Source organism: Ambystoma mexicanum, chromosome 14 (genome assembly GCF_040938575.1).
Source record: "Ambystoma mexicanum isolate Mex_15411 chromosome 14, UKY_AmexF1_1, whole genome shotgun sequence".
Lineage (NCBI taxonomy): Eukaryota > Metazoa > Chordata > Amphibia > Caudata > Ambystomatidae > Ambystoma > Ambystoma mexicanum.
The window spans coordinates 108,647,121-109,798,384 of NC_090940.1; the positions used below are offsets into that span (position 1 = coordinate 108,647,121).

General features: G+C 47.5%; 2 protein-coding genes across 9 annotated transcripts; both read right to left on the reverse strand.

Annotated features, from left to right (window-relative positions):
* Positions 1 to 121,149: 121,149 nt before the first annotated feature.
* LOC138527171 (uncharacterized) lies at positions 121,150 to 122,136 on the reverse strand. Its single transcript, XM_069638278.1, has one exon. It carries the CDS (start codon positions 122,134 to 122,136, stop codon positions 121,150 to 121,152), a length of 987 nt encoding a protein of 328 aa, XP_069494379.1.
* Positions 122,137 to 149,771: 27,635 nt separating this feature from the next.
* Positions 149,772 to 973,919, reverse strand: NUMB (NUMB endocytic adaptor protein). 8 transcript variants are annotated; one of them, XM_069638646.1, is made up of 13 exons: positions 973,740 to 973,919; positions 775,094 to 775,252; positions 590,445 to 590,505; positions 566,757 to 566,899; positions 565,013 to 565,087; positions 509,990 to 510,022; positions 494,601 to 494,675; positions 420,169 to 420,309; positions 381,574 to 381,778; positions 297,069 to 297,374; positions 247,535 to 247,684; positions 233,431 to 233,586; positions 149,772 to 151,452 (listed from the first exon to the last, which is right to left on the reverse strand). In XM_069638646.1, the coding sequence occupies exons 4-13, from the start codon at positions 566,880 to 566,882 to the stop codon at positions 150,740 to 150,742; spliced, it is 1,980 nt and encodes a 659-aa protein (XP_069494747.1). In that variant the 5' UTR covers positions 566,883 to 566,899; positions 590,445 to 590,505; positions 775,094 to 775,252; positions 973,740 to 973,919; the 3' UTR covers positions 149,772 to 150,739. The 8 variants fall into 8 exon arrangements, with proteins under 8 accessions (XP_069494747.1, XP_069494749.1, XP_069494752.1 ...); XM_069638644.1 differs by lacking the exon at positions 973,740 to 973,919 and adding an exon at positions 574,423 to 574,542 and having other exon boundaries at positions 150,593 to 151,452; positions 775,094 to 775,231; XM_069638651.1 differs by lacking the exon at positions 233,431 to 233,586 and having other exon boundaries at positions 149,949 to 151,452; positions 973,740 to 973,877.
* Between the last annotated feature and the right edge of the window lie 177,345 nt (positions 973,920 to 1,151,264).

Sequence of the window (1,151,264 nt, forward strand, 5' to 3'; positions counted from 1 at the left end):
TAACGCTCTCACCTTAGGTAAGTGAACGCCGTGCTCTCCATCTGCCTCGGGGCAGGGTGCTGTAACCAGTTTCTTCACTGGATAAGGGGAGCAGGCCTCTTGACTTCAGAGGACTGCTGTCCGTCGTTTACTGCACGAACGGTAAGTTTCGAGTAATTCTAATGTCTTTAAAGTCTTTAGTAATGATGTTTCTTGTTATGCAGGGTTCCGGCGATGGCGGATGACGGGCTGAAGTGAGTTGAAGATGGATCCCGTGTGATGAATAGAAGCGCCTGGAAGCACGTAAGTAAGCGCTTGTTGCCTGCTTCACGATGCGCTCTAACTGTCTTTTTATTTTGCAGGTACAAGTTCGGAGCGGCTGCAGGGTGCCGGAATACCCACTGGGTTAGATGTGGAAAGGAGTAATGGCACGTGAGTATTAAAGTTCCCCAATGTCTTTAAACGCACCTTGTTTTGTCTTTCAGATGCGGGATGCAGCGCCGAAGGCCTCCGGAGCGTGTGAAGAGTTGGTAAGCTTTTGTCTTTCAGATGCCGGAATGCAGTGTGAAGACCTCCGGAGCGCACGAAGAGTAGGTAAGCCTTTGTCTTTCAGATGCCGGAATGCAGCGCGAGGCGTTGGTGACAGCCGATGGACCAGGTGAGTGAAGAGCTGTCACTGAAGACCGTAATGCTAACCTGTTCTTTCTTGTCTTTATAGGTGTTGCTGAAGACTGGATTCAGGATGGTAAGCCTTTTTCCTTAGGCTCAGGATCAGATGCAGAAGACACGATGAGCGTTCTGCTGCAGAGGATGCAGAATAACGCAAAGCAAGATTCATCCATCGGGTGTGGTTTAAATAGCCTCCTGTAGTGCTTAGGTGTCTCCTTCCACAGCCACGCCTAGGTAAGAAAAGAGTTCCTGCTTTTCAGAAGAGTTCAAGTGTTCTGAATCTAGGGAGTGGCTCCTGCCCCACCCAACAGGAAAAGTAGTTCCAAACAGAAGAGGGTCAGAGGCTCAACTGGCAGGCAAGTAAGCAGCATGGTCTGCTGCAGGTAAGTCCACCCAAGCATTATGAGCCCGGCGCTTCCAGCGCTGGGACTGGGCATATTTATGAGCCTGGTGCCACTGGCGCCAGGACTGGGTCCAAAAGGTCCCAATTGGGACTGGCTGGCACTCGGAACCTGGGTTATGGATCTGCTTCCAAGGGAGTTGGAAAAACCCTGACCTTTTGGAAGCAGAGATCATGACAGTGTTACACGTGCTACCTTGCAAGAGGAAGCACGTGTATCACGTGAGGTTCTGCATGCAGACCTACGTCACATCGCCACACAGAACCAGGCTCACCCGTCCAGCAGACTTGCTGCCGACGAGGGGCAAGCTGCGGCTAGGCATGGCCAGGCTACTGTGCCACGTCCTCCTTTCCAGGATGAGCCAGACTCGGACGACCATCTATCTCCCACATAGGTCGGGCTGTGCAGGCGTTGAGCCCATGGAGGTTTTTTTTTTGGCTCAGCATCATCGCATGTGGATGTTGAGCAGCACCCTGTACCTCCCCCCTCCTGGGTGCCTCCCCTCCCCCCCGGGTCGTATGTCGCCATTTTTGATTTTTCTTTTAGTTTAGTTAGTTAAGTTTCTGTTTGATAGTTAGTTTAATTAGGTAATGTAGGTTTTCCATAGTTAGTGTAATTAGTTAATAGTTAATATAGTTTAAAATTGCTTGTCTATAGTGCTTTCGTGTGACGGTGCGGTGCTTTGTGGCTTTTGAAGGCATCCACTGTCTGTTCCAGCTGGGCCCTTCAGGCTTGTCTTGTGTATGCGTTTGCTGCTTGGGGTCCTTGACTCACATATGCCACTCCTGCCTCCCTTATCCATGGGCTCGCAAGGATGGTTCGGTGTCACAAACATTTACACAAGGGCTTTGGACTGTCATATCTGTGGCATGTCTGGTGCTGTGTGACTTGTGTTTACACCCGTAGTGGGGATGATTTTGGTGTTATTGTCCACTGTTCAGCTTTTGCGAGATGGGGTGTTTCATGATTAATGTGTACATTAATTGCTATGCATTGTGTAGTATGTTTCTTATCTTTACTGTACACGTGCTTGTTGAAATTCATGCTGTAGATAGTGTTCCACACTTTGGCTGTGAAAGACAGACTGATGGTGTGATTTATGATGTTACTCTCTGACATGGTCAAGTGATGAGATGCCTGAAGAGACAAACACAGATGACTTTGAAGTATTAATCAAGTGTTTCATGCCCTTTCTGCAGAGGGATGAGCCTCCAGACCACCTTTGCCAGCAGACATGGCCCATTGGACGTCTAAATTCTGGACACGTTTGTTGGTGCCCACATGCACATGTGTGCACAAGCAGAGGTACAGGGATTGCAGACCTACATCCTAGAACTGCTGACGTGTTCCAAGGAACTCCAGGCAAGGTGAGCAGCACAGGGGGGCCACAACACAGCAAAGCTTGCACCAGGCGAGTTGCACATGCAGGCTTAGTCACAGCACTGAGGGTGAGCTTGGACGAATATTGGTGTTGAAGCACACAATGCAGCTCAGATGTGTTGGTGGACTGATGGCTGTTGATTGTAAGGTTGTCTGGGACACCTGCAGGGGCAGTGGCACATACCCTCCGGTACACCAAGGTCCATTGAGGCACTTGTATCAACCATGCAGCCTTCCCAGACATGGAAAGGGGCAGCTCACAGGGACATACAGCAAGGGACATACTCGGGTGCAGTGCATTTCATTTCCATGTACTTTATGATAAATGCACTGCCAACTTTGTTTCGGTCATGGTGGTACACAACTTGCTCTGAAGTCATGGCTTGCTATATGGGTCTGTCTGCTTACCCAGGGAACATTGCATGTTGTGTGAATTGTGACACATTGGTGTTCCATTTGCCACGCACCCACCGGCGGCTGACTTACTGCATTGACTGTGTATGACCCGTCACAGGGGTGATGTTATATATGGGTACGAAGCATCTACACCAGATTGTCTGTTTGTAGAGTAGTTAGTTGCTATGGGGCATGTTTGGTGGTGTGTTTTTGTGTAATTGGCACGTACAGGTTGTTGACTGTGGCTCTCTTTGCAGCATTGCAGTGCTCCTGTAACCGGACCTGAGAGTGCGCAGGCAGGAGGCCAGCACTCAAAACCAGAGCTAAGTGTCTTGTTGTTTTTCTTTCAAACTGCTCTGCATAGGCTTGCTGGGGGGTGCACTAATGCATGGATGTATGTGTGATTCAATTTGGTATGTTTTTTTCCCCCTAATCACCCGGAATCCTATGCAATTTTGAACCCTGTACCCTCTACCTGGTGTTCCTGCTTCCCGTACCTATCCAAGCAACGTTCCCTAACCCTCTTTCCCCGCTGGGGTTGCGGATGCCTGTGTAAGCCCCGAACTTGCAGGCGCCAAAACCCTAGAGGGGGTGGCTGGTTCGTACCACTCCTAAGCCTGGACTACAGAAGGCCATGACAATGATGTCCAAGTTTGTTTGGATTGTGTATGTGTTCATGCAGGTAGTACATTTTCGTGCATTCCCTACTTTCATGTGTCATTCCTCCTCCCCTCTCCTGCCACTCATTCCAGTTATCCAGTGTGCTAACACCTGTCCCGACTGCATATCCCTGAACCTCCTTCCCCACCAGGGTCTCAGGGGCCTGTATGAGTTTGACCTTGCAGGCACCCAGGACACGGTGGGGGTGGTTGTTTCGTGACACTCCCGCGCCTGTACACGGGACCTGTGACAGTACACAACCGTTCATGGTGCATCATCCTATGTTATGTACCACACATGGTTCACATCCTGTTGTGACATTGTTTTACTGTGCTACCTTGGTTGTTGCATCATTGTGGTAGTACTTGGCCTTTGTGAGGTACTGCTATGTCAAGTCATCTACTGGAGGGTGTTCTGGTTCGTTTTTATGCCTTGGATTTTGTGATTTTGGAAATGAGTGTGGATTCTGAGGGTGCAGGCACCTTTTTACACACAAGGTGGGAGATGGTGACGAAGGGTAAAGGTGATCCTGTGGCCAGGTGGAATTGAGGGTTGAAGGCTCCATGACCCAGGTGCAGTTGTTCAGTGGGTCATGGTCATTTGTGAGGGAGGGGGGGTTGTTGTTGATAGTTGCCTTGCCCTGCAGTGTGATGGGAACTCTGACATTGTAATGGTGGTATACTATGTACATGTGTTCTGCTGATCAATGCCTGTTCATGTGTTGTGTTTACCTTTCAGGTGCGAGGGGATAGTTGTGGTTTGACATGCTGGGGTGTACACATGGTGAATGTTCACATGTGATGTGTAGAGAACACTGATGGTCACTTGAGTGCACATGCATATATTGAGTGCATGTCCTTGCAGACCCACACACTTGCACTCTGATGCACTACATGTACTCTCACCCTTGCATATCCACGTGTACACTGTTTGCCTTCTGGTGGCCACTGTGTCCCTGCAGCACATGTTCAGTGACCAATTATGGATCCTGTACATGCCTAATTTGCTTTTTGATGTGGTCTGTCGCTTAGATGTGATGCTCAGGGTGTGCATCACACACAATGGCTGTTCACTGTGCTGTGCGCTGAGCAGTGTGTTGCAGGAGTAGGACACAGCACACAGAAGCTGCAGTGTTGATTTTGCAATGCACAATGTGCATGTAGACAGGCATTCATTGTTATGTTACGTCTACAACTCTTGTAATGCATTTGGAAATGACTTGGGTGGGAGGTTGTTGGTCTGTCATTTCATCTGATTCCAGGTCAGGCATCATTGTCTGATGCCACTGTACATTTTGGACATGGCAATGTGTACCTTATTGTTACTGTGTTGGTGTGTGGGTATTGCTTGCCATGTCATGTTGTGGTTTGGGAGGGTTTGTGTGACATAACAGTGATGGCCATGGCCTGTTTTGCAGGTGTGTGTGATGCACACCTTGCATGTCAGGGTCATCCGCTTCTCAGAGCAACTAGCTGGGGGTAGATCTCTCTCCGCGGCAGGGCCCTCCCCCTGTAACAGACTTCCTGCCTCACTTGAACTTGAGGGGAACCATCTCCGGTTCGGGAAGCACCTCAAGACCTTCCTCTTTGCTTCTGCTTTCCCTCTGCCTCTACCTTGCGGAATTCTTCACTGGAACTGCACTGGATCTGCAACTGGGCCACTCTCACCGACCTCGGTCCCTGGCCCAGCCACTCTCCACTTGCACTGCCTCCCTGGCAACCCCTGCACTGCGGTACTGTCTCTCTATCCCTACAGCCCCCCCTTCCCAGCACTTGTCTGCACTTGCCTTTGCAGTTGCCACCAGCTGACCTATGTATTTGTTTTTTGGTCTGCTTCCCCTGTACTGCACTCCCCCCCTCCCCTTCCCCTTGCACTTTTCCCTTCCCCCTACTCCTGCACTTGCACAATCTAAATGACACCTGGCCTAGTAGTACCGTTGTCTGTCTTCCCTTGTTCCCCCCTCCCTGCCTCATCGCACCTTGAAATACTTGTGTATAGGCCATATCATGTCATATGTCATATGTGTGCCTTTTGGTCACACAGGATAGCTTGTGTTTAAGTAGCTAGGGATGCAGACGATGTGGCACTTCCATGGCAACTATCTCAGGGTGGTAGGGTTGCGACAGTTGACTGTCTGTCATCATCGATTGTCACCTGGTATGTGCCAGGCCTGTGTGCACTCCGCAGGGGTGGGAGTTTAGGTGAAAAATGTGGCCACAAGCTGGGTCCGGGCTTCCTCGCCACGTGCCCTGTCCCCTCCCATGGGCAGTGCCTGTGTCTGTGGTTGGGGATGTGGGGGCACCACCATGTCCACCGGGACGCCCTGCCGTGTTGCAACATTGTGCAGGACACATGCTGCCACAATGATCCTACACACTACTGGTGGTGCATAGAGTAGTTGCCCGCCAGAGCGGTCAAGGGAGCGGAAACGTGACTTGAGCACTCCGAATGTGCGCTCCACTATGGCCCTGGTTGCAATATGGGCGGCGTTGTATCTTACCTGGGGTGGTGTGGTGGGGTTCCGGATTGGCGTCATCATGTGGTTGCTCAGAGGGTAGGCACTGTCCCCTGGGGAGGTGATAATAGTTGAGATTATTAGGGTTTGGGTATTTGTCTGTGTGTGACTTGCATGCATGTGCAAGGGCATTTGTACTCACCTAGGAGCCATGTGTCGCCATGCTGCCCAGCTTCCAGGGCCCGGCTCAGGGCGGACATTCTGTATATGAAACTGTCATGGGTGGAGCCAGGGTAGTTTGCATAGACAGAGGTGATGATTCCCTTTGCTTCGCATACCACCTCTACATTGATGGAATGCCAGTGCTTGCGGTTTCGGTAGATGTGCTCAGTGGCCCTAGGTGGACGTAGGGCCACATGGGTGCAATCTATGGCACCGAGCACTTTGGGGAAGTGTGCCACCCTAAAAAAATCCAGGACAACAGCCTGCCTTTCTGCGGGTGTTCTGGGCATGTATATGTGCCTGCGGACTGAGGGGCGCGCTGTCATGATTGCCAGTACCTGGTGTAGGCAGCGTGACTGCGTGGCCTGTGAGACCCCCCCCACTATGGCAGTAGTCCGCTGAAATGACCCAGTGGCCAAAAAATGCAGGACATTGAGCACCTTCTCCAAGGGGCTCAATGCTTGGGAGCAAAGGGTGGGGGGTGTAAGGTCATCTTCCCACTCCCTGACCAGGTCTAGGATGATGTGGTGTGGAAACCTATACCTGCCATAGACCTGGTCGTCAGGCATCCCAAAAAGGCTTGTCCGTGGTGCGAAAATGCGTGCCCTGGCTATTCTCCTCCTCCTGCGGTGTCCCACGATCAGTGCTGCGACAAATGGGGCATTCATCGTAGCTGTATATACGCGTTTGTTGTTTGCGTGCACTTTTGTACTGTGCGCGGGGACGCTTCCGCCTGCCTTCGTGTGGCGGACGCGTTGACGCCTGTGTGCGTCTTTTGCCGTGCGCGGGTTTCCCGTATTCGGATCCATGAATACGGGTTGTTCGCGTGCGTGTGGGCGTTCCGTGTAGTTCCCTGCAGTACTTCCCCAGTTACGCCTTCTTTTTCACGCGTTGTTCCCCATTCCGCGTGTTACGCCCACTGTTCCGCCCACTTTGGTTGTGTGCGCCGCGCTATGTGCGCTTTTGCTGTGCGCGTAGCGCACACCGTGTATGCCTGCGTGCACCATGGCTGGATTGGGCGCACGGACAGCGGGAAACACGCGCAGCGTCTTCCTTGAATCGCACGCGTGCACGTGCGCTGCGTTTCTCACGCTTGCGCTCCCTTGCGCCTGCTTGCGCATGGATTTTCAGCGCACGTTTGTTCCATGAATCGGCCAGTAAGAGTATCGTCTATAGCCGAGTGGAGCATGGAGAGAGCTGTGTCAGGGTGTGAGTCAGCCAAAGGGAGAGCAGGAGGGTGAGAAAGTGTCGGCAAAAGCCTCATCTGACACACGCTTCGTGGGTCAGATAACCGAGAAGGTAGTTGGCAGTGCTGGAGTTGGCTTGGACTGAGGGGTGGAGAGAGTGAGCTGGGAGAAAAGTGAAAGTGGTCACTCCAGGAGAGGGGAGTGGTGAGAGGGATAGAAAGGGGAAGGTCTGTAGTGATCAGAACATCAAGAGGGCCCTGCAGAGTGAGTCAGGCCAGAGGGGAGGACAGAGAGTGAGAGAGAGTCACAGAGGTCGCAAAAGAATTCAGAGGAAGGACAGGAAGCATCCAGGTGGATGTTAAAGTCTCCAAGAAGGAGGTGCTGAGTATTTGAGACCAGGAGAGAAGAGGAGAGTTCCACCCACTCAGAGAGGAAGGAGAAGATCTGACCAGGCGGCTGATAGATGGTAGCCACGGTAAGGGAATGGCTAGAAGAGGGAGAGAGCCTGCAGATGAGGTATTGGAAGGAGGAGTAGGCCTGTGATGCATGACAGGTCGGCAAAAGAGAAATGGCAGGCTAATCAGGCCAGACTAACTATGGCAGGCATGGATAGATGCTGGTCTCTTGTACACCTTCTACTCTGATGCTCCTGGATGTCACTTCCATGGACATAGTGATGCATCAAACCTCTAAACCTAATCTCTACAAGCCAATCCTCAACGCCTCTGATAAAAATATTGGGAAGCAAAACATATGTTTCAAGCTACATTGCAGTAGTGACACGTGACCACGGGCATGGATGTTTAATAGCTCACCGGCCAATAATTTGGATGTCTTCAGTTTGTACATCCAGGGCACTTTACCCTTAAACAATATCTCCACTGAACAAAGTTAGGTATCCAGAAAAAACTACATTTTCAAAGGGGACCGTGAGCTTGAGCTTGAGCAGCTAGATACAGAACAGGAAAGCAGGAAATTATATAGGCAACAGTATAGAGGGCAGTTGAAAACCCTTCAGGGTAATAAGAAAAAAACACACATAACTCAAAATGCATCAGTAATACTAATAAGGCAATAGACCTTTTAAGCTACTCGTCTTAAAATTAAATGCAGGAAGAAGACAAAAAGTAGGTCGATGAGCTAAAAAGCACAGTGGGAGATTTGCCCCATCAGGAGCCAATAAACAGTAAAAGTTTCTCAGCACAAGGACTACTTAAATGCTAGTCCGTAGTTCCCCCTCCCCTTCTACAGAATGAAAGGAAGCAGCAAAGGATCCGCCCCAGTGGATTTTTCAAGGGTCCCCTTCAGATATATTGGATCCAAAGCCTAATCAATGTCTGGCTACTGAATCCCCCATGTAAATTCGGCGTGAGGGAAGATTTCCCTTCAATTTGAAGCTTTGGGGGCAATCTCTTTGATCCATGAATCCTCTCTGTGGCATGATGGGGATATTTGTCCCACCAGCCAGTTCTTTCTTCCTGCCTAACCTTCATTGCAGTTGAGAAACCGCATGCTAGCAGAGGTGGGTCAAACGTTTTGGGACATGAAGGTGGCCCCTTTCCCCAAGTGTGAGGGTGGGTTCTTAAAGTTCTTTACAGAGTCAAAGAGGAGCAAGGCAGGACAGCACATAACTCTACACCTTTGCTGGTCCCTTTTTATATCCTTGGAAAAGTTCAAGATAACCACTCCAGAACAGACCCTTTCAGCCTTGTCAAGGGAGAATGTCTCTTTGTGGTGATCTGAAGAGTACCTATCTTCGTATTTCTATTTGGGGACCTTGTTGTATTTTCTCTGGCCAGGAATGAACTGCAGTACCGGGTGCTTCTTGAGGTTGAACTCTGCTCATAGGGTCCTTATGAAAATGACTGCGTCTCATCTCCATCTCAATAGCATTTAGATACAGACTTACCTGTACAACTGGTGTCCTGCCTGATGTGGTGGGGAACCACTTTGAGGGACCTAGAGTTTCACACTCTTTGATCCTCTTCCCGGCATCATCTTCATAAAAATATTCTGGAGTTACTGGCCAGTTTAAATTCTTTGAGGGCCTTTTTGCAGACTATAGTTGACCGGTCAATGCAGCTCCTGACCGACAATACAGTGGCCATGTTGTACATGAACTAACAGGGAGAAACCATGCCCAAGTTAGCAAAGTTGGCAGTGGGAAGGGCCCCTCCAGCACAGGATTCAGGCCCTCCGGCTAATGAGAGAAGCAAACGCAGAGGCGGATTTCCTAAGAATGTTGGAATCGGCTAATCATGAGTGGGAACTCCACCCGAGGATCCTTCAGGAGGTTTCATGCTGCGAGGTTCCCCTTTGATGGATAGGTGTGACTCTCGCAATAGTAACATGGGTTCCTAATTTACATTTAATCAAGGAAGTGAGCTGAACTCTCTGAGGTGGGTGGGGGCGCACACTGAAAATCCCATGGGGGGGAAGGTGTCCTTTCATCTACCACATTCTTTGCTTTCCAATACACAGAACGTTTTGGGTGTTTCAGACCTCTTTGTTGCAAGATGATACTGTTGCTTCTTCACTGCTTGCCAGGTAATGTATGTTCATCTTGTCACAGAAATGGGGCAGTGTTCTTCATCCCTCCCTTCAACTGCTGAGCTTTTCAGCTTGGTTCCTGAGCATCTCATCTTGCGTCATCTTGGTCTGTATTCTGGCAACATGGACATCACATTGGAAGCCACAAAGGGTTTCACTATAGTTGAATTCCGGAGCAAATGAAATTTTGCCACAGGTGCCTTCAGCAGAAGGTGCAGTATGGAAGAGGTGCTGCCTTTCATCTTTAGCATAGCCAGTTCAGGAATTTCATTGGAATCTTGCAAAATGTACTGCTTGCCCCGAGACATTACACAAACTCAGTCAGTTTCTCAGTCTAATCCTGTGATCACCCTGAATCCTGACTGGGACTTTAATGAGACCTGTTCCCCCTTATCTTAATAAACCCTTCAAGCCAATGGCTACAGTACAATTAATCTGGTTTCTTAAAAAAATAGCAATCCTTGCAGCAGTCGCCTCGGTCTGCCGGATGAGCTTCAGGCTCCGTCAGAGTCTGAGCCGTATACCGTTTTTCATAGGGACAATGTGGTCCTCTGTACTCCTGATACCTTTGCCCTGAAAGTTCTTTCTGATTTTCACAGAAATAAGGAAATTTTTCTCCCTGCCTTGTTTAAGCACATCCTTGGAAGCCGAAAGGACGCTCCGCAACCTTGATGTACATAGAGTCCTGACGTTTTATTTCGAATGACTGGCTCTTTATTCCTTCGAGAGATGCCTTTCTGGGTAGGTGACCATTGCCATTGGATAATTTTAGAGCGCCATTCTTCCATACCTTCAGTATAATCAGTAGTACATAAAGTCCAGCTACACCCGTGTCCTCTGATTCATTAATTTCTCCAGCTTCTTCTCACACACACACACACACACACACACAACCCCCCCCACCCCCACCCCCCCTTTGCTTTGTGGGCTCTGTAGAGTGCACAGATTAGGCAGAATGGCAATGTTGGCAATTTCCTGTGGTCTAAAGAGGCTCAAACAAAATGACAGCTGCCACCAGCCTACTTCCCTTTCAGGATGAAAGAACTTCCCCCAGGGACACTCTTGGGTGCCCTGGGAGCACTCCTGCCCATGTAACCAAAAGGGATACTTCAGGCAACGCACTATAAAGGATTTGCTGCTGGAGGAGCAGAAGTCTATCTTACAATAAAAGTCTCGGAAACCCAAAAACCCAGAAAACGTGTTCAGGGGGCCATCAATTAGCAAAAGGTACCCCAACAGTGTAATTCTGATCCAATAGCCTGCACAAGCTGTGAAAAAAATAAATACTTTATCTTCCATACATGTAATTTTGAACTCTCATGTTATGGCATTTTACAATTCAGAGATTATGACCTTACAAATTAGGATCACTGGGAAAGTGAAAGGCCAACTGGGTTCTCCAGGTACACAGTTCATCTGAAGGTACTATGACAGCACAGTATTTGTGTTTAATCGCCTATAGGAAACAATAGCCCACAAAGACCAAATTCTGATTTGCTGGGCAGGATATCGATCCTGATGTTGCAGTTCTCGAATGTTAAGCAAATGATCCAAGATGAATCACTTAAACCAGTAATTGCAGTAAGCAATCACCTAGAGTACCCAAAAGATTACCAGAACTTTGGGAATTTTAAAGGTCAAATGTCACAAGTGGCAGCTCCAGTCTCTGTATCTTGATTGACTTTCATTTGAGACAAAAAGGTGCTGCAATCTAGCAGGCTGCATGACCCCCTGCACAAGGTGATGGACCGCAATCAAGGTGAACTGCTGTAGACAGGGTATGGTACAGCTGTGATATACATGGTCAGTACGTTTCCAGTCCCGGAAGATGCAGTTGGTCTCAACAATAAGTTCATATAAGATCTAGACTTCTTTGAATCCCAACAATGTGCAACGTTAGTATTTGGGTTCTCAAACAATAAGTCTTAGGCTCTACCCATTAAGGGTTCAGGTGTTCCATTGTTCCCATCACTGTCTGGTTCAGGCAGGAATGAACAGCAATGTGGTTTGAGTCTTTTGACCCAGCTATAGCTCCTGGTCTAGGGGAAGGACCCATCATCACATTGGTTCCACCTGGTCTCCTTGAGAAGTCAAATGTTTGAGGCCCCTGGCAAATCTTTGCAACCAGCCTTGTCTTGGCAAGGTGCAGCAGCAGACCATTCTACCAACTTCTTCAGGCTGTTGTCTTTTCATGCTTGGGGAGCCATCCCAGGGTTAGCCTAAACAAGGGTAAAGACTACCACATTAAATAGGAAATCTGGTAGCGGAGTACTCTGCTTCCAATTAGGAGGTGTACTTTAACGAAGTCTCAGGTTTGAGTGAAGAAGATGGGAGTGGGGAAGGCGATGATGGCTGGGTACCATCCCCTGCTACATGATGTAGGGACCACAGAAGTTACAGGGAGGACTCCCCAGATTATCTACAACCTATGGTATACATCCAATCACTGTGACCCTTCCCCACCATTCTGGTGCCCAGACACTTTGAAGGTGATCCCATGCTACAACCTCAGTTTCTCAAATGTCCCCCCCCCCCCACCAAACTCCAGTAATATTGCAACAACCTCTCAAAGAACACTCACTTTGGATTGAACATTGTGGCACTAGAAATAGGCTACCGAAATGTGTTCGACAAATACATTTGAGCCAAGAGAAAACTGTAGGACCTCAGCAATGACCCAATGAAATTTCAACAATGGATTAAGACACAGAGGACTGCCAGAAACCTCCCTGTGTTAGCTCACAAGCTCACTGGGTAAGCCATTGTAGATGAAGAGATCTGAAGTGGCCAGCCGGCAGCTGCAGTGAAGACGAGCAGAGAATGCCAAGTCAGCAACGCTGTTATGTTCAAGATGGCAGATGATGCTTAAGAGTTTGGTGTGCCATTTTACGATTTATGTGCCGTTTGCTGATCCTTGTCTGTGACAGCAACCTTTCAAACATTTGGTGGCACATTCAAACTTTCTCAGGTTGCCTTCTGGACACTCAGATGTGAATTTTGTTCAGGAAACAGAGTCATAATTAAGGTACTGGGCACAGTCCCCCTTTGGCTCCCATTGTCCCTGCCCTTTTGAGGCAGAACGAAGCCATGGCCATACATGACTACAGCCATCTCGCTTAACACGAAGGGAGCAGTTTAGCTGGTGAACTCATATTGCATTTGAACACCTCAGTTGTTAGGAATTTGTCTTCAAGCTCCTTGTGGCAACGGAGACATCCTGATGGTTCACTAACCCAATGAAGAGGGTGGAGAATGGGTCCTCATTTGCTTTGCAAACCCAGCGTTCTAGTCTTTCCACACGTGGCAGCACTGAGCCCTGATCAGCAAGACACGCTGATGGTGAAGGTTCATAAGCAATTCCCTGCGCGTTGCTTCGTTTTTCCTTTGCAAGCATAAACGCTAGTTTTTCTCTACCCTTTGCGTGCAAACAGCTACTAGCAATTTCGCTCTACTCTCCCTTCCCTGGTTCTCTCCGGACTATGGACTATGAACTCCTAGTCCATAGTCCCAGAAGAAAGGGGACTATGGACTAGAGTACAGTAGTCACTACAGTGAGTAACTTGGTCTTACTTCTATGTCCCGTCCCCCTTTCCTCCATACTTTATGGGCGATTGCAACACAGCATAAGCTAACGAGAGGAGGAACCTTAATGACATTTTGAGAACAGATGCCTGTGTCTTCCTGCAAGCTGACTTTCAGACAGTAAGGCCAGGGGTGCGCTGAAAGGCAACTGCTGTCTCTTTTGCCCTTACTAGGTGAGCTCCAATGTCCTCTGGTGGCAGCTTTCCTTCTACTGTGTAAGCCTTTGAGATGGACAATACTATCAACCAAGCTGATGGGACAGCAGCTGCTCCGAGCACGGCAAACATGTGTAAGCCTTTGAGATGGACAATACTATCAACCAAGCTAATGCACCCTTAGATGCTTGCGAACGTGGAGCCGACCCCCCCAAAGTTGACAAATGGTGCAGACTTCCTGAATGGTTTAGACCTGCCCAAATAAAACGTTAGTGCCCTTCTGACATCAGGCAATGTAGTACCCTATCCACCTGTGATTCCGGATTAGGGAAAGGGGATGGCAACACAATTTCCTGATTTATATGAAACTCCAAGACTATTCTGGCCAGAAAGGACGGATGGGTTTGCAGCACCACTTTGTCACTGTAAAACATGTCTGACACTGTCAAGGCCTATATTTTGATCACTCTCCTCGCCGAGGTAACTGCGACTAAAAGCACAAGTTTTAGCGTGGCTAACCTAATGTCTGCTGTGGCCATATGTCCAAGTTGTCCTCCGACACCCCCAGATGTACTAAGGTTGTCCTCCAACAGCCTCAGATGTGCCAATGTCAATTTTTCAGGAACCAGGCTGTTGGATTCAACACTTGCGGGTTTGGGTGAAGCACTGAACCCTGCTGATGGGACAGCAGCGGCTCTGAGCACGGCAAGGTCAGAGGGCCCTTAAAGGCTAGCTTCACCAGGTCCGAATACCATGCCTGGGAGGGCCACCCCAGTGCCAGAAGAATCAGATTGCAATTCTTCCCCTCTCTAAAGCTACTGACCACCCTGGTCTCAAAAAGATCTATATGGAGCTGCCCCATATCTGGAATTAGACCCTGCACCATGGTCATAGCCTCGCTATTTCCCATTCGTGGGATGCTGTCCCTAGCCAGCTGAGTCCGTCTGCCTCCCAACTGTCCTGAACTGGCAGATGGACCGCTCGGATACACACATTCTGCTCTATTGCCCACTCCCACAATTGTATGGCTAGGCTGCACAACAGTGGAGACCAGGTCCCCACCACCCGCTTGTTCACGTAGAACATTAATGTTGTGCTGTCTGTGAGTATCTGCACCATGCAGCCCCTTAAACTCGGAGTAAATGACTTCACAGCCAGAAATATTGCTTTCAACTCGAGGTAGTTTATGTGCCTCTCCTTGTCAGAGCACACTCCATGAGCTGAGAGTGCCCCCAACGTTGCTCCCCACCCCTCCAATGAGGAGTCTGTGGTTATCTTCATCGAGTAAGGAGGGGGATGGAGAGGTGCTCCTGCCATCATATTGGGCTTCTCTACCCACCACTGCAGATCCTGAAGACTGGGGGGGATAGAGATCCTGGCCGACTGCGAGACATTTCTTGATCCCAACATGATGCGAGGTGCATTTGAATCCTCCTTATCATGAGCCAGGCAAGCGGGACTGACAAAATGCACGTTGCTTGTAGACCCAACAGGTGCTGGTACCACCATACCGTGGTGCACTTGTTTCTCAGGAAATGTGTGACTATTGCCAAGCTATCCCTCCTCCTCTCTGGGGTGGAGAAAACCCTGGCTTGCACTGTGTTCCATTGAAACCCCATAAAAGTGAGCCTCTGCAAAGGGGTAAACTTTGATTACTTTGCATTGATCAAGAAACCCATATCATACAGAATGCCTATAAGCCCTGACAAGATAATCGTCGAGGTAGGAGTAGACATGCGGAGCCCTGCCCCTCAACACACTTGCAATCGAATTCATGATTTTCGTGAAAAAACTGGGTGCCACATTTAATCTGAAGGGGAGAACCCTGTATTGAAAATGCTTGCCCATAATTCAGAACCAGTGAAAACTCTGATAGAGATGCCAACTATATATGGCATACATTATTTACCGTAATCATATTTCTGATGGTTGTATCCACTTAGATTCACATGCTTTGCATAGGCTGCCATCCAGTGGTACGTGCATAGTATTGCATGACTTGTTTTCGAAAGTCAAAAAGGGATGTCGACTGGGCATGTCTGTAATACTATCCCTAGTGTGACATCCGTTGTACCCATGGTCCTTCATGCGTTGAAGTCCCCCAGATTGTTTTGTTTATGAAATGAGGGAGCATGAAGTGTATGTGTGACTATATAATACCAAGTGTCTACCTCTAAGAGGGGAGGAAGGGTTGGTGCTTGTGAATCAAAGCAGATACACTAATCAGAAATACAATTACGGTAAGTAATGTATACCTTCTGAGTAATGTGGATCTGCTTAGAATCACATGCTTTGTATAGACTAGTGAGCAGTACCTGGAGTAGGTGGTGGATGTTTGAAAGTACAGCAGCAGATAGATGTCTTAACACTGATTGTCCCACCTTGGAATCTTGTTTGGAATGTGTATCGAGACAGTAATGTTGTGTAAAGATATGAATCGAACTCCAAGTAGCTGCCTTGCAAATGGCATCCAAAGGGACATTTGTAATAAAAGCCAAAGTAACTTGTGTGCCACGTGTAGTGTGTGCTCTTGGTGTGAAAGGCAGAGTTTGGTTAGAAAGGGAGTAGCAAATTTGAATGCATTTGACTATCCACTTTGAGATAGCCAACTTAGAGACAGGATCCCCTTCTCTTCCAGTAGCTATGGACACAAAGACTGGATCAGCCATTCTGATTGGCTTTGTTTTGTTAAGGTAATATAGAACGGCCCTCCTAAAATCTAATATATGGAGGCTTCTTTCTACGAATTGGAAGGGTTTCGGAAGAAAGCTGGAAGTTCTAAGGACTGGTTGACATGCAACTTCAAAATACATTTTGGAGAAAAATGTGGGTGTGTTCTTCGCACCACTTATGGATGTCAACAACAGGATATTAAACTGAGAGTGCTTGCAGTTCACTGGCCCTTCCAATGGATGTAATGGCAATGAGAAAAGCAGTCTCGTAGGTGAGGTGTTTATGACTAGTTTTATACATTGGCTAAAATGGGGGAACCCGTGAGTTCTGCAAGTACAATATTTAAATTCTATCCGGGAGCTGGGTTTGAAATATGTGGGTGTAATCTCTTAACCCCCTCCATGAATGCCTTCACCTCTGGCACCTTCCACCATGACCTTTGTTTGAGAGGTGGTGTATGCAAGAGTTGAAGACTAAACCTGAATTCAACAGGTAAAGCAAATAGAGAACAATGTGTGGATGAGAACAATCAATTGGACTGATATCTCAAGCTTTGCGCCAGATAACAAACCATTTCCATTTATTGTAGTAGCAATGCCTGTTATTAGGTTTGCGTGCCTCTGAGGATGTCCATACATCTTTGAGGTAAGTTTAAATGACCAAACTCTATGACCTCATGAGCCAAGCTGGCAAGTTCAGTGTTTGAGGGTATAGGTGATAAATTGTCCCTGATGTTGGGACAGCATGCTGTTTGGGCATGGCAGTTTCACTGGTGAGCAAAGGGACATTGTGAGCAGGTGTGAGAACCATGGTTGAGGTGCCCACATTGGAGCCATCACAACTATTTTGATATATTTTTGGTGCAGTTTGTGGATGATTCTTGTTGAGAAGAGGTTTTAAGGGGGGCGTGGGTGTGAAGCGTAAACAAATCTCCCTGAGCAGCTCATCCACAGAGCATTTCCCCTGGACCCTGTTTGGGGGTACCCGGACGCATAGTCTGGGCATTGTGTGTTTTTGCTGGGTTGCATATAGATCTATGTCTGGATGTCCCTAGTTTGAGAAGATGTCGCCTGGAATGTGTTTGTGCAACTGCCATTTGTGTTCGGACGGAAGCTGTAAGACTCTGCTTAAGACATCGGCTAGGCAGTTGTGTTCCCATGGAACGTGTTGGGACAGAAGGAACATGTGTTTCAATGCCCAATTCCCTATGTTCTGTGCTAGTTTGGACAGACCTGGAGAATGTGTTCCCCCTGCTTGTTTATGTAAAACATGGCTGTCGTGCTGTCTGTTAGGACTGGGACGGTCTTCCCCTGAAGCAGGTGTTGAAAGGCTTGAAGCACTTTCAACACTGTTAACAATTCTAGAAGGCTGATGTACTTCATTGTTAGTGATTGTAACCATTTGCCGTGAGCGTGTGATCGAGATGTGCTCCCCACCTGAACAGTGATACGTCTGTGGTACGAGTGTCTTCTATTGCAGGGGTGGTGAATGATTTTCTCTTTTGCCCACCACTGCAGAGAATTAACTAGGTTCTGCCAAATTATCACTAGATCGTCCCACTGACTGCTTGCCTGCGACCATTGTTTCGCCAACCACTCTTGCATAGGAAGCATGCGCAGCCGGGCATGAGGTAGTATGTAAATGCTGAAAGACATCATCCCTAAGCGGCGCATGGCTAATTATATGACAACCAGCTACATAATGTGGAATTTGTAAATGGAAATTTAGTACCCTCTTGTTGAAGGGAAGACTAAAGCGTCTTTCATTTGAACTTGGACTCCAAGAAACTTTTTTGTTTGATTTGGAACAAGACTTAATTTTTTTCTCATTGGATTGAGAAGCCTGGACTGAAAAGCAGGTTGATTGTCATTTGGGTGTTTTGATGTGTTAAGACGGATTTCTGAACTCTGTCCTGGAGGCGCAGAGGTTCAGAAGGCCAACCTAATTACTTGGAACAGGGTAACCTCTGGACAAGCCAGACCAATCAGGGTAGCGATCGCGGCGGTCAAGACTAGGTCTCAAGAGGGGTGAGGGTGACTGAAAGCCCGCAATGAGCACACAAAGCAAGGACACTTACAAATTACTCCAAACAGGTGTTATATTAAAAATATATACACAATTATTCCAAGGCCTTTGCAACAATGACCGTAGCGAGAAATCACAATAAAACTCTAGTATATCAACACATACCAAACCAATACAATATATATACAAATACAAACGAGTCTAAAGCGTTAGTTGCACGAAATGTGTAGTCCCCCTAGAAGGGGAGGAAAACAGGCAGTGCGAAGTAATGATTAGACCCAGTCCGCCTTCAGAGGCACCTAACTAAAAGGAAGTCCAAGCCCTACGAAGAGTGGAGCCTTGTGCTCAAAAGAACCTGCACACGCTGGTGCCAATGGGCAAAAAGGGGAGTCTCTTCGAGGGAATCAGGCAGTTTAGTTCGGTGAACAAATGAAGATGAACAGAGTTTCAGCGCCTCAAGCGCAGCCTCCACTGTGGGCAGAAGCAGAGCGCGAGTACGGAAAGGAGTGCTGTTTGACACAGCGGGGAAAAGCTATGGGCGCCTGCAGGAGGACGACCAGTTCCTAGCTATGCTACTCACCGGTCCCCGATGCAAGCAGACCCAAGCTTCTCCGCGTCAGTTTCAGTGCTGGCAGGTTCAGATAGGAGCAGGGGACGTCTCGTCGTAGTGTAGATTCTGCAGCAGCAGAGTTGAGTTAAAGATGTCCCAAACGAAGTGAAGCCGCACAGTTTGTTACCACAGCAGGGCAACGGAGCGGTCGTGTGTATCTCAGCCAAATGTACACTACTCACTTCAGACCTGGGAATGCCAAGTGTACGAATCGTGTGAGAGTGACAAGGACTCGAAATACAACACAACCTGGCGGCGGTTACAGAGCAAGACTCATGGGTAGGCTGGTCAGTCTGCTGGATGGCCCAGAGACACTTCCGAAGGCTTACGTGCAGGAGATGGTGAAGATGCCGAGAATAGCTGTCCCCGCTATTCCAAGGGTCGAAGTACCAGTACAGGCCTTCTGGTTCGATCAGAGGTAGAAAGGGTTTCACAAAGTGACACAGTGCAGAGGAGCAGTCCTTCAGCGGGTCACCAGCGATTCCTCGGTTCAGCCTTGTGGTTGCAGGATACTTGGCTCCTGTATTCCTTTGTTCGTGAGAACTCAGGAGATCGTCATGGTAGTGGCGTTTCCAGCCCCCTCTTATCCATGGTTCCCTTCGCGCCAAAACGGAGGGGACCCAATGGGAGATCCGCTCATGAAACACTCACACTCACACCATACGTGGACCTATCACGGACCACGGTGGTCCCAGGCATTCACACCACACTAGACTCTCTGGCACCCAGGATGTGTATTGGGACCAGACATCCCAGACATCCCAGCCCACATCCTGCAGGCACACACAAGGCCTGTAGAAGCCCGCGAAAGCATCTGTGTTTCGCGGGAAAGTATATGCCCAAATAAGGAAGGCCCCGGGTCGGCGCGACCTGGGGAAGGTGAAGGGGGCAAGACGGTCAGTGGACAGGACAAAGGAGCCTCGTGGTCTGGCCATTTTGGGCTTAACGCGAGAAACGTGCTTAAAACGCCAAAAGGAGCTCAAAAACACAAGAAACGATCGCTGCCACCATTCCCGTCCGTGATTCACTTGCACCGATCATTTACAATCCAAACAGAGTATCTAGAGCCTATAGAAGACTAGAGACCCAAGAGAGCAGTAACTTAGCTTACATTGCCCTCTTGTGTCATGTTGCACGAAAGCTGCAACATGATAAAGAAACTACGGAAAACAGCGTTTCCCGGTACTGACTGTCTTAAGGGCATGTCAGTTTCCCCGTAAGAATGGAGCGAAAGCCCAGAGGAGTACGGTAGAAGGCTGCACTTCTCTGGCAAAGTCTAGATCATGGTGAAAACAACAGCAAAAAGTTTAGGGGTTGCCACATGGAAGGAAAATTACCCACAATTAAGAAATCTTTCCTAACACTCGCCCCTCCCAGACTATGGACAGGGGGAACTAATCCACCCCTGGATGAGTCTCTTGTTCAGGTCAGTTAAACATTCTGGACAACCCATCAGCATTGCTATGTTGGACACCTGGCCTATGCTCAATAGTGAAGTCGAAGCCTTGTAGACTTATGGACCATCTAAGCAACTTTGGATTCTCTCCCTACATGTTCATTAGCCACTTTAAGGGCTTATGGTCAGTTTGCACCGTGAAGTGGGTCCCACAGAGGTAGGGCCTCAGCTTTGGTAGGGCCCACACAACAGAGAAACATTCTTTCTCCACTGTGGACCATCTGAGCTCTCTGTCCTTAAGATGGCGACTAATAAAACCAATAGGGTGTTCCTTACCCTTCTCATCTACTTGCGATAGTACAGCTCCTATCCCAGTGTCAGACGCGTCCGTCTGCACAATAAAAGGTCTTTGATAATCAGGGGCCCTGAGGACAGGGGCCTGGCACAAGGAGTCTTTTAAGCCATTGAAGCCTTCTCACACTCGTCGGTCCAAGTTACCTTCTTGGGTTTCTTCGGAGTGGTGAGGGCAGTCAGAGGGGCAGCTATGGTGCCATAGTCTGCCACGAAGTTGCGGTAATACCCCGTGAGTCCTAAGAAGGCTCTCACTTGGGTCTGTGTAGTGGGGGTAAGCCAGTCTTGTACTGCTTGTACTTTACTGGGAAGAGGCTGTATCCTCCCTCCACCTACTTCATGTCCAAGGTAAACCACTGAGCCTTGTCCAATCTGGCATTTACTAGCCTTTATGGTCAAGCGTGCTTTCTGAAGAGCCTGGAGCACAATCCCGAGGTGTTTCACATGGTCTTCCCAGGTGGCACTGAAAACTGCTATATCGTCCAGATATGCAAGACAGAATTCGTCCAACCCATTCAACACATGATTCACAAGCCTCTGGAAAATGGGAGGTGCATTTTTCAACCCGAACGGCATTACCCTGAATTGGTAAAGGCCGCCTGGAGTAGAAAACGCTGTCTTCTCCTTGACATGTTCTGCTAAAGCTATTTGCCAATAGCCAGCAGTGAGGTCAAACGTGCTGAGGTACTTGGAGGCACCCAAAGTATCCACCAGCTCATCTGTTCGAGGCAAGGGGTGTGCATCTGTCTTGGTGACAGCATTCAGAGCCCTGTAATCCACGCAGAACCTCAATTCAGAAGTGCCTGCCTTCGGAACCAAAACCACAGGGCTGGACCAAGGACTACTAGAGGGTTCAATCACCCCAAGGTCTAACATCTTGTTGACCTCGGTCTTAATGTAAGACCGTACTTTGTCTGACATCCTGTATCCCCTACTTTTGGTAGGTACACTGTCTCCTGTGTCTATGTTATGTTTGCACCAAGGTGTCAAACCAGGCGACTGTGAAAACAGGGGGGAAAACTGCCTAAGCAAACTTTTCACCTCAGCCTGCTGATTAGAAGTCAGGTGAGGGGCCACTCAGACACCCTCAAAGGAGCTATCTGAAGGACCGCTTTGGAACAGGTTGGGGAGAGGTTCAGACTCCTCTTCCTCAACATCTGAAGCCAGTAGCAGTGCTGCGATTTCGACTCTTGGGACGAAAGCCTTCAGCCTATTTACGTGAAGCACATTTGGAGCCTGTCCAGGCCTTCCAAGGTCCACTAAATAGTTAACCTCACCCAGGGGCTCCACCACTGTGTAAGGGCCTGACCATTTGTCCTGTAAAGCTCGAGGCCTTATGGGATTCATGATCAGGACTTGCTGACCAGGTGTAAAGTTGATGAGGGAAGCTTTCTGGTCGTACCAATGTTTCACCAGCGCTTGTCCTGCCTTCAATTTATCACTAGCCAAGGCCATCAGAAGTACCATCCGTTTTCTGAGCCCCAGCACATAATCTACTATGTTGGTAGTAACAGGGGGAGTGGGCATCTCCCATCCCTCTTTGACTATGGCTAAGGGTCCCCGTACAGGATGACCAAACAGAAGTTCGAAGGGGCTGAAGCCAACACCCTCCTGTGGTACCTCTCGGTAGGCAAACAGTAAGCATGGTAAAAGAAGATCCGATTTTCTTCTCCGAGGTTCTTCCAGAGCCCCAATCATGCTCTTTAACGTTCTGTTGAAACGTTCCACCAGACCATTGGTCTGGGGGTGGTATGCAGAAGAGAACTTGTAGGTGACCCCACATTCTTTCCACATAGCCTGCATATACTTCGACATAAAGTTGCTGCCACGATCCGACACAACTTCTTTAGGGAAGCCAACCCTAGTAAATATGCCAAGTAACGCTTTTGCAACTGACTTGGCAGTTACAGTTTTTAATGGGATGGCCTCAGGATATCTGGTTGCATGGTCGACCAGCACCAGGATAAACCTATTGCCCGAGGATGTTTGCGGGTCAAGGGGACCAACGATGTCGATCCCTACCCTTTCGAATGGTATTCCCACAACTGGGAGTGGTACCAATGGAGCTTGGATTGTCGAGCCAACCTTACCAGATAACTGGCAGGAGGCACAACTCCTGCAGTGACTTTCTACTTGCACCCCCATCTTGGGCCAGTAGAAGTGCATGGATAACCTTTGCTTGGTCCTCTAATACCAAGGTGACCAGCAAGGGGCACTTCATGCGCCAACTGCAGGAGGAAGGGTCTTACAGCAAGGGGAACCACCAACCTCCTATGGTCGCCTTCTGTAGACTCTGTGGGCTCACTATACAGGAGTCCACTTTCCCAATAAATCCGATGCGCCCGAGGAGGTTCACCCTCAAGCTGGGAGCAGGCCTGTCTCCTTAGGCCTTCCAGAGATGGACGTTGGCCTGTACTGAATTCTTCCCTGTCAGGACCACCTTCTACTAACAAGTCTTTTAGTTCAGGATGGTCGTTGGGGTCAAATACTTCAGGCATCGCCACCTCCTCGTCAGGCCCGGGCGATTGACCAACTTCCTCCACCGCAGTGGTAGGCGAGCTCGGGGGAATATTCTCTTTCCCTCGTCTTGACTTGTTTACTCCTTTCGCCTTGGCTTTCCCCTTCGGCTGGGGCGGCGTATTGGTCTTGGCCAATGCTGCCCGTGTTTGAGACCGTGTGCAGGGTCTGTCGGCAGTGTCTCCTACGAGCCCTAAAGCTCTGAGATCATTGCCTAACAAGACCTTTCCTGGGACGTTTCTCTGAATGCTCACTGGAATCCTGACTGCTGTACCATTTAAAGTAAGATTTACAGGTATTACTGGGAACATGCGAGGTGGGCCGTCAGCCAACTTAGTGGGCATCAGAGTAGCTCTGGCAACTTCCTCTGAGTCTACCAAGGTAGAATCCACTACAGTTCACCCACTATCCCTAAGAGCTGGAGTATCCACCCCATTGATCAGCACACTTTCTTTAAAGTAGTGCTTGGTATTATCTGGAATCCTAGCATAAGCCTCTGCGACTTTAGGCTCCCAGGAACCCAGGGAAACTAAAACTACCTCAGCTTCTATCCCGCTGGGGAAGGAGTCTGAGGAGAAGGATGCTCCTGTAATCTCTTCTTCCTCGTAGGAGGAGAAGGCCAGATTAGCGGAGTGGATCCCCAAAGGTTTAACCTTACACCGGGGATCCCCCTTCACGTGGTCAGTTGCTCCACAAGCAAAACAAGATCCATTGGGTCTGTTTACAAAGGGAGGCTTATTGTAACCAGAGTTCTGTTTCGGAGGCTGATCTCCACTACCCTGTGAGTTCTCTTGTGTCTTACCCTTATTTTTCTTTTTGTGGCCCTTTTGAGAAGAAGATTTATCAGATTCTCCACCCTCCTTATCTTTGGACTTTTTCCCTTCCTCCTGCTTACCAGGATGAGTTTTGTCCTTATGGCACACTCGATGTGACACCCATAAGTCTGCTGCAATGGCCAGCTTCTTAGGATCTATCTCCTTCGAATCGGCCAAATGCTGCTTAAGCTCCGGGGAAGAAGATGCAAAAATGTGTTCCAGCATGACAAGATTTATCATGCCTTCAAAGGTAGAAACCTTATAACCTTTGACCCAGCCAGTCAAGTTTTTTAAGGATTCGGTGACATAAGATACCCAAGTACCACCTTCTTTTTTCTTGTACACTCGGAATCGTTTTAAATATTGGGCAGGAGTCTTTCCAAACTTTAAAATGAGAGTTTGCTTTAACACTGCGAAATCAGCTCGCTCAGCCTTCGACATTTCCATAATGGCACTACAGCCAGAATGGGGCAGTCTGCTGAGTAACCAGGCAATCTTATCAGCATTGTCAACTTGTTGAACTTCACATGCATACTCAAACGTATTCAGCCAGTCCATAATGTCATTCCTTTCCTCATACACACTGAGCAGATCTTTCGGAAACCGTGGATGAGAGGAGGCCCCAGACCCATGTCCAGGACCCTTGGACCCATTTGCAACCTGAAGCTTGGCCAGTTCCAACTGGTGATCCCTGTCTTTCTGTTTTTCTGCCTGTTCGATTTTTAGCTTGGCCCTATTGAACTCAAGCTCTTCCGGTAGTTTGGCCATATTGAACTCGAGCTCCTTCTGCCTAAACAGCAGCTCTTGCTTCTTGAATTCAAGCATGGCCTCCCCATCAACACTGGCAGAGGAAACATTAGACATCACATCCTCCCTGTCCTCGTGGTCGCGGTGGATCAGTGCAGCGGCAGAACCGTCGGTTCTACCAGTGAGAGCAGCCCCACCTCCTTCCGCACTGTCCTCAGAAGTTATAGCGTCAAGCTGCGCTTCTTGCCACGCCACGATTCTTTGGATCATATCCAATTTGGTGCCTTGAGAGGAAACACCTCTCTCTGCACACATCTTTTTCAATGTTTCGGATTTGGAAGCATTTAAAGTTAACAAGGTATTTGTTTCCATACTGTTAGATAGGACTATGGCCTTTTTAAAGTTATACTACGACAATTTGCTACGTGTCCTGGTAGGAATAACTCGAAATGTGTTAGTTCGTGCGCAACACTGGATACCTTCAGTCGTATCCCACCGCTGTACACCAATTTGTTAAAACGGATTTCTGAACTCTGTCCTGGAGGCGCAGAGGTTCAGAAGGCCAACCTGATTACTTGGAACAGGGTAACCTCTGGACAAGCCAGACCAATCAGGGTAGCGATCGCGGCGGTCAAGACTAGGTCTCAAGAGGGGTGAGGGTGACTGAAAGCCTGCAATGAGCACACAAAGCAAGGACACTTACAAATTACTCCAAACAAGTGTTATATTAAAAATATATACACATTTATTCCGAGGCCTTTGCAACAATGACCGTAGCGAGAAATCACAATAAAACTCTAGTAAACCAACACATACCAAACCAATACAATATATATACAAATACAAACGAGTCTAAAGCGTTAGATGCACGAAATGTGTAGTCCCCCTAGAAGGGGAGGAAAACAGGCAGTGTGAAGTAATGATTAGACCCAGTCCGCCTTCAGAGGCACCTAACTAAAAGGAAGTCCAAGCCCTACGAAGAGTGGAGCCTTGTGCTCAAAAGTACCTGCACACGCTGGTGCCAACGGGCAAAAAGGGGAGTCTCTTCGTGGGAATCAGGCAGTTCAGTTCGGTGAACAAATGAAGATGAACAGAGTTCCGCGACTCAAGCGCAGCCTCCACTGTGGGCAGAAGCAGAGCGCGAGTACGGAAAGGCGTGCTGTTTGACACAGCGGGGAAAAGCTATGGGCTCCTGCAGGAGGGCGACCAGTTCCTAGCTATGCTACTCACCGGTCCCCAATGCAAGCAGACCCAGGCTTCTCCGCGTCAGTTTCAGTGCTGGCAGGTTCAGATAGGAGCAGGGGACGTCTCGTCGTCGTGTAGATTCTGCAGCAGCAGAGTTGAGTTAAAGATGTCCCAAACGAAGTGAACCCGCAAAGTTTGTTACCACAGCAGGGCAACGGAGCGGCCGTGTGTATCTCAGCCAAATGTACACTACTCACTTCAGACCTGGGAATGCCAAGTGTACGAATCGTGTGAGAGTGACAAGGACTCGAAATACAACACAACCTGGCGGCGGTTACAGAGCAAGACTCCTGGGTAGGCTGGCCAGTTTGCTGGATGGCCCAGAGACACTTCCGAAGGCTTACGTGCAGGAGATGGTGAAGATGCCGAGAATAGCTGTCCCCGCTATTCCAAGGGTCGAAGTACCAGTACAGGCCTTCTGGTTCGATCAGAGGTAGAAAGGGTTTCACAAAGCGACACAGTGCAGAGGAGCAGTCCTTCAGCGAGTCACCAGCGATTCCTCGGTTCAGCCTCGTGGTTGCAGGATACTTGGCTCCTGTATTCCTTTGTTCGTGAGAACTCAGGAGATCGACATGGTAGTGGCGTTTCCAGTCCCCTCTTATCCACGGTTCCCTTCGCGCCAAAACGGAGGGGACCTAATGGGAGATCCGCTCATCAAACACTCACACCATACGTGGACCTATCACGGACCACGGGGGTCCCAGGCATTCACACCACACTAGACTCTCTGGCACCCAGGATGTTTATTGGGACCAGACATCCCAGCCCACATCCTGGAGGCACACACAAGGCCTGTAGAAGCCCGCGAAAGCATCTGTGTTTCGCGGGAAAGTACATGCCCAAATAAGGAAGGCCCCGGGTTGGCTCGACCTGGGGAAGGTGAAGGGGGCAAGACGGTCAGCGGACAGGACAAAGGAGCCTCGTGGTCTGGCCATTTTGGGAGCCAGGCCACCATTTTGGGCTAAGCGCGAGAAATGCGCTTAAAACGCCAAAAGGAGCTAAAAAACACAAGAAACGATCGCTGCCACCATTCCCGTCCGTGATTCACTTGCACCGATCATTTACAATCCAAACAGAGTATCTAGGGCCTGTAGAAGACTAGAGACCCAAGAGAGCAGTAACTTAGTTTACAGTGCCCTCTTGTGTCATGTTGCACGAAAGCTGCAACATGATAAAGAAACTACGGAAAACAGCGTTTCCCGGTACTGACTGTCTTAAGGGCATGTCAGTTTCCCCGTAAGAATGGAGCGAAAGCCCAGAGGAGTATGGCAGAAGGCTGCACTTCTCTGGCAAAGTCTAGATCATGGTGAAAACAACAGCAAAAAGTTTAGGGGTTGCCACATGGAAGGAAAATTACCCACAATTAAGAAATCTTTCCTAACACGATGACATCTTTTAGGTGTCTCTCTTGTTATTAGCCAGTCGTCGACATAAGGTTACACTGGAATAGACCAACTGTGCAGGTGGACAGCTGCCACTGCGAGTACTTTGGTGAAAGCTCTTGGCGCAGAGGATATGCTGAAGGGAAGCACCTTGAACTGGTAATGAGTGGTTCCGACTTTTTACCCGAGATATTTTCTGTGTGCTGGCAACATTAAAATATGAAAGTATGCATTTTTCATATCCAGTGCCATGTAATCCCCCTGTTTTAAGAGTGGGATTACTTCCTGAAGGGTAGTCATTCGAAACTTTTTTACAGCTTTTCATAAGTGTTTGCTTGATGAAGGTCTAACACAGGGCGCATAGTCAAATCCTTTTTGGGAACAAAAAAAAAGTATGTTGAATAAATACTCTTGTTTACCTCGTGAAGAGGGACCAGTTCTAGCGCTACTTTTTGTAGTAGAATTTGAATCTCGTCTTGTATAATTTGTTGTTGTTGTTGTGACATTTTTTGTTGCTGCAGAGGATGGTTGTGAGGTTTGGTGAGAAACTCTATGGAGTACCCCCTTATCATGGTGGAAAGTACCCACTTGTCTGAGCTGATTCCCTCTCATGCTTGGGTATGTTGTGAGATGCGACCCTTACTGGGGAAACATGGGATGGAACCTAAACTGGATTGTCACTGTTTCTGGGCGCAGCTGAACCTTTTGCAGCTGCTGCCCTAGAGCGTCCTCTACTCAGTCTGGAGCCCCTTTGATTTCTAGATTGAAAGTGGTGTGACTGAGGTGTTGGAGTACCAAGGGGATGTACCTCGGTTGAAGTTGGGTTGTGTTACATGTGGATATGTTTGTCCACGAAAAAACCTTAGTGTGTTAAAAACACCCTGCTGAATATAGGGTTTGCTTGAAATCTGGTTTAAGGATTTCAGAGTTTCGTGCTCTTTTATGGCAGTTTCCAGAGCGTCATCCACCGCTTTTCCAGACAACACATTATCCTCAAGAGGCATATTAAGTAAGGTTACTTAAGTCTCAAGCCTAAACCCAAATTGTTGCAACCAAGCGCGGTGCTTTGGTATTGTGCCTTCCGCTACAATTCTACCAGCATTGTCAGCTGCATCAACATTTCCTTTAAAATATTGTTAGCCACTTGTTTGCCCTCGGCTACTGTTTTAGAAATTTGAGTCCAAAGAGGTTCAGGGACTGAGTCCAGCTAAGACTGAATCTTGTTCCAGAGTGCCCCATTATAGCTGGAAATAAGAGTGATATGCCGCTGAAGTTGCTACCTTTTTCCCAGGGGCGAAAATGCTTTTTACTCCCCTGTTCAGGAGAAGCTTCTGTGGAAGCTAAGGGAGTCCCGTCCTTTTGAAGATGGTGCTAACCACCAGTGAGTATGGCTTTAGGTGATCACATATGTACAACGGGTCAGAGGGTGCTTGATGAAATGTTTTCTCCATTCTGGGATTAACAGCCCTGGTGAAGGAAGGTGTTTCTAAAGAAGGATTTACCCTCTTAGATACCGACTGGAGACGAGGAATGAACTGCCCCATTGAGGTCTTCTCCTCTAGCTTCTCATCTACAAAATCTAGATCTTGTGGAATATCTTGTGTCTGAATTTTGAAGTGGTCTGCTGCTTTTTTAGGTAAATCATTATATAAGATCTGATCATGTACAGAAGAATCAGCTACAGATTGGTCCCCACCTTCCGGTGAAGGAATTACAAATTCGCCGTCCTCATCATAAGGATCATTAACACAATATAGATCATCATCATAATCAGTATTATCCTGATCTAAATCAGTGACCTCTTCTTCTGTAAGCCCTGCATCCTGGGGCTGTGCATGGGTTTATTCATGTAATTGAGAGGATTTAGAAGGAGGCTCTTCCTGCATTAATTCAGTATGCTTTTGTTTTACTGGATATTTATCCATAAAAGACACAAAAGAGGAGACTGTGTCCAAAGTTTTCTCAAACCTCTCCTTTGTCCAAGAACCTGTTTTAGGTTCATCCTTAAAAGGGAATGTAACCTCTTCAGGGTTATGTGTTGAACTAGAATGTAAAGCTTGTGACAGATGTGAAGAGGACTCAGTGTAGTGAGTGTGTTTCAGCGATGTGTGGACCTGCGCCGAAATACTGGTCTGTGCATCAGAGCGTTTCGACGGTTGTTTTAAAGCCTTCTCTTGTGTGTTCTCAATGTACGTTAATAGTGTGCACACTGGAAGAAATGGGTGTAGATTTTGGCGTACGTTCAGTCACGTGCACTTTCTAAACCTGTGGCCTGTCTTTTATGCGCAGTAGATTTCTCGCTCTATGCTTGTTTTGGAGAACTGTCATGACGCACATGGGAGGGCGTAGAGGACTCTGTTGAGACAGATGCTCTGAGGGAGCGTTTGTGTATCGCATGGCCAGATTTCGACCTCTTTGTTGTCGACTGACTTGGGGTTGTGTGCTTATCACGTGAATGCGCATACCCATGGTGTGTATGCTTGTGTGTGCTACTGTTACCGGGGATAGTCTCCACAGCAGAGATGCCAGCCTGCATTCCAGAACGGTGTTGTGGGGGGCGGAATGTCACTCAGGAATCGGCTGATCCCATATTGTCTTCGGCGTCACTTTGTGCGCTGGAAGCACCCTGTTCTGTGTCAGACTTCAGCGCTTGTTGGCGAGTTTAGGCTGACTTCTGCCTGCATGGCGCGGGCCACCCAACGCTTAGTCTGTCAATCTTTCAAGGTTTTGGGGACGGGAAAGCTGGCAGGCTGCACAGTGTCCTCACTAAGATCTCTTGGGAGGCAGAGATTGCACACCTGATAAGTGTCATCCCAAGGATATTTTTTATGGCAGGATGGACAAAATTTAAAAGAAGTTTTTTCAATGATTGAAGAACAGAGAAAAACATTGGGCATAAAGCGAATGTGGAAATGTAGGCATTCACTAATGGGAGAGGATATATATATATATATATATATATATAGTGCTTAATGTGTGGGGGTGATTGCCGGTGCCCAACACCGGCACTCTTTTTTGGGCACCGGAACTAATCATGGGGGGGCCAGCGCACGTGCTTTATTTGTTCTTCCACTTCACTTTGCTTCATTATAAATCATTGGATTTGTTTGTCATTGTGATCTCTCGTGCTTGCAGGTACAGGCCATGGCTGGCTGGGCCTGGGAGGGGCCAGCAATAGCAATGAACAACAAGTTAAAAACAACAGCCAATGAAAACTGCCATTCTGTTGTTACTATGCAGTATTTGATACATTCTGTATAGTAACACAGAATGTGCAGTTTTCATTGGCTGTTCTTCTGGGCCAGTGGAATTACATGGTGACGTGTTGTTGTTGTTACAGGAGGTAGCGCGGCGCCACCTTCATTTCACGAGGTACTGTGAAGTGAAGGTGTCTCGGCGTGGCGTGTGAGAGAGAGAGAGCCTGCCCTGCTGCACTGCATGGTGCGGCCTAGTTGCTTCCTGGGGCCCCCCCTCTGCCTGCTTTTTCATTTGTGCCAGTGTGCGTCCCCCCCACCCTGAGGCCCAGACAGGAGAGAAGACCAAGTCCCAGTCGGCGAAGCAGGTAGTCTGGACCGTAAAACAGCAGCCTGCCCTGAGCCTGTCACAGTGATCAGGCAAGGAAGGCCCAGGTCGGGCCAGGGCGGCGGCGCGGTCCCCTGGTGGTGTCTGGACTGCCCAGGAGTCAGGACCACACCAGGGGCCCATCGCCATGCGGGCTTCTGTCTGTGTGACCTGTGTGCTGCTGACTGCAGTGCCAGGCCCAGGCCAATTTCTGTGACCACCAGGCAGGGCTGCCACGGCGCACACTGAGTCGGATGACTCTACCGCGGTGCGGGCCTGTGGATTGTGCCCAAATTAATACGTTTTTTACTTTTTCTTTTAAAACCTGACCTTCCGTGGGGCTGGTGGTCGGGGCCCCGCCCCACAGAGGGTAGGTTTTAAAAGAAAGAAGTATTTTTGAGTGGCGGCTGGGGCCCATCACTTTGAAAGTGATTGGGCCCCAGCCACCCAAATATAAATTTTTCTTTTAAAATCTTACCTACCGTGGGGCCATTGCCACTGCGCACATATTTTTGTCAACTGCATGGCCGCGGTGACGGTGGCAGGCGGCCCCACGGAAGGTAGCCTAAAGTGATTGAGGCAGCTCAGGCAGCAAGTCCCAGGACCGGGTGGGGCACGGGCGGCAGCGTGGTCCTTGTCCCTGGTGGAGTCCTGCTGGGTCTGTGACCTCTTTGTATTAGAGGACGACTGGTGTCCTGGGATGGGTCACCCCAGGACACCACGTGTAAAGCCCGCAGGACACTACGTGCACAGCCCCTAGGTCACCATGAGCGCAGCCCCGGGACACTGAGCACAGCCCTCCCACCCCCTCTGAACTCCATGAGCACAGCCACAGACCCCTGAAACAATGTGAGCACAGCCCATCAGAAAACTACGTGCACAGGCAGCCAAGGGGATCACTAATACACAGCCCCCCAGGACACCGCATGCACAGCCCCCCAGGACACTACATGTACAGCCCCCCAGGTCACCACGTGCACAGCCCCCCAGGACACCACATGCACAGCTCCTGCCCCCAGACACAGCGTGCACAGCCCCTCAGGACATTCGGTGCTCTCAGCCTCCAGGACAACGCGTGCACAGCCCCTCAGGATAGCATGTGCACAGACAGCCCTCCAGGACACTGTGCACAGCACAGCCCCTCAGGACTGCACAGCATGTGCAGCTTCGATTGTGTCAGTTAGCAATCCAGCCCCATGCCTCACATCATCTGAGCGGAGCCGCAAAATCCTGGGGGGGTGAGCGGGCGGGTGTCTTGAAATCCTTGCCCCAAATGACATGCGTTTAGCCCCCCTTCACAACGCGGTACAGGGTACACCACAAGGCCATATGCAGGTTTTTACACTTGCATATTTTCTTTTCCATAATTTCGATCCTTCGGGCCCCCGTCCGCCCATTTGACACCATTTTGATTGCAGGCAGGAGCAGCCATGAGTAGCCATGGTCTTGTCACCTATGCCTCTCTCCACTGCACTGCTTCCTTCACCCCAAAACGCACACCCGGCAGAGTACCATAAAGGATTCGGGCGATGCATGGGCTGAGTGTTTCATTTTCATTGAAAAGATAGCACCGGCTCGGACTGGCCTATAGGGCAAAGATAGCATCCGGTTGGACTGGCCTATAGGGCAATGCACGAACCAAAAACACAAAATGCTACTGTGGGCAAGGTTTTTTGGTCTATGTGGGCCACTTTTTTGTCCCATGTCGGTCAGTTTGATGAGTTACTTCACCAATCGGTAAGTAGTTTGGGCCAGTGTCACTGAAAAAATACTCTTTACAATGCACAATTTGCCTCACATTTTATCAAAAAGCCTCCCCCTTGGGTACTGTTCAGTCTGTCACAAAAGGAATGAATTGGCGTTTGCAAATTTGGCCACTTTTTCGGTGCCCGACTTGAGAGCTAATAAAGCAACTGTGCCCTGTACATCCACAACCCGAATCAGTATATTATTTCTGGGGGGTTGTTGGGGGAGGTTATGGGAAAAGGGAAATGTGTGGAGGGCCGCAGGTTAAACCAAAGTGAATTTATAAACCAGGTAAATCAAATGCAGGGCCCGTGGAAGGCCGGTGTGGGGTGTTGCGGCTAAGCAGGGGGATGCGCTGAGTGCAAGGAGGAATGTAGCAGACACCATCATAGCCGCTACACACAGCCGGACACACTTGGGCCCATGTACCCCATCCCCCTCCAACAACAGGATGGCGGGGGATCAGGGGTGGGGTGACCTCCTCAGACTGGATGGCATAAGGAGATAGGAGAAGAGAGGGAGCAAGGAGGTGCAAAAGGGGCATTGGGGGAGCAGCCTAGACCATCCCCTATCTCAGGCTTAAAGGCACGGGAGGTGAGGGAAACAGCCTCATTCTCTGACAACCAAGAAGTGTTTTCCAACTTTAAAGCATTATAATTTCTCAACCCATGTGTGCCCTTCCCCATCCATCCCACTACTAGCCTGTGCCAGCAGTTGCTGCAGCACCAAACATGTGACAGGGAGCAGCAGTAGTGTGATGGGCCGATTTAGGTCTAGCACTGAACTGGGGCGGGCCGCGCACCCGCACTGCGGGCGGGGCCGCGTGCGGAATTATGAGACCAATATTCTTTGGGCACTGGCACTTATTTGTTTACAAATGAAGCACTGTATATATATATATATATATATATATATATATATATATATATATATATATATATATATATATATACATATATATATACATATATATACATATATATATACATACACACATACAGTAGTGTACATTTGGTGAAAATCCGTCCAGTAGTTTTTTTTCTTAAAAACGACCAAAAAGTAGGTCACAAAAAATGTGTGATATCTATGTCTGCTCCGCGGATACACTTCCCTGTTCGCTCCGCGGACAGTGTCCTGATTGGCTAATCAGGACATGCGACGTGTTCGCTGATTGGAGGGTGAAGAGCGTGAAGTGCGTCAGATTTTTGGAAACGGCCGCCATCTTGGATCAGAGGACAGCGCAGTAACAAATGGTGGAGAAATACAACTTTGGCAAGTGTGTTGGTGTGTAAGAGTGTTTGGGGAGGGTGGGGGGAGTAATATATGGGTCAAATGCAGTATTTATTTAAGTGGCAGGCACCCCTGTTGTGTTTGTATTATCCGTGGACAGCTGCGCTGTCCAGAATGTCCGTAATTAGCCAAAATGGGGGTGTCCTAAGGGCACTATTCCTGTCCGTACTGACCGCAGGCAAGGAGAAACTGTTCTAAGAACATATTCGGTGTCCGGGATGTCCGCAATTAACCAAAATGGAGGTGTCCTAAGGACACTATTCTTGTCCGTACTGTCCGCAGGCAAGTTGAAACTGTTCTAAGAACATGCCTGGTTTCCGGGATGTCCGTAAGCCATCAAAATGGAGGTGTTGTAAGGACACTACATCTGTCCGTGCTGTACGCAAGCAAAACAAAACTGTTCTTAGAACACTCTAGGTGTCCGCGGACGTAAAAAATGCCCATACTTCATGGTTAAAATGTTTGATTCTATGGGTGTGATCTATGGGTGTGATATACTGCGGTGGTTGTGGCCAGGGCCTAGAGTTTTGGGAGCATGGCCGAAGGCCGTAGACCGTAGGCCATGCACCCAAGATTCTAGGCCCTGGCCACAACCACCGCAGCATATCACACCCATAGATCACACCTATAGAATTGAGTATGTATGAAATATTTGCAAATCTAAAGTTTATGTACTGTTTGATTTGTATAGTTTGTATGTGAAGTTTTGGCTTCATCATGCCATTAAGATTGTAGAGTTTGGTAACAAGCACTACAGTATAACATATCCATGGAAGTAAATATTTTTCATTGTGGTGTACGGTTACATGTTTGCTTCAATGGTTGTGTTATGGAGCAGCATTTATGAGTTGTACATATAATATACTTACTGTTTGGTAACTGGAGGACATAGATTATTTGCCAATTTCTGTGATAAAAGAAAAGATCATGTTAGTGTCAGTAGTTTATAAGGACTTAAAACATTGAATAATAGACATTTTTGATTAATTTTGACCCTCATATTTAGTAGATTACAAACCAGTGCACTGTGCAATTTGCTCAGTTTCTATGTTTGTTGTTAAATCATTGGGTCTGTGGGAAAAAAAATCCATGTTGGATTAAAAAAAAACTTCTTTTGCTTTGGTACAGGACATTTATTTTTGTGTTTTTAATATTTACTTGTTGTTTCTGGCTAATAATGGCTTGTTGTCGATTGTTAGATACTTGTTGAATTGTAACTGATTATACTTTTTATTTATATTCTCAAATTGTTAATCTATCTGTTGGTTTGTTGCAGATTCTTGGGGCAGTTAGATACCTGTTGGCGTATTCTAACTGTTTATTTCTTGTTATTTTTAGTGGTATTAATTTATCTGTTTGGTTGTTGCAAAATCTTGGGGCAGTTAGTTACCTGTTGGCGTATTCTAACTGTTTATTTCTTCTTATAATTTAGTGATATTGATTTATCTGTTTAGTTGTTGCAGAATCTTGGGGTAGTTAGATACGTGTTGGCGTATTCTAACTGTTTATAGTTTTCTAATTGAAGTTTTATTAATGTTTATGCACAGATTAGTTCTTAAATTTTGGTTTCTGGTAATCTTTGCTTTAAAGTAATGGTACTATCATTACATTCGAACCATCCACAATTCTTTTTTATATATGCAGTGTAGTGACCTGCATTGGTTGTGGTTCCTGCATGGTAGATTATACCTATGGTTGTGAAGGATTTCTTACCAAGTGATACTTGACCATGTGTGAATCCAGTCAGCTTGCAGTTGTTTTTAGTACCATTTGCATTGTAACGTAGAAGCATTCGTATTACGTAATTACTATGTGTTTGTATAAGTAAGGTGGAGCGATTATCTGAATTGCAGGTAGTACATAATCTGCCATGGTTTGCATTTTGTACAAGTTGCTGAAATGGAACGGATTCACAGTTAGTATGGATACATACACAAAATGTTCATTAGGGATTTGTTCATATTGCATATTGTTGCACAGAGTGCATGTATGTTTCCACCTATATGAAATCTGGAAGATTTCATTTATAGGTAAGTTTTTGTTTTCCAGTACTTGTAGCAAGTACATTAGACATTCTTGTGGATCTTCTTGTGAGTTTATAGTGAATTTCACCATTCCAGCAAAGTAGTCCAATTCTTGTCTTATTCCATGAACACTATATGTGTTGTCAGGATTGTTGGTTGCATTTCTATGAAAGACTAACATTTGCAAACACAATTGGTCTGTACTGTGTAAGTAAATGTTGTCAACAATTGGTGGCAATTGAAATAGAATACTGATTGCTACATTTGCGTAGCAATTTACACCAGTTATATTTGAAAATGTGAATGGACCAGATAGTTCTGTGTCCAAGTCATTTTTTCGGAGTGTGTGTTGCGTCTTTGAAGAAGTACCCGAGTTACTTTGAGTAATAGATTCTTCTTTGGTTGTAGTAATTCATGAAGTATTAGCTTCTTTTACTCTCTTTGGAGGATTTGCAGTGACATCCTGTTGCATTTCTGTTTGAACTAGTTTTCTTTTACAACGTTTTGTTTTTTGTGGAACAGGATATGTTTTTAGATGGGGGTGTATAGTGAACGTAGTTTATTGTATTCTAAAATGCAAGGAATATCAGCGTTTACTTTACTTGCATCAAAGTTGATTAGAAATAGACCGTCAAGTGTATGTAAGCGTGATAGTGCTACGTAGCTCATGCCTTCTTTAAAGACTGTGTTCCCAATATCTATCAATGCTTTATCTAAGGTAAGACCTTGTGATTTGTGAATGGTGACTGCGTATGCTAGAGGTAGAGAAAATTGTTCTCTGCGTACATACATGTCTTTGAAAAGAAGGAATCGAGCTGTTGAGTGCCCTATCCTTTTTACTTTTGAAAGTTTGTCAAAGAGAATATTGACAAACTGAATGTTGTTGTCACATGGGTATGTTTGAAAGCCAACAACTGTACCCAGTGCTCCATTAACCAGTCCTTGCTCCACGTCAAGGTTACGTTTAAGCATTACTCTACAGTTTAAAGATAATTTTAATATTTTCTCCAAACCAGCTGTGTTGGAGATAGAATTTTCTAAGGTATTTAGTCTTGTTGTGGCTTGTTGACACATGGGTAGTGTCATACCATGCACGTCCAGTTTGTCCGTGGAGGAAATTTCAATTATTGGTTGCATTTCTTTTTTCAACATTGTTTCATTGAATTTGGAACAGCTTGCAAGAGTTGGCATCAAGGACATACAATTGACATTTTTGTGTGCTAATTGTTCCATGACATCAGTAGCACATGAGTTATGGCCATAAAGTACATGGATGTGCCGAGTTTTTAATATTACTTGTGCTTCTTGAGATAGTACACCAACACTAATACTTTTTAAAATGTTGACGTAGGTGAGGTCTGCAGACTGGTGCATGTTTTCTGTTAATTCTATGTATTGGAAATGTTGCCAAAGGTTGACATTTCCTATGCTGCCAACAGTTTTACGGCAGAGTTTGTGTCCTAGGGTTTTAAAAAAAGGTTCACCTTTCACTGGTGTCAATTGAAGAAGATCTCTGAAAACAATGTGTTTTCCTCCAAAGAGCTCTTCGTAGTTTGTTTTAAGTACTTCTTGTAATCTGAGGTGAATCAAAGCCAACATTAGGTTGGAGACCATGCTCACTTCATCTATTAGTAGCATTTTCATTTGTTTTAATACTCTGCGTAGTTCCATTGCAGCTTCTGTAGAAAGTTTGTAATATTCTAATTTGTTTTGGTGTTCTACTGGAAGGAGTAGTAATCGGTGTAAAGTGACACCACCAGGCAGCTAAACCTATGGGGGCAGTTACAACAACTGACAGTTTGTTGTTTGTCAATTGTTGAAGGAACTTGCTGATTATTTTGATTAAGAATGTTTTGCCTGAACCAGCTTCACCACCGACGTATAGTAGTATAGGTTTGTAATTTTGGCAGGTACATTCTTTATTTTCATGTTGTATACCATGTGCAATTTCTTTTGTTACTTCTTGAAAAATGGTATGCTGCTCTTTGTTCAATTTTGATTGTACTACAGTTAAGCCTTCTGTATCTTCTTCATGGTTTATAGTCATAATGTCGACAACAAAAATGTCGACAGTCAAAATGTCGAAAAAAAAATGTCAAAAAAAAATGTCGACTTTTTTTTTCAATGCATTTTTTTTTTAAATGGGGGGGTTCCCCCCCAACCCCCCTTTTTAAAATTTTTTCCTTTTTTTTAACTCCCGAACCCCTAAAATAAATATATAATTTAAAAAAACGAAAGTCGAAATTTTTTTTTTCGACATTTTTTGTCGACATTTTTGTCGACAAATGTCGACAAAAAATGTCGAAAAAAAAAATGTCGACTTTCGTTTTTTTTAATTATATATTTATTTTAGGGGTTCGGGAGTTATAGATATTATGACTGTCCACCCTTCTTCATAGTGACACATGGTGTTTTCTACTTCTGTCATAGCTAATTCTGCCTCATTTGCCATTAGTGGCTGTCCCAGTGGTTCTTGGCTTCCTGTTACAGAAGGTTGACTACTGTCGGGAGTGTCCTTATCTAGTTGGGCCTGGAGTTCTTCTTTGTGTTGCTGTTCATTGTGCAACATTGTTTTATACTGTGTAAAGTTTACATCGGTAATAGTGCTTTCATTTTCTATGAAAGCGTCTTCATAGGAGTCATAGTTATCTAGTATCTCTTCTTCTTTTCTCCATGGTTTAAAGAGTTGTAGCAGGGACATGTAATATATAGTTATTTATGTTGAGGAGTTTTTAATGACAATTTGATGTGATTAATTAAGCTTGGTTTGGTAAGTTTTACTAAGCTGCTTTCACAATTTGTCACTCTGTATCTACCTTTTTTTCCATCAGGTTTTATATTATTTTTGTATGTGAAGTTTTGGGCTATGTGGTATAGACACATGGTTTCCGAAGTGGTACTTCTGTTTGGGTAGTATGTGTCTAGTAAATTGTTTTTCAAAATGTCTTGGCTGTTGGAATAATTTTTGGCTATTGTTTCTGTGTCGTCGTATGATTTGAGAACTCTTTCTAGATTTAGCAGAGCCAAGACTTAGCCATACTATATTTTCAGCTTTTCCATACAAAGCAGTACAGGTTAAACAATCTGCTGCTTCATAGCAGCCACATTTTCTATGAGAGAGCATTTTTATGCCTAAGCTGTACAATTTCTGAGACAGTGTTTTGTCTGATGATAGGTCATTCCAGAGGTCTTGAAGCTCTGTTTTTTCTGCTTTGGTTAAGTAGGCTGTAACATATTGTGCAACTGCTGTGGAATTGGGTGCAGTGTACTGCACATCTATGTTTGCATTCCATAAGAGGGCAACGATTGCATTGTAATCATTGATATATTTTGCTTCTTCTGTTCTTTATATGTAATAGGTGTTCTTAGGTGATTTACCTTTAACACTATGTCTAACTGAAGACATGAAATTGTTCACTCCACCTGTTTCTGTAACCGGTCTAGGGAAACCAAAGCGGCATTTGGTGTAGAATTTCCCTTTGTTTTTGTATTTACGACAACAATATTTGCCACATTTGTGTCTTTGAAATTGTACAATGTGTGCATGAAGATCACTATTTGTTGCTTCTGATGGAATTTCACAAGTGACATATTTTTCGATAAACTGTAAAACAGTGGCATCACTGTCTTGACCAAAAATTAGGAACATCTTTAATCCATAAAAGCATGTGGATATGTGGTGCTCCTCTGGCTTGGTATTCTTTTCTCCAAAAGAAGTGTTGCACTTCTCCGAGGGGAGGAACAGTTTTATTACAAATAAAGTGCAGCATAGCAATGAAACAATGATGGAAATATCTTGAAACATTAACAGGATCTAGAGAGCAAAGTTCTCCAGGTATTAGTATATCTATGTTTGTTTTGTTTGATATGTGTAGGAAATCATGTAAATCTTCCCATGCATATTCTGCACAACTTAATGTAACAAACCAAGTGGGTGGGCCAAGGTTTCTTATCATACAACGTACATCTCTGTAACGTCGGAACCAGTACTCTTTAGTACCAGGCATGTTTGCTAACAGATTTGTAATGCTTGATTGTAAAACCTCATATTTTTCTTGCACTTTTTGTAGGAATTGCGTAGCTGACATAATTTGAAAGTGGGTTCCTGATTTTAATGTGTGTGCAACTCTGTAACATAGAGTTGCTAGTTCACTTTCAAAGAGTAGGTGGAATATGTATTCCACATTTTGTCTAAATCTTTGATCTTCAGAATACATTCGTAACAAGCGGTATTCTGATGCTCTTATCTGAATTGGTCTATCATCGTACCTTCTTCCTTTGCCAGTAGGAAAGAGTAGAGGAAAAGCATGTGCTTGTATACTTTTTTCCCATATGCCGATTGGTGATCCTTTGGTTTGTCGCATTTGATACGTTTCTAGTGCATCATCTATGGTGTCATTAGAGTGTAATGGATGAATTGTATAATGGTCTAAAATATTGGATACTGTAGCAGGATCTAGAAGTTCAAATTGACCAGTTTCTGGTGACTTTTGAATTATTTCAGTTGTTTCCCTTAAGTTTTCTTCAATATTTATTTCTTTGTAGTATTATTGTCTTTTAGATATTGCAAGGCTCCTCTAACTTTATGTAAGTCTACTAATTGTTGCCAAATTGTTTTGTCTTTTGTAGGTACACCATTTACTAAGACAATTAAAGATTGCTCTATTGGACGTTGCACTCCCAGAGTGTGCACATTTTCTTTTAGATCTAATGGTAAATAAACGACTTTGCCACAAATGCCTTTCACCAATTCAGAGGGAGGTAATTTTGCTGTTTTTGGTTGAAGGCATATTATTGCTTGAAATGGGTGTACTGTTTGAATTATGATTCTCTCATATAAATTTAGTTGTTGCAGGGGTTTAGGTAGTGGGAATCATTCCAAATTATTTGTGATTCCACGTGAAGGAGTTTGATTGTTGTCAAGTTTTGTAGTGCAGTAACTGCAAAGTATTAAGGGGTCAGTTATTTCGTATTTGTTTTCTGCTATAAGCTAGAGAGCTAATTCAAACCACTTGGAAGCTTCATTGTTTTCTATTTTATATGTTACGTCTATAGTTTTTGTGTTACTTTTATAAAAAGTTCTGCCGCAAAACACACACACGGTTTGGTACTTCAGCGGATGTACTTTTCAATTTTAGTATTTCTTTTTTGTATATGTGTAGTAGAAGATTGCCATATGTACAACTGCTGCTAGTCTGTTGTTAAGCTACTGTATTTTGTAAGTGGCTTTCACTTCCAAAATATTTTTTCTGGATATGCTCTATTTCTTCCAGTAGATCTTTGGCTGTACCATGTAGAAGATTAGTTATTTAAATTGGCTAGTGCTAAAGCAGGACTTTTAGCATAGTGCAGTTTATAGACTAGATTTCTTATAGTTGAATGATGTGGTGATATCATTTTGATTTGGTGGAAGGTGCTTTTGCAAATAGGTCCTGAAATGCAGGCTAATGAATGTCCTTGTAGTCCTGTGTATTTGCGCACTGGACAGGTATCCCTATTTTGCAGCAGTTTCATTTTGATTTTGTCTTTGCCTTTCACATACTGATTGAGGAACGGCGTAAATATTTGAAAGATTTTTTGGCAATGTTACACATTGACGTGCATGGCCATTTGTATACTGGACGTTCTGGTTCAGTCGAATGGAGAGTTGATACTGAGTTTTCTGGGGATATTTTTGTAAGCAGTATTTCTTGTTGCATTATGGTATTAAGTTTTTCATAACCTCGTCCGCTACTATGTATGGCAATTGTGTTTGTTTGATTTTGTTTGTATGCTTTTTCATTAAAATATGGTTCTGTGCTCGTGGTGTGACTCCATTCACCTCCACAGATATTTAAGAATTTATTTTTGTGGAAATTTCGTTTATTGAGAAGTCTTTTTTGTAATTTAGGAGTTAGTTTTGTTAGTGGTTTCATTCTGTTTAACACTAAAATAAGTAACTTTCTTTTGAGAAGGATTCCACTGTCTATCAACGCTTCTAAGATTAATTTTCTATGGTAGGTTTTAAGGGTTGTGCATGATTTGTCTCCTGTTTTTATAAGATTCTGAAGGACTCTGTGGTGGAACATTTTTGCTAAAATACTTTTTTTTGTATCGTTACTTGCAACTATATCAAGATTTATAGGAGCAGTTTTAGCAGTAGTGGTAGCTGCATTCTTGTTAATCATTTTCTGTTTTCTTTTACATTTTGATAGAGGAGGAAAAGTTTCTGTACTGGAAGCTTGTTTTGTTTTGCTAAGTGACTGTATTAGCTGTTTTGTTTGAACTTTTTGTACAAACTCTGCTAGAGATGGATGCTTATTTTGGACACTTATTTTCATTTGCTCTATTTCTGTGTTGCTTTCTATGGACTTGCTTTCTGGTAGGCATTCTGTGGGGTCTGTTGAAACAAAAAAAGAAGGTATGGGTTGGGCTGTTGTGCAATGTATGTGTGCTGTATGCATGAGTGTCTGAGTATGATGGAAAAGATGTATGTGGTGGTGTGTGATTGTGCATTGGGCAGCTACAATTAGTTGGGAAGGCTATTCTATTTGTGTGTTACTATACTGTGGTTCAGATGACAGTAGAAAGTGAGCTAGTGGTGAGGAGAAGCACTAATAGTAAATCTAATGGCATAAAATTAAAACAGTTCTTTGTTTTGTAATACTAACATTCTAGGGGCTGGGTTATGTTATTTGTTTTCTGAAAAATGGGGATTTGTGTGCCATTCTGCCTGCTAATCCCGGTTTAATAAATGGTGATTTGTGGGTAGAATGGTGCACAAATCTCAGTTTCTTTGGTGCACAAATTACATAAATCAACCGCAAAGTGTGTTTGAGTAACAGTAAGAATATTAAGGTAGTATTGTACTTACTCTTTTTTTGTGGAATGAACAGGTTTCTTTGGAGTTGTTGTTTGTAGTTCAGATGCTGCTGCTTTCCAGGAGAGTGGTCTTCACTGCAATTGTAAAAGAAAGAAGTTAGTAATTTTGTGTTTATAGCACTGATGTTAATTTAGACGTTGATTTTTATGTTTTTGTAGAGGTATTCTTGTTTGATATATGAACATAGTGTATGCATGCAGTTTCATTTGACTATGTGCAGCCTTTATATTTTATTTACAATATTTTAGTTCAAAATGCTTTGCAAATGAGTAGAATATTAAGTGTATGAAACTCACTTGGTTTTTTTAAAGCTGTGTTAAAGGATGTTAGGAGAAAGAAGAAATAATGATTTATTTATTTAGCAATTTTTATAAGGAAAATGGCAGAAACTGTATAGAAAAGCATGGAATGTACGCATTTGTGAAGGTGTGGGTAATGAAGCAGAAGGATGTGATTTACAGGTAGTGGTGTTATTGCAGCTGGGAGCTTTTCAATGATAGTGTCTATGTGTGTGAGTGTATGAAGATGCATGACCTTTTACTGGCTGTGTGTAATTTTATAATACACTATTAAGTGTTTTTCCACAATTATACTGTTATTTCTCCCATCTTCTGATATTATAATTATTTAGATCGGTGTGTGTGAAAAAAAAAATTAGACAGACCGGTTTGGAAGTGACAGTTGATTATAGCAGATGGGGAAAAATGACAGTAAGTTAATTTTATAGGTTATACAGGTTAAGTAGCAGTTACTCTGTTTATATACATTCAGAAGAGCTGTACATGTACTGTGCAGAAAATATGCATACCTGTAGTTTATATTAACACATGTGGATATGCATGCAGCTGCAAGTAGAAATCTTGGAGACTTGTACAGTAGTTTTTGTAGTAGGTGCTTTCCAATGATATGAGACTTGTACTCAGAGTGATCAACAGTACATTTGAAGTGCTGAACTATGATGATGGAGTTAGATGTAGAGGTCTTGGATGTGATTGGTGGATGGTTGTGTGACTGCTTAGCTGTATCCAATGAGGGAATGGCACAGAGAGTGAAGTGGAAATGGTAGAAGGGCTGTGCAAGTTACGATATGTCCGCAGACATGGCGGTAGTCCGCCGACATCGCGTATTACATACAGGGATTTTGGGGTGGAGAGGCATGCAAATGAGAATGAGCAGAGCAAGGGATTGGTCAGTAAAGTTTACTGGGTGTGTTGTGTAAGGAGAGAGTTTGTCAAAAAGTATTTTTCCTGAGAGAAGAACAGTTAGCTATGGCTGTGTGTTTCAGAAAACAGATTATCTGGATTTTGGGAGACTCATGGATACATTGGTTGGAGGTGCATGCAGAACGCTGTGGAGTAGCTAGAGATTTTGGATTCCCTCATGTGGAAGCGCACTGGCATGGAGTGTGTGGAATGAAGTGGTTGGACTTGGTACCTCTCTGTGCTAGTTTGGAGACAGAGATTCATCCAGACATAATTATAATTCATTGTGGAGGGACAGTTTAGGACATGTGTCAGGAATTTCTTTGCAATTTGCGATGAAAGAAGGACTTGGGAAGGTCATGGACATGTTTCCAAATTCCCAAGTCATTTTTTCTCGTATTGCACAGAGACAAATGTGGCTGCGTTGTTCTTCATTTGGTCCACAAATGGAGAAAGTGAGGTGCAATGTTAATAAGGCTGTTTGTGCCCTTCTAAGAGATGTTGGCATGTCCTCTTTCCACAATGAAAATATGTTTCGTAGCACATACATTTTTCGCAGAGATGGAGTTCATCTTACTTATGCTGGTAATCAGATTTTTCTAAGAAATGTACAAAATGCATTGCAACCTTTTTTGGAATTACTGCCATCCATTTTGCAGCAGGTGTTGACTATTTCAAGTTTTTCAAACACAAAAAACACCACCAAAAGGCTCTTTTCAGAGCCACCACTTCCACCCAGAAAAAAGTGCAATGGTTTTGATAGGGTAACACCCCAACATTTTAGATGTCTGCGGACTGTCCGCAGACTTTTAAAAAGTGCACAGGCCCTGCTCCATTTATTTGTCACTTCTATTTTTAGATTGTGAAAGGCGGGTCCGAAAAGAGCCTTTTTTTTAGATTTTTGTAGTTTTATATATTTTTTATTTTTTTACACAAACTACGTCGCAGTACATACACAATATTGTGAGCCTCGAAAGGTAAGGTTCAACAGCATTGTGAATGGCTGTGAGGCAGCTGGAGGGATGCGCTGTCCCACTGGAGTGTCTCTTGTGGTGACAGGAGCGGAAACGGAGGATGTGGTAGAGGAACTCAACCTACTACGTTGATTACAAGGTACAACCTTGCGAAAGGCCTCACCGTGGAACGACCTTAGGTGTTGCTTCATAGATGTCGTACCAAAGCTGTATGAACCAGGCCTCCCACGACTCAGCACCATGTGGCACTGATTGCAGGTGACTTTGTTCACATGCGTTTTTGGCACTCCACCCTGAATGGTAAACAACTGCCACACCCAAGACTCACGGCGAGTGCTGGTAGTAGGGACTTCCACTACCTGATCCTCGTCATCCTCTTCATCCTCCTCCTCTACACCCCTCTTCAGGCCCTTGGGGAGGTGGTGGTGAGACAGATGTAGCAACAGCATTGATGCCATCAAGTCTGATGGAAAGCAGTAAGAGCAGCAAATTCTCCAAGATAAGCAGCCAAAGTAGAAAATGCTCTGTCAGATAGCCAGAACCACAATGAGGATGAGCTCTGGGGTGTGGCCTTTTATAGGGGTGCGGGTGCGCACTCCGCAGACAGCCACGCTGTCTGTGGACAGATCGAACATCCAAAAAAGGCTAAAAAAGTCCCAAAAAGTATGTATAAAGTCAGGCTCATTATCTGGGACATGTGCTATGGTGAATTTGTACTATAAAATACTTTAGATTGTCTGAAAAAGTACTTTTAAAATGTTCACGGTTCAGAACAGTGTCCACAATTCAGGACACACGCTCAGGGTGGGTGCGGTCACATGACGACATCGTGAACACGTCCGCGAAGGGAAATGTACAGGAACGGCTGTGTGCAAGCGCGCGAGCGTTCTACGGACAGTGTTCGGGTCCTGAAACTAATTAAAAGTGCGACACAAGTGAGACGGACAGTTACAGAGAGGCGCGATGTTCGTAGGACTTATGGGTGTGGTGGGCATGTGCGTAGATGTTCTATAGGCAGTACGGACAGGCATAGTGTCCTTAGGACACCCCCATTTTGGTTAATTGTGGACATCCTGGACACCGAATGTGTTCTAAGAACAGTTTCAAGTTGCCTGCGGACAGTACAGACAGGGATAGTGTCCTTAGGACACCTCCAGTTTGGTTAATTACGGATAACCCGGACACCACGCGTGTTCTTAGAACAGTTTCAACTTGCCTGCGGACGTTATGGACAGGTTTAGTGTCTTTAGGACACCCCCAGTTTGGTTAATTACGGACATCCCGGACACCAAAGGTGTTCTTAGAACAGTTTCAACTTGCCTGCGGACTGTCCGGACAGGAATAGTGTCCTTAGGACAACTCCATTTTGGTTAATTACGGACATTCCGGACACCAAATGTATTTTAAGAACAGTTTCAACTTGCCTGCAGACAGTACGGACAGGAATAGTGTCCTTAGGACACCTCCATTTTGGTTAATTACGGACACCCCGGACACCAAATGTGTTCTTAGAACAGTTTCAACTTGCCTGCGGATAGTACGGACAGGAATAGTGTCCTTAGGACACCTCCATTTTGGTTAATACCGGACATTCCGGACACCGAATGTGTTCTAAGAACAGTTTCAACTTGCCTGCGGATAGTACGGACAGGAATAGTGTCCTTAGGACACCTCCATTTTGGTTAATACCAGACATTCCGGACACCGAATGTGTTCTAAGAACAGTTTCAACTTGCCTGCGGACACTACGGACAGCAATAGTGTCCTTAGGACACCCCCATTTTGGTTAATTACGGACATACCAGACAGGCGCGCTGTCCGCGAACATCTTAACTGCCCTTTTAAAAAAAATAAGACACAAAGGACTGAATTAAAACACTTTTTTTAAAATTATATATAGATATAAAATGTATGCAAGAGAGGGGGAAGCAGAAACGGACACAAACACAGGGGAATTGGGGGTTTGGAGAGGATACATGGGAGGAAATTAAGGGATGGAAGTCTCATCATAACGTTTTTCTTGGTGGGGAAGGTTTGGGGATAGTTGGCTGGGACATGAAGAGGGGGAACAGGTACATGTGGGAGAATGATATCTTATTTTTTCTTTTATGTGGTCCTCCACAAAATGTTTCAAAAGATTGAACATTTCCATCAGCATGTCCATCTTTTCTTCCATGCGCTGCAGAGTATGTTCTAATGTGTCTTTAGGTGTATTATTCTCAATGTTTGTATGGTCTGTTAAAAAGAAAAAATGTTAAGTACATATAAAGTATGATTATTAATTTGGTTATATAGAGAAGTGTCTACCATTAGTATCACTATCTTCAGTCATTTCCTCACGTGAAAAATGTTCCTCAAGCCATTCCAAAGTGCTGGCCATTTCTGTGTAAAAAAAAATATGTTACTTTTAGTGTACCTAATACAGAAAGTTTAGAAATATATAAGAAAAATGAAGTTTACTTACTAGCTTCTGGTAAGTTGTGTTCTTACTGTTCTGTAGGTCTGCTGTTGCTCCTAGTTGTGCAGTTTCTGTGAGGTAATTATGTGGAAAGCATCTCTTTTTTGTTTTGGTATATTCCATTTTAGTACATATGGTATTTAAATGGATGATTGATGTGTTACATATATAGGTTCCACTTATTTATTATTACATATAATGTGTTTATGTGCTGCTTTTTGAACTTGTGCAGTGTTTATATGACTTGATAGAACAATTTAAGATACCCCCTTAGTTTTTGGGTAGTGTTGATGTCCGCATCCGTCCGCGGACATACGCAGAGTCCCGGTCATCAAAATCACTAGCTGGGGGCTCAGTATGTTCTAAGTTACATGTATATAAAGTCAGGGAATCCTAGTAAACATCTATCAAATTCACAATATGAATATGTATATTCAATAAAATAAAATTTGATAAAGGGAGGTTATGGTCCAATTGCGGTATTAAAAACCTATGAAATTCAGCAAAAAACTTTGTTAAGGGGATGTTATGGTTCAAAATAAAACCGAAAAACCCCTGAAATTCGCTAGTTATGGTAAACTAAGCAACCATAACTTGCGCCACCACCGTGCATTGCTAAGACTAACACCCAGGACATCAAAGATGACATCACTGATGACATCACATGTGCATCTACTTTTCATGAAAAGTCTGTACAAGGAATTCTCATTATAATGTTGACAAAAAAGTGTCAAGGATCATTGGAATAGATGTTATGAGCTATGTAGTGCATTAAGCAATGCATTAATATAAATAGCATTGTGTTATGAAGTTCTTTACAGTATAATAAGCTACTCATGCATAAACATCACCATTGTGTGCAGCATACATGATGGAGGTGCAATAGTCATAATCTTCCCATGTTGAATAGTGAAATGATAAATGCTTTCTTATTAGAGTTGTGTACTGTGCAACATGTAATAAGTAGCTAATAAAACCCATTTACTATATAATTTCATTATTACATACAAAGCACAAAGACACAACAACACATACAAATATGAGTATATACAGGGAATGTGAAGTATGCAAAAAAGCAGCAGTAGAACCAGAAAGTGTTCGTAACCTAACTGATTATCTTTATGCACAGAAATTATTGTTCTGCTTCAAACTTACCACTTCCCTATGTATAACTATCAAATGATGTGACTGCACCCTAAAGAAAGTAATGCGAATACAAATATGAGCATATCCAGAGAACATACAGTAATAAAAAAACAGCAGAATAATAAGCAAGTGTTGATAATCTTACTGATTGTCTTCGTACAGAGAAAGCATTGCTATCTATCAAGTGTGTATTCTCCCTATGTATATGTTTCATATACTGTGAGTGAACCCCAAATAAATTACTGTAAGAACATATTTGAAGTATAAGTCTACAAATATAGTACTTTTTGACTTTTCTGTTCCTAAGTATTACTGGTCAAGATATATCACTAAAGGAAAAAAGAGGAAGCCAGACATGTGATGTCATCAGTGATGTCATCAATGACATTTGTGACGTCATCTTTGATGTCCTGGGTGTTAGTCTTAGCAATACACGGTGGTGGCGCGAGTTATGGTTGCTTAGCTTACCAGAACTAGCGAATTTCAGGGGTTTTTCGGTTTTATTTTGAAACATAACGTCCCTTTAACAAAGTTTTTTTACTGACATATATATATATATATATATATATATATATATATATATATACAGACCCCCCCATTTAATACCCCCGTCTCTGCCTAATGTACAGGCCAAAGTCTAGTGAAGGCCAACCAGACGACTGTTGCCGGAACGGGTGTCGAGTGCTTCTTCATGGAAAATGCCATTGAGAAGTCTTTGCTGTGATGTTCGTCAAAGAGGATGAGAAGTTAATACGTTCAGAATAGTAAGTAAATAAAGGCTCTAGCCACGAACTCTGCAACATGCGACCGACCACTATGGCGGAAAAAAACAATCTGAGGGACTGCGACGCATGAAGGACCATGGGTACACCAGACATCATACTAGGGATAGCATTACAGACACGCCCAGTCAACGGCCCTTTTCGACAAGTCATGCCACATACCACTAGATGAAAGCGTATGGAAAGCATGTGATTTTAAGCAGATCCACAAGCCTCAGAAGAACAAGTTACTTACCAACTGTAACGTTCTTTCGACTGGATGTTCCTCCCCCGTATTCCTGATCTTATGATATTCGTATCCTGCCAGCTTCGCTGCTTTGGGAAAAAAAAATCTCGGCAGAGGGTGCTGTGCACGAGGTCGTGGCATCGATGTCCCTCGACGGGCTCCGTACCGTGTCAACGTCACCATCAGTATAAATAGCTTGTGCCGCGCACGTTGTCTTCAGTTCTGTTTTTTCAAGGAACACCCAGGCGTGCCTCATGACTGATAGACTCTTTGTGAGAGGAAAGTGTAAGAAACGTAAACTGTACTGTGGGGTAGGATGGGAGGGGTGATGAGGAATACGTGGGAGGAACATCCAGTTGAAAGAACATTACAGTTGGTAAGTAACATGTTCTTCGAATGGATTGTGTCCGCCAACGTGTTCCTCATCTTATGATAGACTCCCATAGCAGTGGTAATTTTGGAGGTGGGAGTACTAGTTATTGTTCTCATGGACCGAATGAAGTACCGCCTTTGCAAATAAACCCTCATTGGAGGAAGAGGCATCTAAGCAATAATGCTTGATGAAGGTATGCATTGATGCCCATGTTGCAGCTGAACAAATATCTGCTGCAGGGACTCCCCTCTTCAGAGCCGCAGAAGTAGCCATCCCCCTAGTGGAATGGGCTCGCAGCCCATCCGGTGGGTCTTTTCCCACCAATATGTAGCACTCAATTATAGCCAGAATGATCCAGCGGGATATAGTTTGTTTTGTTACCGCTAATCCCAATTTATGACTTGTATAACCCACAAAGAGTTGGTCATCTTGACGTAATTTTGACATTCTTGAAATGTAAAAACTGAGAGCCCTTTTGTGGTCCAGTCTATGCAGTCTCTCCTCTTCTTTGCCCAAATGAGGAGGCGGATAGAATGTTGGTAATATGATTTTTTGTGACAAGTGGAAGTCAGAAACTACTTTTGGTAAGAAAGATGATTTAACCTTAAGAACCACTTGTAAAAAGTAGTATATGGAGGCTTACATGAGAGAGCCTGTAGTTCACTAACCCTGCGGGCTGATGTTAAGGCCACAAGGAGGACAGTCTTCAATATTAGAAGCCTCAAGGGACAGGAGTGCAGAGGCCGAAAAGGTATACAAGTTAGAAACCTAAGTACTAGATTTAAATCCCAAGTTGGGACATGAAAGGGGACTGGAGGGTATACATTAGTAAGCCCTTTCAGGAATTTAATTATCAATGGAATTTTGAAGTAAGAAACCTCTTCCGAGGAGCGCTTGAAAATGGACAGCGCAGCTAGATGAACAAGTTACTCTTTTACCTGGTAACGTTCTTTCAATGGGATGGTCCGACGACGTATTCCATATCTATGACAGTAATCACCATAGCTGTGCTGCTTCGGAAAATCTTTCGGCGTCTGTGTCCTGCGTCGATGACGTCGTGTCGATACGCCGTCCGAGGACCTCCTCCGACGGCACCAGATGTTACAAGTAGGACGCACGACGCCTGTAGCCTTAGTTGTAGTTTTTTTCCCAGAACGAGTGGCACCAAGCGTCTGCCAGTATGACCACAGAAAGCCTTGCGGAAACGTAAGCTGCAATCGCATAAGAAATTCTGTAGCGGGGAAGGCAGGGAGGGAGCGATATGGAATACGTTGTTGGACCATCCCATCGAAAGAACGTTACCAGGTAAGAGAGTAACTTGTTCTTCGAGGGGATTGGGTCCTCTGACGTATTCCATATCTATGACAGACTCCCAAAGCAGTACCAACGTAAGGAGGTGGGAAAAGAATTTAGAATGCCCAATCAAATTGCAGAGTAAAGGACCGCCTTGCCTAAGGCCAGATCCTGGCCACGGATAGAATCGAGGGAGTAGTCACGTACAAAAGTATGGACCGAAGCCCAGGTGGCTGCATTACAGATGTTACGAATAGGAACACCCCTCTGCAGGGCAGTAGAGGCAGCCACACCCCTGGTAGAATGGGCCCGCAAGCCGATCGGTGGGTCCTTAACCGCCAAGCGGTAACATTCAGAAATTGCCAGAATAATCCAGCGAGACAAAGTCTGCTTAGTCACAGCTTGTCCCAAATGCTTTCCAGCGTAACCAATGAAGAGTTGATTGTCCACTCTGACCCGGGACATGCGTGAAATATAAAAGCTTAAAGCTCTCCTAGGATCGAGCCTATGGAGCCTCTCCTCTTCCTTACCAGGATGCAGAGGAGGATAAAACGCCGGAAGAATAACCTTCTGGCCTAAATGAAATTCCGACACCACCTTCGGAAGAAAGGAAGGACAAACTCTAAGGACAACCCTGTCCTTATGAAACACAGTGAAGGGTGGCTTAACTGAAAGTGCCTGTAACTCACTCACTCTGTGAGCAGAAGTGACCGCAACTAAAAATACAGTTTTAAGGGTTAACAGTCTCAAAGGACAAGAATGCAAAGGCTCAAATGGAGCACCCATTAGAAACTTGAGAACAAGGTTCAGATCCCAACCGGGCACCTGGAAAGGTGACGGAGGGAACACATCAGTGAGCCCTTTCAAAAACTGAGAAATGAAAGGGATTTTAAAATAAGAACACTCCTCAGACGAGCGCTTAAATATAGACAGCGCCGCCATGTAACCTTTGATGGTACCCACTTGCAGCCCCCTGTGGGCCAAAGAAAGCAAAAAAGACAAAACCATAGGAATGTCACATGAAAAAGGATCCACATCCTTAACCCTGCACCAGTCGCAGAACTTTATCCAACGGCAACGGTACAGGGACTTCGTTGCCGGCCGTCTGGCCTCCATCACGTCTTTAGGGAGGTCCCAATCCTTATACCTCAACCTTTCAGAAGCCAAGCGTGAAGGTTGAGGGATCTGACCTCTGGATGGAGAACCTGACCCCCCTCCCGTGAGAGCAGATCGTCTCGGTAGGGAAGACGACATGGAGGGCAGATGGACAAGTCGAGAAGGTCCGGGTACCACGTCCTCTGGGCCCACGCCAGAGCAATGAGAACCATCCGGGAACCGAACCTCTGTAACCTCCGCAGCACTTGCGGGATGACGGGGACTGGAGGAAACGCGTACAGCAGCGGGAAGCACCATTCCACCACAAACGCGTCTCCTAAGGCTCCTCTTGGAAGAAATTCCCACGAGTAGAACCTTTCGCACTTCTGGTTGACACTGGAGGCGAAGAGATCCACTTGAGGGGTCCCCCAAAGGGCGAAAATCTCCAGGAGAATCTCCTGAGCCAACTCCCACTCGTGAGAGATCGCGCTCTGCCTGCTCAGAGCGTCCGCCGTCTGGTTTTCATCTCCGGCCAGATGAACTGCCGAGATCGAAACTTCCTGCTGGATTGCCCATAAGCAGAGCTGCATCGCCTCCCTGCACAGAGCAATTGACCCTGCCCCCCCTTTTTGTTGAGGTAGTGCATGGCCACTGTGTTGTCCGTCAGGATGAGGACATTCTTTCCTCGCACAGTCGGCAGAAAAAGCCTTCAGGGCAAGCCTGACGGCCCTCAGCTCCAACAGATTGATATGGAGTCTGGACTCCGACCGAGACCAACGACTGCTGACTGTCAACTTGTTGGCATGAGCTCCCCATCCCGTGAGGGATGCGTCTGTCACGATCGTCACCTCCAGCCAGGGTAGCCAAAATGGAGCCCCCTTCATCAGATTGCCTTTGTCGGCCCACCACAGAAGGTCCTTGGTGACCGAGGGCAGCACCTGAACGGGGTCCGACATCCTGCCGGAGGACTGAGACCAATGGAGCTTGAGAGCCCATTGCAGAGATCTCATCCGCAACCTGGCCTTTGAATGCAGGATGCCATGAGGCCGAGCAACCTCAATAACTCGAACGCTGGGAGACTCTGGGCATGCTGAAACTTGTGCACCATCTGCTGAATGTGCTGAGCCCTCACCTGGGGAGGAAAACACTGCCCCAGGGACGTGTCGAGCACTGCTCCGATGTACTGGAGCCGCTGAGTTGGCGTCAAGTGGGACTTCTTTAAGTTGAGGGAGAAGCCCAGCCCGTGAAGGGAGTGGCAGGTGAGGGACAGATGATCCAGGACTTGCTCGGGAGAGTGCGCCCTGATCAACCAATCATCCAGGTAGGGGTAGACATGAATCCCCCCTTTCCTGAGGTGCGCTGCCACCACTACCATGAGCTTGGTGAAGACCCTCGGGGCGGACGTCAATCCGAACGGCAGGACCCGAAACTGAAAGTGCGAGCCGCCAACCGCGAACCTCAGGTGCTTCTTGTGCTTTGGATGTATCGGCACATGAAAATAAGCGTCCTTGAGGTCGAGAGACACCAACCAGTCCTGAAGTTGAAGGGCATGGAGGACTTGAGAGAGAGTAACCATCTTGTCCTTCCTGAGGAGTTTGTTCAAACCGCGCAAGTCCATGATGGGTCTCAATCCTCCGTCTTTCTTGGAAATCAAAAAATAAGGGGAATACCATCCCTTGTTCCTCTCCGCTACAAGTACCAGTTCTATGGTGCCTTTCTCCAGCAGGGATTGAATTTCCTGCGCAAGCAGCGGATCCAGACTCTTCAAAGAGAGGTTCCCTGGTGGATTGTCTTGAGGCCTCTGCCGGAAAGGAAGACAGTAGCTGTGGGCTATGATCTCCAGAACCCACACATCTGAAGTAATGGCACGCAATTCTACAAGATGCTGCGCCAGCCTCCCCCCCCCCCCCCCAACCGGTGAAGCATGGGCCTCAGGACTGAGCAGAAGCGGCTGCGGCGTTGCCTGAGGGTAAAGAGGTATCTGCCTGAGCGGCGTTGGCACCTCGAGTACCTTGTTTTCCACCTCTTGCAATCTTACGGTTGCCCCTTTGACTTGCAGCTCCTCTCGCTTTACTAAAGGATGAGTAATAACGAAAGGAACCTCCCCTCCATTGCTGTCCACTAGGACGAAAAGGCAGAGGTTGGCGGACTGCAGCGCCCAATGACTTTGCTGCAGCTTTGGAGATCTGCAACCTCTCAAGGCTCTCGTCAGCCTTGCTGCCAAAAAGATGTTCACCATCAAAGGGCATGTTAAGGAGCCTGGCTTGCACATCAGGAGCAAACCCCGACTTCCTCAACCATGCAAACCTGCGTATCACGGTGCTTGCCGCCATGGACCGGCTGACACAGTCTGCCATGTCCAAACGCGACTGAACGGACTCACACATGGCATCCTTGCCATCCTGAATAATAGCAAGAAAACCATCCCGTTAGTCCCCTTCGGGAATATGTTCAGTCGCTAAGGCAATACAGTTCCACAGAGTGTGCGTGAGATGAGACAAGGAACATATGGAGTTGGCTGCCTGAAGCGCCATACCCCCTGAAGAAAACACTTTCTTCGTCCAGCCATCAGAACGCTTGTCGTCCCTATCAGGAGGGATGGTAGGATACGACGCCTGCTTTGCTGGGGCCGTAGCCGCCTGCACCACCAAACTCTCCGGAGTGGGGAGCGTGGTCAAGTAGCAGGGGTCACTACTGGCTGAGCGTATTTTCATGGCAAAGACTTGCCCACTGCCGGGAGACTCTCCGGAGCAGTCCAAGCTGCTGCCACCCTTCTTTGCAGAGCCATATGGAATGGCAGTACCTGGTCAGTGGGTGGACCTTGATCGAGGATATCCGTAAGGTCATCCTGCACAAAATCAACTGGGGGCGCCTAACACCCCAAGTAGTCCGTGACCCTCAACATAAGGCGCCGGTACGATGACTCGGCATGGGTGCCAGGCTCAGGCCTACAGAACTCCACCTCCGGAGAGGTGTCCAGACCACTGGCGTCATGCAGTGACTGACGCAAGTCCTCAATCTGGCTATGACCAGAAAGAATCTCATCCGGCACCCTGTCTGGAACCAACCCATCTTCAGAACCCTCCTCCACCTTGGAAATATACTCCATAGGCTGGAAAGGGGGCAAAGAATATGGGAGAAAGACATGTTTTGCCTTGGCCAGAGCCTTTCTAGGGGTTCCCCCGTGCCACGGGGTAGCTCCGACACCACAGCCTCGAAAGGCGTCGAGTGAAACGGCATTGACGTCGAGTGAATCGGCGTCGACTTTGAGCGCAGCGCCGGCAGCATAGACGGCTTCGACACAGGCCTCGAGGGTGGAGCCCCGAGCGTGGCCTTCTACATCCTGGGCGCCGATGGCGTCGACGACTTCCTCGAATGTGGAGCCTCGGGAGAGTCCGTCGACGACATCGGTGCCACCGGCATCGACGTCTTCTTCGAAGACTTCACAGGTGCACACGGACTCGAGCCCGTCGAGGACCGGGACCTGGAACGGGCATGACTAGAACTATTCCCCTTGTCCGAGTGGGACCTCTCCCGAAAATCGTGCCGACCACCCGAGCCCGAAGGCGTACGAGCGGTGTCTCTAGTACGGTCACGGCCGACCCCACTCGGAGGCGCGGACGGACCGGTGCCCTGCGATTCAAGAATCACCAACATTTTCTTCCTGAAGGAAGCCCATTCCTCCAGAGAGGAACACTTGGTGGGATAAGAAACCTGCCGACGGGCGGAGCCCTCGGATGAGGATAGGGAAGGCGACCAATGACGGCGCTTCCAGGAGTGCCTCGAAGAGGCCGAGGAGTGGCGGGACCCACTCCGGGACCGAGACCCCCCTAGACTTACGACTACGATGCAGAGAGTCGCCCCTCGAATCATCTGTCGAAAGCCCAGTGGACCTCGCCTTCCAGGGCTTGGACACCTTACCGACCGACAGCTTCTTCTTACGTTCCTGCAAGGCCTTGGACATAAGTGACTGGCAGTCGACCCAATCATCCGTGTGGTGGGCCTCCTCGAGGCACCAGAGGCAGGCGTTGTGCGAGTCCGTCACCGACATCTTGGATCCGCAGTCCCCACACTTCTTGAAGCCCAGACGCGGGGTGGAAGAAGAGGAAGACATCCCGATAATACTTTACAAAATGAACAGTTTCGAATAACCGAAAAACAGAAACTCCAAAGAGTCGAGGCGCACCGCGATCTCCGAAGCGAACACGTTCACGGAAAAATCGGAAATGAGGCTATGGGCATCGTGCGTCCTACTTGTAACATCTGGTGATGTCGGCCGTCGGAGGAGGTCCTTGAGGACGGCGTATCAACATCATCGACGCCGAAAGATTTTCCGAAGCAGCACAGCTGTGGTGATTACTGTCATAGATATGGAATACTTCGGAGGACCCAATCCCCTCGAAATCCTTTAATTGTTCCGACCTGGAGCCCCCGATTTGCTAGATGCAATAGGAAAGAGAGCACCATTGGGGTGCCACATTGAAAAGGGTCCACATCCTTATCTTTGCACTAGTTACTGAATTTGTTCCAACGACACTGGTACAAGGATTTTGTTGCTGGCCTTCTCGCCGAAAGCAAAATCTCCATTACATCATCTGGAAGATCCCAATCCTTGTATCTCAACCTCTCAGAAACCATGCGTGAAGGTCGAGTGTCTTGACCTCTGGATGGAGAACCCGACCTTCCTCTTGCCAGAGAAGATCCTCTCTTTGAGGAAGACGCATTGGAGGGCAGATGGACATGTCCATAAGGTCCAGGTACCACGTCCTCCTGGCCCATTCCGGAACAATTAGGATCATGGTTTTCCTGAACTTTCTCAACCTCCTGATTACTTGAGGAATCACGGGGACTGGAGGAAATGCGTACAGAAGTGGAAACTTCCGGTCCACCACGAACGCGTCTCCTAGAGCTCCTCTCGGAGGAAATTCCCTTGAGCAGTACTGTTCGCACTTCCGGTTTACCGTGGTCGCGAACAGATCCACTTGAGGGGTTCCCCAAAGGGCGAAGATCTCCAGAAGGACTTCCTGAGCTAGCTCCCACTCGTGGGATACTGTGCTCTGCCTGCTCAGAGCGTCTGCCGCCGTGTTCTGCTCTCCGGGTAGGTGAACTGCCGATAGAGAGATTCCTTCCCGTATTGCCCAGAACCAGAGCTGCATTGCCTCTCTGCACAGTGGTAGTGTGACCCTACGCCTCCTCTCTTGTTGAGGTAGTACATGGCCACCGTGTTGTCCGTCATTATCAGGACATTCTTTCCCTGTACAGAGGGCAGGAAGGCCTTCAGCGCTAGTCTGATTGCCCTCAGCGCCACTAGGTTGATGTGTAGTTTGGACTCCGATGGAGACCAATGACCGCTGATTGTCAGATCGTTGGTATGGGCTCCCCACCCCTTGAGTGAGGCATCCGTTACTACTGTTATCTCCGGCCATGGTTGTCAAAAATATTCTCTGTTGAGGATGTTGTTGTTGCAATCCCACCATAGTAGATCCTGAGCAACTGCACTCAGGACTTGCAGAAGATCTGACATACTCCCCGAGAACAGGAACCACTGAGTTCTGAGGGCCCATTGAAGGGATCTCATTCTCAACCTGGCCTCTGGCACCAGAAAAATGCAGGATGCCATGAGGCCGAGCAACCTCAGAAAATCGAAGGACGGCAGATGCTGGGCATTCTGGAACTTTGTTACCATCTGCAGAATGTGGAGAGTTCTCACCTCGGGATGCGAGGCTTTGCCCGAGGAAGTATCCAAAACTGCTCCGATAAACTGGAGCTTTTGGGATGGTATCATGTGAGACTTCTTAAAATTGAGTGGGAAGCCCAGTTTGTGAAGGAAGTGACGGGTGATCGACAGATGTTCCTGAGCTTGTTCGGGAAAATGCGCTCTGATCAACCAATCCTCCAGGTAGGGGTAGACGTGAATCCCCCCTCTCCTGAGACTCGCTGCCACAACCACCATCAGTTTGGTGAAAACCCTTGGGGCGGAGGTCAGCCCGAATGGCAGAACTCAAAACTGAAAGTGAGAACCCCCAACCACGAACCTCAGGTACTTTCTGTGCTTGGTATGGATTGGCACCTGAAAGTAAGCATCCTGAAGGTCCAATGATACCAAACAGTCATGGAGTTGTAGAGCCTTAAGGATCTGAGAAAGAGTTACCATCTTGAACTTGTCCTTCTTGAGGAACGTGTTCAAGTTTCTTAAGTCCAAGATGGGTCTCAATTCTCTGACCTTCTTTGGAATGAGAAAGTAGGGGGAGTACCAACCCTTGTTCCTCTCTGCTACAGGTACCTGTTCTATTGCACCTTTCTCTAGCAGGGTTAAAATTTCCTGCAACAGGAGCAGATCTGGAATTTTGACAGAGTTGGTTCCCAGTGGATGGTCCTGAGGCCTTTTTAGGAAGGGAAGGCAGTAACCTTGAGCTACTGTCTTGTCATAAATCAGAACGTACTGTAATAGTACACCAAACAAAGGATACAGGTGGAAATGCGTTTAAAGGATACAAGGTGAACAGCCGTTTATAAATTTGAAGAGAGGGCTGAGGTAGAACGGCATCCCATCAATAAGAGACCTTCCAACTGATGTCACTCTCTGGGTGTAACAACCTGACAACCAGAGTGAGTAATCAGTGGAAAGGGCGTGGGTGAACAACTCGCCAAACTGCAAAACAAATAACACTACATTAGTGAATACCTAATGCTTAACTAAGAGTATGGGAAATTCAGCAATACACTAACCTGCAAGGCAGTCCAGGTAGGTCTTCATAGGCACACCAGGTAATCCAAGAGGAAACAACGACAGGGTTAGGGTAGTTACTAGAGGAAACTAAACCCGAACAGCACGAGGGCCGCACTAGTGTCGGGGTGGTGCACCTCAGGATAGCGTACAAGAAGTCCAGTGCACTTATCCGGAAGTAGGAAAATTACCTAAAGGGTGTTCTGATGGTGGTAAGAGTAGTTGTTGTTCAAAGGCTTTGATATAAGAAGAGGAAGTTATATGTCCTTGTATTGATGACAAGATCTGCCAAAAGTCATAGGATGGTCAGGCGTAAATAAAGATTAGCAGGAAGGGAATAACAAATCCCTGCTAATCCAATGCTACTGGAAGTCCAACAGAGTTAACCACCTATGGTATATAGCGGGACCCGCTATGACAAGGAGCCGCCAAGATCTGTTGCAGTGCTGAAAGGGAATTAGCACGCCAGTGATCGAGGAATGGAATATAGCGGAACCCGCTATGGTAGGGAGCCGCCAAGCTCGGTTGCCGTGCAGAAAGGAGATGAGCAGACCAGTGATGGAGGAAAGAAAAGAACTGGACTCCGATCGGAACGAAGTTGAAGAATTAACGTACCTCTATATAGGAACACTACGGTCAGATGCCTAAACGGCAAGGAAAATGCAGATAATTAAGAAGTGTAGTTAGCTCTGGAACGCCAGGAAGAAGAGGTGATCAGAAGCAGCAAGCGTTTCCAGATGCACTGCTTTATACGCGTACAGACCACATGACTGCTCGCGTATCACATGAGATTACACATGTGACTGTATACGAGAACGCCTCCCAAACCACCCTTCTAGGGGAGAATTGTGTGGAAAAAGGTAAGTGACGACTGGCAGGCATGACATGTCTCCAGTGCCCAAGCATCTGAAGTAATGCCCCGCCATTCTTTCAGATGCTGAGAGATTCCGCCTCCCACCGGGGTTTTGTGTGAAAAGGCCTCAGAGTGATTTGGAGGCGGCTGCAGGAGTGGCTGAGATCAAAGATGCCGTTCCTGAGGCTGGTTTTGCACTTTTTCCTCGTCCACCACTAGCGACATTTCTCTTGCCTCTTTGAATGGCCTGTCCTCTTCCTCTACCAAAAGAGTAGTACCGAAAAGAACAACCACTCCAGGAAGATGAGCCCGAATAAGGTTTCGTAGGCTGTCGCATGGAGGCGCTAAGAGATTTAGCTGCCGCTTTTGAGGTCTGCAGTTGTTCTAAGCTTTCATCAGCTTTACTACCAAACAGCCTCAAGCCATCAAAAGGCATGTTGAGAAGTCTGGCCTGCACATCTGGTGCAAACTGACTTCCTCAACCATGCAAATCTGCGTAGCACTGTGCTTGCAGCCATGGATCTGCTGATACTATCAGCAGTATCCAGTCCAGACTGGAGACATTCCCCCATTGCCTCCTTTCCGTCTTTGACACTATTCAGGAAGCCTTCCCTTTCCTAGCCTTGTGGAATATGTTCATCCGCTGCAAAATGCAGTCCCACAGGGTATGAGTGAACCTGGCCAGGGTACAGGTGACATTAGTTGACTTGAGAGCCATGCTACCCGAAGTAAAGACCTTACGGGCCCAAGCATCCACCTTCTTATCCTCTCTATCCTGGGGGATAGATGGATATGCTGTGTCTTGAGGAAGTTGCAGCCTGAATAACCAGACTCTCTGGAGTGAGATTCCTGCTTAAATAATCAGGATCAGAGCTAGAAGTTCTATACTTCTTAGGAAAATTACTTTTGACTGCAGCAATAGTATCAGGAACGGCCCAGTTTTTTTCTACCATTCTTTGAAGGGCCCTATGGAAGGGGAGAACTGGATCCTTCTGGGGGCCCTGATCAAGTATGTCAGTCATATCATCCTAATCAAAAGTGGGTGAGGAGGCTCTACCCCAGCCCATGCATTGCACCACTCTATTCATTAAAGTCCGGTACCCTGAATCTGCATGTTTTGCTGGGTCAGGTTTTGTAAACTCCAGTTCAGGTGACGTATCAATGCCACTAGCTGAGTGAAGGGCATCACACAGGTCTCTCATTTTCGATTCTGGATCGATTCATTCTTCTGGGACCTCTCTAGTACCATATTGTACTCCAAAAGGAGAAACCTCCTCTTCTTCAGAGCCACTTTCTTCAAAAATAGAAGACATAGACTTAAAGAAGTCTGACTTAGGTAACAGAGTAAATCTCCTTTCTTGTTCATGAGTTTGGGTCGAAGGAATCGAAGGAACCTTCGATGGTATCGAAGGAGTCTTCGAGGACACCGATGATGTCTTTGACAAAGGCGTTGAAAACGCTTTTGGCTTCGATGTCGAAGCTGTTGGCGCCGATGAAGTCGTTGAGGGTTTAAATGACTTTTGTTTTTTATACAGTGTCGGCGAAACACTCGATTCTCGAGGAATGTTCGACGATTTGACGTCGACTCGAGTCTTACGAGTTTCACCCATACTATTGGGTTTTACCACAGTAGTACCTGACTTCCCTGTGTCGTCTGACGGGGCGATCGGGGTCTGGCTCTTTTGAGACTTCTTTGAGGGGGATGAGGCCGCATTCTCAAAGACCTCCATCATCTTCCTTCTAAATTCTCCCTATTTTCTTGGGGAATCCGACTTAGTCGGGCATCATACCAATTCGGTAGATGCATCGGAGGATGAAGAGGGAGATCTATGTCTCCTCTTAACCTTTTTTGAAGAGGAAGATGAAGAGCGTCTCGATCTACTACGAGATCAAGATCTCTTAGAGTTTTTACGATGATCCGATTCTTTTGAATCACTCGACTTCCTATGTCTTTTTGACAAGGCCTTCGAGGAGGCCTTAGAAGCTTCCCGCCCCACCGTCAGTTTACCTTTCCTCTCACGAAGGCCCTTCTCCGTCTTCGACTGACAGGAGCCACAGTCGCCAGTTCGATGGTCTGAACCTAGGCACCAAAGACAAACGCGGTGAGGATCTATAATCGACATCTTCGATCCGCAGTCGATACATTTTTTTAACCCCATTTTTGGAGTAGTAGGGGTGGAGGAAGACGACATTTTCAGAAGAAAATTTGAAAGCGTGCCGTTCTCGAGAGCAAAGCAATCGGAAAAACGGAACTGAAGACAACGGGCGCGGCATGAGCTATTTATGCTGATGGTGACGTCGACACGGTACGGAGCCCGTCGAGGGACATCGACGCAACGACCTTGTGCACAGAAGCAGCGAAGCTGGCAGGATACGAATATCATAAGATGAGGAATACGTGGGAGGACACAATCCATTCGAATTGTAGATACACGTCCTTCAGGTCCAGGGCAGATAGCCACTCTCCTGTACAAATACACTCTGCAGCGATCTGGGATGGCGTCGCCATTTTGAACTTTTGTAAAGGAAGAAAAAGGTTGAACGATAGGCCCAACACTACTCTCAGGCCGCCTGGTTCTTTTTCTGTATAGCGAAGATCCTGGAATAGGATCCCTTGCCAGCTTCTGCTACCAGCACTATTTCCACTGCCTGGGGCTGGATCAGGCTCTCCACTTCTCTGAGCAGTGCTGGTGAAACTATCTGTAAGAGATGGGTAGCGGCGGTACAGGGAGCCGAAAACCACCTGAAACCACTAAGTATCCAGCGGTCTGTAAAATGATAACACCATTTGCTCCTTCTGCAGAGTTACTCTACCCCAACAGGAGACTTGTGCACCCTGACCGTGACATCACCGCTTCTTTGGGTCTGAGGCTGATGTTGATGAGGGGGCTAATAGAAACCCTTGGGGCTAGTCCTCTGCTCTTTGCACCTGTGAGTGCTCGAGGACCAGTCTGTCTGCCTAGTCTGTCTGTCCTGCAAGCCACGAAAGCCCCCAGACGAGCGTGAGCAGCTCTCCTGCCTGCTTTGAGCGTGGAAGAATCCTTTATATGCTGATTTGGTTAGCACTGCCAAGGACTTTGCAGTCTGTGTGCTAGTTTTCTTTTTGTTTAGCTCCTCATCCGTCGAGGAATAGAAGATGTAATTTTCCCTCAAAGGTCAGGTCCAAGATCCTGTCCTGCACCTTCGAGTTGAATCTGGTGACATGCATCCAGGTTGACATACTTAGGTCCACGCCGAAGCGCATACATACCCCTGCTGATTGCGCTGATATGTGTGCCAGCACTGATTCCAGCAGGTCGTCTTGCGCCACAATCTTGGCTTTGTATAGGCTGAACTTAAATGCTGATGATTTTCTAACAGAAGATCCTGTGTAAAGTCAGCAATCTCCCACCACAAACGTTGATGTGCTGCGGCCAACGGCACATCTGCCTGCCAAAGATGTAAGGCTGTGTTAAGATAAACTTTCTTTCAGAAAGCCTCTAAACTTTGTCCTCCTTAGGTAGCACTGCTGTCGATTAAGCAGATTTACCAGATGAACCAGCAGTTGGCTTAAAGTAGAGGGAAGATGTTGGAACAACTGTGGAATGCAGCCGAGGATGGGAGGCAAGCAGATGCCCCTCACTGTCAAGTTGCATATAACGAGCGTTGAGCTTTTTGCTAACCGCCTTGAAAGAGTGCAGTTCTGCCCACAGCTTCATGGCCAGAAATCTTTCTGAAAGGGGACACCTTACCTGGATGACGTTTGCAATGCCAGGACCTCGACCTACACACTCGCCTCTGGTTGCTCCTGAGGGGGCATGGCCACCCCTAAGAACTCTGCCATCCCTGAAAACTTTCATTATAGGCCCTGGCCGACGAGGGAAAGTCAGACTCCTCCTCATCGTCGTCTGTCTTGTCCTTTGACTGACAAACCTGAGGCCAACTGGTCATGGGAATCCTGCCTGTGGGCAAGTTCCTTATTGCCACTGTCTGCATCTGGTAACTGGTGATGGTGGAGAGGGCAGCAGGGGTACCGGGTGTGGATAAGGAGCTGGATGTACCCCAAGTGGTTGCTTTAACTCCGTGGTAGGACTTCTTAATGAGCCCCTCGAGGATTCCTGACATTTGTGGCAACTTCTTTAATAGCAGAAACCGTTTGAAGAGCCAGTCTTTGCACACTGGCGAAGCCTGCACTGGAGGTCGTGCACGCACTGGCGTCCAAGTCGATGTGACTGGGGTGCACGGGGCCTGTCCGGTCAGTGGCTCCGGTTCAGCATACCTCATGATGTTCGACTGTGTGGGATAGGGGGAGCACCAAGGGGTGTCAGCCCCTGACCACTTTGTCCTTACCAATGGCTCACTCACCACAGGTTTGGCCACTGAATGATTCACTGCCTCAATAGCCCCTTTTTCCAGAGGGGATGACTTGACAGAAGATAGTGGTATCGATTCCTGCCTTGCCGCCGTTTTGTAACCTTGCTCTTGGCGCGTTGGCATCAGTGCGTGCAGGGAAGCGATGCCTGGCGTATCACTCTTCTGAGTAGGCCTTGCTGGATCATCGGTACCAGTGGCAGTTCTCCTTTGGACCTCAGAACTGGTTCCGGTAGGCGGAACGCCCTCAGCTGAGGAGCTGGTAATCCAGTGCAATAGCGCACCGTTGGGCTCCACACAAAGCCTATTGCCTACGGGACCCTCGAACAACAAACCAGTGACAGAGCTTTTGTGCCCCTCTGTACTAAGCCTGGTAAGATCTTTGGACCCCCCCCCCCCCCTCACCACACCCGAAACAGGCACCAGTAGCTGCGCGAGCCTCAGGCCTAGTACCAGTACAAGGAACTTTACTACCCCTCCCAGTCAGAGAACCCCTAGGAAAGGAGTCCCCTTTCTGGGGTGCTTTTGAATACAAAACTTTACTTACGTTTTCACGTTACTGGAGACAAGCAAATGACTTTAAATGATCCCTAGGGGACCTGGAGAAAATCTCTCCGCCTCGCAAGCCTGTGCTTGAACGATCTCCGAGTCAATGCGCCACATGTATCCCATCTATGGCCGGTCCCCAAACACTCAGATCTAATGGGAGTCTGATGCAGGGAAAGGAGCACCACACAACACAGACTGACCAAATCCAGGTGAACCAGACATGCACCAGGGGACCGGAAGGTCACCGAAGGTTGGGGAGCTAGTAAAAGATTAACTGACTTAATGCGCACGAAGCGCAGAAGAGTAAGTGCGCAGCAACCGAAAAATTAAGCTACTGCAGTGACAACGTCAATTCCCATGGTGCAGAAAAAGGGACAGAAGTTGGCACTGTGAGGCATGCACGGTCACATCCATTATCACACCTTCACGCACGTAAATCAAAATTTAAAGGGAGAAGAGCGATTTTTGTGGTGCAAAAGGCTCTGTTCCCGTACAGGGAAACCCATACATTATGGAGGAAAAGGGACAGGATGTAGAAGTAAGAACAAGTTACTCACCATAGTGAATACTGTACTCCTAGTCCATAGTCCCCTTTCCTCCGGTATGACGTTCATTCATTGCCAGGGTTTTTCGCAGTTTTTTGCTGATGATTTTTGCCTGAAAAAACTCATAGCAAAATATGGGCGAGAGGGTGGGTAAAGGGATATAAGGGGTAGGGGGTTGAGGAATAGCTAGTAAATAACTGGGAAAGGGTGGATTGGGGGGAGACAACCCAAAATTAAAAACAAAGAAGAAAATTCAGATGAGTTTTTTTGCCAAAAATCAGCAGCAAAGAACTCTGCGAAAAGCAACCTGGTGATGGAATGACATAGAACCCTTTTCTTCATATGCCCATACAGAATGGAGAAAAGGGGACAGGACGTAGGAGATAATACGTTTCTCATCATAGTGGCTATTGTACTCCTAGTCCATAGCCTCCATTCCTCTCTACTTGTGGGAAGAGCATGAGGCGGAGCGGATGGAAAACACAACATGCAGTCGGTGCGTGCGCAGCAGAGGGCATGCACAGTACGCATCCTCACTGGTGCATACTCCCAGCCCCACCCACTCATCAGTTCTTTCATCCTATTTTAGCTGCATGGGATCTTATTAGGGAATGGCAGGATGGAGGAGGGGACTAGGGGCTAGAAGAAAGTAGAGCAAGAGACCAGAAGTCACTAGAGTGAGTAACCCATTCTTACTCCTACATCACATCTCCTTTCCCACCATCCTGCTGGAAGATTTGATTTCTAAGCACCTTCTGACAACTGGGGGGGTGATGGAGGGGGGCAAAACAGGATTCACTAGAAAAACTAAAATGTGCTAACCATAAATATTGCAAAGCACTGCTTGCCCAAACTGTGCATTAGCTCTAGTGCTGCTATTTATTGCATAACACTTGCAAGATATATGTGAGGTAGCCCGTAGCCCACATAGCTGCCTTATCGATACCTTCAAAGGGAACAGGTCAGTAAAATGCCACAGAGTCCATGTTAGCCCTCATCAGGAGGGTGGGCCGACCTTCTAGAGGCGGTATCTTCCTTACCGTATAAGAATGTAGTAATGTAGTATGCACCTTTTGTATTCAGGATACAACCGAAACCTTAACCACTTAGGAGCCTGGAGAGAAAGTGCAATAAGTGACAAACAGCTGTGAAGGACATCTGATATTCCTAGTCCTTTGCAGACAGAATATCAGTGCCCCAGCTCATATCTAAATGTGCAGCAACCCCTCTGCCTCCATGCTCAAATTAGGATAGAACGCATCTCCTGATTGATGTGGAAGTTGGAGACAACTTCAGGAAGGAAATTCGGGTGAACGTGCAAGACCACCACCCCAGAGGAGCAAGAAAAAGCAACAGAAAGCCCAGAGCACACTTTCTGCATGCCAATATATGGGCTACCAGAAAGACAGTCTTTCAAGTAACACAATTCAGACCTGTAAAACCCATAGGGTCAAAAGGTTCAAATATAACTGAACCATGTTCAGATACCAAGTAGTGCAAAGTGCATTGCCTTAGTGGTAAAGTCTCTTTAGGTCATTAAAAAACTCTTAACCAGATTAGAGCGAGAAATCCACTGAATTGGAGAATTAATCTCATTCAAAACATCCTCCAACAGAATCTATTCCATTTACTGGTGTACTAAGATGTGGCAGGTAATTTTACGACTGCCTTACACACCGCCCTGTTGCCCTGAAAAGTAGCAATCTGTCCATGGCTAGGTCTTCAGAAACAAAGCTGACAAGTTCAGCAATTGAATGAAGGGGGAAGCACCATTGCCCCCTGTTGTGACAGAAGGGCTATGTAAGAACCAGAGTCCAGTAGGTCTGAATACCAAAACCTGTGCAGCCAGTTGGGTACTAGCAAGACTACTTTGGCTCTCTGGTGTTTCTTGTTCACCTGTTCTGGAATCATAGTTAGAGGAAGAAAGGCTTAGATTGTAGGATTGTTAGAAGGATGCAGAAAAGGATCTCTCAGTCGCAACCCTTTTCTTTTCCAGGAGGCATACAGGAACAATTCATGTCGGTTTAGGTGGGAAACAAGTCCAGTTAATGGGGAACCCAGAGGTCAAACAGGCTGTTCCCCACACTGACCGCATGTTCCCATCTGCAAGGTGCTTGAATAAACCTTCAAGGAATCTGTTTTTATAATGGGTCACCTGTATCATACAAGGGAGAACATTGAAGTGGTAGCACTGAATTTTGAGCATCCTTCAAATCCAGAGCGCATAGCCAATTTCCAAGTAGTAAAGAAGAAAGGATCTCTGCCAAGGTGACCATTGTAAACCTGAAGTTCAAAGTGGAATGAGAGGATGCTGTGCAAAGTGGAACTGCAAAGAATCTGGAATAAAATCTCTCCTCAGAATCCGTGGGCAAAACTTCCTCCATCGTCGCCATTATGGTTCACTCAGATATCCCAGTTTTGCCAGTATTGTCCTGGAATCAGACAATCTGTTCCACAGTCCATAGAAGGTTTCTTTAAAAATGTTATTTACATTTTTGTATTAACAGTATGCCCCCGCTATTGACCAAAACATTGGATGAGCTGCGACAAGTGTCAGGTGAGCTGTGACATTAGCGAAATAAGTGATTTACCTGTAAAGATTACAGAGCACAGAAAGGTGGAGCTATTGCATATCTAGATTGCCCTCTTGTGAGCAATTTAAGTGCTTGGTGCAATCAGGCTCACCATAGTTTGTAACATCATCATTCCAGCATCCATCCTCAAAACCCTCCCCGCAGCTCTCCTTCCCTACCTGGAGATCAAGAGCAGCTCCCTAACTCAAGGCACCTTGCCATCGACCCTCAAGACAGGACAATCCTCCCTCTATTAAAATAAACCACTATGGATCCCGACGACCTAGGTAACTATCGCCCCATAAACCCATCACCCTCTTCCCTTCCTAGTGTTAGGATGGGGACACAATCTTCCCGCACCCCAAGCGCTTTAGAATAAGGCAAAGGCTGTCACAGGTAAAGAGACCAGGGAAGAGGAGGGTGCCTTTAAGTCTTCTGCAGGACTACATTATTGCATGTTTCATAGATGCAGTATACATGCGAGAATAGCAGCCATTTTGGATATTAGCAGTCATACTGTGGCACAAGGCTTAAACGTAACGCAGCAGCCAGCACCCAGGTCCAGGCCAGGAACATGAGCAAAGGAGTAGGTTGCATCCCAGACACAGATGAGAAAGGCCAGAGCTACACAGCTCTATAAACCCTTCATTGTCCTAAAATGTTGCCAACCTTCACGCCCTGGGAAGAATGTGCCCTGTAAGGTCATGGGAGGAGGGCTGAACGTCTTTGCACAATACAATCCCATCAGTCCCCATTCTAAGTTGTAGCACCCAAATGCATTAGGACCTCTGAATTCCAAGGTACCAGCCAGCCACCCCCAGACTTCTGATCAGAAACCTGTTGGAGCGTCGGTCGATCAAAAAGATTGGAAAACAGGGCCTTCCTGCCTTCACTTCTAGGCCAGGTGATTTGCGCAGTGAGGGATGAAATTATAGCCCGGAACGAGAGTGGAAGACCTTGGAGAGGTGCCAGCCTGTCTCGGAACGAGTGAAGTGTGTGAATTAGTATGACCTCAGCTTTCGCCCCTGTCTACTCGTACCAGGTGCACTGCTACATAGAGACGTTTTTATTTTACAAAATAATTGCCCGAGTACTCGGCTGGCGACTGATGACAAATGCAGCATCCCCCACGTGCAAGAAGATGGACGGACGGGGCTGGGACCAATGGCCCGACATCCCCCTTTGGAGCAGGTGACCTATATGTAGGGTTGCACAAACCAGCTGTGTGGGTTTCTACTGTATGTAATGATATCACTGATGGCTCGATGTACCCTTATAATTTGCTGCACATGCAGATATTGCCAGAACGTTCCGCGGCAAAGTTCTTTGTTGGCGCTTTTTCCTTTTGTATGGAAATAAACCTTGTTATCTTTGCAAGAGGTGTATTGGGCCTTTTTCCATAGTGGGTTGTTTTTTTTTCTGGTGTGAGCTTTTAAGGGCTTTCCTACATTTGGTGACCTCGACGTGATCGCAGAGACTTCCAGTCCTCTTCTCTGAAGGGGCCACACCCACCTGCAGCGACCAGTCCCAAGCGCGCAACCCGCAGAGGTGTGCAAGTGTCATTTTTACGGAATTCCTGTCTGCTCTTTGGAGAGGGGCAGACCGTTATTGGGACCCCGTGAAGGAGGAGCTTGGGTGAACATGCAGACATAAGTACATCCCTTGCGAGGGATAACGAGGGGTAGCATGCGTTTGCGGGGCGGCATGCATAAATTGAAGTACAGTGTGGCAAGGCCACATAGCGAGGTTTAGTTTTTTGTGTTATTTTTGTTTGGGATAATTTAAGAGGATTTTACGGAGGAAAACAAGAGTGTAGGGAGCCTTTCCGAGTGAGGGAAGATGATGGCACCATTTGTTTTGTGACAAGGAGATAAAGGAACAATGGGAGCTTCCTATAATTAGAGGGCTCGATCAAAGTAGTGGTTGTTGTTTCAGCTTGTTATTTTAGCTTGCTGTTTTGAGGTATTACGATTTTGTGCAAAAGGTGAAGGCCAGAGGTGGACCGGTTTTGATAATTAGTTTTAAGAGTGTGCAGTGTAATAGTGTTTGTGCGTGTGAGTGGCAAGGGGGAGACGGAGGTGTTCACAGGGGGCAACTGGAAGGCGGGGACGGTGACCTGGCAGTGACTTGTGAGAAAAGTGTGCACAGAGCATATTTGTAAGGGATGCGATTTTGAGCATGCAAATTGCAAAGATGGGAGGGGGGACACCATTGGAGTACACGTATAGTGCCTTACCTTTGTACAGAGACAAAATTAAGAAGTATCACAAACAATTGGTGGGTGAGACACAAAGGGGCGAATGCCCCGCTCTTGGCCAGAGCAGAGCACCCACAATAGAGGGATATTAGACCACATGAGCATGTTATTTTTTTTAAATATACTTTTATTATGATCAGCAGTTGCACAGCAAATGCGTTACATTTTCTTTGCAAGGTAGGGCAAATACATGACCAAAAAAGTTTGACCTTCAAACTTACCCACTCACCACTCGCCCAGCCACAAGATACACAAACCTGACATATGTGCCTACCCCAGCTACTACCCCACCTCCCTACATACCAACACTGAGTGTTGTCCTGCCCCACGACAATACGGTACAGAAGGAGCTAGAAGAAGCATTGGTGGCTATGCAGGTAGAATTGGCTTGATGGGGGGGGGGGCAGGAAGGAAGTAGGGCAATGGGTTAGATGAATGGAGGGCAGGAGATACTTTTTTCAGATTAGACAGTTCAGCAATAAAGGATGTGCACATTGAGGAGCAAGGAGATGGCGACGGGTGAGCAGGGAGTACAGGTTATGGGACCGTAGGGTCTGGCAGGGATGCAGACCGAGAGTTATGGGAAGACAAATGGGATACCACAGATGAGATTGAGTAGGATGAAGGAGATGAACAAATGCTGGAGGTCACGCTGCAGGTAGAAATTTTGTGGGGACCACAGTTAAGGAACAGGTTTGGCTCAGTGGCAGTAGCAACGAAAAAGGACGTGTTGGACGTAAAGAAGGAAGTAACACAGGTACTTCGAAGCCATTGTTGCACAAAGGCCTAGGAAAGCCACATTATGTGCCCTGGGCGCAAATGGATAAGAAAAATCAGATTAAGATGTTCCCACCCGTCACTTCTTGGCCGTTTGGGATATGAAAAGCCTGCTTGTTGCAATAGTGCGGGACCAAGCTGTGGACGTGTGGTAAAGCAAGATATCCCAGAGTAAAACTAGACTTTGACGCGCACGATGGTGCGCCCTTTACCAACATTAGAGCGCAGGTGGGGAACAGGCTGCGGCAAGCATACCCTGACACGCCAGACCTGCAGTATATAGTGGGGGACGATGAGGACCCCGCGCAGTACATTATTAATGTTCAGGAGATGTGACGTGCAGAAATGGAGGACCAGTGGGACCGATCAGTTCCTCTTTTTTATTTAGTCATTAAAGGGGGTTTGCCCAAGGAAGTTCAGAAGGCACCAGACAAAATAGTGTGCATTGAAGCAAAGGGGTAGGCTGAGATACAAACTAACATGCATCACTGCAAGAGGATAAGAGAGAGAAAATGAAAGCTCAACTATTTCAGGTTGAAGAAACAAAACTAGTGCAGAAGAAGTTAGCTGAAATAGCAGTTGAGGGGGAAGTGTCATCAAACGCGCAAGCGGAGGTGGTGGAACAGACCCTGGCACCTCCAGATGTCAGAATAGCAGCATTTTGGACAGGAGGACAAGGACAGTAGGGAGGTGGACCTCAGACACCATATCCAGAGTGGCAGCAAGGAGGTCAGCAACACAAGAGAGGCGTTTTGAGAGGGAGAAGAGGGTGATTCAGGGGTATGGGACCTCAGGGAGCAGGTATCAGACCCTCGCAATTTTGGAGCTGTGGGACGTGGGGACATTTTGCAAGAGTGTGTAGGAGCAGTGAGGGGACGGGATACAATCCGTAGAGCAATCATAGCCACCACCAACCACTGGTACAACTCCCGAGGCCAACCTCCATACCCTATGAGATATACCAAGCCTACACACAACTACCTCCCCGACCCCCAGGTGCACAAATACAACATCCTCCAGTAACACAACCATTGATGCCCCAACAGAATAGCATGTACGGGAGTAGCATGCCGACCAACGCAGTGCCAAACGGCACCCTCGTACCCTACTGAGAGGTGAGCGTGGTGGGAAATACCCTTTCATGTTCCCCGGCACCAACAGATATCCTGATTAGGACAGCCCACAAGAACTCTTTAATGCCCAGTTCTGTCCATGACAGTCTACCCTGAAGAGGAACCCTTGGTAGGCGCTGAGATAGGTAACAAGCAATTCATCTTTATGGTTGACACATGTGCCACTAAATCATGCATCAGTGAGGGAAACTACCCATTATCAGGTGGAACTCAGTACATGCATGGCTGTTGCCACGGCTCCCTACACTAAAGAACTTGATATCAAAATAGGAGGAAAAAAGGTGCATGAACCTCTGTTGTATTCACAGTTCCCAGATAAATTTGTTGGGTCAAAACCTGTTGAGAAATTGAATATGACGATCTCCTTCACAGTCCAAGGAGTAGGGTGTGTCACCCCAGGCATGTGCATCAAAAGAGCAATGATCATAATACATGCGAGGGGAGAAGAGGCAGAAGTTTGCGGTAGTTGATGGCGAGATTGTCCTAGCAGTTTCTATTCCCTGTGACATTATAGTGCAGTATCGAAAAAGTGCAATGTCCTCTGATGGCTCTAGTAGCCCCACCCCCCTTCACCGAGACAGACTTCGAGCATGTCCATAAAAGGGTGTGAGTTTTGAGAAAGGAGTGGAGTCAGCAGCTACATATCTATTAGCTCTTAACATAAACACAAAGAAGTTAGATTCTTTTTCAAACATAAAAGGTTGAGATTTATTACATTTTTAAGAGTAAAAAAACCTTTTCAAGAGTAAATAAATTGACAATTTGTACGTACTGCCGCAACACTAGCAGTATATGTAATTACAGTCACTATTGATGTACTAACCCACCTATATGCACAATCATTGCATAACCTTGTGTAAAAAATGTTTTTATGTGCCAAGGATGGCATATTTCGCTTTTTTTTACTATTGAAAAGGTTTTTTTACTCTTAAAAATTTAATATATCTCAACCTTTTGTGTTTGAAAAATAATCTAACTTATTTGTGTTTATGTTAAGAACTAATAGATAAGTGCTAATTTAGCTCCACTGCCTCCCAAAAAAGAATCCTACCAAAGCGTCAATGACCAAGGTAGCTGCTGACTCCACTCCTTTCTCAAAACTTTTGCCTTACCCTCTGCAGTCAAGCCCCCTTATAAAAAAAGAGGGTTCCTTGCCTTACCTTATACACATAAAAGGGTGTGGGCACCAAATGCTCCTGATGTTGGGCTCTTACAAGGAGTGTCCCCAGTTCGAATAACACTCAAGCCAGGTGCCGTGTTGCCACGGGTGAAACAGTATCCCTTGTCAAGAGATGCCAAGGAAGGGATACGGGACACCACTGTTGCCCTATTAAATCAGGGGATAAATTGTACCTTATACCTCCCCATACAACACGGCTATATACTCAATTAACAAAGCCAAAGTGGGAGCTGGAGGATGATCAGGATTTGCGCCCCTTAATGACATTTTACAAGCAGAATTTCCAGTGGTCCTGAACTCTGCAACAATACTTTGTAACATTCTGTAGAGGATGTACCAAATACCCCTACCAGAAGCTCCGCCCCCATGTTGGGAGACGGAAATTGAGACATGTGCAGTACCAGTGAGGATTCCTATTCTGCAAAGAATCCTCGAGACAAGGTATCCACTGAGAAAACCCTATATGCTTTCACAAAGTAGTAATGGCCTTCTGGAAAAAGTCCCAGAAGAAGTATGAAAATGAATGCGAAAAAAGACTGGTGACGTCATGCAAAACAGAACTGACGCCCCCAGAAAAGATACAAAGGAAGAAAGAAAATAGACATTGTACAGGATCTGAGGATAAGGAAATAAAGCAACATTTTGGGGATCGCAATGACGTTTGCCTGTGCGAAGAAACACTGAAGAAAAGTAAAGTCATTTTACAATTGTAAAGATGCTGTAAAGCAAGTAGACGAAGTAATCCTGAGACTGTCTACATAGTGAATAGATTGATGCGATGCACCAATGTATACACATAGCAATGTATAGAATCTGGATGTTCCACAATGCGCTTTAGCAAACATGAACCCCATGAATGGAAAGGGCTCGAGAGTGGCGCAGTTGAAAATAGCGGATTGCGAAGGAGAATTCAAGAAATGCTGGCCCAGCACCAAGAGTCAGGCCACCGTAAGCCTGGTTTTCTGTCAAGAAGCTATATGAACGTGAGAAAGAAACAAACTTCTGTTTGAGGTGAAATGGAAAAACACAGAAGGTGCCAAGAGTTCATCATTTAATAGTATTTTATGCAACGAAAAGCTCGAAAATGTGGTCTCCTGTCACATGGTCAGATAGAAATAGACTTTGGGTCAAGCCACACCGAAATCAGAAGATGACCATGCCACACTCCCTTTTTATTCTCACGCACAGTGAGCCTCTGCAAGGCCATGATCAAAGCCTAATTGAATGATAGACTGCAGGAGTGATGATAGAGGTTGAGCTAATTGGGTGGGGAGGAATGACCAGGCCGACCCTCCTCGCACTTGGGTTACCAGCTTTCATGCTGCTAGCAAGTGGAATATTCCAGAAGGGTCCGAGCGTGCCAACCAATTATAGAGGTCCACATATCAAAGAGGCCTATAGTTTGTGTAACCAATAGGGTGTCGAGTATTAGTATGACACAGAAGATGGCTTGTACTTGGGATGGGCTTAGTTGTACACCTGATCTTTGAGACCCAATCACAACCCCGTCAGTATACCTAGATGTTCCCTTTAAGCCTATCACATCCCCTAGTAGGTTTTTCTTATTTGCCATGTAGGACGACGTCAGTAGTGATGATTTTTTAGTAGAAGAATGTTGTTTTTTATGAAATGCTTTGAGTGATCGAGGGAACGTCCGTTGATGTCCATTGTAACTCCCTGTTTAAGATAATTGTTAATAAAACAGTACTACGTTTTGACAACTCCCTGAGTCGGTTTGATTATTGATGTATGAGTAAGTTTTGCATCCCACCCATCTCTTAAGTATTGCTACCTTGTCTTAAAGGGCTCCAGGTCCCAGGGTTCACGTGGTAGCAGAGGTAAGATGGTTAAAGACCAATCGACCCAGTAGGCTTTTAAGGGTCTCGGAATATCGGACGTCCTCCGCCATTTAGCTGGAGGAATGTAGGGCTTCCTGTGGATAGCAGCCGAACATTTCTTGCAAGACAATAGAGATAGGTGGAACGGGTCCCTCTTTCACAAAATCCCCTTCTGGTTTCCACAAGGAGCTTAGAGGATCGAAAGCGACTGTGGCCGGTTGAGAAGGAGACGATCCCGAGGGTCAGGAGCTGAAAAGCAAATGGTGAGTAGATTGAGAAAGGTGGCAAAAAATTGATAGTATTGATTGGGGAAAGTGATAATGGGAAGAAAGTAACAGAGGGTTGGTTGGGTATTTAGTTAATGACGTAGAGCGTCACATAGTGGTATATGACGCAGAGTGTCAAAGATAAGCCCAGAGTCCTACGTTCAAGGAAGGTCTAGAAGAAATTATTTCAAAATCCAAGTGGATAAATAGGCGACAAGCAGACAAGGCTGCTAAAGGAAATAATTTACACTCCCATCGGAGTAAATTTAGGGGGAAGAATAGCAGCGAGGAGTGCTGAGAAGAGATATATGTTAAGTCCGACCAGTCTGTTTGTTTGTATATGTTATGTATTTTATGTATAGAGAAAATGTGAGATGTCAAAGAGTGGCACATGATATTTTGTGTTAAGAGGTTGAGAGTAAATTATGTATTTAGTCATTGACGGTATCGACTGAATAGGTAGATTGAAGTAAAGTGAGACATAGAGGTTTAGCGCAATGACGATTGGTGCACGCTCATATTTATTGTCTTTCTGAAAAAGTATTTTTGTGTAAAATAACGGTAAGTATTGACAGTTGACCAAGTCTTGTCACAATGGGGGATGTTACTCCACTTATGCACCAATGTAAGCAACTGCGAAAACACGCACCCAAGCTTAAGCAATATAGTGCAGAATGGGTTAAGGGCACGGCAGATAAAATGTTCATGCCATGGCCACAAGGGGGATCATTGTCAAAAGCGGTTTTACAACTTATGACCACATACTTGCACGTTGCATACAAGTGAAAGAAATTGGACAAAAGGTTAGCTGGCTTAGAGCTTTGGAAGCTGTACCAGGAAAAACGGGAAGACCCGCCTCCTGAAGACTAGATGCTTAACAAGTATAAAGAGGGGCCGGTGTTGAGCCTTCTGCTCTCCCTACCGCACGTGACGTAAATGGCGATAGTGCAAACGATGAAGGATTGTATCCATTAAGGGAATTAAAAGAAGCAACAGGATATAGTAATCTGATACATGAACCGCCTGCATATAGCAGTGACGAGAGCCCAGAAAGAACTTCAGAAAAGAACGTGATCTTTAAAGTCTTACAGGACAAACAGAAAAGTGAATGGCCAAGTGTGACCTTAGACATAGAACAGGAAATTAAGAGATGGAAAGGAGAAAAAGACAAAGCTGATGAGATAGCGCTTATACAGAACGAATGGATGGGTGGTCAGATATTGCTCAAACTTGATGGGAAGAGCATCGAAGTAAGGCAAGGGGAAGATCAAGATGAGCAGAGAAAAAAAGACAGGGAACATGAAAAAAGATTGAAAGAAGAGTATAAAAGAAAGTAGACAAACGAGAACAGATGTATCAGGAAGAACAGTTAAAGGAAGAAAGGGCAGAAGAGCAAAGAAGACATGACAATAAGCAAAGAGCATTCAAAGAACGAGAGATTAGAAAAGAAGAGAAGAGGAGGAAGACGAAGAGACAAAGAAGTGCGTAGGGCAAACGAAAGAAGGGAAGCAAAAAGACAGGAAGAAGAAAGGGTTAGAGAGGAAGCAAAGAAACTAAGGGCATTTGATGAGGAAATGGAACGAAAGAAGACAGAGGGCACGTGATATTGATCGCATTGAGAAAGAGCTAATGGAACCGAGCCCAGTAGTAGTATGGGGAGACAGAGGAGTTTCTCCTGTTGCAAGAAGCAATGCCAGGACCCTCCAGGGTAAACGTAGAGGAGAATTTTGAGATAGGAAGTATCAGAGACTGAATCGAGAAAGCTTATCAGGGGATAAGGACAAAAAGTAAATTGAGGAACAGAGGGAAAGAAGATTGATCTGAAATTGCCCAGTCGCAAGGCAAGGAGGGAAGCCTGTTTAGTCTCTAGCATAGAGCCTTGTCTTTGGACAGGCTGACTCTAAACAGAGACGAGAAAGATGATAGCCATACTAGTTGGGGAAAAGATATGTCAGACGAAGACAGGGAAACCTTCCGTGAGGAGGAGGGTGTTAGTGCATGCAGTCCTGAGGGATGCTTCTCGACAGATAAGGAAGCAAGATGGTCAGATTTAGACCAACCTAAAGAAAGGACAACAGAGCAACCTCAAAGGCGATCTCTTCGTGAGAGGGGAGAATCACCACAATATGTGAGCAGACTGAGGTCATTACCAGGAAGAAGGCGATCAGGAATCATTGTCCCTACTATGGATAGGCAGACGATGGGAGACGATTACGATTTTGGGATTTCACGATTCCTTGTTAGAGAAAAGAGGGGCCAGACAGCAGTATATCCCTTGGCCCCAGATGGATAAAGACAATCTAAGATTCAAATTACCCAGCTTAACGGCAGGGGCGGGGAAATGGATTTATGAATTGGAAAAAATGACAGTAGGAAATACTTTAGCCATAGGAGACATTGAGTATTCTAGCAGCTATCCTTGGGGAAAGGGCTGACGACATTTGAACGAGAGCAGGATACTCAAGTGTTGCAGCACAGAACACAGCGCATGATGGAGTGCCATTGAATAATTGCAGAGCAGCAGTCTGGAAAGCTCTTAGAGTACAATATCCTGATATGTCGGATTTGAGTGCAATTATGGTATTTAAGATGCAAGAAGGGGAAGATCTCCTTGCTTATATTCAACAGTTTTAGTAACAGTGGTCTTTGGAAACTCAAGAGTCTTGGGGGAAATCAATACCTGTATTCTATCATATTCTGTGTCAGGGACTGCCAGAGCAGGTACAGAGACAGCTCATGGAGCTGGTGGGAATGGAAGCAAAGCCATGGGCAGAAATACAGTTGGCCATTGTGCACCATTGCCGATTGTTGCAAGAGAAAACTAAGAAAAGGAAAGATGCGAGGAAGCTCGAGGAAGTTAAGTTAGTTCAGAAGAAATTGTCGAAGTACGCTATAGAAGGAGCGATGCTGACAAGCGGATAGGGGCTAGGAACACTGCAAGCAGTGGGTGTGCCACAGGCGAATAATCAACGGCAGTCGGATCAAGTAGGGAACGGGTTCATGCCAAGAGGCAGGGGAACAGGTTTTAGAGGTAGGGGAGGCATTCAGAATAAACAAGGAAGCTTCCAGAATAACTAAGGTGGTTTTCAAAATGTGCAGAGCGATAAGGCATGCAGGGAGGTGTTGGACATGTGGAATGACAGGGCCCATTGCGCAAACATGTGGGAGTCAAGGATATGTACAGAATGGGCAATTCTCAAGAGGGGGGGACAGCTTACCCTCCAGTAAATAGCCCACAAAGTAGGGATGGGTTCCCCCAAGATCAGACAGTGTACCAAGCACAAGTACCTCAAACGCAACAGGCTTTACAACCACAGCAAGCACCATTGAACCCGCCGCAAGGGCAGTCACAGCACGCACCCATGCAGATACAGCAGAGTGCAAACACAGAGCAGTTATGGACTCCTAGAGTAGACGTGTCACTATCACGGGAGGGAATCCTTTTACGGGCACGGAAATAAGCATGTACCCACAAAAGGACAGCTCACAGGGTGACTTGATGTGTTCAGTACTATCAGTGACACCAAATTCTCAAGAGGAACCAAGGGTTGATGTTACCATAGGAGGCAAATCTTTTTCTTTTTTAGTAGACACTGGAGCAACTCGCTCATGTATACGAGAGGGAACATTTTCGTTATCAGGAAATGCCATGAATGCTCAAGGGTTCTCTAGAGCTAGAATTAGGGTTCCTTTCACTGAGAAATTACCAGTCTATAGGAGAGTGCTATGTGCCTGTCCCATTATTGTATTCAAGACAGACACCAGTTAATATTTTGGGCAGAGATTTAATGATGAAGCTAAATATGATGATTTCTTTCACTGACGAAGGCATAGTGTGTTCCATGAGAGGGATACAGTATTTAAATGTGGGTGCATTTATCATGGCATTTACAGGGAAAATAGTTAGAGCCAGATGTTTCTCACTATGGGATACGCATTTTGTTAGGGTGGCTACCCCTGTTTACTGGGTAAGATTATGAGAATACCTGACGAATTTCTGTTCATGCAACAGATCCCTATGGACGAGGAGGGAGGGGACAGATTTATCCCTAGAATTGCAGGCAGCTATAGTGCGAGGGGAATTGGCCATGCTCGAAGGATTCGATGAGGGCAGGTAATGGAGAACAGTGATAGCCATTGGGGAAGGATACAGATTGACTGACATCACTGACGAGGATATGTTTAGAGCCGATCTGTCAGACGAAGTGGTGTTCACGATGAGCATTACTTATTGTATCTGGATAGAGAGAAGAGAGATCCCACAACAAATGATGACAGTGCGGCAGTGCCCCACATTTTTTGATGAAGACATGGAAAAGGTGCCAACCTCTTTATGGACTACGGGCCGCTATGATGTAGGCCTGTTGAAGGGTGTAGGAGAAGTTAAGATTAAGTTGAAATCAGGAGCAATTTTACCTCAAGCAAGGCAGTATCCTATGTCTCGAGAGGCAGACAAGGGCATTTTTAAGACTAGATCTGCCATGATGGAGCAAGGCATCTTGGTGACGTCAGAATCACCATGTAATACTGCAGTGTATCCGATTAAGAAATCAAAGGGAGGATTGTGGCGTTCAATTCAGGATATGAGATGAGTAACCAGATTTTAGAGGCAGAGTTTCCTCTGGTTCCAAATCCTGCGACAATTTTATGTGGTATTCCCCCAGAAGCATGATATTTTATGGTGTGATTGACTTGAAAAATAAGTTTTTCTCAATCCCATTGCACAAGGATTCCCAAGATCTTACGTCATTCACGTTCCATCAGACTAAGCTAAAAAAAGCCCACGTTTGCCCCAGGGGTACTGTGAGTCTCCATTGATCTTTAATGGGGTCCTGCAGATGGACCTAAGCAATAATGATTTGCCAAGCATTGTGATGCAGTACGTAGATGATATTTTAGTTTGAAGCACAACAGAGGAAGAGTGCAGAAGAGACTCGATTCAGCTAATGATTATTCTAGCAGAGAAAGGGTATAAAGTGGATAAGGAGAAGTTGCAATTTTGTCAGGAAGAGGTGTTATACAAAGGTCAGTTAATTTTGCATGAATTAAATAAAGTTCCACCTGAAAGAGCTGAGGCAATCATGAAAATGTCAAAACTGCACATGATAAAGCAAAAACAGCAATTTTTGGGACGGTGTAATTATGTCAGAGCATGGGTATTTGATTATAGTTCATATATGAGACCCCTTTTGCAGGCTCTGAAAAAAGCACAGGTGAATAAGGAAAAGATTGAATTGACTGAGATGGAGGAAAGGTTTGATGAATTAAAAAAAGCAATTTGCACAGCACCAGTTTTAAGAATTCCCAATTATTCGTCGGAGTTCTTTTTGTTTTCGCACACAAATGGAACAGTTATGACAGCAGTACTCACATAGAGAACCACATTGGGGTACAAACCTTTAGCACATTGTAGTGGGATCTTAGACCCAGTTATGAGGGGTCACTTCCCTTGCAAACAATTGTTGGCAGCAGCCGCGTTCGCTATTGTGAAATCCGCAAGCATAGTAATTGGGTGTTCCATGACTATTTGTTGAGCATGCTTTGTTTGCTGTTCTGGAGAAACCTAAAGGTACACTGATATCTCAGAGGGCTTCTGCTTATGAGGTGGTACTTTCGAATCCAGCGATCAAAATAGTCCGGTGTAGAATAGTGAACCCTGCCAAGGGTAAAGGAGAATGCTTTAGTAGCGGGGAGGTTCTCTTTATTGATGGGTCTTTGAAGATCAATCAAACTGATGGAGAAGGGCATTCAGGTTCAGCTGTGGTAAAACACAGAGCTAATGGGGAATTTGAGGTGGTAGTAAGTGCAAGACTACCTTCTCATTTTTTAGCACAGGTTGCAGAATTGGTGGCGTTTATTGTCGCGCTCCAGAATCACACAGGGCAGGAAGTGACTGTACAGTGACTTTGCCTATGTGACGTCAACTTTACACGCATGGTTAGCATGTTGGAAAAGGAAGGGCTACCTCCAAGCGGACGGCACACCAGTGCAACAAGCAGAATCTTTGGACAGGCTTATTAAAGCAAAGCACTACAACTCCCAGTAGCCATTGCAATAGTTACGTGCACAGCACATTCTAAGAACAGACTTTATTTCACACAGAAACCAAGCCGCAGACGAAGAGTCCACAAGGGTTGAATATCCATCTGATATTTCTAGTTTTGATACTCTTGATGTGAAAGAAAAAATGGTTGTAATAATGGTTTAATGGTTATGAATGAAGGGTTGAATCATTTAGAACCCAGCTGATGGAAATTCAAGGTGGAGCTCCACAGGAAGAAAAAGAACTGAGGACACGGAGCAGGTGTTCTCTATCCCCTTTCCGAAGCACTGTGGCGACAAGACAGCACTGGTAAACTGGTGATGCCTGTAGCCTTATTAAGGGTGGCGTTAGAACAGCTACACTACCCTGCGCATGTCACTAGGGAGAGCCTTCCAGCAACCATTGCGAAGGACTGGTTCGTACCGAACCTGTTAGAACACACTGATTTTTATGTGGTAAATTGCATCATATGTCCTGCTGTGAACATTCAGAGGAGTGAATCCTCTACCAAGTGGTCCTTTTCAGCATTTACATATTGACATGCTGCAAGTATGTAATGGATACAGTTATATGATAGTGGTATTGTGCCCCTTCTAGAGATGGATTGAGGCTGGCCCATGCACACATCCTGATACCGCTTGCGCTGCAATGTTTTTAGTACGAGAAGTATTTCCTAGATGGGGAGTATGTGAGGTGCTGAGATCTGACAATGGACCTTATTTTGTAAACGAGATATTTTAGCAGATTAGCTTATTGCTTAGTATTAAGCACAAGTTTTCTTCTGCTCATCACCTGCAAGCGAACGGGATAGGTGAGAGACTCAACAGTCTTCTCAAGGAAAGGATAGCAAAGCTGAAACTGACACTGAAGAAGGGGTGGCTGCATTGCCTCACCTTGCATTATATGCATTGAGAAATCGGCCCGGTTCAGACCACCACCTCACACTCCACAGGCTAGTTACAGGGAGGCAGATGAGAATGCCTCTGACTCCTCCATCGAGGACTAGGAATGATGCCCAGACAACTGCAGAACTGTTAGGAAATTAGTTACATGCGTACCCATTCCCTTGCACCTAGCCCAGGAGCAGGAGCTCCAGGACCAGGACCCACCCAGTTGGAGTAGCAAGCCCCTCCACGACATCCTCAGCATCCAGGATATTATTTGTTAATTAATTAATGCAACTTCAACACTCGCTGCATTACTTCCACCGAAGGAAGAGCAGGCTTCCTTTTTGCCTGAAACTATGTGAATTAGCATTTGCTTTGCTGCATCACCATTAAGGTACACGAGGTACCGAATCTGCTTAAAGATGGCCGTCCGTTGTTGATGGGTGCCTTCCGAGCCCAACCAGGCCCAGATACAGCTCGCCGATTGGCTGTTGAGCACATGTCTACCCCGATTGGCCGCTGGCAGGCATAGCCGGCTCACCTCATGCAAGGCCCACAGAAGTAAGGCTCCTTCCTGTTTTTGCCTGTTTTATGCCGGTATTTGCCTTTGCCAGACCCCCTGCAACCGCAGCGCCTTGGCCCACCTGAGGTACTCTCCCTTTACTTACAAAGTACTCTTGTGGCCACATATTGGCTTCGCTCTACTATTGTGTCACTAACATCACTCTGCAACATTGCGTGACTCGCATATGTACGGGCCACCATTATCGGTACAATTATATGCCTACCAGCCTGGTATTGCCCAGGTATTGCTACCAGTCTAAACCCCATTTTTAACCCGCCTATGGATCAGTATAGCCTTCTAATCATCCGTTGACTAGGAAGCTGGTCTCCCGCCGTACGTGGCCTCCCGTTATTCATCCAGTGCACTGTACGAAGCTAGACGCACAGCACGCATACCGACCCATTGACTGTTCTCGCGTGCCTAAAAAACGTTGTATTGACCGCTGTCTGCTCACATACTCAGCAACGTGTCACAACACTAAAGGTAACACCGGATGTCATATACCCCATTATACTCCCAATTCATAGCACACTCTGTGAATATACCCCATTATACTCCCAATTCATAGCACACTCTGTAAATGTACACAAACCATTGCCTGAATCTGGTCTTATTAGTAAATGGTACCCAGAATGCATAGCTTCTGCCACACTTGGTGAAAATGTACCTTAGCATTTTAACTTGCTTGTTCTTACCATATAGATTTGTGGTCATACTAGTAAATGGCATCTAGATTGAATAGCATCTGTCACATATAGAATTGTGGTCATACTAATAAATGGCATCTAGATTGAATAGCTTCTGCCACACTTGGTAAAAATATACCTTAGCCATTTTAACTTGCCTGCTCTTGCCATATAGAATTGTGGTCATACTAGCACATGGCATCTAGATTGAATAGCATCTGTCACACTTGATAAAATGTACCTTAGCCATTTTAACTTGCCTGCTCTTGCCATATAGAATTGTGGTCATACTAGCACATGGCATCTAGATTGAATAGCATCTGTCACACTTGATAAAATGTACCTTAGCCATTTTAACTTGCCTGTTCTTGCCATATAGAATTGTGGTAATACTAGTAAATGGCATCTAGATTGAATAGCATCTGTCACACTTGGTAAAAATGTACCAACTTGTCTGTTTTAGCCATATAGTTATCCTACATTTAGAAATTATGAACCAAGGTAGCACAGTGCTCTCAGACTGCTAAACAATCTGTCCACCAGGACCACCTTAGCTACCTAGTATATTGCATTTAGTCTTTTGCTAACCTTACCAATCCTACATTACAACCATACCTAGATCGAATCACCTCTTCCACATGGAAATTATTACTAGCAAACTGCATCTAGATTGCCTGAAATCCTAGCCTGCTCATACTACTAAGTGGTACTGTTAGTCGCCAGTGATAGCCTTGCACTATGTCAAGCTTACTCAATATCTATTCTTTAATGGTCATGGCCACGCTTTATGCCTCCAGTACCCAGAAGTGCCATACTGAAGTCCCCCCATGCAAGTCAGCTCTTGCGCCCTTTCTCCCACCTATCAGTCCTAAGGTTCTCAACTACTCTGGCCATACCAGCCCTATGCACCATGCCATACCAGGCCAACCAGCCTATACCTCTCAGCCTTTTGCAACTCACAAGAGAAACCTCAAATTACGAGCCAGACTCAATAAACTATATGAACCGCCCAGAAGATTCCTTCCCACTATAAACCGCACAATGAAAGGCCAATACACCAGGATATGTAATGGTCCCAATCTTCCTCATTCCCTACCAGCGAACTTAAACATCCAAACCTTCAAGCCCAAGACAAATACTAACACATACAAATACTATCCTAACTAAAATGGATTCTGAAGGACATTCCTTTAAGGGAGCACTCCTTAATGTAAGATCCTTAGTGGCACATGCCGTCGACCTAGCTGACTTAGTTATAGAAGCTAATCTAGACTTTATTGCTATAACCGAGACTTGGTTACACAATGCGGCAGGACCATTACTCATGTTGGCCATTCCCGACGGTTATACCATATCCAGGCAAGACCGAGAAGGTGCCTGTGGAGGTGGAATCGCCATTATATCCAAAATGAACTTATCATTAAGACTAGTCCCCGCCACAACTCTGCAATCTTGTGAAGCCCTCACTGCGAAATCCCCATAAATAATACCCAAACTCTATCCATTCACCTAATCTACAGACCTCCGGTCTACTTGGAACCTTTGAGGAGGATTTGCAAGGCCTTCTGTCCAACAATGTCAAAACAACATCACAACTGCTGGTATTAGGGGACTTTAATCTTGGCTTCAACGACCAAGTAGATGCTCATGCATCAACTATTGCCAATACCCTTAACACTTTAGGATTAACCCAAAAAGTTAACACCCCTATCCATGCGAAGGGTAGAATACTTGACTGGATCGCTGACTCCAACTGTACGGCCATGGTCTCCTGTATTACGCCTCCATCTTGGACCGACCACTCACTGGTGTCCTTTAACCTACTAACCACCAGACCATCCACTCCAGGCTTACATGCGGCTCCATCCTTCCCGACAAGAAATAAAAAAGAATATGACAGTGGATAATATTATTCCCGTGATCCTTCCAACCTTAAATTCATTGCCAGACAACCTCGACCCTAGTGCATTAGTCCATGAATACAATAGCATCATGCGTACTACTATGGACAAAGTCGTCCCACTCAAAATGCGAACAAGCAAACCTAAGGCACACTTAAACAAATGGTTCACGCCAGAACTCAAAGCCTTACGTTTAACAAAAAGAAAATGTAAATCAGACTGGAAACTCTGTCCAACTGAGGAGAACAAAGTTAATTTAACTAAGATTTCTCTGCATTATAAAAATGAAATATGCCTAGCAAAGCACAATTCCTACAATGATTGCATTGCCAACTCTAACTCAAGCATGAAGGAACTCTTCTCTATTCTGAAAGAACTTGAGTCTCCCATTGCTACACCAGATACCTGTATTCAGGATCAGACTTGGTGCACAGATATCCAAACTGCCTTAGCAAATAAAATAACTATGCTGCAAAATAAAATTCAACTAAAAAAAGAATCTTTAAATCTCCCAAATAAGCCGCCACTTAATGATGCCATCAACGACCCTACCAACAAATTCTCCTTCACTAAAACCACTACAATAGAGGTAGAGAAAATTATCCTCTCTCTCAAACCCTCTAATTGCAAAGGTGACATCTGCCAAGCACAATGAATAAAAGACGCTGCCAGAGACCTTTCCCCCATTCATTTCCAAACTGATAAATGCCTCCTTCGCCACAGGTAACATCCCGGCTAATCTCAAACAATCATGGGTGCTCCCACTCCTCAAGAAGCAGACTGGACCCCCTTATCCCCACTAACTACCGGCCCATTACTACAGTACCTTTCTTACTGAAAATACTAGACAAAGTTGCCTATACACAAATTCAAAGACACCTTGAATCACATAATCTGTTGGGAGTTAGACAATCTGGCTTCCGTCCACTCCATGGAACTGAAACTGCCCTCATTGATTTAAAGACCCAAATAGATGAATTGAGAGATCAAGGTAAGACAGCACTCCTCCTTCTACTTGATCCCTCAGCTGCTTTCGATTTTGTGGACCACAAGGTCCTTTGCAAACACTTGGACACTGCTGCCCACTTCTCCACCCATGCCATCAAATGGATTGAATCCTTTTTGAGCGAGAGAACAATGAGAGTCTACTCCCCTTCGGCAGCGGCAGACCCTACACCAATCCCTTGTGGAGTCCCTCAAGGCTCTTTCGTCTCACCAATCTTGTACAACATATTCTCTAAACCTCTCTTCGATGATCTGGACCTTCTAGGTATCACCTACACTAATTATGCAGATGATACACAGATTCTCCTCCCGCTTTCTGGGGATCACAGCAAGGACAGGGAGTTGGTGAATAGGGTGCATCCCATGGCCTCTGCGTGAATGATGATAAGACAGAGCTGATTATCCTGGGTACGCAGGCCAATATCAACAAGTTAGGCATGGACTACTCCATGTTTAACATAGACGGCTATAGCATTAAGGTTTCGAGGGAGGTAAAAACATTAGGTTTCTATCTTGATTCCACCATGTCTTTCACCAAACAAGTTAACTGCTTAGCTTCCACCACAGCATATACCTGTAAATTAATAAGAGCAAGTAAGCCCTTCTTATCTAATGATAGCTGCATGATCCTGGCGAGAGCCTTAATATTATCCCGACTTGATTATTGTAATGCCCTTTACAGTGGTGCCAACAAAACTATCACTAAAAGGTTACAAATCCTACAGAATAACACCCTAAGAGCTGCTCTTGGCATAAATAAAAGGGAACATATCTCCTCCGTCAGGCACCAATATAAATGACTCTCCACCGACAACAAAATCCACTTAAAAATGATCTCCATGACACACAAAGCTCTAAATAACGCTGCTCCCAGCTACCTGATGGACAAAATAAAAAGAAAAGCCTCTAGCAGACCAACAAGAACCCCCAAGTCCAACTGCCTGGTAGTACCTAGATTTAAACTTGCTAAAATTGGCGGCATCAGCTTCCCTGTGCTAGCTGCTAAATGGTGGAATGCCTTGCCACACAACTTGAGAACAGACCAAACTTTCTCTTACTTTAGAAAGAATCTCATCAAACGCCTCAATGACAAAAACATGTAATGCACTGCTAGATACCTTTGTTGTGCTACTTTATCTGAACTGTATATATGTATTATTAGAGATAAACCATAAATGTAAATAATTATAGGAACACTGTATATAACTTACTGCTTCGCTAGACATCAGTGCCTTAAACTCTTGATCAGATCTGCATCCTGCTAAATTCGTACATACCTATCTCTTTATCACTGTAAATCATGCAACCCTGTAATTCCATGTAACATTGTAAGCTTTGCATATTCTCTTTGCTGCGCCCGGTTACCCTTGAGTCTGGCGCGCATTACAAATAAATAAACAAACAAACTTAACATGTATGAACGCTAGTATCTCTGTAATTTCAGATCAACTCAAGCGGAAGGGGTGTCGCTCTCAGGATGCAGATGAAGATAAAACAACAACAGGACTTGAAAAGCTACGTGTTCCTAAACTTTTTGCCTGATACACTGTTCTAATTAGGAATTTCACCAGAAAGTGGCACAACCCAGATTTAGTGGCCCTTTTGTAATGGAAGAAATTACTCCAGCAGTTAAAGTCCAAGGGAAGCGAGCTTGGATTCATTTTCGAGATGTGAAAGTCTACGCTGGTGAGGCTGACATACCCCCAACCCATCCGGAAGCAAGTCCAGAAGAAGTTGTTCAGCATTTGCAGACTCGATCGATGACGAGGAAGAAGGACGCAAAGACTATCCAATAGATAAATGAAAGTGTACATTTTGACTGTGGCTCCCCTGAAACACTACTTATAGATAAGCTAGCAGGAAGTGAGAGAGCTACTGTTCTTGAGCCACAGGAGCTTGTTACCATTGGACCCTAAGAGTGCTGAAGCAAATGAAAAATGCCCAATCTAGACTTCCTTTTCGACGACTGGAAAAGGGAGCAGTTCCCAGACTCGTTTCTCACTGAGTTTCTCTTTGGAGGTACACATGGTCCCTGTCTAATGACGATGCCCACAGAATACTTGTCATGATCTTTTATTATATACTTCAAGTTCATGCTTATCTTGTTTGGCGCAACACCAACACTTATGTGTTTCTACGAGATCCTATAAATCGTCCTGCAATCAGTCGGTTACTTGTGGAGATTATAGAGCAAATCAGACAACTAACTGAGCATTTAACAAGGTTGCCTGATTACAAATAATTTTTCCTTCCTTAAAAGTAATTACAGGCAAAATGTGGTCTATTGAACATATTGCAGTTCCAGAGAATGAGCAGAGTATCTGGATGGACCAGAAGTGGCTAAAGTTAAATGGTGATAAGACGGAGTTACTGTTGGCAGGATGTCCCTCCAATCCCTTACTGTGGACCCCTGCTTTTTGGCCCCTCTCCATTGGCCCTTTACCTGGTCCAGTCAGTAAAATAAAGAACTTAGGGGTTATCCTTTCCGCCTCTTTGTCCATGTCTAACCAGGTTACGGCCGTTTGCCAGTCCACCCATCATCAGATCCGGGTCCTTAAGAGGGTCATGTCTATGATCCCCGAAGCCTTCCGCCCTCCTGTGGTGGTCGCGCTAGTCCTCTCACAGTTGGACTATTGTAATTCGCTGTATCTGTCACAACCGATCGGTTTTATACACCGTCTCCAGCATATGCAGAACCTTGCAGCTAGGTTAGCCACTGGCTCTCCCTATGGTGCCCACATTACACCAGTGCTTCGCCAACTTCATTGGCTTCCGGTGAAGCAGCAAATTCATTTTAAGTCACTGTGCATCATCCCCTGGGCAAACCATGGTCAGGGTGCCGAATTCCTGCAGTCTAAATTCGTCCGATACGTTCCGGATCGGGATCTCCGTTCCGCTACCTCTAACCTTCTCATTGTTCCTAGATTTAACCGGGAAAGGCTTGGCGGCAGAGCCTTCTCTATTGCCACGGCCAAACTTTGGAACAATCTCCCACCGCTACTTAAAGCCACCGCTGACCACTTCTGTTTTAGAAGAGCTTTGAAAACTAACCTATTCTAATTTCCGGCTCCTCCATTGGTTTCTCCTTGACTGAGCAGTTCTCCTTCCTAGCGCCATGATGCCTTTGGGTGACCGTGCGCTTTACAAATTGCAATAACATAACAGAGTACACGACCTGTGGAGAGACACCGATGGTGGGGTATAATGTATTGGTGCATAATATATGCCTGTGCAGCATCTATCATTTTTCTGTTTCTATTGATCCACACTGTTTACTTTAATGGTCCCAAAGAGGAAGGAGTTCTGTTAATCCTTCCCACTCCAGTCACCTTTACAGAATTAGACACTGTAAGAAGGCCAAGGCCATTTGTTATTGTTCCCACACCAGTGATACATGTGAAGGCACCGATTTCTCTGACAAATGTCCCTATGATTCACCCAGCAGGAAGAATGTATACTGATGTATTCCATGAGTTGCTTATATGAGCTCATTTGGCAAGAAAGAGACCCAAGAGAAGTGCAAGGGAGGATGATTATAAATTAAATTAATATTTAGACAGTACAGCACATCTGGGAAACATGTGGTATCAGCACATGAAAGAAGTGGGGAAAAATAACTTCTAAGGAGGATTGCTATGTATGTGCTGTCCTGTCTTATGCTACGGGAAAGTCTAAGATATTCATAGCTATTGAGATGGATGTCCAAACAGCTCATTGCCTGACTCACCTTGCACTTTTTCATACAAGAGGTCAATTCCAGGTCGAACGGCATCCTTGGTATGGGTGACAGAATGGTCAGCTCCAGAAGATGATAATTATGTCCAAGATTTGAAGACAAGAGAAAGAGCACATACTAGAGATCATGTGATAAGATATGAACAGCCTGGCATGAAGGGAGCTGGAATTAGATGGGAGATACACAGGACACTTAACTGCCAAGGAAAGACTGATGAAGTTTGAAGCGGCAAGGAAAGAGGCCAGATGTGAATCTGGGGAACAGTACTTTCTCCAGATAGCTGGGAAGAAGGCATAGTCATATGCAGAGATGTGGCAGTAACTGGTCATCACAAACCAGTTATCGAACGAGTGGAAAAAGGATGCAAACCTCTCTGGCCAAGACTTGCAAAGCTTCTGACGTGGGCCGAAGACAAAGGAGGCCTGTTGCAGATAGTGTATTTGGCTAGTGCAGAGCTATGTGTTAGAAACTATGGCACAAGAAAAGTTGGAAAGAATCAGCTGCGTGGTTGAATCTTCGATGTGTCAGGAATGAAAGATGAGACAGTGCCGATTATGGATCACTGCTGGGCCTGTGGATCCAGAGCTTACATGAAGCTGCCCAGAGATTGGCGAGGACTGTGTTCCATAGTGATTGTTCATGTTCCAGCGTTGGTGATCCCAAAGAGTGACCTGAACATTGGCGAGTTTCCAAAAGCAGATGCTCACATGAGGAAGAAGCGATCTGCTGAACTTCTTAATCAAATGAAGAGAGAAAACTTCTTCTCAGCCACATCGATAGAGGCGTTTGATTCTATTTCATATAAACACAGATTGTTCAGCAATACTGCTTCAATTTTCACTGTTATCTTTATGCCTGGGATCCAGACAATGGCAAATGCCAAGTGGTTGCACATCACCAGATGGGATTTTCTGCAGACGATTAACACCACCATAAAGGTATTCAATGCTATTAAGGAGGAGTTAAGAGCCATATGCCTGATTACTCTTCAGTACAGACATGTCTTGGATATGATTACAGCTATGGATGTGTTTTGGATATGATTACAGCTATGGATGGAGGTGTTTGTGCCAAAATCGGAGAATCATGTTGCACATTCATACCTTCTCACGATGACGAGAATGGCACCTTAGCAGAGGCCATAATGATGCTGACAAACTTACACATCAAGATGGAAGACGAAGTAGAAGATATTGCTGTTGACAGCTGGTTTGCATCGATCTTCTCATGGATTCCACAATGGATGGCAAACATTTTCAAGTTCCTTGGAGCCCTGCTGGTGATGATAATGTTTGGATTCTGTGTGATCAAGATAATAATCACACAATGCAAGAAGACTGCAAAGAAAGTGGTAGGAAGGAAGATTGTGATTGATGTCAAATCAGGATTCAAACCTAAAGAGCCGACAGATGAAGAAATCAGAGACTACATAAAGGCCAGTGTGCATGCACCCGAGGGAACAAAGTTCCTGTATCCGAAGAACCACAAGAAGTATGTGGGAAGTTGGATCTACTGCAGTCCCAATGGCCAATGTAGCCTTATGACCTGAAGTGTTGATGAACATGTGAATTCAGCATGATGCCAGAAAGGCGTCATAAAGATATGGACTCCAAAGAAGCATTTCTTCAGACGAGGATGTCTCGATGTGAAGATTGATGAGAGAGGGGGGGGTGTAGAGGAGGAGCCAAATACCCGTACCAGAAGCTCCGCCCCCATGTTGCCCATATGTTGGGAGCTGGAAATTGCGACATGTGCAGTACCAGTGAGGATGCCTATACCACAAAGGCTCCTCGAGACAAGGCATCCACTGAGAAAACCATATATGCATTCACAAAGAAGTAATGGCTTTCTGGGAAAAGTCCCGGAAGAAGTATGACAATGAATGCGAAAAAGGACTGATGACGTCACAAGAAATAGAACCGATGCCCCCAGAAAAGACACAAAGGAAGAAAGAATATAGACATTCTATAGGATCTGAAGATAAGGTGTCGAAGTAAAGCAACATTTCGGGATCGAAATAAAGATTGCCTGTGCGAAGAAACACTGAAGAAAATGTAAAGTAATTTTACAATTGTACGGATGCTGTAATGCAAGTAGACTAAGTAATCCTGAGGCTGGCTACGTAGTGAATAGATTGCGGCGATGCACCAATGTATATACATAGGAATGTATACAATCTGGATGTTCCATAATGCACTTTAGCAAACTTGAGCCAAGTGAATGGAAAGGGCTCGAGTGTGGCGCAGTTGAAAATAGCTGATGGCGAAGGAGAATTTAAGAAAGGCTGGCCCAGCACCAAGAGTTGAGGCCACCATGAGCCTGGATGTCTGTCAAGAAGCTACATAAACGTGAGAAAGAAACAAACTTCTGTTTGAGGTGAAATGGAAAAACACTGAAGGTGCCAAGAGTTCATCAATTAATAGTATTTTATGCAACAAAAAGTTCAAAAACATGGTCTCCTGTCACATGGTCAGACAAAAATAGACTTTGGGTCGAGCTACACTGAAACCAGAAGATTGGACCATGCCACACGAACTTTTTATTTTCAGGCACAGTGAGCCTCTGCAAGGCCAAGTTCAAAGCCTAATTGAATGACAGACTGCAGGAGTGATGATAGATGTTGGGCTAATTGGGTGGGGAGGCATGACCAGGCCAACCCTCTTAGCACCTGGGGTACCAGCTTGCGTGCTGTTAGCAAGTGGAATATTCCAGAAGGGTACGAGCGTGCCAAACAATTATAGAGGGACATGTATCAAAGAGCCATATAGTTTGTGTAACCAATAGGGTGCCTGATATTAGTATGACACAGAAGATGACTTGCACTTGGGGTGGGCTTAGTTGTCCACCTGATCTTAGAGACCCAATCACAACCCCCAATCATATACCTAGATGATCCCTTTAAGCCTATCACAGCCCCTAGTGGGTTTTTCTTATTTGTCAAGTAGGACGACATCAGTGGTGCCAATATTTTTGTATAAGAATGTTGTTTTTTCATGAAATATTTTGAGTGCGAGAAATCGAGCGAACTTCCGTTGTAACTCCCTGTTTTAGATAATTGTTAATAAAACAGTACTAAGTTTTACCAACTTCCTGAGTCGGTTTGATTATTGATGTAGGAGTAAGTTCTGCATCCCCATCCATCTCCAACTATTGCTACCTCATCTTAAAGGGCCCCAGGTCCCGGAGTTCAATTCCCAAAGAAGCGACCCACTTCACTGTGGTGGATCTTAAGAGCGCCTTCTTTTCTGTTCCCGATTCACAGTACCTCACTGCGATTATGCATGGGGGATGCGCTTGGAAGACACAAGACTGCCTCAAGTGTACTGCGCGTCCCCAGCATTTAAAAAAAAAAATTACATGCTGATTTAGGGAATACTCAGGGGCCCAGTATTACTCAATATGTTTATGATTTGCTAGTGTGCAGTGTCAGAGAGCGCCAATGCAGGTAGGCCTCCATAACACTCCTACAACTTCTGGCCCGCAAGGGGTACCCGGTTGACAAGGCAAAATTACAGTACTGCCTCCAGGAGGAACTCTAGTTAGGCCAATTAATCTCTGTGAATGGCAAAAGAATAATTCCTGATAGATGCCTCTGCGCGGGCCACTCTACAGCGCAAAACATTGAAGGAAATGCAAAGGTTTTCTGGGGCAATGCAATTATTGTGGGGCATGCATACTTGATTATGCAGCATACACGAGACTACTGTTGCAGGGCCTTAAGGAAGCTCAGAAAGGTGACAGCAAAATAGTATGGCCAGAGGAGATGTGTACCAATTTCAATGACCTCAAGGATGTCATTTCCACTGCACCAGTGTTAGCAACCCCAGACTACACGCAAAGGTTCTACCTATTTTCCCACTTTAACAGACAGCTGATGACTGCGGTACTGACACAGAAAAGCTCCATGGACCACAACCATTGGCCCATTACTGTAGCAGCCTAGATTCAGTGGATGCAGGGTTAATATGCCTGTGAGCAAGCATATGCTGCTGAAGCATTTCCTATTGAAAAGAGTTCAACTTTCTTTATGAGATGCTCCATAACACTGTACATTGAGCACAGTTTTTGCCATTTTACAATGCTCCAAATCCACACTGACCATGCAATGAGTGTCTGCATACAAGATTATTTAATCAAGGTCAAACATTCACATTGTACTATGCAAAACTGGTAACCCAGCCACCTTATTGACAGAAATGTGTTCCGACAAGGATTTAGCCAACCATAATTGTGTAACTTTTGAGGGAGAGGAAGACTACATCCCACAGGAACATGGCCAGCCCTCTTTGGCAGGGGTGGGGGTAGGTCATCTTCGTGACGGGCCAACAATATTTGAAAAGGACACAGTCCTATGGCACACTGGGATAGCAGTGGTCTGCCTAATGGATGGGGAATATGAAACGCTAGTGCAGAAGAGATTTTTGAATGTATTTCTCAGAACATGCTGCCAAGCTCACAGCACTTATGAAAGTGCTACATGCGTCTCAAGGGTGCCACTTGACCATTTACTGTGATTCAGCGTACATCACCACCACAGTTACTCCCAGCCTTGCACGGCGGAAGAGGAGGGGGTTCAGAGAGAGCCGATGGATCTCCCATGCAACATGCTGCATTAATAGATAAATTAATTCACGCATTGTGCCAGCCATCTGTAGTGGCAGTCGTAAAATGCACTGCCCACACTAACACCACAGATGAGGTCTCACTTGGTAACTCTGCCGTGGATGCAGTGGTGTAAACAGCAGCATACCTCCCAGTGCCACAGGTTTCAGAGGATCCGGTGTTAACACCCAACAATGAACAATTGCCAGCACCATACATTGTCTTACCAATTGCGCAGTTGAAGGAGTTACAGGGACGGGTACCACAAGAGGAAAAATAACTTTGGGGGGGGGGGGGAAGAGGGTGTAAACAATGCGGGACCAATCTGTTATGGAGGCAAGAGATATCTGAAAAAGTGGTTATGACCCATGAGTTATTACTGGTCTCATTCAACCAGTTACATTATCCATCGCACGTTTCTAAACAGCACATTACAGCAGACGTACAGGAGGAATGGTTTGTCCTCAACCTACAGGAAAACATGACTAACATGCCCATACTTTGCACCACGTGTCAAAGTTACAATACAGGGTTTACATTAAGAACTATCAGAGGCACCTTGCCCCACCCTACTGGGCCGTTCCGCAAACTGCACATTGATTATGCAGACATGGGTGAAAGGTGCAACAGATCTTATCTCATTGTGGTTGTGTGCCCCCTTTAAGGATGGGTGGAGGCAGACTTTATGCACATCCGGATGCTAAATGGGCCACAAAATGTTCGTTATGCAAGGTTTTTCCTTAATGGGGCATGTGCAATGTATTAAGGTCAGACAACGGCACGCATTTCTTTAACAACCTTTTGAAAGAGATTTCGCCATTACTGGGCATTAGCTGTGCACCATTTACCCCCCCCCCCCAGGCTACCGGGGTCGTAGAGAGGATCAACGCCCTGTTAAAAAGCAAGCTGTCAAAACTGTGCACCACATAAAAGAAAAAACTGGGTGCACTGTATACCACTTGCATTGTTCAGTTTGCACGCACAACCCTGCAAGGACCACCATTTATCACCCCACCAAATGGTCACAGGGTGCCGCATGCACCGCACGCTCTCTACTGTTAAACAAGCGTCAGACGCTCATAGGGCAGGGTCGATTTTGGGGGAGGAATTTAGCATCTATTTTTCCTCCCCAACGAAGGCAATAGAATTTGTCTCCCAAAAGATTGCACCTCCCTGGACAGAGGAAACAACCAGTGCTGCAACCAACATATCATCAACATCACCCCCTTCGCAGTTGTTCCCCGGCTACTGGATTTACATAAAAATGTCATCCGCCGGTGGAACAAACCTAGATAGAACAGCCCCTTCTAGGTCGTTTATGGCACTCCACTTGCATTGAAAGTGAAGGAGATATGTTACAGGGTGCACTTCTCTGATGTCCACAAAGCCTAGACTGCACCAGATGATTAAATTGCCCCATGCCCACAACACCCAGGCACCAGCTTCGATTACAGCCAGTAACACCCCTTTTACAAAGACAAAAAGCATATTACCCAATATTCCCACACAACACTGCTACGCATTACTTTTGCACAGGGGTTGCACTCTTGCAGTTCCCCATACTCTTCTCTTTTTTCTATTCTATCTCCCTCTCTGACTCTCCTTTTTTCTCTTGTCCTTTCCCCCTCAATTCTTCTTATAATAGTAATTCCTTTTCATGTGGTTTTCACGATGGACCCAGCTTGCTTTACTTTTCCTAATATAACTGGAATTGGTAATGTGTATGATACCATGTCCACGTTTTCCTATTCATATTTATGCACACTGCATTATATTGCTGGACTGTTTGCAATATTCATATTTGGTTCAGGCATATATTTAAGATGTACTTTTACATGGGGTGGGCATATAAAAAGAGAGGATGGGGTATACAAGCAAATTCTACCATAAACCGGTCTATTCAGGATGTACATTCAACCAATGGTACACACATGCGTGTGTTCCCACTTCTTTTCACACACAACACTGTGGCGAAAGATCCCCATGTTAATGATTTAATGAGAAGTGAACGCACTGTTCATAACGCCAATGAATCTATAATTTCTTCCAAGATACCTTCTGATCTCACAAAAGTATATAACAGTTTCAGCACATAGACAAAGGTAGCTTAGGAATTTAAAATATGATAAATACTGCAGACTTGGACTAAATACAATAGAAGATGGGCATCACCCCGAGTTCTCAAATAGTTGGTACGCGGACATGAGCTTGGTGGGAAAGAGAAGGGTGAATGGAAGTTGTTATGTATGTTTGTTGATACGACACGCATCAGGAGCACCCAAGGTATTAACATCACAAAAATTACTGATTTTAGAGGCTCAATGCCTGGTTCATCTGGCACTGTGTAGGCTGTGAGGCACATTCCAGGTGCAAAGTATGCGTTTAGGGACTATGGATGCGATGTACTCAAAATCCTAAAAGCATCCAGTGTTTGCGGAGGCCATACTTGAACTTACGAGGAATTAAATACGTAAAGAGCAGGTGGCAAGACACATCAATGAGTTGTGCAGCAGGAGCCCTACTGGGATTCGGGGATGAAGTGGTGGCCAAATTGAATAAAGCATGTGCGCAATTCTGGAACAACCGTATTGCAAAACTAATGAGAATAGAAGCAATAGAGAAGCCCGTAAGATTAAAACAGCAAGAGACTTATGAATTGTGTTTTTACAATGAAGGAACTGTTTTTGTAGGGGCCATTCCAAGATGCAATAATACATTGTTCATTCCAGACATCATACAAAAGCACAGCTGCAGTAATGGACTACTGCGACCATATATGAGGTCAGACTAGCCGGGCTCAGGAGACTTACTACCAACGTCTCATACAAAAGCACAGCTGCAGTAATGGACTACTGCGACCATATAGGAGGTGACTAGCCGGGCTCAGGAGACTTACTACCAACGTCTCCCACAAATCGCATCTTTTCACCCTGTGTTTTCTGCACTTAAACTATATTGGCACATCTCACCTACTAACAAACCACCTGCTAAATATTCAAGTGTACTGTTGGCACTGCAGGCCATTTGTAAAACCTGGAACATTGAACGTATATTACAGCTAGGTGTTTGTACACTATGAAATGTTATCATGTACTGCTATGTGTATATATAAATACTTAACAGCTTTATAAAGATAAAGTATCAGCCGACGAAGAATAAAAAGCGGACACTTTACATATGAGTAAGAGTCTGGTGTTTAACAACAGTGAGTGTGCTGTTGCCCACGATGGCTGCCCTAATTGCATGGGCACTCATAAGGGTCCATAACCATTTTGCATTGCATTCGTTTTTGCATTTCCTTTAACTCATAGAGGGTAGGACAACCCCCTTGTTATAGCAGTAATGGACTACTACTGGGTGTGTGGCCAGCAGGCATTCTTACACCCCCGCCATCATGGAGGGGCTACTGCTCACTTGCCACGTTGCACTCAGCGATTCTCGTGATCCCTGAAGAACACCTTGCAGTGGGATTGAAAACCTTGGCTGTCCCAACCTCAGCTCCAGCAATGGTGGGGTCTGGCAGAAACCCATTGCAGCCACCCATCTTGTGTGTCTTACCTGAGAAAGGAACAATGAATTGCGCAGAAAGAGAAGATCGAATTATCTTTCTCAAGACTCCTCCAAATTGCTCAAAGACAGTTTAGCAAAGAAGAACATTTTTTCGCATCTCTACTTCTACCTGGGGTCCAAAGAACCACAAACGCCAAGTGGCTCCAAATTGTGAGATGGGAGGTCGTACAGTTGGCGAATGACACGGAACAAGGCTTCAACGCAATCCAGATCGAGATGCGCGCCATATGGTTGGTGACCCTTCAGAACCGATATGTGCTTGCCCTGCTCACGGCGATGGAGGTAGAGGTTTATCGGCAAATTGGTGATTCTTGCTGCACATTCGTGCTTCCAGACGACGCAGACAATGGCTCCCTGATGCAAATAATAGCAGCACTGAACACCCTCGGCTTGCACCTGCGAACTGAAGCTGGTTTGACAACCTTTTTGCTTGGGCACGATCCTGGATGGGGGCGATCGCAAAAATACTGGTGCCCTAAATCGTGTTCATGTTGGTCCTCTTTTGCACCTGCCAATCTGGACTCAGATGTTGTGCCAAAGCAGTGCCTGGCATTGCCATTATGGTTTCAATTGGGGTCTGTAATGCACCTCATAGTATAAAAGATAGTGCTGTCCAAACAGATCACCCAAATAAATCACGCATGGTGGCGATAGAGTAGCGCTTACACCCTCACCTGACCCCAAGCATTATAAAGAGCATTGGGTTGATTTAGCAGGAGATGGGGGATTGCATATATATGACTTGCACCCCTGAGGAGTATGCCCAATCTGGCTAGAGTTTGCATCATGTATGTAGAGCATAGGTTTCAAAGGAGGGATCAATGCCTTATTTAGAAGCAGAGAGTTGGAGGAGGAACTATGGGGAGGCATGAATATAATTAACAAAAGGGGGGGAATGTTGGGAAGGGGCCACAATCTTACCGCACCCCCAAGCACTTTAGAATAAGGCAAAGGCCATCACAAGTAACTTAAGAGACCAGCCCTTAAGGCTTCTGCACAACTTCATTATGTTTCATAGATGCAGTATACTTGCGAGAATAGCAGCCATTTTACATATTAGCAGCCATAACTCAAGGCTTAAACGCAGCGCAGCAGCCAGCACCACAGGCCGCGAACATCAGCAAAGGAATAGGTTGTATCTCAGACACTGATGAGAAAGGCCAGAGCTAAACAGATCAATAAACCCTCCATTGTCCTAAAATAAACCTTCGCGCCCCTGGAAAATGTGCCTTGCAAGGCCATGGGAGGAGGCTGAGCGTCTTTGTGTACAATCCCACTAGAAGGAGGGCACAGGCCTCTGGACCCCCACTGGTTCCTATTATAAGCTAAGCTATAGCACCCAAATTGCCTTAGCTTTAGGACTTCTGAATTCCAAGGTACGAGCCAGCCCCAGACCACCAATCATAAACATGTTGGACCCCCCGATCAATCAAAAAGATCAGAAAGCAGAGCCTTCCTACCTTCACTTCTAGGCCATGTGATTTGTGCAGGGAGGGGTGTAAATGTAGCAAATAACGAGGGTGGAAGACCTTGGAGAGGTGCCAGCCTGTCTGGGAGCGAGTGAAGTATTTGTTAGCATGACCTGGGCTTTACCTATGGGCCCCTGTCCATTCGTACTAGGTTCACTGCTACATGGAGATGTGTTGTTTACTTTACAAAAAATTGCCTAAATACTCGGTTGGCAACTGATGACGAATGCAGCATCCCCCACATGGAAGATGGATGGAAGTGGCTTGGACCAATGGCCTGGCATCCCCTATGAAGCAGGCGACCTATGTGTAGGTAGTAAGAGGGGGTGGAGGGAACCTTGTCCAGATGCGTTGAGACACCAAATTTGAAAGTGAAACGGCCAGCCGCGTGGCTAGTAGTCTGTGGCAAACCCCAAACCAAAGAGCATGTTATGTTATGTGCTTGCTTATTTCGCGCCGGTAGCCCGCAGGCATCAGGGCGCGGGAACCAAGGAAGAAAAAAAAAAAAGACATGTCCCTCTCCTCATTGAGTAAGGTTAAGAACCTCGATGGAGGGACTCTATTACTCATTGAAACAACAAGGTTTTAAGCTGTTTCCTGAAACTCTGATAGTTTGCTTCTAACCGTAATGCCATCGGCAGCTTGTTCCAGATGTCTACTGCTTTCACCGGGAAGGATTTACCTTGCCTAGATACATACTTTGCCCCAGGAGTATTCAGAGGGCCCCTGTCGGCTGATCTTAGACATCTTCCAGATGAATAGAAGGAGAAGTGTTTTTTAAAATAGCTGGGGGCTGCTCCATATAGGCATCTATGAATTATTGTCATGGCCTTGAACTTAACTCTATCCTCCACTCTTAACCAATGTAGAGCTCTTCTCCCTGTTGACACATGTTCTCTGTTTTTTATATTCTTGACTATCCGAACTGTGTCGTTTTGAAGGACTTGGCACTTTTGAATTTCTCTTTTAGTGGCTCCTAACAAGAGAGCTTTGCCATAATCAAGCTGCGACAGGATGATTGCTCTGGCAATAGTTGCGGCATTGATTTCATTAATGAAGGGTCTTATTGCTCTCAGAAGACGTAGATAATAGGCGTTATTTTTCTGCAAGTAGCTTACCTGTGCCTTCGAGCCCACCGAAGCTTCCACCATCCTCCCGAGAGTTTTAACATGCGACATCACCGGGATGATGGCACCTTTGATGGTAAAGGACTTATATTCGTTACCTAACTTGCATCTAGCCTGTCGTGTACCAAAAATCAGCAGTTCCGTTTTGGTATTATTTAAACACATCCAATGATGTTGCATCCAGTGGTCTATCATGTGATAAAACTCTGAAATGTTTGCACTGTCAATGATGTAGTCACCCGTAAGTTCAAAAATGAGCTGCGTATCGGCGTAATTCGTGAAAAATACGCTGTGTTCCAAGAGTTCGCAGAGGCTTCTCAGATATAAATTAAACAAAAGAGGTGACAGGCTAGCTCCCTGCGGGACTCCATAAAGAATGGGAGCAGTCTTAGAGAAATTGTCACCCCAAAGTATTCTGGCACTCCAGTCTTTGAGAAAAGATGACAACCAGGCCAAGCATATATTATATACACTACTGGCACCTCGCGCTTAGCCCCAAAGTAAAAAGCTCTAATTACAAACTCTTAGAGCGTTGTTAGTCTATTAAGGGCCACAAATTATAGAGTAGGTCACAATTGCAAACAATTTTCGAAAAGATCAGTGTATACTTGTATTTATTCACTCCAATGTCAAGGCGGTCTAAAACAGCCAACACGGGTTTCGACTTACCATCTTTCTCAAGGCTAAAGTTCTCATATAGTAACTGTATTCAATTCAGTGTCATATCGCTTTTCTTTCTCTTCACTTGTAGATTGAATCACAGTATCTTGATCTTATGGCTTGAGTGCCATTGTGAAAAATGTGTGTCAGGACCAATGATGATTGGAATTTATTTAGAATGTGGTGTCCTGTTAGGAATCACCTGCGGTGGTCCGGAGTAGGGTTGCACCAACCAGCCATGCAGGTTTCTACTGTATGCAATGATGTCACTGATGACGCAATGTACCCTTATCATGTGCTGCATATGCCGATATTGCCAGAACTTTCAGCGGCAGCAGAGTTCTTTGTTGGTCGCTTTTTCTTTTTGTATGGAAATAAACCTTGTTATCTTTGCAAGAGGGGTATAGGGCCTTTTTCCCTAGTGGGTAGTATTTTTTCTGGTTTGAGCATTTAGGGGCTTTCCTACATTAGGTAAGATCAATGAGAAGGCGGTCACCGTGCAACTGCAGAAACACATCAACACCAACAACTGCGCCCAGCTACCTAAGGGTTCGGAGCGCATTATCAAATAAATAAACAAACATCCTCCAAACCTACCAATCCCGGTTAAGGCCCAGATTCAGCATGGAGACGGTAACCACAGAGGTGGTCGATGACGCCCGCAACATCCTTGACGACAGCGATCCCCGCCACCTGGTTCAACTTGACCTCTCATCAGCTTTCGAGACAGTAGACCACCAGGTGCTCAGACAACCTTACATCGGAGCATGGGAAATCAGTGATCTTGCCCTACGCTCGTCAAGTCCTACCTCGCGATAGCAAAACAGTTTGTTCAGATGGACTCCTTTGGATCGCCAATGCCACACGTCACCTGTGGAGTTCATTCTTCTCCCCAGTGATCTTCGATTTATACATGGAGCAGCAGGGAGCCCTCCTAGCCTCACACATCCATAGACGACACACAGTTATACCTCAAATTCGATTCCATCCAGGACATCCACAAGCTCAAAATCTGCCTCTCACCGATCCAGTCTTGGATGTCCAATGCGTACTTGAAGCTCAACCTCTCCAAGACCGAATTTCTACTCCTAACCAACAACACCGAACACAGACATACAGACCTGGCTATCAACCATGAACTGCGAGCAATTCACACCCGAGCTCACATCCGGCACCAAGTCCCTCTGCTTCCACATCGACAAACAACTCCTTAAAGACACACACAGCTAAAAAAGCTCAGACAGCTCAGCTCTCCCTCCTACGGAAAGTCAAGCCCTTCCTCCCTGCAGACAGCTTTAGATCCACCGTTTAAGCACTGGTTCTATCCCACCTGAATGGAGGCAATGCCCTCATTGAAGGCCTCCCGTCATCCTCTCTTGTGCCCCTGAGAAGTGTCATATGCGGCCACACACCTCAAGTGTCTACACTGATACAACCACATCACCCCACCCCTCATCTACCTTCACTGGCTGCCACTGCATGCACAAATCACTTTCAAGTCTTGCAGCATCACCTATAATGCAGTCGCCCACAAGTCACTGAGCTACCTTACAGAGAAACTCAGCATCTTTGTCAGACAGCGCACCACCAAAAGCCAGGACACGTGCAGACTTGAAAGCCTCTGCTGCAAAAAGGAAAGGATCAGAAGACAAGCCTTCTCTGCCTCCTACCCGTCATTATCAGACTTGCCCCCACGCTCCTACAATTCAGAAAAGAACTCCAGACGCACCTCTTCAAGGAGTCTTGCCTCAACACACTAGGCGCCATCTGCCCCTCTCCTCCCACCACCCTGTACAGTTGTACCCCTCCATATCCTCAAAGCCAGGACCATGCGCAATAATTACCATAATAATACCACTAAAGTGTTGATAGCGATTGCTGCCTTCTTTCATTACCACAGGCCTATGCATTGCACACATCCTCACGTTTACGTTTTTAGCTGCCAGCACTATCCACTTTCCTGTGGCCCAGTTTAAAAGGGCCCAGCTGCTGGCATAAGCAATGTTTTCCATTGAGCCCATATACCATCCTCTTCACCATTCAAATTCTGCAGCAGAATCCCTGCAGACCTGAGCCATCTGGAGGCTTTTCCTGTAGGTGGCAAACACCCCAATAATCATTGCACAGCTTGCATTATCTAACCAGGGTGTTTGATGTGGTATGCTTGATTTCTATTTTATCAATCCTTCATCTATATACCAGGAAATCAGCTGTTGGCCATCTAATGAAAGAGCTCTTTCTCTTGAGCCTCCATAGCCAAGTTGGTGCACTTCATACATGCATGTTAGTGGACATCCAGCCCAATGCATGTTCCACTAGCTGCTGTGTCAGTGTGACCACCTGCCAACTCCACATGTCCATAACCACTTTGTTGGTTTCATGCTAGGAAGGCTTCCTGTAGGTCAGGGGTAGGGCGGCAGTTTGGGCGAAGGGTCATCCACGAAATCTGATGTCAATCCATCAGTTCAGATTACAGGCTGCCAGTATGGCATCCCTATTGGCCTGCGTCAAATGGAGCATGCGATTGCTGCACACCTTTTATCAAGGTGCCCAGAACTTTATCCTTTGAAGATTGAGTGGTAACTGTCGCATATTCCATTGAAGCCCTTCTTAGATAAGGGGATTGCTGGGTGGCCAGGTGATTGAGGAAGACACCTCCACGTGCCACCCCCTCCCCCTACTGCAAACGGCTAAAGCGTGATCCACAAGCATATGCTGGGGTTTATGCAGGGCCATACTGGCATATCAGTGCAGGCGGATTTGCCCAAAAGACTCAAAAGCTTTGGGAATCTCCTTACTCCATGACAGCCATGATAAGACAAGAGAAAAATATGTATTCTCCAGAGCATGGGGTCTGGCATGGATTCACATGCTCATGAATATTCCCCGTCAGGCTGGGAATCCTCAGTAAAGGAAACATTTGTTTCAGTTTCACTTCTGAACTGTCTTTCTCCTAACAACCACTCACTGGTCTCTGGGTGATACTGCCCCCAGCCAATGACTGCCCTCTACATAAGCCCCTCCTCTGGCAGCCATCTTCAGATTTGGTAGCACGTAAATTGGCAGTAGGACCAAGAGAAGAGCCGCAGAGGGGCAGGCAGGAGGGTTTGCAGGTGAATCTATGGCAGACCCATGCTGGAGAACAACAGTTACTCCTTCTCCAGCAGGGGGTCTGGCATGGATTCACATACTCATGACTAAAGAATACTAAGCAGTACACACATGCACAACCGCGGCAGGTGGCAAGGCTCAAGATTAAGCATCTCAACATTAAGCATCTCTTACTTTCTCACCAGGCTCACCTTCAAGTGAACAGCTTGCGCAGCACGCTTGGCCGACTCTGGACTACTCCCTGGAATCCCTGTTGAGGCAGTATAACTTCGTGAAGGTGTGCGTCGACCTCCACGTAGCAGCCCTGCAAATGTCAAGCGGGGGCACACCAGACAGGAATTCCGTAGTTGCAGCGGTCGCTCTGGTCGAGTAGGCTCTCGGACGGCCAGGCAACAGTCGGTTTGCCAACCAGTGACAATGGGTGATGCAGCCGGAGAGCCACCTGGAAATGGAAGCCTCGGAGAGAACCTTCTCATGGTTCACAAGGCCAAAGTTCACAAAAAATTGCGACGTCTTCCGGAAACTCTTTGTGCGGTCCACATAGAACTTCAGCGCTCTAGCCACATCCAGCAAGTGCAAAGTCCTCTCAGCCAGTGACGAAGGAGTTGGGAAGAATACAGGTAACACCAAGGGCTTGTTTAGATGAAAGTCCGACGGCACCTTGGGCATGAAGGAGGGGTGTGTCCGTAGCACCACCCTCGTCTCGTGGAATGTCAAATAAGATGGTTTACAACAAAGGGTCTGGATCTCTCCCACTCGTCATGCGGAGGTGATGGCCACAAGAAAAGCTGTTTTGGCAAGCACCTCCATACAATCCGCTGGCAGATCGTAGCTCCCAAACTCTAGTGCTGCAGGAGCCAGGCCTTCAGGTTCAGCGATCCTGGTTTGTGGTGCAGAATTACACCTCCTTCCCTGGCGAGAAGATCTACGACCGCCGGAAGCTTGACTGGAGGGGACGCTGACATGTCAAGAAGGTCCAGTAACCAGATCTGTCTCGGACACGCCGGTGCAACGAGTATCATCCTGCACCGGGATCGTCTGAGTTGATTGACTAATCGAAGACGCAACGGCAAGAAAGGAACGCATACAGAAACAGGGCGTCCCAGGGGAAAGAATGTGTCCCCCATATCCCCGGCTGGGGAAACCTGCTGTCGAAACTCCAGCACTTGGTGTTAGTCGCCATTGCAAACAGATCGATCTGGGGATTGCCCCATCTATGGAACAGGTGATCCACTTGGTCCTGCCGAAGTTCCCACTCATGGCAAGAGCGCAGCTCCCCGCTGAGAGAGTCGGCGACAGTGTTCTTCACTCCTGCCAGATGAAATGGGATGAGGAACATCCCCTGGGCTACGGCCCAATGCCAAAGGTCCTGCGGCTCTTTGGAGAGCACCAGGGATCTGGTTCTCCCCTACCTCCTGATGTAGAACACTAAGGTGGTGTTGTCCATGAAGACCCATACCACCTTGCTCTTGAGGGACAGAAGGAAGGACCTGAGGGCCCAAAACACTGCCTGCAACTCCAAAACGTTGATGTGCAATGTCTTCACCTCCGGTAGCCACAGGCCTCTTGCATGAAGATTTCCGGTGTGCACTGCCCATCCTTCCAGGGAGGCGTCCATCATGACTGTCTCCTGATGAGGTGGGGTCTGGAAAACCGTGCCTGCGGACAGATGCGCGTGCACTCCCCACCACCGTAATGCTCGACTGAAACTCTTGTTGAGTGTGATCTTGTCCTCCAAGCTTCCAGACACTTGTATCCAACAGGCGTCGAGGAACTCTTGCAGTGGACGCATCCATAGCCTGCACAGCCAAATGAGGTATATGCATGACAACATCATGCAGAGCAGGGACTTGATGGACATTACTCTTGCAATCTTCAGGGACAACAGCCGTTGTACGTTGCCCAAGATGGCCACTATCATCTCCTCCGATGGAGACACCAGACATGACACCGTGTTGAGTCGGTACCCCAGAAACCGCGTGCCCTGAGATTGAATCAAGCAGGACTTTGCATCAGGAGTTGGACGATCCTCACTGTGTGTTTGACGGCGATGTCCTTTGAGTTTGCCCGGATGAGCCAGTCGTCCAGGTAAGGGTAAACGTGGATCCCTCGTAGGTGCAGCTGTGCTGCCACCGGCACCAGGCACTTGGTGAAGACTTTTGGCCCTGACTTCAATCCGAAGGGAAGAGCCTTGAACTGGTAATGTTGCCCTTGAACCACGAAGTGCAGGAACATTCGGTGGCCCTTGTGTATGGGGATGTGAAAATAGGCCTCTTCCAAGTCCAGCGACGATAGAAAATGCCCCTCTTCCAGTTGTCCTAGCACGTGCTGAAGAGTCACCATCCAAAACTTTTGAGACTTGATGTACTTGTTCAGACGGCGAAGGTCCAGGATGGGCTTCCAACCGCCGGTCTTCTTTTTGACTAGCAAGTAACGAGAGTACACTCCAGAGCCTCTTTGAGACCAGCTCTATCGCACCCTTTTTATAGCATGGCCCGCACCTACAGCAGAAGCTGAAGGACGTGGTTTTTCTGCCGGGACACTGGTGGTATATGGGGACACTTCCGATGGAACTCTAGGGTGTGTCCATGGGCGAGAGCGTCCAGCACCCAACGGTCGGTGGAGATGGTCTTCCATACAATGATGAAATTAGACAGCCGGCCTCTAACGGGGTGCTCGGGTGAGGGCCCGACGACACGGCCAGTTCAATCCTGTTTTGACATCCAAGCCCTGCCTTGGGGGCCTTGGCGGCGACAATGTCCTCCTCTAGATTTGGCATGCCCCCTGTAGGTCTCCTGGGGCGATGAGCAGGGGGGGTTGACGGTAGGACAAAGCACCTCCCCTGAATCCTTTGGGAGAACCTTGGGATTTTCCTGTGGAAGTCCGAAAGGACAGCCGTCGTTGCTGAAGCATGCCAAAGGCACAAGCCGCCTCAGTGTCCACCTTGATGGCTTGAAGAGACTCGTCCACAGTCTTCCCCGAACAAATTGTCCCCATCGAAAGGCATATCCAACACCTTAAACTGAACATCCTGGCGGAAATTAATGGCCCTAAGCCAGCCCCGCTGACGAAGGCAAATGCTGTTGCCCATTTGGCGGAACCACGTGTCAGCGATGTCCGTCGCCACTGTAATGGCGTGGTCCGATGCCACCTCGCCTTCCTGTAGGATCTCCAAAGCTTCCGCCCTCTTATCCTCTGGAAGGAAGTCCTGGAGGGGAGCGGTCTTGAACCACAGCTCTATGTCGTAACGCGCCACAGTGGCGAGGGAGTTTGGGGCCTTCATGGTCTTTGCTGCTGATGTGATTACTCTTCGCCCCATGGCATCCAACTTCTTCCCCTCACTGTCCGGGGGGAGGGAGGGAGGAGGAAGCTGGTGATGAGAAGGTGCCCGAAGATATCTTCTTGGCCGCCGCCGAAACCGAGTCTGGAGACAACTGAGACCATAAGCACTTGGGCGCAAAGTCCGGAACTCTGTATTTCTTCTCATAATGGTCCCTCTTCGCCGGGCCGAGGAGGGGTTCTTCATGAGGGACACCCCTCATCCCAAATGTCATCCAAGAGCGGGATCGAAAGTACCGTTTTCCTCTTTGCCTCACAGTGCTGGTAAATGAAACCCTTTCTTCTTCTCCTCAGGGACAAGCTGGAACAGGTCCGAGACCCTAGAGATCATGGCGTGAAACAAGCATATCTCGTTGGGCGGTGAAGCTCTAGGCGGCGGAGACGGGAGATCCCCTAATCCGCTGTCTTCATCCATGCCCGTCACCGCCATGTCCGGATCTGTCTCATCCCTTTTGAGGGAGGCGAAGGGTGGAACGGAGGCGGAGACTGAACTCTGCTCTTGGGTGGTGGTTCCTCCGATGGTCTCAGCACAGCGGGTGGCGCTGCCGGTGCAAGAGGCATCCTCGTCCGGATCTCCGAGCATAGGGTGTGCAGAGCAGTGAGGATATCCACTGAGATATCACAAAGTGGTTGCTGAGGTGGCGGCGAAGGAGGCAAGGTTGTTTGGGTTTAGGCTGGTCCTTCACGCCCTCAACGCTCTGTTGCTCCTAGTCGGTCTCCTCGTCGGGATCCTTCCCATAGTGCCTGCTCTCGACGCACTGTTCCTCCTGGAGGGTCCGGAGGTTGGTAATCTCCTCTTCAGAGGTGATATCCGAGCCCTGAAGGGCTACCATGCCCCCCCCCCTTCTCTGTGACCAAGGGAGACGGTTTTGGGGAAATGATAGGCATCTTCACCGGTGTCTTTTCAATGGGTTGAAAAGAGGACTCCCTCCTGGCAGGCAGGGATACTCTTGCCTTTGGGGCCATGCCCCACTGATCCGCCTCGGCAGCCTTCACGAGGGATGCCACCACTCCTTCGATGGAAGGGGCCTTTGCCAGATGAACCTGGGCTTTCATGACCTTGGTCGAGCCTGAGGCCTTGAACTTAGGGGGAAGGTCTGAGCCCTGCTCCCCCGTGGCCTTCTCCGTAGGGCCTGTCTGGGTCTTATCCAAGAGCTTGCCCGGATGGTCCGATTTCCTCTTCTTGGAAGAACTTGAGCGTTGGCTCATGGTCGAAGGCACTGGAGATGCTGGGCTTGCCCTAGCCTATGCGGGGCTCTTCGCAACGGCGCTCCCAGTGGTGGCAGACTCGCAGTGCTTAGCCTTATGTTGGGCCCCTGCAGGAGGAGCGTCCTCAAAGGTCTTAGAAGACCACTCAACTTTCTTCTTCTGGGCAGGGGAGGCATGCTGCCGGGACTCACCCAGAGCAGGGGCCTTGGCCTGCAGCCACTCGTTGAGACGCCTGCGCCGGTCATTCAGCGTGCGGGGTACCATCTCCTGACAAGACGCACAGTCCTCCTCCACATCCATTGGGTCCGGGTGCAGGCAGTAAAGGCACAGGGAATGTCAGTCGTGTGAAAAAACATTACGTAGGTTGCAACTGGGGCAAACCTTGAAGAGAGGTGCCGAGTCCTTCTTCTCATTCGCCATGTCCACGAGGCGTAGGCCTTGAAGAAGCTTCTGGAATCCAAGAAGAAACTCGACGAAATTCGCCCTTGAGGGGGCACCGAAGAACCCGAAAACAGGTCCCCATTAATCGGAAGGTGAATCGATGAGGCTGGATTGACTGAAAAAATAGAGCAAAACGCATTAAAAGCTCGAGAGCTATAGCACGAGGACTCCCAACACTTAAACGTGCTGTAAAAATCTGAAGATGACTGCCAGAGGAGGGGCATAGGTAAAGGGAAGTCATTGGCTGGGGGTAGTGTGACCCAGAGACCAGTGATTGGTTGTTAGGAGAAAGACAGTTCAGAAGTGAAACTGAAACAGATTTTTTCTTTACTGAGGATTCCCAGCCTGACGACGGGGAATATTCATGAGGATGTGAATCCATGCCAGACCCCATGCTGGAGAATACATATTTTTCTCTTGTCTTCTTATCATGGCTGTCATGGAGTAAGGAGATTCCCAAAGCTTTTGAGCCTCTTGGGCAAATCTGCCTGGAGTGATATGCCAGTATGGCCCTGCATAAACCCCAGCAAATGCTTGTGGAACACGCTTTAGCCGTTTGCAGTAGGGGGAAGGATTGGCACGTGGAGGTGTCTTCCTCAATCACCTGGCCACCCAGCAATCCCCTTCTCTAAGAAGGGCTCCAATGGAAATTGGGTGGGAAGGATAACTGGAGGCATGGATTTAGGGTCATCCACTGGTGATGAATGTGCCAACAGTGGAGGTGCTGAGGAGGTAAGTGGGCGGCGGTGGAAGAAGCACGAATACAGAATTGGCAGAGGTGCCCCTGTGGAGTGAGTGCTCAGCATGACAGGAGGTACCACAGAAGTATCTGCTGCAGGGGGTCCCATCTTTACATGTTTTTTCAAGACATTTTGCATACATGTCAAAGTCATAATCTATCAATTTTAATAGGAACTTTGTGCTGGGGGATAGTCCTCAGGAAGGACACTGTGGGATCTGGTAGTCTCAACAAAGCTGAATATGGTGCGGCAGTAAAGCCTAAGCTTGCAGTTACGGGAGCAGACCAGTTTACCATAGGCTTATTGTTCAAAGATGTTTGGAAAGGTGCCCGGACTCCGTATGGTGGCTGAGGTAACTGCCAGGGATCAAAATCAAGATGGGATAAGCAGGAGCTAAAAGCACCTCCTGGGTGTCCAGCATTAACCAGTGAGCAGGAGCTAGTACTGGGGAACAAGGAGCTAGTACATAGCGTAGATTTTGGTTGGGTTCCTACATAAATTGCGCTTCCACACATGATTATGAGCGCTCGTTACATTCACTGTTCAACATAACACGGTGTATAGTCCACACGTTTATTTTTGATACCATTGTGGATTTTTATTTGGTATTGTTGATTTCATCACCATAGGTGTTTCGACCAACTGAGGGCCTTTGTCAAGGCTTGGATTAAGGTGTCTCTTGCGTCGTGATTAAGGGGGGCAGGTGGCCCAGGATAGGTTGAATCACCAACTTTGGTGGATCTCTCTAATGCGGTGCTTGTAAGCATTTCAGTGTAGTCTGCCTTTCGATCGGTCCTAGTACATGGCGTTTCCGCAAATCTAATTTCTACACAACATGGAAAATGAAAATGTTTCCCATTATTTATGACTCACTATTCTTTAAATGCTGTATAGATTTGTTACAATGCTTATAGATTAGCCTAATCACACTGAGTTAATGTCTAATAGGAATGTCTGTTGGCATCATTTGGCCTGGGGAGCCAAAAGTAGCTCCTGGTAGCTGTTGGTGTCAAGCTAACCCGGCTCTTCTTGGCTACAAGCAGGTGTTAAGTAGCTCCCAGCTCCCCTCAATTTCAAACACTGTCTGTAGGAGTTAGCTGGGCTGGCGCTGTCATAGATGTGAGCACTGCGCAGGAGAACACGCAAGAACCATCATAAACGATTCCCGCTCCTCAGGAACTTTTCCACGACGCGTTCAAAACTGCTCATGTCAAGCCTCTTCTTAAAAAACCTTCCCTCGACCCTCTTGAGCCCAAAAACTACCGCTGCATCTGAGGTTCCTTGCCAAACTCATTGACCGAACTGCCTACTCCCAACTAAATGCCTTTGTTGAAGCTAACAATCTCCTAGACCCTGCTCAATCAGGTTTCAGAGCCCGACACGGAACCGAAAACCACCCTAACCTCAATCTGGGATGACCTTAAAAACACTGCTGATTCTGCGGGATGTGCCACACTAATCCTGCTTGACCGATTGGCCTTCTACACAATCAACCACTCAATCCTCCTTGACCGCCTCCACTCCCTGGGAATCCGTGGAAACACTCTCAAATGGATAGAATCCTTCCTCGACAATAGGAACCAAATAACCCTACTCTCCTCCTATGCTTCCCACGCCCGACCAGTCAACATTGGAGTTCCACAAGGAGCATGCCTATCAGCCCTCCTGTTTAACCTCTATATGTCCACCCTCCCACAAATAATCCCCTCGCACAATATCCTGTGCTAGAACTATGCCGATGACACAACGAATCCTAAAATTCCTGAATTAAAAACCCAACTGCCAACCCGACCTTGCTTCCTGCCTCCTCGACATAGATCACTGGATGACCACAAACCACCTCTTGCTAAACCCCTCAAAAACTGAAATCATGGTATGTGGCAACAAACTTCTTCCTCACACGCTACCCTGGCCATCTGCCATGGGCAATTCCCAGACACCCTCAAATTCAGTAAAAAACCTTGGATACACCCTAGACTCAGACCTAACCCTCTCACTCCAAGTCAACGTCGTCTCCAAGTCCTGCCACTACCACCTTAAAACTCTTAGGTGCATTTTTCCATACCTCTCCTTTCCCAACAGACTCTCTGCGGTCCAATCAATTGTTATGTCAAGACTGGACTATGCTAAACCACTCTACCTCGGAGTCCACGCGTACCAACTGACTAAACTAAAAAGAGCACAAAACATTGCAGCCAAACTGCTACTAGCACTTAGCCCAAGGGATCACATCTCCCCAGCCCTCAAAACTCTGCACTGGCTTCCGGTTGCCCGAAGGGTGACCTTCAAAACCTTATGCATCTCTCACCGAGCAATGCATATAAGCGGACCTCAATATCTTCAAGACAAACTAAACCCCTACTATCCTCCACGCACTCTATGATCAAGCTCTGCCGGCCTCCTAGTCATACCAAAAACCAACTCAGTCAGGTTAGGTGGATCATCATTCTCAGCCCCAGCCCCCGCTCTGTGGAACGCACTTCCACCCCACAGCCGACTCAACGAGGACCTCATGTCTTTCTGCAAATTACTGAAAACATGGCTCTTTCCCTAAAATTGACTCTTAACTCAAACTGGATAACAGCAATTAATGACCTTATCCCAAAGCTGCTTTAACATAAATAACATTCCAGCATCATGATCCGAGCGAGAAATCAAAAACTAATAACCGCCAATGTAAATTAAAACCTATGAACTGAATAGAACGAGTGAAGGGGATGAATGTAGTGAAGTAGATGAAATGAATAAACTGGATGAAAGCAGTGAAAGTGGATGAAATTAAGGAAATGGATGAAATCAATGAAATGGACGAGAGGAATAAAGTGGACGAGAGGATGGAAAGGACGAATACATGATACGGATGGAGTGCACAGAATAGATAGAGAGCATGGAACGGATAGATGGCATGGAATTACAGAGCGCATGGAATAAACGGAACAAATGGAATAGATGAATCAAGTGCATGACATGGATGGAGTGCATGGGACGGATGGGGTGCGTGGGACGGATGGAGTGGGTGGAATGGATGGAGTGGGGGCGGAATGGATGGAGTGGGCGGAGCGGAGGAAGAGGGCGCAGCGGAGGAAGAGGGTGCAGCGGAGGAAGTAAGTGGAACGGATGGAATGCATTGATCGGACGAAGTGCATGGATCAGAAGGAATGCATGAAACTGATTGAATAGATGGAGTGCATAGAACTGAGGGAGTACATGCGACCGACGGAATGCATGGAACAGATAGAGGGCATGGAATGGACATTGTGCAAGAATGGTTGGAGTGCATGGAATGGTTGGAGAGCATGGAATGCATGGAGCACGAAGGCACTCTATCTCAAGCACCTACTGAAAACCACCATATCACATCACGACGCTTACTCCCTTCTATACACCACCACTCAACTAGAATACAGCGATACTATGACACATTCGGTATAGCTGTTCTCATACCAACACCTGCCACATACTCCAGTCATCCTAACTAAACACACCTGGCTGCACACCCGCCAGCCTATGCGTTCTCCTCAGGCCTAACACAGCCAGAATCAGTCTGGTATCACCCTGCCAGAACGAACACATACTCCTGATCTCCCAACCACCACATCTACTGTTAAGAAGCAGCTATCATACGAGTACCACACCTGCTGCACACTTATCAGGTGCGCACACGCCGCTTATGACTCTCTCTCTCTCTCTCTCTCTCTACTGACTTGAACTATGGTTCCTGCGGGCGTTCAACCTACCAGCGCCTTGAGATTATACCAATGGTACATAAAGGGGCTATATAAATGCAAAGTAACATAACATAACTTCCTGCCTTAAGATATCGGGTCTGGTGCATTACCCAAAGGGGCCGGCAGGGTATTGGTTCTTTTGCGCTTAGCTTAAAAAGCCAGACCCCTGCAAACAGCCCCCTGGGTATGCAGAATGGAATCCATAGGAGGTGCCGCTTTAAAAAAAAAAATAATAACATGTCTGGTCTGAAGGCTTGTTTACGCACTGGTGGGACTCAAATTAAGAAGTGGCAGCTCTGCGGTCGGTGAGATGTGCCACAGGAAGTTACAACAGTAGCCTCCATTTGATACTTTCCACTTTCGCCGAGACCCTGCCCCAGGCTGTACACCAAGGGCTGCGATCAGTCCTCTGAGAAGCCTCAGGTGTTAGCAATAACAAAGGCCAAACGAACATCTCAGCCCGAGGACAGGCTGTAAATTGTCAAGACAACACCTCAGGAATTTCCAAGCAGAGCATCTGTCAGGATCCTCCGTTGAATGGACGGAGTTTTGTTTCTTGTGACAGGAGTAGGGTTTGAAGAACCAGTTCACAGTCGGTGAGTCATCAGAAATAGGTCACCTTACTGTGGTGCCTGCGGAAAACAAAAAACACTCACTTTTTTTTGATTAATGGTGGAAGTTCCAGTGGAGGCTGGCTCTTGAAATAGGATGTCTAGGAAATAAACTAAATAAACTGTGAAAGAGTGCCTTGGGGTAGAATGTGTAACAAAGTGTACTTCTGAATAGAAAGGCCCCAGATAATATAGGCACAGCAAATGCAGATCTGCTTCTGCGAGAGGTCGGCTACAACCATTGTTTAAGCATAAATGTGAGGGTTTAAAAAAAAGAAAAATAATTGTTAACACTTAAGAACCCCCCCCCACCACCCCTCCACATATTCTCAATGATGCTCCTGCCCTGATCCGAGAAAAGGACTGACTGGTGCGGCAGGCAGCATGCATAAGGACAGATCGGCGATGGCCATGTCCACTACCATGCATGCGCCCAGTCGCATGTTTTGCTATTCAAACAAATGTTGTTCTGCGTCATGCACCCGTCCGATCCACAAAGGACATGGTTCCCCATAAGTATGGGAAAAAAGAAGGAACATAGGATTATCTGACAGAATTTTAAGAATAGGTGTACTAGCTCACTCGGGGAATGTCTGCAGGAATGACCAATGACCTGCTCATCGTGGCAGATAGATCCCAGCGGGTATCATTCAGGGGTTACACCTCCGACCCTCCGAACCTTTTGTTTTGGGGTGCAGGGTCCCACAGGGATCATCATTGTCCCCACTGATTTTTAATCTGTACATGCGCCCAGCCCTAAATATAGTGAGGTGTCACGGTCTGAGTTTTCACTCATACGCCGACAACACTCAAATCTATATCCAGACCAAGAATATGGAGGATGCCTTCATTACATTAGATCAGTGTCTGGTAGACATTGATAGATGGCTAACAATCAGCTGCAGCTTAATGCAGCAAACAAATGCGATTATTCTTCTTGGTCCCAAACAGTGAGTTTTGAACGCCAAGGAATCCTTTACCTCTTCCATCCTTGACGAGAAGCTACAATGTGCCTCAAAAATCAAGAATTTGAGCTGTGTATGGCAGGAGAATCTTGGAAGTGAAGTCCAGGTGGGGGCTAAGGTTAAGGCAGTGTACTACTCTCTGTGGATGCTCAGGAATGTGTTACAATGCCTATCGGCAGAAGATCACACGGCTGTTGTGGGGGCTATGACAAACACCCACCTGAATTATTTTAACAGTTTGATGGCGGGTATACCGGCCAAGCATATACACAGGCTACAGAAGGCCCGAATGCCGCGGTGAAGCTGGTGGACCGGTTGGGTAAAAGGGAACATGTCTCCCTGTGCCGCGAAACCCGGCACTGGTTGACGGTCGAGGATCAAATTAAATTTAAAATGGCCTGCCTAATCTTTACATGTGATAATGGGCTGGCCCCGGAGTACCCCAGTGACAAAAGTCTGTTGATAGTAACATGTAAGGGGCATTACACTCCGGAGGCAAGCTGCTATTGAGTATGCCACGCACAGTGTTGGTCTCCAGAGGTGATAGGAGATTTGGAGTCTATGGACCAAAATTATAGAATGAGCTAGCAGTGGAGATTAGATCCTGCCAGTCACTGTCCTGGTTCCAGAGGCTCTTAAAACCTTCCTGTTCAAATAGAATCTACCCAGTTTAGGGAGGGCATATGTACATGAATTATTATACACCTTAATTTGAGGTTTTTGGTTTCCATCTGCACCATTAAACATTTAAGTCTGTTTGGAGCGTAGTATAAATGCTCAAATCAAATCGTGCAGTGGAATAGTTCAAAATGGGTAGTCGAGTAAGGGGCACTGGAGGCTCCTCTTATATATTGTAAGACTATCATTTTCACATGCTCCTTTTGCAGTGACCACCTTGGTCCCTAAAACGCAGACATGCTACATCTGGGTGCCCAACTGAAAGTAAATCTTCTATGAGCGTATCATGCTCATAGAAGATAGCATGATAAAAGTAGCTTCATCACAATCCACTCACTGCACCCCCACTCCACAATGGTGTTATCGGCTGGCTTCTTACACATTCCTTGCAACTTTGACTCATCGCAACCTGTGCCCTGTCAGAGATCGTTGGCAGAGTGTAGCTTCTGCTTATTTTTCCACATAGTGAGAGTGCATGCAGGTTGGATGAGGCCCCCGACCTTTTCCCTACTTGAATGTGCGGTTCAGTGGCAAATGGTCATCCAAAATAATGTCCAGCACTGGCAGAGGTTTTGCTGCTTATGAAATGTCCCCCTATGTTATGGTCATCTGTTCCCCCAGATGGCCAATACTTTAACCCCATACATTATAAAACCCTTCTGATGTTACCAGAGAATGAAGCACTTGCAATGTGATAGTCTGTAATGGGATGTACACATCTAACAAGGCTATACGACCATAGTATTCAAATTCCTCCAATGCCTGCAAAGAATGAATGAGAAGTGCGTCATGCAAAGGAAACAAGAGACAAGTTACTTACCTGTAACTATTGTTCCCCGGCATGGGTCTGCCATGGATTTACATGCTCATGAATATTCCCCGTCGTCAGGCCAGGAATCCTCGGTAAAAGAAAAACAATTTAACTTTCACTTACAAACTGTATTTCTCCTCTAAACCAATCACTGTCCTCTGGGTCATGCTGGCCCCAGCCAATGACAGTTCTCTTCCTAGGCCCCTCCTCTGGCAGCCATCTTCAGATTTGGTAAGCACGTAAAGTGACAGTATGACCAAGAAGAGCTGCAGAGGGGTAGGAAGGAGGGTTCGCAAGTGAATCCATGCCTGACCCATGCTGGAGAACAGAGGTTATAGGTAAGTAACTTGTTCCTTCTCCAGCACGGGGTCTGGCATGGAGTCACATGCTCATGAATAATTTTTTTATTTTTTTATTATTTGTGTTTAATCAAAAGATTTTTACAAAATTTGAGGTTTCTGTCTTTAGTCTGTGGTCGTGAAGAAGAAAACGGCTCTCTAAAAATGTGCCTTTGTCGGCCAATTTATGGCTTCCAAGATTTTGTAGGTGGCTATTTGGCATTGTGTTTTGTCGCCTCCAATCAGACGAGACCAACATATTTCCTCGTCCTCTATGATGAAGTCTGTGAAGGTTGATTTTAAGTATCGGCTTCTTATATGTTGGTTTGAGTCACATTTTAGGAGCAAATGGCGGATTGTTTCCTTTTCTTGTGTTGCACAAAATCGACGATTATTTTCCGACTGGCCTCTGATTGACAAGATCTCGTTTGTCTGCAGTAAATTTAAACGGGCCCTCATCAGCATGTCTCTCCCCTTCCTGGATGGGAACTTCTTTATATACTCCTGGAGTTCATTGAGTTTTTTCGTATTTGGTGGCAGGTGTAGGGTTAGTTTGTTTTTTCCTGCTGTCTCCAGGGTGTTTATCCAGTCGAGTTCTTTGATTTTGGTGAAGGTTCTCTTTTTGTACTTTGTTAGTTGTTCTTCATCTGCCTGTACCTGTTCTAGCAAACTGATGTTTTTCTTCTTTCCATTTGTTAAGGGATTTGCTTGTGTTCCTTTCTATTTCGAGGTTGATGAGATAATATATTGACAGTGGCTCGGCCATCCGGCATTTCCTGAACAGCCTTAGAGACGATTGTGAGACTGAACTTCTAAGAGATGGTAAGCTGAGCTCTCGTCGGATTGAGGCTTTGGGTTGAGTTTGGAAGTCTAAGTACTTTTCGCCAAAACTTTGCCTCAATTTTTGTCCAGATGGATGGTGGTAGGTTCATCATTGCGTCTCCCCCATATGTTAATGTCGGCATCACCTTTTTCTTGTAGTGTTCTAGCACTGGGATCAGCGAGAATCTCCCAAACTTTTTATCTATGGCCCTAGCTTGAGCTGCCAATTTATAGACTTTGGTCATCAGGGCCAATTGCATAGCTTTGTCTTGTGAAGAGGAGTCCAGAATTACTCCTAGGTATTTGAAATCGAAACACTCGCTCGATCAGTGATCCTTCCTGTTTTAGTTTCAGTTTTTCTGTTTTCCTGGTCGATTTTTCTAGTACTAGAAATTTTGTTTTCTTTGTATTTATTTCCAGTTTATTTTCTTGCATATACCCTTGGAGCTTTGTCAATTGGCGCTGCAGACCTATTGGTGTGTGGTCCATTAGGACCAAATCGTCTGCGTAGAGCAATCGCGTTATTGGGGTTTTGCAGATTTTTGGAGGAAATGCTTGAATTTCTAGATCCTCATCTTGGATGTCACTGATAAATGCCAGAAATAAGGCCGGAGCCAAAGGGCACCCCTGCTTCACTCCCCGCGCTGTTGGAATGAGTGATGACAAGAGACCGTTTTGGTCGAGTCGAATGCATATAGAAGTATCAGTGTACAGTGCCTTAATCGGGTTTAGTATAGAAGGTGGACAATCCCAGGCTTCAAGTTTGGACCATAGGCTGACCCTGTCAATCCGATCGAATGCTTGGGTCAGGTCGATGAACGCCACGAAAATTCTCGTTCCCCCTTCCAGTACTCTGTTTTTCAGCACGTTTAGCATTAGAATGTTAGCTGTCGTGTCCAGGTTTTTTTTAAATCCAGTTTGGAGTGGGTCGTTGCAAGGTGATTCCTCCGCCCAGATCTTAAAGCGGTCAAGAAGCATTGAGCCAAACTCTTTACCTATAACATCCAGGAGCACAATGGGTCTATAATTTGCCGGGTCCTTTTTGTCTCCTTTCTTGAATATTGGTACCATTGTTGCTTGCTTCCAGGAGGGTGGCTTCCTGGAGCATCTGCCGAAGATTTTACTTAGCAGACTGGCCCACTCGTTTTGATTTGTTTTTAAATCAATGTTCGTAATCCCATCGGGTCCTGGGGCATGAGAGTTTTTAAGCCTCTGATCTTTAATCGGATTTCCTGTGGGTCATCTATGTTTACCCATGGCTCCGAAGACATTTCGCCCTGTAATTTTAAGTTGGTAGTTGGTGCCAGGTACCTAGTAGTATAGTATTTTGTCCACGTAGTTTCTCCAATCTCGCTTATGATAGTATTTTCTTGCGTTTCATTAACCGCTCTCAAGATTTTCCAAAATTCTTTTATATTTTTGCTGCTTATCACTTTTAGGATATTTTCAGCGTCTTGTTGGTAGAGGGACAGTCTATGACCTTTTACCCAAGCTTTGTAGAATTTGGTTTCCACTTCCGCCGCTCTCGCAGCCCCTGGAGATCCGGACGATTTTGCTTTGCGTTGTATTTTACGCAGTGCCCGGCGTTTCACCACCAGTGTTAGGTCGTACACGTGTCTTGGGGGATTTCCACTGTTTGTTTTTGTTGTACGGCTCTTCTTGAACTTCGTCAAAAGTGGCGTATAGTCTGTTTTATTTTTGCCCAAATGGTTTGGCATTGAGCTGAAACCTTTTTTTATTTCCACAATGGAATCAATTGTAAGATATAAGCGGTTTCCCTTCGTGTTAGCTATGACTTGGTGCTCAGCGTAATCATTCCGGGGACTTGTTGACATCCAGGTTGTTGACAAGGGGTTGTGGACACTTACTGTTACTCGTGTAATTTCAAAGTCTTTCGTTATTGCCAGTATTGGTTCGGTGACGAAGATGTAGTCTATGGTACCTGTCGATTCATTTCTTTCCCATGATGGCGGGCGATTTGAGTCTGGGAATGCTTTGTGCAAATTATGAAGGTTTCTTGAATTCATCAATTTGACCCATAGATTGCCACGCTGTTTGCCTGTTGTTATGTCCTTGGTCCGCCTCCCTTTCGTCCGAGCTCGTGCACGTAGCGTTCAAGTCTCCACAAATGAGGAAGTATTTTACCAGGTGTTCAGATAGTGCCTCTTCTATCGCGTCCTCAATTTTTTCTATGTAGATGGTAGGCTCTATGCTTGCTGGGTTCCAGTAGGTGTTTGCTATGATTAAGGTGACTTTCTCATAGGCATTTTTGTCGGTATTCTGTCGGGTCCATGACGCCTTGACCATCAGAATCAATTGGTTGCTGATCAATGTTTCTTCTAATTTGATCCCGGAGTCTTTTTTAGACGGAATCAGTAAACCCGATGAAGGTCTTCCTCGACGTCCTTGTTTGGCTGGTGCAAGGATGACTTTGAACCCCCTTATTGCAGGGGGTTCGGTCAGCCAGGTCTCTTGGAGGCATAATAGGTCATATGACCCCAGGTCCATGTCACTTGGAGACAGTAGGTGGGTATGTCCTCTCGTGTTCCACGAGCACATTTTTAGTTCGCACTTTTGGAGGGTCGACCAGTGTCTATCTTGAAGGATGTGCTCGTCTCTCACGGATTGTTATATTTGCTTTTTTTCCCTCGGAGTTTTAGGCAACCAGGACCATATGCCTTTCATGGGTTCACATCTTTTTTGTAGGACTTTTTCTGTTGAAAGTTTGGCCGCTGTTTCTGGGATTATCCTGGCATTGTTAAGTTTTTTTGTATCTTTGGTTTTTGTGGAACTTTCGTAGTTTTTATTTTCTTTGGAGGCTTGTTGGTTTTCCCTCAGTTTCTCTTCAGGTTCCAGGGCTCTTGCTCTTTCCTTGTTTTTTGCAGGAGATTTCTTATGGCCGGTTGTTGCTATGGCGCTTTTTAGGTGTCTGACTACTTGTTTTCCGCTGGGCGTATTGCGCCCTTTGTTTTCAGCCTCCCTTTTGTTGTCTTCTTCGCTTGTGGCTGATTGCACTTTGACGTCATAGCCCAGTTCATCCAGCTCTTCACTACAATCGAGAATCAAGTTTTTGAACGTTGTTGATGTTACGTAGAGTACCGTTTTTGCTTTTGCGTTTACATGGCTGGGTTCTACCACAAGCAGGTCTTCTGATTTTATATGATTCAACTTTTGAATGTATTTAAAAAGTTTTAACACCGAGTTTCGGTTCAGGGTTATTTCATCTCTGCTTTCTTTCACTTGTGTCAGCTTTATGCGCCATTTAGCTTTGTCCACTTTTCTCCGTTTTAAGTTGTATTGCTGCGTTCTGGATCTGTACCGAAAGATCGTTTCTCCTTTATCTTGTGATGGGCTGAGTCGTTTTTCAGCATTGGTTTTGTTGTGGGCGTTCCTGGATTGAGAACGAGGTCTCCTTGGTGATGTATTTCTGTACGGTTTTCTTTTATGTTCTTGCTCATCCCATTTATCTTCTGATCTCCTTCTTGATTTACTAAGTTCACCATCTTTCTGTTTGAAGGAGTTATGTCTTTGTTCTTTTTTCCGATTTCTTGGGGTCTGATTATCTCTGGGTCTCGATCTCGTCCTTTCGTTTTCTTTTTTTGTTTCTTTCATCATCCTTTTTAGCTTTGTCTATCTGTTTCAATTGATCTAGCGCCCTTGTTCTTTGTGTTTTTCTCGTTTTCCCTAGAATTTTTTACTGCTTTTTCTCCAGTCGCTTCTTCATGTCTCCCTGCGATTGCTGTATTTTCTTTTTCTTTGTGTGATTGTGAAGTTAAAGCGTCACTGGGGCTATGTGCCTTTAGGCACATAGGAGTGTTTTCTGGCAGGTATTGGCTCAGGTTAATCAATTCTTCGTTTTCAATACGTTCAATTATTGATGGTGATAGACTGGAGGTTCTTTTTTCTGATACTTCTAAATTTTTTGTTTGCCTCGACTCTAGTTCTTTGGCTTTCATTAGTGATGTTTCCTTTTGATTTACTGGGCGTGTAAAAAATTGAAAAATACCTTCTGCAGTTTGGTTTCCAATAGTGGGTTGTCTAGGTGATAGTCTCTTTGTTGGTTGTCTCCCGGTTGATATTAACTTCGCCTCTTTATTTACACACTCTGTTGGTAAATTATTTGTTGTAAGGTCTATTGTAGCTATAGTTTGAGTCCCCGTTGTTTTGCCCACCAGTCTTTGTTCTTTTTCTCCATACTGCTCTTTTTGTCGGGAGGACGAGCCCTCATCGTTTGTTATGACTGTGCTTGTTTTTCTGGCTTCCAAAGCCATGACAAATGCTTCTAGAAAGATAACTTTGCTGCGGATCATCGCTTGGGTGCTTGTATGGTCTTTCAAGGAGTCAGCAATAGTTTCGTAAAGCTTCATAAATGGTGCCAATGCAATGTTCACTGATGACATAATTGACAATAAGTCAATTTTTTTTTTATTTGAGGGATCCGTCGGGCTAGTCAGTTGATGTGGTGAGATTCTTCTTATGGGTGATTCAGTTAACATTGTGGTCTGATTTGCCCAGTGGCCTCGAGATGGCCTTGTTGTTTCTGATGAGGCTCTTCCTTTTCGATTTTTGTCGAAATGGGGACTTCGGTTGTCATTTCCCCCATGTTCAGGTTTTGATTGATTTGGGGTCTCATTAGATTATCTTGATTTAGATCGTCTGTGCCTGCTGTGGATGGCCTTTCTATGGTCGTGCTCTCTCTTTGGGCTTTGGGGAGCCCTGGTTGATTGAGTTTTTCAGGCACCAGCATTTTATTTGGGGTTTTGTGGACTTTGTCTCTGTCTGTTCCTATGAAGTTGTCTACGTTCGGGGCTGTACCCTCAGGGGGTGAGGGTGTTGCAGGATTTGGCTTGCAGGAGCCTTCATCATTTTCTGTTAAGCCATTTGGACCTTCCGTGTCAGCTTTAGTAAGGCTCTCCTCTTGAATGGTATGGGGGTTTCCTTTGCACTGAGACATGACAGCCCCCATTTCTGACTCTTTGTCCGAATTTCTCTTATGTTCCCCCTTCTCTGTGTCTTTTGTCGGCTCCGGATTTAACTGGCCTCTTGGTGAATTCATAAGACTCTTTTGGGGCGGCGTCGAGCTCGGTGATTCCCCCTCAGCCCTCTCTTTGACACTTGGCTGTCCTTGTGCCTCATTACTGCCTTCTGGGGCCAATCTTTTACTATATGACAGGTTATCACTAACGTAGTGCTCAACTCTGCATAGTTTTGCTACCGGTAAGCAATCATTTAAAGCTTCCAGTATTTCAAGATCTGTAAGTTCCCTCTGGGAGTACTCTTTTGCTGCTTTTTGCCTTATGTTTGCATAGAAGTAGTCCTTTATAGAATTTTTAAATGACCCTCCTTCTCCTCTCTGTGGCACGTTTTCATTTATTTTGTCCATGAATTGCCCTGGTGTTTTTTGTTGCTGTTCGAGCTTCTGGGGCATTTTTTTCGTTCTGATACTGATCTTATTTTTCGTTATTTTGCGGCTCTTGTGTTTCTTAAGGGGCAAAGAACTTGTTCTCTGTCTTTTCTTTTTATTAGGGTTGGATTTCCAATGTTCATTGATTTTTTCTGAGACCAGACTGGTCTCTACACTTTCCTCCGCCTCTTTGTGAATGAGAGCCACCACTTTCACTTTCACTTCAGCTGGTGGGTACGGCGGTGATGCCCTTGGAGTGTGCAACTCTCTATCGGGCTCCCCCTGCCTGTTCTCCTCAGGTGGGGGGCCCGCCGCCTCCTCTGGCTCTGCCTCTCCTGAGGCCGTTGCACCGTCCTCCTCCTTTCCCCTCCCTCCCTCAGCAACATCCACGCCCAGCAGCCCTCCTCCGAGAGCTTCCGCAGTGGGGCGGGGAGCGCCCTGCGGCGCTCCGAGGGGGGAGGGAAGTATGGAGGACTGCGCCGGGCCGTCGAGCCTGGCTCCTACTCCAAGGCTCGCTCTCCCGACGGCTCCAACCTCCTCAGCTGTGCCCTCCCACTCCGTCAGCCCCTCGCCGTCCCACGCGGGCCGCAGTCCCCCTTCGAGGGCCGCCTCTGCGGGGTCCTGCTCAACCACAGCGGCTCGGAGTGGCGACAGGGCATCTTTCCGGCAGGAAGAAAGCCTCGGCTGTCCCGACTTCCAGGTTCTTTGCCCACAGCACTTCAGTCGCCCCTCCAGGTAAGGATGATCGTCGCTGGGGGCCATGTTGGGCTGGTTTTAAGTCTTCTAAGACCACTGGTGGCCGGTAGACTTTGCTTTTGATGGGTTTCGCCTTTGTGATGGTCGCTTGCTCTTGCTGCATCGTCAGCTTTGGGGAGCCCATTTGAAGCAAACCCATGTTTGCCACAAGATGTTCCTTGGAGGTTAATGTTTGTTGTTGTTTTTGGCCCTGCTGTTTCTGGTTAGGTTTGGCGCTCCTCAGGTGTCTACCCTCTTCCTCCATTTCTTCCTCTCTCGGGGGGGTCATTCTGCTCCAGGTTGATGTCAATTTCCCGCATTTCTCTGTTTGCCCTTGCAGCCCTGACAGTCATGACTGCCACTCTCCGTCCGCTCCGCGGATGGAAGGGGTTTATGTAAGGGTCCTCCCCCACACAGAAATCAGTAGAAATGGGTAACAGACTTTCCAGACTCTCCTGCAGGACTGCCACTCTCCGTCCACTCCGCAAAATGTGTATTTTAGATTTTTGGTGCAAGCTATGCACATGCGCACGAGAAGCAAGTTGTTGACTGGGCTTACTATAACTATAGCAAACCGTACCCACTGGCTAATACTCCCCAATAACTGCAGTAACTACAGTTACAAAGTACTGGTTAAGTGAAAGGGGGAAAAGCACCAGCACACCTGCGCTCCGAGCATTGAACCTTGCTCATGAATAATGAATACATAGCAGTACCACATTACACAACCATGGGAGCTGGCAAGGCTCAACAGAAGCAATTACTCTCAACTCTGGAACAGACTCACCTCAAGCAAACAGGGTGCGTAGCACTGCTTGGCCGACTCTGGACTCCTCTCTGGAATCCCTGTCGACGCAGTAGAACTTCGTGAAGGTGTGCATGGACCTCCATGTAGCAGCCCTCCAGATGTCCAGCAGGGGCACACCAGACAGGAATGCAGTTGTCGCAGCGATCGCTCTGGTGGAGTGGGCTCTCAGACGCCAACCGATGACAGTGCGTGATGCAGCCGGAGAGCCACCTGGAGATGGAAGCATTGGACAAGGCCTTCCCAAGGTTCACAGGACCAAAGTTCACTAACAGTTGAGACGTCTTCTGAAAACTCATGTGTGTCACATAGAACTTCAGGGGACGAGCAACATCCTGCCAGTGCAAGGCCCTTTTAGCCGGTGATAAAGGCTTTGGGAAAAACACAGGTAACGGCAAAGGCTCATTGAGGTGGAATTCCAACTGAACCTTTGGCATGAAAGAGGGGTGCGTCCACAGCACCACCCTCGACTTGTGGAAACTGTTTGGGCCTGGATCTCACCCACCGTCCCGGCAGAGGCGATGGCTACAAGGAAAGCCGTTTTCCACGAGAGGATCTTGAGAGGGGCCTGATGCATAGGCTTGAAGGGGGCCCCCCATGAGCCTTGTCAGCACCACGTTGAGTTCCCATGCCGGGGCAAAAACCTTCACCGGAAGGAAAGATCGAAACAATCCTTTGAGGAACTCCTTGATGAGACGGTGAGACGAAAGAGAAGATCTTCCTGGAGACCTGGTGTAGCAGGAGATAGCCGCCAGATGCACCTTGATAGAGGCGTGCACCAGTTCCGCATTGGCCAAGGACAAGTATGGAAGAATCTGAGGGGCGCTGAGCCTCAGAAAAGAGATCTTCTGCGACCAGCACCACGTAATGAAATGCTTTCATTTGTGACCATAGAACAGAGTTGACGACTCTCTGGGCTTGGCAAGGACCTCCCTGCAGTCACCGGGCAACTCTTATCATCCAAACTCTAGGGCTGCAGGAGCCAAGCTCTCTGGTTCAGGGATTCTGGGTCATGGTGCAGGATTGCGCCCCCTTCCGGGAACATCCAGGACTACTGGGAGTTTGACCGGAGGCGACGCCGACAGGTTGAGACGGTCCAGGTACCAAATGTGCTGCGGTCACGCCGGGGTGATGAGTATCAACCTGCACTGGCACTGTGAGTGTGTAGATGACTTGTAGCAGGAGAGTCACTGGCAGGAACGTATACAAATCAAATTCCTGGCAGGAGCTCAACTCCCTGCTGAGAGAGTCTGCAATGGTGTTCTTGACTCCCGCCAGGTGAAAGGGGACGAACATCTCTTGTCCAACAACAAAGTGCAACAATCCCTGCACCTCTTGAGAGCAATGGGGATCGAGTGCCCCCCTGTTTCCTGATGATGTAGAACATCGTGGTGGTGTTGTCCGTGAAGATCCTCACCACCTTGCCCTTCAGAGATGGCAGGAATGACTTTAGGGCCCAGAACACTGCCTGCAGCTCCAGGATATTGATGTGTAGATCCTTCTCCTCCATCAACCACAGGCCTCTGGCGTGCAGACGTCCAGTGTGGGCTCCCCAGCCTTCCAGGCAAGCGTCCGTGGTGACCGTCTCCTGGAATGGGGGGCTTTGAAACCCTGCCCCTCGGGTGACGGAGTGAATGCTCCACCACCTTATTGCCTGACAGAACTCCTCGTCGAGGGGGATCTTGTCCACGAAACATCCGGACACCTGTACCCAGCGAGCGTCCAGGAACTCCTGAAGAGGTTGCATCCGTAACCTGCAGAGATGGATAAGGTAGATGCAAGACATGATGCCGAGAAGCAACTTGATGGTCCGCACTGTGGTGGTCTTCAGAGACAAAAGCTGTTGCACTTTCCCCAGAATGGCCACTATTCTCCCCTCCGAGGGCGACACTAGGCAGGAGACCGTACCAAGTCTGGTTCCTAGGAACAGCACGTTCTGCAATGGTGTCGAGCAGGACTTTGGATAATTGATGGAGAATCCCAGATCCGTCAGCAGCTGGACAGTCTCCGTGTGTCTGAAGGCTAACTCCTGCGAATTGGCCTGAATGAGCTAGTCGTCGAGGTACGGGTACACGTGTATCCTTTGTAGATGCAGTTGGGCCGCTACCAGTGCCAGGCACTTGGTGAACACCCTAGGGGGCTGACTTCAGGCCAAAGGGGAGGGCCTTGAACTGGTAGTGCCGTCCCTGCACTACAAAGCATAGGAACCTTCGGTGCTTCTTGTGAATGGGGACGTGGAAGTAGGCATCCTCCAGGGCCAGCAACGTCAAGAAGTCTCCTTCATTGGCCGAGCATGTGCTGCAAAGTGACCATCCTGAATCTTTGGGACTTGAGGTATTTGTTGATACGCTGCAGGTCTAGAATGGATCGCCAGTCCCAGGTTTCTTTTTGACAAAAAAGTATCTGGAGTTGACTCCGGAGCCCCCGAGTCGTCATGGAACCAGCTCCATCACCCCTTTTTGCAGCATGGCCCATACCTCCTCCAAGAGGTGAGGGATGTGCTGCTCCTGTAGGGCCACCTGAGGGATCCACAGACACCTTTGCTGAAACCCCAGGGTATGTCCGCGGGCAAGAGCGTCCAGCACCCATCTGTCGGAGATCTTCTCACACTCGCTGACGAATCCTGTCAGCTGGCCTTGGTGCACGGGTGGGGGACCGATGTCCTGGTCTGTTCAGTCCTGCTTCGTTGCTAGTGTCCTGCCCTGAGGGCGACAGCGGCGCTGACCACCTCCATCATAGGCCTGGGATCGGCCTCTGTAGGCCTCCAGGGTCGTGAACCTGGAAGGCTGGCAGTACGACTAGGAGAAACCTTTTGTCGATCTGCTCAACTTCCCTCTGGAGGAGTGAAAAGAAGAGCAGTGTTGCTGGAGTGCACCTGTGTCTGCCTTGATGGACTGCAGGGACTAGTCGACGACCTTCCCAAAAAGGTCATTTCCTTTCGAACGGCATGTCTAGTGCCCTCGCCCGGAGCTTCTGGCAGAAATTCGTGGCCTTCAGCCACCCTGGACGACAGAAGCAGACACTGTTCCCCATCTGCCAGAACCCTGTGTTGGCGATGTCCAGTGCCACCATGATGGCATGGTACGAAGTCACCTCTCCCTCCTGGAAGAGGGCGATCGCCTCCATCATCTTGTCGTCGGGGGGGGGGGGGGGACTCCAGACCGGGCCCAGGTTGTACCACAGCTCTCTGTCGTACCTGGCCAGGATCGCCAGTGTGTTGGCCGCCTTGATGGTGGACGCGGCAGTATAAATAACCTTCCTTCCCATGGCGTCCAACTTCTTCCCCCTCACTATCCGGAGGGACTGAAGACGAGGAGGGGTTCAACAACTCTTTCCTTGCGAAGTGGAGGCTAATACAGGGGCAACAGATGACGCTTCCTCTTCTTATACAAATAACAAGGGGGGTCCTGGGAGACTCTCTGCCAGACAGGAGTCCTGGTTACAAGAGCATTACCCAGAGTCTTTAGCTCACTATCTTTCACAGAGGAGAAATATCCTAAACATATCAGTCTTTGTCCTGCCCTTGGGCAGTCCAGCACGGAAATCCTAGGCAATTCTCTTCTGAACAAGAGTACCAACAGCAACCCCATACACATGTTTCGGTCTGGCTGAACCTCATCAGTAGGGTGTAGCTGTGCCTCTCTAAGAATAGTGAGCAAGGGGTCCACGTCTGGATTCCCCTAGTAACTTAGGGTGATACCCAAAGTTACTTGAAACATGCAAATAATAAGGGGGGTCCTGGGAGACTCTCTGCCAGACATGAGTCCTGGTTACAAGAGGCTTACCGAGAGTCTTTAGCTCACTATCTTTCACAGAGCAGAAATATCCTAAACATATCATCTTTGTCCTGCCCTGGGGCAGTCCAGCACCCCGAGTGAGACGGGTATGCCCAGACGTGGGTCCCGTGCCTGCTGGGTCTAGAGACCCAAGCTACTCCTCACTGATGAGGCCCAGCAAGGCCGAAACATGTTTGGGGATGCTTGTGGTCTTGTGCAAAAGGGATGTGACCTAGCAGTTCAGGCTGGACTGCCCCTTTTGGGGTGGGACCAATCCTGATTTGCATATGGTCTTTCCCCTTCTGTAATGGCTTGGCAGGCGAAGAACAATGGTCTGGAGGGTTGCCCAGAGCAATGCCAGAGGTGAAGATTAATTCTAAACCTTCCAGCCATCACCTTTGTTTTTGCTTCCTCTTCTTAGCCAGAGGTTGATCGGGGGCGCAGGAACTGGGCCCTGCAGCATCCTTTTCTGGATTTCTGACACCAAAGTGTGTAGGGTCGATAGGATGTCCAGCAATACGTCCCTCGCTGCGCTGGTGTGATCGGATCACTAGGTCCCGCACCGCCAGAGTTGCCGTCATCGTCCCCCACGTCCTCATGGACCGTGTGTAGGGACTCCAGGTCCTCATAGTCTTTGGATGAAACTTCCATGGCCTGGGACTTCCTCGGCCCTTTTTTGCACCCCGAGGGGTCGGAGCCGGGTTCAGAGATGTCATCCTCTTCTACGGTGTGCTAGCAGGCTTTGACACAGTCACTGTGGAGGCTTCCCGCCTTGGAGGTAGGGACACTTTGGGCGCTGGGGGTGTTACCATCATGGATTCAGCCCCTTTCACCTTTGTGAGAGCAGCCACCACCAGCTCAATCATCGACAAAGACTTCTCCTGAGCCACGTGGGCTTCTTGGGGCGGTCGGCCGCCTTTTACTTTGTTCTCAGGCTTCTGGACGATTTCCATTTCGAGAAGCTCGATCGCTGGCTGGCGATGGAGGGGGTTGGTGATGTTGATCGCTCCCTGTCAATCGAGGGACCCGCTTGCGCGGAAACCCTGATGGAACTGGACTTGCAGTGCTTGGCCTTGTCTTGAGCCCCCACGGATGGGGCGCCCACAAAGGACTTAGAAGCCCGCTGCTCCGACCAACTGGTCCTGGGTGAGGCATGATCCTGCTAGGGTTATGGGGCAGAGGCCTTGACTTTCAGCCACACCGCCAGTCTACTGTGACGATCCTTCATCGTTTTCTTTTAGAAGCCAGGGCACATCTCGCACTCTCCTTCCTTGTGACATGGTCGATGACAGCAGAGGCATTGGAGCTGTTTGTTATCTACAAACACGTTTCGCAGCCTGCATCTGGTGCAGGGCTTTAAAAGGCGTCTTGCTTCCTTTTCCTTGTCATGGCCGGTGGTGCAGAGTAGGCCCGATGGCCTTCTAGAAACTTTGAGGATCCTCACCCTTGAGGGGCACTGAAATTCACTGACAAACAGATCCCCGCTGTCAGCAGATGGAGAGAAGAGCACACATGGTCTTTTTTGACAAAAATATATTTTTTTCCATTGAAAAATGAAAGAAATCAAGACGTAGGTCTCAGAGCAAAACTCAAGGACTCCCAACACTGATAGGTCCGTAAAAATCTGAAGATGGCTGCCAGAGGAGGGGCTTAGGGAGAGCAATGTCATTGGATGGGGACAGTATGACCCAGAGGACAGTGACTGGTTTAGAGGAGAAACACAGTTTGTAAGTGAAAGTGAAACTGTTTTTCTTTTACCAAGAATTCCCGGCCTGATGACGGGACATATTCATAAGCATGTGAACGCATGCCAGACCCCATGCTGGAGAAATAGTATTACAGTCCCATACTGTATAAAGAGAATGAACAAGACAATGGGCAGGGTGAGGAAGACAGTACTGTAACACCATAATGTTTCAAATCCATCCAATGGCAATACAAATATTAGTTTAGGCTATTCAGAGCTTACCCGGGGTGGTGAAGAGGACTGCTTTTGGCTGGAATAACTCTTATTTTCTTTGCATTTGGGGTCACACTTTCCCTGGTGTTTTGATGTATTCTGTTTTAAGGCAGGCTGTTGGCATGCCAGAATTAGTCTATTGATGAATGGAAGTTGTTTTTGTGGCATGGTTTACTGCTAGAGGAAGAACATGCTTGTTTCCATTTAGAGACCAGTGCTGTCTGATTAGGCAAAGACTGTTAAAAAATGAAGAAGCAGCAAAGGGGCACTTGGCAAACACTCTCTCGGTTTTAAGCATTGCACGGGACATTATCACTTCAGCTGAAGTACTATCAAGCAGATGCCTTAACTATTTTGGTTTTATGTGCTCCTTTGCCAGGGCGGGGATTCCCAATGATGGAATGGGCTCAAATTCCCCATGGAACGCATTGCATGCTGCTGTGCCAAGTTCGGGTATGGGCAGATAACTGTAGTCCTTAGCACTCAGTCATCTTGTGAAGTGTGAAAGGGAGGGAGAGAAGAGAGCAGCAGGAAAAAGGCAGATTTAGCTCAAAAGCAATTATGAAGAAGATGGTGTGGTGGGGCAGGGTGCTCATTGTGAAGTGCCGATTCTTTCTGTGTACAATATAGGATGCCTTCTGAAACGCATAAATGGACATATAGTCCAAGATCTCTCATAGGAAAAGTACCTGAGCGTCACTGCCATAGCACTGCTCCACAACATGTGATGTGGACCTCCTGACCAGTCTCGCACCTCACACTAGCAGTTTGACTTTCAAAAAAAGCATGCACAGTAAACCCCATTGTAGGGTTTGCATAGTTCCCCTTATTGGACTTACTGTACAGCAACAGTACTTTAAGTGATATTTGTAATATGGATGGAAAATATTGGGGCTTTTACCCTCCTGCACCCAAAAGAACTTCAAATAGCTAAAACACATCCAATAAAAAAGCGGGAGATTTAACATCAAAATAAAAAAACCCAGGTGTAAACTGTTCTATTTAATGAATGCATGCAAAATAACAATGGTACAGCAGACACACACTTAGGGCCCAGATGATTTATGGATCACCTAGCTGATTAAGAGCATACCAGATTCAAACACTGGTCTGCAATCTATCATGTGTACACCAGATAGGTGCTAAACCAGGGGTCTGCAAGCGGTGGCTCTCTGGATGTTTTGGACGACAAAGCTCATGATCTCTCACCATTGATTATGCTGGTTAAGACAGAGAGTTGTAGTCCCAAACATCTGGAGAGCCAAAGGTTGCAGACCCGTCTGCTAAATCCTTCAAACAAGAGATGTTAAAGATTGACAGGCGCCTGAATTCCTATGTGAGTGAAAGGATGGCCACCTCACACTCATCTTTACAGTTTGTTTATAGCCAAGAAACAAACTTGCAGGTGTTTCGACTTCCAAAGTTGGGGTAGGATGAGGCGGGCGGGAGAGCACTGCCCAGGAGGGGCAATGAGGGCAGGGAGAGGAGGGGTGATGTGGGAAGCAGGAAGGAACAGAACTGTTCAGTAGCGGTCCGACTGAGCCCCCAACCTCTCCCCTCACCACCCATCAAACCTCTTCTGGGTCTGGAGAGCAAAATCAATTTACACAGTGTGGACCTAACCAAACGTGCAGCGTACAAGAAACTTAAAGAAACTAGCTCCCACATAGAGAGAAATGTAATCAAGTAAATGAAGGGAAGAATCATGAGAGCAGAAAAGGCAGATTGGAGGTGATTTCTAGATAATTGTTCTTTTATGTCCTCTGCTTCCTGGGTGTCCAAGACCCAGATCTGCACTACAGTGAACCCAAAACTAGTGACTTTCACGAAATACCAACTATCATTAAACTACTTAAGTAAATCTACAGGACAAACAGTCCTACATAACCGTAGTGCTTAAAAATTAAATGGATTTTGTGAGCCTAACAACTAATAAGAAAAGAGTTGGGCATCCACAAAAGAAATTACTGAATTATGTAAATGTTTTAAATAATTTGGTCCTGTGGAAACTGTCTTAACTGTAGCACGCCGAAATGTTTAATAACGTTGACCCTGACTATACCAACTCTCCATTGAAAGAACATGACATTCCCCATTTGATGAACTATACAAGAAAGCACTATGTTACATTAAGAACCCGATATTCCTAAATTGATGAATTATACATGATGAATTATACATCAAAGCATTGTTACATTTTGAATTCATATTTTAATGAATCAATCTATGTTATCATTTGTGAAATTGGTTGTCTGTTTTCTTTGTACATTTATGGTTTAAATGGAATAAGTTACTTAGCTGTAACTCCGGTTCTCCAGCATTGGTATCTTTCATAGATTCCCATGCTGTGAATATTCCCAGTCGTCAGGATGGGGATACTCGGTAATCGAGCAATTTAAACTTAAGCTGAAAACTGCCACGTTTGTGCTCGATTACAGTCATTTTGGGTCATACTGCCCACAGCCAATAGGAACACCTCCATTAAGTCCTACTCTGTCGGCCATCTTCAGATTTGGCAAGCGCACGTGAGTGGCAGTAAGAGCCAAAAGATAAGCGATGCGGGTTGGGTGGGAGGGTCACATGTGAATCTATGAAAGATACCAATGCTGGAGAACCGGAGTTACAGGTAAGTAACATATTCCTTCTCCAGCATTAGATCTTTCATAGATGCACATGCTGTGAATATATTACAAAGCAGTATTATAAACAAATACGGCAGAGGCAAGCTACCAGCACAACTTACCACTGGAGACTTCCTAACCTTACACAAATACATTCTGCAGAACTGACTGGCCAACTCTAGACTCTTCTGCAGAATCTGTCAACACAGTAGAACCTGGTATTCACTGATGTCCTGGCGGCTGCAGAGCAGAGGTCAGGCAGCAGAGTCCCAGAGAGGAAGGCAGTGGTAGCAGCCTCCGCTCTGGTGGCGTGAGCCCGGGTGCCTTCATGGAAGTGGCATGCCGGCCTGTTCATGGCAGAAGAAACCGCAGGCCGCAATCCACCTTGAAATGAATGACTTAGTACGCGCCACATAGAACTTGACAGCGCGCACCACATCTAATGTGTGCCGCATCTGCTCTGCTGGATACTAAGTGCTGAAGAATAGGGCAGGGCCACCTGTTGGTTGAGATGGAAAGAGGGTGGCAAATTAGGCATAAAAGTTGGGTTAGTACGCAGCACAGCCTTGTCCTTGTGAAATGTCAAATAAGGCGGTTTGAAGGAAAAAGCCTAGATTTCACCCACTCACCTGTCCAATGTTAGGGCTACCAAGAAAGTGGTTTTCCAGGAAAGATGCTTAATGGATGCCTGGTGCATAGGCTCTAAAGGCGGCTTCATGAGCTTCGCCAATAGCACATTCAATTCCCATGCTGGAGCTGGGTGACAAACAGGTGGAAAAGACTGGAACAGCCCACGTAAGAACTCTTCACCAGCCAGTGTGACCTAAGGGATGGGGCTGCTGCAGAGCGGTTGTATCTGGAGATTGCCGCCAGGTGCACTTTAATTGAAGAATGCGTCAAGCCCGAATGAGCCAGGGACAGCAGATAAGGTAAGATGTCTTCTGGCCGGATGGTCTGGCACTGCAAGTGAAGGTTCCTGCACCACTACTGAAAACACTTTTATTTGCTCTTGTAGCAGTTGAACGTGGACAGTGCTCTTGCTCTGGCCAGGACCCCTTGGCAGTCTTGTGGTAGGGACAGAGATCCAAATTCTAAGAACACATGAGCCAGGGCGTCAGATTGAGGGAGGCCGGGTCGTGGTGCACCACTCCCTGGACATTAGCGTCTGGTGTGGGTGCAGATTGAGAGGAGCTGCTGACGAGAGGACAAGGAGATCGGAGTGCCGAAACTGTCTCAGCCAAGCAGGGGGTCACTAAGCTCAGTTTGCACCAATACAGTCTGGAGGTATGGAGGACTCGAGGCACCAGCGGAAATCCGGGGGAATGCATACAGGACCTTCCCCTCCAATGGAAGTGCACAGGCATCCCCCAATCTCTCCAGAAAGGGGGACTCGGCTAGCAAAGGTCTTGCATCGACTTTTGTCGTAGGTGGCAAAAGGGTCGATCTCCGGAGTGCCCCATGTCTGGAACAACAGGTGAAGTTGATCCTCGTGCTGCTTCCCCTTGTGGCAAGAGCGCAACTCCATGCTGAGGGAGTCTGCTTGAGTGTTCTGAATCCGCGGCAGATGGAGGGAAATAAGAAACATGTTCTGCTATACAGCCCAATGCCAATGAGCCTAAGCGTCCTTGGAAAGCTGTAGACTTAGAACATGGACGTTGTATTGCTGGTGTAAATCTGTACCACCTTCCCGGCAAGGAGGGGGAGGAAAGACTTTAGGGCCCAAAAAATTGCCCACAACTCCAGCCGATTGATGTTCAGGCTATTTTCCTCCTTGGACCATAGGCCTCTTGTGTGTTCGTCCTGACAGTTGGCGCTCCAGCCTTCTAGTGAAGCATCCATCGTAATGGTGGCATGATGGTCCGGCAACCTGAAAGGAGCACGTTGTAAACAGATGTTCCCTCACCGACTACTAGTGAAGGCTGCGCCTGAAAGCCTGTCAGATTGATGCAGTCACCCCAGGACCCTGAGGTTTGTATCCAACGTGAATCCAGGAATTCCTGCACCAGCTGCATGTGTAAGCATGCAGTGAGTGATCAATGGGACGCACAATGACAACATCCCTTGCAAAGACTTGTAATTGCGGACTGGGGTCACCCGGGCACTCCTGAGGCAGCGCAACTTTTCCAGAAGAGCCATCAACCTTTCATCCGAGGACCTGGCGGTGCAGGTTTGGATGTTGAGTCTCGCTCCAAGATAGAGTGCCTGTTGTGATGAACCAGGTGTGAAGTTTATGAAGAAAACCAGTTGCTGTAGACACTGGATGGTGGCTGTGGTGATCATATCTACCAGAGGGTAGGAGGGGGCTCTCACCAACCAGTCGTCTAGATATGGGTACACGTTTATGCCCCTTCACCACAGGTGAGCCACTAATGTTGTAGGGTGCTTGATAAATACCTGTGGAGCAGAATGCAGGCTGAAGGGAAGGGCCTCGAATTGATAATGCACTCGTGCCACCAAGAAGGGTAGGTAGCGCTGGTTTGAGCAGCAAATAGGGATATGAAAATAAGCATCTGCGAGATCGAGGGATGCCAAAAAGTCTCCCTGTTGTAGCTGGGACAGAACTTGTTGTAGTGTCACCATATGGAACGTTTGTGCCTTTAGAAATGTGTTGAGCACCCTTAGGTCTAATTCTGTACATCCAACCCCCTGACTTGTTACGCAGTGCCTTTTTCCTTACCAGGAATTAGCAGCAGTAGACTCCGGTGCCCACTTCGTCAGTCGGCACCTTCTCCACTGCCCCTTTGGGTAGAAGAGCTTGCACTTCCTGCAGTAGGATGTGTCACAACTTTTCTGTATTGTGTGCGGGAGGAATGTCTGATGGAATGTCTATACATTCCAGCAAGTGGCCCTGCTAGAGAAGTGATATCACCCATATCCATTCTTCAACAAATCTTGACAGTCGTCCTCCCACGGGGGTGCTGAAATGGGAGGACCAGGCTCTGGGCTGGTCATGCTTGCTTGGCCCCTAGATTGGGAGGAGAGCCAGCGGTTGTGAATCCCTGTAATATTGGCATTTCTTTCTATACTGGTCCCCTGAGTACAGTGTTTTGTAGGAAGGCAAAGACTTATGTGGAGAGGTTATCCTGTGAAGTTCCACAAGAAAGTCCTTTCCCGGAGCGAAAGGACTGGCGTCTCTTTTGTAGTGTGCCCAGGGAACGAGCGGTCTCTGAGGGTTTTAATGGACTGTAAAGCCTCATCCACCTTTTCCCCCCAAATAGGTCATTTCCGTATCTACGACACGTGACTGGATGTCAGGTCAAAGGTCTGTAGCCATTTCACCCTCATGGTAGATGTCCATAGCTTCCTGTTTGTCACCTGGCAGAAACTCCAGAATAGGACCCATCTTGTACCACAATTCGCGATAGTATTGATGCGAGGATGGCCATTGCATTTACCACCCCGATAGTCATGGCTGTGGTGGTAATCATTTTCTTTCCAAAGGAATCAAGGCGTTTGCCCTACTTGACTGGGAAAACAGAGCGTGAGGATGATGGGTTAGCTGACCTCTTCCTGGAGGCAGCAGAAACAATGGAGGCTGGTGTAGGTTGTGTGCGGAGACAAGCAGTAGCGCTCGCTGGGGCCCTGTACGTCTTGTCGAAGTGGTCTTTCTTCCACGGGGTCTTAGCAGGATGGGGTCAAGGTGAACAGGCCATCCTCCCAGAAATCCTCCAACAGTGGGATGAACATCACAAACGTTCTGCGCTGTTCTCTGCGTTGATACAGTACACTGTCTTTCTGCTGTTCCTCCAGTGTAAGGCCAACAATCTTAGCCACCCCGGCAACATGTGCAAGTAAGTTCCCCGATTGGAATATCATCCGGTTCCCCATCGGCTGTGATGAAATCTTCAACGTCATCAATGTGGGACGAATGTGTGGATGCCACGTCCACCAGTGTGGTTAAGGTGGATAAAATGTACAGTGTCATGTCCCTTGGGGGGGAGGGCAACGATGGAGCTGGCTGCATTGCAGGCAAGTTATCCCCTGCCGAGACGTGTGCAACAGTAATACCAGCAGTCTGATCAGGCTTGCCTCACCCCGTGGTGAACTAGGTTGCTTTCTAAGAAGTGGTCCTGCATGATGGGGAAGAAGGAGGTGACAGGACGGCTTCTTCCTCATGCTCCTCTACACCCTCATATAAAGAAAGACTTGGCTCTCCCATGACAGTACCTTCTGGTAGTATGGCCACTCAAGGTTAGGGTACGATGCATGTGGTCGAGCCACCAGTGCTGACACTGTTACGCTCACACGGTCTCTGCGGGGGCGTTGGGGCACGGTTGGAGCCCTCCCTCGACTTGGCTCCTTTGGATCGCCTACCTCTCCTGGTTGCTGCAGAGCCTGCTGTTCTGGGTGCTGGTATTGCCCCTGAGAGAAGATGAGAGTTAATGAGAATGGCGTGGGGGTGTCGTGACTTCCCTCGACCCTCTCGTGCCAATATGAAGTGTGCAAGCATTTTCCCATGCAAGCTCACCTGTTGTGTTGTAATGTTGAGCTATCCGTCCTGCTTATCGTAGCAGGGGCGCGTAGAGCGGACCGAGTTGCTTCACTGGTCCGTAGAAGTGTTGATCCAGACCGGCTGCGACCAATCCACTTAGAAGGCAAGTCTTTTGGTTGTGATTAGAGTTCGTTTATTATAACGTCTTTGTCTTGTTCAATAATAATTCTTGCAATGTCTATTCTCATCCCTATAGGTATGAAGAAGCAGATAGGAGTCATGGAGCGAATCTGGGGAGTTCCTTGAGCCTGATGGAACTGGTAAGTTGCCCTTTATAATAGAACACTAGGCACTGGTATGGCGGCCAAGCATTCGTTATTGTTATGAATTCTAACCTGTTCTCTCTTTTCTCTTGCAGGAGAAGGCCGACTGTGAAGAACGAAGTCCGGATGCTCGATGCAGCTCTGCGGTTGTAGGGTGAAGACGTTGCGAAGAAAAGGAACGAAGTGGCGCTCCGGTTAGCTGGACGCCCGGATCAGGTGAGAAGGCGGCCCTGACTCCGGTAGTGATGGGATGCAGGCAAGAGGCGCACACAGTGATGGAGCAGCTGGGAACAGGTAGGAGCGTCTTTGGCGATGGAGTAGCTGGATTCAGGTAAGGGGCGCACACAGCGATGGAGTAGCTGGAATCAGGTAAGAGGCGCGTACAGCGATGGAGCAGCTGAAAGCAGGTAAGATGTGCCGTCAGCGGTAGAGATGCTGGAATCTGGTAAGATGTCTTCAGAGATGAAGCAGCTGGAATCAAGTGGATTCGCAGGTAAGAACAGCAGTAAGCGTTACGCTGCAAAAGCAGAACAACGCGATGGGTTGGCCTTATATAGGCTGGCCCTGGCCCCTCCCTTTAGCCCCGCCTAGTGGCTCCACCTTGCCCCACCCAGGGACTCCTGCACGTGCCTTCCAATGTTGTACTATGGCCAGGCCCGGCCTTGCTGCACGTGCCTTTGGCACAGTGTGTGCTAGGCACACTTTTACATGAGCCTGGCACCAGAGGCGCCAGGACTGGGTCCATTTCGACCCTGGGGATGAGGGAGGACTGGCCCTTAGTTCTGTGGCCATGACAGCACTCCCCCGCAAGGCCCCTCACGCGGGCGTTCCTCTCCCCGGTCCAGGTTTGGTGGGGTTGTGAAGATGAAACCGCCTGATTAGTTGAGGTGCATGAATAAATTCCACTGGTTCCCAAGTGTGATCTTGAGGTCCATAACCCTTCCAATCGATTAAGTAGTACAATTTTGATCATACCATTTTAGAATCTAGAATGTCCTTATAACCTCATACTCCGGTTCTCCTACGATAATTTCAGGCTCCAGTGGTTTTTTGATTCTAGTCTCAGGCTTCACTGGCTTCAAGAGAGAAACGTGAAATACTGGATGCATTCGCATAATGTCGTGTAGATCTAGTTTTACTGCGGCCGGGTTGATGATGGCCTTGATGGGATAAGGTCCTAGATATCTGGGACGGAAGACTCGAGATCCTTTGAGTGGTAGATTTCGGGCAGCCAACCATACTTTATCCCCAATTTGGTAATGTGGAGCTTCCCTTCTATGCTTGTCAGAGAACTTTTGCTGTTCCTTGGCTTTATTTAGATTCTTGGTTGCTTCCTCGAGGGTTTGACTATTAGTCTTATGTTGTGAAGTGATTGCTGGCATTTCTAGCTCATCAAGTGGGTCAAAGGAGGACGCCCGAGGATGCCGACCATTCATGATATTGAATGGGGCCTGTACTTGTGTGGATAGAGTTATTGTAAGCAAACTCAGTTAACCAAAGAACGTTTTTCCAGGAGACTTCTGTCTGCTGCGGATTAGTCATCTCAGTTTGACCATCGGTCTGGTGTTGGTGACTGGTGGATAGGCGAAGGTCAATCTGCGCAATCTTGCAACAACTCCTCCAGAAGGCTGAGACTAATTGTGTTCCTCGATCAGAAATCAATACTGAAGGGAAACCATGTAATCTGATCACTTGTTCTAGGAACACAGTGGCCAGAGTTCTAGCAGTAGGAAGTTCTTTTAGTGGAATAAAGTGTGCCATCTGGGATAACAAATCCACCACCACTAAAATTGTGTTGAAGCCGTCGCAAGGAGGTAAATCTGTAATGAAGTCCATGGATAACGTATGCCAAGGTACGGGTGGTATACTTAGTGGACGCAATAATCCTGCAGGACTGGACTTTTGGGATTTCTGCTGTGCGCAAATTTCGCAGGTTGCAATCAAGTGGGCCACGTCCTTTCTCCAGGTTGGCCACCAGTAATTCTTCCTGATTTTGGCTCGTGTTTTAGTAATCCCGGGGTGTCCCTCCACTAATGATTCGTGGTAATTGGCTATAATCTTGTTTTGAGTTTGTCTCTAATGTATAGTCTCCCTTGGAAATAGGCTAAATTGTCCATGATGGAGTACTGGTCTCCTTTGTTCAACCATGCTTGTTGGGCTGTTTGATATATTTGAGACTGGAGGTCGACCTTTAAATCTTCCCAGAAGGCGGGGACCGCGATCTGATTCTGAATTTGTTCCTCCGGAATGATTGGTACTGGTTCTGATGGTATAAATGCGTCTTTGTCTTCTCCAATTCGTGACAGAGCGTCTGCTTTTCCGTTACGCACTCCTGGTCGGTATGTGATTACAAAATCATACTCCGCTAAGAAGAGAGCCCAGCGAAGCAGACGAGAAGACTGGGCCTTGGCTGTTTTCAGACATTGCAAATTACGGTGACCCGTGATAACGGTGACAGTATGTCTAGCCCCCAGGAGGTAGTGTCTCCAGTTTTTAAGGGCTCCTTTGATCGCCAATAATTCTTTGTCGGTGATGGCATAGTTCTTTTCAGGTGCTGTAAACTTACGGGAACAAAATGCTGTGGGATGTAACTGCCCGGTGTCTGGATCCCTTTGTGATCACACCGCCCACATGGCCACACTGGAGGCATCTGTCTCCACGACATAGAGTAGATCGGGTTGAGGGTGCCGGAGAAAAGGTGCTGAAGTGAAAGCCGATTTCAATTCCTGGAAGGCTTTTTCAGCATCGGGAGTCCAAGAAAACCTTTTATTCTTTCTTAGCAAAGAAGTGATGGGATGAGCGATTTGAGAAAATCCTTGTATGAATCCCCGGTAGAAATTGGCAAACCCGAGCATGCTCTGCACTATCTTGGTCGATGTTGGGGATGGCCATTGAAGAATCGCTTCCACTTTACGAGTGTCCATGTGTACCCCTCGTGGGGTGAGCATAAAGCCCAAGAACTTGACTTCTGTGACATGGAAAAACACTTTTCTAGTTTGGCGAATAGCCGATTCTTACAGAGTTTCTCCAGAACGGCCCTTATATGGCCCACATGCTCTTCCTTGGATGCTGAATAGATGAGGTTATCGTCAATGTAAACAAGGACACAGACGTCCAGCAGTTCGTGGCGTACATCATTCATAAAGAACTGGAATGCAGCTGGTGCGTTGCATAACCCAAAGGGCATGACCGGTACTCGAAAAGCCTGTATTTGGTTCGGAATGCTGTCTTCCATTCGTCACCCTTCTTCACTCTAACCAGATGGTAAGCTCCCCGCAGGTCTAACTTTGTATAGATTTAACCATTTTTTTACTTGGTTAAGTAGTTCGGGAATGAGTGGCAGAGGATACCTATTCTTCACAGTGATTTGGTTTAACGCCCTATAATCTATGCACATTCTGAGGTCCCCTTCCTTCTTTGGCACGAACAAGAGAGCCGAGGAGGCTGGGGACCTGGACGGGTGGATGAACCCATTAACTAGGTACTGGTCTAGATATGTTCTTAGATACTGATTTTCTTGCTCAGTCAGAGCGTAGATTCTGCTGCAGGGAATTTGTGCTCCAGGGACCAGATCGATTTGGCAATCGTAAGTTCTGTGTGGAGGCAGGGTACTAGCTTGTTCCTTTTGGAACACGTCCAGAAAAACTTGATATTTCGGAGGGTAATGAACCCGAAATTCCTAGGATGGGGTTTCCCTCGAGTTGTAGTTTCCTCACGTCCCTATGGTAGCAGCTCTTTGCTCATTCCTGGGGGAAGGTCAGTTTTCTTGTGCGCTAGTCAATCCTTGGGTTATGGGTTTGAAGCCACGGCATTCCTCGGATCATTTGGAATAGGGGGCCCCAATAAGATCAAACGAAATGCTTTCCTGATGACCATCCTGACATGTCAGCATTACCTTATTGGTGTGTTGAGTTACTGGCCCCCAAGACAGCTGAGAGCCATCCACGGCAGTAACGTTTTTCGAGTGTGGTTTTGCTGAAGTGGGAGGCCTATCCGTGCGGCCAAATCCTGATCGATGTAGTTTCGCACCACACCACTATCAATGTAGGCTTCTAGAGCATATACCCTTGATGGTTGTTGGTGTGGGGTTATTAACACCGGAATGACCAGGTGTGTGGTCGGTACAACTTTCTTGATTCCGCTCGACAAGTGGACCCCTACACTTGCCGGGCATCCGAGTTTTCCGACTTCTGTTCTTTTACTTCGTTGCCATTGTCCGTGGCCCCTACCATCCTCATGGGGGTTTAATAGGGCAATCTCGCAAGAAATGGCCAGCCTTTCTGCAATACAAAATTGTTGTTGCCTCCTTTTTTCCCTCTCAGCCTTAGAAATGGGAGCTCGTAATCCCCTATTTGCATAGGTTCAGTGGTTTCATGAGCCCTGGTTTGATTATCCCGAGGCCTTATGTAAAGTGATCTCCCTTCTGCCCTCGTGCGGTCCATTTTTCGGTCTTGTAATCAGTGATCTAATTGCACAGGTAGGTTGATATAATCCGCACAACATTCGGGTGGATTGACAACTTGAGCTAGTACATCTTTCAAATCAACCCGTAGCCCCTGGTGAAAAAGTGTGGTCCGTTTCTCTTCGAGCCAATTAGTCTGTGCTATGAGGTGGTTGAAGGTGGCAATATAAGTCAATAAGTCATGGTTTCCTTATCTAAGATATAGTAATTTGTTGTCTAACGCTTGTCCTTGGGTGTGTCTGGCGAACAATTTTTCCAATTCCCGTTGGAATTCCGCAAAGTTCCGAAGTATCGGATCGTCCTGGGTCACAAATGGTATGGACCAATCAGCAGCACAGCCTCCCAAATAGGAAAGTACAAAGGCCACCCTTGCGCTTTTGTTAGGGAAGGCTCCTTGTCGCCACAAAAAGTGGAGGCGGCACTGGTTCATGAACACAGCATATTTGTTCGGGTCGCCAAAGAAGCGTTCTGGTGGGGCCAGTGGGACTGCCCATGGAAGTACCACCTGCACTGGTGGTGACGGCTGTGGCAAAGGAGTTGGTGTAATTATGGGTAACGGAACTTGTCCTGCGTGTGCCTGGAGCATTTGCTTTGCCAGATATTTTGTTCGTTCCCGGGCTACAATAACGTCTCCCCTCAAGCAATTAGTCTCTTGTCTTGAGGCATGCACTTCAGCCCATAGCTCTCCCAGTAATTGGGCTAACTGGCCAGTTTCGGAGGTTTCCATAACGCCCAGGCAGATTCGGAGAGGCTTTGCGTTCTGTTACGCTCACCTGGTCTCTTTGCATGGTTGGAGCCCTCCATCGACTTGGCTCCTCTGGATCGCCTCCCACTCCCGGTTGCTGCAGAGCCTGCTGTTCTGTATGCTGGTATTGCCCCTGAGAGATGAGAGCTAATGAGAATGGCGTGGGGGTGTTGTGACTTCCCTCTACCCTCTCGTGCCAAAATGAAGTGTGCAAGCGTTTTCCCATGCAAGCTCACCTGTTGTGTTGTAATGTTGAGCTATCCATCCTGCTTATCGTAGCAGGGGTGCGTAGAGCGGACAGCTGCGACCAATCCACTTAGAAGGTAAGTCTTTTGGTTGTGATTATAGTTTGTTTATTATAATGTCTTTGTCTTGTTCAATAATAATTCTTGCAATGTCTATTCTCATCCCTATAGGTATGAAGAAGCAGATCGGAGTCGTGGAGCGAATCCGGTGAGTTCCTTGAGCCTGATGGAACTGGTAAGTTGGCCTTTATAATGGAACTCTAGGCACTGATATGGCGGCCAAGCGTTCGTTATTGTTATGAATTCTAACCTGTTCTCTCTTTTCTCTTGCAGGAGAAGGCCGACGGTGAAGAACAAAGTCCGGATGCTCGATGCAGCTCTGCGGTTGTAGGGTGAAGACGTTGCGAAGAAAAGAAACGAAGTGGAGCTCCGGTTAGCTCGACGCCCGGATCAGGTGAGAAGGCGGCCCTGACTCCGGTAGTGATGGGATGCAGGTAAGAGGCGCACACAGTGATGGAGCAGCTGGGAACAGGTAGGAGCGTCTTCGGTGATGGAGTAGCTAGATTCAGGTAAGGGGCGCACACAGCGATGGAGTAGCTGAAAGCAGGTAAGATGTGCTGTCAGCGGTAGAGATGCTGGAATCTGGTAAGATGTCTTCAGAGATGAAGCAGCTGGAATCAAGTGGATTCGCAGGTAAGAACAGCGGTAAGCGTTACGCTGCAAAAGCAGAACAACGCGAAGCAGAGGCGTGTGGATGGGTTGGCCTTATATAGGCTGGCCCTGGCCCCTTCCTTTAGCCCCGCCGAGTGGCTCTACCTTGCCCCACCCAGGGACTCCTGCACATGCCTTCCAATGTTGTTCTATGGCCACGCCCGGCCCTGCTGCACGTGCCTTTGGCACACTTTTGCATGAGCCTGCTGCCAGAGGCGTCAAGGCTGGGTCCATTTGGACCATGGGGATGAGGGAGGACAGGCCCTTAGTTCTGTGGCCATGACACACTGCTTGTCGGGTTATCAGAACGTTTGTCACTATGGCAGTGATCTTATGAGAAACCGCAATTTTTCCTGTTGATGGGGCAGTCGACAAGGGTATCACTGTCGACGTGGCTGCCATCAATTCTTAGTCGACGGAGCAACATAACCACGTCATCGTGGTTGTCGCCGTTGATGGCTTCATCGGCAGGACGCTGGTGGATGGCATCGATGGGCTTGGTGCAGACTACCTGTAAGGAGGCCTGGGCATCATGTACTTACTCAATGCTGATTTTGAAGATGTCGACGGGGTAGCTTTTTGCCGCTCAAGACCAAGATTAGCACCTAGACTTACACATGGATTTGGCTGATTGGGTTGCTTCCTTGGGGTGATGGAAAAGGCCTTGGCTGCTCTTCTTTGTAGACGCACCTGGGCCACTGACCTTAGGTGAAGACTGGTCCTTGTGTCAGGATCTGGGCTCATCGACCAAAATCGGTCTTGTGCTTCCTCTTGCTGGTGGTGTGGCCTCATGTGACCTAGACCTCTTACTAGAGGTGGTTCTCGTTGGGCTGGCCTGCCCGAGCGAGGCATGGTTCTGTACAGACGCTGAGTCAGAGGCCCCGCCGGCATCCTCGAGCCAAGTGACAAGACGACGTTGACGATCCCTCAGCATCTTGTTGGAGAACGACTGGCAGATTTCATAATCCTCAATGAGGTGTTGAGGGTGAAGGCAGTTGTGCTGATCTTCCACGTAGAAATGTTTCAATCCGTAGTGGGCACAGGCCTTGAACAGTTCTTCCTCATGGATTCGCCCATGAGGTAGGCCCAACTACACAGACGACAAGTCATCGAAGATTACCGGCGGCAGGAACAGTACATAGACCCAGCAGCATTGCTGAGAAGACAGAAAAAGATGACCTCTTTCGTAGAAAATGATTTTAAAGTCGAAATTTTGTGAATAATAGTTGGAGAGAATAAATGAGGATTCCTTACACTAACGTGCTGTTAAATATCTGAAGATGGCTGGCAGAGGAGGAGTTAAGGGAGGTGTTGCTATTGGCTCTGGGCAGTATGGCCCAAAATGACTGTACTAGAGCACAAATGAGCCAGTTTTCGGTTTAAGTTTAAACTGCTCTATGTTACTGAGGATTCCCAGTCTGTCTAAGAGCAATATTCACAGCATGTGAATCTATGCAAGACCCAATGCTGGAGAAAGTTATCGAACTACATGAATTTGTGATCACGTTTCGAAACCAAGCCTTTTTCTCATTTAACCCCTTTCAAAAATGGCACCTCCCATATATTGTATAATAAAAAAATATGTTTTATAAGAGTCTGTTTTCAACAAAAAGTGTTGCAATAGGAACAATCCTGGGGTACGTACTCTACCTCTGATAAATGACAAAAAGCCCCCTAGTGGTGAAATGAGATGAATTGCATCCTGGAAGCTTGTATTAGGCATGCATCAGAGATAAATTGTGCCCAAAATAATACAGAGATGTGTTGGTGAGATAAAGAACAATGTGTGAAAATATCACCCTCAAATACAGTACTATGCCCAAGTAAAGACTACAACATCCAAACAGCCTTAGCGTGGAGTTGTTTGCTGGCATGATTGTTTTTAAATCTACTAGCTACCTAAAGCCAACAAACTCCTTCCCGGTGACTATGTGGCTCCTATTATCAAGCAAACTCCCCTAATTCTCAAGTGCAAGTCGGCACACCCAAATACAAAAATCTCTTGACTGCATAGCCAGACAAAAATAAAATGTTTGTGTTTAATTGTTGGTCCTCCTGAACCCCTCCAGTCTTCAAACCTAAACCAAACTGGTGCTTTAATACAAGGTCTTGGGGATGGGGACGTACATTTGTTCTTTTCTTTGGGACTGTATGTCACAAGACACCTATTGTGGAAAGGTAATCCTGTTCATCAAAATCAAATATGTCTGACATTTCACTTACTTTGGTTCATCTGGTGGATTCTTCCTCAAAAGTCCCACTAATTAGAGTAGGTAACCAAAAAAGTTGCCCCAATAATAACTGGAGGTCTCAGTCAAAAGATCCAACCTACATCTCTGCAGTAGTGATCTATCAGAAACTACAAAGAATTAACTTATTGCCAACTGCCAGAAAAAATAAGGAATCGCTTTGGACAAAATTAAATAAAAGTTTTGTTCTTCATGTGGCTTCCAGCAGAGTTAAATCCCATGAAAAGTAAAAATGGAATGTCAGGATTGGATTGCAACAAACACCAAAGCAGTCTCCAATAAACCTCTAATCCATCTACTAATGAAATTTAATAAACTAAAAGAGCCTATGGGATACTGTGTAAAGCACCCGGACAAAGCCCTCAGGAAAATCTTTATGAAAGCTCGTCTAAACCTGCTACCCACCCACTCAAGAATTCTTGGCAATAAGGGCAGCTACTGATGAAAAGAAATGTAGACTCTGCGACGATCCTCATCACTCAGAAACGATCAGACATCCCCTGATGGCATGTCCCGAAATGAATCAAGAGAGACTGGTGTTCTTTACTCCACTATTTGCAAAATCTTTCCTGAACGATGAAGAAACATGGTGGTATCGTCCGATCACAGGAGCCCAAACCCAATGGACAATTGCTACGACTAAACTTCTGAGCATCGCCATGGAAAAAGATAAAATCTCGTTAGACGGCATCACAACTCTTGGCTGAAAACACAGTCGATTAGATTAACTGCGCAGTAGAACTGTTAACACTAGGCGCTGTCTACATTTTAGGAAGTTCTTCTGTTACGCTGACCTTGTAAAAATTGAAATGATTAAATACAAGTAATAATTAAAAAAAGCAATTAGAAGGAAGATACTTACTATGTTAAAAACTGTGCAATATTATTGTAACCCCTGGAACTTTCTCCGTGGAATGGCATGTAGAACTCTTCCACATGCAATAAAGATGTGTGTTCCTTAAAATGATATGGCTAATTGATATGATAGTTTATTTATAACGCGCTCAATACCCAGAGGTTTCTAAGCACGGACCCAGGGATCCAACCTGTGGTGTTCCGTGTCGTCTTGCTTCCAAGGCGAGCACATTGCCCCTGAGCTTCCCTCCGAAGACAACTAGGACTGGGCATGCAACTGTTACATGGCATCTCACACAGAGGTCTATATATGTGTATGTACAAAACTAAAACTTTGAAGCAGGTGCTCTTTCAATGGTTCTGTATGAACATTCTTTAGCCATATAGGTTGGGCTATCTGAATCAGTTGTGAAAACCTTAACGAAAGAGAGCTGCCCCTCCCACTAGTGGGCATTTATCCCTCAACAGTCATGCACACTTATGAAAACAATAACAATGTTTTAGAGATCTGGACTAAAAAAATGTGGATCAATTTAATTTCTGATAAGTTGTATGTCGAAACCCTCAAACGGAATTGCCCTTAGGCGATTCCAGGTTCAACTGAACAGAAGAGTAATTATCTTTCTATAGCACTTAAAATTGGGATTCAGCCTGTTTCAAAGCACTCCCAAATCTGCCAGCCAGGATTAGAACTCAGGATTCCTGCTTCCAAAGTCAGAAACAAAGTCACAAGACTCCATCTCCTCTATTCAATTTTGTTAAAAATTGCCAGAAGAGTCATTTGTGCAAGTGAAGTATTTGAAGTAGAGCAATGTCGACAAAAAGCAACTGAATCATAAGGTAGCAGAGATGAGTAACTATTTCATAACTTAACCACCTCCAATGTAATGGCGCATTTGCTTTCATGTTAAGCTTTGGGGTAAGCATTAAAAACATTTGTACACAACTTCGTGGAACCATTTTACTGTTTCAAATAATGTATAAAAGGCCTGCTGATTAACACCCATAACAAGGCGAAAGACTAGAATACATTTTCCAGCTAATTCAGACCAATTTCTTTCAGCTCTTACATTGACTTTTGGCAAGACAGTTGTGAATGCACATGTCCCTAGTACGATTACATTATTTAAATAACTGAGTAGTTAATCCAGTATAGACTTGTCAATGCAGCACATTTGACAAGCACTAGGGAAATGCACACCCAAGTCAATGCCTTCTTTTATGAGATTACAGATGCATTAGCAAAGAGCAGTGTGACATTTCTGGTAGGTGGTTTTCATGTTATTCCATTAATGAAGCCAGACAGTTCAGCACTCCTTGCCCTCACAATAGCAGAAATCTGACAACGCCTGATTGGGCATCTGTGCATACAATTTTTCAAAATAGCTAGGATTAGGCAAATGCAGCGATAAAATAGTCCAGTGAAGTTCTCACAAAATAACCCCTTTGTTTTATTGGCCTAGTGTTGCATGCTCTTACCAAGAGCAAGAACAGAACAACATCGCCATAAGAGACAAAAGGTTAATTACCTTTAAAATGGACCTTCTGTGCTTATTTTTGAAAAACCTAAGTTAAAATACTCTAGAAATCTTAAACGGCATCAAATCTTCAACCACACAACAGGAATTGGGAATGGTACCTGGTTATACAAATTTGCCAAAGGTTGCACAGGGGTCAAGGAATTGCTTTCACATGCCCACAAGTCTGTGGCACATTTATATTAGGTAAGGCAGACAGGAAAGTTTCACATACCAAAGCGAACATTTACAATGAAATAAAATTGACTAGGACTACATTTGCAAATGTACCATTATGCCTGCAAATACAACTTAAATCAGCACCATTTTCATAAACAGAAATAAAGTGAACACATTTCTTTTTTTGAAAAGTAAAAATCACAACATTAAAAAGACATGAAACAAAGTCCTAGATTGTCTTAATGTCTCTGTATTTTAGATAAGGTTACACCCAGCAGAGCACAGTAGTGGTAAAAACAAATGAATTTTAAGAGCAGAAAAATACAACATATAAAGAGAAAAATACATTTACAGATATATTTCTGAGTACTATTTAGGATTATTTCACTTAAAAAAGGACAATGCAATTTCTTTATGGTTTCCAAACCATATGAATACTGCTCTTTAATTTTTATTTTATTCAAACGACAATACAGAACTTCCTTGGTCATGATTGTTGTTGCAATGTGCGACGTACAATGAACAGAAGGCGATGCAAGAGCGACGAGGATCAACACACCTCTCCTTAATATTGCCCTCTCTCCCATTCCGGTCCAGTTTTCACAAACAATTAGAATCCATGATAAATCAATCTTATGTACATGTTCTTAAAACTGACGTGAACATCCTCTTACTTTTTACCTTTGGCAAAGATTACTTACAACTCATACAATACAACTTTTAATACTCTGTACTATTTAAAATATTCTAAATGCATAAAAATAAAGATTTTGGCTTTATTTTTTAAAATTTGTATATTTACATATAATGTTCTTTCTGACTCAATATGGAAGTTTAACATTCTTAGAAATGCAGTGCTAGTAAGCAGTTCACAACTTCCACTGGTGTCTCCAGCATTTTTTGCAAATGTCTCTGGAAGCAAAGGCAGACGGCAATCATGACTTCATAGTCCCTCCTTTAAACTCACTCATGTGATTGAGATTCCCTTGAAGAGGCACACAGGTTCAAGAAGCATCAGTATATGTCACTACAACCAGGGGAGTAATTTCTGGAGCTGCCCTTTAGTAACGGCAGTGATTCACACTCATTTGGAGCTTTGAATGTTTCTTTTACTCTTAAAGTATTCTTTTGCGAAAAGGGGGAAATAATCCCCCCTCAAATATTTTCCCTCATAAATCATAAAAAGGCATTGGGTAAATTAAAGTTCAATCTCAAATGTTTTCTGCAGGTCACTGGAGAAAGGATTTGTTGGAGATGGGTTTGTGCGTTGCTTTGATCGACCTTCGAGGGCTACCCATTGGGCTTCAAATGGATCCACCTTTTGGGCAGTTGCAGGACCCTGAAAACACTTATCCCCAAGTGCCCATTTATTGTTTTCTAGACCATTAAACGCAGCCGAACCGTTTGGGTGTTGAACAGTAGGTTTGACGAAAGGGCTACCAGTATTACTACTGTTGGATTCATATCGTGGAAAAGTCTGTTGTTTGATTAGACCTGGAGAGTGGTGGGGATGGGGTACATGTGAGTGACTTGCTGTGCCAAAAACATTGGCCACCATCTGTGAAGGAGTAATTCCAACAACTGGAACACTTGCCGCTGGATAGGTAATTCCATTTATCACTGCATATGGTTGCTGAACGAAGGCAGGTTGCATTGCTGGTACAACCGTAACTGGCATGGGTAACGATTGCTGGTTGATGTAGGTGTTCACTGGATAAGGATGCACAGGTTGAAGCGCTGCAGCAGGAGGATGGGGTAACGGCTGGGGTGCCAACATTGGCACTGGCGACTGCTGAGCCCTTACTGTTTTTGCTACCTCATCCAACCAGCGGTCTGCTTCGGATGGAGTACGCTTGTGATTTGAATGATTAACAGATGTGGCTGGACCAGAGGCAGTGCCCCATTCAGCACCTGAAAGAAAAACTTTCAGTTACTCTTAATTCATGTAGTAACATCCATGCAGTGTGTCTTTTACTGTAAAAGTAAAATGGAAACCAATGACCCCCAAAGATGTACCACAGTTTAATGCACCTGTTCTCGCTTCTCTGCTCTCACTTTCAAAGCAGTACAATGCATGCTGACACTTTCCTAACAATCTGTTAAATGCAATGGAAAAGTCCTGCCTTCCTCATCCCACACTATTACACACCACTTGTCCTGTTTCACACTTGTAGAGCAAAATCCGCACTGCCATCCATCAACATTTACTTTGATCATCAACTCGATTCTATAATTTCTGTGCACTCCACTTATTAAAAACTACCGCTGTTTGAAAATAAGGGTTAATTAGTGCACCCAGTGCAAGGGAAATATATTTTGCAATAAGCAATGCACAAATATTTAAGTGTAAGTTATGTTTTAGCATGAAAGGAGAGAAGGCAATATGGTAAAGCGGGATTAATAAAACAAGAAAGGTTACTGTGTCTCAAGTGTCCATCCATTTAAAAAAAAAAAAAAGATTCTTGCATGTAGTTCAGTTTCTCCCGTATCTGGTGATAATCGTCTCTCAAGGTCTAATCTTCAACCTCTTTATTACTTTGAGACTGCCAGTCTTTAGTGATTTTTTGTTAAAAATATCTTTCCAAATGTTTCACAATTCTCATGTTCGCTTTCTTATTTCTCAGCAACTTTTACGCTCTAGGGCCTTTTCTAAACCTTTTCCACACCCATCTCATGTCCAAGGTGCTTTTCGGGATTCTCAGTACTAATGGCTATAGAGAATTCTCAGGGTTTTTAGCACCTCATGTTCTAGATGCCTTAAGGGTTCTGAGCATCCCTTTGGTTCTCGTTTTTGTGTTCTCAGCACACTTCTAGACACTTTTAAGGATTCTCAGTGATCCTCTTTTTCTACGCTCTTCTTGGGAGTGTACTCCACAGCTCAATATGTAATTTTCCTGCTCCAGATTAATGACTGCTTTATAGCAATCTTGGTCTTCTCCATTTGAGTCGTGATCAGAATGGAGCACCGCCCCTCCCTTTTCTTTTGAATGGTATTGACTCTGGGAGATTTAGCTTTGTTTGTTTTTCAATCATACTCTACTTTCTGGCAACTGTACAATGCCCAGGGAAGGCCACGTGATAAAAACTAGGCTGGTAAACCTGGTTTGTCAATTACTTTTTATTTTTTTATTTTATTTGTAACAATTAGTTTGCATTCAAACTTCAATTACAATCAAATTTCTGATTTATCAACTCTGTACAGATGATCACAACACAAGCCAAGAGATTGCATTGATATAATAAATAAATAAGTTAGATTATCCATCAATCAACCAATAACATTGAGTGGAGCGGAGATACCATCGTTCTAAAAAAAAAAAAAAAAAAAAAAAAAAAAAAAGTCGCACATTGTTGCCAGACCGTACCCAGAACTACCATTTGTCGGTATCGCCATCTGTAGGAGCAAATTTCCCAAGATAGCGACATCTAGAGTGCGTTAATTTTTGACATTCCGTGATCAGATGTTTCCATGATTCAACTGACTTACCACAAAACCTGCAAAGATTATTGGTTATGTTTCTATCTCTTGTTTTGTATACATTCAGCCGAAATCTTAGGAATTGGTTACAATGTTTTCTTGATGGAAATTTTTGGAGATAATTAGGTAGCTGGTTTAAACTGTTTGCTGCAGGTCCCAAATCAATTGAGGATTTCAACAAATTCCTTTTTTCTAAATTTTGGATCCATTTCCACTGTCTGTTTTTTTTTTTTAGCAATTTGTGACGTTGATAGAAGTGTTTCCCAATTTATGTCTGAATAGTCAAGTATCAATTATAATCTAGTTGCCCATACCAACAAGATACCATGATATTGGTTTGGTGTAACAGATTTTAAGATTTGGTATGCGGGCTCCTGATCTTTCACCGACATCTTCCGTAACACAGCCAATGATTTCCATACAACTATGTTATACATGGATTCAATCCCTAACTCGCGTCTTATGGAGATCATTGAAACACCCGTCGGCAATTTTAGAATATGTCTCCAAAATAGCCCCTCAAGGGACAACCACAATTTGTGACTTAAGTTCCAGCCAGCCTCGGCACCAAAAGTGATTGATGGAATCACTTTTTGAGTATAGAAGGTTATAACTGGTTTCAGTGTAAATTTACCGTATTCAGCATGTAACTTTGCCCCTTGAAGCGAAAATGTTACCATTCGTTGTTTCAGGTCTGTCATCCATTCATGTTCTCTAATTGACGTATTGAACTGGATGCCTAAATATCGTACCATTGGAACAAGCTTGATTTGAGCGTTGACAAGTGTCCATCTGAAATTTTGAATTATTCTCTTGGATGTTCCCCCAATTGCCATGATTTTGGTTTTGTCTGCATTAATTTCCAAAGCGTTGTCATTTAGATATCTTTCTAACGCCAATAAGAGTCTTTGAAGACCAATTGGCGTTGAATCTATTAGAACGATATCATCGGCATAGATGGTCCAACTGATGGACTGGTTAATTTATTTTTGGAGGGAAGCAGCACACTTATAGAAATGCTTCAGAGAAGTCAGATATGAAGAGTTTGAAAAGAAGAGCAGCCAAGGGGCACCCCTGTTTGACTCCTTTATTTGTCATTATTTCCTCAGTAAGATCACTGGCTTCATTTATACGCACTCTGATGGAGGTATTCTTATGTAGTGCAATTATTGGCTGTAATAGCTCCAGAGGACATGACCTTTTCTTCAATTTCGCCCATAGTTTTTATCGGTTAAGTGAGTCAAATGCATGCTTCAGGTCTATAAATGCCATAAACACGTTTTTTCTTTGTTTAAGCGCTTCCAATTTCAACAAGTTGAGTATTATCAGGTTCAGTTCCGTGCCGACACCCTTGGTGAATCCAGTCTGACGTCTATCAAAAATGACCTGATACCGATGCCCATTTTGAAAGTTTTTGCTGTAGAAAGGTTGCAAAAATCTTGCCCACAATATCCAGTAGGTAAATCGGACGGTAGTTTGTTGGATCGTTTCGATTGCCCTTCTTGAATATGGGAGCAATGATGGTAGAGTTCCATGATTGTGGGAGCATCTTAGTGGTTGCTATCAGTCGAAACAAATGCTCAATGAATGCTGCCCAATGCTCATTATTTGTTTTTAACATCACGTTTGTGAGACCATCAGGACCAGCAGCTCGTGAGTTTTTAAGATGTTTAATTGCTGTTATGATATCGTCTCTAGATTCAATTACGTCCCAAGAGTATACCAATAGGGGAATTTCATCGGTCTGTCTGCTTTCGTCAGTGTTAAAACCTTAACAAAATGTTGTTGCCAATTCGCTTTTGATATGCCATTATGAATCTTTGCGTTCTGAAATACCGACTTGTTGTTTATTATATTCCATAGTTCTTTTGTCTGATGGCATATGATCATCTTTAGAATTCGCTCACCATGCTCTTGGTCTCTCATAGTTGCAAAGCACTTCAGCCAATTACGTTATCTCACCTTGCGATGTTTCATTAGAGCTGACTTATTAGGATCTAGTCCTTATTTCAATTTTCGGAGATCTTTCTGCTATTGTTTTTTTTTGTTGAGATACTAGCGTACTGAATTCGTATTCCTTTGCATAGGTGCAGCCGTTTGGATGGTTAAACTTTATTCGGAATTGCGACAGCAATGAAGTATAGTTTAGTTTGTCTTTTACGGAGACTGCATCTGAAGACATGTTTCCGGTCAAGGTAATGATTTGTCGAATATTTATTTTAAGTCTGTTGCCTCTTTGATTTATTTCTAAAGGCTAGCTGAATTTTACCTCAGATGTTTTTGATGGCGATGTCCAGGTTAATTCAAGCAGATTGTGGTCACTGAGGGTTGAATCTAAGATCTTCAAGCATTCGATCTCATTACACAGTGAATTTGAGGCCCAGATGTAGTCAATTATTTTCTTGCAACAATCACGGTGCCACGTATAGTTTGGGGGAATATCTCCCTTTGTTTGACCATTGAGCATCCGACAATTCCTGGCTATCATTGCAGATTGGAATCGATAGCCTGTGCATGTAACATTAGTTTGATGCTTAGACTTTATAAAACATTCTTACAATCGTCAAACCAGGAGAAATTCAGATCGCCGCACAGGATCACATTTAGATCCATGTAGATTTCCATATTGTCATCGATCACTTTTGTTATGGACTGTATGCATCTACAGGAAGAGATCATTGCTGTGTTCCAATACGTATTAAGTAATAACAGGTGTTTAGGTTTTGCCCCAGTGCCATTTTTGCTCTGTAGGACTGTTCCTTGAACAAACAGGTTTGGGGAAAAAGACTGCATGATCTCCCAGCCGTTTGCATTATTTATCATAGTCAACAGACCAGAGTAAGGTCGACCAAGTTGCTTTTTTCCAGCTGGATTCAGTATCATGGAGTATCAGTCTGTAGATGGCGCCTCCCGCAACCATGTCTCCTGAAGACATACCGCAAAGCTGTTTGTTAAGGATATTACGGAGTTCTGGAACAAATGTTGAAAGCCTCTGGTGTTCCATGATATCAGCACATTAACGTCCTCCTTACTGATTTGCAATAGTTATGCTCTTCGAGGTTTGTGCTGTGAGTCGAATTTTGAGGGGGCATTTTGGACGGAAAGTTGTAGATTTCTTCCACTAGCCACTTCTTCATTTATGTTAAATTGTTTCCTCAGAGCTTCGCGTCTTTGCTCGTGCGTGGACTCACTGTCATCCGTCACTCCCACCCAAACTATTTCTTTAGTTGGTTTGGCTTCTAAAGCCAAATTGAAGCCATACAATAGCAATTCGTCTTTAGCCGTGATTAGTGTGTTCTCGACAGTTGTGAGTTGATGTGTAGGTAAACCTTGTCTAGTGAGTCTTCGGTGATATATTCGACGATTGCTATATCGTTAGAGGTTATCATTCTTAATAAGGGAAAATTGTGTAGGAGACATCACGTTTCTATGATCTAAATTCAACTCATTCTAATCAGGAAAAATGTTCTCAAGCCGAATCTTCCAGTGCTTTTGATCTTTTTTCTGCAGCGGGATTGGTAGCTCTTTTAATTTAGTTAGATTTTGTTTGCGCCATTGTGCAGCCGTCATCTTTGGATTTAACTTTGTCAAGGTCTCTCTTGTTTTTTGATCAACAGCCCCATCAGTTTTCTGTTTTTGGCTTATTATTTTGCCAAAGGAGCCACTTGGAGCCGCACGATTTACTGCATTATTGTTTAAACCATCTTTTGCTTTAGTTGCAAGTTGGATTTTTTTAGCGGGTGGTCGAATATTCCTCACAGAATTTCGTGATGTCTCTGGTTCCTGAGAAGGCGATATCACTTCATCTGACTCAACTGAATAAGTAGATAGATTGCATAAATCAGTGACACTTAGGTCACAACTGTCGGAACCAGAGTCTGAATCTAGTCTTTTATTTGGATACATTTTTTCCGCCACAATTGGGTTGACAATGGTGTTTGGCAGTGGCTCAGCTGGTGACACTTTCCCGGGGCCACCAAGCTGAGAATTCTGTGGACAGCGGGAGAAGAGACCAAGCTTTTGAGGAGTAGAGAGATTCCTCACAAACTGTTTGGTTTTCAATCGGCTTTTGCCCACATTGGGTTTATTCTTGGTCGGATTGTTTTTGTTGTTTGATGCTTTCATCACTTTTTCACCTAATTTTGCCTGTTGTGTGGGTTCAAGAGTTTTTGCAGACCCCATAAAGCTTCCAAAGGTGTTCAATTTTCCTTTCGAGGGATGCGCGTCAAAAATATTCCGCTGTTCTTTCAAAGGGGCTGCATTAGGTAAATTGTTGTTTATTGCTGGACTACTGGTCCGAGATTGAGTTTCTGACGGTTGTGGATCCTCAGAGCGATCCTTTGCCGGTTCTGCGGCCTTTGGGTCAGATGTGGCAGTAGGCACACAAATTGCCTCAATGATTTGGCAAGCTCCTTTGGTTCTTGTCAGGGACGATATTTCTCTTGATTTTGTTTACACGAGTTAACTCAGTTTCTTTTCTCGTGTATAAGCTTCTCTTTGCGGAGTGCGGCAGTTGTCTCGCTTCTTGCTCACGATCGACAGACGCTGATCTTGCTTTCTCGGCGTGCCAAATCCATTTTAGTGTTTCAAGGATGGCTTCCATTAAATCTGTTTTGTCAGTGTGGTCTCTCATTGCAAGGTCGCCTAGCCGATTTTGCCATTGAAATGAGATCTCAGCTTCACGTTCAACTCTTGCTAATAGATGAACATTAGTTTCATCAAGTGACGAAATTTTGCTTACTAAATTGTGCAGCAGTGCACTTTGGTCCTTTGATGTTTCACTTAGAGTTTCGTACAACTTGATGAACAGTATCAGGGCTAATGATGTTGCTGCCAGTACATTGTTGTGAATCTGGATCCTGGCTGCCACTGAGGTTTGCTTTGTTGGCTGTTTCTAACTCCGACCTCCTGGGTAGAGGTTTCTGCTCGTTGACATATGCGACTTTTATTTATAGTTGGCTGTTGAAGAGCTTTTGTGTTTGGTTTGTCGCAGGAGTTAAAGTTTGACTCATTGGTAGTTTTAGAATTTGGGTTTACAGTCTAAGTATTAACCATATTTGACTGACATTGAGCACCTTTTTGATGTGGAGTACTAGTTCGAGAATTAAACGGGTCAATGCTTGATCGCTGTAGAGACTGATCTCCTTTCTCAAAGTTAGAAGGTGCTTTGGCTTTTGCAGTACTTATGCTTGGTGAGGCACTGGAGAAGCTATTGATCAGTTTGTCTTTCACAAGCTGGTAATCAACGGTAAGATGTTCAGTCAGCTGAGCTTCTCTACCAGCCAGGTCTAATCTGAGGCTTTATTTATTTGTAGATATTTGTGGGCTGGGAGGGCTGTGGTAATAGGCTTACAGAAGGATGTGGCATACCAGTGTCAGAGGGATCCGACTTCGCTCTAGTGGCCATGTTGACAGCGGCATCATTTCGAGAGGTTGGCATGGGAAATAGCCGATCGCTAGTATGTGTCGCACTATTTGGTTCATAATCAGATATTAAGGTTAGTGAAGTTTGAACTGTTACAGCTTGTGCGACACTACTGGCCGCCGGGTCAAATTTAGTTGCTTCGTCATTTGAAAATCCAACATTGTCATTACAATTGGGGTTTGGAGCGTGTGTGCCTTGCAATATGCCAGGTGCTTCAGAGATGCACCCACACCACCTCGCAGTTGGCTTTGTTGTTTTGCAACTAAGTTGCAGATTGTTACAGTCATCAGTCAGAGTGGAGTTCTTTCTACAGGTAGTTAATGGAGGGACGAATGTAAAGTTTGTATGAACTCACACTCCACTGGGTAACTTTAATGCCAAAAGTTCAATGTCCGTGACATCAAATGGTGATTGAAAGGAGGCGGTGTCAATTTCCACCGCTGTACTTGAATCCGGAATTTGAGCTGCTTTATTACCAGTGTAGGCAATGTGCGAGTCAATTGGAGGCCGCAGCAACCCGAGTTCCGCATCGACTGTAATGTCATTCAAAGGCTTTTAAAAAGAGTTTACATACAAAGCCACCCGCTCGGGCTTAGCACACACATCATTGCTCGGTACTGAGTTTACTGTGTCAGGCACACTCTCGCATGCAGACAACGCTGCGGACGCCATGGCCGTAGGAACTGCAACCATTGTTTCCATTCTTGCAGCAGCAGCAGCACCAGCCGACAGTGATATTGGCAGGCTGGCAGGCCTCGACAGTGAAGACAGGGAGAGTGGAAGGGGAAGGGGGAGGAGGGAAGTGGGGGGGACCCGAAGGATCAAATAAAGCAGGTGGGGCTGACACCGCAGGCTCAATAGTAAGTGACTGTTCACCGCGGCCGCAAGCATGCAGTGTCTTCTGCCGAGTTTGTGGCCTAGTGTCAATCACCATTATGTTTTTTTTCCCCTTCTTTCCAGATGCGCTCTTGGCGCTTCTGTAGCTGAGGCGGACTTGAGGCAGACTGGACTCTGCACCGGACTCCGCGCTGCGCTCCAAGCGCTGGGAAGGTCTCAGAAATTGATAGCAATAGACATGGGACTGAACACGTAGTGCAGCTCCTCTAACACCAGGTATCAAGCAGAGACTGGAGGCAGACTGGACTCTGCACCGGACTCCGTCAATTACTCTTTCCAGAAGCAACCTTGAGGGACTGCTTTCTGGGACTGAGCATAAAGAAGAAAAAATGGTTTCAAGCCAACTCACTTTACTTTCTGGGGTTATGGGTGTCTCACCACAAAATAAATAAAAACAGATGTGAGCAATACCAATGCAGAGAAAGACTGTTAACTTCATCTGCTGTGACGATCCTTCAGATGGCATCACTTCTCACAGGAGAGAAAGCGGGACGAAGGCTCGAGCAGCTGATGTCAATTGAAGGACGTTATGCTGGGGACGTCCCCCATCTTTAAACTGAACAGCAAAGACGGAATGTGTTCTTGGTCATCCTCTGACCCCATCCGGAAACAACCTGTGTTCTGGCAAGCTGGAAGCTGTGATACAACCAGAAGGCGAACCAGGTAACCGAGAAGGCCGCAACAAAGCCTGGAAAGCTTATGCAGGGCTTTGGGAGACTGCAGCAGAGCATGTCTCCAAGGTTGAGAAGAGGAATAGAGGGACCCCCGAGAAGTACCTTGGGAGTCGGTTGGGAACCGGCGTGATAAACTTGCAGAGACTGAGAGGCGGTGGCATGACTTATAATGGGTGGACCAGGCTGTCCAACAACAGTGCGGAGAAAAAAACATAGCCTACAGCTGAGCTGCTAGGTGACTATCAGAAATATCAGGAGAGAGTGAGAGACCGTGGAGGAGGCTTAACGTCACGGCGGGACCGAGCACCAGTTTCTTTAGATTAGGTAGGGAAATCCCCTTAGAGTTAGGCATAGACAGGTTTGGGTTTCCATTTACTAAACGTCTACATCAATCACTATGGCACCACTTGGTCAGTCTCTCCATTCCTTGTCACCACACTGCCCAGAAAAAGGTTAGTAATTTCCCTAGCTACACTTTGGGTGCCAATTTAAATCTATGTGGCTATTTAAAAAAAAAACAAAAATATTAACTTATAAAGGCTCCAGTACTTCTCATAGGAGGGTACTGAATGCACTCCCCCACTACTGTGCAAAGTAATCCTACAGGATAGATATGACAGGCTCATTGTTCTTGAATTACCATTCCACTTAAGAATTTCCTTCTTGTAGCATTTTTATTCCGATTAGGGATATAATTGTGCCAATTGTATACATAATATGAAAGGAGCATCAGCTTAAAGACTGCACCATAAGCAATAAAAAAAGAAAACTAGGTAACTTCTTATCAAAAAGCAATAAAAGGAATGTGTACACTGCACCATACAAAAAAGGGCATGGACTTCAATTGTAGGAACGCGTATTTGAATATTTTCATAAAACTGTTGTAGTGTAAAACCAAATATCAACAGAGTTAGTTGGGTGCACTATTCTACTTTAAGCTTTTGCAGTTATAAAGACTATTGTAAATTGAACAGACGGGGCATGGTGATCAGTGGTAGTAGACATCTTTGATGCATAAGTAATTACTTCTCCCTACGCTATTTCTAGAACACACAGGTATTCGCAAGCACCATGCAGTGTACCGATTCAAATCCTTTGGCCCCCCAATATGTGGCTTTAAATAGAATCTCCATTTAGAAATTCCAAATTAGGCTTCATGCCGGTCTCAAGCTTGTTTAATGTGGATTGTATACTGGCTTTATCAATGAAGGTAACTCTTTAAATTCTACTGATTTTACACTAAGATTGCGTGGATTACTAAGAGATGAATTTAAAGCAATGTCCTTGATCATCTGGTTGGATGATTGGAAAAGGGATTTGATAGTAACCCTGACCCCCAGCTCCCTGCACTACCAAACCAGATTGTCCTCATGCACAAGACATGGTCTGGGAAAGATGCAAGGACTTAAGAGTGACAAGGTTGGAGCTCTCATTTGTATGCTGGACTAGGATTGCTCGACATCGCTTACAGTCTTCATCCATGTCATTAAATACTTTTGGTTTACTACATCAGGATGGTTAGCCTAAACAATGTCCTATAGTACGGCACCTTTGATTTTAGCTAATGCATTATGATTAACAATTACATTTCTTTGGATGACTAGGAAATAAAAAATACATTACTTTCATGGTGATTCAGGTACTCATTCTGTGGCTCTTCCTCATTCACAACTTGCCTGGAATTCTACTGCAGAAAGACAGACCGGAAATCTGCTCCAACGAGGCTACATAAAGCAGCAAATCCACAGACTAAGAGAAACTGAAGACCATGAATGCAATATTTAATTATACATTTTTCCTTTGACTCTCCCTCCTTCACAATCTATGGGGACATTAGACAGCAAAACGTTCACTGGGAAGGCAGTACAGCATGTGTCAGGTGGCTTACAGTAAACGTTATGCGCCACGTTCCTGGCACAGGCAGCATCTCGCCTGGCACAAACATCCAGCAAATAGGGATTACAGAGCACGGGGAGTAGCCTAAGTGGCTGCCTACCAGATCTTAAATTGACATATGCCTTTGGAAAGCTGCTGGTGCCGCTTTAGAGAGGGTGGAATGTGCATGTATTTCATCAAGGCAAGGAAGATCGTGCAAAGTGCATATCTTTGAAATGCATGACATAATCCATCTGGCAACAGAGGCATTGGCCACTTTGAGTCCAGGTAAAATAAAACCCGGAGAAACAAAAAGGTTTTCTGACTTGCAAAAACGTTTTGCCATTCTCAAATAAAACTGCAACACTAGACTAGCCACATCCAAGTTACAAAGAGGCTCCTCTGCTGGGGAATTAAGAAAATGTTTGCCTTCGATAATGACCGTTTTGAGTGCCGGTAGAAGGAAGAGATCTGCAGAACGGAGAGGATGAGAAGGGGTGTAGAAAGTGAGAAGGGAGGAGAGAGAGGGAGGGAGGGGCAAGACAATAGAGGGCTTTGAAAACTAGACAGAGGAAGTTAAATTTAAGCGATTAGAGCGCTCGCTTTGACATCCGTGCAGAACCTGCTAACGCAGGTTCGAATCCTGGCAGGGCCAAACTCACCCTTTCATCCTTCCGAGGTCGATAAATGAGCACCACACACCGTGGGTAATAATAAGCAGCGCTCAGATACCGGAGGGTTCGTAGCGCTATATAAATGCGAAATTATTATTATTATTAAGTGGTCTAGCTGAAACACTGGTTATGAAATCTGATTCAAATGTAAATCAGGCAGCATTTTCTGAATGAAGAACATTACTGTCCTTAGTAAAACTTCTATCCGCATGTAAAACAATATAAGGCTCCTTACAAGGCAACCTGTAACTCACTCACCTTCCTGACAGAAGTGACTGCCACTAGGAAGACAGCCTTGTAATGTTGGTAGTCCAAGTCACCACAAGCCACAGGGTTATACAGTTTCCTCTTAAGTTGTCAAGAAGCAAATTCAAATCTCACGGAGGGAAAGGGTTTGTGACAGGTGGTTAAAGGGTAGGCAAACTAGCAAAGTGACACTCAAAAGGGTCATTATGGAAGGCAAACATTTTCTTGACCCTTTCAAAAAGGCTGTAATAGCCAAAAAAGTTTTTGCAAGAGTCAAATTTGAGGTCTGTACTGGTCAAAAAAGACCTGAAAGAGACGCCATGATCTATGGATGCAGTCTGTGAGCTATTAATCTCCAGAGCACAATGGCAGAAGCACATCCACTTCCGTTTGGCCCATTTACTACAAGAATCCTTCATGGCTCCACACAATCTGACATTGGGTCATTACATTTCCTCGGGGGCATATACTCTCTCCTCACGTAACAGGCTCTCAAGATGAGCAATGGGAGGGATGAGTGAAGGATGAACCTTCTCAGAGGAAAAAAAGCCCTTTGCTCAAAGGAAGATCACCAAACTGTCTACCTTGATCTACATTGAGCCATGTCTGAACTGCTGAAGAACATTGTGTGCCAACTACATCAGAGGAAAGGCACAAGGGCACCTGGCCGAGTAGTCCAGGACCAAAGCATCCCCTCAGAAATTCAACCCTTTCACCGTCCAGCATGTAGAACGCTGGCACTTCTTGTAGTTTCTTGCAACACATAAATGTGTCCAAGGGGCACCCCAACAGAGAATACCCTGAACTACATCTAGGTTGATTTCCCAACTAAACAGAGTATCTGCCTCCATTTCGATGACACCCTGAACATGAACCACTCAAGCCAAGAAGCTTGCAAATACCCAAAACAAGAGTTGGACTGCCATCCGCCACAGAGTTCTCGGGTGCAATGTTGCATGTTCACATAAAACACTGTAGTGAAGATCAGGAAGAAATGCTTTCATAGCCAAAATGATGGCCGTCAGATTTACCTGTAAAAGTGCCTCATAGGGTTCCCCCAAATGAACGTTTACTACAGTTGTCGAAGTTATAAGGAAGCGATTATGAAAGGATCTCAGAGGTGCGAATGCTCCTCCACGGTCCACCAAAGAAGAAGAAAAAGTTCTGAGGAAAACTTAAACAGCGTGTGCGGAGAATCTTGATGCTGGTCATTGTAACTGAACCTTCTGCATCCTGATAGTTGCAAAGGGCACCCAATGAATGCATGAGGCTTCAAGGTTAGCTTTTGGAAATAGAAGGCTGGCGTCATGGTTCTTGCATGGAAAACATTGGTGCTCCGCTACATGCAGACAATCCTCTCTAGTGGATTAAAAGCCACCCCAATAAAGTGTTGAAACTTGTCCGGATAAACTGATAACTCTGCAATGGAGAAAAGTCTGCCTTACTCTGGTTAACAGACATTTTGAGACAGAATATAGGGTTACGCCCCTTCGGAACGCTCTGCAGAAGTAGAGGACTAGAAGGGCCGCTGATCAGCTAATCATCCAGGGTTGGGTGCAAATCAATGCCACCTGCTCTTCCCCTCCTCAGATATCAGGGGTTTGCCACAACCACTGATAGGACATTTGGTGAACACTCTCCGATCATCATCCAAACCAAAAGGATAACATTTGCACTGAAATAGACAACCTCCCTCTGTGAATCTAAGGATGTCCGATGTTTCTACTTGATCGAAATGTGGACATAGGCATCTGCAAGAAAGAAATACACCATCTACCCTCTCTAAGAGATACCAAGATGTCCAGAATGTTCACCATATGGAAGGTTTCAAACAAGAGGATAAGATTTAGAAATGACAAGTCTAGAATGAGCTGCATTCCCACTCATTAAGTATCAGAAATAAAATGCTAGATATTTGATGTTTGGGTACTGCCTTGATGGCACCTGAAAATAAGAGGGGGTTTTATTTTTATGAGGTGATTTGGGGTAGCTCTGTTGACAGGGAGGCTATGCATGATTAACTCTCAGATGCCAATAAGGGACCAAGTCTGAAGATCTCAAAGAACCTCTGGTCTAATGTGACACCTGGTCATTGCTGTAAACACTGGGTTATCCTGCCCCCTACTAGCATGGAGAGGGTTTTCAAGAATATTGGTGGCTCAGGAAACAATCTGAAATATGCCAAGCAGAAGATTTTGTGGGTTCTGCCAAAGACAGCTTTAACTGTGGAAAAGAACCAGTTTTAGCTCTATGGAGGGGGTGTCCACACACAAAAGCCATACAGGCTTGCAAAACATTAAGTGCCCCCTTCCCCCAATGTCTCTGAAGTTAGCAGCATAGTGCACAAGGGATCTGCCCATTTGAAGGTCAGAGTTGCATTTCTGCAAACCCATCATATTATGAGATAAGAGTGTCTTGCCTAATTTGAAGCATTTTATTTCACATTCCACCTCGTCAGACATAAGGAAAGATGCTGCAAGGTCTCCGCAAGATTAAGCAAAGTTTTGGCTTGGTCGAGGAAGGCGACAAAGGCACCAGATTCACATTTCCTTTTGGTGATGTTTGTATTTCTATTTATTTAGATTTATATAGCGCTTTAAGACAAATCGCTTTACATGAGTAACAAGCAATTACAACAAGAAATACATAACATTGAATCAAACCAGAAAACAGTTCAAGGAACATATAGATTATTGGTGAAGTTAAGTGCATGTGGAGGGGGACTGAAGCGAGAGAGCAAGGTTAGGGGGATTCAGTGGAGAGACAGAGGAAGCTGAAATATGCTAGGGGGGTGAATGGAAGAGGTAGGCTTTTAGAGAAGTGCGGAATGAGGGGTAGGAGGTAGTAGAGCAGACGGGGAGGGCAAGGCGGTTCCAATGGAAAGGAGCAAGAAGTTGGAAGGAGCGGAAGCGGGAAGGGGCACAGGGGGGGGGAGGAGGAGAATGAAGGAAGAGATCTGCAGAACGGAGAGAACGAGAAGGTAGAAAGTGAGAAGGGAGGAGAGAGAGGGCGGGGCAAGACAATAGAGGGCTTTGAAAACTAGACAGAGGAAGTTAAATTTAAGCTGGGAGTGAAAAGGGAGCCATCCTCGTGATTCAAGGGAAGAGGAGATGGAGTCCTGAGGTGAGAGAAGGCAGAGGGAGCGGATAGCGGAGTGGAAGATGGATTTGAGGGGCGAGAGGTGTGAGGAGGGGAGTCCAAAGAAGAGAGTGGAGCAGTAGAAGAGTCTAGAGAAGATGAGGGAGGAGATTAGGAGTTTAGTAGCGTGGAAGGTTAGGAGAGGATGGATTTTACAGATGTAGAGGTATAAGCGGCAAGATCTAGCAGTGAGGGAAATGTGGTTGGAAAGAGATGGGGGTCGATGTGGAGACCAAGGTTGCAGGCATGAGGAGAGAAGGGGAGTTGGGAGGGAGGAAAGAGAATGAAGGGAGGAGGAGAGGGAGGAGGAAGAGTGTCGACATGGAAGAAGAGGAGCTCAGTTGAGAGAAAGGAAGTGAGAGGACATCCAAGATTTAATAGCGGGGAGGCAAGAAGAGAGCTTAATGTGGATGTCAGGTGAGGAGGAGGAGAAGGAAAGTTAGAGCTGGGAGGAAGGAGATGGTATAAGGGAGGTGGAGGAATGGATGAGTGAATGCTGAGAGGGGAAGCATCAGTGGAGTTGAGCGAGGAAGATACAGAATAATCACTAATATCAAGGACACTGCCAAACATCCTGGTTGCTGAATTAAAATGGAGTCCTCGAAGTGTGGATAAAAACGCACCCCTTAAAACCACACTTTTTTTTTTTAACATATGTGGAAGTAAGCATCATATCGGTTCTCCTATCAAAAAGGCAAACTCCATGTTATGCCACTTCCGTGATCACAACTAAAGTCACCTTCTGGTATTTTGCCAGAATCCTTCATGGTAAATAGCAAGCACAAAAGCCAGTCTTAGATATCCCCTCATCATCACCTGTAGGATGCACAGGAGTACTAAAGTATTATCGGCCAGCTTATCTACGCCGCTATGAAAAAAGAATAATGTATGTTGCAGTCCCAAAACAGTTGGGTTGCTTGCAATAAATCCATAGGAGTCAAACAGGAGCTCCTGATGTAATGTAGCTGGATATGAACGCTGGTGAAAAATTTGCAGACATCAATAAACAATTTGGGGACTTTAGAGCTTCTACCATTGTGAAAAACAGAATAAACGGTCAAAAGATATCTGGGATTTCAAGGCTGAAATTATATTTCTGTATCCATCAGATAATTACCTGGAAAATCGTAACTGGAACAGAGAAGAACATTATACGACCAACAGAGGACGTGGCTATCAAAGACAAAATGGGTTATGTTTGCCGACACATCCAGCAGTGACTCTGCCCAAGAAGACACCCTAAACCAAAGGAGCACCACAGGAAAGACCTTTTTAGGAAGAGGAAATCGGAGAGGCCGGCACAGAGACTCTCACTATGTGGAATTCCGCAACCAGGCCTCGCCAGGAATCGTTCGTACATGCAGTAGGGTGTACCAACGGTAATGACATGACAGGATTTAGTAGTATTTAATCTCTCCAATCATGACCTAACCACAACTGAACTTTCTATTCTTCAGAAGGGTCTGTTTTACGTACCTACCAATTCCACTGACTGGTTTACTACTCAAACAAAAATTAGACAATTCTTACGTAAAGACTTACAAAACTTTTTTCAGAGATGATCAACAGCATATGGACTTGAATGAGCTTGCCCCATTCATCAACACCCTAGTAAATACATCCTTCGAAACAAGTATGGTCCCGACTAACCCTAAAGATGCTTCAGTCCTCCCACTTCCAAAGAAACCTACACTAGACCCCAATGACCCTACTATCGGCCCATAACCACAGTACCCTTGCTACTCAAAATCTTGGACAGGGCAGCCTACCTACAAATTAAAAACTATCTTGAATCCAATAATCTCTTGGGTTTTCGCCAGTCAGGTTTCAGACCAGTTCACTGTACAGAATCAGCTCTCATACATCTTAAAATACAAATGGCCAAGTTAAAGGACAAAGGCAACATAGCTCTTTTCATACTAGACTTATCAGCGGCCTTTGACTTTGACAACCATAACGTCCTGTGCAAACACCTGACATCAGCAGCACACTTTTCCGCTAAAGCCAAATCCAGGATTCAATCTTTCCTCTCCAATAGAACAATGAGAGTATTCGCCCCTACAGCAACAGAAAACCCTGCACCAGTTCTATGTGGAGTACCTCAGGGATCGTGCATGTCCCCTACTTTGCATAACATTTCTACAAAGCCACTATTTGACCACCTTGACAGTTTGGGTGTCACCTACACTAACTATGCAGATGACACTCAAATCCTAATTTCCGTCACAGGTTCCTACGATACCGATACTAAACTATGAAATATATCAAACTATACAGGCATGGATGGCCATTCATGGACTCTATCTGAATAATGACATAACTAAAATACTACTGATTGGTTCCCAAAACCGATTAAACAAATTACCTGAACAATCAAATCTTTTGTTATTGATAACATTACCATTAAAGTTTCAAAAGAAGTTAAAACTCTAGGGATCTACCTTGACTCTACCCTCTCACTAACCAAACAAATTAATGCCACAGCTTCCACAGTGACCTATACCGCTAAACTTGTTACCGCCTGTAGGCCGTTTCTCTCTCCTGACAGCTGCATCACTCTGGCCAGAGCCCTCATATTATCGAGATTAGACTACTCCAATGCCCTATACATTGGGACAAGTAGCCGCAATCAAAATAAACTGCAAGTGCTACAGAATAACGCACTAAGAGCGGCACTTAACATCCCTAGAGCCAACCATATCACCTCTGCTAGACAAAAGGCTCATTGGCTTCCAGTGACGGATACAATAGCCTTCAAAATGCTATCACTAACTCACAAGTGCCTTTCGAATAAAGCCCCCAAATATTTAAATAGCAAGTTTACCAAGAACCAATCGGACCTACCAGAGCTTTGCAGGTCAATCAACTACCCATATACAAACTAGACAAAGCGGGGTGTAACAGATTTCCAGTCCTGGCTTCCAAACATTGGAAAGCCCTGCCTTCAGACCTAAGAGTTGAGCCAGCCTTCTAGGTCTTCCACAAAACACGAAAACATGGCTGCTTGCACAGGAACAATAATGATTCTGTTTTTTCCCGTTGAACACTAACTTGCTTGTGGCGTTTGCGGATTAATACAGCTTATGTTTCACAATTCTTGGCACATTGGCATATGTTGTGAACCTTCTGTAACCCGTTCATTGTAACCGTGATATGTTATGTATTATAATTGTACCTCCTTCACTGGAATTGTATTATCTTGATGTATTATAACTTGCTTCCCTTATCAAATTATGGATCTTGCTACATGTAAAGAAACTTCCTCTACCACAATTTGTAACCTGTAAACTTGTGCCCAGATACCTTTGTGTTAGGTGTGCTATATAAATAAATAGATAACCTGGGTCTTGGGCCAAAATCGACTTTTACACCTCAAGAGAACTCACTACCCAGTGAAATCATCAAGTTTGAGAAATGTGTGCTCAATGATCTCGCCTCCCTTTCTTGCAGAACTGTGGATGTACAACATAATCTGCCCAACGACAAAAGGTTGGCCCTAAAAAGGCTTAGTGTGGATAGAGATCAGGTAATAAAACAAACTGATAAAAGGAGGGGGGGGTTTGTTGTCATGGCAGAGAACAGTACGAGAAGATGTTTTTCAATCTTCTCAATGATGACCAAAACTATAAGATCTTGAATTACAATCCAACATCAGAAATTATTTTTTCTGAAGCCACTCTGTTTCCTCTGCACAGAGATGGAATTAAGCGAAATGAATAAACTTTCTCAATGGTAGTTCCTACAAAATACCTAACTTGTATGCTCTCCCCAAATTTCACAAGAACAGCGTCAAGCCCCCGGGGAGATTAATAGTATCAGGCTGCTGGTCCATTTTGGAACCTTTATGCAAAGTTAAGGATGTTTTTCTTAAAACACTTAGTCACAAAACAAGATCCTATTTCAGGAACACCTCTGCAGTTATTACTACCTTTGAAGACACTGACTTCAAATGGTGACAATGAGTTACTTGTTACCATGGACATTCAGTCGCTGCACACCATTATTACCCAGGATGAAGCAATTGATTGCATTTGTCAATGTCCCTTATGAAGTGACACCATATACAAAACCCTGCCTGAATTTATAGTCAAACTCATCACCAACGCCCTAAAGAAATATTTTGTCCAATTTGATTACACATTTTTCTTACAAATCTTTGGCACTGCCATGGGAGCTACTTTCACACCCAGCTTTGCCTTTTTGTATATGGCTCAATTAGAGGAGGATTTGGAAGAGATCCATGGATGACATTCTCTTCATCTGGCACAGAGACATTCCTACTTTGCAGCATTTTCATAACTGGCTAAATCAATGCAATGCCAATATTAAATTCTTTGAGGAGGTTAATAACAGAAAAGAACAAGTTACTTTTTTACCTGGTAACGTTCTTTCGATGGGATGTTCCTCCGACGTATTCCACATCTTTGATGTATTCCACATCTTTGACAGTAATTACTACAGCTGTGCCGCTTCGGAAAAGTTTTTCGGCGTAGGCGTCCTGCGTCGATGACATTGATACGCGGGCCCTCGAGGGCCTCCATCGACATCACCAGATGTTAAATCTTGTATGCCCGTAGCCTCAGCTGTAGTTTTTTCCCTCCAGAATGTGTGGCACCAATCTCCTGCCAGTATGACTATAGAAAGCCTTGCGGAAACGTAAGCTGCAATCGCATAAGAAATTCTGTAGAGGGGCAGGTAGGGAGGGTACGATGTGGAATACGTCGGAGGAACATCCCATCGAAAGAACGTTACCAGGTAAGAAAGTAACTTGTTCTTTGAGGGGATTGTGTCCTCCGACATATTCCACATCTTTGACAGACTCCCAAAGCAGTACCAACATCTGGAGGTGGGAAAAGAATTTATGATTTTAGAATGTCCAATCAAATTGCTGAATATAGGACTGCCGTACCAAAGACCAAATCTTGCCCATGGATAGAGTCCAAGGAATAATGTTTCACAAAAGTATGGACAGAGGCCCAAGTGGCTGCTTCGCAAATATTGCGAATCGGAACACCCCTCTGTAGGGCAGTGGAGGCAGCCATACCCCTGGTAGAATGAGCCTGTAAGCCTGCTGGAGGGTCCTTTCCCGCCAAATGATAACACTCAGATCGTCAAAATGATCCATCTAGATAAGGTCTGCTTGAAAACAGCCTGACCTAAACGCCTTCCAGCGTAACCAATAAAGAGCTGATCACCCACTCTGACCCGGGACATCCGTGAGAGATAGAAACTCAAAGCTCTCCTAGGGTCCAACCTATGGAGCCTCTCCTCTACCTTACCAGGATGGAGGATTTGGAGGAGGATAGAACGCCGGAAGAATTACCTTCTGGCTCAGATGGAATTCCGACACAACCTTCAGAAGAAAGGAAGGCTGCACCCTAAGGACAACCCTGTCCTTATGGAACACAGTGAAGGGTGGTTTGGCGGAAAGTGCCTGCAACTCACTCACTCTGCGTGGGGAAGTAACCGCAATTAAAAATACAGTTTGAAAGGAAAATAGTCGCAATGGACAAGAAAGTAAGGGCTCAAACGGAGCTCCCATTAAGAACTTTAGAACCAAATTCAAATCCCATCCCGGCACCTGGAAAGGCGACGGTGGAAACTCATTAGTTAGTTCTTTAAGAAACAGAGAAATCAAAGGAATCTTAAAATAAGAACACTCCTCAGACGAGTGCTTAAATATTGACAGCGCTGCCAGGTAACCCTTAATGGTACCCACTTGCAGGCCCTTTTGTGCTAACGAAAGCAAAAAAAAAAGACAGAACCAAAAGGAATGGAACATTGGAAAGGATCCACATTCTGTACCCTGCACCCGTCGCAGAACTTTCTCCAACGGCAACGGTACAGGGATTTTGTTGCAGGCCTTCTGGCCGAAAGCAACACCTCCATCACATCCTCGGGGAGGTCCCAATCCTTATACCTCAGCCTTTCAGATATCAAGCATGAAGGCTGAGAGACTTGCCCTCTGGATGGAGAGCTCAACCCCCCTCCTGTGAGAGCAAATCGTCTCGGTAGAGAAGACGGCGTGGCGGACAGATGGACATGTCTACAAGATCCGGGTACCACGCACTCCTGGCCCATGCCGGAGCAATGAGGATCATCTCCGGGAACCGCACCTCGTGTAACCTCCGCAACACCTGCGAAATGACGGGGACTGGAGGGAACACGTACAGCAGTGGGAAGGACCACACAACTACGAACGTGTCCCCCAAGGCTCCTCTTGGAGGAAATTCCCACAAGCAGAATCTTTCGCACTTCCGGTTGACACTGGTGGCGAAGAGATCCACTTGTGGGGTTCCCCAAAGGGCAAAGATTTCCAAAAGAACTTCCTGAGCCAGCTCCCACTGGTGAGAGACTGTGCTCTGCCTGCTCAGAGCGTCCGCCGCAGCATTTTCGTCTCCGGCCAGATGAACTGCCGAGATCGAAAATTTCCTGTTGGATGGCCCATAACCAGAGCTACATCGCCTCCCGGCACAGTGGGAGTGACCCTGCCGCCCCTTTTTGTTGAGGTAATGCATGGCCACTGTATTGTCCGTCATAATCAGGACATTCTTCCCCCGCACAGACGGCAGAAAAGCCTTCAGGGCTAGCCTGACAGCCCACAGATCTAACAGATTGATGTGGAGTCTGGACTCCGACAGAGACCAACGGCCGCTGGCCGTCAATTCGTTGGCATGAGCTCCCCACCCCGTGAGAGATGCGTCCGTCACAATCGTCACCTCCGGCCACAGTTGCCAAAACGGAGCGCCTCTCAACAGATTTCCTTTGTCGATCCACCACAGAAGTTCCTGGGCGACTGAGGGCGTAATCTGAATGGGATCTGACATCCTACCAGAGAACTGTGACCACTGCATCCTGAGCGCCCACTGCAGAGATCTCATCCGCAGCCTGGCCTCTGGCACCAGTAAAATGCAGGATGTCATGAGGCAGAGCAACCTCAAGAACTTGAACGCCGGGAGACTCTGGGCCCGTTGAAACTTGTCCACCATCTGCAGAATGTGATGAGCCCTCACCTGGGGAGGCGAACACTGCCCCAGGGATGTGTTGAGCACTGCTCCGATGTACTGGTGCCGCTGGGTAGGTGTCACATGAGACTTCTTTAAGTTGAGGGAGAAGCCCAGATTGTGAAGGGAGTGGCAGGTGACGTACAGATGATCCAGGACTTGCTCGGCAGAGCGTGCCCTGATCAACCAATCGTCCAGGTAGGGGTAGACGTGAATCCGCCCTTTCCTGAGATGCGCTGCCACCACCATCACCATCAGCTTGGTGAAGACCCTCGGGCGGAGGTCAATCCGAACGGCAGGACCCGAAACTGAAAATGCGAGTCGCCAACCGCAAACCTCAGGTACTTCCTGTGCTTGGGATGAATCGCCACATGAAAGTAAGCATCCTTGAGGTCGAGAGACACCAACCAATCCTGAAGCTGACAGGCCTGGAGGACTTGAGAAAGACTAACCATCTTGAACTTGTCCTTCCTGAGGAGGTTGTTCAAAACACGCAAGTTCATGATGGGTCTCAATCCTCCGTCTTTTTTCGGGATAAAAATATATGGGGAATACCATCCCTTGTTCCTCTCCACTACAAGCACCAGTTCTATGGCGCCTTTCTCCAGCAGGGATAGGATTTCCTGCGCAAGGAGCATATCCGGACGCTTCAAAGAGCTTCCCCCGTGGATTGTCGTAAGGCCTCTGCCGGAAAGGAAGACAGTAGCCATGGGCTAGGATCTCCAGAACCCACACATCTGAAGTAATGGCACGCCATTCTACAAGATGCTGCGCCAGCCTTCCCCCAACCGGCGTACCATGGGGCATGGCCTCATGACTGAGCGGAAGCGGCTGCGGCAGTGTCTGAGGCAAGGAGGCAACTTCCCGAGCGGCTTTGGCACCTCAAGTACCTGGTTTTCTACCTCTGGTACTCCTACGTTGGCCCCTTTGACTGGCAGCTCCTCTCGATCTACCAAAGGAAGATTAGTATCGAAGGGAACCTTCCCTCCATTGCTGTCCCTTAGGACGAAAAGGCGGAGGTTGACGTACTGCAGTGCTCAAAGACTTCGCCGCAGCTTTGGCGGTCTGCAACCTCTCAAGGCTCTAGTCAGCCTTGCTGCCAAAAAGATAGACACCATCAAAGGCCGTGTTGAGAAGCCGGGACTGTACATCAGGAGCAAACTCTGACTTCCGCAGCCACGCAAACCTGCGCATCACGGTGCTCGCCGCCATGGACCGGCTGACACAGTCTGCCACGTCCAGACCCGACTGAACGGATTCACACATGGCATCCTTGCCATCCTGGACGAGGGCAAGAAAACCATCCCATTCCTCCCCTTCGGGAATATGTTCAGCCGCCAAAGATACACAATTCCACAGAGTGTGAGTGAATCTTGCCAAGGCACAGACAGAGTTGGCTGCCTTTAAAGCCATACCCCCAGATGAAAATACCTTCTTCGCCCAACCATTAAAGCGCTTGTCGTCCCTATCAGGAGGGATGGTAGGGTACGCAGCCTGCTTCGCTGGGGCCGTAGCCGCCTGCACCACCAAACTCTCCAGAGTAGGGTGCATAGCCAAGTAGCAGGGGTCACCACTGGCTGGACGGTATTTTTTCGGAAGCAACTTATTCACTGCCGGGAGACTCTCCGGAGCAGTCCAAGCTGCCGCCACCCTTCTTTGTGAGGCCATATGAAATGGCAACACCAGGTCAGCGGGTGGACCTTGGTCCAACATATCTGTCCGGTCATCCTGCAAAAATCCACAGGGGAGCAGACCACCTCAAGTACTCAGTCACCCTCGACATGAGACGCCTGTACGAGGACTCGGCATGTGTACCAGGCTCAGGCCTGCCAAACTCAAGACCACTGGCGTCATGTAAAGATTAACGAAGGTCTTCCAGTTGGCTATGACCAGACAGCAGGTCATCAGGAACCTCAGAAGGCACAACCCTCTCCTCATCAGACCCTTCCTCCACCTCTGAAATGTACTCCAAGGGTTGGAATAATTCCACCCTGGGAGGAGGAACAGAGTATGGGCCAAACGTAAGCCGCACAGACTTGCTGAGAGCCTTTCTTGGAGCTTCCACAGCTCTCTGAGACACCTCTGGTAAATTCTCCTCAAAAAGCGTCGAGGGTGCCAATGGAAGTGGCGTAGACGTCGAGCGAGGTGCCAAAGACTTCGACTTTGAGGCCGGAGCCGCGAGCGTGTCCTTCGATGGACTCGGCGCCGATGGCGTCGACGACTTCCTTGGAGCCGGAGCCTCGAGAGAGTCCCTCGACGGACATGGAGCTGATGGCGTCAATGCCTTCTTAGAAGGCCTCACAGGCTCCAACGGTCTCTACGGCGTCGTGGACCAGACCTGGACCAGGCATGGTGGCGAACATCCTTGTCCGATCGGAACCGCAGCGGTTCCAGATGATTGCGCCGACCACCTGACCCCGAAGGCGTGCGAGTGGTGGCTCTAGCGCGTTCCTTGCCAGCTTCCTTCGAAGGCACGGACGGAACAGTGCCCTGTGATTCGAAAATCACCATCTGCCGGCAGAATTCATCCCATTCGGCCGGCGACGAGTGTTTCGTGGGACAAGCCACCTGCCGTCTGGCGGAGTCCTCCGACGAGGAAGGCGACCGGTGACGGCGCTTCCGTGAATGCCCTGAAGAGGCAGAGGAATGGTGGGACACACTCCTAGAACGAGACCCCTTGGACTTATCCCGACGCGGAGAGTCGCCCCTCGAATCGTTGGTGGAAAGACCAGTAGATTTCGACTTACAGGGTGTAGCAACCCTACCTACTGACAACGTCTTCCGCTCCCGCAAGGCCTTTGAAGTTAGGGACTGGCATTCATCGCAATAGTCGGTGGCGTGGCTTTCACCGAGGCACCACAGACAAACGCCGTGCGGGTCCGTAACGGACATTTTGGAACCGCAGTCCCGACACTTTTTGAAGCCCGACTTCGGTGTAGAAGAAGACGAAGACATTTTCTCAACTTTAGCAAACGAAGTAGAAGAACCGAGGCGCGCCGGGATTCCGAAGCAGACACGTTTGCGGTAAAAACGGAACTGAGGCTACGGGGGTTGTGCGTCCTAGATATAACATCCAGTGACGTCGACTGTTGACGGAGGCCCTCGAGGGACAGCGTATCGACATCATTGACGCAGGACGCGTACGCCGAAAAAGGTTTCCGAAGCAGCACAGCTGTGGTAATTACTGTCAAAGATGTGGAATACGTCAAAGATGTCGAATACGTCGGAGGACACAATCCCTTCGAAGTACATCTCCTAGATCTGACCATTAAGAACCTTGACAGGAAACAGGTCTGTAATTTGGTTTAGAAAAAATACAGACCAGAATATCTTATTACAATATAAAGGCTACCACCCTTGCAGTACAAGGGATACCCTCCCTCGGGGCCAAAACTTAAGAATTCGGAGGGACTGCACCTCCCAAATTGCAGAAATATTACACTGTTCATTTGCTAGGGGTTACAGAAAAAACAGAACCACTCGCACAAAAGAGCCAGATGTAGCCCTTGCGAGGCCCACATTAAACCCAGAACTAAATCACAGGATACTCAGGATAGAACATTTTACGGCCTTCTATTATTACTCTTACGCGTTTGGCATATTATTAGCCTGCGTATAGATTACATTGATGCCAGTCAAGAACATTACATTTTCTGTTTCTCAGTTACAATAATTATACATTATATGGTTTGCATTCATTATTTTGGTCCACCAGTTCATGATCCAATGTCCGATAGTTTTCAAAGAATTTAAAATATACATCCATGCGCAAATATGTTAAAAACCTTGACAGTGAGTTGTTAAATGTTCAAATGTTTCATCTTGCATTTTGGAATTACAGTATCTACATTTGGTGCAGAGAAGATATTTTTGCCAGTTGGTGGTAACTGCTCTTGTTGGCCATCGATCCAATCGAAGTCTCTGAATGTTTGCGAAATATTGTTTATCTGGATATTTTGTTATGTATTTCGGTATTTGGCCACATCTATTTAGTAGATGTTTTTTTATATCTGTTACATTTCTTCCTTGTTTCAAGCTAATCATGATTCCAGAGTTTACTCTTGGCTCTTTCTGGATTATTTACAGTCCTATCAAGGCCGAGTCTCCTGCATTAAGATGTACCTACCTTTGCACTAAAAAGATCTTGAAACCTTAGGGACACACTGGTTCACTGTCAATACAGTAACAACACTAAACCCATCACTATTTGGTACCTGGGAACTCTTGTAGGCCACTACCCATGTATCAACTGCTCCGTATGCAAACTCGCTAAAAAAAGGGACTGCTGTCTCATTGCAGAGAGTGGGTCCTAAAAACAATGACCAGTTGCAAGAGCCACATATTGTATTGCATTGAACGCCCGTGTGAAAAGAGGTAACTGGGACAGACCATGAGAGCTATCAATACACAGATCTCTGAACATAGGTCCAGAATAAGGTGCACAACTCTTAATGCAAATGCTAGTGCTACACTATACTGACATGAATCATTCACCCAAGGAAATCTTCTGCTGGGTCTTAGAAAGGGTGTCTACCAGTTCCAACCCCAAACAAGCCATTCTTTATAAGGAAAACAGATGGATACACAGATTGAAGACTCACATTTCTGGCCTGAATGAAGATTTCCAGCACCCGCTAAGATTAATTGGTTTGCTACTGGTCACTGATGTATTAACGTATCTCTACATTTGTTACACTGTCTACATGATGCATTTGACCATCTTTTAAATTGTTTTACGCCTCCTTCATACTAGTGCTGGGGGAGGGATCAAGCACGGATGTTAGGAGGGTTATGAGTTTGTTCCTTTAGTAAAGGGTTGTCCAAATCTAGGCCTCGAGGGCCGGATCCATGTCGGTTTTTCAGGACACTCATTAACATTCATGAGATAAATGTGCATGCAATGATTCTAAATGTATGCACATTTTTTCTCATGAATATTAATGAGAGGTATCCTGAAATCCTGTCAGGATCCCGAGCTGGACAACCCTGCAACATTCACGGCATGCCTTTGACGCTATGATATGACATGACATGACATAATTGCATCTCTTTTTTGGAATCCTTCATACTCTTAGCTTCCCCCACATGACTTGCAGGTGAAGTCTATTCTACCTCCACACTACTGAGACATTAAGATACTACACTACTACGCTGACTTGGTCAGTAAAACTACACCTGTGACATCATGACGCAAGGACTTCAGCTTGTCCGTTTTTTAACTGCTGTGACACACTCGTAAGCAACTCTGCAATATTAGGCTTCCTCTTGTGAGAAACCTGAAGGCGTCTCACCCGCTAGTCCCCGGGGATCTGTCATCCAGGTGGCCAGGACAGGGCCATCGCTTTTGGATCCAGTTCCTGCGGGTGGACCAGTGCGGGAGGATCACCTGGATGAGGGGTCTTCGGGGAGTGGAAGTGCGACACCGGATGGTGAGACGTGGTATCCCCTTCCCTGTAACATCTTAACCCCATCCTACCAGCTAGGATACTTAGGAATGCAACCCCTCCCCCTTATCCAACACAAACACTTTCCCACGAACAACTCCTTGTGAGTGAAAAGGGACTAACACCAAAGCCGTATATCTGACATGTCCCAATACAATGGTCAGGCACTTACTGATCATTACACACACCTGACTTCCATTACCCTCCCTCACACGGATAAAAGGCGGAGCACTAGAGCACTCCGAGCGAGGCAAAGCATACGAGGAAGCAGCAGTTCCAAGATGGCAGTTTAATACAAGGCAGAAGACTGCAAGACCGAAGAGGATTGCAAGGAGGGAACAGCCCTTAAACTTTTCTCAGAAAGACTATCTTTCGTGAGCCTTGGTCGAATAGAGAATGTAAGACCTGGAATTAAAGCTGTGTCAGAGGTACTCGGGTCTCTCCCGCATCAATGGCCAAGGTGGGGAAAAGCGTCTGCCGCCATGGTACTGTCCTTGGCTCCTGCAACAAAGCAACACCTGTCATGAACCTTCGGACACGCCCCCTTCTGGACCTCCTGGTCCTTGACCCATCGGGGCTTACACTCCGTGGTACTTCCAACATGGCCGTTAAGCACTAAGCGCTGCCTCCCAGCCTTTATGTCTGATGCAGCACGCCCTATAAAGAAGCCACGCCCCCGCGCGTCTCAACGCTACTGATTGCTGTGGCTAGACGTGTGCTCCGTAGTTCGTCTTCGCGGAACTCTGTTGTTTCCTGGTTCCCGGACCCTCTGCTTTTTCCTACTATTCTCCTTCCTTCTTATCCTGCTTTCTTCCCGGACTCCGTGTACCCGCCTCCGAGTACACTTCTTCGTATCCTGGACTTCCTGGAAGTTTCCTATTGATCCCAGAGATAGAAGCTGAACGAAAGCTGGAAGCCGAAGACGGCCAAGCGGGGTTGTACAAAACCCGAACCGTAAAGAAGAAAACTCCTCCCAAAGATTCCAGCAAGCAGTGAAAACAGGTGTGAAAAGGGGAAACCTGTGACAGATTGAGACGCCACCTAACTGAAGTCAATACAGACATGGAGGCGGCCATTCAAGATCTTATGCGTGGCATGAAAGAACTAATGACCGAAGTACAAAACCTAAAGGCAGAAAATGCTGCATTAAAGCAATTAGTGTTATCCCGCGACTCCGCCACGAAGGAAAGTGTACTATTGGGTGGCATTGTAGACAAATACGGTGGATCTGCAAAAAACCTTTGTGGATTCCTAGATTCCTGTTTGGTCCACTTTACCGTTAAGCCTTATTATATCTCTACCCCCAGGGCTAAGGTGGGCTTTATTATCTTACACCTTTCCGGGAATGCATTAACCTGGGCCACACCTTTAGTTAATGCCGGAGATGCCCTCCTGGAGGATTATGACGGGTTCATTCAAGCCCTTAAGACCATGTTTGACCGCCCAGAACAGGTCTATACCGCTCAGGAACGTCTACTTGATTTCCAACAGGGCTCCCAGGACATGCTCACATATGTAACACGATTTAAGCAATTGGCTAAAGAAGCGGATTGGTCCTCCGAAGCCTGTTTCACTCTCTTTCGAAGAGGGCTAAATGAAGACATCAAGGATGAACTAGCCAGAGTGGCTCGCCCAAGTTCATTCCAAGCCCTTATGGATCTCGCTCTACAGATTGACTTCCGCATCCAGGAAAGGAAAGCAGAGAAAAAGAAGACCAAGTTACCCTTCCAGAAGAACCCCATAGAGACCTCCTTGAAGTCTGAGTGTGTTCCTGTCACTAGTAACAAACCCGAACCCATGCAACTAAGGGCCTTCCGTGGACCCATATCCCCCCAAGAAAGGATGCAAAGGATCATACAGGCTTATGCATGTATTGCGCCTCGGACAAACATTTAGTGAGAGTGTCCTATAGCTCCTCCTCGGCGTTCGGGAAATGCCAGCTCCGATCCTAGATGGAGCACAGTTTCGGGAGAGAGATGTTTGCTCCACATCTATTCCATCCTTGAACTCTCCTGGACAAAACAATCTGGTAATTTTACAGGCCTTTCTATCGCCATCCAAGAAGGAAACCTACCCCATTCTGGCACTGGTGGACTGTGGAGCCATGGGAATATTCATAGATCAAGATTGGGTCTTTAAACACCATATTCCATACAAATCCCGGAATATCATGCAGCCTGTAGAAGCAATTGATGGAAGACCCTTTTCTTCAGGTCCCATAACCCTTCAAACCAAGGAAATTGAGCTTGCAATAAACCACCATCGAGAGAAGATAAAGTTTGACATCATTAAGTCCGCCCATTACTCAATGGTTTTGGGAATGCCCTGGCTACAAAGACACAACCCATACATCAATTGGGCAGCGGGATCCTTGTTCCTGGGTTCCGAACATTGCATGTCTCATCCCGTTCCAACATCATCGGGAGGAGTTTCAGCAGATCATCATGGCCCGTTCACAGTCTCAAATATCATCCAGGTTCCTAGAATCTATCAGGAATACTCTGTGTTCTCTTCTGCTATTGTTCAAGCCTTACCTCCTCACAGACCAGAAGACTGTGCTATTGATAACGAACCTTCAGCTGTGATTCCTTTTGGAGGGATGTTCATCTTATCCGAACCTGAAAAAAAGGCCCTCCGTGAGTACCTAGATACTAACCTTGAAAATGGCACCATACGACCATCCAAATCCCCAGCCGGAGCCTCACTGTTTTTTGTTCCAAAAAAGGACACCAATGAGCTCAGGCCTTGTCTTGATTATCGAGGTTTAAATCAGTGCACCCTTACGGATCGCTATCCTTTGCCCTTGATCTCAGATATCTTGGAAGCAGTAAGAGGAGCCGTAATCTCCACTAAATTGGATCTCAGAGGTGCCTACCATCTGATCCGTATTAGAGAAGGAGATGAATGGAAGACAGCCTTTAGAACACCTTTTGGTCATTTTGAGTACTTGGTCATGCCCTTCGGACTTGCAAATGCCCCAGCGGTCTTCCAACGCTTCATGGATCGGGTGTTTTCAGACATGCTATTCCTCTTCGTCATTGTGTATCTGGACGATATCTTGATATTCTCTAAGGACCATCTTAAGCATGAAGAACATGTTAAGGAAGTGTTACAACGGCTACGTGAACACAAGCTCCTAGCAAAACCCAAGAAGTGCCTTTTTCATGTCTCTACTGTTCACTATCTAGGATTTGTCCTTAGCCCAGACGGTATTGGAATGGATCAATCCAAGGTAAAGGCCATACTATCTTGGCCAATTCCGACCACTGTGAAACAGATTCAATCCTTCCTGGGGTTAGCCAACTTCCATCGGAAATTCATACCTTCCTTTTCCGAGATAGTCCAACCGATCATAGCCTTGTTGAAAAAAAGACGCTCCCTTTCGTTGGACAACAGCCCAAGAGGAGGCATTCCAACGGTTTAAAAACAGAGTTTACACAAGCTCCCATCCTGGCTCAACCTGATATCAACCGACCCTTCCTAGTGGAGACAGACGCCTCTAACTACGCCATTGGAGCAGTTCTAAAACAGGAATTCGACGATAGCCTGGAACATCCTATTGCTTATCTTTCACGGACATTAACTCCCAGTGAAACCCATTAACTCTGTTTTAGAAAAAGAACTGCTAGCCATCCACCAAGCCTTCGTGTTTAGTAGCAGTGCCGACGCCTGTTCCGGTTTTAAAGCATATCATCGGCGTCACACACAATTCTTTAGTTCAAGACTCAGATATTAGGCAATCTTTTTCAGTTTACGAATATTGTAGATTCTGCCAAGAGACCGACCGTAAATGGAGAAATTTGACACGTATTACTTAAAATAACATACATCACCTTGGGTTATATTATATGACCTGCGATGCACAAGAAATTGCCAAATGCCGACAAATCGACTTAACCAACCAGCATAATCATACAATGTTTGAGAGACGACTATGTTCGCGAGTGCCACGCACATGCACCAGTGTAAATAATACTATGTCTTGTAATCATACAGTGATAGCTGCCAGTCATTTGAATCATGTGAAACTTCCAACAGGATGGCTCTTTTCATGTGGTAATATCACATATACTTATATTCCAGCTAACATTTCCGGAGGTCCATGTGCTTTAACTCGATTAGGACTAATGATGTTTCCTTTACACCCAGCGATAACTCGAGGTAAAAGGTGAACTTTTGAATCTGTAGGTCTATCTCCTGATTGTGATTCACATGTACACTTGTTATCAGAAGCTGAGGTTGTAGCATTAACCCTTTCATTAGTGGGAGTTTGGGGTTTAGCTGCTGGAGGTTACAAATCTTTGATGAAATTAGCATGTTTAGTAGTCAAAAGCCTTAATCATACTTCGCAGGCATTAGAAGAACTACTCCTTGATAGTCAAGTTATTAGAAAAGCAACTTTGCAGAACAGAGCTGCTGTTGATTATCTATTGCTAAAGCATAATTTAGGGTGTAACGCATTTGAAGGTATGTGTTGTTTCAATTTAAGTGACCATTCACGATCTATTGAAAGTCATATTCGAGGTTTGAGGGATCCCATTTCTCAAGTGTCTCAAGATCGTACTGGGAATTGGTGGGATTGGTTATTTTCATGGATACCCGATATTGGGGGTACACTACTTTACGCTTTTGCTTGCATTTTTATTATCGTAGCTGTCATAATAGCTTGTTGTTGTTGTAATCAATGTATTCCCAATTTAGTTTTAACATTTCGTAGGTTTCAGAGACCGGCTCGTTTGCCACCGGGCTATGGAAGGTAAATATCCAAGTGTGGAATTGTTATGCTTGAACTAAAATGGCACCGGTAAGCAATGCATTCCGGGAGCGCTCAGAGCCATGATGGATATTTACTTCATGCCGCAGTGAAAAGCTGCACACATTTTGCTGAGTGTTAGATTCATGGTGCTGAGAAAAACATGCTTTCCAAACCTGGTATGCGGTCAAGGACATTTCTGCTGGGAAAGCTAACTTTGTTATGGTTTGTTACTGTTCTCCGTGGAGAGTGTTTTGAGAGGAGGGAGGCCCTCTGCTCCTTGAGGGTAGCTCTCGATTGACCCAGCTGGCAACCGGCGGCTGCTCATCAACTGCGCAAGTGCAATTTCCAGAAGGTTCGAGAATTGACTCCCCTTTGTGGAGTGTGTATATATGCGGAAACCCAGAGGTGGTCAGGTGAGACTTCAGCCGGAGAAGGACGCTTACGTCCGGCACTCCTGTGAGCTGTGGTGCTCTCGGCCTGGCTGTTCCCGGGGTCTTCCAGCCACTTCTGGGCGAGATGAGGAATCCTGTTACGCTCACGGTGATGTATTTCCTTTTGAATTCTTTACTTCTTCTGTGATTTATGTCTATATTACTTCTGTGAGTTATTTCTATGTTATTATTGGTTGCTTGTAAGCTTTGAATAAATAGCCGTATAAGAGCTGATTATCTTCTAAGAGTGTGTGGTTGTGAGTTAGTGCGTCTGTCTGCGTTCAAAGTATTTGCTCTGTAATTGCATTGGTGATTTATGTTTTTCCGTGCACTCTGGGGAGAGCAATACACCAACTTTCTTGAGTGTTCATTTGTTGTGCTGAGAGTTGGAAGAACGCTCCGAATTGTTTACGCTGAGAAGAAAGTGATTGGCATTCCATGACTAGATGAAATATGGTTTCTGGGATCGCTTGGTGTTAGGAAAGATTTCTTAATTGTGGGTAATTTTCCTTCCATGTGGCAACCCCTAAACATTTTGCCGTTTTCACCATGATCTAGACTTTGCCAGAGAAGTGCAGCCTTCTGCCGCACTCCTCTGGGCTTTCGCTCCATTCTTACGGGGAAACTGACATGCCCTTAAGACAGTCAGTACCGGGAAACGTTGTTTTCCCTAGTTTCTTTATCATGTTGCAGCTTTCGCGCAACATGCCACAAGAGGGCACTGTAAGCTAAGTTACTGCTCTCTTGGGTCTCTAGTCTTCTACAGGCCCTAGATACTGTCTTTGGATTGTAAATGAATGGTGCAAGTGAATCACGGACGGGATTGGTGGCAGCGATTGTTTCTTGTGTTTTTGAGCTCCTTTTGGCGTTTTATGCGCGTTTCTCGCGCTTAGCCCAAAATGGTGGCCTGGCTCCCAAAATGGCCAGACCACGAGGCTCTTTGTCCTGTCCGCTGACCGTCTTGCCCCCTTCACCTCCCCCAGGTCGAGCCGACCCGGGGCCTTCCTTATTTGGGCATGTACTTTCCCACGAAACACAGATGATTTCGCGGGCTTCTACAGGCCTTGTGTGTGCCTCCAGGATGGGGGCTGGGATTTCTGGTCCCAATACACATCCTGGGCTCCAGAGAGTCTAGGGTGGTGTGAATGCCTGGGACCCGCGTGGTCTGTGTTAGGTCCACATATGGTGTGAGTGTTTTATGAGCGGATCTCCCATTGGGTCCCCTCCGTTGTGGCGCGAAGGGAACCGTGGATAAGAGGGGGCTGAAAACGCCACTACCATATCGATCTCCTGAGTTCTCACGAACAAAGGAATACAGGAGCCAAGTATCCTGCAACCACGAGGCTGAACCGAGGAATCACTGGGGACCCGCTGAAGGACTGCTCCTCTGCACTGTGTCACTTTGTGAAACCCTTTCTACCTCTGATCGAACCAGAAGGCCTGTACTGGTACTTCGACCCTTGGAATAGCGGGGACAGCTATTCTCGGCATCTTCACCATCTCCTGCACGTAAGCCTTCGGAAGTGTCTCTGGGCCATCCAGCAGACTGACCAGCCTACCCAGGAGTCTTGCTCTGTAACCGCCGTCAGGTTGTGTTGTATTACGAGTCCTTGTCACTCTCCCACGATTTGTACACTTGGCATTCCCAGGTCTGGAGTGAGTAGTGTACATTTGGCTGAAATACACACAGCGCTCCGTTGCCCTGCTGTCGTAACAAACTGTGTGGGTTCACTGCGTTTGGGACGTCCTCAACTCAACTTCTGCTGCTGTGGAATCTACACGACGACGAGACGTCCCCTGCTCCTATCTGAACCTGCCAGCACTGAAACTGACGCGGAGAAGCCTGGGTCTGCTTGCAACGGGGACCGGTGAGTAGCATCGCTAGGAACTGGTCGCCCTCCTGCAGGAGCCCATAGCTTTTCCCCGCTGTGTCAAACAGCACGCCTTTCCGTACTCGCGCTCTGCTTCTGCCCAGAGTGGAGGCTGCGCTTGAGTCGCGGAGCTCGGTTCATCTTCATTTGTTCACCGAACTAAACTGCCCGATTCCCTCGAAGAGACTCCCCTTTTTGCCCGTTGGCACCAGCGTGTGCAGGTACTTTTGAGCACAAGGCTCCACTCCTCATAGGGCTTGGACTGCCTTTTATTTCGGTGCCTCTGAAGGCGGACTGGGTCTAATTATTATTCGCACTGCCTGTTTTCCTCCCCATCTAGGTGGTCTACACATTTCGTGCGTCTAACTCGTTAGACTCGTTTGTATTTGTATATATATTGTATTGGTTTGGTATGTGTTGGTTTACTTGAGTTTTATTGCGATTTCTCGCTACGGTCAATGTTACAAAGGCCTTGTAATAAATGTGTATATATTTTTAATATAACACCTGCTTGGAGTAATTTGTAAGTGTCCTTGCTTTGTGAGCTCATTGCAGGCTTTCAGTCACCCTCACCCCTCTTGAGACCTAGTCTTGACCGCCGCGATCGCTACCCTGATTGGTCTGGCTTGTCCAGAGGTTACCCTGTTCCAAGAAACTAGGCTGGCCTTCTGAACCTCTGCCCCTCCAGAACAGAGTTCAGAAATCCGTCTTAACACTTGGTCTTTACAGAATCGGCAGTAGTTGTTTGTGACGTCAATCTTCCTCGTTATTGATAGATATGAGTTTGTAGGCAGAATGTTCAAACGTAGTCTTAAGAAAGTTGTTCTAATACTCTGGTCTGGAAAAATTTGAAGGTATGGCGGTAGCATATGGATTTTCCTGCTATCTTTGGTACATTGAAGATTTTGTTTATGGGCGTTCTTTTTTTGGATTGTTTTTATCCAATCGTTCTGAAGAAGTTTTATTTTTGCATGTTGTGGGCGAAGAGTTAGCATTTCTTCTGTGATGTCTTCGTTTTCCATTTCCTTCCTCATTGACCGTTTCCATTTTTGTAATACAGTGTTGTTGAAGGTGTTAGCTTGGGCTTGGTGGATTTGAATAGCTGTGGTTTTTTGGTCAGTGAGAATTTTTCTGAAGATGTTTAGTCTTTTCCATAGAACAACGGATTCAATTGACTGGGTTGCCATTTCATATCGAATTCTTGGCATTGGATATGCTTGTGGTAGGTGGAGAATTTTCCACCAGAAAATTGCTTCAAATTTCATCCAGTTTGTTGTACGGGCGTTCAGCATTGCTTCTGTTCCATATGTTAATATCGGGATGTAATAGGCAATGATGGGTTTGAATGAAAACTGGCCATATTTCCTGTGAAGTATACATCCTTGTCTTGCTAGAGTTTGTGCTGTTTGTTCGATTTTGTCAATCCATTGCTCCTCCGAGTTTGATTGGTTTATTAGGACACCAAGATATTTGAAAGTTGTCACATTTTCTATTTGGTTCCCATTGATATTGAAGCTCGGTTGGTATGGTTTTTTTGTGAATGGTTTGGTTAGAGTCATTGTCTTAGTTTTTCCGATGTTGATTGTTAATTCGTTTTTTTCCATGTAGCTACTCAGAGCTGTCAACGATGCTTGTAGTCCAGTAGGTGTTTTGTCCAGTAGAACAATATCATCTGCATATGCCATGGCTGGAACTGGGGTGGAAATTATTTTCAGTGGATTAGTTTTGTTGGATTTTAGGTGTTCTTCAATGTCCAACGTGAATAGGTTGTATAGAGTTGCTGCCAAGGGGCAGCCTTGCTTTAGACCATTTGTTGTTGGGATTGCATTGGTGGTAGCTCCTTGTTTTGATAATCTCACTTTCACGGTGGTTTCTGAATATAGGAGAATGATCGACTCAAGGATGTTCGATGGACAGTTTCATGCTCTGAGTTTTGTCCATAGTTTATGCCGTGAGATCGCATCGAAGGCCATCTTTAAGTCGATAAATTCTGCGTATATTGTAGTGTGAGTTTTATTAGATGGAGTAATATCAGATTGAAATTGGTTCCGTCATTGGCAATGAAGCCTGTTTGCCTGATCGAGAATTTGTCATTTTCTAGTGCCCATGTAGTTAGTTGTTTGAGCAATACTGAAGCGAATAGTTTCCCAAGTGGATCTAGTAGGGCGATTGGACGGAAGTTTTGTGGTTCATCTCTGGGTCCTTGCTTATGGATTGGAACAATTATTGCCGACCTCCAGGAGTTTGGTATTCGGTTCAGTGGGTTAACCAGAGTTGTAATATGGCACATGAAGTTCACCCAGGCGGATGGGTCTTGTTTGATGACGGCATTAGATAGTCCATCAGGACCAGGCGCTCTAGACGTGTTCAAGTTTTTGATGAGCTTCATGAAGTCTTCAAATTCTGCATTTACGTACCATTTCGGTTCGTTTGTGGGCATTTGATTTTCAGGTTGCGTTTTTCTTGGTCCGTACATGGTCGAGAAGTGCGTGATCCAAGTTTCCTGCGCAACGTTGGCTGTTAATTTGTGCTGTTTTTGCAGGTTGTCGTTGAGTAAGTTCCAGAGCTCCCTCGTGTTATGAGTCTTGTGGAGTTTCATCATGTTTTCTGCGTCTGCTTGCTGCAGGATTTTTTGGTGAGATTTCCTCCAATTGGCGTAATTCTGCCTCAGATGTTTGATCTGTTTCATGTTTTCCCTGGATTTTGTTTTTTTTTAAATTGTCGTATTGATCGGTTTATGCATTTTTTCTTTTCTGCTATTTCTTGGCTGTATGTATGACAATGCTTTGTATGTGGGCGGTGTTTGAGCGTTTGTCGGAATGGTAGTAGAATCCATTCGTAGTGGAGTTTCTCGGAATCTGTCAGGATGGCGTCATGGAGTTTCTTCGGTAGGTTTGCCATGGCCGATTGTGGAATCCTTAGTCTTGATGTTGTGCCGTCAAGTTCTACGGAGACTATTGGTGCTTGTTCACTTTGTTGAGTTGTTAGCCAGGAGTGAACAGTAAGTTGGTTATGATCGCTTTTGTCGGTTATTATCGTTTGCGCTTTTGTGACTGATTCATGTAGGTTGTATGATAGAAATATGTAATCAATGATTGCATTTGATGATCCTCTGGTCCAGGTTGGCATATATACTGTGGAGTTGTTCTTTGCATGGTTCAGGAGGATGAGATTGCGAGTTGTAATTTCAGTCATCCATCTGCTTGCTTTCGGGGAGAGATGTGAATGAGTTTGGAGAGATCCATTCTGGTTGTATGGCTTGATGTTCAGATCCCCGCAGATTATTATTTCTGGTAGGCGATGGGTTGTCACGACCTTGTCAATTGTCAGGAACACACAGTCGATAAATGCCTCCATTGATATTGCTGCAGGGTTCCAATAGAGGTTAGGACTGCAATTGTTGTGTTGTTTTTTTGTTTTCTGTTTGAGTGGATATTGGTGCACACTAGTATTGTTAGTTGGGTCCAGGGGTTGATATTTTCAGTGCTCAGTACTGTGCGGTCCGGGTTTATCTTGATTAGGGTGAGGAGCCCTGATGCTGGTCTTCCTCGCTTTTTGACGATAGCAGGATTGAGAAAAGTGAGGAAGCCATCACAAGCCGGCGGTTCGCTGAGCCAGGTTTCCTGAAAACATATGATTTGAAATTGTTCTAGTTCTTTGGAGGGGTTTGTGAAGAGATGCAAGTTTCCTCTGGTATTCCACGAGCAGAATGACCACATGTATCCCAGGTTCGTTGATTGTTATGAGCAGGAGATCGTTGAGTCTTCTAAGGATGTAGTTCCTGAGAAATACGTTTCTGAATCATAGGCTCTTCTGATCGGTCGTTCGTCTTTGTGTGATTGTTGTCTTTGTGGTGATTGACTATGCTTTCTGTCAGCTCCAGTGTAGGCGGCTGTATAGTTGTTCGTTGGTGGTCTTGGTTGGTGTTGCCAATTGTCGTCTCTTTCTGAAGCTCTTTCTCTGTATTTCGGTTTGTTGGGCATTCTTGTGGTTGTGGCAGCCCAGCACGTAAACCCAAGTTTTTGTAGCTGGGCACGTCTTGATAAGATCAGTTCTTGGTTGTTAAAGTCTGCTAGCTCCATGCCAATCTTATCTAGATTTTGATCATCTTTGAATGTTATGACGTCAATGTCTTTTGTTGCTATTTTGTTCAGATACGGTATTGCCCCAAAGAGGCGTAGAACATTGTTTCTGTTTAGAATTAGAGGTTCCGATCTGTTAGTTTCGTTTTCAATATGGATTTCGTTGATTTTGTTTTGTCATAGTGGATTGACAAATGATGGGAAATTGAAGCTGTGTTCAGTGGGATCTTGTGATCTTGTCATGAGTGAACCCGATGAAATTTGATCGTAGTTTTCGTTTGTTGTTTCATCCGTTGTGTCACTATCTAGGGACACATCTGAGATTTCTTCAAGAGAGAAGTCTGAGATTTCATCTTGGTTGACATTTGTTCATTGTTCGTGTTCCAGAGGATATTCATCAATTATTATGAAGCTTGCGTGGCCTGTTGGTTGGATGGGTGGTATTATATTATCTGCTGTTTGATCTTCGTGGATAGATAAATTAAGTAGTTCTTCATCTATGGATGGTTCACCTTGTGGTCTTTGTAATACTTGAGGGTGTGTCTGGGTTTTAGGGCTTTGTTTTCACTGGGTTTCGGTGGCTAATAGTGTCAGTGGAGTTTGGGTTATGTTTTTGATAGTTGTAGAAGGTTGGTTGGTTGGTTTCACAGTTCTTAGAAATGCTCTCAAGCCCGTTTGTCGTTTTTTGTTGGCTTTTGGTTGTGTAGGTTTCGGGTCCTTTGGGTTTTTTTCTTTTGCAACAATCTGATATGCCTCTGTGGGGTTCTTGTTTGCTTGTTTAGGTTCGTTGGTATTCAATTGTGGGATAGTAATATTTCCAGCTGTTTCTTTCAGGACATGCTGTTCGTCAGTCAGGGTTGCGACAGTTGGTTGTTTCAGCAAATTCGCAGGAAGGATGGTTGGTGTTTGTTGGTCAGTTGGTAGATTGGATTGGGGAACTTGTTGCTGTTGGTGGTGTACTTTAAGCAACTGTAGTAGTTCTGTTAGGTTTGTTTTTTCTTGGCGATCGCCTCTCGCTATTTCGGCTAGTCTTTGTTGCCAGCGATGTGATTCTTCTGCTTCAGCAGTCAGGCGTGATTCAATTGACGAGACAAAGTTCTCCACATAGATTTGTTTTGAGTGTATCAGGGCTAAGAGAGTTGCTTGGTCCTTAATGCTGTCTTTCATATTTTCATGTAGTTTAAGGAATGGAATCATCGCTTGGGAGAGTATTGCAATAAGCATGTTTTGTAGGTCTATCATCGTGGTCGGGATTCTCGGGTTGCTGTTTTCTTCGGAATGATCATCTTTTGGTGTGGTGTTGGTGTTTTTATCTTGTAAGGTGATCGGTTTTGTATTCTTGGTTGTGGGATCTGGAGTATAGTAGGAGTCATCTGAGTCGTAATTGAAACGTGTTGGAAAAGTTTCTCAGTATAGTCTGAGGTTCGGTTTTCGCAGGTAATTTTTGAATATCATGTGTGATACACGGGGTCGAGGTTAGTTGAAATTGATGTGTTTCCGGTTGGTTACCAAATATTTCCTTTCTTTTTTCAATGCTTGTCATTATTGACTCAATTTCAGTAATGTCCATTGACAGTCTTGCTGCTCTGATTTTTGGTTTGCTGCCGGTTGTATCTAATGGTTGTATGAGTTTGATGGTGTTATGAGTGTGTAGCCATGCAAGTTTCGCTAATCTTGCTTTTTCTTTTTTCATTTGTTGGGATGACATCCATTTTGGTTTTTGGGGATTTATGTCATCTCTAGGTTCGGTTGGTTGGTATGTTGGGGTGTCTTTTCCAGGAATATGGTTAATTTTGTCTTTTGTTGTCGATTTATTGATGGTTTCTTGTGTTCCGGGGGTAGGTTTGTAAGGTGGTGTATTTCTTTCTTCACTTGCCGTTTGAACTTCTGTTTTTGCTATCTTGGTGTTGTCGCTAGAGTGGTTCGAGTTGTTTGGAGGTTCAGTGTGGTCCGATATTGTTGTTCTCAGTTCTTGGTTGCTGGTTATCGGTGTTGGTGTTACATCTTGTGTCGTATTACACTGGGGACTGGGATTTTCAGTTCGCTCCTTTTCGCTAGATTGGGCGAAAGTGTCAGTTATCTGGCAACTGACGGATGACAGGGAAGTGGGGATGGTTGGAAGTGATGGATCTTCTTGTTGGTTCGTAGTACAACGGTTGTGGACTTGTGCTTTGGTTTGAATAGATATTGTTTCTTCGGGGTTGGGTTGGTGAATCACCTCAATAGTTTGTTTCTCAAAGTCAGGTTGGGTTATTTTTTTTTTTTGGAGAGTGGTGCCAGTGTTGAGAGGGTCCTCTGTGATGAGGGAGTCTTCTCGGTTGGCTTCTGAGTTCTTTGATGGGACTTTTGGAATTCCTCTGGAGTTTGGTGCTCCTTGAAACGATTGTTCCATAGTTAATTGTGACAAGTCTTGATCAGAGGAGCCAGCAGTGACAAGTTTAGTTCTTTGTCTTGTTTTTGGCCGTTGAATGCTTTGTTTTTTAATAATACGATTTTTTGACATTCCTCTTCTGTTGATGTGTTTCTTGTTAGGATACAAGGGACAAGCCCTTTCGGTCTCCTAGCAGTACTTGAAGTTAGGTTTTGTTTGATATGGTATTCAGGATCCAAGGGATATACCCTTTCGGTCTCCTGAACGGTGGTAGAACCTAGTCTCTGGTATGACGGTAACGTGGATTGGTGAGTCTTCATTGTTGGGATCCAAGGGACAAGCCCTTTCAGTCTCCTACTGGTATTCGGTTTCGTGTTAGGGTAGATATGCGACACAGGATCCAAGGGACATGCCCTTTCGGTCTCCTGTAGATCGCTGGGACAGATCTCCTGTATAAAGCTGACGCAGATCTCTGTCAAGGTGTCGGATATGTTGTTGAGATTTCTTTGTTGGGATCCAAGGATCAAGTCCTTTCGGTCTCTCAAGTCGGCGGTATTTTCAATTTTTTTACGCCTGTTTGCAGGGTTTCGTAGCTGGAGCAGATCTCCTGTATGAGGCTGGCACAGATCGTTGTCCAAGGTGTCGGGTATACTGTTGTGACTTCTTTATTGGGGTCCTGGATCAAGTCCTTCCGGCTCCCAAGCTGGCGGTATTTCGGTCTTTTTGCCTGTTTACAGCAATATGTGTAGTGAGCTCCTAGTGAGGGGGCACAAAGGGTGTGCTTTTTGGTTCCGTTGTGAAGCAGTGTCCTTTGGGCTTGTCTGTAACTCCGTTTTGTGCGATGGAGCAATCTATGGCTTGAAGAATCGCTCTATCTATTCGCAGGTTTCTTCGCCAATTATTTGGGTTCCTGCCAATAGAGTGTCAAGAAAGGGCGAGGTTGGAAAGGGAGTTCCTTTGCTCTCGTAGTGGAAATCCAGTGAAGGTGTATCAGTGAAGAGCACTGCAGTGTCGTTCTTGTATCACGTCTTTGGTGTCGCTGTGGTGGCTATAGTCACTACTCGCTTGTATCGCAGGTCTGGCTTATGTCTGCTCAGTGCCTTTTGAGCTATTCGTGACTTTGTCAGGAAGTTAGGATCCGTTTGTGGAAATGGCTTGTGTGCTGCAGTTGGCTGATACGGTGGGGGGGGGGGGCACTTTGTAAGTCTGTGGGTCCCAGGTCTCACTGGTGTCCTGGTACTGATGGTATCGGGCGAGCTGCTTTGCAGAGTTTGTGTCTCTCTACTGGTGCTTTGGGGTCCAATGCAGAGGCGCCAACATGTGGAGCTGCGGGCCTCCCCGAGGGGAGGAGACATTGCCTTGAGTTCGCGGCTCTCTGCTGATGCTTCAGGCTCCGATGCGAAGGCGCTGACGTGTGGAGCTGCAGCCCCCCCCCCCCCGAGGGGAAGAGACGTTGCCGTGAGGTCTGAAGGGAGCCGGCGGCGTGCAGCTCACGCCGGTGTCCTGGTGGCAGTGTCGTTGCGAGCTGCGAGCTCCTCCAGAGAGCAAGCGAACGGCTGGTCACACTATTGATTGGATTTTATATGATGTTGCAGCAATGTTGTTCACGTTATCTTGGGGAGATGGGCGGGCGGGTCGGAGCTCGCAGAGCCCGAAGACCCAAAGAGACTGCGACCGACTCCGCGGCCGCTCCACGGTGTTCTGGAGATTTTAAGTTCTTAGGTAATTGCAGTAGAAAGAGGACTGTAGGCAGTCCAATGAATGTAGTCAGCAGCAGCAGCCGAAAAAGAGTGAACCTTCTCTAGTGTAGACCCAAAGACTCTGCGACCGACTCCTATTACTATTTGATTTGCTTTATTCATGCTTTCAAATCAATTGCATGAATTATGAATTTTGCCTCCCATATAATTTTACGGGAATGTGGATAATGATGTTTTAATAAAATGTGCTCATGAATTGCATTACAAATTATGCAAAGGAATGACTAAGTGAATTGTTCTCAAGCAGGAACCTTTGCGTAGCCTAGTTTATTACTGCCAGTGTTCCTGTTTGTAGTGGTACCCTGCCCTTTCGTAAGATTAGCATGATTAAAATGTGGCTTTTGCTAACTCAGCTCCTGGTGTTCCAATCATTAAGAGATTAAAGTCCTTGTTCTTGTATTTGACTGTGGATATAGGTTCAGAAATTAACTATGCAAACATAAATGGTGAAACACAAAAACCTCCGGCAATAAGAAAAATAAATGATATTACTCAAAAAACCCACTGAAATCTAGATATTTTGTTAGTTGAGCAACCATAGCTTCTCAGCGGCATTAATGTCCAGAAGTCCTATTCAGAAATTGATGCCAACAGTTTTGTCTCCGGAAAGCTCTATGAATTAATCTGAATCCGTTTGAAATCTGGATATATCGGAGACTGGTCATTTGAAGTCGACCTCCTACAGCTCTATGGTGCTGAAATCGGGGAAGGTACAAGTCGAATGCTGCTGAAATGATTAAACAGTGTCTGTGCGGTGATTGAGCTTTCCTTTATGACTGCAAGTTATAGATTTCTTTGGCAACGCGTTGCAAGTCCCCTATACGGTGGATGGCGATCCTTCGGGGGATTTGGAGGAAGGGCCAAACTTGGGGAAGCTGATCTATACTATACAGTCATCACATTTTATGTGGTTTTTGAGTGGATTGCCATTGAGGTCGGAGTCCTCTTTTACCAAGTCAGAACAGATGTAGGCTCTCCCTGGTATTCCTCAGACTATGCCCTCACTCATTTGGTCAACTGCTCCTCTGTAACCTCCATCATAGCTTCGGAAGTCCATCTTTATCCGACTGAACTGTGAACATCACTAAGCATTCTCCCCATGCAATTTCAATGTTTAGGTAAAACTATTACAAACGGCATAAGACACATTACATATCTGTAATAGTCTTTCTGATGCCTCCATCTGCTTAGATTCACATGCTTTGCATACACCTACATCTAGTGGTTGGTGCGAAGTGTTATGTGATAGGTTTTTCGATTTTGAAAAGGGACGTCGACTGGGAGTGACTAACTATTCCTTCCTGCCGTGACATGTGTTGTACCCATGATCCCTCGCGCATCGAGGACTTCAGATTGTTATTCGTTTTCTGACCTGAGGTTGCATGGAGTATCTAGTGACGTGGGAATGTGAGGAATAGTATAGTTGGTCTATGGTATGGGTGGGCGCATGTGAATCTAAGCAGACAAGCATCAGAAAGATGGTATATAATATTTGTCTTCTGAGGCTTGTGGATCTGATTAGAATCACATGCTTTGCATAGACTAGCAAGCAGTACCAGGAAAAGGTGGTAGGTATATAAAAGGAACCAAGACAAACAAATGTTGCAATACCACTTAGCCCACGTGCGGGTCATTCCTAGCTTGGTGATGACACAACGTGTTGTGAAAGTGTGTACTGAACTCCATGTGGCTGCTTTGCAGATAGCTTGTAGTGGGGCATTAGCAATGAATGCTGAAGTGAGCTCTAGGTGTAAATGGTAGTGTCTTGTTTGCTAATGCGTAACTGTGTTGGATTCACTTTACAATCCAAATCAGCGTGTGAAGTACCCTTTCCCCTTTGTTTTGAAAGAAAGCAGAAAGTTCAATTGATGGCTCACATGAAATTTAGAAATTAATTCAGGTGAAAACCGTGGATGTGTTCTTAGAACTACTTTGTTCTTGTCTATTGTGAAAAAGGGTTCTGCCACAGATAATGCTTGAAGTTCACTCACTCTTCGAATAGATGTAATCGCTATGAGGAAGGCGACTTTATGAGTGAGCTATTTTAGACTTGCTTTATGCATTGGCTCAAAGGGGTGGTGTAACGCTCACCTGATTCCCACGGAGGCGCTGATCCCGGCTGGGCTGCTATCGTTTCTTCAATTGAGAAGCGTAGAGCTCGGACGACTCTCAGGACTGGGCTTCCTCTTATCGAATGTCTGACTTGCAGGGTAAGTTTTCTGCAGGTGGAAGAAAAAGGGTTAATCACCGTTTGATGGGATTCCTTCTCCCACCAATCGCAGGTTTCTCTCACAGCCTAGCTTTCTACTTGTCTCTGTCAGCTCTCACCTTAGGCGTATAAATGCTGAGCTCTTCAACCTGCGTCTGGTGCAGGGGTGCATGGATTCCAGTTACGTCACTGGATGAGTTCAGTGTTGAGGCTCAAGTCTTTTGCGGCCTTAGTTGTGGCACTGGTGCTGGGATGCCGAAGAGCGATGCCGCCGTTACTGCACGAGCGGATGCCTGTAAGTATACTGTAGTCTTTAGGCTTTAAAAGATGGGCACCTCAATAATGTCCCTTTTCCTTTGTTTCAGGCCTCGGGATGCTGTGGGCGTAGTTTTCCGTTGCCGCTGCACGTGCCGATGCACGTAAGTATAATGTTCGTTGGCCGCTTTTAATGGCACCTCTAATAATGTCCTTTTTCTAGTTTTCAGGTGCTGGGATGCTGCGGGCTTTATATCCGTTGCCACTGCACGTGCCGATGCACGTAAGTATAATGTTCGTTGGCCGCTTTTAATGGCACCTCTAATAATGTCCTTTTTCTAGTTTTCAGGTGCCGGGATGCTGCGGTTGATGCGGCCGCTTCTGCCCGTGCAAAAACTGGTAAGTTAAGATGAATGCGACTGCCTTCACCCAAACCCCTTTTTAATTATGTCCTTTGCCTTTCAGGTGCAGAGAAGCTGCTGAAGAGAAGGCCGCGGTTAGCTCCGTTGCAATCACGGATGGATCAGGTAAGCGGGCGCGGCTGCGAGCGAGTTGCACTTTTCTAACCTTATGTTTTTTCTTTGCAGGTTTTGCCGGTGACTGGATTCCGGGATCTGGTAAGTATTGTTCTGTGTCTTTCTTCATCCACAGGCTGCTGCGCGGAAGCTGAAGATTACTCTGGACCTGGAATGCAGGAGCCGACTCGGTGAGCGTCCTGCTGCTGCTGCAGAATAACGCGAAGCACGTGTTTTCCATCGAGCGTGGTTTAAATAGCAGAGAAGTGCTTCCAGTATGTGTTCTTCCACCGGTTCCACCCAGGTAAGAAAAGAGTTCCTGAATGGAGGGAATAGTTCCTCCCAGCCCTGATGGCTGGGGACTTCAACCAGACTGGATTGTTCTGGGTAAATATGCGGCATGGTCTGCCTCAGGTAAGTCCACCCAAGCATTATTACACTGTTTATCAATATGAGCCCGGCGCCTATGGCGCCGGGACTGAAACCCTTCATGAGCCTGGCTCCAAAGGCGCCAGGACACGGTCCAAAGGGCCCCTGTAGGGGTCTGCTGGGTCCGGAGTAGTGGAAGACGGGTCTGCTTCCGAGGGCGCTGGGCCAGTCTTGGCCCCTCGGGAGTAGCGCCCATGACAGCTGGCCCATGAGCTTTGATAAGACAGTGCTTAAATCCCATCTTGATGGTGGGTTTGCCATTGGGGGATGCAGATGTTTGACTCCTTCCATGAAGGCTTTGATGACTGGCACTCTCCATCAAGAGATCTTGTTTCGAGAAGTGGTATAAACAGACAGTGCTGCAAGATGTACCTTTAATGAATTGAAAACAAGACCAGAGTCTAGCAAATGTAATAAATATTGTAATATATGTTATGGAGAACAGTCATTAAGGTTATTTGACTTTGCACACCAAACACATTTTCCACTTGTTAAAGTAGCAGAGACTACCTAGTGTTGGGTTTACAGGCTGCTTCTTTTAAAAATCTGCATGTATCGGTCAGCCAAATTAAGGTGGCCGAACTCAGACTTCAGGACCCAAGCAGCTAAGTTGATTGTCTGGGGTTGAGGATGAAGTTTTAACCCCCGATTCTGGGACAGCATGTTGTAAGGGCATGGCAGTTTCATTGGAGGACAGATGGACATTCTGAGGAAGTGTGGGAACCATGTTTGACAAGCCCAAATGAGAGCTATTAGGATCATTGTGACTCTCCAGGTGCATCTTGTAGATTACCCTGTTCAACAGTGGTGTTGGAGTTTGTGTAATCAAACATTCCTGACCAACTGATCCACAAATCGTCCACCTTGGACCCCTTCTGCGGGAACCTGGAGGCATAATTTAGGCATGTGGAGGTTTCCCCTGTGGTAAACAGATCTATGTCCGGTTGCCGAAATGTGTAAACATTTTGTGAAGAATGTCTGAATGTAACTCCCACTCGTGTTCCGATGGTTGACATGCGTTTTTGCTTAGCGTGTCTGCTATGCAGTTGTGTTCCTGTGGAACATGTTTAGATCAGAGATGTATTCCTCTTTTCAAGCACAAGTTCCAGATCTTCTGTGCTAACGTGGACGAGTGAGGGAGTGAGACCCCGCCCTGTTTGTTGATGCAAAACTTGGCTGTTGTACTTTCTGCATTGATTAACACATTCTTTCCAATTAACAGCTGCTGAAATGCTTGCAGAGTTTTGAGAATAGCAAGCATCGCCAGGGTATTGATATTCTTTATGGTTAGTCTGGGTTACCACATTCCTTGTGCTGTGTGGTGGTGACAATGAGCAACCCAACCTGAAAGTGATGCGCCTGTTGGGATTGTGAGGTCTGCTTGTGGGTTGAAAAACTGTTTTCCCTGTAACATGTTTTCTTTAAACCACCATTGAAGGGCTGACTCCAGGGTTTGCGAAACTACCACTGGATTATCCCAATTTCCCTCTTTTTTTGCGACCATGGTTTTTCTAACCTCTCTTGTATTGGACACATATGAAGTCTTGCATGAGGCACGATGAAGATGCATGACGCCATCATGCCTAGAAAGCGCATAGCCTCTGTGACTTATCTGTCGTCCGGTTGCATAACAGGGAATTTGGCGAATGAGGTTTTGGACCCTCTTGTTGGAGGGAACACCAAGGTGTCTTGTCTGAATAACAGCCCCTAAAAATGTTTTTGCTGACGTGGGATTAGATCAACTTCTTTTCGTTGATGCAAAAGATGTATAGTTTTCTGCGTGCTTTGCTGACAAATTCCTTGATTTTCTTCTGTAATTAGCCAGCAATCGAGATAAGCATACACTGGGATGCTGTCCCGGTGTAGGTTTGCTGTTACTACTGCTAGTACCGTTGGTGAATACGCATGGGGGCGGACGCGATCCCACACGGGAGAACTTTGAATTGATAATGTACTTGGACCCACCCTGAATCAAAGGTACCTTTGATGTGCAGGCAGCATGGAAATATCAAAGTAGGGATCTTTCATGTCTAATGTTGCCATGAAGTCGCGCTCCTTGAGCAGTGGGATGACTTCCTGTAGTGTTGTCATCCTGGACTTTTGTGGCTTTCCATGTGCATTTGCTGGCCTTAGATATATCACTATGCGCTAGGTTTTCTCTATCTTTGGCACAAGAAAGTACATAGAATAAATACCCTTGTTTATCTCAGCTGATGGAGCAGGTTCTATGGCTCCCATATGTAGCAGTGTATCTATTTCTTCCTGAAGAATCTACAGATGTTCTGCTGGTGTTCTTCTATGGCTTGTGGGTGATTGCATGGTAGTTGTAGAAATTCAATGCAATGAGTCTTTTACTCTAGATTGTATTGTACTGAAACGTATAGGGCGCAAACAAGACCAGAAGGCATCAAGGTGCTCACTTGTCTTTCGTGATTGTCTTCCATTCGTGGGCTAACAATATTATACGATCTCCTAATGGGGTGAAAAGGGAGGGCACCTGGAAACGCAGAGTCATTGCTTTGTGGAGGCGGCCGAACCGCCAGGTGTTTAGCTTCTCCCTCTAACTCGGCCCCTTCTAAGCTGCCTTGTAAATGTGAATTGAGAGGCTGATTAGCGGCCCTGGTTCCCGAACCAGGAAGAGGAGGAACCTGCACCAGAAGTATAAGTTGTTTGACCAATTGATCTTGAAAAGCCTTGGCACGAAAACTACACTGGCCTAACTGTATTCCCCTCTGTCGAAAGGGACGGTTGAAAATTGGATTGTGTGTTTTAAGTATTTTGTGGTTCTTTTTTGCAGTTTCTAGGGCTTGCTCCACTGCTTTCCCAAATAGAACTTCATTCTCGACTGGCATGTTCAAAAGTTTAGCTCGTGTCCTGGCTCGAAAGTCTGATTTCGGGAGCCATGCGTGCCATTTTAGTGCAGTGCCCTCTGCAATAATTCTTGCAGCAGTATCTGCTGTGACTAGTGTATTTTTAAGTACCACATGCTTTCCTCTCCCTTCCCGAATGTAATCTGCAGCCTTCCTGCACAGATACCTCTTGGCCAGCAGTCCTAGTGTTTGGCAAGTGCCTTGCGAGTGCTTTCCTGTTTTTTTGGGCTGGTTGTTTATTTTCAAAAAGGATTTGTTTGTTACCCTTTGACTCCCAACCCGTTTATTTGCGCTGTAGAGTGTCATGACTTGGCGCTGTAGTCCTTGGTTTCTGGCTTTTTTCCTTTTCCCACCAAGTCCTTTAGCAATTGGTTGAGGCAGTCAGGTGTCCCTTTGTGCACTAGCCCTGTTCCAGCTGGCACCACCAACTGCTTCTTTGTCCCCACAGCCACATGCCTCTCCACCCACCCCTGAGCCCTGACTAAGCCTTTTTGAGAACAACCTCCTGGGGCAGCACACCAGCTAAGGGCCACAACGCAAAGGACAGCTCCCGAAGAAGCAGCTCCCATCCTCTCCATCTGCTCAATTGTTTTAAATCAAGCTGCTTGTTCATTTGCTGCTGCATTTCAAATCTAGGTGTCACTGTATCCATTGTTGAGTCCCAAATGTAGGCATTTCTCCAGGTACTACAAATTTGAGCATTTTATCACTGACTGCTGTGTTCAAATCTTGTTGTTAATGCATTTACTGTTGAGCCCCAAATTTAGGTGTTTCTCCATTTATCCACGTATCCCAAATGTGAGCGTTTTATCATGGACTGCTGTGTTTCAGATGAACAAGTTACTCTTTTACCTGGTAGCATTCTTTCGATGGAATGGTCCGACGACGTATTCCATATCTATGACATGTAATCACTACAGCTGTGCTGCTTCGGAAAATCTTCGGCGTCTGCATCCTGCGTCAATGATGTTGATATGCCGCCCTCGAGGACCTCCTCCGACGGCCGACGTCACTGGATGTTATAAGTAGGACGCACGACGCCCGTAGCCTCAGTTGTAGTTTTTTCCCAGAACGTGTGGCACCAGTCTTCTGCCAGTCTGACACACAAAGCCTTGTGGAAACGTAAGCTGCAATCGCATAAGAAGTTCTGTAGCGGAGAAGGCAGGGAGGGAGCGATATGGAATACGTCGTCGGCCCATCCCATCGAAAGAACGTTACCAGGTAAGAGAGTAACTTGTTCTTCGAGGGGATTGGGTCCTCCGACGTATTCCATATCTATGACAGACTCCCAAAGCAGTACCAATGCAAGGAGGTGGGAAAAGAATTTAGAAAACAGAACATTAGAATGCCCAATCAAATTGCGGAGTAAATGACCGCCTTGCCAAAGGCCAGATCCTGCCCCTGGATGGAATCGAGGGAGTAGTGACGTACAAAAGTATGTACTGAAGCCCAGGTGGCTGCATCACAGATATTACGAATGGGAACACCCATCTGTAGGGCAGTAGAGGCAGCCATACTCCTGGTAGAATAGGCCCGCAAGCCGACCGGTGGGTCCTTACCCGCCAAGTGGTAACACTCAGATAGCCAGAATAATCCAGCGAGACAAAGTCTGCTTCGTCACAGCTTGTCCCAAACGCTTTCCAGCATAACCAATGAAGAGCTGATCGTCCACTCTGACCCGGGACATGCGTGAAATATAAAAGCTTAACGCTCTCCTAGGATCAAGCCTATGGAGCCTCTCCTCTTCCTTACCAGGATGTGGAGGAGGATAAAACGCCGGAAGAACAACCTTCTGGCCCAAATGAAATTCCAACACCACCTTCGGAAGAAAGGAAGGACAAACTCTAAGGACAACCCTGTCCTTATGAAACACAGTGAAGGGTGGTTTAACTGAAAGTGCCTGTAACTCACTCACTCTGCGAGCGGAAGTGACCGCAACCAAAAATACAGTTTTAAGAGTTAACAGTCTCAAAGGGCATGAATGCAAAGGCTCAAACGGAGCACCCATCAGAAACTTGAGAACAAGGTTCAAATCCCAACCAGGCAGCTGGAAAGGTGACAGAGGGAACACATTAGGGAGCCCTTTCAAAAACGGAGAAATTAAAGGCATTTTAAAATAGGAACACTCTTCAGACGAGCGCTTTAATATGTGGACAGTGCCGCCAGGTAACCTTTAACGGTACCCACTTGCAAGCCCCTGTGGGCCAAAGAAAGCAAAAAAGACAGAACCATGGGAATGTCGCATGCAAAAGGATTCACATTCTTAACCCTGCACCAGTCGCAGAACTTACGGCAACGGTACAGGGACTTTGTTGCGGGCCGTCTGACCGAGAGCAACACCTTCATCACGTCTTCAGGGAGGTCCCAATCCTTATACCTCAACCTTTCAGAAACCAAGCGTGAAGGTTGAGGGATCTGACCTCTGGATGGAGAACCGGACCCCCCTCCCGTGAGAGCAGATCGTCTCGGTAGGGAAGACGATGTGGAGGGCAGATGGACAAGTCGAGAAGGTCCGGGTACCACGTCCTCCGGGCCCACGCCGGACAATGAGGATCATCCGGGAACCGAACCTCCGTAACCTCCGCAGTACTTGCTGGATGACGGGGCCTGGAGGAAACGCATACAGCAGTGGGAATGACCACTCTACCACAAACGCATCTCCTAAGGCTCCTTTTGGAGGAAATTCCCACGAGCAGAACCTCTCGCACTTCCGGTTGACACTGGAAGCGAAGAGATCCACTTGAGGGGTCCCCCCAAAGGGCGAAGATCTCCAGGAGAATCTCCTGAGCCAACTCCCACTCGTGAGAGATCGCGCTCTGCCTGCTCAGATCATCCGCCGACTCGTTTTCGTCTCTAGCCAGATGAACTGCCGAGATCGAAACTTCCTGCTGGATTGCCCAGAACCAGAGCTGCATCGCCTCCCTAAGCAGAGGAAGTGACCCTGCCCCCCCCCTTTTGTTGAGGTAGTGCATGGACACGGTGTTGTCCGTCAGGATCAGGACATTCTTCCCTCGCACAGTGGGCAGAAAAGCCTTTAGGGCTAGCCTGACGGCCCTCAGCTCCAACAGATTGATATGGAGTCTGAACTCCGACGGAGACCAACGACCGCTGTCAACTCGTTTGCATGAGCTCCCCATCCCGTGAGGGATGCGTCTGTCACGATCGTCACCTCTGGCCAGGGTAGCCAAAATGGACCCCCCTTCATCAGATTGTCTTCGACGGCCCACCACAGAAGGTCCTGGGCGACCAAGGACGGCCCCTTAACAGGGTCCGACAATCTGCCGGAGGACTGAGACCACCGGAGCTTGAGTGCCCATTGCAAAGATCTCATCCGCAACCTGGCCTCTGGCACCAGAAGAATGCAGGAAGCCATGAGGCCAAGCAATCTCAAGAACTCGAATGCTGGGAGACTCTGGGCAAGCTGAAACTTGTGCACCATCTGCTGAATGCGATGAGCCCTCACCTGGGGAGGAAAACACTGCCCTTGGGACGGGTCGAGCACAGCTCCGATGTACTGGAGCCTCCGAGTTGGTGTCAAATGGGACTTCAAGGTGAGGGAGAAGCCCAGCTTGTGGAGGGAGTGGCAGGTGACTGACAGATGATCCAGGACTTGCTCGGGAGAGCGCGCCCTGATCAACCAATCATCCAGGTAGAGGTAGACGTGAATCCCCCCTTTCTTGAGGTGCGCTGCTACCACTACCATGAGCTTGGTGAAGACCCTCGGGGCGGAGGTCAATCCGAACGGCAGGACCCGAAACTGAAAGTGAGAGTCGCCAACCGCGAACCTCAGGTACTTCTTGTGCTTTGGATGTATCGGCACATGAAAATAAGCGTCCTTGAGGTCGAGAGACACCAACCAGTCCTGAAGTTGAAGGGCCTGGAGGACTTGAGAGAGAGTAACCATCTTGAACTTGTCCTTCCTGAGGAGTTTGTTCAAACAGTGCAAGTCCATGATGGGTCTCAAACCCCCGTCTTTTTTGGAAATCAAAAAATAAGGGGAATACCATCCCTTGTACCTCTCCGCTACAGGCACCAGTTCTATGGCGCCTTTCTCCAGCAGGGATTGAATTTCCTGCGCAAGGAGTGGATCCGGACTCTTCAAAGAGAGAGTCCCCGGTTGATTGTCTTGAGACCTCTGCCGGAAAGGAAGACAGTAGCCGTGGGTTATGATCTCCAGAACCCACACATCTGAAGTACTGGCGCGCCACTCTGCAAGATGCTGCGCCAGCCTTCCCCCAACCGGCGAACCATGGGACATGGCCTCATGACTGAGCTGAAGTGGCTGCGGCGTTGCCTGAGGGCAAAGAGGCAACAGCCCGAGCGGCCTTGGCACCTCGAGTACCTTGTTTTCCACCTCTGGCACTCCTACGGTGGCCCCTTTGACTGGCAGCTCCTCTCGCTTTACCAAAGGATGAGTAATAACGAAGGGAACCTCCCCCTCCATTGCTGTCCCCTAGGACGAAAAGGCGGAGGTTGGCGAACTGCAGCGCTCAACGACTTTGCTGCAGCTTTGGAGGTCTGCAACCTCTCAAGGCTCTTGTCAGCCTTGCTGCCAAAAAGATGTTCCCCGTTAAAGGGCATGTTGAGGAGCAGCGCCTGCGCATCAGGAGCAAACCCACGCAAACCTGCCTATCACGGTGCTCGCCGCCATGGACCGGCTGACGCAATCTGCCATGTCCAAATCCGACTGAAAGTCTCACACATGGCGTCCTTGCCATCCTGAACCATGGTAAGGAAACCATCCTGTTCGTCCCCTTCGGGAATATGTTCAGCCGCTAAGGAAACAGTTCCACAGAGTGTGCGTGAAACGTGACAAGGCACATACGGAGTTGGCCGCCTGAAGCGCCATACCCCCTGAAGAAAACCCTTTCTTTGCCCAGCCGTCAAAACGCTTGTCGTCCCTATCAGGAGGGATGGTAGGATACGCCTGCTTTGCCGGGGCCGTAGCCGCCTGCACCACCAAACTCTCCGGAGTGGGGTGCCTGGTCAAGTAGCAGGGGTCGCTACTGGCTGGGCAGTATTTTCGCGGCAAAGAATTGCCCACTGCCGGGAGACTCTCTGGAGCAGTCCAAGCCGCCGCCACCCTCCTCTGTAGAGCCATATGGAACGGCAGTACCGGGTCAGTTGGTGGACCTTGGTAGAGGATATCCTCGAGGTCATCCTGAAGAAAATCCCCTGGGGGAGCAGACCATCCCAAGTACTCAGTGACCCTAGACATAAGGCGCCGGTACGAGGAGTCGGCATGAGTGCCAGGCTCAGGCCTACAAAACTCCACCTCCGGAGAGGTGTCCAGCCCACTGGCATCGTGCAGGGACTGCCGCAGATCCTCAATCTGGCTATGGCCCGAGAGAATCCCGTCTGGCAGCGTATCAGGAACCATGTCATCATCAGAGCCCTCATCCACCTCTGAAATAAACTCAAGATGGCGGTAAGAAGGCACAGAATGTGGAACAAAGCCATGCTTGACCTTGGCCAGAGCCTTTCTAGGGGGTTGCACCGAGCCCCGGGGTACCCCCATCGAAACAGCCCCGAAAGGCATCGAGTGAATCGGCGTCCACCCAGGCCTCGAGGCCGGAGCCCCGAGCGTGTCCCTCCACAGCCTGGGCGCCGATGGCGTCGATGACTTCTTCGGAGGTGAGCCTCCAAAGAGTCCGTCGATGACCTCCGCGCCACCGGTGTAGACGTCTTCCTCGAAGACACCACAGGTTCACACGGTCTCGAGAGCGTCGAGGACCGGACCTGGACCGGGCATGATGAGAACGATTCCCCTTGTCTAAGCGGAACCTCTCCCGCAAATCGTGCCGATCACCCGAGCCCGAAGTCGTGCGAGCAGTGTCTCTCGACCGATCACGACCGACCCCAATCGCAGGCGCTGACGGACCAGTGCCCTGCGATTCGAGAATCGCTAACATTTTCTTCCCGAAGGAAGCCCATTCCTCCGGCGTCGCATGCTTGGTCGGGTAAGCGACCCGCCGACGGGCGGAGTCCTCGGAAGAGGACGGGGACGGAGACCGATGACGGCGCTTCCGGGAGTGCCCCGAAGAGGCAGAGGAGTGGCGGGACCGACTCTGGGACCGAGACCCACTGGACTTCCGACGACGATGTGGAGAGTCGCCCCTCGAATCGTCCGTCGAAAGCCACGCAGACCTCGACTTCCGTGGCTTGGACACCTTACCTACCGACAACTTCTTCTTGCGCTCCCGCAAGGCTTTGGACGTGAGCAACTGGCAGTCGACACAGGCATCCGTGTCATGGACCTCCCAGAGGCACCAGAGGCAGGCGTTGTGCGAGTCCATCACCGACATCTTGGACCCACAGTCCCTGCACTTCTTAAAACCCGGACGCGGGTGGAAGACGAGGTAGACATCTTCACGAAGAATATACTTCACAATACGAATGGGTTCGAAGAACCGAGAAAGAACAGAAACTCCAAAGAGTCGAGGCGCACCGAGATCTCTGAAGCGAACACGTTCGCGGAAAAAACGGAACTGAGGCTATGGGCGTTGTGCGTCCTACTTATAACATCCAGTGACGACAGCCGTCGTAGGAGGTCCTCGAGGGCGGCGTATCGAAGTCATCGACGCAGAAGATTTTCTGAAGCAGCACAGCTGTGGTGATTACATGTCTTAGATATGGAATACGTCGGAGGACCCAATCCACTCGAAATAGGTGTTACTGCATTTGCTGTTGAGTCCCTAATTGAGCAGTTTCTCCCACGAGAAGGACAGGGGAGAAAGCCTGACCGCAGTGGAGTACTGAGAGCCATTCAAATGGGTTTGAGATTTAGGTGTACACTTCCCTATAGCAGATGGGTCGGACCTAAATTGGGCCACTGACAAAGCGCATTAGAGGAAAATGCGAAGAGGGGCACGTCACGATCTCAGAACTGATGGACCACAAGGTATCCCCTCTCCCCTCCCCTCACCCAAAGGGAGCCCATGGTGGTGGTGGTGGTTGCTGCACACGAGGGTGTACTAAGGGATATGGGCAGCACTTGGTCTGCATGCTGTGGGCTGAAAGGTACTGCTACTGAATAGCCCACCGAGGTCCCACTCTTCTGCACACAACATAGGAATGGTAAGTGTAGCACACCACAATATACGATGGGGGAGGGGACACAGGCCACAGTCAATCAAAACAATGAGGGTAGGATAGGGCATCGCCACTAACCAACTCTACTAAAAAAAAATAATAAACACTTGCCATTACGCTAAACTAAACACAACCATACCTCTAGAGCACAACAAACTGCATGCACTACACCACAACAACCAAACAAACCACACATAGCCTCGAACAACACATGATGGCTAGCAACCGAAATTCACACCTACGCTCAGCGAACGTTGTAAACTGAACTGAAGCTGCCAACAGCACATCACAGCTCTCTTGCCGTTATCTCCCACTCAGTCCTAATCGCTTAGACCCCCGTTACCCTCTTGCTTTACAGATCTGCCAGAGCACTAAGGGACAGTGCGCGGTATAAGAACCTTCAACATAACCTAACATAATATTAGCAGTCTGTTCCCCTCCACCAAGGCTTTAAGCATTTTGGTTCTTAAAAGCTCCTGGACATTAGCAGCTAGCTCTTCTACGTGGCCCCACTGAGCACCAATAAAACTAGCCATCAAGGCTTTGTTGTTGGCGATGCGCATCTGATATCCAGCATAAGAGACTAATTTTTTGCCTAAGGCAAAGAGCTTTTTATGTTGTGGTGACAACCAGAAATATCCTGTGGGTTGGTAGGCTCGTGTTGTGCACCTTAGCTTCTAAATTAAAAAAATATAATCCTTTTAAACTTTGTTTGTTACTGGTTTATTACCAGTTTTTCATCTATTTTAGTTAGTGCCAACATTCTCCATTTGGAGGCACGTGCAATGAGTTGTATGCAAGTACTACAATTTCAGCTGTTATGCATTTAGTACATTCCTACACATTAGTCTCCTGCACAGTCGTATGCATGGTGTTCAATTTATTCTCTACTCCATTACAATAGTTGTCCCTATTATCATAACATTTGTTACTGTTGCTTCACAGTGATATGATAAACACAGATTATTTCACAATATTTGTGTTTTAACAGTATATAGTTACAGTGGTTATTTGCTTTATCGGTCTAGGTTAGTTTTCATTAGTTTTCCTCTGGATTTCGGCTCTTAATGCATTCTTAGTGCTTTGTGTTGTCATAGGTATTTTTATTCTGTTGTGGTCCGTCGGTTTAATCTTTTTTCATCACATTCATCGTGTTAGTGCTTCCATTGCTGCTAATGCTACGCTGTCTTAGATTCCCATCGTTTTTATGTCCAAGTGTGCAATATATATCCGTTATTTATTCAGAGGCTGTCCAGCCTTAGGTGCTTATTTTGTCACACGATTCCTTCAGGATGGCGGCCTTTCGCATGTGTGTGCGTCCTTGCACCTATTTTGAAACAGTGTGCCGCTTTTTTGACCAGGTCATTATGCAACACATTGTCATCAAAGGGCGATGATGAAATAGGCTTTTCAAATTTTGGTTTAGGAAGAGGGAGGTTATCTACGTCTGTGCCAGTGACATCCTCCACTAAGCCATCATTGTATAAAGAAGTTTTGATTTCCTCAGGTTCCTAAAAAAAACTAGTTAATTCTGTTCTATATGTTGGTTCCTCATAAGGACTGTTTGGATCTGATCTAGGGCTTTTAGTTGGTATGTCTTCCTGTATAGTTATTTTATGTTGAAGAGGGTGTTTTTAAATAAAACTCTAGAAAGGAGGCAATTTTATTAATGGTTACCTCCAACTTTTATTTTGTTCATTCCCCCAGAGGTGCCTACAGCCTCTTGTGGCGGAAAAGGAATTTCTGCAGGTGTTTTAGCATGTTCCAATAGCTGTGCCTTTTTTTGAGACTGTGTGCTTTCTTTTAGCAACATTCATCGGAATTTTTTTCGACGTATGTTGTTTTTGTATAGGCACAGAATCCTTTGGTGATTAGGTGGTCAGCATAGATGTAGGTTTATGGCCTTGCATCATGTGTCCCTTGTTTGACCGACCGCAAGGGTGCTGAGAGTTTTCTCCGCTCAGACTCTCTGCACTCTCTGACGGGGTAGTCCGAGGATGCCTCAGCCTGCATAGCTAAAGCGGTCCAGCGTTTCATTACCAATGATCTAGTGTTTTAGGCTTAAATTGCCCGATGACGGCCATTTGTCCTCCCGGTGATCTCGAGGGAGGCAATCATTGCAAACCTTATGGGTGTCTCCACAGTAACTTATTGTTGCACATGGGGCAGAATTTAAAGGTGATATTCTCCATGTCGGAACGGTGGAGGACACCAAGATAGCCAATATTATTGGGATTATTGTAGAGAGGCATTCTCACAAACTAAGATATAAATGTAATTTCCCCCCACTATCCATACTGTGAAGGCCGAGGCCTGTAGCTGTAGTCGAGTGCCAATCTTCAAAACCGCCGGACTTCAACTGTGAATCTGGAGTCCTCATGTTTCGACCTAAGCTATCAGCCGGACGGATTGTTTAACAAAAGTTAGTCACTATCTATGTATATAACGAGGGATAACACATCGAGAACTCCACAAGTGGCAACAACCCATGGCAGAAAAATAAAAATCGGAGGACTTTGACGCAATTACGGTCGCACCCAGTGGGCGTCCCTTTTATAAATTGAAAACCCCATCTTGTAATACTCTGCACCAACAACGTGATGTCAGTATATGCAAAGCATGTGCTTCTAAGCAGATCCACAAGCCTCAAACCTGGATTACAAGCTCAGTGTCCATCCTTCCAGGGAAGCCTCCAATTACATTCCTGACAGATTAAAAGGAGCTTTTCTCCATCATCAAAAATCCATTAAATCATGTGAACCTGTAATAAAAAAAAATAATGCACAAATTATGGAAAGTCCTGTTGGTCAAATGTTTTTCCTCAGTCTATTTGTTGCTGACTAGTCTTGGACTTGATCAGATGACCAGCATCTGCCATCACCGCAGTGCCAAAGAAGTTGGGAATTTCAATCACTTTCTATAGAAATTCAGAGTTTAAATATCTGCACTTCTTACCCTTTCACTAAACCAGATGGTGGAAAAAACACAATCTTAAGGTGGTACTAGCATGTGACATTGCGAGCGGTCAGTAAACATCATCTTAACATAACTCTACATGGGGGCGCTTATTACAGACTGACCCTACTAAACCTGTGCACTTCACACATTTAGAAGAAAACGATTACATTCCAGACCCCAACCAATAGGTTGCAGAATATTTAAAGCATAGGAATGTAAAACACATCAGGCTGCGGACACTACTATGACTAACTTTGCTTACCTGCAGCAGTATATTTGCAGATTTTGTATTAGATTCACATTTTTGGTGCATAAGTCGCCATCTATTAGGTGCTCAGGACTATTTTACTTTCACAAGTTTGAAAATAGGTCTCGACATGTGCATACTAATGCTAACATCCAGGTGCTTCCCACAATGCTCTGCCAAGTCGATGGATTCTTCGGATTGTATTCATTTTTTATAAACCTGCCCTTATGCAGTGCCTTAATGAGGGAGCAAAATAATGTAAACACTGAAAAGAATGTATGCATAAAATATACGTCTAATCCAAAGAACTGTAGTGTAAAAAGAACAAGTTACCATAGTGACTACTGTGTTGTGAGGCCATAGTCCCCTTTCCTCCATACTGTATGGGCGTTGCTGCATTGGGAAGGGACCGGAGGCTTTTAACCACAAAACCTGCACTTCCCCCTCAAAATTTTCGGTATGCGACAGATGGATCGCGCATGCCAATCATGCCCGCCAGCGCCTGACCTCAATTCCTCCTTAGTAGCACGTCGGAAACAACAATCCTCACTGCACCAATTTATAGGAGACAGATAGAAGGTGGGTCATATGGCAGAAAGGGTACTAGAAGTACAGAAGTCACTACAGTGAGTAACTTGCTCTTACTCACACATCTCGACTCCTTTCCTTCACACTGTAAGGGTGATTCCAATGTAACAGATCCCCTTGAGGCAGAGATTTAGGAAGCTAATTAAGCAAGCAAATTTCCGAGGACTGCCTGGCTGGAAGTATGATTAGACCATGAACTAACATTCAAACAGTAATGGCGATAAAAATCAGGTGGACACGCCAAGGAACTAGCCAAACCTTCAGCAGTCTCTACCTCGCCTCTTCCTTCTCAGACCTTCTGCAATGCATTCTGCAAGGAACTAGCCAACCCTTCGGCAGTCTCTACTTCGCCTCTTCCTTCTCAGACCCTCTGCAGTGCATTGGCCACTCACCTGCAAAAATTCAGGACATCCTGAGCACTCTTTCCTCTCTTCCTCCCCTCCTCCTAGCCCCTTGCCACCTATGGACTTCCACCCTCCGCCTTTCTCTCCTCCTCCTCCTCCTCTCCTATCACATCGGATGAGGTCACTAGAGTTGTCTGCTCTATGAAGGTCTCCTCCAAATAGGACTCCCCCTGTTCTTCCAAAACTATTAAGGAGAATATCAATTCCCCTGTGCCTGCACTTGCTGATTTCTGCAATCACTCTCTTGCTAATGTGCCGTTCCCCTCTTCCGTCAAGCACTCACTTGTGTGCCCTCTTCTGAAAAAACCTTCTGCCGACCCCCTTGTGTCCGGCTAACTACCGCCCCACCTCTATCACCTCCTTTCTTGGGAAACTCTTGGAGAAGCTGGTGTACCCACAACTGACCAGCATACTGAGCTTGTTGGTTGCCTAAATGACCATCAATCTGGATTCAGAGCACCAAGAGGCACGGAAATGGCTCTCCTGAACACCTGTGAAGAACTGCTTGCATCTCTTGACTCAACTCACCAGCTGTTCTCATTCTACTTGATCTCTCCTCTGCATTTGATACAGTGAACCAATCCATCCACATAAAACGGCTCCAAGATACCCTTGGTATTTCGGAGCGGGCACTGGACTGGCTGACCTTCCTCACTAACCATCCCTCCCAGGTTTATCCTGGGCTCTTTCTCCTCTCACACCTCTATCTCCACCTGTGGCATTCCGCAGGGCTCCAAACGTTCTGCCTGGCTCTAACATCCATCTTGCCTCACTTGCACACCAAATTTGAACTTTCTCTCCTTACCTCCAGTGTCATGCAGATGACACACAACTCTTCTTCAAACTTCCCTCTGATCCTCTACTTACTTCCACCACCATCCCTGAATGCCTATCTGCCATCCAGTACTGGGGTGTCTTTCAATAATCTTTGCCTAAACACCAGCAAGACTGAGATCCTTCCCATTGGGACTTCTGCTCCCTCTTTCTTCCCTTTACTCTGACCACCCTCTATGGGCTCTCCCCCTTCTTCATCTAAAGCCAGAAACCTTGAAGTCAACTTCGACTCGGTTTCCTTCCTCGCTCAAATTCAGGACCTTGCCAAGAAGGCCCACTTTGAACTCCACCTCCTCAAAGGAATCCTTCCTTTCTTCAATTTCCCCCAGAAGCTCAATGTCTCTAGAGCTCTGGTACTCTCTAGGCTGGACTACTGCAACAGTCTCTTCCCTAATCTACCCTCTTCCTTTCTACGTCCCCTCCAGCTTATCCAGAACAGGGCTTCAAGACTTATCCTTAGCCTCAAGCCCAGGGACTGCATCTCTCCAGCCCTAGAATTTCTCAGCTGGCTCCCGGGTTGCTGTAGCATCAAAATGAAATCCCTCTGCATCATCCATAAGGCTGTCTGGGGCCGGGAACCACGCTATCTACACATGGCTCTCACCAGATACTCTCCCTCCAGCGATCTACGCTCTTCCGGCGCCAACTCTCTGCATGTGAAGCGCTTCTCTAAACAGCAAGCTGAGGCCGATCTCTTTTCTTGGCTGGCTCCCTCCTCTGGAACAGCCTCCCCCTTCCTCTCCGTCTTATGCCAGCTTTCCCTCCCTTGCTAAACCCCTGAGTCGCTGAGATTGGTGACCAGGGCCCATGTGTCTTATCGGAGTACTGCCTCCCCCCCCTCCAATCGCCTTAGCTTCTGCCCACTCCCAGCACTTGGCTTTGGGCACCCACTGGCCTCTGCTGTCTCACAGGCCTGCACTTATTGTATTGGCAGTTGACCACTCTTACCAAGTGTTCTCAGCTGCTTGCTGCAGGATACGGGACTGAGTCTGCCCTTCTCGACCTTAAAATACAACTCGGGGACATCATGGACAAAGGCAAACCGGCACTTCTCCTCCTCCTCCTCCTGGATCTGTCCGCTGCCTCTGACCTTGTCAACCATATCATCTTAGGAATGCATTAAAAAAATTAGGCCCACTTCTCACCTGAAGCTATCGCCCGGTTGGCCTACTTCCTAAATGGAAGACTCATGAAAGTCTTCTCAGACTCTGCATGCGCCTCCCCCACCATCATCCATTGCAGCATCCCGCAGGACTCTTGCACTGCCCCCACGCTCTACAATATATTCACCCTCCCGCTCTTCAACGATCTGGACTGTCGTAACATAGCGTATACCAATTATGTTGATGACACCAAAGCACTACTCCGCTATCTGGTAATTATGAACAAGACGCTGCAGCCCTAACCAAAATCTATACAGCTATCCAGACATGGATGGTTGCCAATGGCCTCTGCTTAAACGGGGACAAAACAGAGATCCTCATAGTAGGTACCAAGGAAACCCTTAATAAGCTCCCACCTCAATACAAAACCTTTACCATCGACAACTCCACCATCACAGTCTCGACAGCCATAAAAACCTTACGAGTATACCATTGACTCTGCACTATCCATGTCCCACCAGGTCAATGCAATAGCTTCCTCTGCTGCATTCACCACCAAGATGATCAATGCGGTCAAGCCCTTCCTCTCTAGTAAAAACTGCCTATCCTTCGCCAGAGGCACAGTAGGCACCAAACTGGATTACTGCAATGATTTTTCCTGGGCACCTCTGCAAAAACCCTTAAACTCCAAGTCACTCAAAATAATGCCCACAGGGCAGCTCTGAGCATTTCCAAAAGGGAACATCTCTCAAGACAGGAAAGATGCCCCCTGGCTGCCAGTAAAAGAATGTATACTCTTCAAATCACTGGCCATTACACACAGGTGCCTCTCCAATGCCCCACCCTACCTATCAGAAAGAGTCACCTTCAACTCCTCAAACCGACCCACCAGATCACACTCATGCAACCAGATCCACGTACCCACCTTCAAAAGAACCAAAGCAGGAGGGTCCAGCTTTCAACACCTGGCTCCAAAAAAACTGTAATGCACTGCCCACTACAACTAAGGAATTAAAGAGCCTACACTACCCTTCGCAAAATGTTGAAAACTATATTGTTCTGTTAGACCTAACCATTATGCATAAATACGCTGTTCAACTGTAACCGAAGCAACAGCTCAACACATGTATGCTACCACTGTAGTCTTCTACTGCACCTGTCCACTTACTGTTCACCTGGTCTTTGAATGTTCCAAAGTGAAGTATTCTGTAACAGTGCCACGATGCCCCAGGGCCGCTGCACGCTTTATAAATGAAAATAAATAAATAAAATGTTGAAAAGCTATTGCAGTTGCTTTTGAATTACTTCCGGTGGATTGTTTCCCTGGGTCTTATAGGATTCACTAATACAGGACAACATCCATTTAGCAAAGGGTGGATGCTTGTTGGCCTGGCTACATGCCACCAAAAGTGACAAAAAGAAATATCAGAAGCTCCGAAATCATTCAGTAAAATTTCAGAGCTCTTCTAACATCCAGACAGTGTAGAATTCCGTCTATCATTGAGGATTCGGGAAGAATGTTGGCTAAACTATTTCCGGATGTATGTTAAACACAGAAGCTAATTTTGGTAGCAAGCCTGGATGTGTACATAAAACTAATGATCCCTTTGAAAGTTTGCAAATGTCACTGCTACCGCTAGATCTTGAATTTCACTGATTGTTCCAGCTGTAGTTAGTGACACAAATATTATTGCTTTCCAAGTGAACAACTTTATATCTACAGAAGCCATCAGCTCAAATGGTTTATGTGCTAAAGCTGCTAACACCACATTGAGATCCTAGACAGGACAAGGCCTGCTGATCCCAGGAAATCAAATGAATCCTTTGAAATGTCTTGACTACAGGTGCCTATATGGCGTCAATAGCTGCGAGGTAAATTCTGCAAGTATCGACCTGCACCCCTACTGCGCCGGTGGCAGCAGATCATCTAAGTAAGCAGATTAATTTGTTTCTGTACTGACCAAGGACAACATCTTGTCCACTTACTCTTATATTGAACGCGGCTAGAATCTTTCAGAGCTCTTTGTATTATACCTGTGTTGTCATCCGATAGATTAAGGTGCCCTAATCTTATTTTTTCAGGAACCATGCAGCTCATGACATTGTTTGTGGGTTCGGGTGAAGGACTGATCCCCTGGTTGAGAGATCATGCTCTTGGAGATCTCTAACCTCAATGGGCCACGAGTCGCATTGGAGTCAGATCCAAGGACCTGGCTCTGGAAAGCATTAGAAGCGCAATTCATGGACATCTAGAATGTGCCCAGAATCCTCTGCAATAACGGGGTTGGGAGAAAACAATTAACACTTCATTTCTGACCACTCCTGTTGAATTCTCTCCTTGCCCTCCCATGAAGAAAATCGGGACCATTTGGAATTGTTACCCATCGCAAAAATGTCCATCTGCGGTGGACCCCTGTTAGGAATTATTTCTGAAGTCCAACTAAGGGCTTAGTAAAACCATTCAACTCAGACAGTACAAGACTCCAATCTTAGTATAAGGCTGTACCACCTGAGTATATGGTAGCATACATAGAACAGCCAGGCTTATGTTAGGAGGGAGAGAGGGCTGTAGAATCAGTACGAAGAAATTGTAGTACACACATGGTCCAAAGAGAAACTATGGATTGTAAAAATAAAGGGTTTACTTAAATACAAGTAGGCCCAGATAAATCTTGGGTAAAGTAAGTACTATCACAGATCATATAAACACATTATAAAAACACAACACTGTGCCTTAAAGTACACAGACTAAAGCATACACCTTATTTAGAAAACTAACAGTCTTTCTAAGCAAGTCAGACCTTATCAAACACATTTAGTATTGTGCATACCTATTCATGGAGAGTAAAACAACAAGCTACTTTTAGATTACTTTCAGTAATTCAAGGGTAGTAGACCCTAGCAGTTGTACCGTGACGCTCAGCAAAGAATTAACAATCAACCAACCCTGTTACCAGGATACCTTTCTAGTGGAACATAGATTGAAGGAACAGTATATACCTATAACTACATTTATGATAACATACAGTTGTACTAGGTGAATAAGACCGTTTGGTGTAATATACAATTAGAGTTGCTTTTCAGTTCAGTGGAACACAGTCCAAGATAAGAAAAACTCTTTACACCAATTTAGGATGCACCAGGCAGACCAAGATCAGCTACACCTACAGAACACTTTTCAAGAATGGCACACAGCTATTCTAGGCAGGTAAATCCTGAAAAAGAATGTTATAATATACTATTACAGTTGGTTTTCAGATCAGTCAAAGACAGACTGAGGTAAGCAATAATTAACTTCTTTTAGGATGACACACAGCTAACTCAATGTAAGTTAAACCTGTATACTTTTAAAAGGAGCTATCAGCAACTTAAAGGTATGTATAGACCTAAGACTAATTTAGCATATGTATAAAACGGAGCAGGGAAAGTAAAACCCAATGTTACACTGTAAGAATGACTCAGTGTTTACCATCAGTCAATACGTTTAAAAAAAAACGGACTGTAAGGTTCTAAGGTTAATCCTGAAACTTGATTTTGTAACCTTATGTATCACAAGGGTGTTTCATGTAGCTTATGTATTTTATGATGTTTGAAGGTACGCTTGCTTTTATGACTTGCTTGTCGAAATAAAGCTTACGAAATGAATGACTCAATGTTATTGCAGGCAGGTAAAACCTAAGGTGACTTATTCTAAACAGGCTATACAGCAAGTTACATGAAGCAAGACCCAGTTGGGGAACTTACACACCTATTCTCTGACAGAAATAGTTTGTGAAGCCAACAGCATTACTTTTGGGAAAGAGGCATAACCAATTCACAGGTGAGTAAATTAACCTTATATATACTTTTCAGTATGGCACAACCCACATTCAATCTAAGTAAGAACTTTTGTAACTGTTCACTCTGAGTTGCAGTTACCAACTAACTCTATCACAAGTAATACTCGTTATACTTTTCAAGACAGAATCCTTTACTTAACCAGTCCTTCCCTATTATATTCCACAAGTTCACTCAGCGACATAAGAGGGGCCCTAGTGGTCTAGGAGCCAGCCGTAGGCAGAGTGAGATAGGCTTCTGTTGCAGGCAACATTCAGAGTTCCTGTGGATGACTGTTCAAACAAGTAATTAGTTCACTTTAAAGGGAGTTAGGGTCCAGGGACTTCAGAGAAGACAACCTAGAAGGATTTCAGCAGTGGGCCTGGGTGAACTGGATGATAGGAATACCAATCACAGAAACCACACCAAAAACTTTACAGAAGTCAAACAGGCTTACGGTAAGTAAATACCTCAGCCAACACAGTACCTCAGCACAGAAGAAGAGTTGCAGCAGGAAGACTACCGAATCTGCAGCCAAAAACCCAGTCAAAGGATTCTTTTGTTACGAAGACGGAAGACAGGAATTTGGAAGGGATTTTGCAGCAGGGATCAACGGAGATGGCTCCAGGCAATAGTTTCTTTGCGGCTGGATGTGGTTCTGTGGTTTTGGCACCCTTTTCAGGAGCCAGAAGAAGACTGAATATCTCTGGTTGGATTCTCGTCGTTTGCGAGGTCGAGCACTACGAGGAGGGGGACTTTTAGGACTCAAATCGTGTCTCTGGGGTTCCAGCAGAATGTCACCAAAGTTTCAGCTCCATTCAGAATTTGGAAGACCGTGCACTGCACAATGGCTTGAGTTCCTTGGGTATTGGGGTATTGCCGCCCTGCAAGGTCGCAGCACGATGTGGGATGTCTCAAAATGCAGGTCTTCTTCAGTCTAGCAGATCTCACCAGGCTCTTGGTCGGGCTTGTCCTTTTCAGGATCCCCAGGTCGATTGGAAGTGCTAGAGCTGGCTCCGGTGACACAGCAGGCCCTCCGGTTTCTGGTAATCGCTATGGCCTTTGTTTCTTCATCTTCCTCTATTCGGTTTCAGCTCCAGTGGTCTACTTGTCAGTAGCTTCCAGGTTCTGAGTTTTTATCAGGAACTACAGAACAACCTCTGCATTCTGTCCATGTATTTTATAGCAAGGGGAAGTCTGGATGTCCAATCAGGACGGCCAGCCCCTCACTGGGAGTTGTTCCCTTTCAGGCAAGGTGGAAGACCAGGCCTGCAGAGTTTTGGACTCCTCCCTCGCTTCCTGCCTTTCCAGACATTCCGGAGCCTGGGCGGGGAATCTAAAGGATTCCTGTTGAAGACAAAACAGTCACTGAGGTCGTTCCCGCCTAGAATGGCAGGGGAATACCTCAGGAACAGCAAGCACACAAGAAATAGTGAAAAAAGAAGGAGCCCACCATTTTGGAAAAATGGTGGCCTTCTGTGCATTACCGTGGCTGAATGAACAGCCTGTGATTAATAAAGACTAAAAGACAAAGGTAAAATCACTGCCACCAGCCATTCGTGTAAACCTTGCAATTGTAACTAAATGATACCAGGCAAGTAAGAAAGGGGATACACTGTATTCCCCCAGCACTCCACTTAAGGAGGGGTGCGGTGGCTCACTATATAAAATGTAAAGGGGGATGAACATTCCTCTTTACTACTTGGGAACTGTAGTTCACCCAAGTACATGAAAGAAATTAACAGGAGAGCCCATAGGGAAAACCCAGACAAAGTTCAAGAGTTGTAGGAAACTATAACTTCAACCATACACTACTGAGAGACATAAAAAGGTCACCCATAAAAAGAATAAAAGAATAGGTGAGAGGGTAAAAAGATTCCCCTTCACCTAGGGACAAGGTGAAATAGTTACCTAGTCAAAGGAAAAGGCTCTGGGGTCAGAAAGATTTATCATTGATAGGAAAATTGTACCCAACAACCCCACAGATTGAACAGTCTTGTGTACTCCTAGACGAAATCTCCTACTCGTACAAACTCGCTCCGAGTCTGTTGAACCAGTCTGCTTTCGTATTAGGATATGGAACATGATATGCTTGGAGCAACACCTCCATTTACTACTTCTAGATTTCCACCACTAACAAGCACAAAATCGGGGATATTAAGTAGGCTCCCTACTTTTTGATATAAAACATTGACGTTGTACTGTCCGTCAGAATCCGTATTGTTGTCCCCTGCTGCAAAGGGAGGAATGACTTCCATGCAAGGAACATGGCCTTTAGTTTGAGGTAATTTGCATACGTCTTTCCCCATCGAGGCCTGACCGTGGGTTTTATGTACCCCCAATGTGGCCCCACAACCTTCCAGTGACAAATCTGTCATCACTATTCTGGTGCTTGGAGCTGAAAGTAGTGGGGCTCCACTCAGATTTATTGTGTATCCACACCAGAGTAGATCCTCTTTAAGCAAAACCAGTATTGTTACCTAGTCTGACCGGGATCCTCTCTTGGTCACAGGACAGTGCCAAATGAAGCTGAATTCTTCTCATTTGAAATCTGGCACAGAGTGCCGTGAGAATGCAAGTAGCTAGGAGACCTAGTAGGTGGTTTATCACCACACTGAAGTACAGGTTATGGATATGAAAAGAATGTGTCAGTGCTCCGATTATCCCTCTCTCCACCTGTCTGGAGTTGAAAATACTCTTGCTTGAATCATGGCCCACTGAAACCCTATAAATGTGATTGTTTGTGTTGGGATTAGCTCCAATTTCTTTGCATTGACGGAAAACCCCAAATTGAATAGAATGTGCATCAGCCACTAGAGGGTCTTTATTGCATCAGCTGGGGACTCCTCTCGAACAAGCCAGTCATCGCAATAGGTATCAACATGATGTTCTTTGCTTCTCAACAAGCCGACAACTGCATTCATTTTTCTCCTGAACAATCAGTGCTGAATTGAGCACAGAAGATAGGACTCTGTACTTAAAATGTTACCCCACCACAGAAAATAAGAGAAATTCATGGTGGGGTTCCTATATTTCTTTTGTTGCATTTATTTCAGTGCACAAAACCCTCAGGCATGCAGGCGCTAGTTACAGAGGTGCATAGACCAACACGCGAAGTGCAGAACATATTAATTACAGATTGAGTTGGTGTGCCCAGCCTCCTGGTGCAGGGGGCTACTACCATGAGTATGAATGTAGATACTGGCAAAGCCGCACCTCATGTTACGGGGGGCTCCTTCAGGCATGCACGATAATATGAATGACACAAAGTATGAAGGTAAATACTGGTAAAGCCGCGCCTCATGTTACAGCGTGCTGCTGAGAAATGTCAAAGTCATAGTCGGAGTTAGGAAGAATTCTCAGAAATGTGCAAATTCCCCTCTACCTTGGAGACCCCGAGCTCTTTTTGCTGGACTTTAGGACTTTTCATTGCTAACCTGGAGAGGGAGCGACCTTTTTCCCTCATTTATTTTTCTGTGATTTGGACTGTTTCTTTTGACTTTGGAGTCTGACAAACTACATAGGCATCAGCTTTACATAGTGAGACACAGCATCTTCAGTGCAGTGACACAGGGAAGTCTCTTAGATTTCCCAAAGGTTTAAATACCTTCTCTTGGTAAAACTACCGTTTCCAAGAGCATGAACTGAAATTGACTTTTACGTTTTGTAACTTTCTAGACCCAGCACATACTATCTTACAAATAGGGTGCTGGAGGGGTTACTTAGTTTCTCATGTACTTAGTTGTCTAGTTTCTCATGTAACATTTTTAGGTTACCCTTTCTATTTTTGTCAAAATTGCCCCAGTCTTCTTTTTTCGCCATTTCTTGTTGGAAAGGTCCTTCTTGAGATTTACTCTGCGTGCCAAACCAGGTTTGGTACCTTTGTTCGTTTTGTCTTTGGCGGGATTCACTGGTGTTTGGCAGGGGCAGGAAGTGAGGGAGGTGCCTGAAACTCCCTGTGCTTAATCCCCTTGGTTACAGGAATGCACCCAAAGGTGATTGGCCGGCTAGCTGTCCTTGGAGGACAGCCACTCTGCTGTGTAATTGACAGCTAGGCTGCGAATGAATGGGAGAAACCTGCATAAAAGGCGAAGCTTTTTGCTTGGAAGGCAGAGTTGACCACTGGATGAAGGAATCTGTAGAAGAACTTGGAAGCGAGGCTTGATGCAACTCCTGGACAGTTAGTTTGCCTGGTGAAGCCCTGCTGCATTGATGAAGCTCCGAATTCGCCTCGACAGAGAAGCCGTGCAACGGACGACTTCTCCCCTTGGGTTGGTGGGACCAATCGACCCCAAAGTTAACTCGTCTGGACATCCTCTCAGAGCTGGCTGTACTTCCATTGCTGCTGCAGGAACTGATTGCTAGGGAGAGGAACACCAGAATCGAGTGTCTCGATTTTAAGTTGGACCCAAGCTCCAGGAAGATCCTCTGGACTCCCATAAAGCAGGACTGACCAAGCCTGAGCCACCTCAACAGAGTGCTGGACCCCAGATGCAAGGGAAGATTGTAAAAGGTATCAGAGAACCGCGGTGGTGCTGTTTGCGAGTGCCGCTGATCTGAAGTTTGCCCATTGCTGCCGCTGACCTTCCATTCGTAGTGCAGGAGTCCTCAGATGTCCTTCCTCTTGTCCCCACGACTCAGGCCCAGGAACAACAGGATCTGCAGACCTAGACAGGAACAGAAGCCAGCTGGAACTAATTTATTCTAACCAAAGGTACTGTAAAACTAAGGGGGCCTACCTCTTGTTGAGTAGCCTTGCTACTTATCAGATGAGACTTGTCCTGGTTGCTTTTGCAGAGTTGCTTGCAGCTTCGCCTCTCACATGCCTCCCAGCGTGTGGCCCTACAGTGATTTAATTTTCTACAAAGACTTCTAAAACATTGTGCAAGACCTTGTACTTACCTGCAAGAAGTGCTTCAGCCGCACCTAGACTTTTGCTCAACTAACATTGGCTGGCCTGGCTCCCTGAAAGACTCTTCTTACCTCCGACGTTGTGGTTTACCATTCCCCCAGGAAAGGGTTAATTTACCTTGCATTTGGAGAGTTCAAAAAGTAAGTACTGACCTGCTTAAGAATATTTGTTAACCATTGTTTTATTCCCTCATCTTTCTCTTTTGACACTAACCTCAGTATTGCTCTAAATGTGGCAGTGAAATATCAATGTCCACAGTGTCCTAGTTATTTAAGTCACCTCAGGGTGTAGGAAGTATCTGTGTGCCATCTACCGATTTAAAGAAACCGAGTGTGTATTTTGAAGTATATTTTTGTGTTACATATATTTGCTTACTTCTAAAGAAGGCTTATTCAAACTGACTGTTAAATTAATAAATAATTGTTTAATCAAGAAACCTTGAGAGTAAGTGTTTATTTGGATACTTGCCACTGTGAATCACGTTGTAAAAACCCTACAGCTTACAATGACCTCTTGAGATAAGCCTGGCTGCTCAGTTAGTGGTGGAAATCTAGAAGTAGTAAATGGAGGTGTTGCTCCAAGCATATCATGTTCCATATCCTAATACGAAAGCAGACTGGTTCAACAGACTCGGAGCGAGTTTGTACGAGTAGGAGATTTCGTCTAGGAGTACACAAGACTGTTCAATCTGTGGGGTTGTTGGGTACAATTTTCCTATCAATGATAAATCTTTCTGACCCCAGAGCCTTTTCCTTTGACTAGGTAACTATTTCACCTTGTCCCTGGGTGAAGGGGAATCTTTTTACCCTCTCACCTATTCTTTTATTCTTTTTATGGGTGACCTTTTTATGTCTCTCAGTAGTGTATGGTTGAAGTTATAGTTTCCAACTTGTGTAGTACATGCTTATACCAAAGATTGGGTTAACTATTAGCAAGACGACAAGACTGGTGCAGTCTCCCACAGGGTGCTGCATACAATCTTGCCCAACAGTCAGTGTTGAGGTCAGGATACAGGGCAAGCCGAAAAAGTGACCCAGCAACAGGGAATATTGGTAGCATAGGTAACGCAGTTGATGGCGGGGTGTACCAATGGGAAGAGGAAATAGTGCTTCCTTACTTTCCGTGATGCAGGAGAAAAGGGGTAACAGGATGTTTATCAAAGTTGAGCCTGGTGAAGCATGAGCATCACGGAGGAGTGACATAGCAATGTGCCCAGCTATGGGCACATGCAGATACACGTACTTCAGGTTCAGGGCACACAGCCAGTCCCCTAGCACAAAGAGACTCTAATCTGGGCAGGTGATGCATTTTGAATCTTTCTAGGAGTAAGGAGAGGCTCAGGTATGACAGGTCCAGCACAACTCAAGCCCGTCTGTTTTTTTTGGCGCTCTCAAAAATTCATGAAAAGAATCCCTTGACTCATCAAGTTTATTACTTCCCTGAAAAGTGCTGGCGACCCAATCTAGAGTAACAGTGTGGGTGTTGGGGGAGGGGTAGAATTGGCAGGTGAAAGCCAGTGGAAACTGTTAGGAAAGATTTTCTTTTTGCCGCCATACTCCCATAGACTTCTATGAGACACCTTTTCTTTTTGCTTTGTTTTGAATCCTGCCCTGACCTTTTGGAGGCAAGTAAAGCCTTCTAATTGACTTCCCTTGTCTTTTTGCTCATTCTGATGGGAAAACTGATTAGTTCATAAGACTATAGTACTGATAGACTCTTTCTTGTATTGTTATATTGTGACAATTGGACACATTGCGGTTAGGATACTTTGTATCTTTTTATCTATTTTTGTAATGGCTTTTTGGTTATTTTTACAAGGCACCTCCCACATATTCCTCATCTTTTGAGAAATGTCCTTCCAGCTTCCGAAAAATAATTTCGGCAGGGGGCGCTGCGCATCGAAAGTGGTCGACTCGATGTCCCTCGAGGACTATCATCCCAGGCTCATCATCATCGTCGGTATATATAGCACGCGCAGAGTATGTTGGCTTCAGTTCTGTTTTTACGCCTTCCTCTTACAGAAATACCAGCGTCAGTAAGTCCCCAGACAACATTAGACTCTGAAAGAGCGTAAAGTGTAATGCCTAGAAATTCTACAGTGGGTTAGGTTGGGAGGGGTGAAGAGGAATACGTGGGAGGAACATTCAGTCAAAAGAACGAGGTAAGTAACTTATTCTTCGAATGGATTGTGTTTCCCCCACGTATTCTTTATCTTTTGATAGACTCCCAAAACATAACACTGTTTTGGGAGGAGGGAGTAAGAATTTTCAGATTTAAGTTTTGTCATGGATTGAATATAGGACTGCTTTCCCAAATCCTCCTTCTGGGCTAGAGGATGAATCCGCACTAATGCTTTGTAAACTGTGAATGGTAGACCAAGTTACTGCCGCACAAATGTCTTTTGCATGCACCACTCTGCAGAGCAGAAGATGTCGCCATGCCCCTTGTGGAATGAGCTCTCAGGATTTCAGGGGGATCTTTTGCAGCCACTCTGTAGCATTCTGTAATAGCAAGAATTATCCACCCGGACAAAGTTCGTTTTGTAGCTGGAAGCCCCAGCTTATGTCCAGTGTAGCCAATGAAAGGCTGCTCATGCTGTTGCATCTTCGTCATCCGTGCACATTTTTGAAACCTACAGTGACATGGATTTGTGTTAATTCGTAGCCCAACGGACATTCGATAAAAGGAAGACAGGTTTGTGTATCGAAAAGCGGACAAATTCTAATGTTGATTAAAATAACCAATCGCAATTGAAACCAAATACATATTGAATTTACCCACAGGGATTTAACCCATATATTCTGGCAAACATCAATGAACATCCTAATCAAGACTCAAATAAGGTAAAATAGCCCCCTTTATACCTTGTTCTAGGTACACAGAAGAACAAGTTACTTTCTTACCTGGTAACGTTCTTTCGATGGGATGGTCCGACGACGTATTCCATATCTAGGCCAGGTAATGTCCACAGCTGTGCTGCTTCGGAAAATCTTTGGCGTCTGCGTCCTGCGTCGATGCGCCGTCTCCAAGGACCTCCTTCGACGGCCAACGTCACCCGATGTGATAAGTAGGACGCACGACGCCCATAGCCTCAGTTATAGTTTTTTCCCAGAACTTGTGCCACCAGTTTTCTGCCAGTCAGACACACAAGGCCTTGCGGAACGCAAGCTGCAATCGCAAAAGAAATTCTGCAGCGGGGAAGGCAGGGAGGGAGCGATATGGAATACGTCGTCGGACCATCCCATCGAAAGAACGTTACCAGGTAAGAAAGTAACTTGTTCTTCGAGGGGATTGGGTAATCCGACGTATTCCATATATATGACAGACTCCCAAAGCAGTACCAAGCAAGGAGGTGGGAAAGAATTTAGAATACAAATTTAGCATGCCCAATCAAATTGCGGAATAGAGAACGGCCCTGCCAAAGGCCAGATCTCGCCCTCTGATGGAATCGAGGGAATAGTGACGTACAAAAGTATGTACTGAAGCCCAAGTGGCTGCATCACAGATGTGACGAATAGGAACTCCCCTCTGCAGGGCAGTAGACGCAGCCACTGCTCTGGTAGAATGGGCCCGCAAGCCAGCCGGAGGGTCCTTACCCGCCAAGCGGTAACACTCGGAGATAGCTAAAATAATCCAACGAGACAAAGTCTGTTTCGTCACAGCTTGTCCCAAACGCTTTCCAGCGTAACCAATGAAAAGTTGATCGTCCACTCTGACCCGGGACATGCGCGAAATATAAAAGCTCAACGCTCTCGAGGATGAAGCCTATGGAGCCTCTCCTCTTCCTTACCAGGATGTGGAGGCAGATAGAACGCCATGAAGAACAACCTTGTGGCTTAAATGAAATTCCGAAACCACCTTCGGAAGAAAAGAAGGACGAACTCTAAGGACAACCCTGTCCTTGTGAAACACAGTGAAGGGTGGCTTAACTGAAAGTGCCTGTAACTCACTCACTCTGCGAGCGGAAGTAACGGCAACCAAAAACACAGTTTTCAGAGTTAACAGCCACAAAGGGCAAAAATGTAAAGGCTCAAACGGAGCACCCATAAGAAACTTAAGAACAAAGTTCAAATCCCAACCTGGCACCAGAAAAGGTGACGGAGGGAACACATTAGTGAGCCCTTTCAAAAACTGCAAAATTAAAGGAATTTTAAAATAGGAACACTCTTCAGACGAGCGCTTAAATATGGACAGCGCCGCCAGGTAACCTTTAATGGTCCCCACTTGCAAGCCCCTGTGGGCCAAAGAAAGCAAAAAAGACAGAACCATGGGAATGTCACATTCAAAAGGATCCACATTCTGAACTCTGCACCAGTTGCAGAACTTCCTCCAACGGCAACGGTACAGAGACTTAGTTGCCGGCCGCCTGGCCGAGAGCAACACCTCCATTACGTCTTCAGGGAGGTCCCAATCCTTATACCTCAACCTTTCAGATTCCAGCCGTGAAGATTGAGGGATCTGACCTCTGGATGGAGAACCTGACCCCCTTCCCGTGAGAGCAGATCGTCTCGTTAGGGAAGACGACGTGGAGGGCAGATGGACAAGTCTAGAAGGTCCGGGTACCACGTCCTCCGGGCCCACGCCGGAGCAATGAGGATCATCCGGGAACTGAACCTCCGTAACCTCCGCAGCACTTGCGGGATGACGGGGAGTGGAGGAAACGCGTACAGTAGTGGGAATGACCACTCCACCACGAACGCGTCTCCTAAGGCTCCTTTTGGAGGAAATTCCCGCGAGCAAAACCTTTCGCACTTCGGTTGAAACTGGAGGCGAAGAGATCCACTTGAGGGGTCCCCCAAAGGGCGAAGATCTCCAGGAGAATCACCTGAGCCAGCTCCCACTCGTGAGAGATCGAACTCTGCCTGCTCAGAGCATCCGCCGTCTCGTTGTCGTCTCCGGCCAGATGAACAGCCGAGATCGAAACTTCCTGCTGGATGGCCCAGAATTCGAGCTGCATTGCCTCCCTGCACAGCGGAAGTGACCCTGCCCCCCCCCCTTTTTGTTGAGGTAGTGCATGGCCACCGTGTTGTCCGTTAGAATCAGGACACTGTTTCCGCGCACATTCGGCAGAAAAGCCTTCAGGGCTAGCCCGACGGCCCTCAGCTCCAACAGATTGACATGGAGTCTGGACTCCGACAGAGACCAACGACTGCTGACTGTCAACTCGTTGGCCTGAGCTCCCCATCCCGTGAGGGATGCGTCCGTCACAATCGTCACCTCCGGCCAGGGCAGCCAAAATGGTGCCCCCTTCATCAGATTGCCCTCGATGGCCCACCACAGAAGGTCCCGGGCCACCGAGGGCGGCACCTGAACAGGGTCCGACAGCCTGCCGGAGGACTGAGACCACTGGAGCTTGAGTGCCCACTGCAAAGATCTCATCTGCAGACGAGCCTCTGGCACCAGAAGAATGCAGGATGCCATGAGGCCGAGCAGTCTCAAGAACTCGGACGCTGGGAGATTCTGGGCAAACTGAAACTTGTGCACCATCTGCTGAATGTGAAGAGCCCTCACCTGAAGAGGAAAACACTGCCCCAAGGACGTGTCGAGGACTGCTCCGATGTACTGGAGCCGCTGCGTTGGTGTCAAATGGGACTTCTTTAAATTGAGGGAGAAGCCCAGCCTGTGAAGGGAGTGGCAGGTGACGGACAGATGATCCAGGACTTGCTCGAGAGAGCTCCCCCTGATCAACCAATCGTCCAGGTAGGGGTAGACGTGAATCCCCCCTTTCCTGAGATGCGCTGCCACCACCACCATGAGCTTGGTGAAAATCCTTGGGGCGGAGGTCAAGCCGAACGGCAGGACCCGAAACTGAAAGTGCGAGTCGCTAACCGCGAAACTCAGGTACTTCTTGTGCTTGGGATGGATCGGCACATGGAAGTAAGCATCCTTGAGGTCGAGAGACACCAACCAGCCCTGAAGTTGAAGGGCCTGGAGGACTTGAGAAAGAGTCACCATCTTGAACTTGTCCTTCCTGAGGAGTTTGTTCAAACCGCGCAAGTCCATGATGGGTCTCAATCCCCCGTCTTTCTTCGATATAAAAAAATAAGGGGAATACCATCCCTTGTTCCTCTCCAGTACAGGCACCAGTTCTTCGGGTGGGTGGGGGGGCGATCAGGGCCTCCTACTCAAATATTTTTAGCATTGCTCGTCTGAATTCCTCCGACTGAGCTGAGGATGAAGAATGGTATGATCCGCTCCTGGAGCATGAAGGTTTCTTCGATCTGTTCCTTCGAGGAGAGACTCTTCTCTCGACTCATCAGCCGGTCGTTTCTTCGACGCAGTCATCAAGGGGGATTTAGTTGGGGGCCTACCCACTGCTAATTTCCCTTTACGCTCTTCCAAAGCCTTACCAGTCATGGACTGACAGGCCTCACAGACTGCTGTTCTATGCTACACGCCAAGGCACCACAGACACACTCTGAGGATCCTTGAGAGACATATTGGCGCTGCATTCGCTCTTGAAATTTTTTGAACCCGGTCTTTGGGCTTGATAGGTTTTGAGACGAAGTCATCATACTCGATCGCAGTTCTGACATGAAAAACAAAGCGCAGCGCATTTCTCGAAGCATTAGCTTTCGCGGAAAAACGAAACTGAAGCCAATGGGCACGGCATGTGCTATACATACCGACGATCACGTCCACGCTGGGATGGAAGCCTTCAAGGGACATCGATTCGACTACATCGACGCAAACCGCCCTCTGCTGTAAAAAAACATTCTGAAGCAGCTGGAAGGATTTCTATCAAAAGATGAGGAATATGTGGCAGGGCACAATCCATTTGAAAGAACAGATACTTCAAATGGAAGGTCCAAGATTCTCTCTGACTTTGAGGGAATTTTGTGGCGTACATACCTTCTCATGTCAAGATCCTAGCAATGACCAACACATATTGGACGACCAGCTTTGCTTACACCAACCCTGATTTAAATGCTGCTTGTATTTCTATGGGCAGGTCTTGTGCAAAGTCTGATCTTACTCCTAAACCGTTGATTTGCTGCAGCCAGCAATGCATCCATATATGCAAGGCGGATATGTAATAAAGTCTTAAAATAGACCTTACCAAAGGATTCTAACAATTATCTTCTCTAGGTAGTACTTGTGTAGTCGTTGATGAAGCAGTACATGTGCCAACACTAGTAGATTTGGCATACAAGGAAGCTGCTGCAACAACTGATGAGTAAAGATGTGTGGGTGTGAAGACAGTAAATGCCCTTCAGACCCAAACTTCCTAAACAGTGTGTCAGGTTTTTTAACGGTTGGTAGACATGAATGGGACTTTAACCAAATCTTTTTTTGCCACAGATGGTACATCCTTTGGCATCAGTGCTCCCGACCTGGCTGAAGACTGACATGCTGATCACTCCCCCAGCACTCCTGATTCTGGCTGATCCTATTGAGGTCTAGAAACTCAGGAATTCTGCCAATTCCTCCAGCCTCTTGTGAAAGGCTTTAGCCAAGGATAGAAAATCAGATTCTTCCTCTTCCTCATCCTCATCAGTGTCTTGAGCTCGGACCCAGAGCTCGGAACCGCAAGCAGCTATTGCCCTTTGGAGGCTTCAACTACTGTTTTTCCCCTTTTGTCTACCGACGTTGGAGTGGCTGTGCGCATGTCAATAGGTTGTGGTTTCAAGTTCTGCAGAACCGCCAGGACAGTGGGAACAGTGAGAGGTGGGGGAGGACGAAGACAAGGAGGCTGTGGAGCGGCAATATAAGGTGCATGAGTTTGCGGCTGTGGCTCTTGCAGGAGCTCCTCTGTTATCAATCCCTGTGGCTGTCCGACATCTGCAGGGTTTTCATGAGATTTAAGAAATGCTCAAAGAATCTATTGCCAGTGAACTCTGCACTATAGGCTGAGGCACTGCTACAGTAGGGACATATGTAATTAACAGGAATCCATGAAAACTAGCCTGGATTCCTGGACCCAAGGCTTATAATATTTGATAGCAGTCTATGTTGATGGACATGCGGTACAGCAAGGTACATCTCTAGACCAGTCAATCCTGGGTGCACATTCCCGACTGTGCATTGATCTCCCCAAATTAGAGTGGGCACTCTTATGGATGAATCTGTGGCTCCTTCAGATGGTGATGTGGTCCTCAGACGGCGTCCTATGAGAGGAGGTCAAGCGTGGCACAGATAATTTCAGTCTTGCCGCCATTTTGTGCTGCTCAGGACGCTGACTGGTTGCAGGAATACATGGTAAACTTTTGTTCAATGCTGAGTCATGTAGGGGTTATCTCACCGGTCCCTTGGTACGTTGCCCGCCTCGTTTGGACCTCAAAACGATCTCCGGGAGCCTTGCTGCCCTTAGTTGAAGAGATGATATTCCTAATGCATACAGGTATTCCATCAGGCCAAGGTCTGGTGAAAGGACACAATGGTACCTCAGAGCAACATCCGGTAGTAGAGTTCTCAAGCCACAAATCTATGATCATTCCTCATATTAACCCCCCCCCCCCCCCATGGCAATTTTGCCATATATATTTGTGTTGATTTTACTGCTTTTTTAACAGCAAAAAACAAAAAGGGGGGGGGGGGGGGTAAGGGTGTGGGAGGCACGGGGACCGACACCCCACAACTCTCCCCCCACCTTTGATATGTTGTAAGGGTGCAGAAGTAAGGCTCGGACACAATGGTGGCCTTTTTCTCGGTAGAAACTTTCATTATATGAGGAAAAGTTGGAAAAATGCATCTCTGTCCCTAAAGCTAAAACAGAATTCCCTACCTCAAAGGAAACTAATGAAATTGTCAGGAAATCCAAAAATAGTCTGTCACTGCCGTGCCCAAAAACCTGCTTCTGACCCCAACACTATAATCTAAAGTAACTGTCCAAGGATGGTATTTTCTTAAAGTAACATGTATTATTTGTGGTTTCAATCAACGGAGAAGTTCAGTCTTTCTGGTAATAAAAAGTGATGAAATAAAATGCAAGATTTCCAGACTGGGGCTGTGCTCCTTTCCCCTAGAGTTCTTCTCAGTTTCCCCCCTTTTGGGCTCCTGAGCCCTTTATCTTCTTAGGCAAATGTCAGCGGACAGGTCACAAGGATATGGTTAGCGTCACTATCCTTTGTCAACTTGATACAGTTTGTTATAGGATGCAGGATTCTGTTTTTCCAACTCAGGGGTCCTTGACCCTTTCAGTCTCGCACATGGGTGCTAGTCCCAGACTTGCAATTTGTTATGATATAACGGTTGGTCCACTCTCCTGCCAAACATTGGATTCCTCTGTTTTACTCCTTGTGATATTGTAGGTGCTTAGTTCACTCTCCTGTCAAACACCTGATTCTGTTATCATGGCTGTTCTCGGCTTCTCATATGGGTGCGGGTCCCAGACTCGGAATTGGCCATCATATCTGTTCGGGTTCACTCTTCTGCCAAACACATGATTGTCTTCTCTTGGGGGGTTTCAGGGTCCCAAACCCTCTTATACCATAATTTCCTTGTGGCTGCAGGGTCCCAGACCCTCTTTCTCTAATGTTTGTAATCACACTTGCTCCCCGTTACCTCCAACGCCTCCTGGTAAACATGGGTAACCGTTTCCTTCCTCTTGAGAGGTACCAGTGTTTCCCCAGCCACTGCATTGCTCCTCCAAGCTACGGCAGCTCTCTGGTGAATGGTGGGGTCTGCAGCAGTTTCACAGGCGTCTCTCTCTACCCGGTTGCGTGTCTTGCCTTACAAGCGGTTCACCGGAGCCTGTGGTGCCCTGAGGTCCCTCCAGCTTGGACCGTGTTTGGGTTCTCCGTTTCCTCTCTTCGCTGCTTCTTCCCCTTTGGCTTCTCTCTGCCCGCCCGATGCAGGAGTCCTGTAGTTCTTACTCAGAGGATTAGTCTCTCAGCTCAGTTCCTTTAGAACTCCCGTGCTGGCCAGATGTATTCGCTCGGCCAAATGAAATCTTGAGAAAAGCTAGACCGCTCACTCTGTTTCTTCAGAGTAATCCTTGGACTCTCCATGATCACCGTCTTCACAGTACTCAATTTCAACTCAAATGCAAGACACTTAGTATTCTCTTCTATTTCAGGTTTGTCAAGTATATTAAAGTGACTGACCTTTCAACGGAGTACATTTGCTCTACCTATAAGGGGGGGGGATGAGTGATTTGGCATTTGAGAAGGGATTGGATGTATTAAGGTGGTGGAATACTGTGTTCCACGAGAATAGTCATCCCCAATCCCAGAGGGCCCTTGCCCTCCCCATGTGATCCTCCCTCGGTGCACCACCCCCAGGGGACTACTGCACTGTGGCTACACTGCCCTGGCCCCAATGGAAAGGAGACCCCTTGGAGAGAAGGGACGACATCCTCAGATTCGTCACAATAGCTACCCAAACTTACTATCTATATTTTCTAGGTAAAACAAATTTGGCAAAAATGCCATTCAGCAAAAGTGGTTAACTGAGGTCCCTCGTTACCAGATCCAGCAGAGTCCAAGGACCCGCCTGGCCGTACGCCAGTCGATCTCTAGGGTCTAGAACTGGTATAACAGTCCTTAAGAACCCTCCCAGTCGGAGTGCTCCCTGAGAAGGAGCCCCAGAGCTGGGGGACTTTACTGAAAAGATGTATGCTTACTGAAAAGAGGTATAGTCCCCTTCTCTGCTCGTGTTTTCCTGTGTGCAAATTTCTTTCTTCAAGCGATTTGGAGGAGACTGAAAATATTTCTCAATACCTTGCAAGCCTTTTCAACGACCTTGGTGTTAAGGAGTCGCAGGCCATGCAAGAGCCCGACTGGCGGTTGGGCCCAAAACACTCCAAAACAGTGTGTGACGGGCCAAAGCCAGAAATGGACTCGCTGAAGATGCGCACCTGGTGAAGCCAGTGCAGCCCAATTTGTTGCATAGGCACCTTACAAATATCCAATACATCAAATTAAAAAACAAGCGACGGAGGCAGAAATATAAAAATTCAAAATTACGTGTTAACTGCATTTTGTCATATGAAGAGGAAGTGTGCAGCAAAAGAATAGAGCTGATGTGGTGCAGGCATCTGTTCCCATTGCGTGGAGAAGGAAACTGATGTGTGACACAGGAGGGAGTGCCTTTTTGGGCCCAAATTAAAAGGGGAAGTGCACATTTTGCAGTGCAAACGGCTCTAGTCCCGTCTCCATTTGCGGTCACCCATACAGTATGGAGGAAAGGAACATAGAGGTATATCAGTTTGCTTTATGCTCTATCCATCTTTTGCAGAGGAAGGGGTCATATTTACATCCAGGCTTTTTAATGTCTATTTTAACTTACGAAAAATAGCTTTCTGGGATTCTATCTGCTGGCATAGGAGAAATTAAGATTCAAGAGTTCAGGCCATCTGTGAGAGATCACATGCTGAAAGGTCCTCTGCCGGAGTACATTGGGACACTTCGTAGAAGCTTCAGTGACTGAGTTCCTTTGCAAATATTAAAAGCGGGGAAGGGTTATAAAAGAACTAACTTGAAAGGAAAAAACATCACATCCACCTTTAATCCATTCTTTCTAATTTCAGAATGACTTAACCAATATCTGTCTTGAGGATCCCTCAGAATTAGGGCTCTCCTGGTTCTTACCAGCAGTATTGGCTGCAGCTCCAGAATTAGCAAGGGTGGGAGCAGTGGGGGCGCTTGCCCAGGGGTTGGTTTCACGAACAGGCATTGCTGCAGGTGCTACAGCAGGTTGGGCTGGCTTAGGAGCTGGCAAACAGAAGGCAGAAGCCGTACCATTGACTAAAATGGGAGCAGACAACAGCAACACAGTTAACTCAAGCTAGACATGTTACAAACATTAATGAGTTTAGTTTTTAGAACACAATGCAGATGTTAAACATTTAAACAAAAGTTTCCAGAATTCAAACATGACTATCACACTTACTATTTAATCTGTTTGTGAAGAACAGGGTTAGTAAATTGCAACAGCATTTTAGTACACATATTTAAATTATTAAGCCAATCTAGTCTTTGGCCAATGTTTTCATATGGCTTTCGTGAACAAGTTAAGCAGCAGTTAAAATTACTTTGAGTGCACTTCAGTGCAGTTTTTGGGAGCCACAGTTCATGAAGTAGATGTCAATGCTTTAGGTATAATGCATGTAGACTTCGAAATTCATCAACATTAGACATGTAATATAGGCTGCTTACACAGCTCAGTGAAATGGGCATAATGCACTGTGACCAGTCTAACACAGTTGTTGCTAGACCCTGGGGGACACTCTCCCCTACCTCCATGTGGCCATGAAAGGGCAGATGTTACCCGACTCCAACCCTGGGGGTGGCTATCTGCAAGAGGACCACATGGGGTGGGGGAACCAACCTCGGTGAAGTGGAGATGGCTCACTAGAAGGCGACCTGTCATACTCTCTCCCCATCCCCTATGAGGGATAATAGTCACCAGTCATTGCCTTCCTAGCTATGTATGATAAATTGTAATATGGAACATCCTGTTAAAAACCATAGACAAACACATACTTCTTTCTATGGGCCTACTGAGTTGAGGAAGAGGGCCAGAGTAATGAAGATCATGCCTGCCGAGAACAACACAGTACAGGCTAGTTGTTCTGAACAGCTGACCAATGCCAGGAACTTTAAAACACCCGACAAGCCGGGAAGATGGAGACACACCATACCAAAGGCTGGTTGCGAAAACGGGAGGACGCCAAGCAGACCAAGTGCAGGCGAGATCGTGGCCTTGTCGGAAGAGGAGGCTCCGAGACTGGAGGTCTGCTGTGCGGAAGTAAGGAGCAAGAGATGCTCTACTGGGAGAGCCGCGGCAGTGTAAGGACAGGGATGTATACGCTACATTGGCCAGAAGACAAAGCTTACTGATGGGCAGCATGCAGACCGCAAAGAAAAATGATGCAGCCAGGAGAGAGCAGTGAGCCCACACAGAGATTGGGGAAGCAGGGCGCTTCGAGGCATATACCGCACACCAATTGAAAGTAATTGGAAAGCCTGGGAGAACCCGAGCAGGGGACCTGGGGAAACCTGGCAAGCATATGAAGTTGTGAATGAAAGGTGGACAAAGGCCCAATACTTGAATGGAAAAGAATATGAACATATGAGAGTGTTAGAACATTGGCAGGAGAGTATACCGGGCAATATGAATGCGAGCCTGGGACCCGCACCCAAAATACAAGTAGTCCAGTCTTAACTAATTCCTATCAGGAGAGTAGACCAGGCCCTTTTTGTCAGGAGACTCACCCCTGAACTAATAGAAGCAAGTCTTGTGAAGGATTGAAAAGGCCAATCAGGGAAGGAAAAACTTCTTGGTCTCTTTTTCATGGTCTCTTTTGCTTTAGTTGTGAACTCAGAGAGAGAGAGAGAGAGAGAGAGAGAGAGAGAGAACCCCTTTCTACCAACACAGGATGGTAATCTCTCCACAAGGCAAACCATTTAAAATTATTTAAAGGTAGTTGAAAGACCAAGAGGATGGAAATACATTGTTGGTGTGTTTGGGTTAAACTTGTAAACCACTGTGCTGAAAGCAAGCAAGAGGAGAAAATAAAGAAACCTTGTAAATGTGTGAAACCCTGGGGAAGATAAACAAGTTCTTTGGAAGGAAGAGAATGTAAGGAGAAGAAAGCACAATATCCTGATACGAAATCCTTACCATATATTTGACAGTGGTGGAAACGCTGAGAGGAGGCAAACACTGAGACTGTGAAAGAACTAAGAAACCGAGGGGAAGGGAACTGAAATGTACCAAAATGTCAACATTTGTGGCGACATTACTAAAACTGCACCTGAGCGCAGTACAAAACATCCGACCCCCATTACTGCGCCCAAGCAGAGCGGGGTTTGCAGGGGTGTCCCCCGCTTTCCTTGGGCGCAATAGCGGGAGCCGGCGGTTGTGGGGTGTCCCTCGCTTACCATTACGGTAAGCTGGGGAGAAGATATTAAAATTTAAAAAAGAAAAAAAAAGTACCCTGCAGCGTTAGCACCGCCCCACGTAAGTAGGAGGAACCAACACCGCAGGGGTACAAGGTTGTCAGCGGCACACATAGAAGTGCGCTGCAGTAAAGGGATGTGTAGGTTGGGGGGAGGGGGCGGTTTAGAGGATTGCAGACCAGCGCAGGCGGGCAAAGGTTATCTATCTGATCACTGCGCCGTGCCATAATTGTAGTCGAGATTTTCGTCGGCAGAATTACAGAGCCGCACAGTGATCACATAGATTGAAGGGAACCTCCTTCCAATGATGCTGGAACCTTTGTTTGTTTATTTCTTTGACACCCTTTTGGAATTTTGAGTTTAACTTGTGAACAACAGCTGCAAGTGGCAGTTGGAGAACATTAAGCCCTTTTGCACTTTATGGTTGGTTTAGCGTGTGAGGGCCAGCGTAGGGTTTTGGACGTAGGATGGAAGACTTTTACTTTGGACATCTTGACAGAAACCATTGTTAGTTTGGCTGAGTCAGGGAAACCCCTCCTAGAGTTAGGGCAAGATAGGCTCATCTCCAACCCATTTCTTTTAATAAAAGCGTATAGCAATCAACAGTATACCTCTGTGTCCGAGTCTTACTCACAATAACTCACAGCAGGTAACTCATGAAGTGATCTCTCAAAGACCAGAGCAAAAACGGAGGCAGCTCATCAAGTGGACATCTCATTTGTGAATGTATTCTGCAAGTAAAAGTGTGCTGCCCAACAATATGGGTAGGTCAGCATGGTTTGGTTGGCTTTGCATCCCCATCAGATCGAGATAGTTGAGTGAGGAACACCTGCAAAAGGCCTATATGTTGAGCGCTGAGTACATGGAGGACCCAAAGTATCTATTTGGGATACCTCAATTCATATGTTATGCCAAAGAGAGCATGGGCTTATTTGAGGTTAGTGAACATATATCAATTTGAAAGTGCATGCACCAAGCAAAGGGAGTATGCTTTAAAAAGAAAGCTGGATTACAGACAATAAGTAAAATATTGACAGCATTAACCATGAAATTAAGGCAAATAAAAAAAAAAGAAAATAGAAATGAATTAAGTTAATCATTTTAGTTAACCCTATGGTTAGCATGACATTTCACAATTAAAGTGTGCTATAAACCAACCAGGAGATTCATCGAAAAGAATGCTGAATCACAGCTTGAGGATTGCTTGGGAGATTTTTACAAGTTGGAAATAATTTGCACATAGAAAATATTCTATAAAGTAGATGCAGATTTAACATACAAGTAGGAACATACATATGTTCATCTTAGATTGTTTATAGACTGATGTGTCCACTGCCATGCACGAGGCTTCAACATGCACAATCACCATATGTGCTTGCCCCTTTATTCTTTAGTGCACATTTTACCTTGTTTTATAGAAATTAATATAAAAATAATTTTGCGACAAATATTTGAAACATCATTGTGCATCAACAAAACTTGATGTACACTAAACAGTCAACTGCCTACTCACAACCAAGAACCACCAAATGCAGACTTCTTTAATGAACTCAGAAAACAGTTTACATTTGTATCAATTTTAAATAGCATGGTTGCGTATGAATATACATATATGGGTGGAATGCAATGGGCATGTGCAACAAGTATCAAATATTTAATGTACACAAAATTAAAAGCAATAAAACAAAATAATTGAATTAACATTGATATTCACCTCCCTGTATGGTGCTAGACTGAAATATCAGCTGCAGCTTTCATTTGAATCAAAACGTTTATGGTGTACAAGCTTAAAACCAAAAGACTGATCTCCAAAAATAACTAGAGCATAATGCCCACTTGGCTACATTTCACTTACCAATAATTGGAGGCAGATAACAGGGAAGCCCTTCTATGTGCCCATTTCTATTCGTACTGCCACATAACACGATCGCTGCCAACACTCCAATGTATGTGAATTGAGGTTGCTTTCCAATTACCAATAGAATTAAACTGAAGGCTCCGAGAACTACAGGGCCTTCTTTGCAAAGAGTACCTCCCGCCTAATGTAAATATCATGTACTATTTTCCCCAAAAGGACCAAAGTCATGACTGAAATATTTTTGGCCAGTTTGTTATAGAACAGATTCGAAATTGGGTAGATCCTTTTCAGTGTGAGCCACTCAATCATGGAAGGCATTTCCCAATTCTGAGGGCTGAGGAGGATGATTTTAGACATAGACGTGTCATAGACCATCATAAAAACAAGGTTCATCTCGGATCAGTAGCTTTGGCATTGGCAGTAGGTATGGCACATCTTTCTTATTCAAACTGGCATGAATGAAAAGACTCACCTTGAAACTTGAAGTTTGGATGCTTTATTATTCTACACTCCTTTTCTCTTTTCTTCAAAACACCATGTACGCAATGGGCACAATCCCATGAACACTAAATTACCAGGTTACTCACCGTAGTACCACCTTACTCCTAGTCCATAGTCCCCTTTCCTCCATACTTGTGGGACATCTCTCCGTCCTGTGGAACGGGACCGGAGCACTTTGTAAAAAGCATCCAAATTTTTCCAAAAATTTGTCCTTCCTCTTTTCTCATCGCCCCTCAGTCCTTTTCTTTGCCAGGTCAGAGACCCATTACCAATACAGAGGAACCTTATTAGAGGGGACGGTGGCCGGGCGTATGGAGGAAAGGGTCTATGGACTAGGAGTAAGGTGGTCACTACGGTGAGTAACCTGGTAATACTCCTACGTCCCGTCCCCTTTCCTCCATACATGTGGGAGATTCCCAAGCACTCCTTACAGGAACTACGGGTGGATGGAAATACCCCTTACGGAAAAAGGTTCTTCAGCACAGCCTGACCAAACTGAGCATCAGCGCTAGAACTCATATCGAGGCAGTAATGCTTACAGAAAGCAGATGGAGAGGCCCAAGTAGCTGCCCTAGCGATGGACTCCCAGGGAACATACTTCTGAAAAGCAACCGCAGCTGCCTTGCCCCGCACCAGGTGTGCATGAATACCTTTAGAAGGTTTCAGCTTTTGGACAGTGAAAGACTCCATGATGCAGGCGGCAATCCACCTAGAAATAGTTGCCTTAGACGCCTGCTTGCCTTGAGGGTTGCCGAAAGTCACAAAAAGTTGAGAAGAACTTCTAAGCTCGGAAGTCCTATCCAGGTAGAACTTAAGAGCTCTTCGGACATCAAGACAGTGTAGAACCCTCTCCGCCTCGTAGGCGGGGTTCGGAAAAAAGACCGGTAGGGAGATCGATTGATTCAAATGGAATTCGGTAACTATCTTCGGCAGAAAAGCCGGATTAGTTCGAAGGACTACCTTGTCCTTGTGAAAGACCAAGAAAGGATGCTCCACCGACAATGCCTGGAGCTCACTCACTCTCCTTGCCGATGTGACGGCGACCAAAAAGGACACTTTCCAAGACAAGTACTTGAGGTCCACAGTAGCCATCGGCTCAAAGGGTTTATGGCACAGTGCCGTCAGGACAACATTCAGGTCCCATGGCGGGTGCGGATTACGAACTGGAGGGTAAAGGCGTGTTAAGCCAGCAAAATGCCTCTTTACCACTGGGTTAGTCAGAGAATACGAACACTGATCCGTAGAAAGATAAGCGGAGACCGCTGAAAGGTAAGTCCTGCATGACAGAACATGAACCCGTGACTCTGCTAGGGAGGACATGAAGGACAACACTGTGTCAACCGTGGCCCCCCTTGGATCCAATTTCTTCTCTAGACACCAATGACAGAACCCGAGCCATTCACTCTTGTACTGAGATCTAGTCGAGGGTTTTCTGGCTGCCTGGATAATACGCATGTTATCCGCAGACAAATTCAGATGCTCTAAAGACCTGAACTCAGGCACCATGCCACCAAGCTGAGCGATTGTGGGGAGGGGTGCCACATCTGTTGTTCCCCTTGGTGAAGAAAATCAGGAGTTACTGGTAACCTGATCGGCGGATACACCGACAGGTGTTGAAGTTCTGAGAACCAAAACCTGGCCGGCCACCACGGAGCTATCAGTAGAAGAGAACAGTTGACATAGCTCTTCAACTTCCAAATTGCTCGATGAACCAGAGGAAGAGGCGGGAAGAGGTAAACTCTCATGTTGTGCCATGGAATCTCGAGAGCAGCCCCCCTCTGGAGGCATACCGAGGAAGCTTCTGGTTTACCACCGTAGCGAAGAGGTCCACCTCCGGTGTGCCCCAACGCAAGAAAATCCATGAGAGGATCTCCGCCTTCAACTCCCACTCGTAGCTGACCACTGTCCGCCGGCTGAGGGCATCCGCTGTGACATTCAGCTGGCCCAGGATGTGCACCGCAAGCAGCCAGACGCCATGAAGCATGGCCCACTCCTATATCTGGATGGACAGATCAACCAAAGGTGCCCACCCCGCAGGCAACAAAAAAATGTGCGGAAGGGGTATCGGAGCATTCCAGTCATAAACTGACCGATAAGGATGCGCACAAGGCTGAGAAACCAGCCCTACACCTGAGGCCGATGGCGCAGCTGTAGGGGTAGCGTTCAAAATGGCCGCCGCGGTCGTGGCGGGAACGGGCGCCATTTTGTCATCACCCGAGGGGAACTGCGGCACGTGAGGAAGTGAGGCAGGGGTCCCCGTCGATGGATCAGGGGTCTTAACTTTAGCCTTAACATAAGGAACCTCGGCAGAGCCGGTACTATGAGGCCTGGAATGTTTCTGCGACATACCAACCGCCAAATTAGCCTTCTCAGGAAGGAGCTCGGCGCTGCCGGTAAAAGAAGAATTTCCCTTCTTTGCCCCCTCAACAGATCTGGTGTCGCCGCAAGAGCAGGAACGGTGAGAAACAACCTTCACCGATAAGCCTTGTCAGACCCTCAGAAATGTTGGTAGCTTCAGCCTCTGTACGAGGGACCTCGGACCCAGGTCCGGTAACAGCCTTACAGCCTTACATCCATTCGGTAGCACCAAGCCCCACCAAGCCCTCGCGGCGCACCCCGGCATAATAGCCAGTCGTCCAAATACAGATACTCATGGATACCCTGGAGACAATAGCCGCAATCACCGACATCTTCGTGAAGACACACGGCGCCGAACTGAGGCCAAAAGGAAGCAACCGAAACTGGAAGTGCTCCTCTCCCAAAGAGAAACAGAGGTATCTCCTGTGTGGTTTGCAAATCAGGATATGCATGTACGCATCCTGAAGATCTACCACGCGAGCCAGTCGCCCGCCTGCAACGAGGAGCGAATCTGGCCGGGCGTGATCATCTTGAATTTCTCTTGGGGTAGGGAAAGATTGAACTGGAAAAGGTCTAGGATGGTGCGCAGGCCAGCCTGGTTGGGTTTGGGCACCGTAACCAGCCGGGAGTAGAAGCCCTCCCCTCGCTCCCCAAGGGGAACGGGTTGCACAGCTCTGAGGAGCGGCAGTTTCTGAACCTCGGCCTTGAGGGAGGGTGAGCCCGACAGCTGAAAAGGAGGGTTGAGGGGTCGGGTAGGGGCTAAAGGTAAGCGGTAGCCCGCCCGAGCGACTGACAAGACCCATCTGTCTTCTGTGATGGTCTGCCACACCTCCCAATGAGACGCAATGCGTCCTCCCACCGGAGTCTCGTGCAAGCACGGAAAAACCTCATTTGGCAGGTTATCGGTGGCGGTGCCACCTGAACCTGATGAGGAGGCTGAGGAGCGGGAGAAATACCGCGTACGCTGTTGTCTACAGCGGTTATTCCCCGCAGGAGTATCCACTCTGCGCGATTTGCGGTCGAGGAAGCCCCTGAAACCAGAAGAAGGTCGACTCTGCGATAACGGTCTCTGAGGTTTGAAAGGAGATTTAACCAGAACAGACAATGATTTAGCCGTCTGAGTGCTATCCTTGGTTTTGGTGAGCTCTACATCAGTAGAAGAATGAAAAAGCTCCTTACCATCGAATGGAAGGTCCAATACTTTGTCTAGCACTTCCTTCGAAAACTTACATGCAACCACGCTTGCCTCGAGGTATCAACCCCGAGCATCATGCCCCGAGCCGTGATGAGCCGCAGCCTCCAGGAGATCCTGGGCCAAGACCCTGGCATCGGAAAGGCCACCTCTGAAATCTTCCAACTTCTCGACCGGAATGTGCTCCTCAAACTCCGACAGACCTTTCCACATCCGCATGTTAGCTCCCGCAAAAATCAATTCGGCATTGGCCTGCCTGAGCTGCAAGGCCGAATTGGCAAAAATTTTCCTCCCTAGGGAGTCCAAGAGTTTGTCCTCCTTTCCCAAGACCTAGGTAGCCGTCGCGGAAGAGGATGCTGCAGGTCTGGACTGCAACGTGGCCGCAGCCACCACTGTGGAAGAGGGAGGCGGACAAGACGACAAGGGCACTTCCTCCGAAGAGTGCAGCCTGTACCTTGCGTCAATCTTTTTATTGACAAAAAGTCCTGAATGTGGCTTCTCCCTGACTCTTCGGACCTCGGCCAAAACATCCTTCTGCAGGAAAAGGCCAGTACGCTCCAAAGGAGACAGGGTGAACGCCCCAGAAAGCACGCCCTCCTGCGGAGCAGGTGCCTCGGGAACCGTGACATCTAAGAAATTCATCATGTCCAGTACCCGGTCATGAAAAGCTCTAACAGAGCGGGGAAGGTCCTCGTTGTCCTGCTCGCCTAGAGGGTCATCTGACAGGTCATGATCCTGCTGAACCGTGTCAGGCACTGCCTTGTCCACTGGGGACAATGGTGGCAAAGGCGGAAGAGCAGGGGCAGGCACCACGGGCAAAGGAGGCGACGGCGGAACCACCAGAGGAACGGGTGGAGCCGGGGGTGCTAGTGGACAAATTTCCTTAAAAAGCCCTTTGAAATACTCCCTCATGGGGTCGGTGCACATAAGCGCTTGAAATTTACCGAAAAAAGCGTCCTCAGGAGATTGCTTCGGAACCCGAGGAGGCCTCTCATGAGGTGGACAAATCCAGGGACGTAACGGAGAAGGGTGCCACGCCGGGCCCTCCGCCGACGTATCCACATAAATCAAAGGGGCCGCCCCTGCAGGCAACAAAACATTGTGCGGAAGAGGCATCCGGGCGTTCCAATCATAAACGGGCCAGTAAGGATACGCACAAGTGACCTTCGGTTCACCCAAAGGACCGAACCCTACACCAGAGGCCGATGGCGTAGTTGTAGGGGTAGTACCTAAAATGGCCGCTGTGGTCGTGGCGGGAACGGCCGCCATTTTGTCTTCATCTGAGGGGAACTGCGGCACGTAAGAAGGTGAGGCAGCGGTCCCAGTCGATGGATCAGGGGTCTTAATTTTAGCCTTAACATAAGAAACCTCAGCAGAGCCGGTACTATGAGGCCTGGAATGTTTCTGCGACATACCAACCGCCAACTGAGCCTTCGAAGGAAGGACCTCGGCACTGCCGGTAAAAGAAGAACCTTGCTTCTTTGCCCCCTCAACAGATCTGGTATCACCACAACAGCGGAAACGGTGAGAAACCGCTTTCACCGACAGGGCCCTGCCCGGCCCCTCAGAACTGTTGGTTGCCTTAGCCTCTGTACGATGGACCTCGGGCCTAGGCCCGGTAATAGCCTTATCGGCACGGGCCTCGAACATCTGTTCGGTAAACACAAGTCCAGCCAAGGCCTCGGGGCGCACCCCGGTCTTGTTTTTGAGGGAAGCCGAAAGAGAGGCCTCAGAGCAAGCACCGGTACCCTGTGGCTCAGAAGAACTGGGTCTGCACACAGCCCCACAGGAGGGGCCTCGGAAGTTACTCTGGTGTACACAAGCCCCTTACGGAGACCCTCTGAGAAAACTCCGGTAGAATTATTAGGCCCGACAGGCACCTCAGAGCGAACCCCGGTGACAGAGCGATCAACGCCGCTCCCGGCTCGAGAGGAACCCAGGAAGGTATCCCCTGGCTGGGGTGCTCTGAAAAGTAAAGAACTTACCGGGCGTTTCTTCTTCTCGTCGAACGCCTGAAAATGAGATGGAGGAGTATGTCGGAACACCTCCTCCCACCGTTCCAACCAATGTTGAAGAGCCCGGACCGAAAGGGAGTCACAGTAAAAACAGGAGTCCCAACGGTGTTCCGGACACGAACACTCTAAACAAAGAGGATGGGGATCCGCCCTCGCGAAGCGACGATGACACGAAGAACAGTCTGGAAAGTCTAATTTAAAAGACATAGACAGACTAGAAGATGAACGCTAGCGAGAGCCAGAGAGGAAAACAGGGAAGAAAATCTTCCAAGGATGCAAGTGCGTCCGGCCCCGATCGAGCGGAGAAAAGGACTGAGGGGCGATGCGCGGGGCGGCGCCAAGGTGGGCGGGGTTACAGCCGCGTGCCTGGCCCCGCGCAGGAAAGAGAGGAAGGACACATTTTTGGAAAAATTTGGATGCTTTTTAAAAAGTGCTCCGGTCCCGTCCCACAGGACGGAGAGATGTCCCACAAGTATGGAGGAAAGGGGACGGGACGTAGGAGTATAGCTGTTTGCTAAAGCGTCACAGGCTCCACAAGGATTAAGACCATCTACAATAGTCTCAACTTGGCCCCGATTCTCATAAGCATGCATGTAGGCTTGTATCCTTGTAACTCCCAGATGCAGTCGTAACATCCTAGCTTCCAAATTTCCCTTCCTATACAGGACTACACTTCTCCCTCCTGAACACTATGCTAAAAGTCCAGGATAGTTACAAAAACCCTTTCCAATGTACACATTATTCAAAAACAAAAATAGAGTGCCTATCCCACTTATTTACACCCTTGCATTATCACCCCCAGATAAACCTATTTGGGTCAAACCCCAGTCCCCAAAATCAGGGGCTTCATGTGATCTGTAAGCTCTGCAGCCACAGACTAATTTGCCAGCACCACGCATTCCCTCTTCTACTCAATCCATCCTCACCCTTTTCCTTGAAATGCTCTAATTTCCTAAAATGTAGCAGGCCTTTGGAATGAGCGGGCTTCTCAGGACAAGCATGCAGCAATAAATTCAACTACTAGAACGCTGTCAACAGCAAATAGGAAATTCGTTCCCTTGTCCTTACATTTGAAGGCAGACCTGTGAAACTAAGCAAGTCACAAAAGCGCAGCACCTCACCATGCCTTCACCAGTTCGCTGAGCGACGAAGCCCCATCTCCATATAAAAAGAGCAGCAAATGCTGGTAATTCAAGGGCAAACTGCTCTCATCAAACCGTTTTTCTCCCCATTTCAAAACCCCCACCCACTCCCGAAAATCCATTCTCTAAAACCACTACCAGGCCCCTTCAATCCACTGCGACAAACATTCTTCTTGCCCAGCAGGATTCTGGGAGATTTAGTCCCCCCATTCCCACACCACACTCATATCTTCAAACCTGCCTCATGATACATTTACCCATATTTCATTTTTTTTACACTGAAAATAGTTTGGAAAATGTATAGCAAGTGTGCTGATTGGCAACGAAAAGTATTGGAACATAGAAAATAATAGAATACGTCTAAGTGGAAGGGAGGGTCAAAATTCTTTCCAAATACAAACACTACTGAAGGGAACAAGTCCTCTCCCCTCGCTCCCCCTACCTCTCAAACCACAGTGACCCAGTCACATTCTAGCCAAGTGGTTCCATTAGAGGAAACTGCTGTGCTACATAAACCCCAATTGGCCGTGTGTCACAGGGCTTATTGTGGTCAATAATGGCCACAAGGGGGGACCCCCCCAATCTTTTGCAAATCATTGTGCAACTTTATTCGCACAATAAGCATCTGTGTGATAGGGCTTGCGGGGACAAATTGACAGACCCATTTGCAGTGACAAGGGGGGGTGAGACAGGGCTGTGAGACAGGTTTCTGCTCCCCCTCACCCGTTTCTCATTTACATCGATGAAATCATAGGCCATGTCAGACAGAAATGCCTTGACCAACCAAAGCTATTGTCTGAAGCAATTCCCATGTTGCTCTTTGCGGACAATGCTGTCCTTCTGTCAACTTCAGCTATGGGTTTAGAGACCACGCTTCAAGCTTTTGTAGATAAATGATTCGAGTTAAACACTAGAAAAACGAAATCTTTAAAATTTCAGCCTATATTCAAAAAGTCTACTAAAATAACATTATATATTAAAGGCGTGGCTCGAGAGCAAGTCAGCTCCGATGTTTATCTGGGGTGAGACTGAACGATCAAAGTAATTGGTCTTCACAGTTGGTGAAGTCTAGCTCTATGTTAGAGAAGTATGGAGGTGCAATTTGGAGATTTACTTGGCTCATGGTACTTGGCTCATGGACAAGGGGCTATTATGCCAGCCCTTAAGATGTATGCAGTACAAGCGAAATCTGCTGCACTTTATGGTGCAGAGATATGGGGCTCTGCAGTAAGTGATAATTTGGGGCTGGCCGAAAGGTGTTTTCTGAAACGTCTTCCTGGCCTGCCACCAGCATGCCCCAGTACCCCTGTCAAATTTCAATGGGTGATTAGACCAATTAATGGGGACGCTGCTTTAAGACCGACCCTCTACCAGCTGAGATTGTGGACAACCCCTGAGCTCAAAGTGTATTGCGAGACATTTTCATACATAAAAGAAGACGAGGGCGGCACATCTTTTCCCTGGTTTGTGCACGTCAAGAAGAGTCTTATTAATTTGCATCCATTTGATTCTTGCCAAAACCTCTAAAATATTAGAAAAGGTGATGCCTAGATAGCGTACAGTGTTTCACAGGCGATAGCTGAAGAGGAAATGGTCAACGAATGTAGAGGGCTGGTAATGGGCGAGTTATATCTGGCTAGCAAGCCGTCACACAATTACCTGGACGTTGTGACTCCCCCATGTGCATGCAATTTGTACTCGAGGTTCAGGTTCGAACATTTCAACCTGGCCTATCGCACATGTAAATGGCACATAGCTGGTAGTGACCAGTGCCCAGTTTGTGGTAAAGCCAGGAATCTATTGCTATTTTCTGTGAAGGCTATGGTGTAACCAGGAATAAGTAAATCAAAACAATCTGCAATGCACATGGTATACGTCGAACAAGCGAACCACTATTGTTATTTAGATACTGTAAAGACAAATATAGTATTCTCTGTGGCCAAGTACATCCACCTGGACCGGCGTGAAAGAGCAAAAATAATGAAAGATGGGGGAACTAGGCTTTAATCCATTTGGTACAACCAGTATGTATATGGCAACTATACAGGACACACTGATCATATGGTCAAGCAATTGTGTATTGCATGTTCACCTACTGCTGGTGTTAAATGCTCCCCTTATTGACACGGTCATCTTATTTTCCACAGGCTCTATAGGATTCCCACTCCTTTTTCTTTTTAATCCCGATTTTGAATGGTTTACAAACTAAAGGGAGGTTTCTGGCAGCTTTATGAAGATCAAATGGTATTATTGTTTTTATATATTGTTGTGCCCATTTTTTTAAATGTTGCTGTTAGTTCAATTTGACGTTATCACTGTATTTTGAATGTATTATTGGCAAATGGCAAAAATGTTGAATAAAGGCTAGATAATGATGATAAACCCCAATCCTTAACAGGTGTAGTCTTTGGATAAATAAACAGCACGCAACAGCACAAACAACCACAAACTGCCTCCACCAGACACGAGAACTGAAGGACAAGCGATAAATAAGTCTCTGGTGTCTTGCAATAACCAAACCGATTTAGCAAATATACATAAGAACATATTACAATTTGGTAAGGTTTTAACACACAAAGCGAGCGAAACACTCGAGTCACTAACATGATGCCAAAGAAAATAGACCACTAAGAGAACAGGCAACTTTGAAATGTTCGGCTTTTAACATGGAAGAGAAAAAGTGCGATTGAAGCATCAAGAAGACTCGTGTTTTTAAGTTACCAACCTTGCAAGGCAGGGGATTGAGGTGCTGTAGTTGTAACAGGCTTTGTCATAGGAGCCGAGGAAAAGGGATCTTCTGGAGGGCCACTGAATGCATTAGTGATCTGAGAACACAGGGAGCTAATGCTGTCTCCTTCGCCTTCTACTTCGTGGACTGAAAATAACAAAACAAGCATATGAAAAGAGCAGCAGCAAAGCAAGAAAACAGTCACTTTATGGTTTATCATTTACTCAGTTAAAGGCACAGAAGATATAAAAATATTTGACCATGGCAATTCATAGACAAATGGAAATCTACTTTACTCAAATGGTAGCAGTGACAGCAGCATCCCGTGTCCATGGCAAAGAAGTTCTGGTGCTTAAATGATTCAGAGTTCATGTATTGAGATATTTCTAAGAGCTGTCTGTTTAGATCCTGAGCCCACGTCTCGGCATCAACTAGAGATGGTGTGGTGATGTTAGTACAAGTGGATGCCAGAGCCCAACACTTTCTAGACAAGTTTTTGTTACCTTTGGTGTTCAGTTCTGAAGAGTCTGATACCCTTGCTTATTAGGTTCCTATGAAAATATACGCCAAATATTAGGATTGGTATTTTTAATGTTGGTGTTAGGAAAGATTTTCTTTTTGCTGCTTTCCTTCCACAGACTTCCCTGCGACACCCCTTTCTGCTTTCTTTGACTGATGACATTGGTGCTTTACTTCCTTTGTCTTTTGCTAATTCTTATGGAGAAACTGATAGACTACCAAGGGAGCACTTACCAGCAGTGCCGTGGTTAACATTTATTATACACCTCCCAGCCATCACCTTTGGTTTTGCGCATGTCAGCCCTAGTGACATATGCCAAGACGTGAGTCCCGAGCTTGCTGGAACTAGAGACCACAAGCTACTCCTCACTGATGATGCTGAAGCATGTCTGGTGACGATTGTGGTCTCATGCAGAAGGGATGTGCGCTGGCAGTTTAGACTGGACTGCCCCTTTTCGGGTGGGACCAAGTCTGATTTGCATATGATCTTTCACATTCTGTAGTGGCTTGGCAGGCTGAAAAACGATGGTCTAGCAGGGTTGCCCCGAGCTTTGCCTGTGGTTAAGATAGATTCTAAACCTACCCGCCATCACCTTTTGGTTTTGCCCAGTGGGAAAGATGGCGTCCTCACGCTTCGCTTATGAGGAGGCTCTATACGCCAGCTTTACTATGACATGAAGCCCTCATACCAAGCTTCTTGATTGGCTGGGAGATCCCCTCACTCACCAGCCAGGGTGCTAAATCTCCTTAAAGAATTGCAGTTAGGATACTTTGTATCCTTATAAATGTTGCTTTTGTAACTTTGTGGATACATATACAATGTGTCGAGGATGGTCTGGTGGGAGCGGATCATTTTCTAAAGTGTTTTGAACCTTTTACTCTTGCACGTTTGGATTTTACTGTACAATGGCATAAAAAGTACCATATACTCTAAAAAGTCAGTGACATTAAATATGCAACTTTTCATTTGGTCATGTTGTCTCTTGGGCTTCTTTCTGTCATCTCGGGACCGGAATGCCCTTTCCTGGGGAAAGCTTCTGCTCTCCTAGACAAAGTGGTTGTCTGTATGTGTGGCGGATGTGGTGACTGGGTGAGTCTGGCCCCAGTCCACATCCAGGTTATATGGTTTCTGTTTCTAGGCAGAATGTGCAGCCAGCCAGTGACTACCCATGATTAGAAAGCCACTGCCAGTTTGAATGGTGCAGATCCTCACCAGTGGGGGTCCTGGGCGAGCGTCCAGTGCAAATCTTGGATAAAAGAAGGACTCCTGTAGCCATTCGACAGATCTTCTTTGGAGCCAAGACCACTGGGAAGAAGTGCAACTGGCTGACTACCAGAGGATGACCGTTGCAGCTGACCAGCATCGCCTCCAGCCAAGACTCGGTGAAGCCCTGCTTCTTTGTTCTTACCCGAAGAAGGCCTTCGTTAGTGCTTTGACCCCTGGACTGGCAGGAACCATAAATCCCGACCTTCTGCATGGGGATCCATGCCTGCCTAGCCTTCGGAAGTTTCCCTGGACTTCTGGGTGGTGTGAGGAACCTGAGGGCGTCCTCACTTCTTTTCCCCCTGGATACTCCTCTCAGGTGGCCAAGGAAAGGCCATCGCTTTTGAAACCCGACCTTGGAGGTGGATATGCAAGGGAGGATCACCTGGGGGGAGGGAACATGGGGAGTGGGGAGAGGACCTCCTTGGGTGAGGCATGGTATCCCTTTTCACTATCCAAAATGAACCCTACATTCCCAAGTCTTTGTAGGCTATGATCAGTCATCTCTTTCTTCTGCCCAAAATGTCCCACAGACATATTACCTTAATACTGGGACGAGGAAGAAACAACAAGGAGTTATGTACACTTCCATTCATTCAAACCTCCCCAAACAACACTTTGGTACTGAGACAAGAAAGAGGGCGTTGGAGGATTTCAGTTGGAATAGTGAGGCATATCCAGTTAATAGGTTTCACCATGATCAGGCAATTAGTGTCAATGACTCGCACCTGCTGTCATTTCACAAGTTCCAGGTGTATAAACATTTTGACCACCCATCACAGAGAGAGAGAGAGACGGACTGGAGAGAAGGAAGAGGGCTGGAGATGAACAGGCTTGAGAGAGACTGTACCAAGCAGGAGTGAGAGAGATGCCAGGGCTCGCTATGAGAGGGTCTAGGATCCTACAGTCCACCCTGTCAGGTGCCCACAGCAGGAGCTGTGGGGCACCAAAGCTTTTCTGCAGTCCTCCGAGAGAGCAATTGGTGCTCTCAGTAGCTGCCGCTGGATAACAGCAGAGCTAGCCGCTGCAGGATTCCAGGAGGACAAGAGCTGCTGCCCGTGGCTCCCGCGAGAGTGAGAAGCAGAGCAAACAGAAGCTGGAAAGCAGAGCGGAGAAACCCGAAGGAGCTGCAGTATACAACTGTTGAGTGAAAAGAAGGGAGCACTCGTACCAGGGGTGCGCCGGGGACTGAAAACAAGCATGTTTGAATGCCGAACCAACTGAAAACTGTTTTAAGTACTTTGGAAGGCCAAAACAAGTGTCTTTGAATACCGAACAAGCTGTAAGCTATTATAAGCACGCTTGAAAGTTGAAACAAGAAAGATTGAATATGGAACTTACTGAAAGACATTGGGAGCATATTTGAATACTGCACAGAACAAAAGCAAGTCATGAGCACTTATGAAGGTAGTTAAAGCAAGGTAGTGCTAATGGTAAACAACACAGAATGAATTGTGCGAGACACGAGTGGTGATAAAGCCAAAAGATTACCAGGAAGGATATCAAATGAGAAAGTATTGGCCAAAGATACAGGAGCCTGAGGAATTACAGGGTAAGAAAAAAACCTGTGTTGGCAAAAGCCAGAAGAATCCAGAAAGTGTAACAAAGTGCAAAGGGGTATCGGTTGCATGACCTGTAATGGGTGGACCGTGGGGTTCAACAACTGCGACTAGACGGAGTACCCCCTTCTTGGAAAGAACTAAGGAAAGTCAATGTAAAGAAGCATATGTTTTGCAAAAGTTGCTGAATTGAGTTTGAAATGAAGAAATAGAGCAATCTATGTGAACTAGTGAAAAGCCTGGATGACCAAAGATTTGAAATGGTATTGTTTTTGAAAGCTAGAAGATTTGAACTCTTGGGGAAGGGAACCCCGGGGCTTTTTTAACTGTTCTGAACTTGGGGAAGGGGAAGCTGATTACAAACCAAGAGCTGGAAGAAGCTCTGAACTTGATTTTGAACACACTTCATTTTTCTGCCGACACCCCTACAAATTGTATACAGTTTGTTGTGAGGGCAAGTAAAGATTTCAGACACAGGCTTGATTTGAACTTACTGAGACAGACTATCTCGTTTTTTTGAGGTAGAGAAATCCCACATTAGTATAGGGCAAGTTAGGCCTTACTGCACCCTGACAATCAAGTATAATAAATCTTTTGATTAGAAATTTGAATCTGTTGTCTGTGCTTACTTCATGATGCCCTCACAGTGGAATGAACCAGCTCTCTACTGGGCTACCTCTCTGCAGTCATCACTGTTCGGAGTGCATCCTTGGAACTTGGAGAATCTTCAACTTGTGGCGCAATAGCTTTCTGGGTCCTGGGTCCTCAATACCTCCAACTCTCTCTTCGTAAAAACCTTCCTACTCAAGCTCTTCGGTCCTCCACCTCCAACTCCCTCAGGGACAGTCGCTTCTCCAAGCAATGAGTTGGTGGTAGATCTCTTTCTTCAGCTGGGGCCTCCCTGCCTCTCTGAAACTTGAGGAGAACCATCTCCGGTTGCGGATGCACCTCAAGAACTTCCTCTTTGCTTCTGCCTTCTCTCTTCCTCTCCCCTGCTGATTTCCTGTCCGATACTGCACTGGTCACCTGGCTACCCTTGGATTTCGGGCCCAGGTCCCTTGCCCGCCCAGTTGCACACCTGCACTGCCTCCCGGCAACCCTTGCATTTGTAATCTGGGGGAGGGAGATCCTAGAGATATACTCTCTTTGCGCCTGATGGTTTAGGTGTTCCCTTTCTAACAGTTCCTGATGGAATTTTTCCATTATTTCCAGTTTACCCTCCTCCGTCGCGCACAGCTCCCCTTTTTGGTCCTTTAATTGTACTATGTGGTTGCGGGAGTTTCGTTTGCGGAGTTTAGCCGCCAGGAATCTGTTTGCTTTGCTACCCTGGACATAGTATGTCTGTTTGGTGTTAATTAGTGCTTGTGCTGTGTGTTCCGCTACGTGTGCCTCTAGTTGGGCTCTTGCCTTCCTAACCACTAAGTGTTTTTTGGGATTGTCTAGCTTTGTGTTGGATTTCTGCTGCCTTCAGTGCTGTTTCCAGGTTCTTTTTAACAAGTTCCCTTTCCCTCATATATGCTGATGTTTGTGAGATAAATTCTCCCCGGATCACTGCCTTCCCGGCATCCCAAATTACCCCTCAGTTTGTCTCCCCGTTGTTATTCTCCTGGAAATAGTTCTGGATAGTCTCTTCCATATGTGCCCTAAGGGCCAGGTCTTTCAAGACCATTTCGTTCAGTCTCCATGGCCTACGGTTCTTGTAGATGGATCAGGCCATTTCCACTTGTACTAGGACTGGGGCATGGTCCCACACATATTGGGCTTCTATTTCTACTTTGCTAATGCACAGGATCAGGATTGAGGACACCAGCACCATGTCGATTCCTGAGTATCCCCTATTGACTCATGAGTAATGGGTGAACTCTCTCTGTTGGCCGTGGAAGAATCTCCATGTTTCTATAACTTCCAGGTCCCTAAAGAGTTTGCCCAACGCCTGCCTATTTCTTGCGTCTGCTGCAGTGGGTGGAAGGGTTTTGTCCAGGGCGGGGTCCATGACACAGTTAAAGTCGGCGCATATTATTGTCTGACCCTCACACCAGCCTCCTAGGGTTTTCAATACTTCTCTCAGGAATAAGTCTTGCCGCTCGTTCGGGGCATAGATTGCTATTAGTGTATATAATTGATCTTGTAACGTCCCTTTTAGGATTATGTATCTTCCTTCCGGATCCCAGTGTATCGCCCGTTTTTTGAAGATCAAATTGGCCCCGATTAGTATTGCCACTCCTTTGGTCTTCCTCCCCCCGGAAGCCAAGTACTGGCGGGGAAACGCCTTATGTTTCAGTCTTCCCTCATCCTCAGGGAGGAGGTGTGTTTCCTGCAGGAAAGCTATTGAGGCTTACATGCCGATGAGCCTCGACAGAATGGAATGGCGTTTGACTGGCGAATTTAGGCCTTGTACATTCAGTGAAACTATATTCATTTCAGCCATCTGCGTTACGTCTGTGAGCCTTTGCCTTCCGGTTTGTTTTCCCTCCTCGATCGTCCCTTACCTTTGGTCTATACTGATCCATGCCGTTCCCTAAACTTAAATAACTTTGCAACTTTCTTTCCCTCCCCCCCCGGATCCCACCCCCCTCTCCCCTAGTACCCTTCAGAACAAAGTTCCACAAAACTTTCTCTGCGCCCTCTTCGGGGCGTTGGGTATCACCTCTCCTCCCTCTTGTACTTTGCCAGGACCTGTGTCTCTCCTGCATTGATTCCAAAATGGTTTACCTCTTTGCTCCGTCCGAGGTTGGTGTTATCCTCTGGGATGTTTATCGCAGTTGTCCTTCAGATTGTCCCGGAGGCGTGCTCCACTTTACACAGTTCGACTTGACCTAGTCCTTCCAGGAGACCGCAGTCACCCCGGAAGCTGGCCACTCCCTTTCCCCTCCACGCCTCGCTTCTTCGTGGGAGCCGAAGTCCATTCCCATTGTCTGGGGTTTCCGCTTCTGAGGTTGCGGGCCGGGATTGAGTCCAGGAGCTGTCCTTCCAGGTGTAGGAGCGCGACTCCTTCCTCGCAGGTGGTGATTCGCTGTTGCTTGCCCTCCCAAGGTAACTGCAGGCCAAAGGGATACGCCCACCTGTATATAATTCGCTTGGACCTTAGTGCCTTAGTGACCAGGGACATTAATCTTCTTTTATGCAAGGTCGAGAGGGCCAAGTCTTGGTACAGCTGGACCTGGGTGCCATTGATTGTGACCGGTTGTGAGTTTCTTGCCGCTCGGAGGATTTCCTCTTTCGCCGTGTAGGAGGTCATTGCCAATAGGACATCTCTGGGCCAGGCTCTCGACTCCCTCGTGGGGGGACCGACTCTGTGTACTCTATTGACCTGTATGTCCTCCGGTTGGACGTCTGTTAGGAGGCTGCTGAAACATAACTGCATAGTCTCTTTCAGATCTTTGTCGCCAATAGATTCGGGCAGGCCCTTAACTCGTATATTAGATCTCCGGGATCTGTTTTCTAGATCTTCTGCTTGGAGTTCTAGATTGTGCGTGGCCCTGGCGATCTGCTCCAGCAGCACGCTGGACTGTTTTGAGTCTTTGGCGATTTCTGAGAGTCCTGCTTCTGCCGTGTCAACCCTCTCTCCTAAGCCTGTAATGTCCTTTTTTACTTCCTATATTGAAGAGCGAAGCTCCTCCCTTATTGTCTTTAGTTGATCTCGGAGGGCCTCCATCATCCGGGTCTCCATTCCCTGGAGGCATTCTTTGAGATCTTCTTTGTTCAGGGCGCCATCTTAGTAGGAGTGTCCGCGGGCTGTCGAGGGTCGCGCTCCCCTGTTGTCTCACTCTGGGTCTTTTTAGTCCGGTGTTGTCCCCAGCAAAGTTCCAGCTGTGCATTTCGGGTTCTGTGCGGGATGTCTCTGGACTTGGTTCTTGGCATCTGTTTTTCCCCCTGGGCGGTGTGGGGAGGGGGGGGGGGGGGAGAACTTGCTGGTTCAATTGGGGCTGTAGGTTTTGGTGGCGTGACTGTTTCGATGCAGGCGTCGCGTCTTATGTTTGCCCCGACTCCCAGTGTGGGCCAGGCTTCCTGCACATGTGCTCTTCGGGGATCACCTTTGCTTGGGGGGGGAGGGAGGGAGCGACAGTGCCAGGCCCAGGAGTCCTCCTCCACCGCTTGCAGGTTTGGTTTGCGCACTGTCGGGCTTCGGTGATTCCTCCTGTCTACCTGCCGTTGGTGCTGGCTTATATGAACCAGTACGTGTGGTCTTCAGGCACCCCCCGTCTTATCCCTGTTGCAGGTGGCTTCCTGTGTGAGGCTGCTTGGTATACTCAGGCGGCTCGCTTCCGTCTCGCGCCCCCGCCCCCGGATGATGCTGGTCAGATGTGGGCTGTGTTGGGTTCTTGCCATGGGCAGTTCCCCCTCTGGGCGCTCCCTCATCCCCCGCACCTATTTTGTGTCCTGGGGAGCTCCAACCTCTGGGGGGGGGCGGTTGATGATCCTTTCAGGGTGCCCGGGGACGTGGACCACCCCGAGAGGTTAGTCTTCCCCTCCTGTTTGTGGTGATGTAGGCCCTCTGCCCGAGATGACCCGAGGACAAGCGCTTATGCTGCCCGCTCAAGTTCTCCTGCCATCACTAACATGGACATCATCTCTGCTGCAGTGCCTCTGCAAGTGTCTAATAGTCCCCTCAAGCGCTTATGCTGCCCACTCAAGTTCTTCTGCCTGATGTTTCTTGTTGTGCCGGTCCGGGGCGCTGTTTGTGGCACCTGGGTAAGGTTACGGTTGTTTCCAGGGGGCTGGCCAGCGTGGGGGGGGGACTTCGCCTGGGCCCAGACTATGCTGTGTGATGGGGGGGTCCTTGGGCCCCCAATGTGAGCCTCAGTGCCTTTTGTCCTCCCCCACTCCCCTCCTTACTTGTGAGTGGCACTCCTCTCCCCTCAGCTCCAGGGGACCATGCGCGCTCCTGCAGCGGCAGCTATCCGCCTCCACGGCCTCAGCCCGCGCCCTCCTCCGCTTCAGATGGTGTCCCGCGGCGAAGGCTGGTGGGTGGGGGGCAGAGGAACCGCAGGGGCCCGGACCCGCGGTGGCGGTGTTCGGCAGAGTCCGCCCCTCCAGGGGCCGGCCAGCTGTAGGATCGTTTCCACCGCTGGGCGGGGGGGAACCGAGGCCCACAGCAGCGCCAAGGCAGGCAGCCGCAGGGTGATTTTGCTGAGAGGGACCGCCGGCGGGGCCACGGGAGGCCTCACCGCCCACCCAGTCCACGGGACAGCGTGTCACTCCTCTCTCTTGGCCCGGCCACCCGCGGCGGTTGGGGAGCGATTTTGGCAGGCTCGACGGGTGCTGCAGTGTGGGACGCTCTCCGCAGCTCGGATAACGCACTCCGGCGCCCGCTGCTAGGTTCACTCGGTCCGGCTGCGAGCGTGTCGTCCCCCTACACGGTTCTGTAGTGCAGGATTTGCTGGGGGGGCTTCATGGGGGTGCTATAGTCCCCTTTGGATCTCCCGCTCAGACGGTGCTGTCTACCTTAGACGGCGGCCATCTTGGTATCCGTTTGGACAGCTTTTACCAGTTTGGGTGGTGCAGATCTTTGCCACTGGTGGGCTAGACTAGCCCCCAACCGGAATTTGGGATAAGAGTAACCCTGCAATCAATTCTCAGGCCGACCACTGGGGCCGTGATTCCAGAGAAGGAGCCTGTGCTGAAGACCCAGAAGACTTTTGCCAAGGACTCTGCGCATTGTTAAAGCCATCTTTCTGTGACGTTCAGCTACTTTTGCTGAGACTACAGAAGACACTCATTGGTAATAGTGGGACAAACTAATTCTGTACCTTGCACCAGAATTTGCTGTTGAAGGTCAGAAATAGTCCCAAGGCCATCCTGTGGGCTGCCCTTCCCAAGACAAGGCCTCTTTGCTGCGCAAGTAGCTGTTCCGAGTTTGGGACTCTGCAGGTTGTTGACTTGCGAGTTAAGATCGTCTCTCATGCTGCTCTCCAGCATGAAGAGGTACTTTTACTGCTGCCACAAATCCAGCCTGCTGACTGCTGATATGGGCTCCTTCACTGCTGCCCTACTTCTGCTGTGTCATGGAGGTATTGCCACATCATGGGACCTGCTGTGGCCACCATCCTGAGGTGTCTGACCTGCCCACCTACAGGTCTATTTAATCAATCTCAGAACTGGAGATCAGAATCACCACGTCACCTGACCCAATCCAGACAATATCTTCAGCCACAGCACCTGCAAACCATTGACAACACCAATGACAGAAGTAAGTGTTCCCAGCGACTAAGTAACCTGGGGTGGTCACTTGGAAAATCTGAGCAATGGGCACTAGCGTATTTACCCATTTTTGTGCCCTGCTCTGTTCATGGGGGTTCTATAGAAGCAAAGTCCACTCCATAAGGCTCTCATGCCTTGCTTTGATCAGTGGAGTTCTACCCACGAATCGCCCCAGGGAAACACTTGTGTGCTGGGATTGAGATTGTACTCCTAAAATTCTTAACTGTTAAACTCAAAGGAGCTTTCAAAGACATCTTTTACCATCCAGGTTGCTTTGCCAAAGCTTGCGCAGGGGAACTTTGAGAACTAATACCCCTCTCCCCAGACGTAAAAGGCAGACTATATGGTGTATGCTTTAATGCACTGTTCCTTCCACTTTACTTGCTACAGTTTCATTGCTTTGCTGAACTGCTTTTTCTGTATTTTTGCATAAAGTGCAGTTAATCACACCTTGAGATTATCAAATGTGTACATATGTGTATATAGGTGTGATATAGGCTTTTCTAACCAGATTAGTGGTTAAAGGCTTAATAAATTAGTACATTTGTATATATCTGTGTGGGCTCAAACACTTCACTATATCTGCAGTTAACTGTACTTCCACATCCCCAAACCCCAGTGCTTCTTAAGTCTGCCTTACTGCTCAGCTCACATTACCTAGATTGAGTTTGGCTAGACAGTGTCGATAACCATGTTTACTGACTAGACTGACCTCGTATCCCTCCCACAGGATTGGTTAGAAAATATTCATCTTAAAAGTGGAGTAGGCAGAGTTTCATATCCAAAAGGGAACTCTGAAGGAAAACTGTAAAATACTAATGATACTTGTTTCCAAATACTGGGGCTACAATAAGGAGATATTTAACAGATATACAAAGATAACACTCTGCAAAATACACAGTGCTGTAGCAAACACACAACTACTGACATTGGTTAAGTAGGGCATAGGTGTTTGGGGTTATGATGGATGTCCAGCAAACCAAACATCCTGGCAGCCAGATGAGCCAGAAATTATATAGGAAACTACGCTAACTCCCTTGCTGGCATGAGGTCAAACATAGGATGTCTGACAAAAGGTTATATTTTTTGTAACACACGACATGTATCTGATAACAGACGGTATGTTTGCTATAATTATTGTATTACAAGACATAATGTGTATTGCAAACCACACATTTCTCTATGAATATTCTGTATGTATTTATTTATTTTAAGTTTTTATAAAACGCGTCACATGCCTGGAGGCCTCAGAGCATGCACATAAAACAGGACAAGACAAAACAACAGTTCAGGTAAAGCAAGAGATCCAGAGGCGATGAGCAAGATGCAGCAAAGGTGGAGAGAGGTTAGTCTGCCGGTAAGTTGAAGAGATATGTTTTCAACTTTTTATTTATTTATTTATTAATTTTTTTAACTCCACGGTTGTTGAGATAGCTCTGGGGAGTGCATTCCTGCAATCAGGCTGTGAACATCAAAACTGCATCCGCCAGCCTTGGCAAGTTTAAATCTAGGCTGTGCCTTCCTGAGTTGGTTCTCAGCAAGATATTTAGGGGCCAAATTGAGAAAACATTTGTGAGTCAAAGTAAGCAATCTGTGAGTGATTCTAAGCTTCACGCGGAGCCAATGGAGGTCCCACCTGACAGTAGTTATATGAGCTCGCTTAGAGAGGCCTGAAATGAAGCGAATTGCTCCATTATGGGAGACCTGAAGGGATGATACATAAATCTGAGAACAGCCACTTAGGAGGCTGTTACAGTAATCAAGGCGAGAATTGATGAGGGCAGTGGCAAGAATAGCTGCATTTTCGTGTGTCAAGACGAACAAGTTACTTTCCAACTGGTAACGTCCTTTCAACTGGATGTTCCTCCAACGTATTCCACATCTTTGACATGTAATGTCCACAGCTGTCAACTTCGGAAACTTTTTCGGCAGAGGGCGTCCTGCGCCAATGGCGTCGGGTCAATGTCTCTCAAAGGCCTCCGTCGAGGGCGACTTCACAGGATGTTATAAATAGGACGCACGGCGCTTGTAGCCTCAGTTTAAGTTTTTTCCCCTCAGAATGTGCGTCACCAGTCTCATGCCTGCTTGACTGCACTTAGACTTGCGGAAACGGAAGATGCAATCGCATAGGAAATTCTCCTGGGGGCCAAGCTGGGAGGGCGATGTGGAATACATTGGAGGAACATCCAGTCGAAAGAACATTACCAGTTGGTAAGTAACTTGTTATTCGAATGGATTGTGCCCTCCAACGTATTGCACATCTTTGACAGACTCCCAAAGCAGTACCAGTAAATGGAGGAGGGAAAAGAATTTAGAGTACCCAATTAGATTGCGGAATGAAGAACCGCCTTTCCAAAGGCCATATCCTGACCATGGATTGTATCCAGGGAATAATGTTTATCAAAGGTGTGGATGGAAGCCCATGTAGCGGCATCACAAATATTCCTAATAGGAACACCCCGCGGGAGTGCGGTGGAAGTAGCCAATTGGTAACACTCTGTAATGATAAGGATAATCCACCTGGACAAGGTCTGTTTGGTAACAGCATGGCCCAAACGGTGTACAGCATATCCTACAAAGAGTTGATTGTACATTCTGACTCTGGACATCCTAGAAATGTAAAAGCTCAGAGGTGTCCTAGGATCCAACCGATGGAGCTGCTCCTCTTCCTTACCAGGATGAGGAGGAGGCTAGAAAGATGGAAGAACCACCTTTTGACTCAAATGATATTCAGAAACTACCTTAGGTAGAAAAGAGGGATGTACTCGCAGTACAACCCTGTCCTTGTGAAACAGGTAAAGGGTGGCTTAGATGAAAGTGCCTGCAATTCACTCACTCTGCGAGCGGAGTAACCGCAACCAAGAACACAGTCTGGAAGGACAGTAATTTCAAAGGACAAGAGTGCAAAGGTTCAAACGGAGCACCCATGAGAAATTTCAAAACCAAATTCAAATCCCAAATCGGCACCTGGAAAGGGGACAGCTGGAATACATTAGTCCGTCCTTTAAGAAACTGAGAAATCAAAGGAATATTAAAGTAAGAGCATTTTTCGGATGAGCGCTTAAAGATAGGACATCGCTGCCAGGTAACCCTTAAAGGCATAGTCCAGTAAAAAATGTTATTGTCCCTACGGGTCGGCCATGTTTTTTTAAGCCTAAGTGGCTCGATTTTAGAAAACTTTCCTATGGACCTTACCCAAGTTTTCGTCCATTAAACGCACGCGAAAACAGGCACCAGAGAGCCGCCATTTTGTGATCATCCTATGACCTGCTTCTGCGGCACTAAATCAATTCCACCGCCCCCGAGCCTGTCATCAGCAGACTTGTACCGCCCATTTCCCAAAGCCAAAGCACGTCTTGTGTCAACATTCGCTGCGCTTCAGCTAATGACGTGTCGCCATGGAAATTGCAGAACGCCTCTTTCCTCAATAAGTATAAACAGACCGTTTCACAACACACAGCAGCAGATTTTCGATTCCATTCCTCTCTGTGTGTTACTTAGAGTATTGTGTGACTCGTTTCTGTGCTCTGGTCAGCTACCTTCGCCGCTTGTAGCCCGTGTGAACACCTGTACCATCTCAGTATATTATTTTACTTTGTTTACCACACAATGGCTACAATAATGCCCTACATGTACGAGCCCGAGTATACCGAGGAGGAACTACTGGAAAGGGAAGCACGCGAAAACAATGGGGATTCGGACGGCAGTTGGCAGGACGAATCAACAGATGAATAGCCTGGGCCTAGTCGCATGGACGGCGTCTCCACCTGGTGCACATGCAATCGGTGCAAGCTAATGCCAACCGAGGAGGAGAACTGCTGCCGAGAAAACTCGGGATGCCTGGCCTACATTTTGGAAGGCGAGCCACGACCGCAATGCATCACTGAGCTGCCAGACTTCAGGGCAACCTGCCTCACACGGGCCGTGTTGAGAAGGAACAAGTTACTTACCTGTAACTGTTGTTCTCCAGCATGGGTCTGGCATGGATTCACATGCTCATGAATATTCCCCGTCGTCAGGCTGGGAATCCTCGGTAAAGAAAAAACCAGTATCAGTTTCGTTTCTGATCTGTCTTTCGTAGTAATAACCAATCACTGGTCTCTGCGTCATACTGACCACAGCCAATGACTGCCCTCTACCTAAGCACCGCCTCTGGCAGCCATCTTCAGATTTGGAAGCACGTGAAGTGGCAGTATGACCAAGTGAAGAGCCGCAGAGGGGTAGGCGGGAGGGTTCGCATGTGAATCCATGCCAGACCCATGCTGGAGAACAACAGTTACAGGTAAGTAACTTGTTCCTTCTCCAGCATGGGGTCTGGCATGGATTCACATGCTCATGAATAAAGAATACATAGCAGTACACACATGCACAACCACGGGAGGTGGCAAAGGCTCAACATTAAGCATCACATCAACTCAACATTAAGCATCTTACCTCCTCACCAGGCTCACCTCAGGCGAACAGGTTGCGCAGCACTGCTTGGCCGACCCTGGACTCCTCCCTGGAATCCCGGTCGACGCAGTAGAATTTCGTGAAGGTGTGCGTCGACCTCCACGTAGCAGCCCTGCATATGTCCAGCAGGGGCACACCAGATAGGAACGCCGTGGTAGCTGCGATCGCTCTGGTGGAATGGGCTCTCGGACGGCCAGGCAGCGGTCGGTTTGCCAACCGGTGACAGTACATGATACAGCCGGAGAGCCATCTGGAGATGGAAGCCTTCGAGAGAGCCTTCCCCTGATTGACAGGTCCAAAGTTCACAAAGAGTTGTGACGTCTTCCGAAACCCCTTCGTGCGGTCCACGTAGAACTTCAGCGCTCTAGCTACATCCAGCGAGTGCAAAGTCCTCTCAGCCGGCGACGAAGGCGACGGGAAGAACACAGGTAACACCAAGGGTTCGTTGAGATGGAAGTCCGACGGTACCTTGGGCATGAAGGAGGGGTGCGTCCTGAGCACTACCCTCGTGTCGTGGAAAGTCAAGTACGGGGCCTTGCAGGAAAGGGCCTGGATCTCTCCCACTCGTCGTGCGGAGGTGATGGCCACAAGAAAAGCTGTTTTCCACGATAGAAACTTCAACGGGGCCGAGTGCAGAGGCTCGAACGGAGGTCCCATGAGCTTGGTCAGCACCACGTTGAGCTCCCACGCCGGGGCCGGAGCCTTCACCGGCGGGAACGATCTGAACAGTCCCTTCATGAACTCTTTCACCAGACGATGAGACCACAAGGACGTCCGCCCCGTGGTTCTGGTGTATCGGGAGATCGCAGCAAGATGAATCTTGATGGACGCGTGTGCCAAACCAGCTTTGGCCAGCGTCAGCAGGTACGGCAGTACTTGGGGAGCCGTAATCCGTAGAGGGTTAATCTTCTGTGCGTGGCACCAGACAGAGAACCTCTTCCATTTGTGTCCGTAGCATTTAAGAGTCGAGGACGCCCTGGCCTTTGCAAGAACCTCTCTGCAATCGGCCGGTATGTCGTATCCTCCAAACTCTAGCGCTGCAGGAGCCAGGCCTGCAAGTTCAGCGACTTCGGGTCGTGGTGGAGGATGGCGCCTCCTTCCCTGGAGAGTAGATCCGCGTCCGCCGGCAGCTTGATCGGCGGGGACGCTGACAAGTCCAGAAGGTCCGGGAACCATATCTGCCTCGGCCACGCAGGTGCGACGAGGATCATCCTGCACCGTGACCTCTTGAGCTGGTTGACGAGCCGGATTAGCAGAGGCAAGGGAGGGAACGCGTAGAGGAACAGGCCCTCCCAGGGGAACGAGAAAGCATCGCCCATGCTCCTCGTCTGGGGAAACCTGCTGGCGAACCTCCGGCACTTGGTGTTCGTCGCCGTCGCGAACAGGTCGATCTGGGGTGTGCCCCACCGTCGGAAGAGGCGATCCACCAGATCCTGCCGTAGTTCCCACTCGTGGCACGAGCGCAGCTCCCTGCTGAGTGAGTCGGCGATGGTGTTTTTTATCCCTGCCAGATGAAACGGCACCAGAAAAATCCCTTGGGCGACGGCCCAATGCCACAGGTCCTGCGCCTCCTTGGACAGCGCTGGGGACCTGGTTCCGCCCTGTTTCCTGATGTAAAACATGGTGGTGGTGTTGTCGGTGAAGATCCTCACCACCTTGCCCTTGAGGGACGGAAGGAAGGACCTGAGGGCCCAAAACACTGCACGGAGCTCCAGGACGTTGATATGCAGGGACTTCTCCGTCGGGAGCCAGAGTCCCCTCGCGTGCAGATTTTCGGTGTGCGCTCCCCACCCTTCCAGGGAGGCATCCGTGGTCACAGTCTCCTGGTGGGCTGGGGTCTGGAAGTCCATGCCCGCCGTCAGATGCGCGCGGGTGCCCCACCACCGTATCGCTCGTCGGAAACTCTCGTCGAGCTTGATCCTTTCCTCGAAGCTGCCCGTCGTCTGGATCCAGCGCGCATCCAGGAATTCTTGCAACGGGCGCATCCGGAGCCTGCACATGGGAATGAGGTAGATGCAGGAAGACATCATCCCGAGGAGGGACTTGATGGATCTCACTTTGGCCGCGTCGGCCACCAACATCCGTTGCACCTTGCCCAAGATGGTCCTGGTCCTCTCCTCCGACGGGGAGGCCAGAAGGGACACTGTGTCGAGCCTCGCTCCCAGAAACAGTGCGACTTGCGCGGGCACCAGGTGGGATTTGGCGTAGTTCACGGAGAATCCCAGGTCCGTGAGGAGTTGGACGGTCCTTGCCGTGTGGACCACGGCGAGCTCCTTCGTCTTGGCGCGGATGAGCCAGTCGTCCAGGTAGGGGTAGACGTGAATCCCCTCGCGGCGCAGCTGCGCCGCCACCGGTGCGAGGCACTTGGTGAATACCCTGGCTGCCGACCGTAGTCCGAAGGGAAGGGCTTTGAACTGGTAATGACGCCCTTGGACCACGAACCTGAGGAATTTTCGGTGCCCCTTTAGGATGGGAATGTGGAAGTAGGCATCCTCCAAATCCAACGACGATAGGAAGTCTCCTTCCTCCAGTTGACCCAGGACATGCTGGAGGGTGACCATCCGGAACTTCTGCGCCTTGATGAACTTGTTCAGCCGTCGCAGGTCCAGGATGGGGCGCCATCCTCCCGTCTTCTTCTTCACGAGGAAGTATCGCGAGTAGACTCCGGAGCCCCGAAGCCTCTTTGGGACGAGTTCGATGGCGCCCTTTCTGAGCATCGCCTTTACCTCCAGGAGAAGTTGAGGGACGTGAAGTTCTTTCCTGGCCACGGGGGGGACGCGCGGGCACCTTCTTTGAAACTCGAGCGCGTGGCCCCGGGCCAGGGCGTCCAGCACCCAACGGTCGGTGGAGATGGACTCCCACACGCTGACGAAGCCCGCCAGCCGGCCTCCCACCGGGGTGCTTCGGTGGGGGCCCGACCCCACGGCCGGTTCAATCCTGCTTGGACGCGGCCTTGCCGCCTTGACCTCCTTGGCGACGACGGCGGGGTCCGCTAGACTTGCCTCGTCCTCTGTAGGCCTCTTGCGACGACGAGCGGGCCGCTTGACGGTAGGAAGCGAAACCGCCGCCGGAACCTTTGGAGGCGCCCTTGCCTCCGCCGCTCCGAAAGGGCGTCCGTCGTTGCTGCAGGACTCCAAGGGCCCGGGCCGTCTCAGTATCCGCCTTGATGGCCTGAAGGGAATCGTCCACTGTCTTCCCAAACAGGTTGTTCCCGTCGAAGGGCATGTCCAGGACTCTGGTCTGGACGTCCTGCCGAAAGTCCGTAGCTTTGAGCCATCCACGACGTCGAAGGCAAACGCCGTTGCCCAGCTGGCGGAACCCAGTGTCGGCGATGTCCGTCGCCACGGTGATGGCGTGGTCCGAAGCCACTTCACCTTCCTGGAGGATCTCAAGGGCCTCCGCCCTCTTGTCGTCCGGCAGAAAATCCAGCAGGGGAGCTATCTTGTACCAGAGCTCCCTGTCGTAGCGGGCCACGATAGCCAAGGCGTTGGCCGCTTTAATCGTCGTCGCTGCCGACGAGATGACTCTACGTCCCATAGCATCCAATTTCTTTCCCTCGCCGTCCGGCGGGGAAGTCGATGTGGAGGCCGCACCCCCCCCCGCTTTCTTCCTGGCTGCCGCGGAGACGACGGAGTCTGGGGTAGGCTGCGCCCGGAGGCATAGGGGGGCCGTGTCCGGGACCCGGTACTTTTTCTCGTACCGGTCTCTTCTAGCTGGCGTAGTGGAAGAGTTCTTGAGGAGGGAAAGGCCCTCATCCCAAATGTCGTCCAACAGAGGCACTGCGAGGACCGTCTTCCTCTTGGCCTCGCGCCGCTGATAAAGGAAGCCTTCCTTTTTCTTCTCCTCAGGGCAGAGTTGGAAAAGCTCGGAAGCCCTGGAGATCATGGAGTGGAAAGATCCGATCTCGTCGGGCGGAGAAGCCCTGGTGGGGGGCGACGACGGAAAATCCTCGTCGTATGCCTCGTCGTCCGTACCCGTCGCTGCCGTGTCAGTCCCCGTATCATCCCCTCGGGTGGACGGGGAGGAGGGCTGGACGGGGCGCGACGGTTGAAAAGGAGGTGGAGGATGGATTCTTCTTTTCTTGGTAGGGGGAACACCAGAAGGTCCCGGTTCTGGATCCCCCGACGGGAGAGGTTCCTCCGTCGGTAACGGTAGCCTCGTCCTTATCTCGGTGCATAAGGACTGTATGGCCAACAAAATGGCCGCCGAGTTGTCTCGCGGCGCTGGCAGAGGGGAATCCGACGGGCGAGCAGGGGCCCCGTCGGTATCCTCGACGATGTCGTCGTCGTCACCCGCGTCGGGGTCCATTCCGACGGGCTGGCCTTGTTCCACGCCTAGGCCGTGGCTTAAGACCTCGATCAGCTCCTCTTCTGAGGTTGAGGCCGAATCTACGACGACGCCCTGCCCCCCCTTCTTCCCCACGGAGGGTTTCACGGGGGTCCTATCGATGGGCACAAAAGAAGACTCCCTCCGAGGAGGCAGGGAGATTCTGGGCCCTGAGGTCGCCACCACTGGCGCAGCCTCCACAGGCTGAGCCAGGGCCGCCGCGACCGTTTCGATAGAGGGCTTGGTCGGATGGATCAAGGCCTTCACCACCTTAGGTGCGCTCACCGCCTTATCCTTGAGGGAGGGGGCACTGCCACGCTCCTCCTCTGCCTTAGAGCTCGACCGGGGCCTCTCCAGGAGCTTCGCCGGGTGCTCGGCCTTCCTCTTACCCGACCCAGAGCGTTGGCTCGTGGTTGATGGTGCCGGGGAGGGTGCGCCCTGCCTGGCGCCCGTAGAGCCCGACCGTTCGGCGCTCCCGGTGCCAGCGGACTCGCGGTGCTTGGCCTTATGTTGGGCCCCCGTCGCCGGGGCGCCCTCAAAGGTCTTAGAAGACCGCTCGGATTTCTTCTTCTTCTCGCCAGACGGGCTCTTACCCTCCAGCCAGTTGGCGAGACGTTGATGACGGTCCTTCATGGTCCGTTCCGACATGTTGCCGCAAAACGCACAGTCCTTCTCCACGTGCGTTTTGTCCTCATGAAGGCAGTAAAGGCAGAAAGAGTGTTCGTCTTCCTTAAAGACGTTCTGCAGCTGGCATCCAGGGCAGACCCTGAACAGCTTTCCGGGCGTCGAGCTTCCCTTCTCCTGGGCCATCTCCGAGACCGGGCCTGAGAAGCTTCTGGAGTCCTCCGAAGTGTAGCTCGACGAAATCTTCACCCTTGAGGGGCACAGACGAATCCGACACGGGTCCCCGTTGATCGGATGTAGGATCGGTGGAGCTTGAGGCTCTTTTGACCGAAAGAATTGAAGTTTTTTGTGAAAAAGCGCGAAAAATACCACTAACGCTCGAGAGCAATAGCACGAGGATCCCAACACATGAACGTGCGGTAAAAATCTGAAGATGGCTGCCAGAGGCGGTGCTTAGGTAGAGGGCAGTCATTGGCTGTGGTCAGTATGACGCAGAGACCAGTGATTGGTTATTACTACGAAAGACAGATCAGAAACGAAACTGATACTGGTTTTTTCTTTACCGAGGATTCCCAGCCTGACGACGGGGAATATTCATGAGCATGTGAATCCATGCCAGACCCCATGCTGGAGAATAATGATGGTGCTTATGCACGAACTTCGCGCAACTGTTCGTCCTCGTAATCCGAGTAACGAGTAAGTATACTCTGTTTGTCATGCCACTCCTATTTCATGGTCTTCTACTATATCCAAAATTATATATTCATATCATACTAACACATGAAAGTCGTTCAATAGTGTGCATTGTCTAGATAGCATTTGTCCATGCAGAATGCCATTAGTTACAAGAATTGTCATTGACAACAAACATTTATTAAACTTATCTTTGTCATTTAAAAACAGTTTGTTTCATTCCTTTTCACAGGTGGTACAGGCTGGTGGCCTATCGTTCCTATACATGGTGGCTCCACGGGAGGTTTGGACACTGCGTTCGAAGAGTGATACCCACCTGTGCCGTTCGTGCCATAAGAGAAACGTTCCCGAGTGACAGCGGTCAGTACAGGGGATTTTCTCTCGCTGTGCTGCAACCTGACCTGTATAATCTTTAAAGTATTTTATTTTTGTGTCATGAAAATAAGATACAAAATAAAACACCACATATATTTTAACAACGGTTGTTTCGATTTTTTAAATGAATCAAGTGTGTCTCCATTCAAGAATAGACGTCAGACATCTGTGCTCCTAATGGGTGAAGGTCTGGTCGGTGTGAAGCAGGGTGGTCACTATCTATCTAAGCTAAAATAACATTCTCGATAATGCATGCACTAAATAACACTTGTTCAAAGTCTTTCAGTAGGTTATGTCTCTGTTAGTATAGATATATGTGTGACTTTTATAATTACCATTGGATTATACAGGCCTTAGGGTCTTGACCACTATAATACACCGGTTGAAGTGTGGGTCTGTGCTCACAAGAATCTCCGGTATGTGGCATTTTTTATTGATAAGCAACGATATACTATCAAAGGCGGTTCGCGCCATTGGATGAGCGCTGGCATGGGGGGCTGTCACGGGCACAAAAGGCCAAGGTGCCAAACTGCATGTACACTTCAAAAGGTATCCCACGCCAAGGGGCCATCGGTCACATGGCCTCCTCAGATCCCGTGTCTCCAGCCAGGCCTCCCCTTGAAGCAGGGCACCCCCCTAATACCACGACATACATACGTCATTCATTCACAAACACACCCCTGTTTCTAATACTTTATAAACCACTTGATATGTCTCATGAGAACATCTTTGTGCTTTGCAAGTCAACTCCTGAACGTGCTACCTGGCAACCACTGAGATCTACGCTAATCTGCTCGTCGTCGTGCTATCCGTGAACTTCTGTGACCGCTTAGAGCAAACCCATCAGTGTGCTACCTGTGGCCACCCACCTATTCTCCTGCAACATACTGATCTGCTTGCTGAATCCAACTGTTTGTTGGTCAAGGTAAGGCCATGTATCCTAGTCATATTTCGCAGATTTTTAAATTTCTATCTATTTGCGAGTAGAGTACACAATAGTGCTATGTTCATTGGTCTCATTGCTATTGACTTGAGTTTCCATTGCTATGCTATCAATAGATCTATTTATTTTCATCTATGTCTATTGTCATCGAATTGCATCCTTTGGGGGTCCAGTCTATAATGTAAGCATGTTTCCTTCTCGTTCAAGACAGAACATCCAAAGGACGAGTCATATGTTCCGATTTTAGTCACATCATTTGTACATTTCTGCAATTTATGCAAATACTAAGCCGCACATAATGAACTGGTATAGTTCCTGCGACCAAAACAAACCTTGCATTGATCATTGTAGGATTCATTTACTTTTGTATTAAATCTTTATTCTTGAAGATTGTATAATAATGTCGATATTTACTTTTCAGATTGATCAACAATGCCTGCCTGTTCGATTAGCGGTTGCCCTTCGAAGACCCATGCGAAATCTGAAGGCACTACAATGCATGTATTCCCGAAAAATGTTGATTGAATAAGAGAATGGGTCAGGCATTGCGGATATCCACTGGATGAGCTGGAAAGTAGAGTCCAACAAGTCTTACAGGACAAGAGGGGTGATCAATACCGCATCTGCAGCCGGCACTTTTCCTTGGACATGTACACAACATCTTGGGTAACAAAGAAGAATAAACAGCGAGCAACACTGAAATTGCTCGAAAACGCTATTCCCACTCTATTCGTCCACATTCCGCCACCGGTGAGTCAAGTGTCCGGATTTAGCTTTAGGCCTTGCGGTAGTGTGTAGGTAGCCGAATGGATTAATTGATATTGTAGGTGTTCTATCCCTTGTAATAATTTCGATTTTGATATGAGTGTATAGTTTTTTTGAATAATGACATTTATCAATATATTCTTTTTCGATTTCATAACCCACAAACGCAATGTATATATATGGGAACGGGGAACTGTGCTGTATTGAGCATTTTTCAAGTATTCTGTCGCCTTACATGGCTATTTTTAATATTGGCATTTCATTATCAATCATTAATTTACCTTTACAACTTCTCGACTATCCCTTGCATCTGAAACAAGAACATTCTACATCCTTGACGTGGTCGCAGTTATCAACCACTTCTAGCGCGTATCAGGTAATCTTACTAGGCTAATCCGCTACAGACTTGTTTTATGCATGTGAAGTAATAGTTTTATTCTATCGTGTAATTATTTTACTGAATGTTTGGTTAGTGCTTTCCAATTGATATACACCTTAGTTATCGTCCACTGGTGTTTGTTTTCAGTTATAATTAGTGTTATCCATACTAATGCAAGTACTGTCTTTCAGGGAGATGCTGAAGCGTCCGCCACATCTACAACGTTTCTAGATGTTCTTCACCTGCAGGAGGTATGGATACTGACAGCTCCATCGAGCGTCATCATCAGAGCTGGAATTCTTGTCGTTTGATTGTTCTACACAATGTTTCATTCGTGGTTAGCAGTTGATATGTACCTGTTCTGTCGACCCCAGGTGTGTGTTATGTTTTCACTATTGTAATCCTCACTAATGCAAGTACTATGTTTCAGGCAGTTCATGGGAGCGTCAACCCCTGCACTTGATGCAGAGCCTGACATTCAAGTAATTCCAGGGGAAGTGGAAGCGGGACCATGCGTATACGAATCGGCGCAACAGCTTTCGGAAGTGGCACTACATTTGCAACATCCATAGATATTCTTCAGCAGCACGAGGTATGGATACTGACAGCTCCATCATGCGTGATCATATAATGTGATTCCATTTGCTATACTTTCTTCCCTATTAACGCAAGTGCTGTGTTTCAGGGAGACGACGGAGCTTCCACTACAATCACAACATCCCATTTTGATGATGCAGATGTAAAGGAATCGGAGAAATAAGTCGATGAAATCTGCATATTTACATTTTCCTTGATTGTTTTAGACAATGCATCATTTGTGGTTATCTCTTTATATGTACCTGTGCCGTCGACCCCAAGTGTGTGTTATTTTTCCAATATTGAAAACCATACTAATGCAAGTACTGTGTTTCAGGGAGATGCTGATGCCCCCTCTCCACTACAACCATTCATGGCAGTCCATGCAGAGCAGAGGTATGGATACTGACAGCTCCATCGAAATAGATCATCACTGGTCGAATACTTGTCGTTTGATTGTTGCACACAATGTTTAAATCATGTTTGGCTATTGAGATGTACCTGTGTGTTCGTCCTCACGTGTGTTTTATGCTAACAATATTTTGATACATAGTAATGAAAGTACTATGTTTCAGGGAGACGATGGAGCCTCATTCCGTGCGGTCTATGCGGATACAGAAAATATAGTTGCAGCGCAAGAGGAAGGGAGGACATGCGGAAACGAATCAGAGCTACAGCGTGCAGATGTTGAAGGTCGAGTCAAAAAAGTTGCAAAGAAAAAAAACCCAAAAAAGGTTAGTTACAAACAGTTCATAACTTTAATAAAATGTTTGTGTTGGGGACTATTTTATGTTTTTTTCTAGTCAATTGGACTACACTTTATCTTGTGTTTAAACTGAACATCCCTTTTCCAATCTCTCCTCTAGTTACCCGTGGGTGTCAGAACTATACATACACAGACAGTGAAGCGAATGAGAGATGTTGCTTGCCAGACCATGTACACTATGGAGGGACTATTAATTGAGGCGCGGCGTGTTGAGGCTCGAGATGCTCATGTCCAATGGCCAGAACATGAATTAACTGTGTTTGGAGAATACAGCAAAGTTACATTGGACCATTGCTACAGTGCGACCGCACCACCACAAGAAGATGATATTGTATGTATTGAAGATAGCTCTGAAGTAGTTGCAGATCAATTCACACAATCTACACCCGCCAAAAAATTGCCACCCGAAAACCTGTCGACATTGTTGTGTTCTCCGATCAATGTTTTTATTTTTTAAAACCTTTATTTTTGGGTTTTTTTTTTTAAACACAAAACATCTACACACCCACATTAGGGTGGACTTAACTCTGCGCCATGTCCCACTCGCCCTTATCCCCCCCCCTCCGTCTCCTCGTTCAATTTTGTGACTCCTTCGGTTGTGTTGCCTTGTTCCGGTTTCTTGTGACATGGAGGTGGTGCTACTATGTCTGTGTCTTCACAGCCGGCTTGTTCCTGTGTCAGGAGTGTCTGTTCGACTGTCAGGTGCCTCCTCCGCCTCATTTAGCAGGATTTGTACTAGTGGGCCCCAGATGTCTGGTGGGCGGTCATGTAAGGGTAATGATTTGACAAAGTCCGTTTCCACATCCTGGCAGTAAAGAATGTCCTTGCGCCAGGCGGAGATTGTTGGGGGGGGCCTCGGCCCCAGGTCATGGCCACTCTCCTACGGGCTAGTGTCAACAGGAGTCCTGCCAATTTCCTTGTCGGGGCGGAGAGTAGATTTGTCATGCCAAGTAAGGCTGCTGTTTGGCTCGGTTGTATCTCCTCTCCAACTATTGTCGCTGTCGTCTCTAAGACTTGGCTCCAGAATGGTATTATTTCGGGGCAGTCCCATGCGAGGTGTACGAAGTCTGCTGGTTGTGCCCCACATCTCTCGCAGTTTGCAGCCGCCTCAGGGTGATGCCTATTAGCTTTTGCTGGTGTGTAATAGGTCTGGTGGAGGAAGTTAAAATGGATTAGTTTAAGGCGAGAATTGAGAGCTATTCTTTGTGTCTGTTTCAGGATATAGGTCCAGTCCTCATCTGGTATTGTCCTGTGCAGGCACCTTCCCCCCCATCTGGTCTTTGCTTGGATAAGGTTAGGTGTCGTATCAGTGATGATTGATTTGTAGATTTGCGACACCAGCCTGCCTTCGCCTTGCGCCTGTATGGCATTATGCAGCAGTTGCCAGGTTGGGGGGTTGTCGAGGGAAGTCCGGCATGAGAGCTTGTAAACTGTACCAGGTCCTTCCGATCTATGTTTAAGTAACAGATGTCGAAATGACAGAGAATGAACCAGCCACAGCATCCATAGACGCATCAGAACTTGATATCAGCGATATTACTTTCCAATGTGTTGAAATCTCCGCAACGTCACAGGCCGAAACAACATTGACGCAGGATGACAGTCTAATGAAAGAGAGCAAATACATTGTATTCGACAGTGGTTTGATGGAAATGGATGGAAATTATAAGTATGCTGAAATGTGTCCCTCAGTTAGAGGGAAAGTATGTGGGAAGCCATTGATTAATGTGACTCATCAAATAAAAGGCAGCAACATCAAAATAAATGCCGCCTGTAGATTAAATCATAAGTTCTCATGGTCTGCACAAACGATGCTGGGGAAAATGCCAGCAGGCAATCTACTGTGTGCAGCTGCATCACTTTTTAGTGGCTCCAGTTTTAGAAAGTTAGAGGCTTTCTTTCAGTTTGTGGGACTCCATTTCATTTCTAAATCGCTGTACTACATATACCAATGTGATTATCTGTTTCCGGCCATTAGTGATGCTTGGAAAATTGAACAATTGTCTCTAGCAAGTACATTCGAAGGCAGACGATTCAGGCTAGCTGGCGATGGATAGTGCGACAGCCCTGGATTTTCTGCCAAGTACTGCACCTACCACTTTCAGGACATGGATAGTAAGAAAATTGTGAGTTCGGTGGTCGTGCAGGTAACACAATGTACATCCTCAGTGGCCATGGAGAAACTAGGATTTATAAAATCAGTGGAATATCTACAATCGAGGAGAATGCACATCGACCTCAGCCACGGACAGACACGTTTCAATTGCCAAGACAATGAGAGAGCAGTTCCAACATATTAAACATCAATTTGACGTATGGCATCTTGCTAATCAATCAGTAAGAAAATCTCAGCTGCAGGAAAAAAAAAAAGGTTTTGAAAGTATTTTGCAGTGGTCCCAGTCTATCACCAACCATCTTTGGTGGAGCTCAAAAACTTGTGACGGGTCAGTGGAAATACTACTTGAAAAATGGCGGTCACTGATGCACCACTGTACCAACGTTCACCGCTGGACAGAAAACCTACATTTCCACCAATGTGAACATAGCCCTCTGTCCCCAGAGGAGGCACGGAAGAAGAAGTGGTTGATTCCATCTTCACCGACACACAAAGCCATTGAGAAGATTGTTTTCGACAAAACTCTATCAAGAGATTTGAGAGGACTGACAGAATTCTGTCACACAGGAGATTTGGAGGTGCGCCACAATATGTGCCTAAAGTACAGGCCAAAGCGCTTGCATTTTAGCTTTTGGGGCATGAAACATCACACTCTACTAGCGGTCTTGGCCCATAACAGCAATGTCGGACGTGAACAATCTAGGACTAGGGGTAAAGTAAGGATGCCTCGCTACACTAAGGTGTTTTCAAAACGAAGTAAGCAATGGGTGATCAAACCAGTCTATGATGAAATGCAGTTCGACTTTGTGAAAGGCCTTATTGTTGCTGTGTTAGAGAAGCACAGATATGGAATTTTGGACGTTTCTGTGCAGAGCAGTGGTCCATTGCCACCGAACATTGCAACTGTGCCATGTCCACCAGCAGCACAGCTGGTTGTGAAGTACAAATCCCGGTTTAAATAATTGCAATACGATTGTCTTTTTGTAAATAAATGTTATTGTACAGTGTACCTGTAACCCTAACCCTTACCTTCACCATCATGGGTGGCGAACAAGCTGGGTGTCATCTTTGAATTCTCTCTATTCACCTCATATGTGTATGTATATATTTTTCTCATGTCTCATCTCATGTAAATGTAAATGCTGCGCACTGTTAACGGAGGGGAGGCTTGCGTATTGCAAATAATAAAACAAACAATACATCTCACTTTTAACTCAACTCCTGTGGTACTTTATACTTTCCCTGACCTTCCGCCAAAAATTAAATGTCTCCATAGTTATGATTTTTTGGGGCTGCAAAGCTTGCAGAAAACAGGGACATAATTGGGGGCCTTAGAACGTGCCAAGCGGGCCGTGGCATTTGGGAGAGAATCCAGTTCGCATTTGCACATTGAGGCGCACTACATAGAGGGATTCTAAACTTCAAGTTCTCACAGATGCCTTTACTACGTGATGTTGCAAATAAATAATGCGAAGGACAGCGGCTTTGATTTTCAGTTTGAGCCCAGAAAAGGCCCACAAGTCGCACTGGAAGTATAAGGGTCTATTGTTTTTTGACCTTGAGACAGGGACCATGCCAAAAGAACTTCATTTGAAGGGGGTGCGCAATAACGTAAGAGACGATCAGGCAGAAAATTCAGAAACTAGACAGTTTCATTTTAGTTCAGTATACGAAAAATCGTTGTCAAGAGCACGGTCCGTTTTACAGACTGCATTACTAAGAGACACAATTGAAATTTCAAATCTAATGTGAGTAAATTTAGACGCTTTTATACCGGAATGAAGAATTAATGAATGGATGCATGAATAAATGAATGAATGAAGAGCTAGGGAAAGCAAGGAAAACGTGTTCGTAGTGTGCACATGGGCATGCAGGTCCACTGGTCTCACCGATCTCGGTCCTTGGCCCAGCCACTTTTCCCTGCACTGCCTACCTGCACTACAGGACTGTCTCTGTATCCTGTAGGCCCTTTCTCCCAGCATTTACCTTGCACTTGCCACCAGCTGGCCCTATTTATCTTGTATTCTACTAACCATGTACAGCACTTTTACCCACCTCTCCCCTTCCCCATGCGCGATCTGAAAGACACCTGGCCTAGTAGGATCGTCGTCTGTCTGCCCTTGTTCCCCCCCCTGCCTTGTCGCGCCTTGAAACACTTGTGTATAGGTGCGTTACAAATGCCATATCATATATCATATCATTCCACACGCATGTAGACTAACTGTCGTTTCTCATTGTGTGTTGGCCTCGATTTATTTAGTTTTCGCATTGATTTTAGAACCAAACATACTGCCATTGAACTATCCTTGCAAGCAAATAGTTTCTGGTCGGCCGTAATAAATAAAATGAGTAATATTAATGAAGATCGGCTGGCGAGACTAATTATAATTTTTTTGTTTTCATAACAGGTATTTGCTCCCCTTCTGCTACTGTCATCGGTTTGAGACACCGGCAGACGTTTTTTTCCGTCAGACACCTGCAGCTTCGTGTGAACAAATGGAGCATACTGACAATTTTATGGGACGATCGCCAAGGACCCACATGCCCTTACGCTGTACTAGTGGCTAGAAGCAACATATGAACCTTTACGATGGACTAGTGCCTAGTTGATGGAACAGCCTTGCGGTTCACCGTGCTTCCAAAGTGCTTCTTTTAACGAAAAGCAACACCCTGTGTACCATTGCGGATACAGATAAAAGAAAATAAATGGCTTTCGGAGTTCATATGGCAATTGCTGAATATTCTCTAAACATTTAATGTCAAATAAATGTACTTTACCAAATGTACCGTGTTGCTGTTTGATTTTAAAGTACAGTTTCATATTCCGAATTGTGGCGCGCTGTGTTGTGAGATGGTCTGTGTTGGTTTCCGGGTTCTGTGTGGAGTCGCGTAGAAGACGACTGGGCGCGTTTGCCTACGCAGCACAGTAATGTCACAGAGAGAGGCGGGGAATATGAATGTTTTGATAATGTCACGCTCAGGGGCGGGGGAATTGATTTAGTGCCGCAGAAGCAGGTCAGCCAGGGTGAGGCGCCAAGTGATAGGATTATCACAAAATGGCGGCTCCCTGGTGCCTGTTTTCGCGTGCGTTTAATGGACGAAAACTCGGGTCAGGTCCATAGGAAAGTTTTCTAAAATCGAGCCACTTAGGCTTAAAAAAACATGGCCGACCTGTAGGGACAATAACATTTTTTACTGGACTATGCCTTTAATGGTAGTAAGAAAGTAAGTAAGACAAAACCACAGGAATGAAGCACTGAAGAGGATCAACATTGTGATCTCTGCACCAGTCGCAGAACTTACGGCAACGGTACAGGGATTTAGTTGCAGGCCGCCTGGCCGAAAGCAACACCTCCATCACGTCATCCGGGAGGGTCCCGATCCTTATACCTCAACCTTTCAGATACCAAGCGTGAAGGTTGAGCGTCTTGACCTCTAGATGGAGAACCTGACGCCGCCCTCATCCCCCGCCCTCGCCCGAAAGCAGATCCTCTCGGTAGGGAAGGCGGCGTGAAGGGCAGATGGACATTTCTAGAAGGTCCGGGTACCACGCTCTCCTGGCCCAATCTGGAGCAATGAGGATCATGTGGGAGCCGAACCTCTGCAACACTTGAGTAATGACGGGGACGGGAGGAAACGCGTACAACAGTGGGACTGACCAATCCACTACGAACGCGTCTCCTAAGGCTCCTCTTGGAGGAAATTCCCTTGAGCAGAATCTCTCGCACTTCTGGTTGATACTGGTGGTGAAGAGATCCACTTGCGGGGTTCCCCAAAGGGCGAAGATCTATTGAAAGACTTCCTGAGCCAACTCCCACTCGTGGGAGACCCTGCTCTGCCTGCTCAGAGCGTTCACCGCCGCATTTTCGTCTACGGCCAGATGAACTGCTGAAATCAAAATTTCCTGCTGGATGGCCCAGAACCAGAGCTGCATTGTCTCTGCACAGTGGGAGTGACCCTACCCCCCTTTTTTGTTGAGGTAATGCATGGCCACATTGTTGTCCGTCATGATCCTGACACTCTTCCCCCGTATAGAGGGCAGAAACACCTTCAGCGCTAGCCTGATGGCCCTCTAACTCTAACAGATTGATGTGGAGTCTGGAATCCGACGGAGACCAACGACCGCTGCCGGTCAAGTCGTTGGCATGAGCTCCCCATCCTGTGAGGGAAACGCCCGTCACTACAGTTACCTCTGACCACGGTTGCCAAAACAGTTCCCCCCTCATCAGGTTCCCTTTGTTGGCCCACCACAGAAGATCCTGGGAGACCGAGAGTGGAATCTGAACGGGATCCGTCATCTTGCCAGAGAACTGCGACCACTGCATCTTGGGGACCCATTGCAGGGAACTCATGTGCAACTTGGCCTCTGGCATCAGAAAAATGCCGGATGCCATGAGGCCGAGCAACCTTAAGATTTTGAAAGCCGGGAGACTCTCTGCATGTTGAAACTTGTCCACCATATGCACAATGTAATGAGCCCTCACCTTGGGAGGCAAACACTTCCCCCAAGGACGTGTCTAACACAGCCCCGATGTACTGGATCTGTTGGGAAGGAGTCAGATGCGACTTCTTGAAATTCAGGGAGAAGCCCAGCCTGTGGAGGGTGCGGCAGGTGAGACCGAGATGATTCAGCGCTTGCTCTGGAGAGCGTGCCTGGATCAACCAATCGTCCAGGTAGGGGTCGACGTGAATCCCCCCTCGCCTGAGTTACGCTGCCACCACCATCATGAGCTTGGGGAAGACCCTCGAGCGGAGGTCAATCCAAACGGCAGGACCCGAAACTTTAAGTGCGAGTCACCAGCCGCAAACCTCAGGTACTTCCTGTGCGCGGGATGGATCGGCACATGGAAGTAAGCATCCTTGAGGCCCAGAGACACCAAACAATACTGAACTTGAAGGGCCTTGAGGACTTGAGAAAGAGTGACCATCTTGAACTTGTCCTTCCAGAGAAGTTTGTTCAACACACACAAGTCCATGATAGGTCTCAACCCCCGGACTTTCTTTGGGATCAAAAAATAAGGGGAATACCATCCCTTGTTCCTCTCCGCTACAGGCACCAGTTCTATAGCGCCTTTCTCCAGCAGGGAAAAGATTTCCTGCGCAAGGAGCGGATCCGGAAGCTTCAAAGACATTTTCCTGGTGGACTGTCGTGAGGCTGCTGAAGGAAGGGACGGCAGTAGCCGTGAGCTATGATATCCAGAGCCCACGCATCTGAAGTAATGGCCCGCCACCCTTCGAGATGCTGAGACAGTCTGCCCCCAACTGGCAAACCATGGGACATGGCCGCATGACTGTCTGGAAGCGGCTGCGGCAGCGCCTGAAGGCAAAGAGGCAGCTGCCTGAGCGGGTTTGGCACCACGATTTCCCCGACCACCAAGGGTACTTTTTCGCTGGCCCCTTTCACTGGCGGCCCCTCTCATCCTACCAGAGGAGAAATAGTAATGAAAAGAACCTCCCCTCCACTGCTGTCCCCTAGGACGAAAAGGCAGAGATTTTGCCGCACCTTTTGAGGTCTGCAACCTCTCAAGGCTCTCTTCAGCCTTGCTGCCGAACAAATGTGCGCCATCAAACGGCATGTTCAGAAGACCGGCCTGCACATCCAGAGCAAACCTCAACTTCCGCAACCACGCAAATCTGCATATAACGGTGCTCGAAGCCATGGATCGACTAACACTGTCGGCAGTATCCAAACCCAAGGGATTTGCACATGGCATCCTTGCCGTCTTGCACGAGAGCAAGGATCCCATCCTTTTCTTCCCCCTCAGGAATATGCTCAGCCATGCTCCCAGCAGAAAATACCTTCCAAGCGTTTGTCGTCCGTATCCAGAGGGATGGTAGGGTACGCCGTCTGCCTTGAGGTGGCCATAGTCGTCTGAACCACCAAACTCTTGGGAGTGGGGCAAGTAGATAAATAGCCGGGATCACTAACGGAAGGGCAGTATTTCTGGTCAAAGACTTATTAACAGTTGGAGGAGATTCCGGGGACTGCCAAGCAGCTGCCACCCTTTTCTGCAAGGTAAGATGAAATGGCAAAACAGGGTCAGAGGACGGACCTTGATCTAAGATGTCCGTTACATCATCCTGCACAAAGTCTTCAGGAGGACTGGACCAGTCCAGATACTCCGAGACCCGCGCCATGAGCACCCTGTATGAAGTCTCCGCATGAGCCCCAGGCTCAGGTCTACCAAATTCCACTTGCGGGGAAGTGTCCAACCCACTGGCATCATGGAGGGTCTGCCTCAACTCCTCCAACTGACTGTCTCCAGAAAATGTGGAGCATCAGCAGGTTCACCAGGTCCTCAAACTCAGACCTTTCCTCCTCTTCATAAATGTCAGCCAAAGGGAGATGAAACCCAGGTCTGGTGACAGAAGAGGGCCTGGAGTTCAAAACTGGCCTCACCGACTTCACCATAGCCTTCCTTGGAGGAACCACGATATCCGGGTACTCCAAAGGCAAATTTTGAGAAAAAATCCCCAAAGGCTTTGACGTCGAGAGCGTTGACAACCTCGACGTCATGGTCGCCGAGGGCTTCTGCGTCGACGTTGACACAGGTGCCCACAATGCAGTGGGCTGGTATGATGATAAAGCGTTGACGTCCGAGTTGGACGGACACAGCACCGACTGATTCGATGCCGGCATCGAGCCCTCCGTAGGTAACTACCGTCTCGCTGGGGACGAGGACCGAGACCTAGAGACACGTCTCTTGCGACTTTTCGATTCCTTGTCTGTACGGGACTCGAAGGTTCCCGATGTGAGTCGCGTTGTGAACCCAAGCCCGAAGGCGTGCGAACCATGGTACGAGACCGATTGTCACAACCCTCGTCCAAAACCCCCTCTGGCAAACCCATTGGCCAGGTGGAGTCAGGAATCGGGCCTCTAGAGCCTGGCATCCTCTTCAAAAGCCCTCATGGGGCCCGTCCTGGCGCCTATGGCATCGTACGGCTCATACACCATGAAAAACAATATGCTTGGGAACTACTTTATTGTATTGTCAGCCAACATGGAGGCATCCACATAGCTTGGTTCCTAAGAACCAAGCTATGCGGTCTAGTGTTTTGGGTGTGGTAGCCTAGGGACTACTTTACCTGGACTATTTTGTTGGGGCTATTTAAACCACACCCAAGCAAGACAACACGCTTTGCGTTACTTTGCAGCTTGCAACGTGACGCTCACCGTGTCCAGCTATTCCCTCGAACCGCGGAGAAGCAGAACCTGCAAGGAGACAAAAGGAACATCATTAGCAGCAGCATCTTATCTACAGTCTTCATCTTTAAAAACTCGCAGCTACTGAGAACAACTTCCTTGAATCTGCACGCCTCCTGGACAGAACGACCTGAAAGAGGAAGATAGAGCCAACATTAAAGAAAGCAGTAGAGACATTCACAAATTAACTGCTCAAAAGGCTTACCTGGCTGGTCGCCTCTCGGCTGGCACCCTCCGGACATTCCACTTGTGCTGAAGAACACCGCGACCTACAAGGAAAGAAAACACAGGTTAGCAAAGGCAAGACTTCGCAGCGCTGCGCATAGCGCTTACTTACCTCATCATAACGCTCTTAATGCGCCATCATTTACCAGCGGGGCTCAACCAAGCCAGTTCGCAGCGCTGAAGCTCCACATACCTAAGGGAGAAAAAAGACATTTTAAACAAAGAAAGGCATGCAGGATAGCAACAAAACTAAAGAACAGCAATAAGACCTACCTGAACAATATCAAACGGGCCGGCGTCAGTGAAGTAACTGGACCGCACTCACCCATGAAAGACAACGGGCCCCTGCAAAGAAGGCAGGACGGAGAGCACGCCTAATTCTACCACAAGGTGAGGAGATGGCACCAGAGGGACTGAAATCATACGGGGGTGGAGGGAAGATACTTACCCCAGTCGGTCAGTCTTAAAAACAGTCCTCCTGTATTTTCAGGCAGAACCTTCCCCGCAGACCACATCAGGGCAAAGCTGAGAAGCATACCAGCGAGTAAAACGGCTGGGTGGCGTCCCTGTGGATACCAGGTGAGTGTAACACCGATCCTGGCCGGCTTCGTCAGAAGGCGCGACCGGACCTGTGCCCTGCGATTGAAAAATCGCCAACATTGATTGTTTAAACGCCGCCCATTCCTCCGGAGTCGAGGACCCTGTAGGGCACGTAACCTTCCTCGAGGCACTATCCTCCACGGAGGACAGGGAAGGCGACGGGTAACAGCGCTTCCTAGAGTGCCGGGATGAGGAAGACAAGTGGCGGGAACCACTCCAGGACAGAGTTCCCAGAAACGCCTTCCGACGCAGAGAGTCGCCCCTCAAGTCGTTGGTGGAAACCCCCTTGGACTTGGATGCTCAGGACTTAACAGGCTTAGAGCCCCTACTTACCCGATATATGATACGATAGATTATTTATATAGCACCTATACACAACGCGTTTCAAAGCGCAACCTGGAGCTTCCCCTTCCGCAGTGTCGTGCGACTCTCCCAGGCACCAAAAACAAATGCGGTGGGGGTCGGTGAGCGACATTTTCGACTTGCAGTCCCGGCAGGTCTTGAAGCCAGACCGCCGAGTCCCAGGGGTTGAAGAGAAAGACATCGTAATGATGAACACACGAGGCACGCTGAGTCTCATGAAGGTAACGCATTCGCAGAAAAAACTGAACTGAGGCTACGGGCGCCGTGCGTCCTATTTATAACATCCTGTGACGTTGCCCTCGACGGAGGCCTTCGAGGGACATTGACCCGACGCCTATCGACATAGGACACCCTTTGCCGAAAAAGTTCATACATTTCCCATGCAAATACACATTCAAAACCCCTACACAACCAAACCTCCACCCCCACCCACACCATAAACAAACCTTGCGTACCTTTTCTGCACGTTGAGTCCCTGCAGCGCCAGTTCCCCTTCACTTCCGTGATCTGGAACCGGCACTGCAGGGTCCTTTTGTTTTTTTTTTTTTTTTTTTAAACAGAAGGCAACAGGGGTTTCCCCCGCATACTGTATAGTATAGTGAGCGGGGTGTTGCAGGGACACCCCCGCAGCCCGTTTTTATTTTTTTTAATGTCGGGTGTGCAGCAGGGGTGTCCCCTCTAACCCCCGCTGACTATACTACTGTATAGTATGGTGAGCGTGGTGTTGCGGGGGACACCTCCGCAATTTTCTTTTTTTAAAGTTACCTTCAATGCATGTTACCACCAAAGGTTCAAACTTTTGGTGTTCAAACCTATGGTGGTAGCATTTTTCTGACTTTTTGTGCGTTCTGATATATTATTTTTTTTCGGTCCGTTCATACAATTCCATCCTCCTCCCAGGTGGCCAGGGAGTGGATATGCAAGGGAGGATCACCTGGGTGGAGGAGACTTGGGGAGTGGTGATGATGCACCCTTGGGTGAGACACGGTAGTCCCCATTTCCCTTTTCAGATGAATCCCATATTCCCCAGGCGTTTATAGGTTGTTCCCAGTCCCTTCCCTATCTTGTGCATGACTTGTTTCCCAGTCAACACCACTTTGGTACTGGGTTGAGGAAGATGCAACAAAAACAGACTGCAGAATTCACTTCACGCTGTCTAGTTGTCATGAGCCTACTCCAGCTTGTGGGATATTTAAAAGCTAGTGCAGGAGCTGTGAGAGGGACATGAAGGAGAGGGACTGGAATGCCAAAGGCCAGAGCAGTCGTGTGGAAATGCTGTAAGAAGCCCGGAGAAGCTGGAGACGGATTCAGAGCAAGTGCATCGGCAAGTCAGGTGGAAAGCAAGCCGACGTGAGAGAGTTCTGTAGAGGAAAGCTGGAGCTTCCCTTTGAACTGGAGAAGCAGCTGGAGAGACCGGGGAGGAGCTGGAGGAGCACTGCTGAGTGAACCCCCAGTGAAGCAGAGGCTGACTGTGTAATGGAAGCAGTAAGGTGCATCAGCGAGACCGGCAGGCGAGAAGGAAGCTGTCCGTGGAGCCGTGGGAGGACCTGCAGGACCGAGAACACTTCCAAGAGGCATGACATGCTGTGCAGCCCCACACCACTCATCGGAAACTCCAAACAATATTGGTAAGACAGCCTAGGAGTGCTGGGAGTACCGGGGTGTACTGACAGGTTTAATGGGGATATTTACAATATATGACAAGAGGCTGAAATCCATTATTTAAGTGCATTTGAAACAAATACTGAATATGTGCGATGAGCAAGTAATGAACTGTGATCAAATTGGAGAAAGGATTGCAACGGATAAAGCAAACGGAAGGAAGCGGAGATGGAAAAGCAATGTTAGTAAGCAAAGGGAGCAAATCAACCATACATGAATGTTTGGAATAAGCATGGCTAAGAGTCAAGAGAACATTGTCAAGAGTTAAGCAGATGTTATTGCTCATTATTGAAAGAAGCTGAACAACATATACGTTTCCTAGCAGGAGTGTGTACTGGAAAGCTTATGGTGGCATGTGCAAAGAGTGAAAACGGAGTTTCCTAGCATGAGAGTGTACTGGGACGCTTGTGTTGGTTATTGCACGTGGAAGCTAATAAAACAGTGAATGCTTCAAGAAAAATTAAGAGAAATAAGTCAAGCCATATTGTGAAGATGGAACAATGGCAAACTATGCAGCAGAAGCAAGCAAGGTGTGTCGGTTGCGGGACCTGTAATGTGTGAACAGTGTGGTCCAAGAACTGCGTCTAGACCGAATACACCCTTCTAGAGGCAAGCCACTTGGTGATTGAATAAAGAAAAGCCTGTGTGAATAGAACTGAGAAAATGAACTTATAAATTGGTGAAAGGCAACCAGATGGAAGAGCTGGGAAGTGCCCCAAGGAATTGTGTTATTTGGAACATTGAACATCTTGAGGAACTGCGCTTTTTGGGGAACTGTTTGAAGCTTGGGTAAGGGAACCCCTCTTTTTTAAGTGAACTGTTTGAACCTTGGGGAAGGCACAAACCCTATTCCATACAAGAGCTGGAAGAAGCTCTGAACTTTCATTTGAACACTTTTTTGTTTGATGCCGACATCCCTACACATTGCATACAATTCAATTTGAGGGCAAGTATAGGTTTTGGACACAGACAGACATTTGCTTTGAACTTCCTGACACAGACTCATTAGTTTAAGTTAGGTAGGGAAATCCCACCTTAGAATAGGGCAGGTTAGGCTGTTTTCCAACCCTCAACTTTTAGTTAATAAAAGAATGTCTACAAAATTGTATTCAGTTGTGTGGGTCTACTTCATGATGCCTTACAAAGGGTACTAACATGCAGTCTATTTCTAGGTGATTTGATTTTAAATATTTGTAATGCGCATACCCGACGGAACCGGGCAGGAAACCTGCATCTGTGTGCAGATTTAACTAACAGATGACAGGAAGGTAGGTATAGAGGAAATTCAATTATTGATAAAGGGCAGTTTTTAATTTTTGCAGAATAGAGTCTGGGAGCCCAGCTGACTTCGTTCCAGAGGAAGGACATTCTAAAATGTAGGGCAGACTAGACATCTTCCACCTCTCGTAATGAGCCAGGTATAACAGATGTTTATTTGAAGAGCACAGGGCTCTAGGCAGGCGGTAAAGCTGGAACTTGGTATGGGGATAAACCGGGCCCGAACCATACAAGCACTTGAAAACCAGACAGGATCATGAAGATGCGCTGGTGGACTGTAAGACAATGAAGAGAAAGAAAATCGTGTGATAGTTGAGCTGTTGAGTAATTCAAAAATGCGGCAAATGGTAGCATGCTTAACCCTCTAAAGATAATTAACCAGTTTCAGAGAGATATGCGTACAAGGATTTGGCATAGTCTGTGTGTGAGTTAATGAGGGATTTCACTCCAATTGGATGTTCTTCTTTTGAGATGAAGTGGAGGGGATTTCCAAGGAGCCAAAACCAGAAAAGAAAAACAACTGTTCATGCCACTTCATTCATCTGGAAAGTGAGGATAAATCAACCCCTCAAACAATTCCCAAATTACTAACCTAACTAAGGAGATAGGCAGTCTAAAAAGTGTCAGAGAAGGAGGAGATCGAAGATGATCATCAGTTTTTTAGGTCTCAACAGCATTACCTCGGTTTTACATGGGTTAAGTTGTAATCCATTTAAATCCTTCCCATATGTACCTCATTCAGGCACTTCTCCACCCATTGAGGTTGCAATCAGGAACAATGGCTGCGAATTGTCAGCATAAGAATGAAACTGTAGATAAAATGTATGGAAAATGCTAATCAAAGGTTGCAAGTAAGTATTGAACTGCAAAGGTGACAGGGGTGAACCCTGGGGAACTCCACAGGTCTCCGGGTTAGTTAGGGACCAAACAATTATCAAGCTTGACCCGTTGAAGCCAGCGAGAAAGAAACTACTGCAGCAAGCAAAAGTATGGTCCAGACTAGGTTTTTTAGCCAGGAAAGAAGAATACTATGATCCACGGTATCAAAGGCCACGGTTCCATGTGTTCAAATCCCCGCAAAAATATCGCCATATATTTGCCGCAATATCGAGCTATGGACCCTGCGGGGGACACCCCCGCAAACCCTGCATTATTTTAAAATTATCCCCCCCAAAAATATCGCCTATGGCGAGACAAACGACCATATGTACGGCGATATTTTTGGTGGGGATAATATGTAGGGATACCAAAGGCCACAGATGGATCCAACATAACCAGCAGGGATAAGTAATCCTGTAGGGTAATGAAGTAATTCATAAGGGGTGCATGGCGGTCGACTGATTTGGAAAGCTAAAAATACATTGTAGGGGGCATGTAGGCAAGTTGCTGAGCAGATGGTCAGTGACAAGGGCATAGATGCAGAATTACACGTAACAAGTTTTTGTATTTGAGAGATTCTGTGATTTTTAATTTTGAAAGACAAACTGGTGTTTTCAACTTGTGTGCAATGTAGAGTTTTGACAGTAAGGAACGGTTTTGTGCCACAGAGTAAGGTGGCGTGCCTTTTGATAATTATTGTCTCTATTAGGAGTTTGTTGTTTGCCTATTGATTCAAGGAAAATAAATGATATTCTTTCTGCATGCCGGCCTGATTTTCTTGGCTTGCTATTGCAAAAGGGGTGAGGGAGTTTGTGGTGTTATATGAATCCAATGCAGAGTTCGTTAAGAATCTAAGTCATTGCTCAATTGGTGTGGTGCTCTAGATTGGGGGGGAGGGGATGAACTCCCTGCATTGATTGATACCCCATATATATATCCTACAAACTCTTCGCAATTTGTGTTCATTTCTGTTCCCAGAAAGGTCTTTACTTAGAAGAGTGCGAAAAGTATTTTTTTGGAATGTTTGAGAGTCCCAATTGATGGAGCAATTCTATGATCTCCTATGCCGGTGTGTAGCATTGAAAGGCATTGTTCCCGTTTATGAGTCAGACGTTCAGGTAGGGGTAGAAGTGTTTGCCCTTGAGGTGTAAATGTACGGCTAGTACCTTTGTGACTACACATGGTGCAGATGTTCTCCCAAAAGGCAGATCCCTGAACTGAAAATGACAGTTCCTGAAACCTAGATATTTGTAGGGTTTGTGCAACATAGAAATATGATCATCTCCTAAGTACAATGTAATCTCAGTTGACTAGCAGTGTTGTGATTTGAAACTTTTGTAACCCGATGAACCTGGTGGTCAGCCTGATGTCAAGAATTGGACACATTATGTTTGTGAGAATGAAGTAGACCTAGTAGATGCCTGCTTTGCATGTGTGGAGAGACCTGCTTCATAGTCTCCTTTTTAAATTGTGTGCCACCTCCATTTACAACAACAGAAGATGCTCGGTCAAGGTTTTTGACTTTCGATGGTACAAATTGGATGCCTTGGTGGGACTATTGCATGCCCTGTAACTGCGTTCTATATCCACATCTGCATGTGCTCCACTGCCAAGGATTGCTGCGTCCAAAAGCTAGCCCTAATGCCTTTAGCAAGTCTTGCTCTTTTGCCCTTTTCAATGGTTTCTTAACCTCTGTATAAAAAAAGGTATTCACTGTTGAGGCTCTTGTTGATGAGGATAGCTTGTATCTCAGATCTGATTCCAGTAAATTGGGACCAGGGATACCACTCAAGTATGGCACATGTACAGTTTGGTGGTCTGCATTCTCTGCCCATCGAAGGGGGTTTTGATGACCACACTGGAGGAGAGTGGGCCTTTTTTGACTGATCGTGCCTTTGGCTTAATGTTTTCATGAAAGTCTTGGAGATCTTGCCTAGTGTCCCACTTGAATCAGTCATACCTGCCCATAAGTGTTGCAGCAGCAGAAGCGCAAAGGTAAGCGGCTAAAGTTGCCATCCTCTTGGACATATGATTTTATCCCCCTCCTCCCCCGCCACACCTCCAGAGACCAACACACAGCATGGGCGCCGGATCAAAACACAGCAGCAGGCACCTTGGAACAAAACACAGTGGGGGAACACAAAGGATGGAAAGCATACACTTCCTAGAATCGAAATTCTGCGGGGAATGTCTGGAAGTAAATGATGGTGAGTGGGGGCACATGTAGCAGTAGGAAAAATAGTGAGGGACCACCTTGAAGCAAAATGTAGTGTGGGGATTGGATTGTAAGGTGAACAACAGCAGTAAAACCAACGCAAAATACAGTAGGGGCAACGAAGAAACTACAGAGAAGAAACACAATGGAAATATGTGGAGGCATAAACGTAAATAATATGTGGAGGCATAAACAGATGGGGGCACCTGATATCAAAACACTGAGGCACAGCTGGAAGCTGGAACACATTAGTGCAGCATATAACAGTGTTAACAAGCTTGTTATAAAATAATTGTGCCAATCTATATGTGCATAATATTTAAGCGCCACACACATTTACCCTCTACAACAAGCTTAAAGCAGATGCACCTTCTTTGTAACCATAAAGGTGCTGCAGATGTTTGACCAGTTTCCAATTGCCTTACCTATAAGGTGACCCCCAAATATGCAGGAGAGCAGCACATTCTGCCAAGCACCAAAACCTTCCTACAAGTAAATTCCACACACCACAATAACTAAAATCAGAACCCAGTAATTTTATTCATATGATGTGTGACTCTGAAAAACGGGCAGGTGCCCCCAAGAGGTTGCCACTACAGTTTGGTGTAGAATGGGTGACCCTTTTCAAGTAAAATTTCTGATTTACACATCCAGATATTATGTATTGTTTTAGTGGACTTTTGCTACTTTGGTTGGTCTTATAACTAAGGGTTCAATACTTTTTGCATTATTCTTGTAATTTGGTATTGATGAGATTTAAAAAAAAAATGCGTTCTGCATAAAATTATCTTTCTCTCTTTGGGACTACAGATCTACAAAGTTTACACAATAAAATGAATGGGATACATTACTCACCGTAATCGTGTTTATGGTGCTTGCATCTGTTTAGATTCACATGCTCTGCATAGTCCGCCATCTAGTGGAAGTCGTAGAGAATTACAAGATTTGTTTTCGCAACTCGAAAACTGACGTCGACAGGGCATGATTAGTAATACTATCCCTAGTGTGACATGTACTGTACCCATGGTCGTTCACGCGTCGAGGTCCCTCAGATTGTTTGTTTCTGACATGAGGTTGCATGAAGTATAGCGCGAGTACAGATGTTGTAAAGCAGAAACAGTGATAACCCAGAAAACAGCCATTCGCTTCTACTCCAGTAGGCGAGGAAGGGTGGGCGCATGTGAATCTAAGCAGATAAAAGCACCAGAAATACGATTACGGTGAGTAATGTATCCCTTCTGGAGCTTAAGAATCTGCTTAGATCACATGCTTTGAATAGATTAGCAAGCAGTATCTGGAGAAGGAGGTGGGATGTTAGAAAGTACAGCAGCAAAGAGATGTTTTAGAACCGCTTGCCCCACCTGTGAATCAGCTTTCGAATGTGTCAATGCAGTAATGCTGTGTGAACGTATGGATGGAACTTCATGTAGCAGCTTTGCAGATGGCGTCTAGAGGGACGTTTGCAATGAAAGCTAAGGTAGCCCCTGTACCTCTGGTACAGTGTGCCCTTGGGGTAAAAGTAGAACCTTTTTGTATTGGGAATAGCAGAATTGTATGCATTTGATTATCCATCTGGAGATGGCACCCTTTGATATGTGATCACATTCTCTACCAGGCGCTATGGAAACAAAGAGTTGGTCTGTTTTCCTTAGGGGTTTTGTTCACATAGCACAAGACCACCCTACGTACATCAAGTCTATGGAGGCTTATTTCTGCTGAGTTTCATAGATTTTGAAAGAAGGTGGGAAGTTCTATGGATTGGTTTACATGGAACATAGATATTAACTTGGGTGAGAACCTAGGATGTGTTCGGAGGACAACCTTGTCCTTGTGTATGATGAAAAAGGAGTCTTGTATAGATTAAGCCTGTAGCTCACTGACTCGTCTTATGGAGGTGATAGCTACCAGGAATGCAGTTCTATAGGTAATATGCTTTAGGCTGGCCTTGTGCATAGGCACGAAGTGAGGCCCCATGAGCTTGGAGAGCAAAACATTGACATCCCAACCCGGGGGAGGTTTGGAAATTGGGAGGTATAGCCTCTATACTGCTTCCATGAATCCCTTAATGACAGGGACTTTCCACCAGGACACCTTGTTCTGTGAAGTGGTGTAAGCCGATAGGGCAGCCAGATGTACCTTTAAGGAATTGAATACTAGGCCGGAGTCTAGTAAGTTAAGCATGCAGTGTAGAATGTTAGCTAGAGAACATTCTAATGGATTTAATGATTGAGATGTGCACCATATCACAAACGTTTTCCACATATTAAAATAGCAGTGTCTGGTGTTAGGTTTTCGTGCCTCCTTTAGGATATCCACACACCTTTGTGGAAGGTTTAAGTGGCCAAACTCTATGACTTCAGGAGCTAACCTGCCAAGTTTATTGATTGTGGGCATGGGTGGAGGGATGCCCCCTTGAGTTGTGTCAACAAGTGGTACGGGCACGGGAGCTTGATAGGGTCGCACATCGTCAGCTCGAGCAGATGCAGAAACCAAGGCTGTCTCGCCCACATCAGAGCAACCAGGATCTGGGTTACTTGTTCCTGGTGCATCTTGTGCACTATTCTGTCCAGGAGTGGTGTCGGAAGTGGGGGGTGGGGAGGACTAGCGTAAGCACATTTCCCTGACCAGTTCATCCAGAGGGCATTCCCCTTGGACCCTGAGTGGGGAAACCTGGACACAAAGTCTGGGCTTTGAGCGTTTACCTTTGTGGCAAACAAGTCTAGTGGGGGGTGACCCCATAGAGAGAATATTTTGTTTAGGATATCTGTCGAGTTGCCACTCGTGTTCTTCTGGTGGAGGGTGTCTGCTTAACGTGTCTGCCAGAGAATTGAGTTCCCTTAGAACATCTTGGGATGTTAGAAACATGTTCCCGCTTGAGTGCCCACCTCCATATTTTCTGGGATAGTTTGGACATACTTAGTGTGTGCCTCTCTGCTTGTTTAGATAGAACATAGAACACAGCCTTAGTGCTGTCTGTGAGGACCTGCACTGTCTGACCCTGGAGATGTTGCAGAAAGGCCTGAAGAGCTTTGAGGACTGTCAAGAGCTCCAGGAAGTTAATATGTCCTTGGGTAATAGCGAATGTCCACTGTCTGTGGGCTGTGTGGTGGAGCTAGTGCGCCCCCCAACCTGCAAGTGAGGCGTCTGTAGTTAGGAATGCTTGGGCTGGTGGAGCGCAAAACATTTTTCCTTTTAACAGGTTGTCTATGGGCCACCAGCGAAGGGCCTGAACAAGGGTTAGCTAAACTAGCACTAGATTGTCCCACTGTCTGCTTGCCTGTGACCACTGTTTCGCTAACCATTCCTGAATTGGACGCAGGTGCGCGTGAGATACTAAATAAATGCAAGAGGCCATCATTTCTAGCAAGTGCATTACTTTGTGTACCGTTATCTTGCGATCAACCTTGTATTGAGGTACCTGCAGCAGCATATTTCATACTCTCATGCTTGAAGGGAATGCCAGCTCCTCTTGAGTATAGGATAGCCCCCAGAAATTGTTTTGTTTCGCTGGGGACTAGACTTGGCTTTTTCTCGTTGATGGAGAAACCCAGATTGAAAAAAAGGTCTATGGTTGTTCGCGTGTTTAACTTGCAAATTTGAGGAGATTCCCTGGTGATCAGCCAGTCGTCCAGATAAGGGTATTGTAACACTCACCTTGCATCCACAGGGGCGCCTCTCGACTGGTCTGGACGCTTCAGGGTACACTGCACCTTCCCCAGCGGTACACTGCTCCTTGCCCGGGGGTACACTGCACCTTGCCCGGGGGTCGTTCTATCAGGAATCAGTTCTAGGAAACAGGAGATGGATTTTAGCGACGTCTCCTTCCCTCGAGTGACCCACCTCCCGGTGTTCCCCTTGCGTTCTTTCCCCTTGGGACTTCTCTCACCTTGATTTTCGGAATGCTGCGCTCTCCGTCCTGCCGCGCTGGGCAGGGGTGCGTCGTTGTTGGCTTGGTCTGCCGAGTTACTTCACTGCGACAGCCCGGAGTGCAGGCCGGCTGCGACTCCACTTTTCAGGTAAATCTTTTAGAGATTTTAGAATAATGTCTGTATTGATGAATGCTCTAAACCTTCTTCTCTTGTCTTGCAGAGGCTGATGGAGAAAGCCGAGGTTGACGGCAGAGTCCGAGACGGTAAGGATGCGCTAGATGCGGCGCTAAAAGCGTCCTTGCAAGTGGTCTGACATGTGTTGTTCTTTACAGGTTGAGGAGGATTCCTGGAAGCAGCGATAGATGGCACCAAACGCTGAGGATGATGTTCGGAGTGGCGGAGGCCTTCCAGGAGAGCAGGGAAAGTAGCTTCTGATTCTTGCCTCTATTTTCCTAGGAATGTAGCAGGACGACGATGGAGAAGTCCCCGAAGGCCCCGATTGGATGGAGGAGCTGGAGCTGAACAGTTAAGGATGGCGTGTCTTGAAGTCTCTCGCCCGTGCAGGCCAGGATGCAGAGCAGGACCCGGGGAACGTCACGCTGCAAAAGCAGAATAACGCAAAGCACTTGCCTCAGGTCGGGCGTGGTTTAAATACCCGGCAGGTATCCCAGGTGCCTTTGGGGCGGACCCCGCCTTGATGCTAGGCTGCTTGTTGCAGTTCCTCGATCCTGGTGGGGGCAGCCGTGTTCACCCATTGGAACTCATGCTTGCCAAGTGAGTCGGATGCCAATGGCACCAGGATTGCGTCCAAGCCACCCGCAATAGGCTGAAGTGGGCCTTTCTTGCCTTGTTAAAGTACTGTGGCTGGGGCCATGGTGCCCGAGTCCCACAGTCTGGGGATAAGGTCGTGACAGGTATACCGGGATGGACTTTTCTACGCAGGTGTGCAGCCACTACTGCAATTACCTTGGTGAACACTCTTGGTGCCGAGGAAATGCCGAATAGGAGTACCTTGAACTGGTAGTGTACTCCCGCCATCTTGAAGTGCAGTTATTTTCTGTGCGCTAGGTGCATTGAAATATGAAAGTATGCATCTTTCATGTCCAATGTCGCCAGGTAGTCTCCCCGTTTCAGGAGTGGAATCACCCCCTGAAGCGAGGTCATGCAAAACTTCTGCGGTTTGACATATTTGTTCACTGGGCGCAGATGTAGTACTGGGCGCATGCTAAGGTCTTTCTTTGGCACAAGGAAGTATGTTGAATAGATACCCTTGTTTACCTGGTTCGCGTGAACGATACCTATTGCGTTCTTTTTGAGCAATGCCTTTATTTCCTCCAGCAGTATGGCTGTTTCTTCTGCTGTTAGTTTATTTTGTCTTAGCAGGCGGTAAGGTGGTTTCTGCAGCAACTCGATGCAGTACCCGCCTGCCACGGCGGTCAACACCCACTTGTCCGATGTTATCATCCCCTTCCATGCTTGGGTGAATTGAGTGATTCGGCCTCCTACTGGAGTGGCATGGGAGGGGACCTGAAGCAGCATGTCATTGTTTGGGAGAGGCTGAGTCCCTCCCAGGTGAGGTTCTGCCTATACCTCTGCCTCTTTTATTCCCCCTTTGAAAGCTAGACTAGGTACTTTGGCCTTGAGACCGGTTCCAAAACGAGGCCTGTCCTCCTTGAGAGTAGCCTGAGGAACATTGACCACTCTGGTCCCGAAATTGCTTCGAGTTTGGGGAACCTGGTTGGGAATAAGGTGCGTTAGTCAGTTGCCCAAGGGGCTGGTCATACTCGTCCTTGGCACTCTTTAGGGTGTCCTCTATGGCCTTAATGAATAGGACTTTTGGTTCTATTGGCATGTTCAGTAGGGTTGCTTGGGTCTCCAACTTAAAACCTGACTACCTAAGCCAGGCATGTTGCTTAATGAGCATCCCTTCGGCTACAATGCATCCTGCATTGTCCGCTGCATCAAGGTTGTTCTTCGGGATGCAGGTTGAGATTTGTTTGCCTTCTGAGTCTCAAGCAGTTGGGCTTTTAGTGGTTCTTGGACGGCCTGTAGTTGTTCCAGCTTGTCCCATTTGTGGCAGCCGTAACTAGCTAACAAGGTTGTGTTGTTAGTAATTCTTGTTTGGTACACTGCAGAGGAAGCTACCTTTCTCCCAAACGTGTAAATCCTTTTACTCTCCTTGTCTGGTGGGGCTGCTGCCGACACCAGTGGAGTGCCTGCCCTCTTTCTGGTGGTTTTAACTGCAGGAGAATCTGGTTTGAGCTGGCCCCTGATGAATGTACAGGGGGTCAGTGCGTGCACAACAGCTTTTCTATCCTTGGGTAGACCGGCCTTGTTGGCTATAGAGATCCCCCTGGGACCCTGCTTGGTCATCATAATAGGAGTCTTGTGATAGGTCTTGGTATTGAGCGAATTTTTGGGATGCCGAGTGTTAGGGAGAATTCTCAAAAATGTGCTAATTCCCTCTACCTTAGAGACCCCACAGCAACCTTGCTGGATTTTGAGGACTTTATTTTATTTACCTGGAGAGAGTGTGAGCCTTTTTCCCACTCTCACATGTGTTTTGATGCAAGTTTATACACTGTTTCTTTTTGGTTATTGAGTCTAACCAACTCCATCTTTTACAAATATGTCACAAAGCACATTCAGTGCAGTGACACAGGGAAATCTTTCAGATTTCCCAAGGTTTAAATACCTTCTCTCGGATCAACTACCGTTTCCCAGAACAGTGGAGTGAAATTGACTTTGCTTAGACCTGTAAATTTCTAGACCCACCACACCCTACCTTACCTTACAATAGAGTGCTGGAGGGGTTACTTGGTATCCCCTATGTCTAGTTACTCATGTAACAGTCAAATGTTACTACCATGATTTTTCCCGACCGCGAACTATTCGGCGCTCCGGTAACGTTAAATCGAGGAAGCCATGTTTTTCAAGATGGCGCCCAGCCATCGTTGCTAAAATGATCCCCGGTCTTCTTTTTTCACCATGTCTTTGTGGAAAGTTCCTTCTAGAGTTTTTCTCTGCGCGCCAAACCAGGTTTGGTCTCTTTGTTCATTTGCCTTTGGCGGGCTTCAGGAGTGAAACCCGCCTCTGGCTCCAGAGAGTCTGGGGTAGGCAGGGCCTGAGGGAGGTGCCCAAAACCCTCTGTGCTTAGTCTCCTAGGAGAACCAAATGCACTCTGAGTGATTGGCTGGCTGACTGTCCGGCAAGGACAGCCACCCTCCTGGGTGAGTGGCAGCTAGGCTGGAATGAATGGGAGAGAACTGAATAAAAGGCGAGTCTCTTGGCGGGACCTCAGAAGCAAGGACAGTCCACCTTGACAGCCAGGACCAGCGTTGTTACCAGTGTGGTAGCTGAAACGTGAAACAGGCACTGACATTGAAGTATGCCAGTTGCAAGCTTTTGACTGTCCCAGAGCAGTGCAGGAGTCCCCCGATGTCCTCCCTCTTGTCCCCACAACTGAGGCCCAGGAACAGTGAGATATGCAGCAACTGTTAGGAACAGAAGTCATCATCGCACCTTTTTCTTCATGGTAAGGTACTGTAAAACAAGACAGAGAACTCACCTCTCACAGTGAAAGTGCTTGAAACTTTTGCAACTCGCAGGTCTAATCAGCTTGTGACCCAACATATGATTCTTCTTTTTACAAACTACTTCTAAGAACTTGTGCAGAGACCTTTTCGTTTTCTTACCAGAACCGCTTTATCCTATCCAAGACTTTAGCCCATTGACTTTAGCCTATCCTATTGAATTGAATTGACTCTTCTGGTGAACTCAAAGTATTTGCACTGTCTAAGAATAATTGTAGTCTTTCATGTTCGGATAACCTTTGCCTTTTACTCCCCTTGAAAAGTATTCTGAATGCCAACAGTAAGATATTAATGTCCCCAGCACCCTTGTTATTAAAAGTCACCTGTGGGTGTAGGCTGCGTCTGTAGGACATCCCAAAAGGGTATTGTCTGATTCAGAAACTTAGAGTGTACAGTATTTAAGTATATGTGTGTGTTACTATATGATTGCCTCCTTCTAATTAATGTTTTATAACTGACTGATAAATAAATGAATAAGTATTTATCCAAGAAACCTTGAGTGTAAGAGTTTATTTGAACACCCGTAACTGTGAATCTTTGTGTAACTCCACTACAGCTCACATTTCCCCTCTTGAGGCAAGCATGGCTGCTCAACACGCTACCAAAACTGTGTAGTACAGACTTATACCAAAGTTTGGTTTGCTTACACCTGTAGTCATAGTTGCGTGTAGTGTTCCCAGAGGGTACTGCATACAAACTTTGCCTAAAACCGAGGCTGGAATGCCTAGAGCAGAGGTGCTGGGCTGTGGCTCAAGGCAAGGCAGGGGGTGGCTCTGCTGATGGTCCTGGCTGTGAGGCATCTCTGAGTATTGTAAAATTGATCTGGGTGTCTGTCCATGAAGTCCACGAAACAGGACATCCTCCCTAAGATCTTGATAAATTGTTCTGGAGTAAAATGACATTCTGGTGGGAAGCCAGAGACGATCGGGCCCTGAGAAGGGGTGACATCCTTAGTATGGGTGGATATGGTGGGAATGCTATCCTTATGGCACATAGCTCCAGAGAGGGTGTGCAAAGGAGTGGAAGACACTGTCTGGGTGACCTTGGAGGTTAAGGGCATCGAAATAGTGTGTTTTTTCAGCAACCTTGCCTTTAGTAGAGAGGCGCTAATGTGTTTTTTAAATTAGCGCTTGTATTTTCAGCACTTTTTTAGGAGACGCTGAAATGCCTTTCAACGCCTATTCTTAGGTGCGCGAAAGGAGGGCCTTCTTATGTGCAGTTTCCGAAACAACCTTTGCTTTTGGTTTTTGGCATCTGTCGATAGGTGACAGCGCCTGCTTCTCCGAGTCAGGGGCCTGTACTAGGGGTCCGGACGGATCCCGATTGCCCTTGGCGTCAATCATGACTCTGTAAGTGCCCTCGCTGGAGTCTTCCGTCACGTATATGGAAGCCTCGGCCTGCATAGTGTGAGCGGCCCAGGTTTCGTCCGGCGATCTTTTAGGGTTTTCGTCTGGAAAAGATGACAAGATTTACAGTGCTTTCCAGCGTGATGCCTCGGGAGACCGTGGTTTCACACTCAGTGCGTGTCTTTCCACGGAAATTTACAGTGACAGGAGGGACAACATTTAAATGGGGTTTGGTCCATTATCTTTAAACAGGGCAGTTGGGCGAAGAAAGGGGATAATGGGATAAACAATCTAAATGGAGTCAGTATAGAGAACCTTCCCCCTCCCTCCCTCCTGTAATGGCCAAAGCCCGAAGGGGCCCATAAGGCTGTACCTGTCGTGCGGTTAGGCGAACAGTAAAGGAAAGGAATACAATTCTACTAATATAACTTTAGTAAATCACAGGCATCAGCCTAGAAGAGAACTCTGCATTTGCGACAGACTTCGATGGCGGAAAAAAGCAATCTGAGGGACCTTGACGCGCGAAGGACCATGGGTATAGAACAAGTCACACTAGGGATACACTAATCAGGCCCTGTCGACATCCGTTTTTGAGTTTTAAAACAAATCTTGTAATACTCTGCAACTTCCACTTGATGTCAGACTATGCAGAGCATGTGATCTAATCAGATCCACAAGCTCCAGAAAAATATGTACTTGTTTTCTAAAAGAAATGTCTTTGTGCTATGTATAATGTTACCTGGATTTGTCATTTGGTAATCCGTTTTCCTCTGCATGGTTGAAGGCAGTTCATTCATACGTAGGGAAAGCTGGCGCTTAAAAGGTGACATTTTCTGGCTAAGTGCCGGGAATCCCCGGAAGGACCCCTGTCTTGCCAGTTGTTCCACAGGGGCATGCCTTCTGGGAATGGCATGGGGATTGTTCAGATCTTTGCTGTCTATAACAAAGGCATCATCAACTGTGGGTGAGGTTGGCAACGTAGGAGATGGAGCTGTAGTCTCAGTCACTGTAGGTTCAGCAATTGTGGGCACCACGTCTGCTTCAGCTGTGGAAGAAAAGGACGCATCCTAAATTAATGAAGGGCAATATGGACACAAATTAAGGTGAAAACACACATTTAGGGATATTACTTTGAATATTTAAAGGCAATACTGTCAAAATGTCCAGAAATACAGAGGCCAATAGCCATGTAGAATAGTGCTTTTCAAGGAAATTGCTAAGGTAATCAAGGAATGGACTGGCAAATACTTAGTCCATAACCAGTAAATACTGCCCATGCCTGCAATTGTTCAATAACGTTATACAAATTAAGCAAGTCCAATAAAAGCATACCTATGGACAACATGAGCATTACTTTAGAAATTAAGGTGGATTAACTCAAATTTTACTTTGTTCTCATCTTGTAACAGGAATGAGAGTAAAAGTGTTTAATATTGTGATATACTAGTTCTCTTCAAACATAAAAGGAGGACAGAACACAGTCACATTTAAGTAGGATTTAGTCAAACCAGAGTGTTGAGCTGCTGCTTGTTTCTTTAGAGTCTCTCTAGGATCCAAGACGCTTTATTAGATCCCCGTCTCACACCCATCACGTCTTTGTGTGTCCAATATTATTTTATGTCCGAGACTTTCATCCCAATAACAGCCCTTTTATAACCAGTCTTCTGAAGGCTAAATGTCCTCTCTGGATCTGGTTTCTGCTCGACACCAGAATCAATTTTTCAATCTCATTTGTACTTGGCTTCACTTAGGTTGTAGGATGGCATTAATATAATTTCTTTCTTGCATCATCATCAAGAGTTGACTTCACTAGGCCTCTATCTTGCATACTTTTAGAGATCCTCAAACCTAGACCAATCTTTCCCTTTTCGCAGGTTTTTGCAATACCTTTAAAACTAGGACCATAGACCATTAAGGCCTTTATGAACATTAACTCTTGGATGTTGGGAATAGTATATGGTCGATCACTTAAACGCTTCTTGGACTTGTGCAATTGTGTATGCTGTATATTTCAGTGATTCTTTGGCACCTGCATTTCTTAGACTTCAAAGTGATTCAAATTATTTGTATATGGTTGTACTCTTCATAGAATACATTGATCATTCAATGGTCCTTAAATTTAAACACTAGCAGATTTACCAAATTCCAGGTCAAATTCTTTTGATGATACTTAGACACACACACATACAGCTAGACTGACACACACCGACCCCCCACACCCCTCCCCCAGCTCCAATACCCTCATCAGTCGCCTTAGTGATCGCTGGCATATTCACACACGATTCTCTGCCTGGATGTCCAGCTTTGGAAAAAGTTGATGTTGGCTACGGTCTCACAGTGAATCACCTCATTTGGGATTATGTGTTCTGATGTTCACCAGTATTGACTGTGGTGGGCCAACAAGCATCTTCATCTCCCTAGCCTTTCACATCTGTGTCTGCTCTAGCTTCCCGTGGCTTTGACACAGGTGCCTTCGCTTTGCAAATCATGTTGCTCCCTGAATCAAGGGCCTTTACGCACCCCAACCGTGGTTTGCATCTTCTGTGTCACCCTTATGTTGTTGCTGTCCTTCCTCATAACCTTGGCTTCCACAATCTCATCTACTCAATCTCCTTATCTATGCAAAGCATGTTAATCTAAGCAGATTTATAAGCCTCAGGGGACATTTACCAAGTAATCACCTTTTTGTGGCTTGTATCGGAGCAGGACATTTAGGTGCGCACATTTGGGCGCCATACGTTCCGGCGCAGCATTTTTGCCGCTGTCCCCCTTTCGGCACGCCCTGTTGGCTGCGATCAACAGGGCGCAGGGACCTTTAGGCGCAAGTAGGTTTTGGTGCAGACTGCAACGTAGGATCTTATTTCTTATATTATGCTGCCACCAAGTGGTAACATTTTAGGATTACCTTCATATAAGGTTGGTTTGGGGTTAGATAATAACAGAGACCTCTCACTTCATTGGGGCCAGGTATTCATGTGAGAGGGCTAGTATGAATGATTACATAAAATGATACAGAGTTTGAATTCCACAGTGCAGGCAAAATAGTTCTACTTTGTGATTTTTAAAACCGATATGTGCTAGCTTTTCAGGTTGTTCAAATCAATGTGGATGCTAAATAGTGTTATCACTTCCCTCAGCCTCCTTTACAATTCACGAGATGCCATATGTTGCCAAGATCAGACAACATATGTTGGTGCTACGCAACGAGGGATTTTAACATGTAAAAGTGTAAGAATTTTAAATCGATTTAAATGGGTAATCAGCCCCAACAGAGAGGTGAGGTGTTAGTATCACAACTGGGGTCAGGGTGAAGTGGTAAGGGGGGAGCGATACAGTCAATTAAAGTAGATCAGGAGTAGTGCACATGCATACATTAGTGAATACTTAATATCACACATAGCAAATACAGCATAGAAGGTTCCTCTGATATCACACAAACACATATTCTACTCCGTTTGGGTGGCTATAATGATTATCAGTCTGAGGATATTTTGGCTGTTGCTCAGACGACTGCCCGTGTGTGGTGTTGTAGATTATCTTGCACTTTCACAGTGCTCCTGGTAGTAGCCACCAATGTCCCAATTAAAGCCTGCATTTCTAATCAGTGCTTTCCCTTCGTCTCGATTCTAGTGGTTTTTTTGTCTACTCTATTAACATGCATGCTCTTTCCCCATACTCCTAATTTGCCTGTCGCTTAAATCCAGTCCCTCCTCTGCTTGCTGTGTCAATAGGGTATTGTCTTGTTCATAGACATTTTTGTTATTTCCAACTTTTCTTTGGAGCAGTCTCCTAGGTGAGCCACCTCCGATTCACGAAGCCTTTTTCAAGACTTCGATATATACCCTGTCCTTTATCAACAAAGCAGGAGTACCTACTGAATCTGCCACTCATGGTCGCCTTTAATGCACCCCAAAATATAAAATGACCCTTAAGAGGTGCTTCAAATTTCTTTTGTTTATGTAGTCCTTTCTTGTTAGAAGTGCTTTGGCAAACCTGCAACAGTTGAGGTTGCATGCTTGAGTCTGGTCTCTGGGCCCCTAATTAAAAAAATCACTCACCATAGAAACGTGCGTATAATCAGAGTTCATGATATTCCTCACCTCTGATTTCAGTAATACAGGAGGAACTATATTCCTAAGTAATAGGTGAAAAAATGAATTATCTTCTAATTAAGCCACACCCAGGAATCATCATGCATTGATACTGCCATTACAACATTTAAAAACATATTCCCAGGCAGCTTCACTGCACCTAGAAGATCATACTGATTCTCTTGTGTTATTTGAAATTAATGCTCGTGGATAGATGGATGTCTCTGGTTGCTCTAAGGGTCATCTTTTTTGAAAGAGAAATTTTGAGGCGTTCTATTGAGAATTGTATTGTCATTAATTGGAGGAAGGTTCCCTGCACTGATGTGTGTGCAACAATGGGACATTTACATTTGGCACAAGGGCCATTTACACATAGGCTGCCATGTCAGCAGCGTCTAAATGACCCTAGCGCCAAATGACTAGTGCCGAATTGGCATTCACACCACTCTATGCATGCCGAAAGGGGCTCTGCAGCCAAAGTGGTGTGCCAAAATAGCCGGCGTCAAAAGGCTTGTGCCAAAACGTCACATGCTTTGCATAGGCCGCCATCTTGTGGTTGATTCAAAATATTACATGTTTTTTTCTAATTCGACAGAGGAATCCCTGTCACACTATCCCTATTTTACCTCAACATGGACAAATGATCTTTCACGCATAGACATCATTGCATTGTTTTTCTGATATGACTTGTATGTACTGGCTCTAGTCGGAGAGGGGCTGGGAGGCCGTTCCAGAGGGTGACTCCTGTCGAAGAGAGATCTACTCTCTGCTTGCAGAAACATCTGACCTGCAGAGATTTGGAGCTCGAAGACTGAAGGACTCTAGCAGGGAGGTATTTAGGGAGAGAGAGAGTTGGATGCAGCAAAGTCTCCAGAGAGCCTTGTGGATGATGCAGAGGGTCTTAGATTTGACCCTTGCAACTGGGAGCCAGTGGAGAGATTTTAGGGCTGGAGAGATGCAGTCCCTGGGTTTGAGCCCAAGGAAAAGTCTTGCAGTCCAATTCTGGATTTGTTGAAGTGGGCAGAGGGATGAAAGAGGAAGATTAAGCAAGAGGCTGTTGGAGTAATCCAGCCTGGAAAGAATCGGAGCTCTGGAGGCATTGATTTTCTGGGAGAATGTGAGGAAAGGAGAATGCCTCGGAGGAGGTGAAGCTGAAAGTGAACCTTCTTGGCAAGGTCAGAGAAATGAGGTTGGAAGGAGAGAAAGAGGAGTCGAAGATGACACCCATATTTTTAGACTCAAACTAGGGAGAGGGTTTAGGGAAGGAGGGCAGAGGGGTCCCAATGAGAAGGATCTCAGTCTTATTGGCATTAAGGCAGAGATCATTAAAAGCACACCATGCCTGAATAGCAGTCAAACAATCGGAAATGAGAGAGGAAGAAGAGGAAAAGGAGGGAAACTTAAAAGGAGAGCTGTGTGTCATCAGCGTAACACTGGAATGAGGAGAGAAGGTGGAGATCAAGAGGACCAAGGTAAATGTTGAAAAGCAAGGACGTTGGGATAGAGCCCTGAGGGATGCTGCAAGTTGAATGTGAGGTAGAGGCTGATTTGAAAGGGAAGTGGTCAATCAATTCAGTGCCAGGTCCCCGATAGCAAGGGTATCACAGAGCCGATTTATGAGGGTGGAGCGATTGACCGTGTCAAAGGCAGAGGAAAGATAGAGGAGGATGAGAACAGAAGGAGAGTTAGAGTCGAGGTTTGAGAGCAAGTCCTCACGGGTGTTCAGGAGAGCAGTTTCCATGCCTCTGGCTGCTCAGAAGCCAGACTGGTGGTCGTGGAGACATCCAACAGATTCAGTGTGGTGGATTAGTTGGGCGATTACCAACTTCTCCAAGAGTTTTCCCAAGAAGGGATAGGGCGGTAGGAAGGGTTCACAAATGGCTTTTTAGGAGGGGGTGCACAAAGGAGTGCTTGAAGGGCAATGAGAAGGTGCCAGTGGCAAATGAGTGCTTACAGAACTCGGCCGAGGAGGGAGAGAGAGGCAATATTGTCCTTGACAGTTCTAGAGCAACAGGGAAGTACCAGTTTGGAGCCTTTCATAGAGCAAATTGTCTTGGTGTCCTCATCCGGCACGATGGGTGAGAAGGAGTGTAGGGGGGTAAGGAGAGATGAGGTCAAGAGAGGCCTGGGTGCAGGTGGAGGAGGGAGTGGTGTGGAGGATGGAGGACATGATGTCCTGAGTTTTGGTTGTGAAATAGGAGGCCAAAGCTGTGCAGAGGGCTTGGGAAAGAAGAGAAGTGGAGACTGCAGTAGGAATGGCAAGTTCCTTACAGATTTGAAAAGTTCAGCTGTGTTGATTGTGGGCCCAGAGATGCAGGCTTGGATATGGGCCCGTTTCCTGGGGCGGATGGGGAGTCTATTGCCTTTGGAGCAGGTGACAGGCCAGTTTGTCAGAGGATCTGCTAGAAGCCAACCACTTCCGTTCAGCAACTTTATACTTACATTTCAGCGAGGCTAGGACAAAATATACCAACTATTGCACTTGGAAGCAGGCTTCATGCGGAACCTCATAGCAGGGGCAAGGGTGTCAAGGAAGTTGGAGATGGAGAGGTGAAGGTTAGCAAGGGCTGAGTCAGTGTCAGAGTCAATAGCAGGAATGTGGGGGTAATGAAGGAGGTGGCAAAAGCAGCTACTGACAATTGCTTCATCAGTCGAATGACTGAGAAGGAGACTGGCAGTGCGGGTAGAGGCTCAGCCAGGGAGCCCAGGAGCTCCAGATGATGGGAAGAGAGGAGAGCATGGTCAGATCAGGAGCGAGGAGTAGTGAGAGGGTTAGTGAAGGCGATGTCAGCTGAGATGAGCGCATCCAAGGTGTGCCCGGCTGAGTGGGTTGGGCCAGAGGGAAAAATGGTGAGGGGGAGAGTGTCACAGAGGTTGCTGAAGAGTAAAGTGGCCGCATCAAGAGTGTTGAGATGAATTTTGAAGTCTCCAAGAAGGAGAAAAAGAGGTAGAGATAAGAAGAGAAGAGGCGAGGTCGGCCCACTCCGAGAGGAAGAGGTAGTTTGTTCCATGGGGCCTGTAGATTGCAGTGAGAGGATAGAGATGCAAAGTTTGCAGACAAGACATTCAAATGAAGAGTAGGATTGAGTGGGTATGATGGAAGCAGGGACCAAATCTGGGAAGACAAGGGCGTCTCAGTCTACCGACTGGTTAGACATGGGCTTGGAGACGATCTTGTAGCCCTCAGGAAGCAAACACAGTGACAGAGCTAGCATTGAACCACGTCTCGGTAAGAGTGAGGACATCAAGGTCAAAGTCTTCAAGGTGACAAATGTCAGAGGAGTGTTTGACAGCAGAGCGATAATTAAGAGTAAAATAGTCTTAGTTACTTAACTATAACTGTATTTCTCCAGCATCCGGTATCTTTCATAGATTCACATGCTTGAATATTCCCAGTAGTCAGACTGGGAATCGTCTAATTTAAATAAATGCTACACCCTTAGCACCATTGGGCTTGTGTGATCTCTCAATTCTGCCGTCCTTGCACCTCCTTTGGTCCTTTTAGACCCTAACCAATGAGGTGGCAGGGCATAAGATCCACCAGAGTCAGCCGTCTTCAGATTTTGAATCGTGTAGGCTGACAGTGGATAACTGACTGGAGAAAAAGGAGCAGTCATTCCCTAGGGCGGAGGGCGGGTGCATGTGAATCTATGAGAGATACCATTGCTGGGGAAATGCACTTACAGGTAAGTAACTAAGACTTCTCCAGCATTGGATCTTTCATAGAATCCTTTTCTCTGGGCGTAGAGTGGGATTTTTCCCTGCGAGGGGTCTTAGAAGAGTGTTTCTTAGACTCTTTCCCCTGCAGTAGGCTCTTCAGCATGTGTTTCTTTACCAGGTGGGCTAATCCTGACTGTATAGAGTCTTTAGCCTTCTTCGACGAGACATGGGGAACTTCGGCTGTGGGGTGACCAGATGTCTCATCTGCCGACGTGCAACATTCAGACGCGGATCTAAGCAAGATGTCTGTTCCGTCTTTCGTCAGTCAGGGCCTGTCATGTGGCAATCGTGACCTCGATTGCCCAGAGGACAGGGAATCTATGGACCTCTCCCTAGATGTCATGTGTGGGCCCTTGGATGACAAGCGCATCGAGTCACAGTCCTTGCCTGTGTGTTTAGTGGAAGGTGCTTTGTGAGTGCCGATGCCGCTGGGGGTCGTCCCCGTAACAAGACCACCGGCCTGTCTGCTGGGGTCGGGGGCTTGCACTTGGGAAACCGAAGTCTCCCCGTCGCCTTCACCGTCTGAAAACACGGCGTTGCTGTATGTCCCTTCAACGTCCATGGAGGCCTCGGTCTGCATGGTGTGGTGGGTCCAGCGTTTAGTTAAACAGTCCTTTAACATCTTGGGTTTAAAGATTGTACAGGCTCGACAGGTCCCTTCGACGTGATCCTGAGGGAGACCAAGGTTGCACACAAGGTGCTCGTCGATCATGGGGAATTATTTGTTGCACTTTGGGCAGAACTTGAAAGGGGTTCTATCCATAATTAAATTAAATGGCAGCTATCCGAAGATCATGTGTGAAAAGGGCTAAATACATTCTCAATGTCCCCCCCCCTTTCCCTACTGTGTGGGCCGAAGCGGCCCTCTAAGGCCAAAGGATCCTTCGATGGGAGTCTTCGGCGGTTGTCTTCTTCACCGCTGTCGGAGATGTTATCGATAGTCGGTGAAAGAAATATATAAAGGATAGGAAGATTAACTAACTCTAATTTGATAAACCAATGGCTTTATGCCGAAATCAGAACTCTGCGAAATAGCGTCTGTCTACGATGGCGGGAAAAAACAACCTGAGGGACGTCAACTCGTGAAGGACCATGGGTACAGTGGACGTCTCACTAGGTATGGTATTACTGGCACGCCCTGTCGACGACCCTTTTTGAATTTCGAAAACAATTGTAATACGCTGCAGCTTCCACTAGATGTCGACCTATGCACAGCATGTGATCTAAGCAGATTCCACAAGCCTCAGAAATATATATATATGCAATATATAACCTGCCTATTACTGTAAAGCTACACATACCAGTAGAACAACTCACTTATAGAAAGTGAGCCTAGCACAGACAACTAACGGGTACAGCAGCAACGGGAAGGCGGGATAAGGAGAGAGCATAAAGAACATTAGGCTGCTCCTACCTTAAGAAAATAGGAAGTGAAGCACTGCCGGTCCTACTGCCATTTCCCTTCTGCTGTCCTCTTCCATGCAGTAATGCCGGGCGAACGTGTGGAGCGTACTCCATGTGGCCACACAACATAGGCCTTTCAGAGACACTCCTGCTTGGAACACTGCTGAGGCCGCTCTCTCCCTGGTGGAGTGTGCTGTTGGTGTGGACAGTAGTGGGTCATTTCTTATTTGGTGGCAGTGGTTGATGCAGCTGGAGACCCAACATACAGACCCTGTTTGGAGATGCATTGACCCTTAATGTTCTGTAAATGCGATGAAAAGCTTCTTGGAGTCCTTTATCCTTTGCATGTAGAACATCAGTGTTCTAGCCACATCCAGTGAATGCAGTGTTTGCTCAGCTGCAGTTATAAGATTGCTGAAGAATGTAGGTAATATGATTTGCTCCGACAGCATAGACTCAGACATGACTTTAGGGTGAGGTCGGAGTATGACTATCCTTTTGAAAGATGGTAAATGGTGGCGCACCGGAAAGTGCCTGAAGTTCACCAATGTGTCTGGCTGACGTGATGTCTACTAAAAAGGCGGTCTTCCAAGACAGAAACTTTATGTCACATCTATGCATAGGCTTGTCAGGCGCTCTCAACAGCTGTGTTAAGACCCCAGGAAGGGATGGCATTTCTTTCTCGGGTAAAGGTGCGCATGAAACCTTTTAGGAAGGTTTTGACTGCTTGATCCGAGACCAGAGAGTCCTGAGGAGGTTTTGTGGTATAAGCAGAGATGGCCGAGAGGTGAACTTCTGATGAATGAGAGCGTTAACGCACTTTTTGCCAACTGTGATTGATAAGGTAAGATTTGTTCAACCGTTGCCGAGAGAGGACCCGTACCCACACTTGCACACCACACCTTGAAGCGCTTCCACTTTTTGATGCATGTTTGCATTGTGGATGGGGCTCTGGCTACTCGGAATATGCCCCAGCACTCGGGGCCTATTGAGAGGGTGTGGAATCTTCGCTGCTAAAGAACCAGCTCCTGAGAGATAGACTGGCTGGGTCGTGGTGCAGCAGCTTGCCCTTGTACTGCGAAAGTAGATGTGGTTGGAGACGGATGGGGGTCTCCTTTGCTAGTTGAAGGAGTACAGTGTACCATATCCGACGCACCCATGTAGGGGCTCTCATGATCATGGTTGCTCGTTCATTCTGCGGAGTACACACAGAATTAAAGGCGGAGGAGTGAAGCCGTAGAGGAACTTCGACCTCCAGTCGACGAGAATGCATTCCTCAGGGAGTACTTCTCTGGGTACTGTGAGAAACCAGAGGGTATCTCACCCACTAGTCCTCTCCTCATACGAATAAAAGGCAAACCCAAAGACACACTCTGAGCAAGGCGGAACACTAGTACAAGCAGGGCTTCTGGGACCAAGTGAAACCTACTGGAGCAGAACGACAGACCAAGGGATGGGAGCAGCGGGTCAGAAACCACAAGAGTTTCTTACTGGAGGTTATTTCCTCCGACAGGCCGCGAAAGACACGTAGAGAAGGCCAGATCCAACAAGTGAAGATTGCATTGTGTTTCAAGGACGCCAGTGACCCTCCAGGGTGAATGGTACAGTTGGGGAGGCGAGGCCAAGCCCGTGGTACAAACCTTTGATTCGTGAATTGTGAATCCCAAAATCAAGAAGAGACGCACACAAGCGACCTGAAAGACCGGTGTGTGTTAAAGTTTTAAGTAGCAACATTATATCACAAGTGGAGGTTGCACGCATTTGAATGAAATGTGAGGAAAGGCAGACCAATGAATGAACTTTGATGTAAAAGACAGCTGCGAAAACAGCGATACTAAGTAACAGAGTGGTCCGGCAAAAGGAAGTAACCTACTCGAAATTCTCAGTGAAAAAGTAAATTGTTTGAAGTGATAAACCATATGAACAGCAAATGTGAAATGAAGTTTAACTCCTAGAGAAGGGGAAAGTGAAAGTTGAGCTGTAAACCTTGAGTCGAAGCGGTACTGCCGTGGTCTGTGAAGAAAGCCACGAACATTCAAAAGTCTTCGACATCAGAAAGTGGTTCGAGCCCAACAGAGGGAATAAGTTTGGGGAAGGGGAGCCCCCTTCCAAGTTTGTGTTGAACTTTATCGCGAGAGGTCTGAGCCCGACAGAGGGGGATCTTTGTGAACTTTATGGTTGAAACATAATTTTGGAAGTCAAGAGAAGAGACTTAAATGTGGAAGGCCAGAAGCCCCTCAATCCACTTTCTGAACTGTTTATTGCGTTGGAAGCTGAGCCAGAGTGTGTCATCCTGCCTACAGGGACAGCCTTACTCTGGGAGGTCTAAAGTGGCGAGGAGAGCTGGTTCTGCCACATTTATTCATTTGAACACTGATTTATGTCAGTACAGGAGAGGATTTGTCTTCATTGATTGAGAAGCCTAGATTTTGAAGTAGAGCTGTTGTTTTCTCCGCTGCCTCTGGTGCTGCTCTCAGGGAAACGCCATTCATGAACCAGTCGTCTAGGTATGGAAAAACTTGTACGCCCGAGCGCCTGAGATTAGCAGAAACAGGGGCTAGGCATTTTGTGAAGACTCTGGGTGCAGACTTCAGTCCGAAGGGGAGCACCTTGAATTCAAAGTGTTGGTCGCTGACAAGAGACCCGAAGGAACTGCTGGTCGGGGGGATGGATTGGAACATGAAAGTAGGTGCGTGCTCCTCGTCCCAGGAGGTCGCAGCCCTCTGCATGAAGTCTATGGTGTGGCCCCCTTTCACCACCTGTAGAACCCAGTGATGGTGTCCTGTTGCCTCAAGTTTTGTGTTTATGCGTCCACACACCGGGTGTAATGTGTGAGGCATTTTTCTTGGCTTGGCCAGATCCCCTTTTGCCTCTGATAACTTGAGCCTTACTGATATTTTCCTCCCGTTTGGTAGGAGCTTGAGCCTTGAAAAGACCTGCTGTACCATCTGTATTTGGAGCTGGAGCCTCGAAAAGAGCAAAAGGGGCGGCAGTCCTTTTCTTTGTCTCTTAGGGCACTGATGGCCCGAGTGGTGTCCGTCTCAGACTTGAAGCCTTTCAAGTGGTCGTCTATCTTCTTTCCAAATAGTTCCTGGCCGTCAAAAGGTATGTCTAAAATGTCAGTCTGCACCTCCGGTCTAAAGCTAGTGACTTTCATCCAGGCCTCACGGCGCAAAAACGTGCTGTGTGCCATTTGTCTAAAGGTGCAATGTGTCGCAGCCACGGAGACCACCTTACCATCTGTGACTAGGCCTTAGCCCTCCTCCTACAATTCGTCTGGTAGGTGTTTTACTAGGCGTGACATGCAGAGTCAAAGTTCTATGTTAAACCTGGCCGTCGTGGCCATGGCGTTACTGGCCCTTACAGCCAAGGAAGCAACTGCAGAGACCTTCCTACCCATTGCCTCTAGTGTGCGCCCCTCCTCATCAGGTGGAGCTGTGAGAGGGGAGGCCAGGTTTTGTAGCCTTTTTCTCGCTGCTACAGTTACCACAGAGTCAATCTTAGGCACAACGGTGCTGAATCAGGAGCCTTATATTTCTTCTCTGGCCTTGCCACAAGTGCTGGTGTGGAGAGGGGGATGGCTAGAATCTAATCTCCTGCTTCCCAAAGTGTGTCTAATATAGGGATTGTGGTCACTGTCCGGAGTCTCTTGTCCCCATGCATGTAGAGGACTGATGTGTTCTCTTCTGAGGCTACTTGAATCTAGAAAATGTCCACGACTTTGCAATAGTAGAGTGAAATGAGACAATATCGTATGGATAGGAGGCTACTCCTGGAGTCTCGCGCCTTTTCTGCTTTGCGATGAAGACTGATCCCCAATCATCTGGGTCGTGTGCATCTAGTGTCAATTCACCCTCCTCTGGTTCTTCACCATGTGTGTCCATGTTGAAAAACTCTCTGAAATGATTATCCAGTTCCCTTGGGTCTACGGTGGGATCGTTAGGCCATTAAGAGGCTGCGATGATGGATGGCGCTCTGGGTTCTCGGGTCCTTTGAGGTGAGTACCGTGGTTGGGAGGGAGAATGCCTCCTCCTCTGAGGTCTGGGTGACACACTGTACTGTGATCACTGCCTCCAGTGACTGCTGACAGACGATCGCTGTCTAGGCAGCGAATGGTGCGGGATGCAGGAACTGCTTCTGGTGCAGACTGCCAAAGGCCTGCTTTGCGAGGGTCTTCCTTCATCTTAACCTCGTTGGGTAGCAAGCAGCCTTGCCCTTTATCTCCTCTGAAACTCTTGCATTATTCTTTGCATAGATTGCATCAGGGTCAGGTCAAAGGCATCTGCCGTGCCCCCCTTGACTGGTTGCCAGTGTGGACTATGCTCCTCAGGCTGCACTGGATGTGGTTCCTCCCTTCTGAAAACTCCTCCTGTAGATGTCTGGCAATTCTGCCATTTCTTTTATAGGTGACAGCTGTGCTGCTCCTTCCAACTGCGGAGTCTGCATTTCCTGTGCAACCAGCGCATCCTCTGGCTGTATTACTTGCACACAAGGCTCCTCGATGATATCCACTCTCGTGACCAATGGAGTGCCAGATGACAGTGCATTTTTCTGCTGTTTTTGGTTATCCGCTAAAGGGGCTTCCATCGATAATTGTTTGTTGGCCGAGTGCTTCGTGGAGGAGTACTTCGTGGACGAATGCTTTGTCGACTCCTTAGACGATGTTGTCAATGAGGTAACCAAACATTTTATTAGGCATTTCAAGCAAGTTGACAATGACGACAGAAAAGCATAATATCAACATACAGTAAGCAACACTAGTGCAAGCAAAAGAGGTTCATCCTACGGGACTCAGGTCTGGGGTAATCTGGTGTTTGCCCCATTTTGGGGCCCAGGAAATGGCATGTTCCACCTCTCCTACTCAGTTCTTATTGCAGTGAGTGGGTTAACGGGGTCGTTGGGTGATTCCTGGATATTTTTCTGCGTAATCCATAAATGGGGTCCCAGATGTTTCGAAAAGCGGTCAGATTCCCAGAGTGAATTGCTGTGATCTTCTCTGCCACTACAATGTCCCAACATTTTGACCACCATATTGGGATTGAGGGGTGCTGTGGGTTCTTCCATAGTCCGCCCATTGCAATCTTCGCGGCCGGTAAGAGGTGAGTGCACAGACGCGCTCTTTGGCCTGTACGTGGGAATTTCCCATTGCCAGTGTCCCCCAACAGAATGATCCCTGGATCCCATGGGTTAGACAGGCCTGTTATTGCTTTAATGTGATCCACCACCCCTCGCCAGTAGTCCCTCGTTTTTGGGCACGTCCATAACAGGTGGAAGCGAGTTCCCCCGGAGGCACAGCCCCTCTAGCTAGCAGCCCAGCGGAATATTCAGATTGGACTTGTGTAACTGTTCTGGTGTGACGTAGTATCTGTAGCAGACTTTATACCTCCTCTCTGTTTTTGATGCATTGGGTGCTTTTGTGTAATCTGGTCCAGATATTACCCTATTCTTCTATTTCTTTTATGCGCCCCAAATCTCTTTCCCAGTTTAGCACATATTTTTCTTTGGCGGCTGGGTCTACTTTTTTTAGCAGACGGTATAGAGTGGAGATTTTCGCCAACGGAGTAGTTGACGTAAGGGTTAGCTCAAGTGCTGTTCGATTCCTAGCTCCTTTTTCTCTGACTACCCTCTGTGACATCCAGTGCCGGAGCAAAGCGTAATTAAACCGCTCCGCCTCTGTGATTTTGAATTTTGCTTGGCATTCTTCAAATGAGAGTTGGCTGCCCCCTTCCAAGAAGTCAGATTTTTCAAAGACCCCCCTCCATCCAGGAAGCAAAGCTCTGGGGGTGGTTTCTCGGTGAAAATTCTGGGTTGTTCCATATTGGTGTGGTGGGCCTATGGTCCCCGTTCATCCCCATTTACTGGCTGCTGCTTTCCAGTTTGCCATTGTGTTGAGTGTCGTTGGGAGAGGGCCTAGATTTGCCTCGGTTTTCAGGGAGGGCATATGTGGGAGGTCTGCTAATGGGGGTTTACACCATGCGTCCTCTATCTGACTCCAGAATGGCCGATCTGTGGTCTTGGCCCATGTAAATGTGTAAGATAGTTTGCCGCCTGTTGATATCTAGACATGTCTGGAGATCCAAGCCCCCATGCTCTTCCCACGGAGCATGATTTTCCTAGCTATCCAGAGGTTTTTCCCTCCCCAGATAAACTTCAATATGCTTCTTTGTAGGGCATTCAACTAGTTCTCGGGAATATGTATCGGCAGAGCTGCACATTGGTATATTAACCTAGGTATCAGGTTCATTTTTACGACCGTAATCCTGCTCAGCCAAGAGATCAATTGTATTTTCCCACTGATCTAGGTTTTTCAAGAAATACGAGATGTTACTTTGGTAGATTTGTGTTGGATATCTGGGTATCTGAACCCCAAGGTATCCTATTGCGATATCTGCTAAGGGGACAAGCAGTGTGGCAATAAGGTCTTCCCTCTGTTTCTTTGTGTGGTTAACTGCTAGGGCTGAGGATTTTTCGTGATTCACCTTAAATCCAGAGGCTCTCCCGAATGAATCGATCTCCTCCCAGAGGGGATCAAGTGAAGGATGTGTGATAGTTACGAGTACATCATCTGCATGCAGTGCGGCTTTATATTCCCTTCCCACCACTGCGAGTCCCCATATTATTGGGTTTTGCCAAATCTTCTCAGCGAACGGTTCCACAGATAAGGCGAACACCAGGGGTGAAAGAGGGCAACCCTGCCACGTGCTTCTGGTGGTATAAATCGCTTCCGATCTGACACTGTTCACCCAGAGTTGCGTGATAGGGTTTTGGTAGTTGGCCATCATCCATTTTACAAAATCCGGGCCGAAACCCAAGTGTGCAAGTGCTTTTCTGATGTACCGCCAATCCACCAGGTCAAATGCCTTGTGGGTCTCTAGAGAGATGACTAGCAATTTCTCGCCCGTTATATTGGCACTTTCAATGAGATGAATTGTCCGCCTAATGTTATCGTATGTCCCCCGCCCCGGTATGATTCCGGTTTGGTCTCGGGCTATTAAGTCTGGGAGGTGTAGTTTCAATCTGTACGCCAGCACCTTAGAAAATATTTTCCCATCGTTGTTCATCAAAGTTATTGGCCTATATGAGGCAGCTAGTTCATGGTCTTTCCCTGGTTTGTGGACCAGTTTTGTTAACAACTCTGCCATTGATCTGGCCACCCTCCCAGTTGATAAGAATGAGTTCAACAGAGTCATGAGTCGTGGGGCCAGTATGTGTGCAGAGAGTTTGTAAAATTTTGCTATGAGCTCGTCGGGGCCTGGAGCAGTGTTTTTCTTGGATTTGATAGCTTCACCCATCTCTTCCACCATTATTTGGGCTTCTAAGGATTCCAGTGTAGGTATCGGGTCTGTTTTTCAGACGAGGCAGGTGGCCCTGACATGATTAAACTGCAGTGGGCTACAAGGGCTTCCATCTTCTCTTTGTCAGTATAACGAAACCTTGCCGTCCTCTCCTATAAGCCGGATTATATTATCCCGTTTATGCACCCTTTGCAGTTTATATGCAAGTATGCGGTTTGCCTTATTACTTTTGCTGTAGTAGAACTGTTTCATGTTTGCTAGGGATTAAGCTGATCGATCAGCCCCGTGCATTTCAAGGGCGATTTTAGCTTTCTTCAGTTCTCTTTCGGTTTTCCTAGTTCGGTTGTTTTTTAGTGCCTTTTCCAATGTCGATACTGTTGTCTCTAGTATGGCTGCTTGAGCTTTAGGGGTCCGATTTCGTTCAGCGCTAGCGCTAATGAGTGTACCTCTCAACACCGGTTTCATGGCGTCCCAGACTGTATCAATGGCAGTGTCAGTTGTTGCGTTTTCCCTAAAATAATTCGATAGTGTTTCACCCACTTCCCGCTTAATAGTATCGTCTAACAAGATGGAGCCTGGTAGTTTCCAGTATCTTGGTGGAGGGAGAGGCGACCCACTTATGTGCAGGTCTGCTGATACAGCGGCATGGTCAGATATGATCCAAGTATGGATATCTACTTTATCGAGACACTTTACCAAAATAAGGTGAATCCCTGAGAAACCTTTGTGTGCATTAGAGTAAAAATTGTAATCGTTAGACCCAGAGTTCGCTAGCCTCTAGGTGTCTACCGTCCATTTCCCTGAGTAGTTTAGCGCACGCATAGTGCACAAGAGAAGTCTGTCTTGGATGGGGGAAGTGTTTTGTCCTTCAGAAGCCAGGGACCAGATTGAAATCATCACCAATGAGGAGGTATCCTTCTGTGAAGGGCAGAAGGATGGGGATTAGGCCTAGTAGAAATTTGTCTTGGGCATTATTAGGGCAGTATATTGCGACTATGGTGATCGGTTGTTCTAGGAAAAGCCCTTTTACTAATAAATATCTGCCCTCAGGGTCTCTTTTTACTGTGTTTTTTTTTATTACATTTTTACAACTCACAAACATAAACGTCACACCCAACATTTCCAATTACAAGCTTTTTAGTATATATTTGCATATTATTCAATCCTATTTCCCCCCCTCTCCTCCCCACACTATAACTCGAGCTTACACTACGATTCCTGGGGTACCCTTACCCCGGAGGTTAATCCCCTGTGCCGTCCTCTGACGTTTGTTCACTGGAGTTAGTCTGGGGTACTCCCGACAATGTGGCCACCGTTTGTCTCCACGCTATCAGGGGCCACACCTCCTCCTCCTCCTACTGCCCTCTACTGGCTGCCTCGTATCATGCGACTGCCTCGGCATTCGCCCACTTCAGAAGATCATTCCACCATACCTCCATGCTGGGTTTACGTGCCGCTTTCCAGCCCATGGCTATTCTCCTTTTGGCCAAAATGTAGGCCAGGTCTTTAAGTTTACAAATATGTTTTAGGTTGCATGGTCTGGTGAATCCCCCCAACATGCATGCCCATACGGATTCAACCTCCATCTTGATCTCCTTCTCAGATAATCGTAGCCTAATTTCCTCCCAGAATTTCCCCATGTGGTTTTCGTTAATGGGACCTTGTCGCTCAGTAATATAGCCACCCCCCTCTTTCTCCCCTGATGTGGCGAAGAACGATTTTTTAAATCTTTTAAATCTAATACGTCGTTCATCTACTGTAAGAAGTTGGGTCTCCTGAAGGAGAACTATGTCCCCAGCCAGCATATTCAGTCTGTTTTCTACAGATCTACGCTTCCCCAGCAAATTGAGGCCCTGGATGTTCCATAAGACCCTGCCTCTGAGATCCGGTTTGCATTGTTACGATAGTGTGATACTGCCTCGCCTATGGATGTCATTGTAACGCTGATTCTGAATTCTAGGGGCGACAGGTACTTGGTCCCCCCCTCCCCCCCTTCAGATGCCCCTCTCCAAATAACTCTTAGGGATGAGACCAGCCTCACCCAACGGGGTAACTGGCTGCGCCCCATCACCGAACCTGTGGAGGCCAACTAGGCCTAACGTGCTGCGTGCAGGATCAAAGTGGAATTTGGTTACTGGATCCGCGAGGTGCAGGATTATTGTGTAACTCCTCTGCTTATTAATGATCAGGGATTTTCAGAACTCCCCGTCCAGCTACAGTGGATCCCCACCCACCCAGCCCCTGGAAAAAGCGATAAATTTGGTGTCTAATTCAGGGAAGGGACCCCAGGGGGTGGGTTGACTGACCTTCAGCAGGGCGTAGTATCTTCTCTCCCTCAGTCTGGGTTAAAGATTCTCCGCTTTCTGCACCTGTTCCCATGAATTTCTCAGCTTCCTTTGGAGAGCGAATTTGCCTCCGGGATCCTTCCCAATTGAAATTCAGGGCAGTAGGGAAGCCCCAATGGTACGGGACATTTCTTTCTTGTAGCCACACTGTGGTTTCTCAGTGCTTTTCATTTTTGCAGCGTGGAGTTGGCCAGGTCTTGGTATAAAAAGATGGTTGTCCCTCTGATTTGGATCTGCTTGGATGACCTGGCTTCTCTCATTATTTCTTCCTTCACTTTGTAAAAGTGAATCCTGGCTAGGACATCCGGAGGGGATGAGGACTGTTGTCTTGGGACTGTTCTGTGCACTCTGTCCATTTCCAGAGGGGAGCTGTCTGGGAGGGTCAGTATAAATCTGACCAGGTACCCTGTGAACACCTCCAGTTCAGAGTCTGCAATTGAGATAGGGATACCCAGGAGGTGGATATTATTTTGCCTTGAGCGGTTTTCTGCATCCTCTTGTTTAGCCTCCATAGCTTCACACCTAGCTTCCAGGGCTGCAATCCTGTCCAGACTCCTTTCAATTTCAAAAGCCTGATCACAAAGGTTGGTCTCGATGTCTGCAGTGCGTTTCACAACCTCGTCCACCATCTTGTCCAGGGTAGTAATTTTCTTCCTGGCCTCATCAGTGCCTTTTTGGATTTCCCTCGTTAGGGCCACCAATAAGTCTCTTAGGTCTGATTTTGCAGCTGACTGGGCTAGTTCAGAACCGTCAGAGGTCGGGGCTGTGTCTGTCTGGGGCGCTCCCGTTTGTTCACCCTTCTTTGGCTACTCCTGGTTTGAGCTGCTCAAGGTTTGAGCTGCTCAATAGCATTGCAATGTCTGCTTGTTTAGTTTCTTTCCCACTCTTTGCCATGTCTATCTTCTGAGAAGAGCTGGTTTGGGCGAAGCAGCAATAGGCCTTGTTGTTAGTTAGGTACTGTCAGAGACTTTAGTGCTGCCCGCTGGGCTTGAGGAAGAGGGAACAGGGCTTCTCTGACAGCGCAGAAGCATAGAGTCACGGTAATACCCATAGGGGATGCCTGTACCCTCAGTTGTAAAAGGGGGAACGTTTTATCGCTTCTTCCCTCACAGTTTACACCGGCAGGTGTCTTCAGTGATTTGGCTAGGGGTGGGTTTTCCCCCTCTACAGTTTGAGAGTCCCGGCCAGTTCTTAATGGGGGAGGGATATGATCTCCAGGGGGTTTGTTAAGTAGATTCTCGGCACCCTAACAACACGGGCTGTCGCTCATGAGTTGAGGTGAAACCTGGAGGCTGTGACTGCCCATTCTGTTTGCAGTCCCCACTTTCTGTGGAGTTCTAGCCACTCACCAGGCCTTTCTGTGGGGTCATTCCCGCCAATCCGCGCCTCCGGGGCGGTCTAGTGCTGATCTCCTGTGGCCATTCTGTGGGTGTCCCCAGGATTATTGGCCAGGTATGGTCTCTCACCCTCTGAGGTGGGCACGACCCTATCACCTTCAGGTGGAAGATGAATAGTCTCCTGATGGGATGCTAAGTGGTTTCCGGGTACCCAGTGGATGCAGGGTGTTGAACAGACTCGAATCCCCCTTTGGGTGAGTTCTAGGGATATCTGGTTCTGCTTTTGGAGAGGCTGAAATATTGCAAGTAATTATGGAGCATGTGTCAGGCTGCTGGGTGTCTTGCGTAAGGAGTCGTTCCACCCCTGTCCCGTCGTGCGGCTTAGGATGTCCTCCTCCGTCTAGGTAAGGCATCCGAGAGGGGGAAAGGACGGATCTGGCGTTATGGAGGAGCAGCGATTACCCTGGTCGTGCGCTGAACCCTCACTTTACTGGGCCCCGGCACTCACAGGGCCCGACCGCGAGGTCAGTCTCCTAATCAGTGCTTCAGGGTGGCTGCTGTTCCGATATACCACAGCGGTTCACTCCCCAACGGCTTCTCTGGTTGCCGTAGGCAGATGTCCTCCGATTTGCTTAATGTGTGTCTCTTCCATTCTGGGCTCGGCGGATGACCACCCCCGAGCACTTTTGTCGGCTCCGTCCGAGTCTGCTGCTTCCTAATTTCGGGGGGAGGCTCGGCTGCAGATCTTAGTGCCGAGGTCTGTCTCACCCTCACTGTGTTGTTGGTCCGTGCTCAATCCGGTGTTGTACTGTGGAGGGGAGCCAGGCGCCGTGTAGAGCCTATGGAGCTGTGTCAGGGTCCGCCTGGACCTGTCGGCCGGGGAAGGTGCTACCGCCTCAGCCCGAAGGGGTCTCCCCAAACCCTCCGACTCAAGGCGTAACAGTCTAACGGTGTCTGGGATTCGTCGGTGGCAGGAGTGAGGTGCACACTTTGCTGGGCTACTCCGAGGGATTCAGCGCGGAGGAGATGGAGCTTCGGCGCTTTTCTGAAGTTGTTTAAGATCCCCTGCAGCATTGTTGATCAGTTAACATGCTGATTGTCTAGTAACCCGGTGCAACAACGCCAGGCACCTGGGTCTTGCTAGGCAATGTGGCTCCTCCTCTCCCTCTCGGGAGGGTGGCTTTTCGCACCCAAGGCAGCATCAGTTGGTCTTGGCCGTCTGTCTGTGGACACTCCGTCCTTTCCCCACTCCATAGCTCAATTCTCAGGAGCTAACAGAGGTTCAGGCATGCAGAAATCTGTTCGGGAGATGGGGAAAGCCAGATGCTTCTATGGAGCCATTCCACTCGAGTTGGCTCCAAGCCACGCCCCCCCGCTGCGTCGACAACAAATTTTATGTGGACGGGCCAGGCGTTCTAGACGGTGAGAGGCCGCTCGTAGACGGTGAAGAGTGTTTAGGCGTGGACGATGCCCCCGTGGAAGACCGCTCCGCCGAAGAGGAATATTTAAGATCTTTACCTTTTCTTTAAGGTCCTCTTTAGGCAGGGTCTTTGAAGCTTTTTTTGATCCCAGAGTGGACATTTCACACCTCTTCCTTGCCATAGGGGTGGAGACTCCATCCAGTCAACTGATGAAGGTCTCCTCTTTGAAGCTTGCTTCTCAGTCAGCCTGGAAGAGGTTGAAGGTGCAGTCTTTAAAGATTCTTAGTCAGAAGGAATTTGCCTGCTTTCTAGATGTAGCAGGAATCTTCAAAGTCTGTCCTCCAGAGTCGTTTTGGAGAAGGTCCGACAGATTTTGCAGGGCTGGATTTCATGATTTTAGAGGAAATAAATGCAATATTTGTGAGGGTCTCTAATTAAAATTACCCTTTTGCCACATTTGCTGCAGTCCCTGAAGTGGGAGGTATTCTCCTTGGTGCCATGCATTTCTGACTCTGCCATGAGGGGACAGACAAACCAACACCTGACGTTTTGGAGAGAAAGAAGAGTGACCCGAGCCCAGGAACATCCAGCAAGTGAAGGCACAATCCCGATGAAGGGAACAAACTACCTTAGGTAGCATAAAATATGATTTTTGATGAAAAAAGAGACTATGGGCCTCATTACGACTTTGGAGGTAGCCATGGCGCTATTGGCGCCATGGCTGCCTCCAAAATTGTGTCCGGGTCCCCTGAATGGGGAATTGCCGGGCCATTCCGAGTCTGGAGGGCCCAGTAATTCCTCCTTCATGGAACCCGGGCCCGGTCCTTCCCCATTCCCATTTGAGCCCCCAGAGGCCTCAATGGGAATGGGGAGGGAGCTAACAACAGGCCCACTCATAATGGGCCCGTTGTTAGCTCCCTGGTTCCCTCGAGGAACCCGCTATGGACGTCTGGATAAACCAGACGTACACAGCGGGTCCCGCGAGGGAACCTCGTAATAGTGCAGAGTGTGTTTAACGGTGCCGGCACCATTACCAGCGCCGTTACACCCATTCCGCACCTCTCATAATGAGGCCCTAAAGCTCAGAGAGCTTAAGAGGATTCCCCTGTTCAGTAAGACCGCAGTGAATAATCTGAAGATGGCCGATTGGGGTGGAGCTTAAGCCCTGCCACTTGATTGGTTAGGGTGTAAAAGGACGAAAGGAGATGGAGGGACTGCACAAGTGAGAGGCTACCCAGGCCCTATAGGGCTAGGGGTGTAGCATTTCCTTAAGGAAAAGTTTTGATATAGTTTATAATTATTTAAATTACAGAGGATTCCCAGACTGACGACTAGGAATATTCAAACATGTGGATCTATGAAAGATCCAATGCTGGAGAAATAACAGATTCATTTTTCTAAGCTCTTTTGTTCTGCCAAGGCAGAACATGACTGCCCTTCATACGTCAAGTGTGTGGGGTGCCTGATCTCTCCTATTTTGTGGATTCAGGTATTCAACTGCTAGCTTTTCTTGGAATTTAGAGATGTATTTTGGTGGAAAACACTAGTGTGTTCATAAAATTACCTTATGTTTGTTTTTTCTGACTAAGCGTTCTGAGATAGACGAGGCCTGCAGTTCGCTTAACCACCTGATTGAGAGGACTAGAGAGGAAGGCAACTTTATAGGTAAGTTCCTTTGCATTTTACGCCTACCATAAATGCTTTAAGTAGAGGTACTCTCCACCATGACACCTTGAGCAGTGAGGTGCATTCTGCCAGTGCTGCCAAGTGCACCTAGAGTGAGTTATAAACCAGCCCGGAGTCAAGTAAAGATAGAGGTCAGTGGCAAGTGGATGCTTTTCAGCTGCATAGGTCATCTTAAGGTCGTCAGCGGGCTGCTCTTCTTCATAGAAGTCTTGGCTCCAACAGTGATCGGCTGAACAGTTGCAGGAGCCCTCCTCTCATCCAAGATTCAGGATGGGAGCACGCCCAAGTCCACCAATGGGTGGGCAGGACTAGACTGATAGGCAAATGTGTATTTCTACTCTGTGAAAGGTAAAGTGAGCTAAAACGTGGTTGCATGGCCTTCAAAGTGCAAACCTACCCATAGAACAGGTTATTTGGCAGTGCTCGTTTTCGGTAGAGGACCTAACAAACCTTTTGTATATAAGCCCTCCAATGGTAAGGATCTACAGCGAAGGGTTGTCCAATCCCGGACAACCCTTGAACATCACATCTGCCCAGCGACAGACTTGAGCATCAAAAGGATGTTGGATTGGGACTAGACAGCCACTGCTTTTGCTAGGAAAGGGATTTCCATATAAGGCATTTCTGGCCTGAGAAGGCAGGAAGAAGGCCAGAGAACAATATGGCCAAAGAAGAAAACTTGTGGCATGGCCATCTTTGGGTGCTAGCTACCTTTAGTAGTAAAATACAAAATGTGTAAAAACATAACTGCTACCCAAGCTTGTCATTTGCACATTTAAAATTTAACCACAAAACCAAAAGATCAAAGGGAATGCAAAGTAGCCCCATTGTACTGAACTTTAAGGTGTTGTGCGCAATTGACAAAATCACAGGAACTCCAAAATAGAGACATTGGGCCTCATTACGAATGTTCCTGTAAAGCAACAACGGTGCCAGTAGTGCTACCGGCACCATTGTTACCTCACCGCAGCATTACGAGTATGCTCGCGGGTGCCGCTCTGGAACGCCTGGTCAGACCAGGTGTGCAGAGCAGCACCCGGGAGCAGTACTAGGTGGCAGCAACAGCCCCGTTATTAACAGAGCCGTTGTTGCCATCCTCCCCATTCCCATTGAGCCCTATGGGTGCTCAAATGGGAATGGGGACAAACCGGGTCCGGGTCCCGCGAAAGAGCATTACCGGGCCCTCCAAGGTCGGAATGGCCCGGTAAGTCCCCTTTTGCAGGACCCGGACCCAGGTTTGGAGGTAGCCATGCCCTTATTAAGGGCATGGCTACCTCAAACTCGTAATGAGGCCCATAGTCTCTCAGTACTGACAGTCTTAGTGACTAGTCAGTTTCCCCATAACAATGAGCAAAAGGCATGTGAAGCTGAAGGTTTTCCTGTCCTTCAAAAAGTCAGGACATGTTCAAAAACAAGCAAAATGAATTATGTCCCATTGATGTCAGTGGTGGGAAAGGTGCAAAAGAGAAAATCTTTCCTAACACCTGGCTCTCACCGTGCCACATGAACTCTGTTCAATAATGTTTTCCTGTGCATAGCTGCGTACGGAAATCACATGCAACAGACATTTTAAAAAAAGAAAAATAGAGCCAGATTCTATAGTCAGAGGGGTAGGATGGGAGGGTGATGAGGCATCCGAGGGAGGAACAGCCGTTAGAAAGAACGTTACCAGAGGTAAGTAATTTGTTCTACGAATGGATTTTCCTCCTACAGATTCCTCATCTTAGATACACTCCCACAGTAGTTCTGTTGGAGATGGGAAGAGCAAATCCTGAGGCGAAGGTCAGATCAAAACAGTTTGCAAGAACATCCTACCAAAACGGCACAGTGTCCAGGCAGTAATGCCTTGTGAAAGTATGCAGCAAGGACCATTTTGTGGCCTGGCGCATGTCCAATGTCGGGACACCTCTTTGTAGAACCATAGTGTCAGCCTTTCCTTTAGTCCAGTGTGCCCTAAAGCCTTCAGGATTCTCCTTCCCTGCCATGGAGTAGAATTCAGACACAAACAATGCTATCCATCTTGGTAGTGCTTGTTTTGACACCCCCTTTCCTAATCTAGGGCCGGTGTAGCCAACAAAGAATTGATCAACTATCCTGAACTGTCTAGTTTGTAAATGTAAAAACATAGAGCGATGTTAGGGTCTTGTCTGTGCAGCCTTTCTTCCTCTTTGGAAAGGTGTGAAAGACTAAACTACTGGCAAGAACATTTTTTGAGACAGGTGAAATTCAGAGACCACGACGGTAGGAAGGAAGGCGGGGCATATACTGAGCATAATCACTGTGGATTCAAGTTTCTAATGCGCTCAACCTCCTGTATTAATAGTGGTGTGAAACTAAGAATATTTCAAACAAAAAGTAAATCACCAAAATATGTATGCATGATATTCATATTTAATACTATAAACTGAATTTTATTGAGCCTCAGTTACAATGAGCCAACATGTTTCGAGAAATGCTTCTCTTCTTCAGGCCTCTGAAAAGTATAATGATGTTCAGTAGTTATGTTGAGATTGAGTTACACTGATCACTAATAGGAAAAATACTGTGTTAGTGTGGCAATCTTAAGGTATCATCAAGGTGTTTAATCGCTTCTTGAGAATTAAATGCTGCACATAAAATGGAGGTGTACAATTGATAGTAGAATACTTATCACGTTTAAACATGGTCAATGACATGCAGACTCATACAAAGAGGGTATGACCAACACAACATTGATAAAGCCATTGCAACGGCAAGAGAAAGAGAAGCACTTTATTTACGCAGAAGATTAGGAATCATATGACATAACAGGACTCAGATTCATTACTACATTTTTGGCACATAACAATGAAGTTTATAGAATACTCAAAAAATATGTTCTATTATTAGACAAAGATTTACAAAATTACATCACGGATCAATCAGACTTCGTATGCACGAGAGTGCAAACCATTGGTAACAAATTCAGCCCCAGCTCTCTGGAGACAGAAAACCCTAAAGGGAGCTGCTCATGGCTGAAACAGACCACCGTTTTTTTCAGATGTGGCACTTACAATATGACATGCATTACTCACCATAATAGCATTTCTGATGATTGTATCTGCTTAGATTCAAATGCTGTGCATATAGTCCGACATCTAGTGGAAATCGCAGAGTATTGGATCTTTCTTTCGAAGATCGAAAGGGGACGTCGACATGGCCATCACTGTAACACTATCCCTAACGTGACGTGTAGTGTACCCAAAATCTCACGCGCCGAGGTCCCACCGCTTGTTTCTTTCTGCCGTGAGGGAGCCTTATAGTCTGCGTGAGCGAGTACAGAAGAGAGAAGGTGTAAGTCGTCTATGTTCCTTCTACTCCAAGAGGGGCGGAAGGGTGGGCGCGTGTGAATCTAAGCAGATACAATCCTCAGAAATGCTATTACAGTGAGTAATCCATGTCTTCTAGGGCTTGTGGATCTGCTTAGAATTACATGCTATGCAAAGACTAGTGACCAGTACCCAGAGACGGCAATGGGAGGTGTGAAGGAACAGTAGCAAAGATGTCATAGCACTGCTTGTCCCACCGCAGAAGGGATTTGGGCTGAAAGTCTGTGGCTGAAATGTTTGAGGGAGAAAAGAAAGTTATTTTTCCGAAAATGACTTTCGGTCTTCTCTCCCCTGAACATTTCAGACACTTCCCTTGCTCTCACCCCCCCCTACTTATCTGCGGGCAGCACACCTCCTTGTGTGCCGCCGTCTCCAACATCCCTCTGCAACGCGGGTTCCCTACACTTGCGTGCATGGGAACCGGTGCCACAGGATCCGCTTTTTTAAAAATACTTTATTGGGCCGTGTGTTGCGGGGGACACCCCTGCAATCCCTGCTCACATTACAGTGAAGAAGGGTGCAGGGGACACCCCTGCAGCCCTTCTTCACTGTAATTTTTCGTATGGCATATTAGTTTGAATTTTCAGGCTATACAAGCTTTTCGTATAGCTAAAATTCAGGCAAATATGCCATACAGTCTTATTTTCAGATTTTTTGGATGATTCCCCTGAGAATCAGACCTAGTGCGTATACATGCAGTAGTTTTGTGTAAAGGTGTGTGCAGAACTCCGGTTTGCTGCTTTGCAAATGGAATCTATAGGAACATTTGCAATGAATGCTATGGTACCCCCTGTGCCCTAACTCGAGTGCGCTCTAGGCTAGAAGGGTAGATCTCTCTTGGCAAGAGTGTAACACAGTGTGATGCAGTTTACGATCCACTTGGAAATAGCTGATTTAGCGACAGGGTCCCCCTTTCTACTGGCTGCCACTAAAATAAAGAACTGGTTTGTTTTCCTTAGTGGCCTGGTCTTTTCCACATAGTAAATAACCGCTCTCCTTACATTCAGTATGTGGAGGCTTCCTTCCGCAACGTTAGTGAGATTTTGGAAAAAGGTGCTAAGTTCTATGGACTGGTTTACATGGAACTTTGAGATAAATTTGGGCGCAAAGCAAGGGTGTGCACGCGAAACCACCTTGTCTTTGTGAATCGTGACGGATGGGTCCTGAACTGCAAGGGCCTGTAGTTCAATAACACTCCTTATAGAGGTGATCGCCACTAGGAATGCGGTCTTGTAGGTGAGTGCTTTAGGGATAGGATTGTGCATTGTGTCAAAGGGAGGTCCCGTCAGTCTGGTAAGATCATCATTCAGGTCCCACCCCGGAGCTGGGTTGGAGATGGGGGATGAAGTCTCTCTGGACGCGTAGACAAATATCCCAGAACATGTTATCCAAAGACAGTTCCCCTTGGAGTAGTTCTGTGGGTACCTGGAGGCGTAATCCGGGCATTGGGTGTTCGCCAGAGTGGTAAATAAGTCTATCTGGGAAGCCCCATTCTGCAAAGATGTTGAGTAAAATGTCCTCCTGTAGTCGCCACTCGTGCTCTACGGATAGGGGGAAGTCCCTGCTGAGTATGTCAACCAGACGATTGAGTTCCCCTGCAACATGTTGTGAAAGGAGGAACATGTTGTGTTTGAGTGCCCACTTCCACATGTTTCGGGACAGTTTGGACAGCCCTAGAGAGTAAGGGCCCCCTTGTTTGTTAAAGTAGTACACGGCCGTAGTACTGTCCGTGAGGACTACAACTGTTTTCCCCTGTAGGTGTGTCCGGAAGACCTTCAGGGCTTTGAACACTGCTAGCAGTTCCAACAGGTTGATGTGATTGGATGCTACTGCTGGAGACCACAAGCCGTGCGTTGTCTGTTGAAGGAGGTGAGCTGCCCCCCCCTCACCCCGTTAGAGATGAGTCTGTGGTGAGAGTGGCTTGTACTGCAGGGGTGGTGAAGGTCTTCCTCTGTAGAAGGTTTTCCCTTGACCACCACTGCAGAGACTGAGCGAGGGCAGCCGTGACAGCCACTAGATCCTGGCTTGACATCATTGGCTCGAGAGCCACTCTTGCATGGGGGGCATGTGCAGCCTGGCATGAGGAACTAGGTAGACGCAGGAAGCCATCATCCCCACTTTGCATAAGGTCACCTGGTGACTGGCTACACAGTGAGGGATCTGGAACAGCATATTTTGAACCCTCCCGTTGGAGGGAAAGATGAGCCCGTCTTCTGTCCGAATTAAAGCCCCCAGGAACTGTTTTACCTGGCTGGGGTTTAGACTGGATTTCTTCTCATTGATAGAGAATCCTAGGTTGAAGAGATCTACCATCTTCTGGGTATTTGTCTGGCATGTTCCATACGAATCCCGTTATGACCCAGTCGTCGAGGTAAGGATAGACTGGGATGGACTGCCTGCACAGGTGAGCCGCTACTACCGCCAGTACCTTTGTGAATACCCTTGGGGCTGAGGCAATGCTGAAGAGGAGGACCTTAAACGGATAGTGGGTGTCCTCTATCATGAACCTGAAGTACTTTCGGTGCGCTGGCAACATAACATTGAAATATGAAAGTATGCATCTTTCATGTCCAATGTGGCCATGTAATACCCCTGCTGCAGCAGTGGGATTACCTCCTGAAGTAGTGTCATCCTGAACTTTTGAGGTTTTACATACTTGTTCGCCAGGCGCAGGTCTAAAACAGGGCGCATGGCGAATTCCTTTTTGGATACAAGGAAGTACACTGAATCAATAACCTGTTTACCTGGAGAAGGGGGATGACTTCGATGGCACCCTTTTCCAGCAGGACCTGAACAGGATTCACAGGTGTTCTGGCAGCAGGTGCCTGCTTCTCGGTGGGTGGTAGCTAGGTGGTTGGAGAAACTCGATACAATACCCGTTCGCAATAGTCTTTAGTACCCACTGATCTGAAGTGATTCCCTCCCAGGCGTGGATGAATGAAGACAACCGACCCCCGACCGGGGAAGCGTGGAAGGGGACCTGAACCTGTGACTTACTTTGAGGTGTAGGCTGGGGAGTCTCTAGCCTTGGAGTCCCTTCCTCTACCCTTGCCTCTACAGGAGCCTCTTTGCTGGTATTGGAAGTTACCAGAGGAGCTATTCCCTGAGCCGTATTGCCCCTGCGGGGAGCGGGAGAAGGATTGGCCACGAAAGGACCAGCGTCAGTTAGAGCCTCCACGCTGGTGAAAGGGTTTAGCCGTGATCTGGCTAAGCGGCATTATAGTCCTGTGTTCTTTCTTTGCCGTCTCTAGAGCGTCATCAACCGCCTTTCCAAAAAGGTTGGAATCCTCCACTGGCACGTTAATTATAGAGGCCTGTGTTTTGGGTTTAAACACAGAGTTTTTTAACCAGTCATGTCTTTTAAGTAGGGTACCCTGGGCGAGGGTGCGTCCAGCGGTTTCAGCTGAGTCCAGAGTGTTCTTCAGTATGTTGTGTTACTTGTCTGCCTTCAGCCACGACCGCCAGCAGGCGTGATTGGATGGGCTCTGGAACATCCTGAAGACCACCCTGCACTAGGCCCCACTGGACATCACTAATTCGCCGGGAGCGTTGTTTTATTTGTGATTCTTGTGGAGTAGGCTGCAGAAGCGGTGACCCGCTTAGCCAGGGCGTAAAGCTTTTTGCAGTCTTTGTCCGGAGGGGATTCTGCTGAGGACACTAGTAACTTGCTCTTTTTCGAGTGGTCGTAACTACCAAGGAATCTGGTGTGGCATGACCCCTTATGTAGAGGGGGGTCGGAAGGGGATTGGTAAATAATTTCTCAACCCGGGGGTTGACAGCCCGTGTGAGAGACTGGGACAGCAAGGGGCCAGGTGCCTCTTTATGTAATTTAGTAAAGGGATGGCTTGGCTAGTTGGAGCTTTTTTCCTTGTGGATATTCTCCACGAAATCTGAGTCTGGAGCTGCTTCGTGCTTTGCAATTTTAAAATGGTCGGCTGCTCTTTTTAAAATTGAGTTGAAGAGCATCTGGGCGTCAACAGGTGACAAATCCCTTTGTGGAGGAGAAGAAGGGGGATCTAGACAGATGACGTCCGGGTCATCAGTATGCGTCTGTGGCAAACAAGGGCCCTGGTCCCCCGCCTGATCCTGATCCCAGTCTGGGTCTTAATCAAAGGGGTTAAGCTCTTCATAGGAATCTTCCTGGGTAGGGCCATCTTAGACATCAGAGATGTCTTCTTGGTGTCCCTGTGCAGAGGTAGTGAATTTTGGCAATTTGGAGGGGATGGGGCAGGAGTCCACTTTCCTAGGTCTCTTAGGTATAATATATTGGTCCGAAAAGTCAATGAACTGTGACATTTGGTCCATATATTGCTCAAACCTTTCCCTGATCCATAGAGAGGAAGCTGAATGGTCAGGAGGAGGGAAGAGCTGCCCAAAAGGGGGAGATTTTCCCAATAAGGCCTTAGAGAGAGGCTGGGAGGCCTCAGAATAGTCCTCCTGGTTAGAGGAGGTGCCCTTGTACTCTGTGGCCGCCAAAATGATAGCTTTGATGGCAGTATTGATGGTTTCGACGCGCATGAAGTCGCAGTCACGGTCAGTGACTCCACTGCGTCCTTAGGTGCTTGTGCGCCCTTGGATGGATTGTTGACGACAGTGTGCCTTTGGGGGGGGGGGGGGGGAAACGCCCGTTCCAGAGGGATGCTAAGCCACATGCCGCTTAAGTGGTTGCAGGCAGAGCAACGAACTGTGAGGTTTGGGAGCTGCCGTCCTAATTTTTGGCGGTGTAGTGGGCTTTGTGCTATTCTTCGATGACTCAGAAGAGGCCTTAGGGGTTGTGTGCTTGTGTACACGTGGTGCGTGGGTGCCCTTGTCGCCAGGGGTGACTTCCCCATAACAATGTCAGTGGCTTGTCTGTCAGGGACAGGCAGAGCACGCAGGCTCCGCTGAGAGGATGACGGCTTCCAATTCTGAGCCATGGCTGCCGACGGATTCCTCGTCAACCGAAGCGACTGCGCCAATGGGGGAAAGGTTTTCAGCCTCCACAGCTTAGGCCGACCACTGTTCAGTCCGCCCGTCTTTCAACATTTTCTGTCGAAAGAGTTTGCAGCCTTTGCACAAGCGCTCATCGTGGTCACGAGGAAGACACCGATTGCATTGGCGATGGGTGTCCTTCCATGGAAATTTGCTGTTACACGACAGGCAACATTTACAAGGAGTCCTCTCCATAGCAGAGGTTAGCGGCAGCCAGACCAAAAGAATAAAGAGGGGTGAAGGAAATATATTCTCAGAGAGAGGAATTAAATCCAGGGCACCACTCTCCCTACTGTAAGGCCAGGCCAGAGGGACGAGGCCATGCGGTCAACAGTCGTCGAGCAGTTGAAAAGTCGCTGAGCAGTTGCAGATGTCGTCGGTGCCTGGAAGCCCACGAAATAGTCACCAAGAAGTTGTCGGGATGACTAGACGACCATAAGTTGTGGGACAAATTTAGCAATATAAGACTCTTACGAGCGACCAACTAGGTTGGCGGAAAAAAATAATCTGGTGGGACCTCGACGTGCAAGGGATTTTGGGTACACTACACATCACGTTAGGGATAGTGTTACAGTCATGCCCATGTCGATGTCCCCTTTCGATCTTCTAAAGAAAGATGCAATACTCTGCGATTTCCACTAGATGTCAAACTATGCACAGCATGTGATTCTACACAGATCCACAAGCATCAGAAGTGTACATTTGCCTTTAACAAAATAAGTAGTATTCAGACATACACTAATAAGACATCAGACATACACTAAGAGAGCGAACATTCAGGGGTTCATCAACTGTAAAACTTAATAAATAATGTATGCGATATTAAAAGAAAATGGGTTGGAAAAATGTCTCTGACCATATGCGAAAGAGGATTTTCCCTATGTATACAGCAAAACTAAGGAGTCTGTCTGCGTCAGGATGTCAATAACTGAAAAATCATCCTTTTGTCCAAAACCTCGTACCCTGACCCTCACACTACAAACAAAAACAATACAAATGTGTAAGGAAATATCTTCAACTTGATACTGGCAAAAAGTGTTCACAACTGAAGTAAGAACAGTTCCAACAAAAATGTTCTCCAAGGTGGAAGTCCTTGGATCCAGAGGGTGGATCCCTTCCCCTGGATCTTAAGTAGGATGGCAATAGTCTCTTACTAACACTTCCTTTGTATCTTGCCTTCACTCACAAGATTCCTGTTTAGGCAACACACTGCTCCACCCCAGCACTGAAGCAACTGAACCCACTGTACTCACCCTTCAACATTGATGGCTCAGTAATCTCAGTCTCTACTACTGTGAAAAACTTAGTACCTTGACCCAACTGTATCCCTCACCCGCCACGTCCACCCCATTTCCTCAGCGGCACCTTACTCCACTAAACTCATCAATGCTGCAAGACCCTTCCTTACTAAGGACAACTGTCTAACCATCGCCCACTCAGTGGTGGGTGCCAGGTTAGCCTATTGCAACGCCCTGTTCGCCGGCACCTCATCTAGCAACCTAAAGAAACTCCAGACTATACAAAACAATGCCCTTTGTGCGGCCCTGAACATTCTCCGTTCAGAGCATATCTCAGCTTCCCGTAAAAAGGTTCACCGGCTCCCTATCAAAGAAAGAATTATATTATATATATTCAAGAATCTCTCCATCACTCATAAATGTGTTTCTAAGTCTGCCCCCTCTTACATATCGCACATAGTCACCATGTCCCAACCCTCTAGGCCCACCAGAACCCCTTACTCTCATAGGCTTGCGAACGCGTGAAAGTCATTGCAGCCAGCTCTCAAAACTTGGTTGTTCAACTAATCTGTCATGCAATCTAAACTGTAACACGCTAGATACCGCTGATGCTGTACGACGACACAGTCTGTAACCTCATGACTTTCACTTTCGGGCAACATGTAACTGGTTCTATAGCGCCCTGATGCCTGAGGACTTGTGAGCGCTTTACAAGTGAAATAAATAAACAAATACCTTCTATCACAGTCTTTCTTTAGCACAACTTTCTCCTTGGTTTAGGAAACACTGTATTTCTTCAACACCAATCACTCCTTGGTTTAGAAAACACCATCTTTCTTTATCATTCCTCGAAGCTTTGCAAACCGCCTGGTACATTACCCTGCCATTTCTTTATGCAACAACAACTGCCTGGTGTACTTGCTTGCTGGGTCTACACTTGTGGTTCTCATTTGCCTGGTATACTCCCCTACCAGTACTTGTTATATCACTAACGTGGTGTTGTCACTTACCTACCACGTAGGAAACCTTACAGCTTTCGTAGTCGTCCGAGCTAGCAGAGCTGTGGGACCTCTAGTGAACATGGCATCCCGGCCACCTGTTGCTGCATCCAGCCGATTGTTTGAGGGCCTTTGCAAATGGTATTACAATGCAGCAGGGTTCAACAAGCTTGGTCTATTGCGAGATGACACAATTTATGAAGATGATGATGTCAAGGAAGCCGTAAAGAGGCTCCCACCAAAGGCTGTCGATGACGAAACTTTCGCATCAAGAGAGTATTGGGTCTGACTGCTAAGCATCAAGTGCTTCCAAAGGAAATGTGGACAAAATATGAGTACTTGTTATATGCTTGAAATCCTGTTTTATTGCTTTACCAGTACTTCTCATGTATTGCACAGTTTCTCGTAATCACCAATACTGTAGGCATTGCTCTTAGCTTGGTATATAGATTTGCGATAAGGTTTGTTCACGATTTGCCCCTCACTTCATGTATCCATAGCTCATTGGGGACTGTCCTTTGCCTTTTCTGTATTAAAAACAATCTTCTTGCTATATTAACAATGGTATTACGTTCAAATTGCTGTTGGCGGGGTTGCCGCAACGCCCCAAGGTCCCCACTGGCTCCGGGTAGACACATCAGCTTTCTCCAGCGTCTCGGTTCTGGTTCGTGCTTCTTCAGCTTGCTTTCACCCGCTTTCCACACTAGTGTGTGCAGACGTTCTTCTGGCATCCTTTGCGGTTCCGCGGTCAAACGCCTGCATCACTTCAGGCTCCAGACTGGAGAACACCGCCTTGTTGACCTGCTGAGTGCCCAGGACCTCTCTCGTGACTCCCAGAGTCTCCACAGCACTACGGTCTCTGACTCAGCGTCTCTCCCTCTGACGTGGCAGCCTTCCTTGTTCTGCCACAACGGTATGTGATCTCTGCATTCACAAGCCTCCAGATTGGAGCCCACGTCTTTTCCTGCACCACCTCTCATAATAGTGCGCTGGCCACGTTTAAATGTCCCGCGCACAGGTGCTTGGCAAAAACTAGACTGCACATTGTGTTTCAAGTACTTGGTACCTCATTCAAACTCCTTCATCCTCCATGTCTCAGTACCTTCGGAATTCTGGAAAGTGAAGTCCATAGGTGGTGTAGAACACAATATTTCAACAGTTCTTCTCAGTGGTTTTACATAAAGGTATTTTAGAAGAAGGAAGAGTTGTTGTGTTGGAGCTTTGTGTCCTGGTGTCATATGTAGGTGTTTAATAAGAAAAATATGAAGAAGAGATTTTGTTACTTCGATAAGGCAAAACAAGTAGTTTACAATATGCCATTATGGTCTTGGGTACGCGAGGGTCTTCCTCATGGTAAAGGTGGAGATACCGCGTCTCATCCAATTAAGTTATGACATCTCCACGGTGGTTGTCTCCTCCCATGCGATCCTCCCTCATAAAGCTACCCCCAGGGTCAAGATCAGGTAGCAGCTGCCGTCCCCAGGCCACATGGAGCAAGGTCGCCTCCGGGGAATCTGTGATGACTCCATTGGAGTCATCACAGACGTTTTTATACTGGAAGCACCAAACGTGAGCTCAGATAGCATTTTCGTAAACATCTCTATGACATACGAACCAACAATCCACACTACCCTTTGGCACAACAAAGGATTAACTGAACACAAAGGTGAGGATGGGGCGAACATTCGTTTTGCTGGAATAAGGAAATTTGAAAACTATTTAAGATGCGAACAAAGAACTTTGCATGAGAAGGAAAGAGGCAAGATATATATATGAATTTAAGGCTATTGAAAAGGGCCTCAATAAAGAAGCAGAACTGAGTTTCTTCTTAGACGAGATGCAATCATTCTATATATGCATCTGTTAAATTGCCATGGTATTCACTGGAAATTGAAAGGTGTACAAATGGGCAATCATGTGATAAAAAAAGCACGTTATAAATAACCTATCATGTCATAATATCAGGCTTGATTCCATGCGGGAGCCCTTTGTTATGACTCCCGGGTGTGTCTGGGTGGGACAACCATTAGCACGTGATGGATATTTGCAGCAATAGATCAGACAATTATGATTAAAGTCACCATCTACAATGGTTTAGCATGCTTATAACCATTCCATTTTGGGTGCATAGGATCTTACAAGTGGGCATCCAAACGCTCTTTTCAATACTAGCAACTTGGATTGGTTTAAGCAATTTCTTCTACCAAATTTCTTTTTTGACTTTATAAAAGTGATCAGGTATATCCAAATTCGATGGCACATCTGCTCCAATTATTGTGCCAATCGGTAACTTTATAAATTGAGTGGTTATTATGTTTTATTACTTTCATTAGTCCACACAAGGATAACATGCATACTAACACACCATTTTTAATAATAGCTAAGGCTATTTTGATTATGATAGTTTCCTTTTACACTTACAATTATAAATTTTGTACTTTCTTAATGAACTCACATTACTGATGCTTTATAATGTCAATCATTATCACAATCTCGGCTCTAATTTAACCACTAATAAAAGACACAGGCTGCTATATATAAACAAAGATATGTACTCAGGAGAGCCAAGATAGTTCCTGCGGATCCGAGCATGCAATCATTCATGTGCGGTATGTCTGTCATTTCTGTCAGCAGTGTGCATTACTATGGCAACCTCTGTTTACAAACTGGTTGTTACAAGCAGGTCCGCACAGCGCATACTCGTTAACGGACGGCTTAGCTGGGAAACCAGCCAATCAGTCTTCCAAATAAGTGATTTATAGCTTACATTGATACCGCAATTTCATGACCGAATAACCCGATTCTCAGATCTCATGTAGCGATCCATCCGAATCCGGAATTTGATTTAGTGCAAATTGTTTTAAGCACTAACTACACTACTGTTGCAGCAAAGATTAATTATGATTACCTATATTTATATTATTGCAGCTCAGCATTATAAAGAGTACGTGGCCGCCTATTATCAAAGGCGCGAATACTTAAATTGGAAACGTGTGTCTAGACACGCTTTATTGATTGATTGATATTGATTGATATTTTATTTCTATCGCGCTCGTACACAAGAGTTTCAGAGCACAACAAGGCAAGGGAGGGGAACAGGGGAGAACAAAACAGCGATCTTTCTAGGCCCAGTGACATTGAGAACGCGCAAGTGCATGGGAGCGGGGGGAGGGGAAAAGTGCATGGAAGGGGGAGAGTTGGAAAGTGCAAAGCAGAGGAGAAACAGATAAATAACAATAAATAAATAATAAAGGCAACAAACAGTGGTAATGAAGCCAGCAATTTGCAAGTGCTAGGTTTAAGGCAGCAGACAGGGTAGGTCTGATAAGTGCAGGAAGAAAAAGGGGGGGCTGTCTGGGTACAGATACAGACCCCAGTGCAAGGGGTGGCCCGGAGGCGGTGCGGGAGGGTGGCAGGATGAGCAGGTACCTGGGCCCAAAGGACAGAGGGTGGCCAGGTGCATGGTGCCAAGAGAGAACAGATCAGCAGGGGAGAGGGGGAGCGAAGGCTGAAGAAAAGAGGAAGGTCTTGAGGTGCATCAGGAACCGGAGATGGTTCTCCTCAAGTTTTAGAGTGGCAGGGTGGCTGTTCCAGAGGGAGGCCCCAGCCGAACACCCAGATCTACCCCCAGCTCGTTTCTTAGAAAAACGACTGACCCTGAGGGAGTTGGAGGTAGAGGAGTGAAGAGCTTGAGAGGGCAGGTATTCGCGGAGGGATAGCTGAAGGTATTTTGGACCCAGGCCCCAGAAAGCATTGTGGACAATGCAGAGGGTTTTCAATTTAATCCTTGCATCCACTGGGAGCCAGTGGAGAGATTTCAGAGCTGGAGAGATACGATCCCAGGGCTTGAGGCCAAGGACAAGTCTCGCAGTCCTGTTCTGGATTAGTTGCAGAGGGCGGACCCACTTTCTTCTAAAGTTCAAACCCATTGGAAGTTAGCCACTAACACTTCTGTAATTTGTGAAGTGATAATACCATTTATGCATGCTTCACTTTAACCAAGTTTAAACGTGATAAGTATTATCTTAATTGCACACCTCCATTTTATGTGGATAATTTCTTTTTTTTTGTGCAAATTTTATTTACAAAATTATAAAATCACATATATCTGAATACATTCCACAATACATCAACATCCCCCAAATTATTCAACCGTTTACAAAGCAACTATATACAATACAAACCTCAACCAAATTCTCAGCAATTCCCAGTCACCACCCCACAGCCCCTATATACACATATACATTACCAACTCTAATACAGCTGAAGAAATTTACCCCAAATTTTCTCAATCTCATTTTTCGATCTCTTCTGTAAAGCGACCTCTCCATAGCCGCCAAGTCTTGCATCTCAGTCAACCACGTCTCAACATTTAGAGTCAACACAGATTTCCAGTTTCGTAAAACAATCTTCTTACCAATCGTTGCTCCTCAGAACAACCACTTCTTTTGACTTGGGCTAAGCCCCTCCAGAGACTCGTCATCCCCCAATATCACCATTTTGAAGTACAAAGCTGGTAAACCCTCAATCACCTCACCACACACCCGACCAACCGCACCCCAGAACAACCTCACCCACCTGCAGTCCCACAGCATATGCTCTAACGTACCAGTCACATGAATACACCTCCAGCAATCCGAACTCTCCGACAACCCCCTACTCAACATTCTCTCCGGAGTCCAAAAAACCTGATTAAGAATCTTTATCTGTCTCGACCTTTCCGTGAGCCCCAAAGACGACAACTTAACATTTTCACACATCCGGCGCCACAATTCCCCAGAAATATCTGATCCAATTCTCCTACCCCACTCCTACCTTAGCAAGTTGTTACCTTGGTAATGTGACACAATCTCCCTATGCACACGACTGGCCAGGCCACTCTCTCCGACTGGCTAGCCCCCTCTCTACCTCCCAATCGGCTTTCTAGTAAACAACCGCAAATCAATTCTCTGACCAAAGTCCACTGTCCCAATAGCCCGTTTTAATCTCACATAATCTGCGATTTTAAAATTTCCTATGGCAAACTGGAGTTGCAGTTCCCTAGCTTTCATCCAGATACCGTCTTTAAACAGATCTTCCACCCAACGCACTCCGCCCAGAAACCAATCTGCCCAAAAAACCATTAATCCTAATATCAGGATTAAACCACAACGACGCACCAGGATCCTTAAATCCATCCACACCCAAATATTTGCATAATGCTTTCCATGAACCTCTCAAATTCTCAACCAACAGATCCTTTTCACAACTAGGCCCTGAAATTAGGAACCCCCAAACCGCCCTCATTCAGTGGCAGTTGCAATTTCCACAACTTTAATTTCGGGGGCTTCCTGTCCCACAAGAATTCCTGAAGCATCCTGTCCAAATCCTTCCAAAATGAAGACGGCAACATCAGAGGTAGCATGCTCATGACTTAGTTAAGTTTTGGGGCGGAGATCATCTTCAGTGCGTTCACCTGGCCCAAAAGCCAGAGATTTAACAAACTCAATCTGTCCAGCTCAACCCTCAACCCACCGCATACTGATTTCATATTCTCCGAAATCAAATCTCTTATCACGGGAGACAACCCTACCCCCAAGTACCACATCTTATCAGGACACCACCGAAAGCCTAGGTCCACCATAAACCGCTTGTTCACAATGCGCGTTAAAGGCATAACCTTCGATTTAGTCCAATTAATCTTGAATCCTGAGCATTGCTGAAAACCATCCATTATCTTCATAAGGGCCGGAACCGACCTCTCCAGATCTTCCAAAGCCAACAACATGTCATCCTCAAATAGCCAAATCTTTTGCCTCAAACACCAGCTTGTAAGTCCCACCCCTTCATCTGCCCCCCTAATAGCATCAGCCAATGGTTCAATGGCGGTCACAAACAATAGCGGCGACAAAGGGCACCCTTGCCTCGTCCCCCTCCCCAGCAAAAATTTACCTGATCGCATACCATTTGTGTTAACCTCAGCAGTCGGAGTAGCGTATAACAGCCTAATCCAAGAAACAAAATTCTCACCAAATCCCATCCTAGACAGAACAGAAAATAAAAAATCCCAATTTATTCTGTCGAAAGCTTTCTCCGCATCCAATGACAACATAGCACAATCCCCCTGGCGTCCCTCCGATTTCGAAATAGTATTCAATATCCTCCTAATATTACTAGTGGTCTTCCTTCCTTTTATAAATCCCACTTGGTCAGCATGAATCAATGTCGGGAGCAAATTTTTCATTCGGAGCGCCAACAATTTAGCCAGAATTTTATTATCAACATTTTTAGGGCTAATGGGCATATAGCTCGTGGGTAAGGTATCATCTTTTCCCTTCTTCAGAAAGACAGAAATCATAGCGTGCCTAGTAGAATCCGGCAGGACACCAGTACTAAATGCCTCCAAATACATATCCTTCAAGAGTCGAAGTGCCGATTGCGGTAGCAACCTATAAAATTCGACTGGAAACCCAACAGGGCCCGGGGATTTCCCCATATTTAACGCTCCACAAGCTGTCTCAATTTCCTCAACCGTAATCTCGGCCTCCAACTCCTCCGAGTCCTGGGCACTAATCCTTGAGAGATGTCAACCATCCATCAACGCCTCGCCCCTGCCTGTCACTTCGGATTCATTTTTATAAAGATTCTCATAAAAGTCCTGAAAAACTATTTATTTCATCCGGACGATATGTAATTTTTCCACTCACATCACGAATCGCCGATACAGCTCTTTCAGCATCCCTCATCTTCAACCTATAAGCCAACCACCTATCACACTTCTCTCCCTTCTCATAGTAAGCACACCTAAGAAAAAAGTTATGACGTTCCGCACATTCATCAATGACTTCAATTCCCTCCTCGTCTTTCAGTTCTGCCAACACATCAGCATCAGCCGGGCCTAAAAGTCACTCAACCTGCCTCCTAGCACCGTCTCCCTGTCATCAGCCTGCCTTCTCAGGCCACTAGAAAAAGCAATCAAGTGCCCTCTTATTGTATACTTCAGTGCCTCCCAAACCAAACCAGGCTGAACTTCTCCCGTATGATTACTCTCCACAAAACAATCAATCTCTTTACGCAATGTTTCCACCACGTCATCTTTGTGTAATAAGTCAATGTTCATCCTCCACGAACTCCGCCTCTTGAACGCATACCACAACTGTAACCGTAGAGTCCCATGCGCATGATCAGATAACAATATACTACCAATTTCACACGTCTTACAAGATTCAGTCATCCAGCCAGCCGTCAAAAATATGTCTAACCTGGAACACACCGAACGCGCTCCTGAAAAGAAGCTATATTCACATGCGGTTGGATGCTCCATCCGCCAACCATCCTTTAGATCATGTTCCAAAGAAATCATCCAATGCCAAGCGCTGTCTATCGACACCCCCCACCTCCTTAACCGATGTCCCACTCCTGTCCAAACCGGAATCCAACATAATATTAAAATCACCTCCCAAGACAATGTCCCGTGATCCCAAGTCTTGCAAGGTCTGTGCAACTTCCCTAAAAAAAGTTCCATCATCCACTGAAGGCGCATAAATACTGCAGATAGAAACCACCTGGCCTTGTAGATCAACTAACAAAGCCACCATCCGACCTTCTCTATCCGACACCTCTTTCAAAACCTTAATAGGAGCATTCCTCCTAACCAATATCGTAACACCCCTTGATCTCGAATTAAAAGAGGCTCCATAAACCTTCCCTACCCAGCCCTTCCTCAATTTTTCTATCTCATCCTTCATCAAATGTGTCTCCTGCAAGAAGCATACATCAGCCTTTTGTTCATCCAAAAAACGTAACATTTTCATTCTCTTATTCACATTATTCAACCCATTTACATTCCAAGTCACAAATCTCAGATCATCACCCATCTTCAGCGCCCCAGTCCAAACCCCACACAAACAAGAAGGCCTCACCAGTAAATCAAAGAAAACTGGTAAATATGTACACCCACTCCCCGTACACCCAACCCACCCCCTCTGAAATTGATGCAGAAAGCAAAACACAATGTAACACAACAGGTCAAGAAATACATTCCAAAAGCCCCAGTGTCCCAGCCCACCCCCCAATCACATTGAACTTACAATTCCAATCGACAAAGTCCATCGAGATAGACCATAAAATCCCTAACCCCCCCCCCCAACTGAAGCACACCCCCCTATAACCTTTGGTACCACAAGAATAGACAGCCGCCAACAACCCCCACAAAATACACATATATCACCAAGATAACCGGATCGACACAATTTCCTATCCAGCCACAATAACCCACCCCTCGCACATCTTAACTGCTCAGTATTCCATGGAACAATGCGAAGAGCTGCCTCAAGCAAAACTCCATCCATTGAAACCCGAGCCCTCCCCCGCCACATTTGAATCATAACCCAAAACCCACATCCCATCATACACCCGCCCCCAACAACTCATAACCCAGGCCATGTTAACAAGGTGATAGCTAAAGTATTAGCCGGATTATCCCCTCATACCCACTCGGCACAATGGAGCATGCAAGTACATCAGCCACTAGTATACACAGTCCAGAGATACAGAACCTGATCCAGACGTGAAATTCATGCCATGAGGACTCTAGCATACCCATCCACCCCGGCAGGACCTTATACAGATGGCACATAGCATGACCAATAAACTCAGGAGTGAGCTTGAAAAGGTGCGAAAAGTAACTGTTGCACACCAACACAAAATCACCCATATCAAATACACCCTACAATGACCTGCAAGTCAGAAAAAGTAAAGTACGCCCAACAATGAGCTTGAAAAATGTTCCCTCTCATCATGGATTAATGAGAACAGTGACTAAAACAGCCAGAGACTAGAAGAAGCTCAGCAAACAAGAGCAGAAAAATCTGCACAAATCCAATTTAAATTGGCAACCCATACCCAAAACAAAACCCAAATGCAAACTCAACACCATCCCCCCCACAACCCCCTATGCTCATAATACATTCATACTATGTATGTGGATAATTTCATTCTCAAGAAGCGAACAATTTAAAGATACATAAAAATTGCCACACTAATACAGAATTTTTCCTGTTAGTGGTCAGTATTACTCAATCTCAACTACTTGGACAGCTTGAAGAATATGAGGAAGGCTAAGGTTTAACCTTCTTGGGGTTTTTTCACGGGTGCACGTCCAATTTGTATGGTCATAATTTATTCTGAAGTAATATTCTCAGAATGATTGCCTTATGAGTGCCAACTTCGGTTGGGATGATAAATGTATGTAAATATGTTCTCTGTAAAGCGCTTTGGCTTAAGGCACTATATAAATAACAAATCATTATCATAGGGTGTTACTCACATTGGGGTTTTATTACAGGCTGGCACTTTTCCCAGAGCATCCGACACTGCGAGACTATGGGGAGCCTTAATGGTAGCATTTTATTTCATCACTTTGGTGACTTAATTTAAATAATGACAGACCAACAAGGAATAAATGTTCAGTTTTTTATTTGCACCGATAGAACATTTGTTACTCTTTGTTTTCTGTTTGTCCTTCTCCCATTTTCGAAACTAAAACACATCATGATTTCAGGTCGTACTGGCAATTTCTTTTTTAATTAATAATTTGTCATTTTTTCCAAAACACTGTGCTGTGTGATAATGCTAAGAGCAGTATATAATATACTGCCAGTATAGAATAGCACCGAGATTGTGTAAAGATTGCACACAATATTAACTTCACTCACTTGAAATATTTTTGTTTATGTTGAACATTATAATTTTCAATGTCCTAAAGAGAAGAAGTTTTCGAAACACTTGTCGGCACACTGTACCTTAGGCTCAATTGAAATCCGTTGACAATATTAAATATTCATAACATGCATATATATTTTGATAATGTACTCTGTTTGAAATATTCTTAGTTTCAAACCACTATTAATACAGGAGGGTTGAGTGCAATAGAAACTTGAACCCACAGTGATTAGATATGGAACGCTGGGGAAGCGTCCCATACCCACTCAAGCTTCATTCAACACTTGTAAAGACTATAATTAGCTTTCTAGCGCATTGATCAGGCTAGGTTATCCCTAACTTGTTGGTTTCCATATACAGAGCATGATCTTATCTTTAGAAAAGACAGTAAAGTGGGGGGTTTGCAGGAAGGAACCTGAAATTCGCCCACTCTGCGTCCGAATGTAATCACAACCCGAAATATGAGGAGCTAGATGTGAGGAGAATGAATGGGCACGAATGCATCTGCTTGAAAGGTGCTACCATTAGGTAAGTCAAGGTGAGATTTAGGTGCCAGGCCGCACTACAAAAAGGGGCCGGGGGAAAGGTAAGGCCTTTCAGAAATGGTATCTCAATTGGCATAGTGAAATAGGAGCCTTGCTCAGGCATGCCCTTGATAATGGAGAACACAGCCTGGAATAATGTTATAGTAGTCCTCTGTAATCCCTGTTGGACAAGGTGCAAAAAGGGAGGCCAGCACTGTAGGCGTCCTGGACAGTTAAGTGTCTAATGTCCTTTGCTCGGTATCAGGTAATATTATCCCCACCAAAAATATCGCCGTACATATGGTCGTCGGGAACGGCCATAGGCGATATTTTTGGTGGGGATAATTTATGGGGTAAATGGATGGGGGGGATGCGGTGGTGTCCCCCGCTCCCTTTTAAAATATGAGTGTTGCGGGGGTGTCCCCCGCAGGTTCCATGGGGTAATATCGGCGCAAAAATATGGCGAAATATTTGTATGGTGATATTTTTGCGGCGATATTATCACATGAAACCCTTTGCTCTACACCAGCAGCTAAATCTCTTCCAGCGGTATAGAACTTGAATCACCGGCCTTCTAGCGGATAGCAACACATCTATGAAGTCTTCTGGGAGGCCATAGAATAAATGGAGACCATGGAATAAAAATGCCTAAGGGGGCTACAGAGATTTTTTCAATCAAGTGCTCCTCGCTGAAGGTTTGGAAACCTCTGGATGAATCCTGGTAATAGTGGTAACAAAACCGTTCAGCGTAGAACGAGTCCCAGTTTCAGTATCAGAAGACGACTCATGGACGAGGCTTGGAAAAATGGACTGTCGGGTGTTGCCAGTGGGCAGAGCTAGTATATGGAGACCACATCCCATGTCTGCCCTGGCTCTGCCCCAAATTCAAATTTTGAAGAAACCGTTTTCTTAACAAGAATGTCCCGCTTTCATTCTGATCATCATAGGGACACCCATCAGTGGATGAAATGGGACACGACAGAGTAAATGAGTTACTGAAGCTTGTGTGTGTGTGTAGGTAGGGCTTTTTAAAGTCATTACTGGAGGTAGAACTTGGAAAAGCCAACCCTAGGGTTAGCAAGGATATTCACTGGGCCAAGCAACTCTCTGAAGCAGCGCTGACCAAGCAGCACGACTAAAATAAGCAGGAATGAGCCACTGTTGTGTAGTAAAGTTAACACTTAACAGCCTTGAGAAGAAAAAGACCCACGCAGGTTTACAATACTACACTAAGGCACACTTTAAATATCTTAAGGTAAGTAACAATACTTTACTTTAGAATTCCAGGAATTATTTACACTAAGTAGGGAGAATAGATGTTGTGCACACATGATATATAGGCCTTATAATTAGAAGTCACCCCGAACCATATTCTACATCTTCGGAAGACCAGTCCCAGCCTGTACCAAGTCTCTGGTAGTGTTTTCAGTTTCCCAAAAAAAATAAGAGTAGCAGCCATGAGTGTTCACTAAGCTAGTAATCGAGATCCAAGGAACTTTTTTCCATCCTTCAAGAATTTAATGCGAACACTCGACAGGGCAGGGCAGGCTCCACAGGATGATGCCTGGTGTCAAACTATCCATGACGCCTTTAATGCCAAAATTGCCTCACATCTTGAAGCTAGTACCTCTACTTCACTTAATGCTTCTTTGAGGGCTTCTTCTCCGCTTTCTGATCCTACACTCGCTTTCTCATCCGAACAGTCCCTCTATGTTCAAACCACCCATGACTACTTACCCAGTAGTTTACCTAGTGACTCTCTCCTTCACTCCTCCCCTGAGACACATCCCACTTCCAATAACACTATACCTTCTTTTTCTTTCACCCCTTGTACGGTATTCAAAGTAACTGCCATCATCCTTAAAATGAAGCCCACCTCCTGTAAAGGTGATGCCTGTCCTTCCAGGTTGCTGGTACAATGCCTCGACACCATTAGTCCTTGGATCACTAAGCTGATCAATCAGTCTTTTACAGAGGGTCAAGTACCAACCAATCTCAAGGAGGCCTGGATCACTCCCCTGCTCAAGAAAGCTAATCTTGATCCCCTCCTGGCTAAACATTATCGTCCTATCACCAACGTACCCTTCCTTCTGAAGGTCATGGACCGAGTCGCTTATCTTCAGTTACAGAAATGTATTGATGATAATACCATTCTGGAGCCTCGTCAGTCAGGTTATCGTGCCTTTCACGGCACTGAAACGGCTATGTTGGATTTAAAATCAAATCTTGCTTCCATCATCGATCGGGGTCATCCTGCACTCCTGATGTTGTTGGATCTCTCAGCGGGCGTTCGACTTAGTCGACCACTCACTCTTGGCATCTAGGGTACAATCCCTTGTGGGCTGCTCTAATCTCTCCACACAATGGCTAGTCTCTTTTCGTGGACCTCGAAATGCTCGGGTCGTCATTCAAAATGCCTCCTCTGTACCCTCTTTGCTCACACGTGGTGTCCCTCAGGGTTCATCCCTATCCCCGACCTTGTTCAACATCTATATTCTCCCCCTGCTTCGCATGCTCGACGATCTGGGTGTCCTTTATACCAGCTACGCGGACGACACCCAGGTCGTCCTTGAGTGGTCTGGTTCCTACCCTACAGATTCCAAGGCCCTCTCTGCTATCTACTCTGTCATCCATTCATGGATGAGTACGAATTTTATGGCCCCTAATGCCGATAAAACGGAGCTTCTCATAGCAGGTTCAAGCCACATGTAAAAAATTCTTTCTAAGGAATACGACTCATTTGCCATTGCCAATGTAGCCATTCCAGTAGCACGCAGCGTTAAGACTGTGGGCGTCACTATTGATGCCGAGCTCTCAATGCGCCAACATGTTGCTAAAACCAGGGCATCCTGTTGCTGGATTAACAAGCAACTCTTTGCGTTGCGGCCGTTTCTCTCTGTCAGCAATATGTCTCTTCTGGCAACTGCCCTTGTTAATTCTAGGTTAGACTATTGTAACAGTCTCCTAGCAAATACTTCTGCTGCTAATATCACTGCTCTCCAGACAACCCAAAACAGCGCAGTCCGAGCCGTGCTAGGTCTGGCCAGGCACTCTTCTATTACTGATGCCAGGAAGAAATTGCACTGGCTGCCCATCAAGCATAGAGTATCCTTTAAGATACTCACTCTTACCTTCAAATGTCCGATTGGTTCTGCACCCATCTACCTGACCCAGTGTATTCATCGCTACGTCTACGGACGTTCACTTAGGTCCACTGAGCAAGCCATGCTCACTCAGCCTGTTTTCGAACTATCCAGTTCGGCAAAACTATCTTCAGTGTCTCAGCCCCTACTCTCTGGAACACTCTTCCTCTCCATCTTAAGAGCTCCTCCTCACTGACTCAGTTCAAGAAAAATCTCAAGTCCCATCTCTTCAATGCTCCTTAAATCTTCATTTCATAGTTCCCCTTGAGATGTCCGCTTTTCAACTGTCTGTTTAGTATTGTCTTTTTTGTTTTGTGTGCGCCGTGAGGCCTTTGGGCAATTTGGCGTGTTATCAAGAATTAAAATAAATAAATAAATAGTGCAGGTAAGGTACTGAAGTTAAGTTTGTGAAAGGCAAATAAAACCATGCAAAAGAGGGATTTAGGGGTCGCAAGAGTAGCTACTACTTCTGGGGTTCTCAAGGATGACCCACAGAAGTACTGACTCAGATAGTACTATGGCAAGCAGGACAGTATGCCCAATGCAAACCCAATGGGAAGGGGGTGGTTCAAGAGATGCAAGGGATCTCGGGTCCAGGAGCCCTTATATAGTTAGAAACTGTCCGCGGCAATAGCAAATTGCTGGAGAAAACAAGGCTCCCTGGTGTAGTCTTTGTGCAGGTCATTGGGCCGCAGGTTTGAGGACATTCATCGCTGATCATCTTTAGGTTCCTCTGGAGGCAGCACTGGGGGGCGGCGGGGGAGTTCAGCTCCAGTGTTAGCCATGGCTCCTGGCTACAGGTCATCCTTATATCCAGAAAATGAGCTGGGGTGACATGAGCCCCACAATAAGAACACTTTGCAACATTCAATCTTGGAGGTGGCTGTACAATGGTGGACAGCCAGCTTCCCAGAATCTGCCCAGCAACCTCCAAGCCCACAAGCTATGTGGATTGGCAGGCTGCCAGCACCCTCCTCACTTCCTACTAGCACACACACAAAGAGAGCCCCTTTGTGGGAGTCTTACAAGAAGCCCACCAAGGTGAACTAAGAAAGAGCCCTACCTGGAAAGGTGGAAGGACAGCCAACAAAGGACAAGCCATCTTGAACAGGACTTCAATCATGAAGCTGGACCATTCTGAGTATATGCTCCCCTTTAGTACATTAACGAGTCTGCGGAATTAGCCTGGGACAAGGCATCCGCAACATAGGTTAAAATATAATGACTGCCACCAGACTGTTCAGAGGCTGTCTAGTGCTACTTGGAACAACGATAAAGGGACACAAAGTGCCCCCACAGCATCCAATGGAAGATGGCTGCTGCTGCAAAAAGTAAATTAGAAAAGTCATAAAAAGGAGAAGAACCCTCCTGCATTGGTGGGTCTAGTGACTCACCAGTGAACCCAAAACATTGCAAAAGGACTCTAGGGGTCCCCAGGCAGCGCACCACATAAGGTGGGGGATCCTCCATACAAATACAATGAGGGAGAAACTAAGGGGAGAGGTCTCCCCTCATTGGAACCTCGTAAGGGTCCAGTAGTCTGTGACACATCCAGGGAATTTGTCCCTTCTCCCCAATGGGGAGCCACCCCCTGTGAGTCTAGGGAGGTGAGCCTGCCACGCAAATCCCTCAGTAGAGGTTTCCGCAAACAGGATGTCACTGGGAATGACTCCCCTTTAGGGGACAGGGACTCCCAGGCCAGCAAGGTTGTGACATCTCCCTTAGCCACACTATACCACGTATATTCAGCATACATGAGAGCAGAAGATGGTATTTATGTAACAAAGCACTCACATGTGTTTGACTTGGTTGCTGGCCCCTCCTTAAAGAGGAAGCCCCAGGACTAATGGAGTTCCTCCATTTACAGACAGGCATGTAATAAGGGGAGCGAAGAGGGTGGTCGAGCTCCGCCGCACTTTGAAAGAACCTCTGATTAAAGAAGCCATTCAAATAGCTCATGGGTCACAGCGGTCTAGCGAAGAAGAGAAAAACTCCAACAAAGGGGTTCACGAATCCCAAACAGGAGAGGGGATTACTAGAAACCAGGATATAAAGGAATCCCTAAAAGGGGGCGAACAGGAGGTTTACACCCTAGAAAGGGGAATAGTGAAGAAAAGGAAAAGTCCTGAAAGGGGGTTACTTAAAGGATGCAGCCTTCCCGACAAACACCCAGCCGAGAAACAAAGGCCAGAACCAATCGGACAAATTAAGTCGTAGATGGCTGCTAGAAATCCATAATCAGTTAATTGAATCTGAATCTACAGGCTCATCTGGGTTGTCCAGAGATATCCCACTCAGAGAATCAGAGGGTTGAGCCAAAGCAAACTCTTGTAAAGTTAGCACAGACTTTGATGAACGGGCATTTTTGCTATGAGGGAGCCTTACATATCTTTATGACTTATTGAGACTAACAGAAGGCCAGGTCTGAAAAAGACAAGCAGAACACTTCTATTTTTTTTTCACATTAGAACTTTTGGTGACTCGTTGGAACCTGGGAAACTAGAAGGGGCAGTTTCCAGAGACATTCTTTAGGAGTGGGTCATGCACCGCCAACAGCAAGCAGAATAATTGATCAAATTGTTTTGTCCTTAACTAGTGGGAGGGTCAGGTAGATAGCTTAGGTTTTGGATGGAAGACGGATCCAAATTGTGTGACAAGCACCTTTTTCATTTTGCTTTATTTATATGGATTCTCTCCCATAGCAACAGGGATAGGCAAGGGATTTTCTTTCACTGTAATAAAACCTCAAGTGTTTTCTCAAACATCTGCGTCCTACCTCTGTTCCACCACAGGAGAGTGAGATAGGAAAAACCTTCACTCAAATTCAAAGTCAATGCAAAGGAATTCCAGTGAGTCCAGCATTAGTGTGGGAGGCTTAGAAGAGAAATGGGTAAGACTTTGCAAGCAGAAAATCTCCATAACAGTGAGGTTTAAAAAGAAGCTAACTTTTCACTGCAGCAATAAATATTGGGCATCCTACAATCGGAGGCAAAAAGCAACAAAAGGGGAAACTTTTCATAACAGTAATCTTAAAGATGGGCATCCAGAAGACAAGTTTAATTAAATGCTCGTGCCCGACAGCCTCTTATGAATGACAATTATGTGAATTCTTTTGAGGCCTTTGCTCAAGCCAAGAACTCATTTTCACAAACTGGGTTTATTTTACTTTTTGCCAACTCGGTTTGAGGGAATAAGGCTGAGTTCTATTACTGACCTTCAGGTAAGTATCTGAAATTTTCCAATTTAGATTCAGTGGTTCTATTCTGGCTAAATTGACACTTTCAATGCTTTAACTGCTGCTCATGTGCATTTGTGCTGCCAATAGTATTCATAAAAGAAGCATATGTTTTACAAGAAGTGCATACCATACTGTTAAGTGATAGTGTCAGTTTCACATGCAACGACAAAGAACAGAGTGTCCTGGAACAATATATTAAAGTTACTCACTGTAGTGAAAAGAGTACTCATAGTCCATAGTCCCCTTTGCTCCATCCTTGTGGCCACACCCAACATGAGGACGGTACCGGAACCTTTGGCAGTGAGAAAACTAGCTTCCACGTTAAATTAGTATAGCACTCTGGGGTGCAGCCTCTCTGCCTAGCCCCCTTCCCCCCTCTGGCACCTCACCTCAGTTCCCTTTGAACACATCGGACGCTTAGATACCTGGCTACTCATATTACCTATGAGCCATTGGCATACTAGCGAGGGAAGGCAGGTGCGAGGTATGGAAGAAACGGGACTATGGACCAGGAGTACTCTAGTCACTACAATGAGTAACTAATTACTCATACATCCTGTCCCTTTTCCTCCATCCTTGTGGGTGGTTCTACCGAACAAGAACATAGGATGGAGCCGTGACAACCTGCCAGATATCTAGGATGAAGCAAAAAGGTTCTTCAGAACCGCAAGATCAAACGCTGCATTGCGCCTGGAGCTGGTGTGCAGAGACTAGTGCTTCTCGGAGGCCGACGGAGTGGCCCAAGTAGCCGCTTTGCTGATGACATCCCAAGAAGCAAGTCTCTAAAATGCGACGGCCGTGGCCTTAGCTCTGACCACATGGGCATGAACCCCCTCCGGAACTGGTTTGGCCATGGCCATGTATGCCTCTGAAATGGCCTGAACCATCCAACGGGTGATGGAAGCTGGGGGAGGAGCCCCAAAAAGTCACAAACAATGTCACAGACTTCTTGAAGGATTTCGTCCAAAAGATAAAACTTGAGAACCCTCTTGAGGTCCAAGGAATGTAGGGCCCTCTCTGCCTACGACTGTGGGTTCGGGAAGAGCACCGGCAGGCAGATCTCTTGATTCAGATGGAACGGAGTGACCACCTTGGGCAAGAGGTTTGGGTGAGTTCCAAGATGACCTCGTTGTTGTGAAACGTGGTGACGGGCTCACAGAAAGACAATGCCTGTAGCGCACTAACCCTGCACGCAGATATGAGTGCCACCAATAAGATTTTAGCATCCATCGGCTCGAAAGGCTTGTGTTGCAAAGCGGCTGTTAGGCAGAATCCCGTGCAGTGCCCTGACGACCACTACACACAATTAAGACTACATGTGGCAATACAAGTTTTACCTTTGGTACAAGCCTGTACTACTATGTCAGAGTGGTAGCAGTGGCAGAGCAGCCAGGCTTATCTCAAGAGTGTATGAGCAGTAGCAGAGATTACAGAGATTACACAAAGGGACCACAATCACTGACTCAAGCAAACACTGACTCAAGGTTTCAGGTAGAAAAATATAAGTACATTTATTTTTAAACCATTTGTTATGAACACAACACTTCAATTAAACTTCAATAAAAACCACACGTTAAATATACTATAACTAACCAATTCACTTTGTACAGTAAGTCTCAAGATAAGTACCCTGTGTTTGAATGAACCTGTGTTAGGAAAAAAACATGTTATCGCGAATACGATTGCGATGACTTTTTGACAGTTCGGTCTACTAAATAACCGCGCATCGGTGACATGAAATGCTACCGGGGCAAAAACACACTTAGCACCTGAGATACCCAGAGGGAGTTGGAGGTAAAAATCACAGGCAATATTTTGGTTAGGCAGGCAGAATCAAGAAACACTCAAGTTCAAAAGTCAAAGTGCCGGAGTCAGGATCGAAAGACACCGGGGCCTGTTGCCGAAGATCATACAGTCAGACAGTTCACGATTCAACGTAGCCAAAAGTACTTCGATATTGTCAATGTTCGGAAGCAAAAGTTATAAGAAGGAGGGAAGACCAGGGCAAGACTTGGAAATGAAGAAAAAGGGATTCACCCAATTTCCTCAAACAAAACACAGTACCTTGTTCCAATGGCGCAGCTGGTGCCCGGCAGTTGTTCCTGTTGGTTTCCGGCAGACCCAGGATTCCTGGAGCTTCGGTGTGAAGGAGGACATCTGAAGGGGGTCTGCACCATGCAGGGATGAAGCCGGCAGCAGCGACGAGAAATAAAGGGGGTGTTCCTTAAAAAACAGGAGAGGCTCTTCAGGTGGCTATCCGGACCACTACAGCAGCATGTAGAGATTTCGACCAAGGAAGAGGATCCTCTGGCTGTAGAAGATGAGCTGGTTATCCCCACCAAGCTCAAGAGAAGACGACTCCGGACGGAATCTTCTCTAAGTCATTGAAGTGAAGATAGCTCAGGACTGCAACAGGGCTTCACCGGGACGGGGTAGTTGCAGCAGCTGTCGTTCTCTCCGCTTCTCTTCGGTTCCTTGTAGTTCCAGTGGCAACTCTCTGACTGCTAGCCCAAGAGACCTGCCATTTATGTGAAAAACCCCCATTCACACAGCCTGGCTGTCAATCACCCAGCAGGGGGGTTGTCCAGCCCGGACAACTACCCTGGCCAATCATGACAAAGTGCGACTTGGGTTTCCTAGGATACCCTGTGCAGGGGGTGACTACACCCCTCCCTCACATTCAGCCCACCTAGACACCCAGGCGCCTTGAGGAGGGCTTCTGAGCAGAAGCCCGCCAAAAGACAGTGAACAAAGAAGGCAAACCTAGTTTGCCGCGCAAAGTAAAACACAAGAAGGACTTTAACAAAATGAAATGGCGAATAAACCCAACTGGAGCCAAAAGAAAGACGATTTGGTCAAGCGGGTTTATGTTCGAGGCTAATATAATAGCCAAGAACAGTCCCACGTTTATCTAATATAATCGCGGTAGGAAAGTTAGGGTAGATACCACTGCCACCAGCCAAGTCTAAATGTTAAAAGAGCGAAACAATGCTCTAGGAGGTACAGATAAAAAGGGATACAAATTAACCCATTCCATTACTCCATGGAAGATGGGGTGTACTGGATCCGTGGTAGATTGACTAAGTAAAGTTAATGGTAACTTTACACTTTTCTGGGGGACGGTAGTCGCCTCAGAAATGGAGTCGAGGGAAGTCTCAAAGACAACCCTATGCCACGGCACTGAAGGTGCTGTGTGACACACAAAAAGAAGGGGTCTACATAGCAAAACACAGGTAAGAGTGGGGGAAAAGCTCTCACTCTTACCAAGTGGAAAAAAAACTCCAGAAGTCCAGCAAAGCCGCTGGGGGACTCACTAGGTGAGGGAAATCGGCCATAGATGAGAATTCTCCCTAACAGTGGCGAGAACCACATTTAGGTCACAGACTGGATGCGGTCTATGCAGCGGAGGAAAAAGCCTAGACAGCCCCTTAAGGTGGACCTTAACCACGAGGTTAGCTGCTCAAAACACATGCTCATGAGAATTTTTGTAAGGCCCGATGCCTACCAAATTTGTGCAGCAAGTATCCACCTGAACTCTAGAGCAAGCCTAGTGTGTTGAAAAAGCCAGTACACCATCCATAGGACAGGACACAGGGGCCAGACCTTTGTCGTAAACCAATGGCAGATCCTAGTCCATTTACTCTTATACTGGGACCAGGTTGAGGGTCTCCTGGCCTGCTGAATGATGTCCCAGTTGTCATCTGAGAATTGAGCATGCTGAAGCCTCAGCTGATCAGGAACCTGGCCGCCAGGGCAGGTTTGGCCGGGTCAGGATGTTTCACTGCCCCGCCCTGCTGTATCAGGAATCCCTTGCTGGGGATCGGAAGGTGGACGGGACCCGAAGAGCCCAACTGTAGCAGATCCGAAAACCAGGATCTCAAAGGCCAATGGAGGGGCAACCAGGATGAGGCTGCAGCCCACAACTTGCGGAGCGTCCGCTGGAGCAGAGGAGTGGGCAGAAATGCATAACACCCGTGGCCGTGCCAACAGATCTGGAAAGTGTCTCCCAGTGATCCCCGACCTGCCCATGAGGCAAAATGGGGATGCTTGGCATTCAGGGGAGATGTGAACAAATCCAGGTCCGCGAACCCCCAATGCTGGAACAGGTTGTTGTGCAACTCCCACTCGTAGGTGTTGAACCCCAGACAACTCAGCTGATCCGCTTCTGCATTGCTGTCCCCTTGCAGGTGAACTGCCGAAATCAAAATCCCCTCTGTAAGGGCCCATTCCCAGATTGAAACCACCTCCGTGCAGAGGAGGTGCCACCCTGCTTGTTCAGGTAAAACATTGTAGTAGAACTGTCTGTCCTGACCAGAACGACTTGTCCCAGATTAGAGGCAAAAATGCTTTGAGGACCAAGTCCACTGCTCGAGTAGATTGATTTGTAGGAGGGTTTCAGAACTGGACCATGCTCCATTTATCACATAAGCCTCCAGAGTAGCCCCCCCCTCCGCCAGCCCTGAAGAGGGGAGCCCGTTGTCACCACCAGGTTTGGCTCTGGTCAGGTGAAGGGGGTTCCCACTGAAACATTACAATCCATCAGCCACTAGCAGAGATCGGGCAGGAGCAGTGGTACTGGGATCCTGTCTGAGACTCTGTTTCCTGATTCCAATTGGCTGCTAGGTGGAGCTGGAGGCGCCTCATCTTGAGACGGGCGTCCCGTACAGTCAGCATGCCGCAGGCCATCAGGCCCAGAATGTGCTGGAGCCACTATGCTGGGGGGTGGATGGGGGTCGAGTTGGCCAGAAAGTGCCCCACCACCTTGCAGAGAGATATAAGCCTCTTGGGCATGGGGAACACCCGCTGAACGGTAGTGTTCCAATGCACCCCTAGGAAGACCAGTTCCTGAGACAGGCATAACTGATTTCCTCTGGTTGAGGGAAAACCCCAGCTGAGGAAGGGTATCTGCCAATCTCTGGCAGGAGTGCATCACCCCTACGGGTGAGCCCGACCCACAAACCAGTCTAGATAAGGGTATAGATGATGGCCCTCCAAGTGTCCACCACTGCATTCATCAACTTCGTGAAGACACAGGGGGCAGAGTTCAGGGCAAAGGGCAGCACCCTGGAAGTGGAATGTCAATTGTGGACCGCAGAAACTTCCGATGCAGTCGATATATGGGTACATGCAGGTACGCATCATTGAGGTCCAGGGAACACATCCAGTCCACTGCACACAGACTCGGCTATGTGTGCAGAAGTAATCCTCTTGAAGCGTCCCAGCGGTAAAGACATATTTAGAAAACACAGGTCCAGGACTACTCTCAGGCCAGCAGTGTGGTTCTTGGGTACCACAAAATTCCTGGAATAGTAACCGAAGCCCCTGTTCACAAGAACAACCGGTTCTATCGCCTGCATCTCCAAAAGCGAAAGGACCTCCCGTAAAAGAGCCAGGGACCCGATCTGACAAAGAGGAGGAGAGGATGGTAGAGGGAAGGGAAGAGGAAGACTGAAGCCCATGGAGACTACTGATAGGATCCACAGGTTGCTGAAAAGACGCTTCCTGGTGTCCTGGAACGGAGCCAAACTTGCGCCCCACAGGTGAGCTGTGTTCCCAGACCTTGACATCACTGCTTCTTGTTGTTAGAGGTGGGGGCATAGGAGGAGCATCGGAAAAACACATGCAAAGTCCTCTGCTGGTTCCTCCTGTTGTCGCTGGGTGACCTGTCAGGACTCTGTGTACCGCAGTCTCGGAACCCCTTGAAGCCGGAAAACGTGCAGGACTCTGTCCTACCCTGGGATTGAATGAGGGATTTCTGCCCTGGTATTGTCAGGATGGCCAAGGACGTAGTGGTTTCAGTGGAGGTTTTCCTCTTCGTTAAATCGTCATCGGTAGACAAATTAAACAGGTCCACGCCCTCAAAGGGCAGATCCAGGATTCGCTCCTGCCCATCTCGGGCATCCACACCATCCTCATCTCGATCCTGAGGCACAGCCCTGTGCTGGCTGCATCAATGTGGGTGCCTGGAGATACCAAGAGGTCCTGCGCAATGATCCGGGCATCCGCCAGACCTGCCTTGAAGGAGGCCTGCTTGTCTGAAGGGAGGTCGGGAAGTATTTGTCTGAGCTCCCACCACAGCTTCTTGTCCTCCTTCGAGAGGCAACTGGAGGCGGCTCCCGTTGAGGAGTACGACTAAGACGATGGTTTAGAATTCAAGGAGGCCGAAGCCACCACAGAGAAGTGGGGCTGCGGGTGGGAGGCCAGGAGGATTGGTTCCCCGTCCGTCAACCTAACTTGTTCATCTGGGCATTGGCCCTGGGCTTCTCCCAGACCTTCTGCGCCATCTGCAGGACATCCTTCTGTAGGGGAATGCCAGACTGGATCGTGGTGCGTTTCTCCAAGAGTTCTGGGGGGCTTCCTCAGGCAGAGGGCCCCCCAATAACCATGCCAGGCCCTGAAGGCGGTCATGAAAGGCCTTAACGAATGCCGAGGATTCATTGTCCTGGGCGTAATCATCATCATCGTCGTCACCTCCCCACCCCTTTTTACAGACAGATGGGAATCCGGGCCCTGGGACACAGGTGCCCGCGGAGTCCGACCTCACCCGGGCCACGTCCGTGGCTAGCAGGTGCCGCACCTCCCCAAGATGGTCTTGGTCCTCACCTCTGACGGGGAGGCCAATCGCCCCACTGTATCGAGCTTCGCTCCCAGAAACAGTGCTACTTGTGACAGAACCAGGTGGGATTTGGGGTAGTTGATGGCGAACCCCAGTTCCGTGAGCAGCCGGATGGTCCTCGCTGTGTGTTCGACGGAGAGTTCCCTTGTCCTTGCCCGGATTAGCCAGTCGTCCAGGTAGGGGTAGACGTGGATCCCCTGCAGGCGCAGCCGCGCCGCCACTGGAGCCAGGCACTTGGTGAATACCCTGGGTGCTGACTTTAGTCCGAACGATAGGGCTCTGAATTGGTAGTGGCGTCCCTGAACCACGAACCTGAGAAACTTCCTGTGCCCTTTTAGAATGGGGATGTGCAAGTAAGCATCCTCCAGGTCCAACGACAATAGGAAGTCGCCCTCCTCCAGCTGTCCCAGCACGTGCTGGAGGGTGACCATCCTGAATTTCTGCGCCTTGAGGTATTTGTTTAACCGACGCAGGTCCAGGATGGGGCGCCAACCGCCTGTCTTCTTTCTGACGAGGAAGTACCTCGAGTACACTCCGGAGCCCCAGAGCATCCTGGGGACGAGCTCGATGGCACCTTCCTTGAGCATCGCCCTTACCTCCAACAGCAGTTGAGGGACGTGATTCTCCTTCCTGGCCACGGGAGGAATGCGAGGGCACTTCTTTTGGAATTCCAGCGAGTGCGGTTAGCCAGGGTGTCCAGCACCCAACGGTCGGTGGAGACTCCCACACGCTGACTAACTTCGTCAGCCGGCCTCCCACCGGGGTGCTTCGGTGGGGGCCCGACGACACGGCCGGGTCAGTCTTGCTTGGAGGCAGCCTTGCCGCCTTGGCCTCCTTCGCGACGACGGCAGGATCCCCCTTGCTTGCCGCGACCTCTGTAGGCCTCCTGGGAAGAGGAGCGGGCCAACTGGCGGTATGTGGAGGAGCCACCGCTGGATCCTTTGGAGGCACCCTGTCTGCCTCCGGAGCTCCGAAAGGGCCGTCGTCGTTGAAGTACCCCTAGGGCCCGGGCCGTCTCCGAGTCGGTCTTGATGGCCTGGAGAGACTCGTCCACCGCCTTAACAAAAAGGTTGTTGCCGTCGAACGGCATATCCAACACTCTGGTCTGGACGTCCTGGCGAAAGTCTGTCGCCTTGAGCCGTCGTCGGAGGCAAACTCTGTTGCCCAGTTGGCGAAACCCGGTATCGGCAATGTCCGTTGCCACCGTTATGGCGTGATCCGACGCCAACTCGCCTTCCTGCAGAATTTGTAGGGCCTCCGCCCTCTTGTCGCCAGGTAGGAAGTCTAGCAGAGTAGCTATCTTGAACCAGAGCTCCCTGTCGTAGCGGGCCACGATCGCTAAGGCATTGGCCGCCTTAATCGTCGTCGCCGCCGACGAGATGACTCGTCGTCCCATGGAGTCCAACTTCTTGCCCTCGCTGTCCGGTGGGGAAGTGGAAGTTGAAGCTGCCGCACCCGCTGCTTTCTTCTTAGCCGCTGCCGAGACGACAAGAGTCCGGCGTGGGCTGGGCCCTGAGGCACAAGGGGACGGCATCGGGGACTCGGTAGTTCTTCTCGTACCTGTCCCTCTTGGCGGGTGTCGTGGAAGGGTTCTTGAGGACAGCAAGCCCTTCGTCCCAGATGTCGTCGAGCAAAGGCACCGCGAGGACCGTGTTCCTCATGGCCTCTTGTCGTTGGTAGAGAAACCCTTCCTTTTTTTGTTCTTCAGGGCAGAGCTGGAAGAGCTCGGATGCCCTGGTTATCATGGTGGTAAAGGAGCCAATTTCGTCAGCTGGAGAAGCCCGAGGGGGGGTGATGACGGGATGTCCGCTGTGTCATCGCCGCCGTCGTCATCCGTCCCCGTCGCCATATCCTCTCTAGGGTCCGGCGAGGGGGATGAGGGGTCCACAGGCCTCGCGGGCACTTAGGGCGGAGAGGGGTGGACTCTCCTCCGCTTGTTTTGAGGGTTTCCCGACGGGCCTGGTTCTGGATCCTCCGTTGGGGTCCATGGTAATCTCGTCCTTATCTCGGTACATAAGGATTGGATCGCTAACGAAATGGGCACCAAGCTATCCTGGGGCTCGGGTAATGGCTGCGACGGACGGGATGGCCGCTCCACTGGGCCCTCTTCGTCGCCATCATCGCTATCTTCGATCACGTCAGCGGGAAACTTCTCGAACCTCTCGTTGAGGCCTATGAACCTCTCGTTGAGGGACTTCACGGGGGTCTTAACGATGGGCTGGAAAGAGGATTCCCTCCGCGGTGGCAGGGATACTCTGGGCCCACAGGCCGTTTCCACTGGCGTAGTCTCAGCCGGCTTCGCCAGGGTCGCAGCAACCACTTCGATAGAGGCCTTTGCCGGCTTGATCAAAGCCCTCACCACCTTAGGTGCGTCCTGGGCCTACACCTTGGGGGGACGGTCACCGCCTTGCTCCCCCTTCGAGATCGACCGGGGCCGCTCCAGCAGCTTACCCGGGTTCTCGGACTTCCTCTTCCCCGAACCAGAGCGCTGGCTCGTGGTTGATCGTGCTGGGGAAGTCACGCCCTGCCTGGCAGCCGAAGAGCCCGACCTTTCGGCGCTCCCGGTGCCCACGGACTTGTGGTGCTTGGCCTTCTGTTGGGCCCCCGTCGGCGGGGCGCCCTCACAGGACTTAGAAACCCGCTCAGACTTTTTCTTCACCTTCTCACCTGCTGTGCCCTTCTGCAGCCAGGCGGCGAGGCGGGAACGACTATCTTGTTTGGTCCGTTCCGAAAGGTTCTTGCAGAACGCACAGTCCTTCTCCACGTGCGTCTTGTCCTCATGCAGGCAGTAGAGACATTGCGAATGCTCGTCCTCCTTGAAAACGTTTTGTAATCCGCATCCAGGGCAGCACCTGAACAGCTTGGATCCGGGTGTCGAGCTTCCCTTGTCCTGGGCCATGTCCGTTGAGGTAGGCCGCAGATCTTTCGGAATCCTCCAAGAAGCGTAAACTCGACGAAAACTTCACCCTTGAGGGGCGTAGAAGAATTCCGAAACGGGTCCCCGTTATCGGAAGTAGAAACAGTGGAGCTTGAGGCTCGATTAAACCGAAAAAATGAGAATCTCCTGAAAAAGCGCGAAAACGCAGCAAAAACTCAAGAGCTAAAGCACGAGGACTCCCAACACTTGAGTGTGCATTAAAAATCTGAGGATGGCTGCCAGAGGCGGGCCTTAGGGAAAGGGCAGTCATTGGCTGGGGGCAGTATGACCCAGAGATCAGTGATTGGTTACTACTAAGAAAGACAGATCAGAAACGAAACTGATTTTATCTTTACCGAGGATTCTCAGCCTGACGACAGGGAATATTCATGAGCATGTGAATCCATGCCAGACCCCATGCTGGAGAATATATAGACTTGGTGGTTCAGCTTGATCATAGACTACAGAACCGTAAGGCAGACCGAGCTAGAAGGGACACTCGGGTTTTTGTGCGCCCAAAGGAAAATGCATCTAAGACCACTGACTTGGCCGAACACATGCAGATTGGAGGGGTGCGCGGGCCATTGTCCAAGGCTGAAAGAGATCAGAGAAGACAACAATTGTGTTTGTATTGTGAGTCAGCCAGCCATTTCCTCCGAGAGTGCCCCGTAAAACCACCCAAGAAAGCAGTTGGGGTTGCCGGCAAAGTTGAAACAGAGCCAGAGTCGGAAAATTACCCCACCCGACAAGCGTAGAGGTCTGCTTGTCGAGCGAAAAGAAGGACTTCCAGACCTTGCACCTAGCCTTGCCAATGATCCTCATAAGATCCGTCTTGAATGCATGCAGTCAAAGCATATATCGACAGCGGAGCCACTGGAAATTATATGGATCAAGAATTGGATACAAGGATGAATCTTCCCCTCTGTGAAAAGGCAACAAAAGATTTAGTCACCACTGTCGACGGGACTGAAATCACTTTGGGCCCTGTAACGCACTCAATGACAGAGATGACACTTCTGTGCCAAGACGGACATCGGGAAGCCATTGTGTTCGATATAATCAAGGCTCCACAATTCCAAATCATTCTGGGGATGCCATGGCTAGAATCACACAATCCTTGCATCGACTGGCATGCTAAGAGGCTGACTTTCTCAGGCGAATGTGCTCATACCTGTTATCAAGTAAAATAACCCTTTGCCAAGGAACTGACAACGATCATGAGTCTAACTAACCCGCTGCCTCCGGTATATCAAGATTATCAGGATTTTTCCAGAAGGATCAAGCCAACACTCTCCCTCCCCATAGATCGTACGACTGACAAATCGATCTCATACCTGGCGCACAGATTCCATGCGGTCGAACCTATGCACTCACTGAACCTGAAAATCTGCATTTAAAGAAATATCTAGACCAGTACCTGGCTAACGGTTTTATCCGCCTGTCCAAGTCCCCGGCAGCTTCACCCTTATTCTTTCGTGCCTAAGGAAGGAAGGAGACCTTGGGACTTGCATCGATTACCGCACATTAAACCAGGTCACTGTTAAAAACTGTTATCCCTTGCCCCTAATTCCTGAACTTTTGGATCAAGTTAAAGACGCCCAAATTTATACCAAGTTAGATCTCTGTGGGGCATACCACCTGGTACGAATCAAGAAAGGGGACGAATGGAAGACCGCCTTCTGCACCAAATACGGGCTATTCGAATACCAGGTGATGCCCTTTGGCCTTTGCAACGCCCCCGCGGCGTTACAGTATTTCATGAAGGACGTCCTGCAAGAATTGATTGATGTGTGCGTCGTAGTATACATCGACGACATTTTGGTATACTCCCCGTCTGAACAAGAACATGTGAAACATGTCTGTGCTGTTCTGGACAAACTTCGACAACACAGATTATTTACAAACTGGAAAAATGCTTCTTCCATGTTACGGAGGTCGAGTTCCTTGGATTTGTCCTAACCCCTCAAGGTGTACGCATAGATTCGCGGAAGGTGGATGCCATCCTCAATTGGCCCTCTCCAGCATCAATTAAAGGAGTTCAGAGTATGCTCGGATTCGCAAACTTCTATCGTCGTTTCATTCCAGGCTTTTCGCAGCTAGTGCTTCCTATTAACTCTATTGCGAAAGAATAAACGTTTTCAATGGTCAGAGGAAGCAGAGAAAGCCTTCCAGGACTTAAAACAGAAATTCATCTCAGCTCCAATCTTGAAACATCCTCGTCCAGATCTACCATACATGGTTGAGACCGACGCTTCCAGCTTGGCAATGGGAGCGGTCCTCTCGCAAAAGGATCCTGAATCCAGTCAGCTTCATCCTGTGGCCTTTCGGTCATAGAAATTCACGGCTCCAGAACTGAATTATGCCATTACGAATAAAGAACTCTTGGCCATCAAGGCAGCCTTCAAGGCTTGGCGGCATTATCCCTTGGGAGCGAAGGCATACGATCACAGTAATCACTGATCACCGCAATCTACAGTACCTAAAGGTGGCAAAGGCTCAATCATCTCGCCAACTCCGATGGGCATTATTTTTTGCTGAATTTGACTTTGTAATCACTTATCGCCCTGGTTGTCGAAATGGTAAGGCGGATGCTTTATCTCGTATAGGGGTAGGCAAGGAGTCCATCAATCCTGACCTGGTGCCAATCATTCCTGGAGAAATAAATCTTAGGAATTACAACGTCTCTAACCTTAGATGACATCCACGAGGAAATCACTCATCTCATGGATACCAACCCTCTGAAGGATTGGCCTACCAAAAGTGCTCACCGCTCAGTCTCAAACCAATTACCATACTTTCAGGGACGTCTTTATCTGCCCAGCAAGGAACTTCAAAAAAAGGTCATCTCAAACTACCACAAATTGCTGGTAGAAGGTCACCCTGGAATCGCTAAGACCGAAGCCAAGATAAAGCGACACTTTTGGTGGCCAACATGGTGTAAAGACATCAAACAGTTTGTGCTATCCTGTGGAGTCTGCGCACAAAACAAGGCTCTAAAGAAGAAATCACCAGGCCAACTGCAACCACTGGATATTCTGCCTACACCTTGGCATACATTGTCAATCGATTTTATAACTGACCTTCCTCCTTGTAATTGGTTCAACACAATTTAGGTGGTGGTGGACTTGTTTTCCAAGATGGCCGATTTCATCCCACTGAAGGGGTTACCCTCAGCTTCGATCTTGGCAAAATAATTCTTAGAACAAATAGTCTGAATACATGGATTCCCTTCCATCCTGATTTCAGACCGTGGCAGTCAGTTTGTATCACGTTTCTGGAAAAAGTGCTGCGAGTTAGCTCAAATCGATGCAAGACTTTCCACCAGTCACCATCCCCAGACTGAGAGGACCAACCAGACTTTAGAACAATACCTCAGATGTATGTTTCACCAAACGGAAAAAAGTTGGAAGGACATTTTATGGATAACCGACTACACCTACAACAACTCCCTGCACTCCAGCATCGGACAAAGTCCTTTCTATACCATTTACGGGTTGCATCCACAATCCTCTAATCTTGACCCGCCTCAACTTCTGGAAATGCCGGCAGTAAGATGTTTGCACACGACTATTACTCAAGCCTTCAAACAAGCAACTGACCATCTGAGACAAGCTAAAGAAAGATACAAGAAATCAGCAGATATGCATAGAAGTGAAGCTCCAAAATATCAAGTTGGTGATGAAGTCTGGCTGGCGTTGAAGCACATACCAATAAAAGGAACCCTCACCTCCACTCCCATATATGTAGGTCCATACACCATTAAAGCCATCATCAATCCGGTAGCTGTGAAACTGGATTTACCTTCACACATGAGGATTCATCCCGTGTTTCATGTCTCACTTTTGAGACCAGTGCAACCGGGAACCTGAGTACTGAAACCACCAAAACCGATCATAGTCGACGGGGAACCTGAATTCGAAGTTAAGGATATCCTGGACTCATAAATCATCAAATCAAAACTATTTTATCTAATAGACTGGAAAGGATATGGACCACATGAAAGATCGCGGGAACCTAGCGAACACATTCATGCCCCACGGTTGTTGAAGAGGTTTCATCATAATAACCCGAACAAAGCGGGACCAATGGGAGAACCCCCGGTTAGGGGGGGGGGGGATCAGAGGGGGAGGGGGGGGGAGTGCTGTCATGGTTCATGCTCAAAACCCCCTGGATCTGATGGGCCCACCCCAGTCACTGACTCCCATAAGGGCTTATCAAGCCCCAAAGTAGTGTCCCAGAACCTCCTGGACTCAGTCCTGGCGCCGTTGGCGCCAGGCTCATAAGATGGGTTAAACTGTATGGAACTACTTACTCAGTCTAGTGAGGCTGAGCCTTTCTGCTTACCCAGGGTGTGGCTGAGGGACTACTTTACTTGAGGGACTACTTTACTTGAAAGGCAGGGTGTGGTAAAGGGACTACTTTACCTGGAACTACTTGCAAGGCTATTTAAGCCACGCCCTGCAGGCAGAACACGCTTCGTGTTATTCTGCACTTCTGCAGCGGAACGCTCACCGTTTCTGTTCTGTCCTCGAACTGCTACAGTCACGCCCATCCAGAAATCCATCCATCGGTACCTGGAAGAAGAAAGACAAGAGAACCGAAGTCAGTACAGCAGCAAAGGCCTTATCTGCAGCATTCCATCCATCGGTTGCTCCTTCAGCAGTTCCTCGGACCTCCGCTCCTGCTGAAGGGAAGGTATCCGCTCAGGTATCTAATACTCACCCGGGATCAGCATTCTTCCGGAACACCTCGGAGCGGTTCTTCCATTCTTCATTCCGGAGCCGCGCCGCTTCTGCAAAGAAAAAAAATAAACAGCAGGTTAGTCGCGCACGGAAGGGAAAACAGTTATTCAGACATTCAGCGCCACACTCTTGCGCAACTACTCACCTGAAGGAAATCTGCTCAGCATTTTAGGAAGAGTTGATCCTCTATTCAAAAATCCGCTCGAGACCGCGCCTGAGAGAAAAAACACAAATCAAAAAAAGGACTTGGGGAATAAAGACTTCAAGCACCTATACCAAGCAACCATTGGCATAGAGACTTACCTGTTTGACCCAGCTCTCCAAGATTCGGCAACCGATCAACGGATCAGTGAAGTAACTAGATCCAGGGAAGGACTGTGTTAATTGCGCCCCTGCTAGAGATTGCAGGATGGAGAGCCTACCTTACAAAACTCTAAGGTGAGATCAAAGAGGAGTAGGGCATCAGGTGGTTGAGGAGGTGGGTCCAATCCAGCCCCACTCAGTAGCTAATAGCTTATCCCGATCTTGAAGACAAACGCCTTGTGGGGTGATAACAAGGGAGAAGTCGCAGCAAGCATCATCATCATCATCTGCGCAGTGCCTCGCCAGTGCAGACATTTGTGCAGCCACATGCTACGCCCCCGTGGAGACCAGGTGAGCGTGACACCTTGTTGATGATTTCATCCCTGAAGCCCCTTGATGTAAATCTCCTTTTCATATCTTCATATTCATCTTACAAATGTGTTACGTCAGATGTAATTATCTTAAGTTACAATAATTGATTGTAAGGTAGGTTGTCCTTCAGATGTGATGGATGGAAGCTTCTGAAGTGTAATGTGTTTGTGTCTGTAGGCTTTCTATAGATGTTGGTACTAAATTCAGTTCTTGTTTCCTCAATATTAACATCCCAAAAATTGATATTTGGTTGGCCTATTTCCAAGGTGAATTTGATTCTTTCATAGCAGCAGTTAAGATATTTAAATAATTGTTGGAGTTATTCATTTGTGCCTTCCCAAATTCCAAAGATATCGTTGATAAAACATTTCCAGAATTTGATCTTTTTTTCCCCCCCAAGGATCTTAGGTACATAGGTTTGTTCAAAATGGAACATAAAAATGTTCGCATATGTCATTTCGACGGCTGAACCCATCGATGTTCCTGCTTTTTGTAAGCAATATTTTCCCTCAAAACTGAAATAATTATTGTATAGAATAAGGTTAATCAATTTGATGGCAAATACCTTGTGTATTAGAGTTTCCTCATGTTTAAGTAGAAACCATTCAAGGGTTTCTATCCCTCCATTGTGGGGGATTGATGTGTATAGACTGTTCACATCTAGTGTGTACAGAATCATTGTTAGATTATCAATGTGTACTTCTTTAAGTAATCTTAGGAAGTGTGACGTATCTTTGAGGTATGTCGATGTCTTCGGCACTAAAGGCTGTAGAGCTCTGTCCAAGTAAATAGCTAAAGGATGAAAATCACTTTCCACGCCTGCCAGGATGGGTCTAAAAGGTGGATTGTTGCTGTCTTTGTGAATCTTTGGTAACGCGTAAAATATGGGAGTAACCTGAAATTTCTTAAGGAGGAATTCACTCGTGTTTTCAGATATCCATTCCATGTCCAAGGCTTTATCAACTGTTTCCTTGATGATGTTTTTTGATAGAGGAAATGGGATCAGCGTCTAGGATAAGATATGTTCTTTGGTCATTGAGTAAGGTAAGACAACCTTTATTGTAAAACTCGATGTCCATTAGTACCGTTGCTCCCCCTTTGTCTGCAGGTTTGAGGGTGATTGTATGATCCTCCGCCAGTTCTTTAATTAGCGTAAGCTGGTGTCTCCTGATGTTTGTTTTATTCAATGTACTATATTTTAAACGTCTTAAGTCTTGGGTAGTTTTGAGATTGAATAGATTAAATCACAGGATGGTTGATTTGTGGATGAAAGGAACTTTTTTTTCTTAATTTTTAAATAAATAGTCTGGTCTTTTTTCCATTCCTCTAGGGTTTCCGGTAGTGCATCAAAGAACACTTTCAACTCCATTTTTCGTATGAGTTTGAACAAGTTGACTTGTTCTTCAAAAACAGTTGCGTCGTTAGTCGGGATAAAGGATAGTCCCAAATTCAAGGTATCCATTTGTGTTTTTGTAAGCTCCTTGGAGGAGATGTTCAATATGATTGAATCAGTTATTTGTTCTTTTGTCTTTATTTACTTTTGCCCTCTGTGGGCTTTCCTCCTCCTAAAAAAGGGGTTTCTGAAACTGTTATTGGGGCTGTACTTGATTGAGCGGATGTTTCTCCTTCCCCATGTCCTGGTCTGGGGGGGCTAGTTACTGGTACTACAGTGGCAATCTCATTCTCTCTTAGGATCTACTCTTTGTTCGTGTTCAGGTTACAACCCATATGCCAGGATTGATTTTCTTCTCCCCTGCACCTAAAAATTCCATACAAGTTAAATCAAGATTTTTTAAACAAAATGTTCATAAAATCAAACTACACTAGGAGTGCAAAGTGTCTTATCTCGCTAGGTCCAGCACTACCCTCAGGCCAGCCTGATTGTTCTTGGGTAGTGCAAAAATCCTGGAGTAGAAGCCGGAAACCCTGCCTGACTGAGAAACCGGCTCCACTGCCTGCATCTCCAAAAGAGATCTCCCAGAAAAGGGCCAGGGACCCAACCTGAAGCAGAGGAGGAGAGGAAGGTAGAGGAACATGAAAAGGAAGACTGAAGCCTGTGGGGACTATAGAAAGGATCCAAGGATTCTTGAAACAATGCTTCCAGCTTTCCTGAAAGAGCCAACCGGCCTGCTACACGGGCGACCTGCGCTCCCTGACTTATGTCATTGCTTTTTGGGAACGGAGGAGGGGAGCAGAAAGAAATATGCAAGGTCTTCTAGAGTTTCCTCTGGTGGTCGCAGGGTGACCAGTCAGGCCTCTGTGCACTGCGGTCCCGAAAACAGCTTGAAGCCGCTAAAAGCGCAACGATTGACATCGGTCCTGCCCTGGGCCTGAAGGAAGGACTTCTGCCCTGGTTTGGTCAGGATGGCGGTCTGCGCAGAGGTCGTCTTTTTTGTCAGCTCATCACCAGTAGATGAATGAAAAAGATGCAACCCCTCAAGGATCCTCACCTCCACATCAGAGGAGCATTTAGTGGTATGCATCCACGCCATGCACCTCATCTCGATTCCCAGACAGTACTCTGCTGGCCATGTCTATGTGGGAGACCGAAGACTCCATTAGGTCCTGCACAACTGCATGGGTGTCCAACAGGCCAGCCTTGAAGGAGGCTTGCCTCTCCAGAGGGAGGTTGGGCAAGAACTCCCCGATCTCTCACCACAGCTTCTGGTTCGCCGTGGCTAGCAGGGTGCCAGCGTTGGCCTACTGCAAATGCAGTCCAGAGTTGAGCTACCAACGCTTGCCAAACAAATCGAAGGGCTTTGTCCTCTTTGGAAAAACAACTGGAGGCGGCCCCTGCAGAGGACGAAGACAATGGTTTGGAATGCAAGGAAGCTGCTGCCGCCGCCACCCCCACCACTGAAGTGTGTGGCTGGGGTGAGAGGCCAGGAGGACTGGCTCCACATCCAAAAGCCTGAAACGGCTGTCCAACTTATGGTTCATCTGGACGTTGGCCCTGGGCTTCTTCCAGACCTTTCCCGCAGGACATCTTTCTGGAGGGGAATCCACAAAGAGCTTGTGGCAAACCGGGCCAGCACCTCCGCCAGCACCCTTGAGGGGCCTGCTCTTGCTGTGGGACCCCCAAGAACTTTGTGAGGCCCTGAAGACTGTCACGAAACACCTTCACTGAGGCCAAAGGCTCTTCGTCCTGTACATCATCTTCTTCGCCACCCCCTGCCCTTTTTCTGGACGGAAGGCAGTCTGGGTCTTGGGATACAGGAGCCAGAGGTGTGCCCCCCCCGGCCCCCGTGATCCGGACCCGAAGATAGCTGAGGGTCCATCTGTGACTGAGGGGGAGACTTTGGTGATACAAGAAGAGGAGTGCTCTGAAGTACCGACAGGCCTGGACCGGTGGAGAAACAGGCAGCAGCACAGATGGAATCGGAGGAGGGGGGAGAGGCAGAGGCCTAGGAGGCACGACCTGTGGGATCACTTCCTTGACGATACTCTTGAGAAGCCCGGCCATCTGTGGGGAGCGCATGAGGAGGAGAAAGCTTTCAAAGAAGCGATCCTTGCACGGTGACCAGATCACAAGCGGCAAGACCCTCGGCAGTGCTAGGCCTCCTTTCCTGATCGAAGCATATAGGAGCGTATAGCCATAAGGCTATGAAGGGTAGATGTAACCCTGAGGCGTCACCCGCCTGTACCATAGGGTCCACTGCCGCTTCCCGAGGGAAGGGGACTGGAACCTTCATGCAGGGGGCACACTGTGTGTGAACACGGGAGAGGCTGCAAATTCAAGATGGCTGCCGGCCTAGCAAGATCTGCTGCATGTTTGTCTGCCATCGTTGGGCCTTGAGCCACGACCTTGGGAGGGCACGCCTTGGCCCCAGAACCTGAATCTGAAACGTCGACCCCAGAGATGGCTCTGGTAGGCTCAGAGCCCTTAGCCTGCTGGCCGGTAGTCGAATCACCCTGCACAACGACCTCAGGGATGGCTTTGGTAGAATGGGCGCCCTCAGCTATGGAACTTGTAGTCGTTCTGGATCATGCTTCAAACTGAATATTGGAGGTAGAACATGACGATCCCTTGCCCGCTGGGGCAGATGAGGATGACTAACTGGATAGTCCCTCCATGCACTGCCCGCAAGAGCCACTCGGCTTGGGAACCGTTAGCCTTGCCGACCTCAGGTCTGTTGATGGAACGCTCGGAAGAGCTCTGGACCCCTCAGTTTGGGAGCCGGTACCCTTAACGGCCTCAGGTCTGCAAGAACCAGAATCCAAGGACCCCTTCCCAGTAAAACCCCCCGGGAAGGAGCCTCTGTGCGGACAAGACTTGCTAAATAAAGAGCCTACCTTGTCTTGACATGGGGTCCTGGCGACAAACTCTTTAAGATGGCCTGAAGGAGAAGAAGGAACAAGTTACTTACCTGTAACTGTTGTTCTTCAGCATGGGTCTGGCATGGATTCAAATTCTCATGAATATTCCCTGTCGTCAGGCTGGGAATCCACGGCAAAGAAAAAAATCAGTTTCAGTTTTGTTTCTGAACTGTCATACTGCCCCCAGCTAATGACTGCCCTCTACCTAATCCCCCTCCTCTGGCAACCATCTTCAGATTTGGTAGCACGTAAAGTGGCAGTAGGACCAAGAGAAGAGCAGCAGAGGGGTTGGAGGGAGGGTTCGCATGTGAAACCATGCCAGACCCATGCTGGAGAACAACAGTTACAGGTAAGAAACGTGTTCCTTTTCTCCAGCATGGGGTCTGGCATGGATTCACATGCTCATGAATACAAGAATACACAGCAGTACACACATGCACAACCACGGGAGGTGGCAAGGCTCAACACTAAGCATTTCAACACTCAACATTAAGCATCTCTTACCTCCTCACCAGGCTCACCTTCAAGCGAACAGGTTGCGCAGCACTGCTTGGCCGCCTCTGGACTCCTCCCTGGAATCCCGGTCAATGCAGTAGAATCTCGTGAAGATGTGCATCGACCTCCACGTAGCAGCCCTGCAGATGTCCAGCAGGGGCACACCAGACAGGAACGCCGTGGTAGCAGTGATCACTCTGGTTGAATGGGCTCTCGGATGGCCGGGCAACGGTCGGTTTGCCAAACCGTGAGGGTGCATGATGCAGCCGGAGAACCATCTGGAAATGGATGCCTTTGAGAGGGCCTTCCCTTGGTTCACAGGTCCAAAGTTCACAAACAGCTGTGATGTCTTCCGAAAACTCTTTGTGCTGTCCACGTAGAACTTCAGCGCTCTAGCCACATCCAGCGAGTGCAAAGTCCTCTCAACCGGCGACGAAGGCGACGGGAAGAAAACAGGTAACACCAAGGGCTCGTTGAGATGGAAGTCCGACGGCACTTTGGGCATGACGGAGGGGTGCATCCTCAGCACTTCCCTCTTCTCGTGGAATGTCAGGTATGGAGGTTTACGGGAGAGGGCCTGGCTCTCTCCCACTCGTCATGCGGAGGTGATGGCCACAAGAAATGCTGTTTTCCACGACAGGAATTTCAACAGTGCCGAATGCAGAGGCTCGCATGGCAGGCCCATGAGTCTGGTCAGCACCACGATGAGCTCCCACGCCAGGGCCTTCAACGGCGGGAACGAGCAGAACAGTCCTTTCATGAACTCCTTCACAAGGCGGGGAGACCACATCGACAACCGCCCCAGAGTTCTGGTGTAGCAGGAGATAGCCATCAGATGGATCTTGATGGAGGCATGCGCCAGCCCCGTCTTGGCCAGCGATAGCAAGTACGCCAGCACTTGAGGGGCGGTAATCCGTACAGGGTTGATCTTCTGTGCACAGCACCAGACAGAGAACCTCTTGTATTTATGCCCGTAGTACTTAAGAGTTGAGAATGCCCTGGCCTTTGCAAGGACCTCCTTGCAGTCCGCCGGGATATCGTAGCCTCCGAACTCTAGTGCTGCAGGAGCCAGGACAGCAGGTTCAGTGATCCCGGGTCGTGATGCAGGATGGCGGCCCCTTCCCTGGCGAGAAGATCCGCGTCCGCCGGCAGTTTGACTGGGGGGGTTTTGGGGGGGGGGGGGACTGACAAGTCCAGAAGGTCTGGGAACCATATCTGCCCCGGTCACACTGGTGCAACGAGGATGATTTTGCACTGGGACGTCTGAGATGACTGATGAGTCGTAGAAGCGACAGCAACGGTGGGAATGCATACAGGAACAGGGAGTCCCCAGGGGAAGGAGAATGCATCGCCCATGCTCCCCGGATGGGGAAACCTGCTGGCGTACTTCCGGCACTTGGCGTTCGTCGCGGTCGCAAATAGGTCTCTCTGGGGTTTGCCCCTTCATCGGAATGAAAGATGCACTTGATCCTGCCGGAGTTCCCACTCGTGGCACGAGCGCAGCTCCCTGCTGAGCGAGTCGGCGACAGTGTTCTTTACTACTGCCAGGTGGAAGGGTACCAGGAAAATCCCGTGGGCAACGGCCCAGTGCAACAGATCCTGCGCTTCCTTGGATAGGGCTGGGGATCTGGTGCCCCCTTGCTTCCGGATGTAGAACATCGTGGTGGTGTTGTCAGTGAAGACCCTCAGCGCCTTGCCCTTGAGGGACGGGAGGAACGACCTGAGGGCCCAGAACACGGCTCGGAGCTCCAAAAAGCCTCTTGCATGGAGATCTCCGGTGTGCGCTCCCCAACCTTCCAGGGAGGCGTCCATCGACACGGTCTCCTGATGTGTCGGGGTTTGGAAGTCCATACCCACCGCTAGATGCATGCGGTTGCCCCACCACCGGATTGCTTGGTGGAACGTCTCATTGAGGAAGATCTTGTCTTCGAAGGTGACCGCTGCTTGCATCCAACGGGTGTCGTGGAACTCCTGCAGTGGTCGCATCCGCAACCTGCATTGGCGCACAAGGTAGATGCACAATGACATGTCGAGTAGGGACTTGATGGACCTCACCCTGGCCATGTCCATGGTCAACAGCCATTGTACCTTGCCCAGGATGGGCTTCGTCCTTTCCTCCGACGGCGAAGCCAATCGCGCCCCTGTGTCGAGTCTGGCTCCCAGGAACAGGGCGTCTTGCGATGGTACCAAGTGGGATTTCGCGAAGTTGATCGAGAATCCCAGATCCACGAGCAATTGGACGGTCTTCGTTGTGTGATCGACGGCGAGTTCCCTTGACTTTGCTCGGATGAGCCAATCATCCAGGTAGGGGTATACGTGGATCCCCTGCAGGCGCAGACGTGCCGCCACCGGTGCCAGGCACTTGGTGAAGACCTGGGCGCTGACTTCAATCCGAAGGGCAGGGCCTTGAACTGGTAGTGTCGCCCTTGGACCACGAATCGTAGGAACTTTCGATGTCCTTTGAGTATGGGGATTTGGAAGTAGGCGTCCTCCAAGTCCAGCGACAATAGGAAGTCGTCCTCCTCCAGCTGTCCCAGCTATTGCTGCAGGGTGACCATACAGAATTTCTGGGACTTGATGTATTTGTTTAGACGACAAAGGTCCAGAATGGGTCGCCAACCGCCGGTCTTCTTTCGGACGAGGAAGTACCTCGAGTATACTCCGGAGCCCCAGAACCTCGTCGGGACGAGTTCTATCGCGCCCTTTTTGCAGCATTGCTCGCACCTCCAGAGGTAGCTGTGGCACGTGGTTTTCCTTCCTGGCCACAGGTGGTAGACGGGGACACTTTCTTTGGAATTCCAGAGTGAGCCCGTGAGCCAGCGCGTCCAGCACCCAACGGTCGGTGGAGATGGACTCCCACGCGCTGATTGATTTCGACAGCCAGCCTCCCACCGGGGTGCTTGGGTGGGGGCCCGATGTCACAGCCGGTTCAATCTTGCTTCGCCGATGCCTTGCCTCCTTGGCGACGGCGTCCTCCGGCCTTGCTGTGGCCTCTGTAGGCCTCGTGCGACTATGAGCTGGCCGCTTGGCGGTACGAGGAACCGCCACCAAATCCTTTGGAGGCACCTTAAGACTTGCCTCCGGGGTCCAAAAGGACGGCTGTCGTTGATGGAGAACCCAAGGCCCAGGCCCTCGGTGTCCCCCTTGATGGCCTGCAGTGACTCATCCACTGCCTTGCCTAACAGGTTGTTGCCGTTGAAGGGCAGGTCTAGTACCCTGGTCTGAAAGTCCTGACGGAAATCGGTGGCCTTGAGCCAACCGCGTCAGCAAAGGCAAACACCCTTGCCCATCTGTCGAAAACCGGTGTTGGCGATGTCTGTGGTCACCGTGATGGCGTGGTCCGATGCCACCTCACCTTCCTGTAGGATTTCAAGGGCCTCCGCCCTCTTGTCCTTTGGCAGGACATCCAGGAGGGGAGCGATCTTAAACCACAGCTCACTGTCGTAGCATGCCACGATCACGAGGGCGTTAGCCGCTTTGATGGTCGTCGCCACCGACGAGATGACTCGTCCCATGGCGTCCAGCTTCTTCCTATCGCCGTCCGGTGGGGAAGTGGAAGTTGATCCCGTCGCCCCTGCCGATTTCTTCTTGGCCGCTGCGGAGACCACTGAATCCGGGGACAGCTGAGCTCTAAGGCACATCGGGCGGAACCCGGGACCCAGTACTTCTTCTCATACCGGTCCCTCTTTGCAGGAGCCGTGGATGGGTTCTTGAGCAGCAATGGTTCTTCGTCCCAGATGTCACCAGTAACGGTACTGAGGACGGTCTTCCTCTTGGCCTCCCGCCTTTGGTAGAGAAAACCCTCCTTCTTCTGCTCTTCGGGACAAAGCTGGAAAAGTTCCAATGCCTTGGCGATCATGGCGTGAAAGGAGCCAATTTCGTCGGGAGGGGAGACATGGGCAGGGGGTGATGCAAGATACGTCCCGTCGTCACCACCGTTGTCGTCTGTTCCCGTCTCATCCCTCGGTGGAGGGGAAGGAGATGAAGGCTGGAAAAGAGGGGGAGGATGGATTTGCTTCCTCTTGTTCGGTGGGCTTTCCGACGGTCCCGGCGCCGCTGGATCGTCCGCTGGGGTTAAGGGCAACCTTGTCCTTATCCCCACACACATGGTCTGGATAGCCATCAAGATTGCGCCCGAGTTGTCTTGTGGCATCGGCATCGGTTGCGGCGCCTGGGAGTGGGGTCCTCAGTTTCCTCCACAGCCCACGGCTCCTCGTCGGCTCCATCTTTGCTCTCTACATCCGCCTCGTCGGGATCCCTCCCGTAGGACCGGACTTCCCCGAACCTCTTGTCCAGGATCTTTGCGACGCCAGCCAGCTCATCTTCAGAGGTGGTATCTGTGTCTGTTATGGCTACCGTGCCCCCTCCCTCCCCCTTTTTCCTCCTGGGGTTTCACGGGGGTCTTCTCGATAGGCTGAAAAGATGATTCCTCCCGGGGTGGCAGGGAATCTCTAGGCCCGGCAGTCGTCTCCACTGGGGTAGCGTCCACAGGCTTCGCCAGGGCCACCACGACTCCTTCGATCGAGGCCTTAGCCGGGTGAATCAGGGCCTTTGCGACCTTGGGAGCGCCTGAGGCCTTCACACTTTGGGGGGGGGGTGAGGGTCGCTGAATCGTTCCCCCTAGGCTGTCGCCATCGGGATCGACCAGGTCTGCTCCCGAAGCTTACCCGGGTTCTCCGACTTCCTCTTCACCGAGCCAGAGCGTTGGCTCGTGGTTGATGGCGTCAGTGACATCGCGCCCTGCCTGGCAGCCAAGGAGCCCAAACCATCGGCGCTCCCGGTGCCCGCAGACTCGCAATGCTTTGCCTTTTGTTGGGCCCCCGTCGCCGGAAGGCCTTCAAAGGTCTTAGAAGACCGCTCAGACTTCTTCCTCTTCTCACCTGCTGCTGGGCTCTTCCCCTCCAGCCAGTTGGTGAGTCAAACGCGACGATCCTCCATTGTCTGTTCGGACATGTTCTCACAAAACGCACAGCAGACGTTGTGTTTCCTTTGTCCTGGGCCATGACCACGCGGGGCATGCCTCAAAGATCTTCCGGAATCCTCCAAGAAGTGAAAACTCGACGAAAATTCACCCTTGAGGGGCGTAGAAAAATTCTGAAACGGGTCCCTGTTGATCGGAAGTAGAATTGGTGGAGCTTGAGGTTTGATTGACTGAAAATATAAGAGTAAATTCTTCGAAAAAACGCAAAAAGCAGTAAAACTTTGAGAGCTATAGCACGAGGACCCCCAACACTTGAACGTGCTGTAAAAATCTGAAGATGGCTGCCAGAGGAGGGGCTTAGGTAGAGGGCAGTCATTGGCTGGGGGCAGCATGACCCAGAGACTAGTGATTGGTTATTAGTAGAATGACAGTTCAGAAACGAAACTGAAACTGATTTTTTTTTCTTTACCAAGGATTCCCAGCCTGACAGGGAATATTCATGAGCATGTGAATCCATGCCAGACCCCGTGCTGCAGAATGAAAGATCTCCATCCAGCGGGAAAGACGATTCCGGTGACAGAGAGCGCTGCAAGCTGCGGACGCGTCACTGATGGTGGTAGGACCCCAGGCACTCAAGACAGAGCATGGGGGTCCGAGGCCAGGAACGAACGATCGCAGGATGCACATCTTGTGAAGCCTCCTGCAGCGGACATGCGCTGGAGGAGGCAAGGCACCAAAGGGAGGTGAAGAAGATTTAAAAAACAGAACGGGGAGCATGCAGCACGTTGAAAAAGTATCTGTGCCTAGCTGCCAGGTCCAACAGTCTGTGTGGAAAAAGGGACAGAAGTGAGGTGCCCGAGGGCAGGGTGTTGGGGGCGTTCTGTACTAAATGTACAGGGGAGCTCAATGTTTCTCTGCCAAAGGATCCAGTACCATCCCTATGTTGGAGGACGCCAACAAAGATGGAGGAAAGGGGATGGTGTGTACAAGTAGAACAAGTTACTTTCTTACCTGGTAACATTCTTTCGATGGGATGCTCCGACGACGTTTTCCTCATCTATGACAGGTAATCACCACAGCTGTGTTGCTTCGGAAACATTTTCTGCGTCCTGCGTCGATGAGGTCGATACGCTGTCTTCGAGGACCTCCGTCGAGCCGACATCACCGGATGTTATAAGTAGGACGCACGACGCCCGTAGCCTCAGTTGGAGTTTTTTCCCCCAGAACGTGTGGCACCAATCGTCTGCAAGAACGACTACAGAAAGCCTTGCGGAAACGTAAGCTGCAATCGCATAAGAAATTCTGTAGAGGGGCAAGCTGGGAGGGTTCAATGTGGAATACCGGATCGAGTCCATCAGCCCCGGGAGCAGGCATCCAGATACTCATTAAAACCCCAACAGCCCCAGCTGGGGGCTGTTTGGATTCAGTCCTGGCGGCCTTAGGCGCCAGGCTCATCATAGAAATCAGTCCTGGCGCCATAGGCGCCAGGCTCATAGACTTTACTTACCTTATGCAGACCATGCTGCAAATGAGTCCAAGCCAACGTGAGGCCTGGATGGGACTATTTTATTACAGGGACTATTTTTTACTCGGGTGTGGTTCTGGGGAACTTCTTACCTGGGACTACTTTGCAGGCTATTTAAACCACGCCCGAACAGCAGCTCATGCTTCGTGTTATTCTGCATCCAGCAGCGTAACGCTCACCGTGTCTGCAAGTCAGCATCCAGTCTTCTGCCATGCCCGCCTCGAATCCGGAGCTCCTAGACAAAAGGAAAAGAAAGGAGAAGAGGTTAGATCACGGACATTATTTGATTCCTTACCCGATTCCGGACCCAGCACATCTCCGAGCCTGGAAAGGACATTATTTCAGCACGCGTCGCTTCGCCAGCAGCAGCGCCGCGTTATACTCACCAGTCCACCGCATCTTTCAACTCGGCGCTGCCTCCATCATTTTCTTCGCCGAAACCCAGCACCTGGGGGGAAAACAAAAGGAATAACAAGATGAGCCGAGAAAACCGACAAAGACAATCTCTTTGCCACCGTAGGCTTACCTGCTTTACCACCGGAGGTATTATCCTTTAATTTGCCGCATCTTTCTATGCCGCACCTATAAAAGGAGAGAAAACAGCACGTTAAACTCATGCAACTTTTACCGGACAGTGTTTGGTAATACAGACTCTTACCTGAACCCCATCAGCTACCTCCAGGCAATATTCTTTTGGACCCAGCTGCAACCTAACGAGGAAATGGAACAAGAGTGAACATCAGACATATTGAACTCTTTGAACTTTATAGACACTGGAGTCAATATTCCTCCGGAACTCCTCCAGTACCTTCAAACCAGTGAAGTAACTGGCATCTAGGCGCCCCTGCATGCCATGCAGGATGGAGAGCTCATCATTTAAAAACATAGGGTGAGGTTACCAAGAGGGGATATCGTAGGTGATTAGTGCGGAGAACGAGAACAGTTGGGGGGGGGGCATCACTAAAGTCCACGGTGGCTAAATCCCTTTCTCCACTTGCAGGAGAATACTTCTAGCAGACAAGATTAGGTGGGCCAGTCCAGACTGTCATCTCTTCACTACGCATCACGTTGATGGAGACCGCAGCTGTCCGGGTCCGATCGACGCCCCTGTGGGAACCAGATGAGCGTAACAAATACATCGTCGGAACATCCCATCGAAAGAACGTTACCAGGTAAAAAAAGTAACTTGTTCTTCGAGGGGATTGGTTCCTCCGACGTATTCCACATCTATGACAGACTCCCAAAGCAGCACCAACATATGGAGGTGGGAAAAGAATTTAGAATGCCCAATCAAATTGCAGAATAGCTGCCAAAGGCAAAATGTTGCCCATGGATAGAATCCAGGGAGTAGTGTTTGACAAAAGTATGGACAGAGGCCCATGTGGCTGCTTCACAAATGTTATGAATGGGAACACCCCTATGCAGAGCAGTAGAGGCAGCCACACCCCTAGTAGAATGGGCCCGTAAGCCTACCGGAGGGTCCTTACCCGCCAAACGGTAACATTCAGAGATTATCAAGATAATCCGTCTAGACAAAGTCTGCTTAGTAACAGCTTGTCCCAAACGCCTTCCAGCGTATCCTACAAAGAGCTGATCGTCCACTCTGACCCGGGACATGCGTGAGATTTAGAAACTTAAAGCTCCCTTAGGATCCAACCTATGGAGCCTCTCCCCTTCCTTACCAGGATGTGGAGGAGGATAGAACGCCGGAAGAATAACCTTCTAGCTCAAATGAAATTCCGACACAACCTTCGGAAGAAAAGAAGGACGAACCCTAAGGACAACCCTGTCCTTATGGAACACCGTGAAAGGTGGGTTAGCGGATAGTGCCTGCAACTAACTCACTCTGCAAGCGGAAGTAAGCGCAACCAAAAATACAGTTTTAAAGGTCAGTCTCAAAGGACAAGAATGTAAAGGCCCAAATGGAGCTCCCATTAGGAATTTTAGAACCAGGTTAAAATCCCAACCGGGCACCTGGAAAGGTGACGGTGGGAACACATTAGTGAGCCCGTTCAGAAACGGAGAAATCAAAGGAATCTTATAATAAGAACACTCCTCAGACAAGCGTTTAAATATGGACAGCGCCGCCAGGTAACCTTTAATGGTACCCACTTGCAGGCCCTTGTGGGCTAACAAAAACAAAAAAGACAACCACAGGAATGGCACATGAAAAAGGATCCACATTCTTAACCCTGCACCAGTCGCAGAATGGCAACGGTACAGGGACTTTGTTGCAGGCCTTCTGGCTGACAGCAACACCTCCATCACGCCTTCAGGGAGTTCCAAATCCTTATACCTCAACCTTTTAGATACCAAGCATGAGGGCTGAGGGTCTTGACCTCTGGATGGAGTACTCGGCCCCCCCTCCCATGAGAGCAGATCGTCTCGGTAGGGAAGACGGCGTGGAGGGCAGATGGACATGTCGAGACGGTCCGGGTACCACGTTCTCCTGGCCCATGCCGGAGCAATGAGGATCATTCGGGAACCGAACCTCCGCAGCACCTGCGGAATGACGGGAACTGGAGGAAATGCGTACAGCAGTGGGAAGGACCACTCTACTACGAACGCGTCCCCTAAGGCTCCTCTTGGAGGAAATTCCCATGAGCAGAATCTCTCACACTTCCGATTGACACTGGTGGCAAAGAGATCCAGGAGAATCTCCTGAGCCAGCTCCCACTCGTGAGAGACTGTGCTCTGCTGCTCAGAGCGTCCGCCGCCTCGTTTTCGTCTCCGGCCAGATGAACTGCCGAGATCGAAATTTCCGGCTGGGTGGCCCAGAACCAGAGCTGCATCGCCTCTCTGCACAGAGGGAGAGTCCGTGCCCCCTCCCCCTTTTTATTGAGCTACTGCATGGCCACTGTATGGCCACTGTATGGCCGTCAGAATCAGGACATTCTTCCCCTACACAGACGGCAGAAAAGCCTTCAGGGCTAGCTTGACGGCCCTCAGCTCCAACAGATTGATATGGAGTCTGGACTCTGATGGAGACCAACTACCGCTGACTGTCAACTCGTTGGCATGAGCTCCCCATCCCGTGAGGGATGCGTCCTTCACGATCGTCACCTCCGGCCAGGGCAGCCAAAATGGAGCCCCCTACATCAGATTGCCTTCGACGGGCCACCACAGAAGATCCTGGGCGACCGAGGGGGCCCCTGAACGGGATCCGACATCCCGCCGGAGGACTGTGACCACTGCATCTTGAGAGCCCACTGCACAGATCTCATCCGCAGCCTGCCTCTGGCACCGGGAGAATGCAGGATGCCATGAGGCCGAGCAACCTTAAGAACTCGAACGCCAGGAGACTCTGGGCACGTTGAAACTTGTCCACCATCTGCAGAATGTGATGAGCCCTCACTTGGGGAGGCAAACACTATCCTGAGATGTGTCGAGCACTGCTCAGATGTACTGGATCCGCTGGGTAGGTGTCAAGTGGGACTTCTTTAAGTTGAGGGAGAAGCCCAGCCTGTGAAGGGAGTGGGAGGTGACCGACAGATGATCCAGGACTTGCTCGGGAGAGCCCGCCCTAATCAACCAATCGTCCAGGTAGGGGTAGACGTGAATCCCCCCTTTCCTGAGATACGCTGACACCACCACCATGAGCTTAGTGAAGACCCTCGGGGCTGAGGTCAATCCGAACGGCAGGACCCACAACTGAAAGTGCAAATCCCCAACCGTAAACCTCAGGTACTTCTTGTGCTTGGGATGAATCAGCACATCAAAGTAAGCATCCTTGAGGTCGAGAGACACCAACCAGTCCTAAAGTTGAAGGGCCTGGAGGACTTGAGAAAGAGTAACCATCTTGAACTTGTCCTTCCTGAGGAGCTTGTTCAAACCACGCAAGTCCATGATGGGTCTCAATCCCCTGTCTTTTTTCAGAATCAAAAAATATGGGGAATACCATCCCTTGTTCCCCTCCGCTACAGGCACCAGTTCTATGGCGCCTTTCTCCAGCAGGGATTTGATTTCCTGCGCAAGGAGCGGATCCAGACTCTTCAAAGAGATTCCCTGGTGGATTGTCGTGAGGCCTCTGCCGGAAAGGAAGACAGTAGCCGTGGGCTATGATCTCCAGAACCCACACATCTGAAGTAATGGCACGCTATTCTACAAGGTGCTGCGCTAGCCTTCCCCCAACCGGCGAACCATGGGACATGGCCTCATTACTGAGCTGAAGCGGCTGCGGCAGTGCCTGAGGGCAAAAAGGCAACTGCGGCTTTGGCACCTCGAGTACCTTGTTTTCAACCTCTGGTACTCCTACGCTGGCCCCTTTGACTGGCAGCTCCCCTCGATCTACCAAAGGACGAGTAGCATCAAAAGGAACCCCCTAGGACGAAAAGGCGAAGGTTGGCGAACTGCAGCGCTCAACGACTTCGCTGCAGCTTTGGAGGTCTGCAACCTCTCAAGGCTCTCGTCAGCCTTGCAGCCAAAAAGATGGTCACCATCAAAGGGCATGTTGAGAAGCCGGGCTTGTACATCAGGAGCAAACCCTGACTTCTGCAACCACGCAAATCTGCGCATCACGCTGCTCGCCGCCATGGACCGGCTGCCACGTCCAGACCCGATTGAACGGATTCACACATGGCATCCTTGCCATCTTGTACAAGGGCAAGAAAGTCATCCCGTTCCTCCCCTTCGGGAATATGTTCAGCTGCCAAAGATACACAATTCCACAGAGTGTGAGTGAAACGTGTTAAGGCACACACAGAGTTGGCTGCCTTCAAAGCCACTTCCCCTGAAGAAAATACTTTCTTCGCCCAACCGTCAAAACGTTTGTCGTCCCTATAAGGAGGATGGTAGGGTATGACGCCTGCTTTGCTGGGGCCGTAGCCGTCTGCCCCACTAAACTCTCCGCAGTGGGGTGCAAAGTCAAGTAGCCGGGGTCGCCACTGGCTGGACAGTATTTTTCGGCACCTACTTATTCACCGCCGGGAGACTCTCTGGAGCAGTCCAAGCCGCCGCCGCCACACTTCTTTACAAGGCCATATGAAAGGGCAGTACCGGGTCAGTTGGTGGACCTTGGTCCAAGATATCCGTCAGGTCATCCTGCAGGAAATCCACTAGTGGCGCAGACCACCCCAAGTACTCCGTCACCCTCGACATGAGACGCCGGTATGAAGACTCAGCGTGCATGCCAGGTTCAGGCCTACCAAACTCAACCTTCGGAGAGGTGTCCAGACCACTGGCGTCGTTTAAAGACTGACCCAGGTCTTCCATCTGGCTATGACCAGACAATAGTTCGTCAGGAACCTCATCCGGAATCAAACTATCATCAGACCCTTCATCCACCTCAGAGATGTAATCCAGAGGCTGGAATAAATCCCTGGATGAAGGCACAGAAAAAGGTGCAAATACAGGCCTCACTGACTTCTTCTGAGCCTTCCTCGGAGTTTCCACCGGTGCACGGGGTACCTCCGGTAAAGCCTCCTCAAAAGGCATTGAGGGTGTCGATGGAATCAGCGTCTAGCGTGGTGCCGACGGCTTCGACACAGGCCTCGAGGCCGGAGCCCCGAGCGTGTCCTTCGATGGCAGAACCTCGAGAGAGTCCCTCAACGGACATGGCGCCGATGGCATCGACGTCTTAGACAACCTCACAGACTCCACCGGTCTCGATGGCGTCGAGGACCGGGACCTCGAAGGCTACCGATGATCGCGCCGACCGCCCGAGCCCGAAGGCGTGCGAGCGGCGGCCCTAGCGCGTCCTTGCCGGCTTCTTTCAAAGGCACAGATGGAACGGAGCCCTGCGATTCAAAAATTGCCATCATCTCCTTGCGAAATGCGTCCCATTCCGCCGGAGATGAATGCTTGTTGGGACAAGCTACCCGCCGTCTGCCGGAGTCCTCGGACGAGGACGGTGAAGGCGACCGGTGACGGAACTTCTGCGGGTGCCTAGAAGAGGCAGAGGAATGGCGGGAACCACTCTGGGACCGAGACCCCCCTGGAATTACCCCCACGCAGAGTGTCACCCCTCGAATCGTCGGGTCGAAAGCCCCGCGGATTTCGACTTTCGGGGTTTGGAAACCATACCTACAGATAGCTTCTTCTTCCGCTCCCGCAAGGCCTTCGACGTCAAAGACTGGCAATCGTCACAGTCATCGGTAGCGTGGTCCTCGCCGAGGCACCAGAGGCTGACGTTGTGCGGGTCCGTAAGCGACATCTTGGAACCGCAGTCCCAACACTTCTTGAAACCCGACCGCGGGGTTGAAGAAGACGAAGACATGATATCTTCACAAACACTAAGTTCGAAGAACCGATAGAAACAGAAGAACCGAGGTGCGCCAAGATCTCCAAAGCGAACACGTTCGCGGAAAAAACGGAACCGAGGCTACGGGCGTCGTGCGTCCCACTTATAACATCCAGTGACGTCAGCTCGACGGAGGCCCTCGAGGACAGCGTATCGACGTCATCGATGCAGGAAGCTGAACAATTTTCTGAAACAGCTCAGCTGTGGTGGTTATCTGTCATAGATGTGGAATACGTCGGAGGAACCAATCCCCTCAAACATGTTTTACTACCTGCTGCCATTAAGCAGGCATACATGTCAAGCGAAGGCACAGAATTTTCAACCACTGAACCAAGCCATAACACCACACAGTAAGCAGCATTTTCACTATAATGCCCCCTCTTGGTCTCCACTGGCAAAGGTTAAAGGTCAGACCGTTTGATTTTATACAAACACACTGTCCACACTCTACTTAAGGCTATCCCAATATGGCTCAGGCAGGGAGATTGACAATCTCCTTTTGGGCTCCCCACTCCTCCCAAAAAAACGCTTTCAGCACACAGCCACCTCTTGGCTGTTATCGCTCTGTCGGTGGGCTTGGCATTTCCAAAGCCCGTGAGTCCTCCTGATAAGAGAATTCAAGATCTGATTGTAGGCCCCCAAAATGCAGAAATCTTGAGCATATGTCAAGGCCACCACAAAAAAAAACTCCATTTAAAATAATACAAACACATTCACTATTAGCATAGCGAGCTGTCAAACTGCTATAGTTTGGTGTGGTAGAAGGGCAGCTTTGGCAGTGCATCATTGCCCAAACAATGCTACAGGCGACTGCAGACTGCAGCCCACTTACAAACATTGACACTTTAACCTGTCAATTTGCTACTCCTGTAACCATCCAGATCTACGCTCTCTCTCTCTCTTTCTCTGCGAATATACAATTTCACTCAATACCACCAGTTGTATTTCTTTAGAACAAGAGGTCTGGATGGTTGTCTAAATTTACGTTATAAAAGGGAGGGACAAAATTAGGTATTGCAGTCTCATTAGGCGACGTACATAATTTGCAAAACACTTAATAATGTATAGAGTATGCATTTCAATTGAGAGAAGGATGCAAAACCGAGCTCATTTATAGAAAGGAAAGGCTAATCGCACTTGAAAATTCAACGTAAAAGCACCTCTAAATAATTACAGAACTCCAAAGGCTAACGTTCTCAAAGTTCTATTCCGAGAAGAGCCGGAGGGTGGAGAATTCCTTTGAAGCGGAACATGTAAAGTATGTATTTTCATCCTCTTAAAACATTGACCACCTGTTTCACACATACACTTATGTTGCAAATAAAAATAATAAATAGGCATTGTTGAAACGAACAAGGTGTACATAAACGTTTTGTTCACTATAAATTGGGTATGTTTTTTCATGGGTTTGTAAAGCTGCAAAATCAAATGCACTAAGATAAAAATAAAAGACCATCACCCCGAACTAACAGTTGCCTCCTACAGAAATCAGCCTGTCCTATAAAATGTTATCCTGTTTAATTATTGTAATGCAGATCCCAAAAACACATTTTTCCTTTTTTTTGCAACGGACCATTCATGCCCTCGTCCAGTGGCAATTATAAGGCACCTTCATGCAAACATCAAAAACCCCAAATTGCACCGTCACCCAGTCATATAGCTAAAATCGAAACAATCATCATAAAATTGTCTTTCGACATACTGTGTTTGCATAAATTACTATCACATTATATTTTCTGTCCATTACAAACCATTTTGGATTAGTCTTATTTGGGATTGTACATTTTTGCAAATTTCAGTAAACTAAAAAAGTCAAAAGCAACATTTCAAATCAATTATCCCTTACTTACTGAACTCTAACATTTCAAGAAGAACCAAACCACTCAAACAAAGGACTAGTTATAGTCATTATCAGACTGGCACGGCAAATAGGCCGAGGCACCAACATAAATCTGGCTGCAATCGCAAATTGGAATTCATTACTTTCTCCTTTTCCTTGACAAACTGCACTAGTAGCACCTAATGGCAACATTATTGGTCAAATGTGTGGCAAATACTAAGACTAGAGAATGCCCTCTACCCTAACCCATGATGGTCAAAGGAGGTATACCTTAGTGAGGACATCTGATAGTAGGTGCTACCTGTCTGTATTCTTCAACCTGGGACACAGGGACGCCTCAGTTGTGGAGGTGGATGCTCATGGGAGACAACAGAGGGATGGCCTTCAGAGTGCCATAATTTATCCTGCTGTCAACCATTGTATTGCTCGTCTTTTTTTCTTAAAAAAAATCAAGATCATAAAATTCATGTTCTCTGGCAATTTATTTTGCCTGGTTACCTTTCTTAGTATCCTGGATTTGCCTCATTACTTCCTCCCTCTCTGCTTGCTCCGTGGCTGTAGTCACTCGAAACGACCCTTCTCTTGTGAAGGTTGTTCTGCTGGCATCAAAGGTTGCTGTCACACCACACTCCTTTTCCCGCTTTTGTTTTCTTTCCAAACATGCAGCAAATGCACAGCCAACCGCATGGCTCAATCTTTCTCCCTGAAAGGGGAAATAGAGATCTAGTAATGAAAGCAGTAACCTATAACAGATTTATGATGCATCTTCAAATAGAAGCTAGGACATTTCCTTCGGAAATGCGATTTTAATGCGAGAATATTGGGTCAGGTACAGGAGTGGGCTTGCAACACATCAGTAGAACTGCAGGGCTAGTTCCTTAGTTTACTTACTCACCCAACAAAAATACACTCGCCACTTTAAAATTACAAATGCGTTCTGTTAAATGGTGAATTTCACCATGAGTACATTTCATATTTGGTTCAATGCTGCAACTTATTTGCGGGTTACTGCAAAGAATGTTTGCAGTAAATTGCAAAATAAAGAGGCTGGAGAGCATGCAAATGATCCTCCACCTTCATAAACCTCGATTATGCGAGTGGGTCAGGAGATTTTGCAAGCACTGAGGATAAACTGTTTCTTTTCAGATATCCTGCAAATGAATCTGAGTCAGTCAAGTCAACTTCTTGAAACAAACAGAGAATCACTAGTGTTAGAATCTAAACAAATAGGGAAACAATAATGAAAAGTTAACTTCACAAACAAGCTACAGTTCCCTAAAGAGTGGCTGCACACCTACGGCAGACAATCCACTTTGTAACTATAGTGCAGTAGTCTGCTTTGCCAGTTGGGGTGAAATCCCTGGTCTAGCATTGGGAACCCATAGTAGAGGTGGAGAAAGGGGCCAAGGATAAATCTAAGCAAGTGAATGCAGTGCCTGAGGGACGTATACAGGGATCCCCAGACCATACTCACTGTGTCCCCACCCTAAAGCAGTCACAGGAGTGCTCACTCCCCTACCACATCTATAGTTAGGCAAAAACCCCAAAGGCATAATCAAAGGGTGTAAGGCAAGATTTCCATAGCAATGATATATCTTCCTGACCTGTGTCAACTCCAAATCTTATTTCTTTTACTGGTGGATTATTTTTCCTTATACCTCTGAGTGGGAACCTTTTTACACTCAGAGTATTTTACTCTTTTTATATGTGTAATTTTTAAAACTGTCCAAAGTTATCCTCCCACAACTCTTTGGAAATAAGTGCCTACGGTTGCTGGGTTGCCCTAGGGGCTCCACTTTTAACTTTCACTGGCTAACCTTGTGAGAACTACAGTTCCCAAGGGTAGAAAGGATCTTTGGATCCCTTTTATATTGTATTAGGTAAGACCAGCCCCCTCCTCCTTATGTGGAGTGCTGGGGAGATACCGAGTATCTCCTTTCTCACTTTAAGTTTTACATAAATGTTACAAGGATAAACTTACCTTTAATAGCTCGTGGCAGTGAACCTTTTTATTAATTTGGTGCACCCTTATCGTGGGCTATTTCCATAGCCCCAGTAAAGGCACACATGGGTGCTCATTTTACCAAAATAGCCCCAGTCTTCCCTTTTCTCCATTTTAGCGTTTCTTGTCCTTATTTGTTCCTTCACCCGACTTGCAGCGTGTGAAATTCCTTTTTGTGATTATATCCTTCGGCAGGAATCCTGTGGATTTCCCACCCAGACTCCAGAGTGTCTGTGAAGGCAGTTAGTGAGGGAGCAGTCCAAAACTCTGCAGCACTTTGTCTTCAAGCTTAACTGCAAGAATCCAGTTCAAAATGGAAAGCTGGCTGTTATGAAAGGATTGCCAACCCCCTTAGGTTTGAATGTTGCAAGGCTGTTTGATTGGCTGGTTTCCTGCATAAAAGTCTGATCATGGAAGCGGAAGAGGTAATCGACCACTGGAACCAAAAACAAAGAGGAAGATGAAGAATTTGCAGCTGAAACGATTTCCAGCGACAGCAGACCCTGCTGTGTAACCGGAGCCTGCTGTTAACCTTCCTTCCAATCGGCCTGGGGTCTCCGAAAACGATTAACTCGACCTATAATCTGGTGAGAGCCACTGGACTCAAGAAGACCTGCATTTTGAGCCATCCCACGCCATGCTGCGACCTTGCGGGGCTGCAATACCTTACTACCCTGGGACCTCAAGCCATTGTGCGGTGCACGATCTTCCGAATTTCGAATCTCTCCGACACTTCAAGGGCATCCTGCATGATCTCCAGAGGCACAATTTCAGTCCGAAACGTCCCCTCACCAGAGTGCGGGACCTTGCAAATGATGAGAATCCGACCAGTGATATTCTGTCTTTTTCTGTGCTCCTGAAAAAGGCACCAAATCTACGGTGCCGCATCCAGCCGCACAGAAAACCTCGCCTAGAGCTTCCACTGTGATCCTTGCTGCAAAAGTCATTTCAGTGTCGGTCTTCTGTGTTCTTGATGGAGGAATTCAACAACTCGGTTTTTGGCTGCAGAACCTGGAGTAGTCCTCCTGCAAAATCTTCTGTGCTGAGGTATTGTGCTGGTTTGGGTATGTACTTACCTTACGACTCTTGTGATTCCCTGTGTAGTTTTGGGGTGCTTACTGTGTTTGGGAGGTCTCTCGCCCAGTTCACCCAGACCCACTGCTGGAATCCTCCTAGGGGTGTCTTCTCTGAAGCCCCCGGACCCTCAACTAACTCTTAAGTAAATGACTTATTTGTTCTAACAGTCTTCCTTAGGAACACCGACTTTTGCTACTTAAAAACCTATCGTGACCTGCCTGTTGGACACTAGACTCTAGTGACTACCCTTCTGCCACTGAGAACACTCATGCTCCAACAATAAGGGAAAGACTTCTAACGATTGGGCATTTTGCCTAGAAAAGAGAATACATGTTTAAAAGTTACTTACTTGCAAAAGAAGTTGGTTGGTAACTTACTCTGAGAGTGACCAGTTACAAAAGTTATTACTCACCTTAGAAATGTTTCGCCATTCTGAAAAGTATATGTAACATCATTTTTTCCTTAGACACTGTTTCGTCACTATAATACAAAGTAGATGTTAGGTTATTTCACTCATCTGTAAATCGGCGGTGCCTCTCTACCAAAAGTAATGCTGTTGGCATCACTATATTTCTTTCAGAGCATAGGTGTATAGGTTTCCCAACTGGGCTTTGCTTCCCCCGACTTGCTGTTAGCCTGTCCAGAATAACTGTGTATTAGGTTTTACCTATCTAGAATAACCTTGAGTCATTCATAAAGTGTAACACTGGGTTTTGCTTTCGCTGGTCTGTTACAGACAGACATAAAAACAGACTGAGGTGTATGCTTGCCTTGCAGTTGCTTATAGCTTCTTTCAAAAGTGCTTAATCTCTTTCAGGTCTGCTATGTCATAGCAGTGGTAATTAATGTGAAACGTGAGATTAGAGCAAAGCTCCGAGATTAGTATATCCTCTTTTATTTTAGTTCCTGTTTTGCTCCCTGAAATCTCTGATTATGAAGTGTTCCCAGAGCAAAGTCTTGGCAAAACCACAATCTGTCTCTTTACCACAGAATCTGTGTCTTCTTCCTCCATGCCAGCTGCAATACCTTTTCCCTCACTGTTCCTCTGCATATTTCTGGAGTCTTTCAACTGCAAATAAATTGTGTTGTTGAAAATGCACATCACCATTGCTTTACAGTGCCTGCTTATGAGCCTTTGGGTGCTTGAGGATGTTTCTCTTTTGACATGTTTTATAGTCATCCAAGCAATCCTTTATATCCCTAAAACACTGAACCAACTCGGGTGGTCCTTCATCTTGAGCATTCATTTGATTTTTAAGATTGCGACAAAGTGCCCTATTGGTTCGGGCTAGTAGATGCTGTGGTTGCAAAACTGGTACTCGGTCATAGGATACAGTTGAAACTCCATCCCTTTTATGAAAATCAAGGAGCAGCGTGCCCACTTGGCCGGCAGTGCTGGTACACTTGGCTCTCCTGGCAGGGTCATTAAGCTGCTCCCAAATCCATGTGAACCAAAAGGGGCACCTGAACTAGATCGATAGATCTCCAAGAGCCAGCCGCTTGGGCAACAAAATGGAGGGGTTGGGAATGTCAGTGCAGTGGACATGGTCCGCAAAGCTGCTGTCCAGATCCATCCAGGCACACAGAACAATGATTCCCAGGTTTCCCATATGAAACCACCATACCTGACCACCATTTCACCAGAGGGATGCTGGAAGGAGGGACCAAAGCCCTAGAGAACCTCAAGGAATAAGTTAGTAGGTGGTGGTAGTAGGAGAAAGTGCTTGTTTGGTGCTGACTGGAGAAAGGAAGATAGGGTGCTGGCGCATGGGGGGAGTAGGAGGTAGAAGGTTTGAGGAGAGTCACGGAAAGCTGTTAAGGAGGAGACGGGAGACTGCAGGGTGAAAGCAGACTCAAAAAGTGGGGAGTATTAGACCCAAGTGGGCTGGAAGAAGGAGGATCCAAGATTCTGGAGAAAGGAAGGTTGATTACCTGGCAGAGACAGGGAGAAGCAGAGAATAGTTGTGGACATGATGGGGGGGGGGTAGGAGTGCCCAAAAGGGGTGTAGAAAGCGGAAAGCTGAGAGACTGGAGCATCTTAAGTGTTGTGAGAAGGGCCCGGGAGGCAAGGGAAGAGGAGGGGGGAAGAGAGGAGGAGCATAACAGCTGTTGACAAATGATTGATTAGGGCTGAAGAATAAGATGGAGGAAAATGAAGCAGAGGGGGTGGAAAATGTATTGCACAAAGTGAAGGAACAGAGAAACCTCGGGAAGGCCGAAAAGGAGGTGACTGAAAGAAGCAAAGAGGGAATGTTTTTTATCCTGCAGGAGTTGAAGGAGGTGGAAGGAGAAACTGAGGGGGGCTGTTAAAGGAGTAGGAGATGGGATATCAGGGCAAAATGGGGAACAGAGAATTGTTAAGGCAGAGGCGGTGGTTCCGAAGATAAAAAAGGGTACACTTGGGAAATCAAATAAAGGGCTATGATTTGTGGCCAGGAAACTTGAGGCAAGATGCTGGGGCGGAGAGAGGGATTAGAGCAGGTGACCAGAGGAGCAGAATCCAGCCGAAGGGGGATGTGGGTATCTTGCATGTTTTCTTTGGCAAGACTACAAGGTGTTTTGAGGGCTGCAAGGCCGCCTTTGTGGTAGTGGAACAGAATCTTCCCAAGTACCTGCAATTACAACATTTGGGGATGAAATCAACTAATGCAAGCCAAAACCATAAGGACGTTAATTACATTTGAACTCTGTATTTGCTTCCCAACATCAAGGTGCCAGATTTCTAAGTTGTACCAAATACTTATAAAAGCCCATAACTCCATACCTCCCTCTTAGGTTTCAAATTTTCACCTGAAAATGTGTAGGCGTACAAACACATCTTTAGAATTCAATATACTGAACAAACTTGCGTTCGCACTGTTATTTGACCCGTGACAGCATTTTAGCAAAGATAATTTGGGAATCTGCTGGAGGGGGCGTGGGGAGGGGGAACATAGCTCCATATTTGGTGGAAATGACCTGAACGGTCACGATTAACAATATGTGAGGTGAAAAATTCGAGCTTACCTAAAACAACTGAACTTTGTCTCCTAGGTATTATGCAGAGGAGGGGCTAGCACTGGGAGACAAGGAGCTCTCACAACACAAAAGCCTTTTTAGTGTCAAATACATAAATTATTCACCATTGGAAGATGCCTTTACCTGATCTACATGCTAGATTTTTGGGAGAAGATCATGTACAATAAGTTAACAATTTGTCTTGGCAATTTGGAGCCCATTCTTCAAGTATATAAAAACCAAAAACAAGGATTTAACATGGCCAACTAGGCTATGTGCCAATATTTAAAAGTGGAATATATGAAAAATTACCTTCATAGTGAATTCAGGTTCTCTTAGTCCGGGCTCTCCCTCTTCACAACTGGTTGGGTATGCCTGCATCCGCAGGCGGGCCGGAAAAAGCTTGCTGCAAGATATAGCAGCTGTACTTTTAAGAAAATTGAAGGTGTAGGGCCTACATCATGTGTGCGTCCTTCCGCGCACTAGGCCCCACACCTTAACTCTACGTCACCAACGTTCCACACCTAGTTCCTGGTTCCGCCGATGGCAGTAGATTTTAAGTTTATGCTTACTATAGGGGATAGCTGGGTGGATGTTGTGAAGTAGGAAGAGCCTGGATTTAAGAGAACCTGAATCACCATGAAGGTAATTTATCATTTCTATTTCGTCCTGGCTCTCCCTCCTTCCCAACTGGTTGGGACCAGACTAAAAAGCCTTAAAATAAGTAGTATAGTGCTTGCAGAAGGTAAGAGGGGTAGCCCAGGTAGCAGCTCTATGGATTTCTGAAATGGGAACATGCCTAGTAAAAGGTTATGGATGCTGCCTTAGCTCTTTTGGAATGAGCTTAAAGTTTCTGTGGAGTCACAAGCCCTTTCATATCATAAGCCTTCGAGATACAGGAGACAACCCATCTGGCGATGGAAGCTTTACCTGCCTTATTTCTAGGAGAGGGACCACCGTAAGTAATGATGAGCTGGTCTGCTTTCCTGAACGTATTGGTCCTCTCTAAAAAATGTTTTTAGTTCTAACAACGTCTAGGTTATGAAATGTCTTCTCGGCTGCAGAAGCATGCAGTCTAGGAAGAAAAACAGGAAGACAGATTTCTTGATATAAATGAAAATCAGAAACCAACTTTGCTAGAACGGAGATGACCGTCCATATGGAATATTATACAAGGTTCCTTTTAGGAGACCTTGGAGTTCTCCAATCCTTCTAGCCGAAACAATGGCTACTAAAAAGACAGTTTTCCAGTTTAGGAGTTATAATTCACATGATGCCATAGGCTCGAATGGTTTTTGCATTAGAGCTGACAAAACTATGTTAAGGTCCCACAGAGGTGGAGGTACAGGGGGATGTAAACCTAAAAGGCCTTCAAAGTTCCTACGAATAGTTTTGTGTGTGAGAGAGAAGGACGTAGGCGCTCTGTTTAAGTATGCTCCAATAAGCGATAGGTAATGTTTGCAAGTGTCTACTTTGACACCTGTAGAAACTAGATGAGGCATGAAGGACATGACGTTATCAATAGAAGCCCATAGAGGATTAAGGTTACCTCCCAGGGCCCAGTGACAGAATTGTACTCATTTGCTACGATACTGCTTTCTTGTAGAAGCTTTCCTGGATGCAGACATGATTGTTTGGTTTTGTTCTGACAGTTTTATGTGGGAGAAGTCAAATTTTTCAGGAACCAAGCCTTCAAGTTCAGCAATTCAGGGGAGGGATGAAGAACCTGCCCTTTCTTTTGAGAAAATAGATCCCTCGATGATGGGAGATCTAATTTGGATGTCCACGCTAAATCCAGGTGGTCTGGAAACCAAATCTGGCGAGGCCAGAATGGAGTTAAGAATCATTGTTAGATTCTCTGACATCTTGAATGTAAGCAATGTTCTGTGTATCAATGGGAGAGGTGGAAAAGAGTAAAGTGCTAGGTTCAACCAATCCAGGTGTAGGGCATCTCCTAGGGACTGAATACCCTGAACTTGTTTTGACGCAAACAGAGGACAAAGAGTGTTGTGCTGAATGGCAAAGAGGTCTACTGCTGGATGGCCCCACGTTTGACATATCGTCTTTGCCAGTGACGGTTTCAGTTCCCACTTGTGCAGAGCAGACTATAACCTGCTCAATTTGTCTGCTAGGACGTTCTTCTTTCCCTCCAGATGGAACGCAAACAAGAACATGTGATTCTGAATGGGCCAATACCAAATCTTCTCTGCAAGGAGACACAGGGCAATGGAACGAGTACCCCCCTGTTTGTTGAGATAGAACATAGCAGTGTATTGTCTATGAGAATTTTTACCACCTTTCCTTGAAGGGAGGGAAGACATTATTTTAGAGCGAAATATATTCCTCTTAGTTCCAGGACATTTATGTGGTCCTTTTTTTCCTGAGAAGACCAAACACCATGTGCAGTTAGACTTTGACAATTGGCTCCCCAACCGTACTCGGATGAGTCTGTTGTGATAACTATTTGGTGAAGGGGAGGTTGAAATGGAGACCAGAGTAACAGGTTTTCTTGCTTGTTTCACCATGTTAGAGAGTGCTGAACCTGTATTGGTATTTGAATCTTTATTTCCCGAGAATGTAGTAGTTGGTTCCAGTTGCAGACAAGATGCCACTGAACTGTTCTCATACGGAGCCTTGCAAAGGGAATTAGATTCAAACAAGAGGCCATTAGCCCCAAGAGTCTTTGAAACCACCAAGAATATGTATCATATGCGCCTGTGCAGACTATTATTGCTTCAGAATTTCAAGAGCTCTGAACGGATGTTTTTTTCACCATGTTCCCATCCTCCTTGAGAGCTTTGAAACACTTGCCTGTGTATAGGCGCTTTACAAATAAACATTACCATACAATATCATACCAAGCTGATCTGTTTGAAACACTGAGATAACTTGCTGAATTGCTACCAACCTTTCCGGGCGAGGGAAGACTTTCTGTAGAGTAGTATCTAGTACTGCTCCTAGAAATTTAATCCTTTGCGAAGGGATGAGTTTGGATTTTGCCAATTTTAAATCGAAAATAGTGTGGCATGTTAATTGCATCTTTTGAAGCAATTCCACTGGTGCCTGGGCCTTCAGAAGCCAGTCGTCTAGGTATGGATATAGATGTATTTTCCTTAACCGAAGGTAAGCTGCCACTGTTCCCTGAATTTGTTAATAAGCTGGGTACAAAACTGAGTCTGAAGGGCAAACATGTGAACTGGTAACAAGACTTTCCTATGGTGAACCTCGGGAACTGGCTGTGGTCTTTGAAGATGGGAATGTGAAAATAAGCATCTTGCAGATCTATAGATACCATCCAATCGTTGAATTGGAGAGGTTAGAACCTGAGGAATGGTTACCATATGGAAGGTTTCGATTAACAGAAACAGGTTGAAATCAGATAGATCTAGAATTGGCTGAATCCCATCGGTCTTCTTCGGGATTATAAAATAACGGGAATAAAACCCCCGACCTAATTCCTCTTGAGGAACCAATTACATCGCTCCCAAGGATAGATGTTTTTGGATCTCTATCAGGAGCTATGGGGATGATTTTTGGAACTTTGGTGGAGAGGTTGGGAGAATAGCAGGAAGGGCAAGACGGTAACAGTGTCGAATAATATTCAAAACCCATTCCTCTTCAGTGATGTTCCCCAATGAGGAAGACAGTTGAAAATCCTTCCTTTTGCCGAGGATGTATGCTCCTTGATAATAATTGGAGCTGAAGGTATGTACATCCCCGGGTGGAAGTTAAATAGACTTATTTTGATCTTGCGAAGAATTGGAAGAAAGAATTGGAAGAAAGGAAGGGCCCCGACTTTGACTTAGGTCTTTATCTTCTCTTCTTAGTAGAGTATTAGGATTTTGTGGATGTAGGACCACTATTCCCTTGAGGACGTAGTCTGAAAGATTTATAGTTTTGGTGATACGGTTGTTTCACCGGAATTGAGCTAAGAGTTTTAGCACAGTGGCTTTACATTTTTGAAGGACCTAATGAGTGGAGGGATCAAAAAGTGTTGGCTATCAAAAGGAAGGTTGAGAACCTTCTCTTGAATATCCTGGTGTAGAGACGAGGCTGATAAAAAGGCATATCTACGCATGCAGACTGCATTAGTGACTGCTCTTGATGTCGTACCAGTGAGATCCTTAACAACTTGAAGCTGTTGGATAGCCGCCTCTCTGCCTTCTGAAATCTAAAAGAAAAACTCATGAGCAGCCTCCTGAGGGAGAAGATCCGTAAAGTGCTCCAGGTTTTCCCAATTAAGGATATTAAATCCTGCTAAAACTGTAGCAGTATTTACTTGCCCGAGTTGCAGGGTAGCGTTAGTGTAAGACCTTTTACCTTGTGCCTCCCATGCCTTTGCATTCTTAGCTAGAACCGAAGATGGAGAAGAGCCTTTGCCCTTGGTGCCTAGGGCATCTGAAACTAACAGTTTGTGTTGGAAGATTTCCCATAAGAACGAAAGGCTCTTCCTCATGCACTTTATACTTGGGGTCTAAAGCGATTGAGACGGGAGAATGCGAATGAGGTTTCCCCAGCATGCTAATACTTACTCTATGACAGGTCATTCCTTGGGAAGTAGATTTTCAGACTGCTGAGATGGCAGTTTGCCAAAAACACCATCCGTTTCAGGCTTATCTTTAGGAATGATTTCCAAGGCCTCCATGGCTTTTGCCACACTCTCATAAATCACCTTAGATGGTGAAGGAGCGGTGTTGTCATCTGTATCTGTGTCAGTATCTTTTGAAACCGGTTTCTTGGACGTAGGAGCAGTATCCTCATTCCCGACTGAAAGAGCAATTGGCGCAGGGGTTGGATCAGTGGGAACTGCTCCCTGAGGAGGTATATTAGGAGACATTTTGTCTCTAATGCGTTAAGGTACAACTTCTAAGAAAGGCTCCGAGAAAGGTTTCTAGAACCGTACTGGCTATATCATTTGCCTTTTGTGAAGGATTAGGTTGGGGCTCTTGTAACCTAAAAGGAGATTTAGAAGAGTCAACCCTGGTAGACTGATGGTAAAAATGGCATGCAAAAGCATGAAGGAAGGTCCAGGACATTGCGCCTTATTTCAATTTTAATTTATATTTATTCTCATTTTACAATTTTTTCAATAAAGTGCCCTTGTTTAATTACACGTGTTTCGGCCACTGAAGGCCTTTTTCAAATTAGGGCTCATATGTTAAACTGAAAAGCATATGCATAACAATGTATTACATCATACATGTTCGTTGAAAATAAATTAAAAAGCATAATTACCCAGAGAGTAGTGGGGAGGGAGGACATACAAACAAGGCGAGAGAGAAGAGACAAATGTTAAATTAGTAACGGTTATTACCTGTTTACTATGTGCAGTGTATAAACCACGGCGATTACAGGCCAAAACTTACCCACAATGGGGCTCATTGACTTCTTATTCATGGAAAATATAATGGGTTAGATCCCGTTGCTATCTGTTGTGTATCAAACAAGAGGAAAAGTATAACGTTGTCTTTCAGTACCAAGATTGAATATGTGCTGTGTATAGTACTACATTCTTATTGCAAATCCCCTACGTTACATTATTAGCTTATTTTCCAGGCCATTACATTTCAGAGTATATATCCTATTCCTGACCAGATGAATCAATTATCAAATTGTCACTATGTGAGTCAATTGTAATAATACACTTTGCATATCCGTGTATGTTACATTATTATGCGTTTATCTTGTAATGTGCACTAGAGTGGATGCGTGGTATATTCCTCCGTTACGGCACTTAAAAGTTTACAGTCTGCCAGTTCTGCTATGTCTTATAGGATTGGCAAATTAATGTTACGAGGATGATCCTCTTGTGAAGCGCTGATATATTTTACTTCTACCGGTTAGGCTGCATTATTTAACGCGTTTCATGTGCCGTGAACTTTAGTCAGCGTGGGGTATGTTACTCCATTAAAATATAAGAACGTTCACAGTCTACACAATATAATATGGCCTGTAAGGTCAAAGAAACCATATTTACAGACAATGTCATCCTATTAATGACTAAAGGGCTTGTGCTGCAAGCTATAAGCATCACTTACTTGGCAGGTAGCGAAAATCACACGCGTCGGCTTCACTGTCCTAAGCCAGCGCCATTTTGGGACTATTTGTTTGGTTCCCATGGCTACCCGACGCAGTGTCCAGCGCCTCGACCTGTTGCTTAGCAACGTACACGTAAAGCTTCGAAACCAATGTGCTCAGGTGTCTCTATTCGCATTCACTCATGTAATGAGTGCCGGATGTGTTGCTTCGCCCTGTTGCTTGCCAACATGTACGTGAGGCTATTCATTCTATGAATTCGTTATCTGGCCTTTGTGTCCCAACTTCCTGTTTCATTAATTATCGGTTTCACTATTTATTCAAAATCAAAGCTAAGCGCTATTTGGTTAGTTTGGACTGTGCCGTACATTCTTTCCTTAGACTTTTTTGGTCTAACTATTTGTTTGCGATCAGAAATAAGCGGTATTCGGTTAATTCACGAAATGCCTTAAAGGGATATACTCACGGAAATAGTGCATATAGGTATTTAATGCAGACAGATTAATTAATTGCTGTCTATTCTGGAGCAGAAGAAGGAATGAGTTGTCCGTCGGTCAGCATATTATTAACTGTTAGAGTACCCCTCTATGTTATCTGCACAAACAAGGGCAATAGCATAGCCACTATAAATAATGTAATAGTGCTAAACCCATATTAGGTGAAACAACATTCTTTTCAGTTCCATTAATCATAGCATGGTATGTGATGGAAGATGCATTTGCATAATCATAAGAAAGAAGCCATTTCAGTATCAAGATTTAAACCAAGCATAGTAACATTGAAAAAAACAAATAATTCTAGCTTCTGCTTGGTGCAATGCCCTGACTATCACCTCCCCTCTTATTCATATTGACCTGCTTTAAGCCAATAAATTGTATATTAGACTTGTCATCTAATTGGTGGTTCTTCTGCCAATGTACTGCCAGGGGTAGGGTGGTTTCTTGACTCCCAATTTTTGCCAAGTGTTCCCGGATTCTAATTCGCAGCTCTCTTATAGTGCTACCTATATCCAATTTTTTACAAATGCATCTAATCGCATAAACCACATATTTTGATCTATAATTGAGTGTTTAATCACAAAAAAAATTCCATTCTATGATTAATGGAACTGACAATAATGTTGTTTCACCTAATATGGGTTTAGCACTATTACATTATTTATAGTGGCTATGCTATTGCCCTTGTATGTGCAGATAACATAGAGGGGTACTCTAACAATTAATAAAATGCTGACCGACGGACAACTCATTCCTTCTTCTGCTCCAGAATAGACAGCAATTAATTAATCTGTCTGCATTAAATACCTATATGCACTATTTCCGTGAGTATATCCCTTTAAGGCATTTCGTGAATTAACCGAATACCGCTTATTTCTGATCGCAAACAAATAGTTAGACCAAAAAGTCTAAGGAAAGAATGTACGGCACAGTCCAAACTAACCAAATAGTGCTTAGCTCTGATTTTGAATAAATAGTGAAACCGATAATTAATGAAACAAGTTGGGACACAAAGGCCAGATACCGAATTAATAGCCTCACGTACATGTTGCCAAGCAACAGGGCGAAGCAACATATCCGGCACTCATTATCCGAGTGAATGTGAATAGAGGCACCCGAGCACATTGGTTTCGAAGCTTTACGTGTACGTTGCTAAGCAACAGGTCAAGGCACCGGACACGGCTTCGGGTAGCCATGGGAACCAATAAAATAGTCCCAAGATGGCGACGGCTTAGAACAGTGAAGCCGACGCGTGTGATTTTCGCTACCTGCCAAGTAAGTGATGCTTATAGCTCGCAGCACGAGCCCTTTAGTCATTAATAGGATGATAAATATGGTCTGTAAATATGGTTTCTTTGACCTTACAGGACATATTATATTGTGTAGACTGTGAACGTTCTTATATTTTAATGGAGTAACATACCGCACGCTGACTAAAGTGCACGGCACATGAAACGCGTTAAATAATGCAGCCTAACCGGTAGAAGTAAAATATATCAGTGCTTCACAAGAGGATCATCCTCGTAACATTAATTTGCCGATCCTATAAGACATAGCAGAACTGGCAGACTGTAAACTTTTAAGTGCCGTAACGGAGGAATATACCACGCATGCACTCTAGTGGACATTACAAGATAAACGCATAATAATGTAACATACACGGATAGGCAAAGTGTATTATTACAATTGACTCACATAGTGACAATTCGATAATTGATTCACCTGGTCAGGAACAGGATATATACTCTGAAATGTAATGGCCTGGAAAAGAAGCTAATAATGTAACGTAGGGGAATTGCAATAAGAATGTAGTACTATACACAGCACATATTCAATCTTGGAACTGAAAGACAACGTTATACTTTTCTTCTTTTTTGATACACAACAGATAGCAACGGGATCTAACCCATTATATTTTCCATGAATAAGAAGTCAATGAGCCCCATTGTGGGTAAGTTTTGGCCTGTAATCGCCGTGGTTTATACACTGCACATAGTAAACAGGTAATAACCGTTACTAATTTAACATTTGTCTCTTCTCTCTCTCCTTGTTTGTATGTCCTCCCTCCCCACTACTCTCTGGGTAATTATGCTTTTTAATTTATTTTCAACTTGGACATGTATGATGTAATACATTGTTATGCATATGCTTTTCAGTTTAACATATGAGCCCTGATTTGAAAAAGGCCCTCAGTGGCCGAAACACGTGTAATTAAACAAGGGCACTTTTTTGAAAAAATTGTAAAATGAGAATAAATATAAATTAAAATTGAAATAAGGCGCAATGTCCTGGACCTTCCTGCATGATTTTGCATGCCATTTTTACTATTTTCGACGGCTTTATCTGTGGCTTATCGTCGGTCCAGTGATTTGCGACAGAATATTGATGTTTAGGAATAGAGAACTGTTGTATTCCAACTAAGTTTGAAGGAGTCGCCCAACAGACCAGCTGTAACTACAAGCCCAGCTTTTTTGTCCCTATCTGGTAGGCTGATGGTTTGGATTATAAAAGTTAAAAACCACAGGTCTAGGCACTTACATTTTAGCTAGAACCAGCTGTGGTCCCGATTGAGTTGCTGGGACTTGAGTTGGTAGATCCAAATTGTCCTTAAGCTGAGAATTCACTCTCACAAGAGTACTGAATAATTGTTCCGGAGGAACAGTAAGCTATGTTGAAGCATCAAAGTCTTCAGAATCAGAAACGAGAATGGAATTATCTTTCTTACTCTCCGGTACCGAATCCGAGGTAGAGACAACGGGTGATTTTTTCTGCTTCTGCTTCTTTGGAGAAGTCGGTACCCGGCTGGCTCTCAAGTGAACATTTGTATGCCTCTTGTGAGAGGACTTTATGTGCCTTCTTCAGTAGCAAGGAGCTTGAGGGCTCAACTGCGGTAACAGAGGATGACATGCATTACTCACCGTAATGGCATTTCTGATGATTGTATCTGCTTAGATTCACATGCTGTGCATATAGTCGGACATCTAGTGGAAATCACCGAGTATTGCATCTTTCTTTTGAAGGTCGAAAGGGGACGTAGGGATGGGCGTGACTGTAACACTATCCCTAACGTGATGTGTAGTGTACCCAAAAGCCCTCATGCGTCGAGGTCCCTCTGGTTGTGTTTTTTATGTCGCGAGGGAGCCATATAGTTAGCGTGAGAGAGTACAGAAGAGAGAAGGTGTAAGAGGTCTATGTTCCTTCTACTCCACGAGGGGAGGAAGGGTGGGCGCATTTGAATCTAAGCAGATACAATCATCAGATATGCTATTACGGGGAGTAATGAGTGTCTTCTGATGCTTTTGAATCTGATTAGAATCACATTCTGTGCATAGACTAGTGAGCATCACCCAGAGATGGTGGTAGGATGTGAGAAGGAGCAGTAGCAAAGAAATGTCTTAGCACTGCTTGTCCCACCTGAGAATCAGACCTAGAGTGTGTATCAATGCAGTAGTGTTGTGTAAAGGTGTGTACAGAACTCCAGGTTGCTGCTTTGCAAATGGACTCAAGAGAAAAATTTGCAATGAATGCTATGGAAGCCACTGTGCCCCAAGTAGAGTGTGCTCTAGGCGTGAAGGGGAGACCTCTCTTGGCAAGAGAACACAGTGTGATGCAGGTTACGATCCACTTGGAGATAGCTCATTTAGAGACACGGTCCCCTTCTCTACCAGCTGCTACTGAAACGAAGAACTGGTTAGCCTTTCTTAGTGGCTTTGTCTTTTCCAGATAGTAGATAACCGCTCTCCTTACATCCAATGTGTGGAGGCTTCTTTCCGCCACGTTAGTGGGGTTCTGGAAAAAGGTGGGTAGTTCTATGGACTGGTTTACATGGAACTTTGAGATAAATTTAGGCGCAAAGCAAGGGTGTGTGGGCAAAACCACCTTGCCTTTGTGAATCGTGACAAGTGGATCCTGAACTGAAAGGGCCTGCGGTTCATTAACTCTCCTTATAGAGGTGATCGCCACCAGGAAGGCGGTCTTGTAGGTGAGTGCTTTAAGGCTAGCCTTGTGCATTGGTTCAAAGGGAGGCCCCATTAGTTTATGAACAACAATTAGGTCCCACCTGGGAGCAGGGTTGGAAATAGGGGGATAAAGTCTATTTACCCCTTCTATAAAGGCTTTAATTACAGGAATTTTCCTCCATTAAACCTTGCTCTGGAACGTGGTGCACGCCGAAAGCACGGCTAAGTGGACCTTTAGAGAATTGAAAACCAGTCCTGAATCCAACTGGCGGGTTAGGTGCTGGACGATATCTTTAAGTGAGCATTCAATAGGATTGACACCATTACCATTACACCAGATGACAAAGCGCTTCCATTTGCTGGAGTAGCAATGCCTGGTGTTAGGTTTCCGTGCTTCTCTGAGTATGTCCATGCATCTTTGAGGGAGCTGGAGGTGCTAAATTCTATGAACTCAGGAGCCAAGCTGCTTAGTTGAGAATTTGAGGGCATGGCTGTAGTGCTTCCCTTGGTATTGAGACAGCATGTTGTACGGGAACGGCAGCTTCCTGGGAGGGGAGACCGACATTGCCATGAGATGAGAGAACCAAGGCTGGTAGGCCCACATAGGGGCCACAAGAATCATCCCGACTGGCTCTTGGTGCATCTTGTGCACTATTCTGTTGAGCAGGGGAATCGGGGGGGGGGGGGGGGGGAGGGGAGCGGGGTAGGGGGGGTAGGAGGGCGTAGACAAATTTCCCAGACCATGTTATCCAAAGATCGCTCCCCTTGGAGCAGTTCTGAGGGTACCTGGAGGTGTAATCTGGGCATTGGGCATTCTCCAGACTGGCAAACAAGTCGATCTCTGGGAGACCCCATTCTGCAAAGACGTTGAGTAAAATGTCCTCCTGTAGCTGCCACTCATGCTCTATGGGTAGAGGGAAGTCTCTGCTGAGTATGTACGCCAGAAGATGTTGGGGAGCCCACTTTCATATGTTCTGGGACAGTTTGAACAGCCATAGAGAGCCAGTGTTTGTTTATGTAATACAAGCGGTACTACTGTCTGTGAGGAATAGAACTGTTTTCCCCTGGAGGTGTGTCTGGAAGGCCTTCAGGGTCTTGAACCCTGCTAGCAGTTCCAATAGGTTGATGTGACTGGATGCTACCGCTGGGGTCCACACAAAGTGTGCCGTCTGTTGAAGGAGGTGAGCCTCCCCACCCCGTCAGAGATGCATCTGTGGTGAGAGTGGCTTCTACTGCGGGAGTGGTGAAGGTTTTCCCCTGCAGAAGGTGTTCCCTTGAGAACCACTGCAGGGACTGAACGAGGGCTGCCAAGACAACTACTAGATCATCCCACTGGCCGGTGGCCTGAAACCATTGGCTCGAGAGCAACTCTTGCATGGGGTGCATGTGCAGAAGAGTGTGAGGATCTAGGTAGGCGCAGGAAGCCATCATCCCCAACAGTCGCATGGCTTTGCATACAGTCACCTTGTGACTGGCTACATAGTGAGGGATCTGGAACAGCATGTTTTGAACGATCTCGTTGGAGGGAAAGACTAGGCTGTCTTTGGTCCGAGTTAAAGGGATCTACGTGATTTTACCGAACCGAAAAGTTGACTCCCAAAGTTTTTGTTTTTTTTAATGTTCCGCAAATATATATGTGAGGGGAGACCCCCCACAGCTTCCCCACCTTACCCCTACACATTTTTTATTCACTTTACCCCCCCCCCCACATATACATATGCAGAAAATTGGGGGTTGAACTTTTGGGGGCTGAACTTTTTGGGAGTAGATAATTTTGTACAATACCGAGTTAGAGCCCCCCAGAAACTGTTTGACTTGATTGGGGTTTAGACTGGATTTATTCTCATTGATAAAGAAACCTATGTTGAAGAGAAGATCTACTGTCTTCTGGGTATTTGTTTGGCATGTTCTGTGCGAATCCCCTGTTATGAGCAAGTCAGAGGCAAGGATAGACTGGGAGGTGAGCAGCTACTACCGCCAGTACCTTTTTGAATACACGTGGCGCTGAGGCAATGCCGAAGGGGAGAACCTTGAACTGATAGTGGGTGTCCTCTATCATGAATCTGAGGTACGTTCTGTGCGCTGGCAACATTGAAATATGAAAGTATGCATCTTTCATGTCCAATGCGGCCATGAAATCCCCTGCTGCAGCAGTGGGATTACAACCTGCAGTGTTGTCATCCTGAATTTTGACATACTGGTTTGTCGGGTGCAGGTCTAAAACAGGGCACATGGTGAGATCCTTTTTGGGTACAAGGAAGTACACTGAATAAATACCCTAATTTACCTGGAGAATGGGGACGACATCTATGGCACCCTTTTCTAGCAGGATCTGAACTTCTTCCAGCAGGATGTGCAGGTGTTCTGGGGACAGGCGTCTGCTTTCAGTGGGTGCTATCGAGGTGGGCGGTGAAACCCTATGCAGTAGCCGTGGGCAACAGTCTTTAAAACCCACTGGTCTGATGTGATCCTCTCCCAGGTGTGGATGAAGGATGACAAGAGACCCCCGACCGGGGAAGCGTGGGAGGGGACCCGAACCAGCAAGTCATTTTGAGGTGGAGGCCGGGGATCCTCAAGGAGTACCGTTCCTGCCTCTAATCTTGCCTCTACGAGGGCCTCTTTGTTGATATTGGTTGTTACTAGCAGAGCCTTGGCCGGAGGACCATGGGGTACTCCCTGAGCCGTATTGTCCATGGGGAGAGCGGGAAAAACGTATTGTCCATGGGGAGAGCGGGGAAAAAGATTGCCCACGGAAGGGCCGGCGTGAGTTAGAGCCTCCACGCTGGTGGAAGGGCTTAGTCGTGATCTGGCTGTGCGACTTTGGAGTTTGTGTGCTTTTTTTGCAGTCTCCAGGGCGTCATCAACAGCCTTTCCACAACGATTGGAGTCCTCAACTGGTTTGTTGATAAGAGGCCTTAGTTTCAGGTTTAAAGCTGGAGTTCTTTAACCAGGCATGTCTTTTAAGTAAGGTCTCCTGGGCTAGGGTGCATCCAGCCGTCTTCACAGAGTCCAGAGTGTTTTTCAATATGTTAAGGGTAACCTGTGTGCCCTCAGCCACGACTGCCAGCAGGCGTGATCGGGTGGGCTCTGGGACATCTTGTAGGCCATCCTGGACTAGGCCCCATTGCACACCGCTATAACTTGTCAGGAGTGGTATTGCTTGCGATTCTAGTAGAGTAGGCTGCAGAGGTGGTGACTCCTTTTACCCGAGCATAAAGGTTTGTTTTTTAGGGTGAATGCCTGTTCCAGAGGAATGCCCAGTCGCATGCCGCGATAACAGTTGTATGGAGGGCGCCAAACCGCAAGGTTTGGTGGCCCCGTTGGCGCTGTGCGCTTCATCGACAACTCCTTTGAAGAGGCCTTAGAGGTTGTGTGCTTTTGTATCTGTGGTGCTTGGATGCCCTTGTCGCCGGGGTGTGAACTCCCCATAACACGCCTGTGGCCCGTCTGTCGGGGCCGTTCATCTGGGAGCCTGAAGGCCATGGCTACCGATGGATTCCTATCCGTCCGAAGCAACAACGCCAACATGGGAATGGCTTTCAGCCTGCATAGCGTAGGCTGCCCCCGTTTAGTCAGCTTGTCTTTCAATGTTTTTCGGTCTAAGAGCTTACAGGACTTGCATGAGCGCTTGTCGCGGTCTCGAGGAAGACACTGATTGAATCAGCGATGTGTGGCCTTCCAAGGAAACTTGCCATTACACGACAGGCAAAATTTAAAGGGAATCCTCTTCATAGCAGAGAGTAGCGGCAGCCAGACCAAGAAGAGAGAGCGGGATAAGGAACAAGTTACTTACCTGTAACTGTTGTTCTCCAGCATGGGTTTGGCATGGATTCACATGCTCATGAATATTCCCCGTCAGGCTTGGAATCCTCGGTAAAGAAAAAATTAGTTTCAGTTTCGTTTCTGAACTGTCTTTCTACTAATAACCAATCACTGGTCTCTTGGTCATATTAGAGGGCAGTCACTGGCCCCTAGCCAATGACTGCCCTCTACCTAAGCCCCTCCTCTGGCAGCCATCTTCAGATTTGGTAGCACTTAAAGTGGCAGTAGGACCAAGAGAAGAGCCACAGAGGGGTTCGAGGGAGGGTTCGCATGTGAATCCATGCCAGACCCATGCTGGAGAACAACAGTTACAGGTAAGTATCTTGTTCCTTCTCCAGCATAGGGTCTGGCATGGATTCACATGCTCATGAATACAAGAATACATAGCAGTACACACATGCACAAACATGGGAGGTGGCAAGGCACAACATTAAGCATCTCAACAACTCAACATTAAGCATCTCTTACCTCCTCACCATGCTCACCTTCAGACGAACAGGTTGCGCAGCACTGCTTGGCCGACTCTGGACTCCTCCCTGGAATCACAGTCGACGCAGTATAATCTTGTGAAGGTGTGCGTTGACCTCCACGTAGCAGCCCTGTAGATGTCCAGAGGGGCACACCACACAGTAACGCAGTGGTAGCAGCGATCGCTCTGGTTGAACGGCTCTCGGATGGCCGGGCAACGGTCGGTTTGCCAACCAGTGACAGTGCATGATGCATCCGGAGAACCATCCGGAAATGGAAGCCTTTGAGAGGGCCTTCCCTTGGTTCACAGGTCCAAAGTTCACAAACAGCTGTGATGTCTTCCGAAAACTCTTTGTGCGGTCCACGTAGACCATCAGCGCTCTAGCCACATCCAGCTAGTCCTCTCAGCCGGCGACAAAGGCGACGGGAAGAAAACCGGTAACGCCAAGGGCTCGTTGAGATGGAAGTCCGACGGCACCTTGGGCATGAAGGAGGGGTGCGTCCTCAGCACTACCCTCTTCTCGTGAAATGTCAGGTATGCAGGTTTACAGGAGAGGGCCTGGATCTCTCCCACTCGTTGTGCAGAGGTGATGGCCACAAGAAACGCTGTTTTCCACGACAGGAATTTCAACAGTGCCGAATGCAGAGGCTCGAATTGCGGGCCGATGAGTCTGGTCAGCACCACATTGAGCTCCCACGCCGGGGCCTTCACCGGCAGGAACTAGTGGAACAGTCCTTTCATGAACTCCTTCACAAGGCGGTGAGACCAGAGCGACGACCGCCCCGGAGTTCCGGTGTAGCGGGAGATAGCCGCCAGATGGATCTTGATGGAGGCATGGGCCAGCCCCACCTTGGCCAGCCATAGCAAGTACGGCAGCACTTGAGGGGCCGTACTCCGTAGAGGGTTGATCTTCTGTGCACGGCACCAGACAGAGAACCTCTTCCATTTATGGCCGTAGCACTTAAGAGCCAAGGACTCCCTGGCCTTTGCAAGGACGTCCTTGCAGAACGCCGGGATATCGTAGCCTCCGAACTCTAGTGTTGCAGGAGCCAGGCCTACAGATTCAGCGATCCCGGGTCGTGATGCAGGATGGCGCCTCCTTCCCTGGTGAGAAAATCCGCGTCCGTCGGCAGTTTGACTGGGGGGGACGCTGACAAGTCCAGAAGGTCCAGGAACCATATCTGCCTCGGCCACGCTGGTGCGACGAGGATCATCTTGCACTGGGAGCATCTGAGTTGACTGATGAGTCGCAGAAGCAACGGCAACAACGCATACAGGAACATGGCGTCCCAGGGGGAAGGAGAATGCATCGCCCATGCTCCCCGGCTGGGGAAGCCTGCCCTCCCTCCCCTCATCCCGGGCCCTCCAAATCCTCTGGGGAAACCTGCTGGCGAACTTCCAGCACTTGGCGTTTGTCGCAAACAGGTCTATCTGGGGATTGCCCCATCGTCAGAATAGCAGATCCACTTGATCGTGCCCGAGTTCCCACTCGTGGCACGAGCGCAGCTGACTGCTGAGCGAGTCGGCGACTGTGTTCTTTACTCCTGCCAGGTGGAAGGGTACCAGGAACATCCCGTGGGCAACGGCCCAGTGCCACAGATCCTGCGCTTCCTTGGATAGGGCTGAGGATCTGGTGCCCCCTTGCTTCCGGATGTAGAACATCGTGGTGGTGTTGTCGGTGAAGACCATCATCACCTTGTCCTTGAGGGACAGGAGGAACGAACTGAGGGCCCAGAATACGGCTCGGAGCTCCAGGAGGTTGATGTGTAGTGACCTCTCCTCCGAGAGCCAAACTGTTGTTCTCCAGCATGGGTCTGGCATGGATTCACATGCTCATGAATATTTCCCATCGTCAGGATGGGAATCCTCAGTAAAGAAAAAAAAATCAGTTTCGTTTCTGAACTGTCCTTCTACTAGTAACCAATCACTGGTCTCTGGGTCATACTGCCCCCAGCCAATGACTGCCCTCTGCATAAGCCCCTCTGGCAGCCATCTTTAGATTTGGTAGCATGTAAAGTGGCAGTAGGACAAAGAAGAGCCGCAGAGGGGTAGGAGGGAGGGTTCGCAAGTAAGTAACTTGTTCCTTCTCCAGCATAGGGTCTGGCATGGATTCACATGCTCATGAATACAAGAATACATGGCAGTACACACATGCACAACCACGGGAGGTGGCAAGGCTCAACATTAAGCATTGCATCAACTCAACATTAAGCATCTCTTACCTCCTCACCAGGCTCACCTTAAGCAAACAGGTTGCGCAGCACTACTTGGCCGACTCTGGACTCCTCCCTGGAATCCCGGTCGAAGCAGTCAAATCTCGTGAAGGTGTGCGTCGACCTCCACGTAGCAGCCCTGCAGATGTCGAGCAGGGGCACACCAGACAGGAACGCCGTGGTAGCAGCGATCGCTCTGGTTGAATGGGCTCGCGGATGGCTGGGCAACGGTCGGTTTGCCAACCAGTGACAGTGCGTGATACAGCCGGAGAGCCATCTGGAAATGGAAGCCTTCGAGAGGGCCTTCCCTTGGTTCACAGGTCCAAAGTTCACAAAAAGCTATGATGTCATCCGAAAACTCTTTGTGCCATCCACGTAGAACTTCAGTGCTCTAGCCACATCCAGCGAGTGCAAAGTCCTCTCGGCCGGAAACGAAGACGACAGGAAGAAAACAGGTAACACCAAGGGCTCGTTGAGATGGAAGTCCGACGGCACCTTGGGCATGAAGGAGAGGTGCGTCCTCAGCACTACCCTTGTCTCGTGGAATGTCAGGTATGGAGGTTTACAGGAGAGGGCCTGGATCTCTCCCACTCGTTGTGCAGAGGTGATGGCTACAAGAAACGCGGTCTTCCACGATAGGAACTTCAACGGTGCCGAATGCAGAAGCTCGAATGGCGGCCCCATGAGCGTGCTCAGCACCACGTTGAGCTCCCACGCCGAGGCTGGCGCCTTCACCGGCGGGAATGATCGAAAAAAAATCCCTTCATAAACTCCTTCACCAGGCGATGAGACCACAGAGATGATCGCCCCAGAGTCCTGGTGTAGCGGGAAATCGCCGCTAGATGTATCTTGATGAAGGGCATGAGCTAGCCCCGCCTTGGCCAGCGACAGTCGGTACGGCAGCACTTGATGGGCCGTAATCCGCAGGGGGTTAATCTTCTGTGCACGTCACCAGACAGAGAACCTCTTCCATTTGTGTCCGTAGCACTTGAGAGTTGAGGATGCCCTGGCCCTTGCAAGCACCTCCTTGCAGCCCGCCGGGCTATCGTACCCTCCAAACTATAGTGCTGCAGGAGCCAAGTCTACAAGTTTGGCGACCCCGGGTCGTGGTGGAGGATGGCGCCTCCTTCTCTGGCATGGAGGTCCGCATCTGTTGGCAGTTTGACTGGGGGGGTTGGGGGGGGGGCAGGCGCTGCCATATCCAGAAGGTCCGGGAACCAGATCTGCCTCGAACACGCCGGTGCAATGAGGATCATCCTGCACCGGGACCGTCCGAGTTGGTTGATGAGTCGCAGCAGCAACGTCAAAGGTGGGAACACATACAGGAACAGGCCGTCCCAGGGGAATGAGAAGGCGTTGCCCATGCTCCCCGGCTGGGGAAACCTGCTGGCGAACCTACGGCACTTGGTGTTCTTTGCCGTCACAAATAGGTTGATCTGGGAATTATCCCATCGTTGGAAAAGTAGATCCACTTGATCCTGACGCAGTTCCCACTCGTGGAACGAGCGCAGCTCCCTGCTGAGCGAGTCGGCAATGGTGTTCTTTATTCCTGCCAGATGGAAGGGGACCAGAAACATCCCTTGGCCGACGGCCCAGTGCCACAGATCCTGGGCCTCCTTGGATAGTGCTGGGGATCTGGTGCCTCCCTGCTTCCGTATGTAAAACATTGCGGTGGTGTTGTCGGCGAAGATCCTCACCACCTTGCCCTTGAGGGACGGGAGGAACGACCTGAGGGCCCAGAACACGGCTCGGAGCTCCAGGACATTGATGTGTAGTGACCTCTCCTCTGGGAGCCAAAGGCCTCTTGCGTGAAGATCTCCGGTGTGCGCTCCCCATCCCTCCAGGGAGGTGTCAGTCGTCAGTCTCCTGATGTGCCGGGGTCCGAAAGTCCATCCCCGCTGCCAGATGCGTGCGGGTGCCCCACCACCGGATCGCTTGGCGGAAGTTCTCATTGAGTGATATTTGGTCTTCGAAGCTGCCCGCAGCCTGCATCCAACGGGCATCAAGGAACTCTTGCAGTGGACGCTGCCGCAACCTGCACAGGCGCACGAGGTAGATGCACGAGGACATCATGCCGAGCAGGGAATTGATGGACCTCACCCTGGCCACGTCCATGGTCAAAAGCCGCTGCACCTTGCCCAGGATGGCTTTTTCCTCCAACGGAGAAGCCAATCGCGCCACTGATTTGAGCCTGGCTCCCAGGAACAGGGCGACTTGCGACAGCACCAAGTGGGATTTCGCAAAGTTGATTGAGAATCCCAGATCCTTAAGCAGCTGGACGGTCTTCGCTGTGTGCACGACGGCGAGTTCTCTTGTCCTTGCTCGGATGAGCCAATCATCCAGGTAGGTGTAGACGTGGATCCCCCCTGCAGGCGCAGCCGCGCCGCCACCAGTGATAGGCACATGGTGAATACCCTGGGCGCCGACTTGAATCCGAAGGGGAGGGCCTTGAACTGATAGTGTCGCCCCTGGACTACGAATCTCAGGAACTTTCGATGCCCTTAGGAAGTCGCCTTCCTCCAGCTGTCCCAACACGTGGGACCCGTCGTCCCATGGCATCCAGTTTCTTCCCCTCGCCGTCCGGCGGGGAGGTCGAAGTTGAGGCCGTCGCCCCCGCCGCTTTCTTCTTGGCCCCCACAGAGATGACCGAATCCGGGGTCGGCTGCGCCCTAAGGCACATGGGGGCGGAACCCGGTACTTCTCGTACCGGTCTCTATTGGCAGGAGCCATGGACGGGTCCTTCAGGAGCATCAGCCCCTCGTCCCAGATGTCGTAAAGTAAAGGAATCGAGAGGACCGTCTTCCTCTTGGCCTCACGCCGTTGGTAGAGGAAACCTTCCTTCTGTTCCTTGGGGCAGAGCTGGAAGAGCTCTGAAGCTCTGGCGATCATGGCGTGGAAGGAGCCAATTTCGTCGGGAGGGGAGGCCCGAGGAAGTGGTGATGGGAGGCCCATCCCGTCGTCATCATCCGTCCCCGTCGTGTCCATTCCCGTGTCATCCCTCGGATCCAGAGAAGGAGAAGAAGGCTGCGAAGGCCGAGAAGGCTGGAAGGGCGGGGTGGGGGGTGAACTCTTCTCTGCTTGCTTGGAGGGCTTCCCGACGGTCCAGGTTCCGCTGGATCGTCAGTTGGGGGTAAGGGCAACCTTGTCCTTATCTCCATACACAAGGCCTGGATCGCCATCAAGATTGCTCCTGAGTTGTCTTGTGGCCCAGGTACCGGCTGCGACTGGCGCGACAGTTGGGGAGTGGAATCCTCCGCCTCCACTGGCACCTTGTCGGCACCACCGTCGCTTTCTTCATCCACCTCCTCGGGATCCCTTCCATGGGACAGGACCTCCTCGAACTTCTTGTTCAGGATCTTCGCGACTCCAGCCAGCTCCTCTTCAGAGGCTGTATCTGTGTTAGTGATGGCCACCTGGCCCCCCCCGCCTCTTTTTCCACCTGGGGCTTCACGGGGTTCTGATCGATGGGCTGAAAAGAGGATTCCCTCTGTGGTGGTAGGGAAACTCTAGGCCTTGAGGTCGCCTCCACTGGGGTAGCCTCCACAGGCTTCGCCAGGGCCGCTGCGACTCCCTCGATAGAGGCCTTAGCTGGGTGAATCAAGGCCTTCACGACCTTGGGCGTGCCTGAGGCCTTCACCTTGGGAGGAGGGTTACCGCCTCACTCCCCCTCGGCATCGACCGGGGCGTCTCCCAAAGCTTACCCGGGTTCTCCGATTTGCTCTTCCCCGAGCCAGTGCACTGGCTCGTGGTCGATGGCGTTGGTGAAAGTGCGCCATGCCTGGCAACCGAGGAGCCCGACTGATCAGCGCTCCCGGTGCCCGCGGACTTGCGGTTCTTTACCTTTTGTTGGGCCCCCGTCGTCAGAGTGCCCTCAAAGGTCTTAGAAGACCGCTCGGACTTCTTCTTCTTCTCACCTGCTGCTGTTCTCTTCCCTTCCAGCCAGTTGGTGAGGCAGATACGCCGATCCCTCATATCCGCTCCGACATGTTCTTGCAAAACGCACAGTCCTTCTCCACGTGCGTTTTTGTCTTTGTGAAGGCAGTAGAGGCATCTGGAATGCTCATCCTCCTTGAAGACATTCTGGAATCCGCATCCGGGGCAGCTCCTGAACAGCTTGAATCGGGGTGTCGTGTTTCCTTAGTCCTGGGCCATGTAGGCCTCAAGGACCTTCTGGAATCCTCCAAGAAGCAAAACTCAACGAAAACTTCACCCTTGAGGGGCGTAGAAAATTCCGAAACGGGTCCCCGTTGATCGGAAGTAAAAAACGGTGGAGCTTGAGGTTCGATTGACCGAAAAAATGAGATTAAACTCTTTGAAAAATCACAAAACGCAGTAAAACCTCGAGAGCTATAGCTCAAGGACTCCCAACACTTGAACGTGCGGTAAAAATCTGAAGATGGCTGCCAGAGGACAGGTTTAGGTAGAGGGCGGTCATTGGCTGGGGGTAGTATGACCCAAAGACCAGTGATTGGTTATTAGTAGAAAGACAGTTCAGAAACGAAACAAACTGATTTTTTCTTTACCGAGGATTCCCAGCCTGACGACGGGGGAGATTCATGAGCATGTGAATCCATGCCAGACCCCATGCTGGAGAAAGGAAATACATTCTTAGAGAAGAAGAATAAACCGAGGGCCCCACTCTCCCTACTGCAAGGGCCTGGCCGGAGGACCGCGACCACGCGGTCGACAGGCGGCTAACAGTTGAAAAGTCGCAGAGCAGGTGTAGATGTCTTTGGCGGCAGGAATCCCACGAGGCAGTCGTCAAGAAGATTAGTTGGAAGACTAGACGACCGAAGGTCGTGGGGACAAAGTTAGCAATGTAAAACTCTTGCAAGCTCTGCAAAGGCGACAAACTAGGTTGGTGGAAAAAACTATCCGAGGGACCTCGAGGCATGAGGGATTTTAGAGATAGTGTTACAGTCACACCAATGTCGACATCCCCTTTCGATCTTCGAAAGAAAGATGCAATCCTCTGCCATTTCCACTAGACATCGGACTTTATGCGATTCTAAGCCGATTCACAAGCATCAGAAAAGATGTTCTCTTTCGGTACCAAAGTACTGGAAAGATTTACTTGCAGTAGCCACTGTGGCTGGAGAAGATACTGGGGAATCGGAAGGTACAGTATCAACCCTAGAGGCGGGCGCCTCTCTGGAGGAACTGTTGCCTGTTCGGATAACCGAGGCATTAGAGGTTTTCCCCTGCACTGTAACGATTTTGTCCGGTGTAAACAAATCTTCCAGTACCAGATGGATCTTTTAAGATCCTTTCCCACCTACAGGTACTAACTTTTACCACCGGGAGGTACTAGTGTGTTCCCACCCAGAGGTACTCTAAGGTGAACATGCCTGGGGGTTCCCCTAAACGGTCCTGTCAAGACCCCGGAACTGAGAAGGCAGTCTTCCCATGGGTACCGAAGGCCGGTGCTGAAACATGTACCTCACCTGAAGGTATGGTCCCCCTCTTACTGATGTCGGCCATCCTCCTGTTCTGTACGAAGCCTTCGGTTGTCTTCAGTACCAGTCCCAGCTGTGACATGGAGAGAAGAGGAGTTCGCAGAGACCTCGGGTGAATCCGCAGCAGAATACACAGGCATTCAATGGGTGATATAATCCGACACCAGACGCAGGCATGATAAGGATCGGCCGCAAAGAATTGCTTTCGACAATGGATGCACTGTTTGAATCCTGTTGTGTACCGCATGCACCAGAGGGAGGCACTGCGAAAAATAAAATTAAAATGAATTACCAATCGCTAAGGAAAAAGGGATGGACAGCAAAAAATAACACTCCAAAAAGGAGAGCAGAACCTTCACTTCCTTTGCTTGGTGCGAATTTGTATGGAAGACTGATCTGCCGACAAGGCTGTTGGTGCTGTGAGCGTATGACTATTTCTGGGTTGCACTATTTCTGGGTTGCTTGTATTTCTATAACTGCACACATCACCTTAAAGTGAAGTGCGGTTAGGACACTTTGTATCCTTACATCTTTTTCTTTCATAACTTTTGGGTTACAAATACAATGTGACCATGTGCAGTTGATGTTTTCCTTCGTGTTTTCAACTTTTTACTCACGCACTTTTGCAATTTCCGCAAATGGCTTCTAAGAGTGGCTAGCAGTCTAAGCTACCTGTGCCATGAAAAGTTTGCCTGCCTTTGGCTATATTTTATTGTTATTTAGCCTTCATCCTACCATCTGAGGGCTGGAATTGCCCTTTAAGGAATGTTCTTTCCTGTAGAAAGCTGCTGCTTTCGTGGGCTATGGTGGCGCCTGTATGTGTCTGGATGTGGGTGCTGGTATGTCTGCCCCAGTCCACATCCTGGTGCCTGAATGTCAGTAGTTGGGCGTATTTAGTGGGCCGAGGCTATCCATGACTAGATATTCACTGTCAGTTTGAATGGTGCAGATCCTTACCATTAGTGGACCGGAGTAAACTTCTAATCCGAATCCTGAATAAAAGGAGGATTTCTGCAGCCATTCCACAGATCATCGTTGGAGGCAAGATCCCTATGAAGAAGTGCAGCAGGTTGAGGACGACTCCTGCAGCTGACCAGCACCAGCTCCAGTCCTGGTGAAGCCCTGCTCCTCTGTCCGATCTCAAGTAGACCCTTGTCAGTTCTTTGACCCCTGGACCGGTGGCAACAACCAGTCTTGACCCCTGCACAAAGAGCCATACGTTTATAAGTGTCCTGGAACCAAGCAGCAAACTGACAAGATCTCTTCTGGGTTACCTTGCTGCAGCCGTCACCGTTCAGAGTGTGTCCTTGAAACTTGCAGTATCTTCATCTTGTACTACAAGCTGCTTACTCCTGCATGTTCAGCCTTTTTGCATCAATGGAAGACGTACAGGACCTTCTCTTTTGTTAGTCCATTGAAAATCGGTTGCGCCGCGACCACAGTGATTCCCGTTACAATCAGTCTTTGCGCAGGTGTCCGGAGGTCACCTGCTCCGCAGAAGTCTTCATCTTTTATTCTCAAAGCTGTTCAGCTGGAAGGTGCATGGAACTGAGATTCAAGCACAGCGACTGATCGAAACTAAATCATGTGTCCAAAGGTGACCTCTGCACATGCCTCAACCTCCCTCAACCAAACCAAGCACATACGACTGTGTCCCCAACGGGCTCCAGAATCTCAGCAGTGGTCTCTGGAGATATCAGACTGAGGGAAAGGGGGGTGGGAGGTAATAAACGCATTGTTTTCCCCTCTGTCCTCCACTTGGTCAAAGGGGTGTTAAGTCCTGGCCCCATCTCTCTTTCCTGATTTAGGTTGGTAGTAACGTGGTCGTGGATCCCTTCCAAGGCCTATCCTAGTGTTGTGGAATTGAGTTACTTACCCGAACTTTTTTAACTTTGAGAGACACCCACTGGCATCGCCCAATCACATAATAAACCTACCTGAAACATAGAACTTCGGCCCCGATGACTTTAGGGCACAAAACCCCAAACCATCTAAGGGCTGGACTTCCTAAATGCGAGGAAAATGTTTTATCATTGCTCTAAAGTGTTTCTACTGAACATTATGCATCCAATTACCATTTTTATACTGGTTATTGAATCAAATGCTCGCTATCTTCTCCTAAGGGTGAATGTTTATATCTGTTTGACAGTAAGTGTGTGACAATATTGGTCTAGAGGCTTTGTTTGCTTAGTGTGTATTTTAAAGGCCTAATACATCTTTGTAAATTTTGTACGTACCGATCTAATGGAAATTATTGGTTTTCTATGTGGACTCATTGTAGCCCTAGAACACACTCACACCCCCTCATACATCTCATGGAAGTTGGCCTTCCAATATCCACCCCAAAGGTTTATTTTGAAAATCCTTCTTAGAAGTATACTGTTTGTCACCAATCATGGGACCTACATTTTCAGGTCAAGAATGAGTTGGGCCTTACCTGAAAATGTACCCCTTTTATAACAGTTACCTCACCTATGAAAAGGGGGGGGGGGGGAAAACAAGAAATCGCTAATTTTCTGTGAAAATAGTTCGGCCACTGAGGAAAGCAGATGCCCATCCCCCAAATAAAGATCAGAAAGTCCTCCCTCTAGCCATAGAAAAAGGAAACATCTCCCGGTATTCCCTGAAATAATACATTCCAATCTGGGTGCATACTCTTTAGAACTTTAAGTAACGAGTGAACAAAACACCCTGAAGTCTTTGGATTCAATAGCAGTCTACATCCTCCCAGACAGGAAAACACCCATGTCTCACATTTCTCGCCAGGAACCAGCTCCCCAAACAGCTTCCTATTAAGGCAGGCCAAATGATAAGAATTCCTTCCCACTGATTTTATTTTCCTTACTTCCGAGATAAATCCACCTTGATGCAAGATTAGCTTAGTATCTAGAAGCAGTGAAGGAAAAAAGAAAAATACAAAATAATCAAAAAAACAAATATCCTAACAATAATCAAAAGCAGTTTTGTTCCAAACAAGGTAATATACCGGGTTGTTAGGGAGAATACTAGAGACCCCCAGCCTTTGCTGGATTTTGAGGACTTTATTTTCTTAACCTGGGGAGAGCGAAACCCCTTTCCCCACTCTCTCATGTATTTTAATATGATTTCTGAGCATTGTGTTTCTTTTGGTTGTGGAGTCTGACTAACTCTATAGGCATCATCATTTACATTGTGTCACACACCACCTTCAGTGCAGTGGCACAGGGAAGTCTGTTAGATTTCCCCAAAGTTTAAATACCTTCTCTGGGATATATTTCTGCTTTTCAGAGCAGTAAAGTGAAATTGACTTTACTTACATTAGTAACTTTCTAGACCCAGCACACTATCCTACAATAGGGTGCTGGAGGGGTTACCTAGTATCCCCTTTGTCTAGCTTATCATGAAACAATTTTATGTTACCCTTTCCTCACTGAATGGCTGGTGGCAGTAGTTTAGTTTTAACTACCGTAGTGTGCATTTACCGCGGGCTGCGTTCGCAGCTGCAGTAAAGCACCCAAGGATGCCATTTTTGTAAAAATGGCCCCAGTCTTCTTATCTCGCCATTTCTTTGTGGAAAGGTCCTTCTTGAGATTTATTCTTCGCGCCAAACCAGGTTTGGTCTCATTGTTCGCTTTGCCTTTGGCGGGATTGACGAGGGAAGCCCGCCTCTGGCTCCAGGGTGTCTGGAGTAGGCAGGAAGTGAGTAGGGTACCCAAAACTCCCTGTGCTTAGTCTCCTAGGAGACCCAAATGCACTCTGTAGTAATTGGCCGGCTGACTATCCGGCAAGGACAGCCACCCTGCTGGGTGACTGACAGCTGGTCTGGAATGAATGGGAAAGAACTGAATAAAAGGGTTGGTTTGCTTGGTGAAGCCCTGCTGCTGTGCTGAAACTCCTAATTCTTATCGACAGAGAAGCCCCTGCAAGGACGACTTCTCCCCTTGAGTTGGTGGGACCAATCAACTCCAAAGTAGGCCACCTGGACATCCTTCTCATAGCTGGTTGAATTTCCACAGTTACTGCTGGAAACTGTATAGCCAGGGAGAGGAACACCAGATCGCGTGCATTGCTTTTAAGCTGGCCTAGAGCTTCAGGAAGATCCTCCAGACTCCCAGGAAGCAGGACTGACCAAGCCTGAGCCCCCCCAGAGTGTGGGACCCCAGAAGCAGAGAAAGTCCATCTCGACAGCCAGGAACCGTGGTGCTGCTATTTGCGGTAGACGCAAGTAGCTGAAACACTGAACAGCCACCAATTTGAAGATTGACGGTTGAGAGCGGTGACTGTCCCATTGCAGTGCAGGAGTCCCCAGAAGTCCTCCCATTTGTCCCCATGACTGAGGCCCAGGACAGCAAGATCTGCAGAGCTGCACAGGAACAGAAGTCATCTGCTGCACTTTTTCTTCAATTCAAAAGGTACTGTACAAAGTCTGAGAGAACTTACCTATTGCTGTAGAGTTGCTTGCATCATCTACCCCTCACAAGTTAACAGCGTGTGGCCCTACCTTTGATCCTTCTTTTCTTCAAAGACTTCTAAAACATTGTGCAAAGACTTTTCCTACTTACCTACCAGAAGTGATTTATCCTATAAATGACTTTTGCCCATTGACTTTGGCCTAGCCTGTTATACTGAATGACTCTGCTTTGGGGATCCAAAAGTATTTGCCTACTGAAGAATATTTGTGATCTCTTGTTGTTCTAACAATCTTTTCCTTTTACCAACTTATTAATGTCCCCAGCACCCTAGCTATTGAAGTCACCTGAAGGTGTAGGTTGTGTGTGTGGGCCATCCCAAAAGGGTCTTTACTGATTTAGAAACTAAGAGTGTACAGTATAGAAGTGTATTTGTGCGTTTGCCCCCTTCTGAAGGTTTATTCTAACTGACTATTAAATAAATGAATAATAATTGTTTATTCAAGAAACCTTGAGTGCAAGTGTTTATTTGAATACTTGTCACTGTGAATCTCTGTGTAACTCTCCTACAGCTCTCAATGACCGCTCTTGAGATAGGCCTGGCTGCTCGCTGAACACACTACCAAAACTATGTAGTACAAGCTTATACCAAAGGTTGGGTTTCCTATACCTGTAGTCAGATTTGTTTGTAGTGTTCCCAGAGGGTACTGCATACAAAAGTTGCCTAACAGAGGTGGCGGAACACAACCAAATTACCTTGTTATTGCTCCTATTCTCTTTTGAACTATTGACCTGCAAGTACTCCTTCCCCTTAATTTCCAACTGTGAACGTCCTGAGCTGATGAAGCATCTTTTAAATGTGGACAAGCCAAAGAGGCCCTTCCACAAAACAAAACTAACTGTACCAACCCCGACCGACAGACCTCTCCTCTGTAAACCTCATCTAAGGTTCTCTTTCCACACCTCACTTGATAATAGCCAACATGGCTCTCCTTCTTCTTAAAGAAAATTGGAGTAGGTTTCTTACCTGCAACTCCTGTTCTCCAGCATTGGTATCTTTCATAGATTCACATGCAGTGAATATTCCCCGTCAGCAAGCTGGGAATCCTCGGTTACTTTTTGATTCCCCTTGCCCTAGGCAAGAAGAACCTACATTTTGTAACCTAACACCCTTGTTATGGGCGTTTTTGGTCCCTACCAATGGGACCTCGAGTAGCTCTAAACTAGACCCTCCTCTTGCCCTCAGTTTCTAACCCTGTAGAACCAGATGTCCCTGGGGTGCGAGAGCTTTTCCCTGATGGGGCAGAAGGAGGGCACATGTGAATCTATGAAAGATACCATGGTGGAGAACAGGAGTTACAGGTAAGAAACATACTCCTTCTCCAGCATTCGATATTTCATAGATTCACATGTTGTGAATAGACTATGTTGCAGTAAATAGACATAGGAGGTGCATGAAGGCAAACCCCCTCCGCACCCGCACATATTAACCGCCAATCCATAGGATTATACCTTACTGGAATGGGCGTTCCAGGACTGCTCTCCCTGTCTGCACTTCCTTGGCATGCTGCTTCTATAGGCAGTACTGCCTTGGGGACGTATGTAGCACTGACCACGTGGCCGCTTGGCAGATGTCTGATCGGGACCCCCGCCCACCATGCCACTGAAGCTCTTGAAGAATGTGCATGTGGGGGAGCCTGCAGGGGCTTCCCTGCTGACTTGAGGCAGAAGACAATCGCCGACGAGATCCATCTGGCTATGCTTTATTTGGAAAGAGCATTGCCTTTATTTGTGGGGGGCCATATGACACGCTTGACGTCGAGCAAATGTAAATCCAACTCTGCCCGTGATGAGGGTTTTCTAAAGAAAACTGGCAAGGATATCGTGGAATGTTTGAGGAAAGCTGTGGGCACTTTAGGAACGAACCGCGGATTGGTCATGAAAAGTACCCTGTCTTTTTGGAACCGTAAGTATAGCTGGTTGATGGTGAGGGCCTGCAGCTTAGACACACTCCAAGCTGACGTAATAGCCACAAGGAAGGTGACTTTTCAGGGCAGGCAACTCAGAGGTGCAGAGGCCATATTCTTCATGAGTCCTGAGAGCACAGTCTTGAGGCTCCATTCTGGTGATATTCGCCTTATTGGTGGAAAGCTTCTAAAGAGGCCTTTGAGGAAAAGTTTTACGAGTTTGCCACTGTAGAGGGAGAAGCCCTTCTCCCGCCTTGTGTATCTCGAGATGACTGCCAAGTGCACTTCAATGGAGTTGTGGGCAAGGCCCTGCTTGTCCAGGCCTAGAAAGCATGGCAATACTTGCTCTGGTGTCACCTGGAATGGGTGGAGCCTTTGTTGGTGTTGTTGACCTTGTGTTTTGCACCACCTGCAAAACCGCTTCCACTTTAGGCGGTATGATTTGTTAGTGGCGGTTGCCCTAGCCGCCTCCAGAATTTAGCTACACTCTTGAGATGTTCAGGCTTTCAAACTCGCGAAGTCAGGAGCCACGCTGCCAGGCGCAGTGCTTGAAGGTCTCAGAGTAAGCTTCCTTTCCCACTTTGGATTTTGGGGACTTTTTGTATGCCCCCCTCTTTTTTTGCAGCATGAGCTGCACCTCTTAGAGGAGTGCCGTCTTGTATGGGAGGGGGCATTTGCTTGAATTGTAGTAGGTGCCTGTATAAGATCACATCCAGCAGCCATTTGTTCTTTGTTATTTTTCTCCAGTCCGGGGCACACCTGGAGATCCTCCCTCCCAGGCTGCTGTGGGTTGGGTTGTCAAATGGGTCACTGTCGTTCCATTTGGGATCTGGAAGGCTGCTTTCAGCACTGATTTTGATGAAAATCCCTTGCTTTGTGGTACCCCTGGTAAGCCCTCTTGTACTCCTGGGAGTATGTTGAGCCTTTGGAGTACGGACGTCCTTTGTTGTACGAGGAAGTTCTCCTGGGTGCTCCCCTGAACTGACTGAAAAGTCGATGGTTTTGTAGGGATGTTAGCGACCTGACTTTGTGTCAGTTTTAATTGTTTTTAGCGCTTCGTCGATCTTATGACCGAAGAGCTCCTCACCCTCGAAAGGCATGTCTACCACTTAATGGTGGAAATCCTGTGAAAAGTTTGTACATCAGAGCCAGGCCTTTCTTCTTAGGACTACTCCGTTGGCCACTTGCTTGAAACCTGTCTCTGCCATGCCCACTGCCATATTGATATTGAGGTTGGAGAACTCTTCTCGTTCCTTTAGGATTGCCTTCGCCTCCTTACGCTTCTCCTCTGGGGGATGTTCAAGGACTGGTGCGAGAATATCCACATTTCTCTGTCATACCTAGATATGATGGATACGAAGTTGGCTGCTTTGACTGTTGTGGCTCCAATTGCTAAGACTTTTTAACCAAAAGCGCCCTGTTTTTGCGCTTCATTGTCCAGTGGTACAGCACATGTTTGTTTTTTGGACTTAGTTGTCTTGGCTGCTGCTACCCGGAAAGCTGACTCGTGAGATGGTTGGGAAGCAAGGCATTTTGGAGCATTTTTTGGTAGGTTGTACTTTTTGTCTAGGCAGCCTTTCACCACTGGCACCGTGAATGATAGTTTCATTGTTTTTAGTCACTCTTGCCAGACATGGTCGAGGATGGGAATTGAGACCACCGTCTTCCTCCTCTTACTCATATGGTTAAATAAAAAACATTCTTTGTCGTCCTCCGAAGCGAGGAGCCCGAACTCCTTGCATGCTTTCATGGCTGTAGAATGGAACCCTGTGATGTCGACAGGGGTAGATGATGTTGCCGAATCCTTGTCCTGGGGGGGGGGAATGTGTCCCAATCATCGTCCCTTCTTGGAGTGGTTGACGAAGACGTAGTGTTGTGTGGCTTTTCTGCATCCGTATATGTTAGTTCTTCTTCTGGTAGTGACAGAGTCTGCGTCCAGCTCTGTTTACGTGACAGAGAGGGTAGTGGCAGAGAACCACTCCTGCCCCTGCGTATTGGTCGCAGAGCAGGAGATGCTGGCGGGGACAGAGAAGTTGACCTGGGTTGCGAGCGTCCTCTGGAGGATCTTGCTCAACTCATCCGCGATGTGGACCCGGGCCTGGAAGGGAAGGATCTTGTAGACCTTTCCTGTGAAGCCGACCTGGGCCTGATTGGGGGATTGTTGCAGTACCTTTTGGACCGCTGGTTGAGGCAGTGGTAGCGCCGGTGCTCCTGGTCTCAGAGATGCATCAAGCTGTGTGATGACGCTCCGCAGGGATGAAAGCACTTGTATGGACATTAGGGCCTGTGGGTTGGTTAATAGTGCCTTTACTTCCTTTCGTTGGATTTGTTGGTGGGAGTGTTGCCCAGGCGGAGCTGGGCCCGCCTCCTCTTGTGGTTGTCGCGGTGTGCGACCTGCCATCTCATGGAGGTCTCCTTCCTGAATATGCCTCCCTGGTGTAGATGGTCTATCTGGGACCTGCTCCTTTCCCATTATAGACTGCTCGGAGTCGGACTGCTGATGATGTGTTTTGAAATCGGTATCCACCTCGTGCTACAGTATCTCCTCCGGCATTATATCAGAGTACTGGATAGGAGATACCTGGCTGACGTGTGGTTGGGAGGCTTCCTCCGAATTTGTGGTTTGCGTGCAGCCCAGGGAGGAGTTGTAATTCCATCGATGGAGCTGCCGTTGTCGTCGGTGTGGGCCACGAGACCTCCTTCTGTGGATTTTTGCGGTCCGGGGGTGTGTCTTTCCCCGCTTCCAAGTGTGTAGGCCGGGTTGACACGACTGTTTGTGCGATCCTTGTCCATGGCTTTCTTCGTGGACGAGCCCGATTTATGTGTTATCATCGACAAGCTTGTTTTGTTTGAGGTCAACTTGGGAGATGCAGTCGTGGACAAGCTGGATTTGCGAGATGCCATCGACAAGGCTGTTTTATGTGGCCTAAATGAGGCCTTTTTATGTGGCATTGTAAGGGTCAGGAGCTCGGTTCTTCATCGCCGTTGATGGGTTGGCGTTTTATACGACTTTTCTGTGGTTAGGGAGTGCTTGTGCATTTTCCGTGCCTTGGTGACGTTCATTGAGCCGTGCGTATGCGATTTTGAAGTGGTCGACAGCAAAGTGCACGTGTCTTCGGGCCGTGTCCTGGGAGATCTGTGTGCCCCCCCCACCCTCCGTGGATGGGACCCAGCCCTCTCTCACTGACATTGATTTATGCTTGTGCCCTTCCATTGTTTTGCTACCTTCTGCTGCCCACTTCCTCACTAGTGACGATTGGCCTTCTATGGGCAACAACGGCTTTCCTGGCCCCTCCAGTCTCCCGGAAAATCGACGATGGCTCATAGCCGTGGGTGATTCTGTGTTTTGCCTTTTTCCATTGCCCGTTCTTCCGACCTGGCCCTTTCCCTCAACCGCAGTTATTTCTCCACGGGAGCAGCCATGCTTTTGTTCGACTCTACATCGGAGGGGTATTCGGGATAGTTTCCTCGTTGAGTCAGCAGACGAGCCTTCAATTTCTATCTTTGAGAGTCTTCGAACTACGACCGACAGATAGTGCAGCTCTCAGCTGAGTGGTGGGGCAGTTTGAGTGTTTTTCTCCTTCATATACATTTGAGGCCACAAGTGGCACAGGGCTCAAAAGGGGTTTCCTTTTTCCCTTCCTCACCTTGAGAAATGTACTTGATTGTGGAGAAAAAGCTATTTTCTTTGAAAACGTATTTGAAGAGTTTTAACCTAGAATTCTAACTGTGGAAAAACCAGAGGACTCCCTCAGCTGAACACATGGTTAGAATCTGAGAGGAAGAGGAGGGTCTAGTCTAGAACAACTTGAGGGCCCATTGGTAGGGATCAAAAACACCCATAACGAGGGTGTTAGTCTAAAAAATGTAGGTTCTTCTTGCTCAGGTCAAGGGGAATCAAAAAGTAACCAAGGATTCCCAGCCTGACGACAGGGAATATTCACAGCACGTGAATCTATGAAAGATGCAATGCTGGAGAAGCAAGCTGTTCTGGAGTAAAACCTAATTTCCTTGAAAGTGTACCCAAATCTCTAAGCAATGATGTGCCTGTCAACATTTGCCTCAGCTCATTGCAAGTGCAAAATACCTTTGCACCCATAGCAACAAGGCAAACCATCACAAATTAACAGTAACCAACCTCAAAAGATATTAAAACAGTCTCCGATTTGTGTTACAACAAACTACATTCTCCAAAGATGCTTTTACTCACAGTGTCCTTCACAGCCATAAAACAATGGCAGATCCATCGCCTTGTTGTGCCGTCCCGGCAGATATATGAGAAAGCCCTGTCAAAGTTCCGGTCAGGGGCACAGAAAGACACTTTCTCAATAGTTTGATCGACTATAAGATCCTGTTTACAAAGAGGATAAAACATATAGCACAGTTAGACAAAGGCATTTACAGAGGTAATAATTTAGCACAATACAGTCACCAGTCCGGGAGATGTAGGCATGAGGTAAAGGCCTTATTCGTCAAGACAATTACTGAGACGCAATCATACATAAACATTGCTAAAACTGAATGCACAGTGATAACAGAGTGCAGAGATTATGAGTGGAACCTGAAGGGCCATCATTCCCTTAGATTGAGGGCTCGTGAGATGTTACAGTTAAAGTCAGAAAAGAACGGTCAAGCAGATCAAATACGCACGATGTTCCTCTGTTAAACTGCAGACATGCAAGGGTCAACTTAATTTTATGAACAGAATAGAAGGATGTAAAGGGTAATCACTTCAATATTGCTCAGCAGTGACTTGGACCTAGAGTATAGATTCAATTATGCAAAAATAGAGAACATGAACAGAAGTTCTAAATATAGTGTATTTTGCTTTCCAGAAATGGTAGTGTTGAAAAGAGTACCAATTAAGTTTACTTGGGTGCAAAGGATGCATCAGATTAAATTGACATTAGCAAATCAATTTTCGGAAGAAAACAAGTACAAATGCTTACATAATTGGGGTAAGCATTTGCTTCATAAACAAAACTAACTGAACTCCACAATTGCTTTTTCTAATATTGGTCTGTTCCATAGACCAGTAAACTGTGTTGAACATTTAAGCATCAGTATTGAAAAACGTAACATTCTGTAGCGCGCCTGTCGGTAGAACTAAACATCTTAATCAAATCACAAACGCAACAAAATTGTCTTCATTAAAAGTGATCTTAAATTCTGTTCTAAATCAGCATCAGAACGTTATCCGCGGAAATAATCGACTCCAACAATACCTAATGAGAAATTACCACATTTATTTGTTTGAATTTGCTAGGAATTTTTGGACATTTTGAATAATATAGTGATGTGGGGTAAGGGTATATGTTAAGGTAGGGGGGCATAGGGGGTCTCCCCCGCATTATTACAAGTAAATGCGATCAAAAACAATGAGGTAATTTCTCATTAGGTCTTTTTTTCCATCATTTCATGGTAATCCCTTAAGAACGGCAGGCACATATCAAAAGAAACAATGGGAGGGTCATCTATGAATCTATGAAAGATGGCAAGCAATATTAAAAATCAATGTACATACGCAAGAGACTTCCTTGAGCACTGGATCACCCATAAACACACTACTTTCAGACAAATTAGCAAGCCATAGACTACGAAAAGAAATTATGCAGGGTTTTAGCTTGAATTGACAGATTTCTCAAGAGAAACAAGTCAACGTGAAACTAGGTCATTCATTTGAGAACAGCTTCTCATGACTGAGAATTAATCTAGCCAAATAATCTATGGGATGGTACCCTCCCAGAAGTGTCCACAATTAACTGTGAGCTCACTTGACCTCATCAGTGGAGAAGTGCCCATATCAGTCTGGTCTCATCCATAAGTACAGCCCATCATCAAAATACTATGCAATTCTATGAAAATGTGTGTTTGTAGACAAATACTTGTCAATAGTGATGACTCTTTTCCAAATAGCAGATTTGCTATCACTGATGGAAGGGGCTTTAACCCTGTCAGGAAGAACATGGTACGTTTTTATGTACTGCAAGTTGATGCATCTAGCGATGTCACACTAGAAAAATGCATTCATATAACAGTAGAGTCACCTTCTCTTTAGAACAAACAAAACCAGGAGGTTTAACTGACAAAGTCTGGAGTTTATCACCAGTCTAGTGGAGGTGATGGCGACCAGGAAAATCAGCTTATGGGTGAGTAATCTCAACGAATAATTGCGAGGCTCAAACAGGGCGCCTATAATTCAAGTCCCAATCCACACCAGGAAAAGAAAACCCAGAACTGAAGGGGGGGAAAGGGATGAAATTGTAAAAGGATCCATATCCCTCTCCTGGTATCAATCCGAAAACTTACACCACCTACAGGTGAATTTGGTGGCAGGTCTCCTAGCAGAGAGGAGCACGTCCAGGACGTCCTCGTATAAATCATACCTTAAATTTCAACCTTTCAGCAGCCAAGCATGCAGGTTCAGGCTGGAGAGGTTCGGATGGAGGATTCGTCCTTCAGATTGGGAGAGGTCCGCCCTCTGACAAGAGCCAGGAAGGGCAGATTGACATGTCCAGTACCACATTTTCCAGGACCAGACTGGAGCAATCAAAATCATTGTGGACGCAAACATGTGTAGCTTCCTGAAAACCAGTGGTATGGCAGGGATCGGCGGGAATGCATAGAATAGGTTAAAATCCCACTCAACCGTTAAAGCTCCCAGTCGTGGAAATTCCCTAGAGCAGAACCACTGGTATTTCTTGTTCACACTGCAAGCAAAGAGGTCCACCTGAGGAGTCCACAACAGGAGAACTCCTCCTCTAGAACTTCCTGACAGAGCTCCCAATAGTGGGAGGCCAAAGCCTGTCTGCTAAAGAAGAACAAATTACTTTACCCTGGTAAAGTTCTTTTGACTGGATGTTCTTCCCACATAGTCCTCATCTTTGATATACTTGCAGCTCAGAAACTTTCCTCAGCAGAGGACGTTGTGTGTTGTAGACCTTGTGTCCTTCAAGGGCCTCTGTCGTCCTCAAGTAGGATGTTGACGCTGGTATAAAAGGCACGCACTGTGCCCGTTGCCTCAGTTTGAGTTTTTCCTCTCACCAGCACAGCAGTCTCGAAGATGAGAAATGCTGGAGTGTTAACAGAGTGCAAGGTGTAAATCACAGAAACTCCTTCTTGGCAGAGGGGATGGCTGAAAGGGGCGATGAGGAATACATAGGAGGAACATCCAGTTAAAAGAACATCAGTGTTTAGTCATTTGTTCTTAGGATGGAATGTGTCCTCCCATGTATTACTCATCGTTGAGATTCTTCCATAGCAGTGCTTTGCAAGAGGTGGGAAAGAAGAGTTACATTTTGATTTACGCTGTGTGAAACAGCCTTTCCAAATTTGAATTCTCAGCCCGAAAGGGAATTTTAACAGAAGTGCTTAGCAAATGTATGCACAGAAGACCAGCTGGCAGCATTGCAGATGTCCTGCAGCGATACCCCTCTATGGAGGGCTGAAGTGGCTACACCTCTAGTTGAATGGGCCCTTAGACCTTCAGGAACCTCATTCCCAGCCAAGTTATGTGACTTGTGTAACCAACAAAAAGTTGGTCATCCAGTCTTAGCTTGGAAACCCTGTTCATATAGAAGCTCAAGGATCTTCTAGGGTAAAGTCTGAGTAACATCTCCACCTCTTTAGATGGATGAGGAGGAGGGTAGAATGCTGGTAAAGAAATGGTTTGCGTCAAATACAATTTGGACACTATTTTTGGTAGGAAAGGAGGACAAACCCTCAAAACTACCTTGTCTTTGTGGAAGACCGTGAATGGTAGTTTAGAAGATAAGGCCTGAAGCTCGCTCACTCTGCGAGCAGAGGTAATGGCCGTCAAGAATACTGTTTTCAAAGACAACATTCTAAGTGGACAAGAATGTAATGATTCAAATGGGGAACCTATCAGGAAGCTTAAAACCAGGTTGAGATCCCAGAATGGAAACATTAATGGAACCAGCGGGAAAATGCTGGTCAATCCTTTTAAAAACTTGATGACAATTGGAAATTTAAAATAGGAACCTTGTTCTGGAGAGCGCTTGAAAATGGACATCGCAGTCAGATAGCCCTTGGTCGTAGCAACCGGCAGCCCCTGATGGGTTAGAGGGTCACAAGAAAATGGCTCAATTTCTTTATCTCCACACCAGCTCCAGCACTTGTTCCAATGGCAGTGGTATAGAGATTTAGTTGCTGGCCTTCTGGCCAAAAGCAACACCTCAGTGACATCTTCCGGAAGGACCCAATCTTTGAACCTCAACCTCTCAGAAACCATGCGTGGAGGTGGAGGGTCCTGATCTCTGGATGAAGAATGTAACCTCTCTCTTGCAAGAGGAGATCCTCCCTTTGTGGAAGACGAATTGGAGGGCAGATGGCCATTTCCAGAAGTTCCAGGTACCACTCCCTCCTGACCCAGTCCGGGGCAATCAGGATCATAGATTTCCGAAACTTCCTCAGCCTCCTGATAAAATGAGGATTGGCAGTAATGCGTACAGAAGTGGAAATTCCGAGTCCACTACAAACGCGTCCCCCAGAACTCCTCTCTGAGGAAATTCCTTTGAGCAGAACATGACACACTTCCTGTTAACACTGGACGCAAACAGATCTACTTGAGGGGTCCCCCAAAAGGGCAAAGATCTCTTGAAGGACTTCCTGAGCTAGCTCCCACTCTTGCTCAGAGCATACGCCATTGTGTTTTCCTCTCTGACCAGTTGAACTGCCGACAGATTCCTTCCTGCAGTGCCCAAAACCAGAGCTGCATTGCCTCTCTGCATAGTGGTAGTGGCCCTACACACCCTCTCTTGTCGAGGTAATGCATGGCCACTGTGTTGTCCGTCATTATCAGGACACTTTTCCCATACAGAGAGCAGAAATTGCCCTCAGCTCTAAAAGGTTGATGTGCAGTTTGGACTCAGACAGAGACCAGCGTCTGATGATTGTCAAACCGTTGGTGTGACCTCCCCAACCTGAGCGGGAGGAGACTAACCACTGTAATGTCCGGTCATGGCCGTCAAAACGGTTTCCCCTTTAACACATTCTTCCTGCGGAAGCCTGCTCAGGATCCGTACCAGATCAGTCATCCTGCCGGAGAACTGTGACCACGACTCCTGAGAGCCCACTGAAAGGACCTCATTCTAAGGCGGGCCTCTGGTACCAGAAAAATGCAGGATGCCATGAGACCAAGAAACTTCAGAAAATCAAAGGCCAGACGACTTGGGGCACTCTGAAATTTGTTTACCATCTGAGATATGTGGTTAGTCCTTACCAATGGTGAGGTTTTACCCAAAAAAGAGTCCAGGACTGCTCCAATGAATTGTAGCTTTTGGGAAGTTGTCATGTGGGACTTCTTGAAGTTGAGGCAGAAGCACAGACTGTGGAGAGAGTGACAGGTGCTGTCCAGATGCGCCAGAGCTTGTTAGGGTGAATGGGCTCCGATCAGCCAATCGTCCAGGTAGGGGTAGATATGACCCCTTCACCCCCCGTAGAATCACTGCCACCATGGCCATCAGCTTGTTGAATGCCCTCTCGGAGGAGGTCAGCACAAATGGCATTACTCGAAATCGATGGTGAGAACTGCCAACGGCGAGTCTCGGGTAATTTTTATGCTTGAGATTAATCGGCAAAATGAAAATAAGTATCCTGAAGATCCAATGACACCATCCAATCCTGGAGCTGAAGGGCCTGGAGGATCTGCGAAAGAGTGACCATCTTGAATTTGTCCTTCCTGAGGAACTTGTTCAAGCATCTCAAGTCTAAGAGGGGTCACAACCCTCAGTCCTTTTTCGGGATCAGGAAATAAGGCGAGTACCAGGCTTGATTGTGTTCCGCTGCAGGTACCTGTTCGATTGCACCCTTCGCCAACAGTGTCTGAACTTACTGTAGGAGGAGCGGATCTGGTACTTTCAAGGACTGGCCTGCTGGGGGACAGTTTGGTCGTTTCTGTCGAAAGGGGAGGCAGTAGCCATGGGCGACAGTTTGTAGAGCCCAAGCATCTGTTGCAAAGCTTCGCCATTCCTTCAGGTGCTGGGCTAAACTGCCTCCCACTGCAGACAAATGCTTTCAGTCTTCAAAGCGATTTGGGGCACTGACCAGTGCAGAAGGCAAGGAGGCAGTAGTTGTAGCAGCTCTTCTGCCCGACAGACCTCAGCCGCCACTGCGGTGTTCTTCTCTGTCCCCTTTGCGTAAACTGACCTATTGCTCTCCCAACAGAGAAGTAGTATCGAAATGAACGATTTCTCCATCCCAGATTAGAAGACTAAGTTTGTCAACTCTGTTGGGGAGGGCTAATGGCCAGACTCAGAGATTTTGCTGCTCCCTTCAATGACTGCAATATCTCAAGGCTTTCATCTGCTTTTGTTCCAAACAAATAAGACACTTCAAACAGCATATCCAAAAGTCTGGATTGCACGTCAGAAGCAAACACTGATTTTCTTAGCCAGGCAAAACATTAAAGCACTGTACTAGCAGCCATAGAACGGCTCATACAGTCTGCAGTGTCCAGGTCCGACTGCAAGGACTGACACATAGCATCTTTTCCATCCTGACTAATGCTCATAAAACCATCCCTTTCTTCACCCTCTGTGATGTGCTCCAATGCCATGGCAATTACCTTCCACAAAGTGTAGGTAAACTTTGCCAGTGCACAAGCTGCATTGGCTACCTTCAGTACAAAAAACGTTCTTTCGAAATGAATCAGGCCTTTTATACTCCCCGTCTGGAGGAATCGTCAGATAGGCTGCTCCCTTAGAAGCAGCAGTGGCTGCTTGAACAACAAGGCTTTGATGACTTGGATGTTTTCAAAGAAACTCTGGAACCACTGATGAGGGTCTGTATTTCTTAGTGAAGTCCTTGTGGACTGCATAGTTGGTGTCTTGACTTGTCAAGTACTCCAAGACCCCATTCTTGACTGCAGTATGAAAAGGAAGGACTGGGTCCTTAGGTGGCCCCTTCTCCAAGTTATCAGTCAAGTCATCTTGGTCAAACTCAACAGATGATTTACCCCAGTCCATGTATTCTATAACCTTTGCCATTGCTAATAAATAATAATAATCTATATTATCTGATCTATAAGACGCATCAGCATGTCTTGAGCCTTCAGGGGTGCCAAAATCAACTTCTGGGGGGAAGTATCCAGACCACTGGCATCCTTCAGGGTGTCCACAAGATCCCCCATTCTTGATTCCTGGGATACAAGTTCCACTGGAAACACCAGGAGTGCCATATTGCTGTCCAGAACAATAAATAGGACTTTCCTCCTCCGCCTCCTCCTCATAAATAGAGGACATGGACTTAAAAAAAAGTATTATCTTGTGGTTTGTAAACCTTTGCTGGTTCCAAAAACGACGTTGAGGGCCTGGACGCCGATGACTTCGACAGCGATGGGCTCGACTTCGATGCCTTTGACAGTGTCGAGTGGGTCGCAGGAGGGGTATCCCGTCGAGGCCATGAGAGGCGCACGAGATGCCTTTGAGGTCTTCGAAGCCTTCGACAACCTGCTGTCAGGGCTTTTGGGCGCAATGGGGTCGGGAGTCTCCAACGACTTCTTTGAAGGAGTTGACATCGCTGCATTTGCATACATTTCTAATATCTGCAGGCAGAATTTTACCAGCTGTGTTTTACTAGCCTCCTTCTTTGGAAAGCTTACCAGATTCCCTCCAGGCAGAAAATCTGTAGAGGACCATCTGGAGCGAGGACAGTTTTTCTTAGATCTCCTCGAAGACAATGAAGAGGAATGACGGGATCTCTAACGCTTAGCGCGCTTACCCCGCCTCTTGGCCTGGTGTGAAGCACTCCCCGTTGGGCTATCATCTTCGGCCGATTTTTTTTTTGGGGGGGTCAATGAAGACGACTTTGGGGATGGTTTGCCCAAAGCAAGTTTCCCCTTCCTCTCCTTTAATGCTTTTCCAGTCATATACTGGCACGAGCCACAATCGTCGAGGATGTGGCCCAACCCCAGGCACCAGATGATCCAATGAGGATTGGTTATAAACATCTTAGCTGAACACTCGGCACATATCTTGAAGCCCGTTTTGGAGGTATGAGTCGCCATTTTTAGTAACTACCCAGTTATAGAACACGACGAGGCGAAGAACCGTTACGAGCAGCTATGAGGAAAAACAGAACTGAGGCAATGGGTGCGGCGAGTGCCTTTTATACCAGCGTCAACATCATACTCTAGGACGACAGAGGCCCTCAAAGAGCACAAGGTCGACGATGCACATCGCCCTCCACTGAGAAAGATTTCCGAACTGCAAGCAGGATATTGGAGTATATCAAAGATGAGGAATAAGTGGGAGGATACAATTCATTAGAAAAGCACAGTAATGTTCTCCCTGCCAGTTAGATGAGCTGTGTCAGACACGTTTTCCAGAGCCCAGAACCACAGTCGCATTACTTCTTTTTAAGGAGGCAAGTAGTCCACATCACCTTATTTGTTAAGGTAAAGCATGTCAACTGTGTTGTCAGCTGGAGAAGATCAGAGGTGCGTCCCTGAAACTGACAATGCGGACAACTGAGAAGCCGTTGAAGGAAACTCACGCTTAGCCGAACCTCCAGCGCAACAGCAATGTGAGATACCATAAGACCCAGCAAGCGCAGGAAGGCAGAGGCTGAAACTTTCCCCTGGGACTGGAGGACATGGATCATCTTGGAAATGTTCACCACTCGATCCTCAGGTGGTAAGGCTCAACCCAGGCGAGTGTCCAAGACCAAGTAGATGAAACAGAGGGAATGGGGATAGTCAAACAGGAGTCTTCCTGAAGTTCATATACAAGCCCAAGCACTGCAACGGGCTGCACGTCCAGGATAACTGTGCCAACACCTAGTCTAGTGAGCAAACTCTGACAAGTCAGAAATCCTGATGGGGAAAGACACGAATGCCTTCTCTTCTGAAGAGAGCCACTACCACTGCCAGCAGCTTGGTGAAGACCCTGGGAGCTGAAGAAAGACCGAAGGGCAGGACCTTGAATTGTTAGTGACAGTGCCCCACTGTGAATCTCAGGTACTTCCTGAGCCTTTTGTGGATAAGCATATGGAAGTAGGCATCCTGGAGATCTAGGGAGACCAGCCAGAGATGCAGGTCGTGGGCTTGAAGAGCTGAGCTAGAATAAACATCTTGAACTTGTCTTTGCACGTGTACCGGTTGAAGAGCCACAGATCCAAGACGGGATCTAGGCCCTGTCCTTCTGCACCAGAAAATGAGTATAAGTCCATGCCTCGTTCCATGCAGGCTACGAGTTCTATAGCACCTTTCGCTAGAAGCTGGCGACCCACCTCCATTGGGAGGATGTACCGAGGCAAGCACCAGTTGGTCTGGAGGGAGTGGAGCAAAAGAGACAGTATCCCTGGTAAACTACTTGTAAGGCCCAGGCATCAGAAGTGGTAAGAAACCATTCCTTGCCAAACTGGGAAATTCTGCCCCGAAAAGGAGAGGGGTGGTGGAAATCTGATTCACAGGTGCTTCGCAACGGGTCTACTGAGGGCAGTGAGGAGGCTAATAAGCCTCATCCAGGAGCACCTCAGACCCAACTCCTGTTGGGACGGAGCTGCACTTGAGAAACAGAGGGAGTTTGGACTTGTTCCCTGTGGGCATAAGAGGTGAAGGTATGAATATCTCTACCACTGCCCATGGGGGTCGCAGGTTGTGACTGCTGGGCCGCTAAGGCCAGAGACTTTACAGTTGCCTTAGAAGCCAAAAACCTCTGGAGGGACTCATCACAAACCTGTTTGCGAGACAAAGGCTGATATCAAACAGCATGTTCAGGAGTCTCGCTTGGGCACACAGGGCGAAACCCAAGGTTCTCAGCCATTAGGATCCGCTCAACGCTATTCCAGTGGCCGTTGTTCTTGCCAGAGAGCCAGTAGTATCCAGGCCTGATTGGGAGGATTTGGTGTGAAGCTTCCTTGCCATCTTTTACTGGGGCCTCAATAAAATTCCCTCATGTCACCTGCAGGGATGTGTTTGTCCGCCTCTGAAATTGCAGGCGAAGCCCAAAGGAAAATTTGGCAAAGGCACAGGAGTTGTTGATGGATCTCGGGCTTAGGCTGCCTAATACCAAAATCCTTTCATCCCAAGGTAGCCAATCTCTATCCACTACAAACTACTAATACTCCCTTCACATCCACACTCCACTGCACTACTACTTACCCCACAACTAATGCTAATTCAACCCTCCACTCCTCTTCCTCCCAAGACATTATACTACTATCCCCCATTACTACACTTGCCCCACACTCCACTACTTCTCCCCTCCACTACTCCACACTCCACCATTATTCCGCCTCCACACTCCACCACTATTCCCCCCTCCACACTCCACCACTATTCCCCCCTCCACACTCCACCACCACATTCCCCACCTCCACCACTATTTGGCCCTCCACACTCCACCACTACTTTCCCCTCCACCGCTAATCTACCCCTTCACCGCTATCCCCCCTCCACCACTATTCCCCCTCCACACTCCACCACTATTTCCCCCCTCCACACTCCACCACTATTTCCCCCTCCACACTCCACCACTATTTCCCCCTCCACACTCCACCACTATTTCCCCCTCCACTACTTAGCCCCTCCACACTCCACTACTTACCCCTCCCCCAGGACCCCTTCACTCACTCCTTCTCCTCCACATTTCATTCCTACTCCCCATCAAACCATACCACTTCCCACCACATAGTGCACTACTACACCCCTCCACATTTCAAATCACACTCCCTCTCCACACTCAACTATGCCCCCTCTCCATTGCTACACCTCCACCCCACTACTACTCACTCTTCCACTACACTATTACATTTCCCTCTTTACTCCACTATAATCCATTCACACCTTCTCTCACATTCACTCTTTGACTTCCCTCAATTGGCTTTGCATTCACTCCCCGCTCTCTCTCAATTAGTCAGACACACACTGTTTGCATGCACACTCAAAACAAAGTACCACTTCCTCCCATCAACCTATACCTCATCTTGCACACTCCTTCAGCAATCCTCCTCCACACTTTTATACACCGTCCTTCCTCTGCTAGGTCTGTTGGTTCTCCTCCATTGGTTGCACCCAAAATTACCCACAAGTTCCTGTTTCCTGTGCCCTTTTTTATTCCCCCTGTCCCTCTCCATTGGCCAACCGCTGGCTTTCCTTTCCCCAATGGAAATGTAAAAGCTGAGCAAAAGCACAAAATGGGTCTTAAACCGTGCTTAACGCCCTGGTCGATGGGGTCAATGGGAATATGATGGAGTTTGACGGATTGATTTTTAATCCTGAGGCTGCTCCGAATTTGATGACTTCTCTCATTACTGGATTCAGATTTTCTTCAGGGCGCGCACAAACAGCGCTACGTCATTTGCGTATAGGGATGTGATGAGCTTGTGTGGTCCTATGTTAAGTCCTCTTTGATGCCTCAATTCTCTAAGGTTGGACGCCAAGGGCTCCATTATTAGGGCAAAAATCAGCACCGAAAGTGGGCAACCCTGTCTAGTTCCGCGTTGTAATTCCATGGGGGCCGAATTCGCTGTTCCCACAATGATGTTAGCCTGTGGATTGGTGTAGAGCAGGGACACTAGTTTGATGAATCGGGCACCTAGTCCCATCCTGGTGAGCACTGCAAACAGGAAGGGCCACTCCACCGAATCAAATGCCTTCTCGGCATTGAGAAGAACCGCGACTGCTTGCTGAGCGGGATCCAGTGCTGCGATAACTCCGAACATTCTTCTGATTCCAAAGGACGTGTTGCGGCCCGGAATGAACCCTGCCTGATCTGACAGGACCAAGGCAGGCATTAGTGGCATCAACCTGTTTGCAAATATCTTTGCTAGAATTTTATTGTCAAGGTTAAGCAAGGAGATGGGACGGTAGGATGCGCAGCCCTCTGGAGGCTTGCCGGGTTTGTGTAAAAGGATGATGTTAGCGGCACAGAGGGATTGGGGAAGTGTCTTCTTTTCAAGTGCCTCCTTGTATACTGCCGCTAGGAGGGGCCAAGGGTATTATCGAATGCTTTGTAAAATTCCCCCGTTAGGCCATCCGATCCAGGTGCTTTGGAGTTCGGAAGGGTCTTGATGGCTTCTATGATCTCCTCTGGCGTGATCATTTCATTGAGTGGTTCCCGCAGATGACTCTCGACCCAGTACAGCTCTGTGTCTTCGAGATACTCCAGTAGAGAATTTGAGTCATTGTTATGCTTTGTGCTGTAAAGGTCTTGGTAGAAAAGCCTGAATTCCTCTGCCATTCCTTCGTCTGTGTGGATCATCTTACCCTGTTTGGAGCGTATGCCTTCTATAGGGGGTAGCTTGTTATCTGCCCTTATCAGGTTTGCTAGAAGGGCACCAGGTTTTTGGCCTTAGCCATACTGTCTGATTTGGTTGTTACAGGCTAGAAATTTTAATTCTCGTTCCGCTGTGGTATTAAAGATCTGAAGTTCCTCTTTCAGGGCTGCTTTTATTTTGGGGTCGCCTGTGCTGATGATTTGTCGTTCCAGGTCCTTCAGGCGCCTTTCGCTTGTTGCCAGCTCACGCCTGATGAGCTTAAGAATACCATTCTCCTTAGCGAGGCAAATTCCCCTAGTGAAACATTTCAACGTTTCACAGACTGTGCCGGGGTAGGAGACCGACCCTGTGTTAACTTCCAGGAACGTGGCGATTTCTCCTCTCGGCTCGGCTGCAAATACCTCATCTCGCTTGGATCCATTTTTGAAACGCCAGTGCTGTAATGGGGATTGAGAGTTGGCTGGATTGAGATTGAGGCTTATCGGGGAGTGATCGAATAGCGTTCTTGGGAGGATACAGCAAGAGTCGCTCACCAGCGGACCCCGTGCAGAGATGAAAAAGTAGTCGATCCTGGAGCTCGAGTTATGTACTGCTGAATGAAAGGTGTATTCTTGCCGCTCCCCATTAGCTGCTCTCCATGCGTCCTTCAGATCAAATGCCCTGCAAATAAAATGTCTTATTTGAAAACAGGCTTTGGACATGGGCTGTGGCATAGTTCTTGATCTGTCTTTCGCCGGGTCGAGCACTGTATTCATATCGCCCCCCCAAATTATGGTTGACTGAGCCTGGGCGGATAGCTGTGTTAGTACCCAACCAAAATTGTCGGGGCCGTCTGTGTTTGGAGCGTAGGAGTTGACAAGGGTTATACTTTGGCCAGCTACTGTGCCACTCACTAGAATGGCTCTGCCTTCGGTGTCCTTTACGGAGTGGATTAGCCGGAAGTTTGTTCTCCTATGGATAAGGATAGCGACTCCTCTGGAGTACGACGAATATGAGGAGAAGTACCTGTGGCAACCCCAGCTTCTGGCCCAGAGGTGTTCTTTCCCAGGGGGTAAATGTGTTTCTTGAAGCATGGCTACGTCGATCTTGTGCCTTCTCAAGTATTGCAGGATTTTTCTGGTTTTGATCGGGATGTTACCCCCTCTTATGTTCCATGTTAAAACCTTGAATAAAGCGGGTCAAAGAGTTGATTACGTCTCGTTATATTCGTGTGAGCCGGCAGCGATGAGGACAGCCCAGGTCTCATGCTTTTACTTGTTGCGCACTGGGTCTCTTGCCGAATGATGCAGCGGCTTTGATGGGGAAGGCTCTGTAGAGGTAGTGGGCTTGTCAGGGCGGATGGGCGTGGGTCAGGATCGGGCATGACCAAATGGCGCATATCCAAACTAATAACTTTAAAACTTTTCCCATAGCGCGGACAACCCCCAACTTGTCCGTCGGGATCCCCCCCAACTTGAACTTGGGATCAAATGCTGTGCTAGGGGCGCTTGGGGCTTCCCCAACGTCTCTGCCCTGTCGTGTTTACTATATTTCGCTTCTTCCGGTTGGCTCCTTATGATTAACTGGGGTGATTGTTGGGTGCTGTTTCCTTAAGGATTCCTGGGGTTTCTTTCTCTCTGGGGACGGAGCTGACGAGGATGGTGATCCGGGCAACCGTTCTGGTCTAGGAACGTGTGGGTTTCTTCCGGGGACTGGAAGAAGTGGACTCTTCCGTTGTGTTGTACTCTGAGCCGTGCCGGGAACAGCATCGAGTAGACCAGCTGGTTGTCTCAAAGTCTTTGCCTGACATTGGTGAAAGCTCTTCTCTGTGCTTGGACAGCGGCCGAGAAGTCGGGGTAGAGGTGGATTTTGTCCCCGTCGTGAAGCAGTTCTCCCTTCTCTCTGGCCAGGCGGAGAATGGCATCCCGGTCTCTGTAATTTAGTAATCTCGCAATGATGGGTCTGGGCGGGGCACCAGGGGCTGGTCTGGCTGACGGAGTCCTGTGTGCTCTCTCTGTCATAAACAATTGTGAGAACGCTTCTCGGCCAAAGAGAGAGATGCAAAGTGATTCAACATAATCTTCCATCTTCGTCTGGGGTTCATGTTCTCTTACTGCAATGATTTGGATATTGTTCCATCTGGAGCGGCCTTCTAAGTCCTCGCACTTGGCCATGGTTGTGGTCATTTGGCTTTCAAGTCTGGCTACCTTGCTCGATAAGGCTGTGGCGCCGTCGTCCAGGTCTGAGACCCGCTGTTCAACCTCAGTTAGTCGCTCTGTGTGGGTATCAATGCAGTGTTGCATTAGGTCTACTTTAGAGGACAGGCCGTTCATTTTACTGTTTAGACTGCCGATGCCCACTTTTAGATCTGAGGGGAGTTCTTTTATTTCAGACGGATTGGTCCCTGATGTTGCCTGAAGTGAGCCGCCAGGCGTGGATTCACTCTCGTCTTGTAGGTGGGGGGCTTTCGGAGTCGTACCATTTTCAAAAGTCAGCTTCCTCTGCCGTTTATCTGCTTTCCCGATCTTGCTTTGCTGAGTATGTGGGGTTTCTAGGTAGTGTAGGTTTATCACCGAACGGGGGCCTTGCGGTGTCCTTTGCAGGGGCTGGGGTTAGCAACTGCTGGCGAAAGGAGAGAGGGTTTGGATTGTTGTGACTGCTTTCTGGTGGAGTGCTTCCCATACGTGGGCAGGACCCAGCCGCGGCCTTGGGGAGTTCGAGAACTTGCACTGCGGCCCTTCCGGAGACCTAGGAGTGATGATCGTTCGATTCTCACGTGGAGTAGGTCGACGAAGGCCCTTCACCGTAAAGGGTTACGTGCAGTGGGTGATGCTTTATGTAGCGGGTTTCAATTGTAGTCTAAGCGCCTCGCTGGAGCAGAAGCCCTGGGGGTTTTATTAGTTGCAGCTGTGGATTGCGATGCACCGCTCACTCGGGAGTGTGGAGTCCTGTTGCCGCGGGCCCCAGAAAGCAGCGCGGTTTGTGGCTGGGGGTCGCAGGGCACGTCCCAGGGAAGGGGAGGGCTTGGTGTGGGCGCTTATGCTTGCAAACTCTTCCCCTTCCTAATCCCCGCGCCCTGCCGCCTTCACCTCAGTCTGCGGTCCCGACGTGGGTCTGTCTCAGCTTCCACCGTCAAATCACTTCCGCCCAGATTGCACCCGTGCCCGCTGTGTTGGAGCTTCGATGTGTTGGCTCCCCCGGAGCTCGTTCCATGCTCGGCTTACGCCACACGGCGCAGGGGGACAGGTTCGTGCACCGAGGGACTCCGGGGCTGTCTCCGGGTCCGAAGTAGCGGACTTGCCGGTGCGGTGCCGATGGCCAGCGCCCCCCCACGGCGACGATTCGCCGGCCGGTTTCTGACGTGGTGGGTGCCTGGGAGGGGGGACTTTCTGGTTTCCTCTGCACTTTGAGCCGTAAACGTCTCTGCTTGAGCTGCGGATGTTAGAACAGCCTCGGTGTCGGGGGGTTCCCAGGACGAATGTTCTCTTGGGGCTGCTTGCGCACCAAGATGGCCAGCGCGCGTGAAATGGTGGGCCTCAGCACCGGGTGGGTCGTTCTGGGGTGTAGAAAGGCCAATTTTCCTCCAGATTCGAGGGGAGGAGAGTCGTGAGGCTTAGGAACCGGGAGCCACACTTGGTCATGTAGAGCCAAGTCGGGAACAGCAGGATTCGTACGGATTAATCCCGGGCAGAGCGGGAGCTCAAGCCGTGGCGGCCATCTTGGGTGGCCCTCTAGCACCCTCTCATAAGAAACAATGTTAATGTATTCTTGGACTAAAGGAGTGTAACAAATATCCCTGCATAGGGATTGCATGCCCTGTAAGGAAGGGGCGGGGGTCACCCCCAGTGTGATCCCGCTTGCCCTGTTCCCTAGCGGTTATCAGGCTTAGCAGGCTCACCACAGTAATCCCAAAGGGGTGGCTCCTCCTTGGGGAGAGGGACAAATTCCCTGGATTCATCACACAGGCCAGCAATGTAGATTAATGGTATGGCACAAGACCAAGTGGTACTCGTTTCAAACACGCAGGCACAGTTTGAAGGGACAGGGACTTTTGCCCTCCGAGCTACCACACCCTGCCACTTGGCTTGGCAGGACTGGCTCTGGTGAAAACCGCCACCCACCCCAGGCCGAGAAGTCACCATTTCCTCTTGACAGGGTCAGGTCTCTGACCCAGTCCACACACCCCCACCTTTTCTTCCCGGTTCCCTTCTTCCTCTATGGTTCTGGCTGACTGAGAATACCGCAAAAAGACATCTAAATTGGCTTGCTTAGAGCCAGCTGGGTGTTCGGCTACGAAAGAATATGGTTGGAGGGAAAAGAACTGTCTTGAAATGCAACGATTGATGCCCTTGTTCAGGGCCATGTAATTTCCACTAAATAAATTACTTGGTGGTAATTTACTTTATCAAAATTACTTGGACTTATTTTTAATGGTGGGGGGTCGCTACCCCCCACTCCCCAAAACCCTCCTCCTCCCTTCACTCCCACACCCAAATCCCTCCCCATCCCCCCTTTAACTCCTTAACCCTACAATATATATATATATGTCAAAGTCATTTTAAAGTAATTTCCACAAAGTAATTTACTTTGAGGAAACAACGGGAGACTGGGCCCCGGGAGACTGGGCCCTCCATACCAAAGTAGCACGGTCTTTTATTATGGATCTTCCTGTCAGCTAAGTAATATTATAGGCTGTATAGGACCCACTTGATTGCTAGACATTCCAGGCCCGGAACAGAATAATTACTTTCCCTTGGAAAGAGTTTATGAAACCTGAATCACCTTCCCCTCCTGGATCTGTGAAAGAACCGCTCCCACTCTCACTGAGGAAGCATCTATCTGTAATAGAAAAGCTTGGACAAGTCTGGCATGATCAAAACTGAGCTTTTATGGATGATGGTTTTCTGTTTCTATTAGACCAGTTCATCTCTGTGGTCCCACTATATGGGGTTGGGAAGCGCCTTGGTCAGCTTGTCTGCCAAGGGGACGGCTGACTGAGAAGTTGGGTATTAATCTCTGGTATTACCCCACCAGGCTTAGAAAGGCTCCAATGTCCTTTTTAGGGATAGGCTGCTTGGCGCTCTGGACTGCCTCTAGCTTACTGGTCTGGGGCAACACCTGCCAATTTCCCTGTTCAAAGCCAAAGTATTTGACCGATTACTTGGCCAAGTGACATTTCGCTGTATTAGCCAAGAGGCTGGCCTTCCTGGGTTAATGGAGTTCACAGTTGAAAGGTAGCAAGTGCCACGTGAAGGCCAAATGGAAGGACCGAATTGAAAGAGACCTTTATTGGTAGAAAACAAGTCTTGTTTCGCCTCTTCATATAGGGGTACCTGCCAATACCCTTTAATAAGGTCCAGCATGGAAATGTATTTTAGGTATCCCAGGGACTCCACCAGATTGTCTATTTGTGGCATGGGGTAGGCATCAAACTTAGAGATTTCACTCAGCCTCGGAAGTCTATACATAATCTCCAACATGTTTGGGCACCAGCGCTATGGGAGCGTTTCACTCACTGTTAGAGCTTTCCATTACACCAAGGCCCTTCACGCTTCAACTGTTCCCCGACTATCTTCCGTACTTCTGGTAGGTGATAAGGCTTTAGTCCGAGGACTCCCTGGGTGTTTGGCTTTTATGCACCACCCTCATACTCTCACTTGCTTTGTTGAAAATGAAATTAGGTCTCTTCATAGCAGCTCGGCTAATTCCTTGCAGCAGGACTTGGGGAGACCGGTTGATATGGTCACCCTGTGAACTTGAATTGGTAGGGGAGTCTCCCCAAGTGTTATTTCATAAAATACAAGAAGTTCTGAGTTGCTATTTTCGCGTCAGGCCTTCAGTTTATTAATATGATAGAGCCAAGATAGTTTACTTCTATAGATTCCTTCCATCAGCCTACTGGACTTTGTAGGTCATGTCTGGCACAACTTTGAAAATGAGATACAGTCCATTTCATTTGGCCAGTAGTTCCTGGTGCCTGTTGGGTAGCAAGACCACAACTGCCTCCCACTTGAAAGGTGCGTAGCCTGGCATTTTTATTGCAAGCTTTCTCTTGGCAGGCCTGTGCTGCTTGGAGGTGCTCTTTGACCAGATTCTGTACCTTTTCCACATATTTCCAGGTGTTCGGGATCATTGGATGGCTGCTGGTCTGTCGATTCCCTGGCTCTTCCCATTCGTCATTCATGGTGTCCAGCACAACTCTAGAGGTTCTGCCGTAGACCAGCTTGAAGGTTGTCAATCCCATAAATGATTAGGGTGTTTATTTCACAGCAAAGAGCCCACAGGATAAGGTTATCCCAGTTCTTACCATCTTTGACAACCAAACTCCTTAGTATGCGCTTAAGAGTGTGGTTAAATCTTTCTACAAGCCCATTGGTATGTGGAAGGCAATATCGATGTTCCCAAAGTCTTGATCTTCATGAGGTTTTATATTCCCCCGCCATCTTCAACATGAAACTGCTGCCTTGGTCAGTATTTCTGATGGGAAACCAACTCTGGTGAATAATGGTATTCGCACCTTGAGGAGCCCCCTTGGATGTGTTACACTTCTTAACATAAATGCCTTCGGATACCGGCACAAGTTATCACCAGGATTGTACATGTTCACAGCCCTGGAGGGATCCAGTGGCCCCACAATGTCCATGCCCATTTGGAAGAACGGGACCTTGATGATCTGGAATGGATGGAGAGAGGTCTATCGCACATCATCGGGCGAGTTCTTTTGGCAAATGGGGCATGTCACAACTGTTTGACGTGGGCATACACCCCGGGCCTGTTGAAGCAGAATAAGGTCTCCAGATCCAGGTACCCAGCCATTCAGCTAGAGTGAGCCAATTATACACTACTGCTTTCCCAAAATGTTTTGGGCCCAGGAGTTATGACCGGTATCATCCCCCATTGGTTTATGTAGGAACTGTACGGGAGCCCCTTTTAGTCAATGAAATCGGGTCTACAGAGTTCGGCTCTCAGCTTCATACACTACATTCTGGCAGGTTTGCTCCTCAAAAGGAACCATTCTCGGAGCGTCAGTGAATCTGGATGATGCGGGGCATGGAGTTGCTCTGGTTCATTAGTCCTCTCTTTGAGCCTCCACCATTTCTCCAAACTCAGCTTCGTCTCCCTTGTTCTCATCTAGATGTTGCAAGTCTTCAGTTTCTGGTACCAAGATCTTCTTGCACAACACTTGTGCTTGGCTTGGACAGGTTTTATGATGTAGGCAAGGTTAAAACGGGACCAACTTTACTTCCCCTCCATAGTCCATGTAGATGACTTCAGCTCCCACATCCAAGGAATGTTCATTGGGCAATCTGGATTTCAGGACAATCCAACAATAGGATCCTTCCGGTACTTCCACCCTCAAACCAGTCTTGACTAGGGCCTTGCTCCAGGCTGGAACTACTGCTTACATGTCCCCATACAGATCACATCCGGCAGCACAGAGTGTGGCTCTGGTGGGGACACTGGCCAGTTTGGTCAGGCGTACTATTCCCAGCATCTCTCTTGGCTATGGACGACCTATCTGGGAGTGGCTGAAAGCACGTCACAGATGGCCTCAGAAACCCAGTAACACTCAAAGGTAGTTAGAACTCACTAAGGGCTGTCTCCTCTCTAGCGCAGGCGTCGCTCAACCCCAGGCTTGAAGCTAGTGATCAGTAACTCCAACTATCTAAAAAGCTGTCTGGCTGGTTGTGATGGCCTAAAAGCAAACACCTTCTATAACTCCCTCTGGGAACACCTCAATGTCAGTTTCGGAAACTTTGTTCTCAGACAGCCATGGAGTCTCCCTTTGTACTCTGGTCCAAAGTCCCCCTTCCTTCCAAACATATGGGAGTTCTGGGTGTTGCGGGAGGATGGGAACAGAGCACAGCAACGCATGCTTCTCCTTTAAAAATGTGAATGTGGAAGTGGGCTGAATGTTTGTAACACAGCTACGCCTTTGACTCTGGCTAGAGGACGGAAAGGCTAGCTACATATTTTGGGGAATGGAAAGTGGGTGTATGGAAGAAAGGCAGCTTTGGACTAATAGTACAGCAGTCACTATGGTGAGTAGGTTTTCCTCACTCCTATGCCCAGTCCCCTTTCTGCCATACATTTGGGAGAGTACTAAGCACTACTTTATCCCAGGGAGGAGGAAACATCCACTGCTGCAAAATTCCTTAGGAATGCCTGCCCGAACTGAAATCCAGTGAATAGCGTTTACAGAAAGATGAAGGGGAGGCCCAGGTTGCTGCTTTGCATATGGCTTACTATAGCACTTGTCGCTGGAAGGCCCCTGCTGAGCACTTTGCTCTCCTTAGAAGGACATGAAGGCCTTGTGTTGGAACCTTGCCTTGAATCTGGTGGGAGTGAGAAATACATGAAACAATCCTCCTGGCTATAGTTTTTGCCGCTTGTTTGTCCCAGATGGGTACCACCAAAAGTAACAGTCTGTCCGAGGACATTTCAGGCTCAGTCCTCTCCATAAAACCTAAAGGCCCTTAAAACGTCTCTAGACAGTGGAGGATTCAACCACCTCCTGTATGGGGGATCCGGAAAGAAGACGGGTAGTGACATTTTCTAATTTATGTGAAAATCTGTAATCGCCTTCAGTAAAACGAAGGATGGGTTTGTAGGACTACTTCGTCCCTATGAAATGAGAGAGAAGGTTCTTTGGCTGATACTTGCAACTTGCTGATTCAATGAGCTGATGTAATTGATACAAGAAACGCAGTTTTCCATGAAACTAGACTCAAGTCTATAGCTACCAAAGGCTCGAAGAGCTTGTGTGCTAGGCCCATTAACACATTTGTTGCCACGTAGGTGGGAACAGATGGGACAGTCCGCAGGAGTGGTGTTTAATTATTGAATTGGAAAACAATACCACTCTGTTCTTGTTAGAGAGGCAGGCTCCAAGGGCTGCCAAATGTGTGCTGCATGCTGAAACGAGCACCTGAATGAATTCAGCTTGCTAAGGAGAAAATACCATTTGAGGCCTGTGGGGGATCTTTAGACCTTTGTCGCATCCAACGGCAATATCCCAGCCACTTACTGTTGTACTGCGCTCGCGTAGTTTTCCTGGCAGTTGCCATCAGTTAGAGTGTCATCTGGTAGACCCAGGTGAACAAAGGGTCAATTTTCAGTTGCCAGAGGACTAAGGAAAGCAATTGAGGGCAAGAGTGCATTATCTTCCCTTCCTACTGCAGGAGGTCTGGAAGGAGGGGCAGAAGGAGAGGTCGACCACTTGCCACAAGCAGCATATTGGTGAACCCTGAGCCAATTAGGAGCAATCAGGAAAATCTTGCAATACTTGGAGCTCCTGAATATGACAATGCATTACTTACCGTAAAAGCATTTCTGATGGTTGTATCTGCTGTGAATAGGTCCGACATCCAGTGGTCACTGCGGAATATTGCATTTTGTTTTTCGTAGTCGAAAAGGGGACGTCGACAAGGCGTGTCTGTAACACTATCCCTATAGTGACGTGCGTTGTACCCACAATCCCTCACGCGTCGAGGTCCCTCTGTTTGTATTTTTCTGCCCTGAGGGAGCCTTCTAGACGTGAGTGAGTACAGAAAAGAGAGAAATATAGGAAAGGATGTCTATGTTCCTTCCATCCGAGCGGGGAGGAAGGGCGGGCGCATGTGAATCTAAGCAGATACAACCATCAGAAATGCTTTTACGGTAAGTAATGCATTGTCTTCTGATGTTTGTTAATCTGCTTAGAATCACATGCTGTGCATAGACTAGCGAGCAGTACCCGGAGTTGGCGGTGGGTTATGAGAAGGAACAGTAGAGAAAAGATGTCTTAATACTGCCTGTCCCACCTGGGAGTCAGATTTAGAGTGTGCATCTAGACAGTAGTGTTTTGTAAAGGTGTGCACAGAACTCCAGGTAGCCGCTTTGCAGATGGACTCAAGGGGAACATTTGCAATGAATGCTATGGAAGCCCCAGTGCCTCGAGTGGAATGTGCTCTTGGCTTGAAGGGTAGTTCTCTCTTAGCAAGAGTGTAACAGAGAGTGATGCATTGTACAATCCATCTAGATATAGTGGACTTAGAAACTGCATCTCCTTCTCTTCCTGCTGCCACCGAGACAAAGAACGGATTAGTCTTTCTCAGTGTTGTGGTTCTTTCCATGTAGAACATGACAGCTCTGCGTACATCTAGTGTATGCAGACTTTTTTCTCCCAAGCTGGAAGGGTTTTGAAAGAACGTTGGTAGTTCTATAGACTGGTTTACATGAAATTTCGAGATGAATTTTGGTGCGAACCTTGGGTGTGTGCGTAGAACCACCTTATCCTTGTGAACTGTTACGAAGGGGTCTAGTACAGAAAGAGCCTGTAGTTCACTTACTCTTCTAATGGAGGTGATAGCTATTAGGAAAGCAGTCTTAAGAGTGAGGTATTTAAGAGTTGCCTTGTGCATGGGTTGGAAAGGAGTGCCCATGAGTCTAGAAAGTACCACGTTTAAGTCCCATCCGGGCGCTGGGTTAGCTATCGGAGGGTGTATTCTTTTTACCCCCTCCATGAAGGCCTTGATAACTGGTATCTTCCACCACGACACTTTAAGTTGGGAAGTGGTGTATGCAGAAAGTGCCGCTAGGTGGACTTTAATGGAATTAAACACTAGACCTGAATCCAGTAAATGGGTCAAGTACAGAATAATGTTAGTGGCAGAGCAGTCAACCGGGTTGATGTTCTTACTTCTACACCAGATGACAAATCTTTTCCACTTGCTGGAATAGCAGTGGCGAGTATTAGGTTTTCTGGCTTCCCTGAGGATGTCCATACATCTCTGTGGGAGATGTAAATGTCCAAATTCTATGATCTCAGGAGCCAGGCTGCTAAGTTCATGGTCTGAGGGCATGGATGCAGAGTCCTGCCCTTGTCTTGTGACAGCATGTTGTACGGGCAGGGAAGTTTCATTGGGGGAGATAGGGACATGTCCATCAAGTGAGCGAACCATGGCTGCCGGGCCCACATTGGGACCACTAGTATCATGGTAACCTGCTCCTGGTGCATCTTGTGCACCACCTTGTTGAGGAGGGGAGTTGGGGGAAAGGCGTAAACAAATTTCCCTGACCATTGAATCGACAGACCGTTCCCTTTGGACTGGTTCTGGGGGTACCTGGAGGCGTAACTTTGGCATTGTGAGTTCTCCAGGGCTGCGAACAGGTCTATTTCCGGGAATCCCCATTGCGTGAAGACATCTAAGACGATGTCTTCGTGCAATTGTCATTCGTACTCTTTGGGCAGGGGGAAGTCTCTGCTGAGTTTGTCTGCTAGCAGATTGAGTTCCCCTGGTACATGTTGTGATAGTAGGAACATGTGTTTGAGAGCCCACTTCCATATAATCTGGGACAGCTTGGACAGTCCTGGAGAGTGAGTGCCCCCTTGCTTGTTGAGGTAGTACATGGCTCTGGTGCGGTCTGTGAGGACCATCACTGTCTTTCCTTGTAAGTGTTCCTGAAAGGCTTTCAGTGCTTTGAACACTGCTAGTAGTTCCAGCAGGTTTATATGCTTGTATGCTAAGCTCGGAGTCCACACTCTGTAAGCAGTCTGATGGGATAGGTGAGCCCCCCATCCTGTAAGGGATGCGTCTGTGGTTAGAGTGGCTTCCACTGCGGGTGTGGCAAAAGTTTTCCCCAATAACAGGTTTCCCTTTGTCCACCACCGTAGCGAGAGAACCAAGGCCTGCGAGACCACCACTAGATCGTCCCATTGTCCGCTGGCCTGACACCACTGGCTGTAAAGCCACTCTTGCATTGGGCGCAGGCGCGCGAGGTACCAAATAAATACATGACGCCATCATCCCTAGCAAGCGCATTGCTTTGCGTACCGTCACCTCTCAACCTGCCACATAACTGGGGATCTGAAACAGCATGTTTTGGACCCTCTCGTTGGAGGGGAAGACGAGGCCGTCCTTTGTTCGAATTAGAGCCCCTAGGAATTGTTTGATTTGGCTGGGGTCTAAGCTGGACTTCTTTTCGTTGATGGAGAAGCCCAGTTGGGACAAAAGGTCTACGGTCTTTTGGGTATTGGAGAAGCATGTTTCGTAAGAATCCCCCGTTATGAGCCAGTCGTCGAGGTAAGGGTATACCGGGATGGATAACCTGCGCAGGTGGGCCGCTGCCACTGCCAGTACTTTCGTGAATACCCTTGGTGCAGATGCTATCCCGAAGGGTAGTACTCTGAACTGGTAGTGTTTGTTCTCTATCTTGAACCTGAAGTATTTTCTGTGCGCTGGCAACATTAAAATATGAAAGTATGCATCTTTCATGTCTAGTGTTGTCATGTAATCCCCCTGTGATAACAGTGGGATTACTTCCTGCAAGGTTACCATACGAAACTTTTGGGGTTTGACAAACTTGTTCGCTGGGCGCAGATCTAATACAGGGCGGATGGTTAAATCCTTTTTGGGTACAAGGAAGTATACTGAATAAATACCTTCTGTTACCTGAGATAGGGGGACAGCCTCTATAGCTTCTTTTTTCAGTAGCTCTTCTACTTCTTGAAGAAGAATAGTGAGGTGTTCCGGTGTCATGCGTCGGTTCCGTGGGGGTCTGTATTTTGGGAACCGTTGAATTCGATGCAGTATCCGTGGGCTATGGTGGATAATACCCAGCGGTCTGACGTTATTCCCTCCCATGCTGAAAGGAACGATGTTAGCCGGCCCCCGACCGGTGATGCATGGGAGGGGACCCGAATCTTCGGGTCATTTGTTGGTATTGGGCGTGGGGCCTTTGGGACTGGAGCCGCGCCCTCTTCCTTTGCCACGACGTTGGCCTCTGTGACTGAACTGGGTGCTTTGGTTAGAGGGCCAGTTGGTAGCAGAGTAAAATTGCTGTTGGCTTTGCTGCTGGCGTTGGCCACGAAAGGAGCGTCTATTGCCATAGCTACGTCTGTTAGGTGGCCTAGAAATTTGGTCAAGAGTCTTGATGGTATCAAACTCTTTCTTCGCATGTTCTAGGGCTTCATCAACTGCTTTCCCAAACAGATGTGTTTGTTCTATGGGCTTATTTATCAGGGAAGCCTGGGTTTCCGGCTTAAATCCCGAATTGCGCAACCAGACATGGCGTTTGAGAAGTATTCCCTGAACCAGGGAACGTCCAGCCGTCTCTGCGGCATCTAAGGAGTTCTTTACGATGCCCTGGTTTACAAGAGTTCCCTCTGAGATTATAGCCAGCAGGCGCGAACGCAGGGGTTCTGGTGCGTCCTCTTCTTCGCTGCGCAGCTTGCTCCACTGTGCATCTGCGTAGCTAGCTAGTAGGGAATTGTTATTTGCAATCCTAGTTGAGAAGGCGGCAGAGGTCGTGATTCTCTTCCCAAGTGCATAGAGCTTCTTGCCCTCTTTGTCAGGTGGTGCCTCACTGGTGGATAGTGGTACCCCCGCTCTTTTTCTTGTATTAGTAACTACAAGGGAGTCCAGAATAGAATGTCCCCTGATGTACAAAGGGTCAGAGGACGAAGGGCTGAAGAGCTTTTCTATCCGAGGGTTTACCCCTCTGACTAAGGCCGGATTGGAAAGGGAAGGAGTTATTCTTCTCCTTATAGACGCCAGGAGCGGAATAGATTGACTAACCGGGGCTTTTTCTTTAATAACTTTTTCTACAAAGTCTATGTCCGGAAGAGTCTCTCCTGTGTCTATTTCAAAATGTGCTGCTGCCTTGCGCAATAGTGCATCAAGTGAAGGTTGGTCATCTATGGGGGAGGTGTTTCCAATAGGTGAGTCCTTGGGAGGAGAAGGGTAAAAGACATCAGGGTCTGAGTGCACTGATGGGGATTGCCAAGGCTGCACTGATGGGGATTGCCAGGGCTGTGAGGTAGCTGTATCTTCTTCAAAAGCTCCTGCACTAGTGTAAGGGTCTTCTTCAAACCCCTCTTCCTCATGTACTTCCTCTCCACTCAAACACTCCTCATCTTCCTGGAGGTATTGCTCCTCTTCAGTGAGGTCATATGTGTCTGTAGAAGGGGGAAACAGCCTAGGAATCTTGACCCTAGGGTCATCCTGGGTCCATTCTCTTGATCTTTTGGGTGTGGGTGGGTTTTGGCTACCCAAAAACCTTTCCATTTTTTCCATACAAGAATGGAGTCTTTCAAGGGTCTCATGGGGAACCCCTGAATAGTCTAGAGGGGGGGAAATCAGTGTTTTCACCTTCGAAACGCTTCGAACGCTCCCACAACGTCGACGAAAGGTTTCCGTCTCCCTCAGAAAAGCCCTCCGGTAGTTCAGAAGTGCCGTTAGATGAAGGGGGCAGTTCCTGGCTACTCTTGTGCTTTTTCGGCGTTTCTATATCTTTTGGTGCAGTATTCGACGTCTGTTTCGTCGTCCGCTTACGCTTGTCTTCGGAAACAATTCTCACCAGGCTCTCGACAACGAGTTCGTCAGTAGAGGGTTCTGGAGTCGACGTTGCCTGTGTTACGCGTTGTTTCTCGACAGCCGCTCTATGGAGCGTTACGTCGGATGTTTTTGAGGTAGCGCCCGTGTTAGATGAAAGCCCAATCGCTGGTCGCGGCTGCGTTTGCGGGTGGGGCTTGAGACCCTTACGGTCTGAGGTAGACGCCGGAGTGCCCTGCGTCCCCTTCGGCGCTGATGGATCCTTCGTCCTCGACGAAGAAGAGCCGTGGGTTGTGTGTTTAGGCCTATGGGGTCTGTGTGCGTCCTTGTCGCCGGGGTGTTCATCCCCATAAGCAGGGCGTGAGCCGAGCCCGTCGGTGCCGGGGACGGACGTCGAGGAGCGTGAACGCTCCTTCTGGGGGTTAATGACTTCCGTAACGGACGTCGAGTTATCACCCTCCTCGTCACTTTCTGTAACAGCGGCGGCGGGTGAGGAAACTGACTTCGACATAGCATAGTCCGCCCACCTCTTAACTTTCCGTTCTTTAAGAGTTCTTGGTTTCAAGAGCTTACAGGCCCCGCAGCTGTCCTCTTTATGATCGAGGGGCAAGCAACGATTACAGAGCTTGTGTTTGTCCTTCCAAGTGTATTTGCCCCTACAGCGTGGGCAAAACTTAAAAGGTGTCCTCTCCATAGCTGAGGCAATAAAAACTGGTGATAACAACCCCAAGGGAAAGATAGGGGAGAAAGAAAGACATTCTCGACGAGAAGATAAAAGTTCGAACCCCCACTCTCCCTACTGTATGTTGGCCGGCGAGGCCTGGCCACGTGTTCGGCAGCGCCGAAGGATCTCCTCCGTCTCTTCCCCTCTATCGAAAACTTGCTCGGCGGAGAAACAGCTTCACAGCTAACGTCGAGGGGAGGGATCTTTAACAATAAGTATAAATTAAGGACCGAGGTCCGTAGTAAGTGTTTTGCAATGTCTCTCTAGGAGCTCAGGGTAAGGCGACCATAAGCTGGGCGGAAAAAAACAATCTGAGGGACCTCGACGCGTGAGGGATTGTGGGTACAACGCACGTCACTATAGGGATAGTGTTACAGACACGCCTTGTCGACGTCCCCTTTTCGACTACGAAAAACAAAATGCAATACTCCGCAGTGACCACTGGATGTCGGACCTATGCACAGCATGTGATTCTAAGCAGATTAACAAACATCAGAAACTCTTATACTTCAGTCATCTTTTATGTGGTCTCTTGCTCTGATACTACTACTTTATTAGTGCATGCTCATTCTACAGCTTCTCCCTTCGACCCATTTCCTTCATCCCTCATACCTTCTCTTTGTTTTCATATCTTACCCGTCTTTTCAATATCTCTCTCTCAACGTTCCCTTCCTCACTTAAACATGCTTCTATTCTATCTATTTTAAGGAAACCTTGCATGGACCCTTCTCTTCCTTTGAACTTTCAATGCTATTATCTCTTCATCCCCATCTTTCCAAGCTTCTTGAATGTCTGGTCTATTTGCAGGTTTCTTCCTTTGTATCTGAAAATTCTATTCTTCCTTGTTTACAGTCTGGATTCCAACCTCTATATTCTACAGAAAAGGCTCTCCTTTCTGTCTGTCACTAACTCCTTTCAGCAAGCTACTCTAAACACTTGTCTCTTCTAATTCTATTTGATGTATCTGCTGCTTTTGACACAGTGAATCATACTTCACTCTTGACTTCTCTTAGTTCGTTTGGCTTTTCTGGCTCTTTTCTATCTTGGTTCTGTTTTTACCCATCTACCGTACGTACTCGGTTTCCTGGGCTGGGACTTCAACTGATACTCTACCTCTTTTGCATAGTGTTCCTCAAGGCTCTGTTCTAGGACCTTTTCTTTTTGCTCTATATACTTCTCCTCTTGCTGCTATTATTTAATCTCTCTGGGTATCTCATTACTTTTATGCTGATACCCAGCCTTTTCTGTCCTTCTTCCTTTCAACCTTCTATTCACAATAATCTTACTTCTTGCCTCTAGGCTATTAATTCGTAGATATCTGACCACTTTCTTGTGCTAAATGCTACTAAGACTGAATCTCTCTTGTTTTCCTTCTAATATTATTGCACCTCCCTCTACTCCTATTTCGATTTCCTTTCCTCCCTCTTTACTTCCTATATCTAGTACTGCACGTAATACTGACCTTTTTCTTGACACTGACTTATGCTGTTCTCTTCACATTTCTTTAATTTCATGCTCTTGTAGTTTCCATCTTTTCAATATGCACAAATGTATGTATTTTCTTAAGTTTGAAGCTACTAAACTACGTTTCTTCCCAACAGCGTTTTATTGTTCTTGTACACACTTTGGAGTTCCTGATTCATACTTAGCCCTGCTTAAGTCTGTTTTGAATGCATCTATTTGCCTATTATGCTTACTTATGCCTCGTGATTCTATCTCTATCTTTATCCTCACTTGGCTGGTTGTCTTTTCATTCCTGTCTCAAATTTAATTTCCCCTGTATTGTTTTCCAATCTCTCTATGGTCTTGCGCTTTCCTACCTTTCATCTCATCTCTTTATCACCCTTCACCTTCTCTTTGCTCTCAGTATATCAATTTCTATTATGTGTTCCGCGTTCTCTGTGGGCCCAATTTCGATTTCCTTCTGGCTCTTTACTTGCCCCTCTTCACTGGAACTCTCTTCCTCTTTCCCTTCATTCTGTCACTTCTTATAATAAGATGTGTAACTCCCCAAAGACCCTTCCCCCCTCTTTCTACAAAGCACCATGGTGACACTTGCTGTTGAGCTCTGTCGCAAACAGGTCCACTAGTGGTGATCCTCTGGATGAAAACATGTGCGGAAGGACTATTGTTGAATTCCCATTTGTGACTGGCAAAAGACCTCCTGCATAGCGCATCTGCCTGACCACTGCTCGCCCCTGCTAGATGAGCTGCCCTAAGGACGTGATCGATCCTTAGTGCTCATTCCTAAACATACTGCTCAAGTGCACAATTTCATCGATTAGGTGCTTTCCTGTTTGTTCAAGCAAAGAACAAGTTACTTCTTACCTTGTAACGTTCTTACGATGGAATGTTCCTCCGACGTATTCCTTATCTATGATATTTGTATCTCCAGCTTGCTGGCCTCGGAAAAATGTTTCCCAGTAGAGGGCGCTGTGCGTCGACGTCCGTCGAGTAGGTGCTCCTCGACGGCCACCGTATCGACGCCAACGTCATCATGCCTATAAATGGCCACGCGCAGTGTCCGTTGCTCAGTTCCGTTTTGTAGAGTAAAGTAGTTATTGTATGAATGGTTACTACCCTTGAAGGAGCGTAAGCTGCAACCACAAGGGAAATGTTACTGCAGGGATGGATGGGAGGGGCGATAAGGAATACTTCGGAGGAACATCCCATCGAAAGAACGTTACAAGGTAAGAAGTAACTTGTTCTTCGAAGGGATTGTGTCCTCCGACGTATTCCTTATCTATGATAGACTCCCATAGCAGTGGTATGTGATTGGAGGCGGGAGTAAGAGATGCCATATTACCCTTTAAGAATGAACAGAGTGTAACACAGCTTTGCCAAATCTAGTCTCTTGACTAGAGGAGGAATCCAGGCTATAAAATTTGGTAAAGGTATGTTCGGACGACCATGTGGCAGCCGCACATATGTCTCTAATTGGTACCCCTCTTTGAAGAGCTGAGGATGCTGCGATACCCCTGGTCGAATGAGCCCTTAGATTTTGAGGGGGCTCTTTCCCTGCTAGTTTGTAGCATTCCAGAATGGCTAAAATAATCCATCTGGAGATGGTTTGTTTGGTTATTGGTAATCCCAACTTATGTCCTGCGTAACCTACAAAGAGTTGGTCTGCTTGTCTAATTTTAGCAAGTCTACTGATATAAAAACTCAAGGCTCGCTTAGGGTCCAGCCTGTGTAGTCTCTCTTCCTCTTTCCCCGGATGGGGAGGAGGATAGAATGAAGGTAGAGTAATCTTCTGAGTAATGTGAAATTCCGAAACTACTATTGGGAGGAAGTTAGGCTTCACCTGTAGCACTACTTTGTCCTTGTGAAAAGTTGTATGAGGAGGTTTACAAGACTGGGCTTGTATCTCGCGAACCCTTCTAGCAGATGTTAATGCTACCAATAAAACAGTTTTGAGGGTGAGAAACTTCAATGAACAAGAGTGGAGTGGTTCAAAAGGAGCAACTTTTAGGAAGTTTAAAACTAGAATTAAGTCCCATAAGGGAACTTGGAATGGTCTTGGAGGGTAAACATTAGTTAGACCTTTCAGGTATTGCATTACCAATGGAATTTTGAAATACGATGGCTCCTCTGCAGTGCGCTTAAAGATCGATAGCGCTGCGAGACAGCCCTTAATAGTGCCAATTTGAAGGCCCGAATTTGCCAAACAAAGTAAGAAGGATAACACCGCAGGTGTACCACATGAAAAGGGTTCGATATTCTTTTCTCTGCACCAGCTGCAAAATTTATTCCAACGGCAGCGGTATAGAGTCTTAGTTGCTGGTCTTCTGGCCGAAAGCAACACCTCCATGACGTCATCTGGAAGGTCCCAATCCTTGTACCTCAACCTTTCCGATACCAAGCGTGAAGGTTGAGGGTCTTGACGGCTGGATGGAGAACCTGACCTCCCTTCTGCGAGAGAAGATCCTCTGTACGGTAGACGAATTGGAGAACAGATGGACATGTCAAGAAGGTCCGGGTACCACGTTCTCCTGGCCCAATCCGGGGCAATTAGGATCATGGTCTTCCGAAACCTTCTCAACCTCCTGATCATTTGAGGAATGACAGGGACCGGAGGAAACGCATACAGAAGTGGGAACTCCCAGTCCACTACGAACGCGTCTCCCAGAGCTCCTCTCGGGGGAAATTCCCTATAGCAAAATCTGTCGCATTTCCTGTTGATACTGGTGGCGAACAGATCCACTTGAGGGGTTCCCCAAAGGGCAAAGATCTCTTGAAGGACTTCCTGAGCAAACTCCCATTCATGGGAGACTGTGTTCTGCCTGCTCAGAGCGTCCGCTGTCAAGTTCTTCTCTCCGGCTAGGTGAATTGCCGATAGAGAGATTCCTTCCTGAATTGCCCAAAACCAGAGCTGCCTCGCCTCTCTGCACAGTGGCAGTGACCCTACGCCTCCTCTTTTGTTGAGGTAGTGCATGGCCACTGTATTGTCCGTCATTATCAGGACGTTTCTCCCCCGTACAGACGGCAGAAAAGCCTTCAGTGCCAGTCTGATGGCTCTCAGCTCCAACAGGTTGATGTGTAGTCTGGACTCCGATGGAGACCAACGACCGCTGATGGTCAAGTCGTTGGCATGGGCTCCCCACCCCGTGAGTGAGGCGTCTGTGACTACTGTTATCTCCGGCCATGGTTGCCAAAACAGTTCTCCTTTCAAGATGTTCTCTGGATAGGCCCACCATTGAAGGTCGTGGGCTACCTTGTCCGGAATCCAGAGGAGGTCTGTCATTCTCCCTGAGAATTGTGACCACTGACTTCTCAGTGCCCACTGAAGAGATCTCATTCTCAGGCGAGCCTCTGGCACAAGGAAGATGCAGGATGCCATGAGGCCTAGCAACCTCAAAAAGTCGAAGGCTGGGAGACGCTGGGCATTCTGAAACTTGGTGACCATCTGTAGAATATCTTGAGCCCTCACCTCTGGTGGCGAGGCTTTTCCCAGGGAAGTGTCCAGGACCGCTCCAATGAACTGGAGTCTCTGAGATGGTATCATCTGTGACTTCTTTAAATTGAGGGAGAAGCCCAGTCTGTGAAGGAAGAGGCAGACATAATCTAGCTGGGTCTGGGCCTGCTCCGAAGATACGGCCCTGATCAGCCAATCGTCCAGGTGGGGATAAATGTGGATCCCTTCCCTCCTTAGACTCGCCGCCACTACTGACATCAGCTTGGTGAAGACCCACGGGGCGGAGGTCAGCCCAAATGGCAGAACTCGAAATTGATAACGAGAGTTACCAATTGCGAACCTCCGGTATTTCCTGTGCTTGAGATGGATTGGCACATGGAAATAAGCATCCTGAAGGTCCAGAGATACCAGCCAGTCCTGGAGCTGGAGGGCCTGAAGGATCTGAGAGAGAGTTACCATCTTGAACTTGTCCTTCCTGAGGAATTTGTTCAATTCTCGTAAGTCCAGGATGGGTCTCAGTCCTCCGTCCTTCTTTGGTATGAGAAAGTAAGGGGGAGAACCAGCCCTTGTTCCTGTCTGCTACAGGTACCGGTTCTATGGTACCTTTCTCTAGCAGGTCCATAATTTCCTGCAAGAGGAGCGGATCTGGAACTTTTAGGGAGCTGTTCCCCGGTGGATGACTGAGGGATATGTAGAAAAGGTAGGCAGTAACCTTGGGCAACTGTCTCCAACGCCCAAGCATCTGACGTTATAGCCTGCCATTCCGTCAGATGGTGAGTTAACCTGCCCCCTACTGGTGTCTTGTGTGTGAAGGCCTCCGAGTGGTTTGGGGGCGACTGATGTAGATGCCGAGGGTAAAGAGGCACCTGCTGCGGTCTTAGTACTTTTGACCCGTCCACCTCGGGTGGATCTCCTTTGGCCTCTTTGAGCCGGCTGTCCTCTGCCTTTCCCGAATGCGGAATAATAGCGAAAGGACTTTCCTCTCCCAGAGGTTCCTGAGGGGCGAAAAGGAGTTTGGCGGATAGCAGCTCCTAAGGATTTTGCTGCTGCTTTAGAAGTCTGTAACTTTTCCAGACTGTCATCAGCCTTTTTCCCGAATAATGAAGAGCCGTCAAAGGGCATATTCAAAAGTCTGGCCTGTACATCAGGGGCAAAGCCCGACTTTCGCAACCACGCATGCCTGCGGATTGTTGTACTTGCCGCCATGGCCCTGCTGATACTGTCAGCGGAATCGATGCCCGTTTGAAGTGATTCGCACATGGCATCTTTGCCATCTTTAATGATGTTAAGGAAGGCTTCCTTTTCCTCTCCTTCGGGTATGCAGTCAGCTGCCGATGAAGCACACTCCCATAGTGTTTGACTGAACCTGGCGAGCGTACAGGTGCGGTTGATGGACTTCAACGCCATACTACAGGCAGAGAAGACCTTCCTTGCCATAGAGTCGCACCTCTTGTCATCCCTATCCTGTGGGACAGTAGGGTAAGCAGTCCTACTGCTGGATGAAGTTGCCGCTTGAACCACCAGGCTCTCTGGGGTCGGGTGTTTTGACAGGTATTCAGGGTCAGCAGCCGCTACCCTATACTTTGTCAACAATCTTTTATTGACTGCTGGGATAACTTCGGGAGTTTCCCAATTGGATGCAATTTTTCGTTGTAGGGCTGCATGGAAGGGGACCACCGGGTCCTCCTGTGGGCCTTTGTCCAATATATCTGTCAGATCATCCTGTTGGAAAACAGGTGAAGGCACAGACCAACCCATAAACTCAATTATTCTTGCCATCAGGGTTCTATATGGTGTTTTGGCATGTTCCACTGGGTCTGGCTTTACAAATTCCACTTCTGGGGAAGTGTCCAGTCCACTTGCCTCATGAAGTGACATGAAAACGGCGTCGGAAAAACTGGAAGGGGTCTCGAAGAACTCGAGAGGTTCGGGATCCTACTCGAGGGCATCGACGACGGTCTCGGCGTCGTGCCGGAGGCCCTTGAAATCACAGTTGGCTGTGGAGCCTTGGTCCTCTCTTTCATCGGCGTCGACGTGCGTCGAGTCGATCGACCGACCGATGCGTCGAGGAACCCTTCGACAACAGCGTCGATGCCGCCGATCCGTGCGTCGAAGGAATCTTCGACGACGGCGAAGACGGTGCCTTCTTACCTGATGGCTCATGGCGCTCTCGGGTGGAATGTTTCGCCGGGTGCTGCGACTCGCAGTGTTTTGATTTTTTGGGTTTTTCACACGGGGTATCACCCTCAGCTGTCTTCGAGGGGGTCGAGGCCGCGTTCTCGAAGACGCTTAACATTTTCTTTCTGAATTCCTCCCACTCAGCTTGAGAACTGTTTGGTGGGACAGGAAACTATTTCTGGGGACACAGAAGACGACGAGGAATGGGACCTTCGACGTCTCTTTCTTGAGTGTCTAGATCTCGACGAATGGTGGGAGCTGCTTCGAGATCTAGAATGGGAGTGTTTTGGACGGCGAGGAGACGAATGCCTCGACTCAGCCGACGAAACCTTCGAGGAGGATTTGGCTGACTTACCTCTCTCGAGTTTCCCCTTTCGCTCCTTCAGGGCTTTCGCTGTCATGGACATGCAGTCCTCACACTCCGAACAATGGTGCTCGGACCCCAAGCACCATAAACAGACCCTATGTGGATCCGTTATTGACATTTTTTTACTGCAGTCTTGACATTTCTTGAAGCCGGATCGCAGCGTTGTCGGTTCTGATGAAGAAGCCATTGAGAACGATAAGGAATATTCGAGTCGAAATAGATATTAAACCTGACTGAACTGAGCAACGACGTTCCGAGGCCCCACGAAGCACGGAAAAACGGAACTGAGCAACGGACGCAGCGCGTGGCTATTTATGGGCATGGTGACGTCGGCGCCGATACGGTGGCCGTCGAGGGACATCGACTCGGCAGACGTCGACACGCAGCACCCTCTACAGAAAACATTTCCGAGGCCAGCAAGCTGGAAACGTATTATCAAAGATAAGGAAAACGTCAGGGGACACAATCCCTTCGAAAAGAGGGATACGATTGTCCCTGTGTCCCACTGATGGGGCCCACTGGTTGCTTTTGTAAGAGAACAAACCTTTGCTTCCACCAGAGAACTGGGATCCTGTAAACTCACACTAAACTGCTTGGGATCTCACATAGGGGAGAGCTGAGAACAGGACACCCTATAGAGTGTCATGACTGCTTCATGCACAGAGGTCTAGGAGATCTGTTCTGTCTACTCGGACAAACATGGAATCCTCTGAACCCCCTCGAATCCTTCAAGTGTAAAGACAGTCTTTTCAGCCCAGAAAGCCCTGATTTGGCAGGCGGCTTTGTAAGGGAATCCAAGGACTTTGTAGTCTGTGCGCCGTTCTTGTTATTTAGTTCCTCATCTGTGTGAAGACTAAATTGTTCTACCCATAGAAGGGTAAATCCAGGATGCGATTTTGTACTTCTGGCTGAAATGACATTACCTTTAGAACTACAGGTCTTCTAAAGGCCACTCCCATGGTCATACCCCTTACCGCCATGTCCAAATGATATATGATATGGTATTTATAACACGCCTGGACACAAGAATTTCTAGGCGTGACAAGACGAGGGGGAAACAAGGGTAGGATAAAATAACGATCTTCTTACTAGGCCTTGTGTCATTCCGATCTCGCAAATGCGGGGGAGAGGGAAGGGGAGAGCGCCAGGGGGAAGGGGAAGTGGGAAGTGCAATTAACTCACAAGTGCAACCAGTGGATGGCTCAGAAGTTCAGAGAGAAGGGACTGCAGGGTTTCAGATACAGACCCTTAAGTGCTGGGAAGCCTGGAGGCAGTGTGAGGGCAACTGGACATGCAGGATTCTAGGCCAGAGTTCAAAAGGTGACCAGGTGCCCAGTGCACAAAGCAGTCGGTTGCATCAGCACGGGAGAGGAAGAGAGAAAGCAGAAACGTAAAGGAAGGTCCGGAGTTGCTTCCGGAACCAGAGTTGCTTCTGCTCAGGTTTGAGAGTCAGGGAGGTTGTTCCAGAGGGAGGCCCCAGCTGAGCAGATAGATCTGCCCCCAACTCTCTGGTGGAGAAGCGCCTGACCCTCTCTGTCACAGTTCCTGTTCCCGTCTCGGCCATATGCCAAACGGAATACACATATAATCGGCGTTAAGACGCCTCTTGCAGTTGCCATGGCGCCTGCAGAACCCTTGCGGCCCAACGTTCCAAATCAATCACACCAGTCTTCAGTTGCCATGACTACGCAGCGCTCTCCACCGGTGCGCATGCACCTACGTCAAAGAATGCACTCAGCCCAGAAGCATAAAAACTTGTGCATTTCACTCGGCAAATGCTTCTGATTGAAGCTACGTCCACGCTTCTTGTTCTTTGACATTCTGATAGCTGTTTCTTGGTTACCGACTTCTGCATTGCTACGACTTGCCTTCTGATTCTGGATTTCTCCTGTGATACTTCGATCCTGGGTCTGGTAGAACGACCCCGTTTTTGGGATTACCCTTTGTACTTGTTTGCTTGCCGATTACCTGGTTTTTGACACATTTTGCACTATGGATTTCTTATTGGATTACTTATCTTTCTATCTTCAGACAGCTTTGAACTTTGGATGCCTTGCTGTAATCACGGCTTCTCTGTCTTCCATTAGAGTGCCCTCATTTCGTTTGGGAAATTAGGTCCTTACTAACCAAATTAACTAGCCCCTCCTTCTACCCTACCTCTTCCATTTCTCTTTATTCTTTTGTTACTACCTCAATCCATGAGTTCTATTTCAAAACCTTATCAATAAGAGCCTTTTTACCACATCTACCAGATCTTTCATTTAACGTCGATTCCCAGCACATTCAGGTTAGTTTTTTTCTGACTTCCTTGTTATCATTATCTTATCCTATTCCTGTACTAAAGCCCTCCCTCATTTCTTTTCAGCCTGGTGAATACCTGGTGGTATTTTTCGCTCTTCCATGTGAACCTCTTTCTTGTCCGTATCTTATTGGCTCGGACAAGGTGGTATTTCATAGGGAAGGTCACCCTCATAGAGGAGGCCACACTGGGCTACTCCACTACTAATACATACCAGATCATCACTGCTCTTTTAGAGTTATTGGTGTTACGACTTGTGTGAGTATTTACACCCTCAGAGAGTTGGAGGTGGATGAGCCGAGAGCTCGAGAAGATGATGTTTCAGAAGCGAAAAATTGGAGGTAGATTGGTCACAGGTCCCAGAAAGTCTTGTGGATGATGCAGGGGGTCTTGAAATTGATCTTTGCAGTCACGGGGTGCCAGTGAAGAGATTTCAGAGTTGGAGAGATATGATCCCTGGGCTCCAAGGACATGTCTTGCAGTCCTGTTCTGGATAAGCAGTAAAGGTTGAAGAGTAGAGGCAGGAAGATTTAGAAAGAGGCTGTTGCAATAGTCCAGCCTAGAGAGGATCAGAGTTCTGGAGACAGTGAGCTTCTGGGGGAAAGTGAGAAACGGAAGAATAGCTCTGAGGAGGTGCAGCCAATAGTTTGACTTCTTAGAGACATCAGAGATGTGAGGAGAGAAGGAGACGGCGGAGTCGAAGATGACACCAACGTTCTTAGCCTCGCAGGAAGGAGCAGGGTTGAAGAGCCAGAGAGAGTGGTTAGACCCCTGGGGAACACCACAAGTAGAGAGATAGAGATGGAAGAGAGTAAAGACCCCAGTTGGACCTGAGAGTGTCGGTCGGCAGGTGGAGGTCAACCAGGCAAGGGACTGATCAGTAATACCAAGTTTTTCATGGAGACTATGGAGTAGGATGGCATGGTTGACTGTCAAAAGCAGAGGATAGATCGAGGAGAATGAGTACAGAAGTGAGATTAGAGTCAAGATTCGAGAGCACGTCTTCATAGCTGTTCAGGAAAGCAGTTTACGTGCTTCTGGCAGCTCTGAAGCCAGACTGGTGGTCATGGAGGCAATTGATGATAGGAGCCTTCCATTCAATCATGGAATACTAGATGGGCTTTGGCTAAGCCAGAGCAGAAACCAACTTGAAAGTTGGAATCAATCTTCTCATTCTTTCCAGAATTTAAGGTTGACAGCTGAATTCTGCTACATTTATGTTCCCCAGTCGTGCCCTAGATGCAGAATGGACTTTGCCAAAAAGAACTCAACCTGCTGCCGATTGGAATGCGTCAGAGGGTGAATCATCAGACACAACTTCTTTCAGGCTTTTCAAATCCGACACTATGTGCCGATCCCCGGTCAGCTGTCTCTGTCCAGGGATGTTACTGCAGCCCTTCTGGACCCATAGATACAGGCCATAGTGAGGTCAGTTTTCCAAATCGCACACCACTTACAAACAGGGACATTATTTAGGGGTCGCAACTGCGAACCCTGAGGTCTCCCTTGCTACCCCTAAAAATGTTAATCTATATTTTTTTGTAATTGAGGCTCCTGGGGTGTGGCCAGCAGCATTTGGCTCTTTGTTTCTGGAGTGGCTGGTTTTCTGATAGCTACAGCCGGTAAGATAACTGGGTTGAGCATTCGCTGCTGCAATGTGTGTGTGATCTGCAGGTTCGACTCCCGGCAAGGCCAACTCAGCCTTTCATCCTGCTGAGGTTGATAAATCAGTACCACCACAGGTTGGGTGATATTGTATGTATATTTGTTCTATATATTAAGCCTAAGTGCTATATAATAACACGTGATAATTGTTTGGTTTTGGACGTCTGCTTGCATTCACAGTAATTTGGTAATATGAGCCTACACGCAATGATATTACCGATACATATGGTGATCCATTCTTGTATGAAATGTATATCACTTTACAGTATCGTAGCCATATTTTTGGTAGTGTACTTAGACACAATGCTATGTGATGCCACCTCCTGTTTTGTCAAGGGGTGAAAGGTTGTGTTCCATCGCTTCCTGCGATGCCACTTCAGGGTGGGATCAAATGGCATCACTTCCTGTGATGTCATCAGAGGACAAAGGTTGTGTGATGTCACTTCCGCTACTCCTGGTATTTTGGTGAAATTACATTCCTGTTTAGAAATAGCCTCGCTCGACCCGGCCTTTCAGGACGATTCTGCTGAAACCTGAACTATAGAACAGCTGCTATATAGTTCCGTCGCATTCGGAAGAATACGTCTTGTAAAACTTCCTGCAACTGAGGACCGTTCCTCTCATCACAGGCACCACTCAGGACGCGAGCAGCATCAAGACTACAGGCTGCATCTGCGTGCACTGACTCGCACACACTGCTGCAACCATCAGGACTCGATTTCAGGACTTTAAGATTAAGGAATTAGTATTTTTTGTTATTCCTCTTGGATTACTTCCTGCAACCACGGAGTGCTGTTTTTTGTTCACAACCATGTAGTGCATTTTTTTGTCTTGCTCACGCCCACTCGTGCCACCCTTCCAGAAACTCTGCACATTGCCATAGGTACAGCAGTGTGTGGTCTCCCCTATTGTCAGAGTGAACTTCCATTCAGGTACTTGGAAACATCCTTGGGGATTAAGGGGGGGGGGGAAGCAAAACCTCAAGTTAGAACTGTTTTGTTTCCCCTTTACTGCAGTTCTGCCTTGAAGATCTGCTCGCCTGCACCACCCAGCACTCTCGCCTCTGTCTATTACAATTCGGTGGGGATAGAAAGGGTTTTTTTTGGCTGCTTTGTTCGGAACCCACTTTCCTTCCTTGCTGTGGTGTGCTCCCTACATGGTTTCCGAAGGCCAGGTCTGTATACGGGTTTGACAGCTTCTCACCAGGCAAGGAGCGTTATCTCGTGTCCACTTTTTTTCCCACTGGGAGAACCAAGCTATATCCATCATGGCCTTGCACATTAAATTAATCTTTTATTGGAATTTACAACAGTACAACAATAAAACCAAAGCGTAAAGAAAAAAAACAATTAAAAAAACAACAACCAAACACTAATCCATGCTGTACTTTTAAAGAACAATGATGTACAGATGTGCAATCAGAATTTAACCCCATTGCCCACAGCAAATGCAAACATCTCCCACAATAAGATGTAATATTCCAAGTCTCTGAGGATAGTAAAGAGAGAAATATATGAACAATGTCCATTGTTGACTATCTCTTTGCAGAAAGGATGCATACGTGCAGATGATCACAAGGGATGCCTCTCCCAATGCCACTGCATTGCATGATCTATGTAAGTACTGTCCCAAAGACGAGGGATCAACACTCCGCAAATTAGAGGCTAGTGTTACTTCTGCAGTCGTTGCTAGCATAAATATGAAACTCCTGAGTGCATCTCCAAGATTCCCACGCCAAAGAACAAGGTGGCTGGCCAAACTGATGGTTTATCCGGAACCAGAAACCCTAAAAACAGACCTAGCAATTGCCAAGATCTCTTTCCAGAAGATCGCAAGTGTCCTGACACGACTGCCAAATGTGAATTCATACAATTACTCCAACATACTTCAGGAAGTCTTGATTGTAAGCATGAAGCTTAGATGGGGTAGGAAAGCAGTTCATTATAAACTTATAAATCACTTCCCTCAATTGAATTCTTAAGTCAAATCTGGGAATAGCTTTCCATAATAGGAACCAAGCTTTCTCTGTAACTGAAGCAGCCAAGATGGATTGATTCTGGAGTTCGCCTTCCTTTTATACAAGAGGGAAAACAATCCTGTCTGGGATCATTATGAAATTATACTCTTGCCAAATGCAATGAAGTTCCTTCGCAATTGCCCCTTTGCCATGCCCAGTTTCACAACTGTAGGCAAGACTGTCTCAAGGCTAGTCTTCTGACCTGTCAAAAAATCAAGCACATATCCATCACCGCCATGCCATCAAAACATTCTGATTCAAGGACCGACGTGAAGATCAAATAGTTGTGAATATGGCTTAGAGGTGACAGAAGTGCCACAGTGGGTTTGCTTGCGATTTGGTCCCTTGCATGGGGCATTACGGCCACTACTGAGGAATAATATGCTATAAGCAGTGGCTTTTGCTTAGGAAGCCATTGTAAGACTTCAATAACCGGACCAACACCTTGTCTACTCAAAAATGAGCAACAATGTGCATAACTTCGCAAAAGACTGGGGAGAAACTTTAGCCTTTCTCAAAGACCACTTTCGGGTAGCGTGGTGCCCCCAGTGCCTAAAACCTTTGGATCTACAATGAACTCCGGTGACCGGTCCATGAAAGGAATGGACCAAGGACAGCACAGAAGTCGCCTCCGGGGAACGGAGGGGTGATCCTGATGGGGAACTGTTTAACATGTTGTAAAATCAATAAAAAGAGTTTAAAAAAAAAAAGAAAAACGATGTGCAACAGAAAAAGGCTCAAAAATCCAGGAGCCCTAGGATAGATTTTTCTACAGTTATGTGAAATCCAAGGGGGTGTCTTGTCTCAAATGAAGGCAGAGACCAGTCTGTTACCGTAGGAGAAGAAATGCAGGGATAAGGTCTAGAAGGTGTGCCCAGTCTGAATCAGGAAACGGACAAGGGGGCATTATTTTTTAAAGTTTTCTCTCAGAAAAAAAACAAATATTTCCCTAACTCTGCAGTACTGAGGCCTACTCTATACAAAGGAAAAAAGGGTGCTTGTGAGGGGTCAAGCTGGTAAAATACAAATTAAGTAATCTATCCAGAACCTAACCTGACCTACTTGATATCCCTAAGACTACAAAAGAGAACATAAAACAGCCAGGTTATACTTTTGGGCTTTGCCCAATAAAAGGGATGGCTGGTGGCTTCTGATCCCCACCCATGTCTCTTTACTATAGACCTCTGCTTATGTCCACAGTCACAAACATATGACTTGTGTACTGCAGACGTACCTTTGCCTGAGCTCCAGCCAAGTCTCTCTGGGCTTTCCTTTAAATGGTATTTCACACAGTCTCTCCCCCTTAGAGCAAGACCTTCCTGTGTTGCTTCCCCAATCTGAGATTCTTTCAGTCTGCCCACTTCCTGTCTTCCCACTCTTGTGTTTCACCCTGTTTTCTTCACTTTGGGGCTTTCTGCTGGTTTCCACACTCTGGGGCTTGCCTCAGTCTCTCTGTTTCTTAGTATTTTCCCAACTCTAGGGCTTTCCTCTTTCGCTTTCCTCTTACCAATATTGGGCTTCCCAGTGTTTTCTGCGCTCCGAATCTTGTGTTGATTTCCCTCCACAGTCTGTGGTTTCTTGGATCTTTCCCTGTTTGGGGGAAGACCTCCCTTTTCCCCAAACCCGGGGCACTTTGTTTATTCCCCGCTCCGGTGCTGGCCTCAGCTTTTCTCACCAATATGAGGGTTTTCGGATAGTTCCCTGCTCCGGGACTTCTCTCTCGCTTTCAGCCCACTTTTGGGCTTTTTCCGATGTGTGATCCCCGATCTGGGGTTTGGTTTTCTCCATCTCCTCACCCTGGGGATTTGCTGTGCCTTCCCTGCTCCGGGGCTGATATTTCTCTGTCCTGTCGTGTGGCATGCATCCCTTTCAGCTGGAGCCACTGTGCACCTGCTGGTGATGGACATCGCTCCTTTGGGGGGCTGCGCAGTCTCTTCGGCCTGCCTCACTCTGTGCAGTTGACGACACGAGTCGTCACCTGCCCTCCACTATGACTGCAGGGTTCTCCTTGGGCTTTGTCCTCGGCCCTCCAAGGTTTGACTCTCGCTCCTGTTGTAGGGCCAGAGGGCTCCGGTTACCTGTCCGCAAGGCCAGGTTGGACTCACCAGGACTGGATAAATAATAAAATGTTTTATTAGGGTTGAGATAAATTTGGACAGCCAAATTGGTCTTCTCAGACACGTTTTCACTAAGATGAGTAATCTTCCTAATGTTTCAGGCTTAAAAAGGGCTAATGCTCCACTGTGCTAACCACTTGTAAAATCAATAGCTCTGAATTTTAATTGATTATCCCACAGCAAATACCAACCTGATTGGTGCAGATAGGCAGTATGGGTTCTAGATAATGACTGCAAAGCCAAGGAAGCCTTATGAGAGAAATCCTAAAACATATATCTGCCCAATGCGCCATGCACCTATTAACTTAATTCATACAGAAATCAAACCCGAAAATAATTCATGAAAGGTTCCTTATTAGGTGTGCAATTATTTTTTTAATATGAAGTCATCACTAATATTAAGCCTTCACCAACACGTGTTTTGACCTAGTAAACACCGGTCTTCACCAGGGCTTAAATATCATAGTAAAGATAATATTGTTGTATAAATTGTAACAAAATATTGAACTAGACCAGTACACCAGGGCAAAGATGTGTCACATTGAAGGTGACAAAGGAAAATAATAAAAAGGGAACAAAAAAAGAAAAGAAAAAACATATCCATTGTCAAACAACGCTAGTTCCATATGGTCCAATGAAAACGCTAACCAATACTAATTAAGGAAACCTATACCTCAATGTGCAGTGATGCATTAGCTTGGTTGGAAAAAGCACCAGTACACTCATATGTTTATGTTTATTAAATTTATATAGCGCTTTAAATCAAAGCTGTTTACAGTATAACAACAAGGTACAACAGTGAAAGAAGCATATTTTCAAACATGAAGCAAACCAGTGACACAGTAAGTAGAACAATTTACTTAAAAGGAGTGGAGGAGAGAGGGGGTGGGTAGGAAGGTTTCGATTTCTGTATTAAGGTCAGCGGGGGAAGGAGGGAGGGGATGGAAGGGGGGCAGCCCCCTGGTGGCACCCTGCACCCCCTGGTGTTTTCAATGTCTGATTTGAGGTCAGCAGGAGGAAGGGGGAAGTAGGGAGGGGATGGGAAGTGTGGGGGGGAGGAGAAAGGTAAGGGAGGAGAGTCAGAGGGGGAGTGGAGAAGAAGGGCTTTTAGAGAGGAGCAGAAGGATGAGTAGGTAGGGGTGGAGCGGATAGAAAGAGGTAATGTGTTCCAAAGAAGGGGGGCCAAGAGTAGAAAGGAGCAGAAGCGTGAGGATGCACATGGGGCTGGTGTTACAGTGAGAAGGTAGAGATTGGCTGAGCAGAGAGAGCAGGAGGGAGAGTAAAATGAGAAATATATGTCCACCACCAACACTCTGACTGAATTCCTGATGACCTTAATAAAGTATATCTAAGTGTGATGCAGGAGTGTTCTTTGTGTTCTGAACGCTACGCGTGGGATACCTGCTGGAGCTACTGCAGTATTTTTTCAGTGCCTATTGTGTGGAGGCGGACTGTCATTCATGTAATCCACTCCTGTTGCAAAGCGCAGCAGAGTGCTGCAGGAGTGTGCTTTGTGTTCTCTTGTGCGAGCCGTGAATCGTTAGACTGGTTTATCAAGTTTAAGTGATAGCAACAGTTTGTCACAGCCTTTCGCTCTCGCTTTCTGCCATCGCACAGCTCTAGCAGACTCATAACGCGCTCTGAGCCATGTAATTTCCTTGCGGCTTCGTGAGTAAGTAACAGAGCGAATGTGATTGCGATCATACCGCAAATTAAATAACTAAACATCTTTGTCAGCAGCTGTGGATAATTGTGAGGCTGGTATTTCTTTTTTTTTAATTTTATTTTCTGAGCCGTGCTGCAAGCAGCGTGCAACTTCAAGTTTTTGCAATAATCATCTGATTGCCTCATTCATTATACTTCTTTGCTCTCTAAAACAAAACTGATAAAGTGGTTGTGAGCTAACTGAACGTCGCTCCCCCTGTGTTTTAAGTGAGCTGCTTGCTGTCGAAGCAGAGTCAAAACCTTACACAATTTAGACGCAGATGACCTCAGATTAAATCAATTGGAACATCTCAATTCTAGAACTGTGTTCTGTGAACTTGTTTACTTGGTAGAACAGTGCGGGCGACTGCAGAGGGCCAATACTCTCTTTGAGCCACACTGTGCTCCAGAGTATAGACTAAATCTATCGGTACACCTCGAGTTTGAGAACTGTGTCCTGTGAACACGCGTTCTGCTTGAACAGTGCGGGTGACTACGGAGGGTGAATACTCTTTAAACCACGCTCTGTTCTCTTTTGTAGCGATGTTTGGTCGTAAAACATCTTGCTCGATAACTGGTATCCTGGTGATGTGAACTCGAGCAAGTGTCTTTGGGATATCTCCCCCCTAATGCTGCTGATGACACAATAGACAGTGTGATAGACAGTGTGCATCTTGAGTTTGGGAATTATGTGCTGTGAAAACGTGTTGTAGCTTGAACAGTGCGGGTGACTGCGGAGGATGAATACTCTTTGAACCACGCTCTATTCTCTTTTTTGGCACTGTTTGGCCTTGAAGCATTTTGCTCGATAACTCGGTATCCTGGTGATGTGAATGTGAGCATGTGTCTTGTGAGGGGAGGTCTCACCCCTTATGCTGCTGACTATACAATATCTATGGGGGTGGTTAATGAGACTAACTGTCAACACAAAAGCGATGGGTGGAAGGTTTTGAATGAATCTGAACCACTGGCATTGCTCTGGGAAACCTTCAACACCACCGATTTTTAGCCCGTCTGCGCCATTGCAAAAGGGGTCCAGCCATACACAAATCAGTCAGGTACTGCCACCAATGGTAGCAGCCCAGTCCGAACTGCTAGGCCAGGTCCCCTCTGCACGGAAACACAAGCAACCCCAGATGTTTCGACCCAAGCTACTCCTCACTGATGACGCCCAACAAGGATGAAACATGTCTGGGGATGCTTGTGGTCTTGTGCAGAAGGGATGTGACCTAGCAGTTCGGGCTGGACTGCCCCTTTTGGGGTAGGACCAAGCCTGATTTTCATATGGTTTTTCCCCTTCTGTAATGGCTTGGCAGGCTGAAAAACGATAGTCTGGAGGGTTGCCCAGAGCTGTGCTTGTGGTTATGATTAATTCAAAACCTTCCAGCCATCACCTTTCTGTTTTGCCCCGGTGGTTAATGAGAGCAATAACTTTTCATCTGACTCTCTGTGGACCCTTGAGTTTAATAGAATTCGTAGATTCTCTGGTGCACCCTTTGCCTTGTATGAAGGCTGAGAACGTTACCCAACAAACCTGTGATGCGTCACGCATCGGTTCACCCACACAACTCACCGATTTCATCTCCCAAGAAAGGCGAAGATGTCATTCGATCTCCTCCCCAAATTACTCTAACCAAACCAGCGATGGTGCAATACACCATACATTAAGAGAGGCTGATGATTGTATAAAACTGTGCTCCCCTAGCTTATCTGCCTTAAACATGGTACATAGTTCACTTGTCAAATTATACAACAACATATGGGAGGAGGTAAAAGTTCACTCAACAATGCTCTCTGCCATATACACAAAGGTTGAGGACCTAGAGGTGTGTGTTGGTCGTTTGGCAGCTAATAACATCCCATTTCCTATCACACATGTGCAGGTTGATAATCCGACAGAGGTAGATAATATAGAGGTACGTGTAGCTTGAGTGCCTTCCATTTCCAGACCCAAAAATGTATAGAAACGATGAATCAGCCCACAGTAGTTATAGAAATTGGTGACAGTCCGGAACGCCCTCAGACAGATCTACACATACAACAAACAGCTTTATCTGCTTGTCCCTGTGGGAGAGGAGTGAAAAGGAAAACAACTAAGAACCAAAAAGTAATAAAGAAAAAATAATTCTTCTCTAAAATGGTTAAGAAATCTGTCCATCCTTGATTTGATGAAATTAAACATCTAGCACCAGTGTTGACACCAGTACAAGAAGAAAGTGGATCTGATCTTCAATCCAACACACCTATACCCTATTGCCATGTCCCCCACATCGCTAGCCTAAAACCTGGTTACACCGTAAATTCAAAAACGCCCCTGGTTCTTAGTGAACCCCTTAAATTGCACAAAAGAGAAGCAGATGTGTGTAAGACAGAGGCTGGTGGTTTAGTGACCAACCCGCCAATCTTATATGAAGAGACTGAAGTGCTTATAATTCCTAGCAAGAATGCTTGCGTTCAAACTACCCCTCTCCCCAAACACCAGGAATCCCTGTGTGAACACTATGCGCTTGCCAACCGACAAATTATCTATACCTGATGAAGGTCCCCCCCCTTTATTCAAAATATAGCTACTATTGCTAGCACAGCGACCTCCACTTCAGACCCATGTAAGTGCCTTAGTAGACAAGAACCAACCTTTACCATCCTTGGTGTAGATACATCTAATAATACAAAAAACCAACATACTAAGGACATCATAAGTGAGAGTGATTGTCAACAAGGTGCTGCCAGATGGCACAAGCTGTGGAAAAAGTCCATAATAGTGTATGTGTGTTGCACCCCCCAATTCAAGGTAAAACTGTCTGCGAGACTCTTCACGCTCCTTATCTATCCACAAACACCACTGAATCAAAACCTAATTTGCTGCTAACTCAATCCTGTGTACCACCTGTACAAAGCTTTGTTAATCCTGTTGAGGACTACGAAAGACACGGCAATCTTGGGGCCTTGCTCCATAAATTCTACATACCGTCTGAGCGAAACTCAGACGATTGGTAACAGTGCTGGCGTCATCTATGATAGGAAGCACTCTGTCATTAATTCAATTTCTGGGCACTCATGTGAATGCGCTATTTAAGACCTATTAATGACACATCTTCGGCCGGAATTAACAAACAAAACTGCCCCAACATAGTTCCCCCCAGGCCAGGCACAGCCATCCAACCCCGAATCTGGGTTAACGACCAATGCGGTTATTTCTAGGCCACCATATCAAAGATTCAAACTTCCGATCCTCAATATATCATCTTAATGTCTAGCGCATTAGGTACATCAACACCGATATGCCTTAATCGAATGAACATCTTACAAATGTTAGCTGATGTACCTACACTGAATGCTATATCCTCTGCCGACATTGAGAGGGTCGCTTCCCCAGAAATAAAATGATGTATTGTGTGTACATATCCACCTCTGATCAAAATTGGTGCTCGACTTAGTCCTGGCTGAAAGAGTCTCACTTCAAAATTTGGGATTTTCTGTGGTTGAATGGAAGGCTGAATACAAAGATGAAGATTACACTCCTGAGACAATGAATCCCTTCACCAATTACCTTAAACGATGGTCGGAGGGAAACCAACATTTAGTCATGCTATTGGAAAGCGCTGCCACAATTCACGGGCCTACTAAAAACAGCAATTAGTGGCTTCAACGATGAAAATGTCAGTATTGAAAACAATGAAGTAAATGGGGAACTAAAATTAATTTTGTGGAATACTAGGGGACACTTATCTTTAAGGAAATTTGGCAGCTTTAGAGGTATTGCAGGGTGCCTGTGCATATTGCTACAGGAGATTACTTCGGATACTCTGTTGGATGGGTATCAGCTTTATTCTCAAGCCGAAAATTTTTATGGGAGGCTTACAAAATCGCCTTAAAATCTGACCCCTTCAGTAGCCCTGCGCCAAGTTGATAATTTACCCTATGGTATTTTGGCTGTAGAGCTTGAATTCCTGACTAATGAGCTCGGTTTTCTTCTGCTGAATATTTATTTGCATTTGGGAGTGGGTAAATTGGATGATTTCCTTTTGTCTATTGTTAATCTTGTATGTGACTGGAGGGCTCGGAATGGAGTTTGTTGTGTTCCGTTAGCTGGAGATTTGAATACAAAATGCATTTCTGTCTCAGATTACATGTTTGATAATCTCAAATCTGACATTTGCGATCAGCAATCAAAAAACGGTTTGGAATGGAGTACTACTCTCTCCTCTCTGATTCTACACTCCCTGCATGACCAATTCAGAAAGAATGACTCAATTCAATACACGTGGTTTCGAGGTACAAGTCAAGGTATGATAGACTACATCTTTGTTGACCCTAAATTGATGACTCTTTTCTAATTTTACGAAAAAAGCCAGACCGTTTGGAGTGACCATTGCATGCTGCAGGCCACTTTACTGCTCTCATTCCCGGTTTTTGAAAAGGGAATTATGGGTCCATCTAATTTAAAACTTTGTCCAGGTGGCAACGCTGTTCGATGTACAGCTGTGAATATTGACAAAGCGGCATTCCACCTGCGCAAAGCAATAACCAGCACCACATACGAATGGAAGCTCTACACGTTTAATGTTGTAAATTACGAATGTTTCATTACATCCCTAAGCTAGAGTGCAAGGTATATTTCGAAACTCAACAATGGGTCCAAATGTAAGCAACGTCTTCATGTCTATGAATCACAGTTAGCCCAAATGAAATCTTTAATGAGGCGAACTTTAAGATCTATAAAGTGCCAGCTCATTTCGAATGACTCAAAATTCACCTTGCTTCAACTAGTAAAACAAAAATACAGACTATTGTAAACAACGGCGTGCAGCCTTATTCCAGCGAAATGCTGAACTGGTCGTCCAAATCCTGTCTAAAAAAATGCTGGAATGTTCTGGACCGTAATAAATGGTCTTGAACTACTTACATGCACTACACAGATTAATGTGGTCGCCAAAGCAACATGGGCAGATTACTTTTCAAATCTTTATGCAGTGGGTTTCTGTAAACCCGTATGTAGAGTCATCTAAGCAAACAAATGTATCTGTACAGGATGCTGTCCTTAAAATTAGTGAGGAAAATGTCTACAATTTGATTTTAAAAAGTTACCTTTCTAGATCTGCTGCACCGAACAGCCTTTCGAACGCTATTCTTAAATCTGAACCTAGGAAATGGGCTAATATCCTCACTATTCTATTTCACAGTGTAGTATCTTCTAAGACCTTTTCCAACTTCATGGCAAACCGCGTATATTGTTCCAATTTTTAAAAAAGGTCTGCCGACCAACCCAACTAATTATAGACCGATCTCACTACTTGACACCGACAGTAAGATCTTCTCCTCTGTCCTCCAACACCTGAAAAGTTGTGCTGTGGCATCTGCAAGATTATCCAAATTTCAGACTGGCTTCCGAAAAGGGTATTCCACCTCTCTTAATGGACTTATTCTTAGACACAGCCAACTGTCTATATGGGATACCCCCGACTCATGTACCTATGTGGCATCGATTGACCTATCAGCTGCCTCCGATTGTGTAGATTGTGCAAGGTTGTGGGGCAAGCTCATGAGTTGGGAGATTCTAAGCAGTCTTTTGGAACTTATCATAGGCCTTCATGCAAACTCATCATTAAGGATAAGGCTAAATAAAGAAGGGGTGATGTCCCAATGCATTCCCACTGAGGCAGGCCTTCGGCAAGGGTGCACACTAGCAGCATGTCCATTTAATTTATATGTGTCTGTTGCTAGTGACTAACTCCTGACACACTGATCGCTCCGAGGGTGGATTCTCAACATCTGTCCTGGCTCGCATATGCGGACGATTGTCTCTGTTTTGATAAATCGCGAGTGGACTTGAGAAGTCTATGAATTCTGGTAATATCAAGGAGTCCGAAAAAGCAACTACAAACATGGTTGTGGGACGATAAGAGTATTGTCTCAGCCTCTGGTACGATATACCTCGGATATATGATATCAGCAGCCCCAGGTATTGCCAACGTGAAGAATGTGCTATACCAGAAGGCGACTAAGTTAGTTTCTCAAGCTTTGGCGATAAACAAGAAATACGGTTCTTATTCCAAACTCCCTGTGTTGCAATTGTATATAGGTGTTAGGATTCCATGGCATACTTCCACATTGTTAAAAAGACATTACACTAGAAAATTTTCATTTAAGAAATTTCATCATTACATATATGTGTAGGAGTGATGTTTGAGTGTTTGTTCTGATGTATCTTATTATTTATCTAAACTTCCTTAATGTTAAAATATGCAGGAAGTGCCTAATTTCCCAAGTCAAAATGGTGGCTCTGTTTCTTAACAGTGATTGGTGGAAGAGTGCTGTGAGGTAGCTTGGAACTTTCACCAAGATTCTAAACTGCCTTTCATTCCAGTTCCCAAAGAGAAAGATTGTTGATACTATAGCTCCCTAGAGATTTAGTTTTAAGAAGTTTTAGAAACCCTTTTTGAGAAAATCCTAGATGAAAACTCCACAGAAAGATATCCTCAAGAAGAAGTCATCATTATATACAAGAATATTTACAGATGAAGCAAGCTAAGTCTTTCAATCTGAAAAGTTCACCTTTTTGACTGAACTCAACTATGAGTTATTAACAAAGAAACTGTACTATCTGCATTTTGGTTTATTATTTGAAAAGAACTATTATTTGCACTGCGCAAGTTTGGAGAAAGAAATTCAACATTGCGTTTATTTTTATTTCTTTTCTTTTCTCGCGACTTCGTGTTCGCGTATTATTGTATTGCGTAGGTTTTATTTTAATTTAGAGTTCTATTTTCAGTAGTGTTTATTTCGATTCTGTTTTCTTGAGTTGCGCGTGTATTCAGCATCATTTTCGCAGCATTTTCTTGTTACACGCGGGACTCGTTTATATTTGTGTAAACGGTAATGTTTAGTTAGAGTAAGGGACCCGCGTGTGTCCCGATAGTATTGATTTACTTCCTGGTTTGGCATCTAGTCGTTTTTAGTAACGTAGTGGACTTTGTTTTAAAATTCTATTATACTCAGTGTTCTAGTTTTCTATTACTGAGTTAGTATTGCGGAGCATTTTTTCCGTGTTACCAGTATGTATTAGGGCGCGGTTCTATTTTTGCTTCGTGTCTTCATATTTCTCTACTCCGTTCTGTTTGCGCGTTCCGTCGCGTTCTGCAGACAAGTTATATGTATTAGGGCGTAGTTCTATTTTTGCTTCGTGTCTTCATTTTTCTCTACTCCGTTCTGTTTGCGCGTTCCGTCGCGTTCTGCAGACAAGTTATATGTATTAGGGCGTGGTTCTATTTTTGCTTCGTGTCTTCATTTTTCTCTACTCCGTTCTGTTTGCGCGTTAGGTCGCGTTCTGCAGACAAGTTATATTTTTGTTCTCAGTGCTTACTAGTATCCTTTATCTAAAGAACTTGAGAAGTCTACATAGTTGAATAAAATCACACACGGATACATTATTCCTCAAGGATTACAATAAATAAGAAAGCTGGAAGTTTCTACAAAGAAGAACTTTAATTATTTCATGAATTTTAAGAACTATAATTGAACTATTTCGTCAAAGCAATTTCAATTCAGATTTTCAGCAACACTTAAGTCAAGAAAAACTACCAAAGTTTTATCAACATTGAAATATTATTTAATACTTGAAGACTTAATGAAAAGTGTATCATAAAATTAAGGCCTATCAGCAATCTAGCATAGGCAGCAGGTAAAAGAGAAAATAAGGTTTAAAATTAAATTGGGATACATTACTCACTGTAATCGTATTTCTGATGCTTGTATCTACTTAGATTCACATGCTGTGCATAGGCCGACATCTAGTGGAAGCTGCGGAGTATTACAATTTGTTTTTCGAAACTCAAAAATGGGCGTCGACACATGGCGTGCCAGGAATACTATCCCTAGTGTGACGTCCACTGTACCCAAGATCCCTCACGCATCTAGGATCCTCAGATTGTATTTTTTCTGACATGAGGTAGCATGAGGAGTAGCGCGAGTACAGATAATCCAAGCAGATAGACAGAAGGTAAGACTACAAGCAATCATGCGCCTTCTCTCGGAGGGGAGGAAGGGTGGGTCGCATGTGAATCTAAGCAGATACAAGCATCAGAAATGCGATTACGGTGAGTAATGTATCCCTTCTGAGGCTTGTGGAATATGCTTAGATCACATGCTGTGCATAGATTAGCGAGCAGTACCAGAAGAAGGAGGTGGGATGTGAGAAGGGTCATGAGCAAATAAGTGTCTTAGAACCGCTTGTCCCACTTGTGTATCTGCCTTGGAATGGGTGTCAATGCAGTAATGCTGAGTAAAAGTGTGAATAGAGCTCCAAGTAGCTGCTTTGCAAATGGTGTCAAGGGGTACATTTGCAATGAAAGCCAGAGTGGCCCCAATGCCTCTAGTAGAGTGGGCCCTTGGCGTAAAAGGCAGAGTCTTTTCAGAGAGTGAGTAACACAGCTGGATACAGTTAATAATCCACTTCGAGATGGCACCTTTAGAGAGGCGATCCCCCTCTCTGCCTGTAGCTACGGAGACAAACAGTTGATCTGTTTTCCTTAGCGGTCTGGTTTTATTTACATAGTAGAGGACCGCCCTACGCACATCTAGGGTGTGTAGTTTCACCTCAGCCGAGCTTTGCGGGTTCTGGAAGAAAGCCGGAAGCTCGATGGACTGGTTTACATGGAATTTTGATATAAATTTAGGCGAGAACCTAGAGTGTGTGCGTAAAACCAGTTTGTCTTTATGGATAGTAAAGAAGGGATCCTGCACTGACAGAGCCTGAATTTCACTGACCCTTCTTATAGAAGTAATAGCTACTAAGAAGGCCGTTTTATAAGTCAGGTGTTTGAGACTGCTTTTATGCATGGGTTCGAAAGGGGGGCCCATGAGCTTGGCTAGCACCACATTAAGGTCCCACCCTGGTGGTGGGTTTGAAATAGGAGGGTGAAGTCTCTTTACTCCTTCCATGAAGGCTTTAACTACTGGTACTTTCCACCACGAAACCTTGCTATGGGAAGTGATGGAAGCCGAGAGGGCTGCCAGGTGTACTTTCAGTGAGTTAAAAACCAATCCTGCATCTAGCAGGTGGAGCATGTATGTAACAATAGTGGAAGGAGTGCAATCAACTGGGTTGATTTGTCTACTCTGGCACCAGATAACGAACCTCTTCCACTTGTCAAAGTAACAGTGCCGTGTGTTTGGATTCCTAGATTCCTTTAGGATGTCCATACACCTCTGTGGTAAATTGAGGTGTCCAAACTCTATGACCTCAGGAGCCATGCTGCCAGGTTCATTGAGTTGGGTTGCTGGTGCACTGTTTGACCTTGGTGCTGGGACAGTAGATTGTACCAGGCTGGACTGGAAGTTTGATGAGCTCGCACACCGCCATCCTGCATAGGTGTGGGAACCACGGTTGTCTTGCCCACATGGGAGCAACTAGGACGAGCGTCATCGACTCCCTGTTCATCTTGTTCACCACCTTCCTGATGAGAGGAGTTGGTGGAAAAGCGTACGCAAACATCCCTGACCAATTCATCCACAGGGCGTTCCCCTGGGAGTCTGGCTGGGGGAACCTGGATGCAAGTCCTGGGCATTGTCTGTTTTCGCTTGTGGCGAATAAGTCTATAGTGGGGAAACCCCACTGAGAGAAGAGATCTTCTACGACCTCTCTGTGAAGAACCCATTTGTGTTCCTCTGGGAGGGAGTCTCTGCTCAGAGCATCCGCTAGGGAATTGAGCTCCCCTGGAACATGTTGTGATGACAGGAAGATGTTCCGTCTGAGTGCCCATATCCAGATTTTCTGGGCAAGCTTGGACAGATTTGGCGAGCGAGTCCCTCCTTCAGGTAGAACATGGCTGTAGTGCTGTCTGTCCGGATTTGCACTGACAGGTTTAGTAGGTGGGGCTCGAACGCCTGAAGCGCTCTGAATACTGCCAGAAGCTCTAGCAGGTTGATGTGGTTCTTGGCCACTGAGTGAGACCAGAGACCCTGAGCTGTGTGGTGAAGATGGTGAGCTCCCCACCCCGTCAGACATGCATCGGTAGTGACTACTGCCTGTACTTCGGGATCGTAAAAGGGTTTCCCCTGTGCGAGATTCTCTCTTGTCCACCAGTGAAGGCTTTGTACCAGTGTTAGCGAAACGACCACTAGATCGTCCCACTGACCACTTGCCTGAGACCACTGTTTCGCCAACCATTCTTGCATGGGACGCATGCGCAGGCGCGCGTGGGGGACCAGGTAAATGCTTTGCGTACCGTTATTTGTTGACCGGACTGATAATGCGGAATTTGCAGTAGTATATTCCGAATTCTTTCTTCTGAAGGAAAGGTCAACCCCTCCTGGGTATCTAGGATTGCTCCTAGGAATTGTTTTGAGGTGCTTGGCACCAGGCTTGACTTCTTCTCGTTGATTGAGAAGCCTAACTCGTGGAGGAGGTCGATAGTCCTTTGAATGTTTGTCCTGCAAATTCCTGGGGTTTCCCCCGTTATGAGCCAGTCGTCCAGATAAGGGTACACTGGGATTGCCTCCCTGCGTAGGTGTGCAGCCGCCACCGCCAGTACCTTGGTGAATACCCTTGGTGCAGAAGCTATCCCGAAGGGCAGTACCTTGAATTGGTAGTGCCGACTGTCCACCTTGAGGCGCAAGTACTTTCTGTGCGCTGGGAACATGGAAATATGAAAATAAGCATCTTTCATATCCAAGGTTGCCATGTAATCCCCCTTTTTTAGGAGGGGGATTACCTCTTGTAGCGTGGTCATATGAAATTTTTGGGGCTTGACATACTTGTTGGCAGGCCGTAAGTCCAATACTGGGCGCATTGTCAAGTCTTTCTTTGGCACAAGGAAGTAAGTTGAATAAATACCCTTGTTTACCTGGTGTCCCGGGACGAGTTCTATCGCGTCCTTTTGTAGAATAATGGCGATCTCCTCGAGGAGAAACTTCTGATGTTCTAAGGAGTGTACTCTTTGTCGTGGAGGATGGTTCCGGGGACGCTGCAGTAGCTCTATACAATATCCCGTGGATACTGTTGACAGCACCCATCTGTCTGATGTGATCCCTTCCCAAGCCTGGGTGAAGTTTGAAATGCGTCCCCCTACTGGGGTTGCGTGAGAAGGGACCCTGAACTGAGCGTCACTGCTTTGGTGGAGGCGTGCCGCCTCCCTTGCTGGGGCTGCCTCTGCCTTTACCACGGCCTCTCCTATTACCTCTGCCGTAACCCTGGGTAGACTGTTGGTTGTTGTTCCACTGTGTACCCTGCCCCTGGGAATAGTTAGATCCTCTCTGGGAATTTTGGCCGCGTGGGCGACGAAAATTACTATTCCCTCTCTGGTTAGGGGGTTTATTGGTTAACTGACCAAGGGATTTGAGTGTCTCGTATTCGTCCTTGGCATTTTTTCAGTGCGTCTTCGACCGCCTTACCAAACAACAGATCGGCTTCCACCGGTTTGTCTAACAATGATGCCTGTGTTTCTGCCTTAAAACCAGACTGCCGTAACCACGCATGTCTCTTGATAACAGTACCTTCTGCTATCAATCTGCCTGCGTTGTCCGCGGCGTCGAAGGTTGCTTTCAAAATGCAACCAGACACGGCTCTACCCTCTGCGGAAATCCGAGCTAATTGGCCCTTTAACGGTTCAGGAGCAGAGGCTATGAGAGCCGTGTCTTCTTCCCACTGATGGCAGTTGTAGCTGGCCAACAGGGTGGTGGAGTTAGCAATCCTTGCTTGATAGGCGGACATTGAGGCTACCTTCCTGCCGAAACCGTATAGTTTTTTGCTCTCCTTGTCGGGAGGAGCTTCTGACGAAGACAAGGGTGTCCCAGGCCTCTTACGAGTGTTGGTGACAACTAGGGAGTCTGGCTTCAGATGTCCTCTTATATAGAGAGGGTCAGACTGAGCTGCCCTGAAAAGTTTTTCAACCCTGGGATTGACTGCTCTGGTGAGGTTTGGGTTCACCGGGGACGGATCTATTCTCAGCTGAATGGATTTAAGGATAGGGATGGTCTCCTTTCTCCCACTAACTCTTCTGCGAAGTCCCTTTCCTCCTGTACACCGTGGGTGTCAATGTGGAAATGTTCTGCTGCGCGAGCGAGAACCTCATTTAGGAGGGGTTGGTTATCGACCGGGGAGTCGGTAACCGGGGCTTCGTTCTCTACCGGGGAATCAACTCTGTATGTTTCCGGGTCATCCTCTTCTTCCTCCTGGTCCTCATCATCCCCATAGTAGGCCGTCCCGGTTTGCTCTTCTATCAACCCAAAATCTTGGTCTTCACAAAAAGAAGCCTCTTCTTGATACCGTGAGTATGGTCTTGCGTAAGGTTGTACCTCGAAGGGTTCGGACCTCATTGGAGTTTCAAACCGGGCCTTCTTACTAGGGGGGATAGGATCAGTAGAGCCTGAGGGTGTGGCCCCTTGTGGATCATACGAGAGGAAATGTTCTGGATTTTTATCATAAAAATCAGCCAAAGAAGACATTCTTGACATGACCATATCTATGTCTTCACTGGACCATTTTTTGGAACTGGGAATGACTCTCTCAGCAAGTCTATGGGATTTATCTTGAGTAGCTTTGCTGGTTGTGGACCTTTCAGCAGACCTGGGCTTGTCTGTCTGTTTGGGGGGGTGGAGTGTTTCACAGGTGTGGAAGAATGTACAGGTAGTTTCTTCTGCTGTTTTCCCCCCTCCCCGTGCGTAGAAAAATGTTTTCCCTGTCCCTTAGTGGCTCCGGAGTTTTTCGACGCCTGTCGTCGAGGATCGGGAGAGGTGTCCCTGTCCTTCGAGCGTGGGGCCTCGCTGGCTTTAATTGCGGGCTCCGACTCCTGGAGCGCGGCCTGGGGGTGGAAGTCGTCTTCCGACGATCGAACTTCTGTTAGCCTACGGAGCGAGGCACTCTTGGCAAGAGTGGATGATTGCCTGGAGTCATGCGGCGATCTTGATCGAGAGCGCCCAGAGGACACCGAATCGGACCGTTCTGTCTGTGCCTCTTTCCAAGAACTCGACCTCGTCGAGTCTCGGTTGGACTTAGTGTGTTTAGTGTGTGTAGTATGTGAAGCGCTTGTGTCGCCGGGGGTCTTCCCCATAGCCGCCCTGCCTGACGACCTTCCGAGGTCGGGGACCTGCGCTCGGCTGTCTTTTGACGCCGTGATGCCCTCGCCGTCCGAAAGTACGGCGTCGCTGCCATCGCTGAAGGCGCCCTCCGCTGCCATGGCCGCCTGCCTGGCGTGGTGGGCCCAACGCTTCGTCGAACGGTCCTTAAGTGTCTTAGGTTTAAACCTACTACACGCTCTGCAGTTCGCTTCGGGGTGGTCCCTCGGCAAGCAGAGATTGCACGTGGCGTGCCTGTCGACCCAAGGGTATTTGCGATTGGGGGCAGAATTGAAAAGGGGTACCCTCCATACGCACCGGGCTGTTAAGTGTAGGAAATGTATAAGGTGTACCTATATACCAAGAGTGTAGAGTATGTACCACCCCCCACTCTCCCTACTTGCAGGGCCGAGGCCAGCGGCCTACCAGGCCCGGGCCGAGGCCAGCGGCCTTCCGAGGCCCAAATCCGTTGTGCAGCAGCCGACGGTCGATTTCTTCTCCAGCTGGCGTCGAGTGTCGAAGTTCGACGTTGGGGTGGGAAAGGATGTCAATAGATTATTATTTTAAATTCTAGCAAAAGTATGGCTAAGGCCAGGGGACTCCGCAAAATGCTTCCGACCAGTATGGTGGAAAAAAACAATCTGAGGATCCTAGACGCGTGAGGGATCTTGGGTACAGTGGACGTCACACTAGGGATAGTATTACTGGCACGCCCTGTGTCGATGACCATTTTCGAGTTTCGAAAAACAAACTAATACTCCGCAGCTTCCACTAGATGTCGGCCTATGCACAGCATGTGATCTAAGCAGATTCCACAAGCCTCAGAAATATATATATATAGACTATATTCAGATTAGAGTATTATTAACCCGTATATTCTTGTGTTTAGATTTTCACAGACACAGCATAGTGATGAAAACTAAATCAATTCAGCACTAAAGAAATAAGAGTAGCTGGAAACCAGGAATCAGGGAGCCAGTGTCCAGTGTCTTGAGAGCCAGTGAAGATATGCAGTTATTTTATCCTCTATTCCCCTTTCGTTTGCCGGTTTGGTAATTTTAATTATTAAAGATTGTTGAGCTGGCATATCAAGGGGGTCTGGTGGGCCAGCATCACTCCTGCAAGAAGATAAAGACAGAGTCTGACAATAGGCAAGGTAGTTCCCAAACTAATTTACGGCCGGGAACTGTTCTATGGGTCAACTCTGAAATGCCTTGATTTATGGTAAGCAAAGGTCTGTGCTAGGAGTTCCAAACTGTATTCTGCTAGTAGCAATAAGATTTGAATTGGGCCCCACTTCTATTGCCGCACGAGTGGAATGGTACTTGCTTTCATTATTTAGGAAAATACTTCTGTCGTCTGGTGATTCTTTATACATGAATTTACATGAAAGCATGAAGCCAAAATTTGGTACGGAAAAGGTTAATGTCACGCCAATTGGGACGCACTGTGCGCCAATTCTGTGTAAAATCAATTCGAATGCAGATACTTTAATCTCAAACCTCAATAACGCAAAAGATAAATTACTAGACTTTGACTGGATTGAGAATCTAGAGAAATTACAAAGCTACCCTTCTATGACGCATATTAGACATGAATACAAAAAAAAGAGGAAAGACTGCGCCAAGTCTTGCTAAATTCCCTGACAAACATCACAGGCAAATTTTCATGCAAGTGCGTTGGAATCTATTGTTTACGAAAGAAAGTCTTGCGCGGCCTAATTGACTCTAAGGACTTGAGATGTCAATTTTGCCATCAGGAAAGCATTCTTGAGTCAATAAGACATTTCTTCTCTTTCCATAAGGGATTGAACACAAAAAGGCAATGCTACCTGGCAAATTTGTACCCTAATCACCACTGAGCTAATGAGCAACAAATATGGCATCACTGCATTAGTGGATACAATGTTTCAGAAACTTTGGCTGTACCTTCCTTTTTTAAGTCTTTGAACCTAAATGAATGTAATCTTAATATTAAAAATACTGTGCCGGACACAGTCATATTGTAGTATGAATTAATCATTTTCTTTGTTTTAAAACACAATTTTATGTTTCTTTGATGCCTGACTTTACAAATGTGTTTACTTATGTTCTAGTGATTTTATTTCAATAAGGAGTTGTTTTATGCGTTTCATATTTGTACATGTTAACTATTCATTCTGTTAACATTGTCAAAAATTCCTTTTTCCTTCTATAGATGTTACCTTTTTGTGAAAGATTTCATCAAGGTTATTTAACCATAAACAAATTAAAAAAAAATAAAAGATAGCAAATCTATTCCATGTACCATCACCAGGATTGTGATTGTCCACAGTTCTGATAATAAGTCTGTCCATTTGGTCATTTAAAGAGGTTAGTTACAATTAAAACTGCTCCAGTAATTTCAACCAATTAATTCCTAATCTCAGAGTTCCAAAGACTCAACGTTTCCTCGGGTCATTCTACTGGAAATGAAAAAAGAAATGGACTCTCCTCATCCATAACATTTGTTAGCGCTCATGTTCTATATTCTTACCCAAGCATTTCCAATGAAATTGTGATTTTCTTAACATCCACGATCAATTCCTCCACATTAGGTCCAAAATCTTGAAACCTAATCAAAATATACATCACATGATGTCTAATCTTATTCCATAATTTCCAAATTGTACATTGCCTACATGCTATCTTGACCATTGACCACTTAAAAGTCCCCCCCCCCCACGCGCGTGCGCACGCATTCGGGAAGTGCTACTTGGATTACTACTGTGGAATTTCCTCCATCTCTAACAATGTGGTATGATTGACCTTATGCAGCCTCCCCAAATTGGTCAAAGGAATACTGGTGCTTGAAGGACTGCTAATATATACAATAATTGTATATCTTTGTTTTTTTTTATAGAATACTCACTGTGTATGCTGAATTATTAGTCAAGCCTTGCCTTCTTACCCAGAATTCCATATATTCATCGCACGTACGCACACATATTTGCTAAGTACTTGAGGAAGCGCTACTTAGCTGCATAGCGGCCGCCGGCCTCCCGATCTATCTTGTGGCTTCAAGGCGAGCCTTGTGTAAGCACTTTTACAATTTTCAGTAAGCATTTGCTTTTTTATGCATATTTTGTCTGCTTTAAACCATGTCTAACGGGTTATACACTCTACCATGCCCTTAACGACTGAAACGAGCAAGCTAGTTATGCAATTAAAACTAACACTGTGCACAACTCCTGTTACACTGCCTACAGTCAAGAAATCATCAATAGCGGGGCTGTCGAATGGGAAGTCGCATACTGTCAATATATGCGATTTTTGCCACCCAGACCCCCCCTCCCTCCGATGGTAACCCAGATTCCAGCAAACTTATGCGACTCTGTACCTAAAGTACCTAAAGTGGCCATACTAGTTGTAAGTCGACCTTATGTCAATCCCTGCACTTTGCTAACAGCCACTCCGCCAGACTCCATAAGGGCTGAATTACCTGCAATCCCGCCTCTACAAGCAGCCCATGATGAGCAAAGCGTAATTGCGAGTAGGCACGTAAAAACTTTACAATTACCTAAAATTAATAAGGAATCGATTAGTGTCTGACAGTATACCAAACACTGATGTTAAATCAGCAATAAGTACAAATGCTGTAACTCAGCTGATGGAAGTCTATGACGATATGTCTGAAACAATAATAATAACAACCAAAAAAGCATCTAAAATAGTTTGCATCTCTTCACCATTATCTGATGAATTCTCTGCTAATCAGTAAACCGCGGGCAGAGCTTCCCCTACCTGCTTCGCCACCGCCGTCATGTAGGTACAATCTTTCACAATCTCTGATTATGTTTCCTCAAAGAGCACATAATTCATCAGCATTGTCCATATCATTTTCCAAGCCCACTCCGAGAAAATTGAGGGTGGCGTCGGTCCCACTGCCAACGACAACTCCTCGACCAACGATTGCACCTTTATTAGATATCACCTTGGTGGCAATGAACACTGTTCTTATCTCTATAAGCAAACTGTTTGAAACTTTAGATAGCAAAGTTAATAATCAGATAGCCCTTATAAGGCAACTTCTCCAACGTGATTTGGGAGAGCATGTAAATTCTTCTCCTGAAGCGGTATCATCTATTGTCGTGCCCATCTCTCCATCGTCTGCTTTGCATGCACAACCGTCAGACGACGCAGTTTGTGTCTTAACGTCTCCGAAAGGAGCATCCCTGCAGACTGAGCATTTAATCTGTGAAGATAATGGCAGCGCGTTGACACCTCTGCGTGTTCAGTCAACGCAGGCGCTGGCACATACAGCAATAAAATTGGTCATCCCTAATGAGGGGGCGAATAAACAGACGTTCTAAATCTTTATGTCTCACATAAAAAAGCCTGTCAAAACTACTCCTAGTCTAAAGAATACTAAAAACATTAAATCAAACCCTTCACAGGCACGTTCAAATTCAAAGCAATTTATTCTGTCTATAACGTTGCCAAATAAACAGATTGAAACAGCAAGGTCGGCTGTAATTTAAAAAAAATGTGACCATCCCTCAAAATAAAACAATCTTGCAATATCAAGCTTGCAGCATGTAAACTGAATTACAAACCCCTAGATGAGTTGGTACTGGCAGTTGCGGAACAGCAGAGAGCTGAGCCAGTAGCGATAATGTGTTAAAAAAAACCTTAATAAAGGCTAGCAAAACATTGGCTGTTGCATCATCTCCTGATCTAGGCAAGGAATTCTCAACACTGCAGAAGTGGCAAAATCTGTTGACATTTATTTCTCAACCGCTCAGAGATAGGCAACAATGGCAACAGGAACATGGATACATGTCATGCGGCTCCAGTGGAGGAGGGTAAATTATTTAAAGCAAGTAACTGCACACTCCAGCTCACATATAGGTAGACCCTTGTTGGCAGCAGGTAATACATTGCTGCCATTATCGTTGCCTACAAACAAAATGAAAGGATCACCTGAATCCCACGTGCAACAAAAAATACAAGCAGCCCAATATTATCATCATTGAATTATCCAGCAGCAAAGGCAGTGTCTAAATAATGCATAACAATCCAAGGAAGAGACTAAGCGAAGCATTAGCTTTGCAAGCTAGAAGACCGGAGGATTTAAGCATCTTCTTGATGCTTCTACGAATAATTTTAATGATTACGACATAGTGGCTCTACAGGAATCCTGGCTAACAGAGACGCCGGTTTGGGAAGGTCGTACTGTCTTTAGTGGCTGCAAAAATACCTCTACCTCTCAAAGGTATACCTATTTTAGGCCTCCTCCTTGCAACTAAGATAACATCAAGAATTATATTACACCGTAGGCCTCTCCTAACATTTATATACCCTTAGCTAAAAACAGGTTTCCTACTAAATACATAACAGTCATTACTATTTATTGGAATCATGAGGGAATTGAACCCAATAGACTCTTTCATGATCTTGAGACTGTTTTAGACCTCATGAATGAGGCAGCTGTTGCCCATACAATCCTAGCAGGAGATGTATATCTGCGCTGCTTTTCTGATAAATATACTGCTGAAGATACCTTAAGACGACACTGGTTTGCCCTTATGGCTGACAGACAATTGATAATGCTAAATGGATCGCTTCCTGGTGACGTCCCTTTACAGAGCACATGGAGGAGATGCCAACAGGAAGCTATCATTGATTATGTATATATGGCCCAACATTTTTTTGCAGCTGCGGAGGAGTTTGTAATCAAACATCAAGCATATAGTGATCACGAAATGCTTTACTTATAATGGTCATGGACTGCTCGCAACCTTCACTCTGAAGTGAGAAAATACCAAGGACAATTGATATCTTCTGTTCGAAATAGATTTCCATGGTCTAAGGTATCACAGAGACCTCAATGATTGCATTATACATAATCAGTCTATGACACGCAGGACTTCTCCAGAAGCATTGTGTGTTGCCACGCTGCAAATCTTCAACTAACAAGTATCTATGTAAAAAAAAAAAACAAAAAAAACAAAAACAAAAATCACACAAGCATGTATATGACCCTGAACTGCATGCAAAAAATGACAGCCTATCGTAGAGCGATGAGATCAATTTGGCAGCTACCAGAGGTTAACCGATCTGAGGCGATCAAATGATTGATGAACCAATAAAAAAATTGGTTGAAAGCTTGCAAATCGCTCCTATTCCAAAAAGACAGAACGCATGCTAGAAGCCATTGCGGCCAAGAACTCAGCCCAGATATGGAACCTGTGTAATTGTGCCAGTCAGAACAATGAGAACCGAGTACAAAGTAATGCAGTTATTGAGCAACATTGGGTTGATCTGCTATTCTCCCATGCGAAAAGATCATGTCCCGAAACCTTCTACTTAATTTGGATGAAGGAGATATTTTGAACTTCATTCATAGATTAAGTTCGTCTAGAGCACCTGGGTCCAGATGGCCTTCATAACATCATGCTTAAACAGCAACCTGAGGCATGGACCAAAGTTCTCTATACTATCTTTAAGCATGTAATTTTGACTAGGCTTCTGCCATTATCCTGGCAGAAGTCTATAATTGTGCCTATTTTCAAGAAGGGTGATCGGCAATCACCAGATAATTATTGCCCTTCTTGATGTTGCAGGCATGATATTTGCCCGTCGACTATTGAGCGATTTCAACAACTGGGCCATTAAGAATCATTGTCGTGATCCGCATCAAACAGGATTAATAGCTGGTTTGATCTATAAATCTTGTGTCCATTAGTGCTATAAAGGCACATTGTCAGTCAGGGCAGTAATAACTTTATATGCCTATCATCGACTTTCGATCGGCCTTTGATTCCGTATCGCGAGATCTACTAATGAGAAAACTGCAAAAACCAGGATGCCCCCAAATCATCAGCTCCCCGATTGATCTATTACACTTGCACACACTCATTCAAGATCAGTTGACATTAACAGATGTGCGGTTTGTGACTATCCAACCTATAGAGGATTTAAGCAGGGCTGTATCCTGGCGTCAGCCCTGTAACAACTTTATTTCAGATTTTAAAAGAAAAATTCATTGATGTTATGACAGATTCTCTGAAACTAGGCCAAAACATCATATCTTGGCTGATATACGCAGATGATTTGGTTCTCTTGTCTAAAACCCTGATGGGTCTGCAGAGATTGCTGAATGCATTGAGTGATTATGCTAATGAAAATCAATTGGTGATTAACATGGAAAAGACCAAGGTTCTACATTGTGGAAAAAGACGGAAAGGTCGGGCCTCCTTTAAATGGTCTCTTCACGAAATGAAGTTGAAGTGATCCGTGAGTATATATTTCTTGGAGTAAATATGAATGATCATAACCTTGATCTTCTGTATGTGGTAAAATTTGACTCCAAACTGGCAACAGACATTTCTCGAGCCTGGATAATTGGTGCAAAATACAGCAAATTTTCTATAATCCCAGTGCTTACGTTCTACACCCAAAAAAGAATTCCAATGATCTTATATGGTGCAGAGACCAAATTTTGGAGACCAGAATCATTTTGGCTATAAATAGAGGGAACATTTTGGAAACATGTCCTAGAACTCCCCCCTAAGCCAACCTATTGCAATAATTGGACATGAACTTGGGCTGCTGACCCTTTACAGCTCCTATGCTTGGGAATTGTGCAAATTGTAAAGAAAATGTTTACTAGCCACTAAATTGGATTCTCTTTTGTCTATCTTAACGACCAACCTGAAGAGCTGAAGTCATAAATTTATAACATGGAAAAAGCAAACTTTAATGATATTGCCAGATGCTGATATATCCACTGAACTTCTGATGAACAACCCAGTTTGTGCAAAAACTAAACTCTGGCAATATGACTGTATAATCGTTCAATCAACGTGTGTAGCTTGGATTATGTTCAAAGTTTGCACTTCCTTATTTACAAAGGCAAACTTACCCTAGAAATATACCAGTACAAGTGACATAAGTAAAGCCATAACAGCAGAAATTCCATTATTCTTCTCAAACCCTTAACATAATTGCATGAGTTGTAGCCTAAAACGCACACATTATACACATGCAAAATTTACAATTTTTTTTGGTATTTCTTCTTTTACATCCTTTTAAAGAACCACCCCACCCCCCATTTCACAATCTGAGTTCAGGCCTCGAAGGACAATTCTGTATTTGCATATAATTTTAGCTCCCATTATCCAAAGCTCTTTTTGTCTGTCACCGCCTCTGAGGTCATTTTGCACTGTTTTGAGTCCAATACATCTGATCCCTACCTTGTCAAGCATTTGATGGCATTAATGCCAGTGTATTGCTAATGACAACCTTAAATCTTCTTTTTGCAAAGTATTAACATGCTCCCTGATTCTTATGCAGAGTTCTCGTATTGTACTCCCTATATAGACAGGTCCACATACAAACATGATACCATACACTAAAACATAGTTCTGCAATTGATAAACTCAGTGATGTTCAAGTCCTCTTTTATGTTGATTTTCAAATGTGTGATTGACACGTGTTGCAATTCCCACACTTGTGAAAACCAATTAGGTTCCGATGCAACCATGTCCTTGTTTTTTGTATTGGTTGAAAAAAGAATGCACTTAATGTATTCTTTAGAGTTGGCGCTCTGGTGTAAACTATAGATGGTCTGTCTTCTATGTAATTTTCGAATTCAGGATTTAAAGTTAAAATGTTCCAATGTTTATGCATTAGCCCATACAGTTTATTACTTTATGCCGAAAATTGTGTCACCATCTTCACTTTTTGCATGGTATCTACCTTGCTTCTCTCTTTAGGCTTGAATAAATCTACTCTATTAATCTTCCCACTTGTGTCTCTTGCTTTAGTCAAAACATCCTCTGTGTAACCTCTGTTTAAATCTAGTATCATGCATCATACACTTTTTCAAATTCTACCATTTCTTTACAATTTCTACAGGCTCTAATGTATTCCCCAGTTGGTATGTTTTAATGACAGTAGATTTATGACAACTTGTGGCAAACAAGACAGAATTCACTTCTGATGGTTTCCTATATGTTTTTGACATAATCTTGTTCTCCTTTACATATAGGCTTGCATCTAAAAAGTAAATTTCAGTCAAATGACTATTACTAGTAAATTGGATACCAAGATCATAGCCATTGAGGTAAGTCACAAAGTCATTCAAGCATGATGGGTTACCCTGAAACATATCGCCAATAAATCTGGTTCATAAGTTTATACTTGGTCTATACAAGATTGTCACAATATACAGACTTGTTTTCAAAGAAGCACACAAAGAGATTAGCAAGCGATGGGGCATAATTACCTCCAATTGCCAGTCCCCTAATCTGTCTGTACACATTCCCGTTGAACAAAAATACATTATTTGTTAGTGTGAAGTCTAGCATTTCTTTATAATCAAAACATGCTGGAAAAACTTTTTCAATTTTAGTTTTCTTGTAAATGTAGAAAAATCCACTTGTGTATTAATCCAGTTATTCCTAACTGTCGGAGTTAATGACATGCCTTTATTTAATAATGTTGTATCAGCATTGCTCAGTTCTCTACTTGACAAGTTAAAGACTAGATTCCCATTCAACTGGTTTGTTTTTATCTTGGTCCAAGATCTGGTTATCTGTTTCCTTATGTCCGATCCCTCTCTCTCTCCTTGCACGTTTCCCACCTATGGTACAGTGTCTAGGTCTGAGCCCATTATAGTATATGTGACTGGTGGGTGGCCTTTTGTTTGTGGCCATTAAGTTGGCTTTCTTCATCTGTTTAATCCATTCCAAAAAACATTGAATTCCAGAGGATTCATTACTCGGTCTACTAGTTGCTGGCTCACCGTCAGGGTTGGAGCTAGCTGGTGATTGTGGAGTGGTTTCTCCTGAGTGCCCTTGTAGATCATCATCATATTTGGTCTGAAATGAGTAAACTATCTCACGATAGTCCCCATCATCTTTAAGAATTTCAGTGCTTTAAGGTTAACATCATTTTGGTGCATTTTTAAAAGATCATACATTTTCTTGAAATTATTTTCTACAGTGGCTGGCATTGCATTAATTTGTTCAATTTCTGTTTTGATATGCAAATATAAAACTGTCCACAGAGGCCTGAACTGAGATCATGAAATGGGGTGTTTTTCTATAAAAGGATCTACTAGAACTACAAAAAAATAATGGTACATTTTGTATGTCTATAATGTGTGTGGTTTAGGCTACTAATCATGTGTTTATGGTTAAGGGTTTATGAAAAATAATGGTATTTCTGCTATAATGGCTTTACATATGCCAGTTGTACTTGTGTATGTCTAGGGTAACTTTGCCTGTGTAAATAAGGAAGTGCAAACTTTGAACAGAATCATAGCTAAATGCGTTGACTGAACGATTATAGGCAACAATGGATGCACAAGCTACCACATCAGTAGGCAATTAGACCCGGGAGGAGGCATACATCTGTCCTTTTCTAAGAACATGTTAATTTATTACGCCTGCAAGGTGCATCTTTGTGGTCTCCACAGTGACATGCAACAAATTCTAGAACATGTAGGCAAATATAGTTGGTGCCAATGTTTTGGAACTGATATCATAAGTAACAGTTCGGCTCTATGTCCACCAACAATACAGAGTAACCATGAAGTGTAGCTTAAGATGAACATTGAAGCACAATTTTTCACATTTTGAGTCCCTACTTAGCTGAAAGTAACGCATACAGTTTGCTTTTAGTTAAGTAGCAGTTCAGAATTACGCCAAAGCCCTGTGGCGCTTCGAAGTGATGCTGGGTTGCCAAATGTAAACGGCATGATGTAAGACTTTACGGTTAGATGTCATGTCCAAGACATAAGGCTGTAGGAACAAGGCGGCGCCCTCGCGCCATGCAGATCGCCGCTGATTAATGCCTTGCAGAGGCACAGGGGCTAATGAAAGCCACACAGAAGCAAGTATGGATGATAGGTTGGGCTGGCAAGCTTGTTGTTGGCTTAAATAAGAGTCATTTTGTTGCGCATGGCATTTAGAAGTGAATTTGAGTTGTTAGCAGTCATGCTGGCGGTGATCCAGTATTGCGGGTGGTTCGATCTTGTTAGAATGATGGGAGATGCTACAAGCCGGTCGCGCATAATTGTGTGTGGTTTGATTTTGTAAACATGATTCATGCGGGTGCAAACATAAGCTACACCAGAACAAACCAGATATTATACTAATGCTATAAACTATTTTAGTGTATGGATAGAACTGTTCTTATTTACGGCTCATGCATACAAGAAAAGAAATTGGCCGATTCATGGATATTGCTTTTAGGACTTCATATTGCTGGGGAATTAACCCACTGGAAAAGTATCTTGCTACATTATTGGATTATTCAAACAAATAAGTTTTAAGGATTGGTGATTAGCCATTGGATAAGAACACGATTACTAATTGTGAATAGATTTTAAGAACTTCAACATTTGGTGAAGGGTTATGGCTCCTGGGATTGGGGGGAATTTTAAGTGGTCATTGGCTAAGATAGCATGTGAGCAATGTACAATTTGGAAATGATGGAATAATTATTGGAGATTAGACATCATGTTATGTATATTTTGATTAGGTTTCAAGATTTTGGACCTAATTTGCAGGAATTGATTGTGGATGTTAAGAAAATCACAATTTCATTGGAAATACTAGGTAAGAATATGGGACATAAGAGTTACCAAATGTTTTGGATGAGGAGAGGTTAAATTCTTTTTTCATTTCCGGTATAATGACCTGAGGAAACGACTAGTCCTTTGAACTCTGCTATTAGGAATTAATTGTTTCAAAGTACTGGAGCAGGTTTAACAGTAACTAACCGCTTTAAATGGCCAAATAGACAAACTTATTATAGAAACTATGGACAATCATGTTCCTGGTGATGGTACACAGACTAGATTTGGTTTCTTCATTAAGGTCAGCTGGAATTCACACAGAGTATTGGAGGTGGACATGCGGGTGTACTAGTGCTTTTTCTAATTAAGTGAATAAATCACTGCACACTGAGGTATAGGTTTGCCTAATTGTACTGGTTAACATTTGCATTGGACCATATGGAACTAACAGTGTTTGACAATGTATTTGTTTTTAGTTTTCTTTTTGTGTTCCCTTTTTATTATTTTCCTTTCTCCCCTTCAATGTGACACATCTTTGCCCTGGTGTACTGGTGTGGATTACAATATTTTGTTCTTAATATTGTATAAATTGTATCTTTACTATGATATTTAAGCCCTGATGAAGACCGTTGTTAACTAGGTCAAAACCCGTGTTGGCGAAAGCTGAATATTAGTGATGACTGCATATTAAAAAATTATTGCACACCTAATAAGGAACCTTTCATTAATCATTTTCAGGTTTCATTTCTGTATGAATTAGGTTAATGGGTGCATGGCGCATTGGGCAGATATATGCTTTAGGATCTTCCTAATGTCCAATTCCGGACGTCCTTCAATAATGCAATCTTGACCATTATGTGCAAGTTGTGACATCCGGCAAATCGAACATGAAGTTCAAATTTTGGTGTAAATCTTAGCATTTATGTTAAGCTTGTCTGATGTAGCAAACTTCTCACAACATTTCTACTTAATGCAGAGAAGATCCCTTTTTCTATGGAAATAAGACTGCTGCTTAATACTTTTAAGCCTGCAAATGGCTACCATGAATCCGACCGATGTGAGCTCATTTACACTTTCACAATTCTTTTCCCAACTGAGCATGATAAAGATTGTAAATATGTTTTGTTGCTGCTCAAAGAAAATCGCCAACCCTCCCTCCCCCCAAATGACTGCCTTAAAAGTCAGCCCAGTTGTTGAAGTCAGACGTGCCTTTCTCTTAGTTGGTATGGAAAATATATCAATGAATTCATGAATCTCTTGCACCAAACCTTGGTCTTTCAACAGTTGCTCCCTTAAATGCTAAATCCTTTGTGTGGAGATGATGGCAAAGGGTCAAGTAAAGTGATATAGGGGCATGATCAGACAGGGCTATCCAACCAATCTTAGCTTCAACCATATTCAGTATTAAATTGCATGTCAAAAGAATACAATGTGTGTTAATGGCAGGTGCACTTGTGAAAACATACGGAATACTTTTTCGGTGGAATGCATCTGCTCTAACCCCCAGATGCCTATTTTTCTGCTTGGACTTGATCGTCCAAAGTACAAGCCAACACCTCACCCCATCAAGTGCAAGATCACAAATGAGATCAAAATCCCCATAGAGCAGGGGTGCACAACTGATTTTGACAGAAGGCCGAAAGTACCTTACATGATGGCTATAGTGGGCTGAAAAGTAAAAGTGTGTGGGGCGGTAGGCGCGGCGGGGCGTGGCAGGAGGCTTTTTCAACCCCCAATTTTTACTAAACACATGGAAAAAGAATACGTTTTTGAGGTGCAACGCTTTTTATTTGTATTTCAGACTTACATTTTCCATTGTTATTTATTTCTATTTAGTTACTGCATATTGTCTGTTGATTAAATAATATATATTTTATTAACCCTTGATTGGACATTCCGTTATTTTGGACTGCAATACTTTGCTGTTTGGGTTGCCCAAGAGGAGTATGGCCTTCGTTGAGTCAGGTTTCCACAAAAAGCAAAGGCTGTACATCTCCTACCTGTGGCTGTTTTAGCTTTATTATTGGGTTCACTCTTGAAGTGCGACACTATGCCCCATGGCACCCACCCCTCAAGCAAACACTATTCCCCATGGCTCCCACCCCTCAAGCAAACACTATGCCCCATGGCTCCCACTCCTCAACCAAACACTATGCCCCATGGCTCCCACCCCCCAAGCAAACACTATGCCCCATGGCTCCCACCCCTCAAGCAAACACCATCTCCCACCCCTCAAGCAAACGCTATGCCCCATGACACCCAACCCTCAAGAAAACACTATGCCCCATGGCCCCCACCCCCCAACCAAACACTATGCCCCAAGACCCACCCCTCAATCAAAAACTATGCCCCATGTCACCAACCATGCACCATGCATATATACTCATACAGACCCCCACCCCTGCATACAGACTAACAAGCATGCACCATGCACCCATACAGACCCAAACCCCCACCTCAGCACACAAACTCACAAGCATACACCAATACAGACCCGAACCCCCGCCCCCCCCAACTCACCAAACAAACTCACAAGCATGCACCCATACAGATCCAGACCCCCCCACCCAGCATCTCAACATACACTGAACGTGCACACATCAACATACAATCAGGCAGACCCAACACTCACCCCATCCCCACATCTCAACATACACTGAACCTGTACTCAAAAACAAACATTAAGGCAGATCCAATACACCCCACACCCGCATCTCAACATACACTGAACGTGCACACAACAACCATTCAGCCAGACCAGACACCCCACTTCCTCCCGCATCTCCCCATACACTGCACTTGCACACAAACACATTCAGGCAGACCCGACGCACACACCCCCCTCCGCATCTCAACATACACTGCACTTGCACACAAACACATTCAGGCAGACCCGAGACACCCCACACCCGGATTTTAACATACAAGCAGGTCAAAGACCCAGGCAGACGCACACAAACGAACATCCCACCCAAAAATCTGTACTTACCGGACATGCTGGAATGCAGGCCAGCTGGAACGTTGTCGAGGTCTGGTACTACAGCTGGCGTGGCAAGGCTGAAATGCCTTCCAGCATCAAGCCTTTTGACCACGCCAGCTGTAGTGCTGGCACTCCATTGGTGCAGCACACACGCACTACATGGCTCATAGGAGCTACGTGGTGCGTGTGCCCTGAGCCAATGAGGACCAGTGTTTTGTCCGGCTGGAAGACAACAAAGACTTTTCCTAATGGAGGGCGGCCGATGCTGCTTGATTGCCACCCTCCATTAGGAAAAGTCTTTGTTGCTGGCGGGCCGGACAAAACAGCATGACGGGCTGCAACTGGCCCGCGGGCCGTAAATTGTGCACCCATGCCATAGAGTATAATGTCCATACCAGCAAAAGTGGACAGTTCAGAAAGCACAAGTGGTTCTTTTGGGTACTGGTGTGTAAATCGATACAACTTAATAAATCAATACATCCCTCTCATCCCACTTTCCTCTTACAAAAAGTTATCTTCCCTTTTGATCACTTCAGATGGTAATTGCACTAATTGGGGAGTTTTTATGAAAACCACAAAGGACATGCGCCATTTTCGTTGGGTGGGAAGCATGGAAATGTGTGGGGACAATCTGTGTTAGTCATTCTTCACAAATGGGTTTCTTGCAAAGCTACCACCTCTGAGTATTCATGTTCGATATGATTCCATATGGATACCTTCTTGGAGGAGGAAAGTGGGGGAAAATCAAAGCAAATCACAGCAAGGAATCAGATAATTTTGCGTTTATATAGCACTATGAACCCTCAGGCATCTGAGCGCTGCTTATTATTGCCCAAGGTGTGTGGTGCTCATTTATCGTCCTCGGAAGGATGAAAGGCTGAGTTCGGCCCTGCTGGGATTCAAACCTGCATCGGCAGGCTCTGCACCAATGTCAAAGCAAGCCCGCTACTCGCTATTCTAGCTGACCGGTATACTGGTGATTCTGGTAAGTTGCCTATTTGGTCTGTAAAAGGAAATATTTACAACCAGAGATGTAAATAGGTGTAACAGTGTCCAAGTATAATTCCCCCGTGCAACCTTCCAAACATTCACCCACAAACCAAACCAAAAGGGACCATGAAAACAGTCACACTGCATGTGCATTCAGGGACATTAGGCCGATTAACAGTGGCATATATGTGGTCACGTGTGTGTGTGTGTTTAACACAACAATTCAAGTATAAAATGATAAATGTCAGTTGGGTTAGGGTTCCAGACTGAGGGAGAACCTTGCAGTCTAAAGACAACCCCTTTTTGGCCCCAGAAGGGATAGATGTACAATTTTCTACAAATCTAGCTGAACCCTCAATGTGTCAAGCAATTAACGAAGTCGTACATTCTCAACTCTCCTACTGCTCTAAAAACAAAAATCACCCAATTCAACTAGCCACCCATTTGTTTCTGCAGTTCAAATGTTGGTCACTGAGTAAAGGACCTGATAGCCCTCCCAGTGCTGTACACAGCACGGCCATACACTGTCCAGATTTCTGAGTGGTTACTCAAAAAATTGTTTAAAGCTTCAAAATTGCAGTAGGTAATTTAGTTGCAGCTCAGGTTCTACTGGTGTATCACTACCCTCTAGAAATTACCCTTCAAATTGATACGATCAGTGCCCCCAAAAATTAATATAGACCCAGGCATGCCAATCTCTGGCAGCCACCATAGCGTCTAACTTTCAAAACCTCTCCTTACTGCCCCCACTAGCTTCATTTAATTGGACATGGCTTCTGGCCCAGGGTTAACAATCGGGAGCTGGTGGGAACGTGGGAGAATCCCCAGTCCCCAACGATTGAGGCCCGCAAACGCACAGCAAGTGAGCCCGCCAACCCTTAGTAGATTCCAGATACAGAGAAGGCCAGTGAGCAACCCACCAGAGCACACATCGACCGACTCTGAATCTGCCCACAGGGTTGATTCTGAAAATCCATCTCAACACCAAACATTGCAAAATGGAAGGGAGAGCGTGCTCATTTGTTTTCCATTTTTGATGTCAATGCACTTCATTTTATTCTGTGCACAGCATAAAATAACTAAGTTCACTTTACTAAGATGTTTAAGCAGTGACTACCCAATATTCTTTATTTACTATTTATCTCAAAGTGGGACATCCATGTTTTTTGTTGACAGCAACTGTATCCTCTGCCAATATTTTGAGAAGGTGGTAGTTTACACTTGGCACTTAACATTAATTGTACATCTAAAATGAATGTGTACCAATGTAACTGAGACTTGAGGTTAAATTGACTTGCATGTTCTATTCTGTATAATTAGCAGAGTGCTTTTAAGAAAGTATGGCAGCATTTAATATGACCCGATATAACCTTTATTTTCTGCGAATGCTTCAAACATTCTGTCTGAAATATAAATGAAATCTTCAATGGGCACAATGTTGATAACATAGGTGCTTATTGCTTATCATACAAGAAATAGGTAACATACTTTTTGAACACAATAGCAAAAGAATGATTTTAGTTGCAATTAATATGTTAAAAGAAAAATCTAACCTTTGTTTTTTCATCCACAACTCTTAATCCATCTGCAGAAACCCACAGGACTGCCTTCACAGCTTTCTTTCCAGTCTTAACAGAAGCAAGAAAAACACTGTTAAATGAAGTTCGAAGTCTGGTTCATAATGAGGCCACTAGGAGGGTGCATCTCCACGATAAAGGTTTACAAAGTGTGCCCAAAGACTTAAAACCAAACTGCAAACCATTCCAAGATGAAACCAAGCAAAAGCCAAGGTTAGAGGAACACGTTTGCAAGAGGACAGGTAGAAGGAGGAAAAGGTTAGCATGTTCTTAAATATAAAGAATTACACATCAAATTCTTAATTAGTTATGAAAATGTCCATCCAAAAAAACTAAATGTATGCTAATGCATAAGGAGTTACACCACTGGTAGCACTTGAAGGTGTGGCATTAAGAATTATTTAAAGATACGTTTTAACGTAAAATCCAGTTCCACTGTGTAATCCACCCCTATCATGTTCACACTTCACCATAGCATTGTACTAAGCCCCAGCAAAGAGAAAGAGGATTTCAAACTCCCTAATTTTTCCCAACAACTGATCTGGGAAAGGCACTGGCCACAAGTATTTGAGGCAACTTTGCCTTAAAAACACACAAATCACGCTTGTTGTGATCTTCTATTCTCATCTACAACAATGTTAGAATGTGCAACGGGGTTATGAATATATTATAGCAGCACTTCGTGTAAATGCCAAAGAACTATTTTAGGATGTGCTTCAAATCATTTCTTTCTGCAGGACTGAAATTATGTTTTTAACTAAAATGTGTAACTTTGGTTTATCCAATCACTCGGATTTGTTTTTAAAGAAATTAAAGTTACTCACTGTTGTGAATAGAGTACTCAGAGTCCATAGTCCCCTTTCCTCCATCGTTGTGCTTGTCCCGCTACATGGGGATGGTATCAGGACCTTTGGCAGCAAAAGAAATTGAGATTTCCCTTTAAATTTAGTAAAGCGCTTGGGCGAGTGACCTCGGATGTGGGAACCCCCGCTGAGTCACCACCCTCCAGCGCCTCACCTCAGTCCCATTTGAACACATCGGCATATATATACCTGGCGACGCTGATCATTTATTAGCCTTTGGAATACTAGCGGGGGAAGGTGGGTGGAACATATGGAGGAAAGGGGACTAGGGACTACGAGTACTCTAGTCACTACAGTGAGTAACTAATTAATCATACATCCCGTGCCCTTTCCTCCATCCCTGTGGGTGATTCCACCGAAGAAGACCATAGGGTGGAGCTGTGACAACCTGACTCAGATCTAAGACAAAGCAAAAAGGTTCTTGAGAACCACCTGACTAAACTCAGCATCGCGCCTGGAGCTGGTATCCAGGGAATAGTGCTTACAGAAGGCACACGGAGTAGCCCAAATAGCCGCCTTGCTGATGACATCCCAAGAAGTATGTCTCTGAAACGCTGTGCCTGGGGCCTTCGCTCTGACCGCATGTGTGTGAATCCCCTCAAGGACTGGTTTGCCCATGGCTGTATAGGCCTCCGAAATGGCCTGAACCATCCAACGGGCAATGGAAACCAGAGAGTCGGGGGGATGAGCCCCCAAAAGTCACAAACAATGTCTAAGACTTCCTGAATGATTTCGTCCAAGAGAGGTAAAACCGGAGGACCCTCTTGATGTCCAAGGACTGTAAGGCACCCTCTTCCTCCGACTGTGTTCGGAAAGAACACAGGCAGGTAGTTATCTTGATTCAGATGAAACGGAGAGGCCACCTTGGGCAAGAAGTTTGGGCGAGTGCGCAAGATGACCTTGTTGTGAAACATGGTGAAGGGCTCACACGAAGATTCCGCCTGCAGCTCACTAACCCTGTGCCCTGAGGCAAGAGCTACCAGTAAAACGTTAGTCTTACCAAGCAGATGTCTGTAAAGGCCATTGACTCGAAAACCATGTGCTGCAAAGCTGCCAGAATGACACTGAAGTCCCAGACCGGGCGCAGCCTAGGCACCAGAGGAAAAAGCCTAGACAGCCCTTTGAGGTAGACCTTAACCACTGGGTTGGTTGCTGAAAACATGCTCAGTGGAATTCTTATACGCCTCAATCGCATGACGACCAATTAAGTGTGGCAAGTATCCACCTGAACTACAAAACGAGCCAGGTGTGCTGAAAAAGCCAGTACGTCATCCAGGGGATAGGTGACGTGGTACATACCCTTTTCGTGAGCCCAATGGCAGAACGTAGTCCATTTGCTCTTATACTGGGACCGATTCGAGGGCCTTCTGGCCTGTTGAATGACGTGCCAGTTGTCATCCGTACATGGAGTATGCTGAAGCCTCGGCTGGTCAGGAACCAGGTAGTCAGCGCCAGCTTGGCTGGGGCCTGATGTTCCACTGCCCCCACCCTGCTGCATCAGGAAGCCCCGGCTGGAGATCAGAAGGTGGACGGGACCCTTGAAGAACAACTGCATCAGATCTGAAAACCAGGGTCTCGAATGCCAGTGGGGGGCAATCGGGATGAGGCTGCAGCCCACCGAAGCGATGGGACCGCTGGAGCAGAGGGGTGGGTAGCAACGTGCCAACAGATCTGGAAGGTGTCTCCAAGTGACCCCTGACCCGTCCTGCCCATGAAGCATACTGAGGGCACTTGGAATTCCAGGGAGATGCGAACAAGTCCAGGTCCGCAAACCCCCCCAACGCTGGAACAGGGGAAACAAGGAGTCAGTGTGCAACTCCCACTCGTAGGTGTTGAACCCCAGGTGGCCCGGTTCATCTGCTTTTGCATTGCTGTCACCAGGAAGGTGGATCGCACAAATCCAAACCCCTTCTGTCAGGGCCATTCCCAGAACGATACCGCCTCCAGACAGACTAGGGGCAGAAACGTCTTGAGGGCCAGGCTCACTTCCCCGAGCTCGAGCAGATTGATATGCAGGAGGGCTTCCGTCCTGGACCATGCACCATGAATTACGTAGTCCTCCAGAGTATCCCCCAACCCGAAAGAGGAGTCAGTCGTCAGCACCATGGCAGGCTCTGGACGGGTGAAGGGGGCTCCCACTGAAACATTGCCATCCATCATTCACCAGTGAAGATTGGGCAGGACGAGCACGGGTATTGGAATCCTGTCCGACAGACTCCGGTCTGCTGATCCCAACTGGCTTCAAGGTAGAGCTAGAGGCACTTCATCTTGAGGCGAGTGTGCTGTACAGTGAGCACGCAGGAGGCCATCAAGCCGAGGCGGTGCTGAAACCACCAAGCCAAGGTGGTCGAGTTGGCCAGAAAGTGCCCTACCACCGTGCGATGGGAGAGTATCCTCTCGGGCATGGTGAACACTCGCTGAACGACCGTGTTCCAACACACCCCTAGGAAGACCAGATCCTGAGAGGGGCACACCTGCAACTTCCTCTGGTTGAGGGAGAACCCCAGCTGATGAAAAATAGCAGCCAATCTCTTGCAGGAGTGCACCACCCCTTCAGGTGGCCCTGCCCACACCAGACAATTGTCCAGAATGGGGGACAGATGATGGCCCTCCAAGCAGAGGAGACTCGCCACTGCATTCATCAACTTCATGAAGAAACGATGGGCAGAGTTCAGGCTCAAAGGAAGCACCTTGTACTGAAAATGGTATGACATTGTGAAAAGCAGAAACTTCTGATGCGGCTGGTAGATGGGGACATGCAGTTAAGAATCCTTGAGGTCCAGGGAACACATCAAGTTCCCTGCACACAAAGACTCCGATATGTGTGTGGGAGTAATCATCCTGAATCTTTCTAACAGTAAAGACAGATTGAGAAATGACAGGTAAAGGACAACCCTCAGGCCAGCCTGGTTGTTGTTCTTGGTACCGCAAAACTCCTGGAGTAGAACCCAGAGCTCCTGCCTGATTGAGAAACCGGTTCTATTGCCTGCATCTCTAAGACCGAAAAGGCTGCAAGTAAAAGAGCGGGGAACCCGATTTGATGAAGAGGATGAGAGGTTGGAAGAGAGAAAGTAAGAGGAAGACTGAAGCCCGTGGAGACTACAGATAGGATACACAGGTTGTTGAAGACACTCCCAGGTGTTCTGGAAAAAAGCCAAATGCCCTCCCCACCCCCATGCCCCCCACTGAAGAGCTGTGTTCCCCAACCTTGACGTCACTGTTTCTTGGCACCGGAGCCGGGGGCAGAGGAGGGGGAGAGGGAAAATCCACGCAAAGTCCTCTGCTGCTTCCTCCTGTTGTCGCTGGGCAACCTGTCAGGCCTCTGCGTACCGCAATCCCTTGAAGCCAGTCAAAGCGCAGGGTTTGAATTCGGTTATGCCCTGAGACGGAGGGAAGCACTTCTGCCCTGGCTTCGTCAGGATGGGCAAGTACTTGGCAGTTTGAGTGGAGGTTTTCTTCTTTGTCAACTCGTCATCGGTAGACTAATGAAAAAGGTCCACGCCCTCAAAGGGCTGTTCCAGGATCTGTGTTCCATGTTAGATGAAACATTAGTGGCATGCATCCACGCCGTCCTTCTCATCTTGAAACAAAGGCAAAGCCCTCTGCTGGCTGTGTCGATGTGGGAGACCGAAGACTCCATGAGGTCCTGTGGAAAGGCCTGTGCATCTGCCAGACCAGCCTTGAAGAAGGCTCGTCTTTCCACAGGGTGGTGGACAAAAATTCCCAGAGCTGCTGCCACAGCTCCTGGTTAGCCGCAGCTAAGAGGGTGTCAGTTTGCAGCAGATGCAGTCCTGAAATGGCATAACTGTTTGCCCAAAGACTCGAGGACCTTGTCCTCCTTGGAACGACAGCTGGAGGTGGCTCCCGTGGAGAAAGAAGACGAAGACTAGGATTTAAAATATAATGAGGCCGCAGCCAACACTGAAGAATGCGGCTGCAGATAGAAGGCCAGGAGGAATGGCTCCCTGTCCATCAACCTGGACCTGCAGTCCAGCTTCTTGTTAATATGGGCGTTAGCCATGGGCTTCTCCCAGACCTTTGTCGCCACCTGCAGGATATCCTTCTGGAGAGGGATGCCACACCGGATCGTGGTGCGCTTGCCCAAAACCTATGCCAGCACTCCCGACTCCTGGTGGGACTTCCTCGGGCAGAGGGACCCACAAGAATTCTGCCAGGCCCTGAAGGCGGTCTTGAAAGGCCTTAACGGATACTGAGGGTTCATCGTCCTGGGAGTCCGCATCCCCCTCCTCCCCCTTTTATATAGGCTGAGGGGAGCATGTGCCCTGGGACATAGGTGCCAACAGGGTTACCCTTAAGTCCGGGAGCAGAAGACAGGTCCAACGCTGTTGAGGGGGAGTCATTGGTGGTACAGGAGGAGGTGGAGGGGTCTGCACAACCGGTACGGCCTGGACCGGGGGAGGGATTGGCACTGGAACCGGCAGCGCTGGAGGAATTCGAAGATGGCCCAGAGGAGGGATTTGGGGCGGCACCCCCTGCGGGATCACCTCCTTCACTATATCCGTTAGGACCCTTGTCATCTGAAGTGAACACTTGAGGAGGAGGAAACACTTGAAGAAGCAGTTCTAGCTAGCCGCCGGGTACCTTGGGGCCTGGCCCTCCTAGGCGATGGGTCTCCGCTCCTGGCCAAATCGCCTGAGGCGTGTAGCCATAAGGCTGCGATGGGTAGATTTACCCCTGAGCAGACCAAGTGCCTGTACCGTACAATCCGCTGCCGCTTCCAGAGGGAAGGGGACTGGATCTTCCTGCAAAGCCTATTTACTGGGTGAGACCTCAGGTCGGCCCAGAGTTGAATCCAAGATGGCCAACAGCCTGGCAGGCTCCGCCACGTGCTTCTCTGCCATTTTGAAGCCTTGCGCCACGCCGTGGTCGGGAGGGCACAAAGAACCCGAGAGGCCTCAGACATGGGAGGATACCACTTGGGTCTTGCACCCGAAGCAGAAGCGTTGACCTCAGAGATCACTCTGGTAGGTGCTGCGTCCTCGGCTGGTTGGCCGGTAGTCGTAACGCCCCGACTCACGACCTCCGAGCGAGCTCCGGTAGCAAGTAGGTAGTATGCCCTCGGCATCTGTGCCAGTAGCCGTGCTAGATCGTCCAGAGGACTGACTCTTGGATGTGGCACCCGATGATCCCCTTACCCCTTGGCGTCAAAGAAGAGGACAAACCTTATTGCCCTGCCGAGGACAGCCCGTAGGGCCCCTGAGCCCCTCAGCTTGGGAGCCGGTAGCCTGGATGGCCTCAGGTCTGGTACCGCAGCGCCTGGAAGAGCCCCAGGGACCCTCGGCTTGGGAGGCGGTAGCCTTAGAGGCCTCGGTCCTGCCAGAAACTGAATCCGAGTAACCCTTGACCGTGGGAGCCCCGGGAAAGAAGTCGCCACGCAGAGAAGCCGAGCTGAACAGAGGACTTACCTTGTCTTGACGAGAGGTCCTGGAGACGAAGTCCTTAAGGTGGGGCGGAGGAGAAGTGTGGAAGATCTCCCTCCACGCAACAACCGATTCTTCAATGCCCTGTGACCGAGAGCGCTGCAAGCCGAACACATGTCCCAGCGGTGGTCGGGCCAAAGAAACTCAAGACAGAGTGCATGGGGGTCCAGGGCTGGGAACGAGCGATCACATGAGGCACATCTCATGAATCCTGCTGCAGCCAACATACGCTGAGGGAGGCGAGGCACTGAAGGGAGGTTAAGACAGACAAAAACAGGGAGCAAGCAGAAGTCTCCGCGCAGACTGCCATGTCCAACACCGTCTGTGCGGAAAAAGGGACTGAGGTGAGGCGCCAAAGGGCGGGGCCTCGCGGGTTGTTGGCATGTCCGAGGCCATCCTCCTGCGCACTATTAAGATTTAATGGGGAAGCTCAATTCTTTCGCTGCCAAAGGTTCCAGCACACCCACAAGGATGGAGGAAAGGGGACGGGACGTATGAGTAAAATAGATTACAAAGTTTTATTTAATTTTATTGTTAAATTTTCCATCACAAATTTAAACAATTGTGAACTTTAAAGGCATCCGTCTTTTGGGATCTTTCAGACAGAGAATCATGAGATTAACAGGAACTTCATACTGCACTTAACGCAAACATGATATGTTGTTCCCAAAAATGTTTTTGAAGTGCATGAGTTACCTCAGCATATACTTGGAAGAGAGGGCATTTCTGAGGAGAGGGAACCGTGCATGATGTCCTTTCAACTAACCTGTAAGAATTCTTGAGCTAGAAATTGCTTGAAGAAACCAATTTAAGGATTTCTTAGGTTTGAGTTGATACCAGCCCTCCAGCAATGTTCGATAAATGATTCAGTAAAGGTGGTATTCACCGCTAAATTAACAGCCAGGTCTTAAATTCATATTTTGAATACAGAACACGACAGGGACCAAAAACAAACAGATGATAGGAGTATAGCATGTGTCCAAAAAGACCCATTGATCTTAGTAAAACAGCGAGCAGTTTTTGGAGTACAATGTGTGCCTTATCTATTTTTTGTAATGCTCATTGAAAACCGAACAACTGAATTAGCAGTGCTACTCTACAACTTGCAGATTGGTACAGGTTTACGATTGATGCAGGAACCAATCCAAGCCTATCTGACCCTATCCTTGGTTATGAGGGTTCTACTTGACTGGTGCTTTAACCCAGAGCAGAATAGTACAGTCAGAAAACATACACATTCATTCTTCACTTTACAGGCCACTGTAAAATTTAAATATTTGATCATCCGGAAGTTGCAAAGTGTTTTAGTGCCATAACAGAAGGGCCAGTGGAGGAGTTAAGAAACAAACTGCATAGCGCACAGAGCCTTCACTTGTTGCCTTTACTGCCAAGTTTTCAGTTATATTTATTTTTCAAACTACAAGTGAAAATATGCCTTTATTTCTTTGAGCAAGTCATATGATGCTGACTTCAAGAGTTGTGAATAAAAGAGTGCCATAACGTGGCATTCACTAAAAGGAATGGCCACTTGGTAAGCGAGGAAGACCCCAATGTCAGTTACTTTGAATGGAAACCATGCAACAATGGATATAAAAAACACACGTGTGTGCCTTAGGACAACATGGAGGTACATTCGCTACACTTCTTTTAAAGGGTTGATGGTGTGTGGATGATTCATGACCCCCATCAAACATAAAAAGCTTGACATCATTAATATCTTGGAAGGCGTAAACTTTAAGGCTGAGAATGACAAAGTTACTCACCGTAGTGACTACCTTACTCCTAGTCCATAGTCCCCTTTCTTCCATACTTGTGGGAATTTTTTTCCTATTTTTATACCATACGTGACCGCAGCCCCGCCTTCCAGAGCACCACCTGGCGCATTGCCCTTCAGTCATTTTCTATCGCCAGGTCCAGGACCATTTAGCAACAATAGTGGATACTTATCAGACGGGACGGCAGGTGGGCGTATGGAGGAAAGGGGACTATGGACTAGGAGTAAGGTAGTCATTTCAGCGAGTAACTTTGTCATACTCCTACGTACCATCCCCTTTCCTCCATAATTGTGGGAGATTCCGAAGCACTATCCATAGGAACTACGGGTGGATGGAAAATCCTTTTTTGGAACATCCCCTTATTGGGCATCAACCTAGGAGCTCAGGTCAAGACAGTAATGTCTGCAAAAAGCCGATGGGGAAGCCCACGTAGCCGCTTTGCCACAAACTAGATGTGCATGAATGCTCTTTGGGGGCTGAATACCTTGAATTTTGTAGTCCTCGGAAATACATGAAGCTATCCAACGATAGATGGGCACTTTCAAGTCTGGACTCCCTTTCGGGTCACCAAATTAACAAAAAGTTGTGAAGAACTTCTACGTTCGCTTGTTCTGTCGAGGTAGAACTTCAGAGCATGTCTGACGTCTAGATTGTGTAAAACCCTCTCGGCATCAGAGACCGGGTTCGGGAAGAAGACTGGTTAAGATATTGACTGGTTTAAATGGAATTCAGAAACCACTTTGGGAAGGAAAGAAGGGCGAGTGCGAAGCACAACCTCATCCCTGTGGAAAGTTAGGAACGGATGGTCGACGGAGCTTGAAGCTTGCTTATTCGTCTTGCAGATGTCACCGCAATCAAAAAGGCCACCTTCCAAGAAAGGTACTTGAGCTCGGTAGTGGCCATGGGTTCAAAAGGCTTATGACAGAGCAGCGAGGGCCACATTAAGATCCGATTTGGGATGAGGGGCCCGAACCGGCGGGAAAAGATGAAGACTTAGAAAATGTCTCTTGATGACTGGATTCGCCAGTGAAAAAGATCAACTGTCAGTAGACTGATAAACCGCAATGGTGGATAAGTATGTCCTGCATGATAAGACATGGATGCCAGAGGCTGCAAGATCAGATACAAAAGACAAGACACAGTCAATAGAAGCCTGTCTGGGATCAAGCCCTTTGGCTAGAGACCAATGACAAAAACGGAGCCACGTGCTCCGGTATTGAGCTCTTGTAGAGGGCTTTCATGCCGCTTGAATTATACGCATGTTGTCCTCGGGGAGGATGAACTACGCTAATGATCGGAACTCAGGCACCAGGCTGCCAAGCTGAATGATTGAGGAGGGGTGCCACAACTGGTGATTGCTCTGGTGAAGAAAGTCTGGAATCTGCGTCAAACTGATTGGGGAGCACATCAACAGGTGCCGTCATTCCGAAAACCAGAACCTGGCTGGCGAACAAGGAGCTATGAAGAGGAGAGTGCAGTTCGATGCACTCCCGAGTTTCCAGAGCGAATTATGAATCAGCGGCAAAGGAGGAAAAGCATAAGCTTTCATGTTTTCCCACGGGATCTCGAGCACGTCCCCCAAAGACACTTTATCCCGTCCCTGGAAGCATAAAGAGGACGTTTCCAGTTCGAGGATGTCACAAAGAGGTCCACCGCTGGAGAACTCCATTGCTGGAAGATCTTGGTGAGAACATCGGTGTTCATCTCCCACTCTTAACTCGCCTCAGATTGGTGGCTGAGGGAGTCTGCAGCCACATTAATGTGACCTGTAATGTGCACAGCTTGAAGCCAGACATTGTGTTGGATAGTCCAAATTCAAATTTGGATAGCAAGGTCAACCAGAGGGGGAGACTTGGCGCCCCCATGTTTGTTGATGTAGAACATCGCTATGAAATTATCAGTGCAAATTCGACCACACTGTTGGTGATAGAGGGTCGAAAAGCCTTGATTGCAAGAAAAACTGCCAGGAGCTCCAGGTAATTGATGTGGAACCGTCTGTCCTGGGGCGTCTACAAATTGTACACCTCAAGGTGATGCGGTGTCGCTCCCCACCCCAGAAGGAAGGAATCTGTAGTAACCATTGCTTGTGGGCAGGGCTCCTGGAAGGAGGTCCTCACTGAAAGGTTGCTGGCGGATGACCACCACTGAAGATCCGCCGTCATACAGGATGCAATTGGAATCATCTTGGAATCTGGATCCGTAGCCTGGGACCAGCAGCTCTGAAGAGCGAGCTGAGTGTGCCTCATTTTCAGGCCTGTAAGCGGTAGAGCTAACACGCAAGCGGCCATGAGGCCCAGGAGTCTCTGGAACAACCAGGCCGACATGTGGGAGGACTGTAGGAAGAGTTGGCACGTGGCTGAAAGGTCAGTAATCCTGTCCTCAGTCAGGAACACTCTGGTACTACCGGTATCCCAACGGAAACCCAGAAAGATCAGGTCTTGAGCAACCGTCAGACGATTTCTGCCAGTTCACCGACAGCCCAAGATGGATCAGGAGCTGAAAGAGTGACTGAAGATTGGCATTTGAGGCCTGTGGGCAAGGACTGCGCAGGAGCCAATCGTCCAGGTATAGTTATACAAGAACTCCCTGCAGTCTGAGGAATGCTGCAATGACCGTCATCTTCGTAAAGACACGCAGTGCCGAGCTGAGACCAAACGGAAGCGCATGACACTGGAAGTGTTTCGTTCCCACTGAGAACCGCAGAAACTTTCGATGTGGGCTGCATATCAGAATATGGATGTAGGCATCTTGAAGGTCTACCACACTGAGCCAATCGCCCTTCCGGAGAGAAGACTTTATCTGGCAGGGTGTAATCATCTTGAATTTCTCTTGGGGTAGAAACAGATTGAACTTGGAGAGTCGAGGATAGTGCCCAGGCCAGCCTGGTTGGGTTTGGGCACTGTAAACAGACTGGTGTAATAGCCCTCCCCTTGCTGCCGCAAGTGAACAAGTTCCACTGCTCGGAGGTCTAGAGGTTTCTGTACCTCGGCTCTGAGGGAGAGCGATCCAGTCTGCAGGAGAGGAGTGTGGGGTAGGGGGAAGCGGCAACCAGAAGCGTGCCCGGGCGACAGACAAAACCCATCAGTCTTCTGTGATCTGCCACGCCTCCAGATGAGACGTAATTCATCCTCCCACCAGAGTCTTGTGCAACCAATGGAAAATATATCAAGGCAGGGAGAATACTTGTTGCTGAAGAGGAGGCTGTTGACCGAGAGAAAAACCACCCACCTTGCCTTTGCTGTTTACGGGGAGTGCCACCAGCAGGAGCCTCTGCGCGGCACGCACACTGGTCCTGAATGCCTCTGAAACCAGAGAAGAACCTCGTTTGAGACCGCAACCTCTGAGTAGAAGGTGCCGTTGCTTGGGGTTTCGCAAGGACTGACAATGACTTGGCAGTTTGAGTGCTTGCCTTGGTCTTTGTGAGTTCCTCACCCGTGGAGGAGCGGAACAGTTCTTTACCCTCGAAGGGGAGATCAAGCACCTTGTCATGAACTTCCTTCGAAAACTTTGTAGCATACAGCCACGCTTGGCCGGAGATGTCTACTCCGACCATAAGGCCTTGAGCGGGAAGTGTCTATATGATGGGCTGCAGCCTCAAGTAGATCATATGCCAGAATTCTGGCATTGGATAAGCCACCCTTAAAGTCTTCGTGCCTATCAGGAGGAATACATTCCTGAAACTCGTCAAGCTCCTTCCACAGCCTGACATTAGCAGTCGCCAGGATAAGCTTGGTATTAGCCTGATGCAGCTGAAGAGCCGAATTGGATGAGGGGAGTGGACATGCAGACAAGGATATGTCCCCAGACGCGTGTAGCTAGTAGCAAGCGTCTATTTTCTTGTTCAGGTGCTGCCCAGAATGAGTTTTTTTCCAAACCTTGCAGGCTTCGGCCAGGACATCCTTTTGAAGGAACAGGCCATTGTAAAGGCTCCAGAAAGTACCCCTTCTTGTGGAGCCTGAGGCTTGGGATGTCTAGGTATGCCATCATATCCACAAACTGGTCATGAAAGCCTCTGGTAGAATGGGTGGGTCGTCGCTGTCCTGGTCCGCTTCATCCTTTATCCAGTGAGGTGTGAGCAGAAACCTGAACCGCCGCACGTGGCGCCCAAGACCCCCCCCCACCCCCCCCCCGAGGGCATGGGTGACTGCGCAATGGGAGTCGTTTCCACAGGAGAAAGAGGAGGCGGTGGAGGAGGAGGCCCCACAGGAACTGGTGGAGGAGGTGGCACTACCAGGACCTGCAGAGGGATTGCCGGAACAGGGGCTAGTTCAGGTGGCTTAGGATAGATTTCCTTAAATAAATCCTTAAAGTACGGCTTCATGGTATCAAAATGCATCAGCATTTGAAACTTGCCAAAAAACACATCCTCAGAACAAGGTCTAGGCACTGGAGTGGGCAGAGGCCACCCAGAAGGGGCATAACTCCAGTATCGCAAAGAGGATGGTTGCCAGGATGGCCCTACACCAACTGGATCTAAGTAAATCAAAGAAGCGGACAGAGGGAGCGAGACTGTGTGCAGCAGCGGAGTCCGAGCATGCCAATCCAATGGAGGGCAGTACAGGTTCTTGTTATCCACAAATCGTGGAAAAGGCAGCTCAGCCCCAAAGACAGGCCCTTCAGTACCAGCTGTTGTGAATATTGGTGTGAGAGAGGTAGACAAAATGGCTGCCGTGGACGACTGGGTTGGACGACATTTTGTTAACGCCCGAGGTGAACTGTGCCACAGGTGCCAGTGAGGCTGTGGTCACCACAGGGGAATCAGGGCACTTAGGTTCCATTTTAGCATTGTGACAAGGAACCTCAGCAGAGTGGGTGCTAGCAGATGTAGAGTGTTTCTGCAACCACAGAGACTACTGATAAATTAGTCCCCCAATGAGGGAAGCTCAGCGGACCCGGTACTCCAAGACTTAAGGTGTTTAACTGGCTTCTATGCCCCCTCAGCAGGATCGGTTCGACCACAGGCCTGAGTGTGGGAAGGCTTAGAGTCACCCCCTGAAGCCAGAAGCCTCGAAGGATGCTCCTCAATCTTGCTGTCTTAGATATAGCCCCAAGATGAGAAACCTCTGGGTTAACCTCGGTACGTTTAGTCACCTTCAATAGGAACCACGAGCTGAGACTCAGTACACTTAGTTCCAGATGTGGAAACCTCAGGATTGACCCTGTTGAAAACGGCCTCAGAAGTACTGGGCCTAACTTTTTTAGCCCACAAAGGGGGAACCTCGGATGAAGATCCAGTTCAGGCAGCCCCTTTGCAGGGGACCTCAGAGGAAACTCCCGAGTGCCGATTAGATCCCTTTCGGGACACTGGAGGGAGATCCCTGGTCACAGAGCTACTTGAGCCCTTCCCAGACACCGAAGACCCCGGGAAGGAGTCCCCTGGCTGGGGTGCCCTAAAAAGGAACAAACTTACTGGTTGCTTCCCTTTTTCTTCAACAAACTGCTGAAATGTGGTGGAGGAATCTGTTGGAACACCTCCTCCCACCTGACAAGCTGACGCTGGAGTGCCTGGATGGAGAGGAGGTCACAGTAGAAGTACAAGTCCCACCGGTGTTCCGGGCATAAGCACTCAAGAAAAACACAGTGGGGATCTGCCCTCGTGAAACAACATTTGCACGATGAATAGGACAGGAATCCCAGGCACTCCGGGATGGACGGAAGAAAGATGACCATGGAACCGGAGCAGGAAAATAAAGGACAAGGGAGCAAGAAGAAAAATATTCCCGGAGATGCTAGTGCATCCGACCCCCACCGTGCGGTGAAAAGGTCTGAAGGGCGATGCGTGGAGCGGAGTTTAGGAAGGAGTCGCTGCGGTCACGTGCAGTGGCCCTGTGTAAAAATAAAAGAAGGACAACAAAGTACATTTTGTGATGCTATTAAAAAGTTCTCTGGTCTCGTCCTGAAGAACGGAATGTCCCATAAGTATGGAGGAAAGGGGACGGGACGTAGGACTATGGATAAACTTCAGAATATAGGAGTGGCAGTCTACTGGGCTGGATGGGACACTAGCAAGACTTTGCCTCGCTTCCTTAAATTCTTATCCGACTATCACTTGCCTGAAGATATTCAATCAATCCAGCTCTAACACTGAACATTTGACCCATCTCTTCTACCAACTGTAGGCATGGTGTTTTAACTTTCTTTACATACCAATCACATTGCAAAAGTAGAAAAATAAAAAATATGAACTAATAGAATACGTCCAAAATGGTCCTTGCATCCATACACTGTCCCCAAGTAGGTGGCGCAGGAGATCATGAACGGATGCATTTTTAATACTTGGATCAGTTGTTTATATAAAGATAGTTAGCAATAGATCCGCTTCTAAAGATTTCCTAAATCTGCATCAGTCGAGATTCCAGGAAACAAATGCAGCCATTTTTACCCTTCAATGTCCCTAAACTCCCAAAATGACCACTACCCTTTGAGGTTATATGATGGTTAAAAAACACTTTTAGGTTAAAAATTGGGATTCTTATGAGAATCCACATATACAGGACAACTCTTTTCTCGCATTAAATGTTTTTTAAATACTTTTTTAACTCTTCTCAGGCAGTTTAGCAAGGGTCATTGCAAGAAGTCAGGAGAACAGAAGCAAACATGGCAAATGACCATCTAGAAATCCTAACATTTGATCTTCACATTCCTGCATGGAATTCACAATGCAGTTTAGGAGGTGTGGTTTGAAAAGCCCTGTTTTATGGTAAGAAACTACCAGATCTTTGGCTAATCAACCCACAGGCAGGTTTGGTGCTCTGTTTTGAAGAACTGCCGGCCAGCTATGACTTGGCTTAAAAGAGCCGGATGCAGGAAAGTTCGAAAAAGGGTACCTAGCAGCTATGGAAGAGATCTAGTCACAGCATGTGCAGAATAGATAATCAAATATCCTGTGAACACCCATGAAAGCTTCTTCAAATCTTAAGTGAAGTAGAAGGGAATCCTCAATTAATTACAGTGATAAAGTTAAAAACACATTTTGCATACTACTAATTGCAGGTTAGTGAGACAGAACCATTACAATAAGATTACACGATAGACAGTGTAGATAATCAATACATCGCTTTAATTATGTTTTCACTCACAAACATGCAACCAACAAACAAACCTTGTCAAGTGCGTTTCCAATTCCATTTTTTAACACATTAAACCTTAGTATTTCTGGCAACGATGGAAGTCAGATCAAGTGGTAGAGTCTGCAAGCACCAACTTCTCAATGCTATGGCGAATTGTGAGGCTATACCAGGGGTGTGACTCCTCATAATGTAAGCACAAAAGTGATATGAACTTACTTTTCCAAAGAAGCCTTTGAAGAACTTCCTTTCCTGGAGGAACAGGGGGGACAAGTCAGGTACTATTACTGAAGGTTTCTAAGTGGCCCCGAGTTTCAATAGTCATGCACAGAGAAGTTGGGAAGTTGAGACGGGAGTATTAGGAATATACTGCGAATGACTGGTAAATGTGGAAATCCTGGAATAATGCTGTGAGGTGCATTATATGGCATAAGAGAGGAAGTTTAAGTTCTGAAGAAGGATGAGCGATAGAACCATTTACCCCCATGCAAAGATTAGGATGACTTTCTTTTTGGCTTGGTGATTTTAGTTTGCACGGTTTACAAGTCATACTTGGCAGCAATTGAAATATCAGCAATGATTCATTTCCAGTGATGTAAAGAGATAATTTTTTAAAACATTGAATAGGTTTCTCCTCACACAAAACTAACGATTTTCTAAAGCAGATGATGCTCACAGCTCTGATCACAAAAACAGTGATGTGGTAAATGGGTGCTGTGTGAGAAAAGGTCCCATTTATATGAAGAGGAGATAAAAAACCAAATAAAGGTCAAAATAAACATATGGAGCTGTCCACCATATGGACTTCTCTTCCATAACTGTGCATGTTTAAATTGTTAATTTATTTGAAAGAAACCTCTTCATATCGAATTTATTTTCTAATTTGGCACACTTTTGCTTTAAACAAGTGCTCACATTAAACACGTGTTAACTTCACATCACACCTTTTCCATTATTAATTTCAGTAGGTTACAATCTTGTGAATATTTTTACTAATGAAGTACAACTGAAATAAAAATTCTACACATATTCTCCATAGTTTTTGACTATTTCGATCTTAAGAGATTTTTTTAGTAAAATTGTTCATCTAGAATACCATTATCCCCTTTGCATGAATGGAATATGGCGGTGTATGCAACCTTTGGCTCTACAGAGGTTTTGTACTACAGCTCCCATCAGCCCTAGCCAGCAGTTTTAATGGTGAAGGATCATGTCCATAGTCCAAAACATATGGAGAGCCGCAGCTTGGAGATCCCTGGTTTGGTTAATTATTTCATGAAATAATGCAGTGGAGAGCAAAAACTTAAAACTAGGAAGAAACTATTACTAAGTTAAGGGTTGTCACAGCGGTTTGCATACAAACTTAGTTCCTTGCAGTGCAATGTAACCAATTTAGGATGTATGCTTGAATAACCCATAGAGTGCCCCCTTAGTTGCTGCTAATTTAACCATTTGATTCTAAAACATTGTTTTATACATGAATTTTCACCTCTGTTCCTTGAGAGCTGCAATTCCATGGCATGTCAGAACTATAATGCATGGATCATCGATTTTATGTTTATGTAACAGCAGTAAGAAAACACGTTAAACCTGAAATAAATGGTCTCCCTGCTAGGAACTACCACTCGCAGAATACCATCCCACTAAACAGCCCAATCCCCACATTCCACATTTTCTGTTCTTAGTTCAGTTTCGCTCTTTTCTTTATGCTCCAGGGACGACTGAGCTGCTTACTTGAGTTATTAACCCATGTTAGTGTAAAATTAGAATGTTTGATGTTACTGGGCACCATATTTAGCACGGTAGTGAAGGATGGGAGTGTGCGCTCATAGTGATTGGATTACTCGCTCACCAGGAGAAGGGATGCCGCACACCAAGGAAACACCCTCTCGATGTGACGCACACAGCATCTCTTTCCATGACTTGCCAGCACATTCAGCAGTCTCATCCTTGGAGAGAGGAGTACATTTAAGTGAATTAATATGAGCAATAGACTGTTTATACTTACTTACTAAAGATCAGTGAAAGAGGGCCCAAGCGTGAAGGCACACATGAAGGACCTGGCCGAGGAGGCCAGGAATCTGAGGAGTAAGGCAATGAAGACTGGAGAGGAGAATTTCTCAGTTTTAGTGATGCCTCTGTGGAGAGTTTGGCAGGCAAGGTCTTAAAAAAAAAGAAATCGGTCTTAAATGAAAGCAGTGAATAGAGTCTTGTTTGCATAGCTCAGTTGCCTAATCCAGGGGGTGTCCCAGAATTTAGGGTATCCCTCCATTGGTGTCAGGAAGGAGCCTTCTGCTGAAAACAACACCCCTCAGAGTAAGCACCATGCGCATGATGGAACATGCAGTGCAACAGTGACCAAGCCATTAAAAGAGGTGCTTCAAGCACCCCAAAGAGGCTCTGGACATAAAGAAGACCCCATTTTTGCTCAGGATGAAGAAGGGTCAGGATAATCCTTGGGGGAGAATGGGTCGAATACCCCCCTCTCCCCCCTTCCACAACTCTATTTCCTGTGGAAGATGAGGTGGATGAGGAGTATGAGGAATATGGGATGATATTGATCCAGGTATGAATAATGCCGGCATTGGTACTGGAAAGGAGTGGGTCCCTCAATTCACGATGCTATGGGTAGTAGAATGTTTCTGCCCTAAGCCCTAGTTTACCCTAATTTTTGTGTGCGGCACACCAGAAATAGGAGTTAACAGACAAAGGAGTGTGTACGATTTGGCCCGTTAAAGGTAGATTTATTTGCTCCACTACGCTGCCTACGTAAGGATGAGTGGTTTGATGTTATGATATAGCAGTCTGTGCTAAGCAGCTGAAAGAAATGTTAAACATGCTACGAACTGCAAGATGGATACAGACTATGCCAATAATGTAAATTTTCTCAATAGGCCAGGTTTTGATACCTTTGAAACTGACTGAAAGCAGTGGAAGATTCTCGAAAAAGGACATAGTAAGTTTCTCGCCTGAATGTTGATAAGCCTGGGGAGAGACTTGCAGATGGAGCAGTGCATGTTGCAGCTAACCAGGCCCAGTAGCTGTGTCCTCGTAGAGCGGTTTGTTATTCCCATCAGGGTGTCTTTCAGAGTAGAAAGGCCACCAAGGAACGCAAGACCATCATCCTAATGTTTATGTATCCTGCTTTATTACAATGAATTAGTATAACTATGTGTGGTCAGTACTATCATCAAAAAATATCCCTCGGCTTGAAAACGTATTGTCCTCCTACCCCTAACCCCCCCTTACGTGTATGTCCGAAGACAGATACATTTTTTAAGGAAGAAATTAGATTCAACTACCAGGAGTAGGATAAAGCTGGAATCACTCTCGGCTTAAACTTTCAAAGAAAAATTAGGTTACGCAGACATTTGATTTCAAGATCACAACTTCCTTTGGGAAATATGGGACCGACCTATACAACAGGGTGGACAGGAACGGTCTCACTGGCCAGGATAAGCTTCTTAATGCTTCAGGTACTCAGATTCAGGCAGTAGAGGCTAAATACGAGGGACAGAGTCTAGATCCTGAGGATTTCAGTAAATAGGCACAGAGAGCACTGTGCTTTTGTGGTGATGCCAACAAGCCTACATCACATGAGAGAAGACATGGGATTCTGCTGAAAATCAGCCTTGAACATAGTGGGTTGGCAGATTCCAAAGACTCAGTCATATGCTCGTAAATTCTTTAGAAAGTCATTTTTAAAGGGCATGAGGAAATATATACCTTCATGTCTATTAACTGCGCTGAGGCCTCCCAGTGTATAATTTTCACCCCCACAGGTCTCGATCAGTGCTACGCAAGAAAGAAGCAACCCTGCTTTCCCCCTCCTCCTCCAACGCTGGGCCTGAACATGAAGTGGCTGGATGGGAGAGTCTGACTGCATCCGGTCCTCTCCCCAGGGCAGTACCAGCGCATGGAATCTACTAACAACGGCAAGCTACGTGCAATTGCTCACCGGGTGTCGGCACCGGCAGGCAGAAGCCCCATCCTACACTATTATTGCCGCAGTTTGCAAGTAGGTTTGCATTCTGCTGACTTGGGGAACAGCGGGTGAGCTAAGGGGTATTGCCCTTAACAAATAGCTGGGACGGAGCCTATCTGCTGGAGTGGGACTGTGCTGCCCACCCTATCCTACGCCATGTCACCCACTAAAAATAAGGGGAAGCCCACAATTATGTACTCGTTTGCTGGAAAGGGCAGGCAAGGCAGTACCTCACAGGCAGGATGTGCGGAGCAACGACAGAGCACAATCCAACACAAGCCCCCCAGCAAAACCAAGTACTGGCAGCAATTGCAGCCCTGCGATCCTCTCTCAAAACTGATGAGGTCAAAGTAGACGTGCAACTATGGCAGGAGGTCAGACACTTAGCTGAACGGGTCACCACTGCAGAAGGCCTACTAAAAGGAGACTGTGACTACCACTAAAGATTTGGAAGTAAGAGTCAAGATACTGGAAAAGCATAACGCCTCACTGGAGCGGAGGGCGGAAGACGCTGAAGGCATGTCGCGTAGAAACAATGTGAGGGTGGTAGGCTTGCCTGAGGGTGCCAAGGGTCATCATCCGATCTCTTACACCGAGAACTTACTATTACAGGTGATTGGCCCTGGCAAACTGTCACAGGTATTTGCAGTTGAAAGGGCACACCGGTCCTTACAGAAGAAACCTCTGCCTGGGTCACACCCCCTCCCTGTGTTTGCCAAGATCCTCAACTTCCACGATAGGGAGCCGATACTGAAATACTCCAGGGAGGGGGCCGAGATACTAAGGGGCAGCTCCAAGATCGCTATATACCTGGACTATACCCCCAGCCGTTCAAAGAGCAAGTAATACATTCGTGCCCATAAAGGTGCGACTCCCGACAATTGGGGTTCAAGTATATCAGTCACGGAAGGCCAGAAATCCCCGGGCTCCCCTCTTGGTTTTTTCCGAGTTTGGCAAGAACCACTGTAGACAATGTCCTTCAAAGAACAGTGGGCATGAGACCCAACTGGCCACCGCTGGACTTATCTGCCTGCTTACACTTCACATTGGGCAATGGCCTGTTGCCGGCGCCCCTACATGGTAACACAATGGTCACCCATGACCTTGGAGGTACAGGACAGCCTGAATGACCAGCGGTTGTTGGGATACTGGTTACCGTTATGTTGTTAATGGTGCTGCTTGTTGTTTGGTTGTGCTTTGGTTACTGTTGAAAGGCTTACGATGCATTAAGGTTAAAAAGGGATGATGTTCGCCGGACAGGGCTGTGTACTAATTGTGCCTGCGCTGTCTGCACTGGCTGTGCAGGTGGGATACTGGTGTTCCCCGTGGGGCAAGGGCCCTCAGGGATTATAGCGGTCCAGAGTGGGATGGGCCATGTGGGAACAGGAGGGGAGTGTATGAGGGTATCCTAATCATGTCACAAATTAAGGTATCGACCTGGAATGTGAGAGGCAAAGGAATTGGGTAAAACCCTATTTGAATGCTAGTTGGCAGGGGAACCCATCAAAGGGCCTGTCACCGATAAGCGCATTGTCTTTGTGAGTGAGCATGTTGCTGGAAAACTAAATGATGTGTTCAGCGTACCCGCATACACTGGAGCCATACTCCACTTTCTGGTCTGTGTCATGTGGCATTTTGACCCAGTTGGAGTTGTTCCCACTTTTGAACCCATACGTGTTGGATATGCAGTGTTTTGGAGTTGCCTGCGAAGAGGGAGCAAGGTTGCAAAATGAAAGGGGATTAACTAAAAGGCAGCAAATTCATATGACATGGACTGTGAGGATTGGTGTGGAGAAAAGTTGTATGAGGTTTGTGATTCTGTGAGTGGTAGTTCCTTTCAGGGGAAACATTTAAATCATGAATACAGAAATAATATTTTCTTCCTGCTGTTAAATAAACAAAAAAGAGCTCATGCCTTATTGGAATGCAAACTCTGTCTTATCCACTTAGCGCAATTGACACTATGCCACATTTCATAACTGATCAAATAAGACTTAGCAATTCTATCTTATGTCAATGCCTGAAAATATGGCGATAAACACCGGATTTAGATACCCAATGCAAGACTTTTACATGCAGGTTAAACACAGCATGTGGTCTGCCTAAACCAAGGAAACAAAGACATGGAGGTTCAAGTTCTAGGAAAAGTCAAGAAAGGTTTTTTGCTCCGTTCTTACCACTGTAAAAGCTGCCTCAAAATCTGAGTAATGTTCGCGCTTAGTTCTACAGCCCACATCCAATCAACACCCCTTAGCCCCCCCCATCTGTACCCATCCCTTTAACATCTAAACAATGCCACTCAAGGAGGGAGCTGCTCAATAGCCGTCTAATAAAACGTGATATTTCCATTAATTTATCAGACTACGTACAGTACTATGCCTAACATCAGTCTTGATATGTAGACTAAGGTAACACCTGTTTAAATTATATTTCGGCCTAACATTACCACAGACGTGATGGTTTAATACTAGGCTATACTTTTGAAATAGGAAGTGCAATTGCTTTTGTGTTCATTTGGATGGGAAGAAATCCATTCATTGAATTATTTTTTTATTGGGTTGGAAAACTGCTGCCAAGCAGACTAATTTCAATTTTATTAAATAGAAAGTAAATATCAGTGTTTGAAAGTTACGGAGATTTAAAGAGAAGGTATCTTATTTTTAGTTACAGTTAATCGTTAAATTTCTTTGAGCCCAAGAAATGTTAAACATGAAGACTGTTTCCTCACAGAAACACAGATAATTCAGCCAAGTTAATAGAAAATTTGACATGCATCAATGTAGTTAAATGTAAAGCATAGTGTGCATTTTTTTAGAACAACTCTCTTTACCTGCTGAAACAAGAAAAGGCATTAAAACAAAGTGTCACTCATCACATTTAAAACACAAACAGTAGGACGATGAGGCTAGTCAAGCAAGCCATTTAAAAAAAAAATAGGAACACATACTGCTAAAAGTCTAAGGACTGCAAAAGTGAACCAACTTACCTGTGAAACTTACACAAATGTGAATTGCATACGTGTAGTGTTAGCACTGCTTATAACTTCATTGAACCAGAGATCTTCACCAGCTGACAAAGCCGGTCAAATACAGCCTCATGACTAACACCATACTACAACTTCAGTACTATGAGTGAGTGACTGCTAGTGTAGCCTTCCCCCACCTACCTAAGCAAAGAACCACATACAGGCAATAGCCATCAGACCAATATCGCTCTGACAGCACAAATAAAGACCCTACATATATCCTTAATTCAGACTGCCTATGTTCCATCTACATCATTAAGAGGATGTGTAACTACAGAAGAAAGAAAGAAGACCACAAATGACAAATTATCATTGGATCATAAGGAGACTATAGGAATCTTGAACTCTTAGGCCTCCAATAAATTAACTTATGGCTTCAAAAGATTGAGAATGAGAACTCTGAAAGCAGGAGAACAAGCGTTACGTTCCTTTCATAGATCACCCTTCAACGCATAAAGCTTTATGCCAAGGTGCCAAATCACAGCGTATAACCTAGATTCTTTGATAGTACATCAAGGATGTTTCAGCCGTCGCAAAATAACCAGGTTACTCACCGTATTGACCACCTTCCTCCTAGTCCATAGTCCCCTTTCCTCCATACTTATGGGACATCTCTCCGTCCTGTGGGACGGAACCGGAGCACTTTGTAAAAAGCATCCAAAATGTTTGCAAAAATGTGTCCTTCCTCTCTTTCTTGCGCGGGGCCTGGCACGTGGCCGCAACCTCGCCCACTTTGGCTCCGCCCCGCGCATCGCCCATCAGTCTTTTTCTAACGCCAGGTGTAAGACCTATTAGCAATAACAGAGGAACCTTATTAGAGGGGACGGCGGGCGGGCGTATGGAGGAAAGGGGACTATGGACTAGGAGTAAGGTGGTCACTACAGTGAGTAACCTGGTTATACTCCTACGTCCCGTCCCCATTCCTCCATACTTATGGGAGATTCCCAAGCACTCCTTACAGGAACTATCGGTGGATGGAAATACCCCTTACTGAAACAGGTTCTTCAGCACAGCCTAACCAAACTGAGCATCAGCTCTTGAGCTCATGTCTAGACAATAATGCTTACAAAAAGCAGATGGGAAGGCCCAAGTAGCTGCCCTAGTGATGGTCTCCCAGGGGACATATTTCTGAAAGGCAACCGCAGCTGCCTTACCACGCACCATGTGTGTATGAATTCCTTTAGGAGACTTCAGCCCTTGGACGGTGAAAGACTCCGTAATGCAGGCAGCGATGAACCGAGAAATAGTCGCCTTAGATGCATGCTTACCTTTTGGGTTACCAAAGGTCACAAACAGTTGAGAAGAATTCCTAATCTTGGATGTTCTGTCCAGATAGAACTTAAGAGCCCTCTGACATCGAGACAATGCAGAACCCTTTCTGCCTCTGAGACAGGGTTCGGAAAAAAGACCGGCAGGGAGATCGACTGATTCAGATGGAACTCAAATACCACCTTCGGCAGGAAAGCAGGATTTGTCCGTAGGACCACCTTATCCTTGTGAAAGACCAAGAAGGGATGCTCCACCGATGAGGCCTGGAGCTCACTCACTCGCCTTGCTGACGTAACGGCGACCAAAAAAGACGCTTTCCAGGATAGGTACTTGAGGTCCACCGTGGCCATTGGTTCGAAAGGTTTATGGCACAATGCTGTCAGGACCACATTTAGATCCCACGTCGGGTGTGGACTACGAATTGGAGGATAGAGGCGCGTCAAGCCTGAAAAATGCCTCTTAACCACTGGGTTACACAGAGTAAGAGCATTGGTCTGTAGAAAGGTAAGCAGAAACTGCTGAAAGGTAAGTTCTGCATGACAGAACATGGACACCCGACTCCGCTAAGAAGGATACAAAGGACAGTACCGTGTCAATTGTGGCCCCCCTTAGGTACAACTGCTTGCTTAAACACCAATGACAGAACCTCAGCCATTTGCTTCTGTACTGGGACCTAGTCGAGGGTTTCCTAGCTGCCTGGATAATACGCATGTTATCCGCTGACAAGTTAAGATGTTTTAAAGACTTGAACTCAGGCACCATGCCACCAAGCTGAGCGATTGTGGGGAGGGGAGCCACAGCTGCTGTTCCCCCTGGTGACGAAGATCGGGGGTCACCGGAAGTCTGATCGGTGGATACACCGGCAGGTGTTGAAGTTCTGAGAACCAAAACCTGGCTGGCCACCACGTGGCTATGAGTAAGAGAACAGTTCACTGAGTTCTTCAATTTGCAAAGTGTTCGGTGAACGAAAGGCAGAGGTGGGAAAGCGTAAGCTTTCATGTTGTTCCATGGAATCTCGAGAGCATCCCCCAGAGAGGAGGCTCCCAGCCCCCCTCTGGAGGCATACTGAAGAAGCTTCTTGTTTACCGCCGTAGCGAAGATGTCCACCTCCGGTGTGCCCCAACGCAGGAAAATCCATGAGAGAACCTCTTCCTTCAATTCCCACTCGTAGGTGACCATTGTCCGCCAGCTGAGGGCATCCGCTGAGACATTCAGCTGACCCGGGATGTGCACTGCAAGCAACCAAACACCATGAAGAACAGCCCATTCCCAAATCTGGATGGACAGGTACACGAGAGGGGGAGACTTGGTTCCCCCTTGTTTGTTGATGTAATACATCGACACCACATTGTCCGTGCGTATACGGACCACCTTGTTGGCAATGATCGGTCTGAACGCCCTGAGCGCTAGGAAGATCGCCAGAAGCTCCAGATGATTTATGAGGAGGAGCTTGTCCTGAGGCGAACCAAAGATCCAAGACCTGAAGAAGATCCAACATCGCACCCCACCACAGAAGGGAGGAGTCCATCGTGACCATCACCGTAGGGGCTGGGTCCTGAAACCCTGCACCCACCGACAGGTTGCTGAGAGACGACCACCACTCCCGGTCCACTCTCATGGAAGCCGGAATCATTATCAACTTGGAGTCCGGATCCACAGCCTGACGCCAAGAACTCTGAAGAGCCATCCGAGTTCGCCTCATCTTGAGACGAGCAAGAGGAAGAGCCAACAGGCGCGAGGCCATGAGGCCCAGAAGCCTCTGGAACCAAAAGGCTGACATGCTCCCCAACTGCGCAAACATCTGACACGTGGCTAACAGATCTGCCATTCTGTCCCCGGTCAGGTACACTCTGCAGTCGATCGTATTCCAGCAAAAACCCAGGAAAATCAAGTTTTGCGAGACCGTCATGGAAGATTTCCGCCAGTTCACCGACAGCCCAAGATGGAACAGGAGCTGCAAGGGAGACTGAAGATTGCTTGCGGCTCTCAATGGACAAGGACTGCGTAAGAGCCAGTCGTCCAAATACGGATACACATGGATACCCTGCAGACGAAGATAGGCCGCAATCACCGTGAAGACACGCATCGCCGAGCTGAGGCCGAAAGGAAGCACTCGAAACTGGAAGAGAGAAACGGCGAGATCTCCTGTGTGGACTCCAAATCAGAATATGCATGTACGCATCCTGAAGATCCACCACGCTGAGCCAATCGCCCATCTGCAAGGAAGACCGTATCTGGCTGGACGTGATCATCTTGAATTTCTCTTGCGGTAGGAAAAGATTGAACTGGGAAAGGTCTAGGATGGTGCGCAGGCTAGCCCGGTTGGGTTTGGGGACCGTAAACAGCCGGGAGTAGAAGCCCTCGCCCCGTTCCCTGAGAGGAACGGGTTCCACCACTCTGAGGTCCAGAAGCTTCTGCATCTCGGCATTCAGGGAGGACGATCCCGACAGCTAGAAAGGAGGGTTGAAGGGTGGGGTAGGGGTAAGCGGAAGCCCGCCCGAGCGACTGACAAGACCCATCTGTCTTCGGTGATGGTCTGCCACGCCTCCCAATGAGACACAACGCGTCCTCCCACCGGGGTCTCGTGTGAGCGCGGAGAACCCTCATTGTGTAGGTTTTTCAGTGGTATTGCCACCTGAGCCTGAGGAGGAGGCTGAGGAGCAGGAGAAAAACCGAGTCTGTTGTTGTCTCCCGCGGTTATTCCCCAAAGGGGTATCCACTCTACGAGATTTCCGGTCAAGGAAGCCCCTGAAACCCGAGGAGGGCCGACTTTGCGACAGGGGTCTCTGGGTTTTAAAGGGGGTTTTACCAGGAATGACCAGGACTTCGCTGTCTGCGTGCTATCCTTCGTCTTGGTCAGCTCTACATCCGTTGTAGAATGAAACAGCTCCTTACCGTCAAACGGAAGGTCCAACACCTTGTCCTGCACCTCCTTCGAAAACTTGGTGGCATGTAGCCACGCCTGTCGTGAGGCATCAACCCCCAGCATAAGGCCCCGAGCCGAGGTGTCTACGGGGTTAGCTGCAGGCTCCAGGAGATCCTGGGCCAAGACCCTGGCGTCGGATAAGCCCGCCTTAAAATCCTCCAGCTTTTCGACCGGAATGAACTCCTCAAACTCCGACAGACCTTTCCACATCCGCATATTAGCCCCCGCAAACACTAGTTTGGCATTGGCCTGCCGGAACTGCAAGGCCGAGTTAGCGAAAATCGTCCTCCCAAGGGAGTCAAGAAGCTTGTCCTCCTTTCCCAGAACCTGCGTAGCCGTCGTGGAAGAGGATGCTGCAGGCCTGGATTGTAAGGTAGCCGACAAAGCCACCTCTTCCGAAGAATGCAGCCTGTATCGCACGTCAATTTTCTTATTTTCTTTTCCCAAACCCTACGGACCTCGGCCAGAACATCCTTCTGCAAGAACAGGCCGGTACGCTCCAAAGGAGACAGGGTGAACGCCCCAGAAGAACAAGTTACTCTCTTACCTGGTAACGGTCTTTCGATGGGATGGTCCGAAATCTTTGCAATGGGCACTCAAGCTCCAGTGGTCTCAGTCCTCCACAAGGTTGTAGGACCCTGTTCAGGTGCCATCCTCGGTCGCCCAGGACCTTCTGTGGTGAGCCGTCGAAGACAATCTGATGAAGGGGGCTCCATTTTGGCTACCCTGGCCGGAGATGATGATCGTGACGGACGCATCTCTCACGGGATGGGGAGCTCATGCCAACGAGTTGACAATCAGCGGTCGTTGGTCTCTGTTGGAGTCCAGACTCCATATCAATCTGTTGGAGCGGAGGGTCGTTAGGCTAGCCCTGAAGGCTTTTCTGCCGACTGTGTGAGGGAAGAATGTCCTGATTCTGACAGATAACATGGTGGCCATGCACTACCTCAACAAAAAGGGGGTGGGGGGCAGGGTCACTTCCTCTGTGCAGGGAGGCGATACAGCTCTGGGATGGTCCGCAAAGATCTCATCTGCAACCTGGCCTCTGGCACCAGAAGAATGCAGGATGCCATGAGGCTGAGCAATCTCAAGAACTCGAACGCTGGGAGACTCTGGGCAAGCGGAAACTTGTGCACCATCTGCTGAATGTGATGAGCCCTCACCTGGGGAGGAAAACACTGCCCCAGGGACGTGTCGAGCACAGCTCCGATGTACTGGAGCCTCTGAGTTGGTTTCAAATGGGACTTCTTTAGGTTGAGGGGGAAGCCCAGCTTGTGGAGGGAGTGGCAGTTGACTGACAGAAGATCCAGGACTTGCTCAGGAGAGCGCGCCCTGATCAACCAATCATCCAGGTAGGGGTAGACGTGAATCCCCCCTTTCCTGAGGTGCGTTGCCACCACTACCATAAGCTTGGTGAAGACCCTCGGGCGGAGGTCAATCTGAACGGCAGGACGCGAAACTGAAAGTGCAAGTCGCCAAACACGAACCTCAGGTACTTCTTGTGCTTTGGATGGATCGGCACATGAAAATAAGCGTCCTTGAGGTCAAGAGACACCAACCAGTCCTGAAGTTGAGGGGCCTGAAGGACTTGAGAGAGAGTAACCATCTTGAACGTGTCCTTCCTGAGGAGTTTGTTCAAACCGCGCAAGTCCATGATGGGTCTCAAACCCCCGTCTTTCTTGGAAATCAAAAAATAAGGGGAATAACATCCCTTGTACCTCTCCGCTACAGGCACCAGCTCTATCGCGCCTTTCTCCAGCATGGATTGAATTTCCTGCGCAAGGAGCGGATCCGGACTCTTCAAAGAGAGATTCCCCGGTGGATTGTCTTGAGGCCTCTGCCGGAAAGGAAGACAGTAGCCATGGGTTATGATTGCCAGAACCCACACATCTGAAGTACTGGTGCGCCACTCTGCAAGATGCTGCGCCAGCCTTCCCCCAACCGGCGAACCATGGGACATGGCCTCATGACTGAGCTAAAGTGGCTGCGGCGTTGCCTGAGGGCAAAGAGGCAAAGCCCGAGAGGCCTTGGCACCTCGAGTACCTTGTTTTCCACCTCTGGCACTCCTACGGTGGCCCCTTTGACTGGCAGCTCCTCTCATTTTACCAAAGGATGAGTAATAACGGAAGGAACCTCCCCTCCATTGCTGTCCCCTAGGACGAAAAGGCGGAGGTTGGCGAACTGCAGCGCTCAACGACTTCGCTGCAGCTTTGGAGGTCTGCAAACTCTCAAGGCTCACGTCAGCCTTGCTGCCAAAAAGATGTTCCCCGTCAAAGGGCATGTTGAGGAGCCGGGCCTGCACATCAGGAGCAAACTCTGACTTCCGCAACCATGCAAACCTGCGTATCACGGTGCTCGCCGCCATGGACCGGCTGACGCAATCTGCCATGTCCAAACCCGACTTAACGGCCTCACACATGGCATCCTTGCCATCCTGAACCATGGCAAGGAAACCATCCCATTCGTCCCCTTCGGGAATATGTTCAGCCGCTAAGGAAAAACAGTTCCACAGAGTGTGCATGAAACGTGACAAGGCACATACAGAGTTGGCCGCCTGAAGCGCCATACCCCCTGAAGAAAACACTTCCTTCGCCCAGCCGTCAAAATGCTTGTCGTCCCTATCAGGAGGGATGGTAGGATACAACGCCTGCTTTGCCGGGGCCGTAGCCACCTGCACCACCCAACTCTCTGGGGTGGGGTGCTTGGTCAATAGCAGGGGTCGCTAATGGCTGGCGGTATTTTCACGGCAAAGAATTGCCCACTGCCGGGAGACTCTCTGGAGCAGTCCAAGCCGCCGCCACCCTCCTCTGTAGAGCCATATGGAACGGCAGTACCGGGTCAGTTGGTGGACCTTGGTCGAGGATATCCGTAAGGTTATCCTGAAGAAAATCCCCTGGGGGAGCAGACCATCCCAAGTACTCAGTGACCCTAGACATAAGGCGCCGGTACGAGGAGTCGGCATGAGTGCCAGGCTCAGGCCTGCAAAACTCCACCTCCGGAGAGGTGTCCAGCCCACTGGCATTGTGCAGGGACTGCCGCAGGTCCTCAATCTGGCTATGGCCCGAGAGAATCTCGTCTGGTACCGTATCAGGAACCATGCCATCATCAGAGCCCTCATCCACCTCTGAAATAAACTCAAGACGGTAAGAAGGCATAGAATGTGAAACAAAGCCATGCTTGACCTTGGCCAGAGCCTTTCTAGGAGGTTCCACTGAGCCCTGGGGTACCCCCGTCGAAACAGCCACCGAAAGGCGTCGAGTGAATCGGCGTTGAACGCAGTGCTGACAGCATCGATGGCGTCGACACAGGCCTCGAGGCCGGAGCCCCGAGCGTGTCCCTCGACAGCCTGGGCGCCGATGGCATTGACGACTTCTTCGGAGGCGGGGCCTCGAAAGAGTCCGTGGATGACCTCGGTGCCACCGGCGTCGACGTCTTCCTCGAAGACACCACAGGTGCACACGGTCACGAGCGTGTCGAGGACCGGGACCTGGACCGGGCATGACGAGAACCATTCCCCGTGTCCGAGCAGTCCTCTCCCGCGAATCGTGCCGACCGCCGAGCCAAAAGGCGTGCGAGCAGTGTCTCACGACCGACCCCACTCGGAGGCGCGGACAGACCAGTGCCCTGCGATTCGAGAATCGCTAACATTTTCTTCCCGAAGGAAGCCCATTCCTCCGGCATCGCATGTTTGGTGGGATAAGTGACCCGCCGACGGGCGGAGTCCTCGGATGAGGACGTGGAAGGCGACCGATGACGGCGCTTCCGAGAGGCAGAGGAGTGGCGGGACCGACTCCGGAACCGAGACCCACTGGACTTCCCACGACAGTCGCCCCTCGAATCGTCCGTCGAAAGCCCCTCAGACCTCGACTTCCGTGGCTTGGACACCTTACCTACCGACAACAACTTCTTGCGCTCCCGCAAGGCTTTGGACGTGAGCGACTAGCAGTCGACACAGTCATCCGTGTCATGGGCCTCCCCGAGGCACCAGAGGCAGGCGTCGTGCGAGTCCGTCACCGACATCTTGGACCCACAGTCTCCACACTTCTTAAAGCCCGGACGCAGGGTGGAAGACGAGGTAGACATCTTCACGAAGAATATACTTCACAATACGAACAGGTTCGAAGAACCGAGAAAGAACAGAAACTCCAAGAGTCGGGGCGCGCTGAGATCTCCGAAGCGAACACGTTCGCGGAAAAAACGGAACTGAGTCTACGTGCGTTATGCGTACTACTTATAACATCCTGTGACGTTGGCCGTCGGAGAAGGTCCTCGAGTGCGGCCTATTGATTTCATCGACGCAGGACGCAGAAAATTTTCCGAAGCAGCACAGCTGTGGTGATTACATGTCATAGATCTGTAATACGTCGGAGGACCCAATCCCCTCGAAAGCACACCTCCTGCGGAGCGGCTGCCTCAGGCACCAGAACATCCAAGAAGCCCATCATGTCCAGTACCCGGTCATGGAAAGCTCTAATAGAGCGGGGAATGCTTCCTTGTTGTCCTGATCACCCTGCGCGTCATCTGACAGGTCAGGATCCTGCTGAGCCATGTCGGGCGCTGCCTTGTCCACGGGGGACAATGGGGGGCAAAGGTGGAAGAGTCAGGGAAGGCACCGTAGGCAAAGAGGCGCTGGCGGGATCACCGGAGGAACGGGTGGAGTCGGAGGCGCGGGAGGACATATCTCCCTAAAAAGCCCTTTGAAATGTTCCCCCATGGGATCAGTACGCATGAGCGTCTGAAATTTGCTGAAAAAAGCGTCCTCCGGGGACTGTTTTGGAGCTACCGGAGGAGGCCTCTCATGAGGAGGATAATTCCAGGGACGCAATGGGAGGGTTGCCACACAGGCCCATCCCCCGAAGTGTCCACAAAAATCAAAGGTGCCGACCCCACAGGCAACAAAACATTGTGCGGAAGGGGCATCCAAGCGTTTCAATCATAAACTGGGCGAAAGGGATGCGCACAAGGAATTTTATGTTCACCCACAGAACCAAGCCCTACACCTGAGGCCGATGGAGTAGTTGTAGGGAAAGCACTCAAAATGGCCGCCGTGCTCGTGGCGGGAACGGTCGCCATTTTGGCATCACCTGAGGGGAACTGCGGCACGTGAGGAAGTGAGGCAGGGGTCCCCGTCGATGGATCAGGGGTCTTAACTTTAGCCTTTACGAAAGGAACCTCAGCAGAGCCGGTACTATGAGGCCTGGAATGTTTCTGCGACACACTAATAGCCAAATTAGCCTTCTCAGGAAGGACCTCGGCGCTGCTGGTAAAGGAAGAACTTTCCTTCCTTGCCCCCTCAACAGTTCTGGCGTCGCCACAAGAGCGGGAACGGTGAGAAACAACTTTCACTGATAAGGCCTTGCCAGGCTTCTCGGAAATGTTGGTAACCTTAGCCTCTGTATGAGGGACCTCAGACCCAGGTCCGGTAACAGCCTTACAAGTGCGGGCCTCGAACATCGGTTTGGTAACACCAAGCCCAACCAAGGCGCACCCCGGTTTTATTTTTGAAGGAAGCCGGTAAAGAGGCCTCAGAGCTAGCTCCGGTACCCCACGACTCAGTAGAACTGGGTCTGGAAGCCGCCCCCACAAGAGGGGCCTCGGAGTGTACTCCGGTATCCACAGGCCCCTTACGGAGACCCTCAGAGAAAACTCCTGTACAATTATTAGGCCCCGAAGGCACCTCAGGGCAATCCCCGGTGACAGAGCGACTAACGCTCCTCCCGGCTCGGAAAGAGCCCGGAAAGGTATCTCTCGGCCGGGGTGCTCTAAAAAGTAAAGAACTTACCGGGCATTTCTTCTTTTTGTCTATAAAAGCTTGAAAATGCAAGGGAGGGGCACGTCGAAACACCTCCTCCCAGCGCTCCAACCGACATTGAAGTGCCCGGACCGAAAGGAAATCGCAGTAAAAACAGGAGTCCCAACGGTGGTCCGGACCCAAACACTCGAGTCAAAGAGGATTGGGGTCCGCCCTCACGAAGCGTCGGTTACAAGAACAATCTGGAAAGTCTAGTTTGAGCGACATAGACAGACTAGTAGACGATTGCTAGCGAGAGCAAGAGAGGAGAAAAGGGAAGAAAATCTTCCGCGGATGCAAGTGCGTCCCATCCCGAACGAGCGGAGAAAAGGACTGATGGGCGATGCGCGGGAGGGTAGCCAAAGTGGGCGGGGTTGCAGCCGTGTGCCGGGCCCCCCGCAAGAAAGAGGAAGGACACAATTTTGCAAAATTTTGGGATGCCTTTTACAAAGTGCTCCGGTCCCGTCCCACAGGACGGAGAGATGTCCCATAAGTATGGAGGAAAGGGGACGGGACGTAGGTGTATAAGGGACTAGTCCTGCAATGTTGATTGGGTTTTGCGTTTTAAAGGATCAGGAACCAGAGTGACCCTTTTTGCCCAGAATAAGTCTGCAAGACCTTTTAGAGTCAATAGTTTTCAATAAATCGGTGTAGCTGAGCTAAACGTGATAGTATATATGTGCTAGGGCACCAGAGGTGTAAGCTCCATGAGAAGGGATCAAAACATGGATGCAAATAACACAACATTCATGCACATAGCAACTATTATTGACAAAGTCTCCTTGTAGCATCGACAGAAACAGTTGCTTACAGACACTCTGGGGTTCTTTGAGCTTGCTCCACAAATGAAGATCAAGTGGGAAGCAAATCAGGAACGTACACTAGAGCATAGCTGAGCTGTGGCAGCCCCTAAAATAGGCAGTTTTCCAAGAGCACCCCCTCAAACATACATCCCTCCGTAACTGGTGAATTATTGGACTCTTGGGCTAAAGAGGTGAATTGTGGGGAGTGGTTGGAAGTTAACTCTGGCAAACAACTGGTGATTGGACAATGTTTTGATGGTGAGGCCGGTTGCCAGCTTGCTTCAACATGTCAAAAACCCAATACTTGCAATCGGTGCAAAAGGACTGCTTTAATGTATTAAACAAAGTGGCAAGTGTTAGACAATCAAGCGATTATGACATGATGGGTCTTGCCTGTTGCAACATTGTAGTTGTTCTCTGAATAATAAGCATAATAATAGAAAAGCCATTCTAAACAGTGTACCCTCCCCACAGGAGAGGCCCAACTCCAAGTGAAATCTCCAAACTCGTACGTGACATTTTCTGAATTTTAAAAACATATCATTTTGGAAGATAACTTTCCACAAACTAAAGTCTCGAAAGGCAAGGACTTTTTACAGGCAATGCTTACAGGGACACCTGTATCCAGGTAATATCAATTGCTCTAGGTTCTATTCTAGTACAATTGTAAACAATTCATTTTGCTGAATTAATCACTATTGTACGGTATAAAATATCTGTCAACTAAAATCTAGTCTGGGGAACAGTGTCTTAAAGAAATTCATAAAATGTGCACATTTACATTTACTATGACAGTCAATGCTCTGTGCTCTGAAGTACACATCAAAGTGCTAAACTGGAAGCCTGAACACAAACAAATAAATGCAAAGATTATTTTTTGCAGGAAGGACGATGGACAGCAGTAATTTGGAGAGCCTGCAGAAGGAATACATTTGCGCTGGCAGGAGTAGGAATCATTTATGTGGAACTGTCTTAGGTTCTTCAGTGTATGACGACAACACGAGAAGGTCATAAAGAAAATAGTGATTAGAGTTTTCAAAGAAATGGAAGCTCCATCTGATCCGAGACTATCATTCATCACTGAACAAGTAGCCCTAAGCTGTACAAACTACCCTAGATATGTATTCCATAACATACATAAAAAATAACATTTCATTTGCAGCGACTCATGCATCTAGGACTTCTTGATGCTGGCGTTTACAGACTATTAAATCGGATGACTGATGTTCACTTCAGGTCACTTGCAGATGACAAATATGGGTGGGGTGATGTGACCAAGATTCCATCAGAGCAGAGGGTTTCCACTTCTAGAGTGCAATGAGCATACCTTTTGGAGGACAAAACTAATGTTTTTGAGAGAAAAAGCAGCAAGGTTAACATTGTTACTAGAATTAAAGCTAGTCAACGTAGTGACTAGAGTACTCTTAGTCCCAAGTCCCCTTTCCTCCATCCTTATGGGCTTCCACCAACATGGGGACGGTACCAAAACCTTTGGCATCGAAAAATTTAGCGTCCCCTTTTAAATATAGTATAGCATGCGGCCTTGGGTGTGGAAACGTCCCGACAAGGCCCTGCCCTCCGGCGCCTCACCTCAGTCCTCTTTGAACACATCGGACGCTTAGATACCTGGCTAAGCATATCACCTATTAGCCATTTGGCACACTAGCTGGGGAAGGCGGGTGGGACGTATGGAGGAAAGGGGACTAAGGACTACAAGTATTCTAGTCACTAAAATGAGTACATTTAATTAATCATATGCCCCGTCCCTTTTCCTCCATCCTTGTGGGTGATTCCACCGAACAAGAACATAAGTTGGAGCTGTGATAAGTTGCCTCATATCTAAGACAAAGCAAAGAGGTTCTTCCGAACCGCCTGACCAAACTCAGCATCGCCCCTGGAGCTGGTGTCTAGTGAGTAGTGCTTAGAGAAGGCTGACAGAGTGGCCAAAGTAGCCCCCTTGCTGATGACATCCCAAGAATCATGTCTCTGAATTACAACGGCAGTGGCCTTGGCTCTGGCCACATAGGCATGAATCCCCTTAGGAACAGGTCTGCCCACGGCCGTGTACGCTTCCGAAAGGGCCTGGACCATCCAACTTGGGAGTCTGACAGCTGGGGGAGGAGCCCCCAAAAGTCACAAACAGTGCCTCAGACTTCCTGAAGGATTTCGTCCGAGAGAGAGAAAACTTGACGACCCTCTTGAGGTCCAAGGAAAGCAGGGCCTTCTCTGCCTCAGACTGCAGTTTCGGGAAGAACACTGGCAGGCCGATCTCCTGATTCAGATGAAATGGAGAGACCACCTTGGGCAAGCAGTTTGGGTGAGTGCGCAAGATGACCTTGTCGTTGTGAAACGTGGTGAAGGGCTTGCATGAGGACAATGCCTGTAGTTCACTAACCCTGTGCGCAGAGGTGAGAGCCACCAGAAAAACGGTCTTCAGTGTCACCAAGCCGATGTCCACAGAGGCCATCGGCTCGAAAGTCTAGCGCTGCAAAGCTAGCAGAAACACATTGAGGTCCCAGATCGGGTGCGTCCTATGCACTGGCGGAAAATGTCTAGACAACCCCTTGAGGTGGGCCTTAACCACCGGGTTGGCCACAGAAAACACATGCTCAGGGGGATTCTTGAAAGCCCCAATGGCTGCCAAATAAGTGCAGCAAGTATCCACCTGAACTCCAGAACGAGCTAGGTGTGCTGAAAAAGCCAGTACGTCATCCAGACCCTTGTCACAAGCCCAATGGCAGAACCTGGTCCACTTGCCCTTATACTGGGGCCAACTCGAGGAGATCCTGGCCTGCTGAATGATGTCATCTGAAAATTGAGCATGTTGAAGCCTCAGCCAGTCAGGAACCAGGCTGCCAGAGCCAGCTTAGTCGGGTCCGGATGCTCCACCGCCCCACCCTGCTGCGTCAGGAATCACCTACTGGAGATCGGAAGGTGGATGGGACCCTGGGAGCATGGCTGCAGCAGATCCACAAACTAGGGTCTCGGAGGCCAGTGGGGGGCAACCAGGATGAGGCTGCAACCCACCGAAGTCCAGAACTTGGAGGGTCAGAGCAAAAAGTGGTGGGCAGGAAGGCATATCACCTGCGGCCGTGCCAACAGATCTGGAAGGCATCTCCCAGAGACCCTCGACCACGTTCTGCCCATGAAGCAAAGTGGAGGCACGTAAGAATTCAGAGGGAATGCAAACAAATCCAGGTCTGCGAACCGCCAACACTGGAACAGGGGCAACACAGAGTCGGTGTGCAACTACCACTCACAGGTGTTGAACCCCAAGTGGCACAGCTGGTCCGCTTCTGCATTGCTGTCCCCCAGGAGGTGGACTGCTGAAACCCAAATCCCCCTCCATCAGGGTCCATGCCCAGATCGATACCGCCTCCATGTAGAGGAGGGGCGCTCAGGGGGTAAGGGGCGCCACCCTGCTTGTTCAGGTAGAACATTGTAGTAGAATTGTCCGTCCTGACCAGAACAGACATGTCCCTGAGGAGGGGCAAAAACACCTTGAGGGCCAGGCCCACTGGCCTGAGCAGATTGATATTCAGGAGGGCTTCCATCCTGGACCATGCTCCATGAATCGCAAAACCCTTCAGAGTAGCCCCCCCGCAGCCTGAAAGGTAGGAGTCTGTTGTCACCACCATGTTAGGTGTCGGTCGGGTCAAGTTGGCTCCCACTGTAACATTGCCATCGATCAGCCACCAGCAAAGTTCGGGTAGTAGGAGCGATGGTATTGGGACCCTGTCCTACAGAACCTGTCTCCTGATCCCAATTGGCAGCCAGGTGGAGCTGTAGGGGCCTTATCTTGAGGAGAGTGTGCTGTACAATGAGCACGCAGGAGGCCATCAGATCCAGAAAGTGCTGGAACCACCATGCCGAAGTGGTCGAGTTAGCCAGAAAGTACCCCACAGCCTACGGAGGGACAGCAGCCTTTTGGTCGTAGGGAACACCCACTGAACACTAGTGTTCCAACGCACCCCTAAGAAGAACAGTTCCTGAGCTGGGCACAACTGTGACTTCCTCTGGTTGAGGGAGAACCCCAGCTGATGAAGGATATCTGCCAATCTCTGGCAAGGAGTACACCACTCCTTTGGGTGACCTTGACATCACCAGTCAGTCTTCCAAATAAGGGTACAGATGATGGCCCTCCAAGCGGAGAAGACCTGTCACTGCGTTCATCAACTTTGTGAAGACACAAGGAGTAGAGTTCAAGCCGAAGGGCAGCACCTTGTACTGAAAGTAGTACAACAATCGGGAATCGCAGAAACTTCTGAGGCGGTTGGTAGATGGGTACATGCAGGTGCGCATCCTTTAGTTTCAGGGAACACATCCAGTCCCCGGCACACAGACTCTGCTATGTGCGCAGGAGTAATCATCTTGAAGAGTTCCAGCAGTAAAGACAGATTTAGAAATGACAGGTCCAGGACAACCCTCAGGCCAGCCTGGATGTTCTTGGGTACTGCAAAAATCCTACCCCTAACGATGAGCCACTGTCTACAAGAGGAACAGGTTCTATCCCCTGCTTCTCCAAGGGCGAAAGGACCTCTGGTAAACAAGCAGGGGAACAATCTGACGAAGAGGAGAGGATGGTAGAGGCAAAGGTAAACTGAAGCCCGTGGATACTACGGATAGTATCCACAAGTTGCTCAAAAGAAGCTTCCAGGTGTCCTAGAACAGAGCCAAACGACCCTCCACAGGCGAGCTGTGTTCCCCGACCTTGACGTCAATGCTTCTTGGCATCAGAGGAGGGGGGAGTGGAAAAATCTGTGCAAAGTCCTTTGCTGCTTCTTCCTGTTGTCGCTGTGTGACCCGTCAGGCCTCTGTGTACCGTGGTCCCGGAACCCCTTGAAGTCGGAGAAAGCGCTGGGCTTGAACTCGGTCCTGGCCTGGGACCGAGATAAGGATTCCAGTCCAAGCTTTGTCAGGATGGCCAAGGACATGGCGATTTGAGTGGAGGTTTTCTTCTTTGTCAACTCGTCATCGGGTGACCAATTAAAAAAAAGCTCCATGCCCTCGAAGGGCAGATCCAGGATCTGCTCCTGCACGTCAGACGAAAACTTTGTGGCATGCATCCACACCGTACTTCTCATCTCGATACAAATGCACAGCCCTTTGCTGGCTGTGTTGATGTGGGAGACCGAAAACTCCATGAGGTCCTGCACAATGGCCCGGGCATCTGCCAGACCACCCTTGAAGGAGGCTTGCTTGTCCGAAGGGAGGTTGGGCAGAAATTTCCCAAGCTCCCACCACAGCTTCTGGTTAGCCGCAGGGGTCTGTGTTGGCTTGCCGCAGATGCATTCCTGATATGGGATAACAGCGCTTTCCCAAAGACTGAAAGACTTTGTCCACCTTGTAAAGACAACTGGAGGTGGCTCCTGTGGAGGAAGACTATGGTTTAGAATACAAGGAAGCCGCAGCCACCACTGAACGAGTTTGTGGGTAGGAGGCCAGAAGGATTGGCTCCCCGTCCGTCACCCTGAACCTGCTGTCCAACTTCTTGTTCATCTGGGCTTTGGCTCTAGGCTTCTCCCAGACCTTTCGCGCCACCTGCAGGACAGCCTTCTGGGGAGGGATGCCATACCAGATTGCGGTGCACTTAACTAAAACCTCTGCTAGCACTCCCGACCCCTGGGGGGCTTCCTTGGGGCAGAGGGACCCCCAAGTATTCCACCAGGCACTGAAGGCGATCATGAAAGGCCTTAACGGATGCTGAGAGTTCATCGTCCTGGGCATAATTGTCCTCATCATCCCCCCCACCCTCTCTCTTTTTCACAGACCAAGGGGAATCCAGGCCCTGGGACACAGGTAACAACGGGGTCCCCCCCTAAATCCAGTCCAACGGCTGTTGAGGGGGAGGTGTTGGTGGTACAGGAGTAGGTGGAGGAGTCTGGAAAACCGGTAGGGCCCGGAACAGGGGAGGGACCGCACTGGAACTGGCAGTTCCGGAGGAATGGGAGGAGTACCCAGAGGAGGGGACCAGGCAGCGCCACCTGCGGGTTGACCTTCACCATATCCTTCAGGAGCCCCTTCATCTGAGGGGAATGCATTATGAATAGCAAGCGCTCAAAGAAGCGGTACTCGCACGCTGCCGGGTCGCTAGGGGCCCGGGCCTCTGCTCTTGGTCAAAACGCCAAGGCACCTGGGGCGTGTAGCCTAAGGCTGTGATGGAGGAGACCAGATGCCTGTACCGTACAATATGCTGGGATCATCTTGCAAAGCCCATTCGATGAGAGAAAGCACAGGCAGGCCCCGAACTGGATCCAAGACGGCCACTGGCCTGGCAAGCTGCCCAACATGCATCTCTGCCATTCTGAAGCCAGGGTGCCACGCCCTGGGCGGGTGGGCGCGAAGGCCCTGAGTCACGAGAGTAAACAGTTTGGGTTGTGCACCCGAAGCAGAAGCGTCAACCTCAGATCACTCTGGTAGGCGCTGAACCCTCGGCCGGCCGGTAGTCGTATCGCCGTGACTCATGACCTCAGAGCGAGCTCCGGTAGGCTGGACTCCCTGAGCACCTGTGCCGGTAGCTGTACTGGAATGAGTCGAGGACAGACTCTTTGGTGGTGGCAATCTACGATCCCTTACCCCCTGTGGCCGGAAAAGAGGACAAACTTGATCGCCCTTCCGAGGACAGCCTGGTAGGGTCCCTGAGCCCCTCAGCTTGGCAGGCGGTAGCCAGGACGGCCACAGGTCTGTCCAAGGAGCGCCCGGAAGAACCTCAGGGTCCCTCGGAATGGGAGCCGGTAGCCTTAGAGGCCTCAGGCCTGCCAGAACCTGAATCCGAGGAACCCTGATCAGTGGGAACCCCAAGGAAGGCGTCGCCGTGCTGTGGAACCGTGCTGAACAGAGGGCCTATTTTGTCTTGATGAGAGGTCCTAGAGACAAAGTCCTTAAGGTGGGGTGGAGGAGCAGTGTGGAAGATCTCCCTCCACCACATCAACCGATTCTTCAATGCCCTGTGACCAAGAGCGCTGCAAGCCAAACACGCGTCCCATCGGTGGTCAGGCCCCAAACACTCAAAACAGAGTGCATGGGGGTCAGAGGCCGGGAATTAGCGGTCAGATGAGACATTTTGTGAATCCCTTTGCGGCCAACACGCGCCAGGGGAGGCGAGGCGAGGCACTGAAGGGAGGTTAAATAAGATTGAAAAAACAAAACAGGGAGCAAGCGGAAAGCTAAAAACAATCGCTGTGCTGGCTGCCAGGTCCGACACCGGCATTGCGGAAAAAGGGACTGAGGTACGGCGCCAGAGAGCGGGGCGTTCTCACGCCAGAGGCCGTGCCTTCGTACGCTGTACTAAATTCAAAGGGGAAACTCAATTGTTCACTGCCAAAGGTTCCGATAACGAACCCACGTGGGGAGACGCCCACAAGGATAGAGGAAAGGGGACGGGACGTATGAGTATAGGGCAGGGTGCTGAGCCCTGTATAAGATTCTATGTAGATCACAGAGTATTGTCTTCACTGCGGATAAAATGTTGCCCAACATTCGAGAAATCCAAATTCAAAATTAAAAGTTATCTTGATATTCGGTTGTGGATATCTTAGCTGGTTCTGTAAGGACAAGGCGCATAACAGATTGAGCGTGCAGTCAGTTGCTCATTGAACACTGGGACCAGATCCTTCAAAATGAGATTATAATCCCTATAAATCAGCCCAATTGATAATCAAGGTCTGTGACAGGGCCAGAGATCTGTCCATCCCAGGTGGGGATAGGGACCCCTATCAGCCTGGGGTGGGAGGAGTAGCAGGGTTTGCACCAGAGCCAGTCCTAACCCAAATTAAGGATGTAGGTGTTGGAAGGGCCCCAGTCCCTAGCCTTACCCTCCATATAAGAACTATTACCTATCACCCATGCCTTCACAGCACCATTGTGGCCAGTATCTTTCTTTGTCTTGTAGGATGTCAAATATCATCAGCCTTAAAGGGATTAACAACAGACCGCCAGAAGAACAAGGCCGAGCGAGCAAGAGGCAGAGCGAACTACATAGCAGCTAGGCTATAGAAAGGCGCTATATGACCTACCCGCCTCAGCCAGAAGATCAGAACAAGCCAGAGACTGGAGCAGTCCAACAGGAACAGCTTTCTCTGAGACAGCAAGACATACCAGCACGTGAATCATCCTGTGGAACTCGTATGCAAAAAGACATTATGCTTACCTGCAGGAGGGTCACAAATCCGCACACAAATTGGAACACTGACTTGCAGGCTGCCATTGCCAGAGGCCAGCATTACTGCATGCATAAAAAGGGCTGGGCTTAAGATACCTTCTGAAAGTTTTCGCAATAGTGATACCTGCCCTGAGGAAAGGACAGACAGCAGTTGGCCCGGGGAACCAGCTGAAGTGCGGGGGAGGAATACAAGGAGGATATGCAGCAGGAAGGTGTGGGTAGTTCTTGTGAGGTCAGAGGAGAACCGAGAGAACAGCTGGGGGAAGGATGGAGGAGAACTGCTAAAAGAATGTGCAAGGTGAGGTATTGGTTGGTGGGAGAGAGTGGTACTTGGGTTTGAGTGTATGTGCAGGAGGAGAGAGTTTACTAGACAGAGTAGGTTGTGAATCAAAAGGTGACTGAGGAAGTGAAAGAATGACGACTGTGGGAGATTGTGTGGGTGAGAATAGTTAAGTGGAGAGTAGTAGTAGAGTGGAAAGGGGAGAGTAGTAGGGGGAAGATGGGAGGAGGGACAATAGAAGTGAAAGGGAGAGAGTAGTGAGGTGTTATATCAGACGTAGGAACAGTAGAGGTTAGAGGTGGAAGAGTAGGAGTAGTGATGAGAAGGTGGGTGGAGTACAAGGGAGGAGTGTATGATGAGAAAAGTAAGAGTGACCAATCGTAGGCAGAGAAAGAGCAGAGCATGGAACGGTCAGAGCAGTGGGACCATAGTGTATGAAAGGCACAAATCCTTACTTTATATCCTCTTGGGGAATCTTAGAGCAGGGACTATCTAGGGTGCTCCCAGAGGGAGATTTAGGCTGTTTGCAGGCCATCACATTCAGCTAGGCAGTTTTAGATAGTAGGGATCACCGATCACTAGTGACCATCCCAGTTGTGGGACGCCTGGGTTATGGAGTGAACATCAGTCTCTAGATGAGATAGAGAGGGATGTCCCTTACAGTACCCCTTGATTTCAAAAGCAATAAAATCCCTTAAACTGTCTTCGAGAGTTGGTGTGTTCTTGAGGCCATCCGTGACATGTCTAAAGAGAGCAGGATTAAATAGGTCCTGCTCTCTGTAGTGGCTACTGTACGCCAAGTCCACAGACTCATGTCCCTCCCATCAACTCCACACAAAAACAACACAGTACATGATTAGCGCAATAAGAAAACGACTGCTGTGGATAGCCAGCAGGATGCGTAAGGGATGACGCCAGGACAGGGTTAGGGCTTGCATTCACATGTTCAGCTCCCTTAAAGAGGTATGCCTCAAATCTTTGCACTTTGTACTAAGCATGCTCTGCACCAGAGGCGTTGCTATCCCAGAAGTGTGTTGAAAAGTCGACTATGGACTAGAAGTACACTAGGATTAACTCATACTTTGTCATGCAAAAGAAACATACACTCAACAATGCTAGGAAATTTAAAGAAATTGCTGCCTAAACTCCAAAATGCACCTCAGGAGTTGCTAATGTAAGGTGACTGGCTGCGCTGACAAAGTGATGATCCTGCAGATGTGTGGAATGTTGCTTCACCGTTCAGGTTCTAAAAATCTTAAATATGCCAGCCTAAACAAATACATTTGCTCTGCATCTGTACACATCACAAAGTAAAGTAGAGCTAATGCAGTCATAGTCTAGTAACTGAATATTGAACCCTTAATTATTTATCAGAATTTAAAGGAATGCACTTTGAATTGGATACTGGTATAGTGAAATAGGGAACACCAAATTATGAAGCTAGAATATTGTTTCTAGATAGCTTTCCTGTCAAAACTATGTGTCAACAAAAACTTCCACTTGTGCTTGCCTCGGGGCAAGGGGAGAGGCATGTGAAGCAACTGGTCCATTTCAAGTCAAAATATGGAAAACACCAATGTTGTTCCCAGCTGTCACACAGCTGCATCAATGCCATTTCCTTATTTTGAAATGTTGCAAATTTAATTTCCCAGCATTATCAGGGGTGATTAATCCTTTACTACTGAATAATGACATTAAAATATAAGACCATTTTAAATTGAGCCTTCGAATGATCTTCTCTTCTCAGACTTAACCACCCATTGGTATCTTGAATTCTTTATATCAGTTTGTTTCATCTCAACAAAGTACTCTTCCTCGTTTCTTCTGTTCAAGGTCATCGTTAGGAAGGTTTAATGATGCTATGACTATTGGTCATTTCTATTGAGCAAGTCAAGCAAATTGTATTAATTACTCAAGATGCTTACAATTGTATTCACTTTGAACACCTTTGTACTAAGCACTTTATTTTACAGTGGTAAAAGCTAAAATAATTAATAAGATGGTTTAAGGGTGTACACTGTGTTTATTGTAGAAGAGTGCATACACTGGATAACATATGGTATCCAGAGTGCAGGTGTTGCAAATGTTTACACTGATCTAATAGAAGCCCCGCCAGTGTAGCATGAATGGGGGTTGCTGTCAAAGGATGGCGAGGTGGTAATATCGGAGGAAGAGTGAAGAAAAATGAAGCAAATAGGGAGAGTATACCAATGTTTCTCCTCTTCTTCAAGCTATGTGGGCCATACTGTCGGTAGGGTAGGAAACCGCCTGTTTGCACAGCACAACAGTGAAACAACAATATGTACATTTGTGGAATAAGTCCAACTTGGGAACCATGCTCCACCCCACAGGAGCAGACTGGCTTTCCATAGTAAAGTATTTTTTTCTCCGATTAAGAAGTGCAAGATCATGTGCCCCTGCTTACGCACGTTTCCATGAAGACACATAGGTTCTTTTTGCAGCCAGTAGTCTTCTCCTACCCATTAGTTTCCTGGTACTCTAGTTTGGAGTCCTGCTTGCACCAAATGTCACTGGATTCCCAGAATACTGTTCCTGCTATTTTCAGTTATTGAAAGCTAACCATGCTGGCAGTGCTTTGGGCATGACCAACGCAATGCATACAATCCCCCATCGCAATTTTCTTACAACCAGCCACCCAAGAACTGTTTGAACCAACGAAAAGATATTTCTTATTGAACCCTGCAGAATTTCTAGAACTTTGTTGTATGGCAGGAAAACGTAAGCAATGTTGTTAATAGCCAGGAAAAGACTCATCTAGTCAGACTATTTCTGACACTACTCCATGGGGTTTGAGTAACATCTTCTGACTGCATATGAGTTTTCGGCTTCATAGTACCCAAAATGGCCGAACAACATACCTTTGTTCGAAGTGCCATCATTGTCTAACATTGGGCCTCAAACGGAGCTGCAGTTTCAGCCTTATATCATACATCTGATGGCATAGAAGTATAGAGGTAACAAGGTCTGGATTCACTGGACCATTCAGTTTGCAACCCAATATTGATAGAACGGCCACTGCCATTGGTTCCAGAGGGGATGGTGGCTTTGCCACTAGTACTGTGAACCTGACCTGTCACCTCTTTGCAGATCCATGCCAAGACATGGTCACACTGGAACTGGAAGAGTTATAAGCAAAAAAGCGAATCATGATTGGCTATGTACAGGGTATTGGAAATGGGAAAAATGTGCAAGGATGGTGTTTCTACAGTAAGTAGGTAATGGTTGATTTTTGGGAGTCATGGAACACACCATTCTCAAAGTAGGCACTGCAGACTTCAGATAACTTCCAATGTTCTATTTAATAATGGTGCTTGTGCAAGAGTATAATTTTTCTCACATTTACGGGGTGGTCACTACTTTAGATTAGGCCTTGGATGGTGCAGGGAGTAACAGTACAATTTAGCAGTAGTCTTGGGAAGGAGCTACACAGTCAGGCTGCTTTTTGATGTTATTGAGTAGATTTCCAATTTTCCTGTGTGAGGAAGGTGGCACCTTTTCTGCAAGAATGTGGGAGGGAATTGCGGGCTATGCGGTGTGTCTGTGGCTAGTTCACTCTTTGTAGAGCTTAAATATTTCTCCAGTTTTACAGGAAGCAGATGTGGTAGTATGTTTTCCTATTGTGCTCTATGGTTGATTAGTAGCGCCTCTGGCTTTTAGGTAACTATCCCATGACTGGAACCCCTCCTAAGGTCTACGAGATACTAATCTGCATTCTTGTTTTTAAACTGCCTCTCATTGCTCAAAGAGCAAGGAGCAACCTCTCTTTCTATGATCATATAAATCAGATCACCTTTAATATAGCGCTCGGAAAATGAGAGGGTGCAGTTCACCTGTTTTTTAGGTTAAACCTACTGACTATTCTACTCCAAGACCATGGTCACAATTTTTCCATACTTTTGGAAGGTCATCCCGGGAAAGGGGATGGGAGCAGAGCTTGTTTGCACATTTGCATCTTAATTTTCAAGAAGCACGGATGGTGCGTGCACGAGCAGGTACAAACATCTTGCGCTGGAAAATCCTTCCGCATGGTCCCTGTCGCAACCAACAGTACTTAACACTGAAAGCACATGAGTTATTAGTACGGGCGGAGGGAGTAGAGTATGGAGGAAAGGGTGCTAGGCGCATAGTAGTCACTAGCTTAATTTTTCTGGCCCCCTTTCCTCTTTACTTCTGATCAGAGATTAGAAAAGAAGCAGAGCGAACCCCATAGGGTGGAAGAAAACAAGACCATGCAATTTAATCAAAATGACTGCCCACTAAACTGCGAATAAGCTCTGCAACTGGAATCCAGAATTAAGCGTTTGCAGAAAGTAGCGCAGTAGTCCACTAAATAAACAAGCCACTGTTACACCACAGTGGGAGCTTTAGCCCTAACCAAACAAACATGCATGCATACACTTTGGTGGTTGGGGAGGTAGCTACCTTAACATGTAACATTCTAGATTTCAGACTTCAAAGAACTAGTTATAGTAGCCTTAGATTTTTGGGAGGCCAGAAGAAGAGCCACCGGCAGTGAGAAAAAAGGACTGCCAAAGATCTGTCTTTCCTTGTGAGTACAAAGTAAAACTTGTGGACTTTAGTGACCTCCAAAGCTCTTTATTTGCCTCCGATTATGGATCTGGAAAGGGAACTGACCGCACAATCTCATGGTCAATTTGAAAACCAGAGACCACTTCCAAAAGGGCAATATTACGCTTGGTTTAATTTCAGAAAAGGTTCAGACCAATACTGCAAGGAAACCACCTTAATGTTTGCAGAAGATATTAGTTCAAATACCTCAGGTGCAACGCGCTCGCCTTAGAAGTAAGACAACACAGAGCAACACAGGTTTGATCCCCGGGTCTGCGCTTAGAAACCTCTGGGTATTAAGCGTGTTATAAATAACCAATTACAATTAGTGGAGATGGTCTACAAGACAACATTCAAATGCCCCAAGAATGAGGAACCATCCAGTGGGTCTAGCTTTGGGAGATCATTGAAGTGTCTTTACTTTTGGATTTGACAGCACGAGATCTGCACCAGCACACATTCAGGTAGGCAGATGTAGCAACCAATAAGTCCTGCAGCAGTCTAAATTAAAGTTTGTATCTGCAAGGTGTGACATGAATGAAAAGAGCAGGCCCCAGTGAAGCCTTCAGAGGAGGATACGCTTTTTGATACACTAATGGCAGAATCTAGTTCATTAGATGGCTTCTCAGATCTATTCTCCTTGTAACCTCCATGTTGCCCTCAGAGAGCCAAGAACCCAAAAGGTCAATTCCTCAGGTTCCAAGCCGCAGAGCAAATAGATTGGGGGCTGGGGCGCAGGGGTGGATTGGGTAAGAGCCAGCCCCGACTCACACCCCCAGGATAAGAGATGCCCCTTCAGAGGGACGACTTGAGGGTGGTTTTGACTTTATTTGCAAAAGGTCAAGAAACTATATCGTAATAGCACCTCGGAGGCCCATCAGAATAAAGGTAGAAATTTGTGATCTGAGCTTGTGGCGCCACTTTGAAAAGGCAGAAATTAAGTCTTACAGAGAATCCGCACCTTGGCATTTCTAAGAAGTTTTCATAGGACACATCTGGTAAGACTGAGTGACAAAAATATTACAGAAAGGGAATCAGCAGCAAAAGTTCCCATCCGTGAGATGCACAATTGCACCTTCCATGTTAATAATAACAATGTTGTGTTCTTTATATAGCATGTACGCCTAAGCGCTTTACATAGAACACATACATACAATATCACCCAATCAGAGCTGGTAATCATTTATCGACCTTGGAAAGGATGAAAGTCTGAGTTGGTCTTGCTGGGATTCGAACCTGCGACCTGCAGATCACATACAGATTGCAGCAGCGAGTGCTCAAGCCACAGAGCTATCTTACCAGCTGGACCTTCTACTCCCCTGCAAGGTTAGGTCTTAATGGTAAGATGCTGTGGACACTGAAACATTGCCAGATGTTGACAAACAGGCTGCACTATGAAGCATTCATTATGTCGTCTGTCACAATCAAAATTTTTTGACCAGATATGGATGGAAGGCAAGCCTTCATCGATTAATCAACATTTATTTAAAAAAAACAGTTTGCTTTAAGCGCCAGCATTTTGATGTACAAGTTGTGAAAATGGAGGTCCCCAATTCTGCACACACACACACCCTTGAAAGTGGAATTTGCAGGACCACAAATCTCAACGCACATCCACCGGTGAAGGTGGTCCGGATTGACTTGACCCAAGACCTGTACTTGAGAAGACTGAGGCTACATTTCCTGAAACCAATGATTCACAAGATGCACCAAAGTCTCCCTCCTGTGGAAAAAGGGAACACCAAAACACAGGAAGCAATGACGCCCAGGACCATTTAAAAGATGAGCACCAGAAACTAACATCCTCAACATCTGAGAACAGACCTCCATTATATCTGGATTGTTTTCCTGTGGAGTAGAGGCCATGTCCGGGCTGTTAAATATTAGTCTAATATACAGTAGACTCTCAGATGGAATGTTAGGTTATGTTTTGATTTTTATGAATCGCACACCACCAACAAACAGCCTCTTAGTGTGGCAGAGATGACAGATACAGTAGCATGGACCAACTAGTAAAGTTACTTCAAATATGTTAATGTTAAAGGATATTTGTACCGTGCACTATCACCACTGGAGTGGTCCCCTGGCGCTCCGACGGCTCTGAAAAAAGGGAGGGTGGGGTGAGTTAGTGGGATTAAGCTGGAAAAGTGCAAGAGAGCAGTGATGTGCTGTTGGCGGGCTCAACCTGGAATTCCATTGGATGGGCTTGGGGTGTTTTCTGGTCGGTAGTCATGTATTGTTGTGCGAGTCTATGTGCGGTTTGTGTTGTTGTTGCAGTGAAGTTTGTGCGGATTGTTGTGTTATAGGTTTGTGGTTGTTTTTGATTAGAGTGAGAGCAATATGCAGAGGGGTGAACTGGTTAGTGGAGTGTGTGGTTGTGTGTTGTGCGAGTCTTTGTTTTGTTGCAGTGTAGTGAAGTTTGTGCGGATTGTTGTGTTATAGATTTGTGGTTGTTTTTGATTAGAGATTTTTTGAGAGCTATATGGAGAGGGGTGAACTGGTTAGTGGACTGGTTAATTGGGCAAATTCTAACAATCACAATTCTATCTAAGTGTGATGCAGAGATTAGACTAGCGTGTCTCTTGAAAGTTGTATAACGCTCTATTTTCCTCACATTTGGAGGCAAAGTACAAGATATATCGGGCCAAACAACGGAAAGTCCTACTCCCGAGTTTTATTTATGCCAGTTTGGTGTTGCAACCATCAGCTGATGACTGGATCCTAGTTGATGGGAGGGAGCATATACCACAATTCTGTCCTGAAGAAATGTGGGTCCTTGCTTGTGAAAAGATTTGAGTCAAGCTAAGAATCAAACTGGATTCTAGATGCAACAGGAAGCCAATCTAAATCCGTTAAAATAGTTTTTTTGCTGCGTCTTAGACTGCATATTTGACCCGTTGCAGCAGTTTGTAAGAAATGAAGACTTAAGCATGTAGGCTGGCAGGTCTAACTATAAAACTTAAGCAAAGTGTAGTCTAGACAAGACCGGTGCCACAACTACTGAAATTCTATAAATGTGATTACAAAATTGAAAGCTGGGTCTTAAAGAATATAAAAAGAGAAAACATGCTTGTACTTGTTTTAAGTCTGCTACCTGAGTATTAATGGTTTGTAACTGGCTGAATCATAACACAAAGCTTTTTAAGTTAATGTGCCAGAGTAGGACATTTTCAAGTTCTGCAAGCCAAGACCATATACTATTGGTGTGAATCCGAACCACCACAAGAATCTCAGTTTTGGATGGATAGCCCTTAAACAGTGTATGATTGATCCATCAATTAATAGAAATAAGACCAGAATTAAAACTTTAAACAGACTTTAGAATAAGACAGTTTAGGAAGCATTGGAATGTTGTTACAGATGGCCAAAGAATATACCAACTCTGAAACAGTTTGAGGGTTATTGAAAGATTCAAAATGGGGACATCCATCACTCTCTCTTCTACCCACTGTTATTCCCTCTCTAGCCCAGGCTTCCCTGTACCCCAAGATGGTCACTAGAGATCTGAAACCCCTACTATCTAGTAACTGAGTGGTTGTGATGGCCGAAAGGCAAACATTTTATCCATCATGTTTCCTCTTGAAAGAAATCTAGGCTAATCCTAACCACAATAAGAATTTTATCAAGAACAGGTATCTTCCAATCGCGGAGGTCTCAATGTATCCTTTTCTTTCACACACTGTCCTTTCCTTTCACACACCTTTACCACTTGCCCTGATCTATCCCTCCTTTCCCCTTTCTACTCTGACCCTCCCACTCTTTCTCTCCCTCTCGCTGACAACCAGATGATCTCCTTTGCACTGTGCCACTACTCTCCACTCTACTACTCTCTCCCCTCTCCTAGTCTCCCCTCTCACAGTGCACTCCACTCCAACCCTCTTCCTTCCAGTCACCCTTCTTTTACTCTCGCAATCACTTTTCTTTCAACTCAGCCTTACTTACTCCCCTGCACTCTCACATAATTTCACTCAGTCTACCATGCACACACTCACTCCCAAGTACCACTTTCTTTCACCAACCAATACCTGACCTTGCAAATGTTCTCTACAATCTTCCTCCATGCTGTGCTGCACCGTCCTTCCTCCTCTTAGTCTCTCGGTCCACATCCTCTGACCTAACCCAAACAAACCTCACTGACCAGTTCGCTCTGTTCTTATACCCAGGCGCTCTACATCAGCTGGTTCCCTGGGCTAACCACAGCCTTCTTTCTTTCTAGGGGCAGGGTTACCATTGTCACCCGCATTTTCGTACGCTGCCACGCCAGATCTTTGTAATGGCGGCCGGCTATGAACAAAGAGGATGTTAGAAATAATGGCTGCGTTTAATGGAGCTTCCCAGTTGCCAGTTTGACTGGCGTGGCTTTTTATGGTTTCCTCACTCTCCGCCTCTCTTCCGAACGGATGGTGAAGTCGGGCATATGCTGCAATAATTCTGGTAGCTTTAGTCCTACGGCAGAAAGAGAAAGATGGGCCAGCATTGTGCACAATAGGTATAGGATGAAGGCAGACGTAAAAGAAGGGTGGGATCCAACTGCAGTTCTTTGAAAGGCAGTCCCTGCAATGCCAATCTCTCAAAGTCTTTTCAGTAAAATGGGTTGGTGTGCCATAATGAATGCTGCTTACAAGAGGAGCAGCACTTAGGCTGTAAATGGCCCGATACTAGATTTTTTAGATCGCCAATGACTGACAACAGGGTGGACTCAGTTTCCTGTTCTGGTCAAGTAGGTCTGTTTAGGATTACTGTTAATCTCAACATATTGCTGGTGCCGATTGACCAAGGATTTTCAGCCATAAAGAAGGAAGGTACGAAAGAAAGAGGCTTATTAATTAAATCAATCATTACATTATTGAGATTTCTTATAGGCCCAATGTGAAGACTAAGTCTAGTGTCGAATCTAGGGATAACCAAACCGCTTCTGGAGATGAGACACAAGTAAAGCAACCATCCAAAAAGCATAGCAATGCACCCCATTGGCTCAGACACACTTTGGCTGCCACTAACACCTCAATAAATACTCTTGGGGCTTGAGGCCAAAGGGGAGGATCCTGAACTGGAAGAACTGGTTAGGTGTGGCAAATTGGAGGAACATACTAACAGAATACAAAATAAGTATGTGCATGTACACAACCTGGGGATCCAGCATTAACATACACTACCTCCTGCATCATCTGGAGCTGTTTCACTTATAGAATTCATGTTGAACTCTGAAAGGTCCAAGAAATACTTGCGCCCGCTCACTGACACCTTTTGTATTTCTTCACAAAAGCAAAGAACAACTTCTGTCTCAGAGAGTGGCACCCACTCTAGAGCATTAATCTGAAGAACCCTGGCTAGCTCTTCAAGATGAACCCATTTAAAAAACGCAGCTCTATGCTAGGTTTTGGCAAAGTACTTTGCTCCTAGCCAATTTCACAACTAAATAGGTTAATTGAACTTCAATAAATTAGTATGCTGTACAACTAAGTAGGAAAAGGAGATACATTTTTTGTGCGTCTCCCTTGTACAGTGTGAGAAGGTATCATGACGCAAGATTCATTCTTTGTCTTTCAATATTTATTATGTGCTTCACACATTCCTGCATTCCATTGATAAGCTTATCAAAGCTTTCATTTAGTTCGGTATTCAATAATGCTTATTTCCCATTCTTTCACTTACAGTTCATCTTGCTCAAATTGTTCAAGACAACCCCTCACTTTGGGTTCCCTTTTAGTTGCAAATTTCCTTTTGCTTATCCGTCAATTACATTTGGCCTGTAGCAACCCCAGGAGCACCCCAGTACTGGTGTTCCCTTTGATTCACACACCAGTCCTTGGCGGCACCACCAGGCATCTTTCCTTGGTCTCTGCTCCGCACACACGATTGAGCAACGCTCCCACTTTGAAATCTCTCTGTAGGTTGCCGGCAGCTCCACTCGCAGGTGTCCAGTCAAAAGATCGAAAACAAAAGGATCGAATACAATAGTTGAGGATACATTTGTACTAATAACCTTAGTTTCGAATAGTCATTTGTGAGAATCATTTTCAAACATTTTCGAAAAATATATCTAATAATAATAATAGAGACAATCATTGTAATAATGGTTTTATTTTAACATTGAATTTATTTTAATACTGTTAATGTATTTATTTTATTTGTATGTATATATCATTTTAAACTGTATAAATAACAGATAATATATAAATAATATTTGCCTTTTTTTAAATAAATATATTAAACATTTAAACTTGTTTTAATTTTTGTAACTGGTATACTATTTAAACTGTAGATGGCGGTGCTGGATTACTTATTCTATTATTCAAGTTTTGTTTATGTTTCCAGCGTCCAACGTATGACGTCCCACGTTTACGCATTTTTGCTTGGTCCCCATTTTACAAGTTCTTTTTGTTCTGACAGGTTGCTATGCGTGCGCACTTTCGTTTTTTTTAATGGATTTGTTATTTTTCATGCAGGAGCGTTTTTTTTTCCAAGGAGAGGTGGCTTTTTTGACTGTTTTTTCATCGGGGAATGGATTATTTCTACACATGGATGGATGCTTCATTTGGATTTGCAATGATTTTTTCTGCATGGATTTCACTTTTTTAATGTTTTTTTTTCTTCCTGGATTGGTTTTTGCTTTACTCTTGGATGGATTTCGGATGCGGATTATGGATTTCTGATGTTACGGATTGGTTCAATTTGGGATTTCTTGGATTTTGGTACTTTATTTGGATTGCAGATTCTGTGATTTGGGTGAGTTTTTGTTTATTAATTTTAACATTTCAAGTTATAAGATATGGATTCTAAATACTGCATTGATTCCATTGACTCAAAATTGTTCACTATGCTTGTTATTCTCTCTTCATAATCCCTGTATTTATTTTTTTGTTTATGAGTATTTTCCATCAAAATTGTTTGTGCGATTTTTATTTCCTGTGTTGTTTGCTCCATTTTAAGGTGTTTTAGGAAATGCCACGAGTTGGGGTTATTTACGTTGAATTCTTTGTTTATTTTGCTATGCCAACCTTCCTGAATATTGTTCGTTCTTGGCCAGTTTTCTTTTACCGCCTGGTAACAGTTCCAAATTGAAATTGGGTATTTGGCTCATCTTCTTGTTCCTTTTCTTGTTAGTTGTCCTATCCATGTTTTTTTCTAAATAATCCATCAAATCAGCTAATTCGTCCTCATTTATTGTGAAATATGGTGTTGCAATCAATCTCTCATAATATGTAATCACTTTGTCCTCTTTTACAAATGCCAATGCATATATTTGTTTCATTTGGTGCTGAAAGTCACTGTTTTCAATGTATTTTGTTCTTAGGCCTAACTTTTGTAGTTTGCCATATTGCTTATCCAAAATTAAAAAAAACATCCTGTATGTGTGTGTTTGGGTACGTTGTTTGAAAACCTTTCAGTTGACCCTGCTCAAAGTCCATGATTATTGTATTCGGTGCTTTATCTGGTATTGATTCCTTGATTTTCGTAAATACAAACTTGTATAGTTCTTCGGTTTTGCCCGGCATTAACACATAAGTTAAAGGTATTACTGTTCCATTGATTGTATCATGAATGCTATAAAATTGATGAAAGGGTTCTGGACATGATTTAAAAGTTGCATCTCCGTGCCATATCGATGGATTTCCTAGATGTGATAAATTATTATCAGTAGTAAAAATCAATATTTTCTCATCTTTAATATCCAATGTTGCAAACAGAAATTGTTCCATTTTCAGTTTTTTGTAAAATATCAGGTACATTTATGTCAAGATATGTTTGTGGTGCCATCAGCAGGTTTTCTTTCTGTTGTTTTTGTCTATGTATGCTTCTTTTTAATAGTTTTGTGTTCGGCATTTGGGCCGCTACATGGAGCAGAATTTTTCCAGATGTTTTGTTCACTATTGAGCTACTCGCTTCATTACGATTTTATTCTGCATTTCTTTTAATTTCATTTATCGACCTTTTAATTATTATCGCTGTAGTGTCAGGCATATGGTTGTGTTCTCCTGTACATCTTATATTTTCACCTTCTTTGATCGCTCTTCCTGTACACTTTAATTTACTATATTCAGTACATTTCCAGTATGTGGATTCTTTACGTGTTATTTCTCTATTAAAGGTGTAGCCTTTGTACACTAATTGGGTTCCTCCCATTTGAGATTTTATATACTCAATTTTCGCACTCATGTATCTGAAACAGCGACATTTATGGTTAATTATTGTTTGCTGACTCAAATGTGTGTCTTTTACTATTATTTCATCAGTTTCATGCGTTTTGCTTACCTGATGATTTCAGTCACGTAATTAGTTTCTTGTGTCAGCTGGTGTTTCCTAGTCACCTTCTCTCACGCACTGACAGTTTGTTTTCAACTGTCACCCGCACGTATGCTCTCTACACAAGGTGCTTTACTTGTCGTTCCTACCTATTGTTTTAATCCTTTATCGATCGAGTTTTCAAGTATTATGTTGTTTAACCTTCGATCCTTTTTTTCGACCAGATGTCAAAACTTTGACTTTCGATCCTTTTAATTAGATCCTTTTGTTTTTCAGCTCTTTGTTTTCGGTCCTATCACCTATAACCCCGCTCACAGACGCTGCCGGTAGCTTGCAGCACTGGGGTCTCTTCTGTGTCCCACAGCTTCGACTGTGGGCACCGGACCAAGTACGCTTTAACAGCTGTGACCGTCCCACGACCCACTTGGGCCTCAGCATCGCAGACTCTCCGGGATAATTGCCAGCATCCAGGCCTCCAGGCAGGACCCTCGACGGCCGCCATCCTCTTAACAGGATTTCTCTCCTCGCAGGCCTGAACCTCCTGGCCCAGCTCCTCTCCTACTGGTCTCCCCATACTGACTGTCGGCTCCACCTTATATGCACCTGCAAGCCCTTAATTCTATTTGCCTGACCATAGCTATTGGCGTTCTCTGGACATGCCCGACTCTCGCAACAGTCCATAGGCCTCTTCATTGTCTCAGTACCAGGGTGGTGTAATGACATGTTGGAGTGTATCACTTCTCATCACCTCTTCCCAGTACTAGAGAGGTATGAATGAGGGAAAATGAAAGGAAGTGATTGGCGACAACCTATAAGGGGAGGGTAAGCTTGGTATCAAAGGAAAAAGGGGGTACCATGTCTCGCCTGTGGACATCCTCCCCCCCTCAAACCCCAAAGACCCGCCCTCGCATCTCCACCCCCAGGGTCAGGATCCAAAAGCAAGGGCCTTTGCCTGGCCACCTGAGAAGAGGCTCCAACAGGAGTAGTTGTGAGGACTCCCTCATGTTTCTCACAAGTGTCACTAGAAAGACCTAGTTAAGAGCGCGTTTGGGGAATAGTGGTATTGGGTAACTAACAGAAGCACTACAATTCTGTATATCTACAAATGAAAGACTTGATTTTTTAAGTCTAAAACTGTGTTGGCAGAGTGCGGTTGCCCAGAAATAAATATCTTGGGCTAGCACTCCTTTCTTTTTCTGTTTAGCCAAAATTCTTGAGGGATGTAGGTGAGAGATTATAGGGGACTTTGCGTGGAGTAAGAAAAATTATTCATAAAAAGGAGATCTTGCCTTATCTGAATATTCCCTCCAACTTTGGCCAGAGTTTGAATGGATGGATTTAATTAATCAATCCCTGGGCATTCTTTAGATAATATGACACGAATGGGGGAGGGGGGCATTACCAATCAGGTAATGTCTCTGGGGCCACAGTTAGAAGCCTAATCAAAGCCTGCCGGGCATTACCCGACTGGTAATGCCCCCCTTCCGCGAGTCATATCGCCATTAGTACCCCGGCACGTCGTACTGGGGTACTACATGCAGTGCCTTCCATCTTTCCATGGTGGCCGCTCACGGAGAGAACACTGGAACACAGCAGGGCTTGTAGGCTTGTCGAGAAGGTAAGGCCCGGACGAGGGCCAATGAGCTTGCTTTTTACAAGCTCATTGACCCTCGCCAGGTACTAAATTATTAGTTACTCACCGTAGTGACTAACGTACTCTTAGTCCATAGTCCCCTTCCCTCCATACTGTATGGGTGTCCCTTCCAGGGGACGGGAGACGGAACCTTTTTCACCAGAAAAAACCTTCTTCCCCTTTAAATTTAGAGGTGCGTGGGGGCGCGGCCCAGGGAGCAAGCGCTGCCCTGACTCCGCCCTCCGGCACCACACCTCAGTCCCCATTGACGCGTCGACAATAGATTTAACATTGCCTTATGACACCAGTATTATTAGGGGGTAGGTTGGTGGGACGTATGGAAGAAAGGGGACTATGGACTATGGTTTGAGTGCGTTAGTCACTACGGTCAGTAACTTATAATTACTCTTACGTCCCGTCACCTTTCCTCCATACTGTATAGGCGATTACAACTGATTGTAGCCCAAGGGTGGAGAGGAGACCCTCCTTAAGCAAATAGGTGCCAGAGAACCGGCTGTCTGAAATCTGCATCAGATCTAGAGCCAGCATCCAAACAGTAATGCTTGCAGAAAGCCAAGGGAGAGACCCAGGTGGCCGCCCTGCTATGACTTGCCAAGGGACATGGCGCTGGAATGCGATGGCCGTTACCTTGGCCCTGACTGCGTGGGCATGCATGTTGGCCGGAAGCGGCATTTGTGCCGGCCCTCATTCTTCTTTGATGGCAGAAACCATCCAGCAGGATATGGAAGCCCTAGAGGCCTGATAGCCTGGCCTAGAACCGCCGAAAGTGACAAACATGGCGTCCAACTTGCGGAAGCCCTTGGTCCTGTCCAAGTAGAATTTTAGGGCGCGCCTGACATCCAGGCAGTGCAGCACCCTCTGTGCTTCGTCCTTGGGATCGGGAAAGAACGTAGGAAGGACTATCTCCCCGTTCAAGTGAAATGCAGATGGAACATTGGGCAGAAATGTCGGCTGCGTCCGCATGACTACCTTGTCCCTGTGAAAGGTGGTATATGGTTCAGAGGCGACCAGCACCTGAATCTCACTGACACTGCGAGCCGAGGTAAGACCGACTAGTAAGGCCGTCTTGATGGTGACCAGCCTAATGTCCACGGACGCCATTGGCTCGAATGGCTTGTGCGCCAGGCTGCCCAAGACTATATTAAGGTCCCACACCGAGTGCAGTCTCTTGACTGGTGGGTAGAGCTTGGCGAGACCAGTCAGTTTCTTGACGATAGGGTTGGAGGAGGAGAAGATGCCTTCCTCCGAGTTCCTGTAAGCCCCAATGACTGCGAGGTATGTACAGCAGGCGTCGACCTGTACGCCCGAGTGAGCGAGGTGCACCGAAAAGGAGAGCACGTCATCCAAATTGCAGGCCAAGGGGTCAATTACCTTGGAGTCTGCCCAGTGGCAGAATCTGGTCCATTTTCTCTTGTACTGGGCCCTGGTGGCTTTGCTCCTGCCGCTATGTATGATTTACAGATTTGCATGTGCGAGGCTAAGGTGCCGAAGCGTAACCTGCTCAGGTATCACGCTGTGAGGGCTAGTTTCCTTGGTGCGGGGTGGATGATGTGCCCCCTGCTGTGCTAGAAGATGTGCTGGGCACGTCGGGCGGTGTATCGGAGGCACTTCTGAGAGGCTGAGAAGCCCCGAAAACCATGGTCTGGCCGGCCACCATGGAGCAATCAGAATGATGAGGAGTCAGTGCAATTCCTTGATCTTGCAAATTACCCTGTGGATCAGGGGGTGGATGGAAAGGCGTAGGTCCACTGGAGGTGAAATGCGTCGCCCAGAGAGCCGGGGCCCTGACCCTGCCAGGATGTGAACTGGGGGGCACTTCTTGTTGTACCAGGTGGCAAAGAGATCCACTTGGGGATGACCCCACTTGTTGAAAATCTCCTGAATAACGGGGTTGTTGAACTGCCACTTGTAATTGTCCGCTCCCAGCCTGAAGAGCCTGTCCGCTTCCAGGTTGGATTCCCCCGGGTGGTGGACTGCTGAAAGGAAAATTTCATTTTCCAAGGCCCATTCCCACATGCTGATCGCCAGCCTGCACAGAGGAGGGGATCTGGTGCCTCCCTGTTTGTTGCCTTAGTACATGCTGGTCGAGTTGTCTGACTGGATGAGGACAACCTTGCCCTTGAGAAGTAGTAGGAATGCTCTAAGCGCTAGACAGATGGCGTTCAGCTCCAACTAATTGATGTGGTATTCCTCCTGTCGAGTCCAGGTGCTGTGGACCGAGAGATCGTCCAGGGTGGCTCCCTCGAGCGAGGAGTGTGTCGTGATGGTGGCCTGCGGAGACGGCGGCCGGAAGGGCTTGCCCGTTCGTAGGTTGCAGTCCCTGGACCACCAAGTTAGGTCCGGGTGGAGAGATGGAGAGCTTGATCATTTCGGATTGAGAGCCCCGCTCCTGACTCCATGAGGCTGCGAATTGCAGATGAATCCTTCTCATCCTTAGTTTTGTGTGTGGGACGGCTAGCTGCGCAGCCGCTAGTAGACCCAGGAGATGTTGATACCACCAAGCCGAGGTCACCTCTCTGCTGAGGAAGTGGAAGGAGGCCCTCTTGATGGCCGAGATCTTGTCTTCCGTCGGGAAGACCTTCTCGCAGCACGTGTCCCAAATGAGTCCCAAGAATGTCAGAGTCTGCGTAGAGAGCAGCTGTGACTTCTTGAGGTTGAGCGAGAAGCCCAGGTCGTGCAGTGTGTTCATGAGGGCATGGGAGGAGTGGTGGACGGCCCCCAGAGATGTAGCCCTGACGAGCCAGTCGTCGAGGTATGAATAGATGTGGAGGCCCTGCTCTCTGAGGAGGGCCGCTACCCAGTTCATGAGTCTGGTAAAGACCCTGGGCGCAGAGTTGAGGCCAAATGGGAGGACCTTGTATTGGAAATGGTAGCCCATGATCCTGAACTGTAGGAAAGGACGATGGGGCTGCCAAATCGGGACGTGTAGGTACGCGTCCTTCAGGTCTAGGGAGCACATCCAGTCTCCCTTGTCCAATGTCTCCGCTATAAAAGCTGGCGTAACCATCTAGAACTTTTGCAGGGGTAAGGAGAGGTTGAGGGTGGAAAGGTCCAGCACAACTCTCAGGCCCGCCTGGTTCTTCTTCTGAATGGCGAAAATCCTGGAGTAGAAGCCAAAGTCTGGCTGGAACTTCCTCCACTGTCTGGCTCTCAACGAGCGACCGGATCACCGCCAAAAGAGTTGCTGTCCCAACCTGGGGGAGGGCAGGGAAGGGTTGGAGGGAGGAGAGGCTGGGATGGGTAGGCGGTACCCCGTGGATACTACGGAGAGGATCCAGGGGTCTGCGAAATTCTGGCGCCAGAAATTTGCAAGGAGAGCAAGGCCGCCCCGCACCGGAGACACGTGGACCCGAAGGGGCGTGTCATGCCTGCTTTCCCTCAGAGGCTGAGACTGAGCAGGGGGACTGAAAAAAGCCCTTACTCCCCCTAGCCCCCTTTTTGTCGTTTGCGCCAGCTCTGAGACGGTGAGCAGTCCGGCTGTCTGGATCTACGTTCCTGGAAGCCGCGGAAGCCTCCATATGTACGACCATTCTCTGAGCGCTGCTGAGATTGGGTGTAAGATTTGGGCGTGGTCTTTGTAAAAATGGACAAAGATTTTGCCGTTTGTGAGCTGTTGTTCTTATCCAGCTTCATGCGTAGAGGAGTGGAAGAGCCCCCCCCCCGCTCAAACGGCAGATCTAGAATGCGCTCTTGGACGTCTGGGTTGAATTTCGTCGCCCTGAGCCAGGCTGTGCGCCTCATGTCAGTGGCAATGCAGATGGCTCGCCCCGAGGTATCGATATGCGCCACAGTGGATTCCATGAGGTCATGCGCCACGAGCTTGGCCACTGCTAGCCCCGCCTTGAAGCGTGATTGGCATTGGGAGAGGAGTTCCGGGAGGAAGTCCGCAATTTCCTGCCATAACCGTTGGTTGGCGGCAGCCAGCATGGCATCTTCGTTGGCCTGGCGCAGGGAGGCGTTGGAGTCGATCTTCTTGCTATAAGCCTCCAAGATTTTCTCCTCCTTGCCTAGCAGCGCCGCAGAGGAGGCCGCTGAGGACAACTGAGGCTTGCAGTAAAGTGATACCACAGCAATCACTGAGGAGTGTGGCTGAGGATGGGTCGAGAGCAAGAGTGTGCCCCCCTCCATCTGCCTGTACTTGGCATCCAGGTGTCGGTTGACCGGCGTGACTGAGTGGGGCTTGAGCCAACCCTTCTTGGCGAGGGAGACTACATCGGTTTGCAGTGGAATCCCTGTGTTGGCAGAGGGGCGCCTTCTGAGGACTTCAGCCAGAACCCCCGCTGTTCGACCTCGGGCTGAAGGAGGCCTAGGTACTCCTCCAGGCCAGCAAGACATTCAGGGAAGGCTCTGGCCGAGGATGGCGTGTCCGGATCCTCCTCCTCGTCCATGACCTGCAGATCCAGAGGATCTTGTGGAGGAGGGGTAAATGGCGCCGGAGGCTGGGGTTCAGAGACCGCAGCCGGAGGTTGAGGAGGCGGCTGGTTGCAGAGTTGGCTGTGGAGCCTGAGGAGGCGGCTGCATCGGGGTCAGGTAGCCCAATGGAGGCGTCTGTGGTGCTGCTAACATGGCGGGGAGGACTTCCTTGATGACCCCCATCTGAGGAGGCCGAGGAATTTATCAAGAGCCTCTCCTCACTGGCCGAAGAGGTGGCAGGGGGTACCGACGGGATAGCGGGGGACTGCTGGAGCCACTGCGTACCCAGTCCGTACGGACGTATGGGAAAGTTGCCCTGCGCATATGAAGGGTAGACTGTAGGCGACGTACCCGTTTGCGACCAGTCCCACCTTGACAATTGTTCTTTGCCAAATTCGTGGAATGGCATCGGACGGGTGTTCCTGTCTGGCACGGTGGCCACTGGCACGGTGGCCATTTTGTGTAGTCCCTTCCATCTTTCCATGGCGGCCACTCACGGAGAGAACACCGGAACACAGCAAGGCTCAGAGGCTGGTCGAGCAGGTAAGGCCCAGGCGAGGGCCAATGAGCTTGCTGTTTACAAGCTCATTGACCCTAGCCAGGTACTAACGTACCATATGCACTTTGCACTTAGCTCTCTTCCCATATGCACTTTCATTGTTTGACCTTTTTTTAATCACAGTCCTTTCTTACATGGCATTTGGATGGATTACCCTTTATTACATAGCCCATTTGCTAGCCTGCACCACCTTGTTCACTGTACTTAACTCATCTAAATGTTTAAAGTCTGTGAATGACGTGTCTTCCAATCCTTTCACTTTGTTTTGGGGACACAAAAAGTGACTGTGCTAGCTACTGAAGCCTTACAAAATTCAGTCAGATAAAAAAAAATATCAAAAGGATTGTTTGAGGGTATATTTTTGATTTAACTTTTGAAATTTGCTAAAACCTTTTTTCAAAAGTATGGATTTTATTGTGTATATTGATTTTATGTATTGTCTTGTGGAATGATTTGCAATGGTTTTATGGGTCTATGAGCCAAGAATTAACTAAATTGAGTGACTAGTCTTCATTAAAATGTGATGCGTTGTTGGGTAGGGATGGAGAAGCAGTCTGAAATCACTCTGAAGTACCAAAAGTGTACAGTGTTTTGCCAAGCTAGGAAGAGGGGGGAAATTCTGCTCCCTAGAAGGGCATTGTGACAATGGACAAGAAAGTTGTCAATTTTGCTTTTCAGTAGAGGAAAAGTGGATGTTATATGATGGATGTTTTTTTCCAACTTCCTCGTCACTGTCCCAGCCAGGGTCATCCTGCCTGACCCTGCCCTGAGCCTTTGCTTGGAAGACTCCAGTTCCATGTGCAATTTGTTCCCAGTCTCCTTTCTGAGGGAACACAAAATGTCTAGCAGAATATCTTGTAATGGCTGAAAGCGATTTGGCCAGAATGGCATTGGTTTCTTCTTTTGCCAACTCGTACACCAAATAATGGCACAAATGGAGGGCACTGCAAGTTGGACCATCTACCTTCTCTTAAACCCCTTGAGAAAGCCTCTGGCTACTGCATTTGCATGCCCAGCAGCAGTCTCGAGCATATTGTGGGCTATCAACTTCACCATAGAATCATCCGCCAAAAACTGTTCTTTTCTCTTGGGAGAAATATCATCTGCAAACTCGGGTGTCTTTCCATAAGCATATGTTAGCAGCTAGAATGGCGGCCACATTGCCCTCTTTCAGGCGCTGACTAATGGCTTAAACCTGCTTTTTCCCCCCAACTATCCAACATCTTCTCCCCTTGCCCAAGGGAGAAGGATTGTTGGCATTACAATGCTGAATACATCATTGCAGACAGGAGGTGGGTTTGAGGCCAGACAGTTTTTCTTCTCAAGCCTAAATATTGCATTAATGGGTTAGTGATCAAGGACATGTTTTGTGGCATTTTATACATTTCATTGCTTCTTTAAGGACATCAGTTTGGAGTGAGAACCCAAACATGTCCGGTTTCATAGAAAGAACTGCTGCAAGGACCCCTTTCTATGAAGGAGGAGCAGAGGAGGTCTCTAGGTTGTGAAACTCAACAAGGAAGTCTTCCACATCGTCCTCATCCATGTGCACCACATCGGGACCGGGACCTAACAATTGTGCTACGTCGAGGTGACCAGGTTGCATAGAGTATAGCACATGCAACCTGGGCAGAGGCAGCAGGGGGAAAGGTAGACCGCAGAAGGTGGAGGAGGGCCTTAGTAACTGGAAGGGCCACTCTCAAAATCAGAACGTATAAATGTGTGGAACCTAGCCAACAGGATGAAGTACCCATGTGCACCATCCATGCTAGCCTTGATAGCAGAATTGGGACTTGTCGGAAGACGGCGTGTGTACAGCCCCATTAAAGGCCTGCCAATATTCATTTACGTCAAGTAAACTTAACAAAATTAAGTGTCGTACTGATGAGAAATAAGGGTCCTGTGGTAGGACTGGAGGTGCTAGAAAATGGTTAATCACTTTGGAATGTAGTTAGTGACTCCTCATTTGACAACATGGTCTGCAATGGGATTACCCACTGTCTTCTGTGGTTATAGAGGTGAAACACCCCTGCAGGGTGTGAATATTCCATGAGCTGGCGAGCCTTCCTAGTGAGGCCGATGGTCCAGAAAAATGTCCCTTCCTCTAAGCTTTACGGCACATCCTGACCTGTTTAAGAAGCTTTCTGCAGGCACTATCACCACTGCTTAGTGGAGTGGAGGTGATGTGCATCTCCCATCCCAGTAACGAAGTCACACGCTTGTGGAATATTCTACCAGAGATTTGTAACCCTGGGGGGATTTGGCAGCCTCTGACGGTAAAGGATTGAGAAAGCCCCCCCAGTCTCGAACTGAGAACGAGTGGAGCAGTGGTCATAGTTGACCAGAAGGAAGCCTCCTCAATCTTCCAGCTGATGAAATGCAGTTTAACAGAGACCTTCAGGATAAGTCCCAGTGATAGGCTGTCTCCTCTCAGTCTCCCGACCGTCATTAGGCCCTCTGGGTACCATGAGTCATGCCCCTGTAAACATCCTGAGGCACAGGAAGGTTAAGAACCTTGTCCCAACTGAATGGCACACAAGAGATGTGCCATCATGTTGTGCCTAGGAAAAGAGGGCTTTACTTACCTGTTTTGGTGTGAGATTAAGTGCCACATTTCCCTAACATGGAGTCCCTGGGCCATTATGCGGATTATAGTTGTACATTAGAGTAAAAAAAAGAAAAGGACAACACAGGACATCCGTCTCTACGATTACCTAGGCATTATCCAGTTCTCGATGTTAATGCCTACCTTAAACTTAACCCATTAAAGACAGACTTTGTCCTCATTGGACCCCCCACTAAACAACAACTTGTTCAACAATGACTCAATGATATGCACCTAGAAGAATTGTATTTGTAGCTCTCTGATTCAGCTAAATCCTTAAGCCTCACTATTGACAGCAGCATTTCCTTCCAGAAACACAGAGCCAGAAAGGTCCAAAAGGCCTAGTTTCAAATCTCCACTCTCTGCAAAATCAAACCCTCCATTGGACTTCCAGACTGTAGTGCAGGCGCTTGTGGTCTCGCTCAACATTGGGAAAAATGCCCTCCTTCCTCTAAAAGCAGTCCACCACCCAGCAGCATGTCTTATTACGGATTCGAGGAAATTCAACCAAATCATCCCCATCCTACGCGAACGACTTTGACTTCCTCTCCAAGCCAGGATACTGTTCAAGGTTGCATGTATCATTTACAAAGCAGTCACGAGTAGCACACCAGCGTACCTGGCGGCTAAGCTCCACATATCTGGTGGTACATGCTCCTCACGCAGCAAATAAAATAATCATCTTGAATCACAACTCGTTTGAGAGAACCAGCAAATAATCCTTCTCTTGTCACAAACCGACCCTCTGGAAGTCCCCGGTATCAGCTCAGAAAGCTGACAATTATCCAGTTTGGTAAATCTCTCAAAACTTGTTTTTTTTTTCCAACATCATATGAACAAGGACTAATCCCAGTGGACTAACAGCCCGCAACTTACAATACTGCTTATATTGTTATTTATACCTATATTACAGGTACCGAAGCCCACACAGGCAAAGCCCGCTGTGTTGTGTGCCGCAGGTGCGCGAGACTCTGCTTGACCGTCTATCGGGCCTACACTTCCGCCACACAGACGCAACTACCTGCAAGGATCACTTATATTCCAGGTACCGAAGCCCACAAAGGCGAAGCCCGCGCAGGCAAAGGCAGCAGTGTTGTGCGCTGAAGGTGTTAGACACCGTGATATGGTGTCCCAAATCCCATCCCATCAGGAATGCACAATCCCGCCTAGGCCCACTACCTGATGCACTAGGCAAGCGCAATCACGCCACTTGCAGCTAGGGCCGCATCTCGTACACCAAGCTGCGCCCGACTCCCGCGCAGGCCCATTACCCACTGCACTAGGCAAGCACAAGCACGCCCCTTGCATCTAGGCCCACATCTTGCACCCTAAACTGCGCCCTGACTCCTGCCCAGGCCCGTTACCTTCTGCACCAGGCAAGCGTAATTGATCCATTTGCATTCAAGTCCCACATCTCGTACCCCGGCCAGGCCTGTTACCCGCTCGCAACGCTAGGCAAGCGCAATTGTGCCAGTTGCATCTAGGCCCCTGCATTTTGTACAACGAGCTGCGCCAGACACCAACCCAGGCACGCTATCTGCTACATTGGGCACGCGCAATTGCACCACCTGCACCCGCTACTTACCCCAAAACACCTTCCTATAAACCTGCAGATGCCATGGCCACCACCTGCCTAACTCCCCCAATAACTATCAGGAATCGGCGCCTCCAGCTCCGTACCAGAAGACCCTGCACCCACAATTAGCCCATGCCGCCCCCCCTCAGCTCCACCCTCCATGGTAGAAACAAACTCCTCTGCTTCCTCTGCTTGCGCACCTGGCTCTCTACCCCCTCCACCTACCCCAAAAACGCTGTGCCCGCTCACCACCACAACCCCTACAGTGACCTCTCCCAACAAGCCCCTCAAAAGCACCCTGATCAACGCCGGATCAGTCCCTGCGCACCCCAACCTCCTCCCCTCCACTGGTCTCGAACTGCTTGCCATATCGGAAACATGGCTCCAACCTGCAGCAGGCCGTGCTTTATACATTGCTATCCCCCAGGATACGCCATGATGTGCAATGACAGAACTCACAGCCGAGGCAGCGGAGTAGTCCTTATCTACAAAAATAATATCACCATCATGACCACCAACAGTCTTATTCCAAAATGTGAAATGCTGTCCACAAACTCACTCTCTCACCCACCAATATGCTCAATCTCCACCTGCGCAATCGTCCACCAGGCCCCATCTCGTCCTTCAAGCAACACCTCATGCTTATCAACAATTCCAGCATCAAGCCCGGCTCAGAAATCCTAATCCTGGGGGACCTCAACCTTGGCCTCAATGACCCCATAGAACCCCACACAAAAAGCCTAGCCACAGTCCTTAACCACACCGGCTTTGCTCACCGAACCACTGAACCATCCCACATCCAGGGCTGCACCCTCGTTTGGATTGCCGACCTCAACTGCAACTTGACCAGCTTCACCACCACAACCTACCCATGGTCTGACCATCACATTCGACCTCTCCAACAACAAGAATCTCAGCCCCAGTCATCCAATGAAACCCAAAGCCTTAGCCTGTTGCACTAAAAACCGGAACAAAAACTGCCTCACACCCTTGCTCTCAGCCCTCAGTATCCTATCCAACATGAACCCAGAGTCCTTGGTCCAACTATACGACCACACCATTTGCTCTAGCTTTTGACACTCTAGCCCCGTTTAAAAAGCGCAAAGCCAAGCAAGCTTTAGAAAAAGAACGCCTGGTTCACCCCCAGGTTCCTTGCCTGCCGCGCCAAGAAACGTGTGGCCGAAACGGCGTGGAGAAAAGACCAGTCCACAGTTTCCAAAGCCCAATATACTTCCCTAGCCAAAGACTTGAAAAGAGCAATGCACGCAGCCAAAGCCAGCAGTGATAATGCCAGAATAAACAACGCACAATCCAACACCTGCAAACTCTTCACGATCTTACGAGAACTCGAGTCGCCCGTCTCCTCTTCCTCCCTCCCTCTTTCTCTCTCTCCCTCCCTCCCTCCCTCAGACCTCATCATAAATGACACATGGTGTACCAAGATACAGGGGAAATCACCTTCCTCAGACAAAAATCTGCACCAAGCAACTGGCCATCCCTGCCAAAACACCAGCAGCCGCCCATACGCCCCCCCCCCCACCAGCCGACCCATCTCCCAATATGACTTCCGCCTGACATTGGAACTCGAAGTCACAAATATAATGAAAGGCCTCAAGCCCTACCGATGCAAAGGGGATGCGGGTCCGTCCCCCATCATCAAGGACTGCGCCGAGACGCTTACACCCATCATCACATCCATGATCAACTCCTCCTTCATAACAAAAACCATGCCAAATGCCATGAAAGAAGCCTGGATCCTCCTGCTTCTGAAAAAAACCCTCCCTTGAACCCACAATCCCCACTAACTACTGTTGCATCACCACCGTACCCTTCATCCTTAAAATCCTCAACCGCGCTGCATATATCCAGGTCCAACAATACCTTGAGGACCACCAGATCCGGGACACCTGCTAATCAGGCTCCCTACCAAGGCATGGAACCGAAAACACCCTACTGGACCTAAAAAAAAACAGACATCAAAGACTCAGGCAAACTTGCCCTGCTCCTCACGCTGGACCCATCAGCAGCATTCGACCTATTCGACTACCAGACACTCTGCAACCACCTCACCACAACAACACATTTCTCCCCAGCAGCAACTGACTGGATCAGAAGCTTTTTAGCAAACAGATCCTCCTGTGTCTTCATGGACGACCATGCTGCCCAAATGACACCAGTAACATGTGGAGTGCCACAAGGATCCTGCATCTCCCCAACCCTGTATAACATTTACACTAAACCCCTTTTTGATTATCTGGATGCACTCCGCATAACCTACATGAATTATGCCGATGACACTCAAATCCTTCTCCCTCTCTGGCTCCTACCACCTTGACGCTACAACCATCAACTCAGTTTATGACATTATCCAAAACTGGATGGCAGCCCACCAGTTATGCCTCAATGACAACAAAACTGAGACCCTAATTGTAGGCTCTCACTCCACCCTCTGCAGCATAGACGCAGCTTACAAAGCATTTAACATTGACAGCAACCAAATCAAAACATTTTCGCAGTCAAAACCCTGGGCATCTACCTAGACGCCACCCTTGACCTCACTTGCCAGGTCAATGCCATTGCCTCCTCCGCTGCCTACACCGCAAAACTACTCAACTCCAGCAAGCCTTTCCTTACCACTACCAACAGACTCACCATAGCCAGAGCCATCACCGGAGCCAATCTGGATTACTTTAACGCTCTCTTCGCGGGAACCTCTGAACGTAACTTGTGCAAGCTGCAAACCATCCAAAACAATGCCCTCCAAGCAGTCCTGGGTTTGTCCAAGCAGGACCATGTCACAAAAGCCAGGAAAGTTGGCCACTGGCTCCCAATCCGGGAACTGATTAAAGTTAAGACCCTCTCCATCGCACTACAAACAATGCTGCGGCCTACCTTTCACACCAGGTGGAGATACACCCCCACACCCTCTAAGATCCACAAACAGCCATCACCTCAGAGTGCCCACCTTCTCCAGAAAGGGTGCAGAAGGACACAGCTTTCCTGTCATGGCCGCCAAGCTCTTGAACAATCACCCTAAGTAAGGAACCCTCCTATTGGACATTCAGAAAAAAACTTTAAAACCTGGCTTTTCGCATAAAAGCTCCAGAGCTAACAGACTAAGACAATCAGATACCTGCCCCCCCCTTCATCCCCCTTGAACCAACTAAGACACCAAGACATCCCTCCTATCCTGTTGTGTTTCGCGTTTGTTTCCTTTTATCTGTATTCTGTATTTGTCTCTCAATGTAACTAGCACCTAGATATCCAAGGGTTCAGTGCGCTGCAACAAATGCAAAAATAAATAAATACTGCGCTCTGCTGCAATCGAGGTAGGTCTGCACTTTAAAAAAAATGTTCTGTTTAGATACCTGGTGGTAAACATCCTCCCACCTGGAAACTGCATCTGAACTGATTTGGCTGAAAGCGCATTGCAAAATCTACAGGGCGTACGTGTGGTTCCTGCTGAGACACCCAAGGCCTAACAAAGGTCTGAGACAGAAAAAGACCTTCCCCTGACATACGCCAGTGAAACCCCTTCTCTAGAGGAATTGGGAGGGCCTTTGAAAGAGAAAGTTGGCACCATGAAGTCCACTTTTATGGAAAGCTCCAGGACCGTCCACACTGACAAATGTTTCCAGCTTTTGGGACAGGGAGCATTTGCAGGATGCGCACACGTTCCTGTATGAGGCCGGCATGGTTTTTGAAAATCCCTTTCCGAGGGGTAACATCCACAAGGAGGAAAGGGGAGCTGGACTAAGGAGCAGGTTCACTCCAAATGGGATGAAAACGTGGCTATCTGTTTACACAGATGCCCACTGTCCCAGAGTACTCTTCTTCGAGCAAAAGAAGCTTTGTATGCAGTTTTACATCTAAAGATAGGACTTCCTCAGTACAACAGGATTTCAGGGATTCATGGATGAACCATATTTGTAAGATATTTTGCGAACATTCAGATACTGAGGCTTTATTTGCAGTGTTAAATCGTTAAATCAATAAGGTAAACGTTGTCAGCATATGCCATTTCTTATAAAACAGGTGGAATATATGTTTTGAGGCTTGGAGTGTGATCAGTAATACCGCAGCACTGTAAGTATTAGCAATGTGCCAGCTTGCAAATCTCACAGAGCTTCACATAATATATTACAAAAATAAATCTAAGCCGAGAATGTATTTTAACGTTATACCTGAAATTCTGAAAGTAAAAAAGAGAAGAAATTTCTGCATGCAACATTGGCTAAGTCAAGATGTGAAAGAAAGCACGCCATTTAGTCTATGCTTGCAGGAAATGATGGTTTAAAGTATTTGCTTCATCCATTTTGTTTTAAGAGGACATAGCCTTCTTAGGATCACGAGTTCCCACTGGTACAAGGTCCAGCTGTTTCCACGTTTCTAGCTGGGCACCGAGAACCTATATAAGTGGTAAGGTACCCTGCAGAGATGGTAACCCTAGGATGACAGAGCCTGCCCCCCATCTGTCCATGTGCACCATCACATGAATGTATCCTGTTTCCCATACAGGGAACCGTACCATTGATTTAGAGAGACGTCATAGGGGCCTAACTTATCGGGTTGAAAGGTAATGCTCACAAGAACCAAGGATACATTATCTTAAAATGCAACTTCGCTTAAAATGTACATGCCAAAAACAAAATGAACACCCCCTTCCCGCCAGCGCTTAACATAGCAATGGTTTCTGGCTTAAATTCACTTTATTCTAAAACGACCACTTCCAAACTCCCCACAAATTGAAGATGTCAAGAAAGGCTGTTGCACACCTTCGAGAAGCACATTCTGTGGTGCTTCCTTATGCACTGCAATAAGACTTCCTTTGCCACTGAATGCCACACTTTTCAAACTTTGTGCTGGCATCACTTGCAATGTTTTACTGCCAACTGTAAATGTAATGCAGTGTTGGAATATGGACGACGGCAGCGCAGCGTTACCCATCAGCTGCAGGCAATTGAATGCGTTAACATTTTTTTTAACTCTTGCTGCTTTCACCTGCATTTCGAACGTGAATACCGATGTTCCTTCTGGAAGCTGAAAAATCGCTATGCAGTCTGAATTATGGCAAAGTATGTCTGCTTGGCAAGCATTGCTTAGAACTTAATTAGCATAAACAATGATCCAGTTTCTAAAAGGAGCGGTTGTTAAACGGTCACAGCTCTATTCTGGGAGAAAGTTACAGTCCTTTGATTGTCAACTGCACACCGCCATTTTCATACCATCTTAGCACATTTTCTAAGCAGGATCAAATAACCGAGGCATGCTTTCATCCCATGATTAGAAGGCCAGGACACTGAATTATTCAGCACGTCAGAACATTATTTCCATTTGTGAATCTGAAGAGATACATACAGCTTTAAGTCTTTTAACTGCTTCCTCACATATGTGCATTCCTCTGGATTCGTCCACCTCCACGTGGCCAAGGTACTGAAAGGAGAAAGAAATAGGTCTGAGGGCTACCAATAAAACAGTCTTCAAGAGACACCGCCCACCCAGAGCCACCAAACAATGTGGCACCTTTTCAGGATTTCTGTCTCCCCGGTTCCTCGTGCAATTGCTCAATAGTGTAATGATTGGGGGGGGGGGGGGGGGGGTTGATTAGCAAATCACTTAGCATTGAGAAAAGTTATGTATTTTATAGCAGCTCGCACATTAAAACATTAAAAAAAGATGATACCTACATACGTTTCTACAGACACCTAATATGGGCTATTCCACATAAAATATCTTTGCAGAGCTCATCTCAAAAGCTAACAGCTACATTCCACGAGGTTTGGTGCCCTACATGTTATCTACAGGCTACTTACTTTGTGCATGTGGGTCGGGGAACATCTGCCTGCATTTGCATTATGAACGCACTTTGTGAATGTTTCCATAAATGTCATGGTATGGGTATTACAGTAGACAGTGTGGTGTGCCTTCTTGGACATGTGCCAACTCCATTTAGAAATCGAATTATGCCCCCATGTTGAAGACTACACATAAGGAAGGGCATGCAGAAATAGGCAAATGCAGAAAATAATCCGAGAAGAGCTGCTGTAGTGGCAGCGACCAACGAGGTATTTTATTCAGAATGATAGGATCCTGAAACCTCTATGTCACCATTCCACCGTGATGCCACAATGACCTTGATTGGTGGCAATTAAGTGCATAAAATATGAATGACTATGAACCGAGGGGAGTACGGATGCTACATAGTGTAGGGGTTTGCATAGTAACCCACACAATGTCGATTTGCTCTGACAGAGCCAGAGATTTAAGGTGGGCCTTGGAGGTTCGAGTTATCAAATACGTGGTACTGCTGGTTATCCGCTAGATAGTTGGAATGAGGTGATAATACTTCACAAAATTAAATTAATATTTAGTAGAAAGGAGTTAGTGATACAGACATTGCAATTAGTTTCATGTTTCAATGAACTTTGCAAACCTGATAGCATATGTACTGAGTTTGCTTGTATCAAGCAAAGACTCACCTTACTATTTACCAACTGTTTTGTTACCCAAGTTTCAACCTTAAATTCAGAGCTGGCTGAGGAAGAGGCCTGGATGCAGCCAAGACTAAGCCATTGTAGATTTGGTTTTTTTAATGGTTTGTAAACTTTAACATCAGGGCAGTGCTTCAGAGAAAGGGTGGCAAATTCACAGAACTACAAGGACCCAACTGCTGGAGACAACAATTGCTATTAGAATTAATAAAGCCTCCGAGCTAGTTTGAAGGGCAAAGGAGGCTCAATGACATCTATGCATCCTAGAAGCAGGCTAAGAAATTGTCAAATTAGATGGGCCTGCCAGTTATTTTATGGCAGCAGAATGTTAGTCTAGCACTGGTGTCTGCAACCATTGGCTCTCCAGATGCTCTGGATTACGACTTCTATGATCCCTAACCATGGTCTATGCTGGCTTGGGCCGTTGTAGTCCAAAACATCTGGAGAGTGAAAGGTTGCAACTCACGAGTACTTTTCCATGTTTCGTTGGAACTCTTACAAAGTTAAGGCAACTCAATATTGGTTGCCATTTTTGATTTTGAGCACCCATTTTTTGTTTTGTAACTGTCCTAAAGTCAATACTCTGAGCAGGAAGTATGAAAAGCACTTACCTTAACTGGAAAGCTGCATTTACCAGTGCGAACGGATTCTTCGTCGGTTTGCCATTGGTGTGGCCTACTGGCCTCTGGGACAAAAACATCTTTCTTCCGCCTAAAGCTTTGCCTTAATTTGTTCATTGCTTGGCTGTCACGTGCTAAAAAAAGAAGAATTTCATGAAGAAATGACATTTATTGATCCTTTAGGTCAAAAGAGCAAAAACAAGGTTAATTCTGGTTTAACATTCTTTCAGCACAGGGATTGGAATAGTTCATCACTTACAAATAAACGGACATTCACTATTATTAATTCCCATCTTCCAGAGACAGACAAGGGGAGGAACCCGAACCACAATTTGAGGAAATTTGTAATAGGTTTAAAGACTAGAAGATATGAAAGCACCATAGATCAGCAACCTAAATAGAAGACCCAGCTGAGAGGCAAAAAGGAAGCGCCAGAGAATAAATGGGAAATCATCAGCACAATTCTGATCCAAAGTTTAGAGATCTACTCTCCTCATGTGTTCCGCAGAACCATGCCAGACAGCATTTGAGATCACACAGAATCCCCCGAGAGTTAAGTTAGCTTGGGCAAAGTCAACAGTCTGGTTCCTTCTCTGTATTTTTACATAATCTTATAGTATTAGCGGATTCTCCCAAGAAGCTGTCTGAGCCGGCAGTTCGGCAAGATTTTCTTTTTTGAAACTTTCCCTCCATAATTTCCTATGGAACCCCATTCTTTTTGCTTGGTTTTCTAACCCTGCTCTGCCCTTTTGAAGGGAAATAAAACCATCAGCTTCACTTCCCTTGCCTTTGGCTCACATGTTGTGGAGAAACTGATCAGTCCTTCAGACTAAGCAGTACTGGAAAACCGTTTCCCTTTTGAATTACATTGCACACAGCATCTTACAATGCAGTGCCAGGGGGATCCGTTTGTATCACCCTAGCTTTTTGCACAGGTGATTTTTGGCTTTTTCATATGTGCCTAAAGACCAGCTGGTGGCAGCATTTACATCTTTACCATTTTTGCATTATTGTTGGTGTGCACATTCATGTTTACGGAGTAGGGCTACTAAACCTGGCTAGTGCCCTAAAATGGCAATGCCACAAGATTTTCGCTTGTTCTTTGGCCATAATGTAGTTTGGCCTTCTTCCTGCATTGTTTCGTCAGATGGATCCTTATATGGCAAAGCACGTGCCCAGGAAAGCTGCAGCTTCACGGGCTAGTGAGTTTTTGTGTGTGTGGCCCACAAAGGGGACTGACAGTCTAGTCCCAATCCACATTCTTGGTGCCAGAAAGATTGCTTTTAGGGCAGATGTGAAACAAGTAGCTGTCCCTGAATGGATAATTGCTGGCTGTTTGAATGGTGCACATCCTTACCATTGGTGGGCTTGGACTTGCTTTCAGTTTGAATCTTGAATAAAAGGAGAACTTCTGCAGCTATTCTTGAGATCTACATTGGAGCCAAGAATCCCTTGAAGTAGAGCAGCCCACTGAATACCCAAAGAAGACCCCTGAAGTGACCCACCATCCTTTCCTGTGTCCGGCCCGGTGAAAGCCTGCTCCTCTGCCTTATCTCCAAAACCCTGAGTAGTGCAACACCCCTTGGACTAGTGGGAACAACTAGTCGTGATGCTTTCTCAAGGATCCAGCCCTTCCGAGTCTTCAGAATTGTCCCTGGACTCCCCAGTGGACTGACCAGCTATTGCGTGGGCTACTTTGCCAGAACCATCATCATTCCGAATTGAGCTCCGGACCCTTGATAGCAACTAGCTTGTGCCACAGTCGCATTCTCCCCGAATTTTCGCTTACCAGCTAGCTTCAAGGCAACCTGTCCTTGAGCAGCTGCTCTGACAGCGACTGGAAGGGCGCCCGTCGTCGCTGCAAATGGCGATTGTCGCTGGAACTCGCCTTCCTGCATTCAGTGAAGTGTTTAAAAGGCGGCCTGCAGCCTTGCATTACCAGCCGGCTGGAAGAATCTTCGAACCAGACTCCTGGGTACCTCTCACTCGAGCCAATGGCAGAAGAACAAGCCCGTAGTGGCCTCCAGCGACCCCCAGACGATCCACAAAGACATCTGGGAAAATATTGTACATCTGGGAAAATCGGAGTCAGTGAGTAATTAAGTGTTACTCGCCGGAGTGACTAACGTACTCCTAGTCCATATTCCCCTTTCCTCCCTCCTGTATGGGTGTCCCTCGCTAGGGAAGGGAACGGAACCTTTTTGCACCAGAAAAAGAACACTTTACCTTTAAATGTATACGAGCGCGGGGCGCGCCTCTGGGAACATGTGCTCTCCTAACCCCACTCACCGGAGCCACACGTCAGTCCCCTTTCACACGTCTGCTGTATTGAACTGTTCAACCTCGCTGATGTTATTTTAGGGGGGAGGAAAGAAGTGCGTTAGTCACTTCGGTGAGTAACAATTACTCCTATGTCCCGTCCCCTTTCCTCCATCCTGTATGGGCGACTACAACTGATAAAACACCCTGGGAGGAGAGCTTGATACTCTATGCAAACAGATTACGGAGGACAGTCTGGCCAAATACTGCGTCAGCCCTGGAGCTGGTATCCAGACAGTAGTGCTTACAGAAGACCGATGAATGGCCCAATGCCACTGCTCTGCTAATTACTTGCCACTGTATGTGAAGCCGGAAGGCAACAGCTGCTGCCTTGGCCCTTATAGCATGAATGCCCCTTGGTGACTTTGCGCTGAGCCTTGGATGCCTCTTGGATGGCAACAGTCATCCATCTGGCTATTGATGCCTTGGATGTTTGTTGTCCAGGCCTTGAGCCTTGAAGTGTGACAAATAAAGCGTCTTTCTTGCGAAAGGACTTGGTCCTGTTTGGAAAGAAAGTGGGAGCACAATTTCTTTGTTAATGCGGAAAAATACCAATTTTGGTAGGAAGCTGGCGTGTGTCCTGATGAAACAGTGTAGGGCCTCGAAGCCACCAGAGGCTGAATCTAGCTAACTCTGCGAGCTGAAGTAAGACCAACTAGTGGCGTTGTTTTGAGTGTGACCAATCTGATGTCCACTGTGGATATGGGCTTGAATAGTTTGTGTGCAGAGGCGCTAGGAACAACGATAAGATCTCAGACTGAGTGTGGGCATCTGACAGGAGGGTAAAGCCTGGTCAACCCTGCTAGATGCCTCTTCACCACTAGATTATCTGAGGAGAAGGTGAACCTGTCAGAGTTCCTGTATGCGCCAATGGCCGCAAGCTATGTTTTGCAGGCGTCGACCGGGACCCCTGATCTGGATAAGTACGCAGAGAAAGACAACACCTGGTTCACAGTGCAGGACCACTCGGTTTTCCTTGGACCAGAAGCAGAACCTGGTCCATTTGCTCTTGTACTGCTTTCGAGTAGCCAGACTCCAGGCTCCCTGGATGATTTCTAGGTTGCCTTGGGACAGCTGGATATGTTGCAGAGTCACTTGCTCAGGTACCAGGTGCTGGGCTAGCCTCTCGGGGCAACGGTGAATCACGACTCGTCCACCCCTGCCGCACCAGGAGCGTGCCCTCCCCAAGCGAGGGAGGGACTTCTGCTTGGGCTGACAGCTGCCGTAGGTCTGAAAACCAAAGCCTGGCCAGCCACTGTGGCGCTATGATGAGATGCAGCCTCTGGGATTGTGTGATCTTGCAAACAACCTTGTGGAAGAGCGGGGTAGGACGAAAAGCGTACACCCACATCCCATCCAGGGGATCTGAAGCACATCCCCGAGGGAGCCGCGCCCACCCAGGAGGCGAACTGCTGACAAGTCCGGTTGCTCTCCGTCGCAAACAGGTCTGTGATCGGGTGACCCCACCTGCTGAAAATCTCTTGAAGGACTCTTGTGTTCAGCTGCCACTCTCAATTGTCAGAGCCCATCCGACTGAGTCTGTCCGCCTCGAGGTTCGATTCTTCCAGCAGATGCACCACTATGATCCAATGTCCTGCTCGATTGCCCACCTCCAAATGCTAAGGGCCAGTCTCTATCGGAGGGGGCGATCTGGTGCCCCCCCCTGCTTGTTTATGCAATACATGCAGGTAGAGTTGTCCGTCCAAATACAAACTGTACTGCTCCCGATTAATGGCAGGAATGCCTTGAGTGCAAGCCAAATGGCCATCATTTCCTGACAAATGTGTTTTTGCTGGTCGGTCTTGGACCGGAGACCATGTACTGAATGAGCCCGCCATGGTAGCACCCGACCGTTGGAGTGAGGAGTCCTTAGTGATAGTATTATCTGTTGGAGGCAGTCTGAATGGTCGGAGCGCAGGTATAGTGACCGAAAAATGCAGCTGCAACCTCCTCATTCGAAGCCTGGTGTAAGAGATAGGCAGGAGGCATGCCGCCAGTACTCCTAGCAGATGCTGGTACCACCAGGCCATTGTTACTGTTCTGCTGAGTAAGTGAGCCACGGAGCTTTGATCGTCCCCACTTACTCCCCCGTGGGGAACACCCTTTGCTTCGGAGTGTCCCAGAGCAGTCCCCGAAATAGCAGAGTTTGTGTAGAGTAGAGCTGAGACTTCTAGAAGTGGATTGAGAACCCCAGTTCATAGAGTGTGGTCATGCATCTGGATGTTGAGTACATGACCTGCTCTTGGGACTCCCCTCTGACTAACCAGTCGTCCAAGTAAGGCAGTTCACGCAGAATGGTAGTACCTTGAATTGAAAATGCAACCCCGTGAACCAGAACCAGAGCAAGGATGGATGGGACTGCACTATGGGGACATGCAAATATGCACCTGTCAGATCCAGGGAGTATGTCCAGTCCACGCCCCCCCCATCCCCCTGCACGGCGTGTCCGCTTTAAGCACTGTTGTCACCATCACCATTTTGAACTTCTGCCGAGGGAGGTATAGATTGAGGAAGGAAAGATCTAGGACCACTCGCAGGGCCGCCTGGTTCACAAAAATGCAGGAGTAAATGCCCTGCCCCTGCTGAGGGAGAGGAACCTTTTCCACCCACCTTGCTCTCCAACAGAAAATGAATCTCCACCAAAAGTGAAGGAGTCTTGTTCTGTGGGAGGGGGTGGGGGTGGGGTGAATAATGGGGGTGGGAGGGTAGCAGGGGAGTCAGAAACCCAAGGAGACCACCAAAATCACCCACGAGTCTGAACCGTGAGCGCCAAGCTTGACTGCGCAGGGCCAGCCTGCCCCCGACTGGGGTGCTGTGGACCTGGAAAGAGCCATCACTGCTTTTTTAGGTCTGAGGTGGATGACAGAGGGCGACTGAAAACATCCCTGTGCGAAGACTTCTGGTGTTCTCGCCTATGTTGGCTGGGTGACCTGTCCGGTTGCCTGGACCAGCGGTCCTGGAAACCACAGAAACCATCAAAGGATTGGCCTCTGTCTGATCGAGAGTGGCCCTGCGAGAAGGTTTTGGCCGCTGGCTTGATGAGAATGACCAGGGACTTGGCTGTCTGGGAGCTGCTCTTCTTTTTATCGAGTTTCACGTCCATGGAGGAATTGAACAAGTCACAGCCGTCGAAGGGTAGGTCTAGGATCCCGTCCTGAACCTCAGGATTGAATCTGGTTGCCTTGAGCCATGCCGTACTTCTCATGTCAGTTGCCACACAGATAGCATTGCTCATAATATTTATGTGCGACACAGTGGACTCCATGATGTTCTGTGCCACGAGCTTTCGCTTCTGGGAGTCCTGTCTTGAAAGAGGCTTGTCAGCCGGAATATCCAGCAGGTAGTCTGCTATCTCTCTCTCTACAGCCGTTGGTTAGCCGCTGCCAAGATGGCGTTGGCATTTGCTTGCCTGAAGTGAAGTCCTACGTTCAAGAAGACCTTCTTACCATAGGCCTCAAGCATTTTCCCTTACTGGCCAAGCAAAGCATGAAGTTGCTGTGCTCGTGGTGGAGGTCTGGGGCTTGGCATTCAGTTATGCCGCCGCAATGACTGAAGACAGTGGCAGTGGATGAACTGATAAGAACATAGTGTCTCCCTCCACCTGCCTGAACTTTGCATCTAGCCTTTTATTTTTGGCTGAGTGGCGTGGGGCTTGAGCCATCCCTTCTTCGCAAGGGCCTCCACATACTTCTGTAAAGCAATGCCAGATCTGGATTCTGTTTTGATGGTGAGCACTTTCGCCAATACACCAGACTCTGGCGGCTCGCACTGGGGCTGTAGAATGCCCAGGTAATCAGCCAACCAGGCAATCCTATCATGGCATGCCAGTGCCGAGGAAGGTGTGTCCTGCTCCTCCTCAGTGTCTTGTTGGTCACCTGTGTTAGAAGTGTCCCCTGGGTCGGCAGGTGTTAGTTCTGCCGCTAAAGAAGGCCCAGGCGCTGGAGCTGGGGTGTAGCCGCCGCTACCGGAATTACCAGAGGCATGGGCAATGGTGGTGGAGGAGGTAAAGGCTGCGCAGGCACCAGCTGCGTGTGGGAGGCAGCATCTCCTGGATTATGCCCTTGACGATGTTTGCCATTTATGGAGACTGCATGAGGGTAAAATATTTGTCAAAAAACCAATCCTCGCAAGCGGGCTGGGTGCGATCCTGCACTGGCACCGGCTGTGGTGGAGTAAAGGCCTGCTGTCTGCTCCCTCCTTGCTAGTACATGACTTATAGTACCTTGGCTGACCAGAGAATGTCGAGTACAATGTGATCCACATGACCGGAGTCATAGGATCCCAATCTGCCTTGGCCACAGGCTCACACCTTTACGGTTCACCATGTTGGCAGGCTTCTGTCCTGGGCGCCATCTTATCTGCGCACGCTGCCATTTTGTTTGTGCCTTCTGCACTTGCCACTGTGGACGATGTGGGCCTGGGCTCGGCTTGCATGCCTGGAAACATCAGCGTTGCCCCCACCCTGCACCTCAGACGTGGGCCTGGCTGTCTGCCCCGCGTGGAGGCGCCCCCCCCTCATGTGTATGCCCGGTAGAAGAGCTAAGCCCCTCTGGATTTGGTCAGTTACCAGAGCCAGTAGGCCCCTCAACAGTGGAACCGGTAGGGCCTTTAGACCCCCTCGGCTGTTAAGCCGGTAGCTACAAGAGCCTTAGTCTCCTTGCAGCCGGTGCAAAGGTCTGACTGACCCCTCACATCAGTAGACTTCCCCGGGAGAGAGTCGCCCCTGTGGGGTGCTTTTGAGAAGAGTACGCTTACCTGTTTGGTGTTCCTGCGTACGCATTCCTTAATTGCTCTCCAGTGGAGTCCTGGAGAACAACTCTCTTCATCACGTCAACCTGTTTGAGGGATCAGAGTGAGAGAGCTTTGCAAGCTAAGCAGCCTTCCCCATCCAGGATCTTCCCGGAGGCACCCGAAGCAAAGCGTGTGCGGATCCGATGTGGGAAAGGAACCGTTGCAAAACGGGCACCTGCTGACGCCAGCCGCGGTCGCCATGCGGCAGGGAAGGACAAGGGCACCGGTGGACGGTGTTGCAAAATGCCTGAAAATTAGAAAAGAAAACATTAGGGAAAGAGCATGGAATGATGAGGCTCTAGGCCTCACCCAGAAGCGCTGGTGAAAGCAGTCCATTCACGTCGATGCAGAAAAGCGGACTGAGGTGTGGCGCCGGTGGGCAGGGTTAAGGGAGCGCATGTTCCCAGGGCTGCGCCTTTATAAATGTAAAGGTTAAAGTGTCATTTTTCTGGTGAAAAAAATATTCTGTTCCCATCACTAGCGAGGGACGCCCATACAGGATGGAGGAAAGGGGACGGGAAGCAGGAATAAGTAAACATCCATGTACCTGGTTTCTGCTCCAACCCCCACCCATGCTCCATAGGATAACATTGGGAACAAGTCCCTTTGACTCCACTCCACTCGTCAAACCTGGGTCGGGTATCCTGCCCCTGGGTTAGCGTTGAGTCTGGAACAAAAGAGAACACTTGTCTTTTCTTTGGTAAATTGTTGAATACCTTTTTATAAGTTTGAAACAAGTCACCACCACAAGCCCAAATGCATCATTTCTAAAGAGAACCCATAATGGTGAGAAACATTATACTGGACTTATGCCCCATTCATCTTAGGGTTTGACTTCTCAAGTTAGGATACTTGTGATTGTTTGTTATTTAAGTGAACCTATGGGGATGGTATATATTTATATTAGAGAGTGTTGCGTGATAATACTACCAGTTAGATTTATTTTTCGGTGTGTTCATAAAGCATGGAATAAATAACTATTTTCATAACTGTCTATAGTGAATTATTGTGTGCCATACTGTGTGGAATCATTGAGAGCCCCTGACCTCACTTACCCTCTCCCGAGACTATGCCTTGACGGCTCAGCCAGCTACCTTAATTGGGTTTTGGCAAATCTCTTAGAGATCCCTGTTCATTATAAATAAGGCGACATCCTAAAAACTGTCCACCAGGCCAGATTCTAGAAATCTATCTTTTAACAGCAGTCTACTCTAAATACTTTATAACAAACTTTCCATTTCTATGGCGAAGACTTGCTCGGATGCTAACAGTGTACTTTGTTCTTCATTTCTAAGGTTGACGGACCTAAGGCACATGCCATAAAGTACTGCTTCGACTTAGACGGAAAGCAGGGCAATAATAGCATGTTGGGTCAACTGTCACTTAAAGATCAAGAGACTAGAGAACGACGCTGGTGGGTGAGATCAAGGTGAGAATGTTGCCTTAGAAGAAAGCCTGATGGAAAAGGAGATGGGAACATCCCCATACTGGGGGAATTTAAATAACACAATATTGCTCACTTTAAGATGGTCTACCTCATGAGGGGCTCTTTGTCTTAGTCAAGGGTCTTAAATCCCAATGAATCTCTGGCTCGATAGCTATGACAAAAGGAGAGGTTGGTAAGCAATCAGGATCATAGGTTTTAAACACAGTATATGCATTTATTGCCCCAGAAGAAAAGGAGAAGCGGACATTTTATGACGGGCAAAGGAGGCAAGTGTAAAACTAAGGAAACAGACACCACAAGGAAGTTAACTCACTCCGGGTAAAACAAAATGAGGGAAGAGGACATCCATAACCTATAATTACCTAATCCAAACATGAGCTCACATATATAGAGAAAACGAATTTAAGAGAAATTACACATTGCTCGAAACAATCTTGATTATGCCCAAACACTGATAGATTTACATCTATTTACAAGATATATCAAATTACTTAAAAATGTGACCAACTACATTACCAGCCAAGGGGCAAGCGATGATGCAAGATTACAGAGCACCTACACAAGTAGCGGCATTCCTTCTATGATGCAACTATCAGAACTACATCAAAGCTCAAGGAAAGGCACAAGGGTGGATATACCAATCAACTCCTGAATGGCAATATGATATATATGATATGGCATTACTAACGCGCCTATACACAAGTGTTTCAAGGTGTGACGAGACAAGGAAGGGGGAACAGAGGGAGGGCAGAGACTGATCTTACTACGCCACATGACAGAGCTTGCACAAGTGCAGGGGAGAGGGTAAAGGGGGAGGGGAAAAGTGCCAGGGGAAAGGGGCGGGGGTAGTGCTGTACATGGGATCAAAACAATAACTAGAAGCGCGCCCAGCAGGTGGCAGGGGCAAGGGTAAGTGCAGACATCAGGTGTCCAAAAGTGCAGGTAGGATGACTGTAGGGTTACAGATACAGGCACAAGTGCAAGCGTTGCTGGGAGGCAGTGCAGATGTACAACTGAGGGCGGGCAGGGACCTGGGCCCGAAATCAGAGGGTAGCCAGGTGACCAGTGCAGTATCAGACAGGAAATCAGCAGGGAAGAGGAAGAGCAAAGGCAGAAGCAAAGAGGAAGGTCTTGAGGTGCATCTGGAACCGGATATGGTTCTGCTCATGTTTCAGAGAGGCAGGGAGGCTGTACGAGAGGGAGGCCCCAGCCGACAAAAGATCTACCACCAACTTGTTGCTTGGAGAAGCGACCAACCCTGAGGGAGTTGGAGGTGGAGGAACGAAGAGCTCGAGAAGAAGGTATTAACGCAGGAAGATTTGGCGGTATTGAGGACCCAGGCCCCACAAGGTATTGTGAACAATGCAGAGGGTCTTGAACTTAATCCTTGCAGCCACTGGGAGCCAATGCAGAGATTTCAGTGCTGGAGATACGATCCCTGGGCTTGAGGCCAAGGACAAGTTTCACAGTCCTGTTCTGGATGAGTTGCAGAGGGCAGAGAGTAGAAGCAGGCAGATTTAGAAAGAGGCTGTTGCAGTAGTCCAGCCTAGAGAGAACCAGAGATCTAGAGACAGTGAGCTTCTGGGGGAAGGAGAAGAAAGGAAGAATACCTCTGAGGAGGTGCAGTTGGTAGTGACTTCTTAGAGATGTCAGATGTGAGGAGAAAAGGAGAGTGTAGAGTCGAAGATGTCCCTGAGGTTCTTGGCCTCAAAGGTGGGAGCAAGAAGAGGGCCAAGGGAGGCCGGCCAGATAGTGACAGGAAAGGAGGGAGCAGGTGTGCCAATAAGCAGAATCTCTGTCTTACTGGCATTAAGGCAGAGATCGTTGGCGGCACACCACTCCTGGATAGCCGACAGACAGGGATGAGAGAAGGAGAAGAGGTAGCAGATGGGAGCCTGAAAACAAGCCGAGTGTCATCTGCATAGCACTGAAAGTTGGAGCAGAGAGCGGCAATGTGGAGGGCGAGAGGTGCCAGGAATTGCTTGAACAGTCAGGGAGAGAGGTTAGACCCACTGGGGAACACCACAAGTAGAGAGTGAGAAAGAGTAAAGGAAGGGCCCAAGTGGGACCTGGGAGGGTCAATCAGAGAGGAATGAGGTCAGCCAGGCCAGGGCCTGATCAGTGATACCCAGGTTATCACGGAGACGATTGAGCAGGATGGCGTGGTTGACCGTTTCAAAAGCAGAAGAGAAATAACAACAGCAACATCATACAAGAATTTCAGATGACACTGGAAATGAGTGGATTGAAAAGGAAACCGAGTTTCCCCCAAATCTCGCTTTATATAACAATGTCTTTCAAAATATGGCGATTTAAGATCTACTCATTGCAAACATACATATAATAGAAAAAAGAAAAATAACTTTTTCCAAGGACAAGTTTAAAGTAAAACAAAAACATTATGGACACTGGCCTAATCATGAAAGGCATAGACTGCTTCTGAACCAATACTGCTACATAAAATGAGAAGGCGATCCAAATGTTGAAATGAAGGACCGGGCAGACAGCTATTTGTGAGGATGGTCAAATATAGGGCTGATTATCAAGAGTGTGGCTACTCAACTATTCAATGGGGGTCATTACGAGGTTGGAGGCAGCCACGGCGCTATTAGTGCCATGGCTACCCCCTTACCGCATACCGGGTCCGGGTTCCCTGAATGGGGAATTAGCGGGCCATTCCAACCTTGGAGGACCCGGTATTTCCCCATTCAGGGAACGCATCCCCATTCGAGCCCCCATAGGGCTCAATGGGAATGGGGACCATGCTAACAACGGGCCCATTGTTAGCATGCTGGTCCTTTAGCGGCTCCCACTAAGGGCGGCTGGTAAAACCAGCCACCCTTAGCAGGTCCAGCTAAAGGACCTCGTAATGCGGTGGTAAGGGGTTAACAGCACCAGCACCTTTACCTGAGCTGTTAAACCCTTACCCCCAACCTCGGAATGAGGCCCAATGTCTACTGCTAACCCAAAATTCAGACATTAGCTAATCCACCTTGCCCACAGACAGTGGCCACAATTGGCTCACTACTTAACAATATTTTCAAATACACCGATTTACATTGGTTTCCATTAGCAATTAATTTGCAGCTTAGTACCAGCGGGCACAAATTCAAGTAGCAAGATACTAGCCAGCCTTCAAAAATTCACACAATTCTATACATACCAGGGCATACCATTTCTTACTGGCTTAGATATACAAAAGATTCACTTGCAAAAACAGATGGCATGTCATGGAAAGGAAGCATACATCACAGTAGCAATGTCTGTTACATCTTTGTGCGCTAATATAAACCTCAATGTTGATGGTGAGTTTGCAACAGACAATCTGTGTACGGAGCACACTTTTAGTACCCGGTGGGGGCATGTCTTTGGCCTCCCAGCCAATGAGGAGGGTCAGAAAGGGGGCTTTATGTCATGGTAAAGACCCCACTCCGAGCCTCCTCTAAGCTGGCCGACCATCTCTGCCCAATAATCGGCTAAGTGCTCCTCTGCAGCCCTGCATTCGAATCCTGCTTTTCTACATATTTAGCCCCCCCTCCAACCCTACTTACCTTGTGCTGCTGTCCCTCACTGCTGTCCCTCACTGGCGCCGGGACAGTTTTCATGGCGTGTTCCCAACGTGCGAACAGCCGCCATGCAAAGGAGACGGAACTACAAGTAGTTCCCTTCTCCCCGATCCATGGCACCCATCTTATTTTGTATTTTATTTTTTCAAGTTGAAAACAAGTAGTTTCTCAACTTTAGAAAAAAACACTCCGTATCCCGATACAACGTGCTGGGGTATTAATCGCTATATTACCCTCACAGGAGGGAATTACCCAGCCCGGTAATACGCCTCCTGCTCGGGTAATATTGCTTAAGTATAGCCCACAGATTGTTCAGAACACCACATTCCAAGTCTAACAGTGTCCAACTTCTTCCCTCCGCTGTCCGGAGGGACTAAAGACGACGAGAACGGGTTAGCTGATCGTTTCCTCATGGCCACCGTTCCCACCGAATCGGGCGATGGTTGTGACCTCAAGCACTTGAGCGCAGAGTCCAACACCTGATATTTCTTCTCTAGTCTATCCTGTTTAGCTGGAGCCATGCAAGGGTTCTTCATGCGGGCCAGGCCCTCATCCCACACGTCTTCCAGAAGGGGCACTGCCATGATTGTCTTCCTACTGGACTTGCATCTCTGGTTCAAAAAACCCTCCTTCCTGGTTTCTTCGGACACTAGCTGAAAAAGCTTGAGAGACTCTGGCGATCATGAAATGGAATGACCCCACCTCGTCCGGTGGGGACGCCCTAGGTGGAGCATCCAAATGCGGACTACTTGTCGCCTGCTGCGACAATATCATTGTCGTCGTCTGTGGTCATGGTCCTATTCGTCCCTGTGTCTACTGGGGGAGAAGGGGCCCACCGACACATTTGGAGGCTGAAATGGGGGCATCAGATGACACTTCCTCTTCTTAGTTGGAGGCTGAACGGGAGCCTGGGGGACCACTGGAATCGGGCCCCCGATGGCATCCTCTTCTGGATCTGTGACACTAAGGTGTGCAGGGTCGACAGAATGTCTGAGACATCTCTCGGCTGAGCTGGTGGGATCGGAAAACTAGGCCCTGCGTTTTCTCCGTCGTCGCCGCCATCCTCCTCTTCCACGTGGACCGTGTGCAAGGACGCCTGGTCCTCGTCTGTGGACGAGACCTCCATGGCTTGTGCCACCGCCAGGGAGGGCAGTTTCGAGGCCTCCTGGCCTCCCCCACCCCTCATGGGGCTTGAACCGGGGCCTGGGCCTCTTTCCCCCCTTCTGGCGTGCCAGCAGACTTTTCCAAAGTCACTGCAGCAGTGTCACGCCTAAGGGGCAGCAGGAATACCTTCTGTGCATCGGGGGCTACCTTCACAGGGTCACCTCCCTTAGCCATCAACGCTGCATCTGCCACCAACTCCATCGTCAACCAAGACTTTGCCTGTGCCGATTGGTCCTGCTTGGGCAGTTCGGCCTTCCTCTTCTTCACCATCCTCGGGCTCTCTGATTTCTCCCGCACTTGAGCTGGGGTAGATTTCCTTTTTGAGGAGGTGCTCTATTGCCGGCTGGCAATAGAGGTAGAGGGTGACGTCGATCGTGCCCTATCCGCCTTGGGACCTGCTTCTGCAGTGACACCGGTGGACTCAGACTTGCGGTTCTTTGCCTTGTCTTGGGCCTCCACGGATGAGGCGCCCTCAAAGGAACGCTCTTCGGACCGGCCGGTCCTGGGTGAGGCATGACCCTGCTCGGAGCACGGGGCAGAGGCCTTAACCTTAAGCCACGCCACCAGTCTACTGTGCCCGTCCTCCTTTTTGGAGAACCTGAGACATATCTCGCACCGGAGGCATATCTTATGGTCCGGTTGCAGGCAATAGAGGCATTGTAGGTGCTTGTGTTCCACAAACACATTCCGTAGGCCACACTTGGTGCAGAGCTTGAAGAGGGACCTTCCCTCCCTCCTCCTCCATCATGGTCGGAGGGCGCTAAGTATGCCCGATGGCCTTCAGGAAACTGACGATCTTCACCCTTGAGGGGCACTGAAATTCACTGACAACGGATCCCCGCTGTCGACAGATGGAGAAAAGAGCACACAGGCTCTTTTTGGAACAAAAATATAGAACCTTTTTCCATTGAAAACACAAGAAAACGAAAAAGTAGCTTGCAGAGCAAACGCGAGGACTACCAACACTGAAGCGTGCAGTAAAAATCTGAAGATGGTTGCCTGAGGAGGGGCTTAGGGAGAGGACTGTCATTGGATGGGGCAGTAAGACCCAGAGGACAGTGATTGGTTTACAGGAGAACTACAGTTTGTAAGTGTAAGAAACTTTCATTTACAGCGGATTCCCAGCTTGACGACGGGGAATATACATGAGCATGTGAATCCATGCCAGAACCCATGCTGGAGAATGCTAATATGTTATCCAAAGTGGAAAAGCCACCACAAAACCAGTCTGGTTATACGGTAGTATACTGTGTTGCTCGCTCCACTTGTTCAAGAATTTTAATAATATACAAATACCTTTGTAGGTACATCTAACAGAGGCATTATCGTGGGGGGTCTGTGCATTCCCCCCTCTTAGACACAGTTAAAATATTACTGTACAGCTAGCTTTTTAGTAGGTTCCCAGTTACACTTACTGCTGTAAATATCTTGTGTAATATCTGGCCACATGGTGGTGCCCCTTTGTGTAGAAGCACACACAATCTATCCTGACCTGGGTACATGGATTTATTTTTAAATATCTGCATATATTTATGATATCCATTAATTCCCCAGTGTAATACCACCGTGCTGAGCGTATGTCAGAAAGATCTTGACAATCCAGTGGTTTTAGCCCAATAGTGCTTGCTATATGTTTTTCCCAGATCTGCTTAAATTCCCAAAGACTTAATTCCTTAAGTGTATCCATATCATGTCTTATCTTCCAAAAGTGTCTGTTATAATTGCATAATTGTGTTTGATAACAATAACTAAATTTGTTATAACTCTTTATATTAGACCAGTTCTTTTCTATGTGGGCAAAGTGGGTTCAGCTAGCACATCCGCACATACCCAGTATCACTGCACTGTTGTCCCTCCACAGCATTCAGGTAACTATTCAAGAATTACACTTGCCTACTTAAGCAGTGTTATCGGGACATTTCTTTATATGACAATCTTGTGTTCAGCGCCTTAGCTTCCACTTTTTACTTCGGTTATTGTAAATGGTTCTTTTAAGCTGTCGTAATCAGACGCAATATCTTCATGTGCACCCATTACATCTTCATGGTATATTATGTCACTTGCTCTATCCATTTGATTGCTATCAGTAGTATACAACATGTTCTATCTTTCTGATGAACATGCCTGTGCTGCTCATGTACACGTTTCTCGTTTTCTTTGCGTGCAGGATTGTGATGATGTCATACATCCCTTCTTTACTGGTTAATAACACAACATTAGAACTACAATCCAATTATGGCACAAAGTACATTATCTTTTTTTTTCTGAGTATGTGTCATACCTAATACTCAAGATGGTTTGCTTCTGGTCTTTTTTGTTTTCTTTCTTATTATTTAACTACTTTGTCCTTCATGTACCATTATTTGCCCAGAAGTTTCCTTGGCTATGCGCCTACTCATATGAATTTCCATACAGTGTGATATATCTTGTATGGTGTGTATCAATATATCAGCCTTCTCAGTTACTGTCAATGTACTGAACTTCTAGGTAATTGTCGCTTCTACACCTTGAGTCAACGCCAGGTGGCCTTGGCTCACATATGCCATACCAGTCAACATTGGATTGGTAAAATGGTCAGACGTAAAGGCTTCTGTAGATACTTGTGCTTAGGATGTAGCATAGTTTCAAATTGTATTGAATCACAGCTTCGCTAGTGAAGTCAATAAATAGTCCAGAGTCTGTAACTGCGATTAATATTTGGTGAGGGATTAATGTCTTCACTATTCTAAGGCAGTAAGTCTGTTGAATTATTTGCCACGTCCTGACTCAGTTGTAACAATTTACTCCTTTTGGTGGCATTATGATTCAACAACGCAGTCCAAGTCCCCACATCATTACTCCTAGCAGTACCTTCGGGATCAGTGAGGGTAGAACTCATCAGAGGCAACTGCAATGTTTGCTGAATGCTCTTGCCCAGCAAATTAAAGCTACTACAGTGCACGTCTAGGTTTTCTTTTAAGGTGCATTTAGAAACAGCTTCCATGATGTTCGCTTGTGGTGCCTTAGTATCATGTTCTATTACTATACTTGATTTTTTATATGGACACATTAACAGTGAGGTGTAGATTGCTGCTCTTCCTTATCCACATCAGTGTTTTATAGAATCTGTCTCCAAGTTAGATTTCAGATCAACGAGTAGTCATAGCTATTAAAGGATCAGATGTCGGCAATTGGGACAAAGACTCACTCAAGAGCCCAAACAAGCTAAATTGTTAAAGAGAACCCACCTCTGGTACGTGTATAGCACGTACATCCTTCTCCAACATTTCCGAGGTCATGCTTGGACCCGGTGCACTACCGGTTGTTCGGTTGAGGGCAAAGCGTTTTGCTTGTGTGTTGCTGCTCTGCTATTTCAGCATCACTTCCTCTTTTTGTAACGAAAGGGGGCAACTTACAGGGTTCGAAATTTAGATTCAATGAGCAGTAGCTAAAACCAGCTCCTAGGTGTCCAGCATCACCCAGTAGGCAGGAGCTAACACAGGTGGACCAGGAGCTACCAGATATGCTCTTTTAACTTGTTGTCCATTTTGTATGAACCATTGTGTTTAAATGCGTAAATGTGGTCTAATTCTTCTGTATTAATATTCTCAAATACTCAAAGCTAATGTCACATTTACATGTCTGGGAGGCACCAGTTGGCCATAGGAGACATAAGTAGCTCCTGGTCGCTTTTGGCTTCAAGCTAGACAGGCTCTACTATGCTAGAAGCAGGAACTATATAGCTCCCAGCACCCCTCAATTTCTAATCCTGAAATGGCGTTGCCTGCAGCTCAAAGGGATCCTGGTTCCCAAAAAGAAAGTAAGTCTCCACTTCAGCAACACCTCACAATAATCTGGTAAGTGTGCAAAGCATCGCAACAGTGCCACTTTCCTTTTTTGTTGTGAAAGGGGGCAGCAACAAGTGTCCCCTACAGCTCAAAGGGATTCTGGTCCCCCCAGTCCTTGCAAGAAAGTAAGCCACGAGTTCAGCAACACCGCACAACAATCTGGTATCAAAAGCAAATGTTGACAAGTGGCACCAGACCAAAGTACAGCATTAAATAGCCAACAAACCAAACTTAAAGCAGTACAATCCAGTAAAACTGCAATTATCTTTCATCTATGAGTAAATATAATAAAGCATATGTTTTCAGCCGTTAACAGAATGACACTAGGTTCGAGTGATTACAAAACGCCCGAGTCTTTATTTGGCTTGTTGTGATCCACTTGGAGAACTACTAACGAAAAAAGCGAAAGTTACTAGGTAAGTACGCATTCCACTGCAAAAGCACTTGTAGACACGACGAATTATCAGAAGGGAGATCAAATACCTTACCTCAATGTGACTGATTAAGATAGGATGATTGTCACTTCTGATGTGGTTAAATAGGGAAAAATCGAGTCGGAGCAGTTGTCATGACGAAAAACATGGAATGTATACAATCGTGAACAAAGAACAAGTTACTTCTTACCTTGTAACGTTCTTTCGACGGAATGTTCCTCCAACGTATTCCTCATCTTAGATATCTCCTTCCAGCTCTGCTGGCCTCGGAAAATTTTTTCTTTAGGAGGGCGCTGCGCGTCGACGTCCTCCGAGTCGATGTCCCTCGACAGCCGCCGTATCAACGTCAACGTCATCCTGGCTATAAAGGCCGCGCGCAGCGTCCGTTGCTCAATTCCGTTTTGTAGCCCAAAATAATTCTTTCTGGACTAAACTAATCACCCTGAAGGAGCGTAAGCTGCAACAACAAGGGAAGTAGAACTGCGGGGATGGATGGGAGGGTCGATGAGGAACGCGTCGGAGGAACATCCCGTCGAAAGAACGTTACAAGGTAAGAAGTAACTTGTTCTTCGAAGGGATTGTGTCCTCCGATGTATTCCTCATCTTAGATAGGCTCCCATAGCAGTATTCTATTATTGGAGGGAGTACTGACTTCATGCTGTCTTCTATTGATGAATAGAATGTAGTACGGCCCTTCCAAACCTAGTCTCTTGACTGGAGGAGGAATCCAAGTTGTAAAATCGTGTAAAGGTATGGACAAACGACCATGTAGCGGCCGCACAGAAGTCTTTAACTGGCACACCTCTTTTGAGGGCCGATGAAGCTGCAATACCTCTGGTCGAATGAGCCCCAAGGTTTTGAGGGGGCTCTTTCCCTGCCAGTTTATAACATTCCAGAATGGCTAGAATGATCCATCTGGAAATGGTCTGCTTAGTTATTGGTAACCCCAGCTTGTGACCTGTGTAACCTACAAAAAGCTGGTCTGCCCGTCTTATCCTGGCTAGTCTACTGATGTAAAAACTTAAAGCCCTTCTAGGGTCTAGCCTGTGTAACCCCTCTTCCTCTTTCCCCAGATGAGGAGGAGGATAGAAAGATGGTAGGGTAATCTTCTGAGTGATATGGAATTCAGAAACCACCTTTGCGAGGAAATTAGGCTTCACTTGCAGGACAACTTTGTCTTTGTGAAAGATAGTGTGAGGGGGTTTACAAGAAAGAGTTTGTAATTCACTCACCCTTCTAGCAGATGTAAGTGCTATTAATAAAACAGTTTTAAGGGTAAGGAATCTTAACGAACAAGAATGGAGTGGTTCGAAAGGTGTGCCCATCAGGAAAGTTAGGACTAAGTTTAAATCCCATAGGGGAACTTGGAATGGTCTTGGGAGATAAACATTGGTTAACCCCTTTAGAAATTGTATTACCAAGGGTAACTTGAAATAGGATGGTTCTTCCGCAGTGCGCTTAAAGATGGATAGCGCTGCGAGATAGCCCTTAATGGTGCCAACTTGAAGGCCTGAATTTGCCAAATATAGTAGGAAGGACAAAACCATTGGTGTACCACATGAAAAAGGGTCGATATTCTGTTCTCTACACCACCTGTAAAATCTGTTCCAACGGCAGCGGTATAAAGACTTTGTTGCTGGCCTCCTTGCCGAAAGCAACACCTCCATAACATCATCAGGGAGGTCCCAATCCTTGTACCTCAGCCGTTCAGAAGCCAAGCGTGAAGGTTGAGGGTTTTGATGTCTGGATGGAGAACCTGACCTCCCTTCTGTGAGAGTAGGTTCTCTCTGAGTGGAAGTCGAATTGGAGGGCAGATGGACAAGTCTAGAAGGTCCGGGTACCACGTTCTCCTGGCCCAATCCGGGGCAATTAGGATCATGGTTCTCCGGAATCTTCTCAACCTCCTGATCATTTGAGGAATGACAGGGACCGGTGGGAACGCGTACAGAAGCGGAAACTCCCAGTCCACTATGAACGCGTCTCCCAGAGCTCCTCTCGGGGGAAATTCCCTTGAGCAGAACATATCGCATTTCCTGTTGAGGCTGGTGGCGAACAGATCTACCTGAGGGGTTCCCCAAAGGGCGAAGATCTCTTGAAGGACTTCCTGAGCTAGCTCCCACTCGTGGGAGACTGTGCTCTGCCTGCTCAGAGCATCCGCTGTCAAGTTCTTCTCTCCGGCTAGGTGAACTGCCGATAGAGAGATTCCTTCTTGGATTGCCCAAAACCAGAGCTGCATCGCCTCTCTGCACCGCGGTAGTGATCCTACGCCTCCTCTTTTGTTGAGGTAATGCATGGCCACCGTGTTGTCCGTCATTATCAGAACATTTTTCCCTTGTACAGCTGGCAGGAACGCCTTCAGCGCAAGTCTGATGGCTCTCAGCTCTAACAGGTTGATATGTAGTCTGGACTCCGATGGAGACCAACGACCGCTGATGGTCAAGTCGTTAGCGTGGGCTCCCCACCCCGTGAGTGAGGCATCCGTGACTACTGTTATCTCCGGCCAGGGTTGCCAAAAATGTTCTCCTTTCAGAAGGTTCTCCTGACAGGCCCACCACTGAAGGTCTCGAGCCACCCTGTCGGGAACCTGAAGAAGATCTGTCATTCTCCCTGAGAATTGTGACCACTGAGTCCTCAGTGCCCACTGGAGGGATCTCATTCTCAGGCGAGCCTCTGGCACTAGGAAAATGCAGGATGCCATGAGGCCTAGCAACCTCAAAAAGTCGAAGGCTGGGAGACGTTGGGCATGTTGGAACTTGGTAACCATCTGTAGAATATCTTGAGCCCTCACCTCTGGTGGCGAGGCTTTTCCCAGCGAAGTGTCCAGGATCGCTCCTATGAACTGGAGTCTCTGCGATGGTATCATTTGTGACTTCTTTAAATTGAGGGAGAAGCCCAGTCTGTGAAGGGAGTGGCACACGTGATTTAGCTGGATCTGAGCTTGTTCCGAAGAAACAGCCCTGATCAACAAATAGTCCAGGTAGGGGTAGACGTGAATCCCTTCCCTCCTTAAACTTGCCGCCACTACCGACATTAACTTGGTGAAGACCCTCGGGCGGAGGTCAGCCCAAATGGCAGCACTCGAAATTGATAGTGAGTTGCCAATTGCGAACCTCAGGTATTTCCTGTGTTTGAGATGGATAGGCACATGGAAATAAGCGTCCTGAAGGTCCAGAGATACCAACCAGTTCTGGAACTGAAGGGCCTGGAGGATCTGAGAAAGAGTGACCATCTTGAATTTGTCTTTCCTGAGGAATTTGTTCAATTCTCGCAAGTCCAAGATGGGTCTCAGTCCTCCATCTTTCTTTGGAATGAGAAAGTAAGGGGAGTACCAGCCCTTGTTCCTCTCCGCTACAGGTACCGGTTCTATGGCACCTTTCTCTAGCAGGTCCAAAATTTCCTGCAAGAGGAGCGGATCTGGAGCTTTCTGAGAGCTGATCCCCGGCGGATGACTCTGAGGTATACATAGGAAAGGCAGGCAGTAACCTTGGGCAACCGTTTCCAATGCCCAAGCATCTGACGTGATAGCCTGCTATACCGCCAGATGTTGAGTCAACCTGCCTCCTACAGGTGTCCTGTGAGGGGAGTCCTCAGAGTGGTTTTGGGGCGGCTGATGCAGATGCCGATGGTAAAGAGGCACCTGCTGTTGCTGCGGCTTTTGAATATCTACCCCGTCCACCTCGGGTAGTTCTTCTTTGTCCCCTTTGAGCCGGTCGTCCTCTACCTCTTCCGAATGCGGAGTAGAAGCGAAAGGACTTGCCCCTCGCAGAGGTTCCTGTGGGACAAAAAGGTGTCTGACGGATTGCAGCGCCTAGGGATTTTGCTGCTGCTTTTGAAGTTTGCAGTTTCTCTAAACTGTCATCCGCCTTTTTCCCAAACAAAGAAGAGCCATCGAATGGCATGTTCAAGAGCCTGGCTTGCACATCTGGGGCAAAACCAGACTTTCTCAACCAAGCGAATCTCCTGGTTGTTGTACTTGCCGCCATTGCTCTGCTGATACTGTCAGCCGAATCAATGCCCGTCTGGAGGGATTCGCACATAGCATCTTTACCGTCCTGTATGATATTCAGGAACACATCCTCTTCTCCCTCCGGGATGCAGTCAGCCGCTGTAGAAGCACACTCCCAAAGTGTATGGCTGAATCTAGCAAGGGTGCAAGTAGCATTAACAGATTTTAATGCCATGCTACATGCCGAAAAAACTTTCTTTGCCATAGCATCATATTTTTTATCGTCCCTGTCCTGTGGGACGGTAGGATAAGCCGTCTTGACATCGGTAGAGGCTGCTGCCTGTACCACCAGACTTTCTGGGGATGGGTGTTTTGACAAAAACTCCGTGTCTGTAGAGGATACCCTGTACTTTGTAGACAGTTTTTTATTTACTGCCGGGACGACATCTGGGGTTTCCCAGTTCGTCATAATCTTCCTCTGAAGAGCTTTATGAAAAGGCACCACAGGATCCTCCTGTGGGCCTTTGTCAAGAATATCCGTGAGGTCATCTTGTTGGAAAGATTGTGAAGGTGCAGACCACCCCATAAACTCTGTGATCCTGGCCATTAAGGCTCTATAGGGGGTTTCAGCATGCTCCCCCGGGTCTGGCCTAGCAAACTTCACCTCAGGGGAGGCGTCTAACCCACTTGCCTCATGTAAGCAATCATGAAGATCCTTTAACCTGCGTTCTTCAGAGGAAAATTCCTCTCTAATTGGGGTTACAGGTCCCTGCAACTCAAATGTGTCTTCCTGTTCAGACAATTCACCCTCTTCCATAATTGAGGACATAGTTCTCAATTGTTCTGAACTCATAAAGGGTGTAAACCCCATTTCCAAGGCAGAGGGTGCCGAACTTGTCATAATCAGCCTCGAAAACGTCGATGTCGTCGAAGGCTTCGAGCGTGCCGTCGAAAACAAAGGCGGAGGCCTCGATGACCTCGACAGAATTGGGATTCTGCTCGACAATCTCGAAGCCATCGGCATCGAGGACCTGGGGATAGTCACTGGGTGTGTCGTAACCGTGACTTTTCTTGGCGTCGACACTGGTGTCGAAGCTGGCGTCGAGTCGACAGACTCGTGTGTCGAAGGTCCCTTCGACAACGGCGTCGAAGACATCGACCTCGACGGAACCTTCGTTGACGGCGTCGACGGAACCTTCGAGGAAAGTTTGGAGGTCATAGTCCTACTCGAGGGTTCGTGACGCGCTCGAGAGGTTTCCTTCGCCGGGTACTGCGACTCGCGGCGTTTTTGACCTTCGGGTCTTTCGACCAGAGCATCGCTCTCGGCAGTCTTCGAGGGGGTCGAGGCCGCTTTCTCGAAGACGCTCATCATATTTTTGCGGAATTCCTCCCATTCAGCCCGGGAACTATGTTTCGTAGGGCATGGGATTCTCTTTGGCGAAACAGAGGAAGAGGAAGACGGAGAAGGGGATCTTCGACGTCTCCTCTTCGAGTGCTTCGATCTCGAGGAGTGATGAGACCCACTCCGAGATCTGGAGCGCGAATGGTGACGAGGAGACTAATGTCTCGACTTCGTTGACGAAGAAGAAGCTTTAAAAGTCTTACCTTTCTCCAGCTTCCCCCTACGCTCTTTCAGGGACTTAGCTGTCATGGACATACAGTCCTCGCACTCCGAACAATGGTGTTCAGCTCCCAAACACCACAGACAAACTCTGTGAGGGTCAGTCAACGACATCTTTTTCCCACAATCCCTGCATTTTTTGAAGCCGGATCGAGGAGTTGTCGGTTCCGACGAAGAAGCCATCGAGTACGGTATCGAATAACTCGAGGTAAATAGGTTTAACCTGACAAAACTGAGCAACGGTATTCTGAGGCAGTGAGTAAGCGCGGAAAAACGGAACTGAGCAACGGACGCTGCGCGCGGCCTTTATAGCCAGGATGACGTCGACGTCGATACGGCGGCTGTCGAGGGACATCGACTCGGAGGACGTCGACGCGCAGCACCCTCTAAAGAAAAAATTTTCCGAGGCCAGCAGAGCTGGAAGGAGATATCTACGATGAGGAATACGTCGGAGTACACAATCCCTGCGAAAGTACAAGTTTAAAGCAATCAGTGTAAGCAACTATGCATGTACAGTGGTCTTGACTCAATATTGTGGCCATCTTTAAAGTGATCTATACTTACCTTTGCAATTGTGTGATCAATTCTGGGTGAAGGTGTAAATTGTGCTGACCTTTTTGATCATCTACAATAAAAAGAGGATTTGTTCAACCTTTTAAACGTTTGTTCCTTGAAGACCATTAACTTGACATGCTTGATCCTGTACATAGCAAATATAGATATTAGAAAAATAATGTGTCTTGCTATACCTGGAAAGGGACATGCAAAAACATAGTAAATGATTTTCGCAAACATCTGAAATGCTTGAATGTATTCATAGGCATAAAATATGTCTGACGGAAACATTCAGCATAAAATTCTTTGTCAAATAGCGCAAAATTGACGTTCATTTTAAATTATGCCTGGTAAAGACATATTAACACTAACACTGGCAAAGTCAACAGTTTTGCCTTAGCTAAAAGCACTCCTTCATTCATGTAGGCAGGTAGTGACCCACCTTCACCTGTTGATTTTCATTGTGTCCTGTCTCTTGCATGCCATACCAGACATACCACCTTTAACCATCTTTTGGACCCTCTGGTGTGTAAGCACCTATGTACCAAAACTACTTGGCTTCAAATTGGGGGTGTTAATGCACCACAAGTAATTGTGGCCCTAAAGATTTCCACAAGCCAAAGCAAATGTTTGTGCTGAAACATCGCTTATAAGCCAGCCACGGTTGGATGTGCTAGTCAAGTAAATCTAGGAGGTTAAAGTAAATGAGGCTAAAGCAAAACCCAGAAGCCGAAATTAAGGATATCTTCTCACAAGGGAATCAACCTCCGATGGCCTTTCTGATTGTAAAATGCGTTGCTTTCCTTTCAGTGGTGAATGCCTAGGAAAATGCAATGATAAATGAATGCGTGCACTTGTGAATGTTATTCTGCCATGATTACACTCCACTCAGATTAATATTACCTAGTATTTAAAACTCGAAGTGAACAGGCCCAGAGCTATTGCTTTTGTAGCTTGGGGTAACTTGAAACTAATCAAAAATTAATTGCCATTTCTAAAGCCTAACCCCAGTTCAAGAACGCAGTCACAAGTTAAGAGGCCACACAGCAATATTCAATTGACCAGTTAAACTGATTCTGAAGATTATACACAAAAAAAAAAAAAAAAGACACTGCCAGATCGTCAGACATGTGAGCTTCAAAGAGACCCATCACAAGTCTAACACAGGCCACCCATAAAACCCATTACCTCGAGCCACAAGAGCTCACTGATCTCCAAGAACAAAAGCAAGAGATACCTTGCACGACATGTTTTCATATCAGGAAAGAGAATGTACAAGGGATATATAGCCAGTGCCAACTGCAGGCCGAAGTCAGCATTTCTTCACTCTCTGATTTGAATAGAAAGCCAATAGGTAGCTTTATAGACCCTAAAACTAGAATTCTTAGAAAATCTTATCTCTGTGAGGGAAGCTATTAGAAACACGAGATTAGTTGCAAATTGTAGATATAAAATGTGTTTACCAGATATAAAATCCATATGGGGTGCGTGACGAATCTGGACAATTTGTTTCTTCTCCCCAGAGGGGACCCACCCCCTTTGAGGATAGGAAGGTGAGCCTGTTCAGCATGACCCTCCCCAGGGGTCTGGGCAAGCAGGACCTCACTGGGAGTGACTCCCCTCTCAGAGACGAGCACTCCCTTTCATATAAGGAACTCCCAGACCAAACAGTTACAGTTCTTCTATTACTTTGGTTTTAGGTAATGCTGGATCTCGCATGGACTCTACAGTCGAGGAACACACACACCCCCTCCTTGATGGGAACTGTGAATTTATTTATTTATTGTGCTTTTGTAAGGTGCTTATACCTCAAGAAAATGTCTTTCAAAGCGCCCACACAGTAAAGGGAAGGGAACAGGGGAACAAAACAAGACAATGAAATAAAATAACAATGATGGGCAAAGGGCAGAGGCGGTCCTACTAGGCCTTGTGAAAATTCGGAACGTGCAAGAGCAGAGAGAGAGAAGGGGCAGGGTAAGTGCTAGAGGATCTACTGAGGGGGGAGTGCCAGAGACAGCTGCAGAGCAACTGGTAAGTGCCAGGCAGTGACCACTTGGTAGGGGAGTGGTCACCTGCAAGTACAATAAGTGTGGGCCTGTGAGTTGACACATGCCAGAGAGTGCACAAAAGCAAGTGCAGGGGGAGGACAGAGGCTGCAGGTGATTGGACAGAAGGCCAGGTCCCAGAAGGACACAAGGGCCCAGGCCACCAATCTCAGCGACTGGGGGTTAGCGCAGGAGGGAGAGGGGGAAGGAGGAGGAGAAGAGGAATGTCTTGAGGAACTTGCAGAATTTGAGGAGATCCATGTCAAGACAGAGCAAGGGGGAGGCTGTTCCAGAGGAGGGAGTCAACGGCGGAAAGAGATTGGCCACCAGCTCGCTCCTTAGAGAAGCGCTTGACAAGCAGAGAGTTGGAGCTGGCAGATCAGAGATCTAGAGGGAGAGTATTTGGTGAGAGCAAGTTGTAGATAGTGTGGTCCCAGGCCCCAGACAGCCTTATGGATGATGCAGAGGGATTTGAATTTGAGCCTTGCAGCAACCAGGAGCCAGTGGAGAATCTTTAGTATCGGATAGATGCAGTCCCTGGGCTTGAGGCCAAGGATAAGTATTGCAGCCCTATTCTGGAAAAGCTGGTGGGGACGGAGAGAGGAAGAGAGTAGATTAAGGGGAAGAGGCTGTTGCAATAGTCCAGCCTAGACAGTACCAGAGCTCTAGAGACATTGGGTTTCTGGGGAAAGGTGAGGAAAGGGAGGGTACCTCTGAGGAGGTGAAGTTGGAAATGGGCCTTCTTGGCAAGGTCTAGGATGTGAGGAAGGAAGGAGAGAGTGGAGTCTAAGATGACTAAGGTTTCTGGCTTCAGAGGAAGGAGACAGTGGAGAGCCCATAGAAGGTGGCCAGAGTGAAGGGAGGCAAGAAGGAACAGGAGTCCCAATAGGAAGGATCTCAGTCTTGCTGACATTGAGACAGAGATCTTAAAGGCGCACCAAGACTGGACAGCAGACAAGTAGTCCGGAATGGTAGAGGAAGTGGGAAGAGGTTCAGGAGAGAAGTTGGAAAAAGAGTTGGGTGTCATCTGCATAACACTGGAAGTGTGGGGAGAAGGAGATAAAGTGAGGAAGCGGGGCGAGATAGATGTTAAAGAACCAGGGCGAAAGGACGGAGCCCTGGAGGATGCCACAAGTGGAGATGTGGGTGGGGGAGGAGAAAGAACCCAGGATAACCAGGGAGGGAGGTCAGTGAGGAAGGAGGTCAACCAGTCTAGTGCTGCTCCGAGATACCCAGGGTATCATGGAGCTGATTTATGAGGATAGAATGGTTGACAATATGGAAAGCAGAGGAGAGATTGAGTAGAATGCGAACGAATGAGTTGGAGTCAAGAGATGCAAGCAGTTCTTCACAGGTTTTCAGGAGAGCCGTTTCTGTTCCTCTGGATGCTCGAATTCCAGATTGATGGTCGTGAACACAACCAACAAGCTCTGTATGCTAGGTTATTTGGGGGAAGACCAACTTCTCCAGAAATTTCCCAAGGAAGGGAGTGATAGAGATGGTGCGCTAGTTAGTCAGGCATGAGGGGTCGGCAGAAGGCTTTTTCAGGAGGGGGTGCACAAGGGAGCGATTGAGTGAAGAGGAGAAAGACTTGGTAGCAAGAGAATAATTACAGAAATCAGCAGGTGCAGGGGCAAGGGAGCCGATGTTGTCTTTAATAGTTCTGGAAGAACAGGGGAAGATCCGTTTAGGGGAGACCTTCATAGAGCGGACAACTCTAGTGACCACTGCAGATGTGATAGGAGAGAAGAATGAAAGAGGATGAGGGAGGAGAGGCCAACGATGGCCAGAGGTGGGCAGGGGGGGAAGGGAGGAAGAAAGTATTCATGATGTCCTGCGTTTTTGCAGTGAAGTGGGTGGCCAGTGCAGTGCAGAGGGCTTGGGGGGGGAGAGGCGAGCTGGAGACTGCAGAAGGATTGGCTAGTTCCTTGCAGATTTTAAAGAGTTCAGCCATGTTGTTGGATGCTCCAGAGATGCAAGACTGGATGTGGGCCCTCTTTCTGGAACAAAAGGAGAGATGATATTGCCTTTGGAGAAGGCGACAGACTAGTTTTCAGAGGATGAGCTCGAGGTCGGCCACTTCTGTTCAGCAGCACTACACTTGTTTTTCAGGCCTGCTAGGTCAGAGTCATACCAAGTGTCACGCTTGGTGGCAGGTTTCAGGTGGATCCTCATTACAGAGCAAGAACGTCTTGAGTGTTGGTGATGGTGAGATAGAGGGGGTTGAGAGCCAAGTAAGAAGTAGAGTCAGCAGTGGGAGGTGGGGGCTGGGGGGGGAAGGGGAAAGGGGTTGGAGGTGAAGGCAGCAACTGACACTCGTTTCATCGGGTGGATGTCTGAACGAGGCTGGCAGAGCTAGGGGAGGTGCGGTCAAAGGGCCGAGAGGACCCAGGTGCGAGGAGAGGAGGAAGTTGTCTGACCAGGAGAGCTGGGTGGAGAGTGGAGAAGAGAGCAAAAGATCATTATGGATGAAGGCATTGAGAGTGTTCAGCCGAGTGGGTAGGACCAGAGGGAAGAATAGAGAGGGAGAGAGAAGTGCAGAGGTCACGGAACAGAGTGGCAGCTGTGATTGAGGAGTCAAGGTGGATGTTGAAGTCACCCAGGAGGAGGAGTTTAGAGGTAGATGTCAGGAAAGAGGAAGAGAAATCGGCCCATTCTGGGAGGAAGAGGGAGATGGGGCCGGGCAGCTTGTAGATAGTGGCACTGGTCAGAGAGGAAGTAGGAGAGATGCCAAGTTTGCAGACAAGGCTTTCAAAGGAGGAGTACGGCTTGGTGGGTATGAGGGAAGGGACCCACTCGGGGTAGATCAAGGCAACCCCACCGCCAGCACGGTTAGGGTGAGGCTTACAGATGATCTTGTAGCCATCAGGGAGAAGGAAGTCAAAACAGTTACTGTGTCAGGAGCCTGGGTTGGGGCAGAAAGGTGTGTGTTGTGCGCGCGTGAGTATGGGGACTACACTTCCCAGTAGGTAAAGGGAATTGGGTGTAGTTCCCCATGTGCGCCACTAAGCAGCTGCAGTTAATTGCAAGGCGTGCTTATAACGGCAGTCCGCCTGTGCTCCGGGGGTTGATGATTATTGTTGGAGAGCACGGGCAGCGGCGGCAGTGACAGCAGCTGTTCGGTCTTAATACAGAAGACACCGTGAGGCGGGCACAGATAAACTCTGGCGGGAATGCTGAAGTAAGCATTCCCAGTTGATGGATTGGAGTCGTGCATGAAAGGACCCGGCTTGCGGCGGTGAGAGGAGCCTGCAACGCTGCCATTCCGCGTCATGTCTTCAGGTCCGGGTGCCTTACGAGACGCCCGGACATCCAGTTAAGTGGTTTTCTGCATCTGATTCCTTTGTTGCCATGCCTGGTGCGAGAAACTATACTTCACTACTTCGGACGGCCTTAGACGGCGTCCAAGCATGCATTACGTGCCTCCTGGTTATCATTTGTCTTTACAGTTTCTCTATGCATAAGGGGCTTTTAGGGTCCTACTGAAAGACATTCTAGGTGAAAACAAACATTGAACAGAACTGATTTTGTTCAGGGAGGTGTTGGAGGTGTTTTGGACAAACATGGAAAATTGCCAATAGTGCTTTCAACCACACAATGGTTACATTCATGTCATGTACAGCTCTATGTTTTCTTGTTTGTTGCTTCTGCTTGCCCATTTAGGGCCATGTGTCTGTCACGGTCATTACAGGAAACTCCCTGTGTTTGTGCCATCCTGCTTATGCAATATTACGGTCCGTGTATGAGAAGTTGGTTATTGGCGTTATATGTGTTTCAAGTCAAGATCACTAACCTCTACGTTTCATGTGCTTTTGTAAGTCTATTATGAGTACAAAAAATTCAAGTGGAGAGTAGGATTGAGAGGTAATAAGTCAGGAGTATGTTTTTGGCAGGCAGGTTCTAGGAGTAGGTTAGTTTTCTATCTATGTATGCTTGTTTCTCTTCCCTACCTTACCGTTGTTAGTCCATCCCCTTTCCCTAACTCCGTCTTCCCCCCATTGGCTGCCACGTGGTTCCCTGTATTATTAATATTCAGGCGCCCGTGCCAACCACGGTGGGAGGGTCGATCTATTCGGCTTCTGTGGTTTGGGAGAGGGGGGGATTGATTTCCCACTCCTCATGCATTATTGACAGACTGAGCTGGCATTGAACCACGTCTCGGTGAGAGCGGGGACGTCGAGATCAAAGTCTTCAAGGAGGAGGCAAATGTCAGAAGAATGTTTGATAGCAAAGCAAGCATTAAGCGTGGCTAAGTGAAGCCGGTCATCAACTTTGAAAGTTTTCCGAGGCGGGATAGAGGGAGGTGGTACACCAGTCGGAGGTGAAGGAGATGCAGAGAGAGAGTAAGGAGGGGAAGCAGGAGTGGGAAGGAAGTTGATGAGAGATGGCAGGTGCCAGTCAAAGACCAGGAGATTGGGTTGAGGACCCTGAGCCAGAATACTGCCATTGCGATAGACATTAATGATGCAGCTGGAGGATGAGAAGCCAGCCAAGATTACTTTCCATCTAATGCCACCATTAATGGGTAAAGAAGAGAAAGGGGAGAGAGTGGAGATCAGATGCTGGGTCCACAGGTCTGAAGAGGGGAAAGAAAAGAGGATATCAGTGAAAATCTGTCTGGAAGTAGCTTTGACATAAGTGTCTGTGATAGGTAAGCCAGGATTAGAAGAAAGGAGATCTTTTTTAACTTTTTTCTTCAAGACTTCGTGAGAGAGGGAGGAGGGATAGTTAGCAGCTAGAGTAGATAGGAGAGATGGAGAGAGCCATAGAGACGGTAGAGAGGGGAGTGCGGGGATAGGAAGAGATACTGCACAGGCACAACATGACTTACCAGGCGGCCTAGAAGCCGAAAGTAGCAGATAATTTAAAAAGCGCACCTAGATTTGATTTTGCCAAGGAGCACTGAAACAGCACACCATGTGAGTTGCAGCAATTTAAAAAAGCACACCTAGATTTGATTTTGCCCCACAGCACAAATGCAGCACAGAATCGAGGGTAGAGATGTTTTGAAGGTGCTCTTAAGGAGGAAAAGGGAAAGGCACTAGTACGCAGCAGATAGGCTATAAGTAAGATGTAAATTAAATACCCATGTTCAGTGGGAGGAGGAAACAGCAATGGCAAAATGCAGCAATTTTAGGTGAGGCCAGAAGAGATAACATCCAGATTTGAAATCAAACATATGTAAGGTGCGGGTGCAGATCTGATGTAAAACAAAAGTCAACTTGTGGTGAGGCAGGTGGAGATCAGAGCAGAGCAGGCCAGGCCGATTGTCCAATAAAGAGAATGAGTTCATGTGGTACCCAGGATACATTAGGTCAGCATACAGTTGGATTTGAGAGTTGAACGGCACTCATAGTGTAGAGGGCACAGCATTGTGGTAAAGTCAGAAAAGAAAACAAGAGGCTGTAAGGAAGCGACAGGGCCAGACATTGCGGACCAGGCCGGCACAGAGGCGGCAAGAATGGAGTAGGGAGAATCTTTTTCTTATATAGCAGTGTGGGAGGCAGAGCGCAATGCTGGGCGATCAGCTGTGATCTGAGGAAGAGCCTAAGCATCCCTCCAGGGATTTATGCAGAGGAGAAGCATCCAGACAGGGTGTAGATAACCCTTTGTAGGTGGCACTTTGAGAGGGGGCAGCGTTTGCCTGCAGACTCCCGGGCCTTGCAGCGATTCGAGGAGCTGCATGTCCAATCAGGCAGCTTGATGGAGGCTGGTAGTGTGCCTCAGTAGAAGGCCTCTAACCCGGTGACCAAGTTGGCGTAGGCCCGGGCAGATGGAGGAAGATGCTGTCCTCGAGACCGCAGGGCCTAAATCACGATGTTTCAGACAGGAAGGGGGTACATGCGAAATGGGGAGGGAACTCCTATGCAGGGTGGAGAGTGATTCCAATGCAGAGGAGAGAACTGTCACAACTGTGCCACTGGAGCATCAATTGGCACCCCTTGTGGACTATACAGTACTCAATCACCATAAACCTTCCCAGACAATAACGAAGTTACTCACTGTAGTGACTTCCTTACTCCTAGTCCATACTCCTTTCTTTCATACTTTTTTTAGGACATTCCGTCCATTGGGACGGGACCAGAGCACTTTGAAGCATCAAAAACGACTTTTTGTCCTTTTATTTTTACGCGGTGCCACCGCACGTGGCTGTAACCCCGCCCTGCTGAGCTCCGTCCCGCCCATCGCCCTTCAGTCCTTTACCATCACCAAAATCGAAGGGCGATAAGCAAATAGAGGAAACCTTTTAGAGGGGAAGGCGGGCAGGCCTATGGAGGAAAGTGGACTATGGATTAGGAGTAAGGTAGTCACTACGGTGAGTAATTTTCTTATACTCCTACGTCCCGTCCCCTTTCCTCCATACTTTTGGGAGCTTCCCAATCACTAACCAAAGGATGGACATGTCCCTTACTGGAACAGGTTTTAAGAACTGCCGGGCCAAACTGGGTATCAGCCCAGGAGCTCAGGTCAAGACAATAGTGTTTACAAAAAGCAGAGGGAGAAGTCCATGTGGCCACCTTGGCTACAGACTCCCAAGGGACATATTTCTGGAAGGCAACAGCAGCCACTTTGCCTCGGACCAAATGTGCATGAACGACCTTTGGGGCCTAAAGGCCTTGAACTGTATAGGTCTCTGAGATGCACAAAGCAATCCATCGTGAAATGGAAGCTTTCGAGGCTGGTTTTCCTTTTGGGACCCCGAAGGTAACAAAGAGTTGTGGCGAGCTTCTGAAATCGTTTATTCTTTGAAGATAAAACTTCAGAGCTCTTCTAACATCCAGGTTATGGACGCCTCGATCCCAGGAGGGAGGAGTCCGTTGTGATCATGGACTGCGGTGAATACTCCTGAAAGGTTGTTGCAGGTTGCCCACCACTGAAGATGGGATCGATGATATTTTGGAATCCAGGTCTAATGCTTGAGACCAACAGTTCCTAGCGCGAGCTGCGTGTGCCTCATTTTGAGGCTTGCTAGAGGCAGAGCTAGAACACATGAGGCCTAGCCTAGGAGCCTATGCATCCACTAGGCTAACCTGTGGGAGGAGATTGGAAAAAGATGGCATGTGGTGGACAAATCCGCAATCTTGTCTTCCATTAGGAAAACCCTGGTACTGATAGTATTCCAACGGAAACCTAGGAATATCAGGTCGTGAGCAACCGTCATAGACGATTACCGCCAGTTTACCGACATCCCCAGCTGGAACAGGAGCTGGAAAGGAGACTGAAGATTGACTGCTGCAGTTTGGGGGCAAGGACTCTGCAGAATCCAATTGTGTAAATATGGATAGACATGAACTCCCTGAGGAATGCAGCGATGACCGCCATCTACGTAAAGACTTGGGTGCTGAACTAAGATCAAACGGTAGCACTCGATATTGGAAATGTTCGGTTCCCACGGAAAACCAAAGGCATTTCCGATAAGGGGCCCACATTAGGATGTGCATATAAGTGTCCTGGAGATCGACCACACTGAGCCAGTCGCCCTTCCGGAGAGAGGACCTTATCTGGCTGGGCGTGATCATCTTGAATTTCTCTTGGGGAAGGAAAAGGTTAAAGCTGAAAAGGTCTAAGATAGTGTGTATGCCAGCCTGGTTGAGTTTGGCCACTTAACAAGACGGGAGTAATAGCCCTCGCCTTGCTCCGTCAAGGGAACACGCTCCACTGCCCTGCGGTTCAAGAGTTTTTGTACCTCGGCTCTAAGGGAAAGAGACCCAGTCCGCTGGAGAGGAGGGTGAGAAGGTGGGGAATGGAGGGGTAGCCGAAAGCCTGCTCGGGCGACAGACAAAACCCATATTATGGTCTTCCATGCCTCCAGATGAGACGATAAACGTCCTTCCACCAGAGTCTCTTGTGACCAATGGGAAGCATAATTTTGATGATTTATTGGGGGTGAGAGCTCCCGCCGCAGAAGAGGCGGCGGAGGACCGTGAGGAAAAAATGGCCACCGTGTCTCTGCTGTTTGCATCAAGGCCCACTGGATGAGCCTTCTGCTCGATACGCTCAGCGCTCCTGAAAACCCCTGAAACCCAAAAATGATCTTGTTTGGGTTCCCGACCTTTGTGTGTAGGCCGCTTTAGTTGGAGTCTGCTTTGCCAAGACTGATAAAGTGCTTGCTTTTGTCTTGTTGAGCTCCTTGAAGGTGGAGGAGTGGAAAAGCTCTTTCCTCTCACAGCGAAGGTCAAGGACCCTGTGTTGAACCTCCTTCGAGAACTTTGCAGCATGAATCCACGCCTGGCAGGAAATATTGATCCCTATCCTAAGACCCCCGGGCGGATGTGTCCACATGATGGGCCGCAGCCTCAAGCAGATCTTGTTCTAGGACCCTGGATTCAGATAGGCCCTCCTTAAAATCTTCTAGCCTGTCCTGTGGAATGCAATCTTGGAACTCTGACAGCGCTCCCCACAACTTGAGGTTGGCTGCTGCCAGAAGGACTTCAGTGTTCGCCTGACGCAGCTGAAGACCTGTATTGGCAAATACTTTTTTGCATATGCCATCCACAATTCTTTCCTCGGCTAGGACCTGTCAGGCAATCATGGAGGAGGTTGAAGAAGGCTTAGCCTGGAGTGTAGCCACTGCTACTACCGTTGATGAAGGAAGTGGGCAGGTAGCTAAGGGCATGTCCTCCGATGAGTGGAGCTTACAGCAAGCATCGACTTTTTTATTTATATGCTGCCCGGTATGAGGTTTTTCTCAGACCTCACTGGCTTCAGCAAGCACGTCTTTTTGAAGAAAAAGACCTGTGTGCTCCTGTGATGTAAGGGTTGGCGCCAGAGGTTCGGGATTGGAATCTTTAGCAACGTCCTCATATCCAAAATCCTGTCATGAAAAGCTCTGATGGAGTGGGGCCGGTCTTCACTATCCTGGTCCGTGTGCTTCTTGCACCACTGATGTTGGAAGCACTGGAGAAAGTGTAGGAGGAGGCTCCACTGGAAGCAGAGAAGGCACTACCGGAGCCTGCTGAGGTGGAGGAGGAGCAGGCTGCAGCTCGAGAGGCTTAGGATACATGTCCTTGAACAGATCCTTAAAGTAAGACTTTGTAGGGTCTGATTGCATGAGGGCCTGGAACTTGCCAAAGAACGCATTCTCTGAGGAGGGTGTAGGTAGAAGAGTGGGTAGAGGCTGCTCTGAAGGGGCATATCATTGAGGCAGGTTACCAGGATGGCCCCCCTCCAGATGGATCCACATAAACCATAGGAGCGGAAGTAGGAGTAAGTGGGACCGTGTCTGGCAGTGGAAATCTTGCACGCCAGTCAAAATGGGTTTCCATTATCCACATTTGGTAGAAAAGGCTGTTCGGCCCCAAACGTAGGTCCTTCCTGCCCCAGCCGTTGAAACATTTGCTTGGAGGAGCCCATCAAAATGGCAGCCTCAGGCCACATGAGTTGGGCCGCCACTGTCACTGCCTGAAGCAATCTGCATCACTTTTTTGTGAAGTCATCGTCACCACAGGAATTGTAGGAGGTTTAGAGTCAATTTTAGCCCTTTGATAGGGAACCTTGGCAGAGCTGGTACTCGAAGCCCTGGAGTGTTTTTCAGCCTCTTTAGCCTCGGAAACTGTTATCCTTCTACGAGGGAGCCTCAGCAGGACAGGTGCTCGATTTAGGGCCTTTGCTTGCCTTTTTTGCCCCCTCAGCAGGACCAGTACGACCACAAGAAACCTTGTCGGAAAGCTCAGGTTGACACCCGGTAGCCAGACTCTGCGAATGGGACCACTCTAATCCTGTTGGTTCCATTTATAGCCCCTATATGGGGATCCCCAGGAGTGATCACTGTATTGTTAATCACTTTATGTGAGACTAGCCTGGGTATGTTTAGTCCCAGACTGGGAAGACTTGGGAATACCCCCGGTCGAAACTGCTGCGGAAATAATGGGCTTAATTTTAGCCCCCTGAAGGGGAACCTCGGAGGAAACTATCAAGGTTAGATCCCTTTCGGGATACCTCGAAGAACATCCTGGTTTAAGACCCACATGGACCCCTTCCAGACCCAGAAGACCCCAGGAAGGAATCCCTGGGCTGTGGTGCCCTAAAAAGGAAGGAACCTACCGGACGATTCCTTTTCTCGTCGATGAACTGTTGTAAATGAGGAGGAGGCAGCCTACCCTGGAGTGCACGAACAGAGCGAGTCGCAGTAGAGACAAGAATCCCACCAATGTTCTGGGCCCAAACACTCCAGAGAGAATGGGGATCCGCCCAAGCAAAACGACGTTCGCATGAAAAAAAGGACATGAATCCGTGACACTCTGGCAAAGGCGGAGATGAAGCCGATCGTTGAAAAGGGCTGAAAGGCGATGCGTGGGGAGCAGCTCAGGAAGGTGGGGTTACAGCCACGTGTGGTGGCTCTGCATGAAAATAAAAGAAGGACAAAAGTTTGTGTTTGATGCTTCAAAGTGCTCCCGTCCCGAAAGACGGAATGTCCCCAAAAGTATGGAGGAAAGGGGACAGGACCTCTGTGCTTCCTGCACTGCAGCCCTGCTCCCCTGCTTGCAGTCCCCTTTTCCCTGCCTACTGCCCCTTACTTCCTCTCTACCACCAATTAACTTGTTCCCTGCCTGCAGTTCCTTGTACAGTGTCCATTGCCAGTGTTACCTGGCTTTAGCTTCCTTGGTTCTTCAGTCCTGCTGTTATCCCACTCCAGAGTTACAGTTCCTTGTTATCTGTCTGTAGTCCTACCCTTGTTATTCCAGTCCAGAGTTACTGTTCCTTGTAACCTTTCTGCAGTTCCCAGTCCCTTACCCCTGCAGTTAGATTCTAGTTTTCTTGCTTTTCTTCTTTCTTTCAGTTTTCTATCCTGAACCTTGCTCACTTTGACTTCCTTTGTTCCCTAGATATTTCTGTTTAAAGTTCTTGTCTTCACTCGTGCCTTGTGTAATTCCTTTGTTCAGAGTTTGGCTTCTGGGTTTCCAGAAGGCAATCCCTGCCCCTTTCCTTTGTCGCGTTTCAGTGTTCTACCTTGTGTCGTTGTTCCTGGTTAACCATACCATCCTGATCGCACGTCCGACACCCTGGGAATCACAGGACAGGCTCTGGCGTGGCTAATCTCCTTTCTCTCCGACTGCCCATCCCATGTGGAACTCTGATCCCTTCTCTCAACTATTGCTCTCTCAACCTGTGACGTTCTCCAGGGATCAAACCTCTCCACCTGTTTTAACATCTATGTGGCTGCCTTGTTACTTGTGATCACCACTTTCACCTCTAACTTCCAGTGTTACGCGGATGACACTCAACTATCTGACTATCTGCTATTCAGTCATGGTGTGCTGCAAACGACCTCTGCCTCAACGCCAGTTAAGACTGAGATCGTTCGTATTGGGACCCCTGCTCCTGCTTTCCCACTTGCACTCTGGCCGGCATCCCTTGGCCTTCTCCTCTCACATCTCTGACAGCTCTAAAAAGTCCATCAGCTACACCTCCTCAGATGTACTCTACCTTTCCTCACTTTCCCTCTGCGGCTTACCGTCTCCAGAGCCTTGGTACTCTCTAGGCTGGACTATTGCAACAGCCTCTTCCTAAACCTCCCTTCTGCCCTGCGCCCTCTGCAACTCATCCAGAACAGAACCGCAAGACTTATCCTTGGCCTCAAGCCAAGGGACCGCATCTCTCCGGCGCTGCAATCCCTTTACTGGCTCCCTGTGGCTGCAAGGATCAAGTTTAAGACCCTCTGCATTGTCCACCGGGCTTTCTGAGGCGTGGACCTACCTACCAACAATGCTTCCTACCTAAATACAGTCCCTCACAAGCACCCCACTCACCTACCTCCAACCTTCTGCGAGTGAGCCGGTTCTCAAAGCAGAGATTTGGAGGGAGATCCTTATCCTCAGCAAGTGCTTCCCTCTGGAATAACATCTCTGCCGCCCTCTGTCTTGAGTCTGACCTTAATTTCCGGAAACTCCTCAAGAGCTTCCTCTTCCTTCACTCTCCCTCTACCCTGCTAACCTAGCCCTCTGCCCTCTCCATCTCTCCCTCTTCCTTACAACTTGCGGACTAGCCGCCAGGTGTACCTCAGAGTACCACCAGTTACGGTGCACCACCGTCAGTCCTCTCTTGCACTTGCCTCAGGGCCCTACAAAAAAACCCACCCTCACTGCACTTGAAATAACCCCAGGGAGTGGCTCTACTTTAACCCTGCGTCCGCCGACTGGGTGCACTTGGACCTCCATGTGACCGTCCATGTACATTGCATTGGATCGAGTGCATAAAGATCGTCTATTCGCTCTTGTCTTTTCCCCTTAATCGCACTGATAAAACAGCAGAGTCGCTGTCAGGCCTATTTGCTGTATCTCAACTATTAAATGTATTTTACGCACTTACTCTGCCTTTGCAGACTATTATTGTCTCAGAATATCAAGGGCTCTGAGCGACTGTTTATTCCCCACGTTTATACCCTGCTTGAGCGCTTTGAAACACTTTCCTTTGTATAGGTGCTATATAAACAATACAATTGTTAAAGTTGTGCTGGCTCCTTTTTCAGTGGGCAGTCATTTTTCAGGAGCTGCTGGACCAGTACAGGCTTCAGTCTTGCGAGTACTGTTTTCTTGTTCGTGCCTTAGGGTCCAGACACAGACACCCACTGCTGCTGCTCCTTTCCACGAGCATTCAGAGGATGCCCTGTAATAGTAACCAGCTCAGAAGGGTGGAGTTTCCCTGGTTCTGTGGGCAACTCTTTCCCTGTTCTGCATACACCCCAAGAGGGAATCTAACATGCTTGTTTTACTTGAACTCCCTGCCATGTTCTGTTCACTGTCTTTGTTGCCTATCCTATTGTCTGCAGGACTCCTTGCACTCCTGCTTCTTGTGTACTTTTCTACCTTCAACTTTGTGGGCATGTTTCTACCCGCAAGCCCCTCGACAACAGCGTCCTAGAGGGGAGGAGACACGATTGACCAGGGACCCTGCAGGTGTTAGGAGAGAGAGCCAAGCGCTAGCCAGATGGCCTGCATCCTATCCAACTTAGAAGCCAAGGTCGGGGAAAAGGCAGAGATGGAGAATCACTGATTTCCGATGGTGGTGCAACCACAGGGAAACCGTTGCGGGCCTGAAGCCCTGACACCAACACCAGATTGCTGGGGAGAGCCTGAATCCCAGAGCTCCCTGCCCAAAGTACGTTAGCTGTCTAGAGAAGCAGCATCATGGAAGCGAACACTCCATCAGAGCGACTACAGCTGAGAGGTACTGAGAATAGAGGCTGGAGAAATCTACAAGGTTTCGGGAACCTGAGAAACCAAGGTGGCCAAGTGGCCCTGTGAATCAGAGCAAGAGGTATGAATGCTACGTACCAAGGCTAGGAGAGCCTACAGGGTTAGGGGTGCCTGAGAAACCCGAACGGGCAAGTGCACATGTGAGTCTGATTGAGAGAAGTACGAACAATTTGCATCAAAGCCGGGAGAACCTATGTGGTTGTGGAAACCTGAGAAACACGAAAATGCAAATGCCCTGTGTGAATCAGAGCCAGAGATTTACGAATGCTTTATACCAAAGCTGGGGGAGCCGATGAGGTTACTGGATCCTGCAAAACCCGAATGGGCCAGCGCCCTATGCGTATCTAGTCAAGCTAAATACAAACACTTTGCATCCAAGCTGGGTAAGTGGCGAGGGGACAGGAACCTGAGAAACCCAGAGTGGGCAAGCCCCATATGTAAAGGAGGAATGAGAGGAATGAAGCCTGCTAGATAGCCGCAGGACTTCAGGGAGTACAAGAGCCACAGACTTGTTATCAAGAGACTCGTTTTTAGAGGAACACACAGAAGGTATTTTTTTCTTCTGAATATTGACGTCTGCAAGAAAGATGTGAACTGTTGTACGCTTTGGAAGAACTTTTTGAAGAATTCCTACATTTCCAAATGTTGGGCCAGGCAGAAATCTAACTCTGAAGCAGTGTCCTCGTCTCTCTTTTTGTTGGTTTTCTAAAGTGGATGTGCTAGTTAGTTCATTAGGATTCGGACGGAGGACTTTTATTTTGGACTTTGACAAACACTCTTAGTTTCGATAGGTAGGGAACCTCTCATAGAAATAGGGCAAATTAGGAGTTTATTTTAAATAAAGCCACTTTCAACATGTCATTAAGTCTTCCGACGACTCATGGTTCCGCACAGGTGTCACAGATTTGAAAAAAAAAATACGAAAAACACTTCTTTTGAAATATTTAACAGCGCAATATGTTGCGATTGTGCGCACAGATCTAGGGATTCCAATGATACAGATTTAGGAATCTCACATAAACACATCCAGTGTTACTTCCTGAAAACGCAATTGCCAAGTTAGCATTAGTATTGAGTTCCACTTCTCCCTTTGCAGGTTATGGGACTGGTGGAAGACGCACCTAGTCACAAGGCTGATTTGCCTCCTGGGTAGAGCATGCCCAGTCCAATCCTGTGGAATAGAGTGCACAGCACAATCCACCGAGCCAGTGCGCCCAGCTCATTTGGCAACAGTCCCAAAATGTTAGGCTGCTCAGGCCTTTCAACAGCTCAGTCTCTAATGGGCTCTACAGAGCTCAGAGGCCGGTCTCATTACACTCTGCTCTGGCAAGCTTCTCATCCTTCCGCCATGCCTGCCGGCTTAACCTGCCCTGTACCATTTACTGCCCGCCGAGTTCTCTGGCTCATGGTTTCTTAATGGGCACTTCCCCGACTCCTCTAGGGCCTTTTTTGGGCAGTCATTGTCTCATAGCCAATTTGGTTAGTGATCCTTTCATCGTTCAGGTACATTTCATTTGAATAGGTTCCAATGCTTAACTGAGCCATTAACTTTGCTAGTTGCTTGGTCATGGTCCTTGAAGGCTTTAAAATCCAAGGTGAGCATCTTGGGACAGGCTGCTTGCTTATCCAGAATGGCACAAACTCCCCCCCCCCATAAATCTGGCATCCTCCAGCTGTAACAGGCAAAGTCTAAACTTTTGCGAGGATCTCATCTGACATGCAGAATCTTGCAGGGAGCAGATATGCTGCATTAATATCTAGTAGCTTCTCTGGCTACTCCGTCTTTTTTACAAGTCTCTGAGGGTACCTATTTAGCATACGGCACTTCACAGAATTAGAAGCCAATGAGCATTACATCTTGCCAACACTGCTGGTCTTGTGAAAGAGGACACTTTATATGGCATTTGAGTTGACCTGTGCGTCTTGGTTCAGAACCCGGACCCTAGAGCTTCCAGTCTTAAAACAGCCTTTGTGGTCATAGTTGCCTTGCTGGTGTAGAACTAGAATCCCCTTACTAGGACAATGAGCCCCTATTAATGCCCTCAATGTTGCCTTAAAGGCATGAGAAGATGAACAGTACTATAGCCAGTGCCTTCAGGTGCTATGTAATCTGGTGGTTCTGAGTGAGGGGCATGGATTCGTAGAGGGTTACATCCATACGACTCTCCTGTGGTCTGACTGAGTCGTGGAGGTATCAGGATGGTCCAATTAAAAATGAAAATTGAGTTGCAGATCAGAGTTTTGTGCCTTCCATGAAGCCTGCATGTGTTCAGACTTAGGTGAGGGTTGACTGAGGACTCTGGGGACAGGGTCAGGACACAGATGTCACAATACATACAAGAATAACGTGAGACTGTTGGAATCCAGGCTACTGTGGGGATGACTAGTAGGTGAACCAGAAGGCTAAAGTGATTAGATCTTACCAATTATCCCAGTTTAATAGCCAAATGAAAAAGTTATACTGTAGGACAACCCAGGTTCACAAAATCCGTTAGATCAAAGGAGCCTTTTGCAGACAGCAACAGCATAAGATGCATGATTTTTCTCTTTTACGCATAACACTTTAAGACAGACCCAAGACGATACACTTTGAAGTTAGACGATCTGAACATGTGTTAATCTTTCAAGAAGAACGAGACCTAGATTTGTTTTTTTTGTCCTTGCAATATGCAGAATATATTTTCCACTGGCCAGTTCATTCCAGGCAGATTGTACTCCAATGTACATACCCTTGCTTCATGAGATTCTGCAAGCAAGTATGTATTGCATCATTCACCCAATAACACCCTTTATGGTAGTGAAGTCAGAGGGCCTTTTTCAGCCAATATCACAGAAAGTAGGGCTCTAAACCAACAAACCCCATGCACCCACCAATTGCTAGATAATACAGGAACTACACAACAACAGATTGGGGTTCTGCACTGTGTGTAAACAAACACAGATGGCGGATGACCAAGTACAGGAGCAGAGATCAAAGGGTGGAGATCATTGAAAAGGCCTATAAAGCTTAATAAGACGGTGTCAGTCTTCATATAAAACACCCGCCAAAATATGACATAAGGAACTGCTACATTAGAGAATTATCACCCAGAGTTAACTTCAGGGAGCTTGAAAAATGACAAAAACCTTTCAGGGAGAAAACCAAGATGTGTTGGAGAAAGCAGCCTGTCGTCAATCAGTCTCAAATGTAAAAAAAGATTTCAAATGTGTCAGTAAAACACAGCAAATACTTTTAAGCGCCGAAGTTGCGCCAATTAAGAATGACAAACATAATTGAATTGCCTTCCTAAAAAGCACGGACAACTTAAAACAGTTGCTAAAAGACAAAATGCCAATGTTGTATTCAGCCCTGCAGTAACCGAGCTGCCAAATGCTGAGCAAATGTACTGGGAAAAGCAAGACGCCTTCACCTGGAAAACTAACAATCAATCACAGTGAGACTGCCACCTATATCATGATACCATTTTTGCTAGGGTCCTGTGATGTGCTGCGTTTGAAAGAATGATGGGGCTGAACTGTGCTTTATTCAGAGAAAAGAGTAGTGAGCCAGAGGAAAACCAATTAAAGCAAAGAGCAAGACAAGCCTATTTCAGGGTCTGCCTTGCTGTCTCCACCTTACCCCACCCACTATGTAACATGCCCCCTAGTTCTCTATTCTTAGCTTCCTGGATATCATTCCGAGACAGACAATACCAAAAGGAGTTTGCAAGCTCCTCGAATCACTACATGATTTTCTTTTCTTTTTTTTTACTTAACTCTCAGGTACTATTTTTATTACCAATGCTTGCATCTCAACTGAATCTACAATTAGTAGACAAAACCCAAAGCACTTAGGAATCACATTTCTAAAAAAAGGTCAATCTGTTTGAATGAGGATTTTTTCTCATGAATTTGTAGTGTTACAGGCACTCATTCAGAAACTATTGTAGAATTTCCATGAATTCCAAAAAAGTGACTGATTTTTTTATTCCACTATAATGCTCATATTACCTTGTGTTATTTTAGCAAGTATTTATAAGCACTCAGACTGCATTTGAATGTCCGGCCCATTGTGGGTTTCTTTTGGGAGCCTGCTTCCTGAGAAGACCAAGTCTTGTAATCTTCTCTGAAAACCAGGAGTGATCATTCATTCAGGGTGGCCAGCTTTACAAGATTTAGCATCACCAGCAGGGGACTGTTGTGGGACAGTCGCTTTAGGTGGTTCGATTTACAAGATCCCATAGCACCAGAATGGGGGTGGGCTCTGTGTGCCAGTTTCTACGTGGAAGTCAGGTTAACATCTTTCTTACGGCCCAGGAGACCCGTGTCCTCAGACTGGTTGAGTGGCTAGTCTTCTGCTACTAGAGGGTCGTCATTCACTGTGAGTAATTTGAAATAAGGTAGCTTAGCATTGAAAACCTCAGCAACACTTCATGAAAATGAATTTTTGCAGGAAAAAGCTGCTGAAATATATGGGATGGAAATGTCTGCATAACTTCCATAAGAAAATGTACAAATCCATAAAGCCCTGGCAATTCTGCCGAATACATTTTTCGTGAAATAGAGAATTTAGTATACCCAAACAATCAATACACATAGGGACTGTTTTCAACATAGCTCCTGTATTTTTTTTTAAAGACGCAAATCAAAGAAATGGTGTGATAACCATATACCACACCCCTTGGGGAAAAAAAATCTGTTTTCCGATCTATCCACGAAAAGAAAAGCTTTTTAAGTGACAATAGGGATTGTCTAATTACTAGAATAGTAACGAAATGAGAACAGCACTATGCCAAAAATATGAGTAAGGAGACACACATGACTTTTCGACAATCACCCCACTTAGCAAACCACATAATGGGAGATTGTTACACCAAACAAAGGTGCAAAATAAAACAAAGGATACTAGACACACCTGAGCAAGAGGAAATTGGAGATCACACGAGGGTGCACATTATGCACTTGCCACTGGCCAGTGATATGTGACTCTAGGTGAATAAGAAATGGTGTGCTGTGGGTATGTATAGAATTGAGGTGGCAAGTCACTTTTTAGGCTGGGTAGTAGTTTGCACCTTACATTTTGGTTCCCTGGTAATATCATAGGGCTCAATTATAGGACCGGCACTGTAGAATGTGGGAACAAGAGGGCAAGTTGGTGAGCAGTGTAGATGGGGGGAAAACACATCTATGGCCAGATTTCTGATAAACCAAGTGCCAAACATCCAGGCCACTTTAGAAAGAAAAAAACATAACAATGAGGTATATTCTACAAACATAATTAGTCACAAAGTGGCAAAATAATTGGGTAGTAAAGGTTGGTGACCAAACAAGCACTCAGCTGTAAAGCAACAACCTGACCAAGGGCTACTCACAATAGATGTATAGACCATAACTCCCAGTACTGCGCTAGTGTTAAAAGATGGCAGCCCATACACTGGGTAACCATACCACTAACTGTTCTAGTTGTAGAACATGGGAAATGCTACCCCCACAAACACTGCATAACTCGGAACTAGTTCCGAACTCAGCTGACATCACCAGAACTGTAGAAACAGAATTCAAAGCAGCATCCCAATCTCTCAAAGTGGCATTGGAAAATGTGAGTTTTCCTAGAAGGTTTAGGACCAAACAATGCTTAACTCACAGCAGTCAAGATATTTGCAACAGAGTTGAATTATTCTGAACATGCCCGCTTCCCATTAGGGAGACCTCAGGCGACTGTAGTAAGGAATTAGTAGCAACTAAATCCAATAAGTCAGAAACTTCTTTCAGAAGATCAATTAATGAAAGCCTATCAAGCAAACTAATTTCCATGGCATTAGGATTTTTAGGACCGGATGCATTAAAAAAAAAAAAAGTTTACACTTTCCAATCCGTACATCCCCTATTTTGCCAGGTAACATGTCCAGGTTCTGTTACTCACACACTGTACTGCTCTTTGCTTCAGCGGCACATCCTTTTGACTTTAACCCTCTCCATTTGGCAGCTTGACAGCTTGCCGTTACCACTTATGTCATGAAATAGGCAAAATTCTCTGCCAGGTGCCCCCAAAAATGAAAAACAGAAACATTGGTCCAGACAAGCCAATATCACCTGGACTCAACCACGCAGCTAACAAGGGAACCTATGATCAAGCGGACATTTATCAGCTTAGGCCACAACGGCTTCGACAAAAATGAAGAGTACCAGAGCCTCTGATTTACCTAGCTGGAAAGATTCTAAATGACTTCCAAAGTTTCATTTTAGAGAAACAAGTGGCTATACCTCCCAGAATCCCCCACTCTCCCCCTGTGTCTAGTCCATAAACTCTGGAGGTAAATGTATCAGAGCAGGATACTAGTAAAGGGCAGGGAGGGATTTGTCCGGTAAGCCACGATACCCCTTGCCTTCATCCATGAGTTCCTCTTCCTAAGTTATCAGCTGCTTTCAGGATCCTGTCCCTAGTGCCACACCTAAAGGCTATTCAGTTTGTCGTTTTCCGGTCTGCATCATTCTGTGCCCTCATAATTCCAGCCTTCTCCCTCATTATGTACAGAGTGGGGGTGGGGGCAGAAGAGGGGGGAAGAGAAGTCAAAAGAGCTGGTGGGAGACAAAGCAAAAGAGCTGGTGGGAGACAAAGCAAAAAGAGCTGGTGGGAGACAAAGCAAAAAGAGCTGGTGGGAGACAAAGCAAAAAGAGCTGGTGGGAGACAAAGCAAAAAGAGCTGGTGGGAGACAAAGCAAAAAGAGCTGGTGGGAGACAGCAAAAAGAGCTGGTGGGAGACAGCAAAAAGAGCTGGTGGGAGACAGCAAAAGGGGGGAAGCAAAAGGGGAGGAAAGCAAAAGGGGGGGAAAGCAAAAGAGGGGGGAAAGCAAAAGAGGGGGGAAAGCAAAAGAGGGGGGAAAGCAAAAGAGGGGGGAAAGCAAAAGAGGGGGGAAAGCAAAAGAGGGGGGAAAGCAAAAGAGCAGAACACTGGAGCTGGAGGGGAGGGATGTAAAAAGGGGAGGAATCAAGGTTCCAAGGAGGGGAGATGAGTGGGGGAACGCAAACAGGGGACATAGCAAAGAAGCAAAAAAGGGGGAAATGCAAAGGGAGGGAAACACAAAGGGGGATGAGAGGCAGGGAGTTAGTTTTATGGCATGCATGTTCGAACAAGTCCACACACTCCCATCACCTCAATTCACCTAGGTTTCCCAATTTGCACCTACCTTCTCTTCTGGTAATAGATACGTTTAGCAACAAGCTCAAGAGTCACTGGGACAGATTCCTGGGGTAACTGACCAGGGATTTGAGTCCTAATCCTGAAACATTGAGAAAAAGCACAAAAATGCCTGCACTTCTTTGCGCCAAAATGAATAAATGAAAGATTCCAAAAAATCTGTTTTTGATAAAAATAATTCTTTGTTTATTTTTGCTTTGATAAAGGTTATGCCCTTTTTGGATGACACGTGTTTCGGCGACTGCGCCTTTCTCAAATCCAGGCCTTTTTCAATGGGGTTGCAATTCACCCGACGCTTGGAGCAGGAGAGAATGAATTTTTAGGTGGGATTGAACCCAGGACAAAAGTCACTAAAAGGACGGCAAAGTTACTTTACAGTGGGTGAATTGCAACCTTTATTTATATCTCAACCTTTCAGATACCAAGCATGAAGGCTGAGAGTCTTGACCTCTTGATGGAGAACTCGACCCCGCTCCCATGAGAGCAGATCGTCTCGGTAGGGAAGACGACATGGAGAGCAGATGGACATGTCTAGAAGGTCCAGGTACTACGCTCTCCTGGCCCATGCTGGAGCAATGAGGATCATCCGGGAATCGAACCTCCGCACACCTGTGGAATAACGGGGACTGGAGGGAATGCGTACAGCAGTGGGAAGGACCACTCCACTACAAACGCGTCCCCTAAGGCTCCTCTTGGAGGAAATTCCAGAAAGCAGAATCTCTCGCACTTCCGATTGACACTGGTGGCGAAGAGATCCACTTGTGGGGTTCCCCAAAGGGCGAAGATCTCCAAAAGAACTCCCTGAGCCAGCTCCCACTCGTGAGAGACCGTGCTCTGCCTGCTAAGAGCGTCCGCCGCCACGTTTTCATCTCCGGCCAGATGAACTGCCGGGATAAACATTTCCTGCTGGATGGCCCAAAACCAGAGCTGCTTCGCCTCCCTGCACAGTGGGAGTGTGACCCTGGCCCCGCCCATTTTGTTGAGGTAGTGCATGGCCACTGTATTGTCCATCATAATCTGGACATTCTTCCCCCGCACAGACGGCAGAAAAGCCTTCAGGGCTAGCCTGACAGCCCACAGCTCTAACAGATTGCTGTGGAGTCTGTACTCCGACGGAGACCAACGACCGCTGGCTGTCTGCTCGTTGGCATGAGCTCCCCAACCCGTGAGGGATGCATCCGTCACAATCGTCACTTCCACCACGGTTTCCAAAACAGAGCCTCTTTCATCAGATTTCCTTCGATGGGCCACCACAGAAGGTCCTGGGCGACCGAGGGCGGAATCTGAACGGGGACCGACATCCTGCCGGAGAACTGCGACCACTGCATCTCGAGTGACCACTGCAGAGATCTCATCTGCAGCCTGGCCTCTGGCACCAGTAAAATGCAGGATGCCATGAGGCCGGGCAATCTCAAGAACTTGAACGCCGGGAGACTCTGGGCACGTTGAAACTTGTCCACCATCTGCAGAATGTGGTGAGCCCTCACCTGGGGAGGCCAACACTGCCCCAGGGATGTGTCTAGCACTGCCCCGATATACTGGAGCCGCTGGGCAGGTGTCACATGAGAGTTCTTTAAGTTGAGGGAGAAGCCCAGCTTGTGAAGGGAGTGTCAGGTGACGTACAGATGATCCAGAACTTGCTCGGGAGAGCGCGCCCTGATCAACCAATCGTACAGGTAGGGGTAGACGTGAATCCCCCCTTTCCAGAGATGCACTGCCACCACCACCATCAGCTTGGTGAAGACCCTCAGGCGGAGGTCAATCCGAACGGCAGGACCCGAAACTGGAAATGTGAGTCGCCAGCCGCGAACCTCAGGTACTCCCTGTGCTTGGGATGAATCGGCACATGAAAGTAAGCATCCTGGAGGTCGAGAGATACCAACCAATCCTGAAGTTGAAGGGCCTGGAGGACTGGAGAAAGAGTACCCATCTTGAAAGTGTCCTTCCTGAGGAGCTTGTTCAAACCACGCAAGTCCATGATGGGTCTCAATCCTCTGTCTTTTTTAATATGGGGAATCCTTGTTCCTCTTCGCTACAGGGACCAGTTATATGGCACCTTTCTCGAGCAGGGAAAGGATTTCCTGCTCAAGGAGCGGATCCGGACGCTTCAAAGAGAGCTTCTGCGGTGGATTGTCGTGAGGCCTCTGCCGGAAAGGAAGACAGTAGCTGTAGGCTATGATCTCCAGAACCCACACATCTGAAGTAATGGCACGCCATTCTACAAGATGCTGCGCCAGCCTTCCCCCAACCGGCGAACCATGGGACATGGCATCATGCCTGAGCGGAAGAAGCTGCGGCAGTGCCTGAGGGCAAGGAGGCAACTGCCCGAGCGGCTTTGGCACCTCGAGTACCTTGCTTTCCACCTCTGGCACTCCTACGGTGGCCCCTTTGACTGGCAGCTCCCCTCGATCTACCAAAGAAGAGTAGTATCGAAAGGAACCTTCCCTCCATTGCTGTCCCCTAGGCCGAAAAGGCTGATGTTGACTCACTGCAGCGCTCAAGGACGTCGCTGCAGCTTTGGAGGTCTGCAACCTCTCAAGGATCTCGTCAGCCTTGCTGCCAAAAAGATGGACACCATCAAAGGGCATGTTGAGAAGCCAGGACTGCACATCAGGAGCAAACCCCGACTTTCGCAACCACACAAATCCGCGCATCACGGTGCTCGCCGCCATGGACCGGCTAACACAGTCTGCCACGTCCAGACCCGACTGAACGGTTTCACAAATGGCATCCTTGCCATCCTGAACGAGGGCAAGAAAACTATCCCGTTCCTCCCCTTCGGGAATATGTTCAGCCGCCAACACACAATTCCACAGAGTGTGCGTGAATCTTGCAAGGGCACAAACAGAGTTGTCTGCCTTTAAAGCCATAGCCCCAGAAGAAAATACCTTCTTCGCCCAACCATCAAAGCGTTTGTCGTCCCTATCAGGAGGGATTGTAGGGTATGCAGCCTGCTTTGCTGGGGCCGTAGCCGCCTGAACCACCAAACTCTCCAGAGTAGGGTGCGTAGACAAGTAGCAGGGGTCACCCCTGGCTGGGCGGTATTTTTTCGGCAACGACTTATTCACTGTCGGGAGACTCTCCGGAGCAGTCCTAGCCGCCGCCACCCTTCTTTGTAAGGCCATATGAAATGGCAAGACCGGGTCAGTGGGTGGAACTTGGTCGAAGATATCTGTCAGGTCATCCTGCAGAAAATCCACAGGTGGTGCAGACCACCCCAGATACTCCGTCACCCTCGACATGAGGCGCTTGTACGAGGAGTCGGCATGTGTACCAGGCTCAGGCCTGCCAAACTCAACCTCCGGGAGGTATGATGACCACTTGCGTCATGTAAAGATTGACGAAGGTCTTCCAACTGGCTATGACCAGACAACATGTCATCAGGAACCTCAGGAGGCACAACCCCCTCTTCATCAGACCCTTCCTCTACCTCTGAAATGTACTCCAAAGGTTGGAACAAGTCCACCCTGGGAAGAGGAACAGAGTATGGGTCAGATATAGGCTGCACAGACTTGCTGAGCACCTTTCTCAGAGCTTCCACAGCTCTCCGTAGCGGGTGAGAGCGGCTCGCCGGCAGTCCAGCTGGTGATCTGATCCCTCCGATCCTCGGGGTCCTGAGTGTAACATTATTTTGCACAAAAAAAAACTGCTGGATTTTTATTGCGCTCCGTGCGCGTTGCTGGCTTGAGTTCAGGCCCCCCCTAACCCCCCACCCCTTGCAGCTACTTCCTGGTCCCCTCCTCCCTCCCGCCTCCCTGCCCGCCCGCCCACCACCCCTCTCCAAAACGCCCCCCCCCCCCAGCTGGGTGCTCATCTCATCTTGTCTTAACCGACCCTCCTGCTCACCCCTACTTCCGCTCACTAGCTGTTACCTCTGCTGTTCTACCGAAAAAAAAAAAAGGAAATAATCTGCCTGCCTTATTACCGCATTACGAAACCTAGGCCTTTTCTCCCCGTTTAGGATTCTCAAACTTAGGTGTCGTTAAATTGCTTAACAGTACCACCACTATAATTGCATTGTGAAACCTAGGCCTTTTCTCCCTCTTTAGGATTCTCAATCATAGGTCTGTCTTCTTTCCTGTCTTAGAATGTCCGGTTCCTTTCCTACGCTCGCCCCCAAGTGCCGTCGTCTTGTCCCACTCTCCTACGCACTTGCCTCGCTCTGTCTTGTCTGTCTACCACTTTGACCCCCCCCCCTCCTCTCCCTCCTACTCTATGGTGCTCTCTGTCTCCCCTATCTTTTCAAACTGTTTCTCCATTGACTATCCTGCTCTCCTCACCAAGTCTAGTAGGAAAAAGTTTAAAAAGGACATCCTGGTCTCCAACCCAGGCCTCCCTATCGCTGACACCTACATCAGTGCCTCCTCCAAGGAAACTCTTACCGACATCCTCTTTGTCGTTCCTTCACCTGATCTATGAACCCCTCATATGGTCTCTGTTCTCTCTCCTTTCTCCTCTTTTCCCATTAATGGTGGTACCCGTTGGGACACCCTCCTGGCCTCCTTCCTATTCTCTAAGGTCATCATTGATGTTACTCTAATGGGACCGTCTTGGTCCAAGGCCCCCAGGCCAATCTTCATCTCTTTGATAGACGCTTTCCGTGCCTCATCAACTTCCTTTCTTCTCCTGCCGTCCCCTCCTCCCTTTCCTTGGCTACCTTGCCTTCCCCCTCCCTCTCTGCCTCCCCTCGGGCGCTTTCTACACTTCCGCAGGGCGTACCTCTGATCTGTACCCCTCCCCGGAAGTCCTTCAAGGAGTGCAACCTTCTCCACATTGCCACTCTTAACTCCCGCTCCGCTTTCAAACACTCCTCTGATATCTGCCGCCTTCGTGAAGAATTTGACCTCAATGTCCTCGGTCTCACCGAGAGATGCTTTACGGCCAGCTCTGTCACCAGCTTTGACACACTCCTACCTGATGGCTACAAGATCCTCTCTGCTCCCAGGCCCAACCGCGCTGGTGGTGGTGTAGCCCTCATCTTCCCTGAGTGGATTCCTGCCTCTGTCATTCCTACGCAGGCCTTCTCCTCTTTTGAATACCTCGTCTGCAGGCTCTAGCTCTCTCGCCTAGCCATTCCCTTATTGTGGCTACTATCTATCGGCCACCTGGTCAGATTTATTCCTTCCTCTCTAAGTGGGCGGACCTCTCCTCCTCACTCCTGACCTCAACCACTCAACTCCTCCTTCTTGGAGACTTCAACATCCACCTGGATGCCTCCTGTCCCCCCCTCTGAACTCTTTCTCGACCTCTGTGACTCGATGCCTCACTCACCATTCTCCCCTCTGGCCCGACTCATTCTGCAGGGCACACTATGTTCTGATCTCTTCACACCTTCCCCTCTCTGTCCCTCTCTCCACTCCTCTCTCCTGGAGTGACCACTTTCTCCTATCCTCCCACCTCACCCTCCCCACCCCGCAGGCCAAGCCACCTCCATCACTGCCACCCACCTTCTCGGTCACCCGACCCATTAAGCGTGTGTCAGCTGAGGCTTTCGCCGCCACCTTCTCACCCCCTCCTCCCCCCCTGGCTGACTCCCACCCTAACACAGCCCTCTCCATGCTCCACTCTTCTATATCTGATACTCTCGATATCCTTGCCCCTGTCATGAGAATCCACCTGAAGCCCAAAGCCAAGTAACTCCTGGTATGACTCAGACCTCGTCACCCTAAAACGCAAGTGTAGGGCTGCCGAGAGGAAATGCTGTGCTTCAAGTTCATCCTCTGACAAACTGGCCTGCCGCCTGCTGCAAAGGCAATACCCGCTCTCCGTCCTCACCAAGAAGAGAGCTCATATCCAAGCCTGCGTCTCTGCAGGCATCTAACAACTCGGCCGAACTCTTTAAAATCTGCAAGGAACTGGCCAATCCTGCCACAGTCTCTACCTCTCTTGTCCCTTCCCAGGCCCTCTGCAAGGCACTGGCTTCTCACTTCATTTCTAAAACTCAGGACACCTTGTCCTCACTCTCCTCCTCTCACCCCCCTCCCGCTATTCTCTGCTCTTCCTCTGGCCCTTCTGCAACCACCCCTCCTCCCTCCTTCTCGGCCTTTCCCCTTTTCTCTCCAGACGAGGTTTCTAGACAAGTCCGATCTATGAAAGTCTCGTCGAAACAGGTTCACCCCTGTTCCTCCAAAACTATCAAGGATCACATTGACTCCCTGGCTCCTGCCCTGGCGGATTTCTGCAATCACTCCTTCACCACTAGAGTCTTCCCCTCCCCCCTTAAGCACCCCCTTGTGCACCCTCTTCTTAAGAAACCCTCTGCCGACCCCTCATGCCCTCCTAACTATCGCCCAATCTCCATCACTCCCTTCCTGGGCAAGCTCCTGGAGAAACTGGCCATCTCCAAGCTCAATCTCCACACTGAATCTGTTGGTTGTCTTCATGACCATCAGTCTGGTTTCAGAGCTGCCAGAAGCACGGAAACTGCTCTCCTGAACATCCGTGAAGACCTGCTCACTAACCTTGACTCTAACACCCCTTGCATTCTTATCTTGCTTGATCTCTCTTCTGCTTTTGACACTGTCAACCATGCCATCCTGCTCAACTATCTCCGTGATAACCTGGGTATCACTTGTCAGGCTCTGGCATGGCTGACTTATTTCCTCTCCGACCGACCCTCCCAGGTCCAACTTGGGTCCTTCCTCTCTGACATCTTTTTCTCTACCTGTGGTGTCCCCCAGGGATCTAACCTCTCTCCCTGGCTGTTCAACCAGTATCTGGCACTCATTGCCCACCGCATCGCCGCTCTCTGCCCCAACTTTCAGTGCTATGCGGATGATACACAGCTCATTTTCAGGCTACCCTCGGCCTCCTCTCTCCTTCCCTCATCTCTGTCTGTCTGCCATCCAGGAATGGTGTGCCGTCAACGACCTCTGCCTTAATGCCAGTAAGACTGAGATTCTACTCATCGGCACAACCACTCCCTCCTTCCCTGCAGCTCTCTGGACGGCCTCTCTTGGCCTTCCTCCCACTCACACCTGCAAGGCTAAAAACCTCGGGGTCATCTTCGACTCTGCACTCTCCTTCTCCCCTCACATCTCAGACGTCTCTAAAAAGTCACACTACCAGCTGCACCTCCTTAGAAGTATACTTCCTTTCCTCTCCTTCCCCCAGAAGCTCACTGTCTCCAGAGCCCTGGTCCTCTCCAAGCTGGACTATTGTAACAGCCTCTATCGAAAGCTACCTGCCTTCACTCTCCGCCCTCTGCAACTTATCCAGAACAGGACTGCAAGACTTCTCCTTGGCCTCAAGCCCAGGGATCCTATCCCTCCAGGACTGAAATCACTGCACTGGCTCCCAGTGGCTGCGAGGATTAAGTTCAAAACCCTATGCATTGTACACAAGGCCTTCTGGGGTCTGGGGTCGCAATACCTTCAACTCTCTCTTCCTAAATACCTTCCTTCTCTAGCTCTTCGCTCATCTGTCTCCAACTCCCTTAGGGTCAGTTGCTTCTCCAAGCAATGAGTTGGTGGCAGATCACTCTTTTCTGCAAGGGCCTCTCTCTGGAACAGCCTTCCTGTCTCCTTGAAACTCAAGGAGAACCATCTCCATTTCCAGAAACACCTCAAAACCTTCCTCTTTGCTTCTGCTTTTCTCTCTTCCCCTCCCTTGCTGAATTCCTGACTGAAATTGCACTGGTTACCTAGCAACCCTTTCTGATCTCTGGCCTAGGCCCCGTCAATTACCCACCTGCACTGCCTCCCTAGCAACCCCGGCACTTGGGACTGAATGGATACAGAAAAAACGGTCCCCATTACCAGCACTTATGTCTGCACTTCCTTGCACTTGCCACCAGATGGCTGTTTTACGTGTCTTATTATTACACTTCCCATCTACTGCACTTTCCCCACTCCCGTCCCCCTGCGCACTTCATTTCCTCCCCTTCCCATGCACTTGCGCGATCTGAATGACACCTGGCCTAGTAGGATCGTTGTCCGTCCTCCCTTTGTCCCCCCCCCGCCTCGTCGCGCCTTGAAACACCTGTGTATAGGCGCGTTATAAATGCCATATCATATCTCCGGGGAACCTCTGGCAAATTTTCCTCAAAAGGCGTCGAGGGTGCCGATGGCAGTGGCGTTGAGGTCGACTTCGACAACGGCTTCGAGGCCGGAGCCCCGAGCGTGTCCTTCGGCGGCCTCGGCACCAATGGTGTCGACGACTTCCTCGGAGCTAGAGCCTCGAGCAAGTCCTTCGACGGACAGGGCGCTGATGCCTTCTTCGAAGGCCACACAGGCTACAACGGTCTCGACGGCGTGGAGGGCCGGGGCCTGGATCGGGCATGGTGGTGATCATCCTTGTACGATCGGGACCTCGACGGTTCCCGATGACCGCGCCAATCGCCCGAGCACCAAGGCGTGCGAGCGGTGGCTCTAGTGCGTTTCCTGACGGCTTCACTCAAAGGAGCGGACAGAACGGTGCTCTGCGATTCAAAAATCACCATCATCTGCCGGCGGAATTCATCCCATTCAGCCGGCGACAAGTGTTTTGTGGGACAAGCCACCCGCCGTCTGGCGGATTCCTCTGACTAGGACGGGGAAGGCGACTGGTGACGGCGCTTCTGTGAATGCCTCAGCGGCCGAGGAATGGCGGGACCCACTCCTAGAACGAGACCCCCTGGACTAAGAGTCGCCCCTCGAGTCGTCGGTCGAAAGTCCATCGGATTTCGACTTACGGGGTTTGGAAACCCTACCTACCGACAGCTTCTTCTTCCGCTCCCACAAGGCGTTCGACGTCAAAGACTGGCATTCGTCACAGTCTTCGGTGGCAGGGCTCTCGCCGAGGCACCAGAGGCAGACATTGTACGGGTCCATAAGTGACATCTTGGAAACTCAGTCCCGACACTTCTTGAAGCCCGACTTCGGAGTAGCAGAAGACGAAGAAATCTTACTCGTAAAAAAATAGAAGAACAGATTTAACAAGAGAGAACCGAGGCGCGCCGAGATTTTGAAACAAACATGTTCGCGGAAAAAACGGAACTAAGGCTACGGGCGTTGTGCGTCCTATATATAACATCCGGTGACGTCGACCGTCGGAGGAGGTCCTCGAAGGAGTGTATCGATGTCATCGACGCAGGACGCCTACGGCGAAAAACTTTTCTGAAGCAGCACAGCTGTGGTAATCAATGTCAAAGATGTGGAATACATTGGAGGACACAATCCCCTCAAAACATTTCTACAACAGAGGGCTTCTCCTGCATATGTCTGTCTCGATTAGTATGTCTCTGTTACATACAAGTGCACGTTTCGTTTTTTTACAAGGGGCGTTCTGTTTTCCTTCAGGTGTCGCATTGGATGCAGCAGTACCTGAAGCCAAACAAAAAGGCATATTTCTTGTGGTTGAAGGCAATCCCATGCAAGTAGGTTGTGTTACTTGCATAGGGAGTTCTTGTGGGAGCAAGAGTCCTTTTCCCCTAGAGGGGATTCACTCCCAGTGAGGACCCACTTGCCCAGACGCCTAAGAAGGGTCTTGCGGAGCAGGCTCGCCACCCTAGTCTCAAAGGAGGTGGCTCCCCCCCTGCGCAGAAGAGCAAATACTCTCAATTACATGGCAGATTTTTTTTTTAAAGCGCAACAGTCACCGGAAGGTATCTTGGTGCTATAGAAAGGTGGGTTGTAAGACAACTATGCAAGGAGATCAAAAAGGTAAGTTTTCAATATTTATGAAAAGGCATTAGGGCTGGTTTCTCTTTGTCAGTACAAAGAATGTGGTTTTCTTTACATTGAGATGGAACCGTTAGTCTTTCCTTGCTTCATCTAACGGATCGATTGGGAGTATACATTTTGAATTTGGTTGAGAACAGGGACTCATTTGGCAAGTCCGGGGTTTTAAATAGGTCTAATTTTATTGGCAGCCAGTGTGAAGTCTGTAATGCTGGAGACATATGGTCACATTTTTTTGAGTATCAGCAGAGTTCTAACTGCTGTTTTCTGAATTCTCTGCACTCTAGACATAAAGGTATTTGCTAACCCTAGATAAATGCCATTATCATCGTGGAATCTGGAGGAGATGAGAGTTCATTCACATAACTTGATGTGTTGGACAGGTGTTTAATTTTTCTAATAAAGAGGAAGAACAAGTTACTTACTCTGGTAACGTTCTTTGGACTGGATGTTCCTCCCACATATTCCTCATCTTTGATATTTCCATTATCCAGCTTTGTTGCTTCGGAAACAAAATGTCAGCAGGGGGCACTGTGACTCGATGTCCCTCGGAGGCCCCCGTCCCGATGTCAAAGTCACCACAGGTATCTGTAGTACGCGCACCACCCATTGGCCTCAGTTCCATTTTTACGAGTGGAGCATTTATTTTGTGTCCAACAGTTACTCCCCCTGAGAGATTGTAGACTGCAACCGCAAGGGAAATTCTACTGCGGGGTAGGTTGGGAGGGGCAATAAGGAACATTAAGTTGAATTAATGTTATCAGGAGTAAGTAACTTTTTCTTTGAATGGATTGTGTCCTCCCAGGTATTCCTGATATTTGATACACTCCCAAAGCAGTAATTTTACGTAATTTGGAGGAGGGAGTACAACTTAGAATGACATAAGTCTTTTATGGTTGTGTATGCACAGAATGCAACACTGCTTTTCAAAATGTAGAATCCTGACTCGTGGAAGAGTCTAAACTGAAATGTTTAGTGAAGGTGTGTACAGATGACCATGTGGCAGCTGTACATATCCCTTATCGGAAACTCCGCTCTGTAAAGCAGACCAGGTTGCTATGCCCCTGGTCGAATGAGCTCTTAGGTGTTCTGGAGGATCTTTACCTGCTAGTTTGTAGCATCCGATATAGTTAGTATAATCCATTTAGATACAGTTTGCTTGGTAATGGTCAATCCCAATGTGTGGCCTGAATAGCCTTGCCTTAATCTTGCCAATCTGGAGATGCAAAAGCTCAGTGCACGTCTAGGGTCAAGCCTGTGATGGCTTTCCTCTTGCTTCCCAGGATGTGGAGGAGGATAAAAAGATGGTAACATTATCAGTAATGTTATCTTCTGAGTAAGTTGAAACTCAAACAATTTTGTGGAGGAAAGTTGGCTTCACTTTTATACTACCCTGTCTTTATAAAATAACAGTGCAAGGAGGCTTGCAGGATAAAACCTGTTGCTAACTCACCCTTAGGGCTAATGTAATTGCCACTAAAAAAACAGTATTACATTTAAAAGGATAAACATTCTTATCGCTACACCAGCTGCAGCACTTAGTCCAGCGGCAGCGGCATAAAGATTTGGTTGTTGGCCTTCTGGCTGAAAGCAAAATATCCATTACGTCATCCGGGAGGTCCCAATACTTGTCTCTCAGAAACCATGGTTGAAGGGTGAGCCAAACTGATATCCGTATGGAGAACCCGAACCTCCTCTCACGAGAGACAGTCCTCTCTTAGTGGAAGACATATCGAAAGACAGATGGACAGGTCCAGAAGGTCTGGGTACCATGTCCTCCTGGCCCAATCCGGGGCCACTAGGATCATGGATTTCCTGAGCCTTCTCACACTCCTGATTACGTGAGAAATGACGAGGGCTGGAGGAAACGCATAGTGGAAATTCCCAATCCACCACGAATGAGTCTCTTAGAGCTCCTTTTGGAGGAAATTCCCTTGAGCAGTACAGCTCGCACTTACGGTTGGCACCGGTCCCAAACAGTTCCACTTGAGGGACTGCCCAAAGGGTGAAGATCTCTTGAAGGATTTCCTGAGCTAGTTCCCACTCGTGGGAGACGGTGCTCTGCCTGCTCAGAGCGTCCGTCATCAAGTTCTCTTATCCGGCTAGATGAACTGCCGATAGAGAGATTGCTTCGTGAATTGCTGAGTACCAGAGATGCATTGCCTTTCTGCACAGTGGCAGTGACCCTATGCTTCCACTCTTGTTGAGGTAGTATACGGCTACTGTGTTGCCCGTCATTATCAGGACATTCATTCCACGAACAGATGGCAGGAAGGCCTTCAGCGCTAGTCCGATTGCCCTCAGCCTAACATGTTGATACGTAGTTTAGACTAAAATAGAGACCAACGACCGCTGATTGTCAAATCGTTGGTATGAGCTCCCCACCCCGTGAGTGAGGCATCCGTCACTACTGTTATCTCCAGCCGTGGTTGCCAAAAAGGTTCTCCTTTCAAGATGTTCTCCAGACAGGCTCACCACTGAAGATCCAGTGAGACTCTGCCCGGGATTTGTAGGTGGTCTGACATCCTTCCTGAGAATTTTCCCAGGGATGTATTCAGGACTGCTCCGATGAACTGGAGTTTTTGTGATGGTATCATGTGGGACTTCTTGAAGTTGAGGGAGAAGCCCAGTCTGTGAAGGGAGAGGCAGGTATAGCCGAGATGTTCCAGGGCTTGTTCTGGGGAACTGGCCCTGATCAGCCAATCGTCTAGGTAGGTGTAAACGTGAATTTCCCCTCTCCTGAGACTTGATGCCACAACCACCATCAGTTTGGTGAATACCCTCGGGCGGAGGTCAGCCCAAATGGCAGAACTCGAAACTGATCACGAGAACTGCCAACGGTGAACCTCAGGTGCTGCCTGTGCTTGTGATGGATCAGCACATGAAAATAAGAATCCTGACGGTCCAACGATACCATCCAAACCTGAAGCTGGAAGGCCTGAAGGATTTGAGAAAGGGTTACCATCTTGAACTTGTCCTTCCTGAGGAACTTGTCCAAGTCTTGAAAGTCCAAGATGGGTCTCAATCCTCTGTCCTTCTTGGGAATTAGAAAGTAAGGGGAATACCAACTCTTGTTCGTCTCCGGTACAGGTACTGGTTCTATAGCACCTCTCTCTAGCAGGGTTAAAATTTCCAGCATAAGGAGCGGATCTGAAACTTTCAAAGAGCTGTTCCCCGGTGGATGACTAAGGTTTTTGCAGAAAAAGGAGGCAGTAACCTTGGGCAACTGCTTCCAATGCCCAAGCATCTGAAGAAATAACGTGCCATTCTGTCAAATGCTGTGACAATCTACTTCCTACTGCAGTCTTGTGTATCAAGTCCTCAGAGAGGTTTTGGAGTGGCTGACGCAGTGGTTGAAGGTAAGGCAGCCGCTGCTGTTGCGGTCTTAGTACTTCTTCCCCATCCACCATGGGGGAATCTTCTTTGTCCTCTTCGGGTACGCTGTCCTCTGCCCCTTCCAAATGTGGAGCAGTGATGAAAGGGCCTACCCCTCCAGGGCGTACCAGTGGGGTGGTTTGGAGTTTGTCTTATTACAGCTCAAAGAGATTTGGGTGCTGCCTTGGAAGTTTGCAGCTTCTTCAAACTCTCATCAGCTTTATTTCAAAATAAATGAATGCTGTCAAAGGGCATGTTGAGAAGCCTGGATTGTATGTCTGGGGCAAATCCTGACTTTCCCAACCAGGCAAATATGGGCATCACTGTACTTGCTGCCATAGCTCTGCTGATACTGTCAGAGTCGAGGCCAGTCTGGAGGGATTTGCACATTGCATCTTTCCCATCCTTGATAATGTTAAGGAATCCGTCTTGCTCCTCCCAGTTTAGGGATATAGTCAGCCGCCATAGAAATGCACTCCCAAAGGGTGTGCGTGAACCTTGCTAGCGTGTACGTAGTATTGGCTGACTTCAGGGCCCTACTTCCAGCCGGAAAGGAACCTTTTTGGTCATGGCGTCATAACGCTGGTCATCCCTATCCTGCGGTATCACAGGACAGGCATTCTGCCTACTCGTGGAGGTGGCCGCCTGAACCACGAGACTCTCTGGTGTTGGGTGCTTGGAGAGGTAGTAAGGGTCAGAACTAGAAACTTTGTACCATCAGATTTTTATTTACAGCTGGAATAACCTCTGGTGCTTCCCCAATTTGTAGCCAGGCGTCTTTGTAGGGCTTCATGAAAAGGGACAATTGGGTCCTCCTGTGGCCTTCTGTCTAATATATCAGTGAGATCGTCCAGTTCAAAGACTGGGGTAGGTCTTGACCACCCCATGTACTCCATAACCCTTGACATCAGTTGCCTGTATGTCACCTCAGTGTGGTCACCAGGGTCTGCTCTACCAAATTCAACCTCAGGAGAGGTGTCCATTCCACTGGCCTCATGAAGGCATTCTTGCAAGTTCTTCATGCACGAGTCCTCGGATATCAATGCCTCAGGAATTGACGGTGTTGCATACTGTAACTCAAAGGGTCTCCTTTCATCAGAGGACTCCTCTGCATCTTCATAAATAGGAGAGAGATTTGACGAAATCTGAACGTAGCAAAGGAGTATAAGCAAAGGAGTACAAGTCTTTCAACCAAAGTTGTCATTATATTTGTTGTCATAGGAGCCGGAAATGTGTTGAAACTGTCAAAGTTGACGGCTTCAACAGTTGTGTTGATGGCTTTGACGGTAGCGTTGATGGCTTTGGCGATTGCGTCGAAGGCTTCGACATATGTGACGTTGAGGAGATCGACACTCGAGGCGTCGATGGCTTCTCCACAGTTATCGGAGTCGATGACGCACCTTTCGGTCGTGTCGGAATCAAGTCCTTTGGTGTAGAAGACGTTGATGGGTTAGTCCTCGAGGGACTTTGACTTGAGGGATGGGATTGCCCTCGATGAGACTTGGCTGCCGGGTCCAATGACGCACGGCTCTTGTGCTTCCGAGGTCTTTCAACCGGAGCATTGCCTTGAGGTGTAGCCAAGGGGGGTAAGGCCGCGCTCTCGAAACCCCTTAACATTCAGAGCCTACACTCTTCCTACCGGGTCGGTGAACTAGATTTAGTGGGTCAAACGACCCGTTCTGGTGAACTAGAAGACGAGGAAGATGGCGATCTATAGCGCCGTTTCTTTCCGTGTCTCGAAGTCAAGGAATGGTGTGAACCACTCCGTGAACGTTTGCACTTCTTTCGACAGGGAGAAACTGTTCTCAACTCATCCGAGGTTTTTTGTTTTGATGGGGGTTGAGGGAGATTTTTGTGCCTTACCTGCCGTAAGCTTTCCTCTACGCTCTCTCAGGGCTTTGGCCATCATAGAAAAGTAGTCCTCGCACTCCGAAGACTGATGAGTCGACCCCAGGCACCGATGGAAGATCTGGTGAGGGTCTGTCACGGACATCTTTGCACCTCAGTTACATCATTTTTTTAAGCCGAATCAAGGAGTGGACGTTTCCGAAGACAAAGCCATTTCACGTCGGAACTCGAGAAATATAGAAATTATCGAAGATAGATTCCAAGTATTCCTGTCAGGAACGAGGTGTACTGCATCCAAAGCGTAAGTGCAGAAAAACAGAACTGAGGCCAACGGGCGCTGCGCATGCTACATATCCCTGCCTGCGGTGACGTCGACATCGAGACGGAGGCCTCAGAGGGACACAGAGTCGACAGGCATTGATGCACAGCACCCCCTGCTGAAAAGAAAATTCTGAAGCATCAAAGCTGGATATTTAAAATAGCAAAGATAAGGAATACGTGGGAGGACACAACCCATTTGAAGCTGGTTTTACTAACTTATTTATTTTAGGGATAGTTCTAGATCGAAAGATTACTTTGACATTTTTTACTTCTTGCTTCGGTTCAGGGCATTGGCCAAAACGATCTGGCTAAAACTAGTATTTGCAATTTAGAGGATTCATATTAACTGTCATGATGTCCATTATTTCAGGGTTGATCTTTACGAAATTAAAATATGTCCAGGATTCAATTGAGATAAGAGTCTCTCAAAATATTTGGTCATGCGTCATCCGTTACGTCTAGATCTAAAATGACATCCATCATCTGCATGGTTAAATCTATGAATTATATCCATCGATGGGTAAAGATAATGATTAAAAAGAATTTAAGATTGTGTTGAACCTTGAGATACCCTGCAGCCAATAGAAAAGGATTGGGAGGTGAATCATTGAGCATTTCTACAAGCTCGAAAGAACACACTAGTTAGGAAGGAGTTCAGTGAAGAAAACCTTCATGTAAAAAGGGGAACAGCACTTTAGCTATTCTCGGTAGTGCAGTGTCTGAGGGAGAGCCCGTAGATTTAGTAGTTGCGTTAGTCTCAATGCTTCATGGTGCAACATCGTGAAATCACTAAAGATTCCCTATTTTCATATGACTTCTTACCGCAGATGGTTTGAGCAGAGCCGATAGATTGCTTGCTTATCAGTATTGTAAATGTTTTTAATAGAATGGTGAGCTAATTGGTTCAGAAGGGACCGAGTGCGTACAAAACAGAATCTGCTACAAAAGTTGCAGTGACTTCATAAGCCTTACAAGGATTTGAAGCTTTAACAACCACTACAGTGGTTACTTACTGCATGGGACTAAAACGCAGTACATAGATAAGTGTGATGGACTACATTAAAAAAAAAAAGGACAACAAATATTTACCAGTGGAAATGCAGAATGCTGAAAAGAACCATCATCTTCGATCTATAACAGATGTGAGTGTACAAGAACGTCATTTAGTCAGTCATCATAGGTTACATCAACAGTGTTCTTAAACTATTCTGGTTGCTATTTAAGATGCGGAGTACAGACACAGACAGGCCCAGAGGAAGCTTTTAGGTTGAAACATGTGTAGGCCTATGAACAAATGCTTTACAAAATGTCTTTGGTTGCACAATAACTAATGCAAATTTGTGCAGCTGAGTTTTGCAGTCGGTGCAGTCTGTGAGTGTCTACATTCTCCATTATCCAAGGATGAGCTTTTCATTTAAAACCCCTGATACAGCACGGAGCGTGCCGCTGAGTTGTGCAGCTGAGTTTTGCAGTCTGTGAAGGATTGAGGGGTAAATCTATGAGGGAAGATCCTGCCAACAAACTCTGGTGTGATGTACCCTGCAGCTAGGTTCTGTGCCACGTTGCTTGCTGTGCTGTGTCCTGTAAATTGAATGAACTTGAGTTTGTAATCAACATAACGGCAACTAATTCACTTGGTGATCGAATGACGCCAAAAGGCCCTTGCACATATCGCGAAGTGAAAAGGAGAGATGAGGCACCATCTACGAGTATGGGGCCGGCGGCAGTCCCCCCCTCCCCCCCTAGGGTGCCCATCAATGAGACGCCAGGCTCAGACGATCTAAGATGAGCTGGTGGTACAGAATCAAACATGGGCGAAACTAGTGAAATGACCCATGTGGTCCTCTCGGTGGGGATGAGGGGGCGGCGACGACTGAAGAAGCAGGAGAGAGCAATAGGCAGATGGAATCTGCAGTAACCAATGATGTATCCAGGGGAAAGCAATCTAATGTTAATGTTACACCTGATGTAACAACTGCAGAGGTGATGCTTAAGGAAAAAAGCGATGCAGCAGAAGCAACACCGATAGGAGCGGTGGCTCAGTATAAGCACTTCGAATAACTAGATGGATACCAACTTATGAAGGAAATGGAGCTCTCGCCAAGGACTGTATTGACGAGAGTTGAAGAGGAAGTTGCTTTTTTGGAAGATGAGTTTATTCAACCTCACTCGTCAGAATATGCGTGTCTAGATTCTTGGGAAAAATACACAATCCATTCACCAAACATTATGAAATGAATGAAACAAAGGATCAAGCCACCCTACTACTGGCCATGATCCATGCTAAATTAATATAATTTGAGTCTCTTTGGGACGCAATTCAATCGCTATTGGATAAAGAAACTGAACTTACAGCCCAGTGGCAGGGTACGCTATACGACCTTGCGAGGGAGAGGGGGGGGGAGGCTGATAAAACCGTGTTGATGACGTCTGTGCTTGAAGCAATGAAATGGGCTAGAACGTTTCAAGAGAAAAGTTCAAAGAATCATGTGCAGTTGAAGGAGGGAAGGATCCCAAGTTAAATTTCAACTAACGATCTGACGACGCTACCAGAGCCCTTAAAATCTAGGGCAGAACTCACGGATTGCTGATCTCCTACCTGCTGATATGGTACATCTTGCTACTAAAAGTGCTGAAATGTACAGCCATCAAGACCAAAACTAAAATCTATGTAGCATTTATAGATTTGGAAAAGGCTTTAGACAGCATTAGTAGAGAAGGACAATGGGAGAAACTAGCCTCCTGGGGCTATTCGCCGGATCTGCTGGAGGCAATGCAGGTCTATAAACTTCTACGGGCATTCAAGTGAGATGGTCTATAAAGGGCGTCCTTTCGGAAAGAATACAGACCTTTAGCGGATTCAAACAAGGATGACCCCATAGCACTGGCCTTGTTTAATCTTTATCTGTCGGCTATAGCAGAGGGCCAGGCAGAGGTTAAGGCCTTTCTCTCAAAAATATATGGGCATGCTGTTCCCTGGATAATGGACGCGGCTGATCTGGTAATGAATTACCAGACTTCTATCGGATTACAGCATAGATTAAATCAGATGGAAAAATATCTAGAGTTCAACAATCTTCGGATACATGCAAAGAAAAGTAAGGTAATGGTCGTATTATCTGCTTGTGGCATGGGAAATCCTGCTTTCAAATGGTTTGTGGGGAAGGAAAAACTAGAATGTGTTCACTCAATTATGTACTTGGGCATATCTATAAACTCAAGTGTGAACCAGAAGCAATGGATGGAGGTGAAAGGACTGAAGTGTTAAAAGGCTCACAACACAAGCTTTAATGCTCCATAAAAGATCTGGGAAATGTTCCGTAATGCCAGTAGTAATCTTCTATAAGCAGAAGGTTATTCCTATTCTGAAATACGGAGCTGAGGATGCCTTGAACTTGCCAGATTCCTTTTGGGAAATGGAGGGTTATTATTGGAGAAGGGTCCTCCGCCTTTCAAACTGCCTTCCGATTGCCCCAATTATATATGAACTGGGCCTCCAGACCATCATACAGTGGAAATCTCTTTCTTTATATTTGAAATGTATAGAGGAGGAGACCATACAGTAATTCGAGATCTTAAAAAATAGAGGAAATTATAGTAATTGGTTTGTATATATTTGCAAGCAAAAATGCAAAGAACGGTTATGCAGTTTGGAGGTGCACAAGGCTGTTCTAATGGTAACCCCTGGGAAGGTCAAGAAATGTATAAGGAATCAGGATTGAATTGACAGAGATGAAAAAACTTGCATATAAATTAGCACTGGATATGGGACTTGAATGAAGGGCATTGAATCAGCTCCCGAGATATTTGACCAAATTTCCTAGCCCTAGATATCGTGAACTTTTTATGAGCCAGAGACTGAATATCTTGCCTATGAGAGAGGTCCTTAGTGTAAGGAAGCAGCTAGATAATATGGGCCCTTATTGTAGGTTTTGTATATGAATAGAAATAATTGAATTATCAAAACATTTGGTGAAAGAATGCAAAGCATTGAGAGCAAAATACATGAATGAGATGGGCAGGCATTTTAAGAGTTTGACTACAGACGACTGGTGGAATATGTTCATAATTGGAGAGAATCCTTCTATGATGTTTCCTGTAATGAGATTTTGGGATGAAATGCTGAAACTGTCAAGATTAATAAGAGGAAGATTGTCAAATGGGACATGTTAGCAGTTGGTTTTACAGGGAGGTTTTTAGAAAGGTAATTTTGTGCCGGGCAGTTGTGGAATTGTGTTGAAATGTAATGGATGTAACATCATGAAAGGTTTGTAATAAACCAAACATGAAAAATAACAAAAGAAAATAAAAAATGCATAAAATAACTAATGGCAACAATTCACTTGGAAAGAATTACTCCTTAATCTATCTTTGCACATGGTGCATGCGTGCAGGGGAACTGGACAGTTTGGGAATAGTTTCTTACCTGTAACTCCATTTCTCCAGCATTGGTATCTGTCATGGATTCACATGCTTAGAATATTCCCCATCGTCAGGCTGGGAATCCCCGGTACATTATATAGACCCTTTCCCGTAGGAAAACTTTTTCGACGCTTATGCGTCCTATCCACCTCGTTTTGTATCATGCGTGCCCGCGCCGTCAGGGCGTCATGATATAAATACAGGCCCCGCCCCCGCGCTCCCTCAGATTTCGGCCCCCAAAGTAGTGGGGGAACCGGTTTGCATGTTCAGGGGAGGCAGGTGGGCGCATGTGAATCCATGAAAGATACCAATGCTGGAGAAATGGAGTTACAGGTAAGAAACTATTCCCTTCTCCAGCATTGGATCTTTCATGGATTCACATGCTTAGAATAGATTACACAGCAGTACCACCCCTAAAGAGGAGGCGTGCATGCAAACCCATATACTTTGTTCGCAAAAGCCCGTTCCCTATGATCATGTATACATCAGTAATAGTTAACACAGGAAAACGAACCACATACAGTCACAAATTCCATAGGATGCAACCCCTCAACCGGGGCTTACCTTACTGGAATAGGTGTCGAAGCACCGCCTGTCCCATCCGGGTATCTTCGGCATGTTGCTGTGAAAGGCAGTAATGGCGGGTAAAGGTGTGTGTAGCCGCCCAGGTAGCCGCCATGCAAATGTCCCCCAGAGGGACTCCGGCCTACAGTGCCGTCGACGATGCGGCTGCTCTAGTTGAGTGAGCTCTTGGCCGTCGTAGAAGAGGCTTCCCTGCCCTAGAATGGCAGTACGAAATGGTAGATGACACCCATCTTGACAGTCCTTGCTTTGAAATGGCTTTTCCTTTAGCACCCAAACCATAGGCCACGAACAGTTGTCTCGTTTCTCTGAACGGTTGCGTACGATGGAGATAAAACTTAAGAGCCCTTTTTACATCCAATGTGTGTAGCATGCGCTCCGCTCCCGAGCATGGCTCCGGAAAAAACGTAGGCAACACAATAGAGGAGTGTTTATGGAACACCGAAGGAGCTTTTGGTATAAACTGCGGGTTAGTGGCTAGGACTACCTTGTTTTTGAAAAATCGTAAGTATGGTGGGTCTACCATTAGAGCCTGAATTTCTGAAATACGTCGTGCTGAAGTGATGGCCACTAGGAAGGCCAATTTCCACGACAGAAACTTTAGAGACGATGATGACATTGGCTCAAAAGGAGGCTTCATAAGAGATGTTAAGACCAGATTGAGGCTCCACTCCGGCGGAAATTTCTTCTCTGGAGGGAAACTCCGAAAGAGGCCTTTAAGGAAGTGTTTAATCAGGCGGTCGCTGAACAAAGGCGCCGAGTGCCGTCGACGAGTAAACCTGGAAATGGCTGCTAGGTGTACTTTTATTGAAGATACCGACAGGCCCTTTTGAGCTAAGAGCAGCAAGTATGGAAGGAGCTGTTCTGGCTTAATCGATTGCGGGGCCAAGCCTGGTTGATCCTCACACCATTGACAGAAACTTTTCCATTTGTACGCGTATGAGGCGTTTGTAGAAGGTGCTCTTGCCGCTTGTAGGATACGCCGACAGTCCTCCAGAATCGTTAGCCGACCAAATTCGGCGAAGTCAGGAGCCAGGCCGTCAACTGGAGGCTGTCCGGGTCGTGATGCCAAACAACCCCGTCTTGTCGAGACAGAAGGTCGGGGGTCTTCTTGAATCTCATCGGTTCCGCCGCCGCTAAGTGTAGCAGGTCTGAAAACCACACCTGTCTGGGCCAGTATGGGGCCACCAGAATTACGCGACATGGGTACCTGAGGATCCATTGCAATGTCCTCCGGACCAGAGGAAATGGAGGGAATGCGCACATGAATTTGTTCGTCCATGGGAAGGAGAACGCATCCCCCAGAGAGCCCTTCTGAGGCCATCTGCTTGCGTGCTGATGGCATTTTTTGTTGTTCTTCGTTGCAAACAGGTCTATGTACGGGTGTCCCCATTTCTTGAATACTTGTTGTAGTTGCTGGTCGTTCAGTACCCACTTGTGAACTTCGTTCATTTCTCTGCTGAGGGCATCTGCTTCCACGTTTCTCACGCCTGGTAGGTGGAACGCTAAGATTTTCATGTTGTGTTGTAGGGCCCAATGCCAGATTTTCTGTGCCTCCGTCGATAGGGATCTGGAACGTGTCCCTCCTTGTTTTCTCAAGTAGAACATCGTAGTGGTGTTGTCCGTCATGACACGCACCACCGAGTCCCTCAGTTGCGGAAGAAAAGATTTTAGAGCCCATCGCACTGCTCTCAGCTCTAGCAGGTTGATATGCAGGGAGGACTCCTGCACGGACCACCGGCCTTGTACCTGTAACGTACCCAGATGAGCTCCCCAACCGCTCAGCGATGCATCCGTCACCACCGTCTTTTGAAACTCTGGTTCCAGTAGAGGCATCCCTTTCGTTAGATGAGTAGACACTCTCCACCAGCCGAGTGCTTGAACTAGTTGTTCGTCGACGACCAGTCTGTCGGACCAGCGACCTCGGCTCTGCGCCCAACGGTCCGCTAGAAATTCCTGGCAAGGCCTCATAAACAGACGGCAGTTGTTTATTAGCGGAATGCAGGACGACATGGTCCCTAGCAGGGACATGTACTTGCGCACCGAGACCTTGGTACCGCCTCTCCATTCCGACGCCTTGTTTTGAAGTTTCTGAATTCTTTCGCTGGATGGTCTCACCAGGCTTGTGTGTGTATGAAACTCCGCTCCTAGGAAGACCAAGGTCCTCGAAGGCTCTACGGAGGACTTGTTGAAGTTTATTGCGAAGCCCAGTTCCTGTAAGAGGGACATTGTGGCTCGTAGACTGTCTCGTGTTTGTTCCTTGGATGAACCTCTGACCAGCCAGTCGTCTAGATATGGATAGACATGATGACCGTCCTTCCTTAAATGGGCCGCTATAGGGGCCAAGCACTTGGTGAACGTCCTGGGGGAGGACTTGAGCCCGAAAGGGAGGACCTTGAACTGAAAATGCTTTCTCCCGACGACGAATCTTAAATATCTCCTGTGTTGTGGGCGTATTGGAATGTGAAAATAAGCATCTTGAAGGTCTAGTGATGATAGATAATCCATGGGTTGCACCGACCTGATAACCTCTTGGAGCTTTAGCATTTTGAATTTTAGGCTCTTTAGCCACTTGTTGAGTACCCTCAGGTCGAGAATGGGCCTCCATTTGCCGTTTCTCTTTTTTACAACAAAGAACCTGGAATAAACTCCTTGTCCTTCCTATGCTACAGGAACTCTCTCTACCGCCCCTTTTTGCAACATAAGCGCCGCCTCTTGTCGTAGGACTCGGAGGTGGGGCTGTGTCGAGAATAAAGGAGGAAGACGCGGAGGCTTGTCTTTGAATTGCAGCGCATGACCCATGCGAATCGTGTCTAGGACCCATCGATCTGTGGTGATGCATTTCCATCGGTCGAAGTGATGAGAGACTCGACCCCCCAGGACGTTCCGAAGGCCGTCATTGGTTGCTGGTTTGCTTGGTCTTCGTTGACGACAGACCTGAGCCTCGCCGTCTGGAGGCTTGATAATCCCTGCTTCTACGTGCCGACTGGGACGCTCTTCTGAAACCTTGTGAAGAGTAAGAGGGCCTGTTGAATCCAAGGTCCCTCGAGGCTCCAAAGCGGGAGTTTCCAGAAGCACCCCTGAAGGGGCGAAAAGAACGAAAATTTCTACCCGTTTGAAGGGCGCCGAGGGACCTAGCAGTATCCGTGTCTTCTTTCATCCCTTTCAGCGCTTCATCGACCTTTTCGCCAAACAGGTGTTCCCCTTCGCATGGCATGTCAAGGACTTTGTACTGTACTTCAGGACGGAAAGTAGTACATTTGAGCCACGCTTGCCGACGAAGCACTACTCCATGGTTGATTTGTTTGAACCCAGATTCTGCTAGGTCAACTGCGATATTGATAGCGTGGTTCGAGGCCTCTTAGCCATCCCTCACCAGTAACATAGCTGCTTTCCGGTGTTCGTCTGGCAGGTGTTCTAGGATAGGGGCTAATTTGTGCCACATTTCCCTGTCATATCGTGATACGATCTCTAAGGAATTGGCTGCTCTTACTGTCGTCGCTCCGACCGAGAGCACCTTCTTTCCAAAGGCGTCCTGTCTCCTAGCCTCGCTTTCAGGTGGCGTTGAACATTTTTGCTGGACCCTGGCCTTCCTAGCCGCTGCCGCCGACACCACCGAGTCAGACAGAGGCTGTGATGTTAGACATTTTGGAGTGGACTCCGGAGCTTTAAACTTTTTCTCGATCAATCCCTTTATGGCGGGCTCCGAGAACGGATGGCGCATCGTTTTGAGACCTTCTTGCCACACGTGGTCTAGGATTGGGATGGCAAAAACCGATTTTCTCCTTTGACCCATATGGTCAAAAAGGAAACAGTCTTTCTTCTGCTCCGCCGGAATCAAGCCGAATTCGGAACAAGCTTTCCCCATCATTGCATGGAAGGCTCCCACATCATCCGGGGGAGACGGCTGTGACTGGCTCCTCGTAGACTCTACCTCTACATCCGAATGCCATGTTGGGTCCCTCGAAGGTGACAGGGAGATGTCTGACCCTGAGTCACCCAGTACAGAATCGGACTCCGACAACTCACCCTCCTCCTGTGCTCGAGGACGATCTTTTACTGCCTGGGGAGCCGATGGGTGTTTCGTCGTCGATCGAGCCGTACAAGTTTGCTCGTCGACGGAAGGTACAGACAAAAGTGACGATGACGTCCCGGGCTGAGGAAACTGCGTATCCAGCCGCTGCAGGAGCTTCTGAAGAGTATTAAGCACATCCAGAGACAAAACTGTCTGGGGGGTCAATAACGTGGACGATAGCGGTACCACCCCCCCGTTTGCACTCGTCGCCGTCGTAGTCGACGTGGAAGGCCGTAAGCCTAAATCCGACGGCTGTAGAACCAGATCACCTTCTCCTTCCGCCGAGCCGGCCGTGTCTGGCTGCAGTAAGACCTCCGGGGGGATCGGGTCATAGACCTCGGGCAGCCAAGCCATGGACTGAGTCTCCGTCGACGGGGGAATGCCCACCGCTGCTGCTTGAACGGTAATAGGCATCGTCAATGACACCGAGGTCGACGAGCAAGTCGTCGTTGTCGTCGAGCCCTTAGACTTCGTCGTCGATTTGGATGCCGACTTCCCGGCTGAGGCTTCCCGACTCATGGAAGACCTGGGACGGTCCCCTGAGGAGGATTTCGACAGCGCTAGCCTCTCCGTCTTAGATGATGAGGAAGAGGAGGACTTTTTATGTGATGAGGAGGATCCATCCTGTTTCCTCTTATGCTTGTCCTCAGAGCGCATTTCAGCTGGCCGCACCTTCTTCGATGGAGGTTCCGACTTACTCCTGGATGCCGTGGAGCCAACTTCCGAAGCCGGGTAGGCCCCTGCTCCGTCATTAAGCCAGTCGACCAGCCTTCTTTTTCAGTCCTTAAGGGTTTTTTGGGAGAAACCCTGACAAATTTCACATGTATCCGCCGAGTGGTGCGGGTGGAGACAGTAGATACAGTCCATGTGGCCATCACCTTCATAAACCTTTTTGAGGCCACAGGTTGCACACGGGCGAAATAACGCCTTTCCAGACATAATTCTCCAGAATTTGAACTTCGCCGAAGCGAAACAGACAAAAAAACAACCTAGTTTTCACTAGTAGTAAAACACGAGGATCCCACTACTTTGAAAGACGGTTGAAATCTGAGGGAGCGCGGGGGCGGGGCCTGTATTTATATCATGACGCCCTGACGGCGCGGGCACGCATGATACAAAACGAGGTGGATAGGACGCATAAGCGTCGAAAAAGTTTTCCTACGGGAAAGGGTCTATATAATGTACCGGGGATTCCCAGCCTGACGACGGGGAATATTCTAAGCATGTGAATCCATGAAAGATCCAATGCTGGAGAATGAGTATTACAAAAGAACATGCTCTGATCATTTACAAAGATTTTCAACTATTGTCTCCTTGCTGTAGTACGTGTAGTCAATTCGATGACCGTAGTACAGTTTTTTTAGCCTTTGCGATTTCCTTCTTGTATTTAAGTTAATGTTCCTTTAATTCTCTATGTGCCTCTGTGCTAAATGAGCAACGACAATGTCTATATTTCCTAACAGATGTGCTTTACAAATGCTGCATAACACGTCTATGTTTGAACGCATACATTACTTGCATTCGTCCCCAGCGACAGTTTGCAAGCCCTGTCCTACCAGTCACCGGTGCTCGTTACCCCTCTCCCATTCCTGTTTCTCTCACATTGGTATCCAAATACTCAAAGTCCTCTTTTTAGCCATCCTAATCCCACTTCTTGTCTCTCTCTAAGAGTATGAAAAGATTCTTAAATTACTTAAGGCCACGTTCTGTGATATTACATTTTTTTAACAAAATAAGCATTCATGCACTTATGAAATGTACAGACGAAAAGGATGCTTTGGAAGCCAGCTGCAGATCGAACACCTCTCCCCACCACTAGATTCAGTTTATCACCCTAAAATGGCAATCTGGCGTTGTTCCTGCTTGTCATGATTGAATGACAAGGCAGAAATGTGGCAACTCAGCAAAGCGCACCCTTCTAAGATAAGGGGTTCCGCAATCTGCCTGGTTCCGCATCCACCTCCATAACATTACCCCTTGCAGACAGTCAATATATTTAGAAATGCTCCACTGGATGATTCTCCGTCAATCATGATCACAGGAAGCAATGATTCTCGTGTGTATAGACTCCAAAGGAAGCCATTAGCACATAAACAGTTTCCTAAATTCCGCATTCTCTTGCCATATCAGGCAGTGGAATATGCAGTCCTATTGCACAGGCAAACAATGCACGGACTCCCGCCTTCCTTGATGACAAACTGAAAACCTTGTGCAGTACACGCTCCTCTAGCAGCCAGATCACTGCTAGGCTGGAAACTAAACTAGCTTGCAGGAAAAAACAGGAAACGGTCCTTTTCCTGCTATGCTCCAGCATACTGGAACACCATCCCAGTGTCAATCAGGACCACTCCCAAGCTCCTGCAGTACAAGAAAGATCTGAAAATCCTACTCTGCAGGGAATTCCTAGGTTGGTAAATCTGCCCCCATTCTTATCGCAACTCCAGACCCATTGCAAACTGCCCTCCTGTTCCTTTTTGAGTTTGAGCTATCTAAAAACAAACCCATGTTATCATAGCAGGAGACTCAAGGCACAACCTAACAAATAATTATAAAGAGGGGTACACATTTAACATATGCAATCAGTAGGGATGTTACAGACAATTATTTTGAAGCCAACTGGGCAAAGTTAATTATTTAATTGAACTGAAGAAAGTGCACAGGACAAACGAGCACCAACCTTTCAAAAAAGAAAATAAATTCAGAAATATACCTGGATAACAAAGTGCCTATAACGCGGCTTGCAAAGTGTGACCGGTGTGAGTTTACCTTTTAAACACAACTAGACTGAAAAACTCCCTACAAAGCCAATCCAGATATTAGAGCACTACTGCTTTGGCTACACTTTCATGTAGTCAGTCCAGAGGTTAACTTTCAGGCTTAGGAACCCGACTACCTGGGTTCAAGTCCCGGTGTTGGCACTGGAAAAAGACTGCTAGAACATGCATACATACATTTAAATGGAGTACACCATTTTCTTTTTATTTCCAGCCTCCAAAACATCCTTTAATAAAGTGAGTGGGCGTGGCCCATTTACATGTACCCTCCATTTTGCAACCCTCCAACCCCTTCTGTGAAAATGACAGAATGCTGTTGAAGGACACACCTGCATGCTTTACGGAAGTAGATCTTTCTTTACATAGGCACACTGGCCAATATTTTCTGGGTATTTTTATATATATTTACCAGATGACTCTACCCCTTTGTATGACCAAGAAGCTATTTTCCATTTTAGGAGAGTTTTACCCTTTTAACTAGAACATTGACACAGACCTTTTTTTTTTTGTGTGCTGCAGCTCCTATGGTGTCACACGACTAAAGCTGCGCGCACCTCTGCTGCTTCACAGCCTGAAAGCTGCGGCCTTGTGAAGATAGCAAGCTCTCCACCCAGTGCAAAACGGATCAATGATGACGGCAAATGGGGGGGGCGTGGCTAGCATGCGAGCCGCGAGGACGTGAGTCCCGGGGAGCTCCAGCGGCCGCCGACATCATCCTTAAGAAATATCCTGCCTGACGGAATAAAACCCATGTAAAATACACCCACAGGGGGGTGATTTGCTGAGGAACAATCGTTGAAAGTTGCGGCTCATGAAACGAACCCCTGGCGGAGTTGTTCCGTGTCGACCGCCACGACTGTTCGGTGCGGAAATCCTCATCAAGATGGCCGCCTCCGCTCGCGTCAACTGAGCGGGGGGACTGCCAGCGCCAGAGCACTGAGGTGTGTTGGAGTGCTGCCCAATCTCGGGTGATCTCCGCACAAGGAGCAGAGGCGGTGTGGCAACCCGGCGGCGCCGACCGACGCTGCGATAGCGAAGATCCTGGAATCGAACGAGGACTGCTGTGTGGACCGGCCCTGCCAGCCGAGAAAGGAGGGGACCAGCGGGCGCGGCGGAGGACGCGATCGCTAGCACGGACAGAGGTGCACCGGAGCGGAGGGAGAGCTCTACACCTGCTGAAGACAGCGTAACGGGTGGACTGCTCAGCCAATACCCGCTCCTCTGTGCCTGATACAGAAGACGGGGGCTATCCCCTTGGAGTCTCCCCCGGTCTAAAGCCCTTCTCTGCAGGATGAAGGACTAAGGACCCGCCGCCCATACATCTGGGACAGAAGACAAGGTAGTGGCGCGGAGCTGAGAAGGCAAGAAACTCGCGAGGTGCCGGGAGGACCCGCGGGCTGCGCCTTCGGATCAATCAACTGCTACACGCAGGGAAGGTAAGCCTGCCCAACACGCTGAATCCACCTGCAACCATAGTGCACGGCGGAGCGGAGCAAACGAATATCCAGGGGCAGAACTACAAACAAGTAAAGCAGCACATTGTCGCACACAGAAGCTGGGACCCTTCCCTGGCGTGAAACGCCGGCTGATCCCTTCCCAAAGCGGTGATACCTGCGGAGCTGCACCAGACAACGGCACGCCGGTAAGGAGAGGGGAGGAGGGGAAACGGGAGAGACATCAAACAACCGTGATTCCCTGCCTGCCCCTTCGGGCCCATCCTGTGTGCCCCCGCGGGGTCACTTACTCACCAGATCACCGCACGAACAATCCAAGCAACTTCACCTTTCAAAAGGGCAGTCCTGCGAGCCCCTTTTTCTTTTTGGTCTCCCCCCTTCCTAAAATAAACACTCCTTCAGTGAGAGGCAGAAGAAGAGACAGACGCAGAGGCGCGCTGAGGTGCACGAACAACCACACTTACCCCACCTTGCCGCACTTGTCCATGAGGAGACGCAACTAGGCGGCAACTGTGGCGGGGTGGGCCGAAGAATACGTTGGTGAATACTGCTCGAAGCAGGAGCATGAGGGGACCCCTATAAGAGTACAGAATCAGGGGAAAACAGTGCAATAGTTATAAGCCAGACTTGGCCCGTGCAGCCAATCAAGGTATCCACAAGCTGTGATCCCCTCTCCTATTCCGCCACCTCCCACATCACAGAATGGGGAAAGACAAACCACGCAAATCAAGTGTACAAAGCAGAATGGATCAATATGCTTTCGCCACCACGTCTCAACCGACGGATCACACACCGCAGACAGACCCCCCGGAAGAGGGAGATGTCCTCTCCCTGAAGGATGTAATGGCGGCAATAGCAAACTCCCGCACCTCCATGGAAACAAAGATAGACAGCATGGCGGCGGATGTGTCCTTCCTCCGCCACGACCTGCAAAAACTCACGTCTCGAAAGGGGGAAGCGGAGCAGCGAATTTCAGGCACGGAAGACACCATTGGGATTATTAACCAACAACTGTCACAAGCACTACGCCGGTTGAAGACCCTGGAAACTAGAGTGGATGAGGGTGAGGGCAGGTCTCGCCGCAACAATGTACGCATTCTTGGAATCCCGGAGGGAACGGAAGGCCTGAGCATGGAAATGTTCCTGGAGCAATGGTTAGCGGACATCTATGATCCACACTCTTTTCTGTGGAACGAGCCCACAGGATACCCTCAGGTAGGCCTATTCCCAGAGGGCCACCTAGAACTGTAATCGCTAAACTCCTTAATTACTGCGACAGAGATGCGCTACTTCAGATGGCTCGTGCCAAAGGAACAGTGACTTATAATGGCTCCCGGATAACCTTCTTTCCTGATTATACGAGAGAAGTGCAACGTGCAAGGCGATCATTTGAACCGCTGAAACGACAGCTCTCCTTTATGAAAGTAAAATTTGGTTTGCTATTCCCTGCTCAACTGAAAATTTATTACAATGGGACGACCACACATTTCACAGATTCTCAGGAAGCATGGCAATGGGCAGAATCCCATATCGAGGGCGACTGGTTGGCGCGGCCAAGAAGACAAGAGGGCAGACCCCGACCCCACCCGGACCGAGAACCACGAGAGACCTCCGGCAGTCATACAACCAGCAGCTCCGGAAATGGATGCGCCCGTTGAGCAACAACCGAGATGATGTGAACAACCATTATTAAATGGGCTGAAGGCCACCATCTGCCAGAACACTATTGTTATCAGAACATTGGACGTGGAATAAACACACTATGTGGTAATACCCCATCTTGCATCTCATATGCGATACTTTAAGAATTTCAAAGTCCCAACGCAGCTCATAACTGATGCGTTGGAGGGGAAGATGAGAAAGAAATCAGGACCCTTGCGGCCGCACACCTTTCGTTCTCCTTCCTGGGCACCAGGGGGCCCGATGCACCTTGGAGCGCCTGTGTTGTCGCCCACGAGGCACTCTCATCCGGAAACAAATATTCAATAACGTCAAGATAACAACGTAACATTGGCGGCCGCTCAAGGCCACCTCCCAAGAACTGAGACTAATTGCACACAGTCAGTTTTGAAACTAAACAACTAAATAGGACAACATAAGATCAAATATAACAGAAGAAAAGAGACTGGGGTAGTGGTTATGGTTTAAGGTGTTACCTGTCCAGTTGACAAGGTGTTTAGTTGTTGGGCTGGGCGAAAGATGCTTCAAGTTGGCTGGAGTATAGGGTGGGGGGTGGGGATGCAAAGTTGTTATACTGCAAACCGCACGACGTTCAATAGACCCATAACTAAAACTCCCTCTCATATGTCCCGAATGGAAAGAAAGTACAAACAAGTCTTCACATTGAGCCGCCATTTGCAAGATTTAGTACAATCCCTCCTCAGATCGATGGCTTACGATACACTCTTAAATACACAATATGCTGACACCAAGCACGCACAAGTAACATGGCACAAAGCAACAGCGTAGATAGAAACAGAACCATCCGAGTTTTGACATGGAATGTTAACGGGCTCGGGAATAGTATCAAAAGACGTCTAGTCCTACAAGCATTGAACCGCCACTCACCGGATGTGGCCTTTTTGACAGAAACGCATCTGGCAGGCACAAAATGCACACTATTTAAACGCTCAAACTACCGACAGGTCTTCCATGCCGGGTTCACCATGGGTTCACGTGGGGTGATGATCCTGGTACATACAGCAGTCACCCAGGACCAGGGTGGCAGATATATACACACGGTAGGAACTTTGTGGGAACGCACTATCTCTATGATCGCAGTATATGCGCCACCCAACCTAATGACACCTCTAACTACCGACATCACGCCTCTGATTGTTGACAATACTGAATGCCTTACGCTGATCGGGGGGGACTTTAACGAAGTCATGGACATAGAACTAGATAGGACACACATAAGATCCAGGAACCCAGAGATACCCACTAAACTCGCCACATTTACCGATGCACTGGGATTACACGATGCATGGAGATCCCTTCACCCAAACATGAGAGAATATTCGTACCACCCTGGTGCACATGCGTCCCTATCCAGGTTAGATTATTTATTTTTACCAACATGTAATATAAACGAGGCGTGTGAAGCACACCTGCTTCCTAGGGGCATCTCGGATCACTCCCCACTCATGCTGACAATTAATACCAACAGGCCACTCCCTCCACCCAGCTGGAGATTGAATAGTTACTACCTGGGGTTCCCCGAGATGTTGGAACATTTACAAAATGTCACTGAAACATACTTTGAAATGAACACGGACTCGGTAGATAGCCAGACAACGCTATGGGAGGCACTAAAGGCAGTACTAAGGGGGGAAATCATAGCCTGGACCGCAGCCCATAGAAAAGAACGCCTTACAGCGATATGCGAAGCCGAGTCCAATGTGCAAAACGCAGAATCCGCCCATTTATCTCGGGACCTACCTGAAACACATCGAGCACTACAGTTGGCACAGAGTCGATTACAGCATATTGCCCTAGATAATGCAAAACAAGCGCATGCTACCATGCGAGCCAAAATATACAAAATTGGGGATAAGGCGGGGAAAATACTAGCCTGGTTAGAACGCAGAGACATGGGTCTTACTCAAGTTAGGAAATTAACGATGGAAAACACAAACCCAATAGTCACAGATAAGGATATAGCGGAGGGCTTTGCCAGCTATTACGCCGAGTTGTACGGTGCATCACCCACACCGCCACCGACAGATATATTAGAAGAAATTACCCTTCCTACCTTGGACGAGCAACAAACGGCTCTATTAGAACAAGAGATCACAGAGGAGGAAATAACCTGGGCAATGTCAGAGCTCCAACCAGGCAAGACCCCAGGTCCAAATGGTTTTCCCGTCGAAATATGGAAAAAAAATAGGAGCAAACGTCATCTCCCCACATTTATTGCGTTTATTTCAACACTCACGTTCGCAGGGCCACCTCCCCCCGGACCTTAGGAAAGCCACAATAGTGGTTTTACCAAAAGCAGGCAAGCCACCTGACAAGTGCAGCTCCTATAGACCTATCTCCCTTATAAACTGTGAGGCTAAAATACTTGCAAAAGTGTTAGCCAATTGGCTGCAACGAGTTATATATACGCTTGTACACCCAGATCAGTGCGGGTTTATGCCACAAAGGTCTACCAGGCAGAATATATACAGACTATTTACAGTATTAGAGAAAACCCCTATATTACAAAACCCCCTGGCCCCATTATCCATAGATTTTGAAAAGGCATTCGATTCCGTGCACTGGGAGGCGATTTGGGAGATTCTGCCTCATATGGGCATAGGCCCTTCCTTCATGAACTGGGTTAAACTACTCTACCATCTTCCAGTGGCGGTGACGAAAATGAATGGGTACACCTCTGAACCCTTCCAGCTGGGTAGAGGCACGAGGCAAGGCTGCCCCCTATCAGCCCTGATTTTTGCATTAGTAATTGAACCATTAGCTATTTTATTAAGGTCTACGCAAACATGGAATGGTTTCAAGTGGGCGGAAGGGTGGGAAGACAGGGTGTCCTTAGACGCGGATGACCTGTTAATTTATCTGGCGAACCCGCGAGTCTCTTGTCCCATTGTGTCACATCTGTTAGAGAGATATGGTGCGTTCAGTGGACTCCGCGTCAACTGGGCAAAGTCCATACTATTCCCGATCAAACACATAGATATGGCAATCCCAGAAGTGTGCCCTCATCGAATAGAAAGGGATCAATTTAGATATCTCGGTATACAAGTCACACACAAACTGACGGACTACGTAGAGAAAAACCTATACCCCGTGATGACAAGATTCAAGGAGGATGTCCGCCATTGGATATCACTACCGCTCATATTACTAGGACGCGCAGCGCTTTTTAAAATGATGGCTCTCCCCCGCTTTCTTTATGTGTTACAGAATGCACCACTGCCGATAACACCCAATGAGTTTCACAAGATAGATCAAACTCTCAGGAAGCTGCTATGGAAAGGGGGACACCCGAGGATGGCACTCGCTACATTACAGAGATCCATATGGGAGGGAGGAATAGGGCTCCCTCGGTTACAGACCTATTATTGGGCCAGTCAAATGGCAGTGGTAAATGATAAACTACATGGGGACACCACCCTACCGCACAACAGATTACAAGAGAATGCTGTGAAGGAAAAACCCGTCATGAACCTCCTCTATGGGAAAAAAGACCGTCATATTGTCCCGTCCATGTCATCACATATAACCCTGGTCTGGACAGATACACATAAATACCTAGGTTGGGACAACAAATTAACCTTAGCACAACCACTCTGGAATAATAAACATCTTCCAGAGGTGAACAAACTCCCCAAATGGAAATTATGGACCCAACTAGGTATTACGAAAATTGGTGATATGGTAAAAGAGAATGAGATAGTAGCATTTGAGGAACTCACTGCCACCTTTGAACTTCCAGCTGCCGAATACTACCATTACATCCAACTGAAACATGCGCTGCGGAAGCACCTCCCTGAATTAAGCGACATACCCGAGTACTCCCCGCTAGAGCGTAATGTGTTCCCAGAACTGCTAGTGCAGAAAGTCACATCAACCTTGTACAGTGCTATTAACTCCTTCGCTACGAAAGAGTTGTCGAGCCTGCAAGCCAAGTGGGAGAGGGAGGTAGGAGACATACTTCCAGAGGAATGGGTGACTGCATTGATGTACCCTAGAGAAATAGCCATCTCTTCTAGACTTAGATTAATTCAGTTGAAGATATTACATAGGGTTTATTACCCAAGGGTAGCACTATTTAAATGGGGAAAGGCTACAAATCCACTTTGCTTGAGATGTAAAAGAGAGGAAGGCTCCTATTATCACATTCTGTGGGAATGCGCCGCTATTCAACAATTTTGGCAACAGTGTTGTGACGAGTTGTCAAGGGTGATGGGGAAAAGGATAGTTGCAAGTCCAAAACAACTACTGCTGGGGATGGAAGGGGATATTGACCTTACAAGGTACGAAAAAGCGCTTTTATCCACCACCACAGCGATACTTAAGAGAAACATAGCCCAACTCTGGGGCTCCGAAAGAACACCGAGCTTCGAACAATGGATCACGGATGTGGATATCTGCACAGCCATAGAAAAGAGTCTATACTGCCAGGGGATGCCCAGAGAAAGCGCTAAAAATATGGCAAAGGTGGGAAGACGCGCATTAAATAAATGACTTTCAACATTGTACCGTTATGCTATGCAGAGACTTGCAGATATGTTGGTAGGCTTAATGTGGAAGAGAGAGAACAGTGCAATAAATTGGCACTCTATTGTATAAGTGACCGGAGAGAGGACTTACGGGCGGGCCGGTATGGGAAGTTTTGCTTACCCCAATGTGTGGGGCTGTTTGTTTTTCTGTTTTCAAAAAACCAATAAATTGCGTTATTAAAAAAATAAATGATGGCGGCAAATGGGGTGGAAGAGGGCAGTGGCGTGACAGGGGCATATGTGGAATTATCTACCAGGAGATGCATTGCACCATGATGCTCCGGGGTTCAAAATACTCTAGTACTCCTCTCATAGTCTGAGATGTTAGGTCACAGAACCCCTTTTTTGACAATACCTAACCATCTCCTCTGCTTGGAATATTGTTTTTCAATTCACTAGTTCACAAAAGGTTGGATGTTTAAAAAATGTCAATATAATTGGCACTCCCCTTCACCAAGCCGATCTATATATTGTAGGCATCTGAGCTGCAACAGACCCTCCAGAAGAAAGGTGGTGCTTCCTGTTGAATAGGCAAAAGCAAAAAACACCCAAAAAAAGGTAGTGGTTTTAAGAGTAACAGAAACAAGCACTTGCTAAGCCATAAAGTTGGCTTCTTCAGTTCACTACATGTTAATTTATAGGGATGAAACAGTGGGGGCTCCATATAGAAAGGGCCCAGCTCAAAAAACATGCATGCTGAAGTGAAGGTCATCACAAGACTTGGGTAGGAGTAGTGAGTATAGGGCAGCGAACCTTCCGTGGGTTAGGTAGTATCTGATTGTTCAAAAAAGGGTTTTAGCTTGGCAGCAGATCTTAGCAGAGACTGTAACTCACTGATCAAACAGATGTAAGAAGTTTTTAGCGGGATGTGCTAGGCTTTCGTAAAATTTTAGAGAAAATAATTAGCTTGAGTCTTAAGTTGGTATACTTGATTTTTGGTTTAATGTTAGTGTCATATTTTCTTAGTATGTGCATAGTGCCAACAATACCTTTTCGGAGGCAGGTGCATGTGTTTCGGCGCTATCTGGGATTTCGCAAGGCACAGTAAATCAGCTTTAGAATTATCCAATTTGGGTTACGGTGTAAACAGTACATAATAATTGGCTGTTGATCACATTTGTTAGCTTTACATTCAGATTAGTGACTTTTCATCATTTTCAGCATTTCTTAGTGATTGGCTTCATTGTTCTTATACATTCTATTCATGCATACAAATGTATACATTCGCATTTGTCAGTGTGTTTCATTGATATTGTGTTTATCATGTTTTAGGTCGTTTGAAAGCAGTACTTGTGTTACATAGAGTTTCCTCAGTAAGTTCCTATGTGGAACCAAGTTAGATGGTGGTCTCCTCTTTTCTCACGTTCTTTCAGGATGGCCGCGTTCTGCTTTGGGACAAGAAATGAGGACTACCGAACAGAGAGAGAGGGTAAGTTTTGAGCAATCTTGAACATTGAGCTGAATGAAAAAAAGTTTGGGAATCTGCCTAATGCAGAGAACTGCATTATATGAGAAAACAAGCACTGGCAAAAGCAAAAAGAGAATTCAAGGAATTGTATATTGTGAGGAAATACACATTGGCAAGAGCCAGGAGAATACAAGAAGTGTAAAAAGTGCAGTGTGGCAGATCAAGCAAAGGAGAGTGTGACACAGGTGACTAACTCAAGTAGCACTGTCAAATTGAAGCAGTAGCATAGTGTTGATGGTAAAGCAGCCAGGAAGATGCATTGATTGCATGACCTGTGATAGGTGGACCGCATGGTCCAACAACTGCCCCTAGACAGAGTGCTCCCTTGTTGGGGAAAAAAACCCGAAAGCACTTAAAGAAACTTATGTTTTACAACCACCTCTTATGTGATTTGGAAGTTAAGAAACTGAACTGCCTATGTGAACTAGTGAAAAGTAAGCATATACTAAGAAATGGGAAGTGTCCCAAGGAATTGTGTTGTTCTGAAAAGTCAAAGATTTGAACTCTTGTGGAAGGGAACCTCTGTGCTTTGTGAACTATTTGAACTTGGCGAAGGGGAAGCTGATTGCAAGCCAAGAGCTGGAAGAAGTTCTGAACTTTACTTTGAATACTATTGATTTTGATGCCGACATCCCTACACATTGTATACAGTTAGACGTGAGGGCAAGCATAGGTTTTGGACAGAGACAGACATTTGCTTTGGACTCCTGACACAGACTATCCTTAGTTTTCTTTAGGTAGGGTAATCCCACTTTAGGATTGAGCAAGTTCGGCCTTACTCCATCCTGCATTTTAAGTTAATAAAATTTTGTAGACAAAACCTGGTTCTGGATCTGCTTTGTGATGCCTTCACAAGTAGCACCATGTTCCTGGTCATGGTCCACACGCAGAACTAGTTGTGTGTCATCAGCATAAGGATAGAATCTACAGCCATTGCATCAATTAATTTGGCCAGTGGAAGCAGATAGATGTTTAACAAAAAGAGAAATTGCGGACCCCACAGAAACCCCACAGCAGAGGGGAAAAGAAGCAGAAGAGAAAGAGGGTAGCGAAAGGGATTGCAGCCTATCAGACAGGAAGGATTGAAACCAGTAAAAGACCAGGCCATCTATACCAATCTCCCTTAAGCATTGACTGAGGATCCCACAGTCAATTGTGTCATACGCAGAGGAGAGGTCTACCAAAATGAGAACACCTACACCACCCTGATCTAATAAAAAGGGAGAGGTTGTTGATGACCGAGACAAGCACTGATCTGTGCACATCAGGGGGCAAAAACCTAATTGAAAGGGATCCAGGATGGCATGCGATTCCAGGAAAACTCTCAACGGAGGGTCAATAGGGCCTCATGAATCGTCAACAGACCACGCTAGCGTGACGGGCCGAAGGTTTGATGGAACAGCCAGGTCCACAGATACTTTTTCCAACAGGGGGAGACCAATGCATGCTTCAAAAAAGAAGGAATTACATCAGCCCACATAGGGTAGTTCACAGCATCTTTGAGATACGACGCCAACCCAGAACCAATAGGTTTCAAAACCCAGAGCGCAATCGGGTTAAGAAGAGAAGCAGACAGGAGTAAATTAACAATCCGCAATACTTGATCATCTCCAACCAAAGAAAAACTAGAAAAAGAGGTCTCGAGGGCAGGAGAAGGAAGCAGAACATGTAAAAAATGAGCAGTCTGGGCAACCTGGAGATATGAGAAATCAACACAAATCTTAGTAATCTTCTGGGTAAAGAAATTAGACAATCACAAAGGGCCTGGGAACCAGCACTTTTGGTTAAGGCAGCAACGGGTTGGGGGATTACTGTAAAAGGTTCCTTGGGTTGAGTCTGTGCATGCGCAATGAGTTTAGAAAAATGGGCCCCTTTGGCATCCTTAATAGCATTGTGATCGCTCAACTGCTGAACTTTCAGCAGTTGTATATCCAAGTCAGAATAAGCAGAGCGCCACTGGCATTCTGCACGATTATATAGACGTTTGAGAGTGCAGGTGCTCCGTAAACCAGGGAGCCAACCGTCTCTGAGGATTCTTATGATACTCAATGGGAGCCAGCCAGCAGACCTGAAGTAGAATGTAAGGCTGATAAGTGATCAATACCGGGTTTGTATAACCAGCATCAAGATGCTCAATGACACAGGTAGTAAGAAGAGTGGGTTCCACCTTGATCCAAGACCGAGATGAAAAACACATAGGCCTCAAGGAAATACTAGGGCTGGTTGTGAGCAATATCATGGTCCAACCAGAACACCAGATACACGGCATGGGTAATGACATTATTATTCTCCGCAAAAAATCAGATCAAGCGTATGGTTATGAACATGGGTAGGACCCACCACCAATTGGGAAAGCTGCAAGTCAGAAAGAAAAGGAGTAGATTAGCAGCGTGTACATCCAAGGGTTGAAGTCTCCCAAAATAACCAAACAGGAGTATGTCAGCTGAAGCTCTGCAACATCTGTCAAATCAGCCACAAAAGCAGAATCATAAGAAGGAGGGTGGTATAAATAATTAACAGATACTTTGAAGTTGAGGGTAAGAGATATAGCTGAACAAATATGTTTTCAATCTTCAATTCATGAGCAACTAACACTATGGAACATTGAAACGGTTTAAACATGGCGCAAGGTCCTAAAATGGCCTGTCACAAGTCAGGGGCAGAAGCATGAGAGAGCCATGTCTCTAATGCACAGAAAATCAAGAGTATGTACCTCTAAAAGCTCATAAATATCATGTCTGTGCCTAACAAACGAACTGTGTTGCACAAAAGGCGTTGACGAAGCCTACTGCATTTGAAACTTAGGTCTCTCTCACACTATACAGGATTCTCAAATCTAGGTTTAGCCTCCATCTTTGTTTAATAGATGCTGAAACCTGCTACATTGTGAAACCTAGGCCCATTGGTATAGGACTCATTTCTAGACCTGGACAAATATCGCCCCAGTCTAACAATTTTGCAGCTTATGGTACGTATATCTCACACCACTAGTGTGGACACAGACTACAGGCACGGCCAAGCATCCATGCATGATAGAATATGGCTATGCACATCAGGTCTAGCATCACACGTAGCCGTCCAGACTGAAACACCTGACGTACATCAATCCCTCTGCCACTAGCATACAGCGACTACCACCCGAAAGGAACCCGGTATAGCTGGCCTCACAGAGACTCTTTCAACAATAGCAATCTATCTCAAACCGCCAACAGCACCCACCCATGTGTCTGACCTCTCTTGGGCTGCTTAGTCGAGCCTAGCCAGCCACCCAAATCTTAGAAATGCAACATGCACACATGCATCCACTAGGCTAAACTCCCTAGAATTTTCCCACCACACGGACTACGGTCACCAAGGACGTTCCAACGGAGAACAAAGCGCATTGAGGCCACACAAGTGGGGAAAGAGCGCTATATAAATAACCAAATACAATAAAAAAAAAACATACAGCGCAGGACTAACTCCTGCTGGTTACTGCGGGTTACAGCCAATATGAGAGGCCCAGTTTTTGGCCCAGCAAGTCAAAGGTGGGGCAAGACGACAAAGTCTCTCTCGCATACCTCCTTGTAGCTGGAAGTTCCAAAGTGGGGGTCAGGGGTGGGGGTGACCAGGGCTCAGACACAGACAAGCTTGCCTTTAGCGTGCCTTTGGTGCGCTGCAGACGCGTCCGCTGTGAAGCCTCGTATGTGCAGCAGGTTACATGGAGCCGTAACGAAACAGCATGGACATGAGACACTTCCCAAGTGACAGGATCTTCAGTAAAAGAAAGGTAAAACACACAATTTTCACACAACTGATGAAATATAAAAAGCAGTTGGTAAAAAGTACAAAAGCGAGACTGCGCCCTAAAACTCCATCACTGCTGGTACTTTCCACCGAAGCGCTTACACCACTTTCAGACTGAACTGCTGGAGGCAGTAAAGCGTTTGTGGAACATTTTCCCATATGTGGTGGGAAGGACCGAAAGCACGGACCTCCTGGGAGATGGTCCTACAACTCATTGAGGCTATAACTCAGCGCAAATTGCCTATGGATCCGGAGGCGATCCTGCTAGGAGTGCAAAAACCGGAGTGCTACCCAAAGGCTGGTCGATCTGCCAAACTACTCACTCAGCTGCTTCTGGCAGCCAAGATAACCTTGGCCCGGAAATGGAAGACACAGGAGGGCCCCCTGACACTCCTGTGGTGGATCAAAGTCTGGGAGATCCTGGTGGCTGAAAGGGTCAAAGCGGCGGAGGAAGGAACATTGCACTGTTTTACAGACTGTTGGGCCCTGGTCCTGGACTACCACAGCCAGTTCCCGGCAATGACCTTCCATCCTCAACAGGTGAAATGCTTTCTCAGACCATAGCGAACAGTAGAAAGGGCAAAATTAGATGGGAGGGTTTACGGGTGGGGATAGTGTTGCTCTAATTTGATTAAAGAATCATAGCTGCTTGCCTTCGCTTTGCAACTGCTTTGTCCAGAAATAAAGTAAGTTGTTAAAAAAAAAAAAGTACAAAAGTGCAAGACACGTCACAGACATGCTAACAATAGGAAAGGCCTCCCTAAAAAGCACACAACACAATTTACAGCAACTTTGATATTTAAATAGCGCTCTCACAGGAGCAGCCTTACCTTCACAGGTCCTTGACATCTAACAAGGGATTTCTGTCCTTGTGGCCAGGCCTCAAAATGTGTATTAGTCGGTAGCCATTGGCGAGTAAGAAATGGTGTGTTATATGTGCATGTGAACAACCTGGGGCAAAAGGGGGTGGAAGTGGGAGTTAATTTGTTATGCCTGGCTAGTAGCTTGCAACTTAAGGGTTTTACACCTGAAACAGAGACAGAAGGGACACCAATCCCTTTTTAGGTAAAAAATAAATATTACAATAATGTAAAAGAATGACCATCTTGTGAGGGTTGAAACATCCAGAGTTTACGATTTTTATCACATAAAATGATGCGGGTAATCCGGTTTCTGAAATGAAGGTCTGATAATCTGAACCCCAAAAGTCAAATCCCACCCCTCCCCACACAACTCAAATGCTCCTTTCGCACTTTCCCTACGGTGGCATGTGTGCATTCCCGATAGCTGCTTGCAAAAAATCTTCCATGTAGATGAACAAGTTACTGGTAACGTTCTTTCGACTGGATGTTCCACCCACGTATTTGTCATCTACGATATCTCCTATATCCAGCTTCATCTGCTTCGGAAAAATGTTTCAGTCAGAGGGCGCTGTGTGTCGATGCGGTCGACTCAATTTCCTTTGAGGGCCTCAATTTCAAGGATGTCGTCATCGAAGGTATATATGGAACGGGCAACGCCCGTTGGCTTCAGTTCCGTTCTTTCGTGTTTTTTTTTTACAGTATAAACACCAGCATTAATGGTTTAGCCCATACTAGACATTGAAGGAGTGTAAACTGCAATAACATGGAAATTCTACTGCGGGGTAGGCTGGGAGGGGCGATGAGGAATACCCGGGAGGAATATCCAGTCGAAAGAACGTTACCAGGGGTAAGTAACTTATTCTTCGAATGGATTGTGTCCTTCCACCTATTCCTCATCTATGAGAGACTTCCAAAGCAGCACTAGTTTTGGCGGAGGGAGTAAGAATTTTGCCATCAAGGGTTTTTATGAACCAAATGAAGGACTGCTTTCCCAAAGCTTCCATCCTCACTTAAGGTGGAATCAAGTGAGTAATGCATTGTATAAGTGTGAATGAGAGACCAAGTGGCTGACTCATAGACCAAGTGGCTGACTCAAATTTTGTATTGGAACCCCTCTTTACAGAGCAGAAGTAGCCATGCCCCTAGTGAAATGGGCTCTCAAGCAGCCTTAAAGGGGGAGGGAGGGGGGTTCTTTCCCAGCCAGTCTAAAGCATTCAGGAATTGCTCAAATAATCCATCTGGACAAGGTTTGTTTAGTTAAAGCCTAACTTTGACATCCTTGAAATGTAGAAACTCTTCTCAGGTCAAGTCTGTGTAGCCTTTCCCAGATGCAAATCCAAAATAATCTTAGGTAGGAATGAATTTTTGACCTTGTCCTTATAAAAAAAATAAAACGTAAAATGTGGTTTAGAGGATAGTGCCTGCAACTCACTCACCTTACGGCTGATGTTAACGCTACGAACAAGATGGTTTTGAATGCTAGTAGTCTTAAAGGACATGAATTGAGTGGTTCAAATGGTGCACACATAAGAAATCTCAAAACAAGATTAAGGTCCAACACATTAGTCAGTCCCTTTAGAAATTGTATCACACAATGTATTTTAAAATATGACGTTTCCTCAGACGAGCGCTTGAATACGGAAAGCGTCGCTAAATAACCATTGATGGTTCCAACCTGGAGCCCCAGATTGGCCAAATACAGCAGAAAAGATAACACCTCTGGTGTTTTGCATAGAAAGGGATCCACATTCTTATCCCTGCACCAGCTGCTGAATTTGTTCCAACGGCAGCGGTGCATAGACTTAGTTTCTGGCCTTCTGTACAAAAGCAAAATCTCCATTACATCATCCGGGAGGTTCCAATCCTTGTACCTAAGCCTCTCAGAAACCATGCATGTAGGATGAGTGCCTTGACCTCTGGATGGAGAACCCAACCCTCCTCTCACGAGAGAAGGTCCTTTCTTTGTGGAAGACTTATTGGAGGACAGATGGACATGTCCAGAAGGTACGAGTACTACGTCCTCCTTGCCCAATCCGGGGCAATTAGGATAATGGATTTGTCAAACTTTTTCAACCTCCTGATCACATATGGAATGACAGGCACTGGAGAAAACGCATACAGGAGTGGAAACTCCCAGTCCACCACAAACGCACCTCCTAGAGCTCCTCTTGGGGAAATTCCCTGGAGCAGACCAGTTCGCACTTCCAGTTTACACTGGTAACGAACAGATCTACTTGAGGGGTTTCCTAAACGGTGATCTCTTGAAGGACTTCTTGAGCTAGTTCCCACTCGAAGGAGACTGTGCTCTGCTTGCTCAGAGCGTCCGCCGCCGTGTTCTTCTCTCCGGCAACATTAACTGTCGATAGAGAGATAACTTCTTGTATTGCCCAGAACCAGAGCTGCATTGCCTCTCTGCACAGTGCTAGTGACCCTCCTCCTCTTGGGTTGAGGTATTACATGGCCACTGTGTTGTCCATCATTATCAAAACATTCTTTCCCCGTACAAAGGGCAGAAAGGCTTCAGCACTAGTCCGATTGCCCTCAGCTCCAAAAGATTGATGTGTCATTTGGACTCTGTGGAGACCAACGACTGCGGATTGTCAAATTGTTGGTGCTGGGTTCCCCACCCCGTGAGTGAGGCATCCATCACTACCGTTATCTCCAGCCATGGTTGCCAAAAAAGGTTCTCCCTTTAGAAAAATGTTCTCGCAGGCCTGCCACAGGAGATCCTGTGCGACCCCGTTTGGAACCTGAAGTAGGCCTGACATGTCGCCTGAGAATTGAGACCACTGTGTCGTGAGTGTCATGACCCTTGCCCCTGGCCCTCACTGGCAAGTCAGCCTTCCAGTTAGGGCCAGGTCAAAGGCCTTAAAACCTCATCCAAGACTCTCTTGGAGTCAGTCCTGGCGTCTTTGCGCCAGGCTCATAACCATCATGAAGACCAACATTAGAATGGGACTATTTACTTGGACTATTTAACTGGGGGTGGGAGTTCAGCCAACAAGGAGGCACACACATAGCTCAGCTACAAGGAACTAAGCTATGCGGTCTAGTCTTTTGGGTGTGGCAGGCCTGGGACTACTTTGGGTGTGGCAGGACTAGGACTATTTTACCTGGACTACTTTACCTGAGACTATTTAAACCACACCCAAACAGCAGAACATGCTTTGCGTTATTCTGCTGTGGGCAGCGTAACGCTCACCGTGTCCAGTTCTTTGATGACAGCTTACCTGAAACGAAGGACCTGCAGAGAGAGAAAGAACACTACGAAACTTACCTGGAACAGTATCCTGTCTTCAATCCATTGCTGACTTCAGTTCCACTCACCTAAAGGTACGAACTCCATCATCCGGCACTGCATGCATTCTGGAATACCATAACCTGGAAAGAGGAGAAAGAAAGACAGCATTAGTAAGCGTTTACTCACGTTTCTTTCCGAATGAAGAAAGCCACACAATTCTTACTTGGGTAGTCATCTCCTGGTCAGTATCATTGCTGGACCATTACGGCGCTTGGCGAGGAACCTCGCAACCTGCAAGGAGAGAAAAGACACAGGTTAGCAATATGAAAGGCGAAACAGCGCAGCACATCGCGCATTACTCACCGGACAGCATCGCGCACACTGCGCTTTCGCCTACCGGCCCATGCTCATCTTCAAACTGCATGACAACACCACAATACCTTTCCATATCTAAAAGGAAAGAAGCAAGACATTATTCAAACTAAACGGAACATAGGAACTGCATATAAAGACTGAAGCAGCAAACCTACAGAGTCGCAGCAGGCCTGTATTCCCATAGGGGGGCTTGAACCAGTGAAGTAACTTGGTCGCTGCTCGCCCAGTCATCAACACGCCCCTGCCACGAAGAGCAGGACGGAGAATCCACCTTTTACAATATTAAGGTGAGGAGAAGGCCCAAGGCGGAGGAAGGAGTTGAGGCCAAGGGAGGTGGGAAAACAAAGACAATCTGGTATTGAATCCAGCTCTCCTATATTGCAGACCCATCTTTAACCAGAGGCATTACCAAGGGACCGGGAGAGGGTTTGAGAGTGCAAATCATCCAACCAGGGCTGGGTGGCGTCCCCGTGGATACCAGGTGAGCGTAACAGTGAGAGCCCATTGGAGAGATCTCATTCTCAGGTGAGCCTCTAGCACCAGGAAAATGCAGGAACCCATGAGGTCGAGCCACCTCAAGAATTCGAATACTGGGAGACGCTGGGCACTCTGAAATTTGGTGACCGTCTGCAGAATGTGTTCAGCCCTCACCTCGGGAGGGGAGGACCTTTAACGAATGGCTTCCCAGTGGACAATTCTGAGGTCTCTGAATGAAGGGGAGGCAGTAAACTTGGGCTATGGTTTGTAATGTCCAAGCATCTGAAGTAATACCCCGCCATTCTTTCAGATGCTGAGACAGTCTGCCTCCCACCAGGGTGTCGTGAGACAAGACCTCAGAGGTTTTGAGGCGGCTGAAATAGCGGCTGATGGTAAAGTAGCCGTTGCTTCGGCAGGCTTTGCACCTCTCCCTCGTCCATCACAAGGGAATCTTCTTTGGCCTCTTTGACCAGCCATTCCTCTCGCTCTTCCAACTGAGGATTAGTAGGGAAAGGATATACCCCTCCGAGAAGGTCCACTGTAGCAAAAAGGCTGAGGCTGCCTGATGGCGGCACCTAGGGATTTGGCTGCTGCCTTCAAGGTCTGCAGCTTCTCAAGGCTTTCGTTACCCTTGCTGCCAAAAAGATGAGACCCGTCAAAAGGCAGATTAAGGAGTCTAGACTACACACCCGGTGCAAATCCAGACTTACCCACACAAATCTGTGTATCACGGTGCTTGCCGCAATGGTTCTGCTGATACGGTCAGCAGAATCCAAACTTCACTGAAATATAGTTATCCGCCATGGATACAAAGTCCCATAGGGTGAAGCTAAATTTTGCAAGGACACATGTTGAGTTGGCAGACTTGAGCCAGGCTCCCGGCAGAAAAGACTTTCCTTGACCAGGCCTCTAAACGCTGATCATCCCGATCGGGTCGAATGGTCGGATAAGCAGCTTGCTTGGAGGCAGCGGTTGCTGCTTGCACCACTAGGCTTTCTGGGGTAGGATGTTTAAACCAATAGCTGGGCCCACGACATGATGGCCTATATTTTTTGTCACATTTTTATTGACTCCCGGATTTGATTCTGGTGCTTCCTAGTTTGCACTTACTCTCTTTTGTAGAGCGACATAAAAAGGTAGGATTGGATCCCTTTGAGGACCTTTGTCGAGGATATCCGTGAGGTCATCCTGTTCGAACGGGAGGGCATGCCTGGCCAATCCCAGAAAATGAGTGACACTGGTCATGAACTGCCAGTAAGAGGCATCTGTGTGATCACCTGGGTCTAGTTTGCCAAAATCCAACTCTGGTGAGGTGTCCACCCCACTTGCTGTTTTTAAATTATCACGCAGGTCCTGCAACCTAGATTCCTCAGATATAAAACTATCAGGAACATTAGGTGTGCCAGATTGTAATACAAAAGGTGGATCATTGTTGTCTGAAGGCTTAATGTCTTGATAAATCGACGCTAGAGACTTTAAAAAAAAATCCTTTCTTGGCAATGGTGTAAAGGATTTTTGAATGTTTGGTAAAGGCGTTGATGGCTTCGAGCCAGATGCCGATGGAGTCATCACTAAACTTGATTTTGGCGTCTATGTCTTCGATGAAGACGTCTTGGGCGTCGATGGCGCGAATGGCTTAAACGTCAACTTGTCCGTGGACTTTGTCCGTGACAGACTTCGATGACTCGACTGAGTCTTCGATGACTTTTCATTGTGTCGAGGCCTCAACGGCTCTCGATGAGAATCTGGCCTTCTTCCCGGGCTTGAGGGCGCACAGGATTTAGCTCAAGCCATTTCCTTACCAGCTTCAGAAGGCACAGTAGGAGCATGGCCTACTTGCTTCGAACCATTCTCACTCGAAGATTTTAAGCATTTTCTGCCTGAATGATTCCCATTCAGCCAGAGTAGAGGCCTAGATCTACTCCTCTCTGGAGATGTGAGTCAGACGAGGAAGACGAAGTAGGCAATTTATGATGCCTTTTCTTCCATTTCGAGGACGAGGAGTGGTGAGAGCTATTCTGCAACCTTTTCTTCCGTTGAGGAAAGCTGTCTCTCGTTTCTTCGAAGGAATGTTTTTTCAATGGGGTAGTCAAAGGGGATTTTTTATGGAGTCTTACCTATTGCCAATTTCCCTTTACGCTCCTTCAGAGCTTTTCCGGTCATCGATTGACACTTCCGACAGGTCGAGGTCTTGTGCTCCACACCAAGGCACCACAAGCACACTCAATGTGGGTCCGTCAGTGACATTTTAGCGCTGCAGTCTTGCCATTTCTTAAAGCCGGTCTTTGGGGTTGTCGGGCCAAAGGCATTTTTCAATATTTCGAAGTAATAAAATAAAGCGCGCGGCAGTTCACGATGTGAAAGCTTCCTTGGAAAAACAGAACTGAAACCAACGGGCGCTGCGCGTTCCACATATACCTTCGATGATGTCATCCTCGCGACAGAGACCCTCAGGGGACATTGAGTCGACCGCATCAACGCACAGCATCCTCTGTCTAGCATTTTTTTTCGAAGCAGCTGAAGCTGGATATAGGAGATGATATAGATGAGGAATACGTGGGAGGACACAAACGATTCAAAGTGACTGTCTGCACCTGCAATCTAAATTATTAGAACCGTGCACCCTAGTTAGCCAGGTGGCACATACAACTTTAAATGCAAGTCACGTCTGGTGGTGGCATGGTAGCGGATATCACATTGTCAGCTGTGTGAGCAGGGTCCAGCTATGACAGGACTGATGCGTATTAGTGTCTGGTCGGACTCTCTTCACAGATCCCCTTGTGGGCCAATGGCCAGGCTGCTACATTTGGATCCTCCTGCAGGAAGGTGAACACAATCCTCTCGGTGCACAGGAATCCTCCCCAGATCATCTCCTGAGAGGCAGTGCTTCAAAGGCAGCGCTAACAAAGACACACTCAACAGGGTGCAGACCACTATGGTCCCTTTGAAATCCCCAGTAATTAGCAAGGGCTAGAGTAGTCCGAAGGGAGAGTTGGGCTGAGAGAGGGGATGCACCATCTTGGTTTCTGTTATGGCTCTACCACTTCCTGTCCACCCATTTTCTACAGGAGAAGGGGTATTTATTTGATTTATTTATTTGCATTTTTAAAGCGCTCACACAGCCCCGTGGCATTGTGGCGCTGTTACAGAATTTTGTGTTTGTTGTTGTCTTATTTGCATATCTATAACGCGCTTAAAAACCCAGAGGTTTCTAAGCGCGGACCCGGGGATCGAACCTGTGTTGCTTTGTGTCGTCTTGCTTCCAAGGCGCAGACGTTGCCACTGAGCTATCCTCCAGGGGTATGATATCAGAAGGCAAAGTCCAAATATTAAAATAGCCTGGATTGGACCCCTTACAACAGACTTGCTTTGGACCAGTCCCATGTAACATTTTGCATTTATCACAAAGAGGATTCATATTTGGCATCTCAAGACAAGAAGCAGGATACAGGCTATCAAAAAGGTCCCCTGCAAGGGAGGTGAAGACAGAAGGCATCCAAAGCAGAGGCAAGTTCTGCACCCTAACCAACCCCAGGGAACAGTCATCCCCTGGGAACTGTGGGTGTGAAAGAAGGCCTCTGCTGGCTGCACTGGAACCAGGTTCCTGTTAACTGAAGGTGAAGAACCTTCCGTAGGTGTCAGCCAACTTCCTGGAGTGGAAGCAGAGACCTGAAGGTCTCGCCTTTTATTGTATACCCTAGATTGGGCCTCCTAGCATCCCTGAAGCAGCTGGAATCCGGTTTCATCACCTTGAGACATCTTTAAGCCGGGTCAACCGCGCTCAACGCCCTTTGAGCAAACACAGGACCCACAGTGCTGCTTTGGCACTCTATGCAGACTTTGAGCTGATGCTACATTTTGAGGCATCCAGACACCAGCTTGACGCATTGAAGTGGGGTGACTTGTCTCGACCTGATCGTGGGCTGAACATTGTAGGTGCAATTGACTCTGGTGCTGACATGACTGCTGGCAGCCATCAAACGTACCCGTCTTGAACGCCAACTCAACCTAGCAGGAACCATTGCCTCACCACCAACTCGACCACTGCCCTGAACTGTTGGAAGCCACTGTCACTATTTCCTACACTGACTCGACCTCAACAGGAGGCCACACATTTCAAACAACTTTACGCAGACTGTCAGTGGGATTGCATCCATCCATACATCGACATTGGCACAATCGCAGCTGAAGCACCTAGAAGCCTGGCTCGACGTGATCAAGCACCAAAGACTTCAATGTTCTGTGAAGAGACCCAGTACCCCAGTCCACTTTTTGGGAACATAGTGACTTTTAATTCCCCTTTCCCTACAAAAACATGTCCGTGAGCATTGGAAATTAGAACACTTTCTTGCCTTAAGCCGCTTGCTCATCAACACAGAGTCCCCGTTCACACAACATTTTGTATTCCGTTTCTTTAACAGGGGTGGGTTTTTAGCTAGATTGTTAGCATGTATTGTTTTGGTAAAGTACCTGCATTTTTACAGAACCTTGATTGGACATTTGTTTATTTTGGAACCATTTTACTAGAGCCGTTTGTGTTGCTGTTGTGATCAGCTCACATCCTTCCTGAAGATATAGCCTGCGCTACCAAAAGGTGAAGGGGGTATACTTCTCGGGCTGTGACAGTTTCACCTTTATGATTGGGATCACTGCTGGTTTAGTAGTTGTGTGGCCCTAGTAGGTGGTTTAGCCACTACTCATACCTGTTCTCCTGCAGAGCAGTAGTCATTTTGCCGCAACCATGGAAAAACACATATCCACTAAAGAGGAGAGGGTGACTGAAGTAGTAGCCCTTCAATCTCATTGCTGCCTGGCACAAATGAAGGGCCCTTGCTCCCTAGATTGGTGGCTCTTACTAAAACAGATGGGAACTGTGAGAAAGGGATGCATGTTTCATGGAATTTGTCCTTTTTATTGCGCATGTCTTATTTTCTCATGTACCCACTATATTTGAATGTATATTTCAACAATGATTGTATTATACTGTAATGTTGTTTGTTACACAAACTGATTATTATGCCAATGTTTCTCTAAACAGAGATAAAAACACAAGAGAATGATACAGGGATAGCGACACAAAGAGGGAAAGAAAAGACACATGAAGCATGCAGACGGAGGCCAGAGAGAGGAACTGCCTGACAGAGGCAGACTAGGTTTGGCATGGGGAAGCCGCAGGGACGGCCAAGCAAAAAGGCTGGTGGATCACAGAGAAGTGGGAAGGACCGCAATGAAGGACTGTAACAGAAGGACGACGACTTTGGCCAAGGACTGTTGAAGAAAAGAACTCCCTCCTCCGCCCCTCCGATTTCCCCGCTATCGTTTGGCCAAAAGCGTGTGCTTCTATGTGCCAAACCAGAAAACAGTAAGATAGGATGCTGCAAACACTAAACTTGGATGTATGCACACCCGGAAGCAAAAAGAGACAAATTACAATGTGTACTTCCATTTCTCTGAAAGACGATATAGATACTTGGCAAAGATGCCCTAGCCAACTTTCAGCCAACACCAGAAATGGCCAAGAACACCACAATTTGACTAAGCAATATGATTTCAAGCATAGTCCTGCTTTGCAACTCATCATTCGGTTTTTGTGAGAAAGCAATGGATCCTTTAGTAATTGGCAGCAGTTGTAATGTCAGACTTAATTAAAGGCCCCAGCAATGGTACATTTAGCACGTTTAGGGTCTTAAAGGCAACAGTTTTGGCAGGAAGAAAGGAAAGTAGTAAAGAAACACAATGGACTACACTATGCTTGGTTTAATTTCTGGGAGCATTCAAATGCACCTTACATGAGACAACTTGGGGAAGTGCCTATCTGTAAGGATAAAGTAAGATTGCAAAGCAGTTACGTAAAAGTGCTATGGGGTGAGGCAGGTTGTGTGCAGAAACTGAAACAAATAGACCAAAATGGATGAAAACGCCCTTAAAATCAAAAAATGCATTACTTTTAAATAAATAAAAACGCGAATTAAAAACAGCAATGAGCAGAGCCCCAACCCTTAAAAGTAAAGTGAATGTGTATGTTAATCATTGGCATCAACAAGATTTTGCTAAGAAAAGCGATTCAGGCCAAGTTCACCTTTACTGTTCTATCCTATGCTCACCCACCAGCTCATCTTTCTCAGGTGCTGGTGTGAAATGATTTGCAAAACATCCTCCTAGATGCCGTAACGTATACGTGCATGCCTACGTGAGGTCATAATTGTATCCCTGCTTTACACAAAAAGGTGTGATTTCGGAATGTTTCCGACTTCGCCACTCCTAAATCCTTTTCCCCCCTCTCATGGTCTCCCCCCCAACTTCCTTTTTCCATTCAAACTAGGCGATACCAGGGTCTACTCCTACGAGTTGCGTTTTAAGGAGAATTACATTTGTATAAAGTGTGGTAACATGACATAATATGGCATAACATATCCCACCTGACCGAGAGTCTCTATCAATTGACCCCAGCCTCCTACGGTATCTCGCCGCCGCCGCCGCCTCCTCCTCCTCCTCCTCCTCTTCCTCCTCCTCCTCTGTTCCACCACAGTGCTTTTAAGGGGCCTTGATAGGGCAGGCGTGCTGTAAACGAGCACCATAACTAGAAGCAAACAACATTCCACAAACCTCTGCGAACATAAATGCAATAAATGCTATGACTAATCGCAAGGCAAACCTCTTGCTCGGATGCGCCTTTCCTCCCCATTCAGCCACTGTACCGCTCTCTAATCTGAGCAATGATTAACAGTGCCCCAAATCACGGGACCCGGCACCAAGCCTGGCACCGGGTCTGCAGGGCTGGAGCTCAGTCAGCGCGCAGGCTTCAAATGTCATCCAGGCAGCCGAGGCGCAGCCAAAGCGCAACTAAAGGTCCGCGGTCTTTCATTCAAATGGGACTGATGATGTTGAAATCATGGTTTAACATGGATAGCCTTTAATGGTTGATTCTATGGTAGAGCAAAGGTGCCACATCGTAAACTACAGAGGCGCTTCTGATCACAAGACGACCTGGGATGCGTTTCCTATGAAAAAACAGGACGATGGGTTTCCTGTGGTGCGTCCTGAAGCTGGCGGAATCATTTCCTTCAGGCCGGCTTTTAAAGCCGACATGATGTCTGGGGCGTAGCTGGGAGCCAATTTGTTGGCAGTGCAGCTTCCAAGAAAAAAAAAAAGACCGGTCAGGTTTACTACCAATAGGAATGAAAAGCTTTGCAAACATGTATTTTTAACCAGAACCATCGACGGAGGCTTAGAGCAGGGGGGACCGAGAATGCACATTGCAGGCCGAAGGTAATAATGCATAGGTCTGTACTGACATTTGTCCCTTACCGCCTAAAGATCAAAAAATTATCTAACCCTAATGCAATCCCATCTTACCAGGACATTGCAATGCTTCCTTTTCATAGACTACCATATAACTTGCTGTGAATTATACCTACCTCACAGCTTAAAGTACTTAATATTGGACCAAAATCTGTGTCTTCTCTGCCCTTCCTTTACCACTTACCTCATGTTTTCCCCACTCATTCACCCAACAAGCCCAACTCTTGCCGTGTTTCAAACCAATAAATATGGTCAAAGCCTCCACACTACTAGGGCTCACTCGAGCACCTCTCAAGCCCATCACGCAACCACACACAACTACAACTAGTACCATGCATCGCTTGGGCTAGTTTTTGCCATCACAATACAGCCTTTACTTTATGCCGAGCTCTGCATTCCTTGAAATGTTCTTTCAAGTTTATAGAGAAGAAATCTGATTGAGAAAGATGCATCCATACTACCACAACTATATCTCCTCCTGCTCACCTCAAGTGTTTACACTCTCGACAGGATAGCTCAGGGGCAACGCACTCGCCTTGGAAACAAGACGATGCAGAGCAACAGAGGTTCGATCCGTGGGTCCGTGCTTAGAAACCTCTGGGTATAAGCGCGTTATAAATAACCAATTACAATTACTGAATTACTTTGTTGGCTAATCCCCTTTTTCTATTCCTCCTTTTTACTCACTATCCAAGAACTAAGGTCCGTCAACACTCAGGCGGGGTCACAATATACGTCATTTCTTGGACAAGGTTCAGTTGCCATAATACCACTATGGTAATGATGGGCGCAGTAGAAATATTGTATAACAAATTGAAAGCAGAGCGGCAGAGGCTGCCACAGCGACACGCTCCTAAACTTACTCTGAGAACAATCGCATCTGACTTTGGAGGTCCAGACAGACTCAAAAAATAAACGGGGCGGCTCAACACCCACTGTCCACCCAATATCTCTCCCACCCATATGCAGCCATTGGAATCCTTCCTAAGGACAGTGATCCAAGAAATGTTTAAATGTAAACATGGCAATTTCCTCCTAAAGGGGAGCTATCTTTAATCCATCAATTAGAATACGTATTTCAGACACACAACTCACTGATGTCCATTTAGTCTTGATTTAGAAGGCTGAACTTGCATATCATTTTCTCAAAATGTACTGCCAAGTATCACATTTCTTTACTTGCTGCTAGGGATGTACATGATTGTCAACATCAATGGTTAATACTTAGATGAATGCCTAGATGAATGCCTAGATGTCGTCACTTCTCCCAGGAGGTGAGCCCCTCATCTTGAAGCTAGGCAGGTGAGGCCACTACCCAATAGTCCCTGTGGGAGTGGTGCACAGCGAGAGAATCTCATGCAGAGAGACTCCCCCTCTGGGGACAGGGACAGACATCTAAGGAGAACGTGTTATGATCCCCTCCCAATGACTCCTCCTCAAACTACACATGTGGTACACCTCATGAACCCATGTACCTGTGTAGGGCCAGTGACATAAGATCCACCGAGACGATGAAGAGCCCAGACTACCCAAGTAAAACTTGCATCACAAAGACTGGGACGAGGAGGAGGTACGAAACTATGACAAGCACGACCAAAAGTAGCTGTGAGCATTCTAATTCTCCACTAAGGGCCACTACTAACACCAACATAAAAAACAGAAGACAGACTATGGAGTTGGTAAAGCCATCCCTGGAGGAGCTGCGAGTGTGGGAACCGTTCCGCGGGGAAGACAGAAGAGGCTGGTGACCAGGAAGCTGGCGAGAAGTTAGAGGCATCCCTATCTGATCCACCATGGATGGACCGACTGGAAAGCTGGTGAAGCAGAGGTCCAGGCATGGATGTAAGCTGAACTGCGCAGTCGAGTGAAGACACGCATTCTGCAAGAAAACACAGGCTGCGGAGCCACCATAGCACACCGGAGATCAAGAGAGGACGCAAGAAGCACGTAACAGAAGCCTGAAGAGCCCAAGTCCGACTGATGGACGTAGCAAGAACCCTAAAGGTACGTGGGGTGGCGGGTCTGAAACAGAGTCGTGGTGGACTCTAGACCCACAGAGCAGGGGTGAAGAGGGAAACCCTTGGGGGGGGAAGGGGCGGTGAATATTAAGAAGGCCAAAAAGAGAGAGGAAGAAACTCGGGTCTGGGACTTACACCCACAAAAGAAGATCCATACAAGTAATCTTTGTGGCAGTACCTGGCAGGAGAGTGAACCAAGTCTTTCCAATGAACTAAGAGTGAGTCAAGAGACCTTTGTAAATCATCTTTGTGACAGTACTTCGCAGGATAGTGAACCAGGTATGTCCAACGAGCTGAAAAGAGAAATATTGGTCTGGGACCCATGAACAAAGGCGGCATGCGAGAATGATCCTCTTCCTCAGGGCAGTACTTGGCAAGCCAGAACACCAAGTGGGCTATCCCGGGGAAACCTGGGTTAAAAATCATACTGGTCAATGAACTGTTGGGAAAGAAAGAAACATGTGAAACAAGGATCACCAGGGGAAGGGAGTCAGTCCCCCAGAGTACCGCTGAGTGTGAAGTGACCGTGAAATCAAGATACCAAAAGAAGAGAGGCATTCTCCTGGTAGTGCTACATCTATAGGGAAAAGGACAATTTAACCAAGAGGCCAGGGGAAGGGTGTCATTCCCCCTGGTTTCTGTGTGAGAAACAGTGAAAGCCACACACCAGGAGAAGGGAGTCATTCGTCTGGCATTTGAATCAACAGGAAATATCAAACCACAGAATATTGTGATCCAGGGGAAGGGGTAATTCCCCCAGGGGTGAGGAAGGAACAAGTTACTTACCTGTAACTGTTGTTCTCCAGCATGGGTCTGGCATGGATTCACATGCTCATGAATATTCCCCGTCGTCAGGCTGGGAATCCTCTGTAAAGAAAAAACCAGTATCAGTTTCGTTTCTGATCTGTCTTTCGTAGTAATAACCAATCACTGATCTCTGTGTCATACTGACCACAGCCAATGACTGCCCTCTACCTAAGCCCCGCCTCTGGCAGCCATCTTCAGATTTGGAAGCACGTGAAGTGGCAGTATGACCAAGTGAAGAGCCGCAGAGGGGTAGGCGGGAGGGTTCGCATGTGAATCCATGCCAGACCCATGCTGGAGAACAACAGTTACAGGTAAGTAACTTGTTCCTTCTCCAGCATGGGGTCTGGCATGGATTCACATGCTCATGAATAAAGAATACATAGCAGTACACACATGCACAACCACGGGAGGTGGCAAAGGCTCAACATTAAGCATTACATCAAACTCAACATTAAGCATCTTACCTCCTCACCAGGCTCACCTCAGGCGAACAGGTTGCGCAGCACTGCTTGGCCAACCCTGGACTCCTCCCTGGAATCCCGGTCGACGCAGTAGAATTTCGTGAAGGTGTGCGTCGACCTCCACGTAGCAGCCCTGCATATGTCCAGCAGGGGCACACCAGATAGGAACGCCGTGGTAGCTGCGATCGCTCTGGTGGAATGGGCTCTCGGACGGCCAGGCAGCGGTCGGTTTGCCAACCGGTGACAGTACATGATACAGCCGGAGAGCCATCTGGAAATGGAAGCCTTCGAGAGAGCCTTCCCCTGATTGACAGGTCCAAAGTTCACAAAGAGTTGTGACGTCTTCCGAAAACACTTCGTGCGGTCCACGTAGAACTTTAGCGCTCTAGCCACATCCAGCGAGTGCAAAGTCCTCTCAGCCGGCGACGAAGGCGACGGGAAGAACACAGGCAACACCAAGGGTTCGTTGAGATGGAAGTCCGACGGTACCTTGGGCATGAAGGAGGGGTGCGTCCTGAGCACTATACTCGTTGCGTGAAAAGTCAAGTACGGGGCCTTGCAGGAAAGGGCCTGGATCTCTCCCACTCGTCGTGCGGAGGTGATGGCCACAAGAAACGCTGTTTTCCACAACAGAAATTTCAACGGAGCTGAGTGCAGAGGCTCGAACGGAGGTCCCATGAGCTTGGTCAGCACCACGTTGAGCTCCCACGCCGGGGCCGGAGCCTTCACCGGCGGGAACGATCTGAACAGTCCCTTCATGAACTCTTTCACCAGACGATGAGACCACAAGGACGTCCGCCCCGTGGTTCTGGTGTATCGGGAGATCGCAGCAAGATGAATCTTGATGGACGCGTGTGCCAGTCCAGCTTTGGCCAGCGTCAGCAGGTACGGCAGTACTTGGGGGGCCGTAATCCGTAGAGGGTTAATCTTCTGTGCGCGGCACCAGACAGAGAACCTCTTCCATTTGTGTCCGTAGCATTTAAGAGTCGAGGACGCCCTGGCCTTTGCAAGAACCTCTCTGCAGTCGGCCGGTATGTCGTATCCTCCAAACTCTAGCGCTGCAGGAGCCAGGCCTGAAAGTTCAGCGATTTCGGGTCGTGGTGGAGGATGGCGCCCCCTTCCCTGGAGAGTAGATCCGCGTCCACCGGCAGCTTGATTGGCGGGGACGCTGACAAGTCCAGAAGGTCTGGGAACCATATCTGCCTCGGCCACGCAGGTGCGACGAGGATCATCCTGCACCGTGACCTCTTGAGCTGGTTGATGAGCCGGATTAGCAGTGGCAAAGGAGGGAACGCGTAGAGGAACAGGCCCTCCCAGGGGAACGAGAAAGCATCGCCCATGCTCCTCGCCTGGGGAAACCTGGTGGCGAACCTCCGGCACTTGGAGTTCGTCGCCGTCGCGAACAGGTCGATCTGGGGTGTGCCCCACCGTCGGAAGAGGCGATCCACTAGATCCTGCCGTAGCTCCCACTCGTGGCACGAGCGCAGCTCCCTGCTGAGTGAGTCGGCCGATGGTGTTTTTTATCCCTGCCAGATGAAACGGCACCAGAAATATCCTTTGGGCGACGGCCCAATGCCACAGGTCCTGCGCCTCCTTGGACAGTGCTGGGGACCTGGTTCCGCCCTGTTTCCTGATGTAAAACATGGTGGTGGTGTTGTCGGTGAAGATCCTCACCACCTTGCCCTTGAGGGACGGAAAGAAGGACCTGAGGGCCCAAAACACTGCACGGAGCTCCAGGACGTTGATATGTAGGGATTTCTCAGTCGGGAGCCAAAGGCCTCTTGCGTGCAGATTTTCGGTGTGCGCTCCCCACCCTTCCAGGGAGGCATCCGTGGTCACTGTCTCCTGGTGAGCTGGGGTCTGGAAGTCCATGCCCGCCGTCAGATGCGCGCGGGTGCCCCACCACCGGATCGCTCGTCGGAAACTCTCGTCGAGTGTGATCCTTTCCTCGAAGCTGCCCGTCGTTTGGATCCAGCGCGCGTCCAGGAACTCCTGCAACGGGCGCATCCGGAGCCTGCACATGGGAATGAGGTAGATGCAGGAAGACATCATTCCGAGGAGGGATTTGATGGACCTCACCTTGGCCGCGTCGGCCACCAACATCCGCTGCACCTTGCCCAGGATGGTCCTGGTCCTCTCCTCCGACGGGGAGGCCAGAAGGGACACTGTGTTGAGCCTCGCTCCCAGAAACAGAGCGTCTTGCGCGGGTACCAGGTGGGATTTGGCGTAGTTCACGGAGAATCCCAGGTCCGTGAGAAGTTGGACGGTCCTTGCCGTGTGGACCACGGCGAGCTCCTTCGTCTTGGCTCGGATGAGCCAGTCGTCCAGGTAGGGGTAGACGTGGACCCCCTCGCGGCGCAGCTGCGCCGCCACCGGTGCGAGGCACTTGGTGAATACCCTGGGTGCCGACCGTAGTCCGAAGGGGAGGGCTTTGAACTGGTAATGACGCCCTTGGACCACAAACCTGAGGAATTTTCGGTGCCCCCTTAGAATGGGAATATGGAAGTAGGCATCCTCCAAATCCAACGACGACAGGAAGTCTCCTTCCTCCAGCTGACCCAGGACGTGCTGGAGGGTGACCATCAGGAACTTCTGCGCCTTGATGAACTTGTTCAGACGTCGCAGGTCCAGGATGGGGCGCCATCCTCCCGTCTTCTTCTTCACGAGGAAGTATCTCGAGTAAACTCCGGAGCCCCGAAGCCTCTTTGGGACGAGTTCGATGGCGCCCTTCCTGAGCATCGCTTTTACCTCCAGGAGAAGTTGAGGGACGTGAAGTTCTTTCCTGGCCACGTGGGGGACGCGCGGACACCGTCTCTGGAACTCGAGCGCGTGGCCCCGGGCCAAGGCGTCCAGCACCCAACGGTCGGTGGAGATGGACTCCCACACGCTGACGAAGCTCGCCAGCCGGCCTCCCACCGGGGTGCTTCGGTGGGGGCCCGACCCCACGGCCGGTTCAATCCTGCTTCGACGAGGCTTTGCCGCCTTGACCTCCTTGGCGACGACGGCGGGGTCCGCCAGACTTGCCTCGTCCTCTGTAGGCCTCCTGAGACGACGAGCGGGCCGCTTGACGGTAGGTGGAGAAACCGCCGCCGGAACCTTTGGAGGCGCCCTTGCCTCCGCTGCTCCGAAAGGGCGTCCGTCGTTGTTGCAGAACTCCCAGGGCCCGGGCCGTCTCAGTGTCCGCTTTAATGGCCTGAAGGGAATCGTCCACTGTTTTCCCAAACAGGTTGTTCCCATCGAAGGGCATGTCCAGGACTCTGGTCTGAACGTCTTGACGGTAGTCCGTAGCCTTGAGCCATCCACGCCGCCTAAGGCAAACGCCGTTGCCCAACTGGCGGAACCCAGTGTCGGCGATGTCCGTCGCAACGGTAATGGCGTGGTCAGAAGCCACCTCACCTTCCTGCAGGATCTCCAGGGCCTGTGTCCTCTTGTCATCCGGCAGGAAGTCCAGCAGGGGAGCCAGTTTGTACCAGAGCTCCCTGTCGTAGCGGGCCACGATAGCCAAGGCGTTGGCCGCTTTAATCGTCGTCGCTGCCGACGAGATGACTCTGCGTCCCATAGCGTCCAATTTCTTTCCCTCACCGTCCGGTGGGGAAGTCGATGTGGAGGCCGCACCCCCCCCCGCTTTCTTCCTGGCCGCCGCGGAGACGACGGAGTCCGGGGTAGGCTGCGCCCGGAGGCACAGGGGGGCCGTGTCCGGGACCCGGTACTTCTTCTCGTACCGGTCTCTTCTAGCTGGCGTCGTGGAAGGGTTCTTGAGGAGGGTGAGGCCCTCATCCCAAATGTCGTCCAATAGAGGCACTGAGAGGACCGTCTTCCTCTTGGCCTCGCGCTGCTGATAAAGGAAACCTTCCTTCTTCTTCTCCTCAGGGCAGAGTTGGAAAAGCTCGGATGCCCTGGTGATCATGGAGTGGAACGATCCAATCTCGTCGGGCGGAGAAGCCCTGGTGGGAGGCGACGACGGTACATCCTCGTCGTATACCTCGTCGTCCGTACCCGTCGCTGCCGTGTCAGTCCCCGTATCATCCCCTCGGGTGGACGGGGAGGAGGGCTGGACGGGGCGCGACGGCTGAAAAGGAGGTGGAGGGTGGATCCTTCTTTTCTTAGTAGGAGGAACACCAGAAGGTCCCGGTTCTGGGTCCCCAGACGGGAGAGGTTCCTCCGTCGGCAACGGTAGTCTCGTCCTTATCTCTGAGCATAAGGACTGTATAGCCAACAAAATGGCCGCCGAGTTGTCTCACAGCGCTGGCAGAGGGGAATCCGACGGGCGAACAGGGGCCCCGTCGGTACCCTCGGCGATGTCGTCGTCACCTGCGTCGGGATCCATCCCGACGGGTCGGTCTTCTTCCACGCAGAGGCCGTGGCTTAAGACCTCGACCAGTTCCTCCTCCGAGGTTGAGGCCGAATCTACGACGACGCCCTGCCCCCCCTTTCTCTTCCCCTCGGGGGATTTCACGGGGGTCCTATCGATGGGCACAAAAGAGGACTCCCTCCGAGGTGGTAGGGAGACTCTGAGCCCCGAGGTCGCCACCACTGGTGTAGCCTGCACAGGCTGAGCCAGGGCCGCCGTGACAGTTTCGATAGAGGGCTTGGCCGGATGGATTAAGGTCTTCACCACCTTAGGTGCGCTCACCGCCTTATCCTTGAGGGGGGGGACACCGCCTCGCTCCCCCTCCGCCTTCGAGCTCGACCGGGGCCTCTCCAGGAGCTTCGCCGGGTGCTCGGCCTTTCTCTTACCCGACCCAGAGCGTTGGCTCGTGGTTGATGGTGCCGGGGAGGGTGCGCCCTGCCTGGCGCCCGTAGAGCCCGACCGTTCGGCGCTCCCGGTGCCAGCGGACTCGCGGTGCTTGGCCTTATGTTGGACCCCCGTCGCCGGGGCGTCCTCAAAGGTCTTAGAAGACCGCTCGGATTTCTTCTTCTTCTCGCCGGACGGGCTCTTCCCTTCTAGCCAGTTGGCGAGACGTTGATGGCAGTCCTTCATGGTCCGCTCCGACATGTTGCCGCAAAACGCACAGTCCTTCTCCACGTGCGTCTTGTCCTCATGTAGGCAGTAGAGACAAAAAGAGTGTTCGTCCTCCTTGAAGACGTTATGCAGCTGGCATCCAGGGCAGACCCTGAACAGCTTTCCGGGCGTCGAGCTTCCCTTCTCCTGGGCCATGACCGGGCCTGAGAAACTTCTGGAGTCCTCCAAAAGCGTAGCTCGACGAAATCTTCACCCTTGAGGGGCGCAGACGAATCCGACACGGGTCCCCGTTGATCGGATAGAGAGTCGGTGGAGCTTGAGGCTCTTTTGACCGAAAAAAAGAAGTTTGTTGAGAAAAAAACGTGAAAAAAATAGCACTACGCTCGAGAGCAATAGCACGAGGATCCCAACACATGAACGTGCGGTAAAAATCTGAAGATGGCTGCCAGAGGCGGGGCTTAGGTAGAGGGCAGTCATTGGCTGTGGTCAGTATGACACAGAGATCAGCGATTGGTTATTACTACGAAAGACAGATCAGAAACGAAACTGATACTGGTTTTTTCTTTACCGAGGATTCCCAGCCTGACGACGGGGAATATTCATGAGCATGTGAATCCATGCCAGACCCCAAGCTGGAGAAACAGAGAACCTTTCTGATACAGAGCCTTACAGGATTGACAGTCCTTTGTCTGGGAAGTATTGGGACCAGGGGAAGGGCGTAATTCTCCCTGGAACATGCAACCAGGACTGTGCTACCCAGTCCAGGAGAAGAGAGTAATTCTCCTGGACTAAGAACATTGATGCAACCTTCTAATTTAGTTACAAGTGTAAGGTTAAGAGTTTTGACACGTGACAGTGGACTCTTCAACTGCTAAGAACATTCTAATAGACCCCTTTAGCACTTTAGTTTAGGCAGGGAAATTCCTCATAGAAGTAGAGAAAAATAGTCTCGCTCTGTATTTGCTTAGTGAATAGAAGTCAGTAGCAACCACCATGCCACCTGTGTATCAGTCTTCTGCTTCTGCACCGTTACAATACACTTGCCACCTTTGCCAACTGGGTAAGGGCTATATAACTTTGCACTGTGTGTCAATTTCAAATCCAGGGAAAATCAACAAAAGATGTGATACGTAATAAGACTACCTACGCTCTTAAAAATAAAAAAAATAACAGTTTAGGCGTGAATTAGTGGCCAACCAAGATGCCTGCATTATTTTATAGTTCGGGAAATAGGCGCAAATTCTTTCAGGGACCCATATGCAGACAATGACTATGCAGGGCAAACCTTTTTTTGCAGACAATGCATACTCATGAGTGCAGATTTTCAGTATTCTTAGCAGATTTTAGAAATCCCCTGTAGATATTACAATGTTTGGATAGTTCGAGCAAATTTCCCCTATATAAATGGTGAGGTGAGTTGGGGCATGAGGGAAGACCCTCCTGGGCTTCTAAACGCACCATTTTCGCGTGTGGTTGGTTGGGGCCCCCCGGCCTGCAGCCCAGTTTCCTGGCTGCCCCCTCCCGCCCTCAGCCCGCCTCCCAGGCCAGCCCCTGGCCACCCGCTTCCCCTCTGCCCGCCTCCCTACACGCCCACCCCATCCGGATTGGCCCACATACCCCACATCAAGGACACCCTAGGGCAGCCCTGCGGCGAAGGACCCCGAGGCAAAGGAATGCCCCAAGATGTGTCTGCAGGTGTCCGCAGGGGACGCCAAGGAAGCCAGCAGCTAACAGACACCAACAGAAACTGTGAGTGTGGCATGGGTGGGGAGTAGAGCAATCACTCTACTCCAGAAAACCCCTGCCACTCTATCTTACCTCCCAATAACATAGCGTGCCATAATATTAGCATGTCCGCACTTAGATAGAAATGTGAATATTAGCCTGCGTCGCGTTTGGATAGAATTGTGAATATTAGCCTGCGTCGCATCTAGATGGAACTGTGAATGTTGGCATGTCCAAACTTAGATAGAAATGTAAATATTAGCATGTGCACACTTAGATAGAATTGTGAATATTAGCCTGTGTCGCGTCTGGATAGAATTGTGAACATTAGCCTGCGTCGCGTCTGGATAGAATTGAGAATGCTAGCATGTCCACACTTGGATAGAATTATAAAGGTTGGCACGTCCACCCTTGGATAGAATTGTGAACATTAGCCTGCGTCGCATATAGATAGGATTTTGAATGAAGAAAAGCATGCCCACGCCTAGATGAAACTTGAATGTTAGCATGTGCCACACTTAGAGCTGTGAACACCAGCCTGCGCCGCATCTAGATAGGATTGTGAAGGCCAACAGGTGCCACACTTAGACAATACTGTGAATGTTAGCATGCTAAAGGTCAGGTAACCCACTAACCAATACAACCTCAAACTCTGCATACTTATCTCACTCAAAAACTCACACAACCATCTCTCGCACCACAAGCCGCACGCACTTCACAACACTGCAACAACACATAAGCCGGAGCAACATTACACGCGGACTGACACTGATCCAATACCCTCACCAAAGCTCAATATCTGGTGTATACCGAGTTGAAGCTGCCAACAGAACACCACTCCTCTCACTATCCTACTCCCTCTTCACCTTACTAACCCATCCCCCCCTTATCGTTTACAGATCCGCCAGAGCGCCTGGGGACCAACTCCGTTGGTGACGGTGTGCGGTACAAATACCTTTAACATTTAACATAAATTAAGTGTTAATCACCGGAGTGACTAACGTACTCCTAGTCCATACTCCCTTTCCTCCATCCTCTTAGGGGCATCCTTCGCTAGGGACGGGAACGGAACCCTTTTCACCAGAAAAAGAACACTTTCCCTTTAAATGTATACGCGCGTGGGGGCGCTGCCCTGGGAGCATGCGCTCTCCGAACCCAGGACACCAACGCCACACCTCAGTCCCCTTTGACGCTTCGGCTGTATTGAACTGTTCAACCTTGCTGCTCTTTTTTTTAGGGGGGGTAGAGGGACGTATCGAGGAAAAGGGACTATGGACTAGGAGTATGTTAGTCACTCCGGTGAGTAACACTTAATTACTCCATCGTCCCATCCCATTTCCTCCATCCTGTATGGGCGACTATAACTGGTACAACCATCCTGGGGAGGAGAGCTTGAAAGTCTAGGCAAACAGATTACAGAGGACAGCCTGGCCAAATGCTCTGTCAGCCCTGGCACTAGTATCCAGACAGAAATGCCTGCAGAAGGCCGATGAGGTGGCCCACGTAGCCGCCCTGCTAATGACTTACCAAAATACATGACGTTGGACAGCAACAGCCTCTGGCGTGGCCCTGATGGCGTAAGCGTGCATGCCCCTAGGTGATTCTTTGCGCTGAGCCATGCAGTCATCCATCTGGCTGAAGCTTTGGGTGCTTGCTGTCCAGGCCTTGAGCCTCCAAATGTGATAAATAAGGTGTCAGTCTTGCGCAAGTCCTTATTTCTGTCAAGATAGAATTTTAAAGTTTTTCCGACATCTAGACAGTGGAGAGCCTTCTGGGCGTCTTCCTTGGAGTCTGGAAAGGAAGTGGGGAGCACAATCTCTTTGTTAATGTAGAAGGAAGAGACCAACTTTCGAAGGAACCTGGGGTGAGCGCAGAGCACAACCATGTCCCAATGAAACTTAGTGTAGGGCTCGGAGGCCACCAGAGCCTGAATCTCGCTAACTCTGCGAACTGAAGTAAGCCCTACTAGTAGCGCGGTGTTGAGTGTGACCAATTTGATGTCCACTGTGGCCATGTGCTTGAATGGTTTGTGCGCAAGGGCGCTCAAAACAACGTTGAAATCCCAGAATGGGTGCAGGCGTCTGACAGGAAGGTACAGCCAGGTAAACTCTGCTAGATGCCTCTTCACTACTGGATTGCCCAGAGGAGAAGGTAAACCACGTCTGAGTCCCTTTATGCACCAATGGGTGCTAGGTATGTGCTGCAGGTGTCGATTTGGACCCCTGATCTGGCTAACTACGCAGAGAAAGACAACACCTGGGCCATGGTGCAGGATAGAAGGTCTATTCTGTTTTCCTTGGACCATAAGCAGAACCTGGTCCATTTGCTCTTGCACTGCTTTCAAATAGCTTGACTCCTGGTTCCCGTGATGATTTAGAGGTTCTCCCGAGACAGCCAGAGATGTTGGATAGTCACCTGCTCAGGTACCAGGCTGCTAGGACTAGCCTCTCTGGGCAAAGGTGAACTACTACCCCACCACCCCCTGCTGCACCAGGAGCAGGCCCTTCCCGGGAGGGGGACTTCTGGCGGGCTAACATCTGCTGAAGGTCTGAGAACCATGGCCTGGCCGGCCACTGCAACACTATGAGGTTGAGACGCGGCCGCCGGGACTGTCTGACCTTGCAAACAACCTTGTGGATGATCGGGGTAGGAGGAAATGCGTACACCCACATCGCATCCCACGGGATCAGGAGCCTGTCCCCAAGGCAGCCGCGCCCTGTCCCCCCCCCCCCAGGACGCAAACTGCTGTCAAGTCCAGCTGCTCTCCATTGTAAAAACAGGTCTGTGACCGGGTGACCCCACCTGCTGAAAATCTCTTGGACCTCGTTCAGTTGCCACCCGTAGATGTCGGAGCCCAACCGACTGAGTCTGTCCATCTGAGATCCAGATGTCCTGCACAATCGCCCACTCCCTGATGCAGGGGGCCAGCCTGCACAGGAATGGGGATCTGGTAACCCCCCCCCACCCCTGCTTTTTAAGTAATACATGCAGGTAGAGTTGTCTGTCCGAATGCAAACCGCAATGCTCCTGATAAATGGGAGGAATGCCTTGAGCGTTAGCCAAATGGCGGTCATTTCCAGTTAGTTGATGTGAATATATTGGTCGTACTTGGACCACAGGGCGTGTACTAAATGTGTCCCCAGGTAATCCCCCCACCCTTGGAGTGAGGAGTCCGTAGTCCTAGTGTGATCCACAGGAGGAGGTCTGAATGGTCTACCCACCATGAGGTTCGCATCCTACTCCCACTACTTGAGATCCTGCTGTAGGTGCGTGGGAACAGTGACCGGGGCTCCTTGGCAATAGACTCCTGATCCCAGGAAGCTGAAAAATGCAGCTGCAGTCTGCTCATTCGCAGCCTTGGGTAAGGGATAGCCAGGAGGCATGCCGCTATCCTGTCGAGAGTGTAAACACTTGGGGTGAGCAGTTTGAGAGGCAGCAAATACTGGATTATGCCCTTAAGGATGTTCCCCCATCTGTGGAGACCGCATATGGGTCAAATATGTGTCAAAAAAATTATCCTTGCAAACGGGCTGGGTACGATCCTGCACCGGCGCTGGGTATGGTGGAGTTAAGGCATGCTGTCTGCTCCCACCTTGTGAGTAAATGCCCTCATGATACCGTGCCTGACCCGTGAATGTCGGGTATGAAGTGGTCCATGTGACCAGATTCATAGCACCCCAATCTGCCCTGGCCATAGGCTTGTGCCCTTGCTGTTCACCTTGTTGGTGGGCTTCTGTCCTGGGTGCCATTTTGTCAGTGCCTTCCGCACGTGGGACTGTGGACTACGTGGGCCTGGTAGGCAGTTGGCCCTCGATCATGTGGCCGGTAGTGCTGTCTGCACTGCGTGTAGGCGCCACCCTCGGCGTGTGCCTGTTGGCAGAGCTGAGCACGTCGTGACGTGTCCCAGTACCAGAGCCAGTAGGTTCCACGGCCCTTAGAGCCCCCCCACCCCTCAGCCATTAAGCCAGTAGCTACAAGAGCCTTGGTGTCCTTGCTGCCGCTGCGAGGGTCCGACTGACCCCTCCCGTCAGTAGGCTTCCCTGGGAAGGAGTCGCCCCTGCGGGGTGCTTTTGAGAAGAGTACGCTGACCGTCTTGGTCTTCCTGCGTACGTATTCCTTAATGCTCTCCGGTAAAGTCCTGGAGAACAACTTTCTCCACCTCGCCACCTGGTTTGAGGGATCGGGGTGTGAGCATTGCACGCTGAGCAGCCTTCCCAACCGTGGTCTTCCCCAAGGCACCGGAGGCAAATCGTGTGACGATCCGAGGTGGGAAAGGACGTTTTGCATGATGGGCACCTGCTGAAGCCAGCCGTGGTCGACATGCGCCAGAGACAGACTGGAGCACCAGTGGACGGTGTTCCCAAATACCAGAAAATCTGAAAAACAAAAAGATAAGGGAAAGTGCATGGAATTACGATGCTGGAGGCCTCACCCAGTAGTGCTGGTGAAAGCGGTCCGCTCCCTTTGACGCGGAAAAGAGGACTGGAGTGTGGCGGCTGTTGGGCAGTGTTAGAGGAGTGGATGCGCCCAGGGCCGCGCCCCCATACACATATCCATTTAAAGGGAAAGTGTTATTTTTCTGGTGAAAAAGGTTCCGTTCCTCTCTCTAGTGAGGGACGCCGATACAGGATGGAGGAAAGGGGGCAGGACATAGGTGTACTATGGAATTGTGGACTCTGCAGTTCTATGAAAATATTTTCTGCAGATTTCAAAAAAGTTTTGCATATATTTGGACTGCCTCTATAACATTGGGAATGTGGAGTGAATGGAAGATAACATTTGGGGCTCATCCTGAAATGTCGTAGAATAATTAATACTAAAAGAGTTGTGCGGATAACGTACATAGCTACCCCTCCCCCACTCATGACATCGGACTACACTATTTCGACCCACTGCCTGAACCTCTTCCCTGGTTTACCTCGGTATTAAAAAGGACAGAGTACACAGTGGAGTTAATTGCGTCATTCTAAAACTGCTTACAAGATGGTTCAGCCAGTCATACTGTGCCTGAGGGTAACAATGTGGATCGGAATTGAATACCTCAGAATACTCACTGGGTCACAAGTGAGGTGGGGATGGCATCGGAGAACTGGTATTCGATTAGGTGAGAAGGCAGAAATGTGCATCCAGGCAGCCATCTTTAATAAAGGCAGAGTACTGATGGAATAGCAGGACTATCTACAATTGGAGGGCACAGTTCTACAGAAACAGTCAAGAAAGGGAAGAGAGGGAAAGAACCAACGAGGAGGGACCCGGATTCATAAGGCAAGGTGTGGCTGCGCTTACCAGTTTTTAAGTTTAGAGACAAATATAAATTGGGGTAAAAGCCTCATATGCATCTACATAGCGACATTATCAGATTGAAGTACTACTATGACAACAGAGACTATGCATGTCAATAGTACAAATTAAATCTAGTGGTGAATAAAAGGCACATAACCGCTGGCTCTATTTGTATTTATTAATTTTATTTTTCATTTATAACGTGCTTAATGCCAGCAAGTGGTTTCTAAGCGCAGGATCAGGATTCAAACTTGTTGCGCCGCGTTGTCTTGCTTCCAAGACTAACGTGTTGCCGCTGAGCTATCCTTCCTCCCCAAGTTTTTTGAATATCAAAAGTGCCAGACCTTTAAGCAGAAACACACAAACTCATTGAGTAAAAGTAAGACAAGGCAAGCAACCACTTGGCATACTACCTCAGATTACATCTCAATCTGACTCGGACTGTGGCCGGTCAATGAAGAACTCATGTAACTTCGAGAAAGAAAACCGCTCAGTTACTGATGGAGAGCCAAGTAAATCAATGTATTGCACTGCTACAAGAAATGAGTGTTATGAATTCAAGAGACCAATCAAGCCATAGAAGACATAATGAAAGAACTAAGAGGGTAATGCCCGTATGAATCAGCAGAATTTGCACTTGAAATACCACGAGCACCAAATAAGCGCATCAGAAGACAATTTCAGCAACCTGGCACTGGGTCTCCATTTGGAAATTAAGGTATTCCAACATGGTGGGCGCGCCATAGGGAGCTGGACAAACCTACAAACTTATCTTACTACTCTTTCTGGGAAGAGCAGAGGATAGAGGAGGTTCCAGCAATGCCTATTCAAAGAGCTCATTGGCCAGCAATTCCAAAACCCAATAAAAGAACACCCATGAATTATCACAGTGAAACTGCTAAACTTTCAACACAGAAATACAGAGGGTCGACAGAGCCAAGGGAGAAATATGCAAGTATGATTCTGTTATTAGCCTGTTTAAGGAATTCTCCGACGTTTCTAGACACAGAAGACACCTCAATGGAGTCACACTATCAGCTGCTCCTCCTCAGAGGTATTCATCCTTTTCTCACTTTCCCCCAGAAGCTCACCGTCTCCACAGCCCTGGTCCTCTCTAGGCTGGACTACTGTAACAGACTTTCTAAATCTACCTGCCTCTACTGTCCACCCTTTACAATTTACCCAGAACAGGACTGCTAGATTTGTCCATGGCTTCAAGCCAGGGATGATATCTCTCCAGCACTGAAATCTCTCCACTGGCCCCCTGTGGCTGCAAGGATCAAGTGCAAGACCGTTTGCATTGTCCACAAGGCTTTCTGGGGCCGGGGACCACACTACCTCCAACTTTCTCTTCTTCCTAAGCATTTTTCCTTCTCCAGCCCTCTGTTCATCCACCTCCAACTCTCTGAGGGTCAGACGCTTCTCCAGACAGAGTGGGGGGTAGATATGTTTCCTCTGCTGGGGCCTCCCACTGGAACAGCCTCCCTGCCTCTCTCAAACTTGAGCAGGACCACCTCTGGTTCTGGAAGCAACTCAAGACCTTCCTTTTCGCTTCCGCTTTCTCTCTCCCTCTCCCTTGCTTATGTCCCAGACTGCTTGGCAAACTGGTAACCTGGCCACCCACTGAACTGCGGGTCCGGGCTCCTGCATGTCTAGTTGTCCTTGCACTGTCTCTGGACCTCCCTTGCATTTACGGGTCTGTATCTGCAACCCTACAGCCCCCCGATTCTCTGCACTTATGAGCCACTTCTGGCAACACTTATGAGCTCTCCTCCTCCTCCTCGCACTTGCGCGATCTGAATGACAAGGCCTAGTAAGATGGTTGTTTTGGCCTCCCTCCCTTGTCACGCCTAGAAACACTTGTGCACAGGCGTGTCATAAATTACTTATATCAGATCATATAACCCTGTAAACTGGCTCTTTTGACAATTTTACATTATCCTGTTCCAATGATCACTTCTAGTATATATTGTAGTCGTAATAAAAACGTTTGGCTTGTCTCAGTGTAAAGCACATCAAAACCTAGAATAACTATATACATTATTTTATGGTAGACTATTGGCATTCCAAGATGGACCGTCTGGTACACTCTGATCGTACTCTTTCAAAATGCTCCTATGATAAATGTGAAGGTGCATATGGCCCCAAGGAGGGTTCCTGTCTGCTTTGCATAGAATCAGAGCATTATGGGAACATATGAATAACCACAGACCTTTAAATCCGACTAGTATGTCTGTAACTCACTTCCTTCCCCCCTCACACAACCATCATACCTAAAATTCCGTCACAACCTTATAAAGCTGCTCAAAGACTGACGGTTAAGTGGATTTCTGGCACTTTACCGAACTGATTTCACACCAGAATACCAGATCTTCATAGTCTTCACCTGCCATAGTTCCTTTCTATACTCTGGACACCTCTTTGTAATTATACTGTAAAAATCTATTATTGTATATATGCTCCTCTGTGCAATTACATTGTAATAATCAATTACTGTAAATATGCTTTTTGACATTATATAACTACATTGTGACTGTAAATGTATTCCTATGTATAACTAAGCTGTGAGTAACCTTAAGCGTTGCACCCTAATACCTTTGAGTCGGGTGCGCAATACAAGTAATAAACAAACACTTTATGCAAGAAACGTCCTGCTTCTAAAAACAAGTGCATATTACCCACTTTTATTATACTCCATGTATGCATCGCAAAACCCTGAATTGGGATCTGTGTCTTTCAGGCTGAACACAGATACTGTGAGTGAACTGTTAACTTGTTGAGCTGTCTTGCTGACAGCTTTAAAATGCACTCCATCAATATGTTTTACGTTGGTGTGTGTGCCAGTCTTAAAGTGCATTCCTAAAAATGGACAGGAACAGGCACTGCGTCATGCACTTTATTCAAAATGTGTTGAAAAGAAGGTCTCCTTCGCCCTGCCATTCTTCACTCCACCCATTCTCTGCCCTGCCCCTTTCCTTCATAGCTCCTGTCCACCTCCAAATGTTTGCAAAATTACTCCCCTGACTGGAAGCCACGAATTTGGTGCCTGGAAAGCATGGGATTGAATACTTAACCAAGGGTGACTCGGCCAGAATGGGCAATGGGGTGTCAATCTGCCACTTAGATGTGCCAAACTATCCTTATGAAAAGAGGCAGCGCTTCCCCCAGCTGTTGCAACCACATTTTCCTTTTGACAGTTCAGTAGCACCCCAATGCACATGACCAATGAGCCATACATGGCCCATTACGGACTCAGGCTGGAGTACTGCAGGGTGAATGTGCGAAGAAGCATTCTTGCGCCTCTCCGCACATCAAGGCCCAAGGGCAGCATGAAGTCGACGTTCTGGCTCCAGCGCACACATGCAGGAACCTGGAAGCACTCTCTGCCAGACAGCCTACATTGTACTAGACCACACGAGGCAGAGCCCACTGGAATCCAGAGGGGCATCGGTTAAGAAAATCGAAATGTATGTGTGTGCAGCATTTGTGCGTGAAGGTGTTGGTAAGTTTGTGCATGAAAGTGATTGTATCTGGTTTGTGTGAGCGTTTAAATGAGAGCACGTATAAATTCCGTTCGAATGCACATGTGAGTGAATGAAGAATGAATGCTCATGCGTGTGTGCTGGGAGGAATAGGTCTCTGATTTGGCGGGTTCGGGGATTCACATGGCATTTTTGGGTTAAGGCGGCATGTTGAGTGTTCCCGCGTGGTACTGACCTACATTGGTGCAGCCAACCCGGACACAGCATGAAAGGCTTTTTATTTTTATACAGAAACAGGGTTCGAAATTGAGTTTCAATGAGCAGGAGCTAAAACCAGCTCCTGGGTGTCAGGCAGCACCCTTTAGGCAGGAGCTACTGCAGAGGAACCAGGAGCTACCAGAGATGCTCCTTTAACATGTTGGCCATTTTGTATGAACCATTGTGTTTTTAATTTGTATTAGATATGTTACAATTCTTGTTTGATGACCCTTCTGAAATATTCAAAGTTAATGTCACATTTACATGTTTGGAAGGCACCAGTTGGCTCTAGGAGCCAAAAGTAGCTCCTGGTAGGTGTTGGTTTCAAGCTAACCAAGCTCTACTATGCTAGAAGCAGGAGCTAAATAGCTCCCAGCTCCCTTCAATTTCGAACTCTGCAGAAGAACAAGTTACTTACGCCCAGTAACGTTCTTTTGACTAGATGTTCCTCCCACGTATTCCTCATCTTTGACACTTGTTGTCCAGCTTCAGCAAGAACATTTGAGCAGAGGGCGCTGTGTGTCGCTGGCGTCGAGTCGTTATCCCTCGAAGGCCTCCGTTGAGGGTGATGTAATCGAAGGGTGTATACATAGCACGCGCAGTGCCGGTTGGCCTCAGTTCTGTTTTTCCCCTCCTCTTGCAACAGAGAATCCTGTAAAACCCGGGAATTACCATACTCCCTCTTGATGGAACGGAAGCTTCAATAGCACAGGATATTCTACTGTGGGGTAGGATAGGAGGGCGATGAGGAATATGTGGGACGAACATATGAAAGGAACGTAAACAAGGGTAAGTAACTTGTTCTTCGAATGGATTGTGTCCTCCCACGTATTCCTCATCTTTGACAAACTCCCAAAGCAATGTTATGATTTTGCCGAGGGAGTAGAAATTAATATATACATTTTCATGGATGGAATGAAGGACTGCCTTGCCAAAAGAATCATCCTGGCCAAGGGAATAATCCAGTTGATAATGTTTAGTGAACGTGTGTATGGAAGACCATGTTGCTGCTTCACAAATTGTTTTAATTGGTACGCCCCTTTGAAGGGCTGTACATGTAGCCATGCCCCTGGTGGAATGAGCTCTTAAACCTTCAGGAGGGTCTTTCACTGCTAGCCTGTAGCATTCAGATATTGCGAGAATTATCCATCTAGATAAGGTCAGTTTGTAAACAGCCTGACCTAATTTATGTCCTGTGTACCCTGTGAAGAGTTGATCGTCAATTCGCAATTTAGACATTTTGGAGATGTAAAAGCTTAACGCTCTCCTATGATCCAACTTGAGTCTTTCCTCTAACTTAACCGGATGAGGTGGGGGATAGAAAGAAGGAAGAACAATTTTCCAACTCAAATGAAGGTCCGAAATGATTTTGGGCAAAAAGGAGGGTTGGACCCTTAGGGTGGCTTGGATTAAAGTTCCTGCAACTCGCTCACTCTACATGCTGATGTCAGAGATATCGGTAGGATGGTCTTAAAGGTTAACAACCTTAGCGGACATGTTTTCCAGAGACTCAAATGGAGCACACATCAGGAATTTCAAAACCAGATTAAGGTCCCAAACTGGAACCTGGAAGGGAGATGGAGGGAACACAGTGAGCCCCTTTCGAAATGGAGTCATCAGTGGTATTTTAAAATCAGCATTCCTCTGACAAGCGCTTAAAGATAGATAGCACTGCCAAGTAGCCTTCATTGATACCTATCTGAAGACCCATATTATCCAACGATAGAAGACAGGATAGAACATCCAGAGTTTTACACAGAAAAGGATCAACATTCTTTTCCTTGCACCAGTTGCAAAACTTATTCCAATGGCAAAGATCTGGTTGCTGGTCTTCTGGTCGAAAGCAACACCTCCATTAAGTCCTCTGGGAGGTCCCAATCCTTGTATCTCAGTCTTTCAGAAACCAAGCGTGAAGGTTGAGAGTTTTGACCCCTGAATGGAGAACCTGACCCTCCTCTCGCGAGAGAAGGCCCTCTCATTGTGGAAGATGCATCGGAGGACAGATGGACATATCCAGAAGGTCCGGGTACCATGTTCTCCTAGCCCAATCCGGAGCAATTAGGATTATGCATTTCCTGAACCTTCTCAACCTCCTGATTACATGAGGAATGAAGGGGATCGGCGGAAATGCGCACAGGAGTGGAAACTCCCAGTCCACCACAAACGCATCTCCTACAGCTCCTCTTGGAGGAAATTCCCTGGAGAGGTACAGCGCTCATTTCCGGTGGAAACCGGTCGCAAGCAGATCCACTTGAGGGGTTCCCCAAAGGTTGAAGATCTCTTGAAGGACTTCCTGAGCTAGTTCCCACTCATGGGAGACTGCTCTGCCTGGTCAGAGCGTCTGCCACTGCATTCTCCTCTCCGGCTAGGTGAACTGCCGATAGGAAGATTCTTTCTTGAATTGCCCAGTACCAGAGCTGCATTGCCTCTCTGCACAGTGGTAGTGACCCTACACCTCTATTGTTGAGGTAGTGCATGGCCACTGTGTTGTCAGTCATTATCAGGACATTCTATCCCCGTACAAAGGGCAGGAAGGCCTTCAGCCCTAGTACGATTGCCTTCAGCTCCGAAATATTGATGTGCAGTTTGGACTCAGATGGAGATCAATGACCACTGACTGTCAGATCGTTGGCATGGGCTCCCCAACCCACGAGTGAGGCGTCCATCACTACTGTAATCTATGGCCATGGTTGTCAAAAAGGTTCTCCATTCAGAATATTGTCCTCGCAGGCCCACCACAGAAGATCCTGTGAGACCCTAGTTGGAATCTGAAGTCGGTCCGACATTGTTCCTGAGAATTGGGACCACTGTGTCCTTAGAGCCCTTTGAAGGGATCTCATTCTCAGATGTGCCTACAGCACCAGAAAAATGCAGGATGCCATAAGGCCAAGCAACCTCAAAGAATCGAAGGCCGGCAGATTCTGGGCACACTGAAATTTGGTAACCATCTGAAGAATGTCTTGAGCCCTCACCTCGGGTGGCGATCTCATTCCCAAGGATGTATCTAGCACATCTCTGATGTACTGGAGCTTTTGAGAAGGTGTCATATGGGACTTCGTGTAATTGAGGGAGAAGCCCAATCCGTGAAGAGAGTGGCAGGGGACTGAGATGAATTAACACGAGGAGAGGAAGGGGGGGAACAGGGTATTTATACTGCTCCACCAAACTTGCCCCCTAAGGAAAACCTTCACATAGCATACAAAGGGTTTGATGGACAGTGGAGTAACACAGGTGTAGCCTCAACCTCTTGCTAGATCAGTATTCCAGACCGAAGGTGGAAGACAATATGACTCAACACCCTAAAGTGAGCAAACAACAGACTATGTTCAAATTGCACAATGTACATTCGAAACAAAAATATTTTTTTTACCAAAAATATATATTTTATTAGATTGGTTCACAATGGTTAAAAACCTTCAAAAGGCTATTTATATATAGCAACACAATACAATATGAAATGTGAAAAGTTGACAAGGAAAAACTCAAAACAAAATACACGGGAACGGTGACAGTAGGTGGAACCACCTGAAATCAGGTTCCACAACCAGAATGGAGGAACAATCACTATTCAAAGAGACACACAAGAGGCAGATAAATTCACCTACATTGAACTCAAAACTGAATTACACAAAAAAACTCATACTGCATCATACCCAATCAACCCAACATGTTTCATTCCTCATAAAACCACAACACACACAGTAAAGGGAAATTCATCAGGAGCATGTATTAAAAAAACAACTATTCACAATAGCTACTGTTTGTGCAACTGTGAAGGCTAAAAAATCCGGGACAGAAAAAAAGAGGCCGTCTTAATCACTGCAGAGTTGCCTGATCAATGTCAGCGCTAACCAGTAATGCACACTATCAATATAGTGTTAAGCGGTAGACAAGAAGTGGTAGAAGCAGCTAAGTTGCCGCCTTCACCATCAACTTGATTGCTGATCCTGCTGGATGTTGATGCTGTTCACCTCATTAGGATAAACAGGCAGATATTAAGGTGCGTTGGTCGTGGAGAAACAACTTTGGTCTTAGGTAACCCAGAAAGTTCCACACGGGTTCAGAATAACGCTGTGATAGCAGCCTAATCCAGCCTACTATCCAAACAAGCCACGACCTCGGGTGGCAACTGTTCAACCGAGTGTCATCATAAATTAGCGAAGATGTCGGGCGGCTGATCCAAACAACTTTGGGTCAAGGTAACCAAATATATCAGATGTAAAAATACGAGCAGAGGTTCAAAGTAACCCCTCTGTATAGATGCAAATCTGTCAGCGCCTCCGAGAGAAGCCCAGAATCAAGGAAGGAAACCCGAGATGATCCAGAGCTTGTTCAGGAGAACACGCCCTGATCAGGCAATCGTCCAGGTAGGGGTAGACGTGAAGCCTCCATCTCCTGAGATTCGTGCCACCACCGCCTATCAGTTTGGTGAAAACGCTCGGGCAGAGGTCAGCGCGAATGGCAGAACTCGAAACTGATAATGAGAACCGCCAACCTCAGGTATTTCCTGTGCTTGAGATGGACTGGCACATGAAAATAAGCATCCTGAAGGTCCAATGACACCAACCAATCCTGGCATAGGAGGGCCTGAAGGATCCGAGAAAGTGTGACCATCTTGAAATTGTCCTTCCTGAGGAACTTGTTCAAGTATCTCAAAACCAAGTATCTCAAAACCAAGATGGGTCTCAGTCCTCCGTCCTTCTTGGGAATCAAAAACTGGTTCTATAGCACCTTTCTCTAGGAGGGTTAACATTTCCTGCACAAAGAGCAGATCCGGAATCCTCAAAGAGTGGTTCCCCGGTGGATTGTTCGCAGGTCTTCTTATAAAAGGAAGGCAACAACCGTGGGCTATGGTTTCCAAAAGCCAAGCATCTGAAGTAACGTCTCACCATTCTTGGGAGATGTTGCGACAGTCTGCCTCCCACTGGTGAACTGTGGCTCAAGATCCCAGAGTTGAGCTGGCTTTGCACCTCTACCTCGTCCACCCCAAGGAAATCTTCTCTAGCCTCTTTGAGTGGCCATTCCTTTTGTCCTTCCAACTAGGGAGCAGTAGCGAAAAGATCTACCCCTCTAAGGTTTCCCACTAGGACGAAAAGGCTGAGGTTGCCCAATAGCAGCACCTAAAGATTTGGCTGCCGCCTTTGAGGTCTGCAACTTCTCAAGGCTCTCGTCAGCCTTGTTGGCAAAAAGATGAGACCCGTCAAAAGGCATGTTGAGAAGCCTACATTGCACATCCGGTGCAAAGCCAGACTTCCTAAAACCACGCAGATCTGCGCATAACAGTGTTAGTAGCCATGGATTTGCTGATGCTATCTGCAGAATCCAATACTGACTGAAGGGACTCACGCATGGCTTCTTTACCGCCCTTAACAATAGCTAAGAGGCCGTCCCTTTCATCCCTCTCGGGGAATGTGCTCTGCCGCCATGGAGATACAGTCCCATAAAGTATGTGCAAGGGCACAAGTGGAGTTGGCAGATTTCAGTGCCATGCTCCCTGCAAAAAATAACTTCCTTGCCAATCCATCGACGCGCTTGTCGTCCCTATCAGGGGGGATGGTAGGAAACGTTGCCTGTTTAGAAGTAGCCGTAGCTACCTGCACCACCAGACTCTCTGGAGTGGGGTGTTTCAACAGGTAGTCTGAGTCGCTACTGGAGGGGGCAGTATTTTTTTTTGATGTTCTTGTCGACTGCCGGATTCGACTCCCGAGTCTCCCAGTTCCTAGCCACTTTTTTTTGTAGTGCCACATGAAACGTCAAAATGGGATCAGTCTGAGGACTCTTGTCCAGAATGTCTGAGGTTGTCTTGGTCATAGGGTAATGAGGGCCTACTCCAACCTAAATACTCGACCACCTTTGACATAAGCTGACAATAGAAAGAGTAAGCATGTTCCCGTGGTTCAGGCTTTTTGCCACAAGTTCTGGGGAGGCATCAACCCCACTTGCTGTTTGCAAGTTTTCATACAAATCCTGCATTCTGCTTTCCTCAAAGATAAAACTCGCTTGTACATTGGGTGTACTTTATTGTAACCCAAATGGTGCATCCTCATTACCAGAATGCTCCTCCTCCTCAAAAATAGAAGGGACTTCAAAAAGTCCTTCTGGAGTGGAGCATACATTTTGTCTGGTTTTGACGTCGAAGTGTCGACATTTTCTTTGTCAACGTCGATTTAGGAAGGGCACTAAGCGCCAACGGCGTCGCGGTAAAATGTGGCGCAGCCAGCATCGAAGGCTTCGACGCTGATGTCGAAATCGAGGACTTAAGAGGCATCGAGGGTCTGGCGGGTGTCGAAGGCACCGCCGGCGTCTATGGTGTTGATGGCGTTGACGACCTCGACTTTTCTTTGATTTTTCTATCGGGGCCTCGAGGGCTCCCGATGTAGATCATGTCTATTACCCGGGCTCGAGGATCATGTCGATAACCCAGGCTCGAGGTTGCGCAGATTTTCAATCTAGACCTCTCCTTTCCAGCTTCATCTGAAGGCTCGGTCGGAGCATGGCTTTGTTCGTCAAACATTTGCACCCTGAAAGCTTCCCATTCAGCCGGTGCTGATTTTTTTGAAGGACATGCAAGTCTTTCACGGGAATCGTCAGATGAAGTCGACCTTCGGTGCCTCTTTGACTTTTTCAAAGACGAAGTAGAGAGGTGGGAACCACTCCTCGACCTAGAACGATTGGCCTTCCTTCATCCGTGGAGAGTCATCCCTCGACTCCTCAGTCGAAGGCCTAGCGCTTCAGGTAGGTGACTTTTTGGTGATTCTTCCTACCTTAAGTTTCCCCTTCCATTCCCTCAAGGCTTTTCCTGTCATGGATTGGCACTTGGAACAATCAGTGGCATCGTGGCTCTCCCCGAGGCACCAAAGGCAGATGCGATGCGGGTCAGTAAGCGACATTTTGGACCCACAATCTCTGCATTTCTTAAAACCGGACTTTGGCGTCGACAGTGTTGAAGCAGACGACATGTTATCGATGATTTTTGTAATCTACATCACAAGACGAGGCACGCCGAATTTCACGCAAAGCAAATGCTAACGCGGAAAAACGGAGCTGAGGCCAACGGGCGCTGCGCATGCCATATATACCCTTCGATGAAATCACCCTCGATGGAGGCCCTCGAGGGACATCGACTCGATCGATGCACAGTGCCCTCTGCCGGAAAAAACCTTCTGAAGCAGCTGAAGCTGGACAACAAGTGTCAAAGATGAGGATTACATGGGAGGACAATTCATTCGAAATATATTTACAACTGTGTGCACTTCCAATATGCGACTTGATGCAAACAAGGCCACCCAAGGCTTTGCCGAGTGACCTACAATACATGTTTGTAGGGTCTTGTGAAGTATTGTTTGGAGCAGGTACCCCATTTTTGGCCTTGCACCGTTTCCTTTAGGATCACCCCCCCCCCCAATACCTACCACGCCCCATTTTTATTTGAGAGCAATCCTCCACTGGTTTGCCATCATATCTAAAGCACTGTCTAGTCCCATCACTTCCATGCCCCATTCCAGCAGATAACACCAGTCTTACGGTGCGACAAACACCAAAAGGTATTGCTGCCGTGCGCCAATTAGAATCATACCGGCATTCAGGACTTAGTTACTTCCATCCTGCGTGCATCAACACCTGACGATCTGCATCTGCCTCCCCATCTCTCACTAGTATACCACACTGGCACCTTTTTTCTTGCTTCACAAAGCCGTCAAAATGGCACAGGGCCTCTGTACAAGACCACTTTACATTACATCACTCCCTTGCACTTTTAAAACATAATTAACTCTTCTATTTGTGCCCTCCCGTACCCTTCAACTGTAGGTACATTTTTCTAAGGACAAAGACCATGTCGAACTTCAGTGATCATGGATTGTTAGTCCTTCCTTCCTAATGCATTGAGTTCCAACAAATCCTTGCCAAGTTCATGGCTTAATTTGAGTTGTAAACCTTCCACTGGTGTAATAAATGGAAGGACATTGTTTCAACCCGTTATTTTTTGCTAAAACCTTTTAAATGAAACTCATAAGGAGGTGGGGGCAAGGGTATATAAAGGGCAAGGGGAATGGGAGTAAATAATAGGGGAAGGGAGAATTCGGGAATTCATTTTCATTAAAAAAGTGCTAGCGATAAACTCAGCGAAAAAAAAATAACTGGGGATGATAGTCTGTCGCCAGTGCTCTTGAACATCAATATCCAGCCCCTCTGTGCTTTATTAGAGAGCCTTGGCGTTTTTTGTTTTGCCGACGACACAGCTTGTGATGGAACTTAGTGGGGACCACTCCCTGGATTCCTCCAGACCAAAATCACTTCTCGGACACATTCAATCTTGGAAATCCGAAAACTGGATGAGCATTAATGGAGGAAAGACGGAGCTGCTCATCTTGGGCTCCTCCCAGGCTAGGGGCAAGCTCAGTGCGAAATACGTTAACTTCACCATCAATAACATCAACACCCCAGCCCAACATAGTCAAAACAATGGGCATCACTTTGGAAGCCTCACTCAATTCGGATGAGCACACAAATGTGATCAATAGAAACAGCAACTAGCACCTCCGGCTTTTCAGAAATGTAACACCATTTCTGGCTGAAAAGAACGCAGCTACCATCAGTCGGCCCACACTCTTATCCCGGCTGGACTACTGTAATGCACTGCTTCTTGGGCCAATAACACCAGTCTTAAAAGAGGTCAGCAAATCCAAAATGACACGGTTCGAATTATTTAAAAATAATCCCATGGAAGGAACATATCTCAAAACATCAGAAAACCCTACACTGGCTGGCCATTCAGGATCCCATTAAATTTCAAACCTGCATCATCGTCTACCGCTGCCTCTTTGGCAATGCCCCTTCTTATCTCAAATCTGCAATGACCCCCTACACACCTGGAAGACGCCTTCCCTCTTCCGATCTGGCCCTGGTCTCATGCCCTCCATTTAAAAACGAAAAGGGCCTTGGATGGTCTTTCCCAGTTCAGGTTGCCCAACTGTGGCCTTCCCTCCCTCGGGACCTGAGACTAGAGAACTTGTCCAGCTACATGAAAAAACTCAAGACTTCACTTTTCAAGTAGAAAACCCAGGTACTCTGATCGCCCCTCTGTGTCCCTTTTTTCATTCTGCCGTCCTTGTGTGCATGTTTGCCCTGATGCCTGCGGGCTACCGGCGCGTCACACGTAAATAAATAAAACATAGAACTGTAATAAATGTCAACCAGGTCTGCCTTCAGCCACTCAATTTATAAGCACTCTGGGTTTCCTTCACTGAAGTCCTGTGAAAAAAAAAAGCATTGGCAAAGCCAACAGTTTTGGCTTGTGTATAAGTATTATGCATTTGCCAGGTATTCGCACCATTTTGCAGCTGCTATCATCAATGGTCAGTTAACACCACTACGACTGTGCCTGGTAAGTGCCTTTCCCAGGCCTACACAGAAACCCAAACTGTTACCAATGCTTGCTGGTGTTGGCCCAGAATCCGTGATGCCCGACTTCTTGTGTTCTTCTCTTGGGTATTCATGCCCCAAGACACTGCCAATGTTCGAGCAGTGATGATCCCAAAGTTGTGTGCTGCGACACTGAAGCACCTCTTTGCTTTTCATCGACTGATTAGGTGATGTTTGTACAGGTTCCCACAGCACCTGTCCAGTCCTCCTGTTATGTCAAAGGTTTGATTCAAAAGTGCCGGACTGGCCCTTTTTGCAAAACGCTAACTATCTCCATGAAACCGTAAATCCAGTGGCGGCTGAGGCATTTCTTTAGTTGGAGCGACGTAAATCTACCCCACCATTATGCGGGTATTACCAAGTATAGCGAGGGAGCCCGAACTAACTGAGTGGGTTTCGGGAGAAGGCGGGGGGTGGAGGGTTCTCCCCTGAAAACATTTGTAAAATAAAGGGTTAAAATCATGTATTTTCAAGATACTTTCTATGAAAAATGTACAAGTCGGTTTTGTAGGATTCCACATGAAAGAATTCAATAGGTGCACGTTACCAACTGTGCACAGGAGCACTTTCTAACACATGTTCATGTTGGCTTTCTCTCAGTACATAAACGATTTCGTCAGTGAGTGAATCACTGGTCTTATAAATAAATCAACAATGTGAAAATAGGGAGTTCTTGCCCACTTTGCATAAAATCAAAGAGCATTTTGGGAGCAAAAGAATGAGCCGATATGATTCGTGGCGGTGCCGTTACCCCGACAGGATCAGCCTGTCGCCAAGGGTGATATCGCCATTAGCACCCGCGAGTAACCTCATGACGGTGCCAATGGCTGCATTAAAATAAATGGGAAAACGTATTTTTCTAGTCTTCCAACGGGAGCCCATTTTCAGTGTGGATCGCAAACTTCTGTAGCAGACGCAGCATTGCAAGATTGCAGAAAGGTTAAGTTTTCCTTTGTTTTATTTTTACTACATTCGTTACCACCCACGCATTGTTACCCCTGGGAGCTAAAAGCGAAGTAAAAATTAAAAAAGGAAACACCTTTCCTCAGTATTAGGTCGAGAAATGAACCAAAAAAATAAAAGTTTTATAAAGACCACACAGAGCGGTCTTCCTAAATTAAGCGGTCAGCCCGTGCGAAGCACACGAGTGCACTCAGGGACTGACAGGCACGCCAGGACGCGGCCTCGACGTTTAACGGGTAAGTTGATATGTGCATGTGTGGGTGTTGGGTGTGTTTTTGGTGGTGGGGGGGGCTTGGGAGGGGGGGCAGGTGGCGGGGGCTGAGGGAGGAGGATACGGTGGGGTGATTATTCAATGTTTGTAGGCCACTTAAGATAATGCCAACAAAATATAAAATCTGTCTTTTGGTTTGCGGATCTACAAAAATAGTAACATATAACCCTTTCCCCAGTCCTCTGAGCCATGTCAGGGAAAGGAGTACATCTTCAGTGTAAAGGAACGTGTATATATATTTTTTTACTTCGCCTTTAGCACCCGTGTTTGTTACTCAGGGGTGCTAAAGGCGTTAGGGGGGAGCGAGCAAAGGAAGCAAGGGGTGAGGAGCGCCCAACAGTGGGGTACCTCGGAACGCAGGCTTATACCAGAATATACAGCCTGCATTTAAAGCTCCCTTATTGGCCAGTGCCCCCCACCCAGGGTGGTAACGATCACACATTTTTATATTTGACAAATATTTCTGTGATGTCGAATTAAGAATGAAATCCTTTTAAACATGTAAAGCACACAGGGCTTGGGGTTTTTGTTGTCTGTCAAAATACCCCAACAGTACAGTGGCTACTAACCGCGAGCCATATACGTATACCCGCCTTTGGCGCCGCACATATTCAATTTTGATGGAACGCGCTCCAAAACGCTTTAACGAGGAATGCGCCTTGCTTTCAGGTGCGTGGCTTGTTGTGCTCTTGGAAAACAACACCTCGTTTACCTAAATGGTTTCATAACTTCAATAAATTGCTGAACGCTGGTCCCCACACATCTCCTTAAGGCTTAATCATAAGGCACGCATAGAAAAAAAAAAGCCTTGGCTGCTCGTAACCGGGAACAGCGGGAAGCCTGGTAGTACCCCGGCCCAGGAGCAGATTTTGGTTTGCTCTGTTAATGCGGTATGTTGGCAGGCAGCTTGGTGCCATATCTGATGGTTGATTGTGTGAGTTGCTAAGAGATGGAGATAGGAGTGAGTCAGTTGCGGGGGGTGGGAGGGGGGGCTGTATCAAAGTTCTTATTCCGTGGGTGCTGAAGATTTGGGGTTCTCTCAGGATGAAGAGTTCTTCTCGTTTGGCCAAATAGGAATACGTGCATCCAAGTACGGAACATGCAGAACGATGAAAGCGAAGCAAACACGAAGGCTCATTTGCATTCTAGACACTAATTGAGCACTCTGGGAATGTTCCAAGATACTCAAAGCGAGGAAAGCTTTTTGGCCCTGAGCGCCTACAGCATGTGGCGCGCATCGAGAGGAAGTGCAAGGCTGTGAAGTTAACAGGTCGAACAGAAGGGGCTCTGCCACTTGGTGCCTGGTGATTCTTGGGCACAAGTCCTCTGTGCCCGATGCTGCACAGAGCATCGCGAGGCCCCTCGCAGGTGGGAGGCCAGAACACCCAAGGAAAAGAGGTGCATCAGAAGCCGCAGCCGACGAGCAACCAAGGTCTTTACTGCTTCAATAAGCAGAGTCCCACGCGCACCAAATTCTAAAATACCCGTCATTTAAGCTTGATATGCGCTTTACTGTGCGCGACCTATATTGTGATATTTGCCAGTTCTGCTGCTTGTTTGATGCGATATTGTGGAGTGGTGGTCAGTACCCCTTATCAGTCCTTTGCCCGTACTGTACATTGGTTCGTATGATATCAAACCTTTGGCAACAGAACAGGCGGCGAGACACTTGTGCATCAACAGACACCCGACTGCTGTCGCCCCTTCTTTACTGCTGCTATGCTTATACGGTCTGCAGGCGTGTAGGATCACCAGTTTTGCGAGCAGCCAGCAGGTGTTCAAGCCAACAACAATAAATCAAAGCCCACTGGCCTGGCTATAAAAGTGGGTTTAAAAGGGGAGCATGCCATTTTCGGAAAAGGTGCATTCATGGCGGCAGATACAATTAGCAGAACCATTTTATGGTTGCAGGGATAGTAAATGCCCACAGAGGGGAGCATACTACTGGTGAGAAGGGCCGATTCACTCCGCACAACTAAAATGTAAACTTTCACACAACTGTTTGCACGTGCAGTTTATGAATGCCTGGCGGTCCATTTTAATCAGACACTGGCAAAGCCAATATGTTGGAAAGTAAATATGAAGGGCAGGCTTTTTTGTGATGGACCCCACTGGACAAACAAGCATTACCAAAACCATTAGGTTTTTGCACGCATGTCAAGTATAACCTGTAATGTCCAATAATACCATTAAATGCATCGCATGGACACCCTATGTGCAACCTCAAATGCCGAACCATGGGTTATATGAGACTCACTAAAATAGAAAAATGCATTCCTAGTCATTGTTGGAATTCATGTGCAAGTTGTGTGCGAGTTACACACACGTCCTTTAGTGATCTGATTTTCATATGGTGGGCGTGTGCAGCTTCTGATCTATTTCATGGCGCTCAATTTCTCAACCTTGGAAGAATGAAGAGATGGGTTTGCCTTGCTGGGATTGTGAAGGCGTATCCCCCTTACTGCGCATGCATTCCATCCGGACCCAAGTATAGAGCAATACATTGTAAGAGGAAGAAACCGATCTCCCCGTCACATGGCGACCCTCCCTCCAAAGCGGCCTTTGCATGTCCTGTTCTCACTTGTTTTAAATGTTGGTACACTTACGATGTAATGAGGCATCCCCAAAGCAGAAGAAGGTTGCTGCTACATAAAATGGTGAGCAAGGGAAGGAGTGGCTCACGGAGGGGGATATTTGAAGATGTATGAAGAGGGAAGGGGAGGGTAGTTTAGTGTAAGAGAGGGACAAAAATAACCACAAAAAACTTCAGAGTTTAGATTTACAAGCTATTTCATCAAGCGGATTCACTAAGACCCATTTGAAAAGTTTTTCTATGGGATAGTCGCCGACAACTGTGACGAATCGAAGGATATCGTCCCTTCTCCTCTAGAGGGAGACCTGTTTCTGGGTACTAGGCAGTAAATCCACAGGACACTTTTTTCTGTGGGTGACAAAGGGGAAAATTATGTGAGGAAAGAGTTCCTTCCCCACTCAAATTGGGGGATCAGCAACACCAGAGAGAACAAAGTATCTAAGTGATGTAATAGACCCCACTCCTTCCCAGTCTTTAAATCATACTTATCCCTGCTTAGACAGAGATCACACGTTTTATTGCTTATGTATTCCATCTGGCTTAAACAAATATCAGAATCCAAAGACTTCCAAATATCAGACACATAGCTTTAAGGCTATTACTGGGAAGAAGGACAGCAAGTATAAAGATTAGATAAAGTGGGTCCTCTGAAGAGGAGCCGCAGTGTAGCAACACAGGACGAGATTGGACTCGCACGTAGGGCCCAACAGGAGCCAGGACTGCCCCAAGGACAGCCACTACAAACTTTACCAGGACCCCACTCGGGGCTCACAGCATTGTTCACATGCCTTGAGAAAGACCCTCCGGGTCGAAACACGTGTCGGCTGACCGAATTAGCGCACAAATCCCTAAGTAGTGTTTCCAAACACTCACCATTGCATTGAGAAAAACCACTCAGAATACCACCAATAAAAGCGAACCTGTATCGCATCAACGACCGTGTTAGAAATATTTTTTTCAGAAATTTCAAGCCAAGATAACCAGGAGTAAACCCACTTTATCTACTTACCAAATTGGGGTCCAGGCTAAACCCCAACCCACTCCTGTGATCTTGCGACAACAGAAAATTCTTTCAACCCAAATATAAGTGGAGCTCAGCATAGGCAGGTTCCATTTCTAGAGCCAAGTATAAAGATTAGGTTTGAAAAGCAGAATCAGCGGTCTAGTCTTCCAAGACTAGTGATTGGCCCAAACCAGTATAATTATCCTTTGTGGGAGTTTCAAAGGTATTCAGGCTCAGCTGCAGCAGCAAGCTAGGAAGCAGAGAGCGAGACCAGATCTAGCCCCCTCGGAAGCGGAGCACAGAGGAGAAGAACGTGAGAGAGGTCCCTGACACCAAGACTACCCGCATGACTTCCGTGGGAAACCTCCAGGCTTCCATTGCACCAGCGAGTGATCCTGGGGAAAGTACATGTGGCTGGGAAGGAGCAGACAAACAAACCGCTACTTATCGCAACTAAGCCCCGAAAGAGCCTCCAGTGAAGCAGCAGAAGCTCAGAGAACACCTGTACTGACCTGGGAAGGAGAAACCGGCATGCAGGGTGGCCGGGAGCTGCATGAGGTCTGGGGAGGCACAGGGCTGAGCAAGTGAACCTTAAAAGAGAGGCCTGGGACCCTGAAGTGAGCCTGAAAGAGTGGTCTACTTGGCAGGAGAGTAAACCAAGGGGAGCCAACACTGCTGTGCAAGTTGAGGAACTGCACCTCAAAGAGTCTGTCTGGGACCCCAAAGAGAACCTCACAGAGCTCTGTACTTGGGAGCAGAGTGAAAGAAGAAGATACCATGCCGCTGTGAGAGGCAAGGACCCACAACTCAAATAAGGGTCTGGGACCCTAAATCAAACTTGGGAGGCGTTGCACACTTGGCAGAAGAGTGAGCCAAGGAGACAACGTTGTTGTACAAGTTTAAGGATCCATAGCCCAAAATAAGGGATCTGGGACCCAGAAACCAACCAGAAAGAGCTACCTAAAAATACAAGATACTAAGTTAAGCGTTTATAACATAATGGTGCGAGTCTGGCATCCGCACGCATAGGAGAAGTAAAAACAGGACATTGAAGATAGTCCAGCACTCCATAATGGAACGCCAAAGCACAATATTAAAAGGCTCTACTATGCAGCAAAAGAGAACGAAAATAATATATAAGAAAAGCCCTAGCTTGGCAAGAGTCAGAACCAAACCACCTTTTATAAGTCTGGGCCTCGCCCTATACAAGAGATCAAAAACTAGGAAGTCTATGCCAGATAACGAGAATCCCCCATTTGTTTTTCAGGGAAATCCCTCCTAGAGACAGGACAGAGGCCTTTTGTTATTTAATAAAGGTATTTACCCAAAAACATACCACCTTTGTGTCCGACTCTTACTTCTGACCCCTTACACAACATATACAAATGTTAGATTACTTTGCATTACATTTACATTAACCAGTTTACTCACTGTAGTGACCACCTTACTCCTAGTCCATAGTCCCCTTTCCTCCATACTTATGGGACATCTCTCCGTCCTGTGGGACGGGACCGGAGCACTTTGTAAAAAGCATCCAAAAAATGTTTTCAAAAATGTGTCCTTCCTCTCTTTCTTGCGCGGGGCCCGGTACGCGGCCATAACCCCGCCCACCTTGGCTCCGCCCCGCGCATCGCCCATCAGTCCTTTTCTATCGCCAGGTCAGAGACCTATTAGCAATAACAGAGGAACCTTATTAGAGGGGACGGCGGGCGGGCGGGCATATGGAGGAAAGGGGACTATGGACTAGGAGTAAGGTGGTCACTACGGGGAGTAACCTCATTATACTCCTACGTCCCGTCCCCTTTCCTCCATACTTATGGGAGATTCCCAAGTACTCCTAACAGGAACTAGGGGTGGATGGAAATACCCCTTACTGAAAAAGGTTCTTCAGCACAGCCTGACCAAACTGAGCATCAGCTCTTGAGCTCATGTCAAGACAATAATGCTTACAAAAAGCAGATGGGGAGGCCCAAGTAGCTGCCGTAGCGATGGACTCCCAGGGGACATAAATCTGAAAAGCAACCGCGGCTGCCTTGCCCCGCACCAGGTGTGCATGAATACCCTTAGGAGGTTTCAGCCCTTGGACGGTGAAAGACTCCGTAATGCAGGCGGCAATCCACCGGGAAATAGTCGCCTTAGACGCCCGCTTACCCTGAGGGTTACCAAAAGTCACAAACAGTTGAGAAGAACTCCTAAGCTCGGAAGTTCTGTCCAGATAGAACTTAAGAGGCCTTCTGACATCGAGACAATGCAGAACCCTTTCTGCCTCGGAGGTAGGGTTCGGGAAAAAGACCGGAAGGGAGATAGACTGGTTCAGATGGAATTCAGTTACCACCTTCAGCAGGAAAGCAGGATTCGTCCGTAGGACTACCTTATCCTTGTGAAAGACCAAGAAGGGATGCTCCACCGACAAGGCCTGGAGCTCACTCACCCGCCTTGCTGACGTAACGGCGACCAAAAAGGACACTTTCCAGGATAGGTACTTGAGGGCCACCGTGGCCATGGGTTCAAAAGGCTTATGGCACAACGCCGTAGCAGAGACTGCTGAAAGGCAAGACCTGCATGACAGAACGTGAACACCCGACTCTGCTAAGAAGGATACGAAGGACAGCACCGTGTCAACCGTAGCCTCCCTTGGGTCCAACCGCTTTCCCAAACACCAATGACAGAACCTGAGCCATTTACTTCTGTATTGGGACCTAGTCGACGGTTTCCTGGCTGCCTGGATAATACGCATGTTATCCGCAGACAAGTTAAGATGTTCTAAAGACTTGAACTCCGGCACCATGCCGCCAAGCTGAGTGATTGTGGGGAGGGGTGCCACAGCTGCTGTTCCTCTTGATGAAGAAGATCGGGGGTCACTGGTAACCTGATCGGCAGACACATCGACAGGTGTTGAAGTTCTGAGAGCCAAAACCTGGCCGGCCACCACGGGGCTATGAGTAGGAGGGAACAGTTCACTGATTTCTTCAGCTTCCAAATTGCCCGATGGACAAGAGGCAGAGGTGGGAAGGCGTTGTGCCATGGAATCTCGAGAGCATCTCCCAGAGAGGCGGCTCCCAGCCCCCCCTCTGGAGGCATACTGAGGAAGCTTCTTGTTTGCCGCCGTAGCGAAGAGGTCCACCTCCGGTGTGCCCCAACACAAGAAAATCCATGAGGACACCTCCGCCTTCAACTCCCACTCGTAGCTGACCACTGTCCGCCGGCTGAGGGCATCCGCTGTGACAATCAGCTGGCCCGAGATGAGCCAAACACCATGAAGCACGGCCCACTCCCAAATCTGGATGGACAGGTCCACGAGGGGGGGGTGAGACTTGGTTCCCCCTTGTTTGTTGATGTAGTACAACGACACCACATTGTCCGTGCGTATGCGAACCACCTTGTTGGCAATGATCGGTCTGAACGCCCTGAGCGCTAGGAAGATCGCCAGAAGCTCTAGATGTTTATGTGGAGGAGCTTGTCCTGAGGCGACCAGAGATCCGAGACCTGAAGAAGATCTAACGTCGCACCCCACCCCAGGAGGGAGGAGTCCGTCGTGATCGTCACTGTAGGGGCAGAAACCCTGCACCCACTGACAGGTTGCTGAGAGATGACCACCACTCCCGGTCCACTCTCATGGAAGCCGGAATCATTATCAGCTTGGAATCCGGGTCCACAGCCTGGCGCCAAGAACTCCGAAGAGCCATTTGGGTCCACCTCATCTTGAGCCGAGCAAGAGGAAGAGCCAACACGCACGAGGCCATGAGGCCCAGAAGCCTCTGGAACCACCAGGCCGACATGCTCTCTGACTGCGCAAACATCTGACACGTGGCTAACAGATCCGCCATCCTGTCCCTGGTCAGGTACACTCTGCAGTTGATCGTGTTCCAGCGAAAACCCAGGAAAATCAAGTCCTGCGAGACAGTCATGGAAGATTTCCGCCAATTCACCGACAGCCCAAGATAGAACAGGAGCTGAAGGAGAGACTGAAGATTGCCCGCTGCTTTCAACGGACAAGGGCTGCGTAAGAGCCAATCGTCCAAATACGGATACACAAGGATACCCTGCAGACAAAGATAGGCCGCAATCACCGGCATCATCTTCGTGAAGAGACGCAGCGCCGAGCTGAGGCCAAAAGGAAGCACTCGAAACTGGAAGTGCTCCTCTCCCAAAGAGAAACAGATATCTCCTGTGTGGATTCCAAATCAGGATATGCATGTACGCATCCTGAAGATCCACCACACTGAGCCAATCGGCCATCTACAAGGAGGACCGTATCTGGCTGAGCGTGATCATCTTGAATTTCTCTTGGGGTAGGAAAAGATTGAACTGGGAAATGTCTAGGATGGTCCGCAGGCCAGCATGGTTGGGTTTGGGCACCGTAAACAGCCGGAGTAGAAGCCCTCCCCCCTTGCTCCCCAAGGGGAACAGATTCCACAGCTCTGAGGTCCAGAAGTCTCTGAACCTCGGCTTTGAGGGAGGGCGAGCCTGACAGCTGAAAAGGAGGGTTGAGGGGTGGGGTAGAGGGTAGGGGTAAGCGGAAGCCTGCCCGAGCGACTGACAAGACCCATCTGTCTTCGGTGATGGTCTGCCACGCCTCCCAATGAGACGCAATGCGTCCTCCCACCGGGGTCTCGTGCGAGCGCGGAGAACCCTCATTTAGTAGGTTTTTCGTTGGCGTTACCACCTGAACCGGAGGAGGCTGAGGAGCAGGAGAAAAACCGAGTCCGTTGTTGCCTACGGCGGTTATTCCCCGAAGGGGTATCCACTCTGAGATTTCTGGTCGAGGAAGCCCCTAAATCTAGAGGAGGGTCGGCTTTGGGACAACAGTCTCTGGGTTTTGAAAGGGGCCTCAACAAGGACCGACAAGGACTTAGCTGTCTGAGTGCTATCCTTCGTCTTGGTCAGCTCTACATCCGTTGTAGAATGAAAGAGCTCCTTACCATCGAACGGAAGGTCCAACACCTTGTCCTGCACTTCATTTGAGAATTTAGTGGCATGCAGCCACGCCTGCCGTGAGGGATCAACCCCCAGCATAAGGCCCCGAGCCGAGGTGTCTACGTGATGAGCCGCAGCCTCCAGGAGATCCTGGGCCAAGACCCTGGCGTCAGATAAACCACCCTTAAAGTCCTCCAACTTCTCGACCGGCATGAATTCCTCAAACTCCGAAAGACCTTTCCACATCCGCATATTAGCCCCCGCTAACACCAGTTCGGCATTGGCCTGCCTGAGTTGCAAGGCCGAGTTGGCAAAGATTTTTCTCTCAAGGGAGTCAAGGAGCTTGTCCTCCTTTCCCAGAACCTGCGTAGCCGTCGTGGAAGAGGATGCTGCAGGCCTGGACTGCAAAGTGGCTGCAGCCACCACTCCGGAGGATGGGGGCGGACAAGATGACAGGGCCACCTCTTCCGAAGAATGCAGCCTGTATCTCGCGTCAATTTTCTTATTGACGAAAAGTCCAGAGTGTGGCTTTTCCCATACCCTGCGGACTTCGGCCAGCACGTCCTTCTGCAAGAACAGTCCGATATGCTCCAAAGGAGACAGGGTGAACGCCCCAGAAAGCACCCCCTCCTGCGGAGCGGGTGCCTCGGGCACCGGAACATCTAAGAAGCACATCAGGTCCAGTACCCGGTCATGAAAAGCTCTAATAGAGCGGGGCAAGTCCTTGTTGTCGTGATCGCCTAGCGCATCATCCGACAGGTCAGGATCCTGCTGAGCCGTATCAGGCACTGCCTTGCCCACGCGGGACAATGGGGGCAAAGGCGGAAGAGTCAGGGAAGGCAATGTAGACAAGGAAGGCGCCGGCGGAACCACCGGAGGTACGGGTGGGGCCGGAGGCATGGGCGGACATATCTCCCTAAAAAGCCCTTTGAAATATTCCCTCATGGGGTTGGTACGCATGAGCGTTTGAAATTTACCGAAAAAGGCGTCCTCCGGGGACTGCTTTGGAACCGGAGGAGGCCTCTCATGAGATGGACAAGTCCAGGGACGTAACGGGGACGGGTGCCAAACTGGCCACTCCGACGTGTCCACGTAAATCAAAGGTGCCGACCCCGCAGGCAACGAAACATTGTGCAGAAGAGGCATCCGGGTGTTCCAATCATAAATTGGCTGATAAGGATGCGCACAAGGGACTATGTTTACCCAAGGAACCAAGCCCTACACCTGAGGCCGATGGCGTAGTTGTAGGGATAGCACCCAAAATGGCCGCCGCGGTCGTGGCGGGAATGTGCGCCATTTTGTCATTGTCTGAGGGGAACTTCGGAACGTGAGGAAGTGAGGCAGGGGTCCCGGTCGATGGATCAGGGGTCTTAACTTTAGCCTTAACATAAGGAACCTCGGCAGAGCCGGTACTATGAGGCCTGGAATGTTTCTGCGACATACCAAGCGCCAAATTAGCCTCTCCAGGAAGGACCTCTGCACTACCGGTAAAAGAAGAACTTTCCTTCTTTGCCCCCTCAACAGATCTGGTGGCGCCGCAAGAGCAGGAACGGTGAGAAACAGCCTTCACCGGCAAGGCCTCCTCAGAAATGTTGGTAGCTTTAGCCTCTGAAAGAGGGACTTCGGACCCACGTCCGGTGACAGCCTTATCTGCGCGGGCCTCCAACATCTATTCGGTGACAGCAAGCCTCACAAGGCCTCAGGGCGCACCCTGGTCTTATTTTTGAGGGAAGCCGACAGAGGCCTCAGGGCGAGCTCCGGTATCCCACGATTCAGTAGAACTGGGTCTACAAACAGCCCCCACAGGAGGGGCCTCAGAGCGTGCTCCGGTATCCACAGGCCCCTTACGGAGACCCTCGGAGAAAACTCCGGTACAATTATTAGGACCAACAGGCACCTCAGGGCGAACCCCGGTGACAGAGCGATCAACGCTCCTCCCGGCCCGAGAGGAACCTGGAAAGGTATCCCCTGGCCGGGGTACTCTGAAAAGTAAAGAACTTACCGGGCGTTGTTTCTTCTTGTCGATGAACGCCTGTAAATGCGAAGGAGGAGTTCGTCGAAACACCTCCACCCACCGCTCCAACCGACGTTGAAGTGCCCGGACTGAAAGGGAGTCACAGTAAAAAAAGGAGTCCCAACAGTGATCCGGACCCAAACACTAAACAAAGAGGATGGGGATACGCCCTCGCGAAACGACGGTGGCACGATGAACAATCTGGAAAGTCTAGTTTGAACGACATAGACAGACTAGTACATGATCGCTAGCGAGAGCCAGAGAGGAACAAAGGGAAGAAAATCTTCTGAGGATGCATGTGCGTCCAGTCCCGAACGAGCGGAGAAAAGGACTGATGGGCGTTGCGCAGGGCAGAGCCAAGCTGGGCTGGGTTACGGCCGCATGCCGGGCCCCGTGCAAGAAAGAGAGGAAGGACACATTTTTGAAAAACATTGTTGGATGCTTTTTACAAAGTGCTCCGGTCCCGTCCCACAGGACGGAGAGATGTCCCATAAGTATGGAGGAAAGGGGACGGGGCGTCGGAGTAATGTGACTTATATGCAATTGGTTTAGTCTCCCCTAGATTGCACACTGTGTATGTGAAAACATGGTCTCCCACCACAAGATTTCTCTCTAAGTCTTTATCTGTATCCCTGTCCTGCAAGGGACCAGTGTGAGTCATTCATGAATATACCTGGTGAAGATATGAGTGTTTTGGCACCCAGTAAGCTGCCTTGAAATTCGGTTTTATCAAAGCATACAATGGTTTCACTAGCTCAGCAAAATTAGAAACATACGATCTGCCAAAATCTAACAGTGCTAGAATAGCCTGTAACTGCCTAAGTATGGTAGGTGGTCTTATATTGGCATACTTCTCAAGAAAATCAGCTGACAACCCTCTCCCCTAATCTGAAAGTTTAAATCCTAGAAAGGTAACCTCACAATGAGCTATTCTTGATTTTTTTAATTAATCAGGTACCCTTTTGCAGCCAATGGTAGAATGACTGTCCACTTGTTGCAGGTGTTCACTGAGATTCTCATGGGTGATGTAAATATCATCTACATACTGCCAACAATTAGGAATGTCTGCGAGTAAGCTCTGTATTCTACTCGAGAATGTGCTAGGTGAGTTTTTACATCCCTTCATTATTCTAGTGAACTTGAAATGTGTTCCCTTAAAACTTAAATGCAGTGCATTTCTGGCTTTCTACACTTAAAGGTTGTGTGCAATACCCATTGCCTAGATCAAGGTTTGTTTAATATTTACATCTGTGTAAGTTAGCTAGCAATCCAGAACTGTGTTGGTTCTGGACTGCCTCTGTCTTACAATGTGCATTCAAAATTCGAAAATCTACAATAGAACTGTAGGTACCATCAGGTTTTAAAACTGCGAGCACTGGAATGTTATGTGGGCTAGCTTGCTTTCTGATTACCCCCTGGTCCACTAGCTGGTCTACTATGGCTTGCATGTGGGCAACTGCCTGTGTTTTAACTGGATACTGCCTTTGTGGCAGAGGTGGTTTCAGTAGTAGAATTATATGTAATGGACATTCTTTATCATGCCCTACATGACTTTTTAAACAGCAGCACCGCTGCCAGCGCTGACCATTTTCTTTCATATTTTTGCATTAGTTCCCCACTTACTTCGTTTGAAAAAAGCAGGCATTACTACTTCCTCACCCCTTGGTGCTTGCCTTACATACAATGGTGGTCAATCTTGAAATGCTAACAGCCCTTTATATTGAATGTGTAGCTGTGGCGAAAACGGCGTTTCAATTTTCTTTGGGTGTTCGCCTTCTAGCTGAATAGCTACAACATACACTTCCTTTGGTGCAAATGTCTGCCCAGTGGGTGTAGTGATCTGCGCATTTCCGTGTGCCCTTGTGTGCTCCAATAGTGCCTTGTGGCTGCATTCAAATATGGAAATGTCAGGCCCAGGACATCTGATTCGCTTAGCCTGGGTCCATGGCCTTTCTCACGCCCTTACTCTGCTAACAGGATGCCACAGTACCGGCCACAATTGTCTTATATTGCCATCATTATTGCTGCATTCATGCACCCTGCCAACGTGAGGCCGCTATACGGGTGACTAACCACCGCTACAGCTCCGTACAGACCTCTCCTTCAGCGCCGAGTCTATCACCTCGATTCGCTGCACAGCCCCATTTGAAATTGGTGCGCTACAGCCCCGCCCTAATAATCTACTATACTGCTGCACCACTCCTAACCACCGCCACATTCTGAATTGCTGCCATACTTTGCATTATTTTATTCTGATTTGCCGCCCCTACTGAACTATTACCCTACTCGGAACTGCTCCCTCTCTGAATTGCTACACTACTCTGTATTGTCATACTCCGAGCTGTTGCCTTCACTGAATTGCTGCCATACTTTGCACTACACTACTCTGAGTCTCTGCCTCACTGAACTACTGCCCCACTTTGATTTGTTGCACTAGTACAATGCACCCCCGATAGCTGCTTTCAGCCTGCCTATGTTAGGGGCATTCAACCTCGCCTGCCACGACCATGTATCTTGATTGCTGCACTTAGTCCGCCTTTGAAAGTTTATATTTAGCTCTGCCTTGATAGCTGACAGCCTGCCTTTGAAAGTTACGGCATTTAGCCTACCTACCAATATACTATGGGATACATTACTCACCGTAATCGTATTTCTGATGCTTGTATCTGCTTAGATTCACATGCTGTGCATAGGCCGACATCTAGTGGAAGCTGCGGAGTATTACAGTTTGTTTTTCGAAAGTCGAAAAAGGGCGTCGACACAGGGCGTGCCAGTAATACTATCCCTAGTGTGACGTCCACTGTACCCATGATCCCTCACGCGTCTAGGATCCCCAGATTGTGTTTTTCCTGACATGAGGTAGCATGAGGAGTAGCGTGAGTACAGATAGACCAAGCAGATAGACAGAAAGGTAAGACTACAAGCAACCATGCGCCTTCTCTCGGAGGGGAGGAAGGGTGTGTCGCATGTGAATCTAAGCAGATACAAGCATCAGAAATACGATTACGGTGAGTAATGTATCCCTTCTGAGGCTTGTGGAATCTGCTTAGATCACATGCTGTGCATAGATTAGCGAGCAGTACCAGAAGAAGGAGGTGGGATGTGAGAAGGGTCATGAGCAAACAGGTGTCTTAGAACCGCTTGTCCCACTTGTGTATCTGTCTTGGAATGAGTGTCAATGCAGTAATGCTGAGTAAAAGTGTGAATAGAGCTCCAAGTAGCTGCTTTGCCAATGGTGTCGAGGGGAACATTTGCAATGAAAGCCAGAGTGGCCCCAATGCCTCTAGTAGAGTGGGCCTTTGGTGTAAATGGCAGAGTCTTTTCAGAAAGAGAGTAACACAGCTGTATACAGTTGATAATCCACTTAGAGATAGCGCCCTTAGAGACGCGATCCCCCTCTCTGCCTGTAGCTACGGAGACAAACAGTTGATCTGTTTTCCTTAGCGGTCTGGTTTTATTTACATAGTATAAGACCGCCCTACGCACATCTAGGGTGTGTAGTTTCACCTCAGCTGAGCTTTGTGGGTTTTGGAAGAAAGCCGGAAGCTCGATGGACTGGTTTACATGGAACTTGGATATGAATTTAGGTGAAAACCTAGGGTGTGTGCGTAAAACCAGTTTGTCCTTGTGGATAGTAAAGAAAGGATCTTGCACTGACAGAGCCTGAATTTCACTGACCCTTCTTATGGAGGTAATGGCTACTAAGAAGGCCGTTTTATAAGTCAGGTGTTTGAGACTACTTTTATGCATGGGTTCGAAGGGGGGCCCCATGAGCTTAGCTAGCACCACGTTGAGGTCCCATCCTGGCGGTGGGTTCGAAATAGGAGGGTGAAGTCTCTTTACTCCTTCCATGAAGGCTTTAACCACTGGTACTTTCCACCACGAGACCCTGTTATGGGATGTGGTGTAAGCCGAGAGGGCTGCCAGGTGTACTTTTAGAGAGTTAAAGACCAACCCTGCATCCAGCAGGTGGAGCATGTATGTTACAACGTTGGAAGGAGTGCAATCAACCGGGTTGATTTGTTTATTCTGGCACCAGATAACGAATCTTTTCCACTTGTCAAAGTAACAGTGTCTTGTATTTGGTTTCCTGGACTCTTTTAGAATGTCCATACACCTCTGTGGTAATTTGAGATGTCCAAACTCTATGACTTCAGGAGCCATGCTGCTAGGTTCATAGAGTTGGGTTCCTGATGCAGTGTTTGACCTTGTTGCTGGGACAGAAGGTTGTACCAGGCTGGGAGTCTGATGGGGTCGCACACCGCCATCCTGCGTAGGTGTGGAAACCATGGTTGTCTCGCCCACATGGGAGCAACTAGGATGAGCGTCATTGATTCCTTGTTCATCTTGCACACCACCTTCCTGATGAGGAGTTGGTGGAAAAGCGTACGCAAACTTCCCTGACCAGTTCATCCACAGGGCATTCCCCTGGGAGTCCGTTTGGGGGAACCTGGATGCAAATCCTGGGCATTGTTTGTTTTCGCTTGTGGCGAATAGGTCTATAGTGGGGAAACCCCACTGAGAGAAGAGATCTTCTACTACGTCTCTGTGAAGGACCCATTCGTGTTCTTCTGGGAGGGGGTTTCTGCTTAGAGCATCCGCTAGGGAATTGAGCTCCCCTGGAACATGTTGCGATGACAGGAAGATGTTCCGTCTGAGTGCCCATATCCATATTTTCTGGGCAAGCTTGGACAGATTTGGCGAACAAGTCCCTCCTTGCTTGTTCAGATAGAACATGGCTGTCGTGCTGTCCGTCCTGATTTGCACCGACAAGTTCAGTAGATGGGGCTCGAACGCCTGCAGCGCTCGGAATACTGCCAGAAGCTCTAGCAGATTGATGTGGTTCTTGGCTACTGAGTGAGACCAGAGACCCTGCGCTGTGTGGTGGAGATGGTGAGCTCCCCAACCAGTCAGGCATGCGTCTGTAGTAACCACTGCCTGTACTTCGGGATCGTAAAAGGGTTTCCCCTTTGCGAGATTCTCTCTTGTCCACCAGTGTAGGCTTTGTACGAGTGTTGGCGAAACGACCACTAGATCGTCCCACTGACCACTTGCCTGAGACCACTGTTTCGCCAACCATTCCTGCATGGGACGCATGCGCAGACGCGCGTGGGGGACCAGGTAAATGCATGACGCCATCATGCCCAGTAACCGCATAGCTTTGCGTACTGTTATCTGTTGACCTGACTGATAATGCGGAATTTGCAGAAGTATATTCAGAATTCTTTCTTCCGAAGGGAAGGTCAATTCTCTCTGAGTATCTAGGATCGCTCCTAGAAACTGTTTTGAGGTGCTTGGCACCAGACTTGACTTCTTCTCGTTGATAGAGAAGCCTAATTCGTGGAGGAGGTCGATAGTCCTCTGAATGTTTGATCTGCAGATTCCTGGGGTTTCCCCCGTTATGAGCCAGTCGTCTAGATAAGGGTACACTGGGATTGCCTCCCTGCGTAGGTGTGCAGCTGCCACCGCCAGTACCTTGGTGAATACCCTTGGTGCTGAAGCTATCCCGAAGGGCAGTACCTTGAATTGGTAGTGGCGACTGTCCACCTTGAAGCGCAAGTATTTTCTGTGCGCAGGGAGCATGGAAATATGAAAATAGGCATCTTTCATATCCAAGGTTGCCATGTAATCCCCCTTTTTTAGGAGTGGGATTACCTCTTGTAGCGTGGTCATACGGAATTTTTGGGGCTTGCCATACTTGTTGGCAGGCCGTAAGTCCAATACTGGGCGCATTGTTAAATCTTTCTTTGGCACAAGGAAGTAAGTTGAATAGATACCCTTGTTTACCTGGTGTCCTGGGACGAGTTCTATCGCGTCCTTTAGGAGCAGATTGTAGACTTCCTCGAGGAGGATCTTTTGATGTTCCAAAGAGTGGACTTTTTGTCTTGGAGGGTGGTTTCGGGGACGTTGCAGTAATTCTATACAGTACCCCTTGGATACTGTCGACAGCACCCATCTGTCGGATGTTATCCCTTCCCATGCCTGGGTGAAGCTGGATATTCGTCCCCCTACTGGGGTTGCATGGGAAGGGACCCTGAAATGAGCGTCACTGCTTCGGTGGAGGCGTGCCGCCTCCTTTACTGGGGCTGCCTCTGCCTCTACCACGTCCTCTTCTACTAGCCCTACCATACCCCTGGGTAGACTGTTGTGAGTTGGTGTTCCACTGTGTACCCTGGGTGTGGGAATAGCTATTACCTCTATTGGAATTTTGGCCGCGGGGGCGACGAAAATTGCCGTTCCCTCTTTGGTTAGGTGGTTTTGTAGTTAACTGGCCAAGGGATTTGAGGGTGTCGAATTCCTCCTTAGCGTTTTTTAGTGCGTCCTCGACTGCCTTTCCAAACAGGAGATCACTTTCCACTGGTTTGTCTAAGAGTGCAGCTTGTGTTTCCGCTCTGAATCCCGACTGCCTCAACCAAGCATGTCTTTTGATGACAGTCCCCTCTGCTATAATTCTACACGCATTGTCTGCGGCGTCTAAAGTTGCTTTTAAAATGCAGCCTGAGACGTTTCTTCCCTCTGCACAAATGCGAGCTAGCTGGCCTTTAAGGGGTTCGGGAGCGGAATCTATTAGTGCTGACACTTCTTCCCACTGATGGCAGTTGTAGCTGGCCAACAGTGTGGTGGAATTCGCGATTCTGGTTTGGTAGGCTGCCGTGGAAGCTACTTTTCTACCAAAACCATAGAGTTTTTTACTTTCCTTGTCGGGGGGAGCCTCCGAGGAAGATAATGGGGTTCCAGCTCTCTTGCGGGTGTTAGTTACGACTAGAGAGTCTGGCTTAAGTTGGCCTCTAATATATAGAGGGTCCGACTGGGCTGCTTTAAACAGCTTCTCTACTCTCGGGTTTACAGGTCTTGTCAAGTTTGGGTTGACAAGGGATGGTGCTATTCTGCGTTGAATAGATTTCAGGATGGGAATGGTCTGGGCTACTGTCTTCCTTTCCCCTATTAGTTCCTCCGCGAAGTCCCTCTCTTCTTGGACACCTTGTGTGTCTATGTGGAAGTGGTTAGCTGCCCGAGAGAGCAGTTCATTTAGGAGGGGCTGATTATCTATTGGGGAATCAGACACTGGGGCTTCCCTTTCGACTGGTGAGTCCATTCTGAAAATATCTGGGCTATTTTCTGGCTCATCCTCGTCTTCGTCCTCCCCGTAATAGTCTGACACTGCGAGATCTTCTGGTGTCTCAAAATCCTGGCCCTCTATAAGGGAAGAGTCTCCTTGGCCTGTAGGGAAAAGGCAAGAATAGGGTTGGACCTCGAAGGGTTCTGAAGCCTTTACTGGTGTTTCGACCCGGGGCCTTTTATTTGAAGGGATAGGGTCCCTTGAACCTGAGGGAGAAGATTCCGGAGGGTTTAAAGCTAGTAGTTGGTCAGGGTGTCTTTCGAAGAAATTTGCTAAGGAGGACATCCTTGACATTACTCTGTCAATGTCCTCGCATGACCAGAGTTTAGAGCTTGGGGTGACCCTGCTGGAACTCTCTAAGGACTGTCCCTGAGAAGACTTGGACGGGGAAGTCAGTTCTATTGTTGTGGGGGATTGCAAGGGTTGTTTCCTTTGTTGCTTACCCCCTTCCCCGTGGGTGGAAGTGTGTTTACCCTTTCCCCTATCTTTCGACGCCTGGCATCGAGGATCGGATGTGGAATCCCTGTGTTTCGAACTAGTCTTCGAAACTGGGCCCTCCTCACTCCCAAGAGATGTACCCTTTCCCTGGGGTGTGGGCTGGGGATGGAAGTCGTGTTCGTCTCCGGACGAGTGATCTTCCGTGATGTTAATGGGCGAGGCACTCTGTGCAAGTGTGGAGGCTTGCCGGACGTCGTGCGGCGACCTCGACCGGGACCGCCCAGAGGACGTCCTTTCGGACCGCTCCTTTTGTGCCTCTTTCCGAGGTTTCGACGACGTCGAATCTCGGGTGGGTTTTTTGTGTTTAGTGTGTGTATGTGTAACGCTCTTGTCGCCGGGGGACTTCCCCATAGTCGCCGGGACGGACGACCTTCCGAGGCCGGGGACGTGCGTTAGGCTGTCTTTCGACGCCTTGGTGCCCTCGCCGTCCGAAAGTCCGGCGTCGCTGCCGTCGCTGAAGGTACCCTCCGCCTCCATAGCTGCTAGCTTGGCGTGGTGGGCCCAACGCTTGGTGGAGCGGTCCTTAAGAGTTTTTGTCTTAAACCTGCTACAGGCCCTGCAACCCGCCTCGGGGTGGTCTCTGGGCAGGCAAAGGTTGCACGTAGCGTGCTTATCTACCCAAGGGTATTTTTTATTACACTTGGGGCAAAACTGAAAGGGCGTACCCTCCATACGCGCCTGTGGGCAGCGGGCAAGTGTGTGTAGGTAAGAAGGTGTTTCTAACCGAGTGTGGAAGTGTACCACCCCCCACTCTCCCTACTGTAGGGCCGAGGCCAGCGGCCCAGGCCCGAGCCGAGGCGGAGCCTCAAGGCCCAATCCGTCGGGTTTCGACGTTGATCTCCTCCCCGGTTCGGTGTCGAGATGCTGGTCGACGAGGGGTGAGAAAATGGGGCAAATTAGAATTAGTTTTAAGTGTAAATATGGCAAAGCCAGGGAACTCCGATGAAGTGCTTCCGACCAGAATGGCGGAAAAAAACAATCTGGGGATCCTAGACGCGTGAGGGATCATGGGTACAGTGGACGTCACACTAGGGATAGTATTACTGGCACGCCCTGTGTCGACGCCCTTTTTCGACTTTCGAAAAACAAACTAATACTCCGCAGCTTCCACTAGATGTCGGCCTATGCACAGCATGTGATCTAAGCAGATTCCACAAGCCTCAGAAACTTTGATATCGTATCTTGACTGTCACACCTAGCTATGCAGCATCTAGTCCCCGATCGCTGCATATTCATCATTGATTAGCTTCGCCACCTAATTTCCACACCTACTCACGGCCAACAAAATGAACCTACCAGGCATCTACCCAATACTACTTGCCTATCCTGAGCTGCATATTGTGTACTAGATCACCTGCTATTGCGCGCCAGCCAATCTTGCCTATCCTGAGCTGCATATTGTGTACCACATTACTATTAGCCTATAGCATAACTGCACGTGCCTAGTCCATCCAACCTCCAGCACACTGCCTGACCCCACACATGTCCATGCAAGGCCAGGCCCTAGCATAACTCGCAACAACAAACTTAGTCACTCATTGCCCACGAACAGAATGAAAACGTCCCTAAAGCTTACAGCTCTCTTTGTACTGAGCCTCCTTACTATCATGGCACCTGCACCCGCTGACTCTTGGCCACCCAAAGATAGAAACATGAGACTAAGGGCTAGACTGTCCCAACTACATGAACCATCCTCCTACCATACATTTAGGGGCTATACCAACCTAACCAACCCAAAGAACAAACGATCTCAACACCCCAAGCCCGCTCTTCTGCCCCCAGGCACCCCACCCACCAAGCAGCTACCATCTCAAGCTGCGACCCTAACTAAAAAGATGCAACCCACTACTACCTTACCAACTAGCACCCTTCCGCTAACTGGTTCCCTCATTAATGCTAGATCCATGGTTGCCCACGCTACTGAGATCTCAGACACCCTAACTAACGAGAACCTAGACCTGCTATGCATAACCGAAACCTGGCTCCATGAGGCTGCTGGCCCCGCTATTATGCTAGCAATACCAGACGGCTACCAACTGCTAAGAGCTGACAGACCAAACACCAAAGGAGGTGGCTTAGCTATTATCCACAAAGCTAACCTGCCCATCAGTCTAGCTACTACCACGCCACTCCAGTCCAGTCCTGTGAACTCCTCACTGCCAAACTCCAACTCTCATGCAACCGTACTCTCACCATCTATCAGACCACCTGGACCACTAGGTACCTTCGAGGACCACCTAACCAGCATCCTGACTAACAATACAAAAGACCATGCGCAAATCCTACTATTAGGAGACCTCAACCTCGGTTTCAATGACTGCAGCGACAAACATGCCACATCTGTTGCAGCACTACTGCACGACTATGGATTAACGCAAAATGTCACTACCTCCACCCATTCCAAAGGTAGGACCCTTGGCTGGGTTGCTGACCTGAACTGCAACATCGGCATCACTAGTATAACCCCTCAAATATGGACAGACCACCATCTAATTTCATTCTCCGCCTCACTTGACCTTACCCATCCTAAACCGATAATAATGGCCCCGCCACTCCCCACTAGAAGCAAAAAAGACATCACAGCAGAACAACTCCTTCCACACCTCCTCCCCACCCTTAACAATGTAGACAATATTACAGACCCGTCCTTACTTATGGAAACCTATAACGACACCATGACCATGGCATTAGATCTCCCACCTGAATAACTGGTTCACACCTCAACTGAAAGACCTTAGAACTCAAAAAAGAAAACTGCAATCTATATGGCGACACTCGCCTACTGGGAGAACAAAATCAAGTTAGCCACCCATGCCAAACAATACAAAAAGGAAATTATTAGTACAAAAAAGAACACCTACAACAACAGAATAACTAAAGCCAAATCTGACACTAAGGAATTAATTATTCTCCATCCTGCGTGAAATGGAATCGCCCATACCGCAAACGGACAATATTCCCAAAAATAAACTCTGGTGCACTAACATACAAAAAGCCTTGGCAGGAAAAATCAGCTCTCTTCAAACCCAAATTGCAACCAAAAAAGCTGCCTTGCTATTGCCACCGGAGCCCACTCCCAAGGCACAGCCCTCCCTAAACCAGGCCAATAACATTCCTCACCCCTTTAGCTTCAAACAAATAACCATACTAGAGACAGAAAAAATTATACTCTCCCTAAAGCCGTCTTTAGTGCAAAGGAGATAACTGTCCTCCTCAAATTATAAAAGATGCAGCAAGAGACCTAGCTCCCTTCATCTCAAAACTAAACAACGCCTCCTTTAAGACTAACCTAGTGCTCAATAACCTTAAACAGTCTTGGGTCCTGCCCCTGCTAAAAAAACAAACTCTAGACCCTTCCATCCCGACAAACTACAGACCCATCACTACCGTCCCATTCCTACTCAAAATTATCGACAGGGTAGCCTACCTGCAAATCCAGGACTACCTTGAAGCCAACAACCTTCTAGGCCCACGACAATCTGGCTTCCGTCCCCTTCACGGCACTGAAACAGCCCTGATTGACCTTAAGACTCAAATTGACGAGTTTAAGGATAATGGAAAAACAGCTATGCTACTCCTCCTTGACTTATTGGCAGCCTTCGACCTGGTAGATCACGCAGTTTTATGCCATCACCTCGGCTCCGCTGCCCATTTTTCAAGCGATGCCATAACCTGGGTTCAATCCTTCCTTGCTAACCGGACTATGAGAGTCTTCTCCCCCATTGCAGCTGCTGATCCCATACAAGTCTCCTGCGGTGTTCCCCAGGGATCATGTGTATCTCCTACTATGTATAACATCTTTACCAAACCCTTGTTTGACAAGTTGGATAGACTGGGTGTCATCTACACTAACTATGCAGATGACACTCAGATCCTCATCCCCCTTTCGGGTAACTTCTTGGAAGACTCAGCTTTGGTAAATAAGATATATCTCCTCATTCAGGCATGGATGGCATCCCACGGCCTCTGTCTGAATGACGACAAAACCTATTCTGATCCTCGGCACAGAGACAGCGATTAAAAAACTCAACCCCAATGATGCCTCATTTAACATTGACAACAATGTCATCAAAGTGTTGCCTGCAGTCAAAACCCTTGGGGTCTATCTGGACTCAGCACTCACTTTCAAGAAACAAATTAAGTCCCTAGCCTCCTCCACAGCCTATACCTGTAAACTGATCCGAGCATGTAGGCCATTCCTAATGGAGGCCAGCTGTATTACCTTAGCTAATGCACTCATCATATCCAGATTGGACTACTGCAATGCCCTAATTGCGGGATCCAACAAGTATACCCTTAAACTCCAAACTCTCCAAAACAACGCTCTTAGAGTAGCCTTAAACATACCTAACAGAGCCCATGTCTCCACCGCCAGAAGGAACTTCCACTGGCTAAAAATTAAATTAAAACTCTATCGCTCACGTCCAAATGCCTCAACAATATAGCTCCTCCTTACCTAGTAAACAGAATCAACAAGAGAATCTCAATCCGCCCCACAAGAACTACGAACGCCTTCACCTTGCTGGTGCCTAGATACAAAAATAGCACAGCCGGCGACGTCAGCTTCCCTGTCACAGCTGCCCAAACCTGGAACAAACTCCCCTTAGAACTCGGAAAGGACCAACCTTACCCAAGTTTCAGGCGCAAGGTGCTCTCATGGATACGATCCAATGACATCTAATGTGATCCCCCTCCTTAATAGAACCACTCGTCCTGAGTGACACCCTCCTGACTATTCCCTTGTTAACCTGTCCCCTAGGGATCCCGACCTCCACTGCCAGTTTCCAGCTACCTCACTGGACCCCTCTGTGACTACAAACTGATTAACTGCTACTCAGCTCTTTCATGTACCCGACACCTGGCACTCAACTGCACAAGTATATTCAGACTGTAACGCTGTTCAGACGTTAACGTTATTGAACTGTCCTACGGCCTATTTCCTTTTTGCTTCCAACACCTGGCATTAACTGTATAAGCACATGCAGAATATAATGTTATTGAACTGTTCCTACTGCTTACTCTTGTGCTTGTCACTGTAACCAAGTTCTCAAATATCCTTGTAATGTTTGCGCCCGGCTACCTGCGGGTTTGGTTTTGTGCTATATTAAATAAACAAACAATAGGACCTCAATCCAATCCGTGTGTCGCTTAGTCTTGGGGACAATGTGATGATGCGTAAACTCTGCATTCTGTGAAACCTGTAGGGCTGCCGTGTGTTTCTTTTCAACCTTCACTTCCTTCCCCTCAGTCTTATAATAGTCTGGCGTCCTTGCCTGTTGGTAAGGAGACAAAGTCTCATCAGTGCCGTATTTCTGTGGACTTTTCACGTATTTCCCATCTCTAAAATCATAGTCAGTAGGTCTGAAATGGGACTGGCCCCCAGGCTTACCCCATGATCGTCTACCCCTGTGGATGCTTTGCCACTGCGGGCTCTGCCTATGTCCTGCAGATTTCTCATTTTTATGCCCATGCTCAGGATATTTTTCTTCCTCTATGGGCGAGAATGGCCGCCTCTGGTTTTTGCCTTTTCTAGCATGGAACGATCCTCGTCCTTTCGTGGGCCTTTCTTTGTGGTGCGTTTCTTTATCTGGCTTAAGAACCTTGTTTCCCTTTTTCTGTGTCTCTGTAGGTCTTCTACCCCAGTGATCCCTGCCCAGCGATTGATAGGTGGATGTCACTATGTCTCCAAATTGCTCCCCTTTTTTCTTGTTCATTCAATTGAGACAATTTCCTATGGACTGCTAACCTTGCAGGCTCTCCTTTTAATAAGGGTAGGATTATGCTCTAAACCATTTGATAACAGTTAGATGCTATAGACCAGTCTAAATTCATGGCTGCGGCCGCGCCTTGTGTTCCCATGATGTCAGCTAGTATTAGTGATGTGAAGGACGGCATGCCTATCAGCTGTAAATAAAGCCAGCTATATATTGAGATCCAGCTGTCACAGCTCGCTAGAGGCGCAGTGCAGCCAGATGAAAGAAACATAGCTAGCGCTCTATGTCTGTGCTGAGGGGTTACTTGTGGATAGGCAGCTTGCAATTGTCTTAAACTTTTCTAAATGCCACTTGGGAATGTCTTCATTCTTGGATGGACAAGATCCCAATATTATTCTCAATGTCTGTAGTTGTACCCCACCTGCATCCAGCTGTCCTTGAGGATGCTGCACAGGTGCTATACCCTCCTGAGCTGCATATTGCAGCACAATGTTGCGCATTGTATCAAAGTGGGTGGCTAACAATTGGTAGTCCGCCTGCAACTACGGACCTCCCGTTTTGGATGAAACTGGGCCAAGAACTCTAGTGACAGATTGGGCGTGGCTAACGGGCCATGCCTTGCACCTGTTCGTGGGTAAACTAGATTACCTCCAAACCAGTTGACATGTGTTAAAGCCAATTCAGGATACTGGTATGGGCGATACTGAATGGTGTCTATGTCTCCCCTCACTAGGAAACTTGCATATACATTATTTGTCCTGTTCGCTGGGGTCTTTAGTTAAGTAAAGAGCGATTCTGCTGGCAATCCACCGAGTTGTGCCACTGCTACTGTGAAATTCATATTCACTGTATGGCAGTGCGCTGCTCTGAGCCAATCATATAGCGCCATTCTACAATGGATGGGAATATTGATTTCATTGTGAGCCATCTCCTGTACTCACTCTAACCTCTTATTTTAAAAAAACTTTAGAAAACATGTTTTGCCCTGTCCTCCTGTGACATGAGGTCATTTCAATATTAGTAAAGCTCTGGTCATCTCCAAGATGTCCCATCTGGGGGGCCACCTGGCAGAATTGCCCCTAAGGGGCGTGAGTTTATGCCTCTCTCCCAACACCCAAAAATAGGGCTGTGTGAAGTGAGCAGGGAATCAAACGTCATATTCTATGGCAAGGCATGTCCCTCGGAATTTAGCCTAGCGCTAGGACTGTTTCCTTGAGTGTTTGCACCCCTTGACATAACACAGCCAGGAACATTTTTTGTGTAGTTCATTTGGACTCAGAGAGACCTCATTATGAAGCATTACTCAGGGGGGCGTGGCCTGGATCTTATGGCGGATAGAGGCTGAATTGCCGTGCTCCGGCCGAGACGCCGCATCTTGATCCTTTCACCTGCTCAAAAGGGATCCTGATACGGAGTGGATCGGCTCTGAGTGCAGGGGAACCAATCCCCGACACGAATCTGCAATTGCCGCTGAGGTTCGAACTTCTGGACCCTTAAAATCCCCCTTGCAAAACCTCCCCCCCTGCCGCTGGGGGGACCCAAGATGGCGGCTCCCGCTTGAGACTGGCGCCGGGGTGAGAGGACGACCGCCTCCGCTGAAACCCGCCTTTGGGGGAATCGTGACCGGAGAGAAGCCTGTCTCCCCTCCCTGAGCCCAACACAGCGTTGATCACCGGTGGGCTGGCTTGCGGGACCACGGCGACTGCACAGCTCTGACTCCGCGGCATGGGTGGTGCTCCTGGCCGAGCCGCTGCATCGGGATCCCCCTTGCCTAACTGAGCCACATCCACGGCGGTGGCTGTGGGCACAGCCGAACCGACCCCCCAACAAGATCCTGCGAAGCCGCGGAGCCCGAGGAATCGCCCCTGAAAGGATCTCCCCTTCCTCCCTCGGACAAGCCCGGGACGGCGGCCGGCCTTCGATTTCGACTCCGAGCGGAGAGACCGCATCGAAGCATCAGTCTGGGAGCGATCAGCCAGCCAGGGAGACTGGCCTGGAGTTGTTGGGAGAACACCGCCGCTGCTGGTCCCGAGCGCAGTTGGGGCGACACCCTGCCCAACGACCAGTTGCGGGCTCGGAGCCAGGGGTGCAACAGGAGGCTGACCTCACAGGACCGGTGAAGCCGACTCGAGGTGAGGAGTGCTGCGGGGGGGACCCACAACCAGCGGGGCCATGACAATCCCCCTTTCAACAGGACCGTAGTTCCATGCCACCGACACGCCCGCGGGCAGCCCCTGGATTATATTTATAAATAAAAAAAAAAAAAAATAAAAATAAAAAAAAAAAAAACATAACGGCAGTGGATCCAGTGGGCCCGAGTTGATAGTCTCTGGAGTGCCCTGTGCACCACTTACTAGTCCTCCACAGAACATTGGGGCAAACCCGAATAACGCTATCTGAACGCTGGTCAGGTGAATAGTCCCCTTCGGGACGAGAGTGAATGCTCCCCTGGAATTAGATCGAAATCCTAACTTTGACCCTCATAAGAGGCATCTTAAGCTGTCCGGAGTCTCCCACCCTTATCCTGGACACGAATTCTTTGAGTTGGCGGGAGCAGTACCCGCAGGAACAGCCCCCACATAGTGGGATCCAATAAGGCCCAAACATCCCCAGACCAACGCGGTGCACAGACACAAGGAGCAGTCTGCGCGGAGCCACCTCGGACCCTTCAACATGTCCGCCAGAAACAAGGCAAAAGCGAGCACCATGGACGCTTACGTGTCTACCAAACAGAAGTCCCCTACAGGTCTGGAACCCTCTGCCCCTGAATCTGCCCAGACGAACACATTGGAACCCGCACAAAATCAAGCCCAGGTGCTTGAAGCCATTGCATCCCTGCGGACATTCATAGACTCCAGAATTAGCGAGTTCAAATCGGAGCTACAACTCATGCGTCAGGATGCCCGTAACTTAACCGAAAGGGTGGCAACGGCCGAGACAACCATAAAAGAGACGTCCGACAGCACAAAGGAAATGTGCACTAAAGTGATCGACCTGGAGAGAAAGGTTGCCGTACTTGAAGCCAGGGCAGAGGAGGCAGAGGGCCGGGCCAGGCGTAGCAACGTCAGGATATTGGGAGTCCCCGAGGGAAGAGAGGGATCGAACCCAACGGCCTACATAGAGTCCCTGTTACAACAAGAGGTGGGGGCTGAGAAGTTAACACAAGGATTCTCAGTTGAAAGGGCACACAGATCCCTTCAGAAAAAACCACCTCCTGGGTCCTACCCCCGCCCTATAATTGCTAAAATACTCAACTTCCAAGACAGGGAAGTTATTTTACGACACTCTAGAGAAGAAGGACCAATTGAAAGGGGTGACGCCAAGATATCCATATATCCCGATTACACCCAAAGAGTCCAGAGGGAGAGAAACTCATTTGTGCCGATTAAAGCGCGTCTCAGACACCTGAATCTGAAATATATGCTCTTATATCCCTCCAGGCTGAAGGTGATTCACAAGGGCCGCGCTATCTTTTTAGAGACCCCAGCAGCCGCCAATATGTGGCTGGAGGATAACAGTTTAGCGGACGGAAGAGACGACCAACCATTGGAAAACTAAGGAACCCTTGTCGTAAAAGGTCCAAGAAGGAATCTGACAAACGACCCACTAAGTTATTGCAGGCACACAGTACAGATGAACCAAGCAGGTAAACCAAATAACAGTTAGCCACAAAGATGCGGCCCTTGCTCGGCCCCACGCCGGGCACAGAGCCCCACCCCCACGAACAGTTTAAGGGCAGGTTAGCCGCCTGTCCGACCCCGCTCGTGCCTGATACCCGGATGGGCTCAGACGGTACGGGAGCGCCTGAGCACCGAGAGGAGCATGGAGTGGCTGGGCGCACAAGTTTAAGTTTTGTTAACTGTTTGTTAGTTATGCAGTCTTCAAGACATCGAGAAAAGAGCGAAAAGGGACCGGGGGTCCTCGGGGAACGAGGGCGGGACCAGGTTGGAACCCAAGTCGTGAATACCAAAACTATGAACAATAACCGCCCCAGCTCAACAGGGGGGACAGGAGTGAAAAACCCAAAACACCGATGGAATGGCGTCCCAACTTAAAATAATGACTTGGAATGTGAGAGGAATGGGCACGTACCTGAGAAGGAACCGAATCCACTCCTACCTGCGCAGGAAAAAGATCTCGATCGCAATGCTCCAAGAGACCCATCTTACGGAGGAAACCACAACCAAACTAGCTGAACGCTGGGGTGGGACCGCGAGAGGGGCACCTTACTCTAAGTTTGCTAGAGGAGTATTCACCTGGGTGAACCCGACTGTCCCATTCCAGCTATTGGACTATGAAGCTGATAAAGAAGGCAGATACCTAATGATGAGAGGCATTATCGAAGGCAAGTCGATATGCCTAGTAAACTCATATCTACCACAATTCGGGATACCGTCACATCTACAAATGCTAACCACCAAAATGACAATCTACAGAGATAGCTTATTTATATGGGGAGGTGATTTTAATTGCATCAGGAACAGAAATATGGACAGATCGGACCCCCCCCGTCAAACGCACAATGCAGCAACAAAAGCACTAAATAGTACGATGGAACACCTTGACCTGGTGGATATCTGGAGGGAACAACACCACACTGAAAAGAGCTATTCCTTTTACTCGGCCCCACATAAGGTCCACACGAGGATCGATTACTTGCTCATTGATCGGGAACTAGCACAGCAGATAGAATCCACAATGTACCTAGGTAGATCAATATCGGATCACTCGCCGCTGGTTATGCAATGGTCAATCAAAGGACCCACACCACCAATTCCGATGTGGAAAATGCCACCAGCAGCACTTACAGATCAACCATTCAAAGAAGACCTGGGCACCAAGCTGGAAGACTACCTAGCCATCAATAAAGGCTCGGTGGCAAGCTGGGGCACACTATGGGAGGCCATGAAAGTGGTGACAAGGGGAGAGGTAATATCCGGAGCGGGAGGCATCCGCAAACAACTGAAAGCGGAATTAGAAGGTCTGGAGAACAAGATTACGCGCCTCGAATCTGGAATCGAAGCCGCACCTGACACTGAGGAAGAACTAAGAAAAACCCGGGAAGAATGCTCCTCTGCCTGGAGTAGGCTGTCTAAATTCGACTACACAACATACACGGCTAAGGCACATAAGGAAGCGGATAAACCTGGTAGGATGCTGGCCTGGCTGTGCAAACGAGAATCTCCTAGGCACCTCCCAACTGCAATCACGGATGAAAGTGGGACAACCCACAAGACACAACATGGCATTAATGGCGCTTTTGCGAATTTTTACTCCAAATTGTATGCACACGACAACGAGATACCCGGGGAAGACATAAGGGCCACCCTGGAGGAGATAGGGCTACCAAGACTGTCAGCGGACCAAAGAGACCTGCTGGACGCTGAAATTACCACAGAGGATGTGTTGGACGCGATTAGATCCCTCGCCACATGTAAAACCCCTGGAAGCGACGGACTCCCACCAGAGTTTTACAAGGCATATGAAGAGATCCTCACCCCGATCCTGCAAGAGGTGTATTCAGAGGCCTATGAAACCGGTATCCTACCTACCTCCATGAAAGAGACAATAATCATCCCCATACTTAAGCCTAACAAACCCAGCTATCACTGTGACTCTTATCGCCCCATCGCAATGCTAAACTATGACGGCAAAATCCTGACTACCATCCTGGCAAAAAGGCTGGCGAAAGTAGTGGGGACCTTGATCCATGAGGACCAGAATGGATTTGTTCCAGGCCGAAACACCACAGCAAACCTGAGAAGAATTCAACACGTGATAGCAGAGACCGCGGAGAGGGATGAAGACCTAGCGGTACTATCGCTCGATGCCATAAAAGCCTTCGATTCTATCTATTGGGAGTGGCTGATCGAGGTACTTAGGGAATTCGGCTTCGGCGAAGGCTTTGTGCGATGGGTCAAGGTGCTGTATAACTCACCGGTTGCAAGAGTAAAGACGGGAGCGATGATATCCAAACCCTGGGCGATACAACGGGGCACCAGACAAGGATGCCCGCTGTCCCCGATGCTATACATCCTCGGCCTGGAACCAATAGCCATTTACTTCCGGAACCAGCTCTTCGATGCTGGGATCAAGCTAGGAAACAAATACTCCATTATATCCCTGTACGCAGATGATATTCTCCTATACCTGAAGGACCCGCAACTCAATGCACGAGTCGCACTAGACATCCTGGATAACTATGCCCACTACTCCGGGATTGTATTCAGCAGACAAAAATCCTGCGCGTTCCCATTGGCCAGGCTCAGGAACTTGGATGAGTCAGATTTGCCAGATGTAGGGGTAAGCTGGCAGCCAGAAACATTTAAATATCTAGGAGCCGTCATATGCCACACCCCCGAGCTTTCACATGAACTCAACACGGAAAGAGCAATAAAGGGCCTCCGCAATTCCATGAAATTTTGGTCGAAGCTACCGCTCGCAATGATGGGGAGAGCAGCAATTGTCAAGATGATAGTCCTTCCCCGACTATTGTACTACTTCGTGAATATTTGCTATTACATCAGACCTCCCTTCTTCAAAAAACTGGAATCTCTAATCAAGGAATTCATATGGAGGCCTTCCAGACACAAGATCTCCTTATCCACACTCACACTGCCGTACAAAGAGGGAGGGATACAGCTTCCAGACTGTCAAAGGTACTATCTAGCAGCGCAACTCAGCCATGTGGCGAGATGGCTCGCCGATGACCCGTCCTCCGAATCTGAGCTACTCCGACAAATACCCTCCAAACTATTCCCTAAAGAAACTCTCTGGAATCCCATGAAACAACCAGTAGCCGCTCCCATGATTGTGACCTTGGGCAGGCAGGTATGGGCTAGAACCTGCTCGATAAGACACCTGAAACACCCCTACGCCCCCAACACCCCCATCCTGGTGGACGCCTGTAAAACCCAAACAGACCTCGCGACAGCCAGAAACTGGGAAAGAGCCGGAATCTATACATGGGGAGACATGTTCGAGGAGGGCGCATTCAGGGAACTTGATTCACTCCAGGCGACCGAAGGAATCGGAAGGGGCCAATTCCTGTGGTACCACCGCCTCAAGGGCATGGCCAAGAAGCAATGGGAGGTCTGGCCAGAAGAACCCGCTCCAGATCCCCTCCTCCAGGAGCTATATGACCTAGCTGATGGCTGGAAGCCTGTTTCCCGCCTCTACGTTAAACTGTCCGACAGACCTAACCCGAAAAGTGTAGGACTGAGGCAAAAATGGGAAACCGACTTGGAAATCACGCTATCCGACAACGAATGGGAGCGGATACTAATATACCCCAAAGAGGTGTCTAGAAACACCAGGTTCAAACAAATTCAACTAAACATCCTGTACAGAACATACATGACCCCGTTAAGGGTATCCACCTTTAAAAAACAAACATCTTCGGTGTGCCCCTGGTGCGGAAACGACAAGGCTGATTTGATTCACATGTTCTGGACCTGCACCAGGACGGCAACATTTTGGTCCATGGTGAAAAACACCTGCACGAACGCGGGTCTAATCAGATACGATTGGAACCCAAAAGAATGCTTACTAGGTGCCCATCCCCGGCTGAGCAAATACAAGCACCTAGTCAAATTAATGGACTTAGCCTGTATTCTGGCAAAACGATCCATAGCAATGGCTTGGAAATCGCCCCGGGGTCCGAAACATAAGAGATGGCTCAAAGACCTGGAAAGGTGGACGGAAGCCGAGACCAGGGCCTGGCAAGATGGAACCAACTCAGGCGGTGATAACGCCAACGACACCCTAGAATCATGGAAGGCCCTCCTCCGAGATATACAGTACTCCGCAGACCATAAACCCCCATGAACAAGTACACCCGCCAACAATAACCTCAAACAACCACCAAAGAAGCGGGAACCCCTGACCTTAACTTCTTGTGACCCCGGTTCCGCCAGATACCTGCCCTCCCCCCTATCCAGGCCCCTTTATAAAAATTAAAACATTTAAAATATGTATCGCGTCGAGAAGACTGCACCAGTTTATTAACTGTTTGTCTGTCATGTTGACAGCTGTTAAGTGTTGAAACATGTCTATATGCACAAATGCCAATAAAATACTTTAAAAAAAAAATGAAGCATTACTCAGAAAAATGAAGCTGACACTTGAAGGTAGCAAGTCAATATATTTAATATTACTTCTGTTCTCTACCAGCTCTAATTCTCATTACACCTGCTATGGAGGCAGCAATTATAACTTAACATTTACCAAACATGTGAAGAGCGTTATTGCATAAGCTTGATTTTCATTTAATACAGAATAAGTACAATCAATCAGTTTAAGATACCAGCTTGAGCAACATGGAGTTTTTGTTATGTTGGTCTACACTAAGCTATGGTATGATCAAGAGTGGTATAACATAATAAAACACGACTTCAGTCTCAGAAGGTGCATACAGTTCGACTTCTACATTCAAACTCACGCTTTCAGGCCTTGCTGGTCTGCATGCGAGTTGACGACAACTTCCTATCGATCAGGCCTGCTCTCAACTTAGTTTGTGCCTTCTGCTCGGGGACCTGCAATCGATGTCTCCTCCAAACTGCCCACGATTTCTTCAGCAGCGCTGTGTCTGTGTGACCCCTCAGCCTGTTGTGCTTTTTATATTAAAGCAGGACCTGGCTTGCCTAAAAATGTGGGCATCATTTTCTCGGCCTGGAAAGTTAGTCTAGAGCTTGAACCTGCTACTATGCTTTGCGTTGCACATGTGATGTACCTATGTGCAAAATCAAGAGACAGGAACTGTCTTTGAATCTTGGATATTTCTCTTACAGTGAATGTGCTTCTACTAGGGGAACAAGCAAAGCGTGTTCTCTCGTAGCCCACTTTAAAACCCCCATTATAATGAAGGCATTTTTGAAGAGCTGGAGATCGATACTTGTCTGTGCACACGTTCAACTGTCCGTGTGCATTTCTGGTATTGTGCTCCTGTCCTTGGCTTATCTGATCTGACTGGTGCAAAAAAGGCATCCCTTCAATTTAGCCGATTGAGACAGGGAGCTGCTATTCTGTGGTTAGAAAGAGGAAGTTATCATGTCCTGTTCATCGCCTTTGCTAGAGCCAAGCAACAGACTATGCGTTTGTTCCTTGCTGACTACACATTAGTTTGTATTCCATGGACCCTATATTATGTACAGCATGTGTCTATGCTTGTCCTTTGAAAGCAGCTCCTGTATTAGAAGTGAACGTGTACTTTCTGCTCAACAAACACTTGTTGTCCCTTGCTCATATTAGCCTGGACTGAGCCAATTTGTCTTAATACAACTCATTAATCTGTGACAGAACTTTCTTTGGCCTCTTAGACCAGCCATTCCTCTCGCTCTTCCAACTGAGGAGAAGTAGTGAAAAGATCTACCCCTCCAAGGCTGTCCATTAGGATGAAAAGACTGAGGCTGCCTAATAGCAGCACCTAAAGTTTTGGCTGAGACATTTGAGGTCTACAATTTGTCATGGCTCTCGACAGCCTTGCTGCCAAAAAGATGAGAACCGTGAAAGGGCATGTTGAGGAGTCTGGATTGTACATCCGGTGCAAACCCTGACTTCCTCAAACACGTAAATCTGCGTATAACGGTGCTAGGGGCCATGGCTCTGCTGATGCAGTCAGCAGACTCCAGCAGAAACCAGACCTGACGGAAGAGACTCACTCATGGCTTCTTTGCCGTCTCTAATTATGGCTAAGAACCCGTCTCTTTCATCTCCTTGGGAATGTGCTATGCCGGCATGGAGATGCAGTCTCAGAGTGAATGTAAAGTTTGCAAGGCTACATGTGGAGTTGGCTGATTTGCCGTCCCTAACTGGAGGGATGATAGGGTATGCTGCTTGCTCAGACGTTGCAGTAGCTGCCTGTACCACCAGACTCTCTGTAGTGGGGTGTTTAGACAGGTAGTCTGGGTCCCTCGTGGAAGGGCGGTACTTCTTGGTCATATTTTTTATTCACAGCCAGATTGGTTTCTGGCGCCTCCCAATTCGCCACCACAATTGTTTGTAGAGCAATGTGGAAAGGTAATATAGGATCTGACTGAGGACCCTTATCCAGGATGTCTGTCAGATCATCCTGTCCAAATGGTAATGGAGGCCCACCCCATATATTCCACTACCTTGGACATGAGCTGTCTATATGACGCATCAGCATGCTCCCCAGCCTCTGGTCTTCTAAACTCTAGCTCAGACGAGGTGTCCACCCCACTGGCTGTCTGCAGATTGTCATAACAGTCTTTCAACATTGATTCCTCAGAGATAAAATGTTCTGGCAGATTTGGCGTACCAAATTGGAGGCCATATGGTGCATCGTCGTCTGAGGGTTCATTCTCTTCATAAATTGAGGTCAGGGACTTAAAATAGTCCTTACTTGGTAAAGGTGCATATGTTTTTTCAGGCTTCAAGGGTTTGATGAATAGTGGATTCGACACTGGAGGATTCGTCGAAACCTTTTTCAATGGTGCCATAGGTTTTGATGGGGCGCTCAACGTCTATGGCGCAGCTGGCGTCATCGGCGTGTGAAGGGGACACCAATGTCGATGGTTTGGCTGGCGCCGAAGGCGCAGCCGGCGTCTATGACCTCGACCTGCTTATGTTTTCAGCTTGACCTATCCTTCAATGACACGCCATTGCATTGAGGCCTCGACGGCTATCGGTTAGATCAGGCCTTCGTCCCGGGCTTGAGGGCGCGGTGGATTTAGGTTGAGCCCTTTCGTTACTGGCTTCTTTGGAAGGCGCGGTAGGACGATTGCTTGCCATGGGTTTAAATATTTTTAGCATTTCTGCCCTAAAAGCCTCCCATTCGGCAGGGATGGATTTTTTGTCGGGCAAGCTACCCTCTCAGGGGAGGTGTCTGCAAATGAAGTCAAAGAAGGTGACCTATGGTGCCTCTTTTTGGACTTCTTTGACGAAGATGAGGAAGAGGAGTGGCGAGAGCCACTCCTCGATCTGGACCTCTTAACTTTCTTCCTGCGAGGAGAGTTGCCTCTCAACTCGATCAACGTTTTTTTGGTCAGGGTAGATGATTTTGGGTTTCGACCTATCGTCAATTTCCCCTTTCGCTCCTTCACAGCCTTCCCGGTCCTCGACTGGCACTTGGAGCAGGAGCAGGCCGACGTCTTATACTCAACCCCGGGACACCATAGACATATACGGTGTGGATCGGTCAATGACATCTTCGATTTACAATCGCAACACTTCTTGAGCCCAGTCTTCGGGGGAATTGGTGTCAACGAAGAAGACATACTCACATATGATTAATAACAAAGCACGCCGTATTTCGCGAAGCAATAGCAGTCAGGAAAAACGGAACTGAAGCCAATGGGTGCTGCGTGTGCTATATGTATCTTCGATGACTTCATCCTCGAGACGGAGGCCCTCGAGGGATATCAAGTCGATGCCACTGACGCACAGCACCCTCTGCCGAAAATGTTTTCCAAACCAGCTGAAGCTGGATATCGAATATAAAAAATGAGGAACATGTGGGAGGACAAAATCAATTTGAAGGACGTTTATGTGCAAGTCCTTCTCCTCCAGGAGCCAGAGGCATCTGGTGTGAGATTGTCCTGCGTGAACCCCCCCCCCCCCACAACCCTCCAGAGAGGTTCCGATTGTGAATGTAACCTGGTACAGAGGGGGTCTGGAAGGGGGCTCCTTGAGTGAGATGTGGCCAAACCAACCACCATTGAATAGCTTGACAGAAAGCCTGATTGAGGGCAATTTTGTCTGTCCATGTGCCTGTGACCTGCTGCCACCTTGCGTCCAGGAATTCCTCAAGGGGCCAAATTTGCAACCTGCAAAAGGGAACCAGATGGATGCATGATATCATGCCAAATAGGGATTTCATAGACCAGACTGTTGTAATGGATGCCGTGGACAGCCGCTGAACCTTCCCAGAGATGGGTATCACTGCCTCCTCCAAGGGAATCGCCAGACACTTGATCGTGTTGAGCCGTGCACCCAGGAACCGTGTGTTCTGAGATGGTACCACAGAGAACTTTGGATAATTGATGGAGAATCTGAGCAAAGTCAGAAGGTGTATGGTTTCCGCTGTGTGCTGGGTTGCCAGTGCGTGGAAGGGGGACCGGATGAGCCAATCGTCCAGGTAAGGGTACACATGGATTTCCTCATGGCGTAAATGCACAGCTACTGAGGCTAAGCATTTCGTGAATGCCCTCAGAGCCATTTCAGGCCGAAGGGGAGGGCCTTGAATTGGCAATGCCACCCCTGGACGACAAAACACAGGAACTTCCAGTGGTTGCGATGAATGGGGATGTGGAAGTATGCATTCTCCAGGTCGACAGTTGCCAGAAAATTCCCTTCCTCCAGCTGGTCGCGCATGTACTGCAAGGTGACCATCCTACATTTTTGGGACTTTAGATACCCGTTTAGTCGTTGCAAGTCTAGGATCAGTCGCCACCCTCCCAACTTCTTCCTTACCAAAGTATTTTGAGTATACTCTGGAGCCCCGGAGGCACCGAGGGACTGGTTCTATTGGCCTTTTTTTGTTTGTTTTATTTTTTTTGTTTTATTTTTTTAAACAGGACATGAACCTCCTGTAGCAGTTGAGCCATGTGAAGTTCTTGACGTGCGACCGGAGGAATCCAGGGACACCAGTCTTGAAATTCTGACGTGTCCCTGCTGAAGGGGGTCCAGCACCCATTTGTCCATGGAGATCGTTTTCCACTTATTGACAAAATTTGATAGGCGCCCTCCCACTGGGGTGCTAAAGTGGGGGGCACCATGTCCTTGGCCGGTCCAGGCCTGCTTGGGCAACTGTGTCCTGGAAGGATGGCTGCCACTGCCATAGGCCTGTGAGCGACCCCTGTAGGCCTCCTGGGTGGTGCAGCAGCAGGGCTGACGATAGGATGTAGTGTACCCCTTTGAGGGCCTGGAGACTCTTCCCTATGGCGAACGAAAGGGCAACCTTCTCGGCTGCAGGGACCCCAGAGAGCGCACCGTCTCCATGTCGGTTTCTATAGCCTGGAGAGTGTCATCCACCGCCATCCCAAACAGGTTGTCTCCGTCAAACGGCATGTTGACTACCTTCGTGTGCACGTCATTGCGGAAATACGTGGGCTTCAGCCAACCCTGGCGCTAGAGAGCCACACCATTCCCCCATCTGGCGCATACCCGAGTGCGCTATGTGGAGCGCAACTGTGATGGCATGGTCTGAGGCCACCTTTCCCTCCTGGAAGAGAGCCCAGGCCTCAGCCTTCTTGTTGCCAGGAAAGAAATCCAGGATGGGCCCGAGCTTGTACCACAGCTCCCTGTCGTACCAAAACATAATGGCGAGGCCGTTGGTGGCCTTGATGGTGGAGGCGGCTGTGGTAATGATGTGCTTGCCAGTCGCATCATGCTTTTTGCCTTCCTGGTCAGGAGACAACATGGATGACAAGGGGTTTGATGACAGTTTCCTGGCAGCGGCCGACGCCAGCAAGTCTGGAGAAGACTGGGACCTGAGACAACTGGGGGCCGAATCTGGGAACCGGTACTTCTTCTCCAGCCCATCACGGTTCGCTGGTGTGGCGTTTGGAGCCTTCGTGAGTGCCAATCCATCTTCCCAAATGTCATCCCCACAACAGGACCAACACAATTGCCTTTGCTGAGGACTCTCTCCTTAGAAAAAGGATTCCTTCCTCCCACTTCTCTTCTGTCCTCAGATGGAAGAGCGTGGCCACCTTCGAGGTGGAGTGGAAGGAGCCAATCTCATCCGGGGGAGAAGCCCTGGCAGACTCTTCGACAACCGGCAGTTCCCCATCTACGAGAGCAGTGTCGTCATACTCATCTGTGCGAGTGCCGGTGGGGTCAGTACTAGTGTCTGTGTGAACCGACTCCTCCGCCACAGGGGGCAAAGCCCATAGCACTGGTACTGTAGTAACTGCTGCCCTATGGAGCGCTGTTGGCTGATGACGAGGAAATCCTGGACCAGGCACAGGAGTAGCAGGCAGCTGCTGCTGAATCTCCGCCAACAACTTATGTAAGCTGCCTAAAATGCCCTTGGACATGTCCCTCGGTGCAGGTGGTGCAGCCGGAGCAGGAGCTGGTATAAAGCCCATTGGAGGGCTAAACTGCTGGTAAGGCTCATGGGATGGTGATCCCTCATGAGGCAGGGGTTCTTGGCCCCCTTCTTGGTCAGACTAAAAATCTCTAGGCAGATCCTTCTCAGAAATGGTGTAAATATGTATTGATCTCCTGGGGGAATCCAAAGGAGCAATATGGACAGCCTTGGTTGGCCTGGGCAGAAACTCCAGAGCTGGAGGCAACTCGCTCACCCGATCAGAGTCTCTCGAAGGAGGCTACGACAGGAGACTGCGGAGTAGGAATGGGTGCAGCCCATGGGATTGTGGCCGGGACTGACTAGAGAGGTCTAGGAGGCAGAAACACCCTGGGAGAGGAGTAGGTCGTGAAGATGACAGTCGTTGACTAACTCTTAGTCGCTGAAGGAACATTTGTTTTCCCAGACTTCACCGATGGGGCAGTTGATGGGACCCTCGTCACCGAAGTAGTGGTCGACTGGCTGATGGTCCTGGTCACCAGCTAGGGCATCAACGGGGCCCGTACCACGGACTACGTTGACACCTTCGAAGATCCACTCTTCGTATGCTTGGACGGTGTCAGCCAATTCCGTGCTGACGGATGTAACCCACCAGCAGGAAGGCTAACTGTCAACGTGGACCAAACCCTTCCAGAACTTAGTCCTGCAGCCGCAGAGGCCATTGACAAGAATGCCAATGGAGCAATGGATTTTGCCTTCTTTTGGATCTTCACAGAGGAAGCATCCGCAAAGGATCTCAACCTCTTTATCAGAGGCAGATGCTCAGAGGACTGGGGGGTCCTGGATGAGGCATGGCTGGGCCCTGAGGCCACGTCAGAGGCATTTCCCTCCTCAATCCATGTTACCAACCTCCGATGGCGATCCCGTTTCGTCATCAACGAGGAGGATTGGCAGATGTCGCAGCCGTTCACTTCATAGTCCGGGTGGAGACAAAGGCATTTGAGGTGCCGGTCCTGGACAAAGATGTTCTTCAGGCCACAGCTAACCAGTCCTGAAGAAGCTCTTCTTAGCATCAGGCATGGTTGAGGTGTCAGGATTTAGGCCTGGGCCTGTTGGCGCCACGGGTTGAGGATCTAACGATGGAGAGAAGATCTTCGCTGACTACGCTTCCTGACTTTCGGTGGACGCCGAATGATGGTAGACTAAGAATAGAAGAAATCTTCTGAGATTTGAAAAAAACATCCCAAGAAAATTACAAAGCACAAGTACTCCCAACACTAGAAACATGTGGTAAAATCTGAAGATGGCCACCAGGGGTGGAGTTTAGGAAGACTAGTGTCACTGGCTGCGGGCAGCATAACCCAAACGACAATGATAGGCTATAGAGAAGACAACGGGCCTCATTACGACCCAGGCGGTAAGTTACCGCCTGGGCCGTGACTTTACCACCATGGCGTAAACTACGTTTACGCCATGGTGGTTGCCGGACTTACCGCCCCATTCCGACCTTGGCGGGGCGGTAAGTCCCCAATCCCCATTTACCCTTCCCCATTCCCATTTTTGCCCCATAGGGCATAATGGGAGTGGGGAAGGCGTTAATTACGCCACCGTAAATTACGGTGGCGTAATTAACTCCATGGTCCCTTAGCGCCATGGATTTTAACACCTGCTAAAAGCAGGTGTTAAAAGCACCATGGCGCTAGGGGATCTCGTAATCAGGCGGTAAGGGTCGGCACTGTTAACGCTGCCGTAAACCCCTTACCACCTGGGTCGTAATGAGGCCCAACTACTTTTAAGTTTAAAGCTAAACTGCTTTCTTTTTACTGAGGATTCCCAGCCTGACGACAGGAAATATTTACAAGCATGGAGAAATGGGGCATTTGGTTTACGTATCTCGGAGTGCTTTTTTTTGCAATGAAAAATTACAAGCCTACAAAAATATATAGCACTGCAATTAGGCTAAAGGTTGGAGGGAGCTGCCCCATGCAGCCCCTTTCCTAATCAGTAGTACCATGATCCTTGCTCCAAACTGTGGACAATGTATCAAGTGGCATTTTAGCAGTAACACAAAGTATGCATGCAAGTGGGAGAAGTTAACAGAAGCCTCTGGTAGGAGTGTGGGAAGGAGGCCATTGTGATGCTGGAAATGCATTGGAGGGACAGGGACTCCCTGGCCTTGTCCTGTAGTCCTTTTTCATGTGTGTTCTGTACGGTTTACTGCCCAGGAGTCCATGCAGGACTCCTGGCAGTGCAGCTCTTCCTCTTCTTGGTTTGGTGTACCAGACCCTTGGGATACCCTTATGGCACCCATGGGTGGGGAGGTCCAACCCTGTACCCTTAGTGTATGTTTTTGGGCACCTGTGTGTGGCCCACAGTGTATAGGCTGGTGGCAGCTCCATGCTGAATTTGACAAGTGCTCCGAGTATCCTTCATTTTGGATACCCAGGCTCTGCCATTGGAATCAGTTGATTCCAGATAGGAGACACGATGGCCTCTGTGGCCTCTTGCTTTCTATTACCTGTTACCTTGTTTTTCCAAAGTCCTGGGAAGCCTTGACTCTGTCCTTTCCCCCTGACTGGATGTTGGGTGGAAGTTCCATATATGGTATTGTGGGGAAGTCCAGGCCAGACTGGTTCGAGCCTTCCCAGTGACTGTATGCTGTGGGTACACCCTTGGGGTGGGACCTGAGTGAAAGGAGTGTGTGACCAATGAACAAGTTACTTTCTTACCTGGTAAAGTTCTTTCGATGGGATGTGCCGACGACGTATTTCACATCTATGACAGGTAATCACCACATCTGTGCTGCTGCAGAATATTTCCGGAGTCTGCGTCCTGCGTCAATGACGTTGATACACTGTCCTCGAGGGCCTCGGTCAAGCCAACGTCACCCGATGTTATAAGTAGGACGCACGACGCCCATAGCCCCAGTTGTAGTTTTTTCCCAGAACGTGTGGCACCAATCTTCTGCCAGCATGACTACAGAAAGCCTTGCGGAAACTAAAGCTACAATCACATAAGAAATTCTGTAGAGGGGCAGGTAGGGAGGGAGCGATGTAACAGCTTGTCCCAAGCGCCTTCCGGCGTAACCTACAAAGAGCTGGTCGTCCACTCTGACCCGGGACATGCGTGAGATGTAGAAACTTAAAACTCTCCGAGGATCCAACCTATGCAGCCTCTCCCTTTCCTTACCCGGATGCGGAGGAGGATAGAACGCCGGAAGAATGACCTTCTGGCTTAAATGAAATTCCGACACAACGTTTGGAAAAAAAGAAGGACTAACCCTAAGGACAACCCTGTCCTTATGGAACACTGTGAAAAGTGCCTGCAACTCACTCACTCTGTGAGTGGAAGTGAACGCAACTAAAAATACAGTTTTCAAGGTCAACAGTCTCAAAGGACAAGAATGTAAAGGCTCAAACGGAGCTCCCATCAGGAATTTTAGAACCAGGTTCAATTCCCAACCGGGCACCTGGAACGGTGACGGTGGGAACACATTAATGAGCCCTTTCAGAAACTGAGAAATCAAAGGAATTTTAAAATAAGAACACTCCTCAAACGAGCGCTTAAATATGGACAGCGCCGCCAGCTAACCTTTAATGGTACCCACTTGCAAGCCCCTGTGGGCCAACGAAAGCAAAAAAGACAGAACCACAGGAATGGCACATGAAAAAGGATCCAGATTCTTAACCCTGCACCAGTCGCAGAACTTCCTGCAACGGTACAGGGACTTCGTTGCAGGCCTTCTGGCCGAAAGCAACACCTCCATCACGTCTTCAGGGAGGTCCCAATCCTTATACTTCAACCTTTTAGAAGCCAAGCATGAAGGTTGAGGGACTTAACCCCCCCGATGGAGAACCAGACCCCCCTCCCGTGAGAGGATATCGTCTCGGTAGGGAAGACGGCTTGGAGGGCAGATGGACATGTCGAGAAGGTCCAGGTACCACGTTCTCCTGGCCTATGCCGGAACAATGAGGATCATTCGGGAACCGAACCTCCGTAAACTCTGCAGCACTAGCGGATTGACGGGGACTGGAGGAAACTCATACAGCAGTGGGAAGGACCACTCCACTACGAACGCGTCCCCTAAGGCTCCTCTTGGAGGAAATTCCCACGAGCAGAATCTTACGCACTTCCAGTTGACACTGGTGGCGAAGAAATCCACTTGAGGGTTCCCTCAAAGGGCGAAGATTTCCAAAAGAACTTCCTGAGGCAGCTCCCACTCGTGAGACTGTGCTCTGCCTGCTCAGAGCGTCCGCCGCCGCCTTTTCGTCTCCGACCAGATGAACTGCCGAGATCGGAATTTCCTGCTGGATGGCCCAGAACCAGAGCTGCATCGCCTCTCTGCACAGAGGGAGAGACCCTGCTCCCCCCTTTTTGTTGAGGTAGTGCATGACCACTGTATTGTCCGTCAGAATCAGGACATTCTTCCCCCGCACAGATGACAGAAAAGCCTTCAGGGCTAGCCTGATAGCCCTCAGCTCCAACAGATTGATATGGAGTCTGGACTCCGATGGAGACCAATGACTGACCACTTGTTAGCATGAGCTCCCCATACCGTGAGGGATGCGTCCGTCACAATCGTCACCTCTGGCCAGGGTAACCAAAATGGAGCACCATTCATCAGATTGCCTTCGACGGCCCACCACAGAAGATCCTGGGCGACCAAGGGCGGCACCTGAACGGGATCCGACATCCTGCTGGAGGACTGTGACCACTGCATCTTGAGAGCCCACTGCAGGGATCTCATCCGAATCCTGGCCTCTGGCACCAGGAGAATGCAGGATGCCATGAGGCCGAGCAACCTCAATAACTCGAACGCCGGGAGACTCTGGGCATGTTGAAACTTGTTCACCATCTGCAGAATGTGATGAGCCCTCACCTGGGGAGGAAAACACAGCCCCGGGGATGTGTCGAGCACTGGTCCGATGTACTGGAGCCACTCGGTAGGTGTCAAGTGGGACTTCAAGTTGAGGGAGAAGCCCAGCCTGTGAAGGGAGTGGCAGGTGACTGACAGATGATCCAGGACTTGCACGGGAGAGCGCGCCCTGATCAACCAATCGTCCAGGTAGGAATAGACGTGAATCCCCCCCTTTCCTTAGATATGCTGCCACCACCACCATGAGCTTGGTGAAGACCCTCGGGGCGGAGGTCAATCCGAACGGCAGGACCCAAAACTGAAAGTGTGAGTTGCCAACCGCGAACCTCCGGTACTACTTGTGCTTGGGATAAATCAGCACATGAAAGTATGCGTCCTTGAGGTCAAGAGACACCAACCAGTCTTGAAGTTGAAGGGCCTGGAGGACTTGAGAGAGAGTAACCATCTTGAATTTGTCCTTCCTGAGGAGCTTGTTCAAACCACGCAAGTCCATGATGGGTCTCAATCCCCGTCCTTTTTCGGGAACAAAAAATATGGGGAATACCATCCCTTGTTCCTCTCCGCTACAGGCACCAGTTCTATGGCGCCTTTCTCCAGCAGGGATTCGATTTCCTGCGCAAGGAGCGGATCCAGACACTTCAAAGAGAGATTCCCTGGTGGATTGTCGTGAGGCCTCTGCCGGAAAGGAAGACGGTAGCCGTGGGCTATCATCTCCAGAACACACATCTGAAGTAATGGCACGCCATTCTATAAGATGCTGCGGCAGCCTTCCCCCAACCGGCAAACCATGGGACAAGGCCTCATGACTGAGCTGAAGCGGCTGCGGCAGTGCCTGAGGGCAAAGAGGCAACTGCCCGAGCGGCTTTGGCACGTCGAGTACCTTGTTTTCCACCTCTGCTACTCCTACGTTGGCCCCTTTGACTGGTCGATCCCCTCGATCTACCAAAAGATGAGTAGTATCGAAAGGAACCTACCCTCCATTGCTGTCCCCTACTACGAAAAGGCGGAGGTTGGCGGACTGCAGCGCTCAACTTCTTTGCTGCAGCCTTTGAGGTCTGCAACCTCTCAAGGCTCTCGTCAGCTTTGCTGCCAAAAAGATGTACACCATCAAAGGGCATGTTGAGAAGCATGGCTTGTACGTCAGGAGCAAACCCCGACTTCCGCAACCAAGCAAATCTACGCATCACAGTGCTCGACCGCCATGGACCGGCTGAACGGATTCACACATGGCATCCTTGCCATCCTGAACGAGGGCAAGAAAACCATCCCGTTCCTCCCCTTCGGGAATATGTTCAGCCGCCAACGACACACAATTCCACAGAGCATGAGTGAAACGTGCTAAGGCACACACATAGTTGGCTGCCTGTAAAACCATACCCCCTGAAGAAAACACTTTTTTCGGCCAGCCATCAAAATATTTGTCGTCCCTATCAGGTGGGATGGTAGGGTATGACGCCTGCTTTGCTGGATCAAAAAATATGGGGAATACCATCCCTTGTTCCTCTCTGCTACAGGCACCAGATCTATGCTGGGGCTGTAGCCACCTTCACCACCAAACTCTCCTGAGTGGGATGCGTGGTCAAGTAGCAGGGGTCGCTACTGGCCGGCCGTTATTTTTTAGGCAACGACTTGCTCACTGCCGGAAAACTCTCCGGAGCAGTCCAAGCCGCCACCACCCTTCTCTGTAAAGCCATATGGAATGGCAACACCGGGTCAGTGGGTGGACCTTGGTCAAGGATATCTGTCAGGTCATCCTGCAGAAAATCCACTGGTGGCGCAGACCACCCCCAAGTACTCCGTCACCCTCGACATGAGGCGCCTGTACAAAGATTCAGCATGCGTACCAGGGTCAGGCCTGCCAAACTCGACCTCCGGGGAAGTATCAAAACCACTGGCGTCGTTCAAAGACTGACGCAGGTCTTCCAACTGGCTATGACCAGACAAGAGTTTGTCAGGAACCTCATCAGGAACCAAACCTTCATCAGACCCTTCATCCACCTCAGAAATAAATATAATCCAGAGGCTGGAATGGGGGCACAGAAAAAGGCACACTTTTCGACTTGTCCATTCCTCGGGGTTTCCACCGGTCTCCAGGGTAACTCCGATAAAGCTTCCTCAAAAGTCATCGACAGAATCAGCATTGCCGTCGCGCGTGGCGCCGATGGCTTCGACGCAGGCCTCGAGGGCGGTGCCCCGAGCGTGTCCTTCGACGGCCTCGGCGCCGATGGCATTGATTACTTCCTCGGAGGCGGACATGGCGCTGATGGCGTCAACGTCTTCTTTGAAGACCTCACAGGCTCCAACAGTCTCGAGGGCGTCGAGGACCGGGACCTGGAGTGGGCATGGCTAGAGCAATCCACCTTGTCCGATCAGGACCTCGAAGGCTCCCGATGATCGCGCTGACCACCCGAGCCCAAAGGCATGCGAGCGGAGGCCCTAGCATGTTCCATGCCGGCTTCTTTCGAAGGCGCAGACGGAACAGAGCCCTGCAATTGGAAAATCGCCATCATCTCCATACGAAACGCATCCCATTCCGCAGGAGAAGAGTGCTTGTTGGGACAAGCAACCCGCCGATGGGCGGAGTCCTCGGACGAGGACGGGGAAGGCGACCAGTGACGGCGAGAACCACTCCGGAACCAAGACACCCTGGACTTACGCCGACGACCTGAAGAGTCGCTTCTCGAATCGTCGGTCGAAAGTCCAGCGGATTTCGACTTTCGGGGCTTGGAAACCTTACTGACAGAAAGCTTCTTCTTCCGTTCCCGCAAGGCCTTCGATGTTAACGACTGGTCCTCACCAAGGCACCAGAGGCAGGCATTGTGCGGGTCCGTAAGTGACATCTTGGAACCACAGTCCCGACACTTCTTGAAACCCAACCGCGGGGTGGAAGACGAAGACATATCATCTTCTCAACAAACATGTTCGTAAGAACCGACAGAATAACTCAGAAGAACCGAGACGCGCCGAGATCTCTGAAGTGAACACGTTCGCGGAAAAAACGGAACTGAGACTACGGGCGTCGTGCGTCCTACTTATAACATCCGGTGATGTCGGCTAGACGGAGGCCCTCGAGGACAGCGTATCGACGCAGGACGCAGCAAATGTTCCTAAGAAGCACAGCTGTGGTGATTACCTGTCAGATGTGGAATACGTCGGAGGAACCAATCCCTTCGAAATGCCCTTCTTGTTATGGGTGTTTGTTTTCTGGTATGTGACTGAAAGACAGACAGCCCTGCCTGAAACTGGTATGAATGCAGTGTGGAGCGCTGAATGGCTGGGTACTTGTTCCAATACACATTCCTTGTTGCGAGTGTCTGGAGGAAGTGAGCCTGATTGGCTGCCTGCCTGCATGAATGCCCTTCTGAGTGATTGGATGCCTGCGTGTGACCCAGCAGAGCTAAGGAGAGGGCAAACCGTATATCTGGGGACCTCTCACTGTTGGGAATTGTTCAGAAGCTGAAGTCTATACTTGATGCTTACTCTCGAAGCCGAGCTGGAAGAACAAGGTGAGTCTCTGCTCCCTTCGATGCAATCTGAAAGCTGCTGTGCCTTCAAGAACCTGATCCAAAAGAGGACCTAGCTAGGAGAACTTTCACTAGTTATGAGGGACCCACATGCACCAGCTAAACCTTCGCCAAAGCGCCCTGGAAGCCAGGCTTCGAAAGACTGTCGACCGGAGACGGGGACCGCCAAGGAATCCGTAGTAAAGCACCCAGACATTCCGTCCACTGTCGTCGACCAGGGTTCAGAGGACCGCCGTAACCGCTGTAGGCTCATCTAAGCCGTGTTGCCCAGAAGTGGAGACAGCTTAAAGCCGTGCCGATGACGATGGGAGCCGCAACGCTCCTTTGCCCAAGAACATTTGAATCAAAGGACTCTCTTGACCGCCCCACCGACCACTTTGTCCCGCCGGAGAAAGTCGAGGCTGCTGACACGCCGAGGAGTATCCGCTGGTGGGTTTCCCGCCACCTGAAGACCACAAAGACGCCGACGACCCGACACCCTTGCTGGGCCAGATTTCTTCAGTGACCCTTTGCGAGAACGAACTATCGGCGTCAAGGTGCAGTGCACGCCTCATCTCTGCAGGACGTCCATGACTGATCGTCGACGAGCACCGCCAGCATCGAAGCTGCTGCCTCAACGCCAAGGGTCACCACCTTTGAGGACTATCGACGGGGGCCACTCAAGAAATATCTGTCGACGACCCATCGAAGAAATCTGCTATACCAGGTACATTTGGTGGTAGAACAATTATAGAAGGAGATAATACTCTGATAAACAATATATGGACTTGGCTTGTATTATATCTTTATTTACAGGTTGCCCAGGTGGGGGGGTCCTCACACAGAACTGTGCCTAGTGGTAGGGGCCCAGTAATCTGCCTATTATTTAACCAACCTGCTTTCCTCCTATGTCTAGTGTTGGTTCACTTTATTAATTGATTTGTATGCCATTTGAAACTGTCTACAGTTGATGCATGTTATTGGAATCAGAAGAGTAAGTGTGGTACCACCTAGAAACTGTATATATTTTTCATTTTAGATTTACCTGAGCACAAAGTGTGTTATTGTGATTGTGTACTTAACTTGAGCCTTATTTATATAAAGAACTGTGTTTTCACTAACAGTGTGTGGACGTTCCTTTGTGGGTACTTGGGGACTACACTGTACTGAACCAGCCCGCATCACCTCCTGGGAGCTTAAGCCTTGATTGCTCGACCAACGTTACCAAATAGAGAATCTTGGCTGGGGTGCTCTGTGCTTCTACTCTGCCATATAGAGAGCAGGAGTACAGATACCCCCTGAAATCTTTACAGCCATGTTGAGAATTATTATGGCCTTATGTCTAGCTATACTTTGTAAGACTACACTACGCAATGTAAGGCTATGTCACACTATGATAAGTCAAACTATGTACCAGTGTAAATATTTCAAGTTGAAAGCTACAAGTCGGCCATAACAAGTTAGTTGCCACCTAGGTTCTACACAAACACAGCACACTAATTCTTACTCGCCAAGAACCAATTATCAATAGCAAATGGCTAGCGGAGAGTGGACATTTTGAGCCTTGGTATGCAGGAACATGAACTTGGGGCACACAATTGTAGTCAAGTCTCTGGGGCCTCCCTTCTGGCTGCCCACCAACATCAGACATTCACACCGCAGCAGCAGTCAGCCATATGCAGGCTAATGATATAATGTAGCTGGGTCACACCCTTCGCAGTTCCAAATGAGTCAAAAACACTTCTCATTACAATTGAAGCCATAAAACGCTAGCAGGCACCAGTAAGGAACAGTATATAGTATTATGACTATTTGCTATGCACGCCTGCATGCACTGTTATGTTAATGCCCATTTGCAAATATACGTGTTGTAAATTTTTTCAAATGTCAGTCTTCATTTAGAAAAATAGACAAAATAACTTATTGTCTTGACAGTTCTCTGTACCATGTGGATTTCTGGCTCCACCTACCTCTTGGTATTCAAGGTAACCAGGATCTTGCAGGTGTTTGGGGGGTACTCCTTGAAGTCATTGGTTCTTGCTGCTTTTCTTGTCTAGGTCAGCATCAAGACAACGGTCTCATAGTTCACTTGCTTCCCAGTCAATCTCAAAACCACTATTGACAACCTGGGACTAACCTGAGGGCTTTCATTACTCTCATCTGTAAATCTTTTGCACCCCAGAAATTCACAAACACAACTCATAATGTACAATTCTTTACCGGTTGACTTCCCCTCGATGGCTGTGGCACGTCGAACTCATGAAATGATAAAGTCACGCATCACACTGTATGGTTTTCCCCTGTGTCAGTGCCTCTGCACTACACTTGACATGTTTGGATCACCACTCCTAACATGCAAGATATCTTGGGTTCTCTGAATTTCTCAAGGTTTGGAACCACAACTCTGAGTGTGCAATTCTTAGTTTCTCATGTGATAAATGGCACCCCTGAACTCCTCTTTGTTTCTCTTGGTTTTGTTAACATCACTGCACCAGGTTTTGGGAGTATTAGTATTGGAAATCCCAGCACATATTGTTCTGACAAGGTTATCTAGTCGGTGTAACCCTACACTCCTCTTTAGACATCTAGGTTTTGCCAGCATCACCAAGTAACGCTTTTGCAGTCTCAGTGCCACTACTTCCAGTAGGAAGCTCTTTGGTTTGCTCATTTCTGTGAGTAACCAAACTGCCACTGTATAATTATTCTTTTGGTCTCTCATCTGAATCCGCCATACAGCGTTAGGCTTTCCTTTTGGTGTGTCAGAACCAAAACTTGCCCAATGGATTCTCCTTTGCTTCCCTCAGCTTTGGCAGCATCAACGTGTTAGGTTTTTAAAGTGTTAAGAGATATGAACTTCCACAATGCAACTCCTCTTCACTTCTCTTAGTCTTGTATGGTCTCAACTACTTGAACTCCCTTATTGTTTGTCGGATAATGCCACACCGACCCTAGGTCTGCGTTTTTTTCTCACCACAGCATTTCTCACAAACTCTGGTTTGATTCTCCCTCTTCAGTCTCTAAAGTTCTTGGGAGGGCCTAGTTTCTCATCCGTTGTTTGCATGCTCATGCTTTCATCTCCAGTTCTACTTCGGTCCACATCCCCTAGGCTACAAGTGGCCGGGTTAACTTAGTTTCCTGCCTTCCAGCAGCGGTTGGTCAGCATGCTAGTTCTCTGCATCTGGGTAACTCTGCCTGCACTCTGCACCTTATGTCCACTTGGCTCTCACCACCATATACTGCGGACAAACTACTGCTCGGCGCTCAACAGCATGCCGTCCTCAATTCAGTGTTGGTCCACATCTCTCCTCACTGTGGCTTGCCCCCCCCCCAAACCACCCCCCCCAGAACTTCCTCATATGGGTTTGGGGGAAAACAGGGCGAAGGAGGGTCAACACAATAACCCCCCTCCCACTGCAGTTCAACGCCAACTTCCTTCAACAGCTGTAGGTTATTTTTTGGCCCCATGGCTCCAGTGGCAGCATCACATGATCATGCCCATGAACAATCGGTATTAGCCCAATGGGTACTCAAAATGCTGGCAAAACAACATCAGTGGCAAAAGTCTACCATTTTGCAATTTCTTGGTGCAATTTTTTCTTATGCTATGAATTAGAGCCACAACAGGGAAACTGCAAACAAGCTGATGCTTATGGTTTAGACGAGCCTGGTAATCTTGATGCCAACAACTAGCAAGAGCTTTAACTCCCCAGGCCAGCTGATGGCATATTACCATTAACTGGGTGTGCGTTTGGGATTGTGCGGACTAACATTAGACCACACATAGAAGCCATTTAGACCAGCTCCTCTTCGTCAGAGGGAAATGACACTGGGTGATGCTAGAAGCTGCTTTTAGAATCTGCATATCAAATCTTTATTTCGATCCCTTCTACAGGTTACCCAAACACCAACACCTATGACCGAGGCTTGCTCCAGCCTTACTGAGGCACAGTGCCAACTCAGTGAAATAGTTGGGGGTCTCAACAGGCGCTCCAGCCACAAGGTTGATTCCACCAGACAGGAACTCAGACAGAAAGAGACACGTATAAACCCCGCATCAAAACCACCACTGGAAGATGATGGGGGAAGCGCTAAGTTGCCAGGACTATCTCCTCACCTAACCTCAGAGCCACTGCATGGCTTGAAACCACAGATCACCAATTCGCCAATTACATAAGACAGCACCACAGGGTTGTGAAAATGGCAGAGTGGCGATCTAAAAATCTCATGCAACAAACTACAAACAGCAAATTAGTAATATTTGTGGGAAAAACAAGTAAAACGGTTAGGCTAAGGGTCAGGGGAAGGAAAGCAGGGCATAAGCTCCTCTCCCTCGTTGCAAAAGAAATACAATGTTGCACTCAAAGGTATAATTATAGATTGATGGTCGTCTATTACACTAGAAGGTGTGCCTATATTGTTCTGTCCATTCCAGCTTCGTGCACCCTGGAGATCAGTGTGTAGTTCATGGTGTTCACGCTGTGGAGGTACTGAAAGACTCACTGTCTAACGAACAGTTAACTGTCGCTGTGTGACAATTAAATGGTTAATGTAGTGTCTTTCTGGGAGGCACAATAAAATTAATCAGAAATGAGGAAGACAAAGCATTAAAATAACAAAAGTAAAACCCCGTCTGTGCACTACCAAACCTTGGATACAGAGTTAAGAAAAAAGATTAATTATTTCATCTCAAAATATTTTATCGAAAGGACTAACGCATACCCTGTCATTATGTAAGTAGGACTAAAACACCCTCCTTTGCAAAGTAGGACTATTAGTTAACGTCTGGCATTTTTACTTTAGACAACACAAACATGCTCCCACTCCAAGTTTTGTATATTGACAGATTTCAACCCATCCAAGAATGCCCAACACATAAGCGATAGAAGAACGGATATTCTCAATTTATTACAGCCCCAAAAGCAAAATGGTTAAATGGTGGGTATGGCTGGCTGAAAACTGCTGGGCACTCCAAAAGCATTTGCCCTCCTGCAGAGAAGGTGAGTTTAAGAAGCAGAAAACGGTAAAGGACCCTCTCGGAGGCCACACTACAAGTATAGGCAAAATCTTATTAACTATTGCTTGATTTTAGTGTTGTAGCAATTGAATTATCTCTTTTCCTCCCTTTTACTTTTATTTTTATTCTTATTCTTTTTTTTGCTGTAAAATTGATGATTAATTTTTGTAAAATTATGCAAGATATTCATCCTTTTTTGTATTTTGTTAAAGGTTAACTTGTTTAACCAGTAAAAAAAGCTTAGCTTATTAGAACTGAATTTGCTAACAGCTGCCATGATCCTAGGCGTCAGCCTGTGTCTCAGGCACTCTAGACTAGTGCTGGGCAATCTTATTCATTCGGCCCACCTGAAAATCAAGTGGTACGAAAAGTATGAACCAAGGGCGAACTTAAGTCCGAACCAAACGTTCGAATCCGCTAGCTTTAGAAGCAACCATGTGGTTGAACTTCATGCAGGTCACAAAGAGGAAAGAGCTTTTTATGAATGCAAGAGTTTGAATAAAAATAAAAATATTAAATATCAATAATAAAAAGTGTATATGCAAGTACATACAAGCATGTTGATATTTTTGGGAGTTTAACACTCTTATTTTTAAAAGATTTATTTTAAACTAAACATAATGTTGCAAGTAGCGTTGATTACAGGGGAATTAGAACTTCGAGTTACTTCAACAGGTTGCACCGATTTGAAAGCATAGGCATCTATGGCATGGCACGAAGTGACTCTAATCCGACCGAGCCTCGTCACTAGACGGTAAGTGTATTACCCACAGTTTAAATGCTTGAGGCAATAACAAATACTCCGGACCACTTTATGGTGTTACCGATAGAAGCATTTCGACTTGGACGAGATTCAAGCTGTGGCTTGACCCCTTAGAGAAACCTGTGGTTCGAGTCGCAAGACACTGATTCACTGTAAAGGGATTACAAAATCTTGAAAGCCAGTTTACCAAAGGCTGGTCCAGCACTACCCTAGACACATGCCCATAATACTTGCATATAAATCTGGCCATGCACGCCATAGCCTCAATGCTTCCTACACAGTATCATGACATTAGTCTGATTCTGTCAAGCCTTCCTGACCTTTCAGAAGCAAGTCAATTCAGACAGCAGTAATTCAATCCCTGGAAAAAATGAAGCCACTGGTCTCCCCTGGCCTGAGAAATGTAAATGCTGGGAGCTAGCCGCAAGGTCACCTTTAGGTACAGTTCAGAGAGGACTGTACAAATGTACTAAAAAATATCGGTATAGAAAGCATATGTAGGCAGGACCTCAAGAAAATGATTCTCGTCACGTTTAGGTAATTTTAAACAGTATTGCTTGGCCTGAAAAAACAATGGCTAGAAAAGTAATGGGTTAACTGCAACCAGTCAGCTGATATTTCTCTACATTTGTCACATTTAGGTGATTTTTGACTACAAAATCTCTAGAAAGTAATGAACTAATTAGCAGTCCTTACTCAGCTTCCGGTCTAATAAAACCCCTTAACGAAGAGTGTACACAAGCCATTGGATTTCTGAAGAAAGCATCAACCCAGCACAGAATATATGAATATTAAAGGACTCGTCTTATAGTGTTCTCTTTTGAATAGAACAGATAAAGCGTAGTAGTAGAATGTTCTGGTTTTGTAAAGGAAAAGTGAAAACCAGTAGAACCACAATGTGAATATAATTGTGATAATTTGTATAGAAATCCGATTTGAAAGTTATGATGGATATAATAAGGGGGTGACTGACATGTCTGCCTGTAGAAAATCCATAACTGTTTCCTGTGTGAATGCTGGTTTTCATTTAATGTTGTTAAACTTCCTGGCAAGGGGCATGGGCCCTGAAAAGCACAGGGCCTGGTAATTCGCACCATTTACACATGAAAAGGTAATTGGACCGTGTCCGAGGGTGTCCAATCACACTGGCTTTTACTGGCAGAAATTAAGAAGAAAGGCACACATCAGGAGACTTCTCAAAACCGGATATTTTCGCCCATTACAACAGGTAAGCTCCTTTCTCTGTACTTGGAGCTCGTGCATCAGTACACGGGTTTCAAAGCCACACTTCTACCATTCACAGACACACAAAAACAAGCAAAAAAACGGATTTGTCTGCCAGACGATAAGTGCTGTTAACTTCCCTTTTATAAGAGATATGCTTTCAACTCTGTATACCGCGTTACATGTTCCTCATTCCATTATTTATATAGTGCCATAACAATTTAATGGAGGTGCAAGCGCAGAAGTGCAAGATGTCACGACTTGCAGCCAAGATTATTCACTGTAATCTACTCTGAATAATGCATGAAGAGAAAAAAGGGAGGGGGGGGTGACTATAAAGAAGAATAGCAAGTCACATTACTATTTTAATCCCCTGCACATCATCATTCCTCCGAAACATACATAATCATACCTTTTACAGTCCAGAAAACAGCCTTGACAAAAGTATGCAGCCAGGCTTTTATAGTGAAAAGCTTTGGGCTGTTATTATGACGTTAGGTTAATGGTATTTGTACAGTGTAACAGGGTTACAGATCAGATTGCCAAGAGAGGGTGGGTACCCCTCTCTGCCTGGAAAGGGAGGCCTACTATGAGGATTCCCAGAGCAGTTCTGCCCCAGCGGCGGGGTGTGGGAATTGAGAGGGCCCCAGTCCGTGTCCCTTTTTCGCGTGCCTGCATGTTTCTAAAGGCCACTGTCGACCACCCCATGCCTACAGTGCCCCATTCTGGCCTTTCTTTCTTTCTTTCTTTCTTTCTTTCTTTCTTTCTTTCTTTCTTTCTTTCTTTCTTTCTTTCTTTCTTTCTTTCTTTCTTTCTTTCTTTCTTTCTTTCTTTCTTTCTTTCTTTCTTTCTTTCTTTCTTTCTTTCTTTCTTTCTTTCTTTCTTTCTTTCTTTCTTTCTTTCTTTCTTTCTTTCTTTCTTTCTTTCTTTCTTTCTTTCTTTCTTTCTTTCTTTCTTTCTTTCTTTCTTTCTTTCTTTCTTTCTTTCTTTCTTTCTTTCTTTCTTTCTTTCTTTCTTTCTTTCTTTCTTTCTTTCTTTCTTTCTTTCTTTCTTTCTTTCTTTCTTTCTTTCTTTCTTTCTTTCTTTCTTTCTTTCTAGAGCCAGCAGCCCAAGCAGTGGAATAGCCAACAAACAGCCAGGTCAGGGGAAGAGGCAGCACGGTGCTGCCAGGTTTCAGAGCAAACCGCACAGCGTACCAATGGAATGAGCAAGCTACACAACACAGCAGAACAAGGGACAGTACGCCAACATCACCAAGGATACAAATCGGGTTCCTCCACATTACAGCAACATTTGCGCACCATGAGAAATTAACAGACATTCCCCTTACCTCTAAATGGGCAGCAGTGCTATTATCCTTGCAAACCAGCATGGACAGTGTGTGTGAGAGTACTGGCAGGCCAGTTCCCCCCCGTGACCCAACCCACCCATTATGGACGAGCCACCATAAGGGTACTACCCCCCTGCCCCCACCTCTGATGTACTCGGAACCTCGACCTGAAACAACCTACCAAACGTCTCCAAGTAAACCAGGAAAATCCCCCTCTTTTAAGGGGACTACCACCAACTCTTCCTCAGCTCGGATACCACACTTCATTATTCGAAAGGGGACCAAATCCCTCTACCTCCTGAGACATACCCCCACATCGTCTGCCAAGAATGAAGACTGCAGACCTCTTACCGGATGAGTTGTTTACTCATCTTTTCATATAAGGAAAGGGAGGTACACACAGTACAGATAACCAAAAGGGACACTGATGAATCTCGAGCTATTGTCGCTTCACCCCAAGGGGGAGCCCCTTCCTATGCGCTACCCAATAGTCCCCTGAGGGTGGTACACAGTGGGAGGATCTAATGGGGAGAGACTCCCTCTCTCGGGACAAGGACGACCATCTAAGGGGAACACAGTATAATACCCCCTCACCCAACTCCCGACCCTATAGACCACAATCACACACCTAACCAACCCATGTACCTGTGTAGGGCCATATACTCTAATTCTACTGAGACGAGGGAGAGCTTGAACTACCCAAGGAAGATTGATAATAGAAGAACTGAGAAGAGGAGGAGGTTCAGAGGAATGAAGATCAAAGGGCCAAAGACACTGAAGGACTTGAATCCTAATGCCAACCAACCGCTTTAAAAATAGACAAAGGACTTCAAGAAAACACAGCCAACCAACACAAGACACAATCCAGCCCAGAAGGAAGTTCAAGGAAATGACAAGGAAGCAGATAGCCTGTTGGAGAGGAGAATCCTTGACCCGGTGGCATAGGACAAGCCCGAGGCAGAGCTGGAAGCTGAAGGGCATTGGGGTTACCCGAAGTGGGTGGATCGGGTGGTCTCGGAATGCAGCAGTGGCCGCCAGAAACAACCTGCAGAAGAGTCGTGCAGGAGCGCCCAGAGAAGAAAGGAACAGCGCGTACTAAGACCCGCAGCACATGAAGAACCTGGGAGGCAGTTAACGGAAGAGAGAGAAAGTCTGGGTGAGGACCGGGTGTGACAGAAGTAGTGAAGAAGTGCATAGGGAGTCATCTTCCTCGGCACAGTGGTTGGGCGCAGACCACTGCCGAGGCGAACAGTAAGATAGAGCATATCAGAAGTAATTTTCCTCATGGCAGTACCTGGTAGGAAAGTGAACCAGGTCTGCAAAAACCAAGCCACAGAAGTACGGATCAGAGACACGCACCCACAAGAAAAGATCACAAATAATCTGCTGCGTAGCAGTACTGGGCAGGAAAGTGCACCAAGTACTGTTTGTGAAAGAAGAGAAGCCAGGGGTCTCGGACCCTCATCACAATTTGATCTTTTATCTCAAAGGCCAGCGGAAGGGAAACATTTCTCCTTGTGTTGTGAACTGTGAGAAGAAAGCCTGGGCAAGGCCAGGAGAAGGGAGTCATTCCACTGGTGATTGAACCCGCAAGGCGGATCAAGCCAGTGATCCAGGGAAGGGAGTAATTCCCCCTGGGTTACAAAATATTGAACTTTCTGACACAGAGTGATAGAGGATCTCCAACCATTTTGTTTGTTTGTGACGTACTTTAACCGGGAAAGGGAGTAATTCCCCCTGGTAAGGAGCTTGCGTACCACACAATCCAGGAGGAGGGAGTAATTCTCCTGTACCAAGAACTTTGGTACAACTGATTAGTTTAGTTATAAATGTAAGGGACAGAGATCAGGACATTTTGACACAGGACGGTGGACTCTAAGTTACTACGACATCCTGACAGACCCATTATCATTTTAGTAGAGGCAGGGAAACCCCTCATATATAGGGAAAGAAAGGTTCTGTTTATTTTCACACCAAATTAGTCTAAAGCAATCACTGTGTGTCAGTCAGTCTAATCCTTCTGCACCCTTACAATACACAGTTACAAAATGGTCATCAAGCAAAGCATCAGTGTTTAAAGGATAGTTCCGGGACTTTTTTTTTTATTGTCCCTACGGTTCGGCCATGTGTTTTTAAGCATAAATCGGTAGATCGTAGAAAACTTTCCTATGGACCTTACCCGACTTTTCGTCCATTAACGCACTCGAAATCAGCCGCCATTTTCTGATAATCCTATCATTTCCCCCCATCGCCCTGGCTCACCTGCTTTTGCGGCACTAAATCAAATCCCCCGCCCCTGAGCCTGACATCAGCAGACGCGTACCGCCCATTTCCCAACGCCAAAGCACGTTTCGTGTCAACAATCGCTGCGCCTCAGCTAATGAAGTGTCGCCATGGAAATGGCAGGACGCCTCTTTCCTCAATAAGTATAAACACACCGTTTCACAACACACAGCAGCAGATTTTCGATTCCATTACTCTCTCTGTGTTACTTTGAGTATTCTGTGACTCGTTTCTGTGCTCTGGTCAGCTACCTTCGCCGCTTCTAGGCCTTGTGAACACCTGTACCATCTCTGTAAATTATTTTACTTTCTTTACCACACAATGGCTACAATAATGCCGTATATGTACGAGCCCGAGTACACCGAGGAAGAACTACTGGAAAGGCAAGCACGCGAAAACGATGGGGATTCGGACGGCAGTTGGGAGGACCAGTCAACGGATGAAGAGCCTGGACCATGTCGCATGGACGGCGTCTCCACCTGGTGCACGTGCAATCGGTGCGAGCTAATGCCAACTGAGGAGGAGAACTGCTGCTGCCGTGAAAATTCCGGGTGCTTGGCCTACATTTCGGAAGGCGAGCCAAGTCCGCAATGCATCACCGAGCTGCCAGAGTTCAGGGAAGCCTGCCTCTCACGGACCGTGTTGAGGATGATGATGGTGCTTATGCACGAACTTCGCGGCACTGTTCGTCCGCGTAATCCGAGTAAGTATACTCTGGTTGTGATGTCAGTGATGCCACTACTATTTCATGGTCGTCTCCCACATATAAAATTACATCTACATATCATTCGAATGCATGTAAATTGGTTCCATATTGTGCATTTTCTAGATAGAATTTTTTTCAAAGCAGAATGACATTTTTTACCTGAATCGACAGTGATAAGAAAGTTTTGTCATTTTAATACAGTTTTTGTCATTTTAATACAGTTTGCATCTTTCATTTTCACAGGTGGTACAGGCTGGTGGCCTATCGTTGCTTCACTTGGTGGCTTCACGGGAGGCTCGGACACCGCATTCAGAGAGTAATACCTGCCTGTGCGGTACTTGCCATTAGACAACATTTCCCCAGCGACAGTGGACAATACCGCGGATTTTCCCTGGATGTGCTGCAACCGGAACTTTACAATGTGTAATGTTTATTATTTATGTTCAATTGAAATTAAGATCTAAAATAAAACCCAACATATATTTTAACAATGGTTGTTTTGATTTTTTAAATGAATCTAGTGTGTCTCCATTGAATAGTCTTCCTGTGCCTTGTCTTGTCACACCACATGTCTCCGGCCAGCATCCTCCCTCACGCTGGCCGCCCACCTTCAATCCACATAACCGTTGAACCCATATGCAGCAGACATACATATGTTATTTTGCGGGTTGGCATCAAGCCTCCCGGCCTTGCCTCCTCCCCCAAAAATACTTACCACACCACTTTGTTCAAGCGTTGGCAATAAAAGGAAGGCCGTTGGATTTTATTGATACAAAACATGGTTATAGGTAAATAATCCATATGGTTGATCATAATAAATCATCCTTTTGGGCACCGGGTACAGAGATGACCCCCTCTGGCCCGTGCCGCCTTGCCACCACAGGCCAGCCTGCTGCTGACTAACTGCCTAGGCATCCAGGGTCTCCAGGGTGAACTGCACCCATATATTCTCCTGGGAGGGTGAGGTATTTATAAACTCACACCCCTGCCTTCCATGTACTAGATCCTGCAGCCTGCCTCTTACATGCATTTAGATGGCCTCTCCTTGGTGAGGCCTGCGGCAAACGAGTCTTGTCTGCACGACCACCGCCCCAATCCACCCCCCCCCCCCCGCCCTATCAAAAGGCAGTTCGCACCGGGGTAGTTGTGCTGGCAAGTGGAGCTGTCAGGGAGCTATAAAGGCCAAGAGGTGCCAAAGACCATGTACACTTCAAAGTGGTCTATAGAGCATGGGTTGTTGTTCCCATGTCTACCTCCAGACCCCGTGTCTCCTGCCAAGCATCCCCCCTCACGCTGGACGGCCCCCTGCAATCCACATAAGTGTGTCTCCATTCACGAGTCTTCCTGTGTCTTGTCTGCACGACCACCGCCCCAATCCACCCCCCCCGCCCTATCAAAGGCAGTTCGCACCGGGGTACTTGTGCTGGCAAGTGGAGCTGTCAGGGAGCGATAAAGGCCAAGAGGTGCCAAAGACCATGTACACTTCAAAGTGGTCTATAGAGCATGGGTTGTTGTTCCCATGTCTACCTCCAGACCCAGTGTCTCCTGCCAAGCATCCCCCCTCACGCTGGACGGCCCCCTGCAAACCGCATAATGCCACGACATATACACGTCATTCATTCACAAACACACCCCTGTTTCGAATTCTTTATAACCCACTTCATATTTCTAATGAGAACTTCTTTGCGCTTTGCTAGTCAACCCGTGAAGGTGCTGGTTATCTGCTCTTCGTCTCTGTGAACTTCCGTGACCACTTCGAGGAAACTCGTCAGTTTGCAAACCTGTGAACTGCTCCCTGTTCTACGACAAGAAACTACTCTGATCCCTGCATCTAACTGTTTGTTCGTCAAGGTAAGGCCATGTACCATAATCATTTTGCGTCCAATTTCTTTTCGTTCAATACAGTACATGCAAGGAACTAGTCACATGTTCTGAGTTTAGTCAAATTATCTTTCTATTTTTTTTAAGTTATTCAAATACTTATCCGCATGTGAATAACGTGTATAGTTCCAAGAACCAAAACGAACCTTGCATTGAACCTTTTATGTGTCATTTAATTTTTTAACACATTGGTATTCATAGAGAATTGTTGATCTTTACTTTTCAGAACTTTCCACAATGCCTGCCTGTTCCATTGGTGGTTGCCCTTCGAAGACCCATAATAAATCTGAAGGTACTATAATGCATGTTTTCCCTAAGACAATAGATCAGATAAGAGAATGGGTCCGATATTGCGGAAATCCACCGTCTGAGCTTGAAAGTAGAGTCCTAGAAGTCTTTGCGGACAAGAGGGGTGATCGATACCGCATCTGCAGCAGGCACTTTAGCTCAGACATGTACTCCACATCATTGCTAATAAAGAAGAACACACCGCGAGCGAGGCGAAAATTGCTCTCAACCACTATTCCCACTCTATTCGTCCACATCCCTCCACTGGTGAGTCAAGTTTACGTATTTATCTCTCGGCCTTGCGGTAGTGTGTAGCATTAGCTAACAATAATTTCCCCATTTATGTATCCACTCAATATGAAGGCGGAAGATTCTCCATCCGTGTCGTTATTGCAGTCATCAGCCACTTCAAGCGCCTATCGGGTAATCTTACTTAGCTATTCTGCCACTGACTTGTTTTAGGCATGTAAATCAATAGTTTTAATTTATCGTGTGATTATTTTACCTAATGGTACACCCTTGTACTCGTCCTCTAGTCTTTGTTTTCAGTTATAATTATTGTTATCCAAAATAATGCAAGTACTGTCTTTCAGGGAGATGCTGAGGAGTCCAACGTATTGACGACAACCGTTGATGTCACTCAGATGCTCGAGGTACGTTTCCGGACAGTTCCATCGATGGAGATCATCAGATCTTGCATTCTTGTAGCGTGATTGTTACACACAATGTTTCTTTCGTTTTTAGCCATTGATATGTCCTTCTGTCGTCGCCCTCCTATGTGTCTTCTTTTTTCAATATTGTGTTCATTACTAATGAAAGTGCTATGTTTCAGGGAGTCGATGGAGCATTAGTCCAAGAAGAAGGGGGAGCATGCAGTTACGGGTTGGCGCAACAGCTTGCAGAAGTGTGCACCGCAGTTACATCGTCCCTTGATGTTCTTATGCATTTCGAGGTATGGATACTGACAGTTCGATCAAGCGAAATCATATGACGTGATTACATCCGCTATACTTCCTTCTTTATTAACGCAAGTACTATGTTTCAGGGAGATGACGGAGCTTCTTCTACAAGAACATCACCCCTAGTAGTTGATGCAGATCTCTGGGTGGTGACACTTCCAACGATCGAGCAAATCGAATCATATTTACATATCCATTATTTATTTTAGACAACTGATCATTTGTGCAGGTCTATTTAGATGAGCCGTTGACGGCTGCACAAAGTTTATGTTCTTTTTAACAAAATAGAAAACCATACTAATGCAATTACTGTGTTTCAGGGAGTTACTGAAGCATCATCTTCAATAATATCATCAATGGAAGTCTATGAGGAGCCCGATGTATGGATCTTGACAGTTCCATCTAACTAGATCAACAATGCGTGAATAATTGTCGTTTGAATGTTCTACAGAAAGCGTTCATTCGTGTTTTGCTATTGAGATGTACGTGGGTATTGGTCCCCAAGTACATTTTGTGTTTTCAATATTATTATACACACTAATGGAAGTTCTATGTTTCAGGGAGTCGATGGAGCGTCAGTGCGTGATGGATGTGCTTATCATGAAAATATAGTCGTTGCAGCGCAAGAGGAAGTGGAGACATGCACACACGAGTCGGAGCAACAGCGTCCTGATGTTGAAGTTCGAGGCAAGAAAGTTTCAAAGAAAAGAAAGCAAAAGAAGGTTAGTGTCCTGGTCACTATATTATGTTGTTTTTCACTGTTAATAGTTCAATACTGTTAAGTTGTGTTTAAACTGAAAATCCCTTTTCCAATCTGTCCTCTAGTTGCGAGTGGGTGTACGAACTAGATCTACACAGACAGTGAAGCGAACGAGAGATGTTGCTTGTCAAACCTTTTGGCAGGGACTTGAGACTGGAGATGCATCGTGCCAATGGGAAGAATATGAAGTGATTGACAACGGAGCTATACCACCACCAGCCATTGATAGTGAATGTCCTCCTGGTAGTTCGGATGCAGTCGGAGATCAATTCACAGAATCCACACCGGCTAAAACTAAGACCGCGAGAAAGTTGAAGAAATTGTTTTATTCACCCATCGCCGGAGAAGGAACAGATGTTGCAATGGAAGAGAATGAAGTGGACGACAATGAAACACCATCAATATCACTGAACATAGCGGAAGACGATATCAGAGATTCTACCTTTCATGTGAGTGACATGTCCTCAACGTTACAGGCCGAACCAGCTGGGATGCAGAGTGACAGTATAAGGAAAGAGGCCAAATTCATTGTATTCGATAGTTGTTTGATTGATATTATTATTCGGATGAAATGTTGGCATTCGGTTGGTGGGGAAGTATGTGGGGAGCCATTGATTAATGTGACTCGTGCAATTCGAGGCACTAACCTTAAAATACATGCCACCTGTACAAAATATCATCCTTTCTCATGGTCTGCACAACCCATGCTGGGGCAACTGCCAGCAGGCAATCTACTTTGTGCAGCGGCTGCACTTTTTAGTGGTTCAAGTTTTAAAAAGTTAGAGTCTTTCTTTCAGTTTGTGGGAATCCATTTCATTGCGAAAACTCAGTTCTACAAATACCAAACCGATTATCTATTTCCAGCCATTAGCGAAGCTTGGAGAATGGAAAAAATATGTCTATTGATAGTACATTTGCGGGCAAACGGTTCAGGCTAGCCGGTGATGGACAGTGCGACAGCCCAGGATTTTCAGCCAAGTACTGCACCTACCACTTTCAGGACATGGAAAGTAAGAAAATTGTGAGTTCGGTGGTCGTGCAGGTGTCACAAAGTACATCCTCAGTGGCCATGGAGAAAGTTGGCTTTGTAGCATCATTGCAAGAACTACAATCGCGGGGAATGGTGATCGACCTGATAGCCACGGACAGACACGTTTCAATTGCCAAGACAATGAGAGAAGAGTACAAAAATATAAATCACCAATTTGACGTTTGGCATCTTGCAAAAACAATCAATAAAAAAATGTCGGCTGCAGGTAAAAAAAAAAGATATGCAAGGTATTTCACAGTGGTCCAAGTCAATCAGCAACCATCTTTGGTGGAGCTCAAAAACATGTGAAGGGTCGTTGGAAATTCTACTGGAAAAATGGCGGTCAGTAATGTTACACTGTAGCAACGTTCACCGCTGGAACACGAACCAACATTTCCACAATTGTGAACATGGCCATTTGTCTACAGAGGAGGCACGGAAGAAGAAGTGGTTGATTCCTTCATCACCCACTCACAAAGCCATTGAAAAGATTGTATTTGATAAAACTATAACAAGAGATTTGAGGGGACTCACGGAATTCTGCCACACAGGAGATTTGGAGGTGTTCCACAATATGTGCCTAAAGTACAGACCAAAACGATTGCATTTTGGCATGGAGGGCATGATAAATCGGACTCTTCTAGCGGTCTTGGCACATAACCATAATGTTGGCCGTCAACAAAGGCTTCGCTACAATAAGGCCTTCACAAAAAGAAGTAAACAATGGGTTATCAAACCAGTGTTTGAGGATATGCAATATGACTTTATTGAGAGACTTATTGTTGATGTCCTAGATAGGCACATACATGGAGTTGTGAACGAACCTGTGCAGGGGACAACTACATTGCCACCCAACATTGCCTCTGTTCCATGTCCACCTAAAGAAGAGCTCATTGAGAAATACACATCACGGTTTAAATGATTGTAATTTGATTGTCTGTTCTCTCGAGTCTCCTCATGTCGCAGGCCCATTGAATATGTGTAGCTATGTATTGTGTAAATAAAAGTGATTGCTCTGTGAGTCCTGTGAGATGGCCTTGCACTGAATGTAGCTAACTAGGAATGTGTGCTCGTTCAAAGTGAAGGTCAGCTGCTTTGATTATTTTCTCGGGTGCCGGAATGGCCCACGACTCAGTATAAGGTTCTATTGTTATTTGACCTTGACAGGCCGGGACCATCCCGAAAGACTTCTTCTTGGGGGTGTGGGGCAATAACGTAAGAAACGATAATGAATATAATTTCAGAAACGAAAGCCATTTAATGTTCGTTCATTAGAAGAAATAACGTCGGCATAGAAGGAGTGGTATTTCGGGGCTGCCCTACGCACAGACACAATGGAAAATGCAAATATAATGTAAGTAACTCTTTAGATGAGTTTATACCGCAATTTAATTACTATACAGTAGCTTTAAAGACGGGTTAAGTTGTACTTGTTCGTTCTATGTGGCATATTGTTTTGTACCGCGCACTATCTTGAGGAGAACCATCTCCTTTTACGGAAGCACCTCAAAACCTTCCTCTTTGCTTCTGCTTTCTCTCTCCCTCTCCCCTGCTACAACTGGTCCACTGTCTGCGACCTCGGTCCTGGGCCCTTCCACTCTCCACCTGCACTGCCTCCCTGTCAACCCCTGCACTGGGGGACTGTCTCAGTATCCTACAGCCCCCCCTTGACGTATAATACCCAGTTGCACTGTCCTAGCTATGAAATAATTTCCCGACCTAATATATAAAATGAATAATTTTAATAAAGATCTGATGGTGAGACTAATTTCATTTTTTATGTTTTTAAAACAGGTACATCCTTCATTATTGTATGTGTCACGAGTACCAGACACCGCCAGACGGCTTTTATAACCGCCAGTTGCTTCTCCGCGTGAACAACGTTAGCACCCTGACCATTTTATGGGACGATCGCCAAGTACAAGTATGCCCTTACGCGGTACTAACGGCTAGATGCAACATACAGACCGTTGTGGTGGCCTAGTGCCTCGTTGTTGGAACAGCCATGCGATTATCAGTGCGACCGAAGAGCTTATTTTATCGTAAACCAACACCCTGTGTACTGCACACGAACATCGCTTGCCTCAAGACGAACTATTTTGGATCGAGAGCAAAGAAAAATGCAAATCGCAGAATATTCTCTAAACATTTGATGTCCAATAAATGTACTTTGCCAAATGGACAATCTTGCCGTTTGATTTTAAACCACAGTTTCATATTCCGAATTGTGGCGCTGTATTGTGAGATGATCTAAGACCCTGTGTACAGCAAAGGAACATCGCGTGCCTCAAAATGAACTTTTTGGAACGTGAGCAAATAAAAATGCAAATCGCTGAATATTCTCTAAACATTTGATGTCAAATAAATGTACTTTACCAAATTTGCAATCTTGCGGTTTGATTTAAAAGTACAGTTTCATATTCCCAATTGTGGCGCGCTGTGTTGTGAGCTGATCTGTGTTGGTTTCCGGGTTCTGTGTGTAGTCGCGTAGAAGACGCCTGGGCGCGTTTGCCTACGCAGCACAGTCACGTCACGGATAGAGGCGGGGAATATGAATGTTTTGATAAAGTCTGTTTCAGGGGCGGGGGATTTGATTTAGTGCCGCAAACGCAGGTGAGCCAGGTCGATGGGGGGAAATGATAGGATTATCAGAAAATGGCGGCTGATTTCGAGTGCGTTAATGGACGAAAAGTCGGGTAAGGTCCATAGGAAAGTTTTCTACGATCTACCGATTTATGCTTAAAAACACATGGCCGAACCGTAGGGACAATAAAAAAAAAGTCCCAGAACTATCCTTTAACCAAGTAAATGAATAAGAAGTAAATGAATGCCCCTCACAACTCGTGGTTACCACTTTCAATAATTGTGCACTTTGAGTCCTTGCCACTCACTTACTCTCCCATTAATAGAATAGCCGACATACCAAGAAGTGCTTGTTGCTTCCCCACTTCCCTCATTTTACATTCTACCTGATTGGCAGTAAAAACGTAACGGCATGTGCCAATTCAATGCTCCAGCCTCTGCTAATACTACCCACATGCGCCAGTAACTCCTCTCTTCCAGTGACCTATGTATTCTATAAAATAGGATTTAAATCATGCACTATCACACTGCGCTGTTTGACAAGAATTTAATCTGAACACACGACACGTGTTTCAATCTACAGGGTCTTTTTACAGGCTGGTTACATCATCAAAACACATGAATGCGTATTGTACAAGGGTACAGGCACATAAAAAGAACCACCAATAATTACAGCCCATGGGCATACAAAATCATACCAATGCAAATCAAAACAGTTTGTGAAACCAGGTTGAGTAAAAGGATTATGACATCACAGGGCATCACATTTCATTTCAAAGTGAAATAAAAATTCCAAGTAAATGTAAACCCACAAAGCAGTTGATGAAAAATGAATAAAATATGAAAGAGAAAGGGACAAAATAAAATAAAAAGGGAAAACAAAGAAACACAAATAACACCATTACTAATATTTCAAAAAATGCAAATCACCTATATACACGGTACTAGTGTAGTTTGCCATCTGGGCCATGCCACGCTCTTAGCGCTCATGCAAATGCATGCTAAGTGATCCATTAGCCATTTCACCACCTTATGATATAGTTTATTTATGTCGTGCCCATAACAAGTGTTTCAGGGCGCAACGAGGCAAGGGAGGACAAAACAACGATCTTACTAGGCCCAGTGACATTGAGAACGTGCAAGTGCAGGGGAGAGGGAAGCCTAATTAGGTGCCTAATAAGAATACCACTATTCTATGTGGGGAATTCTATTGTGAATTTTATTCATAAGTCATACGTGTTATAGACTCCCCATTTAAAGAGATCGTGAAACCCTATTGGGCATATGGATACCGAACTAAGAGTAATATATCGCCCATAAATTAACATGCAGATGCCTACCGTTTTATAGAAATTGACTGGATCTGATAAGGATCCAAGTAGGGAAAGATTGAGGGTCGATAGAGAACGTCCCCTATTGTAATGCAATTGGTCATTGCCATATTAATTGTCTTATATATTCTGTGTGAATTATTCCCCCCAAACCAGTAGCAGTGCAATTCTTCTTCCATTTATTAAATTAATGGTGATCACTTCTTAGAATGAAAATTGGTTCCAATTATTTCAGGTAGAATTAAGTTTCCCATTTAAATAGCCAATAACAGATACCATATAGGAGATTTTCAACTAACAGGCACATTAATATGGTCAAATGGCATTTAAATCTCAATAACAGTGAGAGAATCATTAAAATGCATGCTCTCACACCATACTTTCCACGTCAAGATGGCGCGCTGTCAAAAAGAATTTTCGAGATTTAAGCTCAATAGTTATATTCAAGGTCCTTATTAGAAAAGGTAATATGTTTCATGGAGTTTGTTTTGAATAGACTGTCGCACTAAGAATGTGGCAAAAACAGCATCCATAAATCTCATTAAATAGTGAGGAATGCGATCTTAAAGCACGTTGTCATATGTAATACTCTGCGCCAAGATGGCGTGCTGCAAAAATGCATTTTGACTTTCGCCCCGTGACAATGTTCAGGTTCAATTACCAGAGCTGCCACAGGCCGGCGGGTTGCCAGGGGGTCAGAAGCCGAAAGGCTTGCCGAGCAGGTAAGAACAGAGTTCTTTTGTTGCTCTTGTCTCTGTTCTTTGAAGGCGTTTATGGACTTAATCGAGGCTTTTCCTTAAATGATTTCATAACATTGAGGAATTGGTTGTTCTTCACTACAGTTTATTTATCTGCATTGGTGGCAGTATACATTTCCAAATCAGGAATTTATATTTAGCATCCTCACCTCGGGTGCAATCAGGTGGTGGTTGTTGGGGATGTATATTCATGCATAGCAATTGGTGGACTTACAGACTCAGTTAAATACCTTTTACATCCTTTTCAGAATTACAGTGCAGTTACTGGAACCCGTACCAGGTTACGTTTGTTCTCAAGGTATATCCCAAACTGAATAGGTCTATTGCTCAGGCGGACTATATTGGTGCATTATATAGGGCCTAACATAGGTATATCTAACATTAGGTTTTCACTACTTGGATCCTTATGACACAGATCCAGTCAAATTCTATAAAATGGTAGGCATCTGCATGTTTACTTATGGGTGACATATTACCCCCTCCGCCCCGGAAGTTGGTGTCCATATGCCCAACAGGGTTTCAAGATCGCTTTAAAAGGGGAATGACTTACTAATAACATTCACAATAGAATAGTGGTATTCTTATTATACATATTTGTAGGCACCTGAAGGTGGTGAAATGGCTAATGGATCACATCTGCATGAACACCAAGGTTGTGGCATGGCCCGGGTGGCAAACTACACTAGTACTGTACATATAGAAGTGATTTGCATTTTAAGAAATATTAGAAATGGTGTTTTGTTTTACCTTGTTTTTATTTTACACAAAAAGGTCTGGGAGCCCTCTACCGAGAACGAACATGGCCAAATAACCTGCTCTATAGGAAGGTGTCACTCGGGAGGGTCTACAACCACGTTTTAGCTCACTTTATCTTTCAGAGTGGAGAAATATCCACTTGCATATCAGTCTTTATTCCAGCCACAAGGGCAGTCCAGCACCAAAATGCTAGGCAATTCTCCTCTGAACAAGAGTACCAACAGCAACCCCAGACATGTGTTTCGGACTAGTCGGGCCTCAGTGAGGTGAAGCTATGCCTCTCTAAGCACAGTAAGCAAGGGGTCCAAATCTGAATTACCCTGAGTAACTTAGGGTGAAGAGATTCCATAGAACAGGGTATTATTTGACCCATGTTTGTTCTCAGTAGAGGGGCTCCTACACTCCTTTGTAACTTTGTAAAACTTGGGATTTCACCCTAAGTAACCCAGGGCAATACAGTTGTGGACCCCTTGCTCACTGTGTCTTAGAGAGGCACAGCTTCACCTCACGGATGAGGCCCATCTAGGCTGAAACGCGTTTATGGGGTTGCTGTTGGTATTATTGTTCAGCGAAGAGTTGCCTAGCATTTCGGTGCTGGACTGTCCTTGTGGGTGGGACAGACTGATATGCAAATGGGTATTTCTCCCTGTGAAGGGAGCAGTGAGCTAAAACGTGTTGTAGTCCCTCCTGAGTGAAAAATTCCATAGATCAGGGCATTTGACCCATGTTTGCTCTCAGTAGAGGGGCTGTGACACTCCTTTGTAAGTTTGTTTTTATTTTATTTTGTCCCTTTCTCTTTCATTCGTTGCTTTGTGGATTTACATTTACTTTTAATTTTTATTTCACTTTGAAATGCAATGGAATTTGATGCCCAGGGTTGTCATAATCCTATTACACTCATGGTTTCACAAAATGTTTTGATTTGCATTGGTATGATTTTGTAGCCCATGGGCTGCAATTATTGTGGTCATTTTTATAAGTGTATGACCCTTTGTACAATAAGCATTCATGTGTTTTGATGATGTAACCAGCTTGAAAAATAGACCTTGTAGTTTGAAAACACATGTCGGCTGTGTGTTGTGATTACATTCTTGTCAATCAGCGCAGTGTGATAGTGCAGGATTTAAATTGTAATAGGCTACAGGATCCCTTTTGGGCACAGGGACCCAACTGGAATCATCACCTGCAGCAGATTGTTGTGCATTTTTGTCAAATCGTTCCTGTTCTGTGTATTGAATAGACAAGCGCATTAAGTTCTACATCCGAGTGCCCCCTTGTTCTTTAAAATAGGGCAAAAAAATATCGGCATAAATTATTCATTAAGATAATGATTGACCTTAATGCTTATGCTGCAAATCTTTACTGTAAGGCACAAATGGTGAATTTTTGCAGTTTCAACACAGTGTTCGAAATGGCGGTTCTTAACAATACTTTTGTTCAGCATTAATTCAGACTTTGATTTTATTAAATCTAAATTACCTTTTATAATTTTTTGGGTAAACATTAGCATTGGACACATTTAAGACATGCAGAACTTCTAAATAACTAACTACACAAACACCCACTTCAACATGCACCCTGTGGTGGACTGACAAAACGTTACTCAAATGTATGGTTTTCCACTCTTGTCAGAATGAGGTTCGGATAAAAACCTTTGCAGACAAGGGGTTATCTTCAACAAAAAATGGTGTTCCCGTCTCTTAGCAGCCTAAGCAAGAGGTGTCAGAATGGTCTAAATATATGGTGTTGTCAGGGTGCAATAGCTGCACTCGCCACTAGCTAGTGTAAGGAAGGCATGGTATCAAACAGTAAGACAGACACAAGTGACCACAGTTCAAGGGTGTTTATTGAACTTATTGGGTTTGAAAAACACCCATCTAATCCTAAATCTAAAGATGGGAGCAAGCTATGACCATCAAATAATAACGCAGTCCTAGTCGAGTCTGTCAAAATAAAAGGGCATATACTCAAACATATTGCCGATCCTTACTTCTAAATTCAAAAGTGTGGAAAACAATGCTATGCAAACAAAGTGTTCAAGAAATGATATGTCAGAATATTGAAGCCGTTAGCTTCCCCTTCCTCACGTTTTCAGCACGGGACAAGGCGGCACACTCTAGCTTGGCACACTCCCTGGCTTATCTACCAAGAGGATGCAGCTAATAACTTCAACATCAGGGCCTTCTGTGCCAAAATCTTTGCCATTCCAAGTCTCTGATTTCAGAGGGCCTGATGCAACCCAAAAAAACATTAAAGTTCCTTCCTTCTCAGGACTTTCAATTATACACCTTCTCGGGTGATTCATTGTTCAACCTGGGTCCCCCTCCGCCGGGCTCAGACCCACTTTAACACAAAACCTTCAATTGGTCTCCCTCTGCTGGGCTTGGACCAAATTAATTTACTTTTCCAAACTTTATCTACTTCATCAAAATCAAAGACTTTCAAATGTACCTGGGATTGTGCTTCACCCATCGCAGGACCACTTTGATTCACATTTATTAGTTCTCATTCAATCCGTCACCCTCCATGGGGCTCGACCAAATCCATCTACTTTTGTCACTTCTCAGCTACATACCTTACAGAGACCTTCGATTGAGCACCCACGGCGTGCCGGACCACACTGTCAAAGGTATTGTAGCCAATGTATTTATTTGTTTATTTGTGCATTTATAAGTCTGTAGGAATCAGGGCGCCAAAGAAACCCAACATGGGTAGGATGAAAACAGCAGAAATGAAGAGACAGGCCCAAGTACCAACACCGGAAACCTTTCAAATAGGCTAGTCTTCAGTCCCTTCCTGAATTTCTGGAAGTCCGTTTCTGAACGCAGTACCTTAGGCAATTGATTCCAAAGAGTAGCGGGCACGGACAGTGAAAGATCTGCCCATACCCCTGGCTCGTCTACTTCTAGGAATAGAGAGACAACCCGAATCACTTGCTCTAGTAGATCTATAGTGATGTTGAACATTAACACATTCTCTCGAGTAATCAAGAGCATTACCATACAAACATTTGTGGACAATACTCATGGTTTCAAAGCGAATCCCTGCTTCCACCGAGAGCCAGTGTAACTTCCTCCTGTGAGAGGAAATGGGCTGGTGTCTGGTGATCCATTTAACAATGCATACTGCATCATTCTGCAAGACCTGAAGACGCTGAATGCAGTTCTTACTGTCCCCAATCAAGGCGTTGCAGTAGTCAATCCTCTGCATTAACAGAGCATGCACAAGAATGGGACAATTAGTCTCGAACATACGGTTTGACCGGCCTAAGCAGCCTGAGGAAATATTGAGCTTTGTTACAGACCTAGTCGATGTGCAAGTTTGAGTTCAGAGAAGATTCAAAAGTCTCACCCAATTTCTTGACTTTATCCACAGTTTTGATAGTGATTTTCAATGCAAAAGCCCTCATATTGACTATCCAGCTTGGATCTGGCCTGGGGGGAGTCAAATGGCATGAGCTCGTTTTTGGTGGATTTCAAACACATCCCATTATTGGCCATCCAATACTGGATTGCTGCATAGACTTTATTTACCCATTCCACATCCTTTGTGTATATGCCACTCAACTCAAAGCCAAGTTGGGTGTCATCAGCATAATTTGTAAAATGAACACCCAACCTGTCCAAGAGATCAGAGAGGGCGGCAATAGATGTTGAGTAAAGAGGGGGATACACGCGCACCTTGAGGGACCCCAGACAAGTGTGCATGTCCCCACCACTATCCAAGACTTACGCCCGGTCAAGAACAATGCTAACCAGGCTATAGCCTGGGTAACATAAGCAGATAGCAATTTCTCATAGTCGACCAGGTCGAAGGCTGCTGACAAATCTAATAACATCAGTAGCACAGCCTTACCATTGTCCATGATATGGAGCATTTCATTTTTCATTTTCAGTAATGCCCTCTCTGTCCCATAGCCCAATCTAAAACCCGAATGCATAGGGTGTAAGCTTGCTTTAAAGTTCAATCACTCATCAGCAGTTTAAGTTCACTTGCTTCTCTTATCACACGCGTTTTTTTTTTATTTTAACAATGTTCGTTCCAGAGCTCGCTATTCAATGTTGCTGCTTGTAACCTTGGCTTCAACACAGACCAGTGTTGTATCGATCTCCTCAACTCACCGGCTGGGTTGACTTCACTGAATCTTTGTTCTTGGAGCAAAGGATGGTACTGCAGCGGCTGGTGATTCTCCTCGCCTTGATTGAGGCGGGAGGGTCGCGGGTATTTCCGACACACAAATCAGGATTCTTTAGCCTGGTTTCCTGGTCTTACGCTTCCTATTCTCGAGGTCACTGGAAAGTAATAGCTCATTGGTGAAAAGGTCAAGGGAATTTCCCTCCTTGCAATCCCCTTCGGTTTTGAAGTCTTTCCTCTCTTGCTCAGCTGCCATATCGAAACTGCTGTTTCCTCTTGTTCTTTGCCTCGCTCGGAGCATGCTCTCGCGCTCCGCCTTTCACACGTGTGGGGAAGTGTAATGGAAGTGAGGTATGTGTGTGATGGTCAGTAATTGCCCGACCATTGTATTGGGACATGTTAGGTATACTCCTCTGGAGTTAGTCTGTTTTCTCTCATTACGGGCTGTCCGTGAGAAAAAGTGTTCGTGGATGGGGTAAAGAGGTTACAAGGAAGGGGATACGGTGGCCCACTCCCCGAAGACCCCTCACCCAGGTGATCCTCCCGCACTGGTCCACCCCCAGGAACTGGATCCAAAAGCGATGGCCGTGCCCTGGCCACCTGGATGACAGATCCCCCGGGGACTAGTGGGTGAGACACCTTCTGGTTTCCAAAACTAGTCATATTTGACTCTTGGCGAGTAAGACATTGTGGGCTATGTCTATGCCTAGAATTGAGGTGGCAAGTGAAGTTGTCAAGGCTGGCTAGAAGCTTGCAACTTGAAACGTTGCCCCCTGCCAAGTCTTCTAGGGTCAGAGATCTTCCACAGGATCTGAAGTATTTCTCCCCTCCACGAGAACTGACAGCTAGTAGGGATATTAACACTTATAATCTGACAAAGAGGGAAAAGGGATAAACACCTTGGGGTTTTTAGTAACAACAGTAAAGGATGTTCCATCTTGGAACTAGATAATCCCAAGGTGTCACACTGTAGTTAACTGTAAGGTGTCATGGTTTTCTCTGTAATAGGGGTACATGTCTCCCTCTGGATCTCTACCTGGTGTATAGTGCCCAGCTCCCTGCTCCAAGGAATATAATACTATCTAGCTCCTCGAGGTGCTGTGATGGCTCTTCTGGGCCACAGTGCCGTGGCCTCCTTGGAAATTGTGCCCATCCCACTGTTCGGAAGAAGAATAAATTAAGCTTTTGCATTGTGCTTTATGCCAGAGACTAGCCTTTAAGCGTGGGACCGGGATTCAAACCCGTGAAGCTCTACGCTGTCTTGCTTATTCCTTTCCAAGCCTTTCCGCCTCTCGATTCTCTCTACCTTGTCCGTGTCCATGTTTTCGGGATCCTCAGTTGTCTGTTGTGCCAGTTGTCTGTTGTGCCAGCTGGTGTCGTCTAACCTAGTCTGTGCTCAGTCTTTGCTTTTCTGAGGTCTGGTTGGTGTGATCCAAAATGTGGTAGTTCCCCTGCTGACTGCTTTTACCCTTTTACATCTCCCTCTAGCCTTAGATACCTCTCCCCTCCCAAACCAGCTTTCTATGACCCTGTATTGGCTAGATGCCAGATTCAGTTGTGTGGAGCCTCCAGATAGACTCTGGTAGCTGGAGTACAATTTGCACACCTGTTGAAGGTTTCCATCATACTGTAGGTTCATAATCTTTGGCAGCTTTCTTTTGTCCAGGTGCAAGTCCTGTCTTCCTCGCTTAGAATTCTTGGTGTTTCCAACTGATCTTTGGGTTTTAATTTCAGCAATTGTTTCCATTGACCTTAGAGAACTCACTGGGAAGGTGGCTGAGGGGTTTGGTCCTCCTCCCCTGCTTAGGTTCTCAGACTATCTATAATCCTTGTGATCTTACTAGGATTTGGACTCCCCTCCACTGATCTCAAATACTTACGGGAAAGAAGTCTTCAGTAACATAACTATAATTTGCCATTGTCTCAATCTTTATTGGCTAGGATGGAGCATGTATCACCATGTACAGCATCCATAAGGCACATGGCTTGAGCAACCAGCCCTAGTAGGCTAGCTTTCCTGGGTCACAGTGTCACCTCCATGTCCAGGCAGGCACTTGCCTTCATCAGAACCCTCAAAAACCATGTGCTAGGGCATGGCTGGTACAGGGATGGCCTTGCATTAAGAAACCGCAACTAGGGAGGTGCTGTTGAGCCGCGGACAAATGTGGACATGAACACAAGGAGCTCCAACTGGGCCGCCATCATCCTGCGAACAGATCCCGATTCCCGGTACAGGCAAGGATAATCTTTGTGGTGCTGGACTCCAGAGGGTCCAAGCTCCCGGCCACTGCATTTCTGACTGAAATCGGACCAGGGGAACAGCTCCGATAGGCTCCAGTGAGGAGCTGGGCGACCGTGAGCCGCCATCTTGGGACTGCAGTGCACTGCCACGCGACCAGTCAGAGTGGTAAGGTGCCTTCCTGCCCACTGCCCTGCTGTATAACACCACGGCACACCTGCAGAGGTGACGACTCAGTCCACTTCCTTTCTGAGGCGGCCCTCAACAGTGAAAGAGGGGGGGTGGGGAGGCTGCACCCATTCGAAGTCAAAGTGGAAGGCCTTGCAGCAGAAGTGTCCTTCTTGTGCCAGGATCTCCAGAGCCTAGCAACAAGGGTAGGAGAAGCTGAACAACGAGTTTCAGACACAAAGGATGCAATGAAGAGACTGAAAAGGCAGCTCACGTCAGTCATCCAGAAGCTGACAACTGGAGAACAGGGCAGAGGACAGCGAAGGCAGGGCATGCCGTAATAACCTTTGCATCCTAGGTGTGCCTGAAAAGGAGGGGGGGGCCCCATTATGGAGCTCTTCTTGGAAGACTGACTGGTGCAACTGTTTGCTCCGTGGAGCGAGCGCACATGATCCCAACGGGCATGCCCACCCACAGGGCACCCCCACGGATGATATTAGCAAGGCTATTGAATTGCAGAGCCAGAGATGCCTTACTGCAAATGGTGAAGGCCAAGGGCCCCATTACCTACAATGGCCATTGGGTGGGCTTTTTTCCAGATCACACCATGGAAGTTCAGAAGGCACGCCAATCCTACGATTCAATCAAGAGAAAGCTGCACTCGCTAGGCAATAAATATGCCCTCGTTTTCCCAGCTCAACTGAAGGTTCAACATGGGGAATCCACTCATCTCTTTTACACCCCAAAAGGAGGCCTGGGCATGGCTAGAGACTCAGGGCCTATCGGGAAGCAAAACCCAACTGACAAATAGAAAACCACAACGGGTACCAACCCAGGATAACCTACCGAGCACAGTCGGCAACCAGACCCCAGAACAACAGGCACAGATCGAGGTCTGGGACAGGGGAGAATGGCTGAAGAATGCAGTTATGTTAGGAATGGTTGAGAACTGAATGACAAAGCCATGAGGTACCGGGCATAGGTGGCCACTGGACTGGAGGGTGCACTGCTTCAGCGGACTCCCGTTAGCTGTTTTGTGTTGGTTTTTGCACCCGTTGGTGCGATTTTAGGCAACAAGTGCTTCAAGTTGGGAGAACGGGGGGGTGTGGGGTGGGTTATGGGGGACTTTCAAGGGAAGTTTGATTGGGGTTTTTATGGAGGACTTGGCTGGCAGGCGGTTGGGGTTAGAAGGGCTTGGGAGTTCAGGAAAGACATACGGATGTAAGGGCTGACATGAACGGAGTTGGGAAGAGCCCTCCGTTCTGGTGTGACCCACAGGGTTATTGGCAGGTTGATGGCTGAAGAGAAAATCTCTCTGCTAACGTACAATGTTAATGGGCTGGGCTCCAGTATTAAACGTTGCCTGGTGCTGCAGTTCTTGAATAGATATAGCCCGGACATAGTACTCTTGACTTAGACACACCTGGTAGGGAGGGAGTGCAAATTGTTTAAAAGGACGAACTACAATAAAGCTTATCATGCTGGTTTCTCAAGGGGAGCGAGGGGGCGATGATACTGATTCACAAAAGGATCCCCTTTCATCTCACAAAGTCAAATGGGTAGATGGGTATTAAAGGGGAGCTGTGGGGGGCCAATTGGGGAGTGGTGGCCGTATATGCCCCACCCGCACACATTGGACCTCCTGAATGATCTCCAGATCTTATTGCTCTAAGATACAGTGGATACATGGGTGATCGGGGGGGGGGTTTCAATTACATGGACTTGGGGGAGGACCGCACACACTTGGGAAATAGGAAACACCCTCACCACCAAGCTAAGATCATTTGCTACATCGCTGGACATGGAAGATGTCTGGTGACTGCTGCACGTGTCGGAGGCGGGGTACTATATTTTCCTCGAACGCTCGTGGCTCTATGTAATGTATCTATGACTTTTTTCTCCCTTACAGGATCACACATAGGCTCATCTCAGTAAAATATTTGGCTTAGGGATTTCAGACCACTTCCCCATTCCTCATGGAACTTAAAAGGGGCCTGACCAGGCCCGCGACAATGTGGAGCCACAACGCATACTACCTAGGGGATACCCGGAGAACCTCTGAATACTTTACTGAGAATAAGGGATCCGTAGACAGCCCAGTTATACCCTGGTAGGGTTTCAAGGCAGTGCTACGGGGGAAACAATATCACCGATAGCAGCTGCGTGACAGAAACATACGCTCGGGAAGCAGAAAAGGCAGAAGGGGGCTACAGGCGGAGGAGGAATTCCTTGTCTCACGTACCTGGGCTTCTCGGGAGGCCCTGGTCACGGCACAGGAGGCTTTGAGGAACAGGGCTCTAGAAAAACGCAAAGCACGCACACTGGGCATTACAGAGCCAAATCCATGAATCTGAGGACAAAGCCGAAAAGATGCTGGCATGGCTGGAGAAGAGAGAAGGGGCGAGGGGACAGGTACAGGAGGTACAAGACCCAAAGGTATGGCAGAAACGGAAGACGGGGAGATTGCGGGGGCATTCGCATCCTTCTATGAGGAGTTGTACCCCAGGGGACCAAGTTGGGCCGATAGACCGAGGCTTCATCGGTCCCAAGGAACTCCCTTACCTAACGGTGCAACAGAGAGGTGGGTTAGACGCGGACCTAACAGAGACCGAGGTGGCTGCAGCGCTCCTGCAACTACAGTCAGGCAAGGCTCCGGGGCCCAAATGCTACCCAGCCGAAATCTGGAAACGACTCAGAGACAAAGTCACAGGGCCCATGCACCATCTCTTCCAACAGTGTAGAGTGGATGGCATCCTCCCTCCGGATCTGATGAAGGCTTGCATAGTGGTCTTGCTGAAGCATGGGAAACCTTCCGAGCGATGTGCCTCTTATCGTCAGATATCATTAATTAATGGTGAAGCCAAAGTGCTGGCACAGGTTCTGGCCAACCGCCTCTTGGGGGTCATAGACTCACTAGTACACACAGAGCAGTGAAGGTTTATGCCAATCCATGTGCATGAACATCCGCAGGGTGCAGATGGCAGTTAGTCAAAGATCGCAGCTACAAACACCAGCTGCGCTCCTGGTAATTGATTTCGAGAAAGCCTTTGACTCAGCTTCGGTTAGGGTTAATGGGATATTATCGGAGGGCTTTCCCCTTGAATGAGGGACAAAACAGGGATGTCCCCTATCCCCCCTGCTGCTCATTTTGGCCATTGGTGATCAAGCTCTTGAAGGATCCGGAGTGGGTAGGCTTCAGCTGGCCCTGGCAGGAAAGACCGGGTCTCGTTATATGCCAAAGACCTACCGATATATATGGGAGACCCGACGACCTCCTGTCGAACAGTGATCAAGACACTGGGGAAGAATCAGAGCAATTGTGGGCTTCGAGTGAATAAGCAGACATCAGTACTCTTCCCATTAGTTGGGGGTGTAGGGGCCATTCTCCCGAGACAGCCCTTCCCCAGTACTTGGGCGTGCAACTAGGTCCCTCCCTGGAGGATTATCTCTGACTCAACCTCACCCCGCTACTGGATAGGTTCTTGTCCGATGTGGCTCACTGGCAAACGCTATCGCTGATGGGTAAGGCGACACTGTTCAAAATGTTAGCCCTCCCCAGATTTCTATATGTGCTGCAGAGCGCCCCTATAGCGATTCCTAGAGCTATTTCCGGTGCGATTGAGAACTCTTGAGGGGCTTGCTCTGGGGCTGGGGGGGGGGGGGAGATGGGGGGGCAGCCACGTATCGCTTCACTCTTAGGACACTCCAGCGCTCGGTGTCGGAGGGTGGTCTAGGAATTCCCTGCCTCCAACGGTATTACTGGGAAGCACAAATGGGCATGATAAATGATTGGTTGCATGGGCACCCGGACTGCATGTGGCAATAGAGAATGGATGGATGGGGGGGGGGGGGGGAATGACCCAAACAGATACAGATACGGCACTCCCCGACTAGTCGAGCACACCAGGCAAACATGCAATGACGCACACCATGACACTCCAGAAAATAGGGCATTTCAAAAAGTGGGAAGAACTGGGGGTACAGAACCTCGCAGATTTGGTTCGTGATGGTGCCCTCATTCCCTTTGCAAATTTGCAGGACATGTTTGGGGTGCCAGGGAGAGACCAATATAAATATGTGCAGTTAACCTATGCAATGAGATCTCAGTTCCCTGCTCTGGAAGAGGTACCCACATGTTCACCCTTAGAGGCGAATGTCTTTCCCAAGCGCATGTGCAGGAAGACCACTTCAACTTTATATCGGGTACTGGCAGCCTTTGGATTCCCAGAACTATCCTGACTTCGAGGTAAGTGGGAAGGGGATGTGGGGATACTGGAACCAGAGGAGCGGGTCAAAGCACTTCTATTCCCCAAGGGAAATTGGGAGGGCGGCCAGGTTATGCCTGATCCAATACACAATATTCCATAGGGTACATTACCCACAAACTTCACTTTTGAGATGGGGGGCGACGGACCAGGATAATTGTTTGAGATGTGGTAGAACTGGGGGTACATTCTTTCACATCTTATGGGAATGTGCACAGGTACAGTTGTTTTGGGGGAAATGTATTCAGAAACTGCCTTTAATAATTGTGTCAGCGATCCCCTGTGTTCCCAAACTGGCTGTACTTGGAATCTGGGGGGATGCTGGGTACACAAGATATGAAAAGGTGTTTCTAGCCGTCGCATTAGGGCTGTCAAAGAAAATCATAGCAATGATGCGGGGGGTTCTGCAGACCGTCCACGACTCAGCCAATGGACTGCCGAGATGCACAGATGCAGGTCTCTTGAACGGCGCATTTTAAAGGCCAGAGGATGTCCACGGAAATGTCAACAGGTGTGGGGCGGTTGGGCTGGGGAAGCGGACTGACAAGTGAGAGATGGGAGGTGGAATCCACCCTAGGATACATATTGTGTGTCATGCCTAGAATGCTACGTGTACAATATTGTATGCAAATCCCAGGTATACGAGAATGATGTACCGAACCCGACACAGCCAAGTGATTTGTTTTGTTATTGTAATGTTATCAGAAAACAAATACAAAGATTTGTTTTTAAAAAAAAAAGAAGACAGACTACAACTAAATGGGCGGGCCTACCAGCTGCTTCACATTACGCACAGCTAATCTCAAACGCACTACGGCCTTTTGCAACCTTACTGATGATGTTCATCATACTCGCCACTCCACAGAATCAACTGACAACCTCTCAAACTTCTCCATGCTCATATTTGAGACAAGTAGTGGGAAAAAGTGTGTTGCACAAACACAAAATAAAAGCAAGAATAAATGATAAAACATGCTCACAACATAGCACATTGTTGATGGGGAACAATCAGCATTCTGGACTGACTACCAAGGACATTGTTGCAACTAGCTTCAATAAATGTGGTTATAGAGGCTATGAAAGATGATATGGATACAATTTGTACATTCCCACTTTGTTCCTAAGAACAGCCATGTTTTGCAAGCTTGGCATTATTGCACAGTATTAACATCCGTCGGGCTCAATTGTAAAATTAACCCTACTCTTAATAAAGAAAAGGAGACAACATGGCCTTCAGTAAGGGAAGCTGAAAGCTCTTACTTTACTAGAAAGATCCTTTAAACGAAACAGTGTTGTCCCACAACACAATCATTCAGTACAATGTTCACAAACTCATTGCTCATCATTTAATTTTGTGTAAAGAGATATGGGCAACTGACATTTCATCAGCATTAGATTGATGAGCACAATCTGAACAGGGAGTGGAACATAAGGCCTGAATAGGTCCCGTCACACCCTATACTTTAGCACAGGAGAGGCTACAGCCAAACGCCTTGGTATGCTTTATCAACCAGTCATCCGCCTCTGACACAGTGCTCAACTTCAGCTAAACGTAAATGAACAAACAAGGGTTGTTGGTGATTAGCAAAGAGGATGCACATGCATAATGGGCTAAATAATGTTTCCTCCATGCTTACCAATCTGAATTCGCTCTCTCCCCGAGACGTCTATTCCTTTGCTCCAAATGTTGATAGATCTTTCCCCTCCGTTACTTCATGCAGGTGGCATGACTCTTCTTCTAACACACATCCAGATTGCCTGCCAATGTTTTGGCTACATAACCCGATCAATATAGCCTGAAAAAAGAAAGAAAAAAACAGAATGTTAGGGGGTTTGTGGCAATCCTATATTAAACACAATTAGAGAGTCAGAAGGCAGAGTATGCCGTTTCTACAATAATGTTACAAAAAGTAGCATAAAATTCCCCAATTGCAAAACATGATTTGAAATCAATTTCACAATCACCCCAAAAATATAAATGGGATAGAGGGTTTATGAAGTGGGAGACCAAGCAAGTGAATATGAATATCCCAAAAACCGAAGGGGTGGAAGCAAAAAGAAACATACATTCTAAGAACTCATTTGTATGAACCCAAATTCATTGAAACTACATTGAGATGCAACAAAACTGGCATTTTAGCTGCACTATAGTATGGGAGTAGTTGCTTTATTCCAATGCACAGAGGCTGTTCACTGCCCCAATGCTACATGCTTTTCTGTGAACATGACTTTAGGTTACAGGGCTCACCTAGAGGGTGCACATTCTCAAAGAGATGGCAGTAGGCTACGGGGCCTATTTGAGCAGGCATTGGGGTGCCTTTCAGAATTTACCTGTGGAAGCTATATATATTGAATTGCTTATACAGAGGCTTACGTCATCTTTGGCTTTGTATCCATAATGGGTGTATGGGCCAAGGACTCAGATGCGGCAAAAGACAATAGTTCATATTCCATTTGAACTATTTGTCTCAAGCCAAGATTTCAGTAAGAATGTTGAATGATTATTTTTGCACACAGTCACAATGCACAGATGGGGCATTTCTATCAGAGTTCCTGTACATATTGCAGGAAAAGGGGTGATGCGAAACAACATGCTTTCTAACTAATGTATTTAAGAAAACACTCATCTGGTTATAATGAATCAAATGGTGCCTTCTATACAATGTTGCAAACACATTACTAGTTCAAATAACATTCCTTATTAGCATTCATGAAATGAAAACCAACTAAAAGCCCAAGTCCCAAACAAAATGTAAAAAATAACAAAAATGAATGACACTAAGGAACAAGTTACTTACCTGTAACTGTTGTTCTCCAGCATGGGTCTGGCATGGATTCACATGCTCATGAATATTCCCCGTCGTCAGGCTGGGAATCCTCGGTAAAGAAAAAACCAGTATCAGTTTCGTTTCTGATCTGCCTTTCGTAGTAGTAACCAATCACTGATCTCTGCGTCATACTGACCACAGCCAATGACTGCCCTCTACCTAAGCCTCGCCTCTGGCAGCCATCTTCAGATTTGGTAGCACGTGAAGTGGCAGTATGACCAAGTGAAGAAACGCAGAGGGGTAGGCGGGAGGGTTCGCATGTGAATCCATGCCAGACCCATGCTGGAGAACAACAGTTACAGGTAAGTAACTTGTTCCTTCTCCAGCATGGGGTCTGGCATGGATTCACATGCTCATGAATAAAGAATACATAGCAGTACACACATGCACAACCACGGGAGGTGGCAAAGGCTCAACATTAAGCATTACATCAAACTCAACATTAAGCAAATCTTACCTCCTCACCAGGCTCACCTTAGGCGAACAGGTTGCGCAGCACTGCTTGGCCGACCCTGGACTCCTCCCTGAAATCCCGATCGACGCAGTAGAATTTCGTGAAGGTGTGCGTCGACCTCCAAGTAGCAGCCCTGCAGATGTCCAGGAAGGGCACACCAGATAGGAACGCCGTGGTAGCTGCGATCGCTCTGGTGGAATGGGCTCTCGGACGGCCAGGCAGCGGTCGGTTTGCCAACCGATGACAGTACATGATACAGCCGGAGAGCCATCTGGAAATGGAAGCCTTCGAGAGAGCCTTCCCCTGATTGACAGGTGCAAAGTTCACAAAGAGTTGTGACGTCTTCGGAAAACACTTCGTGCGGTCCACGTAGAACTTCAGCGCTATAGCCACATCCAGCGAGTGCAAAGTCCTTTCAGCCGGCGACGAAGGCGACGGGAAGAAAACAGGCAACACCAAGGGTTCGTTGAGGTGGAAGTCCGACGGCACCTTGGGCATGAAGGAGGGGTGCGTCCTGAGCACTACCCTTGTGTCGTGAAAAGTCAAGTACGGGGCCTTGCAGGAAAGGGTCTCCCACTCGTCGTGCGGAGGTGATGGCCACAAGAAACGCTGTTTTCCACGACAAGAACTTCAACGGAGCCGAGTGCAGAGGCTCGAACAGAGGTCCCATGAGCTTGGTCAGCACCACGTTGAGCTCCCACGCCGGGGCCAGAGCCTTCACCGGCGGGAACGATCTGAACAGTCCCTTCATGAACTCTTTCACCAGACGATGAGACCACAAGGACGTCCGCCCCGTGGTTCAGATGTATCGGGAGATCGCAGCAAGATGAATCTTGATGGACGCGTGCGCCAGTCCAGCTTTGGCCAGCGTCCGTAGATACGGCAGTACTTGGGGAGCCGTAATCCGTAGAGGGTTAATCTTCTGTGCGTGGCACCAGACAGAGAACCTCTTCCATTTGTGTCCGTAGCATTTAAGAGTCGAGGACGCCCTGGCCTTTGCAAGAACCTCTCTGCAGTCGGCCGGTATGTCGTATCCTCCAAACTCTAACGCTGCAGGAGCCAGGCCTGCAAGTTCAGCGACTTCGGGTCATGATGGAGGATGGCGCCTCCTTCCCTGGAGAGAAGATCCGCGTCCCCTGGCAGCTTGATTGACGGGGACACTGACAAGTCCAGAAGGTCCGGGAACCATATCTGCCTCGGCCACGCAGTTGCGACGAGGATCATCCTGCACCGTGACCTCTTGAGCTGGTTGATGAGCCGGATCAGCAATGGCAATGGAGGGAACGCGTATAGAAACAGGCCCTCCCAGGGGAACGAGAAAGCATCGCCCATGCTCCTCGGCTGGGGAAACCTGCTGGCGAACCTCCGGCACTTGGAGTTCGTCGCCGTCGCGAACAGATCGATCTGGGGTGTGCCCCACCGTCAGAAGAGGCGGTCCACTAGATCCTGTCGTAGTTCCCACTCGTGGCACGAGCGCAGCTCCCTGCTGAGTGAGTCGGCGATGGTGTTTTTTATCCCTGCCAGATGAAACGGCACCAGAAACATCCCTTAGGCGACGGCCCAATGCCACAGATCCTGCGCCTCCCTGGACAGGGCTGGGGACCTGGTTCCGCCCCGTTTCCTGGTGTAGAACATGGTGGTGGTGTTGTCGGTGAAGATCCTCACCACCTTGCCCTTGAGGGACGGAAGGAAGGACCCGAGGGCCCAAAACACTGCACAGAGCTCCAGGACGTTGATATGGAGGGGCTTCTCCGTCGGGAGCCAAAGGCCTCTCGCGTGCAGATTTTCGGTGTGCGCTCCCCACACTTCCAGGGAGGCATCCGTGGTCACTGTCTCCTGGTGGCCGGGGGTCTGGAAGTCCATGCCCGCCGTCAGATGCGCACGGGTGCCCCACCACAGGATCGCTCGTCGGAAACTCTCGTCGAGTGTGATCCTCTCCTCGAAGCTGCCCGTAGTCTGGATCCAGCGCGCGTCCAGGAACTCCTGCAACGGGCGCATCCGGAGCCTGCACAGGGGGATGAGGTAAATGCAAGAAGACATCATTCCGAGGAGGGACTTGATGGACCTCACTCTGGCTGCGTCCGCAACCAGCATCCGCTGCACCTTGCCCAGAATGGCCCTCGTCCTTTCCTCCGACGGATAGGCCAGAAGCGACACTGTGTCGAGCTTCGCTCCCAGAAACAGTGCGTCTTGCGCGGGCACCAGGTGGGACTTGGCGTAGTTTATGGAGAATCCCAGGTCCGTGAGAAGTTGGACGGTCCTTGCCGTGTGCTCCACGGCAAGCTCCTTCGTCTTCGCTCGGATGAGCCAGTCGCCCAGGTAGGGGTAGACGTGGATCCACTCTCGGCACAGCCTCGCCTTTACCTCCAAGAGAAGTTGAGGGACGTGATGTTCCTTCCTGGCCACATGGGGTACGCGCGGGCACCTCTTTAGAAACTCGAGCGCGTGACCCTGGGCTAGGGCATCCAGCACCCAACGGTCGGTGGAGATGGACTCCCACACGCTGACAAAGCTCGCCAGCCGGCCTCCCACCGGGGTGCTTCGGTGGGGGCCCGACCCCACGGCCGGTTCAGTCCTGCTTCGACGAGGCTTTGCCACCTTGACCTCCTTGGCGACGACGGCGGGGTCCGCCTGTCTTGCCTCGTCCCCTGTAAGCTTCCTGCGACGACGAACGGGCCGCTTGACGGTAGGTGGAAAATCCGCCGCCGGAACCTTTGGAGGCACCCTGTTTGCCTCCGCCGCTCCGAAAGGGCGGCCGCCGTTGCTGGAGAACCCCAAGAGCCCGGGCCGTCTCCGTGTCTGCCTTGATGGCTTGAAGGGAATCGTCCACTGTTTTCCCAAAGAGGTTGTTTCCGTCGAACGGCATGTCCAAGACCCTGGTCTGCACGTCCTGACGGAAGTCAGTAGCCTTCAGCCATCCACGCCACCTAAGGCACACGCCGTTGCCCAAATGGCGAAATCCAGTGTCAGCGATGTCCGTCGCAATCGTAATGGCGTGGTCCGACGCCACCTCTCCTTCCTGCAAGATCTCTAGGGCATCCGCCCTCTTGTCGTCCGGCAGGAAGTCCAGCAGGGGGGCCAGTTTGTACCACAACTCCCTGTCGTAGCGGGCTACGATAGCCAAGGCATCGGCCACCTTAATCGTCGTCGCTGCAGACGAGATGACCCTGCATCCCATCGTATCTAATTTCTTTCCCTCGCTGTCCGGCGGGGAGGTGGACGTAGAGGCCGCGCCCCCCCCCCCGCTTTCTTCCTGGCCGCTGCTGAGACGACCGAGTCCGGGGTCGGATGTGCCCGAAGGCACAAAGGGGCCGCGTCCGGGACCCGGTACTTGTTCTCGTACCGATCCCTTCTAGCCGGCGTCGTGGACGGGTTCTTGAGGAGGGCGAGGCCCTCATCCCAAATATCATCCAGTAGAGGTACGGAGAGGACCGTCTTCCTCTTGGTCTCACGCCGTTGATAAAGGAAACCTTCCTTCTTTTCTTCCGGGCAGAGCTGGAAAAGCTCGGATGCCCTGGCGATCATGGAGTGAAACGATCCAATCTCGTCTGGCGGGGAAGCCCGGGTGGGAGGTGATGACGGCAGATCCTCGTCGTAAACCTCATCGTCCGTACCCGTCGCGGCCGTGTCAGTCCCCGTATCATCCCCACGAGTCGTGGACGGGGAGGAGGGCTGAACAGGGCGCGATGGCTGAAAAGGAGGTGGAGGATGAATCCTTCTTCTCTTAGGGGGAGGGCTCCCAGAAGGGCCTGGCTCCGGGTCCCCCGTCGGGAGCGGTTCCTCCGCTGGTGGTAACGGCAGTCTCGTCCTTATCTCCGAGCATAAGGACTGTATAGCCAACAAAATGGCCGCCGAGTTGTCTTGCGGCACTGGTTGAGGGGATTCCGACGGGCGATCAGGGGCCCCGTCAGCACCCTCGACGTTATCGTCGTCTCCCACGTCGGGGTCCCTCCCGACGGGTTGGTCTTCTTCCACGCCAACGCCGTGGCTTAAGACTTCGATCAGCTCTTCCTCAAAGGTTGAGGCCGAATCCACGACGACCCCCTGCCCGGGGGTCCTGTCGATGGGCATAAAAGAGGACTCCCTCCGCGGTGGCAGGGAGACTCTGAGCCCCGAGGTCGCCACCACTGGTGTAGCCTCCACAGGCTGAGCCAGGGCCGCCGCGACTGTCTCGATAGAGGCCTTGGCCGGATGGATTAAGGCTTTCACCACCTTAGGTGCGCTCACCGCCTGCTCCTTGGGGGGAGGGTCACTGCCTCGCTCTCCCTCCGATGGGGCCTTCGAGCTCGACCGGGGCCTCTCCAGGAGCTTCGCCGGGTGCTCGGCCTTCCTCTTACCCGAACCAGAGCGTTGGCTCGTGGTTGATGGTGCCGGGGAGGGTGCGCCCTGCCTGGCGCCCGTAGAGCCCGACCGTTCGGCGCTCCCGGTGCCAGCGGACTCGCGGTGCTTGGCCTCGTGTTGGACCCCCGTCGCCGGGACGTCCTCAAAGATCTTAGAAGACCGCTCGGATTTCTTCTTCTTCTCGCCTGACGGGCTCTTCCCTTCCAGCCAGTTGGCGAGACGTTGATGGCGGTCCTTCATGGTCCGCTCCGACATATTGCCGCAAAACGCACAGTCCTTCTCCACGTGCGTCTTGTCCTCATGTAGGCAGTACAGACAAAAGGAGTGTTCATCCTCCTTAAAGACATTCTGAAGCTGGCATCCAGGGCAGACCCTGAACAGCTTTCCGGGCGTCGAGCTTCCCTTCTCCTGGGCCATGTCCAAGATGGGCCTGAGAAACTTCTGGAGTCCTCCAAAAGCGTGGCTCGACGAAATCTTCACCCTTGAGGGGCGTAGACGAATCCGAAACGGGTCCCCGTTGATCGGATGAAGAAACGGTGGAGCTTGAGGCTCTTTTGACCGAAAAATCGAAGTTTTTCAGAAAAAAAACGTGAAAAAATAGCACTAACGCTCGAGAGCAATAGCACGAGGATCCCAACTCTTGAACGTGCGGTAAAAATCTGAAGATGGCTGCCAGAGGCGGGGCTTAGGTAGAGGGCAGTCATTGGCTGTGGTCAGTATGACGCAGAGATCAGTGATTGGTTACTACTACGAAAGACCGATCAGAAACGAAACTGATACTGGTTTTTTCTTTACCGAGGATTCCCAGCCTGACGACGGGGAATATTCATGAGCATGTGAATCCATGCCAGACCCCATGCTGGAGAAAGAAAATGAACACCAACGAGATCAAAACGTAATGAGTATTTCAACACAATCAATATGGCAATTAGCCTTGAAGTGAGAGATCGAGCTGCTACATGGAGGAAAGAATTTAAACAAAAAGCACATTCACAATAATAAAACAAAACGCACAGAAAAAAAAAAAAAATCAAACGCCCACTGGGACTCTACTGCCCGTGTTTGCGGACTCCATGCCAAGGCCTGGAGGGTACTTTGCAGTGCAGGAAAGGGCTGCAACGGTAGAGCCGTGAGATACATGGAGGTGGTACAAGATTCGCGCTGCAGAGCCCGCTCATAGTCCAGGGGTAGGTACTTTTGCACACTGGGGGAAATCTCTCCTCTGCCCATCTTTGGATGACAGGGTTCTGATAAGCCAGGCCTCGTGTGAGCACAACCCCGCCCAATCCCAAAAGGACAAGTAGCCACACTAGCATCAGTTTTATCATTGGACTCACTCGGCGGAAGTAATCCCCGGCTCCTAGGTACTGCCACATCCAACAAATGTAAACCATTCATGTGCACTGAAACGAGTGCGGAAAACAAAAGCATTTGTCAGCTAAGCGAATCGAAGCAGAGGCAGCTACATAGATTCGCCTAAAATCAAACCACTTCGTCAAGAACAAAAACACAGACAAGTTTCCAAAATCAGCAACTTGGCACTTCACTATATTTCCTGCAGATCTTCTAGTGGACTGCTTTTTTATTCGAAATAGAACTTAATGTTGGTGACTGGTGTATTCATCTTAAGCAGGCCCACATAGAAAACTGAATCAGAGAGAACATGTACTTGCCAACCATAGCACGCTTTTGGACAAGCAAAGAAGAACTAGTTACTCTTACCTTGTAACGTTCTTTCGATGGGATGTTCCTCCGACGTATTCCTTATCTTAGATAGAAATCCTTCAGCTTTGCTGGCCTCGGAAAATTTTTTCGCCAGAGGGCGCTGCGCGTCGATGATCGCCGAGTCGATGACCCTCGACGGCCTCCGTGCCGACGTCGACGTCATCCTGCCTATAAAGGCCGCGCGCAGCGTCCGTTGCTCAGTTCCGTTTTGTAGTCCCCAGTAATGTTTTTGGATTAGACTAATCACCTTGAAGGAGCATAGGCTGCAAACCCACAGGAAGTCATACTGCGGGGATGGATGGGAGGGTCGATAAGGAATACGTCGGAGGAACATCCCATCGAAAGAACGTTACAAGGTAAGAGTAACTAGTTCTTCGAAGGGATTGTGTCCTCCGACGTATTCCTTATCTTAGATAGACTCCCATAGCAGTGGTATTGTGACTGGAGGCGGGAGTAATAAAAGTTATGTTACCCTTCCAGAATGGACAGAGTGTAACACAGCCTTGCCGAATCTAGTTTCTTGACTAGAGGAGGAATCCAGGCTATAGAATTTGGTAAATGTATGTGCGGACGACCATGTGGCAGCCGCACATATATCTCGAATTGGCACCCCTCTTTGAAGGGCTGAGGATGTTGCGATACCCCTGGTAGAATGAGCCCTTAGATTTTGAGGAGGCTCCTTTCCTGCCAATTTGTAGCACTCCAGAATGGCTAAAATAATCCATCTGGAGATGGTTTGTTTTGTTATTGGAAGGCCCAACTTATGTCCTGCATAACCTACAAAGAGTTGGTCTGCTTGTCTGATCTTAGCCAATCTGCTGATATAGAAGCTCAAGGCTCGCTTAGGGTCCAGCCTGTGCAGTCTCTCTTCCTCCTTCCCCGGATGAGGAGGAGGGTAGAAAGAAGGTAATATAATCTTCTGAGTGATGTGAAACTCCGAGACTACCTTCGGGAGGAAGTTAGGCTTCACCTGAAGAACAACTTTGTCCTTGTAAAAGATTGTATGTGGAGGTTTACACGATAAGGCTTGCAACTCGCTAACCCTTCTAGCAGATGTCAATGCTATTAGCAAAACAGTTTTGAGGGTGAGAAGCTTCAATGAACAAGAGTGTAGTGGTTCAAAAGGGGCACCCTTTAGGAAGTTTAAAATTAGGTTTAAATCCCATAAGGGAACTTGAAAAGGTTTCGGGGGATAAACATTAGTTAATCCTTTTAGGTATTGTATTACCAATGGAATTTTGAAGTATGAAGGCTCCTCTGCAGTGCGCTTAAAGATTGATAGCGCTGCGAGATAGCCCTTAATTGTGCCAACCTGTAGGCCTGAATTAGCCAGGTAAAGTAAGAATGACAACACCATAGGTGTACCACAAGAAAAGGGTTCAATATTCTTTTCTCTGCACCAGCTGCAAAATTTGTTCCAACGGCAGCGGTATAGAGTTTTAGTTGCCGGCCTTCTGGCCGAAAGCAACACCTCCATAACATCATCCGGAAGGTCCCAATCCTTGTACCTCAACCTTTCAGACACCAAGCGTGAAGGTTGAGGGTCTTGATGGCTGGATGGAGAACCTGACCTTCCTTCTGCGAGAGAAGATCCTCTCTGTATGGCAGTCGAATTGGAGGGCAGATGGACATGTCTAGAAGGTCCGGGTACCACGTTCTCCTGGCCCAATCCGGGGCAATTAGGATCATGGTCTTCCGAAACCTTCTCAACCTCCTGATCATTTGAGGAATGACAGGGACCGGAGGGAACGCGTACAGAAGTGGGAACTCCCAGTCCACTACGAACGCATCTCCTAGAGCTCCTCTCGGAGGAAATTCCCTTGAGCAAAATCTGTCGCACTTCCTGTTGATACTGGTGGCGAACAGATCCACTTGAGGGGTTCCCCAAAGGGCGAAGATCTCTTGAAGGACTTCCTGAGCTATCTCCCACTCGTGAGAGACTGTGCTCTGCCTGCTCAGAGCGTCCGCTGTCAAGTTCTTCTCTCCGGCTAGGTGAATTGCCGATAGAGAGATTCCTTCCTGAATTGCCCAAAACCAGAGCTGCATCGCCTCTCTGCACAGTGGTAGTGAGCCTACGCCTCCTCTTTTGTTGAGGTAGTGCATGGCCACTGTATTGTCCGTCATTATTAGGACGTTTCTTCCCCGTACAGACGGCAGAAAAGCCTTCAGCGCTAGTCTGATGGCTCTCAGCTCCAACAGGTTGATATGTAGTCTGGACTCCGATGGAGACCAACGACCGCTGATGGTCAAGTCGTTGGCGTGAGCTCCCCACCCCGTGAGTGAGGCATCCGTGACTACTGTTATCTCCGGCCATGGTTGCCAAAACATTTCTCCTTTCAGGATGTTCTCCCGACAGGCCCACCACTGAAGGTCTCGGGCTACTTTGACCGGGATCCGAAGGAGATCTGTCATCCTTCCTGAGAACTGTGACCACTGAGTTCTCAGTGCCCACTGGAGGGATCTCATTCTCAGGCGAGCCTCCGGCACGAGGAATATGCAGGATGCCATGAGGCCTAGCAACCTCAGAAAGTCGTAGGCTGGGAGATATTGGGCATTCTGAAATCTGATGACCATCTGCAGAATATCTCGAGCCCTCACCTCTGGTGGCAAGGCTTTTCCCAGGGAAGTGTCCAGGACTGCTCCAATGAATTGGAGTCTCTGTGATGGTATCATCTGTGACTTCTTTAAATTGAGGGAGAAGCCCAGCTTGTGAAGGAAGTGGCAAACATAATCTAGTTGTCTCTGAGCCTGTTCCGAAGATACAGCTCTGATCAACCAATCGTCTAGGTAAGGGTAGACATGAATCCCTTCCCTCCTTAGACTTGCAGCCACAACCGACATTAGCTTGGTAAAGACCCTCGGGGCGGAGGTTAGCCCAAATGGCAGAACTCGAAATTGATAATGAGAGCTGCCAATTGCGAACCTCAGGTATCTCCTGTGCCTGGGATGGATCGGCACATGGAAATAAGCGTCCTGGAGGTCTAGAGATACCAACCAGTCCTGAAGCTGGAGGGCCTGAAGGATCTGAGAGAGAGTCACCATCTTGAACTTGTCCTTTCGGAGGAATTTGTTCAATTCCCGTAAGTCTAAGATGGGTCTCAGTCCTCCGTCCTTCTTCGGTATTATGAAGTAGGGGGAGTACCAACCCTTGTTCCTTTCCGCTACAGGTACCAGTTCTATGGCACCTTTCTCTAGCAGGTCTAAAACCTCCTGCAAGAGGAGCGGATCTGGAAGCTTCAAAGGGTTGTTCCCCGGTGGATGACTCTGAGGGATATGTAGGAAGGGCAGGCAGTAACCTTTGGCCACTGTCTCCAGAGCCCAAGCATCTGACGTAATAGCCTGCCATTCCGTCAGATGGTGAGTTAACCTGCCCCCTACTGGTGTTCTGTGAGGGGAGACCTCAGAGTGGTTTTGAAGCGGCTGATGCAGTTGCCGAAGGTAAAGTGGCTCCTGCTCCTGCGGGTGCGGCTTTCTTTCCCCTACCCCGTCCACCACGGGTAAATCTTCCTTGGCCTCTTTGAGCCGGTCGTCCCCTGCCCCTTCCATATGAGGAATAGTAACGAAAGGACCGTCCTCTCCACGATGATCCCGAAGGACGAAAGGTATTCTGACGGATAGCAGCTCCCAATGACTTGGCTGCTGCCTTGGACGTTTGCAGTTTCTCCAAACTGTCATCCGCCTTCTTTCCAAAGAGGGTAGAACCGTCAAAGGGCATATTCAAAAGCCTGGTCTGCACGTCAGAGGCAAAACCAGACTTCCTCAACCACGCATGCCTGCGGATTGTGGTACTTGCCGCCATGGCCCTGCTGATACTGTCAGCAGAATCTAGGCCAGTTTGTAGGGTCTCGCACATCGCATCTTTACCATCCCTGATGATGTTTAAAAATGCGTCCCTTTCCTCTCCTTCTTGGAGGCAGTCAGCCGCTGATGAAGCGCACTCCCAAAGGGTGTGGCTGAACCTAGCGAGCGTACAGGTCGCGTTAATAGACTTTAACGCCATGCTACAGGCAGAAAAAACCTTCTTAGCCATGGCATCATACTTTTTGTCATCCCTATCCTGCGGAGCAGTGGGGTATGCAGATGTGCTGCCTGATGAGGTTGCAGCCTGTACAACCAAGCTCTCAGGAGTAGGGTGTTTTGACAAATATTCAGGGTCAGAACTAGCCACCCTGTATTTTGTTGACAGTTTTTTATTTACTGCCGGGATAATTTCTGGCGTTTCCCAGTTTGTCAAAATCCTTCTCTGTAGAGCAGAGTGAAATGGAACCACAGGATCCTCCTGTGGGCCCTTGTCCAGTATGTCAGTGAGGTCATCCTGCTGAAAGGCAGGAGAAGGTGCAGACCAACCCATAAATTCTATGATTCTAGACATCAGAGCTCTATATGGAGTCTCCGCATGTTCTCCTGGGTCTGGTTTGATAAATTCTGCTTCAGGAGAAGTGTCCAAGCCACTAGCTTCCTGAAGTGCATCCTGAAGATTTTTTAATCTTCCTTCCTCAGAGGCGAAAGTCTCTGGCTCTGGTGATGTGGTCCTCTGTAAATCAATATCTTGGTCTGAATCCTCCCTTTCCTCAAAAATCGAGGTTAAAGGGGGATACATTGGTTTTTGGAATGGTATAAACCCCATTTCCAATGCAGAAGGAGCCATCATCACAGGCCTTGAAAACGTCGATGTCGTCGACACCGACGTGAAAGTACTCGAAGGCGCCGTGAAAAGCGTCGAGAAATGTGTACTAGGCCTCGAAGAACTCGAAAGGATCGGAGTCTTGCTCGAGAACGACGTCGACGTTCTCGGCGTCGAGTCGGAGGTCTTTTGTCTAACCGTTGGCTGTGGAGTAGCCGTGGTTCTTTCCTTCACCGGCGTCGATATCGGCGTCGACGTCGGCGTCGACTCGATCGACTGATGCGCCGATGAATCCTTCGACAACGGCGTCGATGGCGCCGACCTCTGTTTCGAAGGAGTTTTCGACGATGGCGTCGATGATGCTTTATCTCCCGATGGCTCGAGGCGCTTTCGGGTTGACTTTTCCGCCGGGTACTGCGACTCGCGGCGTTTAGATTTTTTGGGTTTTTTACCCGGGGTATCACCCTCAGCTGTCTTCGAGGGGGACGAGGCCGCTTTCTCGAAGACGCTTAGCATCTTTTTCCTGAATTCCTCCCACTCAGCTTGCGAGCTGCGTTTTGTGGGGCAATGAACTCTCTCAGGAGAACTCGACGAAGATGACGAAGGGGATCTCCTACGTCTCTTCTTCGAGTGTCTCGATGTCGACGAGTGGTGGGAGCCACTTCGTGATCTAGATCGAGAGTGTTTTTTATGGTGAGGAGACGAACGTCTCGACTCTACCGAAGAAGCTTTCGAGGAAGTTAAAGTTGACCTACCTCTCTCGAGCTTCCCCCTACGCTCCTTCAAGGCTTTCGCCGTCATGGAAAGGCATTCCTCACACTCCGAACTCTGGTGCGTGATTCCCAGACACCACAAACAGACCCTGTGAGGGTCCGTCAACGACATTTTCTTCCCGCAGTCTCGGCACTTTTTGAAACCGGACCGAGGGGTCGTCGGGTCGGAGGAGGATGCCATCGATATCGAGGTAAATAGTAGTTATTATATACGTTATCTTGACGAGAACTGAGCAACGGTGTTCCGAGGCACAACGAAGCGCGGAAAAACGGAACTGAGCAACGGACGCTGCGCGCGGCCTTTATAGGCAGGATGACGTCGACGTCGGCACGGAGGCCGTCGAGGGTCATCGACTCGGCGATCATCGACGCGCAGCGCCCTCTGGCGAAAAAATTTTCCGAGGCCAGCAAAGCTGAAGGATTTCTATCTAAGATAAGGAATACGTCGGAGGACACAATCCCTTCGAAGAACAAGTTACTTCTTACCTTGTAACGTTCTTTCGACGGGATGTTCCTCCGACGTATTCCTTATCTTAGATATCTCCTTCCAGCTCTGCTGGCCTCGGAAAATTTTTCTCTAGAGGGCGCTGCGCGTCAACGTCCTCCGAGTCGACGTCCCTCGACAGCCGCCGTATCGACGTCGACGTCATCCTGCCTATAAAGGCCGCGCGCAGTGTCCGTTGCTCAGTTCCGTTTTGTAGCCCACAGTATTTCTGTCTGGACTAGACTAATCACCCTGAAGGAGCATAAGCTGCAACAACGAGGGAAGTAGAACTGCGGGGATGGATGGGAGGGTCGATAAGGAATACTTCGGAGGAACATCCCGTCGAAAGAACGTTACAAGGAAAGAAGTAACTTGTTCTTCGAAGGGATTGTGTCCTCCGACGTATTCCTTATCTTAGATAGGCTCCCATAGCAGTATTCTATTATTGGAGGAGGGAGTACTGACCTCACGCTGTCTTCTATTGATGAATAGAGTGCAGTAAAGCCCTTCCAAACCTAGTCTCTTGACTGGAGGAGGAATCCAAGTTGTAAAATCGTGTAAAGGTATGAACAGACGACCATGTAGCGGCCGCACAGATGTCTTTAACCGGCACACTCTTTTGAGGGCCGATGAAGCTGCAATACCTCTGGTCGAATGAGCCTTAAGGTTTTGAGGGGGCTCTTTCCCTGCCAGTTTATAACATTACAAAATGGCTAGAATGATCCATCTGGAAATGGTCTGCTTAGTTATTGGTAACCCCAGCTTGTGACCTGTGTAACCTACAAACAGCTGGTCTGCCTGTCTTATCCTGGCTAGTCTACTGATGTAAATACTTAAAGCCCTTCTAGGGTCCAGCCTGTGTAACCTCTCTTCCTCTTTCCCCGGATGAGGAGGAGGATAGAAAGATGGTAGGGTAATCTTCTGAGTGATATGGAATTCAGAAACCACCTTTGGGAGGAAATTAGGCTTCACTTGCAGGACAACTTTGTCTTTGTGAAAGATTGTATGAGGGGGTTTACAAGAAAGAGCTTGTAATTCGCTCACCCTTCTAGCAGATGTAAGTGCTATTAATAAAAACAGTTTTAAGGGTAAGGAATCTTAACGAACAAGAATGGAGTGGTTCGAAAGGTGTGTCCATCAGGAAAGTTAGGACTAAGTTTAAATCCCATAGGGGAACTTGGAATGGTTTTGGGGGATAAACATTGGTTAACCCCTTTAGAAACGGTATTACTAAGGGAAACTTGAAATAGGATGGTTCTTCCGCAGTGCGCTTAAAGATGGATAGCACTGCGAGATAGCCCTTAATGGTACCAACTTGAAGGCCTGAATTCGCCAAATAGAGTAGGAAGGACAAAACCATTGGTGTACCACATGAAAAGGGGTCGATATTCTGTTCTCTACACCAGCTGCAAAATCTGTTCCAACAGCAGGGGTATAAAGACTTTGTTGCTGGCCTCCTTGCCGAAAGCAACACCTCCATAACATCATCAGGGAGGTCCCAATCCTTGTACCTCAGCCTTTCAGAAGCCAAGCGTGAAGGTTGAGGGTTTTGATGTCTGGATGGAGAACCTGACCTCCCTTCTGTGAGAGTAGGTTCTCTCTGAGTGGAAGTCGAATTGGAGGGCAGATGGACAAGTCTAGAAGGTCCGGGTACCACGTTCTCCTGGCCCAATCCGGGGCAATTAGGATCATGGTTCTCCGGATTCTTCTCAACCTCCTGATCATTTGAGGAATGACAGGGACCGGTGGGAACGCGTACAGAAGCGGAAACTCTCTCCCAGAGCTCCTCTCGGGGGAAATTCCCTTGAGCAGAACAGATCGCATTTCCTGTTGACGCTGGTGGCGAACAGATCCACCTGAGGGGTTCCCCAAAGGGCGAAGATCTCTTGAAGGACTTCCTGAGCTAGTTCCCACTCGTGGGAGACTGTACTCTGCCTGCTCAGAGCGTCCGCTGTCAAGTTCTTCTCTCCGGCTAGGTGAACTGCCGATAGAGAGATTCCTTCTTGGATTGCCCAAAACCAGAGCTGCATCGCCTCTCTGCACAGGGGTAGTGATCCTACGCCTCCTCTTTTGTTGAGGTAATGCATGGCCACCGTGTTGTCCGTCATTATCAGGTCATTTTTCCCTTGTACAGTTGGCAGGAACGCCTTAAGCGCAAGTCTGATGGCTCTCAGCTCTAACAGGTTGATATGTAGTCTGGACTCCGATGGAGACCAACGACCGCTGATGGTCAAGTCATTGGCGTGGGCTCCCCACCCCGTGAGTGAGGCATCCGTGACTACTGTTATCTCCGGCCAGGGTTGCCAAAACTGTTCTCCTTTCAGAATGTTCTCCTGACAGGCCCACCACTGAAGGTCTCGAGCCACCCTGTCGGGAACCTGAAGAAGATCTGTCATTCTCCCTGAGAATTGTGACCACTGAGTCCTCAGTGTCCACTGGAGGGATCTCATTCTCAGGCGAGCCTCTGGCACTAGGAAAATGCAGGATGCCATGAGGCCTAGCAACCTCAAAAAGTCAAAGGCTGGGAGACGTTGGGCATCTTGGAACTTGGTAACCATCTGTAGAATATCTTGAGCCCTCACCTCTGGTGGTGAGACTTTTCCCAGGGAAGTGTCCAGGATCGCTCCTGTGAACTGGAGTCTCTGCGATGGTATCATTTGTGACTTCTTTAAATTGAGGGAGAAGCCCAGTCTGTGAAGGGAGTGGCAAACGTGATTTAGCTGGATCTGAGCTTGTTCCGAAGATACAGCCATGATCAACCAATCGTCCAGGTAGGGGTAGACGTGAATCCCTTCCCTCCTTAGACTTGCCGCCACTACCGACATTAACTTGGTGAAGACCCTCGGGCGGAGGTCAGCCCAAATGGCAGCACTCGAAATTGATAATGAGAGTTGCCAATTGCGAACCTCAGGTATTTCCTGTGTTTGAGATGGATAGGCACATGGAAATAAGCGTCCTGAAGGTCCAGAGATACCAACCAGTACTGGAACTGATGGGCCTGAAGGATCTGAGAAAGAGTGACCATCTTGAATTTGTCTTTCCTGAGGAATTTGTTCAATTCTCGCAAGTCCAAGATGGGTCTCAGTCCTCCGTCTTTCTTTGGAATGAGAAAGTAAAGGGAGTACCAGCCCTTGTTCCTCTCCGCTACAGGTACCGGTTCTATGGCACCTTTCTCTAGCAGGTCCAAAATTTCCTGCAAGAGGAGTGGATCTGGAGCTTTCTGAGAGCTGATCCCCGGTGGATGACTCTGAGGTATGCGTAGGAAAGGCAGGCAGTAACCTTGGGCAACTGTTTCCAATGCCCAAGCATCTGACGTGATAGCCTGCCATTCCGCCAGATGTTGAGTCACCCTGCCTCCTACAGGAGTCCTGTGAGGGAAGTCCTCAGAGTGGTTTTGGGGCGGCTGATGCAGATGCCGATGGTAAAGAGGCACCTGCTGTTGCTACGGCTTTTGAATATCTACCCCGTCCACCTCGGGTAGTTCTTCTTTGTCCCCTTTGAGCCGGTCGTCCTCTACCTCTTCCGAATGCGGAGTAGAAGCGAAAGGACTTGCCCCTCGCAGAGGTTCCTGTGGGACAAAAAGGTGTCTGACGGATTGCAGCGCCTAGGGATTTTGCTGCTGCTTTTGAAGTTTGCAGTTTCTCTAAACTGTCATCCGCCTTTTTCCCGAACAAAGAAGAGCCATCGAATGGCATGTTCAAGAGCCTGGCTTGCACATCTGGGGCAAAACCAGATTTTCTCAACCAAGCGAATCTCCTGGTTGTTGTACTTGCCGCCATTGCTCTGCTGATACTGTCAGCTGAATCAATGCCCGTCTGGAGGGATTCGCACATAGCGTTTTTACCGTCCTGTATGATATTCAGGAACGCCTCCCGTTCTTCTCCCTCCGGGATGCAGTCAGCCGCTGTAGAAGCACACTCCCAAAGTGTATGGCTGAATCTAGCAAGGGTGCAAGTAGCATTAACAGATTTTAACGCCATGCTACATGCCGAAAAAACTTTCTTTGCCATAGCATCATATTTTTTATCGTCCCTGTCCTGTGGGACGGTAGGGTAAGCAGTCTTGACATCAGTAGAAGATGCTGCCTGTACCACCAGACTTTCTGGGGATGGGTGTTTTGACAAAAACTCCGGGTCTGCAGAAGATACCCTGTATTTTGTAGACAGTTTTTTATTTACTGCTGGGACGACATCTGGGGTTTCCCAGTTCGTCATAATCTTCCTCTGAAGAGCTTTATGAAAGGGCACTACAGGATCCTCCTGTGGGCCTTTGTCAAGAATATCCGTGAGGTCATCTTGTTGGAAAAACTGTGAAGGTGCAGACCACCCCATAAACTCTGTGATCCTGGCCATTAAGACTCTATAGGGGGTTTCAGCATGCTCCCCCGGGTCTGGCCTAGCAAACTCCACCTCAGAGGAAGTGTCTAACCCACTTGTCTCATGTAAGGAATCATGAAGATCCTTTAACCTGCGTTCTTCAGAGGATAACTCCTCTCTAACTGGGGTTGCAGGTCCCTGCAACTCAAATGTGTCTTCCTGTTCAGACAATTCACCCTCTTCCATAATTGAGGACATAGTTCTCAATTGTTCTGAACTCATAAGGGAATAGTTTCTTACCTGTAACTCCATTTCTCCAGCATTGGTATCTTTCATGGATTCACATGCTTTGAATATTCCCCGTCGTCAGGCTGGGAATCCCCGGTACATTATATAGACCCTTTCCCGTAGGAAAACTTTTTCGACGCTTATGCGTCCTATCCACCTCGTTTTGTATCATGCGTGCCCGTGCCGTCAGGACGTCATGATATAAATACAGGCCCCGCCCCCGCGCTCCCTCAGATTTCGGCCCCCAAAGTAGTGGGGGAACCGGTTTGCATGATCAGGGGAGGCAGGTGGGCGCATGTGAATCCATGAAAGATACCAATGCTGGAGAAATGGAGTTACAGGTAAGAAACTATTCCCTTCTCCAGCATTGGATCTTTCATGGATTCACATGCTTTGAATAGATTACATAGCAGTACTACCCCCAAGAGGAGGTGTGCATGCAAACCCCTATACATTCTTCGCAAAAGGCCGTTCCCTAAGATTATGTATACATCAGTAATAGTTTACATAGGGAAAAAACGGACCACATACAGTCATAAATTCCACAGGATGCCACCCCGCAGCCGGGGCTTACCTTACTGGAATAGGTGTCGAAGCACCGCCTGTCCCATCCGGGTGTCTTCGGCATGTTGCTGCGACAGGCAGTAATGGCGGGTAAAGGTGTGTGTAGTCGCCCAGGTAGCCGCCATGCAGATGTCCCCTAGAGGGACTCCGGCCCACAGTGCCGTCGACGATGCCGCTGCTCTAGTTGAATGAGCTCTTGGCCGTCGTAGAAGAGGCTTCCCTGCCTTGGAATGGCAGTACGAGATGGTAGATGACACCCATCTTGAAAGTCCTTGCTTTGAAATGGCTTTTCCTCTAGCACCCAACCCATAGGCCACAAACAGCTGTCTCGTTTCTCTGAACGGTTGCGTACGATGAAGATAAAACTTGAGAGCCCTTTTTACATCCAATGTGTGTAGCATGCGCTCCGCTCCCGAGCATGGCTCCGGAAAAAACGTAGGCAACACGATAGAAGAGTGTTTATGAAACACCGAAGGAGCTTTTGGTATGAACTGTGGGTTAGTGGCTAGGACTACCTTGGTCTTGAAAAATCGTAAGTATGGTGGGTCCACCATTAGAGCCTGAACTTCTGAGATACGTCGGGCTGAAGTGATGGCCACCAGGAAGGCCAATTTCCACGACAGAAACTTCAGAGACGATGATGACATTGGCTCAAACGGAGGTTTCATAAGAGACGTTAAGATCAGATTGAGGCTCCACTCCGGTGGAAATTTCTTCTCTGGAGGGAAACTCCGAAAGAGGCCTTTAAGGAAGTGCTTAATCAGGCGGTCGCTGAACAATGGTGCCGAGTGCCGTCGACGAGTAAACCTGGAAATGGCTGCTAGGTGTACTTTTATTGACGACACCGACAGGCCCATTTGAGCTAATAACAGCAAGTATGGAAGGAGCTGTTCCGGCCTAATCGATTGCGGGGCCAAACCTGGTTGATCCTCACACCATTGACAGAACCTTTTCCATTTGTACGCGTATGAGGCGTTTGTGGAAGGTGCTCTTGCCGCTTGCAGGATACGTCGACAGTCCTCCGGAATCGTTAGCCGACCAAATTCGGCGAAGTCAGGAGCCAGGCCGTCAACTTGAGGCTGTCCGGGTCGTGATGCCAAACGACACCCTCCTGTCGAGACAGAAGGTCGGGGGTCTTCTGGAATCTCATCGGTTCCGCCGCCGCTAAGTGTAGTAGGTCTGAAAACCACACTTGTCTGGCCCAGTATGGGGCCACCAGAATTACCCGACATGGGTACCTGAGGATCCATTGCAACGTCCTCCTGACAAGGGGAAAAGGAGGAAATGCGTACAGGAATTTGTTCGTCCATGGGAATGAGAACGCATCCCCCAGTGAGCCCTGCTGAGGCCATCTGCTTGCGTACTGATGGCATTTCTTGTTGTTCTTCGTTGCAAACAGGTCTATGGAAGGGTGTCCCCATTCCTTGAATACTTGTTGAAGTTGTTGGTCGTTCAGCACCCATTCGTGAACTTCGTTCATTTCTCTGCTGAGGGCATCGGCTTCCACGTTTTTCACTCCTGGTAGGTGAAATGCTAAGATTTGTATGTTGTGTTGAAGGGCCCAATGCCAGATTTTCTGTGCCTCTGTCGATAGGGACCTGGAACGTGTCCCTCCTTGTTTCCTCAAGTAGAACATCGTAGTGGTGTTGTCCGTCATGACACGCACCACCGAGTCCCTCAGTTGCGGAAGAAAAGACTTCAGAGCCCATCGCACTGCTCTCAGTTCTAGCAGGTTGATATGCAGGGAGGACTCCTGCAAAGACCACTGGCCTTGTACCTGTAACATATCCAGATGAGCTCCCCATCCGCTCAGCGATGCATCCGTCACCACCGTCTTTTGGAACTCTGGTTCCAGTAGAGGCATCCCTCTCGTTAGGTGAGTAGACACTTTCCACCAGCCGAGTGCTTGAACTAGTTGTTCGTCGACGACCAGTCTGTCGGACCAGCGACCTCTGCTCTGTGCCCAACGGTCCGCTAGAAATTCCTGGCAAGGCCTCATAAACAGACGGCAGTTGTTTATTAACGGAATGCAGGACGACATGGTCCCTAGCAGGGACATGTACTTGCGCACAGAGACTCTGGTACCGCCGCTCCATTCCGACGCCTTGTTTTGAAGTTTCTGAATTCTTTCGCTGGATGGTTTCACCAGGCTTGTGTGCGTATGAAACTCCGCTCCTAGAAAGACCAAGGTCCTCGAAGGCTCTACTGAGGACTTGTTGAAGTTTATTGCGAAGCCCAGTTCCTGTAAGATGGACATTGTGGCTCGTAGACTGTCTCGTGTTTGTTCCTTGGATGACCCTCTGATTAGCCAGTCGTCTAGATATGGATAGACATGATGACCATCCTTCCTTAAATGGGCCGCTATAGGGGCCAAGCACTTGGTGAACGTCCTGGGGGAGGACTTGAGCCCGAACGGGAGGACCTTGAACTGAAAATGCTTTCTCCCGACGACGAATCTTAAATATCTCCTGTGTCGTGGGCGTATTGGGATGTGAAAATAAGCATCCTGAAGGTCTAGTGAAGAGAGATAGTCCATGGGTTGCACCGATCTGATAACCTCTTGGAGTTTTAGCATTTTGAATTTTTGGCTCTTTAGCCACTTGTTGAGTACCCTCAGGTCGAGAATGGGCCTCCATTTGCCGTTTGGCTTTTTGACAACAAAGAACCTGGAATAAACTCCTTGGCCTTCCTGTGCCACAGGAACTCTCTCTACCGCCCCTTTTCGCAACATAAGCTCCGCCTCTTGTCGTAGGATTTGGAGGTGGGGCTGTGTCGAGAATAAAGGAGGAAGACGCGGAGGCTTGTCTTTGAATTGCAGCGCATGACCCATGCGAATCGTGTCTAGGACCCATCGATCTTTGGTGATGCATTTCCATCGGTCGAAGTGATGAGAGACTCGACCCCCCAGGACGTTCCGAAGGCCGTCATTGGTTGCTGGTTTGCTTGTTCTTCGTTGACGACGGACCTGAGCCTCGCCGCCTGGAGGCTTGATAGTCCCTGCTTCCACGTGCCGACTGGGACGCTCGTCTGAACCCTTGTGAAGAGTACGAGGGCCTGTTAAATCCACGGTCCCTCGAGGCTCCAAAGCGGGAGTTTCCAGAAGCACCTCTGAAAGGGCGAAAAGAGCGAAAATTTCTACCCGTTTGAAGGGCGCCGAGGGACCTAGCAGTATCCGTGTCTTCTTTCATCCCTTTCAGCGCTTCATCAACCTTTTCGCCAAACAGGTGCTCCCCTTCGCATGGCATGTCCAGGACTTTGTACTGTACTTCAGGACGGAAAGTAGTACATTTGAGCCACGCTTGTCGACGAAGCACTACTCCATGGTTGATTTGTTTGAAACCAGACTCTGCTAGGTCCACTGCGATATTAATAGCGTGGTTCGAGGCCTCCTCGCCGTCCCGCACCAGTAACATAGCTGCTTTTCGGTGTTCGTCTGGCAGGTGTTCTAGGATAGGGGCTAATTTGTGCCACATTTCCCTATCATATCGTGACACGATCGCTAAGGAATTGGCTGCTCTTACTGTCGTCGCTCCGACCGAGAGCACCTTCTTTCCAAATGCGTCCTGCCTCCTAGCCTCGCTTTCCGGTGGCGTTGAACATTTTTGCTGGACCCTGGCCTTCCTAGCTGCTGCCGCCGACACCACCGAGTCAGACAAAGGCTGTGATGTTAGACATTTTGGAGTGGACTCCGGAGCTTTAAACTTTTTCTCGATCCGTCCTTTTATGGCTGGTTCCGAGAACGGATGGCGCATCGTTTTGAGACCTTCTTGCCACACGTGGTCAAGGATTGGGATGGCAAATACCGATTTTCTCCTTTGACCCATATGGTCAAAAAGGAAACAGTCTTTCCTCTGCTCCTCAGGAATCAAGCCGAATTCGGAACCCGCTTTCCCCATCATTGCATGGAAGGCTCCCACATCATCAGGGGGAGATGGCTGTGTCTGGCTCCTCGTAGACTCCAATTCTACATCCGAATTCCATGTCGGGTCCCTCGACGGTGACAGGGAGATGTCTGACCCAGAGTCATCATGTATAGAGTCGGACTCCGACAACTCACCCTCCTCCTGAGCTCGAGGACGATCTTTTACCGCCTGGGGAGCCGATGGGTGATTCGTCGACGAGCGAGCCGTACAAGTTTGCTCGTCGACGGAAGGTACAGACAGAAGTGACGATGACGTCCCAGGTTGAGGGAACTGGGTATCCAGCCGCTGTAGTAGCTTCTGAAGAGTATTAAGCACATCCAGAGACAAAACTGTCTGGGGGTTCAGCAACGTGGATGATATAGGTACCATACCCCCGCTCGCACTCGTCGCCGTCGTCGTCGACGTGGAAGGCCGTAAGCCTAAATCCAATGGCTGCAGAACCATGTCACCTTCCCCTTCCGCCGAGCAGGCCGTGTCTGGCTGCAGTAAGACCTCAGGGGGGATCGGGTCATAGACCTCAGGCAGCCAAGCCATAGACTGAGTTTCCGTCGACGAAGGAATCCCAACCGCTGCTGCTTGAACGGTAATAGGCATCGTCAATGACACCGAGGTCGACGAGGAAGTCGTCGTCGTCGAGCCTTTAGACTTCGTTGTCGATTTTGATGCCGACTTCCCGGCTGAAGCTTCTCGACTCACGGAAGACCTGGGACGGTCCCCTGAGGAGGATTTAGACAGCGCCAGCCTCTCCGTCTTAGATGATGAGGAGGAGGAGGGCTTTTTATGAGATGAGGAGGATCCAGCATGTTTCCCCTTATGCTTGTCCTCAGGGCGAATTTCTGCTGGCCGCACCTTCTTCGATGGAGGCTCCGACTTGCTCCTGGAGGCCGTGGAGCCAACTTCCGAAGCCGGGTAGGCACCCGCTCCGTCATTAAGCCAGTCGACCAGCCTTCTTTTACGGTCCTTAAGGGTTTTTTGGGAGAAACCCTGGCATATCTCACATGTATCCGCCGTGTGGTGCGGGTGGAGACAGTAGATACAGTCCATGTGGCCGTCTCCTTCATAACCTTTTTGAGGCCACAGGTTGCACATGGGCGAAATAACGCCTTTCCAGACATAATTCTCCAGATTTGAACTTCGCTTACGCGAAACAGACAAAAAAACAATCTAGTTATCACTAGTAGTAACACGAAGATCCCACTGCTTTGAAAGACGGTTGAAATCTGAGGGAGCGCGGGGGCGGGGCCTGTATTTATATCATGACGTCCTGACGGCACGGGCACGCATGATACAAAACGAGGTGGATAGGACGCATAAGCGTCGAAAAAGTTTTCCTACGGGAAAGGGTCTATATAATGTACCGGGGATTCCCAGCCTGACGACGGGGAATATTCAAAGCATGTGAATCCATGAAAGATCCAATGCTGGAGAAAGGGTGTAAACCCCATTTCCAAGGCAGAGGGTGCCAAACTTGTCATAATCGGCCTCGAAAACGATGTCGTCGACGCCGACGTCGGAGGCTTCGGGCGTGGCGTCGAAAACAAAGGCGGAGGCCTCGATGACCTCGACAGAATTGGGATTCTGCTCGAGGAAGTCGACAATCTCGACGCCATCGTCATCGAGGACCTGGGGATAGCCACTGGGTGTGTCGTAACCATGACTTTTCTTGGCGTCGACACCGGTGTCGAAGATGGCGTCGAGTCGACAGACCCATGTGTCGAAGGTCCCTTCGACAACGGCGTCGAAGACACCGACCTCGGCGGAACCTTCGAAGAAGGTTTCGAGGTCATAGTCTTACTCGAGAGTTCGAGACGCGCTCGAGAAGTTTCCTTCGCCGGGTACTGCGACTCGCAGTGTTTTTGACCTTCGGGTCTTTCGACCAGGGCATCGCTCTCGGCAGTCTTCGAGGGGGTCGAGGCCGCTTTCTCGAAGACGCACATCATATTTTTGCGGAATTCCTCCCATTCAGCCCGGGAGCTATGTTTCGTGGGGCAAGGGATTCTCTTTGGAGAAACAGAGGGAGAGGAAGACGGAGAAGGGGATCTTCGACGTCTCCTCTTCGAGTGCTTCGATCTCGAGGAGTGATGGGACCCACTCCGAGACCTGGAGCGCGAATGGTGATGAGGAGACGAATGTCTCGACTTCGTCGAGGAAGAAGAAGCTTTAAAAGTCTTACCTTTCTCCAGCTTCCCCCTACGCTCCTTCAGGGCCTTAGCTGTCATGGACATACAGTCCTCGCACTCCGAACAATGGTGTTCAGCTCCCAAACACCACAGACAAACTCTGTGAGGGTCAGTCAGCGACATCTTTTTCCTATAATCTCGGCATTTTTTGAAGCCGGACCGAGGAGTTGTCGGTTCCGACGAAGAAGCCATCGAGTACTGATCGAATAACTCGAGGTAAATAGGATTAACCTGACAAAACTGAGCAACGGTATTCCGAGGCACTGAGTAAGCGCGGAAAAACGGAACTGAGCAACGGACGCTGCGCGCGGCCTTTATAGGCAGGATGACGTCGACGTCGATACGGCGGCTGTCGAGGGACATCGACTCGGAGGACGTCGACGCGCAGCGCCCTCTAGAGAAAAATTTTCCGAGGCCAGCAGAGCTGGAAGGAGATATCTAAGATAAGGAATACGTCGGAGGACACAATCCCTTCAAAACTAGGATCAGGCCAAGTGGATTCATTTTACAAGGTGGCACTTGCTACACACAAACTATGCCCATGGTTGTGATCCAGAACCTCTGGTTCCAAAGTCTATTATTTAGCAATTCGGTCATACCTCTGATCAGGATTATGTTTCGGGTAATACTGCGCTTTATTCTAGTGTTCACCAAGTTGTTCAAGGTTAGTTTTGTTTAAATAGAGACGCATGGATTAGATACTGGTTCTTCTGGTCCAAGTGTCAGCACCTTCACTTCATGAGCTCTGTTTCCTCTCCCTTCCTTTCTTTTTGATTTAATGCAAGTTAAACTTGCATTCTATCTATGTCTAATAACCCACACATTTGGGAATTTAAAGAAAATAAAGTGATTTGGCCAAGTTCACAGTTTTGAATTGATAGTCATACGTGCCTGGTAGCACGTCACAAAACACTGGAATCCACAAATACACCAACTGGGTTCAGGAAAACAGCAAGAATGCCCCAAAGCAGACCTGCAAACGTAAGCCAGCAAGCAGGCTGTACATCCCTATTAAATCAAAGAGCCTTATACAGCCCTTTATTTATTTTTTACATTTGTAGCAGCGCACAAAACCCGCAGGCATTGAGGTGCTAGTATCAAGACAGGAAATGGGGTTGCAATTAACGGTTAGAGAAAGTCATGGAGGAGGAATCTTTGCGAGTGGTCCTCTAGGTGAAGAGCCACATTTTTAGGTGCGTGCGGAAGGTCCAGTACTTATTTGATTGCTTTTTTTATAACGCGCCTAATACCATACCCGAGTTCGGTTTCAAAGTGCGAATCTCAGATTCGAACCTCCGTTGCTCTGCACGGTCTTGCGCATTGCCCCCTGTGCTCAGCTCTCAAGTGTCAAAGGTAGGGAGTTCCATAGTGTTGCTGCAATGACCAGGAAGCTGGTGTCAACCATGCCATCCTGCTCAACCGTCTCCTTGATAACCTGGGTATCACTGGTCAGGCCCTGGCGTGGCTGACCTCTTTCCTCTCCAATCGACCCTCCCAGGTCCAACTGGGGTCCTTCCTCTCTGACATCTTTTTCTCTACCTGTGGTGTCCCCCAGGGATCTAACCTCTCTCCCTGGCTGTTCAACTATCTGGCACTCCTTGCCCACCGCATCGCCGCTCTCTGCCCCAACTTTCAGTGCTATGCGGATGATACCCAGCTCATTTTCTGCCTACCCTCAGCCTCCTCCTCTCCTTCCCTCATCTCTGACAGTCTGCTATCCAGGAATGGTGTGCCGCCAATGACCTCTGCCTTAATGCCAGCAAGACCGATTCTATTCATCGGCACACCCACTCCCTCCTTCCCTGCAGCTCTCTGACCGGCCTCTCTTGGCCCTCTTCCTGCTCCTACCTGCAAGGCAAAAAACCTCACGGTCATCTTCGACTCCTCACTCTCCTTCTCTCCTCACATATCCAACGTCTCTAAGAAGTCACACTACCAGCTGCACCTACTCAGAGGTATTCTTCCTTTCCTCTCCTTCCCCCAGAAGCTCACTGTCTCCAGAGCCCTGGTTCTCTCTAAGCTGGACTACTGTAACAGCCTCTATCTAAATCTGCCTGCCTCTACTCTCCGCCCTCTGCAACTCATCCAGAACAGGACTGCGAGACTTGTCCTTGGCCTCAAGCCCAGGGACCGTATCTCTCCAGGACTGAAGTCTCTACACTTGATCCCAGTGGCTGCGAGGATTAAGTTCAAAACCCTCTGCATTGTACACAAGGCCTTCTGGGGCCTGGGGCCAAAATACCTTCAACTCTCACTTCCTAGATATCTTCCTTCTGGAGCTCTTTGCTCATCCCCCTCCAACTCCCTCAGGGTCAGCCGCTTCTCCAAGCAACGAGTTGGGGGTATATCTCCCTCCACAGCAGGGGCCTCCCTGCCTCCCTGAAACTTGAGGAGAACCATCTCCGGTTCCGGAAGCACCTCAAAACCTTCCTCTTTGCTTCTGCTTTCTCTCCCGCTCTCCCCTGCTAAATTCCTGACTGAAATTGCACTGAATCTTGCAACTGGGCCACTCTCACCTATCTCGGTCCTTGGCCCAGCCACTCTCCCCTGCACTGCCTCCCTGGCAACACCTGCACTGCGGGACTGTCTCTGTATCCCTACAGCCCCCCTTCCCAGCACTTGTCTGCACTTGCCACCAGCTGGCCCTTTAATTTATCTTGTTATTCTACTACCCCTGTACTGCACTTTCCCCTCTCCCTTTCCCCTTGCACTTTTCCCTTCCCCTCTACCCATGCACTTGCGCGATCTGAATGACACCTGGCCTAGTAGGATCGCTGTCTGTCTTCCCTTTGTTCCCCCTCCCTGCCTCGTCGCGCCTTGAAACACTTGTGTATAGGCGCGTTACAAATATCATATCATATCCTTCAGCTCCAACCAGTCTGAATTTCAGTGTGATGAGGTGGTGGGCATAGACTAGGCGAGAAAGCCATAAGGACTGGGCTTTTTTACATTTTTGGGACAGCAAAGGGGGGGGAAGTGTTGGAGAGGCATCTGTGGGTGACAGTTTTAAATGCAATGCATTTGCATATGGGGAGCCAATGCAGATGTCTTCTAGCTGCCGATATCTGTTCTCGTCTAGGAATGTTAATGGCGGCTCGCAGAACGTTATTTTAGATAACTTGAAGCTTATGTAGATTACGTGTTGAGGTGCCTGCAAATATTAACAGGAGAGGGGAATAGCAGCCCATTATGGAGAAGTGTAGACAGGGCTTGATTATGCCCAGAGAAGAGCTCTGCCTCAGCCCAAGAGCAATCCGATGTTCCATGTACTAGCTGTACAGTAGTCACTACGGTAAGTAATTCTTACGTTCGATCCCCAGGTCTATACGTGGGGGAGCTTAAACTACGCACACTGACGGGGTGGTGGAACTGACAACTAACCAAAGTAGTTCTGTAGAACAGCGTGGACAAAACTAGCATCTGTTTGGGAGCTGGCGTTCAAGCAGTAATGCCAACAGAAAGAAGAAGAGGCCAAAGTGGCAGCCCTGGCAGTGACCTGCCAGGGAATATTTCTCTGGAAGACTACCTGACTCTTAACAAGAGCATGTACACCTTCTGGGGAGTGGAACCTTTGGCATACCCAACTCTGTACCATGAAAGAAAATATCCAGTAAGCAACAGAACCTTTGGAAGCTGCAAGCCCACACAATTAACCTCCATAAATGATAAAAAAACTTTTTTCAGAGGACCCACACACTAGTTCCATGGAGGTAGAAGTTCAGAGCAGTATCAATTTACAATCCACCAAATCTACCTTGGACACACAACCCAATAATACCAACACTTTAGGTTATAGCCTCCTCTTGTTTTGTAGAATTATGGTCCACCTGAGAGGACTGGCACGTACCCATGCTATCAAAAAACATGCGCCCTTTGCTGCATTGCTCTCTGTTTGTAAGATGCATTTCCCTCAATCCCATCCTCCGATCTTCACTCTTGCTTTAAGTGCTTTCATATAGCACACGGAGGTCTGGATATCCCCGACAGGGGCACAGTGGCACTACCTGAAGAGGCCTCAGTGTTTTAAAACTACTGCTACAGTGATTTGGTGCAGTATAAAAACTTGTTAGCAGGCTTCCAAATATGCACTCGCCACTGATGAGTGATCATTGCCTCTTGGTGAGCAAGAAATGGAAGGGTGTGCACACGTTATGTTAATTAGCTTTTATACTGCGCACATCACCAGCGTAGTGGTCTTAAAGCTCTAAAACCTTGTCCGGGTGGGTGAACTGTGACCCCACCCAGGGTGTTAACCAAATCGCAGTCTGTGGGATGAGAAGGAAATGGGGATAAATATAAGCGGGAATTGGCACAGTGGGAGAAAGAACAGAATACAAAGGTGACAAAGAAAAGGGGAAGATAGCATGAGGATTGAGTGCTAGCATTAGCTGGGATGCATGTACTGTAGTATAGGTTTAGACCAAAACAGTTGTGTAATTTTAAGTAAGGCTGTGGATGTGTGATGGCCTTGAGATGTGCTCAAGAGATCCTGGATGTTGGAGATATTTGTAGCGAGTCCCATATGAGGAATCCTTGAGAGACCTGGAGATTCTGAGCCAGCTGCCAGAGGTGTCAGAGCAAAGAGTTGGCTATACGCTGAATTAAAAGATGGAGGTCAGAAAGGTGAAATGATAAACGAACCCCCTCCCACCTGGAGTCATACTCTGAAAGCATCTTGTGGCGGGGAGAGAAGGAGTGTGACAGTTGCGTAACAGTATAGCTTGACCTTATCCTATGCTATAGGGGGACCTTTGGAAAATGAAAAGGGTGTTTTACTGTGCCGTGTTCTGGCGGGATGCAGTGGATAATTACATGGGAAAGCATGTGCTCATTCTAGCTGCGGAAGCTATCTCGCTGGTAGGCTGTAGTACAATATCCTTAATGGTATTCCTTGCATTGGCGTAAACATCAGTTGAAGCATAATACAGACCTTCAGAGCATCAGAAATTCAAAAAATGCAGAACATTAGGCTAGCCTGAGCTAAGAAGGGACAATGATTTCTAGTCTTGCACGAGACATCGTAACATAGCACTTACTATGAATGGCCTTGAAATGGGACACGAGTAGAGCGTGCATAGGTGTCAAAAGGCAGAGTGAGGTTGACTGAATGAGGAGTGGAGTGCTAACTTAGCGTAACAGCCGTTTTTGGCAAGCACTGTGTTATAGCTAAGTGGGTGAATAAACAGAGGTATGTTTGCGTCCCTAAGGGCGAGGCCAAGCCTGGGAGTAAACAAGCATGCGGGGAACTGAGTGGGCGAGTGACTTTTTATGCTGGGTTAGTAGCTTCAACTTAACATTTTCAACTCTGCAGTTAACTTAACACGTTCTTGTTTGGACGCCTGCAGTTTAGATGCAAAAAAAAAAAAAAAAAAAGAAAAATGAATAAAATCAGCTCCCTCTGCCCCGAGGCAGTATTTTTGGTTTAAAGCTTTGACTGCACTTAGGACACATATGAGCATGTAAAGAATAACGGACCCGTTTTGCCAGTAGAATGAATGAATATTCATACACTACTTACCGTAATCTTATTTCGGATGCTTGTATCTGCTTAGATTCACTTCACATGCTTTGCACAGGCCAACATCTAGTGGTCGGTGCAGAGTATTCGACATGAAGTGTTCGAAAAGGGACGTCGACTGGGCGTGTTGTAATCTTATCCCTAGTGTGATGTGGACCATGATCCCTCAACGTCAAGGTCCCTCAGATTTAGGGGCAGAGGCCCACACTTTCAGTATGCTTAACAAGTTAAAAGCTACTAGCCATGCCAAAAATCACTTGCTCCCTGGCATGAATTCCAGTTCTCCAGAAGTATTCAGCACACCATTGTTTATTACCATTCGGCAATGGCAGCTTGGGGCAAAGGCACATTTTATCACCTGAAAAATAAGTGGAGGGGAAACACTTTAACCAAAATGCATGTGTATACCATTTGTAGTGTAATTTTAAATCTCACACTAGTCCATTCAGTTAAAAAAATTAATTACTTAAAATATATGTCGAAAGGGCACCACAATTAAGCCATGAAACTGCCCAAATGAAACCAGTGCCTGCAATCCTCATTACAAATCCAGAGGAAGTGAGGGCAGACCACAGTGAGGGACACACCTAGACGGCAATGTCAAGGTTTGTTCCTCGACAAGCCACCCTTATTTTGTGGTTTCACCTTGTATTTCGAACACAGTGTTAAGGACTTCAAATATAAATAAAACAAATCTGATGGTTTTCACATCACAGAATGTTATACATTGCTCTGACGCACTTTCTTGTGTGGAAGTGTAAATTCTGTCTCCCACACGTCTTTCTTTGGCATCAGTTTAATTCAACGAAAAGCATTCAACTACGACAGCGAGAACTCGCCTCTATCGGGAAGAAATGTGATCTAGTGTTGACATGCTGGGCTGTGAATCCTTGAGATTTAATCCCCGCTTTCCCCACTTCATCAAATTGTGTGGCCTGGGTCAGATCGCTAACATTCTACCAAATGTATACATCTAGCAACACAGAGCGATTTGAAACAGTATTAGGAGCTATTGGAAAAGCTATGCACTTGGGTTTAATTGATACGTTTAAAGAAGAAATACCTTAATGCGAAAAATCACCTGTGTTTTTATGTAATTTTCTGTACAAAACCACAACACATTTAGGACGCATAGCCCTGGCATTTTGAAGACAATGCATTTTGACACAAAGGTTTTTGAGATAAAAAAAACAAAAGTGGCTCACAAATGGAAACAACCGTTTTGAGGACTCTTAAAATAAAAGAAAACCCAAAGCCAAGTTGACAGCGGATGCAGAAAGAGCCACCTATATATACTTAAGAAGCAACGATAAATGGCATCCTACAAAATGGAGAATGGCATGGGTGGCTTAAGCCTTTAAGAGCAAATTACGTTTCCCTGCAAGCCAACTATTGGTGGGGGATCCTAGAACAGAACCGACAAAGAATAAGTAGTGAAACCCGAAAAGAAACACGTGTGTGACCAATTTCTTAAACTCCCACCCATGTATTTTAGAATCATTTTGTGGGTTACATTAACCACCCCACGCCAAATCCTTTCAGTTAGGGCCACTTCAGGGGGATAGGGCGAGGGTTTTACAGCCATCTTAAGTAGACAAGATCATGCACCATAACAAAATGATTTAAGAGCACACTTAGAGTATTTTAGTGCTATAGTTTATTTGCGTTTTGCCTCCATACAATAATAATTGCAGTCATACATTGACGGCAATCGTTAAATCAACTTACTGTGCAGGAAAATCCAACCTTCACACAAAAGTAAACAATGGCTATGCCTTACAAGCAGCTGCCACAGCCACACAAAAATACTAGCTACAGGTGACTGACTGCACAGACTCCCCCAAGGGTCTCATTAAAAGCTTAAGGTGTCCCAATGGCAGTTTATTAAAAGATCTCTGTATAAGCCAAACCTCTAATTAGAACGAACTTTACAGGCCCAACACAAACAAAAGGTGGGCAAGACAAATAGGTGATGTTCCAACATTTGTTTCTAAACACGTGAGCCACAAACAAAAATGGAACTCTGCAATTAGCAACTGAGAAGGAAACATTAATAACTATGCTCCAATAGGTGAAGGAGTTTGTTACTAAAGTAAGTCACAGAGAAGCCCATAGTAATATGGTGTGATGCTTCCCTGCCCAATGCATAGAGGGGACAGTTTAAAAACAAATTTAAGTGTATGCCTGAACAAAAAGTTATTTGTAACCTTTTTCCTGTGGGACACAAAACATGTGTTTTAGTTTTAGCCATTAGCTGGAGCTTCAGAGGTTCCTATAAAGCCCAACCTATTGGCATAACCATACATGTATGAGGTAGATGGGATACGAGGAGGGACACGGCCTGTGGGTCTTTGGGCCTCATTCCGAGTATGGAGGTAGACATGGCGCTATTTGCGCCATGACTACCTCCCATACCGGTACCGTGTCTGGTTTGGTGAGATGGGGACTTACCGGTCCAGTCCGACCTTGGCGGGACCGGCCAAGCCCCATTCACCAAACTATTCCCCATTCCCATTTGAGCCCCCATAGGCCTCAATGGGAAGGGGGAAGCAGCTAATAACAGTACCGCAATTTGCGGTACAGTTATTGGCTCTGATTTCCCTTAGCGGGTCCTGTCCTTAACGCCTGGTAAAACCAGGCGTTAAGGAAGGGACCCGCTAAGGGAACTCGTAGTAGGGCGCAAATGGATTACCGGCACCGATGTCCTTAACGGTGCCCGGTATCCCTTTGCGCCCCACTCGGAATTAGGCCCTTTGACTTTTTAGAGATCCATTCACTGCCCATGCCCATTCCTGTCCACCACTGGTCTTTTATCTGCAGAAAACGCCACCATGTGATCTCTTTAAGCAAACTGTCACGATGTAACATCAAACTATGGGGTTTTTATGGGGCTGACATCGTTTTCTAAAAGCATGCTCAATTTTTATTGTGTAGAAATATCTTAGCCAATTGTTCATTCGGCCACTTGCTTTCTAAGCCATGTGTGACCCCCCACATCTGTTCTTTGCATTGCATTCCTATTAAAACAAGCATTGGAAAAAACAGCTTCAGTTTTTTTTAAGCATTACATAGCCATTCCCTAGGCCATGCCATCATATGTCCTGGTACTCAGCATTAGCCAGGTGTTGCCATCGTATGACCCGGTAGTACCGTTATGGCAGTGCCTGGCAAATGCCCAATCAAAATCTGAAAAAAGGCAACACTTCTGGTATTGCTAGTTAGACCTAATATGCGCAGGTCAGGAGGCTTAAAACGCCACAGTACTTTCTCAGGGTTAAAGACCCTAATAACGTGGCCTTTAAAACGGGGGCTCACTGTGATGCCTAGACATTTATTCTCAGCTTAACAGTTGGTTCCGATTGCCACAGATTTGTAATTGTTGTAATGAGTGAACATGTTCCAGTGTGAAGTGAAAATTCAAGTAGTTCGAGAAGCTCTTCCCTTGGACAAATTAGGAACCACTAGGCAAGCTAAAATGCCGACAACTCATTTTCTTAAAGGGCTCCAGTTGCCAGAAGCACTTGGTGGGTTATGCAAAGCCTTCCGGAAGTTCCATAAATTGCTTTTGGTCCATTTCTAACCTCAAAAAATTGTATGAACTGCCAAGTTAGGGGAGGTGAATGAGGCACACACCTGTCTCCCTTCAGAAGATTAGGATATCATAGCCAATCTTTCTCTTTTCACAAGCGTTTTTCAGTCTCAAATCCACTCTACGCTTTAGTTGGGCATTCGAATTTCAGAGAAGAGTGGGACGATTCACATAATCTCGTCACTTCTCAGAGTGGAGACCTTCCCTGTGAGGCTAGGGAGGCAAGCCCGCTCCACAACATTCCCTGTAGGGTTGTCAGTAAGCAGGACCTCAAGGGGAAGAGACTCTCCTATTGGGGGCAAGGATTCCCGTTCCATGAAGGAACTCCCTGACCCACATTCCTATGAGCCCCCCAGACCAACAGTACCTCAGAAATCTGAAGTGACCACTGTTTGCTACTGTAAAATAACTTCCAATACTAAAAGCACAACTCAAATCCACTGAGAAAAGGAAGAAATTATAAGTTACTCACCGTAGTGACTAACTTAGTCCTTAGTCCCCTTTCCGCCATACTGCATGGGCTTCCCTTACAAGGGACGGCAGACGAAACCTTTTTCACCAGAAAAAAACCTTCTTCCCCTTTAAATTTAGAGGGGGGTGTGGCCTGGGAGCATGCGCTCCCCTGACTCCGCCCTCCAGCGTCACACCTCAGTCCCCATAGACACCTTGACAATAGATCAACATTGCCTAATGACACCAGTTTTATTAAAGGGGAGGATGGTGGGACGTATGGCAGAAAGGGGATTAGTCACTACGGTGAGCAACTTATAATTACTCTTACATCCCGTCCCCTTTCCTCCATACTGCATGGGCGATTACAATTGAGTAGCCCCAAGGTGGAGAGGAGACTCTCCTTAAGCAAAAAGGTTTCTAAGAGCCACCTGTCCAAAAGCCGCGTCTGATCTAGAGCCGGCATTCAAACAGTAGTGCTTGCAGAAAGCCCAAGGGGGGGCCCATGTGGCCGCCCTGTTTATGACCTGCCAAGGGACATGCCGCTGGGATGCGATGGGCGTTGCCTTGGCTCTGACCGTTTGAGCGTGCATATTGGCCAGCAGTGGCTTATGCTGTCCCTCGTACGCTTCTTTGATGGCCGAGACCATCCAACAGGCTATGGAGGCCCGATATCCCGGTCTTGCTCCGCCGAAGGTGACAGAAAGTGCGTCCGACTTGCGGAAGTTCTTGGTCCTGCCTAAGTAGAATTTCAGAGCATGCCTGACACTCAGGAAGTGCAGAACTCTGTGCCTTGTCCTTGGGCTCAGCAAAAAATATAGGCAGCACGATTTCTTCATTCAGATGGAATGCGGAAGGCACTTTAGGTAGGAATGCTGGGTGTGTCCACAGGACTACCTTATCCCTGTGAAACTTAGTATAGGGCTCTGAGGCGACCTGCGCCTGGATTTCACTTATCCTGCGAGCTGAAGTGAGGCCGACTAGCAAGGCTGTCTTAATGGTGACCAGCCTGATGACCGCGGATGCCATTGGCTCAAATGGTTTGTGCGCCAGGGCACCAGATGCTATATTGAGGTCCCACAGTGTGTGGCCTCTTGATGGGCGGGTAGAGTCTGGCGAGTCCAGTCAGATGCTTCTTGACAATCGGGTTGGAAGAAGAGAAGACCTCTTCCTCTGAGTTTCTGTAGGCCCCTAAGTGCGGCAAGTGTCAACCTGCACACCCGAGTGGGCGAGGTGCGCCAAGAGGGAGAGCACGTCGTCCAATGTACATGCAAGGGGGTTGATATCCTTGGAGTCTGCCGGTGGCAGAACCTGGTCCACTTGCTCTTATACTGGGCGCTGGTAGCTTTGCTCCTAGCGCCCTGTACGATCTCTAGATTAGCCTGAGACAGGCTGAGGTGTCCTAGCATGACCTGCTCAGGAACCACAGTGGGAGAACCAGTTTCTGTGGCGCACGGTGAATGACCCTGCCCCCCTGCTGCACCAGAAGATGTGCTGGACCCATCGGAAGGCGAATGGGAGGTCTCTCTGAGAGGCTGAGCAGCTCCGAGAACCATGGCCTGGCTGGCCACCATGGAGCTATCAGAATGACGCCGAGTTGGCGAGACTCCTTGATCTTGCATATCACCCTGTGTATCAGCGGCGTGTCCGGGAAGGGATATGCTGTCATGCCGTGCCACTGAATCTGAAATGCGTCGCCCAGGGAGCCGGGGCCCTGCCCGTGCCAGGAGGTGAACTGTTGGCACTTCCTGTTGTCCCAGGAGGCAAAGAGGTCCACCTGGGGGTTTCCCCCCATCTGCTGAAGATCTCCTGTAGTGCAAGATTGCTTAGCTGCCACTCTTAATTGTCTGCTCCTAGCCTACTAAGCCTGTCCGCTTCCAGGTTGTATTCCCCTGGAAGGTGGACGGCCATGAGGTAGATGTTTTCCAGGGCCCATTCCCACATGCTGACTGCCAGTCTGCACAGTGGCGGAGACCTGGTACTCCCCTGCTTATTGACATAGTACATGCTGGTCAAGTTGTCTGTCTGAATGAGGACGACATTGTCCTCGATAACCGGAAGGAAGGCTCTGAGCGCTAGCCAGATCGCCTTCAGTTCCAGCCAATTGATGTGGTACTCCTGCTCCTGCCGGGTCCACGTTCCATGGACACAGTGGTTGTCCAGGGTAGCCCCCCCATTCCTCAAGAGAGGAGTCCGTAGTGATGGTGACCTGTGGGGTAGGTTGCCGGAAGGGCTTGCCCGTCCGCAGGCTGCAGTCCCTGGACCACCAAGTGAGGTTTGTGTGAAGAGAAGGAGGAACGATGATCATCTCCACCTGAGATCCATGTTCCTGGTTCCATAATGCTGCAAAGTGCAGCTGTATACCCCTCATCCTGAGTCTCGTGTGGGGGACAGCCATTAGGACCGCTGCCATGAGGTGTACCACCAGGCCGAAGTCACTTCTCTGCTGATGAAGTGCACGGTGGCCCTCTTGATGGCCGTGATATTGTCCTCCGAGGGAAGAACTCTCTCGAAGCCTGTGTCCCAGATGAGCCCCAAGAAGGTCAGTCTGCGTAGGCTGCAGCTGCGACTTCTTGAGATTGAGCGAAAAGCCCAGATCGTGATGTGTGTTCATGAGGGCGTGAAAGGTGCGGTGCACCGCTTCCGCAGATGAAGCCCTGACGAGCCAGTCGTCGAGGTACGGATAGATGTGGTGGCCCTGAGGGGGCTGCCACAGTATACATCAGCCTGGTAAAGACCCTGGGGGCCTAGTTGAGGCCAAGGGAAGCACCGTGTTTTGGCAATGGTAGCCCATGATCCTGAATCGTAGAAAAGAACCATGAGGCTGCCAGATCGGGACCTGTAAGTACGCGTCCTTCAGATCCAGGGAGCACATCCAGTCTCCCCTGCACAATGTCTCCGCTATTAAAGCTGGCTTAACCATCTTGAATTTTTTGTAGAGGTAGGGAGAGGTTGAGGGTGGAAAGGTCAGCACAACTCTCTGGCCCGCTTGGTTCTTTTTCTGAATGGCGAAAATCCTGGAGTAGAAGTCCAAGCCTCTCTGGGAGGCTAGGACTTCCGCCACTGCCTGGCTCTCAACAAACGACCGGATCTCAGCTAAAAGAGTTGCTGTCCCAACCTGTGGGAGTGGAGGGGAAGAGGGAGGAGAGGCTGGGTTGGGTAAGGGGTACCCCGTGGATACTACAGAGGATCCAGCGGTCCGCAAAATTCTGGCGCCAGAACTGTGCATGGAGAGCAAGCCTGCCCCCCACTGGAGACACGTGGACCCGGAGGGGTGTGTCATGCCTTCTTTCCCTCTGAGGCTGTCGTGGAGGAAGGGGACTGGAAAAAGCCCTTACCCCGCGGAACCCTCCGTATGTACACCCCTTTTCCGAGTGCTGCTGTGACTGGGTACACAGTTTGGGCGTGATCTTTGTAAGGATAACGACTTGGCCATTTGTGAGCTCTTTCTTTGTCTCCAGCTCCTCGTCCATGGTGGAGTGGAAGAGGTCACCCCCTTCGAACAGAAAGGGAACCAGTGGCACCTACCTGGCAAAACATAAGTAACGGAACGGCGGAAGACACGGGAGGGGCAATGGGCAGGCAATAAGCAATAACATGAGAAAATAATACTACGGGACTCCTCCTCGTCCCAGTAATTTTGAAGATGGTAACTAATCAAGAACACTCCAGGAGTGGGGGGTGCTGTTGTGTGGCGAGCGGATGAGGACGTGAGCCTCTGCAGCTCTGCCGGGGCCACAGACATTCTGAATGTAAAATCCTGTTTCCTGTGGAGAAATTGCCTTGATTTTTACTACCAAGGGCTGCGGAGCCTGTTGGCTTTGTTCAGCCGCATCCCCCAAAAGAATCAAGGATGAGAAGCCCAGAAACATCGAGCCACTGGAGGAGCACCAGGCCTGGTGCCATTTTTGGGCCACAAGCCACCGTTGTACTGAGGTAGTGAAGGCGGAGCCGGGATTCCCAAGGTTGAGGCCGGCCTGACAGAGCCGGTGAGTGGTGCCGATCGACTGGGAATCGCCCAGTGGGAGATCCAGCCTCCCGTGGCTTGGAGGCAGCGAGCACCCGGGGGAACAACTGGCATCCCGTGGCAGCAGCACTCCGGTGGAGACAGTGAGCAGAAGGAGATTGCATTGCAGGAGGCGGGCACAGGTGTCTGCAAAGCCTCGATGCAGAAAAGACCTGCTTTCCGGGGGAAGCTAACAAAGGAGCAGACGTGAGGGAGGGGAGGCAGAGAGAGTGCAGGCACGACCAGGAGAGAAGCCACAGGCGTCGGGCTTGTGGACCAGCAGCCAGCGGGAGCCTGGGAACTGAAGGTAGTAGAAGAACCCTGGGCCAATGGCGTTGAACAGCCTGGGGGGTATTCGACAGCAGATTAGCCTAAGCAGGGCCCAGGACCTACCAGTAAAGTAGGGCCAATTGGGACGGCCAGGCCCCACAGCAAGAGTAACGGCAGCCGGCAGAGAGGCCGGATAAGAGGAGAGAGCATGGACAGGCGGATTAACAATGCAGAAGTGGTTGCCACGCAAGTAAAAATCAGGGTGGTGCAGGAAGGACTGCTGTGGCATTATACGGGGCATAATAAGCTCACACTGTACACCTGTGCCCTCCCCCCCATGATGAAGTTGAGCCAAGGGACCAGAGCCTGCAGGGCTGCCCACACACGGGAGTGGAGTGGCAAATGGACATGAGGACCAGCCTCCCAGGAGGTCACAACACCCAGTGGGCTGCAAGAGCTGGCAGGGACCCGGGGCATGAAAGTGGGGAAGCCTGGTGATACTGAGAAAGGAACTAAGGGCCAGCTACCGTGGTCAGACAGGCCACAGCACCAACACGCAGGCAGAGTGCAGAGTACCCCGTCTTGGACTGTCCAGGACGCTGCAGTACTCACTAGGGACTGGGGGCAAAGGCTGAAGAACACCATTACTACAGCGTGGCAGTAGTTGCCTGGGGGGGGGGCGAAATAAGGGTGGAGGTTGCTATACACAGAGAGGTGGACGGTGCCACACACCAGTCACACAGAAGGCCCAGAGACACGTTGCTGGTGTCCCCCCTGAGCAACTGAATTTGCGGACACACAATAGCCCCGGGCTGGGCCCTAGGAGGCCAGGCCTCTAGGGATGGAGTACTTGAAGGAGAGGCAGAGTTGTGACCGGGTGGCAGGGTCGATCGGGCAGTGATCATGGTCAAAGACAAGGTCAAGAGGGCCAGGATTCAACACAAGATAGATCTATACACAAGGAGCGACCCTCTGCCTGCCATGGCTCACACACCGGCAAGCCGAGCGCAGGACAGGAGACGCAGACCGCTCAGATTTCTCTCGCAGACATTATGACCGTGAATGGGGAGTCCAGATCATCCGTTGAAGAGAAAATAAATGGCCTCTCAGCCGATGTGTCCCTTCTCCGGCAAGACTTGCGGAAACTCATTGCGAGTGGGGGAAGCAGAGCAGCGCATTTTGGACTCGGAGGATGCACTCAAGCAAATGGGAAAGTAACTAGCCGCAGTCTCCCAGAAGCTGGCTCACCTGGAAAGGAGAACTGAAGACAGTGAACGAAGATCGCGGCATAAAAATCTACGAATCCTGGGGGTGCCGGAGAGGGAAGAGTAATTCAGCATGAAGCTCTTTCTGGTATGATGGCTTAGAAACCTCTCTGCCCCAAAGAAACTCTCGAAAGAGCCCACAGGATTGCAACGGGCCGGCCGGTACCCATAGGCCCTGCCTCGCTCTATAAATCGCCAGACTGCTGAACTTCCGGGACAAGGACACCTTTTTGCAGATGGCTTGGGCCACGAGCCCCATGACATAAAACTGATATTAGATCAGGCCCCCACTCCCCCAGACTATACGAGGGAGGTCCATAAGACACGCCGGTCCTTTGATTGGGTCAAGAGGAAACTGAACTCACCGGGTATAAAATATGCCTTCTTTTTTCCTGCACAGCTGAAGGTCCATCATGGGGGTAAGGTACAGTTTTCCAATAATCCCAAAGATGTCTGCACCTGGCTAGAGACTCAAATATTGTCTGCACCGTGCCAGGGCCGTCCCCTGTCCTCTTTGAGACGCAACCCATGGAGAGTTATGAAGATATGCCAGCAGTTGGGGAGACGGCGGACAGGTCTGAACAACTCCCGGACAAGCGATGACCCATAAGCAGTGATCTTTGAAGCGGTTGCCGGTATGATGCGACCCCAGTCGGAGATTGGAGGTCGGCCAAAGCTGCTAGTAGGCGACCCAAACATGGTTGCAATAGTTTTCCCACGTCCGTTTGACGTGGAGTTAGGACAGGTGCTTCTGGTTGGGGGGGACGGGGATCTGGTTGGGAGGTCTGGTTTGGGAGGGTGCTATAGGGGGACGGGGTTCAGGAGTTTTCTGTTGCAGTTGCGTTTGGTTGGTTTTGCTAGCTGGGGACATCAAGAAATGAAATCTTATTTATATCACCCTCATACAGAAGTGTTTCAGAGTGCGAAAGGTCAAGGGCATGGATCTCTGGATTTGCAAGGCAATGGGGGGGGCGTGGAGGAGGGCACTGGTTGGCACTACACTGGACATAATTCCTGCTAAAGGATGGCACATGATAGCGTATTCTCTCTTTTGACATAGAATGTAAACGGGTGTGCTCTGGCATCAAGCGTCGGCTTGTGCTTCAGTTCCTTAATAGATACTCTCCGAGCAGAACACTCTTGACGGAAACGCTTAGCTGGGACAAAGTGCAGGTTCTTTAAGAGGTCCAACTGTACAATCGGCCTTTCACGCAGGTTTCTCAAGGGGAACACCAGTACTCTTACATAACAAACTACCATTTCAGTTGCGGGTTAGCTATGGGGGACCGCCTGGGGTATTGTGGCTGTATATGCCCCCCCGCTCCCACTCAATTTGCTAAACGACCTTAAAACGTTAATAGTGCTGTACCAAGCCGATATATGGGAGTTGGGGGGGGTGGGGAGACTTTAATAAGGTCATGGACCTGGGTATGGATAGGACACACAGATACCAGAAACTCAGCTCTTCCTACTAAGCTACACTCCTTTGCGGCAGCAATTGGGGTTAGTTGATGCATGGAGGACATTGTATGCGTCGGAATTCGGGTTCTCCTTCTCCAATGCGTATTCCTCTCTTTCCCGTAAAAATGACTTTTTCCTCACGGCATGTCACACAGGCTACGCTCTGCAAAATATCGGGCTAATGGGATCTCAGACCACTACCCGCTTCTTATGGAGGTTAAAAGCGGGTGGAGCAAACCCACTGCAATGTGGCACCTTAACGCTCATTACATGGACATCACTGAAGTGTAAAAGGGCTTATCCCAAAAAACAGAGGTGTACTTCTCCGTAAATGAGGAGTCAGACGATATCCCAGTCACACTATGGGAGGGTTATAAGGCAGTATTGCGCATGGAGGCAGTCTCTAGTGGCGGCCAGGCACAGGTAACATATCCGGGAGATGGAGAAAGCAGTGTTGCTCTCTGTGAGGGCAGAAGAAGAGTTCTTGGCCTCAGGGTCACGGGCCTCGCAAGAGGCCCTAGTCACGGCACAAGAATCCCTGCGCAATGTGGCTCTTGATAATGCACAGTCGGCAAACTGAACGGTGCACAGTCAAATTCATGAAACTGGGGACCAGGCCAGAAAAGCCCTTGCCTTGCTTGAAAGGCGGGATAGAGAGAATGGATAGGTTAGGGCCATAAAAGCAGTGGGGAAGAGGGGGGGGGGTCACATTAACAGAAGACACAGATATTACAAGGGCATTTGCATAATTTTAGGAGGAGCTATATTGCCCTCCACTGGAGGGACCTCTAGCAAATGCACCAGGCGTCCGACTCTGTGGTGATCCCCCATCTATCGGAACAACAGTTGCGGAGGCTCGACTCAGAGGTTACTGAGGAAGAGGTGGCGGATGCGCTCTCTCGGCTCCAATCCGGCATGACCCCAGGGCCTGATTCCCAGTGGAAACGTGGAAGCACCTGGGAGACCAGGTGGTCAGTCCCATACACTGCTTATTCATGCAGTCCAAGTGGGACAGATGTCTCCCCCTTGAATCCCAGGAAGGCCTGTATTGTGGTGCTGCCGAAAGATGGGAAATTGCCGGAACTTTGAGCCTCCTAATGGCCGATAATAGATCAATAGAGAAACCAAAGTCCTAGCAAGGGTCCATGCCAATCATCCGTTAGGCCTATATCGACTGTCTAATACACCCGGACCAGTGCAGATTCATGGCCTCCAGGTCCACGTGCATGACCCTTCCTAGAGTACAGACCGCTATTAACCAAGCCTCACAGATACCGGACCTGCTAGCACTACTGGCTGTGGACATTGAGAAGGCCTTTGACTCGGTAGGATGGGCCTCACTATTATTCTAATTGTTCTTTTACTATGGGAAATAATGGGTCGGATGGGATTTGAGGAGGGATTCATGTCGTGGAGTCTGTTGTATAAATCCCCGGAGGCGGTGGTGCGGGTTAATGGAGTATCTACCAGAGTCTTCACCTTGGGACGGGGAACCAGGCAGGTGTAACGCTCTTTTCCACGTGGACGTCTCCAGACACACACCTGAGGGCTCTTCGGTACCCCTCGCCCATCCCGGACCCCTGGATAAGCGGATTCAGCTCTAGAAGACAGGAGGGGCAGCTTAGACGATTTCCTACTAGATCGCCCACCTCCCAAGTTCCCGTGCGGGTTCCCTAAGGGCAACTCTCACCTTATTGATGTCAACGGTGCGCTCTCTGTCCTGCCGCTCTGGGCAGGGGCGCGTCGATTTTGGGCCCGTTCCGCCGAGTTGCTTCACTGGTGAGGGCCGGAGTTCAGACCGGCTGCAACTCCTTCAGGTAAGTCTTAGTGTCTTTATTGATGAGAGTAAGTCTAGGTGAGAATAAGTCTTTGGTGTATGAGCTAACTCTTGTCCTTGTTGCTGGTGGTGGCGGTCGCGAAGAAAGCCGAAGACCGGTTCAAACAGGTAAGCTGAGTCGCCGTGCGGCGCTGAAAGAGTCCTTGCAAATGTCTAACCTGCTAACTTTGTCTTGCAGACCTCGACGGGCTGGAGTTGGAGGAACCCCCGAAGGAATGAAGAAATCGGGGAACAGCGCAAGTTGGGCGGCTTCGACGAACAGATGAAGCAGCTAACAGGAGAGAGTTGAGATGGTACCTGCTTCGGATGACTAGGAAGCCACAGGATGCTGCGAAGTGGTAAGTATGGCGATGGTCTTGCCTTGGTTACTCCGAGGTCGAAGGATGCTGCTGAATTGGTAAGTATGGCGATGGTCTTGCCTTGGTTACTCCCAAAGCCAAAGGATGCTGCTGAGCAGGTAAGCGGGGCGTTGGTCTGGCCTAGGAAGGCTCCGAAGACGATGGATGAAGCTGAGCAGGTAAGGATGCAGAGCAGGATGAGCGTCACGCTGCAAAAGCAGAATAACGCAAAGCGTGTGCTCTTGGTCGGGCGTGGTTTAAATAGCTAGGTAGTATCCCAGGTGCCTTTGGGGCGGACCCCACCGTGGAAGCTAGACTGCAGCATACAGTTCTCCAGTATTCGCATGGGGGCGGCCATGCTTATCCATTGGCCATAGGAAGCCCGTCCCAGTGAGCGTCTCCTATGCCAGCAGCGCCAGGATTGGCTCCAGGGCATCTGAGGAGGCCCCAATAGGGCTCGTAAGAGCCCGTGTCCCCCTGAGGGAGATAAGGTCGTGACAGCAGGGCTGTCCCCTTCCCCTCTGTTGTTCACGCTCGACATAGAGCCATTAGCAATTAAACTTCGGAATGCACTGGAGTGGGTGGGGTTCACATGTCCAAAGGGGGGAGAGGGACCAGGTCTCATTACACGCCAACGACCTCTTGATCTACATGAGCAACCTATTAGTTTGCCGTCATGACAAACATACTAGCAAAGTATCATGGGTTTCGCAAACTCAAGGTAAAATCGGCAAAAGTCGGTTCTCTTCCCTCTGCAGGGGGAGGTGGGCGAGGTAATCCCTGGGAACTGCCGTACTCGGCCTCGGTCTCTGGCTTCAAATATCTGGTCAACCAGGTGACCCCGAGCCCATAGGACTTCTTTTTGGACTCAACCTGCAGCCATTTATGGACCGATTCTCTGCAGACACCGTACACTGACAATCTCTCCCACTGACTAAGCTGGGGCAAGACGGCGCTCTTTAAAATGCTGACACTCCAGAGTATCCCCTATGTCCTGCAAAATACCCCACTGCCAGTTCCTAAATCGGTATTTCTCACCATCAAGGCCACTCTAAGATGGCTGCTATAGGTGATGGGGAGGTCAGGGGCAGGGGAAGACTCTCCAGCGACCGGTACGGAAGAAGGAACAGGTCTGCCTTGCTTTCACAGATATTAGTGGGCAGTGCAGCTGGGGGTAGTGAATGACTGGCTACACAGCGACCCCGGGCTTCCCCACATCGCGATGGAGAAGGGCAGGATGGGACGGATGTCACCCAAGCAAACACTGTGGGGGGGGTAGAGAGACTGCCGGGCTACCCTTGATGACCCTACACATCAGGCAGGTATAGGTAGATGCACATCATCACATGGGATGGGGAGGGAAGCCAACGCTGGTCCAGCCTCTCTGGAACAATAGGCATCTCTCAGAAATTCTCAAAATGGGCCACTTCACGAGCTGGGAAGAGCAGGCAGTGCGCCCCCTGGCAGATGTGGTACAGGATGGTCGACTCACCCCATTCGAAGCATAGCAAGACACTTTCAAGCCCCCGAACAACTAGCGATACAAGCATTTGCAGCTAACGCATGCTATCGACTCCCAGTTCCCTGCACTGGAAGGGGTCCCTAAATGCTTGTCCCTGGAAGGCAATCTCTTCCACGACCTAATAGTCATTAAAGTCACTACGGTGCTGTACCAGGTGCAGAAAGTGTTCGGGGCGCAGGAACTGTCCCGGCTCAAAAAAAGATGGGAGAGTGCGTTTGGACCACTGGAACCGGAGGAATGGGTAGAAGCACTCGTGTTCTCACATGAAATAGGAATAGCATCCAGGCTCCGCTTAATTCAGTATAAAATACTGCACTAGGCATATTATTCACGGGCAGCATCGGTGGAGGGGAGGATAGTAGATGTCACACGTGTCTCAGGTGTAGGAAGGGGGCAAGCACCTTCTTCCACATGTTCTGGGAGTGCGAACAGATCCAGGTCTTCTGGGGAGAAGTGCATCCGTAGTTTAACCTCATTGCTGTGGTCCCAGATCCCAGGTGACCCAAAACTGATACTGTTGGATATTTGGGGGAATGTTGGGTTTACCAAACACGAAAGAATGGTTTTGTCTGTAATGCTGGGGATAGCAAAGAGGCATGTTGCTGCAATGTGGAGTTTTGCTGGAGGACCAAGACTCAGCCGATGGTCTGCAAAGGTCGACAGGTGTGCATTTTTAGAGGGACACATATACATTGCAAAGGGTTGCCCCCAGACATTTCAGAAAGTATGGGGTGGGTCGGAGGGGTCGAGAGGGGTAGAATACTTATCTGTATTTACTGTTTCTAGCCGCCAGGTATGAGGCTGAACTGTTAATTGATCCGGGATCGACCCATGCCATAATGTTCTGAGCCCTGATTGTATGGATATAGTTCCGACAATGTGTAACCAAGTTTTGGCAACCATTTGTTTACTTTGTTATTGGTTTTGATTTGAAAACAATAGAGTTATATAAAAAAATACACTGCTGCAGGGAACTTCACATTTATCCGATTGATACTGAAGCGAGTAAAGAAAGTAAAGAATACTATGGGACTCTTGGCACTCATCCCAGTAATTGTGAAGTCAGTAACGAATACTACAGGACTCATCAAACTCGTCCCAGTAGTAGTGAAACCCACAAACATAATAAAGAATATCAAGAGATTTGTTGTACCCATCTCAGTGGTTGGGAATATCAGAAAACAAGTAAAGAGGGGCAGAAGAATCTTCATGTTGTCCCATAAGTAAAAGTGCTTAAAAGAGAAAGAAGTGGTCAAAGGAACCAAGGATACTGGTCCCAGTGGAACGAGAGACTGAACAAAGGGAGACATATATTGATGCTAAGGAATGGTTTTAAATAAAATCAGCTTTTCAAAGGGAAGAAAATACACTACAAGAAACCCTAGAGGAGTAGAGACCAAGACCCTCACACAGGGAAACAAGGAACTGAAAATATAGCAAGACAAGAGATAACTAAGAGAAGGTGGTAGAATCCCATTGAGGAATTAAAGGAACTAATTAATCATGTCACAAAGAACTATCTAAAGATAGACCATTAAGGCTGAAGAAGCCTGCCAGGAGAAGTGAGTTATTCTAGTGGGACCCTATTTGGCTGGTTAGTGTAACCCCTTTTTTGATTAGTGGTAGGGTCAGCGCAGGTGATGGAGGGAGGACTATTTGATTTGGACTACATCACTGACTAGCACCATAGTTGGATTTATGTTAGGTAGGGAAAACCCCCTATTGTTCGGGTTAGACAGGCCATTTATTATCTCAATACATTAATTGGTACGAATGTCTGCCTTCTTCTTCTGACCTACCACAAGAGACATTTCATTATGAAAACATTGAAACCCTTAATTGACTATCCACTCCCTAGATATGGCAATGCATCTAGGTTACCTTAAAAAATGTAAACAAATTATAGTGTCCTATATGAAGACAGCAGCATGAGCAGAAAACATCCAGAATGGCAGCTGTTCCCATGCCCCTTGACCTTAATCTGCAGGAAATACAATCTACAGGAAATGCAAACAAATTTTAAATATAAACCCAAAGTCAGAACTCTCGAAGCCGTTTCCATCAAAAAACAAAGTGGCCTAATTAATATTGATCACTAGAGAACTGCTCATTCTCAGCTGAAGGTTGTCAGATGGGTAGGAGTTTCCTCTTAAAGTGTCCAGATGTCAGAGTACTATCGATTAGCGGACACGTAATTCTAGAACAGTGGGCCTTTGCAAGATAAATGCATTCAAAAAAAGTATAGTCATTAAGTGGTACCATGCGTAGAAACCTCTGAGTAACTTAACAAAATAAAGTACTGTTCATATGCAAACGCAACATGAAATACAGACTGTGACAATACCCAAAACGTTACGGTTCATGTTTTAGTGATTTTGCCATTTTTCGATTAGGCCTGGTTTCTGCAGCCTTCAGGAGAACTTGTAAAGTTGCAGAGTACGCGGCCGGATAAATAGGCAGAGCAAATATTAATCATATTAGTAATTGTTTCAAAAGATGACGAGCCTGTGATTCTCCCTCATGAAGTTTTTCCCAGAGGAGTCAAACACGCAGAATAACAATGATTTATGTCTGTATTTCTGTCTGGCAAATGATAAAATGACTGCAAAAGATGCGTTCTGGTGTGAACTAGGGCTCAGGTTGAGGCACTGCCAAAATATATATATATATTTTCTCACCCTTCCCCTCCTTCCTCCCCCCCCCTGGCAACAGGCTAGAGTGCCAAGCTGTTTGGTGTCATGGGGGAAGGATGCTAGTGTATCCAATACTGCTGTCATGAGGTGCTGATGTCACTTATGCCAATTGCCCAGTTAGATCATCTGCCGGGGAATAGGATTGGAAAGGTCACGTGTAATGTACTAACCAATAGAGTATGGCAATGTATGTCAATCTTCAGGTTTGCAAATAGCAAGAGTCTGTAGAAGATTAGGGATTTGACACTGAATACTGAATGTCTGGAATACTATTGTAATGTTGTTGTTTCTGTCTAGAAGAACTGTAGTCTGATGTGGGCAGGTCAAGAGTGCTCAACATTATGGTCACTTGAGATTGAAAGACCTAGCAGCCCATAATTGCATACATTAAAGTGCTGTCTTTCTGCAACATGTGCACTTTGTTATCGTTTCCTGGATTTATTTGGAGTCAAACACTACCGCTTTCACATTACTTTAGAAAATGAACAAAAATATATATAAAATATCGAGACTTACTTTGTCAAGAGGGACATGATTAAGGCCATCAACCCAATCAAGACTTCATTCCAATCAAGTTGTGAGGCTCATAGAAGGATCATATTTCACAGTAATAAACATATAACCAATCCCAGTGGGCACTTTCACATTTGCTTTTCATTCTTAAAACGACTTCACAATCCCACATTTATTTGACATCCTCGTAAAACATTCCTGACTAGCTATGGGGTTTCTATGCTTCTGGATCAGCAGAGTCTAAAGGGGAAATTCCAGGAGCTCACCCGCTCACCCAGGAATCGGTACAAGTGAGGATGTCATCAGGTTTTAAATCACAGGAGAAGCTGTAGAAAAATACTTCTCAAAATCGCACTTGGGACCAGCCCGAATAGGTCTCTTCTGCCTCCACTATATTAGGGTCGTTTTTAGACCATCACCTTTAAACCCCAATAGGGAGACCTGGAGAAAAGGAAAATCCAGTCAGCAAATCTGGACATGGAGTGAGCTAGTCAGCACGTTTCTAGATCAATCTGAGCACTGAAGTGGTATGTGAAGCAGGAAATGCATAGGCATGCTACCTAGAAAAAGAATGTTCTTAAGAGAATACACAAATGCAAGGCAAAAACTGGCATGCCCTCAAGGAATGTAATAAGCACCTGCAATCTACCGGCCTCGCAGAGTAATATTGGCACAGCCTCTCCTTCGGTCGTGTACTAATAAAGCAACTCTCACTCTTAAGGGCATTGGGATCAGTGCAAAAGATTCCTTGACGCTTAATGGGCCCTGCAAATACACAATTGTTTTTAGTATAAAGAGTTCAGCCAGCAAAGGAAAAAAGTATGCTTGAAAGGGAGGTGAGGCATCTTCCAACAATAGTCTTCTTCAACTCTTTTAAAGACTTAATGAATAGGTTAGCTATATAAATTCCTGGGATATTTAAATGCTATGGCTATCATTGCTGATGGTGCATTTTGGGAGAGCACGTGTTAGCACTCTCTTTAATAGAAAAGTCCCAACGTTCTAGTGGAGAGCTCTAGCAACCAATTGTGTCAGGTTTGAGGACAGTGGATTACAACAGTCTAATAATCGTCACTGAAGCAGCAGAAAGAGAACCATCAAGAATGATCCTATGGCGTTTTAGGGAACCTTTATTAACTGAATATTAACTGAAGATGAAGGACTAAGAAGGGGGTAGGTTCCCTAAGGTGGTCTGCAAAAAGGAGAATTCGTTTTGGCAGCCACAAACGGTGTACGTTTATTTCCACCTTATAAAATCGACAGATTGTAATTTAACAGTAGGTGGAGTTAATGTTCATGTTAAACCTAATACTGTGGCAATGTGTGAGGAGGTAGACGTTTAACAGGGAATATTTCAACCATTGTTCAGCAGAGACTTAAACCACTACAGATAATCATTTTAAAGAGCAGAAAAACATAGGCTTCAGCATAAAAGTGTTCCAATTAAATCCAAAACCTTTGCCTGCCACTGGGAAGGAAACCCACCATGACTCATTTTCTATCCTTCATTTGCAAGTGAGAAATCTAAAAAAAAACGTGAGCATTTCCAGAAGATCTGCTCGAGTAGCACTGAAGTGCTTTCAATACAGAATGCATACATCGAAAGGAAACATTGAGAACTTAAAAAGATAACCAAAACCAGTGTATGCTCTAAAGACTCTTTTTTGTTGTTGTTGACATTGTAGAGCACCAACCTAATTTCAAGGGGCAGACTAATATTGCCACAAGCTCATTGTGGAATCATGGGTGTCCTTACCCATCTGCCTCAATAACGTTATAGAAAACAAAATGGCAAGTCCAGCAAAAGGGAGATGGGAAGGACTCCTAGACCATCCACCCTCCTAGACCATCCACTAGTGGGGGGAGGGGTGGCAGAACCGCATGGTATTTTAAACCGCTCCAACTCCCTCAATGATGAAAGGACTACTGCTCTTCGGGAATAAATGAAGTTCCTACTCATTACTAATAAACTGGCAGTGATCCCAATCTTAACGGTAAAACAGGCACAACATTAATGGTACAGCACCACTTCTTTAATATATCATGGGCCAAGGGGCAGACTATACACTTCAAGAGGGTTGAGTTCCAGAACAGAAGCTTCCAAATAATAGTATTGTGGTACCAAAATAAAAGGAGGTCCAGCTAAGGTCCTATACAAATAGGAGACTTTAATTGAAGTGAAAAAATAAACAAATCAAAAACTATAACCCACCCCTGTAAGTGAAAACACAATATGCAGACTTTGTAATGAAAGGGGGCAATGTAGGGCTAAAGACAGGGGTGGACCTACAATATTCTTTAGCAGCAAAGTCAAGTTCAATTACGAAGATCTGAAAAGTTAAGGAGTAGTTTCTTAAAGGTCGTGATGGCCCTTTAAATGCCGCCATGGGTGGGGTCGGGGGAGGAGGAGAACATATTTCAAATTTCTGTTCTTTGTGCTCAACATCATGTAAAAAGGTCTTTATATGCGAAACAATGGGTAACGTATGCATAGAGCCATTCAAGTCGGTTGCTCCCAATGGAATGAGTGCATCAAGAAAGTTTAGCCGGCTCAAGGTGGTCGAGGGATACAGTGCGGCCTTATAGAAGTGGCTTGCTTGAATTGGGTGAAGAACAGGCAGTCAATGGTCGAGTTGGTTTTTTCGATTAGGTAGAGTCGGCTTGAAAAGGTCCAAAAATGTGACACAGGACTTTAGTTGCGATTGGCTCAAAGGCTGTAGTACAGGCAGATGATGGTCGAGTTAGCTTGGAGTGTCAAAAGCCAGCCTGGGTTCTCACCGCAGCTTGAAAAATGACTTTAAAATGATTGAGTTGGCTCGAAAGCTGTAAAAGAGCACCAAGAGTATCTTGAATTCTGGTTACTTGGGGACAGCGTCCAGGGTCTCTGGGTGAAAGGTGACTACTCATCATTATGCACTTCCCAGCCTGGACAGAAGCTGTCATTGCCAGTGAGCAGATTTCTGATTCCAGTGTTCAGGCAGCAGGACAATCTTGTTCGTGCAGGTCGACCTTGTCTACACAGGTCACCCCAAATGTTCCTCTGAGATGGGTGAGGGGAAAGAGCATGGCCCTCCTTTATTTTAAGTCTTCAACTTCACCTCAATGAAAAGGGACTTTGGGCAGACTGTACCCTAACTTACGGCAAGGTGAACAGCTTTTTCTACAGTCGAAAAAGGAGTTCATCAAAGGGGTTGGCTTGACAACTTATACAGGCACTCTGTCACAGCAAATTGGTCTAATGTGTGCAGGGTTTTTTGCCCAAAGAGGTCATACCAAGAGTGCTTTGTCTGCAGAAAGGACGGAAGGGGCACTGAAAATGTCAGTGGTCGATGGAATGCCAATATAGTTTAACCCGTTTCTTGCTTGTCAAATGCCTCTGAAGCCACTAACCCCACCCTGCCTCTGTCTGCTCTGCATCAAAAGGTCTTCAGTATTTACCAGCCTGGTGGGAGTTATCCATAGTCATGGCAGGGCTTGCCTTTATAACACTGGTTGCTAGCAAACTCCCAGGGAACATTTTCTGCCTTCTGGGGAAATGTCGAGACTTGATTGTCGTGAAGATTAGAGGGGCCTCCGACCCAAAGTACCACACAGGGAGAGATAATATGACTCTCTATGCGATCCTTGAGGCCACAGATGGGAGATGCTGGAACGCCGGAACCACGTAGCACTGGAAACCCCAAGGCCACTGTAAGGCAAACAATTATAATTACAAACAATCACAGTTGCAGTATACAGAATGGACTAGTGCTGTCCAGGAAGAAGCTTACCGAAGTGTAGTAGTAAGGTCGCTGCTAACCATACAGGGGCCTGAGATACAGCTAGGTGGGGGTGCGTGAGCGGCACCTTCAGATGATGGTAATGGTGACTTGGGATGGTGGTCAGAGTAGTCACCAGTTGCTGAGCCCACCTGCAGTTGTTGACGTGGAAGACGTGGTTATACGTAAGTTTGTGAGAAGTGAAAATCAATCCAGGGAAGAACCAAAAGAAGTCCGGTATGAAAGTCCGGAGGTCAAAACAGCCAGATATCCACAAGAAAAAGCGCCAAATCCAAAGGGAAAACCAAAAGAAGTCAGAGTTCGAATAATCCAAGAATCAAGATTGAAGAGCAAACGCCAAACAGAGTCGTGAAGAACAGCTGTGAAGTGATGTGTGGTCGCGGGAACTCTGCTTTTATTCCGTTTGGTTCCTAGTCACATGACCCAAAACAATCACATGATCGGGATCTCCTTGTCACGTGATCCATAAGTGAACGTGCCCGCCTGACTCTGCCTGACCCAATGCGCCACGGCAGTTGCCAATGCAGAAATGGATACAACCGGGACCGAATGTGACTTCTGCTGTGGTGTAAGGTATGGACCCCAAGCTGCTCACGCGGCCCACGTCCTACATGTGTACCGGATGTTGGGATTGGACGTGCTGTGGGGCGTCTAGCGGGCACGTGGACATGATGCATCACAGGAAAGTGAAAAGCCTTCAGAGGAAGATCAAACGGGAGGTTACCTGGCTGGGTACTAATTGTTGGTTTTGGGTGAAACCTAGTTCCAGATTGGTGATACACATAAGGTCCTATCAGTGACGCAGGTCACTAGAAACCAAGCAGAAAATAGAAGGACACCAAAAGGTTTTGCCCATAAAATTGTAGTTTCCCACAGGCTAAAATAGCAAAACTAGAAATGGTTTAGATTGTCACCTGCCACGATGTGCTGTGAGCACACACTTAAACAATTAGGATCAGAACTGCCCCTGGTTAAAGGGAGTCCCTGGCTATTGGAACTTTGGGCTCCATCAGGATGCTTGCAGCAATGCACGTTACTCTAGAACTGCCATGCAGCTACACTGTAAAGACAGCTGCTAGTGGGTGTCACACAGGCTCAATAGTGTTATGTAGAGGAGCACAACCTTAATTTCCACCCCCTCACTGCCGTTATACTGGAACAACAGGAGAAGAGCTGCATGTGGGACCCCCTGTGTTGTCCCTACACTGCATTGAGAGTATGAGAGACGTTATGCACTTTGACAACCATACTGAATGTACCCACACGAGAGAGTGGATGGATGTCTGCATGCACCAATTGATATTATGGAATGCTGAGTGGCATCTGGCAAGTGCAGAGTGATGTCATAAGGAAGATATATGAGAATATGTTGTTACAATATGAAAATAATTAAGAATGATGATGTAACTGAAGTGAGAAGTGAAACATGTACGAAATGATAAAGTAATCATGCATGCAAAAAGATGAAGAAGTAACTTGTGCAACACAAGGTAGGTGAGATGAATAGAAGCTTGTTATAGAGGAATATATAACGTGGCAAGGACGGTCATGATTGGAAAATGGGACGCCGGCTCGTCCGAATGTTCATTCTAACTACCTCAGAAACAGATCCCGGCTGAAGAGTCAGGAGATGCGGGAAAACAGCTTTGTGCGCAAACAAAGGAGTCTATGTTGGCATAGGATCACGGATGCTATTTCAAGAAATAACTGCAGAACACAAAGGGAGGCAGATGGATAACATCATGCGCATGAGACAGATTTCACTTATTAATGAAGTAGAAAGCATATGCGAGAGCCAAGTATTGACCAATTAACAGTGAATAAGGCTCATACAGGATGGAGGGAGCATGTCTCTAGAGACCAAGGGAGCAATAACACCCAGCTGAATTGAATCAAATAGCAGTAAATAGTAAGTCGAAATGGACACATTTGTGGTCTCCTCACACGTGATGCAGAAGACAAAAAACAAGGGCTATTATTTAGGCTGCGGTTGAAGATAAATGATGTGCTCGTACTTCCTTCAGAGAGCAATGGCAAGGTCAACTACAGACGGGAAACTTTGGCTTATGGTCAAACTGATGAGAGATGATGGCCTAATTGGGAAAGTAGGGAGTAATCTGACTTGACTCAAGCACCTGGGAATTGATTTCCTTACATGCTGCTAGCGAGCCGAAAGTCCAAGGTTGGGTGGGATGCCAACCAATCAGTGGGTCGATCAGGCAACCTGCTATACAATGTTGCATTGACAAATCCAGAGCCATTTTGTCCGCTATAATCAGTATTATATGTATTTAGAGGTAGTTCGACGTGTGTCTTACAGATAAGAGACCACCAATGAAGTACTAACCCATATACTTTCTATATGTAGACATGTACCCCTAGCCAATCCCTCCCGCCAGTAGGCTTTACAGTTTGCCATATAGGATGTCATAGATGACGCATATTGGGGTATAACACCTCTGTGTAATCCAGTGTGTGTGTGCGTGCAAACATCAACCAATGTTTGCCAGCGCACCCCGATTTATTAAAATAAGAATAAAGTAGTACTTTGCCATATTCTTTGACTCTGACCAGTTATTTGCTCCGAGATCTTTTATTGGTAATTCCAGCTAGTACAAGAGACGCTTCACGGTGCTAGAGCACAGTTAGATGTTTGCACTATACTTCTCAGTATGGAGCATTCTGAACATGGGATTCAATTACAAGCTCTCAATTTCAGAGATTGAATTACCAGCTTCATTTTACATTTTACATTTTTGAAAGCCCAGGCTAAGCCACCCTCACAGTCTGCATGCTGTCATACCCCCAGCGAACCCAAGGTAGACAAAGGAAGATAAACTGCCTGCCTAAAAACATATAGGCAGACAGTAGACTTTCTTTAACGCAAACAAAGACACTGTACAACAAACCTTCACAAAGAATGGTTTCAGATTTGAGAGGTGCATAAATCAAAGGTGTTGCACACAAGGGCATAACTACTGCTTGTATTAGTTAGCAGCCGTGCTTTTGGTGGTCACTGATCCTGCACCTTCTTACAATTTTAGGGCCCGGCAGAAATAATTTCTTTCGTAGTTAGTGGCCCTTCATATACAGATTTGGCCATTCGTGGGGCTGCATTCAAGTCAGTGGCCTTGCAGTCAGGGGTAAACATTTTAAGTTGCAAGGTGCTAGTCAGGTATAAAGTCACTCACCACCTCAATTCTACACATCACAAGATTTCTTAGCCGCCAAAAGGCAAGTACAAATTTAGATGCTTACATTGACTGTTTTGGTAGTTAGTGGCCCTGCATATAATGTTTTGGTCGCAAATGGCACTGCACTCATACAGGATATATGGCAAATAAACAGCTCAAAGAGGAAGCAATAAGCTACTGAAAATTAGGTAAAAATGTAGAAGCCACAAATATCCCAACTTTAAGCAATAAACCCACGGTTTGCAGTCTATACCGGCCGGTAACAGCCCGGTGCCCAAGTTACAGGCCCGAGCAAAGCAAGTGCTGTAACGCCGGGCCCCGGTGCTGTTACCGGAATGGTGAAGCCTGCAAAACGCATGTTTATTGCTATTACCACCCTAGGCAAACCCTTGAGGTGCTACTAGCAATAACACATTAAAGACCCGGCCGCGCTGCTCCGTTTGCAGCTGTGGCAGGGGAGAGTCAGGCAGGGTTGCCATGGAAATGGAAGGCGGGGCTCCACTCTGAGCCCCTCTTGCATTTCCATGGCTTTCATCAGGAAATTAAGATGATGGTTTGGCCGGGGCGGAGGAGCTCCTTTGAGGTAGGGAGTCTGGGGTCGTAGGGTGTTCAGTGGCTGCACTTGGGGGCAGGAGGCTGGGAGGAGGAAAGCAGCAGCGCTGGTTGGAGCGCGGGTGCCGAGAACTTGGCTGCTCCGAACCCGGGCTTGCATTGGTCTGAGTTTGGAGCAACCTGATTGGCTCACACACCAACCGAGGGTGATCATATTTAATACCAAAGGATCAAAAGAAAAACAAAAAAAACTGACTGGGTTCAGTATGGTTTAGAGCAAGAGTGTCAGACAAAGGATGGTAGAATAGAACATCGAGATATGGGGGTTCCCCCCACCCTCATTTTGGAAATCTACCTGCATATGTAAAAGTGAGGTCCAGCTGTATGTGATTTTCTTGTTGCTCATTTATTTTGTGACCATCATCAAATGAAGTATGAAGAATGTCTCTGGAACTTCACAAGCTAATGAAACTACCAGCTCAGCATAATATTTTCAGCTAGTTCAACAAAAAACAAACAAAAACAAAAAAAGTATACAACTTGGATTTCTTTTCATTTAAAAAATGGATTAACACAACACCAAACTCGCAATGGCAGAAATAGGTAGTGAAAATAATGTGGTATGTGTTTTGCTGGGGGGGTGGCGGGGTACAATATGTTCCATTAGAAAGCAAAATCTTTTTAAAAGAAATACATGTTTGCACAGAATTTGCTTTAAGAAAAAAGTAAAATACATTTATTTCTAATTTCAATGACATTCTTAATTTTCACAGTTTACAATACTCTCAATATAAAAGAAGTTTATGTTCACCTTTTCTGTATAAGTTTTAATTATTTTTTAACATAGACCCATACACAGCATTCTGCAGACCCCACAGGCTAACCAATGCCGATCCCCGCTAAATTCTACATGTTGTTCCACTCCCAGATTCTCATTCTGACTGTCCAGATTTGGCCGTACTCCCATAACATGCAACGCTACCAAAGCAGAATCTCACCCTTGCCCCATCCTATGCCATCCCTGTTCTTGTCAGGCAGACTCCAATGTCCAATGCCATCTATGATGACCACATCTCAAATTCAAGAACTTAAACCTCATATCCACACTTTGCTCTCAGCCTCACATACCCTACTCTACTCTTAAAGGCTATGCTAGTGTTCCCTCCCCTTTTGGGGCACCCCTCTCAGCCAAGGACTTTCGCCATCTATTAAAGGTCCCAAGGATTTGTGACGCCCCCCCACCCCCACCCCCTTCGCACTGCTCACCCATGCCGACCAATAGCCCACCCTCCACCAGCTCTCATCTCCACCCAAGCTGGCTTTCACGCCTTCTCTTTGGCCACTCATTTAGAGTTAGCTCCCATTAGCAAGAAAGCCAACCAATCTGTGCCCTAGTGGAACCATTTGCTCCACAAATCAGAAAGACAGCCAATGTTAACCTGTCCTCATCTCGCAACCTCTTCTAACCCAGAAGGTACTTCCCTACATGTTACAAAGTAGTTCCTGTAGCTCTATCCTGATCCTAAATACACTTCCGATTATCATCCCATCTTCCATCTACTGTTCCACTCTAATATGCTAGACCGAGTGATCATCAGCTACTTGGAAACTAGCAGACTCGCTAACCCTCGCCAAACTGGATTCTGCAGCAGTCAATCCACTGAAGCAGCCCAAACTCATGCCCCCAACCTCCTCAGCTCTGCCAGTCATAGAAAACTCTCATCCATGCTTCTCCTCCTTGACCCATCTAAAGCCTCATGCAGTACAGACCGCTCTCCTCAAGATCCTCTGTGCGCTCCAGGACGCTGCCTTTGTTAGATCACCTCCGACCCTTCAGATCATTGGTTCTACATCACTAACAACATGGAGGCCGAGGATTCCACCCATCTCCTAGTGGGAGTTCAAGGTTCGATGCGCGGCCACTTCTGAACTGCTTTTCTCCGAAAATGATTTCCTCTTATGGATACTCCAATCCCCTTTTATTCAACAAAGTCACAAATCCTCTCCTTTTCTGCCCCCACCCCTGAACCTTCCTTGACGATCTTTAGCTAGCTTTCCAGCATAGACAATGGATGGCACTTTGCAGTCTCGAGCTTAAATCCTCTCAGGCAGATGTTCTCCATTTCTCAGCCCTCAATGACCCACCCATACTCCTCTCCCAATATTTTTTACCCAGTCTCCAAAACGTCCAGCCTTCGATCAACCTTAAACTCCATCACTTCTATCACCACCGCTGATCAATCAACCTTCTAAACATTGGGAGGTTCTGTCCCGGTTTCCTAGATCTCAACCAAAACTAATTTCCACACTCTGGTACTCAACAGGATTAAATACTGTTCCAGTTACCTCACAAGACCTTGCTTTACTATTTTGCCCACTTGAATAAACTGTCAATTTCAGTTCTCTCACTCTTTACAGTCTTGCTCGTATCCCGCCTACCCACACCATCTCCATGCCAGATAGCTCCCTATACACAACCCATCCCTCTTTCAATTTCCTGCTACTGGTCTTTAAATGTATTAATGGACTTGCCAACCCTCTGCTCCCCAACCTGGCTTACCTCCTGCCACTCTCCTCCATGCATCCTACATTCCGAACCAATCCATCCCTCACCAACTTGCTCCCTCTCCATTCATGCCACACCTGTCAAACTTCCTAATGCCGAAAGACAATCTTCCCAACAGGCATGCATAAACATTCAAGGGGCAACCATCTTCGCTGTAATGGCACATTCCCCATGCCAATTGAAACTCTTCCTCACCTGCACTGTATATGCACTCCCTGACCTGTTCCTGTAAACACTCAAGTTTTCCTTCCAAGTCTGTTCTTGTCCCTTGTTTATATTCACCAGTCAACACATGGCTGATGATCCGTTTACTGCTATTGCAAGGCACCCGCCTGCTAGGGAGGGCAGCTTGGATACCCTCAGTAGTCTAGGGAGCACCGAGATATCTCGCTGGGGGCTCCAAAAATGTGTTAAAAGTGCTAATTCAGCACCAGAAGGGCAGACGCACCTACCAACTACGGGAATAAAGCAGATGCGCAGTGGGAGTGGCAACATGGGGAATAACACGGGTACTCAGCACCACAGATAAATATCATTTTCACTGGGAATGGTAAGGAGTAGCAGCACATTGGATGTAAACTTGGTCCAAACTTGGTCCAACACATTGCTCTAGGATTAAGAGAAAGGAGGGGAGAGACTCAACGTACTTGTCATATGGGAATTAAGACAACCAGAACTGGGTGAGGTAACTACAGGGCGGTCACCCAAACCAACAGCCCAGAACAGTAGCGGGGAGGCTAGCTCTGTACCAGTCACATGACCACTGAGGCCCATCAGCAGGTGGAAGTGAGAAAGGAACACTGGACGTAGTGGCGTTCCTGGAGGACCAATCAGATGGTAAGTTCCTGAGCTCGGACGAGGTGTCCAGCCCTCAAAGTATCTACCACAGAGTCAACCACGGTCATTATCTAACAAGTACCGTGTGAATGTCCCCTTTCCCACCAGCTGCTGGGAGTCTTGTTTCCCGTTCTCAATGGTGCTGACCAATGGCAGTATATTAAAGTTCCGGCGGTCAGCACACATGTTGCTTCATTAATAACAAGATGTTCCGGGGTCGGTTGTAAACAAAATGTGCTACCACATTGGGAGGTGAGGGGATGGGAACCTATTAAACTGTTTGCTCTAATGACGCATTCACTAATCAATGTTACTATCGTGGAAGAGGAGATTGCAAACCAATAAAATACCTGGGAAGCAGAGAAAAAACGAATCCTCCAACCTTCAAGTGTTTCTCTTGACTTCTGACTATTGTATTTCTTGTTATAAAACTGCTGTTCATAGTCCATTCAGATGTCAGCTTCTCGATCAGAGTTAAATTCACTGTTCTGTTTGATTTGTGCTCACTCAGCTGTAATCAACAGTGTTGCTTCTTGCCCGGTTTTGTGCTCCATTTTTTTAGGACATGGTTTTTATTATGCATTAATTGGAGGACCCATGATTACATTATCGAAACACCATGTACTAATGAATACAAATCCACTACTTTTCGTGATCCCTTTCCTTGCTATAGCAAAAGGTAGTCCTATGTTCACAGCTCTTATAAACATTCCTTGGAAATTAATATAAAAAACTCTTACAGCTGTGACCAACAGGAGAGAGAATAAGGATTAATGTCAAACTAAATGGTAACTTTCATACTAAGAGCAATTTTAATCTTGTAACAAAAGTTATAACAAATGGTTGTTTACAGCTTGTGGGTCCACAGGTTTTACTGCGACTCATGGTGGGAACACATACAACCCTTTCACTGACTTACTGAAAGTTCAAATCTAGTAAGCTATGAACAGAATATTTAAAGAAAAGATCCAAGTTTATGCAATCACTGGAGGCTTCTGTTCAGACGGGTCACCCTAGTCTGTGAAGAGAGCTAAAATGGTACCCACATTCTTAAAATGCTACACTATCGCCAGAGTTAAGTGACTGACTGGACTTGTCATTTAGCTTCTCTGGTTCCATTCTCCATAAGAATCAATCTTATTCTGATTGTTCCTTCCACTTCTGGGCTGGTAAGCATTCTGCCTCTTTTCCCCTACAATATGGTGCCCCCCCCCAGGGAAGTCTTGGCTCCTTCCCTTTTTAACCCCTATACTCCATTGTCTCTTCACTTGCCTTTATTATTTCTTTCACTTGGCCTTTATGATTTCTATACCAACAACTCTCAGATATTGTTCATACTTAATTGTACACTTTCCCCTTCACTTCTTGTTATACAATCCTGGATGTATGCTCACTTTCTGCATCTAAACACATCTATAAAACAGATGTTTTCCACTTTCTGTACCTCCTCCTCCTATATCTTTTCCTCCTCCTGTTCTTCCCCCGTTTTCTTCTGCACTTCAACTTGAGGGAAATCTTTGATTCCTCCTTTTTTCCCCCCATCTCACAGCTCTACTGTCTCTCGTTTCTGTCATCAAGTATGCAATATTAATACAGCTTTTTCTTTACACACTACAAAGCTACTCCTCTCTGCCCTTGTTCTATCCCATCTTAACTGTTGCTCTACGCTACTTATTAGCCTCCCTTCCTGCAGGCTTACTCCTTTATGCTCTATCATCTATCCATATTTTTTTTAACCTTTCCCCTTGCACTTCTATAACTCCTTGTCTGCGCTCCCTTTCTTGGCTGTCCGACTATTCTTCATTAATCTTTCGCATTTTCTCTATTGTATTTAAAATGAATACACAGGATCACTCCTCCTTATCGTTCTTCACTATTGACTCCCTCTGTCCCCGCTCACTCCCAAATTCATTTCCTAGAAGCTGTCGCCAAAGTCACTTTAGACCTTTTGCACTATTAGCCCCCAAACACTGGATCGCCTTACCCCTCGATATCCAACCCTCCTCAACCCGGTCTCTTTTGCTGTAATCTCAAAAACGTTCTACTTTGCTCTTCTTAATACTGTTAGCACTGTTCCAGCTTTGTCTACAGTAGAAAGTGCAGTGGTCTATAAGCCATTAGTGTGATCTCCTTAAAGGACAATGGGGGAAGCCAAGGCAGCCAATAGGCTGAATCAAATGAGGGCTGAAGATGCCTGTACAAGGCTGTTTTGCAGCTGAGCTACGTGGGCTTGAGTTCTCAAGGTTCTGTGCCGGGCCGCCTTAATCCCGTCTCAAACATCTAATTATACATAACAAAACTGGATTTCCCGGCGGTGGTGAATCTCAGAGAATGGAGAGACCGTGGGGGAAGGTTTCCTCCATGGGAGACTTGTCAGGCAAACTAATCCGAGGACATTGCCTGGCGCTTAACCACACCTAGGAAGGCGCCATCTTGCATGCCAGATCCCGCGGGCGACAGCAGTCGTGCCCGATCGACCTGAGGGGCAATCGCGCATAATATCCCAGACACGGATCCGGCATAGTGTAACCATCAGTGTACCAATGTGCCAACAACTGTGCAATACGCTTACAGACTATGGCTTCAAGGTACAGATGGTCGGGACCCACGGGGAGCCTTTGATACTGCTGTTAGGGACACAGACGAGCATTCGAGGGGAGAGCGGATGATCTCAGGGGGCGTGGCGTTCACCTCAGGAGAGGTTGGCCGGTCTACATGGTCTGGAGGAACGGCTGCATCAACTCCTGGGGATCATTCCTCCCACAGGCGGATGACGACTCCCTGATCGCCGGTTCTTTCTGCCTGGTCTGGAGTTGTAAGATGAATCTAATGGGAGGGAGGTGTCCCTGGACGGCAGATGGTGATTTAATACAACTATACTGTCCATCCCCTACTGTTCCGCAGCATTTCTGAGACATCTCTCACAATCACGTCGCTGCCCGAATTTTCTTACAGTGACGAACAGCTGGACCTGAGACACAAGGCACATAATTATGGCGAAAGACCAAGCAAAATAATTGGGCGCACAACCAGAGCTCGCAAAATATACTAGCCTACAAGCATTATGAAGGGGAAGTACCATTTGCATGATACTCGACTTTGCTGGCGAGATTGGCATGTTAACATACTTTTCGTTTACTGCAAACACACTTTGTTTGCAGTAAATAGCAAATACAGGTTTCACTGTGCATGCTTCACAGCACTGCAGCAAACATGAATGAAGTGTGCTTATGGAGACAAGGACCATTTTACAAAAAGCACTGGTAAAATATTTTGTCACCAGTCACCTTGGGGGCAAGTGCATTTCTACTAGGTCGAGTATGTAAACTAAGGAACTTGCCCTGCAGGTCTAGTGGGATTTAAAATAATTTGCCAGGCCTGACAAGATGTGTCAATATACAGTGGCACAGTCTACCCTTGTACAAGTTTTCTTATCCGTGATTTATTTATTTATTTATATTTATATTGCGCGCAAGCAGCCCAGGGGCATTGAGGCGCTGTTACTTGCAAGAGCTTAGTTACACAGGTACAGGAATGGTAGCAGTCGTTGACACATTATGAATACTACAAAACATAAAACTGTTGTTACAGATATTGCACTTGGTCATTATGTTACAGCTTATGCAGTGGGTCATATGTTAAGTGTTCATGCTGATGTGAAGGACCTTATGTGAAGAGGATGGTTTTAATAGCTTTGCGGAAGGCGATGAGGGAGACCTCACCTCGGATTGCGGGAGGTAGGGCATTCCATTGAGTGGGTGCGAGATAAGGGAAGCTGGATCCGCCCGCTCTGGCTCTTTTTACTAGTGGCACAGAGAGCATGTTGGTATACAGTGATCTGGTTGGCCTTGTAGTGGAGACGGGGTGGATCCTTTGTGAGAGGTAGGCAGGAGCAGTGCGGTGAATGCACTTGTGGGTCAGTGTCAGAGCTTTGAAGACGATCCTTTCCTTTATTGGGAGACAGTGGGCTAATTTTCTGGCCTCAGAAATGTGTTCTCTTTTAGCAATGCCTTGGACTGCCCAGAGAGCATTATTCTGTATGACTTGTAGCCTCTCTAGGTTTTTATTGGAGGTTCCTAGAAAGAGTACATTGCAATAGTCTAGCCTAGACCCAGTGATGGCTCTGGCTATGTTAGTGTAGTTCTCTTTGGAGAATGAGGGCCTGACTGTATTGATTAGTTTAGCATGATATGCAGCTGCGGAGGCTATTGCGTTGACTTGTCTAACCATGTATAGGCTGGAGTCCAGGTAGACTCCAAGAGTTTTGACAGAATCTGAGACAGGTATTTTAATGTTGTCGATGGTGAAGTGACTGAACTGGGAATCTAGCATGTCGGGGGAACCTACCAGGAGGAGTTCAGTCTTGTCAGAGTTAAGGCATAGTCTATTGTCTGCCATCCAGGCTTGGATAGTGTTGTTGAGGTTCAAGGAGTCAGTGTCATAGTTACCAGTGAGGGTGAGGAGGATCTGGGTGTCGTCGGCGTAGTTGGTGTAGGAAATGACCATAGCGTTGAGGATGAGGAAGAGGGGTCGTGTGAAGAGGTTGTAGAGGGTGGGGGAGAGGCAGGAGCCTTGGGGCACACCACAGAGTATGATGGTTGGTGAGGCGGAGGCTAGGTCGGAGAATACTTGCATGGTTCGGTCTTGTAAGAAGGAGGTGATACATGCTGTGGCCTCTGGGGAGAATCTGGCAGTGGAGGAGAGGTGGTGGCATAGGACGCCATAATCTACGAGGTCGAAGGCCGCGGATAGGTCAAGAAATACCCATGTCTCTGGCATCGTCCATCTGGTTTTTCAAGTCAAGTAGGGCGGTTTCAGCCCCGTGTCTGGGGCGGAAACCAGATTGGCGGAGTCCCAGGAGTTTGTTCTCTTCAATGAAGTGTTGAACCTGCAGGTAGGCTACTATGTCCAGTATTTTGAGGAGAAATGGGACAGTGGTGATAGGTCTATAGTTGTTGGGGGAGGTGGGATTGAGAGGTTTTTTTTTGTTTTTAAAGAGAGGGTGGACCCAAGCTTCCTTGAGGGAGGCGGGGACTTTCCCTGTGGCAAAGGAGGCATTAACAAAGGCTGTCGGGAAAGGAGCTATCGCTTCCGTGCAGTCTTTGATAATGGAGGCTGGGCATGCATCACCTTTGCAGTTAGAGGGTTTGATGTTCCTCATTATGTTGATGTCTTTTTCCTGAATGGATTTGAAGGAAAAAGGTTAGGGGGGGTCCGGGGCTGGTGGCGGGACAGGGATGTGCTTATTAGGTAGGGCTCGTTTTAGTGGCTAGTATTTTGTTTTTGAGAAGGCTCAATTTGGTTTGCATGGCCGTTTGTAATTCATCACACCAGACTTGGTCTTTGGTGAAATTCTGGAGGGCAGGCGTGGGTGCCTCTAGCTCCCTGAAGATGGCGAAGATTTCTTTTGTGCTAGATTGGGCTTCCGAGATTCTGGATTCAAAAGATTTGGCCTTTGCTTGGGCGATTGCCTTTTTGTATTTAGTGGAGTGGGCTTTAAAGATCATCTTATCTTTGTCAGAGTGAGACGTTTGCCACTGTGTAAGTGCAGCCTTTTTTCCATTGCGGAGTGTGAGGAGGTCCGGGGTGAGCCATGAGTTGGAGTGCGTGGTGGGTTTGGATTTGCGGGGTTTGAGAGGGGAAATGGAGTTGATAGCTGCTTTGATGGCAACATCATAGGCTGTTGCGAGTGTTTCTGGGTCTGTGGAGAAAGGTGGTCTGAAGGCTGGGCCTTGGAGGAAGGGCAGTAGCCTTTCCTTTGTGAGCTGGCGGGAGCTTCTAGCGAGGCAGGGTGGGAGGGGTTGGGGTGAAGGGGTGGCGGGGGAGCTAGTGTTGAGGATGCTAAAGGTGATGATATGGTGGTCAGACCATGGGGTGGGAATGTTTCCAGTGATGATGAGTGGGCAGTTATGCTGTGCGATCCAGTCGAGAGTTCTGCCCTGGGTGCGAGTTGGGCTAAAGATGGTGTTCTTGTAACCTAGAGCCTTAATGGTGGAGCTAAGGGATTTGGCTGCTGAGTCCTTACTATCCAGGAGACCTAGGTTGACGTCCCCGCGGAGAATGGCTTTAGACTGTTGTTTGAGGTTGTCAGAGAGGAGGTGGATGAGAGAGGCTTGAAAGTCTCCTGTTGGGCCTGGAGGGCGGTAGACAGTGTGCACAGTAATGGTACAATGGGGAGAGAGGTTTATTTTGACTTGGAGGTAGTCACTGTTGTTGTGCAAGGATTTCTCTACCTTTCTGATAAGAGAGGCAGTCTCTGGCAATAATTTCTACACCTCCACCTTTAGAGAGGCGATCTTGTCTAGTGATAGAATAGCCAGGGGGTAGTGCGAGGGAGAGTGCAGGGCCGGAGGCCTCATGTAGCCAGGTTTCTGAGATCATGAGCAAATCGAGGTCATGGGTGGTTAGGAGGTTGTGGATGTCTACAGCGTGAGCATTGATGGACCTAGCGTTAATCATGGCGCATTTAGGATGGGGTTCAGTAACGGCTGGGGGGGGGGGGGTTCATGAGGAGAGAGGGTGAGGTGGTGGACGTGGTTGCGCTGTGGGAGTTGGAGGAGTTGCACATCATAGATTTTACACTGGGGCTCATTTTCAGTGGTGGTGGACACATGTGGAGTCACATTTGGCAAAATAGCATTCAAAATGGTGGTAGAAGAATTGCACATCATAGATTTTACACTGGGGGGCTCATATTCAGTGATGGTGGACACATGTAGAGTTACATTCAATATGGAGGCAGTACAATTGTAGGTGGGGCAAAGTACTTAATTGGCTGCTATATTGGCAGTCATTGTAGTGGCTGTAGGCTCTGAAGTTGGGCGGAAGAGTTTGGCCTTGTTAGCAAGTAGAGAGGGTGGCATGGTACGTGAGCATAGCCGGGCATTGCGGGTGCTCGTGGGGAGGGGCTGTGAGCTGATGGAGGCTTGCAGAGTGCAGGCGCGTAATCTGAAGCACCTTGTGGTAGAGCATGGGTTTGAGAGACGCTTGCAGTTGTTATGCTTCTTACCTTCGGGATGCGGCATAGATTTGGGGCAAACGGCAGACTAGCAGCGAAGAGCTGCAAAGAGCACAGGAGGCCTTTTCTCCTGGCCTTCTCTCGTCGGCTTCGCCTCTCGGTCCTCTCCCCTTCCATTTAAAGCAAGAGGGGAGGGGCAGGCAAGCAGATGTGATGAATGGGCACCAGTTGTTGTGGATGTTGTGGATGCTTCCATGGCAACAGCTACGGCATCCATCACAAAACCAGAATGAAACTCATGGAAGAAACAGAGAGAAATACCACAATCATGCTCTATTTGATGACGGGAGATAGCCGAAGAATTCACTACATACTATGAAACACTACCAGATGCCACATGCTTTGTTCAAACCCGCTGCCTCAAATCTCGGACCAACAAAGCACTGAATAGGACCTAGATATCATGGAGGAGAAAATAGCTACAATGATACAGCACCCAGGGACCACTGCAGTAGGTGATAAGGAGCCGTACAAACAACATTAACATATCAGACTTCTACTCTGGGAAAACACACAGATTCCCTGTAGAAATGTGGAAGAAGCTGGGTAATAAAACCACAAATCCGATGTTAAACCGATTACATAAAGCAAGGAAGTAGGCAAACTAACAGTGGATCTCCGACGAGCCACAATAGTGGTTACCCCAAAAGAAATAGACTTCTCACTAAGTGCTCATCATACAGACCCACTTCGCTCATTAACGCTGAAGCAAAAATCTTGGCTAAGGTCTTGGCCAACTGGTTGGTAATTATCATCCCTTCCATGATTCACTGGTCAATGTGGGTTTTTAACCAACGGATCCACTCGGATGAATATTATGCAGCTCCATGTAGCGAAAGATCAAACGCATCTCATTATTAATACATTATCAATTCTCCCAATAGACTTTGAAGGCATTTCATTGCGTAATATGGAGTTTTCATTGGAATGTAATGACGCAGATGGGATTTGGCGCGGAACTCCTGCGACGGATTGAATTGTTATGAGAAATCAGTGGCAGAAATCAGTGTTAATGCACTGTCCTCCAGAACGTTTCCTCTGGAAAGGGAGGGGGGGTTAGAGACAGGAGTGCCCCCTCTCTCAATTCTTGTTCACCCTGGCCATTGTGCCTTTGGCAATTTGGCTACGGTGCAATCCAGAGTGGACCAGCTTCATATGTCCACGGGACATGAAGACAGACTAGCGCTATACTATAATGAACTCTTGCTTGTCCTGGGGAATCCCACATACTCCTGTCCAAGGGTGACACAAACCCTCCAAGAATACAGTACAAATTAACTGCCACAAAATGGATATGGTTTCCTATACAGGGTAGCACTGTGCAATACCCCCAAATTGTGCCCATCACATAGCATATGATACATTTAAGTACCTGGGTATACAGGTGTGCAGGGACCACACTTCATTCCTTCAAAACAACCTCTAACCGATAACTAACTGCATCTTCCTACAAGATGTGAAACACTTGAAATCCCTACAGAATAACCTTCCAGTGAGAGCTACGATTTATAAATGATGCCTAGATATATGCATATCCTGCAAAACACTCCCTTTACTGTACCAAAAACCAAAGAATTAGAGTGGATACTATCCTCCGAAATCTTCTCTGGTGTGGATTGCAACCTCGCACTGCTTTAATGACACTACAGAACTCTGTTTGGGAGCATGGCATTGGGCGTCCGAATATTAAAAAGTATTGCTGGCTGGGTCAATTGGTGGTGGCTAATGAGCAGCTGCATGAAGATCTCCCCCCCTCCACCCCCACAGACTGCCTCATATAACGGAGCAAAATGTGCTTGGATGGAAAGTCACGCCACTACAGGCTTGAATGGGGCAAAAGGACATCTACGCTGCCTATTGTTTTGATACAGAAAGTGAAAATTAAGAAAAAAAAAGTTACTGAACGCATGGGGTGGATGGCTCATACCACCACAATCGTTATGGCACAACAATGCACTTTCTGAAATTAAAAAGATAGATACACTGACATTGTGGTATTGTAGCGGTATTCACACATTGGGTGATGACATAAGTGAGGGACACCTTGTCTTATTCCTTGATACGTGTATCAAGTTCACTCATGCCCTGAGACACCATATATGGAACTTGTATGATATTTCACAACACTTGTCTCTGGAGGTAAACTTAATACCCGAGAAAAGAACGAATAAAGCTACCTTCACTCTATACCAGGCCATAACGTCATTCACATAACAGGACAATCAAACCTTACAACTAAGTGGGAGGCAGATATTGGCCACCTTGAATTGGAGCAATGGACTAAAGCGCTGACGTTTCCCCATGAGGCAGCGAGATCATCCAGGCTCTGCCTAATCCAAATAAAGATTTGCTCGCATTGCAAAGTTAGTGACCGCACCTTTCTCCACAAGAGTGATGAGAAGTGTTATGCCCGATGACCCAAAAATCCTATTGGGGGTGTGGACCAAGACGTTGTTTACTCGCTATGAGAAGGGTTCCGTTCTATCCACAGCTCTAATATCAATTAAAAGTAACATCGAGGAAGAGAGGAGTTGCCAAATTATGCCAAATGGTCCTCGAACATTGATGTATGCATGCTACTCAACAAGTGCATTTACAACTCCCGGGGATGCCCCCATAGGTTTCCAAAGGTGTAGAACAAGTGGAGAGAGGCATGATCAAACCGCGGTTAGCATGCTGATATTAGCAGCGGATGGGATGTATTAATTTGCTAGCCCCCTTTTGTTTGTTATATTATGTTGAACAAATTAAATGTACAATATGATTTTATTTCTTTTCAAAAAACAATAAATGGTGTTCAAATAAAAATATTTTTTTTAAAAAAAAAGCCTATACGAGAAAACATTAACTACCATAATTTGAGGGTCCCAACAAATTGGGTTTAGCCAAGGGGTAGTGTGAAACAAACATAGGTGTCAAAGGGGGGGGGAAGGGTAGCATAGAACAGACACTAGTTTCCACTACCCATTTGTTAGAGCCGACCATGGGACAGGCAGGCAGTTGTTCCCTCTGGTTTTAAATACTGCTAAAAATCGAAATAACTCTTGAGCAAAAATGAAATAGCCGTCACTCCTACTAACCAAGAATCCTCTACAGCAATACCCCTTCCAAGCCCACTGAACACCTTTCAAACAGCCCAGGATCTGATGAGGTGGACAAGAAAATATACCTGGAGGAATCAAACAACTGCACAGTTCATGAAGAAAAACCTAAAATGTCCAAAACAGGATTGGAATAAGAAATATCATTAAATAAATAAAAATACTAAACAGGCCTGGACAAGATGCCCACCCAATTGCTCAGACTAGTCTATGTTTAAAACACTACTTGCTTTGTTTATAGTCACCTCGCCACCCTCTGCATCTGAATGCATCTATAACCGGTCTTAATAAATCTACTCAACACACAGAAGATGTATTGAACCACCTAAGGATGAGGTATATTCTATTCTGGTACCCAACTTTGTTCCGTTATGTTCACCCATTCTCCACCAATTCACCCCTTTCCTCCTCCACTTTACCTTTTTCTCCACCCAAAGACTACTGTCTACTTCTAACATCCTGGGCGGGGGCACAATATGCACACCCATGGACAAGGACTTGGCACTTTAGAGACCACTATGTTGATGATTTGCACAGTATAAAATACAAATAACTTAACAGAAGAATGCCCTTGTTTCTTTCTGTATTTCCCCTCACTTTTCCTACCATCACTCACAGATTGTTTTTATTGAGACGGCATTGCAGACGTAGCATAATTAGATTTCAAGCAACAACTAATTTGCCATTCATTCCCAACTTGATTTTACTTGGGGCCAAGAGCTTACATAAAAATTGGGAAAATGTGAGTTATTCCAAATGTGTTCATCAGTTCAGCCAGGCTTACTAGACTTGAAACGATGATGACAAAGAACTTAAGCTGGTAATGAAATGAAGATGCTTGATCATCAAGTAAGCAAGCGGCAGCAATGCATCCATTTTTATTAAATATGTGACACTGTGATGCTAATCTTCTATTTAAACTGACAGGATATCAGTAAATTAAGCTACTTTAGAGTAAAACAATAAAAAATGGGTAACAGGCAAGCACCAAATGACAATAAGACTCAGCTGTTCGCAGAAATAATGAAAGGCTAATGCAAGCCACAGACACTGCATGCCCCAATTTGTGCAGAGTAGGATCTAAAAAGCTCCTACTGTTATCTGCGGCGATGCACACCCAAAGACAACCCAGTTTCATTTCCATTGTCGAAGGCAACGTTGAGGCTATCCCCAAGAGTTGTAAGACTAAAAAGGATCTTTCAATTGCTTACATAAACATAACTCGTTTTAGTTTAAGTCATTTATTGTCAAATTTAGTTAAAGCCCATCAAAATATTAGCACATTGTAAACATATTTTAAAACCCTAATAAATAGGACATGAAATCAAATTCTAAAAACATAAATCATTTTTAAAAGCAAGACAAAATCAGTTTACAAGCAATCCTCTAGGTTAGGTGATTACTGGGGAGGTGTTCGTTATAGCCATTTTCAAACTTGCAGAATTATGCAGTCAAAAGGAAAAAAAAGTTTAAGGCATGCAAGAAGAAATCCAAGGGACCTGCAAAGCATTATGGGCATTCTTCAGCCTGCTAATTATTGCTGGCATCTGCCCAGACGTTTACAAAGTTCTCAGAAATATATGGCGTTTGCTGCGTTAACTGTTTCTCTGCATATGGAGAAAGAGTATCCAGAAGCAACACGACAGTAAATGGAGGAGCTTGGAAAGGAACAGATAAAATCTTCCTTGCCACCACAAACTGGATTTGGAATAGAAACAGAAAATCTAGAGCACTGGGGCCGGACGAATCAACGAACGTCATGTTGAAATCAGCGCCTAGTGCATGGGCAGACTTCCTAAGGGTTCTTTTTGCAAAGATTGAGAAGCTGGGAAGGGTTCCGGAGTTATAGTGCCTATTTTTTTTAAAAGGGAATTCGGGAGAACCTGGGTAATTATCGCCCTGCGGGTTGTGATTGGGAAAATATATGCGTCACTGTTGCTAAAGAGATTCCGTAAGTGGGTTTCTGCAACAGGAAGCTTCGACTTACATCAGTTACGCTTTGTGAAGTTTGAATGTATTCTTTCTCAATATCTTAAAGCCAAGAGTCAGAAGGAATAAACAGAAGAAATATACCTGCCGTTTGTGGGCCTTGAGCAAGCTTTTGACTCGATCAACAGACAGTTGTTGTGGGACAAATCGGAGTTTAGAGACTGTCCAGGGGGATTGCTACAAGCTATACAGGCCCTATATTCCGAACAAGTCAGAGTAAGGTTGGACACCAAGGGGTTGCTCTCAGAGTCGATAAGAACTAAGCGTGGGCTCAAACAAGGGTGCCTTTTGGCACCAGCACGTTTTTATTTCTTTACATCAGACCTAGAGGCATCCTTTGATAAGGTAAGATCAATCCTGTCAAAGTTAAATGGGCGTTGCGTGGGACATCTGCTCTAAGCAGATGATTTGGTCTTAATTGACCAGACGCCCATTGGCCTGCAAAGACAATTAAATGAATTACAGGCTTATGTAAAGAAGAACAGGCTTCAGGGAGATGGTGTCTCAGACCCTCACGATTCCTAAATAATTAACGACTCGCTGTGACAACTACCTTTGAGTACATCGGGATGGTGGTGAATACCAGTGTCAATGATAGCCCACGAATACACCAACTAAAGTTGAAGGTGAATCATCTGGCTGCGCAAGCATGGATCCTATTGAAGAGATTTGGGCGGTTTTCTATGATCCCAGTGATCAATTTTGACAATTCCAAGGTTGTGTCGATACTAACCTATGGTGCAAAGGTGTTTTCTGCGACAGACCACACTTGGTGGGTTGCTTTTGAGGGTTTATTCTGGAGAAGAGCTCTGGATTTCCCCAGGAGCACAACAATGCCAGCAATTAGGTTCGAGCTGGGCCTGACGTCATTGTGTGCAATGATGGAGTGGAAGAGTCTGTCCTTGTACAGAAAATTCATATCTGAGCCCCAGGTAAGAGGGTTCTGAGTTATGAAAGCTCTTTAAGAGGCACAGACTGAACCTACTCTGAAGGTCTGGAAATCTGCATGTGCAAAGATTTTGAAGGAGTTGGGTATGACAGAATCTTAACAGTTGACCAACGCGGACGCAATCCAAGTAAAACTGTGGAAAAAAAAATTGGGTGGATACAATAAATGCAAGGGGGGAGTATAAGGCATACCGAGATTTCACAGTGGAATGTCGACATGGAAACACGATCCTGAGATACTTGAGACTTGAGACTTGAGACTGTTCCCATGCAGTTTTCTCAGAGCAAAGCTTTTGAGGTTTAGATTGAACCTGTATCCCACAAATCAAATCTTGAGGGTTAGGAAACAATGGCAGGGATTGCACACGAATTGCAGATTCTGTAACGTCTGAATGCAAGGAGTCATCGTTCCATCTAACCCTGGATTGACAGGGGCTCACTGAGAAGAGAACTCTGTACCTGGGTGAAAGTCTAAACAAACTTAGTATACTCTCCTTGATTGAATGGTGGAATAGGCTCATGGGGGGGAGGGAGGGGGGGGGGGAAGAGTGCAAGCTTCACCATTGCTCTGATTAATTTCTTAGAGGACATCTCACAAGGAATAGATAACGAGGTTGAGAATCCAGGGCAGAAATCTAGGTTGGGAGAGAAGTAATAACCTGAGTCTTGAAGGAAGGATTCAATTTTAATTGCATCATGTGATTCATCGAAGTGTGTTATTATGTATTAGCTAAACGGCGTATGTTCAGATGGGGAAGTGTTTTTTTATCAAGTGTGGGAAATGTGATTTTACATCTTTTGTTGTAATTGGTGAAAGGTTTACGTATAAGCCAAAGCACTAATAAAATAAAAAAAATAGAAAATGAAAATCTTTATTTGGGAACAGAAGAGGTGAAGAACGCAAACGCTGAGGCACTTCAGCAGTGAGAAAGATAATTATAGTTGGGGTTTGCAAGCTAAAATGATATAGCCTTATAGACCAAGGGAGGAGGCATTATCGCAGGATAATCTGCCACAAAGTTACGGAGCAAGGCAAAGCAGATGGCCATAAATTGGTTAGGGTCATTATCCCAAGTGAAACGACCCATCCCGAGATCTATAAGGCTATTAACACTTGGGAGTAGCAATAAATGCTTTGGAGGTGAAGTAAAAACATGACTTGAATAGTGAGTAAAATAAATAGACAAGCTGAGTTAGTAAATTAAATGAGGTTTATCTTGTACTGTTTAAACAGCAAGGTTGTCTTCAATTGCAAACTTGGTTTAACCCTAACATTAGGTGTCATATAAAAGTAACTGGTTCCTCCATCGCAAAGTAAAAGCATATTCTCTTGTTTCAGCTTTCTCTCTATGTAGGATGCGGCCATGAAAAAACTGTTCTCCCAGAAAAAAGAAGCCTTGCCTAGAAATTACATTGTGGTTTCCCTGTCTGCTTTTGAGTCAAAAGGTTCAGAATGCAGTAAATACCAGTAGTTATCGACTGCGTTCTGAACATTGTGATTGGTTGAGGAGGTCAATATGGATATCCATGTGCTAAAATAGACTTAACTGGGAAGAGATAAAAACATTACAGTGTACATCTGTACCGGGAAAAATCGCCCATCCATCTCTAATCCTAGTAAAAACACAGATTCAAATGTGAACTATTAATATGATAAGAAAAACACATTAAAGAAAATGTATGTATAAACCTGTGCGAGTGAAACTAGCACACAAAAAGTGAATACAAAAGTTAAACTGTCAAAGACCATTCAATAGAGCCCCTGTCCTGCCTCCGGTGCTTTAAGAGCTTTTCAAGGCATTGATCGTCATGACAAGACGTATTATGGACGAAGGCCAACCTTGTGCCCATTCCTATTTGCCTTTGTTTAGTAAATTGTCCTTTGGTCATTTAAAACGGGGGAGGAAATACATTTGACTCCGTATTAGTCCATCTCTTGGTGCATACATGCAAACTTTGTTCAATTAATCAAATACCATGTCCCCAACTTACTAGTACTCAGTCAGGATGCACGCATTCAAAGCCATTCAAGCACAATACTTGCTAAATGTGTAAAGAGCATGAACTCCTGTAAACAAGCTTTGGATATAAATTATACAAAATTCATACAGCCCACTAAGGATTCATTGTGCACTAAATGCCAACTTTCTAAGTGAAACCCTTAACCATGTGGATAATCCTATAACAAAAGTTATAATCAAAGGATATTTACAGCCTGTGGAAGCAAGCACATGTTTTACTGCAACCCAGGGTGTGTACACCCACAACCCTATCCCTGAACTATCAAATCACAAAAACAAAAGTCTCTTTAGGTCCGAATAGTGTATACTAAACGATACATTATCGGTGTCCGATTTACACGTGTGTGCCAGCCCTGGTATGGTGCGAGATAGCACCTAACAAGACTTCTTCTGGTAATGTGCTCTTTGATCATTGGGAAGCACTGCAATCCAAAATTGACAACCATTATTTATTTCACAATGTGTGCAACATTTCCTACAACTAGGAAGACTTTGTTGAAGCATTTCTACAATCAGCCCACAAGAGGTTCCCTGCGCATGTAATGAATGTAAAAAGAGCCAAGACAAAATCTATTCCTTGCTGAACACAATCAGATCCCCAAATTACCAATTCCCTATAAAAAAAAAATACATGAGGCATAGCACGAACAAAACAAGCTCCTAAATGCGCACACAAAATGGAAAACGTAGAGGGGGTATACAGTGTTTATAACGAAAAATAAATAACGAATGACATTTATAAAAGAAAAATACCCATTTTTGAAAGAAAATATATGTGGGTTTGGGGTAAAGGGTTAAACCTTTTGAGGAGGGGTTCGTGGTGGGTTTTTAGCAAGGGGAAAAAGGGGGCGTTATACATTTGATTTATTTATTTGTTTATAAGACATGGAACCGTGGAGGGACACAGGCCATCCATAGTAAAGGTTGCCTTTTATAGTGCAGTCCTACTACTACAACAAAATCAGCCAGTGAAGTAGCCGCAGTCAACGGCAATGCAGAATTGTCGCCTCATGCAAGTGATGATACCAAAGGCTGTGAAACCACATCAGCTTCCAGATAGTCGGACACAGATTAATTCCAATCGACCTTAACAAGCTGTCAGCATTTTATTCTTTGCTAGCAGAAAAAGACATCTGGCCTTGCAATCCCCACTAGTGTTTAAACACCAGAGACTAGGCGCACTGCCTCCCACATTAGCATTTACTGGGATTTTACAGATTCATCCACTCAAAGACTTACCACTGAAGCACACTATGAAGAGGATCGCCCAAGTCAATCTTCCTGCATCTGAGATGTGGGCTTTATCTGCTCTAACTCGTATGGGTCCCACAAGGGCTTCGGGAGACCGCATGCATGAAAATAGGTAATCAAGGACCAAAAGTACGGCATTTACAACACGATTGCCAAAATTGTTCAACAAATGGATGGCAGAATATTACCGATAGCCAACTTGTTTCAGCATATCGTTAGCTATTTGAAATCTTCCAGTGCAGTGATTTGGAAGCAATCCCAGAAAACCCAATAGCGATTAACAAGCTGGCAGAACTAAGAGCAATTGGTAGTTTGGAGAACCAGGGCACGAAATATCTTAGGTTGGAAGCAAGAGAGCATTTAAGAAGTCTATGTGACAGGTAGAATATGCGGCATGTTTCAAACCTGAATAAATGCCCTTTAATATTTCGCAAACAGACCCACTGACCTACATCACTCCTAGAGTGCACAAATGTCGAATTTCCAGCTAGATGGCACTGGACCAAAAAAGGATCTCTTTCAGGAGAGTGTGGGAACTTGACTATGTTCAATACAGGCCAGTGTAAAAAGACCAAAAAAAGCACAACTCAACTTAGAAATCATGTGAATTCATGTATGCTGAATTGGAACACCTAAAACATGTACGAGAATCACCTAACACCCGCCAATTGAGCCACATTTAGACCACATGAAATAACATACGTTTCCTTCTTCATATGAACATGCCCTTTCCAATGTCAGCACAAGGACATTATTTCCCAATCTACACCAGCTGCCTGAACATAAAGGTAAACCGCTATACATATGCTTTCTTCCACACCACCCACATGTATAGGAAAATAAAACACAGAACTGGAAAAAAAAATGGACGTTTGATACCCATCAACGTAAGTCTAAAATAAAATGGCAGGTGGTAACTATGAATATTTAAATACAATTTAGCCTGGACACAATTTACACTTCTAACATTAAAAACTAAAAACACTTGGCTGGGAAAGTGGCCAGGGTTCAACCCAACCTAGACCTTTGGAGTACGTTTTTCGACACTGACCATGAAGACATAAATTCAGTTTTGTATTTATTCGAGTTCTTTTTCACAATTTGTTTCGTTTTTTACATTGCAATATGTTGTGATGAATTATTTTTGTAGTGCTCTACAAACTGCAGAAAATTCTGTCTTCCATTTCTAGGGATTGCCCTATATTATGTTTTTATGTCACCCACATTGATGTCCTTTTTGTCAAATGGCTGTTATTTATAATGGATTTTTTCTAATATATATAGAATTTGTTTAATTAAAAGCAACATGTATATTTGTATGCAGCATGTGCGTTACATGTCTATTTCAGTCGATGGGTGGAATAGAATCACATACAAAATATTGTACAACTTGACAAACATGTTTTCTCCTGTGACACCACCTTGTTGTTTTCCATATGTATTGAAGGCCCCAGGTGTCAACGAGTAAAGGGGCTACCACCCTTGTTAGGTCTGGTTTTCAGTGAAGCATGTTGCTGAGTGCATGTGGCAGTCCGCAAGACAAGAGTGGGTTTGTAAATTAAATGTCACGCTTACAAACACTCGACACATGTACCCATTTTTCGATACCTGCTGTAATAGGTTTTCTATAGACATCTAATTTTTTCAATAGCTACCTCGGCCGGTTTTGAAACTTTGTCCTTCGCAGATGAACAGTTGGCTGGGGCCATTCGTGGCCCATCTTTCTTTTAAAGTTTGGATTCTGAACATGCAGGTACATCTAATGTCACTAGTGGCTATCTTGAAATTAAAGAAGAAGGATTGCAGATCCCTAAGGCATGGATACCTGTTCACAGAATATTTACAGGTAAATATTATACACCTCTGGGGCAAAAGATGCGTAATGAGCCCGGTTTATAACTAGAACATGAATAAAAGAAATCTTCTTTCTCCTGTGAGAGTTACTAATAAATGTAGCAAGGACTGGATCTTGCGGACTATCAATACAGCTGAGAGAATGAGTCATAAAAATAGAAGAACTTGAAAGAGCGGAATTAGCTTTCTTGGCAGATACTACAATGTAAAATGCCAAGGACAAATTAGACATGATACAGAAGATTACAGAGTTCAAACTACGACTAACAAAAAGATGGAGAAACTAAAAAAAAGATGTGCACCATTTTGATATATCCTTATTTAAGTTCTAATTACATGGGTCCGGCAACCTAGGGCCATCATGACCAATATTGAACTGGTAACTCGGGTCAGCCCCACAAGAAATGGTTACGTTTTCCAATACATCTTCAGGTTCGGAACAAGAAGGGCCGGTTCCGAATTCAAGAGCTGTTGGCTCCTTTAGATATTAAGGCGGCCTTTTTAGGCAGAGGCCGCTTCAGAAGAATACCCTCGGGCAAACATTCACCTTCGGCCCAATCACTTCCACAGCCCCAACGGTTGCCACCCCCAGTACCTTTTTATATTTTAGACACGCAGGAGAACTTACAGGAGAGAGGGATTCTTTGCTTATAGGCAATATTTCTTCCCAAGTATTGTCTAAAGAGGACCCAAGTATTTTAGAGAAAGGTCTATCGTTGGTTCCAATGAAAAATCCCTCCAAAATGCAAGTCGAGATGGATTTATGCCAATTCCACCATAATATAAGACTGAGGGATTTCTTTGGAACTAATGTTCAAACTCTGATCGACTCGGGTAACATGCCATTCAGACCTGAATCTAATTTTGTCCCCTTTAACAACATGGTTTAGAAGAAAACTTTGTCCTTCGAGAAAGTGGTTTCAAAGGGGTTTTGCAACATTTGTAATTTGCAGGAAAGCAGACAAGTCAAAGATTTTTATTTAAGTAGGTCTGAACGGGAGAACATTGACAGAAAATTCACAGTTTCCGCAATGATGATTCCAACAAGGGTGACGGAATTGGTCCTTGGGATGCAGATACGTACGATGCTTAAATTATGAGACTGTTGAATAATATTGCTCATTACCACACACTCAATGGAGACCCTACTCCAAATATACAATACAGATTTTCTCAATCCTACCCAGTTGAGGATGACTGCGTTTTACATGTCACCCAAAGTGCATAAATACCTTGTCAACCCACCGGGGGGCCTATTGCTTCACTCTGTGGGTCTATTTTAGAACCAATTGGGAAATCTGTAGATTTCTTTCTCAAACCTATAACTTGCAAATCACCCACCTATCTGGCTGATACCACAGATGTAATCAACTAAATGGAGGGCACACTTTTCAACAGCAGATTTGTTAGTCACCATGGACATGGAGTCCTTATATTTGAACATTCCACAAGCGGAGGCACTACATATCATGAATGAATATCTGGATGATATAGAGAGCAACCCTACGCTGTTCCGAGTCAATTCCTTATTGAACTATTGGAAACTGCTTTAAAAGTAAAGAAAAAATAAATCAGCTTCAAAAGTACATATTATATTCAAACCAAAGGTATGCCAAAGGGGCAGCTTTTTCACTGCGAGAAACCCCACCTGCTCCCCCGGGATCCTCTATTCAGGTGGCCAGGGAAGGGCTCTCGCTTTTGGATCCCGACCCTGGGGGTGCGCAAATGAGGGACGAACATAGGGGATTGGGGGGAGAACACCCCAGGGCGAGACATGGTATGCCCCCTTTTCCCATTTCACCTCTAACCATCTCCCTCAACTTTCATAGGGTATTTCCAAACCCATTCCATCTCCCTCTCCCAATGGGACGAGGAAGAGGCAACCAGGAGTAGTGAAGATTTCCCATAGGAATACCTTGGGGAGTGTAAGGGAAAGCGGCTGTAGAAAATAAACTCACGTTGTCCCATTGATAGTCAGGCATTTACTAGTTATCACTCACACCTGACTGCACTTGACTGCTTTGCCAACTATAAGAAAGGTGTGGATCTACAGAGATGAGAGCAAGCTGGGGACGTGGTTTGGCCCAGAGAGCAGCAGGATTGACGGCCCAGAGGAGAATGGTGTCACGAGACACTGGCTTGGTGCTTGTGAGGGGCTGCAGCGTGGCTAGGGAGCAGTGTCTCCATAGCGAAATAGCCTGCAGGCTATTAGCGGTCTGGACATTGCTCGTACCCTTGGGGCTGTGTGCAGGTGGTGAGACGCTGACCTCAGGCCCACATAACCCGAACTAACTGCTTGTCACCATGTTGCTGCCTGGGTGATATATATATGAGAGAGAGAGAGAGAGAAAGAGAGAGAAAGAGAGAGAAAGAGAAAGAACGAAAGAGAAAGAGAGAGAAAGAGAAAGAAAGAGAAAAAGATAGAAAGAGAGAGAAAGAGAGAAAGAGAGAGAATGTGGCTGACAAGCGGAGCAGGCGAAAGGAAATAATGAAGCGGCACAGAGCGGAAAAGAGGAAAGAAATTAAAAGGAGTCTGGTGAAGTGATCTAGATCGAAAGAAGAGTATCAAGATTGAAAGAGAAAGCAAGAGAAGCAGAGCACGCAAGGGGCACTAAGTAAAAGTCCAGTGGTAAAGAGGGTGAAAGCAACCCAAAACGAGAGAGAAGGGTGCAAGCTACCCAGCAGAGTGGAAAGTGTGCACAGGAAAAGTGGAAATGGTGCCAGTGGGCACGAGAAGGAGAGAAGGAAAGAAAGGTGCCAGTGGGCACAAGAAAGAAGTCAAGAATACAGAGAGGGGTTAAAGCTCGGAGTGGTCGCGCTTAGTAAAGAACCTGGTGTTTTCGAATGTCTCAGATGCTACCAGGCTCGGACTGGCCTATAGTGCCAATAGGCCTATGGCCGAACCAAAAACACAATGCTGGTGTGGGCCACTTTTTTGGCCAGTTTGATAAGTTAATTCACTCTGTAGCTAGTAGTTTTGACCAGTGTTGCTGAATAGTCTTTAAAATGGCCAATTTGTATCATACTTTAAAAAAAAAAAGTTCCCCTTCAGTCACTATTCAAACAGTGTCACAAAATGAATGAATAGCCATTTGCAACTCTGGCCACTTTTTTATTGGTGCCCGAGACAATTTTATGACCCAGTCCGGCCCTGGACGCTACCCCTTGAAAGAACTGTGAAAGAAAGGAACATCCTCTGAACTAGTATTTTGAAGCTCAAGAGGGGCCCGAGTTTGGGGAAGGGAACCCTGAGAGGCCTAAAAGCTGAACTTATTATTTGAACTTGGGAGAGGCTTAAGCTTGGAGAAGGGAACCTTGTCATGCCTGCAGGACATACCCCTGGACCAGGAACAACTTCTCCATACAAGATGAGTTACGCCCACAGAACCAGTAGACCATTTTACTCAAAATGGAGGTTGTTCGATACATTGCCCGGAAAACGACGTCTGCATTTTTCACGTCGTTAATTTTCACGTGACTTAGGTCCGTCAGGTGCATCACGGCAGTGCGTACATAAGCAGCGTGGAAACTCCATTCGCTGCTTCTGATTAAGTCAATTTTGGCGTTTGTAGCTGAACCCCGGACCTGCGTTCTCGCATTCCTGTCAGCAAACTTCTTTGGCCTAATTTGAGCCTGTTTTCCTCCACACGCTAATTCCTGGGTTGCGTGTATCCTGTTCGCGTGCCAAATCTCCACGCGGACGCTGTCTGCAAGCGCGGCTGTCCTGAGGTGCGTGAATCCAGTTCGCGTGCCAAATCTCCGCGCGGACGCTGTCTGCAAGCGCGGCTGTCCTGAGCTGCGTGAATCCAGTTCGCGTGCCAAATCTCAACGCGGGCGCTGTCTGCTAGCGTGGCTGTCCTGAGCTGCGTGAATCCTGTTCGCGTGCCAAATCTCCACGCGGACGCTGTCTGCAAGCGCGGCTGTCCTGAGCTGCGTGAATCCTGTTCGCGTGCCAAATCTCCATGCGGACGCTGTCTGCAAGCGCGGCTGTCCTGAGCTGCGTGAATCCTGTTCGCGTGCCAAATCTCCACGCGGACGCTGTCTGCTAGCGTGGCTGTCCAGAGCTGCGTGAATCCTGTTTTCGTGTCTAATTCTTCATGCGGAAACGCTGTCTACAGGCGCGGCTGGCTTGGCTGCGTGTATGCTGTCGCGTGCAATCCTGCACATGTTTTTCTGAACTTCTTCGAACTGTTGGTACCTGTGACAGTCAACAGGTGAGATTCTTCTTTTGTTCTTTGTGGGAAAGGAAGTATTTCATGAACTATTGGAAGGTGAATGTGCACAGTACATTGGACGCTACCCTGTGGTGCACCAACCCGGTATCTAGCGAGAGCCTCGTGCCGTTCGGGATAAGTCTCCCTTACTAATCTTCCCTTCCTTTGTCGTTTGTTCAACTCTTGGAACTCTTCAAGATATTGTCCTGGAATCCTTCAGTTTAGCCTTAAGGTCAGTGTTTGAATAAATCCCAATTCAGTGTTTCTTAGTATTTAATTTGGGACAGTGTCTTATGATATTTATCTATTTTACGCTTACTTCCTGTACAATTCCCACGCCCTTTCCAGTGATCCTCTCTCTGCCTGTTTTATTCAGTCAGAGAGTTGTATCATTTGGAAGGTCTAATTTGACCTGCCTTCAATCAAGTCGTGTGAAGATAGGATCCGGAAAAACCCTACCAAATTGTATCCTTTTGTGGTTACTGTATCCTTTTCAGTTGATACTTTGGTGATTTATGACAGAATCAGAAGCCATGGAGGGTACGGATCCTATAACTGTTTTGACTCAGTTAATTTCTGACTTGAGAAATGAAATGATTACGGCACAGGATATGCTACGGCATCGAATGGATGTTATGCAAGATGCCATGCAAGTCACTCCTCAGGGAGTACAGATTCCAGCAGCCATTGCATCTGGATCTGGGACTACGACACCATCATTATCACAAGAAACTCTTAAAGTGGTTATGCTCACACAGTTTCCCTTGGCTCCTCCGTAAAGGTTCACAGGTGATCCTAAAACCTATAGAACCTTTGTTAATCAGTGCCGACTTCATTTTCTTTGCCGGCCTATTCATTTCCTGATCTTACTACTAAAGCAGCATTCGTGCTTTCTCATTTGGGGGGTACAGCTGCTGCTTGGGCAAATCCTTTATTGGAGTCAAATAGCCCCTTGTTGTACGATTGCGATGATCTTCTGGCGGCTATGAACAAAGTCTTTGATATGCGCTATGCTACTCAAGCCACAGATCTGGAGTTGTTGAATTTACAACAAGGTACTCAACCTCTGTTGGCTTACATTGCGCGATTTAACCAATTAACGGCCGAAACCTGATGGCCGGAAGACAAGAAGACGGCTGTTTTCTACAAGGGTCTTTCAGAAGAACTCAAGGATGCTTTGTCCACGGTTCCAGTGGTTCCTACAGGTTTTTCAGAATTTCTTGATTTAATTTTACAAATTGACGCCCGAAGAAATGCCCGCAAAGGAGAGAAAAACCCTTTTCTTCCGGCACCAGTTTGTTCTGATACACTGGCACATTCTTCGAATGATCCTGAACCAATGCAAATTGGCGCAGTGAGAGGCCGGTTGTCTAAAGCCGAAAGAGAGAACCGAAAGAGAAATAACTTATGTATGTATTGCGGTTCCTCCGAGCATTTATTGGCGGCATGTCCTAAAAGACCAAATAAGCCTTCGGGAAACGCCAAAACTCGACAGTAGCAGGAGTCCCTGTGTCGAGTGTTACATCGGACTCCATTACATTTCCAGCTCATGCACCGATAGCTGTTGAGATGATGTTACGTTTCAATGATCAAGACTTGGCTTCCAAGGCTATGGTTGACTCGGGAGCCACTAATAATTACATTGATATCACATATGCCAAGAAATGTTCTATACCCCTTATAGACAAGAACAAACCTGAAACTGTTAATACAGTGGATGGATCAATCTTGATTTCCGGTATGGTAACTCAGGAGACTGTACCTATTCAGATGACTTTATGAAATGGTCATTCGGAGGAAATTGTCTTCGATGTCATTGTGGCTCCTCAATACCAAATAATACTAGGACTTAATTGGTTGACTCTTCATAATCCCGCCATAGACTGGGTTACGGGATTGATCCAATATCCTTCAGTTTTTTGTAACGAACGGAACAAGTTACTTACCTGTAACTGTTGTTCTCCAGCATGGGTCTGGCATGGATTCACATGCTCATGAATATTCCCCGTCGTCAGGCTGGGAATCCTCGGTAAAGAAAAAACCAGTATCAGTTTCGTTTCTGATCTGTCTTTCGTAGTAGTAACCAATCACTGATCTCTGCGTCATACTGACCACAGCCAATGACTGCCCTCTACCTAAGCCCCGCCTATGGCAGCCATCTTCAGATTTGGTAGCACGTGAAGTGGCAGTATGACCAAGTGAAGAGCCGCAGAGGGGTAGGCGGGAGGGTTCGCATGTGAATCCATGTCAGACCCATGCTGGAGAACAACAGTTACAGGTAAGTAACTTGTTCCTTCTCCAGCATGGGGTCTGGCATGGATTCACATGCTCATGAATAAAGAATACATAGCAGTACACACATGCACAACCACGGTAGGTGGCAAAGGCTCAACATTAAGCATTACATCAAACTAAACATTAAGCAAATGTTACCTCCTCACCAGGCTCACCTTAGGCGAACAGGTTGCGCAGCACTGCTTGGCCGACCCTGGACTCCTCCCTGGAATCCCGATCGACGCAGTAGAATTTCGTGAAGGTGTGCGTCGACCTCCACGTAGCAGCCCTGCAGATGTCCAGCAAGGGCACACCAGATAGGAACGCCGTGGTAGCTGCGATCGCTCTTGTGGAATGGGCTCTCGGACGGCCAGGCAGGGGTCGGTTTGCCAACCGATGACAGTACATGATACAGCCGGAGAGCCATCTGGAAATGGAAGCCTTCGAGAGAGCCTTCCCCTGATTGACAGGTCCAAAGTTCACAAAGAGTTGTGACGTCTTCCGAAAACCCTTCGTGCGGTCCACGTAGAACTTCAGCGCTCTAGCCACATCCAGCTAGTGCAGAGTCCTCTCAGCCGGCGACAAAGGCGACGGGAAGAAAACAGGCAACACCAAGGGTTCGTTGAGGTGGAAGTCCGACGGCACGTTGGGCGTCCTGAGCACTACCCTTGTGTCGTGAAAAGTCAAGTACGGGGCCTTGCAGGAAAGGGCCTGGATCTCTCCCACCCGTCGTGCGGAGGTGATGGCCACAAGAAACGCTGTTTTCCATGACAAGAACTTCAACGGGGCCGAGTGTAGAGGCTCGAACGGAGGTCCATGAGCTTGGTCAGCACCACGTTGAGCTCCCACGCCGGGGCCAGAGCCTTCACCGGCGGGAACGATCTGAACAGTCCCTTCATGAACTCTTTCACCAGACGATGAGACCACAAGGACGTCCCGCCCCGTGGTTCTGGTGTATCGGGAGATCGCAGCAAGATGAATCTTGATGGACGCGTGCGCCAGTCCAGCTTTGGCCAGCGTCAGTAGGTACGGCAGTACTTGGGGAGCCGTAATCCGCAGAGGGTTAATCGTCTGTGCGTGGCACCAGACAGAGAACCTCTTCCATTTGTGTCTGTAGCATTTAAGAGTTGAGGACGCCCTGGCCTTTGCAAGAACCTCTCTGCAGTCGGCCGGTATGTCGTATCCTCCAAACTCTAACGCTGCAGGAGCCAGGCCTGCAAGTTCAGCGACTTCGGGTCGTGATGGAGGATGGCGCCTCCTTCCCTGGAGAGCAGATCCGCGTCCACTGGCAGCTTGATTGACGGGGACGCTGACAAATCCAGAAGGTCCGGGAACCATATCTGCCTCGGCTACGCAGGTGCGACGAGGATCATCCTGCACCGGGACCTCTTGAGCTGGTTGATGAGCCAGATCAGCAATGGCAATGGAGGGAACGCGTATAGGAACAGGCCCTCCCAGGGGAACGAGAAAGCATCGCCCATGCTCCTCGGCTGGGGAAACCTGCTGGCGAACCTCCGGCACTTTGAGTTCCTCGCCGTCGCGAACAGATCGATCTGGGGTGTGCCCCACCGTCAGAAGAGGCGGTCCACTAGATCCTGTCGTAGTTCCCACTCGTGGCACGAGCGCAGCTCCCTGCCGAGTGAGTCGGCGATGGTGTTTTTTATTCCTGCCAGATGAAACGGCACCAGAAACATCCCTTGGGCAACGGCCCAATGCCACAGATCCTGGGCCTCCCTGGACAGGGCTGGGGACCTGGTTCCGCCCTGTTTCCTGATGTAGAACATGGTGGTGGTGTTGTCGGTGAAGATCCTCACCACCTTGCCCTTGAGGGACGGAAGGAAGGACCTGAGGGCCCAAAACACTGCACGGAGCTCCAGGACGTTGATATGGAGGGACTTCTCCGTCGGGAGCCAAAGGCCTCTCGCGTGCAGATTCTCGGTGTGGGCTCCGCACCCTTCTAGGGAGGCATCTGTGGTCACTGTCTCCTGGTGGCTGGGGGTCTGGAAGTCCATGCCCGCCGTCAGATGCGCGCGGGCGCCCCACAACCGGATCGCTCGTCGGAAACTCTCGTCGAGTGAGATCCTCTCCTCGAAGCTGTCCGTCGTCTGGATCCAGCGCGCGTCCAGGAACTCCTGCAACGGGCGCATCCGGAGCCTGCACAGGGGGATGAGGTAAATGCAAGAAGACATCATTCCGAGGAGGGACTTCATGGACCTCACTTGGGCCGCGTCCGCAACCAGCATCCGTTGCACCTTGCCCAGAATGGCCCTCGTCCTCTCCTCCGAAGGGGAGGCCAGAAGCGACACTGTGTCGAGCTTCGCTCCCAGAAACAGTGCGTCTTGCGCGGGCACCCGGTGGGACTTGGCATAGTTTACGGAGAATCCCAGGTCCGTGAGAAGTTGGATGGTCCTTGCCGTGTGCTCCACGGCGAGCTCCCTCGTCTTGGCTCGGATGAGCCAGTCGTCCAGGTAGGGGTAGACGTGGATCCCCTCTCGGCGCAGCTGCACCACCACCGGTGCGAGGCACTTGGTGAACACCCTGGGTGCCGACCTTAGTCCGAAGGGAAGGGCTCTGAACTGATAGTGACGCCCTTGGACCACGAACCTGAGAAACCTTCGGTGTCCCTTTGGGATGGGAATATGGAAGTAGGCATCCTCCAAATCCAACGACGACAGGAAATCGCCCTCCTCCAGCTGACCCAGGACGTGTTGGAGGGTGACCATCCGGAACTTCTGTGCCTTGATGAATTTGTTCAGTCGTCGTAGGTCCAGGATGGGACGCCATCCTCCCGTCTTCTTCTTCACGAGGAAGTATCTTGAGTAAACTCCGGAGCCCCGAAGCCTCTTTGGGACGAGTTCGATGGCGCCCTTCCTGAGCATAGCCTTTACCTCTAAGAGAAGTTGAGGGACGTGAAGTTCTTTCCTGGCCACAGGGGGGACGCGCGGGCACCTTCTTTGAAACTCGAGCACGTGGCCCTGGGCTAGGGCGTCCAGCACCCAACGGTCGGTGGAGATGGACTCCCACACGCTGACGAAGCCCGCCCGCCGGCCTCCCACCGGGGTGCTTCGATGGGGGCCCGACCCCACGGCTGGTTCAGTCCTGCTTCGACGAGGCTTTGCCGCCTTGACCTCCTTGGCGACGACGGCGGGGTCCGCCTGACTTGCCTCGTCCCCTGTAAGCTTCCTGCGACGACGAACGGGCCGCTTGACGGTAGGTGGAAAATCCGCCGCCGAAACCTTTGGAGGCGCCCTTACCTCCGCCGCTCCGAAAGGGCGGCCGCCGTTGCTGGAGAACCCCGAGAACTCGGGCCGTCTCCGTGTCTGCTTTGATGGCTTGAAGGGAATCGTCCACTGTTTTCCCAAACAGGTTGTTTCCATCGAACGGCATGTCCAAGACTCTGGTCTGCACGTCTTGACGGAAGTCAGTAGCCTTGAGCCATCCACGCCGCCTAAGGCACACGCCGTTGCCCAACTGGCGAAATCCAGTGTCGGCGATGTCCGTCGCAATCGTAATGGCGTGGTCCGACGCCACCTCACCTTCCTGCAAGGTCTCTAGGGCATCCGCCCTCTTGTCGTCCGGTAGGAAGTCCAGCAGGGGGGCCAGTTTGTACCACAGTTCCCTGTCGTAGCGGGCTACGATAGCCAAGGCGTTGGCCGCCTTAATCGTCGTCGCTGCAGACGAGATGACCCTGCGCCCCATCGTATCCCATCGTATCCAATTTCTTTCCCTCGCCGTCCGGCGGGGAAGTCGACGTGGAGGCCGCACCGCCCCCCCCCCCGCTTTCTTCCTGGCCGCTGCGGACACGTACCGATCCCTTCTAGCCGGCGTCGTGGATGGGTTCTTGAGGAGGGCCAGGCCCTCATCCCAAATATCGTCCAGTAGAGGCACGGAGAGGACCGTCTTCCTCTTGGCCTCGCGCCGTTGATAAAGGAAACCTTCCTTCTTCTTCTCCTCCGGGCAGAGCTGGAAGAGCTCGGATGCCCTGGCGATCATGGAGTGAAACGATCCAATCTCGTCGGGCGGGGAAGCCCGGGTGGGAGGTGACGACGGCAGATCCTCGTCGTAAACCTCGTCGTCCGTACCCGTCGCGGCCGTGTCAGTCCCCGTATCATCCCCACGAGTCATGGACGGGGAGGAGGGCTGAGCAGGGCGCGAAGGCTGAAAAGGAGGTGGAGGGTGAATCCTTCTTCTTTTAGGGGGAATGCTCCCAGAAGGGCCTGGCTCCGGGTCCCCCGTCGGGAGCGGTTCCTCCGCTGGTGGTAAAGGCAGTCTCGTCCTTATCTCCGAGCATAAGGACTGTATAGCCAACAAAATGGCCGCCGAGTTGTCTTGCGGCACTGGTTGAGGGGATTCCGACGGGCGGTCAGGGGCCCCGTCGGCACCCTCGACGATATCGTCGTCTCCCACGTCGGGATCCCTCCCGACGGGCTGGTCTTCTTCCATGCCAATGCCGTGGCTTAAGACCTCGATCAGCTCTTCCTCAGAGGTTGAGACCGAATCCACGACGACCTCCTGCCCCCCCTTTTTCTTCTCCGTCGGAGGTTTTACGGGGGGTCATGTCGATGGGCATAAAAGAGAACTCCCTCCGCGGTGGCAGGGAGACTCTGAGCCCAGAGGTCACCACCACTGGTGTAGCCTCCACAGGCTGAGCCAGGGCCGCCGCGACTGTCTCGATAGAGGCCTTGGCCGGATGGATTAAGGCTTTCACCACCTTAGGTGCGCTCACTGCCTTCTCCTTGGGGAGGGGGGGAGACACTGCCTCGCTCTCCCTCCGATGGGGCCTTCGAGCTCGACCGGGGCCTCTCCAGGAGCTTCGCCGGGTGCTCGGCCTTCCTCTTACCCGAACCAGAGCGTTGGCTCGTGGTTGATGGTGCCGGGGAGGATGCCCGACCGTTCGGCGCTCCCGGTGCCAGCGGACTCGCGGTGCTTGGCCTTGTGTTGGACCCCCGTCACCGGGGCGTCCTCAAAGGTCTTAGAAGACCGCTCGGATTTCTTCCTCTTCTTCTCGCCTGACGGGCTCTTCCCTTCCAGCCAGTTGGCGAGACGTTGATGGCGGTCCTTCATGGTCCGCTCCGACATGTTGCCGCAAAACGCACAGTCCTTCTACACGTGCGTCTTGTCCTCATGTAGGCAGTAAAGACAAAAGGAGTGTTCGTCCTCCTTAAAGACATTCTGCAGCTGGCATCCAGGGCAGACCCTGAACAGCTTTCCGGGCGTTGAGCTTCCCTTCTCCTGGGCCATGTCCGAGATGGGCCTGAGAAACTTCTGGAGTCCTCCAAAAGCGTAGCTCGACGAAATCTTCACCCTTTAGGGGCGTAGACGAATCCGACACGGGTCCCCGTTGACCGGATGAAGAGTCGGTTGAGAAAAAACGTGAAAAATAGCACTAACGCTCGAGAGCAATAGCACGAGGATCCCAACACTTGAACGTGCGGTAAAAATCTGAAGATGGCTGCCAGAGGCGGGGCTTAGGTAGAGGGCAGTCATTGGCTGTGGTCAGTATGACGCAGAGATCAGTGATTGATTACTACTACGAAAGACAGATCAGAAACTAAACTGATACTGGTTTTTTCTTTACCGAGGATTCCCAGCCTGACGACGGGGAATATTCATGAGCATGTGAATCCATGCCAGACCCCATGCTGGAGAAATTGCTTTACCAGCCAGGTGGTATCAAATAAATCCCATATGTTGGCCGCTATTGAGGGAATCTCTGCTATCAATGTGGTACATCAAAAAGGTACGCATATACCAAGTGAATATGCAGATTTTGCCGATGTATTTGACAAAGGTCAGGCAGAACAGCTTCCTCCACATAGGCAATATGATTGTCCAATTGAATTGATTCCTGGAGCTAAAATTCCTACTGGTCGAGTTTATTCTTTGACTCTCAAAGAAGATGCTGTCTTGAAAGAATAGATCGATAAAGCTCTGGATATGGGATTCATACGGCCATCTCAATCGCCGGCTGCTTCTCCTTTATTCTTTGTTCCAAAGAAGGAAGGAGACCTAAGGCCTTGCATTGATTACAGGGCTATAAATGACATCACCATAAAGAATCAGTATCCTTTACCTTTGATTAATGTCCTATTAGACCAATTAGGAACTTCCAAGTACTTCTCTAAATTGGATTTGCGCGGCGCTTACCATTTGGTTCGCATTCGTGAAGGAGACGAATGGAAGACCGCTTTTAAGACGCGGTACGGCCTTTACGAATATTTAGTGATGCCTTTTGGTCTTTGTAACGCGCCAGCCACATTTCAGTTCTTCATGAACGATATCTTCAAAGATATGATGGATCAATTCGTGGTGATTTACTTGGATGACATTTTGATATATTCATCATCCTTTCCAGAACATGTTAAACACGTCTCAGCTGTCTTACAAAGACTTAGAGAGAATAAACTTTTTGTTAAAGCCGAGAAATGTTTTTTTCATACACAAGAAGTGGAATTTCTGGGTTATGACATTACCAATCATGGTGTTCGAATGAGTCATTCTAAAGTGAAAGCTATATTGAATTGGCCTATCCCACACAATGTCAAGTCACTACAGTCATTTCTAGGATTTGCGAATTTCTATCGCAGATTTATTTGTTCTTTTTCCAAAACAGTGGCCCCATTGACAGCTTTAACTAGCTCTAAAAATCCATTCTGTTGGGACCAAAATGCCCAAGCTTCCTTTGAGAAGTTAAAAGAAGCATTTACAACTGCACCTGTACTTCAGCATTCTGATCCGGATGGTCAGTTTATCGTTGAAGCAGAAGCATCCAGTGTCGCTACAGGAGCAGTACTCTCGCAGGTTTGTGCAGAAACTAAGGAGGAGCATCCAGTTGCTTTCTTTTCACGTAAACTTACCCCTTATGAACAGAACTATACTGTCACTGAGCGTGAATTACTTGCAATCAAAGATGCTTTCCCAGAGTGGAGACATCTTCTTGGGGCCAAACATCAGGTGATGGTGTATTCCAATCATAGAAACCTTCAGTCATTTAAAACTACGAAATGTCTCACAGCTAGACAGGCCAGATGGCATGTGTTCTTTGCTCAATACGATTTTCAAATTACTTATCGCCCTGCCAGACAACATGTCAAATCTGATGCTTTGTCTCGCATCGGTGAAGAGGTGAAAGAAGAATCATCGGTACAAAATAAGCTGTTGGCAGATCACATGATATGTAGTTGTTCTGCACAACCGTCTCTAAAAAACGAATTACAGGAGTGGGTGAAACTAAATCCACAATTGATCCAAGAATTGAACATTGATTTATACAATGGTTTGCCTTTTAAAAAAGGAGTACTCTATCTACCAACTGATACCATTCAGAAAAAAGCCCTCAGTTGGGGTCATGATTCTTTGATTGCCGCCCATCCTGGACAGAAGAAGACTCGAGCTATTGAAAAGATGGTGTTGGTGGCCGTCTATAACACAAGATGTTATAAATTATGTTTCAACATGTTCAGTATGCAGTCAATGCAAGACTGCTCCTGGCAAACCAGTGGGTTTACTCCAGTCTCTACCAGTTCCCAAAAAACCATGGGACATATCATCAATGGATTTTGTGGTTGAACTTCCAAGAAATAAAGGCTACGATACCATATGGGTGGTGGTGGACTACTTTACAAAATTGGCGCTTTTCATCCCCTGTATTGGTGTACCAACAGCTGCTGGTCTGGCTGATCTATTCATCCGGCATATATTCCGGTTTTTTGGTCTACCTTCAGTGATCATCACTGACAGGGGATCACAATTTGCGTCACGTTTTTGGAAGGCACTAAATTCGGCCTTATTAATTGATGACAGGTTGTCTAGTGCTTATCACCCTCAAACGGATGGACAGACAGAGAGTCAATAGCACTATGGAACAATATCTGCGATGTTTGTGCTTGCAGTTTCAGTCAGATTGGCTCAATGTTTTGCCGGCAGCAGAGTTCGCCTATAACAATTCCTATCATAGTGCTATAGGTACTTCACCTTTCTATGCTTTGTATGGGCAACACCCACGTTCCATTCCTTTTGACTCCAGTTTGTCTTTGGATACTCCTGCAGCAGGACGTACTTTTAGGGATCTTAAAAGTCTACAGAAAAAAGTTGAGCAGCAATTGGAACAAGCTAAAAAACGAGACAAGTACTATGCCGACGCTCATAGAATTCCTGCACCTGTCTACAAAGCAGGAATGAAGGTATGGCTGTCCACAAAAAACTTGAGAATACCCGGCAAAGGAAATTGTTGCCTAAATACATTGGACAATATGAAATTCTCCAAGTTATAAATCCGGCTGCTGTCCGTTTGGCTTTGCCACAACGGTGGCGAGTTCATCCCGTTTTCCACGCATCTCTCATCAAAACGTGTTCGGATGCTACTAGATTACCTGTACGGCCTGTTGCTATTTCAGTGAAAAGGTCTGACGAATATGAAGTGCATGACATTCTGGACATGAGGTTGCGGTCTGGAAAACCATTTTATCTGGTAGATTGGAAAGGTTATGGTCCCGAGGATAGATCCTGGGAACCTCTGTCGAACATTCATGCTACTGTTTTATTAAGGCGATTCCACTCGAAAAGGGGAGAAGCTGCTCCTTTGGGGGGTGGCACTGTCATGCCTGCAGGACATACCCCTGGACCAGGAACAACTTCTCCATACAAGATGAGTTACGCCCACAGAACCAGTAGACCTTTTTACTCAAAATGGAGGTTGTTCGATACATTGCCCGGAAAACGACGTCTGCATTTTTCACATCGTTCATTTTCACGTGACTTAGGTCCGTCACATGTATCACGGCAGTGCGTACATAAGCAGCATGGAAACTCCATTCGCTGCTTCTGATTAAGTCAATTTTGGCGTTTGTAGCTGAACCCCGGACCTGCGTTCTCGCATTCCTGTCAGCAAACTTCTTTGGCCTAATTTGAGCTTGTTTTCCTCCACACGCTAATTCCTGGGTTGCGTGTATCCTGTTCGCGTGCCAAATCTCCACGCGGACGCTGTCTGCAAGCGCGGTTGTCCTGAGCTGCGTGAATCCAGTTTGCGTGCCAAATCTCCACGCGGGCGCTGTCTGCAAGCGCGGCTGTCCTGAGCTGCGTGAATCCTGTTCGCGTGCCAAATCTCCACGCGGATGCTGTCTGCAAGCGCGGCTGTCCAGAGCTGCGTGAATCCTGTTCGCGTGTCTAATTCTTCATTCGGAAACGCTGTCTACAGGCGCGGCTGGCTTGGCTGCGTGTATGCTGTCGCGTGCAATCCTGCACGTGTTTTTCTGAACTTCTTCAAACTGTTGGTACCTGTGACAGTCAACAGGTGAGATTCTTATTTTGTTCTTTGTGGGAAAGGAAGTATTTCATGAACTATTGGAAGGTGAATGTGCACAGTACATTGGACGCTACCCTGTGGTGCACCAACCCGGTATCTAGCGAGAGCCTCGTGCCGTTCGGGATCAGTCTCCCTTACTAATCTTCCCTTCCTTTGTCGTTTGTTCAATTCTTGGAACTCTTCAAGATATTGTCCTGGAATCCTTCAGTTTAGCCTTAAGGTCAGTGTTTGAATATATCCCAATTCTGTGTTTCTTAGTATTTAATTTGGGACAGTCTCTTATGATACTTATCTATTTTAGGCTTACTTCCTGTACAATTCCCACGCCCTTTCCAGTGATCCATCTCTCTGCCTGTTTTATTCAGTCAGAGAGTTGTATCATTTGGAAGGTCTAATTTGACCTGCCTTCAATAAAGTCGTGTGAAGATAGGATCCGGAAAAGCCCTACCAAATTGTATCCTTTTTTGGTTACTGTATCCTTTTCAGTTGATACTTTGGTGATTTATGACAAACTTTAAGAGGCCTATTAAAGTGGAATCTTGAATGTTTGGTGTTTGTGAAGGAATTGAAGCTTGGGGAGGGGAATACCAAGGCATTAAGAAAATTGACATTTTTGAACTATGACGGTCCTATGAGCAGTCCCTTTTGAGTGAGCTTGTCCTTTTGAAGCTGACCAACATAAAGCTGGTGGGAAGACCACCTGAAGCCAATCCTGGTTTTTCCTATTTTTTTTTTGTTGAACCACCACTTTTTGCTTTTTATAAGACTTCCAAAAACATTTTTGTCAAAGAGTGAGGGCAAGCATAGATTTAGACACAGACAGAGTTTTATTTTGGACTTCCAGACTTCGACGGCCCTTAGAAATATCAGTTAAGGGAACCATCCCATCAGTGTTAACCCAGTTAGGCATTACACCAACCCAAGAACTTTAGTAAATACAGTTTTTGAACGATTATCTTTGAGTCTTTGTCTCTCTTGATACCATGAAAGTCTCACAGACCCTAATTTTGAAAATACCTAAAGGTCTACCAAATTGAGACATTTTCATTTTGTCTGAAACTAACTCCTTTAAAGCAGTTATTAAGCACTTTAAGGGATACTGTGACGAGTTAGAAGGTCTCATCCCTTTAATCAGGAGGGCAAAACCCGTTCCCATACCCAAACCAAGTAAGTTCCTAAAAGTTACCACAACGCCCCACAATTTACAATCTTAAATACCATATAGTTATATGTATTGTTGCAATAGGACCAGAGTCTTAGGGAAAAATAGTACTGAGACAGGGAAGCCCTATGCAGATGAAAGACGATCAGACGTAAAACCATACACAGCGCTCTAGCCCTTTTTCCATGATGGACAACAATGCAAACAATAAAAGAGAAGTACTAAACCCAACGGTTAGTTGGAGCAGCAGTGGAAACGAGAGGAGTTGTAGAAGCAGGTGAGATAAGTGGAAGAGAGCAGAGAAACAGAAGAGCAGAAGACGAACTGAAGAATTACAGTTCATATCACAATGACTGTATTGGGTGGAAGATCAGAAGCAAAGCCCTGCAGGCGTGACACCCGTCAAGTGGCAGGCGTGGGCGCTAAATGTCGAAACACAAAGCCGAACACTGCCAATAGGTCCACCGCCTTGTTGGAGCAAAGGCTGTCAGTGTGATTTGGCATAGGTGATGCTACTGGGCAGAGCAAGCGACAGCCCCACAGAGTCCCGGGGGACCAACGTCTGAGCGCAGGCGACAAACACGAATACAACTGGAAGCCGGCGCAGAAAACAGCAGAGGCAAAGTATCCTCAAGCCGAGAGCGCTGTTTGCGACACTGAAATCGATATCTTTACATCAAGGTCTCCAGGGGAGCCCGGAGAACGGGTGCTTCCGTGACTAGTGCCGACAGCACCGAGCTGGAAAAGAGTCGGCAGCATCCCTCGGGACCACCATGACCCATCAGACAGCTGAGAGGTGAACCCGGGCTGCGGCACGGATTATAAGGGTACCACATGGGGGAAAACCAGAGTCAAATGTTAAAAAGGCCTGATAATACAGCGAAAAGGAGATGGAAGAAAACCTGCCAAAGGAAGTCAAAAGCCCCCGAAAAACATCACTTTTTGAGTGGCTTAGAACACCCCCCTCCGACCCCTAAAACCAATCCTCACAAAACTTTGCAAAGAAAGTATGTGGCCCCGTCAGATGAGGTTTTGTCAAGGGGGAGCAAAGTTCTAGAGGGGGGAGGGGGGGCGCAAATGTGTGTTTTTTTCCAAAGACGCAACTAAAAAGACTTTGCTCATGCCTACAGCCCAAACCAATGGACGGATTTTCACTACGTTTATGGCAGGAGCGGCGGCTTGGTCCTGAAAGTGTGCTTTTGTAAATTTGGTGTAAATCCATCCAGTAGTTTTTTTTTTAAAACAACCAAAAAGTAGGTAAATTAAATTACTGATATCTGGGTTCGGTTCGCGGACTCACTTCCCTGTTCCCGTGCCCGCTGACTGGTCAATAAAAAAAAAAAACATGAGGTGCGCCATATTTATAGAAGCGCCCGCCATGTTGGTTTCCCGGACATCCGCCGGTGTCCACGAACATCGCAGTAAAAACATTTTTAAAAAAACACAACATTGCACTTAAACTTATCAAACAATCTGTGGAGAGGTGAGGGGTGATGAGGATGGGATCGAATATGGCCATCAAAAGCCCAAAAAAACAGGCGTGTTCCTTCTCCGATGTCCGCGAATATCTGAGATGTTCGGGGGCATCTATGCTTTTGTGCATTACAGGATTGGTGAAAAGCAGTTTTTGGATCGCTTAAAAAACTTTGGCGCCACTCAAAGAAACTGCATGACATTTTGGAATTACATCCTAGACCTGGTTCAGAATGGTTTTGGAAAGTGTGGTGCTGTTTTGTCAAGCGGGAACAAAATTAGGAGGGGTGAGGGTCCCAAAATATTGTAAAGGCTTATAAATGTGGTACCATTTGATGAATCTGCACAAAAATTAACAAAAAGATTTTAGATCTAGATATAAATGTTTTTTGAAAAGTTTGGTGGAGTTTTGTCAAGAAAAGGCTAAATTAGTGGGGGTCTCAACATTTGTAGATCGCTTATAACTTTGTTGCAATTTGATGAATTTAGACAAACGTTTTCAGAAAGATTAGCGACCCAACTTTGAATGTTTGTGAAAAGTCTGAATGGATTTCGTCAGGTGGGGGGCTAAGATATATGACTAATGTACGCACATACGTAGGTACATTTTGACACTTTTGAAAAAATAAAACATGGGCGGATTTACAGCAAATTTGTGTAAGGAGCATTGGCAAGGACATCAACGCATGGTATTGCAAATGTGTCTGTGTTTTACTTTTTGACAAGTATCATAATGTAGGTACAAAAAATAGTGATATACCTTTGGTGACGGAGGTATGGCCTGTAGTGGCCAGATTGTCCGGGTCATGGCATAAGGTAATGACGCAGACAATCTGGCTACTGGCCATGACCACGAGGGACGGCCATTGGGGAAAAAGTGGCCATGTCCACCAGGGACTGGCTATGTGATAAGTTTGAAATTGGGATAGATTTGAAAGGGAAAACAAAATGTGCTAGTGGTAATATGGTCATATGGTTCGCTCTTCCCCCTTCTGCAGGCCGCCATGGAAAAGGAAGAGGGGCTCTGTACGGAGCACCGCCTTCCCTTTCCATGGTGGCCATCTTGGAAAAGGATTTTCCTTCCTACAGCGGGACGCTGCACACCTCCTGGTGTGGGAAGGAAAATCTTTTTCCAAGATGGCCAGCGCTGAAAGGGAAGGCGGGGCTCCATACAGAGCACTGTTTTTCTACCACCCCAGGTTACCATTTGGTAACCCGGGGTGGGAATGGCCATCTCCCATTGCACGGGCTGGAACGGGGTATAACAGTCCGGAGCCCTCGTTATGCGCCCTCGCTTCGCTTGGACCGATAAATTGGACTGGCGACTAGAAGGGGGGGGGTGAACCCCACATTATTCCCATTAGCATAACACAAAATGCTAATGGAAATGTTGGAACATCTTATTGAGTCCATGTACTTTACTGAGAAATGTAAAGGACTGGAGTCTTTAACTGTGAAAGATGGTTCCTAAACAAACATTTTTAGTGGGTTTTTTTGTTGTTTTTTTGCAGGCGAGGTTTGCTTTTAAGGTGGGGAGGGAAATGAGGGAAGAGACACCAAGAACTAATATGGAGGGGCAGGTGGACAGGGGAAGATGTTGCGTGCGTGTTACATCTAAGGTAGGGTGCAGTGTTTCTCATGCTCCTTGATTACAGCTTCAAAAGCACTTTGAAATTGCTCCCCTTTGCAGAGTGGTGTGTTGAAGTATATACAGAGGACTGTTGTCTTCCAAAGATAATTATCAACAGCCTCTTTTAATGCTTGCAAGGTAGATGGTGGGATTTTGTGCCACACAGAAGTAGGCTGTGAGGTTACAGTATTGGTTGAGGAAGATGAGGTGGAGGAAGACTTCCTACTACTTGCTAGGAAAGGTACAGCCTTGCTGAGAGCATTGCAGTGGTTGGAATGGGTGTGGCGTTGCATGGAGGAGGTCCGGTAGGAGTACTGTTAAGGTAGTCCGTTTCTGAGTTCAGTGCATTTCACTTTGGCAGCTTTAGCCTTTGGTACATTCCCAACAGTATGCCACACCCATGATTCTCTCTTGGTGCTAGAGGTAGGTACTTCCTCTACTTCATCTTCTTGGTCCTCTTCCTTGTCTTTGGAAATACTGTGCTGTTTTTGTTGTGTAGGTCCTCCAGAGTGGGGTGGTGGTGCCTCTTGGAGAGGAGGGGTGGCAATAGCTGATGCCATTTTTAAGATAAATAGCAGTTTTGCTAAAATTCTTCCAGGTAGGTGCTCTGTACTAGATTGTTAATGGATAATGAGTAAGAATAGGTGAAGGAGCTGTGCAAGGGGAACATTTTGAGCTTGAAAGTTCCTAGATCAGCAGAAAATGAGTTCCAAACTGTCCGCGAAGCACAGACCCGATCGCAAAGTGCGGACAGGTTCACAAACACGTCATGCTGCTAGAGCATGCAGTCATGTGACGCTGTTCGGAAGGTCTGCAATGACGCCAAAAGTTGCAAAAAGTGTATAGAAGGGGTAAAAATTATGCCAGAAGGTGGGAAACGGCAGAGGTTTAAGGTGAAACTTTGTCAATTGGGAAAAAAATGTGCTATATTGGGGTAAGTATGATATTAGTAAGTTGTAGGAAATTAGCATGCACTGGTAAAAACCCATGAAATTCCCTGAAAAAAACGTTAAAAGTAACGTTAAATGGTTACAAGTAAACCCGAAAAACCTCAATTCACCAGTTATGGTAATCTAAGCAACCATCACTCGCGCCATCACTATGCACAGCTAAGACTAACACCTAGGACATCAAAGATGACATCACAAATGTCATTGATGACATCACTGATGAAATCACATATCTGGACCACTTGTTTTTGTTCACTGTCATATCTAGGCCAGGTGGTTTTGACAGGTAGTTCTAACAGTCAAAATATTAAAATTCAAAAAGGTGCTATACATCTAGACGTTAACCTAGACATTAACCTTGTTGTATGTTCTTAAAGTACTTTCCTTAAGGTTTGGTCTCAGCTCATGGTGCACCTACATGGGGCAATAAGCAGACCTGAAACACACAATTTATTTGTGTACATGAAAATAACTTTAATGTTATAAACATGTTGTGGTGATGTCTTAGTTATTACATGTTTAACATTACTCAAAGCTCTGATCATGTAGCATTCACTATTTTACGATTCAAAATTACAAGATTATAAATATTGTACTTCTATGGCGCATGCTGCAGCCATTGCCTACGTGTATGTACGAGTAGGTTCCTGTATTAACAACAACACTCCCAAATGTTTTATTTAGATGAGTTCATTCTTTAATAGATGAAGTAGTTCATGATAGGTCCCCCGATCACCCCTGACATCTTGTTAACAACACTATAAACACAACCCCTTGTAGGGACTTTTCATCAAAATGTATATCATGTGGGATGTCATCACTAGCATTTGTGATGTCATCTTTGATGTCCTGGGTGTTAGTCTTAGCAGTGCACAGTGGTGGCTTGAGTTATGGTTGCTTAGCTTACCATCGCTGGCGAATTTGAGGTTTTTCAGTTTTACTTGTAACCATAACGTCCCTTTAACAAAGTATTGAAGAGACATAAATTGTGTGTGGGTTTGTGGCGCAAAGCGATGTTCCTTATAAAATTCCACACTGTTTCACCAATCTGCACCAAGTTTTGCATAGTTACCCGATAGGAACCTCCGGACATTACTAACTACATGACATTTTGACACCTCACCCCTTTCTCCGGATTTCAGCAAACAAATGTTGTGCCTGCCAATGAAGCCGTAAACCATGTTCACCGGGAAGGGAAACAAAAAATATAGGAGAGGCAAATGGACCTGAGAGGCGAAGGTGAAGGCAGGTAGCATTCTAGTAGTTTCCACATGTTTGCCACACATGGTGAAATTACTTTTCCAGAGCATTTTTGCAAGATGGTGCCTGCTGACGAAGCCGTAAACGATGTTCACAGGGAAGAGACACAAAAAATGTTGTTTCTCAACCGGTCACAAAACGTATTAAGACATTTAATTCAACACCAGTCAAACATGGCGCACGCTTTGCCCACTGGCCAGTACATGTCAGAAAGCGTCCTGGCATTGTGCAGTGTTGTAACTGAATACAGTGAGTTTTGTTTTCAGTCCCACTAACATTCCTTACACGTACCGGTGCCTGTTGCCCACAAGAATACGCTGCACCGATTAAATGCAGTAAGCGCATGACAGTTTTTAAATCGGATCCTTATTGTATCGGCTAATTTTGTTTTTGTGTAATGCTTCACTCCTCTTGTACACTACCCATTTGTGGCTTTTTTCCACTACTGGTGCTTGCGCAAAATAAAGATCTAAAAAGGTGCATAGTTGATACTAACGCTAATGGAACGTCTCCATTTTGAATCTCATGTCCAGTTAGACACATACACTTGCAGGGAATGTTATGGAGTGTCTGTGTAAAATATTCGACAATTTAACAGTAAGGATTTTCCCTATAGTTTACATTGTCGCTTTTTGCAGGTATCATTAACCTGTTGAACTGAAAAAGAGTTCTTAGCAGAATCAGATAGCTACACGACTGATCAGAGGTTATTTGTTTACCCTGCCGCCATAGAAAAGTTATGTACCACATGGCTATTTGATGCGTGTACACACATACGATTTAGGTTTGTTTTTTTGTGTTGCATTTTGTTTTATTGTTTAGTCAAATCGGTCCTGAAGACGACATAGGATTGAGCAAATACACTGACTTATCGGAACTTGCCTCAAGAAAGGTCTTGTGAATAATTTATTGTGGCCTGCGGATAATTGTGACCTCAGCTAATTATGAAGCTGTGAATGGTCTAATGCAATAATGTGTCAAGCTCTAAATGGGGTTTGAGAAGGTTTTGACTGTCAAGCTGTGTATGTTCGTCTCATGATTTCACGTCAGACATAATCAGTGTTGTATGATCTTTTGAGCCCTTTTCCCAATGTTTCATTTTTCACATTGTGATATGTTGTGATTAATTATTTTTGTAGTGGTCTACAAACTGTTGAACATTCTGTCTTCCGTTTCTAGGAATTGCCCTATATTATGTTCTTTTGTCACCCACATTGATGTCCTTTTTGTCAAATTGCTGTAATTTATAATGCATTTTTTCTAATTTAGATAGAATGTTTTGTTTAATTAAAAGCAACATGTATTTTTGTATGCAGAATTACCAGGTTACTCACCGTAGTGACCACCTTACTCCTAGTCCATAGTCCCCTTTCCTCCATACTTATGGGACATCTCTCCATCCTGTGGGACGGGATCGGAGCACTTTGTAAAAAGCATCCACATTTTTTTCAAAAATGTGTCCCTCCTCTCTTTCCTGCGCAGGGCCCGGCACGCGGCTGTAACCCTGCCCACCTTGGCTCCGCCCCACGCATCGCCCATCAGTCCTTTTCTATTGCAGGGTCAAAGACCCATTAGCAATAACAGAGGAACCTTATTAGAGGGGACGGCGGGCGTATGAGGAAAGGGGACTATGGACTAGGAGTAAGGTGGTCACTACGGTGAGTAACCTGGTAATACTCCTACGTCCCGTCCCCTTTCCTCCATACCTATGGGAGATTCCCAAGCACTCCTTACAGGAACTATGGGTGGATAGAAATACCCCTTACTGAAACAGGTTCTTCAGCACAGCCTGGCCGAACTGAGCGTCCGCTCTAGAGCTCACATCGAGGCAGTAATGCTTACAGAAAGCAGATGGGGAGGCCCAAGTAGCTGGTCTAGCGATGGACTCCCAGGGAACATACTTCTGAAAAGCAACCGCGGCTGCCTTGCCTCGCACCTGATGTGCATGGATACCTTTAGGTGGTTTCAGCTTTTGGACGGTGAAAGATTCCGTGATACAGGCAGCAATCCATCTGGAAATGGATGCCTTAGACGCCGGCCTGCCCTGGGGTTTACCGAAGGTCACAAACAGTTGGGAAGAGCTCCGAAAGCTCGGCAGTCCTGTCCAGGTAGAACTTAAGAGCTCTTTGGACATCCAGGCAGTGTAGAGCCCTTTCCGCCACCGAGGCAGGGTTCGGAAAAAAGACCGGAAGGGAAATCGACTGATTCAGATGGAATTCGGTCACTACCTTTGGTAGGAAAGCTGGGTTCGTCCGAAGGACTACCTTGTCCTTGTGAAAGGCCAAGAAAAGATGCTCCACCGATAATGCCTGGAGCTCATTCACTCTCCTCGCTGACGTAACGGCTACCAGAAAGGAAACTTTCCAGGACACGTACTTGAGGTCAACTGTAGCCATTGGCTCAAAAGGTTTATGGCACAGCGCCATCAGGACTACATTTAGGTCCCAAGGTGGGTGCAGACTACGAACTGGAGCGTAGCGGCGTGTCAAACCAGCAAAATGTCTCTTCACCACCGGGTTAGTTAACGAATAAGAACACCGGTCTGTAGAGAGGTAGGCGGAAATCGCAGAGAGATAAGTCCTGCAGGACAAGACATGAACCCCTGACTCTGCTAGGGAGGAGACAAAGGACAGCACCGTGTCAACTGTCACCACCCTCGGGTCCAATTCTTTCTCCAAACACCAATGACAGAACCTGAGCCATTTACTCTTGTATTGGGATCTGGTCGAGGGTTTCCTGGCTGCCTGGATAATGCGCACGTTATCCGCAGACAAACCCAAAGGCTCTAGGGCCGTGAACTCAAGTTGAGAGATTGTGGGTAGGGGTGCCACATCTGCTGTTACCCTTGGTGAAGATCATCGGGAGTTACTGGTAACCTGATCGGCGGACACACCGACAGGTGTTTAAGTTCTGAGAACCAAAACCTGGCCGGCCACCACGGAGCTATCAGTAGAAGAGAACAGTTGACAGAACTCTTCAACTTCCAAATTGCTCGATGAACCAGAAGAAGAGGCGGGAAGGCGTAAGCTCTCATGTTGGGCCATGGGATCTCAAGTGCGTCCCCCAGAGAGGAGGCTCCCAGCCTCCCTCTGGAGGCGTACTGAGGAAGCTTCTGTTTTACCCCGTGGCGAAGAGGTCCACCTCCGGTGTGCCCCAACACTAGAAAATCCATGAGAGGATCTTCGACTTCAACTCCCACTCGTAGCTGACCACAGTCCGTCGGCTGAGGGCATTCGCGGTGACATTCAGCCGGCCCGGGATGTGCACTGCAAGCAGCCAGACCCCATGAAGCACGGCCCACTCCCAAATCTGGATGGACAGATCCACGAGAGGGGGAGACTTTGTTCCCCCTTGCTTGTTTATGTAGTACATTGACACCGCATTGTCCGTTCTTATGCGGACCACCTTGTTGACAATGAGAGGTCTGAATGCCTTGAGCGCCAGAAAAATCGCCAGAAGCTCCAATTGATTTATGTGCAGGAGCTTGTCCTGAGGTGACCAGAGGTCCGAGACCTGAAGAAGATCTAACGGCGCACCCCACCCGAAAAGGGAGGAGTCTGTCGTGATCGTCACCATGGGGGCTGGGTCCTGGAACCCCACGCCCACTGACGGGTTGCTGAGAGAAGACCACCAGTCCAGGTCCACTCTCATGGAATCCGGAATCATTATACGTGTGGAATTCGGGTCCACAGCCTGACGCCAGGAACTCCGAAGAGCCATCTGGGTTGGTCTCATTTTGAGACGAGCAAGAGGAAGAGCCAGCACACACGAGAACATGAGGCCCAGAAGCCTCTGGAACCACCAGGCCGACATGCTCTCCGACTGCGTAAACATCTGACACGTGGCCAACAGATCTGCCATTCTGTCCCCGGTCAGATACACTCGGCAGTCTATCGTGTTCCAACGAAAACCCAGGAAAGTCAGGTCCTGTGAGACCGTCATGGAGGATTTCCGCCAGTTCACCGACAGCCCAAGATGGACAGGAGCTGAAGGAGAGACTGGAGGTTGCTCGCTGCTGCCAACAGGCAAGGGCTGCGTAGGAGCCAGTCGTCCGAATAGGCATACACATGGATACCCTGGAGACGAGGATGGGCCGCGATCACCGACATCATCTTCGTGAAGACACGCGGCGCCGAACTGAGGCCAAAAGGAAGCACCCGAAACTGGAAGTGCTCCTCTCCCAAAGAGAAACTGAGGTATCTCCTGTGTGGGTTCCAAATCAGGATATGCATGTACGCATCCTGAAGATCCACCACGCTGAGCCAATCGCCCGCCTGCAACGAGGAGCGAATCTGGCCGGGCGTGATCATCTTGAATTTCTCTTGGGGTAGGGAAAGATTGAACTGGGAAAGGTCTAGGATGGTGCACAGGCCAGCCTGGTTTGGGCACCGTAAACAGCCGGGAGTAGAAGCCCTCCCCTCGCTCCCCAAGGGGAACGGGTTCCACAGCTCTGAGAAGAAGTTTCTGAACCTCGGCCTTGAGGGAGGGTGAGCCCGACAGCTGAAAAGGAGGGTTGAGGGGTGGAGTAGGGGGTAAAGGTAAGCGGAAGCCTGCTCGAGCGACTGACAAGACCCTTCTGTCTTCTGTGATGGTCTGCCACGCCTCCCAATGAGACGCAATGCGTCCTCCCACAGGGGTCTTGTGCGAGCGTGGAAAACCCTCATTTGGCAGGTTTATCGTTGGCGGTGCCACCTGTTGAGGAGGCTGAGGAGCGGGAGAAATACCGCGTACGCTGTTGTCTACGGCGGTTATTCCCCGCAGGAGTATCCACTCTGCAATTTTTGCGGTCGAGGAAGCCCCTAAAACCAGAGGAAGGTCGACCCTGCGACAACGGCCTTTGAGCCTTGAAGGGAGCTTTAACCAGAACAGACAATGATTTGGCCATCTGGGTGCTGTCTTTGGTTTTGGTGAGCTCTACATCAGTAGAAGAGTGAAAAAGCTCCTTACCATCAAATGAAAGGTCCAGAACCTTGTCTTGCACCTCCTTCGAGAAATTAGTGGCATCTAGCCATGCTTGGCGCGAGGTATCAACCCCTAGCATCAGACCCCGAACCGAGGTGTCTACGTGATGAGCCGCAGCCTCCAGGAGATCCTGGGCCAAGACCCTGGCATCGGAAAGGCCTCCTCCGAAATCCTCCAGCTTTTCGACCGGAATGTGCTCCTCAAACTCCGACAGACCTCTCCACATCCGCATGTTAGCTCCCGGAAAAATCAATTCTGCATTGGCCTGCCTGAGCTGCAAGGCCGAATTGGCAAAGATTTTCCTCCCTAGGGAGTCCAGGAGCTTGTCCTCCTTTCCCAAGACCTGAGTCGCCGTCGCGGAGGAGAAAGCTGCAGGTCTGGATTGCAACGTAGCCGCAGCCACCACTGTGGAGGGAGGAGGCGGACAAGGTGACAAGGCCACTTCTTCCGAGGAATGTAGCCTGTACCTCACGTCAATCTTTTTATTTACAAAAAGTCCCGAGTGTGGCTTTTCCCAAACTCTTCGGAACTCGGCCAGAACATCCTTCTGCAAGAACAGGCCGGTACGCTCCAAAGGAGACAAGGTGAATGCCCCAGAAAGCACACCCTCCTGAGGAGCAGGTGCCTCGGGCACCGGAACATCTAAGAAGCTCATCATGTCCAGTACCCGGTCATGGAAAGCTCTGGTAGAGCGGGGCAGGTCCTCGTTGTCCTGATCGCCTTGAGGGTCATCTGACAGGTCCGGATCCTGCTGAGCCGTGTCAGGCATTACCTTGTCCACTGGGGACAATGGTGGCACAGGCGGAAGCACAGGAGGATGCACCATGGGCAAGGGAGGCGCCGGCGGAACCAACGTCGGAACGAGTGGTGCCGGAGTGGACATATCTCCTTGAAAAACCCCTTGAAATATTCCCTCATGGGGTCGGTGCGCATAAGCGCTTGAAATTTACCAAAAATGGCATCCTCTAGAGATTGTTTCGGAACCTGAGGAGGCCTCTCATGAGGTGGACAAATCCAGGGATGTAACGGGGAAGGGTGCCACACCGGCCCCTCCGCCGACGTATCCACATAAATCAAGGGAGCCGCCCCCGCGGGCAACAAAACATTGTGCGGAAGAGGCATCCGGGCGTTCCAATCATAAACCGGCCGGTAAGGATGTGCACAAGGGACCCTAGGTTCACCCGAAGGACCGAACCCTACACCAGGGGCCGATGGCGTAGTTGTAGGGGTAGTACCTAAAATGGCCGCCGTGGTCGTGGCGGGAACGGGCGCCATTTACTCCTCATCTGAGGGGAACTGCGGCACGTGAGGAAGTGAGGCAGGGGTCCCAGTCGATGGATCAGGGGTCTTAATTTTAGCCTTAACGTAAGGAACCTCGGCCGAGCCGGTACTATGAGGCCTGGAATGTTTCTGCAACATACCAACCGCCAACTGAGCCTTCAAAGGAAGAGCCTCAGCACTACCGGTAAAAGAAGAAACTTTCTTCTTTGCCCCCTCAACAGATCTGGTGTCACCACAAGAGCGGGAACGGTGCGCTGTCACCGACAGGGCCTTGCCCGGCCCCTCAGAAATGTTGGTATCCTTAGCCTCTGTACGAGGGACCTCGGACCTAGGCCCGGTAGAAGCCTTATCGGCACGGGCCTCGAACATCCGTTCGGTAACCTCAAGCCCAGCCAAGACCTCGGGCGTACCCCGGTTTTGTTTTTGAGGGAAGCCGAAAGAGCAGTATGAGAGCAAGCTCCGGTACCCCACAACTCAGTAGAACTGGGTCTACACACAGCCCCCACAGGAGGGGCCTCGGAGTGTACTCCGGTGATCAGAGGCCCCTTACGGAGATCCTCGGAGAAAACACCGGTAGAATTATTAGGCCCAACAGGCACCTCAGGGCGAGCCCAGGTAACAGAGTGATCAACGCCCCCCCCCCGGCTCGAGTGGAACCCGGGAAGGTATCCCCCGCTGGGGTGCTCTGAAAATTAAAGAACTTACCGGGCGTTTTTTCTTCTCGTCGATGAACGCCTGAAAATGAGAAGGAGGAGTCCATCCGAACACCTCCTCCCACCGCTCCAACTGACGTTGAAGAGCCCGGACCGAAAGGGAGTCACAGTAAAAAACAGGAGTCCCAACGATGTTCCGGACCCAAACACTCTAAACAAAGAGGATGGGGATCCGCCCTCGCGAAGCGACAGTGACACGTGAACAGTCTGGAAAATCTAGTTTAAAAGACAGACTAGCGCTAGCGAGAGCCAGAGAGGGGAAAAAAAAGGGAAGAAAATCTTCCGAGGATGCAAGTGCGTCCGGCCCCGATCGTGCGGAGGAAAGGACTGATGGGTGATGTGCGGGGCAGAGCCAAGGTGGGCGGGGTACGGCTGCATGCCGGGCCCCGCGCAGGAAAGAGAGAGACACATTTTTGAAAAAAATGTGGATGCTTTTTACAAAGTGCTCCGGTCCCCTCCCACAGGACGGAGAGATGTCCCATAAGTATGGAGGAAAGGGGACGGGACGTAGGAGTATGTGTGTTACATGTCTATTTCAGTGGTATAGAATGATATACTATTTATTGTAAAACTTGGCAAAAAATGTTCTCGTGAGACGCCACCTTATTGTTTTCCTAGGTATAATCCTACATAGAAGATGCAGAGTCCTTAACAAAATAATCATGGACAAAAGGGGACACCTATGGAACCAAGGGGTAAAGTATAGAGCAACCAGGAGCCCGGTCAACATGTGTGGAGAGAGGGGGAACTGAACTACTGACGATCCAAACGAACCTCTGTCAAGCAACAATGAAGAAAAGAAACAAAACAGGCAACACTTGTAGCTTGCACTGCTCCTTGGGCAAAGGGGGTCTGTTGAAGGAGCACTCAACCCCACAACGAAAAATGCAGAACAGAAAAACCTACCACCTCGTCCCTCCTCCCACACACACACACAAAACAGGCAAAACTGTAGCACATGTGAGTAAGTCTGGTACTATCCGGGCAGAGCCTATGCTCAATTCCCATTAAAAAACGTTTCGTTCTTAGTGGCAGGAAGATAGTCTGCTGAATAACAGAAGTACAGAAGTTAAGGACTCAAGGGCCCATAAAGTGAGAGAAAGGGGGCAGTCTGTGGCCCTAGAGGTGGGGTATGCTGGCAAAGACCCTGTGTGTCGAGCATACCCTTATTAAGGGTTTGGAGGGGCTGTTGCACTCCAACCAGAGCACACAGTTTTATGCAGGCTTTAACATGGGGTGGCCCCTCCACTGACGGCTCCACAGCAGATTGTCATCTCAGAGATGCTGGAGAAGGGCAGAAGGGGGAAAGATCTGCAATCAGGTGGAGAACTAACAGGGTGGCTCTGGGTCTCTCAAGACACAGGATGACTAGGTTTCTACATGGATATAAAGTCATAGAGCCAAGGCGCAGAATGCTTTGTGCGGAAGCAGATGTTCGGACACTGGGGGTAGTGAATTCAATGGTCTTGGAAATACCACAGGCAATTGTTTATATATCTACATCACCAAACAATGTGGCCTAGCCCAGGTGGTTAGGATTGAGCAACTTCTACACCAAGGGAGCCCCTCAGTGGTGTTAACACAAGCTCTAAGGTGTTATTGCACTCCTGTGGTTGATTACTACTGACCTCGCTAAGCGCAGTAAGCAAAGACCACCCCTAGTAGGTCAGGAAAGACTGATTACATAAGAATCACACACACCCTCTACCCCACCAACATCAACTTTAGACCCTCAGTAGAACACACAAACACTCCCTAAACCAACTTTAGACCCTCAGTAGAACGCACAGAGAAAAAAATCTACAAATCTGTGGCAATGAGAAAGGGTAAGCAGTAAAACGTAAAATACTACTTAGGCTCTCGCAGTGGGAATAAGCGCTACAATTGAGAAGCAGCAGATTAAACTTGCATGCAGACTGCTTTGGCAAAAATCATACGGATGGAGTTTACTAAGGTGTGCTAGAAATGGCACTGCTCCACGATCTAAAACTTTAGTGGAACACAAGCCTTGGTGATGTCAGGCACAGTCTAGGAACCAGGGTGATCAACTGCAGAAGTTATGAAGCACTACCAGTTTGTATGAGAGGGCGGCGTGAGGTCCAGGTAGAGCGGGCAGCTCGAAAAATGCGAGTAAGCGCATACGAGAAGAGACTGCAAGGAGGAAGTAACTGAAGATGGCATACTAGGTCATGCTGGCCGCGAAAATTGTGCTCAGCAGCTCGCCAATTAAGAAAAGATTTTCCGTCTCAGCTAGTGATTTATATCACACTTCAAGGAGGAAAATTAAAGCACATCCCCGCAAGGCTGCTTGCAGCCATCTAGCTTCTCTAGACACGACAGTGAATTGTGGTACAGAAAAAAAGGAAAAGCCGCCTTCACAAAATGATTGGGTCTCAAAACTGTTTCATAAAAAGTTCCTTGTTAATAAGGCAAGAGGAGATATGACTAACACTTTGTAATATGGTTCATTTTAAGACAACTCAGTTCGCTATAGCAATATCTAAGGAATTGTGTCCTAAATTCCAAGTGATGCTTAACAGGATTTCGTGCGTTCTGAAGCTATTCGTCCAAGATCACATCGCAGTGTAATTCCTTTATTGCCAACTGGGAATTGCATATCTACCCAGAAGTTATGGGTAAGGCAGCCTCAGGGCGACCGAGCACTGCAAAAAATAAAGAAAATGTTCTCAGTCAGCACTGCCTGAAGTCGTATGCCCCTTCTAATCTTACACATCAAATAAAGTATAAAGGGAGCATATGTGGTCCCATCAGCTAAATTGCTGAACTTTGGAGGCTAAATCTACGCTGCAGAAAAAGCATGTCTAAATGACCATGAATCCTTTCTTAAACCTATATCATCAATGTCCCATCATGCATATAACCCACAGATTTGTTCTGCACCAGTGCAGTGATCTACCTAGAACCATTATGCAGGGTGCAGCGCCCTGCCCTATTAAGTCCAGTTATGATACATTTGGAGTTTGCCCCCAAAGGTAATTATTTGCCATTCAAAAGTCTGTAATTGGGCAGGTCACTGCTATGGTGTGACGACCACTGCAAGAAATGTATTTCATGTAACGAATGATGGCTAGTGAACTGAACTAAATGCCTGGCTTCATGGAAAGGTACTTGAAATGTGGGGCCTTGATCTGTGCCAGATGGCTGCTGGCACATATTTAGATCCCAGTAGAAAACGCTGAAAGGTTAAAAATACATCAAGATCACAAAAGGGGAACCAGACCAGTATGAAAGGGCCCAAAGGAATGCACTGGCAAAACTACACACTCACAGGGAAACTGGGGAAGGCCCACAAACATGGAAATATATCCTACCAAGGTTCTCAAAGTAAACATTCTAAGATCGGTCCATCACGATTCCAGCTCAGATCGAGCCTTTAACAGATGGCGAAAAGATAAGCTAAAAGAAAACGATGCCAGATACAGGCGAAAACTACTCAAATATAAAGAGACACATCATATCCATGCGATAAAGGAGAACTCAACAATACCTGAAACCGAGGGTCTGTTGTCAAGCGACGCTTTAAGGCGGGACTAAGTGAAGAAGAAATTAAATATAGACGCATACAGAAAGAGGCTCGAGGTCATGGTCAAGTTACACTTCATGATGGAATTCAAGGGTTGCCCTTTTAATAATTCAAGATTGGAAATGATGCATAATGTTTGCTAGATCACCAAAAGGTGAAACTTGGTTTACTCCCGTTAGTGTGACAATGCAGACTTGGATGTGGGAGTAGGGAAAATAGAAAGCCAGTTGGAGCTTTAGATGCTAAAAAGCTTTGCAAGGCCTCCCCCCACTCATGGAGCATGCTTACTAATACAGGGTTTGAAGTTCACGGGAGCTATGGAGCTATTTAGCTCCTGGTTATAGTCTAAGGCGAGAGCCTGGTTAGCTTGATAGCAACAGCTATCAGTAGCTACTTTTGGCTCTTGGATCATCAGGTGCCATTCACATATCTGACATTAATTCTGGGCGTTTGGGAATATCTATATTGGAGCACTGGAATACATTTAGAAGATATTTGCAGCATAATTAAGAATGTTAACCCATCATCAGATCATGCACTGGTCACAGCGCAAACTACTCTTGCCCATCTATAAAGATGGGCGCTCAATAAATACACCCTAAATGAACCAATGGCCCTTTATTTTTCTCCAAGTGTGGAAATGACGTAGCTCTGTGCACACATTAATTACCATGTGAACAGCTACTAATGAGGTAAGTACTTTGTGGGCTTGCACAGTTCGTGAGCTGTCATTTGTGGGGGGAATTGACTCCACCCAAACACTGCAATACTGATCAAATGAGAGCAAATGGTTCACATTAACACTCCTCCCCCCTCCCAAGAATACATTTACAGGCAGTTCTAAGATAGCTCATAAACCAATCTAAGTATCAAGAACTGCCACAGTCCCTACCAAAAATACATGTATGTACCAACGGAGCACTGTATACTTAGTATAAACAATGGATTTAGTTGTGGTTACTGATTTGTAGAGAAACGCTGCTCAGAGGCAGTGCAGAACATGTTTTGTGTCACTGAGGCACAAACAATTATGCGCGATAGAAAGAACAACTTTTCATACCTTGTGGCTGACAAAAAAAATTCAGGCAACAACTTATTTGGCAAATGAAATAATGACAACCCCAAGGAGCGTGCCAGAAAACGTTAACAAGTGGTCACATTGCACTCCAATAAAGTTATTGGAGGTCAAGGAGAACATGCCCCTCATAATTCAGGGGCCAGGAGAATATCTGCATTAGAATTGCTACACCACCGAGTATGATAACCAGAACTAGCGTGCCAGTGCCTACCATTAACACATTGCATTGCCCTGAGAAGAGAGCCATGGCATCACTTCGTCATAGCCAGCCCCACAGACAAGAAACATACTAGTCTTTTACTGCCAACAAAGAAAACTGGGACTGAAAATACGCTCAACAAACGGGAAACTAATGGACACACAGGAGCCTACTCACTAATTCCACCCACGAAGTCCCATAATTATTTTGAGATCACTAGCTCAGCTGAGTGGGGCCGGGGGTGGCACGTAGTGGATGCCAAGCCAGGTGACTTCAGTGGGAGCCAATGGGTGTAATGGATGGCAATGGACTCCGTAGAGTTTCTCTGTGGAAACTAACGCTGAAGCTTGGCATCTGCTGCCTTTGAATGAGCACCCGATTGAGCATCCGCCTTGTTGGCTGGCCTGCCGGCAGATTGCCTGGCTGTGCCTATGTTCTCATGCCATTCTGGCGGTTTACATTCACCCGCCTCCATTATTTTGGAGTTTTTTGCCTCACTTTTTGAAGTGGATTATTGGTCCAGAGAATATGTTTTTTGCAGCCGTGTCCCCGTTATTCGTTGCGGTCTTCTTTGCATATTACATTACAAATAAACACATTTTTTTTTAAAACCTGGTCTAATTTAATTGTATTCACTAAGTGAGTGGGCTTCAGCTTCAAATTATTCTTTTTATTTTTTTGGTCCTTATTGGATTTTCTTAGTACCGGAAACCACTTGTAGAGGGGCAGGTTGTTGAACTATGGTTATAAAGATTACAGACTATAACACATGAATAGATATACACTTTCGTGGATTTCTTCTTCTCGGTTTCTTTATTGTGTGTAATGTTAGTTTTTAAACCTTTACATTTCTTCAACTTGAGTAATTGGAAATATTGCTTTATTGCATTTGGTATTTTGCTCTTTGCACTTGTAACTTTATCTTGGTTTTCCGTTTTATGCCGATGAGGATCCTGGTTATAAATATATAAGCAGAATTGTTAGAGAATGTCGGCAGCTTTGGTTATTCTGGATAGCTTGAAACCAGGAGCTACTTTGGGCTCCCCAGTCCAACTGGTGCCTTACAAACATTCGTAAGTGGTTACATATGTGATAATTGCTGGAAAAAATACTGCGTGTTACTCTATTTTTTTAAAGGCACTAATCAACCTCCCTAAAATATGTTTGGACTGGTGCAATTATATGAACAAATACCAGTCCTAGAATATTTGGTGAACGTGTTGGAGAGTGCCTTTAAAACAAATCGAGTCACCCAAGATTTCATTTCCAGCGATTTTATCACTGGATACGATATATGTGACTAACTTTGAGCGTTTGATAATTTTAATAAAGACACACTATAACACATCTAGTACACATGTAAGCATAATAGATCACACATGGGGGAAAAAGTTAAATTGTGCATTTCATGTGGAAGTTATATTTGTGGTGCGCTGGGCACACACTCTTGGTTTCCCAGAAGTAGCTCCTGCCTACTGGGTGATGCCCGACACCCAGGAGCTGGTTTTAGCTCCTGCTCAACGAACCCTAATTTTGAGACCTGAATTAATCCTTTTTATTATTCAACTTTCTAAAAGACAAAATCTTCTGTCCATTGGATGAGTTGATATTTTAAGAAAGTTTGGTAAAGTTAATAAGAACTTGCGTTACTTGATCTGTGAGATGTTCTGCGAAGATTCCCTCCAAGAGGTCAAAGAGTTGGTACGATAAAGATTGTACAAAAGCCAAATAATTGGGAAAGACAAATTGCAAAAGGTTAAACAGTGTAGATCACCCTGTAGCGCAACAGTCCAATAGAAAAAGAAAGCTCAACTCCATAAGAGGTGGACAGAACTTTGGGTAGCCATAGTGAACATGAGCAGAAAAAGTACATCTATAATGCCTATCCCTGGTAATGTGTGGTTTGAGCTATACAATAAGGGAAGTCAGTCTCTTATGTAATAGCATCCCTTTTGGCAGGGATTTCCCCTCCACCCCATTGTATTTTCATCCAAAGAGGTAGTGAGGTTCTTAGACAGCAGAAAAGTGGAAATGCGCCCGGCCCTGACAATATGCTGTGGTTCGGTTTAAAACTGAGCAGGGAGCTTGGTACCAGTCTTTGTGAAGTTGTTTAACATAATTTATCTAAATAACAACCCTCCTGCTTCGTGGCGTATGGCGGAAATTGTCGACAACATTAAAAAGGGTGACAGCAACAACTTATCTACTTCCGTCCCATTTCCCTACTGATAGTTTTGGGAAAGTCTACATTAAAATTCTAGCCACAATATTTCGTCAATGGATTGATGGAAAATTAGTACCCGGCGGTGGCGTGACTTAGGCCTCCCATCCAATGAGGAGGCACAGAGCGGGGGCATTACCTTACTGTAATCCCACCCTCCGAGCCTCCTCAGTGCAGGAGGCTGCCATTTCCCTGCCGAGTTACCAGGTAAGTGCTCCTCTTGCCCCGCACCCCCTCCCCCTTTTCCACAGCTTGTGCTCCCTCCCACCCCATCCTACTTACCTTCTTTTTCATTCTCCTGAGCCGGGAGCACTACTATTCCCGGTGCATTCTGCTGCGTGACTCGCCTCCATGGAAAGTGAGAAGGGACTGCTTAGACCCTTCTCACCCCATCCATGTCAGCCATCTTTTTTTGTTTTTTCCGAGTTGCGCAACTTAAGAAAAACTATTAGTACCCTGGGGGGTGAGGGGTTTATCGCTTCAGGTCAAGCCCCGTGTCCTTTGTTAAGGCCCTTGCATCACTCGGGCCTGTAACTATAAGCCCTGGGTCATTACCTTAGGTGGTAATGCCCCCCCAGCTCAGGGTTTATTGCTTAAATATTACACAATGTTCAAGCTGGGTTTCAGAAAGATCTAGGAACTCCTGAGCAAGCTTTTACTCGGACAATAATACAGAAATATGTATTTCAAAAAGCAATACCTTTGTATCTGGTATTTGTCAAAGGCTGCCTTTAGGTCGACAGTGTGAACTGAGACTTGTGGGAAACATTGAACCGTCAAAGAATCCCACCACAGCTGATGAAATCTCTTTATACGGATCAGGTGGGAGCAGTGTGGAGAAAAGACAGATTTATTCCATGCCAACAAGTGTACGACAGGGATATGTGTCATAACACCTTATCTGTTTTCTTTATCAATGATCCTGCCACTGCGTTACTAGCCTTACCTACGGATGTGCCTTTGTTGGATCAGTAGCGGTTGCACATATTTGCGTATGGCACTGTTCTCTGATCTATTTTACTGCAGGTTCTTAGTAAGGCGTTTCACAATTTGCTCATGTAGTCAAAGAATGAGTCACTGTGTCAGAAACTATAATAATAAGCTCCCTCTTGTCGTATTAGAGCTGCATGGAGAACCATTTGAAAACATGGAATATTTGGATTACTTGGGGGCCCACTTTAATTCAAAAGGGAATTGGCATTCCTAACTTTTAGGAGCGACCTAATTTTGAAAAGATGCTAGGGTGCCGCCTTGTATTTCTAAAACTAATTGTGTGGGTTGTGATGTTGAAACAACGGTTGAACTTTATTCAGTCAGCAACTGTGAGATTTGGTGGTATAATAAAAAATTAATTATTGACGCAAAGAAATGTTGTAAAAAGCTATTAGCATTGCCTAATGGAACCTCAAGTTCAGTTGTAAAGATCATTTTGGCATGACTTATTTAGTACAAATTAAACCTATTTTTCTTGGGCCACTCTGGGCATGAGAGAACTTGGTAGAGTATAGAGGATCAACCAAAGATGTTTTAGAAGGCAACCACACAAACCCCAGGCATGGTTCTTGCATGTTAAGCAAGCACTGATCAAAATTGCCCACAGACCATTATAAGACAACCCTGAAAGGATGAAGTGTTCTGGACTATGGCTAATAAAGTATTCTCAGACTGGACTGATTCCTTTCTTTGAGAAGAGACGAAAGCAAGATTACTTTAAAAAAAATACTTGGGAATAAAATTACAATTTGGATTTGAACCATATCTCGATTGGTTCTCCGTCTTAATTTCTTTTCTAGCCTTTGATCTAATTGTACATCTGAGGGTTGCCCCATGTGCAACTCAGTGAAAGATGAATGTCATTTCTTATTTTTATAACCAGTGCTGAGTGGTGTTAGACGTTCATGGTTAGTTACGATGTTGGCAGTCCCAAAAGATTACTACTCTAGCAGCATCCCTAGTTTTCTATAACATCCCAAAACCTGTGTCTGGTTTGTGCTGTTATGAGTTTTTTTTTTACTAGAGCCTGGAACATACGACAAATGTTTGACTCATTTATTTCTTGTAAAATGTTTTATTGGCATCTATAATATTTGTGATTTTGTTATTGCACCATCTAAAAATGAACAATGGTATAATTTCATGCAATGCATTTGTGTGGCACATTCAATTTTAACGGAAATAATGTAAAAAATCATAATCCCCTCTCTTAGCAGTATTGCAGATAGGCCATGATTCCGGCATAGGCGTCTTGACCCTCATAGTAAACCAATATGGAACAATTAACCATATTGGGTACATTCTTCTCACCAAGCACAGACTAAACCAACGTGCAGTGAGACAGTCGATCACTCACCTTCCGTCCCCCATACCCTACCCAAGGCAGTGCAATTACCCCAAACAAGCCAGTCCCCCCTGACATCAAGTAAATTGTCATGCCCCTGGTCAGGTACCGTCAGACACAGCCAGTAGAAGGACCCCACCAGGCGCCATTATTCCATATGGTACAGTCTGCTCCAATTAGATGACAGGAAAAAAACGATTGTGAAGGAGAAACCAAAAAGGGAGAGACTCTAAGAAAAGAGGGGACAAGACTCCAAGGAGGGAGAGAGAAAGAAGTAAATACAACAGTCACAAAGAAGGAGCAATAGAAAAAGAAAAGGAATACCAAAGAAAGCATCCCTAAATAGGAACGAATAAAGTGTGAGAAGATCTAGCAGGGAGAGGAGAGGTGTCAAGGAGGAAGACTGGGTGAGAGAGCCAGGTTTAGAAGAGGGAAAAGACCCACATGTGGCAGGGGAGCTTACGGTGGTATTTTAGGGAGCATAGGATATGAAGAGTAAGCTTCAACTTTGTAGACTGGATCGATTGGAGAAGAGATCAAAAGGAAGGTGATCTGCATATGGAGAAGGAGGAACTTCTTTTTGGGGCACAGGAAGAAGAGGGACATTATACAAGTCTCTGAGAGAGACTTAAGAGGGAGGGAGTGGGGTGAGAGCATGAGCGAGAGCTCGCAGAGAGCTTCATCAAGCACGGGTACTAGGGAACCTGTGGGTTACTGTATAGCCCAGCAGCACCACTGTACTGCATTAGAGCAGTTAAGGTGCGGCTCAGCACCTCAATGGCTTGCCTGCTCTGGGTACTGCAAGAAGGCATCCAGCAGCCTTGAGCATGGAGCGGCTTTTCATTTCGGAATTCAGATTACTCACATTCCTGACTTTGTTTTTTAAATATGGGGGATGTTAGTGACCAGACAACGTTGTTTTGCAGAGCCTATCCTGAAATTGGGGCCTCGGTGCTGGCGTCTTTTTTTCTCATTAAAAACCCTGTTCCGCAGTTTTAGGGAGAGGAAATACCTATGGAAAGCAGAAGCATGACAGACTTACGACTAAGATGGATGTCGACGTTAGGGTAAAATGGCTGCAACACCAGAGTGTTGTAAAAAATGGAACACTAGGCCCTTTGTGCACAATGTAATTTGCCATTTAATTGTACAACCATGATATCAAATAGATATTTGTCAAATCTAAAAGGTCTGTGTTCCTCACGTTTTCCACTTTGATTGTATGCAAAACAGCCAGGAATCTCGATTTGTGCTATATGCCCCTTGCTCTTTCTCAGGATATTTCAAAAGCCAATAGGAGTGTACGAGACCGTCCTTGTAATAAAATCAGTGCGACATATCTTTCAGAAAATAATTGATATGGTTGTCCTAGGTTATGATGAGCTTTGCTCAATAAGACAGGTGTAACCCTCTTATTACAGCTAAATATGTACTGATAGTTATAATATTGTAATATTCTGAAAAAAAAAAAGCAAGTTGACAGTAATCCAATTAAATAATTTACTTTCTTGTTTAAAATCACTTCTTTTACTGAGAATGAAGACCATTTTCTGAAAGTGTCATGTTCAGATTGAAACTAAAGGGGTAAAGCTATGTTTTCAACCTTGTATTTATGGGTTGTCCATATTACTGGAAGTGGGCAAAGGTCCCTGAAGTTCATCCTAAAGGGGGCGGCTGCTAGGCATATACAACTCCATGAAATTAGACTGATTTGTGACTAAAGTCTCTTGCCCTAGCATCTTACTGGCCTCTACAGAATTTTCTATTTCAGATACAACATTCAAATGACTAACCTAATATATATATGATCCTTCTTACACACTAAAATATATGGTTGTATGTCAAGCTGATCTTAAAATACGAGACAGAAGGAGCCGGAGCCCATCATTGTTGCTGGTGACAAAGGCTAGATGTCCTAGTTATTTTAAGGTAAGTGGCAGAGGTCTGTAAATCCAATTGGGAAATCCCAGACCACTCCTCCAGAAGGATTGTAATTCTCATGACCTCTTTTGGTCTGAGAATGGTCTGTATAGGGACTTAATTCTGCTGAATGGTCAGATGTCAGGAGATATTCCTGGTCAATATATTAGAGCCATTGGTTAAAGTGCCTTTACTTTGGGTTATTGTTCTGGCAGCCTAAATTGGCACACGCACGCGAGTAATCTGGTAGCCTCACCCAATCTGAAGTGATCACTTTGCTATAATTTTGACCTGGAAATTGTGTTCCAAAATGAGGAATACTGGAATTTTAATAAGGTCCACAGATATTAATTTAGCTAAACATCACTTAACCTGGTTTGACTGCAGTATAGTACTCATTAATTAAAAATCTAATAAACTGGTTCCTTAAAAGTGACATTGGCCTTCCTGAAGATGGATTAGAATTAAGTGTTCTTTAATATGTTATCTAAATTTATGGTAAGCCTCAACATAGTGCTAGGCGATAGTTTCCTCTTCGTATCCAACAAGACTTTTTAATAGTGCCGTGAAATTGAAGTTAAATCAGGAACTAAAACGTATTGCAATAACTCCTGATCCAGGTAATACATTGTTGTGCAGACAAGTATCAGGATTCGAAATTGTTGGGAGCTATTTAGTTCCTGGTTATAGCATAGAAGAGCCTGGTAAGCTTGACACGATCAACTACTAGGAGCTACTTTTGGTTCTTAAAGGCAACGGGCGTCATACAAACCTACACATGTGACATTAAAAGTGTACTTGATAAGGTCTATAATTGAGCTTTAGGACATGCCTAACATTAAAAGCATAATAATGGACTAATGAATGTAGTTTGCATCTAGGGTGAAAGTTAGATTTGTCGCAGGCTCTGTGTACGTTCCTCTTCCTACAGCAGAGACAGAGCAAGGAAGGTGGCATCCCAGAAAAAGAGTCAGCGTCATGATACATGGGATCGTGTCACTTCTTCGCAGTGCCCTTCCCAGTGAGGCTAGGGAGGTGAGCCTGCTAGGCAACATTCCCCCCTAAGGGTGGTGGTAAGCGGGACCTCCCAGGAAGAGACTCCCCTCTTGCTGGACAGGGACTCCATAATCCTCTTTTACTTTGAGACCCCGAGGCCCTCAATGTTACAAGGAATCCAACCTGAAGAAACTGCTGTTTGCAATTGTAAGATCTCCTTTTTGCTCAACCAAGATCAGAAACCACTGAGAAGAGGAAGAGTTAAAAGGACATCAAGAACTGAAATAGGTTGGATCCCAAAAGTACTGAGAAGAAAAGTGAAGGAGTAATAACAACCACTCCTTCAGTAAAGATAGCCAGTACTGGGAAGAGTTGGCCCCAAGGAAGCATAGAAAGTACCTCTTGGAAACAAAGAAAGGACGGGACCCTCTGCAGGGAGAGGACCGAGCAACATTGCATAAAAACAGAGGGAGGACTGGTTGAAAAGAGTTGCCGACGTCAAGTCAGCAGAGCCTGTGAAACTCAAACCGGGGGAAGTAGTCCACAGAAGAAAGCTGGTCCTTAAGTCCAGGGGAGGACATAGAGCTGACGGAGAAGCAAACGTGGAGCCGGTGAAGGGCCAACTCACTTGAAGCTTGGGATAATCCTTACAGTGGTGTGACCTCAAAGAAGTGGACAGTGCGGTGATTAAAAAACGCCCGGCTTGCCAAACCAAGGGCTCCGTGGAGTCGCGGAACAAAATGAGAAGAAGGTGGGAAGAGAAACGCTGACAATGTCTACAGAAGAGAAGCCAGTTCGCTACCCCAGGAAGAACCAGTGACATACGCATGCCGAGTCAGAGGTAACAGGAGCGGCGGGAGATGTTCAGGGAATTGTGAAAACCTTAAGAAAGCTCACGAGTGTTAGGTGAGTGATCTCCCTCTTCACAGTGACTGTGAAGACTAGATGAAAAGCCAAGAGTGGTACGCAAGTAATCGTCCTCATCACAGTAATTGTGAAAACTGTAAGAGAAGACAAGGGTACCATGAGAGTAATCTACCTCGTATTAACTGTGAAGCTTATAAGAAGCCAAGAGTATGACAGGAGTAATCTCCCTCATCACAGTGAGTGTGAAAGTTCTAAGAAAAGCCAATAGTGCTATGGGAACAATCTCCCTCATCGCACTAACTGAAAACCATAAGAAAAACAAGAGAGCTATGGGAGTGATCTCTCTCATCACAGTGAGTGTGTAAACCCTAAGAAAAGCCAAGAGTGCTACAGGGAAAGCCTCCCATAATAGTGGCAAGAACAGTTTCAGTTTGCTAAACCAGAATCAGCAAACCAGAAGAGAATATATATGAACAACAAAAGCAAGCACCATTCTGGACATTGAGAGCCAATAGTCACTGGAAAGTTGAGAAAGACCCAGGAAGCCCCTTTGAGGAATTGCAGGGGCTACTCAGAACTATTATAAGACTACAAGAAAATCAGTCACTGAAACCGCGCCAGCTGGGTCAGGAGAAGGGAGCCACTCTCCCAAGCCTCTTTTTTGTTCACAGAATCCTTTATGCTTTGTGCAGGGTGCGAAATTGAGGGGAGCTGGGAGCTATTTAGCTCCTGCTTCTAGCATACTAGAGCCTGGTTAGCTTGCAACCAACAGCTACCAGGAGCTACTTTTGGCTCCTAGGGCCAACTGGTGCCTTCCAAACATGTAAATGTGACATTGAGTATTTGAGAAGGTTAATAAAGAAGAATTAGAACACATTTAGTACACATTTAAACACAACGGTTCATTCAAAATGGGCAAAAAGTTAAAGGAGCATCTCTGGTAGCTGCTGGTTCCCCCTCGATAGCTTCTGCCTACAGGGTGAAGCCTGACACCCAGGAGCAGTATTAGCTTCTGCTCATCGAATCTCAATTTCGAACTCTGAATAGTGATACGGTCAGAGTAGGATAGTTGTTTGAACAGAGGATTAACCTTTTTGCTTTGGACAAGCCACCCTGACGACAAGCACCGTAGTTTGAGTTCCATTAGGTAGGGCAAACCCTTTTAGCATAAGGAAAGGTAAGTCTTTTTCTTATTATTTCAATAAAAGCTTTGTGTAGAAGGTCACCCCCCCCCCCCCCTTGTCAGACTCCTTCTTCGGACTTACATCATCAGATATAAAAATGCTGTGGTAGGGAAGAGACAGCAACAGCGATTGACACTACATCCATAATTATCACTGCATCAAAGAGAGGTAATGACTAAATATGAAGTAGTAGGACGCCTGAAGAACTGATGGGAAAACATTTAAAGAGTAAACTAAAGGGAATGAAATGTAAAGAAATGTGAAAAGAGACAGGAATCAACAGGAAAAAAAGCAACTGTTCGAAAGACGGAGTAGCATAGCACTAGACAGAGGTTAGTGGCTTTCTTAAGTCCATGCAGCAGTTTGAAGAAAATAAACATTTGAATGCCATCACATTTCATGCACTCCAGAGAGCTATTCTGACACGTACATTGTATTAAAATCGCTATACAAAAGTAGCATTTTTCAAATCTCTGAATTTGATATTCTTTTGTGACTCAGTATCCTACTCCCTCTTCCACTTACTAACCCTTTCCACCTTCTCGTTTACAGATCCGCCAGAGCACCTGGGGAACAATTCCGTTGGTGACGGTGCGCTATACAAGTACATTTAAAATAATATATTTTTCTTACTCTACACCATCCTAAAAACTAATTCCTGAAACTTCACTTTAATAGTTCCTAGTCACAACTCCTGGCAAGAGGAAAATTCGGGCACCCTATACCTACTTCCAGCTCCTGGTCGAATTCCTATTTCGACCCTTGCAACTCTGCTCAACTACTTAGCTGCGCTTGTGGTTCACTGGTCCATCTAGTCAATTAATGGATCGCAGGTACCATACTTCCAGTAAAGTTTTCACCAGGCCTTTACTGTTAAAACCTTGCAAACAGGACACCTTTTAGCTTTCTATGCACATCATTTGTGCACCAGTTGAGAGCAGAGGGCAGGTGCCTTGACAGAAACCAGAACAAATCTTTTGATGTTTAGCTGCATGAATGAAATTGCAGGCCATGAAGGAGCAGTTAAGAGATTTTTCTCTGAGCTGTGTGCACTGAGACAGTCAGAAAAAAGTACACAGTGAGAGCAGGCATGGTTTCTTTCTGTTCAAATGCTGTGTTTTGTGTCTTTTGACAGGGTCAGAGTCACAACCTTATCAAAAGAGGGGGCGGGGAGTGACCCATCTCAACCTGAAGCAGGAGGCCCAGTAAAGAAAAACTCAGAACAAGCCCTTCCACAAGGTATGTGAAGTGGGAGTTGGTGTCACCAGTTCCTGGAAAATCCCTGGGTTGAATAGGTTAACCCCGATACCACTTGTCTCCCAGTTTCTCACAAAGCAGTGGTTGGCCACCGCTCTTTTTCTTTCAGGACAACAACTCACACAAGGCAACAGTGAGCAGCCTAGAAAACCCAGAGGATCAAAATGAGGGAGAAAAGTGATAACTCGGGTGAACCACAGGTCTTCACCACCTTCCAGTGGTTCCATGTGTTAATATCCCCGCAAAAATATTGCCATACAAAAATATTGCCATATTTTTGAGGCGATATAAGGCATGGAACATATTTTAAAGGGGGCGGGGGCACACCCGCAACCCCCATGTTATTTTAAAGGGAGCAGGGGGCACCCCTGCAATCCCCGCTCACAATAACCCCAAATATTATCCCCACTAAAAATATCGCCTATGGCCGTTCCCAACGACCATATATACGGCAGTATTTTTGGTGGGGATAATATTACCCGATACCCTTCCAGTAGCATCCAGCGCTCCAGAAATGCAGAAACCCCAAGTAGAAATAAAACTTTCACAGCACAAAAGAGAAAAAGCAGACTGCATGTTCAATTGTGCTGGGTACAGGGGGGTTAGGGGGTAGAGGAGTTTTTGCCATCCGACTGGGGAAAGCAGGCACTGCCTGGCGCAGGAATCAGTTGAGAGCTGCAAACAATAGGGAGGCCAGACAGGCACTACACAGCCCTGCACTATAAAAGCTGTGGCAGAGTGGGGACTGTGCGGGTGAGGTCGCAGGTGGAACTGCAAGGGGACCAAAAAACCAAGCGGAGCATATGAGAGTTGGTGGAGGAGCGTTGAAAAGGTGAGGTATTTGAGGGAGAGTGTGCCATCAGTTGGGTGTAGTGTAATTGGGGAGGGTATGTATGAAAGTTGTGAGGGAGAGATAGTGTGGGATGTAGGTATAGGAGAGTGTGATGGTGGTAGTTAGTGTGAGGGAGAATGTGTTAGGAGCGAAAGGGGTGTAGAAGTAGCGTGTAAGGAGAAGGGGTTTACTAGAAAAGTGTGGAGGGGTGAGAAAAGTGAGATTGTAGTGAAGGTGGGCAGAGTTGGTAGGACAGAGGAGAGTAGGGGAAGGAGTGGAGCAGTAAAGGGTTAGAGTGTGATAAGATCAGAAGGCACACATACATCACCCTCTAGATAGGCTGTCCTGCGGGAGCTAGACATCCAGCGTCTCAGGGACTCCCGTTTAGGGCAAGGTATCGGACAGACAGTAGGGGTAACTACTAACTATGTATAAACTAACTGTATAAACTAACTGGGGGCTGCGGGCGCCTGAACTAGGGTGGGAACCCCAGGGGAGATGACAGAGAAGAACAAGTTACTTTGTTACCTGGTAAAGTTCTTTCGATGGGATGGTCCGACGACGTATTCCATATCTATGACAGGTAATGTCCACAGCTGTGCTGCTTCGGAAAATCTTTGGCGTCTGCGTCGATGACGTCGATGCGCCGTCCCCAAGGACCTCCTCCAACGGCCGACGTCACCCGATGTGATAAGTAGGACGCACGACGCCCATAGCCTCAGTTATAGTTTTTTCCCAGAATGTGTGCCACCAGTTTTCTGCCAGTCAGACACACAAGGCCTCGCGGAACGCAAGCTGCAATCGCAAAAGAAATTCTGCAGCGGGGAAGGCAGGGAGGGATCGATATGGAATACGTTGTCGGACCATCCCATCGAAAGAACGTTACCAGGTAAGAAAGTAACTTGTTCTTCGAGGGGATTGGGTCCTCCGACGTATTCCATATCTATGACAGACTCCCAAAGCAGTACCAAGCAAGGAGGTGGGAAAGAATTTAGAATACAAATTTAGCATGCCCAATCAAATTGCGGAATAGAGAACGGCCTTGCCAAAGGCCAGATCTTGCCCTCTGATGGAATCGAGGGAATAGTGACGTACAAAAGTATGTACTGAAGCCCAGGTGGCTGCATCACAGATGTGACGAATAGGAACTCCCCTCTGCAGGGCAGTAGACGCAGCCACTCCCCTGGTAGAATTGGCCCGCAAGACAGCCGGAGGGTCCTTACCCGCCAAGCGGTAACACTCGGAGATAGCTAAAATAATCCAACGAGACAAAGTCTGTTTCGTCAGAGTTTGTCCCAAACGCTTTCCAGCGTAACCAATGAAAAGTTGATCGTCCACTCTGACCCGGGACATGCGTGAAATATAAAAGCTCAACGCTCTCCGAGGATCCAGCCTATGGAGCCTCTCCTCTTCCGTACCAGGATGTGGAGGAGGATAGAACGCCGGAAGAACAACCTTCTGGCTCAAATGAAATTCCGAAACCACCTTCGGAAGAAAAGAAGACGAACTCTAAGGACAACCCTGTCCTTATGAAACACAGTGAAGGGTGGCTTAACTGAAAGTGCCTGTAATTCACTCACTCTGCAAGCAGAAGTAACCGCAATGAAAAACACAGTTTTCAGAGTTAACAGCCTCAAAGGGCAAGAATGTAAAGGCTCAAACGGAGCACCCATAAGAATCTTAAGAACAAGGTTCAAATCCCAACTTGGCACCAGAAAAGGTGACGGAGGGAACACATTAGTGAGCCCTTCCAAAAACTGTGAAATTAAAGGAATTTTAAAATAGGAACACTCTTCAGACAAGCGCTTATATAGGGACAGCGCCGCCAGGTAACCTTTAACGATCCCCACTTGCAAGCCCCTGTGGGCCAAAGAAAGCAAAAAAGACAGAAACATGGGAATGTCACATTCAAAAGGATCCACATTCTGAACTCTGCACCAGTCGCAGAACTTTCTCCAACGGCAACGGTACAGAGACTTAGTTGCCGACAGCCTGGCCGAGAGCAACACATCACGTCTTCAGGGAGGTCCCAATCCTTATGCCTCAACCTTTCAGAAGCCAAGCGTGAAGATTGAGGGATCTGACCTCTGGATGGAGAACCGACCCCACTCCCGTGGGAGCAGATCGTCTCGGTAGGGAAGACGACGTGGAGGGCAGATGGACAAGTCTAGAAGGTCCGGGTACCACGTCCTCCGGGCCCACGGCGGAGCAATGAGGATCATCTGGGAACCGAACCTCTGTAACCTCCGCAGCACTTGCGGGATGACGGGGACTGGAGGAAACTCCTGAGCCAGCTCCCACTCATGAGAGATCGCGCTCTGCCTGCTCAGAGCGTCCGCCGTCTCGTTGTCGTCTCCGGCCAGATGAACCGCTGAGATCGAAACTTCCTGCTGGATGGCCCAGAACTCGAGCTGCATCGCCTCCCTCCACAGCGGAAGTGACCCTGCCCCCCCTTTTTGTTGAGGTAGTGCATGACCACCGTGTTGTCCGTTAGAATCAGGACACTCTTTCCGCGCACAGTCGGCAGAAAAGCCTTCAGGGCTAGCCTGACGGCCCTCAGCTCCAACAGATTGATATGGAGTCTGGACTCCGACGGAGACCAAAGACCGCTGACTGTCAACTCGTTGGCATGAGCTCCCCATCCCGTGAGGGATGCGTCCGTCACGATCGTCACCACCGGCCAGGGCAGCCAAAATGGGGCCCCCTTCATCAGATTGCCCTTGACGGCCCACCACAGAAGGTCCCGGGCTACCGAGGGCAGCACCTGAACAGGGTCCGACAGCCCCCCTGAGGACTGAGACCACTGGAGCTTGAGTGCCCACTACAAAGATCTCATCCGCAGACGAGCCTCTGGCACCAGAAGAATGCAGGATGCCATGAGGCCGAGCAGTCTCAAGAACTCGGACGCTGGGAGATTCTGGGCAAACTGAAACTTGTGCACCAGCTGCTGAATGTGAAGAGCCCTCACCTTAGGAAGAAAACACTGCCCCAGGGACGTGTAGAGCACTGCTCCGATGTACTGAGCCGCTACGTTGGTGTCAAATGGGTCTCCTTTAAATTCATAGAGAAGCCCAGCCTGTGAAAGAAGTGGCAGGTGACGGACAGATGATCCAGGACTTGCTCGGGAGGCCTCCCCCTGATCAACCAATCGTCCAGGTAGGGGTAGACGTGAATCCCCCCTTTCCTGAGATGCGCTGCCACCACCACCATGAGCTTGGTGAAAACCCTTGGGGCGGAGGTCAATCCGAACGGCAGGACCCGAAACTGAAAGTGCGAGTCGCCAACCGCGAACATCAGGTACGTCTTGTGCTTGGGATGGATTGGCACATGGAAGTAAGCATCCTTGAGGTCCAGCGACACCAACCAGTCCTGAAGTTGAAGGGCCTGGAGGACTTGAGAGAGAGTAACCATCTTGAACTTGTCCTTCCTGAGGAGTTTGGTCAAACCGCGCAAGTCCATGATGGGTCGCAATCCCCCGTCTTTCTTCGAAATCAAAAAATAAGGGGAATACCATCCCTTGTTCCTCTCCCCTACAGGCACCAGTTCTATGGCACCTTTCTCCAGCAGGGCTTGAATTTCCTGCGCAAGGAGCGGATCCAGACACTTCAAGGAGAGGTTCCCTGGTGGATTGTCGTGAGGACGAAAAGGCGGAGGTTGGCGAACTGCAGCGCCCAACGACTTCGCTGCAGCTTTGGAGGTCTGCAACCTCTCAAGGCTCTCATCAGCCTTGCTGCCAAAAAGGTGTTCACCATCAAAAGGCATGTTGAGGAGCCGGGACTGCACATCAGGAGCAAACCCAGACTTCCGCAACCACGCAAGCCTGCGCATTACGGTGCTCGCCGCCATGGACCGGCCGACACAATCCGCCAAATCCAAACCCGACTGAACGGCCTCACACATGGCATCCTTGCCATCCTGAACCATAGCAAGGAAACCATCCCGTTCGTCCCCTTCGGGAATATGATCAGCCGCTAATGCAACACAGTTCCACAGAGTGTGTGTGAAACGAGACAAGGCACATATGGAGTTGGCCGCCTGAAGCGCCATACCCCCCGAAGAAAACACTTTCTTCGCCCAGCCGTCAAAACGTTTGTAGTCCCTATCCGGAGGGATGGTAGGATAGGACGCCTGCTTTGCCGGGGCCGTAGCCGCCTGCACCACCAAACTCTCCGGGGTGGGGTGCCTAGACAAGTAGCAGGGGTCGCTACTGGCTGGACGGTATTTTCGCGACAAAGACTTGCCCACTGCCGGGAGACTCTCCGGAGCAGTCCAAGCCGCCGCCACCCTTCTCTGCAGAGCCATATGAAAAGGCAAAACCGGGTCAGTGGGTGGACCGAGATCAAGGATGTCCGTGAGATCATCCTGAACGAACTCCCCTGGGGGAGCTGACCAACCCAAGTACTCGGTAACCCGAGACATAAGGTGCCGATATGAAGTATCGGCATGAGTGCAAGGCTCCGGCCGTCAAAACTCCACCTCGGGAGAGGTGTCCAGTCCACTGGCATCTTGCAGCGACTGCCTCAGGTCATCAAACTGGCTATAGCCCGGAACAAGTTCATCTGGAACCGTAACCGGAACCAGGCCGCCATCAGAGCCTTCAATGTACTCCAGGCGGTCAGAGGAAGACCTCTGTGAACCAAAGCAGTGCCGGACCTTAGCCATAGCCTTTCTAGGGGCAAACCCCGTGCCACAGGGCCCCTCCAACACCACCGCCTCGAAAGGCGTTGAGGACGCCGAACGAGTCGGCGTCGACAGAAAAGGCGTCGACGTCAGCTGCAGCGCCGCCAGAATCGGCGGCATCGACACAGTCCTCGAAGCCGGAGCTCCGAGCGTGTCTCTCGACAACCTAGGCGCCGACGGCGTCGATGACCCCCTCGGAGGCGGAGCATCGAGAGAAGTCGTCGACAACCTTGGCGCCACAGGCGTCGAAGTCTTCTTCGAAGACGGCACAGGATCACACGGTCTCGAGCGCGTCGAGGACCGGGACCTGGCACGGTCATGGCGAGAACGGATACCCTTGTCCGAGCGGGACCTCTCCTGCGAGCCGTGCCGACCACTCGAGCCCAAAGGCGTACGAGGGGTGTCTCTCGACCGGTGCCGACCGACCCCACTCGGAGGCGCGGACGGACCGGTGCCCTGCGATTCCAGAATCGCTAGCATCTGCTTCCCAAAGGAAGCCCATTCCTCCGGTGTCGCTTGCATGGAGGGTAAGCGACCCGCCGACTGGCGGAGTCCTCGGAAGAGGACGGGGAAGGCGACCTATGCCGGCGCTTCCTGGAATGCCTCGAAGAGGCGGAGGAGTGGCGAGACCGACTCCTGGAACGAGACCCACCGGACTTCCGACGCGGAGTGTGGCCCCTCGAGTCATCCGTGGAAAGCCGCGTAGACCTCGACTTCCGGGGCTTAGACACCCAGCCTACCGACAGCTTCTTCTTGCGTTCCCGCAAGGCCTTTGCAGTAAGCGACTGACAGTCGACACAGTCGTCCGTATCGTGGGCCTCCCCGAGTCACCAGAGGCAGGCGTTGTGCGAGTCCGTGACCGACATCTTGAACCCACAGTACCTGCAGTTCTTGAAGCCCAGACACGGGGTTGAAGACGAGAAAGACATCGCTACGAACAGGTCTTCACAACAAACCGAACAGGTTCAACGAACCGAGAATAGAAAACCGCAAACTCCAACGAGTCGAGGCGTACCGAGATTCACGAAGCGAACACGTTCGAGGAAAAAACGGAACTGAGGCTATGGGCGTTGTGCGTCCTACTTATCACATCGGGTGACGTCGACCGTCGGGGGAGGTCCTCGGGGACGGCACATCGACATCATCTATGCAGGACGTAGACACCAAACATTTTCCGAAGCAGCAAAGCTGTGGACATTACCTGTCAAAAATATGGAATACGTCGGAGGACCCAATCCCCTTGAAACAGCCCTAGCATCACCTTCTCAGACCCCTTTTCCAGCCAGTGCACCCTACTGAACTACCTGTCTATTTAACGCTGAAACACCTATGCACCAGGAAAAAGTCAATTCTTTGCACTGTATTAAAAGAAATTGTGAAACTTTCAGTGGAACTCTGAATCATTCAGACCAGCTGTTACAGTGTCTAGATGCTCATGGAGAGGGGAGCATTATGCATGCATATTTATATTCCTAGCTTTTTACGATCTTAGCATTGATAAAATGGAAAACTTAGTTCAATTTGGGAGTTATAATTTTAACATACAAATTATGTTTTTTCAATGAATGCCTGCTTGCATTGCACAAATGTATTTTTCAAAGTGTGCATTTATTAAAAAAGCATCTATGCAAGGTTTGTTTGTTTATTCATTTGTCATACGCACCGGACCCATAGGTAACTGGGCGCCACAGCATACAAGGTTACTTTAAGCTTAGTTACATAGTGAGGAAAGATACATACAAACAATACAAATTCAACGAGTCAAACTAGGGGCTATTCACCAGTGCAATATACAATAAAATACATCAGTAAATATATACATGAGGCTATAGATGAAGGAAAGCTATGGGGGTTCAAATGAGGACTGTTGCAGTGTACATAGGCTAATCTTGGCGGTCGTGGAGCATAACCATTTCAGGAGGTTTCGTCTGAAGCTATAGTAGGATTGATCTTTTCTAAGGTCAGGTGGGAGTGTGTTACAATACTGGGCCGCCTTCACCGGGAAGCTACTACCGCCTGTTTTTTTTAGCCTAAATCTAGATATCTGGAGGCAGTAGGAGTAGGCCGCTCTAGTGGGGCGGGTTGATGTTTTCAAACTATTCTCTCCGCGAGGTAGGGTGAGGCTGCATTATTGAGGCACTTGAAGGTTAGCGAGGCTATTTTAAGTGAAATCCTATCTCTAATTTTAAGCCAGTGATATTCTCTTCTCATGTTGGATACGTGTTCTTTAGTAGGAAGGTTCGGGCTGTTCTCAAGGCGTTATTTTGCAATATCTGAATTTTGTCAGTAATGTATTTACTAGCTCCAGAGTACAAGGCATTGCAAAAGTCTAGTCTGGAAAGTATTAGGGCATTAGCAAGGATAATGCAGCTGGCTTGTGTTAAAGCTTGGCATGCCCCAATAAGTTTGCAGGTATAGGCAGTGGATGATGCTAGAGAGTTTCCCTGTTTTTTCTATGTTAAGGTAGAATCAAGGTAAAAGCCTAGTGTTTTCACTTCTTTAGATACAGTTATTATGTTGCTGTCAATGTTAAAACGCACAGTAGCTAGGGTCAAGTTTTTTAGGTTAGCGATAGAGCCGCGGAGCGGGATCTCTGTTTTATCATCACTCAGGCAGAGGCCATGGGTTGCCATCCATGCCTGAATGAGGTATATTTAATTTACCAAGGCTGTCTAAGAGACAGAATTGCCCGAAAGGGGAATGAGGATGCGGGTGTCGTCTGCATTATGTGTAGGTGACACCCAGTCTGTCCAATTTGTCAAATAAAGGCTTGATAAACATATTTTACATAGTTGGCGAGATGCAACAACCTTGGGGTACACCGCATGCTGTTTTGATAGGGTCTGCTGAAGCCAATGTGGAGAAAACGCTCATTGTTCTATTGTCTAGAAATGACTGGACCCAGGCTATAGCTTCACCTGAGAAGTGGGCGGCTGAGGCCAGGTGCTCGCACAAAACTACGCGGTCCACCAGGTCAAAGGCCACCAACAGGTCAAGGAGGAGCAGCATGGCAGTGTTTCCCCTGGTCATTGAGCTCGTCAATTTGTGTCTTGAGATCAATTAAGGCCGTCTCTGTGCCATGTCGTGGTCTAAAACCAGATTGGCAGGATCCTAGGAGTTGGTTAGTTTCAAGATAATGCTGGATTTGTAAGTAGGCCACTCTATCTAGAATCTTGAGAAGGAAGGGTACCGTGGTGATCAGCCTGTAGTTGGTAGGGTTGGATGCGTCTAGGGTTTTTTTTCGTAAGGAGAGGTAAAACCCAAGACTCCTTTGTTAATTGGCATGATATTTGTAGAAAAGGAGGCGTTAATTAGTTTAGTGATAAATGGGGCTAGGTCCCTTGCAGTATCCTTAATTAGTTGGGCAGGGCAGTTGTCACTCTTACAGTTGGAGGGCTTTAGGGATGCAATGATTTTTTCAGTTTCCTGGATGCATACTTTGGCAAACTTGAAGGGGGCTGGGCGTAGCATGTCTTTGGTAGGGCTGGTGGGCAGTGTTTCGCTAGGGGGCAAGGAAGCTTTTTTTGGCAATTTTAAGTTGGAGTGTTATTTTATTAGCTAGTGCATCCTGGATACTGGTGCACCATTGTTTGTCTTTGGGGGTGTTGTCCGGTGGAGGTACTGGAGATTCCAATTCTCTAAGGATAACAAACAGTTCCTTGGTGTTGGAACTGGCATTAGATATTCTCTCGTTAAATAGTTCTTTTTTTGTTCGTCGGATTTCTTTTTTTTATTTGTTAGCAAAATGTTTAAATTGCATTTTATTTTCATCAGAGGGGGAGTGTCGCAATAGGGATTCAAGTTTCCTTTTTTGTAGTCTTAATTCTTTAAGGTGGGGGGTGAACCAAGCATTGAGGTGTGACTGTTTACTCTTGCGTAGCTTCAAAGGACAATGCAGTCCAGAGCATTGGTCATAGTATTATTGTAGGTCTCCACAAGGAGATCTGGATCTAGATTATTTGGGAGGGCATTAATGGTAGGAAGGAGGAATGGCAAGGGATTGACAGGTGTGATATTTTTTTTTGATCTGGTAGGGAGGGGGGTTCCATGACTGTTTTTGGCAGTCTGTTTATCTTGGGTTAGATCGAAATCAATTGAATGGTGGTCTGTCCATTGTTGAGGGGTAATTTTGGTGATGACTGTAGGGCAATTCAAAGTGGCGATCCAGTCAAGGGTTCTTCCTTTATCGTGTGTTGGAATAAGGACTTTGAGTTAGGCCGTGTTCAGCAAGCATAGTCGCTATAGATTGGGCTTCTTTGTCCTCTAAGTCATTGAATCCTAGATTGAAGTTCCCTTAGTATTAGTAGTCGGGATGAGTCCTTTGTGTTGTTGGCTAGAAGGCTGGATAGGTCCTCTTCGAAGTTGCTGATGGGGCCAGGAGGCCTATATATTTGGTAAATAGATATGGTGCAACAATCAGAGATGGGCAGTTTGGTGGACAGTAGTTCACATGATTTGAGAGGGTGTAGAGAGAGAGGTCTTAAAGCAAGGTTAACTTTGGCTATAATGGCTAGCCCGCCTCCTCTGTCGCTCGGTCTGTCCACTCTGATTAGTTGGTAGTTTTCTGGTATAGCTAAGGATAGCGATGTGCCTGCAGCTTCGTGCATCCAGGGCTCCGTGACAGCTGAGAGGTCGAGATCATTGGAAGATAAGGTGTCAGCTATTTCTGTTGCATGGGCCACTATGGATCTGGCATTGATTAAGGCTCCAGATATCATGGTTGTAGTCTGGTTCTTTTTGGAGTTGTGTGGGTTTAGGTGTGTACTTACATGCTATGTGTGACGACAGTTTCCACAAATATAATACATTTTTGAAGTACGACATCTTTGTTATACAACTCTTTTGGTTATAATGTGTTCTGTTCATTGTCAGGTTTAGTCATATTTTGGTTGCTTGTCACATACTTTTTACACTCTTGTGGAGGCAAATAATCTTTACTCTCACAATTGAATTTATATGAATGAGTAGGCAATGTCTTGTTTGAACATCCATTAAACCTGAACTTGGAGCCAATGTAGGAAATGGTACTAGACCTGGTCAGGAGCAACGGGCCGCTTGCTCAGCAGTCATTACATCAATCACAGGGGTCACGGCCTCTGAAGTTTTCAAGACTAAACTTAAAACATTCAAAACCCGACTCTCCAGCCAGTGCAAGCGCGGTTAGAAAATATCAATGAAATGGTTGCATTTGAAAACTAAATAAAAACTCAGCAAAGCCTGTGCATGTAGTGTGCCTGCAGTATAAAGAGAGTCTGGTATTTAACATTTGTATGTAGCGCTTCCAGCAGGATACCTTCTATGTCTTTCTAGCTCAGTTGATAGTCAGTTTACTGACCTCTGAAGGATGTAAGCCTAACTCGACCAGTCATTGAACTAGAAGATTAGACAGGTTTGAGCATGGAGCGCTTGCTTTTCTGCATTATTGTAGAACACTTGCATACTATTCTGTTGTACTAGGACTTTGATTAATCATCAAAAGTCTGCTATTTTTCAAATCTCAAAACACATACTACAAGTCATGTTAACTTTACTGTGTAATTGGCTAGGTTTGTCTGTGCAAAAATGAAAATATATACAGAAGAGAACAAATGTGAAGACCTTTGTAAAGGAACAATGAAAGGCATGTTGAGGGACTTCACTTCCTGTAATTTTAACACCCTCTTCTGCAACAGGCTTTTAGAAGTGAATTAACCGTAGAGTGGCTCGGAATTAGTACACAAGTCATTTGTTTTTCTTCCAAGGTTGAATTACTTCGAATTACAGTTTACTATGTTCCTACGAGGTGGAGCTTTTTTGATTCCGGAAGCAGAGTTAGCCTTCGTATAGGAACTAGTTGCTATGAAGGATAAACCGGTTCCATCTGTGAGGACCTTCCACTGAAGTGGCGATTAACTGTTCCGTATCGATGTGTTTGTTGCGCTCACTGCTGTTATGCAATTTCTATTCTATGTGAGTGGTAGTTGGGTCACTTTGACTCTGCTGGGCATGTTCTTTGTGATGGGAACGTGTACTGCTGAGGCTATACTGTTCCCGTTCTATAAACGGGAGCTTGCATTTCTGAGGTCCTTCATTCACCTGTTCAGTGTGGGAGGTTTGCACTGCTTCATCCCATGCAGTTCCACCTCTATGCAAATTCACCATTTCTGTTTGTATGAGGGAAGCCTGTAGGGCTCCTGCTCAGGCCGACTGATTCTGTGTCAGTGAAACATTAAACAGCTTTTGGTGCCGCTATAGCAATTATTTGCATGTAAGGGAAGCTTTGAGTTTTAGTGCTCATGTGTGATCTGGTGCTTACACTACTTTACGCTGTGCTTTATCTGTCACTTATAGCATACAACTCGGACTTCAAAATCGTATCTGGAGCACTGCCTGGTATGGCTGCAGAAACTAGCTAGGTGTGAGCCATGTGGGAACTGCAGGAACTGCCCGCTTCACCACTCGCTGCTCTACGTTTTGGTAAGCAATTAGCAGGACCGGACTTCCCGCTACTCTACCCGCCTTACTCTGCAAAGAAAGCAGGAAAAGCCGATTCGCCTGCTGCTATGTTACCCTCAAATTATGCCAAATTGTTTGATTGTCTGGTGGGGTGAATATTCCATATTGCTGCCATGCAGCACCAGCCCTTGTAATGGCTAGACAGGAGAAAGGTGCGGGCATAGTCCCAATCCAATGAAAAACAACATTTTATTTGCATCTGCGATTAGTTCCGCCCACCAACGCATGTCGAGAGCCTACGCTTTTTTATTTCTCATATCAACCATGTAACAATTGCTGTTCTTCATACCTCCTTCCTGACAGAATCAGCATGAAGTATGATTGAAGGCGTGCCACACTTAGTAACAAAAGCAGCTCCCCAGTAAAGGCTGCAGCGAGAGAAGATCCCTGCACAGAGGTCCTCTGATGAATGAAAACTTATACCAAAGGTAAATCATGCACATTGAATACCGAGTTGAGTGAATCTTTGTGGGCAAAGCTGTTAGCAGCTGAAAGTCAAAAGAGAAAGTGCCCAGTTGAAAACAAGCTACGGAAAAGAGCTCAAGTGTGAAAGAGTGCGACAGGAAGGTGGGAAATTAATAAGACCACCACAAAGTGAACTATATGAATGGAGACAATGTGGCAAAGCTAAAGATTTGTGAAAGACATGCAACACATTATAGCCAAGCCAAGAGGCTGATCAGGAGAAGCCAGTAGAGAGTGAACATGCACATAAAGCCAGGGAGCCAACAAAGAGTAGCAAAGAGAATGTGAATTGGTTTACAGGGCAAACGCAGAAGAAACTGTGTGGGCTGAAGAACCTAGAGTTCCTGGTTGCGCGACTTGTGATGGGTGGATCATGTGGTCTGACAACTACGGCTAGATGAGGAAGCCCTAATTTGTGAAAACCAAAGACATTGTGAAACACACCAAGAAGGAGAACTGTAAGTGAACGGTTTAAGAAATCCAAAAGAAGGGTCAAGTTGACCTGAAGTTGTGTTGAACTTTGAACCCCGGAGACAAGTACAAGTTGCTACGTTGAAGTCTTGGGGAAGGGAACTCTGAAACCTGAAGAATTGCAGATGCTGTCTGGAGGACAGAGCCTCAGGACGCTTTTCTTTTTAACTGTGTTGGCTTGAACTTGGGGAAGGGAACCCGAGGATTGTGTGGAACTGGATTGCTTTGAACTTGAGAAGGGTAATCTTGAGACTTTTGTGGACCTTTCTTGAACTTGGGGAAGGGGAGCCGATAAGGAAGCAAAGAGCTGGAAGACGCTCAGACTTTTTGTTCATCACCATTTCTTTTATTACTGACATCCCTGCACATTGTTCATCTTTAATTCTAAAGGCATGGAAAGGTTTTGGACACAGGCTTATGTTGAACTCGTTGACTCAGACTTTATTTCGTTTCGTTCAGGTAGGGAAATCCCACCATAGTACAGGGCAAGTTAGGCCTTCTACCATCCAGACATTTGAGTTAATAAATTATTCCTGTTTGAATGTGTCTTAATTCATGGTGCCTTTACAATACCCATGAGCTGCGATTAGGGCCCTGCTTATCCCATTGTAATTTCGAGCCCTGCATTGTCTTTTTGTTGAACCCAACTTTCATTCAGCGCACAGCCAACCCTTGGCTCCGACGCCTGTTAGGCGGCTTAGCATTCTCAGGTCCCCGTTCGATCCCCAGATGTAGAACCAGAAAGGGGTGCTTTCTACATCTCCGGGCCAAAGGCCTGGAATGACCTTCCCCTGGGCCGCAGGTGTCAACCTAACCTTACTTCTTTTAAAAGAAACTGAAAACCTGGTTGTTTGCTTAACCCATGACTATTCGCCCATCGCTTTTTAAGTTCTCCCCAGCCTTCCCACTTAATGTTTGTCAGCGCCCTAATGTCCCTGGGTCCAAGGATTGCACTTTATAAATATTTTAAAGTAAAGTAGAACAAGTTACTCTCTTACCTGGTAATGTTCTTTCGATGGTATGGTCCGACGACGTATTCCATATCTATGACAGTAATCACCACAGCTGTGCTGCTTTGGAAAATCTTTCAGCGTCTGCGTCGATGTCGTCGATACGCCGCCCTCGAGGACCTCCTCCGACGGCCGACGTCACTGGATGTTATAAGACGCCGGTAGCCTCAGTTGTAGTTTTTTTCCCAGAACGTGTGGCACCAGTCTTCTGCCAATCTGACCACACAAAGCCTTCCGGAAACGTAAGCTGCAATCGCATAAGAAATTCTGTAGCGGGAAAGGCAGGGAGGGAGCAATAAGGAATACCTCGTCGGACCATCCCATCGAAAGAACGTTACCAGGTAAGAGAGTAACTTGTTCTTCGAGGGGATTGGGTCCTCTGACGTATTCCATATCTATGACAGACTCCCAAAGCAGTACCAATGCAAGGAGGTGGGAAAAGAATTTAGAATACAGAAATTTAGAATGCCCAATCAAATTGCGGAGCAAAGGACCACCTTGCCAAAGGCCAGATCCTGCCCACGGATGGAATCGAGGGAGTAGTGACGTACAAAAGTATGGACCGAAGCCCAGGTGGCTGCATCACAGATGTTACAAATAGGAACACTCCTCTGTAGGGAAGTAGAGGAAGCCATACCTCTGGTAGAATGGGCCCGCAAGCCGACCGGTGGGTCCTTACCCGCCAAGCGGTAACATTCAGAAATTGCCAGAATAATCCAGCGAGACAAAGTCTGCTTAGTCACAGCTTGACCCAAACGCTTTCCAGCGTAACCAATGAAGAGTTGATCGTCCACTCTGACCCGGGACATGCGTGCAATATAAAAGCTTAAAGCTCTCCTAGGATCAAGCCTATGGAGCCGCTCCTCTTCCTTACCAGGATGCGGAAGAGGATAAAATGCCGGAAGAATAACCTTCTGGACTAAATGAAATTCCGACACCACCTTCGGAAGAAAGGAAGGATGAACTCTAAGGACAACCCTGTCCTTATGAAATACAGTGAAGGGTGGTTTAACTGAAAGTGCCTGTAACTCACTCACTCTGCGAGCGGAAGTGACCGCAACCAAAAATATAGTTTTAAGAGTTAACAGTCTCAAAGGGCACAAATGCAAAGGCTCAAACGATGCACCCATCAGAAACTTGAGGACAAGGTTCAAATCCCAACCGGGCACCTGGAAAGGTGACGGAGGGAACACATTAGTGAGCCCTTTTAGAAACTGAGAAATTAAAGGGATTCTAAAATAAGAACACTCTTCAGACGAGCGCTTAAATATGGACAGCGCCGCCAGGTAAGCTTTAACGGTACCCACTTGCAAGCCCCTGTGGGCTAAAGAAAGCAAAAAAGACAGAACCACAGGAATGTGACATGAAAACGGATCCACATTCTTAACCCTACACCAGTCGCAGAACTTTCTCCAACGGCAACGGTACAGGGACTTTGTTGCGGGCCTTCTGGCCGAAAGCAACACCTCCATCACGTCCTCAGGGAGGTCCCAATCCTTATACATCAACCTTTCAGAAACCAAGCGTGAAGGTTGAGGGATCTGACCTCTGGATGGAGAACCTGACCCCTCCCCCCCTCCCGTGAGAGCAGATTGTCTCGGTAGGGAAGACGACGTGGTGGGCAGATGGACAAGTCGAGAAGGTCCGGGTACCACGTCCTCCGGGCCCATGCCGGAGCAATGAGGATCATCTGGGAACTGAACCTTCGTAACCTCCGCAGCACTTGCGGGATGACGGGGACTGGAGGAAACGCGTACAGCAGTGGGAATGACCACTCCCCCACGAACAAGTCTCCTAAGGCTCCTCTTGGAGGAAATTCCCACGAGCAGATCCTTTCGCACCTCTGGTTGACACTGGAGGCGACGAGATCCATTTGAGGGGTCCCCCAAAGGGCAAAGATCTCCAGGAGAATCTCCTGAGCCAACTCCCACTCGTGAGAGATCGCGCTCTGCCTGCTTAGAGCGTCCGCCGTCTCGTTTTAGTCTCCCGCCAGATGAACTGCCGAGATCAAAACTTCCTGCTGGATTGCCCAGAACCAGAGCTGCATCGCCTCCCTGCACAGAGGAAGTGACCCTGCCCCCTCCCACTTTTTGTTGAGGTAGTGCATGGCCACTGTGTTGTCCGTCAGGATCAGGCCATTCTTTCCTCGCACAGTCTGCAGAAAAGCCATCAGGGCAAGCCTGACGGCCCTCAGCTCCAACAGATTGATATGGAGTCTGGACTCCAACGGAGACCAACAACCGCTGACTGTCAACTCGTTGGCGTGAGCTCCCCATCCCGTGAGGGATGCGTCCGTCACGATCGTCACCTCCGGCCAGGGTAGCCAAAATGGAGCCCCCTTCATCAGATTGCCTTCGACAGCCCACCACAGAAGGTCCTGGGCGACCGAGGACGGCACCTGAACAGGGTCCGACATCCTGCCGGAGGACTGAGACCACTGGAGCTTGAGTGCCCATTGCAAAGATCTCATCCGCAACCAGGCCTCTGGCACTAGAAGAATGCAGGATGCCATGAGGCCGAGCAATCTCAAGAACTCAAACGCTGGGAGACTCTGGGCATGCTGAAACTTGTGCACCATCTGCTGAATGTGATGAGCCCTCACCTGGGGAGGAAAACACTGCCCCAGGGACGTGTCGAGCACTGCTCCGATGTACTGGAGCCTCTGGGTTGGCGTCAAGTGGGACTTCTTTAAGTTGAGGGAGAAGCTCAGCTTGTGGAGGGAGTGGCAGGTGACGGACAGATGATCCAGGACTTGCTCGGGAGAGCGCGCCCTGATCAACCAATCGTCCAGGTAGGGGTAGACGTGAATCCCCCTTTCCTGAGATGCGCTGCCACCACTACCATGAGCTTGGTGAAGACCCTCGGGCGGAGGTCAATCCGAACGGCAGGACCTGAAACTGAAAGTGCGAGTCGCCAACCGCGAACATCAGGTACTTCTTGTGCTTAGGATGGATCAGCACATGAAAATAAGTGTCCTTGAGGTCGAGAGACACCAACCAGTCCTGAAGTTGAAGGGCCTGGAGCACTTGAGAAAGAGTAACCATCTTGAACTTGTCCTTCCTGAGGAGTTTCTTCAAACCGCGCAAGTCCATGATGGGCCTCAATCCCCTGTCTTTCTTGGAAATAAAAAAATAAGGGGAATACCATCCCTTGTTCCTCTCCGCTACAGGCAACAGTCCTATGGCGCCTTTCTCCAGCACGGCTTGAACCTCCTGCACAAGGATCCGGACTCAGCAACGAGAGATTCCCCGGTGGATTGTCGCGAGGCCTCTGCCGAAAGGGAAGACAGTAGCCATGGGGTATGATCTCCAGAACCCACACATCTGAAATAATGGCACGCCATTCTACAAGATGCTGCGCCAGCCTTCCCCCAACCGGCGAACCATGGGACATGGCCTCATGACTGAGCTGAAGCAGCTGCAGCGTTGCCAGAGGGCAAAGAGGCAACTGCACGAGCGGCCTTTGCACCACGAGTACACTGCTTTCCACCTCTGGCATTCCTACGGTGGCCCCTTTGACTGGCAGCTCGTCTCGCTTTACCAAAGGATGAGAAATAACGAAAGGAACCTCCCCTCCATTGCTGTCCCCTAGGATGAAAAGGCGGAGGTTGGCGAACTGCAGCGCCCAACGACTTCGCTGCAGCTTTGGAGGTCTGCGACCTCTCAAGGCTCTCGTCAGCCTCGCTGCCAAAAAGATGTTCCCCGTTAAAGGGCATGTTGAGGAGCCGGCCTGCACATCAGGAGCAAACCCCGACTTCCGCAAGCACACAAACCTGCGTATTACAGTGCTCGCCGCCATGGACCGGCTGATGCAATCTGCCATGTCCAAACCCGACCGAAAGGCCTCACACATGGCGTCCTTGCCATCCTGGACCATGCCAAGAAAACCATCCCGTTCGTCCCCTTCGGGAATATGTTCAGCCGCTAAGGAAACACAGTTCCACAGAGTGTGCGTGAAACGTGACAAGGCACATACGGAGTTAGCTGACTGAAGAGCCATACCCCCCTGAAGAAAACACTTTCTTCACACAACCATCAAAACGCTTGTCGCCCCTATCAGGAGGGATGGTAGGATACGACGCCTGCTTTGCTGGGGCCGTAGCCACCTGCACCACCAAACTCTCCGGAGTGCGGTGCTTGGTCAAGTAGCAGGGGTCGCTACTGGCTGGGCGGTATTTTTGCGGCAAATACTTGCCCACTGCCAGGAGACTCTCTGGCGCAGTCCAAGCCGCTGCCACCCTCCACTGCAGAGCCATATGGAACGGCAGTACCGGGTCAGTTGGTGGCCCTTGGTCGAGGATATCCGTGAGGTCATCCTGAAGAAAATCCCCTGGGGGAGCAGACCACTGCAAGTAATCGGTGACCCTAGACATAAGGCGCCGGTATGAGGAGTCAGCATGGGTGCTAGGCTCAGGCCTACAAAACTCCACCTCCGGAGAGGTGTCTAGACCACTGGCGTCGTGCAGGGACTGACGCAGGTCCTCAATCTGGCTATGGCCCGAGAGAATCTCATCTGGCACCGTATCAGGAACTATGCCACCATCAGAGCCCTCATCCACCTCCGAAATGTACTCAAGATGGCAGAAAGTGGGCACAGAATGGGGAACAAAGCCATGCTTGACCTTGGCCAGAGCCTTTCTAGGGGGGGTTACACCATGACCTGGGGTACCCCTGTCGAAACAGCCTCGAAAGGTGTTGAGTGAATCGGCATCGGCGCCGACAGCATCGACGGCATCGACACAGGACTCGAGGGCAGAGCCCCCAGCGTGTCCGACATCCTGGGCGCCGATGGCGTCGACGACTTCTTTGGAGGCGGAGCCTCGAGAGAGTCCCTCGATGACCTTGGCGCCACAGGCGTCGTCTTTCTCGAAGACATCACAGGCTCACACGGTCTCGAGCGCGTCGAGGACCGGGACCTGGAACGGGCATGACTAGAACGATTCTCCTTGTCCGAGCAGGACCGCTCTCGTGAATCGTCCCGACCACCCGAGCCCGAAGGCGTACGAGCGGTGTCTCTAGTCCGATCATGACCGACACCACTCAGAGGCGCGTACGGACCAGTGCCCTGCGTTTCGAGAATCGCTAGCATTTTCTTACCGAAGGAAGCCCATTCCTCCGGCGTCGTATGCTTGGTGGGATAAGTGACCCGCTGACGGGCGGCGTCCTAGGATGAGGACAGGGAAGGCGACCGATGACGGCACTACCGGGAGTGCCTCAAAGAGGCAGAGGAGTGGCGGGACCAACTCTGGGACCGAGACCCACTGGACTTCCGACGACGAAGCGGAGAGTCGCCCCTTGAATCGTCCGTCGAAAGCCCCGTGGACCTTGAATTCCGAGGCTTGGACACATTACCGACCGAAAGTTTCTTCTTGCGCTCCCGCAAGGCTTTGGACGTAAGTGACTGGCATTCGACACAATTATCCGTGTCATGGGCCTCCCCGAGACACCAGAGGCAGGTGTCATGCGAGTCCGTCACTGACATCTTGGATCCGCAGTCCCCGCACTTCTTGAAGCCCGGACGCGGGGTGGAGGAAGAGGTAGACATCTCGAAGGACTTCTACTTCACAAACGAACAGGTTCGAAGAACCGAAAGAACAGAAACTCCGAAGAGTCGAGGCGCGCCGAGATTTCCGAAGTGAACACGTTCGCGGAAAAAACAGAACTGATGCTACGGGTCATTGTGCGTCCTACTTCTAACATCCAGTGACGTCGGCCATCGGAGGAGGTCGTCGAGGGCAGCGTATCGACGTCATCGACGCAGGACACAGACGCCGAAAGATTTTCCGAAGCAGCACAGCTGTGGTGATTACAGTCATAGATATGGAATACGTCGGAGGACCCAATCCCCTCGAAAAAAGGTTTCTTGAGGATTCCCATAAGGGACACCATTACAAATAGCTAGTATTTAAGCGCCCGCATCTCATAGGAACTCTTGAGCAAACCTCAAGACTATCACACACCCATAACGGTTTAAAATAATACCAACAACATGTTGCATTGTTAAATGACGAGATAAATTGTCCAATATGGAGAGCTTCTTGGTTCTTTTCAAGACCTTTTTGGTCAAATCATATACTACTATACATACATCCCAGCAATCACTACCACTCAACCAAATGTTATCTTTCCCTTTTGTTGTGACCTATGTCGGTTCTATTTTACTCTCCAACGTTTCTCCCGCTTTTCCATTTGCCCCCACAGACCATGGGCAGGTTTGCACCCTGGGTGGGGTCACAGTTCACCCATACAGACAAGGTTTTGGTGCTTTAAGGCCACTATGGTGTTGATGTGCGCAGTAGAAAAGCCAATTAACATAACCTAACAAACTAGTATTTTCCAATTGTGCAATGCCTCAACTAAGCTTGCGACTACTAAACATTACTTGGAGGGGATTGGGGAGCAGGGGGCGGTGGCGGGGTCTAATGAACACAAAACCCATGCTAGAATCTGGCAACAAGATTCATTGTTTTCTTTTCACGTATTGACAATTAGTTGGATTTTTCTTTCAGAATGAATTCCCGCACAATATGGTTTAACAAAGTGAAAAAAGAAGATGCACAGGGGCACTAGAATGACAAGGTTTCAGAGGAACCAGCAAGGAAATTACAGATCAGCAATTAGGGATCTAAGAAAAGAGCTGACACAGACATCCTAGTTAGCAGGGTCAGAAGAGGGGACACATTGGCATGGAAACTGAAGCGAATGCTCGATTGCAGCAGCAGTTCAAGCGAATGCTCCATTGCAGCAGCAGTATCCCCAAAGCAGCGCACCCACACATGCTAGCTAAACAATGGTGCCATTTACATGTAAGGTTAGCCGATGATACCTGCCCTGTGGATTTCTCCTTATGCTGTCCCGCAGGAAAGGAAGACCAATTTTATACTATTTAATAAAACATTTAACAAAAAAATATTTAGAAAATAAAGGCATGGAAGTAGATATCATTACAACACAGTGGAACCCTGAAACCATATGTGTGATCATGTATTGGCAATGCTATATGTCCTCCAGGTAAATTAGTAGAGAATTAGGTTCAGCACAAGTCCAACAGTTCCGGTATGAAATCTGCATAGTACCCCTCAACACCATGAACCTTTAGTAGAGGACAGTCTGGAAAGGTCACGTGCTCATATAGCACAGTGCACCCTGAGAAGAGTGCTCCAGCTGCCAGTAACATTCTCAGCTTAGTAATGTCATGTGGTTTAGTCTTCTAGAACAACATTTGTAAACCGCCGTTTTGCACATTTTCTGCAGCTGCTAGTAGCCATCCTTTTTTAAATACAATTTTACAGTATATAAAGTCAATGCACACAATTCCACAAACACGTTCTAGGCTTGAAAAGCAAGCTAAAACCAATTACAAGACAAGATCTCCTGCAAATAAGAAAAAATATCACATTAAAGAAAGTACACTGTGTGACTAAACTTGGGCAGACAATAAGATATCTTCCACCTTCCTCATTACAGATAAGGAAACGAGATCTGAAATTCAATCCACATAAATCTGGCCTCCACACTCACAAAATCTGTACAAGGCCGGGGGGTGTTGAGGGAGGGTCGCAGAAGAGGTAGCAGGGTGACCACTGGTAATACAAGCAGTTACCATCTCTAACCTAGCCATAACTCCCTCACAAGCCGCGGTGACACAAGCACCAGCTCAGTGGCCAGGTAAGTATGCCCCGAGTTCCCAATATGTTCCCTCCCTGTAATGCAGAGGTCTTCAAACTGTGGGGGACCCTCCCCCCCTCCGTGGGGGCGCGAGAGGCCAATGGATATTCATTCCTTTAGTCACAGACTGAATAGTGCCCAAGGGGGTGTTTTTTGTTTAAATGTAAGCAAATTGTCATATTTAAAAAGATATTTATTCAGTAACAATGGTCAAAAGTACTAGCTGCATAGTGAAGCAACTCATCAAGCTGGCCCACATTGGCCAAAAAAAAGTGTCCATTTTGACTGGCCTACACTAGCATTTAGCATTTTTTGGTACGGGCATTGGCTATTGCCCAATAGGCCAGTCCGAGCATGGCGGCTCATCCATAATGGACGAGGGGGGCATCCACCCAGTGGCCCCCTCGCCCATTATGGCAAAGCCGAGGAGCCAGCCCAGTCAAACACTGAGCACTCCCTCTGCTGCTTTTTTCCAGCTGAGTGAATGCTCCTGGGCTGGCTGAACTGTCAAAGGGAAACACTGTTTCCCTTTGACAGTTCAATGCCCCAGCCGCACATGCTCACTGAGCTATGCAAGGCTTGAGGTGTTTTGCTTCGCCAGCCTTACATAGGTCACTGGAAATGCTGGCTGGGGCACTGCATGTCTGTATGTGTGAGGGGGAACTCCTGCGCCTCCTCGCACATACGGACAGAGCAATATGGAGTGGGGCATTTCAGCACCCACGCGCAGGCCCCTGCCGAAGGTTCGTTTATGTTCATTTATTTTTTATTTAAATATGTGTATGGATGCGTGCATGCTTGTGTTATGAGTGTATGGTGATGGGTGCTCGTATGAATGATAAGAGTGATTGGTGTGCGTGTGTGTATTTGTTGATCTGCTTTTGGTGAGTGAGGGGTAGAAGGGGGAGGGAGGAGGGTTGCACAACAAAGGCATTTTAAAAATGCTTTTGTTGCACAATTCCCCTACCCACCAGCCAAAACCACCTCTCCTTCTGAGGCGCTGTGGAGCCCAGGGGACAGAGATAGTATTTCTATTAAGACTGGATATCATAGATATCCAGTCAAAAATACCATGCTTTCCCCTTTGGCCCCCCCAGCGCCAATTGCAAACTGTTTGGCTTTTTACTGATTTTGTATGCAACATTTTAACCCATCATTTAAAAATAATACACACGGGGTTGGGGGTAAACCTGAACCGCCCTCGATTGGTTCGGGCTCCCTGCCTATGGCATTTTTCTGGGAAATATGTATGCCCCTCCACTTAAATAATTCACCAGCTCCCAATGGCCCTTGGACTGTGTTGGGAACGGGGTGAGCGGAGCCCAGGGACTGTGTTGGGAACGGGGTGAGCGGAGCCCAGGGACTGTGGTGGGAGCGGGTGGGGGAGCCCAGGGACTATACTGGGAGGTGATGGCGTGCAATAGTTCATAGCCATTTGTACATGCTGTCCATTTGGAATTTATGGGGGCGCCCAGCATGCCCAAACTTTGCCCAGGGGTGGAGGATCCAGGCCAAGAAAGTTTGAAGACCACTGCTGTAACGTAACCAGGTAGCTCTTGTAAGGAACTCATGGTGGCAACAGTAAAGACAGACACAACTGATCACAGTTCAAGGGTTTTTATTAAACTGAATAGGCTAGAAAAAACCTAAATCTAAGATGGGAGCAAGTTTTCGACCATCAAACAATAAGGCAGGCCTAGTGGTGTCTTTGTCAAACAGAAGGGTATATACTAAGAAAAACCTATTGCCAATCCTTACGCTACATACAAAAAGAAGTGTACGATAATGTTCATAAGAAAGAAGGAAGTGTTCAGCAGTAATAAGTTTGGATGCGGTAGCTGGGGTCTCCCTTCCTCGTGTTTTCAGCACAGGACAAGGTCGGATTTTTCAGCACAGAACACCCTCGAGCGTTCCCAGCACGAGCCAACAGTTCCGCTCTCAGCAATCAGGGCCTTCAATGGTTGTCTCTTTTCTACCAAAAAGTCTCTTGGCTCTGTGGACCCAATGTATCAAAAATAACAGAGTTAGTTCCTTTTCCACATGTACATTGGATTATGCCTTTTTCACCCCTGGATTCCCCTCCTCTGGGCTCAGATCCACAAAACGTTTTTAATGATATCAGGACCGTCGGTAGTTATGTTTTTTTGCTTCCGAGTGCCTGAATGGTTCAAAGTACCAAAACAAGAGTTCAACAAAAGTTCTAGAGTTCTTCTCTGGCTGTACTTGGGTGATAGCTCTTCTCCCCTGGGTCCCCCTCTTCCGGGCTAAGACCCCTCTCGAATATCAACTTCTGTCTGTTGGGATCACTCTGGTATGGCATGGCATGCATTCAAAGACTTTCCCTGTTGTACTTTTCTTTGTTGCATTAACAGGTCGGTAGGTGTTGGCTTCTTACCCTTGGATTCCCCCTCTTCCAGGCTCAGACCCTACTCGACTATTCGCCTCTCTGTCAGGTCCACTATGGCTTTAAATGCAATTTTGTCTGTGACATTCACGAATCTTAATGACTTTTTAACCAGTTCACTGTGGACATCCCTCGGCCGGGTTCACGCTTGTCAACACACTGTATATTGGGACTTTTTAGACTTTGCCCCTTGTTCATCGGCATCCCTCCGTCGGGTTCATTCTTGCCAATTTCATCAATTACACACTTTCTCAAGCAGTTCTGATGATGCAGGATTCATTTCCCTTAGCTTCACAATCTTCTGTCGGTCAAAGACTTTCCACTGTACAGAGGATTTTACTGGACCCCTGTATTACCACTTTGACCCCCTTTCTTGCCTTTCCCAAGGCCTTCTGGTACTGGTAATCGCCCAGAGTTTTCCTAAGTGAGCACCCATGTGGTGCCTGACTCCTGTGTTGCTAGTTTTCCCACTTTTAGCATCAATAGCTCTTTATGCTATCAAAGTTCAATTAGACGTTGGCTAGTTTTCGTTCAACACAGTTCGGTTTCTTATCGACTCTCCCCTCGACTCACCAGCTGTGATGAACTGCTTGGCTTTCCTTCTCTTTGGAGTCAAGGTTTGTGCCACTGAGACAGGTGTCTCTCCACGGCCTGGTTATCAGCAGAGGAGGGTTTTGGGTACCGTTGACATTTGCTGCACCACACTCTGGCTATTGTTTGCGGAATTACGATTCCTTCCGCAGAAGTTTCAAAGACCTTGGTTGGAAACAGCAAGGTCGCTTCTCTCTTGGTCACCCTCTCAGTTTGCGCGGGTCTTTCTCTTCCACTTGATCTGCTGTGCTGAGTTAGCTCTCTCGACATGCGGTCTGTCTTGCTTGTCGTATGCTCTTGTGCTCCACCTTTAATCCCTGTGTGGAAAGGAAAGGGCCATCATGTGTGTGTGATTCTGATCAATTGCCTGACTTTGCTTGACCCTTGGGTTGAAACATGTCAGGTAAATCGTTTTCGAATTAGTCCGTTTTCGACTGTATGGGAAGGTGATTGTGTTGGAAAAGGAAGGTGGTAGAGTTTCTAAGTATCCTACAGGGTCGGAAGGGGAAAAGGTGTTATATGGAATTATAACCCTCATACTAGAGGGATATTGGTTGGGTTTGGGAAACAAATGGGAATGATCAGGCTTATTAGTATGAAATGAACAGGGGGATTGTGGGAAAGGTATTGTTTTGTTGATGCTGATTGAGAGTTCAGAAAATAATGACCAGAGGGATGTGGAAAAGAATGACCGGGAGTATTTGGGTGGAAACAGGAAAACAAGAATTCTGGGAGTTGTGGTTTTCCAAGGTAACAAGGTTTGGGTTCCTAGTTGGTTTACCAAAGGTATAGGGGTGGTTGGATTTTATTAAAGGAGCTTCTTTGGGAGAAAGGGAAGTAGAATAACCCAAAATAAACTCAGTGACTTTGTCCCTGGTGCAATAATGTCTCTCTCCTGGGGCATTCCTCAAAGCATAACCCTGGGCTACCCTACCCAGGTGATCCTCCCTCGCTCGCCCACCCCCAGGGTTGGGATCTGAGAGCGCCAGCCCTTCCCTGGCCACCTGAATAAGGGATTCCTGAGGTCTACCTGGGAGAATACCCTCCGGATTCGCACTCTCCAAACGCAGCCCAGGTGATGATGTCCAAAACCCACTGCCAGGCCAGACCACTCTGCCAGCTAGCTTTCAATGCCACTGCCTAACGCCGTTAATAAAAAAGAAAAACCAATGAAAGAAATAAAACGCATGGCAGGCAATCTCCCCAAGAGCACTGTAATCTCCCACCAAGCACAGACAAGTGCAACCTTCAAGCACAGCAAGTACTTTTTAGGAAAAGGAAAAAAAAAAACAACAGCATGACAATATTTTACAGTAACAATGCTAGCATATTTTGAGGCAAGCCGTGTGGTATTTGGACACAATCCGCATTAAAATGTTGGGGACTGCATTGCAATAGATCCTGGAGGAAATGCCCATGTATTTTGAGGCAAGCCTCATGATGATGGGCATAAGAGCATGAATTCGTTTTACAATGTGAAAGCTGGAATACATTGATTGGACCAGAGTCCTTGAGACATCTTCGGGCACAGCACTTGTATTTATTGTTGAGGTAACCCTTGTGGTCTTTTAGCAATATGAAAGCTTTGTAACATAAGCAGCATGAACGGTTTTACAGTGATAAAGCTAGCATGAATTTTGTGGACAGGCCTCAATTGTCTTTGGTGACACCCAACTTTAAAAACGGAGGTAGCAATGCCATATACCGAGGCTGGCCTTAACATGGTCCTTAGACACAAGCAGCATGACATCTTTCAACGTGGCAATAGATGTTACAATACATGTTACAGCGCACCGCTACTGTGCGGGTTGGTCAATTTGGTCTTGCTGGCTGGCCGATCACTGCAGTGACTCAGTCCCCACTTCTCATAGTCCAAAGATATTGCTTACCTTGCAGGAACACAGCTTCCATGGTGGGGTTGTGGGCTGATCCAAGAGCTACAGCTACTAGTTTCCATATGGGGAAGCATGGTGGTCCTTGGCATGAGTTTGCACGACCAACAGGCAGGATCCAGTCACAGATCGCCATGCTCTTATGTTCACTAGAAGGTTGCCCAACACAAGAAGGTAGATAATCATCAGCCCCATTTCTTCACCATTTGTTCCTCATTCCCTCCGACTCATTGCAACACCCTGGAGTCTACCTTGACATCACCCCCTGCCACTTATTTCTTTTCTCTTTTGTGCTTCTAAGTCTAGGTTTCCCAGCCTACTTTCCTTCCACCCTGCCCTGATCCCATTTTCTTCCTCAGCTCCATTTTCCACCCATCACTCCCCCATGTTATTCAATTACCTTGATATTTCGCATCCCACCTCTGGGTTTGCTTACTCAATCAGTTGAGTTCCTGCCTTTGGCTTTTCCCTTCAGCTGGGACTTTTACCTTTGCTTACCTTCCACTCTGTCATATTTCAGGCTTCAAGAGTGGCTGAGGGGACGGTACAGCTGTACCTACCACCCTCCTGGAAGGAGGAGGGAAAACCACCCATCCGTCCAAAAATGGACGGAATGGGACAGAGCAAGTACAGTAGAATATGTTCCCATCTGTTGTGTTCATGGTTGCAGCAGGCCATTTTAATTTATATTTAAATGTATTTGAAAAAGACACCACCATGTCTGGTATCTTGGTGAATGCACTTACATTAGTGATATGCCATTTGAAATTTGAGCAAAAGGAAGCTTGTAGTGCTGCAGGCACCCCCATGCGAGTGACGCTTACTCGGCACATGCTAGTGGCACCATGCAACACAGGTTAACCGCTTTGTGCCGATGTCCCTGTGTAAAGGACCGAGCAGTGTGCAAATGAATAAGCCCCTTTGTAGTTTTTTCCATCGTGCACAATTATCTGCAGGCACAACCTCGCTATTGGCTACATCCCCTCAAACACCAACCCGCCCAGTTTACCGTCACTGATGCTACTTTGATAGGCATGTCCTTTACATTAATTTCTAAGGTAAAGGTTAAAGAGGACCTTAAATAATTCTGCAAGGAATAATAACTTTTATCCCGTTTTCATGCCATTGCCAAGAATTTCTGTATTGGACTACTCTTGTAGAAGCTGCCATCTCCAGCTAACCAGAGACTGTCACGATCTGCAACTCAAGTAGGCGTGTTCTTTACATTCATTTCTGAAGTAAGTGTGTTTGAAATGAGTTTGGCAAGGATTCCCACTACGAACTAGCTACCAAGACGATGGCAAATGAGCGAGACAACCCAACTCTTCAGCTTACCGTGCCGTCAAGAAGGTGGCTGTTGTGTTGCACATCACGAGTGCAATCGTGGAAGGGTCATTTTCCAAACTTGCACATGTGAAGGCAAAATACATTCCATAATCCAGGAGGAAAGAATAGAAGTTTCGCTGGTTGAGGTCAGCAGAACTTTACTTTACTTTTACTTTTCTTTAATACATTTGTATAGCGTGTCAATGAACCCGAGGGCGTGAGGGCACTACAAGACCGAACAAAACAAAAAATAAAGCATGTTCATACAGCAGGCAACCAGATAATATAACAAGAGCATCAGGGTTGTCTAGTGGAACAAATAGGTCTTTAACCGTTTCTTAAACAGTTCTAAGGAGTCCAGGGATCTCAGCTCCAGCGGAAGAGCATTCCAAGCTCTAGGACCATTGGCAAAGAAAGCTGAGTTGGCTGCTCTAACAGTGTGGCACTTTGGTTCGAACAGGAGATGTAGATTATTTGACCTCAGTGATCTTGAGCTAGTTCTTGGGGATAGTAGCTGTTGTAAGTATCCAGGCATATTCCCCGATCTACACTTATATACAATATAGTGCGGAATAGGAATCTAGAGGCCACAGGTAGCCAATGGAGCTCACGTCTAGCTGGTGTAACATGGTCTCTATATTTAAGTTTCATGACGGCTCCAATAGCCCCGTTCTGACAGATTTGTAGCCTATTGCAATCAGCCTTATTAATTCCCATAAGAAGGCTAGAGCAATAGTCTATTTTAGAGCCTATAATAGCTCTTGCAATAGTCTCTGCATTGTCCTAGGAAATAAGAGGCCTTAGGTGTGCTAAGAGTTTAATACAGTAGGCACATGACAAAACAAGGCTACTAACATGTTGTTTCATGGTCATGTGTTGATCGAATGTCACTCCAAAGGTTTTCACGTTTTTTAGTGGTTTGATGGATTCTTCTCCCAGTTGGAAATGATCATACAGTGGACCAGGTTTAGTGATAGTGTGTGGGGAGCCAATGACCAACGGTTCGGTTTTTGATTTATTCAATGCTAACTTATTATGAACCATCCAGGTCTCAATTAGAGAGAAGACTCTATAGATGGCCAGTTCGTCCAGAGTGTGAGAGCCAGAGAGCGGGGTGACACATTGAGTGTCATCCGCGTAGTTGGTAGTTGGTAAATATAATATTCTCGTGGTCAAGCATTGCAAACAATGGGGCCGTAAAAATATTGTAGAAGCAGGGAGAAGTACAAGCACCCTGAGGGACGCCACAAGATGTGATAATAGGCTCCGATTCAGCACTTCCATGAAAGACTCTACTGTCACGATTACTGAGAAAGGACAAAACCCATTTGCAAGCTAGAGGGGAGATGTTGGCCACTTAAGACAACCTGGTGGCCATGATATCATGGTCCACCAGGTCGAAGGCTGCGGAAAGATCCAGCAGCATGAGTAGAGATGCCTCCTTCTTATCCATACGAACAGACCATGATGTGCAAAGGTTGATGTGTTTAAGTAAAACAACTTCACTTAGCCCTCTTGAAAGCGCAACACAAATATTCAAGGGACTTTTTTTTACAACTAGCCTCACTTTCCAAGTACCGAAGACAGTTAGACTACTAGAGGATACTATTCTCCAACCAGAACTAAAACACATTTAAATAAAAGATTTAGGAACGACTATTTATCCATTGTGGCCTAAAAGAGTTTTTGAAATTATTTTAAATGTAAGCTTTTAAAACAAGGTGTTTGTGACACACTCTAACCCCACCCCCAAAAGGGATGCATACTTGGTGATGCACCTTTTCAAGTTGTTGAGATCTGCCCGAGCACTCGGCACTACCGGAAACGTGCGCTAAAAAAGTTACGCAGATTTCAGAAAGGCATTCCCAAATGCAATATAAATGCACACCGACATTGTATGCAGTCTATCGTGCACCAAATGGTATTTTTGTCAAATACCAATGACGGATATTTTGAACAAAAATCAATTTGTCTATAAACAACTCTTGTTGCCAGACGTGTGTGGTGTAATAGTGCTGTATACTAAAGCATATCATTGGCCAATTCAGAGGTTGATGAAGCGAGCATCACTGAATCTGATGCGGCTGTGTGTAGCACATTGCAAAGTGCTTGCTGCAGTACCCGCACATCAACCCCCTTAGCTGTACAGGTGAGATAGATAGCTTTTTTCCTTCTTTTAATAAGAGAACCAAATTGTTTCTAAACTAGACAGCACACTTCGGGTCATTATTACGTGGCACACTCACAACCCGTGGTGCTCACACAGCCAACATATTAATGCGGAAAGCCATTACTGTTGTGCTACGTAGACACGAAATGCAAAATGTCACCCATTAGCTCTGTCAAGGAGCACCGAGGTTCAGTGTGGTAGAAGCCAAGCCCACGGTCCTCCAAAAGGGCCATCGTTTGATCACAACAGGCACTATCGTTAAGTGACCGCTGCTTTCCGGAGGAGGTTTTCTTGCATTTACAGACTTCCGAGGAGTGTGATAAGCACACATTATTAAATCACCTCTACAGGAGCTCAGTAGATTGAACTTGTTTACACTAGCCTTGATGCTAACTTTGACCTGAGTGGACAGTGGGAATCCTAAATATCACCCCTTGCCCCCGCCCCCGTCCCGATGTGAAACTGAACATGGGAATGCCATGGGGATTTCAAGCAATAACCAATTTCAAGCAAAATGCACTTCACAAAACAGGTAGAATTTGCTACTTTAACATCTGTAACCCCAGCTGGAATGCATGCATCTACCCGGGGACGAAGCTGATGAACGTGTGGTTTATCCCAGAGAGCAGGAATACAGGAAGGGAGCCAGCAAGGTTCGACATGGAGCTAAAACCTGCTCGTTGGAAAGGAAGGCGCTGCTGCCTCTGGGGTACCAAAAGCTAGTATATAGCGCTAGGAAATCCAATCTAAGCGTCCCATGAGATGCACGTTAACATTGTGATCATTTACATCCGATCTGTTGTGCCCTAATGCTTCTTCATAAACATTCCGAAATACACAAAGTTAACGTCCACCGCTTCCCTCCTCGCTTGAAGAGAGGAACCCTGCACCAGGTGAGTGAAGGCATTCAACCAGAACCCTCCATAAAGCCCCCCACATGCCTCTTTTTTCGTACCACTGATTTAAAACACAGTTTAAAATCCAACCCCCGCCTCCCGCCCCTCCCCTTGCCCGCCCACCCCTGTGCCCGATTGCTGCTGTTAGAGGGTCAAGTGACCCAACCAGCACTCTTATTGGGCTCTCCCAGGGCAGCTTTGCAGAGGGCCGCAGAAAGGGCAATCCCAGTTTGTCCGTTTATTTGGCACCCATCCTGGCAGTGCAGATCCCCCTCTCCGACCCAATGGACCACTAAAAACAAGGTATCGGACAATGCCACATACTCACAAAAAGATGGAATCCATCATTTGTCACCACATGCAACTCTGTGCTGAATCCTGCTAAGGTGAAGCAATACCACTTGGATCCTTTGCAGCTTACATTTTGCCACTTAGGAGCATTGCACGATTTTGAATTTTGCTACTGCGAGGTTTCACCACATTGGAATTTTTATACTGTGAGTCTTCACCATGTTGAATTGGATTACTGTTGAGGTTTGCATTATTTTCGGTTCTGCTGCTTCTGAATTTTGCCACTGTGAAGCTTCGCCACTCTGAATTTTTCTATGTTGAGGCTTGCACCAGTTCTGCTGCCTTTGAATTTTGCCATTTGCATTTTGGAACCATGATGTTTGTACCACTTTAGGTTCTGCTACTTTTGAATTCTGCCAGTTAAAATGTTGCCACTGTGAGGCTTCGCCACATTTGAATTTTGCTACCATGATGTTTGCATCATTTTGAGTTCTGCTGTTTATGAAATTTGCCATTTGGAATTTTATTGTGAGGTTCCACCACTTTGAACTTTGCTACTGTGTGGTTTGCACCATTTTGATGTCTGCCGCCTTTGAATTCTGACACACTGAAGTTTTGCCACATATGAGTTTTTCTACTATGAGGTTTGACCACTTTGGATTGTCTACTTTGCAGTTTTCCATTATACCTCATTTTTACTGCAATATCGAGATGTACAGACAAAAGGACCTGCGCTGGTGGCATTGTTGTCTTAGCAACAATTGTGCATGTAATTTTCTCGTTGACTGCCATTGAAATTGCCCTGGGGAATGATAGACCATTTACAATACACCAGCCCCCTCTCGCGCTGCAAACCATAGAATACAGCAGAGTCCCACGAAAAATCCAGATGTCCCAGACACTGACATAGCAGTCATCCTTATGACTTTGCACTATGTGCTGCAGGATTTAAAATGCTTCAACCTAGTCATCTCTGCTCATCAAAGAATATCAATTACTGTTCACTCGCATTGCTTCGTTTATTTACATGTTCGCATAGACTACAGTCTTCCAAAAGGGCGGTCGTCCACCGCAGTGCTTCGAGGGTATACCAATAGCAGTAGGCGCTATACAAATATCACATAACATAACAGCTATGTTCTACAACACCAGCTGACCTGTGGAACTAAAGGTAACTCCAGGTGGCTGTTGGTGTCTAGTTAACCAGGCTCTACTAAGCTGGAAACAGGAGCTAAATATCTCCTAGAAATGTCAAACCCTGGACAGTGTTAACTGCTAAACATCTAAACTGTAGCATCTTAAAAGAGAAAACAAGACTGTATTGGCAGAGACAGGGCAGCACGAGAAATCTGGGATGAAGGGATCAGCGGCCCCAATGGATTTCCAAGGTGCATGACGCATATTTGGTTGGACAATTCAATTCTTGCTTCTGTCAATTTCCACTTTATAAACAAACTCGAACAAGAAAACAAAATAGTACTTTGGCGTTGAAGAGGGAAACAGAAACCACATTGACGATGGACAGTAATAAAAAGACAGATGTATATACTCATCAGCTGGAGATGTATGGTATGAATAAAATCTGATGGTCGGTATGTAGCATTAAGAAATTGAATGCATTACTTTCCAAAGATAGGCACCATAACTCCTGACAAACATATGTCGAATGTTTGCAATATAATGCAAATAATGTATTACGTCTGTAAAAATGGGGGGAGGCTCACATGAAATATAGATGTAAATTTGATTTGGTAATACAGACATGGAAACGTGCCACGATAAATTCAGTAAGGAAGATAAAGCGATGAAACCCCCAAAATTGGTGCATCTCGTTATCCATCTTATGCACAGAATTATCGCCTTCCTTCTTATAAGATGCTCCAAAAACAAATAGCAGGAGAAAAAAATGCAAAAAGCCGTGTGTTCTAAATCAAGCTCAGAAATATGGAGACTATTCAAATGCTACCCAAATGAATATTGGGAATATTATCAGCGAGCATTCGTGGACATCACATTTCTTGGAACTGTTTGCTGATGTTTCCAATGACTTCCACCGGCTACCTAAGGAGGAAGTAGATCCGGACACATTCAACTTCACAAGAGATGATATTTTGGGGTTGATTAAAAGATTATCTACATCAAGAGCACCTGCCCCTGATGGCCTTTTGAACCTAACTCTAAAAAATAATCCTGAACAGTTGACAGAGATCTTGTTTTTGATTTTCCCAAAAATAAAATTGACTGGGATAATTCCACCAACGCGGAGAACTTCAGTCATTATACCTTTGTTCAAGAAGGGGAATAGGAAAGACCCGGCTAATTACCGACCTATTGCCCTTCTGGACATCCCTGGTAAGATCTTCGTGCAGCTGATCTTGATCAATCTAACATTGTGGCTTAAAGTTAATAGAAGGATGGACTTTTGCCAATCAGGATTCATCACAGGATTGGGAACGGCAGTGAACTTGACAATTTTGACATCGCAAAAACGTGAAGCTCTTTCCCGGAAACGGAACATCTACTTGGATTTCATTGACTTTCCGCAAAGCCTTCGATTCCATCTCAAGAAGTATACTATGGCAGAAACTATTGAATGCAAATTGCCCCCCAGCACTTTTATACTTGGTACAACAACTTCACACGAAAACATCGGCTAGGGGGAGGATTAATCAAGAGGGGAAACTATCAGAGGGAATGCAGACTAAAAAGGGGTTGAAACAAGGCTGTGCCTTGGCAGCAGTCTTGTCCAACTTCTACATTCATGATATAGGTATACTAGACATCTCACATTCCTTCCGCCCAAATATAGGACCTTTGAAAATCTCTCGATTGTTGTTTGCCGATGATTTTGTGATTGTGGATCAGACACCTGTAGGATTACAGAGGCAGCTGAATGCTTTGACTTCATAAACACTAGAAAATCAGTTGCGTATTAATACTACCTGGCTGTAACAACAAACAGAAGTCAAATGAAAAGTGGTGGATAGGGAAAGAAATAGTAGAAGTAGTTAGTGAATATAAGTATCTGGGGGTCAATATAAACACTAGTGTAAGTGAACTACCATATGAGCTAGATATAGCGAACAAAATGAATAACTTGATATCCCAAGCAAAAATATTATCTCAAATCCATTGCAAATTCTCCTGTAAACCTTTATTGATCTACATACAAAAGGTCATCTCAGTGCAGTGGAGAAACTTTGCTGAAAATGTTGGGGGGACATGACCTCTGAAGAAAAGGTGCCCCATTCAAATGAATGGAGACAAAATAGTGTGCCATGTAAGTTGGGGGGGACAAACACCCCCGTCCCCCCCTAAAATTACACCCATGTCTCAGTGGTAATGTAAATGGGAACAATTAGAAGCCAGATTTTGGAAAGCAGCTTTGGGTTTACCAGAGGGTGTGCCTAGCTTGATCATTCGATATGAACTGGGTCCGAGATCATTACAATCAGTAGTTGAATGGCAGACACTAGTGCTTTATAGAAAATGCTCATCTCATGAGGAATATAAAGGCACTCCAATTCCAGTTCTAGCAATTACTACTTCGGAGGTTAACGGAACAAACTACTTTAATACCTGGAAAGATTATTGTAAATCACAACTACAAATATTTGACATAGATGAGAAGCTACTTATAGAAAATCCACATGGTGCGAAACGAAAGCTAAAATGAAAATGAATGGATTAATTTATGGGCCGATTTTCAGAAATATCATGTAATGAAAGTTTGTTGTTTGGAATAGAAAAATTGAAAGATATACCAAAATACCTACTAAACTTACCGCACCCTGCTTATAGGAATGCCCTCCTTCGAGTGCGCCTGAATTTATGGCCAACAAAATCTGTGCTGTCGATACGCCCAACAGATCAGGAACAATCAAACACATGTCGTTTCTGTAATAATGATTTAATAAGTGACACCTTAAACATCTGTTGACCGAATTCGCAGCCCTGATACAGCTAAGAAAGGCTCGTTTTTGTTTTAATTCTTCGACGGTTATAATTTTTTATCATGTGATGAAATGTGGATAAGAAATTTTACAGCGGAACAAATATCTTTAAATTTAGCTAATGACCTTTTAAAAAAACTTTGAATCTCTGAAAAGATAAACCTAAGTAATTGTCTTGTTAGATTAATTAGATACAAGGAGATATTTTTCCTTGCGTTCTTTTTTTAATCTTGTAATAATTTTTGCTTATTTTTATCTTGTGCAAGTGATTATGATGCAAGTTCTGTAAATTCTGTTTTATTCTCTTGTTCCCTGTAAATGATTGGGTGATTTTTGATTGTTTTTTCCCCCCCGATTGTTTTTTCCTGATTATTTTGAAAAGGTTAATGTTTTAACCAAATCAAACACATTTTATAATAATGAAAAAATTGAAAAAAATAAACAGATTCCCATACATGTGGGCAAATATTGGGGCATTTTATCTTCGTAACTGGATAGACTTGGAGATTAAAATACAGCAGCCTGTTTTCTGATGCTGATCTGCATGTCAACATTATTACCACCTTGAAAGCACTGCAATGCGTACCAGCGTATAAAAGAAATCTTCAGGACCCTCCAAAACGTCAACCACAGCTTTCAAGGATTTGGTTCTTTCTTCCGGATGTTTCTGAAAAATCGTCTTTGCGCCCTCTGTAAAGTCTACCATCTACCCCTCACTAGTCCTACACTTCCAAAAAGCCTGCAAAGAGCATGCACCCCTTGCCCCATGGGGTTTCTCTGGCTTTCCCACACTCTTTCTCCAGCTCCGATTCAGGAACAACCTCAATTCAGAAATTCTATATTTATATAAAACACCCTGCCCATAAACCTAAACCAAAAAAAATGTTTGCTTTTAGTGGTACAGCCCAGGATCTCCTTGGCTGTACATATTGCGGATGCCCACAGCTTGTGGGAACACTTACAAAAAGTAAACTGTGAGGCCCCAAGGGTGTGGGAGTGGAATGCCATGAAACCAGTTATGAGCAGACCTTCTTGCCTGGAGAGCCATTCTATTTATTCACACAGTGCCTCAGTGACCGGATTTTAGCACACTACTACAGACTGCAAAGAAACTGCTTGCAGTCCTCGCTTACCGCAGTCGACCCCCACTACCCCAGAGGCAAAAAAAGGTGGGCAGACGGCCTCAAGATGGCCACCAACTCTGTCTTTAGTAGAAAGAACTAGATTGGCAGCCACTTAATCTAGGATTCTCTCCCACAATGGCCAGCAGGAGAGGAGGGCGTCTGGGGGGTGCGGGGGGGGGGGGGGGGGACATCTGCGGTCCGTCTGGGAACTGGGCAAGGACAACACATTGGGAGGAAGGAGGGAGGACTGTGCCATTACCCAGTGAAGGGGTGCACACCTTCCCCTCCTCACCCTTACGTAACAATGAATCCTACATCTATGGAGGCCATGTGGCATCATACCACCAAATTCGCATGCTGTGATGGCCCCACATTTTTGGAGCTGGACTGATTGAGGCCTGCAGATAAGAAACTAAGCAAACAGACAGGCCGCAGGTCAGGGAGCGCACAGCATGGAGGGGAAGCAAGTTGTGGATGGGCGCTAAATACCCTATGGATTCGGGCGAGTTGCAGTGAGGGCGAGGGTTCCAGCTAAAAAGCCCATGGCATCTCTTCATAAGCATGGAGCAATTCAGTACCACAAAGTGTTGAGTTTCATAACCCAGGCAAGGGGTTGATGAAGAGTGCCTCAGGAAAAGATACAGTCCAGATGTGATCATACAAGGTCGAGAGCCTGGGGGAACCTTCAAGTATGCACAATAGTTGGGATTTGACCAGTTAGATTGGGCTTCCCTCTCGAAACTCTTCTATGATAACCTGACGGCCGCAGCATAAATAAAGCTAGGCAGTCAGAGCTTTGCTGGTGCAACACTTGAGAAGTGTCAAACATAGCGACCCTCGAGCAACATAGCAAGACTCGTGGGGGCCTGAAACACTGAGAAGATATGCAGAGGCCACATTACGGTTATTGATCATCTCAGTCAACAGAGATCCCCTCTCGTCTTCCATATCAAAGCAGCCAAATTAAACAAAAAAATACATACCCAAATATGGGGCGCAACGGACAAAACAAAAATGGACACTTGTGATGCTTCCAAAAATGGATTCAAAGCCCCCCGCTCTGCAGACAAATAGCGGTGACCGCTATTGTCGTTTCCATTGATGCCGGTAATACGGTCTGCGCTTTCAATGATGCTGCCAAGGCCCATTTTTCTGGACTTTAACGGCATGACGGTAATGTCGTCACCGGCATGGCGCAAAGCTTGTGCACGTGAACTCGTAATAGCCTTCTATTAGCGGGCTCTTTCCTACATGGACACGGTATTTGCTCCATGCCGGTAAGGACTGTTACTTACCTCCAACCTTGTAATGACCCCCAATGTATTTGTGCAAGGCAGCGAGTTGTGCCAGGAGAGCACATTTTCTAATCCCGCAGCAGTTCCAAGATAATATTGAGAAAGTTGCAAGTTATGACTTCCCCAGATTTGTATAATTATTTGAGTCCGCATGGGGATGAAAATTGGAAATAACCACAGAGGAACTGAACCCAATGCATGCAGAAAGTGTCGGAAAAACACAAGGAGACTGACGTTAAAGTGACAACTACCGAACGGGAAATACAAACGCTCAAGAAACAAATCTCCTCATTAATACATACAAACAACCCAAACCCTGGAAACAAGAGTAGAGGATGCAGATGGCTGCTCGTGGCAGAACAATTTTTGTAGAATTGCCCTGCCAGAGAGGGAAGAAGGCGAGTCTATGGAGCTGTTCTTGGAGACATGGCTGCAGAGCAAGCTGGGGGAATCTAAAGTCATCTCACAATGGTTTGCGGTAGAACAAACTCACAGGGTCCCCGTAAGTCAAGCCTCCGCCCGGAGCCAGACCACGACCAGAGGTGGCGTGCACTTTCAATTACAGAGACTGCAACCCCTTCCGTCACCTGGTCAGACGAAATAGTCCTATACGAGTGGCCAATGGATCGGTCCTGATCTTCACGGATTACACTAAACAAGTCCAACAACAGAGGCAGCACTTGAAGGAAATAAAGAGGACGCCAAGGGACAATGGTGTCCAGTACATGCTGCTCTATCCGACCAGGTTGAAGATCATTCACAGGGATAGACATTGATTCTTTAACACTCCAGAGGAAGCGTGGGAATGGGAAGGAGGAGGAAGTTGGTCTACTAAAATATCCGGCCACCGACAAAAACAAATCTCCTCCAAGCAATAAAGACCCGAGGTCGAGAGAATGCGGCGGGATATCATGGTGACGGAAGACTGAACCCTGCAAATGGAGAATGTGCTACAGGACGGGGGCACTGACACAGATAACATCGACGTATGAACTACACCAGAGACACGAGCACAGAAATTGTAGATATTTTATATGGAGCATCCTTGCAGTTGGAGGATATGCTCCACATTGTGGTTGATGTCAAGTTGATTGTTGGGAGGTAAATGTTTCAACTCAAGATTGCGTAGTTGAGGGATGTCAATATCCTCAGTAGGTGGGTTTATGAGAAAGAAGGGGGAAGGGACAAAGGCCATTCAGTTAATATGGGGATACTCACAGTATCGACTTGGAATGGACTGTGCAAAAAAGAGGAGATGCTGGGATCTATACTAAGATAGAGGGGTACATATAGCATTCTCACAGGAGACGCACTTAACGCAGGGAGTACCTGATAAAGTCGAGTTGAGGGGGCAGTATATGCCACCAATTTCTCGTCCTATTCTAGCAGGGGTCTTAACATGGATAGCCACAGGGATTCCCATGCACATTTCCAAGGTTATTCTGTGTCGAAGAAGGAAGGACACTCATTCTTTTGGGAACCCTAGAAGGGAGGAAAATAAATCTAATAAGCAAATACGCCACCAGCGTTGATAATGATGCACACTTTCCAGAGGTGGTTTGGCTGCTGGGAGGTAATGGAGACAATATGGAGGGTGAGTGGAATGTGGGGTTCAACTGTCCAATGCACCCTAGCTTAGACAGATCTAGCCCTACTACGGCATACAAACCACTAGAGACAACGTCGCTGCAGTAATGCATGTTGAGCCTAGATTTGATGGACTTATGGCGAGAGCAACATGGAGATAAAAGGGGTTACTCCTTTTACTCGCATACAGACAATTTATACCTGCGCATAGATTTCATCCTAATAGGTAAGGAACATTATGCGAATTACTAGGAGGGCGCCTACCCAAGGAAAACCTTATCAGATCATGCCCCACTAAAAGCCACAATTAATTGGGGAAGAAGACGGGGGGGGGGGCAAATACCCAATTGGGAGCTCAGGGCTGCGTTATTAAAAGATATTTATAGAGACGAGATACAACATACTATTGCAGATTATTTTGAGCTCAATGAAGAGTCAGTAGAAGATTGTAGGGTAATCTGGGATCCATTTAATGTTACTATCGGGGAAGGGGGGACATTTTTAGCCACCACCTGTGGGATTCGATCAGAGTTGCAGTCTCACCTACAGGACTAAGAGAATCGTATAACGAAACTAGAAGGGGAACTAGCCCAAGAGTGCTCGTGTGGGGAAGATTTACTGCTGGGGTGTATCCTAAGGGCTCAAGTGCAGGAGCAACGAGGGAAGCATGACTATGCGCAGTACGTTAAGCGGATTCATGGGGAAGGAGACAAGACAGGCTGGCCATTGGCCTGGCTCCTCAAGAGGGAGGAACCGAAAGAAACAATCAAAATTGCCACAGAAAAGGGGGCTTGGTCACCACACAGGAGGTCATCAACAGGTTATTTTAAGATTATATCAAGTTACATAAAAGTGGGGGCTCACCAAACTCTGAAGACACGCTCGAGGTACTGGAACAGGCTTGCCTGACAAAGTTGACTGCAGCGGCTGTGGAGGAGGAGATGGAGGGACCAGTGACGGAAGGGGAAATAGGGGCAGCGAAATCTCCTTCTGGAGATGGTCGCCTGACAGAATTGTATGCAACTTAAACTGACCTCCTGGTCCCCAAACTAAAACAGCTTTACGATTCAGCCTTTCAGAAAGGGATCCTACCAGAGTCCATGAGGGAGGCAATAAAAGTGGCAATACGGAAACCAGGAAAAGACCCACATAAGTGTGAGTCATATCACCCCATCTCCCTACTAAATCTTGACATGAAAATTCTAGGCAAGGTATTCGCTAACAGGCTGGCGAAACATACTCCGAACCTAGTCCACCGTGAACAATGGGATTTTGAAGGCGGGTGGAACACGACTATGAACCTACGACGCCAAAAGGTAGGAAAGAGGAGAACTGGCGGTAGTGTCATTAGATACTCTTAAAGATATCAACACGGTGAATGGAGCTGGCTCTTCCAAGTGTTGATGAGACTCTGACTAGGCCTGAACATGATGAAATGGATAAGTCTTGTATCAAACCCCCCTAGCCATGGTGAAAACCGGTAAAGAGGTTTTGCCTAGGTGGCAACTGGAGAGGGGCACACGGAAGGGATGCCCACTGTCCCCAATACTCTTTGCCCTGTCGCTGGAGCCCCTGACAAATATTTTTTAGAGAGCAATTTAGGAATGCAGGAAGAACGGTGCGCGGCTAAACCCACGTAATATCTTTATATGTGGATGACGCTCTCCTCCATGTCCAAAACCCAAGATTGCACATACCATACATGTTAGACAAGATAGGCCAGATAGGCAGGCTGGATTCCTCATCAACATGGAGAGAATCGGTAGCCTTCCCATTGGGGATACTCAAAGGGATATTATTAAAGAACCTACAGGAGGTAGGCATAAGGTGGGAAACAAACTCATTTGTTTGTGATACATTTACATCATGAGGTTGCAGATACATTTCAATACATCGCAGGAAGGGCACTGACAACACTAGAAGACAGGATACCTTTTTGGAAGAAACTGCCTCTTTCCCTTATGGAGAAAATAGTGATCTGTAAAATGGCAATCTTACCCAGATCATTATACCTGTTCACTAATATTCCATACTTGATTAAGCCCCCCCATTTCTTAAAGCATTAGAAAGGAATTTTGCAAAACTCCTATGGGCCGGGGGGCATAGCAGAGTGTCCTTGAAGACGCTCCAGAGGAGGCACGTGGATGGAGGTCTTACGCTTCAGAACTTTGAGCTATATTACCTAGCTTCTCGACCGCGGTGCACAGCTAGATGAGACAACGGGATAGATAGGTCAATAATGAGTAAGCCTCTGAAGTATAATTCGGGTTTGGAAAAACTCTGAGAGAAACAGGGAGGTTTCAGCTGACCTGCATCACAAGGGCGGTCCAGTAGGATTGGAAAAGAACATGCTGTAAATTAAAGTTGGGAGATGGTTACAGTCCTGACATACGCCGAGAGCAGATCCTGAGTTATCAAGAATCAGTAGAGACATAGGCACAGACAGATGTTGCCGAGTAGGGCTACAAAAGGTGGGAAACTTGTTTGAAGGGGGAATACTGCTGCCATTCACATAATGGACTCAAAGGTTTCAGATTGGACAGGAGCAATTTTAGAATTTTGCTCGGCTAACCACGACCCTGGCAAGTAAGTGAGATTCAATACCAGAGGAGCCTCCCATCACCCCTGTCACACAGACGTTACTAACCACGGGACCCTCCCTACATGCAATTACAAGGCTATATACCGCATTACAGGATAGCGAGACACTACCCCACTTGAAAGTAAAAGAAAAATGGGAATGGGATTTGGGAGAGGTAATAGAGGAAAAAGCATGGACCAAGATATGCTCCAAAATTAGTAAAGTTTCAAGAAATGCTTGCTTCAACTAATTAAATTCATTCAGAGAACTTGCTGGCCCTGCCAGTCTCCTGGGCCAGCAGCCTCTGCTAATGCACCCAGACTTGAAGTATCCTGTATCAATACGCAGAATACATGGCTAAAATGGCCGCTGCTGCAACCATCGAGTCAGATGGCCTTGTTGCAGCAAGTACTGAGCCATCCATTTGGGCAACAGCCCATCCAATTACAAGGGCTGCAATGAGCAAGTTGACAAAGCCAGCCAGTTCGGAAGGCCAGTGTGCAAGGCCAAGCGAACCGGCCATCTCTGCTACGGGTCTCCGCTGCATCCACCACCGAGCCAACACTGTTCAGATCATTTCACCCCCAGCTCAATATGCCTGCTTTAGACTGCATAGAAGGTAAGCGTTGCAAGCCACCTAATATGCATGCACTCAGCGGACCATTCCTGTGTCAGAGTTGCCCTCCGCCCCTTGCTCCTCTCCCACATGACCCTGCATTACCGATCCAAGCAGCAATCCATGGCACCAACGCCCTCTGTCTCGATCGGGCTATATCTGAGCACCATTTGTGCTGTTTACCCTATTTGGCACCGCCTGGTATTCGCATCATGGTGTCTGCTGTATCGTCTACCCAAGACAACACACTCTTGAGATGGCCACCACTGTGTCAATGCACACCCCTGCACTAACAGGTACCTACTTTGGGCTACCATTGCAGTATTTTGATTAGCTCTCACTACATCTTTTTCTGCAGTCCCTTGGGAGCCAGCAAGCAACGCCGGCCCGAACTGAAGGCCCACAGTCAAGGCCTTTGTAGTGCCTCGTCAGGCCTGGTCTGACCACTGGATGCCACCCGCCCACCGCCCTTGCAGTTCAACCCATACCACTGACTCTCCGCGCTCATATGGTGAGAATTTGCATGTCACACAATCTGACTAGGAAAGCACACCACCACCCACCCACCCTCCTGCTTCCTACCCAATGTGGTTCCCATACAAAGCCTTAAACCCACCAAGCGGGATGCCCCCTTACCGACTTGCAAGTAATGGATTGCCAAACCTTGCACTCCATGGGCTCGAAATAAGCATCTCTGTATGCGCCTCCTGCTGAGCAACATGGTTCACACCATACCGATGTCAGCGCACCTTAGAAATTAACCGCTACGCATGCGCGCCTCTGCAAAAGGGAAGCCACTCTCCGCCGACCCCAGCAATGGCCCTCCCCTCACCCAGCTCACCACCACCCCACTACCAACTATGCTCCAAAACACCTAAATCCAGCATCCAAGGTCATATATACAGCACCTGGCCATATTGTTAATCTGGGTGTTGTACATCAACATGCAAAGAACTACGTGCCTCGCCTATTCACCAAAGAAGGCATTACTACAATCATTCCAGCTACCTTTTTCACAGCAGCAGACGACACCATCGTTCCAGCCTTTGCATGCCTTTCACTGTTTAGCAGTAGTGACTCCAATGTGCTACGAAATACCATTCCAACCAATGATCATGCTATCAAGACACTGTCTATTAGTCCTGCCTTGTTAATGGCCAATATTCCTGCCCAGTGCAATGCAACTATCTCTGACGCTCCGGAGGTTAATTCTTCATATGCTAGCCTTAGAAATGTTAATGTTGACAATTCCACATCCCTTGACTTTAGCAGAATCACTACAACTCTGGACCCAGCATAATGCAACCATTCCTGTTGCTCCCATCTGCTATCCCTGCTTAAGCGAATGTCACCACAGCCTGCGCATCTTACAACATGACACGCTCTCCCCATAAGGTTAGGAAACCTGTAGCCCTGACTAAGTTTAACTTATTCAGCAACCAGCAGGTTGAAATAGTGGCTTCTACCACTGCCACTAGTATTCTGAACAGGCCTCACCTTAAGGCCTTTTCTCCCAATGCGCCTACCCCCTTGCCTAACTTATCAATCGTGCCCCAACAGATGGACAGACCAACAGCAAAAGGGGGTGGAGTAGCTTCCCCCCCCCCCCATCAGAGAAATAAGTAGCCCAGCATTCCAGTCTGGAGATTTTCAGTCTATTAAATTGACCCTCTCCCACAGAGCTACCCTCAACCTTCACCTCGTCTACAGGCCCCCAGGGCCAGTACTGTCGTTTGAAGAAGACCTCTCACTGGAGGCCAAGCCTACATCTAGAATTGCACTTTTGGGTGACCTAAATGTAGGTTTGAATGACCTTACAGATGTTGAGGCTCTCTCCCTAGCCAAGTCAATTGCTGCCTTGGGGTTTGCCCAACGCATCTCAGGGCCCACTCACAACAAAGGCTGCACCCTAGATTGGCTTGTAGAACCCAACAGCAACATCTAGATCCTCACTAATTCACCATGCCCATGGTCGGACCATAACGTGATCACCTTCTCCATCCCTTTATGTAATCAACCCACGCAGGCGGCACCGCTTCTGGCAGCCACATATTCACGAGAAAGGCTCGGAACATCACTCAGGCCAATATCCTCCCACTCCTAAAGCCTCTCACAGACTTCCAACCATCCACTAATGACACTACAGCAATGGTAGACTTATACAACCTTTCACTTCTCCAAGCCATTGACAAAAGTGGCCCCATTGAGTCAGGGTAATCCCAAGCCTCCAGCTCACAAACTCCTGGTTTACCCCTAATCTCAAAACTTTTCACTCTACGAAATGAGCAGCTTAAGCGATCTGGAAAAAGGATCCCTCAGTCACTAACAAAAAACACTTTACCACCCCATCCAAAACATAACAGACTACTGTAAATTGCTATAACTGTAACCTTCAAGAAATGCGCCCAGATGCCTCCAGGCTAGGCGCGCTATACAAATAAATACAAATACAATGAGAGAATTGATGAAGCCCAATCAGGGACTCATTTGTTCTTTGCAATGTTGCGTGAACTCGAGACTTCAGCTGCCCCTCCTGACAGCTCACTCAAAGACAGCACCTGGTGTGCAAATATCCAGTATGCGCTACTGGACAAAATCTACTCACTCCAAACAAGATTTTCAGCAATAAAAACCAAACTTATGGCCAGCAAAAAAACTCCAACTCAAACCCTACCATCACTTAACTATGCCACCCATCTGTTGGAATTTTCCCAGGTATCGGACCTGGAAGTTACTAAAATCATCAAAGCCCTAAAACACTCCAAGTGTCATGACATTTGTCCTGCCTCTGTAATCAAAGACTGCATGGTAAAACTAACCCCTTTCATTGCCTTAATTATCAATACCTCATTTACCACTAGCACTGTGCCTACCAACCTTAAAGACGCCTGGGTCCTCCCCTTTTCAAAAAGCAGACACTCGACCCGAGCACCTTCACCAACTATCACCCCATTACAACTGTCCCCTTCCTACTCAAAATTCTGAACAGAACCGCGTACTTGCAGATCCAAAAGCACCAATCTGGTTTCCGTCCAGGTCATGGAAAGGAATCTGCACGTCTAGAACTAGAAATACAAATGGATTAACTTAAAAGACAACGGCAAACTCGCCCTCCTCCTCCTGCTTGACCCCTCAGCTGCTTTTGACCTGATGGATCACAGAATTCTCTGCCATCATCTTCCCTCTGCAGCCCATTTCTCCCCCAAAGCAATTACTAGGATTGAATCGTTCCTGTCCAAGAGAACAATGAGAGTCTTCTCACCACCAGAGTGCCTCCCCAGCCCTAGTCTCATGTGGTGTCCCCCAAGGCGCCTGCTTCTCACCCACGCTATACAACATCTTTACGAAACCCCTCTTCGACCTCCTCAACTCTTTGGGCATCGCCTGCACTAACTGCACAGATGATACCCAAATACTTCTGCCCCATCTCAGGTAACTACGATACTAACTCTCTGAACACAATTTACCAAAGCATCCAGGCCTGGATAGCCCTACACTCACTCTGCCTCAACGAGGATAAGACTGAGCTGCTTCTCCTAGGATCTCAAAATCTTCTAAACAAACTGGACAGTGCTTACATGATATGGTAAGACAGCAACACCATCCCAGTCTCCAAAGAAGTCAAAACCCTTGGGGTCCATCTGGATGTATCCCTCTCGTACACCAGACAGGTCAATGCCATAGCCTTGTCATCGTCTTACACAACCAAACTGATCAATGCTGGTAGACTGCCTTTCCACAGACAGCAGCATTATGCTTGCAAGAGCCCTCAATGTCTCCAGACTAGACAATTGTAATGCCCTTTTCGCAGGAACCACCACGGGAAATATAAAAATAATTACAGATCATACAAGATAGTGCCAGAAGAGCAGCATTAAATATCCTCAAAAAGGAACACATCTCAGCTAGAAGAAGTGTCCATTGGCTCCCAATTCATGATCGTATCCATTTCAAAATGCTGACCTGAACTCACGAATGCTTGGCATATAGCGCCCCTCGATATCTATCTAATAAATTCAAGAAATCGCAATTCAATAGACTAACCAAGACCTCCCACTTCCACCTAGTAGCCACCCCCAGATTCAAACTTTAAAAAGCAGGAGGCCGCAGCTTCCCTGTGGTGGAACGCCCTGCCTCTTCAGCTAAGAGCTGAAACCACCTTCTGGTCCTTCCTCAAAGGCCTTAAAACATGGCTCTTCTCACAAGATGTAGAACCTCCTCTCTGCACCTATCTCAAGCAATGTACTACCAGCGTTCCTAAGGTCTTAACTGCTGGTCATATTCTCTGTAACTGTACTGGGGCTCCTAAGGTCTTAACTGTTTGGAATAATCTCTGTAACTGTACTATGGATAAACGTTAACTGCCTTGCAACTGCGCTTTCTGTAACCAGTGCCTTGATGCCGCCAGGTCTGGTGCGCTCTACAAATGACAAAATAAAGAATAAACATAGTCCACAGAGTTTACATAACACCAAAGAACCTACACATGATTAATGACGTAGACACATGCCCAAGGAGCATGGCTATCTCCTGGAAGTGCCCAAAGAGCCCCTTGCTGAGCCAGCAGTTCCAAGATTTGTTAAAGTGGGTGGTGGCGGAAAAGGCGGTATTACAAGAACAAGGGAAAAGTGAGGAATCGTCAGCTTTAGAGTTGGAATGGGGTTCTCTCCTTAATGACTTGCAAACATCACTGGATGGTTTACCCCCACGAGGGGAAGCACGTACGATACAGGACTATACAAACAAGTATACAAGAAACACAGGATTTATACTAACACACCTTTAGAGGGGAGTACACTGACTGGACCTAGCTGGGAACCCGAGATGGAACAAGGGGGAGGCAGGGTGCGTGGGGCAAAGAGTTATTCAAGAGTACACTGGTTATATTGTCTTCTGTTTTGACTATGAAAACCAATAAACAGACGTAGAAAAAAAAATACATCCCATTTCCAATAGGAGTATTTTATAAGCCTGTAAAAATATGTTTTAATTGTAAAACAGAAATGTTTTTGTAATCAATATTTCTTTGCACCTGGTTATTCATACATACATTTTACCTCCTCAGATCAGGCATTAACAATAGGATAGTTTCTTCCTATGGCGCTATGTGCACCAATGGTTCAAACATATCCATGGTGATGTATGGATGAAAGCAGAGAGAGAGGTCCTATGCGCGAGTATGCTCTTTTTGTCAGGAGTATCTTTACTCCCTATTTGTAGGGAGTAAAAAGGCCGATACACTCCTTATCTATAGGGCCGACTAGACCTGAAATGAATAAGGTGCCGGCACCTCATCTACTTGCAAATACTTGTGATTAACCCTGCATTCAAGAAAGAAAAACAATAGAAACACCTTGTTTATTAAAAAGAGGCCTTAAACAATGTTATATTGTGTTCATTAACATTTAGGCGAGTTGGGAACCTTTTTCCTGTACATTAATTACCCTACCATTCCGCTTCCCTCACTTCTTGCATTTACCATCCATCCATCCATCCATCCATCCATCCTTTGGCATTATGTCTGGGCGATCCTCGGACATCAGGCTGGCAGGGTTTGAGAGAGGTAGGTAAGAGGTGGGTCAAAGGTGGCGATGAATAAGAAAAGCTTGTGAAGTGTTGCCTTGCCACCTACACTAGTATCTAACTCAGTGCAGCACAGAAACATCCGATACATTTGGTACTCTCACTGATTAACCATGTGTGGTCACTAATAGAATGGCAGTTATGACACTTCTAGTGGCATTACTGGGGTCTTAAACTTTGCGAAATTCTGCCACGTCAAACTTGTAATTGTGAACAGTACTCCACGCTCAGGTAATGTTCAAAAGCCACCAGCCAGCAAGCCTGCTAACTTATGCTGATTATGTCGTCAACACAGTGTAAATTCTTGCAAAGCAGCGTTAGAATGGTTATAGGTTTCATCGCTAGGAAAAAACGAGGGATAGTCGATATTTTTTTAACCCACTAAACACCCTCCCAACAAATTTAGGAATGGTGGAATAATATAAACAAACTCCAATCCTAGAATATTTAGGGAAAGTGTTGGATAGTGGGTTAAAAAATATCCAGTGCCCCTAGTTACCAGGAGTGACATTAACTTTTGAGTGCTTGAGAATATAAAGAGGAAGAATTAGGACACACCTCGGACTCATTTATATATAGTGGATCAAACCTAACGGGCAAAAGGTTAGTGTGCATTTAAGGTGGAAATTAAAGTAGCAGTGCCCTGTGTACCCGCTCCTGGCTCCCTAGGTGTGATGCCAACACCCAGCAGCTGGTTTTAGCTCCTGCTCATCAAATCAGAATTTCGAACCACCCTGCAAAGCAAGACTGAATCACACAGTGAAAAGAATTAGTATTGTACAATTGGGGGGCGGGGGGTGCATATAAACAGTAGTACTGCTTACCAATCAAAGTAATCATTGTTTGACATGTGTCAATTGCCATTGCCTCAGCACAACGAAGGCCGGGCTGCAGGAGACTCATCCTACATTTTTTTTTAACAAAACTACACATCTGCATTGGTTCCCGATTTTGTAAGACCACAATGGTGGTGATGGGCGCAGTATAAATATTCGATAATATAACAAACAGTGTCTTGTAGTCACGCATGCAGGTGCCCCTGAATGTGTGACTTCAAGTGCCATATCAAACCAGTCAGGGTAAGGTGAACGATCGGGTGGGGCTATAGAAAACTACCATTGAGGCGGCCTCGAATTAAATAATGGCCCTCACAATTGCTGCACAGCTGACCCATGAAGGCGAGGTGGAAAGAAATACACCGACCATGTCCCTTGCTCTTGCCTCTAGAAACGCAGGGTTTTACAAAATACAGACAGGCTCTGGGTTTCCATTAAGAAGAACCAGAGCCCCCTTCCGAAGAGTGTTCACCTCCTCCCTTAACACTTCTGAAATACTTCCGATGATGCAAGGAATGACTCATGAGAACTGCAGGCACACGCGAAAGGCGCGACATCTGTGGGGACAGGAGAGTAGCGCTGCCATGGTGACACCATAGTAACAAGACGCTGTCTAAATGCGATCGCTTCACATCCTTCATGCGCAGACAGCGCCCTATGGACGGACTAGAATGCGATGGTTCTGCAAGAAACAGTTGACGCAAATCTAAAAGGCAAACCTGCAAAGGAAACTGAAGACGGCCGCCTGTGATGCCTCAGCAAACAACTTCCTTACCAAGATAGAGGAGAGAACGCACTGGGTGCTCAGTGTGGCTGAATGAGGAAAGGGCCGCAACCCCAGACACTAGACCAATGACATTCAGTGTTCAACGGCAAAAGGTGGAACACACGGAGAATAACTGAGTCAATGAGAATGCAGTCTACCTCAACCTAGGATGCTTACTTTAGATACCCCGATTCCTCTTTTCACGGATCCCCTTCGTTGCCCCGCTGCTAATATACACCTCCATTCGCCCAACCCTCTCTTTTCACTGAAATCATTAAACACATGACTTGCTTGCTTGCTCAGCAACCATCTTAAAATAGAATGTTCTCATTCTGGCTCTCGTTTGCGCAGAAATTATAAAGGAGGAAACGACCAGGGTCACTAGCTAATTGGCTTTACTAGTCGGTAACAAGCATAGGAGGGATCTCCAACTTGGACCATGGGCCATTATTGGCTGGTAAAGCACCGCTCCTCGGTCTGCATTGCTTCATTAAAAAGTTAATTTCGTATAGCTGTGAAAATAAAGGATACGTGGTGAGGAAAACAGAAACAGCTCTTGGTCCTGGCTAGGGCACTCACGCCACACTGGGGTGACCCCATTACCTGCTTACTTCTGAAACAGTTGTACACAAAATGCATACATTTTTGCTTTCCTCCTCTCCCCCGAAAACACGGATTACAAATGGGCAAACGGGTAGCTGGTGCGGCTAATCCGCGCCCATCAACAACCGTTTCTGCATTTGCTTATCTTCCACTAGCACCCCAACCGCTTTCTTTTACAGAGCCATACCAAGGGCACTTCCGAAAACCACTTACTTGCCATGAGCGTCACACACGTTTTTCGCTTTCACCCTACCAAGCAGGGACTACTCAAAGTCAACATTAATACATTCTGAGGTGAAGAAAACTATTAGAACCTGGGGTGAAGGGAGCCGCCAATTCCTTGGGTTGCAGGCTTGAACTACTGATGTAAGCCTGCATTCCATGGAACCAGGTGGCTTCTTTACCCCGCCCCTCAGTGGCAGCTTCTCCCCACCCTCCCCTCCCTTCATTCTATAAGTAACCCCAACGCCCCTGTTACCCGAAAGTGGCAGCACAGCCCGCCACCTCTTCACTCCATCTCCCTTTGCCAGGCGCCATGAAAATGTAAGAGGGGCCCCCCATACCAGGTATACAACAGCCCTGCTCAGGTTACATGTTAAAAACGGTCTGTGACTTGCAAATAGATAGGGTGACCAGATTTCCAAAACGAAAAACCGGGAAGACCAACAACATAAAAGAGGGGCTACCCCATCGCAGCCCACCAATTACCGCCCCACCCCCAACATGCCCCCACAACCACCGCCCAATCATATTTCCGCTACTTCTCCTTTCTATAAACTGTATATGATCTAATTTGTGCAGTTTTGTCTGTGAATCTTGGCATGTTAATTCAAACCGGCCGTTTGCTCCAATTGATATAACATGGCTTGCTGTAGACTCATTTCCATGCCAGTCTCTGTGGCATAGTCAGTAAGTGTTGTGATTTGTACCTGAAAGGTTGGGAGTTCGAGCCAATCCTCCAACTTCAATATTCTGAAAGTGCTGCGAAAAAAAAAATAATAAATACATTTCATTGCCGTAGCCACCCAACCCTGCAAACGCCAGACGGGGTTTCTAAAATGAAAAAACTCCCAGGACGGAGGGTGATTTCCCCGGACTGGGAAAACCGGGACGTCTGGTCACCCTAAAATAGAGGACCCTCCGTTATAATTGCGTGATGTCAATAATTTACGTATGTTTTACCCCCCTACAAAATCTATTCCCAAAACATGGAATAACATACTTGCATTTCAATTTCTCAGCTGGAGCCATTCGCCCGATACTTTGCTTAGAAAACAGGCCTTTCTCTACTGCTTCACATATTGAACATCATCCATTCAACACAAGGAGGGTGTTGAAACTCGATCTGGCCCTCAAAACGACAGACACGAAAACGCTTGCGGCTCTTTACCAAGCAGAGCAGCGTGGCAGAAAGTGTTTCTGAACAAAGCCGCACTACAAATAGAATCCTACCAGAAATTGGAAAGCGAGAGGTCAGGATGGGGCAGTGCGACTCGGCGTTTCATTTTTCGGAGTCTGATGGCACGAGTACCAATGGGTTGGAAAATAACATTGTCTTGCGAGGCAGTGTTAATAGATGCGAATCGTCAGATTCGTGAGCAATCTTGCGGACTGACATATTGCCGAAGGAGAATTTCGACGTGGGATGAAAAGTTTCAAAGTGATGAGCAGAACCTTTGCAGCTGTGCTTTTAAAGTCATGTTCTTCTAGCAAAGCTTAACCAAAGTCCAAAGCAAACAAGAAAGCATAAAGCAAGTTAATGTGTGATGAGAACCACCGTCGGATGCAATCGCTTCTCTTCTGGCCTGCTGATTGGCAGTTTATTAGTCAAGGAATATACAGGCCTTTAATCATTCACAGGTCCGTGGCGAGCACGGAAACTGATGGCCTGTACAGCTTTTTACAGTCACAGACTCACCTCCAAGTAAGATTTTGAGGCAGGAGTATTTTAATAATCCTACTTGTGGATGTTACTAGTCAAAGGTTTTCAAGTACTACATACACAGCTCTTGCGCTCGAGTTCAGTAGGTCTAGCAGGTTGTCTTATCGGTTGATTTCAGTTTGTATTTTTAAAAACCGAAAAACTGTACAATTTATATAAATATTTTTACCAGACGAGGCGCTCTATGCTTAACATTTTACAAAAGCCTGGCCAGTTACTAGTTACTTTCTTAGCTCATGTAATTTCACAGCCGCTCTTCATGCTTTGACGCATCCGGTTTAGCCGATTTTCTTACTGCTAGACCGCAAAAGCTTCCCATAGCCAGATCAGATGCCAGACACATTAAGCGGTAAAGACAAAGCTTCCACTATTTGAGCTATTTTCTAAGTTTAAAAACATTTTGCGAGAAAACACTCCGTCTAAGTACCTAAAAAATAAACAGGACAAAAGACCTGAGTCGCAATTTCAACTTCTGTACCACAGTCAGTGCAAACGTTAGACCACTCCTCGCACAAATCACTTCAAGTTTGGGAGGCGACAAAATCTAAACCGCATATTCAATCGTATTGCCCTACGAGGTATACAAATCGAATAAGGAATACATGTTTACTTATTGTATACAGCCTTACGTGTGAGGGGCGCATGAGCCACTTATACTCCCTAAAAATAGGCAAATAATTACAAAAATAAAATGAGTAAAAATACTGCTGACCAAAAAAATAGGCAACAGGCAAATAGGACTCTGTCCCCCGCTTTCATCCACACAGCTCCATGGATATGTTTGGAAGAGTACTATAATAAGAACATTTACCTTTTAACGTACATGAGTAACTAGGTGCAAGAAATGATTACACACATTTCTGCTTTACAAGCTGTTTATTAAACACACTGATTGGGAATAGGACTTTTTTTTTTACTCCCTAAAAAAAATTATTTTACAAAATAGGGAGTGAAATACTCTCACTTCAAAATATTATCTGGGGCACTGTTAGGGAGAATTCTCAGAAATGTGCCGATTCCCTTCTACCTTAGTCACCCCCAGCTCTTTTTGCTGGACTTTAGGACTTTTAATTTCTAACCTGGAGAGAGTGAGACTTTCTTCCCACTCTCCCATGTATTTTTCTATGATTTGGACTCTGCTTTTCTTTTGACAAACTACATAGGCATCATCTTTACATAAAACACACAGCACCTTCAGTGCAGTGGCACAGGGAAGTCTCTTACATTTCCCAAAAGTTTAAATACCTTCTCTTGGTAAAACTACTGTTTCCAAGAGCACTGAAGTGAAACTGACTTTACTTACATTTTGTAACTTTCTAGACCGAGCACACACTATCTTACAATAGGGTACTGGAAGGGTGGTGTGCAGTTATAATGTGGAAAACATTTTGTCGAATTACAAAAATGTCGAAAATAATATCGAATGATTTTTTTCGAATGCTTTATTATTTTTTTTTTTATTTACATGCTTTTTTTTGTGTTCCGCAAGTATAAAAAAAGGGTTACAACAGAAAAAATTAAATTAAAAAAAAGGGGGGTTGGGGCAAGGGACACCCCCATTTCGAACAAAAAACAAAGAAAAAAAAGACATTAGAATTTTTTTTTCCACCGACATTATGTTTGACATTTTGACTTGACAAAATGTTTTTCAAAATTATCACTATAAACATGGAAGGGTTACTTAGGATCCCCTTTGTCTAGTTTCTCATGTAACATTTTTATGTTACCCTTTCTACATTTAATGGCTGGTGGCAGTGGTTTACTTTTTACTACCGTTGTGTGAATTTACCGCAGGCTACACTTGCAGCTGCAGTAAGACACCCATGTGTGTCCATTTTGTCAAAATGGCATCGGTCTTCTTTTTTCTCCATTTCTTGTTGGAAAGGTCCTTCTTGAGATTTACTCTGTGGGCCAAACCAGGCTTGGTCCAACTGTTCATTTTGTCTTTGGCGGGATTCACAAGTGAAGCCCACCTCTGGCTCCAGCATGTCTGGCGGGGGCAGGAAGTGAGGAAGGTGCCCGAAACTCCCTGTGCTTAGTCTCCTTGGTTACAGGAATCCACCCAAGGGCGATTGGCTGGAGGGCTGTCCTCAGAGGACAGCCACACCCTGACAGCTAGTCTACAAATGAATGGAAGAAACCTACATAAAAAGGCGAGGCTTTTGGCTTGGAAGGCAGAGTCGACCACTGGACGAAGGAATCCGAAGAAGAACTTGGAAGAGCTGCCTGCTGCAACTCCTGAGCCGTTGGTTTGCCCGGTGAAGCCCTGCTGCTGTGCAGAAGCTCCGAATTCGAACACCTGCAAAGGACGACTTCTCCCATTGGGCTGGTGGGGCCAAATGACCCCAAGACGAGCTCATCTGGAAATCCTCTCAGAACTGGCTGTACTTCCATTGCTGCTGCAGGAACTGAAGTGCCAGGGAGAGGAACACCAGAATCAAGGAAGTGTCTCTAAGTCGGACACAAGCTCCAGGAAGATCCTCTGGACTCCCAGGAAGCAGGGCTAACCAAGCCTGAGCCACCCCAACAGACCCCAGATACGAGGAAAGTCTGAAGTGGTATCCGAGAACCACAGCGTTGCTATTTGCTAGAAACGTGAGGAGCTGAAACCGCAAAGTGCAGCTGAATTGAAATTTGTCCATTGCAGCCACCGACCTTCAAGTGGTAATGCATGAGCCCCACACGTCCTCCCTCTTGTCCCCACGACTGAGGCAGAGGAACAACAGGATCTGCAGACCTACACAGGAACAGAAGCCAGCTGGAATAATTTCTTCTATCCAAAGGTACTGTTAAACTAAGGGGCTGACCTCTTGTTGCGTAGTCTTGCTTGTTCTCGTTTGAAACCCGTCTTGGTTGGTTTTGCAGAGTTGTTTGTAGCTTTGCCCCTCACAAGCCTCCCACCTTGTGGCCCTACAGGAATGACATTTTTCTACAAACACTTCTAAAACATTGTGCAAGACTTTTACTTACCTGCAAGAAGTGCTTCAGCTCACCTAGACTTTTGTTCAATTAACATTGGCTAGCCTGGCTCCCTGAAAGACTCTTCTTACTTATGACTTATGACTTTGTGCTTTACCTTTCTTCCAGGGAAGGGTTAATTTACTTTGCATTGGGGGGGGGGGTTAAAAAGTACTTACCTGCTTCAGAACATGTGTGTAACCTCTGTTTTATTCCCAAACCCTTTTCTTTGTCACCAAACTCAGTATTGCTCTAAATGTAAAAGTCACCTCAGGGTGTAGGAACCTACTGTGTGCCTTCCCAATTGGGTACTTGCTGATTTAGAGAAACTAAGAGTGTGTATTTTGAAGTGTATTTGTGTGTATTGCTCCCTTCTGAAGAAGGCTTATTGAACTGACTTACATTAATAATTGTTTAATCAAGAAATCTTGAGGGTAAGAGTTTGTTTAAATACTTGTCACTGCGAATCTCTGTGTAAAAACCCTATGGGCTCACATTGACCCCTCTTGAGATAAGCCTGGCTGCTCAGCCACACCATGTATTACAGACTTATACCAAAGGTTGGGTTCCTATTGCCAGGAGGTTAAGGTTGCTGTAGTCTCCCAAAGGGTACTGCATACAATCTTGCCCAACAGGCACCAATTGCATAAAAGCTTTCTTTGCTGCACTACATCCTTCGTTCGTAGTAAATTCAGTAAGTGAGAAAGTCTCTCTCAAAGGCTCACATGAGAATGACAACACAATAGTGGTGCTTCTCTTTGTGGTATGTGCAGCTTCCAATGGTAGAAGCACATAAGGCGGCACCAAGGATACTCGCCTGTTGCTCTCCATTTTGGTGGCGGTACTGGGCAGATTTTATGGGAGTAAAGAGTGCATGCATGCATGTCTCCTATTTGGAGTCTGGGCTGTGACGAAAGGAGGAATATAACAGACTGGCCAAAGAGAGACTACAATAAATGACTAGGACGCAGCAGAATCACATTTCAATGCACACATCAATCCAAAAGCTTATATGCACAGGAATATTTTTACAAAGTTGTAAACAAAAAAATATTTCGAATGGATTGTGTCCTCCCACGTATTCCTCATCTTATATTTCCATATACAGCTTCTTCGAAAAGAAATTCCAACAGAGGGCGCTGCGCGTCAATGCCTGTCGACTCAATGTCCCTCGGATGCCTCGGTCTCAATGTCATCGATGGTATAAAGCGTGGGCAGAGACTGTTGTCTTAAAGTTCTGTTTCTCCACGAAAGTTATTGCTTCGGGTATGGTACGCTTCGGTTCCAGATCAAAAATCTTTGAATATATTTTTGAAAATGGCATCCTCATCGGTGTCTTCGACTCCGAGATCGGGCCTAAGAAGTGCCCAGATGTCCCTTACGAACCCCCCCCCCATCAGGTGAGTCTCTGGTTCCTCTCACGCTACCTTAGACTGTAAGGCCCATCGATGACGGGTAAAGCCTTGATAGAGCAAAGAGGAAAATTAGCAGCAGGTAGGTCAAAATCCCCTACAACGTCGTAAAAAAAAAAGTGTCTTCAAACGAGTCGGGAAATGTTTCGACTGGTCGAAAAAAGACAGAGGTTGATCACGCAGTCGTTCTCACCACTCGTCATCTTCACGACGGTCGAGGAAAAGGCACCATAGGTCGCCGTCTTAGTTGTCAAGTTCCTCCCCAGAACGGGTTAAATGCCCGAGGAAATCGGCTTCTTCAGCTGAGTGGGACAAGTTCAGAGTTAAAATGATGCAAGTTTTTGAGTATACAGCCTTGACCCCCTCGAAAAATCATGAAAGGCATGCTCAGGTCAAAAAACTTGACAAGAAAAAGGGCAAAAACAGTGCGCCTTCTCCTGGAGAGCAGTCGAAGGATCCCTCGAGTCGAGACAAATCTTCCCCAAGGAAGAAGTCATCAGCGTCATCAGCGCCGAAAGACTCCTCATCGGACCATGACAGGTCCTCGACGCCGAAAAGTGTCAGACAAGTCCGACGTCAATGTAACGCTTACCTGGTCTACACAGGAGCGAAATGATTCCCCAAGCCGGTTGATCGGCTATACTGATGCTTAAAGGGTTTTCTGCTGTCAGGAAGAGAAGTAATAAGATAGGAGGTGCTGTAATTGATAAGAATGGCTGAAACTACTAGAACTCTATGTCTACCTTTCACCCAGAATATGACTCACCTCCATTTCTGAGAGCACACTCTCCTCACCTGTGCTTTGCGTTTAGAGAGCTCTCCATCCTGTTATCATACAGGGGCGCGTTGATGTTCAGAAAACTATGATGCTGTTGAACTCAGGAAACCTCTGGAGGCAAGTGTCTTAAAATGTAAATGAGTCTCTTGACAGAACCAAGATGAAAAAAGCTTATGTCTCTGAGGAATAAACGTTTTTTCTAAATTGGAGATCTCTCTTAATGACTGATCATTTCTTTTCCTTTTTGCAGATTCTCGGAGGAAAAAGCTTTAAACAGAGAGTTCGGGGTTTCAAGAAAAAGAATGTGAAAGCCTTTTCTAATGGTAAGTTGGCGCGCATGATATAAATGAGGCGCGCAAAAAATGAAGGGGTCTTCGGTATGCTGAAGGTGTTTTGACTGAGGCAAGTATGCGCGCGTAATCAGGAAGAGAAAACGCTCTTGTCTGAGAAAAAAGAAAAAACTACAACCTTCTACTGTGAAGCGTGGTTAACAACTGCGAGGAGAAAACTACGGAGCTTCAGGTGCATATGCGCGTAGGAATTATATCTTCACTCTTAATTCTGTAATGTTCGTTTTTTAACTAAGATACCTTTGTATTTCAGGTCTTCGGATACGGAGATAAAAACCTCGGACTGCTGCTGCGGCTAAAACCTTGGTCAGGTAATTCTTGTCTGTAGTCAAATATTCTGTGAACTATTCAAACTATTAAAAGCATTTTTCTTCGATTTCGCAGGTTCTGTGAGAAGAAGCACCAGTAGCGCTACACCGCTGTCAGCGGACCAAACGCGAAGCGTGCGTTACTGTGGAGCCAGGGCTCAAGTAGCCCTCAATGTTCAAAGTCTAGTTCTCTGCTGAAACTTGTCCATGACCCACTGGGCGGCCATTTTATGGGTATTGAAAAGCTACTGCAGAGAGGAACAAGGGTTGGTACTCCCTGTACTTTCTAATTCCAAAAAAGGACAGAGGATTGAGACCCATCAGGAAGGACAAGTTCAAGATTGTTACCCTTTCTCAGACCCTTCAGGCCCTCTAGCTTCAGGACTGATGGCATCATTGGACCTTCAGGATGCAATCCATCACAAGCACAGAAGGTACCCGAGGTTCAACGTTGGCGGTTCTCAGTATCAGTTTTGAGTTCTGCCATTTGGGCTGACCTCTGCCCAAGGGTTTTCACCAAGTTAATGGCAGTGGTGGCAGCGAGTCTCAAGAGAGGGGGGGGGGGAATTTACGTCTACCCCCACCTAAACGATAGGCTAATCAGGGCACGTTCCCCCGAACAGGCCCTGGAAAATCTCAGCTCCAACTGTCACAGTCTTACATGATACCATCCCAGAAGCTCCTATTCATTGGAGCAGTCCTAGATGCATCCCTGGGAAAAGCCTCGCCACCAGAGGCGAGGGCTAAAGACATGATGCAGATGATCGCCAAATTTCAGAGTGCCAAGCGTCTCCCAGCCTTCGACTTTCTGAGGTTGCTCGGCCTCATGGCAGCCTGCATTTTTCTGATGCCAGAGGAGCGCCTGAGAAGGAGATCTCTCCAGTGGGCTCTCAGGACTCAATGGTCTCAAATATCAGGCAGGATGTCAGATCTCCTTCAGGTCCCAAACAGTCGCTCGGGATCTCCTGTGGTGGGCCTGCGAGGACATTTTGAAGGAAGAACCTTTTTAGCAACCATGACCGTAGATAAAGGTAGTAACGGAAGCTTTACTCACAGGGTGGGGAGCGCATACCAAAGGCCTGACAATCAGCGGTCGATGGTCTCCATCGGAGTCCAAACTACATATCAACCTGTTGGAGCTGAGGGCAATCAGACTAGCGTTGAAAGCCTTTCTGCCCTCTGTGCGGGGGAAGTACACCCTGACAGTGGGCATGTACTACCTCAACTAGAGAGGTGGTGTAGGGCCACTACCACTGTGCAGAGAGGCACTGCAGCTCTGGTTCTGGGCAATTCAAGAAGAAATATCCCTATCAGCATTTCACCTAGCCAGAGAGGAGAACACGACGGCAGACGCTCTGAGCAGGCAGAGCACAATCTCCCAGGAGTAGGAACTAGCTCAGGAAATCCTTCAAGAGATCTTCACCCTTTGGGGAACCCCTCAAGTGGATCGGTGTCAACCGGAAGTGCAAACAGTATTGCTCAAGAGACTTTCCCCTAAGAGGAGCACTAGGAGACGCCAGAGGCGTAGGCAGGGTAGGGCCTGAGGGGCAAGGCCCACCCAAAATCTGTAAATGCCCACTCAGCAGCGCTGTGTGGGCATTTACAGATATTTTTGTCAGGGCAGTGGGCCCAACTACATTAGCATCAGGCCCCATTTGCTAGACAATCCTGGCTACGCCTCTGGGAGACTCGTTCATAGTGGACTGGGAGTTTCCACTCCTGTACACATTTCCTCCAATCCCGTCATTCCTCAAGTCATCAGGCAGTTAAGAAAGTACAGGAAACCCATGATGCCAATTGCTCCGGATTGGGCCAGTAGGACATGGTACCCGGACCTTCTAGACATGTCCCATCTGCCCTCCAATACGACTGAGAGAAGGAGAGAGAAAGAGAAATGGAGGTTGGGTTCTCCATCCAGAGGTCAAGCTCTCAACCTTCACGCATGGTTCCTGAGAGGTTGAGATACAAGGATGGGGACCTCCCGGAAGACGAAATTGAGATTTTGCTTACGGCCAGCAACAAAGTCCTTGTACCGCTTCCGTTGGAACAAATTCTGCATCTGGTGTAGGGATAAGAATGAAGATCCAGATACATTCAGTATACCTATGGTGTTATCATTCTTATTACACCTGGCCAACTTGAGGCTTCAGGTTAGTACAATCAAGGCTATCTTGCAGCGCTCCCCATTTGTAGGCGCTCCTCTGAAGAGGTATATTTCTTCAAGATACCCCTTGTGATACAATTCTTAAAAGGACTGACAAATACATTTCCCCCAGTCCCATTCCAAGTCCCACCTTGGGACCTCAACCTAGTATTGAGATTTCTAATATGTGCTCGAAGATCAATCTTCATTTTATCCTCCTCCTGGAAAGGAAGAGGAGAGATTACGCAGGCTTGATACAAGGCATGCACTGACATTTGACATCTACATCTACAGGATGTCAAAGATAAGACACGATGACCCAACTTTTTGTAGGTTACACGGGCCACAAGTTGGATATAGCAATTTCAAAACAAACCTGGTCAAGGTGGATTATGTTGTGAATAACTAAATGCTACAGATTAGCAGGAAAAGATTCTCTGAGGGTCTTAGAGCTCATTCAACCAGGGGCATGGCTACCTCCTCTGCATTACAGGGAGGTGGCCCAATTAAGGATATTTGTGCGGCTGCCACATGGTCTTCCGTACACACCTTTAGCAAACATTACAATCTGAACTCTTCCTCAAGCCAAGAAGGTTTATTTGGAAAGGCAATGCTACATTCTGTGCACACAGACCTATGAAGGAACTCCTAAATTAGTATGAGCCTGAAAATTCTGACTCCCTCCTCCAGGAATACTTACACTGCTTTGGGAGTTTATCATAAGATGAGGAATACGTGGGAGGACACAATCCATTCGAACAACAAAGGTAGCCATGGTAATGTTCTTTTGACTAGATATTCCTCATCGCCCCACCCAGCTTGCCCCACAGTAGAAGTTTCCATGTGATTGCAGTCTTCGCTCTTTCAGGAGAAGTAACTGTTGGGTGAAGGATATCCTATGCATGCTTTAAAAACGGAACTGAAGCCAAAGGTCGCTGCGCGCACATTATACTATCGCCGACATCGAGGCGGAGGCCTTCAAGGGACATCGAGTCGACAGGCATCGACACACAGCACACTCTGCTGGAAAAAAAATCCTAAGCAGCTGAAGCTGGATATGGAAATATCATAAAATGAGGAATACATGGGAGAAACGTCCAGTCGAAAGAACGTTACCATGGGTAAGTAGCTTGTTCTTCTATTTCAATTTAAGGCAGGCAGGTTGCTAACATTCTTCCTTGCTTTTAACCAAAGCTGCCAATGACAGCACTCGTTAAAACATGGAATGAGTGTTGCCGATCATCGCGTTCTAGGGTTCAAGCCTCAAATATCAACAAAGGCCAGAACAAGATAACCACAGACCGAGAACACGATTTTGGTGACAAGAATTTGCCATGCTGGTACTTCACAAATCCAATATCAAACAGCAGAATGAGAAGTGCAAGAGGTAGAACAAAGGCCAATATATGTAGAGAAAAAAAGCCAAGTATTTGACGAGTAACATCAGGAGTTTGATATATCAGACAATCTGCACAGATAGGCTCACCCTCGTTAGCACTTACATGCTCTCTTTGTTAAACACAGGACAGGGAGTTTGGGTCATCACGCTCGGGTTTTGAGTGGCTTGCAGAATACCTCTTCTTGGAGGGGATAAACTTCCTTTCAAAAATGATCACAGAAAAAAAGAAACAAACGTATTTACCAATTCCTGGTTCCAGATTGGCACACAGATCTAGCATAGCACCGCTCCTGTGATTTGCATAAAACTAGAATGCCGGACACGCACCTTCTCGGAAAGGCAATTTTAGAAGAGCGGTCAAGGGCGCTTCTGTGGCACTGTTTCACTGTTGCTGCGCTGGACTTTGCTTTTTCTACCAACTCATCTGAAAAAACACTGGCGCATGAGGCTGCGTGAGCTGTGAGCCTGAGCTGCCCGTGACTCTGCTCGTGCCTGGCATCTCCCGTTCAGCGCTCCTTGGAGGAAAGACTTTGCGCTGAAGGCGCTGTAGCCTTAAGAGACTGAATCTCTGAGGCTCCGCCCCCACTCTGGAAACCATGAAGCGGAATTGAAAAGCCAGACTTGGACGCCCTTGCAGCGTTAAGCCCGCGCTAGTCAAGGGCGCTTCTGTGGCACTGTTTTGCTGTTTTGCTGTGTGCTGGCAGCCCCCCCCCCCACAATTCCCCCACTCCCCGAGGACCGACATCTCCCCATTGTTTCGTAAACTGAAGTCCTCTTGGGATAGGTATAAAGACTGTAAACCTAGCCTTCCGAAATACACCCAAATTGACAACGCACAAAGCGCTGTGAGGATGCAGGATCCAAGTCAAGATTACATTGAGGGTGCAGCGCGCTGACAGTGCGACCACCCGGAAATGTCCGAAACATCTGATAGATGGCTACAGAGTGGGCGTCCATCACGGGAAGATTGGGGGATGGAACTGGGCAGCCCCTTAAACCGTCATCCCGAGCGAAGCGGCTGACATCTGCACCAACCTGCATGCAAACGCAGGCTCAAGCTGAGCAATCAGGTACGTTATCAATATGCAGTATGGATAGGGCTGAAAACATTGAAAAATCTGACAGTATTGATGGCGCTGATATTGTTCAGATATACTCTAATTCAAACTCTGAACCAATTACAGGTGGTCGAAGCCCTAACCCAAAACCTAATGTGCCACTGCTTGTACCGGGAGACCCAAACAAACTGCTTAAACCCCTTGAGCTACCTGCCCCCAATTTGGTAGACGGCGAGATCGCGTCCGCCTTAATCAGTCAATCGCAGGAATCGACAAGTCTGAAAGGAAGGAAGCAGTCAGCCGGCATGAAAGGCAGCCCCAACCCAGCAGTGAATGCTGAGGGACAAGGGTTAATGGAAAACTCCCTATCTGCTGCCACGGCCAGGGTCACCGGTGTTCCTCTAAAACGGTTGACTGAGAAACCATTGGAACTTGAGAGAACACGAGAAGAGAGCCGTGGGGCCGGGTGAATGGGGGTGGAAAAGGGGAACGAGGGGGAAGACAGGGACTCAAATATGGGGCCAATTCAGGCCCAGGCCCAGGAGAAGGCTGGGGGCACTCCCTTCCTAGGGGAGGTCAAATCCAGTGGTACTGTCTCAGCGGGCAGAGACCCTCCCATGCTAGACACCCGCATACCTGTAGACTGATAAAGAGATTCTAGAAGTAGCTCCCCCCCGGGATTGCCATAAAGCTCTGAAAAGCCCCTTCCAAATTGAAAATGTGCAGATTGATGTACACCCACATAATGAAGTGGAAGATCTGAGAACTCCCTCGACAGATAAATCTGGCAGGCTGCCCTCAAATGACTTGCATGATACAGGCAACTCGCTTCAAAGCATTGAGGAGCAGGAAGTAACAGACCTATCACTAACATATAAAAAGCACCTCCAAGTGAAAAGCAACAACAACCCAGAGGCAAGGACCATACCATCATCAAATATAACGAGCCCACCGGTGAATAAAGAGAGAATGGAGAAAGAAATCCAGTTTCAAGTAACTGAAAAAGCAAATGGAAAGCGAAGATGAATGGACCTCGCCACAAGTGGAATGAAACCCACTCCCATACCAAGGCAAGGAAAGATCTGGAAAATACATTGACAGAACAAAGAAGTTGGAGATGGGCCGGACATTATTGCCAAATAATAGGAACTCTAGAAAGCAAAGCGGCACAAGGAAAAATCTTATGTTATATCAAAACCATCAAATTACGACTTGCTGGAGAAATTCTTTAAGAAGAAAACCTCGGAGTCAAACAAAATGCCCAATGACATTTCGGATAGTGATATGCTGGAGAGTGTTAACACACTATATCAGCGAGTCCTGCCAGACGAAATTAATCAGAGCCCTCAGGACATCTCGGCCATATAATCAGCAGCAGAACCACAAAAGGATTACCAACTACACCCTACATCGACACCGATAAGATGGCACTTTGGACAAAATCCAAAGCACTCTATCCATCCAAATTCTACAAATCGTACTGAACTATTAACACATTTGAATGAACAACAAGGAACAGCGGCAGATGGCTATGTGCCACAAAAAGATCAATCAGAAATGCCTCGAAACTAAACGGCAGCGCAAGAATCGCTGGATACTGTGGGAACAAATGGACATGTTGGCGCCAGAGGCACGGCAATAATAACTGGGGAAAGAGGACCCCAAGTGGAGTTAAGGGCAAAAGGGTTAGGATACAAAGAGGAAATACTAGGCACGCCTCAAACCGCACTGCTAAGTCAAAAACAATCATGGAGAAATATGCAACAAGCCTTACATAGACAAGAAGATCCCTACTCTCCTCAAAGGAAACAACGTGGACAAAGTAAGTCCTCTCAACTAAAAGATACCCGAGGAAAAAACCCAGATCTCCTAAACATAATGGCCACAGTTACAATCGCATTGGCGCCATTCAGTAAATTGTATAAAAGCATCAACGATACATTAAAAGACCAAACAACGATGATCGCTTTAATGCATACCAAGATGCACTTCCTTGAGGGATACATCATGGCAAAAGGATGGGGCACTACGGAATTACTAAACCAAAATCAAATACAACTTGACAATGATAAAGTGCCACAGAATATTCCTCGGAATGTGCCAGGAAAGGAAACTAGGGACTATAACGAAGTTGCAACGCAAACAAATCTGACGAGCCTACAAGATCCACCACCTAATATGAGCGTGATACCTGAAAGCTCGGGAAGAAATGAGAATAACCCAGCTTCTCTAATAGCGAGCACAGCCGGACCAAAAAACCAGCAAAAATGCCCCCCTAAGGTGGGGACGAAAAACAAAACTATTACAAAATCAGGGAAAGGAAATGGATGTATCTCGAGGGGAGAAGACTTGGTCTTCAAAATAAAAGAAACTTCAGAAGATCAGACAAAAAATAAAAGTACCAATCACGCAGAATCCATTTTCCTACAGTATCTTCAGTCGAACTAAATGGCCAAAGAATCGGGCACAATTGCAACAAACATCACGAGCCCAAGGACACAGGAAAAAAGAGCCGACAACTAAAAAAGACAATGATAAATCAGGGGGTCCGAACCAAAATGAGCTGGAATGCAAAGATGATGATAAAAATCAGTCAGCAGTCCTGGTGGATACATTCTCATCCATAACGGACTTGGTGAAGTACGTATGCAGTCTCAGGGGTTGAATTCCAACAAAATCAAACCTCGCAACAGAAATGGAAAGCAAACCCTAATGGAAAAACTCATGCATATGAAGAACCAAAAAAGAAAGTGTTCATAATTGAACCAGCCCCCTCAGAAAAACAAGTGGAGCAGCCAAACAAAGCAAAAAGTGTTCAAGAGTTTAGAAGGAGTCCGCGAAAGGTGGCGGCACCATTACCAAGACGGCCAAAAGAAATTCATAAAAACAGCCAGAGGTAAAGACACAACCAGGGATAGACAATTTCTGCCGGCTAAAAAAAGACAGATAAGGGAGGCAAGAAAAATCATTAAGCAGATCCCCACACGACTCCACTCGTGATAAGAGCGCAAGAAGCAAATGGCCGACTTCCAAAGCGAGAAGCAATTCACCTAAAAAACTAAGAGATTGGCATGAAAGGGGTCATAAACCAAAAGCCGAAACGACGAGGAAAATACAGAGTAACTGCATCTTTAAGATGCAGCGAACTAAAAAAAAAAAACGGATGACAAGTTGACCCTAAACAGAAAGACTATTCTAGGCTTATTCCAACAAGTACCAAATCTTCAGCAACTGAAAAACGAGGATATTTGGATAGTCGAACCGTGTCAGACAGGTAGAATAGACTGCTCCTATCTTCACATTAAAACAAAAATAATACAAAATCAATTAAAAGAGGAAGAACAGAGGTTACACATCTTGGGATATGAGCTGATGGAAGAAAAACAAGAGCCTACAGGAAAACAAAATAGAAATAACTTAAGGCACAGCGGAGATCGCTTGGAAAAACCATGGGAGAGTTTAAGGAGTGAAGAAAGAAAAGAACGAAGGCAATCCTCACTGGTGCCTTTAAGACAAGAAAAAGGAGGCCTACAAACAAGGAAACAGAAGGAAAGTGAGGTAGAAGGAGAAAGGGAAAATAGACCCCTCTCAAAAAAGATTGATCCAAAAAAAATGGACATGGACCACGCCCACAATGAGAACCAAATCTGGCAATTAGCCATCAGCAAATGTCAGGGAGACCTTGGAGGAGGGCGCAGTAAGCCCAGCCAAACAGAGAAATTCCACAGCCTTCCAAATGACATCTTGGAATACAAGAGGATTTAGCCATCTGACAACCTCGAATGATGCAGATTTGGGCTCAAACGATATTATCTGTCTACAAGAAACGTGGCTCATGACAAAGCCCCTTATGGATGGCTATGCCTTAATTTTCACTCCAGCAAAAAAAGGCTTGACGGGCCGTCCAACAGCAGGTCTTATAACTGCAATTCGCTCAGGATCAGGCCTTGAAATTAGTGCTCAGATATCACTCTCGCCATTTATTCAAGCTGCAGTACGGTCATGGAATAGAAGAAGGAATATGGAAGGACCTATGGTCAAGGAAAATATTGTCCTAATAAACACATATTGGAACCCAGAGGCCATTAAAGACAAAGAATATCTAACCTCACTAACTGATACACTAGACGAAGCCTCTGCAAATTTTCATCAGGATCATATTATTGTTACTGGGGATTTTAGATCAAAAAAAGCACCTTGCAAGAACAGCCCCAATCCTTGAAAGAGGTAAACTGCTGGAACAATGGATGGCTGGAAAAGATCTTCATAATCTTCATTGGACCCGTCACAGATCAAACATCAATATGCCTACTTGGGAACGTAACATGCAAACCAGCACAATTGACAATACCTATGGGTCTAAAGAAATCATGGGGCTGACAGAAAATTTCACAGTTATCAGAAATTCCAACAGCGATCATAACATCTTAAAAACATGCTGGAGAGCCTTAAGAGACAGGAAAGTAAAAATGCAACACGAAATAGAACCGGCAAATCAAGGAAATAGAGTGAAGCTTTCCGAGAGAGCAATTCAATCTATATCAAGCAAGTATCTAGAAAATTCGGCAAGCACAACCAAAAGTAATAACGAAGTAAGCAAAGTCATTGACTACACTGCCCTCCTTCAAATCTATACAATAAAAAGAGGAAGCCATCCTGAAAGAAGGAAGCATCATCGAACAGTTATGATATACAGCTGTTAGAGAAAAGAAAAATTCTGCGGCGGCTAATCAGAATTGATGGAAAATCAAGCAAGGCTGAAGCAGGCCAAGATACAGTATAGACACTGGTTGATACAACGGAAATACACTCCCTATCAAAAAGATGCTGAGGAAATGCTCATGGCCATACATGGAAAAAAATGCAAAAGTATTCTGGTCGCTTATCAGAAACACCAATGGCTCAACGGACGATGTTCTGATGAATACTGTTGCGGAAGCAAAATGGGTTGCACATTTCACCAGCCTATACAAAACTCCAGCGTCCAGAACAGATGAAACTCCGACACGTAGCAAGGCAAAGTGGGGGGGGGGGATCTCTGAGGATATCGAAACAATTCTATTAAAAATCAAGAAATTGTTGAACTCGAGAGCACCTGGCCCGGACGGGTTATCTCATTTAGAACTGTAGAAAAATCCGGAACCTTGGGCAAATCTAATGAGTGAAATCTTTAAAAGATGTAACACAAGAGAATTCCAGCCTCTCGGAGAGAAGGAGAGAAGCTACGGTAATTTCCTTCTTCAAAAGAGGTGCAAGGGACGATCCAGCCCAATATCGGCCGATTGCACTATTGGATGTAATTAGCAAGGTGTTTGGGTCTCTGGCTCTTGACGCTTTTCAGACTTGCCTAAAAGCTGCCGACATGGCCGACCCATTTCAATCAGGCTTCACAAAAAACACGGAGACTACAACAAACATTTTGCTGGTGAGTGTGATAAAAGCAAAAACACTCCAGAAAGGTCAGAGAGTTTATTTAGCACTAAAAGATCTGGTGCAAGCGTTTGACCGAGTATGCAGAGAAAGGCTATGGAAAAAACTTGAAAACAACAACTGCCCAGAAGCAATCACAGGTCCAATACATGCGTTGTATCAGAACACCACAATGCGAGTAAGACTGAACAAAGCAGGGGATCTATCGGATGAGATAAAAATGGCAAGGGGCGTGAAGCAGGGCTGCCTGTTGGCCCCTGCTTTATATAACGCTTATATTGCAGACTTTGCAGACACCGAGAAAGAGCTGAGAATCTTTCCTCTAACAGTAGGCGGTGTAAAGGTCTCCAGAATCATCTATGCTGATGATATCATTTTGCTCGACATGACACCGATGGGCCTTCAAAGGCAGATAAACAACCTAGGAAATAAACAAAACAAAAACCAAAATCTTGGCCTTAGGAGAAAACTAAAAACAAGGAACAAAAGCACAGATGGACTGAGAAAGGCACAGCTTTAGAAAAAGTTGAGGTGTTTAAATAACTTGGTGTGACGCTAAGCACCACAGCTCGGGAACCACCAATGCAGGAAGTCCTTTTTGCAAAAGTACAAATGTTAACATCGCAAGCAAAAGCTATTGATAACAAATATGGCCGATTCTCTCTAATCCCAGTGATTGATATTTATAAAAACGAAAGTAACAACAAGCATACTATATGGATCTCATGCCATGCCTCAACTACCAGAACATATTTGGGTTAAAATAGAGAGCTATTTTTGGAGGAAGATTCTTGGCCTATCAAAAACTACATCTATAACGTTGATCAGGAGAGAACTGTGCTTATCATCATCATAAACGGCAATGGCGGCGAGAAATAGGCTGATGCTCTTTAGGAAAACGCTCACCGAACCAAAAACAAAGATGATGCAAATTATCAATGCAGAAATGGAGAGTGGAAAGAACGTTGTTATGACTAAATGGGCAACAAAAAACAAGCAGATGTTGATAGATATGAATATCTCAACTGAAGAATTGTCTACAAACCCAAATAAAGCCACTAAGAAATTGCTGGACATGGACTGGATTGCCTCCTTAGACCTGGCAGAACAGAACAAGACTATAAGAGATATTCCAACCATTCCTCCAAAAGTGAACCCAGTAAGAAATGTTTTGGCCAAATTTCCAGATAAAAAAACTCATCAGATTATTCCTGAGGTTCAGACTAAATCAAATTCTGACAAACGAAGTAAAAGCAAGAAGGAACCAAGCAGTCACAAATAACTGCCGGTTTTGTGCAGGGAATGCCATCATTTAAACTTCTCGCCATCTGCTATTGGCCTGCCCAGACACCAACTTACAAAGAGAGCAACACCTGTCAACAATGTTGGCAAGCAGAGCCTCTTACGATGCAGAGACATGGTGGAATACATTGGCAAGTGGGTCGAACACAAGATGGGCAATGGGGGTAGCTCTTTTCTTCCGTTCCCTGATGTTAGATCAACATGATGAACAATGAAAGGAAAATGTGAATAAATAAGCTTAAAGGTGGAAAGAACAGATGGAATTTATGGACTTGGTTAAAACTTTTGTAAAAAAAGGCCCTTCCCCAAATTCAACCAGTTCACGGGACTTAAACGTGGTATTCTACCCTCTCCAAGCAATTAAGAGCACTGCATTAACCACAGAAAAAGAAACATCCGACCTATGCCAAACGAGAAAAAAAAAGTGTTATACGCCAATGGGACATTGAGGATGGTCATTTGTCCCAAAGAAACCCAACCAGCGACTTTCGAAGTTGCAGGTCAATACGTGGATAAAGCGTAATAACCCCAACCTACACAGGATGCTCAAGACATGGTTTCTTTTAAACTCATCCCCATGGTACTTGGCTTATTCACTGCTGCTCGTGACAATCATTTGAAAGGTTAGGATTACAAAGGAAGTACAGCCAGGAGAAAACCCAGGACGAGATTAGTTGATAAGAGGACTGGAGTTTGGTAAGAGCTGCTGCCCTACATCCCTCGGTTTTTGGTAATATGACTCCATTCCATTTACAGGTCTCTCGCGCCTCAGTACTGCATGGAGCAGTTGAAAACGTTTTTATCACGGAATTGCACACACCAACAGATTCAAGAAATAAAAATAAAATAAACAAACACACAAAATGGGAAGTAATTCCAAAGAAGTTACGACGAGAAAGAAAATACACAAACAATCGCACTGATTTGCCTAAAGAATGCTTCTAGTTTATGTAACTGATTACACTAAAATCATTAGGGCAGGCTGAGCAGTCAGGCGGGTTTTAATCGCATTAACTTCTGAGAGCAGCTGATAAATTGGATTTGAGATGCATAACCAGTTGTGTACACGAGCCTTGTTAGTCAAACATCAACTGCACCAGACACAATTGAGTCTGCAACAAACTTAAGCTGCACAACTTTCCAATGCCAAAAGGCATAAATTACCATAAAAGAAACCAAGGACTAAGTTGAACACAAAAAGTAAACAAAACAAAAAAATGTGCTAAACTTGACATTTGTAAATAAAGTAGTACAATAAAGTGCGATGCCAATAACTAATTCAAAAGAATTAATGTCTTTCATGTAACGAAACGAGACAACATTGCATGAAATTATCCATACAACACGTTATCTTTGCAAGCCCTTATCAAGTAAAATGTTGGTAAACACTACATGGAAATAGGCATCCATCATACCGGACTTGTTCCTCAAGACATACAGCAGAAGACAACCCCCCGCCACACCCCCTTCTAAGCCAGAAAACGAAGGACTAGGTCCCACGGTGTACAGGGGCGCGACTCAACGCACTTGCACACCAGTGTTCAAAGTGACGCTTCACAAGAATGGCACGCCATCTGGGCACAAACGAACCAAGCCATTTTTTCTAACACACGATCAATCTGAACCAAAGGTTAAAAAAAGTTTTTTTTAAAAAGTGTACGTGTCTTTGAAGTCAATATGGTTCACATACATAGCGAATTACATGCCCCTCGCCCCCCTTAATATCTTTCGTCCACTGCAACGCACGTAAACACACCTTAAGAGAGAGGTCTGCAAATGTCTCTCCAGATGGTATGGAATACATCTCCCATCAGCCCTGCGCCGCTTAGTCTATAATGACGGGATATGGGAGTTGTAGTCCAAAACATCAGGCGACACAAAGGTTGCAGAGCTCTGCGTTTAGGACCTCAAACATATGTGACTTATCACCCTGACAATTTTTAGGACACTTCGGAGTGTAGCAACAAGAATTAACAGAAATGTTCAACCGGGATAGATTGCTTATAACAGCTAGCTTTTGTGCGGACAGGTATGCGAGGGGGGGGTAGGGGGTGGGGGGAGTACGTACTGTCTTTTGCGTCATGCATAACCAACCAAACAACGACTGCCTACTGTGAAGCAACAGCTAACAGAGTTCGCGTAGTGTCAAGATAACACTGTCCACCACGTCCACCGGCATAGGAACAGAGGAAATGTATGTATTGTAACAACAAGACATAATAAAATGAAGACGGATGCTCGGCAAATACTGCTGCCGCCCCCAAAGGGGATATGCGGAGAGCGTGGGCACAAAACAAGTGAGCAATACTTCCTAAGAAAATACCAATAGTCCACTGAAAAACTTGGAGGGTGCAGAGGAAGGCCCCCTTCCAGTGGTTTAACGGGTCACCATAATATACATAAAATCAGGGATTTATAGACCTTATCAAAATATCAGCTCTGTAAAAACGTACACCGTAACTGGGGAAAGAAGGGGTGTCCTCCACTTGTCATAAAAACGGACATTGAATAACAGTCACATAGACAACGTGTCCGACTGTAGTGTCCAGCCTACTGAAATTGACGTGGTTTTCCTTTTAAGTTTTAGCTGTTAGGTAGCACTTGGCGCCACCTATGCAACTAACTATTGCATTAAGAGTACAGCTAGAAGGAAAATGGCATGTGAGCAAGGGGGCGACACAGCTTGTGGGTGTTTGGCCATTTACCCACCCATTGAATGGGCATACCCATGCTAATCCATATAGCCATTCCCACATCACTCCCCATCCCTCCTGGCATCTCCGAGCTGGCTCTATCAAGAAGCAACATCAAACTTTGACCCAATAGTGTTATTTTCAAGCAGTCTGCTGACAGTTAATGACAGATGTAAATTCACTACTCTTAACCAAGTGTGCCTTCAGCCATTTGATTTATAATATGTTCCTTGCACAGAAGTGCTGTTAAAAAATAATTAATAGTTTTAGCTTTAATGTAGACAATTGCCGGACACTTATGGTAATCACACAATTTTGCAGTTGTTGCCATCAGTCAGCCAGTCAATACATTTATTCGGATACATGATCCATTAAACACAAACATTGACACAATACGTTACAATCAATTGAATAAGAACCCCTCAATAAAACATTGCTCATAATTCAATCCTGTTCAGTTCATTTGCCACAGGGTTTGCAACACATATACAATCACACTATTTTGCAGTTGTTGCCATCTTGTGGCCAAGTAATAGGGCAAATGCCTATCCCATACTACACAAAAGTCAACACTGTTAGCTTTGTCAATCCTTGTTTCTGAGGGTACACTACCTGCTCGAAGGAAGAAAAGAAAAAAAACAAGCAAGAAGAAAACACACAAACGTGTAACATTATGCCTGAAAGTTGGCAGGGTCTCTGCATCAGTCTTTGTATTAGCTCAGTATGGTTAGTTAAAAGAACGTAAACCAAGCTGATATTGTCGCTCTTTAATATTAAAGTCCCTCTTCTCTGCGTACTAGCACCCACCCAACCACCCTCCAAGGTTCCTTGTTATCTGCAAACCCCGCTGCCAAGAGTCCACCTCGTCTGCAACCCCACTTCAAAGTAACCCTTTGCACCCACAACCCCACTGCCTACTGTACTTTCTGGCCCATGTCACCATCAACCAAGAAACCATCTTGTCAACACCACTGCCAGCATAACCCAACTATATCAGACCCAAAAGACAAACATACAACCAAACGCTGCTTGGTTATATAGACCATGTACAACAAACCCATATGCGGGGTTCGAAATTGCTCTGAGCTATTAATCATCTGCTTCTAGCTTAAGAGATGCTGAGTAGCTTGAAACCATCAGTTACCAGGAGCTACTTTTGACCCCCCCCACCCAGTCCAAGTTGCGCCTTAGAGGAATGTGATTAACTCGGTATGTATGTTTCGTGATGTGAGTAAAGAAGACTAAAAGGACACATCTATGGAGTATTCATTTAAAGCAGAATGGAACAGACAGAAATGTAGTGTTTGCATATCATGCGCAAACCTAATCAGCACTGTGCCTTGTACACCCTCTGATTTTATAGAGGGTTGTAAATTCCCATAGAGCTCAAAACAAGATTAAAAGCACCTTTAAACAAACCGTTAATATCAGATAGGCATATTCGTAGAACAACATTTGACCTGGGGAGTCAGCATTGGAAGCTGTTGGCATCACGCTAACTGATCTATCCAGATAACAAACAGGAGCCAGAGAGCTCCCAGACACTTCCACCCCTACACATCCAACTCCACCCAACACCCCATTTCAGGCCGCACCCCAATAGTTGCAATCTAGACAACAACTCCACTGAATAAGCCATAAGAACTTCTGCCGATACACATCACAGGAGTAGTCCTCCCTCAAGCAAGAAAAACAAATTCCCCTGCCCTCGGAGTACCTCTGCTAGTTGCACTTCAGCCAAGAGCTCTACTGGATGCCCTGCTTCCAACCAACACCGCTGATCATCCTTCAGTCCACATGCCACTTGTAGACAACAAGTCAAACCCTTACTGACCTCAACATCCACCATCATTGCTTAAAATGGAAACACAGAAGGACATGTACTCATTATGCCAGAGTACCTGCTTACTGCTGAGAAGTGCCAATACAACTCCACTAAAAGTATCGTCTTCCTGCTGAGAAACGTAGTTACTATGTCTTTCAAATAAAAGTCTTTCAAATAAAAGAGGTGCAAGTACTCAGGACCGGCAAGTACCTGACCGTTTAAAGCAGCACCCACCACCCACAAGGCTGAAAATCGAAATTCACTCTGCCTCATACGACATCCTAGTAGCTTTACCCACTCAACCCATCATCCCAGGCAGCAAAATCTTAATTACCTCGCATATTATGACCACTAACTCCTCCAATAGGACACCCCAATTGACATTCCGACTCTCCAAGGAGAGGCAGCTTACTGAACAGTTCCTGATCCCCACGTCAACAGTCACTAGGCACCATCTCACACTAATAAGCCCTGTAACAAAACCTCAGAAATATCTTTGTGTGACATCCTATAGCACTCAAAATGCTCCTTGAGGCGAGATCCCAAAAGATACATGAAACCTCAGAACTCCCTCCACGTGCAGGTATATGCTATAATTACCGCGCCATTCTTGTGCAACCCAAATTAAGTGCTCTCAAATTTTGCCATGTGTGAGAAAGTCATCTCGTCGGAATTGTAAGATTTAAGCAATTTCCAGAATTCCAAGAAATAAAACAGGATAGAATACTTTTCTCCTTCTGGTGGGCTATACAAACGAGTCCCTCTATGGCCTATGAAGCGCCACTACATCTGTGCCTTAACCATCAGTGCAAACAATCCACTCTCCCGAGTGATGCCACAAATAGCCCTAGTGTGTCTGTTACCCATCTAACAACTCGCAGGACATGAAAGTCCCGTTAGGTGCAACTGGAAATATTTTTAGTTGATAGCGCCCTCCCCCCCCCCCCATCACCCCGGTCATTGAAGAGACAAATGACTCCCTAGTTACACCAGACATCACGCAGTTGATATTTCAGGTGCACACCTTTGGAGAGAGCTCAAAAGTTTCATGGTTATATCCAAACACCCCCTCCCCGGGCTCACCCAAAATGACCCCAGAAGATTCCATGCCCCGGGTGGCACCGCAGATGTCCAATAGGTGACAACAATGTGGGCACCGCCAATGACCCCAAGTGATTCCATAGACCCTCCAACAAAACAAAGGAGAGTCATACCAGAAATTAATCCAGAATCTGCCTAAACTCCAATCAATATTCACATATTAAAAAGAGACAGATTTCTGAAAGAATATTAGCTAACACAGACCGATAAATGATAAAATAATATATGATATAATTAACAAGGACAGAGAGATTATCTAGCTGTCCCTGCCTACTGGCCAAGTTTGTACTTGAAATTAATGTAATCAAAATTGAAATCAATGCTTGGTGCCTACATTCAATGAAACACTAAGTTGCGGGTCTTCAACCACCATCAACCCAATAGGAGAAATGAGGTAATATTGCTGTATGTCTGGTACCTACGTGGAGCTCTGACTGAAACACGAGAAGTTACACGTGCTTAGTTAAGGGTTGCACCAATATATCCTTATAGCCATCCACATATATGTTGGGGCTTACTGATTTTTGTACCCAACATTCATTTCAAGTACAAGCATTTGAAGTCTGTCCTGAAGAAGGCGATCTAAACTACACGCAAGTTGCCGAAACCAGTTGACATATTCGTAGAGATGGCAATTTAACTTTGGCTCCACTCTAAACCAGGCTAGATCCATAAGAATGTTTTGGATTTGGCCTGCCTTAGAATTGTGCAGTAGTTTCCTTTTTGTAATGGTTTGGGGAACCAGACCATCTGGTTAATAAAGTTAATTTGTGCCTAGAGATGGAGTACTGCTGTCCCTTACACATTCTACCTTTATCTTCTTTCTATCTCCTGCATGTCCAGTGGCAGTTTCTACAGATCGTGTTGTAGTTGGGCACTCAAGGTTATGTATGGATATTGTGGGCATCATAGCCGGTGTGATTGCCACATTTGTGTTGTTGTACTCATCCATCTATTTAAGTAATTGGCAGTATCGAAACGATAGCCTTTCTTTTTCTATCCGCTGTTAGACAGGCGGCACACCATCTTTGCTTAAGGCCGGTGAACAGATAGGCAGGCACAGCTAGATAATCCCTGTCCGTGTTAATTAGATCATAGATTATTCTATCATTTAGCTGGATGAGCAGTTACCGCTCTGTGTTAGCTAATATTCTTCCACAGACCCTCATACAGGGACACCCTGAAATCCCGTCAAGTGGCATCACACGTCTGACAAGTGGAATCTCGGATACTTCTCAGGTGACATCACAGATGCCGCCCGGGCGACACCCCAGTGACTCCTCAAGTGACACCCACGATGTGGCCCGCGGGTGACACCCCACGTGAGACACTCTAATGCCCCACAAGAGGTATCTCTGCAGTTGTTTCGTGTGACACCCTATGAACACGACGCTATGCTGCACACGGGACAGCCCATGGACGTCGCATCCAGTGGGGAAAGGGCGGGGTGTGTTTAGCAGGATGGGGCGAGGCAGGTAGGTGTCCAAAAGAGGGGGCGGGGTCCGGTAAGTACCCAGGAGAGGGGGCGCGGCCCCGCCCAGTCTTGCTTACCTGTCAACGTTGGCTCTTCCTTTCTGTCATACACCGCGATTCGCATTCGCCACACCACGGCCGCCTGACAGACCAAACACTTGTCCCCAGCAGGGCCCCAGGGTCCTTCCGCAGGGAGCTCACCTGCCCGTCCCGGCCACAGCCTAACTTCCCCTCCACCACCTCTGCGACAACCCAATCCCAGCCGACCAATCACCGGCCTCCGACACCCAGAACACTGTTGTGTGATTGGCTACAATGTCTGCTCGTTAAACTCGGAGGACAGCCTCCTTACTCGGCTCTCTTCGCCTCGCTCTCGCTTATTGACCCCACCAAAGCTATCGCCCCGCCCTCTGTTATAGTTTTTCTGTAGCTTCGATGGAGACTGCATTTCTTATTGGCTCAGGTGTTCACCAACAAGAGTGTTCATTGGGCAAGTAATCTGTCTGTCCAGCATGATGCTGGCATGAACTCTTCCGCCTTTCTGTGTATTTTCGGACTTTGAAGCCAAAGAGCCCGAGAGAAGGAAGGAGAGGCGTCTGTTTAACCGTCTGTTTGCCGGCTAGAAGTACGCCTGCTGCACCCGATGCGCAGACAGCAATTCGGGCCGGCAGCTCGCGGGCTGTGGCCCCCTACTCGCGGCTTCGGTGCCCCCAAGCCCTCATTATTCCCCCCCCCCCATCTCGCAACATTTGATTTCGAACCTTTGCTTATCGGATTTCATCACTCCGAGCGTTATCGGCAATATCCTGCTCGTTCGTTTCTATCATCGCTCCTGACAATTTAATGATCGTTTCCACAATCCTGATTTTCTCATGAGTCTTCTGACCTTCACGTTATCGTTCCTGAAGATACCTTTAGCCTCGTGGCCGTTTAGGTGGCCCTCTCCTTATTTTACCAAAGGTCATTGGATTGTTTAGATTCTCCTTGTTTTATCGTAATTCTCATGAACTTTCATGCCCACCCCCCCCTCTCTTTATTTATTCACGAATCTTGTACGTTTTAGGTGCTCTCTCGTTTTGTTATTAACGGGCGAATGCGCTTTTGGTTTCTATGTAGTAACAGCTTCTGCCTGTTGGAAAACCTTACTAGACCCTCCTGTCCCGTTACATATCTGCCAAGAGGGGAACACGCAGCTTTTTGCTGCCAACTGTCAAACCTGGAACATTCTCGCCTCCCTCCAGCATTCTGCAGTGACATTCTTACGTCGCCTGTCCGGATGACGTCACAGGCAGTCCATGCCCCAAACGACCAAAGCAGCAGCAAGAAAAGAAGTGAGCGGAAAATAGATGTAAAGACCACACCAGATGTAAAGAACACACCAACTGTACCATGGCGAATTGGAACCCAACAACAATCCTCCACCTGACCTCTTCCATACCCCCACCCCCTCCGCCCCAGGGAAGCAATCCAGGCCACAACCACATAATGGGAAGAAAATAACAGTACCCTCGCGCAAGGGAGGGCCAACAGAGCACCATCGCAGGGGAGAAAAATTCCCCTCCCAGTGCACAGACTAGCTGGCAAGCCCAGACACCACTGATCAAGGGCAAACCTAAACAAAATGGCATTTCAACAAACCTACATCAAACCTCGACATTCCACACTAGCAGCGTTACCAAAAAGCCTGTGCACATCTTGACACCCCGGCACTCCACACAAATAGCACGAGCCTGCAATGTGTGTGCATCCATAATAAGTGACAAAAGAAGCCACTAAAATCCAGAAGCGCAGTAACATCAATAAAAATGTGCAAGGACTGGTTTTACACCCCAACTATACGCAACTAAATATAACTCAACCCTGATCCTAGAGCCCGCCCAGCCATTCTAGAATAGCCGGACAACGTCCCGAACCCCTGAATACCATCCACATGCAATATAGAACATTGATCCAACATGCAAGTTGCTAACTGGACATGCACATAACAAAATAACAAATGTATCCCCACATTTACCTCAAGTTCTCCTCTTCCATGTAGAATTAAATTCCAACATAACCCCACCGCCCCAAGGTTAACCCCATACAACCTAACTAATACAACGGGGTCCATACATTTTAAAATCCTTATGACCCAGAGTGGAATACCCTAAACAAAATCTCCTTACTAAGCTGAATGTGGGGCCACCACATTGACACAAATGCCAAACATTATAATATACCCCCATGACAGCTGAACATTAACACTCCTCGCCTTCTCTTGAGAGTGAAACTCCTGACCTAAAAGTGAGGGCACAGCAAACAGCATGATACAGAACACCAGCCTCAGCCAGCAAGGTGTTGTACTTGTCTACTCTGCATGAATGCTGCTGCATGGAATGCTTTTGATGTCTTGTGGGTAGGTGTGCTAGAATGTTGGCATGGTTGTATACTAATTGAACTTTTCACAATTGACCTCGGGAGAATTGACCTAATTTATAAGGTCAATTAGGACATCTATGAAACCCCCTGCAACTCCCCACCCAATCCAAAACACCCCCGCAACCCTCCACCCAATCCCCTTATATTTATTTATAATCCAAAACCAACCCAATACATATATAAAATAATATAAAGGTCAATTGTGCAGAAGGTCAATTAGGACAACTATCATTAGGTCAATTGTGCAAAAGGTCAATTGTAAAAGGTCAATTTGGGTAATACCATTGGCATTGCATGCTGGTGAGGGCATTGTGGATGTTCCAGGTTTGACAGTTGATGTGAAAGCTGCCAGGATGTAGATAGTCCAGGGCATGTTCCCCTTTTGCTGTCATATGTGCAGGTAAATGCAACTGGAATTTACTTAATACCCTTACCTGACTGTAACCTGAAGGGGCCAGAATCTACTATCAGGCTGTAGCTTCTCTCACCGCACTGGTGACGAGTGTAAACTGCAAAAAAAAAAAAGGAAACTGACTTTATTTGCTTAGGTGAGGGGAGCAGCAACGTTAAAACACTTTTCGCTTGCCAATCCACCAAAGGAACCATCTACACTCAGAAGTAAGCAGTTCTCACTCAGGCTGGGAGGTGCCATGTGGAGTGGTAGTGCTTTATTGTTTCTGGGGCCAACAGGGATATTCTGCAGCCCATCACTATGATTGGGGATGGAAGCGGCACGCTACACAGACTACCTGGGCAGAGCACCTATGTTACTGGATACACTGATCGGGACAAAAGACCCAAGGCGACATGGTGGAGAGCCCTTTAGTTTGGGCTATAGGGTGGTGCTTTAGCGCTACCTATAAGTCAAAACGAGTGCATTATGGTACAGATAGGGAGGTATGGCAAATTAGGAGGGACACAAAGATTGTGGGTGTTGTTTAGTTATTTGCCCACCCATTGACTGCGCATGACCATGCTAATACCTATGGCCGTTCCCACCAAGTTCCTGCTCCTCCCTGCACAAAACACCTCTTCATAGAGACTCTTTGAGCTCGCTTTAATCAAGCCTTACCATCAAACTTTGCATTGAAAGCACCCGCCAGTGTTTATTCAAAGCAGTCTTCTGAGAGATAATGACTTAATTGTAACTGTAAAAATGCTACTGGTGTAACAACAATGTCTTAACAACGCCTGCCTTCAGTCACACAATTTATAAGCACTATATATGTCAATCACTGAAGTCCTGTACAAGCCATTCATTGGGCAAGCCAACAGTTTTGGATTGTGTGTAAGCATTAGGCATTTGCCAGGAACTGCTATTAGATGCCCAGGTACTCGCACCATTTTCCACCTGCTACCATCAACGGCTAGTTCATACCACTATTATGAAACTATTGGGTTTACCCCTTAACTCATGTGGGTCAGCTGGGCTCCTCTCTGCGGGGTGAAGGTTGGGCAAAGTTCCACGGAGATGAAGTACAGCTATCTGACTAAGCTAAATAACAAACTTGGCATGCAAGATCTAATGACTGTAGGCAAAACACCACATGAAAGGGGGCTGTTGGAGTGTAATAGATGCATTCTGACCTATATTTTTATGGGGCATGTGTTAGGGGTCGTTCCTTCGGATGCCTTATCAGAAGGGAAGATCTTTGATTTGCGGCCTTTGGAGTCTTACGATTTCAAACACAGTGGGTAAAGGTGTTACTGTTACCAAAATATATGACCACTCTATATTAGGTATATGGCAGGTAAATTGGAGGTGGTGCGGGTGCAGGTTCTGGTGACTATATGTGTTCAAAGGGAATAGGGGGCATGGGTTCAGGGGACCGCGGCCTGCAGGGAGGGGGTGTAGAGGGCATGAGTCAGTCAGCAGAGATGGATGGGGCACTAAGGTTGGAGCAGGCCTCAGTCTCACATTCTTGGATGAGCACATTTTGTCAGGGCTCGATACTCGCTACTTGCAAAAGTGAACAGCTGCATTTCTGTGAGAACAGGAGACACGTTGAGCTGTCAGAGGACAGAGGTGCTGGAGGCTTGCTGTGCACGGTGCTTGGAGACGGAGAGTGAACATTTCACCAGAGGGGCAGAGGGCCTAGAAAAAGATGGTGTTTGGAAGGACACAAAATGGAGTTCAAAGTATACACATTAGCACAGCGTTAATAAACATATGAAACATGGGTGATGCAAGTAGGTACAGCAGGGGTGGAGATGTCTCCCCCATAGCTTATATGTCATTTACCCGGTACGAGATTGGTACAGGGGGGCGGGATATACCGCCTCTCCTCCATTTGTTAGTGCACGGGAAGTCCAGTGGAGATGGAAGGGCCATTGGATTTATGACTTGTCAGTGTCTCACGCTATCTGCAGAGCACATTCCTCTGTGAAAATAGGGTGCATGCAGGCGTGACAAGGGGGAGGACCCTAACTGGAACTGTTGTCATAAAATAACTAAATCACTATCAATGTAGAAGAGTAAAAAAGTATTCACGATAGCGCAGCATTGGTGGATGCCAGCAAACAATTTGTTTGTTTTTCAAACATATTTCAAATGCCACGTTGGTCGACGGGGCTAATCGCTCCCATGGAGTGAAGGGCACTGTGTTTGATGTTGCTTGTGGGGAGTTCACACCGACCCGTCTTGTACAGTATGTTTTTGATTTGTGGCTTTCTTTCACCAAAACGAAACTTAGCATAGGTGCTCCAAAGAAGGTTCAATTGTTGTTCGTCCTTGGAAGAAAAGGAGGATTTGCTATGGATTGAAGGACGGGAGGTGTGTAGTACCCGCAAAAATGATAAGGTTCACCATTCTAAAACTGGACAAAGCAACATGTAATTTCATTTTATGAAAACCATTGATCTGAGTGGACACTGCGTTACGCCAAGAGAATGGAAATACCAAATATAATGTAAGTTTTTTTAATTTATTTATTTGTGTATGGTTTTATTAAACCTTTACAAAAAGCACTAACACATAGAATAAATACACAATTACATATTTAGAATATTGCGAAAGCTTTGACATTATTTAACAGCGGAGGAATCAGAGAATCATCATAAAATAGTAAGAACAAACGAAATAGCAAATTAACCTATATCTTTTACCTATATCTTGAGACAGCATGGTAACAACAGGCATATCTATTCAAGATGTAGGTTACGAATAAAATTGGATAAGGCCAGACCCTCCCTACTTGTTCCAATACTCAGACAGCGTTGCCATACTAGGTCAATCGGGAGACCTAGAAATTGTAATTTCAAGGCATTCAAACAAGAGTCTCTCTGGACGTTGAGATGAGTACAAAACAAAATGAGGTGTTTAGCCGTTTCAGGGACTAAGTAGCAGAATCTACAAAGACTGTTAGCCGCTGTAATCTGTTTCCACCTCAGTTTAGTATCCAGAGTAGGTAGAATATTCCACCGCAATCTGAGTAGTGTTTGTCTGTGTTCCCGATTTGGGAAGATCTTAAGAATTGAAGAAAGAGTTCCTCTTTTTTTGTGTTCATGTGCCAAGTGTGACATGGAAGTATATGCATGAAAAGCATCCACAGTCTGGCACCAATCAAAATCCCACAACTTCATTTTAGTTTTAGTGGGATTACTGATTAGTTGCTCTAGATCAGAACTGATATTGGCCAAAATATCTTCGCATAGCAAATTTAGATAGGAATCCAGATCGGTGAATGTTATTGCCAACCAATTCATATAGCGTGTTGGCAGTAGGGGCCTTAAGTTTAGCATAGAGCAGAAGCTTCCTCCAATCAACTCGTGCTGTTAAAGAGATATAGCCTAGCTCGAAACGAATCGCAGCCAAGGGTACTGCATTGGGGATGAGTAAAACCCGTCTCCATATGTCCCCTTCAATAGCATCCAATTTGGCAATGGTTAACCGAGTGCCAAACTCTAGGCCATAAATCAATTTCGGTGCGATTTTCCCCTCGAAAAAGAGTAGAGCAGGTCTAATGGAAAATCGGCCATATTTACGGTCAATTTTAAGGACCTGACTGGCCAGTACCTTAGCTTTATTCAGGAGAAGAAGGTTCTGCCCTTTTGAACCTCTACTTGCTCCCAGATAATAACCCAGGTAAGTAAGGCAAGTGGAGCAGGTTACTGTTGCGCCTCCTAACTTCCAGAGGTTTGTTTTCTTCCTGACAACCCCTTTAGATAAGGCAAGCATTTTGGTTTTCGCAGGATTAATATTCAAGCCGTTAAGTTGAGCATAATTGGCGAATACATCCAGCAAACGCTGTAACCCCACCTTAGTTAGATCAAATAAAACAAAATCGTCTGCGTAAGCCAACCAAATAAGCTTCAAAGTGCCAATACTCGGCGCTAATAGCCCCTCTTTCACTAGGTGTTCTGTTACATCTGAAACATATTGATTAAACACCCAAGGGGCTAGCACACAACCCTGTCTAACCCCACGATGAGTACGGACAACACCTGACATGTCCCCCTTTTTATTTAACCGGATTCGAACAGTAGAATTGTTATATACCCCCTCCAATAGGCTGATTAAGCCCCTTGGCAGACCCCAGGCATAAAGTTTTTGCCATAGCCTGTTTCGGTCAACACAATCAAAGGCTGCCGAGAGATCCACTGAGGCCATAAAAGTAGGTCCCCTAGTTGAGCTCCAGGCAGTCTCCTGAATACACTTAACTACCAGTCCATTGATGTTATTGGAGTGGTTTTTACGGAAACCCGTTTGAAAGGGGCTCAGGGGATGGCTAGTTTTTTCCCAATCCCTTAAGTGTGAAAGAAGAAAAGCAGAGAAGATTTTACAATCCGCATCTATCAAAGCGATAGGCCGATAGTTTTTGGGATCGGACCTACTACCGCATTTGAAGATCGGGATAACATATGCAGTGGACCAAGAAATAGGACATGTCCCAGTTTGCAAGATATCCCGAAACTCAATACATAAGAGATTGGCCCAAAGATTCGGGTCTGCTTTAAAGGTATTGTTCGTTAACCCATTCGGGCCAGGAGCTCTTGATCTCTTACACCTGCGAATTAACTCCAGGATCGTATCAATCTCTAACGGTGGATCCCATTTAGGGTAAGGGACTAATGGATCATAGTCAGTAAAACTGGCCATTGCCGCTAGGGGGCAAGGTGAAAATCTATTTGAGTAAAACTCTAGCCAACCTTGTTCCGCTATCGGATTAAGTTCAGCAATGGCCTGATTACCATCTTGTCCATTAACGATCTGCCAGAAGGCTCCCACATTTGCCTTCATGATAACCTGTAACATTAATTCCGAGTCCTGTTGTAATAACTGATGTTTAATTGTTTTACAGTAGTTCTTGTGGGCTTGTTTAACCTTCTTAATAAGAAATAGGCGAGTGGACTGGTCGCTTATTGCAGTTTGTAATTTCCTAATATTTTTATTCTTAATAGTTTTTGCTGCTGCCACCTCAGAGTTATATTGATGTGAATGCCTAGTAATTGGAGTTCGGCTTACAGAGCTAGTGCCAATATCATCTACTGCCACTTGTATCAGGGTAGTAACCATTGCAGAATTAAATGTTGCCAATTTCCAGTCAAGAGTAGTCTTGTTAAGCATGTCCCAGAGTTTACCATTCAGAGTTTCAATATTTTTAGGGGACCACCGAATAGCAGATCCTGATAATTTTGGAGAGACCCTGATCGGATGGCACAGCCGCCCCTTTGTCAGGCAGATGTTAAAAGTTGCCGTTAATATACCATGGTCACTCCAGGAGTTCAGGAAGATTTCAAACTTCGAACATCTTGAAAGAAGATAATCGTCCACAAAGATGTAATCGAGCATGGAGGTGGAAGACCCCCGCCGCCAGGTATAACTAATAGGGTTTGACGAGGGTTGTGAGAGGCCACGCAGAGGTTGTAAACCTAGATTGCCCAATTCAGTGTACCAAGTTTGACTAGCCAGTTTTTTCCTTTTGTCACAACGGTCAAAGGGATACCGCTCACATAATGCCCATGGTGAATAGTCAAATAAACAATCACAGTTCAAATCCCCAGCTAGTAGTACATGTTCTGAGTCATTAGCCAGCACCCACTCCAAGATAATCTGCGAGATTAGAGACACAAACAGCTTAACTTCACCTACCCCTGTGTGCCAATAGATGTTAATAATTAGTAATTTTGGATGGCCAATACTCGAATTAAGAACAACCCCCAGTGCCCCATAGGGAAGACCCAAAAGAGCCTTGCCGGATAGCCCAGAGCAGTTATCTACTGCCACCAGTAAACCACCCGACGGTCTACCCCTCAGATTATATTGGGCCGGCTGATCGAAAATTTGAAAACCATCTAAACAAGGGGCTGAGGTCATCCAAGTCTCTTGAATACATAAAACATTTGCATCTCTCAACAGGTGTAGGCACTCCAAATTCGAGAATAGGTGTTGATTGCCTCTAGAGTTCCAAGACTTTATACAAAGGTTCGACTGAGAATTTAAGGTCAGATTTGGGGGGGTAAGCCTAAGGCACAAGTTTTTGCCACAGGGTGGAGATGATGGCGGCCCAGTCAACATCTTTGTTTTGTTGATTCAATAAGGTTAATGGTATGGGCAGGGTATCCTGGCCACCTGCATGGGCCCCTATTGGTTTAACTGCTGATTGTGAAAAAGAGGGCCCATTGGTCGACATTTCCCATGCTGAGGCCGCTTCAACTCTGAATCCCAATTCCTTCAGAGAGTCTTTTTGGGTAAGAATCAGATCTATGACAAGTGGTGACGCAAGGAGAATCATGCTCATATCCAGAGAGTTACAATCCAGAAAGGCCACTCTATCAATATCCTTAGAGGAAATGAGAGCGAGGGCTGGGATTTCAGAAAAAATAGATAATACATTACAACGATTCAAACAAACAGGCTCTTCCAATTTCAACAGACTTTGAATCTTTATCCAGTGTAAAGGATTGGGTTTCTTATTATTCGTACATTCTTGGCGTTTTAAAGTGTCCGCTGATAGATTTTGAGAACCCTTCATGGTTGTGTCAAGGTGTTTGACAGCAGCAGGGGGCAAAGGTCTGGCCTGTGGTTTATATAGGCGATCCACCAGGTTGCGAATCCCAACAGAGATTGTGGGGTGGGTAGAGGCAGGCAGATTGTTAATATCCTGAAAGAATCCCCTCTCCAATCCCAGATCCAAAGGAAGAACAGGGATCAGGGGCTGATTAGGTATTATATTCGTAGGAGGTTGCAACTGAATGGGACCCCAATTTGCCGGGATTTGATGAGACCTTAAGACCGACGAGCTCTGTGAGTAATTTAGATCGGTAGCTTGAGTCGCAACCCGAGACAGAGGAGTTACTTCAAAGGTAGTAAATTTTCCAATACCACACCCCTGATGTAATTTAGTATGATTTACACCATGTGGCATCGCAGGAACCATAGGAAGTTCTTCTCGGATCTTGGAATTGCCAATACCACTAGCTTGAGTCTCGCCAGGAGTCAACAGAGCTGTTTCAAAGGTTTTAAATTTACTAGTATCAACTCCAGGTTGTAGTTTGCTGGGGTTTGCAGATTGTGCAGCCATCGGAACCATTAGAGTTTGCTCACTGGACCTAAATTTGCCTGTACCACATCCATGTTGAAGTGGCACCAAAGGGCACAGTTTTAAAATAGGAGAAGCGTAAAGGGTTTCACTTATAGGCTGTTTTGAGGGGGCCAAACAGAATTTTGGAAGGTTTCCTGACCACATGTCAGAAACATGAGTAACTGGAGGGTTACAACTATCGGTTTGAACCATAGAATCAACCAATTTGGTCATTGGAGGCTTAAAGACATTCGTTGATTTACCCTTAGAGAGAGAGGCAGTATTCAAGGAAGTGAAGACCTTTGCAGTGGATTTGGTGAAGAGTAAGTTGGTTTGCTTTGTAGCCAATTTCCGCTTGATATGGCGCGTTTTGCGTGGGGCCGTCGTTTTCTTGGGAACTGGGTGCTTAGTAGCACTATCTTGTGTACATTTAAAAACCTGAGTTGGAATCAAGCTTGTTATAGGACTGGGCTCAATCGACTGAGTAGGTTTTGTAGTATTCGATAGGTCCTCAACAGTATTGCAGGGATTAGCCAATGAAATGGGCTTAGTTTGTTCAGAAGGAATTTCTTTATTAATGGCATTTACTATAGTAAATGGGGGCCAAATAAAGTTAGATTGACCCGGATTGGGAATCGAGTTGGGCAGGCTTTGAATAAGGTCGGCCAATATGCCTGTAGGGATGACAAGAGTATCAAGACCAGCAGAAATTGCTGGTAGATCGTGATCATGAGCAACAGCAATATTAGAAGATTCCACTGGCAGGTTGTTATCTGATATCTCTATAATTTGGGTATTGACAATGGCTGTTTGACTAGGGGGAGTTAGAGAGCTTGCGCCCTGTGGTACTTGCACCGGCCGCCTCTGGGATATCTCGGTGCCGATCCAATCCACTTTGTTATTAAGATCCACTAAGATATCCGTACCAATACAGTCAATTTTCAGATTAAGTTCTGTCATTGCAGTTTTGACAGATTTAAGCTCGGACCAAACATTGTCATATAGCTCAACAAAGGAGCTCAGAACAACGTTTAGGGCTGAGACTGTCGGATGCGTCAGTCGAATCCGTTCATCCACGTCTTTTAATGTATGGTGTAATTGTGGAGAATTTACTTGGTTCCGATTAATGGACACAGGGTCTAAGTCCGGATCATAGTCCGCTATGTTGTTTTCAATATCTTCAATAATGTTAGTTAGGGCGGTGGGTGTGTTATCAGCCACTGGCTCTTGAGAAGAGGATCTAGAGATATCCGGAATTCCAGTAGTGTATGGCAGATTCATCGCTTTATCCGCACACTCAATTATGCTAAGATCAGTGATATTATTATTTCCACCGAAAAAAGCTTGTGTAGACATTGCCGAGTGATCTAGCATAGCGTTGCCTCTAAAAACTTTAGGAAGTTTTATTTCTGTACTGGTTGAGGTTGCTTTTAAGATATATTTATCCATGTATGTCTGCCCAAGTACTTGTTGGTATAGTTTAGGTTTTCTAGGAGTTTTATGTACTACAATGTCGCCAGCTGCAGAAACACTGGTAGTAACATCTGTAGTCTCAGAGTTATGGATCATAGCTTTATGAGTGGCTAGTGGAAGACTAGATTCCAGGGTGTTTAAAGTAATAGGCTTTATCGAAGTGAGGCTACAAGACATGGCATTATTTGAAGGAAGGGTAGATTCCACCGAAGATGGAACAATACTGAGAGACTTAGAAGTGATTGAGGACACAGTATTAGATAATCTACACTTGGCCCTGATGCAGGTAGGGTCAACATGTAAAGCCGGGTCAACTAAAATAGCATCTGATAAAAATAGAGGGCCTTTTTGGCTGCGCAAACCAGATCTCATCATAAAATTAAATAAAATCAGTATTTAAGCACTGAAATAGCGTTGTAGAAACAAATCTTTGCCGCCAATTTCCCCAAAAAATAAAATGTTGTGTTTATCCTTAAACTGGTTAACCTGAGTATGAGTGTGGCCAGATGAAAAATATAGCAGTCAGTATGAGTGTTATTAGTCTGCAACTCCGCTGTCAATAAGAGCACACATTTCTATTATTCAAAAATAAAAAAATAGTCAAAGACAATAGCTTTATAGCTTTGTAAGTGATATTATATCGATACCAAAAGAGCGGCCTGACAGATTGGTGAGTCTGGAAGTAAAGGAGGCTTACTAATTGAGAATCGCCATCCACGCCGAACAGCACAACAGCGGCTCCAGCCCTTACTGCCTCCAGGGCTTAACGCCACAAGGGCGGATATGCCGGCAGTAAATGCTGGGTTGAAGTCACGTGATCGCTCACGTGTGCGCGATAGGCCCCGCCTCCTCCAGGAAGCAGGGGAGCAGCAAGAGCTCGGCTCGCAGTGCTGCTTGGCTCGAAATAGGCTGCAGGCAGTTCAAAATGCTTCGTTCATGAAGCGCACCTCCAAGTAATTAGAACACACGCCACTCGGGCGGATATGCCGGCAGTAAATGCTGGGTTGAAGTCACGTGATCGCTCACGTGTGCGCGATAGGCCCCGCCTCCTCCAGGAAGCAGGGGAGCAGCAAGAGCTCAGCTCGCAGTGCTGCTTGGCTCGAAATAGACTGCAGGCAGTTCAAAATGCTTCGTTCATGAAGCGCACCTCCAAGTAATTAGAACACACGCCACTCGGGCGGATATGCCGGCAGTAAATGCTGGGTTGAAGTCACGTGATCGCTCACGTGTGCGCGATAGGCCCCGCCTCCTCCAGGAAGCAGGGGAGCAGCAAGAGCTCGGCTCGCAGTGCTGCTTGGCTCGAAATAGGCTGCAGGCAGTTCAAAATGCTTCGTTCATGAAGCGCACCTCCAAGTAATTAGAACACACGCCACTCGGGCGGATATGCCGGCAGTAAATGCTGGGTTGAAGTCACGTGATCGCTTACATGTGCGCGATAGGCCCCGCCTCCTCCAGGAAGCAGGGGAGCAGCAAGAGCTCGGCTCGCAGTGCTGCTTGGCTCGAAATAGGCTGCAGGCAGTTCAAAATGCTTCGTTCATGAAGCGCACCTCCAAGTAATTAGAACACATGCCACTCGGGCGGATATGCCGGCAGTAAATGCTGGGTTGAAGTCACGTGATCGCTCACGTGTGTGCGATAGGCCCCGCCTCCTCCAGGAAGCAGGGGAGCAGCAAGAGCTCGGCTCGCAGTGCTGCTTGGCTCGAAATAGGCTGCAGGCAGTTCAAAATGCTTCGTTCATGAAGCGCACCTCCAAGTAATTAGAACACACGCCACTCGGGCGGATATGCCGGCAGTAAATGCTGGGTTGAAGTCACGTGATCGCTCACGTGTGCGCGATAGGCCCCGCCTCCTCCAGGAAGCAGGGGAGCAGCAAGAGCTCAGCTTGCAGTGCTGCTTGGCTCGAAATAGGCTGCAGGCAGTTCAAAATGCTTCGTTCATGAAGCGCACCTCCAAGTAATTAGAACACACGCCACTCGGGCGGATATGCCGGCAGTAAATGCTGGGTTGAAGTCACGTGATCGCTCACGTGTGCGCGATAGGCCCCGCCTCCTCCAGGAAGCAGGGGAGCAGCAAGAGCTCGGCTCGCAGTGCTGCTTGGCTCGAAATAGGCTGCAGGCAGTTCAAAATGCTTCGTTCATGAAGCGCACCTCCAAGTAATTAGAACACACGGCACTCGGGCGGATATGCCGGCAGTAAATGCTGGGTTGAAGTCACGTGATCGCTCACGTGTGCGCGATAGGCCCCGCCTCCTCCAGGAAGCAGGGGAGCAGCAAGAGCTCGGCTCGCAGTGCTGCTTGGCTCGAAATAGGCTGCAGGCAGTTCAAAATGCTTCGTTCATGAAGCGCACCTCCAAGTAATTAGAACATAGAGAATAATGTAAGTTTTACTGAAGACAAGTTTATAGACGAAACAGTCAAGGTTTCATTCTCTGACTGGTATTGCTTGCTTACATTGTAGTGGGCTGTTGATTGGGGCATATTGTGATGACATGCAAACACAACCTGTATGTATTTGTCTTTGTCCCAGGCACATGGGCAGTCCAGCACCGACATGCTATGGCAATTCCCTTTTGAACTAGAGTACCTACAGCAACCCCAGAGACGTCTTTCAGACTTGTTGTGCCTCATCAGTGAGGTGGAGCTGTGCCACTTCTGGGTTCCCCCAGCTTCCACCAAAACCCCAGGTTCATTGCTAATATTCCGTTATAATGCCGTCTATGTGTTGTTCGAATTCTTCCGTCAGCTTCCACATCCCATTGCGAGCTAAACATACTCCACAGCACTAACCCCTCAAGCACATCGTAGACTCAAACTTTCCCAATGTTTTCTCTGTGTTCCCATTGTTTCTGGTTTGTGTTCATTATTAGGTTTCACCCGGTGCAGAATTAAAGGGTAAATGGATACATTTGAATAAAGAACGGCTACTTAAATATATTTTTGTTAGAACCTTTTTTGATAAGCTTCGGTCCATGGTAGTGGCATTCCTCTGGGGCGGGAAGACGGTCAGAATGAAATGGGAAAAGATGGTTGAACTGTACAGTTCGGGAGGTATTGCAGCACCAGACTTTGAACTGTATTATCAAGTGGCACAGGCACAGTTCGCCAAACACTGGTACAATCTTTCAGACGAATCACCACATATATATATATGTATGGAGAAATTTGCTGCATACCCTACTGATCTTCGCTCTATCATTTTTAGTACACACCATAAAGAGCGATGCCCTTTTGACCCCTTGAACAGTGTGGTCTGAGCATGGAGGGCACTCTGTAAAAGACTAAAGATAGATAGCCCATATGATCCAGATGTCCCCCCCCTGGAACTTCCCTGGTATACCCCCGACATCAGATAAAGCATTACAGAGAACCTGGGATCCGGACAATGAAATTAAAATGAGAGATATATTCCGAAATGGGAAGTTTGTGACCATGGAAGACTTAAGCAATGCGGTTGGAAGAGGCCCACTTAAGGCACTCCAATATTACAGAATTAAATCTGCATTCGGTAAGCGATGGTCACTCTTCCCGGATGAACCCCCTAAACATCCATTCCTACAAGCAGCTACCACAGGAGGAGGTCTGGGTATCTCCAAACTGTATGCATTGACACAGGCACACACCCCAACATTGAACAGTGTTAGAGACAAATGGCAAAAGGATTTAAACATACCCATCACAGATGAGAAGTGGTCCAAATACTGTGAACTCACTAAAAAGGTATCACTTAACGCAGGGCTATTATTAATTCAATTCAAGATCCTAAACAGGCTACACTACACCCCCAAATAAATTGCCAAATGTACAACTGGTAGCACGGGGGAGTGCCCCAAATGTAGAGCACCTCAGGTTGGATCATTCCACATGTACTTGGAATGCCCGGCCCTAGTTGGCTTCTGGAAAAATGTGGCAGAGATTATAGAAGAAATAACTCAAATACCGGCCTCACTAACCCCCAGAAATATTGGTTTGGGGACATAGGTAAAAGTGCAGAAATTATTAGCAGAATGTTTAATATTACATGCGTAATAGCCAAAAAATACATGCTACAAAACTGGAAAAACACTGCCCCGCCAAGTATGGATAGTTTCCTCCGTGAATTATTGTATGTAAATGAATGTGAAGAACAATGTATACTGACTGTACCTACAAAGTGCCGACCCAAGGACATATGGGCTCCGTTCCGCATGTATTTATGTGAATTGGTCTCTGAAGATGAAGCTAGTATGTGAATCTAAATGTGATGTCATGTGATTGTGCTGTGTCATTGAAATGTGTATATTGCTTATTGCAATGTGGACTGTGGTCATGTTGTATCTGCCAAGATCATCAATAAACAAAGTTTAAAAAAAAATACATATATATTTCTGTTATGTTTTCTACACAGCTACATTTTTCCTTTCTGCAAATGTCATCGTTTCCAGATACCGAGTGATGGTTTCTTCAACAGGCAGTGGCAGATACACCTTAACGGATGGATCACGATTAGGCTGATGTGGAACGGTCATCCGGGACCGATATGCCCTTTGGAGGTACTAGCAACAAGGAGCAACCTGTCATCTTTTACAGTGGTCTAGCAAGAAGCTGATGCCGAAGCCTTGCAATTCAAGGTGCGTGGAATGCACTTCTTCTACCGAAAGGAACACTGTGTGCCTCATGATAAAGATTTGATGCTCGAACAGAAATAAATAAAACATTTGGTTGATAACCAAAATTGGCGGATGTTCTCAGAGCCTTTATTGTGAAATAAAAGCACATTATAAATTGCAGAGCATTGGTGTTTCCTTTAAAAATAGTGTTTTCTATTCCGATTTGGTGAGGTGCTGTGCTGTGAGAGGATGTTTGTGTTGATATTCCGGGTTCTGCGTCAACTGACGTTTATACGTTGGTGATGACTTGGCGCATTTGGCTACGCTGCCCACTAGCGTCATAAAAATAGGTGGAGAATATCGCTAGGAATACTGATGTCAGCTTCATGGGCGGGGGATATGATTTGGTGCCGCGAGGGCAGTTCTACTTAGAGCGATGCAGCAACCGATAAGATTAGCATAAGATGGCCGCACCCGATGCTTGATTTCGTATGTGTAAAAGTGAGGAAAACTAAGGTAAGGTGCATAGGAAATGTTTTTACAATCGATCACAGATTGCTTTAAACCACATGCCCGAACGCTCGGGACAATACAATTTTTGAGCACACTATTCCTTTAATGAATGCACTCATGAATGTATTTTGGATCAAAACCACATGCATACTACCTACCACATATCAATATTAGTGAATATTTTTTGTTTACATGTTTTTGTTTGAAAAACAAACAATATTCCTCATATGAGCGAAAGCAAAAATCATCTACTACTGGATGAACCTATGGATGGCTTAGGCTAAAAGGGATTGGTCATTTAATAGAGGGGCGTAAGCCCAAGCCTATCCTCACATGGTCGGCATCTTCATTGATGCATTTACCAACAATCACCTCGACTAATGCAACATTTTAACCAGAGGGTATGGGCTCTAGTGGTTGAACTGTTTGTTTTGGGACCGGGAAACCTAAATCTTAGACCTGGCTACCCAGTGGCTTGATTGTATTTTTTTATCCTGGGCAAATCACTTCCACTTACTGCGCTTGTGAACATGTTACTGACTATAATATATCACTATTTAGAGAAATTGCGAAGAAGAAGAAAACAAATGTATTTAGCATTAGCCATTAACAATTAGTGTTACAACATGAAACCACAAAGACAATATTACAATTTTAAAAGTCAAACCACATTTAAAATACCAATACAATGTTTTTTTTGCTTAAAACAAGTCTCCCAAGCCTTTTAAATCCCGCTTTTACAAACATACAGACATCTGATACAAAGTTCATATAATTAAAATACATAAATATGCTCATTGCTTCCTTAGTCTCCCTAATTCCTTTGTCAATAAAATGTTTTCTAAGCAATTGCCTACTAAGATCAAGCAAAACAGAGCAGATCAACAAACAGAGTAAAATATTTTCTACGTGGCCAGACCCTCGGGTGCACTCTTTCTGGCTCCTCAACAGATTCATTCTTGCCAGTAGAGGAAACACATGTAAGTGTATCATTAAGATTGTCCTTGTGTTCTCCTGAGATCTAAAAGTGCTTACAAGACTGCTGTCAAGGAGACTCATGCGTGCTGTAACAAAGAATGTCATTGATGGTAAACCCAGGGGCGGCTCGTCCATATTAGGCGAGGGGGCGTCGACCCACCGGTCTTGGCCCTCTTTCGCCAATTATGGAGGAGACAGCCCTGTGAAACACTACGCGCTCCCTCAGCTGTTTTATTTAGCTGAGGAAGCGCTCTGAACTGTCAACGGGAAACATTGTTTCCCTTTCACAGTTTAGTTCCCCAGCCGTGCAAGCTCAATGAGCCATGCAAGGCTGAGCACATTTTGCTTTCCCAGCCTTTCATAGCTCATTGGAACTGCTGGCTGGGGAATTGCATGTCTGTATGTGCACGGGGTGCTCCTGTGCCTCCTCGCACATACAGAAAGAGGAGGCTGAAGTGAGGCGTCTCGTCACCCACGCTCGGGCCCCTGCACGCATGTGCAGGAACCAGAAAGCTTCCTGATTCCTGTTCATGCAAGCAGAGGCTGAGTGCTGGAGAGGAAAGACCCGCCGCAGAAGGGACGTTTGTTTATGTTCATGTATTTCTTTATTGAAATTATGTGTTGCATGCGTGCATGCTTGTGTTGTTACATGAATGTATGATGATGGATGATGGTGCGATTGAGAGCGTGCTTGCTGTGTGTATGTTGTGTAAATGTGTGTGTTTGTATGTTCATTTATTTATTATTTAAATTTGTGTATGGATGCGTGTTATTAGTGAGTGCATGATGGGTGCTCTTGTGAATGAGACAGAGAGTGCTTGCTGTGTGTATGTGGTGTGTGTTTGTGCTCGCCAAGCTAATTTTGGCGAGTGGGGGGAGGAGGTTTTTGTTGCACAATCCCCCTCCCCACCAATCAAAATCAGCTCTCCTTTTGACGTCCTGTGGGGCCCAGGGTACAGGGATGGTATTTTTTTCTATGATAGATGTCTAGCATAAAATACCATACATGCCCCTTTGGGTCCCCCATCGCCTTGAATACACACAAAATCACTTTGTGTGCATGCATTTGGCGATGTGGGGCCCAGGGGACAGGGATAGCATTTATTTTACTGGACATCTACAATAGATGTCTGGTCAAAAATACCATGCCTGTCCCCTGGGAACCCCAGCACCTCTCGCATGCACACATAATCACGTTGATTGTGTGTGTGTTAGGCACTCTGGAGCCCAGGGGACATGTATGGTATTTTTTTACTGGACAAGATGTCTTGTAAAAAATACTATACCTGCCCCTCTGCCCCCCCCCCACCCCAGCGCCTTGCAAACACACATAATCACTTTGATTGTGTGTGCGTGGTTGGCACTGTGGGGCCCAGCAGACAAGCATGCTATTGCTTACTGGACATCTATGATAGATGTCCAGTAGTTAATACCATGCCTGCCCCATGGACCCCCAGTGACTGGCATACATTACCACATTGATTGTGTGTGTGTGTGAGGAGCTCGGGACCCAGAGACAAGCGTTTCATTTATTTTACTGGGCATCTATGATTGATGTCCAGGTAAAAAATACCATGACTGACCCCTGTGCCCCCCAGTGCCTCGCATGCACACAATCACATTCATTGTGTGCGTATGATGCACTGGGGCCCAGTGGGAAGGGATAAAATTCTTTACTGGGTATGCAATGTCAAGCCTGACCCCTAAGCCCCCAAGCACCTAGCATTTACATCTAATTGGTGATCTGTGCATGTGAGGTGTTGGAGGGCAATGAGGGAAGGAATGCCATCTATTAATGGGGATCTGATAGATGCCCAGCAGTAAGAAATACCATGACTGCCCCCCCCCCAGCACCTCGCATGCACACAATTAAGGGGCTCAGTCCTCAGGCAGCTGGCATGGCAGTTTTTACTGGGCATTTATGCCCAGTAAAAAATGCCATGGCTGTACCTGGGACCTCATCTCCTGACACACATCTGACCCCTGGGCCCCCCAGCACCTCGCAATCACACATAATCACATTAATCGTTAATGTGATTATGTCTGAGTACAAGGCGTTGGCGCACCATGGAGCAGGCATAGCATTTTTCACTGGCCATGGTTCATAAAGCAAGCATGATAAGTGTTATTATGTAGCTAGACTGACATTTTAATGCGGACAGTCTAGCCATTTCTTATTGTGGTATGACATTTTGTATTGGGCATCTTTGGTAAAGCAAGCATGATATGTCTTATTACGAAACTAGACTGGCATTTTTTTATGCAACAAGTCTAGCTATTTCTTACTGAGGCATGCCATTTTGTATTGGGCATCTTTAATAAAGCAAGCAGGACCAGTGATATTAGTCTTACTGTGGCATGACATTTTGTATTGGGCATCTTTGATAAAACAAGCATAAGTGTTATTATGTAGCTAAACTGGCATTTCAATGCAGCCAGTCTAGTTATTTCTTATTGTGGTATGACATTTGTATTAGGCATCTTTGGTAAAGCAAGCATGATAAGTGTTATTATGAAGCAGGACTGGCACTTTGATGCAACCAGTCTAGTAATTTCCTATTGCGGTATGACATTTTACTGTCGGGGGGAAATTCTGCCGGGGTCGGCCGGGCCGTCCGTAGACCTCCGGGCAGGGAGGCCCCATCTCCTCCCGTATATCCCAAAAGAGATAGAGTATGAGACACACGCAAGAAGCAAGGTGACTCTGCTGTTTATTAGACAAAACGGCAGGGATGGGTCAAGGAACGTACGCGTCCGTCCTGACACACACACAATTGTGGGGCTCGCAAGCCCTTTTTACCTTAGTATGACGCGCTACTTGCGTCACCTTACAAAGTTTAGCAAAAAACCTATTTCCACTCTGGATTGGTTACTCGAGTGGTAGGGTTAGTATAGCATACATATAGAGAACAGTGTTAGTGGTTGAGGGTTAGTCAGGTGATATACTTGGGCTGTCCCTTCAATTTGATACATAAAAATTGTTACATGAAGACCTCTGAGGATTGGTCAATGTTAATGGCGTCAGTGATAAGAGCCCCATGTTCTGATTGGTCCACTCGCGAGCCTCCCAGTCTGGGACTATCGCTGTTCCCAGCTCGCGGTGCACCTGTCATTTGCAACAATGTTTATACTATGGGTAGGTGTAAACAATGTGAGGATTTATTCATATGTTGGGAGGTCGACTACTCCCACTGCTGCAGATGTCCAATGAGTCTTTTAATTGTATCTGCCTGTGTCTTGAAACGTGGGATTCAGGCGTCTCCTTCCTCCTGGGCTTGGCATCCTGTCAGGTTTGGCTTTGTCACGTGAGGTGGGACCGTGTTTGAGGCAGAATTCAGCACAATTAATATTGTTTTTCCCACTGTGTGCCTGGTTTATCTTGCAGGTGCGACCTTGGCGTCGGCTTGCGGCGTGCGAGATTGCAACATCGTGCCCTTGGCTGTGTGCTCTCGCCGGGCTCATTCTGCAGGGTCAGCAACCGAGCTCTTGCTCATTCAATGTTCATGGAAGCTTTTGCTTGCGGCCTACGTGGGCCTGGTGCATAGGTGGAACCGTTTGATGCAGAGCGCTTTAGGTTACGGTATCATATTGCTCTATCTTCAGTATCGTGTCTCCGTTATATTCTTCATTATGGTACATGGTTCTTAGAAGAAGCGTGAGCAAGCCTTTTTAGATAAGTTCATTATGCGTCTTGCGTTTCTGCATTTTGAGAGCCTATGTGGAAAATAATAAAGATGCACGTCCGTGGGTATGTCTGTCGCCTACGTCATAGTACTGAGTATGTTCTTCGTGTGGATTGGTGTGGGAGTGTCCAGTGTGCATGTTTGCACAGGTGTGCTGACCGTTGGCTAGGTCGTCATGGCATCTCTAACGACGTGTAGGTTTAGTCGAGTTGATCCATGCCGCAGGTGTCGGCATGGGCAGGGCGGGCTGCTGGGCAGGTAGGTGGGCACATCCGTATGTTCCTGTACCAGGGTATTTGGTCGTCTGGTAGATAGGCAAACTCCTCTCGTGGCGGGTGTCTAGGCCGTGATCCTCTAGGCCAAGCGCGAGAGGGGAAGGGCGGGAGCCTGTTCTTCCATTCTCCCACTTCAGTCCCCCCTCTGGTCGACTTGTCGACCACAAACATATCCTTTTCTTTATCTCCTCTCACTCTCCATATTTTAGTTATTCCTCCCAAATGTCCATAGTGGTTAACATGGTCTTCAAATGACCAATACATATATGCACAGGTTCCTCCAGGAGTGCAGTATACCCATTTCCCTATGTAGCTCCTTGGGTTTCTTGGGTTTTCGAGCTTCACAGATGGTGGGTCCAGGTGGTTGGTGATGATCTGGTTGCGCAACTTCTCTCTCTCTTTTATGATTGTGCCTGTGTGTTGGACGTCATCTGTTGGCATCAAGAGGTGTATACCAACCATTTTGATCATCTCGTCTGTGGTGCGTGCCTTCCGGGCCTTCCAAAATCTTATTATGATCAGTGTAGCTCCAGCCAAAATAGTACATCCAACTATAATCTTCAGTCCATCTGACAGCCAAGATGGCATCCATGACCATAATATTGAAAACCAGCTCTCATCCTTTTTCACACCTTTACTTTCATCCATCATTTTTGAGTGCATCTGGACCAATTGTAAAACTGCTTCTGTCAGTGTACCATTGTCAGCATCGTTGGCAGGGATGAATGTGCAGCATGATTGTCCTATCTTAGCGCAAACTCCTCTTTCCATTGCTGTGAGGAGGTCCAGTACATATCTTTTCTGAAGTGCTACCATCCTCACAGCTCGCAGTTCCTCTTTTATTGCGTTGAGTCCATTTACCGTAGAATTAATAGTCATCATTAGTTCCCATCGAGTTATCTGGAGCCATTTTGCGTTTGCGTAAGCCTGTAGTCCTGGATGTATTATTGAGGAGAAGAACATTGCTGTTCTGCTGAATAGTCTGTGGTCTGGTGGAATTGAAGTGAGTGCTGTTTCCGACCTTCCCCATAGGTAATTTCCTGTCAGAGGTTCTCCTTGTCTTTTCTTTCTATTCAGGACAGTATTATTGCCGTTGGTTTTGCTCTCTGGCCCCTTCTGAGGTTGTACAGATCTCTTCTTCCTCTTGTTCCCTTCATCCATTTTGGGGAAGTTCGCCACATTGACATGTTTCTGGGGTACCACTAGTGATGGTACATTAACGTGCACCATTGTGCATATACCATTCCACAGAGGGGGCAGTGTGTGATATGCTTTTTCTCCACAGGCCCAGTAATGGTCCATTACTACTGCTGTTCCTGCTCCCCCCTCAGGTAACTCCATCACGCTTGCACAGTTGGTGTTGTATCCTACGTCCACCTTCCCTTTATGTTGGTAGCATACCTTAGGCGCAGTTAGCGGCAGTATTGTTATTGGGTCTTCATCCTTCTCCATCCACGTGAGCATGGGTACGTACTTGACCCAAGTCATCCAACATCTATGGTTGTGTCCATCAATAGTTGAAATATTTTCTCTTGTTACCATGTTGCTGCCAACCACTCCTATGTCCCATTTGTTGTTCATGTACACCTTCCCTGTTATTATCACTAGTGGTCTTTCCCAACATCCGTTTTTACCAGAGACTTCAGTGGCATACCAATCACATGGTAGGTACTGTAGTGTTACTTTCTTTGTTTCTCCTTTTTCAGGACCACTTGCTATGTATCTGAATCCTTCAGCATGTAAACTGCTCTTGTGGTAACTCAAATAAGTCTTGAGGAAGTTGTTTTCATATGGATATGTATCTCGTGTTTTCCACACCAGTTGCACCACTGTCCCTTGAAATCTTCCTTTCGTCTGGAACAGTGCCAGATATATTATACATCGTGCTATTTTTTCATCTATCTCCGTGGCAACAAATGTTCGAGAAGCGCTCATGGCGTATGGGATAAATGAGCAAACGTAGCAGCTGTCTTCTGTTGTCTGCTTACCTATGTGGGTCATGTGTTGGTACCATATGTTGTTTGAGATGTGTGCTGAATCTTGTATGTAGTTGTCAATACCTTTATTATCTGAGTATGTACTGCGTTTAACTCTATTTTCCTTGTGTGGGATTTTATTAGTACCACCTGACGTAACACCTGTTGCAGCTGGGGGTGGGGGTGTATTAGGTTTGGGTACAGCAATAATATTGATAGCATAGCTGTACTGCCATACAGAGGCAGCCAAGAACCCGGTGGTCATTAAAATCCCTATCAATTTTATTACAGATGCTAATTTCACCGGCATTTTGCTCTTACCTTGCTGCAGTCCGGCAGCTTATTCTTGCGACGTTACAGTTGCCCGCCTGAAAATTCTTAATATGCTTGTTATTAGTGTTAGTTGTCGTTTTTAAGCTCTCCCTATCAAGTAGTCATTCAGTGCCCAGGCGAAGAGCTGTTCCCACGTCAATCTAAGCGATCTATCTTTCAGGGCAGGCAAGTATGGTTGGAGGTGGGGCATTGAATGTTCTATGGCCAAGAGGAATGCTGTGTAGTAGACACGTACCCTCCTTCTTTTCAGGTACGTTGGCCTTTTTATTTCATATACAAATTGGTGTGACAATTCTTCCGGGTAATTATCGTCTGAGGGTACCATCTACTCCTGGGCAGTGAATTTGTTAGTTATCTACTTTCTTAGTAGTACAATAATACGCTGTACCTGCATGTGCGAGAGAAAAGAAAGAGAACATTCAGGTGTTTACATGTGTATATGTGCAAGACAATGTCCTTCAGTTCAGTTATCACTGCAGTGGGTAGGGGGTCAATGGGCAGAGGGTTTGAGGCTCAACTGGCGGAAGTCTCTTTACTCTTTAATCGTGTAACCATGGGGTGGGCGGTATGGGGATCACCCCTTTCTTTTCTAGTAGTTGTCTCTGGGGAATCTGAGGGGTGGCAGGGTATGGGGACACTTAGGCCGTTAGTTGTGGTAGAAGTCTCTTCCTCCGTTGGTGATGCTGTTGTTGTTCTTCCAGTGGCCCTGTCGGTGGCGCGGGTCTGGAGTTTGTAGATCTTTACGTCGTGTAGGTGGTTCCAGGCACGTTTGTCCTGTAGCTTTACTGCTCTCGTTGATACCTCCTCTACCAGATGGGGGCCAGTGAAACGTGGGCTGTTCCACTTTCTGTTGAAATTGCGAAGTAGTACGTGGTCACCTTTAGCAACTTTGCACAGTCTTTCCTTTTCCAATTCTTCCGCGTCTTCTTGTTGATCGCTGTTAGACCCGCCCCGCGTGTGCTCGAGCTGTTGAGACACAAACACTACACTAGTAATCAAAGAAGACACATATTGGTACATTTCATCACCAAGGACATTTGCAGTACTCTCGTGGTCGGTAAATGCTCTTGATGTTGGCGTTAGGGGAAGGTGCATTTGACGTCTGGTAACCACCTCGTGAGGGGTGAGGTGGTGGTCGGAACCTGGTCTATTCCTTAGCTCAAATAGGGCTAGTGGAAGGCAATACAACCAACTCTTCTTTGTTGTTTGCTGTATTTTTGCAATTGCCTCCTTTAATAGGCCATTCAGGCGTTCACATACACCGTTGGCCTGTGGGTGGTATGCACATGCAAATTTATGCTTGATGTTCAGTAAGGATGTGATGTGCTGGAACATTTCGTTTGCGAAATGTGGGCCATTATCTGACCGTAGTACCTCGCACACTCCCCACCTGGGGAAGACCTCCCTCACTAGGAATTTAGCTGCTCTGAATGCATCTGGGTGTGAACAGGGCCCTGCTTCAATCCACCTCGAGAATGGGCATACTACTACAATCATATACCTATTTCCTTGACATACGTTGATCATATCAACATAGTCAATATGGAGATGTCAGAAGGGACCCTCTGGCCGGGGTATAGTACCTCTTATCACCTTCAGAGTGTGACCGGCCGTAAACTGTTGACATGTGAGACAATTGCTGATAAAATTTGACACATGAGAATTTAACTCAGGGCAGAACCAGTCTTCCCTAATTCGTGCTGCAATTACTTCCTTGCCTGTGTGGGCTGGGTGGTGTAGTTGGCTCAGGGCGGTGTTCAATAGTGCCAGTGGTATTACAACCTTTCCAGTGTCACCCTGGCGCCATAGTGCGTCAGTTGGTGACATTGTGCATCCTCTTTTTACCCATATTTCTTTTTCTGCCATTGGTGCAGCCGCTTGTAGCTCCATTATCTGTGTGGCTGGGAGATGGGTGTACCCCTCTCTTATCAACATCTCCTTAGCCATTCCCCTCCCTCTCCCTCTCTTTGACTCTGGGGGGTTCCATATCTCACCAAAATATGCAGCATACTTCGCATGTGTGTCTGCTGCTGCATTCCCTTTTGAAATGTGGTCTTCACCATTGGTGTGTGCGGTGCATTTGACCACAGCTAATTCTTGGGGGTCATTTATTGCTTCAATTAGTTCAGCCAATAGGAGGGCATGTTGCACTGGAGTGCCATCAGCTCTCCTAAACCCTCTTCTTCTCCATTTCGACAGCTCTGAGTGGACAGTGGACGTAACATATGCGCTGTCGGAATATATGGTCACTCGTTTGTCAAAGCTTTCCTTCAACGCCAAGATTAGTGCAATTAATTCTGCTGCTTGAGCGGAATAATGCTGTGGTAGTTGTACACATTTCATTGCCACACACACCGGTACCTCCATCATTTTTACCACTGCTGCCCCAGTCCTCTTTATACCATCCCTTTGGTCGATAGTTGATGACCCATCAATGAACAGGAGCTCACCTCCCTCTAGTGCGTTCTCTTCAATCTTTCTAGTACATGAGTACATTTCAGTGATTTGCGTACAATCGTGTGCATAATCTCCTTCCTCAATTACTTCTGCTAGGAACCTTGCAGGGTTGACCATGCTACATCTAACAATTGATAGTTCAGCTCTGGATAAGATGATCTCATAACCTGATGCCCTTTGCGTGGTTAGGGTGGACTTAGGTTTATTCAATATTGCAAATAGTGCATGTTCCACAAACAGTGTAGTTGGGCACCCCATGGTGATTGCTGATGCTTTCTCTACCGCAAAAGCAGATGCGGCGAGACCTTGTTCGCAAGGGAAATGACCTAACATCACAGGATCTAAGTGCCGCTGTAAAATGCTACTGGCTTGTAGCCCATGCTTGTTTTTTGAGCCAACCCTGCTTTCATTACTGCTGAGTCGCAATGTGAAAATATAAAGAATTGTCGCTCATAGTCCGGGGTTGCCAGTTCCGGAGCAGTTGATATCGCATCTTTCAGTTCATCAAAAGCCTCTTTTATTTCCATTGTCCACCCCAACTTTTTCTCCCCTTTATTAGCTCCCTTTAACGCCTCAAGCAGGGGTCCTATGTATGAGCTGTAATCAAATACCCATGCTCTACAGTAGTTGCACAGACCCAGGAACTGCTGTAGTTCCCTCACTGTTTGTGGCACTGGCGTTTTTGAAATGGCCTGTGCTCTTTGTGGTGCAATCTTTCTTCCATGTTGGGATATGAGCTGACCAATGTAAAGTACCTGTTCTTGACAGTACTGTAACGTTTCCATGTCTACCTTGTAACCCTTTTCAGCCAATATTGTCAGCATCTTTAATGAGTCCTCTCTGCATGTTCTTTCGTTTGTACTGCAAATTATTATGTCGTCGACATACTGCAACACTGTGCTTTCCACTTCAATGTTACCCAAATCCATCTGTATTACTCTGTTGAAGATTGAGGGTGATTCGCAGTACCCTTGTGGCAATCTGGTGTGTTTCCACTTTGTGTTTCTGTAAGTAAAGCTTGTCAGATCTTGTGAGTCTGGGTGAAATGGTATTGAGAAAAAAGCATTTTTAAGGTCGATCACTGTAAATCGTGATGCTTCTGCTGGAATGCCACACAATATTGTGGCCGGGTTTGCGGCTATGGGGTATTCTGCTTCTACTATGTTGTTCAAGGGCCTGAGATCCTGTATGAAGCGCCAAGACCCCCCTCTAGCCTTGCGTACTGGGTATACAGCCGTGTTACATGGTGATTCTGAGGGGACCAATATGCCATTATTTATAAGGGCCGTTATGGTTTCATATATGCCCTCATCTGCCTCTTTTGATAGTGGGTACTGTTTCACTCTGGGGAGTATTGCACCTTTTTTCAATTTTATCCTTACTCCTCCTATACTTTTTATGCACCCCACGTCATAGGGGCTAGTAGTCCATAATGATGTGGGTACTTTTGTCATATCCTCCTCAAAGAAGGGAACTGGGGTGGATGTGGGTGTCTCAAGTGCCATTGCAATTTTCTGTGCCACTTGTTTGTACGCCACTCTTAGCCATATTTCCACACTCATCATAAACACCATTTCACCTTCCTCCTTTTCTTCTGAGAACAGCTCCTCATCTGACACCTGGGTGAGTCTACATCCTTCTGCTAGTGCTATCACTGCCCTCCATGCTCTTCCTTCTCTGTCTTGGGCATGTACCGCAATGTAATCAGCTGTTGCTATAATGCTCTCAATGTCCACTGGAACCACCTTTCCTTCTGGTTCATTGACTGGTGTTTCTGGTCTGAACAAATAGGCTGCTGGCCTCCTCCAGATCTTTCCCTCTATCCCTGGCATCCACGCAAATGCCATGTCTGTCCCGTACTGGAATAGTTCGCCATCTACTGGCTCAGCCCTAATCGCTGTCTGTCCGCAGTATGCTTGCATAATCTGTCGTGCTGTGAGCATGTTAATTCCTGGAGTAGAGCAAATTATGCCGTCCTCCGTAAAGGAGATCGTCATATTCAACCTGTTCATGATGTCTCTCCCCAGTATATTTACTGGTGAGGCACTATAATATAAAAGTGGGACTGACATGTCATAATCTCCTATAGATAAGGGAATGTTATCAGTAAAGGGAACCAACCCTCTAGCCCCAGAGAATCCTTGGGTGTTCATGGCTTCGCCCGACATCTTAAATTTACCTTCCCTTATGCAAGACCGGGTCGCCCCGGTGTCAACAAGGAATGATAATTTTTTGTCACCTATCGTTACCTCTATGCGTGGTTCCTCCGCACTATTAGGTGTTACTGACAGGATGGGACACACCAAGGCCGTCTGTGGGCTGTCCTATTGAGGGTACAACGATTGACCATTTCCTGTGTAAGGGTTGTGTCCCAGGACCGTCACCCTACCCAGTTGTGTTTGTTGTGCTTGGGGTTGTTGTGTTATCGCTACCTGTTGTGGTGGCAGTGAATATGTCTGTGGCTGTTGTTGTGTTATTAGTTGTTGCTGTTCATTTCCCTGTTGCAACGTCTGCTGTTGCTGTATGCCCTGCTGTTCCTGTGTGGGCCTTGGTTGTCCCTGTTCGCTCCATGATGCTGTTCCTGGTCTTACTCTACACGTGCGTGACATGTGCCCTACTAATCCACAACTCCAACACACCGGTGGTTCCCTACTCTGCCATGGAAAGCTTCCTGTGTTGTCCTGGTATACTGGTTGCCCGGTGGGGTAGGAATTTCTAAGTCCTCCCACCTGCTGTTGTGTGTTATATCCGTATCCTCTCCCTCTCATAATTCCACCTCTTCCCCTGTTGTAATTATAATACCCAGCTCCTGGCATTGAGTATCCTCCTCCCATGTTGGTCGTGTATGGTTGGAGTGGCGGCACCTGCTGTGTTATAGTCTGTGAGGGTGGTATTTGGGAGGGATCTTGTGCAGCCACTACTTGTGTGGGGCTTTGGGTCATTGTTGTAGGTGTAGTTATTAGTGCCCCTTCCATTGTGTATTTAGTAAGTTTTTTCTGTACTAGTTTAGCCTCTTCCGTTTTCCTGTCCTCTTCCTTTCGTTTCATTTTTCCTTGCCATGTCCTGCAATGATGCACTATTGTCAGTTGTATTTCTGGTCATGCTTTTGCTTCCAGTCCCACTACTTTCTTCAGTTGTTTCTGAACTCCTTCTGGGAGCCATTGTACTAGTATATGATAGAATATTGCTGGTGTTTTGTCCCATTGTTCTCTAGTTTCCATGCGCCACTTCTCTTGGATTTCCTGGATATAATCAACAGGATCTTCGTTCTCACGCATCTTGCGTGAGGTAATTGCTCCTATGTCTGATGTGTCTGGGTACTGTACCCTCAGTGCCTGCCATAGTGCATGTCTGCAGTTTGCGAATCGTGCCCCATCGTGCGATGTGTTTGCTATTGTTACCCCAGTGAATCCCGCTCTCTTCCAAATGTCATCCGCTGCATCCCCTAATATCGATATTAGAAGGCCCTTTACATCTCCCACTGCCAGTTTCTGTCCTGCGGTGTGTTTTTCCATTTCATATATCCATTTACCCGCACCTCCACTTAATGATGGGAGCCTGCACTTTATATTTTCTTTGTCTGTATGCTTCCAAGGGATGTATTGTGGTCTAACCCCTCCCCTCTCCAGAAGTGGCATTAAGTTGTGTCTCGTTTTACCCCTTGGGTTCCATAAAATCGAGTCCTCACACCCCTCCTCTTCTTCCCTCTCTCCTACATCGTCAATTTCGTCCGTATTTCCCCTGCTCGTAACTCTTTCTTCTCCATCTTTTCCCCTTCTTCCATCATTTCCTGTATTTAATGTGGGCGTGTGTATTCGTCCTTCCTGCCTGCGTCTAGGGAGGTCTCTAAGCCGACCTGCATAGGGTGTCAGTTCGTTTGTGAAGGGCGCAAGTTTGATTGTACGTAATGAGCGTGAGGTGGTTGAGCATGTAGGGTGGGATGGGAGAGGGTGTGATGGTGACGGTGTGGCTTCATGTGTCTGTCTTTCCGCTATTCCTTGCTCTTCCTCCTCACTTCTCTCCAGTTCATCCTTTCTCCTATAGATCCATGGTGAGTCTGTATTGGTCCGGGTGGTGTATAGTTTATCTAGGCTTTCCCTTTCACTGTTTCTTCCTTCCTTCTCCATTCCTTCTTCTTCCTCACTACAAAAGTCATTTGTAAATGGCAGCCCCCACTCTGTCTTTTTCCCCTTGATTGTTACTGTTTTTAAGTCTATTAGGTCCGTTTCTCCCTTTTCTCCTTTACCAACCGCTCCCCTTTGCGCTGATGTTGTTGCTACTTCTGTGTCTCTGTGTCTCTATATACATACCCCCTTACTTCACTCTCCCCTCTCCTATCTTCTCTTTCCCCTTCATTTCTCTCCTCCATCTCTCTACCAATTTCCTCCCTTTTCCTTTTTAATTCCTCCATTACTTCACTACTCATCTTTTCCAATATCCTTTCAAACTCTTTCTTCCTTTCCCATCTCACCCTCTCCCTTTCTAATATACTCTCTATCACCCTCCCTTCTTCGTATTTCCTAGTCGTTTCTGATAGTAATCTCTTCTTCCACATTGCCATTTCTTTTTCTTTCTCTTCTTCTTCCTTTTTCCTCTCTCGTAGTACTGCTCTTGATACCCTTTCTGCTGCTGCTTTTACCCTTTCAGCTTCTCTCCTTTGCTCCTCAGTTCGTTCCCTTATTTTTTCCAATTCGTTCTTACCTTCTTTTCTTTCCCTCGCTCTCTCTCTTTCCTCCCTCTCGAGCTGTTTGATCAGTTCATTCTGCTCATCCCTTAACTCTGCTAGTCGTTCCTCCAAAATCTCTTCCTTTTGTCGTAACAGCTCTTCCCCTCTCATTCCACTCTCCCTGGTATTATCCTCGTCTATTTTCCTTGCTACCTCCTTCTCTTCTCCTGTTAATGAACCTCGTAATTTTAATAGTATCTGCGCAGCTACCCACTCATCATGTCCTATTTCCACAGTTTGTTCTTCTGCAGTCCTCCCCTCACCTGCTGGCATCTTCCTATGAGCCACATATGGTAGCGGGCTGTATGCCGGGTTCGAGTACCCCTCAGCCGCCCTTAACTGTCCTCTTTCTATTTCTCCTAATTCTCTTAAAGGGTACAACCCCCCTCCCTCTGTTTTCACTACCTTTGCTAGGGGTATATCGTTGCTCTGTTCCTTTTTTATTTCATTTTCTTTTGAGTTATTATTCTTTTCTCCTCCCTCTTGTCCGTTCCCCGTGTTCTTTGGGTCTTCACTCCCCTTTTTCCCATTCTCTCCTTCCTCCTTAATCTCTTTTTCTTCCGGTATTTCCCCCACAGTGAACATTCCATTTGGTCCTGGTCGGGACCCTTGGAACATCCTCCATAAGTTAAACACCTCCAAGTGGTGTGTCAACTTCTTCCCTTTGTATGTATTATGCAGATGGTTTAATAGTGAATGTTGGGTATATGGATCGAAGCTACCATTAGGCGGCCATGGTGTTATCATTTTGTTGTCCGTCCCCTGTGTCCATTCTATGCTATACTTGATCAGTTTCTCCCTATGGGGTGACAGTGTTGTACATATGTGTTGTAGTGGGGTAGTGAGGGTGTTCCCCCACCCTCCCGATCCTGTTCCGTATGACATAGTAGCGCTTCACTTATTATCCTTCCCCTATTTGGTAGCTATTATCTTACTAACACTTACACTACACAGCCTTATACCTTTACCTGGCCCCGTAAATTTGGGGACTTGCGATAGTCCGCTAAGGAAAATTATTAAAATATAGTATTTACATTTGTATATTTTCTTCTTTCTTTCTTCCTTTACACAACACCCTTACGGCCCCCTGCGGCTGAGGCGCACGTAGCCCCCTGCGGCTGCGTACCCCTTGTGACGTTCTTATACAGTCGTCCTATTTTCATTTGCTCCTCCTCCTTCTTCTACACTTGCCGTGGCCGGCGTTCTCCGTGCGCTGCCACGTCCCCCGTTTCGCCTTTCCCCGATCAACTCATTACCGTTTATCTCCGTTTCCACTCCCTTACCACAGTTCTCTTCCCCACCACTCTCAGAACGAAAGATGCCTTGTGCTCGGGATATCCTATGAAAGCCCTACTGGTGACGTCACCGATCTCTTCGAACTACTGGTAAATTCTTCATATATTCTTTAAGTCCAAAATACACTTGCAATCTACCCCCGTTAACCTCACAGCTGTCTTCCTGTCACTCCTGGAACAAGGTAATCAATAATATAATCGGACTGCGCACGCTGCGTCGCCTCGCGTGTGATACGCCCCTCGACAGGAGGGCTTAACCAGCCAATTATCTTCCGTATTGGGCAACTAACTAGCTACCGCCTACAGGGAAACGTCATCTACCTATCGAGTTTCTTGCTCGAACAATAGGGATCCTCATCTACTCATTGATCAATAAATGCCAAATCGTAGGAAACCACACACACACACCCTTACACGTAGTCGCGACCTAGGCCAATCAGTGTCTACGAGCGGCCGCACGTGAAGTTTTCGTGCTCCACCCCCCTCTCTCGCGTAACGTAGCCGACTGCTCTCGCACTCGTTCGGCTACCATTCATTTCATTGCCAACACTAAATTGTCAAACCTTCGCCGCGCACCTGTGCAACACCTCCCACCTCCCGTATTTAATTCCTCCCCCCTCCCTCACAATTTCACATTGCTTGTTGTGCGTGGCATGCTCACCAAGTTCTCTTGATGCGGGGCCGCTCGACTGCGTGCACCCCTCCAAGCGGCTCGCCACCTCCCCTCGTCTGGACCACGTCTGGACACTTGCCAACCGCGGGCGGGATACTTCTCAATGGGCTCCCGAAGGCCAATATCCGGATTGCGCTGTCTGGTCTTCTCGCAGTTCCGCGATGGTCCTGTAGTCCTCAGAAGGGGGAAACGGCAGAGGGGGCCGCGCCGCCGGGCCTCCTCGCAACGGGAGTACCTGGAAGAATAAAAATAAAAAAGCAGATCTTAAACAGATCTCAGCAGTGCCTCCAACTTGTCGGGGGGAAATTCTGCCGGGGTCGGCCGGGCCGTCCGTAGACCTCCGGGCAGGGAGGCCCCAACTCCTCCCGTATATCCCAAAAGAGATAGAGTATGAGACACACGCAAGAAGCAAGGTGATTCTGCTGTTTATTAGACAAAACGGCAGGGATGGGTCAAGGAACGTACGCGTCCGTCCTGACACACACACAATCGTGGGGCTCGCAGGCCCTTTTTACCTTAGTATGACGCGCTACTTGCGTCACCTTACAAAGTTTAACAAAAAACCTATTTCCACTCTGGATTGGTTACTCGAGTGGTAGGGTTAGTATAGCATACATATAGAGAACGGTGTTAGTGGTTGAGGGTTAGTCAGGTGATATACTTGGGCTGTCCCTTCAATTTGATACATGAAAATTGTTACATGAAGACCTCTGAGGATTGGTCAGTGTTAATGGCGTCAGTGATAAGAGCCCTATGTTCTGATTGGTCCACTCGCGAGCCTCCCAGTCTGGGACTATCGCTGTTCCCAGCTCGCGGTGCACCTGTCATTTGCAACAATGTTTTTACTATGGGTAGGTGTAAACAATGTGAGGATTTATTCATATGTTGGGAGGTCGACTACTCCCACTGCTGCAGATGTCCAATGAGTCTTTTAATTGTATCTGCCTGTGTCTTGAAACGTGGGATTCAGGCGTCTCCTTCCTCCTGGGCTTGGCATCCTGTCAGGTTTGGCTTTGTCACGTGAGGTGGGACCGTGTTTGAGGCAGAATTCAGCACAATTAATATTGTTTTTCCCACTGTGTGCCTGGTTTATCTTGCAGGTCCGACCTTGGCGTCGGCTTGCGGCGTGCGAGATTGCAACATCGTGCCCTTGGCTGTGTGCTCTCGCCGGGCTCATTCTGCAGGGTCAGCAACCGAGCTCTTGCTCATTCAATGTTCATGAAAGCTTTTGCTTGCGGCCTACTTGGGCCTGGTGCATAGGTGGAACCGTTTGATGCAGAGCGCTTTAGGTTACGGTATCATATTGCTCTATCCCCAGTATCGTGTCTCCGTTATATTCTTCATTATGGTACATGGTTCTTAGAAGAAGCGTGAGCAAGCCTTTTTAGATAAGTTCATTATGCGTCTTGCGTTTCTGCATTTTGAGAGCCTATGTGGAAAATAATAAAGATGCACGTCCGTGGGTATGTCTGTCGCCTACGTCATAGCACTGAGTATGTTCTTCGTGTGGATTGGTGTGGGAGTGTCCAGTGTGCATGTTTGCACAAGTGTGCTGACCGTTGGCTAGGTCGTCATGGCATCTCTAACGACATGTAGGTTTAGTCGAGTTGATCCATGCCGCAGGTGTCGGCATGGGCAGGGCGGGCTGCTGGGCAGGTAGGTGGGCACATCCGTATGTTCCTGTACCAGGGTATTTGGTCGTCTGGTAGATAGGCAAACTCCTCTCATGGCGGGTGCCTAGGCCGTGATCCTCTAGGCCAAGCGCGAGAGGGGAAGGGCGGGAGCCTGTTCTTCCATTCTCCCACTTCATTACATTGGGCAACTTTGATAAAGCAAGCATGATAAGTTATTATGTAGCTCGACTGGCATTTTAGTTCTGCCAGTTTGGACATGTTGTCCTACTTGGCATGCATTTTCTTATAGTAAAGCCAACTGGAGATTGTTCTTATGTGGGGATACTGCCATTGGTAGAGCAAACATGGACATTTTTTCTTATAGTATCATTAATGGCATTATGCGCAAAGCAAACATAAGTGTGTTCTTATATGGGAATACTAGGATATAATGGTGCAGTCAGCATGGAAATGTAGGGGCACAGCCAGTGTGAACATGTTTTATACTGGCACAAATTGTGGAAAAGGCATCATGAAAATGGGCCTCATTATAACTTTTCCCGGTCCAGTAACAACGGTACCGGTAAGCTTGCCGGGACCGTTGTTACCGGAACGGCAACCTACGAGGTCTGCGAGCAGGTGCCTTTTCCCCGCCAGGACTGACCTGGTGGGCAGACCGGCACCCACGAGCAGATCATGTTGGATGCACCGGCACCATTCACAAATGGTGCCGGTGCATCCGACCTCCCCATTCCCAATGAGTCCAATGGGACTCAAATGGGAATGGGGAGTAATATTTTCCGTCGCCCGGGAATGGGCAATTACCGGGTCCGCCGGGGCTGTAATGCCCCGGTAATTGCCCATTCCCGGGCGCCGGCACAACTGCCGCCGGAGTCATAATGAAGCCCAATGTGTTGGGGAAATGCTCCTGTGCACTGTTGGTGACTTGCATTATTGGATTTTTTCATGAGTTACCCTACAAAACCAATTGCAAACTGGCTTTTTACCCAAAATGCACCATTTAAAACCCATTAATTAAAAATAATTCTTGATGGGCGAATCACCCCGAAATCCCCTTTATTGGTGTGGGCTCCCTCGCTGTGGCATATCTGGAAAATATATTTACGCCTCTCCAGTTAAAAAATTCACCAGCTGCCACTGGGTAAACCGCAAAGATTGCGAAGGGTGGTCAAGTATTTACATCGGGTGATTCTTTTCATGTGTAACTTTAATCTTAAAGCTACAATAACAATGCAATTCTGAGTTTATGTTCCTCGTCATTTTTTTTTTGTCTCATTCTATCCTCACAATTTGTGTAATTAAAACATCGAATCTAGGAAAAGATAAGGCACGAAAAAGGCACACATTTATTTTTTCAACTTGCAAAATGGAAACTTCTCAACTAAAGTGACTGTTCTCTGAATCAGCATTCGATTAACTCCAGCTTTAAGTATTTCCTGTCTAATTTGTAAATCAAAAAGATATTCGGCCAACTACCACAGTCTGAGGCAATGGGTGCGGAAACCGATTGCTGGCTGAACGAGAGGACATCTCTGCGAAGGTCTGTAGCAGAACCTGGACATGGCCATGTGCTGGAGAAGGGCTTCAGGAAGGAGCGCTGATTGCAATGGGGCGAATTACCAACCGGCTCCATGTTACTGATCTACCGTTATCCAGTCCGGCCTTTTTAGTCGGCTTGCCAGCCCTTGTAGTTTGGCCTTTTCACATTACAAGTGCGGGTGTACAAGTGCTGTGTTGCAAAGTGCTGTTGATTCAGAAGCAAAAGTTGGCACAAGTTGATGCTGACGGCGTGGGGCAGGTAGGCCATCCCCCTGGTGAAGGCTTTACAGCAAGGAACTAGCGAGGGTCATGCCAACACAGTACCTGTCTGTGCAAACACATCTGCTACGATCAGATACCCACTATGGGCCAATCCTCTTCGATCTGTCGCTGGCACATACTGATCCTAAGCCCCAGAGCTGCAGGATACCCTGTACTGTTTGCACTGGCACAGCAGGTTAGTTTGGCATCGTACCAGGGGAAAACTCTGGCTGCCGCTTCAGTAATGCTGAGAGACGGTATTGTGTATGTTGTGTGTGGGGGTGCAGTCCGGTTGCTTGAGTGCCACACTGTGAAACTTCATAACATCAGTGGGAGACCAGGATAAGGAACACACCGTCCTTATTCCTTCTTGATGCCACTGTCTCGTTTCCCAGCAAGGCTGCAGCCCTTAACAACGGGAACGAGGTCCGGAGAAGAGTCTGGTTACACAACGGTGAGGAAACTGATAGTGGCACGAAGGTTAGTGTTACATCTTGTTCGTGGCAATGAGTCACCCTCATGCCAACCTCGAGCAAGGCTCACCTTCAGCCCTGTGACTGAGGTGTGTCATTTTGAGCCCTGGAGGACAGAAAGGGGGCCTGTGCCATCGTGCGCCACTTCTTCCCGAATAGGCAGGCTCCCCGCTTTCAATGCAGGACACAATTGCGCCATAAGAAGTGGATACTTCCAGGGGAGGATTGGGCCGGTGACAAGACGAAGCTGCGTTCTCGGAAAAACTCTCCAGGCCCAATACTCCCTATTTTTCATCCCTAAACGCTGATGTTGTGCAGCATTTTGTATCTTCCCCAATGCAAGTGAATGGAGAGAAAAGGGCCTTCTTCCGGATGCAAACTCTCCCTGTTTACTGTTACCAAACGTTGCATGTTTAAACTCCGTGGAGTAAGATAGAGGATCTTTGGAAAGGAAGCGCCCTCCCTTAATGGCGGCGCCCTCCAGCAAGAGCGGGTCTTGCCCGGATGGATTCGGGTGCTGTGTCAACTCTTGAGACTGCAGCAGGTGGCGTCGCTGTTTACACAACAGGAGACTATTCGCGCCGTATTTGTTTGCGGATAGAATGTTGAGACTTTATGCCTCTGACCTAATTGGTTCCTAAGCCGTGCCCTGCCACTTCACGCTCTCTGAGAAGCCACATTGTTTAGTCGCGCGCCACAATTCAGGGATTGGTGGATTGTGTTGGAAGCAAGCAAAAAAACTAAAACCATCGAAGCGAGGATTACAGTGCCATAGCTCTGTGGCAGTTTCCCGCTCTTTCTGACTGTTCACTCGCACCTAACCAAATAGGGTCGACATGTTGTGATAATGAGTGCTAATACACAGCGTTGGATTCCGCCTCTACTCCTGGAGTTCTTCCCTTTTCGGGACGGTTCTGCGATACACTGGCATGACATACTTGCCAACATTCTGTAACCGAAAAGATGTAGGATTTTTCAAATTTCAAACACAATACTTAGCATAACAATGGCATGACAAGGAAATTACAAAACATCCATTGTTGGCACCACTGGAGCCTTCTAAAATGCACAACACATCAAACAGCACAACACGGAAAGATGCTCACATGTTTAAAATGTATAATTGTGCATGGTAAATTAACAACAAAGCCAATTACCTAACGTCACAGAAAATAATCACACAGAGTTGGTAGGCAATGTTTGCCACTGCTCTGTAGCAGCAGCCCGGGTAGTACATATTTATTACTGCAGTGCAGGTTGAACACTGAACAAAATGGAGACTGATACCCTCCTCAGTCTGATAGGCAGATGTTGTGTGATGGTGGTACGCTCTGCCAATTGCCTTCACTGGTGGTTCAACGGTCCTAAGGTCTGTCCCGGCCTCGGGACTCGAGGCTAGCTATAGCCTTTTGGTTGTAGACCCTAAGATTCTATCCGGGGCCAGGGGAGTTGCTAGGTCTGGAAAAGACCCGGGGCTAAGCTGATGTCAGAACTGCTGGGACTGGGGGCTAGCTAGTCTTTTGGCTGTAGCTCCTGAGATTCTATCCGGGGCTACAACCAAAAGATCAGGGGATATAGCCCCCTTAGCCCCCCCCCCTAGCAACGCCCCTGTCCGGGGCTACAACCAAAAGACCCGGGGCTATAGCCCCCTAAGCCACCCACTAGCAACGCCTCTGCTCCAATATATCACATACCCGCCCACCACACAGACAGAGTAATTGCCCTAGAGACACATACATTATCTGCCACTGTAAAAAGCAGTAGGATCTATCACCCAAATCTGTAGGTGGTATAAATTAGGTCGAGTGGGAAAGATACTTGAAATTGTGCGCTATCCACCAGCCTTAAAGTTTGTTAAATGTTTCCGGCTGCAGGAGTCTTACTAAAAAGTGAACCCTCCACCCAATGGTTCACAATATATGTACGTAACTTGAAAACTATTAGAAGACTGACACTGCGCACAGAAAAACTAGTATATATATGTTCAACAAGATATTAGAATTTTCAGAAAATAGCAATCAAAATCCGATCCTGTAAATGATTACCCCTAGAGCTAGTCTACTGATTACAGGGATTTTCTCACCCATGAAAGTGATGCGGGGATTTAACCCATTGATCTTGATCTAATTGACCAGACGATATCTTGACTTAAGGTCACTGGAAAACATCTTATTTAAGGTTCGAACAAAAATGTGTGCATCAAGAGGCCTTGAAAACGACCGTCGGGGTCGAAACACGTGTCGGCTATTACCTTCCAATTCAGGCTATTACCTTCCAATTCAATGAAGAAATTCTTCAAGTTATGATGTGTGGCTCTAATCATTTACAGCATCGGATTTTGATTGCTATTTTCTGAACATTCTAATATCTTGTTGAATATATATATACTAGTTTTTCTGTGCGCAGTGTCAGTCTTCTAATAGTTTTCAAGTTACAAATCTGTAGGCGGTAGGACTGCTTAAAAAGGAGTATCCTACTGCCTCCTCCACTAGGCCCACTAGGTCACCCTATGCCAACATGCTCTCAGTACCCAGGGTAAAAAGAGCCAGAGCAGGGGGCTCCAGCTTCCCGTACCTCGCTGCCTTGCACTGGAACACCCTCCCTAGCTCCCTGCGCTCTGAACCCTCATTGACTGCTTTTCGTAAAGCCTTGAAAACTACTCTGTTCACCTAACAAACACCATAGGGCCTTGCCCTCATGAATGTCTGATGCATGATGTATTACTTGGTATGATACCACCGATATCTGATCACAGGTCACTGCTTCACTGTAACCCAAGGCACAACCTGCACCCATTGTAACTAAGTCTCCTTACAAGTAACAGTGCCACAATGCCATTGGGCTGCCTGCGCTCTATATAAATGTAATAAATAGATAAAATAAATAAATAAATAAATAAATAAATAAATAAATAAATCTGTAGGGTTGGCAAGTCTGTCATGACCTTCTGCACCTTTCACCTTTAAGGGAGGAGGTTCTGAGTTGATTGTGCTCATGTTATAGTGAATTCTTGCACCAGGGGCCTCATTACATGTTATGTTATTGTGATTTATACCACCCACCGCTGCCATTTTCACGGTCTTCAGGTGCTCTGGCGGATCCGAAAAGGAAGGGGGCTGGGATGGGTTAGTTAGCGGGATTGAGAGGGAAAAGAGCAAGAGAGGTTTGATGTGCTGTTGGCAGCTTCAGTTAAAAAAAACAGTCACTGTGTGCCCGGTTTGTTTATAGTTAGTCGATGTTACGTGGCGTTTAATGCGTGTTTGTATATGCGTCTTGGGTGTTCTGGAGAGTCAATAGAGCGCTTGTAGTTTGCGCTGCTTTTGTTTTTTGCTGCCAAGTGTGTGTCTTGTTTTTTCAATGTGCAGGGTGGGTATGCAGAGTATTAGAGAGTTGTTAGTAGGTCCTCTTTTTTGCACATCCATGCAGAGCAGGATTCAACCCAATGGCAAACTCCAGAGTGCAGCAGAGTTAACACAAAAGTAAACATCAGAGCGCGGCAGGGTGTAACACAATGACAAACTTCAGTGTGCTATTCTCAAAAGTGCACCTACATTCAATACAGTGGCTATACTTAAACATGCACCTACATTCAGTACCGCAGCTATTCTCAAAAGTCCACCTAGATTCAATACAGTGGCTATGCTCAAACATGCACCTACATTCTGTACAGTGGCTATTCTCAAAAGTCTACCTAGATTCAATGCAGTGGCTATACCCAAACAGGCACCTAAATTCAGTACAGTGACTATTCTCAAATGTCCTCCTAGATTCAGTACAGTAGCTATACCTAAACATGCACCTACATTCAGTACAGTGGCCATTCTCAAAAGTCCTCCTAGATTCAATACAGTGGCTATACTCAAATATGCACCTACATTTAATACAGTGGCTATTCTCAAATGTCCTCCTAGATTCAGTACAGTAGCTATACCTAAACATGCACCTACATTCAGTACAGTGGCAATTCTCAAAAGTCCACCTAGATTGAAGACAGTGGCTATACTCAAACATGCACCTACATTCAGTACAGTGGCTATTCTCAAAAGTCCTCCTAGATTCAATACAGTGGCTATACTCAAATATGCACCTACATTCAATACAGTGGCTATACTCAAACATGCACCTACATTCAGTACAGTGGCTATTCTCAAAAGTCCACCTAGATTCAATACAGTGGTTATACTTAAACATGCACCTACATTCAGTACCGCAGCTATTCTCAAAAGTCCTCCTCTATTCAATACAATGGCTATACTCAAATATGCACCTACATTCAATACAGTGCCTATTCTCAAAAGTCCTCCTATATTCAATACAGTGGCTATACTCAAATATGCACCTACATTCAATACAGTGGCTATACTTAAAGATGCACCTACATTCAGTACCGCAGCTATTCTCAAAGGTCCACCTAGATTCAATACAGTGGCTATAACCAAACATGCACCTACATTCAGTACCGCAGCTATTCTCAAAAGTCCACCTAGATTCAATACAGTGGCTATAACCAAACATGCACCTACATTCAGTACAGTGGCTTTTCTCAAAAGTCCACCTAAATTCAATACAGTGGCTATTATCAAACATGCACCTACATTCTGCACTCTGGCTATACTCAAAGGTCCACCTAGTTTCAATAAAGTGGCTGTACTCAAACATGCACCTAAATTCATGCACCAAAATCAATTGCATGTTTAACGATGTGGGGTAAAGTGGCCATAATGGAATTAGCATCATTTTAGCATTCCTCTCCCACACTGCCAGAATCCCGGTTTGCCGGTGAAGTGGAGTAAAATCCACCAGCATATTGCTGGACATCTTTCCTCCACTTTACCTCCCAAAAATAGGGGGATTATTTGGGGCGCAATTACCGCCCAGATAATTCCTCTGAATCCCTCAGTGAGTCGAATGGATTCCAACATTGGGGGTCATAACTGCCATTACCCCACTCGTAATCAGGGCAGAAATACAGCAAAACCCACAATGAGGCTGCTTGTTTTTCAAGTACTGTTTTTGCCCAAATATGCAGAATTTGGTGATTCAGTACAGAAGTCGTTATTACTAGTATGGGGGAGCAGTAGAAGAGTGTTTGTAATGGAATTTCCACCACTTTTCCAGCGCCAGCACATTTTGATTTTGGAGGGAAAGTTGAAAAAAATCTCCACCATTTAGCTGGAATATCGTGGAATAAACACCACCGTAAAACCCACCTCTGGTAATTGCTCCAGACTCCAATGGAGCCCTAAGACATTCCTTAATGGAGAATATCACCGGTTCAGAATCCAGAGAATTTACTCCAGTTCTGAGGCAAAAATACGGCAGTAACAGTATTAGAGTTTGGCAGAAATAGCGCTGGTCAAAGTCAAAATGAACCCCAAAGAGTTGGGGAATTCTATGCGGGTTTCTGGGAGACCTGTTTTCTCTGTCGATCATATATATGTTTTTTTTTAAATGTATCTAACCCATATTTTCAAATAAAACAACATGCTTTGGTCCTCATCATGAGTTGGATGGTATCCCGACTGAGATACCGCCGAACTGCATTTACGTTACTGCCCACCCGTCCAGCGGTATTACTGCTGGATCACAAGTCAAGGGGTAACCGTAATTCCCCATTCCCCATTGGGTCCTGGAACCAATGGGGAGTTTTCGGCACAATTACTGCCGGCGGTATTACAGCGCGGTAATTGCACCAAACATCTGCATTTTTCCAGCACATTTACCCCCAGCTTAGAGCTAGGGCTAAATGATGCCACCTCATGTTTGGGAGGACCCTTAAATGCGGCGGTAATAGCGTTACTGCCGCATTTAAGGGCTATCGCCCAACTCGTGATGAGGCCCTTGCATTTTGTGAACAAATATTTCAAATGAAGTTCTGTAGGAGTGCTACCGTCTGCTGATGTTTTCCGCTGGGAGGTAACCCGCAGAATAGCCAGGATTTGCGTACAAGGGGGTGGGCCTAAACCTCATGTAACAAGTCCCACTGCAAGGGGTCTGCCAAACTAGGGGACATTAGGGGGAAAAGAGGTGGGATGTGGAATGGGCAGAGGTTCTCATTAGAAACTAAGGGAGACTTGAGGGGCGTAAAAGCAAAAAGTATTGCAAGAGCACACGGGTAGAACCCTGCCACATATAGAAATGTTCACGAAGAGAAAGCTAGCTATGAAAATGTGGATGGTGGGCACGGGGGACCACCTTCCAGGACTGACCAGGCAGCCGGAAGAATGAACACTTTTTGTGATTCATGTTGATCGAAGGAAGTTATGTGCTTTTCTCGGGGCCATTTTAAGCAATCTTGGGGCCTGGGGCACAGACACCCTTGGGGCCCCCCTCCACCGAACCAAAGAGTTTAAGGGATCCAGAATATCTGGTCGCTCCCCCTCCTGGCAATCACAGTGCATAGGTTCATATGCTTCCTCCCAGCAATCAAAATAGACAAGGGTACTCCCTTTACCCTCTTTATTCTTGTAATCAGAATGGCAAACAAGTAGCATTTCAAGACCAACATTAGCAGTACACAGCAAGGATACTTGTGTGGCAGCATAGTTACAGGACACGTTTCATCAATAGCAGCCACGAGGGAGGTATACTGTCCATAGTATAAATGCAGGACACAGATTGTATGAAAAAGGTGCACATAATCCAGAATAGACAGATGATTCAGATTGGAATGCACAAGTGCTCAAGCATGGACACAGGAGACCAATTGCAAGCAAGGAGAAAGCTACACATAACACAGCAGAGATAGTGGCTGAAGATGTGATGCTGCCAGGAAAGTGTCTGCATCCAGACAGACTGAGATTAGAAGAGAGACACGGTTTTCAAGTAGTATTGCTATTAGAGAGCAGAGAAAGAAGTGGCTATGGTGTGCAGTATATCAATGCTCACTTTTATTGTAGAGGAAGCAACACTATAGCCAGTGAAACCACGAGTGAGGTTGTTTTGAAGATCATGCCTTGAGAACGTAATCACACTGAAGGGCAAACATTTTGAAAGGTTTAGATAGTGGCAATTTTGATAGGTTAGGTAATACAAGATTAACTGCGATGCCCAGGATCACACATTGGTTAGAGGTGAAGCTGTGATTTGCACCCACGCTGCAATTTCTGCTCTTCACCACTTTCGTTTCTAGCACTTACAATGAACTAAAATAATAACATTTATAGAACTGACTTGGAAGGTAAGCAAATCACATAACCCGACATGACCATTTTGAGAAACAAAATGTTATGGAAGCGTATTATGCAAAATGGGAAGGATTTTAGCTTCATTGTCTCCCTCATCAAGGGAAGTATACAAGTACATACATACTAAGTTATGTGATCTTAAAGGTTTTCATCCGGTTTCTCTTTTGTATTTTAAAGCTTTAAACACACCCAAAACAGGCGTGTCAAATTATTTAGTTTATAAATGTGCAGAAAAACCTTTCAGTTGTACAAAAATGCAAAAAAAGCAAACTGGTGTTTGTATCGAATCAGCAGACCTTGACATATGCGTGCTAGAGGCCTGCGATACATGATCTGCTGTCTTCTGTCTAAAACCCCTTCCACTTAAATGGCCTATATAACATGAAAGATCAGGTAATGGACTAAACAATGTCACGAGCATGTGAGAAGCCAATTCTTTTCACAGAAGACAGCACATTAATGTCAGTGATATTAGATAATTTGTCCAGGATCATGGTATCATCTTCAGGCAAAGTCAGTATTTAAACATGAATGCTTTGGTTCCACAGTGAACAAACCCATTTCTAGTCCTTCACCACATTGATGCTCTGTTTGTTTTTATATTGCACCACTATGTGGTGCAGGTACACTGCTTATAATTGCGCCTGTTGTGCTACAAAACAAAGTACATATACACAGATGATATCAACTTCAGAAATAGGAAATGCCTGAGTTGACTTTGCTGGAATTTGATATTGCAATCTTGCATTTGAACACAGATCTCTGCAATGAGTGCTTAACACACTGAGCTGTCTTCTGAACCATTGCAGCACTCGCATTTATGAATAAGCATTTCAACTTTGGCTACTGCACATGGTCAATATCCCCACAGAAAGGTGAGAATGCTACAGGAGTTGTGTCCTAGTGAACACACACACTATGAATACCACAGTGACCACAAGGCATTACAGGAGTAATCGATCAGAGCAGAATGTACTTTTCAACAACAGACAGCCAATAGGACTACAGCCCCAGCAGCTTTCCATAAAATAGCCTTTAAATCAGATAAACAATGGGAACTGATTTCTTTAGATTAGGAAGCTTTAAGCCCCCCCCCCCCCCACCCCTTCCAACTGGGGCAAGTGCCCCTTTTGCCCTCCCATAAAGTCGCATTTTCACCCAGAACATAATTTATGCAGATTTTTACTCAGAAATTCTGCAAGCCCATAAGTACAGCTCCTGCACCATTCTACCGCTCGCCCCCACCCGCAACTGCAGGGCCGGAAGTAGGGATATTGCATAACTTTGCAGCATTTCTGACCTCATTTATGAGCAAAACAGATTGAGCAATTTCGAAATGAGGGATTGGGTATGGCTTTTTCTACAGAAGCATTTTTCCAAGTAGGATTTTCATGTTTGTGCATTTTCCAAACGCTTCTTTAAAAAAAGGTGCATTTAAGCGGCAGCCAAGAGCTTGCTTCCATTAATCACAGAGAGCGCAAAAACACGTTCTTTAAATGAGGAGGGGGAGGGGTGGGGGCACAGGGAACACAAAACAATATTCCAGGCCAGTCCTTAGTGAAGGAACCACTATAAGAGATGTGGCCAGTACACCTGGAAGATGCAGGAATGGCCCAAGAGACGTGGTTGAGTTTTCGATCTACTACAAAATATATTTGGTATAAAAGGAAGACAAACAAAATAAAAGGTGTGTTGAATATAAAACAATTAATCTGCATAACGTTTCTACTGCAGTTCAATGACGGCCCCTCTGTATGGGTAGCAGAGATGAGGGTGCTGCCACCTTGCTTGAGTGGCAGGCAGCACAGTTCATCGGGGTGCTTTATTTGCAAGGGGGATTGTGCTGCCAGCATCTCAGCAGGGGTGCATCCGCCACTACATATTTTGTAAAATAATGCAGAGCCCTCTTGGCTCCACAAAGTACATAGGCTGCAAGAATGAGAGGTCAGAGCGGCGAAGGGAAGTATGGTCCTGCTGGCCTCTCATTACTGCCCTAACAGTGTAAACACCCTGAAAGACAGGAGAGGAGTCAGTGTGCTTACATAGTGGAGAAGAGGCGCGGGCTATTCGGTTCTGCGTGGAAGTGAAGTGCATGTACTGTGTTTGTATGTATGTGCAGATGTATTTCTGTGTTTTTATGTATCTATGCATGCAAGGAGTTGTCTGCATGATGTATGACTGCAGAGGTTAGTGAGAGAGTGTATAGTGTGTGAATGCATGTGTGATGGGAGAGTGGACTCCTAAATTCAGAGGGCCTGCCTGGCTCTATGATGTCGCTATATGCCCAACTGTACCTATGTATCCCTGTGCACCCTGCCTCCGTTTTACCCATGATGTCGCTATGTATCCCTCTACCCCACCGTCCAGTCATTGTAAACTCAACCCTCTGTCTTTCTGTTCCCCTTTTTGTGTCCATCAACATAACATAGGCGCTCTATGGTTAAACTATCGTATCACACCATATCATATCAATATGCTTACTCTCTACACCATCACTCAATTAGAGTGCAGCTATACCCCTCGATAAATTTGGCCTAGCTGCTCACATACGAACACTGTGCCATAAACACCTCATCACTCTGATAAAATGCAGCTATATCCCATGACAAACCGGTCCAGCTTCTCACATAAGCGTCCTACAGGCTTAACGTAGCCATAACCCAGCCTGGGTGTCCACCCACCAGACTGCACACATTCAACTGATATATCCATCACCCAGGGTTGGATTGGCCCCTCGGCCTTTCGGCCCGTGGCCGGGCCGATATCGTCCCTGGGGAGTGGGGGCCGGTTTCTGGACATGCCTGGGCCGGTTTGGAAGAAAAAAAAATGGGAAAAAAAAGATTTTTTTTCAACATTTTTCTTTTTTTCTCCAAATAGCCTTTCATCCTTTTTAGGTCGATAAATGAGTACCAACACAGGTTGGGTGATATTGTCTGCATATTTGTTCTATAAAAAAATAGCTTAAGCGTAAAACATTATCATTTGTCCTTGGACGTCTGCTTGGATTCACAGGCCCTCATTACGACCCTGGCGGAAAGTGACTGACCGGACCGCCACAGCGTAAATAGCGTTTCCGCCATTGCACGATGGAGCAAAGTGCGGCCCATTCCGACCCATCGGGCACGAGCACCACGGCATGGCGGAAGTGCAAAGTCTGCGATGGCGGAAATGACCCCAAAACGGCCCACACCGCCGCCGTACGGCGCCCTAGGTGCAATACCGCCACCCATCTTAGCGGACACCGCTGTGAGCGCCAACCGGAAAGTACGGTGACCGTAAATATACGGAAACGGAAGTAAAAACATGGGCCCGGAACGGGAAACATCCCGCCGTACACCTATAAAACCACAAAATCCACACAACCACTAAAAACACTACCCTGAGACACACCCCAACCCGTCATCCACCCTAGCGAAACCAAGAAAAATGGGAAAAGTAGCGAAGAAAGCTTGCGACCGCAAGCGGCAGGTCCACTTCTCCCATGAGGAACTCACCGTGCTAACAGAGACCCTCCAGGAGAATGCCGCCGCCGTCTTCTCCACGCAAATGACCAGGACGGCACTTGCGAACAAGAAGTCCATATGGGCTCTGGTGGCACAGCGGGTAAGTGCGGTGGGGACCGCACCCCGCAACCCACAGCAATGCAGAAAGCGATGGGACGACCTGCGGATACGCGTCCGTAGCATACTTTCTGCCAACCGCAACATTGCCACAGCCACCGGGGGAGGATCGGAATCACCCATCAAGTTGACCCCCTGGGAAGAAATCTGTGCCTCCACCATTGGAATGGAGAGCATAGAGGGAGTCGGAGGGATGGAGAAAGGAGTGCAGACATCCGAAGAATCAGGTAGGTGGCCCAAATGAAACAAAGCTAAATCCACAATGTCCAATCATGTGAAGTACCATGTGTCCACATAGTGCAACAGAAACACATGTCCAGGAGAACGTCCACACACATTGGCCTGATAGCGCACTTTAAAACTCACAATAAATACATAAATAATTAAAAACACCAAAAACACCCACTACACGTGCAGCAGGCACACCCTAACTGCCGGCTGCCAAACAACTGCACCCTCACTCCACACACAAATGAAAGCACCTCCAAGGCCCCGACCCAAATCACCCTCAGGTACCACCCCAATGCATGTGATACAATGCCATTCCAATTCCCACAGACCCATTAATAACCCTCGCCCTCCTTTACTCCACTACAGGGTCCGATCCAAACGACGAGCTTCAGGACACCCCTACCAGCACACCTGCAAAGAGGGCCAAGACCAACGGCCAAAGACCCTCCACCTCAGCTGCACGCATCAAGACACGGCAGCAGCACAAATCAGGTGGCAGCACAGAGGAGGGAACATCAACAGGCACCCCAGCAGCCAGCATGCCCACAACAGCAGCACCACAGGTCCCCCCAATGGATGCCACAGAAGGCACCGCCTCTGGTGGCAGCAGCACCATAGGTGACACCCCATTGATGGCAGCATGCTCCGACACAGAAGACGGGGATGTCGAAGTCAGATCCATCCATGACCTGTCCCAATCCCCCTGTCTGTCCCATCCCGTACAACATGAGGATACCACGCAGGGGCACCCACAAGACGACGACTGGCCATCCCCCACAAGCCCTGTGGCAAGGCAACATGAGGTCACCAGCCCCTCTGTGACACCACCGCAAATGGCCATGGCCCAGCAGAGGCAACAGTCCCTCGACCAGTTAATCGTGCAACAGCAGCAACTGGCCACGCTCCTCAAGGACCATGCCGATGAATGTGGGGGCACTAAGGCAGACATAGAAACATCAACTGAGACACTTAGGGCAGAAATGGAGAGAAGTACAGAGACACTAAGGGCCCAAATGGAGAGTAGCACCGAGTGCCTGAGAGTCCAAATGGAGAGTAGCACCGAGAGCCTGAGAGTCCAAATGGAGAGAAGCACCGAGAGCCTGAGAGTCCAAATGGAGAGAAGCACCGAGAGCCTGAGGGGGGAACTGCATGCGACGTCCAAAGACGTATGTGCCGAACTTGCCGCAGTGCGCCGTGTGCTCACTGAGCTCTCACAAACCCTTAGGGACATGCATGGACGTGAGCAGGCAGAGACATCATCCGTTGCAAGTTCCGTCCAGGGCAGCCCCCAACGTAGATCTGGGAGGAACCTGCGCTCCACAGGCAGGGGTGCCCCTGATACCCGCAGAGGGGGCTTGCAATAGCGACTGCCCACTGACAATGAGCATCTTTGGACACTGGTGTTCGGGGGGGAGGTAGGAGGGTGGAGGGGGTGTGTTGGGCTCACTTGGGTGGCGGGTCGATAGGGTGTTCAACATGATATCACATATGCCATAAACAATGCACGATCAACCAATGAGATGTGTGGACAATGATCTTTGTGTACTAGGCCATCATAGGCGTACAGTCCATATTGTGCATGTACCAGACACACACAGTGCCACGAGTACCGTGTCCATGTATCAGCCACCAGGCGTGAGTGCTAGAAGCATGCATCAATGAGATGCTGACGAATGTCACGGCCCTCCTGTGCCTCGCAGACTCCTTGAGGTGCTGCCACATCCCCACCCTCATCATGACCATCTTCAGGTGCTTGCAGTTCTGCGTCAGGGGGCATGGGCACATTTCTACGTACGCACATGTTGTGGAGCATGACACATGCCATGACCATCTTTGCAACCTTCTCATGGCGGTACAGGAGTGCCCCGCCAGACCTGCTGAGGCAGCGGAAACGAGTCTTCAGTAGGCCGAATGCCTGTTCAATGACTACATGGGTACGTGAGTGGGCATGGTTGTAGTCCTCCTCATGCTGGTCCCGTGGGTTCCGGACTGGTGTGAGGAGCCATCTCTTCAGTGGATATCCAGCATCACCTGTATGTGGACGATAAACGTATAATGTGGAATGCCATTGCTACGTACGCACACACCCCCCCGCCCTTCCTGCCAGGTCATTGCCGAATCAGATACCCCACATCATCATGCATGAAATGAGACTCACCGAGTAGCCAGGATCTGTTCCCTGCGTGTCGCTCCATGTAGCGTGGTATTGTAGAGTTCCTCAAGACCATAGAATCATGGGTTGATCCAGGGAATCGGGCACAACAATGTGTAATGATCCTGTTGGAGTCACACACCATTTGTACATTCAGAGAATGAAATTGTTTTCGGTTGCGGTACTGGGCCTCCATGGCATGTAGGACGACCAATTCCACATGGGTGCAGTCGATGGCACCAAGGCAACCCGGTATGCCGGCAAGTGCATGGAATCCCACTTTTGTGTTGGTAATTTCCTGCTCCGAGCGTGGTAGAGAGATGTAGTCGTCTGCGTGCTGCAGGAGGGCATCGAGCACTTGCAATAGTGTCCGTGAGAACAGTGGCTGAGAAATGCCATGCAACTGTCCGACTGTGTGCTGGTAGGTGCCTGTGGCCAGGAAGTGTAGTACAGACACCACCTTCAGTAGGGGTGGGATGGCGGTTGGGCTATCTATCATGCTGACAAGGTCAGCCTGTGTCATGTCCACAATGGCGGCTATGGTGTCCCGGTCCAAACGGTAGAGGGTGTGGATCTGCTCATCAGTGAGGTTGAACGGATGTGCTCGGAGGCGTGGGATTGCGGGCTGCCTGCGTGGTGGTAGTGGCTGTGCTGGCGGCCCTTGCTGGCCCTGCCTTGGCCTCCTCCTCCTCCTGCGTCTCCTCCGTGCGGCCGGTTGTAGTTGGTGTTCGTCTTCTTCTTGGAGTTGGAGTACTTGCAGTGCTATCAGGTCCCCCAGGGCCAACATCGCGAGTCCTGCCGGTAGCATTTCGGAGTGGGTGTGGTTGTGGGAGGAGACTGGGTGTGCAATTTATGTGTTTTCAGGCTGTATGGCCTCCACCTGTGGTGATTCATTCCACCTGTGCAAGCTGCTCTCCCCTTTGGCCGAGCACGTCCCGCACACAACGCTGCAATTCGAGGAATGGCATCTTGCTATTACAATCATGTATTTGTACCCGATGGCCGTGTAACATTGGTTGATATGTTCATTCGGCTATGGTCCCATTGTTTCACATACAATCTTTGCAGTCGCGAACAGACTTGTGAAGGGTCAGTGGAACGTAGTACTCGAGTAACGGTGGGCCCTCATGCATCACTGTACCGAGTTGCACCGACGGGCGGGGCGTCCCATTTGTGAGTGAAGGCAGTTGCCATTTTCACACACAGCCGCACTAGATGGATTAATTTGTGATTTCAAGCGGCCACAGATGCCTTTTCGACGTGATGTTGCAAATGAGGAATTCGAAGGGCGGCGCTTTCGGTTATCAGCTAGCGGCGAGGAGATGCCCACAGGTCTGACTGCAAATATAACGTTCTATTGTTCAATGTCCTTGAGACAGGGGCCATGGCGAGGATGCAATGATTGATATGAATAGTTTGGGATGCGCAATAGCGACGTGGGCGATGAGGCCGGACGTTCCCAAATACATGTTACTTCACAACACTGGAATTACGGCCTGGGGCACTGTGGATTTTGCAGGCTGCATAACGCACAGACTCAATGGATATTTCTAATGTTATGTGAGTAAATATTCAGGCGTTTTTATACCGGGATGAGGGAATGATGAATGGATGCATGGGCAGATGATTTGATACAGAGTTTGCCATGTACAGGGCTTCTTGGAATCTGTCCGCCTCCCCTGCGCTATGTGATGCAGGGCTGCCATAGTGGGACCATCGTCTATCTGGCCTTGTTGAGCCCTCCCTGTCTCGACGCGCCTTCAGACACTTGTGTCCATGCACGTTACCAATCCCATCAGATGGATTCTGTTTTCACAGACGCATGCACAGGTACACTCGTTTGTGATGGTGTTTACACCTCGATATAGATAGTTATGAGTCGCAAGTGGTTTTGGGGTGGTGATGATCCTTTGGAGTGGGCTAGCATGCATATGGCTGTGGATTTAGTGTGATCATTGAAGTGAGTTGTTCGAATGTAGTTCTGATGGCCATTCTGTTCTTTTTCTTTTCTTTTGGTTGACAGGTATCTCCTCCCCTTTTGCCACTGCCATCTGTATGCCACTCCTGCAGATGGCTTTTACTCCCCGACACCTGCTGCTTCGTGTTAATCAGTGGAGCAGCATTACGATCTTATGGGACGATCGCCAATGGGCCACATGCCCTTACGCAGTACTAGTGGCTCGGAGCAACATTTCGGCCTTTCAGCTGGACTAGTGCCTCCCCATTGGGACGGCCCTGCGGTTCTGTGCGCTTCCATGTTGCCTTTTCGTACGTGAATGTGGCTCTGTGTACCATGATGGAACAGGGCGTCACACAAGTAGTAGCTGGTCATTTCTTGCGGATGCAGCCCACAATGGTGAAATGTGTTTTGGAGTTCATGGCCTAATGGCTGTATGGGCTTGGTGATTTTGTTGTGCATTAAATTTCTATTCTGATATGGGCCGTGTAGCGTTCTTCTTTGCAAGTGATGTGGCATATTCCTATTTGGGGAGCGATGTATTGTGAGGAGATCTGCATTGGGTTCCAGCTTCGGAGTTTAGTTGCGTGGTACTGTGCTGGGCGCGTTTGCCTACGAAGCCCAGTGAGGTCAGGGATGAGGGCTGCCAATATGACTGTTTGAATGATGTCATGCTCAGGGGCGGGGGATTAGGTTTTGTGTAACAGATGCCGGTCAGCCAGATGGACTGGTGGAATGATGTGATTTTCGGAATATTGCTGGTCACAGGTGCCTGTGTTTGCGTGCGTTTCTTGGTGGGGGACTGTGGTCATGTCCATTGGAATGGCTTCTGTATTCGTGCCATCTGTGCCCTGCAGCTCCCATTGGCCCCTCTTGTGATTCTTTTGTTCGTTGGCATGCATGGGTGACTTGTACATTTCACTGGTTGCATTGTGACTTCATTGCACCTACGGGGAGTTATACTATGTGGGCAGGGAGCGGTGTACAGGCACTCAGTGGGGCCGTTTACGGTTGATTCGCGATGCCGTACTTCTCACCATGGCGGAATGGTACTTTCCGCCGTGCTTGATGGCGTTAGGTACATGTCCGCTAGGGTCGGAATTCGCGTACCCTTGCGCCATGGTGGTATTTACGGTTTGGCATGGCGCGCGCGCGCGTACTTGGTGCAGTTAGCGTTGGCGTTCACTACGGTGTCGCTAATGGCATCGTACTTTGCGGTGACGGGTCATAGTCGCACCGAGCGCTATTCGATGGCGGTATTGCATTTCCGCCATCGTTTTTCGATTTCCGCCAGGGTCGTAATGAGGGCCACAGTAATTTAGTGTATTTAGGAACAATGCTATTTAATGCCACTTCCTGTTTTGTCAAGGTGTGAAATGTCGTGTTTCAGTGCTTCCCGGATCTCACTTTGGGGTGAGGTCAAATTACATCACTTCCGGTGATGTCATCACAGGTCAAGGGTCGTGAGGCGAGTGGTGGGCCACTTTCTTTTGGGTGACCGGGCCTATTTCTTGTCCCAGTCCGACCCTGCCACCACCACACCTAATGCTAGGATGCAGCTCCCATCAGGCTATTACATCAGCTGCACACATAACTGGTGCACCCACGCACCGTACGACACTAACGCTTTCTACTCTCTCTAGTGACCTGGACTGCGGTCCCCGGGGGCGTTCAACCCACCAGCACTTTGAGGTCATACCAATGACATATAGAGCGCTATATAAATGCCAAATAACATAACATAACATATATTCTTACTGTGGCATTGCATTTTTTACTATGCATCAAGGGTAAAGCAAACAATATAACTGTTATTACATGGTTAAACTGGCCTTCATTGGTGGTGTCAGTCTACATATACTTTTCTTACTGTGACACAGCATTCTTTCACTGGCTATTAAGGGTAAAGCAAACATGACAAGTTTTCTTCATGTGACTAGACAGGCATACTTTGGTGGCACCAGTTTGTATATAACTATTTACTATGGCATGGCATTTTTGTACACCTGCAGGCAGCCCTTTAACCATACAGAGCTTGGGCTAAATGGACTGCCTGAGGGGTGCAGCATATCTGGGGCTAGTCGGGGGTAAGCCGCAGCATGCTCTAGCTCGGGAGCCCTTTTTGTAGACTTTCCCGGGGTTCTGCCCAAGCTTGCCCCAGCCCACTTAAAGCCCTGGACATAACCATGCAGATGGAAACTGCCAGGAATAATGGTGGCCAAAATGAGGTAGTCCCAACAACATAAGACTAAATCAAGCCCAGAGAGCACAGGACTGCCACGCCGACCAAAGGTTAGATTTCAAGCTCACCGGCTAAAAAGCTCAAATTATGCCACTGACTGTACAATGCGCGCTGCTCACCCCACCCAATCCTGATGACACACAACTGGCACACTGCTGATGTAGCTACTCACTGCCATCCAATGACAGGTACCACAGCTCAGACTGAACTTGTGCTGGCAGTCCAAAGTGCCTAGGCAAAGACACAGACACGCAGAGGCACATTCCCTATCTGGAAGCAGCAATGAAGGTTTCCTGTGCCTATTTCCACAACATGGAGAAAACACTAGGTAGGAGGTGGAGACGCGCAAGCTGCGTAATGCTGCTCAGGCAGCCATCTCCATCTCCGTCAACCATCACTGTGCTGCCACCAGAGAGCTCAGGGTATTACATTACCTGCTGCAGAGATATGTTTGTACCACCAGGTAGCCCTATATATAAGAATCATAGCTGCCACTTTTACTCCCTAAAAGCAAGTAAGTACTCCCAACTAAAAATAGAAACCAACTGACAGGCAGGCGCCTGTCCCCACCCTACTACCCACACATCTCCATAGAAATGTTGACAGCACTGGTACCAGCAGAGCTGTGCCACAGAAAGGATCTATAATATTATTACTACCTGATGTAAAGAGGAACTTTGAGATAAAAATGCATCTTTTAATTGGCATGAAATACTACGTGCAATGATGTATGGATTACAAAGGGATATCTGTTGTAGAGTTGAGTTATATTTTTACTCACATAAACAATACTCTGTTTCATTAAAGGAATACATTTTGTATTCCTTTATCCTTTTACTCCAAACTTGCACTACTCCTGTTGTGTCCATACGAGGACAGGGGCGCTTTAAGAAGAGGCGGGACAGGGAACGGAAGCACAGGGGAGAATAGGAGGAAGGGGGAGGAGCTAATAGGGGATCAAGAGCTTTGAGGTACAATGAATATAGTGAAGTCCTACCTTCCAGTGGCTCACATATACATATTTCTATTTACGGTTTCTGATTTACCATGTTTATGTTTTGTCAAGTTCCATGGTGGTTTCTTCAGTGTTTTCACAAAATGTAAAAGTCTGTGTATATTGGTGTGTATACCTTTTTTGCAGAAAATAATGGAGCGCAGCAGTGTTTTTCCAGTGTATGTGAAAAACATGTGTTTATCAACATGCATGCATTTTCGAGTCGCAATATCATGGGATATACAATGTTCTCAATGGACAGGCTATTGAGGGAACAGTCTCTCAAAAGGGGTAGCAAACACACGTCTGCTGAGAAAGCCGGCAACAGATGCCAGTGAGTGAGATGCTGCCCCTGGAAAGGAGGTAGGCAATTATGCATGCAGAATGATGTCGTTTAGCAATAGCCAAGGCAGGTTCTATGATGTGTGAGGGCTTGTGTGACAAGAGACGAGAGGAGGCCCTAATTTGCATACGTATTGACATCAGTGTGAAAGCACAGAAAATGATGTTACAGGAAGTGACATGTGGCGTTGATACTTGATGGCATCATGAAAAGCAACATTACAAGAAATTGTCATGAGTAAACCAAAAAGCAAACAAAATGTATTTGTGATGTGCAATATATGTCGTGTTATGATGATCTATACTGCGCACCACTGACATTTGCATGGTCTCCAGGCACTCTATGAATTATCACTGTTATTTATGGCGCAATAGAATGAGTGGACTGTTTTGTTCCTAGTCTACAATGTGGACAGAATCAGTTCTAGGGACTTCTAGCTTTCATGGATAAGTCACAGTGAGATAAAATAGTTAACTTCAGTAAATTGGTGATGCAGGGAGTTGAGCCCAGTCTGAAACATAGAAATGTTGCCAGATATTTCTTCCCAGGCTCTAGTTAGGTAGAAAGAGGTGTTTTTGTCTTTCAAGAATACTCCGACAAACATATACATCCTTGTAGAAATATGTTAAGCAAATAGATTATAATTGCAGCTTTCCCCCCTATCTTGAATAGAAGCCTGAATGTATCAGAAAGCAAAGCAGTGTGAGACTAAATAATGACTTTTGAGTTTTGTAAATATACCTTCAAGACTTCGGTGCAACAAAATATGTTGATTAGTTCCCCTTGTTAAGTTATAGCTTTACAGAGGCATTCAAGTAGAGACTAGGGAGGGTTGGCAGGGCCTTAAAAGTGTACCAATACTGAGGTGATATGACCCGAGGTGGCGGGCCGACCCTGTAGGTAACAGCTCGCCACCCAAGTTAAGGGCCCGAGCGCAGCAAGGGTCCCTTAATGAGGTTGGTGGGCCGTTACCTGCAGGATCAGCCCCCCAACAAGCGGCATGTCGCCATTAGCATCTGTGTAGTTCGCTACACAAGTGGTAATATTTCAGTTTTTTTAAAAATGTAAAGTCTTTTCTCTCTGTGAACGGGACGCCTCATGGTGTCCCATTCACGGAGAGAAAATACTATACCAACATGGCCGCCATGGAATAGGAAGGCGGGGCTCCGTATGGAGCCCCTCTTCCATTTCCATGGTGGCCAAACGGAGCGGGGACAGGAGCTGCAGGAGCTGCAGTGGTGGGTCCTGCTGCCGCAACAATCAGGTAAGTGGGATTGGGGGAGGGTGAAAAAAAGCAGGGGAAGATGGCGGGTAGGGGACTCGGCCATCAGGCGGTTTGGAATGCTGGCTAACACTAGCAGTGTCAGCCTGCATTCTGTGCCTCCTGATTGGCTTGCTCCCGGCTGAGGGTGCTAATGTGCAACAATGTACTTTGTTGTCAAGTCCTTAGACACCCACCTCCCTCTCACCTGTTGCTTGCCTTATCTCAACATGTATGCAGGTACAGGAGCAAAGAGCCTAGCAGCATGAATGCAGATACTGCAAATACAACGTTACACAGTTTTTATTTGTAAAAGAAAAATAGTAGTTGTCACTATTCAGGGGCTGTTTAGAGGTAAGTGTGTCAAGTTTTGGAGTGCGTGAACGCCATCATTGAACCCAGCCAGGGCTCCTACCACTCCATCATAGAACCCAGCCATGGCCCCTACCACTCCATCATACAACCCAGCCAGGGCTCCTACCACTCCATCATAGAACCCAGCCAGGGCTCCTACCACCCCATCATACAACCCAGCCAGGGCTCCTAGCACTCCATCATACAACCCAGCCAGGGCTCCTACCACTCCATCATACAACCCAGCCAGGGCTCCTACCACTCCATCATTGAACCCAGCCAGGGCTCCTAACACTCCACCATTGAACCCAGCCAGGGCTCCTAACACTCCACCATTGAACCCAGCCAGGGCTCCTACCACTCCACCATTGAACCCAGCCAGGTCTCCAACCACTCTATCATAGAACCCAGCCAGGGTTCCTACCACTCCACGATTGAACCCAGCCAGGGCTCCTAACACTCCACCATTGAACCCAGCCAGGGCTCCTAACACTCCACCATTGAACCCAGCCAGGGCTCCTACCACTCCACCATTGAACCCAGCCAGGGCTCCTACCACTCCACCATAGAACCCAGCCAGGGCTCCTACCGCTCCACCATAGAACCCAGCCAGGGCTCCTACCACTCCACCATTGAACCCAGCCATGGCTCCTACCACTCCATCATAGAACCCAGCCAGGGCTCCTACCACTCCATCATAGAACCCAGCCAGGGCACCCACCACTCCATCATTGAACCCAGCCAGGGCTCCTACCACTCCATGATTGAACCCAGCCACGGCTCCTACCACTCCATCATAGAACCCAGCCAGGGCTCCTACCACTCCTTCATTGAACCCAGCCAGGGCTCCTACCACTCCATCATAGAACCCAGCCCGGGCTCCTACCACTCCACCATTGAACCCAGCCAGGGCTCCTACCACTCCATCATTGAACCCAGCCCGGGCTCCTACCACTCCCTCATTGAACCCAGCCAGGGCTCCTACCACTCCATCATTGAACCCAGCCAGGGCTCCTACCGCTCCTTCATAGAACCCAGCCAGGGCTCCTAACACTCCACCATTGAACCCAGCCAGGGCTCCTACCGCTCCATCATTGAACCCAGCCAGGGCTCCTACCGCTCCATCATAGAACCCAGCCAGGGCTCCTAACGCTCCACCATTGAACCCAGCCAGGGCTCCTACCGCTCCATCATTGAACCCAGCCAGGGCTCCTACCGCTCCATCATAGAACCCAGCCAGGGCTCCTAACGCTCCACCATTGAACCCAGCCAGGGCTCCTACCGCTCCATCATAGAACCCAGCCAGGGCTCCTAACACTCCACCATTGAACCCAGCCAGGGCTCTTACCGCTCCATCATTGAACTCAGCCAGGGCTCCTACCACTCCATCATTGAACCCAACCAGGGCTCCTACCACTCCATCATAGAACCCAGCCATGGCTCCTACCACTCCATCATAGAACCCAGCCAGGGCTCCTACCACTCCATCATTGAACCCAGCCAGGGCTCCTACCACTCCATCATAGAACCCAGCCAGGACTCCTACCACTCCATCATAGAACCCAGCCAGGGCTCCTACCAATGAACCCAGCCAGGGCTCCTACCACTCCATCATAGAACCCAGCCAGGGCTCCTACCACTCCATCATTGAACCCAGCCAGGGCTCCTACCACTCCATCATTGAACCCAGCCATGGCTCCTACCACTCCATCATAGAACCCAGCCAGGTCTCCTAACACTCCACCATTGAACCCAGCCAGGGGTCCTACCACTCCATCATAGAACCCAGCCAGGGCTCCTAACACTCCACCATTGAACCCAGCCAGGGCTCCTACCACTCCATCATTGAACCCAGCCAGGGCTCCTACATACTAAACAGCAATTCCTACGCCACCAAAATGGAAGGAGACCACGCGGCTGAGGCGCGTGACCTACTGGTACCCGCTTCCAGGGTATCCTTCCTGCACAAACCACTGCCATTCAAACTCCAACCACAGCAGGACGCCGGGCCTCGCTGGGAAGAATGGCTTGACGATTTTTCGGATTTCGTGAAGGCCAAAGGGTAGGACAAATCACCAGCCCTACTCGACATCTTCACAAACCTGGTGGCCAAAGAAATCGATACAATTATCAAGGCATAACTCCCACTTCAAAATCTTATCTGGAGGCCTGCCTGCTTGTCAGAAATGTCCATTGCAGTAAGACACCTCAGAGTGTTAATGTAAACATGTGGCTCGTTTCGTTTTTAAATGCCTCCAGGCATTGAAGGATAATCCTACAGCGACTCGGGGAGAGGAGGGGGTGATCTGCCCTTGGTCGCTGCCCTGGCAAGAGGATGGAATTAGCCCGCTTAAATCCCTCACGAGAACACAATGGCAGCACCCCCTCAATGCTGAACTTTCAGCAAATGGGGGCTTGTACTCCATTATATCTGAACACAAACATACCTGCCGGCCCTCCTATCTCTGGCATTAGGGTATTACTTTATCAGCTACCCCACTGCCTCCAGATTTCATCTAGTGAAGCTTCCTCTTGACCTCGGAGAGAACTGCTCTGCTCCCCTGGCCTCTGTGCAAGCAGCAACCACACAGGGTGGTAACCTAGACTGGTCTCAGAGTTACTTAGGGGTGGACTGGCCTATAGGGAACTCTGGATATTTCCTGGTAGGCCTCTGCCCCCCTGGCCTCTGTGCAAGCAGCAACCACACAGGGTGGTAACCTAGACTGGTCTCAGAGTTACTTAGGGGTGGACTGGCCTATAGGGAACTCTGGATATTTCCTGGTAGGCCTCTGCCCCCCTGGCATCTGTGCAAGCAGCAACCACACAGGGTGGAAACCTAGACTGGTCTCAGAGTTACTCAGGGGTGGACTGGCCTATGGGGAACTCTGGAGATTTCATTGTAGGCCTCTGCACCCCAGCCTCTGTGCAACCAGCAACCACACAGGGTGGTAACTTAGACTGGTCTCAGAATTACTCAGGGGTGGACTGGCCTATAGGGAACTCTGAAGATTTCCCAGTAGGCTTCTGTCCCCCTGGCATCTGTGCAACCACACAGGGTGGTAACCTAGACTGGTCTCAGAGTTACTTTGGGGTGGACTGGCCTATAGGGAACTCTGGAGATTTCATTGTAGGCCTCTGCACCCCAGCCTCTGTGCAACCAGCAACCACACAGGGTGGTAACTTAGACTGGTCTCAGAATTACTCAGGGGTGGACTGGCCTATAGGGAACTCTGAAGATTTCCCAGTAGGCTTCTGTCCCCCTGGCATCTGTGCAACCACACAGGGTGGTAACCTGGACTGGTCTCAGAGTTACTTTGGGGTGGACTGGCCTATAGGGAACTCTGGAGATTTCCCGATAGGCCTCTGCACCCCAGCCTCTGTGCAACCGGCAACCACACAGGGTGGTAACTTAGACTGGTCTCAGAGTTACTGTTGTCTTTTTTTTGTCGCTGTCACATATTTTCTTCTTAGTTGCACCATATGATTATGTTGAAATGAAATCCCAGGGAAGAGGTCAGGGTTCATATAAAGTTAGTATTTCTTATCTAATTAAGAAAAGGTTTTCCTCGGATTCTAAATAAGAAGCTGCATCACTCATAACCAACACGTTTACTATTTCTGAAACATCTAAAGGTATTGTATGGTATGGGATTGTTTATTTATATAGCGCCAATACACAGGCAAGGGTTTCAAACCGCTCAATAATACAAAAATAACGGAAAACATGGGTTTGGTGTGACAGATGAGTTTGCGACTTTGATCGAACCGGAAACTGGCACTGTATGCAACAGGGAAAGGAAGCAACTATTACATTATTATTTTCTATTGGACCACAGAATACACAGCTCTAACAGCAGATGCCTGAACCAGGGGCGTTGCTAGGGGGGGGGGCTAAGGGAGCTGTAGCCCCTGATCTTTTGGTTGTAGCCCCGGATAGAATCTCAGGAGCTACAGCCAAAAGACTAGCTAGCCCCCAGTCCCAACAGTTCCGACATCAACTTAGCCCCGGGTCTTTTCCAGACCTAGCAACTCCCCTGGCCTGAACCAATTGAGCTACATCCAGAACTGTACTGGCGTACAGTGATATCAGCAGCGCCCCTTCTCAGGCAGGCGCCCCCAATAGGTGAGAAGGGCTGGGAAGAATCAGTCGCACATCAGGTGATCCTGCAGCACAGAAGTAGGAATGGGTCAGACGCAGTCACATGTTCGGCGGGCGCCTCTGAAAGGCATTAGAGCTGGGGCTCAAACAGTTGTATGTCAGGCTCCCTTTGGGTGACTTCTGCACTGTGGTTCCACTGCTGTTCTACTGCCGTACAGCCTTAATATCACCCCGCCACACACTAGTATACACCAATGTAAACCTCACGGTCCTATGCTCACTATTGGCCTATTGACCTTGCACTGCGGTTGCTACCGGCCTATGTAAACGGACACAGAGGGAAGCTAGACCTCACCATACTTCTGTTGCCCTCCCTTGTGTCCTTCCCTCTCCCCTACTTGTTCCCTTGATCTTGCTCCTCTCCACCCTACTTCCCCTACTTGATCTTGCTCCTCTCCACCCTACTTCCCCTACTTGATCTTGCTCCTCTCCATCCTACTTCCCCTACTTAATCTTGCTCCTCTCCACCCTAGTTCCCCTATTTGATCTTGCTCCTCTCCATCCTACTTCCCCTACTTGATCTTGCTCCTCTCCACCCTACTTCCCCTCCTTGATCTTGCTCCTCTCCACCCTACTTCCACACTTGATCTTGCTCCTCTCCACCCTACTTCCCCTACTTGATCTTGCTCTTCTCCACCCTACCTCCCCTCCTTGATCTTGCTCCTCTCCACCCTACTTCCACACTTACTCTTGCTCCTCTCCATCCTACTTCCCCTACTTGATCTTGCTCCTCTCCATCCTACTTCCCCTACTTGATCTTGCGCCTCTCCATCCTACTTCCCCTACTTGATCTTGCGCCTCTCCATCCTACTTCCCCTACTTGATCTTGCTCCTCTCCACCCTACTTCCCCTCCTTGATCTTGCTCCTCTCCACCCTACTTCCACACTTGATCTTGCTCCTCTCCACCCTACTTTCCCTACTTGATCTCGCTCGTCTCCACCCTACTTCCCCTACTTGATCTTGCTCCTCTCCACCCTACTTCCCCTCCTTGATCTTGCTCCTCTCCACCCTACTTCCACACTTGATCTTGCTCCTCTCCATCCTACTTCCCCTACTTGATCTTGCTCGTCTCCATCCTACTTCCCCTACTTGATCTTGCGCCTCTCCATCCTACTTCCCCTACTTGATCTTGCGCCTCTCCATCCTACTTCCCGTACTTGATCTTGCTCCTCTCCACCCTACTTCCCCTACTTGATCTTGCTCCTCTCCATCCTACTTCCCCTACTTGATCTTGCTCCTCTCCACCCTATTTCCCCTACTTGATCTTGCTCCTCTACACCCTACTTCCCCTCCTTGTTCTTGCTCCTCTCCACCCTACTTCCACACTTGATCTTGCTCCTCTCCACCCTACTTCCCCTACTTGATCTTGCTCCTCTCCACCCTACTTCCCCTACTTGATCTTGCTCCTCTCCACCCTACTTCTCCTCCTTGATCTTGCTCCTTTCCACCCTACTTCCACACTTGATCTTGCTCCTCTCCACCCTACTTCCCCTCCTTGATCTTGCTCCTCTCCACCCTACTTCCCCTACTTGATCTTGCTCCTCTCCACCCTACTTCCCCTCCTTGATCTTGCTCCTCTCCATCCTACTTCCCCTACTTGATCTTGCTCGTCTCCATCCTACTTCTCCTACTTGATCTTGCGCCTCTCCATCCTACTTCCCCTACTTGATCTTGCTCCTCTCCACCCTACTTCCCCTACTTGATCTTGCTCCTCTCCATCCTACTTCCCCTACTTGATCTTGCTCCTCTCCACCCTATTTCCCCTACTTGATCTTGCTCCTCTCCATCCTACTTCCCCTACTTGATCTTGCTCCTCTACACCCTACTTCCCCTCCTTGATCTTGCTCCTCTCCACCCTACTTCCACACTTGATCTTGCTCCTCTCCACCCTACTTCCCCTACTTGATCTTGCTCCTCTCCACCCTACTTCCCCTACTTGATCTTGCTCCTCTCCACCCTACTTCCACACTTGATCCTGCTCCTCTCCACCCTACTTCCCCTCCTTGATCTTGCTCCTCTCCATCCTACTTCCCCTACTTGATCTTGCTCCTCTCCACCCTACTTCCCCTCCTTGATCTTGCTCCTCTCCATCCTACTTCCCTTACTTGATATTGCTCCTCTCCATCCTACTTCCCCTACTTCATCTTGTGCCTCGCCATCCTACTTCTCCTCGCTTCCGTCTACATCACCCTCTCATGCGATCTCGAGCTGCCCCTATCTTCAATCCCTCCTATTTCCTTTCCCCTTCCACTCCCCATGCCAACTCCTAGCCTTTCCTCCCCTTCCAAGTGGCACACTTACTTCCCCTTTACCATACCCTACCCATGCTAACGTCATCTATCCTGATCAACAACCTCCTTCCAGTCCTCTTTCTACCTCTTCGCCCCCCCTTTGACCCCAATGTCCTCACTCTGAGACTCAGGAATGCTCAACACCTCTGCAATAAAACACCTTCTTTCCTCACCCCCACCCACAACATTGCTCAGTGGAGTAACTTTGCTTAAAATGTTGGGGGGGGGCATGACAATTGAAGGAAAGGGGTGGGGTGAAGGGAAGGCAGATGGTGGCTCTGAGGGATCGTTTTCGGCCAAAATTGGTTGAATGGTAGATTTGACCGAATTCGGTCACCATCATTAGTTCAAAGCCAAAGATACTGAAATGTTTGGCTTTGGCGGTTGCAGGGTTGTCCCCTGCTTCTTCAGCATTGGTGGCAGGGGACTCAAAAAATAAAAAAAGAAAAGGGACGCTGCAGCGTCAGATCCGACCCACGTTAAAGGGGTGGATTTGACGCTACAGGTGACAGGTGAGGCAGAGGATGGAGAAAGGTAGGTGGGGGGGTTTATTGGTGTGCTAGCGGTTTGAGGGGACATGGGTTTGGTTTTTTGCAGCGGAAATGACTACGGTTAATTCTGCAGTGATTTTTTACGTCGGTCAAACAACCTAACTCCCTGAGGGACTGGTGGCATATCTTTAAAATTCAATTGGGCCCCCAAACATCTTCAGCCAGCCTGCCATGCACCCAGTGACACAACATAACATTCACCAACTTAATTCCACTAGAACATACAAACAATGCATTATTTTCTCATTCATTCAGACACAAAAGTCAACACACATATGCTTGCACACACTCTCAGTCACACAAAAATGCACCCAGCACCTCCACTGATGTACACTGTGTGCACACAACATGTATATGTACATTTACAATAACACATGGAAACAGTGGTACAAGTCCATTGAGCAGACCAGACTTTATCACCCCCTGATACCTGACATTTTGGGCTACGTTGACTTGACCTAGCTGAACTTTAAAGCCATGGCCGAAAGGACCAGATTCACTGGAATGTCCGCAATTTGCCTGATTTTTCCTCTCATTCAAAGGCAGAAACCATTGGTTAATGCAGTGCAGTGGGTGACCAAGTATAATTGGTATAGATTTTTAAATGCCATACATCTTCAAACTTGGGTTCTGCACAGCACCTTATATGTCTACGTGCTGATAGGTTTTTTTCTACAAGATTCTGACTGATTAAAATTAAGTTATGTTTTCCTGTGTGTAAATGGCTCCAAGCAGTGGAGTACTGAGCGGAAGAGTCGCAAGGGGGTGGTCAAGCTGCCCCCCGTAGCTCTTTTAAGAGCCAGACCGGGACATTTGTCATTGGGACACTTCTCCCATTCGGCACCTCAAAGAGGGTGCCCAATAGCAAAAGTGTCCCACTGGCAAGACAATGTGTGCTGAGCAATTCCTGCTGAGAATGCTCATTGTCCTGGCAGCAGGACACCTTACCCGTTCCGAATGGTAGGGGTGTCCCGCTGCCAGGAAAATGTCCCAAGGTGCTCCGGGCAGCAAAGGGTCCTCACGTTGCTCTGTATCAACAGAGCATTGCAATGTCAGCGATTAGGTACTAATGGGAGGGAGGGGGGTACTATTAGCAGGGACTTTTGTCCCTTTAGAAATGTGAATGGGAGGGAGTGATCAGAAGTGAGAAGGGTGCATAATGTTACATACTTTATGAAATAATGACTATGGCTTTAAAACCCAAGGAGGATTTGTTAGGCTCACATTATTCTGCATGATGCTATTGTGACTTTGCATGCAGAATGGGGAGAATGAAACTAAAGCCATACTCCCATTGCTCCACATATTCCTATGACAATGTATATAGTGTATGGTTAGTTTACTATGAAAGGCTAGTTTATTATGTAATGTGGTTTGCCTCCAATGCATTGCTATAAAGAATTATATGTTATATGTATTATATAAATAACAAGCACATGAAATGTTAAGCAAAACCTTAATAAATATCTATTTCCACTAAGCCCGGAAAGATGTGCACGGGCGCTTAAATTGTCCACCTCCCAGTTTCACCATTTAACCAAGTGTGTGATCCTGAGCAAATTATTTAATCACATTGTGCCTTATCTGCAGCTCTGCAAGTGATTCTGATTCACTTCAACGCTTATTTTAACGTATCATGCTATTATAATGGAAAAGCCTAATGACTATAGAGTTGCTCCACGTATAACAATAGTGTAATTTAGGTATTTTGCACCACAAAGTTATTTATCTCTTGGCTTATTTATGGCAACTTATTCTTAAGTCACTTCCATGGTGCCTCCAAGTATCGAAGACTGATGATGTGCCTTGCAATGTCCTTTTCTGTGAAGACACTTCTGTTGGTGCAATCCATATGCTAATTAGGAAGTTTGCATGTATTTTGCCTGAGAGGGCTTGGACAGAGCTCCCCAACAAACATACACAAACGCAATAAAAAGAAAATGTATTTTTAAAAAGTACTTCTGCTCTGCTTTCAAATGCCGCCCGGGCCACGTCTCATGTTACACCGACCTAACCTCTTCGCACTCATGCGCCTCCAGACCGAAACCAGGAAGCTGAATGAGCTTCCTAGTTCCTGTCTGTGTGTCGCACGAACACAAAGCCGGAAAGCGATGCTCTGTGCCGCTGGCCCCCAGAAGTGCTGCTGCTAGCGTGACAGCACAGGCACCAGGCCCTGCAACACCCAGTTCAGCTCCCTGGCTGCTGACTTTGAGTCAGGCTAGCCAGAGTGACGGACTGAGCCACGCAGGGCATCCCGGCCCTGAATGTGTTGGCATCTCTGCATTATGTAATGAGACATTGCAAGCCTTGCTGAGCACCCCAGCGGGCCTCGGGCTGTTCAATTACATAATTGATGATTGCGGCCCCCCTTGCCCTCCCTCCAAAAGATGGGGGGGACAAAAAGGCATGCCACAGAAGTTAGGGGGGGACAAAACACCCTGTACCCCCTTATAATTATGCCCATGACATTGGTTCTCTCGCTGATCCGCCCACTGATTTTGCCACTATTTCTTACTACCTCTACCTCTGACACTCAAATGCAGGTGGTTGTGTTGGCCTAATGGCCAGCAAGGACTCACCATCCACCCTCAGACTTCGCTCACTCCTCGTTCAAATACATCTCTGATTTACTACTTGAAACGCTTCCTGTGGAAGTACCATTCATCATAATGGACAATCTCATTCTCTTTGACTGTCATGCCTGCCGTGCCACCTGCCCCCCAGGCCCGCCCCAACCCGCTTACACCAATGCATCACAGTGTTTCCGCCATCATATGTCCTAAAGATCAGCTGTCAGGACCTTCTATGTGCGCTGGAGGCTGTTTGGGAAGTCGCCATGGCAACGCAACCTGATTACCAGATGCCGTTTGGCAGCCAGGCGCGTCAGACTCAGGCGTGGTCACGTGACACTGTATGTAGCGTTTCCTGGCCAGCGCCGACTTCCGTGTTCCCATAAAGCACGGCACTTCCAGCACCTGGGCGCTTCTGATTAAGGTTTCTGACTTGAAGTTCCTATTTCTTGCCTTGCATTATCTCTCCTGTGGAATAACCGTTGCCAAACCTGTCTGTCCCTGGATTTCCCACTGCCTCGCCCACTGTTCTGGTTACGCCCGGATTCCCTGTTTGACCACGGCCTGTTATCTGGAATCCTTTTGCCTTCCGCTTTTGTCATTGTTATCTTCACGCACGGATCTGACCTTGGCCTCCTTTTGGACCTTACTTACATCTTCCAGTACGAGTCGGAATACTCGCTCCTCCATGGTAAGCCATTTTCACCTGCTCTCCAGCTACTTACCTCGGTACGATCCTGGCAACACTCCTCATTGGGAGGATATCACACGTGACATTTGGATGCCTTTCTGCAATCCGTAGTGTACACCAACCCGGCCCTAGTGCAGCCCTCGTGCCGGCCGGGTTAGTCCCTTTGCTAACCTACCTTTCCTTGATTCATTGCCCATACTCTTCACGCCAGACTCTTCATTGAAACTGCCGACCTGACCCTAGGTAAGGATACCTTGACCCATAGTGATTGAAGTTCAGTGGGAAAGGGCAGGGGGTGCAAGCACGGCAGGAGGTCAAACAAAGAGCGCTCTGACTCCTTCCTCTCTCGTTCTTGTCCTCTAGGGGAGGCCAGAAGGAGGCCTTTTGTACCAACCAACGTACCCGGATACAACAGCACCCAGGTTGGTAGGGGCCCTGCAGAGTCTTCTATCCTATCTTGACGAGATACTTCTACTCTCCTCTTTCTTTGCCTCTAGCCTGGTGTATCCTGTGGTTTTAACCTCGCCCTTTAGAATGAATTGCTCCTTTCGATTGTCATGTTATAACAGTCAGAGGGGTGTATCATCATGAAGGTTTCCATTCATCTTCGGAGGTCTGGGAACATTGAGTCCAGGTGTTTTCAGGCCAGAACGATCACGGGTACACGCATTTCCTGGGTGAGTATTTGTGTTGTGTTCTAGTTTCTGTGTTGTGGCATTGGATTACAGCTCTTCATCTTTTGTGTAGTACTTATCTTGATTCATTGTCCCCAGTCGTGACATCGACTTAACAAAAACCCATCACCTGCAAGTAGACTTCACTCTCTCTGACCACTCCTTAATTAACATGCATAACCTTTCTACTCATACCCTAGTAAAGTGCCTTTAACGCATCGGCCTATCCTCCACGCTTAAATGCTGTGCTCTCTGTCATCACCTCTCCCTCTGACCACTCCCATATCCATTCCACTATCTCCAGTTCAACCCCCGCCCTTGCTTCCCCCTTTTAACATGTTGTTGTCAATCATTTTGTGAACTACCGCCAGGCTCACACACTCTGCAATCCCCTCCAATCAGTATTTTGAGTAATTATAGGCTAATGGAAAAGTTTGTGGCGGAATTGACAGTAGTCGATTCCACCGCAAATCGGTTTGACCTTTGGTGAAACAACCCAAATCCCTGTGCCGCATGCAGCCTCATAATAATTCCCCCTCTCCTACTTACCTTCTTGCCGGCCGCCGGTGCTTCTTCTACAGCACTGCAGCGTCAATTCCGTCCATCTAACGCGGGTCAGAGCTGACGCCGCAGGGTCCCTTTTTCCTTTGTTTTTGTTGGTGTCCCTTGCTTCCAATATCAAGGAAGTGGGGTCACCCCCATAAACCCTGAAGCCAATAATACCGAACATGGGGAGCGGGGGACTCCCCCACAGTCCCTGCTCTTCATGTTCAGTATTTTGGGCTATGAACAAATGGTACACCCCGAATTCAGTCAAACCGTCCATACATACATTTTGATTTGAGCAAATTGGGTATTACCTAGGCCGGTCACCAGTCTGTAATTTCACTGTAAAATCATGCAGAAGGTAGCCTCAATGCACCTTCAGGCTCTTATTGATAACCGTTAATTGCTATGTTCTTATCAATCATCAACAATTCAGCAATGAAACTGCCACCAATCAGGTTCTAGATGACATAATCTGATGTATTGATGATGGTGGTACCTGCTTGCTCGTTCTACTCGGTCTTGCAGGGGCCTTCGACACAGTGGACCGTTGGCTGCTAAGAATGCTCGTATGGGCTTTGGAGGTCGGGTGTTGAGATGGTTTAAATCTTTTCTCTCTGGATGATCTCTCTGCTCATTGTATTGCCAGTACGATATGACATGCCGCCGCAAGGGTCCACCGCGTCCCCTATTTTATTAAATCTTTACTTGAAGTTGCTGGGGGATCTGGTGGCCGATCATAGGATAGATGTTCACCAATTTGCAGATGATAACCGGTTGTAGTTGAAGGTCTCCACTGCTGAGGATGTAACTCACCTGAAGAGAGGCATGGATGTTACTGAATCATGGATGCTAGCTGCAAATATTAAATTCAAATAGTCCAAAACAGAGTTTCTTCTGTGCTTACATAGGAATCAAGAGACAGTATTTCAAGACAAGCTTTGCACTGGTGGTAATAATGTGGCAGTATATGCCCGCTCCATGGGCATCAACATGGGGTAACTACCCGGGGCCCGAGTTAACAGGCTGAAAAAAGTGAGGGCAGTTAACGTGGGCCCCGGGTCGGTACGCTCCGGTGATGCCCATCGAACAGGTACATAAGGCCATTTGCACCCATCCTATAGGCTGGAACGGAGCTAATTTACAGTATTTTCACTGCGTGAATGGGGTGCTTCGCGGCTTGGAGTTCATGGAACGAAAAGACTGTTCCAAGATGGCCACCATGGAAAGGGAATGCAGGGCTCTGTATGGATCCCCTCTTCCCTTCCCATAACGGCCATCGGGAGCAGAGCGGAAGGTGTGGCTGTGGCAGCGAGTGCTGCCGCAGCCAAAATAAGGTAAGGTGGGAGGGTGTCAATAAAAATAATAATAATAAGGGGACGTAGAGTGGGGGAAGATGGTGGCGGGGGGAGCCAGCCATCAGGCAGCATGGAACGAGAGCTTTCATCATCGGTTCATGCCTGTGTTCCCAACCACCTGATTGGCTGCCCCCCTGCCAGGGTGCTAATTGTATTTCATCTTTACATGCATCCTCTGCTGTCTCACTGGGTGTTTGGTTAGATTATTGACTTTCTATGAAGACTTCATCTGCACAGCGCCAGATCACTTTATTGCGCTGAATCAAGCCATCCTCCCATCTGAGCTATTTGGCTTGTTTGAACATTCCTTGGTGCTGTCGGACAATAATGGAGGAAATGCTACCCTGCTGGGTCAGCCAAAATCTGTTCTCCGCCCCTTAAAGGTTGCAGTTCATAGTGTTTGCTCAACTTATTGTCAGCGCAGACACTTTTTCCCATGGACGTCATTTAGGGATCTCCAGGGGTCGCAACTGCGACCCCTGCGGTCTCCCTTGCTACCCCTGTGGTCTGCCTTGCCACCCCTAAAAAAGAGCTTAAAAAAGCATTTTTAAAAAATGTTTTTAAAATGGAGGCTCATGGGCTGTGGCCAGCAGCATGTGGCTCTTTGTTTCTGGAGTGGCTGGTTTTCTGATAGCTTTAGTGGGTTGAGTGCTGGCTGCTGCAATGTGTGTATGATCTGCAGGTTGCAGGTTCGACTCCCAGCAAGGTCAACTCAGCCTTTTATCCTGCTGAGGTTGATAAATAAGTACCAAAACAGTTGGGTGATATTGTATGTTTATTTGTTCTATATGAAGCGCTTAAGCGTAAGTGCTATATAATAACACATCATTATCGTTTGGCCTTGGACGTCTGCTTGCATTCCCAGTGATTTGGTAATATGGGTCTATACGCACTGATATTAACTATACATATGGTGATCCATTCTTGTATGCAAATATCTCACTTTACAGTGATATCGGAACCATATTTTTCGTAGTGTACTTAGAAACAATGCTATGTCATGCCACTTCCTGTTTTGTCGAGGGGTGAAATGTTGTGTTTCATCGCTTCCTGTGATGTCACTTCTGGGTGGGGTAAAATTACATCACTTCCTGTGATGTCATCAGAGGTCAAGGGTCGTGTGATGTCACTTCCGCTATCCCCGGCATTTTGGTGAAATTACATCCCTGCCTTTTCCCTGTTTCAAACTCACTTAACTAGCTGCCTTCTGAAGCCTGCATTCAAGTTAAGGCTTGCTGTATTGCTTTTGAAGCAATTCATCTTCATTATCCTTCTTAACTGTTGCAGTAACTGATTATTTCTGGTGGACAATGTACAAGTGGGAGCAAAGTTCTTTTCTGCCTTGAAAATGCAGGCGTTAAGAGAACTTCCCCAGCGAATCTAAGCCATTCTCGTATTTTGAATGTTTTGCCGTGCTCTCATTGCTTTGCGCCATCTCTCCTTCTGATCTGTAAAAAATGTAAAAACCTTTGGGGTCTTCCCTAGCACTTTGAAAAAGAAATATATCTGGCCTCATTCAGACCCTGCCGGTCCGGAAACAAAGGTGCTGGTGCTTCCGTGGTCCCCAACAATTTGGGGGAGCCTTAATTTCCGGACCAACATTGTAATCCCCAGTGGCACCGGGAAGTCAGGCGCCGGTAAATATGTATGGGTCCGGCGGCAACCCGCTGGTAGCACCGCCAGGGTTACTGCCAGACCTGTAATGAGCCAGATAGTCTTTTTAAAATTTCGATGCAATGCATTATTCATTTTTATCATACCTTTAACAAGGTTTGTGCTTTATGGAAAACCTGTAATAAAATACATTAAATAAAAATGGAAACGGATCTGGTCCATGTGTTCAACTTTCTGTCAAATGCTCACCATTCTCACCTCTTCTTCACCCTGAGCGTTGATCTCTCAACTGTCTTTCTTCTCTCCTTCCTCGGAAGGCAACACCCTGGACTGCCTACTAGCTGTTAAACGTTTGTTCTCCATCTCGTTGAACTTTGACCCCCACACACCCCACTCCGCTTTTAGTGGCCATTTCCCATGGAGCAGCCTTTGGCCCACTCGAATGCCACCTCTTTCCGGATGACACTCAAATCTTCTTCTTCTTTCCCTCCTTCCCCACTGCTATCGCTGAATGCATCACCAGTTGCCTCACAGCGATCTGACCGTAAATGCGTCTACACTACCTGATGCTAAACTCTTCCAAGACAGCAACTACCTTTCATCCTGCTTCAAATGCCAACCCCACTTATCCATCTTCCATTTCTTTCCTCCTGACCTCCTTTATCCATCATCCAATGCTCGCAACCTTGGTGTTGCCTTCAACAGCGACCTTAGACTCCAAGAATATACCACTACCACGGCCACCGGAGCCCAGATCTACCTCCTGAATATTAGAAAGATTTGTCCCCACCACACCCATCGCACAACCAAGACTTTGATCATCTCTACCCTCATACATATCAAACTTGACTACTGCTTCAGTCTACTGCTTGGTCTTCCCTTCTGCTCTTTGAAAAACGCACCGTCTATAATCTACCCAGATCCTCGCTGATCGTCACTGTCACCATGCTAGGTGGTTTTCCATACATTATCGCTCCTTCATCAATTCCTACCACTTATCTTCCAATCCATTAATTGTCTTGCCCCGACATTACATTGCTGGCAGCATCTCTCTCTCATCTCCCTCTCAAACTCTGAGATCCACTGCGCCCCACAATTGCTCAGTGCTCTACCTTCCCTGTGCCTCCTCCCGCTCCCACTCTTTCTCTCTACTCGCCTCCCTTTACTGGAATGCCCTCCCTCTACTCTTCAAAGCCAGCCCAACACTGGAACTCTTCAAAACCTGACACAAACTCCACCTCCTGGCTAGTGATTGTGTGTCTCTTACACCCCCACTATCCATTTCAAAGAACTCCCATAACACCCTTACTCTTTGTCACTCAGGAATGTAAATATGTATATTTCTCAAACACGGATAACAGCACTAGGCCCTGTATATTAATCTTATTTATGTCAGTCCCCTCGTTAAGGTCCATGGTCTATGTTCCTTTCAAGCCACCCATCTTCACCCTTTTCACTCAAAACCCCCACCCGCTCCTTACTGTAATGGACCGCTCCCTTAGGGACCCGCTCCGTCACCTGCTGTTTTAAGCTATGTGAGTTATTTCTGTACGAAATTACATGCTACTTGTTTAATAGTTAGAAATACAAATAGACATATTAAAAATATGCAGATACCTCTGAATATCCAAAAGGGTTGGGCGGTTAGTCAAATTTTATTTATTTATTTTTATTGTTCATTTATAACGTGCTTAATACCAGCGAGTGGTCTCTGAATGTCTGAACAGTCAGTAGGGCTGGAAAAGAGTCACTCACATGTTCACCAAAAAGGGCAGTGCGGGTTAACCTTTGAGAGCCAGAAGAGCTGGAGTACAGTCAACCAGGTGTTAGGCCAAGACCACTCAAACATTGCAGTGGCCTCAGTTATAGTACGTTATTCGGTTATTGCCAAACAAATGGCTGATCATGAACAAATGAGCTAATGTGATTGAGGATGGTCGACGTGCTGACTCATTTTGTTGTACAATTTCTTACAGTGTCATCTGGATCAGCAGCCACGTGGTCATTTCCTGTGATCAGAAGCAGGTCACCTAGCATATGAATTCGTTTTCTCTGTTGTCAGAAGGTCAATGTTCATGCAAAGTTATGTCTTTCGATGGCATCTTTATGCTAATTACTATTTTTTTAGTTAAGCCATTTTTATTAAGCTATGTAATGGATAAATACTGAATATAATAATCAACAGTTAACAGCCATTATAAGACTTGCTAGCCAATATTCCAAGATAAAAATGTAAGTTGAGTTAACAATTAAAAGACACAATATCCTATCACTTTTTCTTTCACAGATTGTAGGTAAGTGAACATTTGAAGATAAAGCTGCAGAATTCTACGTCTATAGCAGCTTCCTTGATGAAGTGCTGGGGTGGGTGGGGCCTAATGATTCCTTGTGGGAATTCAGGACGAACATAGACACCCTTAGCACTTAAGAGGCAGATCAGAGCAAATGTCCTGTCCTGAAATTGGACATTCAGGCTGCCCCAAAACCGGAAGAACAGGCTCCCACCTGGCTGTGTTGTGCAGCGTTTCTGCCTACTGCTCGCGGGCGAAAAGCTTCCATCAATAAATAATGCGAGTCGGGCTCTAACTTGTCATCTATTTTGGATGGAAACAGGCCTGGATTAGTCTTGGCTCTGGTTCCATCTGATTTCTTCCAGCTTGTGTCTTGTCTGTGAGTACATCTTTTATAAAAGGCAGGGGCCACTGTCTTGTTTTTATGCCTCAGTAGCCCACACCTCAAGCTCATTAAGGACCCGAGCAGAGAACACTGAAAGAATAGCTCAAACTGAGAGGGTCGCCAACTTTACTAAAATGGTTTTGCAAGACACTTTAGGTGCATGTGAAGCAGTCTGTGGTGCGTGCAGATCCATACCGCATCATTCTCACCTCTTTTTCCCACTCCATGTATACATTTAGGGTAACATTAGTGGTAAAGGCATTTGAACACACCCATACATACAAAGCACAAGTAAATAAATAAATAAAAGGCCTTTACGACTTATGGAACCTATGTGAGGAACATGGAACCTATGTGAGAAACATGGAACCTATGTGAGGAACCTGAGGGTGTCCTCACTTCTTTTTCCCCAGGATCCTCCTCTGAGGTGGCCAGGCAAAGGCCTTCTATTTTGGATCCCGACACTGGGGGTGAATATGCGAGGGAGGATCACCTGGGTGGAGGGAAGTTGGGGAGCGGGGAGAGGATGTTCCCAGGTGAGACACAATATCCCCCTTTCCCTTGTCACAATGAGCCCTCAATCCCTAAAGTGTTTGTGGGGTATTGTCAACCCTTTCTCTTTTCCCACTTCCAAACTGTCCCCCAGAAACATCATCTTAGTACTGGGATGAGGAGGAGACCAACGAGGAGGACACATCATCATTTTACTGATACACACACACATATCAGAGACAAAACAGAGTTATAACTGCTCCTTTTATTAAATCAGACAGTTCCAAACACCACTCTGATGCAGAGATGAAGAAGAGGCCTATGGAGGCCTACAAGTGGAACAACTAGGCATGTCCGCCTAATGGAGTTCTCCATAGTTAGGCAATGCAACTCAATGACCCGCACCTGGGGTCACTGAACAAACCTGGTGGATATAAAAATGCCTGCCACATTGAGAGAAGAGGAACAGGCTGGAGGAAAGGAAGCTGGAGACCAAGATGCTGGGAGCGGTGTTGTGCGGGAGAAAGAGACGCCAGGCTGTGGTCGGCTGTGCGAGGGTCCGGAGGTCCTGTTACCCTCCGGAGCGGGTCTGCTTCGCAGGAGCTGTGGAACTCCCATTGACTCCAGTCACCGCTGCAGGAAGCCAGGAGAGCGAGCAGTGCTCTCTGTGGAGGCAGCAAGGGAGAGGTGGAGTCAGGGGAAGCTGGGGAGCCAAAGAAGCCTGGAGAAGCCCGTTGGGAAGGACTCAGAGCAGTAGGACACTGCCGTATGCGACTGGTGAGTGTAAAGCAGGTACACACTCATACCGGGGCGCTCTGATAATGCATAATAAAGTCCTTTGCAAATGCTGAATGACCGGAAAATCATTGAAAGTACTTTGAATGCCAGTGCAAGTACTTTTAAGATACTGAGTGAATTGAAACTAATTGAAAGCACTTTTGAATGCTGCACAGAGTACAAAGCAAATTGAATACTCATAAATGGAGTGAACGCAAAGTATTACATGAGACCAAAATCAAGGAATGGATTGTATAAAACAAGTATTGGCAAAGTCAAAAAAATACCAAGAACGGTATGACATTGAGAAACTAAGTATTGGCCGAAAGGCAAGAGGGGCCCAGGAATTGCAGGTTAAGAGGAAGCATGTGGTAGCTAGAGCCAGAGGAATACAAAAAAGTATAACAGAGTACATAATTGTTGATGGAAACAATAAGAAGGGGTTTTGGTTACATGACCTTTAATGGGTGGACCGTGTGGTCCGACAACTACCCTACCTGGAAGAAGCCAATGAAAGTATGTCTAAAGAAGCTTATGTTTTGTAACAGCCTGAAATGGGAAATTGAAGTTAAGAAACAGAACTGTCTAAGTGAACTGGTACAAGATACTGATCATAAAGGAGCTGAGTAGTGTCCCAAAGAACTGTGTTCTTTTCAAAAGCTGGAAGATTTGAATTCTTGTGGAAGGGAACCCAAATATTTTGTGAACTACTTTGAATTTGGGGAAGGGGAAGCTGATCCTAAGCCAAGAGCTTGACGCAGCTCTGAACTTTCTTTTGAGCACTATTCCTTTGATGCTGATATCCCTACACTTGGTATACCATTAGTTGTGAGGGCAAGTATAGGTTTTGGACACATACAGACATTTGATTTGGACATCCTGACACAGACATTACTTTGTTTACTTTAGGTAGGGAAATCCCACCTTAGCATGGGGCAAGAAAGGCCTTATTCCATCATTCATTTTAAGTTAAATAACATTTTTGAAACCGAATTTGAATCTGTTGTCTGTGTCTACTCCATGATGCCTTCACAAATGGTGTCAAGAGTGAGCCGCGGCTCAACCGATGCAAGTTGGGGAACCCTGAAATTTGAAAAGCTAAGTCCCCGAGCATCGGACCCCTCAGTAGCCATTTAGGGCTGTAGTGGGTTTGATATCTGCAGCAGTAGGGAGAAGATCATTCCCCCAGGCAAAAGCAGACTAATACCCACTGACTTGATTCTGATTCCACCCCTGATACCTACATCAGATTGGCTCCCAAATTAGGACTAGCCTGGAGGTTTGGAATTGATGTGCTGGCTGGGGTCACAGATCCAGACTTCAGAGGTGGCATCACAGTGTTATTACAGAATCATGGAAAGGATCCTTTTCAAGGCCATCAGGGGGATAACATTGTACAAGCAGTGCTCGAGAGAGCAGTTTTCCCTAGGATAAAGGAAGAGGCTGGGAAGATGATGACGGATCGAGGTACTCAAGGCTTTGCGGATGCTGATGATACACCTGAAGCTCTTCAAGATCCGAGCCCAGACAAGTGAGAGAAGAAGAAACAGACAGTCTTCCTGACCTGGCCTTTGCCCAAAGGAATGACACATTTTTGGCTGAAGCCTTTTTGCAAATGACACCTGTGCAAGAGGTTCATGAGAGAGGAGGGCCTTTTTTCTTTTTAGACATGGGCTAATGTACCGGGGAGACACTACTCCAGGGGGCCTAGTAAAAACCCAACTACTTGTCCCTAAACGTCATAAGCAAGTAGTTGTGGAAATAGGTAATTTCCCATCTGACAGGAGATCATCTAGGACAGACGGAGGCACAGGCCCAAATCATCAACAGGTTCTACTGGCCAGGAATTCCTGCTGATATTACGACCTTCGTCCAGTCTTGTGCAATTTGCCAAAAGACCAGTACACGTATACCACCACCACTTCCCTTACTGCCACTGCCTATCATTGAAATTACCTTTGCAACAATTGGTATGGACATTGGCGGCCCCTTGGAAACATCAAAATTAGGGAACAAGTACATCTTGGTAATAGTGGACTATGCCACTCGCTATCCAAAAGCCTTTTCCCAGAGAGCCAATACCACCCAACAGATCTTGAAACACCTACTCCCTTTCATTTCACAAGTAAGGTTTCCAAAAGAAATACAGATCAGGGCTCTACCTATATGAGCAAATTCATGGGGGACGTGAAACAACTATTGCATATTACCACTTTAAGGACATCAGTATATCACCCACAGACAGATGGTCTAGTAGAAAGGTTTAATAAGACACTGAAAACCACACAGAGAAGGTTGGTGGAGCAGGATGGTCGTAATTGGGATCAAATGATCCCATGGGCATTATTTGCTGTTAGGAAGACCCCCCACGCTTCTAAGGGGTTCTCCTTGTTCGAATGACTCTATGGATGGGAACCTCAAGACATCCTGGATATGTTGCGAGAAACCTGGGAAGAACAGGAGGAAGCCCTAATACCACTTTCCCAAACTGCCAACTGACTAAAAGAACACCTGACAATAGTTAGGTCTTTGGTACAGACCAGTATAGCCAAGGCACAGGAACAACAGAAGGCCTCATATGATAGAAAAGTTGCTTTAAGATCTTTTTCAGTAGACCAAAAGATACTAGTATTGTTGCCCACTTCTGAAAACAAATTAATATAAAAATTGCATGGACCATAAGAGGTGTTAGAGCAGACAGGACACTGTAACTACAAAATGTCCCAACCTGACCAATAATTAGAAACTCTGGTATAGCACATCAAACTTTTAAAGGAGTGGAGGGGAAATCCATCAGAGTCTAATGCCACTATTCTGTCTTATTTGCTACCTGAGGATGCTAATAACAAAGTTATGATTCCACCAGAACTTAGTGATAACCAGAAGCAAGATCTATATGACCTTGTTATACAATTTACTGATGTATTCAGAGAGGGACCAGGGAGAGTAAAAGATATCTACCATCATAGCCATACTACAGAAGGCAAAGTGATACATTTAAAGCTGTATAGATTACTTGAGTCCAGAAAAGAAACCATCATCCAGGAAGTCAAGCAAATGCTTGAGGCTAATATTATTGAACCATCTACTAGCCCCTGGCCATCCCCCATCATGTTGGTGGAAAAACCCGATGGGAGTTGGAGATTTTGTATCAACTTCAGGAAAGTCAATGCCATCTCTACTTTTGACGCTCACCCAATGCTATGTATTGATGACCTTATTGACCAGCTGGGTGATGCTGTCTATCTCCTTACCATAGACTTCACGAAAGGCTATTGGCAGGTTCCGTTATATGGTCTGGACAAAGACACAACTACCTTTGCCACCCTGATAGGTCTGTTTCACTTTAAAATACTACAATTTGGTCTACATGGGGCCCTCACAATATTTCAGAGATTAATGGATACGTTCTTACAGCCCTACTCTGACTTCTGTGGGGCCTATATAGATGATATTGTGATACACAGTAAAACTTGGGAAGAACATTTATATTACCTTTACACAGTCATGCAAGTGCTGAAAAATGCAGGTTTAACAGCAAAACCAAAGAAATGTAAGTTGGCACAATCTGCAGTCAAATATTTGTTTTTTTGTGGCTAATGGCACTGTACAGCCCCAACAGGACAAAGTTAAGGCTCTCCTTGATACCCCCACACCAAAAACCAAGAAAGATCTTCAAGCCTTTTGCGGATTGATCGGCTTGTACTGCCGATTCATAACAAACTTTTCAAGTAAGACTGAAAGGTATGTGAGGAACAGATAAACTGAATAATGCTGAGCTCCAAAAGATCAGGTGGGATGAAGAAGATGAAATCTGTTATACTACATTAAAGCACGCCCTATTGTAAAGGTAGATGAATTCTCTAAAGAGTTAATTTTAAAAACACATGCATCTTTAATGGAACTGGGACCAATTCTCTCTCAAGATCATGATGCACTAGAACACCTCATACTCTACATCAGTAGGAGGTTGTTTCCCAGGGAGATGAATTATTCAGTTATTGAGCTTGAGGCCCTAGCAATCAAGTGGGCCATGCTCCATCTCAAATATTACCCACTGGGTCTCAAATTCAGATTAATTACTGATCATTCTCCCTTAATGTTGATCAGTCAAAGAAAAGAGTCCAACCCGAGAGTTATGTGATGGTTCTTAGACCTTCAGCCATATTGTTTCACAGCAGAACACAGGAAGGGTTGAGATCAGGGCAATGTCGACTTTGTCTCCCGGTTTCCCTGTGAAACATCTAGTTCCAACTCGCATAGGAGAAAGGTATGTGAGGAACCTGAGGGTGTCCTCACTTCTTTTTCTCAGGATCCTCCTCTCAGGAGGTCAGGGAAAGGCCATCGCCTTTGAATCCCGACCCCAGGGGTGGATATGCGAGGGAGATCGTCTGGGTGGAGGGAACTTGGGGAGCGGGGAGAGGACGTCCTTAGGTGAGACACGGTATCCCCCTTTTCCTTTTCACAATGAGCCCTCTATCCCTAAAGCCTTTGTGGGTTATTGTCCACCCTTTCCCCCCTTCCAAACTGTCCCCCACAAATAACACCTTCGTACTGGGATGAGGAAGAGACCAACTAGGAGAACACATCCCCGTTTTACTGATACACACACATATCAGAGAGAAAACAGACTTATAAATGCTCCTTTTATTAAATCAGAAAGTTCCAAACACCACTCTGGTACTGAGACGAAGAAGAGGGCTGTGGAGGCGTACCAGTGGAACAACCAGACATGTCCGCCTAATGGAGTTCTCCATAGATAGGCAATATAACTCAATGACCCACACCTGGGGTCACTGAACAAACCTGGTGGATATAGAAATGCCTGCCACATTGAGAGAAGAGGAATGGTCTGGAGGAAAGGAAGCTGGAGACCCAGATGCTGTGAGTGGTGTTCTGCAGGAGAAAGAGAAGCTGGGGCCGTGGTCGGCTGTGCAAGGGTCTGGAGGTCCTGTTTACCCCCCGGAAGCTGTTCAACTCCCAATGACCCCAGGTGCCGCCGCGGGCAGCCAGGAGAGCGAGCAGTGCTCTCTGCGGAGACAGCGAGGGAGAGGCGGGGTGTGGGGAAGTCAAAGAAGCATGGGGAAGACCGTTGCGAAGGACACCAAGCAGAAGGAGGCTGCCGTGTGCAACCGATGAGCGTAAAGCAGATACACACTAACACCGGCGCACTCTGGTACAACTCATAACAAAGTCCTTTGCGAATGCTGAATGAACTGAAAGTAATTGAAAGTATGTTTAAATGCCGGAGCAAGTACTTTTAAGATACTGGGTGAACTGAAACTTATCGAATGCACTTTTGAATGCCACGCAGAGTACAATGCAAATCGAATGCTCATAAATGGAGTGAAAGCAAAGTATTACATGAGACAGAAATCAAGGAATGCATTCTTTGAAACAAGTATTGGCAAAGTTAAGAGAATACCAAGAAGGATATGAAAGTGGGAAACTAAGTATTGGCCCAAAGCCAAGAGGGGCCCAGGAATTGCAAGCTAAGAGGAAGCCTGTGGTGGCAAAAGCCAGATGAATACAAAAAGTATAACAAAGTGCATAATTGTTGATGGAAACAGTAAGAAGGGTTATCGGATGCGTGTACTGCAATGGATGGACCATATGGTCCGACAACTGCGCCTAGACGGAGGGCCGTACCTGGAAAAAGCCAACGAAAGTATGTCTAAAGAAGCTTCTGTTTTGTAACAGCCTGAAATGGGAAATTGAAATTAAGAAACAGAATTGTCTTAGTGAACTGGTACAAGATAATGATCTTGAAGGAGTTGGAAAGTCTAAAGAACTGTGTTTTTTTTAAGCTGGAAGGTTTGAACTCCCGCAGAAGGTAACTCCAATATTTTGTGAACTACTTAAAACTTGGGGAAGGGGAAACTGATCCTAAACCAAGAGCTGGAAGGAGCTCTAAACTTTATTTTGAACACTATTTTTTTGATGCTGACATCTGTACACTTTGTATACAGCTAGTTGTGAGGGCAAGTATAGGTTTTGGACACAGACAGACATTTGATTTGGACTTCCTGACAAGGACTATCCTTAATTTTCTTTATGTAGGGAAATCCCACATTAACATACAGCAAGATAGGCTTTACTCCATCCTACATTTTAAGTGAAATACATTTTTAACCAAATTTCAATCTGTTGTCTGTGTCTATTTTATGATGCCATCACACCTGTTTGGTTATTTTCTGAGGACCTGTGCCACAAAAGAAATGCCGGCCCCTAATTTGCAAATGTATTGTCATCATCTGAAGTGACATCACAGAAAATAACCTTGCAAGGAGTGCCATCAGTCTTTGATATGTCCGCATGTAAGCCAGGAGTCTAATAACGTTATGCTGTTCGATATTTGAATTATCAATATTATTGTACATGTAGAAACTCTGCAGTGTAGCTAACCATGAGTCATCAGTTAACTCAGCATTCTGTGTTATCTTCCCCTGATATTTATTATCACCCTCTGTCACTGGAGTCAGGTCTCACTTGTGTTTCGGAGTCACTTTCATTGGTGGAGGCTTCAGACGCGGAGAGTTCGGTGATAGTCTCTTCGAAGGTTCATTTATTTTTGAAGAGGTAGGGTCTGTTCCGGGACTTTGCCACTGTGGTTCGATTGGGGAACAATCAAAACAATAATGGAGTTTCCCCTGCGCAGCCCAGGTAGGAGAAAGAACACCTTTGGTAGATCCTGAAAAGTTGGTAGAGTCCGATATGAATTGTGACTTCAAAAGTTCTGAAGAAAGAATACTTGAGGCGCCTACAGCGATGTCAATAAAGTGGCGCTCTTCATAGAGTCCAAATAGTGTCCAAATGTAGGAAAGATAGGTACAGAGGTGCCTATCACTCTGGTAGAACAAGAGGCTCACTCCAGGGTGTCCAAAAGGAGGTGCCAAGGATCACTTCAATACTACGCAGCATGGGAAGGCAAATTTAGGAAACAAAAATAAGAACGCGCCCCTTAGTGGGGGTTGCTCAGCCCAGCACCTCCCCACTCCTCGTATACGTCAGGGGGGTGGGGGCCGTGATTGGATAGAGCAACCCCGGAAGTGATAGGCAGGGGGGGATGGATAGGCGGGACAGGCAACCAAGGGAGAGGAGGCCCCTATAAAGGGGCCAACCATACAGCAACACGGTCACTTGCCCTCAGTGCCTGCTCCCGCCATAGCACGCATTTTCATTTTGGATTTCGGGTCCCCCCTTTTTCGTTCGACTTAGACTTAGAAGGGAGCGTCGTCGGAGTTCGGACCTTTCGTCGGAGCGCGAGGTCGGGCGCATTCACCACGAGGAGTCGGGCGCATTGGCCACGAGGAGTCGTTTTCCGGGAAGAGGGGCTTTCGAGCGAATCGGGTACAGTCCGGGCCGCGGGAAGGAGAGAATCAATAGTAAGTGGGAGGCGGCGGTAACGTCGAGGGTTTTGGTCGGGGGAATAGGGGGCTCGAGAGAGCGCGCCTTTTAACGGGACGGGGCTTTAACACGCCGAGTGGGGTCAAAGCAAGGAAAGGGCGTTATGATTTAGGACCAGGGCGGTCGTTCTCGCTGCCACAGGAGGACCGCCACGTCTCTTTTATGCCACCTCCATAGGGGTGTTGTGTGCAAGCTGTGGGGGGTGCCTGCTTTAAGCAAAGTGTTTTGCGCTTCTAGGCTCTAGGTGCAGGGGGGCCCGCCTTATGCAGTGGGTGGGAGCGGCGCTCCTCAACTTGTTTGGATAAAGTTGCTGCTCCTATGCTTTTGTTCCAAAAGAAAACGTCCCACACGTGCGGAATAGGGGCGTAGGAAGATGGGATAAAAACGGGCACCCAATGTACTGCACTGGTTGTTGCTTAATAATCATCCGGGCACGCGTTTTGGGCTTGTATTGCACATGGGGGGGCATGCCAAACGGTCGGAAACTGGGGGCGGGGAAGGTGTTTTGAACGCAATGTCGCAGCCGCGATTCTCATGTGTCATGTTTGGTTTTATGAAGCGTATCGTAATAATGTGCCAGATACGATTCAAATTTGTATGGCCCCCGCGCCACATATGCAACTGTCCTTGTCCATGCAGGTTTGGTTTCAAGGTTGGGGAGGGGGGAGTTTATTTATTTTCAGCGAGGGGCAAACACTGCGTTGGTCGCAATGAGGCTGAGGGGTGAATCCCGATTCGTTGAGGGTTGCAAAGAAACGGGGGGTTTAGGGCATGGCATACCGTGCAATGTGCGCGGCAAGAGCCAATCTCGATGGCCGCCGCGCCATATGTGTAACTTTGCGGCACCTTTGATTTATGTGGATACGTCGGTGGAGGGGCCGGTGTGGCACCCTTCCCCGCTACGTCGCTGGATTTGTCCACCTCATGAGAGGCCTCCTCAGGTTCCAAAACAATCTCCTGAGGACGCCTTTTTCAGTAAATTTCAAGTGCTTATGCGCACCGACCCCATGAGGGAATATTTCAAAGGGCTTTTCAAGGAGATATGTCCACCTGCGTCTCCGGCTTCACCCGTTCCTCCGATGTTTCCGCTGGCGCCTCCCTTGCCCTGGTGCCTTCCCCGGCTCTTCCGCCTGTGCCTCTGTTGTCCCCAGTGGACAAGGCAGTGCCTGACACGGCTCAGCAGGATCCTGACCTGTCAGATGATCCTCAAGGCGATAAGGACAACAAGGACCTTCCCCGCTCTATCAGAGCCTTTCATGACCGGGTACTGGACATGATGAGTTTCTCAGATGTTCTGGTGCCTGAGGCACCCGCTCTGCAGGAGGGCATGCTTTCTGGGGCGTTCACCCTGTCTCCCTTCGAGCGTACTGGCCTGTTCCTGCAGAAGGACGTTCTGGCCGAGGTCCGAAGAGTCTGGGAAAAGCCACACTCAGGACTTTTTGTCAATAAGAAGATTGACGCGAGGTACAGGCTACATTCCTCGGAAGAGGTGGCCCTGTTGTCTTGTCCGCCTCCCTCCTCCACAGTGGTGGCTGCGGCCACGTTGCAATCCAGACCTGCAGCATCCTCTTCCACGACGGCTACTCAGGTCTTGGGAAAGGAGGACAAGCTCCTTGACTCCCTATGGAGAAAAATGTTTGCCAACTCGGCCTTGCAGCTCAGGCAGGCCAACGCTGAGTTGATATTAGTGGGAGCTAACATACGGATGTGGAAAGGTCTGTCGGAGTTTGAGGAGCACATCCCGGTCGAGAAGCTGGAGGACTTCAAAGGAGGCCTTTCCGATGCCAGGGTCTTGGCCTAGGATCTCCTGGAGGCTGCGGCTCATCACGTAGACACCTCGGCTCGGGGTCTTATGCTGGGGGTTGATACCTCACGGCAGGCGTGGCTGCATGCCACAAAATTTTCTAAGGAAGTGCAAGACAAGGTGTTGGATCTTCCATTTGATGGTAAGGAGCTTTTTCATTCTTCTACTGATGTAGAGCTCACCAAGACCAAGGATATCACTCAGACGGCTAAATCATTGTCTGTTCTGGTCAAAGCTCCTTTCAAATCCCAGAGACCATTGTCGCAAAGTCGACCCTCCTCTGGTTTTAGGGGCTTCCTTGACCGAAAATCCCGCAGAGTGGATACTCCAGCGTGGAATAACCGCCGTAGACAACAGCGCACACGGTTTTTCTCTCGCTCCTCGGCCTCCTCATCAGGTTCAGGTGGCACCGCCACCGATAAGCCTACCAAATGAGGGTTTTCCGCGCTCGCACGAGACCCCGGTGGGAGGACGCATTGCGTCTCATTGGGAGGCCTGGCAGACCATCACAGAAGACAGCTGGGTCTTATCAGTCACTCGAGCGGGCTTCCGCTTACCTTTACCCCTACCCCACCCCTCAACCCTCCTTTTCAGCTGTCGGGCTCACCCTCCCTCAAGGCCGAAGTTCAGAAACCTCTGGACCTCAGAGCTGTGGAACCCGTTCCCCCTGGGGAGCGAGGGGAGGGCTTCTACTCCCGGCTGTTTACGGTGCCCAAACCCAACCAGGCTGGCCTGCGCACCATCCTAGACCTTTCCCAGTTCAATCTTTTCCTACCCCAAGAGAAATTCAAGATGATCACGTCCAGCCAGATACGCTCCTCCTTACAGATGGGCGATTGGCTCAGCGTTGTGCACCTTCAGGATGCGTATATGCATATCCTGATTTGGAATCCACACAGGAAATATCTCTGCTTCTCTTTGGTAGAGGAGCACTTCCAGTTTCGGGTGCTTCCTTTTGGCCTCAGCTCGGCGCTGCGTGTCTTCACGAAGATGATGTCAGTGATTGCGGTCTATCTTCGTCTACAGGGTATCCATGTGTATCCTGATTTGGACAACTGGCTCTTACGCAGCCCTTGTCCGCTGGCAGCAGCGGGCAACCTCCAGTCTCTCCTTCATCTCCTGTTCCATCTTGCGCTGTCGGTGAACTGGCGGAAATCCTCCATGACGGTCTCACAGGACCTGATTTTCCTGGGTTTTCGTTGGAACACGATCGACTGCAGAGTGTATCTGACAGGGGACAGAATGGCGGATCTGTTAGCCACGTGTCAGATGTTTGCGCAGTCGGAGAGCATGTCGGCCAGGTGGTTCCAGAGGCTTCTGGGCCTCATGGCCTCGTGTGTACTGGCTCTTCCTCTTGCTCGTCTCAAGATGAGACGGACCCAGATGGCTCTTCGGAGTTCCTGGCGTCAGGTTGTGGACCCGGATTCCAAGCGGATAATGATTCCGGATTCACTGAGAGTGGACCTGGATTGGTGGTCATCTCTCAGCTACCTGTCGGGGGGCGCAGGGTTTCAGGACTCAGCCCCCACGGTGACGATCACGATGGACTCCTCCCTTCTGGGGTGGGGTGCGACGTTAGATCTTCTTCAGGTCTCGGACCTCTGGTCGCCTCAGGACAAGCTCCTGCACATAAATCACTTGGAGCTCCTGGCGATCTTCCTAGCGCTCAGGGCATTCAGACTGCTCATTGTCAACAAGTTGGTCCGCATATGCACGGACAACGTGGTGTCAATGTATTACATAAACAAGCAAGGGGAGACGAAGTCTCCCCCCCTCGTGGTCCTGTCCATCCAGATATGGGAGTGGGCCGTGCTTCATGGTGTCTGGCTGCTTGCAGTGCACATCCCGGGCCAGCTGAATGTCACAGCGGATGCCCTCAGCCGGCGGACGGTGGTCAGCTATGAGTGGGAATTGAAGGCAGAAGTCCTGTCATGGATTTTCTCGCGTTGAGGCACACCAGAGGTGAACCTCTTCGCTTCGGCGGTGAATAAGAAGCTTCCTCTGTATGCCTCCAGAGGGGGGCTGTGAGCCTCCTCTCTGGGGGATGCCCTCGAGATTCCGTGGCACATGAGAGCTTACGCCTTCCCGCCTCTGCCTCTAGTTCACCGTGTGATCTGGAAGTTGAAGAACTCGGTGAACTGTTCCCTTCTACTCGTAGCCCTGTGGTGGCCGGCCAGGTTTTGGTTCTCAGAACTTCAACACCTGTCGGTGTATCCGCCGATCAGGTTACCAGTAACTCCCGATCTTCTTCACCAGGGGGAACAGCAGATGTGGCACCCCTCCCCACAATCGCTCAGCTTGGCAGCATGGTGCCTGAGTTCAAGTCTTTAGAGCACCTGAATTTGTCTACGGATAACATGCGCATTATCCAGGCAGCCAGGAAACCATCGACCAGATCTCAGTACAAGAGTAAATGGCTCAGGTTCTGTCATTGGTGTTTAGAGAAGAAGTTGGATCCAAGGGTGGCCACGATTGACACAGTCCTGTCCTTCGTGTCCTTCCTAGCAGAGTCAGGGGTTCATGTTCTGCCATGCAGGACTTTTCTTTCAGTGGTTTCCGCTTATCTTTCTACAGACCAGTGCTCGTATTCTCTGAGTAACCCAGTGGTTAGGAGGCATTTTGCAGGTTTGACACGCCTCTACCCTCCGGTTCGTAGTCCGCACCTGCCGTGGGACCTAAATGTTGTCCTGATGGCGCTGTGCCATAAACCCTTTGAACCAATGGCTACGGTGGACCTCAAGTACTTGTCTTGGAAGGTGTCCCTTTTGGTCGCCGTTACATAGGCAAGGAGAGTGAGTGAGCTCCAGGCATTGTCGGTGGAGCATCCTTTCTTGGTCTTTCACAAGGACAAGGTAGTCCTTCGGACAAACCCGGCCTTTCTACCGAAGGTGGTGACCAAATTCCATCTGAATCAATCGATCTCTCTACCGGTCTTTTTTCCGAACCCTGCCTCTGAGGCTGAGAGGATTGTACACTGTCTTGATGTCCGAAGAGCTCTTAAGTTCTACCTGGACAGGACTTCTGAGCTTAGGAGTTCTTCTCAACTTTGTATGACCTTCGGTAACCCCCAGGGCAGGCAGGCGCCTAAGGCAACTATTTCTAGGTGGATCGCCGCCTGCATCACGGAGTCCTTCACCGTGCAAGGGCTGAAACCTCCTAAGGGTATTCATGCACACCTGGTGCAGGGTAAGGCAGCTGCGGTTGCTTTTCAGAAATATGTCCCCTGGGAGTCCATTGCTAGGGAAGCTACTTGGGCCTCCCCATCTGCTTTCTGTAAGCATTATTGTCTCGGCATGAGCTCAAGAGCTGACGCTCAGTTTGGTCAGGCTGTACTGAAAAACCTGTTTCAGTAAGGGGTATTTCCATCCACCCATAGTTCCTGTAAGGAGTGCTTGGGAATCTCCCATAAGTATGGAGGAAAAGGGAAGGGACATAGGAGTATTACCAGGTTACTCACCGTAGTGACCACCTTTCCTCCATACGACCTCCGCCGTCCCCTTTAATAAGGTTCCTCTGCTATTGCTAATGGGTTTTTGACCTGGCGATAGAAAAGGGCTGATGGGTGATGCGCGGGGCGGAACCAAGGTGGGCGGGGTTACGGCCGCGTGCTGTGCCCCGCGCAAGAAAGAGAGGAAGGACACATTTTTGAAAAAATGTGAATGCTTTTTACAAAGTGCTCCTGTCCCGTCCCACAGGACGGAGAGATGTCCCATAAGTATGGAGGAAAGGGGACTATGGAGTAAGGTGGTCAGTACGGTGAGTAACCTAGTAAATTTATCTTAGTATGGCCGCAACACAAGTTTACATATCGTTAAAGTGAAAAGATACATTTTTTGCTTCACTCACATGCAATTCTGAATCCAATGGAAAAGTTTGGATAACTTAACATGAATTAGTTTTCATGAAACTTTACAGTTAACTTTACAAAAAGCAATGGTGAAGAAGACATAGTGAAAACGAATTTTAAAAAAGGAACTCAAATAGTTGATGGCAAAGTTTATAGAATGCAACCAAGGAACTTAATCTGTTTCTGGCAGTTCCTGCAGCCATCATCATCTAAGGAGTTCTGCATGTAAATACTTCTCTAAGCTCTAGTAGAGAAGGACCAGGTATAGTGTTTATTATAATTTCTTTAACGAAGTTTATGGGAGAACACCTGAATTGAAGGTTAGTGATTATTAAATGTTATCCAACTTTTCCCTCTTAGGTAAAACGGCAAAACAAATATCAAGCAGACGCAGACCTGGTGTTTTTATTATTTTATCCCATTTTCCCCTTTTCCCTTAAGGGTGCTGTCAACTTAACTGTTGGTAATATCAGTTGAGAAGGAAGCATTCATGGGGGATTATGGGGGCTCAGCAGCTTCCGCGTACCAACAATTAATTAATTGGACATCAAGCCTGACAGTATGAAAGGCCAGCAAAAATAAGTCCGCCTAAGCTGTCATGAAACCTGAGTCTTCAATGGAGGCGTTAGGTTCCTTAGTTAGGGAGTTACAGGAGGAATTAAGGGTGGCTCATCAAGAATATAATGATTTAGGAAGACGGTTGGTGGATGACTTGAGCAATAAAATTATACAGACTCGTATAGAGGAGGAAACAGGATCTCCCCCGAAACAGGATGTTCCCCGGAATTGGTTAGAGAAGGGGAGGACAGAATGACTGGGAGAGTTGGGGGAGCTGAAGGAGGTTTTAGGGCTTTGGTTATGCCAGTACCCTTAGCTGCTCCTGAGCGTTTTTATGGTGATCCTAGTAAATTTCAAGTATTTTTAACCCAATGTGAGTTGCACTTTCTTAGTCGACCAGAGTTATTTTTCACTGACGCCTCGAGGGTAACTTTTATGATGTCTTATCTTTCAGGTGAGGCTTCTACATGGGCATGGTTATTGGTTAGACAGAAGAGTGCTGCTTTGAGAAATGTCCTCCTTTTTAAGGCTGATTTTAAGAAAATGTTAGATAAGAGACAAGTTTCATTGGCAGTGGATGGTGAATTGTTAGAATTGCGCCAAGGAAATAGGGACCTGATTACTTATATCACACAATTTAGGTCTCTAGTTTTAGAGAGTAAGTGGCCAGAAGAGAAAAGATCAGCACTTTTTTATCGTGGTCTAAAAGAGGAATTGAAGCATACATTGTCCAGTGTTGTGGAACGTCCTACATCTTGTGATGATCTGATTGATTTAGTGGTTCAAATGGACTTTCGGTTGAGTGAGAGGAAAGCAGAGGGTCGCCGTAGTAATCAGGTAGAAGTGAGGACCACAATAAGAGGAGATCGTCCAAGGGTGGACTTTGTGAGTAAGGAGGTTAGACAGAAGGGAAATGAACAACAATCTAGAGTTAGGGGTCCTTTAACAAAAGAAGAGAGAGCTAGAAGGCGTGAGAATAATTTATGCTTATACTGTGGAAGGAGTGGTCATTTTTTAGGAAATTGTCCATTTAAGCCAAAAAGATCTACAGCAGCAATGGGAAGAGGACAACAAATTGCAAATACAGTACAGACAGCAGTTCCACATATAACTGTAAATGTATCCTTATTTTTAAAATCTGACAAGAAGGGTTTTGGTGCAGTTGTTGTAGATTCAGGGGCCACTGGTAATTTTATGTTTTGGGGGGTGGCCAAAGCATTAGGAATTCCTTTGGTGGCTAAGCAAGCTGTGGAGCAGGTTCGGGCAGTGGTTGGAACTTCACTTTCTTCAGGTCCCATAACGCATGAAACATGTAGCCTAGTTATGGAATTAACTGGTGGCCATAGAGGGGAAATATCTTTTGATTTAATAGATACACCGCTTTTGAAAATAATACTAGGGATGCCCTGTTTAACTCTACATAATCCAAAAATAGACTGGAGTGGATGTGCTGTGGAATTGCAATCTGATTTTTGTCGAGAAAATTGTTTTAAGGATTGTAGTCAAGAGAAAGATCAGATACAGGGATTGGTGTCCTCATTCTTGGTTGAGGCGGAAATGACTGGTCATAACATTGGAGCAATTCTTGGAATTCTTCCACAATGTTATCAAAACTTTGAGGATGTATTTGATGGAATGGTGGCAGGGGAGTTACCTCCACATAGAAGTTTTGATTGTCGGATTGATTTGGAGCCAGGGGCTGTGTTACCTAGCAGTAGAGTGTATGTGCTTACAGAAAAGGAGAATGATTATCTTAAGGGATATCTCGCAGAAAATTTGGCTAGAGGATTTATCTGACATTCTCAATCCCCAGCTGCTTCTCCTCTATTTTTTGTGCCAAAACCTGATGGGTCTTTAAGAACCTGTATTGATTACAGAGCTGTGAATAGGGTTACAGTCAAGAACCAATATCCTCTCCCTCTAATCTCAGAGATCTTGAATCAAGTCCAGGGAGCAACAATTTTTTCCAAGTTTGATTTACGTGGTGCCTATCATCTGGTACGAGTTCAGGAAGGCGATGAATGGAAGACGGCTTTCAAAACCCGATTTGGTCTTTATGAGTACCAAGTAATGTCTTTCGGTCTATGCAATGCACCAGCTGCATTCCAATTTTTTATGGATGAAGTTTTGAGGGATTTTTTGGATATATTTGTGGTAGTGTTTATCGATAATATTTTGATTTATTACCAGGATTTAGAATCTCACAAAATTCATGTTAGCCAGGATTTTACAAAGTCTCCGAGAGAATCACTTGTTCGCTAAATTAGAGAAATCTCAGTTTCATACAAACTCAGTGGAATTTTTGGGATACATCATTTCACCCAAGGAGTTGGAGATGAATCCGAGCAAAGTGCAAGCAGTTAGGGACTGGCCAACACCGACGAAGGTAAAGGACATTCAGAGCTTCTTAGGTTTTGCTAACTTCTACAGAAGATTGATTGAAGGGTTATCTTGAGTAGTTACTCCCATTACAAAACTTTTTTTAAAAAGAGCTAAGTTTGTTTGGTCAGTAGAGGCAGAGGAGGCATTTCAAGAATTAAAGGAAAGATATTGTTCGGGCCCAATTTTAATTCATCCAGATCCATCTCAGCCTTTTTATGTTGAAGCAGATGCATCGAATTTGGCCATGGGTGCTGTTCTCTCTCAGAGACATCGAGAAACGGGACAACTTCATCCAGTGGCGTATTATTCCAAGAAATTCTCTCTGGCTGAACAAAATTATACAATTTCAGATTGTGAGCTTTTTGGCAATAAAATGTGCTTTTGAAGAGTGGCGACATTTTTTAAAAGGAGCAAGGCATACAGTTACTGTGTTAACTGACCATAGAAACCTTTTGTTTTTAAAGTCAGCAAAAACTCTCACGCTAAGGCAGCTTAGATGGTTGTTGTTTTTTGCTGATTACGATTTTGTGGTGACATTCAAGCCAGGAAAGTTAAATGGAAAGGCAGATGCATTATCTCGCCAATTTCCTGGATGTGAAATTGAATCAGAAAAAGAAATTCTACCAGTGATTGATCCAGGTCGCTTTGTTACAGCTGGAATACAGAAATACAAAGATGTGGAGGAAGGAGTCCGAAAGTCCATGTCAATATCCCAAATGGAGGAGTGGGTCCGGAAGGACCCAGTTCGAGTAATTAAGAATGGATTGCCATATTTTGAAAATAAACTATACTTACCAAATGTGGAGTTGAGAGAGAAGGTGATAAGAGATTGTCATGAATCTAAACTTTCTGGACATCGGGTTTCCGAAAAACGCTTGAGTTGGTTAGAAGAAGTTTCTGGTGGGAGAAGATGCGTCAGGACATCTTGAATTTTGTGAATACTTGTGCGATTTGTGCTCTGATGAAGAATCAAGCAAGAAAACCGTTTGGCTTATTGGAGCCGTTGCCTATTCCACCTCGTCCCTGGCACACAATCTCCCTGGACTTCATTACAGATCTTCCTTGTGACAGAGGTTATACATCAATCTTAGTGGTGGTGGATCTCTTGTCAAAGGAGGCCCATTTTATTCTTATGGATGGAGAGGCTCCCGCGGACAGGCTGGTCAAAGTTTTTCTGCAGGAAATAGTTAGATTGCAGGGTCTTCCCAATCAAATTATCTCTGATAGGGGTCCTCAATTTATTTCAACATTTTGGAGGATTTTTTGTAAGAGATTAGGAGTGGAAATAAGTTTAACATCAGGTTATCTTCCCGAGACTAATGGGCAGGTAGAAAGAGTAAACCAAGAACTGGAGAAATATCTGAGGTGTTACTTACAAGCAGGTGATGAATGGGTGGACTTAATTTGGCTTGCAGAGTTTGCTTATTATAATTGTGTTAAAGATTCAACTACGATGTCTCCATTTTTTCTTGGAAGGGGTTTTCATCCACGGTTTCTGAGCTTTGAAATTTCAGAAGAGTCAGAGAATCCTGGGGTTGAAGTTCAATTACAAATTATGAGGAAAAATCTAGAAAGAGCAAAAAAGGTGCTTTTGGATACTAAATTGAAGTACAAAATGTTTGCAGATCGAAAAAGAAGGGTTGGTCCTGAATACAAGGTTGGTGATCTAGTTTGGCTTTCAACTAGGCATTTGAGAATTAAAGGAAAAAATAAATTTAGTCCACGCTACGTGGGTCCGTTCAAAGTGGAGAGGGTGATTAATCAAGTGGCGGTACGGTTGAAACTTCCTAATTCTTTGAAAGTACATCCAACCTTCCACATTAGTCTTTTGAAACCTGTGATTCATGGGACCAAGATATTATCTCCACCTTCCCCACTGCAGTTTGAAAATTCATCTGAGGAGTTTGTTGTAAAGAGAATTGTAGATTCTATGAGGTTAAGAGGGAAATTACAATATTTGATTGATTGAGAAGGTTTTGGGCTTGAGGAGCATTCATGGGAGGATGAATTGAATGTGAATGCACCGCAATTAGTAGCAAGATTCCATAGAAAATATCCTTTTAAAGTTGGCCCTGGGACAGGGCGTTAAAGGGGGGGTACTGTCATGTTTCGTGGGGCTACTGTCAGGTTTCATGGAGTTGTGGTTTAATTAGGTGAGTGGGTATGTGATGAACATGATTTATGGTTTGGGCCTTAACCTTGAAGTTCAGAGTGTGGAGAGCTTCCCAAGCCAAAATGGAGATTCAAAATAAGATCTGTGATTGGTCAGGAGTAATAGAAAGGCATTGTCAGAACATTCTAAACTGTTTTTCATTGTCAGCAGTCCAGCAGGAAGGTCATATATGAAGGGCTCTGGTAATTTTGAAAACTTTGGTAAGGCCTCTAGTCTTTGAAGGAGGAACTGAGAATGAGGAGAGAGTCAGAGGAACCAGGAAGTCATTCCAGAGAAGTAATCTTCTATCTACAAAAGAAAGAAGCAAGCTAAGTGACTTGAGACATATTTATTAACTTTAGTTAGTTATTTTAGAGTTACTTTAAGTTCTGCGCTTCAAACCAGGAAAGCATGTATATCTACAGTAACGTTTGAACTGTGAAGCCTTCTGTTTTTATGCAACCAGTGAATGTGTGAATACTTGATAAATCCGTATGCTGCTGGCATTTCGTTTTTGAAGTTAAATATTTTGAAGACAATTTAGTCTTCATATTAGAGGTGCGGTGAGCAGAACATTTCGCACTGTCTGCGCAAATGACAGTGTTTTCGTTGAAAGATTAAACTTAGCGTGCGATCGTATTACCGGCCGTGCATGCATGCGCAGTTACTTTATCCGCGTGAGTGGCTCGTGTCATCATCCGCGTGTGCAGCTCGCGTCATCATCCGTGTGTGCGGCTCGCGTCACCATCCACGTTAGCAGCTCGCGTCATCATCCGTGTGTGCAGCTCGTGTTATCATCTGCGTGAGCGGCTTGCGTCTTCAACCGTGTGTGTGACTCTCATAATTATTTGCGTATGTGTAATCTTCCGGAGTGAGGAACTAACATTTTCTCCTTCACGCATGAGCAGTTCGAGAATATTTTAATTGAGACACTTCTTTCCTTCGCGCATGGGCGGCTTGCTTGTTTTTGTATTAATTAGAACACTATTTATCTTAGTGCGGGCGCAACACAAGTTTACATACCGTTAAAGTGAAAAGAGACATTTTTTGCTTCACTCACATGCAATTCTGAATCCAATGGAAAAGTTTGGATAACTTAACATGGATTAGTTTTCATGAAACTTTACAGTTAACTTTACAAAAAGCAATGGTGAAGAAGACATAGTGAAAAAGAATTTTAGAAAAGGAACTCAAATTGTTGATGGCAAAGTTTATAGACTGCAACCAATGAACTTAATCTGTTTCTGGCAGTTCCTGCAGCCATCATCATCTAAGGAGTTCTGCATGTAAATACTTCTCTAGGCTCTAGTAGAGAAGGACCAGGTATGGTGTTTATTATAATTTCTTTAACAAAGTTTATGGGAGAACACCTGAATTGAAGGTTAGTGATTATTAAATGTTATCCAACTTTTCCCTCTTAGGTAAAACAGCAAAATACATATCAAGCAGACGCAGACCTGGTGTTTTTTATTATTTTATCCCATTTTCCCCTTTTCCCTTAAGGGTGCTGTCAACTTAACTGTTGGTAATATCAGTTGAGAAGGAAGCATTCATGGGGGATTATAGGGGCTCAGCAGCTTCCGCGGACCAACAATTAATTAATTGGACATCAAGCCTGACAGTTGTCACCGCCTCCCTGTCAGCCAGTTGGACTTCAGGGACATGACATCAGTTTTATGGTTTGTGCTTACAATGCACATGTCCCTCCCACAGTTACTTTTACCAATATCAGTTATGACATAAATTGCACATTTTTACAGTTGTGGTGCTTCTGCAAATCACATAGGCAAATGCCATATTTTACACAGATCCCGTCATTCCAATTCCCAAGTTTGTATGATGTGGTTTAGTCCTTCTAATAATCTTTCGCAATTTTTAGTGGGAACCATCTCCCCTAAAAATCTACAAATAGGTGCATGGAAGCATATTAATGTGGGTCATATTTACATCCAACTTTCATAACCGTGTCCTTTGTACTTTTCCCAGAAATGTCATTTTTCTGGCAATTGCGTCCACAGCCTGTCAGAAAGGTCTACATCGTTGTTTTAAAAGCATAACATTTACATTCGTACTGTCAAAATTTCACATTACTACGTTTTCAGGTTACAGAAATAAACGTTTTAAGAAGAAATTACTTTAGAACCAAGTTGGACGGCTTTACCCCCAAGGAGGGGCAGTCTTCCAACCCTCCAAGCCAAATGTCTTTCTCTGGCCCACTGGCACAGAGGTTGTCATGACGACTTCTTTGATCCTAGCAATTGCAGCAGAGGAGAGGTGTCAACAGGCATTCCCACCTCAGTGGCAGTGCTACCATTTGTCTTTTGGCTGCAGAATACCAAGCAGTCTGATGTGATTGCAAAATCCCCCACCTTGGCTCTTTTATATGCCCAAGGGGGCAGTTCCACTTGGGGGAAGGTGATTCTGTTCCCAGGAAGCAAGGCCCTTTGAAACCAGGGCCTGCCAAAAACCTGTTCTGCTGGATTCACAGTAATTGTATTTATTTCTTTATTTGTCTTTCTTTAGCCATAAAGCAAGACTTTTAGAAATAAATATCATGTATATGTTTAAAGCAAGAGGTAAATAAAGGGGTGCACCTGCACTCACAGTCCCTGATCCTTCAGGTAGAATATATAACAATCAAAAAAGTGGATCAGTGGAATGGGATGACACTGGTTAGATTAAGTATAAATCACATATTTATTTGCAAAAACTCATCACATGATTGATCATTTTACTTTCATAAAATTTCATAAAAAATTACATCAACTCATGCCTTCATACATATCCGCATTCAAAAATACATTCAAACATACCATCAATAAAACACCCTAGTGTAATAGTAACACCAAATTGTATTATTCAAAAAATTACTTTCTACAAGTTTTTAATTAGCATTTCAGATGTGGTCTCTATGAGGGATATCTGGTGATATTGGACACCAGTTATATAATGACACCTGATACCATGGACTGGGTCATTATAGGAAATGCTAATTAAAAACTTGTAGAAAACAATTTTTTGAATTGTAAAGTAAAATGATTAATCATGTGATGAGTTTTTTCAAATAAATATGTGATTTATACTTAATCTAACCAGTGTCATCCCATTCCACTGATCCACTTTTTTGATTGTTATATGTTTAAAGCAAGCCCCCATCACATTTCCATGCAAGCACAGTGCCTTAGTTTAACATTTCACTTTTTAAAAGGTATTTTCTTGTTTGTCAAAAGCACCATTTTACACGTGGTTTAACATTCCTTAAATGTCACTTTCAAATGCGGTTTTCTCTTGCATTTGTGTTCTGAGTATTTCCATGTCCCTAGTCAATTTCCACCACCCAGGAGTCTGTCCAAGGCATGGGTCCAATGAAACGTACATAGACACAGAGAGCGAGGGATTCTTGAGAAGGGCTTGTCTGTGTCATTTTGTTGCAAAAGTAAAGTGTTTTGTGTACGGCTTGGAGTGAAGTTCTCTGCTATTTCACAGATTTTGCCTGGCACAACATGCCATTCAGTGAGAAAGGCCCTCATTTGCCAGTGTACACCCTGAATGTAAATGTACATGAATGTGTCTTACTGGAACCAAACTGGGTAATGTTGAAAAGATGAAAAAGAGCATCAGGGAGCAGTCATTTTAAAAGGCAGAATATTTTCTTTTTCAGTGAAAAGTTTTGAGCTGGCAGCATAGCAGCACTGCCTTTGGATTCTTTTCTTTGGTGCACATAAGGAAAACACTGCCAGCCATTCTCAGGATGTTCCATGTTCTCCAGCATTGGATCTTTCATGGATTCACATGCCGTGAATATTCCCTGTTGTCAGGCTGCGGAACCTCGGTCATTTTAACTTAGAATTTTCCTATGGAAAACTTCGACACTTCTGTGTCCTATCAACATTCTTTTTGGGTGCTTTAGCCACCACCAATAGGATGTAGGGTATAAATAGCCCCGCCTCTGCAGCTTCCCTTCAGATTTCAACCGTCTCCAAAGTGTTGGGATCACCTCGTGCTCATTGTGATTTTTGCACGTGTTGGTGCGATGTCTTCAGGAAAGTCCTTGTTCCGGCCCTGTGTGACTTGCGGGCTGAGGAAAGTATATGAGGGGGACAGGCATATGGACTGCCTCTGTTGCCTCTACGCCCATCACCCGTCCAGGTCTTGTGAAATCTGTAAGGGGATTTCACAGAAGACGCTTAAGGACCGCAATCGGCGGTTGGTGTGTTGGCTCAATGAGGGTCCCTACCCCTCCTCGGAGGTGGGGTCATTGCATAGCTTGGCATCGGAGAGGCCGGTTCAAGCGGCATATCATCGCCGGTCAGCGTCGGCTGAGCCTTTGGCTAAAAAGTCTCGCTCTGTCCCGGTGGAGGTTGGTAAGAGTGGTCGCCCCTCTTCGAGCAAACACCTGTCGAAGGGGTTGTCTTCGGCCAAGCATGGTCGGTCAGAGCAGTCACGAGGGTCTGGAAGTAAGCCAGAGAAGTCGGCGTCTCAGGTGAAGGCCAAGAAAGACTCGTCGTCGAGACGCTCCTCTTCAGGGGACCATCACAAGTCGTCCTCGAGTAGAAAGTCATCTAAACATCGGTCTAGTGGGGCCAAGCAGGCGGGATCGCCTGAACTAGCTACACTGCAGGTTGCGGTTCCAGCTACATAATCAATGACGGGAGTCCCGTCGTCAACAGTCCGTTTCAACTCCGGTGCCGTCGTCGACGGTGGTGTCTTCAGTTCTGGTAGGAGAAAGAGGCCCGATGTTGTCGTCGTCGAGGATGGACACAGGCAACTTGCTACCGACGAATGAGGAGTGGCAGGCTTCTGCTTTTGACTCTCGTTTACCAGACACTATTCTACAGCAAGAGACTGCATCGGAAACGGAGGACAATCGGGATCCGGTGTTGGATCTGTCGGCCCTGGGCCTGCAGTGTGTTGGTCCATCGATGTTGATGTGTGTGGGGGCGATGTTATCGTTCCAGGTGCTGTCCCCGTTGCAATCTCTTTTGGGCCAGCTGGATGCCAGATTTCCTCCTCTAAATGTAATTCCGGTGGGGCCTTCTGTCGATGCAGCAGATGTTCCTCCGCATTCTACGGCTTCGGCTGAACTACCAGCACCCCCGCAGGTGAACAAAGATCGTCCACGTTCCCATCCTGAAGAGGGTGAACTGCCAGATTCGGAATCAGACAGCGTGCCTAGGTAGACCATGTCCACGGGCTCGTCGTCACTGTCGAGGGATCCAGCGTGTGATTCGGACATTGAGATGGAACTCCCTCGTAGTTCGGCACAACCGTCTCCGCCCAATGATGTTGGGGCATTTCACGCCATGATGGCGAAAGCATGTGTGGAATTTGGTTTGGCTCCTGAGGAGGAGGATAAGGAGTGTTTCCTGTTCGACCACATGGGCAAGAGGCGAAAATCTGTGTTCACCGTGCCTATCCTGGACCACCTGTGGCAGGAGGGTCTGTGCACCATGCAACATCCCTTCTCGGAACCAGCTGTCAAAGGGAGGCTGGAGAAGAAGTTGAAGGCCCCGGACTCTGCACCAAAGTGCTTGGTATCACAGCCCACTCCTGAGTCAGTGGTTTCAGTGATGGCTAGCCGCAAAAAGCCAGGAGTCAGCACAAATGTATTACCCCTCCTGAGAGTGACGCCAGGAGACAGGATGCCTTCGGTAAAAAGGTTTTGACTGTGGGGGCGATGACGGTGAAAGCGGCCAATTCTCTAGCGATCATGGCTCGCTACAATCGTGAGATGTGGCATCAGTTGGCTCCCCTGCTGGAACATCTACCTGAGGAACACCGTAAAGCTGTCATGCTGTTGGTGAGCGAAGGAGACGAGGCATCCAATCATAGTATTAACATTGCTGTGGACTTGGAATCTGGTTTTAAACAGATTAATAACGGTGTAGTGTTGCGTCGACAGGCCTGGCTTAAGTGCACAGGCTTTTGCCGGAGGTGCATTATAAGGTTCTGGACATGCCAATTGAGGGGGAGCAGTTGCTTGGTGAGAAAATCAATGAGGCCCTTAAGGGTATGAAGGAGGACTCTGAGACTGCTAAGTCGTTGGGAGCCTTGCAGAGTGGGTGCTCCTTTCGTCCCTTCTGTCCCTTCCGTGGGGCGTCGGGAAATGCCCGGTTTACTTTCCCCAGAGATCGGAGCTACAGTCAATCTGGTTACTCCTCACAGAGGTATAGGAGGTTGGCGCAGTTGGCGCAAAAAAGCCGTGACTTTCAGGCCTCAAGGAAAAAAGCAGGGTAGGCCTCTTCCTCCAGAGGAAGACAGGCTAAGCCACAGCAATGACTGTCATTGGGGAAATCTGCTGGGGGCAGGGTAGCACTACACGTGAACGAGTGGTACAAGATCACGCCAGACCGTTGGGTGTTGGACACGGTGCGTCTGGGCCACTCCCTGGAATTCAAGTGTTCCCCATCCCCCATTCCTCCAGTGTATACCATGCAACCCCACCTTCACATTCTACGACAGGAGGTGGTGCTTATGCTAAAGAAAGGGGCTATAGAATTGGTTCCTGTAACCGAGAGAGGCTAAGGGGTTTATTCCCGTTACTTTGTGGTGAAGAAACCCAATGGCAAGTGGCGACCCATACTGGATCTTCGGGCATTGAGCAAGACTCTGCAACGCCAGAAGTTCAAGATGCTCACGCTTCAAGAGGTTGTTCGGTCTGTACAGCTGGGCAAGTTACTGGCCTTGTTGGATCTGCATGACGCATATTTCCATATCCCTATGCGTCGATGGCACCGTGGATTTCTGCGGTTTGTCGTAGGAGATGATCATTACCAGTTTCGAGTGCTCCCGTTCAGCTTAAAGTTGTCCCCCAGGACGTTTACAAAATGTTTGACGACGGTGGCGGCCTCGCTCCGACGGGAAGGTCATCATTTTTACCCATACCTGGACGACTGGCTGGTCCGCGGTTCATATCTGGGGAAAGTGCAAGAAAGTCTTGGCGCTACCATGCAGCTGTTGCAACGACTAGACTTTGCTGTGAATTTCGAGAAGTCTTTTCTGTCGCCTTCCAAGGACTTGGTTTTTCTAGGGGTAGAGTTTCAGACTCAGCTGGGGCTTGTCAGACCCTCGGACGAGAGGATTTTCAAACTAAAGAAAAAAGCAGCAGAATGGAAGATCGGTACAAGGGTGTTGGTTCGGACCTACATATCACTGCTGGGGGCCATGGCGTCCTGCATTCCGCTGGTGAAAAACTGTTGTCTCTTCATGAGACGGTTCAGGAATTCCTCCCCGACCAATGGGCTCAGAGTTGCGGATTGTGATCCGACAAGGTGGTAATCGACGGCGATCTAGTGGAAGCGCTTCGATGGTGGCAGTGCTCAGACAATCTGGTTCGGAGCATGCCGTTGCTGGAACCGGAATTCCATTTTACAATTATGACAGATGCCTCTCAGACAGAATGGGGGGCACATCTCGAGGACTCGCAGGTCCATGGCCTGTGGTCTCGGATGGAGTCGCGTTTCCACATCAATGTGCTTGAGTTGAGAGCGGTACATTGGGCCCTGAAATCTTTCCTGCCGCGCATATGCGGGTCGGTGGTGAGGGTGTTGACGGACAATACCACCATGATGTTTTACCTCAGAAAACAAGGGGGCACGCATTCCAGGGTGCTGTCGAAGGAAGCACAAGACCTCTGGCATTGGGCTCTGGGGCACGACATCGGCATTGTGGCCTTTCATCTGCCGTGAGTGTTGAATGTGCAAGCGGATGCGTTCAGCAGAGAGGTGAGTGGCCGCTGAAGGAGCAGCAGGTGCCCATGCTCTTCCGGAAGTGGGGCCGTCCTTCGTTGGATCTCTTCGCAACGAGGGAGAACAAGCAGTGCAAGGAATTTGCCAGCAGGTGGGCTCATCCCGAGTCTCTAGGGGATGCATTCTCGTTCCCATGGACAGACCGGTTCGCTTATGCCTTTCCTCCGTTTCCACTCATTTGGCGGACCCTCCAGTGGATTCGGAGATACCCATGCTGTGTGAATCTGGTGGCCCCGTTCGATGCCAGGCAGCTGTGGTTCTCGGATCTGTCTGTGACGGAGCCGATTTGTTTGGCAGTGACGCCGGACTTTCTGTCTCAGGACTAGGGTGCTGTCTGGCATCACGATTCGGGGTCTCTCAGCCTCATGGCTTGGCTCCTGACTTCTCAGAGTTCGGCGTGTTAAAGCTTTCTGGTGACTGTCAGCGCATTTTGGAGGCAGCAAGGGCTCTGTCCACAAATGCCTCCTATGCGTGTAAATGGAAAAGGTTTTGTGTGTGGTGTAAGGACCAACCTAGGATGGACCCTTTGAACATTTCACCGGAGCAAGTGTTGCCATACTTGTTGCAGTTGGCAGAAAAGGGGCTGGCATTCTCCTCCATAAAGGTACATTTGTCAGCAATTTCTAGATTCACTCGAAAACGGCATGCAAGCATTTCTTGAAGGAGTTGTTTCGTACCTTTCCGGCAGTAAAGAAATTTCCTCCGGCGTGGAGCCTTAATGTGGTTCTATCAGGTCTGATGAAGCCTCCGTTTGAACCAGTGTCGTCGACGCCTTTGCAGTTTTTGTCTTGGAAGGTGGCTTTTCTGGTGGCCATTACTTCGGCCAGAGTTGCAAGCTTTGGTTGTGGACCCTCCATACTTGAGGTTCTTCATGGACAAGGTGGTGTTGGCTACTAATCCGCACTTTATCCCAAAGGTGCCAACAACATTTCACAAACTTTCTTCTATTGTGTTACCCTCTTTCTTTGCTTCAGCCTCCACGCCTGCAGAGAGGTCTTTGCATTCGCTAGATGTAAAGAGGGCGTTAAAGTTTTATTTGAGTCGTACTCAGGAGTTCAGACTTTCTAAGCAGCTGTTTGTGGCTTATGGACCATCCGCCAAGGGACGGGCAATCTCCAAGCAAGGAATTTCCCGTTGGGTGTCGTCTGCTATCTCATTCTGCCACACTAAAGCTGGGAAGCCTTTGGAGAGGAATCCGAGGTCATACTCGACGAGAGCTACGGCTTCGTCGGCGGCATTATGGTTGGGGATTCCGCTGGTGGACATCTGCCAGGCGGCCTTCTGGGCGGTGATGCATACCTTTACTCGACATTGCTGTCTGGAGAAGCAGCATGGTGAGGATGTGCAGGTGGGATGGGCAGTCCTGCAACGCCTGTTTCAATAAGGTAAGCCCCACAGCTTCGGGGTATTTGTTTGATCTTGATCACTTGATGGGTTTCTTTGTCTCATGTATGTGATTCTGTTCCTAAAATGGTTTGCAATATGCACTCCGCCATGCATGATGGATACTGCTATGTAATCTATTCACAGCATGTGAATCCTTGAAAGATCCATTGCTGGAGAAGGGAGTAGTTTCTTACCTGTAACTCCATTTCTTCAGCGTTGGTATCTTTCATAGATTCACATGCGCCCACCGGCCGCCCCTGCATGCAAACCTGTTCGAGTTGCCTCCACTTTGGAGGTTTAAATCTGAAGGGAAGCCGCAGGGGCGGGGCTATTTATACCCTACGTCCTATTGGTGGTGGCTAACGCACCCAAAAAGAATGTTGATAGGACACAGAAGTGTCGAAGTTTTCCCTAGGAAAACGCTAAGTTAAAATGACTGAGGTTCCCCAGCCTGACGACGGGGAGTACTCACAGCATGTGAATCAATGAAAGATACCAACGCTGGAATAATGGAGTTACAGGTAAGAAACTACTCCCTTCCATCTCGCCCCATATGTGCTTGGCAAAGACAGTGCCGCCATCATTTTTGTAGCTGCAAAATGCAGTTTTGATGCAAGGGAATAGCGCTCAGCAGAGCCAGTCCAGCCATTCTGCTGGTAACTGCTGAAGTGCAGTTTCGTGGTGTAGGGGAATTCTGCTGGGCTGATAAATGGACCCCACACTATGTAAGTAGAACTGAGCCCTTGGAAACCAAAAGGTGGGGAGTTTGCTTGCCTTGAATCCTTTCCCTTTCTAGTGGGCATGGGGGCAAAACTGTGTAGATCCTTAGCCTATGTAACCAAAAATATGAATGTAATTAATTCCCCATTTGGCAAAACACTACGGGTGAATTTTGTTAAAATTCGAAATTAACAACGCTCACTTCCCAGTGTGTGCTGGAAACTAGCCTATAAATTTATTGTGTAATCCTTGTGGTCCAGCTGACACTGACTTCTTAAGGAAGAGGGGTGTCTTTGTTCTTTAATCAGTCCAATCTTTTTATCTGGCTTCCCCAACATAGGGCTTTGAGTAAGGGGGGTCTGAAATCCAAAATTCCCCAAAGCATTCCAATTTTTCTGTCTGACTTACCAACCTAGACCAAAGCAAGAGGAGGTCTGAAAAACAAAGCAATAGCTCACCCTGTGTTTATTTTAAACCAAAAGTGTGGGCGAAATTATAATTGCCACATGTGTTTTTACCAATCTTAAAATCCTACTGCTACCGTTTTAAGCCCGCAGGAAAATCAAAATTGCACATTACATAAGTGCCTTTGTTTTGGTCAGTGTAATTATTTTGTCTAGTGAAATTTGCAGGAAGTAAGAATTGTGTCTGTGTTCTTTTTAACTAATTTTTGTGATGTATTTATGCTGAGAGAAGTTGATTGTGTTGTGCCATGGATAAAGTGGTGTTTTTGACATTTTCGTGCTAATTTCTATTATTGTTAATTTAAATAAATACCAATATATTTCCCCTACACCAGCCTGGTTCTTGGCTCATTGGTAGTTCTGGCGGGCAAACGCGCCAACGAAGGAGGCATGGCGGGCGCCGCCCCTTAGTGGGGGTTGCCCAGCCCAGCACCTCCCCCCTCCTCGTATACGTCAGGGGGGCGGGGGCCGCGATTGGATAGACCAACCCCGGAAGTGATAGGCAGGGGGGGATGGATAGGCGGGGCAGGCAACCGAGGGAGAGGAGGCCCCTATAAAGGGGCCAACCATAAAGCAACACGGTCACTTGCCCTCGGTGCCTGCTCCCGCCTATCGGAGCGCGAAGTCGGGCGCATTCGCCACGAGGAGCCGTTGTCCGGGAAGAGGGGCGTTCGAGTGAATCGGGTACAGTACGGGCCGCGGGAAGGAGAGAATCAATAGTAAGTGGGAGGCGGCGGTAACGTCGAGGGTTTTGGTCAGGTGCGGGAGAATAGGGAGCTCGAGAGAGCGCGCCTTTTAACGGGACGGGGCTTTAACACGCCGAGTGGGGTCAAAGCAAGGAAAGGGCGTTATGATTTAGGACCAGGGCGGTCGTTCTCGCTGCCACAGGAGGACCGCCACGTCTCTTTTATGCTGCCTCCATAGGGGTGTTGTGTGCAAGCTGTGGGGGGTGCCCGGTTTAAGCAAAGTGTTTCGCGCTTCTAGGCTCTAGGTGCGGGGGGGGCCCGCGTTATGCAGTGGGTGGGAGCGGCGCTCCTCAACTTGTTTGGATAAAGTTGCTGCTCCTATGCTTTTGTTCCGAAAGAAAACGTCCCACACGTGCAGAATAGGGGCGTAGGAAGATGGGATAAAAACGGGCACCCAATGTACTGCACTGGTTGTTGCTTAATAATCATCCGGGCACGCGTTTTGGGCTTGTATTGCGCATGGGGGGACACGCCAAACGGTCGGAAACTGGGGGCGGGGAAGGTGTTTTGAACGCGATGTCACAGCCGAGATTCTCATGTGTCATGTTTGGTTTTATGAAGCCTATCGCATTAATGTGCCAGACATGATTCAAATTTGTATGGCCGCCCCGCCACATGTGCAACTGTCCTTGTCCATGCAGGTTTGGTTTCAAGGTTAGGGAGGGGGGGGTTTATTTATTTTCAGCGAGTGGCAAACACTGCGTTGGTCGCAATGAGGCTGGGGGTGAATCCCGATTTGTTGTGGGTCGCAAAGAAACAGAGGGTTTAGGGCATGGCACACCGTGCAATGTGCGCGGCAAGAGCCAATCTCGATGGCAGCCGCGCCATATGTGTAACTTTGCTCGTTCATCATGATGGTTTCCACAAAGTGTATCGTAATAAGGTGCCCGACACGATTCGGATTTGAGGGCCGCCGGGCCACATGCACAACTTTGCTTGTTCATCAGGTTTGGTTTCAAGGCTGGGGAGGGAGGCAGTGTGGGGGGGGTTTCGTTAGGCGATTGGTAAATACTGCGTGGTTGAGGCAGGGGACTAGTGCAATGTGTTTGGGCAAAGTGCGGGGCACGTGTGTATGCGAATGGCCACCGCGCCATCTGCGCAACTATGCTGGTTCACCATGTTTTGGTTTAAGGATGGCCGTCGCCCACCGTCTTGTGGGGACATGTTGGAAGCCGCATGTGTGGCTTTTGTTTTGGTGGCCCAGGTGATCACGATGGGGCGAGGGGGAATGGGGCTGGAAAGGGGGCAGCCGCGGCTGTTGGGTTTCATTTGTCGGGATCGAGTCTTCAACGTGGGTTGGGGCAGGGTCCACCGTGGTAAGGCGTGTGACCGCCGCGCCATGCATTCAACCCAGCCTGCAGGGTGGCCCGCACCATTGGCGTGCCGGTAAATGTGTGCGGCAAGGGTCGTTTGGTTTGGGGGGGATATGCGGGATCACTGCGAAGCTTGTGGGGGGGAGGCGCAGGGGGGCGTTCGCAGCTGGGGGTAATTCTCTCTTGTTGGTGGCCAGTTAGGATGGCCGCCGCGCCATCCGGTCCACTTTCTCAGGTCTGGTATGAAGGTGCAACTTTGGCCAACACGAACATAGCCCCGGGCACAACCCCAAGCTGGGAAGAACTGCCCCTGAGGCGTAAGAACCACCAAGCAACGAAGGCACTAACGGGCCAGACCATCCGCCTCCAAGTGGCGGTCTGGAAGTGTGCCCCCCACGTAAGAGAACAGCGAAAACAAGCGGCCCACACCAGAAGAAAACAAAAAGGGACCTGGAGGAGGAATTAGCGGCTTTAAAAGTACTATTGGGAGCGGCCCCTGCAGACCCCACTGGCACCCCACTGGTACCACCGCACACGCCGCAGCCGCCCAATCCCGTTCCCAAGGCTTTGCCCAAACCAGTGACCCCCCTGGAAAGGGAGGTCAGGCCGGTCGCAAACAACGAGTCTGAATTAATTCACAAGATTGTTGATGCTGTGATAGCAGCTCGAGGGACAAAGACCACACCGGCTCCCACATTAGTCAACAATCCTGTGCCGGCCATCGCACCCGCAAGTAATGTGTGGCGGGGGACAGGTCAAGGGGCAATAAACGGCAGGCCGGCCGCCAGTGCGGCAACTGGCACCGGGGGCACCCTGGATAATCAAGAACTGGGGGGGTCAGGCGCAAGGATCCAGACCAAATTGCCAGCAGTGACGGGGGGCGATTATTCCTCTTGGCTCCTCCCAGAATGGGTGAGGAATCAGATATGGGCAGGGAAGTTCATAGACATACTCTCTCTCCTCGTACATGAGATGAAGGGTCAGGATACATTGCAAGATATGGGTGGGAGAGAGAAGGTCAAAGCCAGGAAAAGAGTAAGACCCGCAGAAACCCTAGCAAACTGGCTTGGGGCCTTCAAAATTCTGGCACAAACAATTAATCAGAAAGACCCAACTGCGGTTCCGGCTCTGATGAGTTACAGGGCGTGTGTCATACACGAGCATAATCAATTGGGCGGCAACGAGTGGTTCCTGAGGGACCAGCGTTTCCGCCTCAGAATGGAGCATGATCCCGACCTGAAATGGTACCACAAGTCGGGGGAGGACTGGCTGGGGTCATCCAGGGGCACTATTGAACAGGCGGACGGCACAATAGTCTTGGCGGGTGTTCGCAGCAATTTCCAGACAGATTTAAGTGAGGGTCTCCCCCTAGTTGGGGCGGCATTTACTATGGCCCCTATAGCCCCCAAACCAGGGGCAGCGAGGGAGGGCAAAGCCGGTCCAACCGCATGGGGTAATAACATGTTGCCTCATCCTGGCCGGGCACCCACGGGACCGGCACATATGGCACTTACACAGGGTACTGTAAGACCTGGTGGCGCAATGGCCCCGAGTCAGCCCAACGCGAGGGCCCCGCTCTACTGCAGATTTTATAATAACGGGGTGTGCAACTGGGGCTCTAACTGCAAATTCAGACATGCATGCTCCCTGTGTGGGGCGCAAGGGCACTCAGCACGGGGCTGCAGGGCCCGGCAGGCGGCAAATGAACAACCAAGGCTAGCGCATTAGGGCTACCCTAGTAGGGGGCATTGGCCCTCAGGCTACATATTCCTGTTTTACTGTTTAACGATACCCAAGCATGGCTGTACACTAAAATAAACTATTTTTCCTTCAAGGTGACTTTGATTCTGGTACGTCAAGGAACAAAGGGGCAAGGGCAGTCGCACCGGCCGGAGAAGCCACGCACAGCCGCAAGGGTAATGAGGGGGGTTTGGGGGCCGAGGGTGGGGCGTGAATAGGGGGAACAGGCGATGGTCTGGACTGCAAAGGGTCCTCCCCCATCAAGGTCGACAGTTTACTCACTTGGCTATCCAGGTACCCTTTGGCTCAGGATAGGGACCTACTGGCTGAGGGTTTTTTACATGGGTTTCGCATCCCTTACAAAGGCCCCATAGGAGCTAGAACAGCGTACAACTCCAAATCAATCTCAGAATGGCCCGACGTGGCCAGGGACAAGATCAGCAAGGAAATCGCTTTGGGCAGGATAGCAGGCCCATTCCCAGTTGCCCCATTGAGTAACCTCATCATCTCGACTTTGGGGATAGTACCAAAAAAGGAGAGTGGGAAGTTCCGCCTCATCCACAACCTTTCGCACCCAAAGGGGGGGGTCGGTCAACGACGGGTTGGACGAGGCGGATTGTTCTGTCTCTTATGCCTCGTTCGATCATGCTGTGAGCCTGGCACGAATAGCGGGAAGGGGGGCTCTGCTGGCAAAGGTGGACATAGAGTCAGCGTTCAGATTGCTACCGGTGCACCCTGACAGTTTTTACCTATTGGGTTTTCAATTACAGGGACAGGTGTATGTCGACAAGTGCATGCCAATGGGGTGTAGTATCTCTTGCGCTTACTTCGAAGCCTTCAGCTCCTTCCTCGAATGGGCACTTGACAATCTAGAGCGCAGGGGGGGCAAAACACATTACCTGGATGACTTTTTGTTTGTGGGTAGGAGGGATTCAGACGTCTGCGCCGCATTATTAACAAAGTTCATGTCATTGGCAACAGAATTGGGGGTACCGCTAGCAGGCGACAAAACACAAGGGCCATGCACAAAGCTAACTTACCTGGGGATCGAGATTGACACCGAGGAGGGGGTATGCCGCTTACCTGGGGATAAGATCGAGTTGTTCAGTGGGGACATAAACGCAGCCTTATCCAGCGACAGAGCCACAGTCAAGACCATTCAATCCCTGGTAGGCAAATTCAACTTCGCTGCCAGGGTCATACCGGCGGGAAGGGTATTTGCAAGGAGACTGGCGGCAGCAACGGGGGGCAAGGCCAAGGGATGGCACAAAATATGCATGGGGACGGGCTTGAAAGAGGACCTCAAGGTATGGCGCACGTTTTTGAGGGGGTTCAATGGGGTATGCTTATGGCAGGCACCATAGACGGTGTGTACACACTTACAGCTGTTCACCGACGTGGCAGGCCGGGTAGGCTTTGGGGCTATCTTGGGGAGGGAATGGTGCAGGGGCGATTGGCCTGCGAGTTGAAGCAGGAAGGGCCTATGCAAAAATATCACTGTACTGGAATTATTCCCGGTGGTCGCAGCACTGCACATCTGGACGAGCGAATTAAAGAACAAACGACTTGTGGTATGGTAGGATAATATGGCAGTAGTACAGGTGGTAAACACGCATTCAGCTCGATGCCCTGCCACCTTGTGCTTACTGCGCCACATGGTACGCATATGCCTAAACATGAATGCAGCAGTGAAAGCGCGCCACGTACCTGGGGTAGCTAACACAGCGGCCGATGCTCTTTCTCGTTCGCAGATGGCACGAATCAGGAAAGCCCACCCGCAAGCTCAGCCCAACATGACTCCGTTCAACAATCAGCTGTGGCAGCTAGTGAGTTGGGACAAGGAATGCGACGGTTAGCGTCGAGAGCACTGGCCGGAAGCACAAGAGCACGCTACAGGGCCAACTTTAGCACTTTCCTTGAGATCACCAAGCACTTGGCAGGAGCCAGCGAGGGGGAGCGGGTGCACAGTTTTGTGCTTTGGGCCAAAGGGTCGGGCAAATCAAGGTCATGGCTGGCGGCCCACCTCAGCGCTATGGCATTTCACTGGCAGTTAGCAGGTGGCTGCGATCCAACAAAAGGCTTCCTGGTGAGGGCAGCAGTGAAAGGTTGGGGCAGGGACGGGGGGTCCCCTCAACCAGCTACGGTGAGGAAACCCATCGATTTCGAATTACTACAGAAGGTCATGACCTCTACAGCAAGGGTGTGCTACTCTCAGCACGAAAGCACCATGTTCAAGGAATGGTTTTCTTTGGCCTTTTTCGGGGTATTAAGGGTCAGCGAGTTGGTGGCTAAAGCAAGGTCGGACCACGACCACAGGGCCCTGTTAATTGGCGATGTGCAGTTTATGGATGAGAAGCTATTGGTCACAATAAGGTTATCCAAAACAGACCAACGGGGCAAGGGCTGTGAATTGGTTTTAGCGAAACTGGGCCAAGAAGCATTTTGCCCAGTCACAAACATGGCTGCATATCTAACGAACGGGGGTGGGGGGGAGCGGGATATCTGTTCAAGCACGAGGATGGAGTCCCACTCACCCAGTTCCAGTTTAGACGAGTGCTGGAGGCATCCCTGGCCAGCTCCGGCATGAATCCGGCGCACTATTCGACTCACTCATTCCGCATAGGCGCAGCCACAACAGCGAGCAGGGAGGGGTTGGGCGAGGACATGATCGTTAATTGGGCCAATTCGGGCCTTGGGGGGGGCTGGATTCAGCGGGATCATGAGTGGGTACCTGCCTAACCAGATTGACTTATCATATCTCCACAGAAGCTACCAGGGTATGGGTCGTGGGACACTCCTTCGTGGGCAGAGCAGCGGCCACGGCTCGTACGGCTCCAAGGGACGGCAACTTGGGCCTCAGGAATACTCAGATCAGGTGGATCGCCAGGGCCGGCCTCCAGTGCACACAAATGTGGGATATATTGCAAAAGGCGGCCCAGCAACACCCTTTACCCGACATTTTGTTGCTACATATCGGGCGTAATGACCTGGTGGACAAAGGGAAAAGGGTTTTGGCGGAGCTCTTGCGCTCACTTTTAACCAGGATCGGTGGGGTTTTCCGGGATTGCGAAGTCATGTGGTCAGAGATCATACCAAGGCAGGCGTGGAGGGGGGCGTTACGCCACGGGGCGATTGAAGAGGCAAGAAGAAAAACCAACTGCCGGATGGGGGTTTTCCTAAGAGGGCGGGGCATGGTGTGGGTTCATCACCCCCTAATTACCCTAAAGGTCCCCGGTTATTTCGGGGGGGATCGAACACACTTATCCGATGTGGGCACTGCACTGAGGAGGCCCTAAATAACGCAGGTTGCACATAGCTGTGCACATGCGCATGGGGTGGCAGGACCCGCTTGGGGGGGGGGGAGGGGGAGAACCCCCTGCTTCCCCCCTCCTCACCAGGGAGGGTGGTTCAGGGGGCACGCAGCATAAGAACGCGTGGGATGGGGAGTGCCCTGTGCATGCTGGGGGGAACTCTCCGCCGCCGGTTGCCAGCTGAGAGTCTTGGAGGAGTCACAGGTCGATCCCTCTAGCAAAGCACTGGCAAGCCCATAGGGGAATGCTCAGCCAACAGATTAGATATTATGGCGCCCCAGGAGTTCTAGACTCGGGGGAGGCTCTGGGAAAAAGGGGAGGGATTTAGGGGACTTGGAAGCCAATTCCAACCCAAGATTGCAGGGGGGGTGGAAAGTAAATTGGTAAACAAGGTGAAAACCAAAAGGTCTACAAATGAAGTAGGGGGGGACCGAGATTAAGGTATGGTGGTACAAGTTGGGTTGCCAAAGAAACAGGTGGGGGGTAGGAATAACGGAAGGAAGGATACAAAGGGGGATGTGGGGGGTTAACAAATTGGCCTCGAGGGGTGACAAGAGGGAACAGTAGGGGGAAGTCTGCACAGAAGAAGGGTGACACGAGGGGGAGGTGGGGGGACCATGACGGGGCTGAAAGGCGAGCAGAGGGAACAGGGGGGGGGAACTAGGTCCGAGGAAGGGAATGGGGGGGCAAGGACCAACGCCAGGGGGTAAGAGACGGGGTACGAAAGAACAAGGCTGGGGAAGAGTGTCTCAGGGAAGTTAGGGAGCCTAGGCTCGGGGGGGGGTTGGGCCTGATGCTAAGAAACCAGGCACCTGGAGAGGGGAGGAGCGAGTTAGGGATAGGTATGGGGAGGACTAGGGTCCACGGAGGCTGAGGGGTGGGGGAGCACTGGGCTAGACTTCGTAGGGTGGTCTGGGGGGAGAGGGCTCAGGATAAGTTGGGGGGGTTACGGTAGGAGCGGCACAGTTGTGGGACGGGGGAGCAGATCAGAGTAGTAAGCGCTCAAGGACAGCTGGACATCGCAAAGCGATGACTGTATAGGCAGGCAGTAACGTTTTGACCGCACTGAAAGCAGTGACGGCCAGAATGGATAAGTATGCGGGGTAAGTGCTGTGGTGGGACACCGGTGATTGTGTCCGTATAGGAACCTGTACCTTAGCGTGGCACCGGGTGGCTGCCTGTTTACCTAGAACCCGACACAGGGCCCGGTGTTGGGGGGGGAGGGGGGGATTACCCAACGGGGACCTTAGCGCAATAGAGGGGAGTGTGAAAATCATCAATCAATGACATCAGGGGAACATTGAAAATGGCCAGGGGTAGAGAGAGGTTGCTAGAAAGGGCCGGGCTCAACCCACCGGACGAGGACAGAAGGGGAGGAGGGGGGGCGGGCCGGGGCATACCTAGGTAGCCACACACAGCGTAGAAGAACCTGTGGTGTGGTGAAGTACAGATCGCTTGTAAGATAACTCCAAGACTTTATGCAAATAAAGCTGCTGTGGCATTAACTCTTCCAACCTTACAAAGCGTCTGTGTGTTATTTCTGCACGAACAATGCTGCCGGTTTGGGACGGCACAAGGGACGGGTAGGGGTTGGGGGTAGGGCCAAGGGAACATGATTGAGGAGAGGGGAGGGAGGCGGCACTGGGATACCCATGCTAAGGAAGAAAAGAAAAACGGAGAAAGAAAAGGCAGAGACCAAAAGTCCAAGAGAAACCACTACGCGGAATCACACTCTTTCATAAACTGCAGAGCCGGTGTTCTGCGGGAGAGAGGGACCGAAACAAGACAAAAGTTAGAAAGTGAAAGAGAGGGAAGGAGAGAGAGTCGGCACCCCGAATGCGACTAGCGGCAGGGCCAGCTGGAAGCCCGCAGCACCAGGGAACCGACAAAGGAAAGAAGCTAGATCCAGAGTAAAGGCTAGAGAGAGAGGAGCGAGAGCCTGACTGAATTCGGACGCAGGAGAGGGACTTACCACGCCGAGGCAGCTCGCAAAGGCAGACCGGAAAGAAAGGCAACAGGGTAGGCAGAAAGTACAAGGTAAAGGGAATGGCGCGGCGGCGAACTGCAAGGAAAACAAAAGGTAGAAACAAAAGGGAGAGTAGAAGTGCAAACGGAGAAAACAGCACCGGACTGAGACAGGAGGCGGAGGGGCAGAAGAGAAAATCAGAAGCGTTAAGGCAAAGCAAACAATTGCAACATGCAGGGGGCGGGGCCACGGGCAAGAAAAGGGAATAGGAACGGAAAACCTCTCTCTCTCTCTCTCTCTCTCTCTCTCTCTCTCTCTCTCTCTCTCTCTCACTCACTGTGTCTCTCTCTCTCTCTCTCTCTTTCTCTCTCTCCCCTCCCCTCACCCCCCCATAATAGTGGTTCACAACCAGCCGAGTATTGTTGAAAGCAAGGGGTCAAAATAGAGCAAAAGGTCCCAGTTAGGCAAAAAGTCACAGTTGAAGATAGCACCACTTTTCACCCGTTGCCAAGATGGTGGCCACCTCAAGTGAGTCTATGTGGAATCCCTGATTGCTGGTCCTGAATACATACAAAGCCATCTCACTTAGAGCATGGTAAATGGAGTTAGCTGATAGTAATCGGGTGTACTTTTCTAATAGGCAACCGTATTGCGATGTCCCCATCACTCTCAGGGGATGAATCAGGGAGGTTTATAGTCATAATCTCGAATACAAATATGTTGAAAGTCATAATGTCGAAAAAATAAAGTCGAAAACAAAAATGTCGAATTTCTTTTTTTTGTTGATTTTTATTCGAAATGTGGGGGTTCCCCCCCAACCCCCCTTTTTTAATTTTTTTTTATGTTTTACCCCTTTTTTTTACCACCGGAACCCCAAAAAAAACATGTAAATTAAAAAAAAAACAATTCGACATTTTTGTTTTCGACATTATTGTTTCGACATTATTGTAATTCGACATTTTGTTTTCGAGATAATGACTGGACACCGATCAGGGATGTACTGTTCTATTAATCAGAACCCTGCCTATGTCCAGAGCCAGTCTGAGAAGTGCCACGCGGGTGGGTTCTTTCCTTTAAGTCTACTCTGTCTCTGCATATGTGGTAAGGGACCCAGGGACAACTCTGGTGCACACTGCACCCATTAAGTGAATGCCTGCTGTGATCCACTAACAATTTCACCCCTCTGCATCCACTATTTCACCCCTCTACATCCACTAACAATTTCACCCCTCTGCATACACTAACAATTTCACCCATCTGCATCCACTATTTCACCCATCTGCATTCACTAACAATTTCACCCCTCTGCATACACTAACAATTTCACCCCTCTGCATACACTAACAATTTCACCCCTCTGCATCCACTATTTCACCTCTCTGCATCCACTAACAATTTCACCCCTCTGTATACACCTCTCAAACTCTAACCAAACACAACCACAAGCCTACAAAACAACAATCCGCACAAACTTCACTACACTGCAACAACAAACCAAACCACACATAGACTCGCACAACCGCACACGACGACTACCGACCGTAAGACACCCCAAGCCCAGCCAACTGACCCACCGGGCTGAGGCTGCCAACAGCACATCACTGCCCTCTTGCACTTTTCCAGCTTATTCCCACTAACTCACCCCAGGCTTTCCTTTTTCAGAGCCGCCAGAGCGCCAGGGGACCACTCCGGTGGTGATAGTGCGCGGTACAAATGTCCTTTAACATTAACATAACATCATGTGCACAAGATGGAAATCGGCAATCGTGCTTTGGATTGTGGGCATTATCCTGTCCAGTAGGGATCGGAATTAGCCTTAGCACTTGATAGGGCAGTTAACATTCGATGCCCCTGACGATTGGGGGCGCTCTCTCTAGCATTCGAAAAGGATTTGCACCTTAAAAGAAACAAACGTTTTTGTGTTAAAACTGTATGTTTAAATAAAATAATAAATCCGAAATACAATTATTGCACTTAAAGGGAAATCCACTCTCCCCTAAACTGTACACTCTGGGGGTCACACTAGCAAATCATAATGTAAAAGCACAGATTAAGGGTCACATTAACAAAAATAATATGAAGGGGCAGAGCTAGTTGTATGATTGTAACATTTACGTTTTAAAAAAACCTAACTGTACTAAACTAAATACATAATTGCAGTGCCCTGAGCATACAAAAAGAGGAGCCCCAAACATAACCTTCCTGTGTCAAGCCGAGCACTACCTGTTTCATTAGTTTACCAAATGAATGAGTTTACCAAATGAATTCAGGCACAGGGCCTTGCCTGTCCAGCTGCAACCCCACACTGCCTCTTGGCACCCCCTGCACTTGTGGTCTGTATCTGTAACCCTGCAGTCCCCTCTCCTGCACTTACTAGACACTTGTGTCGGCACTTCTGAACACCCGCACTTGCCACCCGTTGGCTGCACGACTTGTTTCCTTTTCCTTGGTCCTGCACTTGTCCAACCTCCCACTCCCCCCCCCACAGCACTTCTCCCCTCCCCACTCCCCTGCACTTGCACGATCTGAATGTCACTAGGCCCAGTAAGATCGCTGTTTTTTGTCCTCGCTTTGTCCCCCATCGCGCCTTGAAACACTTGTGTACAAGCGCGTTATAAATGAAAGCTTAGCTGTTCTCTGAGGAACCATGCATAGTCCACTCAGGCTTGAAATATCTTTGTCCCTTAAACTCCTGCCAGGCCTAGCCTGCATGAGCCAGTACACACTGCAAAGCACAGTATGTAAGGTTGGCCCCAGTTCAGAACAAGGTGACTGTCAATGTGCCAAAGCTAACTTAATTAACAAATCATCAGCTACACAAATATTGACCAGTCAGGTGGAAACAGCTAAAGCAATTGCTTGTTACACTAGGCGTTAGCAGGTAAAGGCGGCCCGATTGAAAATAGCTTTACGAAAAGCATTACAAACTTTAAAAGCACCTGGAAGCCTAAACAGAAGAATGCACTAATTTAAAATAATAATATCCTTTTTTCTGAAACTGTTCAAACTTCCCACTGACTGACCCCCAGTGGTGGGAGGGGATTTGTTCATGGCGGGTTGACCGTGAATGTAGTTTGCAGGCCCAGGAGGGGCAGGCAGTGCTCAAACATGGCAGGCTTGCGACCCACTGGTGGCAGTGGTGGGTATAAAGTGCCATGTACATTTTTGGTGCTTTTGAATGCAGTTATGTGGTGAGTTCCTTCTGTTGGTTGTTAGTTACGCACGCATTGTTGGGGCAACCGGATCTCTTGGTTCCAGAGGGCGATGTGTGGCCTGTGTGTGTGTGTGGTGATGTGTGGATGTCCCTGCAGTGTGAGCGTGTTGCCTTCTGTATGTTGAAGGAAGGCAGTTGTGCTATATCTTGCTCTCTCCATTGGGCGTGTGTTCCTTGCTATCTTGTCTCCCTTCCTGCTGGGACTGTGTGATGTCATTGAGAGAATGTTCAGTGAGTGTCTGGAATGTGACCTCGGTGGTGGGAGCCAGCGGGCACCATTCCAGCTCCTACGGATCGTATCCTGATTACTATCCTTCTTGATGAAACTTAATAAAGGAAATTACTCAAAGCATCTAAAACAAAACGTCCCAGTGACTCAGGTTTTCACAGTAGGCAACACGAATAGACAATGTTTATGTTAAGGCACGTAAAGTTAAAGAAAAGGTATGCTTGTATTCCCTAACTTAATACCTTTTATATAGGCCTAAAGTGTCAGTTTGGAAATTCACAAGAAGTTATTTATTTAAGGCGAAACTCCCTATCCTATTAAAAGGTCTGATCCTTTTTTTTAAATCTAATCCTCCTGCTAAGTGCTTCACAGATGGGGTTTGTGGAGCAATTAAAGATTAAACAAGTTGAGTGTCTGAAAAGCAAAATATAGGCGTCACTCACGTCTCATATAGCACCTGTCCCCCTTCGCTCCCCCTGGCACTTCTCCCCTTGCCCTCTTCCTGCTCTTGCACGATCTGAATGACACAAGGCCTAGTAAGATCGCTATTTTGTCCTCCTTTTGTTTCGCCCTCCTTGTGCGCCTAGAAACACTTGCGTACAGGCGCGTTATAAATGTCACATCATGTCATATCACGTGCGCAAGGTAAGAGAAAGACATTCAAGGTTCACAGGGCCTACCTCAGCTGTCTGCAGGGACAGCAGATAAACACGTGACCAAATAGCAGCAGCACCTGGTCTGAACCCGGATAGGTGGCAGCTGTAATTGGACGGATGGTCCCCTTTGGCATGAGGCATTCCCTTGCAGTGCCAGAAACCTGCGCAGGAATGATGATGCCCACACCTTATGCCCATGCCGCTCAACGTTTTGAGCTGTCGGAGATGGTTTTCATTTTGGCATGTGAGAGCCCATTGAAGTCTATAGAGGAGTATGGGGCTTTGCTGTGTATGAACCGATTCCTGGGTGAACCTGCTCTTTGGCAATTGACACCCGCCAATGATATGTGAGTTCAGAGTAGTGTGATAGCCAATTGAAATCGATGGTTGGTTATGGGACTTGCCGTGTTTATGAACCAGCTGCTCAGCAGGTGATACCCGCCAAAGGCGTGGTAGTTCAGAGCTATGTGAGTGACCATTGAAATCTATTGACGGGTATGGGGCTTGCACTGTGTATGAAGCGGCTCCTTGGCAGGTGACACCCGGCAAATGTGTGCGAGTTGAGAGGTATGTGAGAGCCCATTGAAATCTATGGTTGTGTATGGCACTTGCCCCTGTGTAAGTACTGGCTCCTCGGCAGGTGACACCCACCAAAGACGTGTGATTTCAGAGGTATGTGAGAGCCTATTGAAATCTATGGACAGGAATGGGACTTGCCCTGTGTATGGTCCAGATTTGCGGCAGATGTGTGCATGACGCTACTGGAAGCAGAGTAAGCAGATGTAGAGGAAAGGTGCGAAAGAAGACATTTTGCATGCTTTGCCCCAGCATTTGCATCCGTTAGAGGTAGTTGGGTTGGCGATCCTCTCTTCCTCTGAGCCAGTTAGGGAGGTGGTCGGTTTGCACTGCTCGAGGCTGCCTAACATAATGGGATCACCTGGTCCCAGCCGTCCTTTTTGGTGCTCCCCCGATCTTCCCTTAGGCCAGTTGGCTTCCAACTCGGGGATGTAGTAGTATTTTCCCTGCTGAATTGTTGTTCATTGTTGTCACTTGATACAGGCCTTAGGCATGAGGTTGTTAATGTTGATTTGTGTTCATACCAATTACATACATCTGGCATACTTAGCTTAATGCATTATACCGTCTGTGGCTAGGATGTGCAGTGAGTGCTGGTGATTTTAAAGGAGACTATAAAGTTTTATATGAAGTGGACTCGGGTCCTCCTCCATGTGTAAGCGCTTGAGGTTAGGCGAGTAATGTCTGAGATTTCTAGACACGAGGGTGCATGCAATGGCATTGGAATGCAAACAGCCATGCCTTGGCCACAAGGCTTTCTGGGGCCTGGATCTGCACTACCTTCAACTCTCTCTTCCTAAGTATCTCCCTTCTCGAGCTCTCTGCTCATCCACCTCCAACGCTCTGAGGGTCAGCCGCGCTTCCAAGCAGATAGATGGGGGCAGATCTGAGCAGAACCATCTTCGGTTCCGGAAGCAACTCAAGGGCTTCCTCTTCGCTTCCGCTTTCTCTCTTCCTCTCCCCTGCTGATGACCAGTCTGCTCCACGCACCTGGTCTCCCGGCCACCCTCTGAATTTGGGACAAAGTCCCTGCCTGTCCTGATGCACCTTGCGCTGCCTCTTGGCCCTCCTAGCATTTGTGGTCTGTATCTGTAACCCTACAGTCCACCCACTCTCTGCACTTATTAGCCACTCACTGGGTCCACCCTCCTATTACCGGTACTTAGCCACCCGTTGGCTGCACTCTGATACCTGCACTTCTCCTTCTCCCCTCCCTTTTGCACTTCCCCATCCCCTTACCTTCCTTTGCACTTCTCCCCTCCCCACTCCCTGTGCTTGCGCGATCTGAATGACGCAAGGCCTAGTAAGATCATTGTTTGGTCCTTCATTTATTTCCCCCTCCTTGTCGCGTCGCACCTAGAAACACTTGTGTACAGGCGCGCTATAAATGCCACATCATATCATATCATGCAGGGAAATACTTCGACGAAGATACTACAGAATACATGCCAGCAGTGCCACAAACTATTGCTTGTCACACCCCATAAGTGTGAAAACATAGTTGCCCCTGAGTGCTGCAGAACATTGCCCGTCTGGGCTCTGGAGTAGAGCCCCCGTGTTACAGAACAATTCCCATTAGTGCACCAGCAAACCAGCTTAGCCATGTGAAACAATAGCGCCTTTCAAGGGCCCACACTATTGACCACCAGTGCCATGTACTATTGCCCATGAGTGTCAAAGGATATTGGCCATTAAACAATGCCCATAAAGGCCACAACGCAGTGCCTCTCAGTGCCACCGAATACTGTCGATCATTGCACCAGTATAAACTGTATTCAACGCCACATAATAATCTACATCACTACCACAAAATAGTGTCCATCAATGCCATAGCAGTGCGCCAGCGTACATTCTTATCAGTGCCACCGGCTTCTCCCCTTAAGTGCCATCAAATATTCTCTTTTAGTATGCTAACGTACCATACGATCAGTGCCACAGAATAATGCCCGTCACTGATGCAGAATAGTGCCCATCAGTGCCACACTGACGCTCCCATCAGTAAAATGACATATTTCCCACCCTTACCACAGAATATTCCCCATTATATTCAGTGGTACATTGGGAATGTTCCCCCAATGGTCAATCTGCAGGCAATATGAGTCGCTAGTAGTATATAGGGTTACCTTCCATCAAACTCAAAAAGGGGCATGGTTTGCACAATGTGACAGGTGGCCATGCCCCCTTTTGATATGCCCTTGACCAGGTCATATGTTATTAGTCCAGCCCCTTCTTCAAGGTTATTTTGTTTTTGATGGCTGTGCGACACCCATGCTATCAAGGTCATGCCACACCCCTGTTATCAAGGTCGCGCCCCTCCTACTCCCCAAGGTTGCGGTAGGTGGGACCAAGGGGAGCGCAGCCTGGCCAATCAGCAGCCGTGGTGGGAGACACGTCCGGGCCAGCAAAGGTGAGGAATCTGATAAGCGAGGAGATGGGGTGGATTAGCCGAATGGACCAATCAGCAGCCAGGACATGCCGAGGCATTGCCTTTTTTATGGAAGCATAAGAAATCAACCTGTTCAAAAATGTTTGAAGCAACTCACAATATGTTAAGAAATAAAGGCTATAGCCCAATAAAGTTTTAACAGTTTTGATTTGCTTTCAAAAAGATTGCAAATATATATTTAAAAACAAACTTTTATGTAAATGCGCGGATGCATAATGACAAAATAGCAGTTTTTAAACCATAAACCACCATCAATGTTCATCATGTTTTATCCAATTTCGGTCGGGTGACATTGTATGTAAATATGCGCTCTGTAAAGCGCTTTGGATTAAGGCGCTATATAAAATAACACATCATTATCATTATGATTATCATCACATGGGGACAGTCACTTGGAAATTGATATATTCATGAGGTGCATCTTTTTTATTTTATTTATTTTATCAGCGTAAGTTTCAGAATGTATGTGGACATCTGTGTTGAGTTTTTATTACACACAATATATTACATTTTTAAAACGGGAGAGATCTTAGATGGTAATCATTTTATTTATTCCAAATCGACAAACATATTTACAAAAATACAACTATTTTTATATGCATATACAAATCAGGATACATGGTGAAACACTTTATTTGAGCCTAACATCTTTTAAAACTTAAATCAATGTTCATCAGTCTTTATTACAAACCAGCAGGTACTTTGACACATAATACGATATTACATTTTTAAAATGGGAGAGGTCATAGGCGGTGATCATATTGTTTACTCCAAATCGACAAACATCTTTACAGAAAAAACTATATTTTAATATACATATACAAATCATGATACCCGGTGAAAATACTTTTATATTGCAGGTGGCAATGAAGATCTTTTTCTATTACACGCAAGTAAAAACATCTGTATCATATTGCTATCGAGCCGGGATTGTGAAAAGCATTTTTTATTCACAGGCCCTAGAACACTCTGGTCATCTTCCAAGGGAAACCTTTGAGGATAGATCATTGAAGTGCAGATGATTTGTATTAAATGCTGTCCACCTTTTAAACTTTAAGACAATGTTGTTCATTATTTAGTAACTTTTGCCTTCTTCTACAGGTATCTTCATTATAAAGGTAACTAGCCGGACATGTTAAAAAGGTCTTTTTCTATTCATAGGAGCTAGAACACGCTGGTCAAATTACAAAGGAGACATTTCATAACCCACTTTCTCCGACCTATACATTTGCTGAAAGTATTTTTGCTGACTTCTATACCACTTTCCCCTGCAAAATGCAGATGGTAAGTTGGGGTAAGGTGTATTGAAGGGGGTTGGGAGTGTAAAAGGGCCTGGGGGTGCATTTTTATGGCAAAAAGTGGTTAAAGCGGTTAAAATAATTCAGCCATGGTGTAACCTGTATATATACTGCCAATGTTCTATATAACTATATTATACCCTGTATATATATTGCTAATGACTATGTAACTAAGCTTTGTACTGTAAAAAGTACCACGGTCTCCTTGGTCTGTTGTGAGCTATATAAATACGAATAAAACAACAAAGAACCGAGGATAGAATGGTGTGAAGTGCCGATCCCCTGGCGTCTGTCGACAAGTATCATGTTGGGGTATTCAGAGTTAGCGAATCCAATTTTAAATTGTCCAGCTCTCCGCGGTTGGTGACATTACCCACCACCCTGGAGGGCACCTTGAGTTCAGCAACAGCGGCCTTCATAAATAAGTCCCGACCTCTAGGGGGATTCGGTCTTGGTAAGGCATATGGCTCTGCGTCAAGCCCTGTACTAGATCAAAGAGGTTGGATCCGTGTACAGTCTGACCTCAGTACACAAACACTCCTTTATCAGTGCATAAAACCAAATCTTTTACACCCCCTCCCCTGACCCCCCCCCTCCAGTTTGGACATTAGTTCAGCATTCTTTTTATAACGGGGATTGATACTGACCAGCACCTGACGAACATGTGCATCAATGTTTGTTGTAGAAGTGGCTGGTGTTGGTGGTGGTGCAGTGGTGCAGGGGTCGAGGGGGTGGATTTTCAGTCTCAGGGTTGATAAGAGTCAGGGTACTTCGTTCATGCTCACCCTGGTGTACGCAGGACAGATACTTCTGTAGGATAGCGTTAAAAAGAGTCAGTTTCCCACGTTTAGGCACATCCTGGCAATTGAGGACCGCTGTCATAGCATCTAAACGGCGCGTAGCACTACGAATGTCACGATCATCTTGAAGGGCATAGATTTTCGAGCTGATGTCTGGGGACCAGGTACCGCTTCTTTACATGCGTTATTAACTTTTCTTTAAAAGACCAGTGATTACTGGAATAGCAATTCCCAGCAGACTGACTGTGCCCCGGCCCCCCCAAAAAGGTAAGATGGCCCTGTCCCAGCACCTCACATTCTTGTATTGGATCTGTTGCTGGTGGCAGTGCCCCCACAGGCTGCAGAACTGATGGGGGAACAAGAGGGGCAGCAATTTCCGCATCCTGTGTCCCTCCTTCAGTCGTCAGTTCTTATGGCCTGGGGCCGGGTAAAAGACTCACTGTGCAACAGGTGATGCGCGTGGCCCCCTTACTGGCCCACACGAACTGCACAGCGCCAGCACTGCATGACGCCCACCCAGACTTTGCTGGCTGCGTCTCCGTCAGTCGCGCTTGTTCTTCTTCTTGCTGATAGATTTGTATCCATCAGCTGTGATTTTTGGATACCAGGCGGGTTGAGTATGTAGTCGTGGGTTTGTTTTCTTCTTGGTCTGTGTGGTCTTGTCACAGTAGAGCTGGTTTCACAGGGTCTTCGCAGTGATGGGCCGCGGGTAGCGGTCGAAGGGGTTTGCAGTGGTGGAAGTGAGTCTTCTGATCAGAGGGTCTCCGTCAGTGCACTAGAAGTCTTCTTTTATTATAGCGGTGGCGCCCGATGACGTCACCGCACGTTGCCGTGTGTGCATCCGCGCGCGCGCACGCACGCCCGCACGCACACCAGGGGGTGACAACACCAGCTGCGCCACGTTCCTATTTCTTACACCACCGCAACCTCCACGTGAACTCCAGGAGTAAAGTACAGCCGTTCAGCGCTTCTCTTGCTGCTGATAGAGTGACTGTGCAGGGGTCGAAGTTCACAGACAGGGCATGGAGCACTTTGAATATTTATCTAGGGTTGGGCTGGGCTATTTACTAGCGGGGGAGAGGGGGCGGGTCGCTGTGTTCGTTCAAACACTCCAGGCTTAAGGCCTCCTGGGAACTCTTATCATGCGAACACCTCCGAAAATCCTGCCGGCTGGGGGAAGCCAGCTGTGGCGTGGAGCAGCATTAACTTTTTTGTGCATTGCCTGACCCCCGGTGCCATGTGGCTTTGCGACGCTCTGAATAAATGGTGTCCTTTCTGTTAAACCTGCGACGCTAAGTAGTGGGGTACTTGAAAGCCCATCGGTTAGCACGCGGGCAGGGATTAACAGTGACTTTAAAAGGGCACTGGCAGTAGTAGTACATAGACCTTGAACATGAAACGCCCAATGACCTCTTCCAACTCAGAGAGCAAATGTACACGAACGCACATTTTCTTCGTGGCTGATACAATCAGACATCATTGACACGCCCAAATGATGACCCCGCCCCCAGGAAAGACACAGCTGACTGGGGATGGACGTGCACTGGCAGGGGGAAACGTAGCATTACGACTGGAAAATTCCGACTCCCATTACTGCCACCGAACGGAGCAGGGGTTGCGGGGTTGTCCCCCGTCCCCCTTGGTCGCTGTAATTGGAGTTGGGGTAAGAGGGGACAAGAAAGTAAAAAAATAAATAAATAAAGGACCCTGCGGCGTCAGCTCCGACCCAAGTAAGTGGGAGGAACTGACGCCGCAGGGATAGCGGGGAGTCAGCGGCGCACACAGAAGTGTGCCGCCATAAAGGTAAGTGGGGTAGGGGAATGCGGGCCGGGGAGTCGGGCAAAGTGATCTATCTGATCGCTGTGCTGCACCTTAAAGAGCTAGAGCAGGGGGCGCCAGCTTCCCTTACCTTGCTGCCCTACACTGCAACACCCTTCCCACCTCTCTGCGAGCTGAACCTTCACTGACTGCTTTCCGCAAAGCCATGAAAACTTCCTTGTTCACTTAACCAACACCATATGTTCAAGCTCTCATTACTAACATGTATGATGTATTATCAAGCTCCTGTCCTGATCCTGTCCAGAGCCGCCAGAGACCAGGGCCAGGATTTCTGGTGGTGCGTTCCCGTGCCTGCCTGGACTCTTCATTTGGAAAATGTCTTCCTTGCTGGGTAAGAATACTAGCCCCCAAAAACATACGTGACTTTATACGACATGCTGAACGTCTACCTTGGCCCTTGTAGGATCTTTATTTCAAGTTTGTAATTGTGTGTAACTTAATTTCTTTGATCCATACGCCTTACAATTACCCACGCGGCTCGCGCTTATATGCCCGCAATCAGCCGGCGTACAGCTAATCATCCACACCCCTGTTAATGTAGTGCCGTGCCCTCTGCACTGCTATTGCGCAATAAAACAAATGAGCGCCTACGACATGTAATGTTTTAGCATTTGCATTTAGCATCTCTTTAGTCATCAGGCTTCGCATAGAATACTTTGGCATTTGAGCCCCCTGGCATTTAACGTTCTAGCACTTGCATCTATCAAATCACTTTAGTGCATACCAGTAGACACTGCCTTTAGGACTTTCCGCCCTGACCACATGCAACATTATCATTTAGACCTGTTAAGTTGTCTATCCACATTTTGCTCTGGCTCCGCTTCTGATTTTACGTTTATACTGACTGCTTATGACTTGCACATTTTGATGCCTTGCGGAACTTGTATTATACTTGCGTTAAAGTGTGTCCTGATTACCATTGCCTAGCAGTGCCCAGCACTTCACCTGTTATTGTGTGCTCATCGAAGCGCCTTCTGAATACTGCTGCCTTGCAGCGCTTTGTATTACATTTACATTATATGCTTATAGAATTGCTCTCTGATTCTGCAGCTTGCAGTGCTTTGCAACTCAAACTAGCTATACTTTATATTGACTGTAATATTGACTATTTCAAGTGTTTCTGCTATTCGTATCCGTTAGTACAGAAGGATTGTAAACTTATAATGTAGGGTATGTGAAATGTCTCTCACTTAGGTTGTCTGCATCATATTAGTTAGCGTACCAGCTGATCTGTATACCTAGAGTATTAGCACACAATTCCTGCTTACAAGTACCTCTCATACCTTCATTATGTATTGGTGCCTAACTACTCTTCTTCACTTACTGTACATCTACACCAGACGTTGGACACTTCTATCTCATCGACATACTAGCCTCCACACGCCCACCTTCACTCCCGATTTAGCGATCTCCCACACATTGCGGCCTAACACTATGGTCTGTGCTAACCCTTATCTGGCTGACCCTGCACTTTGGTTACGCCACTTTGCCACGAGACCAACACCAAATCAACCCTGTACTACCACCTCCAGAAACCTTAGACTGAACTCCAGAACCACCGCAATAAAGCGGTGCTTATATTCTAAGCTATATAATAGCGTATCATCATCTCCCAATAATACCATAAGCAATTATGCTCAAACCACACCATGCTCTTACCACCCAAGTATTACACGCAGAAACACCAGATTAGGAGCCCGACTGGGGACTATAACTACTCAGCCCCACCCCCACAAGAGAAATAAACTAATGCATAAGCAAAACAATCTAGCTAACCAGGCTAATGATCCTGATGTTAGCCGAGCCTCTAACACTCTGCCTGACACTCCCCCACCAACGCAGAAAACCCTTGCAGCAGACACTGTCATTAAAGCAGCCTTAGTGAATGCTAGCTCCCTCCCAGCCCATGCATTGGACATTGCTGATTTTATAACTACCGAAAAGCTTGACCTACTTGTGGTTACTGAAACTTGGCTAAATGCAGCATCCGGCCCTTCCCCAGCCCAAGCCATACCTAATGACTATGCTATCATCAGATGTGATAGAAACACCAATCAGGTGAAGGGAGGCGGACTCACCTTTATCTTCAAAAACACCATCAACGTTAGAATTATTCAGGACTTACAAATCCCTTCTGCTGAATCCCTGTCCATCAAACTCCCATTGTCACCTAACCACACTGCAACAGTGCACCTCATTTACCGACCACCAGGACCCATCTCCACATTCACGGAGGACATTGTGTCCCTGGTATCTACTAATACCAAACCCAATTCACAAAGTATCTTACTTGGTGATTTTAACCTTGGACTTAATGACACACTGAATACAAATGCCATTGACCTAGCCAACACTTTATCAGACCTTGGTCACACCCACATTATTCACGAGCCTACACATATTAAAGGAAGAACATTAGACTGGCTTACTAACCTTAACTGCACTATTGATCTGTTATCCAACTAACCATGCATTTGGTCCGATCACCACAAAATAACCTTCTCTATCAAAGCCACCACACCATGTCCTGCACCTATCATTTGCCCACCTACCTACATCAGAAACAAGAAAGACATTACGCCGGACAAACTCCTTCCTCTAATACTCCCTCTCCTCAACAATACTTCCACCTCAGACCCCACAGTCCTAGTGGATATTTATAATCAGGCTATACTTAAAGCATTGGATACCATCGTCCCCCTAAAACTCTGGAAATCCAAACCTCAACGCCATTTGAACTCGTGGTTCACGCCACACCTAAGGGAACTGCGCAAAACTAAGAGAACTGCAGAAGCACACTGGAAAAAGTGCCAAAAAGACACTTATAACAAAAGGATTTTACAAGCGGAATCGAACACAAAAGAACTTTTTAAGATCTTAAAAGAACTAGAATCGCCTATCGCTTCTGTCGACAAATGCATCACAGACGCACTTTGGTGCACTAACATCCAGAAGGCCCTCCTGGATAAAATAAATAGGCTACAATCTAAAATCAACGCGAAAAAATGTATGCTACTCTCTGACCCTGACCACAAACAATATCCTAGCAAGACCCCTACCGTTGAGCCCACATGCAAACCATTTAATTTCTCCCCTTTGGCAATATGGGAAGTGGAGAATATCATTAGAAAACTCAAACCTTCTAACTGCCAAGGTGACGCTTGCCCTGCTCCGACCATAAAGGCAGCTGCACACAATATAGCGCCGTTTATCACTAACCTTATCAATGCCTCCTTCAAAACTGGACTAGTGCCTGATAACTTAAAAGACGCCTGGGTCATTCAGCTAATCAAAAAACCTACCCTTGACCCTGCCAATCCATCAAACTATAGGCCTATTACTACGGTACCCTTTTTATTAAAAATACTGGATAGAGCAGCTTACCTGCAAATACAGGCTTACTTAGAATCTAACAACCTGTTGGGACTGAGGCAATCTGGTTTCTGCCCAAGACACGGCACAGAAACTGCCTTGATAGATCTCACCACACAAATTCAATTGCTAAAAGATAATGGTAAACTAGCACTCCTCCTACTGCTTGATCTATCAGCAGCTTTTGATTTGGTCGATCACCAAACGCTCTGCCACCATTTGAAATCTGCAGCCCATTTTTCCGACTCTGCCACTTCCTGGATCAGCTCCTTCCTGGCGAACAGAACTATGAGGGTCTTCTCCCCTACTGGTTCTGCTGAACCATCCCCGGTACCCTGTGGGGTTCCGCAAGGTTCTTGCGTGTCCCCTACGCTCTACAATGTCTTTACTAAGCCCCTGTTTGACATCCTTGACTATCTGGGTGTTACGTATACTAACTATGCGGACAACACCCAGATACTCATTCCCATCTCTGGAGTCTATGCAACTGACAGCAAAACTCTTAACGACATCTACTCAGTGATACAAGCATGGATGGCGCAACACAGTCTTTGTCTTAACGACGATAAATTGCATCACACTTGCCAGAACATTAGTTCTGTCCAAAATTGATTACTGTAACGCTCTCTATTTAGGTACTAGCCATAAACATATTAACAAACTTCAAGTAATTCAGAATAATGCCATCAGGGCAGCCCTCAGCATCCCTAAGAAGTCGCATATTTCTGAGACTAGACGCTACCTGCGTTGGCTTCCGGTAGAGCGCAGAATATCACTCAAATCTCTTGCTCTAACACATAAAGCTAGGGCCAACCTCGCTCCTGCCTACATTACGAATCAATTCACCTCACAAACGTCCTCAAGACCACTCGGAGCGGCACAAGCACAAACAATGACCATACCGAGATTCAAACTCCAGAACTCGGGAGGTGCTAGCTTCCCCGTACTGGCTTCTAAGTTATGGAACACACTCCCTGCTTCTCTCAGATCAGAACCCTCCTTCCATGTATTCAAGCGCAATACTAAACACTGGCTCCTGGACATGGACACAATGACAGTCTAACCTCCTCAGTCCACTTGCCTATCGTCTGCCTTACTGTTTTGCGTACCTGTCTTATTTATTTATTTGCATCACCATTATCTTTTGTAAAGATTGTGAGCGCAATTTTCCTGCCTGCCCTACTGTACTTATACTGATCACTTGTATGTAACTGTAACGTAACGACTGTAACCTGTATGTAAGTTGATGCGCCCGTATGCCCCTGGGCCTGGTTGCGCGTTACAAATAAATATGCCTATGCCAATGAAACCTCCTATTGCTGAACACAGGATCCTGCCTCACTGTAACCCAAGGCACAACCTGTACCCATTGTAACTAAGTGCCTCAACAAGTAACAGCGCCACAATGCCCCTGGGCTGCCTGCGCGCTATGTAAATGTAATAAATAAATCAAAATAAATAAATAAATGGCAGTCGACATTTTTGTGGTCAGCATTATGGCTGGCGCCATGATTACATAGATCCCTGGCAGAGCGTTTCATGGAGGTCACAAAAGTGGAAGGGCAAGCGGTGCTGCTGGTCAGAATCGAGGCGCAGCAGGATAGCTGCCTGTGAGTGTCAGGACTGACGTTCATTACCAGAGCTGGGGGTGCTCCTCACTGCGCTATGAAAGCCTGTGGCGTGACGCGAAGGGCTTAACATGAAAGAGAGGCCAAGCCCACCCACCCCGTTCTCCTTAGGAAAAGGAGCAGGAAGCCGGGGGTCACCGGGATGGTGACCCTGAAGGAAGAGTAGGCACAGGCAGGGGAGGAAGCCTCCTCCCCTGTTAAATCCCCTGATTGGAGGGCAAAGGTATCTTTGCACCTCCAACAGGTGACATCAGAGGCCCTTTGGGGCCGCTAAATAGGGCAGCACAGGGGGAAGCAGTCTCTTTCGCCGCTTTACCCCCGTGCTGCAAGTCAACCTAAGCCCACCAACCCCACCCAACCATGACTTCTATTGCAGGTTGCTAATGTGTTTCTATGTATTGTCGCAGGTGGTTACACAGGCGATCAAGCAGCGCTAAAACTAATGTCCGAACGGAGGACAAGAATGACCAGGAGTAAGCAGCCCCCTGTTAGCCTAACACGGCAGGGAGCGGCAAGGTCGGATAAAGAGGTGAACCCCCCGTTTCATTGTCGGCTTCCAGCCTTGATAGGTGGAAAGGAAATTAGAACAGCGCTCCGTGCAGCCCGACAGCAACGGCTGCCAATGTGATTCCCCAATGGCTCAGGGAGGTTTGAGGAGTGAGACCCTAAGATGCTTGGTAAAGAGTTGATGAGAACAAACAGAGAGCTGACTGAAGATTAATAAAATAATAAAAAGGAAAAAGGGGGGTGCTGATGAAGGAAGACTAAAGAGAAGGTGCTGCTGATCGTCTGTTATTAAAATTAATGTGTGTTTTGAATTTATGGTTGTAAATATGTAACAATAAACTGCGGCTTCTTTTGCCTCAATAAGAAGAGCTTGGACTGGCCCCAGTTATTTGTACAAAGTAAGCCACAGAGTAACTGCGGGGCATGTTGGAGGGGCGATCAGTACCCGACTGCCTATGTTAGCAGTACTGGATGCTGCCGGTCGGGCCTGATGTGCATTACCAGAGCTGTGAGTGGTCCTCACTGTGCTATGAAAACAGTACTGGATGTGGTTGGTCAGGTCTGACGTTCATGATCAGAGCTGTGAGTGGTCCAGACTATGAGAGTACTACAGAGCATCGCCGGTCAATACCGAGGTTCCTTACTGGAGCCCTGAGTGGTCCCCATTGTGGGCCCAATTCCACAGCTGTGAGGGGTCCCTCGCATCAATGGGCTGGTCGCCAGCAATGAGGTGTCCTACCAGAGCTGTGAGTGGGCCTCTATGCGCTATGAAAGCAGTACTGGATGCTGTTGGTCAGGTCTGACGTGCATTACCAGTGCTGTGAGTGCTCCTCACTGCGCTATGAAAGCAGTACTATGTTGCCCCTGATTTCTTTTCCCTGGCCTGGGTCAGCACAGTATTTAAAATACACTGGGCCAGGAACAGACCACATTACCACTCTCCCAGACCAGCTGCTCTGGTGAGGGGCTGAGCAACCTGCAAATAAAAAGGTTATCAATTCAGGAGATGGGCCACAGTTCTGAGTTCCAGATGATAATAAGGCACAGTACACTGGAGGGGAGTTTTGCTGCCCTTACAGGCTTTTATATAAAGCTTGACAATATACACAGTTGCCCCACATACATGTCATCCAAAACCATTCCCTTGCACAATATAGGCCTTTACTCCTAATCCATACTTGCCCCAATCTATTTGCTCCTGCTGTGGCTGACACTGCATTGCTAGGAGTAGAGGAAGCCCCTCACATAACCCCACTTCAAATTAACCTTGAGCCGGCATACAATTCCCTCACCCTGTCGTTACACCCTCACATCCCAGCCTCCCGCTACATCAACTCGCATTTGTACTTATTTAAAATAACCTTGGCAGCTGCAGTCTGCTCTTCGTGATAAAAGTCTCTGCTTGTCAGTTGCGCAAAAGTAATTGTCACACAGTACCTTGTGGCATGCCGCATCCCTGCCACTTGCCACAGTTCAAATCAGTTGAAACCCCCGCTCTGCCGCGGGTGGCTACCACGAGTACACATGCTGTGCTTCCTGGGTTTAAGCAGCCCTCTGCTTTGTTGGGGCTTTGGAAGCCCTTATTTCCTCTGTGGTGGTGCTTGCTGTAATGCTGGCTCGGTTTCAGGGCTTTGGGGAGCCCTTCGTTGTTATGCTTTTATGCTTTCATTAGGGCTTTGGGAGCCCGTTGATTATTTCCTCCATGGTGGTGCCCAAGGGCTTCCGAAGCCCATTGATTATTTTTCCTGCTTCGCGGTGGTTACATTTTGTTGGGGCTCTGGCAGCCCTATGCTCTCTGCTGCCAGCACAGGGGTTTACAGTTTCCTTTGTGGTGGTGGTTTGCTTTTGCTTCTGACAGGGAAATCCAACTTGGGCCCCGCCCAGGTCCTGCCCACCCGGGCGGGGCCTTATTTCATTGCTGGGAGCCCACGCATCACCCTGGCTGTACCAGACATGATGCGGCGGGGCTTCAGGTAAGTAAGTCTTACACCGCTCTCCCCAGGTAGAGCGAAGCCCCCCCCAACAGTGCTGGCGATCCTGTCTGCACCGTCAAGGCTTCTTCCTCTTCACCACCCGCCCTAGCTGGCCTCGAGGCGGGTGGACTTACCACCACGGCTGCTGCCTCACCTTCACGCGGGCAGCCGCTTGCCACGAGGTCAGGGACTTCTGTCTCCTCCGGTCCACCTGGTCTGGCCCCCGGGTGGACCGTATCCACACCGGCCGCACCTCAGCTCGGGGACGCCCCACACATGCTGCACCATGCTGGGGCATAATCTTCATCCAGACAGCACCGGCCCAGGATTTAGTTGTTTTACGGCCGGCCCAGACCCGGATGCGAGTTTGGAGGTAGCCTTGCCGGTAAAACCAGCAAGACTACCTCCAACCTCGTAATGAGGCTGGAGAGGCAGAAACCCCAAAAAGCAGACATCCAGTGCCTGCCAATTGCCTGGCCACAGACTGGGAACAGCAACTGACCAACCCAAGTCCAACCAGAAAAACAATGGTCTGCAGGGTTGCCCAGAGCTGTGCCAGTGGTTATGAATGATTTGAAACCTTCCAGCAATCACTTTTCTCTTTTGATTATTTGGAAAGTAACACACATTTTTTGTTGTTAGGTGGGAGATAGAGGGGAAGCATGTGTTGCAGTTCACAGCCATTGCAGGTTTTATTTATTTTAAAACGTAAACAGCAGCAGCATCTTCACAACCTCACTCACCCCCAGACAGACCTAGGCCATTCCTCACTGATGAGGCCCAATGAGGCTGAAACATGTCTGGGATGCTTGTGGTCTCATGCAGACGGAGTGTGGCCTAGCAGTTTGGGCTGGACTGCCCCTTTTGGGGTTGGACCAAGCATGATTTTCATATAGTCTTTCCCCTCCTTTAGTGGCTTGGCAGGCTGAGGGGTTGCTCAGAGCCATGCCAGTGGTTATGAATGATTTGAAACCCTCCAGCTATCACCTTTCCGTTTTGCTTATTTGGTAAGTAACCCACATTTCTTTTTGTTAGATGGGAGGTAGAGGGGACTTGTTGGAGAATGTGTTGAAGGTCACAGTAATTGCAGGTTTTTTTTATTTTAAAATGTAAGCAGCAGCTTCACAACATCACCCCTATAAAAGCCTGCTGGGCCTAGAGACCTAGGCTACTCCTCACTCATGACACCCAATGAGGCTGGAACATGTCTGGGGATGCTTGTGGTCTCGTGCAGAAGGTATGTCACCTTGCAGTTCGGGCTGGACTGCCCCTTTTGGGCTGGGACTAAGCATGATTTTCATATGGTCTTTCCCGTTCTGTAGTGGCTTGGCAGACTTAAAAGCAATGGGTGGCGGGTTAGCCATTTGCAAACCAGTCTTGGTCCTTAAGAAAATGTGGGCGCTCCAGTCAGAACTGCTCAGTACCCTCTGCATTGGCACAATCAATGCCAGACATAACCTTATCAATGAGTGCCGCAGGATTCCCTAAGCATAGCAAACGGGGAGCCCTCCTGAACTCCTCCCTTGGAGAGACAGCCCACAAAGAAAAAGTGATTTATGGAAGGCTGTGTATCCCTCATAACCACTGGCATTGTCTGTTCAGCTTTCTGTAAGTCGTATGCAACACTGCATACCAAAGTGCAGTTTAGCCCGGACTGTCACCACGAGGGGGACCGCCAGGCCTAGATGTGGGTCCCGAGTCTGCTGGGCCCAGAGACCCAAACTGCACCTCACTCATGATACCCCGTGCGGTGTAAACATATTTGGGACTGCCTGTGGCCTTGTGCTGGAGGGATTTGCACGTGGTCTTTCCTCTTCTGCAATGGCTTGGCAGGTTGAAGAACGATGGTCTGGAGGATTGCCCAGAGCAATGCCAGAGGTTACACCTAATTGAAAACCTTCCCACCAACATAAGTCACTAAACTGTTGGAGTCAGACCGCCCCTTTTAGGTGGGGCCAAACCTGATTTTCATATGGCCTTTCCTCTTCTGTACTGGCATGACAAGTTGATAAATGGCAGGTTGAAGAACGATGGTCTGGAGGCTTGCCCAGAGCAATGCCATATGTTATAGTTAATTAAACATTGTCTAGCCATCAATTTTTAGTTTTACAGCCTGCAAGGCTAGAACATTTCTGTGGTTGCTTGTGTCCCTGTGTAGAATGGACACGACCTAGCATTTTAGACTGGACTGATCCTTTTGGTGCCAGGAACATGAATGATTTACATATGACTGGGTCCTGTTCTATATTGTCGTAGACAGGCTAAAAGATGATGGTATGAAAGGCTGCTCAGAGCAATGAAAGTGGATATGATTAATTCAAAGCCTTGTACCTACCTCCTTGCTTTTCCCTCTAATTACCTTTCTCATGTAACACCTTATATTTATCACCAATCCATAAGTAAAGAAACCCACAGAGGAGATCATTTAAATGCAATGTGTATGGTACCTAACTTGGATGATGCATGTGCTGCAGAGATCTGTGTGCAAGTTGCAGGTCACAAGTTTGTATGCTGGATGATTAGATTTGTTTTTAGCCTTTTGAGACTGATATATGTAGTAACATTAAGTTGGCTCATGCCTTCTTGTTTGGGGAGGAGAGGCGGCGAGCAGAGCTGCTAGTGGTCTTCACCCATTGGGGAGCCTTCCACAGTGCTCAAGAATGCATACATGGGAGCGCAAGGTGGCCGCACTTGGCCTGGATGGCGGAATGTGAATGTACAGCATGTAACCTACCCAGAGATTGTCTTACTTTCCTTATTACTGTTACCTAGGATACACCTGTAACCAGTATCCTGGCTGTAACCTAGTAACTCTGCCCGTTCCCCTTTCGCCTCCACTATGCTTCTGTAACCTGTATGCATTTAACCTTTCCCTCTGATTGTAACCTGTTAAGATGCTAAGTAACCTACGCCGTGATGCCCTTGGGGTTGGGCGTGTAACAAATGCAATAAATAAATAAATAAATAAATGGTGGGAAATAGGGGAACACACAAAAGAACTGTGCGTTGGGTGGAAAGCATCAGGTCTCCATTACATAGCCTTAAAAACAAATAAAAGAAAAGACATTCTTAAAAGGAAAGTGTCCAAACATAATTAAAATATCTCACATTACAGTCTCACATTCATCATTTCAAACACGTCTAGTATGAGCCAATATAGATTGAGCACTTGTCCTATACTGTTGCCCCACATTAGATCTTCCCAGAGAGTCTGGTCGTCTATCGTGGCATTAAAACTTTGGGGGAAAAGTAAAGTGGCGGTGCTTTAGATGGGTCGTTGCTTCACAGAACAAGACTAAATACTCTCTGTGTGTGGCTTTCTTACACAATCTACACGATCTGTTCTGTTCCTTTATCGCTAACCTCGGTCCCATGATTTCCAAGGTAGGCAGTAGGTTGAGTTTAAATCTTATATATATTGCTCTTGGTTTAGCGCATGAAAACAAAGATATATATTTTGAGAGAAGCCTTCTTCTCCTCTGGAAGCAACCATACTCCTTATATAGGTAATATGCCCCAAGACCATCAACAGTTAAGCACCAATCTAAGTCAAAGAGTTTCATCCCTTTCTCAAAACCATATAGAGATGGAATGCGCTTTTTATTTAACAGAAGATGTAGGGACTCATAAAGAGAATCAGAAGGTGGTACTGATATCTTGTACTAAAGACGCAATTTAGACCATGCAACTCTGTCTGCTAAAGAAATCAGCCCAAACTCGTGTCAAATTGCACAATTTGGGACGCAAAGGGGCAAACCTAATCCCATCTTCCAAACTGTGCCCTCATTAGAGTTAAAAAATGGGTTGTGATCGTATAGGGAACATTCACGACCATAGATGAGGCTTGGCACCACTTTCGCCTAGTAGTATTCTCATAGCGGGACCAAATAATAGCTGCTCATCGACAGGCGTAGTCTCTTGAGCTGTGCAATGAAGGGTTTAGATTTCACCCACAGATGCTCTTCAACAGTCCCCTATATGCTAAATTGAAACCCAAGCACCTCATGGAATGGGTACACGAAAGACGTACATTACCCCACCCCATCCCATCACTCTCGGCTTCTGTTTTTTGGTTAAGAGGTCAATTCTCGACTTGTTTGCGTTGACTGCGAGGTTGTTTTCTTTGGTATAGGGGGAAAAGCTGTTAATTTGCATTGTTAGCCAACTGGGGTCAAGTCAAAGAGTATCAAGTCGTCAGCAAAAGCCAAGCAATCTGTTGTCAATGGGTTCAGAATTTATGGATTCCCATACGTTCTCAATATCTGCTAAATATATGTTAAACAGGAGAGGGGCTAGAAGGCAGCCCTGTCTTAAACCCAAGGAGGTAGGCATAACACTAGATAATGCACCATTTTTAGAGAGCCTGATCTTGACACATGAGTTGTGATGTAGTGTTGAGATCAATTTTACCAACGACCACTTTTTTGCGATATGCAGAGGAGTTATGGACACTTCAGCCTCCCTTATAGATCTATTTAGGAGAGAAATATTCCATTTCACCTTCAAGCCTTTATTGCAGGTTTCGAAAAATGGAAACCAAGGACAGAGCTGCAATCTGTTAAACTGAAGGGCTAGTTTCAGGGACAATGGTCGATAATCACTACTTCACCATTTTACAGGGTAATTCATAGAATTTCGCAGAAAAGTGTCGCAAGCGGCTGGCGCAGAGCGTCCGCGTGCGATTGTGTGCGCCAGGCACGTGCGCTAAAACCGAATTCCGCGCACAGCGTATTCATGGATTTCATGCTCCTAAACCAGCCGTGGCGCAGAGTATCGCAGCGAGCCTGCAGCAGCGCCAGTAACGCCCCCAAGAACGCCCTCGCGCAAGGAAAAGCCATCAACATCGCTAAATCATCGCAAAGGGCTGCGCCAACCCTGGACCAGTTTACAGGGCTGCCAAACAAGGAACGCAAAGCGGGCAACCTTCATATCAGGAGTACGCGGGAAGTTTTACACGCGATTAGCCAGGGTACGTGTATTACAGGGGTACGCGGGAAGTTCAACACGCGATTGTCCAGGGAACGTGTATTACAGGGGTATGCGTGAAGTCTTACATGCGATTAGCCAGGGCACGTGTAATACAGGGGTACGCGGGAATTATCACACGCGATTTGGCAGGGTACGTGAATTACAGGGGTGCGTGGGAATTATCACACGCCATTTTGCTCGGTACGTGTATTACAGGGGTGCGTGGGAATTATCACACGCGATTAGGCTGGGTGTGTCCTCACAGGTGTTCCCTGTACACCCTCCACGGCCCCTGCAGGCAGCCCACAAAAAAGGGGACTACCCTGCACACCTGCTCATGTCCCCCTGCACCTCCACCCCCCAGCCACCAGGGGCACCCACCACCAGGCCCCCACCCATGTCTCCTACCACCCCCACCCCCCAGCGCTGTGGGGCACCTGCCAGCAGGCCCCCACCCATGTCCAGCCCATGTCTCCCACCACCCCCACCCCCCAGCCACCAGGGGCACCCTCCACCAGGCCCCCACTCATGCCCAACTCATTTCTCCCACCACCCCCACCCTCCAGCCACCAGGGGCACCCACCACCAGGCCCCCACCCATGTCTCCCACCACCCCCACCCCCCAGCCACCAGGGGCACCCTCCACCAGGCCCCCACCCATGTCTCCTACCACCACCACCCCCCAGCGCTGTGGGGCACCTGCCAGCAGGCCCCCACCCATGTCCAACCCATGTCTCCCACCACCCCCACCCACCAGCCACCAGGGGCACCCACCACCAGGCCCCCACCCATGTCTCCCACCACCCCCACCCCCCAGCCACCAGGGGCAGCCTCCACCAGGCCCCCACCCATGTCTCCCACCACCCCCACCCACCAGCAGTGCAGGGGCACCCTCCACCAGGCCCCCACCCATGTCTCCCACCACCCCCACCCACCAGCAGTGCAGGGGCAGCCTCCACCAGGCCCCCACCCATGTCTCCCACCACCCCCACCCCCCAGCCACCAGGGGCACCCTCCACCAGGCCCCCACTCATGCCCAACTCATGTCTCCCACCACCCCCACCCACCAGCCACCAGGGGCACCCACCACCAGGCCCCCACCCATGTCTCCTACCACCCCCACCCCCCAGCGCTGTGGGGCACCTGCCAGCAGGACACCAGCTTCCCTGGCACTGAAGCTGGTGCCCCTCTGCCTCCTTGGCCGGGGGTTGCCACTGGTGCCAGATGTTGTAGTGCCCGACATGCCAACCCCAGAGGCAGGAGTGGGTGGGCAACTGGGTCCTGGGGCAGGGCTGTGGGGCGACGGAAAAGCAGTCGGGAGCCTTTGGTTCCAGCAGGGGTGGTCACAGCAACAGCAACCCTGGCTGATGTGCAGGCAGCAAATGGCAGGGCACGTGGGCAGCAGGCAGTCAGGCAGCAGCAGATGGCAGGTGGGAGCGTGCTCAGGGCTATGGGGGGCAGTAATTTGGCCTCCTGGGCAGGAGCGTGGTCATTCGTGTGTGAACGCGTGGACAGCTTGATACGTAGTGAGTGATTTTGCACGTGAAAATCCCACACGTCTGCGTGTAAATCGATGAAAGGCCCTTAGCGCGTAAACGCGTATGCGCGTCTATGAAGTCACGTGCACGCGTAGGAAAAAGTTGCGTGACACGTCCGAGTGTCAAAGCGTGTTATTGGTGGAAATAGCCCTACACGCAGAAGTGTCAAAGCGTGTAATTGGTGCAAATGGACCTACACGCAGAAGTGTCAAAGCGTGTAATTGGTGCAAATGGACCTACACGCAGAAGTGACAAAGCGTGTAATTGGTGGGAATGGGCCTAGCACGTACACGCCACGTAAGTGACGCTGTACGTGTGGGCCTGCATATAAGGTACGTGTAGAACACCAATTCCTTGTACTGCTTTTCGTGGAGAGCGAGTGGGTGAATTCTGTACTTCTTGTCGTTTCACACGCGATTTACTTCACGGCGTTTCAAGTTCGTACTCCCTGTTACCTCTGACAGCTTTTTCTATTTTTCTCTTGTACTGGTTTACCTGGGCCTGTTCCCTCAAACAGTGTTCCCTTCTACTGTTGTCCTGTCTCCTCAGACAGCGTACATATCTTCTTTTGGCGGGGGTGTTGCCAACCAAACGCGCTCATTTTTCACGCTCTTTTACCTGGCAGACGGTGAGTCACGCACGTATCTAACATCTGTGCTTGCCCCGTGTGTACCCTACCCCTTCAGAGGTCATTCTAGGCTGCGTGTGACACGCATACGTTCATTCTTGTGTTACTGGGTGCCACAGCGTAGTGCAGGTTTTTCTTTCTGCACACGTGGTCTAGGAGGGGTTGCGTGCACCTCATCTCCCTTTTTTGGGCCTCCTGTGCGTTGCGTGACCCGTCATCTTTCCCCAGGGGTTACATTCAGCCTTGCTAGAGCACTAGGGTACAATTACCATCTGGTACCCAACCCCTTTGACCCCCAATTGCCCAGGACAATAGTCTACATCCACTCCCATACGCACATTAACATCAGTGCCATGGCTGGGAGGCGAGGATTCCGTAAGGGTGGCAAAGGTGGAAGAGCCACAAGTGGTGGCCGTGGTGGATCCGGTAGGGGACGTGGTCGTAACTTGCAGGGTGAGCCTGTCCCCCCATGTGTGGAGGACCAGTCACGGGCACCCATAATCCCCCCCTCCCCCCCTCCCGTTGAGGCTGATGTGGCTGACACCATCCATGCTCAGCCCTTGTTGGACCAGCCCATTGTGGCACCAGACCTGGCTGACTCCATGGCTGACTTCCAGGTCAGCAGGGCTACGACACGTGCGCTGGTGCACGTTGATGCCATCATGCCACATGGATCTGGGGCAGCAAGGTCATCTGCTGCCCCAAGTAGGCAGGGCGGAGAGGCTGCAGGGGCAGCTGCGGCTCCATCCACCCCAGCTCTCACACACCCAGCCAGGACAGTGTCGGTCCTAGTCCATCCTGCTGACATTCCCCCTGACACCATTACACTTGAGCCAATGCCTGCACCAACTCCCATGCTGAGTGTGCAATCCCACACACCTGATACAGAGCCCACCAGGGCTCCTGCCCCTAGTGTCCAGAGCGGCGCAGGACACTCAGGATCACCACCACCTTCCAAGCGGAAGAGGAAGAGTGCTCGTCCGGCACAGGCTGATGCCCCAGACACGGCTACACAGTCCGGCCCGTCGAGGAAGCCCAGCTTCACGGATGACGAACTGAATGCACTTGTCGAGTATGTGTCCGGACATGATAACGAGATGGTCATTGTTGCAGGATCCAAGACCACACCTGCACAACGCCAGGCACACTGGCAGACCGTTGTGGACATCGTAAGTGCCCTTGGAATCGTGAGGCGCACAGCCAATGATTGCTATAAGCGCTGGAATGACCTAAAGCGCAGGGCAAAGAAGAAGCTGGCCTCAAGTCATGCCGCAACTCTAGTGACTGGAGGTGGGTCTCCAGTAGTAGACATGGAACTCACTCCACATGAGTCAGTCGCTGGGACCTACGTCACGGAGGAACAGATCCAAGGCGTGGGAGATCTGCCTGATTACGAGGCATTGTCCGGTGAGTGCACATGCATGTGTGTGTCATCCATGTGCATGGTGTGTGTGTGAGGGCTTCTGTTTGTGTGCCAGGTGAGAGTGTGTGCGCCTGAGTCGTATGGGTCAGGCATGTGCTTCATGCAATACATCCTGCGCAGCTGCATTTGGCCATTGCAGTATCCCTTCTGCCAACAGTAGACATCTAGCCCAACAGCACGCCAGTTGCCCTTGAAGTGTCACCTTGCCACAACATTGTTGCTTATTTTTCTCTGTTCATTCAGACAGATTGTTAGCATTCCACCACTTATACTAGGCATTTCTCATTCCTCTAGTCACATGTCTGGCATGGCTATGGTAAAGTGGAGTGACTTTGTTACCTGGATATCATATGTTCACACATGTCCCTGTGCAATTGGACCATTTGGGACTGCCAGCTCCAGGTGAAAATCAGACCTGTTTGATTTAGAAAAGCTATTACATGCGGGAACTGGACTGAATGAATAGGTGCTGCCCTCCTCTCCATCTTGCCTCAATAGCAATGGTACATGCCATCTGTGTGATGGCATGTGTGTGTCACCTGGCAATCACAGGCCAATGTGTGATGCCACTGCCAGGCAGCATGCAGGAAATGTGTTCATCTTCCATCTTTGTGTCATCAGTGTATGCCATTTGCCTGCCCTTCATACGCAGTGAGGGTGCATGCATGGGAGGGTCTTAGTCATGTGGGACATGTGTCAATCAAGTACTGGTTCTCTTGCTTCTCAGCCCTCATTGTGTGCCATGGTGCTAATGCCTGTTTCCATTTCTTTGTTATTATGTCTTTGCAGGGGAAGACGCACCTGATACTGCTGGGGTTGTGGAGATGGTGCAGAGCCAGGAGGGGTCCGAGGGCCGACCAACCACCAGTGAGGGACGTGGTGTGCTGGTGGGTGAGAACCCACAAGTGCTGCAGGTCGTGCTCTCAAGGGGTGTCTCTGGCTGCACCTCCCCCGAGCTGTACTCAGCTGTTGATTCGGATGATGAGACCTACGTGCCGTCGCAGGTGAGTGTTCCAGGGAGGGATTCTGTTCTGTCCCACCCACCTGCACCAGGGTCAGAACCCTCAATGGGGATGTCAGTGTTGGCAGCTAGGCCTTTGGTGGTTACGGATGCAGGGTCACACTCCGCGACATCTGATCCTGTTCCTGGGCCAGCAGATCAGAGGGGGAATGCAGTCCTGCAGCCTCAGGCAGTGCCGGCACAGCAAGGCGCAGTCCGCCTTGCCCCAGACAGGTGTGGTGCCCGCCGACGTGGTGGCCGTACGCCACCTGGCAATACCGCATGGGAGCAATCCATTTACGGTATGGCTACCCAACAGGCAGCATCATCCGAGATGATGGCTCAGGCCATGGATAGGGTGGCCACTTCCATTGTCCCCCCTGAAAGGCTGATGGAGCGACTAGAGCAGGCAACCGACTCCATCTGCCAGTCACACAGGGAGGACATGTTGGCGTCCAACAGGGACAGGCGGGCGGCACTGGCGACTCTGCAGGAGGCCATCTCCATAGAGTCCCAGGGCCACAGGGAAGCCCTGAGGCAGGAGCTCCATCAACTCAGGACGACTCTTGTTGAGCTTGAGGCTTCAACACACCAAAGGACAGAACAGCAGCTGGAGCGTCTCACCCGTACGCTCTCAGCTGAGATGCAGGCAACGAGGGCGGAGGTCCGGGCATCCCGTGAGTTGTTGCATGGGGACCTCCGCACCCTCATCCTCCAGAACGAGACCTACCACACCCGCATGCTTGCAGCCATGGAGGAACAGAGTAGGGCCTTGCGTGGGCTGCCTCCCATAGTGCAACCACCTCCGGATGCAGCTGCACAGGGTGATAATAGCGACAGCAGTGATACTCCCACAACAGGGTAGCCGTGTGGGCCATGAGCCCATGGAGGTGTTTTTTTTTCCCAGGATCCACACAGGTGGGTTTTGGTGTGCACCCTGTCCTCGGACCTCCTGGGTGGCCTCCCCAACCCCCCGGGCCCATTAATGGCCATTTTTTATTTTTTTTTATTTTTATTTTTATTTTTATTTTCATATTTTTCCCAATTTTTTTGGGACAATTTGTTGGCTTCCGTGGTTCCTGTGGGCATACGCTGCATTGTGGCTGGGCACATGCAGGTTTGTCATGTATTTGGTTCAGATGCCTGGGTTTGAGTCACACACACCCCTCCTGCTTCCCGTTTCCATGGGCTTGCAAAGGGTGTGCCCAAGTGACATTGAAGTACATGGTGACATTGGACTCCCACTACATGTGTGGGTAGTCTAGTCAATACTGTGTATACATTCCTAGTGCATATTGCTGTTCTGTTGTACACTGCATGTTGCATTGATGTGTAACTCATCATCTGTGTCTGCCTCCCAATTTGCAGGTCCCTTCCTCATGTCTACACAAGGCCCTCTAGTCTGGAGATGGGGTCCTTGTTGGCAGCAGTGCACCTACAACTCTACATGGCGCCAACACTGTACAGTTGGAAGTGGTGGGAGTGCAGGTATTTCCAGGTGGTGAGACTACTGATTTATTACATTAGTGAAGTCATGTTAATGGTAGTACCTGCTCAAGTTTGTTGTTGGTCCTGCATTACAGTGAGCATTTCAGGTGTAGCAAGTTTCAATTGGGGACACTGTACATCGTGACTCTTGTCATGTTGTGGGGATTACTTTGTTTACCTGCACATAGCATGACATGGCACGGTGTGTTGTGTGGCGGTGCTGGGGAAGGGTTGGGTGACATGGCACTGTCCTCTTGTTGCATTTAGCAAGTGTGTATTCATTTTAGCTGCTTGAATGTGTTTCTTGACAAAACTGCATTGATGGTGTGTGTGGGTAGGGATGCACACATTGTAACACTTCCAGGTGAACAATCTCAGGCTGATATGCTTTTCACGGTTGAATCTCCAGACATTAAGGATCAGTGTCAGGTTGAGTCATCATTGATTGTCAGATGGAATGTGCCAGGCCAGTGTGCACTCCACAGGGGTGTGATCACTATGTGAAGTAATTAGCCACTAGCTGTGTACGGGCTGCCTCCCCCCGTGCCCTTTCCCCTCCCATGTGCAGCGGCTGTGCATGTGGTTGGGGTTGTGGGGCCACCACCATGTCCACGGCCAGGCCCCGGCGTGTTGCAACGTTGTGCAGGACACATGCTGCCATTATGATCCTGCACACTACTGGGGGAGCGTATAACAGCTGCCCGCCAGAACGGTCAAGGGAGCGAAAGCGTGACTTTAGCACTCCGAATGTGCGCTCCACTATGCCCCGGGTCGTAATGTGGGCTGTGTTATATCTTACCTCGGGTGGCGTGGTGGGGTTCCGAATTGGCGTCATCATGTGGGGGCTGAGAGGGTAGGCACTGTCCCCTGTGGAGGTGGTGATTGGTATCATTGGTGGGGTTGTGACCTTGCTCAGTATCCAACATGCATGCATGTGCAGTGGCATACATACTCACCAAGCAGCCATGTATCGCCATGCCGCCCAGCTTCTAGGTCCCGGCTTAGGGTGGACATTCGGTAAATGAAGCTGTCGTGGGTGGACCCGGGATAGTTGGCATATACTGAGGTGATGATTCCCTTGGCATTACATGCTACCTGCACGTTGATGGAATGCCAGTGCTTGCGGTTCCTATAGATGTGCTCAGATGCCCTGGGGGGACGTAGAGCCACATGGGTGCAGTCGATGGCACCTAGCACTTTGGGGAATCGTGCCACACCGTAAAAATCCAGGGCGGCAGCATGCCTTTCTGCAGGTGTTCTGGGCAGGTATATGTGCCTGCGGACTGATGGGCGTGCAGTGATGATGTTCAAGACCTGGTGTAGGCAGCGTGACTGGGTGGCCTGTGACACCCCACCCACCCACAGGCTCGCCTGACCTTGTCCCTTCACTGTGCCTGACCTAGGCATGCCGGGCGCATCACGGCGCCATAACGAGGCTGAGCCTCGCTAACCGCGGCAATATTTGAATTGCACATCCGCCGGCAGGCGGAGACGCCGGCGCATCCGAAGGCCATACAAAGGCCCTGTTTTGCGCCCTGTTCGGCGCATCGGAGGCGCGGCGCGGCCTACCCCTTTGTCCCTCCCTCCCGAAGATATCCTGCAAGGAACCCTGCCCTCTGCAAGGACGGACCCACACAACCACGGTAAGCCCGAGGGCCCCTTTCCGGCACCTCTAGCTGGAACCCTGAAAACTGCACGCCTTAGACTCACTCGGCACTCTCTAACAAAGGCCCCTATGCAACCCCTGCTGTACTTCGATAGCTGGGCTGCTTAACCCTTTCACTTGACCCTGCAGATCTATTGCACAAGGCTAACCTGACATCAGACTTTACCCAATTTGTGCCTTAATTTGTGTTGTGCCCTATGATCGCCAATAGACCACAATTGACCTGTGCCTTATTCTGTGCTGTGCCATATGGTTGCCATCAGACTTTACCTGATTTGTGCCTTAATTTGTGTTGTGCCCTATGATCGCCAATAGACCACAATTGACCTGTGCCTTATTCTGTGCTGTGCCCTATGGTTGCCATCAGACTTTACCTGATTTGTGCCTTAATTTGTGCTGTGCCTTATGGTCGCCAATAGACCACAATTGACCTGTGCCTTATTCTGTGCTGTGCCCTATGGTTGCCATCAGACTTTACCTGATTTGTGCCTTAATTTGTGCTGTACCTTATGGTCGCCAATAGACCACAATTGACCTGTGCCTTATTCTGTGCTGTTGCAGATAGTACTTCACCAGATTTGTGCCCCGACCTGTGCCCCTGCCCCATGGTTGTCATTAGGTATAACACTGCCCTAGCCACTTTATATACCTCAATGTGCTTCGAGTTGCCCTGACATACTTAGGTGACACACTACCTAGCTAGTCTTCTACACTTGCCTAGTTTGCCACTGCTTTGCCCACATAGAACCTAGCCTGGTTCTCGCCTAGATCACCTAACAGCCAATATACAGGTCTCTTTACAGACTGCTCAGACCTCTCTGGCACCGAACCACTAACTACACGCCTTTGCATGTAACCTAGTCCACGCCCATAGCTTGAACCTGAACTTGCCCACCCTCGCATCCCTGCCCACCTCCAGAATGATAATCACCTATTACCAATCTCTACACATTGCTTTGAGCCTCCTTACCACCATGGCATTTGCAACTGCGGACTCACACCCTGCTAAGGACAGAAACATGAGACTGAGGGCAAGACTGTCCTGTCTTCATGAACCATCTTCCTACCACAATCACAGAGGCTATATCGATCTAGCAAACAAACGTTCGCAATACCCCAAACCCACCACCCCTCGCCCTGCTCCTACAACTACTAATCAGCCACTGATACAAAGAGATGCCCCTACCAAAAATAAACAACCCTCCTCGACTCAACCAAATAGTACGCTATCAATAATTGGATCTCTCATTAATGCAAGATCCATGGTCGCCCATGCTACCGAGATCTCGGACACCTTAACCAATGAAAACTTAGACCTATTAGTCATAACCGAAACATGGCTCCATGATGCAGCTGGCCCTGCCATTATGCTAGCTATACCTGACGGCTACCAACTACTAAGAGTCGATAGACCTAACACTAAAGGTGGCGGCCTAGCCATCATTCACAAAGCTACCCTACCTATCAAACTAGCTACTACCCTGATATTCTCATCTTGTGAACTCCTTACTGCCAAATTGCACCTCTCTTGTAACCGGACTCTCACCTTGCATGTTATCTACAGACCACCTGGACCACTGGGAACCTTTGAAGACGACATAACCAGCATTATAACCAACAATACTAAAGACCACGCTCAAATACTATTACTGGGAGACTTTAACCTGGGCTTTAATGACAGCAACGACAAACATGCCCTATCTGTCGCCTCACTCCTGAATGACTACGCCCTATCTCAAAAAGTCTCCTCTCCTACTCATGCCAAAGGCAGAACCTTAGACTGGGTTGCTGATCGGAACTGTAACATCAGTATTACCAACATAATACCACAATCCTGGACTGACCACCACTTAATTGTATTCAATGCCTCACTAGACCTTATCCGGCCCAAACCTATACTCATGGCCCCGCCACTTCCCACCAGAAGTAAAAAAGACATCACATCAGAACAACTCCTACCCTACCTTCTCCCTACTCTTAATAACTTAGACAACATTACAGACCCTACGTCGCTGGTAGAAGCTTACAACAGCTCTATGCTCAAGGCACTTGACTCGATTGCCCCCACCAAGCTGCGCAAAAGCAAACAACTCTGTCACCTTAACAACTGGTTCACGCCACACCTGAAAGACCTTAGAATCCAAAAAAGAAAGTTGCAGTCTATCTGGCAACACTCACCCACCGAGGAGAACAAAACCAAATTAGCCACCCTTGCCAAACAGTATAAAAAGGAAATCATAAACACTAAAAGAAATACCTTCAATGACAGAATCTCTAAAGCCAAATCAGACACCAAGGAGCTATTTTCCATCCTCCGTGAAATGGAATCACCCATAACCCCACCTGACAACATTCCCAAAAACAAGTCCTGGTGCACTAATATACAAAATGCCCTGGCGGATAAAATTAGCTCGCTCCAATCTAAAATTGCTAACAAAAAAGCCTCCTTGCTCCTGCCAACAGAACCCATATTGCAACCTCAGCTCCTCCCAAACCAATCTAACACCCCCCACCTATTTAGCTTCAGAAAGATATCCATATTGGAGACAGAAAAAATCATACTATCTCTAAAACCCTCCAACTGTAAAGGTGACAGCTGTCCGGCCCAAATTATAAAAGATGCAGCTCGAGACCTTGCACCCTTCATTTCAAAAATCTTTAATGCATCCTTTAAGTCTAATCTAGTACCGAACAACCTCAAACAATCCTGGGTGCTTCCCTTGCTAAAAAAACAAACACTTGACCCTGCTATACCAACTAACTACAGACCCATCACTACTGTCCCTTTCTTACTTAAAATCATAGACAGAGTAGCATACCTGCAAATCCAGGACTACTTAGAAACTAACAATTTACTAGGATCACGGCAATCTGGCTTCCGTCCCCTTCATGGCACTGAAACAGCCTTGATTGACCTCAAGACCCAAATTGACGAGTTGAAGGACAATGGTAAAACAGCGATGCTACTCCTCCTTGACCTATCCGCGGCCTTCGACTTGGTAAATCATGCAGTCTTATGCAATCACCTAAGCTCGGCCGCTCATTTCTCAAGTGATGCCATAACCTGGGTACAATCCTTCCTTGCAAACCAGACAATGAGAGTCTTCTCACCCTCAGCAGCCGCTGATCCCATACAAGTTTCATGCGGTGTTCCCCAAGGATCATGTGTTTCTCCGACGATGTATAACATCTTTACTAAGCCCCTGTTTGATAAGTTGGACAGACTGGGTGTTGTCTACACTAATTACGCAGATGACACTCAGATTCTAATCCCCCTTTCGGGTAACTTCTTGGAAGACACGGACTTAGTAAATAAGATATATCTCCTCATTCAGGCTTGGATGGCATCCCATGGCCTCTGCCTGAACGACGACAAGACGGAGCTACTAATCACTGGCTCAGCGTTGGCTATCAAAAAACTTGACCCCAACTATGCCTCATTCAACATTGACAATAATGTCATTAAAGTGATGCCTGCAGTCAAAACCCTCGGGGTCTATCTTGATTCAGCGCTCACCTTCAAAAAGCAAACGAACTCGCTAGCATCCTCCACGGCATATACTTGCAAATTGATCCGAGCATGCAGACCTTTTCTAACTGAGACCAGCTGCATCACATTAGCCAATGCTCTCATCATATCCAAGCTGGATTACTGCAATGCCCTTTATGCAGGCTCTAACAAGTATATCCTTGACAAACTACAAACTCTCCAAAATAACGCTATCAGAGTAGCTTTAAATATTCCTAACAGAGCCCACATCTCCACCTTTAGGAAAAATATCCATTGGCTAAAAATCAAAGACAGGATCACCCTCAAAATACTCTCCCTCACATCCAAATGTCTCAACAACATTGCCCCCCCTTATCTGGCCAACAGAATCCACAAGAGAACCTCTAACCGTCCCACTAGACTGACCAACGCCTTCACCTTAGTGGTGCCTAGATTCAAAAAGAGTACAGCCGCCGGCTCTAGTTTCCCAATCATAGCTGCGCAAACTTGGAACAAACTCCCCTTGGATCTCAGAATGGACCAACCTTACTCTAATTTCAGGCGAAAAGTCCTCACTTGGATCCGTGCCAATGACACTTAGCTCGACCTCCCCCTCCCACATAGACACTAGATGCCTGCAACCAGCTGAATGACATCCGATAAACTAGACTGAACCGTAGTTCCGCATTTCTTTATTTCGTTGATCTAACGTGAACTGTATAAACTGCACTTTTCTTGATTTAATTGCGAACTGCATAACGTGTATTTCTCCTGTAACTAAGTTCTTAAGCAATCTTGTACTGTTTGCGCCCAGCTACCCCTTCGGGTTTGGTTCTGCGCTATACCAAATAAACAAACAAACAAACAAACAAAACAAACTATGGCACTTGTCCGCTGAAATGATCCAGTGGCTAAGAAGTGCAGTACATTGAGGACCTTCTCCAGGGGGCTGAGTGCTTGGGAGCACAGGGTGGGTGATGTGAGGTCATCCTCCCACTCACTCACCAGGTCCAGTATTATGTGTGGTGGAAACCTGTACCTCCCATACACCTGGTCATCAGGCATCCCGAAAAGGCTGGTTCTGGGTGTGAATATTCTGGCCCTGACTATCCTCCTCCTCCTCCTTTGGTAGCCCACTGCCACTGCTGCTAGGAACGGTATGTTCATCCTGGCGTCTGAGCTTGTTATTGTTAAAGTGCGCAAATTTATGCTTTGCGCATGTTCTAGGCGAGCGTGTGACCCGCGCACCCCTGGAATCCAGTTCCCAGTCCAATAGCGTGTGGAAATTCCCACGCACCACGGGATACAGGTGCGCTGACGTACTTGCGTGTGTAAGTGCCCGCGCACCCCTGAAATACACGTACATAGGCCAATCGCGTGTACGCGCACTTTTGTCCAATTACACGCGATGACACTCTGACGTGCAGTATTTCCACGTGTGCTCCGTCATCACGTGCTGAGTGGGGAACACCCGTGCGGGTCACGTCACAGACGCGCTTACGCGCTGAGGGACTCTGGTCCAATAGAATCGCGTATGCGTGCTGACGTGCTTACGCGCTAAGGGCCTTTCCTCGGATTTCACGCTGACGTGCAGGATTTTTACGTGCCAAATCACTCCGTATCAAGCTGGCCACGCGAAAACACACGGAAGACCACGCTCCTGCCCAGAAGGCCGAGTTACTGCCCCCCAGTGCCCCGAGCAGCCTCCCACGTGCCATCTGCTGCTGCCTGCCTGCCTGCCTGCCTGCTGCCACCGTGCCCTGCCATTTGGTGCCTGCACATCAGCCATCTGCAGGGGTCCAGTTGCTGTGTCCACCCCTGCTGGAACTGAAGACTCCCGACTGGGATTACATCGCTCCACAGCCCAGCCCCAGGACCCAGTTGCCCACCCACACCTGCATCTGGGGTTGCCATGTCGGGCACTTCCACATCTGGCACCAGTGGCAACCCCAGGCCAGAGGGGCAGAGGGGCACCAGCTTCACTGCCACCGAAGTTGGTGTCCTGGTGGAGCATGTCCTGGGGCAGTATGATGCCCTCTTTGGATCGTCCCGCGCCAGCAAGGAAGGACGGGAGAGGATCTGGGCCGACTGTGTGGTTGCCATCAAAGCGGAGGGGGTGGCAACCCGCAACGTCCAGAAGATCAAGAAGCGCTGGGAGGACTTGAGGTCCAGGACCCTTGTGAAGGCCCGGCGCCTCGTGGAGGGGGGCCGGGGCCGCATGAGTTCCATCCAGATGAGGGTCCTGGAACGCGTACGCCCAGCGCTCCACGCCCAGATCCTTGAGAGGGAGGCCCGTCTGGAGTTGAGCGGTAAGTGTCCAAGCATTACTGTGTGAGACAGGGCATGTTGCGGTGTGCTGGTTCTATGATACTTGCCTGTATGTGTGCCATAGGCCATGTATGCATGTATGTGTGCAGGGACATCATAGTAATGCATGTGCGACCAGTGATGTGTGACCCACATGGTTGTTGCATGTGTTCAAATGCCGCATGGGGAGCCCTATGCAGATTTTGAACATGAGAGCATGCCAGTCTCTGTACCTGGACATGGGTGGGGGTGAGGGATGGGTGCTGATGCCAGGTACATATATGGTAGCCATGTCTGTGTGCCTGACCTGCGTGTCTGTGACTTGTGCATGCCATGGATGCATGACACATGTGTGTGACAATGCACAGATTCAGTGAAGCAGCCAAATTACCCTTGTATCCGCTGTTTGGTGTGTTTGGGGCCAGATGGATGTGACTGAGGTGAAGTGTGTGCATGTGATAGGCATGAGCCATGATGCATGTGAGTTACATATCATTGAATGTTTCAAGAGTCCATTGGACATGCATGGAAATGTCCATGGCATGCACCATGCCTGTTACTGTGTGTGTTTTGCCTGGACTGACCCATGTGTTGTGGAGGGACATGATGGAAGTGTACTTTGACAGTGGTGCTCATCTGCTATTGCTTCCTGTCTAGGGGACCATTGTACAGTACCCTGATGCTTGTGTTCTTTGTCTCCCTCTACGCAGCGGCTAGTGAAGAAGAGGGCGGAGACGGCGCTGTGGAGCAAGGCGGCGGGGATGCCCCCACGGCTGCAGCGGAAGGGGTGGGTGAGCCCCCAGAGGGGCCTGCTACGGTGGGAGACGGTGAGGAGCCATCCAGGTTGGTGGTTTGCACAGAGGAGGAGGAGGCCGCCACTGGGGCACACATGGGGCCTGGTGGGGGCATCCCTGCTGGTGCAAGTGGTGCAGTCCAGGGCCAGGGGCAGGAGGCAGCACAGGTCACCGTGGAGGGGCCTGTGCATGTCGCTGTCCCTGACCCTGTGAGTGCACCACCATGCACCAGCAGGGATGCCCCGTCCCAGGCCCGTCCGCAGGTAGAGGGGATGTCCATGTCACCTGACTCCCCTCCACCTGCGGACGTGGGAACCCCTGGCCGTGTGGAGAAGGTCCTGATTGGGGTCGCGATGCGCACGGCTGTGATTCGTGATGCCGTGCATGCTTCCCGGGAGGAGCACGCACGTCATCACGAAGTGCACCGTGCCGACGTGGCCCAATTGGGATCGGCCATGTTCGGGGGTTTGCTGCATGTGTTGGCCAATCTGGCGGCCCTCTCCTCCTCTGTGCAGGCTATACACCAGTCGTTCTCCTTGCCGTCTTTCGGCCCAGATGCCACCAGGGCCCCCTGTCGACCTGCCCCGACCAAAGCAGCCAGCTCGGTGGGGATCCCATCCCTGCCACAGTTGGGAGTCGGAGGTCCAGCAGGGGTGGACAACACAGCAACTGGACCCCAGCAGATGGAAGATGTGACAGCATCATCGGGCAGGGCACGTGCACGACGGCGTCGGTGGTTTCCATCAGCCTGGATGCCGTCGTGCTGGCAGAGGCAGTGGCGTCGGAGGCAGCAGCAGGCTCGACGTGGGAGGCATCATGGCTCGGGGCCATCAAGATCAGAGGGGCAGGCATCGGCCGGAGGGCAGGGCAACCCTGGGATGGTGGTGTCTTCCGTGTGGGAGCAGTTGGTCCAGCGGATAGGTGCGGAGCGGCAGCGGGCGGAAGAGGAGCGGCTCACCATGGTCAGGGCGGAGTTCTCCATGCGTCGGGCGTTGAGGCGGGCTGAGTGCCTCGAGGAAGCTCGCAGGGAGTTTGAGCTGAACATGGGGTTATTCTTGCGAGACCTCGGGGCCAGGACAGAGTCCCGCCTCCAGGACATCGACATGGAGTTCGATGATGCCCTGGCCAGCAACATCACCGAGTGAGCCGCAGGACTTGCCCGCTGCCTTTGTATATAGTTATTTAGTTAGTTAGTGTTAGGTTTCCTTTATTCATTTTTATTTTTTTGGACCGCTCGGACAATGGCCACTTTTTTGTATATATTTCTTTCATTAGGTAGTAGTAGGTTTCATTTATGGTGTTGGGCTCATGGACCCTGGAATGTTCGTGTATATAGTTTGCTTTTTGAAGAAACATTTGTTTTATTGATTATTGTGTTCACCATGAGGAAATGGTTTTTCATTATTTTCCTTCCACATGATATTGCTTTGGACAACATTTGTTTTTGGATTACTTTGTTTTTTTTATTTTTACATTTGTTCTCGGACATGGACCATTTATTTTGTTATCCCCATTGTTGTATGTTTGATTTGTTTACTTATTTTTCATCTTTAATACATGTTTTTTTAACTTTCACTTGTGGTATTTTCTCATTGGTTTCATACATGTCATGATATGGGTTTTGACATTCACTTGCACCCATTGTGTATGTGTGTGTGACGGACATGTGTTCATTTACATACTTTCCATTGGGGTTGTATCATGTAATTGCATTCACTATGTGGGTGGATGCAATCCTTGCCTGGGTGTTTGTGCTGGGTATGCTGCCCATTACTGCCATGATTGAGTATCGTCAGGACCTGGGGGCAGGGGGACATGTGTGGGTGCCTGGTGGAGGATGCCCCTGGTGGCTGGGGGGTGGGGGTGGTGGGAGACATGAGTTGGGCATGAGTGGGGGCCTGGTGGAGGCTGCCCCTGCACTGCTGGGGGGTGGGGGTGGTGGGTGACATGGGTGGGGGCCTGGTGGAGGGTGCCCCTGGTGGCTGGGGGGTGGGGGTGGTGGGAGACATGGGTGGGGGCCTGGTGGAGAATGCCCCTGCACTGCTGGGGGGTGGGGGTGGTGGGTGACATGGGTGGGGGCCTGGTGGAGGGGGCCCCTGCACTGCTGGGGGGTGGGGGTGGTGGGAGACATGGGTGGGGGCCTGGTGGAGGATGCCCCTGGTGGCTGGGGGGTGGGGGTGGTGGGAGACATGAGTTGGGCATGAGTGGGGGCCTGGTGGAGGCTGCCCCTGCACTGCTGGGGGGTGGGGGTGGTGGGTGACATGGGTGGGGGCCTGGTGGAGGGTGCCCCTGGTGGCTGGGGGGTGGGGGTGGTGGGAGACATGGGTGGGGGCCTGGTGGAGGATGCCCCTGCACTGCTGGGGGCTGGGGGTGGTGGGTGACATGGGTGGGGGCCTGGTGGAGGGTGCCCCTGCACTGCTGGGGGGTGGGGGTGGTGGGAGACATGGGTGGGGGCCTGGTGGAGGGTGCCCCTGGTGGCTGGGGGGTGGGGGTGGTGGGAGACATGGGTGGGGGCCTGGTGGAGGATGCCCCTGCACTGCTGGGGGGTGGGGGTGGTGGGTGACATGGGTGGGGGCCTGGTGGAGGATGCCCCTGCACTGCTGGGGGGTGGGGGTGGTGGGAGACATGGGTGGGGGCCTGCTGGCTGGTGCCCCACAGTGCTGGGGGTGGGGGTGGTGGGAGACATGGGTGGGGGCCTGGTGGAGGGTGCCCCTGGTGGCTGGGGGGTGGGGGTGGTGGGAGACATGGGTGGGGGCCTGGTGGAGGGTGCCCCTGGTGGCTGGGGGGTGGGGGTGGTGGGAGACATGGGTGGGGGCCTGGTGGAGGGTGCCCCTGGTGGCTGGGGGGTGGGGGTGGTGGGAGACATGGATTGGACATGGGTGGGGGCCTGCTGGCAGGTGCCCCACAGCGCTGGGGGGTGGGGGTGGTGGGAGACATGGGTTGGACATGGGTGGGGGCCTGCTGGCAGGTGCCCCACAGCGCTGGGGGGTGGGGGTGGTAGGAGACATGGGTGGGGGCCTGGTGGTGGGTGCCCCTGGTGGCTGGGGGGTGGGGGCGGTGGGAGACATGGGTGGGGGCCTGGTGGAGGGTGCCCCTGCTCTGCTGGTGGGTGGGGGTGGTGGGAGACATGGGTGGGGGCCTGGTGGAGGGTGCCCCTGGTGGCTGGGGGGTGGGGGTGGTGGGTGACATGGGTGGGGGCCTGGTGGAGGGTGCCCCTGGTGGCTGGGGGGTGGGGGTGGTGGGAGACATGGGTGGGGGCCTGGTGGAGGCTGCCCCTGCACTGCTGGTGGGTGGGGGTGGTGGGAGACATGGGTGGGGGCCTGGTGGAGGGTGCCCCTGGTGGCTGGGGGGTGGGGGTGGTGGGAGACATGGGTGGGGGCCTGGTGGAGGCTGCCCCTGCACTGCTGGGGGGTGGGGGTGGTGGGAGACATGGGTGGGGGCCTGGTGGAGGCTGCCCCTGGTGGCTGGGGGGTGGGGGTGGTGGGAGACATGAGTTGGGCATGAGTGGGGGCCTGGTGGAGGCTGCCCCTGCACTGCTGGGGTGTGGGGGTGGTGGGTGACATGGGTGAGGGCCTGGTGGAGGGTGCCCCTGGTGGCTGGGGGGTGGGGGTGGTGGGAGACATGGGTGGGGGCCTGGTGGAGGATGCCCCTGCACTGCTGGGGGGTGGGGGTGGTGAGTGACATGGGTGGGGGCCTGGTGGAGGGTGCCCCTGCACTGCTGGGGGGTGGGGGTTGTGGGAGACATGGGTGGGGGCCTGGTGGAGGGTGCCCCTGGTGGCTGGGGGGTGGGGGTGGTGGGAGACATGGGTGGGGGCCTGGTGGAGGATGCCCCTGCACTGCTGGGGGGTGGGGGTGGTGGGTGACATGGGTGGGGGCCTGGTGGAGGATGCCCCTGCACTGCTGGGGGGTGGGGGTGGTGGGAGACATGGGTGGGGGCCTGCTGGCAGGTGCCCCACAGTGCTGGGGGGTGGGGGTGGTGGGAGACATGGGTGGGGGCCTGGTGGAGGGTGCCCCTGGTGGCTGGGGTGTGGGGGTGGTGGGAGACATGGGTGGGGGCCTGGTGGAGGGTGCCCCTGGTGGCTGGGGGGTGGGGGTGGTGGGAGACATGGGTGGGGGCCTGGTGGAGGGTGCCCCTGGTGGCTGGGGGGTGGGGGTGGTGGGAGACATGGGTTGGACATGGGTGGGGGCCTGCTGGCAGGTGCCCCACAGCGCTGGGGGGTGGGGGTGGTGGGAGACATGGGTTGGACATGGGTGGGGGCCTGCTGGCAGGTGCCCCACAGCGCTGGGGGGTGGGGGTGGTAGGAGACATGGGTGGGGGCCTGGTGGTGGGTGCCCCTGGTGGCTGGGGGGTGGGGGTGGTGGGAGACATGGGTGGGGGCCTGGTGGAGGGTGCCCCTGGTGGCTGGGGGGTGGGGGTGGTGGGTGACATGGGTGGGGGCCTGGTGGAGGGTGCCCCTGGTGGCTGGGGGGTGGGGGTGGTGGGAGACATGGGTGGGGGCCTGGTGGAGGCTGCCCCTGCACTGCTGGTGGGTGGGGGTGGTGGGAGACATGGGTGGGGGCCTGGTGGAGGGTGCCCCTGGTGGCTGGGGGGTGGGGGTGGTGGGAGACATGGGTGGGGGCCTGGTGGAGGCTGCCCCTGCACTGCTGGGGGGTGGGGGTGGTGGGAGACATGGGTGGGGGCCTGGTGGAGGCTGCCCCTGGTGGCTGGGGGGTGGGGGTGGTGGGAGACATGAGTTGGGCATGAGTGGGGGCCTGGTGGAGGCTGCCCCTGCACTGCTGGGGGGTGGGGGTGGTGGGTGACATGGGTGGGGGCCTGGTGGAGGGTGCCCCTGGTGGCTGGGGGGTGGGGGTGGTGGGAGACATGGGTGGGGGCCTGGTGGAGGGTGCCCCTGCACTGCTGGTGGGTGGGGGTGGTGGGTGACATGGGTGGGGGCCTGGTGGAGGGTGCCCCTGGTGGCTGGGGGGTGGGGGTGGTGGGAGACATGGGTGGGGGCCTGGTGGAGGCTGCCCCTGCACTGCTGGGGGGTGGAGGTGGTGGGAGACATGGGTGGGGGCCTGGTGGAGGATGCCCCTGCACTGCTGGGGGGTGGGGGTGGTGGGAGACATGGGTGGGGGCCTGGTGGAGGGTGCCCCTGGTGGCTGGGGGGTGGGGGTGGTGGGTGACATGAGTAGGTGTGCAGGGTGGTCCCCTGTGGTGTGTGCTGCCTGCAGGGGACGTGGAGGGTGTACAGGTAATACCTGGGAGCACACAGCCAAATCGCGTGTGGAACTTCCCGCGCACCCCTGAAATCCACGTACCCGGCCAAATCGCGTGTGTAACTTCCCGCGCACCCCTGAAATCCACGTACCCTGACAAATCGCGTGTGGTACTTCCCGCGCACCCCTGAAATCCACCTACACGGCCAAATCGCGTGTGGAACTTCCCGCGCACCCCTGCAATCCACGTACACTGACTAATCGCGTGTGTAACTTCCCGCGCACCCCTGAAATCCACGTACACGGCCAAATCGCGTGTGGAACTTCCCGCGCACCCCTGCAATCCACGTACACTGACTAATCGCGTGTGGAACTTCCCGCGCACCCCTGAAATCCACGTACCTTGACAAATCGCGTGTGGTACTTCCCACGCACCCCTGAAATCCACGTACACGGCCAAATCGCGTGTGGAACTTCCCGCGCACCCCTGCAATCCACGTACACTGTCTCATCGCGTGTGTAACTTCCCGCGCACCCCTGAAATCCACGTACACGGCCAAATCGCGTGTGGAACTTCCCGCGCACCCCTGCAATCCACGTACACTGACTAATCGCGTGTGGAACTTCCCGCGCACCCCTGAAATCCACGTACCCGGCCAAATCGCGTGTGGAACTTCCCGCGCACCCCTGAAATCCACGTACCCGGCCAAATTGCGTGTGTAACTTCCCGCGCACCCCTGAAATCCACGTACCCTGACAAATCGCGTGTGGTACTTCCCGCGCACTCCTGAAATCCACGTACACGGCCAAATCGCGTGTGGAACTTCCCGCGCACCCCTGAAATCCACGTACCCGGCCAAATCGCGTGTGTAACTTCCCGCGCACCCCTGAAATCCATGTACCCTGACAAATCGCGTGTGGTACTTCCCGCGCACCCCGGAAATCCACGTACACGGCCAAATCGCGTGTGCAAGTTCCCGCGCACCCCTGAAATCCACGTACCCGGCCAAATCGTGTGTGTAACTTCCCGCGCACCCCTGAAATCCACGTACACGGCCAAATCGCGTGTGGAACTTCCCGCGCACCCCTGCAATCCACGTACCCTGACTAATCGCGTGTGGAACTTCCCGCGCACCCCTGAAATCCACGTACCCTGACAAATCGCGTGTGGTACTTCCCGCGCACCCCTGAAATCCACGTACACGGCCAAATCGCGTGTGTAACTTCCCGCGCACCCCTGCAATCCACGTACACTGACTAATCGCGTGTGGGACTTCCCGCGCACCCCTGAAATCCATGTACCCGGCCAAATCGCGTGTGGAACTTCCCGCGCACCCCTGAAATCCACGTACCCTGCCTAATCGCGTGTGGGACTTCCCGCGCACCCCTGAAATCCACGTACCCGGCCATATCGCGTGTGGAACTTCCCGCGCACCCCTGAAATCCACGTACCCTGACAAATCGCGTGTGGGACTTCCCGCGCACCCCTGTAATCCACGTACCCGGCCAATTCGCGTGTGAGACTTCCCGCGCACCACGGTATACACGCACACGTTTTTTTTCTGTCAGCGCGTGTCTGTGTTTGTGGGTACTCCTTTGCACGTCATTTGTCCTGGAGGGCCACAGTATTGGGCATTCATCATGGCTGTATATAGGTGCTATTTGTTGGCGCACCTTTTGGCGCACATTTCTTACAGGCGCAGAGACGCTACCGCCTGCTTTCTTGTGGCGGTCGTGTTTGTGCCTGTGCGCTGGTTTGAGCGTGCGCTTTTTTGCCCTATTCTATTCCATGAATACGTGTTGTAGGCGAGCGTGTGGGCGTTCCGCGCACTTGTACCCTGTGCTTCCCCCGTGACGCCCACATTTTGGCAAGTTGTTCCCCATTACGAGTGTTACGCCCCGTGTTCCGCCTACTTTTGTTGCGTGTGCCGCGCTATGTGCGATTTTCGCTGTGGCCTGTGCGATTTTCGCTGTAACCTGGCGCACGCCGTTAGATGGCCTGTGCGCCAACGTGCGCCACGCACTTTTTTATCGCACATCCGATGGTTTTCTCGCGCACGGCCTTCCATGAATAGATGTGCGCTGCTTTTCGTGCGATTTTCGCACTTGCACTGCGATTTTCGCTATTCCACTGCGATTCGCACGTTTTTGGCCACTTGCGCCGTGCTAATAATTCCATGAATCGGCCTATTAGTACAGTTACCTCTGGGAAAACAGTGAAGGAGGAGGACAAAACAAATGGTCAATCCATGAAGTAGTGAACCCACGATCCATGTGTAGATTGAAATTGCACCATCCAAAGCCTTAGACATGAGTAGATTGAGGTTCCAGATCTTGAAAAAGTCCCGCCAAGATTACCCCAGCACCAGGAGGCCATGTTCTTGTTTCCCTTCAATTGACTTTCCTGCTCAAAGATATCCCCCGCACAGTTGGCATTAAGATCTCCTCCTGCTGTTATATTAGCAGCATACCCCGTGGCCAGCCAAGATTCCAAGATGGTTGCCAGGTCCTCTTGGGATTTATTTAGCTCAGTTTTGGCAGGATTCCAATAAAGGTTTAAGAACAAAATATCCATTTTAGGGTTAGGTAATTTTAATCCATTTGCCAAAATCCCGGGGAACTGTCATCAAATAGCAAAGCCTCAAATCGCATTCTTATATTGATGGCAATTAGGTTGCCCAAGTGATGACTTAATTGCTGGCTGAGAGAAGGCCTGGAAAACATTGATAGATATAGTTGAATATCTCATTGTCTCTTGAAACATGTAGACACCATGATCAGCAGCGAAGACCTAGGGTTGATCACTTCCCTCAAATTGTTAGTCGCAACAATTCCAAGACGAAATTCGAAGAGATTGGCGGGTAAAGAGTAGGCTGGACTCCTGATGGCATGATATTCTTACAAATAATAACCAGCACCAATCCCTTGTTGCAGTATTAATCTGCCCCGCTGCCCCTCAGCGATGTGATTAAGGAGATATTGGGCACCACCTCTTTCATCAGCCCCCTAGCAGATTTGTTGGAATTCCGGTCTTTCATATCTGATGTTTCCAGCACAAAATTATCAATTTGGCTTTGGTTCTGAAAGTGAACCTCATGAAAGCCCATAGATCGTAAGATGTCTGCCTGCTCCCACACCATCTTAGCTACCAATCTTGAATAGAAATGCATTCTTAGCCTATTCAATCCCAAGGATGGAATTGCAATGTAATCAATGTCCCCTGAATGCAAGGTTCTCAAGCTGGAATCTCAGCAGAAATGGCCAAAAGCTTTGTACGATTAAGGTGCATAGGTCCATTAATCTGGAGGAGATTCTCAAGACCAATCAAACTTGAATAAAAGTCCTGAGGATTTTTATGGATCGTAGGAGTCCACTCTCCATTATCCGTAGGCTCCCCGTTCCTGGACCTGTGAACGTCTGAGATAGAAGTCATTGGTGATTCCGCACTTTTAATGGTCGACCCTTCCACATTCGTTGGCTCTATTCTGTTGGGAATCGATGTCAAAACCGAGTATCGGTTAGGAGTAGGCAAGACTCTTGTTGCTTCCGGGGCGAGGGCAGTCACCTCTATTGCCAACTCTTTGGCAATTGAAATAAAAGGTGTTCTTTTTTGTTTGAAAGTCACAGCTGCTTTTTCATGTGTTGTTTCTTGGCCTTTTTAGTAGGTTTTGCCAGCCCCACCACATTTAGTGATGTAGGTGGTTGGGTCAGTCTCAGTGTCCCCAATGTTCCTTTGGCCTCTCATCAAAGTTCTCAGGAATTTTCTAGAAGATTTCCTCTTAGACCCTTTGTTGTTAGGTAGATTTCTAGATATGGACTTTTGCGCAAGGAGGGAGGTAGGTCCCTTACAATAATCGTGGGACTTTCAGTTACAATCTGTTGAATGAAGTTGTGTTGGGATTCAGCAGATGGGGGTTCAAACAGCTCAGGCAGGCACTTAGGCGAGTACTATTTTCAACAGTTGGATCATTGTCAAAATTAGAGGCCAAATTTAGCAGCTCCTCTTCTGTAGTCTCCAGGTCCAGCTATGTAAGTGATTATAAGGAACGAGCCCCTAGGTTGCTATTTTATTTTTCTCTGGTCTGTCCCAGATCCTTTTCAGAAAATCAGTATTTGATGCGACAGAATCCTTGATGTTGTCGTATAATCTAATGATAGATTACAATAATAGATGTGGTGCAGCCACCGAGGAAGGCCCCAAGGTGTTCACGTTGGATAGTGACTCCATACTCCTAACAGGCCGGGCGCCTGTGGGAGTAACAAACGAAACCTCGGAGTGCCGCTTCGATCTGTACCACATCCAGAGATTCGGTTTTGGTGCCCCTCCCCTGGTTAATTCCAGGATTCTCAATTTCAAATGACAGGGGATCTTCACACATTTCCAGACAAAGTAGAAGAAATAATGCATCTAGCACAATGGAATCAGATAAGTCGACACACCCTCTACAGGAAATGTTTTTTTTTTCAAATTCATCATTCATTTTCGGATTTGTAGTTCAAAAGTCTGTGATTTTTCCCTGTTTGTGTCTTGGGTGGTGCTTGAGGCTGGAGCCTGCGTTGGTGCCTTTCACACCAAAAGTGAAGCCCACCACCGGATTCACAGTCAAGACAGGATAGCCCTGGCCAACCACCGTCAGTGGCTCAACCGTCGGATTTGTAGAATGAGAATGCGAGGGAGCACTGCATATATTGTAATGGGACATAATTAAGGTTCATTTGGCATCTGTTAGACCTGGTAGGCCTGCGTGGAAAGTATCCCCCTTTAATCTACCCACAGTGGCAAGCAGCCACTTGCAAGCAAGTGGTAGATTAAACACCACTCAAGGCTGCTCCCTTTAAAAAAGTATTAGTATCTATTATTTTTTCTTTCCTTGAGCCATACAATATTTTGAGGTGGTTCCTTTTTTTCTGAGCCAACAGTAATTAGTCAGTAATGCTGGCATGCACCAAGGTCACTAAAACACACACATTTCATACTCCCTGTGAACCAGCCTGGATTAGCCCTGTAACAGGCAGCTGGTGTGGTGTCCCACACCACGAACTTGCACGCTTCACTGCACTTTACCAACCACAGGACCCCTGGTTTACGATGATCTTTACTCGGGGCACCATTCAGCAGAAGCTTCACAGCTTAACTGCTTCCTAGCTGGAAATTGATGACGACAGGCAGGAGGTTGCCAGCACAAGGCTGGAGCAGGCAGGCCACCGCTCTCTCAGTAGGGCTATGTTCACTCCATAGAGCTCCGCTAGAGCACCTCAAGCGCCTGCTTACGTCCAGCGGTTCGCGTCTCTCAGCTAGCATCACTGGGACTAGAGAGAGGAAAGGATCTTGCACGCTGCACGCTGCACATCCTCTGTTAGCTCTCTGCTACCACTGACTCATCTAGCCGCACCACTTGAGGGTCTTCCATTGGCCGCTTCCGGCAAGTCCTTTGATTCCTCCTTACTGAATGTAAAGGTTTTTGACCTTTTATTATACATGTGTAAGACGCCAATTGGGGAAATAACAGTGGACTCCAGCAGGAAGCATTTTACTTTGAGGTGTTAATGCTCCTCCACCGATCCCATCTTAGTGCTAACAACTGAATCTTTCTCTGCTTCTGGTGGAAATAAATCATCATTGCTGTTTTGAGACAAGTGGGGTTCCTGTGATACGAGTTGGTAGAACTTGAGAATTATCACTTAGCCACAAATTAGAGTTGCAAATCTTTTATAACAAAGCAAAGGTCAGAGACACTGAACGAGTTACCAGTCTTGGACCACTGCTTGTATCCATACTGTGCACCAGTTCATTGCAGGATTGCAAGGCATATCATTGTGAGATAGCCCTGTAAATGACTCATGACATAAATAAGAGCATGGGATAATTAACATTTTTAGTATATCATGATGAGGAGTGTCGCAGTGATGCCTGCAGATCTTAACAGAGCCAAGCGCAAAAGGAAGAGTACAGAATAACAGACCTAGAAAGAAACATCTTACATCATATTGCATTATGTGTTAGGGTTGCCCTTTTTTCCAGTGAGAAGCTGGGTGGTGTTCCAGAATTCACAACACCACCCAGGCACATGGGGAGCAGGTGCAAGTGGATCTAGGTCACCTGGCCTAAGCCCTGCCCACCTGGTGCCTTCCTGTCTGTTGCTCTTTTTCACCATGTGTTACTCCCTCTGTCCCCACAGGCCAACCCCACCCCCGCTGGTCCCCCCGTGATGTGCCCTTGTGCCCCCACCATTCTCGCACACAGGTGTTGCCTGTTTTGATTGATTCTTCTACCCTGCTCGCCCCTGACTCCCCTCAAGCAAGCCTACTTCTGCAGGAGTATGTCCTGATAAATTCTGGTTTCACCATCACCGTCTTGTGGCCAATGCTGGATTTTACTTTTATAGAATTCATTCATTCACGGTGCGTCACCCTTTCTCAACTCTCATGCTGGACTTCGTTTGCATCATGTACTCATGGTGGCCCTGATTCATGCTGTTCCCATCTTCATCTTGTATCCTGGCTTGCAACATTATGTGTTACTACTGACTTCTGCAATTGTATTCACTCTCCCCTCTTGCTTCTCCACTCTTTTGACTGCTAACTCTCTGTTCTGTTCTCTCCTCCTTTCCCTTCTCCCTTTTCCTATTTCCTCCCCTTTACTTTCTTCTATGCACTTACTCTATCAGAATTGTCCCTGGACCTAGTATGATAGCAACCTCGTCTGTCTCCTCCCTGTAACGACTGGAGGGGGGTGTCTGTACTTCTGCTCTCTATATGGTAGAGGAGAGGCACAGAGGACCCCAGCCTAGATTCTTTATTATGGTAGCAATGGACGAGCAATCAAGGCCTAGCTTCTCAGGAGGTGATGCAGGCTGGTTCTTAAGTACAGTGTAGTCCTCAAGCCCCCACAAAGGGATGTCCACACACTGTATTACTGAAAACACAGTCTTTATATAATTAACATTCAAAGGTATGTACACTATCACAATAACGCACTTTGTACTTGGAAATCAACAATGGTAAATATATACAATTATAAAGTGGTACCACCAATATTATCATATCTCATTAAAGTGCATCAACTATACTGTTAGAATGTCACACAGATCAATAACAAGGAAACCAGTAATAGAGATAGTTGGGAAAGCAAGATGGTTGAATCAATAGGCAGAATACTGGCCTCTACCGTTAAGCACAGTTCTGTGTGGAGATCCCCCCACCTGGGCAACCTGTAAAATAAAGATATAGCACAAGCCCAGTCCATATATTGCTCAATAGTCTTATTCTCTCCAATAATGTTTTTACCCCCCCAATGTACCTGGTGTAGTAGAGTTCTTCGAAGAAGCGTCGGCGGAACCTTCTGGAGTGACTCCCTTTAAAGCAGGAGTCGCGGATCATCGAGAGGCGTTGAAGAAGGTGAACTTGGCGTCGACGGCATCGATGAGAAGTTCGAGGGTGCCGAGACTATGGCGTCGATCCAGGCGGTGCTCGTCGGCGACATCCTGCGAGGATAAGGTGTGCGGAGCACCTCGGCGATTGATTGTTCAGGACCGCAAAGAGTTTCTGAAGAACTGTGGCCCAGCAAGGGTGTCGAGTCGTCAAAGTCTTTGTGGCCTTCAGGTGGCGGGAAACCCACCGGTGGATTCTCCTCAGCGCGTCGGCAGCCTTGACTCTCTCCGGCAGGATAAAGCGGTCGTCGGTGCGGACAAGGGAGTCTTTCGATTCAAATGTTCTTAGGCAAAGGAGCGGGCGGCTCCGGTCATCGGCGGCACGGCGTCAAGCTGTCCCCTCTTCTGGGGCAACACGACTTTGACGGGCCTCCAGCGGTTACACAAACCTGCAAACCCTGGTCGACGGCAATGGACTTCGACAGCGGCGAAGTCCTGGTGCTTCACTTCGTTCTCCTCAGTGGTCCCGTCTCGGATCGGCAACCTTTCGAGGGTCTGACTTCCAGGGTGCTTCGGCGAAGGTTAGCAGTGCTTGATGGTCCCTCGGAGCACGGGAAGAGGGCGCTTTACCAGGTCCTCTCTCGGATCAGTCCTTGACGAGTTCGGCAGCTTTCAGATCGGGCCGAAGCAAATGCAACAGCAAGTCTTCTTCTTCCAGCTGGGCGTCGAGGATCAGCAGTTCCAGTTACTCTTCAAGTGTAGACACAGCTTCTGAACAATTTCCATTGGTGAGAGGTCCCCAGATATACTATCCTGTCTCTCATGCACACTGCTGGGTCACATTCAGCAGCCAATCATACAGAAGGGCATACATGCAGTCAGTCAGCCAATCAGGCACACAGTGCATTCAGGCCATCCTCCTCCCTCCCAGACACTCACAACAAGGAATGTGGATTGGGACAAGTACCCAGCCATTCAACACTACACACTGCATTCAGGCCAGTTTCGGGCAGGGCTGTCTCAGTCTTTGTCTCTCATACCAGAAACCAGACAGCCACAACAAGAAGTGCATATTGGTCACACACTCCATTCACCCAGGTCCCACCCATAGCGTGTAACCACAACATACAGTCACTGGGAAGGCTCCAGCCAGTCTGGACTGGACTTCACAACAACAGCATATATGGAACTTCCACCCAACAGCCAGTCAGGGGGAAGGGACAGAGGAAGGGCTTCCCAGGACCTTGGGAAAACAAGGTAACAGGCAATAGAAAGCAAGAGCCCACAGGGGCCATCTTGTTTTCCACCAGGAATCAACTGATTCCAATGGCAGGGCCTGGGTATCCCAAAATGGAGGATACTCAGCGCACCTGTCAAATTCAGCATGGAGCTGCCACCAGCCCATACCCTGCTCTGTGGGCCACCCACAGGTGCCCAAAAACATACACTATGGGCACAGGGTTGTACCCCCACCCATGGGTGCCATAAGGGTATCCCATGGGGCTGTACACCAAACCAAAAACAGGAAGAGCTGCACTGCCAGGAGTCCCACATGGACTCCTGGGCAGAAAACAATACAGAACACAATGAAAAAGGACTACAGAACAAGGACAGGGAGGCCCTGTCCCTCCAATGCATTTCCAGCATCACAGTTGCCCCCCCCAGACTGAGGTTAGGGGGCCTAAACTCCCACGAGATAGAAACCCTCATCCAGACAGTCAACATACCTTCTGGAAAGGCCATTGCATTATCGTGACTCTTCCCTGGTCTGTGCTCTATGGTGAAGTCTAGCCCTTGCAGGCTAATGGACCACCTGAGCAGTTTCGGGTTTTCACCCTTCATCTGCATAAGCCACTTCAGGGGTTTATGATCTGTTTGGACCTTGAAGGTAGACCCCGTAAGGTAGGGCCTAAAACGCCTAAGGCTCCAAACTATACTGAAACATACCTTCTCAACAGTAGCCCACCTAAGTTCTTTACCCTTGAGTTGTCTACTGATGAAGATGATAGGATGTTCCCTCCCTTTGTCATCTAACTGGGACAAGACAGCTCCAATTCCGGTGTCGCAGGCATCCGTCTGGACGATAAAGGGCCGGCTGTAGTTAGGTGCACACAACACGGGTGCCCTACACAGACTTTCTTTCAAGCCATCGAAGGCCCTCTGACAGTCTTCAGTCCAATTAACCTTCGTAGGTTGTTTGGGTGAAGTCAGAGCTGTCAGGGGTGCAGGTATGGTGGTGCAGGTATGGTTCCATAGTCTTCCATGAAATTGTGATAATACCCAGTGAGGCCCAAAAAGGCTCTCACCTGGGTTTGAGTAGTGGGAGTCTCCCAGTCCTGTACATCCTGTACCTTACTGGGGAGAGGCTGGATTTGACCCCCTCCTACCTCATGACCACGATATGTGACTTTCCCCTGAGCTATCTGGCACTTGGTGGCCTTGATAGTGAGGTTAGCCCTTTTCAAGGCCGGCAACACCTTATCCACATGTGTCAAATGCTCTTCCCAAGTGGAACTGTAGACGGCAATGTCATCTAAGTAAGCCACACAAAAGGCTTCCAGCGCACTGAGCGCATGGTTGACCAAACTCTGGAAGGTGGCTGGGGCATTCTTCATCCCAAAAGGCATGACCCTAAACTAGTAGAGTCCCTCTGGTGTTGAGAACGCCGTCTTTTCCTTGGCATGGCCCGTCAGAGCTATTTGCCAATAGCCTGAGGTGAAGTCAAAGGTGCTCACAAATTTGGCAGCACCTATGGTGTCCACGAGCTCATCAGCCGTGGGCAATGCGTACGCATCAGTTTTGGTGACGGCATTGACTCCTCTGTGGTCCACACATAACCTCCAATCCTTGGTACCTGCCTGGGAACTTGCCTTGGGGACAAGGACCACGGGACTGGACCAGGGACTGGTTGAGGGTTCAATAACACCCAGATCCAACATCTTGGCGACCTCAGCCTGTGTATGTGGTTCTTAACAGTATCTGACATGTGGTAGCTCCTGCTTTTGACAGGCACACTGTCACCAGTGTCAATCTCGTGCTCACACCACGGTGTAAGGCCTGGCGTCAGTGAAAACAGAGAGGCATACTGCTGGAGCAAAGCCCTGCAGGCCCTCTGTTGCTCTGTTGTCAAATCTGGAGAGAGATGTACTCCCTCCACTGAGCCATCGTGAGGGTTGCTATATAGCAAATCAGGAAGGGGCTCACTCTCATCCTCTTCTTGCTCTGAAGCTAGCAAGAGACATGAGACTTCTGCTTGCCTGTGGAAAGGCTTGAGCCTGTTAACATGGAATACCTGAGGGGCTACCCCTGGGTTTCCCATGCCAACCAGATAACTGACCTCGCCCATCTTGGAGATTATCCTGAAGGGTCCAGTCCATTTATCTGCCAATGCCCGAGGCTTGGTGGGCTCCATCACAAGGACCTCCTGTCCCGGAGTCCAATCCACTTGCAATGCTTTAAGGTCATGCCAGTACTTATTCAATTCCTGGCTGGCCTTGAGATTCGCTGTTGCCTGACCCATCATCTGTGTCATCCTCCGTCTGAGGCCTAACGCATAGTCCCCCACTTGCTTGGCAGGACCTGGAGGGGTGGCTTCCAAACCTTCTCTGATCAAGGCAAGGGGCCCCCTCACGGGATGTCCAAAGAGTAACTCAAAGGGGCTGAAACCCACACCCTTTTGAGGTACCTCTCTGTAAGCAAACAGCAGGCATGCCAGGAGGAGATCCCATTTCCTCCTTAGGGGCTCTTCCAAAGCACCCATTTTGCCCTTGAGAGTTTTATTAAATCTCTCAACGAGACCACTGGTCTGGGGTTGGGAAGAGGTGGAGAACTTGTAGGTTACTTCGCACTCTTTCCACATGGTCTTCATGTAACTAGACATGAAGTTGGACCCTCTGTCAGAGACAACCTCCTCAGGGAATCCAACACTGGTGAAAATGCCCAGGAGAGCCCTGGCAACCACCTTGGCAGTTACAGTCCGAAGGGGTATAGCCTCAGGGTACCTGGTGGCATGATCTACTAAAACCAGGATGAACCGATGTCCACCTGAAGTGGGAGGGTCCAGGGGACCGACAATGTCGATGCCCACCCTCTCAAACGGTGTGCCAACCACTGGCAATGGCTGCAGTGGGGCAATGACACTGCCTCCAGTCTTGCCAGACAACTGACAAGTTGGGCAGGTCATGCAGTGGGACTCCACTTCTACTCCCAACCGAGGCCAGTAGAAATGGGCAGAGAGCCTCTGCTTAGTCTTCTTGGTACCAAGATGACCAGCCAAGGGCACCTCATGCGCCAACTGCAGTAGGAAGGGCCTGTAAACCTGGGGTACCACCAACCTCTTGAGGGCACCTGGTTCAGGCTTAGTGGGCTCACTAACAAGGAGCTCACCCTCCCAATGTATCCGGAAGGTCCTAGGCACTTCTCCTTGTGCCTGGGACAGGGCCTGTTTCCTCAGACCCTCGAGAGAGTGGCACTCTCCCTGTCCCTTACAGAAGTCTGCCCGAGAGGGTCCCCCTTCAGCTAACAAGCATTGAAGATCGGGATGATCCTCCGGGTTGAGAACCTCTCCCACAGGAGAGTCTTCTGGCTCTTCTCCCACAGGAGTTGAGACGGGGTTTACCACACGACCCATCCCGTCCGGAGCATGGATCCAATGGGTGCTGCAGGAACAGCAGGAAGAGAAGGGGCCCCTGGCACAGAGGTTGCCTTCTTGTTCTTCCTTCGTCTTGCCATAGGCCTCGCCTTTGGCTCGGGTGCCTGACTCACAGCCAGACCCTGTGTCACCTGTGACCTAGTGACTGCAGCAGCAGTCATGGGAAGACCATCCGAGATCAACCCCAACTCTACTAGATCATTACCTAACAGAATGTTAGCAGGGACATTGTCCTGAACCAGGACAGGAAGCTTTGCTGTCTTGTCTCCAATTATGAGTGTGACTAAGGTTACAGGCGATAATTTGGGAGGCCCACCAGCTAACCTGGTGGTTCTCAGAGGAGCACCTACATAGTCCTCTGGCTTGAGCAGGGTCCTGTCCACCACTGTCATGCTTGCCCCAGTGTCTCTCAAGCCAGTAGAAGGCTGGCCATTCAAGAGGACACTTCTCAAAAATCTACGGGTGTTCTGTGGGATAGTCGCCAGTACTTCCGCGTACTGGTCCCAGGCCCCAAGGGACACTAAGGAAATCTCTACAGGAGCACCAAATTCTGATCCCTGTAGAGGAGGGGAGGACAGTGGCCTCCACCTCAGACATGGGGTAAGGGTAGGTCAGGCTGACAGCCTGTACTCCAACACTTGGAGTCACCCCTCTTGTGATCCAGAGCCTCACAATCCCAACAAGTGCCGGGAGTGCGGGGTACGGTACTGGAACCACTGGGAGCCTGCTTTGCAGCAGGTGGACCACTACTCTTATTCCCACCCACAGATGACTTATCCCCACTAGATTTTTGGGTCTTAGGAGAGGAGGGTTTAGGTTTACTTGACTGTGACTGCTTTTTGGACTTCTCAGCTTTCTGAGAGGCCCCCTTTTCTTTGTCCTTGTCCTTCCCACTGGAGTCCTTAGGGGACACCCCCGGTTGGAGACCCACTTGTCAGCCAGCCTAGCCAGTTTAAAGGGATCCAAAATGTTCTGGTCAGCAACATACTGACGCAGCTCCGGTGAACAGGCTTCAGAAAAATGCTCAAAAAACAACAGATGGGACAATTCAACAAAAGTTTTCACTTTGTATCCATCAATCCACCCCATCATGTTCATGTGCGCAGCACTCACCCAGTCAACCCAAGACACATTCTCTCTTTTCTTAAATTCCCTGAACCTTTTAAGGTATTGGGTAGGTGTCTTGCCAAACTTGGCAATCAAAGCAGATTTCATACACTCATACTGACCCCTGTCTTCCACATTCAGCTTCAGAATACAGTCATACCCAGTCTGAGGCACTCTGCTTAACAAACACTTAGCCCAATCTCTTTTGTCAACATCATGAATTGCACAAGCCATTTCAAATGCTTCAATCCATTGGAGGATATCAGGAACCTCCACAAACACACCAACCAAATCTTTCATAAACTTGGTGGCTGGGGACCTGCCACTCTCAACTGGTTTTGTGAAGTCTCCACTCTAGCTTTCTCTAGCTGGATTCTTTGGTGCTCAGTGTCCCTATCTTTGAGTATCACCTGCTGTGCCAACTAATCTTTCTTCAACTCAGCTTCTGTTGCCAACTTTTTGTATTGAAAGGCTAACTGTTCCCGTTGTAGCTCCAATTTAAAAAGTTCAATCTTCAGGGCTTGCCCCCTGAAAAGCAGTGCTGGGGTTAGGAACCGAGGCAGCAGGAATGGTGGCATTCCCAGAAACAGATTCAGCAGAAACCCCAGGGGCAGAGTCCTCATTGGTTGCATTCCCCCCCTCATCAATAGTTTCACCATCAGTCTGGTAGTCCACCAGGGCAGCTATTAGCTCAGCCCTAGACTTATCCACAAAGTCTAACTCCCTGGCTTCACAAGCACTCTGGAGAGCCTCTAAACTCATCCTAGTCAATTTACCATTTGCAATAGACTCCATTGCTTGTAATGCAGTTATCTTGTACACAACCAAACCTTAATTTAATAAAGTGCAGATATTGTGTAAGTGGCACGGTTATACACTGATTCTTAAAACCATGAGCATCCCACCACTGCCACCAGTGTAAAGACTGGAGGGGGTGTCTGTACTTCTGCTCTCTATATGGTAGAGTGAGGGCACAGAGGACGCCAGCCAAGATTCTCTATTATGGTAGTAATGGACGAGCAATCAAGGCCTAGCTTCTCAGGAGGTGATGCAGGCTGGTTCTTAAGTACAGTGTAGTCCCCATGCCCCCACAAAGGAATGTCCACACACTGTATTACTGAAAACACAGTCTTTATATAATTAATATTCAAAGGTATGTACACTATCACAATAACGCACTTTGTACTCGGAAATCAACAATGGTAAATATATACATTTCTAAAGTGGTACCACCAATATTATCAGATCTCATTAAAGTGCATCAACTATACTGTTAGAATGTCACACAGATCAATAACAAGTAAACCAGCAATAGAGATAGGAGGGAAAGCAAGATGGTTGAAACAATAGGCAGAATACTGGCCTCTATCGTTAAGCACAGTTCTGTGTGGGGATCCCCCACCTGGGCAACCTGTAAAATAAAGATATAGCACAAGCCCAGTCCATATATTGCTCAATAGTCTTATTCTCTCCTATAATGTTTTTACCCCCCCCCCCCCAATGTACCTGGTGGAGTAGAGTTCTTTGAAGAAGCGTCGACGGATCCTTCTGGAGTGACTCCCTTTAAAGCAGGAGTCACGGATCGTCGAGAGGCGTCGAAGAAGGTGAACTTGGCGTCAACGGCATCAATGAGAAGTTCGAGGGTGCCCAGACCACGGCGTCGATCCAGGCGGTGCTCGTCGGCGACGTCCTGCGAGGATGAGGTGTGCGGGACACCTCGGCGATTGATTGTTCAGGACCGCAAAGAGTTTCTGAAGAACTGTGGCCCAGCAAGGGCGTTGAGTCGTCAAAGTCTTTGTGGCCTTCAGTGCGTCGGCGGCCTTGACTCTCCGGCAGGATAAAGCGGTCGTCGGTGCGGACAAGGGAGTCCTTCGATTCAAATGTTCTTATGCAAAGGAGCAGGCGGCTCCGGCCGTCGGCAGCACAGCGTCAAGCGGTCCCCTCTTCTGGGGCAACACGACTTCGACGGGCCTCCAGCAGTTACACAAACCTGCGAACCCTGGTTGACGGCAATGGACTCCGACAGCGGCGAAGTCCTGGTGCTTCACTTCGTTCTCCTCAGCGGTCCCGTCTCGGGTCGGCAGCCTTTCGAGGGTCTGACTTCCAGGGTGCTTCGGCGAAGGTTAGCGGTGCTCGATGGCCTTACCAGGTCCTCTCTCGGATCAGTCCTTGAGGTGTTCGGCAGCTTTCAGATCAGGTCAAAGCAAATGCAACAGCAAGTCTTCTTCTTCCAGCTGTGCGTCGAGGATCAGAAGTTCCAGTTACTCTTCAAGTGTAGACACAGCTTCTGAACAATTTCCATTGGTGAGAGGTCCCCAGATATACTATCCTGTCTCTCATCCACACTGCTGGGTCACGCTCAGCAGCCAATCATACAGAAGGGCATTCATGCAGTCAGTCAGCCAATCAGGCACACAGTGCATTCAGGCCATCCTCCTCCCTCCCAGACACTCACAACAAGGAATGTGGATTGGGACAAGTACCCAGCCATTCAACACTACACACTGCATTCAGGCCAGTTTCTGGCAGAGCTGTCTCAGTCTTTGTCTCTCATACCAGAAACCAGACAGCCACAACAAGAAGTGCATATTGGTCACACACTCCATTTACCCAGGTCCCACCCACAAGGTGTACCCACAACATACAGTCACTGGGAAGGCTCCAGCCAGTTTGGACTTGACTTCACAACAACACCATATATGGAACTTCCACCCAACAGCCAGTCAGGGGGAAGGGACAGAGTCAGGGCTTCCCAGGACTTTGGGAAAATAAGGTAACAGGCAATAGAAAGCAAGAGGCCACAGGGGCCATCTTGTTTTCCATCAGGAATCAACTGATTCCAATGGCAGGGCCTGGGTATCCCAAAATGGAGGATACTCAGTGCACCTGTCAAATTCAGCATGGAGCTGCCACCAGCCCATACCCTGCTCTGTGGGCCACCCACAGGTGCCCAAAAACATACACTAGGGGCACAGGGTTGTACCCCCACCCATGGGTGCCATAAGGGTATCCCATGGGCTGTACACCAAACCAAAAACAGAAAAGAGCTGCACTGCCAGGAGTCCCACATGGACTCTTAGGCAGAAAACAATACAGAACACCACAGTGAAAAGGACTACAGGACAAGGACAGGGAGGCCCTGTCCCTCCAATGCATTTTCCAGCATCACACTCCCCCATCCCCTTACTGGTTTTTTCCTCCCCACGCCCCCTCCAGCACTATCTGAAATGTCATCAGGCCTAGTATGATAGTCACTTGTTTTGTTCCTCCCCTACCTTTCTGCACCCCTCTCCCTCACCTCTTGTTTTTCTCCAGCTGTACAAGGAATGTCTTCAGGCCTAGTACGCTAGTCGCCTGTCAGTTTCCATTTCCTTCCCACTTTCCCCCTCCCTTCCTTATCTATGTCTTAGCTCTTGCACTATCTGAAATGTCGTCAGGCCGAGTACGATAGTTAATTTCATATCCTTACTGTTCATGGCCTGGAAGAATGTCATTGTATGTTCCCTTGTTCCCTCTCTTGCCTTGAAGCGCTTTGAAACACATTGTGTATAGGCGCTATATAAATAAACTATCATATCATATAAATATTGTAAAAGTTACTTGCCATACCGATTACTGTACAGGCCTTGCAAAATCTACTTGACTACTCGCATAGCGGAGTCGTTTTAGGAGGGTCGAGTACCATTTGCATGATACCAACCTTGCTGGTGAGTACAATGAAATTGTGGGATGTTTTAAACTTGTATCTGACATTTACTGCAAACAAACTGTGTTTGCAGTAAATGTCCAATAAAGGTTCCACTGTGCATGGATGTCCTCTGTATGGCAGCAGTGTGCCAAACACAGAGATAAGTAACATTTTTGTCACCCATCACCATGGGTCAAATACATTTCTCTTAGGTCAAGTAGGTAAACTAAGTTACTAAATCTGCAGGTCTATATGGATTGTAAAGAATTTGTGAGGCCTGTTGTACTCATAGTCCAGAGTCCCCTTTCTTCCATTCTGTTGGTCCTTCTGACCGGGAGCCATAACTGTAAAGCAATGCCCTCATTATTTATGTGGAGCAAATGCATGCATGCAGATAGGGTTTTAGTAGGATCATGGGGGGGCATATTGTGGAAAGGGACTATGGACTCGGTGTGCAATAGTCGCTACAGTGAGTAACTTCTACAGACTCCCCTTTCCTCCATAATGTTGAGAGATTCTGAAAGGGTTACTCTTTATTCGGGAGGTTGCAAATATATATATTTTACCAAACAAGGTATGGAATGCACTCTTGTCCACAATGACCATCTTTTCAAGACATTACATTATAAAGCATTGTTCACATAAGGATGATGTTCAAGACCATATTGCTGGCCTGCGGATGACATTAGTGGGTCACATCTCTGAAAGGCCACGGATGTAGCCTTAGCTCATACTCAGTGAGTGTGTAGACCCTTTGGCAGTGACTTGCCTTAATCTTGTGCACTTCCAGACTGCACAACACCACCCATAGAGTGATTGAGAACTCTGATGAGTCTTCCCAATGTGTGAAGTAAATGTCTGTATAGGTCTGGTCCAGTCAAGGTACAATTTAAGTACAATATGAAACCCGCACCATATCTGAGGTCACTAAAGAAAGTTAGCAGAGCTTTTCTTGGTTCATGTGGAAGTCGGATAATACCTTCAGTAAAAAGCATGGCTGGGTATGTCCTGCTTGTCCTTATGGGAAATGGTGATTACAACCTGTGCTTAAATGTGGGGTTAGGGACAGCTTGTGTGTTTTATTTCCTCTGCTTCCTTATATCCTTATGTTTTCCTGGGAGATGTTGCTGTCATTGTTCAAACCCTCTTTTTGGTGGTTTGAACAGTGACACCATCACATTCCAGTAATCAGCCATTCCAGTAATCAGCCTTCCTGCATTATGGTGAACGGTCATCACCACAGAGGGCAGGGTGATACTAGGAAATTGTGCAAGGGGGAGAGCCATATTGAGTTACACATGACTAGATAAATGGCATGAATGATTCAGACAGGTTTTGACAACTGGAGAAGGGAGAAATATTCCTGTCTGAGCAAGTTGGTGCTCAGAGCCTGAAGAGATCAGTGCTTCAGGTAAGGGGTGAACAATGAAGTCTCTGGGTTTTCTGTAGTAAATATGATTTCTGAATTGGATGGCTTTCACTTTTCCAGGTCAGACTTCCAGGAGAGAGTATGCTTGACGTTAACCCAGGTCCTGCCCCTTACACTTTTCTGGCACCAAGCAATTGGGGGTCTGGCTGGACACAGTGACTAAGTGACAGTGCAGGATATTAGAAGGTATGATTAGAGGGCTGTAGCTCAGAACCATCCCCATGCCTTAACATGACGAGAAAAGTAGATTGCATGTTCACAGAAGGTGTGGGTTTCACCAGACCCCCAATGCGCCCCCTCCAATTTATTTAGTTTAACTTAGGGTGTGGGTTCAGAAGACTCTAAAGCATCTATTTGGTGACTGTCTTTAATTTATTCAGGGTGTGACCGTATCATCTCTTCTCACCCCTCATAATGATACTACCTTCACCATTCCCATCCCACCTCCTCCTGGCTCCTTCTCCACCTCTTGCCACCAACAGCCTCATCTACTCCATAGTGCTTGTAACATATTCCAAACACCAGCCTCATCTACTCCACAGTTCTGGTAACATACTACAAACTCCAGCCTCATCTACTCCATTGTGCTTGTAACATTCTCCAAACTCCAGCCTCATCTACTCCATCGTGCTTGTAACATACTCCAAACCACAGCCTCATCTATTCCACAGTGCTGGTAACATACTCCAAACTCCAGCCTCATCTACTCCATCGTGCTTGTAACATACTCCAAACTACAGCCTCATCTACTCCATTGTGCTTGTAACATACTCCGAACTCCAGCCTCATCTACTCCATCGTGCTTGTAGGATACTCCAAACTCCAGCCTCATCTACTCCATCGTGCTTGTAACATACTCCAAACTCCAGCCTCATCTACTCCATCGTGTTTGTAACATACTCCAAACTCCAGCCTCATCTACTCCATCGTGCTTGTAAGGTACTCCAAACTCCAGCCTCATTCTCTCCATCGTGCTTGTAACATACTCCAAACCCCAGCCTCATCTACTCCACAGTGCTGGTAAGATACTCCAAACTCCAGCCTCATTTACTCATCATGCTTGTAACATACCCCAAACTCCAGCCTCATCTACTCCATAGTGCTTGTAACATACTCCAAACCCCAGCCTCATCTACTCCACAGTGCTGGTAACAGACTCCAAACTCCAGCCTCATCTACTCCATAGTGCTTGTAACATACTCCAAACCCCAGCCTCATCTACTCCATAGTGCTTGTAACATACTCCAAATCCCAGCCTCATCTACTCCATAGTGCTTGTAAAATACTCCAAACCCCAGCCTCATCTACTCCACAGTGCTTGTAACATACTCCAAACTCCAGCCTCATCTACTCCATCGTGCTTGTAACATACTCCAAATCCCAGCCTCGTCTACTCCACAGTGCTAGTAACATACTCCAAACTCCAGCCTCATCTACTCCATCGTGCTTGTAACATACTCCAAATCCCAGCCTCGTCTACTCCACAGTGCTAGTAACATATTCCAAACTCCAGCCTCATCTACTCCATAGTGCTTGTAACATACTCCAAATCCCAGCCTCATCTACTCCACAGTGCTTGTAACATACTCCAAATCCCAGCCTCATCTACTCCATTGTGCTTGTAACATACTCCAAACCCCAGCCTCATCTACTCCATCGTGCTTGTAACATACTCCAAACTCCAGCCTCATCTACTCCTTCGTGCTTGTAACATACTCCAAACCCCAGCCTCATCTACTCCATCGTGCTTGTAACATACTCCAAACTCCAGCCTCATCTACTCCATCGTGCTTGTAACATACTCCAAACTCCAGCCTCATCTACTCCTTCATGCTTGTAAGATACTCCAAACTCTAGCCTCATCTACTCCTTCGTGCTTGTAACATACCCCAAACTCCAGCCTCATCTACTCCATAGTGCTTGTAACATACTCCAAACCCCAGCCTCATCTATCCATAGTGCTTGTAATATACTCCAAACTCCAGCCTCATCTACTCCATAGTGCTTGTAACATACTCCAAACCCCAGCCTCATCTATCCATTGTGCTTGTAATATACTCCAAACTCCAGCCTCATCTACTCCATAGTGCTTGTAACATACTCCAAACCCCAGCCTCATCTACTCCACAATGCTGGTAACATACTCAAAACCACAGCCTCATCTACTCCATAGTGCTTGTAACATACTTCAAATCCCAGCCTAATCTACTCCATAGTGCTTGTAATATACTCCAAACCCCAGCCTCATCTACTCCACAGTGCTGGTAACATACTCCAAACTCCAGCCTCATCGACTCCATAGTGCTTGCAACATACTCCAAACTCCAGCCTCATCTACTTCATAGTGCTTGTAACATATTCCAAACCCCAGCCTCATCTACTTCACAGTGCTGGTAACATACTCCAAACTCCGACCTCATCTACTCCATCGTGCTTGTAACATACCCCAAACTCCAGCCTAATCTACTCCATTGTGCTTGTAACATACTCCAAACTTTATCTACTCCATTGTGCTTGCAACATAATCCAAACTTCAGCCTCATCTACTCCATCGTGCTTGTAACATACTCAAAACTCCAGCCGCATCTACTCCACAGTGCTTGCAACATACTCCAAACTCCAGCCACATCTACTCTACACTGCTTGTTACATACTCCAAACTCCAGCCTCACCTACTCCATAGTGCTTGTACATACTCCAAACTCCAGCCTCATCTACTCCACAGTGCTTGTAACATACTCCAAACTCCAGCCTCATCTACTCCATCGTGCTTGTAACATATTCCAAACTCCAGTCTCATCTACTCCATAGTGCTTGTTACATACTCCAAACTCCAGCCTCATCTACTCCATCGTGCTTGCAACATACTCCAAACTCCAGCCTCATCTATTCCATTGTGCTTGTAATACAATTCAAACTCCCCCAATTGCCAGCTCTATACCTGCGGCTGTATACCTTGTACCCTCCTCCCGCATGGTGGGTCTTACTCCGAGGGTCTGTACCTGTACGCGGTGATTGAGGAAGTTGAACAGAGCACCTGGAGTCCTCCCTTTTCTGTACTAAATGTGCATGCTACCCATAACCCTTAGCAGTGTTATTATGGTAATGTGTCTGGTCTCCAGACTCCCTCCTCTGCTCATAAACCAATGCTCCGGTCATTGTTGCTCAAGGTGTACAATGTATATCTATCTGAGAGAGAGAGAGAGAGAGAGAGACTGAGAG

Coding starts and splice junctions, on each gene's coding strand:
- NUMB (XM_069638644.1), bottom strand. CDS start 574,456: ATGGAGCATGGGTGGGGGTTGGAGCAGAAACCAG. Junction 381,779..420,168: donor TTATGGCTGTGAAGGACACT/GTGAGTAAAAGC, acceptor TTCCCCTTTCAG/GGAGAAAGATTGAGCCATGC. Junction 233,587..247,534: donor TCAATCCCCTGCCTTGCAAG/GTTGGTAACTTA, acceptor CTCCCATTTTAG/TCAATGGTACGGCTTCTGCC.
- LOC138527171 (XM_069638278.1), bottom strand. CDS start 122,136: ATGATGAAAGAAACAAAAAAAGAAAACGAAAGGACGAGATCGAGACCC.